Source organism: Bos mutus, chromosome 11, assembly GCF_027580195.1.
Source record: "Bos mutus isolate GX-2022 chromosome 11, NWIPB_WYAK_1.1, whole genome shotgun sequence".
NCBI lineage: Eukaryota > Metazoa > Chordata > Mammalia > Artiodactyla > Bovidae > Bos > Bos mutus.
The window spans coordinates 11,807,099-12,959,658 of NC_091627.1; the positions used below are offsets into that span (position 1 = coordinate 11,807,099).

Below are 1,152,560 nucleotides of genomic sequence, written 5' to 3' on the forward strand. Positions count from 1 at the left end.
GACATGGTCAGACACATGCCAGAGGACACAGGAGAAAGGAGTCCAGCAGAAAGAGATAAGGAGAAAGAGAGACAGGCAGATGGAAAGAGAACAGGACGAGAGACAAGGGCATAGAGGCATAGCCAGGCTAGGAATGGACAGTTGGATAGGATGACAGAGTAAAGAGCCTGGAGTTGTCAAGCAAATTGGAATTGAGGTGAGGCTGGAGACCAGAGATTGAGATCTTGACGTGTCTTGGCAGAACCAGTGAAGAGCATCCGAGTGGACGTTTACTCTTCTTCACTGGTGTTTGCTTTTTGGGGGGAGTTTTTGTTGTTTGTTTTGTTTTGGCTGCTCAGCATTCATTTGCTATACTTGAGGTGGGACTTGTCTTTTGGGATTGCATCTTCCCCTTTATATCCCTTCTTCCCTCCCAGTCAGTCCATGTGGTTCTAATAGAGGCAACTCCACCTTGAGGCCAGAGGAAGGAACATGTGACCTAGACCTAAGCCAATCAGCACATTCTATTCCTGTGGCCACAGTGATTGGTTGAAGGATGGCTAAGCAGGCCCAATGAGAGCCAATCCAGTACTTGGGCCTGAGGACTTGACAGAGGTCTTTGAACCTTTCTGCTGGTCTCTAATTTAACAGGATGCAGGGTTTGGGGCTGCTGCCACCATCTCACTGCCATGCAGAGCTTGAAACCAAAGCCAACAGAGCAGAAGGCAGCATGACAGAGCAAAATGAGTCCCAGCGACATTGTTTGAGCCCCAAATCCAGCCAAGATGAAGCTAGCCCTAGCTCCTGGCCTTTTTTAGTTTCATGAGCCAATAAATTTCCTTTTTGTGTAAGCCAGTTTGGGTTGGGTTTTCTGTCACTTGGAACAGACAGTTCTAGCTGATAGGCTTCAAACAGGAATGCAATGCTGTGATGTATTTTAGTAACATCCCTCTGGCAGTCACAGTGCAGCAGAGGGACTGAAGGGAGTGAGCTTGGCGGCAAGGAGGCCAGAGGGGAGGCTGGAGTGGTCGTGCCAAAGAGGGCTTATGTTGAAGAGCAGGCCATGCTAGGGGGTCCTGTCACCACCAGTGAGTTAGGTTCTTACTGCTGCCATAACAAATCAGTGCAAACTGGGTGACTTAACAGAAAATTCTTCTCTCACGGTTTTGGAGGTTAGAAGTCTCAAGTTAAGGTGTCAGCAGGGCCAAACTCCCTCTGAAGCCTGTAGGGGAGAATTCTTGCCTGCCTCTCCCAGCTGCTGCTGGCTCAAGGCATTCCACCTTCTCCTCCTCTGTGTCTTCTCGTCTTCTGCCTCTTTTAAGGACACTTGCCATTGGATTTAAGGTCCACCTGTGTTATTCAAGAGGACTTCAGCTCAAGATCTTTAACTTAATTACATCTGCAGACCCATTTCTTCCCCTCAAATAAGGTCATATTCATTGGTTCCTGGACATGAACGTATCCTTTTGGAAGTCACCATTCAACCCATTATGTCATCCCATAATGGCAATCCATTAAAACCGAAAGAGCTATTTCCAACTCCAGTCCTCTATGGGGCCCATTTCACACCTCAGAGCCTCAGTGTCACCATCTGTAAAGTGGGTCAAGGTGACCCACGCAGCATGTGACAGAATCATGTGAACACTAATGTCCTGTTCAAATACAGTGATTTAAAGAGAGATGAGGAGGCAACTTCCATATCGCTGCCTCCTGTACATGCCCATTTTGATGACATTTTTCTCATAAATGCCAATTTTCTCACAAAAATTCTTCTATTCAATCAAAGAATGATAAAGTTGTAAGGATGACACTTTTTCCATGAGACACGATAAGGCACAATAGTGATATTCCATAAATGCACACTCCCTTCCCCAACTTCAACTCATAATAAGGAAAGGGAATTTAAATTAAGATAGGCCCCTGGGGGCTTCGCTAGTGACTCTGTGGTAAAGAATCCACCTGCCAATGCAGAAGACACAGGTTGGATCCCTGGTCCGGGAAGATCCCACATGCCATGGAGCAACTAAGCCTGTGCACCACAACTATCGAGCCTGAGCTATAGAGTCTGGGAGCTGCAATTAGTGAGCCCACGTTCCCTAGAGCCTGTGCTCTATAACAAGAGAAGCCACCGCAGGGAGAAGCCCACACACCACGAAGTAGCTACGAAGTAGCCCCCTACTCACCATAACGAAAGAAGAGCCTAAGCAGCAACGGAGACCCAGAACAGCCGAAAATAAAATTAAAAAAAGAGAAAGAAAAGATAGACCCATGGGGAGGAAAGGAGTTGGGCTTTGCCAACCTGGAGTCTTCTCACAAGTGTCCTCAGCTGGGACCTTGAGGCCCGCTCAGAGGTGCTTTGTCATCCCAACCCTGCCCCCTCCATCTGGAAGCTCTGCCTCCTTTGGTCTCCTGCCTGACCAGGTGAAGATTACGGCCATGACAGCTCCATTTACCGACCATTTGCTCTGTACCAGGCAGAAGGCTCAGGGATTTCCACGCCTTAGCTCAATTTCCCTATTCACAGAGTCTATTACTGCCCCCATTTTATAGATGAGGAGATTGAGGCTCGGAAGGGAGAAGTGGCTTTCTCAAAGTCATAGAACCAGCAACTGCTAGAGTCAGGTCTCCAGCCCAGATCTGTCTGGTCCCAAAATTCATATCTGCGACCAGGGCATTAACCTGCTGAGGCGCAGACCCTGAAAGCCAGTGGCGCTGTGGAGACAACGATGCCCTGGGGTGGGGGTCCCCTGGGCTGTCAGCAGGAAGAGGTAATCCGCCTAATGGTGCTGAGCCAAGGCGGCAGTGCTTTAGCTTCATCTAGGGAGCTCTATCAAACAGGAGGGGGCCCCTAAATTCCTCTTTGAAGTGGAAGCCAGAGCCAAGAGCTGCCCTATAAGGGATGGCTGGATGCCATGTGTCAATGGAGGGCCAGAAACACACCAGTTTCTATACCCACCACAATACAAGTCAGCATAACTCAGAGGAGGCTTGAGTTGGGCACCAAAGCCAGATGGTGGGCAGAGGGAGGAGGGGTGGAGAAGGAGCCCCTCTCTGGCCATGGTGCCTCCATTTAAGTTCAAGAAATGGAGGCCTTAAAACACACTCTATAAAAATTAAACATAGAATTACCATATAAATCTGGCAATTCCACTCCTAGGTACACATCCAAGAGAATTGAAAGCAGAGATTCAAACAGATATCTCTGTACACTCCTGTTCATAGCAGGATTATTCACAGTGGCCAAAACACAGAAGCAGCCCGTGTCCACTGACAGATGAATGGATAAGCAAAATATGTTATATACATAGAGTGGGATATTATTCCGTCTTTAAAAGGAAGGAAATTCTGACACGTGCTGCAACATGGGTGAACGCTGAGGACATTATGCTGAATGAAGTCTGTAAGCCACTGCCAGAGGGACAAATACTGTGTGGTTCCACTTGTATGAGGTACCTGGAGCAGGTGCCTAAAATGCCGCCTGGTACCCGGGACAGAAACTAGAACGGTGGCTGCCAGGGGCTGGGGGAGGGGGAATGGGAGTTACTGTTTAGTGAGTGCAGAGTTTCAGTTTGGGAAGATGAGAAAGTGGAGAAGGATGGCAGGGATGGTTGTGCGACAACATGGATGTATTTAATGCCATTGAATTGTACAGGTAAAACAGTTAAAATGATCACTTTTATATTATGCGTATTCAGCCCAGTGAAAACAACCAAAGCTGACATTTCCCTTACTTCTTTTTTATGTTATTTTATTTATGTATATTTTGGCTGATCTGGGTCTTCATTGCTGTACGTTGCTTTCTATAGTTGTGGCGAGCAGGGGGCTACTCTTTGTCGTGGTGGACACGCTTCACTGTGGTGGCTTCTCTTATTGCGGAGCACGGGCTCTAGGGCGCCCGGCTTTCAGCAGCTGTGGGTGGCAGGCACTGGAGTGCACGCTCAGTAGTTGGGACACACTGGCTTAGTTGCTCTGCGGCATGTGGGGTCTTCCTGGACCAGGGACTGAACTCCTGTCCCTTGCATTGGCAAGCGGATTCTTAACCGCTGGACCACCAGAGAAGTCCCTCCTTTACTTCTAATAAAAACCTTTCCTAGCTAAAAGGCAAAGGCAACCGCCCTCTGTTATTGAGTGCTGTGTGCCAGGCTTTAGGCAAATGTATTCCATTCATCATCTATTTTGTCCTTTGCAAAAATCACATTGGTAATTATTTCTCCCGTTTTCCACATAAGGAGGTGGAGTCTCACAAGAAACTTAACCCAGGCCTTACAGCTAGGAAGGAACTTGAACCCACCTCCTTAACCACTATTCTCAGAGAGGGAAATCCACTTACCCAGGAACACACAGCCGGAAAGTGGCAGCTCCAGGCTTGTCAGACTCTCCTTGGTCCAGGGGCAGAGTGAAAAGATGGGAAAAAACAGACTTTGGCTTATTTGACCTCTGGGCAGAGTGGAGAGGCAGCCCGGAGGCTAGCAGCGAAGGCCCATAAGAGGCTGGTAGGGAGCCCAGCCTTACAGTGGATGCCTTTCATCTTTGAGAGTCCCTGGGACAGCTTTTCCGCCCTGGGTTTTACTGCCTGCTGGGAGTTGCAAGGAGTCAGAGCATGTCCAATAAATGTTTTATTCCATCCTGAGTTGGCCCTCTTGGGCAAAATAAGCGCTTTTCTCTAGGAGGAAATGAAGGGCCGAGCATTTCTAGGGCACCTACATAGGGAATGGTCTCTTTATTTCACATGGAATGACCAGCTCAGAGAGATAAAGCAGCTTGCCCAGGGCTACACAGCCAGTCAGCCCCCAGGGTTCCCAGCTTCTGGCCCTGGAGTCCACATTGCTCCACTCCACTCCAGAGCTGTCTGAGAGCTGGGCTGTCTCCCTCTCAGCCTCTGGGTCTTCCTTCTCTGTTCTAACAGAGGAACGCTCAGCAGGCTGTGGGCACTGAATTGCTAAGTCATCAAAAATCTCTGAAGGTGACTTTTCTTAGAAAGGCCCTCTGTGATGGGACTCCCTGCCTGCTTCTCCAGCCTCATCTCCCACCAGCCTCTGCCCTCCTCCTCCCCCAGTTCCTCTGAGCCACTGTATTCTTCCTCACTCCAGGCCTTGACCTCTGCTGCTCCCTCTCCTAGTGGCTCCCTGACCCCCCACCTTTGCCAACTTAACAGTGGTTCACTCTTAGATCTCAGCTTGCATGCCACTTCTTCTGGGAAGCCTTCCCTAATCCTCACCCTGGTCAGCACCTGCACCCTCTACCATGCGTGTGCATGTACACACGCGTACACACCCCTACACACTTGCACATACACACTCACTCTCACACACATAGACACTCACACACTCATACTCAAACACAAACACATCTTATCTAGTGTCCACTGTTGCGTCCCCAGTGCCTAAAACTCCGCCTGCTACAGAGCAGAGCCTCAGTAAATTCTGACAGATTGAAAAAACATATGAAAAGAATGGTATCAGATTCAGTTAACAATCCTGGATTTGTCGCTAAGTAGATGAAGAAGCCTTGGGCAAGATGTTTAAACCCTTTGGGACTCAGTTTTCTCATGGGTGAAATGGGTATAAAAAAAGAACCTTCCTCACAAGGTGCGTGGAGTCAATAAGCGATTCTATGTAAAGTGCTTGGGGGTGTCCCCGGTGGCTCAGTAAAAAAAGAATCTGCTTGCCAAGGCAGGAGACCTCCTGATCCAGGAGGATTCCAATGCCGCAGACCAAATAAGCCTGTGTGCCACGAGTACTGAGCCTGTGCTCTGCAACAAGAGAAGCCACTGCAATGAGAAGCTCGTGAACTGCAACTAGAGTAGCCTCCACTAGATGAGACTAGAGAGAAGCCTGTGCAACAACAAAGACCCAATACAGCCCCCCCCAAAAAAATTAATTAATTAAAAATAAATAAATAAACTGCTTGGCTGTGACCTAGGTCATAGCAGGGCTTTAGTGAACCTTTGGCATTGCTGTGCCTTGAGTCATAGCCCTCAAGTATCCTCTGTTGAGGAGGAAGATCACATGTGCAGAGATCAATATTCACTTCCAAAATCTGTGAGCTGCTGAATTGGAAGTCTGAGGCATACAAGCACCTTGGCCTTCAAGGACTTTGTGATTCAGTGGTGGAGAAAGACCCTAAATAGACAACAGTGCCTTAGCAGACTATGTAGAGGGAGTTCTCATAGGAGCCCCAAGGATGGTCTCTCAGATGATGTGAGGCTGGAGCTTTGCCGGGAAGGAAAAGTTAAGTTTTCCACGCAGAGATTTGGGTGCAGGGAAGTCCTGTGGGCAGAGGGAAGAACATGGGCAAAGGCCAGAAGTTATTATTAGGAGCAGTGAATCGATCGAAGGACTGGTGCCTGCTGGGGGCTAGAAAAGACTCAGGGGAAGGTGAGGGACAGCCAGTAGGCCAAGGTGGGCCATGGCAAGGTTCCAAGCACATTGAGGGTGAGTATTAGAGGGTGAGATCCTCAGATTTACTGTCTAGAAAGAGTGTGAACAGGGCTTAGCCTGGCAGAAGAGATTCTTTAGAACATGTTCCCCCTAAGTTCATAGAAATTAAAGTCTTTGGTTTAGGGGATCAGGTATAGCTTGCTTCCTCTGGCTCTGCTCCTTAGAACTGGGTGGCAAGTGGCTTCTTGAGTCTGGAGACCCCATCTGTAAGTCAGATAAGAAGGGTGACTTGCAAGGGTGCTGAGAGGACTTGATGAGATTCTGAGTGTGCAAGTGCCCGCATGTAGCAGTCACGCCACAGAGGCTGGCTCCTTCCTCCTTGGGCCTAAGGAAAAATTTACCCCAATTATCCCAAGGACTCAGGTATGACCAAAGCTCCAGGTCTGTTTTGTACCCATTGTGTGTGTGTGTGCTAAATCATTCCAGTCATGTCTGACTCTTTAGCGACCCCATGGACTGTAGCATGCCAGGCTCCTTTTTCCATGGGATTCTCCAAACAAGAATACTGGAGGGGGTTGCCATGCCCTTCTCCTTTTTTTTTTTTTTGGTTTCTGCAAGATGAAAGCACAGTCACTGGTGTGCAAATATAGTGTGAGGTTAGACTGTATTGTTAGGAGCTGGTATGTGGTGGTGATTAAGTCGATAAGTCATTTTCAACTCTTGCAACCTCCATGGACTGTAGCCCACCAAGCTCCTCTGTCCATGGGATTTCCCAGGCAAGAATACTGGAATGGGTTGAAATTTCCTCCTCCAGGGGATCTTACCAACTCAGGAATCAAATCTGTGTCTCATGCACTGCAGGCAGATTCTTTACCAATTGAGCCACCAGGGAAGCCCTTTGTGCTTGTAACTTAACCAGGCTCATTCCAGAAGAAGCCTTTGGGATTTTCCAGTGCATACCACTTACTAAAGGCACCCTCCAAAGTGGGTGGGGCATCATCACGTGTGCAGACCTGGCCATCTCAGGCAGAGGCAGGTGGACCTTCGTAGCTGCACATCACAGCTGCCCATCCCTGGTCCCAGGGTTTAGAGACAGGGAAACACAGACCCCTGTGCTTAGGGAGACGTCCCTGGTACAAACCTTCCATCCACCTGGCTAGTCCACCCTCCAGGACACAGGTAGATCAGGGCCTTCAAGGAGATTCAAGGCATATTGGGTGCAAGCTATGAGTCCAAAGAGCTTACAGAGTAGCTGGAGATATGTAACGTTCCCTCCTTCTCAGTGCTGAACACACATTAAACACCACTCTTGTCCCCTACAAGTTAGTGCTTTGTTAATAATAATCACATTGATCATTTACTGAACCTTACTATGTGCCAGGTGCCTTGCTCAGTTCTATCCTTGGGCTGTTTCTCTTTCAACATTATCAAGTATATACACTTGTCAGTCCCATTTCACCGATGAAGAAACTGAGATTCACTTGCCAAATCATCCAGCTGGAAACTGGTGGACTGGGACTTGAATCCAGGTTGTGGGCATGAAAGCCTTCACTCGTAGCTGTTTGTTTAAAAAGTCCCTGTCTAGATAAGAAGATGGAGGAAACAACGCTATCGGCTGGGCAAAGGATGGGCTTGGTTGGGATCTGGGAGGCAGGTAGGGGGTCTGCAGGAGGTTGCTAAGCAACAGGATGGAGACACTGGAAATACAGAGCAAGAACTAGTCCCACTGGGACTGCACTTCCAGAGAGCAAGGTGGGAAGGTGGGGACTGGGGGACCCCTGCCTGATACTTCTCACAGCCCAAACTCAGCTCTCACCAGACCCATCTTCTTTTGCCCAAAGACCTTAGCTGACTCTATTGATGTAAGGACAGAAGTCCACATCCCTTGGTGTGCCACTCAAAGCCCTTCACAAGCTCTCCACGCCTAAGCCTCTGGCTCCACCACTGCCATTCAGTCCATCTGAGAGCCTCACTTGTCTTTCATAACCCTATGCCTTTGCACATGTTGACTGTTCTGCCTCAGTTCCTCTTCCTGCCTTTTCCATTTGATCAACTCCGGCCCATTCTTCTGTACCTTGCTCACACATCAGGGAAGCCAACTCAATCTCTCCTACTGGGGACATCTTTCTCTCTCTTCCTCTTTTTCTCTATCTCTACCTTTATCTCTGTCAGAGACTAGGTCACAGGAAAGGTTTGGGAAACAATCAATGAACCAATCGATGGACCAAGGCTACAGCTATGCTCATGCTATGCTATGCTAAGTCGCTTCAGTCGCGTCTGACTCTGTGCGACCCCATAGACGGCAGCCCACCAGGCTCCCCCGTCCCTGGGATTCTCCAGGCAAGAACACTGGAGTGGGTTGCCATTTCCTTCTCCAATGCATGAAAGTGAAAAGTGAAAGTGAAGTCACTCAGTCGTGTCTGACTCTTAGTGACCCCATGGACTGTAGCCCACCAGGCTCCTCTGTCCATGGGATTTTCCAAGCAAGAGTACTGGAGGAAGCTCAAATGCTGTTCCTGGGAAAGAAGAGAACTGAAAGTCACTGGGAGAGGTCAGGGTGGCTGACAGGATAGTCTAGTTCCCTTTGACTGGCTAAATTAACAGACTTCACAGTTTTTGTCTCAAGAAATATTTTTAATGGGCTTCAGATGATTAATTCCTTGACAGCCTCTCCACACCCATAACTTCCAAAGGGGTCGCATACCCTGCCTTAATTCAGAAATCTCCCTCAGCTCTGCTCACTCACTCATTCGTTCTGTGAATCAGGAGAGGTTCAAATCTGCTGCAGTAACAACCCCACCCCACCCTACCCCCACCCCGTATCTCAGTGGTTTATCCTGTCTGCACGCTTCAGGTTGACTGGAGACAGGACCTTTGCTCTATCTATATTATTCCCCTCAAGGACCCGAGCTGCGCAAAGCTCTTTCTCCAGGCTTCTGTGATTGCTGAGGCAGGGAAAAGTGAGCACCACAAATCACTCGCCAGCTCTTAAAGCTTCTGTTCGGAGGTGATTCATGTCATTTCAGCTCATATTGTACTGGCCAAGACAAGTCAAATAACCACACCTAATTCTACATATGGCAGAGAGGTACAATTCCAGCATGTGCCTTGAAGTCAAGAGGCTGAAATATTCAGCAAGTTACATTAAATACCACCCCACCCATCACCTTTTACTGTGCGTCTACTATGTGGCATGCATGGCAGGAGTTCCTGAACTGGAGGGGGCAAGTGTTCTGCTCACTTCTTACCTGGGACATCACCTATGACCCCTTTCCACACTGTCTCATGTCGCCAAAACTCTGCACACGTACTTCTTTCTGCTTCAGATGCTCTTTTTCTTTTTAGCACTTGGAAAATTCTCATCCTTCTTCCTTCTCGTCCTCCCTCCCTTCCTTCTTTCCCTCCCCGCCTTCCTTCTTTCTCTTAATAAATATATATCGAGCACGGCAGTGGTTCATCGCAGTGCTTGGTGTTTCAAGATCCAGCTCAAATGTGTCGTGTGTTCTTGGAGGTCTTCCCTGATCCTCCCACTTCAGAAACAAGTGCTCTGGGGTCATAGCACCTTGAATATTCCTCTGCATGTCCCTTTAGGTTGTAAGTATCTGCATCCACACTGTCTACTCACTAGGTTATGAGATTTGCAGGGTCAAGGGCTGTCTCTCATTCATCTGTCTCCCCAGTCTCTGTGCTTTGGCTCAGAGAAGGATTGTCAACTGACTGGCCAACTGGCTGATTGAATGAATGAGTGATGAATGAATGGATGTTCAACAGTAACTTGCATACAAAGTAGGAAATGACTTCCCACTGCATGCAAAACAAGATCCAAATGCTTTTCATGCCTACCAGGTCCTGCTTGACTTGACCTGGCCTACCATGTTCCAGTTCTGATCATCTTTCAGACCATCAAACACCAAGTTCGTTCTTGGATCAGGGCCCCTGCACTTTTCATGCCTTCCCCCAGGAACACTCTGTTTCCAGGTCATTACTGGGCTGGCTCCCTCTCCCAGCCCAAATGCTACCTCCTTGGAGTGCTACCTTCCACCACCGCAGTCTAAAAGTAGTCCCAACTGTTCTCTTGGGCACATCACCTGTGTTTTGATTTTGGCTGGACTGGGTCTTCATTGCCGTGCATGGGCTTTCTCTAATTGGGGCAAGTGGGAGCTACTCTCTAGTTGCGATGTGGCGGCTTCATATTACAGTGGCTACTCTTATTGCGGGGGGCTTCCCTGGCGACTCAGTGGTAAAGAATGCAGCTATGCAGGAGCCGCAGGAGATGTGGGTTCCTTCCCTGAGTTGGGAAGATCCTCTGGAGGAGGGCATGGCAACCCATTCAAGTGTTCTTGCCTGGAGAAGCCCATGAACAGAGGAGCCTGGCGGGCTATGGTCCATAGGATTGCAAAGAGTCGGACGTGACTGAGCAACTGAGCACAGATGCACTCTCGTTTGCAGAGTGGGCTGTAGGCACACTGGCTTCAGTAGTTGTGGCTCATGGGGCTTCGTTGCCCCGTGTCCTGTGGGATCTTCATGGACCAGGGATGGAGCCTACACCCCTTGCATTGGCAGGTGGATTCTTAACCACTGGACCACAAGGGAGGTCCCAACACCTATGCGCACATACAGCTGAAACCCCACACAGCGATCCCTTAGATGAGACAAAGTTGCTGGCCTGAGTCAGAGAGGTCCTGCAGGCTGTCCCTTTACTTCTCTAACTCCTGGCCCCAGGCTCTGCTGCTGCCCCCACTGCCTGAGGTCTCAGCCTCACACAGCTGTGGCATAATCCCTGGTTTTAAAGTCAGATATTGGGTGTTGGTCCTGTTCTGACTTTGAGGAGAGGGCACGGGGTGGCCATACCAAAGCTGGCAGGGCAGACAGAGGCTTCAAAGGCTGCATCTTTAACTGCTGGTTGCCAGGTAGCAGAGAGACCAAGGGGCTGGAGGCCGGGTGGGGGGTAGCTAGAAGCAGGCAGTGCCCACACGTGCTGGGGTTGGGGAAGGGGCTGTCTCCCCTGCTGAGGCAAAGCAACTTCGTATTTCCTTTCTTCTCTGGGTAGCAGGCGACAGGTGAGAGCTCCTTAACGGCAGTCTGGGGAAGTGTCATCACTGGGTTCCCTGCAACCGACATGGGACATAATGGACTACAACTATACCCTCATGTTCTCCCAAAGCCTGTCTTCCTTGCAGTGTGGGGAAACCAGCCCTCTCCTAACCTCCTAACTTCATTAGTTCTTTTTTTTCCTCCCAGAAGCAACTTTGCAGCCTGTAAACATGCTTCAAAGAAGCACACCCTGGGCCTGACATTTCTCCTTTTAGTGATGTGCCCTGCAGACACAAACGCAAGTATGCACAGATCCACTCAGTAATGTGTTCCTTTAGGTGTTCACACAAAATAATTTATTGACAGTCTACTGTGTACCAGGCCCTGAACTAAGCACCACCGAGATAATCTCATGAACACACAGACAAGATCCCTTTAGGTTCGCTTAAAAACTCTCAGAGCTTAGTAAGGGAGAGAAATATTGAATAAGCCATTCACAGAAGTGCTCAGTTGAGATTATAAATACTTCAACTAAGGAGTGTAGGGCACAACAGGACAGAGTTCAAGAATCCTTCCAGCAAAGTTTTTTTGTAAATGATAAAAGGCAACAGGCAAAGTATGCATCGACAGGGGAGTGGTGAGAAAAATTATGGATCTGTACTTTGAATTATCATGCACCTACGTCTTTGTCAGTTTGGTTTGCTGTAACAAAAACACCATAGACTGTGTGACTTTAAAACAACAGCAGAAATTTGATGTTTTAAAGTCACAACTTGTCACACAGTTTTGGAAGCTGAGAAGTCCAAGATCAAGATGCTGGCAGATTTGGTGTCTTGTGAAGGCCCATTTTCTGGTTCACAGATGGACATCTTCTCACTATAACCTCACATGGCAGAAGGAAGGCAGGGGAGGGAGATCTCTGGAGTCTCTTTTATAAGGGCACTAATCCCATTCATTAGGGCTCCACCCTCATGACCTAATCACCTCCCAAAGGCCCACCTCCAAATACCCTCACAATGGAGATTATGTTTCAACATATTAATTTTAGGGGGACACATTCAGTCTAAAGCCACCTGTTAGAAAGAACGAGGCAGATTTTATGAATTGACAGTGAACGATGTTCTTAATATAGTGTTAAATTTTTGTAAAGGTATGTGGTATGCTTTATTTCTGTAATGCTAACAATTATTATGATACTTGTGTGTGTTATTAATATTTGCATGGGGAAAGACTGGAAGAATATGTTCCATATTGTTAACAGCTGTTATTTCGGGGGAGGGGAATACCTGTGACTCACACATTGTAAATGTTCCGATGATGTTCAAATTGTTAAAAATAGGCATGAATTACCTTCATAACAAGAAAAAAGAAAGGTTTTGGGGAAAAACTGGTGCTATTCAACCAACCATAATCAAGGAATTCAGAATGGGATCTTCCTTCTTGAAGACAAACTTTCTTCACCGAGGACTTAATCTCAAAAAAGAATCACTGTAAATGGGGTATTGAGGGGGCCTTGTAGGTCAGCATCATGCAGAGAATGGAATGTGAATTTCAAAATTGGGAAGAACTGAGTTCTAATCCTGGCTGTTCCATTCTTTAGCTGGTAGATCTGTGTAAATCACTGGGTCTCTTGGCTTCCTCTCCTACAGGAAGGATATAATAACTTCTTCACAGGGTTGTTTGTAGATTAAATGAAATGCTACATTAGAATTTTCTTGGAAAGCTAAGACTCGGTGATTCTAAATAGAGGGAATGTCTTTGCCAGACCTGGAAACATCATATGGAATTGTTGGAAGAGAAGAAATAATTTTACTCTTGGCTCTTCTTGCAGGGAATTGGAGTTTGCTTACATCATCCACCTAGGAAATTTCAGTAACATGTCTGCTCGTTGATAAGAAGCAGTGATTTCAGTGTGCTTCCCTCGGCATCCCTCTGTGGCACAGAGAAAGTATCAGAGTTTATTGACAATAAATGAATGACCTACTCCAACCTAGAAGTGACTTACAGCTCACCCAATGTGACACTCAGCTAAACAATTCACTGAACAAAACCCACACCTCACTCTCCAATTAGTCTTGGTAACATTGTCTGTGAAATGTCTCAGGCATCATTCCACCAGGCACATTTCCACAGTGAGTACTGTCTTGTATTATATGGAATCTGGGGGATACTTGGATGTAAGCTGCATCTTAGGGCTCTGTTCAAGGGGTCTGGCTTCTGTGAGTGTGTACTCAGTTGCTTCAGTCGTGTCCAACTCTTTGTGACCCTATGGACTGTAGCTCGCCAGGTTCCTCTGCGCATGAGATTTCCCAGGCAAGAATTGATGGAGCAGGTTGCCATTTCCTCCTCCAGGAGGCTTTCCTGACCCTGGGGTGGACCCTTTGTCTCCTGCATTGCAGGCAGATTCTTTACCCACCCTGGCTTCAGTGGTATCTTCAAACCACAAGAAAAAAATAGACTTGTCATGAGAAACTCAGAGAAGATATTATTGTATGTTTACTACATACAAGGCATTGTTGTAGGCTCTTTTTCTGGATTAACTCACAATTCCCTACAGTATATACTGCTATTATTCCCATTTTACAGGTGAGAAAACAGAGTCCTGCTGAGAGTAAATTTCCCAAGGTCACATAATTAGTAAGGACTCCAACTAGAGCCATCAGACAACACAAAGGTGACAATCACTGTCCCATTCATTGAAGGCCCACACGTGTCTGACTTTGGGTATAACGCTTCCAACCTATCTTGCAAATCTCCCAAGTCCCCAAGGGTAAAGAGCAGAATCTCACTTTGCAAGTGAGGAAAGTTGCCCAGAGGCGCAGTGGCTTGCCCAGGCACACAAAGCCAAAACGTGACAGCAGTGCAGGACAGGACCCCAGGTCCTTCTGGCAGTCTGAGTCTAGATTTTGAGGTTTTCCTACCATGTGGACTCAGCCAGCAGGTAGGTGGTTAAAAACCGAAACTAGGGGGCACCTGGGCCTCAGAGCTTCGCTTAGACATGTGAGAACCAGGTGGGTAGTGGTCACACTGAGCCTGGGCCCTACCTGCCTGAGGCATTGGGCTTCTTTGTCCCTCCCTTCCCCTGAAGTCAGGGTAAGTCCAGAAGTCTGGCAGCCTGAGACTATGGCTGGACCCAGGAAAGTCCGGCTTGGGGGTTGCCTGTCCTGGCCCAGCCCGGATGGCCTTCTTGGTGAAGTGAATGAAGCTACCCAGGAACAAGCCCAAAGTGGAGATAAAGGCTGATGGAAGGGGGCCGTGGTCCCCACTGGAGGGGCAGAGGCACCACAGAGAGGCAGGGACTCCTCTTCAGTCCCCCTGTCTCTTGCCACCCTCTTCCCATTCCTCTTCTACCCTGAAGCCACGGGAATCTTACGGAAACACAAATGTAACTCTGTCACTCTCTGTTAATGGCCTTTGGAATAAGGTCCTAGCTCTTCAGCCAGGCTTTCAGGGTCCTCAGAGTATGACCTGGACTTCGCCTTCCTCTCTAGCTTCAATTTCTACGTGTTGTTCACCCCCACTACACACACACATGACCATTCTGAACAGTGTCCTGGGTGTACCAGGCTCTCTTAAGTTTCTGTGTCTTTCTGCCTGTTGTTTCTTTTGTGTAGAATGTTCAGTCCTCCTTTCTTGCCTGGCTAGCACCCACCTGACCTTGATATTGACCTCCACAAGTCAGCTCCTCCAGTAGGCCCTCCTCCAGTAGGCCTCATTGACCCCAAAGCTGGGTTAGGTGCCCTCCTGATGCTCCAGCATCCCCTCCTCCTCTGTCACTGTGTGTATCAGGCTAAATATGAACAGTTTTGCCATGTCTCTCCCTCCTTAGCTTATGAAATCCTCTTAGGCTGGTCCATGCTTCCCTAGTATCTCAGCTGGTAAAGAAATCTGCCTGCAAAGCAAGAGACCCAATAAAATTGGGCTTCCCTGATAGCTCAGTTGGTAAAGCATCCACCTGCAATGCAGGAGACCCCAGTTCGATTCCTGGGTCAAGAAGATCCAGTGGAGAAAGGATAAACTACCCACTCCAGGATTCTTGGGCTTCCTTGATGGCTCAGCTGGTAAAGAATCCTCCTGCAATGTGGGAGACCTGGGTCTGATCCCTGGGTTGGGAAGATCCCCTGGAAAACGGAATGGCAATCCACTCCAGTATTCTGGCCTGGAGAATTCCATGGACAGAGGAGCCTGGCAGGCTACATACAGTCCGTGGGGTCTCAAAGAGTCAGATATAACTGAGCGACTTTCACTTCCCTTCAGGCTGGACCAAGCCCGCTTGCTTTACCTCTACTTCCCCGGACCCCAGCCAGGCCCCACAGAGGGCAGTTTAGGGCTCGACCAATGGTTACTGGGTGAATGAATAAACAAACGAGGGAACTTCAAAGCTCTCTCATACTCTTTGCTTTTCTGTCTCTTCCTTCAAGACAGCAACCAGCCACAAGAGGGTTAAAGCATGGAGATGCTTCAACATATTAGCAGGGTGAGGACTGTGAAAACAAATGGTTACCAGGCTGCCACGCCACATCCGCCAAGCTCCTGCTTTTTCCTGGCACCACATATGGTTTGCATGCCTGCCTGGGAGAAGGGTTGAGCCCAGAGAAGTCTGGGGGCTGCAGGGCTCAAATTGTGTGTGTGTTTGGTAGGAGAAGAGAAAGAGGAGAAGTAGAGGGATAAATGAGGAGAGAAAGAAGGGAGGAAAAGAGAGAGTGATGCAGAATTAAAGAAACAGAGAAGGCAGAGAAAGTTAGATGGAGATGAGAATGGGGGAGGAGTTGAGTATGTATCATTTACCCAAAGGAGAAATGAAAATAAGGCTGTGACTTCTTATGAGCTTGAGAGCCAGTAGACCAAGAATTCAGCCAGACAATGGGACTTCCAGGAAACACAGGACCCAAACAAGGAGAAGACAGGAAACCGGACTGTGAAGATTTGACCAGGGAAGATCGCCCAGGACCCCCAGACCACACTCTGGTATGACATATCCAGATTATTCTTAGACCTTCTTCCACATCAGCTTCTCAGTGGATCCTCCTTCTTCAAGTGCCTTGGAATTTTCTAAGCCCCCTCTGGTGACTGGCACTGGCTGAGCTGGTTGTGCCATCTTAAGATTAACATCTCCCCTTAATCAGATGCTTGAAGAGCTTCAATCCTTGTGCCCATGTGTACCAGACAGACTCCAGTTCTAAGAAGATGGTCCAGTGAGCGGATCTTTTATTCCTGGTGGTTCATGTGGAATTTTGCAGAAGCTTATGATACTGGGCCATCAGAATGGTGCTGACTTGCAGATTTTGAGTGACTCAAATGGTTTGCATAAACAAGAGCCCAGCAAAATATACTTTTCCAGCGCCCTACACACTCTAGGAAGAGCCCTGACTATGTTTTCAGATCAGCCAGGTTGGAGTGGAGAAGTGGTGTCTCTTTGAGGAAGAACAGCCTTCGTCCCTCTGCTGAGAAGTCCCCAGCTGGAAATGGACTGTGGATACAACCACAATGGTTGTCAGTCCAGCCAATATCTCCCCACTCCTCTCCCACCAACCTGAGTCTTCAGTTGCTTTGCTGGCTCTTAGAGGAGGCTGAGTCTTCTACCTCATTTGCCAGAACACAGTGAGGAGGGGAGGTGATGGGGTACACTGGAGGGGAAGAGTAGGGAGCCAGATACGGGGGTGTCATGAAATTCACAGGGGAAATTAGCTTTTAGTCAGATCCAAGTGTGAAAGATAAAACAATGAAGCTTTTAGAAGCAAACAAAGGAGACTATCTCTATGACCTTCAATAAGCAAAGATTTCAGTACACAAAAACTTTTTAAAATAATTTTTTTTAATTTAAATTTTACATTGGACTGTAGTTAATTAACAATGTTGTGTTAGTTTCAGGTGTACAGAAAAATGATAGGGCACAAAAACTGTAACCAAACAAACTTCAACCAGTATTTAAAAATACCGATACATTGAGCGTCATCAAAATTAAGAACTGTACAAACTGAGTGTATTTGCAGTGCATTTATCTATCAAAGGACTCATATCTGGTATGTACAAAGAACTCTACAAATCAATTTGAAAAAGACAGACAATCTAATAGAAAACTGAATTGAACCCTTGACTGGGTACTTGACGAAATCAGCAATCCAAATGGCCAATAAGCATATGACAAAGTACTCAGTGTCACTAGAAATCACAGAGATAGGGATCATAGTCTCGGTGAGAGACTGCCTCACCCCCCTCTGAATGGCTGAGATTTAAAAATCTGACCATACCAAGTCATGGTGAGGGTGTGGAGCAATGAAACTCTTGTATTCTGCTGGTAGGAGTGTGAATTTGTACACCCATGTTAGAAAATGGTTTGATGTTATTTTCAAAAGCTGATCATATGCTTACCTGATACAGTCATTATTATTTACCTAACAGAAATATGGGAATATATGCACCAACATACATATTCAAAAGTGTTCATAGTGTCACAGACGAAAAGTAGAAGAGTGGTTACTAAGGGGTGAGGGGTGAGAGAGGGCATTTCATTGAATGAGTACAGAGTTTCAGTTTGGGAAGATGAAAAACTCTGGAGATGAAGCGTGGTGACGGTTGCATAACAATATGAATGCACTTAATGCCCGTGGACTGTGTGCTTAAAAATGGTCAAAATGGTAAATGTTATGTTACATACCTTTTACTACAATAAAAGCAAGTAATGTTCTTAACAACTTTTGTGTTTTGTTTTCTGCTTGATTTCTTGTACTTTGCAGCCTTGGACCTGAATGCTTATTGTTGTTTAGTCACTAAGTCCAATTCTTTTGCAACTCCATGGACTGTAGCCCGCCACAGGCTCCTCTGTCCATAGGATTTCCCAGACTAGAATACTGAAGTGGGTTGCATTTCCTTCTCCATTAACAACTTTTAAAGTATTTGCCCAACTGGAAATGAGACATATGTCTATTAACAATAGAATGAATCACTAACACATGATAAAGTTATATAATGGACTATTATACAGCAGCAAGAAAGAATAAATCATTGCCATAAGTGACAACATAAGTAAATCTTATGAACTCTTGAGTTAAGTAAATCTTATGAACTCAAACATAATGTCGAGTGAAAGAAGCCAGATAAAAATGGTATTTGATTCCATTTATATAGAGTTCAAAACCAAGCAAAATGAATCTACAGGGCTAGAGGTCAGAAAAGTACTTGTTTTGGGGGATGAGGCAGTGAGCAGGGAGGGTTTGGTGGGTGGTAATGTCTGATTATCTTAATAGGGGTGATGGTTACACAGACATGCTCACTTTGAGAAAATTCATCAAGCTTATGATTCATGATTCATGCATTTTTCTGTACCTGTTATACTTCAACGAAAAGTTCAGTTAAAAAAGAAAAGAAAAGGGACTTCCCTGGCGGTCCAGTGGTTAAGATTCCATGCTTCCAGTGCAGGGGGCACAGGTTCAACCCCTAGTGGGGAACTAAGATCCCACATGCCACACAGTGAAGCCCCCAAAAAGAAAAACCTAACCTCACTGCTTGAGGGAGAAGAGGGCATAACAACTCTTATGCCATCAGGAGTCTATTCTGTGCTTGACACGTTCTGTATTAGTCAGGGCTGTCCAGAGAAACAGAATCAATGGGAGATACATTTTTATTATAAGGAATGGGGTCACACAACTGTGGAGGCTGACAAGTTCCAAGATCTGCAGTTGGCAAGCTAGAGATCCAGGCGAGCTGATGGCGTTGGTCCAGTCTGAAGGCCGGCAGGCTCAAGACCCAGGAAGGGCCAAGATGTCAGTTCGGGTCTGAAGGCAGGAAAAGACCAAAGTTTCAGCTGAAAAGCAGTCAGGTACAGGAATTTCCTTTTGCTCAGTTTTATTGTTCTTTTCAGGCCTTCAGCTGATTTGATGTGGCCCACCCACATTGGGAGAGCAATCTGCTTTAGTCAGACTACTGATTCAAATTTAATATCATCCAGAAACACCCTCACAGACATGCCCAGAGCAGTGTTCAGCTGAATATCTGCCCCCTGCCCCGCTGTGGCTTAGTCAAGTTGACCTAAAATGAACCTTCTCTGCCTCAGTTTAGTTAGCCCTCCCAGCTGACCTGTGAGATAGGAATTTAGGCTTCAAGGTACCCTACATACTTCCTCAATTCCTACTGCCCCTTCCCTCATTTCTGTCACGTGAATAAGCTTAGCCTGGGCTTTTGGAGGAGAAGAAATCACACATGGAGAACTGCTGAATAGTTCAGCCAAGGTCATCTGAGATCAACCAGCCCCAGTTCATCCACCAGCTGACCTCAGATACATGAGTGAGCCTAGCACAGGTCGGCTAAGGCAGGCTCAGATCAGTGGAACTGCCTAACTTACCCACAGACTCATGAGCTAAAGAAACAATTGCTTTAAGCCATTGAGTTTTGAGATGGTTTTTAAATTTTTATTATTTTTGGCTGCACTGGGTCTTTGTTGCTGCGAGCAAGCATTCTCTACTTGTGGTGCATGGGCTTCTCATTGCAGTGGCTTCTTTTGTTGCAAATCACCAGCTCTAGGCACTCGGGTTTCAGTAGTTGTAGCATGTGGGATCTTTGCAGGTCAGGGATCAAACCCATGTTCTCTGTATTGGCAGGTGGATTCTTAACCACTGGACCACTGGGGAAGTGCCGGGGATGGTTTTTAATGCAAAAAATAGCTAAGGGATATATCCACAAGGCCCTGTATGAACCTTAGGGGGATAGCCTCTCCTCCCTCAAGCTCCTAAGCGCTATGTAGACATCTGTCATATCCTGACTTCATGTTACAGTGGCAGGGAGATACATCCTGTCTCTCCTCCTAGACTGTGAACCTCTTGAGGGCAGGGAAGCTGACTTGATGTTTTTGCCTGACTCTGGGGCCCTTAGCAGGCAGATAGGCAACCATGTTGGTGTGTGAATATATGGGTGGCATCAATCCACTCATTAACATGTGACACAGCCAATCACGACAGTTTCATCAGGCTCACAACAATCACCGTCCTATGTATGTGGGTTTCATTCATTCATTAGTGGACAGGGATGGGGCAGCTCCAAGTCCCCACAGCAGAGCTGCTTGGGGCTAAAGTTAGAGAGATAAACTCATAGAGAATAAATTGCAGCAAAAGGAGATAAGTGCCATGATGTGTAAAGAGCAGCAAGGAACTGCACTAGGGGGTGGTGGCTGAGAGTGTGCTTTGGTGTTAGAAGAGCTGTACGTTCAAGTCCCAACTCTGTCATTTACCTGGGCAAATTACTGAACTTCTTTGTACCTCATGGTGGCCTAAGGATGAGATTATTTATGTCAATTGTTTTGCATAATTCTTGGTGAATATTAAGTGCTTGTATTTGTCCTAAGGATTGTTGTTATGATGGTAGAACAAAAAATGGAATAATAATAATGATATAGGTCCACAATTTCAAAATCCTAGATGCTCTGAAAAACAATATCAACATTTTTTTTCAGAAGTTTAGTGACAAAATCTTGCCTGGACTGACATGAAACTATTTACAATCCTCATTTAGCCTGTGAATATTCATGCATTTCCTGCAGAAACAGTACGGGGTTTTAACAGTGGTCTGCTCCATATTCTGCTCAAGCTTTTTAAAATAAAATATGCTATATGAAATTCAGCTATTTTATAAAATCTGAAAAATCCTAAATTTTGAGGCACATCTAGCCCTAAGACTTACTGTCCTCTGCAGTAAGAGGACAGTAAGTGTCCTCTTCACACAGAGTAAGTGAAGTAGTTGATATGTCAAGTGGTTCCTGATTGAGTGGAGCAGGAGAAGGGGAAAGGTCTGGGAAGTTCTGTGGGGAGGTAACATTTCAGTTGAGTCTCAAAACTGGATACAGATTCAACCTTGGGAACAAGGCAGGAAAAGGCTCGCAGGGATAGGGGGAGGAGAAGCACCAGGATGGGAGTTTGGCAGAGATAAGATCACTCAAGTCCTCCTGTGTATATCCAAGGAGTTCCCAGCATATTGTTTCAACAGTGGAGGGGCCAGGTCAGATTTGCATTTTAAGAAGATCCAGGTGGGCAAAATATTCCTTCAAGTGCCTTACTGGAATTCAGAATCACTCTGAATCTACAGCCTCCCCCATCCACCAAGACCACGCATGGAAATGAAGCTGCTTTGGCATGGTTTGCCTGGCACCACTCAACTTTTAGAAAATGTTATCTGTAAGAATCGATCATGCCATGGCAGGAAACCAACATGGAAGCAGGCAAGTGTGGCTCTGGGAGGCAATATTCTGCGGGCAGTCCCCACCCCTGATTCCCCTGCTGCCCCACGGCTTCTGTGGCGTTGTGGCTGACCTGGCCCACGGGACAGGCCTGGTCCCAGAAGGGCTCACAGCTCTGCTGCTTCTGGTCTCTGCTCCATGACGGCTGTCACACACGCTCGACAGCACCCATTTGCAGCCCAAACAGACACTGTTCACTTCTCAAGTTGGTTTCAAATTTTGCTCTTTTTGTTCCTGTTTTTCATTTAGATTTTTTGGCTGGTTCGAATTCGACAGGCAATTTCGACACTGAGATTGAGGGGAGAGAATATAGCCTGGAAAAGAGCAGATGATGTGTGTGTCTTGTGATGTTATTAGTCTTAGAGGGGCCCTGGAAGGGCCTTTACATGAACTGAGTCTGTCAGCTGGGTCTCTTGATTTGTGGCACCCCACTCTTTTCATCTAGCATCACCCTCACCCCTGATTTTTCAGTCTTGCATGTGCACGCTGTGTGATCCCATGGACTTTAGCCTGCCGGACTCCTCCATCCATGAGGTTTTTCAGGCAAGAATACTGGAGTGGGTTGGCATTGCCTCCTCCAGGGGATTTTCCTGAATCAGGGATCCGACCCACGTCTGCTGTGTCTCAGTCCCCTATCTTTAACTCATAACCCCCTTGAGACTTAAAGGTAGGGGGCTGAGACAAGGAGATATCCATGCTTGTGTATCTAATGTGGCCTTTCGGTCCATCCATGATTATGTATCTAATGTGGCCTTTCAATCCATCTTCTATACCTTTATTCACAAATATATAAATATATCACATTGCTTTGAGTATGCTTTGAATTTTTGTGGAAGTGATCTGTTATACATCTATTTCTTACATTTTCCTTTTGACTTTATCTGTAAGTAGCTGGAAATCATTCCCTTTGACTGCTGTAGTATTTCATTTCATGGATTTCCCACATTTTATTTATCCATTTCCTAAACAGTGGACATACAGGTTGTTTCCAATTCTTTGCCATTTTCAGCACCACTGCCACGAGCATCTTTGTACATGGCTGGAAGACAAGCTTCACAATCAGCCAAACCTGGATTGAGTTCTGCTTCCATCACCCCTTCGTTGTGTGACCCTAAGCCTCAGTTCCATCATCTGTTGAAAACAGGGGAGGAAGAATAATAATTCTCACACCAGGCCACATGTCCAATAAGAGCAGGCCCTTACCTGCCTTCTTTACTGCTCCATCCTCAGGCCTCTCAGAGCCTGGCATTAAGTAAGTGCTCAATAAATATGCCTTGAATGAAATTACACTTGACCTACTGCATATGAAGATACCTTAAAATGGTAAATACATCAACACAAATGTGAGTTATTGCTATTACTAGTTCTGTAAATAGAATTAACAATCCATGTATAATTCCAATAAAATGAAACATATTTAAACAACACCACATTTAATGGATTTACATTCTGCAGGTGTTCCAAGTTCTTATGCTTCTTCTTCCTACCCAGCTTCCTTCACATCAGGAAACATTTTCTGAGGATTAATTGAATGGACCTGGTTTGGGATTGGGAAACCCTAGACTGGCCTGCCAGACTATCCAAAGGCCTCCCTTGGGCCACCTTGGCCTATAAAGCCCAGATAATGCCATGCACTCACCTCACTAAGGTGTTCTGAAGATTAATTATGGCTTGTAAAGGGCTTTGAAGATGAAACGTGCTTGTTATGGAAATAAATGGCTTCAGACGCAAAGCCTTCTTCAAGTCTTCCTTCGTGCCTTCTCTCTTGCTCTTCTTGCCTTTAAAGAGCCCCATTGAGTTCAGAGGTGAGGGTGACCTCCCCATGGCTCCCGTGGGAAGCCAACTTTGAGTACAGACTTCTCTGAACAACATAGAGATGTGACCCCTCGCTGCTAGTTTCAAAATTTCAACTCCTGCTCCATTTCGTAAGTAGTCGAACTAAGCTGGTTCAAAATACATTAAACAGATTCAGCAATGGAGTGGTGAAAAAAGCGTTTCTGATACTGAGCTTTTTGCTGCCAAATTTAATTATTCAAATTGGTTTTAAAAATGAGTTTCTTTTCCCCATGTCTTCCCAGATTTAAAGAAATTTGAAGTGGAAGAAATGGGAGCCAAATGTCTTCCAGTCAGGAAGTGGAGAAAGCATTGCCGTCAGTGTCAGACGGACCTGAGTTCAGGTCCAGCTTGCTATGGGCAACTTTTGTAACCGCTTAGTCTTTTTGTGTGTACGGCTCTGCTGGGTCTTCATCAGAGCACTGCTTTAGTTGTGGCCTGTGGGCCTGGTTGCCCTGAGGCATGTGGGATCTTAGTTCTTCAATCAGGGATTGAATTTGCATCCCCTGCATTGGAAGGCGAATTCTTAACCACTGGACCACCAGAGAAGTCCCAAGTTTTGTAACCTCTCTAAACTTCAGTTTCCTAATCTACTAAATGGAGATAGTAATAACCCGTATTAGGATTATTGTCAGTGTTGAGTGGACACAGGAAATGCACATAAAGTCCACTCAATAAATGTGAGTGAGAAAGGTGGTATAATCCCCACTTGATGGATACAGGATCCAAGTTCAGAGCGGGGCATGGGCCTCTCCATGATCTTGCAGAGGGAGAGTGGAGTACTGGGATTCAAACCTGGGTCTGCCTGACCCCAAAGCCCTGATCATCCACCTGTGGCCTCAGCCCTGGATGTAAATTTGTTTGCTGAAACCGGAGCTGGCGGTATCTGCCAAACCACGCAGAGAAAGAAAGGGAGCCCAGTGGAGCCGCTGGAGCCTGGAGGGTGGCTGCTCCATGCCACTGAGTTGTTTAGTCCCAGCTTTCTGCATTAGAATGGCATTCCATATGTTCCCTCCTCATTTCTCACTATCCTGTTAACACTTGCTTGCCCAAGTGGGAGTGCTGGCTAGAAGAATGTTTTCTCACATGCCACGGAGGCTATAATGTGCTCATGGCTTTGATGGCTCCTGATGCTGAGGGTCCCGGGATGTCAAGCCTTCTAGTCAGTGTAGTCCCAGGGGCCTCCACTTAGATCAGATCAAGGTCAACTTGGCCAGATCCCTCATGGAAGCTCACATTCATTTGTGTCCATGCATTACTCTCTTCCTTCTTTTTTTCAACAGACATTTATAGAGCTCCTATATGAGTGTGCTTTGTCGTTTAATTGTGTCTGTCTCTTCAAGACACCATGGACTGGAGCCTGCCAGGCTTCTCTGTCCGTGGAATTCCCAAGGCAAGAATACTGGCTGCTGAGTCACTTCAGTCGTGTCCGACTCTGCGCGACCCCATAGACGGCAGCCCACCAGGCTCCCCCCGTCCCTGGGACTCTCCAGGCAAGAACACTGGAGTGGGTTGCCATTTCCTTCTCCAGTGCATGAAAATGAAAAGTGAAACCGAAGTCGCTCAGTCATGTCTGACTCTTTAGCAATCCCATGGACTGCAGCCCACCAGGCTCCTCCATCCATGGGATTTTCCAGGCAAGAGTACTGGAGTGGCTCGCCATTGCCTTCTCTGAAGAATACTGGAGCTGTTGCCATTTCCTTCTCCAGGGGATCTTCCCGACCCAGGGATCTCCGCACTAGCAGGCAGATTCTTTACCACTGTGACACTTGGGAGCTCCAATGACGTTCCCAAACACCGCTCGGTCACCCTATTCAGTGTTTCCCACCTGTTTCTTAGGTGCACTGTTTAGGCATCATCTCTTTTCAACCTTACAACTGTGCTTTGAAGTAAATGTTAATATCATCACCATTTTGCAGTTGAAGAAAAAAAAAGCTTAAGGGCACAAGTGAGTGTCAGAATAAGGAATGGACTCCTGTCTGACTTCACTACGTGTGCTCTTAACCATGACAACATACTGCCTCCTTGAGGGCAAGCCCAGCGTCTCATTCATTTCTTATCTCTAGGCTCTCAGTGCCGTATAGAGCAGAAGCTCAATAAATGCTTACTGTTGAATATATAAGTTAAGTGCTGGGTGACCACCAACTCTTGTATGGTGCTCTACAGAGTTTGAAAACTGCTTTTCACAGGGAAGGAAGGTTTCATGAATCAACTTTATGGATGCAGTTCGCAGGGTAAGTAACTCATTCAGGTCCATGGAACGATAAGAGGCTGGAGCTTGGATAAGATTCTAAAATGAACTCACAGTAAAGGCACAGCATGCAATGGAGTTGCAGAGCAGGGAAGTATCTGTCTGGTTGAAAAATACAGAAATTACAAAGCACTAGAGCTTAGGCTGAAATCATATGCCCAGCACATGTTTTCTGAAAACATTTGCATCACTGACACGGTTGGTGTGAGGTTTCAGATATTAAAACTATGAAAGAGCAAAGCAAGATGTGAGAGGCAGAGATGGAAAGAGAACAAAGTAAAGTTCAACCTTGTCACCACCTCTGAGAAACCTCTCAGGGATCTGAGTTTTGGACCCAAACTCTTGAATGGCATAGCTTGTGGCTGGTAATCATACTATAAATAGGCAGATTTGGAAATTTGAAACCATGTTCAAGTCCGGACTCAGCTACTTTCCAGCTATGTGATCTTGGACAAACATCCTTGACCTCTATGTCCACGTCTGTAAAATGGAGATAAATTATGGTTTGCTGGGATACTGAGTGTGCTTTGTAAATGAACATGGCATATATATGTGTGTGTGTGTTTTTATAAATATATACTTTTTTTTTTTAATAATCAAAATTCTTTAATTGTCAACTAGAATCTTTTTTTAGTATTTTCACTAAATTACTGATGTTTCCTCTGAAACATATAAGGTTTTTAATGACCAGACTTTACAGGTGAGACATTTTGAGTTTCTCTCAGTTTCTTTTTTTTTTTTTATTTTATTTTATTTTATTTTATTTTTATTTTTTTATGTTAATAAACTTCTGTTTGATTTTGTCCTGCTATTCTGTCATTTCTTACAGAGATCCTCAGCTAAGAACTCAAAAGGGTAAAGGGAAATAAGCCTCTATGTCACCCTAAGTCAGCTTCAATAATTGCCATAGTGAGCAGTCTTTTTTTTTGGGGGGGGATGAAATGTCCTATAACTATCAATTAGGTCTAACTGGTCTATTGTATCGTTTAAAGTTCGTGTTTCCTTGTTAATTTTCTGTTTAGTTTATCTATCCATAGGTGTGAGTGGGGTATTAAAGTCTCCCACTATTATTGTGTTATTGTTAATTTCTCCTTTCATACTTGTTAGCATTTGTCTTACATACTGCGGTGCTCCCATGTTGGGTGCATATATATTTATAATTGTTATATCTTCTTCTTGGATTGATCCTTTGATCATTATGTAGTGACCTTCTTTGTCTCTTTTCACAGCCTTTGTTTTAAAGTCTATTTTATCTGATATGAGTATTGTGACTCCTGCTTTCTTTTGGTCCCTCTTTGCATGGAAAATCTTTTTCCAGCCCTTCACTTTCAGTCTGTATGTGTCCCCTGTTTTGAGGTGGGTCTCTTGTAGACAACATATGTAGGGGTCTTGTTTTTGTATCCATTCAGCCAGTCTTTGTCTTTTGGTTGGGGCATTCAACCCATTTACGTTTAAGGTAATTACTGATAAGTATGATCCTGTTGCCATTTACTTTATTGTTTTGGGTTGAGTTTATACACCATTTTTGTGTTTCCTGTCTAGAGAATATCCTTTAGTATTTGTTGAGAGCTGGTTTGGTGGTGCAGAATTCTCTCAGCTTTTGCTTGTCTGAAAAGCTTTTGATTTCTCCTTCATATTTGAATGAGATCCTTGCTGGGTACAATAATCTGGGCTGTAGGTTATTTTCTTTCATCATTTTAAGTATGTCTTGCCATTCCTCCTGGCTTGAAGAGTTTCTATTGAAAGATCAGCTGTTATCCTTATGGGAATTCCTTGTTTGTTATTTGTTGTTTTTCCCTTGCTGCTTTTAATATTTGTTCTTTGTGTTTGATCTTTGTTAATTTGATTAATATGTGTCTTGGGGTGTTTCTCCTTGGGTTTATCCTGTTTGGGACTCTCTGGGTTTCTTGGACTTGGGTGATTATTTCCTTCCCCATTTTAGGAAGTTTTCCACTATTATCTCCTCAAGTATTTTCTCATGGTCTTTCTTTTTGTCTTCTTCTTCTGGAACCCCTATGATTGAATGTTGTAGCGTTTAATATTGTCCTGGAGGTCTCTGAGATTGTCCTCATTTCTTTTAATTCGTTTTTCTTTTATCTTCTCTGATTCATTTATTTCTACCATTCTATCTTCTAATTCACTAATCCTATCTTCTGCCTCTGTTATTCTACTATTTGTTGCCTCCAGAGTGTTTTTAATTTCATTAAATATATACTTTTTTATTATAAGTTATTTAATATAACTACTATATAGGTTAAACTACATTTTGCTACAATAGTAAGAAAACCTAAAACTTCAGTGGCTTAACACAATAAATGAGTATTTCTCATTCATGCTCTGTGTCCATCATGGGTCAAAATGAGGATGCTGTTCATCTGGTCACAAAGGGACTTACACCGATGAGCAGCCATCTTCTTGTTTATGATCATTGTCTCTAAGGGTAAAAGGGGATTTGGAGTTTCTCCCACGGACAATCAGGTGTCCTGGCCTGGAAATGATACATGTCACTTTTTTACTCAAAATTCATTGCCAAGGACATGTCACCCCCCCATCACAGGGGGTCAAGAGGTGCCACTCTATCGTGTGCCTATAAGGGGAGAGAATCAAATACTTGTTAAATGGTATCTACCATTCACTGAGCACTCATCTTGTGCCAGGCATTGTGCTGAGGGTTTTTCAGATACATCTCTTAATTCCCTCACTGATCCTCCAAAGCAGGGACATATATCGTCAGTTAATACTTGAGCAACCTGGCACTCAGAGACATGAGGCAGCTTGTTCAAAGCTTCACAGTGAGTAACTGGCAGCATCAGAGTTGACAGCCAGGTAAGACTCCCTGCTCGATCCCCTGAGCGAGAGGCGGTTGTCCGACCAGGAGGTCAGACTTGTTGCTGGAGCAAGAATTAGTATTCATTGAGCTTCTGCTATGTATTAGTCCGTTTACTGTCATCTCAGATGCCTGAGAGTTCATTTATTTCCACGTTAATGACAAAGGACCTGAGGCTCAGAGAGGTTAAACAACTTGCCCCGGGTTCATAGCAGAGGGAACTCTTGAACCCAATACTTTCTGGGTCTAAAATCTGGGCTTGTTTCACACCCATCTGCCTCACTCCTTATTACTTATCATAAGTAGTGATAATTACTTATTTATTATAGAAATGATCACTCTATGGAGCAGAGTGGGTAAGAGCGTGGATGGCAGAGCTAGACTGAACTTGGGTTCTGCCACTTCCTAGCTGTGTGACTTTGGGTAAGACTGTCACATCTCTGGGTCTCAGTTTCCAAGTCTGTAACATGGGGCTGATAATTGCACCTATTTCATAGAGTTGCAAGGAATCAATGAGATTGTCGTCATGATGATGATAACTAACTTTTTTCAAGAATCTCCTGGATCTGGATACTGTGCCCAGTGCCTTATAGGCATTCCTTTTTAACTTTTTATTTGGGAATAATTTTAGATTTACAGAAAAGTTGTAAAGATACTGCAAAGTGCTCCTGTATCCTTTCCACCCAGCTTTCTCCTAATGTTAACATCTTACATGACCAACGTACTTATCAGAGGTAAGAAACTAATATCCATATGACACTATTGGGCTTTCCAGGTGATGCTAGTGGTAAAAAACCTGCCTGCCAATGCAGGAGACATAAGAGGCATGGGTTTGATCCCTGGGTTGGGAAGATCCCCTGGAGGAGGGTATGGCAACCCACTCCAATATTTTTGCCTGGAAAATCCCATGGACAGAGGAGCCTAGAGGGCTACAGTCAATGGGTTCGAAAAGAGTTGGACACGACTGAAGCAACTTAGCGCATGACACTATTAACTAAACTGCAGGCTTTATTCAGATTTCATCAGTTGTCCCATTGTTGTCCTTTTTCTGTCTCATGATTCAGTCTGGCACACAACATTGCATTTAGTCATGTCTCCTCCATCTCTGCTGATCTTTACACTCATTCTTTCATCCTCATTATCTGTTGAGGAAACTGAGGCTCAGGTGATAAAGTCACTGGCCAAGGGCACGGAGCCCCTAGGTGGTGGGATTAGAGTTCAACCTCAGGCCTGTCTGATTCAAAGCCCAAGTCTTTACCATTCATAAAAAATTATCAGAAAGAAAGCCAATGTTCTGAGTCAGATCAGCACACAGAGAATACGAAGCTCAGAGAGAGAAAAAAAGACTAAAGCAGAAGAGAACTGGCTTTACAGCTTTAGAATACTAACTCAGCGTGATTTCCTCAAACCATGGCCAAAGTCCGGGCAATCTGTTCAGTGAGGAAGAGCCTCAGGCTGGTGAGTGTGCACCTTGGGAGTGATGCAAAGGAATCAAGCTAAGCTCTGGCTAAGCCACTAGCAGAGGGGGTTCCCCAAAGGACCAGCCTGCCCACTCCCTGGCAGCAAAGCCTGCTGCAGAGCATCCTGAGAGAGGCAGGAAGTCAGCAGGATGGGGGCCAAAGAAGGACCATAGAATTCGTTTAACAGGTGTTACCTGGCAACTCTCACTGCCCAGAGCACGGGAAGGAGTGACTGCAACCAAACCAGTCACCACAAATTTGGCCTTATTAATACCTTCCATAAATCGTCTTTGCTTGCCTGGTATTTTATGTGTTTAAGTTGCAGCAAGGAAGAAACGAAAAGGGAGTCTTGGTCTTTTGTTTCTTTAGGGGAAAAGAAGGGATCCAGATGGAACAGTCAGTAAAACCAAGGGAGGGCCCCCTGATTGTCCCTGGACCTCCAAGTCCTGAGTGTCAGGCCCAGCTTTGGCTGCTCCAGCGCAGGGTTGGGCAAAGAGGAGGTGCCAGTGACTACATGTTGAGCATACGAGCAAGTGAATTAACTAATTTGCATGTACTCCAGTACCTGGTAAAAAAAAAAAAAAAAAAGGTCCCTCCTAGTAGGGACTACTACTATTTGGAGGGAATGATGCTAAAGCTGAAACTCCAGTACTTTGGCCACCTCATGCGAAGAATTGACTCATTGGAAAAGAGTCTGATGCTGGGAGGGATTGGGGGCAGGAGGAGAAGGGGACAACAGAGGATGAGATGGCTGGATAGCATCACTGACTTGATGGACGTGAGTCTCAGTGAACTCCGGGAGTTGGTGATGGACAGGGAGGCCTGGCGTGCTGTGATTCATGGGGTCGCAAAGAGTCGGACACGACTGAGCGACTGATGTGATCTGAGTAGGGACTTGTGGAAAAACAAAATGAAGCAATTGATTTAGGTCTGTGCCAATGTACAGGATTCTGACTGGCACTTGAAATCCTTTCAATGTTTGTTGATCCAAAGGATGGACCATGATTAGGGTCTCCAGGGATAGTGTCTATTGCAATCCATTAGCACAGAGATGCAGTGGGTCAGAGTGGCTGTGATTACAGAATCTGGGGCTAGGGTTCTTAGGTTTGAGTCCCATCTGCCACCTGCTGATTATCTGACCTTGGGCAGGTTACAACCTTATCTGTAAAATGGCAGATGAATATGTTGATAATATCGTCTACCTCAGAGAGCTGGTATGAGGATTAAATGAATCAAAATACACACACACATATACACACTCACACACACAAGTGTGTGTGTGTTTTAACCTGTTCATCTGAAACTTTGCTCAATTTTATAACTGTGACTGATGCATTGTCAGCACTTCATAGGGTTAGCTATGATAAAAAACCTTCCCTGCCTCCTCTCTCCCCAGCCCATTTCTGATTTAAACGCCCCTCTAAACCTGAGTCAGATGCACCCTGTGTGTAATCTACTACAGCATCTATTTAAGTTAGTTAATATTAATGATTGTGCAATGAATGTTTTTAACGCTCAATAAAACTGAAAATCTTAGAGTGCATCACACAGCAGGGAGAAGCCCTGTTTTGTGCTTCCGTTGTGACACATATGCACATGTGTGTTCAGGGTGGTGATGTAAAATGCATTTCTTCTCTTAGGTCACAGTAAAAAGTTAGAAAGCCATTGCCTCAGGGGGAAAATGCTAAACGGTCTTTCTCAGCAGAGAGGGCTGGCCGGCCCACAGATGAGCTTTGCTGGTTCACTTCCTCCTTCTGGCCTCTGTGGTCAAACGACCTCCAGGAAGACTTCTCTCCTCTTCACCCCTTTGTGCTTTCCCAGGGCTGTGCATGCAGGTCTATGGTTTAGGCTGCGTATGCAGGTCTACGGTTTAGGCTGTGCATGCAGGTCTACGGTTTAGGCTGTGCATGCAGGTCTACGGTTTAGGCTGTGCATGCAGGTCTACGGTTTAGGCTGTGCATGAACGTCTATGGTTTAGGCTGTGTATGCAGGTCTATGGTTTAGGCTGTGCATGCAGGTCTATGGTTTAGGCTGTGCATGAAGTTCTATGGTTTAGGCTGTGCATGCAGGTCTATGGTTTAGGCTGCGTATGCAGGTCTACGGTTTAGGCTGTGTATGCAGGTATATGGTTTATACAGAGAACCACTGAGCAAAGCTCAGACCTGCCCTGCACTGGGTCTTTCACACATCTTTTAGCTCATGTAATCTGCCCCACTGGGCATGAAAGCGGCTCTCAAAGTGTGGTCCCTCTCTGGCAGTTTGTTAGAAATGCAAATTTTCAGGCCCCTCCTCCCCAGATTGAGGCTTAGCAACCCGTGTTTAACAAAGACCTCCAGGTGAGTCCAGTGTAATCTAAAGTAGGCAAGTCATTGCCCAGTGAGGGAACTGTTTCACCTTTAGGGAAACTGAGGCTCAGAAAGAGGCAGTGATGCCCCCTGGATCACCCAGGGGGGAAACAACCAAATCAAACCAAGACTCCAACAGAGTCACCATAAGCTATGACAACTGTTTATGTGTCCATCCAGGGACCAACATGGACGCATTTCTATTTTCCAGCCTTTACTTGCAAATAATCCTGATCTCCCAATAAAATTACACACATCCATTAAAAATCAGCCTAGATAGATGCTCTCATTGGGTTCAAATGGGCATAACCACCCCAGGCTGGAATAGGAGATACACACGGGGCCAGGGAGGACCCACTTCTTGACCAGCAAGCCTCGAGAGCCTCTCATGCAAGTTGTAGCCCGGAGCTGAGTCGTGCTCAACCTTGACTCCACTCTGGAAAGGTATCAGTTCCAAGAGGCGGTGTGTGTCAGGGGTGGAGTAGGGGTAGGAGCTAGGAAATGGTTAACAGTTTGATAAAGTAAAAAAAAAAAAAATTCTCTACTGGTCGTGAGATTTTCCAATAATGAGAAGTCAACACAATTAGACAAGGCACTAAATTTGTGTGCGGAATGCCAGCTGTCACTCTTCTTGACTAGCTCAGATCAAAGAAATGTATTTTATCTCCTAAGTTATCAGACATGATAAGGCTATTAAGCGGAGATATTGTCACAAGAAATATAAGAACATAAGAAATATGTTGCTTGCTTTGAAAATAAACATCTCACCTTTGCTTCTTTTACTCTGTGAAAAGCTGAGAAAAATCAAACTATTAACTTGGGCCTTTCCAACACGCTTGCATCCTGTCATCTTTTCCCCCAATCAGATCCCAGACTTTAGCTGCAGTCCTTCTCTGTCTCATTCCAGAATGTCTGTCTATGTTGGAACTACAGGGCTGAGAAGCCGGGAAGAGATGCCTGTAGCTGTAGTCCATCCCTGCTTCCACCAGTCATAACAAAACTCGCCACTGTTCCAAAGCTCTGTTTGCTTTGAAAGGAGCTCACCCTCAGATGTCTTTCCAAGTGCTTATCCTTAGCCTTTCTTCATCTCCAACTTGGATCTGGAAGAGCTCACCCCGTATTGCTATAAGAAACAAGGCTGCTTGTCTGGACTGACAAGGGGGCTTGAGTTGATGATGTTCTTTGCTTACATTCACTGATTGTGTAGGAGCTGAGAGGCTCCCCTGGGGGGGAAAGGCTTTCCTGGCATCACTCTGGGTCTGAGATGGAGATGGGGGGACATGTTCAAGAGGGGACACATAAAAGGAGTTCAATAAAGAGATCTGCATGGGTGGGTAGGGCTACGGGATGGTGAAGCATCCCCGATTAACAAGAATAGGGGAGTCATTACTGTCCTTGGTGTAAGAGGCTGGGCGAGGGGGAGCTTCCTGAATTTGATGTGTGTTGCAGCTGCAGACAGGTGTCACCAGTGTGGAGTCCGTGGCCAAGGAGAGAAGAAGCAGCCTCTACAAACTGCAGTGTAGTGGGAAGTAGGGCCCCATGGCCCTCCCCTCCTCCCTCCAGTCTTCTGCTGTTGTTTCCCACTGGCGGAACCCAACCGGGAGCCAGAGGGAAGGTGAACCTGGCTGATGCAGTCACGTCACTTGGAGTCTTGGGGCACAGAGCAGAGTGGTGGAGAGCAGAGAGTGGATCTGGGGAGCACACGGGAGTATCCAGCACACACTGAGCCCCACCCCCCACAGAGGTTTGGATTTACCCAGACAAGACAGAGTTGGGGTGGTGGAGACCCTGCTACACTGGTGGCCCTGAGAGTACTTCCCATCAAGCTGTTGGGTATAACCAGAGAGACTTTAAAAGGAAGGTCAGCCCAGGAGCCAATGAAAGTCCTCCTGCTGTGTGCCCCAGGGAGCGAAGGACCACATCCTTGAATTGAAAGAATCGAAACACCTCTCTGAATTCTGTATCACTTGGGGCTCAAATAGGCTTGCTGTGGGGACCCACCCTCACTAACTGAGCACACAGCGGGAGTGTTCTCACTTCACAGAATGATGATGGTCCCTAGGTGGTGGCTTGAGCTGCAGGCCCAGAGGACCGGAAATGCCCTCTGTACAAGGGCAGGGCTCTGCCTGGTCCTGGTTTGTCCAGGTGAGACAGTGTGCGATGTCCAGGTCTGGGATGTGGACACTTGTTAAGATCCCCTGAGAACCTCAGACCTGCTTGGAACTGTGAAAGTCTGGTCTTCTAGAATCCAGAAAGAGAAGACTTTGTATTGATGCACTTGTTCTCACCGCCTGTGAAGCTTGGGACCTTTTCCCATCCTTGTGTCTGAAATTCAAGGTAGGGATTCTGGCCCACTTTTAGAAATGAGGATTTGGTTCAGAGAGGGCAGCCCAGGCAGGCCATGGGCTGCCTCCTTCCAGACACTCCCTTGTTCCCTCTGCTTCCATCACACCAGCTTCCTTGCTGGACTACAACTAGCCAAGCTCAACTTTGCTCCAGCACCTCCCCTTCCCTCTGTTTGGAACATCCTTTCCCCACCCCCAACCCCCTCCACCCAGATATCCACATCATTTACTCCTTCACTTCATTTGGCTCTTGTTCAATGTCACCTCTTCAGAGAGTCTTCCAGACCTGAAAAACCCCACTTCCCACACAGTTTTTCCTACCTCCATCCCCTGCTTTAGATTTAACACAACCTGTGATCATTCTTTTTGTTTTGTTTACTGATTTGTTGACCGCCTACCCCAAGCTCCATGGAGACAGGAATTTTGTCTCATTCCCAGAATAAGTATCTAATTCCCTAAAAATCACATAAGGATTATTTTTCAGGTGAAATTCACATAACATAAAATTAACCATTCAAAAATGTACCATTCAGTGGCATTTGGTTCACAATGTTGTGTAATCATTACCTTCATCTAATTCTAAAACATTTTCGTTATCCCCAAAGTGTTCCCTGTACCCATTAAGCAGTTGCTCCTCATTTCTGCCTCTCTTCACTCCCTGGCAATCAACAATCTACTTTTTGTCTCTATGGATTTGCCTGTTCTGGACATTTCATATCAGTGGACTCACATGATACATGACCCTTTGTGCCTGGCTTCTTTCTTTTCACATAATGCTTTCAAGGATCATCCATGTTGCAATGTGTATCACTGATTCATTCCCTTTTGTGGCTGAATAATATTCCATTGTATGAATATACCACATTTTATTCTTCCCTTTGTTGGTTGATGGACATTTGGGTTGTTTATACCTTTGTCTATTATGAATAATGCTGCTAAGAACATTAAAGTACAAGTATTTGCATGAATACCTGTTTTCAGTTATTTTGGTTGAATATCTAGGATTAGAATTGCTAGGTCATATGGTAATTCTGTGTTCACATAGAAGGGTTTTAAACAAATATTTGTAGGAAGAAGCAGCAAGTGAGTGAATCAAAGAAAGAATGAATAAAATATCCAGGTCTTTCCAACTCCCAGGATCCCTCTATTCTGTCACATTACCTCCCTAGGGAATGAAGGGGACTTAACGGCCCTGGGTAATCTGAAGTCTAATCTACCATCAGACAGTGCCATATACTGCCTGGAACATAAGAGACACTCAATTTAAAAAATAAACCATATGTAAGTAATGCTGTAGTGACCCTTTTATGCATTTATTCTGTCTCCATCGTTGATTATTGATGTCAGATTCTGAGAAAGGAAATGATTATATCAAAGTATGATTTTTTTTTTTTTTTCAGTCACACTATGTGGCTTATGGTTTCTTAGTTCCCCAGCCAGGTATTGAACCTGAGCCCACCAGTAGTGGAAACAGAATCCTAATCACTGGATCACCTTGGAATTCCTCAAAAATCATGGACTTTTAAAAGTCTTTTGTCACATACACCAAATTGCTTTCTGAAAAGGCTCAGATTTTTTCATTACCAGTCTGGAAAGTCTTTGACCTCATTCAGGTTGTTCTAACTGGTGGCTGATTGCTTCCTGTTGGAGGAGACTTTCTTCTGGAACAGTCTCTACCATTATCTCTAGCTTGGTAAATGCTAGCTGGGATGATTATTAGGTTACTTTGTTTTTATCCCATCTCTGGGTGTCTGTTTCCCCACCTGCAGGATGCACGCCAGCCAGTGCATGCTGCTTGGTGCTGAAGGTCTTCTTGCTCTTGAGCAATGGCCCCCACTTGAGCCCAGGATATACCCCAGCCAGTTGAAACCTCTGTACTTAAAGGACTCAGGAATGCAGCCTGCTAGAAATGAAGCTAAATTAGTTCTTCCAAGGAAAATGCCCACTTGGAAAATGACTTCCCATGTTTGTGCAGCCATGGGCTTGCCTTTCTAGAGGGACGTGTCAGAATGCGTTGTGCTTGGCGGTAAATGAAAGCTGAGTGGTTTATTACTGCTATTAGTGATTATTTGTATGAGGCCGTAGGTGTACACAGCACCTTACAATGCCCAGAGGAAACTGGAACAGAGGTCAACTCTTCTAACCTCAAGGAACATCTTGCCTTGGCTGATGGTGAGTATGGGCACCCATTGGGACTGGATGGACTCAGGCAAACCAAGACAGTTTGAATGACTGGGAAGAGAGAGTTGGGAGAAGGGAGCTAAGGAGGATTTCTCAAGTGCATCTGTGTTCCCAGTAGTTAACAGACACAATATCATTTAATCTGCTAAATCATTCTAGGATTTAGGGATTTTTATCTCCATTTTCAAGTGAGAAGATTGAAGTCTAGGCTGGATGCTCTTCCTCTCAACTGTGTCTGGTGTGATGGTGTCACTGTGGATACATTTCCTGGGTGAGGAATGCGGGAGACAGTATAATGCACTAGAATCCTGCTGGCTTGGAAGTTGAGTACATGCACTTTGGACTCAAACAGACTGGGATTTAAGATCTTCTCCAACCCAGGAATCTGGGATGAGTTACTTCTCTTTCTGAACTTCAGTTTTCTTCTCTGTAAAATGAGGGTTAAAAACCAATTCTACCTGGTGGTTCATGTAAGGATTAAATGAAACCATGTACACATGGTGTGTGGTGCATAGAAGGGATCAACAATTGTTGATCCACCACCAGAAAGAGTTGAAGAGGGATAAGGGATTGGGAAGTATGATGGGTGCTATTATCCACAACTCATTAGCTTGATGCCTCAGTTTCCACATCTGTTAAATGGGAATGATCAAGAGTCTTCCTCATAGGGTGAGTAGAATTAAATCTGTTAATACAAGTAATGCACTTAGTTAGTGCCTGGTATGGGGGCAATCTCTCAACACGTCTCTGCTATTATTATCTCACTCCTTTTGACTTTGGGTTGGACCAGGAAGCCCTACAGAATAAATAATTTTTTAGAAGAGGGTGGGGAAAGTAAAAGCCACAATGAGGAATGTTTGATCCCCTAGCAAGGAGAGGAACGATGGTCTGGCTCTTTGGCCCCAGTGTTTTCTGTCCTACTTCTGGGCATGGGGGTCTTGTTGGATAATTGATATCACCTATTCTTGAGGTAAGAGCTGTTTTAAGAACAGAGTCTGTCAGGGTGAGGAGCGGGCATGAGCAAGTTGTGAGTTAACATCATGGAAGAGCAGAAGAACCCTGAATTGGGGATTTCCCTAACTGCGAGCTTGATGACTTAATCTCATTGAGATGCTATGAAGTTCAACTCTGATGATATAGAGAGAGTCACTGCAGATACAATAGTATTGTTTATTTATTTATTATTAACATTCATATGGGGGGCACATATTAAGGCTTTGCATATGCTGTCTCTTGTATGAAATTCCTAACTGCACCCTTTGCTATGTTCTTTTTCCATTAACAAATACGTGTGTATATGTACTACCTGCCAGACCATGGTCTTGGCTATGCCTTCTACAGCTCATCTCAAATAGTCAGGCAGGTACCATTTACTTCCCAGGTTTCATACAAGCCTTCCCTCAGACAGAGGAGGAACCCAAAGACTTTCTTTGGTGTCTTGATGAAATCTGAAACCAAACACATAGGCCCGTTGTTCCTTGCCACTCTTCAGTTAGATAACTTCTCTTAATTGGGGTTAGCTTCAATCTCACTTTTTCGAGAAGATGCCCCCGATGGCCCCTGCCAGAGGTCAAGTTCTCCTGTTACATGTTTCCGTAACATCCCGGACTTCTTTTATCCAACTCATCATGATTTGAAATTATCTGATACACAATTTAGTATCACTCCCTCCACTAGACTACCAACTACAAAAAGGCAGGGCCATGTTTTTTTCTCACCTCCTTACCCCTCAGCAACAATTGTATGGTGATCGGTAAGCCATCACGCGCTCTGAGCGCCATCGTTTAAAATAAATGAACACACATTAAAAACCTTGTCTTTCTTCCTGCTTGAGCAACAGAGGTGAGAGAGCAGTGCTTTGGCAAACCAGGTTGAGCTCAGCCTTGTGGGGCCAAACCAAGAAGAAAGATAATTATTTCTTATTTTTCTCATCTGCTTCTTGTTGCCAGAGGTGCTGAAGACAGTTGAATGTAGGCTCTGCTGGGTCCATGAGGGAAGCCCTTCAGGGTCTCCCTGCTGGAGGCTGGGCCTCCCCCTGCCAGGTCTGTATCTCTGTCTGGAGTTTCATCTGCTCTTTCATGTCTGGCTCCTTTCCCCCACCCACCTCCTTCCTGCTTGAAAATCTTCTGTCTACCTTTGCTTTCTGGAAAGCGCCTCATCTCTCCCAGGAGGGCCCAGGGCCCTGTCTCCACTCAGGGTCTGGAGATTTTGGGTGGGACTAGACAGCAGGCCCTAGCCAGGCTCCCTGCCCCCCACCTCACACCCCTGCATGGACTGGATTTCTTTCCTCAGAAGCCACACTGGCTGGGCTGGGTGGAATCCGGCAACAGTTCCCACCAAACTCCCAAGCTGACTGCAGACATTTGTGCTGTCAACAGAATTGCAGAAAATGCAATTCGTGTTGTTAATGAGCAGCTTGTTTGGGTAAACAAACCAGGTGAGGTGAAAAAAGTGATGCTCTCCAGTAGGAAACACAAGTGAACATTAGCCAGATGGAGAGCCGCGCGCTTCCACACACTCCCTTTTCGGCAAGTCTCTTGGTGGCTGGAGAGGACTCTGCTTGCGCTGCACGGGAGCCCGGACTCTGCCGGGATGCCTCCTGCCTGGCCCAGATTTCCCCCCGGGGCGGAGGAGCAAGGCCCCCCTGCACCCGGCACGACCCTGAGCCTGGCGCCGGGCCTCCTGTCCTGCTCGGTCTTTACCTGCCTTGTCATTAGTTCTCATAGCACCGCGCCAGGAGGTGTTAGGAAACTCACTATACAGCTGGGGAAGCTGAGGTTTCGAGAAGAGGAAGAGGAGATGGTGATCTGAACTCAGGTCAATCTGACTCTTCAAGTCTGTGGTCTCCCTGCCCTTGCGCACAGTTCTCTTTGCCCTCATTCCTGCCTCCCTGACCCCTCTCAATCTGATGGAGGTGTCTGTGGCTGCCACTACCTCCCTCCTCTCTCAGACTGTGAGGAAGAGGAAAATGTTAACTTCCCACAGTGGGGGTTTCCTACCTGACTGGTCAGAATGGTGTGGCTTTTGGAAAGTCATCCAGGTGCATCTTTGACCAGCTTCTCCATAACAACAGTGTGCATCTGTGTGTGTGTGTGTGTGTGCGCGCGCGCGCGTGCACATGAGTGTGTACATTTGCCCATTCATTCCAGAAAAACTGGTTTGTCCCTGGAAAAAAATCAATAATTTAGGAACATTCACATCCTCTCATCATAAACTGTGTCCTGCATCCAGGTCATTCAAGGAAACACACACACGGATATGGTTATATTTTACAAACATGAATGATTTGGTTAATTGCAATGGCTAAATCTGTCCCCCACACAGACAGGGCCAGGAAGAGGGAGACTGAGATTGCTGGCTCAAGTCTACATGTGCTTCTGACTGTCTCTCTCCAATGCTCAAGAAGAAAAAAAATCCACATTACATTCATATGTTATAATGCCATGAGTTATCTTCCCCTTAGCATTCAAGGGTAAAGAGTCCATTAAGCTGTCATCAGCCGCATTACCAGCAGGAGATTTCGGGGCAGACAGTTTGGCTTTAGCTGCCCGGAGCACACACACTCTGCCCCAGGATGAACACACTGTGGTGTCCGTGTGTGCGCTGCCCTGGAAGCAGAAATCAATTACTCCCACTGCTATTAGAGAGATGATCTGGTTGGGGAGGCTTGCTGTGAATGCAGCCACTGTTCATTACTGAGCTCTTTATATAGATTATATCTCTTTTACTACAGGAAGACTGAGGCTTGGGGAGAGAGAGAAACTGTGTCACAGAACCAGAGCCTGGGACATGCTGGGGGTTTGAGCCATCATCCCCTTGGCTCCAGACCCTGAGCATTTCATCACTAGGCGATCCTGTTTCTCCTGCAGGTGTTGGATGTTTATTCTGCACAGGATGCCTGTGTCATAGAAGCTCCCAGATTTTGAGGGACTGCATACTGGATATTAGTCCCCACAGGGTAGCTCATTTGATCTTTACCACAACTCTTTAACGCAAGTGCTTCTAGAAGCCCCATTTAACAGCTGAGGATACTGACTCTTGGTAAGTGGGAAGGGACTTACCCAAAGTCACTCAGCTCCAGTGTGGCAGGAGTGTGTGAATGGAAGGTTTGTTTTCCACTCTGCCTCCCTGCCATCCAGCTAGGGACACCAGTTTGGAAGCACAGAGGCTTCCACAGGGAGCTGACTTCTGGATTCAGATGAGTTTTCGCAGAGCAGCTCAGCTCCTTCCTTCATGTAGGTGGAAGCCTTCCCTTTGAATGAACCAATTATGTTCAGAAAGCAAAAAATAATGTATGCATATTAGCTAATAAGGATGCTGCTCAGGATATTTTTAGCTGAGCTGAGAGAGACAGAGAAGAGAATGAGAATTGGTAGAAGTTGTTTTGGAAGAAGAGGCAGCTTGGGGATCAGACAGCCCTTTAGCACAGTGCTCAGCTCTTAAACTGCTTTTGGCTGGGTGACTGTGGCAAATCACCTGTCCTCTCTTAAAGTGTGTCTGAGTACCCGCCTTTCAGGGGTGATGCAAAGATTGAAGATAATGGGAGTAAAGCATGTGGTCAGTGGTCACCAATTGTACCTATGATAATTCTTCATTTATCAAATACTTAACTATTGCTGAGTCCTCAGTGTCTATAGATATAATAACTTTTTTCTCATTATCTCCCCATGAAGCAAGTGCTAATAATATCTCCATTTTCCAGATGAGAAGACAAAGTTAAGGTTAAGCAATTTGCTCTAGGAGGGCCAGGATTCAACCCTAAGCGGCCTGTGCCCTAACCACCACACAATATTGCTTCTATTGTTCCTAAAGCAATTTGACTTTCACCACTGGAAGCAGAGGTCACTGAAGGTCCGGTCATTATTTTCAGGAGGCAGAGTCCCCTTTGAGGACCTCAGTAAGTTACCTATAAATTAAAAATACTCTGTCATTGAATTGAATCAGAGGATCTTCTCCCCAGTGTCATGGCTACTCTGACTGACCAGCAAAAACTCTGCCCAGGCCAAGAGGTCAGAGAACTGTGGTATTAATCTCCACTCAGATGCTAAGGCAAGTATGTCACTGTCACTCACTTTTTTTGCCTTGATTTGTGAAGTGGGAGATATACTAGGATTGAAACTTAAGAATTTTATCAATTATACTTTCTGCTCACAAGCAAAATACTAGTTATGTGAGGCTTAGGAAAAGTGGTAGTTGAAATAAGTAGGGAAAATATTGATAACTTACAATATACATATTAATAATACATAAAATGCATGTGGGGAAAATTATAAAGTAAAGGAAAACTGGCAAGAGCGTCCAAGAGTACAATGGGGCAAAGTCCAACAAACTTTTCAGCTCACTTCCTAAAGGGTGGAGGTACATGGTGACCATCTTCAATGTGGAAGAGGAGAACAGGACCTCTGGAGTTTATGCCTGAGTCTTGCTCAAAATATTCATGTTGGGTGGAAGTGGGAGGAGCTCTAGGGCAGGGGGTCCTAGAAGCCCCAATAAGCAGAATGAACACACAAGGTGGTTTGGAGAAGAGCCAAGGTCAGGGCTGGGCAGACAGAGCATGTACAAAATTTAAAATAGAGGTAAAAATAGAGGTGTAGAGAGGAGGAATGTGGAAGAACAAATTGCAAGGTAATGAGCTGGAAAGCCAAGGGTTAGAAGCAAGTTCGGAAACACAGAGATCCTTTGACAGGGTGTCCACTCAGTATTGTATTCAATCCACAGACCCTCTAATCTATAGCAGTATCCCTGACAATAAGCATTAGCCACCAAGCACAGTAAGACCATGTTACACCAAGGGGCTGCGGAGAGGAATGAGCCTCAGCAGGAAGTAAAAAAGTTCTAAGCACAAGACCTGGCACATAGGAGGGATTCGGTACATGAGTGAATGGATTGCTGATGACACCTGCCTTGGGCCTCCAAGTACTAACAATGTTCAGCCAGATGCACTGACTGCTTTAGGAAGACAGCGTGGGGAATGCAGGACCCAGAGCTGGAAGCTAATGATATTTGGAAGAGGAGCAGGTGGCCTGTTGAGGCCCTGAAGGTACCAGTGGGAATTCAGTTCATGCTGGCATCTAGGTAAAGCTTAAATCAGTGGTTCCCTACCTAATTGTGGATCTGTATCCCCTGAAGAGCTTCTTTAGAAACAAGAGTTTCTGATCATGCTTCTGAATTAGAATATCCAGGATAAGAACTCTGGATTCCATAGCATGAACAAGCATCACAGGCACTGCTGATCAATACACATGGCTAATTATGGGACCCAAGGTCTTAAATCATCAATTTTCACTGGCCTTTCTTAGAATTTGGCTTTTATTGGTTGTTTATTGTTAAGACAACTGTGTAATAGTTCACATTGAGCCATTACCAAATGCAAGGTCAATCTGTGTGCTTCGTGTGTATTAACACATTAAATTCTCGTAATGGCCCTGCGGGAAAGGTACTATTATCCTCATTTGACAAATGCAGACACTGAATCTGAGAGAGGTTACTAACTTGCCCCTGGTTACACACACAGAGGGCATGCCTCTAGCTTCTGCAAGGAAAGACAAGTACATCATTTTCCATCCAAGTATGGCCAGGAGAGGACTACAAAGGAATTATATGTGCTATTATTCTTGTTTTTTAATTTTTTAACAATATGAAGTTACTCCATCACAAAGAAAAATATTTGATGAATTAATGAATAAATCAGTGAAGGAAAATTGTACTAAAATAAACCATTATATCTCAGGAAACTAACAAACCCACAAAAGGAGTTAGGCCATCTGGGCTGAGTCCTGGCTCCATTACTTTCTGGCTGTTTCATCTCAGGTAAGTCACTTACACCTGCTATGTATCAGCACCTTCACTTTTAAAGCAAGGATAATAGCACTCTCTGATTATTGAGCAGTTGGGAAAATACAAACCATTAAGTATTTGCAAGGTAGTATTGTTAACAATAATGGAATAATGAAGCATACAATTAGCAGGTGAGCACTCTGGCTGGATTATTAACCACATAAGAGGAAGGGATCAAGCCCTTTTAGCCTCTAAAAAAAAAAAAAAAGCCAAAGACCTTTCCCTTACACCCAATAGAAAAATTAACTCAAGTTAGATCAAAGTCCTAGATGTAAGAGCTAAAATTATAAAAATTCTTAGAAGAAAACATAAGGGAAAAGTTTTATGCTCAGTCTTGTCTGACTCTTTGCGACCCTATGGACTATAGCCTACCAGGCTCCTCTGTCCATGGAATTTTCCTCTGAAGTGGGTTGCCATTCCCTTCTCTAAGAGATCTTCCCAACCCAGGGATCAAACCCGGCTCTCATGTCTTGCAGGTAGATTCTTTACCTTCTAAACCACCAGGGAAGCCCCTTATGACATAAGATTTAGCAATGATTTCTTGGATATGAAATCAAATGCACAGATTACAAAAGAAAAAAAGATAAACTGGACTACATCAAAATTTTAAACTTTATGTTAAAGAACACTTCAACAGAGTGGAAAAGGAACCCATAGAATAGGGGAATGCATTTGGAAATTATTTAACTGATGAGGTTAATATCTAGCATACATAAAAAACTCCTACAAATCAACAACAACCTGATTAAAAAATGAGTCAAGGACTTTGAAAGTGAAAGAAAGTGAAGTCGCTCAGTCATGCCTCTTTGCAGCCCCATGGACTGTAGCCCACCAGACTCCTCCATCCATGGAATTTTCCAGGCAAGAGTACTGGAGTGGGTTGCCATTTCCTTCTCCAGGGGATCTTCCTGACCCAGGGATCAAATCCGGCTCTCCTGAATTGTAGGCATACACTTTACCATCTGAGCCACCAGGGAAGCCCACAAAGGACTTAGACATTTGTTGGGGGCCAGAGTGAGGTACTCCGCCCATGACAAAGGTCATGAGGAAAGAGGCTCGACATACGCAAAGGCGGGATCGAGCCTCAGGAGTCCCCCTGGAAATCCTCGAGCGTCTACCCCCATTACCAGAGCCTGCCTACTTTACTACTTTGTGCTCTTACCTACACCTCTGACTTTACGGGGGGCTGTCCCCCACCACCTCTTTCGGAGAAGGAGTTAACCTAGAGCTCCAGTTAATAATAATTCCTGGGCGTGATAAGAGTGTTTTAACCTACAAACTCCTCTGAAGGTTCTCTAGCCTGCCTGACAGGCTCGTCCGGCCACATGTGATCGCTCACAGCCTCCCAACCGTGAGAGGCACGAGATGCTTTAAACCTTCTAAAAACAGGTTCCTTAGAAAAGTTAGAAAACTATTAGTATAAGTATAATGGGCTAATTAGAAATTGTGTTGGTGAAGGGTTTTTCATTTGTTGAGCCAATGTTTGTTGCTAAGTCTCCATATCCCCTGCCCTTACACACATTAATGAATATATAGAATTAACCTTTGATATTAATCACGTTAGACCTTAGGCTAAGTAAATTCTTTCCTTAACTAAAACCCACTACACCTCACCCTGTAGGAATGTAACTTTATTTGGGTGGCGTCTGTTTTGAGAATAATCAGCCCTGGAGAAATAAGTGTCCTGATTGACTGACCGCTATCACAAGGAGAGGGTCAGAATTGTCAGCAGGCCCCCTGGCCAGAAGATGATGTAACACCCCTAAGACCTCTGTATACCTTTGTATGAAGCACCTGACTTTGATAAAAGTCAGGACTGCTGACCCCAGCGTGACTTTGCATAACATCTCAGTGTATAAAAGTAGACCATGGAAAATAAAGAATTGGGATCAGTTTCTCGAAATACTGGTCTCCCCATGTCGCTCTCTCTCTCACTCTGGCTGAGTCTCCATCTGGAGCGCGGAACCCACCATGCTTACTAATTATGCCTGGGCTTCTAAGATCCGACCGGGGAGGCCTCAGTGTCTCCTCTCCTTCGGGAGAACGGAAGGACGCCTGCGGCCTACGTAAGTGGTGCAAACTTATTGTCTTGAAGTTTTATTGGTCTCCCGCGTAAACCAAGCTACTCAGCCTCTTTTCTCCACTGAATTTTCCTACTGAGCTATCCTTATTCTATTATTCTTTATATCTTTAATTAATATCTAATTGAAGCTATTGTATCCTGATCCTCGCCTATGCCGTCTCTCCTTCGAATACCCTGGATCAGCTGGGGCTGGTCCCCGGCAGACATTTCTCCAAATAAGGTATCCAAATGGCCAATAAGCACATTAATTAGCATCACTAATTAGGGAAATACAAATCGCAACCACCTCACATCTATTAGGATGGCTAATATGGAAAAGACACACACACAATAACAGGTGTTGGTGAGGATATGGAGAAGTTGGAACCTTTATGCCTGCTGGTGGGAATGTATGGTAAGACAGTATGGTGGCTTCCCTCCCCACCCCAACCGCCAAAATAGAATTACCACATGATTCAGCAATTTCACTTCTGAGTATATACTCAAAAGAACTGAAAGCATGGACACAAACAGTTATCTGTATACCCATGTTCATAACAGCATTGTTCACAACAGCCAAAAGGTGGAAGCCACCCAGTGACATTTGAAAAGATAAACAATAGAAATTTATTGATGAATTAATAAATTAATGACAGAGATTTCTGTCATATGTTTCAACATAAACTAACCTTGAAGACAGTACGCTAAGTGAGATAAACAATCACAAAAGGACAAATACTGTATGATCCCACTTACATGGGGCTTCCCAGGTGGCTCAGTGTTAGAGAATCCCCCTGGCAATGCAGGAGACACAGGAGATGTAGGTTTGATCCCTGGGTTGGGAAGATCCCTTGAAGCAGGAAATGGCAACCTGTTCCAGTATTCTTGCCTAGAAAATTCCATGGACAGAGAAGCCTGGAAGGCTATAGTCCATGGGGTCACAAAAGAGTCGGACACTACTGAGGGACTAAATAACAACATGCATCGACAACATTCCCCTCTTAGGTGATCCATAATGTGCGTGGCTAACCTGAACGTTCACAAGAAATTCAGTAAAGAAACCCATTTAACTTGATGTGATTCTGGATATCCCAAATTTACCTTATTACTAACCTTCGCTTTTTGAGTGAGTGGAGCAGCACTCCTATTAATTAAGTTGTGGATCTTCCTGCAGAGTATAACCACAAAACCCAAGAGAATTAGAAACATGCCCACACAAAAAATTATATACCAATGGTCACAGCAGTGTTATGCATAATAGCTAGAAAAGTGGAAACAACCCTAGTCTCCATCAATAACAATTGTGGAGAAACAAAATATGGCCTCTCCATACAATTGAATATTATTACACAATAGAAGATAATGAAGTACTGATAGATGGTACATGGACGAACTTTGAAAATATTATGTGAAATGCAAGAAGTCACACAGAAAGGTCAGTCGTATCATTAAATAATTGCACTTGTATGAATACACAAATCTATAGAGACAGAAAGTAGATTCCTGGTTGCCAGGGGCTCGGAGCAGGGCAGCAAAAGTGAGTGACTATTAATGGGTGTGGGGTTTCTTTCTGGAATGAAATGTTCTAGAATTAGACTGGTGATAGTTGTACAACTCTGCGACTATGCTAACAAACACTGAATTGTACATATTAAAACAGTGAATTTTATGGCATGTAAATTATATCTCTTGAGAGTCCCTTGGACAGCAAGGAGATTAAACCAGTCAATCCTAAAGGAAATAAACCCTGAATATTCATTGGAAGGACTGATGCTGAAGTTGAAGCTCCAATACTTTGGCCACCTGATGCAAAGAGCTGACTCACTGATAAAGACCCTGAGGCTGGGAAAGATTAAAGGCAGGAGGAGAGGGGACGACAGAGGATGAGATAGTTGGGTGGCATCACCGACTTGATGGACATGAGTTTGAGCAAACTCCAGGAGATGGTGAAGGAAGGGAAGCCTGGTGTGCTGCAGTTCATGGGGTCGCAAAGAGTTGAAAAGAACTGAGCAACTGAACGACAAAAACAAGTATGTATATAACCACAACAAAGTGTACTGGGAACAACAGATGACTGGCCCATCAGTCCTGCCATTTCATACTGTATTATTAGCAGGGTATTAGTGCTCCTTGGGGTTGCTGTTCTTCCCTCAGTAGACATAGTCCTTTAAATTCTAAGCAGAAAAAACAAACACGTACAGAGGAGTGAGGGCCAACTTAGAAACTCAGGAGCATCAGCGTCTGCACGGGTGGTATCACACACACCGTTGGACTTCTTATCTGCTAGATATGTTCAGTTAGCCTATTTTGACAACAGTCCCGAAGGTAAAGTTCCTAAGCCACTTCTCATCACTGGAAGGCTTTAATTCCAACAGTTGATTATGTTATGCATCTGGCAGAGAGGTCTCCTTTTATTTGAATGACATCAGATTCACCTAGCTTTACACTATAAAACAATAAGCTACTGATTAGAGAACTTTAGAACTCAAAAGGACTTTGGAAAGAGGTCAGCTAGCCTGAATTTCTTACTCTGGATAGGGAAACTGAGGGCCAGAGAAAGTCAGGAGCTTGACCAGGGTCACATAGCCAAGCATGACTTGGCTGAGATTGCAATGTCTGACCTCTCCTTCTTCCCTGGAAATGTGCCCCTACCCTGGCTTCAGCTGTGCACACAGTTTCTTTCTCTCATTTCTTATATAAAGGTTATATTTCCTAGAGATGTGATTGTACAACTAAGTTCTGACCAGTGGAAGGTAAATGGAGAAGTAGGAGCAACTCCAGGAAAATGCACTTAAAGATTAGGACTTGGCGTGGGGCATGGCCTTCTTTTCTGTTGTCCTGGTTGCAGATTAGATGTCTGGATTGTTCAAGCAGTCATCTTGGACCATGTGGTGGAAGCTGCACCTAGAGGATAGGGAAGCAATAAGGTAGAATTGTGGGTCACCAGCCTCAAAGAGGTCACAGTCTGAGGCACAAAGACAAGTTTACAATCTAATGCAGAATAACCACCATCCCAAGACTAAATCAACTGTCCTGTCCTATCACTACGCCTTCAAATGAGTATGATTTATGGGATTTTCATACCAGCTCTGGAATGCTTATCTCTAGACTTTAGGTGAAAGAGAAATAAACTTCTATTTTTTTCAACCACTGCTATTTCAGTCTTCTATCATTTACAGTTGAACTGACTTCTAATTGCCAACATCCATTGGATCATAGAAAAAGCAAGAGAGTTCTACTTCTGTTTTATTGATTACACCAAAGCCTTTGATTCTGTGGATCACAACAAACTGGGGGAAATTCTTCAACAGATTGGACCACCTCACCTGCCTCCTGAGAAAACTACCTGCAAGTCAAGAAGCAATAGCTAGAACCTGACATGGAACAATGGACCGGTTCCAAATTGGGAAAGGAGCACATCAAGGTTGTATATTGTCACCCTGCTTATTTAACTCATATGCAGAGTACATCATGTGAAATGTCGTGCTGAATGAAGCACAAGTTGGAATCAAGATTGCCGGGAGAAATATCAATAACCTCAGATATGCAGATGACACCACCCTTATGGCAGAAAGTAAAGAAGAACTAAAGAGTCTCTTGATGAAAGTAAAAGGGGAGAGTGAAAAAGCTGGCTTAAAACTCAACATTCACAAAAGGAAGATCACGGCATCCAATCCCATCACTTTGTGGCAAATAGATGGGGAAACAATGAAAACAGTGACAGACTTTCTTTTCTTGGGCTTCAAAATCACTGCAGATGGTGACTGCAGCCATGAGATTAAAAGATGTTTGCTCCTTGGAAGAAAAGCTATGACCAATCTAGACAGCATATTAAAAAGCAGAGACATTACATTGCCAACAAAGGTCCGTCTAGTCAAAGCTATAGTTTTTCCAGTAGTCATGTATGGATGTGAGAGTTGGACCATAATGCAAGCTGAGTGCTGACGAATTGATGCTTTTGAACTGTGGTGTTGGAAAAGACTCTTGAGAGTCCTTTGGACTGCAAGGAAATCAAACCAGTCAGTTGTATAGGAAATCAATCCTGAATAGTCATTGGAAGGACTGATGCTGAAGCTGAAGCCCCAATACTTTGGCCAACTGATGAAGAACTGACTCATTGGAAAAGACCCTGATTCTGGGAAAGATTGAAGGCAGGAAGGAGAAGGGGATGACAGAGGATGAGATGGTTGGATGGCATCACCAACTCGATGGACATGAGTTTGAGCAAGTTCTGGGAGTTGGTGATGCACAGGGAAGCCTGGCGTGCTGCAGTCAATGGGGTCGCAAAGAGTCAAACATGAGTGAGCAACTGACCTGAACTTACGTCTAATTGATTTAGAATGCAAACAATTACATCCTGGGCTGGGAACTCAGGTGTCCTGAATCCAAGTACAGGACTATTTATTATGAAGATTAATACTATTAATAATAACTTTTGAGTGCTTATTATATGCTAGTCACTGTTATGTACTTTATGAGCATCATTAACTCATTTAATTCCCATGCCACCTCAGTAAGATAGATCTATTACCATAATTTCCATTTTACAGACAGGGAACCTGAAGCACAGAGACAGGGAATACTGTACCCAAAGGCACAAATTTAGCAAGAGACAGAGCTGAGATTTGAACCCAGGCAATCTGGCTCCAGAGCCTGACCTCTTAATTCCTCCATCACACTCTCTCTTATGATGTGAGCTTTTCCTTGAGCTCTCTACCCACTCTACTGAGGAGGAAACTGAAGCAGACAATTGTCTAATCACTTGCTTAAAATCTCCGCTTGTCACTGCAATGCAGCTAGCATTAGAAGCCAGACTTCTAACTCCCAGTTCAATGCTTTCTCCCCAGACCACCCTGCAGTCTCAGAGGCCACCTGGACAGATATGTAGCCCTTCCCTTCTAGTCTCCCTCCCTCCAACATACACACATCACTTCCACCATCACCGCTACCACCACCACCACCACCCAACAGGCACTCAGACATTTTTGTGGCCAGGATGGCTACAACCTCCTTTGAAAAGCAGCCAGCTTTGCCCTCTACCAAATAACTCTGTTTTATTTACAGTCTCCTGCTCAGAGCCTTTGAACTGGTCGCTCATTCCAGGGGAGATCTTGATAACAACTATTCCTTGGAGAAGGTTCATAGGAAACAAGGTGAATAAACACCACAGAGGCCCTCCCTGTCTAGCAGAGCTTTGGTCCTGAGGGTGTTTATAAGGCAGTGTTGGTGTCTGGATGGAAAAGACTTTGAATTCAAACGGGCAGTTGGGACATTTTCAATTTTTGTGTTAATTCAAAAAAGTTCATCCTATGCCTTCCTTCAACCTTAGGGCACAGGCAAAAGACAGAGATTATCTTTATTCAGAATGTAATTCCAAATGGAGCTCTTCTTGTTTTCTTTCCTCCCTCCCTGGCTGGGGCTAGTTATCGTAGTGACTGAGGGCTGGGGAGACACTTAATGAATTTATGAGCTAAAATGGCAGAAGAGATGAATGGCATTTCAGAACAGAAAAGTGTAAAAAAAGAGAAGAAAAGCCTAATTCAGCAGTGAACCATGAACCTATAGTGTCTTCTGACTTGTGGCCAAAGGTGAGTAACTGTGTCACATGTCTGGAATTATTCAGTCTAGATGCTAATCTCCATTCCACCAGCTACTAGAAATGTAACGTTGAGCACATGCCGCAGTTTGCTCTGCGAAAAGAGGGGATAAACTCACAAGGTTACTGTCAGGGTTGGTGCAAACCATGTAGGGGAAACATGGTGCCTGCTTCAGACAGGGTACTTATTCACCCATGCATGAAACAGTAGCTAAAGGCAGTGATCATTATAGCTGTCTTTGTTATTCTTCCGGCTTCCCTTGTGGCTCAGCTAGTAAAGAATCCACCCCCTCCTCGCCCCTGCTCGCCCCCGCCCCCCCATTTCCCCTGCAATGAGGGAGACCTAGGTTCGATCCCTGGGTTGGGACGATGCCCTGGAGAAGGGAAAGGCTACCCACTCCAGTATTCTGGCCTGGAGAATTCCATGGACTGTATAGTCCATGGGGTTGCAAAGAGACACGACTGAGCAATTTTCACTTAGGATTCTTCCAGGCCTAGAGGGGATGATATTGGGGTGTTCATGGAAGTGAGCCCTAAGGGGGCGGAGGTTGGTGATTTTGGCTCTCAAGTATCTTCATTTGCCTTGACTGAATCTCTATCAGATACTGTTATGGTGTCATGAGATTTCTGTATTGGAGCCCGCCCCCCTACCCCAAAAAAAGGGCTAATAAAGGGAGGCAGAGGTCCTCAAGAGTAGGGCAGAGCAGAGCCACTAAATGGGTCCCATGAAACCCCCAGGTGGCTTTCCTGTGGGGATGTGAGGTCTTCTTAAAGATCTAAGGGGAGAGGAAGGGCCTCCACCAAGAACCATGTTGGGGAAGTGGCTGGTGTGACAGAGGGTCTATGGCTCCCTTAAAGAACTTATTGGAAGGTGTGGGGTTTTCAAAGGAAAAACCTGTCTTTTCATGGAGGCCTGAGTGGGAGACAGTTTATCTCTAAGCCAGAGCCACTGGGTGGGAGGACTCCGCAAGACAGGAATGGTAGCTTGAGGGTCTCTATCTATGGGATAAACATCATTTTGGGGGGTTCAGGTGTTGGTTTCTACAGGAGAACAGTGGGAGGGAAGGTCTTTAGGGGCCATCACCCGGAAGACACTATGCACCGCGTTCCCGGAGTCCAACCTGCTGATGCGCGGTTCCCCTCCAACCCCTCCAATCCCTCCAACCCCTCCGCCCTCACGCGCCCCGCCTCCCATGAGCCAACTACAGTTCCCGGCAGCCCCCGCGGGCGGCGGCGGCGGCGGCGGCGGCGCGGGCGGGAGGGGGCGGGGGTGTGAGAGGCGGAGGGGGAGGCGCGCGCCGGGCACGCGCGCCGGCGACCATGGCGTTCGCCCGGCTGAAGCGAGTGCATTAACCCCGGGAGGCGGCGGCGGCGGCTGCGGCTGCGGCTGGGGAGCGAGACTCGAGCGGGCGGGCTCAGCCTGAGGGAAGGGAGGAAGGGGCGGGGAGAGCGCCGGAGGGAGGCCGGTCGGCCGGTCGGCCGCAGGCGGGCGGGCAGCGCAGCGCAGCGCCGAGCGGGGCCCGCGGGCCCATGAGGAGGCCGGGGGACCATGGGCTCCAGGATCAAGTGAGTGTGGTCGGCCTGGGCGGAGCCGGGCCGGGCGAGGGGCGGCGAGGCCGGGCAAGCGCTGCAGGCCTCGGGCCGCGCGGGGGACTTGTTGCCGGGACCCCAGGGGCGCCCCGCGTGCTGGCGTCATGCGGGGAGGGGGACTGTTGCCATGACGATCCAGGGAGGCGCGGGGGCGGGGTGCGCGCGGGGTGGAAGGGCGCCAGTGGTCAGGTGTCCCCTCCTCACCTGAGGGCGGGAACAGCTGATTATAAGGTGGCCTCCTCCCCGGGGTTACAGAGAGCCTCTGAAAATGGTCACACAACTGTTGGGGGTAGGGCGAGAAATCTCCAGAAGCAACTCCCCAAATGGGTGTTCGGAGCGCCCCTGAGAGTTGGGCAGTCCTGAGGTGGCAGCTTGGCTGCTTAAGGCCTATGGTGGGAGGGGGGGCCATAAAAGTCGTGAGAGGTTTTCAGAGGGAGGGGCCACTCAAGGACTTAAGGTCTGGATGTCCTGGGGAGGAAGAAGGCCCTTTTCTCTCTCCTCCTGTCTCCCCTTCCTGTCTATGCAAGTCTCCCCACAGCAAGGCCAGAGGCTGTGAGGGAAGATACCCCTGTGCTGTAACCGAGCACCTGATCTTGATAATTGTTGGAAAGGTTTTGTAATCCAATCTGGCAAATTCCCTCACTCATTCATTCATCTGGAGTCCCTGGTGAGGGGTTAGATTTCTGGGGAAAATGTTGATACATCTGACTTCAGAACCCATTGAAACATTGTTGCCTTCTTTCTAGACGTAGAAGTTGACTTTGGAAAGTGCAACTTTTATGCAGTCTCTCTTGGGTGTGTTGCTACTGACTGTATCTCCGCTCCCAGCCAGGTCTTCTCGGCCTCTCCCTTCCTCAGTTCCAGAACACGAGATGCCTTATCTCTAATCACTAACAAATGTTCACTTTTTCTCTATGAGTAATAGAATTGTTTAAGGGCATTTAAAAACAAAGTTAACAGTGCAGGCTTTTCCTTAAAACAGTTTTCAAAGGATACTTTAAACTTGCTTAGAAGAAAGTCTGAAGAATGTGTTTACTTCAGCATTTTGAGAATTATGCTAGGGAAGTTTGAAAGGGGAAGGGCCTTATGGGCGAAATCTAGTAATTATTCAAGTATTGCATGTCTTGTTCAGTTGGTGTCCATGCAGTGTGACCTTTGGCCAGCCTTGTAGTCCTCTGACTCGCTTAGGTCTCCATTCACCAGACGCATCTAACAGGCTGCAGCAGCCCTGAGACTAGAAAAGTTTGCTTATTATGATAAAGAAAATGGAAGAGTTGGATGAGTACACTGTTAATTCTTGATTTTTGTGGAAATGAGGGGAGTGGGGGAGGGGGGAGAAGCATGCTCCAAATAGGCTTAAGAAGCTTGGGAGGTAAAAAGAAGTAGTGAAGCATTGGGATTGAAGAGGCACTCCAAGTTTAGCTCCTGCTTCCAAGCAAGAGTTGTAAACTTGGATTTCAATAGCACTTAGAAACACTTTACAAAAGCCACCTTAGAGTTGCAGGGTATCCTTGTGAGGATGCTTGCCCTTCTTGTTACAAAGTAGTTCAGAAACTTGCCAGATATGAGGCATGTCCATGTCAGACTCAGCATGAAAATCCAAGTGGAAGTTCAGATGACTGGGCATCAGATCTGTGTCTTGCTCTTGAACGTTGCAGGTTGACAAAAACATTTCTCCACAGTGTTTTGTGGAACCCATCTCTATTTATCTTGAGTGCTTGGGCAAGAGAATTTATGTGTGAAATTCTGTTAGGTGTGAAATTAGTATAAAGAATAACCTTGATCTTGAAACTAGATTGCTGCTGCTAAGTTGCTTCAGTCGTGTCCAACTCTGTGCAACCCCATAGATGGCAGCCCACCGGGCTCCCCTGTCCCTGGGATTCTCCAGGCAAGAACACTGGAGTGGGTTGCCATTTCCTTCTCCAATGCATGAAAGTGAAAAGTGAAAGTGAAGTCGCTCAGTCATGTCCGACCTGCAGCGACCCTGTGGACTGCAGCCTTCCAGGCTCCTCTATCCATGGGATTTTCCAGGCAAGAGTACTGGAGTGGGGTGCCATTGCCTTCTCTGTGATTGCTTGGTGGTAAAAACTTAGACATGGGAAATATGTTAGTTTCACCTGTGAGGTAGGCTGAAAGAGAATATGAAGAGAGAAATTATGAAAAGTAGTTGTGATTTACAGTGACTGTCGATTAGGAAGCTTTTGCCTACAGGTAAGGAACAAGGACCGACAAGTGGTGAGGAAATGGTTTTCTTAGGTGCCTCCCTGATTTTTGGAGGAAACAGGGCTTTGGTCACTATTGACCATCAGTTCCATCTGGACAGGAAATCACAGGCTGAGCTCAAGATATTCACCTGGCTGAGGTGAAGTCTGAGTGTGCAGGCTGCATTGTGTAGGACAGTCTTAGGGGTGGAGGAAGAGAGCTTGGGGGCCCCTCCAAGCAGGCTGCCTGTGCTTTTTCCTCATCTCTGATACTGTGTGGCTGATCTAGTCAGGCTAAAAATATGGAATCAGATTTGGATTTAGATTCCACTTTTGTCTGCTGACTATGAAACTTTGTACAGATAGTTACCCTGAGGGTAAAATGAGGAAGGCTATATATTGCAGGGTCATAATGAGCAATAAATACAGTATCAACATGACTGCTGGACCCATATTAAAAACTCGGTAATTGTTAGTTTCTTTTTATACTTTTTCTATCAAAAGACTAAGAAAATTGCTTTATTTTATTCCAGAAATGTCAGAGAACTGTGTGTTTCAGGTGATGGAGAAGAAGGTTTTGAAGATCTAGGAATTAGATTGTGAACATGCAGAACAGGACTCAGCAGTCTCTCATTAAAATAAGAAAGTTGATTGAAAACAATACTGTGTGTAATTATGAAGCTGGTGTCTGTTATATGACTAGTAAAGCAGTTGAGTTGCTCGGCACGGGTGTTGAGGTTTAGTGCTTGATGAAACTTTCCTTTTAAGTTAAGGTGGTTGAATGTAATCTCTGTGTCAGGTATGGTAGTAATGCTCTCTGTGAATCATTTCATCTAATCCTCACAACTGCCCAATGATGTAGGTACTATTAGCCATTTTTTAAATGAGAGAATTGGGGTTTGTAGGCCATAGATTGGATGCCAGCCCTGATGCCAGTTCTCTGCGCCTGCCTCTCTAGGCCAGGTGTCCTTCATCTGTGCACGCTTTCCCCTACCTAGGCCAGCTGTCCTTCATCTGTTTCTATGACCCCCCCCTCCATATTTGTCACTGTCATAGCACTAAATTTAGTTCTTTGTGTGTCTCCTATGCTAAGCCGAACATAAACTTCATTGAGAGCAGGGACGTTCTTACTTGTCTTTGAGTTCCTTGTGTCAGACCCAGTACCTAATACATCAGTTTGTTTAGGAAGAGTTTATGGAATGCATTTATGAAATATGTTGGGATCTGAATTGTAATGCTACCTAAAGGCTCCAAGATGAATGTAGAGAGTTAAAAAGTAACAGTTAGCAATTTGAACTCTTGAGGAGGAAGGCTGTTTATAAGTTTTTAAGTTGAATTGCCCTGGTCTAGGCAGCAATTTCTTATTTTTTCTGAAGAATGTTTATAGTTCATCCTCGTTTTAGTAAAGGAACCTTGATTTGCCTCAGATATCTACTTGGGTGACAGGAAAGGTTACCGGTGTACAGGTAGCATTCTGAGAAGCTCCTAACCTTAAACCTGAGCAGATGTTTATTTATCTAGGGAGATAAAAGGAGCAACGGTAACTGGCAACCTTCGACAGGTATCTTTAAATCTTATTTAGTGTTTGAGTGATCCCAGTGGACTGGAATGTGGTTAATACGAAGCAATTTAACTGATAATGTAGACACACAGCAGGAAACTGTGGCAGTTTTAATATTGTTTGTGGTGACATCCTAGAAATTGTTTCCAGGCACCAAGGGCAGGAAGTGGATTGTAAGTAATCGAAGGAAGTACTCTAAGTGAGTTTGAAGAAGCCTGACATTTATGGGCTTGGAGAAAAGCATACTCAAAGATTTGAAGGCATAGGGACAGAACAGGACAGCCGATTTGGCTTTGTGGTGGTGTTTATTCTACATTAGCCTGTATGCCTGTCTTCTGTCCCTGTCAGACCATGACCTTTTTGAGGTTGGTAACCAAGAAATTTATCCATTCATTCATTTACTTACTATCTCACTAAGAAGAGTGTCACACACTTATTATATTCATCATTATTATCATAATTGATGGAAGTACTATGTTATGTGCCTGGTAGCAAACTCCAGGAGTTGGTGATGGACAGGGAAGCCTGGCGATTTGCAGTCCCTGGGGTCGCAAAGAGTCAGACATGAGCAGTTCAGAGCAACTGAACTGAGTGAGGGAGAGGGGTTTCTCCAGTGCCTCAGAGGTAAATAATCTGCCTATGTGCAGGAGATGCAGGAGCCATGGGTTCAATTCCCAGGTCAGGAAGATACCCTGGAAGAGGAAATGGTGACCCACTCCAGTATTCTTGCCTGGAGAATCCCATGGACAGAGGAGCCTGGCTTGCCACATTCCATAGGGTTGCAAAGAGTTGGACACGACTGAAGCACAGTGAGGGAGAGCTTACTGTGGAGATGACATTTCAGTTGAGACTTAAAGGATAAGTCATTAGTCATGTAGAGAGACTCACAAGACTTCATTCCAGGCAGAGTAGAGCGTATACGCACCTTGAGGCAAGAAAACCTTAGGCACTATCAGGAGCTGACAGTGGGTTTACGTAGTGACTGGTTGTGGGGAGGCTGGGGTGAGACTGGGGCCCTGAGCAGGGCCTACTGCAGGCTGCGGTAATCTGCAAACAACTTTATTAACATATAGTTCATATACTATAAAGCTTACTCTTTTATAGTATATAATTAAATGGTTTTCAGTATACTTAAAAATACCACTATCCAAGTCCAGAACATTTGCATCACTCCAGAAAGAAACTCCATATACATTAGTGGTCACTACCCATTCCCCCCAAACCCTTTTAGCCCTAGGCAATTACTGATCTACTTACAGTTGCTATGGATTTGTCAATTTTAGGCATTACCATATAAATGGAATCATATATAATTCTTTGTCTTTATTAAACATAATGGTTCCCACATTTATCCATATGATAACATATCTGAATATTCCATTACTTTTTGTTGTTGAATAATATTTCATTGTATGGATAAAGCACATTTTATTCACCCATTCATCAGTTGTTAGGTATTTGGATTGTTTCCACTTTTTCACTGTTATGAATAATGTTGCTGTGAACATTTTGTGTGGACATATGTTTTCATTTCTCTTGGGTATATACCTGGGAGTGGAATCGCTAGATCATATTGTAACTCTTTTTAAGGAACTGTTAAACTGTTTTCCAAAGCAGTTGCACCACTTTGTGTAAAGTAGTGTCTCATTGTGGTTATGATTTGGCCCTCAAGAATTGTATAGAAAACGAAAGATTAGAGTAGATCAAAATAGGTTTCTCAGAAGAGGGTGAAACTGGAACCAAAAGAAAAGAGAGATTTAGAGAAGGGAGGAAGGATTTCTGGAGGAAGAACAGGGGAAGTTATATGACTGGAAAGTGGGGATAAGCCCATCATTGTTTTCTGATACAGAGAAGCAGCCTTGGCTTTTTAAGATTGCTCTGCTCTGGGCTTTATTTGGACAGCCTGTTAAAGGATTCCATTACCAAAATGCACCACAGACTGACTTCTTTGTGTAGCACAGCTGACATATCTTCCTTCTGTGGGATAAGAGTAGGAGTTGAAATGTGACTTCCTCTCCAGGGCCCTCTAATACTCTTCTCTTTCCTCTGCCCACCACGGTGCTCCCCTCTCAGTCTCCATAGGAGAGAGTACAAAGACTTGGGGTGGTGGAACAAAAGTCTTGCTAGAGGGACTTCCCTGGAGGTCCAGTGGTTAAGACGTTGCCTTCCAGTGCAGAGGGTACAGGTTCGATTCCTGGTTGGGGAGCTTTTCCACATGCCTTGTGGCCCAAAACCCCAAACATGAAATAGAAGCAGGATTGTAACAGGTGCAATAAGGACTTTAAAAAATGTTCCACATCAAAAAAAAAACAACACAAAACTTTAAAAAGTCTTGCTAGAGACTGAGTTTTCCATTATTAGCACCCAGAGATAGTCCCTTGAATTTTCATGACTTTTCTGGAAAATGTTTTGCTGCAACTCTATCATTCTAGTCTGAGCCATTGCCATCAACTTGGAGGGGTTTGCACAGCAGACAGGAAGGTTAAAACAGGCAAAGTATTGCTGTAGGAAAAAAAAAAAGTTTTTTTTCTAGACTGTTAAATTTGTGTGTAAGGTCCCAGCTGAATTTCCTTTTGTGGCCAAAAACCCCACAAAAGGGTTTTAAACATTTTTTTTTTACACTTTTTGTTTTGGGGTACAGCCAATTAACAATGTTGTGATACTTTCAGGTGAACAGTGAAGGGACTCAGCCATACATACACATGTATCCATTCTCCCCCAAACTCCCCTCCCATCCAGGCTGCCGTGTAACTTTGAGCAGAGTTCCCTGTGCTATACAGTAGGTCCTTGTTGGTTACTCATTTTAAATATAGCAGAGTGTACATGTACGTCCCAAACTCCCTAACTATCCCCTTCCTCCGTCCCTCTCACTGGCAACCATAAGTTTGTTCTCTAAGTCTGTGAGTGTCTTTCTGTTTTGTAAGTTCATCTGTATCATTTCTTTTTCAGTTCAGTTCAGTCGCTCAGTCATGAAGGCAGGTCATATAGTACTTCTCCGGCTGGAATTCTTATTGTGAGTTGCAAAGTTTAGTGTTTTACCTGGCTCTAGCAGGAACTAATCTCTGGATTTGAAACATCCTTTTTGGTTAAAAGGATTTTGTTGAGAAATGGAAAGATAAACAATGAAGAAAAATAAACCAGAGGAAACAAAACAAAGTTGGTCCTACTTTAATTGGAATCCATATCCATTCTTTCCAAGTATTTTGGACTTGAAAAGGAACCAAATAAAGGAAGTAAGAAAACATATGTGTTCCTGTAGAAAAGATAGGTTATATCCCCAAAGTTCAATTGTAATTTGGTTACAGTATTTAGAATGTATTTTTCTCCTAGAGATACTGTTGTATACATTAAGCATAAGGACATTCCAGGTGAATTGTGTCTTTAAAAGACATAGGGAGATTACAGATGTAGCTGAAATGCAGAATATGTGCATAAAGATTATAGGCGATAAAGTTGAAAAAGCAGGTTTGTGCCACTGCAACCTGATGCTATTGAAGGATTGAGTTGGGAATGTAATATGATCAGATTTGGGTGTTTAGGAAGATTACTTTGGCAGCAGTAGTTTAGAACAGTGATATCTCAGGCTTGTGAAGCGTGATCCACTGTGGTGTGAAAAAAACATGTTAGAATCTCTATTTGTTTCTATATCAGCTTTCAAAAGGCTTCTCTGGTAGCTCTGTTGGTAAAGAATCCACCTGCAACGCAGGAGACCTGGGTTCGATTCCTTGGTCCAGAAGATCTGCTGGAGAAGGGATAGGCTATGCGCTCCTGTATTCTTGGGCTTCCCTTGTGGCTTAGCTGGTAAAGAATATGCTCACAATGTGGGAGACCTGGTTTGATCCCTGGGTTGGGAAGATCCCCTGGAGAAGGGAAAGGTTACCCACTCCAGTATTCTGGCCTGGAGAATTCCACTGTACAGTCCGTGGGGTCCCAAAGAGTTGGACACGACTGAGTGACTTTCACTTTCTTTGACTTTCATACCTTTCAAAATTTCTGTTTCTGTGTTTTCTAATAATATACTATAGATTTGTATAGTAAAGCATTCTTATAATTTATAAATAAAAATACATAGATGTATGCTCAAGTTTTTTTTACCCATAGGGAGGAATGCATGGAAAAAATTTGGAGACTGCTGTTTTATAGAACTATGTTTAGTTTATATGGCAGAAGATCAAGGCCTGAAGTGAGGTTTTGGTTTTCAAAAAAGGACAATTTGACAGAGATTTTAGGTAGAATTGACAAGACTTGGTGACAAATTACATGTAAGAGGCGAGAGAAGAATCAAAGATGACTTGCTAAGGTTAGCAAAGTTATAAATGGGTGTTTGGAAGGTGAGGACTGGTTATATAATATGTTTGCTTTTCTGAGGAAAAGTGAAAAGTTATAATTGGGAGAAGGCATTTTAGTCTGTGGTGAGAAAGAGAGAAATCTTTAAGGGCACCAGAGTGAATGCGTGCGTTCGGTTTAGATGAATAATTCTTCAGGTGGGCTTGCCCGAGTTTCTGAGGGGAAATCTGTCCACCTTAGGTTTTAGGAAGAGAGAAAAAATAAACTTTTGAGTTTACTTTAGCCACAGGAAAGGTTTCAGGGATGTTGCATTGATCTCGCCTAGGCTGTATGAATAAAAAGGAGGAAGGAAACCAATCTTGGTAAAGATACTGTTTCACTCCAAGCAAATAGTTACTGTACTCCAGGGCGTGATAGGAGTGAGGGTGGTGTGGGCCTCGGAGACCCTCAGGTTTGAGTTCCCACAAGCACTCACAATCCCCATCTGAGTTCTAAGTTTTTGAGCCTCAGTTTTTTTAATTTATGAAAGGAAGCTAATAAATCTACCTTTAGAGTTGTTCTGAGGATTAGCTGCCCACTCCAGTATTCTTGCCTGGAGAATTCCCTGGACAGAGCCTGGTGGGCTACAGTCTCCCTGGGGTCACAATGAGTCAAACACGACTGGACAACTCACACGTTCAGCAGAAAAATAGCTGTTTAGTTAGCTGTTCAGTAAATGTTGTGTAGTCACTAAGTCATATCTGTTTCTTGCGACCCCATGGACTGTATGTAGCCCGCTAGACAGCTCTGTCCATGGGATTTCCCAGGTAAGAAAACTGCAGTGGGTTGTCATTTCCTTCTCCAGGGCATCTTCTTGACTGAGGGATTGAACCCGAGTCTCCTGCATTGGCAGGCAGATTCTTTATCACTGAGCCACCTGATGGCAGCTCTCATTAGTATTGTTTGGAGTAAATGGGACATACTTGTCTGAGCAATCTGAAGTTAAAAAAAAAGTTCTCAAAGGAAAGCAGGTGTTCCTTTTTATAGCTTTTTTTTTTTTTTAAAGACTAAGTATTTGCTTTTTCTTTATGAGTGTGTTAGGATGATGTGTTGTATATTTTACTGAATTTATTTGAAGGTTTGTGATCCTGGTATATGCAAAGTGCTAGTCCTCTTACTGGTTGGGAGAAAAACTTTTAAATTTACTCAGAGACAAGATGAGCATGCAAATAATTAAAATTATAATAACATTTAAGAATATTTTGTGCCTCCTCTCTCACCAGTAATTGAAAATTTTATTCAGTTTTAGAAAAGATTCTAAATCTTCCCTGGTGGCTCAGAGGTTAAAACATCTGCCTGGAATGCAGGAGACTCGGGTTCGATCCCAGGGTCAGGAAGATCCCCTGGAGAAGGAAATGGCAACCCACTCCAGGAGAATCCCATGGAGGGAGGAGCCTGGTAGGCTACAGCCCATGGGGTCACAAAGAGTAGGACACGACTGAGTGACTTCACTCACTCACTCATGTTCATCTGTTTGGATGGTGTCACTGTTCACTTCTACTCTTTTTAAATATAGCTTCATTCCTTTTTTCTGAATACTTAAAATTATTTATCTTTTTTTTATTTTGGAAAAATTTAAACATTGTGAAAGCAGAGAGAATAGTGTAATGAGCCCCCAAATACCCATCACTCAGTTTCAGCACTTATTAATTTATGGTTTTCTTAGTTCCATTTATAGATAACTCTTCTCCGCCTTCTAGTCCTTGATTATTTTGAAGCAAATTATGTCTGGTTATCTCTTTTTTGATCCATTAATTTGTTAGAGGCTATAAAATGATTTTACTTCCATCATTTCTTCTTGATATTAACTAGAATACTTCTGTAAAGAAAAACTTCTGCATATCAACTATTTGGTCACCCTGAGGTGCAGTTCATATGGGAAAGGCATAATAAATATTTGATTCATTTTATTCATTTTTCAAACTGTTTTCTAGCATTTTCCCAGGGTGACTGATTTTTTTTCTTTCTGATTATCACTTTAAACACATATTAATAGATTTAAACCTGTTTGCTATATTTCACTTTACTGTAGTTATCCTCATGGATGTTAATTTGCCCTATTTTTGTCTAGTGGAAGCTTCTTCAGGTTAATGTCCAGAGTCCTTTTGACAGAATCCCAGTAGTTTTAATAGCTCCCTTGCCTTTTGGTGTGATGACCTAGATGTTCCAGGTTCATCTTGTATGTTTCCTGCTCCAGACCTGTTTTCTGCTATTTCTCTAAGGAGTCTTGCTTCTTTTTGGTGGGAGGTGGTGTTAGATATTTCAGTCTAGGTTTTAGAACTTTTTTTTTTTTCCTACTAGGTCAGTCATTATTTCTAGGCTCCTCCAGGGATCGAAACTAGGAAGTTGTGTGTGTATATGTGTGTATTTTTAAGGTAAACTATATCACATGTTCATATTGATATGTACAATTCAGGACTATCACATTTTAATTTAGCCTCATTATTCTTACATCCGAATCTCTTATCACTCATGTCAAAAGTTCTGATTTCCAATAATGCCAACAGAAGTATTCTTTTTGCTTTATCCCACCATATCCATGGAACTCAGCCAGCATTACCAACTGTATGTAGTGAAGACAGGTGTGTTTTTTCAATTTGGTGATTCTTTTTGTCCTTAAGCGTATATGTGGACTAGGATTGTATAGTCAGTTTACTGTTGTGAAACCACTAGAAATGATTTCTTTCTCAGTGGTTGTGTCACCAACTCAATTCATAGTTGTTTTTTTTTTTTTTTGCGATCTTTTCTGATTGCTTTTTAAAAATAATTTTGTTTTATAATTACATAAAATACTTCCATGGTTTCAGAGCCAAATCTGCAAAAAAGGTGTATTCAGAAAAGTTTAATGTCTATCCTTCACACATCACCCTGTTTCTTCCCTCTGTAGGTTGCTAGTTTAAAAAAATTTTTTTTACATTTTGTTAGAAAAAAGGTAAGTACATCAACATATTCCCTCCCCTCAACAACTCTCAAATTATAGTATTCTATGTACACTTTTTTCTACTTTACTTTTCTCATTTTATTCCCTGTAAAGAGTTAACTTTTAATAGTATATAGAGGTCATTCTCATTTCTCTGTAGGGATAGCACAGTACTCTAGTGGATAGGTGGACATGGGTTTTTCAACCTGTCTCACGCTGATGCTCCTTAGGTTGCTCCCAGTGCTATTATAAATGGTGCTGTAATGAATTGTCTTGTGTATGTCCCTTTTTGTATTTCTACCATTATATCATTGGGATAGATTTTTAGAAGTGGTATTGCTGGGTCAAGGAGTAAATTTATATGTAATGTTACTTTAGTAAAATTATTAAAAGGACTTCTCTGGTGGTCCAGTAGCTGAGACTCTCTGCTGCCAGTGCAGGGGGCCTGGGTTTGATCCGTGGTCAAGGAACCAGATCCCACATGCCACAAACTAAGAGTTCACATGCTGCAACTAAAAGATCCCACATTCTGCACCTAAGACCAAATGCTGCTAAGTCACTTCAGTCGTGTCCGACTCTGTGCGACCCCAGAGACTGCAGCCCACCAGGCTCCCCCGTCCCTGGGATTCTCCAGGCAAGAACACTGGAGTGGGTTGCCATTTCCTTCTCCAATGCATGAAAGTGAAAAGTGAAAGTGAAGTCGCTCAGTTATGTCTGACTCCTGGTGATCCCATGGACTGCAGCCGACCAGGCTCCTCCGGAGTCCATGGGATTCTCCAGGCAAGAGTACTGAAGTGGGGTGCCATTGCCTTCTCCTAAGACCAAATAAATAAATATTTAAAAAATTATAAAATAGTATAATAGACTTTAGTAAAAAGTGTCAAATTCTCCTCCACACAGATTGAGCCATTTCATATTCCCACATATGATAATGCTTTGTTGCCTTACAGCTTCACCAACAGAATGTGTTTGTCAAACTTTAAAAATTATTTTAATCAGAGCTCTTAATGCTTGTGATAACAAATCAAATCGTTTGGAAGAGCTCATGATGAAGAGTAATAATTCTCTACCGTACACTGTACTTCTTCAGAAACAGCCTCTATTAACTGATTTTTAGCTCTATTGGTTAACCCATAACCCTTAGATAAATCTCTATCTCTTAATTATATTAAGTTTAGATGGTATTTGTTGACACTCTGAAATGGAAGATGATGAGTACCTTTATAATATTATTCTCTTCCTCTTCTGCTGTTTTATATGTATCTATATTTCTATTTTTTATAATGATTGTATTTTAATGTAATATAGTTTTTATTCCATTAACTTTCAATAGTGTCTTTTGACGCCCACTTTCTAAGGGAAAGATAGGTCATTTTTGTTCTGATCCATGACCAGGACCAAGTTTTCCATTATTTATCTTTAGGTTAACTCTAAAAATTGTGTTATGAATATTTAAATATTGTTTAGCATAGGCCACGTAGGGTGCTAGAATAACATTTTCTTCTTTTTTGGAGTGTTGTCATGATCTCATTTGACGGAGAATGTTCTTAACATCAAGGTCATATAACCTTTTATAATCCACTCAGAATTTAAAGTTATGCTAAATTTGTTTTGTATCTGGCTATGTGTATATATTTTACATTTACATGTACAAAATAGCACAGAGACAACAGCCTTGTGTAAAGAGCAGCCCAAGACATCGCACGAGTAAGCTTCCATCCTCCTGTTGGCAAACTGAAACCTCTACTTGTAGCCTTTGTGAGGGCTAGGGCACCTCTGGGAGCCTGAGCCTTGGCTTTTGACTTTGACCTTGCGGTAGCCTCAGATCAGCAGAGCAGTGTCACTGCTAAAGCTTGTCTCCCAAGCTTCTAGGACTGATGCCTTTCAGGATCTTGGGCTTGATAAAGGCTTTGATGGCCTTTGTCTTATTGGTGTGCATCTTATTTACAGCATTCTTGTGTTTCTTGAAAAAGTTCAAGATCCTTAGGAACTTAGGCTTCTCCTCCTTAAAAAAGCCATTGTGATTAGGGTTTATTGATGCCATTTTGGAACTGGTTATGTGTGGTGTGGTTCTTGGACTTGGCCATATGTGCTGCACTGCTGCTGGCAGCCCAGAAAGTAGGACTGGGAAAGAGCCATATTTGGATTTTGATTTAAAAAAATCCCTTTTTTCCCCTCTCTTGCATTACTTTACCATATCGTTAATTTTTTCCAAACTTAGTTTTATTGGGGCTCTTTTTTTTTCCCCTGATGGTTTCTTCCTAACTTCCTGTTGATTTGTATAAAGTCAGCTATGTTGTTGTAATCTTGGAATGTCCCTTCACCACTCCCCTACTTCATTATTTCCTGGCCCCTGTGTTATTTTGTTTTCTAGAGGACAGATTTAAGTTTTTATAGGAGGCAGTCACACAAGTGGACTTGCGAAAAGAATGCGTTTGAGTTCTCACAGGTCTTTTCATGTCTGAAAAATGTCTGCTTTTTTGCACTTGATTTATGGTTTGTATGGTCATAGAGTTCTAGGTTGGAAAATTTTCCTGCAGAGCTTTGAAGTTTATTTTCCCACTGTCTTTTAACTGGCTCGTTATGACACTGCCCTGGAAGGGGAAGATGGCACTCTGCCTTCATATTGTCAGATTGGGGTATATGACTAGATTTCATGTTCAGTCTTCATTGACACCTAGGGTGCAGAATTCCCTTTTCCTGCAGGGCTGAGGTGGGAGTTGTGGTTCCCAGGAGACCTCCACCAGTATCTCCCTGGCTGGGTGCAAGTGGTACCTTGTTGCTGCTCCCTCTATGGACTCAATTACTGCCATGTGAGTATGGAAGTCCAGGCTTTCCACAGTCTCCACTGAAACCTTGTTGTGAGAGTCCTTGTTACTGTGCAGTGGGTATAAGGAAAGCCCCGGTTCCCTACGTGACTTTCTCTAACACCACACTGGCAGGGGGTAGGTGGATGGGATACTTCGGCACAGCCTGGCAAAGGTAGAAATCTAAGTGGCTTCCCTGTGTTTCCTTTGCTGACTCAAGTGAGGGTGGGACCACACAGGTTTTTCTGTATTGTTTGGTAGTTATTTCCTAAAAGTTTTCTGACTTGTTGCTGCTGCTGCTGCTAAGTCGCTTCAGTCATGTCTGACTCTCTGCGACCCCATAGATGGTAGCCCACCAGGCTCCCCCGTCCCTGGGATTCTCCAGGCAAGAACACTGGAGTGGGTTTCCATTTCCTTCTCCAATGCATGAAAGTGAGAAGTGAAAGTGAAGTCGCTCAGTTGTGTCTGACTCTTAGCTACCCCATGGACTGCAGCCTACCAGGCTCCTCCGTCCAGGGGATTCTCCAGGCAAGAGTACTGGAGTGGGGTGCCATTGCCTTCTCCATCTGACTTGTTAGGTGGCCCCTTCTCAGGCCCTTCAGTTAGAGCTGACTTTTGTTGGAGGTTTTTTTTTTTTTTTTTTTGGTTTTCATCAGTTGGTGTTTCAGGTTGCCAGTTACTATCATCATGAGTGGCTGTTCAGTTTTATCAAATGCATTTTCTGCATCTACTGAGATGATTTTTTGATCCCTTTCAACCCCCTTTTTTAATGAAGTGAACTACATTTATTTTCAAATGTGTAACTTTGTATTCCTGGGATAAACCTGTTTGGTTGGTCTTGATATCCTTTTTATACATATTGCTGGATTCAGTTAACTAGTATTTTATTATTATTTTTTCATGATTTTGACTATAATTCTTCTTTTTTGTAATGTTCTTGTTAGATTTTGGTATCAAGATTATACTGGCTTTATGAGAAAGAGGACTACCTTAAAAAACTGTTGAAGAAATGGTATGATTTTTTTTTTTTTAGTGTAAAAAGTTATCAGTGGTTACTGATGTTTGGATTAGCAAGGGAAGTCTCTATTGAATTTAAGAAAATTAAGTATTACTCATGCTGCTGCTACTAAGTCGCTTCAGTCGTGTCCGACTCTGTGCGACCCCACTGATGGCAGCCCACCAGGCTCCCCTGACTCTGGGATTCTCCAGGCAAGAACACTGGAGTGGGTTGCCATTTCCTTCTCCAATGCATGAAAGTGAAAAGTGAAAGTGAAGATGCTCAGTCGTGTCTGACTCTTCGCAACCCCGTGGACTGCAGCCCACCAGGCTCCTCCATCCATGGGATTTTCCAGGCAAGAGTACTGGAGTGGGGTACCATTGCCTTCTCCAAAGTATTACTCATAAGTAATGAGAAATGAGAATAGGAAAATGCTTATTTGTGTTTCCCTATAATATCAGGGGATAGATAATCCCTCCCTTCCACCTTCCACATTCAAACTCACTCCGCCTTCTGTGTTATATACACAGATATTATTTTATTTTATTTTTTTTGACTGACCAATTCAAGTTATGGTCATCATGATGTTTTATCTCTTAGTATTTTAGCCTATATCTCCTAAGAACGAGTATATTCTTCTATATAACCACAATTCTTTTATCACCATGAAAAGATTTTGCATTCACAAAATAATATATTTAACATAAAATTTAATTTAAATTCTCCCAGTTCCAATAATGTCTTTTGCAGCGTTTCGTTTTTGAGTCTGAGTCCAATTAGGGATCATATATTGTATTTAGCTGTCCTGTCTCTAGTGCCCTTTCATCTAAAACAGTTCTGCTTTCTCTTTTTCTTTTTGTCTCTGACATTGACTTTTTAAAGAATCCTGACCATTGTTTTTTTTTAAAGTCCTCCATTTAGGATTTGTTTTAATGTTAAAAGTTCATGTTTAAACATTTTGGCAGGAATACCACATACCATAGGTAATGTGTCTAATACCATGATCTTTTATTCTCCTTTGAGGTCACTCCTTTTCCTTCATCCTTATTTAAAAGGCTCTCATTTGTTGTCTTTTTATCTTCTTTTATTCTCCCTTGTTTCTGTTTTGTTGAAGTCATGTTTCTGTTCTATTTAAATATGCCACTTTCCTGAAATATGTTAATCTTTTTCAGAAGTATATTTGTTCTCCAAGAGATGATGTTCTCTTTCCATTTGTAATATTTATAATAGGTGTTCTATTTTCCATATGCCCTTGAGCAAGGTGGACTCTTATCTAGTTTTACTGTTTGCCCCAGGTGGGATGAATGGGGTACCATGAATACTGTTCTTTATGCCCACAGCTGACCCTGAGATCCCTTTCTCAGGTCTGTGGTTGAAGAACTGGTTCATGTTCATTGTTCCCAGTTGAATTCCTAGAGACTAGCAGGTGTTTGCACTAGTGAGGTAGAATTTTATTCCCTTACTGCCTGATACTCTCATATTTTCAACTAATAACATGCAAAAGAACTAAAATTCCCAGAGTGTACTCCATTAGAGTTATTTTTGTCTTTGTTCTCACTGTACTTTTTATGTGTAATTATTATAACCAATATAACTACTTTAAAAAGAAAGTCAAGTTATCAGGTAGCTCCCCCTGCCTATTACAGTGTGTTCATGTGTGTGTGTGAGTGATCCATGAGTGTAATAATCAGGATTGAAGGGTAAGGTGGCCGAAGGTGGGAAGAAAAATTAACCTGTTATATTAAAAGAGTGGTAATGAGGGCTGATACTAGGATGTTTCCTTTTATTTTGCATCACATATGCCTTTATTTTTAGTAGTTCAGGTATCAGTGAGAGTTGTCAAGGCATAGTGTCAGATTAGAAAGTCTTCATGACCAGATGGATTATGACTGCAGAATTTGTAGCCTGGGTAACTGAGAGAAAAAGGTGGCAGAGCCAGCATTAAAAATAAGGAAATTGAGATGTTTCTGGGGAAATGAATCATTGGTTTGATCTGAGTTATATTGAGTGAGGTTACTGTCTGTGGGGAGCTCTCCAAGGGCAGTTAAAATTTGGACCTGAAGGTCGTAAGAAACTATATCTTTAGGTATAGTCTGGGAGTCAGTTATAGAGTGACGAGTACTGAGAACTAAAGAAATGTCATGAATCTAGTGGGTGGATGGAGGGTAGGAGGGAAGGAAAGATCAGTAAGATGCTAGGGACATCTCATATCCTAAATCCAAACATCAGCTTGTTGATTCATGCACTCGTCTCTGTTTGCACTGCTATCCTCTCTTGATCCCGGTCACCGTTCTCTCTTACCGTAATGACTGTAACGTCTCTTGACCGATGCTTTCTATCACTCTTGTCTCTCTCCAGTTCAATCAGTATCCAAAGTAAGTCTTCCAAAGGGCAAATCTGATTATGTCAGTTCACTGGTTAAAATCCTTCAGTTGCTTCCTGTGTTTTCAGATTAAAATCCACATATCTCACATGACTTAAAAGACCCTTTGAGATCTTGACTCTGCCTATTAATATAAAAATAATGACCAACATTAACTGAATTCTTTTGAACATTAGTACTTACTCTAAGTACTTTACATTTGTTAACTCATTAAATCTTCACACTTAGTCTTTGAATTTATTAATACCTTCATTAACAACCTGGTGGAGTAAGTACTTCTGTGATCCCCATCTTGCAGATGAAAAAGACTTCCAATATCCGAAAGTCACAGAGTTAACAAGTGGGAAGCTAATAACTTTGCATTCAGTATATTATTTATTTTTCACTATAATCTTACCGGATAAGAATTGTTAGTATCCCCTTTTACTAATAAAGTGGGACTTCCTGGGTGGCTCAGACAGTAAAGAATCTGCCTGCAATACAGGAGACCTAGATTTGAACCCCAGGTTGGGAAGATTCTCTGGAGAAGGGAATGGTTACCCACTCCAGTATTCTTGCCTGGAGAACTCCATAGACAGAGGAGCCTGAAGGGCTACAGTCCATGGGGTCGCAAAGAGTTGGACACTGCTGAGTGACTAACACTTTCACTTTCAAAGTCAGAGATGTTGTTTGCCCAGGACACACGGGTTATGAGTGGTAGAGCTAGATTTGGAGTCTGCTGCTGCCGCTGAGTCGCTTCAGTTGTGTCCGAGTCTGTGCGATCCCATAGACGGCAGCCCACCAGGCTCCCCCACCCCTGGGATTCTCCAGGCAAGAACACTGGAGTATGTTGCCATTTCCTTCTCCAATGCATGAAAGTGAAAAGTCAAAGTGAAGTCGCTTAGTTGTGTCTGACTCTTAGCGACCCTATGGAATGCAGCCCGCCAGGCTCCTCCGTTCATGGGATTTTCCAGGCAGGAGTACTGGAGTGGGGTGCCATTGTCTTCTCCAGATTTGGAGCCTATATATATATATATATATATATATATATATATATAATATATAATGACTCTGAGTGTCCCCTTTCCAATCTTGTCTGACCCCAGCCTCATCCATAGCATTCCTCACTTCCTACCTCTGAGCACACATGCACATACCGTGGGTTAACTTTTAATCATTCTTCAGGTTTTAGCTCAAATAGAACTCTGGAAAAACCTCTGAGCATCCCCATTACTCTTCCTGCTACACTTGGAGGAACTCTGCCCATCAGCCTTGGCTGTGACTCTTCTTTGAATGTCTTCCTGTAGCCTGCAAACTTCATGAAGTCAAGTGCTGGGAGAGTCTTGCTCACTGTTACACCTTGAGTGACTTGTACCATGTGTGGCACATAGTTAATAAATACTAAATAATTAAAGTTTAACCTGACACAGAAGTTTGGTGTTGACTGTACTTTATTCACAAAATAGTAGTCTTTTTATATATTTAACTTTCAACTATTTATGTTTGTGATGGTTCCAAATAACTGATAATCCCTTAACCATGTGGCTTTGGCAAATCCCCTCGGGATTATAAATGTTTACATTTGTTTGTATTTTTCTTAGGCTAAGATTGTTATGCTTTATCCCTAGAGTAAATACTGATTATTACCAGAGAAAGACAATTCAGAATATGCTGATTTAACTGGAGAGTGCAACCTGGGGGGGTCTCACTGGCTGTGACTAGTATATAATGTTAGACTTTCTGACACTGATGGATGAAAGTTGTTTCTACTCTGCCTATAAGCTGGTTATTCTCTTTGCTGCTGCTAAGTCGCTTCAGTCATGTCTGACTCTGTACGACCCCATAGACGGCAGCCCACCAGGCTCCCCCATTCCTGGGATTCTCTAGGCAAGAATACTGAAGTGGGTTGCCATTTCCTTCTCCAATGCATGAAAGTGAAAAGTGAAAGGGAAGTCGCTAAGTCGTGTCCGACTCTTAGCGATCCGGTGGACTGCAGCCTATCAGGCTCCTCCGTCCATGGGATTTTCCAGGCAAGAGTACTGGAGTGGGGTGCCATATTCTCTTTGGTGCTAGAGAATAGGCAGTCATAGGCTAGAATTAAGGAGGAAGAAATTTATAGAGTGTTCTGGTGGCCCATTTATTAATCTCTTCTCAGCCAAATTGGTCTGATGCTTCCCACCTTGTCTTGTCTTCCTCATAGGAAAAGTTCCATATTGCAAAGGAGAGAACAATTAGCGGGGATATGAGTTGCACATTATTAGTTCAGTGGTTCTCAAACACATTCAGATGATGGTGTACCTTAAAATCATGGTATTCTGAGGAATACTGTGAAATATTTATATATTAAATTTCAAACTACACTTTTCTTTCCTAAATTAGATACCACTTTATATTATTTTTTAGAATAGGGAATAGGAGGTGAGAGAGGTTTAAGAAAAATATTTAGTAGAAAAACTTAAAATTATATTACTTTAGCTTTTTCATGCACATTGGGAAAAGGCCACATTTGGCACCTTAGTCTATGTTCCAAAACACCAGTGTTTCAGGTAACATAGTTGGAGAATTACTAATGAATTGAATTTGGGAAGAGATGATAAGCTGAAGTGAAAGATGGTAATATCAGTGTTTACCAGTTTGGGAGCATCAACATACTGTAGAAAGGAACTGGTGAGTCAGGAGGGAGAACTGGCATTGAGTGATGAACTGAGTTGGGTGCAATAGGCCGAAGAGAAATATGTGGTAGGCATGCAGAAGCCAGGCTTAGTGCCTGTAACAGAGTAAGGCCCTCGATAAATGTTGGATGCCACTATTACCAAAAGAAAGGAGAGATTAGGAAATCATTGGCATGGATAAGAAAGGTGAAGCTATGAGAGTTGTTTTCAAACTGAATATATTAAAACAAGGTTCAAGGTTTGAACTTAGGGGAAAGAAGAGACATAGGTAAGCAATGTAGAATGCTGTTGGGAGGTCAGTGGAAAATAGGAGTCCAGCAAAGATGATTTGAATTAATGGTGGGTTATGAATGTCCTTTGAGAAGATACTCTGAATTTGGTGTTGCATTTATTTATTCATCCAAGGCAGAAATCTGGGAGTTTTTTCCATTCCTCACATATCACTTGTCCCTCCAATCTGTTGATAAAGTGCTGTCAAACTTCTGGAGTAGGACAGAAAAGCAAACTATATATGAATAATTGAGAAATTGGACTTTATCAAATTTAAAATCTTTCACTTATCAAAAGACACTCTTTAAGCAAATGAAAAGACAAGCCAGACTTCTCAAAAACTCACACATTTGATCAGTTCTTCCTATTTCCATTGCTGCCTTCATATAAAATATTTGTCTAACATATTTATATATAAACTCAATATATAGACTCTTACAACTCGGTATGACACAATCCAGTAGAGAAAAATGAGCAAAAGATTTGAACAGACATGTTCTCAAAGAAGGTTATCGAAGAAGATATACAGATGAATAAACTTATGAAAAATGCTTAGCATTAATCACTAGGAAAATGCAAATTAAAACAATATTGGGAAAGCCCCAAAACAGTCAATAGAATGGCTGACAGTATCAAGTGTTGATGGAAATTTGGGCCAATTGGAGCCCTCATACATTGTAGATGGACTCAGAGGTGAGTCTTGAAGTTCAAAGCCAACTTTATCCGTCTTTTTTTCTGAGCTTTCCTCTCCTGTCTCTCCAGTTCTGTAGGGCTCCCTTTTTGTTCTGCTGGTCAAAAAGGTGGGGCTTTATTAACTCTGTTCTGCTGTGCTCTTCCTATAAATGCACCTGTAGTCTAGACCTCGTAGTGGGAGGACTGAGAGATTTAATTGCATTAATTGGGGTTAGTGAATGTGTGTCTGTCTATTGTCTGTCCTATTGTCTATTGTGTCAGTTTTCAGCTATTTTCTGACCCAGTACTAAGCAAAGAGGAGAACCTGAGAAGGTAGAGTATTAAAACCAGTTTTCTAAAACCTGCTATTTGTTATAACCCATTCTTTTCCCCTCTTGAATACTGACTAGTTCTATATTTTCGGTGTTTATCTTCTGTGTCTTTTGCTTTCTTGTAAAGTATTTTTTCTCTGAATACTATTCTATATAATTTTGTATATTCACAAATTCTCTTTGGTTGTATCTTTTCTGCTTCTAAGCCGTCCATTGTGTTATTCTTTTATTTTGAGAATTTTTTTGTTCTTTTTCAATTTTGCTTGATCATGTCATAGTTTCTTACTATTTATTAATTTCAGTCACTTTTATTTCTTTAAGCTTGTCATTTAAGCTTATCCAGACTTATCATTGGGAGAAGGCAATGGTAACCCACTCCAGTACTCTTGCCTGGAAAATCCCATGGATGGAGGAGCCTGGTAGGCTGCAGTACATGGGATTGCTAGGAGTTGGACACAACTGAGTAACTGCACTTTCAATTTACACTTTCATGCATTGGAGAAGGAAATGGCAACCCACTCCTGTATTCTTGCCTGGAGAATCCCGGTGACTGGGGAGCCTGGTGGGCTGCCATCTATGGGGTCGCACAGAGTCAGACATGACTGAAGCGACTTAGCAGCAGCAGCAGCAGCAGCAGACTTATCATTCAAGTATCTGAAGTCTCTGAACATCTGATTCTGCCGTCTTTTATTTCTGAAGTTCTTATGGGCTTGTTTTCCTGAGGGTTTTCTAATTTTTGCCCATGAGTTCATAATTCCTGGACCTTTTTGTGAAAATTATTTTGAGGCCAAGGTTGAAGTGAATTTTTCCAGAGAAGATTATGTAATTCTTTCTGTTAGTGTCCTGTGGCCACTTTTAGTTTGTGACCATTTTAACTTAAATTCCAGGGTTGAGGGTTTTTTGACCATTCCATAGCAATCCCTGTGAGAGTCAGCTTGTGGTTGAACTTGCAGAAAGATTTTCCTTTCTTTCTCAATGCCAAGTTTTGAGACTAGTGGTTTTCACTATAGTTCCTGAATGGGTACATGTATGGATGGGTATCTTATCTTGATCACCTTTGTAGTTCTACTTTAAATTATTAGGGAAGGGTGTCTATTACACTTTCTGCCTTAGGTTAGATCTTAGTTTTGTATTGCATTCCTTGAGACCCGTTAGACTGGGAGAATGAAGCTTGCATTGGTCTATGTGAATGCCTTCAAGGAGGAAGCTAGATTATGTGTTTTGATTGCCTTCTTGGGTTTCAGTCTTCACTTGGTTTTTCATCTGAATCTTCCTTATTTTCTTGTAAGCTCATCACTGTGTTTATTTGAGAAGATGAAAAAAGTCCATTATTTATACTTGTTTTCAGTGGAAGTTCAGAAAGGTACTTATCTTGTCATATTGCCAGAAATGAAATTTGCAGCTGCAGTTTTCCCAAGTTTTAACCAGATTTAGTTGCTATTTTTCAAATTTTACATGAACATTCATACCTCTGTACTTTGTGCAGCCTCTTCCCCTTGATTAAAATCTCTTTCCTCCCCAACTAGCCAAATCCTATTCATTCTGCAGTGTTCACTTCAAATTCTACCTCTTTATCATGCTTCTCTTGAATGCTCTAACTCAGCAGTTCCCAAATATTTGAAATGTTTTTACCAATAAAAATTTAAAAACCAGTTTTGTGGAACTATGTAAAAATGATCCTCTCACCATTATTTTTGAAAAGAAATTATATTTTTACATCAAGAAAGCAGGAAGAACATGACGTTAAATTAGGGACAGTTTTAAAAATTGAATTAAATACCTTTCTATGGAAAATACATTGCACTGTCTTCCTGCCAACTGTCCACAGATAATTGGACCCACAGCCTTAGCCCAGAATGATGTCTTCAACTTGCAAACTTGTAAACGCATTTTGTTTTACCTTTTCTGTGACACCTAGTCATGTATTTCCTCATGGGAGCTCATATTTGACTGTTTACCTTTATATTAGATTTTGTCTCCTTGACTAGTTTGTAAGCTCCTTAGAGGAAGGAAATGGCAACCCAGTCCAGTGTTCTTGCCTAGAGAATCTCAGGAACGGGGGAGCCTGGTGGGCTGCCGTCTATGGGGTCGCACAGAGTCGGCCACCACTGAAATGACTTAGCAGCAGCAGTAAGAGCCGTTATAGTATGTGTTTAGGTCACTCATAAATACATGTTGGATAAGTTAAATTTAAATGCCTGAGATGCTAGTTGAAACCTGGAAATATTTATAGAGCACACATTTAAGTATATCATAGCTCTGAATGTTGTTTCCCGAGAAAAAGAAGTTTTAATATGAATCATCAATCTCTTATTCATCTCTCTTTTCCTCCTCAGGGAAATTCATTCAGTTAACAAACTTAGTGCTTGTTAAAAGCGAAGCCTTTACTAGGGGGCTGAGAGTAGAGATGAAGTGAAACAAGGTTCCCAGTCTAGTGGATAATATGCATATATAAGTAGAAAGTACAGACTACCTTCTGGGAATCCTTATGCTAGAGCTCTGAAGCAAGCCTTGTGACAGTGTGGAGAGAGCAACTGAGTTTTGTAAGGGAGTCAGAGGAGCCTCCAAAGAGGAGGCTTTCATTCATTAGCACATATCTCTTAAATGCCAACTACTTGCTAATCACTGTTCTAGATGCAGCTTGAATGAATTGCATGTTGTTTGGAAATACAGAAAATTTAGGCAGGCAAACTGGCATCTAAAACATGTCCTCTGAAGTAAGAACAGACCTGGGTTTGAGTTCATATACTCAAGATATTTGTCCTTAGGGAAGCTATTTAATTTCTCTAAGATACTTTTGTGAAATTCAGAAATATTTCCTACCTCACAGTATTGTCATGTGGATAAAAATGAGGTGTGTTGTATAAAGAGCTTTTGTTCAGTGCCCAGCCCTTCTGAGATAGTTCAATAAATGGTAAGTATACATACATGGCATGCAGGGTGATTAAAGTTTGATAAGTGCAATGTGACTGTAATACTGTGTGTGTGTTGTGTGTGTGTGTGTGTGTTGGTGTGGAGGGTGGTGGCAGATGAAGCTGAAAGGTCTAGCCAAGACTGAATTGTAAACAGCCTTGCATGCATGCTAATGAGTATCTTTATTTCTGATTGCATTTGGGAGCCTTGGAGCTTATATTGTATTTTTTGTCTTTATTTTCTAAATTGTGTTGTGGCATTCTGGGCTGTAACTTAATAGTTAGGAGCATGGACTTGAGTGAAAATGTGTGGGTCCTAGTCCCAGCTTCCTCATTTCCTACATACCTGACCTCAGACAAGTACTTTAACTTATTTGTACCATAGGTTCGTTACTGGTAAACTGGATAATAAACATTTTGTTGTTGTTCAGTCATGTCCAGCTCTTTGTGACCCCACGGACTGCAGTACGCCAGGCTTTCCTGTCCTTCGTCATCTCCCAGAGCTTGCTCAAACTCATGTCCATTGAGTCGGTGATGCCATCCAACCATTTCATCCTCTGTCGTCCTCTTCTTGTCCTGCTTTCAATCTTTCCCAGCTCAGGGTCCTTTCTAATGAGTCAGCTCTTCCTATGAGGTGGAAAAGTATCGGAACTTCAGCTTCAGCATCAGTCCTTCCAATGAATATTCAGGACTGATTTCCTTTAGGATGGACTGGTTGGATCTCCTTGCAGTCCAAGGGACTCTCAAGAGTCTTCTCCAACACCACAGTTCAGAAGCATCAATTCTTCAGTGGTCAGCCTTCTTTATAGTCCAACTCTCACATGACATACATGACAACCAGAAAAGCCATAGCTTTGACTAGACGGACCTGACCTTTGTCGGCAAAGTAACATCTCTACTTTTTAATACGCTGTCTAGCTTTGTCATGGCTTTTCTTCCAGGAGCAAGCGTCTTTTAATTTCATGGCTGCAGTCACTACTTTCAGTGATTTTGGAGCCCAAGAAAAGAAAGTCTGTCACTGTTCCCATCTTTATTCCCCATCTATTTGGCATGCAGTGATGGGATTGGATACCATGATCTTCCTTTTGTGAATGTTGAGTTTTAAGTCAACTTTTTCACTCTCCTTTTTGACTTTCATCAAGAGGCTCTTTAGTTCCTCTTCGCTTTCTGCCATAAGGGTGGTGTCATCTGCGTATCTGAGGTTATTGGTATTTTTTCTGGCAATCTTGATTCCAGCTTGTGCTTCTTCCAGCCCAGAGTTTCTCATGATGTACTCTGCATATAAGTTAAATAAGCAGGGTGACAATATACAGCCTTGACGTACTCCTTTGCCAATTTTGAACCAGTCAATTGTTCCATGTCCAGTTCTAACTGTTGCTTCTTAACCCGCATACAGATTTCTCAGGAGGCAGGTGAGGTGGTCTGATATTCCCATCTCTTGGAGAATTTTCCACAGTTTGTTGTGATTCACACAGTCAAAGGCTTTAGCATAATCCGTGAAGCAGATTTTTTTTTGGAATTCTCTTGCTTTCTCTATGATTCAATGGATGTTGACCATTTGATCTCTGGTTTCTCTGCCTTTTCTAAATCCAGCTTGAACATCTGGGAGTTCTCAGTTTACTTACTGTTGAAGCCCAGCTTGGAGACTTTTGAGCATTATTTTTCTAGTGTGTGAAATGAGTGTAATTGTGCAGTAGTTTAAACATTCTTTGGCATTGCCTTTCTTTGGGACTGGAAGGAAAACTGACCTTTCCAGTCCTGTGGTCACTGCTGAGTTTTCCAAATTTGCTGGCATATTGAGAGCGGCACTTTCACAGCATCATCTTTCAGGATTTGAAATAGCTTAGCTGGAATTCCATCACCTCTGTTAGCTTTGTACTGAGGTTTTCAAAGGCCCACTTGGCTTCACACTCCAAGATATCTGGCTCTAGGTGAATGATCATACCATTGTGTTTATCTGATTCATGTAGATCTTTTTTGTATAGTTCTTCTGTGTATTCTTGCCACCTCTTCTTAATATCTTCTGCTTCTGTTAGGTCCATCCCGTTTTTGCCTTTATTGTGCCCATCTTTGCATGAAATGTTCCCTTGGTATCTCAGACTTTCTTGAAGAGATCTCTAGTCTTTGCCATTCTGTTGTTTTCCTCTATTTCTTTGCATTGTTCACTTAGGAAGGCTTTCTTATCTTTCCTTGTTATTCTTTGGAACTCTGTATTCAGATGGGTATATCTTTCCTTTTTTCTTTAGCCTTTTGCTTCTCTTCTTTTCTCAGCTATTTGTAAGTCCTCCTTAGGCAACCATTTTGCCTTTTTGCATTTCTTTTTCTTGGGGATGGTTTTGATCACCTCCTGTACAGCATTACAAACCTCCATCTGTAGTTCTTCAGGCACTCTGTCTATCAGATCTAATCCCTAGAATTTGTCACTTCCACTGTATAATAGTAAGGGGTTTGATTTAAGTCATACCTGAATGACCTAGTTGTTTTCCCTACTTTCTTCAATTTAAGTCTGAATTTTGCAGTAAGGAGTTCATGATCTGAGCCACAGTCAGCTCCCAGTCTTGTTTTTGTTGACTGTATAGAGCTTCTCCATCTTTGGTTGCAAAGAATATAATCATTTGATTTCGGTATGACCATCTGGTGATGCCCATGTGTAATGTTGTCTCTTGTGTTGTTGGAAGAAGGTGTTTCCTATATGTTTGTTCCGGATGTTCAAGCTGGTTTTAGAAAAGGCAGAGGAACCAGAGATCAAATTGCCAACATCTACTGGATCATGGAAAAAGCAAGAGAGTTCCAGAAAAACATCTATTTCTGCTTTATTGACTATGCCGAAGCCTTTGACTGTGTGGATCATAATAAACTGGAAAATTCTGAAAGAGATGGGAATACCAGACTACCTGACCTGCCTCTTGAGAAACCTATATGCAGGTCAGGAAGCAACAGTTAGAACTGGAGATGGAACAATGGACTGGTTCCAAATAGGAAAAGAGTACGTCAAGGCTGTATATTGTCATCCTGCTTATTTAACTTCTATGCAGAGTACATCATGAGAAACGCTGGGCTGGAAGAAGCACAAGCTGGAATCAAGATTGCCAGGAGAAATATCAATAACCTCAGATATGCAGATGACACCACCCTTATGGCAGAAAGCAAAGAAGAACTAAAAAGCCTCTTGATGAAAGTGAAAGGAGAGTGAAAAAGTTGGCTTAAAACTCAACATTCAGAAAACTAAGATCATGGCATCTGGTCCCATCACTTCATGGAAAATGGATGGGGAAGCAATGGAAACAGTGTCAGACTTTATTTTTTTGGGCTCCAAAATCACTGCAGATGGTGACTGCAGCCATGAGATTAAAAGATGCTTACTCCGTGGAAGAAAAGCTATGACCAACCTACGCAGCATATTAAAAAAGCAGAGACATTACTTTGCCAACAGAGGTCCATCTAGTCAAAGCTGTGGTTTTTCCAGTTGTCATGTGTAGATGTGAGAGTTGGACTATAAAGAAAGCTGAGCACTGAAGAATTGATGCTTTTGAACTGTGGTGTTGGAGAAGACTCTTGAGAGTCCCTTGGACTACAGGGAGATCCAACTAGTCCATCCTAAAGGAAATAAGTCCTGAATATTTGTTGGAAGGTCTGATGTTGAAGCTGAAACTCCAATGCTTTGGCCACGTGATGTGAAGAGCTCACTCATTTGAGAAGATCTGGATGCTGGGAAAGATTGAAGGCAGGAGGAGAAGGGGATGACAGAGGATGAGATGGCTGGATGGCATCATCGACTCAGTGGACATGAGTTGAGTAAATTCTGGGAGTTCGTGATGGACAAGGAGGCCTGGCCTGCTGCAGCCCATGGTGTCACCAAGATTCGGACACGGCTGAGTAACTGAACTGAACTAAACTTGCTCCAAAGGTGGTCTGTGGATTATTTTTTCTTCCAGTTGGTCTTGAAGTTTTCTGAAGGGCCTTGAACTTAGGTTCCTTAGGTATTCCAAGATGCCTTTCCTTATATTGGTGACTTTATATCTGTGATTAAGTGCCATCTGTCAATAAATCTAGAGTAAATCTATAATAAACTGTGAAAGGTAAAGATGTTCTATTATAAATTAAAAAGCATCATTTTATTATTTGTGTGAGTGAGCATATCAACTGTAGCTGAAAATCTTATGGAAATTTAGTTTTCCTGTCTGTCAATGATATTTATATTAAGGGAATATCAAACACTTGAATAGGTGTCGGTGGTAGGTCACATGGAACTTGGTCCTAAACACTTGGAGCTGAGGTTTCCCAGTCAGTATCTCAGGTAATCCCACATTCTCCAGGTCCTTCTAGGGTCAAACAAACTCTGTAATTGAATTTTCTGTCTCCCTCCTCTCTATGGGCTCTTCCTACTTGTGGTCGATGTTGGTACTATTAACTAACTAAGTAGGCCATAAACTTGACTGACTATGTAGTAGACTCACCTGGGGAACTTAACATTTTTTACTAGGACCCCACCCTGGATACTCTGAATTAGAATCTCTGGGACCTGGGAATCTGTGTCTTCAAAAAGATTCCTCAGGTGAGTTTTGTCAGTTAATAGACCTAAGTTCTAGAAAAAGTCATATAACTGATTGTAGCTCTGTGACTCAGTTCTGAATTCTTAGGGGAGAGAATTTGATTGACTCAACTTATTAGATATCAAGTTGAGGTCCCCCCACTTTTTTAAAAAGAGAGGTATGTGTGTATGTCTCATAGTGTTACAGCATGCATATATCTACTTCTTAGTGATGGATGAATAAGTAGCAATTTTGAAGGTTGTTATTAAAATTGAATGTGGCTGGATGTATTTCCCCAGGTCACAGAAAAAATAAATGTTATTTTTAAACAAAATTCAGTTTTAAGCAAAATTTTCCTATGTTGAAAAGAAATTCTTAATTTGATGTAATCAAATCTATCATATTTTCACATTATGGTTTGTGCTTTTGAAGTCTTAAATCTTTAGCTGTCCAAATCTATGATTTTTGCTTTGGACGCCATTAGAGAAGGATTACAAAGAGAAATTTTTAGAAGGAGGTCATCTGGAAATGGAAGAATTGTAGATAGGAAAGAGAAAATGAGTCTATCTCAATTTAAATTCCAGATTCTTTTCTATGTAGATAGTTGTGTTGTCTTCAAATGGAACAATTTTTTTTTTCCCTTCCATTTCTTATGATATTTCTTTTTCTTGCCTTATTGCCCTGCTTAGACTCTCTAGTGTGATAGAGAAGTGGTGAGGGTGGATATATTTGCCTTGTTCCCAATCCTATAGTCAGTCTTTCACCATTAAGTATTACATTAACTATAGGATTTTTGTTGAGTTCCTTTATTAGGTTGAGGAGGCTAATTTTCTGAGCTTTTTTAAAAAATTATGTTGAATTTTATTAAGTGCTTTTTCTGCATGAATTGATGTAATTATGATTTTTCTTCTTTAGCCTAGAGAAAGAAGATTTTTCTTCTTTAATATGATGTCGACTTCATTGATTTTTCCATATTGAGCCAGTCTTGGATCAGAGGAATAAACTCTACTTGGTCATATTGTATATTATTGAATTTACTAAAATTTTGTTAAGGATTTGTGTGTCTATATTTGAGAAGGGTATTGGTCTATAGTGTGTATGTGTAGAATTTATTTTTTTGGTACTATCTTTGTCTGGTTTTGTTATCAGAGTAGTACAGGCCTTGTAAAGTGAGTTGGAAAGTGTTTCTTCCTCTCGTTTTCTGGAAGATATTGTATAGAATTGGTATTAATTCTTTAAAAGCTTAGAATTCTCCAGTGAAATTGCATCTACTGAGATGATCATTTTCCTTTAGTTCATGTTGTTACCATTTCTGATGTTCTTTATTCCTTGGTATGGATTTATATTTCCATCTAGCATCATTTCTTTCTGTTTGAAGGACTTCTAACATTTATTACAGTGCAGGTTTGCTGGTGATGAATTCTTTCAGCGTTTGTAATGTCTGAAAAATCTTTATTTTGCCTTCACTTTTGAAATATTCTCTGGGAATAGAATTCTAGGTTGTCAGTTTTTTCTTTCAGTACTTAAAAGATGTTACTCTGCTTCTCTTTTGCCTTGCTTCTGACAAGAAATCTGCTGTCATCCTTTTCTTTGTTCCTGTGAATGAAACATGTGTGTTTTGTTCTGCTTTTAAGATTTCTCTTTATTACTGGGTTTGAGCAACTTACTTATCATTTGTCTTAGATTTCTTCATGTTTCTTGTGCTTGGGTTTGTCGAACTTTTTGGATTTGTACATTTATAGTGTTCATCAGATTTAGAAAGTTTTGACCATTATTTTTTTCAAATATCTTTTCTGCCCCTCCCCATTCTGGGAATTCCAATTCCTGATATTTGAGGCTGCTTTAAGTTGTCCCACAGGTCATGATCCTCTGTTTTGTTTTTGAGATCTTTTTTCTCTATTTGATCTTGGATAAGTTTTAAAATAATGTCTTCAAGTTTACTAATCTTCCACAGAGTTAACTCTGTTGTTAGGCCTATTTAGTGCATTTTTCACCTCCTATGTTGTAGCTTTTGTCTGTAGAAATTCATTTGGTTCTTTTTATAATCTCCCATGTCTCTAACTTTTTGAATGCGCAGAGTACAGTTATAACAACTTGGAATGTCCCGACTGCTAATTCTAGTATTTATTTCAGTTCTAGGTTACTGTTTTGTCTTCGTTATTGGTTATTTTTTCTTGATTCTTTGCATGTCTGGTAATTTTTTATTGACTGCCAGGCATTGTGTATTGTACCTTGTAAGGTACTGGGTATATTTGTATTCTTGTAAGTATTCTTGGGCTTAGTTTAGTAGTGTGAGGCAATCATGGGCTCATCTCATTTGTTTTCCATATCTCAAGGGATTGCTGTGGTATGTTGCCTGATGTTTTGAAAACTGTTGTTTCATATATTTTTTCAGTTATTGACACTTTGAAAGAGTTTGATCCTTCTGGGTCATGCTTTTAAGGTTTGTTAGCTAAAACTGAAATAGTACTTGGTCTGGGGATAATTATTACCCATTGCTAAGGTAACATCCTACTGTGTTCTCTGCCTCATGCACTATGAGTCATGAGGGTTTGTTTGTTTCGTTTTGTTTTTTAACCTTGGTTGGTGGAAACAGGCATTATTTTTGTCCCTTTGTGAGTACCAGGCTATCTCTAAGATTTATTCCTCTAGCACAAGTAATTTACACACACACACACACACACTAATCAATACTGAAGCTGTATACTCAAGGAGGGCCCTTTGCAGGTCTCTGGAGTTCTCTTTCTATGTAGCTCTCTCTTCTCTAGTACTCTGTGCTGAGAAAAAGCAGATCTAATAAATAAATAATAAATAAAAAGCAGTTTATAATTCCTGAATATCCTTGAACTTGGATAATCAGCTCTCAGGGAGGCCCAAACTGCCCATGGAATGCTCAGTACCATGAGCTCAGTGTTCTGAAGACATTTTCAGTTGCCCTTAGGTGTTAGCAGTGTGGCTAGATTGCTTTTTGAAGGGAGGACGGGGGAGTCTGGTGGGCTGCCATCTATGGGGTCGCACAGAGTTGGACACGACTGAAGCAACTTAGCAGCAGCAGAGGAGGAAAAGACAGAGAAATATTAAATAAATATTACTAAGTGAAAGAAACCCATATGAAAAGACTATACTGTATAATTCCAACTACATAAGAGTTTGGAAAAGGCAAAATTACGGAAACAATAGAAAAAAGAAAAATCAGTGCTTGCTAGGTGTTGGGGCATGGAGCATGGAGGGATGAATAGGTGGAGCACAGGATTTTTAGGGCAGTGAAAATTCTCTGTGCTATAAAGCTGGATACATGTCATGATACATGTCTAAACACATAGAATACACAATACCTGAAGTGAACTGTAATGTAAACAATGAACTTTGGTTGACAATGATACATCAATGTAGGTTCATCAACTGTTATGAATGTACCACTCTGATGGGAGATGTTGATAATGGAAGATAAGGCATGTGTGAAGGCAGTATGTATGTAGGAAATTTTCTAATCTTCCTTTTAACTTTACTGTGAACCTAAAACTTCTCTTTTAAGAAAAATCTTAAAAAAACCAATGAAGTAGAAATTGTATAAATGTATTCAGTTGCAGAAGTCCTATAACTTTATAGTTGGGTGCATTTTTAGTGTGTATTTATTAAATATAGTTAAAATTGTGATTTCAGATCCTAGCTTTGTCTCTTACAAGCTGTTGATCTTGGGAAATTAAGCTTTTATTTTTATTTCAGTTTCTTCATCTGTAAAATAGGAATGATAATAGTAGCTCTTTCACAGGTTGTTGGGAAGATTAGATGAGGTAATACATAAAAACTGCTTAGAACAGTATATGACACATAGCTGCTGCTGCTGTTGCTAAGTTGCTTCAGTCATGTCTGACTCTGTGTGACCCCATAGACGGCAGCCTACCAGGCTCCCCCGTCCCTGGGATTCTCCAGGCAAGAACACTGGATTGGGTTGCCATTTCCTTCTCCAATGCATGAGAGTGAAAAGTGAAAGTGAAGTCTCTCAGTCGTGGTCAACTCTTAGTGACCCCATGGACTGCAGCCTACCCGGCTCCTTCGTCCATGGGATTTTCCAGGCAAGAGTACTGGATTGGGTTGCCATTGCCTTCTCCAAGTGCTGGTAAATATTAACAAAGTTTAGAAATTGTTTGCTCTTGTGCAGAGTATCTGCTCTTTTTAAATGGGGTAATTAACCTTCCTCTCATAGGCTTGTCTTGAGGATTAAATGAGAAAGAACATAAAAGCAAGTCATCAGTGAAATAAGCTATTTCCATGAGTAGCCTTATGAGCTGCTTGAAAATTACATGTTAAAAAAATTAAATTTAGTCTTTTTTTCCTGGGAAGGTAGTAAAGCTTTTCATGAGCAGTAAAGCTTTTCATGAGCTTTTTGGGATGGTCTGTGCCTCCACTGTAGTCTAAGATTAAGAGTTGCTACTTTAGAAAACGGAATAGTTTTTGAACGGGCAGTAGTTTTTGAAAAGGTGGCATGGAAAAGTCATGGGCTTAGGAATCTGGCAATCAGGAATCAGCTGGAATGTCACCACTTCCTAGCCTCGGATTTTTTTTTTTTTCTTTCTGTTAATCAGGGAAAATAATACTGTCCCACAATCTTGGCAAGGTTTTGACAGTCAGGTGCAGAAACTTAGGTAGGAATTCCACTGTAGCTACAAAAGTGTACAAATAGTCACAGTATTTATTACCCATTGAGAGATAAAGTTGTATATCTGGAGACCCTTTTGATTTTCATACATTGCATTTGTTCAGTGTTTATTTTTTCCTGGAGTGGAGATTTTTTTTTATTCTTCACTTTTTGTTAAATTTGAACTCCCATTCCTTGTTCTTAAAATTCATTTATTCCATAGGCTATTGCTACTATTTGGGTAGTTCCTAATTTTCTGGATTGCTTTTCGTAACAGTATTTGAAAGCATGAGTATCAGATCACGATACTGTCTGGATTACTCACAAAGCCTGTAATTTGTAAGGTGAAGCAATTCTATTTTTTTTATAATAAATAATACTCTTTACCTTGATTTAGTATCTTTTAGTTCACAAAGCACTTTCTCGTTTTTCTTTCGTTTGATCCCTGAGATGGGCAGGGCAGATGTTATCTCTTGATGGGGGAGAAAGTTGATGTGTGAAAGGGTAAATGGTTTATTCTAATTCCACAGAGAGTAAAGGATTTAGCTGGGTTGGAACCCAGGCTCTCTGATATTTAGTCTGGGGCTCTTTCCATGGAACCACATATCATTTTTGTGAGAAAGTCTTGGTTAAAAAACAAAAAAACAGGCCAGGGAAATTACTATTAATGAATGGTTGTTTTTGTTTTACTAAAACATTTTTAAAAAACAACCATAATCTAACAGAAATGTCAGCAATATAGAAAACTTAAAAAAAACCCAGATACCCCATCACCCATGTGTACTTCAGTGTGCTTTTCCTACAAACAAGGGTATTCTCCTTTATAACCACAATACAACCATCAAAATCAGGAAATTAACATCGAATCATTACTATATCTAGTCGATAGACCTTGTTCATATTTCAGTCATTGTCTCAGTAACATTCTTTACACCAAAACGATCCAGTTCAGAGTCACACGTTGCCTTTATTTGTCCTGTCTCTTAAGTTTCCTTCAGTCTGGAAGAGATCTTCAGTCTTGCCTTGATTTTTCATGACCCTGACACTTTTGAAGATTACAGGTCAAATATTTTTCAGATGGTCCCTCAATTGGTTTGTCTGATGTCTCCTCAAGATTAGCTTCAGGTTACACATCTTGGACAGGAATATCATGGGTGTGTTAGTGTGCTCTTCTCTTTGCATTCTAGCCATTGGTCCATTCCTGATGGCGATCACTTTAATGACTTGATTAGGTAGTCTTTGCCGAAGTTCTACACTGAAAAGTTACTCTTTGTCATTGCAGTTAGTAAAGATTTTGTGGGAAGATACTTTAAAACTACGTAAATGCTCCATTTCTCATTAAATTGTCAATTTATTCATTTCCATCAATGGGGTGTTGTGGTTTCTGTTTATTTGATTGTTTAATAATCTGTCAATATCATTATTGATTTTGATGCTCACCTTACCCAGACTGGCAGTAGGAGCCTTACAAAGCTGTCTCTTGTCTCCTTTAGACATCTCCCCATCATTCTTTGAGTGCTTCTTTTTCTAGTACAATAAGATGTTGCAGTCTCATCTTGTACTTTCTCTGCCCCAGCCCTGGAATCTGATATTTCTCCAAGGACCCCTAGTTCCTTTTAGAGGATGGTTGTATTTAGAAGCCAAGGTCTGGTTACTGGATATGTTCATTGCTATTGGGTGTTGTTCCTGACAAGGGAACAAGGGCCAAGGCCCTTTCAGTAGACAGACCCCAGAAGTATGTGTGTATTAGTCAGGTTATATTTACGGTTCTCTACTATACATTTATTGAAAACCTTGAGTTCACACTAATATCTCCAATTCAAATCCAACTCCATAGAGTTCATTCTGGTTTTCTGGTAGTTGCATCTGTGAGAAACTTGGCCTATCTTACTGGTCATGGACTTGCATTGAGTGTGCTTCTCCATCACCTTCTGTCCTATGTGGGTGCTCTCCTCATTCACCTTGCTTTCCTGGGGTCACAGTGCCTAGGTTGATGGTTTGGCATGACCCTGCTCTCCCACTGGGGTTTCCCTGGTGACTCAGAAAGTAAAGAATCTGGCTGTAATGCAGGAAACCCAGGTTCAGTCCCCCTAGGTTGGGAATATCCCCTGGAGAAGGAAATGGCAACCCACTCCAGTGTTCTTGCCTGGAGAATCCCATGGACAAAGGAGCCTGGCATTGGGCTACAGTCCATGGGGTCACAAAGAGTCGGGAATGACTGAGCGACTAACACTTTCACTTTTGCTGTCCCACTGGCCTGTGGATGCCCCAGATGCCCTCTGAATCCCCAATATGCTGGGCAAGTCTTCTCTGACCCCACATAGTCAGCCTCCTCATCCCTGCTCTGGCTCACCACCTGTCTCTAGGGTCCCTCTGCTTGGACATGCTCCTCACTCTCTTGGGCTCTGACCCTCATGCTGGACTGTCCCTCCATGGCGCACTGTTCACGCTCTACTTGTGTTTTAACATCCTGGTTGTTTCTTGAGCACTGATGGTCTTTTCACTTCCACTCAGGTTCTGGCTTCTCATCCCAGGGTGCTTCTCCTTAGTAGATGCCTTCCTCATTCACTCTGATCTGACATTGTATTGGCCAGGCCACCTCCCAGTGTGGGCCTTGCTCATGATCTGATGTCACTTGTCTGGTCACCCCTCCGTAGAGACATTTTCCTCACCCTGCTCAGGCTTTAACATCTCATGCTGAGCCATTGCCAACATGGGCATCTGCCCTGCTCTGCCCACATGATAGTTTTAGGAGTAAATTGTTCAGAAAGAGCAGAAGAAAACTTAGGGGAGGCTTTTAAAAAAGTTAAGGGCAAAGGTACTTATTGATAAGGAAATGGATGTCATCTTTGCTGATGCTATTAATATAATTGGAGAGTCTAGATTTTGCACTGTTGCTCAGCCAGGAAAGAACTTATTAAAAGTGCATGGAGTACTGTACATTGTGGAGGGGCACGTGGGCTCTATCTGCTTGGGATCCAGCTTCTTTGAGTTAACTTACTTTGCACATCGTGGCGTAAGAGTCTTTCCATAGGACTCAATGGGTGAGGTAAAACTTTGTAATTCCTCTCACAGCAATATCTGTGTATCTTTATTAATCTGATCCTGAGAACATTATTAGAAATGAAAAGTTAAGTGCAAAATCTTGAAATGACATGTTTATATAATTACACAACTAAGTTAATCATTTTCTGACAAGTCTCGACAATGACAGTGTTCTTCCATGGAGGTGTTAACTTGTTATGGGTTAGAAAGCACCCTTTGATACAGCATTTTCAGCCTGGAAAAGCAGCTTTAATTTCAGAGGCTATTGAAACAAATGGAGACTTGTTGGAAATATTAACACTACCTTTTTGTGTGTTTGTCTAGCTTAAAGGAATCAATGTTTATTAGGTGATGTTTGCTAGCACATTCTGAAGTGTATACAGTTTCTTTTGACCGTGTTGTCAACTTTAAGACAGTTCAGTTGGTATGAATTTTGAAATGCCTCAGCCCCCTCAGCATATCAGTTTGTAACTAAGGAGACAGTGTGCTGAAGTTTTACCCTAGTCCATAGAGAATAGGCTGCTGTTTTGCTTTAGAATACTAACTGGTGTGAAGATCTGATAGCTGTGAAATAAGGGGTCCCAGTACCGTGTGTGTCTCATTTAGTACTTCTAAATAACACGTAAAGGTATGAGGGCCTAGCATTATGGCATGGTTATGTTACGCAGCAAAGATTCATCTTGTGAGGAGTTAGTGTTACATTTTTCTCCTAATCTCATAATACGTTGTAATCGGAGAAAAGTAGGTCCTAATTGAAAGCTGATGATCCAGCAGAGTGATCAATAACATGATGCTTTTTAAAGAAAAAAATTAGCTTTCCTGCTGCCTGAATATTGTCAGAGCTTTTGTCTGTTTCATGACTTCAAGCTGAGTGTACTTAATCACGTTGATGACATGGCCCTGAGCACTGAGCATGGCCCTTCCAGGGCATCGCCGAGAGTGTTCAGAAGAGGGTGGTATTGAATAGAAATCTCTCTTGGCTTACTCTCAGCCTTCATTCTCCCAGAGGCAAGAACTGAGCAGACCTCCCTTCCTTCAAACACATTTTAACTGCTTGTGTGTCATTTTTTCGTATTTAAGAGCAGAGACTGTTGTCAGCAGGTGTGACTTATTGATACCTTTGACTCCAGAGGAAAACATCTTTAAAGAATAACAGTCAGGGATAAGCAGGGCATTTTCAGTAGCATACTTCTTGTTAGAGAAAGAGAAACAGTTATTGGGAACTAGAAACTCTGTGTCAGATGTCAGAGGAAAACTCATTCATCAAACTTTTATTGTGCCAGGTTTATGACTAGGAATATGAGAAGACAGTTGGTGCCCTCAAGGAGCTCCCAGTCTAGTGGGGAAGACAGATACTTAGAGATCCAGTGGTGGTTCTCCTGGTTACACATTGGGATAAGTTGGGGAGGTTTAAAAAAAACAAACAATGCCTGGAGATTCTGATTTAATTGTTCTGGGGTGTGGTCTGAGCCTCAGGACTTTTAAAAGCTCCCCAGGTAATTGTAATTGCATCAGAGTCAAATGTGTTAGAGCTGCAAAAATGTGGAAGTGCAATAACATTTGCACAGAGATGGGAGCACAGTGGAGAGGCACTTAACTCAGTCTAGGATGTGAGGGTGAGGGGTTGAGAAGGCTTCCCAGAGAGGAGGAAATGCCTAAGCTAAGGCTTGATGAATGAATTTGTGAAGGGGAAAAGACTAGAAAGACAGTTCTTTGCACAAGAGCAGCTGAATAAGGTAGAATTGTAAAGTGGTTAGTGCTTTTGGGTGATCAATGCTGATTCTGTCATTTCCTTGCTTTGACTTTGACTAGTTTATCTTCTGAGTTTCAGGGTCCTTATCTCTAAACTGGGGGTAATAACACTTATAGGGTTGTTGAAGGTTAACTGAGATAATGCATGTAAAGTGCTTAATCATGTAATCGTGCTTTGCACATACGAAACAGGTACAAGTAGTGGTATGGTTATGATATTGTCACTAGAGAATTGGAGCATGGTTTGTTCAGAGAGCTGCAAGTAGTTCCCTATGGCTGGATCTTAGGGTGCAAGACCACTCAAGGAAAGGGTGGATGGCAAAAAAAAAAAAAAAAGCTTGGCTGATGGTTAGAGTTCCAGATCATGGAGGTATAGGAGTGTGAGGCAATTGATGATGGGATATCATGGCAGAAGCAGGACATTTCCATGGTAATATGTTAAGATACGATGTGCTCTGGGAAATCTTGGGTCTGTATTGGAAAGTGGCTCAGAACATGCTATTCTTAGCATCATTCAGTTCAGTCTCTCAGTGGTGTCCGACTCTTTGCGACCCCATGAATTGCAGCATGCCAGGCCTCCCTGTCTATCACCAATTCCAATTCAAACTCACGTCCATCGAGTCGGTGATGCCATCCAGCCATCTTATCCTCTTTCGTCCCCTTCTCCTCCTGCCCCCAATCCCTCCCAGCATTAGAGTCTTTTCCAATGAGTCAACTCTTCGCATGAGGTGGCCAAAGTACTGGAGTTTCAGCTTTAGCATCATTCCTTCCAAAGAACACCCAGCACCGATCTCCTTTAGAATGGACTGGTTGGATCTCCTTGCAGTCCAAGGGACTGTCAAGAGTCTTCTCCAACACCACAGTTCAAAAGCATCAATTCTTCGGCGCTCGGCTTTCTTCACAGTCCAACTCTCACATCCATACATGACCACTGGATCATTACATGTACTGAATTGGCAGGAGTGTTACTAGGACAGAAATTGGATTTTCAGTTACAAGTAGTTGAAAATATTAAGCATCTTAAAGAGTAATGGAGGAAGTAAGTAGTCTCAAGGTAGTTCCACAGAGTTTCTGGAAATTGTTGTTGTATTAATGGTTTAATGAAAATATTAAGTCACTTGGTCATTTGCATTTAGAGGAGAAACTTAAAAACTTATTTTTTGATTTGCAGAGAAGTAGAAAATGCTTCTATCTTCATTGACTTCAGTGGCCCTTATGTATATTGCTTGGTATGTTATTTAACTTGTCACAACATTAATCACTACTTCTTCTATAAGACAACATGTAAATGATCATGGATAAGTATGACAATAACATATATAGTCTGGTTTGTTTTTAGTGTGGTAGTCAGCATTTCCCCCCCTCCCCCTGAAGAAACTGTCATAATCTTTGGCTCCATGTAATAGAACTCTGGCAGCTATTTGAACTGAGTAAGAAAGTTAGGTAGGTTTATAATTGATTAGAATGAAACAATGACTATGTGTAACAGTAGAAGAGAAGTTAGCGTCATTGTTTCCACAAATACTTTTATCCTTTGAAATCTTTTATTGCAAAAGCACTGTTGATATGGATTATTGAGGTACACCTTATGTTTATTTTATATTGTATGTACTAATTATTTAGATGAAGAGTTCCATTTAACTAGATCAGTGGTTCTTAAACTGTGATCACTAGTTCAGTAGCATCACTATTATCTGGGTACTTATTGGAAATGTCAAGTCTTGGGTCCTGCCCCAGGTACCCTGGAGGTGGGGCTTGAAATCTCATCTTTTAATGTGCTGAAGTTTGAGTCACAGAAGTGTATAATCATTCCTATCATTTATTGAAATTTTTTAGACTCCGGGAAGGCTAGTCTGTACTTCCTTTATTCCTTTTCAATATTTGATTCTGGCTGTGTGCCAGGGACTGTTTAGGCACCTGGGAAACACTCGTGGGTGTGACAGACAAAAATGCCTGCTCTCCTGCAGTTTACATTTAGAGGAGAGAAACAAGATTGTGATTGCTGTGATGTGTAGAATTAAAATTCAATGGTAGAGAGTGTGTTGGGGAAGACTTTTGGAGGAGGTCAGGTATAAGTTGTATTTTGAATGACAGGAAGAGCCATCTATATGATGATTAGTGTAAAAGGCCACAAGATAGAAATGAATTAGGTGTGTTGAGGGGCAGACAGAAGGCCAGTGTGGCTAGAATGCCGAGGGCAAGAGGAGAGAATTCTGAAATGCAATTGGAGAGATAGGCAGAGGCCAGATCATGTAGAACCTTGTAAGGACTTTTTTCCTCATTTTTTTTTTTTAAATTGTATTAAATTGCATATAACATAAAATTTACCAGACTGGAAAAGGTCAGTTTTCATTTCAATCCCAAAGAAAAGCAATGCCAAAGAATGCTCAAACTACTGCACAATTGCACTCATCTCATGCTAGTAAAGTAATGCTCAAAATTCTCCAAGCCAGGCTTCAGCAGTACGTGAACCGTGAACTTCCAGATGTTCAAGCTGGTTTTAGAAAAGGCAGAGGAACCAGACATCAAATTACCCACATCCGCTGGATCATGGAAAAAGCAAGAGAGTTCCAGAAAAACATCTATTTCTGCTTTATTGACTATGCCAAAGCCTTTGACTGTGTGGATCACAATAAACTGTGGAAAATTCTAAAAGAGATGGGAATACCAGACCACCTGACCTGCCTCTTGATAAACCTATATGTAGGTCAGGAAGCAACAGTTAGAACTGGACATGGAACAACAGACTGGTTCCAAATAGGAAAAGGAGTACATCAAGGCTGTATATTGTCATCCTGCTTATTTAACTTATATGCAGAGTACATCATGAGAAACGCTGGGCTGGAAGAAGCACAAGCTGGAATCAAGGTTGCTGGGAGAAATATCAATAACCTCAGATATGCAGATGACACCACCCTTATGGCAGAAAGTGAAGAGGAACTAAAAAGCCTCTTGATGAAAGTGAAAGTGGAGAGTGAAAAAGTTGGCTTAAAGCTCAACATTCAGAAAACGAAGATCATGGCATCTGGTCCTATCACTTAATGGGAAATCGATGGGGAAACAGTGGAAACAGTGTCAGACTTTATTTTTTTGGGCTCCAAAATCACTGCAGATGGTGATTGTAGCCATGAAATTAAAAGACGCTTACTCCTTGGTAAGAAAGTTATGACCAACCTAGATAGCATATTCAAAAGCAGAGAGATTACTTTGCTAACAAAGGTCCATCTAGTCAAGGCTATGGTTTTTCCTGTGGTCGTGTATGGATGTGAGAGTTGGACTGTGAAGAAGGCTGAGCGCTGAAGAATTGATGTTTTTGAACTGTGGTGTTGAGAGTCCCTTGGACTGCCAGGAGATCCAACCAGTCCATTCTAAAGGAGATCAGTCTTGGGTGTTCGTTGGAAGGATTGGTGTTGAAGCTGAAACTCCAGTACTTTGGCCACCTCATGTGAAGTGTTGACTCACTGGAAAAGACCCTGATGCTGGGAGGGATTGGGGGCAGGAGGAGAAGGGGACGACAGAGGATGAGATGGCTGGATGGCATCACCGACTCGATGGACATGAGTCTGAGTGAACTCTGGGAGTTGGTGATGGACAGGGAGGCTTGGCATGCTGTGATTCATGGGGTCGCAAAGAGTCCCCATGAGGTGAAATGTTGATGATATATCAAGGACGGTTGGTTGGGGATGCTGAGAATCATTGAGATTCTGGATATATTTTGATGATTAAATCAACATAATTTGTTTGATTGATTTGGCATATAAAACAGGACTGAAGGGTGATACTAGATTTGGTGTCTTTTGTTTGTTGTTTTGTTTTTTTTTGCCTGCATAACTGGATATCAGGAAGTGCAGGTTTGAGGAAGAAAAGTGCCATTTGTTAAGTCAAAAATTCTTAAAGATCCAGATGGGGATGTTGAGGAGGCAGTTGGATGAAGGAATCTAGGATCAGGGAAGAAGTCGGGTTGGAGACAGGACTTTGGAGCTCATCAGCATTTGCCTGGTAATTAATACCATGAGACTGAATGAGATCATTTAGATAATGAGTGTAGGCAGGAAGAGGTCTAGCACTAAGTTCGAAGGTAGGAGAGTTTTGTCTGAGAAGGAATCAGCAAAGGAGCAGCCAGTAAGGCAGGAAGAATACCACTAGAGAGTGATGTCCTGCAGGCACATGAAGAAAGTGTTTGGAGAAGGAGGGCAAATCGATCAGCTGTGTCAAATGCTGCTGAGAGGTTAAGACAAGCATTTGAGATTGACCATTTTGGCACATTTTAGCAATGGGGAGGACACTGGTGATCATGACAAGTTGTTTTGGTGGTGTGGTGAGTTCAGAAGCCTGGCGAAGTGTTGAAGAGAAAGGGAGAAGAAGCAGAGATAGAGTTTAGACAGCATTAGAATGTTCTTCAGTTAGACAGCAGAGCTGTACAAAACGCCTTAAGTCAGTGGCACAAATTAATGCTCCACTGTTAAAAAAACAAATTTGGTATGTGACACCTTTGCATGCTCATGTTTGTTCCTTTCAGTTTTTTAAATAGAGAAAAATAAACTTAAAAGTGGACATTTGGGTTAAAAAAAAATGCATGGAATCTTTGAGGAATCTCCATGGAGTCCTAGGGTCCCACAGAACACACTTTGAAAGCCATTATCTTAATCCAGAGGAATGAAATTCTGAGATGAAATTCAGCCAGTTGCAGAATAGGCTTAAATATATTTCTAGGTTTTAGAGGGAATCTTCTTGGTGCTCTTTAGATGAACTTAGAATATGCCTTTCTTTCAACAAACCCTCTACTTTTAGATCATTTGAATCAAGGGATGTTCCATATGGTGTTTTCCGCAAATGTTTTGGTGACCAGAGGATGCTGACCTTGTCAGTCTTTTTGTACCCTCTTGCAGGGGGAAAAAAAGTACAAAAGCATTTTGAAATAGCTTTCTTGAAACTTGAGTTTACTTTTAGTTAAGATACTCTGCTTTATTGTCTAATTTAAAAATTATATTTGACAAAGGTATATTTAAATCCCTTGAATTTTAGAGCAGGCAACTCTTTTCACTGTAGGTACTTATTTAAAGCACATTCGAAATTTCTCTTCAGTAAGGAAATGATGGTTCTTCACAAGAGAAATAGTAGATCCCTGACTTGCAACTACTCCTGAGAAATTGGAGTATTGCAATATTGAGTCTAAGATGCCATTATTTATAAGATGCACTGTTATTATATGTACTACCAAGAAAGAAAAATTGCCATTTAGACTTGTAAGATGCAATAGACTGTAAAACATGGGAAAATGTGGGAGAAAAATTTCATCTTAGAATCAATGAAACCCAGAATTTGAGTGCCTGGAGGTCTAAGTTGCAGTTCTGGTTGTGTTTCTAACCAGTTGTGAGATTACCAAGTCATTTAGACTCTCTCTGCTTTAGATTCCTCACCTGTATGGTGAGGGTGATGTCTGATCACCTACCTCATAAGGTTATAATGAAGATGAAAAGAGGTAAATGAGATAGTTATTTTGGAAAGTGGAATCTGCTGGGCAAATTCAAGGTATTTAGTTGATTGCAGTTCCCTTAGATCTGATTAGGCAACTCAAAGTTTCTTCTCTGAGCTTTGTTGTCAGGTTTAAAATAGAATTCAGTCATAGACATTTGAATGTGTAACATTTTCTTCTGCTAAATGATTTTCTTGCAATCTGGAAATAATCTTTTTATTGTAGTTTTAGAATCAAAGAGAAAAGAGAAAATACAAAGATAATATAACCCCGATGTTCTTGTCACTCAGAATGAACAACTGTTAACATTTTGTTAGTGCTGTGATCTTTTTAAAACTTAATATGAAATATTCATGACATAAAAAGGTAAAAGGATATAGTAATGAACATTCATATACTTGCCATTGCCAATGCAGGGGAAGCCTCCCCCCGCCCCCCACCTCCCCCCACCCCCTGCTGTGAGGAAACAGTATCTTAAATTTTAGATTAGCATCCTGTCTTCATAATAGCCTAATGAGATAGGATACTGTTTCTCTTGAGTCTTTAACACCTGTAAGTAAGCAAGTTAATGTCATCACCTGAATATTTTATCCTGGAGTATGAGGGAGCATGTTACATTGTGCTAGTGTTGCCTTGGTTTGAATTTCCTCAAAGTTTTTCTTTTGGTTTTGGAGATCCATCTGTATAAATGGGAAATATATCATCTGTAAAATCATAACAACGGCTAACCTATTATGTGCTAGACATTGTATTTAGGCAATTTTTGTTGTTTTCTTTACATTTCACAATAATAATTCTGCTTAGGTATTTTCATTTTATAGATTAGGAAGGCTATGGCTCAGAGAAGTTGAGTAACTTGTCCAAAGTTCCACGGCCATTAAGTTGGAGAGCTAATGATTTTAATCAAGGTTTGCCCTGTTTCACAGCCTGCATATTCTGTTCATGCTGCCTTAGTCCTTGTTAGTAATCATGGTCTGTTTCTTTTGTAGGCAAAACCCAGAGACCACCTTTGAAGTGTATGTTGAAGTGGCCTATCCTAGGACAGGTGGCACTCTTTCAGGTATGCATGTTTCATTATGATATGCCATGTTTGTTTATTGTATGACATAGCCATGCACATTGGATAATATGTGAATATTCTAAACTGTTATTTATCTTTAAGTGTGTTTAAGTGTCTTTCCCTTTTATCTGTGCACACATCATCCTAGGGAACAATTTAAGAGTCATTGCTTTAACAGCTTTGAATTATGGCTTTATTCATTGTAACCATTGGATTTTAGTTTGTATCTTTCAGAGATACCTGGAAGTCAACATTTTAGTATGAAATATTGTCACCTTGCTAATAAAGAGGGTTTAGAATTAGGTTATAAAATAATATAAAGGGAAATCTCTGCCACTAAACTGGGAGGAGATGTTTGAAATAGATTTAATTCAGTAAATTTTATGTCAGCTGGTTAAAAAAGAGGTTGAAAATTAGTTGAAGGAAACACCTCCTCTGGTTTAGCTTTTGGACTAATTTGGACATGTATTCCTGGACAACAGGGTCTTGGATAAGATTAGAGTATCTTGTTCAGGCTGAATAAATCACTTTTTGACCTAAAATCCTTCCTGGTTAATGAGCAAAAATCACCTTCTGGCCTAGTGTTCTTTTTCTTGGTGCCTAAGACAGTGATGTGTTTGCCAAAGATATATTAGGGAGCATCTCTTGGTCTACACAACAGCAGTTGTGTATATTTATTTGGTGTTTATGGAGAATGAATTTATTTGGATTAGAAACTTGGAGTAATCAGGATTCCAGTGGTAGTTACGCCTATCATTGGCTGTACAACCTTGGGCATATTTTCTACTTCATTATTTTACTTAGATTGTAGTGCTCATAACATAGTTACCTTTTTGTTGAGTATCTATTGTTCTGTTGTCCTACATGCTTGATGTACCTAGTAAGTTCTTACAGTACAACTCTTAAAGATAGTTGGATGGCATCTCCATTATGCCTATGAGAAAACAGCATCTGAGAGCTCAGATAACTTACCGAGATCTTACAGCTACTGTGTGGAATAGCGAATAGCAAGGGCTTTTGGTTCAAGTCCTCTTCACTCTAAGTTGCCTTCTTGAGGACAGTGACCATGTTATACACATCTCTCCATGGCATCTCCAGGGCTTTGTACAATGTCACTAGCATTTCTTAAATGCATTTCTCAATATCAAAAGTGAAAACTGTGTGAGCTTCACTTTCTGAATTAATGAGACATGTTATAAACTTATTAGGGCTTTCCTGATAGCTCAGCTTGTACAAACTCTGGCCGCAATGCAGGAGACCCCTGTTTGATTCCTGAGTCAGGAAGATCCCCTGGAGAAGGGATAGGCTACCCACTCCAGTATTCCTGGGTTTCTCTGGTGTCTCAGACAGTAAAGAATCCGCCTGCAGTGTGGGAGACCTGGGTTCGATCCCTGGGTGCTTCACTTTCTGAATTAATGGACATGTTATAAACTTATGGTCGTTCTGGAACTAGAATGTTAATATTCATCTTAAGTTGTGCCTCTAACTGTGCAAACTACTGGATTGAGAAGGGAGGTAGCTGATACTAGGGGTGTTCGAGCTGTGGTACCTCTGTGAGCCCACTTGACAGAGTAACTAGCTGGTGATAGCTGTGATTTGATAGATTTAGGGACAAAAATTTTTCTTATTTCTACAGTTGCTAATGCTCCCCCTTTCAGTGCTATAGTTATTTCCTCCCAAAGTTAAAATGAATTTTTTTTTGGGAATATGAACAAAGTTTAAGTACAAATAAGATGGAAGAGTGTACAAAATGAGACGTCTTTACCGTATCCTCTTCTCTCAGTTATCTAATTCCTCTTCCTGTAGGCAACTCTTGTCTCATTTAACCCCTTTAGTTTACTTTTTAAAAACTTAAAAATTTGAAAATATTTTAAAAGATAAGTTATAGGAGTAGTTAAGTGTATACTCGCTTTCCTTAGAGTCATCAGTTGTTACTGTTTTGCCTTATTTGCTTGATCACTGTATTTTTTTGCTAAACATTTTGAGAATAAGTTGCAGACATTGTGACCCTTCACCCTTAAATACTTTAGGATATATCTCCTAAGAATAAGGGCATTTTCTTAAATAACTGTAGTCCCATTACTGAAGTAAGAAAGTTAATGTCTTTTGTCCAAATTTAATCAGTTGTCCCAATAATATCCTTTATAGCACTTCCCCCCTCTGATCCAGAATTCAGGATCATGTAATCCATTTAGTTTTCACAGCTGTTTAGTTTCTTTCAGTCTGGAATAGTTTTGCAATCCCTTCCTCCCTTTTTAATCTTTATGTCATGTTTCTGAAGAACCTAAGTCTCTTGTTTTGTAGAAAGTCCCTAGGTTTGATTCTACCCTCATGATTAGATTCAGGTTATGGATTTTGGATAGGAGTATTTCAAATATCATATGTGTCCTTCTCAATATGTATCACATCAGCAGAGATGTGATGTTCATTCCATTATTTGTGGAAAAAAATACGTTAAACCTTTGTGTACAGTTTAATAGTTACAGAGTGAGTATCCTTGTTACTGTTACCCGGGTGAAGACATAATATTGCTTGGTTCTAAGGAAATTCTGGTCCTGGCAAGAGAACTCCTGCCCTTGCCCTATGCTTTGGCCCTCTTCTGAAGTGCCCTTTTCAGGCAAGTCCATAGGGTCTGTGGGGCATGCTTAGATCGTGAATCCTTCCATCCTAGACAAACTGTGAGTACCTCACATCTAAGAATTTCTTGACCCAGTGGCCCCAGAGTCTTATTTCCAGAGTCTGAGTCTTCCTTGGGGTCTGTCCTTCTGAGGGTCAACTGGCTGCTGGTATACACACCCCTAGACCCAAAGGGTGGCCTCAGGGTATCTGTTTGTGGGGAGTAGGGGATGGCATGGAGCTTGGACTTGGGAGTGTAGGTGATTGCATCCCTGTGTGTGAGGTTCCTGGCATTGTGGGATGGAAAAGGGAGAGATGGCCAATGGCCAATTTTCTGTGAACCATGTTCCTACATAGAACTCTAAGGAATTCAAGAATTCTCAGTGTGAATCTGGCCTTCCAAGTACTTGTGATAATGGAACATATTTAATAGTTTGTTAGCTTATTTCACATCTTTGAAATGTTTAGACATATGATTTGTGGACCTCAGTTTGTACTCTTGCCTAGGCCTAGGCCCTGTAAATATTATAGGTGGGGCTGGCCAGTGCCCCAGAAGTCCCTGCCTCCCTTTTTCCAGAGGTAACTACTATCCTGACTTTTATGATACTCATTTCTTTGTTTTTCTTTGTAGTTTTACCATATAAGTTTACCTCTTTGAAAAATTTAATTTAGTAATAATGCCTGTTTCTGAGTTTTATAGAATTATTCTGTATGTAGTTTTGCTGCTTTTTTACTCAATTCTGTAAGGGTTTTCTGTGTTGCTGTGTGTATGGTGGTCATTTATTTTCATTGCAGTGTAGAACACTTTAAGATTATATCACAGTTTATCCTACTGTTGAAAGGACTTGAGGTTGTTTGCAATTTTTGGCTATTACAAGCAATGTGGTGGTGACCTTTATATCAATACCTAAATCCTGGTGCATGTAAACATATACATAGGATGTATACCATACTTGATCACTGGATCATGCTAGCCTGTTTTTCAAAGTGGATCTTGCTTATATACACTACTTCCAGCGGTGTTTGGTCTTTGTTGTTCAACATCTTTACAGTCCTTAATACAGTTAGATTTGGTGTTATCTTCCAACCTGATAGTTGTAGTATCTCCTCATTGTTGGTATTTGTATACTTGTCCGGTGACTAATGAGATTGAGCACCTTTTCATACACTATTGACCTCTCAAAATATCTTCTTTTTTAAAGTGCCTGTTCAAGGCTTAATCATTTTTAAATTTTTTCTATCTTTTCTGTGTTGTTTTATAAGAAACTGTGCATTATGTAGGTTATCTGACCAGGTGGGTTGTAGATATTGTCTCCTACTCTATAGTTTGTCTTTCACTGTCTGGTATCTTTGATCAAAACTTCTTGATTTTCATACCTACAGTTTATTGGTATTTTCCTACTCTACAGATATGAAGCTATTGTCCTATATTTTCTTCCAAGAAACTTGTAGTTTTGTCTTTCACATTCTTTAATATGTCAAGTATTTTAATTTTCTATTAAATGATTAATATCCAGAAAAGCTAAACTTAAATTTGATTCCTTATCCAAAATTTTTAAAAATTGGGAAACTAAATAAAGCCGAATTACTAAAATATTCTGTTCTTCTACATAAAACATGTTTTTATAAAATGGTCAGGTACTTCTAAGTAACACCTAAAAAATTATCTCACAATAAAAGGATGACAAATGTGAGAAAGACCAGTAAGAAATATTACTAGATGTTAAAGACAGTTCTTTTCCCCATTGATTATTTTTTGTGTATGAACTCGTGAAGATGTTAACTGTCATGTGTTCTGTGCTCTGAAGAGCGTTCTATAACATCCATGGAAGAGACATGTAATTTGTCCAATCTACTTAGATACTGCATTCAGACCTATGACACTGAGTGGTACCTTCTCCCAAAGTTTGTGCAAATAAAATTTGGGTACGCACACTGAACTCACGGTACCACTTACTTTGTTTGGGAATTCGTAGGATATCCCAGTTGCTAATACCAGTGAATAAGCTGTCAAATATTTGATTTTAGATAACTTTTGTCTACTTCTACAACCTTTCTTTTTTCTAATACAACTTCTATTTGCCTTTTTCAGATACTATTTAATGCATTATTTTTGCCATTTAGATGACTGTAAAGAATCTGTCTTAAAATTAGTCTTTGTTTCTTGGATCTGCATCTCTGATCTTTGCCAAAATACCTGAATAAACTTAGGTATAAACCTTACGCTATATACAGTACTAGTGTCTGGGCATAATCTTCTCTTTGAAGTTTGTTTGCATCCCCCAGAGGGATTAATTCCCTGCTGTGAGAAGGTGGGTTAGAGAGCACTGAAACTACTTTATGGGTCTTTAATTGGAGGAGTCAGTATAGGTTTTGTTCTATAAATTTCTGTGAGTTTCATTCTTATGATTTTTCTTGTACTGTGATATATTATGTTTTCATTGTAAAAAAAAAATACACAAAATTTTCCACTTGAGTATGTATTAGCAGATTATCATAGTGTATATTTTTTCTATTTATCTGTAAAAGTTTAGTAGCTGGTTTTCATACTAGTTTTTGACCACGTGTAAATTTTTGAAAAATTATAAAGAAGAGAAAAATTATCACTCAGTAATAACTAATGTTTTGATTTATTTTCTTATAGCCTTGTGTGTGTGTAAATATATAAACTCCCCCCTAAACTTATGTTACATGTATGTGTTTTCCTTGTTCTCCCCTGAATCATTAAACTTTTCCTAAAATTATTAATATAGCTTTGTAAAAATCAATTTAGTTGCTACAAATTATGACATCATATCTATGTGCCATATTTACTGATAATTACATCTTTAGATTGGTTCCAGGGTTCTCCTGTTGTAAATAATGCCAGTGAATATCTTTTGTGTATAATCTTGTTATTTAGGTATGTGGTTTTACTGTTTAGAAAAAGAAGTTAGATCATTTTGAGTGGATCTTTGATCTACTTTGTTCTTATTTTTTTAGTGCCTTTTTCTGCCAGTTTCATTTTGTGTTCTCCAGTTTGTCTATTTGTTCAAGAACCCACCTTACATAGGGATCCCAGAATAGGAATACAGTCACCTCCGGTTGTGAAAATTCCCAGAGCTGAGTTCAGTCTATCTGACTGAAGGTCTCGAAAAAGGGTGCTCTTGCAAGAGAGATGAGCCTGCCCAGTCCCTTGATCAGATGGCACTGACCATGCTTACACTCTGGAATGCATTTCAGACACAAGTGTTTCGTTACAGCTGGCATCTCTGAACCTGCTGTAAGCACTCTTCTTGGGCAGTTGCTTCACATTGCGAGTGGCAGCATGAGTTTCTCAAGGCTGTTCCCAGACCAGCCTCTCTCTGTTTGCTCTCCTCCCAGTGTTTAGGTCTTATTTTAATATCATTTAGTAACATTTATGGAGAAGGCAGTGGCACCCCACTCCGGTACTCTTGCCTGGAAAATCCCATGGACGGAGGAGCCTGGTAGGCTGCAGTCCTTGGTGTCGCTAAGAATCGGGGACGACGGAATGACTTCATTTTCACTTTTCACTTTCATGCATTGGAGAAGGAAGTGGCAACCCACTCCAGTATTCTTGCCTGGAGAATCCCAGGGACAGAGGAGCCTAGTGGGCTGCTGTCTATGGGGTCGCACAGAGTCGGACACGACTGAAGTGACTTAGCAGCAAAAAGACGTAGATAGTCAAGTTGAGAAACTGTTGAGAGAATTCTGTGAAAAGAAGGCTTAAGATGTGATGCTTTGGTTGACTGAGTTTTTCAGCTACCTTGGAGTTGAGCAGTAATCTTAAAAAACAAAACAAAACATCTGGCTTTCAAATCTCTCCTAAGTATCTGTTCACATTTCTGTATTAGCAGTTTCATGAAGAAAACTGAGTGTTGGCTCACTTAAAATAATTGAGAACCAGATTTGTTCTTTTTTTTTTTTTAAATTTTATTTTATTTTTAAACTTTACATAATTGTATTAGTTTTGCCAAATATCAAAATGAATCCGCCACAGGCATACATGTGTTCCCCATCCTGAACCCTCCTCCCTCCTCCCTCCCCACACCATCCCTCTGGGTCGTCCCAGTGCACCAGCCCCAAGCATCCAGTATCGCAAGATCGAACCTGGACTGGCAACTCGTTTCTTACATGATATTCTACATGTTTCAATGTCACTCTCCCAAATCTTCCCACCCTCTCCCTCTCCCACAGAGTCCGTAAGACTGTTCTATACATCAGTGTCTCTTTTGCTGTCTCGTACACCAGGTTATTGTTACCATCTTTCTAAATTCCATATATATGCCTTAGTATACTGTATTTATGTTTTTCCTTCTGGCTTACTTCACTCTGTATAATAGGCTCCAGTTTCATCCACCTCATTAGAACTGATTCAAATGTATTCTTTTTAATGGCTGAGTAATACTCCATTGTGTATATGTACCACAGCTTTCTTATCCATTCATCTGCTGATGGACATCTAGGTTGCTTCCATGTCCTGGCTATTATAAACAGTGCTGCGATGAACATTGGGGTACACGTGTCTCTTTCCCTTCTGGTTTCCTCAGTGTGTATGCCCAGCAGTGGGATTGCTGGATCATAAGGCAGTTCTATTTCCAGTTTTTTAAGGAATCTCCACACTGTTCTCCATAGTGGCTGTACTAGTTTGCATTCCCACCAACAGTGTAAGAGGGTTCCCTTTTCTCCACACCCTCTCCAGCACTTATTATTTGTAGACTTTTGGATCGCAGCCATTCTGACTGGTGTGAAATGGTACCTCATAGTGGTTTTGATTTGCATTTCTCTGATAATGAGTGATGTTGAGCATCTTTTCATGTGTTTGTTAGCCATCTGTATGTCTTCTTTGGAGAAATGTCTATTTAGTTCACATCCATTTATGATAAAAACTCTCCAGAAAGCAGGAATAGAAGGAACATACCAGATTTGTTCTTAAGCTTTCATTTATAGGACTCTGATTCTGGGATCTTCACCTGTGATCAGTGTATGATCATCATTAGCTATTTTTTAAAAAATTGACTTGAAAAATAAACAATTTATGCTGTCTCTTTAAAAGATGAAGAGGAGGAAAAAGCCTTTTTTGAGAGTTGTTTTCCCTCAGATTAAAATATTCTTAGAGGTATTAACAAAATTTATCATCTTCTTATTTTCAATAATAATTGGATAATAAATCACTGCAAACTTTTAAAGAATGGTGATAAAATAGCTAACATTCATTGAGTCCTTATTATATCCCAGTCATTTGTAGTATTCCTTTTTAAACCTTGAATAACCCTCTAAGATGAGTCTTACTTTTGAGGAAACTGAGGCTCGAAGAGTTTAATGTATTTGTCCAAGTTGGACAGCCACAAGTGGTAGAATCAGGACTTTAACTTCATTCCTGTGACATCTTCCCCAGAAAAGCTGTCTAATATGACCTGCACATGCAGTAAGGAATTCAGATATATAGGAAAAGAAAAATCAGGCTTATAGAGAAAATAAGGGGAGAGACAGTTTTCATTCATGAAAGTTGCAAATTTTTTTTTTTTTAATTGAAACTTAGTTGATTTATAATATTGTTATTTTTAGGGGTATAGCAAAGTGATTCAGTACACATATATACAACTGAATCACTTGGCTATACCTATATATATATATATATATACATATATACATGTATATATATGTATATATGTATACATATATATACACATACATACAACTGAATCACTTTGCTATTCCCCTAAAAATAACAATATTATAAATCAACTAAGTTTCAATTAAAAAAAAAGAAATTTGCAACTTTCATGAATGAAAACTGTCTCTCCCCTTATTTTCTCTATAAGCCTGATTTTCCTTTTCCTATATATCTGAATTCCTTACTGCATGTGCAGGTCATATTAGACAGCTATTCTGGGGAAGATGTCACAGGAATGAAGTTAAAGTCCTGATTCTACCACTTGTGGCTGTGTGTATGTGTTTTCAGATTATTTTCCATTATAGATTATTACAAGGTATTGAAAATAGGTCCTTGTGCCATATAGTAGATCTTTATTGTTTATCTGTTTTACATATAGTAGCTTGTATCTGTTAATTGCATATTCCTCATTTATCCCTCCCTTTTCCCCCTTTGTTAACCATAAGTTTGTTTTCTATATCCAAGTCTGTTTTTGTTTTGTGTATAGATTTCTTTGTTTTTAGATTCCATGTATAAGTGATATTGTATAATAATTGTCTTTTTTGAGTTACAGCACTTACTGTGATATTCTCTAGGTCTCTCCATGTTGTCGCAAATGCAGTATTCTTTTTTAATAGCTGAGTAGTAGTCTACTGTGTATATACACCACGTCTTCTTAAACCAATTGTCTGTTGATGGGAACTTGGGTCATTTTCATATCTTGGCTATTGTAAGTAGTGCTGCTATGGACATTGGGATGCATGTATCTCTTTGACTTAGAGTTTTTGTTTTTTCCGATGTTTTTTGTTTTTGATTCAGCATAATTCAGTTCAGTTCAGTCGCTCAGTCATGTTTGACTCTTTGCGACACCATGAAGCCTGCCACATGCCAGGCTTTCTTGTCCATCACCAACTCCTGGAACTGGCTCAAACTCATGTCCATTGAGTTGGTGATGCCATCCACCCATCTTATCCTCTGTTATCCCCTTCTCCTCCTGCCTTTACTTTAGCTTTTATTTTGCTTTATTACTTTATTTTTAAATTAAAAAATTTTTTGTTACTTTTATTACTTGATTACTTTAGCTTTTATTTTGCTTCTTCTGAATTTTCCAGTAAAATTAAATGCACTTTACAGAGTGTTAAGATATGGATCCTGATTTGTAGCAGTGTAATAGGGCCAAATTAAAAGACGCTTACTCCTTGGTAAGAAAGTTATGACCAACCTAGATAGCATATTCAAAAGCAGAGACATGACTTTGCCAACAAAGGTCCGTCTAGTCAAGGATATGGTTTTTCCAGTAGTCATGTATGGATGTGAGAGTTGGACTGTGAAGAAGGTTGAGTGCCGAAGAATTGATGCTTTTGAACTGTGGTGTTGGAGAAGACTCTTGACAGTCCCTTGGACTGCAAGGAGATCCAACCAGTCCATTCTAAAGGAAATCAGTCCTGGGTGTTCTTTGGAAGGACTGATGCTAAAGCTGAAACTCCAATACTTTGGCCACCTCATGCGAAGAGTTGACTCATTGGAAAAGACTCTAATGCTGGGAGGGATTGGGGGCAGGAGGAGAAGGGGATGACGGAGGATGAGATGGCTAGATGGCATCACCGACTTGATGGATGTGAGTTTGAGTGAACTCCGGGAGTTGGTGATGGACAGGGAGGCCTGGCGTGCTGCGATTAATGGGGTCACAAAGAGTCAGACACGACTGAGCGACTGAACTGAACTGAATAGGGCTAAGTTACTACTCACTCAAAAGACATGGATTACTTAATCTTTGTAATTTCTCTTAACTCTAAGTACCTGATACTCCGGTTAGAAAACATCTTGTTGGGATAGAGGCATGGAACCTTACCTCACTGTACTCTTCAAGCTGACTTTAAAAAATCAGGGATAGTTTTGAGAATTACAGTGTGTTTTGTATTTTAAGATTGTTACAATGATTGTTTCTTTAAACTAGAGGTGAGTCTGGTGAGACCTCAGTGCAGTTAAGCTTTTGCCCACCACCTAATGAAATAAGTATCATCTCAATTGCATAGATAAGAAAAGCAGGGTTCAGTGAAAGTGGAAATTGTTTCTTAAACTTGTTATTCTAACATCTAGAGTAGTGCTTTGCATATAGTAGTATGCCTTGCATACTTCAATCAGTATTAAATGATTAAAGCTTACAGATAGGAAATGACTTGTTCAAAGTTCTGAGTTGGGATCTGAACTCTAGTGTGACTGTATTCTTTAAACAAGTTTATAAAAACTATGACACAACTTATATATATGTATGTATATGTGTAGTTTAAAGAATAAAGGTAAATCCATGTGCCTAACACTCAAGAAATAGAACATTTAATTTCTCTGAAGCCCTCCTCTATGCCTTTTTCAAATTGCTTTTTTTCTCCATTGAAATCACATTTTTAATTTTACCTTAATTGTATATCCTTGCTTAAAGCCATGTTTTTTTATTACACAGTGTTGATGCTCTAAATTGGTATGTAGAATGACTTTGAATCGCTGTTCTTACAAAGTAACAGAAAGTGAGCAATGTATTTTCTTAATGTTTGGTTATTTGGAACTGATTCCAGATTTCTTCCTGTTTCTAAAGTGTGTGATTTAAGGGCCATATGGGTATAAATTACGAAATAGGGAAGTCTCACAATTTTTGATTTATTCACAGCAGTGTGTTTCTTCTTGCTGTTTCTGTGGTTCATTGTATTAGGCCTATGGCCTTCTAGGTGGACTAGGAATTCATTGATCCACTAAACAATAAAATCCACGTGAGCAGCGAGTTTGTTTATTTTTATTGTCACAAAATGCCAATCTCAGAGCCTCATTTTCTCAGCTATAAAATGGAGGTCCTAATAGTACCTACTTCATTCAGTTGAAAGGATTAAAGTAAAATGCTTAGTGCTTGGGATAAGAAAGTTCTCAAATAATAGGGGTTGTTATTGTTTTGAAAGGTTTAATTTTTTTAAAGAGAAGATTTAGGTTCACAGCAAAATTGAGAGGATGATACAGAAATTTCCTGGATATGCCTACCTCATACCTTCACAAGCTCTCCTATTATCAACATTTCCCATGAATGTGGTATGTTTGTTACAATTGATGAACCTACATTAACTTGTCATAATCACCCACAGTCCATTGTTTATGTCATGGTTCACTCTTGGTGTTGTATATTCTGTGAATTTAGATAAATGTATAATGACATATATCCATCATTATAGTATACAGAGTATTTTCACTGCTCTAAAAATTTCGTGCTCTACCTGTTTAGCCCTCCCTGTTGTCCACTCGATGATCCCCACCACTGATCCTTTTACTCTTTCCACTTTTGCCTTTTCCAGATTGTCATATATTGATAGTTGGAATCATATTGGTATGTAGCCTTTTCAGATGAGTTTCTTTCACTTAGTCATATTGTTTAATGTCTTTCCATGTCTTTCCATGGCTTGATGCCTCATTTCTTTTTAGTGCTGAATAATATTCCATGGCCTGGATGTGTCATGGTTTATGTATCCATTGACTTACTAAAGGACATCTTGGTTGCTTCCAGGTATTGACAGTTATGAATAACATTTCTAATAAACATTCACATGTTGGTGTTCATGTGGAGATAAGTTTGCAGCTCCTTTGGGTGAATATCAAGGAGCCTGATTGCTGGATTTTATGGCAAGAGTCTGTTTAGTTTTGTAAGAAATCACCAAGCTGTCTTCCAAGTTAGCTGGACCACTTTGCACTCCCACCACCCACGAATGAGAGCTCCTGCTGCTCCGTATCCTCACCAGCATTTGGTGGTGGTGGTGTTCTGAATTTTGGCCATTCTAAAGGTGTACAGCGGTGTGTGGTGTATCATTGTTTTAATTTGCATCTTCCTGATTACATATTATGTGGAGCATCTTTTCTTATGTTTATTTGCCATCTGTGTATCTTCTTTGGCGAGGTTTCTGTTAAGATCTTCTGCCCATTTGTTAAATTGGGTTGTTTGTTTTCTTATGTTTGAGCTTTAAGAATTCATTGTATATTTTGGATTACAGTCCTTTATTGAATGTGTATTTTGTAAACATTTTCTTCCAGTCTATAGCTTGTTTTTCTTGTTTTCCTGATATTGTCTTTGGCAGAGCATAAGTTTTTAATTTTGATGAAGTTTGGCTTATCAATTATTTCTTTCATAGGTCCTGTTTGTGGTCATCAAGATGCCCAAGATCATGATCTATAGTTTTGTATTTTACATTTAGGTCATAATCTATTTTGAGTTAATTTTTGTGAGCCCTGAAGGAAAGATTCAGTATGTGTCTAGATTCAGTATTTTGCGTGTGGATGTCCAGTTGTTCCAGCTCTGTTGGTTAAAAGAGACCATTGTTGCTCCATTGCATTGCCTTCGCTGCTTTAGCAAAGATCAGTTGACTAATTTTTGTGGGTCTGTTTCTGGGCTGTCTGTTGATTCATTGATCCATTTGTCTGTTCTTTCATCAATGTCATCCTTTGTTGGTTTCTATAACTTATGATCAGTCTTGAAGTCAGTTAATGTTAGTCTTCAGATTTTGTTTTTTTTCTTCATATTGTGTTGGCTATTCTGGGCCTTTTGCCTCTCTGTGTAAACGTTAGAATCAGTTTGTTGATATGCACAAAGTAACTTGCTGGTATTTTTTGTGTTATTGTGTTGAATCTTTAAATCAAGTTAGGAAGAACTGACATCCTGACAATATTGAGACTTCTGATTTGTGAACATGGAATATATCTTCATTTATTTAATTCTTTGATTTTGTTCATCAGAGTTTTGTAGTTCTCATGTAGTTCTTGTATTTATTTTGGTTAGATTTATTCCAGAGTATGTTTAATTATTAATAAAATGATATTTTATTAATAATTTAATTAATATTTATTGGAGAAGGCAATGGCACCCCACTCCAGTACTCTTGCCTGGAAAATCCCATGGATGGAGGAGCTTGGTAGGCTGTAGTCCACGGGGTTGCTAAGAGTTGGACACAACTGAGCGACTTCCCTTTCACTTTTCACTTTCATGCATTGGAGAAGGAAATGGCAACCCACTCCAGTGTTCTTGCCTGGAGAATCCCAGGGACGGGGGAGCCTGGTGGGCTTCCGTCTATGGAGTTGTACAGAGTCGGACACGACTGAAGTGACTTAGCAGCAATTTATTATACTGTTATTTTAAATTACTATGTTATTTTTATTTAACACAAGATTTCCTATCTGTGTAGAACTCTAATGTCCAACAGTTGTTATCAGTCTAATGCAGCTGAAAAATGGGAAGTACAACAAACTAGCCAAAGTAGATTTCTCAGAATCCATGCATTCAAACTTAAATATTTTATTCATGGGAAAGCTCTTAGCTTATACCCTATGTGCTTTGGTTTGCCCTGAAGATTTTTCTGTATTATATTGATCAGCACAGTTGATTATGTTGATAACTTCAAATCATTGCATTAGATTCTTTTTGCCGAGAATGGCAGAAGCCCATTGAAATGTGGCTTGAGCAAAATAGGGAATGTATTGGTTCTCAGTATTGAGAATTGGCACTGGTAAAACTGGCTTTGGATTTTGCTGGATCTAGGTGTTCTGCATATAGTTTCATAGATTTGTCATATCTTTAGTTCTTGGTTTTCTGTCTTCTGTGTTCATTTCTGGGCAGGTGGTCCCTATATGATGGCAAAGATGGCTACTAGCAAATCCAAAATTTGTATCTACTAGTTTAGTCACCCAAGTGGAAAAAGAGTATCTTATATTATTTTGAGCCATTAACCCAAGGACCATTGTAATAGGCCTTGTTTGGGTCATAGACTGCTCTGTGAACCGATCATGGTGGTTTTGAGTGGGTGACTTTGAGATGCCGATTGAGGAGTGAAGGAGTGTGTATGTGGGAGGCCTGTTCAGTGCCGTATGGGTTCTGTAGCTGAGAATGGGGCAGGGTTGTTCCCCAGAGGAAAATCTGGTGCTATTACCAGTGGAAGGGAGAATGGATGGATGCTAGGCAGCCAAAATAAATGTTCACTGCAGTCATCAGAAAAATGTTTTATTAAAATATACTTTTCAAAAAAGCAGTGAGATATAATATAGTTTAGAATTACAACCAAAATGATGAAGTTTCAGTGCTGAAAAAAATGTATATCTTCAGCTTTCTCAAAAACTGTCATATAAGTCTTATTTCCCCAGGAATCTACATGACTGAGTTCTTACACATTTAATTTTTGGTTACAGTTTTAATCACTTATTCTTTGAGCTCTTACTTTAGGTTCAGCGCTGTGCTAGACTCTAGAAAGTGGAATATGAGCTCTGTAAGACAGGAACTGGACCTCATGTTTTAACTGCTTAGGAAACTTTATTTAACCTTTAGGAAATTATATTCTAGCCTTGGAACTTATTTTGGTGTTATTTCACAACACATTTTGCATTTCCTTCTTTATGTTACATTGATAACATGCAATCTCCCTAAAGGCTTTTATTAGAAAAATAAATCTTCAGGAAAGCTATCACTGTAAGCTTGCTTTGCCCAGCAGGAAACTTTAAGAAATTGCTTGATTTAAGACTTTTTTTTTTAACCTTTAGTGTTTCTTAGGCATTAGAATTTTATGTTATCACAAAGCCTTATTTGAAGACAAAATAGATGCAGATGAATTACTGTCTAGGTTATAACAATGTCTATTGGGTTGGCCCAAAAATTCATTCAGACTTTTCTGTAAGATGTTGCAGAAAAACCTGAGCAAACTTTTGGGCCAACTCATATCTTCATGAATAATTTGTAATAAAAGACAATGTAGTGGAGAGACTGTAGTCTTTGAAGTCAGATTTCTTGTGCCACCAACTAATTGTTTGACCATGGGAAAATTATTTAAACTGATTCTAGTTTGCTTATTGTTTAAAGGAAACTTATATCTATTTGTTGGTGAATTACAGACAGTATTGTCTACTTAAAAAAAAAAAAAGCACAATGTGAGAGTTGTGAGTTAAGTTTTATTTGGGTCAGTGAGGACTGCAGCCTGGGAGGCAGCACCTCAGATAGTTTTGGGAATCTGTTGCAAAGAGGTAAGGGGGGGACAGTATATATGTGATTTTGGTAAAGGGGAAGTACATGCAATCAAGCATGTTTATTTTTTATAAAGTTTATGCTGGTCTCATGAAGTTTTTGCAAGTCACGAGAAACCGTTGTCACCATGAAGTATTTTAGTATTTTTCTAGATATGAGGAGATACAAGAATCGGGCTCATAAAATCAGCTCCTGAGAACATCTGACTATCTGAAGATCTATCCTGCCGGTTTTCCTGGAGCACAGAGTGCCTCATTCCTGCTTTCTACCCTAAACTCCTTCAGCGGGCTGTTGGAGGTCAGCAGCTGTGGCAGCATGTGATTTAATCCTTGTAGAGGTAGATGGCAAGTGCCAGTTTCTGGTTGACATTGTGTATTAAAATGCGTAACGCAGAAACAAGTACAAATTAGGCTTTCTTGTGATGACTTAATTCAACATCATCCTTAAAACAGAAACAAAAACCCAAACTTCAAACCACAATAAACCCCAAACAATGAAACCTCCTGCAATTGTGATTTTAAGAGGTTAAATCTCCCTTCTGATATAATTAAATTCCTTTTTGAAAGGGTTCAAAATACTAGAACAATAGTGAAGATACTGAACTCGATGAAAAGGAAAACTATCTGGATGACCAGTTTTCTCTTTCAGAAAATGTGGGATTAATTCTGAGTTCTTTCCAGAAAAGTACACTTTGGACACATGGATAATTTCCAATGCGTAACCTATATATTTTTTTCCTCCACTTACGTCACAGTTGTCCTCAACTACCAGAGGTTTTTGTTCTTTGGTCTGTCTAGTTGTGAGAAGAGACACATGCCAAGAAAGTAAATTGGTATCAGAGATTTATTAAAAGAGCTCATTTCTGGAATATGGTCAATAGTTAGTGTATATTTAGCTCAGTTTTCTGTCCTCAGTGGTAATCACCACTGATACTCAGAATGTTGAAATTGACTTGCAGAACATCACAGGAAGAGAGTGCCATTAGGTTTGTTAGGTTGTACTTGCTATGAATGGAAAATTATTGGGGAATTATTTGGGGAAGATTTTCTACAAAGGCTGAAATGAAAAATATTTTCATCATGGCTCTCAATGAAATAGAAAATCAGCTCAGCATAACATTTAGTTTATTCCTCTTCCTGATAAATTTTTTAGTTAATAGAAGTTCTTATCTCTCTTCCCCGTAAAACTTCAAAAATTTTATTAGCAAAAATCTGGTTAAGAGCTTGGTTTCTAGGATTAGATCATCTGGGTTCAAATTCCAACTCCACTTATGACTTATTCTCTGTGTGATTTTGGGCAAATTACTTAGTCTCTATCCTTGTCTTAGTTTCTTTTCTAAATTGTAAAATGGGGATGAAATTGATAGTACTTGATAGTGTTATTGCAAAGGTTAAGTGATAAAATATTAAAGAATTAAGCACAGGATACTGCACAGAGCACCTCTCAGTCTGAACTGTGTTTTATAAGTTGGATTCATTTGTTTTGATCCTTGGAACTAGAAGTTGAGGGTCATTGCGGGTCTGAACTGAGGAAATGTCACCTCTACCTATTGAAGGCTCGTTCCTTCTATACTGTGATAACAGGGCATTGAGACCAGATCTAAGGCAGTTCTAGGCCCAGGGCATTTGGAAGGCTTGACTAGGTCCTTTCTTACGTCCAGCAATCTTAGCAAGTCCGGATTAGGTTTTGAAAAAGTTCTTAATCCTAGAGGTTGGACCCTGGAACAAGCCGACCTAATTTTTCTTGGGTTTGCTGAATGGAGATTGAATTTACTCAGGTTTTGTTTGAGCTGCTCTGGGTCTGCTGTAGGATTAAAGTTCGGGCCTAGACCCAATATAAGTTGAGATTTAGGGCTGTTCACTACTACATTTTCTCCATTTTGTTTAGAAAGATTTTTTTTAATCATATTTTACCCATTCAGCAATTTTTATTAAAGTTTGCTGTGTGATAGGTGCTGGGGAAGGGTCCCAGGAGGCATTTCAGACAGAAGGCAAAGCATTTGCGGACCCATGGAGGAATAGTTTATTTCTTTTTACTAGTTAAAAAAATATGACTCTTAGGCAGATTCTGATTAGCCTGAGAGACCCTGTGCTACCACACTGTCAGTTCTGAAAGGGCAGAGGTCTTTGTTTATTCAGTTCATTGATGTGTGCCCAGCACCTAGACAGTGAGTGGGACGTGGTAAGCATTCAGTACCTATTTGTTGGGCAAATGAATGAAATGACACAATTGCAGCTGTTTGTAGCAAACCTTGATATTTTGATTAGTCTCTGCAGTTTTATTGTTGATAAATATCTCATTTCCAGTAGGTTGAATGGCTGCTCAATTCGCTGTATTCTGTTTTTTAATGGAAATCCTTAGGTCGAACTAGAGGGAGGGGATTTATATTAGAAGCAAGTTATATTGCAGTTTTCTCTCTAGTGGTTTTTCTGGAAGATGTTATTCTGCCTTTTCTATGAACAGAGATGCTCAGGATAAGTTTAGAGGAAGGCGCACTTACACTTGTCTCACTGGGTGAGGAATGCCTTTTCCTCTTCATTTAGTACGTGTCCATCAGACTTCCCAGAGTACAATGAAGCATTTACTTCAAGCCTCGGCAACAGCCCATACTTTTTGCATTTTAGGCTTTTTCTGCTGCCCCTGGGAAACTGCCTGGTGGTCTGGCATCATGAGAATTTGTCTCAGTAAAAGCTGCCCACTCTATCTTCTGGCTGGAGCAGTGGGTGTAGTGGAAGGAGCTGTGGAGCTGGGTCTGAATTATGGCTCCACAGCTAATAACCTTGGGGAAGTTTTTTTTGTTTGTTTTTTTACTTGCAAATATGTTTGTTAATGTTTATCTTTTAGAGTTGCTGTGAAGAGTAAATAAAATACTAACAATAAAATAACAGCATCTCATTTGTTTTCTTTAGTTCTGTCCAGTCATTGTTCTCTGCTCTTTCAGCCTCCTGACATGAAAGAACACCTATATTATTTTTCATAGCTTGGAGGACTGTGGAGTCTTTGAATTGCTTGATAATGATTTTCTGTATTTTTAAAATTTATTTTGATGAGCAATGTGGAGTTTTATTATTTCCTAAGACATGGAAAAGCTGTGTAACAAAAAGATGTACATACTTGATTTAAAAAAGAGAAAACTTCTGTGCATAATTTAAAAGTTTTCCAGATATGAACTTAAACTAAGAGTTTTCCAAAACAGTGCCTTTGCCTGTGGAGGGCATAGCATGTTTTTGTGTTTACATGTTAGTAAGTGTGAGAGACAAGAGAGTGGGGAGGAAGAGAGAGAGAGGGAGCGAATGAGAATGAAAATATATGTGTGGTGAAAGAGATATTTTAGCCTGCTTTTGTAACTTTAGCTTTGCTATGCAATGTGCCAAAAGTTATTTCTCCCTAGAGAGTGTCTCTTTCAACAGTTTGTGCAGGCAGCATAAATTCTCACTTGGAGTTCAGGGAAGATGGTAATACAATTTAGTACAACCACAGTATTTTTTTTTTTTTTTTTTTAACTTGTTAGAAACCAAAATGTGATTGCAGTGGCAAAGTTGTCAGCGCACTCAAGTTTAACAAGTGTTCGAAGGATTAGTAAAGGAAATGTAGTTTACTCTACAGCTTTTATGACAAAGAATTTAAAAGGTTTTGCTCTAAGCCCCACCATGTGTTTCTTCCTTTTCTCCAAAACATACCTCTAAGTTGAAAAGAGAGATGAATCTCTTAGGGAGAAACTATTAACTCTGAGGGAGTTTATCATTGTTAGAGAGGAAGCGGAGCATTTACATTTGAATCGACTCTGAGTGTAGTTTGTGCCTTAATCTTGTTCCTCCTAGAAGTTGGTGAGGAGTTTAAGTACTTCCTACTTGTGTTCTGGTCCTTGTAGTGCCATCCTTATTTTCTTGGGGATCATAAATTTCCTAATTCAAAGTAAGCAAACTTCTAAGACTCTTGTGCTTTGGCTTTGCACGGAAGTACTTTCTGTGGTGGTCATAGTCATCTAAGTAGGACCATTGGCCAGAATTGTCTCATTTTCATAGCACTGATGATCAAACTAAAAGTACTATCAAAAAGACAAAATTTTATAGGAAGTTTAGAATAAAATCGCCTCTATTGCAATCCCACTCTCAGGTTTTGAATACTCCCATTTGATAACCTTGCAGGTATGCATTTTTATTTTTTTTAATTTTTATTATTCTTTTTTGGTGTACATTTTTAATGAAAAAAAGTAAGACCTTAAGATGATTATCACAGGGACTTCCTGGCAGCTTAGTGGTTAAGACTCCATGCTTCCACTGTGGTAGGGTACGGGTTTGATCCCTGATTGGGGAGAACTAAGATCCCACATGCCCTGCGATGTAGACCTCCCAAAAAAGTTGGTTATCTTAAACATTTTGATTTTTGAAGGTTCCATCAGAGCCTTAGAGTTTGATTAACCAGTTCCCTGTTGTTATACATATATTAATAAATTCAGCCCCCTTTTAAAGAAGACAAATTATATTACTCTCAAGTTATAAATTGTGGCTAAATTTTTGGTTATTGTTCAGTTGCTCAGCCGTGTCTGACTCTTTGCAACCCTCTGGACTGCAGCATGCCAGGCTTCCCTGTCCTTTGCCATCTCTTGGAGTTTGCTCAAACTCATGTTTATTGAATTGGTGATGCCATCCGACCATCTCATCCTCTGTTGGATGGATCACTGACTCAATGGATACAGCGGTGACTGGACATTTTTGGTATTGCCTTTTTTTTTTTTTTTTTGGCAGGAACGGCTTAGGGCAATGGAGAGGCAGATAGAGGAATAGAGGACTGAGAAGGGCTGTGTCAAAGAAAACTGTTACAGATGGAAATTGTTAACAATAAAGTATTATTTTAGTATTTTGCTCTGTGATGAATTAAAGTACCATTTGTTTAAAAAAATTAGTTATATTTTAGGGATTCTTAGGTATGCATTTAATGCTCGTTTCTACTAGTGTTTATTTCACTTTCTTATTTTACTTGAATGGTGTTCTGCTGGTGGTGGATTTAGGTCATTTTAGCCTAAAGAAAATAGAAATCATCTATCTGAAAGACATGTTGATGAGAGAAATTTTTGTATTTGCTCTCATGTCTTGTTAGACAGCTGTGTCCTAGACTGGAGTTAGCTTTTGTAGCAGCTGTGAAGTCCTCACCTTACATAAAATGTTCCCAGTGAAAATTTGTTTCTGTGACTTGAGAACTGTCATTCAAACCCATCCCAAAGAAACAGGGTGTGTATAATACTTCATGGGTGTCAGATGAGGAAATCTTATTGGAGCTATGGTTTAATTAAATCCAATGCCTTCTCCACCCCCTGCCCCCACCCCCCCTTCTTTTTTCAAAGGAGTTAGTAAGTTATAGGTTGGGGAAGTAGCCTATGTTTGTTCCTTAGAGATTGGGACAGGAATTTTGCCTTTGCTGAGAGAGCTTGTGTAGTAAGGGACTAGCTTAAAAATGATTTGCCTGGCATTTGCACTGGGCATATTTGGAAAGGAAAGCCTCTTTGCATTGTGCATTTAAAAGAGTGTCTGTAAGCGTGCTTAGAAAATGGCAGCTTTTTGCTGGTCTTGGCTGTCAATGTCTTGCTGCTACTGACTGTGTTTAACCAGAAAGGGAAACTCAGACTAGAAAAAGTCTCACTCCCAAGACTTTACAAGAAAACCCCTCTTTGTTGATTTATATATATATATTTTAAAGGAGCTTGACATCTTCATCAAGTTCACAGTGGGCTTGCTTTGTTTGCTTTCTCTTGAATGCTTGATAAGATTTTTCTTCTATTGTTTTGTGCAGCAAGAACAGATCTTTCCATGGCTGGGGTGGGTTTTTTGTAAATCCACAATATGGTCATTGTCTGGTGGTGAATAATTGTGGCTGCTTTTTGTACAACCAGAACTAAGGCTTTGGCTGTGAACAGATTCCTTCTTAGCGTGAAAAGGGACTAATCCATGTAAATACAGCCCCAAAATAAAGCTTTACAGAAAAAGGGGAAGGCCGCTAAGCAGGAGGGCACAGGTCAGCAATTTAACCTTTAACCTAACAAATAAGAAGCATGAAAGTTCCAGAATTGGTTTACAAAAGAAAGCTCCTGTGATCTGTCAGTTTTTCTTTTCAGGAGGGAACTGGGTGAGAGATCTGACTGACAGCTAGTGCCTTTTAACTGCAGACTGAAATTAACTGCCAAATTGAAACTTGAATATTTGAAGGAGAATTTTTCTAAATAAATTGAGATGTCAGAATAGGCTGTGTAAGCACTGGTCAGGATCTTACATGTGTTTTTTACCCTTGAAGTGGGGGCATAGGCATTGGACTAGACTACCTTTAAGATCCCTTCCAAGTTTAATAGTCTGTAGTCTGACTCTTACCAGTCAAATTAGACATGAACTTTGCAGTTTAATGGCCAGATGAAACTCTTTCTTTTTTCTAGTATTATCACTGATACCCTTTGTATACTTTTCATGGCTCCATAAATTAATTGCAGCCTTTACTAAAGATTTGTTAAGAACTTTTTGTACATATAATTAATGTTTTCCACAAAATAGCCGTCTTGAGATTCCATAATATGGACAACTTTTACGACCTGATGCACTGTTAGAAACTCTATTATGCCATGTGGAGCACTGTAAAGCAGAGGACACAGGCTTTCTTTCAGGGGCTGCTGTTTTGTTCAACATGCTTAGGCATTATTAGCAGATACAATTGAGGAAGTTAAAGCAGCGGAAAGTGAAGCATAGGTGTTTATTAGGCAATGCAGAGAGGAAGTGGGAAACTGAAAAATGAGAGATTGCTATTTCCTGCATGGACTTGAAGAGTTAAGAAAATAAGGTTTGTGGTTAGTGGTAAGCTTTACTTTTATGCTGTTATACTCATTTACAAACTTTGCAAACAGTTTGTATTTATTTAATCACAACAGGTAATCTTGTTAATGAGTGTTAGTTTTTGCTTAAAGCATAATGCATCTGAAGTCAGCTCTTCTATTTTGCTATAGAGAATTCTGTAACTGATAAAAACTTTAATTACTGAGAATCATTCAGATTAAAAAGAAACAATGAACTAATGACTTTAAAGTAGGCTCCCTGTAGATTAATAAGAATAGTAATTATACTGTGTAACTCCATTGCAGAAACAAAGTCCCAGGGATGAGTCTGTTTTATTTTTTCAGTTGTCCATAGTATGACTTGCAGCTTGTTCAACACTTGTTCTTTCTAAGGGCCTATTGGCCTGTCTGTTTCCCTTAGGTCTTTAGAGACCAGAGACAACACAATGTTGCAGATTAAAATTAGCTTAAAGTTAAGCGGCTACCTTCAATTAGCTCAGGCGTGCACCCTCTTTTTCCGAGCTTATTAGTATAGCCTCCTAACTGTCCTTTATGTTTTCCTTCACATCCATATTTAATGTTGTCATCTGAGGGATCTTTCAAAAGCACAGCTGAGACCACATTACTCCCGTTCTTACACTTTTCTGTGTCTTCTTTTCACCATAAGCTACAGTCAAGCTCATTAGCAGAGCAAATGAGATCTTCCGTGATCTATCCCCTACCTATCCCAGCTTCATCCTAGCCCACTCCTCTGCTTATGCATTTTCCAATATATTCCAACCCAATTTTATGCGTGTTTTCTATTTCCATATCATATTTAGTTTCCCCAAAATGTATGAAGGGCTGATATCTTTAAAGGATGATCTAATGATGATACTTTATCATTTTTTAGGCTTCACACTTTGTAAACAGCCCCATGTTCTTTTATTTGATCTTCGTAGCAACAGTACCTAATGGACAGTGTTCTTTGAGAGGTGTTCCATAAATAATTGGATGAATGAGTGAATGAACGTGTAAACCATGGAGTCAGAAAACTGGAATTATGGTCCAAATTCACCTACTTATTAGCCTTATAATTTTGGATACATAATTTGACCTCTTTGAACGTATTTATTAACCTGCGAAATTAAGTCTGTGCCAGTCTTGATTGTTATTGTGGATGGTATGAGGACTGAGTGAAATAATGTACAGTAAATACAAATGCTTTTCAAACTGTAAGCCCCATGCAAATGTTTGTTACTGTTGTTAATTTTCTTAATTTATTCTATAAATGAAGAGAAAGCATTCATGGTTGTAGATTTGTGTTTTAATGATTTTAAAAACATAAGAACTTTTATTATTTATACTGTGTTAAAATATAAGCTCATTTTGATAGCAAACAGAAAATGATATACCCGTGTTTTCTTTCAAAAGGAAAACGTCAGATTTATACTACTGGTCAGTGCTAACGAAGGAAGCTCAGACTGTATGGTAGACGGGCGTCCGTGCAGTGTTCACAGGCTCCTCTTTGCTGTATGTTCTCTGTGGCCCTCAGGAACCTTAGGGCTATATGCCTTCTAGCTCTGTGTGCTATATGCAGCTTTGTTAGTAAGCTAGTATCTTCATATGCATTTTTTATTATGCATTTTTACATAATATTGTTTCCCCTGACTTTATTTCCCCCCCTTTTAATCTTCCCTTTGTCTTTAGTCCCTCAGTTTACACGTGTGTTTTTCACTTTTATTTATTTTTTGGCTGCACTGGGCTTTCTCTAGTTGCGGTAAGTGGGAGCTACTCTTTTGCTGTGTGGCGTGGGCTTCTTATCACGGTGGCTTCTCTTGTTGTGAAGCACCAGGCACGTGGACTTCACTAGTTGCAGCTCGCAGGCTCAAGAGTGTGGGCTCAGTATTTGAGGCACACTGGCTTCGCTACTCCATGATGTGTGGAATCTTTCTGGACCCGGGATCAAAGCCATGTTCCCTGCATTGACAGGCAGATTCCTATCCACCAGGGAAATCCTTCATGTGTACTTTTTTAAATCATTTTAACTATATGTATGCTTTCAAAAGTCATCTCAGATTGTTTCTGGAATGTGAAGGAGTATAAACTCTCCTAGTGTGATCTCAGTCATACCTTGGTTTCTGCTATCACTTAGAGACCAACAGTTTCTCAGTCTATCTCTCTGGCCCAGACTCCTGGGTGCCAGACTTGGCTTCTCTGCCAGCAGCTGCCTCTCAATGTCCCAGAGGTTCTTCAAATTGAATTAGCACCCCTTTCGCCCAATCTTCTACCCCAACTCCTGGCCAGAGTGAAGTGGCCACACCTAGCAAAACAAAACTGAAGAGCCAATCCTAAAAGCTGTTAGTTCTTTCCTAAGGTTTTGTTGAATGGCATTGATACTCATTCATTTGCTTACACTTCCAGAAACCTGAAAGTCAAGATTCTCCCTACATTCACTTAAATCACAGTATCTTTCCCCATGTTTTTAAAAAGCTTTAAAAATATTTTAAGCAATTTCAAAGTTATAGAAAAGTTGTAATTACATTTCAAGCAAGTCTATGCCTCCCCCTAATCCAAACCACTTGAGAATAAGTTGCAGATCTTCCCCTCAAAAATTCAATATTTGATGGAAACAGGGCAATTCTCCTGTATATAACCACAATATACTCATGAAAACGAGGAAATTAACATTGATATAGTACTGCCATCTAATTCCCAGTTTTGCCAGTTCCCCCAGTTTTGGTTGTTCAGTCACTCAGTTGTGTCTGATTCTTTGTGATCCCATGGACTCCCTCACGCCAGCCTTCCTTGTCCTTCATCATCTCCTTAAACTCATGTCCATTGAGTTGGTGATGCCTTCCAACCATCTCATCCTCTCACCTTCCCTTCTCCTCCTGCCTTCAATCTTTCCCAGCATCAGGATCTTTTGCAGTGAGTTGGCTGTTCGCATCAGGTGGCCAAAGTATTGGAGCTTCAACTTAAGCATCAGTCCTTCCAGTGAATATTCAGGGTTAATTTCCTTTAGGATTGACCGGTTTGATCTCCTGGCAGTCCAAGGGACTCTAAAGAATCTTCTCCAACACCACAGTTCAAAGGCATCAATTCTTTGGCACTCAGCCTTCTTTATGGTCCAACTCTCACATCCATACATGACCACTGGAAAAAACATAGTTCTGACTAGACAGACGTTTGTTGGCAAAGTAATGTCTCTGCTTTTGAATATGCTATTAAGGTTCCATTAGGTTTTCTTCCAAGGAGCAAGCATCTTTTAATCTCATGGCTGCAGTCACCATCTGCAGTGATTTTGGAGCCCAAGAAAAGAAAGTCTGTCAGTGTTTTCATTGTTCCTCCATCTGTTTGCCATGAAGTGATGGGATTGGATGCTATGATCTTCGTTTTGTGAATGTTGAGTTTTAAGCCAGCTTTTGCACTCTCCTCTTTGACCTTCCTCAATAGGCTCTTTAGTTTGTCTTTTCTTTCTGCTATAAGGGTGGTGTCATCCGCATATTTGAGGTTATTAATATTTCTCCCAGCAATCTTGATTCCAGCTTGTGAGTCATTCAGCCTGGCATTTCACTTGATGTAATCTGCGTATAAGTGAAATAAGCAGGGTGACAGTATACAGCCTTGATGTACTCCTTTCTCAATTTTGAACCAGGCTGTTGTTCCATGTCCGATTTTAACTGTTGCTTCTTGACCTGCATGCAGGTTTCTCAGGAGGCAGGTGAGGTGATCTGGTATTCCCATCTCAAAGAATTTTTCACAGTTTATTTTCCCAAAAATGGTCTTTAAAGCAATAGGATTCAATTTAGAATCACAAGCTGCATTTAGTTTTATGTCTCTTTAAGTCTTCCTCAGTTGACAACAGTTCTCAGTCTTGACTTGCATTATCTCGACATGTGAAGATTGCAGGCCTCAGTTAGTGTTTGTCTTATGTTTCCTTGTGGTTAGATTGAAGTTAAGCATTTAGGTGAAGGACAGGGAAGCCTGGCATGCTGCAGTCCATGGAGTTGCAGAGTCAGACACGAGTTAGCAACTGAACAACAACAACAATGAGCATCTTTGGCAGGAAAATCACAGAAGTGATACTTTGCTCTTCTCGTGTCAGATAGTGCATGATTTTGACTTGTCCCATTGCTAAGGATGATCACTTGATAGTGATTAAGATAGTTTGCCAGGCGTCTCTATTGAAAAGTTTCTCTTTACATCTTTATAAATGTTTTGGGGGAAAGTACCTTGAAATGATATCAATATTCCTTTCCTCTTTACACTTTCAGATTATTTGTATGTTTGACTTCAGACTCAGAATTTCCTTTTTTATTCAAGGTTATTATTGAATTTCCTAGACTATTTTAATGAATTGCATTATGCAGTTTGTTCCAACTTTGATCAGTAGGAACCAGCTTGAGAGGGCACTTTACTCTTTTGACACATCCTCACCACTCCTTGAGTACCTCTTTGCTTTCTGGCACAAGGTGTTCCATGCTCATCTTTTATTTATTTATTTTTTTCTTAGCTCTGAAATCTGCCATATTTCCAAGGAGCTTTGGTTCTTTTAGTGGAGAATGCTAACCCAGATAACTATAATAGTGTGGTCACTCACCTAGAGCCAGACATCCTGAATGCGAAGTCAAGTGGGCCTTAGGAAACATCACTATGAACAAAACTAGTGGAGGTGATGGAATTCCAGTTGAGCTATTTCAAATCCTAAAAGATGATGCTGTGAAAGTGCTGTACTCAATATGTCAGCAAATTTGAAAAACTCAGCAGGTCTGTTTTCATTCCAGTCCCAAAGAAAGGCAATGCCAAAGAATGCTCAAACTACTGCACAATTGCACTCATCTTGCTCAATAGCAAAGTAATGCTCAAAATTCTTCAAGCCAGGCTTCAACAATACATGAACTGTGAACGTCCAGATGTTCAAGCTGGATTTAAAAAAGGCAGAGGAACCAGAGACCAAATTGCCAACATCTGTTAGATCTTCAAAAAAGCAAGAGAGTTCCATAAAAACATCTACTTCTGCTTTATTGACTATGCCAAACCCTTTGAATGTGTGGATCACAACAAACTGTGGAAAATTCTCCAAGAGATGGGCATACCAGACCACCTGACCTGCCTCCTGAGAAATCTTATGCAGGTCAAGAAGCAACAGTTATTACTGGACATGGAACAATGGACTGGTTCCAAATCAGGAAAGGAGTATGTCAAGGCTGTATATTGTCACCCTGCTTATTTAACTTATACACAGAGTACATCATATGAAATGCTGGGCTGGCTGAAGCGTAAGCTGGAATTGAGATTGTCAGGAGAAATATCAATAACTTCAGATATGCAGATGACACCACCCTTATGGCAGAAAGTGAAGAGGAACTAAAGAGCCTCTTGATGAAAGTGAAAGAGAAGAGTGAAAAAGTTAGCTTAAAACTCAACATTCACAAAAGGAAGATCATGATTCAGTCCCATCACTTCATGGCAAATAAATAGATGGGGAAACAATGGAAATAGCGAGAGACTTTATTTCCTTGGGCTCCAAAATCACTGCAGATGGTGACTGCAGCCATGAAATTAAAAGACACTTGCTCCTTGGAAGAAAACCTATGACAAACCTAGACCATATATTAAAAAGCAGAGACATTACTTTGCCAACAAAGGTCCATCTAGTCCAAGCTATGGTTTTTCCAGTAGTCATGTATGGATGTGAGAGTTAGACTATAAAGAAAAATGAGTGCTGAAGAATTGATGCTTTTGAACTGTGGTGTTGGAGAAGACTCTTGAGAGTCCCTTGGACTGCCAGGAGATCAAACCAGTCCATCCTAAAGGAAATCAGTCCTCCTGTATATTCATTGGAAGGACTGATGCTGAAGCTGAAACTCCAATACTTTGTCCACCTGATGTGAAGAACTGACTCATTTGAAAAGACCCTGATGCTGGGCAAGGTTGAAGGTGGAAGGAGAAGGGGATGAAGAGGATGAGATGGTTGGATGCATCACTGACTCTATGGACATGAATTTGAGTAAACTCCGGGAGTTGGTGACGGACAGGGAAAATTGGTGTGCTGCAGTCCCTGGGGTCACAAAGAGTTGGACATGACTCAGGGACTGAACTGAACTGAGTGGAGAATGCTATTAAAAAAGCAATATTTGGGGCTTCCCTTGGTGGTCCACTGGTTAAACTCTGTGCTTCCACTGCAGAGGACACAGGTTTGGTTCATGGTTGGGGAACTAAGATTGCATATGCCTCGAGGTGCAGCCAAAAAGTTAAAAAAACAGCAAAAATCTGGGTGCTGGGTGTGTTCATTGCTATTGAGGTCTTGCTGCTCCTAGGCCTTCCTGGTGGATGGAACTAGAAGAGTATGTGATATATATGTGAACACACATTTACATCTAAGTGTATTTCTGTATCCATCTGTGTATATTGATGTATTTTCAGTACTTCCAATTTCAGTCTAACACCACAAGATTCATTCTGGCTTTCTCCCTTTCCCCTATTATTAACTTCTTTTTTTTGGCAGCAAGTACCCGGCTTCCCATTATCCTTAACACACTAACTTACTTTATCATTCTCTAGTACATGACCAGTCTCTCATCATGGCTACCACTACCTCCTTCCCAGCATGGATGCCCTCTTTACCCTACCAGGGTTTGACACCATTTGCCATGCTGCCTCTGCCATACCTCATCCAGCTTGGGCTTTGATAATTCATGACAGGCTGGTTTCTTCATTGTGGATGCCTTATTCACTTTGGGTTTTGATACTCCATACCTGACTGCCACCTCCTTCTGTGTTGTTGCCCTCCTCCTCCTGCTTAGGATCTGATACCCTGTATTAGGCGCAGAAGTCCCTTTACCCTGTTTAAATGCACTGATCCTCCTCGGTTCCCAATTTTACATGGGCACTCTTCTCAAACTGTTTAGGCTCTGATAACCCATACCAGCCAGCTGCTCCCTGTGATTCCTTTTTCTCCCTGCCTGGGCTCTGACTTCTAGTGCTGGGCAACTCCCCTGTGTGTATGCCCTCATTATTTTTCTTGGATTCTGACACCTATACTAGATTGCCCCTTACAGCAGGGACACTCCTCATATTGCTTGGACTCTCTTTCCCTGTGTTGGGAGCTATGTAGACACTGCTCTGAACCACTGTGTTTCCTTCTTACCAAGTATGGATGTTTACCTTGGCTTTAGGATTGAATTGTTGATTAGGACGACAGGGAGAGAAAAAGGAAGTCTAATTTCTTGGTCTCTTTCCTGTCTCTCTTCTTCATCATCCAGCTTTTCCTCTGTTGTAGTTCTGGCTCTCCTTATTCTTCTTGAATTATTGCCACTTAATTGGTTTCCTAACTGGAGTCTTCCCCTTTCCAGCCCATCTTCTGTCCTGCTGTCAGTAAGATGTGTAGATATAATCGTTGCCATCTCTTGAGTAAACTGTGTAATGCCTTCCCATTATCTATATGGTAATACTCAAATCCTTAGCATCATACAAAGTCCTTCATGACTTAGTACTCCTTCTTCCCTGTTACTTCATCAGCCCATCGTTGACCTTGTGCTGTAGCTATATCACTTAAATCTCTTCTGCTTCTTCCTTTTTCTTTACCATCTTCTTTCTCCTTTCTGCCTTGTTTACTTTCATTTAAGACTCAGATCAGGTGCCCCCTCTTCCAGATCTTTTTTAACCATCCCTTCTGTCTACCCTTACCTCCTTCTCTTCCCCAGCCCCATTCAGACTTGGTTAGATGATTTTCCTTTTGATACCCTGCATATTGTATTATAGTTCTTTTCTTTTATTCTTTAGGTCAAGAACAATGTTGCTTAAATTCTTTTCCAATGGATAACCCTATTTAGTAGGTAGCTACCTAAATGAAGAGATATTTAAAAATATTTGTTATGGAGAATTTCTCATTCTGTGGAATTTATTTTGTCCAAATAAGCAAGATAACATTAGTATCAGTAGTTTGTGAGGCTTTTGAAATGGCCCCATTTACTCTGAGCCAGACACTGTAATTGTGTTTTTTAGAGTGGGATTTTTACCTGCAGTTACATTTACTTCTAGAATATCTCCAGGGACTTAGCCTTGTTTTTCCTAGCAGGGTGGAAAAGAGATTTAGTGTGTATCAAAGATTGGTTCATTATCTTCTATTTCCCATGCACTGCATTTATTACCACTATGTATGCAGTAGGTTATGCAGTATCTGATACTATCTAGGTAACTGATAAAGATATGTTTGACCAAGAGACAGAAGAGGAGAGACTTCATTTGGATTGTTAATCATTTGCCTAAAGTGGTTAAATCACTCAGTTTATTTGGGTTCTGGATTGCTTTCTGGGTCAGTTTGAATTTTATTTTTTTGATCTGAGACAAAGTATTAAGCCTCAAGGGTCTCAGTAGTTCTTTAGGAAAGCTATAATTGGGGTCAAGCAACAGTCTCAGATTCCTGGGCAGAAGAGTTAGCTGGGAGCTGGAATGAATGTTCACTGATGGCCATTTGTTTAAGAGACCAGGAGGGTTGATTTGCCAGAAGAAAAGTACTAAGAATGATCAGGCTTAAAATAAGGTACTTTAACAAATTCAAAACTGATTTGTAAGTACTTTTGTCTGACTCAGTTATTGCTGCCCAATGTTTGTTTTACCCAAAGTTTCCCTTTTCTTGGAAATTACATGCTCAGACAATAGAGATGACTTTTTAAAGATAAGGATATATACTTATTTTTTTCCAGGAAGATATCTTAGAAGTTGCTCTTTTGGGTATGTTGCAATAATTATCTAAAAGAGGTACTACTGTGTCTGAGAAACTTTCTAGCCCAGTTAAAACAACAGTAGTCTTATTGAGAAGCTGGCATCTCAAGAGGGAAAGATGTCTCTACGTGCTGCCCTGGAGTGATGCTGAATGGTGGCTTTACTCTATCACCGAGCCCTTATTGTGTCAAAAAAGAAATCTCTTAAAAACCCTCATGGAAGGATTTGTTCCCTAAAGCCCAAGTGTTAGCAGAGTAAACATGCTGGAGCTGATAATTTCCTTGTCTTCCATTCAGGGGCCTTTAAAGAAAATGTTTTAAGTGAAATATTTCCTTCCCCCTTCCCTCCTTCCTTTTTTCCCCTCCCTTCTCTTTTATGCAACAGCTGAGGAGTCCACTTTATTCTGCCCTGTTGATAACCTATCACTTATTATTTACAGTAAAGCTTAAAATGAAAAAAAAATCACCTTTGGAAGGTTTTTCTTTAGTTGTACTCTGATCAGATAATGTTTTTGAGCTATGTCACTCTAGTAAAATACATGTAGGGTGATGTTTTCAGGATGTTCTTGAGAATCAGTTCTAATTTTCAGTATTCCATACATTGCTAGGACAAACCTAGACAGCATGTTACAAAGCAGACACATCACTTTGCCAACATTGGTCGGTACAGTCAAAGCTATGGTTTTCCCGATAGTCATGTATAGACGTGAGCAGTGGACCATAAAGAAAGAAGACTGAGCACCAAAGAATTGATGCTTTTGAATTGTGGTGTTGGAGAAGATTCTTGAGTCTCTTGGACAGCAAGGAGATCAAGCCAGTCAATCATAAAGGAAATCAACCCTGAATATTCACTGGAAGGACTGATGCTGAAGCTGAAGTTCCAATACTTGGGCCACCTAATGGGAAGAACTGGCTCCTTAGAAAAGACCCTGATGCTGGGAAAGACTGAAGGCAAAAGGAGAAGGGGATGGCAGAGGATGAGATGGTCAGATAGCATCACCAATTCAATGGACGTGAGTTTGAGCCAACCCCAGGAAATAATGAAGGACTGGGAAGCCTGGTATTCTGTAGTCCACGGGATTGCAAAGAGTCGAACACGACTTAGTGACTGAACAGCAGCAACAACAATATACTGCTATGATCTATAAAGTGATTATTCTTGTTTTTAATTGCTTAGTGTTCCTGACTGTTTCACTGAGGGCTGTCTCACAAGTGCCTTGGGAACCTGGCCTTGTCTCTGTCAGCATGAATTTGCATGACCTGGATCCTTGACATCCTGGGCTTGCTTCATATACTGATTCATACACTGAAACAAGTAGTTTAAGGGACTATTCAGTGCTTTGGGTATAAATAAACACTTTGTTTCTTAAGGAGTTTAAATCTGGTGAGGAAAATGAATTGTAAACCAGCAACTATAAATATTTGGTATAAATATATTAAAGATAGACACAAGGTGCTGTGGAAACTCAGACTAGCAGGGGCAACATTGTACCCTATTGCTATGGAAATATATGTACATTCAGTCTCCTCCAAGGCCCCCTAAAAGTTTAATCCCATTATAGTGTCAGCTCATACCCCTCAATGTCCTGAACTATATCAGGCCTAGATGAGAATGAAGTGCCTCAGATATAATTCCTTAAGTACAACTTCTCAGACACAGGTCCTCTTAGTTTGTGAACTAAAGAGAAAAGTTATTTGTCGCTATCACCCACCTGCCCTTCCTCCTCCATTCCTTCCCCAACATATAATGGTGGGACAGGCATAAGACAGTTACCAGAGACACTCATATTCTTAAAGGAGGCAGTGGGAGGTACATAGGAGCACACAGGAGGCTGTGCTCCATAGCAGTCCTGAAGTATAGCTGGGCAAATGTTGAAGTTTCTTGATGGAGACTCAGTCCAGTCCTTGCCTGAAAATGATTCTCTGTGGTTCTTAGTTCTATCTTCTAGGCATCTGGGTTTTGAGTTGTCTTTCTTTTTCAAGAAAAGGGAACCTGTGCCAGCAACTCAGTAGTTTCCTCAGCCTGCTTCAGGCCTGTAGAGTTTGGTGATTCAGATGTCTTTTTCTTTTTTTTGTATTTTCTCTGTTCCTTTCAGTCCAAGCTGGTAGTTTTTCTCCCGGTATGGTTCTTTTTAAAAATCCTTAGTTCTCTTGCAAAACCATTGGATTACTCCTAAGCATAATATTCATATCTACATATGAATTGTATCTACAAATGAGATGAACTGTTTCTGCTTTGGGTTTCTAAAAGACCACTGAGGAACCATACTCTTAAATTTCCTAAAAGCCCTGTTGTTTGAATGATTCTCTACTGTACCACATTGGATCTTTTGGAGGTCTTATAGAGAATTTTAAAATTATGCCCTCAGCATCATCTTGAGACAGGGTATCTTAAGAGGGCCATGGATTTGACCTTTACCCAGGAGTCATTTCTTAATTTTAACATCATTTGCTGTTGGGACAAGCTGGGAATGGATAAACAAATTGAATTATATACATACAATAGAATCCCAGTAAAAGGATCAAGTTGTTGAGCAACTTGGATGAGTCTCAGCATGATTATGCTGAGCAAAAGAAGCCAGACTACAAAAGAGTACATACTTTCTGATTCCATTTATATAAAATACTAGAAAGTGAAAACCAATCTATAGTTTGTGACAGAAAGCATTTCTGCTTCCATTTCTGTAAAACCCTAGAAAGTGAGAACTAATCTATAGTTTATGACAGAAGGCCCATCAGGGATTTCCTAGAGATGGGTGGTGGTGTGTGGAGAGGGAGGAATAGATTTCAAAGAAGCAGGGGAAAACTTTTAGGGGTGACTGATAGTTTTCATAGTTTCATGTGTTAATGCATATGTCAAAAGTCATCAAATTATATATTTTCATTGTTTTATTTGCTTTTTCAGTTTTATTTTGAAGTATGTCTTGTAAGCAACATATAACTGGATCTTTTAAAGTGTAGTTTGATATCTCTGTCTTTCATTGGGAATGCTTTTAAAGTTTTCTTTTATTCCCCTTTTTGGGTTAATCAAGCATTTTTCTAATTCTTGTTTTCCCTCTTATAATTGGATTTTAGATGCTTTTTCTATACTTTTAATAGTTACACTAAAAATCATGGTGGCTGTGACCTACATAGAACTTAACTATTTAACCAGCTGTTGTTCTATATACTTTACCTGTAACTCATTTAATCCTCACAAAAACCCCAGGAGATACTTATTTTTGTCTCAATTTTACAGATGGAAAAACTGTGGCATGCAGACATTATATAATCTGCCCAAGGTCACATGACTACCAGGTAGTAGAGGCACTACTCGAATACTTCTCATGTTGTTCATGGGGTTCTCAAGGCAAGAATGCTGAAGTTGAACAGTTCTATGAAGACCTACAAGACCTTGTAGAGCTAACACCAAAAAGATGTCCTTTTCATCAAAGGGGACTGGAATGCAAAAATAGGAAGTCAAGAGATACCTGGAGTAACAGGCAAGTTTGGCCTTGGAGTACAAAATGAAGCAGGGAGTACAAGAGCAGGAGTACAGAAAAAGCAGCCTTTTGCCAAGAGAATGACTGTTCATAGCAAACACCCTCTGCCAACAACAAAAGAGATGATTCTACACATGGACATCACCAGATGGTCAATACTGAAATCAGATTGATTATACTCTTTGCAGTCAAAGATGGAGAAATTCTATACAGTCAGCAAAAACAAGACTGGGAGCTGACTGTGGCACAGACCATGAAGTCCTTATAGCCAAATTCAGACTTAAATTGAAGAAAGTAGAGAAAGCTACTAGACCATTCAGGTATGACCTAAATCAAATCCCTTACGATTATACAATGAAAGTGACAAATAGATTCAAGGGATTAGATCTGATAGACAGAGTGCCTGAAGAACTATGGATGGAGGTTTGTAACACCGTACAGGAGGCAGTGATCAAGACCATCCCCAAGAAAAAGAAATGCGAAAAGGCAAAATGGTTGTCTGAGGAGGCCTTACGAATAGCTGAGAAAAAAAGAGAAGTGGAAGGCAAAAGAGAAAAGCAAAGATATACTCATCTGAATGCAGAGTTCCAGAGAATAACAGGGAGAGATTAGATAGCCTTCGTAAGTGATCAATGCAAAGAAATAGAGAAAAACAATAGAATGGCTAGACAAAAAAGATAAGGAAAGGAAAGGCTAGAGATCTCTTCAAGAAAATGAGAAGTACCAAGGGAACATATCATGCAAAGATGGGCACAATAAAGGACAGAAATGGTATGGACCTAATAGAGGCAGAAAATATTAAGAAGAGGTGGGAAGAATACACAGAAGAATTATACAAAAAAGATCTTAATGACCTAGAAAACCACAATGATGTGCTCACTCACCCAGAGCCAGACAACCTGGAATGCGAAGTCAAGTGGGCCTTCGGAAGCATCACTATGATCAAAGCTAGTGGAGGTGATGGGATTCCAGCTGAGCTATTTCAAATCCTAAAAGATGATGCTGTGAAAGTGCTGCACTCATTATGCCAGCACATTTGGAAAACTCAGCAGTGGCCACAGGTCTGGAAAAGTTCAGTTTTCTTTCCAATCCCAAAGAAAGGCCAATGCCAAAGAGTGTTCAAACTACTGTACAATTACACTCATCTCACACGCTAGCAAAATAATGCTCAAAAGTCTCCAAGCTAGGCTTCAACAGTAATTGAACCGAGAACTCCCAGATGTGCAAGCTGGTTTTAGAAAAGGCAGAGGAACCAGAGATCAAATTGCCAACATCTGTTGGATCATCGAAAAAGCAAGAGAGTTCCATAAAAACATTTACTTCTGCTTCATTGACTATGCTAAAACCTTTGACTGTGTGGATCATAGCAATGTGTGGAACATTCTTCAAGAGATAGAAATACCAGACCACCTTACCTGCCTCCTGAGAAATCTTATGCAGGTAAAGAAGCAACAGTTAGAACCAGACATGAAACAACAGACTGGTTCCAAATCAGGAAAGGAGTACATCAAGGCTGTATACTGTCACCCTGCTTATTTAACTTATATGTAGAGTATATCATGTGAAATGCCAGGCTGGATGACACACAGCTGGAATCAAGATTGCCGGGAGAAATATCAATAACCTCAGATATGCAGATGACATCACCCTTATGGCAGAGAGCAGAGACGAACTAAAGAGCCTCTTGATGAGGTTGAAAGAGGAGACTGCAAAAATGGCTTAAAGCTCAACATTCACAAAACGAAGATCATGGCATCCATTCCCATCACTTCATAGCAGTAGATGGGAAAACAAAGGAAACAGTGACAGACTTGATTTTCTTAGGCTCCAAGATCACTGCAGATGGTGACTGCAGCCATGAAATTAAAAGACGCTTGCTCCTTGGAAGAAAACCTATGACAAACCTAGACAGCATAAAAAGCAGAGACGTTACTTTGCCAACAAAGGTCCATCTAGTCAAGGCTATAGTTTTTCCAGTGGTCATGTATGGATGTGAGAGTTGGCGTATAAAGAAATTTGAACACCAAGGAACTGATTCTTTTGAACTGTGGTGTTGGGGAAGACTCTTGAGAGTCCCTTGGACTTCAAGGAGATCCAATCAGTCAATCCTAAAGGAAATCAGTCCTGAATATTCATTGGAAGGACTGATGCTGAAGCTGAAGCTCCAATACACTGGCCACCTGATGTGAAGAACTGACTCATTGGAAAAGGCCCTGATGCTGGGAAAGATTGAAGGCAGGAGGAGAAGGGGACGCCAGAGGATGAGGTGGTTGGATAGCATCCCCGACTCAATGAACATGAGTTTAAGCAAGCTCCAGGAGTTGGTGATGGACAGGGAAGCCTGGTGTGTTGCAGTCCATGGGGTCACACAGAGTCAGACATGACTGTGCAACTGAACTGATGATTTATTATATTTATCTATTTTTGAATATTAGGCCTACCTTGCATCCTCGGAATAAATTTCAGTCACTCCAGTACTCTTGCTTGGAAAATCCCATGGATGGAGGAGCCTGGTAGGCTGCAGTCCATGGGGTCGCTAAGAGTCGGACATGACTGAGCGACTTCACTTTCACTTTTCACTTTCATGCATTGGAGAAGGAAATGGCAACCCACTCCAGTGTTCTTGCCTGGAGAATCCCAGGGACGGGGGAGCCTGGTGGGCTGCCGTCTCTGGGGTCACACAGAGTCAGACACGACTGAAGTGACTTAGCAGTAGCATGGTGTATATCCTTTTTACTTTTAACTGAAATGTAATTGACATACAATATTATGTTTCAGTTTCACTACATAGTGATTTGATTTAGGGTTACCATGATAGGTCTAGTAACCATTTGTCTGGATACAAAGTTATTACAATGTTATTAACCATATTCTTTATGCTGTATATTACATATCCACCTCTTGTTTATTTTATAACTGGAGGCTTGTACCTCTTAATTTCTTTCACTTATTCGGCTCACCCTGGGTATAATTCTTTTTTTTTTTTTTAAATGAGCAGCTCGGCTCTGCCCACCCACCTTCCAGATCCAGTGGTCCTGCTGTATCACTAAGTCCACGGGCCCTGCACCAGAGGTGGAGCTGGAGCTGCTCAACCCAACTTAATTCTTTTTTTATGTGTTACTTGATATGGTTTGCTGATGCCTTGTTGATGATTTTTGCATATGTGTACTTTTCTTGTGATGTATATTTTGGTTCTGCTATCAGTATTAATACTTCCTTCATAAAAGAGTTGGAAAGTTTTTCTTCTGTTGTATTTTTTCAAAGACTTTGTGAAGAATTGGTCTTCATTATTCTTAAAATGTATGGTAGCATTCACCAGTGCAGTCATGTGGATTTGCACTTTTGTTGTTTGGTGGACATTTTAAAATTAGTAATTTATTGTCTTTACTTGTTATAGGTCTGTTTTGATAATCTGCTTCTTCCGGAGTCAGTTTTGGTAGTTTGTGGTTTTCTAGGAGTTTGTCCATTTTATCTAAATTGTGTAATTTGTTCACATTGTTTGGAAGAAAGAACATAGGATTCTCTTATAAGCCTTTCTATTTCTGCAGATTTGGTCCTTATGCTCTTTTGCAGTTTTATTTCATTTTCGCCTGTGCTGGGTCTTCATTGCTGCACGTGGGCTTTTCTCTGGTTGTGGCACAAGGTGTCTACTCTCTAGCTGTTGTCTAGTTGTGTGCGTGGGCTTCTCGTTGCAGAGCATGGGCTCCAGGCACTTGGCTTTGGTAGTTGCAGCGCGTGGGCTCATTAGTTGTGGCTCCTGGGCTCTAGAGCACAGGCTCAGAAGCTGTGGCACATGGGGTTAGTTGCTCTGTGGCACGTGGGATCTTCCTGGGCCAGGGATCGAACTCCTGTCTCCTGCATTGGCAGGTGGATTCTTTACCACTGAGCCACCAGGGACCCCTGGTCCTTTTGTTTTTTCCTTTTACTACTCATACCCTTTGTACTTGCAGCTATTGCAAACTAATTACCATTTTCAGATGCTTTTCCTTTGTCTAAAACGCCTTTCCCTTTGTCCATTTAGGGATTGCTGTTTATCTTTAAAGAATTTTCTTCGTCTTGTCTTCCCTGATTGTCCAGGCAGTCTTTGTTTCTCCTTCCTTTGAACGTCAGTGCACTTCTGCACCTCTGTTACTGTGTGTGTTTATTTCAAAGAGCAGCTCAGCATCTTGTTCATCTCCTTTGAGCTTGGGGACTGACACATAATTGTTTCTTAGGAATTGCATGTTGAATAAATGAATGAGGTAGGAAATTCCTCCTCTGAGCTCCTAGTACATTTGGATGCCTCAGAGGCATCTGAAATTCAAAATATCGAAATCCTAACTCGATTTCCCCATTAACCCAGATGAAGATCTGTTCCCTTTTTAGTCAGCAAGACTTTAAAAAATTTTAATCCAGTTCTGAATGCTAGAAACCTACTGTATTTATCCTGGTCACCTACCATCCCACTCAGCCTATTCAGTGCATTATAAATACTTGATTGATTTACCCAAATGTCTTTTAGTCATTTCTTTCCATCTCAGCTACCAGTATCCTAAACCTTCCTTACCCCTCCTCTGCCCCTTTTTGTTAACTAGGTTAATTCCCATTCCTTCACTCTTGTCTCAGACATTGCTTCCTCAGGGAAACTTTTTGAGATCACCAAAGTAAACTTGTTCTGTAACAATACCGTATTCTCTTGTAGCTCTTGACATGGCTATTTGTTTGTTTGAGCTTCTCCACTGGACCTAAAACTCTGAGAGAGTAGTTATTATCTGCTGTTTTCTTTATCACTGTATGACCAGTACTCAATACTAAGAAGATTTAATAAATACTTATGGAATGAATGAGTCAGTGACAATGAGATAATTTATGTGGAAATGCTTTTAAGATGAAATTTGCTTGGGAAACATTATTTTGATCTTTTAATGTTTAGAAAAACTGATTATTGAATTTACAATTTTTTTGTTTGGGTGTAGAGAATTTCTGGATTCTAGTGTTATATAGGGGTGGATCATCTTTAATAGATCCACTTATTGCTGATTGGGCTTTGTATAGTGGGGTTATGAGCCTGATAATAACAGTTATTCATACAAAGTATATGGTAAGCTCTCTTGAAATCACTATAATACTTCCTAAATGACACCTTCTTGGTAATTGTCACATTTGGTTTAAGATTTAAGCTTAAATTTTGTATTTCACTTAACACAAAATGGATTACAGAAAGCCAAATACTTGTATATATTTAAGTAAAGGTGATGACTTTCTTCACAATAGAGCGGAGATGAAATAGCTCCCACATTTGTTATTCTGAATGGAGCCTTGGGATAAAATTCCAAGCAACAGAATGCCACTTAACATTCTGCATGCTATTTTGCTGTTTAGTAGTATAATTGTAAAATGAGGCAATAAAACCGGAGAGGATATAATATTTATACCTGTGCAGGCACTTCACATGATGAAAGGTCACGTGGGACTGTTTACTCCACGCTGGTTATTTGGATAATGCCCCACCTGCCTAGTGACAGGAGGTGCTGAGTCTTGCATAAATCTTGAAAAGAAGGTTAGGATTAATATAGCAGGAAAAGGGAATACATCATGTTAATATAACAGGAAAAAGGAATGCATCATGTGTGATAATAATAATGGCTGTCCTTTGAGCACTGCTTTTGTGCTAGCACTCTACTGGGCCTTTGGAGACCAGAGGGACAAAAGGGGAGAGAATTAGTATCAGTGAGTACCTTCCATGCATCAGTTACTGGGCTACACACTTTACTTACAATATCTCAAAACCTTGCAACAATTCTGCCAAGTAGGTGGTGTTATCCTGATCTTTACATGACTAACTCTTGTTTATCTCACACAAAAAAATTCTAATGACCTCATTGGAGTTCTGTTATAATTATTGTGTTTAAACTTTGGTATGCATGTGTATACATATAAAAATTTTTTTTTGGTTTAAATAGTCTTGTCTCTTTCTTTTTTTGAGACCAAAAAAACATTAATGAGAAGAGACAAAGAAACATCAAAGAGCTTTTTCCTCTGATTGCTGTGTTAGAACTTTTGCCTGAAAATAGGTTACATTCCTTCTGTTTTCAGCTGAATCCTCATTAACTTTACATTTTAATGATGTCCAGGGCAAATTACACCATTTATGGTCAGTGCCTTAAAGGAGTGCTTAAAGGGGACTTAGAAAAAAAATTTTTTTGAATGGTGGTTGTATTTACCTCAGAAATATAAATTGATGCAGAATTCTTAAAAAAAAAAAAATAGAAAAAATTCTTGAATTGTGAGATTCGTTTTCCATTTCAAACTATTATAGCAACTTAATTCAGAAGATATTATTTGCAGCTTAAAGTGAGTTAATCATTGAAAAGCGTGTTTATTCTATTTGGGAGCATATATACTGAATCAGTGTCTTACATTTACTTTCGAAATAGTTTCAGTTTCTCATTTATTTGAATTTAAATTCAATTTTACTGCCTAGCTTTAGAAATAATTCATAGATGGTATATGCTCAATAGGAATAAATGAAGACAGCTTCTCCCAGTTATGAAAAAAGCAAAGGTGATTGAAATGCTAATATGTTGATAGACAGATTGTATTTGCACAAGAATGAGGTAATGAGCTGAAAGGTGGGACTCTTCACAAGATTCCAAATTATTTAATTTAAAAGAAAATATGAATTGCAATATGAACTTCACTGTAAGCTTTGAATGCTTTTAATTATTATTGGATGATAAATTAGAATAAATTGTCATGTGTCAAATACTGTATTTCCTCAGCAATTTTTTGGTAAGTGGATTAAGGGAACTTGGTCTGTCTATCTGTATTTATGGGACTGCCCATCGAACATCAGTTTCATAAGGTTTATTCTCCTGTTTTAAAATGTCTAATTGAATCCTTTTTGTGTATCAGGCTTTGGGCTAATGTCCTTGTTAAGGCTTTTTTGAATGCAAGGAGTAGAATTTCACTAAAACTATCTCAAGAAGGCAGGAATGGAAGTGAAGGGATCTGTTGTACAGGGAAGAATAGGAAGTAAAATGTAGCTGTGCTTCATGAGGACAAGCTGTAGCTGAAAGTCACGGACTGGGGTGATTGTATCAGGTCCATCATGAGGTGGCTTATTCTCTTTTTTTTCCCTGTTGGCTTCCTTGGTTCCCTGCTTACCTTGATTATGGTTCACGTTGGCATCGTCAGGCTATATGATCTTTCAAATTTGGCTTTCCAAGGCTAGCAGACATTTTCTTTGTCTGTTCCCAGCAGAGAGTATGTGGCTCAACTGAAGGATGGTCCCTGTGGTCACCCAGGTGTGTTGTGCTACACTGCCTTTTTTGGGGGCCGTGGGTGAGCATGGGTGAATGTAGCTAGATAAGACATGAGCCTTGCCCATGTGTGCCTTTGTGGAGATGATATACACATAAAGATAATTTCTACCTAATGTGCTGAGAACTTGCCTGTAAATAAGTATATGAACTCTCTCAGTCATGTGTAGTATTTGGAAACTGAGGAAATGTTTGGAGATTTTGGAGTTTACCATTGAGAGCAGGTGATGTGATTTTCTTTTGGAATTAGATTTCTAAAGTAGGACTCCCCGAGGGTCCAAATCTGTAGTTGGATTTTGCTTACCACTATGCAAGGAAATTGAATTTAGAAGGAAAAATTTTCTTAGTTGGGTTTTCTTTCCAGGTGCCACATTGAATGATTGGTAGAAATATCTGATGCAATTTAAGCAAGTTTTTGGGGTGTTTGGGTTTGGTTCATTGTGACTGATGACTCTTGATATGGCTATTTCTTTGAGTGAAAGTCACTCAGTCATGTCCAACACTTTGCGACCCCATGGACTATAGACCAGGCTCCTCTGTCCATGAAATTCTTCAGGCAAGAATATGAGAGAGGGTTGCCATTTTCTTCTTCAATTTCTTGTCAGCATTTCAATTTTCTGGTGACCTGGTTAGTTTCTGCATTTGCTTTTTAAGAGTCATCATCATTATCATTTTTCTTCTGAGTATTGAGATAAAGCAAACTCAAGAGGTAGATAATAGGGTGGATATGACAGCATTTGTTGCCCTTTTGTTTGTTTTACACACATATACACACACACGTGTGCATACATGCAACTTCCAGATGGCACTAGTGGTAAAGAATTCACCTGCCAATGCAGGAGACATAAGAGCTGTGGGTTTGATCCCTGGGTCAGGAACATTCCCTGGAGAAGGAAAGGGCAACCCACTCCAGTACTTGCCTGGAGAATCCCATGGACAGAGGAGCCTGGCAGGCTACAGTCCATAGGGTTGCACAGGGTCAGACACAACTGAAGCGACTTAGCGCACACACACACGGGTGCACATATACATGTATATGTATACATGTGTGCATATTTTTTCTTATTCTTCTTGGAACCCATAAAATGTGAATGGTTGCTTTTATTTTTATAGTTGTTGCAAACCAAGACACAGAGAAATTAACTTACAGTTAGTAAGTAGTAGATTGGTGATTTGATTCTAGGCCTGCATCTTTCCACTATACTGTGTTACTTCAAAAAGAATATGCCTATGTCTGTGATATCTCTGTTTAAGATAATGTTTCAGGTGTGTTCTGGAGGGTTCAACTTCACTGTGGGAACAAGATTTTGCTTCATTTATGGTTCAGTTAAAAGCATAAATTCTAGTTCAGTTGCTGCCATTTATAAGCTGTGTGATGATAGACTATATTAGTTAACTTTATTTTTTAATATGTAAAATGGAGTTATTAATGGGGCTCATCCTCGAGGCTTGCTGTGAGGAATGAAGGAGCTGGTACAGTTTTTTGTTATCAAATGTGTTTCTGTAATGCAGATTCACTCGTCAGCAGCTGATGAAGAGGAGTGTGTGAACGTCAGAATGATGTGGAATTTGCATTGGTTTGTCTTATGCCTTCAACTTACATTAGCTGAATTCAAAGTAGACTAACATTTTTCTTGGTTTTTACATTTGAGCATATTTTCAACTTTCTTAATTTTTGCCTAAGATTTGTTGGAACTCTTTAGGAAGAGAGGTTCTAACCTTGAGGTTTGGAGTGAGATTGGCAACACTAGGGTCAAGGACTCCTTAATTGTGCTTGCAACCTTTCCTTATAGAAATTGTATAGCTTTGGAAAATAATTTAAAAATAGTTTTTCAGTTTTCAGAAGAGCTGTATACGTCTGAATGTTGTATTTGTATTTTTAACTCTGGATAAGGGAATCTGGTTGCTTCTGGGTTGTGCTAATGCAACAAGACTGTTTTAAAGTTGTGTTTTCTTCTTTAACTTGACCTGGTTTGTTGAAAGATGCTCAGTCCTTTTGGGAGCAGGCAGAGGGGGCTAATTGTGCAGAATCTTCGCTGAGTGATGAGACACTGGTGTCTGTGAAGGCAGTGTGATGGGGTATCCCTTTGAATATTTTAATTACAAAGAATGCAGGGATATGGGAACGCAACCTGCATAGTCTAAGATGCACGGGTTTTATGCTCAGTGTAGAGTTTAAATCCTGATCCTTCAATGATCAGTACGCTAATATGGGCAAGGCACTTAATCTTTCTGGATCTCAGTTTTCTCATCAGTGATGCAGAATTATTGCCATTTGCCTCCTAAGGTTGTTTTGAGAATTAAAGGATAAGACATTTAGTGATACAAGTTATTCAGAGTACCTCACTTACTGTAGGTATGCAATAAATGTTTAGTGAGGGAACTAAAGAAGATAACAGATATAGTTGTAGCCTGTTTTGTTCAATAAGTATCCCCTAATGTTTTTTGTTGTTAGTGTTTTATGTAAACTAGCCACTGCTAAATGAAACAGAACTTCTGTGAAGAAGTAGTGAATTTTGTAACGTGAATAAGCAACTAGTTTAAGACAGCATTAAATATTTTTAAAAAGCTACGTATACCTGTGTGGAAAATTATTATAATGCAATAGTTCTTTAGTATTTCCTCAGATTTGAATAGTGTATGATATTGTCACTTAAAAAAATTTCAATCATATGAAATATTAAAAAACTTAAACCCAAAGTGTAATACATTTTTGTCTACCCTTTTGGGCCACTTTTCTTTTGGAAATTTTTTGATATATCCTCTCATTTTTTTTGGAAAACGGGCTTCCCTGATAGCTCAGTTGGTAAAGAATCTGCCTGCAATGCAGGAAACACTGGTTTGATTCTTGGGTCAGGAAGATCTGCTGGAGAAGGGATAGGCTACCCACTCCAGTATTCTTGGAATTCCCTTGTGGCTCAGCTAGTAAAGACTCTGACTGCAATGTGGGAGATCTGGGTTCAATCCCTGAGTTGGGAAGATCCCCTGGAGAAGGGAAAGGCTACCCACTCCAGAATTCTCACCTGGAGAATTCCATGGACTGTGTAGTCCATGGGGTCACAAAGAGTTGGACACGACTGAGCGACTTCCACTCACTCACTTGCTTCATTATAATTTTATTTGAAAAAAATTAATTTGTGTGTTTTTTTCTTTTACAAGCAGCCAAGCTTAGTGAATAAAACACCTGTAGTCAGGAAATTTATATGAGCTTGGCTGCCCTGTTTAACTCTCTGATTTCCTCTGTCTTGTTAGTTCATATGTAAACTCAGGGGTATTATTGCCCATTAGCTTTTCCTCAGTTATTTTGTAAAAGTGCACAATTGATGTGAGAGTGCTGTGAACTCTTTGAGGACATAGTGCCTTGGACATACTGGAATAAATTTTGTTCATGAGCAGCATATAGCAACCCACCATAATCTGCCAGAACCTTGTTTATGAAATTGTCAATAAAATTTCTCATTCAGCAAAGAATTCGTATTGTCCTTGAAGCTTTACATACCGTATACCAAGAAGTAATAGTAACTGGTGAACACTTACTTTGATCAGATACGCTACTTCATAGTGCAGATGTATCTTTTATCCTTGCAGTGCTCCAAGATGGAGCATATTCATCATTTAATTGATGGAGGCTAAGAAAACCGTCCTCAGCCATTACTGCTTTCACCAAGCTTTGTAGCTGAAGCTCTTCCCACTTTTGTACTTATGTCTGTTGAAACCTAAGGGTATATAAGAGAAATCTGAATGTATTTTGATAGAAAGTTAGTGATTTCTTTCTTATTTTTCCACCCACTGGAATAAATGAATAGTGTTGTAGTGAATTTTGAGTTTTTGCTGTAGAAAGGTACTTAGATTTTCCTCTAACCCTTTAGGAAAATTAAGAGATAGTCAAGATAGACTGAGGGAAATTAGTAGTTTGTGGCCAGATTCTAGATTAACCAGACTTTTGGAAGAACCCTTTGATTTTTGAGTTTATTATTTTGATTGGGCATTTGTGTGTGGTGGAGTTGGGGGAGGGGTTGCGATGTGTGTGCTTGGCCCTCATAAAACTAGATTTTTTTTTTCCCCTCCATGATTGTGTAGTTGAAAGCTTTCTTTTATCATTTTGCTGCCATATGTGTTTGTGAAAATCACTTGCGTTGTAAAAATTCTTACTTCCTGGAAACCAGAAACCCATTCAGTGAGTGTCCCTACCCTGACTTCCTCTTCATTATTTCTAAATGATAGTGCTGTTCTTGTAGCATTCCACGCGTTCATCTAGCTAGGATTCCTTTTTCACATTTACTCTTCCATGCATTTTCTCCTGTTTTATTTTGTTTCTTTGTCCTGATTAGGTCACCAAGTATAATAGAAGAGACATTTGCTTTTTTATTTTTTGATCTAAAGCAAGTTATTTTAGAGGGAGAGTTTACCAGTGATAAGAGCTGTTTATATCCTAAGCGATTGATTTGTAATTAATGTTGCCTGGGCTCTCGCATGTTGGCAGAATTGGTAACAGCTTGCAGTATTTTTTAAATTCACTTTTCTTTTTGGTATTTTGACAATGTCATTCATATTTCATGAAAAAGTACCTCAGACAGGTTAAATGTGTTAAAACATGGAATGAAAAGGATGGAAGGAGACCCAGTGCTGCCTAGAAACCTTGATCTTTTGCCAAAGTATTTAAACAATTTAGTGTTTTGGTTTCCTAGCTCCAAGCTGCTTCTCAAATCCCTTGCTAATTAATCCAGTTAATGCTTTGTAGACTTACTATATGCAGTGCTTTGGCTTGTTCGTCTATCATTGAGAAGTCCGTTTTGTTTTTTAGAGCAAACCTAAGCTCTGTCAGGCGCAGTGCTGCACAGCGGACTTGCAGATGTGGGTTGTTTTTTGTCTTTAAAACCCTTATGAGTATGTGTGTATGTATGTACATATCTGTGCACATTCCCTACTCTATATAATACTTAAGCTCAAAATTTCAAGATAAAAAAAGATACAAAATAGAAAATATAAATAGAAAACTGATTTTTTACACCAAACTGAAAAACTAATTAAATGTCCCCTGTGTTACTTATTGTGTGCAAATTATTTGCTTATATAAGCCTCTATATCCTCATCTATAAAATGGAAAAAATAATCCTGTCTTCCTCATAGTGGTGTTGCTGTGATAAAATAAATATCTTAAATGCTTAGCAAGTGCCTGGCACATAATAAAACTCAGTAAATGATACTGATTTTTGTTTTATCAGTATGCCACGATCCTTTTGTGTTGAATAAATTTTGGTGCTTGCTAAATTTTGGAGGAGGTAAATACCTTTCATCTATTTTTCTTTTGGCAAAGGAATTTCAAATATCTTAATTTGTGTCAAAGAATCATTCTTCTAACAGTAGTAATAATAAGAAACGAGCCACTGTATTCTGCTTAAACTGTGGTTTTGAGACCCACTGTTGTGTATTATAAATGCAGATTATCTTTTTAAAGTTTAAAAAGTGAATTACTCTCATTTTCCCACTTGGAAGCTTATGTGCAGAAAAATACATGGGTATTTTTCCTCCAGTTAAATCAAACACAGAGGCAAATTGAGAAACCTTCATTGCTTGTGAAGCTGAAGATGACGTTCTGCTATCCTATTTCTAAAATCCAAATATTACGCCTTTTAAGCTCAAAGTATATCCTGTTGATTCACAATTAATAGGGGCTTCATTTAATCATTATAGAAAATTTCACCTCCCCCCACCCCCAAGGATTTTAGAGAAGAAAGAAAATTGGCTGACAAAACATGTTGCATGCTAACTTTTTTTTTAAGCTAATCATTTTTGTTTTTATGTTTAGAAAAAGTTTAAGTACACAGGAAGGTAAAGAAATTTTAAGTTAAAAACTTGATTAATTATAACAAAGTTAAGCCATGTAACTCCCACCCAGGTAAAGAAATAGAACATTTACCAGCATCTTGTAAGCCATCCTTATGTATACTTCCAAACATCGCCCCCTCCTTTTTCCCTAAAGAGAACCATTATCTTAACTTCTAACAACATTGATTGTTTTTGCCTGTTTTTGAACATATATAAGTGGAATCATATAACTAGTCATGAATGTGTTTATTTCTTCGTTTGGCTTCTTTCGCTCACCATCCACATATATGAGATTATCCTTGTTATGTGACTATAGTTTGCTTATTTCATTCCTTGCCATGCAGTGTTCTGTTGTATGAATAGTCCATAATCGATCCATTTTGTTGTCTATAGACATTGACATTTCCCTTTTGTTTTTGGCTATTTCTAATAATGAAGCATATGTCATTATTTTGAATATATTTGGTGCTTATGTTCTCACATTTCTGTTCTGTTGATTTATACTTAGTGAAATTGCTAGGTCATAGAATATGTGCATGTTTAACTTTAGCATAAAATGCCAAGCAGTTCTCCCAATGTGATTAAACTAATTTGCTTCCCATTTAACTATGTGTGAGAGTTTCCATCGCTCCACATCTTTACCAACACTTAAATATAAAAACTCTTTTCAATTTTAGCCATACTAGGTGGTTGTATGTATTTCATTGTGGTTTAATTTGCATTTTCCTATTAGTAATGAAATTGTTCATCTTTTAATATATTTATTGGTTGTTTGGCTATTTTGTTTTTCTTTTAGTTTTAAAAATATGATTATAAGTCCTTTGGTTATATTTGTTACCCTTATCGTCTAGTCTATGGCTTATCTTTCCCCTCTTTTTTTAAAACGAGGTAATATTGGTTTATAACTTTTACTTAGGTTTCACGTGTACAGCATTATATTTCTACCTCTGTATACCCTGCAGTGTGCTTACTATCAAAGATTTGTTTTCATTCATTAATGTAGTTGATCTCCTTTACCTATTTCATTCCCCCCAAATCTTCCCCTCTGGCAACCACTACTCTGTTCTTTATATGTACATGTTTTTGTTTGGTTTGGCTGGTTCATTAATTTCATTTCTTTTTAATATTCTGCATATGAGAGGAATCATATGGTTTTTTTAATCATTCATCTGGCTTATTTTACTTAGATTAATACCCTCAAAGTCCATCCATGTTGTCAAAAACAGCAAGATTTTATCTTTTTAAAAAATGACTGAATAGTATTCCATTGTATGTATCTACCACATCTTCTTTATCCATCTATTAATGGACACTGAGGTTTTTTCCATATCTTAGTTATTATAAATAATGCTGTGATGAAAATGGAAGTACATATATCTTTGAATTAGTGTGTTTATAGTCTTTGGATAAATACCCAGAAGTGGAATTGCTGGATTGTATGGTGAGTCTATTCATATTTTTTTTTTGAGAAATCTCCATACTAATTTCCATAGGTGGCTACACTAATTTACATTTCTGTCAACAGTGCATGAGGGATCCCTTTTCTCCATATCTTTGCCCACACTTGTTATTTCTTGCCTTTTTGATAACAGGCATTCTAGTAGGTATGAGATGATATTTCGTTGTGGTTTTGATTTTCATTTTTCTAATAGTGTTATTGAGCAACTTTTCAAACCTGTTGGCCATCTGTATGTCTTCTTTGAGAAAATGTCTATTCAGTTTCTCTGCTCATTTTTTAAATTGGGTTTTTGTTTTGTTTTTGAGTTATATGAGTTCTTTATATATTTTGTATATTAACCCTTTGTCAAGTATATCATTTGCAAATATCTTTTGCTATTTGGTAAGTTGTCTTTTTGTTTTGTTGATGGTTTCCTTTGCTGTGTAGAAGCTATTTTAGTTTGATGTAGTCCCATTTTTTTATTTTTGTTTTTGTTTCCCTTGCCTGAGGAGACATATTTAGAAAGACATTGCTAAGACTGATGTCAAAGAGCATATTGTCCATGTTTTCTTCTAGGAGTTTTATGGTTTCAGGTCTTACATTTAAGTTTTTAATATTTTTTGAGTTGATTTTTGTGTATAGTGTGAGATGGTCTAGTTTTGCTTTTTTTTTTTTTTTGCACATGGCCGTCCAGTTTTCCCAGCACCATTTATTGAAGTGATTGCTCTTTCTTTATTGTTTATTTCTTGCTCATTTTTTGTAATTTAATTGTCCATATGTGTTTGGGTTTATTTCTGGGCTTTCACTTCTACTCATTGAGATACGTATCTTTTTTTTTTTGCCAATACCATTCTGTTTTGTTTACTGTGGTTTTGTAATTCAGATCAAAATCAGGAAGTGTGATACCTCCAGCTTTGTTCTTTTTTCTCAGAATTGCTTTGACTGTTTGAGGTCTTTTGTGGTTTTATACAAACTTTAGAATTTTTTGTTCTATTTCTCTGAAAAATGTCCTTGGGATTTTGATAGGAATTGCATTGAATCTGAAGATGACTTTAGATAACATGGAAATTTTAACAACGTTAGTTGTTTCAGTCCAGGAGCCCCGAATACCTTTCTTGTGTATCATCTTCAGGTTCTTTCAGTAATGTCTTATAGTTTTCAATGTACAGCTCTTTCATCTTTTTGGTTAAAGTTATTCCCTGGGTATTTTATTCTCTTGACATGATTATAAATGGAATTGTTTTCATAATTCTTTCTCTGCTGGCTCATTATTGGCATATAGAAATGTAAGTATAGATTTTTGTATGTTGATTTTGTGCCCTGCCACTTTACTACATTCATTTATTATTTCTAATATTTTTTGATGAAGTCTTTAGGGTTTTCTTTATATAAGGTTATATCATCTGCAGATAGAACAATTTTACTTCTTCCTTTCCAATTTGGATGCCGTTTATTTCTTCTTCTTGTCTAACTGCTCTGGCCAGGACTTCCAGTGTTATGTTGAATAAAAATGGCAAGAATGGGGCTGTCTTTCAATTCTTGATGGGGTCTTCTGCTGAGTAGAAATTTTTACTTTTCATATAGTCCATAATTTTTACTTTTCACATATATCCTATGTGCTTTTTGTGTCCTATTTTAAAACTCTTTCCCTATTCCAAGGATTTAAGAGACTGTCTGCTGTATTTATCCTGGAAGTTTTAACATTGAATTTTGCCTTTCATATGTAGTCTGCAGTGTACCTGGAATTGATTGATTTTTTGTTTTTTCTTTTGGTGGGGGAGGGGAGCATGGTATGAGGCATAGGGCAGCTGTTTGGCTGCCTCTGTCACTTTCCCTCCTCTTCTCCCCTGCGCTATGCTATGCTATGCTATGCTAAGTCACTTCAGTCGTGTCCAACTCTGTGGCCCCATAGACGGCAGCCCACCAGGCTTCCCCGTCCCTGGGATTCTCCAGGCAAGAACACTGGAGTGGGTTGCCATTTCCTTCTCCAATGCATGAAAGTGAAAAGAGAAGGTGAAGTCTCTCAGTCGTGTCCGACTCTCAGTGACCCCATGGACTGCAGCCTACCAGGCTCCTCCATCCATGGGATTTTCCAGGCAAGAGTACTGGAGTGGGGTGCTATTGCCTTCTCCGTCTTCTCCCCTACTTTTCATTAATCAAAAGTCCATATATGGGTGGGTCTCTTCCTGATGTAGTTATCTTTGCTTGTATGAGTATCAACTGAATGAATACTGAAGTTTTAAAATAAGTTGTATTATCTAGTAATGTAAATTCTTCCATTTTATTATTGTTAAACATTTTTTTTGATTATTGTTGGTCTTCGTAGTTTCATATAATTTTTGAATTGACTTGTTAATTTCTTTGAAACATCTTGGTAGAATTTTGATTAGGATTCTATTGAATTGGTAAATATTTGGAACAGGTTGATTATTTAATGGCAACCCACTCCAGTACTCTTGCCTGGAAAATCCCATGGACAGAGGGGCCTAGTAGGTTATGGTCCATGGGGTCGCAAAGAGTGAGACACGACTGAGCAACTTCACTAGTCTTCACGTGGAGAATTATGTCATGAACATGACATATTTGTCCATTTAAGTCTTTTGTAATTTCTCGGTTATTACAACTTTCTGTGTAGGAGTTTTGTTCACCTTTCATTAGACCTGTTCCTGGATATTTGGTATTCTCTGCTATTCTAAATTATGTCTTTTAATTAGAATTTTTGACTTTATGGATCATACAATTCTAACTGTTCACCTCTGCTGCTGTAAAAGGGAAGCAGCCATAGATAATATGTAAACAAAGGACAGGTCTGCGTTTCAATAAAACTTTATTTATAACAACAGATGGTGGGTTGGATTTGATCCTGGAACTATAATTTGCTTATCCTGGCTTACATCATTGATTTTCAGCTTTTCTTACTTCCTGCTAAATCTTTTAAAAAATAAAGGTTACGTTTCCCCCTGTAATCATGATTTTGGTTGTATCACAAAGTTTATTAATGTTTTAATTTTAAAGTTCAGTGTATCTTCTAATTTTTATTTTGACTTTAACCTGAATGTTATTTAGAAGTGTACTTTTCAATTTCCAACCATCTAGAGATTTTTCAGGGCTTCCCAAGTCACACTAGTGGTAAAGAACTCTTCTGCTAATGCAGAAGACATAAGAAATGTGGGTTTGATCCCTGGGTCAGGAAGATCCCCTGGAGGAGGAAATGGCAGCCCACTCCAATATTCTTGCCTGGAAAATTCCATGGACAGAAGAGCGTGGCAGGCTACAGTATGTGGGACCGCAAAGAGATACGACTGAACGACTAAGCACATAGAGATTTTTCAAATTATTATTTATTTTTTGCTGGTGGTTTTTAGCTTAATTTCAATTTGGCCAGAATACATAGTCTTTTGGGGGTTTGCAAACTGTTGCCCAGGGGGTCAGACATCTGTTTTTATAAGTGACATTTTACTGGAACACAGCCATACTCATTTGTTTATGTATTATCTATGACTGCTTTCTTGCTACAACAGCAGAATGAATAGTTATGATATACGCCATTTAGTCCATGAGTTAAAATAATTAACTCTGTGGCCCTTTAAGAAAAATGTTACTGATCTCCTCTTCTTTATGATTTTAATCATGTGAAATTTATTGTGACTTGGTTTATGGCCCAGAATTTGGTCATTTTCTGGTAAATGTTCCATGTATCGTGCAGTTGTTGTTGCAGTGTTCTATGCCAGCTAGGTCAAGATTTTTTCAATTCATCTGTGCCCTTATTAACTTTTTGTTTTTTTAGTTGCAGAAGAAATGTGTATAAACCAGATCATAGAATATGATTTTGTTTTTTTCATTTATCCTTGTATGTAGTTCTGTCGGTTTTTGCTTTGTACATTTTAGGTGGTATTATTAGGGGTGCATACTAATTGAGAATTATTTCTTCCTCATAAATTAAACTTTTTATCATCATGAAAGGACCATTTTTATATCTAGTAACGATTTTTGCCTTAAAGTTTACTTCATCTGGTATTTTTAAAATGGAAGTTTTATTCACATACCATGAAATTCACCATTTAAAGCATACTACTGATTGAATTTTTGGGGGGAGGGAGGGTATTCACAAGGTTGTGCAATCATCACTACTGTCTAATTCTAGGACATTTTTATCACCCTTAAGAAGGAGCCGCATGCCCATTAGCAGTCATTCCACTTTTTCCTCATCCTCTCTGTGTCAGTTGTACAGTCATGTCTGACTCTTTGCAACCCCATGGACTGTAGCCCACCAGACACCTCTGTCCCTCGGATTTTACAGGCAAGAATACTGGAGTGGGTTGCCATTTCCTTCTCCAGGGGATCTTCCCAACCCAAGGACTGAACCCGTGTCTCTTGCATCTTCTGCATTGCAGACAGACTCTTTACCGTGTGAGCCACTGGAGAAGCCTATTCCCCTGGCAACCATAAACTTACTTTTGTCTGAATCGATTTGCCTATTCTGAACATTTCATATAAGAAATCATACAGGATGTGGCTTTTTGTGTCTGGTTTCTTTTACTTAGCATACGGTTTTCAAGGTTCATCAATGTTATGGAACATATCACCACTGCATTCCTTTTTAATTGTTGAAATAATGTTCCATGTGGCCCATCTCAATCTTAACTGTCTCCTCCCTTAAAATAACTGTCCTAACTTTATAGTAATCACTTTCTTGTGTTTCTTCATAATTTTATCACTCAGGTATGCCTTCTTAGGCAGTATAGTTTAGTCTTATACATTAAAATTTTTAAATGGATCCCTTTAAATTACTAGAAAATTGAAAAGTGTTAGTCACTCAATTGTGTCCAGCTTTTTGCGACCTCATGGACTGTAGCCCACCAGGCTCCTCTGTCCATGAAATTCTCCAGGCAAGAATACTGGAGTGGGTAGCCATTCCCTTATCCAGAAAATCTTCCCAATCCAGGGATCCAATCCAAGTCTCCTGCCTTGCAGGCAGATTCTTTCTCATCTGAGCCACAAGGGAAGCTCACCTTATATCCCTTTATTTTTATTAAAATTTGTCTACTGAAGAACACCAGGCATGTGACCTATTAGTTTCCCATAGTCTGTATTTTGCTGATTGCATACTCATGGTGTGTTTTAACTTGTTCCTCTCTCCTTTGTGTTTTCTTCAAATTGGCTCCTGGGCCTGAAGGCTTGATTAGAATCATGTTCGATCTCTTTGTCAAGACATAGGTGTTGGTGATTTTTTTTTTTTTTTTTTTGTGGAGGTGCAGAATGTCCAGTTGTCTCCCTTTATGTTAATAGATGTTGTTACTCACTGCCTTGATCCATTAATTTAGTAGTAGGAATACTTGTACAGAGATATACTACTTTGTCATTGTGTTTCTGTTCATAATTAAAGGTAAGATAAATGGTGGCTTCTTAACAATTTTCAGGATAATGAATTACTTTGTATTTTCCTGCTTCTTTGTATACCTGGTAACCTTTGATTGGATGCCAAAGAAAGTGAATTTTACCTTGCTAGATGCTGGATATTTTTGTATTCCTGTAAACTCCAGTACTTTGGCTACCTCATGTGAAGAGTTGACTCGTTGGAAAAGACTGACACTGGGAGGGATTGGGGGAAGGAGGAGAAGGGGATGACAGAGGATGAGATGGCTGGATGGCGTCAACGACTCGATGGACATGAGTTTGAGTGAACTCCAGGAGTTGGTGATGGACAGGGAGGCCTGGCGTGCTGCAATTCATGGGGTCGCAAAGAGTTGGACACGACTGAGTGACTGGACTGAACTGAACTGAAGTATTCTTGAGCTAGTTTTCTGATGCATAGTTGATTTCACTTCAGTTCAGTCACTCAGTCATGTCTGACTCTTTGTGACCCCATGGGCTGCAGCATGCCCAGCTTCCCTGTCCATCACAAACTCTTAGAGCTTGCTCAAACTCATGTCCATTGAATCAGTGATGCCATCCAAGCATCTCATCCTCTGTCCTCCTCTTTTCCTCCTGCCTTCAATCTTTCCCAGCATCATAGTTGATTTACTTGGAAACAATTTGATACTTTGTAGTCTTGCTTTTAAGATTTGTTAGTGCCAAAAGCAACATTTAATCTGGGGCTAATTATTCCCCACTACTGAGGTAAGACCCTTTTTTGTACTCTAGGTAGTATCCAGTGAATCATGAGTGTTTTTTCTGTCTAGCTGGGAGGAACAGTCACTGTTTCTGGCCTTGTATAAGTATGGACATTCTTCCCTTTAAACCTCTAGGATGATTTTCCCCCATCCTTAGATGATTTCCTCACATGCATGTGTAGATCAGCACTATCCTGAATAGTTAAGAGGGGCCCTCTGAGAATTTCCAGAGTGCTCTGTGCATTTCTTCCCTCTTTGGTCCTCTACCCTGCTAACTTTGGCCACCTTGATTTTCCTTGACTTCCTCAGCTGTGTCTCTTCAACTGAAAGAGTCTGGTGGGATTCTCCTGGCTTCACCCTCCTGGAAACTTGACAGCAAGCTGGTACAACTATAGACTTACTTTATTTGTCTCTCATTCTCTGGGACTACTATCCTTTACTTCCTGATGTCTAGTGTCTTGATAACTGTTGTTTTTTTTTGGTTTGTTTTTTGTTCTTGGTTCAGGCTTTAAGCAAATTCTGTCATTACATTTATTCCATCTTGGTCCAAAGCCGCGTAATTTTACTAGACTATGTCTTGGTGTTGGATGTTCTAGGTTAATAGTCTGAGATACTTGGTGTATTTATTCAACATATAATTTCAAAGCTTTTATTTTTTTACATTTTAACAAGTTTTCTTGAATTAGGTATTTTTTAGTGTATTTTCTCTTGCTTTTTTCTTTTTATCGTTAATTGTGTATCTGTTTGGGAGCTTCCCTGATGGCTCAGTTGGTAAAGAATCCACCTGCAATGCAGGAGACCCTGGTTCGATTCCTGGGTTGTGAAGATGCGCTGGAGAAGGAATAGGCTATCCACTCCAGTATTCTTGGGCTTCTCTTGTGACTCAGCTAGTAAAGAATCTGCCTACAATGTGGGAGACCTGAGTTCGATCCCTGGGTTGGATAGATCCCCTGGAGAAGGGAAAGGCTACCCACTCCAGTATTCTTACCTGGAGAATTCCATGGACTGTATAGTCCATGGGGTCACAAAGAGTTGGACACTACTGAATGACTTCTACTTCATGTTATCTGTTTGATTTTCTTTGCGTCTCTCTTCAAAATTTGGTACTTTATTTTGAATCCTTTCTGTTTCTTCATTTCTTTTGGGCTCCCTCTGCCCCTGCCCTCACTACCCTCACTTATGTTTCTCTTCAGGCTCTATCTGTTATATGTGTTTGTTTTCATATTTCCTCTAATTAGTTTTCATATCTGAAATGATTTTTTAATTCTGATTCTTTCCTGAGTTCATTGCTTCTTTTGTACACTTATAGTTTTGACTTCTGTTCTTTCATGTCTTGTACAATTTTCTTAATATATTTTAACTATTTTGAAATAGAATATTACAGTTTTGATTATTTTGTGGCTATGTTTTTCTGACATGCTTTCATTGTCTGTAGGAATATAAGTCTGACTCTTATTCTGGTTTTTGTTGTTGTAACTTCCTATTGGATCTTACCTTAACAAGTTTTTGTTGCTCATTTACATGAAAATTTAATTTTACTTAACTTGTAGTTTTTTCATTCATTTTAATTTCAGCCACATTTCGCTTCAGTGTAGGGCCTTATCCTGGGAGAGGAACTTATTTAGATTATTTAGAGTTTCAAAACCCATGCTGCTGCCCCACCTTCTTCTTCCTAGATTATCACCTTCATCTTAGATATTTTAATTGGGTGTAAGAATCTAGTTTGGCAGTTATTTTTTCCCGGAATCTTAATGGTATTATCTCATTGTCTTCTGGGTTCCATTTCTTCTACTGGAAAGTCAGTTATAAATCTTATTGTTGTTCCTTTGGTAATGTTTCTTTTTTTCTGGCTGGTTTTAAGGTTTTCCTCTTCATCTTCTGTTTTCACCAGTTGTACTGTGTTGTATTTGTCCTGCTTGAAGTTTAGAGTGTTTAGTTTGGGGCAATAACAATCTCCAGTTCTTTCACCCCATCCTTTTTCTCTGCCAGTCAGAGATTTAGATCATTTGAAGATGGGCTTCAGTCTTTGAGGAATCATTATTTCCTTTTCATTTTTATCATTAGTTTTCTGTGATTGTGGTTTTCATTCTGTCTGCCCTCTGATGGATAAGGATAAGAGGCTTATGGAAGATTCCTGATAGGAGAGACTGACTGAGGGGGAAAATGGGTCTTGTTCTGATGGGCGGGGCCATGTTCAATTAGTCAGTTCAGTCGCTCATTTGTGTCTGACTCTGTAACCACATGGACTGCAGTACGTCAGGCCTCCCTGTCCATCACCAACTCCTGGAGTTTGCTCAAACTCATGTCCATTGAGTCAGTGATGCCATCCATCCATCTCATCCTCTGTTGTTCCCTTCTCCTACCACATTCAATCTTTCCCAGCATTAGGGTCTTTTCAAATGAATCAATTCTTTGCATCAGGTGGCCAAAGTATTGGAGTTTCAGCTTCAGCATCAGTCCTTCTAATGAATATTCAGGACTGGTTTCCTTTAGGAGTGACTGGTTGGATCTCCTGGCACTCCAAGGGACTCGCAAGAGACTTCTCCACACCACAGTTCAAAAGCATCAATTCTTCAGCACTCAGCTTTCTTTATGGTCCAGTTCTCACATCCATACATGACTACTGGAAAAACCACAGCTTTGACTAGACAGAACTTTGTTGGCAAAGTAATGTCTCTGCTTTTTAATACACTGTCGAGGTTGGTCATAGCTTTTCTTCAAAGGAGCAATTGTCTTTTAATTTCATGACTGGAGTCACCATCTGCAGTGATTTTGGAGTACAAAAAAAATAAAATCTTTCACCATTTCCATTGTTTCCCCATCTATTTGCCATGAATGGATGGGATCAGATGCCATGATCTTAGTTTTCTGAATGTTGAGTTTTAAGCCAACTTTTTCACTCTCCTCTTTCACTTTCTCCAAGAGACTCTTTAGTTCTTCTTCAGTTTCTGCCACAAGGGTGGTGTCATCTGCATATCTGAGGTTATTGATATTTTTCCCAGCAATCTTGATTCCAGCTTGTGCTTCCTCCAGCCCAGCATTTCTCATGATGTACTCTGCATATAAGTTAAATAAGCAGAGTGACAATATACAGCTTTGACGTACTCCTTTCCTGCTTCATCATCCCTGGTGGCTCAGATGGTAAAGCGTCTGTCTACAATGAGGGAGACCTAGGTTCGATCCCTGGTCAGGAAGATTCCCTGGAGAAGGAAATGACAACCCACTCCAGTAGTCTTGCCTAGAAAATCCCATGGACAGAGGAGCCTGGTGCAGGCTACTGTCCATGGGGTCACAAAGAGTCAGACACGACTGAGCGACTTCATTCATTTTCCTGATTTGGAACCAGTCTGTTGTTCCATGTCCAGTTTTAACTGTTGCTTCCTGATCTGCATACAGATTTCTCAGGAGGCAGGTCAAGTGGTCTAGTATTCCCATCTCTTGAAGAATTTTCTACAGTTTATTGTGATCCACACAGTCAAAGGCTCAGTAAATGCTTCAGTTCAGTTCAGTTGCTCAGTCATGTCCGACTCTTTGTGACCCCATGAATTGCAGCACGCCAGGCCTCCCTGTCCATCACCAACTCCTGGAGTTCACCCAGACTCACGTCCATCGAGTCATTGATGCCATCCAGCCATCTCATCCTCTGTCGTCCCCTTCTTCTCCTGCCCCCAATCCCACCCAGCATCAGAGTCTTTTCCAATGAGTCAACTCTTTGCATGAGGTGGCCAAAGTACTGGAGTTTCAGCTTTAGCATCATTCCTTCCAAAGAAATCTCAGGGCTGATCTCCTTCAGAATGGACTGGTTGGATCTCCTCACAGTCCAAGGGACTCTCTAGAGTCTTCTCCAACACCACAGTTCAAAAGCATCAATTCTTCGGCGCTCAGCCTTCTTCACAGAACAACTCTCACATCCATACATGACCACTGGAAAAACCATAGCCTTGACTAGACGGACCTTTGTTGGCAAAGTAACATCTCTGCTTTTGAATATGCTATCTAGGTTGGTCATAACTTTCCTTCCAAGAAGTAAGCGTCTTTTAATTTCATGGCTGCAGTCACCATCTGCAGTGATTTTGGAGCCCCAGAGAATAAAGTCTGACACTGTTTCCACTGTTTCCCCACCTATTTCCCATGAAGTGGTGGGACCGGATGCCATGATCTTCATTTTCTGAATGTTGAGCTTTAAGCCAACTTTTTCACTCTCCTCTTTCACTTTCATCAAGAGGCTTTTGAGTTCCTCTTCACTTTCTGCCATAAGGGTGGTGTCATCTGCATATCTGAGGTTATTGATATTTCTCCTGGCAATCTTGATTCCAGCTTGTGCTTCCTCCAGCCCAGCGTTTCTCATAATGTACTCTGCATAGAAGTTAAATAAGCAGGGTGACAATATACAGCCTTGACATACTCTTTTTCCTATTTGGAACCATTCTGTTGTTCCATGTCCAGTTCTAACTGTTGCTTCCTGACCTGCATACAAATTCCTCAAGAGGCAGATCAGGTGGTCTGGTATTCCCATCTCTTTCAGAATTTTCCACAGTTTATTGTGATCCACATAGTCAAAGGCTTTGGCATAGTCAATAAAGGAGAAATAGATGTTTTTCTGGAACTCTCTTGCTTTTTTGATGATCCAGCAGATGTTGGCAATTTGATCTCTGGTTCCTCTGCCTTTTCTAAAACCAGCTTGAACATCAGGAAGTTCACGGTTCACATATTGCTGAAGCCTGGCTTGGAGAATTTTGAGCATTACTTTACTAGCGTGTGAAATGAGTGCAGTTGTGCAGTAGTTTGAGCATTCTTTGGCATTGCCTTTCTTTGGGATTGGAATGAAAACTGACCTTTTACAGTCCTGTGGCCACTGCTGAGTTTTCCAAATTTGCTGGCATATTGAGTGCAGCACTTTCACAGTAAATGCTTAATAAATCTTTAATCCGATTTTCTTTTGATGGGCCAGGCTGTGTTCCCTCCCTGTTTGACCTGAGGCCAAACTATAGTGGAGGTAATGAAGATAATGGTGACCTCCTTCAAAAGGTCCTGTGCTCTCACTGCTGCACTCAATGCCCCAGACCCTATAACAGGCCACTGCTGACTCACATCTCTGCCTGAGACTCCTGGACACTCACAGGCAAGTCTGGGTTAGTGTCTTGTGGGGTCACTACTCCTTTCTCCTGGTTCTGCTGCACACAGGTTTTGTTTGTGCCCCCCAAGAGTCTGTTTCCCCAGTTCTGTGTAAGTTCTGGTAGCTCTATGGTGGGGTTAATGGTGACCTCCTCCAAGAGGGCTTATGCCATACCCAGGTCTGCTGTACTCAGAGCCACTCCCACTGTGGCAGATCACTGCTGACCCTGTACCTCCACAGGAGACACTCAAACACTCAAAGGCAGGTCTGGCTCAGTCTCTGTGGGATCTCCTGGTGCACACAAGTTTTGTTTGAGCTGAGCATCTCTGGTGGGTATGGGGTTTGATACTAAACGTGATTTTGCCCCTCCTACCATCTTGCTGGGGCTTCTACTTTGCCCTTGGATGTGTGGTATCTTTTTTTGGTGGAATCCAACATTCTCCTGTTGACAGTTGTTCAGCAGAAAGTTGTAATTTTCGAGTTCTCGCGGGAGAAGATGAGCGCATGTCCTTCTACTCCACCATCTTGTTTGTATTGGACTTAAATTGAAAAAAGTGGGGAAAATCACTAGACCATTCAGGTATGACCTAAATCAAATCCCTTATGATTATACAGTGGAAGTGACAAATAGATTCAAGGGATTAGATCTGATAGAGTGCCTGAAGAACTATGGATGCAGGTTTGTGGTATTGTACAGGAGGCAGTGATCAAGGCCATCCCCAAGAAAAAGAAATGCAAAAAGGCAAAATGGCTGTCTGAGGAGGCCTTAGAAATAGCTGAGAAAAGAAGAGAAGTGAAAGGCAAAGGAGAAAAGGAAAGATATACCCATCTGAATGCAGAGTTCCAAAGAATAGCAAGGAAAGATAAGAAAGCTTTCCTCAGCGATCAATGCAAAGAAATAGAGGAAAACAATAGAATGGGAAAGACTAGAGATCTCTTCAAGGAAATTAGAGATACCAAGGGAACACTTCATCCAAAGATGGGCACAATAAACGACAGAAAAGGTACGGACCTAACAGAAGCAGACGATATTAAGAAGAGGTGGCAAGAATACACAGAACTATACAAAAAAGATCTTCATGAACCAGATAACCATGATGGTGTGATCACTCACCTCGAGCCAGACATCCTGGAATGCGAAGTCAAGTGGGCCTTAGGAAGCATCACTACGAACAAAGCTAGTGGAGGTGATGGAGTTCCAGTTGAGCTATTTCAAATCCTAAAAGACGATGCTGTTTAATTGCTGCTCTCAATATGCCAGCAAATCTGGAAAACTCATCAGTGGCCACAAGACTGAAAAAGGTCAGGTTTTCATTCCAGTCCCAAAGAAGGGCAATGCCAAAGAATGTTCAAACTACTGCACAATTGCACTCATTTCATACACTTGCAAAGTACTGCTCAAAATTCTCCAAGCCAGGCTTCAACAGTACATGAACCGTGAAATTCCACATGTAGAAGCTGGATTTAGAAAAGGCAGAGGAACCAGAGATCAAATTGCCAACATCCATTGGATCACCAAAAAAGCAAGAAAGTTCCAGAAAAACATCTACTTCTGCTTTATTGACTACGCCAAAGCCTTTGACTGTGTGAATCACAACAAACTGTGGAAAATTCTGAAAGAGATGGGAATACCAGACCACTTGACCTACCTCCTGAGAAATCTGTATGCAGGTCAAGAAGCAGCAGTTAGAACTGGACATGGAACAACAGACTGGTTCCAAATGGTGAAAGGAGTATGTCAAGGCTGTATATTGTCACTCTGCTTATTTAACTTATATGCACAGTACATCATACGAAATGCTGGGCTGGCTGAAGCACAAGCTGGAATCAAGATTGCTGGGAGAAATATCAATAACCTCAGATATGCAGATGACACCACCCTTATGGCAGAAGCTGAAGAGGAACTAAAGAGCCTCTTGATGAAATTGAAAGAGGAGAAGTAAAAAAAAAAAGTTGGCTTAAAAATCAACATTCAGAAAGTAAAGATCGTGGCATCTGGTCCCGTCACTTCTTGGCAAATAGATGGGGAAACAGTGGAAACAGTGAGAGACTTTATTTTCTTGGGCTGCAGAATCACTGTAGATGTTGACTGCAGGCATGAAATTAAAATATGCTTGCTCCTTGGAAGAAAAGCTATGACCAACCTCGACAACGTATTAAAAAGTAGAGACGTTACTTTGCCAACAAAGGTCCATCTAGTTAAAGCTATGGTTTTTCCAGTTGTTATGCATGGATGTGAGAGTTGGACCGTAAAGAAAGCTGAGTGCCAAAGAATTGATGCTTTTGAACTGTGGTGTTGGAGAAGACTCTTGAAAGTCCCTTGGAGTGCCAGGAGATCTAAACAGTCACTCCTAAAGGAAATCAGTCCTGAATATTCATTGGAAGGACTGAGATTGAAGCTGAAACTCCAATACTTTGGCCACCTGATGTGAATCACTGACTCATTGGCAAAAACCCTGATGCTGGGCAAGATTGAAGGCAGGAGAAGGGGATGACAGAGGATGAGATGGTTGGATGGCATCACTGACTATGGACATGAGTTTGAGCAAGCTCCAGGAGTTGGTGATGGACAGGGAGGCCTGGCGTGCTGCAGTCCATGGGGTTGCAAAGAGCTGGACACGACTGAGCAACTGAGCTGAACTGAATTTTTATCATGAGGCGTAATTATTCAGGGTTCCTGCTGAAAGCCCAAGGTGCTTCCTGAGATGACCTCCCTTTTGTGTGCGTGCCAAGTCACTTCAGTCATGTGTGACTCTTTTGTGACCCTATGGACTGTGACTCTTTTGTGACCCTATGGACTCTATGGAGGGTAGCCCACCAGGCTCCCTCTGTCCATGGGATTTCCCAGGCAAGAATACTGGAGTGTGTTGCTCTGCCCTCCTCCAGGGAATCTTTCTGACCCAGGAATTGAACCCATGTCTCTAATGTCTCCTGCATTGGCAGGCGTTTTCCTTACCACCAGTGACATCTGGGAAGCCTGATCTCCCTTTTATGGGCCCTGAATTTTAGTTTCATCCTGTTAACCTGTTGGTGATGTGAAAACTTTGATCACCTTTTAACCTCTTACCTACCTTTCCTCATATCAGCCCACACCTTTAGGAGAAATGTGGCCCCAAAGGTAGGAAAAAAACTTTTTTTAAAGGATCTCTGGGATCTTGGCACAATGTAATTTGATACCTTTTTGGTAGTTCTTTGATGCCTTTGAGTGGTTGTTCTTTTTTATTTTGTATTCATCTGTTCTATTTTTTTCTGAATAGAAATATAGATCTAAATTATAGTTCTTCTTTACTGGAATGGAAATTCAGCTAGCTTTTAAAAATGGAGCCGTTTATTCAGGCACTGGTTTAAGTTAATTATTATGTTTCACTTTCATAACATTAATTCCTTGAGGAAGATGGTACTCCCTTCATTTTCCTTGTGAGTCAACAGATGTTTGAATACATTAATGAATTTGTTCAAGATCACAACAGAATCTTTCCCTTGAGGCAGTAAATAATCCTGTTCTAGTCCACTTTCTCTTTCAGACTTTGGACTTGAGGGTAACAAGTACTTTGATGTTATATGGCAAGTACACAGGAAATCTAAATGACAGAGAAACAAGTTCAAATAGGATCAGTATTTTGTGGGTATATATATGTACTGTAGAATGTAGAAACCTATGATTAATTTTGTATGCATGAATAATTGGATGTGAATCCACCTACACAGTTAGTTGTATTTAGTTATTTTTCAATGGAAAAAACACTTTCCAAGTACAGTATTTGCCATACATTATAAGTTTTGATTTCTTGTTAAATCTCAGTGTATAATTTTCATTCTATACTGTGTGGTTAATTACAGATTTGTTAGAATTTTAGAAGTTATTTTCCACCTTTAAGTTAGCTTTAGATGATTAGTTCTAGAGTCAAACTTTACATTGTTTTAACTTTTTTTTTCATATTGCTTTGGATCATATTCAGTTTGAAAGAGGATTTTTAAAGTACTTCTTGATAGACCTCCAACTATGAGAATCTAGTTGTGTTTGAAACTCACATCTGATGGAGTGACATGGTTGTCCACAGGATATGTGCCAAAGTTGCTGGGTTCTGGGACACGATAGATGGGATGGCAGGCTATGGCGGAGAACAGGAATAGATTCATTGGGGATTCAATGGGAAATGGTATCTTGAATCAAGTCTGAGGAGCAAGATGAGAATGCAAAGAGGAGAACTAGTACTGAGAAACTTAAGCCAAAAGAATCAAGAGTAGCATGGAGTGTGATGTGAGGAGTGGTTTGATCCAACTAGCCTAGAAGTACGTGACAAAGGGTAAGTGTGTGCCACACAGTAGGTTACAGGGGAGAACGTGGTGGCTTAGAGGAGCGTTGGAGGCCCTGCCATTTGGAAGTAGGTTTTTAGAGTTCATATCAGGAATATTTGGTTCTGATAAACTTTCCCTAGGTTATTCTGTCTTAAGTTAACAGAAAGGACCCCAGAAATCTCCGTGGCTGAGAAAAACAAGTTTATTACTTTCCCACAGTGTGTTTTCATTGTAGCTCTGCTCCAGGGTCAGCTCTGTATCTTAATCAGGGACCCAGACTGAAGGAGTAGCACTCAGCTGAGACATGCCTCTCTCATGGTGAAAGGAAAGAGAAACAATGGAGACATAATGGCCTGCACAGCTTTGGCTGCGAATTGGCACAGATCACTCACATTCACGTTTCTTTGGCCACTACTTCCATAGAGAAGGACATACTGCAAGTCATACACCAATAGGCAGGGATGTATAATCTCTCCAGGAAGGAGCAGTGAACAGTTGGGTACAAAATTACAGTCAACCATGTTTTCCTTTCCAGATGAGACTTTCATGTGATAAATGTGCCATCTAGTAGAGTTAGAGCCAGATTACCTTATGGATAACTTCTGGAACACATTTTCTCCCTTAGTTTAATGTCTGAAATCACAATGCATCTTACAATAGATGGGGTGTTATAATCAGTGCAGGCCAGGCAGCTGTCTTGATGTCATTGCTGAAGCATGGAAGAACTGGGCTTTTAGTCCTGGGGTATCAAGATACCATGTGGCACCTGCAACTATTGACATTTCAGAACTGTCTGAGAAAGGAATATGAGTCTAGGTTTTCATCTGAAAACTTTCTTTTAGATCCTCCAATAAGGTCAGCATTCATTGTGAAATGAGTGTCAGCAGCTTGGGAAAAAAAATTTTGAAAAAAAAAAGCTGTATCACCAAGTGTTCCTGGTAGAACAGGGGATGATGTTGTTAGAAGCAGCCTGGATTGAGAATTTTGAGTTGAAGAGTGATTGAGAAGAGTTGCTCTCTGAATGTGAAGAAGTTTTAGAAATACTTCCATTAAGTTACTGAGTTTGGAAATTGTTCAGTTGTGTCTGACTCTTTGCAACCCCATGGACTGTAACCCCCAGGCTCCTCTGTCCTTGGGATTCTCCAGGCAAGAATACTGGAGTGGGTTGCCATTTCCTTCTCCAGGGGATTTTTCCTACCTAGGGATGAAACCTGGGTCTATTGCTTTGCATGCAGATTCTTTACTGTCTGAGCCACATTACTGTGCTTATATTCTATTTATTAGGTATGTACAGTAATGTTAGATGAAAAAAAATCTGTTCTAAAGAACTGAATAATCTAATTTTACATGAGAAGCCATTATACTGTAATTAAATTTAAATTTTTTTTTTTTGGGGCAGGCATAGTCATAGACTGGTGCATCTTGCTCTCAGTGGCTTCTTAGAGTCTATGAAGTGTGGTAAACATGCCTCCTACACATTTAAAAGCTGTTCACCATTTATTGGGTAAATGGAGCCAAGGTTTCTTTCTTAGAAGGTCTCCTTATAGTACATACCATGAAATCAACTTTGAACTAATTTCAGTCATTCTAGTTGTAAGTAAGATTTATATAAGATGTGTAAGTAATACCAATGTTCTTGAACTGAAATTTCACTCTGCACAGTGAAGTTAACATTTGGAATCACACAGTGAAGTTAACATTTTTCTCCAGAGGCCAAACTTCTGGTTAGTAGAGGAGTTTTGTTTTATTTTCTAATTGTTTACTCTTCTTCTAGAGTAGATGGCTGAAACCTTCACTTTTAAAACAGAATGATAGCTTATTTAGTACTACCTTAGATATAGACTATGAGGTATGCTGGTGTCAGGAAAAATATTGTATAGAATATGTAACCTGTCTGAAGAGCATTATTGCCATTTTGACATCTTTCACTTATTTTGTGACCCTCACAGTTTCAAAAGTTAACTAAGAGTTTTGGGTTTAAATTATATACATTAGAAAAAAAAGTTAATAACGGTAAAGCATCTGCCTGCAACGCAGGAGACCCTGGTTTGATCCCTGGTTCAGGAAGGTTCCCTGGAGTAGGAAATGGCAACCCACTCCAGTACTCTTGCCTGGAAAATCCCATGGATGGAGGAACCTGGTAGGTTATAGTCCATGGGGTCGCAAAGAGTCGGACATAACTGAGCGACTTCATCTTTCACCTTTTGGGTTTAAATTATATACATTAGGGGAAAAAAAGTTAATTATATGTAATCTGTTGGTGATTTTCCAAATCTAAAAAAACATTTACTTAACAGTAAGTTGAGTACATACTTCTTCACATTGCATTCAGCAAACCACTAATGAGGCATTGTGATAGGGTTCACAAAGATGAATCAGCTCTGCTGTGTCTTCAAAGAACTTTCATTCTCTTGTTGGCAGGTGATTGGGAGCTGAAGATATTGGTATCCCAATTTTGGTGAGACACTGTGATTTAGAATTTCAGACCTTTTCTAGATCTGATTTTCAATCTTGGTGTTGCCCCTTTGTCAACTTCTGCAGAACAGTTCATCCCTCTAGGCCTCAGCAGCTTCAGTAGAGTGGTTGTGAGTACGTAGAACAAAGAAGTTCAATAACTGCTAGCTGATGCGTATCATACTCATCATTGTCATCATCATAAATCTCATCTTTATTTTAATGCTGTGAAAGAACTTTGATTTCAGTGTTCAGTAGTCTTGGCAGGATTCCAGTCTGTCTCTGACTTTTATTAGGTATGTGATAACTCTGTCTGCTGCATGCTCTTCTTAAATTTCTCCTTATAGGCATCTCAAGCTGAACTTAGGATCTTCCACCCAAATTTTTTATTCTACAGCTTGCCCATTTTACAGTTGTTTGTACCAGAAACCTGGGAGTCATTGTCTCCGTGTCCCTCTGTCTTGGTCTCTGTAGTCACTGGCTTACTCTTATCTCTTCAATTCTACCTCTTATCTCAAGTCTCCTAACTTCTCTTCACCTCCATTGCCATGACCTGTGTTGAAGTGAGAAAAGTATGACTCAGACTACTGTTGTGGCCACCTAACTAAACTTAGATTCAGCTTTGCCTAATTCTAGTTCATTCTCCATATCTGATCCTCTTCCCTGCCTTCCACTCTATCTTGTTCAAAAATTGTCAATGCCTTCCTTTTTACCCCCCAATAAACTCTAAAGTCCTTACTGTGCCCCATGAGATCGTGCATGGCTTGACAGCAGACTTTTTCCTTAGCTTCATTTCTCTTGTGCTCAGTGATCCTTACACTGGCCTTCTTTATTTCCTCTTTTAACCCAAATTCCTTCCTGCCTCAGGACTTCTCCAGTCACTGCTGTTGCTTCTGCCCACACCATTTTCCTTTTCCCTACTTTTGTCCAGTTCGTTTGCTTCCTTGAAATCTATGCTCCAGTGGTATTCAGGAAGGCTTTTATAATCTCTCAGTGTAAGTTGGGTCTGTATATTATGTGCTGTCATAGCATGCTCTGGTTTTTCTTTATAATATTTACCTCTCATTTAGTATCTTTCTTTCATGGTCATAGATAGCATGTTTCGCTCACCGCTCAGTTATTTCTAGAGTTTAGCACAGTACCTGACACATAAGTACTGAGTAAATTTGTTGAAGGGATGAATATTTGTTGAAATCAATGAACATTACCTGCCTAATAGGGTTGGTGTGAAAATTAAATTAGGACACAAATGATGTCTTATTGCATATTATGTGGTACATAATGGGTTTCTGGTATTAGTTTCTTTTTTTTTCCCCCTAAGCATTAAGAAAGGCCTCCCAGTGGTTTTCAAACTATAGGTTATGGCCCACTAGAGGGTAATGAAATCAATTTAGTGGGCCACAAAGTGAATTTTAAAATGTGAAATGGAATAGAATAGCTATTATCAGATAAAATAACATGATAACAAACCTAGACAGCATATTAACAAGCAGAGACATCACTTTGCCAACAAAGGCCTGTGTAGTCGGCTGTGGTTTTTCAAGTAGTTGTGTACAGATGTGAGAGTTGGACCATGCAGCAGGCTGAGCGCCAAAGAATTGATGCTTTCAAAGTGTTGTGCTAGAGACGACGTTTGAGAAGAGTCTTTTGGACTGCAAGGAGATCAAACCAATCAATCCTAAAGGAAGCCAGCCCTGAATATTCATTGGAAGGACTGATGCTGAAGTTGAAGCTCCAATACTTTGGCCACCTGATGTGAAGAGCTGATTCCTTAGAAAAGACCCTGATGCTGGGAAAGATTGAGGGCAGAAGGAGAAGGGGGTGACAGAGGATGAGATGGTTCGATGGCATCACTGACTCAATGGACATGAGTTTGAGCAAACTCCAGGAGATAGTAAAGGACAGGGAAACTTGGTGTGTTCCAGTCCATGGGGTCGCAGAGTCAGACACAAGTTAGCAGCTGAACAAAGCAACAAAGAAAAGTAGTGTTTCCTGAAACTTGTGGTTGTGGGTGTTCTGTATTACCAGTTGGAGATCAAACATATTTCTTATACGGATTATGGGTAAAAGAAAGAAGTCTGAAAGCCGCTATTGTAGTGATAGCACAGTGTAGTGTAACCTATAGGCAACGCTGTGTTTAAGTTAGGGCAGCTAAAAGGGGATATATCCAGTTCTTCAAGAGATGTTACTCTCTGTGCCTTTGCTGACTTCTTACACTGTTCAAGGCCCTAGAACCTTCCTTAGGCATCAATACAATCACCAAAACTTCTGGGATTACTAATTTACCCCTTTATGTGGAGCCTATATCTATTTCTAACCTGTGTTTTTTTTAAAGAAATTTTTACTTATGTATACTGTGTACTCTGGCCTTTTCCACTATATTGAAAATGTATCTCCATGTTGTTAATATTTGTTATGGTGACATCTGTCTTATGTATACTATATAATGTTGATGTTAGCATAGTTATATCTGTCATAATGACATTCTTTAATAGCTCAAATTATTGCTCTTATTAAATTTTATTACTCTAGTGACTTTATAGGCTGTTAATATTAGTTTGATAAAATCAAGTGCTGTACAGATGTATAAAAAACCAGATTCTATGTAGAGTTATAGAAAGACAGACCCAGATAAAAGGAAACCACAGCATTTAAAGGATTAAGATGATAATAGTTATGATTATGGTAGCTTGGTAAGTGATTTCATTTTTCAGTGGATTTTTAAAATATGGGGTTGATAAATGTTCATGTAACTGAATTATGGTTTCCTTCCTTAAAGCCAGTGGTCAGTTCCAACCTTTGATGGTGTTGACGTTCTCAGCATTAATCACTGTTTTATATTCCAGTCTCTAAGGATGCATAAATTATGATAATAAAAGCTAAGGGAGGCTGGAGCTTCTGGTTGTTGCTGCATTATTGTGTCCACTGGGATGGTATTTTGTGTGCTTGTCCTCTGCATATTGTTGGGCTGAGAAACTGGATCCCATCCTCTGCAAAGCTAGAGACACCAATGGATTTTAAAAGGCATGAGAAAGCAGCCCTGTTAAGGCACCTGTTTGGAACTCTTACAGACTTGATGGAACAGAATATCCTGGGGATCTTATAAAATTTTATACAAGCATAGATTGCCCCCTTCCTTAGAGTTAATATGTTTTGAGCTATTAATGGAAAATGCTCAAATAATACAAAATTTTACCTCTAATCCATTGTAAGAAAAGACTATGGTCAAGATGCAGAGTTCAATTTTCATGTTTTCTTATCATGAATTTCTGTCACTTGTTGCAGACTGGTGAGTTAGATGCTGTGCTACTCTTAGAACAGGAGCTATACAGTGATTTCTTGTTTATTCTTTACATTTTTTCATTTTAAAACTGAGATTTACTTTGGAAAACTCGGGAAATTGCAATATAAAAATTTTCCAATGCTCAGAAATAATTTCTGTTATTATGTATATAGTCAATCTGTTGCATTTATACATGCGAATACTGTTTTTCTATGACTATGTGATGAAATAAATATTTTAGAGGAAAATACGTATTACCAAAGTAGATGAAGAAGAGGTAGAAAACTTACCTGGAACAGTATTCACGGAGGAAATTGATAAAGTTGTCAAAACACTGCTCCTAAAAAATTGCCAGTTCCAGATGGTTTTAGCTAGTCAGTATTCACATCTTTGCACAGGATGCCTGTGCTGTTTAAACTGTTCTAAAGTGGTTTTCAATGGCATGCTTCTTTATCTTACCATGTTGTTGTAGCCCAAACAAAAAACACTAGGACAGAAAGATAAGACAAAAGTATAGACTAGTCTTCAGTAGTATGTGAACCAACAACTTGCAGATGTTCACCTGGGTTTAGAAAGGCAGAGGAACCAGAGATCAAATTGCCAACATCCGTTGGATCATCGAGAAAGCAAGAGTTCCACAAAAACATCTACTTCTGCTTTATTGACTATGCCAAAGCCTTTGAATGTTTGGATCACAACAAACTGTGGAAAATTCTCCAAGAGATGGGAGTACCAGACCACCTGACCTGCCTCCTGAGAAATCTGTATGCAGGTCAAGAAGCAGCAGTTAGAACTGGACATGGAGCAACAGACTGGTTCCAAATCAGGAAAGGAGTACGTCAAGACTGTATATTGTCACCCTGCTTATTTAACTTATATGCAAGAGTACATCATGTGAAATGCTGGGCTGGATGAAGCACAAGCTGGAATCAAGATTGCCAGGAGAAATTTCAATTACCTCAGATATGCAGATGACACCACCTTTATGACAAAAAGCGAAGAGGAACTAAAGAGCCTCTTGATGAAAGTGTAAGAGGAGAGTGAAAAAGCTAGCATAAAGCTCAACATTCAAAAACTAAGATCATGTTATCTGGTTCCATCCACTCATGACAAATAGATGGGGAAATAGTGGAAACAGTGAGAGACTTTATTTTTTGGGGCTCCAAAATCACTGCAGATGGTGACTGCAATCACAATATCAAAAGACTCTTGCTTCTTGGAAGAAAAGCTGTGACAAACCTAGACAGCATATTAAAAAGCAGAGACATTACTTTGCCAACAATGGTCCATCTAGTTAAAGCTATGGTTTTTCCAGTAGTCATATATGGATGTGAAAATTGGACTATAAGGAAAGCTGAGCGCCAAAGAATTGATCTTTTGAACTCCATGCATGTGTCTCATGCTTCACCTAGGTGGCCGGAACAGCTAAGTCCTGGCTGAGCCATTCTCTGTCCCATATGGCCTCTCTTCATTCAGAAGTTCAGCCTGAGGTAACATGGAAGTCATGTCCCAAAAAGATGAAAGCAGAAGCTGCTGAGCTTCTAAAGGCTTAGGCCCCCAGATTGCTCTGCATGATTTTCACTGCATTCTGTTGTTCAAAGCAAGTCATGAAGTCAGCCCAGTTGAAGGAAAGGGCCAGCAGACTCCATGACTTTGAGAAAGAAGTGCCATGTGCCAAAGGAGTGGTGGGAATTGTGAGGGACATCTTGGAAGGCAAACTATCACGTTCGCTTATATGGAATATTGCTAAGGCCTGGAAGCCTTCTGTCTACTCCTTCCCTGAATCTGCCCTCCTGTTGTCCCTCATTTCTACCCTCAGGTAACATCCACGGTCCCCTCACCACTCATTTTCCCCTATTTTCTTGCTTTTCATGATTATTTTTACCACATATGTAAGTATCCCTAAATAATGTATTAGTTTGCATGGTTGATATGAATTTATATCTTAAGATAATCTTTTAAATTTTAACTTAGAATAGCTACGTTGGAGATTATTTATAAAACTCAGAAAAGCAAAAAGAAAAAGCTAAAATAGTGTCTAATCTCAATTCCTAGGTATAATTGCTGACATTCTGGTATATGTTAACACACGTGCACACACTCCAATTTATATCAAATATTTCTTATTCTCAGAATCTCTTTTTTCTTGAGTTTGGGTGACAAGGCTACTGCATCATTTGAATCTTAGGTATTCGATTCCTAATTTTGGAATGACACATAGCAAGAATTTGGATTTTTGAGACTCATCCAGACATTTATCTGACTGTTAGGATGGTTAGAGTTTGGATAGTGAAGTCCCCTTCGGTACGTGTACATATGTGTATGTGTACATTCTATACGTGTACCTATGTGTGCATGTGTTTAAATCATATGTAATTTTAAACAAAGGCAGAGGGTCTGATAGTAAAGCTATTCTTTAAAAATTAGTATGGAGAAGTGTTCTCAGTAGATAGCTGTTAAATGCTCTTCTACCACAGTTTTCAAAGTTTCTTCTTCTGTTAGCTTTTTACCATTTCTTAGCCCATCCATGAAATGTTCCCTTGATATCTCCCAATTTTCTTGAGATCTTTAGTCTTTCCCATTCTATGTTACTGTTACAACTTACATACGGATGATTAGCATCTTTAAGTGTATGTCTTCACATAAAAGGATATGTTCTTCCTCAAGCCTCCCAACCTGTGGACCAGTGTGCTGTTTACTATTTATATTTTCCTACAGTGAATACTATTCTGATTCTGGGAGGGATTGGGGGCAGGAGGAGAAGGGGACGACAGAGGATGAGATGGCTGGATGGCATCACTGACTCGATGGACGTGAGTTGGTGATGGACACAGAGGCCTGGCGTGCTGCAATTCATGAGGTCGCAAAGAGTCGGACATGACTGAGCGACTGAACAGTGAAATCTGTGTAACTTTACATCTCCTATTATAATTTGGTATAAAGATGAGTTATCTTTAAAAGCACTTCTAGGGACAGTAATAATCTCTGATCTTGTAGGCCAAAGATTGGTTCTCAGTCTTATCCCTGACACTTAATTTGTGCCCTCATTAATAGCCTAAGCTCTGAACCTCAACTTTGTCATTTTTCAAATGATGATAGTAGCACCTGGAGTTGTTTATGTAGAGAGTTTGGGCATTTTTAGAACGGGGCAGTATTCTCTTGCTGTGAGAAGGTGTGGAGTTAGTGGGACTGATGAGCACTACTGTCTGCATTTAGAATACCTCTTTGTATTTTCCTCTTTTATATATCCACTATATTCCTGTAACATTTTACTGGATTGTTTTGAGGACTTTATGAATTCTAAAGTTTGTGAAAACTCTTTGAAAACTGTCCAGTCCTTTGTGAATTCAAAGTAAGATGATATTTGCTTCTATTCAAGGGACTATTGAAATGAATCACTCTGTTGCCCCCAAACCTAGTGTTAGAGAGACAGGTAATTATTTATATTCCTCCAAATTGTTTTGATATTTGTCACAGATTTTTGATTCCCAAATTAACATTCCCAGTTAACAAGGAGTCATATTGAATAAACTTATAAACTTATTTGAAATTATAAATCTGCTGAGAAACAGCTTCATCCACAGCATTTAACTTCTCAGTTTAACCTATAAAGCCTATTTCACCTTTTTTTAATGGGGAGAGCTTGGTGCAGATGAAAGTTTGGACTTTGAAATCCTATAGATTTGAAATTAAGTCTTGGCTCTGTCACTTAATAGCTTCATAACCTTGGGGAAATCAGTTAACGTCTAAGATATGTTTTTTCCATCTGTAAATTAAGAATAATATTGCTTATCTCATAGGATTGTTGTGAAAATTAAAAAAGGAAATGTTTAGTTAGTTTGGGGTCCATTGCCAAATAGGCCCTCAATAATTGTTTCCATTTTCCTTATCCTCTGAATAGTTGCAGTAAGTTTTCCTATTCCTTCTAATTATTACACCAATTTTTTGGGGGGCGGGGGGAATACAGACTACTAGGTTGTCCTGAAAGACTAAATGATAGATATGTTTTAGCCTATCCATGTACTAGATATTATATAATAAAGGAGAATAAGTCAGTTTGGAAAATTAGATAGAACATAATATTGTGTATCTTTAGGAATTCTCTTAGAAAACATGCTTTTAATAAAACATTTTCCCCCTTTTGGGGTTGTGGTTGGAGGTTATCCCTGATCTGCAGTAAAATCGCTATTTGAAATAACTGACTTTCTGATCCTTTTTAAGATCCTGTTCAATATGGTGCAGTTGTCTGTAGTCATGTGAATTTATTAAACTAGTTTTATGGTCAAATGTGTATTTGAGGGGGGTGTCATACTTTATACAATTGCTGAGTATCTAATTAGAAATAGTGCTTATGCTGGTCAGTGGTTCCTACTGATTTAAAAACAGAAGGTGCATATATAGACAGTGCCTAGATTGTATTAAGTTAGTTGCATTGTCATCTGACCCTGTAGGGGAGCAAATTATATCTTGAATAAATAATTTTGAAGGATAAAGCTATTTGTGATATCTTTGTTAAGAAGGTACTGTTTTATTTCCATCATCTTAGTTTCAGTGACATTGAATGTCTTACCTAACCACAATACTTCTTTTCTAGTGGGGTTTGGTGTTTATATGTCGAATCATTTTCAGTTTTATATTTTTAGTGAAAAAAATTGTCAGTATTAGGTATTCATTTAAGGACTTTGAGTTCATTTGTTTCCAGCTGAAGTTGGAATCATTGGTAGACTCACAAATATATCATTCAGTGAATGTTTAGTTTTTCTTTAAATATTTTTTAGGTAGCATCACTTGGACAGAGGAAACTAGTGTGTATTGTTCTATTAATAAAGAAGTGGTTGTTCTCTGATTTGATTGTTTGAATTGTGTGAATTGGAGAGTAATGTTTTTTTAGCATGACACTTTGGGAACTGCTGCTTGGTTAGGATACTTTTGTTTCAAGGTCTCTTTGAGTCAGTTCCTATTAAACATGAAATGTGACAACCTGTATAACAATGAGAATATTTGAACAATACAATACTTGTATTATTATTGTATGGCTTTGAGGAAAACCTCATACTGTGTCTAATTGAGTTTATTATGATTAATGATTTTTTTAAACCAAAGAGTATTTTTTGTTTTCTTGACCATTGAGCTTACATTTTTAAGTGGATTTAAAATATACTATAAAGTATGTAGAATGAGAATTTGCAACCTAAAAGGTAATTATACAGCAGTTTTAGTATAGCATTTGCAAAGAAATACTGTTAAAAATTATATTCTCAATAAGTTAGGCTTTAATAAATGGCAGGAGAAGGAAGGGGTGAAAAATATTAAATTAACATATGCTTTCATTAACAGTTCCTGTGAATTTTTATAAAAGAATTGATCATAGTGAATTTATTCAGTAAATTATCAATGTCCATGTTATATACCTCCTGAAGAATGCCTTGTAGTGTCATATTCGGAAACATATCATTAACTAAAATGGTGTTCTTTCCCTTTTTCATGAGAACAAAGAATTCAAATTTAGCTGCTTGATACTAGCTACATTATGTAAATTATTGTGGTAAATGTTAACATTATGTAAAAATCTCCAGAGTAGTTGCATGAGGATTTATATTGGTGAAATAATTTTTGTTTATGTACTAATGTCACTATGAATGACGCTTAGAGATGATTGCAGCAGTATCAAATGAGGCATTTCTTTTCTCTTAACATTGCAATTATTGAGATAGGCAGTTTCCTTGTGCCTTTTTTCTAAAACTAAGCTTTGGAAAGAAGGAAGCTGTGAGATTGTGAAGTTTAGGGCTAGGTAAAAGTTTGGATTTGTGTCCCCATGAAATGCTCCTAAAGCTTAATATTTCACGATTCATAAAAGAAATCTGGTAGAAATATCTGACCACTTTGCTCTTGCTTAGTGTTTGTACTTGGTGGTCTGTTATCTGTTTGGATTCATTGTTTTTGTTGGATAAATGTGAATCAGGTCTTTTTCTTTGGGTCTAAGAAAAATTACATATCCAACTCTTTCTCGAGGCATTTTTTTGGATGAGGAAGGCTTTGCCAGCTGCCCTTAGGAGTTAAAGAGCAGAATGGGTGTCACCAGGCAGAGACAATTGGCTGTCCATTTGAAACAAGTTTCCTGCCTGCTCACACCATTCATAAAAATAAATTACAGCTGGATTAAAGAACTGCCTTAAAAACAAAAATTCATAGCTTTTCAAATAAAATGTGAAATATTTTTAAAGGTATAGATAGGAAAAAGATTTCTTGAAATAAGATATGGAGAAGCACAAATCATGAGGTAAAAGACTTGATTTGACCTTACTAACCTTTAAAATTTTGGTATGGCAAAAAAAACCAAACAAACTATAAACAAAACAAAATGATCAGATTGAAGGAAAAATTTGGCAAGGCTTGAGATCTAGAATAATAAGGAAACTGAAAGAAATAAGTAGAAAAATAGACCAAAATATTAAATAGCAAGTCACAAAAGAACAAGTTAAAATAACCACCATGTGAAAAGATTACAGGACTAAAAATCAAGGAAATTCAAATCAAAACCATGAGATGCCATTTCATATGTGAGACTGGCAGAAAAAATTTTAAGGTGAATAATAGCAAGTGTTGGTGAGCATGTCGGGAAACAAAAGCTCTTAAGTGCTGGTAAAAGTAAGTGGAGGGTATTCATACACTGGGAACCAGCAGTGTCACTTTTACGTAGATAATGTAGAGAAATTATCACATGTGCACAAGGAGACACAATCAAAAATGTTTATAGATTTTTTAATGGTAGAAATATATTGAAATATATATAAATACACACTAGTTTCCTCTGTCCAAGTGATGCTACCTAAAAAATATTTAAAGAAAAACTAAACATTCACTGAATGATATATTTGTGAGTCTACCAATGATTCCAACTTCAGCTGGAATCAAATGAACTCAAAGTCCTTAAATGAATACCTAATACTGACAATTTTTTTCACTAAAAATATAAAACTGAAAATGATTCGACATATAAACACCAAACCCCACTAGAAAAGAAGTATTGTGGTTAGGTAAGACATTCAATGTCACTGAAACTAAGATGATGGAAATAAAACCTAAATGGTCATCAGTAGGGGGAATAGATAAATTATGACATATTTGTAGTTGGAGAATATTATAGCATTTAAAATGAATGAATCCAATCTACTTGAGACAAAACGAACAAACCTTAAAAATATAATTGTGAGTAAAAAAAGCAAGTTGAAAAATATTACATATTGTAAACCAGATATGGCAATGATAAAAATACAAAACAAATGTATATTTTGTTATGGGTATATTTGTATGTATTAACTGTATAAAAGCACGAAGGGAAGGGCTGCACACCAACCTCAAGACAATGGTGACCTCTGAAAAGGGGAGGAAAATGGGATGAGGATGATGGGTGATGCTTTAGCTGTATTTGTGGATAGGAATGTTGCAAAAAGTTAGTATTTGTGTCATCACCTGATAAGTCAGATAACATGTGGTATATTCATGTCATAGGAAACTAGTAAACTGTAAAAAGGAACAAACTACTTATATGTGCCATGACATGAACAAACTTGAAAAACATTGTGCTCAGGGAAAGACAGAAGCAAGATGCAGAGACCCCACAATGTATGATACCGTTTAGATGAATGTCCAGAAAAAGCAAATCTGGGAAGATAGGGGCAGATAGATTACTGCTTGTTTGGAACAGGAGTAGGAAAATAGATTAACAGTAAAGGGGCATGAGGGACTTCTTTAGTTTAATGAAAATGTTCTAAAACTGACTTAATGGTGATGATTTACAACTTGGTAAATTTACTAATAATTATTGAATTATACTTTATTTTATTTTTTTGAATTATATGCTTTAAATGGGTAAATTATGTGATACATGCAATATACCAAAGACAAGCTATTAAAAAGTTAATATTTTTAAATCTCTATGGCACTCAATATAAGAGTATTTCAGAGGTTCAACTAAAAATTATTAAAAAGGACACCTTTCCATATCCTTCATACATAGTTCTAATCAATTCATTATTATTATTTTTTTTAAGAAGTTGACTGTTTTATTATTAAATTGTTTATTCTCCTGCAAGGCTGTTGCTTCACTGTATAAAAATAGCACCAGCAAACACAGTGTATTGCAAAATTAAGATAGTAATATTCTTCACTGGACACTATACAACTAACAAACTTTTCTCCAATGGCAGTTATTTCTAGTGGAAAGATAATTTTGACCTAAATCCAAGGATAGCTGTAAGCAAGTTACAAGTCATATAAGGTTTAAGATAACCAAGTTATCCTTGAATTACATAATTTTTGTAATTAGTTTTACCAGAGATAATTTCAGGAATTCTGAATATTATAACTGGAGCCTAGCCTGAAAATCACAGGATGCTGTGGAAAAAGATGCAGTGTTTATCTGGTCATTAGAAAGTTAAGGGGTATTTTCTTCAGGAAACATTGTTACAAGTAGTTTCTTTTGCTAAAAGTTGCTTTCTAAATATCTATCTACCACTAATTTAAGACAACTATGCTAGATTAAGTTGTTTCAAAGTAGTTTATTTAGGGGTTCCAGTTTCACTCCTCAATAGATTTTATGTATTTCTCATATGCTTCTTCACTCATTAGTTCATCTAGTTCTGAAGGGTTACTGAATGTCATCTTGATCAGCCAACCATCTTCGTAACAAGACTTGTTGACAAGTCCTGGATTTTCTGCTAGAGCTTTATTAATTTCAGTTACTTCTCCTGATAGAGGAGAATAGAGTTCACTAGAAGCTTTCACACTTTCCAAAGCACCAAACTCCTCTTGTTTGTTCAACTTTGTCCCAACTTCAGGCAGACTACAGTAAACAACATCTCCCAAAGCTTCCTGTGCAAAATTGCTGATTCCCACTGTTCCGACACCATTTTCTGTTGTTACCCATTCGTGTTTTTCTGTGAATTTCCGCACCGATAGCAGAGCAGGGCCGGTGCGCAGCTCCCGGACTGCACCCGCTCGCAGTCCCCAGGGCCGCGGCGAGCAGGGCGCGCTGGGTGCCGAGATGGCGCGCAGGCCGCCTACCGCGGCCCGCACGCTCCGCACGGCGCGCAGCGCCATGTTCGCACGGGTCTCCGTGAGGCACCTAGAGCACCCCGGCCCGGCGGGGGCGGGCGGGACGGGGCGGGCCCCCCAATTCATTATTTTTAAAAAGGTATTGCAGTTTACAAAAATGTAAATCCACAAAGTTAATTGTAGAGGAGCCTGGTGGGTTACAGTCCATGGTGTTGCTCAAGAATCGGATATGACTTGGCAACTAAACAGCAAGAACAAATAGCTTAATGTATGTATATACTTAGCCCACCAAGATCAAGTTCAGTTATGGTACCGCAGTATGACTGTAGTTAACAATACTGAATTGTGTACCTAGTTGAAATTTGCTAAGAGTGTAGATCTTAAGTGTTCTTACCACACACAAGAAAGGTAACTATATATTATATTAGGTAATGGATAGATTATTTAGCTTGATTGATTATTTCACAATGTTTACATATTAATATGTCAAAGCCTCAAGTTATACTTTAAATATACACAGGTTTTATTTGTCAGTTACACCTCAGTACAGCTAGAAGATCCATTTGTGTGTCCTTCTAGTCAGTATCCTCCCTTCTCCTCCTGCCCGCAGAGGCAACTACTGTTTTGATCGTTACAACTGTATATTAGTGTTGGTTTTTGAACTCCATATAAATGGGGTCATCTAGTTTCTTTTGATCAAAATTTATCCATGGTGTTACATGTAATTCGTTCTTCCTAATCGCTATATAGTATTGCACTGTAGGAATATACCACAATTTATATATCCTTCTGTTGACTGATACTTATTTTACTACTAGCAATAAGCCTACCATGAATATTCTTGTGTATGTCTTTTGATACACCTGTACACTTATTTCTCTTGGCTATATGCCTAGGAGTGGAATTGCTGAGTCATAAGGTGGGTGTATGTTTGTTTAGCCTACTTAAATATTGTCAAATAATTTCTAAAGTGGTTGTACCAATTTATTGTTCCTAACAGTAAATGACGGTTCTGGTTGTTCCACATTCTCCTAAATCACTCTGAATGACTCTATAACATTCTATTACATAGATTTACCATAGTTTATTTAACTGCTGCTGCTGCAAGTTGCTTCAGTCGTGTCCGACTCTGTGCGACCCCATAGACGGCAGCCCACCAGGCTCCCCCGTCCCTGGGATTCTCCAGGCAAGAACACTGGAGTGGGTTGCTATTTCCTTCTCCAATGTGTGAAAGTGAAAAGTGAAAGTGAAATTGCTCAGTCGTGTCCGACAATTAGTGACCCCATGGACTGCAGCCTATCAGGCTCCTACATCCATGGGATTTTCCAGGCAAGAGTACTGGAGTGGGGCCATTGCCTTCTCCGAGTTTATTTAACTATTGCCCCATTAATTATTTAGGTGGCTTCATGTTTTCAGTGTTGCATTTTTTTTTTTTTCTTCTTGGCCACCCCATGCAGCATGCGGAATCTTAGTTCCCCAATCAGGGTTTAAACCCGTGTCCCCTTCATTGGAAGTGTGGAATCTTAACCACTGACTGAACTGTCAGGAAAGTTCAACACTAGTGTTTTGAACAACACTCTAATGAATTTTTTTGCAGAAGACAGTGATCTCCATGAAATCCATGGATGCTTTCTTAGAAGTAAAATTGGTGATTTAAAAGGCATCAGATCAGATCAGTCGCTCAGTCGTGTCCGACTCTTTGCGACCCCATGAATCACAGCACGCCAGGCCTCCCTGTCCATCACCAACTCCCGGAGTTCACCCAGACTCACGTCCATCGAGTCAGTGATGCCATCCAGCCATCTCATCCTCTGTCATCCCCTTCTCCTCCGGCCCCCAATCCCTCCCAGCATCAGAGTCTTTTCCAATGAGTCAACTCTTCGCATGAGGGGGCCAAAGTACTGGAGTTTCAGCTTTAGCATCATTCCTTCCTAGACATTTAAAATTGAGTATTTGTGCTGGTGAAAATTGCACTAAATTACTTTCTGTCCAACCACACTCTTAATTAAATATGAGAGCGCTTATTTACCCAGATTTTTGACTCCAGATGTTTCCCATACTTTGAACCTTTGCAAATCTGATGGGAGCAGAGGGAAAACAGAAGCATCTCTTTGTAACCCTTTTCTGGCATCTTTCAGGGTGGTGAGCTGTGGTGTATAGTGTCCCATCTTTTTGGGAAATGCCTTCAATTTTGGAAGCTGTGAGAGGAAAGGGAGGCCCAGTTGATTGTTTACAAGGTCTGGTCAAGGCTTTAGGCAAGAAGGATAAAAGAACTAAAGTTGAAATGTTGGTTACCTTGGTAACTCTAGACTATGTTGATGTGAAAGAGAGCCAACAGTTCTTTAGCAGAGACTGCTACTTGTCTTACAGGTCACCTACTCACCCTTCCTTTTCAAAGCTTCTTAATTTCTGTTGTACCTGGGTCATTTTAGGAGACTATTCCTTGTGTTCTATCAAGGAGAAACCATAGGATCTTGTCTCTTGATGCCTTCTTAGTACCTGCTGCTGCTGCTAAGTCACTGCAGTCGTGTCCGACTCTGTGCGACCCCATAGACGGCAGCCCACCAGGCTCCCCCGTCCCTGGGATTCTCCAGGCAAGAACACTGGAGTGGGTTGCCATTTCCTTCTCCAATGCATGAAAGTGGAAAGTGAAAGTGAAGTCACTCAGTCATGTCTGACTCTTAGCGACTGGATGGACTACAGCCCACCAGGCTCCTCCGTCTATGGGATCTTCCAGGCAAGAGTACTGGAGTGGGGTGCCATTGTCTTCTCTGTCTTAGTGCCTAACACATCACTAATTGTGATGTGTAAAAATAATCTTGCCATGAATGACCAACTAGTTCACTGGACCCCTTTTTTTCGCTTGGGAAGGGAAATGTTGTCAGGGTAGTTTTGTTATGGAAATGCAAGTCCCTGTGCTTGATGTGTGGAGAGACCAAACAATAACAAAATGTTAGAGTTTGGGACACAGAAAGGTTTTTTACAGGGCCCAGCAAGGAGGTGGGTGGCTCAAGCCTGAAAAACTGCAAACTCCCCGAAAGCTTTCAGCAAAGCCCTTTTATAGGAAAGGTGAGGGAGGGCATGGTTAGTTGTTGCAAACTTTCTTGGTGTCAGATTCTTTTTTCTTGAGGTCAGGTCATGGTCAGGTAATGATGTTCCCGTAAACCTCTCCCCCAAACAAATGTTATTCTCTGCTCTGACAAAGGGCAAAGTCCTAAGACACAATGTTCATCCTCCAAGGTCCTGCTCCTGGCTAAGAAGAGGCAGATCTCAGTTGGCAGCACTCTCAGGGCCAGGTCTCCAGACACTGGCCAGTTGTCATCGCTGAGAGAGCCAGGCACCTAACCCAGCTGACCCTTAGAGACAGGAGTTGGGGAAGAGGTTCACCACTGCCTCAAGGCCTGGGCCTGGCCAGTGGGTGGCCTTGGCAAGGGCTCTGGAGCCGTGCAGGGGGCTGTGTCCTGCTGGCCTGAGCTGGGTGAGCTGGAGGTCCTCTGGGAGACCAGGGATCTGCCTCTTACCTCACTTTCCACCCGACCACCACCACTCTGCTGACTGTTGGCTGAATAGCCCACTAACTGTCACTCATTGACAGTGGTTGCTTGTGGGAGGGACTCACTGTGGTGCTAACCAGTGGGTGAGCAGGACCACTAATGGTCCCGTGGTAACCGATGCCTGTTAATTGGGTAGGGCTGGGGTAATGGTGCACAGCAAAGGCTGTGTACTATGGTCTGTGTTCAGTCACACTCTGTGACAAATTTATAGGATTCAACAATCACAGATTGGAGAATTCTTTCCCAAGACACTGACCATACCTTCTCTCTACACATCCTAGCCAGTACACACCAACCCTGTATAACAGAGCAGGATGAGCACAGGCCTTAGCAGGCAGCCATTGCTGGGTCTCATTACTCCACACCATGTTCCTAGGCTCAGTTGTTGGTTGGTGCCTCAGTGGGCCCCACCCACAAGCAACCAACTCTCAGTGAGTGATGGTTAGTTGTTCTGCTCAGCTATTGGTCAGCACCACAGTGGGCCCTGCCCACAAGTAACTGTCAATGAGGCCCCAGTAGGGAAGCGATTCAGCCAAGGGTCAGTGGTGTGGTGGTCATCAGGTGGAGAGTGAGGTAAGAGGCATATTCAGGCCTTCTCTTGAAGGCCCTCCAGGTCACCTAGCCTTGGGCCAGCAGGTGAGCTGAAGGGCCCAGGGGACAGACTGGGGACTATGCCCTACAAGGCTCCAGAGTCCTCACTAAGGCCCTCCACTAGCTTTGGGCCAGGCTTTGAGGCAGTGGTGAATCCCTTCCCCCATCCCTGTTTCTGTGACCTAATGGCAGTGGCCATCTACCTGGGTTGCAGTTTGTGGGACCTGGCCCCTGCCTTTTGGGTGACTTGAGGAGACTGAAGGCTAGTTGGGTTTGGTGCCTGGTTCCCTCAGGGGTGACAGCTGAGCAGGGTATGGGAAACTAGCTGTGAAGGAACTGCCAATGGAGATCTGCCTCCTCTTAGCCAGGACTGGGGCCTTGGAGGGTGAAAGTTGTGCCTTGGGACTTTGCCCTTTCTGGTCAAAACAGAGAATGCCATTTCTTTGGTAGAGATTTACAGGAGCAGCATTACCTGACCATGACCTGACTTCAAGAATAAAGGATCTGACACCAAGAAGTTTGTAGCAACTAACCATGCCGCTCCCTCACCTTTTGCCTTTAAAGGGGCTTGCTGAATGCTTTCAGTAACTTTGGGGTTCTTAGAGCATGAACCACCCATCTCCTTGCATGAACCTGTAATAAACCTTTTTCTCTGTTCCAGACTCAAATGGTTAGCATTGATTGGCCTCACTATGCGTCGGGTACATGGACTTGTGATTCAGTAACACCTGCACCCCACTGCACTACCACAGCCCTCTTCTTTGACCACACAGTCCAGGTAGCATTCCTTCTTCCAGTACCGCACCCTTTGGAAGACAAACCATGTACTGCTGCCACGGTAGCTCAACATACACAACAAAGTTCAGCTATACTTTCCTTTCTGGGGTCCCCTGGAACTTACAGGAATTAAGTTTGCTTCATAAACTTTTCAGGATTAAGTACAATAACGGATGTGAAACACTTTGAACATTGACTGGCATCTAGTAGGTGCCTAACACTTTTCCTCCATGCCACCCAGAGGTAGAAAGCATATAAAAACAGTAAACAACTTCTGAGGTAACCAACTATTCTGTTCCTCTGGTGAATCTTCTGCTTATGTAGCAGTATTTTTACCAAAACTGTATGTACTCTCAGGCTGTACCTGAAATCCTGACCTTTCCCAGTCAGCCCTGCTGTATTGTTGGCTCCCATTTCTTTCCAGGTGAATGACTGATCTTTCACATTTGTCCTGTTTTCCTCATTGGGCCAGAGTGTTCCTTACTTATTCAGGCTGGACTCCTAACCTGTCCTTGCCTTCAGTTTCCCATCATTGGCCCTATCCAAGAAGGTCCAATCTTGAGAACCAGTAACTGTCTTGAGAACTGTAACAGAGTGTGGCTGAGTGCAGCTCTTAAGACATAGCTCTGGCTGTATACTGCGACCCCCACACTCTCTTACCAAGCAACAGTTACTGCAGGACCCTTTAGTGGTCCTGCTCAGCCATTGGTCAGCACCACAGTGAGCCCCTCCCACAAGCAAGCAACTGTCAATGAGTGACGGTTAGTGGGCTATTCGGCCAACAGTCAGCAGAGTGGTGGTGGTCAGGTGGACAGTGAGGTGAGAGGCAGATCCCTGGTCTCCCAGGGGTCCTCCAGCTCACCCAGCCTCAGGCCAGCAGGAGAGCTGGGGAGCCCAGGAAACAGTTTAGGGGGCTCTGTCCTGCAGGGCTCCAGAACCCTCGCCAAGGCCACCCACTGGGTGGGCCCAGGCCTTGAGGCAGTGGTGAACCGCTTTCCCAACTCCTGTCTCTGTGACCTAGTAGCAGTGGCAGCCTGCCTGGGTCACAGTCTGTGAGACCCCTCGCCCTCTGGGCAGCCTAACAGTCAGTTGGGTTAGGTGCCTGGCTCCCTCAGCAATGACAGCTGGCCAGTGTCTGGGGACCTGGCCCTGAAGGTGGCTGCCAACTGAGATCTACATCCTCTTAGCCAGGACCTGGGAGGGTGAACATTGTGTCTTGGGACTTTGCCCTTTCTTGTCAGAACAGAGAATTAACATTTGTTTTGGTGGAGGTTACAGGAACATCATTACCTGACCATGACCTGACCTCAAGAAAAAAGGATCTGACACCAAGAAGTTTGCAACGATAACTACGCCCTCCCTCACTTCTCCTATTAAAGGGCTTTGCTGAAAGCTTTTGGGAATTTGGGGTTTTTCAGGCATGAGCTAATAACCGTCTCCTTGCAGGGCCCTGTAATAAACTTTTCTCTGAATTTATTCTGACGTTTTGTTATTGTTTGGCCCCTCTTTGTCTTGCGCATAGAAACTTGCATTTCAGTAACCCCCAGATTGCAGCTGGGAAGAACCAACCCTGACAAAGCGTCACTCCTATTCTCAGGGATGAGTTGCTTGTTTATTCAAATTCGTCTATGAGGGATTGTGTGAGCAAGTCTTAGGGAAGCAATAAGATGGCAGCTTTGCTGCTGTACCTTTGTTTCAGTGAACCCTGAGCACAAGGAAGTTCTCTGAGAATCCAAGTTTATTCAGGCTTGGAAAAGAGTTACTGAAACTTTGACAACAGTTAACTTTAGTAGGATTGGGATTTTTTTTCTTCCCTCTCCTTTCTCTTGTGTACTAGCTTCTGCTGCCCACCTAACTGTTCGTCCACCTCCATCCCCCCCGCCACCCCAAACGACCCACCTATCCTGTAAGCCCTGTTTCTCAAGCCATCGTTCCTCACATATCTCCACTGAGCCATACCTCGGAATGGTTGTAGAACCCAGAAGCTATGGGAACCTTGATGAATTAACTCCTAGGAATTGGCTGACAGATTGGATCTGAGTGTGAGGAAAACAGCAGGAGTTCAGTGATGGACATGTTAAATTTGAGATGTCTGTTAGATATCCAACTGGAGATCTTGAGTAGACTGATAAATGAGTCTGGAGTTGGGAGAGGTCAGAGCTGGAGAAATATGCAGTTGACAGTGCATATTTGAAGTGATAAAACTGAAAAAGTGAAAGTGAAGTTGCTCAGTCGTGTCCGACTCTTTGCGACCCCATGGACTGTAGCCTACCAGGTTCCTCCATCCATGGGATTTTCCAGGCAAGAATGCTGGAGTGGGTTGCCATTTCCTTCTCCAGGAGATCTTCCTGACCCAGGGATTGATCCCAGGTCTCCCACATTGTAGGTAGACGCTTTACCCTCTGAGCCACCAGGGAAGTCGATAAAACTGAAAGAGACTAGCAAAACACACCACCAAGAACAAGTGAAGTCCAAGGACTACACTCTGGGGCTCTTCTTTCAGAAGAGGTCGGTGAGAAGCCCAAGGAGCAGCAGTGGGACAGAGAAGTGAGATGCTCTGGAAGCCACATAAAGTGCTTCAAGGAGGAGGAAGCAGTCATGGTGTCAAATGTTGTTGAAAGTCAGGTAAGATGAGGACTGAGGATTAATTAATGTCAAGAGTAAGAGAGTCATTGGTACATGAGTTGTTTTAGAGAAGTGATGGGGTGAAAGCTTGGTTGGCATGGTTCAGGAGAGTAAGAGGTTAGGAATTGGTGACAGTGAGTATAGATACTCTTTTGAGGAATATAGCTTTAAATAGGATGAGAGGCTGTATATTGTCACCCTGCTTATTTAACTTATATGCAGAGTACATCATGCAAAATGCTGGGCTGGATGAAGCACAAGCTGGAATCAAGATAGCTGGGAGAAATCAATAACCTCAGATATGCAGATTGACACCACCCTTATGGCAGAAAGTGAAGAAGAACTAAAGAGCCTCTTGATGAAAGTGAAAGAGGAGAGTGAAAAAGTTGGCTTAAAACTCAACATTCAGAAAACTAAGATCATGGCAAATAGATGGGGAAACAATGGAAACAGTGAGAGACTTTATTTTGGGGGCTCCAAAATCACTGCAGATGGTGACTGCAGCCGTGAAATTAAAAGTCGCTTGCTCCTTGGAAGAAAAGTTATGACCAACCTAGACAGCTTATTAAAAAGCAGAGACATTACTTTACCAACAAAGTTCTGTTTAGTCAAAGCTAGGGTTTTTCTAGTCTTCATGTATGGATGTGAAAGTTAGACTGTAAAGAAAGCTGAGCACCGAAGAATTGATGCTTTTGAAGTACGATATTGGAGAAGACTCTTGAGAGTCCCTTGGACTGCAAGGAGATCTAACCAGTCCATCCTAAAGAAAATCAGTCCTGGATGTTCATTGGAAGGACTTATGCTGAAGCTGAAACTCTAATACTTTGGCCACCTGATGCAAATAATTGAATCAATGGCAAAGACCCTGATGCTGGGCAAGATTGAAGACGGGAGGAGAAGGGGACAACAGAGGATGAAATGATTGGATGGCATCACCAACGTGATGGGCATGAGTTTGAGTAGGCTCCAGTAGTTGGTGATGGACAGGAAGGCCTGGCATGCTGCAGTCCATGGTGTCGCAAAGAGTAGACATGACTGAGCTACTGAACTGACTGACTAAGGATGAGAGGAATGGAGAGGTAGCCATGGTGAGGAGGTGGGGTTGACCTTTTAAAAATATTGCAGAAAAAATAGATTTGCATGCTGATGGTGAAGATCCAGCAGAGACATAAAATTAATAGAACAAAGAATTGGCGGAGCAGTATTTGAGTTGGTGAGAGGGGATATTATCCTAGTTCACAGGTGGAGGAAGGGTCTTTTCAGACCCTGTGTGCAGTTCTTCATAGTAATGGGATAAAGGCAGAGTCTTTGGGGTCAGAGATAATAAGTGGATAAAAGTGGCAGAGGAGGCTTGTGAGAGTTCTCTTCTGATTGCCCGATTTTCTCACTGGAGGGGCAAGTTAAGATAATTAGTGTTAACTGAGGTTGGGAAAGTTGGAGAAAGTATGACATAGTCATTAAGGAGAGTAAAAGAGTAATGACTTAAGAAAAATGTGGTATAATTACCAAGTCACATTAAAGCTCACTTAACAGTGAGTAATTCAAATTTAAAGTTAGCACAATTGTGCGGATTTCTTTAGCCACAGTCAGGTACAGGGGTGTAGGTAGATAACTAGATTTAACAAGGATTGTGGTTTTGCCAGGGAAGGAGGACAAAAACAAAATAAGAGAGGCATGAAGGAGTCAAGGATGTTGGTGAAGGAATAGTTACAAAATAGAATTTAAGCTAGGTAAGGAAGATAGTGTAGATTTGAGGTGGATGAAGGGCAGTGAAGAGATTGATAGAGTGTAGGTCATTGTGGAATTGAAGAATGAATTTGGGATGCTTTAGAGAAGAATGAACTGAAGGAAAGGAGGTAGGTCATGGTTGGAGCCTGAGGTACTTGAGATGTGATTATTGAGGGGGTTTCAGTTATTGGAACTGTAGAGTTCAGGTATGACCCTGGAAGTGAGTAGCTGAGATTGCTGGAAGACAAGTTCCTTGGGCAGGGAGGAGGGCAAAGAATCAAGAATTTTGGGATTTAGAAGCATCATCTAAGTGAATATGTAGCAAAATCAATAAGACTGTGGTGGGAGTAGTGGCAGAGTGAGGGGCAGTGCACCAGGATTCATGAAGGTTAAGGAATGAAAAGCAGTAGATGACAGCAGAGTTAGGAGGAGGAATATACTCCAGTGACTCTACTGAAATCTGGAGTTTTGGAAAATGAAGGAGAAAGTTTCCTAAAGTGACAACAAGGAGCAGAGACCACCTACTCCACCTTCAGGTCAGTGGGAAGAGAAGTGGAAAGGAAACATTCACCGCTTGAGAGGGCTCACGAGGAAGCCAGCTTTTGACCACAGTAAGAATGTGAGAATGTGTTGGGAACGTAGAGGTTGAGAGTTTTGCTGCCAGCTGACCATGAGTGCTAGAAAGACGTAAAGGAGCTTCTTGAGTCGGGGAGCAGTGTAAGTGAATGTGCCAGCTTGCTGTTCATTTACCAGTCATGTGTAAAATTCACTGCACTTTAGACGGTGGACATGGTTCCTTTTTAATTTTTTTAAGTGCCAGGGTGATTGAATATTAATTCATGTAAGAATATATAATTGGCCAAATTTATAAATTCTGATGTCTGATAGCATGGTCTGATTTAGACGTGAGAAGACGTCAGGTTTTGTAGGAAAGTAAATTGATCAGGCGGGCTAGATATGTGAATTTGTTTTTAAGAAGTAGAGATGAAATTGTGTGGGTTTGTCTTTTTTATATATGTAATTTTATTTATTTTTGGCTGTGCTGGGTCTTTCCTACTGCTTGGGCTTTTCTCTAGTTGTGGTGTGCAGGCTTCTCATTGTGATGGCTTCTCTAGTTGCGGAGCCTGGACTCTAGGGTACGTGGGCTTTAGTAGTTGTGATACACACATGGGGTCAATAGTTGTGGTTCCCGGGCTCTAGAGCATAGGCTCAATAGTTGTGATGCCTGGGCTTGGTTGCTCTGCAGCATGTGGGATCTTCCCAGACTGGTGAGTGAGCCTGTCTCCTGCACTGGCAGGCAGATTCTTTCCCTCTGAGCCACCAGGGAAGTCCTGGGTGGGTTTGTCTTAATGGCCAGGTTAAGGATTCTAGCTTTTTAGAAACATGAAAGTCTTCAGCCATATTAGAAGAACCAAACAGAGCTGTTTATTAAAATAGGAAGTTAATGAAGATGATCTGAATAATTCTTCAGAATGAGTCAAAGTGTGGTGAATAAAGCATGGTCAAGTTTAGTTCTGTACATTTTGGAGACCATCCAGGTTGGAGACCACCAGGGTTTTAGGGAAAGTGACCAAGTTATAACATATAAGACTACTCTCAAGAGTATAGTTTCCACAGTTAGCCAAATGAGTAAGAAATGAGGGAAAGTTACAGGGATGTGTTTATGGGACCTTCAAATGATTTTGCTAACAGGATACTAGTAAAAATTAAAAGAACCATTCTAAAAAAAATTTAATGTAGAATTGCCATATGATCCAGCATTTCCTCTTCCAAATAAATATCCAAAAAAAGCAGGAATTCGAACAAATATCTGTATTCACACATTCATAGCAACATTATTCACAAAAGCCAGAAGATAGAAGAAACTTGTGTCCATAGATAAATAAATGGAGAAACAAAATGTGGTGTGTACATACAATGGGATATTATTCAGCCTTAAAAAGAAAGGAAATTCTTACACATGCTACAACATGGATGAGCCTTGAAGACATTGCCAGGTGAAATAAGCCAGTCATCAAAGGACAAATATTGTATGACTCCACTAATGTGATGTACCTAGAGTAGTTAAATTCATAGAGGCAGAAAGAAGAATGATGGTTGCCAGGGGCTGGAGGAGGAGGAGGGAACAATGGCCAATTTTTTTAATGGGTTCGGAATTTTAGTTGGCAAAGATGAAAGTTTTGGAAATGGATGATGGTGATGGTTATACAATAATGTGAATAATGTATAATGCTACTGAAGTGTACACTTAATGGTTAAAATGGCAAATTTATGTTATGTATATTTTACCATGCACACACATACAAAAGCGATAAAGGATGTAGGCACTGCTTCTCTAATGATACAGATAACAACTAGCAACAATGACTTGTTTCTCCAGGAAAGAAAGGCAGAATTTTGGTATACGAAAACTGGTTGACAGGCATAGTATGTTTCCCTTGCTGGTGTGTCGGCTTTATCTATACGGTGTGTACTAGTTTGGCCTTAGTTCTCACTGTGGTTTGGTTTAGAGGTACTTGGAAACACATTTTCTTATGTAGGAAGACATTTTTTTTCTGTGTTCTTATTTGTTTTGTTTAGCCAGTGATTTTTTTCATAGATGATACAAGGATAACCTCTAGCCTTCAAAATTACTCTGAATTTTTAATATGAACTTATCTTTGAAATAGTGTATTTACTATTTGAATTGAGTGTTAGTTACTTTGGAGTCATTTTATTTATATCCTGAACTTGGCAAAAAAATTTAAATAGAGAAATTGGAAAGCTCTCCTTCATAATCTGCTAAAGCATGTTTCATGATCACACGTTTTAGTTATTTGTCCAGCTGTATTCTTATTGTTGAGACACAACAATGACTAGAAGACAGATCAACAGGAGAACATAGATAAATAAAGGCAAAAATGAAAACCAGTGTTGGATTCTTAGTAGTCTGGTGATTCTAGGCTCAACCCCAGCTCTGTTACTTAACTCTGAATTTGTTCTTAGTGAGTCTCACTTTTCTTATTTATAAAATAAGGCTACATCTACTTACCTGGCAGAGTTGTTGTTAGGATTAAATAAAATAATAAAATAAAACTACCTGTGGCAACAACTGGCATACCTAGGCATTCAGGAAGTGGTAGCTGATAGCATTATAATTATTACTTCAAAAATCTTTAATAAAACTATTTCTGAATCTAGAATGCAAACTTAGAAAGCAAAGGAATTAGCAGAAAGGTCCTTCAGTTTATACAAAGATTCACCTCAGGGTTTCAATAAGTCTGGGAGAGTCCCTGGTGCATTTGATGTTTACAGATCATTAGCAAACAGATGCCAGGAGGCAAATAAACTGTAGCTAAAGGATTTTTGAACCACTGACGATGCAGAGAAAATCAGTTTCTGATAAAGTTGTAATATTTTCTAAGTAGGTAATAGCAGGCAATGGGAAAATTTTAATTGGGTTTATAAAAGTTTATTTCAGGAACACATGAATTTCCAATTTGAGGTACACCTATACATCTGTAGCCATCTAATTTATAGTGCTTGCTTATTTCTCCACTGGGGTTAATAATATAACAACAACTAATATTTATTGTGTGCTTACTATATGCCAGTGTATCTTTAGTAAGCCTGTGGCATTCAAAGGCTTCTTTTCAATTAGATGTTTTGAAATTGGCCTTTTATCCATTTGGAGAGACAGGGTATTTAATGAATTTATTATATTCTATTTATTTTATTATGCCAAAATATCTGTTGGGTATATATAATCTGTAAGACATTTTGTAGGAGACAAAGCTAAGTAAAACATGGGCCCTGGACTCACAAATACTTATTCATTCTCGCCTAGGCTGTTCAGAAGGGGCCTGTGGTGGTATGAGGTGAACCCTGGTGTAGCCTTGGACTCTACACATGACTCTGCCGCTTCTTCCCTGAAGTTTTTTCTGTCCTGGCCAGGACTAGGCTCAGTGCCCCTGTGCTAATCACTATGATAGCATTTACCAGGCCTTGCAAGGATTGCTGGTTTAATTCTTTGTATTCTGCATTAAACTGTAAACTCAGGGAGAGCAAAGACTATGTCTTATTGATCAATGGGGCCGATCACATTAGAGGATTTGCACCGTGTATAAATACTAATTTTCTAACTTTGAATGAGTGATAACTTACTGCCTTTTTAACTATGATAAAATTGTGATAGTCCCAATATCATAGCTTTGTCATGAGGATAAAATTAGACATTTTATGTAAAATGCCTGTTATAGTGCTTGGAACATGGTGTGAAAGTCGCTCAGTCGTGTCCGACTCTTTGTGATCCCATGGATACAGTCCATGGGATTCTCCAGGCCAGAACGCTGGTGTGGGTAGCCTTTTCCTTCTCCAGGGGATCTTCCCAACCCAGGGACCGAACCCAGGTCTCCTGCATTGCACACGCATGTTCTTTACCAGCTGAGCCGTAAGTGAAGTCATGTGCAATTCCCCAGTAGAAGTAGAGAGACTGTCTTTCGTATCAAGGTAAACAGTGAGGTGTGAGGGCTCTTGGAACTAACACGCTGTGGTTTTTCTTTAGCTGAGTTTTTGCCAGAAAAGAAGAGGTAACTTTTTTCTTGTTGGATTCAGGGATTGTCCAAGGGCAGGAGAACTCCCCTCCTGTTCACTGGGTTTTATTTAGTTGTACTGGATCTTTCTTCTCCTCTTCCTCATGCTTATTCTAATTCTTTTACACTTTCCACTTTTGATCAAGGGCTTCCGAGGTGGCACTAGTGGTGAAAAAAAAAACAAAACAAAAAACCTGCTAGTGGTAAAGTCTCCTGCCAGTGCAGGGGACTTAGGAGACAAGGGTTTGATCCCGGGGCTGGGCTGAGTGCATAGTGGGTACTCAGTCAGTAGTTGTATTTGAGTAGATAATTAAGTTATCTCTTTTCACCAAATTGGACAAATGTAATGTTTCTATTAATGAAGACCATATGCAGTGATCCCACTTTGGTAGTACATAAAAGGCACAGCTGTCCTTTAGGTTACATCTGAAGTAATTATTCACATTGGAATAAAAATCTGATATTTGTGGTAATCTTTAAAAAGGTGGGGTAAAACTAATCTTAACTCCTAGAGAAATTAAATGGAAGCCTGAGATTATAACCATTAAAAACCTTCTTCAATATTTATCAGTCTGATAGATTTTTACAGATTAGTTCTAAACTTTGAACCGGTGTAAGAAACCCTAAATACTTAAATAATAGTGAAAGTTGAAAACCAGGATATTCAGTAGGGAACAAGGTAAGTGTAAGTGAATGTGTTCTTTTGACTTTTTTCATTCTTTCCAGCATACCATCTCTTTTCTGTTTTAAATTTCCCTTTGGAATTTGACTTAGGCTTGATTTTTGGGTTTACACAGCAGAAATTTGGTTAATGATCAGATTTGTATTCCTGTAGTGAAATTGGTTTATGAGAAATATTTCAAATTATCAGTAAGTAGTGGTATTTGCTGGTCAAAATCTATCAGCATTCTCTAGAAAGAGATGAAACTCTCTTATTTTACTGCATAATGTCAATGGACTCATTATTTGTAGGACAGCTGATGCAGTTAGTACTTGTTGATTCACTTAATTGGTAACTGTACTACATTCATAACTCCGACAACTGAAAACAATAGGTCAGTGTCTGTTGTTTATTCATAAATAGTCACATCGAAGCAGGATATGTCTGAAAGGCAAAATATGGTTAGTTTGAGGAGAAATCTGGCACGTGAATGGTTCCATTGCTTAACATACTGAGGTGGGTTGTGCTCTCCTTTACTGAATAACGCTATTTGGATTTTCATTATAGGTGTAGATGGTGAACCGCTCCTGTTTATTAGGCTGGTTGCTGTGAATTAGTATTTGAATGTATTTTAAATGCTATTGTTGAGGGGAAAGTCTAGAATAGAAATATGGTTAAAAATTGGTGATGACTCAAAGTTTTTATGTCTTAACAGTTTTCATGTTTTGGAGCAAAAAGGTAATACCTAGAATAGATTTTTAAAGTAAGAAATTCCATTGGTGTATGAAGGCTGAATGTTCATTTAAAGTACTTTGAAATGATTTTTAAAAAAATCAGTGAATTATTCTCCATTGTAATTTCAGAATAAAATCTGCATTTTGGAATCAATAATTTTTAAAATAGGTAGTTTATTTTATTTTTATTATTAATTTTTTTAATTGTAGTTACAGTTGCCTCACATAGTTGAGTCAGTTTCTGCTATACAGCAAATATCCCTCTTTTAAGCCACCTCAAAGTACCAAGTTGTCCTATACAGTAATTTTTAATTAATAATTTTTAGAAGAAAAGACAATATAAATCATTTGGTTTCATTATCATGGAAAAGGAAAATGTGTCTTTTTTTAACTGTGAAACTTTTCTTTCAAAAATGTATTTTTTAAATAAGTGAATTTTAAGTCATAAATGAAATAATTTTCTAGAATGATTGCATTTAGTTAAAATGCTAAACTAATGATTCAGTTATTTTATAAAATAAAGTAGGTGAAGCTTTTTGTAGCTAAACCAGATTTAACAGGCAGTGTCCTTGAAGCTCTTTATTAGTTTAGTGCAGTCCAGTTTGCAGTTCTCCTGTCAAGAAACTTTAATTCTACATGATGCGAAAAATTAACTTCTCTTCTTGAAGATTAAAAGACAGTTTAAGTGTGTTGAGGAAGATTGAGTTTGTCCTCAAAATGTACACCTTTGCAGACTATTTTCTGAGGGTCTATATTTTTAGTATATAAAAATGGAAAGTGTCATTAGGGAAGGAGCAGTGTAATGGACTATTATTCACTTGCAGCATATTCTCATCTTCTCATCTGGAAAATTAAATCTGATTACAGCTGGGATTAACATTTATGGTTTTAGGGGAAAGGAAGATAGTATCTTAAACTCCATGAAATTGAACAATGAGATTATATCGTTATAGCTCATTTTAAAGTCTCACTTTAACAGGGCATATTTTTATTGTTGTAAGCTTAAATGTATTCACTATTTGTCTCTTATTGACTGAAATATCCTAGAGATAATGGTTGGAATTTAGTAGATGTTAAATATAACATTTTCTGCCTTGATATCTAGCATGTTAAAAGTGAAAGCAGTGTAGATTTCCATGTTAATGGCTATATTTGCAGTTTCTTTTAAATTTCCTAAAAGAGCTCCAGTTGTAGAAGATTGTAACATTTGATTACTGTGCAGTTGCTACACCTTTCACAGAAAATGGAATCAGTGTATTTTTCAATAATCAGTTAAAGTGTCATGCCTTGACCCTTGAAATGGAGTCAGTCATTGGTGTGGCAAAGGAAAACAGGAGAATAATTTGGTAAGCTATGTGTTTGTGTGTATGTACACTTTTTAGTTACCAGTTTACAAATGGACCCTCATACATAAGCACGGTACTTCTATGAATTATTTTGCATTTCTGTCGTAAAAGATCTGTCTGCCACGTTTTCTAGAAACTTTAAGCCTAAGGCAGCACTCAAGGTTTTGGAGCCTGTGTAAAATAATTTATAGTGCCTTTCCAGTAAGTCTTGCCCAAAGTCTTATTCTATTAATTAAACATCCTGTGGCAATCTGGTATATCTTAAAGATTTAATAGTATGTTACAGTAAAAAGGCTATTGAGATAGAAGAAAATTAGCTTTTCTTTAAAAAAAAAAAAAAAAAAAAGGCATTTCTTCTGAGAGCAGTTTTTTTGTTTTTGTTTTGCTGCGAAGACATAGGCTATTAAGCATAGTCATGTCACATCTACTCCTGAATGAGACTATGCTCTTGGGAGTCCTATACTGTAAACTGTCTGCTTTAAATATGGAAATGCTTTTGTGACCTCCAGTGGAAGTGGCATACATGTGTCAGTGTGGGGTCAGTGTCTTGCATGGTCACAGTGCTGAGAAAAGGTGGTGTCTCATCAGATTGACATAATGCAAAATCTTGTTCTAGAGCCAGCTATCTCTTTTTAGCCTTATGTGGTTAAGTCATGTATGGACTCTTCCATACCATACATCTTGTTAGCAAGGTATTTTAAATACTTTTCAACAAAAGGATTGTGTTTTCCTGGGAGATGTTGAAGTTGATTTTTAATTTTTTAAATAATTTGTTAAATCTGGAGAAATTTGCTGAGAAAGAAGGGTGTAGTGCATTACTATATTAAGTTCTTAATTTTCTATCAGAGGGACAATTCTTAAAGAAAGCTTGACATATGCTGATAACTATTCTTACTACCAATGCCTAAACAAATTGTTAATTTTTCCTTTTTTCCTTGGTAGTACTCTCATCTTCAGATTTTTGCGTTGGAAGTTAGCTGTTTGGTGACACTGCATTTGGCAGTGAGGGTATGAATGTGAGAAGAAATTTTGGAGCATTAGCAATTATAGCATTGGATGGTGGGTAAAGAAATAGATACATAAATATTAGACTGATGCACAGTTTTCCAGTGTATGTTATTTTCCATATAAAGATATAGAACATGTCATAAAATGTTCCCAGACCATTTAAAACTCAAAGAAATGCAGCTGATGCAATGAAATACATAGAGTACTTGTAAAAGCATACAGACACGCAAGTGGATTGCTGCCAGACAGAAAATTTAAAGGCGGTTTGCTGAACTGCAGGGTGCTAGGTTTTGTACATGTGCCATGCTGAAACTGTTAGTAAGGCGGGTGTTGTGTTGCTTGAGAAAAGCAGATTGTATTTGGACCTTTTTAACTCAGATGTTTCCAATGTCGATATTTTGGTGACATTAAGGCATTGCAATTGACTCAGTGTGAAAAATGATTTCAACCCCCTGTGCAAAATAGACATTTAAAGAAAGTTCATACAATTTTTTTTTTTTTTTTTTTAGTTTTTGTGTTAATTTTTATAAAATGGCTTTCATAGTTTTATTAACTGTCAGACTGGATCTTTGAGCTAATTGAATGGAACTTTATAAGTTGGGCTTTAGTTTTAAAAGGCATTGCCTTTTTTTTGTTTTTAATGTTGCTGTTGAGAGTGTTAAAGACCTATGAAGTTTTTTTTGTAAATCTCAGGGTCTTACAGAAAGGGAATCAAAAGCTTTATGCTTGAGTCATTGTAAATAATAATCCATGTATTATGTTGGAACATAATTGTGTTAAAATCTGGGAGTCCCACTCTAGGGTTAGTCTCAGGACAGTTGAAGGAATTTAGTTGATGGAGGTACTTAGTTGATGCTGCCTATCATTGAGGCAGTGTTTAGAATAATCTGGTTTGAATGGCCCCCATCTTGGAGTTCCATGGTCATTTTTACTTTCACTGTATTAAAACAAGTTGATCTTTTTCATCTATTTTCCTTCTCTTTTTACAAGTCTATATGAATAAAATGCATTTAAAAAATCACAAAATTATTAATGTAGTTTATTGTTAACATGGTTGGCTTAGTTGGTTAAAGAGATTTAAAGACCTTCCTTTTCCTACTTATAAGCAAACATTTTTAAAATTGAAGAATATACTACAAATTTTGGTTTCTGATATTCATCCTCTCAGAAAATGGTGATAAAAAGTAGTTTTTTACTTTATTCCCTCTTTATTTCCATTGATATTTTTGTGGTTCCCAAGAAGCAAACTATTGCATAAAAGAGGACTTGATATTAAAGATTTATATGTGAGTCATTTTTGTATGAAGTTTTCTTGTTGAAGAGCTAACTGTTCACCACATGACAACTGGAAGAAAAAGAATAAGCCTTAGATTATTTTGTGGCTTTTCCAGCCTCTGTATTACTGTGTCCATCAGTGACTTAGAGCTGCATTTTCACGGGGAGTGTGGGGGGTGGGTCTCAGTAGCAGATTTTAAATCCTAAAATACCAGTTATTTTTCTGGACAGAGTCATTTATGTATATTTTAGGAATTAGAGCCCTCTTTTTGGATCTTCTACTCCACCCCCACAGCACATTTTAGGGGTTTGCTGGGCTTGTGGCTGTCTCTCTGCATCCTGCTGGCAAGTCCCCATTCCCCCCTCCCCCATCCCCACCCCCGCCCCATACCTAGTGCTTTTCATGCCACAAGATTGTGCCTTCTGGCCTCCTGTCACAACATCCACAATCCTTGTGTGTTTTCAGCAGCTACTTCCTCTGACTTACCAGAGCAGCCCTGCAAGGTACTGCAATGAGGATTACTCTAGAATTCTACTAGTACTGGTCTAGACATATCATTGGTGTCTTCCAAGTATTTGCAGATGAGGGTAAAGAAATTTGTCCCTAGTTTTAAAGTCAATCAGAAGACACTTTAAGAGCCAAAGTAGTGTACAGGTAGTTTCAACTTTTCTGCACCACCTGTTTTGGGAAGTTATGCTTTTTGTGTGACCTTTTGAATATTCCTTTTGTTATTAGTCTTGAGTGTTGAAAAATGACATCCATTGACTTGAAAACTAGCATTTCTAAGATTTAAATGTAGTTTGTGAATAGGCCCATAATTTCCCCCCCTTTTTGATTTTTTAATTGTAGAACAATTAATTGCATTTTTATCTTGTGACATGGAGGACTTTGACTTTTACATAGATTCACTTTTATGGAGAAGTAAATTGATATTTTAGAAGATAGATATGACAACTGAGTAGTATATACTATGGGGACTGTGGTTGGGGACCTTCAAATATTGTGGTTTTATGAAAGCATTTTGCATTGATACATAATTTCTCAAATAGATACTATTCTGATCACTCTTCTTAATGTGTCTCTGAGGAACCAGATCTCTCTTTTTAGAAAAGACTGAATGTTTCCCTAATCAATAGCAAATGGAGTGCTAATAGCTTTTAATTAGTACACTTCTATATTGATTTAGAGATGATGGCATCGGGTTATCCTGCAATTATGTTGAAGAATCAAGTGACCACTTTCCTGATTCCATTTTAAACAGATTGGTCATGAAAAATATCTTCACCTATGTATTTTTATAGTTTCTGAGCAAGTCTAATCTCATATGATATTTTGTTAATACTGACAAGCTAAAAGTGTATTGTTTTCTTTTGAAAAATTTCATCTATTTTCAAGAGAGCATAAATATTTTGGGAAGAATTTATTCTATTTTTTAAAACAGGAAATTTTGCATTTCTTCCTTGAAAGAATTCTTATCTGATTCTTGCCTTCAACCTGACTTCTCCCCGACCCCAGCCCCCGACCCCACCCCTACCCGAACATACCAAGCCCACATCTGTAACTGTGAAAGGATACTTCTGATAAGAGAAGAAAAGTCAAGCAGATTTAAGACTCACTTTCTCTGGAAAAATGTATTGAGGGCAGTTTGCAGCTGGCAAGATTTTTGCATTAGGTAATAGTCTAAAGTTAACAGTAGCATGGGGTCTTTACAATTTTTCTTTTTTGTATTTCTGGAGGAGGGTAGTGGGAGTGCCTTGCTGAGTCCTTCCTTGTGCTCATCAGTGTAGCAGCCTCAGCTGCCCCCCTTGGATCCCCTGCCAGGGCTGCTATCATCTTCTGATCAAATATTAATGTGTGATCCTCTGCTTGCTCACTAATCCAAAGCCAATTAATATTATCTGTCAATTATTTACAGATCCTGAGGTGCAGAGGCAATTCCCGGAGGACTACAGTGACCAGGTTCGGAATGCGTAATTAATTTTTTACATGACAAAATTTATTTCAGAGTTGTTCAACATATTATTACTGTTCTTTTTACTGAAAGAGATAAATGAATTTTTAGAAGGAAGGGAAACAGTAATTATGAACCTAAGACAAAAAGTAAAACATACTGAAGTAGGATTGAAAATATTGGTGCTAGATTTGGGGTGTTACCTTCAGGGGAAACATGCACAAAAAGTAAGGAAGAAAACCTATCACAAATTTTACTTTTCACTTTGAGGTATGCTACAGCCTGCAGTTCATTAGCAAATCCTTTTTGGATTGCCTGTGAACTTTTTTTTTTTTTAATTCTATTTAAGCAGTCAGGAACCAGTATAACAAAAAGGTAGGGAGGATGGAAGCTTATAACATTTCCTAAAATTGGAAATGAATAATGAAACTGTGTCATGGTAGTACTTAAAGGACAAGATAGATACACATGCAAGAATGGTCTTTAGGGTGAGGGTGGTTTTAATGATGGTAGTGAAAGTTGTTTGGCGAGTTGGTCTTGCCATTGTGCCATCTTGAATTTCTTGCATTCTGCAAGCATGGAATGGAGTAGAAAGAACTATTTTACTCACAAAATACTGCTAAAGTTCTGAAGCTGCTCTACTCTTTATAATTAAATCCAGGTTATACATTCTGGATTTCAGTTTCTATCTTGAGAAATATTAGAAATGTTTTGTACCTTTTTGGGGTATACCAGCTTTTTGGGGTATATTATGTTAGTATACCAAACATGCATTTTGGTATACTTATTTTTAAAAGGTTTTGAAATAAAAGCATCCTTGATTACATAATAAACTTTAGAAAGCATTTTACATGTGGTATATTGTACAAAATAGAAACATTTTTCTGAAGTGCCTCCATTTAATTTTGTGTATTAAAAAATGTCCTTAGATGAGGATAAGTACGATGGAATATAAGTATCCAGTACAGTAAGTACTACCACCTTTGCAGTGTGGCCTGTTGTATATAGGGCAAGGCATCTCATACATTTTTAGGAATATAACTGGATAATCAGGATAATAAGATGCTTTGTCATGAGATGGATTGTACAAGAACCTAAGAAAACTGGTATAGTTTTTTTTTGCATATGACCTCAAGACTTTAAAATGAAATTTAACAAAAATAGTCATTTTCTCACTCTACCCTGGCTTCATCTTCCAACAGGAAAGTTAAATTTTTATCTTACCTTAAGTTGGTATGGAATTGAACCCTTTGGATTTAATTTACACAATCCAAAGATTATAGGATCTTATAAAGATTTTTTTCTTTAGACGATGTTTAAAGGGTGGAACATCTTAAAGCTTTGTTTAGAATAGACTTGCTGCCATAGTTCTTACCCCTGGAGGAGGAAATGGCAACTCACTCCAGTATTCTTGCCTGGAAAATTCCATGGACAGAGGAGCGTGGCAGGCTGTACTCCATGGGGTCGCAGAGTTGGACATAACTGAGTGACTAAGCACACATGCACGTAGTTCTTAAGAAAATCATTCTTTTAAAATGTTGTGGTCTAGGTAGATTACCTTTTTGGTCCCATGATCTGAATTACCCAATGAGAAAAAATTATGTAGGAGAAAACTTAACATAGTTGACACCTGGGTTTGTTCCTTTCAACATAGTTTCTTGCTGTATCTGAAATTTATGAGCACCATGATCTTTTTTTTGGGAGGGGGGTAACTTAAAAAAAAAAATTGCATGGTAATATGTTCATGAGCAAAAAGCAATTTAGGAAATAAAGCAAAAATAAAAGAATGAAAAGAAAAAAAATACAAGTCATCGAAATTTTACTACTCAAGAGATAACTACTGTGATAATTTGGTGTTTATTTTTTCATGTTCTTTAAATGTATGTATGTGTTTATGTTTGGGTAGAGTATGTATATATACAGGTGCTCCATACATACACATGAAAAATGAAATAGAAATAAAGAGAAATACAGATTTTCATTGACTTTGTCATTGCGTATAGTGCCCCGTTTACTGATTAAGTATTGTTGTGTTGTTAACTTAGTTCTCTTTGCTTTAGTTAATAAATAGTCTTATAAGTATTTTATGTATTGAAGTTGGAATAATTCAAAATTATAATAGGAATCTAAATAACTTTTAGCTATTTTAAAGTTCTCTTAGGATAGGCATTTGTTTAGATCAGTGACTTAGTTTGGAGATTTGGAGGATGATACTCATAGGCTGGATGTAGACTTATAAATGTATGCATGTCACTACCTTACTTGGTATCTCTTCCAATTTGACACAGTGTTTCCCCAAGAAATTTGAGAGTTGACCTAGTAGTAAAGGAATTGAGACCTGAGTTTTTATTTATGTTTTTATAATTTGGATTCTAATATTAAATGTTTTTTCTTCTTAGCATTTGTTGGATTAAGCCAAATTATCTTTTCCCTTGGTGTGCCATTATAAAGGAATTCTTAGAAATCTATTACATATAAGCCTTAAATGCTGAATATGTACTTAATCTAGACAATATTTCTAGTATTAACACATTTGTGATGTAACCCATAAGGAATATTTGAGATAATTCACCACAAAGTATAGCAGTTATTACTATACACACACACAACCCCCCCGCCGCCCAGTTTTTTCCCCATTCGCTTAAACTACTAGTGCTTGTTTTTACATATAGTGTATTTCCCATGTACCAGCACACTTGATCAGAGACGCTTGCTGCTGCTAGATGTTTTATTCTGTGTGTTCTTTGTACCTTACAGTAAAAGAATCTGTCACAAATTATTGTGGCTCACTGCTTTAGAAACTGAGAAAAAAGGGAGGTTAGATTGACATCTGTGACTGAATAATGATGACCAGCCTTTTGGCTCTCCTTGAGCCACAAAGCTAGCACTGCCTTTAGAGTGGAAAAAGAAGTAAGAAGAAAGGGGAGGGATAAAAGAGAGTTACAAATCTGTGGTCCCGGAGATGTATTACTGTTGGGCCAGTTGTCTGCGTGGTATGATAATCCATTTTGATCTTCTCTGTCTTAATTGTCTGCTAAAGACAAATGGGCAGTAAAAGTTCATCAGTTTCATCTTTTTTGCTTCTCGTTTAGAAGCAGAATAAATGATCCATCACTACAGAAGTAGCCTTTCTTTCTGACACGGAAGTAATGCAGACCCAACACGTTTTATTAAAATGTTTTCCCCTCATTATTTCAGTCCTCTCAGCTCTGATAGATCTTACTGTTTCATAAAAAATGTAATCTGAAATGTAAATAAGGGTCTTGATACAGAAGGAAGTAGTAATGAGCAGCCTGAGCCACATTTTAGGACTCTTGATGGTAATTACTGACAAAGTGATTTCTCTGTGCCCCCCCCTTTTTTTTTCTTTCTTAAGTTGTCTGTGACACCCTCAGACTGCAATGACATCTATGGTTTAAAACCATTAAATCAGTGTAGCACTCAATATTTCATTTAAAATCTGCTAGACTTACTGTCTTAAAACCTGAAAGTACAGGCTTTGTTAATTCCTGAAAGATATGCAATGCCTATGTATTTTGAAAGAGAAAAACAAACAACAACAAAGGCAAAAGCAGGGTCTTTTCAGAGTTCATATTACTTATTCATCTGCTTTGTTTAATGCTTAGCTAGTTTAAATACTAAAACATCAACATTGGTAGGATCCTGAATTGGAATGGATCCTGCATTAAAAACAAAACAAAACAAAACCAAAAACCTGTTAACAACACACTTGTGAAATTTAAAAAGTTATATCTCTCTTAAGTGTAATCTGAATTAATCTAATTTTTTTTTAAGGTTAAGGTTACTAAATTACAGATACAATTTTTGAGTTACTTTGGTTTTGGGAACTTAAACCAAATTCTTTTCATTCTCTTACTATAAGTTTAGATAATGTAGCTCTTAGTAAACCTGTCTAATAGAAAATTTTTGTTAAAAAAGAGCATAATCATAATATGTTTCATTTCTAGAAATCGTTTCTCAAAGCTATCAACATGTCAATCTAGCATTAAAAATAAGAAAGAAAACCACGAATATCTTTCCCTGCTAGAACTAGCCTTGTAATTAACTAAGTGGATTTATAATTATTCTATGATGTTTACTGTATTCATTCATAATTATGGAAATAATTGGTAAAACTTTATTCATTGTGTTTAGTGTAGTTTTAATGAATACTAATTGAACTGAAGGAGAAGATAGTTAAATTTACATGTTAGCAAATTATAGTCACCCCTCTCGTCTAAATCCCATCTTTGGCTTTAAAACTTGATTTTTCAGATTAAAAAATGAGCCTTTAGTAATTATAACATGTAGTATGAGATAATTTAGAATAAAGATATAGTAACCTATCACAGAGAAGATTTCCATAAGTAGCTTTGTAATGTGTCAAGTATAATAGGCATTACACCTACAGTTTAAAAATGCATTAGTTTTGATGTGATTTACTTCTTGTGCTAAAACATGAAGACTTAATCATTTGTTCTCACAATTGCACTTTTTCATAGCCTGTTTGTTCTGAGAGTGGTGGTTAGAGTTGAATGTGCTGGAAGTTGATTCTCCCCTGCGCTCATCTATATTTTGATGAAATATAGCAAATGTCTTAGAGCTCTTTAGCTAGAGGTCTGAACATACCTACCCGTCCCTGTATTTGTAGATCGCTTTTCAGAGTTGCAGGTAATTTTTCTTTCCACTGGCACTGAAACAGAGGTTATAATAAAACCAACAATCTTTATGCATTTATAGAATCTATAAAAATTTTATGGAAATCTTTATATAGAAACTAACAGTGTTTCTTGTATAAGCTCCATAAGCAATGTAGAAACATGGTACATTGGGAAAAATAAAAAGGTACCCTTTCTTTTATGGTTTTATATGGTCTGTGTGATTTTAAAATTTCACTATAGGCAGTTAAGCAAATTGTAAAAACATACATCACCTATATACTAAAAAGGAACAAAAATATGTTGCATAACTTAGGCTAATTGTGATGGAAATTGGCATTTCTGAGTTGCATGTAATTGCTTAAATATGGAGTTTTCATCTGTTCATGGTTCTTCAGGTATGCTCTAAAAAAAAAAAATTAAGCTCAGTTATTCACAGTATATACGTAGATTGAAAGATTCTGATTTGAAAAGAGATAATATTTAACCAAGACTCCCTACTTATGTGTTGGCGATTGCCTCCTCCTTTTAGTGACCAGCTGTGTACGGAAACTTCCAAGTTATTTTCTTCAAAATCTTGAGCCAGAGGTTGGACATTTCTATTCAAAACTTGTTCCTACCCCGGTTAATTGAAAGAATACTCTCTAATAAAGCTACAGATATAATGCACAGCTCCTACATTTTTTCTTACTGTGAAAGGAAGCCTCATTGCACCAATATTGTATAATATGACACACATGTACAATATTTACACAAAATGGAAAACAAGTGATAAAATTTGATTCTCCTATTGTTTAACTGTTGAGCAGAGAAACATAAGCAGCAGTGTACCTGGTTTGTATAAAGTGTGACATTGATTCCACAAAGATTCCACTGGTCTTTCTATAGTGATTTGTCAAAGTCATAGAATCCACCAGTTGGAACTGAGACTTTGGGTTTGTGGTTTTTTGGGCCTTGCATTCACCAAGCTCACAAAGAATGGAATTGGACCTGGGTGTTTCCCATCCTGTTGGAAACTTTTGAGCTTTCTTTCCCTCCTCTTTTTCTCCAAAATTAGGTCTTCCAGCCCACTCATACAGTTCATTCAGATTTGATCCACTTTAAATGGTAAAGTCAAGTTGGTCCTGGAAACTTTCAATGACACTATATGCCATGGAACAGAATTTGTCAATTGATTTGAATATTATCCAAGGGATTTACTTACATAAAATTTCAAGAGGCCACCCTTTAAAATGATTCCAAAATCTGGCTTTAAAAATGCTAACTTACAAGTAGCTACATTTTCTGGGTTCCCCACCCTCCATGTCTGTTTTTGGTGGCAGAAACTGTGTTGGAGACTAGATTTGATTTTGTGCATTAATTGAGTGAGAGATTAATAAGTACAGTGACTGCAGAATATGATCTGGACACCGTACCAGGTAAAGAGGAAGGAAGAAATAGAAGATTTCATCTCCCCCAAAGATAATACATGTTCAGAGTGTTTTGATAGGTTTAGAACAATGGCATGGCCAGAAATTGGGAATACTACTTTGAAAACTAGAAGCTTTGGGTAGTGATACCACCGTGTAATCATAGTTCTGCAGTTTCCTGTTCTTTGTATTGTGAAGCCATAGAAGTTAGTAAAGTTAATAAGAGTGGTACAGAGAAACTCAAGTGGAAGGTCTTGCAGCTGCCTTTAAAGAAGATCATCTTTTAGGTCTATTTTAGATGTGTGCTTTTCTAAAAGTCACTGTTGATTCATGGATTTTTTTTCAAACCCTCTTACTCAAAAAGGTCAATTTCCATATTTCTTAATAGCTTGTCAGTCTGCAATTGTAGGTAGAATTGTAATTTTCTCATCCACAGATAGAAGCTCTTAATTTCTTCAGACCCTAAAACCTAGGAAGTAATTGTTTAGCATAATGGCAACAAAGCACCAGGCTGAAGCAGCTTTCTTCAAGTAGGGCAGTCTTTACTATTATCAAATGTAGCTATTTTGAGGGACACATTACAGATTCAAAAAAAAAAAATCTATTGATAAGATTTCAGGTGTATAAATGCATCCCAAATTAAGTGCCTGCTTCTTTGTATATGTTTGAAAGTTTCCCATTCTTATTTAAATATTTTACAAGTTATAGGCTCATGGATGGGAAAAAGTAATCCTAAAAAATAATCTGTCACAGGTTGCCTCTTATTTCTCCCTGTACTGTTACAAGTCACATTTATTACTTTGATTGAAAACTTTTAGTGTTTGCTGAAGAAAAACCACTTTGTATATAATGGGTGCTATTCTTGTCATATGTGTATCTTTTATTCCCCACCCTCCCACCCCATTTCCAGAAAAGGGTGAATTTAAGAATGGGGTGGGGTTGGATTGGCTTATCTTAATGAAGCTGTATTTCAAAACCTTAAACATTTAGCCAAATTCAGTTGAAAAATTGATACATTTTCTGATTTAAGACTCTTTTGAGTTGAAGATTTTGTCCCAATTTGGTCATTCCCCAGCTGTTACAGTTATATAGAAAGAACTCATTAGAAAGACAAATTCTTTTTGAGCTGTTCTTTCTGAAGTCATGCCAGGCTATGTTGTACTATGTTGTACTACCTCTTACTTGAACCTGACCCTAGGAAATGAAATTACATAATGCTTACTTATTCCTATTAGAAGTATTCTCCTGGTTTTATTCTGGCTCCCAAAAAGCTCTGGCATATTTTAGACATTTCTGAATAGTATTAGAGTCTTAATTTCTGGTGAGGTATTCAGTTCTGATAACTAAGTGAATTATGCTTGCTTTTGGGAGCTGTAGTCTGAGTCTTAACTTTAGCCTTACTTAATCAGTCCTTGTTGCTCATTTGGATGTACCTGCAAGCCTGCATCAAGCCCTGTTTATTATCCCTCTAAATTGCTCTCTAGTCTGTCCTGTTCTGCTGTTTCTCTCCTCATTCACACTCATCTTCTTTCCTGTGGAGTCTTTCTGATGACCTACAACCCAATGACCTTGTAATCACTACCTTCTATAAGATGTCCAGAAATATCTTTGTAAAACCTAAATCAAGTCACACCAATTCTCTTAACATCAAAACTCCTGATGGTTCCCTGGTGCCTTCAAGATCTACTTCAAATTTCTTAACTTGGATTTAAGGCCCATCACCTTGCCCCAACCTCCAGCCTGGTTTCCTACCACTTCCCTTTATAACCAGACATAGATAGAATGTTTCACTATTTCCCAGCATGGTTAGCTCTCTCCCACCTCTATATTTTTGTGCAAGATATTTTTATGGTTGAAATGCCTTTCTCACTTCCCTCCCATCCAACATACTTCTTTTCAACATTAAATGCCCAGTTTATTGTCACTTCCTCTGTAAAACTTGCCCTGACTTAGTCTCTCTATCCTCAGCACTTGAGCACTTGGTGCATTGATTCCTTTATTGTATTGTTTGAGTGAGTGAAAGTCATTCAGTTGTGTCCGACTCTTTGCGATCCCTGGACTATAGTCCATGGAATTCTCCAGGCCAGAATACTGGAGTAGGTAGCCTTTCCCTTCTCCAGGGGATCTTCCCAATCAAGGGATCGAACCCAGGTCTCCCACATTGCAGGTGGATTCTTTACCAGCTGAGCCACAATGGAAGCCCAAGAATACTGGAGTGGGTACCCTATACTTTCTCCAGGGGATCTTCCTGACCCAGGAATCAAACCAGGGTCTCCTGCATTGCAGGTGGGTTCTTTAGAAACTGAGCTGTCAGGGAAGCCCAATAAATAATTGTATTATTTATTTACTGTGAACTCTTCAAATATAGGAATGACCATAGTCGATATTACTGGCTCTTCTTAGCAGTTAGGATAAATTAGGGGCCAGTGAATAATTGTGAATATGAAGTATATTAATACACAGACATAATTGCTAAGGAGTTCAGATTCCAGAAAGGATAGCACAAAACTTTTGGAGACAGCTCTGTCATTTACTGGAATTTACATCTTTGGGGTTTCATTTTCTCACCTGTGATCTAGAGATAATTATAGTAAAGGCATCTTGGGATTCTTGTGAGGTTTAAAGTGATTTGAGATGTGTAGAGTGCTCAGAATAATACCTGACATTTAGCAATAGCCAATTATTATAGAGTGCCTACTTTTTCTAGGGAATAGATGCAAGGTAACAGGGTAACCTGGTTTTGGTGCCTTTGTTTTGTCAGGTATTGCCTGGTGGGCTGCAGTCCAGGGGGTGGCGAAGAGTCAGACACGACTGAGCGACTTCACTTTCACTTTTCCCTTTCATGTATTGGAGAAGGAAATGGCAACCCATTCCAGTGTTCTTGCCTGGAGAATCCCAGGGACGGGGGAGCCTGGTGGGTTGCCGTCTATGGGGTCGCACAGAGTCGGACACGACTGAAGCGACTTAACAGCAGCAGCAGGGTTATGTGTCATAACATTGCTTTGAGAATTTCAGACTGATCCTAGGAAGAATTCTGAAAAATCTTTTCTTTCTAAGTACACACTGTTCTAGAGCAAAATTTAGAGAGGTCAGAAAAGTAAGAGAGAGCACTTTGTCAAGTAAAGATGAAGAGATAAGACCTGAAACAAGTCCTGAAATTTAATGTTCATTGGAGGGACTGATATTGAAGCTGAAACTCCAATACTTTGGCCACCTGAGGCAGAGAGCTGACTTATTTTAAAAGACCCTGATGCTGGGAAAGATTGAGGGCGGGAGGAGAAGGGGATGACAGAGAATGAGATGGTTGGATGGCATCACCAACACAATGGACATGGGTTTGGGTGGGCTCCGGGAGTTGGTGATGGACAGGAAGGCCTGGCATACTGTGGTTCATGGGGTCGCAAAGATTGGGACATGACTGAGCAACTGAACTGAACTGAAGATGTACAGAAAATATGGAAACTCTTTAAATGGTAATAAAAGGATTTTAAATAATTACTTTTATTTATTTCTGCTGTGAAATCTGTATATGGAGACTTTCCGTTTTTAAAACCTCAAATTCAGGTTTTAAAACTGTCCCACTGTCCTTGTAAATTAGCCTTTTTAGTTGCAGGTAGTACTTTGTATTATTTGTGTTTACTTTCATTCAAAAAATACTTCTGTGCAGTGGAGTTAATATTCCTCTGCTGCTAAGTCACGGCAGTCGTGTCCGACTCTGTGCAACCCCATAGACGGCAGCCCAACAGGCTCCTCCGTCCCTGGGATTCTCCAGGCAAGAATACTGGAGTGGGTTGCCATTTCCTTCTTCTACCATAATTTCAGACTTTGGTCAGTTTCAGATTTCAAATGTGATACAACATGAAGCCCAGGCTGTGAACTAGTTTGTGTGTACACATATGTGTGTGTATGTGTATCTATATCTACCTATATAGCAGAGTTGGTAGGTAGAAATGGAAAAGATAATTAACATTGTTTTTTTAAAAAAATGAATTTACCAAAAATCATGTACTGTCATATCAACCTTGTGAAATATGTAATACTGTTTCACATTGCCTTTATCCCAGGAATATTTTTCTATAATATTTCATATGTATATTATATTTATATAATATTCTAAGTATTATTAACTATTTGACATTTATATAATATTTTAAATACCTAGTCTGCTTGTTTAGTAAATGCTGACCCACCTCTCAAAAGTCAGCTGAAATATGACCACCTCTGAGGAATCTTTGACTTCCCCTGGGTGGACTTGATAGTGCCTGCCTTCTTCTTGACCATACTTCTGTCAGAAAACTTAAAACAGTTTATTGCACATGCTTGTTTACGTATCCTTCTTCTCTCCCAGGCAGAAAGTCAGGGATACTTGCCTGCTACATGTCTCATCTGTAGGACCTGGTACTGTACATGGATGTTAATAGGCAAATATTTGATTTATAATAATAAACAACCAAATAATGTTCACACTATGATCTTTGGGCTCAGAATTTGAACAAAGTAGGAGCATTGGAGAAGGAAATGGCAACCCACTCCAGTGCTTTTGCCTGGAGAATCCCAGGGACAAGGGGGCCTGGTGGGCTGCCGTCTATGGGGTCGCACAGAGTCAGACATGACTGAAGTGACTTAGCAGCAGCAGCAGGACAAACCAAAACACACACTTATTAAATCTCACCTTGCCTAACAGAGGAATTTAAGATTCTTATATTTGAATATATTTCAAACATGTTGCCTTGTTTTAGAAGTATCAACAGTGGTTGTTAAGAACATTATTTTTATCAGAGAATTCTTCCAACTTGCCAAATGTTTATCATTCCTAGAGATCTAAAATCCTGGTAAATTGAGAAATATTTTGAATTTTAAAAATGTATCTGTTATAACAAATATATATAATGACAGCCAAGATACTTTTCATTATTCACTTACTTTTTAACAAACTTCATCCCCCATAAAAACTTTTAAGTTAGGGTATGTTTGATTCAAAGAAAAGTAAAAGGCAAGTATCCCCATGTTATATGAGATTTGACTTTGGAAATGTTACTTTGAGCAAAGGCTTTACTTTTTCAGCATCATTTTTTTTTTCCATCTGTAAAACAAAATTCTTATTTTGTAGAATTTGTAGGAGAATGAGGCATGATATGTACACAACACTTGAATAAGTCTAGTTTTTTAATAAGAAATGTTTTCTAATGTAGCATGAGGAAAATGAAGTAAAGAGAAGACTGCTGTTTCTGTGTAATTGTTGATGTCTGGTATTGCATTAAGTCCTAGAATGTAGTTAAATCCAATAATATGGATAAAGAGCCTTGAGTCAAGTGATAAAGACTGTTCTAATACCACTCCCCAGCTTCCCATTATAAGGCAGTAGTACCCTTCAGATAAGCCATTGTTTTCCCTTTCTCAAAGGTTAACGACCATAGCATCCAATCCAGGACACTTGTGAGTGTACAAGGGGGCACCATGATAACATAGCGATAATGAGCATAACTAAAAGAAGTCAGTCCTGAATATTCATTGGAAGGACTGATGTTGAAGCTGAAACTCCAATACTTTGGCCACCTGATGCGAAGAACTGACTCATTAAAAAGACCCTGATGCTGGGAAAGATTGAAGGCAGGAGGAGAAGTGGATGACAGAGGATGAGATGGTTGGATGGCATCACCAACTCGATGGACATGAGTTTGAGTAAACTCTGGGAGTTGGTGATGGACAGGGAGGCGTGGCATGCTGCGGTCCATGGGGTCGCAAAGAGTTGGACACGACTGAGTGACCGACTGAATGAGCATAACCAGGGTAAGCTGGGCGAGCTTGCACATAAAGTTACCATAACCTACGGCTTTTGACACAACAACAAAAGTCTTTTACTCCACTGCTGCAGTTTGAAAATTAGATGGGAGGAGCTTGAGCTCCCAGGAGAGATGTGGTTGGGTTTGAATCTTAGCTTTTCCATCACTGTCTGTTTCCAGGTAGGCAAATTTCTTTGCTATTCTACCAGAAAATAAATTTACCTGACTTTCAAGGCTCAGTTCATGTGTAAGCGGGTAAGTGGTAATGTCAATATCAGATTACTCGTAGGATCACTGTGTATATGTAAAGCTTCTAGCACAAGACACGACACACATCGGCGGCTTTGTCAGTCTCCTTCCACTTGTTGCTTAACCTCCTCCAGAGGGCAGATGACCATTGGTATATGGAAAACAAAATACAGGCTGAAACAGAAGAACTTAGATAAGTCAATTAGGTACTTTAAATTATATACATAGTTCTTAGGTTTAAGTCATCAATGGTAAACCTTTGACAGGAATGACTACTGTTACATTTTATATAGATTTAATAGTTTTCTGTATTCTTTTCATTTTCTGTATTAAGAATAAATATTGATTCTCTGATAAACTCAGTTCTTCTTTGTCCATTTGGTCTCACTGCTTTCCTGTGAAGCTTAAACAAGAAGACATGTAGACTGTTAGGTTCTGAAGGGAGATTTAAGCTGATCCTATTCAAATCTGGTACAGTTGCTATGTTGCTCTCTTCCACCACAACCCCTCTCTCAGCTGCCAGGGTTATTATTGAGGCCCCTCTTCCATCTCAGAGGTCTGACAGGCACCCAGTTGTGTGTCTTTCCCCTCCTGTGGAAATGGAGGGTCTTGAGATTATGGATAGTCTTATGATAGGCATGATGGCAATAGGATTGGCATGGGAACTCAGGAGACTCAGGGAGCTCACTGAGAAGAGCTTCTGAATCCCCTGGGAATCTAGAAGACTTGGGAGTAGACAGAAAGGTTAGGAAGTGACATGCAAGTGGGTTGCAGAAGATTCAAACCTTCCTAGTGACTTCCAGTGCCCAAGAATCAAGTCCAGATTCCCGGACATGCCCTCTAATGCCCTGCATGATTTGGTCTCTGCCACTCTCTCCCTTACCTCCTCTGTTCCATCATGCCATGCTTATTTTATTTCTTTGAATATGGCAAGGGCTCTTACTCGTGCTGTTGTTTATTTTTGCTGTTATTTATTTTCCTCTCCCTGTCCTTCTTGCAATCTTTGTGTGGTAAACACCTCAGTTTAGTTTAGCTGCTCAGTCGTGTCTGACTCTTTGTGACCCCAAGGACTAAAGCATGCCAGGCTTCCCTGTCCATCACCAAGTCCTAGAGTTTACTCAAACTCATGTCCATTGTGTTGGTAATGCCATCCAACCATCTCATCCTCTGTCGTCCCCTTCACCTCCCGCCTTCAATCTTTCCTAGCATCAGGGTCTTTTCCAGTAAGTCGGTTCTTTGCATCAGGTGGCCAAAGTATTGGAGTTTCAGCTTCAGCATCAGTCCTTCCAATGAATATTCAGGACTGATTTCCTTTAGGATTGACAGGTTTGATCTCCTTGCAGTGCAAGGGACTCTCAAGAGTCTTCTCCAGCAGCACAGTTCAAAAGCATTGATTCTTTGGTGCTCAGCTTTCTTTATAGTTCAGCTCTCACATCCATACATGACTACTGGAAAAACCATAACTTTAACTAGATGGACCTTTGTTGGTAATGTCTCTGCTTTTTCATATGCTGTCTAGCTTTTCTAAACATCTGCTCATTCCTCAAGTCTCAGCTCAAAATGTTGCCTTTTGAGATGTCTTTCTTGACCCTTTCATCTAAATTCAAGCCCCTGTCATTTTGTCTTAGAAGCTGTGAAAGGACTGAAGAGAGTGTGCTGTCACAATTTGAATAGTGTATTAGCATATTCCTTTGCATAACATCTGTCTTTCCAACTAGATTGAAAACTCCATGCAGACAGGATCAGTAGCACGTTGTCTGGTACTAAATTATCTTACTTAGGGAAACATACCAGTTTTCTTATCTAGAGATGACTTTGAAATATTCTTGATTTCTGGGACTCTTGTTCTTTTTCTTGTTAGTTGACACTTGGGAAGGCTTCTTCAGAGTTATTTTGAAATTCAACAACCACAGCAAGTATTTGAATCAAAGTCACATGAATGGATCATCTGTACCCCAAGTACTTAAATTCTTTCTTGTTCTCATGGCGTGAAAGGGATTAGCAGACAGCAGTGTACTAGGACCTAGATGATGCACCTGAATTTTCAACATGTTGAGCTTGAAGTACCTATGGTACATGGGGAAGAAGTGTTCAAAAGAAAGCTGGAATGGGCATCTGGAGTGGAGAGGTAGTTTAGAAATGATTTGAGCTTGAGTTATTTACACAGTGATGGTAAAGTAGACTATATTAATGGAGGAGGATACAGAGAGAGAAGGAAGATAAATTCCTAGGAAACCGATATAAGGGGAAAGGAGTTGGAGAGCGGAGTAGAAATTGAGAAGTGAGAGAGTCAAGAAGAGGCTCTTCTGTTTTCTACATCCAGTAGCACGTTGGGTGTACATATAACATGTGTTTGAGTGAGTGGCCTAGAGAGCACCAGAAAAAGCTTTTTTCTCTTTTAATATTGCTTTCTAAAATATTTTAAACTATGGAATCACATTACTGTACTGCAGAAATTGACACTGTAAATCAACTATACTTAAGTAAAATTATTTTTAAAAGTATTATAAACTAAATAACTCTCAAATTGAAGAGCTCTTAAGAATCCAGAGAGCATGAATCCATTTTTCTGTCAAGAAGACTCCTGTACCTTAATTGTAGTGACAAACTGTTAATATAAGAAGAAATTGTTTCTCTGAAGAGTCCATGCCACGAAACAGTTGTAAATTCCTAGTGGTGGAAATATGTTTTCTTTTTAATTCTTTGTACTTCTTTGTATTTTAAATCATTTTTCCAAAAGAGAGCATGTTTGTATGCAGTAGACATTTGGCCATTTAGCAATAATCACGTGTGAATTGTTGGATCACCAGACAACTAACATGATTGGGACCATCATTTTACTTTTCAGGAATTTCTACATTTGAGTTTTGGAGTGTTGGTGAGTTTGTTTTGGTAATACTTGACCAATACTTTGGTCAAGACCAGGTTTCTTGACACACTAGATCAGAGGTTAGGGCTTTGTGACTTTTGAGCTAAGATGATTTTTACTTTTTTTGAAGAGTCGGTGAAGAGGGGAACCCAGAAAAATCTGTGACAGGGACTATAAGTGGCCCACAAAGCCTAAAATATTTACTACTAGACCCTTTAGAGAAGAAGTTTGGTGTGCCCTTCTTTAGTTGGTAGTTGTACGTGAAATAACCCAAAACTTTCTTTAGAAAACTTCAAGTGATGACTGCAGTTTCAGAATTTCTTACGTGTCTTAAGTCTTTTAAATAGTGACTTAACTGTAAAGTTATGAAAGCACGTTTTCATTGATGATATGTGAATTTGCTTGAAGATTGCCTTGTGTGACTTGACAGTATGGTCAGAAGCCTTTTGTATTGTATGCTTCATCACATAATAGTTCTGGAAAATGTTTAAACCTATTTCAGTTGTGTTTAGGTTATCCCAGGCAGCCTCAGGTAAACATCAATGTGTTGGAGCAAGATATGTAACATGAAATAAAACATATATGGGAATTGAATTATTTTCTTTATAGTTTTCTGGTGCTCTGAAGAGACATTTTCTAGTTGCAAAAGAGTAAAATCTTTTGAGTGTTAGATTTTAGAAAACTATTTGAATTGTATACTTTTTATATCAATAGTGTTTCATATCACTTGCCTTCTGTCTTTGTAATGAGCTGTCATCGATCTGTTCTGCTCTGAGTATAAATTTCCCCAGTTCTTGAATCCTCCTGATATCATTCCATCAGAATTTGCAAGTTGTGGAAAATAAAAGTTGATTGTGAAACAGTTCTGTAATTGAAGATGATGGTGTACTGAGGCCCTGTCTAATCAATTGCTAAATAATTCTCTCTCAAAAGTGGATATGATATTTACATTTTGATTTTCATATTCTACTCACAGTGTTGGTTGACAGTGTCTGACATCCCCTGCCACTGGATAAATAAAGCCTATTATTTCCTTTTCAACATTTTAAGTGATTACTCTCATACAAGAGCTAAGAAGCAGAAGGTTAGGTATATTATCAAACTATGATCCTGTCTACTTGAAGGAGCTGGGAACCTTGATTAATATGCCTTGTTAACTGATGATTTCAGTTCCATACTGGTAGTGCTAGAATAATTTGTATAAACCAAGCAGTACAGATTCCTTATTTTAGCACTAAAACTTACAAAGGCTTCTTTTAGCAGCCTTTAATTTTGTACTTATGTATGTGACATAGCCTGTGGCTGTGATAGCTACTGTGAATCTCCAGTTGTTTGGGGATGAAAGGAGGAGGCAGCTGGAAACTCGGTAGCTACATCTAGCTGTCTACCTAGAGAAGGCCTTGATTTCAAGTTTATCTAAACAAGCTCGACTAATCCCAACTATCTAGGGGGATCCACTGTCAAAACAAGCAGCGTGGCCCTGAGGCAAACACAGCTATACAGAAATGAAGGCTGGGGCTTCCAATACTCCGATGACTGCATACTGGAGGCTTTTTTCCCCCCTGAAAGAGGGTAGGAGAAGTAGAATTTGCATAATGCCTTTTCATTGGAAACTTTTGGAAAGCTGACAGACCTCCAGCTTATAGATCTGTAGCCACAATACATAGTCTATAGGAGAATCCTTGAATGACCTAACCATATTGAAAGAAAATATAAAAGCGTCCAAGTATAGCCAAGTGAGAGGAAAAGAGGCTGATGCATTGTCTAACATCTGCTGTACTTCTCGTTAGTTTTGTTCTTTGCTATTCTGTGTGGACTTTGGAGAAGCCTAAGACAGCCTAACATGAATCCTATAATCTTCCTTCTGAATATTTATGTAGCGTGCCAGCTTCTAAGCTGTCCTTTGCGTTTTCCTACTTCCCCCTCATTTTCATGCTCTCAAATGAGGCCAACATTTCAAAAGCTAAATAAATGTTTGTGAATGTTTATAAAAGATTTGCATAAATTTGTCCTTGTCTGACAAAGATCACTTTTTTCTTATGCCAGTTCTGAAAAATTTTTTTTAAGGTTTTGGTGCTTGTCTTGACAACAAAGTCCTGCATCCCAGAACAATGATTGCTGATTAAGTGGGTATGCAATTGTGACTGAATAGGCTTTCAAGATACTGGGTAAAAAGGCCTATCATCTGAAGGCTGAATTATAGAATTTAGAAAATGTTATCAGAAGTACACATTTAAATTTTTTTTTTTGCTACCATATCATTAGGCTAGACAAAGAGTTCTTACAAGTTAAAAGAAAAGTATAACCACCCATGGTTTTAAAAATTCTCCTGTATAAATTTTAATAATTAGAATGTTTAACTCAGAATATCACTTTTCTTTCCTATGGTTGAATGTATTTAAAAATAACTGTTAGGCCTTTAGGCACTTTTGGGGAACTGTAAGGCTACCAGTTGTATGTGTTAATGTGGTCATCAGAATGGTGATCAGAAGAAATATACTAGGCAGTCCTTTAAGATACCTGAATGCACAATCATACCTTGGAAAAACCTAAACTACGTGAAATATGTGCTAGGGCTTAATTATAGGACACACACACACAGAGCCCAGACACTTGTGCCGCCAGTGTGTTTGCTGAATTCATTTATCTTTTAAAATTAGAATGGATTTTATGGGGTGGCAGGGGATGTTGTGGGTAGAGGTGCTAATTTAGTTCAGAGATATTCGAAGATTGGCAGGAGAGAGAGGTAACAGCCAGTTCTGTTAGTCCTTTGGTTGTATTGGTTTAGAGGTTTAAGTTGTCATTAAGGCACAAACTAGAGCCACTTCTCTGACACAGTTTTTATCACATCTGCTAGGCTTGTGTCCCCAGAGGAGACGTGGAGAGCAGTGAATTCAGCATGGGCCCATTATCGACTGCTTTTTCTCGTGTTGTAAAAGGAGTGAGACCTCAGGGAGGCTTGGAGCCTCCTCCCGTGTAATGTCCAAGTCAGATTTGAAGGGCTGGTGGCAGGAAAGCTTTGGCCTTGGGGTGTGAATTCTAAGAAACAGAGGCACAATTAAGTTTAAAAAATTCAAGGACTTTGAGCTTGATAATGAAAGATTTTTTTCCTAGACTAATGTGAATAGAAAAGTTGCCCATCTGTGCACATTTTAGTGAGCATTTAAAATATTTAAAATCCGACAGTTTTTAATATGCTTACAAAATAGTATTTCTATTAGTAGTTTTTTTTTTTTTTTTTTTTTGAGTAGTATCTTCCTGAGGGCAAGTTGCTTCAGTAAAATGATATTTGCACTTTCACTATTGGGACTTTCTTCCTTTGGTAACTTCTGATTTATGTCCCCCACCAAAGTTCCCCCCAACCTTGCCCTTGCATTTTCCCCCAACCTTTCTTTCTTTTAGATAAATTGATAACATAAATGTTCAGACAATAGGATTTGAAAGGTTTAGGGTAATTAACAAAGCAAAATATTGTAGAGTAATACTGTTAAGTGTAAGGAATTGTATTACTGATACCTCTGAATGCTAATTGTGGAGATTCTAACCAAATCATTTGTTTGTTTTGGAAGTATTTGAAACAGTGTAAAAAAGATTATTAAACATTGACCTTGTAAATATAGCTCTCTCATTTTCAAACCTTTTGCTGTAAGGTTTAAAGTTAATAAAATTAAATCTGAGAATATAGGATGTTACATAATATTGTAATTAGGGGACAACTTTGTTTTAAGTAATATTTAAAGAAAGGGAAAGATACAAAAGGATAAAGCGATTGTGTAGAATTTAAAATTTTTTTATAAGAGTCAGTATTTTTACTTTGGACTTAAAAGGTCACGAAGATTTAGATTTAGAATTAGTTCTAGAGGTGGCTCTTCTGTTGTAAGCTTTCCACTGATGTACTTAATGTCCTTGATAATTTAGATATAAAGTGTATATGATACATGATATAGAAAATGGTGAATTTCTATATATTATTATAGTTAAATTACCATATTAACTATGCATATTAGATATTACACAAGTTAGCTTAGTGATAACATATGTATGGCTCAAAATTAACTAAAGTTTATAAAAAGTGAGCTGGGAATAAGTATTGCAGTAACCAAAGAAAAGAAGCAGACTCTGTATGTAGCATTTGAGCAGCGTTGTTAGAAATTTGACCCGGCTTTTATGTTTGGGTGTTGAAAGGCCTTTCTGTAAAATCCCTTATTCAAAGCTTTTTCTCACTGAAAAAAAAAAATACAAAAATTTGGTTGTAACTGTAGTATGGATCTTGGGTTTAATTTGACATTTCTAGTGAAGGAGAAAAATTGTATTTCCTGTTTTCATATTTAGGAAATTTCTGATCAACCTCGTTAAACTTAGTGCTAATTAAGCTTCTAAGACCTTACCATTCTGTTTTACTCTTCTTAATCATAAGCATTAAAACCTCTGTTAGCTTTTACTTGTAGTCCCTGGTTTTAACTTGAAATGGCTTAAAGTAGAAATTTTGTTAGCTTTTTTATATGTTTGGATTTTGTGTGTGTTCTGTTTTTAACTTTCAACTTGAGTTTTAAGATCATCAATCAAAGACTTTTCTTTCAAGTCAGTTGCACTGATCTCAATTGCAGGACTTAGAGGGTCAGCATTTCCCTCATGCTATTAAAAAAAAAATTAAACATAGAAACAGTATTTTAGAAATAAGAGTATTTAGAAACAGTGAAACAGTATTTGGGCTCCACTGATCTACATCTACATTTTGAAATGAACAAATAAATTAGCTTTCCACCGATGTACTTAATGTCCTTGATAATTTAGACATAAAGTGTATATGATACATGATATAGAAAATGGTGAATTTCTATATATTATTATAATTTAATTTTTAATTACTGTATTAACTATGCATATTAGATATTACACAAGTTAGCTCTCTTACTGTCTCCCTGCTTCTTCCTCCTTCACTCTTTTTTTGGACAAAGGTAAATTATTGACCACTACACCAGCAATCTACAAAGAGGCTGATTATAGCTTTACATATTTTAAAATTCAAGCCATCTCTTTGCTCTATTTAAATCTTCTCCTGCACACATTTTCTTTTTCCTTTTGAGCTGTCGAGAATGTGCCTCATTTCCCAACATTTTGTGACCCCACTGGACGTTATAATCAGCATGGTGGCATTTATTTTTTTGTCTTTCAGGTGGCATTTATGTGTGGAGTGTGTATGTCTGTGTTTGACTGTCAGTTGTTTTAATCTACTAAACACAACTAATTTTTGCTTATGGGTTTCAGTGAAGTAATGAAAACAAAGTATTTGACATCTGAACTGATGGGTGTTGCAGGATCTCATATACCCTCTCACTCCACACCCCAAATCCAGGGGGAATTGGTTTAGCCTTCTCATTATTAATAATCCTTGTTAACTAAATTAAATTTAGTCTTCAAACTTTTTTTGCCTCCAGATGGAATTCTATTATAGATAATATTATAAATGTAAAATTTTACCAGGTTTTTAAGGTAATATCTCAGTTTCAACAGAACATAATTGACTTTGTCCATATTGGAATAAGTTCCCTTGATGGACCCTCTGACTTTATGCAAATTCAAATTGGGTGAAGTGAATCCAAAGAAGACTGAAATAAATCTTGAGTTCATTTCTGATTTTCATTTGCAAGTAAATCCAGACTTAGGGTTGTTGATTTCATATTTTGATTCACATTCTGAGATTTGGTTTATCTCCTTGCGGGCAGAGCTTGTAGATGTTGCTTTTCTCCTGTACTGTGTGATCTGCTGCTTAATATACACATAACTGAAAGGTTAGTGCAACTACCCACCCTCCACGCTTTCTCCCTGCCCCCTCTGCTGTTACTTCTTCCAACATGAAGTATTGCATATTGTGTTGGGAAGAAAAGCCCTTTTGGAAATTGCCTATTTCATAAATTGTCTGGTGACACAAAGGGGTTGAATGCTGTATTCTTGTCTCATTTATTTTGAAAACTTTGCTACTGAACTCTCCTTAATCAATGAGCTCAGTGTTGTCTCCAATAAGTTATGTGTTGGATATATTGATTGGGAGGGATTTTAGAAAACCCGTCTGGGGTTTATAATGTCAGCAGTGTTTTGATTATGAAAAGAGTTGGAACCTGGGGACATGGAACCAGGTGGCGAATGTCCTAAAGCCAGTGGTGACATGGTGGACTGGTTCCCTCCTGGGATCTAGTTCATGCCCTGCACTTTAACTGTGGTGACTGGCTACTATAGATGCACTTTTTGCTCATTAAAATGTTAAAAAATCAAACTGTACATAAAAAGATTTGTGAAAATATAAACTTGGGAATTGATCTGGAGAGCTGGCACAGTCTTCCCCACCCCCTGCCTTAGCAATGAGGTCATTTACATTTCATCAGCTGGACTGCATCTCGAAGACCGATTTATGTGGCAGTTGAGGTTGTACTGAGGCTAGTTGTCTGAAAGAGCTTGGGTAGGCGAGAGACAGACAGAGATAGAGAGGAGGAAACAAGAAAATTACCTTCCACAAAGAAAGTTCTCTAGCCAGAGACACTAGAGATTCTAACACAGGTTCTAGAGAGAAAAAGGGGTTGGTAACTGGCTAGTGACTGTTTTCCCAGTAAAGTTAATATTGAAAGACTGGGGGATACTGTACTATAAGCATAAGGCTCAAAATATGTTTAAATCAGGGTTTTTAAAGTCCCCTTTCTCCGAGAGTGGTACTTTTCATATCAAACTAATTGTGTTTTTCTTTGGAATGAGAGGATCAGGTAGTTAAATGTTTATAAATAGGGGAGAACATTAGTATTAAGAAAATTGGTTTGTTTCATCAGTTTTTGTTTATAGAAAACATTACTTATTTTCCCCTTCTTCCTGTCCTCCCCAAACTGAGAAGTTAATTTTTCAGTTCTGATTGAGATAATGTGTGAATATGCCTAACACAGAGTAATGCTCATTTTTGTTTTCTTCTCTGACAGCACACCACCATGTTGTTTGACTTAAATTGGAATATCAAGCTCTTGTAATATCACAAACATGAAGAAACATATTGTAATGCACAAACATGTGCCTACATTTGCCTTTATTCCCTTCTCTCCTCCCCTCCTCCATCCCATTGCTTAATTAGACTTACCACTGCTTTCTGGAGTAAAAAGGAAAACTCTTGGGAGGTGGGTTATACTCGGCCTACGTTGGGTATTTTGATATTTGTTCTAATATTATCTGACAGACAAGTTCATGGTTGGTTATTACTCTTGACATTAGAAAGTGGTAAGTAGTTTCTATATTGTAGTAAGTAATAAGTTGGTCATATCAGATTTCTCTGACTCTGCTGTAGCCATGGGGGTCTTTTCTTTCAAAAAATCTTGAGGCCTTTTGGCAGCTCAACTCCAGCATAGAGTAGAGGAGTGTTTCTGCACCTCTAACTTTTGAAGGGTAAAGGATAAAATGTCTTTTTAGCTGATGTTGGCAATGAGTGAGCACAGGGGACTGAGTTTTAAAGAATGCTTGGTACATGAACTAGAGTCAAGCAATGCTTTGTGGTATTTGAAACTTGATGTGAAAGGAATTTGTAAGGAATTTCATTTTGCATGTAAATCCTAAGAGCCTAGTTTGTGGGGGGTTATAATATATTTTATAATTAAAACTGCAGACATTAAAATAAATATTTTGTATGATCTCTTTGCCAGTATTGGCCTGATAATAACATTATGCATTGAGAAATTGCCATTGTTTTTCTGTTTCCCTGTTACCTATTGCAATTTATTTTAACATGAATTTTAAAACAATATATACACATACACACATACATATATAGTCTTTGACTATGCCACATTATGAAATTAACTAATGTATTAATAATGCCCCCAGGATATGCTGAAGTATTCTTACTTACCATTTTTCACTTTTCTTTTCCTTTTCTGTTTCACCACGTGCCTTAACAGTGCTGTGATATACATCCAGTCCAAAATGATATTAAAAAGTAGGATATGCTCAATTGAATTATGTAGGCAGAACATGCTCTGGCAGAGGAAGTCAATGTGCTTTCTGCTTCATTGAGTGGGTTATTAGATTGATGTGGTTTATTTCTTGAATGATAGAACTGGTTTTAAAAATAAATGAAGCGAGAAGCATCAATTCAGTTAGCATTGATAATTCATTATTATTGGTTAGAAAAGTGCTACATTTGTAAACTGATCTTTAATTTATCACTTGGATTAGGATTTGCAATGGGCAGGTTTGTTTTAATTTGAACCAGCTTCTCAATGACTGAAAAATGTGTTCTTCATTTTGTCTTGAAGTTGGGATTTTAAATTGTTAAAAAGCAAATCAAGTGCATGAAAGGAATACTTTTTCAAAATTTATAACATTGGTCTATGAACTTATGATAAGCACCAACTGTGGTCTGTCCAAGTTTGCTTTTAAAATTAAGTCAAGTTAGAGAAAATTCTACGAAGGAAATAATAATTACTTGAGTTTGTGTGTTGCAGCGTATATATTCTCTATACGTGCAGTGTATCTATTAGGAAAAGTCATATACCACTTTATATTGTGTCTCATATAGTATTCTTAATGTTAGAAGTTTCTCTTTTATGAATAACTCTTTGAAGGGTCTGGTTTTTCTTGTACCCTTTTGCATACTTTCCCGGAATAATGTTTGGTGTTATATACATACATATTTGTAAAAAGAAATTTAAACTGGTAGTTTGCTTTGGGTTTTTATAAATTGCAAGCAGGTAAGTGTGTACCATTTTGATAATGATATTTAATGATAAAGACTAAAAATACTGTACCCTTAAAATTTTTATATTTTGATTACAAAATAAATTCATGCCAGAAATGGTAACTTCTTTATAATGTAAATAAATAAAGTTTTAAACTCTAAAAAAAATGTAGTTGATAATGTTTGGGGACAATTATCTTCAAGTTGGTTCTCTATTTTGCTTGTGATTTGGCCTATTGATGTTGAGAAGCGTTGTCTAATCCTGGCCCCCTCTGTTCCTAGGTAACAGGCAAAAATGGTGCCAGCAACAGCGGCCCTGCCAGGCCAAACCCATGTGGCTCAGTGTTATTCACTCTGATCCATATGGTCAGGCTGGAGATGGTCCCTGGAGGGGTGTTAACACTCAGCAACCCACCCGCCTCCCTCCCTTCAGAGCTTTCCTGCACGACTCCTGCTGCTTGCCCATGTGTGATTCTTGATTAATTTTTCATTTTTAATGAAGTTTGATCATGTTTATTATTTCTCATGATTGACTGCCTGGTACTCCTCCCATGTAATTGATAAAGCCCATATTTCTTCATCTGTCTCCTCTTTCTTTAGGGTAAAGTTGCTAGATTGTGTGCCGTGGTTAATGTTAGATTTATTGGTCCCATTAGATGTATAAATTATCTCTCTTTCTCTCCACAGGAAGTTCTACAGACTCTGACCAAGTTTTGTTTCCCCTTCTATGTGGACAGGTAGTATCAGATTTTCAAACTTTACTAGAAAGAAAAAGTGTCAATAAACTTGCTATGGAAAATAAAAACCATACCATTCTTAACATTCTGTCTGTTTAACCATGATTTAAAACACCTATGTTCCAAGGAGAGTTACAGTATTCTCCTTTCCTGGGGATTTTATTGACACCATCAAAAAGTTTAAAGCCTAGAGCTTTGCACTGGTTAGTTTGTATGATGTAGTTTATGTGACATTAATTTTTAAATTTTGGTTATCAGACTCAAACCATGATTAAGAATGGTTGGTATTTAATCCAGTTCTATTTAATTTTTATTGAAATATGCATATATTTTACTTAACCAAGTAATATTGCCTTATGAGTATTATATGGACTTTGTTTTAAATTTGTTAGACTTCAACTTTAAATCAACATAGGCCCAACTTGTTCAAAGGTATTCAGCTATTTAAAAGGCATGTTGCCAAATAGTGTCTTGAATTTTGTGTAGCTGGCTAAGAATAGTATCTTTGGGGAAATAAGCATTTTCAATAGATTGCTAAACTAAAAAATAAGTCATCTGAATATTTCCTTAGTATTGCATTATGATTCACTGTCTCTTGAAGCAGTACAAATATGATAACTTGAAGATAATTAAAATAGTCTGAGGGATTACTTTTGTTTTTAAATGAGCCAATAGCTAATTTATAAATAAATGGCTTACTTTTAAAACAATTTTAGAAGTTTTTTTAACTAATAAAACTATAATTTACTAACTGTTAATAAAATGACAAAACAATTATCCTATTTTCAAGAAATGTCTATATATTTTTCTTTATAGTTTAAACATTATTTTTGCAGTCATTTATTTTTTCACTTGATTGCTGCCTATTTGTAATGTTCTCTTCATGGAAAATTGAACTATGAAACTGTGTAAATGTTATATATTAAAAATTCTACTTTTAGTGATAGAGGTTTTAGAAAATATCATTATAAATAATAAGTGCCATAATCTGTTCCAAGAAAGTTATACAGTGTGCCCATCTTCAGGAAGGTTTTGTTGTATATTTTAGTATACCCAGACAAGGCAGGCCTGAAAGAATTTAGTGATTTGGAGTGCATATGGGTAGTATTCTGCTTGGATCTTTTCTACACTTTGTATTCGCAGTGTCCTGGTTTATTTGGCATAAACCTAAGAATGGTGTGAGATGGGAATTGGTAGCCAAAGGAGTCTAAAAGAGTACTAAAAAGCAAAGGAGTACTAAAAAGCAGCTCTGGAATGTTGCCAACCACTTATAATCACTGTTTTCTCTGATTCTAACATGTTATTTTTTAAGCCAGTCAACCACTGTAGTCTTTCCAGACTCAGGCCTTTTAAAATCCTGATACCAGGGCTGTTTTAGTAGCAGGTTGATGCTCAAAACAGAATAGCCTTAATTTTAAGAGGGTCAGTCTCTGTAATGAGAGTCTTCTTGTCTTTTCTTTATCCTATTGCTTCTAAAAAAAGCAAGGAAATAGGGTTTTGTTTAGAGAGGTTTAATGCAAACTTCACATTTGTATGTATGAATTAGCGATGCATGAAATCTCCTCCAGTCGCTTATAAACTGTATTACAAATTATGGCAGGGACATATTTATACAGATTAATAAAGCTGAAATGTTTTAAAAATGTGGCGAGATGTTTAACAAAGAAAAATAAGAATATATTTTTATATGACTCCTTGTTAGAGTGTGATCTGTTTTGGATAGGTATTCCTTAATTGACTTTATAAACTAATATTAGAAGAAATGTGCAAGGAGATTAAATCCCTCCAAATACACACACACCCCTTCCCTCTCTCTCTCTCACACCACACACCCATCTTTACTTACCTACCTGTCTGAGTAATTACATTCTAGAATGGAAGAAAAGCAAAGTCCTTAGGTTTTAGTCCTTTAGGACTAAAAGCATAGTCCTAAAATTTGTTCTGTCACTAGTAATGTCTGATGGCTTTACTTTGTTGGAAAAACATCTTTCTTCTAAAATGCTTTTCTCCAAATTAGCCTCCTCTAATTGTGTTCCTCATATATATATATTTTTTTTTTCACAAAAACATTTGGAACTGAAATGTCTCTTTATGGATATATTTTAATCTTTACTGTGTGCAATGGTTCTTTCTTAGATTGTATTGTTTTACCCACCCTGTAGGCATTGATAACTCTCATTGATACAAATAAATCACTGTATTTGGGGGACTGCATTTTTTCTTTTCTGTTGCCCCACTTCTACCTGTGGCATACTTCAGTGCAGAGAAGATGATAATAATTAAGTTTAGGTAGGTAGGTTTAGTCGCTAAGTTGTGTCTGACTCCTGTGACTCCATGGACTGTAGCCCACCAGGCTCCTCTGTCCATGGGATTTTCCAGGCAAGAATACTGGAGTGGGTTGCCATTTCCTTCTCCAGGGATCTTCCCAACCCAGGGATCAAACCCAGTCTTCTGCATTGCAGACAGACTCTTTACTGACTGAGCCAATTAAGTTTATTTACCAAACAAAACAAAACAAAACTGAAGTTTTAATGTCACTGTTTTTTATTAGCTTGCAGTTAGCACAGTCGAATGGATATGTCCAGATTCCAAGACCCACGAAACCCCAGATGTATTTATGATATTGTTTGACTTAGAAAGTATGTTGGCATGAGAGAGAAATAATGCTTCAGGTGATTAGTTTCAAAAAAGAAAGCTTCCTAATCTTTTCAGTATCTGTGCTTTTCTACCTCAAGGAACAGTAATACAACTTTCTGATATTTCTGGTATATATCAAGAGTGGGATTTTCACAGTCATCATCAAATCATCCGTTAACATTGACATCTTGCTGTCTCATCTGTTGTTTTAAGATTTTTCTTTCTGAAGCTAGGAGTTATGAAACATAATAATGCTGGTAGCTCTTCAAAAGAAAGTGTTTTCTCATGTATTATCTCATTTTATCCTCCTGTCATAAAAGATGAGAACAAGTGCTGTTTTCTTCACTGGAAGAAATCTGAGTTGTAGAGAAATTGTGACTTACCAAGGATTGCTTAGGCTGTCAGCACAGTTTAGATGTCCGTCTCCCACAATGAGTGCATTTTTTTAGTAGACCACTTTGTGGGAAGACCAGTCATCAAATAGAGGGAGGGAAAGAAGAGAATTAGTATTTCAGTTCTTAAATGATTCTAGTCAATGTTCTGGACATTTTTACAGTAATACCTCATTTATTCTTCCCAGCAACTCTAGGTGATAGATGGTGGTGGTATCTTTTTTTACAAAAGAACCAAGGAAGGTTCAGGATATGTAGCATTACGTTGGGTGATATGGAAATGGTATCATACTCTTCACATGTTTCTCAGTCTAGTCCAGAAAGTTTTGTAAAGACACAGTAAAGAATATCTATCTAAAAGGGTAGTGAGGTTGGGAAAGACAGAGAAGGTCAAAGAAAACATTGTATAGTGAGTGAGGCTTGTATTGAGACTGCAAGGACAGCAAGAAGAGGGTAAATGGGAGATCCCAACACTGAAGAGCAAAGTAGACAAGAAACTGAATGAGCCTAGAGATCTAGAGATCATTTGACCCGAGCAGGTAGAGCCTCCTGCTGAGGATACTGTGTGTGTCCGGAGAGCTTGGATTCTCGCAAGAAAGGGGGTCTTGAAAATGTGTGGGAATAAGACCACAGGACTTTAAAGCTGAAATTCATCTGACTCAAGCATCCCATTTTACAGAAGGGAAAGTAAGATCTGTAGAGGTGAAATGCCTTGCTTATATCACAACTATGTAATTACAGAGCTGGGGGAATAAAAAGCAGATAATCTTATTCCCAAGCCAAAGTCATGTCTCCCCTACACTATACTTGAGGCTCTTGATGGAAAGGAACAGTGAAGTGACAGTGCTGAGATCCTTGTATCACTCTCAAAAATTTTTATTATTGTTTATGAAAGCAGTCTCTTAAAGATTTGAATACCACTTCATATTGCAGTGCTACTTACTTGCTCTCGATAGCTGGCAACCTGCTTCAGTTGGTCAAAGCACTCAGGAGACTCACTGGATGATGGAAAAGCTATTCTTCTCCATGTTTGTGCTTGTCTTCTTTCAGAACCATAAAACCAGCTACCATTCAGTTGTCCTATTAATTATACTAGTACACACACGAGTGACATAAGCATGAAGTGAAATGACAGTCTTTTCAAGGGCAGAGGCATCATTTAATGATTTAGGATGTAATCACAGGTGCAAATGTGGTTCTGATGCTATTTACCGTTTTCTTACGTATCTGTTATGTGCCATGAATTGTGTTGTGTTCTTTTCCTTCACTAAAGGCTTACACATCTAAATGTTGTCTTACAACTAAAGGCAACATTGCCATTGTCATAAAGCCACATATGAGAAAACAGAGGCTCAGAGAGGTTCAGTAATGTGCCCAAGGTCCCACCATCGGTAAGTGGTAGAGCTGCTTTTGAAACCCACATTTGTATGACTTCCAGTTCCATCGTACTTGTTCTATATCATACTGCCACCATTAGATCCATCACACCACAAATTAACCAAGCATTCTTAACATTTATTTCAAAAGCAATATATATTTATTGTGAAAAAGTAGAAAATTCAGATAACTGAAGAAAATTAAACCCATTTTTGTTCAGATAATTGAAAGATGAAACTGAGGCACATGATTAGTGCATTGGCATGTGTCTGCCCAGACCTCTCTTCTTGCTTCCACTTCTATACATTCATCCTGCTGTACTTTTCAAAACGGAATCCATTTGGCCACCTTCATCCCTTGTTTTCCATCCTTGGTTTAATCCCTTGGTTTAGCTTGAACTATTGGTTAATCTATGCCCCGTGACCATTTTGTATAGCATTCGAGAACCATGAAGCAATCGGGCTTTAGTGGACAGGGCATCAAGGGTAGCAACTAGGAGACCTCAGTTATAGTTTTCATTCTGCCGTTGACTTGCTGTGTACTGTTAGACAAGTGACTTCTCCCACAAGCACCTTAGTTTCTTCGTGGATGAAATGAGGGAATTGAACTAGATCCCTGCTGTTCCTACTTTTGATACTTGTTCTGTTTTGATACTTTTTTGATTCTCTAGTTATGATTCATTTTTACTTTGCCAGGCTCATGTAGATGAGGGAGTGGAGGCATCTCTGTTGTTAAGAGTGAGTTTCTCGAGCAGATATTTGGCAGTGTGTTACCTACTCTTAGTCTCCGGGCATTTTGGGTCAATGCCATTTTTGCCAATTGGATCTTTGCGCAGCTAATGTAAAAAACCCGAGTCTTAGGCAGATGAAAGGTGTGTTTATGGAAGGAAGCTTTGAGGTTCATATGACTAAAGGTTGGGAGATGTGGTAGTTTGATAAAACTTGATTCGTGTCTGATGTTTCATATACTCTGAGGGAAAGGAGAAGCAGCTGCAGTGGATGCTTTGGCAGTAGATGGCCCAATAAGTACTTGCTGGGAAGCTGTAATAAACAGGTTTGGTAAAATGTTTCAGTTCCATCTCTCAAATTTTATAAATTCATAACAATAATAATTACTTCCACTGTGTACCTATTAGATGCCAGTTACTTTGTATACATTATTTCTAACTTTTAAAACCACTTTGCAAAGTAAGTATTTTTCCTATTTTAGAGATAAAGCTCAGAAAGGTGCCTATGCTCATCACATCAGTAGTGAGTGGTATATCTGGGATTCTAATCCAAAGTCCAAACCTTACGTTTCATCTTCTTTCTCCTGCATCATAAGCCTCTGCCTGTATTCTGTATGGAATTATTCCTAACAGCTTAAAAACATTCTGGTATTCCTCCATCCTAAAAATAATAGCCATTTTTGACTCTTCATGAAGTCTGTTGACTTCTGTGGTAGTTCAGATGGTAAAGCATCTGCCTACAATGTGGGAGACGCAGGTTCAATCCCTGGGTCGGGAAGATCCTCTGGAGAAGGAAATGGCAACCCACTCCAGTATTCTTGCCTACAAAATCCCATGGACAGAGGAGCCTGGTGGGCTACAGTCCATTGGGTCGCAAAGAGTTGGACACAGCTGAGCGAATTCACTTTCACTTTTTTGATTCTTCATGCCCATTCAATTACTGCCTATTTCTCCTCTTTTTGGAAGAGTTACCTGCACTATTTAATTTATTGCTCTGCCTTCTTAAGCTTGTCTTCTGCTCTGACATTCAGCTAGAGCTTTTCTTATCAAGATTGTCTGAAGCCTCCATGTTGCTCAATGCGGTAGGTGTCTTTTATCTTGATGCCTGTGGATACAGTCGACCACTCCTTCCTGCTTGTTCTGCCTGGTGGTTCTTCTTTTCTTCCTTGTTGATCTCTACTCATCCTTTAAATGGGCTTCCCTGCTGGCTCAGATGGCAAAGAATCTGCCTGCAATGCAGGAGACCTGGGTTCCATCCCCGGGTTGGGAAGATCCCCTGAAGTAGGAAATGGCAACCTACTCCAGTATTCTTGCCTGCAGAATCCCCATGGACAGAGGAACCTGGTGGGCTGCAGTCCATGGGGTCGCAAAGAGACATGACTGAGCACAGCACGGCACATCCTTTAAACTGGTGTTTCTCTGACTTAGTCCTGGTTTCTCTTGTATCTCTCTGAACTTTGTTTCTAAGTGATCTTATCCTTTACTGTGGTGTGAAACACCATCTTTGCGTGGATGCCTTTCTGATTAATAGCTCTAGCCCAAGCCTTGGAGAAGGCAGTGGCACCCCACTCCAGTACTCTTGCCTGGAAAATCCCACGGACGGAGGAGGCTGGTAGGCTGCAGTCCGTGGGGTCACTAAGAGTCAGACACGACTGAGTGACTTCACTTTCACTTTTCATTTTCATGCATTGGAGAAGGAAATGGCAACTCACTCCAGTATTCTTGTCTGGAGAATCCCAGGGATGGGGGAGCCTGGTGGGCTGCCGTCTATGGGGTTGCACAGAGTCGGACATGACTGAAGTGACTTAGCAGCAGCAGCCCAAGCCTTTCCCCAGATTTCCTATGTAGTGTGTTCAGCTATGTACTCGACATTTCTATTTACAAGTTTCTTAGACTTAATATCACAAATAAAACTCTTGGAGCTCTTCCCAAGCATGTTAGTCTTTCCTACCATTAAATGGTAATATACTGCCTTTTAACTCTATCTCAGTTCATCTGCTGACTCTATCTATCCACCTGATCCATTTTCACTCTCAGTACAGGAGTTAAGCCACCATCTAGCCTCACCTGGACTTGCTCTAGCCTCCTGATTTCTCTTTTTCTGCTTCTGCCTTCTTCCAAACTTTTCCATCTAAGAGTCAGATAAAAATTATAGAACTGTAGACCAGACTGTTATTCTCTTGATTGAAATCATTGAATACCTTTCCATTGCCCTTACTAATCAATCAGTCAATCTTAATTCTTTACCATGATCTATGGAGTACTCTGCGTGATCTGGTGCTTGCTTTATCTAGCACCTTCTTAAATCACTTCCTTCTGCTCCCCTGTGCCTTAGATGTACTGAAGTCCTTTTTGTACCGTGAGCATGCCCAGCTGTTTCTAACCAAAGAAACAGCTTCTCTGTGAAGCTCTTTCTCTGCCTGAAACACCAAGTCCCCTGTTCTGGAGTGAAGAGACTCCATCCCATCCTTTAGGTCAGTATTGTCATCATTTTTGAGAAGCTGTCTCTGACCATATTATCTCAGTAGGGCTTTTCCCTTTTCTTCTGTTTCCCTCTTTGTTCTTTCTTTGGTTTCATATAACACTATCACGAGCTATACGCTTTGTGTTTGTTTATGCTTCTCCATCGAGACAGGCAGCTCCACAGCGGGATGGATGTTGTATGTTCAGTACTTGTTCCAGTGCGCAGTGTACTTGCTTGGTTTGTAAGATATGTAGCTAAACTTAAAAGTGTTGTTGTTCAGTCGCTAAGTCATGACTGACTCTTTGCGACCCCATGAACTGTGTAGCACACCAGGCTTCCCTGTCCTTCACTATCTCCTGGAGTTTGTTCAAACTTATGTTCATTGAGTCAGTGATGCCATCCCACCGTCTCACCTCAAACTTAAAAGTGAGGCTGATATAGGAAATCTGATTTCTGACTGGAAGATTGGAATCAAACTATCCATCCACATGCTTCATACCATTCATACATTGAACCTATAAATAATTTGAAGATTAGGCAAAATGCTGCAGGAGGGGTCTTGAATGGCTGACAGGCATTTAAGAGGCAGCATGAAATTTAAAGTCTGTGGTTGAGATGGTTGTTGTTTTCTATTTTCTGTATTCACCTAGACAGCTAGGTGGAAAGCACAGCTAAGGGTGATACTGGCTCTGGTCGCTTGGGCTTAATTCTGGAAGTACTCAAGTTTGGTTTCTCTTGCTTAGTGGGAAGTATAGTTAGTCTGTTTGATGAGACAACTATCTGAATTCCTCACATACCTGAGTTCCTTAAACTAAATAGTAACTTCTTGGGAGAGTTTTCCTTGTATTTGATGCAGTGTGGCAGAATGGAAAGGATTTTCAACCAGAATTGTGTGTGGGTTTTTCTTTTGGTCTTGGTTATTTTGAAAAGAAAAAAAGCAAACCAAAACCACCATCACCACCACAATAAAACATCCTGAGCCTCAACTTCCCTATCTATGAAACAAGAGAGTTGGATGAGTTGGTTTCTAAGGTTCCCACTGCCTTTAATCATTATGAAATCTGATTTTTATTAAAAAAAGTATATGGATTCTGATCCTGGAGGTAATCACAAAAACTGCAGTCTTTAAGAAAGCCAATCCTTTCCCCACAGTCATTTTTATGGAGAAATAGTGAACACTGTTACAGACTACCTCAGCAAGTAGAGAGGAAATGATAAATTCCTTGAAGATTAAGACTCCTTTGAGTTAATCTGAACTCAATTTGAATGTTAATTTGAACTGTCCAAGGAAAAAATATTTTAGGATTTAATGATCTGGGGCTCTTAATGACTTGTACTTCATCCTGCTGGGAATTTAAAAAGTGAATCAACTGAGAATAGTAAGTGCCCACCTTCTAAGTTGTGGCACCCCCAAAAGAATCTTTTTCACTTTAATGTAAGAATGAGCAACTTTCTTGGTCACCCAGAAGACTCCCCCTTGCTGAAAAGATGTTATAGAGAGGGAAGAAAGGCAGCCTTCGTATTTCCACTTTCAAATATTACAAAGCTGAGTCAAGAAGATTCTAAGATGAAATTTAGTTTTCATTGCAAGTATCAACTTGTGTCTCTTCTATTAATTGTTCTTACTGTGGTCTAGCCTTTGTACCAGACACTCACTTATTCCCCAAATATGCTTTGAGTTGGATGATTGTTTTCAGGAGAAACTGAGCTGCTCAGGAGGTTAAGTAACTTGCTAAACTAAGGCTCAGTAGGAAGTGGTTGAGTTGGGATTTGAACCAAGCAAATGAGTAATGAACCTTTCTTTGAGCCTACAGTGTAGCTGAAAGAGTTTGCAGCCTTTTTATAGGTAGTGAACAGATAATAGAGAAATTAAGGACACTCAGATCACAAACCAAGTTGTGTTCCTTCTGTGTCCTTTTCCTAGAAATCCTGGGTATTTTCTTTTCATCTAGTTGTATCGGTACCTTTCCTTGTAGGATTCTTCTTTTTAAAAATTCTAGAAGTGAAACCAAACCTTAGTTAAGATAATGAACAGTCATCTTTTATATGAATACATAATAGTACTTCATAAAAGCATGACCTTATCTGTAACTTAGAATCATCTTGACCTGTTGCTTTAAATAGTTTAATAACACAGGGTTTCCCCCTCCTCTGATGAGGCCCACTTTTTTCCCCCAATCACTTTAATTATGTGAGCTAGAATTCTGTTTCTCACACATCTTCAGTTCTCAACCTTGTTAAAATTAATCATATAATCCCCCTTTAAAACATAGTATTAAGTCACCATAGTAACACTGTATCCAAGCTTTATAGATAAAACATAACAGCCATAAGAAGGTAGCGTTTTGGTATCCCCTTGACAGCTCTATAACTTTTATAGGAATGTGTTCCTTCTTCTGGCTTACATAAGGTGGAGGGATAGCATTACTTACTTACACCTGTTTTATTACCATCTTGCTTTTAAATTCCTACCTTGTTTTTGTTCACCTTCCTAGTTAAAAAAGAGTTGGAACTCTCTTTGCTTTCTGAATTATTTTCTTGTAATCTCTAACCATTCTTTGAGGGCAGGAATTATTTCCTTAAATATGACCAGGTAGGGTCCACTGACCTTTTGTCCTGGAATACTTTGATAGTCTTTTAAAATTAAAATACTTTAATTTTCTTATGTGGCTTGTATAAGGGAATTTTAGAAAAGAATGCTATCCATATTCAAAGACTTAATTCGTATGCTGTCAAAAACTCAATCAGTCGGCCTTTGGAAAAGGCCTGGTGAACCATGATTTTTCATTTCTACTGACAATTTATAGCAAATTATAGGTGAGAGCATTAATTTGAATATTTTATCAATTTGAGTATGTTTTGTAAAATATATATATAAAATACAAGTTAATGAGTTCCTTTGAATAAGTCAGTGTCAAATTATAAAATATTTTGTTTGCATAAATTTGTATACTAGAATTTGTAATATTTAACTATTTAAAAATTTTATTTATTTATTTTTGGCTGTCTAGGTCTCTGTTGCTTTGCATGGGCTTTCTCTAGTTATGGCCAATGGGGGCTGTACTCTTCACTGTGGTGCGTAGGCTTCTCATTGGGGTGGTTTTGCTTGTTGTGGAGCTCAGGCCTGGTAATTGTAGATCATGGACTCAGTTGCTCCACAGCATGTGAAATCTTCCCAGATCAAGGATTGAACCTGTATCCCCTGTGTTGGCAGGCAGATTCCTATCCACTGTGCCACCAGGGAAGTATAAGATTTGACTTTTTAAAGAGGAATCCAAAGGCTAACTGGTAAACTGATTTTAAAAAGTGGATTTTAAAACATTTTGTAACTTTAAAAGAGTTTCTAGATTAATCTGACTTGTAATATGCTTCTTAATTTTTTGAAATGTTTTTAGTTTTTTGTGTGGTCTGCTGATTTTTGTGTTGATGCAGGAATTTTTAGTTTTTATCTTTAATGCTTTTCTGTAAAACCTTGTTTCCATTTCTCAGAAAATATCTTGCATTGATAAGACATTTGCTATTTCTGTCCTATAAAATATAAAATATAGTCCTCATAAATTTGGAAATTATGAAAGGTACAGGAATTTAGGAAAGTAATAGCTAACCCTGCCCTCTTTTGAATTCTAGCTCCTCCCCTTAGTGGCTTCGTGAACTTGATTCAGTTATTTACTTATTAAGTTCTATAGTCTCCTTTTCTGTAAAATGGGAACATCCTTGAAGTTCCAGGGTTGTTGTGAGAGTAAATGAGATAGTATAATATCAAATGTCTAACTTTGTGGCTGGCATTTAAATTCTGCTGTTGCAGTCCCTGTTATTTTCTGAACTAGAGGAATAATCAGGTGAGCATCATTACCAGCAAACTGGCAGGGAAGACTTTGGTATCAGATAGGCCTAGGTTTAAAATTCAGCTTTTTGCAATTTACCACCTGACATCTTACGCAGTGGCACTCTAGGCTATTTCTCCATCTGTAAAATGAGGTTAATAGGATGCACCTTTCAAAACTGGATGCAGTGCTCAACAGGGACACCTGCCTGAGTGCAGTAAGTAGGAGGATTGGTAGCTATGATGAGGTGGTCACTGCTTGCTGTCTTTTTCTTTTTTAAAAAATACTCACTCAGTTTTTTCTCTTGAAGTGTGTAAATGTTAAGTTCATTTATAAAGAATTCCACTGAGAAAGGAAATGTTACAGGTTCAACGACTTGTTGTGATTAGATACTTTATCAGGAAACTTACTGCACATTCATTTTCCCCTTTGTTCTCTTTGGCGCAGCCTCACAGTTAGCCAAGTTGGCCAGAACTTCACATTCGTGCTCACTGACATTGACAGCAAACAGAGATTCGGGTTCTGCCGCTTATCTTCAGGAGCAAAGAGTTGCTTCTGTATCTTAAGGTAAGGAAAATGGCTTTGGCTATTGGCTAGTTCTATGAAACAATGTCAGCTTTTGGGTTGGTCTTCTGTAATTAAATTTTCCAGCTGTTCTTTTTATTTTCCTATCTGCTTCCCATAAGTCACTGCACTTGGGGAGAAGAACTTTACAATGTTGTCCTTGCACTTTAAGTTCTACAGATAATTGTATTTATTTATTTGTATCACATCCCTTGGGTGGAAAAAGGGATCATTGCGTCTGTGGAGTGTGTAGAAGCTGGAGAATCAGTATGGCTTCAGTTCCTCCTTCTGTTATCTGGAGCTGTCAGAAATTAGCCTGTTAGGCTTTCCCTTGGACATTTTGTGTATGTAAGATTATTAATAAAGTATGTGTCTGCAGTTCAGGACGTCTTGCAGACACTGATTGTGTCCTTCTCAAAGTAACACCCCTGCCCCTTTCGGGTCAATGAGTAAGTAACTGTTTCCCAACTTGGCTCCCTCCGTAGAGGTTTTGAAAAAAGTGCAGAATCCTGTGAGAAGGCTTCTTTAGGTCTTCCAAAATTCCCTTCACACACCAGAAGCACGCTTACTTAATGCTCTGTTTCCTCCTGCCAGAGGGGTATGGCATATTCCGGGGTTGCAGGATGTGTGGAAATCTGATTTCAGAGCTGCTGGCTCTGTGGGCTCCTGCTGGGCGCCTCCTGAGGGGGAGGTAAAGGCATCCCACACACTCTCCTCTGCATCTGCCTTGGTTAAGTAGGTGTCAGAGGGGCCTGCCTCCTGTCTCTGCTCATGTGCAGCAGCACAGGGCAGGATAGCAGGGAGGCGCCCCTGACAAAACCCGGGTCTCCCATCTTGGGCTTGAGCCTAGCGAGGCCAGACCCACTATGAATTCCAGAAGGAGTAGTTCTCTGGTGTACTAGTCTCTGCATTTTCTTTTCTTCCTCACTAAGAGCAGACCCCCTTGCCCCCAGACACACACACACCCTAACACCATGGGGGTGGTGAGGGCTAACTTTCAATGTCTTAGCTCTATAACTGTCAGTCAGAAATGTTACTTCTGCATTTCTCTACACAAATCTTATTATTGTGTTTAATCAGCGAAGTCCACTGGCTCCTTCATCAGGCATAGTATATCTAATTTGAGCACTAGAGGACAACTGCTGGAAAGACCTTAAGATGGAGGTACAAACCCGGCTGCTTTGCAAGACTCCTGTTCTCAAACACACCTCTAGCCCAGGCCCAAGGACTACCTGCCCTGAGTATTAGACTCTGATATAAATTATTATTTACTTTTTTATTTAACAATTTTTTTCAAGAAAATTTTCTCTTACATTTTTGTCTGATGTTGTATTTCAGCCTTGGCTAGGACACTGCATATTTATGTAGTCATTCAGGGAGATGAGGGTTTAAACCAAGTTCTTGAAGTTTTGCAAAAAGGTTTTGTCCCATAATGTTTTGGGATGTGATGTTTCTTTCAAAGCTTGGGTGTATGTATTGAGGGAAGGGAGATTCTTGAATTGGTACAATTACAACCACTCAGCACACTTCAGAGAGTGGAAAACTGTTTATTTAAAAATTTAAGTTTAAAAATTGCTCATATCTGATTCTGGTGTTTGTATCTACATGTAGGGCCATGTTTGTGACAGGCTAGTTGAATAGCCTTTTGCTATTATCATTTAGAATGAAAAATAGCAGCAATTGGTGTGTTTTCAATTGTGTGTACAATTGGTGTGTACTAGCTAGGAGCTATAGGGGAAAATTTGGTGGGTTAATTCATTCACTTGTTTGTCAGTCCTTAATCAAGTGCTTACTATGAGCTAGTCCTTGTCCTTGAAGAGTTCCCGAGATGAGCTGGGGAGATGGATGATCTTGCTACAATATGCTATATATAACACATAGAGTGAGCCCGTGGAATAGTGTCTTCTTACTGTTGCTAATCTAGTGCCCCAGAGCATAGTGGCTGTAGTTTAGTCTTCTGTGGATTCTGGGACATGCATTTCATGGGTATTTAACATGAGGCCAGAAGGCTCTGTTTATCTTATTCAGTTTTTGCTTATGTACAGGGCACACAAAATGGCACTTTCCCTGTGCTTGATTTGGAAACATTGCTGGGTTGAGACTAGCATGTGAGTGGAAGAACTTGCTGTTAACCCTGGATAACGGGTTGGTGACATGTCCAGTGGAGAGGTCTTCCAAGAGAACATTGGTGGGACTTGGGTCTGGGTTACATTATTATTTAGCATCATCTTCTTTTGCTGTTTGGTCTTCTTGCTTTGCTTCAGATGCTTTTCCTTTAGTTAATGTGTGTTTTAAACTCCAGTCATGTTCTCAGTGTGCCCAGTATTCTTAAGTCTGCTCAGCTGCCACCTTTACTTTTGCTTTTCCATTTCTTCCCATGAGGGATGTAGTTCCTGGTGATGGCATTTGTGCAGACATAGCCCCCACTGTTCTAGGATTTCGCTTCTTAGGATCACTTTTTCTCTCTCACTTGCTCACTTGCTTCCTAGCTCACTTGCTTCCTAGACCACATGAACGATCAGACCTTTCTGCCTTCATACATTTTTACCCATCCTTCCAGGCTCAGCTTGAGCATTTCTCAGAGTCCCCTTTTCCAGGCAGAGGTAATCATCCCATCTTCTGGATGCACCCAGCATGCTTTGCACTCTTAAGCTATCCACTCATAAGCCTTGATCTTCTTTTGTCTTTCTCCTAGTGAACAGTTAACTCTTTACTGGTAAAGGTTGTGTCTTAAGCAGCATATGCATCCCCATCACTTAGTGTAGTGCTTGACAGAGGAGTGCATGACTTTCAGAGACAGGGAGAACCATTCCATTCAGTTGGAAAAGCAGAATACTGGGGGCTCAAGTGGGAGGACAGGCCTCATTGGATACTAATTCAAAGAGAAAATACGAAGTCCTGTTGTTGGCAGAAGCATGGTTCATATTACCGGACAATTCATATTAGTCGTAAGAGGTGCACCTTTGATTCTTACACTTTGGATTCAGTGACACAGTGGACAGGCATTGTGTCCATAAAGGATTGGGTCATTAGTATGTTACAAAATTTAGACGTAATTTTACAATGAAAGGTTCTTAGACATCCTTTACTCAATATAACTTATTAGATTCATTGTTAGGGGCATTGTCTGTTCTTCCCCACTAGAATGTAAGCTTCATGAAGCCTGGGAATTCTTAACCTGTTTTGTTCACAGATACATCCAAAGCGTATTAAAGAATGTCTCTGTACGTAGTAGACAGTTAGTAATACTTGTTTTATGAAGGATTGAATCCCTAAGTTTATTTTAAAAAATTCTTTTTCAAAGTTTTTTTGAACTCTTGTTACCAGCTAACCTTGACAGAGTTGTAGTTGTACTAAAGTAAAAACTCTTATTAACAAAAATACCATGGTATATAAAGTCAAATGCATTATTTCCTTCCACAATTGACTGGTTCTTTATATTAAAGCATTTTACTTTTCTTTGAGAGTCACCGTTATATTATTTAGCTAGTTACTAGATGGTGTGTGCGTGTGTGTGTGTGTTCAGTCGCTTCAGTCATGTCTGACTCTTTGCAACCCTATGGACTGTAGCCTGCCAGGCTCCTGTGTCCATGGGATTTTTTAGGCAAGAATACAGGAGTCCTCCTCCAGGGAATCTTCCCAACCCAGGGGTCGAACCCACATCTCTCATGTCTCCTGCATTGGCAGGTGGATTCTTTACCACTAGTGCCACCTGGGAAGCCCGAGGTTAAAAGCACCAGCTAGGAGAACATGAGTTATGAGTAAGTTAGTTGTTCTTCTTTATAAACCCAAGAATCCAAGAAAGTATTTTAGCATTCTCAGATAGCACCATCTGAGTCTAATATGTACTAAATATTTACCTCTGAAATCTTAATATTGTAAGACAAAGACAAAGTGACCTAGATCACTTTTTTTGTGGCTTCTTTTGCCCAAAAAACACATGACCCAACAAGGCTAAAACTGTAATAAAATATGCTGTTTATAAACAGCTTCTGGTTTTGGATGATCAGAAGAAATGTAGGAGTTCAAAGTCATAACTGTATTGCTTAGAGTGGGGAGCAGTAGATTATGGAAGATAAGCCATATAGTATTAACTTATTCTTTATAAAGGCACTTTAAAAGTATTTGTGTTCTACAATTTTCTACTTAATATATAGGGATCTTATTTCAGCTTTTGAGAAACCTTGAGTAACAGTCTTTATATCCAAATAGAGTTGTTCAGAACCTCTTATCCATTTTGGGAAGAAATAACTTGTTTCATCAATATGGCATCTAAATTTTTTTTAGCCTAACATTTAAAGTTTGTATTCACTTAGTAAGTATCTTAGTATCTAGCATATTTCAAGAACGAGCAATGCATAACATGTGGTCTTTGGCCTTTATTTACCTCAAGGTCCCTTAAAATAGAGACACAGATCTAGCCTCAGCTCCCCATATGAGAACCTTTCAGTTGTCCTATTCATCCAAGAGTTTGGTAAGCTGCATTTTCTGAACTTGGTATTTCAAACTGTTAACAATATATACTTTTTGCCCTTTACCAAATATGAAGTTGAATTTGCTTCTAGGTGCACTGTTCCAGGCCACCTCTGATTTTGATACCCATCTCCCATTTCACTTCTACTACCCTTACTGTCTTGGGGGCCACTTCGTCTTTGGGAAGGAACTAGTAAATAAGTAATTAAAATATATTGTGATAGATGCTTTTTTAAAAAATATGTATCCGTAAGTTTCTTTGGGGTCACAGATTAGGCAGAGCTCATGTTTGACTTGCAGAATCAGAGAAAGTGTTGCTGCTGGGTTCCAGTTAAATTGGACCTTAGAGAATCAGTGGAGGCTTGCCTGGAGGAGAACGGGAGGAAAGCTCTCTGGGCAGTGGGAACTGGTGCACAGAGGTCCAGAGAAATGGAAGGTACAGTAAAAGAATGATGAGAATTCTGATGAAAGATCGATAGCGAGAGACAGTGCCGTAAAAGTCTTGGGACAAGACTGTGAAAGTCTTTGTGGGCCATGCTCAAGATTTTGACTTTATCCCATAGAAAATGTTGTGTCACCTGATGGTCTGGGGCAGGTGTTAGAAATATTGATGTTTGTACATGAAATTGCTATCTACACAAGCTTGGGGTTTTCTGGTTGTTAGAGGGATGCTGTACATCACTTTGGGAATAGCATCTGATTTAGATTGGAATTTTCAAGACTCAACTTTAGTGTTTTTTTTTTTTTAATAACTTAATAGAATGTGTTCCTTGGATCTTATCGGGGAGTTATTATCCTTCTTTCCATGCAGATTGGCGTGTGGGCTTATGTTTAAACTTTGTGTTAAGTGAGGATCTGGAACATTTTCTGACTTAATGGCAAGAACAACTATTGCATCCTTTTTTCATCTGTATTGTACTCATTTCTACTATAAACAAAAAAGCTCAGTTTTCACAGAAAAAAAGAAGCTAGAAGTAATAGAGTCTGGTTTTGAGAACTTGGGCTTCTCTAACTGCTTCAGTGTTTTTTAAGCAACACATACAGTTTAGGAGAAAAATCAAAGGACTCTTTCCTTAGGCAGGTGGAATGGCAGAAACCCTTTTGGATTGTGTTTTAGCTGCTTCAGTTTTAAATAAGTGTATGGGGGATGGGGAAGGGAGTTGAGAAGGAAGGTTGTGGGGACAGCTCCCAGAGTTTTACCTTGAAAGCAGGTGCTGCTGAAATATTCCAGAAACAGATGGAATCTCCTATTCTTGTTTTAAGCTATTTATGGTTGTCTCGCCTGAGGGTACCCTGCTGTACAAAAATGTACAGCCTGATGTTTGAGGGCAGTTTGGTCATCAAAGCTGGGTCCCCTCTGGGAGACATCAGCCTTTCTTCCCAATGCCTTGAATGCCATTTGGGAAACCTGGATCTTTCATACTATTTAACAGAAGATTTTCCTCTGCTTTTCGAGTGTTTCCATCTCTCTGGGGCTGTTTGATTTCTTTTTAATTCCTTCCCTTAAAAGTATGATGGGCCAATGTTGTTTTCTGGATGGTCAGCTGGGAGAAGGCTTGATTGCTGTGGCAGATTATAATTCCACTCATTGTGGATCCTGGCACATGGCTTCTGTCAGAAACTGAACCCATGGGATGGGGCCTGTGGAGGCTCTGGTTTACTAGGCCCAGGGCCTTTTCTGAGAGTATTTTGAAAGGCTTGCATGGGAGGTGTGCTCATCAGAACATCACTTTGTGGGAGGCTTTAACTTTTTTTTTTCTTAATTAAAAAAATGAAGTGGTTGGGGCATGTTGCATGTTTTATTGCCACACAGATGCCTTCATGCTTAGAAATATATAATCCTCTAGGGAGTCACAATTCGACAATGGTAACAAGCTGTACAGTTTTAACAAAATCACCTTTAAAGAGGAGAAAGGGAAATAAATAAAACTGCTCTTGCTCTCCTAGTAGCCTACCATTTGAGGGCTGGGAAGCTGGGCAGTTGGAAAGACAGGTGTGTCTTCTGCACCAGCAGCCAGCCTCAGGGCCAGCCACTGGAAGAAGAAGCTTTTTTCACTCCTCCTGGTCTTTTACAAAGGAAACCAGCCTGGCTCAGGGTTGGTTTGCCAAAATCCAAGACTTTGGCTAAAAGAAAATTTTCATTTTGGGATTGAATGAGTTGGGCATTGCAATAGACATGGTATGATCTCACTCTATGTTTCGAAGGCAGAACGCTTCCTTTTCTTAATGCTCTTAATGTGTGTTTCTCATCATATATATTTAGATAAAAGAACCATGATGGGTTGTTCACCTTTGCAGAATGATTTCAGAAGTGAATTTAAAGACCTCTTAAGAAAAATGTACTACAGCCCATCCTCATTTTATATCTGATGAAAATGAGACCTGCAGAGGAAAGATTTTTTTTGTCCCAAGTTCTTTAGCTGGATGATAGCAGTTTTCTGACCCCACAATCCAGAGTCTTGTCCAAGATATGACAATGATTTTTCCACTTGGGAGAATAAGCACAAGACCACCTGGGACTAAGGTTTTTCAAGACTCAGTTGCCTCAAGCATCAAAAAGTCATATTTCCTTAGGGCCAGTGTTGTTGCATTCTGTGTGAACAACCCAGGTATATGATTATAGAGTAAAGAAAATGATACAGTTTTCTTTAAATCTGATGTAAGGTATGTTTGAATGGAAAACCAGTAAAACTAAGCCTGCCTTCTGAGAGAAAGAGAATCTTAACAATTCCATACGAGGGACCCTTTTTGGAAGACAGGAAAAGCATTCTATAGGAGAGGCCACTAGTGTTTTGATTGAGTTTGAGTGTCATCAATTTTTATTGGACCTCCCTGCAAGCAAACCACTTTCCTACAATAGCAACAATAAGCAGAGTGTATTTATTTGAGCTTTATCATTGCTTTTCACTGGGCAGGAGGTAGAAAGGAAAATAACTCAGTATGCTTCACACCTAAAATTGCCCTTTGGATCTAAGCTACACTCTTATTTTAAGAACAAGATAGATTTGTGAATACAAAGAAGAGTTTGAATTTAAGTTTTCTGGCCCTTCCAGTGATCAGTTTTAGAAGCAGTAGAAAGTCTAACATTTGTCCATCATGGAAAAGCCCTGGAAGACTGAGATAGTGTACCTCTTTACATCATTTCAAGGAGAAAAATCATTATGCCATCTGCACTTTGAAGAGCCCACAATGCCTACAGTCAGTTATGAGTCACTTATTTTTAAGATGTAAAATTTTTTGAGGTTGTGAAGATATACTTCCTCACTAGAGGAATTTAAAAAACTTCAGAAAAGTAAGAAAAGCAGTCTATCATCTTATGATTCCCATAATGACTAGATGTGTTTCTTTCCTTGAATTGGGATCATGCTGTATTATAGTTTTCTGTCCAGCGTTTTCATTTATCATATTGTAAGTAAGTGTCTTTACATATCATTAAATATTCTTTCCTGAGAATCTTTCTGACTGTAAATTGTGTGAAATTGATTTACAAGACAAGAAGCTCTTAGTTATAAAAAAAAATTTTTTTTCCTGCTAAGACTTATGTTCTTTTAAAAATGCGTTTGTTCTAGTGAATTTGTCATTCAGCTAATTACATTTTTTAAAAAAACTCAACTACTTTTTATCTTAACATGTGAGCTATTACCCATTTCTTGACAATGAAGAATAGTTGCTAACTTCTGAAAACAATGAACCTAAAAGTATGGCAAAGGCAAAGCACTCGCTCAGCCGTGTCCGACTCTTTGCGACCCCGTGGACTATAGCTACCAGGCTCCTCCGTCCATGGGATTCTCCAGGCAAGAGTACTGGAGTGGGTTGCCATTTCCCTCTCGAGGAGACTTTCCCAACCCAGGGACCGAACCCAGGTCTCCCGCATTGCAGGCAGATGCTTTACCGTCTGAGCTACCAGGGAAGCTCAAATAAGTGTTAGTTGCTCAGTCGTGCCCGACTCTGCAACCCCAGCCCACCGGGCTCCTCTGTCCATGAGATTTTCCAGGCAAGGATACTGGAGTGGGTTGCCATTTCCCTCACCAGGGGATCTTCCCAACCCAGGGATCGAACCCGGATCTCCTGCACTGCAGGCAGATTCTTTACTGACTGAGCTACAAGGGAAGCCCAAAAAAGTATAGAAATAGTATCAAAAGTCTTAGTTAAATCAAGTGACAAATAATGTATTTAGTTTACTTTTCCTTTCTGTGTTTCACTTTGACATTTATATCTTCAAAGTAATCCTTTACTAGTGTAAGTTATATTATAAATTGCAAAAGTAATGTAGCATAAAGGGACTACTTTTAAAGTTGCACAGCAGTTGATTTTGAGTATATTATATTCTGACTGTAAAGAAACCATACATACCTTAAAACTTCATGTAGAAACTTAGGGACTTTTTAAACATTGTAGATAAAATTAAGTTCTGTACTATAGTATGCAGTAGAAATTGAATAGATTTTTATTTCTCTTTCATGGCAAGTGAAACTACCAGTAACCTTCAGCAAAGCTAAGGGCAATTGTCTCTAACTCAATTCAGAAGTGTTAGAGTACCTCTATGGAGATTTTAAATCCCTTATCTAAAATACAAAGCAATATGTATTACAAAATTAATTCTGAGAATCATCCTTCATGGTTTCTAATCTATTATATTTCAGATGTCTTTGAAGTAAAGTAGGTGGAGCTTTGTATTTGGGGTTAATTGTCTCATTGTTCAGTTATTCAGTCTGGTATTTTAACTAGCTCTTTATGTGTATTAATGAGCCCAAAATGCAGCAAAAAAAATGCTGGGCTCTAAAGAAAAACTTGACATTTTAGAACTTACTTAAACGTGTGGTGGAAAAAGAAATCGGTGTCCTGTAGTTTTTTTGCTTGAACTCATAATGACTGGTTTCCTTTAAAAAATTTTTTAAGTTTTAAAATCCTGCTCCCACAAGAAAACAAGAAGTCTTTGGGGGGATAAAAAACAAAACAAAAAAACCAAAAAGCCACAAAAGCAACTCCAAGCCAGAAGCAAAGTATGTTTGCTAGTGTCCAGTTTTCTGCTGAGCTAGGCATTTGCTGTCATCCGTTTTAAAAGGAATACATATTTGGTAATTTTGGTTATCATTTTAAAGAAATTTTTAATTTGTACCTTTTCTTTATTAGTATATGAAAATATACTAAGTGTTGATTATCCTCATTAAGTAAAGATAGCCTTTGTGCCCTAACCACTGGAAGCAATACTTATTTTTACCTTAAAAAAAATTTTTTTTTTTTAATTCCCCAGAGATTATTATCCCTGGTCTTTTTATCTGAAGAGAGAGTTTACCTTCATGCAGTGGGACTCCCTGAATTTGTCTTTCCTCAATATAATACTTACATTGTAATTGAATGAACATTGGTAATTGGTACTATATTTGATTTTTTAATCTTCTTGAAAATTGGATTAATAATATAAAATGTTTTCATTTACCCAGCATTCATCTTTGTCAGTTATTTCAGTGGTGAATTGAGGATAATACTAATTGAGAATTTCGTTGTGATGACTAATAGAACACACAAAGAACTTAAGTACTGTTTTATCTGCTATGTAAATGTTTAACTACAACCCTGTGCTTTTCTTTTGTAAACTGTGAACTATAATCTGCAAAAGGAAAATGCATTGATTTTAGTGATATGTACACATGTAAGTATATATATGTGTGTGTACATATATTTATATATTATATATACTCACATAAGTACATACAAAAATTATATAGCAAATACTCATGTAATTACCCAGTTAAGAAATTTCCAACACCTCAGAATAATTTGTTCACCTGTGTGGTGGTGGTTTAGTTGCTAAGTTGTGTCTGACTCTTGTGACCCTATGGATTATAGCCTGCCAGGCTCCTCTGTACATGGGATTCTCCAGGCAAGAATAACTGGAGTGGGTTGTCATTTCCTTCTCCAGGGAATCTTCCTGACCCAGGAATCAAACCCAGGTCTCCTACATTGCAGGCAGATTCTTTACCAACTGAGCTACAAGGGAAGCCCTACATCTGTGTATGTATCCCTAAATAATATGGTATGGTTTTGTCTGGTTTGGAACCTATATAAATTAAATTATACGATATGAAATTATTTTAAGTCTTCTTTTGCTCAGTTTTTGAGATTCATCCATGCTGTTTCTTCTCTTTACTATATGAGTATTACATATTGTATGACCATACTATAATTTGTTTATGCTTTCAACTATAGGTGGCCATTTGGGCTATTTCCAGCTTGTGGCTTTTATGAACGTTCTTGAACAGATATCCTAGTACACAAAGGCACTCGGTTTTGTGGTATATGAGCCTAGGAGTTGAATAGCTGTGTGTTGGGTACATACATCTTCAGCTTTATTGGATAATGCCAAATTGTTTTCTAAAGTGGCTATGCCCTTTTACTGTTCTGCCAACTGTGTGTAAGCCTCCTTCTAGTTCCACACTGCTGCCACTTACTGCTTCTTAAAAGAAGACATGCAACTTGCTATTCTCCTTTCTCAAAGCCTGTGAGATCTGGGTCTTGTCATTCTTTATTTCCCTAAAGATTAATGTGGCCTCATTGTCTGAAGAGGCATTGCTAGAGAAAGAGGCATTGCTGGGGTTGTAAGAAGCAAGTTGATCATCTCTGAGGTGAAATGAGCTGTGAGATGGCATGGCATAAAGAGCATGGTCTGGAATTAGAACAGAATTTGAATCCTCATCCTGCTGATGCAGAAATGTGCTTTTAGGTGCTCCATTTACTCTTTCTGGGCCTTAATTTCCTCATATCTACTTTTTTTTTGGGGGGGTGGTGGTGCTGAAGACTAGAGATGATATAGGCAAAAAATCTTGCTAAGGTTGTATCTGGTAGCTTACAACATTATGTGGCTCAGGAGTTTCTAAAAGAAGGATAGACCAATTGTAACATATACATGTCATTGTCATACATGGGATTTGTGTGGGCATGTACATAACCAAGTCTATGTGAGCCTGGTCACATCAACTTGAAGATGATACTGAGTGGCTATAAGGTGGGCATTTATACACTGTAGGTCCAGGTGGAAAATGATCCAACATGCCTGGAAAATAATTGGTGATATGTACTCACAATCTTTATATGAATTGTTCCCATTTTTTAAAAATCTTCTGAGGAAAACTCAAATATATGTACAGATATATGTATGAGGATGTTTATTATAGTATATAGAATGAGAAATTAGTAACAATTAATGGAGGGAGTTTGCTAAATTAATACCATTAAAATTATGCTTTTGGTGATTATTTAATGACATGGAAAACATCTAAGATATACAAAAAGCAAAATACAAATTTTCATATATGATATCTCTATTTCGTAAGAAAATTAGAGGAAAAAAGCCTGGGTGATTGCATACTTTTAAGCATTAACTTTGAGACTAGTTAGGTAATGGGATCACGTGTGTTTTAAATTTTCTTCTTTGTATGTTTTTAATGAAGTAGTTCTTGCAATTTTATCCTGTCAAGTTCAATTCAAATATTCATTGCACCACAGTTTATGTGTTTTTTAATTTGGAAAAATTATAACTACCTTCATATAAAACATGATTCCAAATATAGAATGCTGCAAATGGTAGTACTTTAACTACCAAAATGACCACTGATACTCTAGTATGGTTTTCTCCTCCTAAGTTTCCAGAATGGACTTGAGCTCCAGAATCAGACTTGTCTTCACACTTCAGTTCGACTGTGTACTAGCCATAGGAATGGAAGCAAGTCACTTCACATTTCTCAGCCTCAGTTTCCTTATCCGTAAAACAGAAAATACTTCCTATGGTAGCCATGAGGATTAGATGAGATTTTTGGTGCTCAATTCAAAGTAATTATTCCCATGTTGCCTTGCAAAATTTAAAAATACTGTCAGTTATAAAATGTACCACAGAGGTTAAAAACAGCTTTTCAAGGGGAAAATAGGAGTTGTATTGAGTTTTCAGATTGATTTCAAGAAGCATCTTGAATTTAGAAACAATGAAAGTAAGAGTTCATCTTAACTGAGAAATGATTATATTAATTTCACAGTGGGATATTTAACATCTATTCTATAGATTACCACTGTTTTACACTCTTCTTATTGATCTTTTAATTTTCTCAGAAATTTCTATCCTATTTGTGTGAAAAGACTAGGAACCTATTCCCAATTCATGCCTCAAACCTGCTTTTTATGGCCTCAGGATCTCTGTCATAACCCGTTTTATGCTTTCACAAACTGAGCCCCTGGGGAGCTGTCTGCACTTTTCAGTGTGATCCAGCTGAATTCCTCCCCTTCCCCACTCGAGCCCTTTGATTTGCCAGGTTTTTGTTCATCTACCCTAAGGATGGACTGAGATTGCTGAGCATGGCCTCTCTTGTGGTGCAAAGTGAGAATTGTTTTTAATTGAGCAGAAACATGTGGAAGGATCAGGAATATCTCAAGGGATTACAGAAAAATTCCAAATTTGTACTACTTACAGCTTGTGTTTAGAGCAGGGTCTGCTGGGAATAAATGTTAGTTAGTGTGGCCTGTGACCTTAAAAACTGTTGACATGGACTTCAGCCAGAAACTAGCCACAGACCTCCTTTGTTAAACTCATTCATAGCTCCTTGAAAACTCTAGTCAGTGAAAGTTGCCAGCTCCAATCTAAGCAGATCCCCCCCCCTTTTTTTCCCATGCTTTGGAAACAGAGGACGCCCCTTAACCAGCAAGGCTTCTTTAATAGGACTACATGGCCTTAAACGCAATTGGAATTGACAACTTCCTGGCTTGGGTTTGCCAACTGGCAGGGCTGTGAAGCCAAGGGGACAAACAGCATTGGGGCGCTGTGCACTTGTGTTTGTGTATGTGCGGAGGAAACTGAACTCCAGAGCACTGTGATACCCCTTCACTCCAAAAGCAACACTCTGGCCTGGATTGAACACATCTTCCTAGTGTTCTGGCTGGGATAGACGATTCAGAATTCTGTCTCAACATAAGGAAAAGAGAAACTGACTGCCCTTTCTTTCTGATGGTGATGATTCTGGCCTTTCCCTTCTCTCCTCAAAACCCTTGATTTAATTTTTTCATTGGTGTTGCATTGCCCAAATGTAGAACAACACATTTTTGGATGGTACTCAGCATCCACTCTGGGGGTTTACTTAACAAATTTCAGTTTTTATCAAGCTGAAGGGGTAGCCAGGATATCCCTTCATTTTATTGGTTGAGGAAATGAGGCATGAGAATGTTAAGCAGTTTCTTGTGCCTTGTTCTCTGTCAAAAAAAGTTATAAGAAAGGGCCTTAGATGGCCCTGCAAACCAGCATAGTAATTGAGACTAGAAACTAGTATTTTCTCTAGTTCTTATCTTTAAAGACTACATTATCTGAATTTAAAGACATGGAGGCAAATGGAATGTTTTGAAAAAATGAATGAGTTAATTAGACTAAAAAGAGGAAACAGTTATTCTGCTTACAAAGTTTCTTTATTTTAATACTATACCATGTTGATGGTGGTTAGGAAAGCTATCTTGATTATCATTTATCATCCTGAGATATACAATCATATCAGTCCATATCTCTCTCTACTTGATTACTTGTTAAATTTTGGTTGTTGGAATGCAATATTTATCTCCAGTTATGCCATTGAAGTTGTTATTTTTAACATAAATACTCCAGCAAACTTACCACTTGTAAAAGCTGCTGATGTTTGGTGTGATTTTAATCAGTCACATGTAAGGAGAAAAAGGATTCTTGGCCTAAGAATCAATGGCACATAGGCTAGAAATATGGAAACTCTGAGAGAAAGTATTTAATTTCCTAGAGACTTTATAAGAATTCAGATGTGTGTGAGAACATATGAGAATACCTGATCTATCATAGGTGTACCCTAAGTTCTTGTTGAATGAATAAAATTGGTAAAAAACAAACAAGCACCTTATTTCCCAGCCCCAGTATTTGCTTGTTCACATACACATAAATAATACCCCTTCCTCAATACCTTTACCTTTAGACCATTTGTTACTTCCACAGAAGGTAGATGATGTCCTAATGTTTTAATGACCTAAAATTCTAATGCAAAGCTTTTAGATTTAGAACTAGATTCAAATTCTGACTTATTAGCCATGTGACAAATCAAGTCACTTAAGTTTTTCTAATTCTCATTTCCCACATCGATAAAATAATGAGACCTACTTTGTAAAGTTGTTAACATATAGGTTAAAATGTTATATGAAACACCTGATATAGATGTTAAAAACAATTTTTTTCAGAAAGGAATTAATTATTTTCATCATATATTTCTCTCCTCTCTGTCAAAGGGTGTCATAGAAAAAGTCTCAAATACTTTGCTGACTCTAAGACTCACCCTGCTCAATCAGGGAATTTAGTCACTCTGAAGATCAGCTAAGAGTGATCTAAATATCCCAAATTCTAAATAGAAAATCTTTGTTTATTTGTTTGTTTAGTCTTTCAGTTGTGTCCGATTCATTGCGACCCCACGTAGCCCTCCAGGGTCCTCTGTCCATTGGATTTCCCAAGCAGAAATACTGGAATGGATTGCCATTTCCTTCTCCGGAAGATCTTCCTGACCAGGGATTGAACTTGCGTCTCCTGCATTGGCAGGTGGACTCTTTACCAGTGAGACACCAGGGAAGCCAGAAAATCTTTACTAGGCTATGGGCTATGGAAATGATGGTTGTTTTCTGTGCCTATGCACTATACTAAGAGTGGATAAGATTGTTAGAGAATATATTTAGATAGATAAATGACTGACAAAGTCAGATTCTATTTTTTCTTGCCTTTTGTCCATTAAGATGCTAGTAATCTCAGAACATTACACAGTACAGAGAATTACATGGAATTCTTTGAACTTGTGTTCAGTTCCCTTTCTCACAGGATTTCACTGTAAGTGCTCCTATTCTTAAGCACGTGTAAATGTTGTTTTACAAGAATTAATTCTAAAGCTCTCCTGTATTTGAGCTGATGAATCCATTGGGTTTCATAACCTCTGTATTTATTATGTGAGTTTCAACCTTGGTGTTTTGTGTGAATAGCAAATTATATGAAGCGCCCCCCTCCCCCCTTTTTGTCTCCTACATACCAGGGCACTAAAAAATGTACTCTGAACAAGGTGGAGGGTGAGCAACTCTCATGTGTAGAAAAGGGGAGATTATTTGTCAGATTTTATTTTGAGGGAATATTTTCCCCTAAGAGTTCATAAACTGAGAGTATGTCATCTTTTCTTCTAAAGATTTCCCCCTAATGTTACCTCATTTTCTAAACTTTCATTAATAGCTCTTTGCAGCTGAAGCAAATATTTTAGATCTTTCTTGTACTTTCCTCCAGCTGGGAGTGTCTTTCACACATCAAAGGCAGATATGAACCTCTCATTAAAAGATAGTATGAGTTCATCATCTCAAAAGTGGGACCTAAAAATCTGAGATAACTTTCAGTTACAAGTCATATCTAAGCTGGACTGAGATTTTTCCGTGGGCTACTACATTTCTTAATTTGTAGCTCCCAGATGCTTTAAAGTCTGGCTTTCTCCCTTTGTTTTATTATATCAGAAGATTATCCTTACTCTGAGTAGGAACTTAGTTGTAGGGCTTAGGAAAGATAAATGCTTTAAAATTTGCATTCAATAAGAAAATAAGGATCCTGAAGCTTAGGAAGAAAACCCAAAGTTTGCTTGTTACTTTCTCTCCCTTCTCTCCTACATGAATTTTGTGCTAGGCCTTCTTACACCCTTACTGCACTGCCTGCTCTAGTGTCTATAAGGGAATTATTTGAAACTTAAGTCAATTCTGAAAACTCTACAAATCCCTCTTTTCCCACCTATTGCTATTGAAAAGCAACACTGAAATCAGAGTGATTCAACACCTTTCTTGAGAGTATGGCAGATAACTGGTTAAAATCCTCAGATTTTATTTTTCAAAGCATTTCTAGATTAGGGTGAAGGCTGGAATGTTATGCTGTAGCTGAAAGACATACTAATATGTTTTTAGCTTTTCAAATTTGTATATGTGCACAAGCATACATGTGAACATGTTACAACAAAATATTGCAAGCTCCATCATTTGAGTAATAGCCACAGCAAATCAGTTTATGTCTTTTCCATAGTATTTACTTTCCTCACTTTGGTCAATTTCAAGCTCTGTGTTAGTATTTTTTAGCCAAAGGTGAAAGTTGTCCTCAGATAAATATTAGGATGGCCTGCCAGCCAAATCCTAGGCAACCTAGTGAATTGCACTCTTTGATAGTAGAAGGGTCTAGTTCAAGTTGCTCTGAATGTCATTTAACTATAAAACAATAGCCTTAACAAAAGTTGCTAGTGTCCTTCAAATGGTTTCTGTACCAGTAGCCAATTCTTTTGGCACTTTAGGATATGAGGTTTGTTCCATTAATAATTTGGAATGCAAGTTTTCAGAGCATTACAAAGCCCATGAATGGTGGGGGCAGTCACAGACAGAAAAGTATGTAGATAGATTGAAGATGCATGAAGTAAAAACTGAAAAGCAAGCAAACAAAAACATCGCCTCCCCACCCCCCAAAACATATACACAAGCAAGCGTAGACCCAGAAGGTGTTGACTCGGCGGTTTTTCATTCTTTACAGCTCTAGGGACAAGTTTAAATTGGGAAAAAATTGTTTTATTCTCTTGTGCTGTGTTGAACCGGAAGGCACTGTTTGATGTGATCTGGCCCGGGTGTCAGCACTGTGCAGCTTCGTGGTGATTGTTTCTCTTCAGGTTTTCACTTTGTAAAAGGAGAATCAGCAAACAGTTGTTTAGGGTCGTTAAGTTACATTTAGTGACTGTTTTTGTGTGTGTAACAAGCAAACATAGATTAGTTTAAATATTTTAAATTTAATTTCATTTTAACTATAATCCTAAATCCTCTTTAACAAATGCTGGTTGTGACTCCCTGGATAAATGTTAATCTGTTTAGCACTTTACATTCTGGATATTGTTCCTCTATTTAAATTTGTCATTCTTCTAGGAAGTTTTCTCAGCTTAAGGCCAGTAAACTTGTTATTTTACTGGTCTTTTAAATGGTCTTGAAAGAATTTTCTGAGATTATAAATTCCCAGAAGGATATTTATATTTTTGGTTACGTAATAGCTTAGAATGTAAATGTCAAAACTTTAATAACAGTTACCAAATAACAGTCCGGTTACTCACTTGGAATTCAGGTACATTTGTTTTAAGAGTATTGTTTTCAAAATATTTCCAGAGGATGGGAGTTGCTCACGATACATATCAATCCACTGTTTGCTCCCTTTGAAGTGCTGTGATGGCTGCTAAGTCCCCTGCAGAAAAGTTTGAAATCTTTTCCTGGTACTTCCTGTTATCATATAATACTATTTTAAAGATCAAGGGATGCACATGAAAGTCTTTGCTTCTGTTTCCGCCCCAAACATAACTAGATTTTCTTAGTAAATTTAATTCAAACTGCACAATTACGTAGTGACTTAGTTCAATTCAAGGTTAAGTGTTTAAAATTTTAAATGTCTTCCCTGTTGATACCAACAGTAATTCTAAGTAAGTAAGCGAAAGTTGCTCAGTTGTGTCTGACTCTTTGTGACCCCCAGGACTATACAGTCCATGGAATTCTCCAGGCTAGAATACTGGAATGGATAGCCTTTCCTTTCTCCAAGAGATCGTCCCAACCCAGGGATCGAACCCGGGTCTCCCTCATTGCAAGCAAATTCTTTACCAGCTGAGCCACTAGGGAAGCCCAACAGTAATTCTAACTTAGTATAATAACAATTCTAACTCAGACAGGATTAACTACTGTACTCCTTTAGCTTACCTCACTGACTTTAATGAAACTTAGTCTTAAAAATACCAGTAAGTTACACTGACATTCTATAACTTTAAGGTCAATAGCCTTACAGCATTGGTAGTTAATTAAGACAGTCTTCATTGGCAGCAGTGTAGTATATAGGAAATACTAGTTTTAGGACTTGGTTTCAAGTTCTGTATATACTTCTGATAGGCCAGGTGACATTGGGCAAGATGTCTGACCTGTACCAACCTCATCTGTAAAATAAGACAATTAGATTAGATAGTTGTCAATGTCACTGGATAAGTTCATATTAGTTTTTAATATTATATAGTGAAGGCAATGGCACCCCACTCCAGTACTCTTGCCTGGAAAATCCCATGGACGGAGGAGCCTGGTGGGCTGAAGTCCATGGGGCTGCTAAGAGTCGGGTACGACTGAGCGACTTCACTTTCACTTTTCACTCTCATGCATTGGAGAAGGAAATGGCAACCCCCTCCAGTGTTCTTGCCTGGAGAATCCCAGGAATGGTGGAGCCTGGTGGGCTGCCGTCTATGGGGTCGCACAGAGTCAGACACGACTGAAGCGACTTAGCAGCAGCAGCAGCAGCAGCAGTCAATATTTGAACTTATCTCATCTGATGCTAAAATTCATTTTCCTCCCACTCTTATGTGCTGCCTCCATCACATACTTTCTGCTTATCTGACTTAGGTTCAGGAGACATTTACTGGTTATCTGTAGGTGCTGGGTATTCCAGTATAGGCACTAGAGATGGAGTATTATATAAGACATGCACATTCCCCATCTTCACATGACCCTGGGTTTGAAGGCAGACATATAATTAAACAATAAGTTGTAATATTCAACCCTGCTAAGGAAAGCAGAGGCTATTAGATGCCTGTGTAAATGGTTAGTCATCTGTGTATCTTAAACAGTTTTCTCTGAATAGCTGACTTTACTTGGTTTCATAGTGCAGTCTTGTGCTGTGTGTACTTAATTGCTCAGTTGTGTCCTACTCTTTGTGATCACATGGACTGTAGCCTGCCAGGCTCCTCTGTCCGTGGGATTCTCCAGGCAAGAATACTGAAATGGGTTGCCATGCCTGTCTCCAGAGGATCTTCCCAACCCAGGGATCAAACCCGGGTCTCCTGCACTGCAGGCGGATTCTTTAAGGTCTCAGTCACCAGGGAAAATCTAAAAGTAGTTCTGGTTTGGGGGTGAGTGTAACATTGTAACAGCTCATATTTATTAAATGCTTACAGTTTGCTGAGTACTTTCCATGCATTCTCTCTTTTAATCCTCAAAATAACCTTGGAGAGGGCACTATGGACCACATTACACAGACAAAACTGAGATTTGCAGAGATTAAGTTGCTTGCCTGAAGCAAAATAACTAAAAAGTGGCAGAATTCTTCTAATTCCAGAGGCTACATTCCTAAACAAATTTGATCAAGTAAGTGGACACATTAGAAAAGTTTAAATCTATTTTTTGTCAAACTTGAGATAGTATGACTTTTAATCCTATTTTGTCATTTTTAGTTTATTTTAAATTCACTTTTTGAAATGTATGGTTTTATGAGTTTTGACAAATGCAGGGTCAAAACATATCTACTACTGCAATTAAACTAGAGTTCCATAAGTCCATAAGCAAATTCCCTTTGTAAAAAGTTAAACCCTTTCTGTTGCCAACGGGGCTTCCCAGGTGGCTCAGTGGTAAAGAATCCACTGCCAGTGCAGGAGATGCAGGATTTGTGGATTCAGTCCCTGGTCGGGAAGATCCCCTGGAGGAGAAAATGGCAACCCCTCTCCAGTATTCTTGCCTGGAAAATCCCATGGACAGAGGAGCCTGACAGGTTATAGTCCATGGGGTCACAGAGGGTCGGATACAACTGAATGAATGAGCACACACATACATACCTGTTACCAGCCATAGACAACGACTGATCTTTTCTTCATCCCTAAACTTTTGTCTTCTATAAAATGCTGCAAAATCTAATCATGTGTTCTATATCTTTGGGGGACTGCTGTTTCACATAGCAAAATGTCTTTAAGTTTCACCCATGTTTGTGAAAACCACAATCACAGAAAGCTAACCGAATGATCACATGGATCACAGCCTTGTGTAACTCAAGGAAGCTATGAACCATGCTGTGCAGGGCCACATCCCAGACAGGTCATGGTGGAGAGTTCTGACAAAACGTTGTCCACTGGAGAGGGAATGGCAAAGAACTTCAGTATTCTTGCCTGAAGAACCCCATGAACAGTATGAAAAGGCAAAAAGATATGACAATGGAAGATGAACCCCCAGGTTGGTAGGTGTCCAATATGCTACTGGGGAAGAGCAGAGAAATAGCCCCAGAAAGAATTAAGAGGCTGGGCCCAAGCAGAAATGGTGCTCAGTGTGGATGTATCTGGTGGTGAAAATAAGGTCAGATGCTTAAAGAGCAATATTGCATAGGAACCTGGACTGTTAGGTCCATGAATCAGGATAAATTGTATGTGGTCAAGGAGGAGATGGCAAGAGTGAACATCAACATTTTAGGGATCACAGAACTAAAATGGACTGGAATATGTGAATTTAATTCAGATGGCCATTATATCTACTACTGTGGGCAAGAATCCCTTAGAAGAAATGGACTAGCCCTTGTAGTCAACAGAAGAATCCAAAATGCAGTATTTGGGTGCAGTCTCAAACATGAGAGAATGATCTTGGTTCATTTCCAAGGCAAACCATTCAATATCAGTAATCCAAGTCTATGCCCCAACCACTAATGCCAAAGAAGCTGAAGTTAAATGGTTCTATGCAGACCTACAGGACCTTCTAGAACTAACACCAAAAAAAGATGTCCTTTTTATCATAGGGGATTGAATATAAAAGTAGAAAGTTAAGAGATGCCTGGAGTAACAGACATGTTTGGCCTTGGAGTACAAAATGAAGCAGGGCAAAGGCTAACAAGAGTTTTGCCAAGAGAATATACTAGTCATAGCAAACACCCTCTTCCAACAACACAAGAGATGACTCTGCATGTGGACATCTCCAGATGGCCAATACCAAAATCAGATTGATTATATTCTTTGCAACTGAAAATGGAGAAGCTCTATACAGTCAGCAAAACAGGACCTGAAGCTGACTGGGTTAGATCATAAGCTCCTTACTGCAAAATTCAGAGCTTTTGCAATAAGGAGATTGCAAAATTGAAGAAAGTACAGAAGACCACTAGGCCATTGAGGTATGACCTAAATCAAATGCCTTATTATTATACAGTGGAGGTGATGAATAGATTCAAGAGATTAGATCTGGTAGACAGTGCCTGAGGAACTATAGATGGAGGTTTGTAACACTGTACAGGAGGTGTGACTGAAACCATCCCCGAGAAAGAGAAATGCAAAGTGATTGTCTGAGGAGGCCTCACAAATAGCTGAGAAAAGAAGAGAAGCAAAAGGCAAAAGAGAAAGGGAAAGTTATACCCAACTGAATGCAGAGTTCCAGAGAATAGCAAGGAGAGAAAGAAAGCTTTCTTAAGTGAACAATGCAAATAAATAGAGGAAAGCAATGGAAAGACTAGAGATCTCTTTAAGAAAATTGGAGATACCACGGGAACATTTCATGCAAAGATGGGCACAATAAAGGACAGAAACGGTGAGGACCTAACAGAATCGGAGAGATCAAGAAGAGGTGGTAAGAATACACAGAAGAACTACACAAAAAAGATCTTAAGGAGCTGGATAACCATGATGATGTGGTCACTCACCTAGAGCCAGATATCCTGGAGTGTGAAGTCAAGTGGGCCTTAGGAAGCATTACTATGAACAAAGCTAATGCAGGTGATGGAATTCCAGCTGAGCTATTTCAAATCCCGAAAGATGATGCTGTTAAAGTCCTGCACTCAATATGCGAGCAAATTTGGAAAACTCAGCAGTGGCCACAAGACTAGAAAAGGTCAGTTTCCGTTCCAATCCCAAAGAAAGGCAATGCTAAAGAGTGTTCAAACTACTCTACAATTGCACTCACTTCACATGCTAGCAGGGTAATGTTCAAAATCCTTCGAGCTTGGCTTCAACAATATGTAAACTGAGAACTTCAGATGTAAAAAGGATTTAGAAAAGGCAGAGGAACCAGAGATCAAATTGCCGACATCCTTTGGACCATAGATAAAGCAAGGGAATTTTGAAAAAATGATCTACTTCTGCTTCATTGACTACACTAAAGCCTTTGTGTGGATTGCTACAAACTGGAAGATTCTTAAAGAGATGGAAATACCAGACCACCTTACCTGCATCCTGAGAAACCTCAATGCAGGACAGGAAGCAACAGTTAGAACTGGACATGGAACAATGGACTGGTGCAAAATTGAGAAAGGAAAGGAGTACATCAAGGATGAATATTGTCACCTGGCTTATGTAACTTACATGTAGAGTGAAAAGTGAAGTTGCTCAGTCGTGTTCGACTCTTTGCGGCCCCATGGACTGTAGCCTACCAGGCTCCTCCATCCATGGATTTTCCAGGCAAGAGTACTGGAGTGGGTTGCCATTTCCTACTCCAGGGGATCTTCCTGACCCAGGGATTGAACCCAGGTCTTCCGCATTGTAGGCAAACGCTTTACCATCTGAGCCACCAGGGAAGTCATGTACTTGTAGAGTACATCATGTAAAATGCTGGGCTGGATGACTCCTTAGAATCAAGATTGCTGGGAGAACTATCAACAATCTCAGATATGCAGATGGTACCACCCTAAGGGCAGAAAGTGAAGAGAAACTGAAGAGCCTCTTTGATGAAGGTAAAAGAGGCAAGTTAAAAAAGCTAGCTTGACCATGGTACATGCACACAATGGAGTATTACTCAGCCATTAAAAAGAATTCATTTGAATCAGTTCTTATGAGGTGGATGAAACTGAAGCCTATTATACAGAGTGAAGTAAGCTAGAAAGAAAAACACCAATACAGTATACTAATGCATATATGTGGAATTTAGAAAGATGGTAACGATAACCCTGTATGCAAGACGGCAAAAGAGACACAGATGTATAGAACACTCTTTTGAATTCTGTGGGAGAGGGAGAAGGTGGGATGATTTGGGAGAATGGCATTGAAACATGTATAATATCATATGAAACAAATCGCCAGTCCAGGTTCAATGCATGATATAGGATGCTTGGGGCTGGTGCACTAGGATGACCCAGAGGGATGGTACGGGGAGGGAGGTGGGAGGGGGGCTCAGGCTGGGGAACACGTGTACACCCATGGTGGATTCATGTTGATGTATGGCAAAACCAATACAATATTGTAAAGTAATTAGCCTCCAATTAAAATAAACAAATTTATATATATATATATATATATATATTTTTTTTTTTTTTAAAGCTAGCTTGAAACTCAACATTCAAAAAACAGACCATGGCATCTAGTCCCATCACTTTATGGCAAATAGATGGGGAAAAAGTGCAAACTGACAGACTTTATTTTCTTGGGCTCCAAAATCAGTGTGGACGGTGAGTGCAGCCATAAAATTAAAAGACACTTGCTCCTTGGAAGGAAAGCTATGACAAACCTAGACAGTGCATTAAAAAGCAGAGATATCACTTTGCTGGAAAAGCTATAGTACAGTCAAAGCTACGGTTTTTCCAGTAGTCATGTATGGATGTGAGAGTGGGACCACAAAGAAGCCTGAGTGCTGAAGAATTGATGCTTTTGAATTGTGGTGCTGGAGAGGAAGCCTCTTGAGAGTCCCTTGGACAGCATGGAGATCAAACCAGTCAATCCTAAAGGAAATCATCCCTGAATATTCATTAGAAGGACTGTTACTGAAGCTGAAGCTCCAATACTTTGGCAGAGATCCTGATGCTGGGAAAGACTGAGGGCAAGAGGAGCACAGGGCAACAGAGGAGGAGGTGGTTGGATGTCATAACTGATTCAATGGGCATGAATTTGAGCACGCTCCAGGAAATAGTGAAGGACAGGGGAGCCTGGCGTGCTGTGGTTCATGGAGTCGCAAAGAGTTGGACATGACTTAGTGACTGAACAACAACATGTTGTGTGTATCAGTGACTCATTCTTTTTATTGTAAAGTAGGTATTCAATTCTCTTGTATGACTATAACCACAGTTTATTTATCCATTCACCACTGAAGGATGTTTGGGTTGTTTCAGTTTTTATGATGATGAGTAAAGTTATTGTAAATATTTGCATAAAGGTTTTTGTGTGAACACAAGTTTTTGTTTCTGTCAGGTAAAAATCTAGGAGTAGAATTGCTAGATCATATGCTGAGTATATATTCAATTTTACCAGAAACTGCCAAACTGGTTCGCAGAATGGCTGTATCATTTTTGCATGTCTGCCAAGAGGCGGACACAACTGAGTGACTGAACAACAACAGCTAGCAGTGTATGAAGCTCCAGATGCTTATCATCCTCACTATGTATTTGGTATTATCACTATTTCTAAATTTTAGCTATTCTGTTAAATAGATGTTAGTGGTATCCGTTCTGGTTTTAATTGGCATTTCCCTAATGAGTGGTGTATTTTAAGCATCTGTTCATGTCCTTATTTGCCATGTGTGTATCATATTTTGTAAAGTATCTGTTCAAATCTTTTGTCCATTTAAAATGTTGATTTATTGTTCAATTTTAAGAGTTTTTTAAGTATTCTTGATAAATCTTTTGTTAGATATGTGAGTTGCAGACTTTTTTTCTCTGACTTGTCTGTAAAAACTCACTTTTCTATGACTTTATGTAAATTTTTAAATTTTTATTAATTCTTCACACATCAGTCTTTTATGGACCATGATTTAAATGTCATATGTAGGCACCATTGCCTAACTTAAGACTACAAGATGTTCTCCTATTTTTCTTTTTGAAAGTTTTATATTTTACATTTAGGTCTATGATCCATTTTGAGTTAGTTTTTTCTAGGTATAAGATTGAGGTTTTGTTTTGTTTTGTTTTTTTTCTTTTTTCTTTTGCATGCAGACATCTAGTCGTTCCTGGCAACATTTGTTGAAATTCCATCTTTTCTCCATTGAAGCGCCTTTGTATCTTTGTCAAAAATTGACTGTTTTCGTGAGATCTCTTCCTGAACGCAGTCCTATCTATGTGTCTGTCAATACCACACTATATTGATTATTATAGCTTTGTAGTAACTCAAAATCAGCATGAGTCTTCCAGCTGTGTTCTTTTCAAACTTGTATTTGCTACTCTAGTTCCTCTAGTTCTAGTTTTGCTCTTCTAGCTCCTTGCCTTTTGATATCTACAGAAAGTCCTACTGGGGTTTAGATTAATATTGGGTTGAATATGTAAATCAGTTTGAGGAAAGTTAACATTTTAACAAAATTTTTAGTTCCTTTGGTTCATGAACACCGTACATCTTTCTCTTCAGGACTTCTTTAATTTCTTTCTTCCATGTTTTGTAGTTTTCAGTGTAGCAGTCCCACAATATTTTGTTAGATTTATACCTAAATGTCTCCCCCCACTTTTTTTTGTTGTTGTTGCTGCTAATGTAAATGATATATTGAAAAAAATAAAAGTAAATTTTCATGAGCTTCACACTAATTTATAGTATTTGTTTTCTGATGGTATTTTCCTATCATTTAAGGTATGTAGCAAGTAAAAGATTGTTTCTTAATGTTTCTTCTTTGAGTCCTCATCTGCTTGTTATCTCTTAGCCCTTGTACCATTTTGTAATTATGATGTCAAAGAAGGCAGCTTCAAAGGATATACCTGGGAGGATCTGAAAAAGAGGATCTCTGTACAGGTGAATGAATTTTGAGACAGAATCCATGTTTCCTTCTTTAAGTAGATGTCATAGGCATTTTAGAATTCCTTTTGTTTTGCTTTGCATATGAGAATACAATTTACCTTCTTCTACTTCAGAAAATCCAGTTTAAGGTATGGATATTAACTTTTAGCTTGATAAAAATGAGGACATTTCCTTGGTTTTTATTCTGACAACTAAATAGTTTCAGGGAAGAAAGAGCAACTGTTAGTTTCACTATATTCCCTTCAGTGGTTCTGTACCATCTCCTGCTCATGTGTTATTGTTGTGTATTATAAATACTTGGAGTGCAGCCAGGTAGAGAGAGACAGTATCATGGCTGGTACTTTTAACATCCATTATCCCCCTTAATTCTTGTGATAACTGTGTAAATTACAGATGACAGCACTGAGCTTCAGAGTGACGGTGATCTGGTCAGAGTTCAGTGACTACTCAGAGTGCATGTCTTGAACACAGGCCCTTGACCACCAGAGGCCTTGGTCTTCCCCACTCTGTTATCCAACAGAGTCTTCTCCAACTTTATTACCTCACTGGACTAACTTTTTTGAATGCTGGGAATCCTTTGAAAATATGCTGAAAGCTCCAGAAATTGTCTTCAAAAAAATGTTTTTGGATGTCCTTATAAAGTTTGATAGACTTTAAAGGTTTTCACAGAACCCCTCTATGGTCTCTAGAGCCCAGGTTAAAAACCCATATACAAGACCTCTTCTTTATGCACTAATTTTTCCCACAGTTATCAGAACCATCCAGTACTGTACCCTCTCCTGTGACACTTGTAGTCTATGAACACTGCCTATCTTGGGTGCTTGCATGTGGTTGTTGTTGTGTAGTTACTAAGTCATGCTGGAGACCCCATGGACTGTAGCCTGCCAGGCTCCTCTGTCCTTGGGATTTTCCAGGCAAGAATACTGGAGTGGGTTGCCATTTCCTTCTTCAGGGCATCTTCCTGACCCAGGGATCAAACCCACATCTCCTGCATTGGCAGGCGGATTCTTTACCACTGAGCCACCAGGGAAGTCTGCCTGCATGTGGGCAACTGGTATAAAGCCTGGGGCTCTTCCTTCTATTACTCTTCGTTCATTCTTTTCATCCTTTCATGCTGGATACTGGGGATTCAGCTATGAATAAAGCCGTATCCCTGTCCTCAGGGGCTTCATGGTCCACTGCATTTTGGAAAGAGCCATGCTTGCAGTGGCTAAAGTTTGTTCAAATGCTTTGGAGACGTGGCATGGAGTAGTGAAAGAATCTGGATTCATAGTCAGACTTAGAGTAAATCTTAGACAAGTTATTACTGAATTATCCTAGGCCTTTGTGTAAAGGGAATAATGATATTAACAGTTGTCTTATATCATGTACTTCCTTACATCTAAATGAGAGTTTTTCTTGGTAAAATGATTTTTTCCAGAAATTTAATACACATAAAGGCTTCAGAAGAATGCCTGTTGAAATCTATGCCTTTAATAAAGTTTAGTCGTTATTAGCAATTAAAACATTTTATTAAAACAAATATTTGAGGGTGAGTCAGTACTTTGAGTTGGGAGCTGTTAATGGAGACAGACACATACAGAAATGTCACAGTCAACCCAAACTTTTAAAAATTTAAGATCTGTTAAAAATATCCAGCAAGATTTTACTGAAAATGGGTTTAAATAGTGAGTAAAAATTATATTTGGCCATGCAATTTTTCTTCCTTGCTAAAAGCTATTCCTGTTTTTCTTTTGTTGTTTGCTGTTTACCTGTTAGAATCTAGTTTATAAGCGACCACCACTTAGGTATTTATTTCCTCGGGAAGAAAACGGCCTCAGGATTTCCATGGCATAATTTGTGACAGGATTAAGTTATGCCACCTTTGAAGTCAGTCACAGCCTGAAAGCACAAGAAGTTGTTTACAAAGGAGCCCATCGATTCTCCCCCTTTCTCTGGAAGCATCGGAGCAGTGAGACTCGCACAGTCTGTTTGGCACAGTGGCTGCTCTCAGCTGGCCTGGGGCCCTCCTGCTGCTGGGCAGAGAGAGGATGCGCCAGAGTTCTGCTCATAGCTGAGCAGAGCCCGCCTGCAGGTCTGCTTGTGGTTAACTGGGGCTTGCAACTGTGTTCCACAGCCTCTGGTTTCGTTGCAATATCTTTTTCTTAATATTTTCCATCTGGCCAACAACGACCCTTAAAGACAGACACTAACCAGGGTTTGAATTATGAGGAGTATTGCTAAAATGCTTCCAAATCACACTCTAGAACCTGTAGTCATGGGCAGCTGCCTTTGCATACTGGAGAAAAGGAAATTTTTCTCAAGTTGGTTTGCAAAGCATTCAGTCACATCAAAGACCTGAGCCATTCAGCTTTTAAGTGTCTTAAAAGACTTTGTAAATGACGTCTCTGAATGTCACTGAAGTTTAGCATTTAACTCACAATCATGCTACTAATATTGCAACTTTTTGAATAAAAATATAATGAGGGTCATGAGAGAGTTTTATATTCAACTTTTAAATTTTTAGCCATATCAAACTCTAACAATTACTGAGGTTTGAGGCATACTTAATTGGTATCATTGCTCTCTGAATGGCATTACAGATGCAGGGATGTTTTACTGTAAACTTAGATAGAACTCATTGAAACGGAGATTTCAAAAATGACTAAAAGTTGCTTTTGAATTTCTGTTTGATAAGAATCTTCCTGTAGATGGATTTGCTAATGGCTTTTGAGCCAGATTGAAATGGCATACAGTAAAGCCAGTTTCATGTTTTTGAGGCATTAGAAACCAATTTAGAATATTAGTCAAAATTAGAATGCAAGCTCAGATTTTGACTATTTTGTATCAGCTATGAAAGCATTGGGAGATAATTTACATTTTTCCAGCTTGATTCTTATAGGAATTGCTTACTATCTTTAGTCTTTTTGTTCTTAGACTATCCTTTAGACTATGACAAGTGAGTTGCTCCTTTTATAAAGGACAGGCCTGTGCTCAGAGAGGTTATGGTCTAGCCTCAGTGGCACAGCCTTGAAGAAAAGGCTAGGGAGGCCTGGCCAGGCATTTTGATGCTCAGACCTCAAGTCCATGCTGCCACCTCCTGTCTGCATCCTAGTTTTCATTTTAAATCAACCAGGCATTTCTTCTCAAGTGTGCTCATTGGATATTTTTGCAATTTTATGGTCCTCTGCTTCTCTTCCCGTTCTCTCCTCTTCTCCTCACTTCAGGTGGTGAACTCTCAGTGCCAAAGTTGAGGACAGATTTGGCCTGGAGCCAGCACTGAGAATGCAGTGTTTCAGTAAAAGAACGAAATTCATACTAAAGTCTCATTATGAAAGTTTAGGTATGTGTGAATTTAGAAGTTGATTAGATGTCCCACATGTGTGATCTCTGGAATCCTCCCTCTTCTGAGGAATGCTGCATGTTTTATATAGTGGCTCTCAATTTCCAACTCTAGGGTAAGGATGAGAAATGCAGGTTAATTGGAGCATCTCAACTGACTTGAAAGATGGGAGTAAGCACTAATTGCTAAGACTACAAAGGCTGAACTAGTGAGCTAGTTCAAGGAAGGAAGAAAAATGAAAGAAGGAAGGAAAATTTGGAATTTTCTTCTTCTTTTTTTTTTAACAATCTGGGTAGCAAGCAAAGATCAAGCTTGAGTAGTTTTTTCTTGCTATATAAAATTGGTAGTATGTTATAGTTATATATGCTGTAGTTATAGTCCATCCATTCAATAAATATCAGTTCAGTAAATATTTATTGCATTCTACTATGAACTAGGCAATGCAGAGGTTAGGTATTTTTGTAAGAGAAGACGGTAACATTTGAGTGTCATAAATATATAAAACAAGAAAGCTTTGGGGAAGGTTGCTCACTTAATAAATTCAGAAGTGAGATGACACTTAAAGGGCAGATGAGTGTGTTACCCACATAGGTGGGGATTGGGATAGGGGCAAAGAGCAGCAGTCACTCAGTGTGCCTGCAGCAGAGTGGGCCTGTGTGGGGAGGATCAGAGAGCAAGGACACCACATGCCATGTGTGGCTTTTGGACTTGAGCCCGACTTCAGTAAAGAGTGACCTGGAGAATCCTGGGGTGGCGGGGGGTGGCAAAATCAGATGTGTGTGTTAGAAATTATTTTCCATTTTAGATGAATTAGTTAATAGGACAGAAGGGAAACTCTGAGGCCTGTGTTGGGGGAGATAGGGAAGGGGAGAGTTGAGGTATTAGAGTAAGTGAGCGAGTGAGTGAGCTTTGCAGACTGAGGCAGAAGATAGTTCTCACTTAATTATACACTTGGAAGAACTATTAATATCATTTACATTCTAAATCTTGAAGGCTTATAATCTAAAAGGCCTGTTTGTTATACTTAAATACCTAGCATGTTGCCTTTAAATGCTTATGGCATATTTGTTGACTGAATGAATAAATGCCATTTCTTTTGGGCAAAGGCAGATAATTTAGTTTTCTGATTCCATTTTGCTTTATCTAGTATTGTTTGTCTTCCCTGCGTGTACGCTCACAAACAGCAGAACTGAGGCAGCCCACACATGAGTGGCAGCAGGAAATCAGTCTAGGATTTTAAAGCTTGCCATTGATAAAAGTGATGTGAAGGCGTTAATTGCTCAGTCATGTCTGACTCTTTGCGACTCCATAGACTCTAGCCTGCTGGGCTCCTCTGTCCATGGGATTCTTCAGGCAAGAATACTGGAGTGAGTTGCCATGCCCTCCTCCAGGGAATCTTCCCAATCCAGGGGCTAAACCCAGGTCTCATACATTGCAGGGTTCTCCTACATGGCAGGCAGATTCTTTACCATCTGAGCCACCAGGGAAGCTCCTGCCATAGATAAGCAAGAGTCAATTGTAAATAATCCTGGGCCCAACCATTAAAAAAAAAGGATGAAATTGACTCTGCCATGATTAGTCCAAAAAGGTTGGAATGTATTTTAAATAGTAAGAAAAGTGAACATTTGTCTGTGCTAGTGAAAAGACTGTATTTTGGCGATTGAAAGGATTGGAGGGGCAGTTCTTCTGATCTTTTGCTAGACTGACCTGGTCCTCTACTTTGATGACATTTGAAGTTGCGGGCCCACTAATGAGAGTAACCGGTCCCAGTCTTTCTTCAGCTTTTTTCAGCTTTGTTCATCTGGGGCCCCATTGTGGCCCTTCAGCATGCACAGGCCTTCCTCCCTTAAAGAGTAAGAACTTTCCCTTAGGATCTCGGGCCCTCTGAGACTGCTGCCTCTTCTGTGCCCCTAGCCCCTCTTGTTTTCTCTGTTTTCTTCAAGACTTAGCTAAGGGTTGGGGGGTGAAAAACCTTTATTTCTGTCTCACCAATCCATTACACCTGCTTTCAGGGACCTAACCCTGTTTGAATAGGTGGGGACTTTTGAGCTACATTCTGGTGTAGAAGGTACACTGTCCAAAGAAAAGTTCACATATTTAATTGATGCCTGTGGCATGGAGAAAATAGAATAATTGAATGTAATGTCCATTTTCAGGATGGAAATTAGAGCCAGTCCTAGTTTAAGAGCGGAGGTAGTGTGGCACAGTGAGAGAACAGCGGGTTTGAACTGAGGATTTGAGTGCAAGTGTTTCCCCATTTACCAGATTTCTGACTGGGCCAGATATCTGAATTTCATTTTCCTTCTCTTTAAAAAGGAGATTAATAATTCCAACAAAATCTGCATTGTTATAAGGATGAAGATCAAATAAAATAATAGATGTTAAGTGTTAGCTCTGGTTTGACACCAAGTGAGTACTCTCAGGAGGGCAGTTGTCTTCACGATGTCATCCCCAGCATAGCATGCTGTGGAGAGAATGGGCTGGGGAGTCAGGACAGGATTTGAATCGTGCCTCAGCCACATTCCAGCAATGGGTGTGATGCTGAACAAGATACTTATTAACGGTATCTCAGAGCCTTAGCTCATAAAGTGAGAGCAGTATTTCCTACCTTAGAGAGCTGTGGAAAGGTAGAGATAATGAACGTAAGACATCAGTACAGACACTTGGCAAGTTGTGGACACTCCCACTGTAGTCCTTCATTACTGTCATCTGTCCTTTACTTTGTAAAGAACATTTTCCCAACAAATCCTCTAATTCCAATGGCATTCAGATTTGACTGTAAATTTTGATTATTCTTAATGTTACTGCAGCAGAAGAGTGCTCAGAAAATAACCATCCCACTGTTCCTCTGGACCCGGACGTATGAGGATTCAAGTGCAAGCATATAATCCCTGATACGAATCTTTGTAGGAGACTCTTGTTTCAACTGATTTGAGAAATTGCACTGAGTATGGAATAGATGTCAGAACTTAGCCAGAGCTGCAACTATAATCACATTATTTTGCTGCTGCTCAGTGGAGCTAAGAAAGCTTAAGAGTATTACCATCTGGGCAAAGCCAGCCAATGGTGAACTGTGAACTGCTTACCAAGTTAACAGAAACTCTTGCTACCTCATTCATTAATTAGGCCTTTATGGCACACCTTCTCTTGGTTGCCTGGCAACCGTAATAGCAGTCATTAAATTCTGTCATTTTGTATTAACCCTTTGGCCCTGGGTGGATTGGGAGCCCCCACCTTAACACTAATGCATTTTACATTAGTACATCTACCTGGGAAATCCCAATCCCTTGACACACAAGCTGTAAAGAGCAAATAACCAGATTCCAAAAACAGAAAAATGTCCTTTTTCTTCACATTAGTGTGTGTGCTTTTAAGGCTTTGCAAAATGTATCTGTCAGGATGGAGGCCATTTCCCAATTTGCTGACAGACAGACATAACATACACCCAGCAAGATGAAAAGACAGCTAGTTTCCCAGAAAACAGGAGCTGCCTGTGACTTCTGCAGGCTTATGGAGGAAGGAGCCGGTGTGAAAACCAGATGGGAGAGTTGTTAAGAGTTGTATGTTTCCAAAATTGCTTTTGTAGCTGCTTTGCAGAAATTTGGAGCGTTCATGCTAGAGCGATAGGGCCATTCCAACAACACACTGGCGTTGTAGCAGTGAGTGAATTAGAATGATCGGAAATAAACTATGCACTCTGGCAAAAGCTGGAGGAAATTAAGTGGCCAAAGGGCAACCTTTGGGAGACTGTGAAAGGCTCTTGCAATGCTCTGTCCACTGGGTTACTCACAATTCCTTAAATGTAAGCGAAGTGTTTTTAAAAAAAAAAAAACCCTAACTAAAATAGGGTTTAGGAGTTAAAAATGGTGTATATCCTGTTTTTTTGGGTGGATGAAAAGTCATTTGGGATGTGTGGTATAGGTAAAATAATTAAATTTCACAGAAACACTTATTTTTCTCTTAGTGGAAATAAATATGAAGTTAGGTTTTAGTGTTAGGCAAACCTAGGTTCAAATCCCCACTCCACCCAGTAGCTGTGGATCTTGCACAGTTGGGTTTCTTTTTAAACTTCATTTCCTTGTCTGTGAAATAGAGATAATCATTTCCTTTCATGTTGGTGTTGTAGGGAAGAGAGAAGTTGTCCTATATACCTCTTGTGAGAATTTGGCCCATTGTATGGACTCTATTCATTTTTTCAACAAATAAGTGTTGGGACTCCAGTGGTAATCAAGAAAATCTCCACTCTCGTGAAATTTATAGCCACACTTATTAGCAGAGTCATTTTGCTTCTCAATTTCCCAAAGAGATCCAGAGAAGGTGTTACTTCTCCAAGGTTACTTGATCAGAACTGTGTCACCTGACTAATCTGATGTTCTCAATTAAATTTTATGTCAAATGCCACCAAACACTGCAGAGTTTCTTGGGCTATAATGTAACCATATTTATTCTTTCTCTGTGTATTTTACATTGTAACTTTAGCAGGTGAAAGGAATAGTAAAATAGGAAGTAGCCACATTCACTCACCAAGACAGTTATTTGTATCAGACTTAAAAACTAGATTATGTATTTGTATTTATGATTCATATGATTATGGTAAAGTGGTCCCAACTTTAAAATGTTGGCATAGTTTATGGAGAACAAAAATTTATTCCTTCGCTTCTGTCCTGCCAAGAAGGTATGGGACACTAATAACGTCTGGGATTTTAAGTGGCTACTGTTTGTTAACAAAGCAGTAACTTCCCTGAAGGAGTGTTGTGAGTTGGGAGAACTCACAAAGGCAATTAATTTTGTTCTTCAGAGCAGTGCCTCCATTGCATTAGTTTGCACTTCATGCAAGCTTAAATTATAACCCAGGAGCCAGCCGTACCATGATCCGATTTGATATTTAGTTTTTATTTTATTAGTAGTTGTCTTTAATAGATGTCTTGTCTTGTAGGTTTTCTGATTATTAGTAATTTAAATTGACTCTGAGAATGAAAGGAAACCACAGGCATGAAACTGATGGACTGTGACTACAGCGGTCTTCCAGCTTTCAAGGCAGCTGTGATGCCTCGGCAGGCTCCCTTCCTTTCCCCTCTTCTCCCTTTTAAGGCTTTGAATACTCTTTTAGCTAATGCTGAAAATGAGAGCTTAATACTGTTATGTTTGGGAACCTTTAAAGACAAATGGGCATCACAAGTGTTCTTTCCTCTTTGAAGGTAAGTGTCATCCATGGGTCTACTCTCTACTTGATCAGATCTAATTTGACCCAGGAGTAGAGATCTGTGAAGATGCCAACTGAGAAACAATGATTTCAGGAGAGGTAATTTCCCTTGTTCTTATGCTGTGCTTTCCTGCCACTCTCTAGAATTTCTTACAGTGTCTTTGTTAAGTGAGTACATGAAAATAGTCTTTGCTGTGCTTTTGGTAGTAACCCAGATCACATATATTCTGAAAGAGGCTTCTCCCTAGAGTGGTCCAGGGCAGCACAAGTCAGGCCCTTAAGGGGCAATTGTTGTGGCTTTAAAATCTAATTTTGGAGCGTAAATTTCCCTGAGCTCCAGTCCTACAGTTGATGATCCTAAAATCTGGGTACCTTGGGGTAGAATCAGCAGAGTTCAAATCCAGGGAAATGCTGGTTAACCGCTGAACACCAACCCTAGGTAGTTTGCTGAAGAATTCTCCTCACCCACTAACCATGGATGTATTGAACACCTCTTTTGTTCATGAGTGAGTTTCAGAACCTGATACCCTGCCATCCCAGGGTCTCTAAGCCTCAGGGTTAACTTTTTGCAACAATGTATTCTCATTTTTCTTGCTAATCCGGAGCAGTTAACTTGTATAGGAAACACATATTGGAAGTTGGTGAAAAAATAATTTCTAAGAAGTTAGTGAAATCTGTTACTGAGAAATGTTTGTTCCTGGCAACCAACCTGGGGACTCCAATTATGAAGAGAGAGCCTAGAATGGAATCCATTTTCAATTTATTTGTTCTCTGCAATTTCTCCATTGTTTTATAGTTATAGTAATGCACAGGCTTATGGAAGTATGTAAAGTTATGCTACTTTTCTCATGTCAGAGCAGTACGGCATTCTGTGACGATCGTTCTGGGCCTTCCCAGGTGACACTGGTGGTAAAGAAGCCATTTGCCAATGCAGGAGACATAGGAAACGCAGCTTTCGATCCCTGGGTCAGGAAGATCCCCTGCAGGAGGGCATGGCAATCCATTCCAGTATTCTTGCCTGGAGAACCCCATGGACGAGGAGCCTGGCGTGCTACAGTCCATGGGGTTGCAAAGAGTCGGGCACTACTGAAGCGACTTAGCACGTGTGATGACAGTGCTGACTCTGAGGGCTTTTGTCCCTCCGACCTGGTAGTTAACAAGGTGGCCTGGAGGGAGCTACCTGCATGCTTTCTCAACCTCCCCAACTACTGGGGTTGATGTCTGTGACCAAAGCATTGCATGGAAAAGAACACCAGTCCCAGCCCACCAGAATGACTTCCGGGAGCATTCCAAAGCAGTGCTGAGGGTGAGGGGTTCTCACCACCCAGGCTGATCCAGCCAGCTGTACATTCTCCAGCAGAAAATGCCACTGCTTTGTCTGCGTTATTTGATCATTTCTAACATGCCTGCTGGGCAAAAATGCTTCTAATTAAGCACATTGTTTTTTAAGTAACTTGTAAATTCCAGTGTTTTTAGATGACTTTTGTCTGTAAGCCATTGGTCTAGTTTTGTGAAGGGACATCATTTTGTGATTTTTTTCACCCTGCTCTCCCTATATGAAAAGGTATAGTGGCAAAATCAGATAGAGAGTTGAATCTCAGTACGAACTGTATGTCCCTGAGCAAGGTAGTTTACTTCTAAACATCAGGTTAGAGATGATAATTCTATTAATCAGTCAAATATATAATTATACTCTCATGAGAATTAAATATACTGTATATAAGAATTCCTGGCATATTGTGATATTTAGGATAGTCTAACTTTTTTAATATTCTCACTGTCTTAATTTTATAAATTATCTATTGTATTTATCCTGATTTGTAGGAGAACTATATAGTTTTAAGTGCCATGATAAGGAATCCATGTAAAGCTGTGATGAAAAGCTCAAAGTCCCGTAGCCCTACCTGTATGAACAGTTGGGCAGAGAAATGGAAATGCTATTCTGAATTGACCTAAACCAGTGGTCTTGCACTCTAATCTCTGATTCCCAGATGATAACAGATGTCTCTTAAGTGATTCCAGGTGTTCTGAACATAGTGAAATCTCTTATCTGCCACCTCCACAGTTACTCCTTAAAGTTCTTTTATATTACCTCTTTAATAGTATTTGAAGGATCAGGATTCCTTGACAGCTGTTGGAACTCTAACTCCCTACTTGAAGGGCCGCTGCTTTTAGTCCTCAGGTGATCTCCAGACTTTCATGCTGTACCGTTTGATTTGGGCCCACATGCCAAATAGTTTTAATATGTTCTCCTTTTTTATTAAACAGATTTTGTCATGTCCAGGAGATTTCCTGCTGGTAGCAGCTCTAACTTTTTCTCACTGTCAAGGCTTTCCCTGCCCCTTGTTAACTCTCAGCCAGGGATTTTCTGCATACTTCTGTTCACAGTATTCCTGTTGGCATCCTGTAGACTGTGAAGCCTTTTCTGACCACCTTCAGAATTCGGTACTCCTTCTTCCGTAATTTAAAGTGTTTTATGCATGTTTGTAGTTTCAGGCCTTTAAAAGCCTGTATTTACTTTGGGGGAAATTCTCATTTGTCAAACCTGAGCTTTACTTCTGTAACAGGAGCTGAAGTATTTAGGGAGAACTTTCTGTCAAATCTGAAGGAAATGTAGAAGGCAGAATGATGTAGTTATAGAGGCTGACTTGATTTCTTAACCCAGCTCTACATTTTAATAGCCTTATGACCTTGGGCTAGTTATGTTTGCCGTCCGGGTCTTCTCACATTAGGCTGTATTTATTTCTGTTTTATCCTATTCTAAACCCAGGTGAAAGAAAGAGAGGAGGTATTGGCCTTGGAGGAGGCACAGACTTCTCTTATGTTATACCAGAAGGGGAGGAGGAAAGATTGCATATAGATTTGTATACATCTGGTGCCTGGCCCATGTAGTTGTCATGATGGTGGTGAAAGTGAAAGTCACTTGGTTGCGTCCAACTCTTTGCAACCCTATGGACTATATAGTCCATGAAATTCCCCAGGCCAGAATACTGGAGTGGGTAACCTTTCCCTTCTCCAGGGGATCTTCCCAACCCAGGGATCGAACCCAGGTCTCAGGCATTGCAGGCAGATTCTTTACCACAAAGTGAAAGTGAAAGTGAAAGTGAAGTCGCTCAGTCGTGTCCGACTCTTTGTGACCCCATGGACTGTAGCGCACCAAGCTCCTCCGTCCGTGGGATTCTCCAGGCAAGAATACTGGAGTGGGTTGCCATTTCCTTCTCCAGAGGATCTTCCCAACCCAGGGATCAAACCCAGGTCTCCCGCATTGCTAGTAGACGCTTTAACCTCTAAACCACCAGGGAAGCCCACGCTGAGCCACAAGGGAAACCCAAGAATACTGGAGTAGGTAGCCTATCCCTTCTCCAGTGGATCTTCCCGACCCAGGAGTCGAGGCCTCCTGCATTGCAGGCAGATTCTGTAGCAACTGAGCTATCAGGCAAGCCCATATGATGGTGGTGGGTAGTGGCTAAAATTTTTGGCATGCTTACTTTGTGCCAGGCACCATTCTAAATGCTCCAAATATGCTTCTTGTTAACTCTCACAACTACCCTGCAAAGCTGGTACTACTCAGATCTCCAATTTAGAAATGAATAAACCAAAGCACAAAGAAGTTAAGTGACTTATCCAAAGGATAAAACTAGAATAAGAATGTAGGTGATCTGGTTCCAGACCCCAGATATCCAGTGGTGTTTCATACATCGAGAATAAATGAATGTTGCTGGAAAGTTGAGGCAATTCTTGTTTGTTAGTTTCTATTGTCTTGATGAAATGAATGGTGAGATAAGATATTGAGAATAAAAAGGAGAGTGTATGGAGAGTAGATGTTTGAGTGGATGTTAGAGAAGATTTAAAATAGTTTCCTAGGCTGACTAGTGAGAAAACAATTGCTGGGTGATATTGAAGGCTTAATTGATGCTGTAGACTTTTTATACAGGTAGAATTTTTAGAGGGATAACATTGGTGAGGAATTTTTCCCCAGTTGTGCACATCAGCTTCAGTGCAGGCACAGAGAAAGTAAATAGTTAGATTCATTCAGGGATAAAAGATTTCCACGCAAAGGTGATGAAAGGATAAGAGATGTGGGCCATTAGGGTCTTGATATGATGGACCTTCTGGTAAAGGCATGAGTGAAGAATATCAGGTCTGATAAAGGGAGAGAATGAAGAGACTATTGGTATGAGGGTTCAGAACAAGTATGTAGGAGTTGTAAAGTGAGCAAACACCAAGGATAGGAAAGTGGGTTTAGAGTAGTTTAGAACTGGGGAGTCTTAGTTTGGCACTGGGAAGGTCAAGAGGAGACCAAGGGAAGAGATAGCTGAAGTGCAATAAAGAAAGTCATCAGAAAGATGACAGGTCACTTAAATACCTGAAAGGCCAGGGTGTTGGATGACTGCTTCTGTCCCACGTACCAATGATGTTTCTGGTTTTTGATGGTATTTCACAGTAGCAGTGAAGTTTGAAGAGAAAAGCTATTGAATTCATATGTAAACACTGATATATATTTATTTCTTTTTGTATAAACATTCTTAAATACCTGTTACTCATCCAAGGTAGATGGGAGAGAGAAATTGAAATGGTCTCTTTCAAGACTTTTTAGTTAATATTTAAGGGAATGTGAGGTCCCTAACAAATTTTAAACATCGGAATTTCTTAAAAGTGCAAACCTAATTTTCTTTAGATAAATCACCTTTACATGACTTGACAATTAAACTGCACTTGGGTTTTCTTTCCTTGCTGGTGAATAGTCAGAAGGGATACCCTAGAGTAATAGTTTTGTTGGACTCAGCCTTCAGAATTGGCCATTCAGACTCTGAGAGTGATTTCCCAGTTGCTTGTTGCCTATAATCAAACAAAAGGCCAGTTAAAACTCTTAATACATGGTGCCTTGTTACGCAGTCTGCTTAGTGGTATAAAAAACAAAACAGAGCAATATCTTACATCATATTGCTCAGTAGTTACCTTTTCCTCATTTTTATAATTTCAGATTATTGCTTTTAGCAAAAATAAATGTACAAATCTGAGTATTATTTATATAGCTAGGTAAGGAATTTGGACTTTGAAATCAGAAAGACCTGAGTTCAAAACGTTGTCTACCAATTGCTGTCTACTTTTAGAAAGTTACTACACCTTTCTGAGTGTTGGATTCTTTATCTGTGCTGGTAATTCTTTATCCATTGAGTTGTGGCAAGGATTAGATAGCATGTATAGGTAAATGTCTGGCACAGAGTAGTTGCTGAACAAATGTTAATTTTTCCTTTCGAATACCTCTCTCGCCATATTCCCTTGAATTTTAGATCATTTGGCCTGAGGAAACCTTGGTTTCAGATTCCTTAGAGATTTTAGGTGGAAAATTTGCCATGCATTTTCCACCTCTTAATGAGTATGGCCAAGTTTTAGGAGCAACTTTAGTAGGTACTTGGGCTTCCCTGGTGGCTCAGATGGTAAAGAATCTGCCTGCAGTGCAGGAGACCTGAGTAGGATCCCTGAGTCAGGAAGATCCTCTGGAGAAGGGAGTGGCTACCCACTCCAGTGTTCTTGCTGGAGAATCCCATGAACAGAGAATCCCATGAACAGAGAAGCCTGGCAGGCTACAGGGCTACAGTCCATGGGGTCACAAAAAGTTGAACATGACTGAGCAACTAACACAGTTTAATAGGTACCATTAGAAATACAGTTCACAAGGTAGATGGTATACATTATATCTGCCAGAATTGGCTCCTACAGAGATGGTGGGAGGACAGTAGCTATTGTTGAGGTACATGTCCGTGGTCATGTACCAAGGACATAGTAATCTTTGATGCTAGTGGAAGGCAAGCCTTTGCAGAAAACTTAACTGGATATGGGAAAGTACCTGGAAGAAGGGGGAGGACAGTAAGAGGCTGCTGGCTCTCTGAGGTCAAATTCAGAAGTGAGCAAAGAATAATCAGTGCCAATTCCAAAGAGGGACAATGCCAAAGAATGTTCAGACTACTGCACAATTGCACTCGTCTCGCATGCTAGCAAAGTAATGCTCAAAATTCTCCAAGCCAGGCTTCAACAATACGTGAACCGTGAACTTCCAGATGTTCAAGCTGGATTTAGAAAAGGCAGAGGAACCAGAGCTCAAATTACCAACATCCATTGGATTGTAGGAAAAGCAAGAAAATTCCAGAAAAACATCTACTTCTGCTTTATTGATTACACCAAAGCCTTACACTGTGTGGGTCACAACAAACTGGGAAAATTCTTCAAGAGATGGGAATACCAGACCACCTTCCCTGCATCCTGAGAAATCTGAATACAGATAAAGAAGCAACAGTTAGAACCGGTCATGGAACAACAGACTGGTTCCAAATTGGGAAAGGAGTACGTCAAAGCTGTATATTGTCACCTTGCTTATTTAACTTATATGCAGAGTACATCATGTGAAATGCTGGGTTGGATGAAGCACAAGCTGGAATCAAGATAGCCAGAAGAAATATCAATAACCTCAGATATGCAGATGACACCACCCTTATGGCAGAAATCAAAGAGGAACCAAAGAACCTCTTGATGTAAGTGAAAGAGCAGAGTGAAAAAGCTGGCTTAAAACTCAGCATTCAAAAAAAATAAGATCATGGCATTCAGTCCCATCACTTCATGGCAAATAGATGGGGAAACAATGCAAACAGTGGCAGACTTTCTTTTCTTGGGCTCCAAAATCACTGCAGATGGTGACTGCAGGCATGAAATTAAAAGATGCTTGCTCCTTGGAAGGAAAGCTATAGCCAACCTAGCATATTAAAAAGCAGAGATATTACTTTGCCAACAAAGGTCTGTGTAGTCAAAGCCATGTTTTTTCCAGTCATCATGTATGGATGTGAGAGTTGGACTATGAAAGCTGAGCACTGAAGAATTGATGCTTTTGAACTGTGGTGTTGAAGAAGACTCTTGAGAGTCCCTTGGACTTCAAGGAGATCAAGCTAGTCAATCCTAAAGGAAATCAGTCGTGAATATTCATTGGAAGGACTGATGCTGAAGCTGAAACTCTTTGGCCACCAAATGTGAAGAACTGACTCATTGGAAAAGACCCTGATGCTGGGAAAGATTGAAGATGGGAGAAGAAGGGGCTGACAAAGGATGAGATGGCTGGATGGCATCACTGACTCGATGGACATGAGTCTGAGCAAGCTCCGGGGAGTTGGTGATGGACAAGGAAACCTGGCGTGCTGCAGTCCATGGGGTCGCAGAGTCAAAAAGACTGAGCAACTGAGCTGAACTGAGGAGCGATTATCTTTGTCTTGTTCTCAGTGCTTAAGGGAGAACAGTGTTTTACCGTAAAGTTTGAGCTGTAGATTTTTTTAGAGCTGCCCTTAAATTGAGGTTTCCTTATATTCCTAGTTTTCTGAGAGTTTTTATTTTGAATAGATGTTGAGTTTTGTTGTTTATTCTGCATATATTGCTATAAACATCTCTCTTCTTTATTCTTTTGAAATGGTAAATTAGAGTTTTAAAATATTCTACCAATCCATTTAATAATATATTTCATTCTTGTTAGTATATTACTGGTCTTGGTTGGCTAATATTTCGTTTAGAATTTTTGAGTCTGTGTTCATGAGAGATACTAAGATATGTACTTTTATAAGGTCTTTGTTCTAAGTTGTTATCAGAGTTATTTCTCTTCCAAAAGTTTGACATTTCTGTCTTTCACATTTAAAGCTTTAATCCACCTGGAAAAGCTTTTTATGGCTACTATACAGTTGGGATCCATTCCCCTCACCCCCCAATTTGGATGTTCAATTGCCCTTATAACATCTTGAGTATCTAGTCTTTCCCCTAGGAATTTACAGTGCCAACCCTGTCATAGAGCATTTTCCTATATGCATGGTCTTATTTTTGGCTTTTCATTTTGTTCTGTTAGCTAATTTGTCTATCCTTGTGCTAATCGGTTGCTGTGTTGATTATGATAGTCTTAATACCTGTCAGGAAAGTTTCCTTACTTTTCTCAAAAATATCCTGCTTTGCTTGGTCCTTCCTTTTCATGTAAATTTTAAACTCATCAAATTTCATAAAAGCCATGGTGATATTTTGATTGGACTTTTCACTGAATACATAGAAAAGTCTAGGGTGAATTGACATCTCTGTTAATTGAGTCTTCCTACCCAATTTTTCAACATAAGACTCTTTAGGTCTTATTTTAATATCATTTAGTAACATTTATGGAGAAGGCAGTGGCACCCCACTCCAGTACTCTTGCCTGGAAAATCCCATGGATGGAGGAGCCTGGTAGGCTGCAGTCCATGGGGTAGCTGAGGGTCGGACACGACTGAGCGACTTCACTTTCACTTTTCACTTTCATGCATTGGCGAAGGAAATGGCAACCCACTCCAGTGTTCTTGCCTGGAGAATCCCAGGGATGGGGGAGCCTGGTGGGCTGCCGTCTATGGGGTCGCACAGAGTCGGACACAACTGAAATGACTTAGCAGTAACATTTAAAAGTTTCTTGGGCTCTTTGAGGAAGACGCGGTCTCGGCTGCTGCGGACTTTTGTGCCACCCGCTCCTGCTCCTGACTCACCGCTGTTCGCTCTCGCCGAGGAACAAGTCGGTCAGGAAGCCACACCGCAGCCATGGCCTAAAGACACCGGCAAGACTCCAGTGGAGCCAGAGGTGGCCATTCACCGGATTAGGATCACCCTCACCAGCCCCAACGTGAAGTCTCTGGAGAAGGTGTGGGCTGACTTGATCAGAGGAGCGAAGGAAAAGAATCTCAAAGTGAAAGGACCAGTTCGGATGCCTACCAAGACTCTGAGAATAACTACGAGGAAAACTCCTTGTGGTGAAGGTTCTAAGACTTGGGATCGATTCCAAATGAGGATCCACAAGCGACTCATTGACCTGCACAGTCCTTCTGAAATTGTCAAGCAGATCACTTCCATCAGTATTGAGCCGGGAGTCGAGGTGGAAGTCACCATTGCCGATGCCTAAATCAACCTTTTTAATAAATCGATAATCAGTTGTTTAAAAAAAAAAAGTTTCTTGGGAATTCCCTGGTGGTCCAGTAGTTAGGACTTGGTGCTTTCACTACCATGGCGTTCAATCCCTGGTTGGTGAACTAAGATCCTACAAGCTGTGTGGTATGCCCTCCCTCTAAATATTTTTCTTCCATAATGATCCTGCATGTCTTTGGATCAATTTCCCCCTGAGAACTTTTAAAATATCTTTTGTAAATGGCAAATACCTTTTGCATTTTGTTTTTGCATTTTCTATTTTTCTATTCTTTAGAAACTAAAATGATTTTTGAATATTGATTTTTTTTGCCCAGCTCCTTAATTAATTCTACTAATTTTAATTTCTTTTGGGTTTCTGATAGAAAAGTATTTAACTTATAAGTGAGTGTTTGGTCTTGTCTTCTTTCAGTTATTTATACCTTTTATTTTCTTCTTTGGTTGTGGTGCCCTGTGTCTGCAGTACAGTGTTGTGTAGAGACAGATAGTGAATACCCTTTTATTATTCCCGATTTTAAAGTATTTTAATATTTCTCTAATAAGATCTTAGGTATTAATTCTTTATTAGTTTAAGGAGGTCCTTTGGTGTTTCTAATTTGCTTTTACTTGTGTATTTACTTGCCCCAAATGAGTTAAGTCTAATAGTTGTTCTTACATGAAATCACTTCTTCTCTCATGCTGTTTTATTTGGAGTTCTGCATTTTCATAGTGCTTTGTCTCTGACATGGATTTCACTTACCTTGCTTGGGATTTGTGGATCAGCAAAATTCTGGAATAGCAATTCTGAAATGTTCTCAGCCATTACTTCTCTGACTACTGTTTCTTCTCCATTCTTTTTATTATATCCTTCTGGAAATCTGATTAGGATGTGTTTAACTTTTTCACTTTCTTTCATGTTGCTTATCTTTTTCATATTTTTTTTCTTTTTGTCTATTTAAACCATGTTATGAGTAATGTCACCCACTCTTTTCTGGCTGTTAGCCAGGAGTCCTAATGATTGTGGTGCTCTCTATATTATCCGTTGATCATTTTATCCAGATTTGTAGGTAAAATTTTGAATTGCAGATCTATGTGAGAACACACTTTTAGTTAGAAATTGTCAGTATCAGTAGAGATGTTTGCCTTCCACCCTGTGAGAACATCAAGAATGGAAAATTCTCTACTGGCAGAATGTTTTCAATTCTTTTTATCGTTCCACTAGAGATGTAGTCTTCAAGCTTTAAGTTGTAGTATCTTTAGAGGTTTCTAGGCTTTATCTCCTTTCATTTCTGCCTTCTATCTCTATTATTTGGGAGCTGAAAGAGCCCATCGTTTGGCAAAGAGCTTCAGGGTAAAAGCCAACTTTGATGCTAATTTTCCATTCTGAGTTTGAGTTTCCATTTCATTTTTTGCTCTCTGGAGCCTATGCTTTTTGCCAGGTTAGCATTACGTTTAAAGATTGTGTGTGTTTATGTGTGTGTGTAACTATATCATTTTAATTGTATTGATTGGGAGAGTTTCTCAAAATATCTCCATATGCCAGTAAGGAAGATCTAAAAAATGTAAACACACATACACATTCTCTCTCTCACTTAAAATTGGTATGAAAGTTTGACAAATATATACAGATGTGTAACCACTACTGTAGTCAAGATATATAGAGTTTTTTGTTTCACTCAGAAGTTTCTTGTTCTTCCTTGGTGGCTCAGATGGTAAAGAATCCACCTGCAGTGCAGAAGACCCAGGTTCGACCCCTGGGCCAAGAAGATCCCCTGGAGAAGGGAATGGATACCCATTCCAGTATTCTTGCCTTGAGAATACTGTGGACAGAGGAGCCTGGTGGGCTATAGTCCATGGGGTCGCAAAGAGTTGGACACGACTGAGTGACTGATCTGATCTGATGATTTACAGTGTTGAAAGTCTTTTCATGTACTTATATACTAGAAGATATTGCACATCATCTTTTGTAAAGCATCTTTTCAAACCTATTGATCATTTTTAAGAATGGGTTCTTTGTCTTATGATTACTGAGCTACTAATCATAAGGTTTTGTTTTTTTTAATATGTTCTGACTATAAGTCTCTTATTAGATAATGTGCCTTGCAAATATTTCTTCAGTCTGTGGCTTGGCTTTTCATTTTCTTAAAAGTATCTTTCACGTACCATAAGGTTTTAATTTCAAAATCCAGTTTATTGATTTTTTTCTTTTATGGTTCATGGTTTTTGTATCTTATGAAGTCTTTGCATAATACAAGAGCACAAAGATTTTCTCCTATATTTTCTTCTAGACACTTTATAGATTTATCTCATATTTAGGTCCTTGACCCATTTCTGGTGATTTTGTGTATGATGTGAGTTAAGGAAATTGGTATTAATATTATAAACTGCAATCATTAAAACATTGCTTTTGTAATATGAAAATATGAAGTACTTATGGGTAAACTCAACAATATATTTGCATGACCTGACCCCAAAAAGTATAAAACATTGCTGAGATATGTTAAAAGAAGAACTAAATAAGTAAAGAGAGAAAGCACGCTCTTGGATTCAAAGACTCACTCTTGTCAGGATGTTGTGATGCGTAATTTGGCTAAGCTCTGATGCCCAGTTGTTTGGTCTAACACTAGTCTAGATGATGCTGTGATTAACATTTATAATCAGTTAACTTTAAATAAAGGAAGAAACCCTCCATAATGTGGGTGGGCTTCATCCAATCAGTTGAAGGCTTTAAGAGCAAAACAACAGGTTTCCCAAAAAAAGAGGGAATTCCGCCTCACAGTTGTAAGAGAAATCCTGCCTGAGTTTCTAGTCTGCTGACCTGCCATACATATTTTTGACTTGCTTGTACCAATTCCTTAAAATAAATCTCTTTATTTATATATGTCCTATTGATTCTGTTTCTTTGGAGGACCTTTACTGGTACAGATGTCAGTTCCCCCAAGTTGATCTACAGGGTCAGTGCGATACCACTAGGCTTTTTAAATAGAACTCGACGAGCTAGATTCTAAAATTTGTATGGAAATTCATATGGCAAAGGGCTTAGCCAAACAGAGTTTGAAAAAAGAAGAATAAAGTTGGAAGAAATACATTATCTGATTTCAATTCTTGTTGTAAAGCTATAGTAATCAGTAGTATACATTGTGGTATTGACACAAGAATAGGCATATAGGTCAGTGGAAAAGAATAGAGAATCAGTTAATTATTTTTTAAATAAAGGTGCCAAGATGATTAAAGGGAGTGGGGAGAGGATGGTCTATCAAGAAAAAGTGTTGATGGAACACTGTTGTTGGAACACTTGAATGAATATATGTTTTTCAATAAAGAAGAAAATATCTCTAATTCCACCATCCAAAAGTAAAAATTGTGGTGCATTTTCTTTTAGTGTTTTATTTAAAATATATATAATATGCATATAATACATATGCACATATTAATTTTCTCACTTTCTTTAATATGGCTACTAATAAATTTTAATTAATGTATAGTTGAGTTATATTTGTAGAACACAGTGATTTAGTATTTTACAGATTATAATTTAAATTTATTAAAAGATATTGGGTATTATATTCCTGTGTTGTATAATACATCCTTGTGTATTATTTATTTTAAACATAGTAGTTTTCACCTCTTAATCTCCTATCCCCACCTTGCCCCTTCCCCCACATATTTTTAAATTTACATGTTTGAGATCATATACAGTTTCTATTTGACATTCATTTTATATAGTTCTGTAATGTTAAACTTTTCTCTCTGAAAGACATTTTAATGGCCACATAATACTAAATCACATAGGAGATTCATATTTAATCTAATGATCTTTACTGTTGAAATTTATAATAGTAATAGTTGCTGCCACTTATTAATTACTTTCCACATGGAAACTGTGCTAAGCATGTCACATGAATTATACTGTTGAATCCTTGCAAGAGCTCTTTCAAGTAGTTAGTTCTATTTTAAAGAAAAGGAAAACATGAGTTTTCAGTAGGTCACCTATCGCTAGTGTGTGAAGCTTGGGTTTATAATTAAATAGCTTTTATTCCAGCCCTTAAGAAAAACATGCTGCTAATTTTTTTTTAAGATTTATTTGTTTATTTAATTTTTTGACTGAGATGGGTCTTTGTTGCTGCATGTGGGCTTTCTCTAGTTGCTTTGAGTGGGGGCTACTTTTCATTGAGGTGCACAGGCTTATCGGTGTGGTAGCTTTTATTGTTGCAGAGCACAGACTCTTAAGAGCGCACAGGCTTCAGTAGTTGTGGCACAGGGGCTTAGTTGCTCTGCGGCACATGGGATCTTCCTGCACCAGGCACTGAAGCTGTGTCCCTTGCATTGCAAGGCACATTCTTACCACTGGACCACCACCTGCTAATTTTTAAGCTGTTTGCAAGCTCTTTGCATTTTTTTGCTGTCATAAGCAGCTCTGAAGCACATATCATTGTGTAGAAATCATTGTCTACATTTTAGATATCAAACTTCTTTTCCCCTGCCAGTCCTTCATGTATTTTGTCCATTCTCATCCAATAAAATACTTCCAAAGCTGGTGTGCTTGTCCAGTGTAGCGCATGGGGTGAAACAATGTACAACTGCAGAGCCGTCTTTTTCGGTTGATGAAGGCCTGGGCCACATACGCACCAGGCCAGGACAGGCGTTCCTCTTGGAATACAGATTTGCAGGGGAATTCTGTGGAAATATTTGCTGGCTACTTGTTTTGGAAAACAAAGGAGCACTAATTTTTAGTAGTCTATCCCCTAGGACATTTAGTCCCACTTTAAAACAAAATTAGGTAACATTGGTCAAGTCACTCAATCCCTTTCTGTCTTCCTTGTTTTCTTCAGCTGAGAGAAGAACACGTTTAACATTTATCAACTGATCTCAGACTCATTTCCTGAGCCTTTTTGAGCCCCACTATTCTAATTACTCAGAATGTAGAACACACACACACACACACACACACACACACAGACCTTTAAACAAAGGGATCTTTCCTCAAGACTCCTTAGTGTGTTCCCTGGATTCACCTGTATTAGGGCTTTGATTTTATAGAATCAAAGTAGTCTACCACTCCTACTCACATGGTGCAAGTTTCCTTACCTCGGAGGGTACACTGTTCGGCCTTTTCTGTATGACATGGTAATGGGAGAGTTAAAGCATCTTGGTCCTTGGCTTCTGTTTTCTGCAGGTCTGCCTATCATCCTTGTGTTCCCTTACCCTGTTGTTGAGAGCACAAGTGACCTAAGTGAGATAGGAAGTCATGTCTTAGTTTGTGTAAAGGGTTGTTTTTAAGCAGCTTAAAGATGATGTTTATGTTTAGGATATCCTTTCATTTTCATTTCCAAGTTTAAGACTTAAGTATCATTGGTGTTAAGGGAGAAAGATGAGACAGCTTTACAGTCTCTCTGTTATTCCTTATGTCACTCTACAACTCTTTCTGGGGTTCCTGGTGTTTGAATTGAGTACCAAGGGTCCAAGAATCCTGGAACCCCACCATAGAAGAAGAGGAGAAGGACTGATAGATTAAAAGTTGAAGAAAACTGATAGGTAGAATAATGCCCATCCAGTTTCTCTTACCTCTGCTAATGGGAAGATGTCCCTTTAAATTTTCGGTCTTTGTTAATAGGAGCACAGTGATTTTTACTTGGAGAAACCTTTGTTAAAATGGCAGTTTTAAATGCAAGAAAAGAAAAAGTAATATGGAACCTAGGTGGAGATGAAATAAATATGCCTGTGTGCATATTTATAAATATGCATTTTTTTTTCCTTTTTTTCTTCTTAAAATGGCAAGAGGGATATCTGGGGAACAGGATATAGTCTGCAAGCAGCTCTTCACCATGGTGGAATTTGGGGATTCCTTTTAATGAATGCAAAACACATGCCTTTTTCATTGTTTATATAGCTCTGATTTCATTTTAAACTTAACTGGATCTTGTTAGAGTAGTAGCAGGTATTTTGTAAGATGTCACTGTTAACATAGCATCTTACAAAGTTTGCTTGAAGTGAGTTGCAAAGGATACTGATCTGTAAAAATCATTTTAGCTTTGTGTTTTTTATTTTTTGTTTTCCTGTGCCCCACCTAACTAACCTTGGGAAGACTTGATATGGATAAGATCTCTGTCATAATTTAGAAAGGAACATGCTCAATCCTTGCCTCTTCTCTGTCTAATGAGTTCATGTAAAAAATATATCAAAAGAAATTCTCATAGCGGAATCCTCACATTTCAAAGGGGAGTGTATTTATTATAAGAACTGCTGATTCATTAGGAATGCTTCCTAATTCGAACAGCAACAGCTGCTTCTGGTTAGAATAAACTCCATCTCTTTTGTGTCCTCTCTCTCCAAGGAGATGTTAAATTTTGTTTAAGATATTTCTTCTGCTTTAGGTTTTTTCTCCTGTTTTTCCACTTTTCCTCAGTTATGGCACTTTATCCTTCTTAGTGTTCACAACCCGCTATACTTGCCCCCCACCTTTAGAAATGACTTTCATTAAGATTATAAATGCTAATAAAACTCTTCTGATAATGTGTTTTGTTTGCATTCACAGTGGCAATGGAGTGTATTGTGCAGCAGTAAAGAAAAAAGTCGAGACACGTTGTAGTCATGAATTCTAAGTGTAATAATTTAAAGTACCGGGAGCATTTGAGCAACTGCCATTGTCCATTAAATGAAACCACTGTATTAATGTATCATAGCATGCTGTTCTAATCACCTTTCTCCAAATACCAGCTTTTGAAAGAAACATGGCTGTATTTTTTATACAAAATCTGAAATCATGTAATTGAATGGCTTGGCAGAATAGGTAAATGAATGTAGCAACATGCATTCAAATATGTCCCTTTGGTTTGTAATGAGCTGATTGAAGTTCGCAGTTGTAAGACTTGCCATTTTATTTCCTGATTTTATATTCTGGACCCAGACAAAGATGCCAGTTTTTCTGTATTAAGAGTAAAAGAAAGAAGAAAATTGTTCATAAAAATCAAGAAGCCCTTTTTGGGGATCACGATTGGATCCTGAGCTCCAGTAGCCTTTGTTCAATCGTCCTCTGTAAATAAAGGTTCTTCTAATGTGACCATTTCTACTTAATTCTAGAATTAAGCCCTGTTAAGATTCAAAGACATTCTGCCACATATGATGGAGCTGGTCATCTGCCCCATGAGTGTATGTGTGTGTGCAAGCTCATGTGAGAGATAATTGGTGACTGTGCACACTTTTCTCAATTTAGTTATCTCAGTAATTACCCTTGTTGATTTATGTGTCTGGTTCCCCCTCTGGACACTGAGCTTCTTAAAACTAGAAACTGCATCTTATTCACTTGCTAGCCCAGGACGCAGCAAAGGGCCTCACAGTCAATACATGTTTGATGTCTAAATGAGCCATAGAATACTAAAGCCAGATTGTTGTCAGAACAGATATCAAAATGTGCAGGAGACAGAAAGATCCTCAAATTTGGAGCTAAACAAACATTATTTCACATCCTGGTTAGTAAGAGACTGTGGGAATTTCCTGTAGAATCCAACTGAAATTTTGATGTTTCAGGACAATTCTAGATATTGAAGACAGCAACTACTCTACATTCTCTCACACAAGAGAAGCCATGTTCTTTTGCATCCTAGTTGGTAGGAAATATAGCAGAAAAAGAAAGGCGAGAATAATACTGAGGGATTGCTAATCCATTCACTGGGGACAACATTCTGGGTTTGTTGAGATACCCTTTTGATTCTGAAAAATGCATGGCTCTAAGTGAGTCTCTTCCATTCTCTGAACTTCCCTTTCTTCTGCTATAAAATGAAAAGGTTGAACAGTTTAGAGCAACTGGCTGCTCTCACACCACCTTTGACTCATCTGGTTGGGCAGGTGACAGGGAGCTTGGGTTCTGCTTTTTCTGGTTTTGGAGCAAACCCTTGGCACTACCCATAGTGTTATGGTCAGACCTCTGGGCTGGCCTCATAGCTAGAAGAAAGCAAGGCAATACGGAGATAGGATATCCTACGACCCCAGTGTAGACAGATGGTTTCTTTCATTCACATGTAAGATGTATCTTAGGTAATTTATTGGTATTAAATAACACCTGTTTTGTTCAGTCACTAAATCACGTCTGATTCTTAGTGACCCCCACAGACTGCAGCACACCAGGCTTCCCAGTCCTTCACTATCTCCCTGAGTTTGCTCTAAGTGTCTGTTGAGTTGGTGATGCTACCTAACCATCTCATCCTCTGCCACCCCCTTCTTTTGCCTTCAGTCTTTTCCAGCATTAGGGTCTTTTCCATGAGTTGGCTCTTCACATCAGGTGGCCAAAGTATTGCCGCTTCAGCTTTAGCATCAGTCATTCCAATGAATATTAAGGGTTGATTTCCTTTAGGATTGATTGGTATGATCTCCTTGCAGTCCAAGGGAATCTCAAGAGTTCTCTCCAGCACCACAATTGAAAAGCATCAGTTCTTAAGCACTCAGCCTTCCTTATAGTCCAACTCTCACATCCATTCATGACTACTGGAAAAACCATAGCTTTGCCTATAGGGACCTTTGTCGGCAGAGTGGTGTCTCTGCTTTTTAATACTCTTGTCTAAGTTGGTCATAGCTTTCCTCCCAAGGAACAAGTATCTTTTAATTTCATGGCTGCAGTCTCCATCCACAGTGATTTTGGAGCCCAACAAAATAAAGTCTGTCACTGTTTCCACCTTTTCCCCATCTATTTGCCATGAAGTGATTCGACTGTATGCCATGATGTTAGCTTTTTTGAATGTTGGGTTTTAAGCCAGCTTTTTCACTTTCTTCTTTCACCCTCATCAAGAGGCTCTTTAGTTCCTCTTCAATTTCTGCCATTAGGTTGGTATCACCTGCATATCTGAGGTTATTGATATTTCTCCTGCCAGTCTTCATTCCAGCTTGTGATTCATCCAGCCTGGCATTTCACATTGATGTACTCTGCATATAAGGTAAATTAGCAAGGTGACAGTATACAGCATTGTCATACTGCTTTCCCAATTTTGAACCAGCCTCTTGTTCCATGTCTGGTTCTAATTGTTGCTTCTTGACCTGCATACTTCAAGCTGGTTTTAGAAAAGGCAGAGGAACCAGAGATCAAATTGCCAACATCTGCTGGATCATCGAAAAAGCAAGAGAGATCCAGAAAAACTTCTGCTTTATTGACTACGCCAAAATCTTTGACTGTGTGGATCACAACAAACTGTGGAAAATTCTGAAACAGATGGGAATACCAGACCACCTGACCTGCCTCTTGAGAAACCTGTATGCAGGTCAGGAAGGAAGAGTTAGAACTGGACATGGAACAACAGACTGGTTCCAAATAGGAAAAGCAGTATGTCAAGGCTGTATATTGTCACTCTGCTTATTTAACTGACTCATTGGAAAAGACCCTGATGCTGGGAAAGATTGAGGGCAGGAGGAGAAGGGGACGACAGAGGATGAGATGGTTGGATGGCATCACCAACTCGATGGAGATGGGTTTGGGTGGACTCCGGGAGTTGGTGATGGACAGGGAGGCCTGGCGTGCTGCAGTTCATGGAGTCACAAAGAGTCGGACACGACTCAGCGACTGAACTGAACTGATCTGCATACAGGTTTCTCAAGAGACAGGTAAGGTGGCCTGGTATTCCCATCTCTTGAATAATTTTCCACAGTTTGTTGTGATCCACACAAAGCCTTTAGCATAATCAATGAAGCAGAAGTAGATGTTTTTCTGGAATTCCCTTGCGTTTCCTGTGATCCAGCAGATGTTGGCAATTTGATCTCTGGTTCTTCTGCCTTTTCGAAACCCAGCTTATACATATTGAAGTTCTCAGTTCACGTACTACTGAAACCTAGCTTGAAGGATTTTGAGCATAACCTTGCTAGCATCTGAAATGAATGCAATCATTAGTAGTTTGAATATTCTTTGACATTACACTTCTCTGGGATTGTAATGAAAACTGGCCTTTTCCAATCTTGTGGCTATTGCTGAGTTTTCCAAATTTGCTGGCATGTTGAGTGCAGCATTTCAACAGCATCATCTTTTAGGATTTGATATAGCTCAGCTAGAATTCCATCACCTCCACTAGTTTTTTTTGTAGTAATGCTTCCTAAGGCCCACTTGACTTCACACTGCAGGATGTCTGGCTGTAGGTGAGTGACCACACCATCATGATTTATCCAGGTCATTATCACTTTTCTTGTATAGTTCTTCTGTGTAATCTTGCCACTTCTTAATCTCTTCTGCTTCTGTTAGGTCCTTGCTGTTTCTATCCTTTATCAAGCCCATCCTTGCACAAAATGTTCCCTTGATATCTCCAATATTCTTGAAGAAATTTCTAGTCTTTCTCATTCTGTTGTTTTCCTCTGTTTCTTTGCATTGTTCACTTAAAGAAGATTTTCTTCTCTCTGCTTGCTGTTCTCTTGAACTCTGCCTTAAATAACATAACAAGGAAGTTTGCAAATGGTATACTGTTTTAATGCATTAAGTGAACCGAAGGTATTCCTGTAACATTTCCTCACCTGGGATAGAGCAACAGCTAGTGCCTTGGTGTTGTGAGACATTGGAATGACTGTGGGAATATGTCACTATTAAAACTTGTCTTAATCTAAGTGTGGAAATGGCAAAGTCCTCTAGGAAAAATAAAGAAAAGGCTAAAATATACAGCGTGGCTTAAAAGTTTTAATAAAAGCCTTGATAGATTATGACAGTGGTTACATACTATGTTATTTCATTTGACATATCTGAAAAAGGCAAAATTATAGGAATTGGAAACTGATCAGGTGCTGGGAGTGGGGGAACTGTTGACTACAAAAGCACAGCATAAGTAAATTGAGTGATATGGGGTAGAAGTGTTCCTTGTCTTAATTGTCTGTGGCTGTTAAACCACAGTGTACGTTTGTCAAAACTCATAGAACTATACACCCAAGTGAAATAATTTTAATTTGAGGTTAAAAAAAGTAAATTTTGAATGACAGAGGATGAGATGGTTGGATGGCATTATCAACTCAATGGACATGAGTTTGAGTAAGCTCCAGGAGTTGGTGATGGACAGGGAGGCCTGGCGCGCTGCAGTCCGTGGAGTCGCAAAGAGTCAGACGCAACTGAGCAACTGAACTGAACTGAATGGTGGGAAGAACAGGTGGTAAAGAGATGATCTCAGTATAGTGTGGTAGACACTCTACAAAGGATGAGGGGGATCAATTGGGGGGGTGGTGGTGGTGGTTCAGTCGCTAAGTCCCATCAGACTCTTTGCAACCCCATGGACTGCAGCACGCCAGTCTCCTCTGTCCTCCACTAGCTCCCAGAGTTTGCTCAAATACATGTCCATTGAGTCAGTGATACTACAGGGGTCCTGGAAATGTTGTACATACTGATTGTGGTGGTGGTTACACAGATGTATATAGTTATCAAAACTCCTCTTCATGTATACATAGAATGATTGGGCTTCATTATGTGTAAATGGACTTCCCTGGTGGGTCAGAGGTTAAAGCATCTGCCTGCAATGCGGGAGACCTGGGTTCAATCCCTGGGTTGGGAGGATCCACTGGAGAAGGAAATGGCAACCCACTCCAGTATTCTTGCCTGGAGAATCCCATGGACGGAGGAGCCTGGTGGGCTATAGTCCACGGGGTTGCAAAGAGTTGGACAGGACTGAGCGACTTCACTTTCACTTTTTATAATTTGAAATTGATTTATAAAAAAGAAAAAGTACCATGAGTTCTGGAACCAAAAGACCTTACGTCAAATCTTGACTGCAGCTTTAGTAGCTTGGTGATCTTGAGCAAGTCACTGAACACCTTTGAGCCTCCGTTTCTCTTTCTGTTAGTTATAGCTGACAATACCCATGTCTTGTAGCTCTGGCAAGGAGTAGAGAAGGGGAGTAGAGATAATGCCCTTGAACTGCTTGGTTCCTGCCTGACATAGCTTAGGGACTAGATATTTTCATTCCCATCCTGTGAATGGCTCAGTATGGAGAATGGATCTTTGAATTAACTGAAGCTGCTATATTTTAAAATAGAAGTTAAGTTCAAACATTTGTGAGAGGTAAAAATGTTAACATCCATATGTTTGTTTAATGATAGCTTGTAGAGTCTTATTACTGTTGCTATCTTTTATATCATTATAACATAAATCTTCTAGGCTTAAGTCTTATTTAATTAGTCAAGAACAATATGTAATATTCCTTCAGTCAGGAAAGCCTAAGTAATTATTTGCAGTGTTATCTTGTAAAGAGTCATTAACTGAGAAATCATTCAAACAATACTAGTAACACATTTATGATTCCTATGTTTTTTCTTTGTTTTTATTCAGTCTTTGAAATGAAATCTTTTGTATCAAGTGGATAAATATTTTTTCCCTCTTTTAAGGGGAGGTATAGTGTATTTATTTACTTTTATTGAAGTGTAGTATAATATTATAATTTATAATTTATAAGTACACAATATAGTGATTCAGAATTTTAAATTTATACTCTGTTTATAGTTACATTCCCCATATTGTATAATGTGTCCTTATAGTTTATTTTATACCTAATAGTTTGTGCCTCTTAATATCCTATCTGTTTATTGCCCTCCCTTTCCTCTTCCCACTGGTATGTTTACTGTTCTGTATATCTATGAGTCTATTTCTTTTTTGTTATATTTACTAGTTTGTTGTATTTTTTAGATTTTATATGTGATATCATACAGTATTTGTCTTGCTGTGTCTGACTTATTTCACTTTTAGCATAATGCCCTCCAACTCCATCCGTGTTGCTGCAAATGGCAAAATTACATTCTTTTTCACGGCTGATTAGTATTTCAAGTTCATAAGTATTAATAAGATTTCTTTGACCCTAGTTCCCCCTTTTATGACAAATGTTAAAAGTAATTATAAAGAATACACCCATGTTTGTGTTGCAGGAAAGGGGACCCCTTCCAGGGCCCCAGAGTGGGCTTTTGTCTAACACTTGGAAAACAATTGTCCAAGGAGACACACATGCTGGCAAAACAAGAGATGCTATTGGAAAGGGCACCTGGGCAGAGAGCAGTAGGTAAGGGAACCCAGGAGAACTGCTCTGCCATGTGACTCTCAGTCTTGGGTTTCATGGTGATGGCATTAGTTTCTGGGTTGTCTTTGGCCAATCATTCTTACTCAGAGTCCTTCCTGGGGGAGCCCTTATCACTCAGCCAAGATGGATGCCAATGAGAAGGATTCTGGGAGGTGGTCAGACATGTGCTGTCTTCTTTTGACCTTTCTCAAACTCTTCTGGTTGGTGGTGGCTTATTAGTTCCGTATTCTTTACTAGGACCTCCTGTCGTAAAACAATTCATGCAAATGGTTACTGTGGTACCTGGCCAGGGTGAGCGGTTTCAGTCAGTGTGCTTCCCCTAACACTTGTGGTGCTCAGCATTTTAAAGGCATTTGAAATAATCCAAAATGTGGCTTAGAACCACTCCTTCTCCTGAAAGAGCAGGTAACCATCTCCTACCTAATAATCACAATAGAAGCCACCTGGTTTTGAGTGCTTGGTGTGGTCTGTGGACTCTGATGGGCACTCTGTATTATTTGCATTAGAAGGTTATAATTAAATTTGTATTAAGTTGCTTAATTCATTCTATATGATGGCCTTGTTAGATAAATAGAAAGCATAAATAGAAAGTATTGTCCTTTGGCAAAGGAAAGTGGGCTTGGAGAGATGAAGTTATAGCTCAGGGGGAGCCCTCTAATAGGTGGGGGAAACAAGCCTGTTGTTCTGGGCTGTCCTCCTCTCCTAAGACTCACACAGTAGATGTTTATTCTGTAGGAGGTTCAATCTTCAGGCCAGCCTTTGCCTAATAAGAACTCAGTTTTCAGTTCTCCTGGAGCCAAAGCTTTTTAATTGCATTCAGTAATTTCTTTAAGTGATTAAAAGAGCGTTCACTATTAGAACCTTCTTTTTAGAGGGTTGCCAGCTACCTGGTTCTTAGAACCTTTGAGTTTATCTGCTTCCATACTTCCCCTTTCAGTTCAGTGTCCACTCTGTCTTTAAAGTGCACTTCTGAAAAAACAAAACTGATCAAATCCCTCTTAAAACTCTGCTTTCAGGAAAAGAGGAAAACTCCCTAGTCTTGTACATAAAACTCCTCACAAGCTGGTCTTTTTGGATTTCTCTATTCTCATTTTCTTCTACTGCCAAGAATCCCATCTGCACCCCCCAACCCAACCTCCCAACTGATTCCCCCCAAAAATCACACAGATAAACATCTTGCCCTTATCTTTAAGTGGAAAACAACCACCTCAAGTCATTTGTAGTCCATTGTCTCTATGCCTCTGGTGTATTTTGTCCTTTCATTTGGAAGTACAATTTTCTTTCATCTAACTTCTCTTCTTTGTTTAGCTAATACCCAAGTCTGGTTGAGATGCTCTTCCTCAGCATTTCCACAGCTCTCAGTGCCCCATTGTATCACAGCAGCCTCACAGTACATCAAGATTAACCATTTACATGTCTGTCTTACCCTGAGAGACCTAGGTTCCTTGAGGACAGACAGTGCTGTGTCTTGCTCATGTATTTATCTTGCTGTCTAGCACAGGCTGGCATGTATTGATGCTTCAGTTCAGTTCAGTTCAGTCACTCAGTTGTGTCCGATTCTTTGCGACCCCATGAACTGCAGCACGCCAGGCCTCCCTGTCCATCACCAACTCCCGAGTACACCCAAACTCATGTGCGTCGAGTCGGTGATGCCATCCAGTCATCTCATCCTCTGTTGTCCCCTTCTCCTCCTGCCCCCAATCCCTCCCAGCATCAGGGTCTTTTCCAATGAGTCAGCTCTTTGCATAAGGTGGCCAAAGTATTGGAGTTCCAGCTTCAACATCAGTCCTTCCAATGAACACCTAGGACTGATCTCCTTTAGAATGGACTGGTTGGATCTCCTTGCAGTCCAAGGGACTCGCAAGAGTGTTCTCCAGCACCACAGTTCAAAAGCATCAATTCTTCGGTGCTCAGCTTTTTTCACAGTCCAACTCTCACATCCATACATGACCACTGGAAAAACCATAGCCTTGACTAGACGGACCTTTGTTGGCAAAGCTATGTCTCTGCTTTTTAATATGCTGTCTAGGTTGGTCATAACTTTCCTTCCAAGGAGTAAGCGTCTTTTAATTTAATGGCTGCAGTCACCATCTGCAGTGATTTGGGAGCCCAAAAAAATAAAGTCTGATGCTGTTTCCACTGTTTCCCCATCTATTTGCCATGAAGTGATGGGACCGGATGCCATGATGTTCGTTTTCTGAATGTTGAGCTTTAAGCCAACTTTTTCACTCTCCACTTTCACTTTCATCAAGAGGCTTTTTAGTTCCTTTTCACTTTCTGCCATAAGGGTGGTGTCATCTGCATATCTGAGGGTATTGATATTTCTCCCAGCAATCTTGATTCCAGCTTGTGCTTCCTCCAGCCCAGCGTTTCTCATGATGTACTCTGCATATAAGTTAAATAAGCAGGGTGACAATATACAGCCTTGACATACTCCTTTTCCTATTTGGAACCAGTCTGTTGTTCCATGTCCAGTTCTCAACTGTTGATTCCTGACCTGCATAATTTCTCAAGAGGCAAGTCAGGTGGTCTGGTATTCCCATCTCTTTCAGAATTTTCCACAGTTTACTGTGATACTAAATGTTTATATGAACTATCCAGCCTTGGGGATTTGGCCTCAAAATCTAATGGAAAAAAAAAGATTCTGACCCTTTTTTCTTTCCCCTCTCAACTTAACATGGCCTTGCATAACTGAGTGTCTCCTTTCTGAGACCCACCAAGCTTTATGGAGGCTGATTGCTCCCACAGTAAGGAAGATCACTGAAAACCCTGTTAACCCACCATTCTTCCCTGAAATTGAGATCTGTAATAAGCATGGTCTGGTTTCATCCACAGAACCTCTTTGAGAACTGGGTGGTCACAGTTAATCAAGCACACTTAAGGAAACAAGAGGATAGGCTTTAGATTCTGCTGTCCCTAACCAATCCACTTCCCTACAGTCAAACAAAATCACTTGGAAGTTGGTAGGCAGAGAGGAATCAAACATGTGGCTTTAAAAATTTTTTTAAAGTAAGTAAAAGTAATACATATGTATTGTAGAAAGCTTGGGAAATACAGGAAAACACACAAAATGAAAAATCATTTGTACATATTATAGAGCCTACTTTTATATATAAATATATTGTTAATGTTTTTCTATGTTGAAATATTTTCCTGTAGTTTGTTTTTAATGAATATATAATATTCCAAGGGGGAAGGGGCAGTATAGGGCTAGGAGGTAAAGGTGCATACTATTATGTATAAAATAAACTGCAAGGATGTATTTGTACAACATAGGGAATATAGCCAACCTTTCATTGTAACTATAAATGGAGCATAACCTCAAAAAAAATGTGAATCACTATATCGTACACCTGGAATTTATATTGTACTTTAATTATACTTCAATAAAAAATAAGCAAAAATAAAAAATAAAATTTTATGCTTATAAGTTTGTGACTCTAAAATAATTTTTTTCTAATAACATCAAACTTTAAAAAAAATCCTACACTTGAAAGTTTTAAAAGGTATTCCATTATTTTGATTGTCCATAATTTGTGAATTACTGTACATTAGCCTGGTTCCAAGTATTTCTAATTATGAATAAGATAAAGTACTTAAAACACACAAAAAAACCTTTATCAAATTTTTAAGGTACTGCATACTCAGTAGATAAGTCATAGAAAATGCAGAGAAGGATGATGAATGAAACAAAGTTATCTGTAATCCCACTACCTAGAAATAACCATTAATTTTTTATCTTCTAGTCTTTCTATGAGTGTATGTGATTGCATATGATATGTAGTTTGTAAATATTACTTTTTTTCAATCTAAAGTTGACCCTTGAAAACATGGAGTTAGAGGTGCAGCCCCCATCACAAGGTGAAGATGCACATACTGCTATCCCTGCCTCAAAAGCAGAAGAGTCCATAAATGACTGCCCTAAGGGCAGGAAGTTGAAACAGCTTGCATAGAAGCAGAATTCAGACCTTAGTTCTTTTGATTCAATCTTTTGATATTGTAATCGAACACAAACTTTTCCCCACAGTTACTTCAGTTCAGTTCAGTTTCAGTTCAGTCACTCAGTCGTGTCCGACTCTTTGTGACCCCATGAACTGCAGCACGCCAGGCCTCCCTGTCCATCACCAACTCCCGGAGTCCACCCAAACCCATGTCCATTGAGTCGGTGATACCATCTAACCATCTCATCCTCTGTTGTCCCCTTCTCCTCCTGCCCCCAATCCCTCCCAGCATCAGAGTCTTTTCCAATGAGTCAACTCTTTGTATGAGGTAGCCAAAGTATTGGAGTTTCAGCATCAGTCCTTCCAGTGAACACCCAGGACTCGTCTCCTTTAGGATGGACTGGTTGGATCTCCTTGCAGTCCAGGGGACTCCCAAGAGTGTTCTCCAGCGCCACAGTTCAAAAGCATCAATTCTTCGGCGCTCAGCTTTCTTCACAGTCCAACTCTCACATCCATACATGACCATTGGAAAAACCATAGCCTTGACTAGATGGACCTTTGTTGGCAAAGTAAAATCATGGTTTTTAATATGCTGTCTAGGTTGGTCATAACTTTCCTTACAAGGAGTAAGTGTCTTTAATTTAATGGCTGCAGTCACCATCTGCAGTGATTTTGGAGCCCCCAAAAATAAAGTCTGACGCTGTTTCCACTGTTTTCCCATCTATTTCCCATGAAGTGATGGGACCAGATGCCATAGTTACTTAAAGATCTGTAAAATGAAAATGCAGGTATTGCATTTAGTGAAAAAAATTCACGTATAAATGGACCTGCACAATTGAATCAACTGTCTATTATTTCGTGGGCATTTTCCTACAGTATTTCTAAAAATATTTAAACCCTAATTTTCTATTGCCTGGATATATCATAATTTATTTAACCATTCTTTTAGCACATATTTAGATGTATGTACATATGTTTTGCTATTATAGACGTGTAGAACTTCCATTTAAAATAAAGCACCAAAAATGGTTACATAATTTAATGCTGGTGGAAATAAAGTAAAAATAATTCATGGATACATTTTCTAACCTTCATATTCTGCTTTTAACAGTTACTCCCTGAAAGACAGTTTTCCTGCTCTCTTTCATACTTTATGAGTTTTAGAATTTATGTCAAAGAAACCGGTTTCTGCCAGGATTGCTGGCTGAGCTTCCTGTCTCTAAAGATTAGTATTTAGGGTTTCTTTTGAGGGAGACACACAACTGGTGGTGCGGCTGGGGGCTGATGACTTATGACTTGTTTAACCAAATACTTGACCTTCCTCTAAGCTGTCACACTTTAAGAGAGTTTAATGACTCCAGTTTTAAGCTTTTGTAGCATTATGGATTTCTTCCCCTGGATTATAATAAAGCAATAAGCCATAAGCACAAAAATTGTTTTAAAAATAAGTAGGATATTCTGTCCGGGAAACAGCAGAGAGTGACTAATGGCATTTTATATTTCAACTCTGATCACTTTGTAGTGGATGCCTACTTTCTCAGGTTGCTCAGCATTGGGTTCCTCCGTCCTGTTGAAGGACTCTGCTGAGGAAACTGTCTGCTCCAGGCTCTGGCTGTGTTCTGTGATTTTAGTGCAGAGAAAACATGTGCCTTAGCTCCTTGCGGGGTGACTTACCACTGCTTCCCACATTTTCCAACCTTTGTTATGTTGCGTCTATCAGATCATTCTTAATTCCATAATGGTTTCACATACAAATTTAAATCAATGACTTGCTTTAGTGGAAGCTATGCCTTAGTCAACTCTCAATCCAGTGCATGGCTTATATTAGGCAGTGAATAAAGGAAGGAAGGGATGAAGAGACGAATGAATAAATGAGAGCTAGCCATAAAACAGATGAGCATAAATTGGTATTCCAGAATAAATGATGGTCTCTGCTATTACTATTTTGATCTGTTTGGTGCATGATGAATGGCACACCAGTAGGTACTTGGAACAAGATGGGTCTTTCAGTTGGACAGATTATATCCTGTTCAGCAGGATGGCTGTGCCTCTGTGTGTACAAGAAATCTGCTTCTCTGATGCTAGCCTAGGTCTGCAAAAAAAAAAACAAAAACAAACAAACAAAAACGATGAGCTAGCCGTGGAGGTTTTCTTTGGAGTAGGAGACTCTGATGGGCAGGACAGATGCATCTGGCAGAACAAAGGGAGGAGAAGAGCTATTTGGCTTTTACAAGTTCTGTTTCACCTTCACTTAAAGCCTCAGTCTCATTTCCAAAAATATTTTGGGAGAAACCTCTTGGTAAGAGAGTTGCTCTGTCACAAAAGGTAACTTGAGAGCAGTTTCCTGTCTGCCTTTTTTGCCAGCTCTCTAGTTGCAAGATCCTGCCTTGTACCCAAAGGAGGCTTTGAACATCAGCTGTCTTGAACAATCTCTAGTCTTATCACTTATTTTAATGCTCCTTGCACAGGTCACTCTTGGATGTGGTGCTCTGGGCAGTCTCACCCCAGAATGCTTCCCTTCCTTTATTTAACCTCTGACCTGTGAAAACAAGAGTTAATCAAGAGTTCTAAGGTAGCTAAGAGGAAGGGGAAGTGTTTGGTTACAAATTAAATATGAACAAGTCATAAGTCATAAATCCCCAATAGTGCTACCAGTTGTGTGTCTCAAGTTGCATATGGTACAGGGTATTTGGGTTATAAATTCAAGTTCAGGGCTCTCTGATTGCTTGGGGGTAGGTGGTTGGTTAGTTTTCTTTTGGTCTAAAACTCTCTGCCTTCTAAAACATTATGTTTCTTGGACCAGCTACATCTATATCCTGCTTTCTCTCTGTGTGCCCGTCGCCTTTCCTTTCTTTACCTGCCTGCTTGCTTGTGTTGATTAGTTTGCTGTCCTGTGAATTGAGACAGAACTGCTTTCCTGAAAGAAGTTAAGCATATGGAAAAAGTTGCCAAGGAAAGGCACTGAAGCATAGAGCATAAATGGTTTTAAGAGACAGTCAGACACTTTTATAGAGAGATTTGTGACTGAATGATACAACATTCAAGCAGAGATCTGGGGTGGAAATGAACTTAAATTTAAGTGCTATTTGTGGAAAACTGATGCCCTGTCTAATCTAGCATTTCCTTAATTGTCACCATAAGCATACATTTAAAGCTTTATGTTTTAAAAGGCAACGGTCTAAGAATCTATGACACAGGCCATTGTTTCTCGAGGTAATTTCCTAAAAAACACACCTCTAAGGTGTGTTTTTGACTCAAAGGCGTTGGTTTTTGACACGAAGCCCTGGAAGCTTAAAATATATCTTTTGTCATGCTTGATTAAAACATTTTAAATCGAGCTATTTATATTTGTGTTTCTGAATGTAGCGTGTACACTAATTCCTAAAGCAGTGAAGAGCTGACACATGACTAGTGTCCCTGGAGCTGGCAAAGTAAGAAAACACGCTGAATTGTTGGGAGGCAGCCAGAGTTGGATTGCTCAGAATGCTTCGAGCCGAGGGGCTTTTGGAGGCAAGCTTTCATTTTATCAAGGTATTACAGTAAGAACTACACGCTAAGGATTTTAAATCCTCACCTCAGGATTGACTGTTGCACTTGATCAGGTTGTACAATTAACACTGTGTTGTATGGAGTGAGTAGAATAGAAATCACATTGGACTAATTTTATGTCTGAGCTGTGCTTTTAGTAGCTGTACTGTCCCAGGTAAATCACTTTGCTTCCCTGAGACTCGGTTTTCTCCTCTGTGAAATGGAATGATAATTTATCTCATAGAGTTGTTGTAAAGAGTAATATGTCAAAGCACCTAACACTTGATAAATTGCCCCCTTTCCTCATTAGCTTCTTCTTCCAAGCTCTAAAATGTGAATAATATCAAATGTTGTCTCAGTGGGATAATTAATTTTGTTGTTTACTACTGAAAGTAGGACAAGATTTCTTGTGTAGCCATTTCTTCCTTTTGTTGTGTGTGTTTTTTTTTTTCCCAACAGAGACAATGTGTTTCTCCTTTAGTCTATGAAAGCTTCTGTAAGGTGGGCCATGGTTAGACCCTCACTAACCCATTACATTATATTACAGTAGTAATTTAAACCATAAAATAAGATGCTCTGAATGGGAAAAAAAACTTGCAGGTGTGTGAATGCAGGAGGGGGCTGCATCATAAACTCTCTTAGGAAAATGATGAAAGGCCTCTGTGCTCGCCCTCTCTGGGCTCAATGGAAAATATCTGAGAATTACAGTGAATTGTCAGTGCAGGTGTCATTACTCTACAGATCTTCTGTTACCAACACTTCACCGGTGATAACAGAAAAGTGTCTCCTTGCTTTCCTCCTGAGCAATCTCCCTCAATCATAGTAATGCTGTCATAGAAAAGAAGATGACAGATCCGCTCTCTAAAAGCAACAATTATTGAATACCCATCAAGAGAGAAGAGAGTCTTTTTTCCAAAATCAAATCCAAGTGTATGTTTGGGTAGCTTTATGTAAGCACAGATGTTTTATGGCAGCTTGTTTTTTTTTTTAAGGCAAATTAATATTTCTGCTCATTCAGTACATACATTTTCCTGCATAGATATAATAGATATCACAATGGGATGTTAATTATGGGCATAAATCAGAGATTCTGGAGCTTAACTGGAAACCATACTAAATTTACAATTTGAGATTAGCAACTGTGAGCAAAGTAGAATATTCGCTCAGATTGAGTGAAACTATCTCTGATCTCCCAAAGGGGATTGAGTTTGTTTGTTTTTTCTTATTTAGGTTATTCCACCTTTTGATCTTAATGGCGAAAGAGTGTGATTTCATCAGGGAAAAACATTGTTCAGTCTGTTTCAGGCTCAGTGGTGGATGTGTATGTTTTCCTCTCACAATCGCCGTGTAAGTTAAATATCCCCATTTCACATGTTGGGGAGGAGAAATGGTCCAGGCCACAGCTAGTGACAGAATAGGTGGATCTCCTGGCTTAGCAGTCTGTGTAAAATTGATCAGCAAACTGTCTTTTTCCATGGGAAAACTTTCTAGAACACCAGTGTGTCTGCTTCCTTCATGAAATAGTGAGCTCCCCGAATGCTGGGTCCTGGATCTCATTACTCATGCACCTTGCAGAGTGCCAGCCATACATCAGATGGCTCTTAATAAATACAGAGGAATATGTGGTTTCATGGATGATTGACCACAACATTTGAAAAGTGAATGATCTGGAAATGTGTGATGTTTGAACTGTAAATGTCACCTCCATTTTAAATTCCAGAAAATGTTCAGTGAAGCTTGTGCGGTTAGCTCAGGAAGATGTGGATATTTTTCTCATAGGGAGGAACATGTGTTCACCTCGATGCTAAAGCTGTAGTTTGAGAACTGTATGTGTGAAAACTGCACACATGGATGGTTTTGTTGGGCTTAAAGATGGGAATCCTTGTTGACTGAGTGTAACGAGGGAGAAGATAGGTCTTACAGAAGGCAGTGTGGTTGAAGTCTAGAGTCTTCCCACTTTCTGCCTCCAGTTGGGAGGGTAAGGGGAGGGCATGAGAGGTGTAGGAATGGGAGGGAGGAAAGCTCATGTTAGAGCTTTTTTCTTCAGTAAGGTTTGAGAGAAGAGTATCTTTTGAAGAGCAGGAGAGATGGATTTTAGAGATGGGAGAAAGAGCAAGTTTAGAGCAAACTCAGAGAAACTTGGGGCCTGATACACTAACAGATCAGTGGATACCTGGGCAGTTTTAGAGGTTCACCTGTGCTTGAAAAATTAGGTTATCAAACTGCAATAATCAGTTTAGTTTGTGACATTTTCCCATAGTACTTAAAGTGGGAAAAGAAAAAGTGGATAGTGGGATTTACTGATGCTGAAGGACAAGGAGTAAGAAATCTTAAGTTTGTGGGTACTTCTTGGTCTGCTTGGAATGTGTGCTCACTCTATTTTAATTATTTGTCACAGACTCCAGCAGTCCACTGATAGCAATTGTTTTTGTTTCTGGAGCATTTTTCTACACAAAACCCCACTTCCTAAGTCTGAAGCCCCACTTTCCAATAAGAGTTGGTTAACTGTTCCTCTCTGGCTCTGGTGGTAACGGCCTCAGTAGAAACTGTAGGGATGAGTTACATCTGCCAAGGGAAGTTCTGACCTAGTGGATGTTTAACACATATTAGAGATTAAACACTAAGCAGACTTGATCTTTGTTCTCATGGAGTTGACACTAATCAAGAACTAAGGTGAGTCTTCATGTGGATAAGCCCAGGAGCTGGGACTAAAATGCACCTATTTAAGTGGAACCAAAATTTTATAGTAAAAATGAAGGGAGATTTATTTTAAAATTTTATCTAGGAAAAAAAAAGAAATAAACTTTAAAAATAAATTCATTTGGACAAAATCTAGCTTTTATTCTAGCAACACATTAAATCTTAGAATAATGAGTCAAGTGGGGTTTGGGGGGAGGTTTTTTGATTTTTCAGACATAATAATATATCATATTTAACTTTCATAGCATAATCATAAAAGCAGTCATTTTTCCAAAAGTATTTGAAGATGTCATCAATTTTCCCAAAGCTTCTCTTAACCCTTTGATACTGAATTCATATTCTTTTGACTTGACTTTGGTGCCAGCATCCTTGTTTTTCTTGATTTTTCTCTCATCCCTTGTTGGTCTAATGCTGCCAGGTCTTCGTTTGTTAGTCACTTTGCCTTGACTCTGAGCAGGTGTCCAGCATCTTAACAAGGGCTTCATGAAATTCTGCATTGTTTGCAGAGGCTGTAGTTTTATTTGCATTTTCTTGTAGATGTTGGACCATCCAAGACACTAGCAGTGGGGTAGATAGAGATGCTAGTCAAACTTGAAGGGCTGAGTGGGGACTTACTGGTTTAAGCGATCATATCATGTGTGAGTATTTTCCTCTTAATAACAGCTTGTACTCTGCTATCCACTCTGGTGACTGCAGGGCATGGGGTATACAGAGTCCTGGAGGAGCCTCTGAAGCAGACACTAAGAATGTTAGGCGGAGAGGGACAGAAGAGTATTCCAGGCCCTAGGTTGGATGTCTCTTGTATACATCAGTTACATTCATTAGAGGGTATATATCTTTTTATAGAAGAGGAAATTGAGTCTGTGAGAGATCACTTCCCTGAGGTGTCACAGTTGCTACCGAGATTCATGCAGAGTCGACTCAAGTCTGTGTTTTCCCATGTGCTGTGCTGCTCTGCGTCTTTAAATTTTGAGGGTGGGGGTGGTTAATATGAAAGCTTTAACAACTGAATGGCAAATAGCCTTAGTCAAGGGATGTTTTGTCATCCAGTAAATCCTGGGTGACAAAAATCCGCTGATGGGAAGTAAGAAAAGAAGGGATACCTCCCTTAGAGTACCCATGATGGAGTTTTAAGAGCTTCTCAGGCAAGTGGAAATCACCAAGAAAAACTGAAAAACCATATTGCATGTCAGTCTTCTTAGCCTTAAACTCATCATTCTCAACACAAGTAGATGCACATCTGCCACAAGCCCCTTGAGGAGGTACTGTTTCATTTTATCTCCTAATAAAATGGTACCTGAGTGTTTAAATATTAAACCGTTTATTATAAAGTAGTTTTCATTTTTTTGTTCATACTAGAGCCCGAGCATTTATATTGATCTTTTTCAAATTATGGGTATTACCAGATCGTATTATCTAAGGTTTTCTCTTTAGGGTAGCAAAGTGGACACTGGCTCTGGCAGGGCTGAGATGATCCACTGGGTTGTGCTGAGTGGGAAATAAGCACTTTCTGCCTGGCTCTAAATACTCATCTTCAAAATGTTTCTTCTCTTTAACTGGCCCTATGGTTCCCCACGGATTACAGAATAAAAGGGAGGCCCGTGGGTTTGGCATGAGAGCCCCTCCAGAGCCTGACCCTTCTGCACACTGCCTCATCTTTCAGCCTGCACACCCTACTCTCTGGCTATTCCAGCTGCACACAGTTCTCAAGTCATGCCCAGGTTTGTGCTGGCAAGCCATTGCGTGTGTGTTTTTCCTGTGCTCTTTATCTCCACCCCTTCCAACCTTCTTCCCATACACTAAGAACAGCCTCTTTCAAGACTTAGCTGAAGCCCAGCCTTTCTGTGTGATGCATATTGACTCCTACAAATAGATGCAACTAGCTATTCTCTCCATTGTGTGCCCTCCCCTAAAACCATGGTTTAAATTTTTTACTTTCTCAACTCATGTCATTATTCTATATACTCGGTCTACTTATGGGGTCACAAAGAGTCAGACATGACTGAGACTGTTTTTTTCTTTGTTTGTTTATTTGTTTTCATGTTCCCTTGTAATTTAATAATTAGATCCAAAAGCCTAGGCTAAATAAAGCACTTGGGAAAGAGATCCAGCACCCCCACCTAAACTATTACTCTTTGTTATATTATCTCTTTTTCCCACAAAGGACCATGGCCTTCTTCAATGCAGGGACTCTTTGGGATTTGGGGCCCCAGCCTTGAACTGAGCCCAACACGTGGTGATGCTCTGCATTGCAAACTTGAGCAGTCGCATGAAGGGAGCAAGTTGAGCAAGCCCTGAGATGTTTGGAAGTCCGTTAGCTATCCAGGGAGGAGGGAGCAGCACAATGGAGCGTTTGTTTCCTGCCTTTGGATTGGGAAGTAGTGTTTACTTCGTGCTGACAGACGAGCACAAAATGGAGCCGAGGGTCTCCATATCCTCACCTGCACCCTTGCCAGCAGCTCGAAGCTGTTGTGTCGGCACTAATGAAGCAGTACAGGAAACACCACTGGATAAAGTTCAGCTGTGAACCCTGGCCTCCCAACAGGGGAAAAGAGGGATCCTTTGAAGAAGAAGACAGCTGGGTTTTGGTTTCAAGACCTTAACACTGCCATCGCTAGATACTCATCTGTCAGTGCACAGGGGACAACATGTGGGGAGCAGTTGTGTCCGGTCAGGCTGGAGAGAGAGATGGCTGATTTCCAGGGCAACTGCAAAGCCTCCCATGGCTGAGGGTTCTGTTTAGTGTAGCCAAAAAGAATCGATTTGGTGGGGTCGAGGTTGAGTGTGAGATCCTGGGCACAGTCGGCTGTGGGCCAGGCGACTGTAGCCTGTCATCCTCCTGCATCCTCACAAACTGTGTTGGTCAGTTGGACCTAGTGGCCAGAACTGCTTCCTGTGCACCGCAGTCCTAAATTATCAGAGAAGCAGCCTGTCCCATGTCCCTTCAAGTCTTCCTAAAATGACTGCAACTTTGCTCTCATTTACTTGAAACCATGGTTTCCTTACAAGAAAATATTTTCTCTTGCTTCCCCCCCACCGACCCCTTCCCGCTGGATTTAACTAGTGGTATTTTTTTCTTTCAGGGAAAAGAAGAAAGATATTTGTAATCCTTGGTTAAGTTTGTTTACTGAGAGTCCTCTAATCTGGGCAGGAGTTTTTTTCTGAGGGGATTTATTGTTCATTCTATAATGGCTTTTAACTCAGCAGAGGTTTATTTAACAGAATAGGAAGAGGGAAACTTATCTCCTCCCTAATCCCTCTTGAATGTTTACATTACTCTGCCAAAGTAAATGCTGTGTAAAGTGGCAGCAGTCATTTGCTCTATAATAATCAATATGCAGTTGCCAGAGCTGATTGAAGCATATTAACATAAGTGATAATACTGTCAGAGAAGTGAAAAGTTAAGTTGCTTATCAGTATATTTTGATAAGCTACTTAAATTTTACAGTAGCATGTGCTGGCTTCAGACAGACATTAATGACAGAGAGCTGTGCACTTTATCTATCCTCTCTGTTCCCTCTCACTTCATTTATTACCCTCAGCAGTACAGCTGGTAATCTGTCCAGGGCGCTGATTTCCTTCTGCCTGGTGGGATGGAGTCAGTCCTCCACTCTATTGGTAATGGACACTATGAGCGCAGCAGGGCAGATGTGAGCATGACGGCAAGCAGTTGATAGGATACTCTTCCCACATGACTGTTTGATGTCATTTTGGAAAAGTTTTCTATGGAGAACAAAGCTATTGATGTTTTAAGTGAAAAAACTTCTTGGGAGTAGGAATATGTTTCAGCAATAATTCTGTAGCACTAATACGCCTCTGCTGTTTTTGTTTGTTATCAACACTGAGCACTGAGGGTCTGCCAGGCTCCGTGCTTGGCCCTGGGAAGACAGAGTAAGAAGGATGTGATTCCTTCCTTATTGTCATGTTTAATCTGTTGGGAAGGCATGTGACAGGGCAGTACAGAAAAAGGGGAATTAGGGCTTGAGAGTCGGGGCAGGGCAGCAGTGGGGAACTATTAGGAGAATGAGCAGAAGTCAGCTAGAGAAGATCGTGAAGGTCAGAGGAAGAACAGTGCCAAGTGTATGCAGCGCAGACCCGGGCAGTCTTGAGAATGCCTAGACGTTCCTCAGAGTATGACTGCAGTGAGAGGGATGTGTATATGGGGTGCAAAGTGAGCGCGACTGGAAGGACGGTCAAGGACCTGACAGAAGAGCCTCGAATGCAGTCCTGAGCAGTCCTGCAGTGATGGGGCACCGCTGCAGGGATGGAATCCAGTGGGCCATTTACACTCACATCTTAGAGCACTCTGTGAGCCACACAGAGGATGGACTAAGGTCAGGACCAGGCTCTCGTCAGAATTAAGGGACATGATGCTCAGGACCTGCTGGAGGGCAGTGGGGGCAGAGAGTCAGAGCTCTTGCTGCAATAAGCACAGAGAAGGCTGTATTATAATAGAAAGTTTGATGAATGGTTTCAAGCTCTTGGGGCCTTTGGGACACTTGCACACAGCAACGGTGAAAGTGCCGTGTATGTGTGTCTATGCGAGTGTCTGTGTGGCCATGTGTGTCCAATCATGAGAAACTTGAATAGAAGCTTTCCTGGAAGGGGTGGGTGTGGTGGGAGGAGCCTGGGGGCCTCTTCAGAGATGGTTCCTGATTGCAGAGTCTGCTTTGAATTTCTTCTTTATGAACCTGTTCTAGCTCTGAGGCATGGGAATAATTTATAATGGACATTCAATCCTCTGCCTTACACAGGCAATTTTTTAAAATCTCAGAAATAATTAGCATTTTACCAGTCTGCATTTCTAGCACAGCCTACAACAGGAAAGCCCTTCAGGATATAAAGAGAAACTGAAATGTACTGTCTTGAATTAGCTCCTGATTAAAGTTTTTGACCTGTATACTAATAGTTCGTGTGTTTCCTCTTCTTCCCTCAGCTATCTCCCCTGGTTCGAAGTATTTTATAAGCTACTTAACATCTTGGCAGATTACACGACAAAAGGACAGGTATTTACCTTCTATTTTACTCTGTTTAATAAGTAAACTTTAACTTTTATAATTATAAAAATAATAGTGCTGTGTATTTCACTAAAATGTTTACTGAAAAAGTAACACGTTCCCATTATAGAAAGTTTGGGAAATTCAGAAAGCAGTAAGAAGGAAACGAAAGTCGCTCCTAATATGTCTCCCTACCTTCCCCCCAACCTCAAATAAATATCGCTAGCATTTTGGGATGTTTTCTTCCTTTACTTTTTGAATTACATACATAATAAATAGGCCCTTAGCATTCAGAGTTAATATTCACCATCTTATATTCCCAAACAGCTCTGAAAGTTCATGATATGTATTAAATAATAATTTTGCTGAGGCACAAATTTGAATTGTTAGGGTTTGTCAATAAAACACTTAACTGGCAAGTGACTAACCCAATGTCCCAGTCCCATTTCAGTAGGGCTTTCTTGTGCTTTTACAGTAATTTTTTTAAGGGTCTGAAAATCACTTTAAAAGTTCAGCTGTACCTCACTGTACTTTGGGAAGAAGTGACATGCTGAAGTATCTTCCGTGGGTGTCGAGGCAACTGGAACTGTATTTAGACTTTTGAGACCCACAATTTTAGGTACCATAGTAATGGAAGTGTTTATTCCATAACAATAAAAACATTGTAAATCTTTACCATGGCTGCGTATCATGTATCATGTACCTTGGTTTACTGAGACATTTCTCTGTTATTAGGAATTTTCATTATCTGGGATTTTTTTCCATTATTGTATAGCCATTAACATCTTTGAACATAAAACATTTTCTTCATTTTGGAGTGTTTCCTTAAAAGGAGAATCTCAGATGGGCCATTTGAAGGTTAGTAGACATAAATATTTTAAAACATTTGCCAAGCTTCTTTCCAGAAGAATTGTACTCCTGTATTTTGCCAGTAAAGGGTAAAAGATACCCTTTACTGGCAAAGTACAGGGATACCTGGATTACCACAGTCACATCATTAGCTTTTGATGACTTCATTGTGTCCTTGACAAGTGAACAGTTCTCATTGTTTTAATTTCATTTCTTTGATTATTAGTTAGTTGAATATTTGTCTATAAAACTAACTTATTATAGTTTCATTTCTTGTAAATGGTCTAAGATTTTTAATTAAAGAGATGCATTCTTATTAAATGTTAGAGAGTTTCCCCCATCATATTGTCTACAGAACATTAGTTCTAAAAAATGCTCCATTCAAAAAGAGTACCATAGGTGAGTAATACTGGGGTCAGGGAAAGGGAAAGCTGTGCCTCATTTTTGTCTCCTTAAAATTCCTGTAACATAGACTCTGAAAAGTCCTACAGTGGAGAAATCTATGTTACCTAGAAATTCACAACAGCCCCATACCTTTTAATTCCATGACAAATATTGACAGCATTCTGAGATACCAATGTTTCCTGGAACACATTTTGGGAAATGCTATTTTTGAAGAAAAGGTAGAAATTGTGTCAATAATGGATAAATCTTTAAGTTAGATTTACTCATTGGCAAGTGTATTCCAGAGGCCACAGTAAATGGAAGAAATAACTAATAGAAATGGCTCCCCGGATCACTACACTCATTCCGAAAGGATGCTTTAGGTATCAGGGAATTCTGTCATAAAAGAAGTGGTTTACGCTTTGATGAATGAGTTGTAGCCACCTTGGATCTGCTCATTGATTTCCGATTCATGGTTCACTTTTGTCAAACATTTGGTTTTTCGTTTAAAAGTGAAAGACGTCTTTAGTAAATAGAATTGTATAACATGTAGGCTGTTAACAGTCTTACAATTGGAACTTAACTCACATTTTTTCCCCACCATATATAAGCTCCAGTCATTTAAAAAAAGACTTACTAGACTTTTAAAAACATGTCTTGGGGTACAGGAAATATTAGGTGGGTAACAAACTATGCACAGGGCAGATAGGATTATTACTCTGTAAAACTGGTGTACCAATCCTCTGGGCCTTTGCCTCAGTTAAGGACCCTGCCTCTTGGAATGTTGGAAACTGAGTTCAGTGATCTGTTCTAGTGGAGTCTGTTTCCCTTATACGAAAGACTCTTGTTTATTGAATTTCTTCTGGTCAAAGAAATTATGACACAGAAGATAGGTAGTCTGCTTGCAACTGGCTTGATTATTTGCAAGATGTGGGTTATCAGATTAGACCAGGTAGAAAGAGATTTAATTAAAAAAAAAAAACAAAACAAACTCTTCCCCAAGTCCAGAAGTCATTGAGAAAGTTGTACAGGGTAGGTGAGCTTCAATTAAGGGCATGGGGAGTGACCGTGATGGCTCAGCATGGAGGACAGAGTCTAAGCTACATCATGAGGGTGTCTCTTTGAGTCACTGATGCACAGTGATTATCAGGCCCTGAATAAAGTAATGATGACATCTCGGCAGAAGGGATGGCAGAGGGTGAGGAGGGCGTCTGATCCAGAGAGAGAGTGAGCAGTCTGTTTGAGGGTGTTGGAGGCTAAGCAATGACGCATTTACGTGGGACAGTGGTGACAGTGGAGAAGGCAATGGCACCCCACTCCAGTACCCTTGCCTGGAGAATCCCATGGACAGAGGAGCCTGGTAGGCTGCAGTCCATGGGGTCGCTAAGAGTCGGACTCGACTGAACGACTTCACTTTCGCTTTTTACTTTCATGCATTGGAGAAGGAAATGGCAACCCACTCCAGTGTTCTTGCCTGGAGAATCCCAGGGACGAGGGAGCCTGGTGGGCTGCCATCTATGGGGTCGCACAGAGTTGGACATGACTGAAGTGACTTAGCAACAGCATCAGCAGTGGTGACAGTGTCTTGGCTTTATTTGGGCACCAGATGTCAGAACTTCAGTGGGATCTACAGGAGGCACGTGGAAAGAGGACAGCAGCAATGGCTGAGCACTAGGGTGATGAACCCTGGGGTAAGGAGGGCATTTTTGTTGGTGGGAGATCCAGGGGAGGGGGGCAGATATTGGTGGCCTAGCACTGGATGTCAGTATTTGAGCAGAGTAAGAAGGACATCTAGATGGAGAGGATTGCTTACATACAAGCAAGTCGATATATTAAGGAAATAAAGGCAACATTTTTCACTTTGGCTAGAATATAGTTAAAATATGTAAAGAGAAGAAACTACGATTATTCCTGTGTTGGATTGAAATGAGTCATTGGTGTGAACCCCATGGCTTTCAGTATATGTGACAGATATACAGAAAATGGAGATGTAACTGTGTACTGTGGGTTGTGCGTGTGAGAGAGATGTCCCCTGGCCCTATCCACTGGAAGGGCCTGGGGTCCACAGTACACAAGTAGCAGTGAGCACCCCGTTTTCCACTGTACACAAGTAGCAGTGAGCACACCCAAGTATCCACTGTACACAAGTAGCAGGGAGCACATACCCGGGTACCCAAATCTTGGTTCCTAAATCCATTTTCTGGTCAAAGCTATGGTTTCTCCAATAGTCATGTATGGATGTGAGAGCTGCACCATAAAGAAAACTGAACATTGAAGAATTGATGTTTTTGAACTATGGTGTTGGAGAAGACTCTTGAGAGTCCCTTGGACTGCAAGGAGATCCAACCAGTCCATCCTTAAGGTCCTGAATATTCATTGGAAGGACTGATGCTGAAGCTCCAATACTTTGGCCACCTGACGTGAAGAACTGACTCATTGGAAAAGACCCTGATGCTGGAAAACAGTCCATGGGGTCGCAAAGATTCAGACACAACTGAGCAACTGAACTGAAATCCATTTTCTACTGAAAGGAGCAGGGACTCCTTGAAGAAATGTCTAATTCTTTTTATACTTGTGAAAAGATGAGTCTGGGATATCTTTTTGTGCCAAAAGTGAGGAGGTGCTCAAAACATTTTGGGGTGGAGGGGTCAAGATGGCAGAATAGGAGGATGTGGAATTCACCTATCCTCACAAATACATCAAGAATATATCTGCAAATGGAACTGTTCTCTGTTCTCACAGAGCACCTACTGAACACTAGCAGAACTCTCTGGACACCTAAAAGCACAAGAAAAATCCCCACACAACCAGATAGGATGAAAGAAAGAAAAGAGGAAATAAATAGGAAGGGAACAGCACCCCTGGCAGGGAGCTGAAGGATGAGGAGGGATTCCTACACTCAGAGAAACCCCTTCACTCTGCGGAAGTCAGCTGGGACAAAGAAGGAACTTCAGAGGATCGGAGGGGAACCAGCAACCAGTCTGTGAGAGGTAGACCAGAATAAGATTTGTGCAGCCTGCATACCCCAGCCTGAGTTGTGTGTCTGCTGGTGTGGAGGGAGGCTGGGTGCTGAAAAGTGGGATTTGGAGAGCAGACCTAGGGAAGGGACAGCTGTTAGCTTAGATACCAAGACTTAGCTCCACTCAACTTTTTGCAGACTCCAGTGCTGGGAGCCTCAGGCCAAACAACCATCGAGATAGGAACACAATCCCACCCATTAACAAACAGGCTGCTTAAAGTCATAGTAAGCTCACAGACACCCCAAAACACCCCCCCCCAATGTAACCCTTCCCATCAGAGTGACAGGACTCAGTCCTGCCCACTGGAGCACAGGCACTGGTCCCTCCCACCAGGAAGCCTACACAAGCTCCTGGACCAACCTGATCCACTGGAGGACAGAAACCAGAAGCAAGAGAAACTGTGACCCTACAGCCATCAGAAAGGAGATTGCAAGTATGGTAAGTTAGACAAGTTGAGAAGATGGAAAAAATATTGCAGATGAAGGAGCTAGGTAAAAACCAAGAGGACCAAGTAAATGAAGGGAGGAAATAGACAATCTACCTGGAAAAGAATTCAGAGTATTATAATAAAGATGACCCAAGATCTCAGAAATAGAATAGAGATATAGATCAAGAAGATAACAAGGACCTAAAAGAACACGGATAAAAAATAATCATGGTTGAACAACGCAATAACTGAAATTAAAAATACACTGGAAGAAATCAATAGCAGACTAACTGAGCAGAAGAATGGATAAATGAGCTGAAAGATGGAATGGTGGAAATACTGCTGCAGAGCAGAATGAAGAAAAAAGAATGAAAAGAAATGAGGACAGTCTCAGAGTCCTCTGTGACAACATTAACTGCAACAGCAGTTGATTTATAGGGATTCCAGAAGAAGAGAAAGGGTCTGAGAAAATATTTGAAAATTAGAGTCAAAAACTTCCCTAACATGGGAAAGGACATAGTCACTCAAGTCCAGAAAGTGCAGAAAGTCTTATACAGGATAAATCCATGGAGAAACATGCTAGCAAAAATTAAATACAATGAAAATATATTAAAAGCAGAAAATAACATACAAGGTGATTCCCCATAAGATTTTTTTAGCAGAAACTATGCAGGGCAGAAGGGAGTGGAAGGCCATATTTAAAATGATGAAAGGAAAAATCTACTACCAAGATTTCCCTGGTAGCTCAGCTGGTAAAGAATATACCTGCAATGCAGGAGACCCTGGTTTGATTCCTGGGTTGAAAGATCCTCTGGAGAAGGAATAGGCTACCCACTCCAGCATTCTTAGGCTTCTCCGGTGGCTCAGTCAGTAAAGAATCCACCTGCAGTGCGGCCTGGGTTCAATCCCTGAGATGGGAAGACCCTCTGGAGGAGGGCATAGCAACCCACTCCAGCATCCTTGCGTGGAGGATCCCCATGGACAAAGGAGCCTGGCAGATTGCAGTCCATGGAGTCGCAGAAAGTCAGACATGACTGAGTGACTAAACACAGCAAGATTACTCTACCCAGTAAGGATCTCATTCAGATTTGATGGAGAAATGAAAAACTGTATAGACAAGCAAAAGCTGAGAGAATTCAGCATACCAAACCAGCTTTACAATACGTGCTAAAGAAACTTCTTTAAGAGGGAAATATAAGAGAGAGAAAAAAACCCGACAAAACACAACCCAAAACAATTAAGAAAATGGCAGTAGGAACATATGTATAGATAATTACCTTAAATTTAAATGCTCCAGCCAAAAGACATAGTCTGGCTGAATGGATCAAAGGACATGAACTATATATATGCAGTCTACAAGAGACCTACTTCAGAACTAGGGACACATGGAGAGTGAAAGCAGGGGATGGAAAAAAGATACCATATGCAAATGGAAGTCAAAGCTGGAGTAGCAATACCCATATCAGACAAAATAGAATTTAAAATAAAGACTCTTACAAGAGACAAGGAAGGACATTACATAATGATCAAGGAATCAATCCAAAAAGAAGATATAACCATTTTAAATATTTGTGCACCCAACATAGGAACACCTCAATACATAAGACAAACACTAACAGACGTAAAAGGGGGAATTGACTGTAACAATAACAGTGGTGGAGTTTAACACCTTACCTACAGCAATGGACAAATCATCCAGACAGAAAATTAATAAGAAAGCAGAAGCTTTTAATGATACATTAGGCCAGATAAACTTCACTGATATTTATAGACATTCCATCCAAAGCTGCAGAATATAGTTTCTTCTCAAGTGTACACAGAACATTCTCCAGGATAGATAACATCTTAGGTCGCAAACTAAGCCTTGGAAAAAAAATTTTTTTTAATTTATTTTATTGTAAAGCCTCAGTAAATTTAATAAAATTGAAATCGTATCAAGCATGACCACAACCCTGTGAGATTAGAAATCAGGTTTAGGGCTTCCCTTGCAGCTCAGCTGGTAAAGAACCGGCCTGCAATATGGGAGACCTGGGTTCGATCCCTGGGTTGGGAAGATCTCCTGGAGAAGGGAACGGCTACCCACTCCAGTATTCTGACCTGGAGAATTCCATGGACTGTATAGTCCATGGGGTCGGAAAGCAGACACGACCGAGTGACTGTCACACTTGCATAGGAAAAAAAAGAGCTGTGAAAAAAAAAACACATGGAGGCTAAACAATATGCTACTAAATAACCAACGGATCACTGAAGAAATCAAAGAGGAAATTTTTTAAAAGACTTAGAAACAAATGGTAATGAAAACACCACCCAAAACCTATGGGATGCAGCAAAAGAGGGAAGTGTATAGCAGTACAGTTCCACCAAAACAAAAAAACAAGAAAAATCTTGAACAACCTAAGGTTACACTTAAAGCAGCTGGAGAAAGAACAACAAAAAGCCCTCAAAGTTAATAGAAGGAAAGAAATCATAAAGATCAGAGCAGAAATAAATGAAATGGAAAAGAAGAAAACGGTAGCAACAGTGAAACTAAACACTGTTTCTTTGAGAAGATAAATAAAATGAATAAACCTTTAGCCAGAATCATCAAGAATAAAAGGCAAAGGACTCAAATCAGTAAAACTAGATATGAAAAAGAAATTACAATTGAACTGTAGAAATACAAAGGATCGTAAGAGACTACTACAAGCAACTATATGCCAATAAAATGGACTACCTGGAAGAAAGGGACAAACCTTCCAAGACTAAATCAGGAAGAAATAGAAAATATGAGTAGTCTAATCATGAAATTGAAACGGATTAAAAATCTTCCAACAAACAGAAGTCCAGGACCTGATGGCTGATAGGTAAATCCTATCAAACATTTAGAGAAGAGCTAATAACTTCTCTAACTCTTCCAGAAAATTACAGAAGGAGGGACACTCCCAAGCTTACTCTACAAGGCCACCATCAATCACCCTGATACCAAAACCAGACAAAGATATCACAAAGAAAATTATAGGTCAATATCACCAAGAAACATAGATGCAAAAATCCTCCACAAAATATTAGCAAACCACCAATGCACCATGATCAAGTGGAATTTATCCCAGAGATGCAAGAATTCTTCAATACACGCAGATCAGTTAAGTGATACACCATAATAACAGACTGAAAATAAAAACCATATGACCATCTCAATAGATGCAGAAAAAACTTTTTACAAAATTCAACACACGTTTATGATAAAAACTCTCCAGAAAGAGGGCATAAAGGGAATGTACCTTAAAGGCCATATAAGACAAACCCACAGCAACCATCATTCTCATTGGGGAAAAGCTGAAAGCATTTCTTCTTAAGATCAGGAACAAGACAAGGATATCCACTCTCATCACTCTTACTAAAAACAGTTTTGGAAGTCCTACCATGGCAATCAGAGAAGAAAAAGTAATCTTAAAAAGGAACCCAACTGGAAAAGAAGTAGTAAAACTGTCACTGTTTGCAGATGACATGGTACTATACGTAGAGAATCCTAAAGATGCCACCAGAAAACTACTAGAGCTAATCAATTAATTTGGTAAAGATGCAGGATACAAAATTAATACACAGAAATCTCTTGCATTCCTATACACTGACAAGATCAGAAAGAGAAATTAAGGTGACAACCCCATTTACCATTGCAACAAAAAGAATAAAATACCTAGGAATAAACCTACCTAAGGAGGCAAAAGACCATACTTAGAAAACTTAAGACACTGATGAAAGAAATCAAAGATGACACAAATGAAGAGATATACCATGTTCTTGGATTGGAAGACTCAATATTATGAAAAAGACTCTTCTACCCAAAGCAATCTATAGATTCAGTGCAATCCCTATCAAATGACCAGTGGCATTTTCCACAAAATAAGAACAACATTTTTTACAATTTGTACGGAAACAAAAGAGACTCCAAATAGCCAAAACAATCTTGAGAAAGGAAAATGGAGCTGGAGGAATCAGGCTCCCTGACTTCAGACCCTACTTCAAAGCTACAGTAATCAAGGCAGCATGATTCTGGAACAAAAGCAGAATTATAGATCAATGGAGCAGGATAGAAAGCTCAGAGGTAAACCCACACTCCTGTAGTCACCTAGTCTATGACATTGGGACAAGAATATACAGGGGGTAAAAGACAGTATTTCGAATAAGTGGTGCTGGGAAAACTGGACAGCTGCATGTTAAAGAATGTGTTAGAACACTGCCTAACACCATACGCAAAAATAAACTCAAAATGGATTAAAGACCTAAATATAATGCTGGACACTCAGAGGAAAACATAGGGCACTCTTAGGCACTCTTTGACATAAATCACAGCAAGATCTTTTTTTGACCCACCTCCTGCTGCTGCTAAGTCACTTCAGTCGTGTCTGACTCTGTGTGACCCCATAGATGGCAGCCCACCAGGCTCCCCCGTCCCTGGAATTCTCCAGGCAAGAACACTGGAGTGGGTTGCCATTTCCTTCTCCAATGCGTGAAAGTGAAGTCGCTCAGTCATGTCCGACTCTTCGCGACCCCATGGACTGCAGCCTACCAGGCTCCTCCATCCGTGGGATTTTCCAAGTAACCTCCTAGAATAATGTAAATGAAAATAAAAATAAACAAATGGGACCTAATTAAACTTAAAAGCTTTTGCACAGCAAAGTAAATCATAAACAAGATGAAAAGGCCACCCTCAGAATGGGGGGAAATGTTTGCAAATAAAGCAGCTGATAAGGGATTTATCTTCAAAATATACAGTTTATGCAGCTAAGTATTAAAAAACCAAACAACCCAATAGAAAAAAAATAGGCTGAAGACCTAAATAGACATTTCTCCAAAGAAGACATTAAGATGGCCAACAAACGCATGAAAAGATGCTCAGCATCACCAATTATTAGAGAAATGAATGCCAGTCAAATCAAATGAATGCCAATGAGGTATCACCTCATACTGGTCAGAATAACCATCTTCTGAAAATCTACAGGGATTTCCCTGATGGTCCAGTGGCTAAGACTCCTTGTTCCCAGTGCAGGGGACCTCGGTTTGATCCCTGGTCAGGGAACTAGATCCTGCTTGCTGCAACTAAGACCCAGTACAGCTGAATAAATGAATTTTTTTTTTAATCTATAAGCAATAGATGCTGGAGAGGTTGTGGAGAAAAGGAAATTCTCCTATACTGTTTTTGGGAACGTGAATTGGTATGGCCACCATGGAGAGCAGTATGTGCACAGTCGAGTTCAACTCTTTGCGGCCCCATGGACTGTGGCCCACCAGGTGCTTCTGGAATTTTCCAGGCAAGAATACTGGAGCGGGTTGCCATTTCCTGCTCCAGGGGATAGTCCTGACCCAGGGATTGAACCTACGCCTCTTGCAGCTTCTGCATTGGCAGGTAGATTCTTTACCACTAGTGCCACCTGGGAAACCCATGAGAACAGTATGGAGTTTCATTAAAATACTAAAAATAGAACTACCATATGACCCAGCAATTCCGTTCTTGGGCATATACCCAGAGGAAGCTATACTTGAAAAAGATACATGCACCCCAGTGTTCATTGCAGCACTGTTTACAATAGCCAGGACATGGAAACAACCCAAATGTCCATCAGCAGAGGTATAGACGAAGATGCCATTCATGTATACAGTGGAATATTGCTCAGCCACAAAAAGGAGTGAAATTGTGTCATTTGCAGAGATGTGAATGGATCTAGAGACTTATTTCATACAAAGTGAAATAAGTCAGAAAGAAAAACAAATGTGTAATATTGCTTATATGTTAAATCTAGAAAATGGTACAGATGAACTTATTTGTAAAGCAGAAATAGACACACAGTTGTAGAGAACAAACATGGATACCAATGCAGGGAAGGGAGGGTGAGATGAATTGGGTGATTGGGATTGATAAATATACACTACTATGCAAAAGGTAGATAACTAATGAGAACCTACTGTATAGCACAGGGAACTATCCTCAGTGCTCTGTGTGATGACCTAAACAGGAAGGAAAATAAAAAAATAGGGGATATATGTATACATATAACGGATTCATTTGCTAACTAACACAACACTGTAAAGCAACTATACTCCAATAAAAATTAATTTAAAAATACAAATAAAAAGCTTTGTATACTATTTTCCAGAAGTAAATAAATAAAGCTGAGCCAGAAGAATAATTGGTTAAAGACATAGAGTGAAATTGCAGTTCAAAATTTGCTAATCATGTGGGTCATAGAGATCTCACTGAATAAAGTTCTTTTTTTTTTTTTTTTTCTTGCTTTGTGGAAATTATTTCTCTTCTCTACTCTGCAGTCCTGCTTCCTTATTTAATTGTTCATGATGTTAGAGTCACTACTTTGTTTCAAGCAGTAATAAAGCAAAAAATTATAAGAAATTAAAATCTAAAAAAATGATGTAAAAATGCCAGAAAGACACAAAAGTGAGTTTGAAGGAGCAAAGGATTTTCACTGGTCATATCTGGGACAATTTGAGCATCAGAACAAATAATGATACAAAAGGATTATAACCCCTTAAATAAAACAGAAGACCATGTGTGCATACTAATATAAATAAGTAAATAGATAAATTAAAAGGGGAATGTGATATTTACACAAAGTCAGTTCAGTTTAGTTCAGTTGCTCAGTCGTGTCCCGACTCTTTGCAACCCCATGAACCGCAGCACGCCATGCCTCTCTGTCTATCACCAACTCCTGGAGTTTACCCAAACTCACGTCCATCGAGTCGGTGATGCCATCCAGCCATCTCATCCTCTGTCGTCCCCTTCTCCTCCTGCCCCCAATCCTTTCCAGCATCAGGGTCTTTTCCAATGAGTCAACTCTTCATATGAGGTGGCCAAAGTATTGGAGTTTCAGCTTCAACATCAGTCCTTCCAATGAACACCCAAGACTGATCTCCTTTAGGATGGACTGGTTGGATCTCCTTGCAGTCCAAAGGACTCTCAAAAGTCTTCTCCAACACCATAGTTCAAAAGCATTAATTCTTCAGCGCTCAGCTTTCTTCACAGTCCCACTCTCACATCCATACATGACCACTGGAAAAACCATAGCCTTGACTAGACAGACCTTTGTTGGCAAAGAAATGTCTCTGCTTTTTAATATGCTATCTAGGTTGGTCATAACTTTCCTTCCAAGGAGTAAGCATCTTTTAATTTCATGGCTGCAGTCACCATCTACAGTGATTTTGGAGCCCCCAAAAATAAAGTCTGACACTGTTTCCCCTGTTTCCCCATCTATTTCCCATGAAGTGATGGGACCAGATGCCATGATCTTCATTTTCTGAATGTTGAGCTTTAAGCCAACTTTTTCACTCTCCTTTTTCACTTTCATGATGGTGTGATCACTCACCTAGAGCCAGACATCCTGGAATGTGAAGTCAAGTGGGCCTTAGAAAGCATCACTACAAACAAAGCTAGTGGAGGTGATGGAACTCCAGTTGAGCTATTTCAAATCCTGGAAGATGATGCTGTAAAAGTGCTGTACTCAACATGCCAGCAAATTTGGAAAACTCAGCAGTGGCCACAGGACTGGAAAAGGTCAGTTTTCATTCCAATCCCAAAGAAAGGCAATGCCAAAGAATGCTCAAACTACCGCACAATTGCACTCATCTCACACGCTAGTAAAGTAATGCTCAAAATTCTCCAAGCCAGGCTTCAGCAATATGTGAACTGTGAACTTCCAGATGTTCAAGCTGGTTTTAGAAAAGGCAGAGGAACCAGAGATCAAATTGCCAACATCTGCTGGATCATCGAAAAACCAAGAGAGTTCCAGAAAAACATCTATTTCTGCTTTACTGACTATGCCAAAGCGTTTGACCGTGTGGATCACTATAAACTGGAAAATTCTGAAAGAGATGGGAATACCAGACCACCTGACCTGTCTCTTGAGAAACCTGTATGCAGGTCAGTTAGAACTGGACATGGAACAACAGACTGGTTCCAAATAGGAAAAGGAATACGTCAATGCTGTATATTGTCACCCTGCTTATTTAACTTATATGCATAGTACATCATGAGAAACTCTGGGCTGGAAGAAGCACAAGCTGGAATCAAGATTGCCGGGAGAAATATCGATATCCTCAGATATGCAGGTGACCCCACCCTTATGGTGGAAAGTGAAGAGAAACTAAAAAGCTATTGATTTACATAAAGTATTGCTTCACAAAATGCTTACTCAACACAGAGGGAGAATGATTGATCTTACAGTAGAGACATCAGATGAATTAATCAAATGATTAAAGTGAGCGTCAGCAGAAATGGGATGAATTGAAATCTGAATCAGTAGAAAACATCAGACAAGTGAGCATTATTCTACAAAGTGATTGGTTTCACTGTCAAGTTCTTACAAATGTAGGAACTGTTCCTGACTGATAGAAACTAGGGTCATAGCAACTGAAGGCAGCACTTGTTCCTGAACTGGATTGTTTTGCTATCAAGGGCATTATTGGCATAATTGACAACATTTGGTAGGATCTGAGGATTAGATGATGATGATGTTTCAGTGTTAATTTCCTGATCGTGGTTATGTAGGAGAACATCCTTGGTGTTTATGGATGACAGGGCATAATACTGGTAATCCACCCTCAAATGGAAAATAAAGGGTTTTGTTGTTGTTGTTGTTTTTGTAATGTCCTAAAATTCTTCTGTAAGTTTGAGATTGTTTCAAAGCAAAATTAAACTTGTGTGCCTGCACGTGTTCATTTCTACCCTCTGAGAAATTTGAGTAAGTTATGAATTCAGATTGAAAACATGATTTTAATCTGGACTTATCCTCTTTTCCCTCTCCTTTAAATTCACTAACAAAGACAGTTGTGAACAGCAGAGAGGGCTCTGGGTTTGAACACAGAAAACCTGTGGTTAGCTTCTGGCTGTGCAGTTCCCAGCTGGCTGATTTGAGTCAAGTTGCTTTACCCTTCGGAGCCTTAGTTTTCAGTCTGTAAAGTGAGGTAGTTGTGAGGCTGAAAACAGCTACCAAATGGGTACAAATGTAAGCTTATTACTATTTTATCAGCACAGAGAATTCCACAGGGTGGGAGAAATAGCTTTTGGATGATTCTGTAAGCAGTGTTCTTTTGAGCATTTTAAAGGTGAATCTGTTTTCAATCGAATAATTTGTACTGCTTTATGTTTCATCCTGTGGCTCGATTTCTCTAATTAAAATGCACAGCCACCAGCCTCTATTGCGTGCTGTTGTAGTAGTTCATTTTTAACTTTCCATAATTGGAGGCTGCTGTGTGTATCTGGTGAACACTCAATAAAATTAATTGAGAGTAATGATGATAAAGACAAGATCTATAGTGTCATCGTTATTTCTCCCTACCACCCCCGCCCTGTAAGCTGGGATTGTTTGCATTTAAAAGTTGTTGCTATGGAGTTGAGAGGATAGATTTGCTGAGAGCTTATGGTATATGATCCATAAAAGGCGGTCATGGTAGGTGTCTCACTGAGTAGAAAATGTCAAACTTGGTGTGGGAGGATCTATTTGGTTCTTTTATTGAGCCATAAGCACTGTCTTTTGTCCAACTCTACTTGAATATCAAACCTATTTCTGTTGTGGGGCCAGCACCTCCCCAGCCCCCTCAGTCATGAGGGCCCATAGTTCACTGTGTGCCCAGACCTCCCTGCAGGTCTCTGACTAAGGGCTCAGTCTTGCCTTTGTTACTTAAGCCTTTTATTTCTTTCAGGAGAGTCAGTGGAATGAGCTTCTTGAAACTCTGTACAAACTTCCTATCCCTGACCCAGGAGTGTCTGTTCATCTCAGTGTGGTAAGTGGGGGTAGAATATTAGCAATCACTGAGAAACCATTCCATTGTTAACAATAAGAAAGAGCCAAATGAGATTGTCTTTTTGTCATATGTACCTTCCCCACCCCCAAATACTTAGAGATCTCAAGACAGGCCAGGGAGTTGTATTTCTTTCTTTCTCTATGATTTCATGAGAGAGGGCTCCCAAATGCCCCCATGCTCCTCTCTTCCTGTCTATCATTCCATCACTAGCATCTCCTGATGGCAGGTGTTGGGCTTGGAATGGGACAGCCAACCCTTGCCTCCTCAACCCCTGTCCTGGGGCTCCCTGCCTCATGCTTCGCCTCCTCCACCCGGTGACCCCACACAACCCTGCTGTGTCTGTGCCTTTGCTGAAGCCCATCCTGCTTCCCCAAACCTTCAATACCACCTTTCCCCTGTTTACCAGGGTAACCCATACTCATCCTTCAGAACTCAACTCAAATTTTTATTCCAGCAAAATCCTCCCCTCACACCCCCGAAGGCTTAGGTAAGGTTTTCTTTTTTTGTCCCAAGCATCTTGTACACTTTGCAGTACTTAGTCACAACACTTTGGAACAACCTGTTTTCCTATCTCCCCCACTGGACTGCACACCCTCTCTTGAGGACGAGAATGGAGACTGCCTAGCACAGTTCCTGGCCAGATTGTTTCCTTGAACTCTCTTACATACATGCTATGTGGTCTGGGTAGAAAAGCTTTTGAATTATAAACTGGGAGATTTCAATCCCCAAGTCATAGTTTTGCCAATGACCTGAGTGATCTTAATCAAAACCTTTAACCTCATGGGCCTCGATTTCCTCATCTATCAGATAAGGTGTTGGATAAGAAGGGTGTTTTTTTTTTTTTTTTTCATATTTTAGTTACTGTAATTCTCTGGGTCAAATGCTAGTCATGACCTTCTTCAGAATTCTCAGATGGACACTCTTTGGCCAGCTATTGATTATCCAGGGGCTGTTTTCCCCAATGTTGTAGGGTCTGAATGTTCTAAAAAGTTTTGTCTTTCATCTTCACCAGAAGCAGGTACAGTGTTGATAGTCAATGGTAATTATCTCAGTATTTGCCCTCTTAAAGAAAATGAACATGGAAAGGTTTTTTATGATGATCACATTAAAAGCAGTATTACTGCCAATAACTAATAATACATCTACTATATACCAAGTTCCTAATTTATGCCAAGTATATATCTCTAATGTTTAAAACAACTCTAAAAATAGATATTGGCATTCTTATGTCATAGTTAAGACTTAGAGAGGAAAAGATACTTGCCCATCCAAGGTCGTATGGTTAATCAGTGAGATTGGGGCTTTTAAACCCAAGCCTATGTTTTTTTCCACTAGGCCATGAATGTTGAAAGAAAGGAAGGAAAGAAGGAATTGGTAGAGGCTTTTGCTTATTGCAGTGGAGCAGAGGAGGGAAAGAAGCCTTTTCCAAGAAATATTGTGTAAGGAAGAATGTCTGAAAAAGATGAAGAAATGAGCTTTAAACCTGCCCTACTCCCTGCTGCAGAGCTGAGCAGCCTTGCCTTTGTCTCTGTCCCTTTTCCTAAGCAGCTTGATCTCCCTGCTTCAGTCTGTAATGACATCCGACAGGTAGCTGGGGAGTAGCCGGGCTGGGTCACCAGCTGCTGGGGAGGAAGGGCCTTATCCTTCCCCTGAGTGGCTGCCAGGCCTCAAGGACAAGCCATTGCCGGGGCAGGAAGAACTGTTGGAAGGTGCAGCTGTTTCATGCCAGTGGTTTCTAGGAATGTTTCTGACCTCCTCTGGTCCCAGCATTTCATGGGCGATGGAGCAAGACAGAATCTCAAAGGACAGCCTGGGGACTACTTGGTTTGGGGATTGCATAGGCTCACTATTTACAATCTGTTGCATTTGTAAAGGCAGATATTTTCTTTTTTTCCTGTTCACAAGGAATTCCTCTCTGTGTGTTTCATTTCTGAAAAGTTAGTCTCATCTAGATTATAAAGCCTGAAAAGATGATAAAATGACAGTCTTGGACTTTTTGTCTTTAGTCACAAGAGTGTTTCTGTGTGTCTGCTGTAGGTGATTGAGAAAAATCGGAATACAAACCTACAGTTGAGAATAGTGATAATAATTTTCTATTAAAATACCATTGATGGAATGCTAGACACTTAACATACAAAACATTTATTCTTCAGAACAGTTGTTCTGAACAGTTCCCATTTACAGGTTAAAAAAAAAATAGCTTCTGAGCTATTAATTGGAATTGCCTACGATCACATAACTATTAAGTGGCTGACTCTGCAGTTCCAGTCCTTTCTCCCTCACTGTGCTAATCCTTATTCAGTGACTTCATCACCATGTAGACTGCCGTTACTGAACAGTTCCTGGGACTGCCTTCTAGCCATTTGGTATAAAATTTGGTATCTTATGGCATCGAATTTAACCTTGTATTTTACTTTTACTATTTTAATCTTTGTTCTTGAGTTGACTTAATTAGTTTCCCATAACGAATATGCTACATGATCTCTACTACAATACTTTTATTTTATTTTATTTTATTTATTTTTTTTTTTGCCTTTTATTGCCATACCTCATTTTACTGTGCTTTGCTTTAGTGAGCTTTATAGATACATGTTTGTTTGTTTTTTTTTTTCCTTGTTAATTTTCTGTTTAGTTGATCTATCCATAAGTGTGAGTGGGGTATTAAAGTCTCCCACTATTATTGTGTTATTGTTAATTTCTCCTTTCATACTTGTTAGCATTTGTCTTACATACTCATGGTGCTCCCATGTTGGGTGGATATATATTTATAATTGTTATGTCTTCTTCTTGGATTGATCCTTTGATCATTATGTAGTGACCTTCTTTGTCTCTTTTCACAGCCTTTGTTTTAAAGTCTAATTTATCTGATATGAGTATTGTGACTCCTGCTTTCTTTTGGTCCCAATTTGCATGGAAAATCTTTTTCCAGCCCTTCACTTTCAGTCTGTATGTGTCCCCTGTTTTGAGGTGGGTCTCTTGTAGACAACATATGTAGGGGTCTTGTTTTTGTATCCATTCAGCCAGTCTTTGTCTTTTGGTTGGGGCATTCAACCCATTTACGTTTAAGGTAATTACTAATAAGTATGATCCCGTTGCCATTTACTTTATTGTTTTGGGTTCGAGTTTATACACCATTTTTGTGTTTCCTGTCTAGAGAATATCCTTTAGTATTTGTTGGAGAGCTGGTTTGGTTTTTTTTTTTAATTGAAGGATAATTTCTTTATTGTGTTGGTTTTTACCAAATATCAACATGAATCAGACATAGGTTTACCTATGTCCCCTCTATTGTAATCCTTAATATATAATGTTTTGGCACAAAGACACAGATTTTGGAATAATGCACTACAAAGGGTGTTTTCTTAAGTTATCTTTTAATATTTGTTGCTTTTTACTTTTTAGTTTATTTAATTCAAATAGCTTTAGCTATAATTTGCTCATAAAAAGCACAGGTATAACAGTGTGTTATCATGGAAAGAACAAAGCTCTGGTTATGCAAACCTGGTTTCAATCCTAGTTCTGTCACCAACTAGCTATATGACCTTAAGTCACTTTACTTCTCTAAGCCTTAATTTACCCATTTGTAATATGGAGATAATTTCTTAAATTTTCCTGTGGAAATTAGAGATACTGTTTATAAAGTATCTGGTGGTACTTTATACTTGGAAGGTAAAGCCTTCCATGTAGCAGATGTTCGTAAATATCTGCCGAATATTAGAAAAATAGCTTATAATGTTATTGTTGGCCTTTTTGTTATTGGAAGCCTTTCATTTTAGGAAGCCTGTGCAACTCATTTTTCCAGAGACTTACTTATTTTGTAGTTATCCAAGAATGGGGGGTGGGAGCTTCCTGAAATGTCACTTGGGGGTCTAGGTTTGAACTTAGGCCATGGCTAAGCTGACATTCTCTGTATGTGACCTTTCCTGGCCTTTGCACAATCCCTTCTTTAATTGGCCAGCACCAAGCTCTTTCCATTCCTGCTTGCCATTGTTCTCTGCGTCTTTAGGAGCACAGAGGAGGTGTCATCAGTTCATCCTATTTTCATTTAACTCAGAGACACATGCTTGTTACATGCATGGAGATGTCTCCTTAAAAGTTCTCTGAACAGGTCAGGGTTTCAACTCCACTGATTCAGCTCCCTTCACTGGAATTTGCACTGGAAGTCAGGAGGCTTACTTGGAGAGCACGCGTAGTTGAGAGACATTCTCCACTGTTAGCCGTCTACAGTGTCTCAGTGCCGCAGTCCCTCGGCTGGAGCTATCCTTACCATCCCTTGGGCCTTTGGGACAGATTTGGCCCACAGTTTATAGATGAGTATAATCTCAGATGCTGAAATTAAATTGCAGGTTTGGTTGGTAAAGACCATTCATGAGTAAACCTAGTGATATTTGGTCCCTGGAGTCCACATGCCTCAGTGAACAATAAATTATGAAGTCTGCAGCTTTCATGTGTTCAGTAGCCTGAAAATGTCATATGAGAAATTAGCCTTTAACTTCTTTGAACTGTTCTTTTGTATTTCCTAAAGATGTTCCTCTCTCATGGAAAAGAACTCCATCTACTAAACGGTGATTTAATGTATCTGGCTTTAATCCAATATTATCCAAAGAAAATATTCCTTAGACTATTCTCTATGAGTGAAACGCTTATTTCTTTAGTTGAGTGAGGAATTATCTTCATATCATTTACCTGGTTTCTGAATGATGTGCTTGTTGCATACTTTTTCAGGAATAAATATTTTTTATCTTCCTTTACAGCATTCTTATTTTACTGTGCCTGATACCAGAGAACTTCCCAGCATCCCTGAGAATGTAAGTACTTGGGCAGATGTGAATTAAATTTTTATTCTTCATTTTTACTAATTTTGAAAGAAAATAAAGGGGTATATTTTCCTACTATAAAAATAATACATTATAAAAGCAAAACCATATAGAGAATATTTGAAAAATAAAGAAGTATAAAGACAAGAAATAATCATTATTCATACTTTGCAAATTACTCACCTATTAACATATTGGTGTCTCATTGTAGTCTTTTTAGAATGTATTATTTACATAGTTAGAATTACCTCTTATATAAGCATTTTGCCATTTCATTCATAATCATTTTTTTTGACTGCATAATATTCAATTTGCTGTGTTGTTTACTTAGCTATTTCTTTGCTGTTGTGAATCGAGTTGGTTTTACTTTTTCTTGTAAATAAAATGCTTTTGTATAAAGAACTTCTCGTACGAAGATCTCTTTATTAGGGTCAGTTCAGTCGCTCAGTCGTGTCCAACTCTTTGCGACCCCATGAACTGCAGCACTCCAGGCCTCCCTGTCCATCACCAACTCCCGGAGTTCACCCAAACTCATGTCCATCGAGTCAGTGATGCCATCCAGCCGTCTCATCCTCTGTTGTCCCCTTCTCCTCCTGCCCCCAATCCCTCCCAGCAATGGAGTCTTTTCCAATGAGTCAACTCTTCGCATGAGGTGGCCAAAGTATTGGAGTTTCAGCTTCAGCATCATTCCTTCCAAAGAAACCCAGGACTGATCTCCTTTAGAATGGACTGGTTGGATCTCCTTGCAGTCCAAGGGACTCTCAAGAGTCTTCTCTAACACCACAGTTCAAAAGCATCAATTCTTCCACGCTCGGCTTTCTTCACAGTCCAACTCTCACATCCATACATGACCACTGGAAAAACCATAGCCTTGACTAGACGGACTTTTGTTGGCAAAGTTATGTCTCTGCTTTTTAATATGCCGTCTAGGTTGGTCATAACTTTCCTTCCAAGGAGTAAACGTCTTTTAATTTCATGGCTGCAATCACCATCTGCAGTGATTTTGGAGCCCCCAATATAAAGTCTGACGCTGTTTCCACTGTTTCCCCATCTATTTGCCATGAAGTGATGGGACCAGATGCCATGATCTTAGTTTTCTGAATGTTGAGCTTTAAGCCAACTTTTTCACTCTCCACTTTCACTTTCATCAAGAGGCTTTTGAGTTCCTCTTCACTTTCTGCCATAAGGGTGGTGTCATCTGCATTTCTGAGGTTATTGATATTTCTCCCAGCAACCTTGATTCCAGCTTGTGCTTCTTCCAGCCCAGCGTTTCTCATGATGTACTCTGCATAGAAGTTAAATAAGCAGGGTGACAATATACAGCCTTGATGTACTCCTTTTCCTATTTGGAACCAGTCTTTTGTTCCATGTCCAATTCTAACTGTTGCTTCTGACCTGCATACAGATTTCTCAAGAGGCAAGTCAGGTGGTCTGGTATTCCCATCTCTTGAAGGATTTTCCACAGTTTATTGTGATCCACACAGTCAAAGGCTTCGGTATAGTCAATAAAGCAGAAATAGGTGTTTTTCTGGAACTTTCTTGCTTTTTCCATGAACCAGCGGATGTTGGCAATTTGATCTCTGGTTCCTCTACCTTTTCTAAAACCAGCCTGAACATCTGGAAGTTCACGGTTCACATATTGCTGAAGCCTGGCTTGGACAATTTTGAGCATTACTTTACTAGCATGTGAGATGAGTGCAATTGTGCGGTAGTTTGAGCATTCTTTGGCATTGCCTTTCTTTGGGATTGGAATGAAAACAGACCTTTTCCAGTCCTGTGGCCTCTGTTGAGTTTTCCAAATTTGCTGGCATATTGAGTACAGCACTTTCACAGCATCATCTTCCAGGATTTGAAATAGCTCAACTGGAGTTCCATCACTTCCACTAGCTTTGTTCGTAGTGATGCTTTCTAAGGCCCACTTGACTTCACATTCCAGGATATCTGGCTCTAGGTGAGTGATCACACCATCGTGATTATCTTGGTCGTGAAGATCTTTTTTTTTAATTAGGGTAGATATACTCAAGTAGAATTGTGCTCCTACTACATTTTTTAATTCACTTTTAAGAAAGTAAAGGATTTGTGGATAAAAGTGTAAGGACCCCCACCCCTGTCTCTTAAAAACGTAGCAATGAACTTGAGTCTGAGACAGCAGAGGGTAATATTTGCCCCCTGAACAAGCTGAATCACATAGCTAGTCTAGTCTTAAGACATATTTCAAAATATTTTACTTGAACTGTACATAGTACTATGTAGAGTTAAATACAGAATCACTACCACTAAGGCACTCAATTATTTTTTTAACTTGTGGCAAAATATACATAACATAAAATTTACTGTTTTAACCCTCTTTTAAATATATAATTTCATTGGTGAACACATTTACATTATTGTGCAAGTGTCACCAACATCCATCTCCAGAATTTTTTCATCTTTCCCAGCTGAAACCAACTCTTTAAACAACTCATTTCCCTTTTCCTCCCATCACCTGGCAACCACTATTCTGACTGTATGAATTTGACTACTCTAGGCACTTCATTTAAGGAGAGTCATATAATACTTGTCCTTTTGTGTTTGGTTTATTTCACTTAGCATAATGCATTTGTGGCTCATCCATGCTGTAGCATATCAGAATTTCCTTCTTTTTTAAGGCTGAATATTATTTCAAGAAGTGGTAGAATTGGAATTTAAACATTAATCTTTTTGATACTAGAAAATGAATTCTCATATACTTTGCTACCCTGTGAGCCCATAATTTAACCTTTTATCTCCCTCAAAATTCCATTGAAATGACAAAAGAACTATAAAATTAAGGAGAAAAATGTCCACTTAATGGCAGAAGGAGCCACCATGAACTAGAAAATTTGAGGAATTTCTGCAATTTAAAGGAGATGATTATTGAGCAGTCAATAAGGTATAGACAGTGAAGAAACCCCCCTCAAACTGGAAAAGTCCTATAGAAAGAGCAGAAACCAGGGATGTGACCTGGAACATTTATGAAAATTGATTATGTGCTAGATTGCACTGAAGAATTCAAAATAGGAAAACTCAGATTTTCACAGGCCACTGTCTTTTATTACAATGAAATAAAACTAGAAATTAAATATTCATCTACTTGATGGAATAGTTGGGTCACAGAGGGGAAGACATTGAAATTGGCTATTATTTAGATATTAATGATCATATCAAAATCTTTCCTTTTGGACCAGTCGGTTTTCTCTTGCCAATAGTGTAAGCTTTATTACAGGTGTTCTGGAAGCCAAGTAGGGTGGTAGCTTATAGAATATGAACATTTAGCATGTATACTTTAAGCACCTCTCCTATTTTTATTTAATTATTTATCCCCTGTGCTCAGCTGTACCTAGTGTTCCCAAGTCTTTCTGGTTACCAGAAAGTAAACATTTATCGCTCAGGAAGGGTGCCAAAAGGCTAGTTGACTAGCTGAGTGAGCTGGGAGAGGAGTATCTTGGGACTGAATACTCTTATTTTTATTGGCACTCTTCCCTTAGCCTTTAGAGGTCCTGGATGTCTCCAGTTCCTGAACTTTTCTAGAGTTCTGTGATGTGAGTTGGGCTGGATACTTGCTGCCCTCTGCCCTGGTCCCAGACTTTTCTGGGCTGCCAACTCAGTCTTCTCTAGTTTCTCAACCTTGATTGATACTCTTGATACCCTGGACCAGATCATTCTTTGTTGTTTAGGGTTGTCTTGTATGTTGCAGGGTGTTCAACAGCATCCCTGAGCTCTATCCATTGTAAGATGGTACCAACATCTCCACCTGTGATGACTGTGTCTCCAGACATTGCTAAAAGTTCACTGGGGCTGAATGACCCAGGTTAAGAACCATTTCTTTAATAACATCTGGCTTCCAAAAATTTTGACATCTCTCTTCCATTACTCTCTTTTCTCCTGTTCTTTGAGGTTTATGCCTCTCAAAATTATATCATTGTGACTTTTCCTGGCTGAGGGCTGATAGTTGCATGGTATCAGGAGAGAGAAAAGCAAATACATGTGTTAAATCCATGGAAATGCCCTCATGTTTTAACTATGCTTCACCTATTAATAGACATTTAGATTGTTTCTAATGTTCTGCTATTATAAATAATGTTATAATAGCAGTCATCGCCTAAGTTAAATTCATCTTTTAATTTTTTAATTTTAAGGACTGCGAATTCCTTAAGAACTGTAAGGTACCTGAAAGTCCTGGTAATTTCTCAATTTTCAAAACCACAATTGCTAAGATTAAAAATAGTGTAGGAAAAAAAACTTCATCTTTTTCTTAGCCCCACCTCCAATTCCTTTCCGCACTGTATGCCACCTCCCCTGCCCCCACCATTAAAAAAAAAAATTTGCATTCCCTCTGCTGATTTTGCCACTAATGAACCAATTCCCTGCATATGACCCATTGTCCTCTAAATCCTCCTTTGCAAACCAGTAAAAGGCTGGCCTTGTTTGTTTCTAAGCAGGAATAATAAAAACAATCTGCCAGCCTCCTAACATACATGGTTCCATTTAAATCCTTACAGCTACTCTGTGAGAGGTAGACGTGAGCCTCATTTTACATGTGGGGACCCAGGACTCACAGGCCTGAGGTTAGAGCCCAAGGTCTGCTTCCAAATGGGGTGTAGTGACCCGGGTTTGTAAGGAACCAAAGCATTTTGTTTCCATTATACCCCCCTGCCTCCGTATGGTTGACTTTTGATATTTATGAGGAAAAAGGAAAAGAAATGGTTTTTCCTATTTCAAGTATGAAATGAAGCAGGAAAGCTTTTCCTCTAAGGAGAATCTGAACTTATGTAGGACCAATTTGTGTGATTTTTGACATAGACTCACTGTTGAGCTCTAGCCATGTTGAAATTTGCATTTTACTCTCTTGGTGATTTTTCAAGGATTAATTTAAAATGACTAAATTGCTGCATTGCAAATTGAAACAAGCAATAACGAAGGAGTTGTTAATATGATGTAGTCTGCTGGTGGAAAGAACATGAGTTTTGGAGACAGCCAAACACTGGGCTGTACCACTCTGGGGATTTTGAGATACTTATATTCTCTAGCGTCCTCATCTAATAAAGCAAAATGGGAGGAACAAATGAAGTATTACATGTAAAGTTCCAAGTTCAATGCCTGGTGCAACAGAGATACTGCTTTTGATGATCCTTCCTTTCCCTTCATCCTTTGGCTCTCTTTTAATTCTAGCCTTAACCTCTCTTGAGTTGCTGTGGAGGGCTAGGTGCATTACTTCTTGGAGCTTGTCTTGTCTCGGTTTTTGCTGACATTACTGGCTGTGAAGATCAACACTTCTCATGGAGTGTATGTTTGGCTACGAAAGCCTCTTAGCACCCACTGTTGACTGGAAATGGTACAAGGAATGGAGTCCAGGACACTCGTGCCTGTCATGTGGAAGGTGTTGTGTATACTATATGTTTGTCTCCTCTTACGAACATACTGAACTAAGAGAACAAGAAACGGGTAAAAGGATGGGGGTATGAAACTTGATTCTGTCACCAGATAATCCTATTCTTTGGACGATTTCAGGGAAGGATTAACATGAGAGACAAAGGAGGTAGTACTGGTTGAACACCCACCATGGATCAGATCAGGTACTATTAATATTTGTTATATCATGACATCTTCACAGCCACCTTACAGTGTGGTTGTTATCCCTATTCTGCAGAGGAAACGAAGCCCAGAGATGTAAAGTAACTTGCCCCTAGCCACCCAGCCAGTCACATTTGGGTCAGTCTGATTCTAGCACCGAGATGCTGCTGGGTCCTGGCCCTCCACTGCATGGCTCCCAGTACCTTCCTAAGAAATCATTCATCCTAAGTGTAAATTATATAATTAATCGTGTGACTATGTGTTTAGTTTCTGCTTCCATATGGACAGGGGTCAGTATTTTTTCAGCAGTGAATCTCCGTTATTAACACTGTACCTAAAACAGAGTAGATATTCAGTGTACATTTATGAAATGATTGAATGAATGAGCAATGCAGTCACTCTCAGGAGAAGGAAAAATAACAGTTCCTTTCACTTGGCTTTTGGGCCAGTGAGTCTGCAAGATGTTAATGAAAAGCAAATGTAGAAAATTAATTCTTTCCATTTTCAGATCCCTGTTGAAGTTAATTCTCATTATTTCTTCAGTTTCTGTGTAAAAATATTTTCTTCCTTTTCACTGAAAAACTATCACTATGTAATTGCTCTTCAGGGTTTTTTCTGTCTATCAAGCTAACACATGTAGGAGTGAATTTTATACAGGCAGTAATTAAATGAGCATAAATTTTTATAAATTTTAAACGGTTGACCTGCGTTTTTTAAAAAGTCACAGATCACAAACAAATACGTATTAATAATTACTTTTTAAACTGGCTGTATAAGGGATTTTTTTAGTGGCCAGGTTTTGAAGTTTACTTTTGATTAATGGATAATCATATAGACCTTGTTTTAGAATATTAAACAAACCTGTCTTGATTATCTGGCCTGTGTCATTCCAAGTGGTTAATGATGCGAGGAAAGCATTTAAAATGGACAGTTACATATAACATTGGCCAGACTCCGCTTTGTCAAAAGATGCACCATGATATAGAAAAGATTTATGAACTCGTTGTGACTTTCAAAAATAAACAAAGTTGAGGTGGTAGTAGGAGACCTATTATCAAGTCCTGAGATTATAGAGAATTCCATTGTTGCTATTAAGAGTTGTCAGGTAATTGTTTATTCTAATGGTTTTTCCATTCACACAGAGGGATAAAGTTGACCTCTGGGTAAACTCTGCTTTCTTTCCTATAATATACTTCTCTGACTTGATTGCTTATGTGAGTGTGTGGGATTCTTTCTCAAACTGATTATTTTAGAATCCAAATTTATAATTCCTTTTTAAGAATCCTACACAACTAAAGTAACCTAAATTCTTTTTTAAAAATTGAGGATTTTAAAGATTTACATTATGGTAAAATAATCTGAGCAGGAGCTGTTTCAGGAAATAAGTTCCCTGGGCAAAACCAGCTTCTTGAACTGTCTCTTCCAGACATAGTACAGTAAGTCTTTATCATCTATACTGTGTATGAAGCTGAGAGTGACAAAGACTAATAAAATGACAGACCGTGGGGCGGACTAGCATCTGTTTCAAAGGCTCCAAGGAGTACCCAGCTTAGAGTCTGTTCTTTGGTTTGGGGATTATCTCATTTCCCTAAGGTACTGAACCTAAGACGCTTTTTCTCTAAGCTCCACTGTATCCCCTTCCATCCTGAGGCTCATTGCACCCACCCCCCATTCCCCACCCCTGATCACCACACCCATCCCCACCTGCTTCCTCACCCGGGGCGTGGATCACAGTGAGCCTGAAGTCCCCAGCCACCTGGATTGGTACTGCAACCAGCAGGGACAGCTAGCAGGCAGCAGCCATTATGGGGCTTCTCCTGGGGGAAATGGTGTTCTGCCAGGTGTCTTCCTCTCTTCTTTGTCTGGATTTAGAGCCACAGAGAGTTAGAGCTGGAAGGGTTCTTCGCCGCTGTTGCTTTGTGGAGATGAAAAGCCTGGAGAGTCTAAGGAACTTGTGCAGCACATGCCTCTTTTGAAGCTTAACTTCCAGGCTGCTCTGTCTCTGTTAACCAGAGACCTTCCTCAGAACTGAGCCCCATTCAGCCTGGGAAGTGGTCAACTTTGTGTCCCTGCTTCTTAACCCTATATATTGGGCCCATTTAATAAACGCTAGACATAAAGGAGGATGCTCAGAGGCACATAACTATATGCAACTGAAATAATGCTTAAACTCCATGAATATAAAAGGACTGTTCTTCCTTAAGCCTAAAAAACATACTGGCACTGAGAAGACTCAGCCCTTTTGAGCATAGACACTGGGAAGCAGTCCCTCTAAGCAAGGTTTTCCTTTTCTAGAAGATGAGTCACATGGAAGAGTAATTATCAGGGAATAAAGGAGGTGGTTGTTCCCTGATAATTGATAATTGGCTTAGCCATGATGACATTATAACCCAGGACACTAGGCCCAAGACTAGGGGTACACTTTGTTTGACAGCATTGGTGGTTCTTTAGAAGGACAGTTGATACTTCATCAAAAGGCTGGACTTTCCCTTAAAAAAAAACTTGTCAGGCAAGTGGACAGATGTGGAGCACAGGAACCTGGAATTCAGGGGCTTGTCCCAGATCCTGCCAACCCCCTCTCAAGTCTAACCATTATCAAGTCCTGGATTCCAGTTTACAGAGATCTGTGACATCCATATGCAAAGTTTTTATTTGAATAACTTGTTTTATTCATTCTCTCCCTGAATATGGCAGTAGCACCTGTTAGCTGCTTGCCCCCTCCTGTACATCCTCCACAGGACCTCTAGGGAGATTCTTCTGCAGCACAGATATGCTTATGTCCTAATCCTTCCGCAGCTCCCTGTTAGCTGTGAGGAAAGTCTAGGCTCCCATAGGCTCTGAACCCAGCTTCTCTACCCCAGCACATTCCCTGCCCTGCATCCTGCCCTTCACTCCACTGACCTGCGTAGAGCCGCTCTCTCCCTCTTGCCTCTGGCTGGAACATGCTTCTCCCGCGTGCCCTGAGTGAACCCCTTGTTGGAGGCCTAGAGCAAGTGTCTTCTCCTATGTCAAGTCTTCCCCAGCCTTCACCTCATATCCATCTGGCAGAGCTGAATCTTCCCTTCTCAGCCAGCTGTGGAGCATGTTTAGCCAGCATCAGAGTTCTAAGCCTGGCATGCTGCAGTCCATGGGGTTGCAAAGAGTCGGACATGACTGAGCGACTGAACTGACAGTTCTTGGCATACCAGGTTTCTGGGTCCAGTGCCACTTGTGGAAAGTGGGGATCATGTTTAGTTAATCTCTGTGGGCACAGCTCCCAGGGTTTACTAAGCACTTAGTAGGAGTCATCAGTATTTGTTGACTAGCTGATTATAGGAGACAGAAGTGGAAGACTGAAGACTTAATTCCACTGAAGCCAAGTGCTGGGAGAAAGTGGCATACCTGTGTATTTTATACACAGGTATAAAATACCTGTGTATTTTATAAATACAAGCTCACAATATGTTCTGGCTGCAGTCCTGACACAGGACTACTTGCCACGGAAGCCTTCTTTTCTTATTCCACACTCCCTATACTGTGTTCTTACCTATCCGAGAAATATGGTTGATCTAGCTGTGACATGTGCACCTGCCTCTGTGTACAGTTCTCCTTACCCCCTGCCCTAGTTACTTGATGAACAAACTGCCTATTTCTTTACATTTTAAATAATGTAGCTTCAGATGGCTTTTAAAGCTACCTTGCCTGGTTTTGTGAGTCTCCAATGTCAATTCTTTTCCTGTGGGCCCTTCATCATGACTAAGTAATTGATCACTTCATCCAATTCAGACCGAGGTTTTCTGAAGTCAAGTGCTGCATTCTTCCTAACACACCATCCAAGCCCTCGTGTTTCTCTTACACCTCCCTGCTCACACCTGAGCTAATGAGCCGTAGTCTTCAGTCAGTGGCTTTCTCCACTCATTGATTCCCTCTTTCATCAAACTGCTAGATTATGGGATATGTCATTTCACCCAAAGGGATGTCAGTCTGGTGGCAAAAACATACTTGTAACTGAGTGATTATATGATAGAGACAGATTGTCATGGAAGCACAAAGGGCAGCTTGAAAAATGAGGAGTTGAGGAAACCTTTCAGGAGGAGGTGACATTTGAGCTGGGTCTTGAAAAGTAAATGGGTGTCCTTAAGGAAGGGAAAAGCATTCCAGGTGGAGGAAGCAATGGAAGTAAAGGCCTAGGGGTGTGAAAAGCATGACAGGTTTGAGAAATTGAGGGTTGCTGTAGCTTAAGCCACCAGATGCTTAAAGGCAGGGGGAAGGAGGCCCCTCTCTCTGAGGGGTTTTCTTCTGAGATGAGGCTTGGTGGGAACCGCAAGGGCTCCCTCCAGGTGTTCCCAAGGTCTGCTCTGCCCCACAGGTGCTCCCAGGGCTGAGCGAGGTTCCCAGGGCTGTGGCCAATCCCACCCACTCCCCACTGCTGAGGCGGGTGGTGTCCCAGAAGGAAAGAGGCAGGGAGGAAGCAGATAAGAAAGACAGCTTCTGTTTAGACACAAATATCTTGGTAATCAGCACAGATGGGATGAGAAATACCAAAAAAAGTACATGACAGTTTAGAGAGAATTTGGTTAAATGTTACATATTTTTAACATACCTGTGTAGAGTTTTTGGAACAAGCACCTGAATCCTTCAGAACCTGATTGGGTTGGGGGTTATGCCTCAACCAAGTGGTGTTTTTATTTCAGAAATGTTCCCTTCCCCATCCACAAAAGTATCCTTGTGATTTTTTTTTCTCCCACCAAAATAAGGCACAGGATTTGTCTCTGACGCTGTGTCTCCCTATTTGGACGGCAAGCTGTGTAACATATTTCTACCCAGCGTGAAGCTTCTTGGCAGACTCTTGAGGCCACGTTTTGGTGGCTTCAGAGTTATCTTTGGATCTGTCAAAAGTGCTAATGGGCTTTCTGGCCTTCTTTAAGCTCCTCATTTCTATTTTCTTTTTACTTCCATCCTCTCCTAAAAGAAAAATGCATGTAATTCATCAGCAGTTAAGCTTTTGACTGAAATGCTCAGCTGAGGGCCTTGTATTTTGTTTGCGAGAATAGCTCTGCCGTGTCACTCTTCAGAACAAACCCTACCCTGGCTTCATTAGCTCAGCACTCCTCAGTCCACTGGGCAAGAGATACACTTGTTGACCAATTCCAACTGGCTTTCTTGCTTATTTTGTTTTTCAAGTTTGTTAAGAGGCAAATTGCTATGGTGGTTAGAGCCAGAGTTTGGGGTTCAGGAAACTTGGTTTGGAAGCTTGGCCCTTTCTAGCTGGGTGACCTTTGGAAGACTGTTTAACCTTCCTGAGCCTCAGTTTTCCCATCTATAAAATGGAGATGATAATGCCTTTCTCAGGGTTGTTGAGAAGATTAGAGAGAAAATAGGTAAAGTACCTATTGTCTGGCACATAAGGATTACTCAGTAAATAGAATAACAGTTTTTAACAAAAACACTTTTTCTTTGGCCATACTTTGATCCTGCATTGTTCTGTCCAAATATAGATTTTTATCCACTATTTTTAGTGGTGTATAAAGAAAAAAAAAACAATGTAATTTGAGGAAATTCAGGGAGATAGTGATGGACAAAGAAGCCTGGTGTGCTGCAGTTTATGGGGTCACAAAGAGTTGGACACAACTTAGTGACTGAACAACAGCAACAGTAAAGAAAAAAAGCACAGATTTAGAGACAAACCTACCCAAGACTGAACAATGCCTTATCCACTTACTGTATGACCTTGGTCAAGTTACTCCTCTGTACCTCTGTTTTCTTATCTGTATGTAGAGATGATAATAAAACTTCCCAGGTGGCTCAGTGGTAATGAATCTGCCTCCCAGTGCAGGGGCCGCACAATATGTGGGTTTGATCCCTGGATCAGAAAGATCTCCTGGAAGAGGAAATGGCAACCCACTCCAGTATTCTTGCCTGGGAAATCCCATGGACAGAGGAGCCTGGCAGGCTAGAGCCCGTAGGGTCACAAAGAGTCAGACATGTCTGGATACACACACGCAGAAGAGATATTTGTCCAAGGAGTGGCTTCAAGATGAGTGAAATAATATATGTAAAGCATTGTATGTTGTGGATGTTTAAAAGTATTTAAGAGGGACAGTGTAATATAAGAGAAAGTATATGGGCTATGGTGTTGCATTGGGGTCCAGTAGTAACTTGAGCAGTTACTACTCTCTCCCAGACTTAATTTATCTATATGTTGGAAAGAATAATACCTCATTGGATTTTTGTGAAGAGTGCTTAAAATTACACCGCCAAGAGTACCTGGTCCAGTGCCTGGTATTTGGTAGGTAGTCAGTATGGGGACCTGTTAATTCACGCATGCTTTATTTACAAAGGTCAATAGTTAAACTGGTACTCAAATCAAACAATCATAAATCATAAGATAAGTGCCCATTCTTATTCCCAACCCATAATATTGTTGAAAAGCACTTTATGCTATTTTGCATATAAAATCCACCTGGTTTACTTGAATTTATGGGTTATGGATCTTTCATCATTATAAACTGCAACCCCTGGCAATAGTGTTCCTTCCCTCTCCAACCCCTTTCATTTTCAGAGGATTATATTGTATGGCATTGAAAACCCGTAACACTAAAGAAATTAGCATATTCATGTGTATTATTAAAGTCAGGTGGGTATAGAAAGGGTTGCAGAAATGAAACACATTACTTTTTTTTCTGAAATCTGCAGAGTACCAATCTATAGTACTAATTAAAGGAATGAAGCCCAGGCTACAGACAAAAGCTAGTTTAAAACACTGCGTTGTCACAACTTGCTGCTGCTTGTTTTCAATGGTTTTTCCCGTCTTTTGAGTGAAATACCTGGAAATTGTAGATCTTGAAAATTGCTTTACTTCCAGCTGAGCCGTTTTAGAGAATGTAAACTGTGGAGAAGGGGGACCCCAGCAGCGATGACTGGAGAGGAGCATGCCCGGCCTTTGCGGGGGGAGCCTGTTGGACAAAAACAGGCTGTATGCCAGAAGCATTTTGGTCCCTGGGTACTTTCTTTTGCTTATACATATGGCATGGTGCATTGGGAAAGTTCTAGGACCTCGCATTAGAGCTGTGAAGTGAAGTCGCTCAGTCGTGTCCGACTCTTTGCGACCCCATGGGCTGTAGCCTACCATGCTCCTCTGTCCATGGGATTTTCCAGGCCATAGTCCTGGAGTGGATTGCCATTTCCTTCCTGTCTTTACCAGTCATTAGGTTTTTTGATCTCAGTACCTCTCTCTTGCCTTGATTTCCTCATTTGTGAGATTGCAGACTTCTTGTCCTGCTCACCTTTCAGAACTGAAAGTGTTGCCTGTGACCTCACGTTGTAGACTGTAATCACCATTCAGAGGTGTGGTTGCTCAGACTACTTCATCTCTAAATTCTGTTCCAACTTCACGTTTCATGATTTACATGTGACTGAGATCTGGTCTTCCAGGGAGAAAGACTAGGACAGGGGAAGAGGGAAGTATACTTTCTGATTATTAGATTCTGTTAGATACTGTTTCTAATAAGAACAAAGAAAATAAGCCACAAACCTCCCCTTCTTCTTTCTCCTAGAGAAATCTGACAGAATATTTTGTGGCTGTGGATGTAAACAACATGTTACATCTGTATGCCAGTATGCTGTACGAACGCCGGATACTCATCATTTGCAGCAAACTCAGCACTGTGAGTAGACAGTCTTGAAACGGGCTGTTTCATTTCATTTTAATTGAAAGATGTATCAGAAAGATTAAACAAAACTTTAGAAATCATCCACAATCCTCTCAGATAATAGCATGTCATTTTTATTAATTATTCATGTCCCTTTACAGTGTCAATGCACATTTGATTTATTCTTGTAGCTTAACAATCAGTTATAGTTTCCTGTTTGATTGTGTGTGATGAACACTTTAAGTATTTCCATATAAGCTTTTGTTATTGTCATTTTTGAGATGTCTCTGTCATATTCCATTATACTGATGTGTCATCGTTTGCTAAATCTTTCTTCTCTTGAGGGCCATTTAGGTTGTTCATAGTTTAATCCTTTCGTAGGTAACACTGCAGTGAACATCTTTTGGCTTCATTTGACTAATACAATTCATATTCTAAAAATTGGGACCACCAAGTCAAAGGACAGATAGGTGCTGTGCCTTATGGATGCCAAATTGCTTCCCAAACAGGCTTTTTTATTGTGGAGGTTGCCAGTTGTGGATGAGTGTACCATTTGCACTGCATCCTTGCCAGAGTTGTATGTGTGCTTGTGGACATGTGCTTTAATTTTCCTAACAAAATAGCATAAAATGGTATTGCAGGTTTGATTTATTTTTAATTTTTTTAGTTAGAAGTAACTGAATATTTTTCATGCATTTTTTTTCCTATTTTCATTTTGTTAATATCTTTTTCCATTTATCTTATAGGGTTCTTGAGTTAAAAATTGGGATGAACTCTTTTTTATTATAATAACTTTCACTATATAATACAAATTTTTTCATATTCTTTTTATATTAGTTTTTTAATTTGCTAAGTATAAGAGTTTGTCTTTTTCCCAGTACCTGTTATGAAAATTCTCCAACATAGAAAAATTGAAATCAGTTTGCAGTGAACACCTGCATAATTTCATCTAGATTCTGCCATTTAACAGATTACTATGCTTCCTTTGGCACATATTTATCTATTCCTCATACCATTCTTCAAGCCATCTTATTTTTTGATGTATTTCAAAGTAAATCACAAACATCATTATGCTTCCCCCAAATGAGTATGTTTGTTAACTAAAATTTATTGTGTTTACAGTTTTTTTTTTTTGAGGTAAAATTTATATAAAGAAATCGACTGTTAGAAAGGGTAGAAAGACCTTATTGTGGAAATTTCCCTATTGAAGGACCTATGGAAAGAATCATAGGCCTCTGATTTACCTATGTGTTTAGCTATGAATTCAAGGCACCTAATAAATGCAAACTAGTGAGACCATTAGAATTTTCCTTATGGCTTTCATTGTAATTTTATTATTTTATTTTTTTGGTATTGTTTGCTTGTCAGGTATGCACATTTTTTAATTGCCTGTTGGGTGCTAGGCTTATAGCACTAGTAGGTGATAGAAGCATGGCCCTTGCCCTCAAGGGAAAACAGCCCATAATAGACCTCTTCCTTTGTTTTGCACTTTATTTTGGACTGTAAATGTAGTTCATAATCTCAGGGCCTGAACACCAGACTGAGTTTCAGAATGAGAGTATTGCCAATCATTACCTCCTGATGAGACTGAATAGATTGAGTACATTTGAAAGAGTCTAGTCCATAACCAGTTACTATTGCTTTGAACTATTAAACTTGAAAGAGTCTAGTCCATAACCAGTTGCTATTGCTTTAAACTATTAAGCTTAAGTGTAACAAAAATAGGACATCATAACAGTGGAATTGAATTCTCTATGATATTACCATAGTATTTTTGATCCCTTAGTATGTGCCAGGCACTGTGCTAAGCCCTTTCCATCTATTAACTCATTTAATTGTCATACAACAGTTTGTAGTATGTTCTGTTATTTCTCAGTCTTAGAGATAAGTAAGAATGTACCTTTTGTGTGATACTATTTAGATAAATGTAGTGGATTAAACACGCAGTTATTTCTGCTCCTTCCCAAAACTAAAATGAAATAAAGAAGTAAATTAGCAAGCAAAATGAGCAAATGCAGCAGAAGTTTTAGGTATTAAGAAAATTCTTTACTCATTTTATGCCAATATTCAAAAACTAAGGTGAAATGAACAGAAAAATATAATTTACCAAAATTGAATTAAGAATAAATATAAAAATTGAATTTCCTATTTCTTCTTAATAAAAATTGAATAGGTCATTCAATTTATAGAAATTTAATCTATACATAAAAAATTTTTTTCCAAAACACTCAGCCCAGATGGTTTTACAAGTATGTTTTATCACAGGTAATTTCAATCTTAGACAAACTTCTTAAGAGTCAAGAAAAAAGAAAGAACACATCCCAGCTTTTCTTGTGACACTTGTATAATTTTGACATTCAGCTGCATGAAAAGACACACACAAAAGAGAACTTATCAGCCAATCTTACTCATTAACATAACTGTAGAAATCTCAATCTAAACAGTAGCAAATACATAACAAATATAATTCATAGTAACTGACTTGATTTTATTCCAGAAATGTAAGCCTGGTAATACTAGAAAATCTATTATTATAACTCACAATGTTAACTTATTGCAAGGGGAAATTCATATGTTGATAAATGAATATTCAGTAGAGAAAAAGCATGACCATGTTCATGAATAGCAAGACTCATTATATTGAAGGCATCATTTCACTCCAAAATGATGTATATTGTAGATTGCATACATTTCTATTCAAAATCCCAGTAGGATTTTACATAGTACTTGGCAAACTGATTATGAAACTAATGTGGAAAGCCAAAGGAAGAGCCAAGACATATTTGAAGAAAAAGAATTGTTGGTAAAGCTTGCTTTGTGCTTAGTCGCTCAGTCATGTCCAACTCTTTGGGACCCCATAGACTGTAGCTCACCAGGCTCCTCTGTCCATGGGGATTCTCTAGACCAGAGAGTCTCAACCCACTTGAGTGCGTTGCCATGCCCTCCTCCAGGGGATCTTCCCAACTCAGGGATTGAACCCAGGTTTCCCTCATTGCAGGCAGATTCTTTACCGTCTGAGCCACCAGGGAAGCCCAAAGCTTGCTTTACCAGACATCAAGACTTTATATGGAGCTATGGTAATTAAGATACTACTAATGGCATGTGCCTGTGTGCATGCTCAATCTTGTCCAACTCTTTGTGACCCCATGGACTGTAGCCCAACAGGCTCCTCTGTCCATGGGATTTGTAGGCAAGAATACTGGAGTGAGTTGTCATTCCGTTCCCCAGGGGATCGTCCCAATCCAGGGACTGAACCCCAGTCTCTTGCATCTCCTGCACTGGCAGGTGGATTTTTTACCACTAGCTGTCACCTGGGGAGTAATGGTGTAAGGATACACAAATAGACTGGTAGAATGGAATAGAAATTGCAGAAACAGATCACATGGTGTGGGTTCTTCATATACTGCAGAGGTAGCATTGTAAAATCTGGGGGAAAGGATGGACTTTTCAATAACTGATTATCCACACAGGAAAGGTAATTTATGTCTTATACAACATGCAAAACTGAATTCCAAATAGATCAAGGCAAAATTTTAAAACTGTTAGAAGACAAAATAGGAGTAGATCTGTGATCTTGGAATAGAAATGGATTCAGTTAAATAATTCAAATTATGCATTGTATAAAGAGAAAGGTTAAAATTGTGAATTTTTGTCATTAAAAAATACCATTCAAAGAATGGAAAGACAAGTCACAAGCTGAGGTGAGATATTTGCTATATATAAAAGTGACAAAAGATTAACATCTGGAATATATGAAAAACTACACTAAAAAAAGCAGAAGACAAATCTATCAATAGAAACATTGGCTAAAAGCACAAATGGACATTTCACAGAAAAAACACAAATGACTAATAAATATATGGAAAGATGCTCAACCACATTAATCGCAGAAAAGCAAATTAAAACTACAGTGATTAAAACACTAGGTTTGCAAAAATTAGGTGTCTGATAAAGCCAAGTGTTATGTTGCAGATGTACTAGAGAATTTCATGTACTACGCTTTGAAGAGTATGTGGTACAGAAGTATTTGCATATGCCCCAAACTGAGCAGTTCCACTCTTGGGCAGAATTGGTGGGGGCGGGGGGGACTGTATGCACATACCTACACACTGTTTTTGATCATGTAATAGTGGGATACATGTGCAGCCACGTTCATAGCATAGTGTTTTGTTTTATAAATCCGGCCCCCATAACCATCAACAGAGAACTCATAAATTGTTGCATAGTTGTACAGTAGAATACTGTGTAAGTGAAGATGAACTCCACTGTCAATATGATTGGGCCTCTCGTGCAGAATTCTGCGGAAAAGAAACAAGCTACAAAAGAATATCAAATATGATTTCATTAATATAAAGTTCAAGTAAGAAAAACTAAATGTCATATTATTTAAGGATGCATATACAAGGAGGGGCAATTATTAATACAAAATATAGGTAGTAGTTTCCTCAGAGAGAGTGAAAGGAGTACAGTTGGGAGGAGGCGTACATGTGACATCAGAAATATTGTTTTCTGTCTTGAGCTAGGTTAGGGATCAGCAAACATTTTTAAAGGGGCCAGTAGTAAATATGGTCTTTGATGCAATTACTGGACTCAAGGGCTTCACAGGTGGCGCTAGTGGTAAAGAACCCGCCTGCCAGTTCAGGAGACATAAGAGACGTGGGTTCAATCCCTGAGTTGGGAAGATCCCCTGGAGGAGGAAATGGCAACCCACTCCAGTATCTTTGCCTGGAGAAGCCCATGGACAGAGAAGCCTAGTGGGCTCCAGTCCATGGGGTCGCAAAGAGTCAGACACAGCTGAAGGGACTTAACATGCGCACAGCACGACGTCGTCGTTTACAGTCAGTAAACTAGTGAGAGTGACTCTTCTAAGAAGCTGTATTTACAAAAGTAGAAAGCACACCAAACTTAGCCTTTGGGCTGTAGTTGGCCAACTCTAAACAGGTGCTGGGTTTTGGAGTCTTAATTTTTTCTCTTTTAAATGTTGCTTATATGGTATATGTGCTTTTATATGTATATATATTTCAGAATTCTTTAAAAGTTTAAAAAGCAATATTATCCCCATTTTACAGAATGACCCATTCACTCAGAGACAGGGGTTAACTTGCCTAAGGCCACATGGTAGTCATAGAAGAAACAGGCACATAGGTCATTATGATGTAGTGTCAGGGGAAGGGAGGTTTTGGCTTCAGGAATTCTTTGAAAGTTAAAAAGTCCTTTTTATCATGAAATTTTACAATACAGAGATAGAGACAAAAGTCATTGTATAAACATTAAGAATCAGACTTGCACAAGATTTCACAGTGGCAGTTCTAGAAATGAGAAGATAGTGAAGCAGTGCCTAAACTTCTAAGGGAAAAATATTTCTTACCTAAAATTCCATCTTTATCTAATGAAAGTGCTCAGGAGAGAGTGGTGCCAGCCCCTACCACACCTGTCAACCTGTGGTAGCTAGTCCTCCACTCACCTTCTCTGTTGTGGATGAACTGTCCATTCTCTCCAGGCCAACCATTCCATGTGTCCACCTGACTTCATTCAGCAAATAGCTTTTGTGGCACTGCCATAGGTACTGGTAATACAGCAGTGAACAAAATAGGCAAAAGTCCCTGTCCTCATATGAAGCTTATGTTCTAGTAGAGTAGATCAGTAAATGAGGTGGGTTAAAAATACAGAATAGTAGCTAGTTCTAAGTACAAGGAGTACAATAAAGCAGAGGAGGAGAGTGGATGACGACTGGTGTGGCAGGGATTGCAGTTTAGATAGATGACCAAGAAGGGCCTCATAGGAAAGCTAATACTGCAGCATCCTTCTTGTCACCTTACGGAATTCCTCCAGCATTGAGCTTTCTCAATCCTGCATCTTTTTTTTTTTTTTTTCTTTACTGGTACAGTCTTAAGTACTTACCAGCACAGTATATTGTCTCCCAAACTTCAAAACAAAACATCCTTAAACACATCCCTTTTATCCCATTTCTTTTCTTCCTTTTAGAATAAAATTCCTCAAGAGAGTTACTTCTGTTTACTGTCTAATTCCTCTCCTCTCATTCTCTCCTCTGTCTTGTGTTGTGATTTAGCCCTTACCTCCAATGAAATAGCTTCTGTTTGGTCACCAGTGACCTCATGTCAAATAAAATGAGTTGCGAAACTCCTAGAACAGTTTGGCATAAGATGTATGTATATGTTTTTGATAAATTATTAATATCTATAATGGTAAGTCAAAGATTAATGTTTAAAATTTTAAATTAAATACTTTTTAAAAATAAGGAGATAAATATTGTGTTGAATGTGATTACTTTTGATTAAGGGTAAGGGATATCATGAGACGGGCTGCTATTTGTCAGTAGTATAAGCCTTTAACACTTTTTGTTTCGTTTTTCAGGCTATAAACACATTACTTTGGCTTAAAAACTTTTAAACAGACAGTTGATTCTTAACTGAGTTCTAAGTTTTACTAATGGATGGTGGATGGTGGATATCTCTTTAGGGAAGGAGAAGGTCTTCTTTTACCTCATAGGGGATCAGCAACATCCTGATCTGTTTTGTGTTGTTTCTCTGGGGATAAGTAACTGAGTAGACATCCCTTTTATCCAAGCCTTTGCTGCTGCTGCTGCTGCTGCTAAGTCGCTTCAGTCATGTCCGACTCTGTGCGACCCCATAGACGGCAGCCCACCAGGCTCCTCCGTCCCTGGGAGTTTCCAGGCAAAAGTACTGGAGTGGTTCGCCAATGCCTTCTCCGAGCCTTTGGACCTCTTCAATTTTAGAGTTTAAAAGCTTTCTAATTGTTGCCTTTTACTTACTCAATACTGACTTTTTATTATCTTTTTGATGATGGAAAATGCAAAGAATACTGTAGCCTGAAGTTTTTGATGACCCTCTCTTGACAGATCCAGATGTGGCCTGCCATACCTTGACAAACCACATTTTTCTCAATTTTGTTTCATACAGATGTAGGCTTGATGCTTCTCAGAGCCATCAAGCATCTGAAAGATAAAAGCTGTTGAACATCCCAGAGGGCCATGTTTCATAAAACTGACTGTGTGTCAATAGAGACAAACCCAGCCATGTTTAGTTCAGAGTCAGGTAATATTCATTTCAGGCTTTCTCTGTCAATAATGTTGTGATATTCTGTGTAAGAAAAATGTTAACTTTTTGTTCTTTTTGTGCAGTGTGTATTGATTGTTTTCCTTTATAAATGATAAATAGGAAAGATTTAACTACATCTTGTTCTCTAATGTAAATGCTTCAGTGAGATTTCTTCTAGCACAAAGGCCCCATTTTTCTTCCAGATTTTCATATCTGAGTTTAACTCAAGATTGTTTTTTGGTAACTCTTGTGGATAGCAAGTAAGTCTAAAATAAGACCTTTATAGAAATAATATCATCTAATTGCAACAGAAGTCCTAGAAGAGCAGTATTATCCCCATTTTACAGAATGATCTGTCCACTCAGAGAGATGGGTTCTCTTGCCCAAGGTTATGCCCTAGTCATAGAAGAAAAGGACATGCTGGTGGGTCATTATGTGCTGTGTCTGGGGAAGGGAGGCTTTGGCTTCAGAAAAGGGAGAAACAACCAGGAATTACACAGATCAATCTTGGCCCCTTCAGAGTGCTTGCTGTGGGGACCAGGTTATATTTATTGGGTGTCACCTCTCAAACAAACATCAGAATCCTTGTGTGGGAACTGTCACAAGAACCAGAGGCATGTCTGTCACACTTAAGAGATGCTTTTTAAAACAAGTTCTTAGGAAGGAAGCACAATTTGGTGGCAAGGCTGTTACCTAATTAATTGAGCCTCCACACCTAATTATTTGTGTGATACCCACAACTATGAAAATAATTACTATTTTTCTAATAGTATGTTATGTCGTTTAATCACTCAGTCGTATCTGACTCTATGACCCCATGGACTATAGCCCACCAGGCTCCCTGTCCATGAAATTTTCTAGGCAAGCATACTGGAGTGGGTTGCTGTTTCCTTCTCCAAGTATACCATGTACAGAAGGAAAAAAAAAAAAAAAAAGCCCAATATCTCTCCCTGTCAATTTCTTCCTATTATCCCAGAAAATGTGTCTTGGCAGGACTTGATGGCCTGGAGAGTGGTGGGTGATATTTCTTTTTTCCCCCAGCACCCTCAGTTGTGGCCTTAGTAGACACTTCAGTGTTGGTGTGAAGGGATAGGGAACTTCCCAACCTTGTTCCAGTCCTGTCCTATCCACTTCCATTCACAGCATCCACTGTTTTAGCACCACCTGGTCTTGTGACCTAAGAAGAGTCAGTTTGTGGACTAGGGAATTTTTCAGATCTTGGCTTCATCTTTACTTCTTTCCTGATCAGATCTACCTGGTCATGACTACCCTGACTTGTAGAGTGGGCTATGTCCCTAAATGATGTGTATAAAGCTTTTCTAGCTCTTCTGGGCTAGAAATAACTAATCCTGTTTGCTTATCTGGAGCCCTTGAAGCCTAGATGGGAGTGGCAGCCTAAGAAGGTTTGAAATACTGGACCAGAGCCAGAGCCTCTTTGCCTGCATACTCCACTCTGCATGTTCCAGCCATCGGAACAAACTGCATTATTTTGTTTCAAACTGTGCTCAAGGGAAGCCAAGACCTTGTAACTGGAAACTTACCAAACAGAGAATTCTAAGACTAAATTTAGTGTTCCATTTAAAAAAATAAAATAAATTGAACATTTTGTTTGTTCATCTTTTATATGTTAAAAGAGAGATTAACCTAGTTCACACTAACAACCTAAGAAGAGTATTCAAAGAAGTGAGAAGAAAACTAATCCCTTTTGGTGAAGAGGGAAATCCTTAACAAAATGTAACGAAGTGGCATGAAATACAGACTCTGCAGCCAAACTTTCAAATAGCATAGCCTCTCTAATCTCCATCACATAAAATTTTATTGTGGCTCAGAGAATATTAAAAACTGTTAGAAATAAATGAAAGGAACTTCCATTGGCAGGAAATAGAAAAGATTGGTATGTTTTATTTATGTGGTTTTTCTCTGGTCTTTAAATGTAAATACACTTAGCTGCTTTTTGAACTAGGTTCTTCATTTATTATGTGCGAGTTCCTTTTCTCTTGTTCATGTTAGACTACAAGAATGAAGAACATTGATGTTATAGAGGATGTATAAGCTATATAATATATAGAGTAACAACAGTTTAATTTGCAGTACTTTAAATATTGCTGTGACTTCAACCCGTCATGGTCTCCCTACTTGTTCTTACCTTCCTCTCCTGCCCTTCTTGCTTCAACACATTGAGCACATGTTTTGGACTAGACAGAGGGTTCAGATTGTTAGTGATTCCCAAATGCTGATCCCTGAGTTAGTTGTGTTAGAAATCACTCAGCTTATTAAAAATTTAAGTTCTCAGCTACAAAAAGGAATGCATTTGAGTCAGTTCTAATGAGGTGGATGAACCTGGAGCCTATTATACAGAGTGAAATAAGTTGAAAAGAAAGACAAATACTATATATTAACGCATATATATGGAATTTAGAAAGACGATACCAGTGATCCTACATGCAGGGCAGCAAAGGACACACAGATGTAAAGAACAAACTTTTGGACTCAGAGGGAGAAGGAGAGCAGGGGATGATTTGAGACAATAGCATTGAAACATGTACATTACCATATGTAAAATAGATGACCAGTGCAAGTTTGATGCATGAAGCAAGGCACTCAAAGCCGGTGCTCTGGGACAACCGCAGAGGAATAGGGTAAGGAGGGAGGTGGGAGGGGGATTCAGGATGGGGTGGGACAAATGTATACCTGTGGCTGATTCATGTTGATTATGGCTAAAATCATCACAATGTTGTAAACTAATTATTCTCCAATTTAAATAAATTAAAAATAATAATAAAAATTTAAGTTCTTGGGTACCACCTCTAGACATTCTAATTCAAAAGGTCTAAGATGGGACTGTGGAATGTCTATTTTTTTAAAGTTTCCCAAATTACTGATACATAACCAGATTCAGGACCAGTTCTCTAAGACAGTATTTATTCTTTGATTATTTTGCATCAGTAGAGTCCTTTTCATCTTGAGACTATATAATAAGGGCTGATTAAGTTTGTTTAGAAAGCATTTCTGAGTACTGCTACTGCTGCTAAGTTGCTTCAGTCGTGTCCTACTCTGTGCAACCCCATAGACAGTAGTGCACCAGGCTCCGCCATCCCTGGGATTCTCCAGGCAAGAATACTGGAGTGGGCTGCCATTTCCTTCTCCAATGCATGCATGCATGCTAAGTCGCTTCAGTCGTGTCCGACTGTGCTACCCTATGGACAGCAGCCCACCAGCTCCTCCATCCACAGGATTCTCTAAGCAAGAATACTGGAGTGGGTTGCCATTTCCTTCTCCATTTGTGAGTACAGATTAGCACTAAAAAATTATTTCCATATTTCTGAAAGAGCTCTGAGTCTGTGGGGTCGCACAGAGTCAGACACGACTGAAGCAACTTAGCAGCAGCAGTCTAGAACAGGAAAGAGCTAAGAGTAATTTAATCTCTCAGTACTGTTGGGTGCTGATGTAGTCTACTAGGGTAGTTTTAGATACATCTGTATAAATGGATCTAGAGAGGTGATGTTTCTTTTCAGCCATTGCATTGAGAACATTGGCAGAGTATCTTGTGTATTATTTTAGTGGTGTAGTCAGTTTGTGAAATAAATTGTATGTTCCTTAATGGCAATCCACTCCAGCACTCTTGCCTGGAAAATCCCATGGACGGAGGAGCCTGATAGGCTACAGTCCGTGGGGTTGCAAAGAGTCGGACACGACTGAGCGACTTCACTTCACTTTCACTAGATTATAGGATTAATAACTTTTTTATATGACTCTTTTAAGAATCAGATCTCTACCATAAAGCACTAAGAGGTGATATTCAAGTCAGTTCAGTTCAGTTCAGTCGCTCAGTCATGTCCGACTCTTTGCAACCCCATGAATCGCAACACGCCAGGCCTCCCTGTCCATCACCATCTCCCGGAGTTCACACAAACTCATGTCCATCGAGTCAGTGATGCCATCCAGCCATCTCATCCTCTGTCGTCCCCTTTTCCTCCTGCCCCCAATCCCTCCCAGCGTCAGAGTCTTTTCCAACGAGTCAGTGCTTCACATGAGGTGGCCAAAGTACTGGAGTTTCAGCTTTAGCATCATTCCTTCCAAAGAACACCCAGGACTGATCTTCAGAATGGACTGGTTGGATCTCCTTGCAGTCCAAGGGACTCTCAAGAGTCTCCAACACCACAGTTCAAAAGCATCAATTTTTCGGTGCTCAGCTTTCTTCACAGTCCAACTCTCACATCCATACACGACCACTGGAAAAACCATAGCCTTGACTAGATGGACCTTTGTTGGCAAAGTAATGTCTCTGCTTTTTAATATGCTATCTAGGTTGGTCATAACTTTCCTTGCAAGTCACTGACATCTTAATATACTTGAAAAAGCCCTAATGGCACTCACATTGGCAGACATCTGTGTGGAGTTTGTTAACACAATTGGAGCACCTACTGTGTGGTCAGAAGTCAAGAACTCAATTTTTTTTTTATTTCTGCAAGCTGAAAGCATGGTCACTGATGAGCAAATGAAGTATGATGTGAGGTTAGACTATATCATTGGGAGTTCATATAGACCTTGTGAAAATTCATGTATTTTCTCTTGTGCTGTCTTGCTATCTATGTGTTTTCCCTGCTAGATGATTCAGACAGCCCTGCTTCTGCTAGCTTTTCCCAAGAAAAAGGACAAGAGGAGGAGAGAGCACCAGGCTTCAAGTCAAGATGGTTTTGTTGAAGTTCTTCCTGTGTAACTTGATCCTCCCTAGCCATGTTGCCCCGGGAAACTTAATCTTTTCAGTAAAAAGAAGGTAGTGTTAATACTCCCCTCAGAGTTTTTCAGAGATATGAAAGCCAGTAGCCCATTGCTGGACACATACTACTCATTTAGTAAATGTTGACTCTGAATCCTAGTTTTTTGGGGCAATAAACTGATTGACTTTCTGAAGCAAAGAAGGCGATAGAGATCCTGGAAGAGCTCTGAAGATTTAATTAGTACAACTGGTGAGAGTAGATGGTGAATGAATCCAAGCAACAGAATAGTCATGGCAACTCGTATGAGATTTTCCATATCCACCCACTTCTCACTAGTCACATAGTCATTGACTAAATTGTCATTTCCTGTTCAAATCTCCACAGGCATTACTGCGTAGAGCTGGAGTGGCCTAAGAAACTGCTGTGTTCATTTGACCCAGCATTACCACCAGAGCAGACTCCCAGGGAGCAAGACTAACTGCTTCCTGTCTTCATCCTTCCAGGTTCTGCCCTCCTGCCTCTCTCTCTTTTTTTCTGGCAGGCAGGCCTGATTCTTGCCCCAGGCAGAATTAAAGATTCCTTCTTTATATGCTAGCGCACTTGAACCTATGTTATAGCACCTCTTTCATAATGCTTTTGTGTTGAAGTTGATTGTGTGCATTTTGATCTTTTTCTCTCTATTTTGAATTGCTTGAGGGCATGGTGTGTACACATAGTGTATACTCGGTAATTATCGATTTAATTCAGATCGTATCACAGAAGCAGTTTCCTGTGAGCTAAGAGCACAAACTCTGGAGCTCATCTCCCTAAGTTTATAGCCTACTTCTGCCACTACTGTGACTTTACACAAGATCACACAATATCCAAGACCTTGACATCTAGGAATCTTAATATCCTCATCTATAAATGAGAACAACAATGCTACCTACTTTATAGGGCTACTGCTGCTGCTGCTAAGTTGCTTCAGTTGTGTCTGACTCTGTGCGACCCCATAGACGGCAGCCCACCAGGCTCCCCCGTCCCTGGGATTCTCCAGGCAAGAACACTGGAGTGGGTTGCCATTTCCTTCGCCAATGCATGAAAGTGAAAAGTGAAAGTGAAGTCGCTCAGTCATGTCCTACTCTGCGCGACCCCATGGACTGCAGCCTACCAGGCCCTCCGTCCATGGGATTTTCCAGGCAAGAGTACTGGAGTGGGGTGCCATTGCCTTCTCCTTATAGGGCTACAGTGAAGATTAAATGAGTTACATTGTATATGTGAAGCACTTAGAACAGTGCTTGGCAGATAGTAAATGCTTAGTAAGTGGTCACTGTGATATCTGGTCATAGCTTCAATCTTTCTGAATTCAGTGTTACTTTCTGAGATTGAATTTATCTGACAAAACTATACAGGGGGAGTTTTGTTTTTTTTTTCCCTGTGCCTTCAAATCTAGTAACTCCTACTACCTCAAGTTTTCTTAGTTTCTTTTTCACATATGGGATTACTGATAGCTAGGTATTCATGATTCTGTGTTCAATTATGCTTCCTTTCTTTTAAAAAATGTGATTTCTTTATTAAAGCAGTAAATTAGCTAAATACAAATTATGACCTTGGAAATATTTTCAAAGAAATATAAATATTCACTTATGCTAGACTTGAGGTGGAAAATAGATTTTTTTTCTTGAGTGCCAGCTGGAACTCACTGACAATGGTTGCACCTTTTCAGGGATCTGCAGGGCACGTCCTGACTCCAGGATCAATTAGACTGTCACAGGCACAGAATGGAGAAGTGGCTGTCCATGAATTAAAATGAATTGTTATCAATCCCAATGTAATTTTATCTTTTGTCTCTATTATCTTACAAAAAAGTCCGCAGTTTCCCACGTGTGATGCTGCAGGCTTATTTACACATAGTTTGTAATACCACAGAGTCTGCCTCTGCTTTGGTAGCTAAAACTTTTCTCTGATGGTTTTAATTGCTTTGATGTTTTGAAGTGTCAGATCTTGGCGTGAAACTTGTTGCTCTGGTTAATAACTTACTCTGATCACTCTAGTTAGTAAGTAGCTTTAAGAACAAAGAGGGGAGGGCGGGAAGAGACGCGATTGAGTAGGCAAGTGATTGCCTGGGAAAACTTCCTCCTGGTCTGGATGATCTTTCTCTTAGTGGAAGGCACTCAACTTGACTCCATGGTGCTATGTTGGTTTTTGTGGAAGTTTTCCCCCTCCCTTTCCCCAGAGAATAGTGGAGAAGCAAGCGGTAAGATGGGTTCCACCCAACTGAAAGAAAAACTATTTGAAGAAAGATTGACCTTCCAACCCCACAAAAAAAAAAAAAAAATACTGAAGCATTGAATTTGACTTCTAAGAAAAGCAGAGCATTCTTTACTCTTTTCCTTCTTTCTGCTCGCATGCCCACTTTCTGTCTAGAATAGCTGAAGGCCTTTAATTTCTTAGGTTTTCTAAATTCTCTTTCCCCTAAAGCATCTTGGATAGTTTCTTGAAAAGTCAACTCTTCCCTCACTAACTATAGTAAATACAATTGAGCCATTTATAATTAAAGGTTTTTCTGATACTCTTCGAAGGTTTGAGTACATTAACTTTCAGAGTCCCTGAAGGTTTTACTGAAGACTTTTTGCTGATCTTATAGTGGGTTTTACATGTGAGAGTAAAATAAAAATCAAAACACTCTTTGAATCACATTGTCTGAATCACTGCACCATTTACTTCCTTATGACTTGAAAGGTGCCTTATAATTAAATAGAAGAATCTAGTTCTCAAATTGAGAAAGCTAACAACTTTTGTAAGATTCATACAGTTTTGTACAGTTGTTCTACATAAGATTATCCTTGGCTGAAATAAGTAGACTGAAAAATGACCCATCTTTAAGGTTAATAATCTGATATTCTTTCTATATTCGTTTTATCAGTTTCCTGATGTTAGGGTTCAGAGGAGAAATCCAGATGCCTCTAACCCTGTGATGAAGCCGGTGTCAGTTTAATCTTTTAACATTCTGAGTTCTTGTATTTGAAGAATGACTCTGACCATCTGATGATCTGATTTTTTTTTCCTTTTTTTCAACTTTTGAAACTTGCAATCTCAATATCTTTTCAGAATTTAGCTTCTAGTTATGATATATTAGGCAGTTTCTTAAATGTGTGATAATCTTGTCTACCATTCCTCATGATGTTAAGGTGAAGGCATTCTAACATTCCCCAAACACTTACTCAGCACCTGCTCTGTATTAAGCATAGTTAGAGATAAAGAGAGGATCAAATGTGGTCTCTGTCCTTGAGGAACTCACATCTTTAGTCTCATGCCCGTAGTCTCCTAAGATTATCTACCTCTGAGACCTTTAGAGTGTCAAGGGCCAAGCATGGAGGAAGGCTGTACCCTCCACAGTCAGGTGATGGAGATGAGATGATTGAAAGGTGGTGCTTCCCGGAGACCACATGAATCTCAGGTGTGCCCGTGATTGCAGAGATGAGAGAGCAAGACCAACTTTGAGACAGTCTGTTGTCCTTGTACTTAGTATGGTTGAGGAAAGTGAACTGGGGCAGAGGAGAAACATTCTTTATGCCAAAGGGTAAGCAGTTCCTCTAGATCAAAGTTGTCAAAACTGAACGTGGGGACAGGGATCATGTAATCTAACCTCTTGTTTTCTATATTGAGACCCAGGAGTGGAAATGACTTGCTCAGATCAAAAAGAGATTTAGTGGATGCTCCATGAAAATGTGTGAAAGCCAGACTTTCCAGCAGGACTTTCCAGTGCCCAAATGGGAATGTAAACCTTTCCCTTTAACACTTGTTACTTCATTGTCTAGAATTTCCTATGGATTAAAGATACTACACTACCTTACTTAAATGTAACTTATCCTCAGGAAATGATCAGCTGTATTTGTTTTTAAAATCATTTTCTGTTGATTGGTATTGTGCTTTTAGATATTTGATCATCTAACAGCATGGCAAATTCTACATAATTTGGCCATGCCAACAGGGACAATATGTCACCTAGTTCAGAATCCTGAGCCTGGTGTATTGGCACAGTATAGACACTCAAAACATTCGTAGTTAACTTTTGTGTTGTGGAGGTGCCTATTATAGTCTGACAGACCTGGAAATGTCTCTTACTACAGAGTCCCGTCTGTCACTTACAAGCTGTGTGGCCTTGGGCAAGTCATTTCACCTGTGAAACTGTTTTCTTATCTGTGAAGTGTGGTGTTGAATACATATGTGTACACACAGACACACACAAACTCCTACCTCTAAAACAGTATTTTGCAAGATCCTAAACACCCAGGGGCTTCCCTGGTGGCTCAGTGGTAAAGAATCTGCCTGCCAGTGCCTGCAATGCAGAAGACGTGGGTTCGATCCCTGGGTCAGGAAGATCCCCTGGAGAAGGGCATGGCAACCCACTCCAGTATTCTCGCCTGGGAAATCCCATGGACAGAGGAGCCTGGTGGGCTACAGTCCATGGGATCGTGAAGAGTCAGACACGACTTAGTGACTGAACAACAACAACAAACCCCCAGGTGGCGCTAGTGGTAAAGAACCCGCCTGCCAATGCAGGAGCTGTAAGAGAGGAGGGTTTGATGCCTGGGTCAGGAAGATACCCTGGTGTAGGAAATGCCAACCTGCTGCAGTAATATCCCTGAAATATCCCATGGACAGAGGATCCTGGTGGGCTATAATCCATAGGGTCGCAAAGAGTTGGACACAACTGATGTACTAAAGTGACTTAACACGTAAACCCCTGGCAGGGTGCCTGGCACATACACTGTTGAGATTCCTTTTTTTCCTTAATGAAGGTCTCTTTACTTTTATTCCATGTTAAATTGCAGGATTCTCTTAGGAGTCAGTTGGATTGGTATCTAAGATTGTGACAATCTGGGTATTATCCCTAAGAAATACCTCAAATTAAAAAAAAAAAAAGTGTCTCTGATCTTTCAAACCCTATCCTTGATTGCTCTTCATTCGCATCCTACCTCCACTGCCTCTCCTTTCTCTCCCTCTGCCTCAAAGGAAACTATGCAGCCAAAAAGAAAGCTCCAAAATCAGACTGACCTTGTGCACCTTTAATTGAGGACAGAATTTGCTAAAAGTGCGTCCAAAAACCCACCAGTGGTTTACTTTACAATTTGTGTCCTGGCTAGACTAGCTGTTGGCTGTGTAATTTGTCTAGTTTTGTCTGGAGTCTTAGACTATTCAGCTGCTTTAGGGCAAAATCTTTTGGGGTGTCATTAAATGGGATTGATAATTGGCTTCTGATGAATATTCATTGTGACTAATGACTTTGGGCAAATTTTACACATACTATCTTTCTATTCTCCCACTGAGTGAGATTTTGATAGGATCATTTTCCTCAACTTGCACTTCAATTAAATATTCACAATACCCCCTTGTTGATGACAATCCAAATTATATACTTTCATTACTTTTAAATTTTGTATTCTGTAAGGAATGAGCGTAGTCCTTTAGGACTCTTATTTTTTTTTAATAGGGTTGGTTTTAGAGGTTTGTTTTTTTAAAGTAAGTGGCTAATGATAATGTATGGAATATATATTATTTCTGATTAAGCAAAGATGTATCATAATGCTTTTCTGTGGTCCACGTAGCCATTATTTCTAAGAAATGATACACATTGTGTGTGTCATTTAGTATTTTGGAAAAGAGCCAAAGAACTCTTTGTTTGTTTGTTTGTTTTTTAACCAAATGGGTAAGAGCATTTTATTATAGCTGCAGAGATTTGGCACTGAGAAAATTTCCCAATGAAAATGATGATCAGACATCTTAAGTTTGATTTTTAGGAAGGATAAGTAATTTTAAAACCTTGTAATTTAGCTTGCTAGGTTTTTTTGGGTTTTTTTAGGCTAAAGAGACATGAAAAGGACATTGTCTGAAGATAAGATCCGTGCCGCTGTGTTGCTTGAAATAGGATTTAGACTCAAACCAATTTAAACTAAAAAGAGGCCGGTATTCAAGTTCTGTCTTAACCAGGAACATTCTATTAAAAGACTTTTTCAAAGAGAATTACTGGTGAATACATATGATGATACCACCTTGTATCTGGGTGGCACCATACAGATTTTTAAGTGCTTTTATTTATTTGGTGTGTTGTAGAGTTACAGAGTAGGCATATTATTAAATAAATGGATGGATGAATCCATTGACTTGATTTTCCAAAAGTAGTGTATTTGTATGTCTAAGCTTACTGTTATTATTTTGGAATTTGAGTCTTAAACCCTATTCTCCGAGACTCATGAAAATGGTGGTCAAGGAGCATGAAAAACCAAGCCACTAGCTGTCTTTATGAGTATATTCTAAGTGGGAATTGTTTTTTATTTATTCAATAAATATTGCATTACCTAGCACATAAACGTGTATATATGTGTATATTTATTGTGCCACTGAGCATAAGAGAGACAGGGTCCTTCTGCCCTTTACAGTGAGAGGACAAACCCACACAGTTATAATCCCATCAATAAAGGAGACACATGCCCAGCGGAGCCATGCAAAGCTTTGCAGAAGAAGATAGTGAACAGACTCTAGGGTCATGGATCTGGGCCTGTGGGAATACAGAGGGCAGGAAAAGGAGTACATATCTACTCGTAAATCTGCAAACAGTTTATTCCAAGGATAAACCTGGAGAAGATTGCAGGGACTGTGGCTGGAGATGCTTCTCTATAGGTAGATGGGGAGCTGCAGACACGAAGACATGCCTGTTCCAGGTATGCCCCCAAGCACATTCAAAGCAGGATGTTACATGACTGGACCTGCACTTTAGAATGAGTACTCTGGCACTTGGTTAAAGGATGGAGAAGAAGAGAGCTGGGATTGAAGGCTGATGTAAACCCTCCAGCCTGACTTCAGGGTGGAGTTGGAGTAAAGTTGGTTCATTTTCCACTCACTCAACACCAGCAAATATTTTTTATCTCTTCTAAGCCCGAAGATATTAGTCATGTATAATATGACAGACAGCCTTTTTTATGTGGAAACCTACCAAAATGGGTTGAGAAAAGATGGATTAAACCTACAAGCCTTGTCAGAGTCACTGGGACTTGCTTTTGAGCGCTTGTTGGATGAGCTCCTGTTCATGGCATGTACCTGATTTAAAGAACAGGGTCTGGAGGGAAAAGGAGGGGAAAAAAGTAGCAGCCTTGGGTTTAATACACAGCTCTCACAACTGTGAACCATCAGCAGAATATCCAATTTAAAGCTGTTCATGTTACACTAACCTCTGGGATTCTTTTAACTGGGCCTTGCCGCGTCACTCTTTTGCCACGTAAATGTCCTTCTGTCAGCAAAGGCTGGTTAACAGCTTCCAAAAGAAGAAAAGTCCTCATGGGAACAGGCTTCCCAGAAACCGAAGAAACATTAAAGAAAAAAGACAGAAAGAAACATGTGTTGTTGGCTTTTGTCACTTCATAGCCCTATCTCCAAAGGTGTTGGTTTTTTCCTTCTTTCACTGTATTGAATTTTGTAGCAGTTTTATTCCATCGTATCTTCATTTCCTAATTTTTCTGTTATATCAAATACTGATTGTGTCATATATGTAACTCTTAAGAAAAAAAAAGAAATATGAAATAGAGACAGGCCAAAAAAGGAGGGAGTGGAAGGATGTTAGTAAACAGTGTTGGAGCCATTGATTAACTCTGTGGAAAAAATAAATTCTCACCTTAGCCCTTAAACCAAAATTAATTCCAGATGGATTAAAGAGTTAAATGCTGAGGAAGAATTTGAAGGACTTAGTATAAAAACAGTGGAAACCATCATGAAGGGAAATATTTGCCCATGTAATTATTTAAGCTTTCTCTTTACCCACAACTTCAAAGAAAGTTAAGCATAAATTATTTTCAAAAACCCTTACAAAAGATTACTGTCCTTTGCATATCCAGAATTTCTTCTAAATCAATTAAAATATACTAAATTCTCTTTAGAAAAAGTGGACTAAGAATATGAACAGATCATTTACTTAAGAAATATAGTTTAGAACATATAATAAGATGTTCAACTTCAGTCATGATCAGAGAAGTAAAAATAAAATGAAGATAGGTACAGTGAGGTACAGAGAGGCCAAGCAGTCCAGTACATGGCTGGGGGAGTATAAAGAGCCTCAACCCTTTATCTATTTATTCTATGAATACATTTATTGTATTTGTATTACTATATTTGTTAAGTGCCTTAAAATATTTATAACCTTTGTCTTTAAATTCTGCATGTAGGGACCATATATAAAAGTTATTGAGTTGATCCAAGTATATAACTTAATGATGGAAGAGTGCTTAAATATAATATGAGAAATTCATTGGGTGGCATTAAAAGATATTTTCTAAGAATACTTAAAGATATGGGAAAACGCCAGCAAATAATATTAACTTAAAGGGAAAGTTAACACTGTGTTTACAGTAATCCTGATTTTATTAGAAAAGTCCATATATAGGTAATGGGTTTCCCAGGCAGTACAGTAGTAAAGAATCTGCCTGCCAATGCAAGAGAGGCAGGTTCGATCCCTGGGTCAGGAAGATTCCCTGGAATAGGAAATAACAACCCACTCCAGTATTCTTATCTGGAAAATTCCATGGACAGAAAAGCCTGGCAGGCCATAGTCCATGGGGTCTCAAAGAGTCGGACATGACTGAGCACACACATACACATGTATGAATAATATACCAAAATGTTAAGTTATCTTCAGATGGTGAAGACTTTAATCTTTTTCTCCAGTTTCTAAATTTTCTACTGTCATTGTATATTAGCTTCATAATCATGAAAAAAAATACATTTTTTGGAAAATGAAGCTCTTATTAAGTTTGATTTAGGGTTATTGAGTTAACTTATTCTAAATATGTTGATAAGTATATATTTAATTTTATTGTTGAACTCAAATGAGTGTTTCCCAACTTCAACTGTTTAGCTCTGAATCTTTAATCTCTGTTGCAGTTGACTGCCTGCATCCACGGGTCTGCTGCGATGCTCTACCCCATGTTCTGGCAGCACGTGTACATCCCTGTCCTGCCTCCACATCTGCTGGACTACTGCTGGTAAGGCCACTGCCCACCCTGTCCTCTGCTGTTCCTTCTCCAGAGAATGATCAGGCATCTCAGGTCAATAACTTGTAATGCAGTTGATGACTATAAATTAAAAATATTAACTTCAAAGTGATCTGAATTTTAGATCACCAGATTGCACTGGCCTGTTTGTTTCCAAACAGCTTTGATATACATCATGGCGTTCTAGAGAGTTCAAGTGGGTAGATAATACCTTCCCCATTCCTTGGTGTAGGGAAACCAAAGCACCAAATAGTTGTGTGATTTTTTTTTTCCTTAAGACAAATTGGAAACTGGTGTCAGGAACAATCGAGATCCCCAAGGTCTTCAAGTTTCAGCTATGCCCTGGCACGTTCTGTAAGACTTACCCTCAGCTGTGGTTTGGGAGTACAAGCCAGGCTTCAAAACACTCTTTTGAGGGGAAGTCTTTTGAAGGAAATTTCACTATTGAGTGAAATGTGTTTTAGTTGAAGAAGGGAGGGAGGCTGACTTGGAATTCTTCCTGGAAGAGGCTTAGCTGTGTCTTGATGCTTCAGGTAGGAACTCCAAGGGGCTTGGGTGTGCAGGGATTGGTGGAGCTGAGAAAGTCATTGTAGTCCCTCTGCCTCTCTCATGGTACAGCTTTCACTTTCCATTACTTGGAAAGTTTTGATTGCTAAATTGTTATCTAGTCTAAAACCAGCAGCTCAGAGTCCCAAAACTGAAGACGAAAATGCTCCATCACTCACATCAGTGATAACAATGGTTGCCACATTTGAATCTCTGCTGTGCCTCCCTCCTGTCCCCTCATCACTTATTGGACCATCTCTTTACATCTGTGATCTCATTTTATTCTTCCAGCAACCCTGTAAGGCAAGTATTATTAGCTCCATTTCACAGGTCGATAAACCAAGGCCGCAAAAGATTTAGTAACTTTCCCTAAAATAGATGTTGTTGTTGTTCAGTCACTAAATTGTGTCCAGCTCTTTGTAACCCCACAGACTGCAGCACACCAGGCTCCTTGTCCTTCTCTGTCTCCTGGAGTTTGCTCAGATTCATGTTCATAGAGTCAGTGATGCTGTCTAACCATCTCATCCTCTGCTGCCCCCTTCTCCTTCTGCCCTCAGTCTTTCCCAACATCAGGGTCTTTACCGATCAGCTGGCTGTTTGCATCAGGTGGCCAAAGTATTGGAACTTCAGCATCAGTCCTTCTAATGAATATTCAGAGTTGATTTCTTTTAAGATTGGTTGGGACTCTCAAGAGTCTTCTCTAGCACCACAATTCAAAAGCATCAGTTCTTCAGTACTCAACTTTCTTTATGGTTTAACTCTCACATCTATACATGACTACTGGAAAAACCATAGCTTTGACTGTAGGGACCTTTGTCGACAGAGTGATGTCTCTGCTTTTTAATACTCTGTCTAGGTTTGTCATAGCTTTCCTTCCAAGGAGCAAGTGTCTTTTAATTTTATAGCTACAGTCACCACTATTCCATTTTTATAAAAACAAACAAAAATTATGTGTGTATATATATATATATAAAACACAAAAATTAGATACACACAAACAAACATATAGAGAGGCAGAAATCTGGAAGGAAAGACACCAAAATGTTAACAGTGATTTGTGTTGTGGGGGAGAGAGAAGAATTCTGCATGATCTCTATAGTATTTTCCATACTTTCACATATTTCTAACAATGAAAAAGTATAGTTCTGTAATTGAAAAGTTTCATTAAAAAAAAAAATCAATGTTTATTCTGGCCAGTTGTTACTTCCAGCCACCATCTCAGGTCACAGCTCTCCTTTCTTGTTTGTATAGAGGATTTATTAGCTGTTTCACTTTTTCCTGTGGAAGCTGACCCACAATCCTCTTTTCAGCTTCCTCTCAATCTCTAACCCTCTCAAGGACTGTTACCAGCCTGACCGAGAGCAGTGGTGCAGCAGCTCTAACCAAGAAGGGAAGACTTGGCAAGGACAGTTGCCAAGCCCTTGTCACCCCAAACTTTCACTCTAAAAGCTCATAGTTGAGGCTTGTTGATTTTTAGAGCCCGAGTGGGTTTGGATTAGACTCTGTATTGGAAGTTTCTGTTTATGTGATTGTAGTCTCTCTGCTGGTCTCTTGTTTTCATGAAAGAACTTTTTGACATTTAACCATAGGATGATTACAGGCCTTTGGGGATTGGTATCTGTTTATTAACTGCAAGATGTAAGAATGATGAAATAAAAGACCCCAAGAGAAAAAAACAGATCCTCTATTTAAGGCTTGATTTGATCACCTTCAGCCTGCTACCACTGCTTTGGTCAGAAACTACAAATGTCATGAAATTTGAGTCAATGCTAATAACTTTATTCTGTTGTGCTTGGTGACTTTCACCACTGTTGAGTTTAATCCTTGGTGGTAAGAGCCAGCAGGGATAACCAGCATTTTAAGTAAAGTGCTAGGAGCCTGAAACATGTAAATTTGAAGGAGGTTTGTTCCTCTGCAGATGATTTAAATGTTAAGTATATCCCCATGCAGGGGATACACGAAATGGAATCTGAAAACTATTATCTCCTGTAGAAATGAACTCTCAATTTACTCACTGCACAGGAAGGGCAGATTCTAGTCATTTTCACTGCCAGCAGGTGCCCTTTCTATGCATAATAGACTTCGCAAGTGTAATTAACACATGAGGACCACTGCTGCCAGTTTTTCTTCAGGTACATGCTGCTAGGAGTTTTCAGGACAACAGTGTAGGCTGTAAGAGCTTTTTACATTACACTTGAAGATAAGGTGTTCATTGACTTCTGGACAAAGACATGCTAAAATAGGGTTGAACCCAGACCCTACTATTGGTTTCATAGATCATAGTCCTTGGACCCAGAAACCCTAAGAGCTGTAATGTGGGCCTTTGGTAACACAGAAGCCAGTGTAGCAAAGCTGTGGGATGCAGTGAGTACATGGAAAGTATGATGCTGAAACCCAGCAATTATGTGGAAGACTAATTGCACATTCACAAATACAACAACCAATTATCTAAGTTAACTTTAATTAGAGCTATAATCACAGATTTTAATTATCTGAAGAAAATCCATTTAATACAAATAGTCTGCCTTAAATATTTCCTAAATTAATTTTTTTCATGTTCCTTCCCATTTTTGGAGAGAGTGGTAGAAAAAGTGTCTGAGCTTTATATTCAGAGAGGCCCAAGTTCAAATCTGTTTCATCTCTTAATAGCTGTATAACCATTAAAAGTCTATCTTACCTCTCTGATTTGGCATTTGTTTTCTGTAAAATGGGTTTGATTTACTTACTTTGAAGAATGGCTTTAGAAATTAGAGATACTGATATCAAGTGGCACATAGGGGCCGTTTAGTAAATGGTGGTTGCTCTTATTATGGTTATTATAAACATGGGACATGGGTTTTGGTTTCCAGAAGGTTTTACTCACATCAAACGTTTTTCTTGTTTCTGCTGCCTTGTGAGCTCAGGGAAAAACTTTATAATTCATCTTCTCTTTTTACCCATCAGATTGTTTTTATTTTGATTTTTTTTATTTAACTTGGGTTATTGTATGGTTGTTTTCATTTGCAGCTGTGGCATAAGAATGAAAAGAAAAGAAACAAAAGCAGATGGCAGAGAAAACGAAAGGAGTAAGACATTTCCAGCCCTTATGAATATTTAAAAACATGTGCTGCTGGTTCCTTTCTACTTTAGAGCTGTGCCATTCTCTTGATTTTGAAAGTGAAAATGAGAATGTTCCCTACCTTGGCTGATGGCAGTCCTGACCTCGGCCAGTATTGGAAAAGCCTTCCTATTGTGGGGACAAAGGGATACACTTGCTGATGAAAATCAGCATTCCCTTTCATAATAATAATCACCATAGATGGAGTACAGTGTGCAAGTCAAGCTCTTTATAAACATTACTGCAGATCTTTAAAATCAAACTGTAAGGTAAATATTGGGGCTTCCCAGGTGGTGCTAGTGGTAAAGAACTTGTCTGCCAATGCAGGAGACGTAAGAGACGCGGGTTTGACCCCTGGGTCAGGAAGATGCCCTGGAGTAGGAAATGGCAACCCGTTCCAGTATTCTTGCCTGGAGAATCCCATGGACAGAGGAGTCTGGTGGGCTATAGCCCATAGGCTGCAAGGAGTTGGACATGACTGAAGTGACTTAGCATGGCATGGCACAAGGTTAGCTCTATTGTATAGATTAGGAAACTGAAGCGCAAGGAAGTTTAGCGACTTACCCACCATGACACAACTAGGAAATGGTAGAGCCTGCACTTGAAATCCAAGGCCATTTCATATTAAAGCTTTCCTTACTAATGTCCTTTAAAGAATTAGAGAATAAGATGTGCCTGTCACCAAGATTTTGTGGAAAAAATTCTTTACATAGGCTTTTTGATGAATGGCTAATAATTGTGGACTAATGTTATCATTCATTATTATTCATTCAACAAATATTTATAGAGCACTTATTCTGTACCAGGCACTATGCTAATTAAATGTTGCTAATAAAAGGTCCCAATAGAAGCCATATGGTATTTTCCACGTAAATTCCCTTTTTTCCCTTAGTCCTTCAGAAGTAGTCCTAAATAAGGACCAAATCAGTTCTCAAATTGAATTGTACATTTGGGTTATTCTGGATACCTGTTAATGTATTTCTAAATATGTGATAAAATATTTCCAAACAGATCAGGACAAGTTCATATTTCCCCCAAAGGGCAGCCAGGCCAAGAGCCAAGTTAGTAGCTAACGCCTGATTTTCTTTGAGGGTATGACTGAACTAAAAAGTTAAATGTGCACAGTTAAGGTTTGGATTTTGTATCCAACTTTGTAAAATTCATTGTATTTTCTGGCATTTCTAGATGTCTCTGGGATTCATTCTTCCACTCAGAGTGGGCATGCTTAGATTCTCTGTGAGACATACTAGTTCTAGGCTCTTTATCTGTACTATATGTGGGGTTCTGAATAACCCCCCTCCATGCTACATCATGTATTCCATCTAGGATTTTTAGCCAGTCTTAATATGCCTTTTTACAGGGTGCATGGTCCATGTGGGTAAAAGGGTAGCAGTCTAGACACAGCTGTGAAACGACAAATGGATGACTAGAGCTGGGTATTGGGAATAAATTGATGCTAAAGTGAAATTATTGATATCCTTGGTGTCAGTGATAGAAATCAACAAAGTGTGTTATAGTAGAAACAGAAAACTCCAGCTTTGGTTCTGGTTTCCCCATTTACTGTTTTGAGGTTGCTGAACACCTCTAAGCCAGTTTTCTGTTAAATGTGAATAGTATTTAGTGGTAAAGAACCCACCTGCCAATGCAGGAGATATGAGACGCAAGTTTGATCCCTGGGTTGGAAAGATCCTCTGGAGGAGGAAATGACTACACACTCCAGTATTCTTGCCTGGAGAATCCCGTGACAGAGGAGCCTGGATGGCTACAGTCCATGGGGTCGCAAAGAGTCAGACACAACTGAAGTGGCAGCACCCACACACTGATAAACAGCAGGTGACCATAAAGAGTAGGTACTATTTTTGTTATTACTGACTATATATATGTGTGTGTGTGTGTGTGTGTGTATTTATGTTGTTCAGTTGCCAAGTCATGTCCAACTCTGCAACCCCATGGACTGTAGCACGCCAGACCTCCCTGTCCCTATCTCCCGGAGCTTGTCCAAGTTCATGTCCATTGAATTGGTGATGTTGTCCAACCATCTCATCCTTTGCCACCCTCTTCTCCTTTTGCCTTTGATCTTTCCCAGCATTAGAGTCTTTTCCAATGAGTCTGCTTTTCACATCAGGTGGCCGAAGTATTGGAGCTTCAGCTTCAGCATCAGTCCTTCCAATGAGTGTTCAGGGTTGATTTCTGTTAAGATTGATATGTATTTATAGTCAATATATATTAATATGTACATGTGCATACACACACACACATATATATGATTCAACAATCCAGTGCAAGTTTGCAAATCCAGATAGGATGAAAGTGGATTAGGTAGACAAGTATCACTAAAATTCTTTAATATATAATCAATCAAAATTGGATTCTAACACCTAAGCAAAAACTGTGTCTTTTCCATTTTGGAGCAAGTAAATATGAGTGCCTTTATGTCTCTAGCACTGGGCATAGAGAGGCAGAGGCTTATAGATGGTTCTGGACCTGAGGAAATACTACTTCACAAAAGAACTCAGGTGTCCAGGTAAAAGTTGGGACAGTTTGTTCTTGTTTCTTTTTTTAAGCTAGTAAGCATCAAGGGGCCATAATAGGTCCATTGCTCAGAGCGAGCAACCACTGCAGCAAGAACTTGTCTGGAAGCCTAAGAGGGGATAAGGACCAGGATTTCAGTTTCAGACAAAACAAGGAGGGAAGTTAGGTCTGTCCTGGACCTAATGGTTAGAAAGTTCACAAATGATGTATGTTGGTTGAACAAAGTAAAATTATAGATTCCTGGGTAAATCCCGTATTAAAATTTGGCTGAACTTGACCTTGAGGTTCCAGCAGAGAGGCTGAGTAGTAGAAGATAATTCACGCTTGGAAGTCAAACCTCTGGGTCCAAATCCTGGCTCTGGTCCTACTGAATATGTCTTTAGTTGAATCACATAGTCTCTCTGAACTTCTCTTTTCTCATCCACAGGAATATATCAAAAATACAGTTCTACATAAAGAGCCTAGCATCAAGTAGGTACCTAAACAGAAATTGTTAGATGATGACAGTCACTGAGGCCTGTATTGAGATGCACCCTCATTTCCTTCAGCAGCACCCCAAACTGAAAGTGCCAGGAGCCTTTGGAGGAAGCTTTGGACAATTTCTGAGTAAACTGTCTTCCTGGTGGAAAAAATGAGAGAGAGGAAAGATGGCTGTTTGCATTATTGATGCCATGGATTTGTAAGAATCTATACCTATACTCTGGAGAAGGCACTGGCAACCCACTCCAGTACTCTTGCCTGGAAACTCCCATGGACGGAAGAGCCTGGTGGGCTGCAGTCCATGGGGTCGCTAAGAGTCGGACACAACTGAGCAACTTCCCTTTCACTTTCCACTTTAATGCATTGGAGAAGGAAATGGCAACCCACTCCAGTGTTCTTGCCTTGAGAATCCCAGGGACAGAGGAGCCTGATGGGCCGCCGTCTATGGGGTCGCACAGAGTCGGACATGACTGAAGCGACTTAGCAGCAGCAGCATACCTATACTCTCTAAGTTCTATAGCAAAACTGCCTTTTCAGGTTCTCCATTTTATTTTTAAAAATTGAAGCATAATTCATATACCATAAAATTAATCATTTTAAAAGTGTACAGTTCAGTGGTTTTTCATGTATTCACAAGGTTGTGTAGCCATCACCACTGTTTCATTCCAGATCCATTAAGTTTTTAATACATTTTTTATTGTTGTTAGTAAGACTGTGTGGATCACAATAAACTGTGGAAAATTCTGAAAGAGATGGGAATACCAGACCACCTGACCTGCCTCTTGAGAAACCTGTATGCAGGTCAGAAAGCAACAGTTAGAGCTACACATGGAACAACAGACTGGTTCCAAACCAGGAAAGGAGTACGTCAAGGCTGTATATTGTCACCCTGCTTATTTAACTTATATGCAGAGCACATCATGAGAAACGCTGGGCTGGAAGAAGCACAAGCTGGAATCAAGATTGCCGGGAGAAATATCAATCACCTCAGATATGCAGATGATACCACCCTTATGGCAGAAAGTGAAGAACTAAAGAGCCTCTTGATGAAAGTGAAAGAGGAGACTGGAAAAGTTGGCTTAAAACTCAACATTCAGAAAACTAAGATCATGGCATCTGGTCCCATCACTTCATGGGAAATAGATGGGGAAACAGTGGAAACAGTGTCAGACTTTATTTTTTTAGGCTCCAAAATCACTGCAGATGGTGATTGCAGCCATGAAATTAAAAGACACTTACTCCTTGGAAGGAAAGTTATGACCAACCCAGACAGCATATTAAAAAGCAGAGACATTACTTTGTCAACAAAGGTCCGTCTAGTCAAGGCTATAGTTTTTCCAGTAGTCGTGTATGGATGTGAGAGTTGGACTATAAAGAAAGCCAAGCACCGAAGAATTGATGCTTTTGAACTGTGGTGTTGGAGAAGACTCTTGAGAGTCCCTTGGACTGCAAGGGGATCCAACCAGTCACTCATAAAGGAAATCAGTCCTGAATATTCATTGGAAGCACTGATGCTGAAGCTGAAACTCCAGTACTTTGGCCACCTGATGGGAAGAACTGACTCATTTGAAAAGACCCTGATGTTGGGAAAGACTGAAGGTGGGAGGAGAAGGGAAAGACAGAGGATGAGGTGGTTGGATGGCATCACCGACTTGATGGGCATTAGTTTGAATAGACTCTGGGAGTTGGTGATGGACAGGGAGGACTGGCATGTTGCAGTCCATAGAGTCGCAAAGAGTCAGACACGACTGAGCAACTGAACTGACTCTCTCTTTGGGACACACTCATGATTGCAGCCCACTGCCCCATGGCCCTCCACCTCCTTTGCTGCTACATCTGCATCTGAGTATCTGGACCCACCCTGATAGTCCCACTTCCCAGTCCTCTTTCTGCTGCCTGATGTGATGAGGGGCAACAGCCTGCTTCCTTTGCCCCAGTTTCTGCCTGATCTCCATGGGACACAGCTGGCTCTGACCTGTGCTTATCTTGGTCTGGTTTTCGATTTCTTGTGACACATCTGATAGGTAATTCTTCACTCTTCTGACCTGGAGACTATCTTGAATCCAACACTTAGAAACTCTGAAACTTGTAAGACAGTGCAGTGGCCTCTACAGCAAAGATATTCTACATATATTTGTGGTCACCAGTAGAGCAGGAGCCACAGGCCATGTAACGTCATCTTCAGAGAAGCTTCAGTTCTGGAGGAGGTTCCCTCATGGTGGGGATTTGGGGATGTGTTCCTGCCTCTTTCACGAGAAGAAGACACAAAGCAGCAGTTCAGTGCTCAGCTCAGAGTAACCTCACAACAAACGGGGGTTTGTCTTCCATGTGAATATTTGAAAGACTGAGAGGCTATGCTGAAAATGTAATTGGACGCTATGCATCTTGACATGTGACGTATCTTAGTCCTAGAAAAACAGAGATTTTCTTTCCCTCATTACCTCTTGCATTTTCAACTTTTACACTGTTTTGGGTGGTTAATTTCTCTTGGTTTATTTATCCAAAACCTCTTTTTGTCTTCTCATTTTTTCTGTGCATCATTCGTTCCTGCATTTCTATGAGGGTTTCATGGGTCTCTGGTGGCTCAAACCGGAGACTTCTTTTGTGACCTGGCTCTGGCTCTTATGGTTCTCATTGAACTCTCTGGGGGCAATAGAGAGCCCCGTTTCCTGACCTTTCCTCTGTGATTAACTTCTCCTGCCGCAGTGGTCTCAGCCATGGAGCCCTTCCTGATTTCCCTAGTCTGTCTCCTTCCGGTAGACTGAGGAGGCATAAAAGGGGAAACTACTCTAGGCTTTGATGTTGACCTTTCTGGGTTTCCATCCAGTCGTTATCTTTGTAACTCTTGTGTCTGTTTCAGTTGGGTTTGGTGGCTTGCGGCTCTTTTGCCAGGCCCCAGGGTTACCCCAGGAAGCCACAGGGCCACTCTCAGGAGGACATTGTCCTCCCTCCCCCGCTTCACGGTCAGCTCCGATACGCACGTGTCTTGCATTAGCAGACCATCCCCAGTGCCCAGCACTGTGCACCCAGCTCCTCCATTGCTGTGAGCCCCATGCTCTGGCCATTGAAACGCGGATGGCAGCTCGGCAGTCTGTACTGCCTCCTAATCTAAGATTGCTCCTATCCTCACATGGACCTTCATCCTGTGCTACTGCTCATAAATCAGGGAGGGCCTGTTGGAAGCCACGCAAGAAGTTAAATCCTTTTTTCCCTAAGAAAATCTCGATTAACTAATGGCATTTTGCACCCCTTCCACCTTTCAAGTCATATTTTCTGCCTCTCACCAGCTGTGACCTTTGTCAAGTCACTTAACCTCTTGGAGCCATAGGCTCCTCTGTGAATTATGGAGATCAGACTTTCAAGATCACTGTGGGTTTGAGATGAGGTCATCTCAGGTCTACCCCCAGGCACCTTGTAACTCTCCTCACAGCCGCGTACGCACCTACAAGAATATGCTTATTTGCTGTCTGCTGTTGAATGTAAGCTCTAAATAGGTAGGGTTCAGAACTATTTGTTCTCTTGTCTATCCCCTGTCCAGTGTGGCGCCTGATGCATAGTAATATTGACTGACCAGGATATGGGAAACACTGAACACTTAGTAAATGCACCACAAGATGTTGGTTTTCTCTCTTACCCCTCCTCAGTTGCCTTTTTAAAGTTGAAGCTCCTAGGTGACTAGTTTATTTTTCTCTGTGGACACTGCGAATCGTGTGACAATCCTGTTTCCCTCTTTGGGTTGGCAGTTGGAGGACTCAGAGCCAGATGTGTGGCCATCCCAGCAGGCATGCAGAACCTTACAGCACACATTGAAGTACCCACCTCACCCCAGCTTATGTTCTTTCCCTTTGCCTCTATTTTTTTTTTCATATTTTTCTGTTGTACTAAACATATTCCTATAAGTTACCTGAAATTCCGTTTAGAACAAGAAAGCATATCAGCTCATTTAAGCTATTTGCAAATGTATTTTTATCCTGGCTACAAAGTGTCCACTTGCTATTTTATTTTTCAGCTATAACTGTCAAATGCCCATTTTTTTCTTAAGTGTAACATAATGGTATAAAAAAAAGTAAATCATAAGAAACTTTAAAGTAGGAGGATTTGGGCTGGAATCACCATTAACTGTGACCATGGGCAAGTTTCTGAGGGTCCCTTTTTTAATTTATAAAATGGATGGTATACGTTGGATTATTTGAGGATTAAATGAGATAAGGGCCCCTGCACAGCCCTTGGTATTTGGTGAGCACTCAGCACATCCCGCCTCTTTATTTCTCCTGCTCTTCTCATGGCCCCACCATGGACTCTGGGGAATGGGAAACACAGTTTGGCTCTCCATGCCCGACAGTCTGGAATAACCATATAAATTAGCATGTGCTTCATGCCAAATGGGCAACCCAGACAAAATCCTCTGAATAGGGAGGTTATAGCAACCTTGGGGTGATCTGAGAAGGGATGTTTGGCAGACCGCGGGGTTCAGTAGGACTTGGAGGACACAGGGAAGGGCCCACAGAGACACGTGTGGCTCAGCCCAGAGGCAGGTTAGGGTTCCTGTGGTGAGGGGGCTGGCCAGGGTCTTGAACAGAATGTGGAAGGGCCCGAGACTTTGCACAGCTGCTGGCAGGCCCCCAGGGAACAGGTTAGGAAAAAACCTCCAAACCTCTTTCTGCTCTTCTTCCACAGCCAGGCACATGCTGAGCTCCTAGGGGAACAGTGGGCTTGCTCTGACTCAGTAAGACAGGTTTGCGTTCTAGTCTCAGGGCTGCCATTTACTAGCTGTGTGACCTCACTGAATTGTTTAGCTTCCCAGCCTTTGTTTCTTCATCTGTATAGTTGGTAGTGATGACAGTACCCACCTTGTACCGTGGTCCTGAGGATCCAGTGAGAAAATGCCGTCGTGCCCTCAGCCTAGCGCTGACTGAGGCGAGTGCACCGTAGACACCACGTGCTCTTCTCGGCTCCCTGTGCAACTCTGCCGTTGTATTAGCCTGTGGCCCATCTCTCTGGTCACTCTTAGGAAGATGAAAACTAGAATTATTTGTGTTCTCCAATAAGGTGTGTTGTATGGTTTTTGTTCACTTTCCTTTCCCCATTCTGTTGTCCTTTAATCTCTCCAACAATGCTGGGCCTCGTTATTTCAGAGCAGAATTTTAAACTAAGACAAACTGTGTTTACACTTTGGTTTCTTTTCGAGTGGGAGGGAGGAAGGAAGGAAGAAAAGCTCAAATGTATAAGACCAGATTTTCCTTTCTTTAAAGACAGTGAACTGAGGAAAGACTGGTGGGATCCCTTTGCAGATTTGGGTATTGGCTAAAAGGTGGTATGCCTCTGAGAGGCAAGGCAGGGGCTGTGATATGTACATTGTAGAGCTCACTGTGCATTAATATGCGAAAAGAAAGAGTGGCCCTTCCAAACCCCTGAGAGCTCTAAGCTATATCCTTACCGAGGTCAAAGAGATGTTGCTCACATGGGGGTGGAGGTCCCCATACCTCCCTCCACATCTCATCTCTCCTCCCCTCCGTCTTTGTCTCAGGAAGCTGCATTTTATGTATTTGGGCAGCCAGTGTTCCTTTGTTTCACCTGACTCTTTTCCAATTAGTAGCCAGTCTCCTCAGGGGAACATAATTAAGAGGGCCCTGGTTATCTGGGGGAAAGGAATTAGCAAATGGAGAAAGTGCAGTAATGATGAACGGGGACTACAGGATCATTAATAAGTCTGCAGTATCCATGTCCATGCCTGTCCATTGCTGGGAAGGAGCTCATGCTACAGGATCTACCTCAAAGCTGTGTGGCCTGCATCGCAGGCCTGGAGTCAGTGAGAGGATTGGGTGAACAGCCCCCTCAGTTTGCCAGCACTCCCCTTCTTTTGGCTTTAGTACTGAGTATGTGACAGTTTAGGCTTTCAGTCCAACAGCCCTGACTTTGAATTTCAGCTTCACTGCTTACTAGCTCTGTGACCCTGGGGGCAAGTTACTTCACCTTTCCGAACCTGTTTCTCCATCTGAAAATGTGGATAGTAGTGATACCTTGCAGAGTTGCCTTGAAAATTGTATAGAAGTGATGCATAAAGGCAGCTGATTTATAGTAACTCAATTGATATTAGTTCCTTTTTCCCTTAAGAGGATTCAGAGTAAACACCTTTCAGGTAAAGGTCATTACGTTGTCCTTGCCTTTGACACTAGCAATATAACTCCTCTGCTTTGCAGGGGAGAAGGAAGAAAGAATAGCTTTTATTCTTCCAGGGTGACACTGATGAAGTCAGGCAGTGCCATAATTCCCAGAGAACAAAGGCCTAGGGCAGATACACCCTGTCCCAAAACTCAGAGATGTACAGTGCGTCCCACAATTGCTGTCATCCATCAGACAGTTGTGACATGGTTGTGATAGCCTGTCTATGCATGAACTTGGTCATAGCTGTTAATATTGTTGTTATTGCTGACGCACTAAGTCATGTCCGACTCTTTGCGACCCCATAGACTATAGCCCTCTAGGTTCTCTGTCCATGGGTTTCCCAGGCAAGAACAATGGGATGGGTTACCATTTCCTTCTCCAGGAGATCCTCCCTACCCAGGGATTGAACCTGCATCTCCTGCATTGACAAGCAGTTTCTTTACCACTGAACCACCAGGGAAACCCAGCTCTTATTATTATCACCCCTTTAATTATGTGCATTGTTGGTTCTGCATGTGTGGTGTCAAATTTTCCATTTAAAATGTCTTCCAAATCTCAGTCAGATTCAACATGGAAATGTAAAGTCACTGTGAATACTGAAAGGCACCAGAGCATAGAAGCATGGTGTTCATTTGCTATTGGTGAAACAGCTATTTGCATTGACATTTTCTTGATAGTCAACAAGCAAGTTCTTTCTGGGAGCCAACAAAAGAAGATAGATAGCATCTAGAAAAAGTATTACATTTTGTTTCTGAGATACCCTTGGAGAAAGCATGGGCATTAATGACTCTGAATCAGAAGATGATCCAGATGAGTCAGGTTCTGAATATGAAATTTTTTAGAACTAGCTTAACCAAGTTTTTTGCTATATTTTCTTTTAAAGAAATAGTAATGAGTGGTTTTAAAAATTTGTCACTGTGTGTGATAAGCAAGTAATGAATCATAGATTACTTGGTGGTTTTTGCATTTTTGGTGGTACATAAAATCAAGGTTAAAGGTTGCCCTCCAAAGAAAGTGATAAGCAACGTGACTGAACTTAGTAAGTAGACAAGTGACAAGAGATCATGTTGGAATCAGAAACTCATGAGTAGAGGTGATGCGTGTCAAGCACCGCATGCTCCTCATGGAGTCTCAGCTGTCCTCACCAGGATTTTGTCAGGTGCCCTTCAGAACAAGGGTAGGAACAGGAAACCCTGGGCTCTAGGAGAATGAGTCCAGTGGTATCAGCCATGTCCACCCAGGCTGTGACGAGAGACCGCTGGGACACGATGACTTACCAAGTCTACCATGTGGTGTTCCTGGGCGAGGCGTTTCATGGGTTCTCTCTAATCATTGCAACAATCCTGAAAGATTTCCACTGAGGTTGGTACTGCCCTTTTAAAGACACTTTTGCCAAAATATAACAAAAGATGTTAAAAACAGTTCTGCCCTTTGACTTGGTAATTCCATGTTTGAAAATTCGTGCACATGAGATTGTTCATTTTCGTTATGATGTTATTCATAGTGAAAAGATGGAAGTGACTTAATGTCTAACTCTAGCAATAGAGTTCAGTAAATTAAGGGACATCCATACTTGGTGGAATATTATATAGTCTTTAAAACAATCACAAAGGTTGCGGTATAATATGGGAAATGTTAATGCAGCCAATGAGAAAGCAATAAAATATATGCACTCTGTAATTTCAAAGGTATTTTAAAATGTTAGTGTTAATATTGGAGGAGAATAATGTAAAAATAAAAGTAGTTGTGATAACTTGATCATGAGTGTTTCCATTCTCTTTACAACAACAACAACAAAAAAGAGAGAGCGAGAGAGAAGTCAGTAACTGCCATAACTATTGAGGTATTATTGAGAATAAAAGTTGTTTTCAGAATGTAGGTAGAATTACCCAGTTACATACTTGCTACTTTAAGATCTTAAGAAGTCTCTGGTTTTCTTTTTTTTCCCTCTCTCCCTCTCCCCATTTGAAATTTGTAACCAGTATATTTGCAGAGCAAAAGTGCGGTAGATTCAGGGATGCATTTGAGGCTATGTAAGCAAACGATGACAATGTAAAAGGTTATTTATCCAAATTTGCATTCATAAAAAACATGGCGTGCTGTGATTTCAGAATAAATGTGTTTTAAAATATTTGCTAAATACCGAGCTATTTCAGCCCTAAGTTGGCTAAGAAACTACATTTCTATGATAAGCCATAATTACTCTTTGGAAAATTATTGGACTTAAAAAAAATACCTACCTAATGGTACCTGAAGAGTGAGTCTCACTTTGTCCCTTTCTACGTCTGCCTTCACTTCTAAGACTCCTTTTTCCTCTCTTTCATTGGTTTTTACTGCAAGACAAAGAGACAAGGCATTAACACCTATTTAAAATTCTAGAGAAAAAATTTTTTTAAGGTAAAAGCCTATAGTCAAATTATATAAATTTCTGTGGATATTTATTTTTACCTTTCTCTGAGTTGTTTGAGTGTCTTTTTCTATACATTAGCTCATTTGTTTGGAATTTCAGTTCTGAAATTCTAATTAAAACTCAGGGTCATTTGTCACTTGCATGACAGTGCTGGTGGGAGCTGGGGAAGTTTATGAGATTTGGTTAAATATTATGGATTTGAGTTTTTCTCCCTTCTATGTGTTTGGCTGTGCTTCTGGACACATTAATAAGTGGCCATTTTTTCTGGAATTCTGTACTCTTCCTGCTTCCTTTCATTACATTAGGCAAGGTTCCACTAGATGAGACATTTGCAGTCTTAAGACTTCCTGCCAGGGTTCAGACTTTGTATTTTTGACATTGAAGCTGTCGTGTTCCTGAAGCTACTTAATTAGAAACACATTCATTTCAGTGTACACTAGAGAAAGCTTGGACAGCAGAGCCAGGCACACTGGGAAGTTTGAGCATTTGTGTAGCTGGCAGCTAAACTAATGGTTTACAGTTTAAGGGAAAAAAATATCATAGGGCATTTCTTTGCCCCTAGAAGCGAAGGGAAGCTGAATGTGCACAGCGGATACTTTTTTTTTTTTTAAAGGAGAGAAGAAGAAAAAAGGAAAGAAAAGACAACTCCACTTTCACTGCAGTTGCGTGTCCAGTTCTTTCTTTGGCTATTATCAAATACAAAAGTCTTCTAAAAGAATATTTCCCATACTGTGCTGCTAATATTCAAGTCTGTTTTACAGGCTCCCAAGATATATTACTGCTGAGATCTGTAGTAAGGAGAACATTTTATATTCTGGAGAAGGATTTTTGCTTGAAGAATTTTATTTGTTGAATGGTAATGAGGGAATTGTGCTCTTTCTTATTTTTAAATGTTTGAGCAATTTTAAAATGCACATCTGATGTTTCAAAAACCTTCATTGCCTATCCATTGCTTTCAGGATAAAGTCTAAACTCTTTAGCATTCAGTGGAAAGAAAACCTCCCCTTTTTTCATTTCTTACCACTCACTCCTTGTTTCCCTACCCTATCCCCAAGAAAGCCACCTTCCTAGGTCTACTTCCATGCCACCAGCTGCCCTGCAGGAAAGGTACCTGGTCACCTCAGACTGAGGCAGATGTCTTTCCACTGGTCTCATAAAATATCCTTTGTACCTTTCCCAGGATGTATCACACATTGGAGAGACAGATGGAAAAGTTGTCAATCTCTCCCTTCATCTCTACTCCCTCCACTACTCCCAGGAAAAACGCTGTGTGGGAGGTGGGATTGGGAATGTTCAGTCCAGTATTACAAGGCAAAGTGCCGTAGAGGAAGAAGCTCTGGAGTCAAATCCTAGGGTTGCTGCTTGTTTTGTGGCATTGTTGTTGCTCAGTTGCTCAGTCTTGTCTGACTCTTTGAAACCGCATGAACTGCACCACCCCAAGCTTCCCTGTCCTTCACTATCTCCCTGAGTTTGCTCAAACTCATGTCCATTGAGTCAGTGACACCATCCAACCGTCTCATCCTCTGTCGCTCCCTCCTCCTCCTGCCTTCAATCTTTCCCAGCATCAGGGTCTTTTCCAATGAGTCGATTCTTCGCATCAGGTGGCCAGAGAATTGGAGCTTCAGCTTTAGCACCAGTCCTTCCAATGAATATTCAGGTTTGATTTCCTTTCGTATTGACTGGTTTGATCTCCTTGCTGTCCAGCACCACAGTTTGAAAGCATCAAGTGATTTACGTGCCCTGGGCCTACTCCCTCCTCTGTGAAGTGGGCGTAATACCTACCTTGTGAGGTTGTTGTGTGAATTAAGGAAGTTGAATTTGAAGTTCCTTGTATAATGTTTATCCCATTTATCATTGGTAAGTAGCAACATGATGATAATGTGTATGTGTGTGCACCTGAAATCAAGGGAAATGAATCCTTGATGCCCAGGTTTTAAAGCCCTTGGAGCTGGATTCTCACCTCCTGCTCAGTCACTAACTAAGGGAATCCATTGCTCTGGAAATGAAGCACTTTGAAAAGGTTTTTTGAATTACAGTATCATCAGATGGCATGTGTGCAATTAGGTTGAAGATGCTTACTGTCTGTGATATTCTCTGTCCAGTTAGAATAGACAGATCACATCTTTTGATGGCAGAAGGAAATAGCAAATAAAAAAAAAAATCATTCCTCTTTGAAGCACATTATGCCCTCCATCTGACATTGCTAATTGCTTTATCTGTTGTAATCATGGCAACAGTGGTTCCCATTTGTACCAGGAACCATACTGGTCACTCAGTGTATATTTTCTCATTCTGGTAGCAAGCTGGCAGTTAGATTCCAAAATGCCATTTTAAAGATAAGGCAACTGAGGCTATGCAATCACATGCCTACTATTTAGGGACTAACGCCAAGGTCAGCACTCTTCCCGCCCCTCATACTGCTTCCAAGGCTGCCTGCCTTTTGAAATCCTTCCTAAGTTTCTAGGCTTGGGAACAAAATGTCATATTAGGATTTTTGTTGTGAAAGGAAATGTAACTGTGCATACGTTTATTAAAACAGTTTTTCTCCAAATAGTGAACCATCTGTAATTTTCTGTCAGAAGCAACAGACATTAAAGCAGCTGTGTGTCTCTGTTTCTCTTCACAGTGCTCCCATGCCCTACCTCATAGGAATCCATTTAAGTTTAATGGAGGTAAGTTGACTTCTCTCCTCCCCGGATCTCTCTACTTGTGGTTTTGTTTGCTTCATGGCAGTGGAAGAGACGCAGTCTCTGGATTCACAGCGCTACACATGGGAGTGTGTCAGAGCAACACCTCGTGCACAGAGCTGGGCGTTCAGCTTAGACCCTTTCCACTGGGCTCTTATTTCCAGTGTTTTTCCACTTTGTTTGGAGATTGTCAGTTTTCATGGGTGAGGGAGTGAAGTTCAAAGAGGCAGGAGGAAAGGGTTCTTCAAGAGTTTGAATGAGGGAAGGAAAATGATTCACTTTTCAAAATGATGTTTATTATAAATCACTGCCACTATATTACATTTTTCTCTGTAGAAAATGTGGTATAGAAAATATATAGAAGTATAAAGAGGAAAATTAAAATTATCCGCAGTATCATTATTCCAGATTCATCTGTTAGCATTTTATTATTCTTCGTCCTTGTCTTTATTCTGTGAATATATATTTTCTATAAATGTATTTAGCTGATATGGTATAAAATTTTATGTCTTTATTTTATTTAATATTATGGCATGGGGATTTCTGCGTTTTTGTCTACTGTCAGTAATAATTTTTAATTTGCTACCTGTCCTTCCAACTGTTTGAATATGCCACAGCATAACCATTTTCCCGTTACTGTTGGACACTTACGCTGTTTATAATTTTTCACTATTATAAATAGCATTTCAGTGAACATCTTTATGCATAAGGCTTAATCTGCATCTTGACTTACTTCCTTAGCATAGAACCCCTAAAGTAGAAATGCTTGGTCAAAGCTATGAATCTAAGGACAGATTGCTTTCTGCATGGCTGTACTGAGTAGATAGCAATTCTTTTAAAGGACTTTTCTGTGCTTTTGTCAGTGTTGCTGGTTTGTCGACATGAACCCTAAGCTTTTCCCTCCTCGGGAGAGAGCTGAATTTGCGCTGGAGCAAAATAGGACAGGAGGCAGGGGACTTGGCTGTTTTGCACAGGAGACAAGCTCTCAGAGGGAAAAGCTGAAGCCATGTCCGTCTGTGATGATGCTTTGCATGGCTTAAAGGAAGTGCCGCTTCTCTTCTTCTGTTCCCTTCATTTCACGTCGACGAGGACCACCTGCTTCTTCACTGTTGCACACTGTGCTATTGTGCTTACGAAAATGAAACAAGTTGGTTATCGAAAAACCTGTTTGTTTGACATTGAGAATCTTGATCAAAATAGACCACAGAAATCTGCTCAAATTTCTAATTTGACAGGACGGCCATGTGGCTCCTACATTCTGTTAACAGTTCCTCCTTGTCATCACCCAGCCCTGAACACATACAGTACACAGTTTATGGACTATCTTGGATGGTGTATTTAGATCAGATTGAAGAGATTTCTTCTGTGTTTTACCTTTGTTTGTCAAGTTTGGGGGTGTATTCAAAGCTCCTGTGTGAAAAATTGAAAGTGAATACTTGCTAATAGACCTTTCGTGCCAATTGTTGTACAGTTGGAAACACTAATCTAAAGACCATTTGGTCTATCAGCATCCACAGCTCTTTCCTGCCTCTTCTGCCTTCCGGACTGTTCCAGCACGGATTTTTTCCGACTGCTTTTCATGGTCCTTTACCTTAAGCATTATCCAGGTTTCCAGTCTTGGCTTGCTTTTCTTCTCTATATACCCTCTGGCCATCTTTTTAAAGGTTTTTTGCTTTTGCTACCAAGGTGATGTCCATGACTCCCAGCTGTGATTCTAACACTGACATGCCTCTCTCTGAACTTACAGCCCAGAGTTGCAAGTCCCAATTGAAGGTCACCAAGACGTACTATCGATGTCTCAAATTCAGTCTTCCCCAAACCCCTTATTATCTGTACATACACACCCATCGAGTTCCTTCAGTCCCCTTCCGCTGTCCCTGGTCCCTGTGAGTGGCACCACTGGCTGAAAAGCCACAAGGGAACACTGAGCGTGGCTGAGCGTCTGCTTCCTTATTCTTTCTACTCAGTCACAAAGTCTCTGACATGTCTCTCCCTCGGTTCCTTTCTCACTGCCTTTATAGATGTTTTACTTTGCTTTTTTAGATTTTTGCAAAGCCTTGTTTTTCATTCAAAAATCTAAATCAAGGCCTCTGTGTTCCACACATTTTGCTAGGTCATAGAGGTATGCAGATGAGTATGAAATTCAACCCCTGTCAAACATATAGGGGCTGCCCTCTACCTGGTCGCTCTGAGCTCAGTAGCCCGCCTTCCAGCCGCCTCTGCCACACCCCTGGGTCTGCTCATCTCCCTGCTGCTGTCAAGCCTTCTGTCTGCTCACTGTCTCCTGATAGCCAGGGCTCTGGCTGGTCCCTAACACCCCCACATCCCTGTGCCCCCCTGCACGCTAAGCTTCCTCTTCCCCAGCTGTTTGAGAGGCCTCCCATTTGACTGTTGCCTTTGCTTACTCTGCCTCTTGCCCAGGATGACAGCTATTGGCTTCCCTGTCCTCTCCATCAGCCCTAGGAGCAGGGGCTCTTTGGGAACAAGGACAATGCTTTGTTCACTGTGGTGTCCTCAGTACTCAGCAGGATGCCCAACAGGTGCCTTCTGAAAAGAAGGATGGAGTAAGTGCATGGAAACCTGGAATTCAGAACACACTTAGAGCCCTCCAAAAGGTGTTGCTGTTTTCAGGGCACTGCTGCTAAGTCGCTTCAGTCGTGTCCGACTCGGTGCGACCCCACAGACGGCAGCCCACCAGGCTCCCCATCCCTGGGATTCTCCAGGCAAGAACACTGGAGTGGGTTGCCATTTCCTTCTCCAATGCATGAAAGTGCAAAGGGAAAGTGAAGTCATTCAGTCGTGTCCAACTCTTCACGACCCCATGGACTGCAGCCTACCGGGCTCCTCCGTCCATGGGATTTTCCAGGCAAGGGTACAGGAGTGCGGTGCCATTGCCTTCTCCTTTCAGGGAACCCAGCACCGTAATTTTACTTAAAGATGGAAGGAGTCAAATTTTTTTTTTTTTTTTTTTTACTTTTCATATGATTGTAGTAATTGAAAACAAGGGGGGGGGTTTTGGTAATAAAACATGCAGTGCACAACATGCATAATTTTGGAGCTAAAACTTGAGACAGAGTTTTGCACTTAGGTGAATGGTTCCAAGTTCACTCTCCTCAGCTTTTGAAGGGTTTTAAATGAGAAGGTTTGGGAAGCACTGGCCAAGATAAATCTTAGCCCTGTTGATTTAAATTAGGGAGGAGTTTGCCATGCTGTACTGATACGTGGTCAGAACTGAAAGAAAAACCAAAATAGTAGTTGACCCACTCTTGAAGCCAGCTGAGACACTGTCAAACAAAACAGCATTGCCCACATGTGTGAGGCAGCTGTGAACTCCCAAGTCAAGAGATGTAGTCTCCTGATTTCCCCTGGATTTCAGTTCAGACTCGGAGTGCTCTAGTCGTGCTTTTTGATCACACTGATCTGGTTCTATTATACCTTCAAATGAGAGAGATGCTTCCCTGAGACTTCTTCCAAGAACTGTGGGCTATAATGCTTGGGGTGGAGCATGTACCTGGGCCCAAAGGAAAGCTCTTTCAGGAAGGAGCTAGGCAGGGCCCATCTCCTCTTGCACACTAGTTTTCTTACTGGCAATTCAGCAAAAGGCTTATTTTTTACTGTCTTGTTATTTTTTCTTGAAAGCTATAGGCACCTTATTATGCCTTTGCATATGTGCCAGAATTTTTTAAACTTCAAATGAATGTGGCAGATGTTCATAAAAGTTTAGAAAAAGCTACCATAGGAAGACTTTTTAACCATTTTTATGACACTCAAATTTGTTGCACAAAAAGAAATATAAATTATAACCTAGTGTTCTCATTTGAAAAAAGGTTATTTGGGGAGAAGATTTAATTCCAGCCTTCATGCTCTTACAGGGTAAGAGCTGGTAACATAGTCACCTAGAAGAGTCTGCCTTCCTTCTAAAGTGACAAGTTTCTAGCTGATCCTCATTCTTATCCCTCCACTGCCTTTTTATATCCTTTCTCTCGTTTAAGCAAACACTAATTTGAGGCTGGTGGTAAGTTAGCGGGATAGCCAAGGGTATTGGCATAGACCTAGTTTCTTCTTGGAGAGAATGATCCTGTTAGCTGGCTAGGAAATACCAAAACGTGGCCAGATTACACAGTAACTATTTCCCTTCATTCCCTCGACCTCAGTTGAGTGCAGGAGATGCTCTGCGGCTCCTGCTCTGTGCCAGGTCTGGTAGTGGGGTGCCAGATCAGGTCTGGTAGGTGTGTTCCTTCTCCTTTTGTGATAAGTGAAGATCTTGCTTTCCAAGCCTCACCAACAGTGCTCTGTATGCAGGCCTCAGAGCATGAGGAATGCATGCAGAAGGTGGTTTGTTTTATTTTTGTGTTTTTAATTCCTGGTGGTGGAATGGTCAAGAAGCAGGAAAGAAAAGTGATAGCAGTGACGCAGTGCAGACAGAGGCTCAGGTTAGCCTGAAGGTGAAGCTCCCCTTTGCACAGAGGCAGAAAAACGTGTCAGTGGGAATGGGCCGTGGGTTCTGGCTTTCCTGCTCCCTCCTTGTTTGATCTTGGGCAAGGCGATGGACCTCTGCACCTGTTTTCTCGCCTGTAAAATAGGGGCAGTGGCATGAGTTCAATGAAGGTTAGCAGCCATTGCTGTTTTTATTTCCTTAGTGGCCTTAAAGCCATTTATGTTGAGTTGATGGCTTTGAAATTGTGTTTTAGGGACTCATGGGTTCCAGGGATTATCATTTTCATTCCCTAGGGAAAGAATTTCAGTAGAATTGGCTTGTACCCGCCCTATTTTCTCCTGGTCAACAGTGCTGGAGACACTGCTGGGGGTGGGAGTGGTACTTCATAAGAACTTGATAAATGGACTTCTAATTCCCTGCTTGACCATTCCCCTCAGTAGTAATGTCAGTGTTATTTTGTGTCTGTGTTTACTTTCTTCATCTATAGGGGTGGTTCAGTTCAGTTCAGTTCAGTCACTCAGTCGTGTCCAACTCTTTGCAACCCCATGAATTGCAGCACACCAGGCCTCCCTGTCCATCACCAACTCCCGGAGTTTACCCAAACTCATGTCCATCGAGTCGGTGATGCCATCCAGCCATCTCACCCTCTGTCGTCCCCTTCTCCTCCTGCCCTCAATCCCTCCCAGCATCAGAGTGTTTTCCAATGAGTCAACTCTTCGCCTGAGGGAGCCAAAGTATTGGAGTTTCAGCTTTAGCGTCAGTCCTTCCAAAGAACACCCAGGACTGGTCTCCTTTAAAATGGACAGGTTGGATCTCCTTGCAGTCCAAGGGACTCTCAAGAGTCTTCTCCAACACCGCAGTTCAAAAGCATCAATTCTTTGGCGCTCAGCTTTCTTCACAGTCCAACTCTCACATCCATACATGACCACAGGAAAAACCATAGCCTTGACTAGACAGACCTTTGTTGACAAAGTAATATCTCTGCTTTTTAATATGCTATCTAGGTTGGTCATAACTTTCTTTCCAAGGAGTCAGCATCTTTTAATTTCATGGCTGCAGTCACCATCTGCAGTGATTGTGGAGCCCAGAAGAATAAAGTCTGACACTGTTTCCACTGTTTCCCCATCTATTTCCCATGAAGTGATGGGACCAGATGCCATGATCTTCGTTTTCTGAACGTTGAGCTTTAAGCCAACTTTTCCACTCTCCTCTTTTACTTTCATCAAGAGGCTCTTTAGTTCTTCTTCACTTTCTGCCATAAGGGTGGTGTCATCTGCATATCTGAGGTGACTGATATTTCTCCCGGCAATCTTGATTCCAGCTTGTGCTTCTTCCAGCCCAGCATTTCTCATGATGTACTCTGCATATAAGTTAAATAAGCAGGGTGACAATATACAGCTTTGACATACTCCTTTTCCTATTTGGAACCAGTCTGTTGTTCCATATCCAGTTTTAACTGTTGCTTCCTGACCTTAGGGCCCATCTTTTAAGAGTGTGGTAAAGATTAAAGAAATGAGTTCCATGTATATCCAGCGTATCCCAGTGTATGGCCTGTGGTCGGTACACGGTACGCAGCCCCTTCTATAGAAATGTTTGGAGAGCCTGATGTGTACTAGGCACTGTATTGCACTAGGGGTTCTATATAAAATGGTGAGTGTGACACACTCTGTGCCTGCAGAGTTTTGTCTGGAACAGAAGCAGACAAGGAGAAAGTAAATGGAGGGAGTTTGAGAAGCTGAAGGCTCTGCTAGAGAAGACAGCAAACTGAGCCTTGAGGGCTCTGCTTCTCCGAGGAAAGGAATGCCTGAATGGAAACTGAGCAGATAAATTTGTCTTCCACCAAGGGGACAGGGAGCATCATATACAAAGATTTACAGTGTAGATCATGGCATTTCCCAGGAGGTCTGAACAGTCCATTGTCTGGCAGGAGCATGGAGCTGAAGTAGGGAGAGGATTGCTGAGGGAGGCAGGCCAGGGCCAGGCCATCCAGGGCCTTGTAAGCCGTGTTAAAGAGTCTCAACTTTATAGGGCAGTGGGGAGCCATTGAAGGGTGTAAATAGGGGAGGGACATGGTCAGGCCGCCTCCTCCTGGGCTCTTAGAAACACGGTCCTTCCATATAAAATGTTTGGAAATGGCTTAACCAAGTTAATAAAGTAGAGTGATATTTGTAAAGATCAAGGTAATTCTTAAGTATATTACACACAACAACCATATATATAAAATTCAGATGTTATTGTCCCAAACCCAAGCTTCTGAACCATGATAGAGATGTTTATAGCGAAGACTTTCTTTGCAGTTTTAAGCACATTTTTTACTAGATTTTTGTTTCCTCTCTGTTTCCAACTACTTTCTATGAATTAGATAATTTTTCTACAGCTCAAATTTGAGAGGATAAATTTAGGATATATACTAAGTACTAGTTCCAGGTGGTAGGAACAGGGGGAGTGACACCCGGGTACCAAGTTCATAAGGCCTCTTCCTACCTCTCCCACTAATGCAATTTCAAGACACATGTGATGTGGGCACAAGGAGACAGGCCCAGCCCACAGCTTACCTCTCTTCCTCACCATCTTTTATGTGCGAAGGTTTCTCTGGAGCACATGGAAGCCTGGTTTTGCAAATGCACTGAATGCTTGGGACAGCACTGAGACACCACTCCATGGACAGCATCCCAGTCCACATTTGAAATGCCTCTTCTTGATTGCTAGGACCCAGATCTGGTATTTGTCTATGTCTGTAGTGGTTTGACTGTGAAGCTTTCACACAAAATAACAGGATTTACTTATTTACAGACAAGGAAAAATAACTTTTATGCCCCTTTACCTCGCAGAGAACTTGAATATCTGTCAACTGAATTGGCACCATTTTAACTAGTTTTTTTCTTTTCATTTTTCTCTGGCATAGGAAGTCTTTAATCCTTTGTTCATTTTTTTAATGTTTATTTTTTAAAAGTTTCATGGTGAGTGTTAGAAGAATATTTCTTGTTTACCATTGTACCGTTTTGCTTCGTCATAGGACGCCACAGGTAGACAGTAGTCAGATATAGTTTTCCCTTGTTAATATTGTGATTCATGCAGAAACTCTGAGCCATAACTATATGCAGGTATAGGTGGTGGTTGTGCATCTGTCCTCACAAGAATTGAGACACTGCATGTGAGATCTGTTTGTTAGTGATGAGTAATCATAGCCCTGCTTTATAAAAAGGTGATATTTGCCTGAAAAATTCCACCTGGTAATTCCAGTCATAGGCTCATGGAAAGAGCTTTAGCAAGAAAGGGAGAGGCCCTCCCATTGGGAAGGAGCTACCGTCTTTTGTGTCTTTCTCGACACCACACACAGCGCTGGGTGCTCCACCTGTTCTCACTTCTGCACATCCTAAGAATCTCTCTGCCAAGGAGGAGATATCCGTATTTGCAAACGGGGAAGCTGAGGCTCAGAGAGAGAAAATAATTTGCATCCAGTTTCCCTGCTTTGATGGACTTGTCAAACCCCAGAGCCCCTGGGTGAGGCTGTATAGATTACCCCAGCCCTGGGCATACAGGCTCTCACCTTTGCCTGAGCTTCTCCCTCTCAGGGAGGCTTCCAGGCCGCGTGCTGGAGATTGCGGCAAGGGGAAAGGAGGGGTGACGTTTGCCAGCCTCGTATTTCTCCAGAAGAAAGCTCTGAGTACACTTGTGACTAGAGCTGGTTACTTAGCCTCTCCAATCTCCATTCTCTCATCAGTGAAATTAAGATCATATTATCCATCTCAGAGAGTTGTGAGAACTAATTGATATAATGGATGTGAAGAGCTTTTCTAAAAAATTCTACCAAACATTATTCCTCATAGTGAGTACTATAAAAATAAGAGGCAAAGTTTAGATCAATGAATCCCTAATGCTTGCTTAATTATATAAAAAGAAAAAGAATTGGCCAGTAGCTTGGTCTTGCTAGAATTTCCTTAGCATGCTGTTATCAAGCAAAATCATCACATGTGAATCTGTCACATCCAGAGCATTCAGAGCAAAATTAGAGCCTGAAGAATGTTCTGGATTTCACCTGATGAATTTCCTCTAGAAGCTCTCTCCTCCTCATGGCATCTGCTTTTAAAATGAGTGTGGTTTTTAAATGTCACTTATCTTAATGTTGGAATTAGTTAATATAAAGCAACTTAAATCTAGTAGTAATTTATGTAATCAAAGGGAACAAGTACTTCTGGCTGATTTAAGTATCTCTTGCAGTCAGTACATTTTCAGTCTAATTTGTTGTGACTGAAATGTTCTCTTGTGAGATGACATAGCCCTCTGTTATAGATCAGAAAAACTGAGTAATTTATTAGGGAGGATCCCAGTAGAAAATGCAAAACCATCATTGATGCTTTTGTTTTCCAACTTTCCTGTCATCCCTTAGCCAGTCAATTTAGCAATGTTGAAACTGACTTCAAAGAAAACCTAAGTTTCTAAATTGTTACTAAAAGAACTTTTCCAAATTTCTATCAGATTAAGATAAAGAGCAGCATGCAGGAAACTATGGAACAGAGTAGAAAGAATTCTTGGCCTCTAGAGTTATGGAGACCTGGATTCAAATTCTAGCTCCACTGCTACTAGGCGACTTTAAACACGCTCCTTTGTTTAAAGGAGAAATCAGGTTAGCAGAAGGAAACACAGTTTGAGTTTGACCACTTTGTACAAAACTACTATTATGTTATCCTCTGAAGAGATGCCTATTGAAAATATTTAATAATAATAATATCACCCATTGAATGATGTTCTACTAATATACATGGCACTTGAGCCATGTAATTTTTAATTGTCACACCTTTGAGAGGGATGCTCCTATTTTGCAGATGGGGATGTAAAAGTGCCTCTTTGAGCTTCAGACTCCTTGCTTGTAAAATGGGTAGATTCTCCACTTCATAGGAACTTTTTAATGAGGAGTAAATTAGAAAATTGGTACCTGACGCGTTGTAGGCGCCAAATAAATGGAAGTGATTATCAGTATATGTGTAGAACTGGTAAATTTTCTTTAAAATAAGCTGAGACATCTACCTAAGGTTAGCTCTGCCCTCTTTTTCAGCCTCATTTTGTATTTTTTACTGAGTGACTTTTTCTAAATTTCATTAGCTTAAAGGCACTCTCAACCGAACACAGCCATGTGGGACTGGTGCCTTCTTTTCATAAACTCCTTGCAAGTGATTAGGGGCAGGGCCATCATGGGTGCTTAGAGACCAGCATATGATGATTGAAGAGCAGTACCCTTGGTCAGCCTAGTCAAATCCCACTTGGAATCAGAGCACATGTGGTTTTGTTTAACACCATGCTCAGCAGACTCACGGTACAGGTTTGTGACCATCAGACATTTGTTGCTGATATGTGAGGTCACCACAGTAGGGGTGTTTGTCAACCAAATTAAACTTCCCCTTAATGACCTAAAATAATTGATTCAGAAGGCCTTTAAATGGACCATGGAAATGTGTAAGCAAGCTGAAATCTGGCATTTTATGCAAGAATTATTGCATATTGTTTTGTTTGTCTTTGTTTTGCTTTTGTTGGAAAAAATGTGGGTGGACCAAGGGTTTTAGGAGACAGGCAGTGACCAGTGACAGGAGTTTGAATCCCAGCTCCACTATTTGTCCTGCTTGGGCAACTCACTGAGCATCTGTGCATGTATGCCATAAGATCTTCATCTGCAAAACGGGGTCACCTGCCTTAAAATGATGACAGTTAGAAATAATACGGCTGAAGTTCTATGCACATCAGTAGGCCCTCACTCAAAGGTAGCTGCTATTATTAATAAAGCATTTCCAGTGGGCATCTCTGAAGAAGAGGGCTTAATAATAATTTTGTACAGAGTGGTCACACTGTAATATAATAACTCTACCTTCTTTTCCCCCTACTAAACCAATTTCTCCATTAAACTGCTCTCTCTACTAAACTTAAACTTAACTATAGAGGAAAGTATGACTAAAATTGAAGCCTATAAACCTCTGTCTACATATAGTCTGATTCTTAGCTGATTTCAAAATGAATTTAAAGTTGAGCATTTAAAATATATGCCTCTTAGACTACAAAAGAAGTGGGGCTTTTTTTTTTTTTTTTTTGCTTATTGGGTTCAGACATTCAGGACCTAAGCTCATGCCTTTGCAGGTAACGAATGAGGCCACTGTATTATGTCTGTTTAGAAACAGAGGCATGGGCTCAGAGCTTTTCCTAAATATAATCAACAGTGGCTCTTAAGTTGGACATTATCAACATCCCACAGCATGTTTTTTCTGTCCTGCCTAAAACCCTTTCTTCCATAAACCCAAATATCTGACAAAAACGAAAACCTGCAGACTGGGCCTGCCTAGACTCCTAGACACGTTCTTAACCAAACAGAATATCTATTAAATCCTGGTGCCTAGGAGTCAATTGTTTTAAAGGATGCAGTCATAATAAATTTATATCCTGCCTCTTCAGCATTTCATTGAAAGTATTTTGTACTGACCGAATGGGTTAAATTATGAAGCTTGATAAGTACATATGCACATTACCCATCCTTAGCTTTAGAAGGGAAAAAAAAGGAAGAAAAAGATAGCTATGATTTTGGAAGTCATCCCAATTTTTAAAAATAAGAGAATTTGGACATTTTGGCATATGGGGTTTTTTAAATGAAATTTCATGGAACTGAAAACAGTCAATTTTAGGTTTCCAAAAATTGTTTTGATTTTCATTGGTATAAATTTGCTGCACATGGTTTTAGGGAAGTTCTGAGAGATGCATTTGGGACTTCGGGGTTGATTTTTTTTTTTTTTTTTGAGATTTGTGATTTATTTTTAAAAGGTGATTTTTTTTTTTTTTAACTCAAAGTATGGATTGAAGGAGATCAGAGTTTCATTTCTAGGACAGTTTTTGGTAATGACATCGTTAAGCGTTTCCGAGCAACTGGACTTGGGGCTGAACTATCGGGCATCATTTCAGCACCATTTGGACGCAGCACAGCAGATCCCTCTCCCAGCTTCTCGAAGTTAGAGTCTCGAGGCCAAGTGGTTCGGGCTGTTCCATTAGCAGCAGCTGCTGGTGATAAGCACTGTGAGAGTCACCTGTGTAGGGTCAGACTTATTGTACATCAAGGTTCAGCAGTGTCGGAAGAGCGGGAAGATGCCCAGGAGGGGGCTCCAGGCCACCTGCTGTGTGAGGATCAAAGGGTTGAAAGGTCAGAGGGCACAGCTCCCTTAACCATATCTGTCTGTGCAATAGCTATTTCAGATTGTAAATCTTGGCGATTTCATTAAGTCCTCCTGGCTGCTACTGGGGCATTGAAATAATAAAATTTTATATCTGTTGCCTTTCCTGCCTCTGGCAGCCAGGCTCATACATTCTGCGCAAAATGGGGCATCTTTATGAAAACCTTTTCCGGAATGATCAGAGCAGTCTTAAGCCTCAAATGAGGAAGCTGGGGTTCACAGGACCTCATCCTCTGAAAATGTTTTTTAAAAAGAAAAAAATCACACAAACCATTTAGCAGCCTTTGGGATTTTTGTAGCACCTCTCTTGTGATAAGCTGGTCCCAAAATATTGCCTATTGCTAAATGGTTAATCTTACACACAGGAGGAAAGGTGAGCTTTCTCAGTGCTTCTGTTTATTAAATAGCCCCTGTTCTAATGACGACAGGGTCCTTTCTTTTGGCAACCCCAAGCAACTCTACAGATATTACTTCCCACTCGGCGGACCTTTCGGGTGTTTTTAGAGACATGTCTCCTGAATATGATTTTCCAAATATTTTTCCTAGATCTTAAAGTTGTTATGGACCTTTAGGGCTCCTTGGCTCTTGGGCAAGACAAATCACAGTAATGGCTGCCCCTTTACTGCCCATATGTTTAAGACCCCCTGTCGTTTGTTTGAAAAGTTAAGAGATTTTCACAGTGAAGGTGCCATTTCTGAAATTTAAAGTGTTCCTTTTCACCGGGAGATAAGTTCACTCTGATTAAGTCCGTAATTCTCACTAAGCCATGTTTATGGGGGCAATAAACAATGTTTCAGCATGCTTGTTAAATTGGGTTTCCAACCTCTCCACTCTTTAAAAATTGACATTTCAAATAAAAGGCAGGTGGAGATGGGAGTCCAGGTTTGCTGTGGTTAGTGATGAATGAATGATGGCAAGTGGCAGTTGTGTGGGAGGAAGGAGGCCCTCTTCTCTGAAAGGGCGACCCCAAACCATTCTGGGGCTAGGGAATCATCATCCCCTTAAACCCCAAGTGAAACTCTTAAATTTAAGTTTCATCATTTCAAATTGGATGGATACTATTTTGAAATACTGCTGGATGCATTAAGCTCATTATTTAATTTTCACAAGTCTGTTCTTTAGAGGTAATGGCTTTGCTTTACAGATGATGAAATTTGGGCACAGAAAGGTTAAGTAACTCATCCAGAGTCATACAGCTAATGATTAGTAGGACAAGAATTCAAACCAAATTATTTTGTTGTGTGAAGTGTTTTAGTGTGTACAAAGAAAAATGATACTGGCCCTGCTTTTCGGTTCTGTTTTTTATTATATATCTAGCCTCTGATAAATATATCCATGGAGGTTACAAAAGAAATATGTGACCTATGTGAATGTCCTCAGTATTTGGTAAACTAGAGAAGGAGAGGAGGCCCCACAGAGAGGACAAGAGGACCAGGCTTTGGGGACTGGCAGTCCAGAGCTCAAATCCTGGCTCTGCTATTTCTCAGGACCTGGGACAAGAGCTTCATTTTTCTCTTCTGTGAGATGGGAATAATAATACCTATTCCATGAGGTTGCTTTGAGGATCAAATGAAATCATGTATTTTTTTTAAATGTAGTGTTTTCGAACTCTACAATATTTTATAGATGACAGTGGTGGTATTACCTTGTATGTAAATATAGTATAGTTAAAAGAGTTACTTTAAGGGAAAAGTGACAGGTACACATGAATTAATTAGAAACATCACTAATCAAGTGTTAATTGGGGAGCCAAATCTGTGTTGCCCACTATACTTGCTTAGGACCAGAGAAGGCCACTTGCTGTGGGAACAGAAATAGGAAGGTTTTGTAGAAGAGCAGAGTGTTGCAGGATGAAGATAATCCATGGTGATCCATGTCTTGGCCATCTTCATGTCTTTCCAGGTGCTCTTCCACCTCATCTCTTGTTTGCATTTTGCAGTGGAGGTGAACGGTGTTGATACCTTCCTCGTCCTCTTTTTACAAATGAGGAAACTGAGTTTCTAGCAGTAGGAAGGGTGTTTCAGTTTGGGGTAAAACCTCAGCTGTGTCATAGATGTACATGGACTCACGCCTCCATTCTGGTGGAACAGAGGAAAGGCCAGGGGGATGGTGGTGCTGTGTTTGGTGGACTTCTAAAGTGAGCTGAAGAGCTGGCAAAACCAAAGTCTTAGAAGGAGGTGGGTCAGCACTGACTGAGCTTCTGCTATGTGGCTGGCCCTCTATGAAGCTCATGCCCTACCATGACTTCTTTTAACAATCCTGAAGGTGAGCATCAAGTCCCAGTTTCACAGATAAGGAAATTGTTGCTGGAGGAGGAAAAGGGCCTTGCCTAAAAAAGCTGCCTGGCTGGTGAGTGAGTGAGCCAGGATACCAACCTTGAGAGTCTGCAGCTGTAGCCCATGACCATCCTGAGGAGGCAGCTGGGCAGGCTCTGTGTGAATGGAGATATTTCACCAGAGTGAGGTCTTTTCTACCTCCTATGACTGTGCCTTTTCTTAGGCTTATTGATTATAGTTTACTCCCTCTCCCCCACACCCCAACACAAGTAGGCTGGGAACCTCTTGAGTTTAGAGATCACCTTTTAGTCATGCATTGGGTTGACATGACTAACCAAATGTATGAATGAATGGGTGAATGAATGAATGTCCAATGGATGGATGGTCAGAAAAGGAGGAAAAGCCCATTGGAGAAATAGCCCCTTTGCTGACCTGGGTTGAAAAATCTCTTGAATTTTTTTTAATGAGAATCAGTGCTTATTACCTTGTGAGGAGAGGATTTGGCCTGAGCTGTGAGGTGCTTCCACACTTCCCTCCCCTGCCAAGTTTCTGTTTCTGTTTAAAGCACCCTGGGAAATTCCAGCAGTGTTTTCAGGGGTCCTCTGAACTGCCGGACTCAGATTTTTAATTTTGTGGAGCAGGAAGGAGCAAATCAGTGACTCCTGGCTCCAAAGGAAAAACCACTACGTTTATCAACGGCTTGGCAGCTCAGTGACCTTTGGGGCCAGAGGAAGGGAAGGAAAATGTCGCTCTTCCCTCCACGTGTATCTGAGATTTCAGGAGGGAATAGAGAATTTAGAATACCTGAATATTTGCCTTTCCTCTTCCTGTCCTTTCCACTTTCCCTCTAATTTCTCTTTCCCTTCCTCCTAGGAGGCCAGCAGCTCCCCATGCTGTTCTTTGTTATGTTCTCATATACATGCGCATGTATTTGAGTACATTTGATATGAGTATAGTGGAAGGAATACTGGCATGGAGAACCCAAATTCAGATCCTTTCTCTGACAAACGCTATTTGGGAGAACATGAGCAAACTATTAATCTCTTTAGCCTCAGTGTCCTTATCCATCCAAATGGGTACAGCATTCCATAGCAAACCCTTTCCCTTGAAAATTTTAATGGTGTCTGGACCAGCCATCAAGCTGCTTGATTCCTCTTGTGTGTCCCTGACAAACATCTCTTAAATTACAATTGCTCAATATGTTTGTGATGGAAGCAGTGTCAGAGCAGTTAGCAAGATACACTGGGTAATACAGAGTTTTTGATGTTCATCTGAGTTCAGTGTTATCTCCGCTGCTGCTAAGCCGTGGACTTTGGACAAATTATTTTGCCTCTCTGACCCTGCATTTCCTCATTTCTGCACAAGCGTGTCATGAGGCAGCGTGCACGCTCAGTCGTTTCTGACTCTTTGTGACCCCTTGGACAGTAGCCCGCCAGTCTCCTCTGCCCATGGAATTTTCCAGCAAGAATACTGGAGTGGGTTGCCATTTTCTACTCCAGAGATCTTCCTGATCCAGGGATTGAACCGCGTCCCGTGTGTCTCCTGCACTGGTGGGCAAATTCTTTACCACTGTGCCTCCTCCACAGGGTGTCATGAGGATTGCATTAAATGGTACATGTAAGGGTTGGGCCACAGGAGGAACACATCACCTAGGAGCTCTTTTTGTTGTTCTGGGAGTCAGTCATCTGATGGATGCAGAGTTAACACAGTCCCTGTTCCTGTGCAGGCCCCTGTAAAGTTAGCTCTGCCTCAGCCCACTCGTAACCAGCCTTTAAGAGGTGACGGTGTGAAGTCCAGCAGTAGTTGTTTAGGATAAAGTTTAGATTGGTGAACTATTAATATGCAGATTTTGGTTTATTCCGTACCTTTCAAAACTTAAACAAGGAAAGAAAGCTGCCGAGAAGTTATACCTAAGTGAGACATAAACTGCAATGCCAGGAGCCATATCAGCTGTGCCTTTCTCAAAGAGAAACGAATACTGGATTTTCCACATAGTGCCAAAGCAAAGCACTTTGTGGGCTTGATAATGCTTTGATTTAAGAGGATGGATGCATCCTCTTGAAGCAAAGTGTCTTTGCAGGAAGTCGGTCTAGACCTGTCCCTTTTGCTTGGTGGTCTAGATGCTGGTGTCAGAAGTGCTGTCTCAGTCGCTGGTCAGCCATCGGAGAGGAGACTGCTTACAAGCCTCAGGGGTCCCTCCAGCAGGGAGAAGGCCTGCCTGTAGCCAAGACCAGCATCCTAGGCAGATGGGAACTTGGTCACATAGGTATAAAATAAATGTTTCTTTTTTTTTTTCCTTTTTACTTAATCCTGTCACAATCCTGTGTAGCACATGGTCAGGGCCCCATTTTATAGAGAAAGAAACTGAGGTTCAACTACGTTTAAATAACCTGCTGTAGGTCCTGTAAGTAGGAATTAAAGAAGGTTAAACCCAAAGTCCAATCTGACCCCTACTCAGTCCTGTTACTCTCCCAAAGCAGGCTGACTCAGGACTGCACAGGTCTCTTGGGAGGTACCCAATAATATTGTTGCTTTTCTCCTCACTGGAGAAGGGGACAGGGCTGACTGAAAAAGCCATAGGTGTCTAGGAGGGGTCTACCTTTGCAAACAAATTTTCTGACAGTGAGATATAGTCTACATTGCATCCTTTTTATTTGTAGAATTATTACTGTACTGCTTTCATAGTAACAATAGGCAATACCCAGTGCTTATTATATGCCAGACACTATTATAGGTACTATACGTATATTAACGCATTTAACCACCACAACAATCCAGTGAAGTCTATATTATTTGCTTTTTGTAAACATTTTGCTGAAGTATGAGATTTATAGGAGGTGTACACTCATCTGAAGTGTAGAGCAAGATGAGTTATTTTAAAGCAGCTATTTTAAAGTTATTTTAAAGCACCACCAGATCAACTACAAGCCCCCAAAGCCCCTCTTGTACCCCCTTGTCATTCTCCCTCTAACCCAAGGGTAATGATTGTCCTGGGTGTCAGGACTATTTTAATCTCATCAGACATATGAGGAAACTGAGGCACAGAGAGGTTAAAGGGTTTGCCCAAGAACTGGTGGAGTTGGGACTTGGACTTGGGCAATTCAGGCTCCAGAGAATACGCTCATGTCCTCAGGGAAAGAAGACATAGCCAGGAAAAGAACAATAGGTTGGAGTAGTTTTTAATGGCATAAAATCATAATAGTGGAGTCATTGGCCTTTTCCTTTGGTCTGAAAATCAGTTGTTCACAGTCATACAGTCTTGGAATTCTAGTCTTACTTTCAAATTGCAAGGATAGAAACTTGCTTTTGAGAGCCTTCCATTTATTACACTTATTGCAACCAGATGCTGTGTTAAATTCTTTACATGTATTATCCCACAAGGGGCTTTCCTAGTGGTTCAGATGGTAAAGAATCCACCTACAATGCAGGAGATGTGGGTTCAGTCCCTGGGTTGGGAACATGCCCTGGAGGAGGGCATGGCAACCCACTCCAGTATTCCTACCTGGAGAATCCCCATGGACAGAGGAGCCTGGCGGACTACAGTCCATGGGGTTGCACAGAGTCAGACACGACTGAGCAACTAAGCACAGCACAGCACATTATCCCCCTTAAACCACCACACACTGCTGGAGAGTAGGTAGTATTATCCCCATTTTATAGATGAGAAAACAGACTCCGTAAAGAACTGAAGGTACACAGTTGCAGAGGCAAGACTTGAAGCTGGCTGTCTCATTCTAGAACCCACATCTTAGCTACCATGGTAATGCCTATCTTACTTTCTTTGTCAACTGTGAATTAATTCTACATGAATTAGTCGTGATAATTTTACACGTTTATTGTTGTTGTCATTATTGTTGCTATTCCCATTACACTTCCTGTGCAGACTCATACTGAGCTTACATTGTCCACTGGGGCTCACACTGACATCTGTACCAGGCCTGCCTCCCGGTAGAGTGGGCCCGGCAACAGTATTTCACTCATTCTTCGGTTAATCAGCAATTGCCCTGTGTCAGGCACCATCCTGGGCACTGGAGTTGCAAAGATAAAGAAGACGTAGCTCTGCCCTGATGATGGTCCTGGTGGAAGGACAGCAGAAAAGATTCACCATGCCCTGGCTCATGGATTCCATACATGCCACCTCACCGACCCACCCTCCCCACAGCCTCCATCCAAGTTAAGGACCCTAGTGCTCAGCTGAGGCAGCAGAGATGGACCTGGGCCCCTGCTCATCAAGGTCTAGAACCAGCTTCTTTGCTCCACCTCCAGCCCCCAGCTTCATCACCAGGGAAGCAGCACATGCTCTTGACCATTCTTTGGATCCTCTGCATTACCTGACCAGTGCAAATCCTTGCTCTTCATTTTAGGACCTGATTCTAAGTCCTGCCTTTTGTCCCTCGCTGCCCAATGCCCTCCCTAGATAAACAGGGTCATCCCTATCTGTGTGAAAGATTGCTGTGGTTTGAACAGGTTCAGCTGATACTTTATATTTTAGCCGGCCTTGGGGAGGACCCATTGTTTTCACACAATCAACTTTAGAAAGTAAGGTTCAGTGAAATCTCGACTAGAGAAGATCCACTGAAGGTAGAGTGGTTCTCAAGTGGACCCCACTTTTGTGTCGGGAAGGATATCAGGGGCATTGGACTCTATATTTAGCCTAGGAGGGTATGAGTAGAAAAACAGTTTTAAAAATCCTAGGCTAGACAAAAAAAGAAAGGAGACTGGGAGCCAAACACAGCTGCAAATCAGAATGTACATTGTTGGTAGCTCAGGGCAGAATTACCTTTCCATGTGGCGTTTGGTCACCATCATTCATTCGTTGTTATTTTTCATGGTCTACTGTGGTTTTCAGAGAAGGCGATGGCACCCCACTCCAGTACTTTTGCCTGGAAAATCCCATGGATGGAGGAGCCTGGTGGGCTGCAGTCCATGGGGTCGCTGAGAGTCAGACTCGACTGAGTGACTTCACTTTCACTTTTCACTTTCATGCATTGGAGAAGGAAATGGCAACCCACTCCAGTGTTCTTGCCTGGAGAATCCCAGGGACGGCGGAGCCTGGTGGGTTTCCGTCTATGGGGTCGCACAGAGTCGGACACGACTGAAGTGACTTAGCAGCAGCAGCAGTAGCATTGTGGTTTTATTCTGTATTCTGGACATAGCATTAATGTGTTTATCAACTCATTGTGTTATAACTTATGCACAACAAATGACCCATTTAAAGTGTACAATTCAATGAATTCTGAGTTTTATATACTACCAATAAAGATATAGAATATTTTCATCACCCTCAAAAGACCATTTAATTTACATTTCGTCTTGAGCTTCTCATGTGCCTGTCATTAGTCTAAGTGCTTTAGAAATGTTAGCCCATTTGATCCTCATCACAAGTGTGAGATGTAGGCACTGTTTATAGAGGAGAAAACTGAGGTGCAGAGAGGTGAAGTGAAACGTGCAAGTTTACACAGCTGGCGAGTGGTGGCGCTGAGTGAGAGCTCAGACACACTGGCTTCGGACCCCGTGCTCCTCATGTCTAGGCTCTGCTGCCTCTCCTTGATTCATGTGTTCATTCAGAAACTGCCTGCTGTGGGCCAGATACTGGGGTAGGAGCCGAAAGTTCAGAGATCTGTTTTGGTGGCCCCAAGAAGCCCACACACCAGAGAAGGGATCAAATGCCTGGATTAATACTCTAGATGGATGTATTATTCTGGTTGTGGGAGTAAACCACAGGCTCACATGAGGAAAGGCAAACTGCTCCCTCAAGCCCTCTGGGGTAAGGTTAGCCAGGCTTCGCTGAGGCTCCGAGAGGAAGAGGTGACAGGCCGGAGAGCCACTGTTGGCTGAATTCCTCTGTGGACGTCCTGGGAATCTTGCTAACTCTGTGTACATTTGCTTATCTAATCCTCACGAGAACTCTGTGAGGTGGGTACTACCATGATCCCCATCTAAAACCTGGAGAATTTATGAGGCTGAATCTGTGTCTGCTCAGGTTCCCCTGACCACCTCGCATGCTGTGATTTTTTTTCCCCTTTCTTGTCCTGAAAAACAGAGGTCAGATTTCTATGACAAAACATAAAGGGAAAGACATTTTTGATTAACAGTATTTATGGGAAGATGCCATTTTTGTGTGTTTCTCTGTGCAAGAAATGCCATTTGGAAAGCCGGTGTGCATGTCAGTATCTTTTTTTTTTTTTTCATTCTGAGAAAAAGCCTATAGAGTCTGGTGGGGGGAGGGTTTGCAGCTGGCAGGAGCTTTGGCATATGTTGTAACTAAAAAGAGAGGGAATGTGTTGGTGGGACGAGCTACCGGAGAGCTGTCTCGGTGTGCTGTGGTACTAGTAAGTGTTTTAATTGGGTAGGGTTTTTGGAGGACTATTTTGACATCTGCTCGTGTCTTTGCTGATTTTTCTTCACTTAGAGTAGGAAACACAAGCTGTGGATAAAATGACTTTAAAATAATTGGAAGTAAAGATATCTCTCTCAAAGTTGAATTTGAGAGGGACACTCTTTAAGAAGTGGAAAGGAAATTCCACTTCGAGGAATCCATCCTAAAGCATAGGCTTCATGCCTACAGATTTCTCAACAATATTTATAATATTTTCTTAAAAACTGGAAATAGTCAATAAAAGGGGCTTGATTGGGTTTGTTTCTAGGAAGTGGAACATTTTGTAGCAATTAGCAATGATCTTCACAAAGCTTTTAATGAAGTGAAATGTTGCTTATATTGTAGTAAATGAGAAAATCAGAAAGAAACATTATGAATTGCTTCAACTGTGGTTTTAAAAGGAGGTATTGGGACAGAGAGTTATGGAAGGAAATACACCAAAATGTTATCTCCAAGAGGAGGATTAGGGTAACCACAGTTTTCTTCTTTGAACTTCTTTGTCTTTCCAATTTTTTTTAAACATATGTATTTTGTTCACTTTTTATTTTGTATTGGGGTGTAGGTGCTTAACAGTGCTGTGATAGTTTCAAGTGAATAGCAAAGGGACTCAGCCATATATATACATTTTACACACGTAATTTTTATGATACAAAAGACAAGGGTCCTTTTGCATAAGAGGAAGCAAGCCCTGAGAGTGCTGGTGTAGCTGCATGCCCTATGTAGATACTTGTTCTGAAGTCTGAGCAGCTGATTTGAGGACGTCTTCAGAAAGAGTCATTCTGAGTTTAAAAGTCAGCTCTGTCACTCCTTATCTGTGTGATTTGGACCAGTTTCTTTGACCCCTCTGAGCCTCCTCCTTTGATATTGCCCTCATAGCATAGTCAGGGTTAAAGGCAGGCATACAGTAATGGCCCAGTTTCCTTCTCCATCAGCACTACCCACCCCACCCCCCAGCTTAAGAGGTTTTGTGGGTTTTGTTTTGTTTTTTGCCTTTTTTCCTCTTGTTTCCTTGAGCCTTTCAAGGATAGGGCACCATCCGGCCAAGCTGGCCTCCGATTCTTTCCTTGGGAACATGAGCTTCAGGAAGGCCCTTGAGTCCATGCCAGCCCCTTTGGAAGAGGCCTTGCCACCAGGAGGGCAGCATTGTCCTATGAGAGGAAACTGTGCCGACCCAGCTCCTCCTGGAGCCTGGTGCACAAGCATTTTGGTTACTAAGGGGACCCTGGCCTGCTAAGTCAGAAAAAAGGGCCAGGTTTTTTCCTCTTCTTCAGCCTACTGCCATTGTTCAAAAAGTAAACACTCCACACAGCTTAAGCAGCAAGTCCTCCAGCCAGGAGTGGGAAGAAATCAAAAGCCTGCTCCAGCCCAGCCATGGAGAGCCTACAAGGGCTGGTCTGTGCAGCGGGGCCCCACTGGGAATGCAGAAACAACACCCGATCCTGGTCCAGTATCAACAGCCTTGTCGCTGGGCCTTTCAGCCCAGGCTTCTCTCCAGTGGCCAGGCCTCTTGCCCCCATCTGTTTGGGGCTCTCTGGAGCTCTTTGGAGGTCAGATGAGGCAAAATTAGTGATTGTGGGGTGCAGCAGCCTGGAGTCCCTGGCTAAGTTCTGGAGCCCCCCATGACCCCTTCTCCCTTTCTGTGTCCAGTGCCAGGGTCTCTGCCTTTGAAGTGAGAGCCCAGCAGTTACCAGAAGGGACCAGAGGATTTTTGCCCTTAGGTCATTGCCACTATAGTTTCCAAACTGGGGTCGTGGCTGATGTGTATATTATAATAGCAATAATAAAAGCTACTATAAGGCTACTGTGTGCCCAGTGCTATGCGCACACCACCTCCAGTCCTCACAGCAGTCCACAAGGAAGAGGGCTAAGAGGGATAGTCACAGTTACCTTCTTGATTTTACAGATGAAGGGGCCAATTAGTAACCATATAACCTTGAGCAAGCCCCTTCACCTCTCTAAGGCTCAGTTTCTCATCTATAAAATGGTGACCGCTCATCTCCAGCTACTACTGAGAATGAAAGAATCTGTGTGCAAGTGCTTTGTGAGCTCTAAAATGTGATGTAAGTGAAAAAGGTTCTGACTGAGGCTGTTTTTGTCACTCCCTGCTTGTGCACTGCTAACTATTTAACCTGTTAGATTGCAAAGTAAGGCAGCTAAGGAGCTCCGGACAGTTCCTCATGAGTCTTAATGTTCTCAACTGTAAAACGGGATTGTGCTTTGTAAAATAATAGTTATCAATGTTGCTTGCTGCTAGCTTTTTACCCTGTGAATAAAGCAGTCAGTTAATATGAGCTTTGGGGTTTGGAAGAAAAAATAAACCTCCAAGTAGGCAATCTTGTCCCTCCCCTGTGGCTCTCCGCCCACAGGAAGCATTTAGTAAATGTATGAAATGATTGATAGGTTTGTGGACTAGCCCCTGAAGAAGTCAACAGCAGCCGAAATTTGAGGCTGCTGGTCTTGTTGAGTGGAAGAGTTCCAGGACCCTGCCCTCTGGGAGTATTGTTTCAACTCTAGGAGGCTTCTGACCAGCATGGCTCCATCCTCCTGCTGAGAAAAATCTCAAAATGTTTACTTAGGTACCAAAGTCTGTCCTCGAGGCTGGGATTTGAGGCAACAAACATCAACCAATATTAACGAGCGCTTACCAGGTGCCAATCATTTTGTTGAGTGCTGGTTATTATGCAGTGCTGAACCAAACTGATGAGCCCCTGAGGGAACTCACACCCCAACAGGGGGAGGCAGGCAGGCCAAGGGGTGCTAGGGCTCAGAGCAACAAGCATGGCAGAATTTGGTTTCTCTGGGGGTGTCTGAGAACAAGGAGGCTAAAGTGCCGTGCAAGAGCACAGGCTGTGTAGGTGGCCACTGCTGCGTTACCTCTGCCACTCACCTCACCTCTCTGAACCTCATTTTCCTCAAGTTACCTAACATGAAGATAATAGGGTACACTTTGCAAGGATTGATAAAAAATTAGTAAGTAAAGCATAGAACATGTGCTAGTGAGCATCTATTACACTGTAATTGTTGTCCTTTTCCAGGGCATTAGCAAACATAGGCTTTAGCAGCCGTTGGGACATCCAGCTCCATCACTAACCCATACAGTGCTCTGGGATGAATTAGGAAAGGGCATCTCCTCTCTCCCTCCACCAGCACCTACCCACGCCTTCAACTGATGCCTGTCAGCCAGCTCGTGGGTTGGCAGATCTCATCCTCAGCTTGGCTAGCAGGGCGTGCTGGGCAGTGCATACCTGCACAGTCATACCCGGTAGCACAGAGGTTGGCTGATGATGAAACTGACCCCTTCTACATAGGGTGACCACATAGCTCATCTTACGCTGCTGCCCTGGTATAATATATTCTTTCATATCCACAAGTGTCCCAGTTTGGACCACAAATTACAGGGTCTTTCTGCTTAATCAGGACAAAATGAAAGTTCCAGACTCTAAAGAAATGAGCTTTGATATATAATGGGGTAAGAAGATTGAAGGAGATTGGCAGTAGGAAGTAGGTGAGGGGAAGTAGAGGTGGATTCTAGCAGTGGGTAAATAATGTGATTGAAAACTAGCTTACTCATAGGCTTACACTTCTACAAACCATGGAGAGTTACTGCCGGCTGGTAGGCTCTTCGTGTCAGCAGACAGTCCCTTCATCCTCTCACCAAATATGAACACCTGGTAGGCACAAGCCTCCCTTACCCTTCCTGTTGTTATACCAGTAGAAGAATGGGTTATGGCCAGAACCTGAGAGCCATGATTCACTGGATTTTTGTGGAAAATGGAACCAAATTGAAAGTATGACCTTTCTACTTAATGTTTAAGAGAAATGTTAATATGTTAACACTAGGTTGTACAACGTATTCCATACCCAAGAATGCCAAGATCTGAGAGAGATGGCCAAGTAATCTTTGGTAAATGAGAAGAGATGGATGGAATGAGACTATAGTAAGAGCTAACTGTATATCTGAGTTCCTGGAGCCAGAGCTTTAGACTTCAGCTTCTTCTTTTTTATTTTAACTTGAAAATATAGGGGAAAAAAGTAATGTTGGGGTGTAAAGATCTGTCCCCCTAGCTGTGTGACCCAGGGCATTTAACTTAGTCTCTGAAACCCTTTTCACTCCTGGGGGTTGGGGATAACCATAGAAACTCACAGAGTTTTTGTGATAGTTAGATGGCCTCACATGTTAACTGCTTGGCATTGCACCTGCCACAGAGTACACTTTGTCAGATGTCACTTTTCCTCCTCACTCCCCTTTCCCTGAGGAAGCCAGGGAAATGTCTGTGTCTTCGTGGCAGTTCGATGATTTTCTCTTCTGGATTTTTTCTTTTACTTGCAGAAAGTCAGAAGCATGGCCCTGGATGATGTCGTGATCCTGAATGTGGACACCAACACCCTGGAAACCCCCTTTGATGACCTCCAGAGCCTCCCAAATGATGTGGTGGGTAATGAGCTCTTGCGTTCTGACTCCTGGGAGCTCCTGCAGTGGCCATGAACATGCCTTTGGGGAGGAGAAGAGGTAGAGACCGCTGTGGTTTTCCTGTGGCCTAGGAAGCACAGTTGGTTTCTGTTATGACCTCTGGAACCTTTGTCTCAGTGAAGGAAGTTGGGAGGTGGTTCACTTTTTTAGTTTTGTATTGCTCTCATAACCCTCACCTGAAGTGACTCTAGGGTCTAGACAGCCTCTCTTCCTGGGGAGTTAGGGGGTCTTGCCATCCCCATTGCCACTGCCGTGTCTAGAGAACAGAACAACCTCCCCAGGTAACCCCACCAAAGGCAGGCAGAAGGGCTTCAGTGTGAGCAATTTGGGGCACTTCAAGCCTACATTTTTTTCTTGTGCCATCGTCAAACCCAGCCATTTCCCATGTGGCAGAGTATTTGCTGCCGGTGTTCTGTATGTGGCTCCACGTGCCCTAAATCTATTTTTTGCTTAGTTACCTCAGGACTAGACAGAAGGTGTGCCTATTTAGGGGAAAGCAACTGGCTGCCACATTTGCCACACTGACACCTGACCATATACCTGAGAGCTGCCTTATGTGTGGCTTTTTGAAGTAGACCCAGTCTGCCCCATCATTCATACAAATGAGGAGGATTGGGGTCCCCTCAGAAGTACAGTTCTAATGTTTGTGGTTTAGTGTCCATGACTCTGCTTGAGAGAAAGTGTATAAAGTCATGCTGGCTTCCAGACTGGAAGGGGTGGGTGCTCCTAACCATGTGCACTATGCAGGTCTGGGTTTGCGTGGTGGCCAGTGGGCACTGCCCTGCATCACTGCCAGGAGTCCCAGTGGCCCTTGGGGGTTAGCTGCCTGGGAGAGGTTGCTGCTTGTTGATGAATGGTTGGCAGCAGGGTTTCAGACTCTGCTCTTAACTCGCTGCAAGGTTTTGGGGGGTCATTTGTAAGGATGAGTTACTTGTACCATAGTTGAACAGTGGTACAATTCACTGACTTTTACATGCTAAACACTCATCACTGACCTTCCATTTACGCTTCACACCTCTTGGAAGGTATTTGTCTCATCCTCACTTCACCCACAGAGCTAAAAAGAAGGGGAGCCATAGAAGTGAACCCAGCTCTGTCACTCCAGAGCCACCGGCCCCAGTGCCCCTCTAGGTGCCTCTGCATCTGGGGTCTCATTCAGTTGGCATCCTAGCTCCATGGAGTAGGTGCGGGAGAAAAGATGCTCGAGGGGTGCATGTCTTGCCACCAACCATAAGGCTGGTGAGGGCAGAGCCATGGTTGGAGCCTAGTATGGATGATGCCCCACCCATGCTGCCTCCACTTTGTGTGCATGGCCCCCCTCTGAGGCAGAGAGAGATGACAGCGTAGGAAAGATGAAAATGCCAGCCCTGTGAGGTCTGCAGTTGATCAGGACGGGGTATGTGGTTGGTGTCTTTGGACCTCTTGGCTGTAATTTGAGTTCTTTTGATCCAAGGAATTTGAGGTTTCTATTCCGCTTCCCTTTCAATGGAAAAGTTCTCTCTTTAAGTCATGGATGTTTTAGGTATGGACTTTGTAGTTGCTGAGCAAATGTAGAATGTAAACCTGGGGTATTTGAGGTCCAAGGAATGGCTGAGAGCCCCAGGCAGCTGGGGATGAGTGACTGATGGCTCAGAAACCATGGAGGGGACCAACTGTCCCACAGGCGGTGCTCTGACCCGGTGCTGCACTTCGAATAGCAAAGACAAAGCAGATCTAGTCCTTCCCTTCTAAGAGCATATTCCACTAGGGGAAACAAACATGTAAATTACATATATCTCAAGGTATAGCATGTTAGAGACCAAAAGAAAATAAGAATCAGACACAGAATTGCCCAGGGGGAGGGTAACGGAAGCCTCCTGAAGATGCCACATTCCAAGATGCCTTTTAAATGATCAGGGAACCAAATCTTTGGTTCCTGATCAAAACAACAACTATGAGCAAGTCGTTTTCTCTTGCTGAGCTTCAGGTTCCCATCCTTGAAAGAGGAGTACTAGGCCTGTCGTTAGGTTGTCGTGGCAAGTGAGTGAGATGTGGTGTTCACCAGATGCTTGGCGCCAAGTTCACATGCTGTCAGTGTGTGATAAATGGTGCCCGCATTTGTCTTTAATAGGATCACTGTCAATAAGTACAGGCGGAGTTAGAAGACAGTTGGTTCCCTCCTTATCCTAACACTTCTCAGCCTGCATGAAGAGGACCTCCCATTTACAAGGTGGATTCTGAAGGGTCCTACAGCAGTGGTTTCCAGAATGGGGCTCTAGACTCATCCAAGATTCCTATATAGTCGTGAGTGATCCTTACAGTAGTTACTGTGATTCAGTGGGATTCATAGATCTGACTCAAAGATTTGATTTTTTTTTTTTTTTAATGAGAAAATGAGTTTTATTGTTTTTAAAGCTCTTTGTAGTGGGTGTTGATGGTCACCTGCCATACTTGTTCCAGATTGTCTGCTGCAGCCAACAGAGTTTGGCCATCAGCATACAAAGCCAGCATACAACACTATTGGGGCGACTGTGCTTTGCCACTGGTACTGATAACTTCTTGTTTCAGTTCACCTGCAATGACCTTGCCCTCCAAGTCTCAGATCTGGATGCTGGGCCTGTGGCAGCAGAGCCAGTAGCAGTTGGGACTGAAGCACTGGGCACTCGTGATGTCCCCACCATCTAGTGCTGAAAGGTGCTTGCCTTCCTCGAGGCTATGTGAGCTGTCAAGTCCTTGAGAGGGAGAAATCTCATCCAGCACACCTTTGTCCTCTGCGTGTGCTACAGAACTGTGTCCTTTCAATGACTCAGTACATCCAGTTGACCTAACCATCTCCCCTTTTGTCAAAGCTGCTTGTTTACTGCATCTTGCAGATTGTGCTTCTTAAAGTTTCTCAAATTGTCTTCGCCATCCATCCTAAACACCACCTAATCCAAGCTCTTATTCCTCTCCCGCACTGTTTGGAGCAGCCTCGGAACTGGTTCTTCAGATGCCAGCCTTTGTTACTCTTGTACCAGAGAGCCCTTTCTAAAACATAAATTTAACTTTATTTCCTCCAACTGAAAACCATTTCATCAATGAACACAATTTTAAGAACAAAAAACAACTTCTGAAAACAAAAATAATCCTTCTATAACTTCCCAGTTCCTATAGATTTAAAAGGCAAGTTTCTTTTGTTGGTTTTGGAATAAGATAGACCTTTGTTTAGATTCTGGCTTCTTCACTTACTTATCATATGATCTTGGACAAAATTATGTAAGCTCTCTGAGGCTTAATTTCCTTATAAGGTGGTTGTGAGAATTAAATGTAATGAACATAATATGTATAAAGTTCTGTAGGTGGAGTCAGTGATGATGAATTATGGATGTGAATAATGGTCAGCGTGGTATGCAAGGCCCCCCTTTTTGATAGGATCCTCCCATTTTTTTCCCCATAACTTTAGCTCTTTCCTCTCCCTGCTTCAAACTCTATGTTATAGGTGTTTGGAATTAATAATTCTCCCAATTTTACATGTTGTTTCATTACTTTATACTTTGCATACAGTTTCTTTTGTCCCGAATGTTCTGTTCCATCTGTCAATCTCTATTCATTTATAAGACTTAGGCTAAATGTAAGACTGTAAAAACCTTCTCTGACCTCTCTAAGTAGATTTGACTGTACCTTTCTCTTTGTTCTCAGAAGCCCCTGTATTACTTATAAAATTACACTTACCAGCCAGCAATATACATTTCTGGCTTTCCCTTTTAATTGTGAGTTCTTTGAGGGCAGGAATCAAGTTTTATTCATCTTTGTTTCTGAGGGATGTAGCAGCCACTGAATAGATAGATGGAAGGATGGAAGGGACATATGGATTGGGTTATTTTGGTAGATGAAATCTTGCAAAACATGGCATCCATGCTGGAAATTTTATTAAAAGAGGCCTTTGTTCTGCTTCTAGCCACGATGGAATAATTGGAACTGAATTTCTCCTCCCTCCATTTACAAATAAAACTCTGGGCAAATATGAAAACAACTGTTTTCACATATTGGACAACAGGCAGTGCAGGAATATAATCCCTGAGAGAAAGGAAGCAATTGAGATGAAGACTCTGGTCCTCGTGGCTTTCTGCCTTGAAGCATTTTCTAGACTCTGTTGCTAGAGGGGACTCCCCAGTGAAGCACAACAGTCTTGTTGAATCAAGGGGTTAGACATCTGAGTTTGAGGGGGAGGTGGTTTAAATTTGTGGGTCGGAGTACCAGATACAAGGGAGCTACTCAGCAAAAAAATCTAAACTGAGTCCTCTTGGCTCATCTGCTGTAGACAGATCTGCCCATGTGTAGAGGGGAGCTTCCACAGAGTAGGAGTCATTCAGGCTCTAGCCAGTCAAAGTAAGGAGAGCTTGTTGATCACTCAGGCAATCATTAGAAACCCCAGAGGCCGTGCCTTGGTGGAGTAGTCTAAATTAGCTCTAGAGTAAAGGTAATTTTAGCCCTGCCCTCATGTAGCTTAAAAATCAAGCCTTGAGGAGCATAAGAGAGGGCTTGAGTGATGCTGGTAATGTGCTGGGTTTTGATCTGAATGCCAGGTACATGACCAAGAATTTATTAAGCAGGACATGAGTGATGTGTGTACTTTTGTCTATATGTATGTTAAACTTCAGTAAAAAGTTTTAAATAAAACCGTTTCTTTTTAAAACTTATCAGGATCAACCTGATATACAGGAAAATGAACCTGTCAAAACAAGGTGATGGCACCCCACTCCAGTACTCTTGCCTGGAAAATCCCATGGATGGAGGAGCCTGGCAGGCTGCAGTCCATGGGATCACGAAGAGTCGGAAACGACTGAGAGACTTCACTTTCACTTTTCGCTTTCATGCATTGGAGAAGGCAATGGCAACCCACTCTGGTGTTCTTGCCTGGAGAATCCCAGGGACGGGGGAGCCTAGTGGGCTGCCTATCTATGGGGTCGCACAGAGTCGGACATGACTGAAGCAACTTAGCAACCCACTTTTAAAAGAGACTAAAAATTTAACACCCAACAATGTAACATTCACAGTATCTAGCATCCTATCAAAAAATACTAGACATATTGAGAATCAGAAATGATGTAATCTATAACCAAGACAAAATATAGTTAATAGAAACAAACTTAAAAAATGACAGATACGATGGAATTAGCAGATGAGAACCTTAAGGCAGACATTATAAAAGTTGTAAGTATGCTCATGAATTTAAAGAGAGGCTTGAACTGAATTAGGAGAGAAATGGAAGATATAAAAAGAATGAAAGGGAATATCTAGAGGTGAAAAATATAATAACCTGAAATAAAATTTTCACTGATAGGATTAAAAGGATATTAGACACTCAAGCATAAGTGATCAATGAACTTGAAGACATAGCAATAAAAACTATCCATTATGAAGCATAGAAAGGAAAAGACTGAAAAAGCATAGAAAGTAAAAAGAACCTCGAGGAGCCATTAGTGTAATATCAAGAGGACTAACGTGTAATTAGAGAACTAGAAGGAGAGGAAGGAGGAGAGGGACAGAAAAAAATATCTAATGAGATTATGGCCATTTTTTTTTCCTATTTTAATGAAAACAGTAAACTCAGAGTTTCAGGAAGCTCAATGAATCTTGAGCCTAATAGACTCAAACAAAACCACACAAAAGTGTATCATGATAACAAGTGATACAAAGAAAAGTTTAACATTAGCTAAAGAAAAAAGATACATTATATAAAAGAAAGAATTGATGACAGAAGACTTCTTGTAAGAAACAACATGAACCAGAAGAGAATGGAATGACATTTTTGAAGTAACGAAGAAAATGCTTGTCAACCTCAAAATCTATATCCAGTGAAAATATCCGTCTAAAATAAAGGCAAAATGTAAAGCTTCTTCAGACAAATAAAAGTGAGAGAAGTCGTCAGCAGACCTGCACTGTAAGAAACGTTAAAGGAGGTTCTTCACATGGGAGAGTGATGATACCATAGAGAAACTGGGACAGTGAGGAGTGAAGAGTGCCAGAAGTAGTAAATATGTGAGTAAATGCAAGAGGCTCTTTTCTCACTTTTAATTTCTAAAAAAGATAATTGAATATTTAAAGTAAATAATATCTGTGTATTATGTGCTATACATGAAAGTAAAATATATGAACTCAGTAGCATAAAGGACAGGTAGAGAATGGAAGTATACTGTGCTAAGGTTCTTAAATTCTATATAAAGTGGTATAATATTATTTGAAAGTATACTCTTAAAAATGTGTATTGTAAACCTTAGAGGAGCCACTAAGGAAAAAAAATGAAACAGTGAAATATAGCTAATAAGCCAATAAAATGAAGACCCAAAAGATTTGGCGAGGGTTTGGGGTAAATAAAGGAACCAAACACAGATGGAGCAAATAGAAAAGTTAGCAAGATGATAGACTTATCCAACCTTACTGATTATTACATTAAATGTGCATGGTCTAAATAATCCACTTATTGGAAGATATTAAATTACTCTTTAAAAGACTCAATTATATGCTATCTATGAGAATTCCACTGTAAATATAGAGTCAGATGAAAAGTAAAAGGATAGAGAAGATATACCATACAAACACTAATGAGGAGAATTGGTAGGGGAGAAGAAACAAATCTCCCTTATAGAATATTTCTAAATAATATCTGTAGATACTGTCCTGTTTAGAAGAAAGAGTTTAATCTCCATCTCCCCACCCCACCCCCGCCCACACGCACACACTTACACATTTAAGTGTGGGTTGGACTTAATGACTCTCTTTCAAAAACTAAAGTATGTGAAGGGAAAAAGAGAACTTTAGTGGAGAAATGGCAGAAACTACCTTAACCAAGTGATGTCATGTGAATATTGTGTAACTTTGATATGATGTGATGAAGAGGATACGTCACCTTTGTGATATTCTTTCTAAAAACCCAGTCAAATCATGACAAAACCTTCAGATAAACTCAAATCGAAGGACCTTCTATCAGGTACTTCTCAAAACTATCAAGGCCAGGGACTTGCCTGGCAGTCTAGTGGTTAAGACTCTGTACTTCTACTGCAGGTGGAACTAAAATCCCACATGCTGCACAGTTCAGAACAAAGTAAGTAAATAAACTCTCAAGGTCATAAAAACATAGGAAAGACTGGGGAACTGTCACAGACCGGAGGAGACTAAAGGGACATGACAATAAAATATAGTGTGGAATTCTGAATTGGATCCTAGGTTAGAAAAGACACACTCATGGAAAACCTGGTGAAATCACAATATAGTGTGGAGTTCAGTTAATAATAATATACCAGTGTCAGTTTCTTAGTTTCGACATGGGCCATGGTAATGTGAGATATGGGAAACAGAAATTGGGTGAGGAGTACATGGGCAATCTCTCTACTACCACTGCAACTTTACTGTGAGAGAAAAAAAGGAATTAAGGCAGTATTAGGAACAACTTGATGCCTATAATTTTGACGAATTGGATGAAATGAACAAATACTTTGAAATACATGTTATATAAAGTGACTGAAGAAGGAATAGAAAATAGAAAAATATTACTGTTTCTATTAAAGAAATTTGTAGTTAAAACTTTTCCCACAAAGAAAACTCCAGGCCCAGATAGCTTCACTGATTAATTCTATGGTATCTTTAAGGATACATCTTACACTAACATTTTCAGAAAATAGGAAAGGAACACCTTCCACCTTATTGTTTGAGGTCAGCATTACCCTGACATGAAAATCAAAGAAAAGAAAGCTATTGACCAATATACCTAATAAATATAGATGTAAAAATCTTTAACAAAATATTAGCAAATTGAATCTAACAGAATATAAAAAGGACAGTATATCATGATCAAATGTGTACAGACTGGTTAAATATTTGAAAATAAATCAGTGTAATTTATCATATCAACAGACTGAAAAAGGAAAGCAGTATCAAAACATAAACCCCCCAAAAAAAGGATTTTAGGAAAAATTAAATATCTGTCTTTGATAAAAGCTCTTAGCAAACTTAAGTATCCTCATTGTGATAAAGAGCATGTAGGAAGAACTTAATAACATCATACTTAGTGGTGAAAGACAGTGCTTTACACCTGAGAATGAGAACAAAAAAAGGGTGTTTGCCCATTTCTACTCAACATTGTACTGAGTTTCTAACCATTCACTAAGAAAAGTAAAAGAAATAAAAGCACTAAAGATTAGAAAGAAAGGAAAAATTGTCTTTACTCAGACAACATGATCGTGTATATGGAAGATCCTGAAGGGGGGCATCTCGTAAATTTAGCAAAGGTACAGGATAAGGTTAGTGTACAAAACCAACTGTATTTCTCCATAGTAGCAATGAGCAATTGAAAATGAAATATTTTAAAGTACCATTTAAAATAGCACACAAAACACAAAATACTTAGGAATAAATTTAACAAAATATGTGCAAGATTTGTATACTGAAAGCTATAAAACATTTCTGAGAAAATAATTTAAAAGACCTAAACAAATGGAAAGATATTCCACTTTTTGGACTGGAAGACTCAATATTTTTAAGATGTTAATTTTTCCTAAATTGATCTATAGATTCAATGTAATCCCAGCCCAAATTCCAGATGGCTTAAAAAAGAAAAAACAGCTAAAGCTGATTCTAAAATGTACATGAATATGCGAAAGATCTAGAATAGCCAAAACAATGTTGAAAAAGAACAAAGTTGTAGGACTTGAATTACCTACTTTTAAGACTTACAATAAAGTTATAGTGAATGTAGATCAGCATTGTAGGTAAAAAGAGTTCAATAGAACAGAATAAACAGTTCAGAATTAGACCCAAACATAAATGGTTTAATGATCTTCAATAAATATGCCAAAGTAATTCAACTGAGAAAGGATAGTTTTCTTCAACAAATGCTACTGGAAGAACTGGATATCTATGTGGGAAAAAATGAACATTGACTTTTACCTCATGCAAATATTAGCCCAAAATGGATTATAGACCTAACCTTAGAGGCAAAAACTGTAAAATGAATAGAGGAAAATATAGGGGAAAATCTTCATGAACTTGAGGTAGGCAAAGTTTCCTTAGTCAAGACATAAAACACACTTCATAAAAGAAGTCATAATTGAACCTCATAAAAGGTAAAATTTGATTCTATTCAAAAGTCACCATTTTAAGAACAAAGGGGCAAGCCACAGAGTGAGAGAAAATACTCTTGATACTTATATCTGCAAGAGGACTTTTTCCGCAGAATAAAGAACGCTAAACTGAATAAGACAACAGTGCAGTTAAAAAGTAAGCAAAAAACTTGAAGAGATGCTTAACAATAAAAGATATTCAAATAGCCAGTAAGCACAGGGAAAGATGCTCTGTGAGGGTGTTAATTAATATCACAAGGAAGGTACTGGTATGGCTAAAATAAAAAGACCATGCATTTCTTAAAAATGAGTATCTTAAATGTTTACCATGTGACCAAGTAATTCCAGTCTCAGGTATTCACCCAAGAAAATGAAAACTTATGTGCACACTAACACATGTATGTGAATGTATTTAACCAGTCTATTCATAATCACCAGAAACTGGAAGCATTCCAAATGTCCTTTAACTGGTAGGGGACAGTGGTATACCTGTAAAATGGAATGCTACTTGGCAATCAAAAGAAACTGAGTACCATCCAACAGAATGGGTGACTCTCACATTATGCCAAGTGAAATAATCCTTTTATTTAACATTTAGGAATAGGCAAAACTATCAAGAGAGAAATCAAACTAGTGGTTGTCAGGAGCAGAGGGTGGGAGGAGGAGCTGACTATAAAGGGCTACAAGGGAAATTTGGGGGATGATGGAACTGTTCTATGTCTTGATTGTGTGGATGGTCATATGGCTATATGTATCTTTGAAAATTCATAAAACTAGCCATTGAAAGTGGTAAATTTTACTGTAAGCAAGTCATGCCTGACTTTAAAAAAAAATGTTTTAAAGACTGACAATAACAGCTCTTAGCAAGGATGTAGAAAAAACTGATCTGAAGCTTTCATCACTGGTGGTGGGAGCATAAAATGGTACAATCCTTGGAAAGCAGTTTGGCAGTTTTCTCTGAAGTCAAATGTATACCAACAATATAACCCAATCATTCCATTCCTAGGTATTTATCCATTATTTTATAAATGAACATGTATAATTCAAATAGATTTGTACATGGGTGTTTCAGTTCAGTTCAGTCGCTCAGTCGTGTCCCACTCTTTGCAACCCCATGAATCACAGCACGCCAGGCCTCCCTGTCCATCACCAACTCCCCGAGTTCACTCAGACTCATGTCCATCGAGTCAGTGATGCCATCCAGCCATCTGATCCTCTGTCGTCCCCTTCTCCTCCTGCCCCCAATCCCTCCCAGCATCAGAGTCTTTTCCAATGAGTCAATTCTTTGCATGAGTTGGCCAAAGTACTGGAGTTTCAGCCTTAGCATCATTCCTTCCAAAGAATACCCAGGGCTGATCTCCTTCAGAATGGACTGGTTGGATCTCCTTGCAGTCCAAGGGACTCTCAAGAGTCTTCTCCAACACCACAGTTCAAAAGCATCAATTCTTCGGCACTCAGCTTTCTTCACAGTCCAATTTATAGCAACTTTATTCATGGTAAACAGTACCTGGTAATATCCTTAATGTCCATCAGCTATTAGATGGATAAACAATATTTTATCCCTATTTTTTACTGCATTATTCATTATAACATACTTGTGATACACAAAGCAGTATGGATGAATCTTGAGTATATTACACTGAGGGAAAAAAGCCATACATATGAGAATATACTATATGATTTCCTGTGTATAAAATCTGAAAGAGATAAAACTAGTCTATAGTAGGTGAAAGCAGGCCAGCAGTTACCCTGGCCTGGGATGGAGAATGCAGGAACTGACTGAAAAGGGCACCAAAGACTATTTTGAGGTGAAGGAAATGTTCTGTTTTTTGATTGTGGTAATGGTTATACAGATGTATATATTTGTCAAAACTCATTGAATTGTGCTTTTTAAATGTTTACATTCTACTGTATATTAATTATGACTTGATACAGTAAATTTTAAAAAGGAAGAGGACTTAGAAATTAATTTTTAAAAGAAGTTCTAACACAGTAGCTTTCAGAACAGCTCTGTTGATTTTCACATGATTTATGAATGTGGGTCATGGGATAACTTTGGAGACAGAGTGGCTTTGGCTTTCTGCTAGTTGCCTAGACAATTTAGTCTTGAATTTTGTAATCTTTATCTCGGTTAGTTTTTTGTACCTTTTGAAAAAAAAAAAAAGTTGGCAAGGCTAACACTGTTGTACTGTGCTGGGATCATGACACTTGCAGATGTATTGCCTTCACTGACAAGATTGTGTTGTTCCCTAGCCGTGGATTTGGGGGAAGGAATATGACAAGAATAGTCCATCTTTTATTGATGTCAAGGCCTGTGTATAGACTTCATGTTCATCTCAAGCCCATGTGGATGCTGAGAACAGAAACATCATGTCCCTCCCTCTACAGCCATTTGACTAAGCACTCTTCACGTTTCCCTCTTAAAATTTAAAGAGCATCTCTTGTTCCTTCAAGAGTGTTAATTGTATGCTGTTTAGCCAATGGATAGTTTGTAAGGCTTTTAAAAAGCTTGGTAAAAGAGAGCTCAAACTCTTCCAGGCTTCCAGTGATGCGGACGTACCGCACTTTATCACTGATTTCCCAGAGCTCAGTCGGGGCCATTTCTGATATTCTTTGGCCTGAAACTCACAGGCCAAAGGCACTCATGTGTATGCATGAGTATATGAAGACCCTTACCATCTGTTTACACTTTGTTTTACTTCATACTTTCTATAACCTGATTGATGCTCTTCTAAATCAGGCTTTCGTGTGTGGTGATATATGTAATAGGACATTAAAGTACGTATTCCCTTTTGACTGTATGTATTCTACTTTCAAGATTTTTTTCTGACAAATACTTCTAAATGGAGAAAGCCACCTTACCAAATAGTATTATGTTAACTCAAATTGGAAACAATCTTAATATCCAAAATTAAGGGGAGTATTTAAGGTGATTTATTCCACTGGTGTTCCATACAGTCACTAAAAAATGATGGGGATAAAGAATGTGGACAACACAGGAAATGCTAAGGATACAATTCAGTGAAAAAAAAAGCAGAATATTGAATGATATCTCTACTATAACTATAGTGGAAAAAAACACCCAGATACTCAGAAGTAAAAGATTTTTAAAAGAACTTTCAACTTATCAACAGTAGTATATTAAGATAGTAAAGTTATGAGTTAACATTTTCTAAATTTTCCGTGATACCATTATTACTAGTTTTATGATGGAAAAATCATCTTTCCTCCTGTCTCCTGAAACACTTGAATCTTGGCTTTTGACTTTATGGTTTGTATGTCTTCAGGACTATAGTTTCTCTTTCTTTTCCATATTCTTTGGATTAAAAAAATCACAAATGATTTAATGTTGCATATTAAATCACTTAAACTTCTTCTTGTTTCTTAGTGGAATTTTGGAGGGATATCCAAGAGGTTTCTAAGTCTGTGAAGAGACAGAGAAACCACCTTGAGCAGTCTTCATTGATGTGAGAAAGGGAAGAAGGCAAGAGAAGAAAGATACTGTTCACAGAGCATCCACAGTGCCCCAGGCCAGAGTAGTTTCCAGTCCTTCTATGCAGCATCCATTTCTTCACGAGCTGGACGCTGACCCCAGGCAACCTCTCAGCCTCATCTTGTGTGTCTTCCCTATTCACACCCCATTTCCTAGCCACACGCAGAGTGATCCCGTTCCCCAAGGCCTCATGCTCTTCCACATCGCTGTGTTTCTTTCCATGCTCTTCCCTCTGGTTAGGACGCCCTTGCTTCTCTGCATGGCTGAACCTGTTTGTTCTATAAGGCACCCCTCAAATGTCACTTCTGTCAATATGATGCTCCCACAATTTGGCACTGCCTTCTCTGGGATTTCATAACGTTTGTTTCCATACCTCTTTTATACCACTTGCTACATCATAACTCTTTCCCCTCCTAAGCATTTAGGCTCTGCATGGTTGTGAACACAGCCCTGGCACAGTGCATGGCTCACAGGGGCACTCGGTGAATGTTTGTGGAGTGAGTGAGTGAATGAAAGACAGAGCAAAATATGCAGTCTGGTTTGAACTCTAGGTCTTGGAAAACTCATTTATTCAACATTTAACTCCACTTTGTACAGGTATCTGGAAAAGCAAAGATCTCTGAAGAGCAGAGTTCCTTTTTCAAAAGAGACAGGAGAAATTCAGTGTACAGTACAACTATAATTCACTGGGTATATTGAGTGCCAAGCATTTTGACTCTTTGGTCATGATTACTAAATGCCATTGGGATTTTACTTTACAACCTAAAAGTGGTTTTCTTTAAATGCAAGTAGTCACCCATTAGTGAAACCATAAAATCAACTTAATGGGTCACAGCAAGCATTTTTTAAATGGAGTTGAATAAGAAATATCAGAGTATATCACAGATAATATGGGTAAGCATCAATTCATGAAACTTTTTAATTAAATGTATTGTATATAATATACATATAATACTAGTTTACCAAGTATAATGCATTAATTACATCATAGTAAAAAAAAAGAAAGCCATTGATATTGTGTGACCATTTTAATCATCAGAACTCATACCTTTTAAAGTGTGAACTACCATTTCATTGTATGAATCTATACCATAATATATGAAAGTAAAAGTGTTAGTCACTCAGTCATGTCTGACTCTTTGTGACCCGATGGACTATAACCTGCCAGGCTCCTCTGTCCATGAAACTCTCCAGGCAAGAGTATTGGAGTGGGTAGCCATTCCCTTTTCCAGGGGATCTTCCTGACCCAGGGATTGAATCTGGGTCTCTTGCATCACAGATAGATTCTTTACTGTCTGAGCCATAATATATTTGACCTGATAATTTCAACTTTTGCTTTATTTTAAGGGTTTCCCTGGTGGCTCAGACAGCAAAGAATCTGCCTGGAATGTGGGAGACCCAGGTCCAGTCCCTGGATTGGGGAGATCCCCTGGAGAAGAGAATGGCTCCCTACCCACTTAGGTACTCTTGCCTGGAGAATTCCATGGACAGAGGAACCCGGCGGGCTACAGTCCATGTGGTTGCAAAGAGTTGAACTAACTAACACACACATTATTTTAAACCATATGATGGACATTGTTGTTGTTTAGCTGCTAAGTTGTGTCCGATTGTTTGCCACCCCATGGACTGTAGGCTGCCAGGGTCCTCTGTCCATGGGATTTTCCAGCCAAGAATACTGGAGCAGGTTGCCATTTCCTTTTCCAGGAGATCCCAAGGGATCTTCCCGACCCAGGGATCAAACTCACGTCTCCTGAATTGGCAGGAGGACTGAACCACCAGGGAATCCCAATGATCTGTAGCTAAATCTCTGTCTCATTTACTCAAATTCCATGAATTTCTTGGAGAAGAAAATGGCAACCCACTCCAGTGTTCTTGCCTGGAGAATCCCAGGGACGGGGGAGCCTGGTGGGCTGTGGTCTATGGGGTCACACAGAGTCAGACACGACTGAAGTGACTTAGCAGCAGCAGCAGCAGCATGAATTGCTAGAAGCAGAATTTCTGAGTCATGAATATATAAAAATTTAAGGCTTTTGATGCATACTTTTAAATACCACCATCTCCCCTGAAAGACTATTAGTTTTCACTTTTATCACTAACATGAAAGTTAGCACCTACTTTTGAAAAATTGTTTAAAATCCGTATAATTTTTAGTGAAGATCATATGCATGTATATGTACCCCTGTCACCTGTGTGAGGCTGGTAGTTGTTTGGACCCTGTACTTCTCTTCTGTGAAACTGGAAAATTGGCCATGGCTTCCTCATTACAGTCCTGTCTTCAGTCTCTTCCAACTCCAGTCAGCTTTCTGGTCTTTCTAGAATCGAGTTTTTCTTGACTGTCCCTCAGTAGTTGATTGCTGTATTCTTTGTATTCTCAAAGCGTGTGGCTCATCCTTCTCTTGCAGCACTCGTCATGTTATATGGGAGTTATTTTTGTCTTTTAGTGTCCTCTCTTCAATCCCCTCCAGGGTAGGGACTAAAAACTCTTCCTTCTTCACGTTTGTTTCTGCCCCAGAGTTCAATATATAGCACATACTGAGTAACTTTTCACTGAATGAATGACAGCGTCTTGTTTAGTTGTGACCTCAGGACTGGTTCAGATTACATTAAAAATGGGCTGTACCATGCAACTGACTGTCTATGGGAGTCCAAAGGCAAAACTGGTTCAGAAAGGTCCAGATTCAAATCAGCCTGGAATCTGCTTGCTGCCTCGCCTCTGGAGTACCTCTGCTTAGTATGCTACTTGGATAGAGAGCAGCCCCTGCTCAGAGATGGCCTTGATTTGTTAGGCCATTGCTAACAGCTTGTTGGCTGGAGCTTCTCTATGCCATGTTTTTCCACAGGCCCAGAACCCTCAGCCTCTATAGAGGCTGCTGCAGGGCCTCCTTGATGTTGGTGTGCCAGCCTATGAGACAACAGTGCATTTAATCCCAGAAGCAAGGGAGCAGACATCATAGGCTATCCGGCTTAGCAGTCTGTCCTTCTGGGAAATGTCTGAACTAATAGTAAACATTGGGAAAAACCATTCTTAAAATCCCAATAGGAAGAAAAATGCTGAGTGGGGAGATGGACAGGCTCTGATTGTGTTGAGTATCTTATGTGTTATGTGTAGAGGCATTGTGGACTTTTACCCTCATGGATTTGATCCTTCTAACACATTAAAACATACTGTTAGTATCCTCTAATAGAAGATTTCATCATTCAACAGGTATTTCCTGTGAGGAAACGTTGGTCAGAGGTTACAAACTTCAATTATAACATAAATAAGTTCCAAAGATCTGAGGTACAGCATGGTGACTATAGTTAGTAATCTGTTTCATACTTGGAATTTGCTAAGAGAATAGATCTTAACACTGTGTGTGGTGTGTTCTTACCACACACAGTGAAAAAGTAACCCTGTGAAATTATGAATATGTTAATTAATTGTGACTACTTCATAATACATACATTTATCAAATTGTCACCTTGTGCACTTCAAATGTACACAATTTTGTCAATTAGACCTCAGTAAAGCCAGAAAAAAACCAAAACAGGCATTTCCTGAGCACCTACTATGTGTCACACTTTGTATTGGATATAACAGATGCAGAGAAGATTTAAGACTCAGTGAGGTCAGTGGCTAGTTAGTAAAACAGCTATAGAAAACTGGACTTCCAGCCTTGTCCCCACTTATCCAATCCCAGACCATTCTCTACTGCTGTAAATAAAGGCATAGTCTGGAACGTGAATATCACTCTTCAACTTAAAACCCTTTAATGGTTCCTCATTTTCCTCTGGGTAAAATTCAGGCTCCATAATATGTCCCTTTATAGTCTCTGCCTGCTCTCCTGGCACATCTTGTACCAGCAGCTTTGTTTCCATCCATAGGAGCCTCCAGATGCTTCTGGTTCAGTGTGTCCCAAAAGGGCAGGTCGATAGCCAGTTTACGAGTGGAGATTGTTTATCCAGCCAAAGTTTTTTGGATGTGTGCTCAAGTGTGTTGGACCATAGGAACATGGAGATGTACAAGAAACAGTCACTGTTCCTGGAAAAGGAGAGACGAGCATACTGGGAGGCGGGAATGGAATGCATTGAAGCTGGAGGTGTGAACAAAAGGGTAATGTGTTTGGGCAGGGAATAATAGTTTAGTCCAGCTGGAGCACAGGGTGTGTGTTTGGGAAGGACAAAAGATGAAACTAAAGAAGTAGATGGAAAAGATCATATGGGAACTGGTCTTCTGTCATAAAAACAAGTTTGGACTTCATATTTTGGGCAGTGGGAATCTACTAAGGTAGTTAGGTCAGGAATGATACGATAGATAGTAGATAGAATCTACTGCACTGCAGACTAAGGGGTTGGACCCAACCTCTTCTTGCTTCTCTGGTTCTTAGAATCTGGCCAAGTTCTCTCCACCCCAAATCTGACATCGGACTTGGGTCAGGGGACAGTTTGCTGAATAGAACTCTTATCAGCATCACCATTATCCAGTCATTCATTGCTTGTGCTTTAGGGGATTATCTATAGGTGTCTGCTCTGTGCTCGACCACTCTCCATGACAGTGTCCACTCCATGACTTGTAAATTTCATGAAAGAAGGGAAGGTATGTCGTGATCCAGAGGGCCTTTCCCTGAGTGTGTGTGTGTATGATTTGTCAACAATCGAGTATTTTATGGGAGTTTATGGGGCTTCATTAAAGATGCTGGAGCAGGAGCTCTGTGGGACATCAGAAGAGACCTTGGCAATAAACCACAACTCCACACTCTGGAATGCAGTAAATGTTTAAGAGACTTCCTTCCTTTCATTACTGAATTTTACTTTACTTTTATACCAGTAAAGAGTTGTGTTTTATTGGTTGAAATTTCTTGATTCCGTTTTCCCCAGGTCTGTTTAAAAGCTACATTTTATCTTTGAGGATGTTTGGCTCGTGGTAGAGGAAGTGCTGCCAGCGAATTCAATTAACTGGCAGAGCTCACAGATATTGTACACGGATTTCTTTTTTTTCCTTCTTTTTCACAACTGCTACATAAACACAGCTGGGTTTAATATTTGTCGTAACAAAGATTTAACTTGAATCATCTTACTCTGGGTAATTAATGCTTGGAATCTCGGCTACTTCTTCGTTCATTTGTGATCTCCTGCATTTCTTGACTCCGGCTATCTAGATAATGAAGTTTGCTCCTCTCGGTCTTTGCCCTGCCTTAAAACTGCTTAATATTTGGCCGTTCCTACTAGAGAGCAGATGCTTTTCTTTGCAAGAATTGAATTTCTGTCAGCTCTTTTATGCATCATGTGTTTGGAACTGTAAGTGGATCAAGTTGTTCATCACAGCAGGGACACTGTGAAACACATCTATTATATATACTTCCCACCCTCCCTTCTTATTTTTTTTGTTTTTTTTTTTTTCTCCCCTGAGGAGGTGGAGATGCCCAGATCCCCTTGGGAGATATCTCAGTCTGTGTGGATATATCCATGTGATCCACCAGGGATCCAGCCTGGCTGCATTCCTAAGCATGGAAATCTGTATCCATTCAGCCCAGGATTGTTGCAGAGACAAATCCTACTTTTTCCTTTGTAAACACCAAGCACTTCATTAACTCTTAAGCAAAGACTCTGATGCTGGGAAGGATTGAGGGCAGAAAGAGAAGGGGGCGGCAGAGGATGAGATGGTTGGATGGCATCACCGACTCAATGGACATGAGTGTGAGCAAACTCCCAGAGATAGTGAATGACAGAGGAACCTGGTGTGCTGCAGTCCATGGGGTCACATAGAATCAGACACGATGAAGCAACTGAAAAACAACAGCAGCAGCAGCGACACATATGTTTGGGTCAATAAGCTTAGCATAATGAGTGACATTTCAGTCATTGATGCCCTAGAAAGATGTTAATTGTGAGCCCATTATTTTTTATGCTAAAATAATGGCTTGGGTAGTTTTTTGGCTTTGGAGTTGGGTTAGTATGGAAGAGTAGTCACCACCTGTTAGGCTCCTACTGTGTGCCAGGCACTGTGGTAGAGGCTTTGAAAATTTTGACATTTAATCTACATAACAATCCTGAGGGCAGGGGGGAGGTACTTTACCCCTTTTTTGATAAATGAAGGGAAGAAGTAAAGAAGATGCCTTGTAGCTGAGTCAGAATTTGAACTCAGGGTTTGCCAGACATACATTCTTTGGTTGATCAATCAAGGCCTGGATTTATTACACGTTTATTACATGCAGCCATTTCTCCATTTGGATTGTCCCATTCCACATCAGTCTCAGGCCAGACATTTGGCTTTTATGAACACCTTTGTATACATCTAAATATGAACTATTGGTGATGATTGGACTCATTTGTTTAGTTTTCCTTTTTCCATCAGAGCTCAATGCAAATACAAGCCAACTTCCCTAAGCAATCTTCCATGTCTTGTAGTTTTCACTTTGTGAATTTCAATCCCTAGATTCAACTTTGAGCAGATAGCTGAGAATTCCAAATCTACATAATTTAGTGTGTCTATGGGCTGCCGTCTATGGGGTCGCACAGAGTCGGACACAACTGAAGCGACTTAGCAGCAGCAGCACACAGCTTTGAAAAGCAGGAATCTTGATGTTTCTACTGTGGTATGCTGATCTTTTGGGTCTCTGATAATGCTGGGTGCAAAAGTGTATTTTTGTGCATTTTTAATCACTATCATTCAATTTGAGGGAGTTGTTATGGGACATTCACATGTCTGGCTGAAAAACTGCTGATCTGTAGAATTAATTATAGTTAAATGGAAAGGTGACTTTTGCTCATGAAGAAAGTCAGTCTCTTAGTAAACATTTTTAGTTATGATTAACTTAGTCTTCCTCCAAATACTTTTCATTAGAACCAGGCATGTGTCCTGATTCATTAGAAATAGAGTAACCACTTTATTTCTAATCTTCAGTCAATTTTGTTGTTGGAAGATGTTGGTTTGTATTTTTTTTTTAATTGGTGAAGGATATGTTGTAAAAAAACATGTATTATAACTTTCCTTTTACAAGTGTGTATCTGTCTTTTCAAAGGTAACTTGCGTTTGTATTTTGTGCCTTGTGTTTGCAAGAGAATGGTTCTTGGTTTATTCATGTTGACAACTGAAAAGCCTTAGACCTAATTAAAAGAATTTCCACGAGCACCTTTACTGAACCATTTCATTACGCAGCACTGCACAGATTGCGTTGTGAAACATGGTGATAGTTTAAATCTGACCTTTAAACCTAAACTGCCAGAAGTATGGGGGAGAAAACCCTTCTTTGAAAATACTCCATGGATACATACATACATAGGCATACATGCAGGCACACATTTGGATAGAGATAATCTTTTTATTGAATGACCACCTAATACTATAAATACACATTTACTTTGAGCTCAAATCTTATACCCTCTTTCAGTGTTCAGCTGCATTCATTGTGTGTGTATGTGTGTGTGGTGTGTTAAAACTAAATTGTTTTTTAAGGAAAACAAAGACAATTTCTTCTGCTTCAGGCAAAAAAAAAAAAGGTGTTTGGAGGAAGATGAATATTACAAATAGACAAATGCAGAAATTTTTGCTGCTGGTGTTTCCATTTACAATGCTGAGGTATTAGGATTAACTGCGCAGGGAGGGGGCTGGAGTGCACTGTGAGCACATGACTGCTCCTGTGCTTTATTTGGCAGATAGTAGAAATGGGCCTTTTCGTTTTAAAATTGTACTTTTTTACTCCAAGAATGTCATCCTGAGGACTTGATAGTTTCTTCTCAGGCTGCTCAACAAAGCCATTATAGCTTGTAGTGAAGTAGCCACTCACATAATGAAAATTGATCTTTTTGTCTGTCAAAAAGCTGCTTAGAATTGTAATGCTTGCCTCTAACTTTCTGACTTAATACTTGGCCCATGAGATGTCAGGAGAGACAGAGGGAGCAGAAACCTGGGCCCCTGGGGTCATAGCCAGCCCCAGCTTGGAGCTCCACATAACTAGCACAGTCCCCACTCCCCCATGGAGAACCAGGCTCTTTGAGGGGAAAATGGGATGCAGAAGAAGCAATTAAAGCCAACCGAGGTCAAGGTACAACCATGTTCTCAAGCAAGAAACAGAAAAGCAAGGAATGAAAGGAAGCAATAATGGAGATATATTCAGCTGTGGAAAAAATAAACCAGTATTGTGGACAAATCTTATTTGCTTGTCTAAAAAATCCTGGCAGCAGTGAGAATTAATGGAATAGCACAGACTTTGGAGTAAGACACATTTGTACTTGACTTTGGCCTCTGCCCCTGGCTCTGTTGTCTGTGTGACTTGGAGCTAAGGTTCACTTTTCTCATCTGTATAGTGGGGATAACCATCACCCTGGCCTTCTTGTTCTGAAATTTTAATGCAGTGCTGGGTATGAAAACACCTACCATGGCTTTTGGTACCTAGTAGAGTGCTTGATAAATACTAATTCTTATTCCTTTTTCCTGGTTTTCCCAGAAACTATTACTCAGAAAAAGGGGAGTGAGATTGCCTTTACACATCAAAACTTTTTACTTCAAACTTGCGACAAAAACTAAGGCACTAACAGATTACCGTACCATTTTCAATGTCCACGTGAAGGCAGCAGAGGAGCCAATGTATGTGTGCCCCTGAGGATGGGAAAACAAGGAAATAATTCCCTCTCCCCTCTCCAGACCCACATGTTCCCCAGGAGATCTTATAACAAAGCCTTGATGTCTAGTTTATTCAGGAAAGGAAGAATCCATTTGCCTTAATCCTTAAGGGCTATTTTTTAAAGGGGAAGAGAAAGTAATTCTGTTGCCCCTCTTACAGCTGATGATAGGTATCTGATTTGTCACACACACACACACACACAAAACTTTAAACTCTAGTTCTGACACTGAGTGGTTAATGCAAGAAGTGGGGCCCCCTGCACAGGCTAACTTGAGTCAGACTTTGAGAAGAGCTGTATCTCTGCTTGCAGTGTTATGCCAGCACTGAGGGTGGCCATGGTCCTTGCCTCCCTAGAACCTCAGTCTTATGGAAGAGACAGACATTGATGGACTGTCACACAATGCATCGTTACATTGCTGTTTGTCTCTAAAGGAAAGGATACTTTTAGAGTATTTGACAAGGGAACCTTGATTTAATCTGAGAGAGTCAGACTGAGGCTGTGTTATTGAGCTAAGACTGGAAGGATGAGCAGGAGTTAATCTAGGCCCTGGGATGTCCAGTATGGTAGCTAATATTCACACGTGGCTATTTAAATTTAAATAGATTGAAATGAAATAAAATGCAGTTCCTCACGGAGCAGCTACATTTCAAGTGCTCCTTAGCAGCTATTATATTGGACAACACAGGTGGTGGATTATTTGTGGAAAGGCCTATTGCATGGTGCTGAATGCTAGGCCAGGGTGATGTTGGTGAGAACACTCCAGATAGAGGAGTTAGCTTATCCAAACATCCTGAGGTGTGAGAGGGGCCTGGGCGACTGCAGCCCAGTGGGGTGGCTGAAGCCATGGAGGGGGTGCAGGAGCCGCAGTTCTGAAAAAGGCTGGAGTCTTGCAGGCTCGACTTCAGTCTTTATCCTCAGAGCAGTGGGGAAGCTGCTGAAAGATCTGAAGTTGCCAGCACTGACAGAAAGAGGTGAATAGGAGTGTTTTAGAGGTGACAGGTGACTAGCATACCATCCTTATTGCCTCTAGCCCAACAAGTTGCAACCTAGTGATGAAGAAAGACACCTGTATTTGTTGAATGCTGATATGAATTGTAAGCATTGTCTTCATCACAGTGGGAAGGAAGATATGTCAGCTGCTGGTTATACAAAAAAGCCAAAGATGACTATACAGTCAGCAAAAACAAGACCAGGAGCTGACTGTAGCTCAAATCACGAACTCCTTCAGATCATGTGGTTCAGATCATGAACTCCTAATTGCCAAATCCAGACTTAAATTGAAGAAAGTAGGGAAAACCACTAGGCCATTCAAGTATGACCTAAATCGAATCCTTTATGATTATTCAATGGAAGTGACAAATAGATTCAAGGGATTAGATCTGATAGAGTGCCTGAAGAACTATGGGTGGAGGTTTGTGACATTGTACCGGAGGCAGTGATCAAGACCATTCCCAAGAAAAAGAAATGCAAAAAGGCAAAATGGTTGTCTGAAGAGGCCTTACAAATAGCTGAGAAAAGAAGAGAAGCTAAAGGCAAAGGAGAAAAGGAAAACTATACCCATCTGAGTGCAGAGTTCCAAAGACTAGCAAGGAGAGATAAGAAAGCCTTCCTAAGCAATCAATGCAAAGAAATAGAGGAAAACAATAGAATGGGAAAGACTAGAGATCTCTTCAAGAAAATTAGATACCAAGGGAACATTTCATGCAAAGATGGGCACAATAAAGGACAAAAACAGTATGGACCTAACAGAAGCAGAAGATTTTAAGAAGAGGTGGCAAGAATACACAGAAGAACTATACCAAAAAGATCTTCATGACCCAGATAACCACGATGATGTGATCACTCACCTAGAGCCAGACATCCTGGAATTCGAAGTCAAATGGGCCTTAGGAAGCATCACTATGAACAAAGCTAGTGGAGGTGATAGAATTCCAACTGTGCTATTTCAGTTCCAAAAAGATGATGCTATTAAAGTGCTGCACTCAATATGCCAGCAAATAATGGAAAACTCAGCAGTGGGCTTTCTGCTGAGGACTGGAAAAAGGAACTGGAAAAGGTCAGTTTTCGTTCCAATCCCAAAGAAGGGCAATGCCAAAGAATATTCAAACTACCACACAATTGCATTCACTTCACATGCTAGCAAAGTAAAGCTCAAAATTCTCCAAGCCAGGTTTAAACAGTGCATGAACTGAGAACTCCCAGATGTTCAAGCTGGATTTAGAAAAGGCAGAGGCACCAGAGATCAAATTGCCAACATCCGTTGGATCATAGAAAAGGCAAGAGAATTCCAGAAAAATATCTGCTTCATTGACTATGCTAAAACCTTTGACTGTGTGGATCACAACAAACTGTGGAAAATTCTTCAAGGCATGGAAATCACCTTACCTGCCTCCTGAGAAACCTGCATGCAGGTCAAGAAGAAACAGTTAGAAATGGACATGAAACAACAGCTTGGTTCAAAATTGGGAAAGGAGGACATCAAGGCCATATATTGTCACCCTGCTTATTTAACTTATATGCAGAGTACATCATGCAAAATGCCAGCTGGATGAAGCACAAGCTGGAATCAAGATTGCCAGGAGAAATATGAATAACCTCAGATATGCAGATGACACCACCCTTATGGCAGAAAGCAAAGAGGAACTAAAGAGCCTCTTATTGAAAGTGAAAGAGGAGAATGAAAAAGCTGGCTTAAAACTCAACGTTCCAAAAACTGAGATCATGGCATCCGGTCTACTCAATTAATGGCGAATAGATGGGGAAACAATGGAAACAGTAACAGACTTTATTTTTTATGACTCCAAAATCACTGCAGATGGTGACTGCAGCCATGAAATTAAAAGATGCTTCCTCCTTGAAAGAAAAGCTATGACCAACCCAGACAGTGTATTAAAAATCAAAGACATTGTTTTGCCTACAAATGTCTGTATAGTCAAAGCTATGGTTTTTCCAGTAGTCATGTATGGTTGTGAGAGTTGGACCATAAAGAAGGCTGAACACCAAAGAACTGATGCTTTTGAAGTGTGGTGTTGGAGAAGTCTCTTGAGAATCCCTTGGACTGCAAGGAGATCAAACCTGTCAATCCTAAAGGAAATCAGTCCTGAATATTCATTAGAAGGACTGATGCTAAAGCTGAAGCTCCAATACTTTGGCCATCTGATGCGAAGAACCAACTCATTAGAAAAGACCCTGATGCTGGGAAAGATTGAAGGCAGGAGAAGAGGATGACAGAAGATGCGATGGTTGGATGGCATCACTGACACATGGACACAATGGAATAGGCTCCGGGAGTTGATGATAGACAGGGAAGCCTGGCGTGCTGCAGTCCTTGGGGTCCCAAAAAGTCGGACATGACTGAGCAACTGAACAGCAACAACAAATGATGATGATGATGATGATGATGAATTCAATGGGAGAACCCCCTCTGGAGTAGTATTAAGCTAACTTATGGCTGGCCTGGGGGTGCTTGACTACAATCTCATAGGAGCTGGGCCCTGGTCATGTGTAACTCTGTTCCCAGCACGAGATGTGCAAGCATCTTTTAATTTCTCCTGCATGGGGCCTGCAAAGATTAGGCATCAACCAAAGTAACAGACTAATGTGCCCTGAGAAAGAGCTATTTGGTCTGACAGAGAGAATTACAGAAAGTCAGCGGCTTTTTAATTTTTTTCTAATAGAAAAGTTTTGTTAGAGAATGACATAAAGTGTATCCAGGCTTAGGGACAGTTCTGAGGCCCCTGAAACTGAGCAAAAGATAATGTTGGAAACAGAGCTGGAGCCAGACCCATAGAAGGCTTTGAATATTGTGCTAAGGAATTTGGACTTTATATGTTAACACCATGGAGTCACTGAAAATTTTAGAGGAAGGGAGTGATATGTTCAGCTTCTCATTTTAGGTAATTCATAGCAAAGGATGGATTAGACCAGGAAGAAAACAGGGGAAGCGCCACCAGTTGAAAAGATTGATGCAATAGTCCAGGTACTAACCAACCAAAGCCCAAAGCCAGGCAGTTTGCTGTGTCTGTTTTCCATTTGCATCTATCATATTTTAATCCTCACAATGTATGTGTTACAAATACCTCAATTTACAGCAAACGCACTGAAGCTCAGAAAGATTAAGAAAGTAAGGAAAGCTAATCTCTAATCTTAGGCATTTGTGACTCAAGCTCTACACCTACTGCCTGAGGAGTGTATTAGGGATAGAGGACCAATGAAGCCAAGAGGCCCAGAGGTAGAGCCTGCAGTGACCAGAGCAAACGAGAGGGTGCAGGATGGGGTGGTCTGTGTTGCATATGTTCCTGGACGTGTGGCATGTGCAGTGCCGAGTATGACTGGTGCAGGTGTCCACTTTAATTGACTTAGTCACCAGAGCTTCATTTTCCTTGCAGTTTTGGTTGCAGTCTTAGTGATGGTCTTCTGCAAAAGGGAAGTGGATGAGTATCCACTTCTCCCCCAATCCTTCTCAGTCCAGACCAGTTCTTCCAATGATCAGTCACTGAAGAACGTAATCCTAGACTTTCCTCCAAGCAAGGAGGCTCAACCACTGGAAATGCCTTTCAAAATGTCGAAACACTCGTTCATCTGTTCTTTTATTTAGCAAAAAGTGCTGGATGATAACCCTGGGCCAAGTACTGCGGGAACACTGCTGGCCCTTTTAGGAACTCTAGTAGGAAAGGTGGTAGACACTGCAGTTCACGGACACATCACCTACCAGTCCAGGGGGCCCAGACAGGACGTCGTTAAGCCTGTCTTAGTGGTCAGGGAGGGCTTCACAAAGGAGGGGACATCTGGATTCCCGCTTTCCCTTAACCCAAGGCAATGTTTAATTTGACTGTTAAAGAGAAACACTTCATTTGAATTCTTCATTATAAAAGTAACATGCTTTTTTATAAAGGATAATCAAAGCAATCAAAAGTGCATCAAGTAGAAAGTGAAAGTATCTCCACATGGTTAGTTTGATCCTTGGCATTTTATATTCTTACTACCTGTATATAAACAGCCATATATAAAAATGACTTTATGTCTTTATATATATTTCTGAATGATTCATAGTATATGTATTGCTCTGTAACTTGTATTTTCCCCTCATTTGGGAGTAGTTTGTGAACATCTTTTCATGTTACTTCATAAAGTACTGCTACACTTCTTTTAGCAGCTATGTGGTATTTCGAGGATGTGGTATAATTTATTTAATAGGTCCCATACTCCGGAGAAGGCAATGGCACCCTACTCCAGTACTCTTGCTTGGAAAATCCCATGGACGGAGGAGCCTGTTAGGCTGCAATCCATGGGGTCGCTAAGAGTTGGACACGACTGAGTGACTTTACTTTCACTTTTCACTTTCATGCATTGGAGAAGGAAATGGCAACCCAGGCCAGTATTCTTGCCTGGAGAATCCCAGGGACGGGGGAACCTGGTGGGCTGCTGTCTATGGGGTCGCACAGAGTCGGACACGACTGAAGTGACTTAGCATAGCATAGCATAGGCCCCTACTCATGGGTACTTACATGGTCTTTCAAAGAGTAAATAGATGTTCATGAGTGGGACAGAAAGGGACCAGGGACAGTTCCATCTGAGTTGTCAGCATGTGTTTGGGCTGGAGAGTAGTATATGCTTCTAGATAGCAATTCAGTGTAAGTCAAGTATCCGTTAAGTGGGGCCAAAGGAAGCAAGGCCATTTGAAGAAAGCGTCACAGACTGCTCTGAGGAGTTGGAATGTTTTTCTGCAAGTGGTCATGGCCAAGAGTGGGGGCACTGAAGGACTTTGACAGAAATCAGATTCATATGTTTCTGAGAATACTAGAACAGCTATGGATAGATGGCACTGAGGGAAAACTGAAGCCAGCCCATCTAGGAAACAACTCCACTGATCAGAGAGGATGGGCAGAGTGGAGCAGCGCAGGGCCAAGGTCATGGACACTGAGAGATTCTGAGTATATTGGGGAGGAGGAGATAACATGTGGAGAATGGTTCTGGGAAAAGAAGGAGAAGAAAGGGATCTAACATCTGAATCTAGCCTGGGAGACTGGTTGGAGGATGCTGTGCTACCCAAGATGGGAGAAGAGGAGGAATGGGAGAGCTAAGAAGCTTACCAGTTCAATTCTGTACTCTCTTCCCTTTGTTTTCTGTCTCCCTCCTGATACCTCATTACCCCCACTGGCTTTTCTGTCCCCCCCCAGATTATGCCAGATGATCCCTGATGTTAATGATTTGACCAGCATCTGCAGGAGCACTCAGAGCAAGTTGGGTTTTAGACAACTGTGGGTTATTTAAGCTTCAGATTTTCCTTCCTCGCTTTTATTTAAAGGACAGAATGTTATCACCAGTTATCAGATGCGCATATACTTGAAGTTTCAAATTTTGAAGTGCTGACAAAAGCTTCTCCTTGTTTCAGGGTGAGGAGAGGTCTTCAGAAGTCTTGGCCTAAGTGGTCACAGGGGCACCGGGAACCCAGGACTGCTTGGCTGGTTTCAGAGCAGCTGGGGCTAGCGGGAAGGCACACACTCCTATTTGCTCAGTTACAATCAGCAACGACTTCTTTGTGCAAAATGGTAATGAGGCCATTAGGAGAGGCTCACCTGAAGTGCAGCCCTGTGAGTCCAAGGTAATTAAACACCTCCCGAATGAAAGGGAAAGGCCAGGGAAGGTTAAGTGAGGAATAATCTGCAGCACAGGTGGCCCAAGGGCTTTGAGGAGCCAAAAGAGTGACACCAGCTTGCACTATTTCAAAGGATGGAAATGTCACCCTCGTCCCTTAGAAAGGCAGAATTTTTATTATTTGGAGGGTGGGAAGTGAGCAATATTTTTAACATGTTAATAAAACATGTTTTTTTCTTATATTGCTATTTCAAGTTGGAGGCCCATGGCAGTCCACCGGGCACCAGGTGGCCAGTGCTGCTTCTTGTGGGCTCTCACCACATGAATGGGCTCTGGGACTCATGAGTCCCAGAATAGGGGTGGGATGGGTGGGGGCGAGTCACGATAAACAGAATATTTACAACCAGGTGTGGAGATAGGCTCCAAGCTGCTTCCAGAGGAAAACTGATTTCCTTGGCCCACCTCTGCATGGAGATGCAGTGGCTACCCCATCAACACATGTTCCCATCCCTTTTGGCTTAGCCAAGAAGGAGATCACCCTGCCTACACACACTGGATTTTCGAAGCATGTGGTTTGCCCCTGTAGCAGCGGCACAGGGTTTCTTCCCCCAAGTACAGTAACACAGATTGTTTTTATCTTAAAAGATCTAGCAGTGTATTTTTGCCATTTGGTTTCTGGCCTCAAAATCTCTGCTGTCTGCACATAAAAGCTTATACATGAATGTTCACAGCAGCATTAATAATAGCCAAAAAATAGAAATGACCCAGATGCCCTTCAGTTGATGGAGATGCATAAAATGTGCTCTTTCCATATGATGAAATATTATTCACCTGTGAAAAAGAATGAAGTACTAATAAGTGCCACAGTGTGGATGAAATATGTTTATAATGAGCACTAGGCTAAGTATGGAAAGAACACATTTTATGTTTCTCCATCAGCTGATCGGCATCTGCGTCATTTCTGTATATGCTTTTATGTGGAGACAGCAGAGATTTTGAGAAACAAACGTGGACAATGGACAATGGACTGGTTCAAAATTGGGAAAGGAGTACATCAAGGTTGTATGTTGTCACCCTGCTTATTTAACTTACATGCGGAGTACATCATGCAAAATGCTGGGCTGGATGAATCACAAGCTGGAATCAAGATTGCCAGGAAAAATATCAACAACCTCAGATATGCAGATAATACCACTTTAATGGCAGAAAATGAAGAGAAACCAAAGAGCCTGTTGATGAAGGTGAAAGAAGAGAATGAGAAAGCTGGATTAAAACTCAGCATTCACAAAACTAAGATCATAGCATCTGGTCCTATCACTTCATGGCAAATAGCTGGGGAAAATGTGGAAATAGTGACAGACTTTATATTTTATGGCTCCAAAATCACTGCAGATGGTGATTGCAGCCACGAAATTAAAAGACACTTGCTCCTTGGAAGGAAAGCTATGACAAACATAGACAGTGTATTACAAAGCAGAGACATCACTCTGCTGACAAAGGTCCATATAGTCAAAGCTATGGTTTTTCCAGTAGTCATGTATGGATGTGAGAGTTGGACCATAAAGAAGGCTGAGTGCCAAATAACTGACGCTTTCGAACTGTAGTGTTGGAGAAGACTCTTGAGAGTCCCCTGGACTGCAAGGAGATCAAACCAGTCAATCCTAAAGGAAATTAAACCTGAAAATTCATTGGACGGTCTGATGCTAAAGCTCCAATACTGTGGCCACCTGTTGCAAAGAGCTGACTCATTGGCAAAACCCTGATGGTAGAAACGATTGAGGGCAAGAGGAGAGGAGGGCAATGAGATGAGATGATTGGATGCCATCACTGACTCAATGGACATGAGTTTGAGCAAATGAGTATGAGAGATAGTGAAGGACAGGGAAGCCTGATATGCTGCAGTTCATGGGGTAGCAAAGAGTCAGACACGACTTAGTGACTGACCAACAGCAACAACACTGCTAAGTGAAAGAAGCCAGTCACAAGAAGGACCGTATAGTATATGGTTCCATTTATATGGAATGTCCAAAAGAGGCAGATTCATGGAGACGAGATGTGGATCAGGGGTTATCTAGGACTGGGGTAAGGGAGAAGGGGACAAGAGGAGTGGGGAGTAAGAAGTGCCTACCAATAAGCTGGATTCTCTTTTTTGGGGTGATGAAAGTATTCTAGAATTTAGTAATGATAGTTGTACAACATTGTCACTGTACTTAAACTTCTGAATTATACATTTTCAATGAATGAATTTTATAATATGTAAAATATATCTTAATAAGCTATTACAAACCCCTTGTCAGAAGCCTGGGGCTTCTGACAAGAAATAATGTCCATGGAATGTTTCAAAAGTGAGTATAATCCATCCCAGATTCTTAATATTTTTATGTTCACAGGCACCTTTAGGAACCTGAATATAGCTGTACAGCCTACACCCAGAAAAAAAATCATTACTCATTCATGTTAAAAAAATTTTTGTTGATAATTCATGGACCACCTGCATCTAATTTCCTATTTGACCTTAAAATTTTACCCTAGATCTTATCCATCAATAATGTCAGGCCGTTAGGTAGTCCTATATCTAAGTCCCATACAGATTCCTAAATTGCGCTCTTGATATATCACCTGTACACTTAAAAACAGTTGTTAGCTTTACATTTATCTCAAAGTCAGGGGAAAATTCCTTAATGTATTCAATTCTTAACCCCAGCCCTTCCATTTTTCTCATTTTAAGCTATCTTCTCCACCTTCTCTCAAGTGAAGCCACAGTTCTCCCTAGTCTCTGAACTCCTCTGCACTATAGTGTCTTTACAGATGCTGATCCCCAAGTTTGGTACACTGTTTCTTCCATTCTTTGTGAATTAACTGCTTCAGCTCATCCTTCAGATCTCAGTATAAGCCTGTTTCTCTCCACAAAGGCTTCCTTGACCTCCTTGGTGAGCTCTAGCACAGGCTCATCATGGTAGTAATATCACATGTATTGGTATTTTCCTCACAAGAGTATAAGTTTAAGTTTTTGCTGTCTGGTTTTGCTCACCATTGTATCACCATTGTTTCAAGGCTACCAAGTTGCCTGATTCCAGGGGCAATTTTCACATGGAACACAGTGTGAGTGGTGTGCCCAGAAGCTGTGCAGTATGGCATCCTGAGATGAATGGCTTATTGGAAACAGCCTGGGAGGGTTGATCTTGTCTCTGACTTTGAGGGTAACAACTGTCAGCTCACACAATCTTTCCTACATTGAGGATTCAGGAAAAATCTCTTTCAGTTCTCATCTTCAGTAAATTTTGTGTTTATTTGTACAACTGTTTTGACCCAAAGAATTCCACAGCTTCTCATGTTTTCCTTTTTGCTTTGACGGCTAGGAGGCTCAACTCAAATTTGAAGTCTACTTCTACCTATTATGTAAGACCTGATGTTCAGTTCAGTTCGGTCACTCAGTTGTGTCCAACGCTTTGGAACCCCATGGACTGCAGCACGCCAGACCTCCCTGTCTATCACCAACTCCCAGAGTTTGCTCAAACTCATGTCCATCAAGTCAGGGATGCCATCCAACCATCTCATCCTCTGTCGTCCCCTTCTCCTCCTGCCTTCAATCTTTCCTAGCATCAGGGTCTTTTTACATGAGTCAGTTCTTCACATCAGGTGGCAAAGTATTAGAGTTTCAGCTTCATCATCAGTCCTTCCAATGAATATTGAGGACTGATTTCCTTTAGGCTTGACTGGTTGGATCTCCTTGCAGTCCAAGGGACTCTCAAGAGTCTTCTCCAACATCACAATTCAAAAGCATCAATTCTTTGGCGCTCAGCTTTCTTTATGGTCCAACTCTCACATCCATACATAATTACTGGAAAAACCATAGCTTTGACTAGATGGACCTTTGTTGGTAAAGTAATGTCTCTCCTTTTTAATATGTTGTCTAGGATGGTCATAATTTTTCTTCCAAGGAGCAAGCATCTTTTAATTTTGTGGCTGTAGTCATCATCTGCAGTGATTTTGGAGCCATAAAAAATAAAGTCTGTCACTGTTTCCATTGTTTCCCTATCTATTTGCCATGAATTTATGGGCCAATGCTATGATCTTAGTTTTTTGAATGTTGAGTTTTAATCCAGTTTTTTCACTCTCCTCTTTCACTTTCATCAAGAGGCTCTTTAGTTCCTCTTTGCTTTCTGCCATAAAGGTGATGTCATCTGCATATCTTTCACTTTCATCAAGAGGCTCTTTAGTTCCTCTTTGCTTTCTGCCATAAAGGTGATGTCATCTGCATATCTGGGTTATTGATATTTCTCCTGGAAATCTTAATTCCAACTTGTGATCATCCAGCCTGGCATTTTGCATGATGTACTCTGCATATAAGTTAAATAAGCAGGATGACAATGTACAGCCTTGACGTACTCCTTTCACAATTTGGAACCAGCCCATTGTTCCATGTCCAGTTCTGTTGCTTCTTGATCTGCATACAGATTTCTCAGGAGCAGGTAATGTGGTCTGGTATTTCCATCTGTTTAAGAATTTTCCACAGTTTGAAAACATAAGACCTGATGGCTTATGTTTATATACTAAATCTATACCTGACTTATTCTTTTTCCATTGCCATGACTTTGTCTTTTTTATGTTAATCTGTTGCATGCATATCTATAAGATGTATGTGTGTTTCTGTACATCTATATAATGACTGTTCCTTTAGAGTATGAGTTTTATAATAATATATATTATATATACTTTATGGGGGCTTCCCTGGTGGCTCGGTTGGTAAAGAATCCACCTGCGATGTGGGAGACGTGGATTTGACCCCTAGGTTGAGAAGATCCCCTAGAGGAGGGAATGGCAACTCACTCCAGTATTCTTGCCTGCAGAACTCCCATGGGCAAAGGAGGCCGGTGGGCTGTAGTCCATAGGGTTGCAAAGAGTCAGACACAACTGAGCAACTAAGCACACATCTTTATGGAGTGGATTGTCGTACCCTCCTCAAAGGAATCTTCCCAGCCCAGGGATCGAACCCAGGTGTACCACATTGCAGACAGATTCTTTACCGACTGAGCCACCAGGAAGCCCAAGAATACTTCTTGAATACTACTGGAATGTGTAGCCTGTCCTTCTCCAGGGGATCTTCCCGACCCAGGAATAGAACTGGGGTCTCCTGCATTGCAGGGAAATATAATTTATAATACATTTGATAAATATTTGGGGTATGAGGTATATAATAATATATACTGTATTATGTGTTATAAATAAGCCATTTATTTCTAATATTTGTAAGTAATCTAAAGAGGAAATAGAATTGGAACTAAAAAAATTTGTATAGTTTGGCCTCAGATTATAAGATTTCAATTCATAATTCCAACTTGACCACTTCTTTGGTTTGTTACTAGGCATGTAATCTAATCTCTCTGAGACTGTTAATACCCTTGTAAGATAGGAACAGAATCCCTTTTCTATAGGATTGTTGAAAGAATTAAGTACAGAAATTTATGTGAAAGCAATTACCTGACACATTAAAACTGCTTAGAAAGTGATTTTGTTTTTGTTTTTCTTAGATATGCACTAATAAGAGCAACATTTATTTACATTTCAAAAACCTGCCCTAATCCTGAATGTGTGTATGCTCTCCCAGTAGCCGAGGTGTCAGATCCACCCCCTCCCCAGGGTTTTCTAAAGCTCTGTGCGCATGAGGGATAGCCATCGTCCTCCCACCCTGCCCTCAGCCTGTATCTCTTTTCTGTCATCAGATCTCTTCCTTGAAGAGCCGGCTGAAGAAGGTGTCCACGACAACTGGCGATGGTGTGGCCAGAGCCTTCCTCAAGGCCCAGGCCGCTTTCTTCGGCAGCTACCGAAACGCTCTGAAAATCGAGCCGGTGAGTAGCTTCTTGGCATGTCACAAGTCCATGTTTGGTCAGGGCCACAAGAAACTTGCTAGTCATCTTGCTGTTGAATTCACCAAAGGAGGTTGTGTGTGTGTGTTTGGTGGAGACGGAAAAGAGTGCTCCCCTCATGCTACCTCTTAGCACAAGGAAGCTGCGCTGCCCCGAGTGGAGGACTGTCTGCTCCTGTGGATGTTAGGACCCCTCCCTTCCCTGGACAGCAGCACCCTCTGCGGGTCACAGTGCTTAGCAGTGTACACATCTGCTCTAACTGAGAAGTCCTGGTAAGCCTGTGGGGTAGCAGTGATCATCTTCACTTGACAAATGGGGAAAGTGAGGCTCACAGAAACAATGACTTGCTAACCAGTGGAAGAGCCAGGTAGGTTGTCCCAAAGCCCATGCTTCCCTCTGTGCCTCACTGCCCTTTTCTTGCAAAGGAACCTCTTCTCCACACTTGAGAGAGCAGAGTATCCAGAGGCTCACTTCTTAGAGGTTCCCAGAGTGGTCTTGGTATACTGACTACTAAGTGTGCTGAGGACTGGGGAATGATGTCATCTGCCTCCAGAGCCCATCAGCGTTTCAGAGCCTCTCTCTGTTGCCTCATCCGTGAGGTGATTAGTTATTGTGAGGATGGAAGACACCAGGTCAACCCTAAAACCAAAGAAACTATCAGCTCTCCCAACTTCAGTGAGAAGCTTTCATCAGATGCTTGATTATTCATAGCCTCTCGGCCAAGGAGAATGGAGAAATTGGCCCAGGGGCCTGCCTCACTGCATAGGAAAGGATGCTGGAGGGGACCTTGCTGATAGCCCTTTCCTCTCAGGACATGGGACTCCATCCTGAGCAGGAGGAGATGGCAACCACACCCAACCTAGTCAGAGTGGTTCTGAGGGACCTAGACAGACATTTTGTTAGATTAAATGACAAAAGATGAGTAGGTATCAGACAGTGCATTTCATGTGCAAACTCTGACGGTGAACCTTGACCATGATCCTCATAAGCCACAGTTATACCTGGATAAGGACTTTTTCACTGTTATGAATCCATCATGTGTGTAAGTGAAGCACAGAGTGATAGCAAGCACCCTTTAGCCAGGGTGCACACTCTGTGAAGTGGTTGGGGCAGTGGGTGCCCACGGAACAGCAGCCTCGAGCCACCTTGTTCTCGTCTTCCATCCAGCACTAGGGCCCGACTTGCTCGGCTGTGTCACTGGACAGAAGGAATGCACTGCCTTTGCTTCTTAAGAGATACTTCCCTTAGGTCCTGAAAAGCCCTTCAGCTTAAAGCAAGTTTCTCATGTCCTGCTGTCTCCAAGACAGGTGGCTTGGATTCTTTGTCCTGACCTTGGGCCCAGCCAAACCAGTCAGGTTCAGTGCTGTTTTGAAAGCTGATAGAATTCAAGGAAAGTTCTGTTTTCTTCCCATCTTTAAAGTAAGAATGGGACAACTGGCCTGTCCTTATCTTAGGCTCCTGGGACTGATATTGACATGAAGTATTTACAGTCTTACAAAGATGTCATTGTTGTCATGAGTACGTCTTGAGTCCAGAGACTGTTGATTCTGGTACATATTGCTGGGTATATAATCTGGGCACAAATTGCTCCTCCAGAGGAGTTTATGGTTGTATTTGTACTTACGTCTCTCAGATGGTAAAGCATCTCCTGCAATGCAGGAGACCTGGGTTCAATCCCTGGGTTGGGAAACTCCCCTGGAGAAGGAAATGGCAACCCACTCCAGTATTCTTGCCTGGAGAATTCCAAGTACAGAGGAGCCTGGCAGGCTATAGTCCATGGGGTCACAAAGATTCAGACACGACTGAGCGAGTAAAACATCCTGCTATACATCCTTGAAGGCCTCAGGTTTAAAGATGGAAGTCCAAGAGTTTACAGCCTGGCTCTGTACTTCTAGGCTGTACAACCTTGAGTAGGGCACTTAATCTCCCTAAACTGCAGTTTCTTTACTGTGAAATGAGAAAAAGAAGACTTAGTCTACATTTTCAGATGGTTATAAGGAACAAGTGAGCCATAATACAGTTCAGAGGAAAGGTAAAACTTGGAAAAAGAAGGATAGCAGCAACTCTTCCTGTGGTGGGCATGGAATTATCTGAGTGAGTGAAGACTTGGAGACAGGACCCCTCATAGCCTCTTTGTCTGGGGTCATGGGTTTGGGTAGAGAGAGAGGGCTGGCTGCAGGAGAGGCTAGAGCCAAATTTGACAGAGCCTTAGATCCTAGACTGGGGGTGTGAGCAGAGACATGATGTGACTGAAGTCATGTTTGACTAGTAATGCAGGACAGGACTGAAAAGGAGACCAGAAGCAGAGACCAGGGGACTGCTGGAGAACTCAGAAGATAGCCCTTCAGTGGCTACACCAGGAAAAGGTACTATGAAGAAGAAATGACCAGATGAGTCTAGAAATAGATGAGATATGAGAGATGAGGGGCAAGAAATATCAAAATGTCTCCTAAGATATGGATCTGGGAGAGGATGATGATGGCCATAGTAGAAACAGGGACAGCTTGATGTGAAAGTGTCCTGAGTAACAGATTATAATGGTCAAAATGTGGAATAGACTAAGTGTCCATAATGATAAATAACTGGTTAAGTAAATTAAAGTATATCCATGTGATAGAATATTATGAAGTCATTAAAAATAGCATTGATTATAAACATGGTACCTTTCATTGAATTTTACGTGTCATTCCATCGTAAGGTGTACCACTGTTTCAGGTATCGTTAAGAAAGGGTGCTGCCAATTATAATTGAAGGATGCCATCAACTGTAAGACATCCAGATTTCAGAGATGTTAACATGTGAAGAAATTTGCATCTTATAAATCAATGAAATAAGGCAGACTTGTCATGCTATTGGTCTGATTTATGTGCACCAGAATAGCTCTTTTTTGTAAGGCCAAGAGAGAAGCCAAAGGCCTGAAAGTTTCTGACCAAGCCTCATGATGTTATCTAGATGGTTTTTAAACCGTAGATTTAATTCTAGCCAATTCCCCTCATCTAAAAAAAAAAAAGGAATAACAACACTTCCAATACCAGATTGTTTGTGAGATTAATTAAAATAATGACTGCAAAATGCATGTGAGCTCAAGAAGGGGTCAGGGGTTTTAGAGTCAGGCCGTATGGGAGGCGTGGAGAACAGTGCCTGGACGAGCCCGCTTGGGCGGCAAGCAGCACAGTGCTGAGGAGGGGGTGTCCTTCATGGGGCCACTTGTCTTTTCTGTGTTTCTCTGATTATTTAAAAAAACAAAACAAAACTGCTCTTGGTTTTTTGTTGGTTTTTCTTTTTTGAGAAAGGTTTAAAGTAATGGGAATAGAAATGAGAAAATACCCATAATCCTTTCATCTGGAGCTGAGATAATATGTTAGCATGTTTCCACCAAGGTTCTAGGTTTTGGAGTTTGTATGTTTATTTTGGGCTTTTCTTTTTTTCTTTTCTTTTTTTTTTTGTTTTTCTGGGTTTTTTTTGTTTCACTTTTTTTTTTTTTTTCTGTTTTGGGTTTTCCTCATCTTTAAAAAAAATGTATTGAGGAATAACTGATTTATAATGTGTTAGTTTCTGCTGTACAGCAGAGTGAATCAGTTATACATATATGTATATCCAGTCTCTTTAGATTCTTCTCTATATAGGTCTTTACAGAGTATTGAATTGAGTTCCCTGTACTATGCAGTAGGTCCTTATCAGTTGTCTATTCTGTATATAAGAGGGGGAGGGATAAGTTGGAAGATTGGGGTTGTTTTTGTTTTTACTTTGAGGTTTTGATTTTTCACTTTTAGAGAGTTGAGACATTCCTGGCAAAGCAATCTAGTTCCCTGTTATTTAGTTTCGCCTTTTAGAGTGTAGTAAGCACTTTTTCCATATCATATAAAAACTCTTTAAAAATTGGCTGCACATCTCTCATCAGGTGACTCCAGGGGGTCTCATCTCTGGCTGTAGATCAGAATTGCCTGTGGGGCTCTTAAAAAGGTAAATGTCTGGGCCCCACTCACAGAGATTTTTATCAGGTCCTTGCCATCTGAAACCAGTGCAGAGGCCCACCACATTATCCCATCGCTGGTTCATTTGCTTGCTGGTAACTTTCACCATCTTAAACCACACTGTGGTGAATATCTCTGTATAAATCTTCATCCCATGGTGTGAATTATTTCCCTAGGCGGCATCCTCAACTTGGTTTTATTGAGTTGAAGGTACCCGAGTGCATTTAAGGCCTTCAGTTCATAAATTGGAGGAGAAGGCTGGTGGCCAGAAGTGGTTGGTAGCCTGGAGGGGAGACTCTGGGGCAGGTCGAGTGGGAAACGGCCTAAGGCTGAGGACAGAGATGGCCTGCAGGAGCGTGTGAGGCACGGAGGATACAGTGTAGGAGCTTCCCACCTGGGCCAGCAGCTGTGGCCATGGGACTCAGGTCACTGCCAAGTCACAGGGCTTGGGTTTTTTAAAAGATGCAACATCACAGGCTTGGTGTGCTTTTCTGCTCGGCTCCAGTGGGGCCCCTCTGGAGGGGCCCAGCCCAGCCCAAGAGGCAGAGATGGGCAGCAGTTCCTCCACGGCCCAGAGCTTGCTTGAGATTTTCAACTCCTTGGCCTTTTTTCTTTCTCTCCTACTGAAAAAAAAAAATTCAAAATGCAGCTGGCTGGGGAGTCTCAAGCTTCATTTTCTTTCCCCTGCCTGGAAGGGAAGAGGAAGGCAGCCTCCTTGCTGAGGCCCAGCCAGGTGCCAGGCTGCCCCCTCCATCTGTGCCTTCTGCCATGTGCCCATCTCAGGGCCAGAGGGCCCCTGTGGGATCCCCAGTGAGGTCTCTCTTTAGGGCCAGGTGACTTATTCCTCCCGAGGATCAGAAAGTGAGACCCCAGGGTATCCAGCTATAGCCGAGTCTTCTACCTGCTCGACAGCTTCCAACAGGCTTCATCCCTGAGTTGCTTTGCATCTGTGGTCATAGTAATTCCCCACGACTACCCCTCGCTGCCCACATCACAGATGGGAGAGGGGCAGCAGTTGTCCGTTACTTCCTGGCAGTTATGAGCCTGGGGTCAGACTCAAATCGGCCTGACTCGAAAACCCAGGTTTCTTCCACCCGACCCTCTCTCTTGCCTTTGTTCTGATTTCCTCGTGTTCCACATTAACAACTCTTTCTCTGCATTTCCATCACGGGGCATAGGTCGTGGCATAGCAGAGGCATCAATGCTTGTGTTTTGGAACAGTGGTCAGAAGGATGGGTGAAAGAAATGAAAGAACAGAGAAGTGTGAAGTGTGTGGGGCTGGGGTTGGCCCTTGACCTCTGTTCAGTGCATGCACATTGCTTCTTCCCTGGCTTGAGGCTTTGGAGGTTGTTGCTGTTGCTCTGCCAGGCAGAGGGGAGAGTGTCGGTGAATCACAAGGGCATGTGAGCCATTTTTCCATCACTCAGAGAATATCAGGTGCAAAGCCCGAGGTATTTAACAATATTGGGCAAGCCGACTTGTTCTTCTCCACTTTAATGACAGAACCACAAGCAGCCAGGCAGCTCCATTTGGAAAAACCTCCTTTATCCGTGTCAAGCGGCAGCCCAGGCTTCAGCTCATTTATTTAGGCCTTTCTTGCTCTCTGACACGCCTCCTAGCAGTTGCCAGGCAACTCTGGGAGTAGCAGTGTGTGTTAGGGATTAACTAGTTAGGGCTGGGGTCCTTTTTGGCAAGAAGGGGATAAAAGACAAATGATTTTAATTGCTAGGCCAAGGATCCTTTCTCTGCTGGGTAGAAGATTGCAACTTTTGGAATATGTGTATAGCAGTGTGGGTCTTGAATTTGCCTCGAGTCCCCTTTCTCCCTCCTCAGGAAAACGAATGAATTTTAAAAAGAATCTTACTTTACCTCACTCCTTTGTTTAAAATTATATCATCTTGAAATCGGAATAAGACTACACCACCACCCTCTCTTTGGAAGACATTTCTTAGCACAGTGGCCTCAGTTTTAAAGAACTTTCAAAAATAGAATTGTGTGCTTTAATTGCATCCTTTTTTCTGGCCATAGTTTCTTAGTTCCTAGCTCATGGCTCTGTGGAGTCATCTTAAGGCAATGTGTATGAAGGTGCTTTTCCCATGTTTGATCCATTGCAGGTCCCTGGTAAATGTGATATCAAACAGCAAAACTGGTGGGGATTGGAACTTTAAGATGCATTCGGTTCCATGCCGGTAGCAGTGCAAAGGCCAGTATAGATGGAGCACAGTGAGAGTTGTTTATTCAACAGGCTCATGTGGCTCTCTCTGGGCCAGCGTGCTAGCTGGGCCTCCCCAGGACGAATGGAGCTCAGCCCCTACCCACAGGGCACGATGGCTGAAGTGGGGACGGTAAACCGACAGTCAACATCAGTGCCGCAAAGAAGCGGCACTGCCTGTGTAGGCAGGAGCCAGTTCCTCCAGTCCTGCCTGCTTAGTCCTTCCCAAGAGGCCCGGCTCCAGATTCAGCTATGGGAATGCTACCATCATCCACCTTTCAGCCTCTGATTTCGGACATAATTCTGCTGAGTCATATTTATCCACCTAAAACCCCTTGAAGACAGAGACATTAAGATAAAAGCAGATTGATAACCTGGCTTTCAAGCATGAACGGACGAGGTTATGTTGGAGCAGGTCAGAAAAATACCATATGTATCTGTCTCCTGGTTGGGTAACACCACTGATCTCATGGTTTAAAAAACAAAACAAAACCCAAACTCTACTTATGTGATTTAGTGTAACAGAAAATTAAAAAGAAAAAAAAGAAAGAAATTTACAAACTAGGAAAATTAAAATATCCCTGTAGTTCCACAAAACTAATACAACTACTCAACTACCTTTTGTACATTCTTATTGTTTTTCATTATGCAAAGTGTTTACATTGCTTTCAGATCTTAAGTTAAAATCTTATTGCTCCTCCATTTTACATTACATCCTAGGCTCTTTTACACGGCTGCAGAATATTCTATCAAGCACAGCTGCCTTAATTTCTGTGACCATCTCACATTGAACGTTTAGATTGTTTCCAGTTTTTTGAGATTATCATTAATATTCCACCAACCATCTTTGTAAATAAAGCTTTGGTATGCCTTATTTCAAAGTCTTCTGACTCGGAGAAATACAAGTCTGCAAGAGCCTGACTCTGGGTGCCAACTTGTCACAACGTGGTAAGGAAGCAGATTTCTGTTGACTCAGCCTAGGAGCAACTCAAAATGGAAAGAATTGAGAATGCTTCCTGGTGTGTGCTCCCTGCCCTCCACAGAGGCAAGCAGAGTGTACCCAGAACATACATAAATGATGTTACTAATTTGTCTGTGCCTCTGTTTTATGCTAACACACATACACACACACACACACACACACAGAAAACAAAAAAGCCTGTGGAACCTTAAAGCGAGATGAGATAAGGAAATAAGGGAACCAAGGGAAAGGAGAAATGAGATGAAGCATGGAAGGGACTGGTATGTGTGCCTCAAGGCTGACTCCGAGAGTCTCCATACAGCTTGGCAATGGTAGAGCAGGGAGTCAAACACATGTTTGTTTCCAGAGCCTTTGCTTTTTACTTTTTTTAAATTGTGGTAAAACATAAATAACATAAAAATTCCAATTTCAACCATTGTTTAGTTACAATTCAATGGCATTAATTACATTCACAGTGTTGTATAACCACTATCACTATGTATTTTCAGAATTTTTCATCACCCCAAACAGAAATGCTGAACTCATTAAGCAATAACTCTCAGTTCCCCCAGCCTACTAGCGCCTGGTGACTTCTACTTTCTGTCTCTAGGAATTTGCCTATTCCGGGTATTTCGTATAAATGAAATCATATATTGTTCTTCTGTGTCTGGCTTATTTCACTTAACATATCCACATTGTAGCATGTGTCAGAGCGTCATCCCTTTTTGGCTGAATAATATTCCACTGAATGTGTATATATACCCATGCATTTTATGTTCCCATTCATCTGTTAATGTTTGGTTATTGAGAATAATGCCACTATGAATATATCTGTACAAGTATTTGTTTGAGTGCTTGTTTTCAGTTCTTCAGGAAGTATACTTAGGAGTGGAATTGTTAGGTAATATAGTAATTTTATGTTTACCTTTTTTAGGAGCCACCAAACTGTTTTCCACATACAGGCCATGCTAATGTTACATTTGTCTGTGAAGTATGGATGGGTACCTATGAATGTTCTATAGGAAAAGTTGGTAAAAGATTTTCTTATTTTCCAGTTTGTTCCAGGTAAGTAGGTAGGGAATTATAGCCAAAGTCTATAGGCCTGAGCTAAATAGATGCATTGACACAGGAGTCTGTGGTGGCCTAGGGAGGGACTGGTAAGTGGTTACTGTTTTTATCGTTTTTGTGTTTATCCAAAGTCCAGATCATGTCCTGGGAATGCAGTAGGAAAAGGGGAGAGGCTTCCAACACCAGGGCTCCAGGACCAGCCCTGTAGCTCTGTGGCTCCAAGTGGCTCAGGAGGCTCCTGAGTATGATGGAAAGCTATGGTCGTTAGAGTCACCTAGGTTTTAATCCTGGCTGTGGCATCTGCCAGAAGATGACCTGAGTCTCAATTGTCTCATCTTTAAAATGGAGATAATCACAGAAAACTAGCCCGTGTGATCACACGGACCACAGCCTTATCTAACTCAGTGAAACTAAGCCATGCCGTGTGGGGCCACCCAAGACGGACGGGTCATGGTGGAGAGGTCTGACGGAATGTGGTCCACTGGAGAAGGGAATGGCAAACCACTTCAGTATTCTTGCCTTGAGAACCCCATGAACAGTATAAACAGTATGGAGATAATACCTACTCTGTAAGACTATTGAGAAAAATAGTGATAATGTAGCTTTTTGCTAATAGTGGATTTTAACTGAGAATGACCTTTTCTGGATAACAAGAAGGTAAAGAAGGAAGAGGAGGAAATGAGACTGTCCCGTTCTAGAACACTAATGGCCATACTTATTCAGTAGGTATCAGGCTATCTGAAACCAGGCAAAACCCAAGATTCTGGCCCATTTATTTCTGTCTTTTGAAGTAACCATGAAAGTTCAGTTTTTATCTCAAATAATGGCATAAAGGATTTGTAAGAAATCACATTTGTTTCCTTCATTTGTGTTTATTTAATATTTATTTATTCATGTTACTGCACTTCCAGACAAGTAGGAGTGGTAGTACCAAGGATTTAAAATTCCAAAATGCATTACTTTCTAATAGGCATAAGAGAAAATAGAACTAAGAATCTTTTTACCTATTTCATCAAAACAATGTTTGCCTGTTGGGGGGAGATGACCCTTGTTTGATATTGGCACCACATATCCACTGTCCACCTCCCAGAGACATGGTTGTTGCTCAGGAAGAGACTTTGGGAGTCCTGGCACCTTGAGTCACACCACAGTGAATACTCACTGAACTAAGAGTCGTTGTTCTAGAAGTAGACTGCTCAAGTGAAAAGTCAGTCCTTAAGTGAGAGAAGATGAGAACTGGCAGGAAATCCTCTTAAACACAATGATCAAGCTTTACTTGTATGATTTCAAAGAGCATCACTGAATATGATCAAAATGAAATCCCCATATGTTCTAAAATACTTGAAAAATAAAACACAGCTAGTGTATCTTAGACTATCCAGGAGGAATTCCAGGCTTTCACTTGATCTCATTTAATAATCCTGGCTCCTTTCTTACTTTGTTCCTGCTGGATGGGACCACGTTTGGTAATCCTTGGTGTCCTAAACATAGTCTAATATTTAGTAGGTGCTCATTAAATGTTTGTTGAATGAATGACTGAACAAATGAATGAATTATACCATTTTCCCCATAGTATGCATTAGAAAGACTGGTGGTAAATGTTTCAGTGTTGCACAATATAGATGCTTAGTTTAAAAAAAAAAATTATCCACAGCTTCATCTTAGAGCATGAGAGGAAGAACCTGACACAAACACCACACCATGAACGTGTGAATGTGAGACAAAGACTCTACGCAGCATCCGCGTGCTAGCCAACGCCAGGCCATTAGGATCTGGAGGGGCTCACCCTCTGTGAAAATCACCACACCCAGTAAATATTCAGTTCTAGCTAAGAAAATGCACCAGGCAGCATATTAATTCAGCAAGTAAGCTGAATCCATGGTGGCAGTGTTAAAATACTGTGTCTTTGCAGAAGCAGTGGCAAAGAGGCATGGTTACTGTCACCAATGTCTTAAGTCAGATCATCTCACTTTAGGGTCATTTACTTTTTCAGTGAGACTCTGAAAAAGAGACTGATCCATTTTCAAGCAGAGATAACATTTGACAATTTAGAGCCTGAAACAGTGCAGACTTCATGTACCTAGCCAGACTGTGAGCTTCTTGAAAAGAAGATTTTGTCTTACTCCTTCTTGTACCCCCAGCACACAGTGGAGGTTCAGTAATGTAAGGTGGAGTAATGGTGGGTTTGTTGAGGGGGGTGGCACATAATGATGCTTAGAGGATGAAATTGTAGATATCCTTGCCCCACCCCCACCCTCAATCCCTCAGACATGCATCCACGCTGATTTTCTGTGGGGAATGGGTATATTCTCAGAAATAGACAGTCACATTCAACCTTATGCTATCCTTTCACCAAGAGATGGAAGCTTCGGTAGTATGTCGTGGGCAGCCATGTATCCCTGGCACAGAGCCTAGTACATAGACAGTGCCTAATAATTCTCTGTGGACGGAAAGAAATGACAATAGTACCTAGTTACAGTGTCCTTAGCAGTTTGGGAGTTGACACACAGTTTTGTTAAATAAGTCATTAAGACTCAAAGTCTTAAGAAAAAGAAAATAATACAAAGGATTTATTTTATGCCACACTCTTTATATATATATATTCCCTTGTTTGATTTTTACAGTCCTCATATGGAAGAAGTCACGTGGCCCCATTTTGTTGATGAGAAATTGAGGCTAGGAAAAGTTGTGTCACTTTTTTTAAGAAGTGGCAGAGCCAGGATTCGGACTTTCCATCTGTCTGATTCTCACAACCATGCTCTTTCCTCTGACCGCTCGCCCCAGTGATGATTAGCATATGATCTGTGTTATGTACAATTTGAGGCCATTTCAGAAGAATAGTGATCTGGTGTCCTCTTAGGAGTCAGCGTCTCCAATCTATGCAAATGTTTCTTGAAAAATACAGGTTAAACTAACACCATTTATGAACTATTTATGAATTGCAAAGGGGAAATTTCAAAATTTTAGATATATTCTTAAAAACATCCCATTAATAGATAATTCTAATGGCCTAATATTTTGTTGTTTGAATAGTTGATATTGACAGTGATAATTGGATGAAAAAGTAAACCATTTCTGAAGTGCGGTCCTTCCTCCCCTTTTCCTTGGCTGACACCTAGTGGCGAGCTTTCTGGTAGCAGTGTTAATCCAGGTGCTAAATATTCTTAATATTAGTCATTTTTCAATTGATACTAGGGTTTCGTTGTTGTTGTTTTAAGAAAATCACTTATTTTCATCATAATAAAAGCTACATTAATATAGGGTTAATTTATCATGGATCATCATAACAATGGAACTTTGACTTAACATGTTTTTAAGTCGAGTATAATCAAACCTTAGCAGGAAGTGAATACAAGTGCCTAAAATCTTAGTATACTTGTTCCCCTTGACAAACCTGACCTGGTGACCACCCAGCCTAGGGCACTGGCTTGCACACACTGACAAGAAAGATTCAGTCCTGTTCTTAAGAGCCATGCAGGGCAGAGAGAAGGTAAACAGAGAGTTGCACTAAGTTTGGTAACTGCAATAGTGAAATGTTGTACAAGGTGGTGGACATCCAAAGGCACTGGCAGTCACTTCTTTCTGGACGCCGAGGGAAAGCTCACCGGGGAAGAATGCCCTGGGATAGTGCCATGCAGAAGCAGTAGCAGTACCCCAGGAGCAAGGGCAGAAAGTAGCCCTTGCAGAGGTGAGGGACATTGAAACTACATGGCATGGTCAGGTACTGTGAGCAGTTGTGTGTCTGGAGCATAGACAGGAAGGAGTATGGCTGAGGACGAAGTGAAGAAAGCATCAGCTCCAGTCCATGAAAGACCTAAGTGAAGTCTCTCGGTCATGTCCGACTTTTATGACCCCATGGTCACAGAGAGCCTGCCAGACTCCTCCTTCCATGGGATTCTCCAGGCAAGAATACTGGAGTGGGTTGCTATTTCCTTCTCCAGGGGATCTTCCCGACCCGGGGATCTTCCCGACCCAGGGATCAAACCGAGGTCTCCCGCGTTGCAAGCAGACTCTTTACCGTGGGGTTTAGCGCTAATACCATAAACCAGCATTTCTAGAACAATGGTCCTTGAAATGTTAGATCCACAAGATATTGATATGTTTCCTAAGCACATAAGATTTGTGACTGTTGCATGTTGCATACTGTAATACTTTTAAAAAAAAATATTTACAATGTACCTTACTACAGTCCTGTTATAAAGAAACCTGATTAACTTTGTTAACATTTTTCAAATGCTTTTCCCCACAAACTACCTATTAACATTCCAGGCATCAACTACTTCTCACCACAGTTTGGGAAACACTGCTGTAGCTAAAGATTGATTATGAATGTTTCTTGCTGTAAGGCCGTGGAGTTGGGATACCAACTGTGTTCATTTCACTCCAGTCTCACTGCTATGAGCCTCAGGTTAAAAAAAGCATGTTCCTTTTCCAGAGCATTGCTTTTCAAGTCAGACAGAAGATTGTGGCTAACAAGTAAGACACGGAGCCCAGCCATCACTTAGGCTTTCTCAGTGCAGGGCCACAGGCCACCGGTCCCCATCCCCTCCGGCCAGCAGTTTGATCCATATATCAGTCAGGATCTAACCAGGATGACAGGAACCACTTCATATGTTTACAGGAGGGAAAACAATTCAGTAAATGGTTATCCAGCTGACAGAGGAGCAAAGATAATCCAGAGATTAGCAAGAGCAGAGGTGGTGTGCCTGAGTCCGAGGCGAGGGTCACCTGACAGAAGCTGGAACCTGTGGGTCTGTGCTGTGGATGCTTGGGTCAGATGGAGGTGAACCACTGCTGGACAGCCCACCCCAGCAGGGGAGAGGGAAAACACTCAGCCTCTCCCTCCCTCTCCTCCTCATCTCCCACCAGCACCTTGCATGTGCCAAACCAAGCAGGAAGCCAGCTGACTCAGGATACCAGGGAACTCAGCCTGCCCACTGTACAGAATAGAGCAGAGTGGAGAGAGGGTCTGAGGTCAGACAGTCTCAGAACCAACGCTCCCAGATTCCAGATATTAAGGCTATTTACTGACACACACCCCCCTGGCAAATAATAAACAACATGGTGAAGTTTAAAAAAACAAACAAACACCTGATTTATAGTTAAACCTGGTGCCAACCTGGACTCTGCCTCTTCCCAGCCATGTGACTCTAGGCAAGTTATTATACTTCCCTAAACCTTAGTTCCTGAATTGTAAGGAAGGAGAATAAGTAAGTGATACCTTCACAAGGTGTCTTTGACATGTCTGGCTGATTCCTATCTTAAACTGAAACAAGAATAAGATATTTAAAACTTGGGGGCTTAGCCTGGAGCCAACAGGAGTGTTAGAGATCCGCATATGTTGATTGACTACTCCAGACTTCAGTGAACTGGCTGAAGTTCTTCCCATTTTGCTCAGCTGGTGAAGAATCCACCTGCAATGCAGGGGACCTGGGTTCGATCCCTGGCTTGGGAAGATCCGCTGGAGAAGGCAAAGGCTACCCACTCCAGTATTCTGGCCTAGAGAATTCCATGGACTATACAGTCTGTGGGGGTCACAAAGAGTTGGACACAACTGAGCCACTTTCACTTCACTTTATTAGCTAGCATTTGTTATCTAGTAATGTCTAATTTCTTAATATATTCACTTCCTGGGGGCATTGGAGTAGGGGCAGCTTGAATGTGCAATGGAATATTCCAGTGTTGGAGAGGTACCCCTCCATGTATTGTAGTTATCAGTTCAGTACAGGCTAAAGAAAGATGAGATTCCAGGAAAGCCACCACTTACAAGAGGTGAAACCTCCGAAGCCCTTTCCCACTGAACCACAGGTTTCTAATTTGTTTTATGGGGATAAAAATACCACCCTCCTAAAAATTATTTTCAGAATTAAATGAGATGGTGGATATAAAGCACTTGCTCTCTGTTAATTGCCTCTGCTCACCACAACAGACTGTAGGGGCAGCTTCCCTTTTATCCAGTGAATGCCTAATTCACCAGCAGTCACATTCCATGGAGGTGTGGCAGGAATTTTGGAAAGCCTTTAACTGGAGATTATTCATGTTTGGTTTGCTGGTCCCTGTTAGTGATGTGACCTGGCAGGTCTCCACTCACCCTGTTCTCCTCAGTCACAGCTCACTGGCATTATTCATAAACCATTTCCTTGAGATTTTCTCTGCCCATATTCCTACTGTGATACACTTTTACTCTCATGTTCACAGCTTTAAAAATGGTCTCTAGGTTTGAGGGTATGCTGAGCAAGTTAGTTGCCAGCTCAAAAAGTCATTATCCCTTGAAGGGGAGCTTTTATCCTGAGTTGATTAATTTTATCCTCTGTTGAGGAATGTTATGCAAAAGATATACAAGGAGAACCCATTATTTATTGAATGCCTACTTCTTGCCCTTTACTTATATTTTCATGGTTAAATGTGCATTGTATGTATCCCTGGTTTGATAAGGAACTTAAAGAGAGTTGAAATAATTTAAACCAATAACTTTCAACAAACATTTAACAAGACCCTACTATGTCAGACTCTGTTCTAAGTGCTTAGAGATGCAGCAGTGAACAAAATTAAGCCCCAGCCCTTACATCTCGTATTCTAGGGAGACACAGACAGGAAACAAAGATGGAAGTCCATTTATACTGTGTCACGTGGTGATAAATGTCATTTGAAAAAAGAAAACCAAGGAAGGGGATAAAGAGGGCCCCTGGGTGAGGTAGGTGCTGGTAGGAGAGAGCCAGGATGGAGGGCCGGGGCCATCTGGGTCTAGAACTCACCTTTTTACCCACTGGTTCCATGCTGCTTCTGATTCTCTTTGGTGATGGTTTCCAGCATCGAGTGAAGAAATGTGAACTCTAACATCTTGCTTCTTAGTCCAGAGTTGATAATTCAATGTGTCAGGGTGGTGACTTTGCATTCCTAGGGTACAGAAAACATTTTTGCTGCACTCCCTGCTGTCAGCAGCATGGAGCTGTTTCTTCTCTCTGATTTCCCAAACCATTTAATCTTGATGCAGGAAAGCATCTTGCCAGCTTAGATTCAAGCCCTAGTGCTGGAGAGATCACTCTGTCCTAGAGGAGGGTCTCTGTGACAAGTGGGCTCAAAGGAACTCATGCCTCTTTTCTCTCTGTTTCCAAGAAGTGGTGCTGTATGTGGTAGCTTCTGTAACCTTAATGTATGTTTCCTGATCTTTACTTTTCAGTAAATCAGTTGAATTCCCAAAGTAGAGACTGGGCATTAAGAGATGGATCAAGTATGGAAATGCCCACAGAAGTCAAATAGACCTAGGTTCTACTTTTCTATTGATATAATTTTGAGCAAGTTAATTAACTGCTCTGTGATTTGGTTTCCTCATCTGTAAAAGGAGAACAAATGTAGTCTGCCTCATAGGATTGTTGTGAGGATTAGATGAGATAATTTAGCATGGTGCCCTCCTAAAGGAGATCAGTCCTGGGTGTTCATTGGAAGGACTGATGCTGAAGCTGAAATGATAATACTTTGGCCTCCTCATGCGAAGAGTTGACTCATTGGAAAAGACTCTGATGCTAGGAGGGATTGGGGGCAGGAGGAGAAGGGGACGACAGAGGATAAGCTGGCTGGATGGCATCACCGACTCAATGGACATGAATTTGAGTGAACTCTGGGAGTTGATGATGGACAGGGAGGCCTGGCGTGCTGTGATTCATGGGGTCACAAAGAGTCAGACACGACTGAGAGACTGAACTGAACTGAGCATGGTGCCTGATACGTGGAATGAACTTAATATTAGGTAGGGATTTTTTTTTTTTTAATAAATAAACTTCATATTTTAGAGGAGTTTTAGGTTCACAGAAAAATTTAGTGGAAGATAGAGTTTCCCATATACCTCCTGTCCCCACTTACGCACAACTTCCTCCATTATCAATAATATTAATTTTGAAGATGATTAAAAATGACTTAATTTATAGCAGAGTTTTCTCTACATTCTATCCTATGAGGACACAATAGAGTTAGTATGAAGGTTTCTTTTTCAAAGTCAAGACAACATAATTTAAGGAAAAGATAGTAAGACTTCTCATCGTAATGACATTTTACAAAGAAATGTTGACATTCAGTCATTACAATATTTCCCACTGGATAGGTATCATTATACATTTTAAAAAATCTCTCCATTGTAAAACAGATAAAGAAAACTGCCTTAATCAAATAAATGGCTGAAGACCAACACTACTCAGAACAAGAAATAGAACTTTACTGTGGCTCAGCTGGTAAAGAATCTACCTGTAATGTGGGAGACCTGGGTTCGATTCCTGGGTTGAGAAGATCCCCTGGAGAAGGGAATGGCTACCCACTCCAGTATTCTGGCCTGGGGAATTCCATGGACTGTCTAGTCCATGGGGTTGCAAAGAATTGGACATAACTGAGCAACTTTCACTTTCTTTCTTCTCTACCCTCTCCAGAAACCCCTTTCATCAAAATTCTTTTCCTCCTACCAAAAGTAACCATCATACTGACTTTAATACTTTTTAAAAATAGTTTTATTACCCAAATGTATGTCCCTAGATGCTGTAGTTTAGTCTTGTCCATTAAAAAAAAAAAGTTATATGGCTTTTAAAATTCTCTTTAAAATTATAGGTTCCTCCTCCACCCCTTTCATGCCAATTGCATGATCATGGTGCTGTTCACTGTGTTCCTCTGTCCTCTATGCTGCTGCTGCTAAGTCGCTTCAGTCGTGTCCGACTCTGTGCGACCCCATAGACGGCAGCCCACCAGGCTCTGTCCTCTATATTTCCTGATAACTGGTGACTGAGTTTTGAAATCAGATGGACTAAGGTTCAGTCTTCTGGTGAGACTGCAGGTGGTGTTTGACAAGGCTACGAGAGGCATATCAAGTTTGGTTGCATCGTAATTAGTGATTTTTAGTAGCCAGTGACGCTTAATATCTACATATGTTTATTCATTGGGAGTTGCAAAATGAGGATATTCTCAGTTTATTGTTTATTTTTGATTTATTAGTTGGAATGTTTTTATAAAGAGGCACTTTGCTTCATGTACTATATTGTTATCCAGTGTCATAGTTGCTGTGGCAAAGACAAGGTAAATGCTGATTCTTTCCTATATTTACCAGTGTTTAGTATAAAGAATTAACTCCCTAACACCCTCAAAGCATGACAGTTCTTTTGTATATGTATTACTACAACTTGATAGATTTAAACATATTTGATAGGTTTGGGCCCATTGAAGTTATCATTGTTATTGAAACTCAAACTATCTCATGTTGGCCATTGAGAATTTGTTCAGGTTGGCCCTGAGTATTTTTTGTTGTTGTTCATGACCCTAGCTCCCTTGTTATCTGAAATTACAAGATGCCCCAGACTCATCTTATACCTTTCCTGCCCCAAACCTAGAATCAGACATTTCTTCAGGAAGCACTGGTTTCTTTTAGTGAGAAGTAATATCTCAAAACCAACATCTGAGTTCTTAGGATATTCACTACTACTGGATTGGTCACTGTTTCCAGGCCTTTTCAGTGGACAAAGGAGGGAGACACACACACTCGAATACATGTGTACATGTGCATATAGATGGATACATCCCACCCAAATTCAAGACTACAAACCTTTTGCTTAACTTCTTCTCTATCACATTAATATTTCCTTTCTTCTATACTGAGAATTCTGGTTCTGAAGGGCATGGGGGATAACAGAATTACAATATCCCATAATTACTCATTTATTTTCATAGGGCTTTCCTGGTGGCTCAGATGGTAAAGCGTCTGCCTACAATGCGGGAGACCCGGGTTCGATCCCTGGGTCGGAAAGATCCCCTGGAGAAGGAAATGGCAACCCACTCCAGTATTCTTGCCTGGAAAATCCCATGGACCAAGGAGCCTGGTAGGCTACAGTCCATGGAGTCACAAAGAGTTGGACACGACTAAGCAACTTCACTTTCACAGAACCTCAGAAAGCACTACAGATGTTACTACCAACACAATTAGAGTATCTTTTAACTTTGCTTTGTGTATTCTTTCCCTATTCTCCCTGCAGATTTTGTCTGTAAAACTGTATTTGGTTTGCTAGAACACACAGCCATAACACACTAGCCTTTCTCCTTATCAGCCCTTGTTAGCCTCAGGCTTTAGGTTACTATAACCAGTTCTAATGGTGATAGCTTTTTGGCCATTCTGGTTGTCTGAAGCTGGCTCCCTAGTAGATTCCTCAGGAAGACTCATGAGAACAATATTCCCTCTGTTGTTAAAGGTGGATAATAATCTTTCTATGCCCTTTCTAGATGAGTCAGTTTTCCTGGATATAAAATCCTTGGCTCATACTTTCTTTTCTTGAATGTCTTAAACGTATTGCTATGTTTTCTTTTGGCAAAAAGTGTTGCTCTTATCAAAGTCTGATGATTATCTGAATTTTCTTTTTTAATAAATTGCATGTTCTTTTTTATTAGATGCTAAGGAGTTTTTTCTCTCCTAAAGTCCAGTAATCTTATTAGGCAGTCCTGGATGGTCATTTTGGTTCTGTCATCTCAGGTATGTAATATGGCTCAGAATCAGCCTGCAATACAGGAGACACTGGTTCTCTCCTTAGATCAGGAAGATCCTCTGGACAAGGAAATGACACCCCACACCAGTATTCTTGCCTGGGAAATCCCATGGACAGAGGAGCCTGGTGGGCTAAGGGGTCCATGGGGTCGCAATGAGTTGGACGTAACTAAGCAACTAACACATTCAACATATGTGAAACATACAATTTTGAGTCTTTTTTTAGTTTCAAAAAAAATTTTCTTGAATGATAGGTTTTAGCATTGGTTCTGTTCTTCGTATTCATTTTTCTTCTTCAGGGGCTCCAATTATTTGTATATTTAATCTTCTTTGCCTGTCTTCAGTACTTTTCACTTTCTTTAAAATCTTTTTTATCTCAATTGCTTTTTTAACTTTATATTACTGTTAAGATAGAATTTCTCCTTTTTTTTTAATTTTTAAAGACTTTCTCTTTTTCGTTTTTCTTAAAGCATTATCTGTTGAGTTGATATTGATATGCTCTTATGGTCCCTTTAGTTTAGCCTTCATTTCAGAAAAGATTTTTCTTTTATTTCTAATTCTTATTCAAGTTCTGTACCCTCATTTCTGAGTTTTTACAGTTCATGTATATGTTATTCTTGCATACTTTGTATAATTTTCTTAATGTCTTTAGCTTATTTTCAAATAGTAGATTGCAGTTTTAATCTATTTGTGGGCATATCTTTCAGGATATTTTTTGTGGATATATCTCACTCTTTTATTTCTTACAACTTTGTGGGGGATTTTACCTCAGTGCTTTTGTATTATCCCTTTTTATGTGAAATTAGTTTTCCTGACTTAAGGATGAGATGGAGTTCAAGAAAGCTTTTCTGACTTCACAGAACTCCCTCTTTGCCATTTTCAGTAGTATTCAAAAGTTTGACAGATGCTTTGTGAACCTTTCTTTCTGTGTTCCCATCTCCCAGTTTGATCTAGACATTCGTCTTCCTTGTCATTATGCTGCTCTGTCTTGTTTCCACTCCCAGCAGCTTCTGTCCAGAGTGTATATCCCTGCCATGGAAGAGAGTCCAGACACATTCTCTCAAGTTCATAGAGGCTTGCAGGGGCTAGGCTGCTCCAGCCCCTACACTTCTTATTGTAGGTCTCTGCACTCAGCTGTTGCAGAGGTCAGCAGGTCCCAGTTTCAACTGCTGTTCTTAAATTGGCCTACTGAGCTTTTTGCAAATGCCTATTGGTTGTTTGGAGGTTCACTTGTTCTCACGTCTCCAGACACTGACACCAAGCAGGTCTGTTGGTGATTTGCAATATTGATGGTTTGTACTCATCTGCTTGTATTTTGGGGTTCATTGTTCACCAGTTTTTGTTGTAAATGTTGCATGTGTGTTTGAAGTTTTGCTTTCTAGTTTTTCCGCCTTTTTTAAGTGAGGATTTGAAGATACTGAAAAAACTGTGCTACTACTGTTACCATGACCAGCAAATTCCCAGAATCCTTCTTTTCTGTTTTTCCATTTCTTCCTGAGAAAACCACAAATGTAATAACTCCTCTCATGGAGCTTCTACTGGAAGGAAGACAGGTGATACACATGAACAAAAAATGAAAGATGACTTCAGATGGTGACAAGTACCACAAAGAGGAGAAAACATGGAAGGGACAGTGAGTAATAGGTTTGAGGGGAACGTGGAGGTGCTTTTTGGTGTTCTTCAAGGAGGTGGCATCTGACCAGAGAGCTAAATGATGAGAAATAACAGGTGTACAGTTACCTGGGGTAAAAGCATTCCAGGCAAAACACACAGCAGATACAGATACCCGAGGAAGAAAAGAGTTTGGCCCATTTGAGAGAGGGAAAGTAAGGCAGCATGTCTGAGGCAGAGTCCTAGGAGACAGGTCAGAGAAGTAGGCAAAGGATTGTGAAGGACCTTGTGGGCTCAGGAAGTGTTTGGATTTTAACGTTGGTGCAGTGGAAACCATTGGAGGAACTTTAACAGAAGAGTAACATGTTTGAATGAAGTTTTAAGAAGCCTGTTTTGGCTGCTATGTGGGGGAAGGACTTTAGAGGCTCCAGAGGAGAAGTCAGGGAACTGGAGGAGAGACCAGTGTGGCCTAGAGGGTGTGGAAAACAGTGGTCAGATTTGGGGTATAACCTGATGACGGGACTTGCTAATGTGCCAGATGAGGGAAAGAGAAGACTCAAAGATGTCTTCTGGGATCTTGGTCTACCTCCAGTTTCTTAGCTTTTTGAATCTTATTTCTCAGAGAAAGTCACCTAGAGCTTTACTCCTAAACAAATAGATACTATAAAGGCAAGTGGTGTGTGTGGGGGTGGGGGCGGGGGGAGGGTTGAAAAACAAGCCACAGACTGAAGGAAGATACTTGCAACTTTAATAGATAGAGACTTGGTTTCTGGTTTTATAAAGAATTTCTTTAAATTAATAATAATTAAAACAGAGGAAAGATATGAACAGATATTTCAGATATTCTGAAAATATATTCAACTTCACTAATAAATCAAAGAAGCTGAAATTAAGACCAAAGCATCATTACATTTTGCACCCATTAAATTGTGAAAAATTAGGAAGCCAGTACTTGTATTGGTGACTGTATAAAGCAATAGGTGTCCTTATTTTGCTGGCTTAAAATATAAATTGGCCCCTCAATTTTAGAAAGCAATTCAACATTATTTTATAAAGTTGAAGCTCTTGTCCATTTAGGCTAGGAGATATGTACAAAAAATTTCATAGCAGCAAAAAACTGGAAATAATGCAAATATATACTGAAGAATAATTAATGATTGTAGTATATTTATGTGGTATTACGTAACCATAAAACTTAGTGAGTTAGTGAAACAACAACAGGAATGAATCTTAGCAGCAGCAGTACTAATTTTTTAAAGGCTCACTAATAAGCCAAGCTAAATATTATTTAGGCCACAGAGATGTGTGATAAACCCATTAAAAAAAAAAAAACACTTTAGGGAATGAGAAACAGAATTGAGAGTAGTAGTTAGTGGGGTCTAGGGAAAGGGATAGGAAGAGACAGGGTAGGATACCAAGACAATGCAGTGATAATGTCGGTTTCTTAAGTTAGGGGATAGCTTCACAGATGGTCATTTTATTATTGTGCTACATAACTTAATGTGGGTTACATATAGTCTTTCATGTGTAAATATAAATTACATTGTGAATTAAAGGCAGCTCAGTGGAATTATAAAGTAGATAAGGTGTTAATAATTTTATAATTTCAGAATATTACATTTAAAATCCAGCCTAGAGATTGCAAGGTCTGAACCCTTCTTAGGGTAACACATTCCCAACTTCCTAAGGATCATGAAGTGTGGCTTCACCCAATATGTTGAGGTTCTGGATTTCTTTGGAAGAGATAGGGTGTCTCAATTTAAGTAAACATTCTTTCCCAGGTTTTTGGTAACTAAACACAGGTAATTCAATTTACACCCTTTACCTTTGTTGGCCTTTCTAGGAAGAAAGACTTCAGAAACTTTGTTGGACAGGTGAATTGCCTCCTGCAGCTGTGAACCACGAGTGTCAGAATGATCTAATGTGTCACATTTAGTAGCAGCAGCATCACATACCTTATTCTAAAACCTACCTGACTAGTTAGAAGGTGCTTTCTCTCCAATTTCCAGCCCTCCAGATATCCCACAGGAAGGGTATACACAAAGAAATCACAGTCACCAACCCCCAAATTCCAAGAGGATACCCTTTCTGAACTCCAGCTATGGCACAGGGAATGGCAAGTTTTAGAATCTGAGAAAGTCACGCTTCAGTGTGGTACTTCTAGAAGAATTATGAGGAACTCTCTATGGTTTAGAGAGATAAGTGGTGTTTCTTCTCATCTGTTATTTAGAACTTTCCTGTTGTAAACCTTAGGATACAAAGGATACTAGAATGTTCTTGTAGATTCCTTAGACTTGTTTTTTGTGTGCTCAGAAGAGTGAATGAATGAATGACTAGATTGTGCCATTTTCTTTTTAGTCAAGATAAGAATCCAGTTGGGGAAAAAAGCCCACCACTAAACTGATTAAAAGCATTTTCAAAATGTTTTATTGAATCATATATTGAGCACCTTCCATTTGCTTGACACAGAGCTTGGTGTTCAACTACCACATGGCAAATGTTGAATCAGATACACAGCTTGGCTCTGTAGAAAATGTGCTTTTCCTTTTTCAGGAGAAACATTTAAATAGCAGAAACTGAGGAAGCCCCACATGAGATAATTCATCCAAATATTAACTTGTAACCCTGCAGTTTCTACATACCCTGTCCTAGATATGCTTGTGCATGACAGCGTTATTTGTGAGTGCTAGCTCTGGGTAAAGCAGTGACAACCACTATCTGCATTGTTTATCCATGTCTGAAATTCAGCTTCTTTGATTCATGCTCTGCCTTGGACTGCAGCCTTGCTGGTTTGTCTTTTTGTTGATTAATACACATGAGAACCCTGGCAGTTCTTAGAAGATACAGTGAGATATGGGAGAAAGAGTATACGATTTAGAGCAATCTAGGCAGGAGTTCATATTCCTTATCTGTAAAATTGGAACATTAACGCCAACTTTACAGAGCTGTTTCGAGGATTAAATGCATATTACCATAATGTGTATAATTACCATATTGTAGATGCTTTAAAAATGTTAGTTCCCAACCTTCCTCCTCCAGTCACAATAGCCTTCCTAAAATATTAATCTGAATGTCAGACTTCTAAAAATGACTGTTAAGTGAGTGACATGTACTTCTGTACTTTGGAGTATGGTAAGCCAATTACCTTCTGTGGTAGATGGGCTTTCTGTGTGTGTTTTAGTTTTTAATTTTCTTAAAAGAAGGGACTTTTATTTTAAGGGAAGTTAGGTAACTGCCATTTTCTAGGTTTCCCAATGCAAATTTCACTTAGTTTTTCAAAGGAAGTCATGATAAAAGATACAGACCCTACCTCCGCACTTGAATCACATTCAGGAAGATTTCAGGCATTAATAGTGCCTTAGCCAACAGTAATAGATTGAGCTAAGAGTACAGGGTTTGACCTGGGTTGAGGCACATTCTATTAAATAGCAGGCTTTTACTCTTCAAAAATATTAATGTCTTACAAAAAGAAAGACCCCAAGAACTATTCTCAATTGAAGAAGACTAACAGGACAACTAGGAGAAGGCGATGGCACCCCACTCCAGTACTCTTGCCTGGAAAATCCCACGGACGGAGGAGCCTGGTAGGCTGCAATCCATGGGGTCGCTGAGGGTCAGACACGACTGAGCGACTTCACTTTCACTTTTTACTTTCATGCATTAGCGAAGGAAATGGCAACCCACTCCAGTGTTCTTGCCTGGAGAATCCCAGGGACAGGGGAGCCTGGTGGGCTGCCGTCTATGGGGTCGCACAGAGTCAGACACGATTGAGGTGACTTAGCAGCAGCAGCAACAGGACAACTGCATGCAATATATGAGCCAGGATTTTCTTTTACTGTACAAAGTCATCATTGGGACAATTGGTGAATTCTGAGTAAAGCCTGTAGATTAGATTTTTACCGTACCAATGTTAATTTCCTGATTTTGATCATCATACCATGGTTATGTAAAATGCCGTTCTTGATTTTAGGAACTACAGTTTGCTATAGTGCCTGTTTTAACAACACAAGATTGCTCTAATACAATTGATATATTTGGGAACAGTTTGAGCATAATATATTCAGTCATGTTTGATTATGTGTGATATCATCCATGAGAAATACTAGGCGAATGTAGATAACTGCACCTAAACTAACCAAGATTTCAAATTAACCAAGATGTGTCAGAATACACAGAATGCACACGTGAACAAAGTGACGAGCCACATATTTCTGTCCACAAATCTTTCAGTTCTCCATCCTTCTTCCACCACTTCAGAATCTACCCACATGTTGCAGTCCTTCTGACACCCATCTCCACAGCGAACTTCAAGTCTTTTTCAAGGTAAAAATGACATATAGTATTTATATATTTCTTACCCGCTGAACATGTGTAAAATGGCATACTGTTTTTAGGAGGTTTCTATTTTATTTCTAACATATCACTGATGAAGTTTTTGAGCACTGTGCCCAAGTATGGTGAATTTTAGGAAGATATATGTCACATTATAGCAGAACTGACTAAAGTATGTAGGGGTAAAGGGACATCATGTCTTAAACTTATTCCCATATGGTTCAGAGAAACCCTGTATACAGATAAAACATACATGTAATATAGTAATATGTGTGTGGGGAGAGAGGATAAAGCCATTGTGTTAAAATGTTGACATTTTGGGAATCTGGGTGGTGGGTAAATAGGAATTCTTTATATTATACTATTCTTGCAATTTTTCTGTAAATCTGAAATTATGTCAAAAGAAAAAGAAAGAGTAGAGAATTGGAAAAGCTTTTTTTTTTAATTGAAGTTCAAATATGAAAAATGAAAGAAATTCACAGGGAATGGAAATGATTCAGCTGAGAAAAAGACCAAAGCAGAACAGGGAAGAGCGCCTAAACAAGCTTTCTACAGAGTAGCTTGAAACTTGAGCTTAGTGTAAGGCAGGCTTTTTAGGAAATATAATAGGAAAACTACGTCTACAGAATGGAAAAGGGAGACATTTTGCTATTCCAGGAAGATCTTTTTGGGAGTCTAGCCCAGATAACAATTAATTAACACATAAATTAACAATTTAATCACAGTACATCAACAATTCTAAATTATTTAGCATCTTTATTCTCTTCCTAAACAATACGAGGATTTTAATATACTTTACTCATTGTGCACCCCCATGTACAAATCTTATCATTATTAGAATATTAACTGTTTTGAAAAATAAATAAAAGACTGGTTTTATAATTTACCAACATCTGTGTTTACTGTCATTTCCCTGTGTACAGTTTTATTCTTGCTGAATGATGTTTTTCATATTTTGTTCAATGAGAATCTACCAATCCCTTTTATCTTTATATGTCTGAAATATTTTTATTTCACTGTGACTCTTGAAGGATAGTTTATCTGGGTATAAAACTGTACATTAACAGTTTTCCTTCTTCCTTTGAAAATGTGTCTTTTCTCATCTGTTTTCACTGGTGAAAAGTCCATGATCAACCCACTTATCTTTCTTTTGTAAAAAAAAAAAAAAAAAATCCATCTTTTTTCTTTAGGAAGTTCTTTCACCTTTTATTCTGCAATTTTACTATAATGTATCTAGCTATCTCTTTATTTTTATTCATGCTGCTTGGTACTTGTAGTGTCTCTTCAGTCTGAGGGCTCCTCTTTCCTCAACTCTGGAATTTTCTCAACCTTTATCTTTTTAAGTATTACTTCTCTGCCAAACCTAGGGTTTCCTTTGTTTGATATTTTTTTATTCTGGAATCTCCTATATAAATACGTTGGTACCTCCAAGCTATTATCCAGCTACTCTTTTATCTTCTTTTAATCTGTCTCTGCTTTGTTCTGCTGAACTCTTAAGTACTATCTCCAAAATAGGTGATATTCTTCTAATTTTATGATTTTTAAAAAAAATTGGATTTTGCCCTATATAAAATAGCTAGTAAGAAGTAGGAGCCTGAATTTGAATCCATATCTTCCTGACTTCTGATCTGGGTTCTATTTAATGAGTTCATCCCTGAAGTTAAAACCCCAGAACAGTAAAATAGCTTCAGATCACTGCATTATCCTGTCGTGTGGGTGGATGTAACTGGGAGGATGAACATGACTTCAGCTTCAGCCTGTGTGAAGTACCACATGCTAGAAGACCTGAGAAGTGTCAGGAGTTATATTTGGCTTCTTTTCCATTTTTGTCCTACATTGTTTCTGAGAAATGGAACTTTAGTTCCTTTTTATCTTTCATGGTACACAAAATTTCCATCTTTCCCATTCTTTCAGCTGTCTAAATAGACTGTTCACCAAGGTTTGTTTGTGTCCCACTTATCTTTTCTCAGTAGCAGAATTTTGGTTTTGTTTTATTGGGCAGATGTTGTTAAACTTAGAATTTTTTAACCACAGGGAAGTGACGAAATGTTTACAATGTTATTCTAGAAATAAAAAGTCTACCGTTATTATTCAACATTTGTTAAGTGCCCACAGAATGCTGGGTGTTGAGTATCACTATAGCAGGGGGAGGAAGGGTCCAAACACACACAGACTTTTTCTGTGCAGATCACACCCCTTTTAATTTCTTTGTGACATTATGCATGCTTAGTCACTCAATAGTGTCAGACTCTGTGACCCTGTGGACTGCAGCCCGCCAGGCTCCTCTGTCCATGGGGATTCTCCAGGCAAGAATCCTGGAGTGGGTTGCCATGCCCTCCTCCAGGGGATCTTCCCAACCCAGGGATTGAACACAGGTCTCCCGCATTGCAGGTAGATTCTTTTACGGTCTGAGCCACCCCAGAAGTCTCTGTTGTTTATCTCAAGTAGCTCAGTAACATTTTGCTAAGAGCTCACACCACCCAGCTTGGGCATAACAACCAAAGATGAGAGTTACACATACATTATTTTATCATTCATTCATTAATTTAAAAATACTATATTCATCATATTTTTTGACAGGGGGGCTCACAGGCCCATGAGGAAAACAAACATGAAAAACAGTTATAATGCAGTAAAATGAAGGAAGGTGCTAGGTAAGTGAACGGCACAAAAAAGATATGTTTAAATCTGCCAGGATAGGTTGAATGGCTCTCAGAGGAGTAGATATTCACTTGAAATGGGCTTGAAAGAGTTTTCCAGAAAACAAAAGATTTTAAGTAGAGGGGACAGTAAGAGTAATAACCCTTTAGAAAAGACATATTCATTCCACCTGAGGCATGGCTGGATTAGAGAGAGTGATTTTGAATAACACTGGGAGGCAGGGGCCAGTTTGTGGAATCCTTTAACTGCCTCACTTGAGCTTTGGGTGTACTGCAGTTACTTGGGGATTTGAAGCAGGGAACACTTGCTTTCTAATGCCATCCAGAAAGTTGGTTGGAAGGAAATGAGACCAAAGCAAAGACCAGTGAGAAGGCCGTTAGTAGTTCATAGAAGAAAAACTGAACTTAAAACTCTGAGTAGTGGAAATGGAGCAAAGAGAACAAATCTGAGAGAGATTTAAGAGATAGGATCAGTCAGTCAAAATATGTAGCGCTGGCTAGAAAGGGACTGGTCTTGGGTGACTTCTAGGATTCCAGCTTGGGGGCCTGTATGGAGAGTTTTTTCCACACCATCAGGCTCCAGCAATAAATATGGCAAATGTTTCTCTTCATCTTGATTTCTGTTTAAGCAACCCCCAGTCCTTGAGGAAATCAGCAATGTTGGTTTTCTGTAAGAACAGTGTACTAGAGAAGCCGCCCAAGAAAAATGACTTCACTTTCTCAGCAACTTTCTAGGAAGGTAATGAGAACAACGTGTGGAAACTTAGTTCTTCTAATTTAGCATCTTTGGAGGAATCCTCTCCTTTGCACAGAATAGCTTTGATACTGAGTTCGTGACTCCTGACTTTAGCTTTCTTTCATCATTGCAGATGGAGTGCTGGTCATGTGTCTTACCAGTCAGCTCTATTCTCATGCACCTCAAAATATTCTTTTTGAATAATTAGACTTTTTCACTTAATTAAACACACACACACACTTCTGAGGCCTGTTATGCACCCTGCATGATGGCAGGTCCTTTTTACATGTCATCTCATTTAATACAGCAACCTGAGAGAAAGGTGGTAACATCAGTTTTACAGATGAGGAACTGAGATTCTAAGACGTTAAACAATCAATCCAGGTCACAAAGCAAGTCACTTGCAGAATCAAGGTTAGGAACTGATTCATACTAAAAATCTGGTGTTATTTTCCTACCGTCTTATGCCATCCACTCTTGTGGCATGAACTTAAAAAACAAACAAAAAAAAGTGTACCTTTCTTTGAGCTCTCTTTTCACTCATCTGTTTGTTGTTGTAACCACAAATAGCTCCTCTTTTGTCTCAGTAATCACACTGGGCACTAGGTTAGCAACTGAAAATGAGACAGACCAGTGGTGAGAATGACAAGCAAATAATCAATATAATACAATTTAAGGAATGCTCCAGAGAGGAAGTAGAGGATGAGGATGGATCCTAGTAGGGGCACCCAACCAGGAACTGGGGCTCAGTGAAGGTGCCCCACAAGAGGTGATACCCAAGCTGAAATTTGAGAAGTACAAGTTAGCCAGGGAACAGGGAGGGGGAAGCATCCTCTGAGGGTAACAGACATTGGCATAGGAAGAGGCGTGGCAAGAAGTGAAATTTAAAGGTAGGTGTGGCCAGATCAGGGAGGACCTTTTAAGCCAAGTCAGGAAGCTGAAGATGAATTCTGATATCACTGGGACCACTATGGAAGAGTTGTTAAAGCAAGGAAATTACATGAATATGCAGGCAATTTTTAAAGATGACTGTGGTATTAGTGTGAGGAGAACTGATTAATAGGGAGACAAACTTGGAGGCAGAACCTACCCTGGAGGCTGTTACCATAGCCCAGGGGAAAGACGATGGCCACCTGGCTGAAAAGACAGAAAGAAGTGGATGGGCTTGAGAAACACAATGAGGTAAAATCCCCAGGTCTTGGTAACTGAGTGAATGGAGAGAAGAAAAGTCAGACTGAGCCAGGTGACTGGGTAGGGCTATTCCTGTCCCCTCAGATGAAGGAAGAAGAACCACTTTGAATATGAATCTGGAGAGAGGAGTGGGATGGAGATAGAGATTTGAGAGATGTCAATATATGGATGGTAAATATTTAACTAGGGGAAATAAGAGCATAAGAGGTAAAGAGAGCATAAGAGAAAGAACATCTGTATGTAAGAGGCTGTCAAAAAAATGGGGGGAGCCAGTGAAGGAGCCAGAGAAGATACATCCAGAGAGGTGGGAATAAAACCAGGCTAACACAGCAAAGCCTGGGATAAGAGTGCTTAGTAAACAGTGTCCAACCACTGAAGAAAGGTTAATTAGATAAAGACATAGATTCTCCTGTGGGTTTTAGCCACAAGAAGGTCTTCAGCATCTTGGGTGAAACTGGACAACTCCTCTGGACAATTTGGCTGGTAGGAAGTAGAGAGAGGGAATCATGATAGCCAGGTGGCTTTATAGGAAGGAAGAAAAATGGAGTGGGGGAGCAGGGATGAGAGTGTTTGTTGTTTTAACATTGGAAGAAACATGAGCACATTAAAATGCTGATGAGAAGGAAAGGGGAGGTAAGGATATTTGACAGAACTGAGGCCCTGAGAAGGAGGGAGTTTGGCAAAGCAGGGTGGTTACACTGGCCTTGGAACACAGAACAGGCCCTCTGCCCCTCTGTCTGAGTTTCAGTGGGGAAGGAAGCCTGAAGTGGGGGAGGGATTCTGGTGAAAAAAAGAGGTTGGAGCAGGGGTCCATCTAATGGTTTTAGTTTTCTCTGCAACATCCAGGCAGATGTGTGTGTATGTCTGTGTGTGTGGCTGGGGACAAAAGGGACAGGTGAGCAGCTAGGGAAAGGGGAGAAGGTTTGAATAGAGAATGGTGGCGAGCACTTACTAGATGGACCTGGAAGATGTATGGTTTTCTTTGACCTGATGCTGGGAATTTGCCCATCAGTGAGAAGGAAGTGGACTCTGCACAGTCTGCCTGTTTTTTCCTATGTTCGGAGCATGTTCTTAAATTCTTTTCCCCTGTGACTTTTATGGAGCAGGGTCATGATGCCAGCTGACAATTGTTCAGTGAGTTATCGATCAGAAAGAGAAGGATCCAGCTAAAGCAGTCTTCTCTCTGCCCCCTGGCTTGTGGCATTTGTCTGCCACCCACCTACGTACACAGGTGATTGAGGGAAACTCTCAAACAGTGTCTTCTCTCATAGAATTTAGGTGGGTAGCACATATTTCAGGGAAGGCCTCAGAAAAAGGAAGCTGGAATTCTTGCTATGCTCCTTCCTTTAGTCACCTTCCCACTTCCCAGCAGGGTAGATTGTGCCTAATAACAGCCCTGAAAGCAGGGGAGAGAACTCTTTTCTACATAGAGTCTCTCTAAAGAGGCCACTCCACTGGTCTGGGTTCCAGCCCCAACCTCTGCTATTCCACGAACAGGCTGTGAATGATGTCTCCCACTAGTGACCTGTCAGTCTGTTTCTATTCAGCACACCAAGTAAACAAGACAGATTTTTTAATCAGGATGAGTCTCTAACTCGAACTTACTAGCCATATGGTCCTAAAAGCAAGTCACAGCTAGCTGAACTCTGGTTCCACACTTACTGTACACATGAAATAGGAATTACTGCTTCCCATGGTTCTTGTAGGATGAAGAACATCTCAGCCACAGGATGAGGAAGAGCACGTGGCATGAAGTTGGAGATCAGCCTGTTAACACATCAGGGGGTTGTCATTACTGTCCATGCATAACATAGCTAAGGGCCCTAGGCCATCGGCTGACAGGAAGCAGCGCTCCCTAAATGTTCGCCCTTCCCCATACACCCCTCCCAAAATCTGTTTTATTTTGTCAAGTAAATTACTCAATGTGCTCTCCTAACTCCATAGGTTAGCAGTTAGATATGGCCTCACATAAATGCTTTACCTCCATGTTTCTCCTATACATTAGACTGAGAGTTTTTTGAACAAAAAGGGAGTTTCTTATTCATCTGTAGATCCCTAACACATAATGGGTGCCCACTGAGTGTTCAATCAACATGAAGAGATAAGGAGTAGAGACAATGAGGAGAAGAATTTTAGTCTATTTCCATGCTATGGTGTAGGGATTGGCTCCTTTACATTCCTCACATTCCCTGGGCCCTGACGCCAGGATCGGGCAGTTGGGCAGTTGTTTAAGTCAAAGGCTTACTCTACCTTTCTTAGAACTACTATTAATCTAGTTAAGAGCTTGCAACATATGAAATTCCAGAATGCATTTGAAAAATTCAGCACAGTTAGTGATACATTTAGGGACATGCTATTTGGGACATGATCTGTTAGTATGTTCAAGTCCAAATTGTAGCTCTCAGTTACTCTCTTTTTATGAATTTTTATAGGTATTTTAATTGAAAGAGTTTGTATTATTATAACTGCCATCACTGTAACTTGAAAATTCCATTACTTGTTTATAATGATAGAAATTAATGAACTGTTAAGGCTTGCCTAAAGCTTCTTACCAAATGTTACTTTAAGTTTTATTGGAATCTTTGCCTCAAAGATCCAAAGGGTCAAACTCTGTGACTCAATTTGCTCACATATATATACCTGATGTGTTTATGCACAAGATATATACATATTTAAATGATCGTTGAATAAACTAATAATTTAGTTTATTATATACAAAATAAAATACTTTGTAAATATGTGGGAAAAAAAAAAAAAAAAAAGACTTGGCTCAGATGCCACCCCATCTCATAAGCAGATTTGTGTGGCTCCCTCTCACTTGAAGGTAGAGACAATGTCCAGGACAGCTCACATCCCCAGTTGCAGATATAGTATGTACTTAGTAAATACCAGTTGCTAGAATTATTAGGTGAAGTTTCCATCAGCCCAGGGCCCAGGACATAGTAGGAGATCATTAAAAGGCAGCTGCTGTTATTAACAGAAAAAAAAAAGAAGAAGAAAGATGGGCATCTAGTCATCCACTTTGGCATGAAGTGTGGACATTGATTGGAAGACTATTTTAAAGGGAAAAAATGACCCTTTATTCATTTTGGGGAGGGGAGGAGGGTTAACAAGAGAGAGTCTTTTTCAAGTGTTTGCTCCATCTTGCTGCCACTTTACTATGTGTGGCTGCTGTTGCTATGGCAATTCTTTAAGCAATTGAATAGAACAGCACTGAGTTGTTGCAAACCTGCTCTAATTGCTCCCATGCACCAGGCCTGCCCACACGACCACTCTCTGCACAGCATTCCCTTTTTCAGATGCTTATTTTCATAAATCTCTGGGCATTGTGCAGCTCCCTTGCTCTTGTGACATTACCATCCTCGGGCAGAGGGCACAAGAAGCAACTCTGGGTAGAGGGAAGGGGTCTGCCAATTTTCTCTGTGTGAGTGAGCTGTAGAGACCCCCATGTTCAAGAGGGTAGCGGGATGCAGCTCAGCAAGGCGTTAAAACCAAATAAACCATTTGTGGGATAGATTTATTATATGTATTTGCCATTGTTGAGCAATTTAGTCGTCTTTTTCAAACCAGCTTTACCATTCCTGCACCCTCCTGCCATGGGGGCCCAGTTCATTGTGTAGTCAGAACTTCTGGTTTCAACCTGAGTATGATTAAGAAGAGCTGATACTGAAAAAATGGGGTCAGTGTGTATTGTATCCCTCCTGTGCACCAGGCACAGTGCTCGACACTATCCGTGTGCTCTGTCACTCAGTCCACAGAGATGCTGGGCAGAGGGTGGGGACGTACGTAGTAGGACCCCTGTTACAGGCGAGGACACTGAAAAGCAGAGATTTCGTGCCAGACCTAAGGTCACAGTCTTTGAGTACATGGCTGGGACTGGAGTCCAGTTCTGACTGATTCCAAGGCCTCTGCTCTTTTCACTGCCCTCGCTGTCTCCCAGGAAGGAGGCTGGCTTTCGGCAATACTGGGAAGCCAGATCTCAATTAACACATGGCATTTAGCCAACTCCAGTGTCCTTCAACTGGCTCTCCTGGTGGTTCAGACCGTAAAGAATCTGCCTGCAATGCAGGAGACCCAGGTTCAGTCCCTGGGTTGGAAAGATCCCCTGGAGAAGGGGATGGCTACCCACTCCAGTATCCTTGCCTGGAAAATTGCATGGGCAGAGGAGCTTGGCAGGCTACAGTCCATGGGGTTGCAAAGAGTCAGACATTATTGAGCGACTAACACTTTTCACTGTGTCCTTCAACGTGTAAGGCCCTTCTTTAAGAAATCATGAAACTTAAGGATTATTTTAGGAACGATTTCATCCTAATAATAGCATCTTTTGAGTTTTACCAGTATACTAAGCTCCAAGCTAAGGGCCATATGAGTAGCACACTTAAAAATAAACTATAAATTAGGTATTATTCTCATTTTACAGATGGGGAAGTTGAAGCTCAGAGAAGGTAAATGACTTGCACAAGGTCACACAGCGAGGGGGTTGCAGAGCCAGCATTCAAATCCAGGTCTGATTCTAAACCTCTTTACCACTAGGCTGCTTTTTTGGAAGTGGATGTTCCATATACATGAAAAGATTTTTCTGTGACTATTCCAGGAAGCTTAATGGCCAATGGAAAATTTTTCTTCCTATTCCTAAGATATTTGTAAAATAATTTAAACCCACACTTTAGTGCATAAAGGAACTGGGGAACTGCATCTCTGCGAGCTGCCTTGGTACACAGAGTCTATGTTTATAGTGAGAACTTTTACTGTAACAGCCCAGTCCTGCACTACATTAGGATGGTAGAACTGCACTTAAAATTTCTTCTTTCTCTTTTTTCCACTCTTTTTTTTTTTCTTTCACTCAGAGAAAGTGGGAGTAAACTACTTTTACTATAGTTGGTTTAATAAAAAAGTAGAAGAGGGGAGAAACAAAAACTGAACACTTTCTTATAGAAGTGGCATGAATCTTACTCTAAAATCAAGGCTTTATTTTATGTTTTTTTGTAATACTTTACAATTAACACTCTGATTCATTCATTCAAATAAGTTTTATGGAAGACGTACTATGTGCTAGACACTGTGCTGGATTGCAGGCAGAAGAGAACAGAGTAATATACAGGGAAACTTACAGCCAACAATCTATCTGAAATAATGACTTTATTATCGATCATAGGTCAGAGGTAGGCAGTTCTGTGTCTAGCTAATTGAGCCAACTCATTGATGTCAAGAACCCCATTCTTTGATTCATGAATCTGCTGACCTCAGCTTCCTACCCATGCCACTAGGACGGCTTTCCTCATGGTCTCAAGATGACTGTGTCACTTCCAGGCATTACATCCTCACAACAGTCTCAAAAGGCAGAAAAAAGGACCTTCTCTTCCTGATCTCTCTTAAGATTCAGAAAACCTTTGCCAGAACCTCTCCTGGTGACTTCTGCTCATGCGTCATTCACCAGAATTGAGTCGCATGCATATGCCCTAAGCAGTCACTGGCAAGGAAATTGAGACCACTAGGCTTGGCTTCAGTGTGAGGACCCACCCCCTGCCTCTGGGATGGGGCCTGAAACACTTGTCCTCACGGAGGAGGGTGAGGGCATGAACAAATCGTGGTTGTGTTAAGAAAGAAAGGAGGAAATGAGGCAGCCCATAGTAGCACCTAGAGACAGATGTCCTCAAGGAGCTTACAGTCTAGTGAAACAGACACAGTAAACAGGGAAGTGGACAGCTAGATCATTTTAAGTGTTTCATCTGAGTTGTACGTCAGTGCTTCTACTTCAGATGGAGTGACTGAGGAAGTCTTCTTGGAGCTGACATTTTACCTGAGAGATGAAGAGTGAGAATCAGCCAACCAGGGTGAGTTGAGGCAAGATGTATGAGACAGAGTGAAGGGATGACACCACAACTTGGAGGAGCCAAACCAGGGAGCCCAGGACGTAGCAGGAGAGAAAGCATGTGGCCTGAGCTGAAGTTAGACATTTAAGCAAGGCCAGATCACACAGTCTTGAAGGTCATGGAAGGGAGTTTGGATTTTACTCAAAGTCAGTGGAAATCCAGTGAAGGTTTTTAAGACAGGTGTGATGCAGTCAGTTTGGGGTTTTTTTGTTATTGTTTGTTTGTTTCATCACGCTGGCTGCTGGGAGAGAGGCCTTAGGGGAAGCACAGAGAGCAGATAGAAAATCACTGTGATCACCCAGGCAGGAGACGGAGGTGACTTGAACTTGCGTGTGGCAGTGGAGACAGAGGGGAATGAGTTCCTTTGAGATGGGATCGACAGGACTTACCCGGCACTGTGCTAAGTGTGTCCCCGTGCCTCTTGTCCAGTCTTCTCTGTACTCCTATACAATAGTGTTTTGTAAAGTAAATTATTATGCTCACTTTATAAATAAGAACATTCCAAGAAGTGGCCTGCACTGGGTCATAGTATTCAGACCAAGCCAGAGCAGGGAGGGAGGAGGAAGAGTGTGCCAGATTCTGAGACAAGTAGGCAGGACCAAATCAATTAGTTTTGTGCTGGGATTGTTTTCCTAGACGAAGCTTTTGTTTTTGAGGGTGATATTTTGAGAACTGCTGTCTCCGTGGGAATATCTTAGTTGTGTACAGCAGAGCCATCTCTGCATCTAACATTTTCTTGTTTAACACATGGCTGTCTTTATAATGAGTGCCTTCTTTATGTGGGGTTATCAGAGTAACTCTGAATCTATTTTGCAACTAAATTAATGATATCCAGGAAACATTTATTTGGCTCCTTTTCTATTTATAATATTGTTACCGACTAATTGCCTTTGAATGTTCCTACTTATAGGGTCCTTTGTGCTAGATAAAAATCCTACCTACGTAGGTAAACGCCTAATGCTACTCGGGGCTACCTAGTCACTTACCATGTTTCTCTTCTTGGTGTAATGACAGGAGCAGTCATAAAAACATACACCAGGGCAAAGGTCCAGGTTGAAACAACATCCAAAAAATAACAGTGTGTAATGTTTTTTCTGATTGTGAACATAATGTATTTTCATTGTAGAAAATTTGGAAAAGACAAGCAAACATGAGGGGAAAGTGTCTCTTAACATTCCCACCACCCTAAGGCAACCAGCATTCACCATTGGTCTATTTCTTTCCAAATGTTTTTATGCCTTTTTACATAATTGAATGTATGTACATTTGTTTCTTCTTTTGCGTATGGTCTTCATCATAGAGATTTTCCTCAGGTCGTGAGATAGTGTATAGTGTCTTTGTAAATGGCTATTAATTCCTTTGCCTAGATTTGCCACAATTTACTTAACTGTGCCCCCCTGGAGGGAAATTTAAATTTTTGGTAGTAGTGGTTTGATATGAACAGCTTTGCAAAGAGAAATTCATTGGCATTTGAGTTTTTCCTTAAACTAAGTTCCCAGTAATTTCAGTGCCAGGTTAAAGGATATGCACATCTTTAAGATTCTTGATATACTTGTCATTAAAGAATCAGACTTTCATCCCCATTCCTTCTACCCTTATACTTCCCTCCCCCATAACCTCTCTTTGTTACTTAAAAAAGTAAGCTTCTACATACATTTTTTTTGCATCCTACTTTTTTTTGCACACAATCTTTTCTGGAGATCAGTCCATCACAGTGTATAGAGATCTTCATTCTTTTCCACAGCTCTCTCTTGCTCCACAGAGTGGTTGTGTGTCACAGGTGTTTTCCAGCCAGTACCACGTTGATGTTCTTTGGATGTTGCTGTTAGAGGTCACAATGAGTAACCTGTACATATGTCGGTTTGTGTTTTTCTAAATATATCTTTGGGATAGATCCTAAAAGCGAGGTTGTCAGGTCAGATGGTAATTGCATATATCATTTTGCTAGGTAGTGCCAAATTCCCCTCCATAGGGGTTTCATTTTTTCACATTCCTATCCTGTTACCCCATAGCTTCACCAGTAGACTATATTGCTAACTTATGGATTGTTTCCAGTCTAATGGGTAAGAAGTGATAGCTCAATTAAATTTTATATACATCCATATTATTACAAGTGAGGTTGAATATCTTTTCTTACATTTAAGAGTAATTTGTGGAGTTTTTTTTCCTATAAACTATATGATTTTGTCTATTTTATATTAGTTAATTATTCTTTTTCTTCTTTATTTTTAGGAACTTTTTATATATTGGGTTGAATAAGCCTTTTGTTCATGATATAGGTTACAAGTATTTTTTTCAGTCTGGGAATTTTCTAGATGGCTGTTGACTTCAATTTCTTGAATATCATGTATATAGCAGCTCTTTGTCTCTAGATGATGCCTTCTTACCTTTTTTATCCTAGAGAATAGAGGCTTTGGGAACAGATGTTGGGCAAAGCTGCAATGAGATGAGCAGTTTTGCCTTTTCATCTAAGGTGTATCTCAAGCAGACACCCTGGTGGGCAGTATAGGCCATTATCAGCAAGGGTGTGTCCCTCTATTCTGTAGTCGTTTGCCTTCCAGGCAGCAGCAAGCGCAGTTGTACTGACCGATCCATCCTGTCCGTGAAGCAGCCAGCTAGTCCCTTCCTACCAGTGGTCAAGAGCAGTGCTCTGTGTGTTAACTCTGGAGCCAACTCAGGGCAGCAGCAACAGAAAGCAGTACTTCTAGTTCCTTGTGTAACATGGGTGCACATTGTCTAACCCCTTTGGGCCTCCATTTCTCCAGCAGTAAAAGGAAGAGATGGGCTGGATTAAGTCTAGTGAATCTTCCAGCTCGGATGTCCCCAGACCCTAGGCCTTAGTTGGCACCTGGCAAGCAGATAAAGAGGCGGAAATCTTGATAAAAATTACAGTGTAGCACCAAGGTATGTAGAAAATCGTCCATTTGTAGCAGTTCTGTTGGATCTCACGTGTCCAGTTGGGAGCGACTCTGAAAAAAAGGTATTTCCTTCTTGAAATTTCCAGTAGCTCATGCATATACGGTATATAGAGAACTTAGAAACACTTTACCACTGAGTCAGTAGTAGATGTGGCTTTCCCACCTGAGTCTCTGACCCCAAAGCCTGAGCTGTTTCCCCTGTGCCAGGCTGATTCTGGGTATGGAGTAAACAAGAAGGCCTGGGCTGCCCTGAGAATCAGAGTCAGCAGAGAAGCAAGGCCTGAGTTCTTCCATCCAGAGTTCAGGCCGGGCCACCGCAGAGGTCACCAGAGAAGAAAGGCCAAAGGTGACAGGCCTCAGAGTGACTTTCAATGGAAATAAACTTGAGTGGCCCAAATTCCTGTAGCTTATTCAGAGAAGAGCCACAAGTTATATGGAGCTCATTCTCTAGTTTCCAAAATACCAGAAATGTTTTAAAATATGGCAGCATATCTTCTTCAAATCACCTAAACTGCACAGCAGTGAGACAGACACACTTCCAGGCATCTTCACGTCTCATTTAATTTAATCCTCACAGTATTCCTTAAGGTATGTATCATTATCCCCATTTTTCAGCTTAAGAAACCGAGTCTCAGAGAGATGAGGTAATTTGGCCAAGATCACATAACTGTTAATGGCAAAGCTAGTATTAGAACCAACGTCTGCTGGCTCCAAATCTGCTGCTCCTTCCACCGTTCCAAGCTGCCTACAGTTCTTTATTGTTGCCAACCAAACTTACATATACCCTTTCTAGGGCCACCCCACACATTTGGGCGTCTTCCAGTCACATCATTTGTTTCTGGCTCCTGCTTTATTGAGATCCGCAGAGCTCTGTCATTCCTGGCTGCAGGAGTAACTGGTAGGCCTATGCAGCAAGGAAGGAGTGCCGAACAGAGAAGCGAAGGAACTCTAGTCCCCATGGTGCTGAGAAGGACACTCACCTTTCCTCATTTGAATCTATAAGTCCACATCCCAGGATGCTGTTCTTGCCCGAGATCTGCATCTGTATAGGCCTTCAAGCTTTCAAGTGAAGTGAGCCGAGTGCCGGCCCATTCACTCGCACCCCACTCCCGTGGCCAGGGGCCATGCTCCCCCTCGAAGCCAGCACAAGGCAAGGTCCTCATGGGGCCAGGCCCTCTGCGTTCACAGAGGAAAAATGAAAGTTGCTTTATTCCCCGGTTTCTTCATAGCTCCCATTATGCCGAGAGGGCTCCACAGTGAGGAGCCAGGGCTGTGATATTTCTGCTTCAGTGTGAGAGATTCATATGTTTGACTAATCAATTCTTCGGCACTGACTTCCCGGCCTGCATTTTGTTCTCTTGCTTTTGATCGTCTGTTTGCCTTTTTGCCATTCTGCTGGCTCTTGTTTGGCGCTTTTATTTTCCAGGAACACTTTGCCCTACTCGATCCTCTGTGTTCCTCTCTCTCCCTTTGTCATCTTCCTCTCTGATTTTTGGTTTCCCTTGTGATTGACCGCACACAGCTTCCACACGCGAGCAAAGTGGAGACCCTCAAGTCACAAGGCCCCGACAGCTGCTGGGTTTTGTTGTGAGAGCCAAATGACCCCAGACCACAGCCAACCCCCAGACCCCTAGCCCAGCCACGCTACAGCCCTCTGCCTCTCCTGTCCACGTCCCAGCCTCACCCTGCAGCATCCATCGCTGGCATTGGCTTGAGCTCTGCGGTTCACAAAGCCCTCCTAACACACACAGCCAACTGTCAGGGAAGAGGTGCAAGTACCAGTTTTGGTTACATTCCTCAACTGAAGAGACAGGGAATTGAATGTAAGAGGTGACTTTCCCGGTGTCCAAAGCTTGTCAGCAACCAAGCAGGGACCAGAGCTGGGTCTGTGCTGAAGCTGAGCCTCTTTCTACTGCTCTGCTGCTACAGCTGCAGTTGTCAGTTGCAGCTGGGGGCACTCTCCTCTGAATTCCTCTGGTTCCAGTGTTTTTTCAAGTTTGAGAATGTGCTAAGAATAAGACAACATTATGATAACTGGAAATTCAGTATATCTGTCTTTTTTTCTCTATTATTTTAAACTTTTTAAAGATAATTTCGGGCTTCCCTGGTAGCTCAGATGGTAAAGCGTCTGCCTGCAATGCAGGAGACCCAGATTCAATCCCTGGGTCGGGAAGATCCCCTGGAGAAGGAAATGGCAACCCACTCCAGTACCCTTGCCTAGAAAATTCCATGGACGGAGGAGCCTGGTAGGCTACAGTCCATGGGGTCACAAAGAGTCAGACATGACTGAGCTACTTCAGTTTCTTTCTTTTCAAGATAATTTCACACTTCGTACTTCACCTGATTCCACTTTTGTTACCTTTGACCCTTCCTTGGTATTTATTCAGATATTCATGGTACCTTAGCTTTGATCTCTGGTTAAGAGAATCAATAACTTTTAAAATAATCGTTTTACCTCAGTGAAGATATACAGTTAGTGAATTACATGTATGTGGGTGTCCACTTTTTTATGTGTCAAAAGACTGTGGCACAATTATATGAAAATAGTAAAGGGAAGTGATTTACCATCATATCAAATTACCCACTGTGAAGTTGCAGAAACAGCTCATTTTATGACATTTTCCAGAACAGAACATTTCGCAGAAGATGGGAAAATGTAGAGAGAACTATATGGATGTTGTCTTAGAATTTATGAACCATGAATGATACATTTAATTTGAAATGGCTGTATTTTCTGTAAACATGTGTGAATGCAAATTTCAAAGACAGTGCTGGAATCTGACTCGCCCCTCTCAGGTGCAGACGTTGTCAGCGCTGAAAACGAAAGCACACTGTGCCTTCTGACGAAACTTTGCCACTTTCCCAGTTTCTTTATAGGAGCCATGTCGAGTGTAACGCTGGCTCTGGACTTGCCAAATCTAGCTGAGAGAGTAATTTCTTCATTAGCTTCATCCCTCTTAGCCCGTGTTATTTGGGAGCTGTCAGATAATGTCATCATTAACCCATTGCCGATGTGCTTCAAAAAAATGCAGAAACTCTAGATGAATTTCGATGCTAGAACTTGAAAGACGAAAAGCGAGTTGTTTTCTGAGTAAATACGTTTTATGGAGAAAGCAAATAAAGCCAAATGAAACTTCACAGTGGACATGGAAACTGTTTTTTGACTCTCTGACACTTATTTTAAGTTCCAATATTTTTGAGAAAAGAAATAGTTATACTATATTTATATTTTCCTGCCTTTATCCATTTGGGGGAGAAAAATCATAACCTCACATAATCAACTTAAATGGCTCTCAGCCTAGAACCTTGCATGTAAACACATAATGAGTTAATAATACACTTAATCGTGACTAATGTTATCCTCAGTTATAATAAAGATGCCAATTTTTAAATTTGGTAGGCCAGATAGGTAGGCCATCTTTCTGTACTAATAGATAATAAGATCTATTTTAGAATTCCCTTAGGGACACAGTGTAGTAGTGTCGTTTGAGTCACTCAGTCGTGTCCGACTCTTTGTGACCCCACAGACTGTATAGCCTGCCAGGGTCCTCTATCCATGGGATTCTCCAGGCAAGAATACTGGAGCGGGTCACCATTCCCTTTTCCAGAGCATCTTCCTGACCCAGGGGTCAAACCTGGGTCTTCTACATTGCAGGCAGATTCTTTACTGTCTGGGCTACAGGAAGTCCTTGGGATACAAGTTATAGGAAAAAATGGTAGTGGTTACAGATTTATTCTCCACCTCTTGGTCACCCATACCAAAATGTTATGTGTTTCTTTTTTAAAGAGTATATAGAAATTTTGAACCATTTGTGGGTTCTAAAGTTTAAATGTGTGTTTATTTTGTTTGTCCTGAAAGGAACATCTCTTTGTGAACTTAAGCCTGGATTGAAGGCTATGTGACTCTGGACAAATAACTTACCCTCTCTGAGCCTGTTTCGTCCTTTATGAAAGGGCTTTGCTTATCCTTACCTCAGTTGTTATGAGGACAGAGATGGAAAAATTTATTAACAGTAATCATAATAATAGCCCTTACTCTGTCAGGCATTCTGAAAGCACTTGACACATATTATTCATTTATCTTCACACCCTGTGAGGTGAGGCTATTCAGTATTATTTTTCCTGTTGAACAGATGAGGGAACTAAAATGACTTGCCCAGAGTCCTTGCTCTTAATCACCATACTGTGCTGTTACTCAGAACCTGGCTTGCAGTAAGTGCTTGTTGATAAGTCTGGAACCTGTCAGCTCAGGTGTCTGAAGGGCATACACTCATGCTCGCTGAGGGGCAGTGGCATGATTATGGCTCCCTGCCTGCTCTTCTCCAACACAGGGCCTTGTCTAAGGGAAGCCATGCTTGCTGCTGGCTAGAAGAACTAGCACCTCTGACCCAAGGCCATCTGGGATCATCATGTCACTGGGGAATCTTTAAGTAGTCTATTGCTAAATTTCAAAGCAAGCTTGGGCTATATTTACAGCGTTTAACATATGAAAAATCACTGGGAAAGTGGGCTTTTAAGTGGAACGGTTGTGTAATGGAATATTTCACGTTCCGGTTCAGCCATAAAGCTCAGGGCTGATAAACAAAGCATCTGAAGCCAAATGGCTCCTCATCTGACCCCAATTAAAATAAAGATTTCATTCCATTCTGTCCTGACAAAGAGGAACATATTGTTGCCTTTAAGGGAGTTTGGTTTAGTTAATGAAAGAATTTTATTTCATTTTTCCCCCCAAATACAATATCTAATTAAATAAGATTCAATTTGTTAAGACTTCTGGTAGAGACATGTTAACTCTTTTAAAGCTGTGTGCCTACATGCCTCAAGATGTGGAGGGTACTTACAAATCCTACTTCACACTCCATTGTCTAAAGAGATAAACCCAAGTCACTGTGAAGGCAAACATTATCTTCTCCAACAATTATCTGTTTACACATTTATTACAGCAACCTGTGTATGTAGGTAGCATGGATTCTGTATAAAATAGCACATATTTACATAAAGTTCTGTTTCCTTAAAGGCATTTGTACTTGTACATATTGTAATTTACCAATCACCATAGATCTGTCCATATAGAATATCTCATGCGGGAGTCGTAGCCGTTAAAATATGTTAGGTAACATAAGTTGCGTATTGATGCCAAATTATCACGGAGTTCCTTCAGAGTTATATTGAAGAAATATGTGACTGCCATCATTTAACACTGAGTGTGAACACCAGCCAGCTCTTTGGAGGTGCGGGGTGGGGGTGGGCGTGGCTTTCCTTGTGTCCTGCTGTCACTGCTTTTCTGTAGCCTTTTCTGTATGCGCCACAGCTCGTGACTGTTGAGTCCATGATTACCAGGCGGCACATTTTGGCGCCAATGCAGAGAAGTTCTCTTCAGCTTAGCTAGGCATGAGGAGGCAGTTGGCTCTCAAGACGGTGGTCAGTCATGTCTGTACCCCTGGGGATAGCCTGTATAGCCCACAGTGCTTCAGGGAAGGAGGGCTGGCCTGGGCATCAGGACAGCTGCCCTTGGAAGAGCCCCTCTCTCCTCTGGGCTCTGGTTTCTTCATCTTTAAAATGATGAGCAGGGTCAGCAGATCTTTGAAGGCCCGTTGGCCCTGCTTTTCTCAGATTCTGTAGTCAGTAGAGCAGAAAGTACATGATGCTTTTAAATCCACTAAGAATTTATAGTCAGATGCTAAGGATTTATGTTCTGAGAAATAAAAAGTCTTTAAGTCTATAAAACCTAAGGCATTTAGACCACATTTTTAAAAAATCCTGTTACTTTGCATGCAATGGCTCTTTCTTACTGAATGGTAAGCATTTACTCAGCATAACTGAGCACCTAACCTGTGACAGCCTGGTGCCAGGTGTACAAAGGTCGGTCATTCATGGCCCTGCCCTGTAGGGGCTTGTCTCCTGTGGTGGGGGCTGGAGTATATGTGAAAAGCAAGCCGAGGTCATCCCTTTGTTAAAATGGATCCTTATAGCGTACTCTTTGGAGAGAGGTGGAAGATAAATGAGATGGGATGAGGGGCAGTTGTCACAGAAGAAGAGATATTTGGGCTGGACCTTGAAAGGCAAGCACAGTTTCACCAAATGGAGAAGGCAGGAAGAGAGGGTGCAACATACTGGAGCAAAGCCACGAGTTCTACACTATTAAAACATGGCAATAGGCTGAGGAGGGGCCAGAGGGAGGGACAAAACTAGAACGAAAGTCTTGTGAAAAGTCTCAGGCTCTTGGTTCCATTCTAAGGAGCATGCCCAGTGTTTTTCAAACTGGTAATGGGTGTTCTTCTAATAAAGGGGGTTCTGTGGCCAAGAGACACTGGGAATATAGTTGACTCGATTCACTTCTTGGAAGTACACTGTGTACAATAAAGACTCCACATGCTCAGCAATTACTCATACTGAACTTGGTTTAACCCAGTGTTTCTCAGATTTCTTTAACCATCAAACCCTTCTGAGGCAGAAGTCCTTCTGATGCTGTGGATCCAACTTTAGGATGTAGAGCTTGAGGTGGGGAGTCCCACTACAGAGCTGCAGTCAGTAGAAACATAAGGTCTGGTCAGCATTTTAGAAAGATTAGTCTGGCCTGGAGAAGGAACTAGAGCTGGGGGAGAGTGAAAGGGAGCATCACCAGTATCTGAAAAGTGTTCAAGGTGCGTTTTAAGGAGAGCCCCGCTCTGGGACTTCCCTGAGGACCCAGTGGTTCTGTGCTTCCAATGCAGGAACCACAAGTTCAATCCCTGGCTGGGGAACTAGGATCCTACATGCCGTGTGGCATGGCCAAATTTTTTTAAAAAAGGAGAACCCTCTCTTATTACAGTCCACATCTCCATGCATTTGGGGCTTCCAGGAGTCCTTCAAACAGGAAACCAGCTGATGCCAATAGTCAAAGTCATCCGCCTGGCAGCCTTGCCAGGGTCCACAGATAGAGCTGGTGATGACACAGGATGGGCTGGGGGTTAGGAGGTTGAAGGCAGAAGATGAAGACTGATGCTAAAGGTTTCCCTGGTTCCCTGAAGCCATTTGTTGGGGACCTACTATGTGCCAGTCCTTGAAACCATCTGACAGGTATTGGAATTGTTCCACTTTGATGAGTAAGGAGAAAGAAGCATGGAGAGAGTGGTTGACTGTCCCAAAGTCACATGGCTGATGGCCCTCAAACCCATCCAACTGGCTTCTAAGTCCATTATCTTCACACTGAACTATACTGCCTGCCCCAGAAAGCCTCCGTTTAAGAGCACTGACTGTCTGCCAGGCACTGTACAAGTCACCTTACATGCATTACTTAACTCAAGGTAAGTGGTGTTGTCCCTGTTTAGTCGATGAGCAAACTAAGACTTTGCTTAGTAGCCAGGGTCACAACTAGATATTGCAAAGTCAGGAACTGAACTTCAGTCCGTCTTCTCACTACTCCCTGTTAAGAATTCTAAGGAAGTTGTTTAAAAAATTGCTCAGAAGTATTTCTCTATAGACCTTTTAGAAATTTTGTGGGCTTTATTTTTGGTGTAACAATACTCTGGCTCTGACCTAAGTTGAGCCTAATGGTTAGGTCCTGGCCTTGCTATTGAAAATGAGAAACCCACATTTGAGTGAAGATGTTTTTTCTTTAACTCAGCACATGTTGCTGCTACTGCTGCTGCTGCTGCTGCTAAGTCGCTTCAGTCGTCTCCGACTCTGTGCGACCCCATAGACAGCAGCCCACCAGGCTCCCCCGTCCCTGGGAGTCTCCAGGCAAGAACACTGGAGTGGGTTGCCATGTCCTTCTCCAACGCATGAAAGTGAAAAGTGAAAGTGAAATTGCTCAGTTGTGTCGGACTCTTTGCAACCCCATGGACTGCAGCCTACCAGGCTCCTCTGTTCATGGGACTCTCCAGGCAAGAGTACTGGAGTGGGGTGCCATTACCTTCTCGCAGCATGTGTTATCAAGCCCTTATTCTAGTCCTGCTACTGAGCTCAGAACTGGAGGCTTGAGCATGAGTTGAAACCCTGCCTTTGTTCTTACACGTGGGAGAGACGTGTGGGGAACTCTCAGCACAACGTGTTAAGCGCAGTTACTGAAGCCTGTTCAGGGAACCCAGAAGAGGAGTTAGGGCAGGCTTCACAGGAAGTGTGACTGTAGTGGGTTTTAAAGGGTGTATAGGAGTCTGCCAGACTCTGAAGGGAAAACATGTCTGAGTTTATTTTTCCTCCTTGGCTTGAATGTTGATGATCCAGTTAAGAACAACAGCAGGATTCATGTAGAGCTTGAAATTGGTGCTCTTGGTGCTTTGATTTGCTTTTAAGAAAATCTAATCCCACCCTATCTGCCAACTTGACACTACTGGAACTATGAGACCTGGAGACCTGTAGAGGCCTTCCACACCCATCCTTTCTGAGTGTCATTTACAAATATTTGTTCATTCAGACGCCATGGTGTATTCAGGTGATCTGCTTCATTTAAAATCATACAGATGATGAAACCTAGGGGGAAAAAATAAGTAAATGTTTAGGCTTCCCTCTTTTTTTATAATTAAATTTATTTGTTTTTAATTGAAAGATAATTGCTCTACAGTGTTGTATTAGTTTCTGCCGTATATCAAAATGAATTCAGCCATAGGTATACCTATATCCCCTTCCTCCTGAACCTCCTTCCCTAGCCCACCCTTCTAGGTCATCACAGTGCCCCGGTTTGAGTTCCCTGAGTCACACAGCAGATTCCCGTGGGCTGTCTAATTTACATATGGTGATGTGTCTGGTTCCACGTTACTCTTTCATACATCCCACCCTCTCCTTCCTCCCGTGCCCCGTGTCCATAAGTCTGCTCTGTATGTCTGTGTCTCCACTGCTGCTCTGTATATAGGTTCATCACTAGTCTTTCTAGATTCCATACGTATGCATTAATACACTATGTTTGTTTTTCTCTTTCTGACTTACTTCACTCTGTATAATAGGCTCTAGGTTCATTGACTTCATTAGAACTGACTCAAATGCATTCCTTTTTATGGCTGAGTAATATTCCATGTATATATGTACCACAGCTTCTTTATCCATTCATCTGTCAGTGGACACCTAGGTTGCTTCCATGTCCTAGTTATTATAAATAGTGCTGCAGTTGAACTTTGGAGTACTTGTGTCTTTTTCAATTTTGGCTTCCCAGGTTTTATGCTTTTTAATTAAACTTTCCCCTGCCGTGTAGGCAGACTGACTGGAATAAGTGTAGGATTTTTGCTTGCCCAAGTGTGAATGGAGGATGCTTGCTCTGTGCTGGAGTCCGAGGGCGCAGAGAGGGGAGGACCCGCATCCTGCTTGGCCTGGTACTCAGAGTTGAGTAGAGGAGTCAGACGTGTTTACTGTCAACAAGAAGTACCCTGAGGCACTCTGTTGAGGAGGTGACTGAGCTGAGGCTTGAGGGATGAATTACCACCATCCTTCAACCTGTAAGCAGGAGAAAATGGTTAGATAAAATTAGAGGATCCTCTTATGGTTTGTGGTTTTATCCTCATAATTCAGATGAGGAAACCAAGTATTAGAAATGGCTAAGTGATTTGCCTAAAACCACACATCTAGTAAATGAATGAGCCAGGAGTTAAACACCAGCCTGTTGGGCCACAAAGCCCTGGCCCACTTCATTTATACCTTCTGCTCACATCTTTACTGAATACCTTTCTGTGTCCAAGCTCCTGGATATTTTGAATAGAGTCTTTGCTTTAACGGTAGTTAAAACTCTTTTCACAAAAGAAAAATTGTTGACCTTTGGTAAGACACGGCATGGAGAGAAAAGATGGACAAAACAAAGGAGGACAAGGGAAACCTGGACTCAAACTCCAGCTTTGCTCCTGGCTAGCGCACTGATGATCTTAAACAGGTTACTGGTGGCTCAGATGGCAAAGAATCTGCCTGCAGTGCAGAAGACCCTGCACTGATCCCTAGGTCGGGAAAATCCCTTAGAGAAGGAAATGGCAGCCCATTTCAATATTCTTACCTGGACAATTCTATGAACAGAGGAGCCCAGCAGGCTACAGTCCATGGAGTCACGAAAAGTTGGACATGACTGAGCAACTAACACTTGTTTCCCTGAGCCTCCTTAGTAAGACAGGGGTAATCATTCCTGCCTTACAGGGATGGTGGTAGAGACTGAATGTGAGATCCATGTAAAGTGAGCCTGTGCAAGTCACATAGTAGGTGCACTGTCAATGGTGTGTCCTCCTTCCCCACCCTCCTGTGTTGTGCAGAACTCTTTTATATAATAGGAACTTCAAGCAGTTATTGCACTCAACGCTTTGCATGTTTAATCCATCTCTTAGTTGTCAGCATCTAAATTCTTCTATTAAAAGTTTCTTTCTGACATGAACCCTAAAATTGCACACATCATGTTTCATGCCCTGTACATCTCTCTGTCCACTGAAGCCTCCTTGCACAGTAATTACAACCTCTCCCTCTCTCAACATGAGGTCCGGGTTGATGAGGCAACTGCTACTTTTGTGGTATTGCATATAAAATAAATGTCCCATTTCCCAAGGCTTGGGCGGGACTTAACTTGAGAAGTGGAATTGTTGGTTTTTTTGTTTTGGTTTAGTTTTTGTTGTTTTAGGTGGAAGGGAGATGGGTCTATGTAAATAAAACTAGAAACAGCCATATTTGTATGGTGAGCCATGGAAGTCAGCATCGGCACACTTCATTTTTACAACTGGAATAATGCCCATGAAGCACTCTCCTATGCTGCTGAGAGAGTATGGAAGCAGCGTGGCAGTTCACATCAAGAGCCATAAAGATATTCAGGCTCTGTTGGATTCAGCAAGCTTTTCTTGAGTCACTCTGCCTGCTGGGCCCTACGTGAGGTGGCCGTGCACATGCTCAGGTGAAGAAAGTCAGCCTGGGAGTCCTGTTGCAGCACAGCGTTTCCATCGCAGTGTTGGTGGGTACCGTGCTAGAGGGAAGCGTGGGGGTTGTGGAGCCACACAGGAAGCTTACCAGCCCTGGCTCAGGAAAGGGATGTTGGGACTCCGTGTTGAAGGTGTCACTCAGGAATCAAGGAATATTTGTCAAGGGACCCACCATGGAAGTGTGCATTGCTGTGTGGCTGGAACATACCAGAGGAGGCAGGGGAGCGGTAGGGGATGCACATTACGGTCCTCCACCCAAAAATGAGTTTGATTTCAGCACAGTGCAGCCAGCCCCACCAAGACAGTTCTCACCAAGGGCACGGACAATACATGGCTGCAGCTTTATCTCCATGTGCTCCAGCGCATCAATAATGGTGTCCTAATAGCAGCTTCTAATTAAATTTTATCACAGTCCTGAATGTACCGCTGACCTGCACACTCTTCCAAGTGGGTCTGACTCATAGGACATTTGTGCAATTCTGCAGATTTGAAGAGGTATTTATTCTCATTTTTGCCTTCCCGGGCTGGCAGAAGTTCTAATTTGTGTTAGGCAGCTTTGGTAATTAACAAAATGTGTTCTATGGACTAAAGCGGGAAAACTCAGGACTGGGCCATCTCGCACTGTGTACTTTTGTGCTTAAGCTGTGAATACTAGTGAAATCCTTAAAATGAAGACCTGTTTGTGTTAAAAATCAAAAGAACCCATGCTGAATGTGTCTTGTTCAAAATCACTTGATGAAGCTGAGCTTTTTGAACTCTGACTAGTACTTAATTTTAGCTACTTTTTTGTTTAAAACACCAGGGAAAGCAGTGAAGCTTTCAGATCTTTAAATTTCTTTTTTTTGGGAGGAGAGATGACAGTGCTTCTCTAAAGTTTGTTTCTTACCTTTCCACCTTTGAACAATTGATTTTGATTAGAAGCATTACACCCAGCATTTACTTTGACATCCCTGAGTACAAACAGTCATTTTAATGATTTTTTTAAAAAACAAAACCATGACAGGGACATCAATCCTTTGCCTGGTGTATGAAGGCCTGGTATATTAATTGGCTGTCAGATTCTGAAGAAATAATGGATTAATGTGCTTGATCGTAACGCTCTGTTCAGAGACTGAAGTTTGATCCTGATGTCCCCAGTCTCTCTGCTTAATGCAATTACAGATATGCATCCAGGACATTTGAGTGGATTGCATTTCATTAATATGATTTGAGCGGACAACATTAGGCTGCTGTCGGGTCTTCTCTGACAGCTAATTACTAGAATGAAGCGTGTATACCGCTAAGGAACAATGGTGCCCTTAGTGGGGCCATTAAGACAATAGAAAAATAGTGCTTAGAAACTCTCGGAAAATTACTCTCCATACTTGTCATGGGCCAAGAAGATGGCTCAGAGGGGGACTTTAGAAGGTAAGAAATGGACAGGAACTGGAGAGGCCTCTGATAGCAGGACTCTGGCTTGGCTTAGAAAGAATCCAAGTCTAACCTCTTGTCCTTCTGTTGGGACATTACTTGCTTATTACTGGTCAGGAGTTCTTAGGGGTATGTAAGTGTCATGATCTCTGACCATGCACATCTGATATTTTGTCCCTCTCCTTTGCCTCCTCCCCAGCTTCCCCCACCTCAGGGTGTTTTTCATAGTGGAGAAAGTGGCAATTTGAACACCCATGGTTTATTAAATAATTTCTTTGAGAAGAAAAAGGGGCTTTGTCTTTGAGGTTGTGACTTGGGCAATGGGCCATTCGAATGTCTGCCCATGGAAAGAAGAGATGCAGAGTATTCATGAAAGTGTATCCTCCGAGGGCTATTCCCAGCTCCCAGAATGCCCAGCTTACCTAAGACCATCCATTTGAGAAGCACTCAGCTGACTCCCACTGTGTGCCCAGCACTGCTGCCTGTTGGTGATAAGAAGATGAATAAGGTACAGCCCCTTGTGCCCAAGCTCAAGTCCTGTGAAGTAGTTAGACATTAAAAATAAATATATATATGCGAATGAAACAGTGATGGGTTGGGATAGATGGATGTATAAAAGTATTAAAAAAAGTCTGAAGACTTCTCAGAAGACAAGGTAACATATGAGATGGATCTTAAAAGATAAGTAGAAGTTTGCTAACAAGTTAGGAGGTGAGGTGGAGCTTCTAGAGAGAGAGCAGCTGTTCAGAGGCGAGGAAATGAGGTTGTCAAACTGTGTATCCTTCGTAGAGAGGATCTGGCTTGATGACCTGTTGAGGACAAATTCTTAGCTGTAATTGTCTGTCCAGGCTCCGCCAGCTGCCGGGGAGCATCACAACGAGGAGCCACCCTCACAGGAGGCCAGCTTCCAGGCCCTGTGTCCACCACGCAGCTTCAGCTTCCTTTGCAGCAGCAGTAAAAAAAAGCTGGTATTACTGGCTAAGTAGGAAGCTCTGGGGATCCAGCCTCATCTTTGGCACCTCTTCCCACAGTACAAGGTGACATGAAAATTCCTGGCATCGAAGCAGCTGTCAGCTGAGAGACCCTCAGGCCTGGCCCACTCAAATGCGCTCTGCCACCCCACCAGGAGAGGTGAAGAGCCCCTGGCTGCCTGCCCAGATCCCCTGTTTCCCAGGAGGTAGCACCCCTATTGGAGGGGATTTCCCTAGAAACCTTTGCAGAACACGTTTAGAGACAGATTATCCCAGCTCCTCACCACACCCAGGATGTCTCCTTCTCTTTTAAACTGCCATCAGGAGAGAGAACCAGAAGCTGTTCATGAAGTGATGGTGGTACAAGCAGTCATCCTCCCATCCCCCAGCCTCCACTCTCCCGCCTCAAGCCGTTTTCCACACCCTGTCCTCCTCCCACCTGTAACCCTTCAGCAGTTGCTCATCACCCAGCAGTGCTTCTCAGGTACCCCTAAGGCAGAGTGCCCAACTTTAACCCCTGGAAATCAGATTTCTGGTCCCAGCCGAATTCCTTCAGGGATTCCTGTTGGAAGCACCAGACTGGACTACAGCATAGAGACTCTCCTCGGGCTCCCGGCTTGTACCAGGCGCTCCGTGAAATCTCGGGTGAAGGGATATCTGAAACCTAAGAGAATTAGGAAGGGGAGAGAGTTATTACTGTGATGACGCCACCCTCTGGGTCACCCCTCTTTGCCATAATGGCAGTTCCAACGCTCAGACCAGGGAGTCACCTCACCTTTTTTTACACTTTCTGTATTCTGAGTGATCACTTCGATAGGAGGAACATGGGGCTAAGCAGAGTGCCTAGGAACAGATGCATGAATAACCCGAGTCCCTCCCTCCCCTGCTGCCCACAGTTGTGGAATATGGCTGACAGCCCCGCCCTGCCTCCCTCAAGGCTCCAATGCCATCAGTTCAGGGAGGCGGGCTTCCTGGGTCCTCACACCATCCCTGGTGCATCACCCAGTGACTGGGAGAGCGGTGCGGGGGTGAAGGGCAGCCCTTGCGAGGAGCCTGGGGATGAAGGTCCCACCTGGGAAGGCTGCTGCTGCCCACCTGAAGCCTGCTGCGGGGCGCTGAGCAAGTCTGTGGCCTCATCATAAGTTTCTCAGGTGGCTGCCTGTGTGCTGTTACTGCCTGAGAAACTCCATGGGCAAGCACAGAGGCCCCTGCCTTCTCTGAATTTTATTTGCTAATTTCTCTATGGGTAACACAGCCCTGCCAAGACCTGTTTCCCTCCTATTACCTGGCTGGCGTTTTCCTAATGGCTCCTTTCCTAATGATGCTCAAACAAAGAGACGATGGTGGAGGGTAATGCACCACTCCTGCCTCTCACTCCCCGGTCATTCTTGCTAACAGGCTCAGCCTCGCTTCACAGTCATTATCACATGTCGCACTGTCTTTGGGATGCAGAGATGATTTGCCAGCTCCATAATGCTTCATTTTTACTAAAATGAAGGCAGGGACCAAAAAAAAAAATTCTTGTATTAAAAAATGTACACTTACTCCTGGCAGATCTGATCTTAAAACCCTTCTGTGCCCCCCAAGTCTTAGAGGATAGTGTCTCAACTCCTTGTCCTAGCATCTAAGACCTTCATGATCTGGCCAGCGATTGCCTCCTTTCACTCCTCTTCACATTCTCCTCTGTTCTCCAGTCCCCTTGTGGAGGGCTGAAGGGCCTCGCTTGAGGGCCTCTGGCCCCAGGCTGCTCTGCTCATGCTTTGGCTCATGCTCTCTCTTTGCCTGCAACACCCTCCAGGCTCCACCCAACCAGGTTCAAGGCACAGCAGGAGCATCCCGCCCTCTGTTCCTCTGCCTGGCTTTTCCACGACAGCCCAGGTGGCATCCACCCCTTCTTCTCTCAGACCTTCTTTATTCCCAGGCAAGCTTCTGTCCTCTCCCTTAAGCCCTTTATCTCCATTATTCGTGTGCCTGTCTCTCCCAGAAGACTGCAGGCACCCCAAGGACCAAAACCCCATCAGAGTCCTTGGCAGTCGTCAGTGCATGGCACACAGCTGACACATGTTCCCCGATGAACATCAGGGGGAGAGGGGAGGGGGCCCTTCTCTGAAAGGTCTTCCCAGGCTCCCCCAGGTGGGAGTCATCTCTGCCATCCCCCCGCCCCTCCCAGGGCGCCGGGGAAGCCCTCTGTCCCAGCCAGTCTGCTTTACATCGGTCACATGTGCTCCTCCCACCAGGTTGTGAGAGCCAGTACCCACCTCAGAGATGGCCTCCTGGCTCAACAGAGAACTCTGCCAGACCCGAGGTCACAGAGGAACAGGGTGGGGTAGGAGATAAAGAGTTGAGTTGGGGACATGTTGATATCGGGGTGTCTGTGACACATTCAAACAGAGCTCTGGGCTTCCCAGCAACTCTTAGGGGCCAGAGGCCTCTCAGTCTTTGGAATCTGTGGAGCAACTAGAAATGTCCTTTTCCCATGAGATGGCAGAAGGAACATTCACACAGAGACCCTTCTAATGGCACTTCTGTTCACCATAGTCAGCTGGGAGCCAGCAAGTTGACAGCATTAGCAAGAAATGTTCTCTGCATACCTTCACTTGTAAACTCCTTGACAGTAGACATCATGCAAATTCAGGCCCCACAGTGCCTTTGTCTGAACCAGAACCACACAGGCAGCCTGTGAGGGACAGCCAGAATAAACCTATCCCCCAAAAAGACTGCCTGATGGAGAAAATGTCTTTCGAAGTACATGTTCTGATTGTCAGCTAGACAGCCAGCCATTTTACCTGGTGGTCACACTTAGACCTTGGAAGTGACAGGGATCTTAGATGGCATCCGTCTTCCTGTCTACATACATCCTTTTCTTCTGTAGGTTAGTTGGCCTGTGCTTACACACTTTTGGTGTCAGGAAAACCTGTTGTTAAAGAGCCAAATCTTGTCACAGTTTTCATCCTCTAGTTCTAATTTTATGCTCTGTAGCCACGTAACACTAGTATCTCTTGCTTACGATCTTACTCTCAGTCTTAGAAGTCCTTTTGCACTCAGCCTTCACGTCCGAGTTCTTCAGCTAGTCTCTGGAGGGCTCTGGTCTATCACTGTCCTTCCTAAATAAATCCACATGTAGTCTGATGTGAGTAAAACTTGGAGGACCTGTCCCCACTCTTACTCAAGGCATGTGATGTCCAGTACAGTAGCCACTTGCTAGATGTGGCTGTAGGACACTTGAAACGTGGCTAGTCCAAATGGAGATGGGTTGAAAGGGCAAAATATAACAAGATTTCTAAGACTCGGTATGGGAAAAGAATGTAAAACTCATTAATAATTTTCCATATTGATTACATATTGAAATTATAATTACTGTATTTATTGGGTAAAATATAACACATTATTAGAATTAATTTCCCCTGTTTCTGTTTTTACTTTTTAAACATGATGCTAGAGAATTTTAAATTGCATGTGTGACTGGCATTAAATCTCTATTGGACTTTATTGGACTTGAGTACAGCTCTAGATTTTTTACTTCTGTGAATGTAGCAGGTTGCATTATCTTTTTTTGCACCGTATCACACTGTTGACCATTGCTGAACATGTACTGAATGTAAAATTCTATCACTTTTACACCTGCCATATAAATTGCTTTTAAAACAGGTCAGCCTTGACTAGTACTTGTAAGTTGATTTTTTTTAACTTAAGTGTAGGAATTTACATTTGTCCCAAATACATCTCAGCTTGTTAGCTTCAGCCCATTGTTCCTGTCTCCTGAGAATTTTTTTTTTTTTAATTCTTGCTGTCACCATCTCCTTTACAGATTTGATCAGCATTTTCTGTGCTTCTATCTAAGCCACTATTGGTGATGTTGGTTAGATCAGAACAAAGTAGAAAGCACACAAAGCACTTTGGTCAACAGTTTGACAACAGCTGCAAACCCATCATTTAGCTATGGTTGTTCGGCCAATGTTTCTCTGTTTTGCCCACATGGAGACTGAGTTTTTCCAGGTGTCTCACTAATACTAGCCTGTATTGTACCTATAGTAGCCACTTCCCCCTCCCGCCCCAACCCTACCCTCAAGCTGCTGCTGCTAAGTCGCTTCAGTCGTGTCCAACTCTGTGCAACCCCATAGACGGCAGCCCACCAGGCTTCCCCGTCCCTGGGATTCTCCAGGCAAGAACACTGGAGTGGGTTGCCATTTCCTTCTCCAATGCATGAAGGTGAAAAGTGAAAGTGAAGTCGCTCAGTCGTGTCCGACTCTAGCGACCCCATGGACTGCAGCCCACCAGGCTCCTCCGTCCATGGGATTTTCCAGGCAAAAGTACTGGAGTGGGGTGCCATTGCCTTCTCAAGCTACCTTAACACAAAATCTGATGTGACTTGTTCTTCTGCTTTTAGACACCAAATGTATTAGTTAGTTTTCAGTAAAGTGTTAGTGATTAATAGGGCTGAACTTGACTTTTATCTTTTAAAAGAGATCATGCAACATTTAACTGGGACCTTCAGTACCACAGCAGAGAGAGAACTTTATTTGGAGCTTTACCACTGAGGCAAAGGCAATAGAAAAGAAGTTTGGGGCCTTCAGTGGGGAGGAATAGGGCTTTGTCCAGTGCCCTTCAAGACTTCGCTCATTAGTTTTTACTGAAGAACAGTCTTTCCTATGGTTGATAATGAAGACCCCATCAATACCATCTAGTGAGTGCCAGAATCTGTAGATGTGTGTGCCCACTGTTGTGTAACAGCTCACGTGGAGTGCCTCTTCCCACACCCTCTCCTAATCTCCTTTAGTCCTCATAAGTTTCAGAAATAGGAATTGAACCTCTCACTTCAGATCACGTGCTTTTGGCATGACCTTCATCTATGGTCTCAAACACAATCCCCTCCTTTCTTGCTAAGGTGTATAGTTTTGGTTCTCTCCTGTAGCTCTGTGTGTGTGTGTGTGTGGCAGAGGGAACAGAAGGATATTCTCTTGGCTGGCATAGGGCAGAGGGGAAATCTTTTTTCCCCTTTCTACCTTTGAAGCCCTCACTACAGGAAATGTTTCGAGTGTGGGAGGCTAGAGGGGAGCATTTGCAGACCTCCTGCCTGCCTGAATTGTAAGCATTAGCTGTCTTTCCTGGGTGGCTCGCCAGGCCCTTTCTCCCTTTCTTTGGGCTGACAGATGAAGGCAGGCACCACACGAACGTGCCTGTTTTCAAGTGCACTGCATGAGGAATATTCACTTTATTTCTGGTTGGTGGAGCATTTCCCCCTCAGAGGACACAGTTTACTTTGTGTAATGTTAACATCTTGCTGTAACACTGTCTCTTTAAGAGAGCTACATTCTCAAAAAAAAAAGAGAGAGAGAACTATATCCTCTGCTTCTCAGATTTTGAGATTCCTGACCAGAGAGTCTCTAGTTTAGAGCCATCAAGTGGTGAGATCTCTCAGGGACCAAAAGAAGGATCTTTTAAAGGATTAAAACCGAGACTGGGTGGGAGATGATCCCTTGGGCACAAAGTTAGTAGAGGATGGAGAGCCTTGTGGATACCTTGCCCATCAAGAAGAGAATCATTTAAGTCAGACCAAACAATTCTGGTCCGCTCTTCTAGCCGCAAACCAGACTCCTTCGTTGGGATATGTCTCAGAGGATGTGGTGTCTTTTGCATTTGGAATTAGCTTGATGTAATGAATTCTGGGTTTTACATATTTATTACCATTGTCCGTGCTCCTTCTGGTCTTGTAACCACTTCTACCCAGCCTGCCTCCCTCCAGGGAGAACCAGAGGCAGTCATGGAGGCAGCTGGGGGAGGGGAAGCTCTCCCTGGCTTACAGTTGAGCAGGCGGGGTTCAAATCATGACTCCCTCAGCCACTTATTTACTCCAATGAAGATTTACTGTAGCCAGGGCCAGGCCCTGTGCTGATGGACAGGATGTGGAGATGAATGAAAAAGTCTCTCTCTTGAGATCTTGCCTGCTATGGTGGCCCACCTGTAACCATCAGCAAGACCCTGCTTGGTAACTGGGGGGCTCTGCTGGAGATGCCAGGAAGGCAGCTCAGGTCACAGGGAAGACAGCACTCAAGCTGGGCCTTAAACAGGGAGGAATAGGCATTTGCCAAGCTCTGTGATAGAAAGTAGCTTACTTCACCCCCTCTTGAGTCTCAGTTTCTTCATCTGTGAGATGGGGATTATAATATGTACATGAAGCATCACAGCTCCAGACATATCAGCACCCCTTTCAGAGTGCTTCGTACTGTTATTGAGAGCAGGTCTTGGGCTCCCCTGCTCCCATTTTTAATTCCAATTATTTTAAAACTATTGATTTTATAGGACATGGAGTATATTGATATTTTCATGATTTTTGTTGTTGTTGTTCAGATCAAGGAAATGATAGAAAACATTCTAAGGGATCTCAGAAGAAAAGTTAGAGAAACAAACATGGTTTTATAAGGAGCATGTGGGGTCAGAAAATGTCCACAGGACAGCTACAAGCAGGAAAGCAATTTGGGGACCACAGGCATCGGTCTGAGAGCAGCCTTGGGTCCTGCAATGTCTTTGCTTGTCTCTGGTCAAGAACTGTGACCTTGGCTCATAATTAAAAGGCAAGGGGGGCAGGCGATAAATATGGAGACTGTTCTAGTTAGGATGGTAGCAGCAATAATATTGGGGAGGAAAAAAACCTGCAAGTTGACTAAAACGGCCTTAGACCTGGTTAAACCCCTGGCTTGGCCTCTCTTGGCTGTAGATGGTAGAACTTTAACTTGGGTAAAAAAAAGGCATGCGGGAGAATTTCTTGGCTCGCATAGCTGAGAACCCTGAGGCTTCTCTTGCTACAGCCATGGCTGGATTCAGGAGCTCAAATGATGTCTCATCTCTCACTGATCACTGTTAGGCTTGGCTTGGCTTGCCTGTTAGTTTTTATTTCAAACATTCTCTTGCTTTAGAGGCAAGAGATTCTATTCTCTTGCAGTAGCAGCATAAGGCCTGTGTGGTCTTTAGAGCTTAAAGTGAGTCTCCACCCATGGCGTCTGTGCACCAGCTCTCAGGGGGGACCACTTGGCGCAGTTTGGCTACATCTGGGCCACCCTGAACCCATCACTGTTACCAGACGATGGGGCCTTCAGTTGGCCAGACATAGGTCACATGCCCACCCCGTGGTTGGACGGGGGTTGGCAAGATCAGCTTCGTTGAGAAGAAGGATTTTCACTTCCCATTCGCAATGGGGTGGAAAAGACAAACATGAAAACAAGTGGTCAGTGGTGGGTTGGAGGCTGCCAAGAAGATGAAAGGACTTCAGGAGATTGGTAGGGGGGGGAGGACGCTGGGTATCAGGGAAGGCTTCGCCTCAGTGCTCACGGCAGAGCTGAGGCCATAAAGGCAAGGAGGGTGTCCCCCGCAAACTGCCCCTCAGGGTGTGTTGGCTCCTGTCGGACATGGCTCTGGGTATAGAAGGTCAGAGGGGGCTGTGTGGTCTCACGGGGGAGATATGGAGCCGAGCTGCTTCCTTCCCTGCCTCCCAGGAGTCTCTGAGGCACGTCCCCGAGATGGAGAGCATCCCAAGCAGCAGGCAGCTAGGCTGAAGCCGATGCGAGCTCTGTATCTTTGGCTCCAGCATCTGAGAGCCCATTTCCAGGTGTGAGTTTCTCTGTCTCCGCAGCCCTGGTCAAGGACATCTGCCCTTGGCGAGCTCAAGCCCTGAGTGAAGACATTATTGGAATTATTTTCCCACTTCCTCAATGATCAGCCTCTTTCTTTTACTGAAATTTTAACGCAAGATAATTATAAGTGAAATACTTCTATAAGTGGTTTATACTTTTGAAAATGCTCTTGCACCCATGATCTTCTTATGCTCCTTTCACAGACAAGGGAATTACGGCTTGGGGTTGTTGTGATTTGACCAAAGCCACAGAGTTGAGAAAAGTGGCCCAGTCGGTCCCTCTGTTCTCTCCCCACCACCCTCCCTCCTGTCCTTCCTACCATGCATCAGTGTATCCAGGACATCTTGGGATACCAGCCCCCAGTCCACAGGTCCCTGAGCTCACAGGTCAGTGCCAAGTAAATGTTAATGGTGGCTAGACAATCTGGAATTCTAGGCATGGAGTTTCATCTTCCACATGTGGAGGTCAAGAAGTAGATTCTTTGATCCATTCCTTATATCCAGGAAAGCTTATGAAACCTAAGGCACAACTTCCCAGCATGTTCTCCTCAGGGGTGAGGAAACACTAAGAGAAAATCCTCTTCTTGAATGAGCCGCATCCTTTGCTGGAAGCTGACCCGATGCCACATGGGTGTATGCACATGCACATGCACGCGTGTGTGTGTGTGTATGTGTGTGTGTGAGAGAGAGAGAGAGAGAGAAGTGTCCTGGTGGAGCATGGCAGGGGGAGGAGGTAAGGCCTTGCAGCCTATCCAAAGCCCATGGTCAGGTACTCAGGTGTGGGAGCCTGCTTCCAGCCCCTGAGCCTGAGCTGCTTGTGTTCCATGGAGGAGATTACAGAGCTTAATGATTAGCTTCTCCAAGCTGCAGCTGATGCCAGCCTCTACCCCCTTTACACCTAATTAGTCTCATTAATGAGCTCCTCTGCTCTCCATAGAGAGACTTTCCTCTTTGGAATAAGAGGCAAAAATACCTTGCCCAGGTAGATTGCTGAAGCCTTTAATTATTGCCCACACCTGCTAAGCCTTGTGACTCACACCCAGTGATAGTGCTGAGCTGAAATGGGGCTTGTTTATAAGCACGAGCAGATTTTAACTCCTTCAGCACCAAAGAGGCTTTTGATTTCAAGAGACACGTCTCCCCAAGACTTGTCACTTGCTCATTTCAAGTGCACCAGGCTCTGCACCTCCCATGGGGCATCCTGAGAAAGGAAGGAGGCATGGCTCCTGCCCTTAGGGAGTTCCCAGTCTAGTTAGAGGAACAGGCAGGAAACTATGGAGACAATTACAATAGCTGCCATTTTCCACATGCCTGCCATAGTCTCCTGTATTCCTTGAAATGAAACTTTGAGGCAGACATTACCATGTCTGTGTTACAGGAGAGGAAATGGGGGCAGAGCGGTGGTGTCACCTGCCCCAGGTGACAAGGTGGGAAGGTATGGAGCTGGGCAAGACCAAGGCTGCGGGCCACTACAGCCAGTGAAGACCAAGGCTGCGGGCCACTACAGCCAGTGAAGACCAAGGCTGCGGGCCACTACAGCCAGTGAAGACCAAGGCTGCGGGCCACTACAGCCAGTGAACTCCCTGCTGTTGCCCAGGGCCTCCCTCTTGCACCACACTGTGCACTGCGGGAAGCTCGTGCGTGAGACGGGGAGAGGGCAGGAGGCACCATCAGGCCAGTGGATGATGTGAACAAGAACCATCCAAGCAGAAGGAACCTGGGCAAAGACTCAGTGGTGAGAGCACGCCCTGTATATTCGCAGACCCGAAGGCCCTTGGCACTGTTGCAGAGTAGGGAGCAAGGGCGGGGGTCAGTGAGGCAAGAAGGGAAGGGAGGGGCCCGAGCAGGAGGCCCTCAAATGCAGGGTGAAGACTTCAGATCTCCTGACCACTGCACCTTCCCCAGGACCTAGAAAGCACCCAGTACATTAGTAGGTTGTCAGTCAGTGTTGGTGAGTCGAGAGACAGCCACCCTGAAGTTAGGACAATCACTGATTAAAGGCAGGGGACGGACAGTGTCAGAGGGCTGGCTGGAGGAACCCTCGGGTGGGGAGCCCTCTTCTCGTGCCCTGGTGGATCACAGGACACTGGGATCCAAACATCAATTCCTCACCACAGCCCTTTGCCTCCACCTGAGCCATTTTGCTATAAGTTGCCCAGGGGCTTGGGAGTCAGGGTGGGATTCAAACCCAGGTCCCTCTGTCTACAGAAACCGAGCTCTCTCCCTTCACCATGTGGCCCACTAGATAGGATTACTAGATGGCCGGGGACACAGAGAGTTTTCTGGCATGGGCTCCTTGGGGACTGGATAGAGAGCTTTTAGGATAGGCACTCAGGCTTCTCAAAGACCAGAGGTGCCAACTCCACAGAACCAAGTCACTATGACCAGATTTAAACAAGTTTTTAAATGAATTAAGTAATAGCTTATGTTGGACAACCACAATTACTAGGAAATAACCAGTTTACTATGTAGTTCGAGGAGATGGAACGAATAGATTGTAATAACAGTTACCAGCCACTGAGTCTTCATCACACGTCTCTCCCTGAGTCAGGCATAAAATCTGTCTGTTCCCCTGACAGCACTGTGAGGTAGGTTATATTATGCCCATTTTGCAAACAACAAACTGAGGCTTGATTAGCTTAAAAACATTCCCACAGTCAAGTGGATAGTGAACAACAGAGCCCAGATCCCCAGCCCAGCCCACTCTGGAGCCCGAGCCACCCAGAACACACCCTCCCTCAGAACCCATCAGAATGGCACATTGGTCAACCCAGGACACTTCCTTCACAACAGGTGGAGCCGAGGAGAGACTCCAGTAAACACCAGTTTTCAAGCATCAGGTTGACTAACGGCTGGGGAACCCACAGAGCCCCAGGGCCTGGGCTGGTAAGCCCTGGCCTTCCAGATAGAAAGAGCCTGCACACAGGAGCAGCAAACAAGGTCCAGCCTTTGCTGTACTTGGAACTAGTTTTCTGAGTTCCTGGAGGCCGCCGGGGGGGGTCATCAACAGCGTATGGAGGGGCTAACAAATCCCGCAGCCATCTGCTCACCAGCGACCCTGGAGCACCTTCCGTGTGCCCGGCCCTGCCCTTGGGATTGGGGGTTTAGTAGTGAGCAAAGCACAATCCTGACTCAAGGCCTCTGCTGGACTCTCAGAAGGGTGGGGAGGGGTGGGCCTGGGGTTGGTGTAGGGGGAACTGTGCAGATTTGGGACAGACTTCTTAAAGGCATCATTTCGTGGGCTGGGTCCTAATGGATGAGTACACAGTTGCCAGGTCAAGGGAATGATCAACAGCATATGCAATGTTTGTGTTAAAGAAAAATAATGTTCATACTGGGTTCCGACCACGTGCTGGTTCTTTCATCCTCACAACATCCCCATGAGGCTGGTAGCATCAGCTCCATTTTCTCGGGGAAGAAATTGGGCTCAGACTGGCCCAAGTTCATTTGGCGTAAAGGTACAAGAGCCAATCTGCACCGTGCCTGCTGGCTGGCTCAGCAGGAACACAGAACCTGCCACGAAGGACAGGCACTTCACACTCCCCAGGGAGGGGATCTGCTCAGGAAGCTTTGCTGAGGTCCGGCTCAGCTTCCTAAGCTGACAGGTCTCTTCTGAGCAGGAACACAGAACCTGCCATGAAGGACAGGCACTTCACACTCCCCAGGGAGGGTATCTGCTCAGGAAGCTTTGCTGAGGTCCAGCTCAGCTTCCTAAGCTGACAGTTCTCTTCTGAGCAGGAACAAAGAAGCATAATCAGCTTCAGCTACCGTGTTCCCCCTCCAGGAAGCCCTCCCTGATCACCCTCCTCTGGCAAATAGCAGGGTCAGTGATGCCTGCCGCAAACTTGTTTTAGTCCTAAGCTGGTGGGAGGGTGGCTGGTAGACACTGACGCCCACACCCCACTTCCTTACTTGGGTCTCTTCATCTCTCAGAAGCTCAGACTCGTCACTTTTACAACAGGAATAATAATGGGTAAAAGCTGAACCAGTAAGACTGCCTTGCACAGTCCCTGGCACAGATGGGCAGTCAGTAGACGTGTGCTTTCTTCCTGTTGCTTAGATTCCCCGCCCCCCATTTCATTCTCCCACTCCCTTGGCCTTGCTTTCACTTCTTCCTGTGCATCCTCGCTTTTCTGATCGGTTTCTAGGTAGTTGTTATCCTGCCTTCACCATCTCCACCAACTAATAGCGGCTGTTTAGCTCACCCATGCATATTTTAGCCTCATAATTTTTCCTCCTGAATCAGCCTTTGCAGATTCTAATCACCTCGCGTTCTCTTCCCTGAATTCCCTCCAATTTAGAGATTCAAAAGAGGCGCTTCTCTGCATGAACATGCTGTGATTCAATTTGAAAATAAATTTCTCCTGGCAGCAGCCATCTTTCTGAAAAGTGACATTTAAGACTGACAGTGGACAAGATTGTAAACAGGTTTCCAATAAGAAAAAAAAAGTCAGCGTTAAGTACATTCTATGAATTTTTTTAAACAATGTGTGCACGTGTGTGTGTGCGTGTCTATAATTGCAGCCTTGCTGTGCAGCCGTCTGCTCCAGGAAAAATTCTGGGATGGTGTGGGTCTGTTTCGAACTATCTTGGTATTCTTTTACTTTTCAGAAAGCAGCTTCACTTCATGGGACTCACCCCCATACGGGGCTGTAGACAGTTCATTCATTCTTTCATTCATTGATTCAGCACACAGGTGCTCAGTGCCACTTGTGTGCCAGGCTGTGTAAGAGGGAACTGTATGAGGTGATAGAGGTTGGCTTGGGGTGCTATGGGAGCCCACAGAAGTTCCAGAGAGGGGGGGCCCCGGGGACAGGGCTGACTCCTACAAGCCATGACACCTCAGCTTGGCCTTGTAGGGTGAGTAGGAGTTAGCCTGATGAGGAAGGGAGGAACGAGAAGAGTGGGGTGGTCTGAAACGGTGTGGTTGGTGCGGGGAGCTGCAGGCAGTTTGTGGTGATCGACACTTCCAGTCTGCAGGGGTAGGCATTGGAGTTGTGGCTGGAGGAGCCTTTGGGGCGTTCACAGGCCAACAGAGAGGAGCCTCGGAGCCCTCACGGGCAGCAAGAAGGACAGCGCTTTGAGTGGGTGTGATGTGGCTAGATGGTAGAAGTGGCATGTTAGGAAGATCCCTCCGGGTGGCGGTCAGCAGGAGAGGGAACGGAGAGCCTGGAAGCAGGGCCCAGGGAGGCGACAGTAGGCGAAAACCAACCAGCACAGCCTCCCAGGGTCAGAGGGAAGGCTCGGGGGATTGGATGTTTAGAAGTCAAGTCACCCTGCAGCAGGAAATCTGTTACCTTGTGTTTCTCTTAAAACAACTTTGTTCCTGAGTGACTCAGATTACCAGCTCTCTTTTTCTATCTGTCCTGACACAGGGAATGTGTTGCTAGTAAAACAATTCAGGTGACACTTGCTTTCCCCATTCATCATTACTAAATAAAAGCTCTTTCCAGGGGTTCTTGGGGTGGTCTTTTAACAGTCCCCCTGCCTGGAACCTCAAATTACCCTGCAGTTATCTTCTAAAGGAAGCAAGAAGTGAGAGGTTCCCAGTGTACCACCAGAACAAGAGGGAGAATCTTTTGGTCCCTGTGGAGAGGTTATTGGCAAAAGGCCTTTGGGGTCCTGAAGGGGCAGACAGCCCAATAGGCAGACAGCCTGGAACTGTCCGGTCAAAACTCTGTCAAACTTGTGCTTTCTTTAGGCAGCTTCTCCTGTCCTTCTGCCATACTCACCAGCCCCCACTAGCTCTGGGGCAGAGGCAAGGGAGGACTCAGCAGACAGCCTGTCACAGGGCAGATGAAATCCCAGAGTCACCTTACAGGGCAACACGAGCATTACATAAGGTAGTGATTGGGGAGCCACCTTCAAAGCTGAAAGATTTCCCAAGTGAAGACAATTAAGTTGGTTGCTAGTAATCTATGAATCAGTCTGATGAGGGGCAGGGTTGAAAAGAATGGCTGGAATGAAATTTGGAAATAATCTTGGGATTTCAGTTTTCTGTGTAGTTCCTCTCCTCCAGAGCAAGTGAGATTTGATGGTGTTGGTGACCTTTTGCAAGGTGGCAGAAGAAGGAACCCAGCCTTTGCACTTAAGACATGCACAGGTGGGAACCCCCTCCCACCACCTACCTGTGAGATGGTCTTGGGTGAGTTGCTTGACCTTTCAGAGATTTATTTTCAGATCTGTCAAAAGAGCGTAGATGCCTTCACGTTCCCATCACATATATGTAGCGGGGGTAGGGGCAGTGATCTCCCTACACTCTGAAGGGAGAGAGACTGACCAGGTTAGCCATTACTATTCCAGTGCCTGGCTCAGAGTAGATGTGCAATAAATAGATTGTTTTTTTCATTTATAACTCACTTTTACTACTTCCCTATCAATAGATCAGCAATAAATTGGATAACACAATGTCATGTTCGGTGTCTCCTCAAAACTAGTTGATTGTAGAATAACACATCCTGCCTGCCACCACCCTTGCCCCATGAAGCCTAATATTTTGTGTTCCTCTGTGGGTTTTCCCCCCAATATTTTGTTTAAAATGTTTCAATACAAATTGAAAGAATTTTGCAGTGAACACACACATACCTACCAGCTGCTGCTGCTGCTGCTAAGTCACTTCAGTTGTATCCGACTCTGTGCGACCCCACAGACAGCAGCCCATCAGGCTCCCCCGTCCCTGGGATTCTCCAGGCAAGAACACTGGAGTGGGTTGCCATTTCCTTCTCCAATGCATGAAAGTGAAAAAGTGTGAAGTGAAGTGACACACTTCAGTCGTGTCCGACTCTTAGCGACCCCATGGACTGCAGCCTACCAGGCTCCTCCGTCCATGGGGTTTGCCAGGCAAGAGTACTGGAGTGGGGTGCAATTGCCTTCTCCACCTACCAGCTAGATTGTGCCATTAACATCATACCATGTCTGCTGCATCAGGCATCTTTCCGTCTCTCACTGCACCTATTTTTGATGCATTTTCAGAGAAAGTTGCAGATACTAGTATGTTCTGAGTGGCTTCAGTCGTGTCCAACTCTTTGTGACCCCATGGCTCTAGCCCGCCAGGCTCCTCTGTCCTTGGGATTCTCCAGGCAAGAATACTGGAGTGGGTTGCCATGCCCTCCTCCAGGGGATCTTCCCAACCCAGGGACTGAGCCCATGTCTCTTACGTCTCCCTTATTAGCAGGTGGGTTCTTTGCTACTTGCACCACCTGGGAAGCCCAGATATCAGTAGTTTCCTCTAAGTAACTCAGCATGCTAACTGCTAACTGGAACACCGTTTGTGAAAGGCAGACACTCAGTAAGTGTTTACTGCTATTACTACTACTACTATTATTATTAAGGAAAGAAGGACAGTCATGGTGATCTGATATTCCGGAAAAAGAGACACCTGCCTGCCCCTGTTGGAAGGGGCCTGCCATTTCCTGGGAACTGAACTGCCCTTAGTTTGTGGACTAGGAAATGGCTGAAGTCACAGCCACTGTAGTGCCCTGGCACAGACTGCAGCCCATCCCCTTGATGCCCATCCCCTTGACAGACTCCAGAAGCCTTTGGAAGACTTAATAACTCAACTGTGACAGTGGAGGTTGAGACTTTCACGAGGAATTTCTACAGAGAGAGGACAGCTTTGGTTATCTGGGCTGAGTCCCTCCCAAGTCCTGCTGGGTCAGATGCAGTCCCACCCCCTTCCCTCAGCTTTGTCTATTACAGTAGGGACTTGGGACACCAGAGCTTCCCCAGGGGCGCAATGGTAAAGAATCCACCTGCAGTGCAGGAAATGCAGGTTTGATCCCTGGGTCAGAAAGATCCCCTGGAAAAGGAAATGGCAATCCACTCCAGTATTCTTGCCTGGGAAATCCCATGGACAGGGAACATTGGCAGGCTACAGTCCACGGGGTCACAAAAGAGTTGGACAGGACTTTGGGACTTAAAAACACCCCAGGGACATAGAGATCAGGAGCTGGAAGATCATGAATCCAGGTTCTAGAAAGTCAGAGTCTGGGGGCCCTGACCATTGAATGTCTTAGCCTTACATAGAACTGTTATTGTCCACACGTCCCAGCAAAAGAGCTCAGGTATAAAGACCCCTCTGAGGACCTTCTCTTCCAAAAACTGTGTGGGGTCATAGCAACAGGTACTTTCAAGTAAACAACTAGGGAGAAATAGAAGTAGTCTACTAGGAGCATTTGGAAAGCAGTTTAGTATATGAGGTGTTTTACATCCATTTAATCCTTACATCCATCTTGTGGAGCAGGAATTTGCCATTGTGTGCTGCCTGGCTACATAGCAGGAGATACAGGAGCAAGCCAAGCTTGGCCTCCAATCTCATCCCACCCGTCACTCAGAAATGGCCTCAAGTTGGTTATCACCCTGTCCTGCCCTCGATTTCTTTGTCTGAAAATGGAGGGTGTGATGATCGCATCTTCCTTGGGATGTTGTGAGATATGCTATCTAAAAGCACTTGGACATTGGATGAATGCGTCCATCACCTGCTCCAGAAGGTTCTGCCCTGAGCACTGAGGACGCAGTGGTAGAGAAGAGGAGCAGAGCCACCGTCCCCCTGCTGCGTACAGTCTAGGTCTGGCACAGACCTGAGCCAGGCCACCTGGGTGTCAGATCTGCCTGTTTGAACCTAGAAAAGTTAACTCATTTCTGTGCCTCCGTTGCCCACCTCATGGGGCTGTTACAAGGATTAAATGAGGAAAAATAAATAAATGAGGACATACACATAAAACACTTAAAAAGGTGTCTGTACTTACATGTGGTAAGCACATGTAAGTGTCTGCTACTCTTGTAGTAGTGGGAACCCCACCCAGGTTCCCAAATGTGTTAGAATCATCTGAGCAGCTTTGTAAAGGTCTGAGCCACAGCCTAGGAATCTGCATTTAAAAAAATGGGCCAAAGATCTAAATAGACATTTCTCCAAAGAAGACATACAGATGGCTAACAAACACTTGAAAAGATGTTCAACATCACTCTTTATCAGAGAAATGCAAATTAAAACCACTATGAGGTACCATTTCACACCAGTCAGAATGGCTGCGATCCAAAAGTCTACAAATAATAAATGCTGGAGAGGGTGTGGAGAAAAGGGAACCCTCTTACACTGTTGGTGGGAATGCAAATTAGTACAGCCACTATGGAGAACAGTGTGGAGATTCCTTAAAAAACTGGAAATAGAACTGCCTTATGATCCAGCAATCCCACTGCTGGGCATACACACTGAGGAAACCAGAAGGGAAAGAGACACGTGTACCCCAATGTTCATCGCAGCACTGTTTATAATAGCCAGGACATGGAAGCAACCTAGATGTCCATCAGCAGATGAATGGATAAGAAAGCTGTGGTACATATACACAATGGAGTATTACTCAGCCATTAAAAAGAATACATTTGAATCAGTTCTAATGAGGTGGATGAAACTGGAGACTATTATACAGAGTGAAGTAAGCCAGAAGGAAAAAACATAAATACAGTATACTAACGCATGTATATGGAATTTAGAAAGATGGTAACGATAACCCTGTGTACGAGACAGCAAAAGAGACACTGATGTATAGAACAGTCTTATGGACTCTGTGGGGGAGAGGGTGGGAAGATTTGGGAGAATGTCATTGAAACATGTGAAATGTCATGTATGAAACGAGATGCCAGTCCAGGTTCAGTGCACGATGCTGGATGCTTGGGGCTGGTGCGCTGGGAAGGCCCAGGGGATGGTATGGGGAGGTTGGGAGGAGGAGGGTTCAGGATGGGGAGCATGTGATTTTTTTAAAAATAAAATTAAGATTAAAAAAATAATAATAATAATTAATAAAATGCAATATCTAACCAAAAAAAAAAAAAAGGCCATCCCTAGGTGATTCTCCTTGCGATACTAGATGTAGGAACCATTATCAAAATGATCACCCAATGTTAGCTTCCCATACGAGTGAGGAAACCGAGACTTAGAGCCGGGGGGAGCATGCCCAAGGGGACACAAGTAGCAAAGCACTGGAAGCAGAAGAGACCTGTGGTCCCCACCTCCAGGCTCCTGGGCAGATACTTGCCCCCCGCGATCGGCTGGCCAGCGTGCTGGACCCTGAACCAAATCAGGGTTCTGCGCACCACTGTGATCATTTTTCATTGTAAAGGGCCCAGTCGAATCAACTATTTGGTCTGGTGAAGATCATCTGTCTCAGATAGGAAAATCCCTATATCTCACATATTAAAACACTTCCCAACTCTTTTAACCAGGAATTGGCCCAAGTATTTAGAGTCCTCCAGTCATTAAATAACTCCCTGGAGGAGGTATGTAAGAAGTTGTCTCCCCACATAGGCTCTTCGCCTGCGTATGTAGGTGCAGGAATATTCATGCCACTCTATCCAGGCGACTCTTATAATTAATATTTACTTAAAACAATCATTAGTCTCTGCTGGGCGACATTAAACCCACGTTAGCAGTATTTTTAGCCAGGCCTTCCCCACACCTGTGACGGCAGGCGTGTGTGGCAGCGGGAAGCCCTGCGGTGCTTTATAAATAAGCCTCTGCGCACCTGGACAAGCCCGCCGCACACGCCACTCAGGCAGCAGGCTGGGCCAGGATGCCACGCTGGTGGGAGCCCAAAGCAGCCCACACCTCTGGTCCCGGTCCTCACTTCACTTTGTCACTTTATGCCCTGTCCATCAAAAAGGAAACTCATTTCTTTTGAGACAGTGTGGCATATGTACCCCAGGCTAGACCCACATAAAAGGTGTAATTTTTGCCAAAAGAGTTGAGGATTTCTCCAGTAAGAGAGGGGAGAATCATGATGGCCTTTATTAACTGCTTTATGTTCACTGTTCCCTGTAGACCACACAGCAGCATGACAGGTAGGTCCTATTCTCCTTTTCCAGAAGAGGAAACTGAGGCTCAGAAAAGATGAGTGCTTTCCCAAGGCCACACAGCCAGGAAGGGTGACTCCAGTCCACTCTAACTGAACCCACACTTTCTACTGCTCTTCCTTATCCTCAGTCTTACTTGATTCTGTTAAATGATCAGGCAGGAAGAAGGGAAACCTTTACTGAGTACCTATATATGTTGTCATTATACTGAATTAGGTCATTAGTGGTAAAAATGATTATTCCCATTTAATGGATAAAGAACCTGCAGCTCTACAGAACTCTTAAGTTGCTTCCTAAAGATCACACTGCCGGTAAGCATCAGAGCCAGAATTCAAACCCAACCTGACTCTCCAACACTAGATATTTTCCCCCCTCACCAAAGATATAAGAAATTTGCCACATACCTGGGTAATCAAGCTTCATGTAGAACCTAAGATTTTTTTTGGTCACTTTTCTGTCATCCTTTGTCCTTTTTTTTTAATGAGCTTTCTACCTAAAATTTTTGAGGTTTATAAAGAACTTTTATCCTGGTGAAAAAATTTTTATAGGATTTTGTTATTTTCAGGGATCTTCTATAATTATTTACGTTGATCCTGAAATAACCCCATGAAAATAGATATTACAAAGCCCATTTTGCAGAGAAGTAAATCGAGCTGAGAGAGGCCCAGGGCACGCCCAGGTGAGTACCTGGCCTGGCAGGAGCTCAGCCACAAAGCCTCTTTTCTCCCCACACTTGCTCAACATTGCCCTTGATCCAGGATCTGTTTAGTGGGACCTAAAGACTGAGGAATTTAGACACTTTAACGTTGAAGAAAGAGATTGGAAGGGGGAGGAGCCTTGCAGCAGCGGAGCCCAGCGGAGAGGACCCCTTCATTAAAGGTGGTGACATTTCCTCGCCCACAGGAGCAGGCCGGAAGTTGTGATGGTCGGAGAACTACAGAAATAGCAGCTTTCACACTGATTCCTACACGGGAGGAACTGGTGGTTCCAGGGCAGATAAGAATGACTTTACAAGATGAAAATGATCAGTGAGGGCACGCAGGTCTGGAGGGGAGCGAAGTTGGCATTTTTTGGCCCTGCAAATAGCTGCCCATCTGCTCTCTGTCAGAATATGTTAGGAGTGCATCTGGATTGCTGCCCCCGAGTCTCAGCTCCAGGCTGGTCATGTGGTTGTCTCCACGACAACTCCAGGAGCGGTGTAAACTGCTGCGCTTTGAGCCAGATGCTGCTCTGCACATGTGGTCTAATTAGACAGTGTTCCCAGCCTCCCGCCTCCCTTTGCTACCCCTCCCAGCACACACACCACGTTCTCTCCTCCTTTCCTCTCGCTCACCCTCACGCTCGCATCCTCAGTCTGTCTGTCTTGCTCTCCACCCCATTGGCCTCTTTCTCGGAAGTGTTCCTGTAGCCTTATCTTCCATGAATAATTCATTCAACAAGCATCGGAGTGCCTGTGCTGACCTAGGCAGTGTGCTAGGAACAGGAGAGGCAGAGCCACGTAAGACTCCACCTGGGCCCACGAGGAGTCCGCATCTAGTGAGGGACGCCTGGGCGGCCAGGAGCACAGAAACGGCAGGAAGGGCTGCAGTGGGAGGGCGCAGGGGCTGCGGAACCCGGAGCAGGGACGCCTCACCCAGCCAAGGCAGGAAGAAGGAAGGCGGGGGTGTCCCAGGGCAGCTGTCCCCAGTTAATCCATGAAGGAAGGGCGAGGAGGGGGGACTTCCGCCCGCAGCCTGGCCCATAGCGGGTGGATTTGAAGATGAGGCTCTGAGAAAATGAAGCCCTTCTTTCCCTGTGAATGAAGTCTGCTCCTCGGACAGGGGAGGCTCAGCTCAGGGCTGGGTGGGTTGCTCAGGGGCAAGCTGCTAGCGCGTGCTGAGTAAATTATTTTCTGCACCTTTCTTGGCAGTTGTGTATTATAGGGGTCCAGCATTCACCACTCCTCAGATCTCTGGCTCTCAAGAAGACAGGTGACATCTCTGTCTCACTCACTCTTTCTGTGGCGTGCCCCTCAAGCCCCAGGGACAGCACTTCCTCACCGCGCACTCCTTGTCGCCGCCCCGCTGCTCCTGGCCCCCTCTGCTTTGCGATCTAGTGAACGCCTGCCCTTCCTTGGAGCTGGGTTTCTGTATCAGTGCTGCTGTTCCCCCACCCTCCCCACCACGTGGCCTTTCTCGGAGCTCCCCCCGCTGTGCCCTGCATAGTCACCCTGTCTGTGCTCTCACAGTCCACACCCCGCCCAGCCCCCATCACAGGTATTTGTTGAGGGAAAGATGCAGAAGGCCCCACACAAGATGAAGCACCCAGCTCTCAAAGGGCATCTGAAAAGAGCTGTTAGGACCTGAACTGCCTTTGTGCAACTGCTCTGTGCCCCTCAGAATTGGCATCTAGGCAAATATGGTATCATCTCAAACCTCTCGATATGAAGTAGGTAATATCCCCAGTTTATAGGTGAGGAAACAGGCTCACAGAGGCTCACTGGCTTTCCCACTCACGGGGCTCTGGGCTGCTCTGAGCCTCTCTCGAGTCCCCAGACAGTACGTAATCCCCATATAGAGACTCCAGTCTCCTTAGGCTGGGACTCCAGCACATGAGAAAGGGCTCATGTGTGAGAAATCATCTTCTTTGTCTCAAGTCCCCCCAGAAACCCAGAGTGGGAAAGAGTTTGGGCAACTAAGCATGCTCTGAGTGCCCTGGTGTGTTGCAGGAAGAGCCTGTCTGGGCTTTAGGGACAGACAGAAAGGGCTTCAAATACGGCCCTGGCTCTTTGGAGCGCTGTGGCCTTGGGCAAGTCGTGTCCCTCTGCAAGGTGAGGATAAAGAGCCTCTCTTGGTAGGGTTATTGTGCAGATCCAGCCTTCAAGCATGGTTCCACGTGCCTGCCATGCCCAGCCCAGGCAGGGGCTCCGCAGAGGTCTCTGTGGGCGTTATCCTTTTCTTGTCGCTCCACATCATGGTCCTGATCCCAATGACCCGATGTGTGTCCTGGACAGGGAGTGCACATCACAGGCCCTGAAGTAAGTCACAGGAAGCACACTCTGGCAGAGAACGACCATTATTTGGGGGTAGAAAACCAATATTTTTTAGCCCCTCTAGGAGTCAAGGCCTGAGTTTGATTTTATGTGAATCACTTGTTGATCCCTGCATAGCCCCATGAGGTAAGAAATGTATCTTCCATTTGGGGAATAAGAAGACTGTCTCCGAGAGCTCAGGGCCTTCCACCGTGCAGAAAGCGGCATGGTGTTCTCCCTGTTCCCAGCTCTGCATGGAGAGCTGTGCACAGAAACACATTCACTGTGGGGAGCGTGGGTGACCTTGTAGAGAAAGGTCTTTTATAGAGTGACCTGGATGGGTGTCTAGAAACGGTACATGTTAACATTTGAAAGTACCTTGAAGATTTTCTAGCCCAGTCCCTTTCCATTTCATAGATGAAGAAATTGAAGGCCAGGAGAAGGAGTCAAAGCCAAGCTGAGCATATCGGCTCCTCTCCTTGTCCCCTTTCCCCTTCACAATGCTTCCATTTGCTCAAGACTAAAAACTTGCTGCCAGAGCCTCCTGGGCAGCACACCCCATCCAGACACCAGAGGTTGGCCCTGAATAAATGACATTTGGGAGAGGGCTGGTCATGTGTCTGTGACCTTGTGAGTGAGCCCGATAATCCAGCATGTGGACAGTACCGTGAATGAGCTCCCTGGAGGCTGTGTCACCAAGGACTGGTGTATCTTGGGTGAGGTCTGTCTGTCTCCCCCTCACTTAACTCAGAGAGTTGGGATTTCTCCTCTCTACAGAATTATTTTGTGCTGCTCCAGTTTTATTTTTGTGCGCTTTAAAAGCCTTTTGATCTGTGAGTCCCGTATTCCCATGGCCATAGCAAACGTTGGTTCTCCTCCTGGTCACTCTTCAGGTTGGTTTGCTTTTTGCCCAGGGGACCACCAGGGCCTCCACACCCACCCCCTCTCCAGTATGTGCTCCTGAACTGTCTTGTCCTCATTCTCAGGAAACAAAATCCTCGTCTCTAGTCAGTTCGGCACATCCTTTCCTGGGACTTTGGAATGTAAGGGTCACTGTGTTAAAACCGAGAATGTGGCGCTCAGTGACAGCGAGGCCCACTGGTGGCTGAGCAGAAGGTCACTGAGATCTTGGCGTGTCCCTGTGTGGTTCCCTACTGGGGACAGCGTGGCAGTTCACTCAATGAGGGGTGGTCACCAGCTCTCACTAACCCAGCCGCTGCTCCTGGGATCTGCCGATGTCATGGTGTGAGTGCTCAGAGGATGAGGGTGGGGGTTGTCACCGGCATGTTTGGTAAGAAAACAGAGGCTCCACAGCTAGATGGCTCCTGCCAGCCCAGGGTGGAGCCCAGACTCACTCATCTCTCCAGAGCCCACCCTTCCTCTACTCCATCACCCCGAATTGCCAGAGGAGCCCCAGTGGCAGTTGCTACACCAAATACTATCTCTGTATTTGAGAGAGAGATACAAATACTGTGTTATATTTTAAATAATATTGTGTCACATGAGGCCAGGGCCAGACAGACTTGGCTTCAGACTCCGGCTCTGTCTGTGACCAGCTCTATGGCCAGAGGCCAGTGACTTCACCCCTCTGAGCCTCAGTAGCTGTATCTGTCAAATGGAGATCTCGGCGACACCTGCCTCACAGGTGGCCTTGGAGAGTGAGACGATGCACAGGAGAGCGCCCAGGGCAGGCGGCACTCAGTGAGCGGCCTCTGTTTAATCACGGCACCTGCTTTCCCATCGAGCTGCCGCCATCTGCATTTCTTATGGGAAGGAAATCTTAAGCTGGTATGCACGCGGACCCCCTTCGTCGTGTCTCCTCGGCTTCCGCAGCCTCCCGGCTCATCTGCTAATCAGAATTTCCTGACTTCCCCCTGTTTGTCTCGGTTAATGCAGAAGGCAGGAGCTGCTGGCACAGAGGAGCTGGGTGTGGGCCGCGCGCCTGTGATTTGAATGTCTTTACTGTAATCTAGCAAGAGTGTGTGGGGTCTCCTGTCAATACCAAGTGGCTGGCCCGCCCGAATGGGCAAATACGGTCAGCCCGGCTGTCTCTGGCCCTGCAAATCATCTGAGGAGCTCTCGTCGGGCACCCACATTTCCCTGACTGAAATCATACCAACAGCGAGCCGCCTTCACAGTGACACATTGATTCTTTGTTTAGGGCTTGTTATAGTCACAGGGGCCCAGCCTGGGAGGCTGTCCCTGGCGCGCCTGAGCTACCAGATGCGTGGTTCGAAAGACTGTCTTGGTCCTCTCATCCCCCAACATGGCTCGGCCCAGCCCCATCAGAGCCATGACTGTGGCTGTGGTTCGACCACCTTCCCACCACCCTCCACCCCTGGTGGCACTCAGGCATGTACCACCACGTGCCTCTGAGGGTGCGGGGAGAGCTGCTTGCACTTGGGAGTCATTCAGACCCACCAGCTCTGGAACCTTGAGCAAAGCATTTCATTGGCCGGGGCACCCTTTCCTCATCTGTACAGTGGGGGTCATTCATGGGTGCCCACGATTCTGGTGAGGATTCCGGGAGGGGAAGGTATTAACACATGTTGGTCCAGAGCAAGTGCTCAGCCGACCTCAGCCTCCTCACCCTATACTCATGCCTGCTTCTGGCTAACCTGAATCAGCTGGAGTCTAATCCTTCTGTCCCAACTCTCCCTCCCTCCTTCCCTGCCTCCCAGGAGTAAGTATTTGGCATATACTAGGCTGGACACCCAGAGAAGGCAATGGCACTCCACTCCAGTACTCTTGCCTGGAAAATCCCATGGATGGAGGAGCCTGGTAGGCTGCAGTCCATGGGGTCGCTAAGAGTCGGACACGACTGAGCGACTTCACTTTCACTTTTCACTTTCATACATTGGAGAAGGAAATGGCAACCCACTCCAGTATTCTTGCCTGGAGAATCCCAGGGACGGGGGAGCCTGGTGGGCTGCCGTCTATGGGGTCTCACAGAGTTGGACACGACTGAAGCGACTTAGCAGCAGTAGCAGCAGCAGCAGGCTGGACACCATCCTCAGCCTTTTCCATGTCTGCTGGGAACTCACCGAGGGTCCTTGCCCAACCCCGTGAGGAGCAGCTGTTGTGACCCAGCTGAGAGTGGTGCTGAGACCCGGAGCAAACAGTACTGGCTGCTCAGGGGAGGCTTTAAAAGGACCCTTCAAACCTCAGAGCAAGATATGGCTCTCCTGCACTTTGGCCAGTGATTTGGGTATTTTACTAGGAAATTGGAGGTACTTCAACAAAATGCAGTTGATTTGGGACTACTGGTGATAAACAGGGCCAGGTTCTCTGGCTTTCTCTATAATATTTCTTTACTCTTAAATTTCAAAACATGAACGTTGATTGGTGTGGGTGCTGTGCTGGTCACTTTCACTTGCGCGTGGTTCTCAACCTTGGCCATATTCGAGTCACGTGGGGAGTTTTAGGAACTACTAAGAAAGTGCCCTGGGTGATTCTAATGCATGGCCATGGTCAAGCATTACTAAACACACTATCACACTCACCCCTGTTTAACCCCCGAGCGATCCCCTGTGGCAGGTGGTGAGAATGGGGATCCAAGGGTGCAGCCGTGTGCGCAGGGGCAGAGCTGGGGCTGGAGCCGAGCTCTGCGTCCCGCTGCCACATCTGCCTCTTCCTGCAGTGACTCAGCTAATGTTTATTGCATGCCAGGTCCTAGCCCACCTCTAGGAGTCTGCCCTGGGCTGGGAAGAGGCCAGTGGGCACAGGTGTAGGGGCTTGGAGGAGGAATGGAGGCTCTCTTTACCTGAGGGCATCAGGTAAGGTTCTCACAAGGAAGTAACATGAAGAAGGAAGCCAGAAGAGTGAGAGTGTGTAAAGCAGTGGGTGGTCGACAGTCCAGACTTTCTGGAAGGGAATGAGCGTATGGACAAGGTAGATGGGTCATAAGCAAGAAGCATTAGCTGGGGAAGGTCACATAGAGATTTGCGTGTCATGCTCAGGAGTTTAGAAACCCCACCTCCGTCAACCTACACACTTGCCTGAAGCTGTTCTACGCTGGCCAGCCAGATGGCAAACAGAGTCAACAACCAGAGCCGCTATTTAGTATTAGTATTAGTATTTAGCCTATGAAGGGAGAGGGGGATAAGAGAAGTGTGAAGCCCGGAGGCCTCACTGGTGTGTGTTGTGCGGTATGCAGCCGCAGCGCTGTGCACAGATGGCCTGTGTGTGGTTTATGCTCTTCTGTCACCATCTCAAACTTCCTTACCAATTTTACCCTCGAACTTGTGCTCTGTGGATGGAGGCTGAGGGGCAGTGGGGTGTGCGCGGGAGCAGAGGTCTGCACAGCATGCTCCAGCTCATCCAGCATGCGTGGAGCTCACTGGCAGGGTAAACGTGTCAGTGTCTGCGGCCGCAACAGGGGGCACTGACAGGCCCCAGAGTCCACACTCTGTGTCAGAACCAGAAGTTCTTCAACATTGAGAGAAGGCAGGGGTGTTCTAGGAAGACCAATAACGACCGCAGAAACCTGTCACGTTCCTAACTCATCCTTGTGTTAGCCAACCACCTCTTCCCTCGATGACAAGGAAGGAGAGAAAAAGATGGAGCAACCATCGTCCCTTTTCTTTTCTCGTCAGTAAGCCAAAGACAGAGAATGTTAATAAAATGTGTGTGTATCAAGAATTGAAATAAAAAACAGTTGAGTTAGTTTTGTGCAGCATTTCCACTGTCTGGTAAGAACAAAACACGAATGCATATATGATTTACAAAATACGATTCCACATATGTTAGCATTTAGAACTGGCATTGCATGATACAAAGCTGAACAATTAAAGCCATGCTAATAATTTAAATTCTTATTTTTTTCTTTACATGGAATGACATTAAATAGCAAACTTTAAAAGCACCGTAAAGAGATCATGAAGAAAAAAAAGCTTTATATTTTAGTACTCAACAGCACTTTTTTCCTGCTTATTTCTTTTACACTGGCTTCCACAAATTATGTTATCAGTCTTAGTAAAACCCAGTCTCTGCCCTCAAGAATAGTTATTTGTGCAAAATGTATTTGTTGTCATCTGTCTGAATCTTAGAAGCAACCCTAAGAGATGGGCCTTCCTTGAGTCATTGTTGCAGATAAGAGAAGACAAGTTACTTGAGACCACGTGGCCAGTATCTTCAGAGTCCAGATTCAAGTCCAGGACTTTCTGACCCCAGGACATATTCTCTCTCCACCATGTTGTGTTACCTCAAATGAATCAGATTTCTTCTTTAATTTTTTTAAGTTTTGTTTTTTTTTTTAAAGATGGCTTTACCCAGAAAAACCAGAACCAGCCCTCTGATGTGCCCGTCATCACGCTGTACTGTGCTTATTTGTTCCCTCAAGTAGCCAGACTCCTTGGTAACAGGAGGTTTTTTGTTTTTATTATGGAAAACTTCAAATATGTACAAAATACACCAACTCCTATGTACCTATTGCACTGCTTCTACAACTATAGGTATTGTATCATTTTTAAAAATTTAATTATGGTGAAATATATATTACATAAATTTTACCAGTTCAACCATTTTTAGGTGGACAGCCCAGGAACATGAAATATATTCACGCTTCACGTTGCCGTGCAGCATCACCACTGGCCATCCCTAGAACTTTTTTTCATCCTGCAAAACGAAGCCTATGTCCTTTAGAGAACAGCTCCCCTTCCTTCCCCCTTCAGCCCCTGACAACCACCATTCTACTTCTGTCCCTGTGAAGATGACAACTCCAGAGAGAGGAGAGTTGTCCTTTTGTTACTGGCTATTTCACTTAGCGTGATACTTTCAAGTTTCATTCATACTGTAGCCTGTGCCAAAAAGCCCTTCTTCCTGAAGGCTGAATAATATTTCAATGTATGTATATTTTGTTTATTCGCCTGTAGACACTTGGATTGCTTCCATCTTTTGACTTTTGTGAATGATGCTGCTATAAACATAACATTCTGCCATTCTTGTATCATCCATACATACCTCATCCTCTCCCTACCCCTCATTTGATTATTAGTGTTACTTGTAGGAACTGTATTTTATTCATCTTTGTATTTCTCTAACTCAGAACCAGGCACACAGTAGGTGTTTCAAAATTTTTGGATGGATGAATCTTCCAGAATTATCACTTTTTTAATTTAAGGAAGGTCCATAAAGAATGGGCACCTCATTTTTCCCCTAAAATTTCAGGATAAATATGCACATAAGATTTTGGTAAAAATTAAATTTATGAAGAAAAATAAGAATTTGATGCTTTCAGTATACATCAGCAGAACAAGGAAAGATGCTGAAGAATCTGATGGGAGATTTTATTTTTATGCCAGTACGCTCAGTGCTGTGGATAAAAGCCATTTATTTCTGGAATTAAACCTTTGGAATCACCAACTTCACCTGTTAACAAAGATGGACTCATCAATAATGGAATTTTTTATCGACTCCATGTGTCAAGAAGATAATCCAGGAGTAAAACTTGTCTTTTCATAACCAAGTCCTTGATAGGGTTAAGCAGTTTTGTTTATCTGTCCTTCGGGTCAGGGACGGAAAACTCCACTAATGTGATCTGAGCTTGAATGCTCACGGCCTGACTTGCCTGAATTAAAATCGCTCTCAGTCAGTAACCCCAGCGCCTAGAGTGTCGCCCAAGAAGACAAAAGGTTTAATCAGCCTAACAGGAGAACTAAATCAGCACTTCCTACAAAGGAGGGAATTAACGAGACAGCTTACCTACTCCCCTCCACCACTGCAGAGAGCAGAATGGGGGCGCCCATTTCAACTGCAGGAGCGGGTGGACAAGCGGGTGCAAATGGGTAGGCATTGAGTTGGGCCTGTGGCAGAAAGGACCTTCACCACAGCTTACCTCCTCCCTCCTGGGAGCAGTTCATCTCTGAGGGGCTCGGAGAACGTGAGGGGCTCCCCCTTTGAAGAGAAGGCTTGTGCTCCCCAGCAGGTGTCCAAGGGCAGACAGAATTGAGGCCTTCGAGAAAGGCCCGAGTCTACAGCAGACCATACACAAGAGGGCTGGGCTTCGGAAGCCACCTTGTGTAAAACTCAGACTCTGCCCTGTGCGGGGCATGTGACCTGCTCCTCCGTAAGGATCAGGTGAACCGTGAGTATGCTCACTTCCTTAGAAGATGAGTCCTGCAAGGGAAAGCACCCTCTGTGCCTGCTGCCGGTCAGACCTCACACGTGCCTCTAGTAATAGCACCAGGTTAGGGCAGGACGGTCGCCCGTTGGGTGGGAACGGTTCACCTGACTCTTACCCTCCCAGGCTCCACTGAACGTGTCCACTTCTCCCAAGTTCACACCTGCTGCCCCGAAAGGATTAGCCTTTTCCTCTCTGACTCCGGTGGTATTTTGCCACCCAGCCCAGCAGCCCGGCACCATAGGCAGTACTTGTTTCCATTCTCAGCTGACACGGCTAATGTTCTCTGAGCTCTCTGCATGAAAGGCCCCCTCTGTCACATTTCCCCTAAGTCCTTCCCATCCGTGCCCATGTCCTTCAGTTTGTTTCTATGACACAGACATCTGACCAGGGGGCTGTCATCTCCAGTAAATAGACAACAGCCCCAACATGTTCATATCTCCCCAAAGATGAGATTCTTTCTGCTCTCCTACAGCTAAAGCCTGCCTCAGGCTACTCTTGCATACAAATCTGATTGCAAACTTGAATTTTTTGATCCCTCAGCAGACTTCTTCCTGGCAATGCTGGGCCAAATCTCCAGGACTGAATGCTCACAGCTCCAATGAGCATTTCCTCTGAGCAGCTCTAAGCTCCCTGGACACAAGTGTCACTCATCAGGCCCCGTGCTCTGAGACCTCCTTACCATCAGGCTAAGCGGTATCTCAACCACACAGAGACTGCAGGGCTCCTATGACAAGAACCAGGGCCACACACACTCTGTGGTTCTTTAACCAGTATCCCTGAGTTTCTACTTAGGGGCTGAGAGTATAGTAGTGAGGCCAGCAGGGCCTCTGCCCTCTCGAGCTCCTGGTCATGGGGACACCAGTGAAGATTACCCTGCACGCAGGGTGTACCAGGCACTGTGGGAGCACTGAGTAGGGGTGTGTGACTGCCACACACAGGCCTGTGTTTAAAGGATGATAGCCCAGGTAGAAGGAGCAGAACTGGCAAAAGCACAGGAGGAAGTGGCAAAGAACCTGGCCTGTGACTAGGAGATGCATTTGAAGCATCAGGTGTACAGGAGAGCATAGGAAAGTGACACAGAAGGACTCTGGGAAAGAAAGCTGGGGACTGCGTCTGCCCACATGAAGCTTATAGTCTAGTGCAAGGACTAGATAAGCACCCAAATGTAACATCTCCACAGTCCTTGAGTAGGATAGTGACGTGATCCAATTTGCATTTTAGAAATCTCTCTGGCCAGAAGAATTAAAGTGGTTGGGGAGGAACAAAAGAGGAGAGCCACATGAAGCTGAACGCCTACCATGGCAGTCAGGCCTGTGCCAAGGGATGGAGAGCAGGGGACAGGCTGATGAGACGTTGCCCTGGGGAAAGGGGACAGACTCAGAAGTCTGATAGGTCTACTGTGAGCAGCCATGGATGATGATAACTCCAGAAAGAAAAGCAGATTTAGAGTGCAGTCCAGATGGGATAGTAATTGGCAGTTTTTGGGCCCTTCTGAATTTGAGGTTCCATCCAGGTGGGGATTGAGACATGAGTTTGGAATGAGAGAAGTCTGAACTGACAGTGTTTATTAGCAGTGATCAGTGTATGAGTGACATTGTGCTCATGGTTGAGACCTCCTGGAGAGAGAATTAATTGCCCTACTGTGGTTCCAAGGGTGAGAAACTTCCAGACCACAGGAATGGAATTCCAGGTGGGCTTCTGTTGGTTCTCACTGGCTGATCTTTCCACTTTGCAGCAAGGAAGGTATAAGTTCATGCCAAAGTAATAAATGTCCTGAAAACTCTTTCCCCTGAGGAGCTGATGTGTGTTTTTCTCCTCAAAGACAGTGTAATATTTGCATTCTTCTTCCCTTCTTGCCTTGGCAGCTGGGAAGCTCAGAGCTAATTTTGTAACTTTATTTTATTTCATTTTAAGAATGTTTGTTTATTTGGCTGTGTCAGGTCTTAACTGTGGCATGTGGGATCTTTAGTTGAAGCATACAGTGACACGTGGGATCTAGTTCCCTGACCAGAGATTGAACCCAGGCACCCTGCATTGGGACTCCTGAGTCTTAGCCCCTGGACCACAGGAAAGTCCCTGTAACTTAATTTTAGAAATCACACAGGACCTGCATATCCAGATGCTCTTTTCACAAATAAATACATTTTATATGTTTATGTATTTTCCAGCACCAATTTTTTTTTCTTTGTTTTAGGGGCCTCAGTTCCTTTGTAAAATTAGGTGGGGTACAACTGTATACAAATAAATGTCCCCCTTACTCTATTATTTTAGTATCATCCTTGTGCAGTAAGTCTGCCCAGTTGCTGAGCTAATATTGACTGGATTTAAGCAGGAGGGACTCTCGGAATTTATAGCAGCTACACAGTAAATTTAACACTCACCTAACTCATTAAAGCAGGATAAAAGTGGAGCTTCAAACGTCTGTGTTTGCCACCAAGTCTGTGAGAGGAGGGGTACCTTTAATTCAGTTCAAGATGTAGAAGTCTGATCTTTCAGAATTGAGAATACACTGTTGAAATTAAAGCCTTGTCTGTGTAGATGAGTACTCCAAATACCTTCAAAGAAGGATTGAGGTGTTGACTACAAAGATGGGTGGTTTTTTAAGCTTAGGGTGTCGTTTTCTTGACTCATAAAATGTGGTTCGGTAAAAGCAAACTTCCTTATCAAACAGCATAAGCACAAAGTTACCTGGGTGATAAAATCTTATTTTTGATCATCCCTGTTTATTATTTTAAAATTATAACTTGCTACTGGTTAAGATCACTCTATAAATGGTTTTCAAACTGTGTTCACTGCCTTAGGGACTGCAAAGGTATGGGATGGGGAGAGGGGCACGGGGTGGAGAGAAGACCAGCCAGCAAGGAGAGCCCAGCCAGCATCCCCACCCCCAGCACCCCCAGAGCATCTGGGCTGTTGAAGGTAGCAGGGCTCCTTATGTATAAAGTGCTATCCAAAGAGCGGGTTCCTCTCCTACAAGTGCAAAGAAAAGTTTGGGAATCATCCCACTGAAGGACACATCTCATAACTTGCTGTTGGGGTATGACTGTGGCTAATATGGAAGCGGCCCGGGTTTGGAATCGGGCCCTTCATTCCCACCCTGCCTCCTACCAGCTCTGTGACCTTGGGAGATGTCTCCTCCTCTCTGAACTAGCTTCCTCATCCGTAGAGTAGAATGCCACCAGGATAACAGCCACTTCCCAGGTCTGTGAGAGTGAGGTACGTCAGCGGATGTAGGAGTGCCACCTGCCAGAGTTCAAGCACTGATGGCCTCGTTCCTTCCCTCTAACCCTCCTCTCTCCATCTTATCTCTGTCTCCCAGGAGGAGCCAATCACCTTCTGCGAGGAAGCCTTCGTGTCGCACTATCGCTCAGGAGCCATGAGGCAGTTCCTGCAGAATGCCACCCAGCTGCAGCTCTTTAAACAGGTGCCCAGCCTCCCTTGCCTGGTCTGCGTCTGGGGCCCCAGTGGGGTTTCTGCAGCCGCCTCCACTCTAAGCACTGAGGCTGAAGACATGGGTGGGACTCAGGCCTCAGTGCAAAGAGGCCCAGGGTCTGGGGAGGGAGACTGGGCAAGGAGGGTGCTTAGCCACCAGACAGTGCCTTTGCAAATATGCCATGTAGTTTAACAAGTTATCATAAACACACAGCCAGTTTTTTAAACTCACAATTCCAAAGGCCTTTTCCTGTCTTGGTTCTTTGGTCGTATACTAAGGAGCCCAGCTGAATGGCCTTCCCCTGTTTCTTTGAACAAGCTGATATGCTTTTGTTCTTTCTTTGTATAGTTTATCGATGGTAGATTAGACCTTCTCAATTCTGGCGAGGGCTTCAGTGATGTTTTTGAAGAGGAGATCAACATGAGCGAGTATGCTGGTAAGGGCAGTTCATTTTTCTTTATGAGCTGTGGTCTGTGTGTGGGATTGGGGTGTGTTCACAAGGAGTGGCCATGACTTCTTTTTTCCTTCACTGGGGATGAAAGAGAGACTGATTTCCAACTTGGCCTTGAAACGTTGGAGGAATTCCCTTCCCTTTTTGATGACATGTGCACTGGTGCAACTGAAGTCCTGCATCTTGGGGTCACTTGCTTCCCCCCAGGTGGGTGAAGTCTAGATAACGTGGTGGCCCCCACAATGCAGTGGAAAGCACAAAAGGTACTGAATTAGGAGACCTGGATTCACTACCTAGCAGTGAGGACTTGGTTGAGTCATTCACCTCTTTTAACTGAAGTGTTATCTGTGCACGGACTGTAACAGTGCCTACCTCATAGGAGTCCTGTTGAGATGAAATCAGAGACCCTGAGGAAAGGTGTGTGCAGACACCCAGGACAGACCCTGGCACAGGATCGCTAAATGTTTCTTTAAGATGTAAAGATCATCGCAGGGGCCGTGTCTCTGTAGGCTTTTAGAACCAGAGGAATCAGGCTCTCATTTTTTCAGAGGAGGCATCTGAGGCCCAGAGAAGTGTTAGAGGCTGACCCTGCCTCCTGAATCCCAATCTGTCCGCCTTTCCAAATCTCAGCGCCTCAGTCTTTGTTGGCAAAGTAAAGCTAAATGCAAAACAATGGTAGTCAGCTACAGGCCCCCTCTTATTGCTGGGCATGTGTCTGGTCTGGACTGTGCTGGATAATCTAACTGGCAGGGCATAAATTCTTAGAGCCAGGCATTATCTCACCTACGAACCCCTTTGTCAGGCCCGACTAACCTGTGCTGCATGGAGAGCACAGTAATCAAAAACAATAAAACCAGTGTGGAAATCACTGAGGAGCATTTCCTGAGTGCCTTCTTCTGTGACCACAACTCTGTACAGTAAGAATGAGAGGGGGCCAGTTCTGCCCTCAGGGAACTTTTAGACTGCCAGGAGAAAACTCACAACCAAAAACAATACAGACTAAACCATTGCAGGCAAAGGAGCAGACACAGGTCTTTGTGCAAGTAGCACAGGGCTCTATTAACGCTCACTCTGTAACATGAGAGCTTTACAACGGAGGCGGGTTTGAGAAGTGTCCTAACAGTTGAATTTATGGGTTCTGGGGAGGAGACAGGCTTCAGGTGTTGATAAACTAAGTCAAGTCATTCAGTCTTCTAGAAAAGCTGTCTGCTGTTAAGACCTCCATATCCCACCAGATAAAATGAATCTGTTCCCCACAGCACCCCCCTTTCCTTTTCCTGGTACTACTTTAGCATAAGGCAGGCCGAACGTGTGCTTACACTGGACACACGGCCCTGTGGTTCCTGCCCTGGCGTGACTCTCAGGATTTTAGAGAGCACAGACCTATAGATGTTACCTATTCTAGAGGTAACAAGAATAGGTAACTCCTTCCCTCCAGTTCAAGGCAAGGAGTGGGAGAAGCCTACAGAGGAAATGACTGAGCTGGTCACTGAGTGTGTGCAGCAGAGAGAGCAGGGAATGTTAGCCAGGCAAGGGAAACAGCATTTGTGAGGGCATGGACGGCTTGGAGGATGCATGATCAGGGAGCCTGAGGTTGTACAGAATGGTAGTACAGCACGGAGAGGCAGATGGTGGGCAGTGCCAAGACAAGACGGAGGAAGAGAAGCAGGGTTGTTAGGGGGTCTGACCTCTATCCAGTAGGCAAGAAGGAGGATTTGGGTTTGTACTCAGGACACTGATAGGATCAGATAGCACTCTGAGAAAGAAACCTGTGGCAGCAGCTCCTTCAGGGAGGGGGCGTGGGAGCCTCCGTGTGGTTCTCCAGATTTTGAGCTTTCCAAGTCCTGCATGCTGAAAGCAACTTGAGGAACTCCTGAGGGCAGATGTATGACTTCTCTAAATACCAGCTTCTCTGCCTCCTCTTTCCCCAGGGAGTGATAAGCTATACCACCAGTGGCTCTCCACAGTCCGGGTAAGTGCCACCCCCGCAGAGCTACCTGGGCTCCTCCTTGGCTGCTGGCCGCCCTCCTCCTGCCCTGCCACCCACAGTGCTGTCATTCGGCCCAGGGCACTGTGTGTGCCCAGCTGAAGATACTTTTGTTTGTAAAGCCAGGCCATTCTGGTGCCAGGTGGAGACTAGCAGGAAGAGACTGTCCAAAGTCCGCCCTCAGTGAGGGTGATGAGAGGCAGGAGAAGCTTCCTTGCCTCAGGAAGCAGGCCAAGGCGTGTTGAAAGGATATTGCCTCCTCAGAGGATTTCCAGGGGTCTCTTTCTAGGGTCAGACCAGTTGGGAACTTTTCATGAGAAACCCAAAAATCGGTCCCACTTCCTGCTCTGAAATACGTTTCACAGCACAAGGCTCCTGGGAGGATGGAAAATGCATCACTGAGGGTTTTCGTCCCCTCACTCTTGTTGTAAGCAGTTTTTGATTGTGTTAGAAGCCAGGTGCTAGGGCTTCAAAAGCCACTAAAGAATTCAGATGTTGCCTTTCCTTAAATGGGTTCGTCAGTGAGTATGTACCGAAGGCTTTCTGTGTGCCGGGCGCCGCACTGGGTACTGGGATCCAGTGGGAAGCAGGACACAGGCCCTGCCCTGGGGGAGATCCCCCTCTTGCTGGGGAGGCAGGCGCATAAACAGGAGCCCCAGCGCGGTGTGGTAAGTGTGCGCTCCTGCTCGTGGGCCAAGCACACTGCTGCCAAGGCGGGCCCCTTGGAAGTGGCTGCAGTTGGCCGAGAGTAAGCAATTCCTCAATGAAAGGTTTCTTTTGTTCTTCTCGAATGGCCAAACATGGCACTTGGCAAATCACAGACAAGCAATAAGGACTCGTTGATTGATTGATAAAGGGAGTTTTAATACTCTAAAGGACCATTGAAATAGGATACAGAGTAATTTTGGAAAGCAGTATGGAACAAATGAGTGGGTGAAAATTTCCTATTATCCTACAACAGAGAATGCTTTCTAGGTCAAATTTTGAAGTTTTTAATTAAAGCTCAAGGTTTCTAATATAGACGGTTACCAAAAATTGTGCTAAAAGTTAATCCCAATAATTATATAGTATGTCTGACTCTTTTGTATATGCCCTGGATCCAATTTCTCTTTCCATTCAAATCTGTTGGGATTGTTGCAGAAAAACCCGAATGAACTTTTGGGCCAACCCAATATCTTTCCAAACCACCACAAATCTGATTATGTGATGCACTTGGTTAAAAATCCTCTGGGATATGGACTGCTCATGCTGGCCCTCTGTGGTTGACCCCGTCTGGCTCTCGGTTCCACTCGCCAGTCCTCCTATGATGCGCTGACTGTTGTTACTCACAGAACATGCCATGGATTTACAGCTTCTGCGTTTGTTTATGAGCTGCTTCCTGTCCCTGGAATGTCCTTATCCGCGCTGTCCCCAACGCAAGCGCCTACTCTTCCTTCATGGGCCAAATATTTCATCCTCTGATGCCTTCCCCATCCTGCTACACAATGAGCTGCCGCCACCTGCCTTGTGCGCACGGCCAGTGTGGTTCTTGCCACCTTGGGTGGCACTTGTTTCCCCCCAGACTAGGGGTCTTTGAAGGCAGAGACCTGCCCTCTAGTGGCTTGGTACCCTCAGAACCTAAACCGGGGCATCCCCGCCGTGAGTCCTTACAAACAACACAGAAAACCAGGGGGAAGAAAGGAGGCTGCGTGACTTAAGGTAGTCACAGTAGCCAGATAACCTTGCCTAATCGGCCCCCAGTTTTCTGCCCCAGCTCAGTGTTAGCATCCATTGTTATTAAACTTATCTTAGTGTTGTCCGTGGTAACTAGAATTTCTTGAGAAGAAATTCTTGTAGATTTCTTGTAGAATTCCTTGTAGATCACTCCAAAGAAAGCTTTGCCTCAGAGACCCTGTGATGAGCTTTCCTCCCAGCCAGCAGACAGGTGCCAAGCACAATACTGAGCCTGGGGTCCCACCTCAGCTATTCTATCACCATCCACCATCCCCCCTCTGCCCCCACACCCACCCATAGGGATTCTGCTGTGGTCGGAATTTAATTGCCCAGGACCAGTCACCATCTAAGCCTGTTCCTCTAATTAAGTTACACACTTTTGAAATGTTGCTTAACTTGATTAAAGAGAAGAGGTCTTTGTTGCTGTTGGCCTACTATATCTTCAGTCCAAATTGCTAACTGACGTTTTTATTATAGAAAGGAAGTGGAGCAATTTTGAATACTGTAAAAACGAAAGCAAACCCGGCCATGAAGACTGTCTATAAGTTCGTAAGTACTGGTCTTGGTCTCGGGATCCACACAGATCTGTTCCTGAGCATGACGACAAAACTCTTAGACTGAACCCTATGTTGCAGAGCTGATTTGGGGGCTGCTGTGTTATTTCCTAAAGCTCTCAAAACTCTCAGAATTGTTTAGCATTGATGTTTTATGACCAGGTCAGTGACGTTTTTTCATTTAAAATGTTTCTGCACACAGTGGCTGCAATAGAGAAATGGGCGGCTACTTGTTTTCGCTTTTCAGATGTAGATGGGGTGGCTAAAATTCCAGTGCTCCATCCAGAAGACCCAGAGGCTGTGGTCTGTCGGGTGTTCTGGTAGACCTTTCCTGTGTTTATCCTCGCTATTATGTCAGAATAAAGCAGCTGCTCTGCAGGTTACTGAAGAATGCTCGTGGTGGGACACATGCCCATTTTTTTGTCCCAAATTCTTCATCATCTCTCTCATCACCGCCCTATAGGAAATGCATTGTTTGTGAAACTTGTGCCCACAGCAGAGTGAAAATAAGAGAACACGCCGGTTCCCGATGCTCCATCTTTTACGAGCCTCAAGTATTTTTTCTCATGGTTTCTCCTGCTTCCTAATTTGACTCCAAGACACTTAACTGGGGTGGTTGTGTTTTATTTCCATTTTTAATTTTGTTAGTCCTTTCTGTGCTTAAATAGTAATTATTTTAATAGGGTGGGTAGCTGCCAAGAGAACCGCACAGGTCGTAGAATGACAGAAAGTCAAAGCCAGGGTGTCTGCTGAAATGAAATTTAAGAAATGGCATCAGAGAAACCCAGCAATGTGTCTGTTTGGCCTGGGCAGAAAATTGGTCCTAAAGCCCTGCCCTGGTTAAGCGTAGTGGATATTCTGAACCTTGCAGCTGGAGAAGCTGCTGCTCTCCTCTTACTGGTAGCTGTCGCCAGGCTGCAGATATAAATAATTACAGAGAGCAGAAGAAGAGCTTCAGAGGTGGGGAAAAATCAGTGCCATCAAAATGCAGAAAATAAAATCTGTGTAGCCTCTTTAAGGGCTTTTTTTTAACCTTTCAACATTGTATTTGTTTTCATAGCCATTATATTTTCAACTTGATGATCCCATTTTCCTTCCTTTTTCTAGTAATCAGAGAAGGTGATTCACGATGGACTGAAATCAAGCACAGTCCCTGCTGGAAACAGAAGGGGAATCTTAACTTAAATTAATTTTTCATGCAGGCAAAAGATCATGCAAAAATGGGAATAAAAGAGGTGAAAAACCGCTTGAAGCAAAAGGTACTTGAAGTTCTTATTCAAAATGTATAAGCACCGTGTATGAAATGCGTGGCCACAAAAAAGTACGATGTGATCAATAGAGGCTGTTTGATACAGTGTTGTTAGCACACTTCAAAATGCATTACCAGCTGTCCGGGAGTTTTCACACTGTTATAAATATTCACAGACAAAAAACTGTCTTCAAATAACATTAAGACTGGCTTAAACCCACAAAGGCAAGCAAGTTCAGAGTTACTACTGTTAGTCTGTCCCCTGCTCACCCCCCTGGGCCCGCACTTCACTAGGGTCCATACAGATTGGCTCGGCCTCCCCACCCCAGCACTACCAGCTCCTACAGCTGACCTCTGCCCTGGGGCTGGTTGTAACCAAAATCAAGAAGCACCTCCAGGGAAATGACTGCCGTGGTTCAAGCCTGCACGTGGGTTTGAGGAGGATACTGCAGGCTCTGCTCGCAGTTCATATGTGAGACCCAAGGGGCAGGGAAAGACTCTGATTGTCTTCATGGACCATCAGTAAAGTCATATAAAATCATACAGACTGCATCCTGACTAAGACTGCCCCTACCTGATTCTCTAGATTTGTGCAGGGAAGTTGCTATAACAGAGAGGGCATCTTTATATTATTATGAATATCAGCATCAGTATTAGCATTGCTACCCTTCATTAAGCACTTTCTAAGGATGGTCCAGCCCAGGAGCTTTCTCATTTAATCCATAGAGCCACTCTGGGGGGGTATTATTCTCATATCCTGTGTAAGGAGACCCCCAGTTAAAAGGTGAAATAATTTGTTCAAGGTCACACTGGTGGAGCCTGGCAGAGCCAGGATTCAATTCCAGATTCATCTGCTTCAGTGTCTGTGCTCTTATCACTGTAGTATTTCATACTGCCTTCTTGAAACAGGTGTTTTGTTTTCCAAAAGATGTTTGGGATCACTTACTTCATTATCTCCACACCTCCAAAATGTGCCAGGTAATAAGGATCTTTGTCTATCTCGGCAGTTTTTTTAAAAATTGAAAGCAGTTTTAATTTTAGAAGTCAGAAAGGACCTCTCATTAATTTGAAATGGCCAAAGGAATTGATTCCTCTAATTGCAAAATAATTTGCTCTGACTAAGCATTCACATTCTTAGTTTCAGCTGGGAGTGAATTTTTAGCAGCTGAGATTCAAGTCCTGGAAATAAAAATCCTGCTAATGTAAATTCAGATAGACCTTAACTGTGGTCTGTTGCACTCTGCCAGAGACTGGCAGGTGGAATCCTTTACTTGGATGTTATTTAAGTCCCTAAGTACACCTTTTTATCTCCTATCCCAGTCATGCGTAACTGAATTGGATTGCAGATGTAAAATGGAGGGGCAGCGAGGGCGGAGCTGTCACCAGGCTCTTCTTCCTTGATAACCGCATCAGGCTGGTATTAGAAGGTTACTTGGAGTAAGCAGAGAAAGGTCGCCTCCTCAGGCAGAGGACACATGTTGCCTCCTTGGTCAGATCTGTTCTCTGCAGGCCATCGCCTCCTTCCTTGTACACATAAGCATCAGGCCTTAAGAAAATCCCCTTTTTATGATGGGTAAAATTTGTGCAAATAACCAGTTAAACTGAGGGCTTTTGATGTTGTTCAAAGGTTCACTTAGACAATCTAGATCACTCTCCTCCCTACCATCTCCCTTTCCTCTCCTTGATGGCATTTGAGGCAGAGTCTTCCCTCCCCTGTTCCTCTTCCCCCTGCCAGTCTTTTCAAGAATAGCTTCAGGAGATAATGTTCTATAGAGAGTGTCAGTACATTTCAGGTGACACAAACGGTGAAGGCATTTCATAGAAATGTGGCTTGTCACCATCGGACTGTTGACAGATCTATTAGTGCACCCTTTTCAATTTTCACTTTTCCCCCTTCGGTCTTACAGATTTCTGCAGACTTGATATTTTGCAGTTGTTCTTGGAAGAGCCATTTTGTAATTGAGACTCTAGCATTGTTCGGGACAGACAGGACCAGGTCTTCCACAGGGCTCCAGCTCCCTTTCCTGAGCTAATTTAGGATCTGGCTTTGTCTGACCTCTCTCACCGCAGTAGAAAATATTTCCTTGGCTTTTTTACCCCTCCACCTTCCCTTTACATGGCAACATATCTGTGTGGCTCCCCAGATGCATCCCATGTAGACATCTCAAGTTTGGTTTCTGCTACAAAATCGAGGCTGTTCCCAACAAAGACCTAATTTTCAAATGTACTGGGTTGCCACCTGGCTTCCTCTAACTCTGCATAGCAATGGTGACCCCACAGATATAATCAAGAACCCAACCTTGCCCTCTTTGCTCTTGCCTTGGGTTTGAATTGCAAATAGAAGATGTGGGGCCGACCTGTGGAGAGGTCAACATGGTGTGTGGAGGTCCATCTCTAATATGACTGAGCAGGGCCCTTCTCCATCCCTCGTTCATTTGTGCTGCAGACTTTCAAAGCCTCTGAAAGAAGAGCTTTCAAAGTATCCCTGTGACCATTGGCAAATAATTGTTAATAGAGACTGTAGTGTAGCTTTTATTCCATACCTGCTCTGCTTTAGCCCAACAACAAAAAAGGATGGATAACACATTTCTCTGGATAAATGGAGCAAGGTGGTCAAATTCTTCTATAGCTTAGCCTTCTTTGAAGTTTAACTTGCTCAAAATTAGGAAGAAGAAATGGCAAGGAATGCTACCCAGCCATCACTTTCTAAAGGGAAAATCAGTTCTTTCATCCAGAGCCCCTCCCCACCAGACCTGGCCTGTTGGGAGGATGCTGCATGGCTGGGCTGTGGCTCTCAACAAACCTCCTTCTATTGCAGTGTTGTACACCGCTGCACCAAATGCCCTCTTTTAAAAACAGTAGCTATTCCCACACTCCTTCTTTCCTATGAGGAACATTAAAATATTTATGTAAGGATGTCCCTTTTTTTTTTTCTTTTTTTTGCCTATTGGAGAACCCCTGAAAAATAATAATATTTTCTTCAGTATAAAATTAAAATGACTGAGTCAAATGGGCCCGTTTCACAGCCTTTTTTTGGGTTTTTTTGGCCATACCATACAGCTTGAGGGATCTTAGTTCCCTGACCAGGGATTGAACCCAGCCCAGGCTGCAGCTGTGAAAGGGCCAAGTCCAAACCAGTGGACTTCCAGGGAATTCCCTCACAGCCCTTTTTAAATATTTGATCTTTTAAAGATACCTTGAGCTTGTCGATTCAGAGTCTGTGTGACTGAAAGGAGCAGGTTCACAGTTGAGTCAGTGAAGACTTGAGTTTCTGGCGAAGCATTTCCTACTGTATCGAAGGGAGTGAGGCAGCACCTTTGGGGCTGGGAGACCCAGGTAGACTCTTGTGGGACAGACATTTTCACACCGTATCACACAACTGTCAGCTCCCTGTCTCCACTGCAGCCTCAAATCACAGAAATTCCAACTCTGGATACTATTTTGCTATCAATATTCATCCCGTAGTTTGCATTTGCTGTAGCGTGAAGTAGACTGGAAAAGGACACTGCGCAAATCCGAACATGGAGACCAGGAAGCTAAGTCAGAGATGGGAGGCCCCAGCCTCACACCCATGAGAGCCTTCAAACCCCTCACTCTGTGGTGTGGAATTGGGGCCTCTGAAGCAGACAGATAAGCCGGATTCAGTCCTGCCAGTTTTTCTCATTTATAAAGTATGGGAAATAGAGATTTTTACTGGACTGTTGTAAGGACTAGAAGAAATAATGGGTTTAAACAGCAACACATAGTAGCCGTTTGGCAAATGGGAGATTCCAACCTGTCTGTCTTCTTCTATCCCGCATCTGGAGCGGCTGGTCTGCCCACGCACCCGTGTGCGTGTACCTGGAGAGCATGGCCGGGCTGGGAGCCTCTCCCTTTTGGTCCTCCACACTGCCACCAGAGTAGTCTTCCAGGCACCCTGCTCCCTGCCTCCCATGGGCCAGGAATGTTCTGGAATCTCTGCCTCATGAAGTCATATAGCCTCAGCTCCCTCACCCCAGTTCCCACCCAAGGCCACGCCAAGCCCCCTTCTTCCTCTGGGTTCCCATCTCCGGACTCCTCCTAGGGACTCAGTCCCTGCCTTCTCCAGAGGCAAATGGAGATTAGATCCCAGGCGTGATCTCTGATTCCAGCCTGGGGAAGGTGATAGAAATTGTATTCTTTTCTGACTCCTTTGTTGACCAAGGGATGGGAACTAACAATCTCCCAGCTCTGAACAGAGCTATGGGAGAAATCTACCAACCTTCAGCGGCCTCTTACCCGCAGCTCCATCTAGTGTCTTCCTCCTGTGTGACTCTTCAGGAAGGAACAGATTTACCCTGCCTGTTACCTTCTTGATTTTTTTTTTAAGGACATTTTGAGCATTTACCAAAAAAGAAAAAAAAATTGTGGAGAAAATTCAACAAATCAACAAGGAAAAAAGGGAATTTTATAACCTGTATTTTCACTCACTGTATCCTGACCGTTTCTCAAAACACTAAATATTTCCTGCACATGTTGTTTTAAATGGCCACATACAGTTTTATCTGATAGATGTACATACATTCATTAATCCCATTGCTAGACGCTTTAGTTAGTTCCAGTATTTCTTAGGCAAACATCCTCATAGGTAAACCTTGTAGGAATTCTTAATTATTCCATCTGGATAAATTTCTGAAAGTAGACTTAGTGGGCCAGAGGCTCTTTCCTCTTTTAGGGTTTTGATAGGAATTGCAGTTTGTGTTCCCACCAGAAGAGTATGAGAATTTTACCATTCTCTTTGCTGATGGCATCTCAGTTAATTCTTAAAGGACAATTTCTTTAATCACAGGTACCAAGTATTGTGTTTTTGGATCCATGCAGTATGTAAGATCTCTGCTGGTACCTGCAGGAGAGGGTGTGAGCCCCTGTTTCTTTCCTGACGGACTTCTCCCTCTCTGTTCTCTAGGATCCTGGGAGGAAGCAGTTTTCCTACCCCAGGTGAAAGAAATAGTGAAGAAGTTAACAGATTAGTGGGGCGAGCCCCAGGACTTTGTAAGAAATCTTGGGCACCTTTGGGTCTTCTAACTAAAGAAAATTAACATGTATATTGATGCACAAGCACATGTGTATACTGGACACATTTGGCTTCCAAATGTCCTATTCAACTTTACAATGATTTGTTGTGATAGGGTTTCTGAGGACAAGGCCACATCTGATGAGTTTTTGAGCACCTCCTTGACTCAGAATACCTTCTCTTGTGCTGTTGTCATGGGTCCATATGGTATAAATCACATTGCCCTGGGCTCCTCCGCTTTCTCGCAGTGTGGTCTTGGGTAACTTGCCCTCTCTGAGCCCTGTTTCCTCACCTATAAAAGAGTGATAATCCCATTTACTTTGTGGTTCTTGTGGAAGCTAAGTGTGATAGTGAAGGTCAAGGGCCTGGAGAAGTGACTGCAAGTAGTAGGCACTCAGCACAGGGACAGGGAAGCTCTTCCTTTCAGATGGTGCTTTTTCCATTTTGCAGGGAATAAGTCTCATGTTCAATTTGCACAGGACTTAGACATTTTTCAAAGCTTCCTCACATCTCATCTCATTTAACCCATTCTCTTAGCAGCTTTGAAGTTTGCCAAGCAGATGGTGGTCTCCCTGTTGTAAAAATAAAGAAATAGGTACAGAGAGGTTGAGTGAATTGGAAAGATCAGATAGCTAGTTAATGGTAAAAACAAAACCTAGGACATTTTTACTTGAAATTTTAACTTAAAAATTTAAGCTAAGACGCTTTGCCCAAAACTACAACAGACATTTTAAAAAATAGTTATCATCTTATAGTTTTCATTACTCTCAATATTTTCTTACTAGCTTACCTTACTGCTTCATGTCTTTATTTTTCTCCCCAACCAGTCACATACAGTGCAATACTTTTCCTGAACTAAAAGTGAACTGTTTTGTTTGGCTTTATTTAACCTCTTATGTATGTCCTCTCAGTAACCCCACTGGATCTATAATGCCCCTTGTGCCCTTTGTTACTTTCTGGCACTGAAGGAGTCCCTCCCTCTCTTTGTTCCACTTGACCTGAGCACCTTTGGGCAGCCCCTTTCCAAGAGAGCTGTTTCTAATTGGCTGGCGGCAGCTTCTCTCATCACTGAGCCTCAGCCCGGCTGAGACTCAGGGGCCACTTGGTGCAAGCCCTGCCTAGCAAAACCAAGAGGTCACCATCTCCATGTGTTGTTACCAAGCAGCACAGAGACTCAGCTGGGTGTATGGAGTTGAATATATAGAGAGGAGGAGTGGGGGAGCAGTCCCTATTGTTTATTTATTTTTATTAAAGTATAGTTGATTTGGGGCTTCCCTTGTAACTGAGTCAGTAAAGAATCTGCCTGCAGTGCAGGAGACCTGGGTTTGATTCCTGGGTTGGGAAGATTCCCTGGAGAAGGAAATGGCAACCCACTCCAGTATTCTTGCCTGCAGAGTCCCATGGACAGAGGAGCCTGGCAGGCTACAGTCCATGTGGTTGCAAGAGTCGGACACAGCTTAGTGACTAAACCACCACGGTTTATTTACTCCCTATAGTTTATTGAGTGCCTCTTTAGTAGGTACTCAGTTATTATTGTTGAGTACCATACATAGGACACTGCTGAGGAAAAATGTTCTAGACATTTATGTGGCTTAATCATCTTTATTCCTCATAGCTACCATAGCTCCATTTTACAGGTGAGGAGACTGAGGCTCAAAGATGTTCTGTGTTTCTTCTTTAATGCATTATTATTTAGTAAGGGATCACTTTCCTCCACGTGCCACCATTCTCTGTATTTAACTCAGTGAGAACAATCAATTGTCAAGTCTTTTATGTGCAGAATTTAATGAGTACTAAGGGTATGTGTCTTGTTGACCAAAATGTGTATTTGTTTTTGCAATGAAAATAGTTCAGTACAGTTGCTCAGTCGCCTCTTTGCAACTCCATGGACTGCAGCATGTCAGGCTTCCCTGTCCATCACCAACTCCCAGAGCTTGCTCAAATTCATGTGTATCGAGTCAGTGATGCCATCCAACCATCTCATCCTCTGTCTGTATTTATTATTTTATTCTAGCTGTGAGTTATTTTTACTTAGTAAAAAAAAAAAAAAAAAAAAAACGATTTAAATGTTTTTTACTTGTACATTTATTCTCTGCCTTGCTTAAATGAAGATTTAAGCAACTTTCCTGACTTGAATAAAGCCATATGATCCTCACTGCACAAGTCGGCACTATCCACGTCCTGAAGAACCCACGGGGATGGTCAGCTGCCAGCGTTAGGGAAAGGAGCGTCACTGCTTTTTGCACATTGTGGTTTTTCTTTACCTTAAAATTTGACTTTATTTATCACAAGCACAAATTAAATGTGAATTTCTAAATTAAAAAAAAAGATGACACTGGCTCCCTAAATTTTCTCCAGGTCATAGAATCCTAACTCAGACTTAAGTGTCTTTCTTCATTCTCTGCTGAAAAGACTAAGGCTAAGGAGGGAGCAGGAACACACGGTTTTCACAAACAGTAACGTCATCAGTGAACAAATGCAGAGAAAATGTCCACACTCACAAATCATCAAAGTCATGCAAATTAAAACAACAACAAGGTCTAGCTTTTCACCTCTTAAATTAGCAATACATTTTTAAAACGGTATGGCTAACACGCATGGTGAAACTGATAATACATCCATTGCTGGTAGTTGGTGTAAATTGGAAAGCAGTTTGGTAGAATGAATAAAAAGCCTTAATAATGTGTATATCTTTTGATCAAGCAGTTGCATTCCTATGGATTTCTGTTAAAGAATTAATCTAAAAGAAAGAAAGATGGCAGTGTTTATCCCTGTGATGTTTAAAAAAAAAGTTTAAAAAAAAAATTAGGAGCAATCTAAATGCCCAGTAGTAGTAAAAATGGTTTATTAAATTATTGAGTATCTGCTCAATGAAATATTATGCATCCATTAAAATGATCATTCTAATGACTGTATTGTACCATGGAAATGTTTATAGTAGAAGAAACAGAATGTAAAATTATGCACGAGTTGTGATTGCAAGTAATTTTTAAATGCCTGCATGCAGACAGAGTGAATATATAAAAATTAAAATAACTGTGTGAGGTAGCAGGAGGAAAGGTCTTCCCCACTATTGTGAATTATTATGTTGTCTTTATAATATAATGTGCATGATTTTGGTTTCCCTAAGTGAAAGGGCCAAGTTAGCCTTCCATTTCCTCCATCTCTAGCAGGAGTGTCCGAGAGGGGGTTCTCTGGCAGGTGTCTTAGCAGTGGGGTGGGAAAGAGCCCCTGTGCTCATGGCAGGGGCCATAACCCAGACACCAACCCCGCCATGGGACTTCTCCTTGCAGGACATCACTGAGAATGGCTGTGCCCCCACCACAGAAGAGCAGCTGCCAAAGACTGCGCCGTCCCCACTGGTAGAGGCCAAGGACCCCAAGTTCCGAGAGGACCGGCGGCCAATCACAGTCCACTTTGGACAGGTATGTACCTGGCCCCTTGCCTGGCCTGGGCTTTCTGTTGTTTTAGCGGACGATATAGCACATGTAAACAGTTTTTCATTTCAGCTCTCTCTGACAAAACAAAAAACTCCATGGAGTTCTGCACATTGTCAAAGGTTCACTTGGTAGAAACATGTTTCCAAAAAGGTGAATTTTCAGAAATTTTGAGAAGACAGTGTGGCTCTGGTCATAAACCAGCTCAACTGTTAAGTGAAGTCATTAAATGCAGCTGCTGCCTCCCCATTCCAAGGCACTCAGTTTAAGGTGCCTCTGTTAGCTAAGCATCTCATTAGAACGCTTCAGCATCCCAGGCCCTTCTTTGCACCTTCAAATAAAAGACAACAAGTGAAGTCTTAAAAAATCAATTAGGAGTTCTTTATTAATATACTTCCTGAAAATCAATATTGGGGGTCGTGCTTCTCAGAGTAAACACCCGCACTATAATTCTCATGATCCGATTCTGTAACCAACTTTTTTCAACCTGAGCATTTAAAACATTGTTCAGTTGTTTGATTTTTTTTTTCCTCTTAAGTAAAACATAGAAACTGAAATTTTTCTTATCCATGTCCTATCAGTGGTTATATTTTTGGTTAAAAAACATTGTATACCCTCCTCTTCTTCTCTTGAATTGACTCTCTTGATGAGCCAAAGTCATAATATCTTGATTTGTGAGAAATGGCTCTGTTAGCAAGCTATGACTATAATAAGAATTTGCACGGTTATTCATTCTTAAGTCATTTGATTCTTAACCATTAATTAGATGAAGCGTGATTAAAATAATCTTCATGATTTTATCTTTAATATGATGCTATGTTATCACCTAAAAGATCTAGAAGCGTGCATTTAAAATGTTCCTGCTTTTAACAGACATTTATCAAGTGCCTGCTATGTACCAGTCTTTGAGCTATTTAGAAATGAAGGGAACTAATGAAACTGTTGTGGTGGGTTATTATGGTGAGGGATGAGTTTGTTGAAACACAAGAATCTTCATCTGTGATCAATATTTTTAGATAATACATTCATACATCTTAAACTTGGAGATATCCATCCCCCTTTTCTGATTTTACACTTTAAAGGGATGTTATAAAAATTGAAGTGTAGTATAGGAAAGAGGCATCCACAGGGCAGTGCTCACTTGATTAATGAGTATCTTCAAATTTCATCGGTGTTTGCACCCCAAGGAGCTGCCCCTTCCTGGGGTTCAAGCCCTGTTGGAGGAATCTGCACCCTAGTTCTCTGACTGTGTTTGCTGAAAGCGCAGCCCCCGGTCGGTTGCTTGTCGCCAGCATGGCACTCCAGAGCCAGCTTCCTGCTTTCCTTTGTCCTCATTCCTGCACACACTAACCTTCCCATGAAAAGAGCCCCTCTCTGGAGTTTGGAGCCCATTACAGAGAAAGAGGGGGCGGGGGAGAGGGATTTCATGGTGTTAAACATTCCATTTTCGAAACACAAAAAAGGAGGCCCTATTTGAAATGGAGAAAGACCTTCTTTCCATTTCAGCGAGAAGTAGAGATGCTTTAATGTCATTCCCAGCTAAATGCAGAATAAGAGTGTGTGCACGCATGGGTGGGGGATAAACAATTAAAAAAGGCACCCCAAACTCTGTTGAAATAAGAGCTGTCTGTGCCTTCACAGGTCTGTAAACTGGAGAGGATGAAAGTGGCTTTTTTTCCCCGTTTGTCACTTCCCTCACGTGGCTGCCAGCATTATGCAAGTGTACAGGAAGGCAGGGTTTTTTTTTTTTAATGCATGCATGCGGATTAAGGTCAAGCCCCAAGTATCAGCCATGCAGCGGGCTCTCCCTTCCAGCTGCAGCCACAGAGCCTACCCACAGCCGCGAGATGCCTTAATTGAGACGTGCTGTCAAAGTGACAAACACATTTGCATACAGTCTACACTCTATTTATTTTCTCTGGAAAGGTCTACAGTCTGCTGTTGGTTGAACATTCTTAATCAGTTTGCTGTAAGTGAACTGCCAGCCAGCTCACTTGTGCCACAGCTTCTTCATTAAGTGACAGATTAGCGGCAGGGGGGATGGGCCAGGGAAACCCAAGACCCCTTTCTTTTAACTCTTTCCAGCTTTGCCCTGGTGCTAGCTTGGCCTTCAGTCCTTCCCTGGGTACCTGCTTTGATGAACCATTGACCAGAATAGGCAGTGTTTCTAGAGCACCTTCTACCGGCAGGCATGTGTTTCAGGGGCCGTACATTCTCAAAGAAGCCTTTTGAGTTCCATTTCAGAGTTTTTTGCCACACCCTCCTCTGTGTTCTATCTGTACTATTTTTTTTTTTCATTTCATATTTTTCTTTAAACAGACTCCAACCTGACATTTATACTAATCTGACATTTTACTTTCTTAAGCAGTGATGTTGATAAACCCATAGATTATCAATACTGGCCCAATATTTTCATAAGGTCTATCTAAAAAAATAAGGTCCATCCATGTGTTACCTAAACTACTCATATAGCCCTAATAGTACATATTCTCCTTTTGGAAAACTTGTCGTTTCTGCCACACCCTCTGAGGAAGAGGTCCTTAGCTGTATTTCGAGCCAGAGTCAGAGCTCAGGGACCTTCCCAGGACCATATTGCCAGCACAGGACGGTTCACCCCCAGAGCCCACTTCAGTTCCCTCACCAAGCAGAGACATCAGCTTCTGTTTGAAATGTCCAGTAAAGCTACTGTGTTCCAGAAAAATAATTTAAGCTAGTCAGACAGTCCACGCCAACCTCAGAAAGACCCTTGCCTTGAGTCTGTGTTCCCGTGGATTTCATTCTTTAAGAACAGTTAGCTTTCCACTGGGGGCAGAGACTAGTGAGGTCTTGATTACATTCATCCCTCCACCTTGCAAAGTTAGTGCCCGTGAAGCCAGCCAGGGGACTCCATGGAGACCTGTGGCCAGTTGCAGCAGGGTAGGGGGTGGCCTTTGCAGAGCCCTCAGGGGAGAAAAGGTACTTTCTTGCTTCTGCTTCACTGGAGCTTCTTCTTTCAAGATTATGACCGTTTCTCCCTTTGATTCTGCATCTGCTCACCCATGTGTAAAATAAATAGATAGGTAAGTCCCTGTGGGATATAATAAGGGTGACAGACCAGCAAATGGACGCCCAACCCAGAGTGACGAGAACACTGAGAGAGGTGAGCTCAGGGCTCTCTGAGGGCCCCCACAGGGACATCCTCTTCCCCTGCAGGCCCATTGTCCGTGGACCTAAGCTGGGCCCTGTAACTAAAAGACAACAAACTGAACTCTCTAGCCTTTCATTTCTTTTCTAAAGCAGACATAATGTAACACCACTCACAGTTCATCATGAGCCATGTCGATGGTTCCAAACAAGGTCAAGTAAATGGATTTTTAGTTAGCCTCTGCATCCTTATCTAATTTCTTTAAAGAGTTCAAAAGTCTCTGACTTGAGAATATCTTTTCCTACCTTGGAAAATGTTTAGGTCTAAGGAGGCTGTAAATAACTTTTTTTCTCTCAAGTTCAGAATCAAATGAGAAAGAAAGCCCGGGAGACAGTCAAATGAGATAAGGATGCCAGTTTTTTGTTTTTTTACCAAGAAGCTAAAAAGAGAATATGGCTTTAGACCTGAAGCCAAATGGGCTTGCTCAAACCTCATCTCTGAATTGAAAAGACTGAGCTATGCCCCACAGGAAATGTGGGCAATTTCAGGTGGTGCCCAGGGTGCCTGTGCACTGGCAGCTGTGTGTGTGTAGCAGGGCAGGGGGCGGGGGAGTGAGCACCAGGAGCACAGAGCATGCTCAGTTCCATCTCCCAGACTCAATGGAGACGCTCTCCCCTCCTGGCAGCTGAGAGCCAGAGGGCCCAGAGAGAACCTGAGGTGTCCCCATGCTTTTCTCTCCTGTATGAAGTAGGCCTGCTCTCCTCTCTGTGGCTGGGGAAGGAGTGAGGAAGCCCTGCCCTCCCCAGCAGGGTCTGGGTGCCCCTCAGCCAGACATCTTGCCTTAACTCTTCCCCCTCTGAGGAATTAGCAGAGGGAGCACCCCTTGGAAACTGCTGTGCTCCCTGTATTTAATTAGGTAGACAGGCTACTTGGTACTCATTCACTTCTGTACTCATCTAATTTTTTTTTTTTTAACTTAGAAGACATTTACATTTATTTTTACTTTCCCACATCACCAATCATGGGTGTGAGTGGCTTGTATCCCTATCGGGAAAATATGGCACTATCGAGTGACTATTGTATCCAATGGAGAACTCAGTCTTTGGTCACATCATTCAGGGCTCCTGGCTTTGGTCCCATCCACCCCTCTTTGAAAAGACCTATGTACTAATTTAGTTGAATCTTTTGTTTTCTTTGGCTGCACTGGGTCTTAGTTGTGGCACGGAATCTTCCTTGCAGCGTGTGGGAGCTAGTTCCCTGACAAGGGATCAAACCTCGGTCCCCTGCATTGGGAACACAAAGTCTGGACCACCAGGGAAGTCCTTAATTGAATCTTTGATGTCAAGTGGTAAGGAAGATGGTCTCATAAATATAGTACAGATGGGGAAACAAGCCCAGAAGACGTTTGCTTGAATTAGGAGCTAATTCTTATTCCACCACCAGCAGCAGCCCTCTTCTCTCAACTGAGTTGAGCTCTCCCTCGCTGGCTTTGGGGACCGCACTGACAGTGGCACCCAGGGACACTGGGTTCTGGTCCTGGGCACGTGCTGCTGTGGGCCGTGGGCCTCGGCCACAGACTGGGCCTTCTCAGGAGCTGGGAGGACAGGGCAGACCCACTCTGGGACCCGCTTCATTGTGTTACCCCTAGTTGATCCTACAAACAAAGTAATTGCCTGCTTTCCAATCTGATAGAATCCAAAAAAATGTGCACTGAAACGTGTCTGTTCTCCCAGTTGAGCAAAGCTTTCTAAACCTCTTTAACATAAAGTTTGAAAAGCCAGTTAAACCAAAGCTCAAACTAAGCGCTACCATGGTTTCTGGAGGCCTGGGATGGAGTGGTTTGGATACACCCTTAGGATCTGCTCCTGGAATGCGGTTGCCTGTTGTCTGTGCATGCGGAGAGTTCTGACTTTACAAGCGTGAGCCAGGCTGTTTAGTGCCAGGCTCACGCTGGGCTGGAGAAGCTGCCCTGCCAATGAATACCTTCCTGGCACCCTCAGCTCTGAGGAACCCCTCCACCCCATTGGGCTTAGAAGTCACACAACAATTCCCTTCAACTCCACCGTTGCCTCCCACACACCTCCAACCGAGGTTCGCATCCTTCCCGACACCTCACCCCACAGGCTGAGGGTACACTCCCACCTACACCGGCCCCTCCTCCTCCACCTCCCACCGCAGTGAGGTCCATCCAGGAACCCGGGTCTGCTCCCCACCACCCTGCCAAGCCTGTCCCTTCTGCCCCCTGACACTGCCCAGTCCCTCGCCTTCCACACCTCTGACACAGCAGTGGGTCAGGCTGTGTTACCGCTCACTTGGACTGAGCCACAGCCTCCTAACTGACCTTCAGATTCAGCTGCGCTGCCTCCCCATACAGCCTCACTTGACCCACACACCAGTGGCCGTGCCACCTCCCTGCCCTTCGCCTCCCCTGAAGGTTCCCCATCACCCTTGACGTAGACCATGAGGCCCGTGATGATCTATCTGCCTGTCTGCCCTCAGAGCCGGTCCCTTGTGTAAATCCTCCCGACTGAGTTGGTTGCTCCTGTCTTTGTCCTACCTCAGAACTTGGCACATGCAGTGCATCTCACACAGCTTTGTAATCATATCTTTAATGCCTTCCTGTCTCCCCCAATGAGAATGTGAGCCTGGAATGTCCACCACAGGGCTTGGCACTGACCTGGCCTTCAGTAAACGTCTTAGGGTTTTATTATTTATGTGGATTTTTAAACTGATTAATAACTGATTATTGTTTAAGTACTTTCTGTGTATCCAGGTTATTTGGTTTTACTTCAGTTGCTATGCTTATAATTCCATTCATTTGGAAAAAGGAAAATGAATATTCTATTAGTGGTCAAAAGCAAATTCCAAATCATTTTCCATAAATAAGGGTTTTGTTTCCCAGTAGACAGATTTGTATTATAGGAATTTAGATCCTGTCTCATTCCGTTTTGTGTTTTTATGAGCTCCTAAGGGCTAGTCCTAAATGCCCCAGGAAAAGAGGGGAGGTGAGGGGGCTCTGGGACACCCCAGACTCCCAAAATGAGTGGACCTGGAGAGGAGGAGAGCTGGGGAGAGAGCAGGCAAGGGAAGGGAAGGTCCAGTGCCCCTTGAATTCTTCCCAGAAAGCAAAGATTTCATCTGTAAAAGAGACTAAGCTGTATAAACAAATGCAAAATATGAACTTGGATTTGTTTTTTTAAGCATCAAAGATATTCTTTGAAAAGTTCAGAGATCTGAAGATGGACTGGGATGTTAGGTGACATGATAGAGCTATTGTTGATGTCATGGTTTTTAGGGGCTTATCTTTATGCCTCAGGGGTGCACACTTCAGTATTTAGGTGACGTCTGAAACTTGCTTTCAGAATGGTATGGCCAAAAAATTACACACACACACATATGTAACAGCCATTCACAGAAAGAGAGAGAAAGTAAATATGGCACCACCACCCCAATGCCCCCAGGAGTTTAGCTGCTGAAAGGCAAAGGCTGATCAGCTGATGGAAGCAGTGTGGTTGAACATAAAGCATCAGGCAGCTCTGGGCTTAAATTTTCAGTTCTGGCACTAACAAGCTGGTAACCTGCCCTCAGTAACTTAACCTCGGTGAGATCAGTTTTCTCAGCTTGAAGGTGGGGATAATAATATTCACATCACAGGCCCTTATAGGGATTAAGTGAGGCGCTGTCTGCCTGGTTCTGTGCTGCACACGGGTGCTCAGTAAACATCGGTCGCTTCCTCCAGTGGAGCAGAAGCAGAGCCAGATGTCAGTCACCCACGGACAGGGCCTCCCAGCCAGCCTGTCTTCCCAGCACCCGTCACCCGGCGTCTCTCAGAACATACACCCCTCAGTGGCAGCCACCCCAGCTCATGCACACGTGTAACTGACCCACGTGCCTACGCTCTTGTGGAAAGTCAGCACTAAACCGAGGAGGGCTGGCATCGTGGGGCAGAGGGAGAGGCGCTGGGGACACAGCCAGGAGACGGTGCCCAAGTCTGACTCAGACACACGAGCGGCAGGGGCCAGGGCGCAGGCTGGGGCACCAGGCGTGAGTGAGAAGTGAACGCTGTGGTCTGCCGGTCAGAGTGCCTTCTTGGCCTGACTTACCAGCCGCGCCTGCACAGACCACGAGGCAGAGCCCTCTGCAGGCTGCCCCTTCAATCCCTGTTGTTTCCAAATCATATTTCCCCCTTTTCCATCACTCCTTTTTCCACTCTTTCAGCCATGACTTTGTGTGAAAAAGCAGACACGTCTGGGGTGGTCTCCAGCTCCATTCCCTCCAGCTCCCGCTTGCCGGCGGCAGGGTGACTGGAGGGCAGCTGTGCCCTCAGCGCCGGCAGGCGGCTGCAGAGCTCTTTTGACTCACTCTCTGCCATCACCCATAGCGGTTGTGGTCCCTTGTGGGTTTTTCAGGTCTGTCTGGAGAGGGCAACTGGTGGGACACATGTGGCCTCACTTTCCCAAAAAGTCCAGGTAGCCCAGAGACAGCTTTCTGATGCAGAATCAACAAGGCCAGGCTTTGCTCCCATGAGCAGCCATGTTCGACTTCAAGAGGAAAAACTTGCCAATCAAAAAAGGGAGGTCAGATTCTGGAAATTCATAAGGATTGAGTTGAAAATCCAAGCAATTTCTTATTAAACATATGATGTTGCCTTCTCAGATAGTATTCCTCTTGCCACAAGGAGTTCAAGGGCTCCTGGCATGCCATGGAAAAGCTGAGCAATATCAGCAGCCAAATGAAAATCCAGGTTCAAAATTGCAATTTGCTTTCTTAACTCCACCACCTGACTTCAATTCAGCACAAGTTAGGGGGACTGCAGAGGGCTAGGGGGTAGTATCCACCCTGCTTCTGCTAGGTCTTGGGCACTTTCACAGCAGTTGGAGCTCCTCTTATGGTTGAAGAACAGTGAGGGAGTGGAGGGCGTCCGTGATGTTGAATTGCTCACCATGTGCCAGGCACCTCGCTGAGACCTGGAGAAGTGGGTCTGTGTCCCAGTTCAGGTGCCAGGCTGGACAGTTCCCATAGGCTAGCCCACTTAGTCCTTTCAGCCACGGCCGGGTCTCAGGTATTGTCTCCTCTGCAAGGCCCAGAGAGGTTAGGGGATTAGCCAAGGTTTACAACTCAGAAGCACAGTCAAGATTCAAAGCCATTTGTCTATTAATAGACCTCAGGTTCAAACCCCAGCTCTGTGCTAAAAACCCGGCAGTTTCCTGCTGGTTTTGTCTTGATGGGGTCTATGCCACAGCCTAGGCAGGTGACCCAGGATCCCAGGATGTTGAACCACAGGTAATCCTTGTTCCTAGTTTCCTTCCAGACCCCAGGCCTTCTTTAATGTTTCTGGGCCTCAGTTGACACCAACACAAGAAAGCCGGTATCCTGCACCTGGTGTACACTGCACACCAAACCCATCACTAGACACGAAAGGCAACTGGGTACTTTCTTGGGGTTTGCATGCAAGGTAGAAACTGGACATGTGTAGGGGTTAGTACTAGGGGTGGCAGGAGCTAGTCCAGTCCCCAGAACCAGGGAATCCACATCAGTTAGGTTACTTTGTTTGCAAGGGACATAAACCCCAAAAGAGAAATTGTTTCCTCATACCAGCTTCAAGTATGGCTTGATCCAGACATTAAATCTCATCAATCAGACCCGTATTTGGCTGCATTTGGCTTGGCCTCCTCTGCTGGTGCCGTTCTCAGGGGACTTTCCCTTCCTTGTGGCCAGGTAGCTGCAGCAGCTCCTGGCCATAACCTGCCAGGAGCAAGACAGTGGGAGAGAGTCACTTCCTAGTGACTGCCGCAGAAAGCATGGGGTCACATGCTGGTCTTAGAGTCCGTCATTGTGGCCAAGGGTTCCCTGGGTGCCAGGGGTAGGGCTCTTCCTGAAACACACACTAAGACGTGAAGGAAGGGTGGTTCCTGGAAAGGAAATCAGGGGGCCTGTTATCCAAAGGGCAAACAGATTAAACCGATAAGTGTGCACAGAGCCCAAACAGGAGCCATCGTCCCAGGCCCTTGTCCTCCTGTCTGATGACAGAAAAGTTCATACACAGAGCAGTGAGCAATCTTGAAATCAAGAGCATACATGGTAGAGAATCAAGGTCAGAAGTCAACCAGGCACCAGATAGAGAGGGGACAAGTGAGCGCATGGCAGGGAGGCATGTACAGGGGTACAGTCAGGGCTCACAGGTTACAGAGATGGACACAGTTGCCTGTGACAGCTTCCAGGGAGTGGGGTGTGCCAGGCAACCAGGGCCCAGGAGCAGAGAAAGAGCCAAGGTCACTTGTTCAGCAGATAATCATGGATACCCATTCTGTTCCACACCTGTGAAAACGCTGATGATCACACGGCCATACCCTGCCTTCAGGGGGCCCACAGTGTCACAGTGAGTGATTTAGCGTCATCCTGTGGTCAGAATCCATCTGGTGTGTGATCATGTCATGGGCCGTCTCAAAATTCCTTTTTGTTTGTTTTAAACATCAACCAGTTTGGTTTGGGGGGGGGTGACTCCCCGCCAACATGCTCAGGAGGTGCCCATCACCTCATCACTGCTGACTTGCTGGAGATTCCTGTAGAGTAGACGCAATGTTTAATGAACGCCCTTGCTCTTCATCAGCTTCAAGGACTGGGCAGAGAGCTCGTTGTCCTAGTTTATGTGGAGCAGCTTTCTTCAGGCCACATCTCAGATACTTGGTGAAGGTTCTGAACCTGAGAGACCAAACACAGCTGCCGTTGTAGCCTGTTCTAGAATGGGGTAGCAACTGACTTCAGTTAAGCCCTGGAATTCCCTATGTCTTGTCCACGCACTCCCCATGGCTTTCTCTGGCCAGTTGCAGTAGAGGATTCTTGCCTTCTAAACCGTTCCTTTGGCCCAAGGTAGAGCGTCCAGAAAGGTCCAACTGAAACACACCAAGGAATGGAAATCAGGCCACCTGGCAGGAAACTGGTGGTTGGATGAAGTTCGAGTCCAACAAGGCAGGAGTTCTGAACTGGGCTTCCCACCAAGGGAGCTGTCTGTTGTCCTCCTTCCCTTGGACAGAGCTCTTCCCCAGCTCTGGCCTGTCCCCTGACTCCCCACTCTACGGGGAACCCAGCTACCCCTGTGGTTTCCATCATTTTCTTTGCTCTGGCAGCTCCAGTGTCTGCTTTTCATCCACTCCTGTCTCACGAGCTCCATTCACTGCACTGTCTTAGGCTGTCCTTGGCCTTCCCCAGACCTGCCCCACCTTGGTTCCCCTTGGGCATCAGTCCCACTATGCCCATGCATCCGTCATATCCCAGGGGTTGCCCATCACTCTCGTCTGCTGATCTGGGAGGCACAAGGGGCATCAGAAACATCAGCAAGTAGTGAGATAGGCGAGCCCTTGAGCCCTCTGGAATGGGGGTCCCTCTCCAGGAGTCCCTCCCCAGGCACGGACATGCTGGATGATCAGGAGGACGTACGCAGTCCCCCAGACCCCTCCCCAAACCCTGCCCACAGCCGGGCCTGCTGGGCTGGAGGCACCTGTGTCCATGATGTCAGGCCAGTTCCTTCTCACCCACAAGACTCTGCTAAGTGTCCCCACCCGGGGCAGGGTCCCTGCCTCTCCTGAAGTGCCCAACACAATTCCATATTCATGCCTTCACCAGCTGTTTGTGGGTATCTGCTCCAGTCCAGGCCCCGATCTGGTGCTAGGGGACCCAGAGACAAATCTGCTCCTACTGTCTCCAGTGCAGCAATGTCCTTCCTCTTCTGTCCAACTAACAAAATGCCATCAACCTCTCAGGGCCCACAAGGCTCCCTGACTCCTCCCAGGAGAGCCAGCCCCTCCCGGCTCTGGACCAGCACTTTCCCTGTGCCAGGCACACTGTCCCCAGACACGAATAGTGGCCACCTCCTCCCCGTGACCTTAGCAGCCTCCTAGGGCCTGTGCAGATGAGTTGCCCAGGGAGTCTAGGGAGCGACTGAGTGGTGAACACTGACTACACAGAAGGCCCTGAGTCATGCAGAGGGGAAGGCAGCTCTGTGCACTCCCCATGCCCTTGAACCGCCAGTCAGTTCAGAGAACAGGAGAGACCAAAGAGGGGAGGGCTAGCTGTTGTTCTGCAGGCCTGTGTTCACTTGAGGACCCCTGCGTGTAGTGCCGTGCGAGTGCAACAGGCCTCCTGCGTCCCCCAAGTCTGTCTGTGTTCAGCAGTGTGACAGCGGGGCCTCTTTGCCAGAGGACTGACCAGAGCCCAAAAGCAGCATTTCTTTTAAGGTCTGTGCTGGAGCAGCTCCCTGCCAGGGAGAGACTGAGCCCAGCAGGACAGGAGCAGGAAATCTGATTCAGCGAGACCAGAGGAGGCATTTTGTCAGATTAGAATTCTCTGTGCCAAAGGTGGAGAGTTTATCCCAGCAGGGAAGGGGAAATAAAACATAATATATTGGAAATAAATTCTATCCCACAAGCATGATCCTCCAGGAGAGTCAGCTCAGTGTCGCTGGCGGTCCCCACCCTGCGGCCATGGGAGCGCTGTGCCAAGAGCTCCCTGTCGCCTTGTCCCCCATCAATCCCTGAGCCCTTTTGGGGATGAAGTGAATGATTAACCTGGCCGTGCTGGAGGGGGTGGGATGGGAGGTGGTGTGACAAGGGCTGCCTGGGAGGTGACAGGATGAGGAGGGGTCAGATGGGTCACGTTGGTTTTCATGCTCATGCAGACCTACTCGTGGAAGCCAGGCCCCTCAACAGGTGTCACCTCCCTGAGTCTTCTCAACATCCTATGACATCAGTACAGTTGTTATTATCCCCAGAAAGCTGATGCTCAGAGAGGTCAAGCAACTTGCCCGAGATCACACTGTACGTGGCAGAGCGAGACTTCCAAACCAGGCCTCCCTGACGCTGGAGCCCAGGCCCTCCCTCACTGTACCTCTCTCATCGAGCCTTCTGCCTCAGATCTCTCTGGTTCCTGGGGTAACTGGCTGTGGCTGCCAGTGGTTTGGGACATGCTTAGAATCCAGCAGTGCGGCTTAGGGTGGCTAAGGAGGTCAAGGTCACTGTTCTGTTTCTCCCCAGAATAAACCTAACAGAGCCCTGAATTTCTTCACACAGGGGTAAGAACACCAGCGGTGCTGCCCTTCTGAGTGCCTGCTGGGCGCCGGGCAGTGTGATCGGTGGGCGTTTGCATTTTCTCACATCATCTTCCCCAGACTGATGCAGGAAGGACCATGACTGCCCCAGTTCTCACTGGGGTCCGGGACCTTACCCTAATCCCCTGGTTGGCAGGATGGATTCAGATTCAGGACCCCGCCTTCTTCCACCACACCGCTCAGCTCGCTGGACCTGGGTCAGCTTGGTGGCAACAGCAGCAAAGGCGGCCTTGCCAGCCTCCTGCCCACTCGACCTGAGATGGCACTGACTGTGTCCCTAACTCCGGCCATTGTTTTTGCCGGCTTAGTTTTATTGTCGGTCTGCTTAATTCCATGTCTTCTGGAATATCAAATCATTTTGTTTATACTATAAAGAATTTTAAAATATAATAAAAGTACTAGAAGAGAATATGTAAAAGGGACTTCTCCTAAAGGATCGCAGATTATATCTCACTTAACATGCGAAGTGTTGGGGGATTAACATTGCCTTGAAGCAATGTAAACTGTATTTTTGAGACCTTACTGCCCATCAGCCATATGGTTCCATGGTCACAGCCACCTGGTCGCCCTCCTTGGGATGTCCTGGTCCCTCACCCCTTCTCGGTGGATCCTTGTTTTCACTCTCTGGAGAGGTTGATAGCGAACGTTTCCAGAGGGGCAGTAAGTTGACCTTTGGCAAGATGGTGCCTGAGGAGGCAGCTGGGTAAAGCGATTAGCAGAAGGCAGGAGACGGTGGTGCTCCAGGACAGAGGGGCATCTGCACCCCTGAGCTGTCTACCAAACATCTTCCATTGCCCAAGCCGTGATGACCAGCTAAGAATTCTCCCCCTGCTGCCCTCCTGTCTTTGTGGTTAAAAAACCTGATGCCGGGCAGAACCCTGAGTTACTTTTTTATGCCCTCAGCGCCTTCTTTCACTTATCCAGTGTACTATGAGGCATGTTGGATTCCAAGCCCTGTCCAAGTCCCCAGGGTCACAAAGGCATGAGATGTGTGTCCTGCCTTCTTGGCACTCTTTGTCTGGGAGACACAGTGAACAAGCCATATGCAAAGAGAAAAGCTAGTGGATATAGGTGTTCTGACTGGAGAGAAGTCCTGAGAATGTTTGGGGAGACCAGGGGTGCCTTCTCAGTGACTTTTCTGCTGAATCTTGAAAGATAAGTTGTACATCAGGTGGAGCCAGGGGAGGAGGGCATCCCAGGTAAAGAGAATGACATAGCAAAGAGGAGGAGAGTCCCAACTCTTCAGAGAAGCAGGGGCTAGTGTGGGGCAGGGAGAGGCCAGGAGGTAGCTGGGGAGGGCCAGGAGTCAGACTGCAGAGGTAGTTAGTGACCAAGCCTTGGGGCAGCTTGAATGGTATTTCTTGGGTGTCAGGAGCCAGTGCGGGCTTATATTCGAGGGAATGGCCCCTGGAGGATCCACTCTGAGCTGCTGCAGGAAGGGGAGGAAGCAGGTGAGACAACTAATGGCACTGCCAGCATTCTGGCAAGAGCTCATGGATGTGAAGGTGAGGGGACGATGGGAAAGAGGTCCAGGAGACCAGACAGACAGACACCGCAGTCCACTGGATGCCCTCCCTGGGAGCTGTTGTCTTCACCGTGGAATGGCACAAGGCTGGCTGCTGGCTGCATTTCTCTCCTCCAGCCAGCATGCTCTAAAGGGAGGTTTGAGGTGCAGCCTGCAGTGAAAGCTGCGTGTGTTAGGATGAACGGGATCACTGGAAAGGCTCTGTGGAGAGACAGAGTGGCCAGCTGGGCAGAGACAAGGTACCTCCAGCCTCATTGTCCTGCTTTTTCTGCGGGACTGTCTTCCATCCGCCTTCCTTTCCCCCCTCACTCTGGGGCCTGTAACCAGGGTACCCATGGCTTACTCTCACCCCATGCCCCATCCCATAGCGAGGAAAGTTAGAGCTCCTTCTCGCTGGGTTGCCAGCTCTTCAGCATCCCAGGGCATTTCTGCCAAGGATGATGTACAATATTATGCTAAACCAGCTTTATGGGCAGCCTCTTAAAATGCAAGCCTCTGCCCGTGATGGATGGAGAACATCCAGTTGTTTAGCCAACCACTTACAGTTTGTTGCAAACCCCTAAGAACCACACAGGGGTGTCTTGTTAGGCTTGTTACGCCAAGGACCCCATAAATAAATAGCAGAGTGTGTCTTGGTACATCAGGGCTGGAGTATGGAAATGGAGGCACTGCATAAATAATACACACTTACAAAATAAATACATCAGTACGTTAGCGTGAACAGCCATAACCAAACCACCCTGCGTAACAACCAGGAGAAGCTCCGGGGCCCGCCGTGTGATTGGCTGCCATCCATCAGTGTGCATCAGCACTTGAAATGACCACCGAAGGGAGGAGGTCCTCCTGCGTGCTGACCTCGAGGTCTTGGAGTCGAGGCAGGTGGTGAGATTGCAGGTGGGCGCCCTGACGCGCAGCTCTGCCACCAAGGTGTGCAGCCTACCACGGCCGTGTGTTCCTGCAGCTGGCTTAGGGTCTGCCGCCAGCAGAAGGCTGCTGAGCACCGAGGAGCGGGATGTGAGGGGCTGTACCTCCAGGAAGACAGTCGGCTTGCGGGGGAATCGGATTTTCTCATTATGCACATTCACTCAGGCTTAGGAGTTGGTGGGTCGACTTTTCAAGGGACTCTCACCAGAGCCCTGAAACTTTCAGGTTGGGCTGCGTTTTCAGAAGGTTGGTTTCCCATCTCCCACTGCCCCCTTCTCGAGTCGTGAACCCCACTGGGCATCCGGCTCCAGCATCCGGAGCTCCAAAGAGGCAGCTGACAGAATGGCCACGGGAGTGGGTGCCCCTCCCCTTGGTTGTAATGGCACAAGACTGGATTTCAGTATTTTAAATGAAAAATATATGCAGTTAGCTGTGCGCTGACAATGTCCTTGAGGATTTGACAGTGAGATTTTCCAGCAGTTGGTCTTCGTTAGGATCCTGGCGGTGTTTAATAAGGCAGTCGAACTGCTGGCACCTTGGGCTCCTGTTTGTTCTCCGAGGGCTCTGGGGCTGCTGCGGTAAGCACATCGACCAGAGCTGATCATTACAAGGGCGTACGCCACCATGAATAAAAATGTCACACGTTTTCCCATCTCACAGCGGTACAAAATGTCAGTCCTGTCAAACACACGTTGCAGGGAGCTGTGTGCAGTCCGTACAAATTGGAGAGCTGCATATCCCCCCAGCCTTCTGATATTCTTCATTTGAAGCTGAAGAAAAACAGTTGTTAACCTATTAGCTAGGATTTTAAACTCTGCTGAGGCGGTGGAGGGCTAGACTTTGACACAGATAGAAATGTATTCCAGGGTCCAGGAATTTTAAAACCAGGATCTCCATCCATTTGTTCTGAGGGAAGAGAGGGAAAAAAAAAAAACCCATCTCTGTCTGGCAAACCTGACTGTCTTTAACAGACATGGGGGAAATTTGACATGAAATATATGGGGGGTATTTCACATCTAAGCTTCCCACCTGTGCATTCTCCTCAGAAAGTCTTGCTCTTTGGGGTGGCCTTGGGCTCAACCCGTTAGACCGGGATGCCTGTAGGTTGGGAGTTTTTGCTGATCAGAAGCAGGCCGTTCCTGATCAGAAACATCGCCAGCTTAGTGGACAGCAGCATTCAGTGACAGGATGACAGCCAGTTGGTCCACATCGGTCAAATGCTGGGCGACGGTCTTGCTGACCATTTGAGGCTAGTCCTGCGGTCTTGGGCAAGCATCTACTTTGCACTGACCATGCACAGGCCTTGCACCTAGAGCCCAGGATCCTGACGTGACCAAGATAACCATGGCACTTGTGAAGAGCCCCTTGTCTTTAGCGGAGGGACAGAAGAAAGAAGCCTGGCTGCATCCAGTCAGAAAGAGAGGGACAGCATCTGGGAAGGGGACAGAGGCTTGAGGGAAGAGCTGAGCCCACCAGATCGGCAGGTGTGGGGAGGGCACACAGAGCGAGCACGTGCCTTGGGAAGGGCTGTGGCACAGAAGCACAGGGCAGCCCCTTGTGGGGCTGGACAGGGGGGCTGCCTTTGGTATGATGGGACACGGAGCTGGTGGGCCAGGGACCGGATCTTGAATAGCCTGTCGAGGACTGCCTACAGGATGTGACCAGTCCCCCAAGCTGTGGGTGGGCTGGGACAGGGGCTGCCGGTGGCAGGGTGAGCCATGTGGAAGCTGTCATAATCACCAGACTCCCTTTCTGGAGAATCACAGGATTCTGTGCAATTCTGTCTGTACAACTGCAAAATCAGGAGAAGATGTTTATTTTAATTTCCTAGCAGTGTACTGCTTGGGGTAGACATCATTCCTGAGATGATAAATTAGCCTTGGTTTTGCTGAGTGGGCCCTGGCCCTTAAACGTACTGAGCAAACCCTCCCCAAGTCAGGATGCAGGCCTGGGGACATGTAGGTGGCTGCAAAGACGAACATGTCTGTGTGGTCAGAACAGACCTAGCAAGGCAAAAAGCTCAAGGATACGAGGGGTAGGGGGAAGAACTCCCCCAGGAGCGGGGAGCACCCTCATCCTCAAGGGGTAAATTTCAGCATCTTCCTCTGCCATTTGTGCATCAGGTCTGATGGAAGGAGTGTGGGCTTCTTTGGGGTCAGACTTAACCTGAGTCTGGAGCCCGGCTCTGCCACCTGTTAGCGGTGGGGCCTGGGCAAGTCACTGAGCAGTGCAGCCTCAGTTTCTTCATCTGCCAAATGGGGAGTTTTACCTTCTCTGCAGGTTTGTTGAGATCACTAGAGACCTTCCAGGTAGAACTTCTAGAACATAACCTGAAACACAGCAAGTGCCTCAAAACAGCCACCCACCCCCCCACCCGCCACTGCTATCAGAGGGGGATTCTCCCTCCCAACATCTGGAAGCCCCTCCTCGCATCGCCCCCTCCTGGGAATGTCACCCAGGCACCCTTGATGGCATCCCAGATGGCTGCCCCGCTGTGGGTAGCAGTGGAGCCCCCGCCCCTTGCTCCTGTCTGGGCAGAGAATGGCACGCGTCAGCAAGGCTCCTGGCCCCTGCCCAGCCACGGCCACATCTGCTGCCCGACCTCAGGCCGCCAAGGGATGCCACCGATTGAGGCCGAGCAGCTGCACCTGACTAAAGACAAAAGGCCCCCTTCCCCTGCCCCACTGCTGGCCCTCCTCCCTCCCCCGCCTCTGTCCCCCAAGCGGCCGGGGTCACCCGGCCCCCTCGCTGCCTTCCCTCCCAGCTGCCTCGCCGCTTTTGTTCAGCATGTGAACTTCCCCGTCAGCCGAGCTCCTTGCACGGGAAGTAATCAGGGATCTTGACAAGGCTTCAAACCACAAATGCCACTACAAATTAACCAGCACCACTACAAAATACTACTCCTGTCAACATCGGGGAAGAATGCTTCGCTCTCAGGACCAGGCGAAACCGTCTCTCAGCTCAGCTCTCACTCATGGGCCCGGTGGAGAGAATGGCCTCGCAAGGTGACTTGTTGAGGTGGCTGAGTCCCCGGCGGCCTCTCTCCAGGGACACTGGCTTCCAGACCCAATGGCAGGCACTTCGGCTTTTCTTCGAGGGCCACATTCAGGCCCCAGCCCCCCATCGAGGCTGCCTGAGGAAGGTTAGCCACGGGCACATGGGACCTGTCTCCAGAGTCTGACAACCAGCGCTCGAAGGCCAGCCCCACCAGCTTCCTAGTGCAGTGTGCCGACTCAGGCAGGAGAGGTCACGGCCACACCTCTGTCTGGAGCTTTAGAACTGACTGGGATATACTGGGTAACCCCTGGCCTGTCGAGGGTGCTCCAGGGTGCGGCCCCTCCCCGCCTCCCGCTCCCACGAAGAAGCACCTTCCCTCACTGTGTGTGCAACAGGATGGAGACTTCTCACTCAGCTCTGACGGGGAAGTCCGTCCCACACAGCATCTTTCAGTGAGCACCCTCCCAGATTAGAGCCTGGAGCTGAGGGTTACTTCTACAGATTCCGCAGGGCCCGAGGACCCTGGGGTCCCCCCGAAGGGCCCAGGGCCTGGCCAGCACTGTCAGTACAGAGCACGTGCTGTAGGACACCAGCGCAGTCTTCTCCGGCACCCTCGCTGGCACTCTGAAGCGGAGGCAAGCATTTGATCCTCCCCAACAAGCAGGATCAGCTCTATCAAGTGTGGACGAGAGGATTCAAGATAATGACAGGAGTTGGGGGACAGGCGAGAGCTGTGCCTGAGAGAGCTGGTTGGGCATTTCAAAGGAGACACTCCACACAAATATAGCTTCAATACACTCCTTTCTGGAGGCCTATCAAAAGAAGCCCTCTTTTATTTCCATACCTTGCATAATAGTGGCTCTCCCTTCCCGAGGAGTAGAGGAGCCTTGCTCTCAGCCCAGAGGCCCTTTGTAAAGCCACAGAAAGCTTTGTCTTCCTCTCCCAGCCGGGGCCGTTTCATGCACAGGTCAGAGCATTGATGTAGCTACTAGCCAGGAAAATTAACCAGGTGAACTCTTGCCTCGTTAAACAGTGACGGGGTTTAATTGTGAATTTTCTGTTTCACCCTGTCCATTGCTGGCAGCGGATGTGGTTGGGGCATGTCCCAGGGACAGAGAAGCCCCCAGCATCTCCCCTGGCTCCCCACTGATGCCAGGGCCTCCTCTGGGTGGGTAGAGGAAAATCTGACAGAAATGGGACAATTCAGGACACCATTCAGACCCAGAGGATCTGAGATCCCCTTTAAGGCTGACCTTGGAGGCCACCATTCTTATGCCTCCAGCCACCGTTGCATGCACCCCACCTTCTCTGGCCCCTGGAACAGGAAGTGTGGAGGCCCTAGTTGCCGCCCTACCCCAAGCTTTGCGTGCATATCCCTCAGCCTTCAGTGAAGCTGCTCGGCATCTCTGGTCATCCTTCCCCAGACCTCTGGTCCCTGCTTGCAGTCTAGCCTGTTGCCTCACTGACTTTGACATTTCACCTTTGCGTGGCCTTAGGTAGTGCGTGTCTCCCCTCTCTGAGCCTGCTTTCCCAGCAATGAATTGGGGAGACTGATTCTGACCTTGAAGGAATGTTGAAGGGATGGTCCAAGGTGTGTCCTCCTTAGGGACTGGGAAAATCCATGCATTGGTTCTGGAACAGCCAACCCCTCCCACGTCCATCACAGGACCAGTGCGTGATTAACGTGAGATGAGCTCTTTGACCCTCATCCACTGCTCGGTGTGACCCTGGGCAAGTCTTGCCTCCCCTCGTCTGTGAGATGGAGTCATGACCCTCGTTCCTGGCATGAGGCTTCCTGGGCTGGCGAGTAGTACACTGCCGAGGCGTCAGTTCACAGCAGGCCACAACAGCTTTGGGCTCTGCGCCCCCTCGCAGGCTGCCCCCGCCTCCTGCTTTACTATCTGCCCAGGTCTGCTCCCAGCAGTGAAGCGTTCTCCACCCTGCAGCCCCGTGCTGGGTGCCCGCTCGTCCATGCCACCCAGGTAATTAAGTTGATATTCCAACACAGCTTCCCCTCCTGACCTTTTGGAAACAATGTGTTTTGCTGCATCAACAAATTAGCTGCAAATCAGATGCTGTTCTCATCAATGTGGGTTTCATAGCCAATGAACATACTCACCTGGTCCCCACAGCTGACAGATATAAACGCCGAGGGCCAGGCAGAGACTGGCAGAGGTCAAAGAGTCCCTCTCTTCTCTGGGACTTCGTGTCAGTCACACTTTGGGGCTTACCGGCTCATGTCCACATCTCCCAGCAGTCACGTGGCCAGCTGGTGAGTTGACAACATGGAGGCCTAGACAGGCCATAGCTGGAAGAGAGTATCCGTCCTTAGGAGCCTACCCAACCTCCTCCCATCCATCTTCTACGGCAAGAACACCAAAGGCCTCTGATATGTCCCTTCCTACCTGAATTCTTCCCACTGCACTCAGGAGAAAACCCACACTCCTTAAACTGGCATTTAAGGCCTTAAATTACGTGACCTCCACAGGCCATTCCTCCCAACCTACCCCATCCTCATATTCACCCTCAGTCTTGCTGGATCGCTGTGGTTCCCGTCTCGTGCACTTAAATTCTGTACTCCCCCGCCATCAGATAGAAGAGCCCCTCCGGTGCTTCCACACACCTCAGCACCCCTCTCTCCTCGGTTATAACCCCTCCATCAGAGTGGGAACCCTCTGAGGGCAGGACTGGGTCTTATTCAGGACTGTGCCCTTCACCTGTACAAAATATACTCCATTGTTTGTTGAATGAATCGAGACAAGAATCTTCTTTGGAAAGCACTGGAAAGAGATGCTAAAATAAGGAAGGAAGGCGAGGATGTCAGTCACTCTCTCACCAGCCTGCTTTCTAAGGCACAGATCTCCTAACAGCAGAGTAGAAAGGATATGGAGTAGAAAAACCAAATCAGAAAGGATTCCAGATGACTTTGGAAGTTTCAGTTGACAAGGATAGCACAATGAACTAAGAAAACCTGCTTGTTTTAGTTCCTGCTAATAGCTCGGTGACCTCATGTTAGTCACTTAACCTCTCTGGGCCGCCTCTTCTGCAGGGAAATAACCTTCCTCTAACTTGCCTCACCAGGGAATGTGAGGCTCAAAGGAAAGAAGAGAAGTAGAAATGCTTTGAAAGGAAAATACATCATGTAAATAGAAGAGATTAGTAAAACCCAGTCCCTTTCAACAGTGCCCTGCTCAAAGCACGCTTCCTTCGAAAGCCAACATCCTGGCGTTCACAAGACTCTTCTGGGAAGACTTGTGGATTTAAGGGAGGGACAGAGGATCGGATGTTCTCATTTCATCAGCAGGTTGCCGGACCAGAGCCTCCCACAGCCGGGATGCCCTCCTATAGCATCCTCATGCCAGTGCTGGTGACTCTGGAGTTATTTCCATTTTACAGAAGACTTAACTGAGGCTTAGATTGAATAACATGCCAAATGGCAAAGCCAGGATTGAATTCAACTAGAAAATTACAGAGCCAAGTCATGAACATGAGTCTTTCCAAAGTCTATTTCTTGGGGTTTTAGCAATGCTTTTTGTACTCTAAGAAAGGTATTTTTCTGAGAAGTAGGTCAAATTCCATTGAATCATACACCCCTTAAGGACAGACTCTATCCTGTTCTCCTGAATCCCCAGGCCCTGGCCCCAGACAATTGTTCCATCACTGCTCACGGAAGGGATCTTTGCACTCTGGGAGAGTGAATCTGCATCTGGACTCCACGTGACTTTCAGAAAGGCGGGTGCTTATGTTGGCCACTGAAACCTCCAGTGCCCCCACTGGAGTGCCAGATCAACTGCTGAACAGAACTCTTCTTAGCCAAAGATTGCCAAAGGCCCAGCCTTTTTAAACTCACTTAAGAACCAGCCGTCCATGTAGCCAGGGAATTGAGGATCGCACGTGACGTGATTTCTCTGTAAAAGTGCCTGGACCTCTCAATTCTCTGCTCCAAGGCTCTTCTGGTTTGGTCTCCTCTTGTGCAGCTGTGGGAGGGGCCCTGGATTTACAGTCAAGAGGCCTGAGAGCAGGCCACTCTCCCTCCCTCCAGTCTGTGTCCCTATCCATGGAAGGATAAGCTCCTGGCACTAGAGCCATGGAAGAAGCAGACAAGGCCACCTGAACCTGGGACTTAGAGCGTGGCTGGGGTTGGTGTGGGGGTTCCAGTTTACTGAAATGACTTTCACGGAGTCTGGCCAGCAATGTGCAGTCCTCCCGGGCCTTACCTCAACCTATTGTAGCCCCACATTCAGTCACTCCCTGATTCAGCTTCCCGAGCACTGGAGCCATGTTCTAGAAAACAGTGTGTTGAGTTGATTTTTTTCCTAGCTTCCCTCTGCACCCTCTCCTCCCCACTAAGTCACCACCACTCCATGCTATGGCCTGTTCTAATTGTCCCCAGAGGACTCATCTCTCCTCAGCCTGTGTCCCCCGCTGTCATGCCCCCCAGCATATTTGGGGAACAGCAACCACTACAGCTCAGCAGCGCTCTCACCCTCTCCCCTCCAAGAGGCAGAAGCTTCTTAGCAGTGCCTTGCCCTCGGGAAGCTGCTGTGATCCACCCCGTGTCTCACTCAGAACACGTGTACCGCGTTACCCTCTCTCAGTGTCTATAAATCCCCCTGGTTTACTCTCCTGGTTTCTAGGTTGGGTGTGGTCAAGAGGCAGCTTTTCCCACCATTTATAAATTCGGTTGCGAAAGAGCTAATACTTCCTGATGACAATCAAAGCAAAATAATTACAGAATCTGGAGAACTGACATCCGTTGTGTTTCTTCTACATGTGCCAGGAAGCTTCAGTCAGAAATCTTGCTGAGCACCTATTTATCCAGTACCACACTAGACCCCAGGATAAGCAGAGAAGTTAGATGAGTGAGCTGATAATTACAACCTTTGTACCAAGAATACATGGCAGGCAGAGCATCTGACCCTCGCCGCTCAGGGTAGGGCAGGGCCGGCCCCCTGGGGGAGGTGGTGCTTGAGACAGATAGCAAAGGATGAACGGAGGCACCAAGAGTGAGACAAAAGGAAATGGAAGGTGTTTCAGGAGCAGCCTTCAAGAACACCTGAGCTTTCAGGGAGAGCAAGGGGGTGAGTGGGGCAGGGTTGGAGGGAGAGAGGAGTTTGCAGAGGCTTACGTGTGGGGCCCAGACTCTGGAGGGCTTTGAACACTTCAGTCAGCATTTTCCAGGGAATATTTAACAGGTGTTATAGGGGATGTGAGTCTGTTCAAATAAATATGGGAAGCAGGACTTTTATGGGGCGGGGTGGGGGGAGGGAAGAGTTAATACTGTTTTGCCTGTTGAGGGTAGAGTTTTTATCAGAAGGGTTGACAGGCTTTGCTGTGCTAACCGGCGTCGTAAATCTCCAAACAGAGCAAGACTCAACACTTCTCATGTCTGCCAGGGGAACCCCCTTTTCTTCTTTCATACAATGCATCTCCCAGGATGGTATTTCTCAGAAGATAGCTCAGGAGATGCCAGCCTTCCACTGGGATGATTTAGGCTGACAAAGAACATAATTGGGCATGTTTGTTTGTTTGTTTTAAAGTCCACTCTGAAATAAGATGGAAGATGGTTGGAGGGGGAAGAAGCTGGAGGGTGGGAAAGCTGCTAATGGTGATAGTTGCTGGTGTCTACTGGCCAAAGATCTTGGCAAACATCATCTCATTGAAACTTTCTAACAGTCCCCTCGGGTGGGTAGTGCCATTACCTGCATTTACAGATGAGGAAAGTCAAGCTTGGATGGTTAAATCGCAGGCTTGGGTTCAGTGTGAGACTGTCTGACCCCAGAGGTCATCTCCTAAGCCCCCAGCCCCACTGCCACCCCTGCCGGCCAGGTCAGAGGTGACTAGTGGTGAGGGCTCTGGAGCTCGAGAAGGAGGCCACCCAGAAGCAGAGGGACCGAGAGCAAGGGGAGCAGAGGGTGATTGGGGGAGCAGAGGGTGTTTGTGAGAGTTGAGGGGTTGGACGAGGACCATAGCCTATGTGCCTGCGGGCAGCCATGCTCGTCTTTCTGGGCGGCATCCCAACCCTCGACAGCCTCCAGCTGAAGAAGGGTCTCTGAGTGAGGGTTTGCCCACACTCCAAACAGCACAGGATCCAGGAAGCCAGGCTGATTTCCATCCAGATGTGCTCTTAGGGTGCCATGAGGGACCCCAGTTCTCCACGAAGTCTGTCAGCCCACTTTCTCCATAGGCCATTCCAACTGGCCCTGTGCTGGGCACCAGGGATCCAGGAACTCTGGAGACACAGCCTCTCCCCGCAGGAGTCGGGTGTGGAGAAGGAATTGTAAGGCAGGTTTGCTGTCTGGAGGACCACTCCAACCAAGTGAAGCTCTGAAGTGCTGTCCAAGAGAAATGTAACAGGAGCCACACATGCGAACCACATATGGAATTCTAAATATTTTGGTAACTGTATTAAAAATTAAAAAGAAACAGACGAGATTAATTTTAATAATATATTTAACCAAAATATCCAAAACATTTTCGTTTCAACATATAATCAGTATAAAAAGTTATTGAGATATCTTGCATTCTTTTTCAAACTAAGTCTCCAAAACCCAATGTACATTTTACACTTAACAGCACATCTGAATTTGGATTCACCCTGTGTGGCCATTGGCCCCTGTCGTGGGAAGTGCAGGTCTGGACTTTGCGGCGTAATGACGGACCTCTGTGAACCACGAGGCTGATGGGAAGAACCAACCAGAAGCCTCCCAGGGCTTGCCAAGTGTCCGTGACCTTGGTCTAGTGTGGACTTTACTCTCCTTCCACTGTGTTCATCTGCCCCACTGTCCAGGGCATCTAGATATCTGGGCAGGCTGTTGAGAGAACAAAGCTTGACTTTCGACACAGAGGGTTCAAGCTAAGAGATCTGTGCTCCACTGATTTTTATTCAAAAGCCAAGCATTTTGTGCAAATTGTATTTATTCATCAGACATTTATTAAGAAGATACATTTTCCCCATGGTACAGGGATGAGTCCCTCAAGGAAATGAACGTTTGAAGGAGTAGGAGGGCAGAGGGGCAGACACGGGGCGACACTGGGTGATGAGTGGGAGCACTGGGGAACAGCACCCCACCTTGGCAGAGTCTCGAAGGACAAGCAAAGTTTGCCAGGCAGATCAGGGTGGGGCGGGTCATTCCACCTGCTGGGCAGGCATGAAGCAGGCCTGAGAGCCTTGGGCCATGCAAGGGTCTTCGAGTGAGCACGGGGGGGGAGGTTTGGGAGGGGTCTGGGTAGGGCACAGCAGAGGCCAGGTCTTAGAGGATTTAGAACGCCAGCCCAGGGCCTTGGTGAACTGTCACCCCAGGACAGGAGAGGACAGCAGAGTCTCCAAGCTGGGGGTGGCAAGGTCACACTGCATTTAAGAAAACTCCTCTCGGCCAGAGTGGAGAATGGCTGAGGAGCTCCAGGCGGGGGCCCAGCTGATAATAGTGATCCAGGCCAGAGGTGGAGGAGAGGGCCTCAGACATGGGGTGTGCAGGAGCCGGCAGCCAGCCATGGGAGTGGGAGGCATCAAAGATGGCCCTTGGGCTCAGGCTTGGGTGGCTGGATGCCCGGAGCTGTGTGTGAAAATGCGTCAAACCACCTCTGTGTGTACTGATTCCTTAAGTTTCCACTTTAATGCAGCCACAGAGACTCCGTCCCACTCGCCCGCCGCCTCCCAAGATACAGCGCTCGAGGCCCGTGAGTAGCCAGTGGTTCTGCCCTCTCACCTAACACTGCCTGAGCCGTCTCCCCGCCTGACTAAACCTCGGGGGTCTGAACTCAGCTGCCTTGCCAAGGAAAACCAGGAAGTGGGTTTTTCAGCTTCCCTCTGTGTGGCATGTACCCGGACTTGCATTTCCTGAGCTTCTGTCTCTTTCTTCTGAACCAGTTTGGCAACTTGCAGGTCGGAGCTGTAGGTAGCGGGGCTGCTGTGTGCTGTGTCTGCCATGCGTGCCTGGTTTGAGCGCGTCTCCTAGGTTGAGCCACGTTGCTAGCCAGTGAGCTTTAAAGGCTGCAGCCGCCTCTTCCTCACAAAGGAAACGGAAGTCTGGCAGCAGGGGTCTCGTTGTGCCAGATCTTGGTTTGGAAATGCACTTGATGTGCCTTCCCAGGGGCGGACGCTACGCCCAGAGAATATCGAGCCGGCTCAGATGGAGACCAGTCTCCTCCTCTCCCGGGCCGCACATGGGGCTCCACCTTCCCAAGCAAAGCTCCGAGGGTGGGCAGAAAAGCAGGACGAGATGTGATAAACCCACCAACACCTGGGAATGGGCAGGCAAGGGAGAGGGACCCATCCATGTCTTCTCAAGAGAAACGCCTTGGGAAAATACTGGGCGCGGATCCGGTGTTCAGCATCAGTGAAGTCCTTTTTCTTGTGAGCTAAGGCTTCAGTCATGCTGAGGCCTGATAACTTTAGCAGCTTCCTTTAAAATGGGAAGGAAACTGGCTGGGACCATTGAGTGAGGGCTGTTGACCAAGAGAAGAGTTTCTCTGTTTCTTGTTCAAAGCAGCCACCACTCTTGCAGTCAAGCAAAAGGGGTCTGGTTCCAGCCCAGTGGCCATCATGTTTCCCCACAAACCCGAGTCCCAGCCCCTCCTGCCCTCCCTGCTGTGGTGTCCACATCCATCTTGAAAAGTGTGGCAGCTGAGGGGTGCAGGTGACTGGGCTGAGCTGTGTCTGGCTTTTTTTTTTTTTTAAGAGTTTATTAGAGTGAAGATCTATTTGAATCAGATGGCACCAAACCAGAAGTGGTTAGGAGTGCTCTCAAACTGTGTCTTTTGAATCCTTGTTGCACGTACCTAATGTCGGATGGGTGGCCTTCTCTGCACGGATGTTGGACCATTCTGTGGCACTGTCCTCCTTCCCTTCCCTTCCCTCCCGTGTACGGGAGCTGCAGGGCTGGGGTGGAGGCAGCCATGACACGGAGGTTCCACACGTGACAGAGCCATCCCATACCCCAGTCACACCGTGGTCAGCACAGCTGTCGAGGGGCTGAAATGTTTCTGCTTATTGTCATTGGGTGGGAGGCACAAACAGCAAAGAGAAACTGCTCTGGGGGACAGGAAGCCAACGTCTGGGTCAAGTGTTGTGTGATTTAGTGAGAATTTCAGTGCAGTCAATAGCAACGTGGATCTGGGGAATAGACAGAGCCAGGCTTGATACCCGGATTGTGTGACTCTAGGCAAGTCCTGAAGCTCTCTCTGAGCCTCGCCCCTCTCTCTCTCTAATACACCCTTGTTCATGGAGGTTTTTTGTGAGCATGAGTATAGACGTCATTTGTAAGGCTCCTTGCACAGGGCCTGGGACACAGTAGTGGTTCTTATTCTTCTTAATAGATTTTTCAGTCTTAAAACTTCTAAGGAATGACCCAGTTTCTTAATCATTCACCTAGGATTTTCATAGTCAGCGAATCATTCTTAGTCATATCATCCCAGCTGAGCCTCACAGAATCTCTATGAAGTAGGCATCTCCTCCACCCGTTTTAAATGAGAAAACTGATGCTCAGTAACTTAACCCAAGTCCCTCAACTACACAAAGGGGTCACCAGACTCTAGAACCTATGGTCTTTCATGCATACCAAGTTCCCTGGGCCCTCCATCTCCACAGAGTCCATCTTAGTACAAAGGATGGGGGGAGAACCTTCAGGTGAGAAAAATTTAATCAGTGGTAGCTTGTGTTTCCTATGGAATCGCTACTGCAGTGTTAGGCCCTGGCACAGATGCAGAGGTGAGAAGAAATGACATTTAGTGAGCACCTTTAATGTGCCTCAGACTCTGCTCCTCTGTCCTTACAACAACCCAGAGGAGGCAGATGCGATGTCCCCAGTTGGCAGCTGAAACCACAGAGATAATCAGAGGCCATGCTGGCCTTTGAGCCCAGGCCTGCCTCTGCCCTGCCTCTCCTCACTCCTCACCAAGCAGCCTCTCCCAAGTCAGAGTCATCCAGTGGCTAGCACTAAGAAGTGCCTGGAGGGACCTAGGATCAAAGATGGCAGGGAATCTCTTAGTAGGATCCGGGGCAGGACTGCTCCCCTTGGAAGAACTCAGAAGCTGGAGACAGCTACTTTTGACTCCAGGTTGTGTAGCCAGTGTGAGGACCCGGACAGCCTGGGGGGGTGGGGTGCGGAGGGCTGGAATCCAGCCACATCCACCAGTGACTGAGGACTTGGGAAGGCAAATACTGCCCTGAACACTGAGTAGCAGCTGCTGCCGCCACTGCCCTAGTGTGGGAGGTGACTGGCCTGGCACTCGGGGGTCTAGGATTATGAGACACTGAAGAGGCAGGTGGCCAAACAGAACTGATCCTCCTGGGCCTGGAAGCCAGAGAGGCCGGTCTTAGTTTGAATCACAGTTTGGACACTTCTTCGCTGTGTGACGTGGAGCCATATGCATACCTTCTCTGAGCCTTAGTTTCATCATCTATAAAATGGGTTGCCCTACCTACCTGGTGGGGTTATGAGGTCGTATATTTGTAGTACCTAGCACAGTCCCTGGCAAGAGGTGGACACACGTAGCCCAGTTCTGCCCACCCAAATACCTTCATCCAAAGCAGGGTCACTGTGGGGCTAATGTGGGAGCCCTAGAAGTTCTGTGCTTTCGGGGCCTTGCATTCCCTGGTGCCCCAGGTCTGTTCATTCTGAGTGCCCTCACGCAAGCATTTCCATGGGCACCCCTGCACACTAGGGGTGAACCTGGAAGACGTGGAGTATGAGCCCCGTGGCTTCGAGGGCCTCAGAGATGACGGCCCGCCAAGCTCCCATGTCAGGAGCCTCTGGCCCCTGACCGGGCTTTGCTGGGTCACTTAGCCGCAGGCATTCTCGGCAGAAGTATGGCTGTCAGCCCAGGGCAGTGGGAGCGTGGGGGCCAGCATCCAGCCTTTTTGGAAGGAGCTTTGTAGCCTGGCACCTGTCGCTGGAGTTCAGATGTGACCAGAGGATTTAGATTTTCTTTGTAAAAAGCAGAGAAAGAAAAGAGCAGAAGAAAGCCTTGCCAGTGTCTGTGGACTCAGGGGAGTGGGCTGGGGCGTGCAGGGGAGAGGCAGGCTGTGGTCGGCCGCATGTGAAGCGCTTTATAAGCTCTGTATTTATTATTTCTTGCTCACCATTAAAATCAAATGTACTCGGTGCTTTTGTATTCAATACACATTTAACCCTGCCGACTTAGATTTCTCAGGTTTTAAATCCAGTGGGGAATTGGCTGGTTTCCCAACTTTCCCCTCAAGTCCCCCTTGAACAGAGCTCTAAATCCCTGTTTAGCATTTTCTCCCCAGCGCGGCTGGGACCGGAGTGCTGGTGCGCCAGTCGCGTTGTGTGTTCGCCTGGTTTCTTCCCTCATCCCCAGCCCCCACCCTTCCTAAGCACCCCGGAAAGACGCATCTGATCACTGAAATATGACGGGCCAGTTGTCTGCATCGTCTTGTGATTTGGGCTTAATTAAACCATTTTGTCTGTGTGTGTCTGTGTCTGGTGTGGCTCTAGCTGTACGTCCACGGCCGTGTGTGTATGTGTGTGTGTGTGTGTGTGTGAGAGAGAGAGAGAGAGAGAGAGAAAGAGAGATCCGTGCGTGGGCCTTCTCCTCCTGTGCGTGCCTCTGCGAGTATTTGCCAGACTGTGGGTCTGTTGGCATCTCCATGCCTCTATGCATGTCTCTGGGTGGTTGTCTGTCCGTGAGTATAATTTTGCGTCTGCTTTGTCCACACCAGTCAGACGTGTGTGTGACTCTGGGTGTGCCTGCAGCCGTGCAGGTGACTGTCTCTGGGTCTGCCGAGCCTTTTTCTCCCTCCCCCGCCTCCGCTGCCGCCCTCCCCCTCCCACCCCTCCCTCTCCCGCTCTGTCTGGTTTATCATCCCTAATGAAGCAGTCTTCTCCATCGATCCTGCTGATTGCCAACCCATTCCTTTTGTTTGTTGGCGCTGAGCCATTCAGCGGCACTCTGACAGCTCAGCTCGTCTAATTAGCTCTGTTGTTCTTTTTCCCCATGTTTCACCACGTTGCAAGTTCAGTTGAAGTTGCCACAAACTTAATCCCCCCATTTCAGCCACAAGTTCACATTCCTAACCCACCTCTATTGTACGAGGAGCAGCTGTGGGCAGGGACAGGCGAACGGGCCTTACTGTCTGACCTTCCTGAAGCCCCCACCCCAGGACCCCGGGGCAAGGCAGCAGTTGCCCCCAACTGCATGCCCTCTTTGTGGTGCAAAGTCAGGTGCAAACCAGGTGATCCTGCTTACCAGCTGCCAGAGGAGGCAGGCTCTGGGCCAGAAACCAGTTCAGGGTTAGCGCGGGTGTGGGGTGGATCCACTCGTGTGCTCAGCAGCCAGTGACTGGACGTCTGTCTGCACCGTGGAAGGCACTGTTCTAATAGCAGTGATAATAACAGCAACATTATTACGCGCTTCTTAGATTCCAAGCAGCAACGTTCATTTCAAAAAACCCAGCTGAGGGGGTCACTAATACAGGCATGGAGCGGAGTGCTAGGCAAGGATGAGACCATCATAAATCCATCTTCTAATTCAGAGATGCCCCCTGTCTTCCGTCTGCTATTGATAAGGTCACAGGGAAGCACGATGAGCTTGTATTGAGCCCCTACTGTGTGCCAGGCCCCATGCCAGCGCTTCGCCTCCATGAGCTCATTGGAGCGTCACAGTAACCCCATAGCAGACAGCAAGTTCAGTGGACTGCACTTGGCTTTTACCACATCTCTGATTTGCCAAACCAGGCTGAGATCAGACTGGCTGTTCCACAGGAAAACCTCTGGTTAGATCAGATGTGAGGAGGCCTGAGGGCCTGATGAAACTCAGTAAAGACTTGTCTCTTACGCAGCCAGCTTCTGTAACCTGTATTCCAGGGCCATCGTGTTGGGTCGCCCAGCAGTGCGGGGTTTGGGGCTGGGGGAGGTTCCAGGAGAGGGCGCAGGGTTTGGAGCGTGCCTGTGCTCTCCTTCTCGGTCTTGTCCACTAACCTCAGCAAGTGTGACGTTGCCTGCAGTGGTCCCTCGTCTGCAGAACAGGAGCAGCCCGCACTGGGCTGCTCGGTCCTTCTTACTGGCAACAAAATTCACAGATAGGCTCTCTCCAGTCCTCCTCTGGCATTGTACAGAGATGGTGGTACCAAATTTAAAGCCAGTTAGTGTTGACTGGCCCAAACGAGCGTTCTTCTAAGGACACCTAGAAATTCTTAGCCTAACTGTCATCACCGGCTCTAGTAGGAAAAGGAAGTGTCTTTTTATACAATCCCTCATCTTAGCCTTCAGAGGCCGTAGGTAGTAAAAAAAACCACCGTGTCTCTGCAGTCTGGCCGTGGACCAGGAGACTATGCCCTTCACCGTCAATACCCCCGGCTCCGGCCCTTTAGCTTGTCTGTGTGGTGAGTGCAGTGGCCACACGGACTGTGTGAGGGTCCAGACCGAGCCTTGCACAGGGCTGCCCAGGGGAGCAGAAGGAGGACTTTAATTGGTGCCCTAATGCTGTTAGTATTTGCTTCTCCACCCTCCCACTTAGAGAGTAAAACAAGCATCCTATAATTCAGCTGTTAAAAAGAACAAAATAGGCATGTGTGCCCTAAACACAAAGTCTGAGTGAAACCTCCTTGTTCTAACAAACTGGTTTCCAGGTTCCAGGAGAAGGCAAGCGGGACTTACTATTAGGGCCTCTTTGTTCCGGGTCATGCCCAGACAGTGTCTCGCTAAGCCCTCAGGGCAGCCCCACAAGGAAGCAGGTGGAACCACCCGCTGGGTGCAAATCAGGACACCCAGCCCTTTAGAAGAGCCTTTCTCCTTTGAGTAGGCCACAGATTCCAGTTCACAGATCGGCCACCACTTCAAAAGTCTCCATCATAAGCACAGCCTTTAAGTCTGTGCTCTGAAAATCCCTTAACGTTTGTTTTAGGGCTGCTTACCTACATCTTGAAAATGTCCTTGAATGGCTTTTCCAACTCAGCCCTTCTCGGGGATTTTCCCCATGCCCATTCTAGGTGCGCCCTCCCCGTCCACACGTCGTTAAAAGACCGAAGAGCAACATCACAGTGGAAGCCCGAAGGACGTCCGTCTCGAGCCCCGACCAGTGAGTACCCCGTCCTCCCCTCCCCTCTGCAGGAGCCCAGGGGGGCCAGTGCTTTGTGGAGCCCACGCGGCAGCCCTGGCCTTTGAAGGGCTTCCCCGGAGCCCTGAGCGGGTGTTTCACAAAGAGGTCAGTCGGGGAGCAGGGCTTGATCTTCAGTGTCGGTTCCGCTGGCAGTTGTCACACCAGCAGGAGGCCCCAGAGGCCAGGATGCCGGGCACCAGGCTGGGTTTTGAGTAGTGACACCCACGGGGTACTCAGACAAGCTCAGAAAGTGGTTCTCGGCTTTTTCTTACGCTAAAAATAGAGGGTCAGCAGGAGAGAGTTAGGAACCCAGTTGAGGAGGCTGCCTATTTAATGAGGGCCAAGACCCATGGAATCTGGTGGGCTACAGTCCTTGGGACTGCAAAGAGTCAGACACGACTGAGCGACTCACACACGCGCCACCTTCCTAGGCCTGGGCTGCTCAAGGGAGGTACACCCAGGGCTATCCTCATCCACCGCCCCCCGCACCAGCACCTCTGCTCAGCTGTGCCATAGCGTTTAGCTCATCATGAGTCTGCTTTTCTAGCTCTCGGGCCCAGAGCTCCTCAGGACAGGTGCTGGGTTTCATGCCCAATAGCAAGCAGAGGACCTGGCTTAGAGTCATTCTCTGGGCGGACGTTGGGTAGGTGAGGGGAACGCCAGGGCCAGAGGTGAGCGGTGTGAATGTGAGAGGCTTCCTGGCTTCAGCGCTGTCTGGAGAAGGTAGCACTGCTTCCATCAGAGGATGCTGTCTGCCCTTGGTCCCCAAGGTGCACAGCCCCTGGTCTCTGCCCAGACAACTCAGCAGCTACACGCCGGCTTCCCATGACGCCCTGAAAAGTACATGAATCCACCTCGGGTTTTTGCGAGCCAAAATCATTGCCCCTGGGACCCTGATGTCCCTTGGGTGAAGAGGGCAGTGCTTCTCCTGGCTGCCCTGTTTTCAGAAAATTTCTCAGGAAAGGAAGTTAAGAGAGATGGCAGGTCCTAGCAAGAATAGGAGCCAAAAGAAAGCAGAAATTCTCAGATGCCGGGCTGTGGCCTAGCCTGCCTGTCATCCAGGATTCTCTGGTATATAGTTCAGTATCACGGGAGACTGCGGTGTGGTTACAGAACCAGCCTGCCTAGGAGGCCCTCAAACCTGTGTGTCTGTGTGTCTTGGGAGATGCGTGGTGATGGAGAATTTGGAAGAGGGGACTCCAGAAGTCGGGTGTAGGTTTCACTTGAGCTGTGCACAAAGGGAATGCGGATTGTTTCCCTGCTGTGGATTATGATTGCCCCCTTGTGGAGAGAATGCAGTGTGGCTTCAGAGTGCCTCAGAGCCCAAAGATTTCTCTTTAGGGGGAAGAAGTGCGTCACTTTTCTTTAGAGTCATCTCTTTAAAACTGGACTAAATATTTTATTATCCAGTACATAATATTTATGTACTGGATAGAGGGTCATGGGCCTGGAGATACTGAAAGGCAAATCCAGAATATCCTTGCATTGTACCAGAAACACACCAACACCTGCCAGTCTACCGAAAAGCATTGCCCATTTGTGGCCAAGTTCCCGATTAGAGCTTGGACCTCCCCACCACACGTATTTACGCTGTTGCTTTTCCAGCCCCGTGATAGGAGATTGCTTCGTCAGTGTATGCAAAGAGCCAGTGTCTGGCACCCCCATCATTCTGGTGGTTACCAGAGCTGGGTCGGTACCACTTTGTGTGGGTTTTGTTTTGTTTTATTGCATTATGCCTTGTTCTGGATTTCTTTGGGGGAAACATTTGAGGTTGAAATGAACCGGTGGGAGCAGGGTTGGCTAGTTTAGTGGGCTGGCACACTGGCAGTTATAGAAGACAAATGACAAGTTCTCTGTGATCACGCATAACAGTGCTCCACCGTACAGTGGCCCACCAGGAGATAGGGAGGTACATTTTAGAACATCATTCCAAGAGTTTCTGTTCACTTCTTTTTTTTTTACGGGGTGAGGGAAGGCAGGGCTGTATTCCTGTAGCGCCAGTGACATTTCTGGTGTAACCCGGCTGTTTCCCTGCGTCTCGTCCCATGCTGCCTTCTCCCTGCCCCCACCCCCTGTTGTGCTCCACTTCCAAATGCCATGTCACAACAGCACTTGGATGTGTTTTTCTCAACTGTCATCAGCTCCAGCTGGCAAGACCAACTTCTTGAAACACAGGAAGCATCCAGCGGAAAATATTTTAATAAAACAGACTCCTCATAAAATGTTGTTTTGGGGGGAAGAACCCGCCCCTCCCCAGTCTGTCAGCATTGTGTCGGGAGACACGAGAAGACAAGCCGGCGGGCAGGAGCCACATCCTAATGGGGCTTTGTTGCGGGTGGTTCAGTGCTGGGCACGCGGACTCGGTGCCTGGCCCTTTAATCTGGCCTGGATTCTCTTGAATCACAATCTTTGTCTCCGCTGGGAATACCAGAGTGCATCAGAAACTTGGAGGATTTTTGGCGGCAGAAGGAGACACAGGATCTTTGAAGTGGAGGGCGGGATTCGGTCCTCCTGACTTCTTGCCCCAACTTTCACTTCCAAAAAGCACATTAAATAATTAATTGTGTGGACCACAAGATGGAGCTGATTCAGAACAAGTCGGTCTCCACGGCCTCCTGCGGCAGCGGCATCTGGAATTCATCGAGGCCGCTGGCACTGCCTTAGCACTGCTGGCCACTGCCTTCACTGAAGTCCATTTTTTTGCTTTCCAACTTATGTCCATTCTTGCCTCCATTCATTCCACAAACATCTTCAAAAACCTACCAGGTGTGAGCTTCTTAAGATTTTAAAGGGTGCCCTAAGGGGAATCCCACAGCTAAATTTTATTGACTTGCAATTTCCCAAAGCAAAATGTTTCCTATGTTAAATTTTCTTCCCCAGTGAAAAGTAGGTGTCCTAGCCCCTCAAAACCATTTGATGGCGATTGGAAGACTCCTTTAGGAAGTCTTCTGGGGATAACATTTCCCTCTGTTTTTCGGTTAACATTAGCTCATTAATATTCAGTGATGACTTCTCCAGAAGTATTAGCTACTTACATTATTATTCACAGCAGGACTGATGGTATGCCCCAAGGATCCCCTAGGGTAAGAGTTAGGATTAGGAGGGATTGGACGGAATGGGCCGTGGGTCAGAGGCCAGTTGGCAGCGAGTACAGTGAGCTCCTGATGTGTTCTTGGCCCTCTTAGGCATCCTTCCCACAGAATGGGAACTCAGGCTCGGGAAGGAATGAACCAGGGTTCCAGGCCATCCAGTTAGAAAGCGGCAGGGCCAGGACTCCCGGTGCTGCTCAGCTTCGTTCTCTCGGTTGTACTGTGCTGCCCAAGGGGGTCCATTGTTCTCCTGGCTTTGCCCAGAGAGCTCCATGTCCTGAGGTGTCTTATCCTGCACGCTACCTTCCTCTCTGCTTCCCTGGGGTTGGGAACCAGAGCTGTTCAGTCCTCTTCTAGCTCAGGAGGCAGTGTTCTCTGGTGGCTGAGTGTTTCTATCTGGGGAAGGAAAGAGAAGTAACATATACTGAACATCCCTGAAGATGGTGAAGGGTGGGTAGTGGCTTTCCCATTGAACAGATGGGGAAACTGAGGCTCGGAGAGAGGCTTTCCATAACTTGCCCAAGGTCTGGGGGCTGGAAAATGGAGAGATCATCTTTTCGATGACAGGCCTGGTCCTTTCTTCTGCAGCATCCAGCCCTTTTTGTTAAGAACCTAATTATGACTATGAGGATGATGGCGGCTGCAGTAGGCACACTGAGGTCACAGCTCCCCACCCCATTAAAGGTAGGCTTTTCAACGGGAGCGTGCATGGCTCCCAGGCCCCACCTTATCTTCCCTCCGGCTTGCTAGATATGGGGCAATTTCGCATCCAACCTAAGGCTTAGAAAGAGTCTATAGCAAGCTGTAAAAGGCAGCACTGCTCAGTACTGCCCGCCCCTCAGGACCACACACAGCAAGCAGAGGCCAAAGGAAAGGGATGACCTACTGGTCCCCAGGTGCCTCTCTTTCATTCGCGAAATTTCATTCTGCTGTGAGAGTTGGGAGGGAGACAGTTAGGAGCAGTCCCCACCTTTTCTTAAATCTGCATAATCACCTGGAAGGATAGGGCTGTCTTCTGAGTCCTAATGGTGACAGAGCTTGTGCTCATTGTAGATCTGAGGTGTGCCCAGTCCTGCCAGCCGCAGAGACTGAGCTCCTTCAGTGCATACCTTGTCCGCTAAAGGTGACACAGAGCACCCTCCAGCCACCTGAGTCTTGACCCGCTGTAGGCTGGTTATTTGGAGTTCGAAATAAGTAAGTGAGAATAGTCTGTGTTCAGCCACCAGGGGCCTGTAAGCCATTGCCCTGTCATTTCTCTGGCCAGATCCATGTAAAAAAACTGCTCTTTACCAGTAATTTTCTTTGTTTGTAAAAATAACCCAGTAGCCTTACAGGTGAGCTGGAAGTTAAGGAAAAGAGACAAGTTCATTCTGAATCCCACTACTTCAGTTCCACCACTTACTAGCATTTCTGCACATTTTCTAGATGTATCTTGCAGAGCTGCCAGCCTCCTTGCAATATCCCATTGTACACTGGACTTCCAGGAAAGTCTGTCCTTAGCCACGCTTACAGGCCGCTATCCCCATGTCCTTGTTAGCCCCGTGGTGACCATGGAATGGAAGATCCCACTGTGTGTATCTATGTGGTCTGCCTGACCACACCCCTTATATGGGATTTGTAAACTGTTCCAGTTTTTCACAAATGTGAAAAATGCCAAAGTGAATGTCCTTGTCCTCCAAGTTTTTATATCATTATAAGAACAACTACCATTAACTGAATACGGCATGCTAAGCATTTTACATACATTGTTTCATTAAATCCTCATGGAAATCTGGGGGCAGGGGTAGGTGTCATTAGCTCTGTTGTATAGAAGCAGTAGCTGTGACTCCAAGAAGTGCTGGTTGCACTTGGTCACAAAGCTAGGTAGTGGCAGAGCTGTCCGTAACACCAAAGACCAACCCTTAACCAGTCTTTTTTTTTTTTTAAGATATTTTGACGTGGACCATTTTTTAAGTCTTTACTGAATTTGTTACTACTGCTTCTTATTTTGCTTTGATTTTTGGCCTCAAGGCATGTGAGATTCAAGGCACATGGAATCTTAGCTCCCCCACCAGGGATGGAACCCACACCCCCAAGTCTCCACCACTGGACTGCCAGGAACGTCTGTCCTTAACCAGTCTTTTAGACAGATTTCTGTTCTGTGTTGCTAAATAACTTTCTGAAAGAATCACACCACTTTACACTCCCATCAGAACTGTGGAATCCCCGGGAATCTGGGTCCAGAGACCCATCGGGACACGCGGCTGGCCTTAGAGATCCTTCTGGACGAGGAGTACTTCTGCAGGTGGTGCTGGCTGGGCAGGCAGTGTGTGCACCAAACGGCCAGCCCCCACTGCTCAGGAATTGGAGAGTCTGCTCATCTGAATGGCACTGCATGACCCCAGTACCCAAAGCCCCCGAAGATTAAAGTAAGATCAGAAGAAGCTGCCAGAAGCATTTAGTGAGAGCTCTGCCCAAAGACCAGGTCTCAGGACACTTTGCAGTCGTATCTCTTCAGGCTGGTTGCACACATGCTCTGGCAGGAGATGACGTCTGCTTCACCCCCACTTCCCCTGCCCCCATGCTGAGTCTCCTTGGGCTCAGCACGGCCTCTGGCTCAGGATCACAACCGGAGCCCCTCTGCCTCCTGCCCAGACCCAGAGCTGCCCAAGAGTGAGGGCCTGGTGTACATGCCTGGCTTGGCATCCGCAGACTTGGGCAGCATCCTGGCCCACCAGCTGCCAGTCCGAGACATTGCACAACTCTCTTTGCTGTCTTTTTTTTTTTTTTTTTTGCAATACCTGTTAACATCCCGAAGAACACAATCTGGGAAGCTGCCCATAGGAGCCACACAAGCATCCTCAGTTAGCAGCCGTGACTGCTGCAGCCTGCCTCCTCCTAAGCCCACAACACCCAGGACTTCCCCTGACGAAGCCATGACCTACCATGTCGTGTATCACCGCATGCCACACGCACACTCACACACCCCCATAGTCTGTAAGTAGGGCAGGGCTGTGTGACCATCAGCTTTGACTCTTCAACTTCAAGACCAGAGCCTGGCCCAGCTCTGTTCAGGGATATTTACTGGATGAGTGAACGGAGGAATCCCCGCGGGCAGCTTACAGCCCAGCGTCCTGGAGATGAGGGCTGGTGTCAGTTAAAAACCACAGATGTGTAAAGAGCACCTGCTATGAGCCAGGCGTGATTAGGAGGCTTAGCAGCACCTGCCTGGCCTGGCCCTCTAAGAGCTAGAAGCTGCAATCAGCCCCGGGAGCAATCTCCAGGGTGCCAGCTGGGCCCTAGGACCCAGGGGGTAGGGGCAGCTTCCTGGGCACTACGGCCTGGCAAGCCGCCAGGAGATCAAGCAGGTGGGTGCAGACTCAATTAGCGAGGCAAGAGGCTTCTGACCCGACTTGGCCCCTGCCCGCTCTCCACCGGTGAGTTTTAGGCCCCAGAGACAAAGCCAAGACAGAAGCCAGGCATGACGCCTGAGCCCAGACTAGAAAAGCAGGAGCTGCCGCAGGGCCCCCAGCATACACAGCAGCCCAGGAAGACACAGGAACCCCTCATGTCGACCACTTCCACCTACCACCCGGAAGGAGGGACTCTCCCAGGAGTGGTCACAGTAGGGGATTAGATGCAACTGAAAAGCCAAGCCTTTATGATGCCTTCAGACACAGCACCCCCTCCTCAAGATGTCACTGAGCTCAGTCTCCTCTGAAAGGCTCTGCCACACCAACAAGCACCGTCCCCAGTCCAAATTCCATGTCACCATTTCCCAAGCACCTGTTCTGGGCCCAGTACTTTGACATGTGTCATCTTAGTTAGCCTCCCCTACTCCCCCAAAGCCTTCACAGTGACGGCATTGTCAGCCCACCCAGCCACGGGGGAACCAAGACTCTGTCAGGGGAATGACCTGCCCTGGCTCCAGCACGTATACCCAGGCCCACTGGGTCCCACATCCACATCCACTGCTTCCACACCAGACACCTTCCCACAACTGCTGCCTCAGTCCCTAGAAAAGACTTGCGCTCTTGGCAGGCAGAGACTGTCCTCAGGATGAGGGATGGGTGTTTCTCAGCATCTACATAATTTCTCTTCCGGGTAAGGAGAGCGCCCCCAAGGTGTCCCCTTCCCGTCTTCCCTCCAGCAGAGAACATGAAGGGTGGGAGAGTGGAGCCAGGCCTTTCCGCCTGCGTGAGTGTCCACCCGGCACCAGGGAAGGTCTCCTCAGCCTGCTGGGTGTGGGTGTGGACATGGGGAGTACACACTAGTGATCTTTGTGGGAGGAAGGCAGATAGACAGACACAGGTTGATGAATAAGTGGACAATTAGCAAGATACTAAAGAAAGGTAAAAGGCACAACTAACCCAGGAGATGGAGATGAGGGCAGTGGAGCCAGTAAGTGCCCCGTGCCGGCTCCCCAGGCCACCACCGCCCCACCCCGACCTCACACCACCTGGTCCCTGCCAACCCCACCTGCCACCCTCAAGCCCCCGTGCCCACTCCTCCACAGAGACACCTCCAGGCCACTGTACAGCCTCTGTTGGACTCATGATTAAAGCCCAGCCCCCATGTCACCTCCCAGGTGGCGCCTTGTCCAGGGGCCCCTGAGCTGGGCACACGCACCACTGCACTCTGGCAGGGCAAGTCCCCAACAGGAAGGAAAGGCCCTGGCCTCACACTCACCATCCACCCTCGACCAGTCCACGGAACAGGAAGACACCTTCTCATCACAGCAGCGAGTCTCTCATCGCTGTTCTTAAGTGGATATTCACCTACCACTGAGAACAAAGACCGCGTGTCCAGCAGGTTCCCATATCTGTCTTTATTTCTTCTTCCTGTTTAGCAGTCCTAGCCTTGCCCCAGGCACACGGAATAGCTCCAGTGGATGTTCCAGAGCTTCCCTTATGGGTCCTCCACCACACTCGTCCCTTCCATAGAAGAGACTTGCTTCAGAGCCTTTTTCTCTGTTTTTAACCCACGCCTGTGCTAAGGTGCCCTCCAGAGTATCAGCCCTGTGTGGCAGTGCTGGCAAGGAGGCATGTCAGCGCCTCCAGGTAGGGGAGCTCTCAGGTGACTCTGATGTGCTGAGACGTGCCCAGCTGGGGACCAGCAACCTTGACTGGGGAGATCTTTGAAGGCAGGACCACCCTATTCGTCCTTGAACACCCAGGGGAGACTCTGAACAGGGTGGAGAGGTGCAAAATCTGTTTGTGGACAGGTGAGCGTAGCATCTGGGCAGGAGCTGAGCGTGCACTGGGCACCGTGTGAAGCCCTTCACGAGTGTCCTCAGCTCTTGTGATAAGACTAACAAGAGGGCTGTAGAATCTCCATTTTGCAGATAAGAAACTGAGGTTCAGGGAGGTACAATGACTGTCCCGAGGTCGGTCTGGCTAGCACTTTGGGGGAGGGTGGACAGACAGGCCTTGTCTTGGGGCCTGTCCCTGCCCAGCGGCCCAACAGGAGCCTTGTAATCAGTGGATGCCAGAGCGGCGTCCAGTAAAGTAAAGATCCTTTGTGCTGGAATGAAATGATCCTTTAAAACATGATCACCAGCTCCCCTCATTCGTTACCTCTGGAGACCAAGTCCTTGCTGATTTTTTCCCCTTCTTTATCTCAAGTATATTTAAATGTCAATTAAATTTGAAATATCTACATTTGTCAGCATTTCATTGTGGGCCAGCGTGACGTGCTGCTGATTTGTCCACGCGATGTGACACATGAAAAAAACTCTCGAGATGCAGATCTTCCTCATTAAAAACTAAGCCCGTGCGATCCCGGCACGGCAGAGAGCCACAGAGCACGTCCCCGCTTCCTGACGCCGTGTCTCTGACATGGTATTTAAAAAGGAACAGCCGCGCCTGTCACCACTGTCACATGCGCGTGCTAGCCAGCGACACGTTACACCAAACATTAGAGAGGGTTCGGGGAGTCATCTGCATGGGAACTCCGTGCCGAGATGAGGTGGGCAGAGGCGGGAGCAGCCGTGGGAGACACTGGGCTCTGAATGTGATGGACAGCGGGCCTTTCTTTCTCGCCAAGACCCCGGCAGCCCTCACTGGGTAGCCAAGTTTGCCATGACCTGCCTTTTCACAGACAGCTCTTTGTGTGTAATAAAATCCAGGCAAGTGGTGGGTGGCAGACTGCAGGGTAGTAGCTGAATTGGGTTAATGAGGGAAGAGGTATGCTTTTTTTTTTTCATATTCTGCCTTAAGCTAATAAAAAATTTAAACCTGGACATATTCGACGGTTTATCCTTTATCTCTGACAAATATCTGACTGTATGTTTCATGGGCAAACATGAGCAGCTGAATTTAAATAAGTTTATTTTGAAATCTCACCTTTTATCAAAAGTGGAAGGAGAAACACACAACCCCTTATTTCATTGTTTCAGATCCACAGAACTAAAGAGGCAGGATCACAAAGTGGTTTAGAGTCAGGCGGATCCAAATTCCATGCTCTGCCCTTAGCTGCTGTGTGACACTGGGCAAGTGACTCTGCCTCTCTGAGCCTTGGCTGCTTTATCTGCAGAATAAGGATGATGTGATGAGTAATTAATCAGAAACCGTACGGACAGCATTTAGCCCAACACTTGTAAATACTGCTAGTGTCAGCATCGTCATCCATGTGGCCCAAAGCCTGGACCTGAAGAAACTCTCATCAAACCACATGGCAGAGTTCTTGTCTGGGTATTTCCATCACTCTTGAGAGACAGATAGTGTGTCCAGGAGACACCCTGGACCTCATGTTGAAGCCCTGCCCGACCAGCCTGGCCTGGTCAAAAGAGCCAGCTGGAGAGGAAAATGTTGAGCTGGACAGTGAGGCTCCCTCTCCCCCACCTCGCCCCCAAGCACCTGTGATCTGCCCGCGGGAGTCACTGGATTCTGACAATGATGGGAAGTGCAGCAGCCTGACAACAAAACCAAGGTAGAGTCCAGCACAAAGGCTCTTGGCTCTCATATGAATCCAGATATTGCTGGCAGCTTTAGTGGCATCCAGCTAATGTGCCAAGCTGTGCTCTCTGCTTGCTTGTCAAAGCCAGAGGAGGGGACTGTGCTTGGACAGGTTCTGGAATGCATTCAAGATGGATTTGAGCGTCACCAAAGCCTCATTCAGTTTGACTCAAGCAGAGATACGAGGCCCACATGTACACAGTCTTCCACCAGCCCAGAGGACTGGAAGGAGAGGGCTCTGAACTGGAGTCCCTGCTCATCACCTCCCGGTTGGGTGGCCTGATCACACCTTTCTTCTTCACCATGACCCCCAGTGCTCATCTAGCACTGGGTCTTCTCAGTCGGCACTCAGGCTGTGCTTTTCGATTGGGTGCATGGGTAACTGGACAAGACAGGTGGATGAATGGACTTATGACAGTCTTGTCCTCTCTAAAATCTGTGCAGTGACACCTTCCTGCTAGGGGGTGGGGGCAGGGTGGTAGAAATAACCTATGTAAAGACACTGGCACAGTACCTCCTTGTGGATACTATTGTAAGCATTTTTCTGAGATTCCCACCTGCCCCCGTATATATAACACTTTCATCCATAAACGTGGTCCTATTCATTCTTAATTAATATTCTTTTTCATATTCTTTCCCATTATGGTTTATTGTAAGATATTAGAGTTTCCTGTGCTCTACAGTAGGACCTTGATATTTATGTATTTTATATATAGTAGTTTGTATCTGCTATTTCCAAACTCCTAATTTATCACCCACCTTCCCCTTTGGTAACCGTAAGTTTTTCTTTGTCTGTGAGTCTGTTTCTGTTTTGTAAATAAGTTCATTTAAATCACATTTTAGATTCCACATAAAAATGATGTCCTATGATATTCGTCTTTTTCTGTCTTATTTCACTTAGTACAGCAATCTGTAGGTCCAATCCATGTTGCTGCAAATGGCATTATTTCATCCCTTCTTATGGCTGAGTAATATTCCATTGTGTATGCATGTCCCACATCTTCTTTATCCGTCCATTTATCGATGGGCATTTAGGTTGCTTCCATGTCTCGGCTATTGTGCATAGTGCTGCTATGAATATTGGGTGCGTGTATGCCTTCAAATTAGAGTTTTCTCTGGATGTTTGCCCAGGAGTGGGATTGTAGGATCACATGGCAACTCTATTTTTAGTTTTTTAAGGCACCTCCATACGACTCTCCATAGTAGCTATACCAATTTACATTCCCACCAACAGTGTCGGAGGGTTCCCTTTTCTCCACATCAGAGAGGGGACCTTCCTACACTGCATCCTCAAGCTGAGCAAAGGATCATGTGCCTGGTGGGTGTCCAGAAAGAGGGATAAAATGGGCGCGTGCGAGGCCTCGTCTCCCCAGCACGCTGGCTTCTGCTCAGTCCCTCAGCAGACTTCCTCTGCCCTAACACTGTGCCAGGGGTGTGGGGATAGAGAGAATGCACCAGGCTGCTGCCCTTGAGGACCTCATCACAAACAGAACTGCAAGAGGTTCAGCTCTATTGATGATTCTGGAGGAGGGCATGGCAACCCACTCTAGTATTCTTGCCTGGAGACTCCCCACGGACAGAGGAGCCTGGCAGGCTACAGTCCATGGGGTCGCAAAGAGTCAGACACAGCTGAGCAACTAAACACAGCACACACAGCTGTACTGATGAAGCGCTAAACCACTCAGCCCAAGGAGAAGCCCACTCCATCTAGGGAGAAAATTCCACTGGGAGCTCCAGGAAGGCATCTAGGAGAGCGGTTTGAGCTGAGTGTTGCAGGCCAGGGCAGTCAGTGCAGCAGGCAAAGGCAAAGGCAGGTGGCGGGGGCAGCAGGAAAGCAGCACAGAGATGGGCTTGCTAGGCACAAAGCAGCGCCCGCCCTGCTCAGAGCCTCCCGCCTGCCCAGCACCTTCCACGAGCTCTCTGAATGCAGCCTAAGGCAGAGTGCCTGCCCCGCTGCGCCCCACCCCACTCGGGACAACAGTCCAGTGCTGGCAAGTAAGAAGGGGTCCTCCTAACCTTTAGACAGATGAATAAGTCATTCCAGACACATCTGAACATCAGTACTGCTGATGCTTTAGACACTGCATGACCAGCTGAGGTGAAATCACCATCAAGAGATTGGCAAGGCCAGGACTGTGATTCAGAGCAAGATTCCAGGCGCCATGTGGAAAGTGGCCCTTCTGCTGAGCTGTATTTTATGTCCCAGTCTGGCCCCTGTGCTGGCCAGGGCACATTCCTGCGGGTCAGACCTTCCTGCCCTCTCTCCTGAGCAGAGACAAATGCACGTTCTAGGCCATGCTGCCACCAGTCCTGGTGGGCTGACATGCATCTTGTCCCTGACACCCGGGAAGGCGGCCTGGGAATGGAGAGGAGAGTGGTGACCTCCCTGTGCAGCCCTGGGCAAGTGAATTCCCCTCTCTGAGCCTCAACCTCCCCTTCAGTACGAGGACAAAACTCTCTGCCTGGCTAACTTTCAGGGACAGTGCAAGGCAATGAAGGGTCAAGTGTGATCGTGCTGGGCCCTCAGCCCTGGGCGCCAGCTTTGATTCCACATTTGAAAGAACAAGATATCCTTGGGTAACAACTGTCTTAGCACCGGGGATGGTGGGTCACAGCCCACTTGCCCAGTCCCCCCAGGGACAGCTGCTGTCTCTCACTTACCCTCCAGCCCTGGTACCCATGCACTTTTTTGGACATGTTTCCTCTTCCTGAAATGAAGTCAGAAGGGAATTGCATCATATGAGGCAAAGAAAGGAGACTGCTCTGGCTGGGGTCTGGGGAGAGAGGAGACAGTCCCGATCAGGTATCCCTGTGTCTCCTGTGTTTGAGGTACCTCTCCAAATTTCACCAGTGCCCAGGAGACCCTCGGTGTGCGTCCAGCCCTCTGCACTGGGTAGAGGCGTGGGCTGCCGGCTCCCCAGTTGTATGTTGGGGCAGCAGCCGTGGGGCCAGGATTTGAACCAAGAGCTGTGGGGTCCAGCCTCTCTCTCCTGAGCACACGCCTCTCACGCGCCCTGGTCAGTGTATAATTCATAGGAGCCGGCGTGGGCTGTGTATGTGTTTGTGTTTATAGAGGTAGAGCTCACAGGTGGCTGACAAGGGAGATGTATTTTTTATAACAATGAATATTTAATTTCCACATCACAGATGAAAAAGACTCTCTGAAGAGGCATCTGAGGGAGACTCCAGAGAGCGGCCGCTAATCAGAAAAGGGCCTTCTTGCGAGTGCTCTTCCACGTGGCTCACTTTCTTCTTTAACTTTTTCATTTTTTATTTTTTCCTGATTATTGAAGTAGATATGCACATTGGAGAAAATGTAGAAGACACGAAAATAAAAAATGGGAGAAGGGAAAAAAAAATTACCCAAAATCCCCTAGCTTTTGTTGACATTTAGACACCTGCCTTTCCAGTCTTTTTTCTATGCATTTTTCCATTAGCAAATGAGACAGAAGGTTTTTATAAACATAGTTTAATGAGAAGATAATACTCAGCCAACTGTACCATAATTCACTTCACCAGATTCCTACTGCAGAAATTTAGATTGTCTCGTATTTTATAAACAGAGTGGTAATGGACATCTTTGTGCATAATCTGTTGCTACAGTTTGGGGTATCTAAATGAAAGTGAAATCATGAGGTCATAGATGCATTTAAGGCTCTTGACACAGGTGGCAAACCCACAGTTTCTTTTCTGTTCGGGACCAGCTTCCTCACCGTGGGGGCCCATCGGGCCTTCTCTGGACAGCTTCCTCCCTGGCCGGCAGAGGGAGGCCAGGGTCAGGCACCGGCCTGCAGGCCTCCTTCCCTCCCCACCACGCGGGGTCCTGAGGTGCCTCCTAACGGTCTTCTCTCTTGTCTCCCTCTGCCCCAGCCTCGTAAGGCCCTTGCGACACTATGCTGTCTTCCTCTCCGAAGACTCCTCTGACGATGAGTGCCAGCGGGAAGAGGGCCCGAGCTCTGGCTTCACCGAAAGCTTTTTCTTCTCCACTCCCTTTGAATGGTCTCTCCTTCCTTCTTCCGTTTTCCTGAGCTCGGCTTGGTGACTCTCCGGGACCACTTGAAGGGGCGGGGGTGGCCAGCTTGTGCTTGCGTGTGGGGAGGGTGCCTGGGGCTGCTGCCGTCCGGCGCCCGCGTGCAGGGCGGCGCACCTCCCCCGGCCCCCCGTGTGCCTCCTCCCAGGGCGTTCATTCCGCCAGCCCCACAGGGCCTGTGGCGATGGGGTGAGGTAACAAGGGTGACTGGGCTGTGAAGGTGTGAGACGGGAACATCGGTCTCCTTCCTCACAGGGAGAATGCACTGGACTGTTACTGGGGTTGCCGACTGCAGCGTCGGCTGCGGTTAGGCTGGTTGTTGCTGCCCAGTCTTCCTTTATCTCAGCACACCTTGGGAAGCCATGGAGATGGAGCGTCAGATTTAAAGTTTAAAAAAAAACAAAACAAAGTTACTGGTATGGAATATATATATATTAATGATGGCATGGCCAAAGATCTTACCGATTTGTCTGACTTTAAGATAACTTTTCTCATTATTATTTATAGCCTAAGCCGCCTTCTAATTACAAATTGCAACAAAGAAAGAGAAAAAGAAGGTTCACCACAACACAGCCACCCCGGGAACTGGGCTTTGGTGGCTGCCTGTTTTTTTCGCCACTTCTTGCCTCTCCACCCACAGGCTTTTCCCAGCTGGGACTGAGCAGAGGGCCAGCTCTGGTCTGTGTTTATCTGTTTGCATGGTGTTTCTAATGGGAGCCTTCAGGGGAAGGGAACTGCCCTTTGCTGAACACCCACAGCAGACCTTGGGGAGTGAACCATTCCAGCCCGATTACAGAAGAGGGGCTCTCCCCTTGCTCCCCCCTTGTCAGCCCCCTTCACTATCTCCCTGCACCCACTCTCTCCTCCAAGGCTGGGCCTGTGGGTTCCTTGGGGCACCCGACAAGCCCAAAAGCTCTCTTCCTGCCACTGCCCCCACAGGCAAGGAGCTTCTGGCCCTTTGTGCCACCAGCTCCCCTGTGACTGCAGGCAAGTCAGCCCCCTCCTGAGGTCCTCACTTAGAGAGCAGTGCCCTAAGCCAGTGTTGCCCAAGTTTTGCGTGCTGCCTGGTCTGTACAGTGAATCTCCTTCATTAAAACTAGGAGAAAAGCCTTGTCCTAAGCAATAGTATCTATAATATCATAGACTTAATGTATCAGTTATTATTTCTATTATTAATTAAAATAAAGATTGCATCACTGGAATAAGAAATGTCCAGCCATGTATCAACTTACAATTGCCTTGCTGGTAAAAGGATCACACACAGATAACAGCCAAGGACCCCCACCGTGGGATCTGGCCAGCCACGTTCTTTTTAAATTAATTGATGCCTTAATTATTTAAAATAATGCTCACTCCCTGAACCATGATCTATGAAAAGCATAGGGTTTTGTGTGTGTTTAAAGGGAAACGGCCATCTTAAAATGAATTCCTTCTAAAGAAACTCTGTTTCCTTAACTACAAAGCACACTGACTTTTCTTTGTCTCCTTCACTGTGTTCAAACTTGGTTAAAGGAGCTTGGTCAGATGGCTTAGTTAGAGCAAGTGAGGGACTTTAGAAGTTTCTCATACTTGGCTTCCACTTCTGCCTCTTGCCAGGTGCTGTGTGACTTAGGTTCCGTTACTTGCCTCTCTGAGCTTCAGCTTCCTCATCTATAAAGTGGAGGGTGTGAGTCCTACTTCATGGGCTGCTTGTATGGCTTCAGGGAGATAGTACAGTCTGACGCAGTCCTTGCCAGAGTCAAGACTGTTGGTTGAGCCCCTTTTCCTCTACTGACTGTCCCCCTGCCCAGGTTCATGCAAGTGGGCCTTCAGACCACCAGGTGGCGACCTTCCCCACTTTACCAGAGCCATGAGCAGTTTCCGCCTGACCCAGGGGGCAGAGCCTTGTGATTGGAGGTAGGATGCTACTCCGACCTAGTTTCACAAGAGGTCTGGGCAGCATTCTCCACGTACCCTGGGGCTCAGGCTTGTGAGAAAGGATAGCGAGAGGCACCCAGTGTCCCCAGCACCTGGGTTGGCTATAAGATTTTGGTGCATGAATGCACAGGATGTGTTAACAGCCTCAGCATGCCTGCTACAGCCGGCACCACGTCTGCTCGTGTCATCTCCACCACCAGTTGCAAGGACGTGCACTCTGGAACGGGGGAGCAGCTGAGGCTCAGAGAGGTTAAGTGACTTGCCCAAGGTCCCACAGCAAGAGGTGGCACCAGGGCTGGAACCGAGATCAGCACAGGCTGAGGCCTAGGTAGTTCGTGGCTGAGGATCCTGGGGTGCACTGTGCAGCCCCCTGGGGGAGAGTTCCCCCTGCTCAGTTCCGCACAGGCTGGGCCCAGGACCCGACTACTGCAGGGGTGAGGGTACGGACAACGGGCTCAGGAGTGAGTCCTCCTGCCGGTTCCCTCTCCGGCTGTGCCCCATTCCTCATGCCTTGTGTGAATGGTGTGGGAGCCTGCTGACCAGTTCTATGGTAGGTCTTGTGGTCTGGAGGAAACTAAGTGGGCTCCCTGGTGCAAGCTAGAGCCAGAGCAACTTGCCCAAGGCCCCTCAGTGAGCGGAACCCGAGATCAGCCCAGGTCTGTCTGTCTGTCTGACAGGCACTGTTCAGACACCTGCACTTGCAGGGACCCAGAACACTCTCCTCTCCCAAGGCTCCCAGCTGTGCTCCTTGAGGCCTGGAAGTTCTCCGGGGTGGGGGCTGCTTGCTCCTTCCGGGACGGCTCTGGGTGGGAGAATCCAGCCTGCTCTGCCTCCCCCCAGGCCACAGCCATATCGGACACTCAAGGAGTCAGACAGTGCAGGGGACGAGGCCGAAAGCCCGGAGCAGCGAGCGCGGGAGCCCGTGGGCCCCACCCCAGCTCCACACGACCGGGCCGCCAGCATCAACCTCCTGGAGGATGTCTTCAGCAACCTCGACATGGAAGTCCCGCTGCAGCAGCTGGGCCAGGCCAAAAGCTTGGAAGACCTTCGGACCCCCAAAGACCTGAGGGAGCAGCCGGGGACCTTTGACTATCAGGTATGGTGGTTGGAGGTGGGCACGGGCTGGGGGCACTTTCTGCACGTGAGGCAGGTTTTCCCACATGACAGTGAGACACCAAAGGAGAAAGAGCCACTTTTCCAAGTCCCTCAGCCAGTGCTCAGAGTCACTCTGACTGCAAACTCTGCCGGGCAGGCCAGTGGCCAGAGCCCCGCACACAGTGATCGCTGGAGAACAGCTACAGCCTGATGAAAATCTGCCCGCTGCTTCATGGGCGGCGCCATGACCCCTGATGGAGCTGGGATTGTCCCCACCTCACCAGGCTCCTTGAAGAGCCTGTGGATCAGAGCTCTGGGGCTCTGGATACTCACCTGTGACCCCTGATCTTCCTTGAGACTTTCAGTCTGTCACCACCTGTGCCTGTCTCCTCACTTATGCCAGGCGGCTGCTGACTCTGCAGTCCCTGGGTCACAGTGTGGAATTCACAAAGCTCCCACGTATCCAGGGGGCGCTAGTGGTAAAGAACACACCTGCCAATGCAGGAGATGTTAAGAGACAAGGGTTCGATCCCTGGGTCAGGAAGATCCCCTGGAGGAGGGCATGGCAACCCACTCCAGTATTCTTGCCTGGAGAATCCCCATGGACAGAGGAGCCTGGGGGGCTACAGTCCATGGGGTTTCAAAGAGTTGGACACGACTGAAGCAACTTAGCACACATATCCGATGATTCACACAAGCCCATCTGTAGGGAATTGCTATTTCCAGGCTGCCAATGAGGGAGCTCAGGCCAAGAGAAGGGACATGACACCCAGGTCGTGGCCCAGCAGGTGGCAGAGCTGGACAGAGCCCAGTCCTATTTCATCCCCAGCCAGTGTGCCCTCACCCAGCCCCCGAGCCTCACTTGCCCTCTTGGGCTCAGGGGTGGCTGAAAGTGCCCACACGCTTTGAAAAGTAAAATGGGTCAGGCCAGTAGAGGGTCAGCAGATGGAGTCCTTTTCCTAAAACTAATTAGCAGCGCTGGCTTGAAAAGACAGGGCTTTTTCTGGAGACCCTTTGTGCCACCCTAGTGAGAGAAGCCTGGCCTGGAGTCCAGACAGACCTGGGCTTGCTTTCTACTGCTGATCTGGGCCGAGCCCCCAACTTCCCTGAGCCCCAGAGACCTAGCTGGCCACACTCCCAGGACCACAGCCCCAGTGTCCCCCTGGCGCACAGGAGGGGGTGGGGAGAGCCCATCTGTCCCCGGTCAGCTGCAGTCATTGCCTCCCTCGCTCTCTCCGGCAGAGGCTGGACCTGGGCAGAAGTGACAGGAGCCGTGGGACACCAGGGGCCTTGAAGCTCGCCCACCCGCACAGCAGGCTCTGGAGCCTAGGCCAGGATGACATGGCCATCCCCAGCAAGCCGCCCGCCGCCTGCCCCGAGAAGCCCTCAGCCCTGCTCGGGAACTCCCTGGCCTCACCCTGCAGGCCCCAGAACCAGAATGGCCTCCTGAACCCCAGCGACAAGGAGGAGGTGCCCACACCCACCCTGGGCAGCATCACTATCCCCCGGCCCCAGGGCAGGAAGACCCCAGAGCTGGGCATCGTGCCCCCGCCTCCTACTGCCCGCCCAGCCAAGCTCCAGGCCCCTGGCATCGCCCTTGGCGACTTCTTGGAACAACTGCCGGCTGAGCGGGAAAGGCGGGCTGCCCTCAGCTCAACCCCATTCCCTGGGCTCCTCTCCAGTGCTGCACCCCAAGACCCCACTGAACTGCTCCAGCCACTCAGCCTGGCCCCAGGGGCTGCCGGCAGCAGCAGTGATGCCCTGCTGGCCCTGCTGGACCCACTTAACACAACCTGGTCAGGCAGCTCCCTTCCACCAGGCCCTACAGCCCCAAATGTAGCCACCCCATTTACTCCCCAATTTAGTTTTCCCCCCATGGGGACCCCCACCCCATTTCCACAGCCATCACTCAACCCCTTTGTCCCACCTCTGCCAGCGACACTGCCCACCATGCCCCTGGTCTCTGCACCAGCTGGGCCTTTTGGGGCCCCTCCTGCTTCCCTGGGGCCAGCCTTTGCCCCCAGCCTCCTGCTGTCCAATTCTGGCTTCTGTGCCCCACATCGATCTCAGCCCAACCTGTCTGCCCTCTCCATGCCCAACCTCTTTGGCCAAGTGCCCATGGGTACCCACTCCCTGCAGCCTCTGGGTCCCCCAGCAGTCGCCCCCTCAAGGATCCGAACATTGCCCCTGGCCCGCTCAAGTGCCAGGGCCGCCGAGGCCAAGCAAGGGCTGGCCCTGAGGCCTGGAGAACCCCCACTCCTCCCAGCCAGGCCCCCCCAGGGCCTAGAGCCAGCACTGCAGCCCTCTGCTCCACGAGAGGCCAGAGACCCCTTTGAGGATTTGTTACGGAAAACCAAGCAAGATGTGAGCTCGGCCCCAGCCCCCGGCTCCGTGGAGCAGCTCAGGAAGCAATGGGAGACCTTCGAGTGAGCAGCGCTGAGGGTGGGGCGAGCCAAGGCCGGCCGGCCCTGCTTCCCCTGCTGCTGTTTCTACCCAGGTTCTACTGGTGGGAAGGGATGGGAACCCTCTCTGCCGCCCCTCCTCCTTTCCACACTGCCCATCTCTGGAGAATGGCGCCAGTTCCAGCCTGGGAATCGACCCAGCTCCTGGGTGCCTGTCCTGTCCCGACCCTTCCCCTGCCCCCCTAGTTGGGTTTTGCACTAAAGAGGTCAGCTGGGCCAGCGATTGCCCCAGGCCACATCTTACCCACCTTCCCTCTGGAAACTGCCCACCAGGAGCCCCGCGTGTCCTCAGGATGTCTCCTCCTGAGCCCCGTTCTCTTGCCCCAGCTGCAGCCCAGCCCGCACACCCCACCTTGATGGGCACGAGTGTTGGCGGTACACCAGCTCGTCTGCACGAGAGGCACGTGGTTTGGAGTTTGAAGTAAGGAACCCCCCTCCCCCACCCCTCCCCAGGTGGAGGATCTACCTGGCGAGGCATTTCCAAACCCTGTCTAGCAATATGCACACTCTTTCTTTACTGAGTCTTCACCCCAACCCCTCCACCTCCGTTTTTCTGACTTGGTTGGGATCTGGGGGCTGAGGGATCCACGGGATCCCTTGTGGTAACCAAACCAAGCCCCAGCCAGCCCTGCATGAGGGCCGGGAGCACCAGCAACTTTGATTATAGAAGACAAGACGGCAACAGGCAAACCCAAGAGCATTGGGACGGGTCCGGCCGCTGTCCACACTCTCCCTTGGGTCCCTAGAGGTTCTCCTGGTCTCCAGTTATGATCACATGAGGCTCAGACTCTTGTCGAGTGGGTCTCAGGGGGCAGAGCTGAGAAGCAGACACCCAGACCCCCACTGGAAGGCCAAGCTTACCACCACAGAGATGCAAGGGTCCCAGTGCCTGGCTCCTTGGGGCAGGAGGGGGCAGGGCACTAAGCCCCTCTCCAGGCCCCTGGTGAGTGAGCAGGCTTGGCTTCTGGCAGCCTGGAGGCAGGAGGGCTTGGAGTCACCCCCTCCCTGCCCACCTTGTGATTCCTGCCAGCATAGAAGTTCCTGAGGCCAACATCACCAAAGCTGAATTGAAATGTTTTGTTATTATTTCTTTTATCTTTCTTTTCCTTTTTACTTTTATTGATTTGATGGAATCTTGAAATTGACTAGTTTCAATAAACCAAGTTAAAATATGGCCCAACCATTTAAGAAAACAACCATCTGAGACATGCAGGAAATTGTGAACATTTCGACCTGATTTCTCATTTCCTATTTGTGAATGGTCAGACACACAGTCTCAGGGGTGTCTGAGGGGGCAAGGGGGTTTCTAGAGGCCCCTATAACCCCAGGGAGCCTTGTCATCATCTGAGGGACTGGGAGATCACCCCCACCCGTGAGTGAGCGAGGCCCGACCCTGAGGTTTGCTCCAACAGCATGGGGTGTGAAGGGCTGCTGGCCCCACACGAGCACCTTCGTCAGTCCCGGCCCCTGGGGCAAGTCCTCTCTTTCAGTCTCTGCAATGTCCTCTGGCCACCGGAAGCAGGGCGCTGTGTCACGCCTGGGCCACACGGGTGCCTCTAGGACACTCAGGTGTTTCAGCAGAGATTGCAGATCCATCCTGGGCAGACCCCCGAGCCCTGTCCTGACGGGGGGCAGAGTCTTAAGGCAAGAGGTGCTCGGTGGCCTCAGGGAAGCCGAGCCCACCCCATGGTCTCCCTGGCTGGGGCCGGTGGCAAGAGCACCATGTTCACAAGAGCACTGCTGTCTCTTCCCTTGCTGGACTGAGTCTGCAAATCCAAGGATGAATTTTGTGTGTGCGTTCAATAAAATCTTCTTGGAGAGAAACTGGTATCTCTGTGTCCTGAGGAAGCTCTGCAGGGAGGGGACTCCACCTCGGGGAACCTTCAGCATCTGCGTTTGTAGAGGTAGAGGCAGGACCCATGTAGTCGTCAGGAAGGCTTTGACCCTGGCCCACCCCCAAGCCTGTTCCCATTCAGGCCTCTGAGGGATAGGCTGGTCACAGTTGGGCACAGGGCTGCCGGGCCCCACACAGCAGGGCTCCAGGTCACCAATGACGTCAAAGGCACCTTGGCTCCAGGAAAAGTAAAGCTCAAGGGGATACCTGGATACCTGGTTGGAGAGGATACCTGAACCAAGCACCCAGAGTGGATGTTAAGGGTGTCCCCACCCTTAACTGTCCCCACCCCTCACCCCCACCTGCCCATCATTCTGTCTGTGTCTCCCTCCCTGGTCTGTGCTTGAAAATTACAAGTTCGCAGAAGTCTCAAGAACAAGAGGAGGACAAAAAAGAACCACCCAGCTTTTATACACTGGGGTTCCACCCAGAATGTCTTGTCTTAGGAATCTGCAAAAACACAGGTTTGCCAAATCTCTGACTTGATGAACTAATCAAGGCAGCAGCTTGGCTAAGCTCATGGTACCAGATGTTTTCTCCCTGCCTTTCCCAGGAGCCCCAGGGAAAGTTGGTCCCACCTCCTACAGGCTAAGGACCAAGCAAGCCCCTGGAGCCTAGCGTCCAGCCTCAGTCCTCCCACCCCATCCTGTGGCCCCATCACCACATGGCTCCACCTCCCACTGATTCCTGTGCCTCTGGAAGTTGGATGAGACCCCTGCGGGGGCTGGGTAAGGTCAACCTACAATCGAGAAGTGGAAAGGGGTCTCCTGGTCTTGGCACAGGGGGCGCTGGCCTGGGAAACAGGAAGGACCAAAGGGCACATGTCCAGGTCAGGGACAAAGGGACTCTGAAGCTCAGAGGCCAGGCCCTCCGACAGATGCCTATCAGAGATCCTAGTGTGGCGGCATCACCAGGGAAGGGGCCGGAAGCAAAGCGGCCAGCTCTTCCCCTCATCTGTGTCTGTCCACAGGACCAGCCCCGACACAGAGGTGGTGCCAATGTTTGCTGAGCACCTGCCTCAGGGAACAACCCTGAGGGCTTCCTACGCATCCTCTCCTCAAATCCTCCCAGCGACCGTTAGGGAGGCGACTGGTCTGCAGGTGAAGGAGCAGCCTCGCTGGTGCGGAAGGAACTGGAGAAGCACAAGGTGGGCAGGGAGGGTGGCTCCTCCATCCTCATCGCCCCCTCGGGGAGGCCCCTTCCCCGTGCCCTCCCTCTCCCTTCCGGACACCTAACAGGACGACCCAGGTAGCCCCACAGCAGGCTGGACTGTAACGAATCCCAGAGCCCCATCCTTCCCCATAGTCACCCACCATCTTCACAACAGCCCTGTGAGGTAGGCCAGGGCTGCTTTCCGCGTTCTCCGAGCAACAGGCCCGCAGGAGGCAGACTGTGCGGGCCCAGACACTACCCCCCCAACTCCACCCCCGGCTCCTGCAGGTCTGCCCTGCAGTCCACATCCCAGACAGCGCCTGGCTCCAGCGCAGGGCAGTCAAATCTCCCTCCAGGAGCATCTGTTTGGAGAACCGGGAGCTCATATATTAACCTCTGGCTCCTGCCCCCCATCCTGCTGATTTCCAGCTGCCTCCAGGCCTCCGGAGACGGGAGGTGGGAGAAGCTGCCAGAGCTGGGGCTCTGGTCCTTGGGCCAGCCCTGGCCTGGCCTCCAGGAGCACTCGTGGCCCTGGGCTGCCCCTGTCCCAGGACAGAGAAGGTGGTCTCCTCCGCCCAGCTGCTCCTCCGTGGGGCCAGCTGCACCCACTACACGATCACACGCACAAACAAGGACAACATGCCCACGACCCCATCCCTAACACTCACACGGGTATCTGCAGATCAACAGTCCCGGGTACACACACACTTACACACATGTACGTATACACACACACCCCAAAACACATCGTGTGCACCCACAGGTGCTTCTCCCAGCACAGCCGTGCATCTGCCGAGGTGAGACCTGGCGGCTGGACAGTGAATGTCCACAACGTTACAGGCGCCTCTGTTTCCCTGAGCGTGCCCCTTCCCCTCAGCCCAGCACGGGGCAGGGGCAGGGGCTCCTGGCAAAGGGGACACTTGCCCAGCAGGTATCCTGAGCCCTGCAGCAGCTCTCCAAGGCTAAGAAGTGGCCAGCCATTTCCCTGCAGGCTCCCAGAAGTGGCCTCCTTGGGTCTCCAGGTAGAAATCGAGGCCCTCACAGGGGCTGGAGCTGCAGCCAGGTGGGCCTAGATGAGTCTCTCCTCGGGCGGCACCTTGAGGACGCTGTCCATCTCCAGCCGGGCTCCGGCCACCTCCTGCTGGCTCGGACTGTAGGTGCCCTCTGACTGGCGGCGCTTTCTGGCCGCCAGGATCCCTGAGAGGAGGCCCAAGAGGAGGAGGAGGAGGCAGGCGCAGGCCGCGGGCACTGCTACCTCCAGCAGCGGGAACGGCAGCGGCAGTGGTAGGCCTTTCTGCAAGAGACGCAGTAAGAGGCCTGAGACAGTGGAGCTGGGGAGACCCCACCCCAACCCCAGGCCCTGCAAAGGAGAGGAAAAAAGCACCATGGGGCGGAAGCTTCCCTGAGAGCGAGTGAGAGACCTGGCCCCAGGGGTATGCGAGCAAAGGAGCCACCTATCATAGCCACTGCAAGGGGATTCCTGTACAACCAAGGACTTCCAGTAGAAGAGAAACACATTTACTGAATGCCTAGTAGGAGCTCAACCCCAAGCGTGGGGTTTCACGTAAACCTCACAGTGATCTGATGAAGTGAGAGCGAGGCTGCCCGTGAGGACAGGAATCTGTGGTTTATTTTGTCCACCCGTGTATCCCCAAAACACTGAGAGGACAGCCTGCTCAGTAGACACTCGGTAAGTATGAGAGGAGAACACGGAGGCTCTGCCCAGATTCCCCCAGACACACGACTAGGGGCTGATGAACCAGGACTGGCACTGCCCTCTGTCCACCCCCAACACCATGCCATGCCATGCCCAGCTCACACTACCATCCTGCAGTCTCGAATTCCAGCCAAAGGTCCTTCCTTCAGCTGGCCAAGGTGGGCCTCAGCACCCAGCCCTGCCACCCCACCTCTCTCAAGAGACACCCAAACAAGTGATGGGACTTGATGCTTCCCAACCCCAAAGGGCGCTCTGGTTTTTTGAAGGTCTGCAAAGACCATGCCTAAGCCCCAAGTGGGAGGCATCTCAGGGCCAGGGGGCCCATGCAGGGCATGAGGTGGAGCAGGCTGACCTGGTTGATGGTGAGCTCAGAGTCCCCCAGCCGGCCCCCACCCCCAGGAGATACACAGACCAGGCTGTGGGGGGCCCAGACAGACACCTGGATGCCCCATCAAAAGATTCTACAGACCTGGAGCTCTAGAGCCCCAGAATCACAGATTTCTGGGGAGGGGGCAGAGGCCCAGGGTCTCAGATTCATCGGCCCTCCCTCCATCCCATGAGACCTCTCAGCCCACTGCAGCCTGGGTCCCAGTCTCAGCCCCCAGCTCTGAAGAAGGTGCCCAAGGCTGTAGAGAAAAATTCACCCCAGCCCCGAAGCAACCAGGGCAGGCCAGCCTCCAGCCTGGGGGAGCTGTAAAGCCATTTCCTCCCTAGGAGGAGGGCGGGAGGGGGAGCCAGAGGCTGTAAAGTTCAACTTGAAAGGAAGCATTTCCCCAGAAGCAGAGGGGATTGGGGTTTATGACCCGGCCCGCCAGAAGCCTGTGGAGATCAAGGCGCCTCCCGAGGCTTCGTGCCCCTCCCTTGCCAGGCCCACTCTGGCTCACTTCTGCCTGGGCCTGCAGAGTCCGCTCTGCCCCCTTGGAGGGGAGGGGGCCAGAGGGAGGTCCATGCTCAGGCTGCCTGCTGGCCCCCATCTATTCCCCCCCTCCACCGCCCCCTTCAGCTGCGCCTGGCTTCACGGCAGCCAAGCCTTCTCTGGCTTAGAGTCCTGGGCTCCCCAAATCTTCCTACTTTCCAAACCTGGCTCAGAAACCACCAGAGATTACAGGCTCCTATATCCACCAACGTAAATCCCAGAATTCACTGCGGTCCCCAGAGGAATGGTCGGTGGGGGAGGAGGGGGCGGTCCCCAGGCTCCCCCAGAATGAACAGACCTCCTGTGCAGGGGTGTGGAAGGGCCCTGTCTCCTTGGCCTGCTACTCCCCACCCTGTGACAGGTCCAGGAATAACTCCACAGGCCCTGTACACACGCCCCCCGCCCCCCACAACATCATCTCACAAAGTCCAAAACAAGCCACCCTCCCCGTCGGCCATCACTCACCACCACTTCGCAGAACTGGCCTGAGAACCTGGCATTGCAGACACATTCGTACACCCCATCAGCTGCCCGGCAGGTGCCCCCATTCAAGCAGGGGTTGGCTTCACAGGGGATCTGACATCTGGGAGGCAGGGAAGAGGGCGGGGCTGAGGAAGCTGCTCCCTCCCAGGCTGCCTCTAGCTCCCCCAGCTCCTTTACCTCCTCAAATCCGCCCCACACCCTCCACGCCGCTCACCCGCTGCCCCCAGCACGGTCCCAACCCGGTTGGGCCCTGCCAGGGGGACCTAAGTTGAATACGACCCTCATTATGCAGCAGACCCCTTCACCCCAACACTCGTGACCAAGAACCACCCTCTCACTCCATTGAAAGCACAGGGGAGCCTGTGTAAAGGCGCCTGCCCAGGGATGCTGACTCCGACAGGAGGACCCAGAGCCTCTATTTGCATAGTATCCCCACGTGGTCCTGATGCTGAGTGTGGTGCTCTAAGAAACACCACTAGGCAACTACTCTCCAGCAGGTGTCTGGTAACAGAGGATGATGGTCTTGGAAGCCCCAGAAGGAAAGATCTCAGGTGACAGAGGTGGAGTGTCTAGCGCAGTGATGACAGTAAGGTCTGACTAGGTGAGCAAGGATCCATACCCCACTTCACCCACCCTGGTTGGAGGGGATCCGGACGTCCACTCCCTGCCTTTGGATCTGTACTCTCCACACTCCCCAGCGCACCTCCCAGGCTTACGGAGCCCAGACCCACCTCTGCCCAGCAAAGCTCTCCTGGCAGCTGCAGTTGGCCCCCTGGGGCCCCTCCTCACACTGGCCACCGTTGAGACAGGTGATGTTCAGGCTGCACCCCTCTGGTGGGACAGGCAACCTGAGAGAAAGCACAGGGGCTGGACTTGGGAGAGGACACAGGGGACCTGGCCCACCCCACGCCCTGTGGGTCACTCAGGCAACCTGAGCCTTCTGCATCATCATCCAAGGAATTCAGGGCCACCTCCGACAGACCCTGCTGGAAGTCGTGGAAGTAGTGTCTGGGGTGGGAGGGGTGGGACACCGGGCTGCCACTCTACTGCTCCAGCCCCACCCCCAACAAGGTGTACCACAGCTAGACCCTGGCAGAACCCTTGGCGGCTCAGAGACCTTTGAGGAGCTGATGAAAGGTAAGGACCCTCCCGGGGTAAGAGCAGGCTCCTGGACATAAAGCCTGACCTTCTTTGCAGGGAGAAGGGGAGTCAGACCTCTGCCAGACACCCTTCCATAAGCTTGGATCCGAAAGAGCTAGAAGTCATAGCCAAACTGAATATGGGAAGCGGCCAAGACTCCGAGCATCCTTCTCTGCCCCTGTCCCACGGGACTCAGGGAGGGGGGAGATGTCCGTGATGGGCAGCTCCGCAGGAGAGCCTCTTAAGTTTTCTTCCAACACTAGCTCTGGTTCCCCCACCCCCACTCCCAGAGGACAGCTTTGTTTATCTCAACTTTAAATTCACCCGGGTGTCCTGTATTTTATCTGGCAACGCTAGGGGGCTGTTGTTCCCAAGTTACAGATCACAGCGAAGTGGCTCAGAGAAGGGACGGGGCTGGCCGATGGAACCAGCGCTTCCCCAGTCGGGCTTCCAGTGTAGTCTGTCCCATCCACCGCCCCCGGGGGCCTACCCTCAACTCCTCACCCCTCGGACCCAGGCCACCCCGGCCGGCCGACCGCACCTGCAGCGCGGGCCTGCGAAGCCAGGCGGGCAGCGGCACTCGAAGTGACCGTCTGGGTGTGCGTGGCAGCGGCCGCGGGCGCAGGGCGCCGAGCGACACGGGTCGGCGCGGTCCTCGCAGCGCGGGCCCTCCCAGCCCGGGCCGCAGGCGCAGGCGAAGGCGTCGAAGAGGTCGCGGCAGGCGCCGCCGTGCAGGCAGGGCGAGGGGACACACACGGGAGCGCCGCTGCAGCCGAGGTGCGGGGCGGGCGCTCCGGGCCGGGCCGAGAAGGGCTCGCGGGAGCCGGGGGCCGCGCCGGGCCGCGGGCGCGCCAGGGGTAGCGGGTGGCCGCCGAGCGCCACGCGGCCCAGGCAGCCCGTGAAGTTCTCGGCCAGCAGGACTCGCGCGGCGCCCGGGCCGCGCAGGAAGTCCAGGTCGCCGGCCAGGCCACGCAGCGACACCGGCGTCGCCGCGCCGTCCAGCCAGAGCAGCCAGCGCGAAGCGACGGCCGCGGGCTGCTCCATGGCCAGGCGCACGCGGTGCCAGGCGCCGTCGGCCACACGCGGCCCGGGCGCTGGCAGCACCGCGCGGGGCAAACCGGCGCCGCTGCGCACGCCGGCCGCCAGCGAGCCGTTGCGCACCGCCAGCCACACGGCGGCCGGGCCGTCCTCAGCGCGCAACAGCCCTGCCTCGGGGTCGCGAGTGCGGAAGACCAGCGAGAGGCCGCTGAGAGCGCTGCCCGATGACGCGTTGTGCCCGCTGAATTCCGCCGGGGGTCCCTCGCGGAACGTGGCCTCCGCCACACCTGCGAGGGGAGAGAGCGTCGGAGGACGGCCTCTCGGCCCCCACCCCAACCCAAGCACACCTGGGTGATGTGGGGACCATTCGCCGCCTCCACTCCCCCAACCCCCGCCGTTTGGGCCTGGGGGCACACACACCCACCTAGGATCTAATCCCAGGAAGTGTTCCCCGTACCTCATAGAACTCTCTTACCTCCAGAGAACCAACTCTGGGCAGCCACGCTGCCCCCCAGGTCACAAACCAGGCAGTAACACCCCTTCAGAAAATCCGCCCACTCGCTCTTCACTGCAATCCTTTGAACTGTCTTCTTTTTAAAATGCTGAGCATGGGCTTCTCCTGCTGGCGCCCCCATGGCTCCCCCAGAAAGTCCCAAGTTCTTATAAACCTCACAGGCCTTTGCACGTGCTTTGCCCCCTTGCTGATATGTCGCTCCCTCTGCCCAAGGTCTTATTCGCCCTTGAAAACCTAGCAAGTGCTCTCCTCCTCCAGGCTGCAACCATCCTGTCTACTGTCCCTGAGCCCTGAGGCAGGTGACGGATCTAAGCCAGCTTGGGTGTCCAGCATGTGGGCTGCCCAGGGCAGGCACTCACAGACAAAGCCATCAGGGACCTCCTCACAGGTGGCAGGCGGGAGACAGGGCTGGCCAGGACACCACAGCTGCTGGGCACACGTGGGCCCAGTGAAGTTGGCAGGGCAGGTGCAGTGGAAGTCATTCCAGGTGACGAGGCAAGTCCCACCATTGAGACAGGGCTCAGGCTGCAGGAGAATCGGGACAGGGACTGGCTCAGGCCTGGGGCTGGCATCTCCCCACCGTAAACATCCCTACAGTGGCTCTTCACTGGGCACCTACTGCAGATACATCACCTCCTCACAAACAGATAGGAAAGTACCTAGCATTCCCATTTTTCAGATGAGGAAACTGAGGCTCAGGAGAACCCAACTGCCTGAGTCACCAAGGCAGTAAACAGAGCAGCCCAAGCTCACACCCAGGCTATTCCAATTCTAGGGCTGGTGCTTTGTTCATGACCCTGGGTGTCTCTGTCCACCAAACTCCTGCAGAAAGTCTTGGGCAGCCCTCTGCCCAGGCTAGGGTGTCTGTCTCAGACCACAACTGAGAGGGGAGGTATGGGGACTACCAGAGGGCAAGATCAGCTTGCCAGAAAAGAAATGGAAGCGAACCCTGCTCTGTCTTCAGCCTTGGAACCATGGGCAGACGCCCCACCTCCTGGTGCTACCCTGACCAGTAGAAGGGCATGCTGACTCCCAGAGATGCAGGGAAGATCCTGGAAAAAGGACCCACCCCTTCCTCTTGGCACTCACATTGCATGTGTCCTCAGAGACGCAGCCCATGGTGAGGTTCCAGGACTGCCCGTGGCCGGGCACGCTGGGCAGGCTGGAGTTCCCCAGCAGTGGTGGAAAGAAGGGGAGGTGGAGGTCATTGAGTCGCACGTCCTGCATGCAGCCTCGGAAGGGCCCACCCCAGGGCTCGGCGTCACCAGGGAGGAGCCTGCCGCCCACGTGCACCTGCTGCCCCACACCCCACAGCTGATCAGGCCCGAAGCTGAGTGTCACCAGGTGGCGGAGCCCGTCATCCCAGCGCCCCGGGAGCACCAGAGCAGGACTGCCCAGTGCCTCGGCCCGGATCTGGCCCTCGCTCAGGAACACTGTCAGGCCAGCGACCGAATCGTTGGTGAGCTGGAGCAGAAGGCCAGCAGGTTCCCGGGTGCGGAGGAGGAAGGACACGGTGAGGTTGGGGCCTGGCGGCTGGTCGAGTAGGAAGGAGGCAGAGCTCAGGGTGCCCCCCAAGCCAAAGGTGGCAGCAGGAACCTCTGCAGGGAGAGAGGGTGCCAGGCGTGAGGCCTGCAGGCCACGGCAGGCACAGCCGCTGCCCTGGGGCCCACCTGGCCCGTGCCTCACCATCAGCACACGTGGGACCGCTGTAGGGCCGGGGGCAGTCACAATGGAAGTGAGTCCACAGGTCCACGCAGACCCCTCCGTGGGCACAAGGCGGAGGCTGGCAGTGCTCCTGGTGCCAGCAGCCCAGGAGGACATTCTCACCAAGGTCCTCGGGCAGCAGGAGATGCCCATCCACCTGCACATCCTGGAGGCAGCCTGCAAAGGCCACGCCGCCCAGCTGGGTGAAGCGGGACCCAGCAGGCGTGGGGGCCGGGGCAGCCGTGGCCATGGGACTGGAGGCCACACAGAGGTGGGCGGGACAGCCTTCATGCCAGAGCCGCAACTCCAGGACCCCCAGGCGGAGCGTCACCTCCACTCGGTGCCAGTGGCCATCATTGAGGGGTGGTTCCAGCAGCCTCAGGACGAGCACATTCTTGCCGTGGCTCCAGAGTGTGGCCTGAAGCCTGGCCTCCACCAGCGCCAGCTCCACGCTGCCTTGAGTGTCAGAGCACGTGGCCAAGGCACCCACACGTATCGTGGTACGAAACCTCAGGGCAAGACCTAGGGAGCTGCCAGCTGGCACCGAAGCCCGTACGGGGTTCCCAGCCACCATGGAGAATGTAGTATTCTGGCCACAGAAAGGTCCATGGGTACCAGGTGGGCAGCGGCAGGTGTAACTGTGAACCCCTGACTCGAAGGTAGGGACGCAGGTGGCAGTCGGTGGGCAAGTGTGGCCCTGGCAGCCGGTGAGTGGCACAGAACAATCCAATCCACCCCAGGCCTTGGGGCACCCACAGATGTAGCCTGCCACGGTGTCTTCACAGGTCCCACCATGGAGGCAAGGCTCCGACAGGCATTCGTCCATGTCTTCCTGACACGTCGGGCCTTCGGGAGAGACCAGGCCAAGGCTCAGCACCAAGGCCAGAACCACAGTCTTGACCCAGAGCCTACCTGCCTCTTGGGACAAGGAGCTCAGTATCCATCAACTGAACCCATTCCCAGTTCTCAAAGGACTTCTTGAGGTCCTCAGAAGTCCCCAGAGGCTGGAATCCAGGATGCTCCCTTTGTTCCCACGTCTGGTGAGTCTTCGGGCCCTGTGAGGTCCATCCCCTACACGCTCGCCAGTGCCTGCTTTCCTCCCACCTTGCCTTCCCGGACTCACGAACTCTCTGGGCCACAGTCTAGCGTCCTCTAGTTCACCAGTCTTCAGAACCCCCTCCATCATCCGCCTCTACGAGCAGCCAGAGATCTAACTCGTGACCTGGCCCAGCTCCTCTGCTGCGTAATGTCCCATCACTCCCCCTGGCACTCCTGATCCCTCATGGCCTGGGCACTATCAAGCATTCAGATGTCAACCCGCCTTCCTACAGACCTCGAGCTGCCTGTTCCTCCAAGCATTTCCTGGAAGTCCTGCCTCTGGGCTTTCGCTCATACTGCTCCCTCTGCTCGGCATGCCTCATTTTCCTAACCCTGCCTTTCAAACTCCTACTCATCCAGCAAAGCCCAAATTCAAATGGCCAGTCCTCTAGGAGGCCTTCCCTGGCCCTCAACCGCAAGCTACTGTGTCCCTCCCAATTCCTTGCCTACTCCCAGGCACAGTTCCCCAGAACCCTGGATTGAAAATATCTGTTTACACAGTTGAGATCTTCTCCAGGGGCCTGGGTACGTCCTTGGTGCCCAGCAAAGGACATGACATGGCCCTTGTGAACAGAGCGATGAAATGGAATAGGGAGCGGAGGTGGGTGTATGCATCTGTGGCACTGGAGCAGGCCCTGGCTCTAATGCCACCCCCATCCCTCTGCCCTAGGACCCTCGCTCTGGCAGTGGGGTCACCCTCCCTTCCAGGAGCCCCCAGGTCAGGTAGTCTGGCCCCAGAATGGATCTAGAAGCCACAGCCCCACCCCTGCTCAGTCACAACCTCCACACAACCACTGAGGCCAGACCTGCCTGCGTAACCCAGCCAGGGGGGACCCAAACTTAGAGAAGCCAGCAGGATTTGAATCCTGGCCCCAGTCAGCCCACAAACCACCGCCACCTTCCGGGGACAGCCAGCCCCAGCACTCCACCTCCGCCTGCCTGAGGGCCCCACCCTGCCTACCTGCCAGGAGCCACAACACCCGCAGGAAGGTCCCCAGAGCCCGCAGCCCCATTGCATGTCCCCACGGACGGGCTGAGAATGGCGGGCAGGCACCGAGGCTGGGGAGCCGTGCTCCCCGCCTGGCCGGCCGCCTCCTCCTTCAGCACGGACTCTGGAATGCCAGGCACTGGCCTCCCCCACGCCCAGCACAACCCAAAGGGAGGATGGCAAGGAGCCCAGCCCCACAGCCGGGGTTCCCTCTCCCGGGCCCTTACCTCAGAGGGCTGACCTCCCTGTCACCCGTCAGCTGAGCTCAGCGTGGGGAGGAGCTGGGCTTCCGCTGACCCTACTGAACCTGGGGGATGACACACCCACGAGAGAGCCCCTCCGGCTTCCTCTGTAAGGCCGGGGGGTCAGAGCCCGAGCTCAGGGGCCCTGCTGAGGAGAAGCACAGTGCAGAGAGTGCTCTGCAGAGCAGGGCGTGCTGCCGTGGGCCCACTGTGTGCCAGGCACCCACGAGGCCACTGCCTCTGGGGCAGGACTCAGGGAACCCCAGCTCTGGGGCGTGGCGGGGAGGAGATGGGCCTGCAGGGTGCCCAGGGGTATTGGCCACCCGGGAGTGGGAGGCTGAACCCCAGCATCTGTGTGTGGGTGAGGGTGGAAGGGATGGCAGTTATCGCCCCCTCCTTCCCCTGGGCTGGGGAGCCAGTGCCCAGGAACCGTGCCAGGGAGAGGAGGCCCTGCATTCTGAGCAGGAATGCGGGCGGGCAGGGGGAGGTGCCACAGGCATTCCAGAAGAGCAGGGACGCTCCTCGGGCTCATCAGTGTCCGCAGGGAAGGATGTCTGTGTGTCTGTGTGTCCGCCGTACCCGAGGCAGGGAGAGGCCTCTGCAGACCCAGCTCCCGCCCACCCTTCTCCAGACACTGTCCCTCAGCTTTCCGTAACACGCCCCCCACCCTCCACCCACACACCACCCTGCCGCTTCCACCTCCTCTGTCCCCTTCCCCGCAGGCCCCAGCCTCTGCCCAGCCCTTCGATGTCAGGTGTCTAGAGTTCTCTCTGCCCATCATCCCACACTTCCTCCCGGACAACCTCGGCTGCCTCTGACCCCAACTGCCAGGATGACCCTCCTGACCCCCAGTCTCAGCCCCCCACCCAGACTCCTTCCCGTGGGTGCTCCACAAACAGACTCAGGGTGGATGACTGAACCCACCATCCTCTCTACCCAGTGCCACCCAGGGCAGAAACTCAGCCCTCATCTCTGACACATCCCCCTCATGCCTGGAATAACCCTCAGGACCTGGAGCATGCCCCTAGTAAGTATTTCTCAACCTCTACTCCAAAACATTTTCCCTCCACTCCCACCCCCTAAGCCCAGGTCACAGCTCAGCCCTCTCTCCTGTTGCCTGGGCCACTGCCCCTACCTCCTCCCTAATGTCCTTAACCCCATCAACCCAGCCTCCACACATCAGCCAGAGGGGCTCTTCTTGCCCCAGGCCCACCAACTCTGACCTGGCCCTGCCCCAGTGCCCACCCGACCCCGGGCACCTGTGTAGCCGTCTGGACAGTGGCACTGGAAGCCATTGGGCAGGTCCTGGCAGAGGCCTCCACTGAGGCACGGCCGAGAGGCACACTCATCTACATCCTCGCCGCAGTCATCCCCTGCAAGAGGCCCAGTTGTGGTTCCCTCCGCCTCCTCAGAGCCCAGCTGGACTGGAAAGGGCCCATTTTTACGGCTAGGGAGACTGAGACCAGAGAGAAATGCTTGAACCCAACTCCAGCATCCCTCCCCTGCACTTGGACACTACAGACCTGCTTCCCTAGAAGGGGGGCAGGGGGCTCACCCTCAAAGCCCGGAGGGCAGCGGCACACGAAGCCAGCAGCCTGGCGAAAGCTGAAGTCATCTGGGAAAGTGGCCTGGATGCCCCCATAGAGGGTTGGATCCGAGCGCTGCAGGCACTGGCCCCCATGCTGGCAGGGGCCCACCGCACATTCGTCCTCATCCACCTCGCACCGCTCGCCACTGTAGCCTAGGGACACACACATGGGCATCAGGTCACACGGGGCCACCAGGCAGCACTCCTCCACTGCTGCCCAGCCCACCAGGGCCAGGCTGGGACAGCAACTCAGAACACCAATCCAGATACTCTGAGGCAGGGGCACACGGGACAGGAGTGACCGGGACCGCCTTCACCAGCAACATGTGACTAATATCATTACTATTTCTAGTATCACTGAGCACTCTGCTCCTGCAGGGCCCTGTGCCAAGGCTTCGTGGGCTTTACTCATTTACTCTCCTCACAACGGGCTTCCCAGGTGGTTCAGTGGTAAAGAATCCACCTGCCAAGCCGGAGACCTGGGTTGGATCCGGAGAAAGTTTCCCTGGAGAAGGAAATGGCAACGGACGCCAGTATTCTGATAATCCCACGGACAGAGGAGCCTGGCAGGCTACAGTCCGTGGGATCGCAAAGAGTCTGACAGGACTGCGCGAGCAGGCAGCAGCAGCGGCTCCCAACAGCCCAGGGGTAAGTGCTATGATCAGCCCTGCTTCGCAGATCGGGAAACTGAGGCCCAGAGAAGCTGCAGTCACGTGCGCGCACTCTGCACCAGCGCACACCCGCACTGGCATCCCAGGCCGGGCCGCCGCACCCTGTGCCCCCGGCCCCCTGGGAGCGCGCGCGCGCATGCCCACACACCTGGCCAGCAGAGGCAGCGGAAGCTCCCGAGGCCCTCGAGGCAGGACGCGTTGTTCGCGCAGGGCGCCGACGCGCACTCCAGAACCTCTAGCTCGCAGCGCTCGCCCTCGTAGCCCGTGTCCGCGCAGTCGCACCGGAACCTGAAGGGGGCGCGCGGCCCGAGCTGAGGACGTGCCCGAGCCCCCAGCCCCCTGCCTCCACCGTACCCTGCCTCGCGCCCCTCCCCGTACCCCCGCGCCGGCACACCGCGCAGCCTCCCCGCCCGGGGGCACGGCCTCCCGCTCACCCGTTGACCAGGTCGCGGCACACGCCCCCGTGTGCGCACGGCTGGCTCTGGCACTCGTCCAGGTCCAGCTGGCAGCTGGCGCCCCCGTAGCCCGGCGCGCACACGCAGCGGTATGAGCCCACGCCGTCCAGGCACGAGCCCCCGTGCAGGCAGGGCGCCGAGGCGCACTCGTCCACCTCCGTCTCGCAGGTCACGCCTGGACAGGGCCCGAGACAGACGGACAGCTGCACGCCCAGAGGGAGAGCGGAAGAAGCCGAGCCAGGCTGACCCCAGACCCACTCCAGACAGTGTGACCAGCAGCGGAATGTCAGGATCCGGAGAGGATCCGTTGGTGCGTCTTTCCAGAGCAGGTGTTTCTTGAGCCAGCAATGGCAGTGAGAGGGAAACAACACAGACCTCCCTGCCCCCTAGAGCTCACCGCAGTCTAGCCCGGGACACGGGGGATTAGTCAATATTACGTAAATGAGGATTGATTTTTCTATTTTGATAAGCGCTACTGTGGGTACGTGCTAGATCCTGTGACGGCGAGAGTCAGGGTCTTAGCCTGGGGAATCGAGAAAGATGAGAAGGCACTGGCTAGACTAAGATAAGGGCTTGTGCGGGTAGTTGGATTCCAGGGAGACTGTTGGTGAAGACAAGGGGAGAGTGGAGAAGGTGGGGCAAGAAAGCGGGTGGTGACAGGCCTTGGGGCCAAGTAACACGATCCGACCTTATCCTAAAAGTTTTAGGCGGCTGACTTATACGGTCTTTTCTACATTTTAGAAAGCTCACTCTGTCGGCTTTTTGTGGAGGGTGTAAGGAGGGACCCCAGCAAGGAGAGGCACTCCCCAACGAAAGATGCTGGACCAAGGTAACCAGCTCCTTCGGGTTTTCCCTTGTACCGTCTTTTTTTTTTTTTTTTTTTTTAAATTGAAGGATAATTGCTTTACAGAATTGTGTTGGTTTCTGCCAAACTACCGTCTTGCTTTTAAAACTGAAAGTCCTGTGTCCTGGGAACCCTGTCAGTCCTGGACAAAATTAAATCAGTTGGGAGACTCTTGCGGGAGGGGCTGTGTCGATGAAGGGAGATAGAGGAGCTCAGAGGTTGGAAACGAGCTGCCAGAGTTCATCGTGGAGCCCACTTGCCTTCGAACACTCCAGTGGCCCTGCCTCTGCTCCCTCAGTGGGATTGGTCATGGGGGGCCAGGGACCCAGCTGGCTCCAGCTGGAACCTTCCCCCATTCCCGGCTCAGTGAGCACAAAACAGAGCCCCTCCTTCCTGTGACCCAGCCCCACTCCCACCCTCTGTGCCAGGGGGAGCCAGGCCCAGGCCGCCTGGAATCCCAACCTCCCCCGCCTGGCTCAGAGCGGAAGGAGGAGGAAATGAATCACAGCAGATGCTGCCCCCACTCACGTCCACAGCTCACCCAGAAAGCATTACCCAAGGCGTCAGCACCACACATCCGGGCACGCACACACCTGCTGGCGCCCCCCACCCAGACGGTTCCCACAAATGCATTCAGGGAGCCCAGACACCCGTGGATGCTGGCAGAGACAGAGGCCTTTTGCATGACCTCCTCACACGTCCACAACTAATCTGTCCAGACACCTGCACTCTCACGTGATGAGAAAGGTACACAGAACCCACTTCCGAAGTTTCGTTTTCATCTGTGTGCCGAGATGTCTCTCCATGATACAGCTCCTCTCCTGGAGCCAGCCCCCCAGTCTGTATGCCTAACTCTGAGTGACCTCAAACTGCCCTCTGCAGTCAGAGGGAGTCATCTGAATTCAGGAACCCAGAGTGTCCACACTGCAGGCTCCCAGCTGCCCTAAACCCAGCCTCACCCCCAGACCTGTCCCAGCTGTGCCCTCCTTCCTGATGTGCATGCAGTTGCTCCAGGTTGCTCTCAACTTGGAGCCTGAATGGGACTGGGACGGGGACTTTGGAGGAAGGAACTGTCCCCCTCAAGACAGCAGAGATCCCTGGGGGTACATCTACATTACAGTTTGCGCAAGACCACCAGTGTCTCTGCAGGAGCTGTGGGGGGGCTGCCCACAGGGGTGGGGGGTCTGCATGACAACCTGAACCATACCAGGGGTGTTCATGCTCTCGAAGCATCAGATGAGCCACCAATGACAGGTCTGGAGTGAATCGATACTGGAAATACTGTCTAGACGTGTCCTCATTAAAGCCAAAGCAGGCCTATCTGTACTCTAGTCCCAGAGACGCCCGAAGGGTGTCTCCACCCCCAGCATCACCTGAACCCCACAAGGGACTGAAATAACATTGTCCAGTGCCTGTTCTGTGCCAGGCACCGTGCTAGTTCTCACTCACCCACATTCTCATCCAGAGCTGCCAGCTGCCTGAGAAGCATCAGTTCCGCAGCACGACCAAGAGTGGGTACACCCCAGAACTGCCAGGGTGCCTAGAGCGGGTCTCTATGCTAAGGCCAAAGCCAAATTCACGATCTGACCTCTGAGTCGCTGACAGGACCGACATTACACGCCTCCGGGGCAGCTGGGCGTTACCTTCATAGCCGAGCGGGCAGTGGCACTCGTAACGATCCGCCAGGTTGCGGCAGGTGGCCCCATGGTGGCAGGGCCGGGACGCACACTCATCGATGTCCAGCTCACAGTGTGGACCCTGGAATCCCGGCACACAGTAGCAGCGGAAGGCATCGGGCCCTGGGCCCTGGGGCACACACAGAGCGCCGTGGTGGCATGGCTGACTGGCACAGCCCCGGGGCTCCAGGGGCACGCAGCTGTAGCCAGCGTTCTCTGTAGCCTGGCACTTGGTCCCTGGAGCGCATGGGTCTGAGGCGCAGGCACCCGGGGTCTCTGAAGGCACCGTCCCTGCAGAGAAAGGAGACTGGCTGGGCAGGGTGGACAGGGGCTGCTGGGATACCTCTCTCCCCACACTCAGGCCCATCCCCAGATCCCAGAGTTGGTGAGCAGTGGAGGTCGTCGGGACTCAGGAGAGAGGGCCAAGGGGTCTACAGACAAGGTCCCAACAGGCACCCAGATCTGGGAATGGTTTGGGGAGTGTCTCCTCTGTAAAGGAGGACCCAGGCTGCCTGACTCCCCAGGCAGGATTAGTGAGCAGACGCCCCCTGACCCTGTGAGCTCCGTGCTCCAGTGCCCGCACATCCCCACAGCACCCCTTGCAGGCAGGCGCTATTGGGCCCACTTTACAGGAGAGCGGGTCCAGGCTCAAGTGTGAAAGTGAGGTCTCTGGCCTGAGTCCTGGCTCAGCCTTCAAGGTCCGTCCGAATGCTCCAGCCCCACCTAGGGAGGGGTCCCTGGCCTCCCACTGCCCACTCCGCCACTCCCACTGGGGGTCTGGTAATTCCATCCCTACGTGAAACTGGAGATGGAGGACTTCAAAGGCCCCTCTCCCCGCTCCACCCTGCTTCCCCTCCCTGAACTTCTCACCGGATCTGCCATCAGTAAATGTGAGCGACCGCACTGGCCGCGGTCACAGGGTAGAGGGCAGGTAGTGAGACATGCTGACCAAACTCCCAGCTCCAGCCACTGGACACGTCTCCACGAGGCAGAGCTCCCTCTGTTAGAGGGTCACCTCCTGATCTGCGGCCCGCCTCCCTCCCGCCCTCCTTTGCTAAGGGCCTGTCAGTGTCAAGCTGGTGTAAGACCGTCTGAGCCACCAGGGAAGCCCAAAGTGAAAGCGACCCCATGGACTCCGTCCATGGGATTTTCCAGGCAAGAGTGCTGGAGTGGATTGCCATTTCCTTCTCCAGGGTATCTTCCCAACCCAGGGATCGAACCGGGGTCTCCCGCACTACAGACAGACGCTTTACTGTCTGAGCCACCAGGGAAGCCCCTGTAAGAACTTAGAAGCTGTGAAGGCAGAGAGTCCTGGGTTCAAACCCTAGTTCAAAACAAGCTGTGAGACCTCGGGCAAGTCGTTTCTCCTACTGAGGGATGATAACGTACATGCCTGATAGGATGAGGGCAGATTGCAAGCCTTGGGACGGCAGTCAAGTGCCCACACGTTCAAAGAACTCCGTATGTGATTGGGGAAGGGAGCGGCCCCCAAGAAGGAGGCACACCCCCACCCCCCTCCATCCCCCACCCCCGCACCTGGTGCTCCAAGGTGCCCCACCCCCACCCAGGTTGTCATCCAGACACTAACCAGGCCCCAGCACAGCTTCGAGCCCTGTGCCTCCCCTCCCCTCCCCAGCAAAGACCCCCAGATAAGGCTCGACAGCCTCTCAGGCGTCATCCACATTCCAGCAGGCAGGGCGGTCCACCGGCAGGGAGACAGAGGTACCAGCCAATGATCCAGGGAGAGACCTGCTGTCAGCCCCACCCCCGGCTCCCAAAGCACGTGGTACAACTCAGCCCGGGCTCACTCCCGGAGATTCTCACTAAGAGGGGGTTGGGGCAAGCACCCACCCAGGGCCGGGCCTGTGCCAAGGAGGACAGAGGGTCTGAAACACTGTGCAGCCAAGACGACCTGGAGCGCTGAGGTTCACAGACCCTCTCTGCCCACAGCCCCACTCCCCCAAGCCTGGTTGCATGGGTGAGGACAGGGGGCTTCTGGGCCTCTGGGAGGGGCTTATGGGCAGCTTGTTTTTTTCCCGCCCTGAACCATGATGGCTGGTCAGCCTTGTCCCCCAGGGCTAAACAGTCTGAAGGAGAGGGGAGGATGCTGTGATGGGCATCAGACCAGCTTGTGTGAACAGTGGGGTGTGAGCAGTGCCCACCTTGTGGGTGTTGTGAGGAGCCACTGAGGGGACGTGAGTGAAGCCCTGCTGGGCACCAGTGAGCCTTCAGTGAGAACTCTGGCCATTTTGACCTGGGTCCCTGGACCCAGAGCCCTCAGGAGGATCAGCACAGCACCCGCAGCTCCCACTGTGAGGAACCCTGTCTCCTGGGTCCTGTGCCAGCAGGCCCTTCATTTGATCCTGACAAGGTGTCCCTCTTCGTGTGTGTGACCCAAGGGTTCTTGTTGTTGTTGTTGTTTAGTCACTCAGTCGTGCCCGACTCTCGCAACCCCATGGACTGTATCCTGCCAGGCTCCTCTCTCCATGGGATTTCCCAGGCAAGAATACTGGAGTGGGTAACCATTTCCTTCTCCAGGGGATCTTCCCGACCCAGGGATCGAATACCCTACATTGGCAGGAGGATTCTTTACCGCTGAGCCACTAGGAAAGCATGACCATCCTAAGGGATCCCACCCCAATCTGGAGCTTTGCCCCCCGATTCAGAACCCTCTATTTCAGAGCAGACTGGAGAGACAGCGCCTGGGGGGACAGGGAAAGTGCTTTGTCCCCGAAGGAGCAGGTGGCCCCAGGAGACAGAGCCCGGCCCCACTGAGGAAGGAGTTTTCCTGCAGGCAGAGAGGGAGGGAGCCCTCTGTCCCAGGAGGCATGCAGTGGAGCGGCGGTCTGCACCACAGGGACAGCCATCTCTCTTGTGTAATCTCTGTTTTCACATTTACCTTAGGGGGTAGACAGTGCTACCATTCCTTTTTCACAGTTGAGGAAAGCGACGCTCAGAGATAAGCGACTTCACAGTTTCCCAAGAGGGCCTGGAATCCAAACCCAGGTCTCACTGCTCCAGAGCCTCCACCCTGGGGGGTTCCAGCATCACCCCAGGGCCTGTATTAAGAATACAGATGCTAGGGCCCCACTCCAGACCCAGAGATGCAGAACTGTTGGGTTCCGGGGCCCAAGAATCTTCACTGCAGCATGCTTCCTGGGGAGTTCTTTGCACACTGAGGCTTGGGAACGAGCACTGACCTTAGGCTCTCTGCCTTCAGGGAGCCAGCCCAGGAGGCCAGGCTCGCCCAGGGCTGAGCGGAGGAGAGGTGAGGATGGCGGGTCAGAGGCGGGGCCTTCCTGGTCTGGCTGGAGGGGCGTGGCCTGTTGCCAGGGTGACGAGGGGCCTGTGCTTATCTTTACAAATCCTTCCTGACCTCTCAGGCTGCCTGGGACGACCTGGCCAGGGAGGGATTAACGGACACTCGCCCCTCCCCTCGGACCTGCTGCCCTGCCCTGGAAGGCCCAGAACCCACCTCCCGGAAAGGAATCTTCTTCGCGCAAAGGACAGGATTATAGTAACAGGAACCGTTCGTGAGTACATGTGTAGCTCTGCTACGTGTCTTACATCTATTATCACATTATTGAGTTTGAGTTAAACTGGAAAGGATGGGGGCCATTAAGAAAACTTCTGTTTAACTTGCCCAGGATCACCCCTCGAAAAACTAAGCAGCAGATCATTTCCAGCCTTGTGAGAAGTCCACATCTCCCAGTGCTTCTGAAACTCCCATCCTGCAAACTCTAAATTGCCACCCACGTATTGTCACTTTAGAGCATTCTAGCCCGCCCTCCCCCAGGCACTGAAAGAGACTCGAGACTCAGAAGGTTTGCCTAAGAGTGCAGTTTCCAATATCAGCCTGGGCGGAGAGGGCAGTCTTCCCTGTCCACCCTGAACCCAGCTGCTAGCAATCCCAGGGTGTTCCAGGCCTTGCTGGTGCCTAGTAATGCCTACATTATGTGCACTTGTAACAGGCCTAGTGAGAACTGCCAACTCATGAGAAGTGTTTGCTGAAGGTGGGTTTTGTGAAGCTTCTCATCTTGACAACGCAAAAAAGAGAATATATCTAAGAAGCCACCCAAGATCCCTTAAGACATGCTTCTAGGGAAAAAATTATCCATCTAGCAGCATGAGGCCCCAAGGGCAGGGCTGAAACAGTGCAGCGCAACTGAGACAGAGCATCCGGAAAGGGCTAAAGGACTCTAACAAGGGAGGAGAGTTCGGGACAGTCTTTTACAAGAATGTTTATCTCCTGAGGTTAAAAGGCAGCATTTTGATAATCCCAACAATAGCCGTCATGGATCCACTGCCTGTCCTTTGTCCTCATTGGCAAATCCCAGTGTTTCCAAACCACGATCTCAGAGGGCTGGGGCCATGGAGGCAGGCAGTTTCTGGAAGGAGGGTGAGGCGAAGCAGATGGGTTTCCAGACCTGCCACCCCAACAGGCCACTTTTAACTGTTAGTGGCCTCTGGCTTCTGTCTAAAATTTCCTTTGAAATGGGGTTTCACGCCAAACCTAAGTTACAGAACCACTGCATTTTCTTGCTGAATTCTTGTAGCAGCTCTCAGCATGAGCTGGTTTGCTGCCTTTAGACAGAAGCACAGAGAAGAGAGGTGACTGTCCATAGACTTGTCCCATAGGCGGCTGTGAAATCCTCAGGTGTGATTCTGGGCAAGTTACTGACCTTCTCAGGGTCTCGCTTTCCTCCTATGTAAACTGGGGGTATCAGAGTTGACCTCACAGAGCTGTTGTGAGAATTAAATTCCATCATGCTAGTCCAGTAGCTTTCGACTGCAAGGAGATCAAACCAGTCCATCCTAAAGGAAATCAACTGAATATTCACTGGAAGGACTGATGCTAAAGCCAAAGTTCCAATACTTTGGCCACCTGACTCAAAGAGCTGACTCACTGGAAAAGACCCTGATACTGGGAAAGATTGATGGCAAGAAGAGAAGGGGGCAGCAGAGGATGAGATGGTTAGATGGCATCACTGACTCAATGGACATGAAAAATTGAGCAAATTCGGGGAGAAGGACAGAGGAGCCTGGCATGCTGCAGTCCAGGGGGCCACAGAGAGTTGGCCATGACTTAGCAACTGAACAACAAAAATCCAGCAGCACAGTGCCTGCCACATAAAGGCTGGTGTATTATTTATTCAGTATCTTTACATGGGGCAAGCAGTGACTATCCAACAAATCCTGACGTTGGGGTGCTAGCATGTGGCTCCTTCTCCCCGCCTCTGTCTTCCAGGTCCCCTCGCAGCTCGGGCTGGAGGAGGAGCTGGGTTTAAGGGCTGGACTCGCCACCCCTTTGTCAGCCGGGCTCCCCGGGTGAGCAGGCGGCAGGGAGGGAGGGATGTGAGAGCCCGACATGCCCCACTGTGCTCCAAGATGCTTGGTGCTCTCCTAGCAACCAGCCAGGCTTTTGTGGCCGAGCGGGCCCAGACGGAGGGGCCCCGCTCAGGGCCTGGTAGGGGTGGGCGGCAGAGCCAGAGGCCCAGGGCATCCAGAACCCCATCCCCTCTGGAATGGAAATTACTTTTCAAATGACGTCATCTCCTGCCCTTGCCCTCCTGGCAGTCAGACCCTGGGGTCCTGGTCTCCAGAAATATTCATGCCCGTAGCACCCCCACCCAGGCTTTCTGGGGATCCCCAGGGAGGGGGCTCCCTGTGCTGAAATCGAAGGGGGAAAGGCTGGCCCTGGGGATCCCAGCAGGGCTAGGTGGGGGTGAGTGTGTGGATCAGTGTCCGTGCCCTTCTGCAGCGCCCGTCTACTCAGTGTTCACTCTGCCACAAGGTTCACGGGAAGGCACACTAGCGAACGAATGCACACGCGTGTGTGTCACACACAGGTGGGTGTGTGTGCTCAAGTGCATGTGTGCTGGCTCTACATGTGCCTGTGGACACCTGTTCATGTGGTGGTGTGTGCCCTGGTGCACGCCACCTGACTGTGCTGCTGTGGGGGTGGGGGTGCGTGTGCACACACACGTGTGGCTTATGTGTGCACATGTGTGTGCAGGTGCGTGTGTGCATGTGTGTGATCTATATGTGTGCACTGTCGGGTTGGGGACAGACACCAGATCCCCAGACCAGGGCTCCGTGCCCCTCGTGCAGAGAGCAGAGAGCAGGCCCCAGCTCCTTTTTGATTTGCCTCAGGGCCCAGCTTATAAGCCCCCATCCCTCCCTTCACCTCAGTTTCCTTGCTGCACACGGTGGGGGCTGGGGGGCCTCATCCTCCCCAAGGACCCGGCAGAGGGGAGCGGAGACAAAGGTTTTGTGAGCTGGGCCCTGTTAGAGGCTGAAGAAGGTCACAGGTAGGGGCCTCGGGGGGGACTCTGAGGAGGTGGGGGCTCCCCCAGTGGCTGGGCTGCAGAGGCCAGGCCACCCTCCTGCGCAAGGCTTCCCAGGCCTGGCCCTGTAGCTATAGTGACCAAGACAAAGCGTCCCCAGACCCCCCAGGAAGAATTCCAGCCCGCGCACACGTGAATCCACTTGGACAAAAGCAAAAACCTCTTGGTGAACAGTCTGGCTTCACAAAGCCCTTTCAGCTTGATCTGGGAATGCCAGGAGTGTGGGGGGCAACAGTACCCAGCCACCCCCCAGGGACCCCAGAGCATCCCCAGCCCTGTCCCTCACACACACACACACACACACACACACACACATGAAAGCGAGGCAGGCAGAAACCCTGCGTCTCTTTCCCTCTTCTCCACCGCAATCCACTGAGCTGGGGTCTGCGGCCCCCACCCCACGTCCTTATGTCAAGAGCAGAGATGGTTCATCCCACTTGATAACTTATGCCCCACAACTCACACTGGGATATAGCCCATCACACCCACAGAGCCTCAGACACAACTGCTGGCTCGTGCAGGACAGCTGTCCCACCTCACAACTTAAATGCACCCACAACCCACCGTCCACAACCTGCACACAGCTCACATCAGACTCCCCAGACTCAGGCCTCACAGGCAGAACACCCCAGCCCAACACCCCCCACCCCCCGCCTTACAGGGTACAACAGCCCACCCGTTACCCAGACCACAGGGACCACAGCTGGCCCTTTTCTGGACCCCAGAAAGTCCCCCTGGACGGCACGAGCTCCAGCGCCCCACAGCAGCACACCCTGTGCACCCCACCGTCGGGCCTGGCGCCCACATGGACAGCCCCACGGCCTGGGCTGTCTGCTTTGTGGATAGACCTAGCCCCAGGCCCCCCAAGCCTGGGACCCCAACTCACCAGCTGGTAGAGCGAGGACTGGGGCCCTGTGCAGCAGCAGCAGCAGCAGCAGGAGATGGGCCGAGGGCCTGGGGTCCCGGGTCCCAGGCCAGGCCAGCGCCATGGCAGCACTCTGCTCGGCGGCTGTGGGAACAGGCGGCCAGGCTGGCTCCACACCCCCCTCTCCCTCCAACCAGCACTAATGCTGTGGACAGAGGCCCGGCCCCGCCCGCCCGCCCCTCCTCCTCCCCCTCCCCCTCCCCCTCCTCCCTCCCTCCCTCCCCCTCCTCCCTCCCCTGCCCTCCCTGGCAGCTCCACCTTGAGCAGCGTTCTAGAGGAGGGGTCTGAGCCACCCCTCTCCCCCAGGCCCGGGGCCCCAGACTCCAGATGAGGCCTCAGGAGCCCCCGTGGGTCTGACCTCATCTCAGGGCCCACCCCTCTCTCCCTCCTGAACTGCACCCCCCCACCCACCGCCTTGTCCTCCCACCTCTCAGGTCCTGCTGCCTCAGCCTCCCAGAGACATTTCTGTTCTGGGGACTGTTCTCACCAGAGGATCCAGCTACTCCCAAATCCTCCCAGCAATCCCACCCTGCCCTCCTCCCCATCGTCTCTCAGCTCCCTCCCCAGCCTGGCCAAGCTCCCCTCCCAGACCTCCCCTCTGCTGGAAGCCACAGCCCCTACCACTCAGCCTGGTCCTCCCATCCTGCTCCCTCCCAGGGCTCCCTCCCACCCACAAAGGCACCCACCCCCTCCCCATCACCCTTCCCCCTGCCGCTGAAGCCCCCCTCCCCACATTCAGTCCACCACCAACTCCTGGCAGCTCTTCCTTCTCAGAGTCCCTTGGTCCCCCCCACCGCTTCTCTGCACTCCCACACTGCCACACACAGCCCCTCTCACCTCAGCCCCCAGGCTAAGGCCCCCATTCTCACCACCCCCTCACCAGACAAACTGAGTCTCTTCTATTTCTCCCCTTTGCCTAGATCTTCACCTTTGCTGTTTATGACTCCAGAAGCTTCCTTACAGTCCAAGGCAGCCCATTACAGCAGCTCTGAACGGCAAGCTTTCCCTGCGCTACTGCTGGGAAGTCCTTCTTGTTGTCTAACCTTACAGTCTCCTGCTGCACTTGATGTTTGCTTGCTCCAGGCTGGAGAGGGGAATAGTATCTATTTGCGTGAAGGAGGAGTTCTTTCCAGGACCTGGACCCAGGAATCTAGGTCATCTCAAAGGCACTACAACATCAAAACGCAGCCCATTCTTCCACTGCCCTCAGCTGCGGTGAAAGGAGAATCCCCTCACTGAAAGGACTTCCTGAAATGAGCAGCTGGCCCCTGCCAACTCACCCCTCATGCCCCAATTCAGTGACCATGGACTCGGGCCTCCCAGGCCCTCTGCTGGGCTCTGTATGTGTCCCTGACACCCCGAGGGCACTGTCTGGAGAGACAGACCTGAGTAATTGATGGAGCTCCAGGCTGCGTGGGAGGGATGGGCAATGGTCCGTAGCGGTTCTGGGAAAGGAGCGGTGGGTGTCACGCAGGTCATGGGCAGCAGTGGCTCTGCTGTCCTTCAGCGCCAGGAAGTGCTCAGAGAGGGAACCGAAGGCCTGGGCGGGCCCTTGTCCAATCCCTGCCCCATCTCCACCCTCCCGGCTTGGTCCTTATGGGGTGGGGGTTGCTTCTTGGTTTTTACAAGTGAAGTGTTAGTTGCTCAGTCCTGTCCGACTCTTTGTGACTCCATACATTGTAGCTCGCCAGGCTTCCCTGTCCATGGGATTCTCCAGGCAAGAGTACTAGAGTGGGTTGCCATTTCCTCCTCCAGGGGGATCTTCCCGACCCAGGGATCAAACTGGGTCTCCTGCATTGCAGGCCGATTCTTTACCATCTGAGCCACCAGGGAAACCCCGGTTTCTAGAGCTCCCCACCAAAATCATCTTTAATTCTCTCACCTCTCCCTGCTCCACATGGAAGCCCTTCTCCACCTGTTGGGAAAAGTACAGTCTCATCAGCTGAACAGATCCAGGTTTGAGCCCAGCTCTACTACTGACTAGAGAGTGACCCCAGCGCGTGAATGCCTTTCCTGGGCCTCAGTTTCCTCACCTATAAAATGGCGGTGATAATGAGCTGAAGCAAGTACTCTTTATTCTGCTTCTCAGAGATCCAGGCAGCCCCAAGCAGAGAACAGGAGGACCCCAAGGTTCCCACAGCCCCCTGGGTCTCTGGATACACAGACACAAACACCCACATTTTTACAGTGAGCTCAGGGGTCAGAAGGGTGCCTTTCTGAGCTCCCATTCTAAGCCCTACTTCTGCCTCATTGACTACACTAAAGCCTTTGACTGTGTGTGGATTCTTAAAGAGATGGGAGTACCAGACCACCTTACCTGCCTCCTGAGAAACCTGTATGCAGGTCAAGAAGCAACAGTTAGAACTGGACATGGAACAACAGAATGGTTCAAAATTGGGAAAGGAGTATGTCAAGGCTGTATATTGTCACCCTGCATATTTAACTTACATGCAGAGTATATCACGGGAAATGCCAGGCTGGATGAATCACAAACTAGAATAAAGATTGCCGGCATAAATATTAACAACCTCAGATAATGCAGATGATACCATTCTAATGGGAGAAAGCAAAGAGGAACTAAAGAGCCTGTTGATGAGGGTAAAAGAAGAGAGTGAAAAAACTTAAAATTCAACATTCAAAAAACTAAGATCATGGCATCAGGTCCCATCACTTCATGTCAAATAGATAGGGAAAAAGTAGAAACAGTGGCAGATTTTATTTTCTTGGGCTCCAAAATCACTGTAGACAGTGACTGCAGCCATAAAATCACAAGACACTTGCTCCTTGGAAGAAAAGCTATGACCAACCTAGACAGCATGTTAAAAAGCAGAGACATTACTTTGCTGACAAAGGTCCGTCTAGTCAAAGCGATGATTTTCCAATAGTCATGTATGAATATGAGAGTTGGACTATAAAGAAAGCTGAGTGAGCACTGATGAATTGGTGCTTTTGAACTGTGGTGTTGGAGAAGACTCTTGAGAGTCCCTTGGACTGCAAGGAGATCGAACCAGTCAATCCTAAAGGAAATCAGTCCTGAATATTCATTGGTAGGACTGATGCTGAAACTGAAGCTCCAATATTTCGTCCACCTGATGCGAAGAGCCAACTCACTGGAAAAGACCCAGATGCTGGGAAAGATTGAGGGCAGGATGAGAAGGGGGTGACAGAGGATGAGATGGTTAGATGGCATCACCGACTCAATGGACGTGAGTTTGAGCAAACTCTCGGAGATACTGAAAGACTGGGAAGCCTGGCGTGCTGCAGTCCATGGGGTCGCATAGTCGTACACAACTTAGCGACTGAACAATTCCAACCCCGCCCTTGCCCCACGCCCGGGTCCTGTGGCCGCCCCGCGCCACCTTGTGGTCAGAATGGGGAGTGTCCTGCGAGGTCTGGAGGTCACCGAGGCGGGCGAGGAGGACGCTGAGGGAGGGATGCGAGAACTCAACGCACCGGCAGGGGGAGCCCGAGTAAGCAGGAAGCAAGGGCCTGGGAGTGGGCGGCCGGCGGTAGGCCGACCGAGGTTACCCGCGGGCGACCGTCGTGACGCAGTCCCCGGCCCGGATCTGGAGAAGAGAAGAGCCGGTAGGAGTAGGCCAGCCCCTCTGAGAGGATGGTCCCTCGGGAGAGTCCACTTCCTCCATCCTCCCAACTTGGGGGTGGGACTGAGGAAGGGAGAAGGAAGCCAACATGACCTAATTTTATCCCCTCAAGGACACTGCAAGGTCAGCATTGACCCCATTTTACGGATGAGACAACTGAGACTCCGAGAGGTGAGACTGGCCGCCCCGGGTCCCACGGCTAATCAGTGCAGGGGCGGGATTCGAAGTGAGGACACCCTGTCATCGACCCTTTCCCCTCCCATACCTCTGACTGGAGGGTGACTACTTGCACTCTACTCAGCTCAAAGAGTTGTTGGCTGCCTGCTCCCTGCTCCCTGCTCAGAGAGCGTCCCTTGTAGCTCAGTCAGTAAAGAATCTGCCTGCAGTTCAGGAGACCCAGGTTCGATCCCTGAGTCGGGAAGATCCCCTGGAGAAGGAAATGGCAATCCACTCCAGCATTCTTGCCTGAAGAAATCCCATGGACAGAGGAGCCTGGTGGGCTGCAGTCCATGGGGTTGCAGAGTCGGGCACGACTGAGCGATTAACACTTACACTTACTTACCCTGGTCAGAGGCACCCAGTCTTGGGGTGGGTGCCCACCAACAGTAGGGAGATGTAGCCATAAAACTTAGTGGTCGGTACTTCCTACTTTAGTGTCTTCTCTAGTGGCTCTGTGGTAAAGAATCTGCCTGCCCTCAGATACAGGTTCGGAGATACGGGTTCGATCCCTGGGTCAGGAAGGTTCCCCTGGAATAGGAAATGGCAACCCGGTCCACTATTCTTTTCTGGGAAATCCCATGAACAGAGCAGCCTGGTGGCCTGCAGCCCATGGGGGTCGCAAAGAGTTGGACATAACTGAGCTCCCACTTTGTCATCAGGCCCCATTCATTTGAATCCTGACTTTGCCCTGTGCCCCTAGGCAAAACTTTGTTGGTCTGTCTTTACTTTTGTGAACCTTAGTTTCCCCATCTGTAAACTGGAGCAATACTAGTGTCTACCTCCGAGCTCCGTGAAGAGAGGGCTACTGCCCCCAGGGCAGGCGGGGGAGGGGTGGTGGCCTCTTCCAAGGTGACCTCTGCCCTGGTCGCCCCCAGCAGGGCACTACATGTCCCCTCCCCCGGGCTGCGTGGTTACTGTCTGCCCCCCACTGCCTCGCTGATGCCGGCGGCCCTCCGAACGGCTCCGTCCCCGCCCCCACGCTGGGAGGCAGCGGGAGGCGGAGGGCTTCCGGCTCCTTCCTCCAGCCCTGGGTGCACTTCCGACCGCAGCTCCGCTGGAGGCGCTCTCTGCTCAGGTAACCCAGGTCTCTTTGGGGCCAAGTGTGGGGCTGCCTTCAGCCCTGGCCTTACTGGGTCTCTCCAAAGCCTTCCTCGCTGTCACCCGCTCCCTCCATCTTGGAACTCTCTCCCCTGCTTCCCTCCTGCCTGCCTGGCTGTTCCTTGCTCCCTTTCCCCCCACAGAATGTTGCGGTGTGTCTGGGTCTGCTCCAAGCCCCCTGCCTATCTCACACAACCCTCCTCGGGTGAGCATCCTGAGCAGCCCACTTCTCTCCCAAGCTCTCTACCTGTGGTTCTTAACTTTGTTTCAACTCCCCCTTGATAACAAATGTCTTGTAACACCCCTTATTACCCTGAAATGAAATGACGTGCATGTGCGTGCAGTTCCTCAGCAGAAAACAATCCCAGTGCCCTGACTGAAATATCCGAGGGAGCCCTTGTAGGCTGGCGGTGAAGTGTAGACACTGGTTCAAATCCTGGCTTCTCCACTTCCCAGCTGTGTGACCTTAGGTAAGTTACTTAAAACTTCTCTGTGCTCAGTTAGCTCCCCAGTCAAAAAAGTTTGTTTTTTTTTTTTTCCTTTATGCAGCACTTGACTGCATAGAGTTGTTATCAGAATTAAATAAGTAATTATTCATGAAGCATTTAGAACAGTGCTTGGCACATGTTAAGAACAGAATGAGCATCGGTTAAATTTAAGATGATAGATCTTTCTAGTTGTAAATACTCTTAATTGATTTACACTGGAAGACGTGATAAAATAATGAGAAGCTTGCGCCTACATGCAGAACCCCCCTGCGTGCAACAGCCCCAACTTGCAGACCTATGTAGTATGATGTATTAGCAACTCAAATACCACAAGTACTGTTGACATTAAGTAGGTAACTTTCCCAAATGGTGACAACTCTGGGTAAGGTTCTGAACAAAATAAAGAGCAGTCTTTCTTCAATTTACATGAAAGTTGTGTTTCTAGCAAATTCAGTATATGTTAAAACTCTGAGCATTCCTGCAAAAGTGCTCTTATTTCAGTGCAAGCTATACCTGGGTCCTGGGCTCAGACACTTACAAACAGATATTTTTCCTCCACGTGAATGTCTGGCCAGACACTCGAAAGTCACAGTCTTGCGGGACATCCTCCAAGATGGGGACAGTCCTGCACATCACAGGGTGGCTGGCATCCAGGGCCCACCCACCAAATGCTAGTGGGGCCCCCAGTCATCACGACAACGGAACGTATCCCCACAAATTCCCAGAACGGCACCCAGAAGGTTCCTGGGTTCTCCACCAGCCACCAGCGGGACTTTTCCAAATCCCAAGTCCTTGGCTCCATTTACCCCCTGGCCAAGTTTAAATTCCTGGACAGGATGCCCGAATCCTTGACAGGCAGCTGCCTGCTTCCCTCCCCAGAGGAGGACCTTCACCACCAGCTCCACCTGCCCCCTTCCCTGACCCCCAGCTGAACACACATAGACACTCACTCACACTCCCCAGCTGGTTTTTGGCTGATTAGTCTTTGCTCCCAGGATCTGCTCCCTGGAAAGCCCACCTGGGTTGAATGGTGTGCTGACGCCTGGCTGATTCTTTTAAGACCCAGTTCTGACATCACCGCCTCAGAGCAGCCTCGGTCTCCCCCCAGGTCTGGTCAGGCGCACCCCACAGCTTCACTCAGAGCCCCAGCGTTGAGCGGCCATGCCCTGCTCCAAGATGTCTATGCCCTCCTGAGGAAGAGCGTGTAGTAGGTGGTAAATACACAAGTGAGAGCCAGTCGGCCTTTGCCCTTGGGGAACTCACCTGTAGTAGAAAGACAGATGCCCAGAGAGTGCTGGGAGGCAGTAGCTCAGAGCCTGGTGGGAGCCCCAGGACATAGAGGCCAGCTGTTGGAGGGCAGCTTGCTAGAGGAGGTGGGAGATTTCTGGTGAGAGAGGAGGCAGAAAGCATATCTGGGGGGAGACCCAGCGTGGGCAGAGGTCAGGTGTGGGAGAAGACATCGTGCCGTTGTACCTGCGTACCTGCGGGACGGCAGACAGCTGAAACACTGCCTGAACGGCTGTGATCAGAGGCTGTTTCATCAGCAGAGGATGGCTCACGCAGAACTTGAAAGGTGCCAAGGAAGCTGGGCTTTGTCCTGGGGGCACTGGGGAGCCACAGAAGGGGTTAAAGCAGAGGGGTGACGCGATCAGGTTTGTATGTGGCAGAGTGCCCTCTGGGAGGCGTGAGGAAGGTGCCCTGCAGAAGGGCAGGAGCAGAGGTATTCCAGGGGAAGGCCAGGGGGTCTGAATTAGGAGAGAGGAAGGTAGAGGACAGAGATGGGGGTGAGCATTTGAGCAGCAGGAACAACAGAATGTGGTATTTGCTGGGGCTGAGAAAGAGGGAGGAGGCCAGAGGTGCCCGAACCCCAGCCTAGTGAACCCCCAGTGATGAATGGATGAGGGTGGAGACAGAGGCTGGCAAGATGCCTCAGGGAAGGTGGTCCAGACAAACCCAGTCCTCTCTCCGCCCTGAAGGATGGGCTGCAGGCCCCCCTGCAGACACTAGAGGGCGCTCCAAGATAGGCCAGACTTCCCTCGCCCACCAGCTGCCAGCTGCCACCCCCTTCTCAAAGGGGGACTGGACCCACCCCACTGCTCAGAGGCAGGCTCTGGGGATACTGCCAGGGCCTGGCCCAAGTCCAGTGGCTCACTGTCTCAGGGCTGTCTCATCCTCCAGCCGCCGGTTTGTAAGGATGGGGGAGCATTTGGGGGGATAGGCAGGTGAGGACAGAGGTTAAGGGACTGTGGGTGAGGAGTACTGCGAGCCCATCCTGTCTCATTCTGTGCGCATCCTCTGCTCCCACGGGGAGAAGGGGAGCTGCCAAGGTCACACCACTATCAGAGGCAACACCAATCCAGGCCAGCGCTGCAGCCCCACCTAGGGGAGGGGAACGGAGCAGAGCTCCCCAAGTCAGAGGAGCTCTCAAACTAGAGGAGTACCGGCCAGTGCCCACCCCACCCTTCCTGCGGAAACCTGGTGTGGGGGAGGTTTCTGAGCACCACCTCCCACATCTCCTGGCACCCTGGGGGGAGAGGGGGTCCATGGGTAGAGGCCTGGAGGCTGGCAGGTTTCAGGAGGGGCCAGCGAGCAGTGTGGCAGGAGTGCAGAGAGCAAGGGTGGCCCAGAGGTGGCCGGGAGGATGGGGCACATTCAGAGGGCTGGAGGCCACCAGGGAGCGATCCCAGGACAGCTGGGCATTTGGATGGGTCGAAGGATGGCTCTGGCTGCAGGGAAGGGAGTGGCAGAATCACACTTTTTGGAGAAGTGATTGGTCTCTCGAGTTGAGTCTAAATAGTGCAATCTTTTAAATTTTTATGAAAACAAAGAATGAATAACAAATAGAGACACAGAAACAGGAAATCCATTTCCTTTTCAGTCGGATGGAAAGAGCATATCCAAGCCCAAAATAATGCTAACAGGATTTTAATAACCTGTAACAAAACCTGCCCACAACACCATTAGAGCGCACTTCCAGCTGCCTCTTCTGGGCCAGGAGCCCCGAGTCGAGGCCTCATAAATAACCAAGCTCCGGTTGCCAGCAATTTAGATGGGGTGCGGTCTAGCTGAGGTCACAGGGCAGAGTTGGACCTGCAACAAAGACTCCCCACTCCAAAGCTTGGGGCTCTCTCTGTATACTCCTGTGTGTCTGCACACATCACACACCAAATACACATATACACACACACATCCCACAGATATGCAAATACCTGGACACATTCAAGATTCCACAGGCTCACAGATTCACTCACATAGACCTACACCTGCCTGGATAGACGTATGCAGACGTCCCCACAATGCCACCCAGAGCACCCCAATACATACACGAACATGCTCATGCTCATACATGGGTGCTCACACACGTACATCTGATCCTTCCAGATCTGAAGCTCAAATATGTACAGACAGCTACATGGAACATACACACCCCCTGCAAATAACTACAGATGGACACAAGATTCGGAAATATCCTCAATGCACACCTATTATACAAACATGCCACTCACACATAACAGACACACGCACTCCCATTCATTCACACACACACACAGAGCCCTGTGGCCACAGGCTGACACTCTGGGCTGAACAGCTACATCCCCTTGCTCACATCCAGGCGGTGCCGACATCCAGGTCAGTGTGGAGAGGGCACATGCCCTCTCCCCACATGCCTTGGCAAGGACCCGGGAATCTGAGATGGGTGAAGTGCTGCCCCTTGTGGGAGGCCAAGGACCACACCCTTCGGAAGAGCCAGGGTGGTTCATAGCAAGTGGGCAGGTAGCTCGGGGAGCCGCGATGTCCCCCAGCCCCAGCTACACCCCCCACCCCCTCCTTACCCCATGGGAGTGCATAAGTGGGGGTGTTCCAGTGTGTCTTACAGGGGCAGGGCAAGGCAATGCAAGGATGGAAGGAGAAAGCTCATCTACTGCCTGGGGTTTATATGTATATATATATAAATCATTGCTTTATTTTTTAATATTTTATTTATTTATTTGGCTGTACTGGATCTTAGCTGTGGCATATGGAATCTTCCCAGACCAGGGATCAAACCGGGGAGCCCCGCGTTGGGACCACAGAGTCTTAGCCATCGGACCACCAGGGAAGTCCCCTTTGTCTCATGTTTAATGAGGACCTTCTGTGAATCAAGCGAAACCAAGACATAGGCTCTGCCCCCAGAATTGCTGCCCAGGGGCGAGCGGGCACACCCGCAGCTGAACGGTTACATCACAGTTGTGACAGCGGCTGCAAGGTCTGGAGAGACCTGGGTTCCATCTGGGACTGTGGTCTGAGAAAGATTCACCTCTCTCTCTGAGCCTCAGCCGTCTCATCTGAGAAACGGGGACCACGATCTTCCTGACCACCTGTTAGATTGGTTATTAGAATCAAATTTAATAGCAGGTGAGGGGAGAAAGGACAAGTTTCAGTAAAATAAGAGTTGGTCATTCACTGGACACCAGCTGTGTGCCAGGTCCTTGATATGGGAATGTGGTTAAGTGTGAAGGCCCTGTGGGTTCAAATCCCTGCTTTTCCAGGACTAGCTGTGTGAGCTTGAGCAGGTTACTTAACCTATCTGAGCTCCTACTTTCTCATCTGTAATGTAGGAATAGTGCCTGTAATGTTTTGGGCATGAGGCTCAGCATAGAGCAGATGGTCAATTGAGTTCCTGTTATGTATAAGCTTTCCTTTATTCGGTCACCTACTAGCACCTACTATGAGCCAGACATGATTTGACGCATTCTCCAAATTCTGCCTCATTTTATCCTTCTAACAACTCTATTATCCCTGTTTTACAACTGAGGAAACTGAAGCACGTAGAGGTGAAGTCACAGCTGGCAGGAGGCAGAACTAGAACTGGAACCCGGTCTACATGGGCATGTGCTAAGCTGCTTCAGTCGTGTCTGACTCTTTGTGACCGCATGGACTGTAGGCCTCCAGGCTCCTCTGTCCATGGGCTTCTCCAGGCAAGAATACCGGAGTGGGTTGCCATGCCACCCTCCAGGGGATTGACCTACGGGTCAAACCTGTGTCTCTTATGTCTCCTGCTTTGGCAGGTGGGTTCTTTACCACTACTACCACCTGGGAAGCCCCATCCAGGTCTATCGGCCTCTCTAAATCCATCCACAAGGCACCACTTTCCTCTTGTAGTTCAAAGTCGCCCTCCCCTCTCCCCAGCAGCAGCCCCTGTTAAATAAATCATCCAGTGTTCCCAGACTTGGTTTCAAATAAATTATTCACATTGTAAGGCCTGTAAACCGCTGGCTGGGCCTCATTACCCAAGAAGGGCCACCGGCCCGCAAGATGCCACTCCCTCCCCTGGGCATGGGTACTGGTGGGCCAGCCAGAGGCAGCAGAGTTGGCAGACTAAGAATGGGGTGGAGAACCTCTCCTCCTCCCATCCCCAGCCTCTGCTTTCTAACAGGCTCACAGTCTGGTGTTGTCAAGAGAACATAAGCTCTGGTCTCAGAAGCCCTGGGCCCCAGGCCTGGCTCTGCTCTGGGCGGCTGTGTGACCTCAGGCAGGTGGCCGACCCTCTCTGGGCCTCGGGGAGGCTGACCAGATGGTTCTGCTTACTTTCTCTTCCTCCTCCACGTGTGAGCTGAGGCCTGTGCTGCCCAGCCCAGGCCCTGTCCTGGAAGCCAGGCACAGAGAGCCTGTCTGTGGGGACGTCCAGCCTCCATGTGTCTTCTATTCTCAGGATCTGGCTGAGACCCTGGTCTGAGCCAGAGCCCCGAAGCTGGTTGTAAGGGGTCCTGGGGGCTCCAGAGTCCCCCTCAGGTCAATTACCCACCCCAGCTGCTGGGACCATTGGCAGCTGTTGGTTCACGGAGTTAATGCCCCCTGCCCGGGGCAGCTGGAGTCCAGTGTCTGACTGTTGGGGAGCTGCAAAGGCCCAGCTCCCTCGCCCCAACTGGGACGACGCAGAAGGACTGTCACAGCCCCAGGGAACCCTGCAGGGGCCTCTTTTGCAAGCTTCTCCCTCTGCCCAGTCCTGCCTTCCCACTTCTTTCCAGGTGGACACACTCCAGTAAACCTGCAGCTCAGAGTCGCTTTCCAGGACTGCAGTCTGCAGTTCTCGTCACAGTCAGAGCCCAACCTTGGCACTCACTGAGATCCAGTCCAGGTCACCAACTGGACTCAATACTGCTTACGGGCAGAGCCTACGTTCAGCTCCGGTGCGTGCTCTGATCCTAGTCCCAGACTGAGCCCCGGTGTCAGCCACAGGCTGAGCCCTGACTCTAAGCACAGACTGAGTCCCAGACTGAGGCCTGAGCCTGGCCGCAGGCTGAGCCCAAGTAGCTCATGGAAGTCAGAGGACACTTAAGACAGAACTAAGGGAGAGTAAGTGGAAGGGACGGGAGTCTGACTGAGACCAAGGGTAGGAGCAGAGTAAACCTCACTGGAGGAGGCTGGCTGACGACCCCATCAGCCATGCCCGCAGAGTCGCAGAATCTCACCTCTCAGGGAGGTGTTTTCAAAAACGACTAACTGGGACCTACTTCTTCTTTTCACTATTTGTTTTCTTGGCTGGATCCTGAGGCGGCTGAGTTGCGGCACTCAGGATCTTCGATCTTCATTGCAGCATGTGCGATTTTTAGTTGTGGCGTGCGGGATCTAGTTCTCTGACCAGGGATCGAACCCGGGACGCCTGCATTGGGAACACGGAGTCTTAGCCACTGGACCACCAGAGAGCTTCTTTATGGAACATCAATACGAACTGGAAACGAGAAGCATCATCGTAGCTGCCGTTTCTCAAGCAGGGAGGGTCCTGGGCTCCACGGAATGACCCTACTGTCTCCTCAGAGCCGCCCTGGGGGCCTCTCTTGTCACCCATTTGGCAGAGGAGGAAGCCTCACCCATGGCAGAACCATTCAGACCCTGGACCGGTCTGTGCCTCTGTGGTATCTAGGCTCAAGCAGAGGCTGGTCTCCCAAAGAAACGCCACCCAGGGGCTTCCCCGCCCCCACCGTGGGTCACCTGAACCAGCTGCTGACCAAGTCCCCACGCCTGCAGGGCAGCAAGGGAGTGAGGAACAGGGGTGGGTGGTCCTTGAGTAAGTAACTGCAGTCAGCCCCTGCTTCAGGCAGCACACTGCTCCTCTCAGGGCCCTCCAATTCATATGCTCTGATTCCCACACCATCTCCTTGAGGTTGGCACTATGGTGGTGGGCACGGCACAGGTGAGGAAACAGCCCGGGCAGGGGACAAAGCTTGCCCAGACCTGCAGAGCTGGGATTCACCTTGAGAGTTCCTGACACTTGTTCTCCTGTCCTCTCTTCATCTGAATGGAAGAGTGAAGGCCGTAGCTAACAGAATGTTTGGATCCCCCAAAATTGATGTGCTGAAACCTAACCCCCCAGTGTGAGGGTATTTAGAGGTGGGGCCTTTGGGAGGTGATGAGGTCTTCCAGCGTGAAGCCCTCAAGAATGGGATACTGCCCTTTAAAAGAGGCCCCCGGGAGATCTCTCCCTTGTCTCTTCTACCTTGTATTGTGGTTCAGTGTCCGACTCTCTCTGACCCCATGGACTGCAGCACACCAGGCTTCCCTGTCCTTCACCATCTCCCGGAGGGTGCTCAAGCTCATGTCCGTTGTGTTGATGATACCATCCACCTTGTGAGGTTATACCCAAAAGATGGCCGAACCAGGAAGTGGGCTCTTACCAGACACTGAATCTGGCAGCACCTTGATCCTGGACTTTTCAACCTCCGGAACTGTGAGAAAAAGGTCTTTTGTTCAAAGCCACCCCACCCCCTCCACCAGCCTGCGATATTCTGTTATAGCAGCATGAATTGGACTAAGTGGCTAAGGCAGCCACTTTCCCTATCTGCGCACACTGTTGATCCTTCCATCTGTCTATCCACTCATCCATCCACGCATCCATGTACCCACCTAACCATCTATGCATCCATCTATCCATCCACAGCTGTGCAGTGAGTATCCTCTACGTACCAGGTGTGGCCTGGGTACTGGGACGGGGGGCAGGGCCCACCCTATGTGGCATGTACAGGCTGGCAAAGGAGCCATGTATTGAAAAACACATCCACCAAAAAACAAATGCATCACCATTGTGCTTAGCGCTGGGAAGAAGCAATCCAGGATGCTGTGAGTGGGTGTAACAGGACCATCTCTCTAGGGAGTGTTCTCTGGGCCTTGGGAGCTGGTGGGCGGGAGACGCTGAGATGGCCCTACGGGCTTAGCCTCAGGGCACAGGAGCTCAATAACGCCCCAACCGCCAGCTAGTTTGGTGAGGCTGCGGCCAGCCCAACTGGCCCCTCCAGTAGGTGGGCTCCTGGAGGCGTGGCTGCAGCAGGAAGTAAGTCTGGAGGTGAATGGAGGGTGTGGGTCTTCCCCCAGATTTGCTTTGCAAGCCATGCTACATGGGGCCGGAAGCCGCGAAGAACTGCAATCAGAGCTCTAGGAGACAGGAGAGAGGATATTTCAGGAGGGAGGAACTGCATGAACATCCGAGTGGAGGTGAGAGACAGTAGGTGGACCCAGGGTGGGGGAGCAAGAGGAGGAAAGGGGAAGAAACTGGGTCTCAGCCCCCAGGGATTCCACAGCACCCTGGGGAGCCTCGAGTCCCACCAGACACCAGAAACAGTACTTGCTGCCATTGTTGGAAGCGGACTACTGTGAGCCCCAGGAGGGTCACACATGAGTTCATTTCCTCCTCCCCAGATTCTTACTGCTGGGTCTCTTTACAGATAGTAAAACTGAGGTCACGGGGAATTCCCTGGCAACTCAGTGGTTAAGACTCGGTGCTTCTAATGTGGGGGAACTAAGATACCACATGCCTCGTGGCACAGCCAAAAAATAAAAATTAATTAATTAAAAAAGAATTAGGTCAGAAGGGGTTCAATCTGCCACCCAAGAGCACAGAGTTAGCAAATAGAGGGTCGGCTTGTGCTCTTCCCGCTCCCCTGATGTGCCAGGGAACTAAGGCAAGACATCCAGACATAGGATAGGCAAGGCCATGTGGGCGTCCCCCTTGGTCTTGTCTGCCTCTCCCTCTAAACAGAGCTTCTTAACCTTGGTCACCATGTGACATGAGGCACAGAATTGGTGCTTAGAAAATGCTGTCAATGAAAAATCATCCTAAGAGCAGATACTTGTAAAGTGCCTGCTAGACACCGGCTGCTATGTCAGCACGATCCTTTGAGGTGGGTATTATTATTACCCCCATTTCACAGATGGGGAAACTGAGACACAGCTGGTAGACAGGGAAGCCGTGATCCACCAGGCAGTAAGCAAGTGCATGAATTAGCTAAGTAATTGATGAATAAATGATTTAGGATGGGTGAATGCAGGAGAGAAAAGGTGAGTAAGTTTGTGAAGTTTATTTTGTTTTTCTTGCGGCATGTGAGATCTATTAATAATAGTTCCCTGACCAGGGATGGTCAGGCCTCCTGCATTGGGAGCTCTGAGTCGTAGCCACTGGACCGCCAGGGAAGTCCCAAGTAAGGAGGTTTTGAAGGAGAGAAACAGCAGCAAAGCTGAGAGGTTGGTCTTGCAGAGTGGAGAGGTGGAGGCCATCGCCACTGTTCCACCTCTGGCTCCCAGGAAAAGGCCCCTTCCCCCTCTCAGAAAGGTCTGAATCCTTTCCAGGCTGCTGCCCAGCAATGGTGCTCTCCTTCCCCACCACCACCCCACCCCACTTCAGAGCTGGAGGTGAGGCCTGGTGGAGGCGGGGGGGGGGTCCCTTGTTGGAGGGGAAGAAGCTCAGAGGTTGGAAAGTTGGCCCTGATGGGCTCCTAGACTGGGAGAAGAGCCCCGAGTCCTGTACAAAAGGGGCTGTTTGGACCAACCTTTATTCTGAGGGCACCTGCCCGCCACAGGGCAGGAGCAGATGCCCATGACTGCTCATGGCAATGACTGTGAGGCCCTGAGTTGGAAGTCCTGATTGGAGGAGATCTTGGATGACTCACTTTCCTTCCTGAACCCACTTCCTTATCGGCAGCATGGTGACGCGGTGCCCAATCCCCGGGGGATGGTGCAAAGACAGGATGGAACCATGAGAAAGCTTTGCACTGGGTGGGTGCAGGCTGTTTTTATAAGCAAGGAATGTGTAAACTATCTTCAGAGGAGAAAGAATACTGGGGCAAAGAACTCTCAGAGTTGCTCCAAGAGAGAATGGGATGCTCTGCGGGGCGCCTGGAGGAGGACTGGAAGAGGTGGACCCTGAAGGACTTCTCCAAGTGGAGGTGCGGGTTGGGAGGAGGAGAGAATTCCTGGCCGGGGACGGGGACAGGGGTCGGGGGAACAGCCCAAGCAAAGGCCTGGGGGCACAAGACGAGCGCATCCAGTCGGTAACAGCTACTGCGCATTCAGGTTTGCCGTTAGTCCTCACAGCAGCTCCAGAGGGTGCAATCACTGCTGCGGTTTCACAGGACAGGAAATTTGTCTCAGAGAGGGACAGGCACTTGCTCCCGGTGGCGCAGCTGGTGAGTGGCAGGGCCGAGTCCAGCGTGCTTTCTCCTGCTTTGTGCTTGTCCAAGGAAGCAGGCCGCTCGCGGGGTGGAGCAGAGAGGGCAAAGGGAGAGAAATGCCCTGAAGCCTGGGGGCTCCTCCCGCCACAGGAGGAGCAACCAGTGATGGTTGCTGAGCTGGAGAGCACTGACCCCTGCTGGTCCTCAGGTGCCCAGGTGCTGTCCGGGCCATCTGGCTCCACCTCCTCCATCTCCACCCTCTGCATCCACCCACCCGCACTGTTTCTCAGCCACTGAGAAGCCATGTGTGACGGAGGAGAATGTAAAAATATATATGCAACCGAAAAACAACAACGAGCTGACAGAACACAGCTATAAATACTCTGGCGGGCTCGGAGACGTTCCCCCATCCTGCTTCCTGCTGCCTGAGGCGCGGGGGCACGGATGTGGCAGGTGGGATGGGAACTTGGGAACGCGAAAGGGGACAGCCATGTGTGGACCTACTCTGTGCCAAGCACCTCACAGGCAGCACATCTCTGGATCTTTGCAAAAAACGCTCCCAGAGAATCACCACTGTCATCCCGGCTCCCCTGGGAGCCAAAGCACAGAGAAGTCAGTCTGGTCAAGGTCACACAGCAGGGGACCTTGGGAAGCAGTAGAGCTAGCATTCCAGCAGGGCCAGCTTTCAGAAGAAGAGAGCCAGCTTCAGGCTCTGCCTCCTGAGATCCTCGCCCCGGGGCAGGGAAAGCATCAGGCTTCCAGGAACAACTCTGCTTACACTAAACCTTCCAGGGCTCCCCAGTGCCCTCCAGATAAAGACCTAATTCAAGGCTGTCACGGCCCTGTGATGTAGCCTCTGCCCACTCCCAGAGCCCACCTCCCGCCACGGCCCTGGATTTCTGAGTCCCAGCCAGGCAACGCTGGCCTGCTCTCAGGACCCCTTGAGAGCCCAGCACAGCCGGTCTTGTCACCTCCTGTCCCCTGAAGTCACATCTGCCTGCAGCCGGGCCTCAGCTCAAATGCTGCCTCCTCCTGGCCTCCCCCACGGTCAGATCCTCCTGTGCTCTCCCTGCACAATCAGGTGAGTCACTACTGGTGATGGGCCGCAGCTGTGAGGGCCGGGAGGGGGGCAGTCAGGACCTGCCGCACGTGCGCCTCTCTGCCGGCCTTGCAGCTGCTGGAGAGCCTGCAGGTGGTGGCATGAAATGGGATTGAAGGGGAGCTGGCCTTGGATTCTGGGAGGAGAAGGAAAGAAAACGAAGGAAGAAGAACGACAAAAGGGATTTCTGGGGCCTTCAGGAGGAGAAGAGCCGAGAACTGGAGATAAGTTGGCTCCAGCTCTTGGACCTTCGTTGTGTCTTGGATCAGCTTTCCACGAGGTGTCCGAGCCTATCTGCACCTCTGGCTGGTATCAGCATAAAGGTAAGGCTGCCAATGGGGTTATTTGTCCCTTTTCAGACTTTCCCTATAGACCAGCGCTGCACAAGAGGAACATAATACAAGCCACTTGAGTAATTTTTAATTTTAATTTTCTAGTAGTTACTTAAAAAAATAAGAGAAGCAGCTGAAGTTAATTTTAATGTTTTATTTCACCCATGTGTGTTAGTTTCTCCGTTGTGTCTGACTCCTTGCAACCCCAGGGACCGTAGCCCGCCAGGCTCTGTCCGTGGGATTTTCTAGGCAAGGATACTGGAGTGAGTTGCCCCTCCCTTCTTTAGAAGATCTTCCTAAACCAGGGATTGAACCTGGGTCTCCTGCATTGCAGGCAGATTCTTTACCATCTGAGCCACCAGGAAGCCCATTTCACCCAACATATTCCAAATATTTCTATACGTAATCAATATAACAACTGAGTTTTTTTTAGAACTTTTTTTTCCCTACTAGATCTTCAAAAACCAGTGTGTCTTTTACACTTACAGTTTGGACAGGCTGCATTTCAAGTGCATAATAGAACACATGTGGCTACTGTGTTGGACAGCTTGGCTCTAGACTGTGAACTCCATGAGAATCGGGGCCATGACTGTACCCACCACTGTTGTTTCCAGGGTCTGGCATGTAATGGAGACGGAGAACGTTTGTCGAATGACTAGCTGACTGAGTAGCTGAATGAATGAATGAACAAATGTCTGAGGCCTTGTTATATAAAAAGCCAGTTGCCCTCTTGGGCCATGGAAGAGTGTAGAAATAAATCCTAGTCCCACCTCTGCATCCTGTGCTCTGCATGACCACAAATGAGTCTCTCACCTGTTGGGCCTTAGTTTTCCCATCTGTACAGTGGGTTGGGATTGGACTATGTGATTTCCCCTCCGCCAGGCTCTCAGGAAAGATTCTCCAGGGGAGCCTACTCTCTTCTCTGCAGCTCCCTTCCTGGAGTCAGGCCCCCAGAGAAGTTCCCTGTGCTTCACACCCCTCACTTTGCCCTCCCTCCTCCTATCTGTGAGGCAGGAGGTCTCTGGGTTCTGTTCAGAGTAGAGCAGAACCCTAGAGGGAGAGACCGAGGCAGGGCTCCTGCCACACGGTGGCCATACAGGGAGCAGGGCCAACATGGCTTCTCAGGCCTGGCCCTTCTCCAGTTGTCGCTGTCACCGCTGTGTCCCACATGTGTTCAGAGCTGGGAGGAGACCAGACCAAGGCAGGCTTATCCCTTGACTCGGCAGAGAAGGAAAAGGGAAGCCAAAAGATGTGCTGAGACACAGTGAGCAGGGCAGAGCTGGGCCTTTGTTTTCCTCGTCTGAAAAATGGATACAAAAGCTGCCTTCATCCCATGAAACTTCAGTGCCTCAAATGCAGGCTCTGCTGTGCTGTGACCTTGGTCAAAGCACTTTACCTCACTGCCCTCAGCATCCTCATTTGTAAACTTGGATGATAGAAATACCAGCTTCACCAGGTTGTTGTGCCCACGAAGCCTATTAACATACACAAACCTCTCACACAGCTGCCGGGCACACTCTAAGTGCTGTACAAGGAATAGATATTATTAGCCTTCACCATGGAGCTAATTCTGCAGTTCAGATGCGGTGAGGGGTGTGACCAGGGTTTGCAAACTAGAAAGTTCCCTCTGGAGAGGCAAGCATTTTTGGACTGCAGAGGACGGGGCAAACTATAAAACACGTTGTGACTTGCAGAGCGTTTTGTAAATGTTGCCGCATTAAGGAAGCAGTTGTGGATTAGCTTTTTATAATCCGAAAAGCACTTCAGCGTCATAAACCACTTTAGGGGCCATAGAGCTCTTTGCAAGGGCTTTCTAGACTGTCGAGTGCTGTGAAGTCTGAGACAAGTGGCCTTTCAGAGATATGGGCAAGACGCAGGGTGGGAGTGGGTAAAGACAGCAGCTAGAACCAGAGGAGAAAAACAGCAGTTCATTTCCCCTGTCCCTGTTCAGAGAAACCCTAGCATATCTGCAGATTCCTGCAATTCTGTTCTGAGGCCAGGGAGGCCTCTCGGCATCGCTGACTCAGCCAAACGGGAGGAGTTCGGCAGGAGGCAGCCCTGTCTTTGTGATCCTGCCTTGTCTCTTTCCTTTTTTCTATCGCAAAGGCAATGGACCTGACACCCTTTAACGATTTCCCTGGGGGTGACCGGGGAGATGCCCGCTGACCTAGCCCTGAGGCCCAGACTTGTAGGAACCCCGCTTCCTCAGCTGCCCGGCTCTGATCGCCCTGCCCCTGAGCCCAACCCAGCCTCTCTCCCTCCTGCCCCACCTTCTCTTCCTCTCCTTCCTCTTCAGAAGCAAGACATCAGCATGGCCGTCCTGCCTCCTCTAGTAGTGTTAGTCACTCAGTCGTGTCCAGCTCTGCGATCCCACGAACGGTAGCCCGCCAAGCTCCTCTGTCCGTGGGATTCTCCAGGCAAGAGTACTGGGGTGGATTGCCATTCCCTTCTGTAGTACGATTCATTTTTCTGAGCAAAGCCAGAAAATCCCCAGCAATTGTGAATGCAGGTTTTCTCGTCCGGTTGCACGCACTGGTCCATGTGCACTCTTCGGTCACTGTTGTGCCCCAGCACTCAGTCCCGTGTTTGGCCCTGTAAACATGTGCTGAGTGAATGAATAAATGAGTGGTGGGCTGCTGAGTCAAGGGGAGGAAAAAAGTTGCCCTGTGTGCTTGTCCAGTGCCCACAGTCCGCGGAGGTCAGTTCTATGACAAGGGAACTCATTCAGGAAGAGGCTGAAGTTGGCGTGTGTCCATTTAAGATGCGGAAACAATCCCCCACCAACACATCCTTGGTATCCTTGAGGGCCATTGGGGTCCTCCATTGGCACTTGGGGACTCCTTTAGGATCTGACATGTCCCCATTCGCCACTGCCTCTTCCCAGGGGCACCAGGGATAACAAAATAACAGGACTGTGATTCCCAGGACCTGCTGCACTTCAGAATCCCCTGGAAAGCTTTTAACACCAGGGCCACTTGGTCCTTGCTCCTCTTCCACTGAGACGTGATCTGACCTGGGGCCTAATGACTGATTTCTTTTAAATCCTAGTTGATTCAAATAGACATCATTGAGACAGAGAAAGAGGGTGAATTTGGAGAGCAAATGGGTCTGAGTGCCAGTGGGGTTTCCACAAGGATCCCTCCATGAATCAGGTAGTCTGGGGGCTGGGGTCCAGGGCAAGGGCCTGGCTGGATGGTGCAGAGGAAGTTACGTGGGCTTCAGAGTCATTGGAGGCCTGGGTTCGAATTCCTAGTTCTACTTCATTCCTGCTCTGTGGCCTTGGGCAAGTCACCGCACCCTCTAGGCTTGTTTGCCTCCTCCGTTAATTGGCAATCAGAATTCCTCACATGCTGTTGGGATCAATCAGTAAGAAGGTGTCATCTTTAATCACCCGGCACAGGGCCCAGCTTGGAGCCAGTGCTCCACGAATGGTGGTTCTCTTGGCTTCCTAAACTAGCTTTGGGATGGGGGGGAGGACAAGGTGGCCCCCACACTGCCCTAAGTATTTTTACTTTTTACTTATTTCTTATTAATTGAGAGGAGCACTGGACTGTGAGAAAGGATGCGTGGCCTTGTCCTGGTTCTGACCCATCATGGTGTGTGACCCTGGCCAAATCTCTCAACCTCTCTGAGCCTCAGTTTCCTCATCTCTAATCAGGGATCCAGTGGTACGTACATCTCATCGCAGATCTATTCAGTGACATCACACTGGCCCGTCACACAGGTGGGACTGTTTACATCAGGGAAATTGGCAAACATTACAAATCAGGACTCCACTGCCCCCACCCCCAGCGGTCAGTTTATCAGCAGGACAGTGGAACTCAGACAACAATACCTTCCACCGTAGTTGCTGGGAGATTCTGAGAGCTAGTGTCTGTTAAGCCCTTAGCACAGTACCTGGGACTTAGCACAGCACCTGGGCACTGATACATGTTAGTTAAACGCACTTGACATTTATCAGCCAACTTTTTGTCTCTGCCTAGTATAAGGTAATCACATCTGTCACCTCATTTAGCTTTAACAACCCTAGGAAATTTTTCTGTGTGTGCTAAGTTGCTTCAGTCATCTCTGACTCTTTGCAACACTTTGGACTATAGTCCACCAGGCTCCTCCGTCCATGGGATTCTCCAGGCAAGAATACTAGAGTGGGTTGCCATGCCCTTCTCCAGGAGATCCTTCTGACCCAGGGGTTCAATCCATGTCTCTTACATCTCCTGCATTGGCAAGCAGGTTTATTACCACAAGTGACACCTGGGAAGCCCCAGGAAATTTCTGGAGGAGGAAATTAAGGCTCAGACAGGCTCGCTGACTTTTTCTTTTTTTACTTATTTTTTATTAATTTTTGTTGGGAGTGTAATTGCTTTACACTGTTGTGTTAGCTTCTCTAGCACAGCAAAGTGAACCAGTTATGAAGCCTACTGACTTTTAAACACAGTTAAATCTTTCCGGCCAACTATGTGCTACGTTTTTTCTTGTATATCCACCTCATTTAAGCCTCACCACCCCCTTTTTCTCATGACAGTGGAGGAATCAAAGGCCCAGGATGGGCAAGTGACCTGCCCAAGGTCACATAGTGAGCCCGAGGCTTGGGTATCTGTCTTGAATCCTCACGTGCTGGCCTCCCTCCCCACCAAACCCAACCACATCCCCTACTGGACGAGGGCGCACTTTGCTGATACAATCTCTCTGGCTCTTTCCAGCTCCACATCCTCGGTATTTAAATCAGTACATGAATATTTCATGAGCATCCCCAGCGCAAATAACCCCCTGCCTGGTTATGTCAGGTTGGGGCCGCAACCGTGAGGCCGAGGCACTTCTGCTCTTTGCGAGACAGGCAATTCCGTGAGGCCTCCGAGCAGCAGCCAAGGAATCGATAGCCTTTAAATAAGTAATTAGAGGCACTGAAGACGGCGGCACATCCAGGAGTGAGCAGGGGAATATAAACTCCTTAAGTCTCCCAGGCTCACTGGGGAGAGCCAGTTCTGGTTCTCTGTCAAGAAACGTGACAGGGCCTGGGGCGGGTGAGGATGGGGAAGGGCAGGGAAGGCTAAGGTGGAGACAAGAGTTGGCATCTATTGAGCACTTCCTATGCATCAGGCTTTGCCTCACTCATACCCTACCCAGTGTTCTCCTAAAGACAGTGAAGCTCAGAGTGGGTGAGCCCGTTGCCCCAGGCCACACAGCTAGGAGATGGCAGAGGTCACAGGCCTGCCTGACCTCAGAGCAGGTTTTCTCAACCTAGCTGCTACTGACATTTGGGGGCTGGATAATTCTTTGTTGGAGGTGGGGGCAGTCCGGGGCCTTGTAGGATGTTTAGCAGCCATGACCTCTATCCTCTTGATGGATAGACGAAAGTAATCCATCCTCCCACTTGTGACAACCAAGAATGTCTCCAGACATTGCCAGATGTCTGGTGGGGGCCGCCACCCAGCAGCGAAGTTTCTGTTCACTTTCTTTCTCCTTTTCTCTGCTTCTGGTGGCTTTTGTAATAAGGATCAGCCTCTTTCTCCCAACCTAGAGAGGCGGCCGTGGAGCCAGAACTGGCTAGGTGAGACATCAACTTGTTTACTGGCTGGCTGTGTGACCTTGGACAAGTTCTCCACCTCTCTGTGCCCCAGTGTTCCTATCTGTACATGCCCCCTGCCGAATTATATCAGGAGGTTTAAATGAGTTTGTACAATGTGCACGTAAGCACTGCCTGGTAGACAAGTGTGAGCCGTCGTTAGCATCAAGGACCTTTGTGACAAAGTACCGGCGCAAGACCGCAGCCTCACTGGTACCGTTCTCCGTGTGAGAAAGGGGAGAAGCAGGAGCCAGGGGAGAAACCGCCCTCCACAGCATCTGCTGCTGTTCCCTTTCTGCTCTACGCCCACCCCACGCCCTCCCCCAGCCCTGGAGGAGTCAAAAAACGGCCAACAGGGATGGCTGTTTAGTCCCAGAGGATCACAAGGTTATAAGAACAAAAGCTGCCACTTCCTCTCTCCCTGCAGTGCTGTCTGTGCGTGGACACCATCTGACGAGAGTGTAGTTCTTTTTATGACCCTGGAAGGTATAAAAATACAGATAAACAGCGCATTTTATCACTGAAATTGGCCCTCGCATTTTACTGATCTACAGCATGTGTTTTGTTACATTTATGTCTGTTAGAAACAAGGTTCCAGGTTGCTGTCCTCATTTAGGTCTTGAGAAAAATACTGTCACGAAATCATTCCTGGGCCTCCTTACAGTGCAGGGGTGTGTGTGTGTGTGTGTGCGCGCGCGCGTGGGTGCATGCATGCAACTGTGCAGCTAAAATTCTGCCTTGCCCCAGAAGGAAAGGTCCCTCCCTAGAGATTGCCTGGCCTGGGCTCTCATCTAGTCAAGGGATGTTTGTGTGAGTGTGACTTCTTTGCTAATTGGCGTAGAGTTGATTACAGTGTTGTGTTTGTCTCAGGTATACAGCATTATACATATATATATACACACACACACATATATATATTATACCTGTTATACATGTATAACAGTATACTCAGTTATACATACATACATATATATATATATATATATATACATTCTTTTTCAGATTCGTTTCCCATATAGGTTATTACAGGATATTTATTGGGTAGAGTTCCCTGGGCTGTTTGTTGGTAGTCAGGGAATCTGAGGCCCAGGACAGGCCAGTGCTTCATCCATGATCGGGGAGCAGCTTGGCTCAGCGGTCATCTTCTGAGTGTGTCAGTGAAGCCCCACTGCTGCAGAGCCGTGCACCGGTCTCCGTGGCACAGAGGAGCTGTCTTTCCAGCTCATGGGGCAGATGTGGTGGTGGGTGATGGGTGGATGGGCCTTCCACGCGGTGATTCAGGGACCCAGGCGCCCTCCTCCTTGTGGCTACACCCTCCTCGAGAGCCTCAGAATCATCTGCTTTCGGCTGACTGGGAGAAGAATTTGGAGGCTTGCACGGTTTTATGGATTTTTATAAAAACTTCGGGGCTTCCCAGGTGGCTCAGTGATAAAGAATCTGCCTGATGTGCAGGAGATGTGGGTTTGATCCCTAAGTCAGGAAGATCCCCTGGAGAAGGAAATGGCAGCCCACTCCAGTATTCTTGCCTGGGAAATCCCATGGACAGAGGAACCTGGCGGGCCACAGTCTATGAGGTCACAAAAGGGTTGGATACAACCTAGCGGCTAAACAACAACATGGGCCTAGAAGTGGATCAGGCCACCTCTGTCCGTGTTGCATCAGTTGATCCAAGGTCACCTTCAATACTTAACTGCAAGGAAGGTTGGGAAGCGTAGCCCGGCTGTGTGCCTCAGAGGAAGAAGAGACAGATGGGTGAACAGCTGGCCCGGTCTAGGCTGAAAGCTGCGTGGGCAGAGAGTACTGAAACGGAGGTGCAGGTCACCCATGCCCCCAGTTTGAGGTTCTCAGTAGGAGTTCATCTTTTTTGTTCTTATTTATTTGGCTGCACTGGGTCTCAGTTGGGGCATGCAGGATCTTCAATCCTCAGTTGCAGAATGTGGGATCTAGTTCTCTGACCAGGGATCAATCCCAGGACCCCTGCATTGGGAACTCAGAGTCTTAACCACTGGACTTGGGTTAGCCCCAAGATCTCATCTTTTTGAGCCCTGTCCATTGATCACTGGATGCCTGGTCTCTTGAGAGACCACCCCCGCCCATGATCAGTCTGAGAATCCCAGGGCCCTGGCTAACCCATTCCAGAAGGAGTCAGCAGCAACCCTTGTCTCTAAAGGGTTGCAGAGAAGAAATGGGGGAAAGGGGTTCATTTCCTGAAAGGCCCTGTTCTCTGGGTCAGGCCAGCAGTGTCTCCTTTTCCAGGGAGGCAACAGCCTCTCTCCCAAGGGCTACATGTCACCTCACACCACCCCAGGCCCAGGCTCTCAACAGAACAGCACTGAGAAGATGACCCAGGGCCTCAGTTCTCATACGTGTGCACGCGTGTGCACACACACACACTCCTCAGAACTGGGCATAGCAGAAGTTTGTCGCTTTGGTTAGCCAGTATCCATCTGAGGGATCCCCAGATGGTGAGCAGACTCCCGCCACCGCAGACGCTGACCAGGACATGTATTCTGAGGCTGGAATACGGACTGCTGCTGCTGCTTACTTGCTTCAGTTGTATCCAACTCTGTGCGACGCTATGGAATGTAGCCTGCCAGAGTCCTCTGTCCATGGGATTCTCCAGGCAAGAGTACTAGAGTGAGTTGCCATTCCCTTCTCCAGGGGATCTTCCCAACCCAGGGATTGAACCCGGGTCTCCTGAACTGCAGGCAGATTCTTTACCGCTCAGCCACCAAGGAAGCCCTGAAGTCTGGACACACCCTCCTGGGTCTGGGAATTGCTGGAGTGGCACGGAGGCCCAGCGTCAGGTGGACCTTTAAAGGCCACTGCTGCAGAATGGCACCATCTCCAGGTGCCAGCCGGAGCCGTGGCGACCAGCTGGCAAGCGGCACACTCCAGTGTGGCATCCTGGCTGGGCGGGCACTCTCTGGGTTCCCGTCAAACCTGTTTCTCCAGTCCGCCATCAATCGAATGCCGCACCTGACACTTTCCCAAATGCCTCCTTTACATTAACCAGAGTCAGTCTCCGCTGACGGGGCTGCCAAGAGCCCTGCCTGCTGTACCTGGTCACCGACCCCCTCCCTCCAAGGAGCTCCTTGGTTGCCAGCTTCCTTCAGGGCCATTCCAGGCCCCAGGCAGGTCTAACAGCCTCCACCCTCAAGGGAAAGGCCAGGATTCCCATCTCTCCCCTCCAGGAGATTTCAGAGCAAATTTCCAATGTCTTTTCACACTCCTTCAACAGTTAAGTTCCTAAGAATCAGCATAATTGGTATTCTTTGTAATCCCATGTATTTTCATTTGTGCTTCTAAAACCATTATCCTGAGAAGAGGTCCACACTCTTCCCTTGATGCCAGAGGGGTCCAGGACACCAAGAAGGTGAGGACCCTCTGAACTGTAGCCCCCAGACTGCTGGTACCAGTATTCCTTCATCTACAACGTAGGTCTCCTTCGCCTTAGGATCTGGTTGGAGGACCATCCCATCCTCCCTGCATGGTTCTTATTGGAAGAAGGTCCTTAGTTCTTCCAGGGCTGAGCTCCTGTCTCCACTCTGTAGAGCCAGGCAGTCCCTAGAGAGAAGTCATTGTCACATGATTCACTCTCTAGTATCAGCTCATTGATTAAGGAAGCAAGACTCCTGACCCAAACCTGGCCAACCAGTTCCTTCTCCGCAGTTGTCTTTTTAAAACTAGAACTGGGGGAAACTGTTACAGCCTCCCTGGTGGGGACTCATGAGTTAAGAGTAGTTTTGTTTTCCACAAAGTGGGGGAAGGAAATTTGAGTAGGAAAGGAAGCTGAAGAGACAGAGGAAAGGCGTAAAACGGGGTGGGGCGGTGGGGAGGGAGCTGGCAGCATCCTGACCCCTGGCCCAGCTGCGGCCCTGCCCAGTAGCAATCTGGTTATCCATTGTCTGCTTGAGCTTCCCACTTTTTTTGGCCTAAGCTGGTTGGAAACAGAGTTTGTCCCCATTTGTCTTGTTCCCACTGAACCTCCAGGGTCCTCACAGTGCCTGGTGCATAGTAGGTATGCAGTCAACCCCAGTCAATGAATGAATGAACAACCACGCACATGCAAAAGAAGAAAGAAAGTCCAAGGTACAGAGGGGAGAGGGGTTAACTCTACGTGGGCAGACATCAGGAACTGCCTGGGGTGGGAGGAGATATTCAAAGTGGGATTTGAAGGGTGAATAGGAGTTCTCTGGATGACGATTGTAGGGGGAAGAGGTTAGTGAAGACAACAGGGACTAGGCTGAGAAAGAATTAATATCAGATACAAACTTAGGACTTGTACATATAGGGGCTGATCTGGGGCTAAATCCTGTATTCCTGATGATGCCAGAGCTGCAACCGGGTATCACCCATGTAAGTGAGTGTCTGGCTGCCCTTTGGCTCCCCTCATGGCCCTGTGCATCTGGGTATCACCCATGTGAGTGAGTGCCTGGGCACCCTTCAGCTCCACTCATGGCCCTGGTTCTCCTCCCACCCACCCAGCAACACTCCTACAACTGCCCTCACAGGGGGCCCTGATAAGCCCCCCAGATCCGGAAGACAGATCCCTTTCAGTCCTGATCCTCCCTAACCTCTGAGCAGCTTTCCACACTCTGACCTTGCCCCACACTGCTGCTCCTTGGCAGCTCCTTCACTGTCCCCCTGGGGTCTCCTCTCCCAGCCCCACCCCCATTCCTTAATTATCCGTGGCCTTCCAGGCCTCTTGCGCCGCCCTCACCGGGGACGCCCTCATCAGCTCCTGTAGCTTTGCGGACCACTTAGTACTGCAGCCTCCCGGAGTTCCAGCTCCATCAGCTCCAGAACCTCCTCTCCTCCAGACTGCAGCAAACCCCTCAGACCCAAATAGGACTCTTCACCCTACCCCTCCTGCCCATCGTTTGTATCCGTGTTCTGATTGTGGACACTTTGCCCATCTACCTGCCATAAGGAGCAGATTCCTGGCCCCACAGAAGAGAAGAAGCAGACTGGCCGAGGGACGGGGCTGAGCACAGAGACGGGTCTGCCTGACTCGGGTCCCACTGCTTGGTTAGGACGCAGGACGTGGCAGTGTTTCTCACCTCTGACCCCCGGGGCCTCCTGGGGCTGGGGCAGTAAATGTTGACCCAGTCAATTTCCACCACGCTTGGAAGTAGCGGTCAGCTGCTGACCACACTGTCAATTATTCAGGCTCCATGGGACTCCTGCAAGAACAACGGTTTAACTAAAACACAGCTCCGTCGTCCTCACATGCCCAACTTGCCCTCAGAGGCCTGAAGAGGGATGGCCAGCCAGCCCAGGGCACCTCCCCAGGCCCTCGCTCCACCCCCCCACCCCACACCCTACACTTACATCCAGGATTTGCCAGGTTCCCTGTGCTCAAATCTCCTGCAGGTTTTCTCAGGCCAAGGCCTGAAGGGCAGAACCGGGACCAGTGGCAGGAAGCGACCTGAGGCACATTTCAGTTCAGTGCCCTGGGACACAGACTTTTCTTGTGACCAGAGGCAGGCACTCTGGGAGGGAGGGAGCCCCAGTGTAGTGGGTTCCTGCTAGTTCACACCAGGCTGTGGTGGGAGGGATGGTTATCCATGGGAGAGACCAGGGCTGCCTAGGAAAAATAACTAACATTTTAAGCTTGCTCTAACATTGCAGAACTCTCAATAGCACGTGTTGTCGCGTGGCCTTAAGTCTTTTTCTTGGAACCAAGTGGTACATTAAAAAAAAATGTGTTCACTTGATAAACAAGTCAAGGACTTTACTGGGGCTCCAGGGTGAGGCAAGAGTATCAGTTCAGCCCTGCCCTCCAGTAATAGATGTTGTTCAGTCGCTCAGTTGTGTCCAACTCTTTGCAACCCCATGGACTGCAGCACTCCAGGCTTCCCTGTCCTTCACTATCTCTGGGAGTTTGCTCAAATTCATATCCACTGAATCAGTGATACTATCTAACCATCTCATCCTCTGCCACCCCCTTCTCCTTTTGCCCTCAAGCTTTCCCAGCATCAGTGTCTTTTCTAATGAGTTGACTCTTCACAGGAGTAACAGGCAAGTTTGGTCTTGGAGTACAAAATGAAGCAGGGCAAAGGCTAACAGAGTTTTGCCAAGAGAATGCACTGGTCATAGCAAACACCCTCTTCCAACAACACAAGAGATGACTCTACACATGGACATCACCTGATGGTCAATACCAAAATCAGATTGATTATATTGCAGTTTGAATATGGAGAAGCTTTATATAGTCAGCAAAAACAAGACCAGGAGCTGACTGTGGCTCAGACCATGAGCTCCTTATTGCAAAATTCAGACTTAAATTGAATAAAGTAGGGAAAACCACTAGACCATTCAGGTATGACCTAAATCAAATCCCTGACAATTACATAGTGGAAGTGACAAATAGATTCAGGAGATGAGATCTGATAGACATCGTGCCTGAAGAACTATGGACAGAGGTTCATGACACTGTACAGGAGGCAGTGATCAAGACCATCCCCAAGGAAAAGAAATGCAAAACGGTTGTCTGAGGAAGCCTTACAGATAGCTGAGAAAATAGAGAAGCTTAAGGCAAAGGAGAAAAGGAAGGATACACCCATCTGAATGCAGAGTTCCAAAGAATAGTAGGGAGAGTCAAGAAAACCTTCCCAGGGGTCAATGCAAAGAAATAGAGGAAATAATAGAATGGGAAAGACTAGAGATCTCTTCAAGAAAATTAGAGATACCAAGGGAACATTTCATGCAAAGATGGGCACAATAAAGGACAGAAATGGTATGGACCTAACAGAAGCAGAAGATACTAAGAAGAGGTGGCAAAAATACACAGAAGAACTGTACAAAAAAGATCTTAATGACCCAGATAACCACAATGGAGTGATCACTCACCTACAGCCAGATATCCTGGAATGCAAAGTCAAGTGGGACTACGAACAAAGCTAGTGGAGGTGATGAAATTCCAGTTGAGCTATTTCAAATCCTAATAGATGATGCTGTGAAAGTGCTGCACTGAATATGCCTTCAAATTTGGAAAACTCAGCAGTGGCCATAGGACTGGGAAAGGTCAGTTTTCATTTCCAGCCCAAAGAAAGGCAATGCCAAAGGATGTTCAAACTACCACACAATTGAACTCATCTCACACACTAGCAAAGTAATGCTCAAAATTCTCCAAGCGAGGCTCCAATAGTACCAAGAACTTCCAGATGTTCAAGCTGGGTTTAAAAAGGCAGAGGAACCAGAGATCAAATTACCAACATCCTTTGGATCATCAAAAAAGCAAAGCAACAGAGTTCCAAAAAAACATCTACTTCTGTTTTATTGACTACACCAAAGCCTTTGACTCTGCGGATCACAACAAACTATGGAAATCACAACAAACTTGGAAAATTCTTCAAGAGATGGGAATACCAGACCACCTGACCTGCCTCTTGAGAAATCTATATGCAGGTCAAGAAGCAACAGTTAGAACTGGACATGGGACAATGGACTGGTTCCAAAATGGGAAAGGAGTACATCAAGGCTGTATATTGTCACCCTGCTTATTTAACTTCTGTGCAGAGTACATCATGCAAAATGGTGGCTGGATGAAGCATAAGCTGGAATCAAGATTGCCAAGAGAAATATCAATAACTTCAAATATACAGATGACACCACCCTTATGACAGAAAGTGAAGAGGAACTGAAGAGCCTCTTGATGAAAGTGAAAGAGGAGAGTGAAAAGGTTGACTTAAAACTCAACATTCAGAAAACTAAGATCATGGCATCTGGTCCCATCACTTCATGGCAAATAGATGGGGAAACAATGGAAATAGTGAGAGACTTTATTTTGGGGGGCTCCAAAATCACTACAGATGGTAACTGCAGCCGTGAAATTAAAAGACGCTTGCTCCTTGGAAGAAAAGCTGTGATCAACCTAGACAGCATATTAAAAAGCAGAGACATTACTTTGCCAACAAAGGTCCATCTAGTCAAAGCTATGGTTTTTCCAGTAGTCATGTATGGATGTGAGAATTGGACTGTGAAGAAAGCTGGGTGCTGAAGAATTGATGCTTTTGAACTGTGGTGTTGGAGAAGACTCTTGAGAGTCCCCTGGATTTCAAGAAGATCAAACCAGTTAATCCTAAAGGAAATAAGCCCTGAATATTCATTGGAAGGACTGTTGCTGAAGCTCCAGTACTCCAATATTTTGGCCACCTGATGCAAAGAACTGACTCCTTAGAAAAGACCTTGATGCTGGGAAAGATTGAACGGAGGAGGAGAAGGGGACAACAGAAGATGAGATGGTTGGATGGCATCACTGACTCTATGGATGTGAATTTTAGCAAGCTCTGGAAGTTGGTGATGGACAGGGAAGCCTGGCGTGCTGCAGTCCATGGGGTCGCAAAGAGTCAGACACAACTGAGCGACTGAACTGAACTGAACTGAACTGAGCTTCAGCATCAGTCCTTCCAATGAATATTCCACAGTTGATTTCCTTTAGGATTCAAGTAATAGTACTGAATGCTGATAATAAGGTGATTTACAAGGTGTCACGGAAGGTTCTAGACATGTGACGTGCTTCAAAGCACACTACCAACATAACCACCCGGAGGAGGCGGCTGCTGGAACTGTCTCCATTTTACAGGCAAGGAAAGATTTTACAGAGGAGGTGCAGAGCATGCAGCGCAAGGTCACGCCCCGGGAATCTGAGCCCAGGCGCCTGACTTTAAGCCCTCTGACCCAGGTTGTATGAGGGGCTTTGGTCAGGGTTAGGCAGACGATCACAGAAATAATGATCTAAGGACAGAGCCATGGAGGAGAGATCAGAACTAATCTATCCAGATTGAGGGGAGGGGTGACAGATCAGAGACAGCTTTCTTGAAGTGTCCTTGAAGCTGAGAGCTTCCAGAAGGGGAGTTCCACAGGGGAAGAGTCCAGGGAAGGAGGAACCTTCCAAGTAGGGGGCACTACCAGAGCGAAGATCCTGGGGTGCCAGTGCCCCCGCCAGGATACCCTCAGGGTGGCAGGCAGTGCAGACCAAGAGCTGTGTCTTAGCCACCTCCTGGCTGCACCCACTTCCTGTTTGTCTGCAGCTGTATTTTTAGATGTCTTACTTTCAGATGACACTGGTGGGCTAGCAGGATCTGGGCCCCCTCAGTCAGTTTTTTTATAGTCTCCCACCTCGGGTTTCTGCATCTCAGCCCATCCCCCAGGGTCCTGAGCTGAGGGGCCGATGGGAAGCGCCGGCTTCCTGTAATGCAGGTAACTGACTGGTCCACTGGGCATTGGGGCCACTCCAATGCCAGTCAACACCAGCTCTCTCCGCCTCTCCCTGCCAACTGCTTTCTCTCTTTCTTCCAGCCAGTTAAATTCCACTTCAGTCTAAGATATCTCTCTGTGCCAGACACTGGGCTGGGTACTGGAAAGACAGCCCTAAAAATGACAGGAGGCACCTTTAGCATCATATGTGCTAGAGTCAGGGTGAGTGTACATAATTCACAGTGCAGACTGGGACTCGTATGAGAGTAAAGAGGCCTTACTAATAATTATGGTGGGCTACTCATCTCACACGCTAGTAAAGTAATGCTCAAAATTCTCCAAGCCAGGCTTCAGCAATATGTGAACCGTGAACTTCCTGTTCAAGCTGGTTTTAGAAAAAGCAGAGGAACCAGAGATTAAATTGCCAACATCCGCTGGATCATGGAAAAAGCAAGAGAGTTCCAGAAAAACATCTATTTCTGCTTTATTGACTATGCCAAAGCCTTTGACTGTGTGGATCACAATAAACTGTGGAAAATTCTGAAAGAGATGGGCATACCAGACCACCTGACCTGCCTCTTGAGAAATCTGTATGCAGGTCAGGAAGCAACAGTTAGAACTGGACATGGAACAACAGACTGGTTCCAAATAGGAAAAGGAGTACGTCAAGGCTGTATATTATCACCCTGCTTGTTTAACTTCTATGCAGAGTACATCATGAGAAACGCTGGACTGGAAGAAACACAAGCTGGAATCAAGATTGCCGGGAGAAATATCAATAACCTCAGATATGCAGCTGACACCACCCTTATGGCAGAAAGTGAAGAGGAACTAAAGAGCCTCTTGATGAAAGTGAAAGTGGAGAGTGAAAAAGTTGGCTTAAAGCTCAACATTCAGAAAACGAAGATAATGGCATCCGGTCTCATCACTTCATGGGAAATAGATGGGGAAACAGTGGAAACAGTGTCAGACTTTATTTTGTGGGGCTCCAAAATCACTGTAGATGGTGACTGCAGCCATGAAATTAAAAGATGCTTACTCCTTGGAAGGAAAGTTATGACAACCTAGACAGCATATTCAAAAGCAGACATTACTTTGCCAACAAAGGTCCGTCTAGTCAAGGCTATGGTTTTTCCTGTGGTCATGTATGGATGTGAGAGTTGGACTGTGAAGAAAGCTGAGCACCGAAGAATTGATGCTTTTGAACTATGGTGTTGGATAAGACTCTTGAGAGTCCCTTGGACTGCAAGGAGATCCAACCAGTCCATTCTGAAGGAGATCAGCCCTGGGATTTCTTTGGAAGGAATGATGCTAAAGCTGAAACTCCAGTACTTTGGCCACCTCATGTGAAGAGCTGACTCATTGAAAAAGACTCTGATGCTGGGAGGGATTGGGGGCAGGAGGAGAAGGGGACGACAGAGGATGAGATGGCCGGATGGCATCACTGACTCGATGGACGTGAGTGTGAGTGAACTCCGGGAGTTGGTGATGGACAGGGAGGCCTGGTGTGCTGCAATTATGGGGTCTCAAAGAGTTGGACACAACTGAGTGACTGAACTGACAGTGTAAACCTGGGCAAAAAAGATGCAAGGTTGCCCCAGTTAAGTCTAGAAAGATGGAAAAGTGAGGGGCGACTTGACAATGGAGGACAAGTGGAGGGGAGTCTCGGCAGGGGGGATGGCATGTGTGAAGTCATGGAAGGGTGGGGACAAGTGGAGAGTTTACAGAGGCAGTGTGCTATGGAGAGTCCAGGGTGGCCTCCAGGTGGGAAAAGGTGGACAGTTTGGAACTGGGGCTTCCCTGGTGGCTCAGACAGTAAAGAATCTGCCTTCGATGCCGGAGACCCAGGTTGGATCCCTGGGTAGAACAGGGAGGCAAACACCCAGCAGCTCTGCTAGCTGGGCCCATGGCAGGCATCACTAATCGATCACAGCACTCTCCTTCCTGCTGATTCATCCTCACAGCCCTCGATACAGAGCCAGGGGCCAGTCACGACCAGTGGTCAGGCTGTGTACTATATGAAGCCAGCAGTGGCTAACAAGTGTGGACTTAGCTGGAGAGGAAGCTGGAGCTCAAGTTGAGAGAGGCCTAGAATGTGGGAGCAGGAGCTAGAATATTCCCTAGTATTAGGGAACCAGCAGAGGATGGTAGAGGGAGGGATAAAACTAGACTAACATTTGAGGAGTTTCAGGAAGGTCACTGCCATTGGTGGGAGGAACTGGGGCAGAGGAGGCAATGAAGGGCATGTCCAGGTGAGAAGAGATGGGCCCAACTGAACGCTGAACAGGGAGCAGAGAGGTGGATCTGACGGTCTAGGAGAGGTTTGTTGCAGGGGCAGTGAGAAGAGAAAGGTGGTTAGGATGACTCCGTGGTCTCTGGGGTCCCGGCCCAGCGTGGGCAGGTGGAACAGCACAGCGGGAGGTCCTGATAGGAATCTTTGTCCAGAAATCACCCTGAGACTCTGGGCCCCTGTAGGAGAGAGGCCCAACAGGTTTGGTGGGTTTACCACTGAGAGTATCAGAGCCTGGAGAAATTTGCCTTTTGAGGAAACTAACAATCGCAATATGCCTCTGTCCCCCACTCAGAGACCTGCAGGGAGAGGGCAGGAGAGCAGGTGCCCGGTGGTTCTCCCCAGCATGGAGAAATGGGAGCCCACAGGTACTGACTGTAAAGTCTGGGGGTGACTGCAAGAAGGGGAGACTGACATGTCTTTACCCAAATGGTATGGACTTAGCCATGGACTGCCACCTGCCCTAAGACCACCACAGGGGGACGTGACGACACAATGCCAGGATAGAGTCCTTTGGATTCTGGTACCTGGGAGTTAGAGAGGTCAAGCCAAGCACAGGATGTGGGGAATTGGGAGGAGGTGGAGGTGATGGGCTCCCTGGAACCTTCTTAGCCTGGGGCTGGGGTCTCGGCACTGGAGGGATGTGGCTGAGGGGTCACTGGAAGGTGTAGCTTTGTCTGGGAGGGACCAATTGTGCCTGGGGGAGAGGCCTGGGATTGGGTCCCTGGTCAGAGGGGCCTGGGGGCCTCCACTTACTACCTCCAGACCTGCAGACACCACAGCCATGACTTACAGGAGGGGAACCACAGCCTGGCCAGGTGCTGCTAGAGGGATGGTCATTTCCCTGCTTCTGCTCCCCTGACCCCAACCCTGGGGGGTGAGCCCAGAGGAAGGGTATGTATGTGTGTGTGTGTGTGTGTGTGTGAGAGAGAGAGAGACAGACCCCACACTCACACAGAAGAAGTGTGTGTTTGTGTGTATGTGTGACAGATCTCACAATCACACAAGGAAGGGTGTGTGTGTGTGTGACTGTGTGACTGTGTTTGACAGACCCCACACTCACACCTCCAGCCCCCAGAGCTCCCAGCTTAGCTTACCTTGTGGAGGAAGAAGAAAGTTTGGGATCAAATTTGAGCCTGAAGTTTTGAAATGACCAGACCTTAACGAGAGAAAGATTGCTTTCATAATCAAAAGCTGTCTGAACGTTTGAAACTGGACCAAATACTATCAAAGGTGCATAACTCCCCACTGGTGGAGGGGTTTGCAGAGCCCAGCTGGTCGCTGTTATTGAAAACATAAAGCTGTGCCATAATTGTAACCCAGGGACCTGAAAGTCCTTAATAAACCGTCTATGAGGGGAACACAAAAAACGGTCTGATTTGAAGGGGAAAGATGGTTAGAAATCAGGACAGAATGAGGCTTTTTTGAATGGCTCAAGCAGAGGGACCCAGGAAGCGGGACACCTATCTCTCCACTCACCCCTCTCTGCACGGTCTGGGGGCAGCCTATCTCAGGAAATGCAGGTCACCGTGTTATTGGTTGGTGCCGGTAACACCCTCAGATCAATGGCGAGCCCGCCTCCCAACCCAGGTTGGTTTAAGGACCAAGGAGACCTCTCCTCCAAGGCCGAGGCCAAATCTCAGGATCCCATCACCTTCACTGGGCCAGGTGGGATAGGCCTGACGCAGCGTCACGTGGATGACTTTCCAGAGAGGAAGCACCTAGCAGCAGAGAGCTCAGGCCGCACTTAGCCAACCACCTCTGCAGCCAGGGTGGGAAGACAGCAGAAGGAGAGCGCAGGCACAGGAAGAGCAGAGTTTCAACATAAGAGACACAGGCATGGGCGGGATCGGATTCCCCCAGCGCCCACCCACTGGTAAACAGGGCTAGTTGGGGACCTGACCTCAAGGTCTAGCTCTCTCCTGGGGGTCAGGGGACGTAAGGAGAGAAAGGACTGCGGAAGGGAGTATTGCTCCCCAGGCCTAGGGCTGCAGAGGGGAGTGTGAATCAGGGCCTCTGAGGCTGAGGGGTCTGTGGCAATGCGGGGGCAGGGATGGGTACGAGGTCGGGGACTCTCGGAAGGTGGACATCTGGGCATCATCAGATAGAAGGGACGCTGCAGCCTCGGAGGGAAAGCAGGATGGGAGAGGACGGGAAGGGAGCCTCGGAGGAGCCAATGGAACGTTCAGGAGAGGGAGGAAAAGCTGCGGGAACTCGCCTGAGAGCGGGGCAGCCGCCAGATCCTGGCCGGGCTCTGGCCCCTCTGGCAACTGACAAGACGCATCTCTCAGCTGCTCTGGGAAACCAAACAGCCTTGAGCCTGCCCAGGTGGGCGGCGGGTCAAGTTTACCTCCCTGCTTCCTGCGCCCCTCCTCCGGCTCTGGCTGCCTCTCAGGGCCGCCTCTGAGACAGCCCCCCATACCCCCTCCCCCTCAGGGCCCAGCGTTCCAGGCTTTCCCCTCATCAGAGTTCACCAGGCAGGTCTGAGTCTCTCACCGGAGTCCCTGGCCAAGTTCAGCCTGGCTCGCTGCCCCCGTGTCTCCTCGGCTTACAGCAGGAGCCAGTTGAGGCCCATTTGCAGACAGAGCCACATGCCAGGCCTGGGACCCTCCCCACCGAAGGTAGCGAAGCCAGCCCACTCCCCCTAAGTTCATCCGTGTCAGTTCCTGCAAGAGGGCTTATGCTCCGGCTCAGACACTCGGACCCAAGGAACCCAAGTCCCTCCCTGGCCCCTTTCTCACCTAAGTCATTGGCCCACTCCATGCTCTGTGTAAACTGGAGTCGATCTTCAAAACCGCCAGCCCAAGGCTTGGGGCATGGGGAGGCTAATGGGGAACTGGGGCGTCTCTCAGCTTCAGTTTCCCCTCTGTACGTAACCCATGTATCAGCTGGGCTACCCACCCCCAATCCTTTATGATTTCAAAAATATCAGTTCAAAGCCATATTCCACACCCTGTGGGAATGCAAAGATACCGCCTATGCTTTGGAGCACTCTGGTTTATGTTTTCTCCCTCCCTTCTGCATCAGAGCAGCGACTTCTGCTAAATTCGTTTAGTGTCTGGATCGGGCCTCTGACCCAGGTCTGCTGTTTTGTTTTCACAGCGCCCTGACTGAGACGTGGAATGTGGCCGTCGCCTTCTGCTATTTCCACCAGAAACCCACCGCAGAGGTATTTGTGTAGAAGGCAGGCAGAGGGAGATTTCGGGAAGTCAGAGGGAAGGTTTCAAGTGCGACAATAAAAACTTCAAACAGACATTGGACAGTCCTGTTCTTTAAAGTTTCACCCCGGAGAAGTTTTCATGGACCCCTTTATCTCACACAGTTCCCCAGCCTGGCTCTTTTCTTTTCCTTTAAAAAAATTTTTTTAATTGAAGCATAGTCAATGTGGGCTTCCCTGGTAGCTCAGCGGTAAAGGATCCGCTTGCCAATGCAGGAGACGTGGGTTTAATCCCTGGGTCGGGAAGATCCCCTGCAGAATGAAATGGCAACCCACTCCAGTATTCTTTCCTGGAGAATCCCATGGATGGAGGAGCCTGGCATTCTACAGTCCATCAGGTCACAAACGGCTTTGACATGACTTAGCTGTTAAACAGCAACGACATGGTCAATGTACAATATTATATAAGTTACAGGTGTACAATATAGTGATTCACAATTTTTAAAGGTTATACTTCATTTTTAGTTGTTATAAAATATTGGCTATATTCCCTGTGTTGTACAATAATCCTGGCTCTCTTCCTCATCTTCTTTTTCACACCTCTCTTCCTTGAGACTCAAAATAGTCCAGTGGTTAAATGCAAGAGTTCTGCTCCCATATGGCCTGACTCTGTGAGCCTGGCTTTGCATCTCATCAGCTATGTGATAATATGAGAGTTACCTAACCTCTCTGAACATCAATTTCATCTTTCTCTGAGGATAATAAAAGCTGAAGATAACAGGATTGGTGGTGAGGATTTCATAAAGCAATCCATGGGAAGCCCTTAGCAGAGTGTTAATAATGTCAGCTATTATTATTTTTCAGTTCAGTTCAGTCACTCAGTTGTGTCCGACTCTTTGCAACCTCATGAATCACAGCATGCCAGGCCTCCCTGTCCATCACCAACTCCCGGAGTTCACTCACACTCATGTCCATCGAGTCAGTGATGCCATCCAGCCATCTCATCCTCTGTCGTCCCCTTCTCCTCCTGCCCCCAATCCCTCCCAGCATCAGAGTCTTTTCCAAGGAGTCAACTCTTCGCATGAGGTGGCCCAAGTACTGGAGTTTCAGCTTTAGCATCATTCCTTCCAAAGAAATCCCAGGGCTGATCTCCTTCAGAATGGACTGGTTGGATCTCCTTGCAGTCCAAGGGACTCTCAAGAGTCTTCTCCAACACCACAGTTCAAAACCTTCAATTCTTCAGCGCTCAGCCTTCTTCACAGTCCAACTCTCACATCCATACATGACCACAGGAAAAACCATAGCCTTGACTAGACGGACCTTTGTTGGCAAAGTAATGTCTCTGCTTTTGAATATGCTATCTAGGTTGGTCATAACTTTCCTTCCAAGAAGTAAGCATCTTTTAATTTCATGGCTGCAGTCACCATCTACAGTGATTTTGGAGCCCCACAAAATAAAGTCTGACACTGTTTCCACTGTTTCCCCATCTATTTCCCATGAAGTGATGGGACCGGATGCCATGATCTTCATTTTCTGAATGTTGAGCTTTAAGCCAACTTTATCACTCTCCACTTTCACTTTCATCAAGAGGCTTTTGAGTTCCTCTTCACTTTCTGCCATAAGGGTGGTGTCATCTGCATATCTGAGGTTATTGATATTTCTCCCGGCAATCTTGATTCCAGCTTGTGTTTCTTCCAGTCCAGCGTTTCTCATGATGTACTCTGCATAGAAGTTAAATAAGCAGGGTGACAATATACAGCCTTGACGTACTCCTTTTCCTATTTGGAACCAGTCTGTTGTTCCATGTCCAGTTCTAACTGTTGCTTCCTGACCTGCATACAGATTTCTCAAGAGGCAGGTCAGGTGGTCTGGTATGCCCATCTCTTTCAGAATTTTCCACAGTTTATTGTGATCCACACAGTCAAAGGCTTTGGCATAGTCAATAAAGCAGAAATAGGTGTTTTTCTGGAACTCTCTTGCTTTCCATGATCCAGCGGATGTTGTCAATTTGATCTCTGGTTCCTCTGCCTTTTCTAAAACCAGTTTGAACATCAGGAAGTTCACAGTTCATGTATTGCTGAAGCCTGGCTTGGAGAATTTTGAGCCTTACTTTACTAGCGTGTGAGATGGGTGCAATTGTGTGGTAGTTTGAGCGTTCTTTGGCATTGCCTTTCTTTGGGATTGGAATGAAAACTGACCTTTTCCAGTCCTGTGGCCACTGCTGAGTTTTCCAAATTTGCTGGCATATTGAGTGCAGCACTTTTACAGAATCATCTTTCAGGATTTGAAAGAGCTCAACTGGAATTCCATCACTTCCACTAGCTTTGTTCATAGTGATGCTTTCTAAGGCCCACTTGACTTCACATTCCAGGATGTCTGGCTCTAGATGAGTGATCACACTATCAATTATTATTTTTAACCCCCTCCAAATTTTCCTACTTTCCTAGACAGAACAATTCAAACTTCTCAGGCCCTGTCCCAAATCTTGCCATCTTTGCATATTCAAGTCCAGGAAGTCTCAGGCACAGAAGGACTGTTCTTTGAACACGATTGGCCCTCCTTTACTGGCAATCAGCCAAGGTTGTGAATGAGCTCCATCACAGGTAAAGGGGCTGAACAGTGACCCCCAAGCCAATAGGTACTAAACAAATCCTATGCCTTTCTTCCTCTTTCTCTCCTCCTCCCCTCCCCTAACCCCAAAAGGCTGAAAGTAAACAGCACTAAGGGCTTCCCAGGTGGCTCAGTGGTAAAGAATCTGCCTACCAATGCAGGAGACGCTGGTTCAATCCCTGAGTTGGGAAGATCCCCCACAGGAGGAAATGGCAACCCACTCCAGTATTCTTGCCTGGAAAATTCCATGGGCAGAGGAGGCTGGTGGGCAACAGTTCATGGGGTCACTAAGAATCCAACATGACTGAGCACACACACACCACCAAGGCATGTACGAACAGCACTAACAGCAGTGGCAGATCTGGGGCCTAATGGGAATCTGTCTCCAACATTACTGAACTTTTGGGAAGGAGTTGCTGTCTTTCAGGGGTCTCTATACAGCCTGGAGTTTCTGGGGCCATCTTGTCTACCTCTTGGGAAACCCTGCCTAATGAGGATGCCTAATGAGGATGCCAACACAGAGAAAAAGAGACTACTTCTCAGTGATGTCATCTGAGGTTCTAAATTCTGCCATACCTGGATTTATCCCTTGAGTTTTCTGATGTTGTGTGCCCAGAGATCTCCCATTTCTTGTTTAAGCTAATTTGATACAAAATTAGATCAATACAAAAGTGAATGAATCTTGACTAGTGAAGAATTTCAACTAAAAATGGAGTGTATAATAAAACAAGGGGGAATGTCATGGAATCCACTGCAGAAAGCACAGCCAGAAACCAAAGGAATGAACAGGCTGCTTCTGACTCCACATCTCTCGCTCTTGACCTCTCTCCCTGAGGCCACATAATCTCCCATTCCTGCTTTTTCTCTGCATATCTCCTTTTTTTCCCCTCTGCAGATCAGTGTTTCTGCTGACTCATTGGCTCATCTAGAAAAGGTCCCAGGACTGATTATTACTGGCGCAGAATTGGTCACGTGACCCTAAACCATTATTGTGATTGGCCAAACAGGGGCCATTACCTCTGGCTGGGTCCAGGCCCACCTAAACCAAATAGACTAAGAGAGGGTGAAGAATGGACTTAAAAAATCTAATTACTGTTTTCAGAATAATGGAGACTGAATGCCAAATACTGCTCTGCCCCCTGACAAGTCTCTGTATGGAGTTAAGTGAGTTTCTGTTTTACAAATCAATGGAGCCCTGAGTAAGCTCAGGGCTAGTCCCTTGTCCTAGAGGAATGGTTCTAATGGAAGCTTTCACCTGTGACAGCAGCTTATGGAGGGCTGGTTTCGCTTGGGCTTTCACTAATCTCCATTCAAATCACACATTGAGCCAGAGGGGACTGGTTCTGACTCAGCCCAAGCAGGAGGCCTTCCCTTGGCATCATTGGAGTTTTATAAAGGTCCTGTTACATGGAATCATAAGGAGGCAGGGAGTCCAAGGAGAGAAGTCAGGGAGAGAGGAGGGGATCGTAGAAGAGCCAGCCTCTGAGCAAGTCCTTCAAGGATGGACAGAAAGAACTTCTCAAGGCTGCAGTTAAGAAGACAAGTAGTTGCAAGTGTTGGCGAGGATGTGGGGAACTTGGAGCCCTCACACACTGCTGATGGAAATGCAAAATAGTGTACTCGCTTTGGAAAACAGCCTGGCAGGTCGTCAAAAAGTTGAACATAGAGCTACTGTATGATCCAGTCATTCTACTCCTAGCTGTATACCCAGGAGAAATGAAAATGAGTCCATGCAGAAACTTTTACATGAATTTTCACAGCAGCATTCTTCATAATTGCCCAAAAGAAGAAACAACTCAACTGTCTGCCAGCTGATGAACGGATAAATAAAAACGTGGTTTGTCCACACAATGGGATATTATTCCATCATAAGAGGAAATAAAGTACTGATATCTGCTACAATGTGATTGAACCTTGAAAATCTTAAGTGAAAGAAGCCAAGGGACTTCCCTGGTGGTCCCAACACAGGGGACCTGGGTTCAATTCCTGGTCAGGGAACTATATCCCACAGGCTGCAACCCAGAGTTCACGTGCTGCAATGAAGATCAAAAATCTTGCATGGGACAACCAAAAACAGTCAAATAAATAAATAAAAATATAAAAAGAGAAAGAAACCAGTGACAAAAGACCATATGTTGTATGATTCCATTTATGAAATGTCGGGCATAGAAAAATATATACAGGCAGAATGTAGATGGGGGATTGTCTATAGGTGTGGGGGGAGGAGTTGGTGCAAAAAAAAAAAGTGAATGATGCTAATAGGGATTTGGAGGGGGATGTTGCAAATTGGAGTGATGGTTTTGTAATTGTGAACACAAAATATTCAACAAAACATTGAATTGTACACTTTAAACAGGTGGTGAATTATATTGTATGTGAATTATTATCTCAGGATAGCTATTAGCAAAGAAGAAGAATAGAATATATCTAGAGGTAGGAGAAGGGGGCCTAAGCTGCAGAGCAGCCTGGAAACTCCAAGATGTCAGGATCACCCATCTGATCAGCTGGCCACCCTGCCCGCCCCTCGTCCCTTGGATTCCAAAACAAGTGAAGGGAATTGGGGGCTGAGAGTCCAGCCCTGAGGTGCAAAGAATGACAGTCAAAGGAAAAAGGGGGAGAGAAGAAACTCTATCTCCAAGGCCAGAGGTGGGTAGGAAGCTCCACAAGGAAGCAGAGGGTCCTGGTGATTGATGCCAGTCTGGGTCACTGGCTCAAGTGCCGGGGAGAGATCAGAGATCTGGTAGCACAGGACCGTGACATGTGTGGGTTCCTCGGTGTGAAGGCTTGGTCCTGGACGACCCCCTCCACTGTCACCCACTGCCTGTCTGTGGAGATGGTTCCAACATGGCCTTTGGCTGCAGCTGGTTGCACAGGTACGGACCTCTGACCCCAGCTGAACCAGCCTTAGTCCTCTCTCTGGAATTTGGGACCTTGACAGAGGAAGAGGCGTTCTCTTCAACAGGCTAGCTCACGTGAGCTAGAAGGTAGTGAAGGGCCGAGCCTCCTCCCCCTACTCCCCGTGGGTAAGGCTGAAAAGAAGAGGGCGCTGCTTCCCCAGCTGTTGGGAATGTTCTGAGGTCCCCATGGAAGGAGCTGTAAAGTGCGAGCACCTGGGAGCACTTGGGCAGCGTGGGGCTCTGTGCACCTTGTCGGGAGAGCCCAGAGAGACTGGAGCTGCAGCAGAGAAGCAGGTAAGGAGGGTTCTCGAAGAAGCAGCACTAGTGGGGGAAGGTGGAGAGGGGCTGGCTGTCCCAGCAACTTCCCTGGAGAGGGGTTTGGAAATCACAGACCAGGGCCATTGGTACCCACTGCCCTTGGCCACAAGTCCTAGGGAAGCAAAAGTTCCCTAGGAGCAGCAACGTGACGGCCTTGTTAATGTGGTGAAGAGTAGATATTCTGTGCCAGCAGGCCCATTATACTTTTCAAAGCATAGTCACCTCCACAGTCTCATTTGCTCCTTCCCCAGATATGTTAGAGAAAGATGTAGCATTCTCTGAGAGCTGCCAGGCCCAGGCCCCTTCTAGAGTAAAGCTGCCTGGCTGACCCACCCTTGCACACTGGATTAAGGTGTGTACCCAACACAAAGGTAGCCACCCCACAGGTGGGCCAGTGGCCTGGGGAGGAGCCTGGCTGAGCCCCATGTACTGAGCACAGATAACAGTGACCAAAGGAGCCAACGTGCTTCCCTCTCGGGGTTTGAGAGGCAGCCTCCGGAGAGAGGCAGAGCTCTGTTTTTGCAAGGCCAGAAGCCAAGAGACACAGTAAGAGAACAGAGATCGAAAGCCAGGAATGAATAAGAAGTGGTGGCGGCGGCAGCCAGGAGATGGGATAAAGGTAGGAGAGAGGCACTGGGGGGGTGAAGCAGGGAGCACGACGGCTGAGATGGGGGGAGTCAGCTTGGAGGGGCCCTAGAGCAGACCAGCTTTGGCAGATGGCACTCCGTGGCCTGGCACCAGAGAAGCACTGGACCCTCAAGGGCCTGTCTGCACAAAATGGAGTCGGGAGGCTTAGATTGCGGTCTTCGTTGTTGTCCTGAGCCTCCTTATCAGGAACCCTCAGGGACCACCTGAGTCACTGCTAGTCCTTAAGGCTGCCTCGTATACCCACCCATGAATCTCTGGCCCAGCCAGAGGAGGCCATTCCTGGCCAAGGTCAGCACATCTCAGCGGGGTCCTTCCTCTTGTCTGCCCCTGTACCCTCTCTTCTTCAGAGGGGTCCTTGTCAGGGGCAGACCACAGGGAAGACCTGTGATGTGGTGACATCAGTCAGGCCTTCAGCCTCAGGGATAAGTCTAGAGAGGTACCCAAAGCGTCAGTGAGAAGCTGATCAAATTAAGTCAAGACACGAAGGAAACTTCTCTTCTTCCTTCTTTTCGTCCTTTGTTTACTCAAGTAAACTTGACTCTCAAATGTGTCACTGATTCAGGCACCCAGCAGAGTCCAATCAACTATGACCAAGGGACCAGGGTTATTAATACTCATGGCTCCCGGGGCTCAACCCTGGTGCTGGGTCTTCTTGGAGGAAGAGGGAACAGGGTGCAAATTAAGACCTAAAATATGTGCACTAAGCAGAGAGATAAAATCAGGGGATGGGAACTAACATTTTTAAAAAATTGATAAATGTCGAGTGCTGTCCATACAGTTTTCAGTTTACTTAAGGCTTCCCAAGAACTCTGCGAGATAAGCATTAATAGCCTTGTTGCACAAATGAGGGAAGTTAGGCTTGGAAAGTTATGGCGATAGCCCAAGACGTTGAATCTAGTAAGGGGTGAGGCTGGATGAGAGTTCAGTACCATCCAAGGCCAGAGGTTACGCTCTTTCCTCTGTACCACACTGCCTGGCACTGATTGGAAATGATGTTTCTGCCCTTGCTTTGCTGAGTCTCAAAACCCCACCAACTCCGTTTCACCGAAGGGCCTTTGAAACTTTCAAGCTCACATTCATCATCATTCATCCGTCGCTCAGTAGTATCCAACTCTTTGCGACCCTGTGGACTGCACCACGCCAGGTTCCTCTGTCCTCCACTGTCTCCCCGAGTTTGCTCAAGTTCATGTTTATTGAGTCAGTGATGCTATCTATCTCATCCTCTGCCACCTTCTTCTCCTATTGGCTTCAATTTTTCCCAGCATCAGGGTCTTTTCTTATAAATCAGCTCTTTGCATCAGGTGACCAAAATACTGGAGCTTCAACATCAGTCCTTCCAATGAATATTCAAGGTTGATTTCCTTTAGGACTGATGGGCTTAATATCCTTGCAGTCCAAGGGACTCTCAAGAGTCTTCTCCAACATCACAATTCAACAGCATCAATTCTTCAGTCCTCAGCCTTCTTTATGGTCCAGTTCTCACACCCATACATGACTACTTGAAAAATCATAGCTTTAACTATATGGACCTTTGTGGGCAAAGTGATGTCTTTCCTATACATTATCTAGGTTTGTCAGAGCTTTTCTTCCAAGGAGCAAGCGTCTTTTAATTTCATGGCTGCAGTCACTGTCCACGGTGATTTTGGAGCCTGAGAAAATAAAATCTGTCAGTGCTTCCACTTTTTCTCCTCCTTTTTGCCATGAAGTGGTGAGTTTGTTATCAAACAGACAAGGAAGTGGAGTCCAGAGAGAGTTAGTGTCCAGCCTGTAGCCATATAGGGATTCAAATGCAGAAAGGGGACAAGGATGTAGGTCTCCTAAGTCTGATGCTAGGGCCCTCCCCAGACGACATGCCACCTTGAGGGTGTCCTGTTCCATGGCTTCTTTTTCCCTGCAGAGCTGATTGGTGAGGCTGCCCCAGGCTGGTTCCTGCCTGGCTCTCTGATTCCACCTGCTTCTCTAGTTCCTCCTTCTGTCTGTCCCCTAAATGTAACCATTGGTGGCTCTCCTGGGAAGTCCCCTACCAAGAGTAATGTGGCTCCACAACTCTGCACTCAGGACTGCAGACTCCCCAGGGGCCATACTGTGTCTTTCATCTTTGACATTCCCTAAATTCCTGACCCAAACATCAAGGGAGTAAGCCATAAAGGCTGAGATAACTGTTGGATAAGATAAGATCATTAGGTTATGCATGCCTAAATTGCCACTGCATCCACTGACCCACCTCCATCCATCTACCCTCCCTCCACTATTCGTTCATTCACTTGTCTGTCCATCCATCTGTCCATTCATCTAACAAGGCTCATCAACAGGCCATACTTATTCACACCTCCATGCTCCCTCTGCCTACATGCTCTTTCTATCTTCCTTCATTTGACACTAACTCATCTTCCATCGCATCCTCTGGAGAACCTTTCCCAAAGCCCAGATTTGACTAAGAAACCTTGTGTCCCAAGAACACCTTTTACACTTACCACATTTTTTAAAGCCTTATTGAGATGTAACTCACAAATAAGCTCATACTTCAGTTCAGTTCAGTAGCTCAGTTGTGTCCGACTCTTTGAGACCCCATAATCGCAGCACGCCAGGCCTCCCTGTCCATCACCAACTCCCGGAGTTCACTCAGACTCACGTCCATCGAGTCCGTGATGCCATCCAGCCATCTCATCCTCTGTCGTCCCCTTCTCCTCCTGCCCCCAATCCCTCCCAGCATCAGAGTCTTTTCCAAGGAGTCAACTCTTTGCATGAGGTGGCCAAAGTACTGGAGTTTCAGCTTTAGCATCATTCCTTCCAAAGAAATCCCAGGGCTGATCTCCTTCAGAATGGACTGGTTGGATCTCCTTGCAGTCCAAGGGACTCTCAAGAGTCTTCTCCAACACCACAGTTCAAAAGCTTCAATTCTTCGGCGCTCAGCCTTCTTCACAGTCCAACTCTCACATCCATACATGACCACAGGAAAAACCATAGCCTTGACTAGACGGACCTTTGTTGGCAAAGTAATGTCTCTGCTTTTGAATATGCTATCTAGGTTGGTCATAACTTTCCTTCCAAGGAGTAAGCATCTTTTAATTTCATGGCTGCAGTCACCATCTGCAGTGATTTTGGAGCCCCACAAAATAAAGTCTGACACTGTTTCCACTGTTTCCCCATCTATTTCCCATGAAGTGATGGGACCAGATGCCATGATCTTTGTTTTCTGAATGTTGAGCTTTAAGCCAACTTTTTCACTCTCCACTTTCACTTTCATCAAGAGGCTTTTGAGTTCCTCTTCACTTTCTGCCATAAGGGTGGTGTCATCTGCATATCTGAGGTTATTGATATTTCTCCTGGCAATCTTGATTCCAGCTTGTGTTTCTTCCAGTCCAGCATTTCTCATGATGTACTCTGCATAGAAGTTAAATAAGCAGGGTGACAATATACAGCCTTGACGTACTCCTTTTCCTATTTGGAACCAGTCTGTTGTTCCATGTCCAGTTCTAACTGTTGCTTCCTGACCTGCATACAGATTTCTCAAGAGGCAGGTCAGGTGGTCTGGTATGCCCATCTCTTTCAGAATTTTCCACAGTTTATTGTGATCCACATAGTCAAAGGCTTTGGCATAGTCAATAAAGCAGAAATAGATGTTTTTCTGAAACTCTCTTGCTTTCCATGATCCAGCGGATGTTGTCAATTTGATCTCTGGTTCCTCTGCCTTTTCTAAAACCAGCTTGACCATCAAGGTCAGGGGCAGCAGCCGAGAGTGCCAGGCTGCGACGGCACAGGAATGGCCGAGAGGAGCTACCCCGCATCCGAGGTCAGGGGCGGCCACCAGGAGGAGCAACCCCACGCCTGAGGCCAGAGGCAGCGGGAGGACCAACCCCACGCCCAAGGAGCTGTAGCTGTGCAGGAGCAGGAGGGCCTAGAGGAGCTATCCCAAGTTGAAGGTCAGGAAGGGCGGCGGTGAGGAGATACCCCTCGTCCAAGGTAAGGAGCAGCGGCTGTGCTTTGCTGAAGCTTATACTGCTCACCAGTAAATGGAGAGAGGGGTTGTTGGAGCAAGGAATAGCGACTTTATTTTTATTTGGGAAGCCAGTAGACCAAGAAGATGGTGGATAAATATCCCAAAGAGCCATCGTCTCTGTGTTAGAATTCTAGGAGGGGAGGGAGTAAAATCCTGGTTCCAGTTAGACTCTGTAGGCGATGTGTTGATTTCTTCCCTCTTGCCACCCTGCACAGGTGGGCCTGATCAGAAGTTGAACAATGATATTTTAGCTTAACACTCATTACCTGGGTGGCAGGGTTCCCAGAGATGGGCAATTATGTATAATTTAAGGTTACAGACAACATGCCTTTGATGATTAACTTGCAGCAAAAGCAATAGAATACAAAGATTGAAGTAAAAGAAACATCCAATATGGAGTCAGATTTGTTTTTTCCTATAGTAATACCACAAAATTCATCCTTTTATAGTATACAGTTCAGTGGTATACTCACAGTTGTGCAACCATCACCACTAACTTCAGAATATTTTCATCACTCCATAAAGAAACCCTGTACCTACTAATCCCTTACTATTTCACCTCAACTTCTCCAACCCTTGGCAATCATGTGTCTACTTTCTGTCTCTATAGATTTGCCTACTCTGGAGATTTCATATAAATGGAATCATACCATATGTGGCCTTTCATTTAGTATAATGTTTTCAAGGTTCATCCATGTTGTAGCATGTGTCAACACACTTCTGCATTTTTGATAAGGGTTGAGAACATTTTGTTAGCTTTGGCCCATTCTGGTCCTCTGGTGAGCTCAATTAAAAAAAACAAAAAAAACAAAAAAAAAACAACCATAGGGTTGCAAAGTCTTAGAACTTCTCAAATTTAGAGCCAAAGTGGCTATTCTAGAGAGGTTATTGGAAAACCAAAGGCCAAAAAAAGTTGCTGGCTTTGAAGGTGGAGGAAGGAGCCACAAGTAGAGGAACACAGGCAGCCTAGAGAGACTAGAGATGAGAAAAGGGATTCACTCCCAGAGCCTCCATAAAGAATGCCACCCTGCCCTGCCCACATCTTCATTCTAGCCCGTTAAGACCCACAGGGAACTTGGACCCCCCAGAACTATAAGATAATTAATTTGTGTTGTTTGGACTTTGTGTATAACTCGGTTTCTGTTAACTTGTTACATACAGCATCAATAGGAAACTCCTACCGAGTTTGGTACCTGGAACTGGAGAGCAGGACTGCACCTCGCTCATCTCCGAAGCGTCGGGAGGTGCAACATACCAGGTAAGCGTTTAGATTCTGCCTCGGATGACCCACGGCTTACATTGTAGTGTTTGCATGTTGTGTATCCTTGAGTAAGTGATTCGTCCTCTCAACAGAATTTCCTCATCAGTAAAATGGAAATAACTGTGTTCCTTCACAAGACTGTCATAAAGATCGACATAGCTCTTAGCACAGTGCCAGGCCAATGGGGAACGCCAAATAAATAAATGCTGGCCAGTGTTACCACTGTTGCCATGCATCGTTGACTGTACTTTGTTTTAACGATTTTTTGTGTAAATATGTTGTTGTGTAGGTTCTGTATTTTTTACATTATCATTTGGGTGGGAGGGCTGTGTTGGGTCTTCACTGCTGTGTTGGAGCTTTCTCTAGTTGTGCTGAGCAGATGCTACCCTTCGTTGCGGTGTGTGGGCTTCTCACGGCGGTGGCTTCTCTTCCTGCAGAGGGCAGGCTCTGGGCACATGGGCTCAGTACTTGTGGTGTATGGGCCTAGTTGCCCAGTCGCATGTGGAATCTTAGTTCCCCAACCAGGAGTCAAGCCTGTGTCCCCCACATTGGCAGGTGGATTTTTTGCCACTGGACTACCTACGGAAATTCCACTTATTATTTTTTTTTTAATATTTATTTGGCTGCACCAGGTCTAAGTTGCAGTGTGCAGGATCTTTAGTTGCAGCATGTGGGACCTAGTTCCCTGGTCATGAATCGAACTCGGGCCCTCCCTGCATAGGGAGCACAGAGTTTTAGCCACTGGACCCCCAGGGAAGTCCCTCATTAACTGTATCTTGAACTGACCTTAATCAGAGCTAACTCTGTTTCCTCTTGTGGTATCTAAAGGGACAGAGTACTTGTGCTCAGTGTGGGCTGGAGTCCATACCAAGAACACTGGTTTCAAACCCTGGAAGGTCCAGACAGCAGTCATATTCCTCAGTCAGGTAGCTGTACCTGGTTCTAGATGTTTTCTAGTTTGGGGTGGTAAAACTACCAACAGCACAGAGAGAAGGGTGTCTCCATGTATGAGAAAGTGAGGGATGGAGCCAGGAAAAGGAAAAGAGATGCTAGGTGGAAGCCAAGTAGGAATCTGGCAACTGAGATTGGTCAGCATCTTGAAGGATGGGCAACAGGGAGGCTGGGTGGGTTCTTGAGCACACAACATTTACCCCAGTTCCCACGATGAATATTAAGCACTATGTCCACTAGGATGGAGAAGGCAATGGCACCCCACTCCAGTACTCTTGCCTGGAAAATCCCATGGATGGAGAGCCTGGTAGGCTGCAGTCCATGGGGTCGCAAAGAGTCAGACACGACTGAGTGACTTCACTTTGACTTTTCACTTTTATACATTGGAGAAGGAAATGGCAACTCACTCCAGTATTCTTCCTAGAGAATCCTAGGGATGGGGGAGCCTGGTGGGCTTCTGTCTGTGGGGTTGCACAGAGTCGGACACGACTGACGCAACTTAGCAGCAGCAGCAGCAGCCACTAGCATAGCTAAAACAAAGACAATAACAAGTGTTGATGAGGATGTGGAGAGATTAGAACCCTGTTACATGGCTGGTGGGAATGTAAAATGCTACAACTACTTTTGAAAACAGTTTGGCATGTCCTTAGATAGTTAAATATACAGTGGCCATAGTTAGTTAGTTCAGTCGCTCAGTCGTGTCCAACTCTTTGCAACCCCATGAATCGAAGCACACCAGGCCTCCCTGTCCATCACCAACTCCCGGAGTTCACTCAGACTCACATCCATCGAGTCAGTGATGCCATCCAGCCATCTCATCCTCTGTCGTCCCCTTCTCCTCCTGCCCCCAATCCTCCCAGCATCAGAGTCTTTTCCAAGGAGTCAACTTTTCACATGAGGTGGCCAAAGTACTGGAGTTTCAGCTTCAACATCAGTCCTTCCAATGAACACCCAGGACTGATCTCCTTTAGGATGGACTGGTTGGATCTCCTTGCAAGGGACTCTCAAGAGTCTTCTCCAACACCATAGTTCAAAAGCATCAATTCTTCGGTGCTCAGCTTTCTTCACAGTCCAACTCTCACATCCATACATGACCACAGGAAAAACCATAGCCTTGACTAGATGGACCTTTGTTGGCAAAGTAATGTCTCTGCTTTTGAATATGCTGTCTAGGTTGGTCATAACTTTCCTTCCAAGGAGTAAGCATCTTTTAATTTCATGGCTGCAGTCACCATCTACAGTGATTTTGGAGCCCCACAAAATAAAGTCTGACACTGTTTCCACTGTTTCCCCATCTATTTCCCATGAAGTGATGGGACCGGATGCCATGATCTTCGTTTTCTGAGTGTTGAGCTTTAAGCCAACTTTTTCACTCTCCACTTTCACTTTCATCAAGAGGCTCTTTAGTTCCTCTTCACTTTCTGCCATAAGGGTGGTGTCATCTGCATATCTGAGGTTATTGATATTTCTCCTGGCAATCTTGATTGCAGCTTGTGCTTCTTCCAGTCCAGCGTTTCTCATGATGTACTCTGCATAGAAGTTAAATAAGCAGGGTGACAGTATACAGCCTTGACGTACTCCTTATCCTATTTGGAACCAGTCTGTTGTTCCATGTCCAGTTCTAACTGTTGCTTCCTGACCTGCATACAGATTTCTCAAGAGGCAGGTCAGGTGGTCTGGTATGCCCATCTCTTTCAGAATTTTCCATGGTTGATTGTGATCCACACAGTCAAAGGCTTTGGCATAGTCAATAAAGCAGAAATAGATGTTTTTCTGGAACTCTCTTGCTTTTTCCATGATCGAGCGGATGTTGGCAATTTGATCTCTGGTACCTCTGCCTTTTCTAAAACCAGTTTGAACATCAGGAAGTTCACAGTTCACGTATTGCTGAAGCCTGGCTTGGAGAATTTTGAGCATAACTTTACTAGCATGTGAGATGAGTTCAATTGTGCAGTAGTTTGAGCGTTCTTTGGCATGGCCTTTCTTTGGGATTGGAATGAAAACTGACCTTTTCCAGTCCTGTGGCCACTGCTGAGTTTTCCAAATTTGCTGGCATATTGAGTGCAGCACTTTCACAGCATCATCTTTCAGGATTTGAAATAGCTCAACTGGAATTCCATCACCTCCACTAGCTTTGTTCGTAGTGATGCTTTCTAAGGCCCACTTGACCTCACATTCCAGGATGTCTGGCTCTAGGTCAATGATCACATCATCGTAATTATCTGGGTCATGAAGATCTTTTTTGTACAGTTCTTCTGTGTATTCTTGCCACCTCTTCTTAATATCTTCTGCTTCTGTCAGGTCCGTACCATTTCTGTCCTTTATCGAGCCCATCTTTGCATGAAATGTTCCCTTGGTATCTCTAATTTTCTTGAAGAGATCTCTAGTCTTTCCCATTCTGCTGTTTTCCTCTATTTCTTTGCACTGATCACTGAGGAAGGCTTTCTTATCTCTTCTTGCTATTCTTTGTGACCATATGATCCAGCAATTTCACTACTGTGTACTTGCCCACATCCACACATTTGTCCACACAAAAACTTATCCATGAATGTTTGCAGAAGCATTTTTTGTAATAGCCAAAAGGCAGAAACAACCCAACCTCTGTCAAATGGGGACTGAAGAAACAAAATGTGATCTATGCATACAATAGAATAATATTTGGCAATTAGAAAAGATTGAATGACTGAGACATACCACAACATGGGTAAATCTTTAAAACATGATGCTAAATTAAAGAAGGCAAACACAAAAGACCCCATGTTGTATGATTCTTTTTATATGAAATATCTAGAATAGGTAAATCCATGGAGACAGCAAGCAGATTAGTGGTTACCAAGGACTGGAAAGAGGGAAGAAAGAACAGGGGACTGTTCATGGTAACAGGGTTTCTTTGGTGGTGATAAAAATGTTCTGAAAACAGGTAATGGTAATGGTTGCACAACTCTGAGTATATCACTGAATTTCACACTTTAAAGGGTGAATTTTGTGGTGTGTGAATTATAATCTCAATAAAGCTGCTATTAAGTGCTGGAGAAGGCAATAGCAACCCACTCCAGTACTCTTGCCTGGAAAATCCCATGGACAGAGGAGCCTGGTAGGCTGCAGTCCATGGGGTCGCTAGGAGTTGGACACGACTGAGCAACTTCACTTTCACTTTTCACTTTCATTCATTGGAGGAGGAAGTGGCAACCCACTCCCGCATTCTTGCCTGGAGAATCCCAGGGACGGCGGGGCCTGGTGGGCTGCCGCCTATGGGGTCGCACAGAGTAGGACACGACTAGAGCGACTTAGCAGCAGCAGTAGCAGCAAATAAGTGCTACCCACCTTTGAGCACTTTCGGTGTGCCAGCGAGTGAGCTGAATACATGCTTGAGTTTGTTACCAGGCTTTAGGGTCAAGGCTGACCCGTTGAGGAGCCTGAGCTGGACTCGTGTGACTCCTACCTTCTTGGAGGGAGGCAAGGAGCAGAGAGGCCCAGTTTGGCAGACAGGTAGATAAGGGAGTGATCAGAGGGGTAAGCATCCCTGAGACATGAGGGCACCTGAGAAAAGTCAAGTCACTTGAATTCAGAGAGCCGGTCAGAAAGCGTGTCCATCTGTGGCTGCCAGATGTCAGGCCTCCAGAACAGGGAGCCTGGCCTGCTGTCTACTCTTTGGCCCTCTGGACCCCAGAGGAAACCTTGGTGACTTAAAGCAGGAGAATAACCTTCCAGTTGGTGGAAAATGAATTGAGGAGGAGGCTAAAAGAGAACCAGAGAGATGAATTAGGAGGCTGGAGTCATCACCTGGAAGTGAGATAACTTAAACTCCAAGGGGAGATGGGCCATGTAATTAGGGTTCACCAGAGAAACAGAACCAACGGGATATATATACATATACATCTATACCTCTGTCTCTATCATCTCTATCTGTATTTATAGCAAGTGATTTATTGTACGGAACTGGCTCATACAATTATAGAGGTTAAAAACCCCTCAAGTCTGCATTTGTCAACCTGGAGACCCAGGAAAGCCTGTGATATAATTCCAGCCTGAGCCCAAAGGCCTGAAATTCAGTAGACCATACGGTGTAGATTCCAGCCTGAGGGCAGAAAAAGCCAAAGTCCTCACTCAAACAGGGAGGCAGATTTCCCTCTTCCTCCGTCTCTTCTTCTACTCGGCTCTTCATTGACTGGATGAGGGCCACCCACATTAGGGAGAACAACCTGCTTTACTTAAAGTCCATTGATTCAAATGTTCATCTCCTCCAAAAACACTGTTGGCAGGCACATCCAGGAAAACATGTGACCAAATACCTGGGCACCCCTGACCCAGTCACACTGACACATGAAATTAGCCATCACAGGCCATAAGCAAATAAACATATAATAATGTATGGTCAGGGAGCGATAAAAAAAGTACGGGGAAAAATGAAGCAGGGCGACTGACTTGAGAACAGTGGGACCAGAAGGACAGGCAGAGAGAAGGTATCGAAAATAAATGAAAGGCTGAATGTTGCATTCCTCCAAGCATTACTTTTTTCTTTATGCCCCACATTGCTTTGCCTTCTGTTAGGTTTTAACTGCAGCGAATGCTATTGTCACTGGGAATTAAGGTATTTTCTTTTTTTTTTTAAAGAATCAGCAGCTTGAAAGACACCATGTTCACACATTCTGCCGGAATGTCACATTTGATATGGCCACTGGACACGCTTGACTTCTTCTTTATTTATGATTTCTGGCGCTTTTCCTTTGAGGCCGCTCAGAATAGCTTCTGATCCTGCTCGCTCACAGAAACGGTGAAATCAAATCTTCCTGTGCTCGCCCCATCGGAGGCCAGTTTGCTTATGTAAGCTACTCCCGCCCTCGCTGAGTAACTGGATGGTGAGAGCAGAGCCCCGGACAGATTTCAGATGAGGCTCTCTTCACATAAACATCTCTGACTCGTGTACTATTCTTCTGGTAAATTGCTTTTGTTTCCAGAAACCTCGTCGCAATCGATACAAGTTGTGTGCGTGCTACGAGAGACCACATTTGAGCCATTGGCTGATCACTAATCTCTTTATTCCCCTTTAAATGTTTTTGGTCTTTCCCTCGGTAATATTCAAATCGATGTCCTGACTTATTTATTCTTTGGGAGTCTCAGTATCTCCCTCAGCATCGCATCACTTCTGTTTGATGATAGATTTTGTTGAATTCCTGTACCCTGGGCAAAGCAGCAGGCTCCAAGGACTGTCTGTTGTGTGTGGGTGTAACGTGTGTACATGTCAACAAATTTGCACGAGTGTAAGTGTGTCTAGCCTAATAGGTGAAAGACCTCTGAGTTCGAAATCAAACAGATGTAAGTTGGAGGGACAGTTTTTCCATGGTCTAGCCACTAACCTTGGGCAAGTTGTCTCATGGGGGCCTAGGATCCACAGCTGGAAAAGAGAAATACAGGTCTATACCCAAGAGAAAGGAAAACATATGTCCACATTAAAACGTGTACAAGAATGTTCATAGCAGCATTTTTCATAATAGCAAATGAAACCCATAGCCCATCAACTGGTGAATGGATAAATAAAATCCATTCAGTAGAATATGATTTGGGGACTTCGCTGGCAGCCCAGTGGTTAAGACTCCACACTTCCAATGCAGAGGTGATGGGTTCAATGCCTGACTGCAGAACCAAGATCTCACATGCCACATGGCGTGGCCAAAAAAATAAAAGAATATATGATTTGACCATCAAAGAAATGAAACACTGACGCATGCTACAACATGGATGACCCTAGAAAACATGGTTCCACATGAAAGAAGCAGGATACTAAAGACCCTGTGTATTCATCTGCTGCTGCTGCTAAGTCACTTCAGTCGTGTCCGACTCTGTGCAACCCCACAGACGGCAGCCCACCAGGCTCCCCCATCCCTGGGATTCTCCAGGCAAGAACACTGGAGTGGGTTGCCATTTCCTTCTCCAATGCATGAAAGTGAAAGTGAAATCGTTCAGTCGTGTCCAACTCTTTGCGACCCCGTGGACTGCAGCCTACCAGGCTCCTCCGCCCATAGGATTTTCCAGGCAAGAGTACTGAAATTGGGTGCCACTGCCTTCTCCGATTCATTTGCTAGGGCTGCTGTAACAAAATAGCACAGGATGGGTGGTTTAAACAACAGAAATATATTGCCTCCCAGTTCTGGAGGGAGGCTCGAAGCCCAAGATCAAGGGGTCAGCAGTTTTGCTTTCTTCTGAGGGAATCTGTTCATGCCCCTCCTAGCTTTTAGTGGTTTGCTGGCAATCTGCCGTATTCCTGGGCTTGTAGGTACATCACCTCAATCTCTGCCTTCATCTTCACATAACCATCTCCCTTTATCCAAATTTCCCCCCTTTAAAAAAAAAATGTCTGTATGTATGTTTGCATTTGGCTGCACTGGCTCTTAGTTGCAGCAAGTGGGATCTAGTTCCCCGACCAGGGATGGAACCTGGACCCCCTGCACTGGAAGCTCGGAGTCTTAACCACTGGATCACCAGGGAGGTCCCTAAATTTCCCCATTTTATAAGGACACCAGTCACTAGTCCACCCTCAAGACCTCACTTTGACTAATTACATTTGCAACAACCCTCTTTCCAAACAGGGTCACATTCTGAGGTCCTGAGCGTTAGGACTTCAATGTGTGTTGAGGGAAGGGGACACAATTCAACCCATTAATACCACATACTGTATGATTCCATTAATACGAAATGTCTGGAATAGGTAAGCCCGTGGAGACAGAAAGTAGATTAGTGGTTGCCAGGGACTGGGAGAAAGAAGGAGTTTGGAATGACTGCTAATGGATACAGGGTTTATTTTTGAAAGTGTTCTGAAATTAGATAGTGGTGGTACTTGCACAAGCCTGTGAATATACTAAAAACTAATGAACTGTACATTTTAAATGGATGAACTGTATGGTATGTGAATTATATCTCGAAAGAGCTAGTTTTGGGGTTTTTTTTTTTTTTGGCTGAACCCATGCCTCCTGCAGTGGAAGTATGGAGTCCTAACCACAGACCACCAAGGAATTCCACCCCCTCAAAAAAATGTTTTTTTGTTTTAAAAGAAAACGTGTAATGCCGGCCACTCTTCTGCCTTGTTGAGATTCTGCAGCTCCTGTGTTTTAATGCAAGTGAAAGTGTTTGGGAAACTCTGCAAAGATAAAATACAGTTGTAACCCTTAGTCTTTAAATTTTTAAATGCCTTTGGTATTTGTTAAGTGCATTCCACTCTGCATGGTGGATTCCCTATTAATTCCAAAGCTTTCTAATGCAATAAAGAGAATTCCAGCTCTCCTTAACAGCTGACTCTTAGCAGTTGCTGCAAGTTCACTGTCACATCATTGAGAAAAACATCTTTCCCAGACCTGCCCTGGGATGACCACGGAACGGTCATCCTTGAACGGATGTCTCTCTTACCGCTGAGTTTACCTCAGGGAAGCCTCTGGAAAGCACCTTCCAACCTCTGCATTTTCAGAGACTAGTTCTTTTTTCCCCCTTTGCATCTGTGCTTTTGCCCTCCAACAGGAGCATAGCTATTTCTTCCCCTAGAGGCCAGATAAAATTTCATGAAACAGTTGGGATTTCAGCGGCTAACAGAAACATGTCTTGTCCTCTGAGATGCCTTCGTGCATCCCTGCCCTCCTCCCAACCCCAGGGGTTGCTGCCCAGACCCTTGGCATCTCTTAGGGCTCAAGCCTTAGGGACCACTGTGTCAGCGGCCAGCCATCAGCTGCCTCTGGCCACAGGAAGTGTGTATCCTCCTCTTATTCATGACCTTGGCTGTGTACTTCATGCCTGCTGTAGGGTGAACTGTCTGAGTTGCAGGTCTCTCAGGCAGCCTGTCTCCTGTGGTGTGAGGAATCTCTGGCACGAAGTGCATATAGATTAGTAGGTTGTAGGTAAACAGTGCAGCCTCAGAATCTGATTTGGCCAAACTTAATTTACAATCCCTCCAGAAACTCCAATACTTTGGCCACCTCATGCAAAGACTTGACTCATTGGAAAAGACTCTGATGCTGGGAGGGATTGGGGGCAGGAGGAGAAGGGGACGACAGAGGATGAGATGGCTAGATTGCATCACCGACTTGATGGACGTGAGTCTGAGTGAACTCCGGGAGTTGGTGATGGACAGGGAGGCCTGGTGTGCTGCAATTCATGGGGTCTCAGAGTTGGACACGACTGAGTGACTGAACTGAACTGAATTTACAATCCCTCCAATGTCCTCTTCTATCTACCTGTTAGATTTTACACTTTGGGGCCATTTCAAACTGGGTCCCCTTTCTAGCTCTCCAGCCCCTTGCTGTGTGTCTTTGGCTGTGTTGCCTAGCCTCTCTGGGCCTCTGTTCCTTCAAATCTGAAAGGAATGTAATGATCCTATTCTCATAAGGCTGTGATGACAATGGAATGATGTTTTTCTGATACATACTGAGAGCCTGACTTAATGTTGGTGCACTCTCTCTCTTCCTCTTCTCTCTCTCCGCCCCCAGGAAAGATAAGGTTGCCCTGACTGAGGTCTGAGACACAGTTGGAAAGAGTGCCACCGTCAGAGTCACACACCCATCACGTGAAGCCCCAGCTCTGGTTGCTGACTCTGGTTGCGACTCTGGACTGACCCCTCTAGCCCATATCTCCCCACGTCACTGGGGCTGGAGCAGGGAGTCCTGAGGGGCACCTGGGATCGTGGATAAGAAGCAGCTGAGAAGCCTGTTAGGGGCTGTCTGGCTGGGACACTCTGTTGTCACAACAGCCCTCCCGGAAATCATGTGACCTGACACCCTTCACACCCACCCAGGCTGCTCCCCCTTATAGGAGGACTCCATATTCAGCTCCATTTATCAGGGCCTGGGCAGTTTCCTGGCTCTTGGGAGGGTGGACTCCAGGCCCCTCTCTGCAGCCTCCTTTGTTCCCCTGTCTCACCATCCCCCCAGCATGGAGTGGCTTGGAGGAACCCTCAGCCAGCTGGGTCTCTATTCTGGCCCAGCTGGTGGGAACATGGTGCTCATGAGGGGCCAGAGAAGGTCTCCCACTCATGCCCCACTCGGCCACTTAGAGCTGCAGGGCCCTGGGCAAGTCCCTTAGGTCCTCTGTGGTTGGGCGCCTGCTCCAGATGTTGGTGATAGTCACAGCCCCTCCCTCATAGGTGGCCATGTGGATTAAATGTCATAACATATAAAGAATTTAGATCAGAGTCTAGCACATAGTAAGCACTCGATGAATTATTGTTGCTTATTCACTCAATTATTCACTCAATGGACACCTCCACTCTGCTGGGTGCTAGGGACGCAGATGAACCAGAGGGAGACCCTTCCTTCACAGGGCCCCCTGGGTCAGGCAGATGGGACCCGGGGCCACTACTGGACTCAGTGATAACACAGGGTTGGTGCTGGGGGAACTACACACGTGATGAGGAGAGTGGGGCTGTACAGAGAGGCACTGACTCCCCTGGGGTGGGTCAGGAAAAGCCTCCTCCGGAGGCCCTTTGGCTGGGCCATGTTGGGGGCGCAGGGATTCCCCTGCTGGTGGGAGAGGCCCAGAAGGGGGCAGTCCAGGTGTGGGACTGGCACAGGCAAAGGTGCAAAGGCAGGGAGAGCAGAGCCCACGTCTGGAGGCAAAGATGCTCACTGCCCACCCCGCCCCTCCCGCTCACCTGGAGCCTGCCCGTGGGGGTTCTGCTGTAAGAAGCTGTGCGACCAGGAGCTGGCCACAGGTGCCCAGGGCAAATACCCCAGCACTGCCCTCAGTCAAGATGAAGGGGCGATGGCAGGCACTTACCCAGTGTCCTGGCCCCTTGGGGTGGCTGCAACTCTTAAGCGGTGTTTCTTCCCCCTTCCCAGAAGTTCCCGGAGGGACGGAGCCCTGCTTCTGAAGGCATCTTGTATGACACTCACCTCCCACATGCACAGTTAGGACCCCAATCCTTTTCTCAGAGGCTGCTTCCCCGGGACCCCAGCCTAAGACATCTAGCCGGGTAAGAGCTGACCGGACAGGGGGTTTGTCCAGAACCCTCTGTCCTCCAGCATTCTGGCCACTTGATTGGTTCTCCTGACAGTTACTGAGCATTTGGTCATGGCCGGCTCCCGGAAGACACTTAGGGAGATTCAAGAAGTGGAGCCAAGAGTCCCTTGAGATGCTATCTGAGGAGTCAAGACAGCTGCGGGGGCGGAGGGTGGGGGGGTGGGAGGGGGAGGGCCGAAAGAACTGCAAGGTCTGAGAAAGGTAGAGTTCATTTAGGGAAGAGCAGGCAGGTGGGTGCTTTGGATTCCAGGGTGGTGCTATAGAGAGGAGGCGATGAAAGCTGAAAGGGCGCGGAGGGCTGGGCCGGCGTGTGGCCGCGGAAGCCGGAGATGCCCCAGCCTCTAAGAGACTGGCAACAGGGAGCCACGGAAGACAGAGGCTGGGGGATGGGGCGCTCTCTGTTAGAAGAAGCCCTCGGGCTCCGGGCAGGGTGGCAGGGAGGGGGCAGGCCGGGAAGAGGCTGCGGAGCAGGGTGGGCTCGTGCTGTTGTCAGCCAGCCCGGCTCCAGCCGGACCTGCCCCCCAAACTCAGGAGGGCCATCTTTTCATAAAACCGCGGAAAGCTTCCTGCTTTCCCACCCTTCCTTTCAGACCTGTTTCCTGCTTGGCCTCCAAACTTATTCCCATTCCTCCCACCTTCTCCCATTATCTCTGACTTCAGAATGTTTGCTTTGGCTCCTCGGCCTCCTGCCCGTTCTCTCCTGCGGTAGGCGGTGGATACTCAGCAAAAAAAAAAAAAAAAACGCCCTTCCTGCAAGCCGGCCTAGACTCACCGGGGCAGGATTGTCTTCTTTCTACTTTAAGTAAACGGAATTGGCGCAACCTTGGCCTTGGAAGACAGATTCTGTCTTCTAACAACTTTCCTTCAAAACCACAAATGCATTTTGTCTCGATTTGAGGTGGTTCTTGCCTCTCGTTCTCAGCAACCTCAGGGCAAGCGCAAAGGGGCATCTGGCAGCCTTGAGATTTCACAGTGGATGCTGTGCTCTTGTGCAAAGTCGATTTCTCTCCACACCAGGCCGAGAGGGCAGAGATAGCACAATTCTCTGCCCATCCAATAAACATCTATGAGCCAGGCCTTGAGCTGGGTGTCCGAGGATAAAACATCTGCTCCCCAGGCGCCTGTGGCCTTGAGAGGGAGATGGACAGAGAGACTGGACACAGAAAGAGGTACAAGCAACTGTGGGGTCCACACTGACCTCGTACCTGTGGAGCACCAAGCTATGTAAGTTACCGAACCTCCCTCTGCCTCAGTTTCCTCTGAAAGGAGGTTATGAGGTTCCTTTCCTTAGAGAGAGGATTTAAGGTGAGACAGGTGGCTCAGACGGTAAAGAAGCCATCTACGATGCAGGAGACCCAGGTTCGATCCCTGGGTCAGGAATATCCCCTGGAGAAGGAAATGGCAACCCACTCCAGTATTCTTGCCTGGGAAATCCCATGGACAGAGGAACCTGGTGGGCTACAGTCCACGAGATCGCAGAGTTGGACACGACTGAGTGACTAACACTCAGATATGATCTAGAAATGCTTGTGCTGTACCAGACATGTGGATGGTGTCTCTGGGGTGGAGGGGAGCCACAGGAAGTTTCTCTTCCCAGATTTTACTTCTTCTGATGAGACTGGAGCCCAGCCCTGGACCTCTGCCCTCCTGGTGGGGACCTTAGCCCTATTCCTCAACCCCACCAGACTCTCCCCTTTTGTGACCCTCCTATTTGTCCAGTACCTTGCCAAGACCGGACCTGGGCTAAGCTCCCAGGCCCCTCTGATACTTTGCCGGAATGACCTTGAACCATAACTTAACCTTGTCAAAGCTCAGTTTGCTTATCTCTCATACCCATCCCAGAGGGTAGATGTAGGAGCGGCATAGGTACCAGGTAAGGGGATAAGTTGGCGCTCAGACAAGGATTGGTTTGAGATGGGGCATAGCCCCTTCCATACTAGCTCTGTGGCCTTGGGCAACTCACCCTACTTCTTTGAGAGTTTCATCCATGCTTGGGAGAATGGGGATTCGTGTAAGGAGCTGAGTAAGGACTCAGTAAAGGACAGCTATGGTTATTATTATTATGCAGAAAATAAAGGCGACCAGCCAGTGAAGCACCTGGCAGAATGCCTAACACATAATAAGATACTTAGCACATAAATGCTATGGTTGTGTTCGACCCCTGACTTTGTGCAGGTGCTTGGTGAAGGGCTTGAGGACCAGACGTCTTGCTTATTATGCAGACATCAATGCAACCTAAAGCTGAACTCCAAAGCATGGGCAGACCAGTGGTCAGAGCAAGGCAAGCCCACAGGATGCTGGGAATGTGGGGAGAACCAAGAGATTAGTGAGCCAAGCATGAAGAAGAGAGTGAGGCCGGTTGAATGGGAGAGCCCCCATGAAAGCCCAAGGGTGGGGCTTTGAGGGCTGCTGGGCTTTAGGCACCCAAATACCAGTCAGATCTATTTAAAGTACCAGGGGCTGAGCACTTGCTTTGGAGATGCCTTAAGCTTCCCCGGCTGATGAACCACTTCCCAGTACACTTTGGCAGTGTTGCATGATACGCGTGTCTCATGCAAGAAGAACTGAAAGCTGAGTGTGAGCTGGGGAACCCAGAAGCCAGCAGAGATCATGGCAGCCTTCCTGGAAGAGCTGTCCTCATAGAATGAGCAGTGTTTGCTGGGAGTAGAGAGGGCAGGATCTGGAGGGAGAACGGCACAAAGGCAGGACCACAAAAGTTGCTGCAGGGGAAAGAGCAAGGAGATGAATCTCCTTTAAAAAGTGTAATACAATTTAGAATGGTACACTTTTATCATAGGGCATTTAGCAAGGGAGAAATAAAAAGATACAATTAAGAAAAGGAGTCAATTAAAAAACCTTCAGTAGTCTCACTTCCCAGAGGTGCTAACATTTTGTGTGCTTTTTTCTGCTGTTTCTCTATGCGTGTATATTACCGATGTTTTTCTTTTTTTTTTTTTTTTAAAGAAAAATGGACTAATATAATACATACTGTTTGTGACCTGCTTTTAAAAATGCATCATGAACCATGTTCCCTGTCATTAAATATTCTTCTTCACCACTATTTAATGGCCTTATCATATTCTCTCATATGAATGAAACATAATTTATTTAAGTAATTTTCTATTCTTGGGTATTGAAGTGGTTTCCAACTTTTCAATATCATAAGCATCTTCTAAATGAACATCCTTGTGGCTGAAACTCTGTGCATGTCCCTTAATTATATCCTTGGGATACATTTCTAGAAAAGGAATTGCTTGGATAAAGGGATGCAGATTTTAAAGAATTCTAATGCGTATTGTCAAATTGCTCCCTGGAAACCTTGTACCGATTTATAGTCTTGCTAGGAGAATATAAGGGGGCCATTCTAGCATTTCCACTAACATTGATGATTTTTTTTGTGTGTGTGAGTTTGATAAATTCAAGATACTCATGGATCCAAGTTTCTTGAGATGTAAGATGGCAGTGATAATAATGGTATCTATCGTGGATTTGTTGCGATAGTCAAAGCACCTAGTAGACAGAAAATGCTTGAGAAGAAAACTTATCTGAGACTTCCCTGGTGGCTCAGTGGTTAAAACTTCACCTGCCAATGCAGGGGGCTGCAGATCGCATCCCTGGTCAGGGAGCTAAGACAGCACAGGCTTCCTGCCCTCCCCCTCAAAAAAACACAAAACATAAAATAGAAGCCATATTGTAACAAATTCAATAAAGACAAAAAAAAAAAAAAAAAGAAAGAAAGAACACACAACTCACACAGTGGTTAGTGATTCTTGTCACTTGATTATCCCTGGAATGAGGAAGCCCTGTGAGTCAAGGTTGAGAAGACAACTTGGAAGCCAGCTTTGGAACTGACTCTGTTTATCTTCCCTTTAACTACAAAATTCGTATATGCTTGTAAGAAGCAAAACAACCCACAGCTGGGATGATATTAAAAAAAGTGAAAGTACTCCTTCCTTTCCCCACAATTCTCTCCCCAGAGATTAGATGTATAGCCCCTAGATCTTCTCTCAGACCTTTATAAACTCTGTGTGTGTGTGTGTGTGTGTGTGTGTGTAATTTGTTGTTGTTTTGCAAAATGGAATCCTACATAGGATTTCACTGTCATCTCATGATGGACAGCTCTACCTTACACTTTTAAACTTTTGTTTGGATTCCACGGCTGGGTAAGTCATGATTTGCTTATCTTTCTCCCTAACAATGCAATAACAGCTCATCCTCACATGCGTATCCTTGCATGACTGAGCAGGTATCTCTCTAGTCTGGGTTCCTGGCAGTGGGATGGGAGGTCAAAGTGCTTAGACATTGTCACACTGTCAAGATGCTCTTTTAACTCTAAAAGTTCTGAAAGAAACCTGAAGTGAAGCTGGAATCTGTCTCCAGCACCAGCTTCTGGCTGTCCTCTGCCTTGAAGCAAACCACAAAGGAATGTTTCTCTTGTTAATTAACTGGGGTTCTTATTAAACACCTTCCCAGCTAGCCAACCGCTCTGACCCAGCCATTCCTGGGAGACATCCTGATGAGAAGTTTCGTGTTTTAATTTATACATCTTCGATGACAGCTTTTGTGTCAGAGTATGCGCTCTATAACCAAATATTAAATGATCAGAGAGACACTGTTCTTCAACAGCAAACACATGTGAAGCCCAGACTGTCTGCCAGACTCCTGGGGAGGGAGGTGTGGGCACTAAGTCTTGGCCCCTAAGGATGCAGAGTGCAGTGGAGGGGCTGGGGGCTCAGGTCAAGGATGACGACAAGGTGTGGTCGTTGGATCATGGGGGCACAGGGGAGAGAACAAACTGCTCTCTCTTTGGGGAATATGGAAAGTGGACGTTCAGCTGGATCTCAAAGGCTCAGGAGGCCTTTGCCAGGTGAGAAAGAGAGAAGGGATTCCGGGCAAGGGGAGCAGTGGTGGATAAAGGCCCTCCTTTTGTAATTTGAATAGGAAGCTGCAAAGTGGAGTCTGATGTGGTTAGGAGATTAGTTGTAGGGTCAGGGAGGTAGGGTGTGGGGGTTGTCCATTGGAGAAGAGTCTGGAAAGGAAGACTGAGGCAAAACCACAAGGAGCCGCAAATTCAGGTCGAGGGGCTTACACTTTATCCTGGAAGAGATAGTGAGCCACTGAAGGTTTTAGGCAGGGCTGACACCATTAGACCTGTGTTTTATTTATTTGTTTTTATTTATTTATTTTAAGAAGTTCTTTATTTTAGTCTATGCAGCATGTGGGAACTTTATTCCCCAACCTGGGATCGAACCCCTGTTCCCTGCAGTAGAAGGGTGGAGTCTTAACCGCTGAACCACCAGGGAAGTCCCAAACTCGTGCTTTATTTTTTATAATTACCAGCTTGATTTTTGTATTCATTACACCCCTATTTTATTTTTTAAGTCATTTTATCACCAAAACCATTTCTTGTCACAGCTTGTAACGTGTAACATGTAACCTTATGATGTTTCAGTTCAATTCAGTTCAGTCACTCAGTCGTGTCCGACTCTTTGCGACCCCATGAATTGCAGCACGCCAGGCCTCCCTGTCCATCACCAACTCCCGGAGTTCACTCAAACTCACGTCCATCGAGTCGGTGATGCCATCCAGCCATCTCATCCTCTGTCATCCCCTTCTCCTCCTGCCCCCAATCCCTCCCAGCATCAGAGTCTTTTCCAAGGAGTCAACTCTTTGCATGAGGTGGCCAAAGTACTGGAGTTTCAGCTTTAGCATCATTCCTTCCAAAGAAATCCCAGGGCTGATCTCCTTCAGAATGGACTGGTTGGATCTCCTTGCAGTCCAAGGGACTCTCAAGAGTCTTCTCCAACACCACAGTTCAAAAGCATCAATTCTTCGGCGCTCAGCCTTCTTCACAGTCCAACTCTCACATCCATACATGACCACTGGAAAAACCATGTGATGTTTAGTTTCATGCTTTCTGAAATGGTGTCCTTTAACTCGCTTCATTGCTCGTTATGCTCTGGGATTTGTCCTTGTTGTGTAGCTGTGGTTCCTTCCTTTTCTACAATGTGTGATACTCCTGGCATGAAGTACTATCTATCTACCAGGTTTATCATACTCCCAGTGCCCAGGTGAGCTTTTGTGAATGAGGCTACTGTTTATAAAAGCTGCATCACTGCTGCTGTTTTGAGCAGGGTTTCTGAGGACGACTCAAGAAGGCTCTGTGCGCCACCCCCACCCCAACCACCACTTAAAATACCCTAGCCCAGACCTATGTTTTAGAAAGATCACTCTGGTGATATATGGAGAGTGACTCACCAGAGGGAGTCAAAAAACCTAGAGGGAGAAAAGACCAGTAAGGTTTTTTGTGTGTTTTTTTAAATATTCATTTTTTAAAATTATTATTTATTTATTATGCAGGAGACCCAGGTTCAATCCCTGGGTCAGGAAGATCCCCTGGAGAAGGGAATGGCAACCCACTCCAGTATTCTTTCCTGAGAATTTCATGGACAGAGGAACCTGATGGGCTACAGTCCATGAGGTCACAAAGAGTCGGACGCTACTGAGCAAGTAGCACTGCTTAAATATTCATTTATTTATTTGGCTGTGCCAGGTCTTAGTTGCAGCATGTGGGATCTAGTTCCCTGACCAGGGATCAAACCTGGGACCCCTGCATTGGAAACTTGGAGTCCTAGCTGCTGGACCACCAGGGAAGTCCTAAGACCAGTAAGTTTTTAACTAAAGCTATTCATATTACTAAAATTCTTTTAAAATGTGAATTAAACAACAAAGATGATTTTTAAACCCTGTGCCTAGTTCTCTGGTAAGTGGTGGAGGAAGACCCACTACCTCCAGCCTCTGTCACCGCTAGTCGGATTGCAAAAATAAGACATACCATCAGTTCATTTCTTAGGTTCATTTGTAATCAAATGAGCAAAACTGAAAATAATAATGAGATGATATTTCACCTAATATTGGCAAGAGTGTCAAGAAACAGGTACTCCTTAAATATGGTAATGGCAGTATATGTTGAAACAGAGTTTAAGTTATGAGAAGCCTTTAAAAAAATAATATGTACCTTTTTATCTAAAAATTTTGCCTCCAGGAATTTATGCTAAAGATAATAAAAAAGAAAAAAACTTGAGAATAAAGGTATTTATTAATCTGTTATTTATTACCAGAGAAAATTGGGAGGACTTAAATGTCTAAATTAGGATAATTGTTAAGTAAATTATGGTTATAAATACATTTTTGCACATGTTAAAATCATGTTTTTAAATCAATACCTAATAACATGGGAAAATTACTGTTCTATAATGCATTTAAAAGCAGTATGTAAAGCTATATAGAGCATGATCCTATTTGGGTTCTCTAAATATGTGATCTGTTTCTAACTCTACCTGGAAAAAAATCTACAATATGATTAATTGTGGGTTTCTGACTAAATTTTATTTTCTTCTTTATTGTTATTATATTCTAAATTTTCTGTAGTCAGAATGTAGTACTTTAATAATTAGAAGAAGCCATGAAATTATTCTTTACAATTAAAAAAAAAGGGAAAGGAAACCCATGCAAGTAGATATAAATGACTAATAAAAAATAGCTAGCTCAACCTTGCTAGCTATTAAAAATGCAAATTAAAGCAGCTGTGTGATGCTGGTTTAACTGACCAACTTTAGAAGAAAAACCGCTAGTTCACAATATGTTTTGGCAACAGTTTGGTAAGAGAAACACTCATATACGGATAATTTGAGTGTAATTTGCTTCAGGCTTTCTGAAGAGCAGTTTGACAATATATATCAAAATTATTAACAGTATATAATTTCTCCATAGAGTTGATTTTGAAGATATGTATTTGTAGTCCTTGGATAGCTTAAGGAAATAATTGTGGAAGTGTGTATAGTATATAAGCAAGAAAGCCTATCACAGCACTTTTAAAATATATAATAATAAAGAGTTGTTTGTTTTAGTATTATATTTATAGATATGGAAACATGTATAACATATTGTTAAATTTTGGGCTCTCCAGGTGGCATTAGTGGTAAAGAACCTACTTGCCAATGTGGGAGACACAGGTTTGATGCCTGGGTCAGGAAAGATCCCCTGGAGGAGGGCATGGCAACCCATTCTAGTATTCTTGCCTGGAGAATCCCACGGACAGATAAGACTGGCAGGGTATGGTCTATAGGGTCGTGAAGAGTCAGATGTGACTGAGGCAATAAAATATAGATAAAAACCTGCCCTTGGTGTGGTCCCTTAAAAATTATATGTACATATATGTAATAATTAGGTATGGAAAAGCATCTGGAAGAATATACCCCAAAATGTTAATATTGGTCATATCCAGGCAGGTGGGATTATGGTAATTTTTAAATACCTTCAAGACTTCCCTGGCATTCCAGTGGTTAGGACTCTGTGCTCTCATGACTGAGGATCGTTCAGTCCCTGGTAGAGGGATTAAGATCCTGCAGGCCATGAGTAAGACCAAAAAAAAAAAACCCCAAATGACAACAAGTGAAAGTGAAAGTGTCTGACTCTTTGGGACCCCATGGACTAGAATTCTCCAGGCCAGAATACTGGAGTGGGTAGCCTTTTCCTTCTCCAGGGGATCTTCCCAACCCAGGGGTTGAATCCAGGTCTCCCACATTACAGGCAGATTCTTTACCCCTGAGCCACAAGGGAAGCCCAAGAATACTGGAGTGGGTAGCCTATCCCTTCTCCAGGGCATCTTCCCGACTCAGGAATCAAACTGGGGTCTCCTGCATTGCAGGTAGATTCTTTACCAATTGAGCTATCAACAAACAAAAACTTCAAAATAATTTAAAAACTTTTACAGATTTTGAAATACAAATTAAAAATTTAAAAATGTCCCAGCTAACAAGCAGGCTGAATGCTCAGAGCTAAGTGCTACCATGGGTTCTGCAGGGTCAGCCTCCAGAAATAGGCTACAGGAACCTCCCTGGATGAGTGAGAGCCCTGCTCTCTTAGTCCATGGAGGAAATGCTTCCAATTTGCCTCCTTCCCAGGGTGGTCCCAACCTGTAGTATGATGAGGACCCTGGTAGAGATCTCAACCTCAGGGCGGGGCCAGTGCTGGCTCCTGTCACCTAACCCCTGGGAACTGTTCCTCCCACTTTTCCCTGCTCCCCACCACTGAGTGTGTGTGCTGTGTACATGCTAAGTCACTTCAGTTGTGTCCGACTCTGCAACCCTGTGGACTGTAGCCCGCCAGGCTCCTCTGTCCATGGGTTTCTCCAGGCAAGGATACTGGAGTGGGTTGCCGTGCCCTCCTCCAGGGGATCTTCAAGCTTCTTTGAGTTTCTCAGATGAAACCTGCTTTTCCTTTCCAGAAGATCTTAGCTGGAAGGGTCTCTGCTCCCTAAAATATTCTTCCCTCTCCCTTCCTACTTTTCCATCACCTGGAGGAGTCAACTCTGCTTCATGTTTCATCTGAAAAGTCATCTCCTACTTTTGTATATGATAGTTATATTTACTGTCTTGAGTGTGGTGATGGTTTATAAGTATCAATATATGTCAAAATGTAACAAATGTGTATTTTCAATATATGTGCAGTTATTACATATTAATTATACTTCAGCAAGCTGAAAAAAGTCATTTCCCAAGTAAGGTAGGTCTGAACTCCTTCTGTCCCCACCTCCAATACCCCAACTATATTAACCTTCTTTAGTCTGTACCATGAGTAGGAGTAAATGACTCACATTTTGCATGGTGATGAATGAATGATTGAGGGTAAAGGAGAGCCAACCTGTGTTCAGAGGATGGTGGAGACTCCAGGAGGGAGGAAGGGGCACAGTAGGGAATCTGGAGATGGCAAGTCCAGAGGTCTTACCTTACCAGAGGTAAGTCGGAGGTCAAGCCAGATCTGGGTGTCCCATCATTGAGGGTATGCCAGATAGTCTGCCTCAGCTTCCTCAGTCTGAAAATCGAGGAGAATTATAATATCAATAATGATAATGTTAAGCATTATTTTTGTTGATGTTTAAATGATTTAAGCACACAGCTTAGAACAGTGCCTGACCTATTGGAGATGCTAAGTGTTCTTATTGAGCCTTGTTTGGCTGTGAATAGCCCTGGTGATCGATAAGTCTGGGAGCCCCTGGTATAAACCTTTGGTCAATTTGGATTCAAGTTGAAGGCGGGTGACTTCAGGGGTCATCTCCTTTCCCTCAGAGACCCATCTCATCCTCTGTCCTCTTCCAGTCCACTGTTTGACAACCCCCATCCCTTCAACCTTCTCTGCAGTGCTTGGAACCCCTGCCAGTTTCTCTACGTGATCTTGCAAAGCTGTCTTTCTACAGCCTCCTCTCTCTTCACGACAGGGAGGCACATATGTTGCAGCTTATGCTTCTATTTAGAGTTGGGAATTTGAGAGGGTGCACACACGTAGACAAGAATTTGTGTGCATTCTAGTGTTGAATTGTGGGGTTGTGAACACACGGGTGTCTATGCACGTACATGTGCTTGCATGGACCCACATGGTTGTCCATTTACCCATTTTCATGGGCACATGAGCTCCCGAATGACTGGGTGAGCGCATGGATGGGTATGTGTTTGGAGTATATACACACACGCACTTGTGAGCAGACAAGGGTGCCCACGACCATGTGCTTGTTTGGTGTGGTGCAGTAGGATATATTCCACGTGCATCTGGGTTTGTGTGCATGTTTGCACATGTGTGCTTTTGTGTATCTGTGTGCATATGGTGTGAGCTTGCTTCTCCTTGCGCCCCAGGAGGCACCAAGGCAAGTGCAAACTACAAGGAACAAAGGAATAATCTGCATAATTTAGCCTTTGATCTCTGCCACCCCCAAGCCTCCTTTGCTCTCAGTCCAGCTGCCAAGCTGTTTCCTCAGCCCTGCAGATTCTTTGAGCTTTGTCTTCTGGAAGCCTCCACCTCTCCTCATCACCCCATGAGCGAAACAGGGATAGAAAAAGGTAGTGAGCATGTATTGATGCCTGTGGTGCACTAGGCACCTGATGCTTGACATGCATTCACAAATCTTTGCAGCAGCCCAGCAAAGTATAACCGTTTTTCCCATTTGACGTTTGAGGAAGCTAAGAACCAGGGGAATGAAGCCGTATCTCTAAGGGATGGAGCTATTGAACTCAAAGCCCATACTCTTTCCCTCCACAAGATCGTCTCCCTGGTGCATGCCCAGGTCCTGAGAAGTTAAAGTCCAGCCAGAGCTCCTGGAGGAGGGGATATCCTGGGAGACACGGTCCGATGTGGAGGGAAAGGGAGGGTAGGCTGGGCATCAGTAGGGGCCCCAAAGGTTGGCACTTACTAGGTCAAGAGGGCAGAGTGGAGAAATTCAAGATGTCTGAGTGGTCCCTGGGTGGAGTGGGGGAGAGCCGAGGATGGAGCAATAGTGGAAAGATGAAAAAGCATCACCTTTTCCACTCCTGGTTTCCCTGGTGGCTCAGACAGTAAAGAATCTGCCTGCAATGCTGGAGACCCGGATTTGATCCCTGGGTTGGGAAGATCCCCTAGAGAAGGGAATGGCTACCCACTCCAGTATTCTTACCACGGACAGGGGAGCCTAGCGGGCTATATAGTCCACAGGGTCACAAAGAGTTGGACATGACTGTGAAGGCTACATCAAATGTCTCCATTTCTCAACTGGAAAATGTGTGTAGGAGACGGGTTTTAGGTCTTTACAAGCTCTTGTTAAAACTAGTATTTGTTGACTCTACCGTGCTAACTCATGTGACCTCATAATCATTTTATAAGACCTCATAATCATTTTATAAGACCTCATAATCATTTTATAAGACAGTTATCCCTATTGTTCCCATTTTACCGATAAGAACACTGAGTCTCAGAGGGGTTATGTTGCTTGCCCAAGTGGCAGAGCAGGAAACAAACTGGGAGCTGTCTGACCCCCACAAGGCGTCCCTGTTTTAACGTTTAAGACAAATAGTATATAAAATACAAATGACATAGCAGGCACTCAAATAATATATAAAATACCAATGACATAGCAGGCACTCAACACATAGAAGCGAGTAGTAATCACGGTGATGATGATGAAGATGTGTTTTGCTGAGGGTTGAAGCAGCATTAAATTCCTGAAAAATCCCACACTGCTAGTGATCTTTTTTAGAACAAAGGCTTCTTTCCTTTCTGTGCTTGTGATAGCCAGACCAGACTCAAAGCCCAGCCACCACTTTTAAGCCTTGTGGTTCTGAATGCCCTAACCAATATGAGCACCATTTTCTTACCTATAATGTGAGGATAATAATAGCCCTGCCCAGTTCTTCAAAAGGCTAAATGTAGAGTTACCATATGACCCCAGTAATTCCACTCCCAGGTGTTTACCCAAGACAAATGAAAACAGAGATCCACAAAAAAATTGTACATGAATCTTCTCAGCAGTGTTATTCATCATTTTTACTTGTTATTTGACTGCATCTGGTCTTGGCGGTGGCACGCGGGATCGTTGCTGTGTCACGTGACCTCTGTCGTTTCGGTGTATGGATTCTCTAGTTGTGGGATGTGGGCTCGGTAGTTGCAGCAGACACTCTCTGAAGCACAGGGGCTCAGTACTTGTGGCACACGGATTTAGTTTCTCTGTGGCATGTGGGATCCTAGTACCCCAACCAGGGCTTGAACTTGCAGTCCTTGCATTGCAAGGCAGATTCCTAACCACTGGACCACCACGGAAGTCCCGAAGCAGTGTTATTCTTAAGGATGGAAAAGTGGAAACAGTTCAGATCTCTATCAGCTGATAACTGGATTAAAAAAAATGCAGTATGTCCATACAGTGGATGGATTGTACATACATACAATGGATTCATCAATAAAAGGGAGTGAAGTATTAATACATGCTGCAGTGAGGATGATCCTTGAAGACACTGTACTCGGTGAAGGAAGCCAGTCGGCCAGTCGAAGAGATCACATAGTGTGATGCCACTGATATGAAATGTCCAGAATAGGCAGATCCATAGAGACAGAGAGTGGACTAGTGGTTGCCAGAAAGAAGAATGGAGAATGACTGCTAATGGGTATGGGATTTCCTTTTGGGGTGAAGAAAATGTCCTGGAATGAGATCGTGGTGATGGGTATACCACTTTAGGAATATACTAAAAACCACTGAATTGTACACTTTAAAAGAAGGAATTTTGTGGCATGTAAATTATATCTCAATTAAAAAACACAACTCGATCTCACGGCGAGGGAGGGTGGAGGGTTGTGATGTTTAAAGGAGATAACAGAGCGCGCCTTGTAGCCTGCCTTTTTAAAATGCTAGCTACTGTGATTACTGTTCTTATTCCTAAATGATAGGTATTATTTAGTTCCTTAACCTGCTTTTAGTTCCTTAACCTCCTCAGGGCTTGACTGCTCACCGACAAGCAGGAGTGATATTCCTTTAATTAGTTAGGGTTTCTTAGTCACAGATACCTACTCTGGCTCATGAGTATAAAGGGAATTTATTGGAAGGCTGTAATGTGGATGACTTTGAGGCAAGGACAAAGAGCTAGGCTTAGAAAGAAAAGGCCCAAGGACAGAATCTAAAGAAGAGTACAACAGAGGAGCGATGGAGTTACTGGGGAAGCCTGGAGCTCCGGAGTCAGGCTGTCTGGGTTTGAATCTAGCTCTGCCCAGAAGGGCTGTGTGGCCTTGCTCTGTTGGCTCAGTTTGTTCAGCTGCTAGACAGGGAAGAGAGGAGGGTTATCAGGCCTCCTTTGTAAGATCCTTGTGAGGGTTCAGTGAATTAATGTCCATCAACACTTATCTTAGTACCTTGTACTGTAAACACTCAATAAATATTACTGTTATTGACAGGGCCTTATTACTGGGATGATTCAACTTGACACAGTTTTTCTGACCATGCCTCACTCTGTTCAAGGTTCAGATCCCTAGAAAAGGTGATGGGTCTAACTCAGGTCACTCACCTATTCCTTGACCAGGCAGGGATGGGAAATCTTAATTGACAGCCCTGCCAAAACTGCAGGCTATGGGACAAAAAAAAGGAAAGTGAAGTCGCTCAGTCATGTCTGACTCTTTGTGACCCCATGGACTATGGCTCCTCCGTCCAGGGGATTTTCCAGGCAAGGGTACTGGAGTGGGTTGCCATTTCCTTCTCCAGAGGATCTTCCTGACCCAGGGATCGAACCCAGCTCTCCCACACTGCAGGCGGATGCTTTACCATCTGAGCCACCAGGGAAGCCTTAAGGGACACAGGCGATACCCAAAGGAAAAGCCTGAAGAAAGAGGAGCAGGGCTTAGCAGCAAAACCAACCCAAGCCCCCAGCAAATACTCTCAGATGTTAGGAAGATCAGAGATAATATGAGCAAAGTTCTGGCACATTGTGGGCTCTTAGTTACTGGGATTCTTCTCAGTTGATGACTGTTCTCTACCTGGAAGTTCTGGATTTTTCATTACCATTGAAATATAATTTGAGGACAGATGGTAAAGGCATTTGCACTTTATTCTATGAAACAAGCAGGGAGGACCATCTCCTGAAAACCCCACAGCACACTCAGAATCCCCTGGACTGTGGTCCATAAGCCTCCCAGCTGTGTTACCCCCAGGCAATTACTAAGCATCTTCAGCCCTGTTTCCCTGTGCATAAAAGGTGCGCACATCTTGGGTCACTGTGGGGTTTAAATGAGATAGTATTTGCAAAATACTTAGAACAGTATCTGGCCCAAAGGAAATGATCAAAAAACCATAGCAATGATTTATTTATGAAACATAGTTAAAAACTCTGCCTCACCAGATTGGTGGGAGAATCAGTTGGGATCAAAGAAGCTGTAGCACTTGCACTGTGCCACGTCGCAGAAAGGGACTTCCTTGATTGTGATCACCACAGGCAATGAGACACACCCTTAATCTAATTACAGGCTTTTTGGGTGAAGCAAAATAACGTTAAGTGTACATATTAGTGATGAGATGGAGCCTGATTTCAGAAATATTAAACTATGAAAAGGGTGTGTCTTAGAGTGGAAGAAATAAAGTATTGATAATTCAATGTTTCAAATAATTAAAGAATGTTCTCATAGAGTCTGTTACCAGTTTCCCAAAACTTAGAACACAATATTGCTTACTTAATGCTAAAAGAGCGCTGAGCATAATTTAATCTTTCCTTGAAGCTTCTGAATTTCCTTGAAGGCAAGATCAGCAATTTTAAAATACACTTTTAGATCCTCTAACTCAATGATTCTCAATCCTGACTACACATTAGTATCCCCCGGGGAGCTTTTAAAAAATACCGTTGCCCAGGTTCCATTTCAAACCAATTAAATCTCTGAGTCTCTGAGGGAGGAGCCTGAGCACTGGAATTTTTCGAAGCTCCCCAAGTAATTCTGATGCACAGAGTCTGAGAACTGCTCTTCCCAGCAGAGGTTGCCACTGTGTTTGGAGATGAGGTTGAAGAGGTCTGTAGAGGCTGGATCTCGGAGGGTTTCATACAACACAACACAGGCTCAGTGTTACTCTGTAAGATGGCGAGTTACTGAAGACTTAACAAAATTGTTCATCTGGTGTGAATTCAAGTTAGAATGGCCACTCTGGGGACCTGTGGGGATGACCTGGAGTTAAGACAAGAGGAGGAGGACCTAGAGGAGAGGCCACTGCAACTATGCAGATTCTATGATTATCTGTTACAGCGTAACAAAACAGCTCCCAAATCTCCTGGCTTTAAGCAATGATTTGTTATTTCTTCTGATTCTGTGGATTGGCCGCGCAGTTCTGCAGACCTCACTGGTACCCCCTCACACAGCGGCCTTCAGTTGGTGGACTGGTTGGGAGCCAGGCTGGCTGGAGCAGTCGCACTTCTCTCCAGATGGTCTTTCATCCTTGACTTCTTCTCAGCATGGTGCTCTGGGGGCAGTGTTCTAAGAGAGTGGAGACAGAAACTGCAAGATGTCTTAAGGCCTAGCCTTGGCAGTTGTACACTAACCCTTCTGCTTGATTCCACCAGCCAAAGCAACGTACAAGGCCAGCCTGGATTCAAGGGGTGGGGAGAGAGGCTCCACCTTTTGGTAGGAGGCAAGGCAAAGTCACGTTGCAAAGGGGTGTGCATGTGATAGGAGGAATTTGTAGACTTATTTCACAGTCTACCACACAGATGGAAAATGCTGAAGCCTGGCCTAGGGCAGGGCAGTAAAAAGAAGTGAATGCATTCATTCAGTCAGTCAGGTGGCTAGCCATTCATTCAATAAGAATTGATTGAACACTTCCTGTATGTCCGGCTCTGTGTGTGTTAGTTGCTCAGTTGTGTCTGACTCTTTGCGACCCCATGGACTCTAGCCCACCAGGCTCCTCTTCTGTGGGATTCTCCAGGCAAGAATACTAGAGTGGGTTGCCATACCCTCCTCCAGGGGATCTTCCCGACCCAGGGATTGAACCCCTGTCTCTTGCATTGCAGGTGGATGGATTCTTTACCATCTGAGCCACCAGGGGCATTGAAGGGGATAAAGCTGTAGCTGATGATGAGCAAGTACTACTCTCATGGAACTTGCTAGCTCGGGGCAGGGGAGATAGGCATTAAAAGGCAAATCAATATACTATGGTTCAATGTGGAATTGAAAAGTGCTATGAAGAAACATAAAGTAGGATAAGGAATGAGAGAGAACTATTTTCGATGGGGTGGTCCAGAAAGCCCCTTTGAATAAGTAACATCTGAGCAGAAATCTGAAGGGAGTGAGAGAGTAAACCATGCAGATGTTTGGAGGTTGGGAGGAGACCAGCAAGTGCAAAGGCTCTGAGACAGGAGCGTTCTTCATCTGTTTGAGAAAAGGAGTCCCATGTGGCTGGGACACAGTGAGCAAGGGAGGGATTGAGAGACGAGGTGGGAGAGGCCAGTAGGGGGTCAGGACTGTGAGACTTTGTAGGACATGATGAATTTTTGGAAAGGGAGAGCCTTTGGCATCTTATATAAGAGCATAATCTTTTGTTTCCAAAGGCTGATACTAGCTGCTGCGTTGAAAAGATTGAAATCTGGGAGACCAGTTAAGAGGCTATTGCTTGGACAACATTTGTAGTGGAGAAAGTGGGGAATAAACATCAGATTCCAGGTACATTTTGAAGGCAGAGTTGATAGACTTTCCTGAACTGTTGGATATGAGGTGAGGGAGGAGAAAATAAAGTCGTAAGCTTTCGGCTTTAGCAGCTCAGTCAATCGTCGTGCCATTTAGTTTGCTGAGATGCGGGGTCCCTGGTGAAGAAATAGATGAGTTGGGGGGAAAGCACAAGTTTGGTTTTATGTATTTATTTATTATTCAGTATAATGGCTTTACAATGTTGTGTCAGTTTGTGCCCTACAACAACAGGAATCAGTAGAAATATACATGTATCCCCTCCCTCTTGAGCCTCCCTCCCACCCCTCTAGGTCATCACAGAGCATCGAGCTGAGCTCCCTGTGCTACAGCTGCTTCCCACCAGCTAGCTATTTTACACATAGCAGTGTGTATATTTCAGTGCTGCTCTCCCAGTTCATCGCCCCCTGCTCCCCCCTCATGTCCACACATATCTGTTCTCTATGTAACATGTTTGATTTTAGATATGTGAAGCTTGAGATGCTTTTTAGATGTCCAAGACACAGGCAGTTAGCCACTGAGTCTGGAGTCCAGGCTGGGGTTGCAGATGGCAATCTGAGCAGTCTTCAGGGCTATGTCAGATCTTGAGATTGGAATGGATCACTTATGGAGTAGGTGTGATAGTGAGGAGGTCTGAAGATCCAGCCCTGGGGCACTCCAATCCCAACAGAAGAAGGATTAAGGGAAAGGATGCAGCCCTACAGGGACTGAGAAGGAGTGGCCAGTGAGGTGGAAAAATAAGGAGGGCTCGTGGAGTCCTGGAAGAAAGATTTCCCAGAAAGTCCTGGAAGCCCTTGAAGAAAGATTTTCCAGAAAAGAGCAGAACAGTGGTCTCGGATGCTGCTGAGGCTTGGCAGAGTCACAGTGCCAAGGCAGTGGGGAAGAGGCAGGGAGTGGGGTGCATTAGACAGGAGCTAAACTGAGGCAGAGAAAGAACTAACCACTGGGATTCAACAACATGAAAGACACAGATGACCTCGATAAGATTAAGTGGAGCAGAGTACAGTGGGGTGAGGATAGAATAGGATAATTGCAGAGAAAGTCGTGTGTGTGTGTGTGTGTGTGTGTGTGTGTGTGTGCATGTGTGTGTGTTTAGTTGTGAAAAAGTGGAATATTTGTATCTTGGTGGAATAGTTTGCCAGAAAGGGAAAATTATCAATGATGCAGGCATGAAAGGGGGTCAATTGCAGAAACAAAGAGCACGTGATCCGGTGGACAAGGGCAGCAGCAGGCCTCAGGTAGCAGCAAGCACAATTCTTCCTTTGTATCCAGAGTGAGGGCAGAGCTTGGAAAGGGCTCCGAGGCAGGTAGATTGAAAGATCTGGTGTTTGGAGGGTGTGGAGAGTCAGGAGGCATTTGGAAAGTAGAACAAGGAATGAAAGCTGTGACCTCAGGATGGAAGGCGGCTCCCAGCAAGACCATCTCTTATCAACAACCTCTCCCAACACCCCGCCTGCGCCCGGCCTGGCGCCAGGCAGAGGGGCTCTCTGATGAGTCACTGGGTGCCTCTGCCGGGGAGATGCTGAGGAGTTCACAGCCTAAGAAGGGAGACAGACCTGTAAACCGACAACTTCAATACAATGTGCTAATAATAAAGACCCGTTCAAAGTGTTTTGAGAACAAAGAGGGAGGGAGTAACTCTGCCTGGAGGGGTCAGAGAAGGCTTCTCAGAGGTGAAATTTAAATGAGGCTGCAAGGAGGACTGGAATATTATCAGGCTGGCTGAGGGGAGGAAGGTCATTCAAGGTGGAAGGAACATCATGTGAAAGCTGCTTTCACAGGATGGGCAAGATCCTTCTACTGCTTCTCTCCCTGCTCCACCTGTCTGTCTCTTTTCTTCCTACCGCTCCCTCCCCGCCGCCCCCCCCACCCAACCCCTCACCCCAAGCTGTTGTCTCTCAGGCTTTCTTGGTTCAAGAGGAAATTTTTCTTTTTTGGAAAGTTTAATAAACTTCCGTTCAGCCTGTACTGAGTCATGACAAAGGTGTGTTTCACACTTAAACAAACGTCTCAGATGTTATTTTTTGTACTTGAAGAACAAGCTATTTTTAAAGAAATCCAAACTCACTGGGATTCAGCAAGGACGATTTCTGTGACCTCTTTTTAAGAAGTGAGCCTTTGAAAGGAGCATAGTGACCAGCGGTGGCAGCATAAGAGGACCTCCTGGCAGTTCTTTCCTTTAAATGTTTCAGTGAGCTTCACCTTACTAAGGCTTGCATTTTATCTTGGCTATCTGGTCTTCTGGAAAACTTTCAGGGAGTATGCAATAATTATCCAGTAACAGAATGAGTGGAGATGAGGCCTCCACTCTTAGAGGTAGACCAAGATAATAGTGGGGAGAAGGGGAGGATGGAGAGAATAGGCTGGATTTGAGAGAAATTTATTTTTATTTTTTCGCCAAACGCTGCAGCATGTGGGATCTTAGTTCTCTTCCCTCCAACCCCGCCCCCCACCCAAGGATCAAACCCACAGCCATTGCCGTCTTAACCCCTGGACTACCAGGGAAGTCCCTTGAGAGAAGTTTAAACAGAGGCAAGGCCATTTCCCACAGTGGCGCTGTACTAATCTCGTATGGGTGGCCTGTCTTTGCCATCAGTTCTTCCCTCCTGAGCATATGTAACACTCCTCGATGGAGTCTGTATCTCCACCCACTTGGGTCTGGTCGGGCCTGTGACTACCGTGATCCACTGAACCCAGGGACGATGACGCTGGGCCAGTTGTAGGACTAGCTTTAAGAGCTACTGTTGTGAGAATCTTAAGACGTACAAAGAGGCTGCATATAAGTAGTCCAGTTCACATTGCAGTTGAGCTCCCCAGCTAAGAGCATGAGTGAACCATCTTGGATGTTCAGCCCCACAGACCACTTCAGCTGAGTTCAGCCCCAACTGACCTCTGACTGCAACTTCATAAGGGACCCCAAGTGAGAAGCACTCAGTGAAGCCCAGCCAACCTATCAGACCATGAGAGATAATAATTACTCTGTTTTATTCCAAGATAGACATTTTAAAACAACAATGCTAGTATCATTCCTAACAAATAAGATTATTGAGAGAAATTCAAGATCTCTTTGTTACTGCTTTTTCCCCTTTATGCTTAGAATATATCTCATTGAAGATGTATGGTCAAAAAGTACTTTCTTTTAAGGTCAATTGGGGTAATTTTTTTTTTTTCCTGTGGGCATGTTATCAACCTCATATAAAGTTATGTTCATGTTTTGACTTGTTTTTCATATTAGGGATTATTTAAAAATTTATATGACTTAATGATTTAAATATTTACATAAATTATTTATGGGATTTCAAAGTCAAAGCTATTTAACAAGGCTCATTTAGAGAAGCCTCACTTCCAATATTTTTCCTTCTACTCTGTTCTCTTTCTCCCCCATAGAACTCCTTTTAAAGCTTGGTTTCTCAACCTTGGCACCACTATTTTGGGCTGGATTATCCTTTGTTATGGGGGGAAAGAGAGCTATTCTGTGTATTGTAAGATATTTAGCATCATCCTTGGATCCTCCCCACTAGATGCCAGTTGTTATAAAAACCAAAAAAAAAAAAAAGCCTCCAGACATTGCTGAATGTTCTAGAAGAGGGGTTGAGGGGATGAGGAAGGAATTACACCTAGTTAAGAGTCACTGTTTTAAGGAAAATGATTTCTTGCTGGCTTGAATATTTGACCCCTAGTCTAAAATATCTGCATTTTATGTTAAACCCATCATTTTAGGCAACCCCTTTGGACCAACATGAGCACTAAATTTAGGGCATCAGGAATCACTCATAAGATGGCTGTCCCAGTCATCCAAAATATGCTTATATTATTATTATTTGTAGGTTATAAGATACATAATTTAGAAACTTCTCTTAGAACTTTTGGACCCTAAAAGTGTGTGCACCCAGAGATCCAGACACTGCAGTGCTTTCCCTAGTTTGCAAAGTACCGGGGTTGGGTGATTTCTTAGGGCATTCCTGATGTCTGAAAGTAATCTTATCCTAAAAGTCAAGAAACTTGCTTTTCAAACTGGAGTGGACAGCACAGTGATTGAAAACACCAAGTTGAATCCCAGGTCTTTAGCTTGTCAGCTCTGTGCCTTAGTACAAGTTACATACCTTCCTGGAGCCTTAAATTAAAATGAAAATTAAAATCCTACTTTATAGGATTGTTATGAGGATTAAAGACATGATGTGGAGTTCCTTGGCTGTCCCATGGTTGAAGACTCCACATTTTCATTAAAAGGGGTGTGGGTTTGAATCCCTAGTTAGGGAACTATGATCCTGAGTGCCAAAAAAAAAAAAAGACAATGCATGTTAAGTGCATAATGTACTGCCTAGAATATAATAAGTGCTTAATAAATGTTGGCTGTTAGTGTAATTACCGTCAGGGCTAGGTGGTGGTGTGCCAGGGACTATTCAGAGCCACTTGATAGATGAGGAGTATCTTCTAGAGTGAATTTCTTCTTGAAGAGTTGGAAAAATGGGTTTAAATTTTTTTTTAACTCTTTATTTACTTTCATTTTTGGTCCCACTGGGTCTTCACTGTTTGCACAGGCTTTCTCTAATTGCTGCAAATGGGGGCTGCTTTCTAGTTGCAGCGCACGGGCTTCTCATTCCAGTGGCTTCTCTTGTTTCGGAGCTCAGGCTCTAGGCGCGTGGGTTTCAGTAGTCTCAGCATTTGGGCTCAGTAGTTGTGGTGCACAGGCTTAGTTGCTCCACGGCGTGTGGAATCTTCCCGGACCAGGGATCAAACCCACGTTCCCAGCATTGGCAGATTCCTATCCACTGTGCCACCAGGGAAGTCCCAGGCTTTGAATTTTTCTCCTAAAGGGAAGTAATTTAAAACATTATTTTCATGTTAAACATGGGAATAAAAGGTGAGATGTGTATGAATTTAAAAGATAAAAGGTGAGACTTCAAAGAAATGTTATGCTTGAGGTGGACGAATTTGGGCTTTATCCTCAGACCTCCTGTGAGAGAACTTTGGTGGAAAGTGTCAGCAGTCGATCTGTGCTGTTTTGCATCTTTAACTGATAGAAGTATCAGGGATATTAGAAGTCCTTCTGGAAAGTGGGGGCTTTCTGACCTGGAATTCCTGGTATTTTCTTGTCTTTTTTGAGGTTTGTTAGGGCTGGGAAAGTCTGCTGGGCATACATTCAATAAATATTTAAGTGCCTACTCTATGCCAGGCACTATTCTAAGGCATACAAAGAGAACAAATCAAAGAAATATTCTGCCCACGTGAAACCTTCAGTCTACTGGTCATTCAATATCAATAACTATCATAGCCTCAATGAGAGAACTGAAATGGGGAACAGGAGGGGCAATAGGTTCAGGGTTTCGGGGAAGAGATCCAGCACTTATGAACAGTTTCATAGCTTGTATGAGTCCAAATAGATATCCTGAATAGGCTGTTGAATGAGAGTCTAGAGCCATAGTTCTCACCTGGAGCTTTTATTTTTAATCTTTTTTTTTTTATTAAGTTGATATGTTGCATTTTCATTTTTCTTCAGTTCAAGAAATTTTAATTTTTTTTGGCCTCGTGGCATGTGGGGTCTGAGTTCCCTGACCAGGGATTGAACCTGGGCCCCCTGCAGTGGAAGCGTGGAGTACTAACCATTGGAACGCCAGAGAATTTACTCACTTGGAGCTTTTAGACATTTGTGATGGAGTTTTGGTAGTCATAATGGCATTTATCACAGGGAAGTGAAGAATGCTAGATATCCTGCAATGTATGGACAATTAGGCATCATGATTTTTTGAATGTCACACTGGGCATTTACATAGGTGAAAGTCCTGTGTACAATTATCTAAGCCTAATGACTAACTCCCTTTTTTCAAACAAAGACAAAGTACATTCTAGCATGATTTTAATATTCCAGGGAGGCAAATACTATGCAAAGTGAATGAAGATTACACCTTTTTGTGTTCAGACTCTACCAAGGGTTATTCACCATTTTAGAAAATCATGTCAGCAACCACAATTTTGCTGTGATGTTCAAGTCTCCTCCAGTTGGCATCTGAAGCTGTTGGTTTTGGGTCAATGGTTCTCAAACAGCAAGGTGCATGTGATCACCTGGGGATCTTGTTTCTTTTCTTCTTTTTCTTTAAAGAATAGAAGAGACTGTTTGGAAAACAGTGGAAAGAATCCAGGAGAGAAGAAGAGGCTGACCACGACAGAGGCACATTAAGGGGTGAAGTTCCTTAGAGGGTAGGTAAGGAGGGCATCCAGGCACAGGGGAAGGACCTGGTCTTGGTGAGAAGAGCTAGTTTTTGTACAAAGAGGGGAGGATGAGAGAATGGCTGGAGCTACATGTAGATTTAGAAAGATGATGGCACAAAGTTGAGGGATGTCCCATCCCCTAGGTCCCACCCGTCACTTAGGTCAGACTGGCCACCTTTATGTTTACAGCTTCTTTCTACAGTGGCCTAGGGTTGGGGGAGGGGTGGGGAAACAATTGGAACACCAGACTGACTTATACCTCTCAGGGCAAGTACTTTGGAAACCAGGAAATATACTGGAATAAGAGAAAACAGAAACAGACTCACAGACATAGAAAACAAACTTTTGGTTACCAAAGGGGAGGGGAGGGGGTGGTAAATTAGGAGTATGGGATTAACAGATGCACACTGCCACATATAAAATAGATAAATAACAAGGGTTTACTATACAGCACAGGGATCTATATTTAATATCTTGTAATAAGTTATAGGAGATCCAACCAGGCCATTCTGAAGGAGATCAGCCCTGGGATTTCTTTGGAAGGAATGATGCTAAAGCTGAAACTCCAGTACTTTGGCCACCTCATGCGAAGAGTTGACTCCTTGGAAAAGACTCTGATGCTGGGAGGGATTGGGGGCAGGAGGAGAAGGGGATGACAGAGGATGAGATGGCTGGATGGCATCACTGACTCGATGGACGTGAGTCTGAGTGAACTCTGGGAGTTGGTGATGGACAGGGAGGCCTGGAGTGCTGCGATTCATGGGGTCGCAGAGTCGGACACGACTGAGCGACTGATCTAATCTAATCTAATCTAGTAAATTATAGTGGGAAATAATTTTAAAAAGAATATGAACGTATATATAAATCACTTTTATGTATATATAAAACTAAATTTATATATATATATAAGACTAAATCACATATATATATATATATATATAAAATAAAATTAAATTGAAAAAGCAAGAGCGTTCCAGAAAAACATCTACTTCTGCTTTATTGACTTCACCAAAGCCTTTGACTGTGTGGATCACAACAAACTGTGGAAAATTCTGAAAGAGATGGGAATACCAGACCACCTTACCTGCCTCCTGAGAGAGCTGTATGCAGGTCAAGAAGCAACAGATAGAACTGGACATGGAACAACAGACTGGTTCAAAATTGGGAAAGGAATACGTCAAGGCTGTATATTGTCACCCTGCTTATTTAACTTACATGCAGAGTACACCATGGGAAATGCCACGCTGAATGAATCACAAGCTAGAATCAAGATTGCCAGGATAAATATCAACAACCTCAGATAATGCAGATGATACCACTCTAATGGCAGAAAGCAAAAAGGAACTAAAGAGCCTTTAGTTGAAGATGAGGGTGAAAGAAGAGAGTGAAAAAGCTGGCTTAAAACTCAACATTAAAAAAACTAAGATCATGGCATCTGATCCCAACACTTCATGGCAAATAGATGGTGTAACAATGGAAACTGAGAGACTTTATTTTTTTGGGTTCCAAAATCACTGCAGATGGTGACTGCAGCCATGAAATTAAAAGATGCTTGCTCCTTGGAAGAAAAGCTATGAGCAACCTAGACAGCATATTAAAAAGCAGAGACATTACTTTGCCAACAAAGGTCCGTGTAGACAATGGTTTATCCAGTAGTCATGTATGGATGTGAGAGTTGGACCATAAAGAAAGCTGAGGGCTAAAGAATTGATGCTTTTGAACTGTGGTGTTAGAAGACTCTTGAGAGTCCCTTGGACTGCAAGGAGATCAAACCAGTTAATCCTAAAGGAAATCAGGCCTGAATATTCTTTGGAAGGACTGACGCTGAGGCTGAAACTCCAGTACTTTGGCCACCTGATGCTAAGAACTGACTCATTGGAAAAGACCCTGATGCTGGAAAGATTGAGGGCAGGAGGAGAAGGGGATACCAGAGGATGAGATGGTTGGATGGCATCACCAACTTGATGGACATGAGTTTGAGCAAGCTCAAGGAGTTGGTGATGGACAGGGAGGTCTGGTGTGCTGCTGTCCATGGGGTCTCAAAGAGTTGGGCATGACTGAGTGACTGAACTGAACTGAAATCACTTTACTGTACACCTAAAACTAACACAATATTGTAAATCAGTTATACTTAAGTTAAAAAAGATATTGGAGGGAATTCCTTGGCGGTCCAATGGTTAGGATTCCTTGCTTCCACTGCTAAGGCAGTTTGATCCCTGGTCAGGGAATTAAGATCCCACCATGCTGCCCCTTGTGCCCGCCCCCCCCCCCAAAAAAAGATACTGAAATAAGAGATACTATTGAATACTTAATGCTGTCCAGTCCTCCATTTAAGAACATTTTTACATTTTATCAAGTACCAAGCATCATACTTAGTGCTTGAGATATATTTCTCATTGGATCCTTACAACAACCATATTCTGTATGCAATATTATTATCTCACTTGATAGATAAGTAAGACCCAGGGAGACTGATTTTCCAAGGTCACACAGCTAGTATACCCTGAACCCAGATTTTTTCACTGCAGCTTGTCCCTCCTTCCCCTAGCAGACTCATGTTCTTCCTAAAAAGCCTAGCTTTAATGATCTCATCTCATGTGTTCCCTATCCCACCCAGGTAGAGAGATGACTCTGTCTTCTAGGTGCATATAGTCCAGGAAGGCAACAGACAGCAAAAAAAAAAAAAAATACAGTCTAGTGCTATAAGAATTCATCATTTCATGAGGCTGTTGTGCCAAGTGGAGGGAGTTTAGAGAGTGCCTTGGAGGCAGCTAAGGAGTTCTGGGGCGAATACATTCTGAGATGGCTGATAAGAACGCCAAGGAGTTTTTTAGGAGCATAAATAAAGGTATGGTGGTTGGGGGTGGGGAGAGGGTGTTGAAAATGATTTGGGGCCTAGCACCTGGCTCAGGAGGCTCAGAAGTGCCATACTATGTCAACTACAGTTCTTAAGTTCAATGTGACTGGAGGGTCAAGTTGGCCTAAAGGAGGAGGGAAAGTAAAGGGCACTTAAACTTAAGGTCAGATCACTCAAGCTTTTTAAGTTGATTTAGAGTGTTTACACTTTATTCTGTGAATGAAGCAAAGTGTTAAAATGTTTGGGCCTAGTATGTTTAAAAGGTGGAAGGGCCCCCGATGGGGCTGCTGTGGGAGATCCCTGCTGTACCCCCAGCTCTCCAAGCCTTGGCACTGAGTGGTCAGGTCGTCTCCACTCTAGGCTTGAAATTCCTTTAGGGCAGGTAATTTCCTATCTCATTCACCTGCGCATCCCAGCCCCCTAGCACAGGACCTGTCATGCAGGAGGAACTCAGATAGAGGTCCGACATCGCTGGCAGAATGCTGGGTGCCAAGAAGGTGCCAGCTAGTGACTAAATAGCAAATCTTCCTTTCTTCCTCAGCAGTGCCGGGCCAGGGTTCAGCCAAAATCTGACCTAACTCTAAGGAGGTCAGAGAAGCCCTGGCCCCCAGCTCAGTCCCAGGGAGGTCCCTGAGGGGTGGGAGGAGAGGAGGTTGTTGACTAAAATGCAACTTCTGCTCAGTACCTGCAATGTGCTAGAAGAATTTGCACCTACAGTCTTTTCACCTATTGTCTCTCTCTCTTTTTTTTTTCTTCCATCCCTCCAACGGCTCCTAAATCAGAATTACTGTCCCAGTTTCCCGGACCAGGAAACTGAGGATCAGAGTGGTTCTGTAATTTGGTCAAGGTCACACAGCTGGTTGGTGCTGGCGGGGTGGAGGCTGTGTTTCAACCTTTTAACTAGTCAAAGCTCATTAACTTCCCCCTCCTCCACCTGGGGAGGCGTTACGGCACCTACTCCATTTGCGTAGCCGCTGGGGTCGGGGTACAGCGCTCTGGGGCGCGGGGCGGGAGAGGCCGGCTCGCCCTAGTGGCGACCGGGAGCCGCTCCCAGATTCGGACGTTACGAAGTTTCCGTGGATTTCGCTCGCCTCCCTTCCGCAGCTCGTCCCCGCTCCGCAGCACTTACGCCGCTAGCGCAGCAGGGCTCAGGTGCTGCCGCAGGCGGGGGCCTGCCTCCGGGAGGGAGGCAGCGACGCAGTTTACGTAAGCGTCTCCTCGCAGGTGCATGCGGCCGCCACAGTGTGTGCTCCTTGCGCGCTCCCAGGTGCGCAGTTGGCGCAGGCGGCGGCGCGGCACGGCGGCGGCGGGCGCTGGCCGGCGCTCTCAGGTGCGGCAGAGCGCGCGTGGAGGGGGCGCGCGACGAGTGAGGGGGCGGGCTTTCCGTTCCCCGGCAGCCGTGGGGCCCGCCCCCTGGCCCGGCCAATGGGCGCGCTCGGCAGCGTCACGTGCTCGCCGCCGCCGCCGCCGCCGAAGCGGAGACCGGAGCCGCGAGCGCCACCAGGGCAGCAGCCGCCGCAGCCGCCGCCGCTGGGCTGAGGAGCCGGAGACGCAGGCTGACGAGGTGGCGGCGGCGGCGGAGCGGGAGCAGGGACCGGGCGCGGGCAGAGCGCGGCGGTGCGGGTAGGCTGCGGCGGAGGGGCAGGCGCCTGCGCGGCGGGCTGTCCCGGGCGGGCGGCGGTTGAGGCGGCGGTTGAGGCGGTTGGCGGTGCCGGCCCGGGCCCCGCATTGTTTGTTGTGCGTCCTTAGCAGCGGCGGCGGCGGTGGCGGCAGCGGCGGCCGGGGCGGAGAGCAGGGAGCAATCCCGGCCCCCGTGGCTCCGGCATTGTGGCCGCCGCCGCCGCCGCCGCAGTTGCGGTGCCCTGGCTGCTTCGGGCAAGGGCAGCGGGCAGTCTTCCTCACCTTCGTGGAGGGGGGGGGGGGCAGGGTCCCGGCCCCGAGCGGGGAGAGGGCGTGGGCTGTGTGAGGAGACCCGGCGCTGGGGGCTCTGGGTAGGATGGAGGGTGAAGGGCTCTGGGCAGGTGTTGGAGGACGTTGGGGGCAGGGTCTGGGGGAGAGGCTGCGGGGGGCGGCTGGAGGGTGTGGGCAGATTTGGGTGAGAAGGAAGGGTAGAGGGATCTGGCCCACTGGAGGGTGAGGCCCTTCGGGCAGGTTCAGGAGATCCATGGGGGCCGGAGCGAGTGGGGGCAGCCTGTGGGGGTTCGGGAGGGTGTGAAGGAGGCTTAGGGAGGACAGGGGGCGAGTGTGATGGGATTGGAAGGAATCGAGGGAGGCATGGAAGAGGCGGATGTCCCGGCCGGGGCTGCGTGTGAGGGGCAACGAGTGGGGCCAGATAGCAGGAAGACCGTGGACAAAAATGTGAAGGGAAATGTGGAAGGTGTCCGGCTCGGGGCAGTGTGGCAGGGTGAGCGTGGAAAGAGGTTGTGGGGGTGGGTGGAAGGAGGGTCTCTGGAGTGATGGGGAGGGAAATGGAGAGTGTTCAGGCAGGAGGAACGGAAGGGTAGGCCCAGAGGCTTCAGGAGACCCGGTGAGCGGTGTGAGGACAGGGTCTGTCCAGGAAAGAGGCAGGAGGGTCTGAGGCTGGAGAGATGGGCCCTGCCAGGGAAGAGCATGTGAGAGGAGAAGCAGGTATCTGATCTGGTGAGGCGCTCAGGGAGAAGAGTAGAGGGCGGGCGATTGGAGCAGGGCCTAAGTTTGAGGGGTTTGGGAGAGAAGTCCTGACGGTAGTGAAGGGTGGTGGGGACGAGAGGAAGTACTGGGGCATTTAGTAGAGATCAGAGTGAGTGAAACGGAGGGTGTTCTCGAAGAAGTATGAATGAAGGTGGGGAGTATCAAGAGGGGGGACTTAAGGGTTGGGGAGACTTGGGAGGGGACCAGTGGAGTGCAGTGTGGAGGGCCAGAGGTGTGTGTGGGGGGAGGGAAATGTTCTTGGAGTGGCAGGTGAGGTGTGAGGACAGATGGAAGTGTTTCTAGGGCAGGACCTGTGGAGGGAAGTTGGGGAGAAGGAAAGAGGGGGGGTGGGTGGTGCGTGCTGAGGGGAGACGAGTAGAGAGGGGTGCAGTAGGGGTAGGTTCAAAGAAGTGTACAGGTCTGTGTACAGTGTGGGAGGGAGAGAAGCATGGGTTTGGGGGCTATGGTAGAAGTGGGTAGGAGGGAACAAAGGGAGTGAAAGGGGGAAGATAGGATATTTTTGGGTAGAGGATGCTGAAAAATGCCTAGTGCCAGCAGTAGTGGGGTAAGGAAAGGGTAAGGTGGGTATGTATGTAGACATGTCTGTGACTAGAACGTGGTAGGTTGGGTTTGGGTTTGGGGTGGTGGTGGGGGAAGTGGGATGCCCAGGTTTAGAGCAGGAAATGACTATTCAGGCTGGAGAGAATTAGGAAAACTGTTGCTTGAAAGAGTGTGGAAGGAGTGGGTGCTGAAGTGTGAGGAAAGCCTGGAAAACTTTGGGTCTTGAGAGACTAAAGGAGCCACCATGTTTTGGGTCAGTGAAAGTATGTGGAAGGGCAGAGTGTAGAATTTGGGGGAAAAAAAACCCTAAAAGGAGAGGATTAAATTATTGCCTTAGAGGAACTGGAGAGTGTGTGAGGGTGTGTGTGGATTCTGGAATGATGTTATGGAAAATGGAGGGCATTAAGCCCTTTACCATATATGAAAGTTCATGCTTCTAGGATCAGAGAGATCAGGAAGCCTTGATTTTAGTTCCAGAACCCAGTGAATGGGGATGGGATAAGGGAGAGCTGAGCACACACTCCCTGGTTGGAGGAGCTGTGGGTGGAGTCATTCTGGCACATTGGCCTGATGAGTGGGCAAATAGAGGAGCCATGCAGGGTCAAGAGGAGCGCACCTGGAGTGAATAGAAGCAGGACTACAGCAGGTTCAGGGCAGGTTTCTTTGTGAAGATTCTGCAAGAGGGCAGGGCCCAGCGTGTTTGAGGGCTGTGCATCAGAGGGAGGAAAGGATACCTTGGTGCGGTATATCAGATACCTTGGTGCTTTCTGGGTAATAGGGCAGTTTTCAGGCATCTGGGTGATGTAATATCTCAGTCCCATGCTAGAGGCAGACAGAGGTAATGTATTAAATACATCCAGCTTCTAAAAGTGGCAGGAATGGAGCTTTGACTCTTTCAAGGTGGAGATAACAGATCCTCGGTTGTCTCCCGAATAGTTCAAGTAAAATTTATTAATAGAGGCTTTTGGATTTTCTGTTATTTTAATTTGAGTTGGGGAGTGCAGTGTTAGCTTTATTGTGGAAAGACTTTGGGGGTTATGTGTTATGAAGTAACCTTTAGGTGTTTGAACACAGACTTTTCAGCAGGTCTCGTTCAGTGTTCTGTGGCTTGTGTTAGATTCTTTGGGATTTGGAAGGATTAAGGAAACTGCTTTGAGACTGCCTCAGTAAGCAGTGTTTTCTAGAATCTTGGAAAGCGATTTCCTTTTTGACAGTTGAAGGTTCAGTCTTGTCAGATTTTGCAAAAAAAAAAAGAAAATTATTTGATCATGTTGCAGATGTAACTTCAATTATTGCTTTCTGGGCTTCGGGTAGTGTTTAATGTGGTACCTAGTATGATCTCACATGAAAGGTCCTCTTTGGTACCTTGGGAAGCTTTCTGGGTTGATTAGTTTTCTTCTTTTGTCCATTTAGGAAGTATCTAAATTGTTAGTTTGAATAATGCAGCCATTGTGAGTTCAAATAAGTTTGAGTGGAAGTGGGAATCTTGCCTAAACATAATGAGGCTGAACAGAACACCACATTTTAAGTAATCTCTATCTGTAAGTATAAATATTTTAAAAATAAACTGGAAACCAGTCATTTTTAAAATCCAAATTTGAAGTGTATCATGAAAGCCGAAAAATAGTGCTCTAAAGGCATTGCTATAAGATTTTATTTTTGGAGGGCAAAGTTTTTAAAAATATAAATGCCTTTTTTTGAAACTCTTAGCAGTGTTTTGAGATTTGATACATGTATTTAATGTAATTATAATGAACATGTTTGACCCCTTTGGCTTCCTGGCAGAGAATTTGAGCAGTAGGATATAAGATGAATAGAGTGACCTTTGAAAATTCTTTCCCATTTGACTGTTGTTTTCTCTCTGTATTTTTTAAGTCCATTGTGTTGGTTCATTTAATTGATTTGGAGCAAGCAGTACTTTCTTGTTCAAAATACTCAATTCTGGTTTAGTGTTCTGTTTATATGTATTGTTCCGTGAAGTTCTAAGGTTTGGGATAATTTGTAGGCACTTTAAAATATTATCCTAAGTTTATGAACCAAGGCAAGCAGGTTGTTTAGACTTTGTAGGCTAAATAATTGGGTCTGGTTTTATTTTCACTTGTGACTTGCTGGACAAGATACTTAATCCCTTTGTGCTTGTTTCTCCTCCAGAAACCTGACTCTTTATCTACCTCCCAGGAGAATTGAGATGGTTTATATAAAACAAGTTTAAACCTTTCAGGAAGGTTAGCACTATGTAAGTAGGGGTAATAGCTATTATTTCTTTGACTCTTTATTTCGTGTTAGCCTGGTCAAGTAATAATTTGGCATTAGGTGGGTTAATTTGTAGTGAGAAACTTGGATAGAGATGAAACTTCTGTGAATATTAGAGATATCTGCAAATTGAAGTTTGTTCATCCTTTGCTCTACTGTCTACTAATTTTTCCTGGCTCATTTGTGCAGCTAAGTATTGGTGCTGATTTGAATTCTTGAGTCTGAGCAGAAACTTGTGAGAGACATTCTGAGTTCTAAGTATGAATTTCCAGGGACAGGATGTTTTTTATGTCTCAGAGAATTCGATTTCTAAATCAGAAATAATACATGTAATACATTTCCCTATGGTTTTTTGTAGAAAATTGATTAATTTGGGGTGATTTGAACAGGAAAATGGAGCTATTGCTTCTAGTGGCATTAAGCCTCCTTTTTCAGATTTATTGCATACTTTTTCCTTTTTAAATTTTTAGTTAGCAAATAATTACCGAATCTATTTGACATTTATGCTCTGTTTGTGAGGGAATAATTTTTAAATGCTTCTTAAATGTTTTATTTGGTTTATTAGTTGTAAAAAACCTCCAGATTTTGGTCCTGATTGACATTGCAAAAATGTAAATAGTAAGTTGCTTTATTAGGCATTAATTTGCTTGAGCTTGGTAATATGTGAAGCCCTGACAATAGTCTTTCTATGCTAACTGATCTATTCTTAGTAGTTTACAACCTTTTATAACATTTTGGACACCGTTACCCATCTTACTGCTCTTCTGTTTTCATTTGTTTTGCATGGATCCTTTTATTGGAAAATTGCTTGTTTTTAAAAATTTATTCAGCTGTAGAAAAACTGTTTCTGACAGGTAATTATGAGAGGCTTCATAATTCAGTCTAATTTTAGAAAACTGTTTATTGAGAGATGTATGTTAAACTTATATGTCAGTTAAAACAGAAAGGAATAAAATACTGAGACCAGATTAGTGGTGAGCTGAATACTTAAATGGTTTGAGCCTGAAAGATTTGCAATTCTTTAACTTTTAGGTCATACATTAAATAAAAAGGTGACCAAAGGACCTGATTTGTCACTTTCATGCTTTTTATTTCTTGAGGGTCCTTTAAGTGTATCATTTTTTAAAAAGTTTATTTATTTTTTGTATAAATTTATTTTAATTGGAGGCTGATTACTTTACAATATTGTATTGATTTTGCTGTACATCAACATGAATCCTCCACGGGTGTACACGTGTTCCCCATCCTGAATCCCCCTCCCACCTCCCTCCCCATACCATCCCTCTGGGTCATCCCAGTGCACCAGCCCAGAGCATCCTGTATCATGCATCAAACCTGGACTGGTGATTCATTTCAAAATGATATTATACATGTTTCAATGCCATTCTCCCAAATCATCCCACTCTCGCCCTCTCCCACAGAGTCCAAAAGACTGTTCTATACATCTGTGTCTCTTTTGCTGTCTCACATAAAGGATTATCATTACCATCTTTCTAAATTCAATATATATGCATTAGTATACTGTATTGGTGTTATAAGTTTATTTTTAATTGGAGGAAAGTTGCTTTACAGTGTTGTATTGGTTTTCTGCCTTATAAGTGTATCATTTTTGAGAATTACGATGTCTATCTCAACAATATGTGTGTTGCAGAGTGAATGAAGCAGCTTTAAATTTTAGTTATTTGGTATTCAAATTCTCTTAACTTCTGACATAACTAACAGTATGTAGAACATCGGCTTTCTTTAGTTAACTTTAGCACAACTCGAAAGGGTACAGTTGATTATATCAGTAATAAAATCACAGTTTTGCATTGTGTGACTTCATGGTTCATTTCCATTTGAAAAGTGAGAATTCTGTAGCAGGTTGTGTGATAAATTCTAAGGTCTAAATTTCTGGGTCATGGATAAGATGGAGTTTCTTCCTCCACCTGCAGATTTTCTTGTTCTTTGCAGTTTTCCAGGTGCTGGGAAACACAATATCCAGTTGGTTAGATCAGCATTTTGTTTATGAATTGAATTTAACAGTTAATACTATGGACATAAAGCAGAAAGTAATTGTCCTAAAGACTGTCTAGATTTATTTTAATTTTTTGTGTTGCTTGCCTGTTTTGTCCATTTAAGTCAGCAAACACGTGCTGACTTTTGGCTTAAAGGCATGTTTTGTGCCAGACCTGAGATTTCTTAGTAGGGCTCAATAATATTATTTTCAGTAAAGAACAGATCCTTTCCTAGATAGACTGGTCCTAAACATGGGAATGAAGTCTATAACTGTGGTTACCTATGTTCAGTCAGCCTGCCTGAAAATCAGTATATTTTAAGACAGCTGGGTAGTGGTGACCTGATGAAGTGTTTTGTTTCTGAAAGTTAAGATGAAGGCAGTTCATTCTTAAGATGTTTATAATTCCAGATAAATCTCAAACATTGCATCTAATTATGCAGTGATTAGGCTTCTAGAGCTTAGGCAATCTACATTTTAATCTAATGGAACCATGGGATACTGGGTAGCTCTTAACCCTGGACAGCTCAGGTTTAGTTAGTGAAGCTATTGAACTGGAGGGGAAAGGTGTTGTAGTTTGGTAGTGTAGGTTAGCAGCTAGACAAAATAAGCATTTGGCACTGTAGGTATGCATATTTTTGGTTGTTTTTGATGTAAGCTGTAAATAAGCTTATAATGCCAAAGTTTGCATGGAAGAACAGATACCCATACTAGTGATGAGGCTTTTTAAAAGATAGTATCTTAAAAAATGAGTATTAACCATGATGCTTTCTGATAAGCCAGCTTTGGGGTAAATGTGGAGTTATACAAAACAGGCTTTTGAAATTGGTCAGCATTATTGTTTAGTAGTGTAGTTTATTTTTAGAGCTCAGGGTTCACATACCTGGACTTTGGTCCCTGTGATAGCTGTGTAAGTGAACAGCAGAGTATTACATTTAAAGAAATGGAGGAACCAAGAGTTGACCCTAGAGCAGAGATAGACTTTCAGAGCACTCCTTATGAAGCTGTATATCAAATTCCTGATAGTCCCCACATTTTGCAAGGAAGGTTGATGGCTGAGCAAATTTGAAACCTGCCTCTTTTAGTGTCTTTTTAAGGTCTACTTGGAGTAATGCTTGTCCGTCTTAGGAAGCGCAGGGTCCTAGGATGATGCAGTAGCAGTGAATCTGAGGGAAAAGGCTGGACTTGGGTGGACTCTTTTTACAGGTGGGCACAGAGATGACCCTGTGCAAGCTCAATTGCTGGATCGAGTAGTAGAAGAATGTTTTTGACACAGAAAGGCTTGGCCCAGAGATCTGCTCCTGCTGTTTACTAGTCGTAGATCTCTTTTCTCATGTATAAAATTGGAATAAAACCCCTAATTTACAGAATTATAGTGAGAATTAAAGAAAATAAGAAAATTGTAAGCTCTGAAGCATATGGCATTTTTTTTTTTAAAGGGAAGATTGAGCAGAAATTAAGGACAGGCTTTGAAGTAATGAGCAGTTTGACTTGGAGGTCCTGGATTTTTATTTTTATCATGGGATTTTCAGAGGTACATAAAAAGGAACAGTACAGTGAATGTCCATATACCCATCAGCTAACTTCAACAATTAGCAGCAAGATGCTGCTCTTGTTTCATCAGTCCCTCATTCACAGTTACTATTTGTCATTGTTTTTGCTGGAGTATTTACAGCAAATCTTAGACATCATGTGCTTTTGTCCATAAATACTTCAGTGTGTATTTCTAACAGATCAGAAACTTAAAAAGAACCTCACAAACTATTTTAACCCTCTAAATTAACAATTATTCCTTATCTAATACTCAGAAGGAGCTGAATTTGAAACATAGCTCTACCACTCACCAGCTTTGTGTGTTAATCAAATTACTAGTTCTCTTTGAGCTTCTGGTTCCCTTATCGTAACATAAAGATAATGCTTTATGAAGTTATTTTGACTTAAATGAAATAACATATAAAATACTTAACATGAAGATTCTCAGTAAATGGCCCAACCTCTCTTCTGAGCCTCCTGTGCCGTGTGAATTAGAATTAAGGGGTGGCCTCCTCCCTTCTCGAGTATCACAAGGGGTAACAGTACTCTGGAATTCCTGCCCACCAACCTAGTAAAATTTCTCTTCATCGAGCTATCTGACTCTTCTGGTAAAATTCTGTAACAGTTGAAATCATATCCATTCTTCCTTCCTTCCTGTAGCAACATTATTCTCCTACTGGCTCATTCCAGTCAGCATATATACACTATTATTTCATTTATTATTTTTCTAAAATGACCTTTTCTTGACCACACTGTCTCTTCTAACTACAACTCAATTTTTCAGCTTCTTGAAAAGGTTGTTTCTGCTCATCTTCAGTTTTCCTGTCCTCTCCTGAACCTACTACAGTGAAACTTCCAGCTCCGTCACTGCTGTTGTCAACACCACCGTGTTTAATTCTCACTTGCCCCGTTAGCAGCACTGGGTGCAGTAGGTGCCTCCTTCCTTCAAATGCTTTATGCTCTGGTTTCCTCCTGCCTCCTTGGCTTCTCTGTCTCCTTTGTTGGTTCTTTCTTATCACTCCTGCTTCTTAATATTGGACTGTCCCATGGGATCTCTGCTCTTTATTCTCATTCTCTTGGTGATCTCTTTCAACCTCATGGCTTTAAATATGATATATGTGCCAGTAAGTTCCAAATTTTTATCTGAAACTCCAGGTTACTGCGTATTTTGACACTTCCACTTAGATATTTCATTGGCATCTCATACTGAACTTGTCTTAACCAAACTCCCTATTTCCTCTGCCTCTTTCGTGGTCTTCCACATTTTATTTTAGTAAATAGCAGCTTCCTCCATATTTCCAGTTTCTCAGGCCAAAACTTGGAGTTATCCTTGCCTCTCTTCCTCTCACGCACATCTGACTCCTCAAGAAACCTTGCCAGTCCTTAATTCAAAGTATATCCAGAGACTGAGCAGTTTCATCAGTGCTACTGGTTTAAGTCTACATCAACTCCTCTGAATTACTACAGTGACCCTTTTTACTCTTGCCTTCTTATAGTCTGTTTGCAATACTCCAGCAAGAATGATTCTTTCAAGAAGCTAAGTCATTTTTGTCTCCTTCTGGTCAGAACCCTCAGGGATTCCATATCTTTTCTCAGAGTAAAAGGCCAGGTTCTATTAAAGCTGTAAGTGATTGGATCCCTTCTTTCCTCTCTGACATTTGAACTTTTCTTTTTGCTTACTCCATTCTTGCCACAGTCGCCTTCTTGTTCCTCTCACGTGAGAGGCACATGCCTGTCTCCTGTCCTTTGTATTTGCTATTTGCCCTGCCTAGAATACTGTTTCTCACATACATGGGTGGCTTCATCTTTTTCAGGTCTTTGTGCCTGTCTCCCCTTTCCATGAGGCCTTAGTGTGTGTGTACATGTGTGTGCGTGTGTGTGTTCGACTCTTTGCAACGCCCAGGGCTATAACCTGCCAGGCTCCTCTGTCCATGGAATTTTCCAGGCAAGAATACTGGAGTGGGTTGCCATTTTCTACTCCCAACTCAGGGGACCTTCCCAACTCAGGGATTGTCTCCTGTGTCTCCTGTCTTGGCAGGCAGATTCTTTACCTCTGTGCCACCTAGGAAACCAGAGACCTTCTCTTACCACGCTGTTGAAATGGCGGTTCGTCTGTTTCTGGCCCTCCCTGTCCTCCCTTTCCCACCTTCTTTTTCTCCATACCACTTAAACCATTTAACTTATGGTATGTTTTTCTCGCTTATTTTGTTTATTGCCTTTTCCCCTTCATTAGTATATGTAAGCTCCATAAAACCAAAGATTACTGTTGTCTTTGTGTTCTGTAGATTTGAAAGCATCTAGAATAGTGCCTAGCACTAAGCAAGCACTTGAGTATTTGTTCAGTGAACTATTCTTTTTTTAGTTATAGTCTGTCACTTTGTAAAGGATGCTATAGTTGGGATTTTGGTTTTTCCCATGGATACTGTGTACCTTTAAATTTTTATGATGTATTTCTGTCTTCTTCATGAATATCTTTTCTTGAGACTGCTAATAGGCTTTATTATTTATTCATTATAATTTTGAGTCCTTGTTATGTACTAGTTACATTGGAGGATACAAAGATAAAACATTGACCCTGACCTTCAAAAATTTAGTCTATGAGGGGAGGTGATGGTATGATTTTGAGATATCGATAAATTTTTTAAAGTAAGTACTTAAGAGAGAAAATGGCTGAGGAATTTAAAGGAGCAAGAAATTACTTCTGCTAAGGGGAATAGCGAGAGACTTCTGGTATGTGGTACCTGTGCTGAGTCACAGGTAAAAATTGGGATTAGATTATGAAATAAAGGGGGAGAGAATTCCATATGGAGGGGATGGCACTGGCAAAATAAGAATGATTTCTGTGGAAAAGAACAAAGTGGTTCAATTAGTTAAAGATAGGGGAATATGAAAGGAATTGGTGGAGTGTGTTTGCAGTGGAATATTGGAGTCACTGATAGGGGTCTTGAGTGTAAGAATGAGGAATTCAAACTTTATTGTCGACAGTAAGGCTTCAGTGAAAGGTTTTGATTTGAGCAAGAGTGGAGGGATGACATTATTAGAGCTTTCTTTATGAATTTGACAACTTTATGTGAAAAGAGGGGCCAGAGCACATATAGTGATTAACGATGCCATTATAACAGTTTGAGGAAACATGTGATAAAGGTAGTGCAAATGGGTATAAAAAGGATGCCTTGGAACTGATGAAACTTGGTAGCTGGACGTGAGGACTGAGCTCCAAGCCTGCAAGGTTTCAGGTGTAGTTGACAGGCGAGGCTGGGGTGCCCTGAAGAGAAGTTGGGAACCAGGAGAGATGGGATCAGGGCACACTTTTAGTTTAGTTTGGATATTCAGTTTGCAAGTGTGGTGGTGACATCATAGGTGATTGTTGTTCTGATTGAAAATCAGGAATCTTTAGAAAGGATGTGCATCTGTGGCTTTGTGCCTTTATTTTCATACAGTTAATGACAGAGTAGTGATTCAGTTGCTGAAACTGTTCCTGAGGTCTGAATCTTGATAATTGATTTGGGAAACTTCAATTCATCCAAACTTTTCTTTTGATTTGTGAGTGGCTCCAGGCAATGGCACCCCACTCCAGTACTCTTGCCTGGAAAATCCCATGGACGGAAGAGCCTGGTGGGCTGCAGTCCATGGGGTCTTGAAGAGTCGGACACGACTGAGCTACTTCCCTTTCACTTTTCACTTTCATGCATTGGAGAAGGAAATGGCAACCCACTCCAGTGTTCTTGCCTGGAGAATCCCAGGGACGGGGGAGCCTGGTGGGCTGCCGTCTATGGGGTCACACAGAGTTGGACACGACTGAAGTGACTTAGCAGCAGCAGCAGCCACTTGTTTCACAAAGTTTGTTAGATAAGCTTTTCTAAGTTGTAAAGCACTTTAGCAGCTCGAAACAACTTAAATGTTACCCTTTGAATGTCCCTTTACTGCTGATTCATTGGCTGTGGATATCTTAGCAGTGAAAACAACAGAGTTTTCAACTCGTTACCTTGATCACTTTGTTGAGATTGCTTTGAGTGAAAAGGTTTGTAGGATCAGGCCATACCGCTCTTTTTCTTTCGCCTTGGGACTTAGAGGCGCATAGGAGAGGGAGAGGAAGACAAGCCTTCTATGTTAATTAATGGTAGTTAAGGTGTTAGTTGCCAAAACAATTCTTTTAACAACCTACACTTAACAAAATACCAGAAGATAACAAGAGGATTTAGCTTCTATTCCAGGCAAATTCAAAAACAGAATAAGGTCTTTTTAGATTTATATCATTTTCATGAGCCTTGTAGCAGGAGGTGTTTTTAACCCCAAGGTTATTTATAGGAAAAAAGAATTATTTGCAAAATAATGTTGATTAAGGTATACAGTTTTTATTTATAGACTGTCTAATGATGCATGATATTTGTAATTTTATATTTGGTGCATTTTTAAATAGTTGAATAAAAAGGCATCGTTGAGCTTGTTAAGAACTTGCAGCTTCACCAGCTTGGTTTGGAATGGTGACCTTGAGTTTACCACTTTAGTCATCTCTCTTTTGTGCTTAGATCATAATGTCAGTGAATATGGTTTTGGCACTGTCCTTATAGAGTCTGTTCTTACTTCCCAGTGAATAGGAGTCTATAGGACCCAATTACCCTGAAATGAAAGGAAATTTTCCTGTTTAGGATAACTTACATTTTTCAGTCCAAAGTCCATATAATATATGCTACATCTGCTAAATTAACTACCATAATTGAGCAGATGTAGCATATATTATAATTTTTTTGACCGTAGGCAATTTTCACTTAATTTGTTTGCCAAGAATATAAAGTGTACCATCTTAATATTATGAGGAACCTGTAAGAATCTTTTTAGTCTTGCTTTGTTCTTTGACAGATGTGGTTAAGGCACTTGTTCAAAATCACACACCTCACTGGTGGCAGAGTTAGGATGAGAAATAGGTTTCTTGATCTCCATGTGTGGACTCCTTCCACTGTGTCAAGCTGCCGTGTTAGAAATGTAGACCAGAAAACTTGGAATAAACTTAGTTTAACTTGTCACATTTCTGGCATCTAATGATGTTCAATAAGAACAATTAGGGTTTTTTTCCCTTGTCTCCTTTGACAATTATTGTTTTTAGGTTAATCATTTTAAAGTAAACAATTTGGTGGCATATAGTTTATTCACATGTTGAGCAACCATTCACCCTAACTAGTTCAAAACATTTCTGTCATTCCAAAGTGAAACCGCTGACCAATTAAGCAGTTTAAAAAAAATTTAAGCGATTAAAATAAAAATTTTTAAATAATTAAAATAAATGTATTTACTTTGACCAGGTCAGCGATAGCAGGCTTGTATTAGAGGTCACCCATCTCTGATTTGCCAGAAAGAGAGAACTTTTTTCATATTATTTAGTAATGGACATATTGTGTTTATAACAGCAGCAGCGTTCCAAAGAAAGTGTCAGTCACATTATGATTAACAACACTAGCCGACATGCATTATACATATTACCTCTGATCTTTACACTAGCAGTTCAGAAAGATTGCTCTGTTTCAGATAAGAAAACTAAAGCTTTGTTCAGTAACTCTGGCATTACTTAACTGGTAAATTGTGAACTTGTTTTTTGAATCCATGTTGGTTTGGTTCCAAAAGTTGGCTAATAGCAACAAACATAAGGGATTGTCTTGTTTGGGGGTTTAGTTCAGTCGCTCACTCTTTGCGACCCCATGAATTGCAGCACGCCAGGCCTCCCTGTCCATCACCAACTCTAGGAGTTCACCCAGACTCACGTCCATCGAGTCTGTGGTGCCATCCAGCCATCTCATCCTCTGTCATCCCCTTCTCCTCCTGCCCCCAATCCCTTCCAGCATCAGTCTTTTCCAGTGAGTCAACTCTTCGCATGAGGTGGCCAAAGTACTGGAGTTTCAGCTTTAGCATCATTCCTTCCAAAGAAATCCCAGGGCTGATCTCCTTCAGAATGGACTGGTTGGATCTCCTTGCAGTCCAAGGGGACTCTCAAGAGTCTTCTCCAACACCACAGTTCAAAAGCATCAATTCTTCTGTGCTCAGCCTTCTTCACAGTCCAACTCTCACATCCGTACATGACCACAGGAAAAACCATAGCTTTGACTAGATGGACCTTTGTTGGCAAAGTAATATCTCTGCTTTTGAATATGCTATCTAGGTTGGTCATAACTTTCCTTCCAAGGAGTAAGCGTCTTTTAATTTCATGGCTGCAATCACCATCTGCAGTGATTTTGAAGCCCAAAAAATAAAGTCTGACACTGTTTCCACTGTTTCCCCATCTATTTCCCATGAAGTGATGGGACCAGATGCCATGATCTTCGTTTTCTGAATGTTGAGCTTTAAGCCAACTTTTTCACTCTCCACTTTCACTTTCATCAAGAGGCTTTTGAGTTCCTCTTCACTTTCTGCCATAAGGGTGGTGTTTGGGGGTGGGCCAGGATGATTTTAGCAGGAAGGTGTATAAGAAAAGGGGAGTAGTTTACTGGTCTTCGTAGTGTCTGCAGTAATAACTACTTTATCCTGAGCAATTAATACCTGTATTCCATACAGGAAAAGCAAAATAGGAAATAATCTTTGGAACCCTTTAATGGACATATATATACAATTAGAAGAAATTGCAGTGTAGCTTCTGAGGTGTGTTCTTAGGAATTCTATATTTATTTTTTGCCTTCTCATTAATTTTTTGTGAATTGTTACTTTCTTTTTAAAGTTGTAAATTGATTTGCTTGAGTAATGACTGGTCATAACAGTATTGGAACTTGATTGACTTTTCCATTTTAGATACTTTTAAAAAGCGGTGGTTTACTTCCAAAGAATAACTCAAATTGTGTTTGTTGAAGGATTTTATAATTATACTTTTGCCCCTGTTGAAAAAAACCCTAATTATATCTTTTTTAAAAAATTTGAAATAACTTTAGTAGGCCAATTTTCAGTTATTCCCCTCAAAGGGGCCAGTAAGTCACCTCATAAACCTTGTCACTTTTTACTGTGTTTTGAATGACATGACTTCTTTTCTCCTGAGTAATAGGCACTGGAGTAATTTGCTTTGATATGCTGGATTTTGAGTGAAAAGGATGTAAAAGATAGCTTCCTGGCTATTTTGGACAAAATAATTTTTTTTATGGTTATGTAAACATAATATAAGCTGAAACAACAGTGGTCATCTCAAATGTCCTGAGTTTAAGTGTATTGATAGTTATCCAAAGAAGTATAGATTTTCGGACAGTGACCCTGTGACTTTTGCTAATATCTAAACAGTAGGTACTTACATAAATGGATTCCAAACTCTTAAAAACTTTTTATTTAAAAATTTTAAAATGCCCTTATATAATAACTTGGCTCAGATATTATGCAACATTTTTCTCCTTTGACCAGGATGAGTTTTTTCACTCTGGAACCAGTAAAAACATATCATAAAGAGTACAGGCTTTGGAGTTGGTCAGATTTCAAATCCTTTCTCTGCCACTTAATAGCTCTAAGACATTGTCTCACCTTTAAAAATAATATAATACCTCATAACTCTACCAAGTAGGATTAAAGAGTGATGTCTCTAAAGGGCTCAGTACAGTGTCCGGCACACATTAAACTGTGTTCAGATTGTAATTGTTGTAGAAAGAGGTCTAAATTTTGGTAGCCTAGCCTGGAGAATCCCAGGGACAGAGGAGCCTAGTGGGCTGCGGTCTGTGGGGTCGCACAGAGTCGGACACGACTGAAGTGACTTAGCAGTAGCAGCAGACAAATATCAGTGCAGTGCAAATACAGCACAGCCTCACAGTAAAGTGCACATTCTGAAATCAATACATTCCTTCTTGGGTTTTTTGTTTTGTTATTATTTTTTTTGAAGTGCCGTGTGTCAGTTTTCACTACTTCCTGCAGCTTGCTCTCCTTTTCTCAGAAATGCTTGGCAAATATCTCCATTGATTATTGTATAATTTACCTCACAGATTAGAAGGTGCTCCCTGTACAAGCTAATGATGAGGCATTCACTCCTCATAGCTGGCCTTCGGTGAGGTGTTCATGTGTTGCATGCTGACAGGTTCTTACCACCTTCAGAGATGTCTGCTGGCTGAATGCCCAAGCTTATGTCAAACAAGAAAGTACTGGTTGCCTGGAGTGAAAGAAGTACCAAGTGCCTACTTAGCGTTTATAGTATATTTTATGATGACTGTTAATATTAAAGCATGAAAATCTATATCCTAGTCTATTAATTTTACTCATTACTTCCCCATTACTTGTTTCGCTTTTCTTGTTGTGTTCAGAAAAGCATACAAAAGGCTTTTTACTCTAAACTGTAGGCTTGAAGTTGTAATGAATTATAATCCAAGAATATTAGCTATGGAGGGGACTTTGGAGATCAGCTAGCTTATCTTGTAGATGAGAAAACTGGCTGAGAGAAGTTGTGAGTTGCTTCAGGACAGGAGAGCAGGTGACAGGTCTGATTTCCGGTCTAGTGCTGAGGGCTAACCTGGTAGAGTGGAGAGAGCCCTGGACTTTGAAATCGCTCAGTCCTGATTCTGCGTTCTGATTCCACCATTTATTAACAGTATGACCTTTGTCAAGAGCATCTGAATCTCTTTCCTGCCCTGTTACACCTTGTGGGGCCGTGAGGATTGTGAGGTAATGTAAGTAAGGCACGGTGCCTGGCATAGGCTATGGACGCAAGGGCTGTGTTACGTTGTACTGTTTTTCTTGATTACTTAAAACAGATCATATGGTTAAGTGAGTATTCTTTATGAAATGGGAATCAGTGAGAATGGTTAATGTTTTTGCCAAATCCTTTCACTGAAAAATATAGTAGCTCATTGTAAGAGGACTGTTTACTGCAAAATGAGAGTAAAACTCATCTTGCGCTCCAGAGCTGCCCCAAGTTGTACAGTGTTGACGTTGCTCCTTCCTGGCAAATGTTTGGCATTTCCCAAGGAAAATGGGAATAGAATGGGGAACAGCAGAATCCACCTACGTTTAGTTAGGCTAGCAATTCTCAGACTTCTGAATTCAAGATTCCTTTATACACTTAAAAATTATTGAGGACCCCAAGGATCTCTTGTTTATGAGAGTTTTATCTGTTGATATTTATATTATTAGAAATTATACCTGATAAAATGTATATAATTATTCATTTAAAATAAGAAATGTTAAATTATATATGTATAAGTAAATGTTTTAAGTTTTAGGTTTTAAATTTTTTGTTTCAAGTTACAAAAGTAATGCATGCAAATTAAAGTAATATAGAATCAAAATAAAAAATGAAATTATTTCATTCCCATCATATACACACTCCAACGCCTGTGGTCAAGAGTTTAGCATGTATTCTTCTAGAACTATTTCTATGCAGTTATAAATTCTCTCTCTCATACTATAAATGTTGTTTGGTGACTTTTTAAAAAATAAAATTGCATATATTTAAGGTACCCAGCATGATATTTTGATAAACATATATCTAGTGAAATTATGATCATAGTTGAGCTAATTACTATATCCGTCTTTGGTGTAGTTCTTTTTTTTTTGGTAGTGCTATCACCTGAAATCTTCTGTCTCAGCAAATTTCTAGTATCCAGTACAGTATTATTAGCTATAGCCATAATGCTTGACATTAGATTAATTGACTTATTCATCCTACATAACTGCCACTTTGTACCCTTTGACCAACATCTACCCATTTCCCTCACTTCCTGTAAATGATGTATTTTTATTGAAAAATAACTGTTTTCCAAAACACAAAATAGTAAGAGTAGCATTGCTTTACATTTTTGCAAATCTCATTAATGTATAGCTTAATAGAAGAGAGCTGCATTCTGATAGGTGCTTCTGCATTTAATCTGTTGTATGTTGTTCTAGTTGAATTGGGCTTTACACAGATTGTAATTTGAAAGAAGGGAGGTGTATTTTAATAGCTTTTTCTGATAATTTTGGGTATTCTTCTTTAATACTATACTAGAACTTGACAAATGGTAGTGTCTTAATGGAATTTGAAACCAGATCAGTGAGCTTTTTACATTTGTCACGTTAAAATTTGTTGATCTGTTGCATTTTGAATGGATCTTTATCCATACGTGATTTTGTAACATCGTATGTTGGTCATTTGGAAAATGTTGGTTTGCTAAATTATATTGAACTTCTGGACATGATATATTTCATTTTATAATATCTCCATACATTCTGTAGCCTCTGGAAAACTCTACGCTTGTGAGTTTAAATGAGAGTTAAAGTGGCATGTAATGTTTTAGTACTACTGTGAAAATACTTTTGGCCTTTTAGACCCTTGAAAGTGTCTTGAAGACCTCTAGAGGTCCCTGAATCACAGTTAGAGAAACTGTGGCATTAGACAAAGTAAAGGTAGTGACCAGATAAGCAGACTGCAGCTTAATAATGGGTAATCTGGAAATTAAAATGCAGTGGATTGTTGTGTAAGTCTCAGTCTCAGAAACTATCTGATATATTCCTTGAAATAAAAAGTGGGCTAATTTTGAAGTGCAGTGAATTGGTCATTGAATATTTAAGTGCTTTTTATAGATAACACTTTGTGTTAAGGTACTACTAAACATGGGTTCCATCCCTAGGTCGAGGAGATTCCCTGGAGAAGGAAATGGCAACCAACTCCAGCATCCTTGCCTAGGAAATTCCATGGATAGAGGAGCCTGATGTGCTACAGTCCATGGGGTCGCAAAAGATTCAGACAGGACTCAGTGACTAAACGGAGCAAAAGATGTACATTATGAAAATGGATTCCTTTTCTTCAGTAGTTTGTAGTCTAGTGAGAGAGGTTAGATGTATAATCTCATGAAAAGATAACTAATGCAGTGTTCTCTGTAACAAGTGTGACATCTACCGTGTTGGGTAGAATGAGTTTTATTTAAGTAGGTGAGGGAGAGAGGAGGCCATTGTCTTTACGAGGCAAAAGTGTGATACTTAATTCAGATAGTCGTTATGTCAGTTAAGCTAGACTGGATAATTCATATAGAGTAATTAATCTAGGCTTGCAAAATTAAATTGTAATATATATTTTTATTCTCACATTGATACCTTATTTTTGTAGAATTGTATGGTTTCCAGTATTTTTACATCTTTAGCCCTATCTTTAGATCTTTGAAACAGTTTCACTGTGAGGTGAACAGTGGTGTTGCCATTTTATAAAGGAGAAAAGTGAGGCCTGGAATGGTTAATTGACTTAGTAGCTAAGAAGTTGTATAGCTGGGATTTGAACCCTTGTCTGTCTCCACAGTGTTTTCTTTTATGTTTCTGTTTGGTCAGTGAGTTTTAAGGAAGTATTTTTGGATTGTAGTGGGGAATTTTGCGATTTTTCAAAGGATGACTATTTTAAGTGGAGGGTGGATGGTGGTTATTCTTCTCCTTTTAAAGGTGTTGATTGGTATTTGGATTCCAAATTTATTTTTTATTGTAATTTTTACTTAGTTACTTGATTAAATTATGGTAAAATAGTAATGAATTGAAATTTTCTAAGGTGGCATTTTACTATGTTGGTGAACAATTTGTGGACTTCACAGTTTGTTTTAGGCCAAGAATTAACTTACCTTTACTGTCTAATACATTACTCTTTGATTGGATAATATGGTTATAGTCACTTTTGAAAGAGTATTGTGGCTTACAAAGCTGGTTTGAGGGAAAAAAAATTCATTTGTACTGGCAGTCAGCCAACACTTTATAAGCTACAATTTTCTTTTGAATAGCTGGTGGTTTGTAGCTCCATAATTTGTGGTTCTTCTGAACTTGTAAAAAGATTACACATATTTAAAAATGACCTTATCACTTTAATGTTTTAAGCAACATACAGGTGTCAAATTTTTTTTATAGCATTCTTGTGTGTTTTATTTAATTTACCTGGACTAAGAATCTGTTTTAAATTGATAATTTATACAGTGGAATCATCCCCCCCTGCTCCAAACTCCAGATAAACCTAAAACCAAAAACTATTTGGGTAATGTAACAGGCAAAATTAAAGGCAAAGGAGACGTGAATCTCTTCTAAACCAGTCTGCCAAATCCTTGCAATCTCCATGCTGTTCTGTTTCTTAGCCACTGCTACCCGGATGTGTTGAATTATGTGGTATGTGGGTTTGTTTGGGTGTGTTTAGTGTTCCTACATGACATTTAGTTTTAAATCTTTTTTTGTGTGTTTGTGATGCTGCCACTGCTGCTTTTTTACATGCAGGTGGAAAAGAGCAGTTCATTTGAAATGTTTCATGTTCTTTGCCTTGTTCTCATGTGTGTGTGTGTGTGTGTGTGTGTGCGCATCCAACTTTTTTGCGACCCTGTGAACTGTAGCCCGCCAGGCTCCTCTGTCCATGGGATTTCCCAGGGAAGAATACTGGAGTGGGTTGCCATTTCCTTCTCCAGGGGATCTTCCCATCCCCGGGATCAAACCTGCCTCTTCTGCATTGCAGGCGGCTTCTTTACTGCTGAACCACCAGGAAAGCTTCATGGTTTGTGTGTAGGTAGTTAAATTTGTGAAAGTCCTGAGATTGTTTCAAATCCTTCCTTTTGATTTTAGGTTAAACCTTAAATGGAATATGGTAACCTTTTTGCTTGAAAGATTTTGGAAAGCCAGATTAATGGTTCCATTTTTATATTTATAGAAGTTTCACAGATGAAAATGAACCTAGTATTCCCAACTTCTGATTCAAACTCCCATTACCAAGGAAAGACGTTATTTAAAAATAGATCATAATGAACTGTTATCTTTCTTGTATTAATTTTTTGAGTCTTCTGTTTCTGGAAGATGGGTGAGATTTGGGTGAGATTTATCAGTGAGATTTGGGTGAGTACAAATCAGTGAGATTTGTAACTAAGATTTTAGCAAACTGTTAATTGCCAGATCCTTAACTCTTGTTAATAATCCTGGCATGCAATAAGGGTTGCTTTTGAAAAGACTCTCTTACTTTGGCAGATACTGATGCTCCATCTTAATTGCACATTGAAATATCTAAGAGCTTAAAAAAGTGCGGATCACCTTTTAACCTCAAGGGATTCTAATTGAATTGGTCTAGGATACTGCCTAAGCATCGAAATTCATAGAGGTGATTCTTATGTGCATCTGAGACTGAGACCCACTCCTCTGGGAAATTTGTCAGCCCCCCGAGGGGAAATACTTGATTTTGGAGACTATGTCTTTAACTTTTGGAGTGTAGAACAGTTCTTATTTTGAGATAATTGTAGATTCTCTTGCTGTTGTTAAGAAATAATATATTCAATAAAAACCCATTAGTATAATTTGGTCTTTCAAGAATGTTATAAAAGTGGAATCATATAGTATGTAATCTTTTAAGATTGGCTTTTTTTTTTTTTTTTTTACTTAGCACAGTTTTGTTGAGATCCATCCAAGTAGTTGTGTGTATCAATAGTTTGTTCCTTTTTATAGCTGAGTGGTATTTCATGGTAGATAGAAATGTCTTAATTTAATTGGGGGACGTTTGGATTGTTTCCAGTTTTTGGCTGTTACCAGTAAAGCTAATGTGAACATTTGTATACAGGTTTTTGTATATACATTTTCATTTTTCTGGGATTAATGCCCAAGAGTGCAATTGCTTCATTGTATGGTGAATACAGTAGTTTTAATAAGACACTGCTGACTTTTTCAGAGAGGATGTAGCATTACATTTCCACCAGCAATATATGAGTGGCTCAATTTCTCTACATCTTTACTAGCATTTGATGTTACTACTGTTTTTTAAGGAAAATTAGCAGACTTTATTATTTAGGATAGTTGTAGGTTTGCAGAAAGTTGAGCAGAGTTCAACTTCAGGTTAATACAGAGTTCCCATATATATCTTTCTCCTTCACTGGTTGCCCCTTTTATTAATATCTTTTACTAGTTAAATTTGATGGACTAATATTGATACATTATAATCTAAAGTCCATAGTTTACATTCAGTTCAGTTCAGTTCAGTTGCTCAGTCGTGTCCGACTCTTTGCGACCCCATGAATCGGGTTCACTATTTGTGTTTTCGTTCTGTGGATTTTGACAAGTACATCTATATCCACCATATCATAGTGGTGGATATAGTTTCATTATCCTAAAAAATTCTCCCTGTGTTCTACCTATTTATCCCTCCCCTACCCCCTGATCTTTTTCCAGTGATAGTTTTCCCTTTTCCAGAGTGTCATATACAATCAGCCCTCCATATCTGTGGGTCTTTAACCTTGGAATTTCAGTCTTCATTTGGTTGAATTTACAGATGTGGAACCTATGGATACCAATGAATTTGAGTATCGCAGATGAGTGGATTGAGTACAGGGGATGACTGTAATTGAAATTATACATGTATAGCCTTTTCAGATTGGCTTCTTTCACTTAGCAATATGCATTTAAGGTTCCTCCATGTCTTTTGGTGGTTTGACAGCTCATCATTTAAATTCCTGAATAATATTCCTCTGTGTGGATATATTAGTTTGTTGATTCACCTATTGAAAGATCTTGTTTCCAGTCTTTTGAAAATTATGAATAAAGCTGCTATAAACATCTGTGTCTTTTGCTAAGTCACTTCAGTCGTGTCCGACTCTGTGTGACCCCATAGACGGCAGCCCACCAGGCTCCCCCGTCCCTGGGATTCTCCAGACAGGAATACTGGAGTGGGTTGCCAATTCCTTCTCCAATGCATGAAAGTGAAAAGTGAAAGTTAAGTCGCTCAGTCGTGTCCGACTCTTCACGACCCCATGGACTGCAGCCCACCAGGCTCCTCTGTCCATGGGATTTTCCAGGCAAAAGTACTGGAGTGGGGTGCCATTGCCTTCTCCGATAAACATCTGTGTCTAGGTGGGCATAAATTTTTAACTCGTTGGATAAATACCTAGGAGTGTGATTCCTGTATTATATGATAAAAGACTGTGCTTAGCATTGTAAGAAACTGCCAGATGGTTTTCCAAAGTGAAAGGAGCTCAGTTCAGTTCAGTCGCTCAGTCGTGTCCGACTCTTTGCGACCCCATGAATCTCAGCACGCCAGGCCTCCCTGTCCATCACCAACTCCCGGAGTTCACTCAGACTCACGTCCATCGAGTCCGTGATGCCATCCAGCCATCTCATCCTCTGTCATCCCCTTCTCCTCCTGCCCCCAATCCCTCCCAGCATCAGAGTCTTTTCCAAGGAGTCAACTCTTTGCATGAGGTGGCCAAAGTACTGGAGTTTCAGCTTTAGCATCAGTCCTTCCAAAGAAATCCCAGGGCTGATCTCCTTCAGAATGGACTGGTTGGATCTCCTTGCAGTCCAAGGGACTCTCAAGAGTCTTCTACAGCACCACAGTTCAAAAGCATCAGTTCTATGGCGCTCAGCCTTCTTCACAGTCCAACTCTCACATCCATACATGACCACAGGAAAAACCATAGCCTTGACTAGATGGACCTTTGTTGGCAAAATAATGTCTCTGCTTTTGAATATGCTATCTAGGTTGGTCATAACTTTCCTTCCAAGGAGTAAGCGTCTTTTAATTTCATGGCTGCAGTCACCATCTGCAGTGATTTTGGAGCCCCCCAAAATAAAGTCTGACACTGTTTCCACTGTTTCCCCATCTATTTCCCATGAAGCCAGGTCCAACTCTTTGCGACCCTGTGGACTATATAGTACATGGAATTCTCCCGGCCAGAATACCGGAGTGGGTAGCCTTTCCCTTCTCCAAGGGATCTTCCCAACAAAGTGGCTGTACTATTTTGCAATGAATTATTTTTTGTTTAGCCATTCAGATCAATATGTAGTGATATATCATTTTGGCTTTAATTTGTATTTCTTTAATGGCTAATGATATTGAACATCTTTTAAAGTGTTTTTTGCCATCTATATGTCCTTTTTAGTGAAATGTCTTTTGCTCATTTTCTAATTGGATTGCTTGTTTTTGTTTTATTTTACTGTTGAGCTTTGAACGTTCTTTATATATGTTCTTCAAACATTTTGGCTACCCAGTATTTTAGCCAGAAGTCTTTTGTTGGATATATGGTTTGCAGATATTTTCTCTCTGTTTTTAACTTTCTTTTTTTTAAATCTTAATTGGATCTCATAGAAGAAAAGTTTTTAACTTTGATGAGGTCCAGTTTATCAGTTTCTTTTTATGGGTCTTGTTTTTGGTGTCAAGTCTGAGAATGTCAAGTCTGAAAATGTCAAATCTGAGAACTGTAGACCCAGCTCTGTGTTATGAAGATTTTCTGTAGTATTACATTTAAGTCTGTGATCTGTTTGAATTAGTTTTTTATGTAAGCTATGAGATTTGGGTCAAAGTTTTATTTTTTTTCTTTTGTTTTTTTTTTTTTTTTGGACTATTAATGTCCAAGTCCTCCAGCATCATTGGTTGAAAGGGCTATCCTTCCTTCATTGAATTACTTTGGCACCTTTTTCAAAATACAGTTGAACCGAGTTTTGTGTGATTCTAATTCTGGGTCTCTATTCTGTTCCATTGATCTAAGTGTACTCTTCTGCTGGTACCAGCAGGCTTGATTACAGTAGCAGTATAGTAAGTCTTTAACTTGGGTGGGGAGTGACTCCTCATCTTTTATTCTTTTCAAAATTGTTTTAGCAATTCTAGATCTTGTGACTTGCCATTTTAGAAAAAGTTTGTGTGAGAAAAATGTTGATAGGAATTTCATTAAATCAGTGGATCAATTTGGGGGAAATTGGTAGGTTTACTGTGGTGCATCTTTACCATTGGTTTGAGATGAGAATGAAATTAGAGATTGGAATGAGGTTAGAGAAGGAATTCTGTAGAAAAAGTATTCTACTTCAAATAGATGGAGAGATTTATTTATAGCTAGCAAAATGTTAACTTTTTAAGCCCCCCTCCCCACTTTGGTGCTAAAACCATTAATTGAGTAATTGGAATGGAAGTAATTGTTAATTTATTCATAAATGTATTTACTCAACACCCTTGTGAATATCTGTTGTGGGCCAGGCAGTGTTCTAGACACTGGAATACAGTGGTAAATAAGACAGGCAAGGTCCCTACTTTTGTTGACCTTATGTTCCTGTGTTGAAGTAGAGAATAAGTAATCAAGAAATACACCATTAAGTGCTAGGCAGATAATTAAAATATAGGTTGATATTAAGATAGGAGAGTGATGGGGGTGGCTACTTAATTGGATGATTGGGGAAGGCCTCTGAAGATATCTCATTTATAGTTAGATCCGAAGGTTAAGAGTCTCTCTGGCTGCAAGACTCTGCCGGCCAGAGAGGACTGCTAGTGCCGTGCAGGGACACAGTTGGTATGTGGGAGGAGCCAAAAAGGAGGACCGAGTGATTGGAGTACAACCAGGAGGGAGAGAGAGGAAGAGCCAGAGAGTGAGATACAGATGAGAGTTTGGTGAGGTAGGCAGGGGCCAGATCAGCTGAGACTTTGTAACCTGGGTGAGGAGTTTATATTATGTATACATTTATCATACATAAATGTGTATATATTCAGATATGTGGCAAATATATTTACACACACACACACAGCAATTAAGTAACTGCTCCAGGTGTTGTGCTAAAACTGGGGGCAACAACAAAGGAAGTGTAAAATTTAGGCCTTTCTTTCATTGAGCTTTGATGAAAAGAGAGGTGAAAAAAGTGTAACCTGTGGTCGTTGGAGAGGATTTCTTGGAGGAGTTGAAGCTTAAAGAGTAATAGTAGGACTTAGGCAGGCAGAGGAGAAGAGTAAATCCAAGTAACAGAATAGATACGGTGGAAAGAAAATTGGCATCTTAGTCAGAAGACCTGGTTTGAATGTTGGCTCTGGCGTTTAATAGCTTTGTGACTTTGGTTGGGTCCCTTTGAGCCTTTGTCTCCCGTGCCTTCTCATAGGGCTGCTGTGAAGATGAAGACTGTATGGGTTGCTTCTACTGTAATGAGATTGCACTAGTTTTGTTGTTAGATGACTGGTTTGCAGATACTTATTAACATTTCGGAGAAGGCACTGGCACCCTACTCCAGTATTCCTGCCTGGAAACTCCCATGGATGGAGGAGCCTGCTAGGCTGCAGTTCGTGGGGTCACTAAGAGTCAGACATGACTGAGCGAGACTTCCCTTTCATTTTCCACTTTCATGCATTGGAGAAGGAATTGGCAACCCACTCCAGTGTTCTTTCCTGGAGAATCCCAGGGACGGGGGAGCCTGATGGGCTGCCGTCTATGGGGTTGCACAGAGTCGGACATGACTGAAGCGACTTAGTAGCAGCATTAACATGTTCCATAAATTCAGATGTCATTTAGTAATTTGTATTTATCAAATCTTTTATAACTTTCCATTAAAAATATTTAGAGTGCCTAGCTCAGTGTGAGCCATTCAGTGACTTGTAGGTGTTAATCATTCTTAGTCAGCTCAGGCTGAGTAAAACAGGCATAGCAAAACAGGATGACAATCTCTGCCCTTCAGGAGTTTTTGCTCTTGGTGTTAAGTTATACTCATATGAATGTAAGGTATTCAATGCCCTGGAGTCTAAATTTGTGCTACAGGTACAAATAAAAGAGATCAGGGTAAATGTCCTTCTCTAGACCTCATTGGAGCAGTGTGAGTAAATGTGGCCCTGGAAAAAAGGATTTGGATAGGCAGGGAGGGCAGGGTAGGCGTTCTGTACTAACAGGGCTTTGGGTTGGCTAAAAAGTTACTTGCGCTTTTCTGTTATCTTACATAAAAACCCAAACAAAGTTTTGGCCAACCCAATATTTTATTTTGTTTTATTTACTTAAATATATTTATATTTAGGGATACCAAAGCATAAATGTTACTGCTACTGCTGAGGAAATCATTAGTAACACTTAAAGATTCTCATTCTAAAACTTGTATAATGTTATAATTGAGTTTACCTTTCTCCTTGTAAATTTATTGAACTTGTGCCTTCTCTCCAGATGGTATTACAGTGTAGAATTTATTTTTGGAGTGTGTTTTTTAAAAATATGGAATTGCTTTTATGATACACATAGGTTTAAAGTCTGTTATGGATTTTCTCCTGTAGGTGTATAAGTCACAAAACTATGCTATAAGATTATTGTTCCAAAGGCAGGACAAATTTCTGAAGTTTCCTTGGTAATCTCCCTTCACATCTTTAGATTGTTTCTCAACTGTTTATAAATCCTTGTGCCTATTTGGGATGCTAGGATGACTCTCTTTTTTAGAAAACCAGTGCCATTAGAGTCCTGTACAGCCTGTCCTGAAATTAGGTTGTTTTAATACAACGCACTGTTCTCTCTTGGTCACTGTAATGGTTTGCAAATGACCAGACCCTAGGTCATACTTCTTCAATGCAGCTGTCTTTCTTGAATACTGAGAGTGAACTCCTTTTAATTTGCCTTTCAGGGAATCTAGGTTTAACTGCATATCTACTAGAATACTTTGCGCTAGTAACTAGACTATAGAGAATCTTGATAGCATTCTAGTAACTTTCCTATTGGTATATGATCAGCTCAGTGAAATTTTACAGAATCATGATTTTTATAGTTTTAATAATAAAAGCTAACATTTACTGAGTGTTCTTATGCCATGCTTTCTTCTAAGCATGGAATTTTTTTTTCTTTTTTTTCATTTAAACATCACAACAACATAATAAGGTGAGTACTGTTTTTATTCTCACTTTACATGTGAGACAGGTTAATTTCCATCCAGGGTTACACGGTTAGCAAGTGATAGAGCAGGGATTTGAACCTAGGCAGTCTGATTTCAGGGCCAGTTCTCTTACCTTTAAAACTTTAACAGTCTTCTCAGATAATGTCCTTCCGGGAAACTCTTACATTGGGAATTTTATCTTTTATGTGTTACTTTGTGGGAAGATGTTGGAAGCTTGTTAAGTTGTAACAAGCTTGTTAAGCTTGTTAGGGATTTTTAAGTTGTACCCATTACCTTGTGTGAGGGGTTGGCTATTATATTAGTTAAGTAACCCCAGCTGCTGAATTAGAGCCCTGAAATACATCAGCTAAAATGCCTAAATCCTGTGCATAATAGCCCAGAGCAGGTGTCCACCTCAGCCTGTTGCTGCTGCTAAGTCGCTTCAGTTGTATCCGACTCTGTGCGACTCCATAGATGGCAGCCCACCAGGCTCCCCTGTCCCTGGGATTCTCCAGGCAAGAACACTGGAGTGGGTTGCCATTTCCTTCTCCAATGCATGAAAGTGAAAAGTGAAAGGGAAGTCGCTCAGTCGTGCCAGACTCTGAGCGACCCCATGGACTGCAGCCCACCAGGCTCCTCTGTCCATGGGGTTTTCCAGGCAAGAGTACTGGAGTGGGATGCCATTGCCTTTTCTGCCTCAGCCTATGGCTCTCCATAAAAGGCATTTAGGGAGCTCAGGCAATAGGGCTGATGGGGATCCTACTATCTTTAGTACCTGGCTTCCACGGTTGTTTTGTTGGACACATTGTCTAAGAGAGGTGGAAGTTGCAAGTACAATTTCTGCTCACTTTGGTTGCTGAGGGCTTAGTCTCATTGCCTTATCTAGTTGCAGAGGGATTGGGAAATGTCATGTCCTTTCTCTTGCTGACTGGGTGGTAGGATGCCATTCTGTAGTATTTTGAGTTATTTCATCAGTGTTGAAATGTTCTTGGGAGGAGTTCATTTTCAGCTACAAAATGTGAAGGGTGGCGAACCTTGTCCCCATTACAACTCTCTTACTTTGGAAGAAACAGTGGCTTTTGGTGGATAGTTAGCTGCCTCCTCCACAGCTGTAATGCTGTAGATTTCAGTAGGAATGCCAGAGCAACCCAGTGTTATGTTTACAAAGTGTGACTATACACATTCAGCTCTTGCTTCTTGTACCAGCTCTGTGAGGTAACTATCAACAGATAAAGCCAAGTAGTGGTATTCCCATTGCAAATGAGAGAACTTCAAAGAAGTTGTAGAGCTGGAACTTTTACATGCAGATCTCATGGCATCAAAGTGCAATTTGTATAACACACAATTTTTTGGGCAGAAAATCTATTCAGCATTTTTTATGCTTACTATTATCACTGCTCTTAAATGTATCTTTCCTTAACAATATGTCCAATACAGTATTACTGATGTCCAATATAATATACTGACAAATTACTGGCATAACTTGGTCTTATTTTGAAGATTCAGAAAGTTCATCAAGAACTTGCATTGCTTCACTGTCATCATTACATTTGTAAATGACATCCTACTTCAGGTATGTCAGTTAATGAAACACGAGAGGTTTTATTCTGTTTAGAAGTTACATTTTCTAGCCTTGCTTTTGGTAGATAAAATGATGTGTAAAATGAGTAAAGGAAGTAAGAAACAAAATAATTGCGGCAGTTACATTTTCTCTCAGGAAAAATATATTCTTTTTGAAATACAAGTGCTTATCTGTGTAATTTCACAGATAATTTTGCTGTACTTACTATGTGTTAAAAAACCATGTTAGTGCATGCTCCTCAAGAAATTGGGAACATATTCTGCTTTGTAGCAGAGGGGTCCTTCCTTACTGACATACTAGAAGTATGATGCCCTTCTGTAGTATTTTGAGTGTTTCATCAATGTTGAGGTGTTGTTGGTGAGGTGTTTTCAGCAACAGCACTTGTGGGAATCTGATTTAGGGGTTGAAAGCTGTGGACTATGGCAGAATGTTAAGTGTTTGTACAGATGGATTATTAATCAGAGAGTAAGCTGGATACTTCTACATATCTCCATTGTAATATAACAGACAGCAAGCTCATTCTGGTTGACTTACTTTTGGTTATTTTTCTTGGAACTCTGTCTTGTTGAGTGTTCTATTGCTAAATTATTTCAGAAGTGTCTTTTATTAAATAGAAGTAACATGATTTAAATGTATTTTGCATATAGAGAGCTACCCTTTCAACATTTCTTACAACTTTCGTTTTGCTGTGAAACAGAGATAGGAAAAGAAACACTATTTTGTTTGCATCTGACTGGTCACCTATGGCTCTGTGGGATAACAGTGTATTCTGCTGAAGTTGTATCTTAGGAGTCTAGTCTTTGCTTTGATTTTCAGTTGTCTGACGAAATCTCAGTAGAAATACAGTAATTGCATCATAATTCACTGAAGCCTAACCACACTCTTTATACAACACAGACTAGCATTTCTTGAATGCTTTTGCAAGAAAAAATACAGTTATCCAGATCTGTAATCCATTATTTTAGTAAATATACTCTAAAATACATTCTGAATTAAAAAAAAAAAAAAGACCAAAAAATAGGCTGCATTAAGGCTTATTCTCTAGCTTTTGTAGCTTTGAGTTACTCATTTTTGGGGAAAGTACATGTTAAATTTTGAACTTCTACATACGAGGAATGCAGGCACATTTACTGCTAAAATTCTGTCAATGTGTCTTTATTTGCCTAAACAGTGGAATAGCACTTTCAGGCTGTTTTAATGAAGTTTAGTTACAGTGAATGATAAGGTATATCATTTGAATCCTGGTTGTAATGTGATTCCTGTATTCACTTGTATTTAGAATTTGAACATGTGGTACAAAAAAATTAAACAAGTTGAAAAATATTAAATATTTAAGCTGAGATGAGGCACTTCATGTAATATTTTATTGTTGATTAGTTGCTAAGTCCGACTCTTGTGACCCCGTGGACTGTAGCCCACCAGGCTCTTCTGTCCATGGGATTTCCCACACAGGAATACTGGAGTGGGTTGCCATTTCCTTCTCCAGGGGATCTTTGTGACCTAGGGATTGAACCTGCATCTCCTACATTGGTAGGTGGATTCTTTACCACTGAACTACCAGGGTAGCCCTATGTAATATTACTTTTCCAAAAAAAAAAAGATATAGAACCACAGGAGAGTATGGAAAGGGCGCTGGACTTTAGTCATGAGTCCAGGGTTTGAGTCTGAGCCTTCCTAAAAAGTTGTTGGTGACCTCAGGCAAGATGATGCTTCCCTGGTGGCTCAGCTTGTTAAAGAATCCACCTGCAAAGTGGGAGACCTGGTTCAACCCCTGGGTAGGGAAGATCCCCTGGAGAAGGGAACAGCTACCCACTCCAGTATTCTGGCCTGGAGAATTCCATGGATTGTATATTCTATGGGGTCACGAAGAGTTGGACACGACTGAACGACTTTCACATCATCATCAGGCAAGATATATCACTTCTTTGGGTCTTAATTTTCTTTTTGACAAATAACAATCTTGTGTTAGTCTTTTTGACCAGTTTCAGCACTTTGTGATTTTGTGATTCTTCTTATTCTCCTAGTGTATTTTTCTGTCTTGTCAAGGGGAGGTTTACAGTATAAAGCTGCCAGCTCTTTTGTCTTGATGAATGGTCTTGATAGTAGAAAACATGATTTGAATTTTCCCCATCTAACTTTATTATGTTTTCTAAAACTAGTTTTAAAGGAGTTTAGAAGTATGAAATTAGAAGTATTTAGTTTTACATTTTAATTGTGCCTAACAGCTGTCATTATAAAACTCATATGAACTGGAAAGACGGACAAAACAGTTGTAAAATTTATTAGTCAGTGAAAGGAAGTTGCTGAGTTATCTAGTGTATCTGTTAAAGTCCTTTGAAATTTCATTTTAAGGCAGAGAGTAGTACAATCAGTTATGTGTGTGGACCTTGTCCATATAAGTCAGTGTAGATGTACTGCTGGTACATTTTTCTCTAAGCGTTTTATTATTAAAGTTTAAAAATGCAAAAGATTTGAAAGAATTATACAGTGAACACCTACATATTCTACAATTAGCTCAACCCCAGCAATTAACATTTTCTTTTATTTGCTTTATCATGTTTATCCATCAATTTATCCCATTATCTATCAATCTTTTTTTTTTTTGATGTATTACAAAGTAAGTTGCAGACATTCTTACAGTTTATTTCTAAACACTGACATACATGTTAATTATAATTAGCTGGAGTTCAAACTTGTTACACTTTTTTAAAATTAAAATTTACATATGGAAAAATGCACAGCTCTTAAGTCTGCCATGGATGATATTAATTAATGAGTACCCAACAAAAGTCCTTCTAGTCAAGGCTATGGTTTTTCCTGTGGTCATGTATGGATGTGAGAGTTGGACTGTGAAGAAAGCTGAGCGCCGAAGAATTGATGCTTTTGGACTGTGGTGCTGGAGAAGACTCTTGAGAGTCCCTTGGACTGCAAGGAGATCCAACCAGTCCATTCTGAAGGAGATCAGTCCTGGGTATTCATTGGAAGGAGTGATGCTAAAGCTGAAACTCCAGTACTTTGGCCACCTCATGTGAAGATTTGACTCATTGGAAAAGACCCTGATGCTGGGAGGGATTGGGGGCAGGAGGAGAAGGGGATGACAGAGGATGAGATGGCTGGATGGCATCACCGACTCGGACATGAGTTTCGGTGAACTCCGGGAGTTGGTGATGGATAGGAAGGCCTGGCATGCTGCGATTCATGGGGTCGCAAAGAGTTGGACACAACTGAGCAACTCAACTGAACTGAACTGACATTTTCAGGACCTGTGTTGGTCTGGCACATAGACGAGACAGCCTCTGCCTTCAGGATGCTAATAGAGATAATGTGTAAGAAAGTTAATCCAGTATTACTTGGACCTTTTTGTTGCAAGTAATAGAAATCTGTAGTATCTCAGTATATAGGTCTTGCTTTTAAAACTCAAGAACAGGAAGGAATCAGAGCAGCTTCTAGGAATAACTGGAAGGCCCATAGGACTGTCTCCTCTTACCTTTGTTTTACTCTGCCCATCTATTCTTTCTTTTCTCTTTGAAGATTTGCTTTCTCCTCTTTTTAGTACATATGGTTAGAATATGGCTGCTTCATAAAGTTTGTTTCTTTCTTTTTCAAAAATATTTATTTGCTTGTGCTGAGTCTTCGTTGCAGCAGGTGGAATCTAGTTCCCTAACCAGGCATCAAACTCTGGCCCCTTGCGTTGTGGAGTCTTAGCCACTAGGGAAGTCCCATAGCCTTTCTTTTAAAACTAATAGTTCTCAGCCACATGGAGATACCAATTTTCTATTTTAATTTGAATTCCAGGTTCCTGGGAGGGAGTCTGATTGGCCCAGTCTGGTTCAGCTATGCTTGAGGGCAGGTTTTGAAGTTTGGATCTCCTATTGGAAGCCTGCCTTTGTGGATGGAGAAAGGACAGTTCCTGGAGCAGGTGTGGGGCTGTTGAAAGGAGGCTGCCACTGAAAATTGTTTCTAAGTACGAGTTTGATAAATGATTCTATAGACAAGAACAGGGTACAGAAATAGCATAGAGGGAGAATGAATCACTATTTAGGGATAGAGTGGTGGTCCGAGACCACTTCCTGAAGAAATTGGTGGCTGGGTTGGGTCTGAAAGTAAATTCAAGTTCAGCAGTGGGAAAGAAGGATGTGTGCTGCAGAAGAACAGGTAGAAAGACAGGAAATGGCATAGTGTGTTTAGGAAATTGTAAGCACGTTAGTGTATCTGCAGTATAATTTTTGAAGTGGGACAAGTTCCATAGTGATGGGAAAGCGAGAGGGAGAGAAATAGGTAGGTAGGTAGATAGATATTTAGATATATATCAGGGCCAGTTCAGAGGAGAATCTTATCTTGCTAACATATGGGAAGCCAGCAAGAGTAGGTCACAATCAGATTTATTTTAAGATATCATTTCATTGGTTAAACTGGAGACAAGTTCAAACTCATGAGAGCCTGGACTAAGAAAATGGAAGTGAAAAAGAACAGGAGATATATTTAGGCAGTAAAATCTTCAGTACTTGGGGTTTATTGAAGATTGGGAGAAGGATAAATTTTACGATGATAACCCATATTCTGATGGTGGCTGGATGAGTTGGGATACCATCCAAGATGAGATATATAGGATACTGAGGTGCTTGCTGTTAGTTATGTATTTCTTAATCTGGCTGATAATCACAGATGTACTTTTTTAGGACTGTTAAATTGTACTTATATGTTTTATGCATTTTTGTGCATTTAAGTTATATTTCGTAATCAGAAATGTTACAGAACAAAAAGAAACACAAAAAATATGCTTTGGGAAAAAGATGCTGACTTTAGGATTGGACATTTGCATTTGGGGTGTGCATGCAACCTTCCAGATGGAGATATGTAGAAGGCAGTAAGTTGGACATGAAATCTGAAGTATGGGCTGCTGATGAAAGGATTAGATTAGGTTTGTAGTTCCCTTTCCTGTTTGTATGTTAGGATTTTCTGGAGAGTTAAAAAAAATTATTGGTAACCTACATCCCACCCCAGACCAATTAAATTGGTCCTTGGTGGTATAACCGCACAAGGTCTAGTTCACAGAGCTTCCTGTGCTCCTTACTCTGGTGCAGAGATGAGAACCGCTACGTTTCTGGAAAATTGCTCATTTCCTGCATTCTGTGATGAAGAGATAGAGTTGAGCAGAGAGGATTTTGTAATTGCTTTAAAATTCAAAATAATTCATATTTGGGGGGGAGGGATGATTCTTTTTTTTGTTTTTGTTTTTGGCTGCACTGTGCAGCATGTAGAATCTTAATTCCGTGACCAGGGATGGAACCTGGGCCCCCAACAGTGGAAGCGTGGATTCTTAACCACTGGACCACCAGGGAAGTTCTAGGACATGATTCTTAAGCCTTGTGCTTTCCCCCCACTATTATTATTATTTTTTTTGGATTAGAATGAATTTTATAAAAATACGGAACACTTCACAAATTTGCTTGTCATCCTTGCTCGGGGGCTATTCTAATCTTCTCTGTAGCATTCCAGTTTTAGTATATGTGCTGCTGAAGTGAGCACTTTCCCCCCATTATTACCTGAAGTTAAAAAAGAATGTATTTGGTTAAAATAACAATGTATGTGTGTTCCTAAAGAAAAACATGTGGAAGATGCAAGCTGTTTCAGTTAAAACAGTATTAAAACAGATTTCTTTTGATGAAATGGCTGTGTCTTCTCTAATTTTAATTATTAATAATGTATAGGCTTTGCAGCCAAACATAGAAAATTGCCTCATCGGCTGCAGTGTCTTTGAATAGTAAATATGAAGGACAATGATTGGTAAATGTTAATTGTGTGATGTAGTCTGAAAGGCAGGCAGCTGTAAATGCTGTGAAATTGTCTCTGTTATATGTGATATGGTAAGGACAGTTGCTCACTCGTTGGTCTTTACTTTCCTTCACTACATAGCTTTGTAACTCATCAGGGTCCTGTATCCATCACTAAGTATTTATTAGTACCTGAAATATGCCAGGGGTAAATTTATGTAAAGTACTAAATATAGATAAAAATGTAGGGACTTGCACCAGGCGTGCCAGTATTTCCATTTTGGATGGCATATAAAGGGCGGCAGGATGCAAAATTATTTGATAATTATAAGACTTTCTTTACTGTTCAGAAACTGGAATGATTTCTTGGGTTTGAGCATTTAGGTATGACCTAACCCATAGATGATTATTCTCACTCACCAGCCTCTAGTTCCTTGGACTCTCTTCATCTAGTGATTTTGTTTTCCTTGGACCTCAGGCCCATGATCTTACCACTTTTTTCACTGTCTTTTACCTTCTTGACATTCTCATTTCCTTCCTCACCCAGTGTAAATTCCATAGCCAGTCATTTTACAAACTCCTCTTCATATACCCTCAATTACCATGCCCTTCTTGCTTTATCATACTTACTTGGCAAAATTTGTAATCCTGGTTAAGCTGACTCTTCTACTTTGTACCTGTGCATCTGAACACAGCTGGAAAGTGCATGTGTGTACATATGTGTGCACATGCACACTCCCACAGCTGTGCTGACTGATCTTAAGTTCACGCCCTTGAACCTCAGAGGGTCCTTAATACTGCCAGGCAGTCATATATGTACCTAGTGTGTTACCACTCTTCTAGACAGCTCTTTTGTACCATCATCTTTCTCTTTAAAGGTATAACATCTCTCCCATTCAACTGATGACCTTGCTTCCTAAGAAACTTCCTACTTCACTAGGAAGACTGAGGCACTCTGTGCCTGTGCATTCTGCCTTCCCTCCTTTTAACATGATGAACTATCAGTGCATCTGTGCATCTTTAGTTGTATGCCGAATACCACCCCCTTTGAACTACTCAAGGGTACTAGTCCAAGAATCACTGCTGCCAGCCAGTTCCCTATATCACTGTTTTACTGTCTATTAGGTCATTCATCAGTGTATAAAGCATGTTATTTCAAATACCCCCAGTTTAAAAAATACTTTTTCTTGACCCTACCTTCATTGCTAGGTACTGTCCTGTATATTTGCTCTCCTTTGTAGCAGAACTTTAGAAAGTTGTCTCTATTCAATTGTTTGTAATTTCTTCCCTCACATTCTGTCTCAGTCTGGAACAACAGACTGGTTCCAAATAGGAAAAGGAGTACGTCAAGTCTGTTTATTGTCACCATGCTTATTTAACTTATATGCAGAGTACATCATGAGAAATGCTGGAAGAAGCACAAGCTGGAATCAAGATTGCTGGGAGAAATAGCAATAACCTCAGATATGCAGATGACACCACCCTTATGGCAGAAAGTGAAGAAGAACTAAAGAGCCTCTTGAAGAAAGTGAAAGAGGAGAGTGAAAAAGTTGGCTTAAAGCTCAACATTCAGAAAACAAAGATCATGGCATCCAGTCTCATCACTTCATGGCAGATGGATGGGGAAACAGTGGCAGACTTAATTTTTTTGGACTCCAAAGTCACTGCAGATGGTGACTGCAGCCATGAAATAAAAAGACACTTACTTCTTGGAAGAAAAGTTATGACCAACCTAGACAGCGTATTAAATAGCAGAGACATTACTTTGCCAGTAAAGGTCTGTCTCGTCAAGGCTGTGGTTTTCCAGTAGTCATTTATGGATGTAAGAGTTGGACTATAAAGAAAGCTGAGCACCGAAGAATTGATGCTTCTGAATTGTGGTGTTGGAGAAGACTTTTGAGAGTCCCTTGGACTGCAAGGAGATCCAACCAGTCCATCCTAAAGGAAATCAGTCCTGGGTGTTCATTGGAAGGCGTGATGCTGAAGCTGAAACTCCAGTACTTTGGCCACCTGATGCGAAGAGATGACTCATTTGAAAAGACCCTGATGTTGGGAAAGATTGAAGGTGGGATGAGAAGGGGATGACAGAGGATGAGATGGTTGGCAACTCAATGGACATGAGTTTGAGTAAACTCCGGGAGTTGGTGATGGACAGAGAGGCCTGGCGTGCAGCAGTCCATGGGGTTGCAAAGAGTCGGACATGACTGAGCAGCTGAACTGAACTGAACTGATTCTATCTCTTCCTCTGTCATTCTTTTATTGAAATATAATTCACATACTGTAAAATTCACCACCATCAGTGTACAGTTCAGTGGTTTTTTTAGTATATTCAGAGTTGTGCATCTATCACCACTATCTGCAGAACATTTTCATCATCCCATAAAAAACCCTTTATCCCTTCGCAGGCACTCTATTCCTCAGTCTGTAGCTCTGCTTGTTCTCTTGGAATCTACCTATGTCTCTGTGGGTCTGCCTCTTGTGGAAATTTCACATAAAGGGAACCAAACAATATGTGACCTTTTGTGTCTGTCTGCTTTTACTTAGTTAACCTGTTTTCAAGGTTTACCATGTTGTAACACTACATTCCTTTTTATGGCTGAATAACATTCCATTCCTTGGGTGAGTTCCACGTTTTGTTAATCTTTCAGGTTTTGGACATTTGGATTGTTCCCACTTTTTGGCTCTTATGAAATATGCTGATCAGACACATTTATATTCAGGTTTTGGGAGAATGTGCTTTCAGTTCTCTTGGGTGCATACCTTGGAGGAGAATTGCTGGTCATAAGATAACCTTATGTTTAACATTTTGAGGAACTGTCAGACCGTTTTCCAAAAGGACTGCATGAAAACATTCCCACCAGCAGTGTATGAGGGTTCCAGTTTCTCCATTTTATTCTCACTTAAGCCAGCTTGATTCAGTTAGGCTTTTCCCCTCCTTCTTGACTACAGCTGCCTTTGACAAGGTTGTCATCGATAACATAAAAGTACCAGAATTCAGAGTATGTTGTTAGTCATCGTTGTGTTTGACCTATAAATAGCATTTGACACATGATCACTCATTGCTCCTTGGTATACTTTTTTTTACTTTTGGCTTCCAGAATACCACACGTTCATACCTCCCTCCCCCGCCACCTCCCATTTTATTGGTCAATCCTTCTCAGTTTCTTTTATTATTTTCTTTCTCCCTACTTTTTAGAATAGGAGTTTCCCCTGGGGATCATATCAGTACTTCTATATCTTTTAATACTCTCTTATACTGGCTTTCATGTTGATATCTCTTTTTTTGTACTTAAGAGCCAAATACCCAACTACCTACTCAACCTCACTGGGGTGTCTGGTAAACATCTTAAATGGAACATGTCTAAAGCCAAACCCCTTCTCTTCTCTTTATAATATGCTCTGCCTCCAGATCTCCCTGTCTTTGGTGAAGATAATTTCATCCTTCAGTTTTTCAGGGCAAAAACCTTGGCATTAATTTTATTCCTCCTTTCTCACATGCCACATCCAGTCTGCTAGGAAGTCCTCTTGGTCTTACCTTCAAAGTACATGCAGAGTTGGAACACTTCTCCCCACTGCCCCTGTTGCCGCCATCTTGTTCCCATCATCATCTGTCCACTGGATCTTTGTAGAAAAAGTCCTAATCCTATCAGACCCTCAGCTGTTTGTACTTTTGCCTCCAGCAGTCTAGTTCAATACAATAGCCAGAAGAATCCTTCTGGAATATGTCAGATCATCATTTACTGTCCAAACCCTACTTTGGCTCCCTGTTTCACTCAGTTCAGTCGCTCAGTTGTGTCTGACTCTTTGCAACCCCATGGACTGCAGCACGCCTGGTTTTCCTGTCCATCACTAACTCCTGGAGTTTACTCAGACTCAAGTCCATTGAGTTGGTGATGCCATCCCAACCATCTCATCCTATGTCATCCCCTTCTCCTCCCGCCTTCAGTCTTTACCAGCATCAGGATCTTTTCCAGTGAGTCAGTTCTTTGCATCAGGTGGCCAAAGTATTGGAGTTTCATCCTTAGCATCAGTCCTTCCAACGAATATTCAGGACTGATTTCCTTTAGGATCTGCTGGTTGGCTCTCCTTGCAGTCCAAGAGTGATAGCCAAACAAGGCCCTATGTCATCTAACCCTATTACTTGTCTGGCCTCATCCACCGTTCTCCCTGATCACTCTGTTCACCTCCTTGCTGGTTTTCAAGCAGGCCAGACATGTTTTAGACTCATGGCCTTTGCGTTTGCTGTTCCTTCTACTTGAAATATTCGTCACTGTCAAGTCTGCTCAAAATTTATCATGTCAGTTAGCTGACTTTAATTTTTTAATTCTGTAACTTGCGTTTCCTACACTCTGGGCTCCTCTTACTCTGCTGTTTTTTTATTTGCATAGCACTTGACTGTGACATTGACTACATTATTCGGTTATACAGGATGTTTATGATATATTCAGATGACCAATGCTGGGCTGGGGACTGCCCTGGTGGCTCAGATGGTAAAGAATCTGCCTGCGAAGTGGGAGACCTGGTTTTGATCCCTGGGTTGGGACGATCCCCTGGAGAAGGGAATGGCTATCCACTCCAGTATTCTGGGCTGGAGAATTCCATGGACAGAGGAACCTGGCAGGCTACAGTCCATGGGGTCACAAAGAGTTGGACTTTCACTTTCAGTGCTGGGCTGGATGAATCAGGTGGAATCAAGATTGCCAGGAGAAACACCAACAACCTCAGATAGGCAGATGATAATGTTCTAATGGCAAAAAGTGAAGAGGAACTACAGAGCCTCTTGATGGAGGTGAAAGAGGGTGAAAAAGCTGGCTTAAAACTCAACGTTCAGAAAACTAAGAACATGGCATCTGGTCCCATCACTTCATGGCATATAGATGGGGAAACAATGGAAACAGTGAAAGACTATTTTCTTGTGCTCCCAAATCACTGTGGACAGTGAATGCCAGCCATGAAATTAAAAGATGCTTGCTCCTTCAAAGGAAAGCTGTGACAAACCTAGATAGCGTATTAAAAAGCAGAGACATCACTATGCTGGAAAAGGTCTGTGTAGTCCAAGCTATGGTTTTTCCAGTAGTCAAGTTTGGATGTGCGAGTTGGACCATAAAGAAGGTTGAGCCCTGAATAATTGATGCTTTCGAACTGTGATGGTGGAGAAGACTTGAGAGTCCCTTGGACAGCAAGGAGATTAATCCAGTCAATCCTAAAGGAATTCAGTCCTGAATATTAATTGCATGGACTGTTGCTGAAGCTCCAATCCTTTGGCCACCTGATATGAAGAGTTGACTCATTGGAAATCCAAGACCCTGATGCTGGGAAAGGTTGAAGGCAAAAGAAGGGGGTGGCAGAGGATGAGATGGTTGGGTTGCGTCACCAACTCAATGATCATGGATTTGAGCAAACTCTAGGAGATAGTGAAGGACAGGGAAGCCTGGTGTACTGCAGTTCATGGGGTCGCAGGGAGTCAGACACGACTTAGAGACTGAGTAACAAATGATATATTGCTTTCCCTCCCAACCCCTCTGCTAGGGTGTAGCTGTATGAGGGCAGTGATTTTTGTTTTGTTTACTGTTGTGTCTTAAGTGTTTAGAACAGGGGATGGCGCATTCTAGTCATTCAAGAAATATTTGTGAAATGAGCAAAAAATGGATAGCTTTATGGGGAGGGTCGTGTCTGAGACAGGTGTTGAAAATTTTGATTTGATCCCTGCGTTAGGAAGATCCCCTGGAGAAGGGAATTCTTGCCTGGAGAATCCATGGACAGAGGAGCCAGGTGGGCTATAATCCATGGTGTCACAGAGAGTCAGACTTGACTGAGTGACTAACACCTTCACTTTTTACATAGAGTAAAATTCATCCTTTTTGGGTATACAGGTCTATGAATTTTGACAGACTGTTTCAGTCATGTAGCCACCACCACAATCAAGATATAAAATGTTTTCCATCTCTGCAAGAAGTTGCTTAAGTTCCTTTGCAGTTGGTTCCCTTCCTTCATCTAATGCCCCTGACAGCCTGATCTAATTTCTGTCCCTTATAGTTATGTTTTTTCCAGAATGTCATATACATGGAATCATTTAAGTATGCCTCCTTTTTTTTTTCTTTTGAGTGTGCTGAGTGGCATGTGAGGCCCTAGTTCCCTGACCAGGGATTGAACCTGTGCCCCCTGCAGTGGAACTGTGGATTCTTAATGATTAGACCACTAGGAAAAGTTCCAAGTATGACTCCTTTTGAGTCTCTTTCATTTAGCCTAATGCTTTTGAGGTTCATACATGTTACTGCATACTTCAGGAATTGATTTTTAAAATATATATATGTTTTATTGAAGTATAATTGACTTACAATATTTCAGATGCACAGCAAGGTGATTCAGTTATACAGACACATAATATTAGTTTTGTTATTTCCATCATAAGTTATTACAAGATATTGACTAGTTCCCTATGCTATACAGTAAACCTGTGTTGCTTGTTGCATATCTATTTTTTAATTAGAAATCTAGCATTCTATTCATATTAAGTCAAACAAGTGGAATCAAAATGTCAATTTTTTTTAGTTAGGCAAAAATCCTTAAAGCTTCTAAAATATATATTATACATATTTATATATATGTATATGAAGGCTTTTCTACAGCCCTTGATAAAGCCTTGAGAAAGAACATAAAAAAGGAAGAGATGGAGAAATTGGAGAACATAAACTAAAGGGGATGGGAACACTGAATATGAAATAGAAAACTTGAAACAAACTAGATAAAAGGTTAGTAAAACTAACCTTTTACATATAGTCCAGTTGTTTTTAAACATGACTGCTCATTAGAACTCTTTGGGGCCCCGTGGACTGTGGTCTACCAGGCTCCTCTCTCCATGGGATTCTCCAGGCAAGAATACTGGAGAAGGTTGCCATTTCCTTCTCCAGGGGATCTTCCCGACCCAGGGATCAAACCCGGGTCTCCTGCATTGCGGGCAGACACTTTAACCTCTGAGCCACCAGGGAAGCTCATTAGAAACATACCTGGAGAAAAAAAGGAGTATCTGAGTATTTCTATTTTCCAAAAAATTCCAAGGTAATTCTGATATGCATCTGGATTTTCAAAAGTGGTTACAGGTTTTGTGTTTTTATTACATCCTAGTTTTGGTGATACAGAGTTTTATTCATTTTTCTGTTGACCAGTCATGATACAGTGGTATTAAGTGAGCAATAGTTACATAATCGCCATAATGAAAGATGTTTATCAGTTTTCACAATCAATAGCCAGACAAAAATTAAAAGATAAATTATAATTGGAAGCCATAATGGGAACATGATTAACTTAATAATAGAAAATAATTCTGTACAATTTGGGGGGAGAGTGTCAAGCAAAGTGATGTGGTAAGTGGAAGTGCATACATGCTCATGTTTTCATTCAGTCAGTCTATATGTCTTTTGGTTGGTGTATTTAATCCACTTACATTTAAGGTAATTATTGATATATATGATCCTATTACCATTTTCTTAATTGTTTTGGGTTTTCTGTAGGTCTTTTCCTTCTCTTGTGTTTCCTGCCTAGAGAAGTTCCTTTAGCATGTGTTGTAAAGCTGGTTTGATAGTGCTCAGTTCTCTTAATTTTTGCTTATCTGGAAAGCTTTTGATTTCTGAAGGAGAGTCTTGCTGGGTAGAGTATTCTTGGTTGTAGGTTCTTCCCTTTCATCACTTTAAATGTATCATGCCCTTTGCTTCTGGCTTGTAGAATTTCTGTTGAAAAATCAGCTGATAGCCTGATGGGAGTTCCTTTGTATGTTATGTGCAATTTTTCCCTTGTTTCTTCTAATATTTTATCTGTTTTTAATTTTTGTCAATTTGATTACTTTGTGTCTTGGTGTGCTCCTCCTTGGGCTCATCCTTCCTGGGAGACTCTGTGCTTCCTGAATTTGACTATTTCCTTTCCCATGTTTGGCAAGTTTTCAGCATTTATCTCTTCAAATATTTTCTCAGGTCCTTTTCTCTCTTCTCCTTCTGGGACCCCTATAATGAGAACATTGGTGTGTGTAGTGTCCCAGAGGTCTCTTAGGCTGTCTTCATTTCTTTTCATTCTTTTTCCTGTATTCTGTTCTGTGGCAGTGACTCCTACCATTCTGTCCTCCAGGTCATTTATCTGTGTTTCTGCCTCAGCTGTTCTGCTATGGATTCCTTTTAGTGTATTATTCATCTCTGTTTGTTTGTTCTTTAGTTCTTCTAGGTCTTTGGTAAACATTTTTTGCATCTTCTCAATCTTTGCCTCCATTCTTTTCCCAAGATCTTGGATCATCTTCACTATCATTATTCTGAATTCTTTTTCTGGGAGGTTGCCTATCTCCACTTAATTTAGTTGTTTTTCTGGGATTTTATCTTGTTCCTTCATTGGGAATATAACTTTCTGTAATATGGTTTTTGTTTTAGCTGCTGTGAGACTGCTGCTGCTTCTGTCTGTCCTCTCATGGCTGAGGCTGAGAGGCTTGTGTAAGATTCTTGATGGGAGGGATGGGAAAAACTGGGTCTTGCTCTGGTGGGCAGGACCTTGCTCAATAAAGCTTTAATCCAATTATCTGCTGATGGGTGGGGTTTCTCTCCCTCCCTGGTAGTTGTTTGGCTTGAGGTTACTGAGCCCTGGGGTGTGTCAGCTCTGTGGCAGGATTGATGGCAAACTCCAAGAGGGTTTAGGCCAAGAAGGACCTTGCAGTGCGCCCGTCCCTGTGGTGAGCCCTTGCTGACCCACGCCTCCACAGGAGGCCCTCCAGCACTAGCAGGCAGTTTTGGTTCAGTCTCCTGTGAGGTCACTGCTTCTCTCCTCTGCGTCTTGGTGCGTTCAAAATTTTGTTTTTGCCTTCCAAGACTGGAGTCTGTCTCCCCAGTCCTCTGGAAGGCCTGTAATCATATCCCACTGTTTCCTCAAGGCCAGATACCCTGGGGATTCCCAGTCCCTTTGTCAGATCCCCAGGCTGGGAAGTCTGATGCAGGGTTCAGAACCTTCACAATAGTGTGAAAACTTCTTTGGTATTATTGTTCTCCAGTCTGTGGGTCACCCACCCGATGGTTATGGGATTTGATTTTATCATGATTTCGCCCCTCCTACCATCTTGCTGCGGCTGCTTTTTTGTCCTTGGACATAGGGTATCTCTTTTGGTGGGTTCCAGCATCCTCCTGTTGATGGTATTTCAACAGGTAGTTGCAATTTTGGTGCTCTCGCAGGAGGAGATGAGCTCACATCCTTCTACTTTGTCATCTTGAACCAAGGAGTTGATTTTTCTTAAAATTTATTTTATTGTATAGTTGATTTACGGTGTTGTGTTAATTTCTGCTATATAGCAAAGTAACTCAGTTACACACACACACACACACTTTCCCATTATGGTTTGTTGTAGGATATTGAATATAGTTCCCTGTGCTATATATATGGTAGGACCTTGTTGCTTTGTTGTTGTTTTTGTTTAGTCACTAAGCTGTGTCTGACTTTTGTGACCAACCCCCTCAACCCCCGCCCCCCGCCCCCCCGTGAACCTGTAGCCTGCCACACTTCTCTGTCAATGGGATTTCCAGGCAAGAATACTGGGTTGCCATTTCCTTCTCCAGGGGATCTTCCTGATCCAGGGAATGAACCCACGTTTCCTGCATTGACAGGCAGATTCTTTGGCAGTGAGCCACCAGGGATGCCCAGTTCATTGTTGCTTAGCCATCCTATATATAACAGTGTGCACTTGCTAATCCTAAACTTCCGGTCTATACTCACCCCCTTTGACAGGCACAAGTCTGTTCTCTATATCTGTGAGTCTGTTTTTGTTTCATAGATAAATTCATTTGTGCCATATTTTAGATTCCACATACAAGTATAGGAGTTGATATCTTTTTACTGCTGAATAGTATTCCAGTGTATGGTTGTACTGCAGTTTGTTTATTCATTCACCAGTTGGTGGGTTTTTCCGTTTCTAATGTTTGGTCATTACAAGTAAAACTGCTGTAGACGTTTTCATGTATCATTTATTGTTTAATCGCCCAGTTGTGTCCAACTCTTTGTGACCCCATGGACTGCAGCATGCCAGGCCTCCAGTTCCTTCACCATCTCCCAAAGTTTGCCCAAGTTCATGTCCATTGCATTGGTGATGCCATCCTGCCATTTCACCCTCTGACACATCCTCTGATGTATCATATATATATCTATATCTGTGCTAAATCTACATATATATATATCTTTTTTTGGGGGGGTGGTGGTGGACATAAGTCTTCATTGGTAAGTACCTGGAAGTGGGATTGCTGGACTGTATGGTGTGAGCGTGTGTGCTAAGTTGCTTCCGTTGTGTCCAACTCTTTGCAACCCCAGAGACTGTAGCCCACCAGGCTCCAGTGTCCAAGGGAATTTTCCAGGCAAGAATACTAGAGTGGGTTGCCATTTCCTCCTTGAGGAGATCTTCCCGGCCTAGGGATCCAACCCGTATCTCTTGTGGTTCCTGCAGATTCTTTACTGCTGAGCCACCAGGGAAGCCAGGACTGTATGGTAAGTGACTTTTAACTTTATGAAAAGTATCAAACTGTTTTTTAGAGTGTTGAATCTTTTCTCACTTTTATCAGTTGAGAATCTATTCGTCAGAAGCCATAGTTCCAAACAATAGAAGCTGACTCTGACTAGGGAACTTCTGGGGCTTCCCAGGTGGTGCTGGTGGTAAAGAACCCGCCTGCCAGTGCAGGAGACATAAGAAATGTGGGTTCAATCCCTGGGTTGGGAAGATCCCCTGGAGGAGGGGGTGGCAACCCACCTCCAGTATTCTTGCCTGGAGAATCCCACGAACAGAGAGGAGCCTGGTGGGCTATAGTCCATAGGGTCTCAAGGAGTTGGACATGGCTGAAGTGACTCGGCAAATGGCAGGGAACTTAAGAATAAAATATTTTTAGCTGGCCCATAAAATCTCTTGGAGGAATGGAGAGACTGGCTCAGAAGTTGTGTATCCCAGGCACAGATACAGGGGTTTTAGCTGCCAGCACTTTTGGGGGGTGCTGGACTCTATACATAGAACTGCAGTCTCTAAAAGCCAGATGAAGCTGCTCTGATGCTAGCACTTGTCAGAATGGATTCTCCGAGGACTCAGTTTCTTTGAGTCACTATTTTTGCATCACCTTCTGAAGGTGGGCTCTGTCTAATCAGGTGGGGGATTCCATAAACATGAAAAGAGGATTCAGATATGGGGCTGCTAAAAGTAATGACACACATATGCAAATTAGATTAGATAATTTGCATACAGTTTCTAGAACTTAATATGTGCTTCCTACTTAGTAGGTTGTAAATGTTAGTCTGCTTCGCAGCCTACTTCTTTCCCCATCTGTCTTTTTTAGGTAAACTTTTAGGTAAACTCTAATTGAGGTGTAATCAAAGTACATAAATCATAAGTATATACAGGTCGATGAATTTTCATGAATTCATCCTTTTAACATCCAGAAGAAGAAATAGAACATTACCAACACCCCAGAAATCTCTCATTGCCCTCCTGGAAACTGCCCACTTCCTTCTACCTCCCTGCCCCATCTGGGTAACCACTATCCTAACTTTGACTAGTTTGCCTGTTTTCACACTTTATGTAACCAAAGCTGTATGCTTTGTTTTGTCTGTGTGATTTCTGTAAGTATTTGTGAGCTTCATTGATGTTCTTGTGCATGGCAGGAGTTGGTTTCACATTGTCCCATTGTATGGATATAACAGTCTGTTGATGGACATATGTGTTACTTCCAGTTTTTGATTAATCAGTTCAGTTCAGTCACTCAGTCGTGTCCCACTCTTTGAGACCCCATGAATTGCAGCACGCCAGGCCTCCCTGTCCATCACCAACTCCTGGAGTTCACTCAGACTCAAGTCTATCGAGTCAGTGATGCCATCCAGCCATCTCATCCTCTGTCGTCCCCTTCTCCTCCTGCCCCCAATCCCTCCCAGCATCAGAGTCTTTTCCAGTGAGTCAGCTCTTCGCATGAGTTGGCCAAAGTACTGGAGTTTCAGTTTTAGCATCATTCCTTCCAAAGAAATCCCAGGGCTGATCTCCTTCAGAATGGACTGGTTGGATCTCCTTGCAGTCCAAGGGACTCTTAAGAGTCTTCTCCAACACCACAGTTCAAAAGCATCAATTCTTCGGCGCTCAGCCTTCTTCACAGTCCAACTCTCACATCCATACATGACCACAGGAAAAACCATAGCCTTGACTAGATGAGCCTTTGTTGGCAAAGTAATGTCTCTGCTTTTGAATATGCTGTCTAGGTTGGTCATAACTTTCCTTCCAAGGAGTAAGCGTCTTTTAATTTCATGGCTGCAGTCACCATCTGCAGTGATTTTGGAGCCTAGAAAAATAAAGTCAGCTACTGTTTCCACTGTTTCCCCATTTGCCATGAAGTGATGGGACCGGATGCCATGATCTTAGTTTTCTGAATTAGCAATGAATAATGGTATATTGGAAACAGTGGTGATAGTGTAGAATTAAGTCAGGTGGAAGCTCATTGGGTTCTGTAGTTAATAAATAGCCCTTTTTGGTTCCTGGACTTGGAAGGAATTAATGAAAGTTATTTTGTTCTGTGAATGAAGAATTGTGTTTTTCTGGTGTGTTCTGCTCTTAGAGAACAGTTACAAGAAAAGATTTGGGTCTGTGATTGGACACAGATTAGACAAAGCATGGGTTGGTGTTTATTTGGTTAGCTTTATCTCTTAGTTCTTAGTATCTTCATAAATGGAACTCACCTGTTCTTATAAACATTAGAGCTAATATAAAAATGTGAGTAGATTTTTTTTGCTTATTTTCTGTATGATTTATTATATGGCAGTCAGTTAAAAAAATTTTTTTAAACATTCAGATTGGGTTCTTTTTCTTAAAATTTTTTTTAAATTGAATATAGTTGATTTACAATGTTTTGTTAGTTTCAAATGTATAGCAAGGTGATTTAGTTATGCATATCTATTCTTTTTAGATTATTTTCCATTATAGGTTTTTAGAAGGTACTGAGTATAGTTCCCTGTGCTATACAATAGGTCAGAATTTTTAAAATATATGTTGTAGAGTATAATGTAGGAGAGAGAGGAAATTCACCTTCTGCCAATTTCAGTCCATTTGGAATTTTGACTGACTATAGTGTCTCCAGAGTGACTTGTCCACCTTCTCTTCTGCCTTGTTCTTCTGCAGTGGGAACTTTTTTTTTTCCTCTCTGTGTCAAAAATAAAAAATAAAACATTTATAAAGTGTCTTGAAGTTTCTTCTCTTTGAAGGCTCATACCGTGGAGGGGAAAAGGAAGAGGGAGAGAGGAAAGTCTTCTTTGGCTAAGGTGGGAGAATAATTACATTGGCCAAGAAGGGAAACTGTTTACAAAAGGGAAAATAATCTTACAGTATGGCATTCACCACCTTAACCAAGTGATTAAACTTAAGATCACTGAGCTGACATCACATTCTCCTTTGCTGGTGCAGTAGGAATTACATAGCATCACCTCTGGTTGTGTTATTGCCAGAAATGAAATAATCAGAGAAATTGTAATATGTGGTACTTGATAAGACATTTGGCCTGGACTTCTAAAAAAAGACACTGACGTGAAAAACAGAAAGATGAGGGCTGGGATATTTTTATAAGTCACTTTTCTCCCTGGTTACTCTGGAAGTTATACAGTGTTTCCCACCCCCCGCCCCCCAGTTCTTTTTGTGATTTTCTTAGAAAATTCAGTCATACATCTTTGACTTCTTAGAGCCTATTGTTAATTGATACCATCAAGAAGAGAGTGAAAAAGTTGGCTTAAAACTCAACATTCAGAAAACTAAATCATGGTGTCTGGTCCCATCACTTCATGGCAAATAGATGGGGAAACTGTGGAAACAGTGGCTGACTTTATTTTGGGGGTTCCAAAATCACTGCAGATGGTAACTGCAGCCATGAAATGAGAAGACGCTTGCTTCTTGGAAGAAAAGCTATGACCAACCTAGACAGTATATTGAAAAGCAGAGACATTACTTTGCCAACAAAGGTCCATCTAGTCAAAGCTATGGTTTTTCCAGTAGTCATGTGTGGATGTGAGAGTTGGACTATAAAGAAAGCTGAGCTTCGAAGAATTGATGCTTTTGAACTGTGGTGTTGGAGAAGATTCTTGAGAATCCCTTGGACTGAAAGGAGATCCAACCAGTCCATCCTAAAGGAAATCAATCCTGAATATTCATTGGAAGGACTGATGTGGAAACTGAAGCTCCAATACTTTGGCCCCCTGTTGTGAAGAACTGACTCATTGGAAAAGACCCTGATGCTGGTAAAGATGAAGGCAGGAGGAGAAGGGGACGACAGAGGATGAGATGGTTGGATGGCATCATTGACTCAATGGATATGGGTTTGGGTGGACTCTGGGAGTTGGTGATGGACACGGAGGCCTGGCGTGCTGCAGTCCATGGGGTTGCAGAGAATCAGACACAACTAAGAAACTGAACTGAACTGAACCCTTTATCCTGGCAATGTATGCATCTTAGAACACTTGAACTTTCTTTACCCTCATCTCAGTTTATATGATACTGTAGCTGTATGCTTTCTGTATTAAAGCCCCACAAGTTAGTTATGGTTGATACTCATTTGTGTTTACCCATATATTTATCACTTTCTTTGCTCCTTTCATGTCTCAATCTCTGGTCTTGTATCTATGATAATTTGCTTTCTGCTTGAAGAACAGCCTTTAGAATTACTTTTAGTATAGGTCTGCTGGTAGCAAAGTCTCTTGGTGTTTGTTTTTCTGAAAGTACCGTTATTTGCATTCATCCCTGAAGAATACATTCCCTGGGTATAGAATTCTGTATTGGAAATTATTTTCTTTAAGCCCATTGAAGATACTTCCCTCTGTTTTCTGGTTTCCATTATAGATATTGAGAGCTGTCAGTCTGTCTCTCCTTTGAAGGTGATCTGTCCTTTTTTCCCATCTCATTTTAAGTTTTATAGCAACCCTGTGAGATGAAGACTAGATGAGACTAGAAACTCAGGATAACTTGCAAGCGTCAAACAGCTAGCAAGTAGTAGATTAAAATCCAGGTCTGTTGAGTGTCAACATCTGTTTTTTTTCTACTTTGTCTTACCGCCTCTCACTAAATAAAAGTACATATTTACCTTTTCAGTGGTATTTATTGTGTTGCTGTTACATGTATAATACTATGTGAGGAATCAAGGTGAATACTAGATTTTTGAGACATTATTTCTGATCCTCAGTTCATAGAAAATTATGCCCAAAACATTCAGTTTGCAATGTGAGATAGTAAATGATTAATAGCTAAAATGATGATAGCTTGCAATAATTACTGCAAGATTTTATGCAAAGGAAATTTCACAATTCACTGGAGGTGTCAGGTCCTATGAAGGGGGTGGAACTTTGCCTGAACTCTGGGCAGAGGGTAAACGTTGTTGAGGGTAGAGATTGTAGAGGCTGCTTTAATCAGGGGTAAATCACATGAAAAAAGGCTTGGAGGGCTGAATGATGGGTTTGGGAGATGGCAGTAAGGTTGAGTTGACTCTAGCTGAAGTTTATAAATATTGTTGGAGATAAGGTTGTATGTAAAGTGGTGCCTCATTATGGAGAGCTATAAATTCGTGTTCTTTATCTTTTAGGTCACAGAGAATCTCTGAAGAGTTGTTTGGGGTGGGGTAATACAAGGAAAGTAGAAAATATTATTACAGGATAAGAGATTGGCTTGATTCCAAGTTCTAACCTAAATTTCAACTATGGCTCTGTCACTTCCTCACTTACACTTGTGAATAAGTTAACTTTTTAAAACCTCAGTTTCCTGTGAATTCGAAAGAATAATAGTACTTCATAGGATTGTCCTGAGGATTAAATAAATATGTGCAATGTATTTATTAGAACAGTACTTGAAATACAGTAAACATGATTTAAGTTTTAAGTGTGATTTTATTAATATTGTTATTGTTAAATGAAATTATGTATGTTAGTAACCAGTGCCTAGCACAGGGTTAATCACAAGTCTAGTCATCAGTAGAATGTGTATAGGATAAATATTATTACTAATTTTTTTGGTCACCTCACATGGCATGCAGGATCTTACTTTCCCAACTAGGGGTTGAATCCACTCCACCTGTAGTGGAAGCACAGAGTCTTAACCACTGGACCACCAGAGAATTCCCCAGGATAAATACTATTGTATTTTTATACCTCTGCTTCTAGATATAGGAGCTTCCCAGGTGGTACAGTGGTAAAGAATCCACCTGCCAGTGCAAGAGACCCGGGTTCTATCTCTGGGTCAGGAAGATCTCCTGGTGTAGGAATGGCAACTCATTCCAGTAATCTTGCCTGGAAAATTCCAGGGACAGAAGAGTCTGGCAGGTGGGCTACATTCCAGTTGGACATGACTGAGTGATGGAGCATGCATGCACCTAGATATAGAGAACATAAAATCTTTAGAATTATATCCATGTATGTGGATGAACAATATAATTCACTTAGGTCATTTTCCCATTGTATCATTTCTGATTACATGTATATCATTCCTAATCCACTCCTAAGTTAATTCATTTTGTCACTAAAAATGAGAGTGAAGAAAACATTCTATGTTAAGAATCTGTAGTCAGAAGAGAGGAGAGGAGACAGTGTTAGTTAAACCTCTGATGAAACAGTATATCGTAGAAAGAAGCTATAAAGATACATAAGAAAGATACAGGAATTGTGCTTGTTGCTGAACTTAGAAACATGATCTATTTGACTTAGTTATTTCAGGAAATTGTGTGTAACCCGAGGGTGCTAACTAAGCTTCTGCCACAGGTATAAAGAATAAAAAACTGCCTTCTCTGTTAAAATTTTATTCCAAGGGAAATTATAAAGCCATTCAAGCATCAGGACTGACAGACTAGAAATACATTTAAGTGAAGGCTCATTAGTCTTTAAGAAGAAGAAAAGCAAACATGTGTCAGAGAAGTAGTGTGGATTTGCAATATTAAAATGCCAGTGTCTTCAATTATTGTCATAAAAGAGAATGGGAAATAATTTAAGACTGGACACCACTTACATATTTCTTTTAAGTTTAGACTAGTTTAGCGTTAAATCAGAAGTCTTCAGTGATGATAACCCAACAAGTAGCTAATTGTAATTTTAAGTGAGGCTTAACTTTATCTCTCTTTCCTCTGCCTTTTCTAAAACCAGCTTAAACATCTGGAAGTTCACGGTTCACGTATTGCTGAAGCCTGGCTTGGAGAATTTGAGCATTACTTTACTAGCGTGTGAGATGAGTGCAATTGTGTGGTAGTTTGAGCATTCTTTGGCATTGCCTTTCTTTGGGATTGGAATGAAAACTGCCCTTTTCCAGTCCTGTGGCCGCGGCTGAGTTTTCCAAATTTGCTGGCATGTTGAGTGCAGCACTTTCACAGCATCATTTTTCAGGATTTGAAATAGCTCAACTGGAATTCCATAACCTCCACTAGCTTTGTTCATAGTGATGCTTTCTAAGGCCCACTTGACTTCATATTCCAGGATGTCTGGCTCTAGGTCAGTGATCACACCATTGTGATTATCTGGGTGATGAAGATCTTTTTTGTACAGTTCTTCTGTGTATTCTTGCCACCTCTTCTTAATATCTTCTGCTTCTGTTAGGTCCATACCGTTTCTGTCCTTTATCGAGCCCATCTTTGCATGAAGTGTTGTCTTCGTATCTCTAATTTTCTTGAAGAGATCTCTAGTCTTTCCCATTCTGTTGTTTTCCTCAATTTCTTTGCATTGGTCGCTGAGGAAGGCTTTCTCATCTCTCCTTGCTATTCTTTGGAACTCTGCATTCGATGGGTACATCTTTCCTTTTCTTCTTTGCTTTTTGCTTCTCTTTTTTTCACAGCTATTTGTAAGGCCTCCTCAAACAGCCATTTTGCTCTTTTGCATTTCTTTTCCATGGGGATGGTCTTGATCCCTGTCTCCTGTACAGTGTAATGAACCTCCATCCATTGTTCATCAGGCACTCTGTCTATCAGATCTAGTCCTTTAAATCTGTTTCTCACTTCCACTGTATAGTCATAAGGGATTTGATTTAGGTCATACCTGAATAGTGATTTTCCCTACTTTCTTCAATTTAAGTCTGAATTTGGCAATAAGGAGTTCATGATTTGAGCCATATCAGCTCCCAGTCTTGTTTTTGCTGACTGTATAGAGCTTCTCCATCTTTGGCTGCAAAGAATATAATCAGTCTGATTTCGGTGTTGACCATCTGGTCCTGTTCATACGTAGAGTCTTTTCTTGTGTTGTTGGAAGAGGGTGTTTGCTATGACCAGTGCATTCTCTTGGCAAAACTCAATTAGCCTTTGCCTTGCTTCATTCTGTACTCCAAGGCCAAATTTGCCTGTTACACCAGGTGTTTCTTGACTTCCTACTCTTGCATTCCAGTCCCTTATAATGAAAAGAACATCTTTTTTGGATATTAATTCTAAAAGGTCTTGTAGGTCTTCATAGAACCGTTCAACTTCAGCTTCTTCAGCGTTACTGGTTCAGGCATAGGCTTGGATTACAGTGATATTGAATGGTTTGCCTTGGAAACGAACAGAGATCATTCTGTCGTTTTTGAGATTGCATCCAAGTACTGCATTTCGGAGTCTTGTTGACCATGATGGCTACTCCATTTCTTCTAAGGGATTCTTGCCCACAGTAGTAGATATAATGGTCATCTGAGTTAAATTCATCCATTCTAGTCCATTTTAGTTCGCTGATTCCTAGAATGTCGACGTTCACTCTTGCCATCTCCTGTTTGACCACTTCCAATTTGCCTTGATTCATGGACCTAACATTCCAGGTTCCTATGCAGTATTGCTCTTTACAGCATCGGACCTTGCTTCTATCACCAGTCACATTGACAACTGGGTATTGTTTTTGCTTTGGCTCCATCCCTTCATTCTTCCTGGAGTTATTTCTCCACTGATCTCCAGTAGCATATTGGGCACTTAATGACCTGGGGAGTTCCTCTTTCAGTATCCTATCGTTTTGCCTTTTCATACTGTTTATGGGGTTCTCAAGGCAAGAATACTGAAGTGGTTTGCCATTCCCTTCTCCAGTGGACCACATTCTGTCAGACCTCTCCACCATGACCCATCGTCTTGGGTGGCCCCACATGTCATGGCTTAGTTTCATTGAGTTAGACAAGGCTGTGGTCCATGTGATCAGATTGGCTAGTTTTCTGTGAGTATGGTTTCAGTGTGTCTGCCCTCTGATGCTCTCTCGGAACACCTACCGTCTTACCAGAGATCAAATTGCCAACATCCACTGGATCATCGAAAAAGCAAGAGAGTTCCAGAAAAACATCTATTTCTGCTTTATTGACTATGCCAAAGCCTTTGACTGTGTGGATCACAATAAACTGTGTAAAATTCTGAAAGGCATGGGAATACCAGACCACCTGACCTGCCTCTTGAGAAACCTATATGCAGGTCAGGAAGCAACAGTTAGAACTGGACATGGAACAACAGATTGGTTCCAAATAGGAAAAGGAGTATTAAAGTGTGTATATTGTCACCCTGCTTATTTAACTTATATGCAGAGTTCATCATGAGAAATGCTGGGCTGGAAGAAGCACAAGCTGGAATCAAGATTGCCGGGAGAAATATCAATAACCTCAGATATGCAGCTGACACCACCCTTATGACAGAAAGTGAAGAGGAACTAAAAAGCCCCTTGATGAAAGTGAAAGAGGAGAGTGAAAAAGTTGGCTTAAAGCTCAACATTCAGAAAACAAAGATCATGGCATCCGGTCCCATCACTTCATGGCAAATAGATGGGGAAACAGTGGAAACAGTAGCTGACTTTATTTTTCTAGGCTCCAAAATCACTGCAGATGGTGACTGCAGCCATGAAATTAAAAGATGCTTACTCCTTGGAAGGAAAGTTATGACCAACCTAGACAGCATATTCAAAAGCAGAGACATTACTTTGCCAACAAAGGTCCATCTAGTCAAGGCTATGGTTTTTCCAGTGGTCATGTATAGATGTGAGAGTTGGACTGTGAAGAAAGCTGAGTGCCGAAGAATCGATGCTTTTGAACCATGGTGTTGGAGAAGACTCTTGAGAGTCCCTTGGACTGAAAGGAGATCCAACCAGTCCATCCTAAAGGATATCAGTCCTGGGTGTTCATTGGAAGGACTGATGCTGAAGCTGAAACTCCAATACGTTGGCCACCTCATGTGAACATTTGACTCACTGGAAAAGACCCTGATGCTGCGAGGGATTGGGGGCAGGAGGAGAAGTGGACGACAGAGGATGAGATGGCTGGATGGCATCACTGACTCGATGGACATGAGTTTGGGTAAACTCTGGGAGTTGGTGATGGACAGGGAGGCCTGGTGTGCTGCGATTTATGGGATGGCAAAGAGTCGGACACAACTGAGCGACTGAACTGAACTTTATCTAGTGACTTTATTATAAACGATTATGTTGCTACATGTTGATTGAGAGTTTCACCAGTGACTCAGTGGTTAAGAATCCACCTGCCACCACAGGAGATGCAGGTTCAATCCCTGGGTGGGAAAGATCGCTTGGAGGAGGAAATGGCAATCCACTTCGGTATTTTTACCTGGAAAATCCATGGATAGAGGACCCTGGAGGGCTTCAGTCCAAGGAGTCGCTAAAGAGTTGGACACGACTGAACAGCTAAATGACAACAACAGATGCATTGATTGGAATGATTTGACTAGAAAAATTACTTGTGCTGATAGGTGTTGTAAGTCTAGGGGAACTGCATACAAGGTGTTGTTTTTTAGATTGTATTTCACATATTTTGTGGTCTAATTGCTAATAATTTGAACCTTTTTGTTTTAACTGACAATTTTTCATAAAAAGAGAATTCCTGTAAAGATTGTTATATTTTCCTTATTCTTTGTGTTTCTTATGAGTTGGCAAGGGACTAATTTTGCATGTGGTCTGTTATTTTTGGAATAAGACTGTTTTTCCTCTCTTCTTTCTCTTCTGGTCTACTTCCCTAACCTTTAACCACTCTGTTAACAGATGTTCATTTTATCCTTCTGCTCTGTCATTTTGAATAACTGTTTTTGAAAAAGGCCACCTTGTAACAGTGACTTAAATTTTCTCATGACAGTGTCATTTAGAATTATATAACTTTTATTCATCATGAGAGTTTTGATCTTTGAAGCACCTTTTGTCTTTTGGGTTGAGTGTATATCTATATATAATAGGGGATGGAGAGCATGCCTGCACTTGTATCTTCCAGACTCCTTAGCTTAATTTTTCATTGGTTGACAGTACCTTGTGAAGCAGATAAAGCAGGTTATCTTTTACTTGAGGGTGGTTTAGTTTAGGGACCCATAGATTTGGGTGCACCTAATAGATTTGAGTTTAAACTGTAGATTTGCCTTTTGATACTGTTGGACAATTTGCTTAACCATCTCAGTCTCAGTTCCTCAACCTTAAAATGGAGACTGATCATATGCTTTTTACCTTGTAGGGCTGAAATAAATGTTAAAGTATATGATTAGTGCCTTTGTACAGTCTGTGGCACATAGGGGATCAAAAATGGAGGCTTAACTGTCAAGATGATGATTTTAGAGGATTGGTTATGTAATTGCATATGATATAGTAGCAGTGTTCGAGCCCAGATCTGGTGCATTGCTGGCAGATTCTTTACCATCTGAGCTATGAGGGAAGCCCCTATAATTTATATGAATAGTTCCTTAAATGAATTATCTGGGAATGAAGCACCTGGTATGAATCAGTGTCAGCATTTCAGTTGAAACACACTCTTAAGAGCTTGGATTTAATTCTTAGCAACCAAAGGGTGCATAGTAGCTGTGGTCTTAGCAGCTGCTTGCCTAGAGCCTGCTAGAGAGACAGCCCTGTGGCAAGTTGTCTGTTTTAAATGAGCAGTCTAGCTGTGCTGCAGCTATGGAGAATGATGGGGAGCTGTTCATATGCCCCACCAGAAGTACTGAGAATCATAGTTGCGTCATTAGTCATTTATTACTTGACAAATCTTTGAGATCTTACTATCTAGCACTATGATATACTCTAGGAATACAGCAGAGGATATCTGCCTTCAAGGAATGTATAGTTACAAAATAGCCAAGTGGTGAGCCAGGAGGCAAACGACTGTAATGTAGTGCAGTGTAATCAGTCCAAGCTTGGCAAAGGGTTGAGAAGGAGCAGAGGTCAAGTCAAGATCGGGGAGGATTTCCTTCACGAGGTGCTGTTTAAGCTGAATGTATAGTGAGAGTAGAGGGTTTACCAAGTTAGGGATGGTATTTTGAAAACTTCATTCCAAGAGTTCAGCATCTTATTTCTGAAAATAGGTTACTCATTGGGCTTGGTTGATATTTCTAGCAGAGAGGTGGGAAATCAAATTTCAGAGATCCTTTCTTTCTCTCAGTATTATGGAGTTTGGGGACTAGATCTACTTTGTGCTCTGGAAGACAGGAGTCCAGGATCACTCTAGGAAGCTGAGGGCCTTCTGTTCTTAGAGTTTTAGAACATTATCAGCAGTGTATGTATTGAGTTTTAAAAATTTTGTTACAGTAAATATTTGTTGACCGAATAGCAGATGGGATTGGCATGATTTAACCCACTCCAGCCTTAAGACTTAATATCTGAGAGGCTCAGAGATTGGGTGAGCTAATAAATAGTATCAAGAGCACTAAGCTTTGGAATCAGGCAACTGGCTTAATAACATTAGTTATTAAGCATAAATAAATGTGAATTCATGTCTTAGCTCTGTCACTTACCCTATGGGATTGGCCAGATAACTTCATGTCTCTGTCTCAATGTCTCTGACATTATTATTTAGTTTCAAAAAAGTCTTGTTGAAGCAGATAGTTCTTCAAGGATGAGGAACCCAAGACTTAGATGAATTACATGCTTATTTTTTTATATGTGTGTTTGTATAACTGTGTGTATGTGTGTGTATATATATATATGTATATATGTATATGGCAGGCTTCCCAGGTCATGCCAGTGGTGGTGCCAGTGGTAAAGAATTTGTCTGCCAGTGAAGGAGACACAAGAGACACGGGTTTGATCTCTGAGTTGGGAAGATCCCCTGGAGAAGGAAATGGCAACCAGCTCCAGTATTCTTGCTTGGGAAATCCCATGGACAGAGGAGTCTGGGGGGCTACAGTCCATGGGGTTGCAGAGTTGGACACGACTGAGTGCATATGCACACACACACACAAACACAGATGCATATGAGGGAGTATTAGTTTTACACTTTGTTTGGGATGAAGGAAGCCTTCCTGGAGAGGTAGCATTTGAGATCAGTGGGCCTTTTTGGCAGATGATATATAGCCACAAAGAGCTCCAGTTCTGTAGATCGGTGGTCTGGCCAGTCCTGGCTTTGCCACTGACTAGTGCTTGATCGCAAATTAGTTATTTCACTCCTTTGGACTATTGTTTCCTCTGTAAAACTGATATGATCATGTTTCCATTAGAGAGTTTTGAGGATTGAATGAAGTAATACATTTAAGATGCTTAACCAAGTGCTTGGCATACATAAAGTTCTTGCTATTATTACTGTGGCATCATCATTAACACTGATAAGGATTGGTGGGGAAGTCTTTTCAGGCAGAGAAAATTTTGTCTTTTCCATTGTCCTGACTTGATAAAATACCGTTTTAATAAATGAGCCTAGTTGTATTTTCCATTTATGAATCACACATTGAATTATTGTGATTTAGATTTTGTGATTTGCAGAATTTGTTGCAAAAAAAACCCCCAAACAAACCAAAAAACCCAACAGAACAGCAGTCACAAGCTCATGGTATTGTATTGCTATCCCTTGAGTTCAGGACTCATTGTCATTAGGTTGGAAGGATAATCTTTTCCTCTTTATATAACTCTGTACTTTACAGAGTACAGCTTCCACAACTGTCAGTCAGTTGATCCTAACAGTAGCCTTGTGAGGCATGTAGGGCAGGTTGGGCAAGAGGATTTCAGGAAGCAGAATCCACAGGACTGGGGAAAGGCCTTTAAGCTGTCAGTGGCCATTCCAGCATTCTGGCCCTGGTCTCCTGACTCACACGCTGCCGCTTTTTCTTTAGTTTCCTGTGAATAGAAGTCGGTCAGCAAACCTGAGTTGTGTTTAGTCACTGACATGTCCTTGTCAGAGTTATTTAATTTGAGTCTTCTGTTTTCCATCTGTCAAATGATGAGACTTTGAACCACACAGGATTATCTGTGATGCTGAATTTACTTTGTGTAATGCTTTATAAGACTTGCTTTGTGCAAACTACTATGTATAAAATAAAGAAGGTCCTGCTGTATCACCCAGGCACTATATTCAGTATCTTGTAATAACCTATAATGAGAATATGAAAAGTATATCAGTTCAGTTCAGTCACTCAGTCGTGTCCGACTCTTTGTGACCCCATGAATCGCAGCACGCCAGGCCTCCCTGTCCATCACCAACTCCCGGAGTTCACCCAGACTCACGTCCATCGAGTCGGTGATGCCATCCAGCCATCTCATCCTCTGTCATCCCCTTCTCCTCCTGCCGCCAATCCCTCCCAGCATCAGAGTCTTTTCCAGTGAGTCAACTCTTTGCATGAGGTGGCCAAAGTACTGGAGTTTCAGCTTTAGCATCATTCCTTCCAAAGAAATCCCAGGGCTGATCTCCTTCAGAATGGACTGGTTGGATCTCCTTGCAGTCCAAGGGACTCTCAAGAGTCTTCTCCAACACCACAGTTCAAAAGCTTCAATTCTTCAGCGCTCAGCCTTCTTCACAGTCCAACTCTCACATCCATACATGACCACAGGAAAAACCATAGCCTTGACTAGACGAACCTTTGTTGGCAAAGTAATGTCTCTGCTTTTGAATATGCTGTCTAGGTTGGTCATAACTTTCCTTCCAAGGAGTAAGCATCTTTTAATTTCATGGCTGCAGTCACCATCTGTAGTGATTTTGCAGCCCAGAAAAATAAAGTCTAACGCTGTTTCCACTGTTTCCCCATCTACTTGCCACGATGTGATGGGATCGGATGCCATGATCTTCGTTTTCTGAATGTTGAGCTTTAAGCCAACTTTTTCACTCTCCACTTTCACTTTCATCAAGAGGCTTTTGAGTTCCTCTTCACTTTCTACCATAAGGGTGGTGTCAGCTGCATATCTGAGGTTATTGATATTTCTCCCGGCAGTCTTGATTGCAGCTTGTGCTTCTTCCAGTCCAGTGTTTCTCATGATGTACTAAATCACCCTGCTGTACACCAGAAATTAACACAACTTTGTAAATCAACTATACTTCAATTAAAAAAAGTTACTTTGTATAATGTTGTAGGGGAATGTGTATTAAGATGCAACTTTATTCATTAATTAGTGTATTTGCCTAGTGATAATGTCAGTAGGAAATATTCCTAATTCAGTGTTGCTTTTTATGTTGTTATCCTGCTTATTTAAGGATAATATCTTTGATAGTGATGTGAAGACTCCATCTTGCAAAAATGTAGGAGATCTGGGAGTGTTTGGATGGATGAATAATAACACTTCACAAAACAACTGAATTCATTTTTCACATCACTACTTGTGTTGCCTTACTTGGTCTTTCCCTTTTGTGTGTCTGTCTCTCTCTGCTTAATATTACTCAGATGGTTGAACGCTTTAAACCTTTTCAGCTAATAACAAAATACATCATTTTAGAAGTTTGAGGTTTGTTTCCCATTGGAAATTTATATGAGGGGATGCTTTTTACATCTGAATATCATTTGTTCATGAGTGTTTATCAGTTATTTATATATTGTCTTTGTGAACCTCTGTCAGAGGTAGGTGAATATATTGTTCTATAAATACCATATTAATTGGAAATTACAAAATGTAGAGTAGAGGTTCAGTTCAGTTCAGTCGCTCAGTTGTATCTGACTGTGACCCCCATGGACTGCAGCATGACAGAGTAGAGGTTAAGTAGAACAAATTATTTTTATACTCTTATTCTTTCTTGAAGTATTAAATATATACATATGCATTTGTTTATTAAGTTGTTGAATTATTATGAAAACCCTAATTTTAAGTTTTCTGATAACTGAGACAATCTGTGTTAAGGAAGAAATTTTGCATTTTACCTGTCTTTTTCTGTATGATAGGTTGGGTAAAATTACTGAGAATAACTTGAAAGTGCTATTTATTAGTAAGAAGACTCTTTTTACTTGGCATCTATATTTTAAGAGGTAGGTGAGCAAGAAGTCATCCTGTGAAAAGTACGGATATTTTCTGTGGGTCATGGACGTTTTTGTTCCCTTTAGTTATGTGGCAAACTAAGAGCACTTACTACATTGCAGTTTCACAAGTGCTGTTGTGCTGAGTATACCATGAGTCAGGGCGTAGTTACGTGACTTAGCCATAGTAATAGAATAACTTAGGATACTGTATCAGAAATTTATATGTTTTATTATCCACATGAGGAAAACAGTTTAATAAATGTTTGCACTTGAGTGGATTTGACTTAGATAAAAAAAAATTATACGCCAATTAGAAAGATCAAAACTCAATTTAGTAAAAAATTTAACATAGGCTAAGAAGCTTTTTTAAAAATTGGATAAGTGCACCGAATTGGGTAATGGATTAGACATAAACCTTGTTTATGACGTGCTCTCATTTGCCAATGGATAGTCTGTTTTTGTATTATTATTTTAAAAATAATTTATCTATTTTTGGCTGGCCTGGGTCTTTATTGCTGCGTGCGTCGTCTTTTCTCTAGTTGCAGCGAGTAGACGCTACTCTGCTACTCGTGGCTTCTCGCTGCAGTGGCTTCCTTGTAGCAGAGACGGGCTCTAGCTGTACGCTTCAGCAGGTGCAGCTGCAGGCTCTAGACTGAGGGTTCAGTAGTTGTGGCGCGTGGGCTTAGTTCCCCTGTGGCATGTGGAGTTTTCCTGGACCAGGAATCAAAACAGTGTCTTCTGCTGTGGTAGGTGGATTCTCATCCACTGTACCACTGAGGGAAGTCCCTGTTTTTGTATTATTTTTTAAAATTTAATAAGCTTCTGTGAACCCACCATCAGAACAAAAGTTAAACCTTAATAACCTACATCTGACTTCATAGGTTCTCCCTATGAAGTCTCCCTTCATTGGTTCTCCCAGCTACCCCTATCCCAGTGCCTTCCCGTGATAGCATTCTCAGCTTGCATTCTGTATTCACCATTCCCTTGTTTCTGGTTTTGTGTATAGCTTTATCATATCTTTATAGATTCTTAGATAGTGTATCTTTTTATTTGGAAAAGATAGTCTATATGTAGCCATTTGGGACATAGTATTTTTACTTAATATTGCATTGCTGAGGTTTATCCATATTGCCATATGTCTCTATAGTTCCTTCACATTGCTGAATAACAATCCAATGCATTAATATACCATAGTGTATTCATTTATTCTTCTGTGAATGGGCATTTTGCATGTTTTCCAGGATTTTGCTTTTTTGCACAGTTTTGCTATGAACATGTTAATGTGCATGTCTTGTCTCTGTATGTGTGTAAGTTTCTCTTTGTGTATACTTAGGAGTCAAATCCCTGAGTATGGGATTATTTGATTTGTGGAAATTATGCAAAACATTTTTTCCCATCTGTCTATAAAAGACTTTATGGATCTATTTCCTTTTCAACACTTAATATTGCCAGACTTAATTTTTACAGCTTTAGTGGATATAAAGTGGTTTTCATTTTTATTGGTCTTGTGGTTTCCCCCCCTTGTGAAAAGGTTATGACTTTTTTCTCCCCCTTCTTCTGTGTTGTCTGTGCTTTTCTTTTGGATTTTAAGTCATCTTTCTATATTTTTGATACTTCTGTTGGATGTATGTTTTCCAGAAGTCTTTCCAGTTTGTAGCTAATTCTTTCAACTTTCTTTGGGGCATTTTTTTTGATGAACAGAAGTTCTAGATTTTAATATACTCATATTTTGTAGTCAGCACTTTTGTGTTTTTAAGGAATCCTCTGCCTTTTTTTCATTTCATATGCCAATATCTGTTCATGTTACAGCTGACATTTAAAGTCCTGAGATTGCAATGATAGAATAACAGTGAAATAATATAGTTTAGAAAAATGAACGCAAAATGAGGAGCATATTAGAATATGTGTGCGTGTGCTCTGTTGTGGCCAACTGTTGTGACCAAGTGATGTGGCCATCATTCCCATCTTCACTCACTATGTTCCATCCAGACTACTATCCTTGCTGTTTCTCGAACAATGCACACAATCCCCACCCTTGAAGCCTAGCTGTTAATAGTTTATCCCTGACATCCACACAATTCCTCTGCTTCTTTAGGTGCCTGCTCAAATGTCACCTCATTATGAGCCCAACTCTGATTATCCTATATAAAATAGCAACCCCTCCTCCAAAACACCTCTGATCCTGTTGTCTCCATATAGGATTTACTACTGGCATTTGATATCTTTACTTTGCTTAATCTTTGTTTTGGACGTATAGAGCAGTTCTGGCACCCAAGGAGAAACGCAAATGAAGTTCTCAAAATATTTTCTCATACACCATCACATTCTATTCTTAAAACAACCCTGAAAATTAGTGAAAAAATACAATGGTATAAATTTTTTTATAAACTTCTAAAATGCTAAAGCACAAATATCCAAAGACGTTAAATGACGTTAAATATTGTCTGTGATCACACATTGTTAGAGCTATCCCTAGAATTTGGGCTGGGTCTCTAGCAATTTTACAATTCATAGTACTACGTCTAAAGAGCAGGTATATATTTAATTTTGCAGAGTGATCTTTAAAAGATCTAGTTCTTTAAATCATGATCAAACATGAAGTAAAGGCTGAAATATATGTGTCACATTACCTATTTATTGTCTTCTCACTAAGCGGCTGTGAGCGGCTGTGATAGAAGGTCATCAGAGTATCTTCAGAATTTACAGATCTTAGGACAACTCTGATCAAAAAACAAAGGGGTGCGGGGGAATGAATGTGCCAGTAAGCAGTATTCTCTGCCCTACTGTGCCCAAGACAGCACACTTTAGTGTAAACTGGCACCTTGGTAATAAACAAGGTTCAGACACTGTCTTTGGTTTTCAAAAGACTTTTTGTTATTCTACAGAACAGAGCATCACAAAGAAACCATATCTGGAGACAGAATGGACAAGAGTATTTCCCTTAGTTAGGTTTGCAAAATGATTTCAGAACCTGCAATCTAGTTATAAATAAGGAGTAATGTTTAAAAAAAAACAACCAATTTTAAAACAAGTCATTTTGTTTTCACCTTAGCAAAATAAACAGTAAGTCTTAAATGTAAAAAACTGCATAAATTCAAGTATTACTTATATCAATATAGAAAAATTTTCATATACAACAGTGCTAAAAATGAAGAAATATATCAGATTCCTCAATAATATAATTTAATTTCCAGCCTTTTGCTAGCACTCATTCTCACTTTCTGGCATACTCTGCCACAGTTGGAAACTGTGTATCTAGGTCAGAAGAGACAAGCAGCTTTTCAGAACAGCTCAATATCTTTGGCACAAGTGTTGATATTATAATTCAACCCTTTCACAAACTCCTTTTAAAATACAACCTGTTGTAAATCACAAGATTAGTACTGCACAGACAATACCGTAGTCTAATATTTATGAAAAGCCAATGGAAAAAATACTAAAATGCTAGATTTAGAAAACTGATGAAAAACATGACACAGGCAACACAGTCTAATTAGTGTAAGAGCAGTGGATTTAGGGTCAGAAGATGTGCCTTCTAATTCCACCTCTGCTACAGTAAGCTGTCCAATTTTAAATAAATTTCAACCTCTCTGAGCCTCAATGCTTTCATTTACAAAAGTAAAAGGGTTAGACTACCCCTAGATTACTTTTTAGGTACCATCTGTTTAAAACATGATTCCATGATAAATCGGAAATCTACAAGTATATTTTATACGACACTGCTTAAATGTATTCCTTAAAAGTATATATTTTCACAGTGTAGTCAAATAGTTCAGATTCATGTTGATATTTGGTAGAAACCAATATAATACTGTAAAGCAATTATCCTTCAATTAAAAATAAATAAAAATAGTGTAGCTAAAACTAAAAAAACATAATTGAAAAATTTGAATGCTGAAAAGCTGATAACATGGAATTATTTCTGGGGGTTGATAATGAAGTGTGGGTTTGTTTTGGGAGAGTGGTTGATATATACTATACAGAGATTAGTGTATATAGTAAAGTATTTACAGATGAAATTAAGTGAAAATCTGGGATCTTCTCTAAAATAATCTAGTTGAGGAGATGAGAGAGAGTGAAGTAAGTAAGGCTGGCCATATGTTAATAATTACTGAAAACTGATGACAGATATTTTCTCTGTATTTCACAGGGTTCTCTCCAGTTGTAGAGGTTTAAACATTTCTGTAATAAGGTTTTTAAACAGGAAAAAAATTATCAAGAATCTAAACAAACAAATTTCAACTTATCTGTAGTAAAATGAGATTGTCATATGTCATATTTTCTTCAGTACAACAAACATGTCTGCTTTAGAGAATCCATGATGTAACTGTGCAAACCAAAGCAGGTAAAATTATAAAAGGATAAAACCAGTGAAGGAAGCAATTTAGTAATAATTGATAGTAAAAAATGTGGAAATACTACAAGCAACAATACTGTTCTGAGAAACTCCAATACATAAAACACAGTAAGATAACAATAATACTCACTACAGCAGTTTTCATAATCACAAAATACTGGAAACCTAAGTGTCCATCAGCAAGAAAATGAAGATATAAGCTATACAGTAAATGAACTACAGTGATACATTTTACCATCTAAATTCAAAACAAGGTTGAGTGAAAAGGTTAAAGTTGCAGAATAATAAGTACAAAATGATGGCTTTTATTTAATCTTCAAAATGTATAAAATATTCCATATAATTTATAGATAGAAACACACACACTTCTTTCAGTATAAACATCCAACACAACACACAAAAAATTCAAGAGTAGTTATCCCTGGGAAAAGAGGGATCAAGGAGGGATATACACACAGTACTTATCTGAGATACTATTTCTTAGAAAAACAATCTGAAGCAAATTTGGCAAAACATTAATATGTAAGAAAAGCTGTGTATGGTAAGTATACAGTTTTTTTTGTTAACATTTTATTTTGTCTGTATGCATGAAATGTAAATTTATTTTGTAAATTCAAAATATTGTTTAAATTTAAAATATTCAGAAACAAAAGGAATCTTGCTTGGTCCTCTTAAACAGGAAAGTACCTTAGCTCTAGCTCTAGCCTTTGGGGAGTAACAACTTTTTCAATTTAAACTAAATACTGACGTTGGACATATGACCCTAGGAAGCTCCCTCATCAAGAAAGATTATAAGTTTTTTTTTTTTTTTTAAGTGGAATGAGACATATTCTTACATAGAGTTTGACTAGGGGAACAACCAAAGACTTTTAAAGTATCAGAGTGTGTAAGCTGAAGCCACTGTCACTGTTAGAAAGGTCCCAAAGCACTGCAGGAGGCAATACTCCTCAGAAACATTCCAATTTTAAATAAAAAGGCAAGTAATACTTGTGTTGGGGTATCTATGGCAAGTCTAAGGTGCTTCCCAACTTTCTCTAACCTGGCAGAACTCAGCCTCCAAATTCTGTCACCCCTGTAGATTTTGTCTTATCAGCTTTTGCTATAGGAAGATCTAGATTTGGCCATAGACATTGTTATGGGAGGGCTTCCCCAAGGGCTCAGTAGTAAAGAACCAGCCCACCAATGTAGGAGACATGGGTTCAATCCCTAGGTTGGGAAGATCCCCTGGAGGAGACATGACAACCCACTCCAGTATTCTTGCCAGGAGAATCCCATGGACAGAGCCCCTTGGGGGCTACAGTCCATGGCATGGGTCACAAACAGTTGGGGGGGGGGGGTGAGACCAAGAAGTTAATGGGAATCAGATTATTGGAGATTTGTAGGCCATTATTAGGTGTTTGGGGCTTCCCTGGTGGCTCAGACGGTAAAGTGTCTGCCTGCAATGCAGGAGACCCAGGTTTGATCCCTGGGTTGGGAAGATCCCCTGGAGAAGGAAATGTCAGCCCACGCCAATAAAATCCCATGGACGGCGGAGCCTGGTAGGCTACAGTCCATGGGGTCGCAAAGAGTTGGACATGACTGAGCAACTTCACTTTCACTTATTAGGTGTTTACTCAGAAACCAGAAGCCATTGGAAGGTTTTGAGCAGAGAAATGACATGACCTAATTAAAAAAAAAAACTTTTAATTTTATAATGAAATATAGTTGATTTACAATGTTGTGTTTCAGATGTACAGCGAAGTGATCCAGTTATGCATATACATATATCCTTCAAATTCTTTTTTCATATAGGTTATTACATTGAGTAGATTTCCCTGTGCTATACAGTAGATCCTTGTTGATTATCTATTTTATAAATAGTTCAGTTCAGTTGCTCAGTTGTGTCCGACTCTTTGTGACCCCATGAATCACAGCACACCAGGCCTCCCTGTCCATCACCAACTCCCAGAGTTCACTCAAACTCATGTCCATCAAGTCTGTGATGCCATTCAGCCATCTCATCCTCTGTCATCCCCTTCTCCTCCTGCCCCCAATCCCTCCCAGCATCAGAGTCTTTTCCAATGAGTCAACTCTTCACATGAGGTGGCCAAAGTACTGGAGTTTCAGCATTAGCATCATTCCTTCCAAAGAACACCCAGGACTAATCTCCTTTAGAATGGACTGGTTGGATCTCCTTGCAGTCCAAGGGACTCTCAAGAGTCTTCTCCAACACAGTTCAAAAGCATCAATTCTTCGGTGCTCAGCTTTCTTCACAGCCCAACTCTCGCATCCATACATGACCACTGGAAAAACCATAGCCTTAACTAGACAGACCTTTATTGGCAAAGTAATGTCTCTGCTGTTCAATATGCTGTCTAGGTTGGTTATAACTTTTCTTCCAAGGAGTAAGCCTCTTTTAATTCCATGGCTGCAGTCACCATCTGCAGTGATTTTGGAGCCCAAAAAAATAAAGTCTGACACTATTTCCACCGTTTCCCCATCTATTTCCCATGAAGTGATGGGACTAGATGCCATGATCTTCGTTTTCTTAATGTTGAGCTTTAAGCTAACTTTTTCACTCTCCTCTTACACTTTCATCAAGAGGCTTTTTAGTTCCTCTTCACTTTCTGCCATAAGGATGTTGTCATCTGCATATCTGAGGTTATTGATATTTCTCCCGGCAGTCTTGATTCCAGCTTGTGCTTCATCTAGCCTGGTATTTCTCATGATGTACTCTGCATATAAGTTAAATAAGCAGGGTGACAATATACAGCCTTGACGTACTCCTTTTCCTATTTAGGGGGAGGAATGGACGTGAGTCTCAGTGAACTCCGGGAGTTGGTGAGGGACAGGGAGGCGTGGCGTGCTGCGATTCATGGGGTCGCAAAAAGTCGGACACGACTGAGCGATTGATCTGATCTGATAAATTAGAAGGTTAATCCCAACCTTCTAATTTATTCCCCCCCCAACCTTTCTCCTTTGGTAACTATAAGTTTGTTTTCCAAGTAAGTGAATTTGTATCTGTTTTACAGTAAGTTCATTTGTATGATTTTTTTAGATTTCACATATAAGTGATATCATATGATATTTGTCTTTGCCTGTCTGACTTCTCTTAGTAGGATAATCTCTAGGTCCATCAGTGTTGCTGCAAATGGCATTATTTCATTCTTTTTTTGGCTGAATAATGTTCTGTTGTGGGGTTCCCAGGTGGTGCAGTGGTAAAGACTCCCCCTGCTCATGCAGGAGATGCAAGAGATGTGGGTTCAGTTCCTAGGTGGAAAAAACCCTGTGGAGTAGGAAATGGCAATCTGTTCCAGTGTTCTTGCCTGAAAATTCCATGGACAGAGGAGCCTGGCAGGCTGCAGTCCATGAGGTCTCAAAAGAGTTGGACACGACTGAACAACTGAGGGCAATATTCCATTGTATATATGTACCACATTTATTTGTCCATTTGTCGAGGGACATTTAGGTTGCTTCCTTGTCTTGGCTGTTACTGAGAATGAACTTAAGGTGGGGAAGCAAGAGTACAAGGTAAAGGTGAAGGATTTTGTGATGGATTAGATGTGGGTGTGAGAGGAAGAGAGGTGTCAAGGATGACTCTCCTAAGTTTTTGGCCTGAGCTTTTGGAGGATGGGGTAGTAGGCTTCTGAGAGAGGCGCAGCCAGGAGTGGTAAAGTTTTTTTTGTTTGTAAAGTTTGTTTTTGTTGTGTGTTTTTTGAGGGACAGATCAGGAGTTGGTTTGAGACACATTAAGTTTAAGATGTTTATTAGATATTGAGGTGGGTATGTTGGTTATGTACTTGAATGGAGTCTGGAACCCAGAGAGGTATAAATTTGGGAGAGTCCTCAGTGTATACGTGGTATTTAAAACATCAAGCCTGGATGATCCTGCCAAGGGAATGAGTAAAGAGATTAAAGGTGAGATCTGTGTCCAGAGGCATTCTAACATTTAGATTGTGGAGATAAGAAAGAAAGGAGAGTAATTTATGAAGTAGGAAGAGAGTGGTGTACTGGGTGGGAGCCAAGGGAGGTAAAAGGTTTAAATGTGGAGAAGTCAGCTATGTCACCCGTTGCTGAAGGTAGACTAAAGTCAAGGACTGAGAATTGTTCACGGCACTAAACACCATGGAAATCCTCTGGGACCTGACAAGAACTGTTCGAGTGAAGCATTGGGGTAAGAGGCTGATTGAGGTGAGTTTAAGAGAATGGGAGAAGAGGAAATGGAAACCAAAGTGTAAACTCAAAGAATTATGCCCTAAGATGGGCAGAGAAACAGGCCATGGGGAGGCAAGAATCAAAGAAAGTTATTCGAGAGGACAGGGATGATTACTGGAATGATACTCTTTTTTGATTTTTTGTTTTGACCACTTGCATGGCATGCAGAACTAGCATGGTATGCAAAACGTCCCTTAGGGAATTCAACCTGTATCCCTTTCAGAGGAAGCATGGAGTCTTGGCCACTGAACCACTGGGGAAATCCTGGAGTGATATTCTTGAGGGGATGGGGTCTAGAGGATTTGAGTAGAGAGATTTCCACTAGATAGGAATAGGGACAATTTATTTGTAATAACAGGAAGGAAAGAATAATATATGGGAAAAGATATAGCAAGGTTGATATTTTGCTTGAAATAGGAAGCAGTCAAAACATTCAATCTGAAAGGAAATCAACCCCAAATATTCAATTGGAAGGACTGATGCTGAAGCTGAAGCTCTAATACTTTTGGCTGCCTGATGTGAGGAGCCAACTTAATTGGAAAAGACCCTGATGCTGGGAAAGATTGAAGGCAATAGGAGAACAGGGCGACAAAGGATGAGATGGTTGGATGGCATCACCATTTCAATGGACATGAGTTTGAGCAAACTCCAGGAGATGGTGAAGGACAGGGAAGCCTGGTGTGCTGCAGTCCATAGGGTTGCAAAGAGTCGGACACGACTTGGTGACCGAAGAACAACAGTAAAGGAAGCAGAAGGAATCTGAGGATATGGGAAGAAGATATAGATGTAAAGAGATGAAAGAAGATGTGAAATTATACTTAGGAAAGTGGGAAGTAAATATTTGGTTTCATTGAGTCTCCTTGGACATTGCAGGATGTTTAGCAAATACCAGGGTTCTACCTTGTGACAGCCAGAACACTTTACCTCACATTTGTAAATCCCTGAAGGTTGCAGTACCACCCCTGCTTGGATTGGAAACTGTTGGTTATTCCTTTAAAGGTTAGATCATGAATTTGGAAGAAAAAAAAAAACACTATTGTGTGATTCCCCCCACCCCCTGCCCCAATTTCCAGTGTTACTGGTGGGGTATAGTTAAAAGGGTTGGGATTTTGCCAGGATAGGATAACAAAGGGGATTGCTGGTGAAAGTGAGTGATAAATGATGGATTGTGTAACTTCAATTAGATAAAGACAAAAATGAGAGCATGCAAAAGATGGAGGGACTGAAAAGTGCTGGGGTTAGTAGTTTGTGAGCCCTGGTGGCGAGTGGGTGCCTGGGGTAGGAAAGGAGATGAAAACATCGGAGGAATGGAGTAGAAGCAATGCAGAGTCCAGAATTTAGAAGGATCATTTATCTGGTTATGGAAATTACGAAAAATTATGCCAGGAGTTAGAGGTAAGTTAAGTACTAATAAAGTCCTGAAGGAGTGGGAGAGTTTGGGGGATTAATCCAAGATGGGTGAAATAAGTCAAATAAATAGTAGAAACTGTGCTTATGGACGAAGAGTCTAAAATTCCCTGTAAGTCACTATAATGATGACAGCCATGCAAATGTGTGGGAAGAGAAGGCGACCTTTCAAATGGAGGCTTCTAAGTTATGGCTCTCTCTAAGGAAAGAGAAATCTAGGGTTAAATTCAAATTTTTTTTGAGCCTCTCCTGAGTGCAGGGCATGGTACTGGATGCTGTGGAGATAAAGGTAAGTAATTTCATTAAGGAGCTTATGATAAAAATAATGAAAACTGAGTAAGAGAAGTGTCATAAATGAAGTTGAAAAAGGACTGGATGACTCAAGGAAGATATTATATTAACCTCAAGTATTAAGTAAGGCTTCCTGGAAGGGTAGATTTGAGATGGACATTTGATGACTAGAACAAGGACAGATCATGGTGGAGTGGAGGTTGCAGTCCAGATAAGGGAAAGGGTTAATGTGAAGTTTAGTGTTAGCACGTTGCATGGTATTCTGGGGAAGATTCATTATTTTCTTTTTGGTTGAAACTGTAATGATGAGAAAAATAACAGGGACAGAATTGCATCTGTGTTGTATTATGAAGGGCCTTGGTGACACCCAGTATCTCAGTGGATACCAGTTGTTTAGCTAATGAGTAGTCATTGAAGGTTTTAAAGGGGAGCTTGATGTTCTCAGAGTTTTCACCAAAGATGGGCTGAAGCAGGAATAGAATAGTTTAGGAGAGGATTAATTCTTGTAAATAGTAAAACACGGCAAAACTATACGCAGTAGAGATCAAATTGCCAACATCCGCTGGATCATCGAAAAAGCAAGAGAGTTCCAGAAATACATCTATTTCTGCTTTATTGACTATGGCAAAGCCTTTGACTGTGTGGATCACAATGAACTGGAAAATTCTGAAAGAGATGGGAATACCAGACAACCTGACCTGCCTCTTGAGAAACCTGTATGCAGGTCAGGAAGCAGTAGTTAGAACTGGACATGGAACAACAGACTGGTGCCAAATAGGAAAAGGAGTACGTAAAGGCTGTGTATTGTCACCCTGCTTATTTAACTTATATGCAGAGTACATCATGAGAAATGCTGGGCTGGAGGAAACACAAGCTGGACTCAAGATTGCTGGAAGAAATTTCAGTAACCTCAGATATGCAGTGGAGAAGGCAATGGCAACCCACCCCAGTACTCTTGCCTGGAAAATCCCATGGGCGGAGGAGCCTGGTAGGCTGCAGTCCATGGGATCGCGAAGAGTCGGACATGACTGAGTGACTTCACTTTCATTTTTCACTTTCATGCATTGGAGAAGGAAATGGCAACCCACTCCAGTATTCTTGCCTAGAGAATTCCAGGGACGGGGAGCCTGGTGGGCTGGCATCTCTGGGGTCGCACAGAGTCAGACACGACTGAAGCGACTTAGCAGTAGCAGCAGCAAATATGCAGATGACACCACCCTTATGGCAGAAAGTGAAGAAGAACTAAAGAGTGTCTTGATGAAAGTGAAAGAGGAGAGTGAAAAAGTTGGCTTAAAGCTCAACATTCAGAAAACTAAGATCATGGCATCCGGTCCCATCACTTCATGGCAAATAGATCGGGAAACAGGGGAAACAGTGGCTGTCTATTTTTCTGGGCTCCAAAATCACTGCAAATGGTGATTGCAGCTGTGAAATTAAAAGACGCTTACTCCTTGGAAGGAAAGTTATGACCAACCTAGACAGCATATTAAAAAGCAGAGACATTACTTTGTCAACAAAGGTCTGTCTAGTCAAGGCTATCGTTTTTCCGGTGGTCATGTATGGATGTGAGAGTTGGACTACAAAGAAAGCTGAGCGCCAAAGTATCAATGCTCTTGAACTGTGGTGTTGGAGAAGACTCTTGAGAGTCCCTTGGACTGCAAGGAGGTCTAACCAGTCCATCCTAAAGGAGATCAGTCCTGGGTGTTCATTGGAAGGATTGATTTTGAAGCTGAAACTCCAATACTTTGGCCACCTGATGCGAAGAGCTGACTTATTTGAAAAGACCCAGATGCTGGGAAAGATTGAGGGCAGGAGGAGAAGGGGACAACAGAGGATGAGATAGTTAGATGGCATCACTGACTCAATGGACATGGGTTTGGGTGGACTCTCGGAGTTGGTGATGGCCACGGAGGCCTGGCGTGCTGCGATTCATGGGGCCGCAAAGAATTGGACACAACTGAGTGACTGAGCTGAACTGATATACAGTAGTGTACAAGACTTCCAAATCTTTGAATTATAAACATCCTTAGTAGTAAAAGAAGGAGTCAGACTTAGGATTTCCATTCTTATGCTATATCAGGAGCTTGCTTCATGTTTTCTTTACTTGACTTTTAGAAGAGCACAGTCTTCATTTTCCTATCTCTCAGGCCACTTTGCTGACTGTAGTTGTGCCTCTTTTTCCTTTTCCATGTTCATTAATCATCATCCTTTGGTGATCTTGTGGCTTTACATACTACCTATATGCTGAAAAGCATCAAATTTGTATCGTGATCTAGACCTCTCTTCTCAACTCTAGGTTCATATCCAGTTACCTCCTTGGCTATCTAATAATTATCTCAAATTCAACATGTCCAAAACTGAATTCCTGATCTTCATCCCAAAACCGCCTCTGCATGCACCTTCCATAACTCAGTTGCTCAAACCAAAAACCTAGAAGTCAGTCCTAAGGCCTCCACTTCACTCCCACTCCACATCCATTCTATTAAGAAGACCTACCATCTTTCCCTTCAGAATGTATCCATACTCTGATTGCTAAACTCTTAGTGATATACCCTTCCTTCCACCCTTGCCCTCTTTACTATGTATTTCAACATAGCAATCATGGTGATCTTTTTAAGACGTAGTCAGATATTGTCATTTCTCTACTCAAAGCAGTCTAAGGGTGTCTCACTCAATAGAAGCCATAATCCTTAAAGTGACTAGAAAGACCTCCTGTATTAGGAGTTGACAAACTATGGCCCTGGGACCTCTTTGATCCACTGCCTGTTTTTGCATGAGCTGTGGGCTAAGAGTGATTTTTATGTTTTTAAATTGTTAAAAAAAACTGGTATTTTGTGAAATAACATTAGATGAAGTTGAAATTTCAGTGCCTATAAATAAAAGTTGAATTGGAATACCGCCACACCCAATTGTTTGCATACTGTCTTATGGCTACATTTGCAGTGCAGAGGCAGAGTTGAGTAGTAGAGACCTTCTGGTTCCAAAGCCTAATGTACTTTTTATCTGGTCCTTTAAAGAAAAAGTTTGCCATCTTCTGCCTTGTGTGGTCTGGTCTCTTACTTCCACCCGCAGTCCTCACTGCCCTTCTCTCCTCACTCACCCTGCTTCAGCCTTCCAACCACAGTGGTCTCCTTGTTGTGTCTCCATCTGACCAGGTACACTGTTTTCCCCCTGCCAGGAATACTCATTCCTGAGATCTCTGCATGGCTCATGCCCTTTCCCCATCAAGGTTTACTCAGGCATCAGCTTCTCAATGAAGACCAACCACAATCCTACCCTCCTGTGTGTAGTATCTGCACGTATTTGTGCTGTCCCCTGCTTTCTTCCCCATAGGGCTTCACACTTTCTCACATACTGTTTAGATTATTTATTTTTACATTTATTGTTTTTTGGTTGTTTCCCACCCTCTGGACTTAGAAGAGTGGGAATTTTTGTCTGTTTTGTTCACTGATCCAGTCTAAGCGCCTAGAGCAGTGGCTGGATTATTATAGATGTTCAATGAAGACTTGTTGAGATGCACTGAATTATTGGTTCTTTAACCAAATGAGTCATCTGACTGGGGGATACAGCTCTGTCATTCTGTCCCTGTTGTCAGGAATGGGGAAGGGCTAGTGTGTGTGCCTTTGGTGAGATGTGTTTTCTAGTTACCACTTCCTTGAACAGGTTACTTAAGAACATCTTTTCCATTCTGCTCACTGACAGTAAGTGCTCAGAAAGCTTTCTGATTGACCTAGCCGGCTTGCGCAGTGCCTCTTTTGTTAGGAGTGCAGCTTTCCTGCCGTCTTTGTGTACACTATTTATTAGTGGAGTAGGGACCTTTTTGCCTGTGTCCAGTGTTGCAAGGCTTCAAATGATGTGGTGGGATTGAACTTTTTCATCATGATAGGTGTTTCCAGGTAGGAATGAAAAGCTGGATTTTTGGAGTAGGTATATGTAATTTATGGGTTATCCAGTTTAGCTTTCTCATATGTGCTTTTTTAATATAGAAAATAAAAGGAAATTTCCAGAGGAAAATACTGAAATTCAGTATTTTTTTTTTTTTCAAGTTAGTATTGTACAGAAACTTAATGCCACCATGTAGGAAAAGTTTATTTGAAGGGATTTGGAAGAATTATTGAATTTATATGTGTTTGCTCTTCTTTTAATGTATCTGAATTGGTTCATTTTCGTATGCCCTGTACTATCAAGTACAGTACCAAGTACAGAACAGATGATAAATAAGTCTGTATTTACTAGTAAATCTCTTTATCTTAAACTAATCCTCTTGGTGTATCAGTGAGATGTCTTTTTCTTATTTTGTATTTGCCTATCTTTAATATAGCGAACAATAGTGACAAACCTAGACAGTGTATTAAAAAGCAGAGACATCACTTTGCCCACAGAGGTCACATATAGTCAAGTCTATGGTTTTTCCAGTAGTCATGTTTGGATTTGAGAGTTGGACCATAAAGAAGGCTGAGTGCAGAAGAATTGATGCTTTTAAACTGCGGTGTTGGAGAAGACTCTTGAGTCCCTTGGACTGCACAGAGGTCAGTCAAACCAGTCCATCCTAAAGAAAATCAACCCTGAATATTCATTGGAAGGACTAATGCTGAAGCTGAAGCTCCAGTATTTTGGCTACCTGATGTGAAGAGTTGAGTCATTGGAAAAGTCCCTGAGGCAGGAGGAGAAGGGGACGACAGACAAAAAGATGGTTGGATGTCATCACCGACTTAATGGACATGAGTTTGAGCAAGCTCTGGGAGATGGTGAAGGACAGGGAGGCCTGGTGCTGCAGTCCGTGGGGTTCCATGTACAGTCCAGCGAGTTGTACATGACTGAGTGGTTGAACAACAAAATAGTTTTCTGGTGATGTGTGTAGGCTTTTCCATGTATAGTACCATGCCATCTGCAGATAGTGACAGGTCTACTTGTTCCTTTCCAATTTGAATTGTCTTTATTTCTTTTTCTTCTGTGATAGCTGTGGCTAGGATTTCTAAAACTGTTGAATAACAGTGGCAAATAGGGCCCAGAGCTTGATGTTTGGGTAGGGTGTTTACTCTCCATACTAATGACTGAAAAGTGCTGTTGGTGATCCATAATTTCTCCACTATGTCAGCTTTTTTTTTTTTTTTTTGGTTGCGTTTGTTCTTAGTTGTGGCACATGGGTAGAACACCCAGGCTCAGTACTTGCATAACTTGGGCTTAGTTGCTCCATTGTATGTGAGATCATAGTTCCCTGACCAGGGACCAAACCTGCATCCCCTGTTTGCAAGGTTGATTCTTAAACCACTAGACTACCAGGCAAGTCCCACTGCATCAACTTTTACTTAGCATTCTTCTCTCTTTTTCTGTTTTCAGCCAACTTTCATAATATGTTTGACTTACTGGTTTTACCTTTTTATAGAGAGCAGCTTGTGGATTTTGTTTTCAGTTCTTATGTAAATGTACAGCAGTCTTTGGCTGCAGGATTCACAGCCAAGTACTGAATGGTTGAATCCTCTAGAATGGAGTAAGGTTGGAAATGGGAAATGCAAAAAACTCTAAATAGTATAGTTTGATCTTTATACAAAAGATAAAATTCTAGTGACAGGGTGGTCTTTGAAATGTCTCTTACCATTGATCATGTTTTAGTTTGTGTCTTAACTTTGTTGCACAAAAGGGCCCTGTGATTTGCAGTATATATATGTTCCCTCTTTGATTTGATATATGGAATAATCTAAGTTCCATCTATTTTGTTCATTCGCTTAGTCATGTCTGACTCTTTGTGACCCCATGCACAGCAACATGCTGGGCTTACCTGTCCTTCACTGTCTCCCAGAGTTTGTTCAAATTCATGTCCATTGAGTTGATGATGATCTCATCCTGTTGTCTCCTTCTCCTCCTACCCTCAATCTTTCCATAATTAGTTGTTATGTAACGTAAAAAACTCAATCTTCACTGGCTTATTTCAGGTGGATTTTGTAAGTCAGAGTCAGGGAAGTTGGTTATAAGATGTGAATTGTGTTGCATGTAGGTCATAACTTAGTATCATTTGACTGAGTGTGGATCTGTTTTTTTCATTTGTAGTATTGGGTAGAGTTAAATGTCACCTTTAACTTTGCTGGTCCTAAAAATTCAAAAAGGATCTTTTTTTCTTTAAGAGAGTAACTGTTAGGAAATTATTGTAGATGAAAGTAAAAAGGGGATTTCCTTGTTTAAGGGAAAATTTAAAGGAAGTATTCTTGCCTGGAAAATTCCATGGACTAAGGAGCCTGGTGGGCTGCAGTCCATGGGGTTTCGAGGAGTCAGACATGACTGAACACACAACACAGCACAACACACAGAACACTGCGATGAAGAGGAAGCTGCTTCTCGTGGGTGTTCATGTCTTCTGTGTGTGTGTTTCTCCTGATAGTCATGTAATGTATATGTTCTATTTTAATAGTCTCTAGTTTTTTTTCTTTCTTTTTTTATTTTTTACAGCTGGCTTGTATATAAGGACCTCAGCAGTGTTCAGAAAAGCTTATTTTTACCTTACCTGGAATAAAATCTCAAAAGTGGAACATAGGGGTAATAGAATGAGTCTTAGGCCTCTGGGCAGAAATATGCGTGGGATTCTGGTGACAGCCATTCATGGGTAATGAAATAAGGATTGAGTGAATATTCAGCAGTGTGGCATAGCACTGCATATAGGTTGAGAGGGCAGTAAGGTCTCTAGGGAGTTAGGAGAGGAGAGCCAAAAAAGCATGCTGAATTTTAGGCCTGAAATGATTAAAGAAGAGATATTGTTCCAACATATATTGTAAGTCTGATGGCAGTGTCAAATGGAAAAGCCTCTTGGTTACAAGCAAAAGTGTTATATTTCCAGGTGTCCTTATCTACTTTTCAGATAGGCCTGACTGATGCCAATTTCTGTTGAAAATCTCATGGTTAATTGCAACATTTTCCCCACCAATAGTAGTATTACATTTTCTGGTTGTATTTCTTTACTGAATCTGTGTTTGTTAATATATTCATCTCATTGAATACAACTAGTTATTTCTCTGGTCATATCACTTAGGCTCTTGGGCCCAGGCCTTCAAAGGATGTTTTAGCTTTTGTTTAAAATAAGTAATTTTCCACAATGAAGATTGTTCTGTTTTATTCAGTAATATGTTTATGGGTTTCACCCTCTGATATGAAACTAATCATAAATAAGCATTTTTGAAAAGTTGTTTTTCTTTTTCTCTTGCAAGTGTACTCTAGAGAACAAGCCTTCAGATATCTTTGCCATATTGACTCTGAGCCATCAGGGGACTCAGGCTTATGAGGAGGTACTGTCACACAAAGCAGTGTCTAGTGAAGACGACAAGAAAGAGGGGAAAGGATCGGAAGAAGAAGCTAAAATACTATAGAAAACCATGGTAGGTTATCATTTATAATTCCTTAATTTAGTTACCGAAGAGCTCAGTTATTTAAAGTTGAAACTATTAACAGTGAAGGCAAGTAAAAACAGTGGTGTTAATTTTTGGCTCCAGTGCATCAGCTGAAGATGCCATTCTACTATTTAAGCAAAGCGAATGAGTTCAGATTTATTACGAGCCCTTTAAACCACAAGATGGAGCCCCATGAGCCTGCAGTCCATAAATTATTAAATACAAAGGAGAGAATGCTCATAAATAATATTTTCTAATAAAACTGGTATTAGCAAACTGATACAAATGGCTAAGGTGACCTTGAACTTGAAATTATGTAATTTTTCTCTAGCCTTCTACCTGAAGCTCAGTGTTTTAAAGTCCTGAACCAGTTCTTTAAGTAATGATTTGAAGGTTTTGCAGTTTTGTAAAATGTGTGTGTATTTAACTGAAAACAAAACAAAACAAAACTTTTTTTTCCACGTGCTTTTGATTTTAAAATAATAAGGTCAAATATTGAGTGTATTGAGGTTACTGAACTGAATATCCTAGAAACCTTAGTTTTTGTGGAAAGTTCATACTTAAATTGAATTAATTTTTTAATTGGTAAAATATGCTGAAATATTTTGCTCCTATTTTGGTTCTGAAGGATATGTGATTTCCCCCCCACCCCCCCACCGCTAAGTGTAAGCAAGAAAATGCTTAAAAAAGATAAGTGTGGGGAAAAGCACAAAATATTAATCATCTGTGTTTTTGAAATATGTTGTTTAGCAAGTCTGAAGGTATTTCTTTAAGAAAGATTTTATTTAAAAAAAAATTTGTTCTGGGTTTGTTCTAGCAACTTAGTTGACTTGGTCTCTAAAGAAGGAACTCTACTAATATTTTAATTGTGAATGGTGGGGAAAAATGTTAACTTGGGATGGATTTTCTCTGTCATTTAGTTTTATGGTGAGCTGTGATGAATGACACTATAACTTGTATTTCTTCTCATATGAAATGAATTATTTGCCTCTTCAGCTTATTTATCTGTTGTAGTCTAGATATTCTTACTGCTTAAATACTTCATATATATCACTTGTCATAGTTGGTGAAAATTCTTTTCCTAGTTTATTCATTTTAAATGTAGCTTGTTCATTTTGCTGTGTAGTGGTACAAGTGTCTTAATGGTATTTGTAAATTTGGAGATATTCAAAGGTTTTTGGATGTGTGACTCATGAGTGTGAAGGATCTACTCTATTAAAATTTCATGAAATTCATTCTATTTCTAGGTGCTAATCTGCTCCACTGATTTCTGGGCCAGCATGTCATTTTAATTATTGCTTTTTAAATTTTTGATATTTTATTTTAGCATAATGGTACCACCCATCCACCTTTGTAGAATAGTTCTTAATGCTGTCATTGATCCCTCCCCTCACCCCCATGAGCTTTAAAATTATTTTTGTGAAATACTAAAATGAATCTATCTTGAGGGAATTTTGATTGAGAATGTGTACATATTTGTAAATTAGTTTGGGAAATTAATTCTTTTACAATATTTATTTTCCCCATTTTGGAAGCTGGAATATCTCCTACTAATCTATTTTAAAAATTAAAGCATCACACCAAAGGTTTGAATGCCAAAAAGTAAGTAAGATTCTGATGTGGCCCATAGTTTTACTGTCTTGTTCACATATAACTTTGTATTTTATATTATTATATTACAAAATCTCAATTTTTCAAAGTGCAGAAGTATTCAGCAGTTTGGATAGGAGTGACTGGGTATCATGAGTCATCTGTATGCATTTCTATATACTCTGCCGAAAATAGGAAGTGTCTGTTTCTTGCCAATGATGTGTGATATGGATGACCTTTTTTGATGTGATATTGAAAACACATCTATTCAGCTAAAAGGTGGAATATACATAATACTGAATGTGATGTGTGTGAACTTTTCCAAAACATGAATGAAAGATTTAAGGTTTTCTGGTGTGGGTTTTTACTTCCTTTCTTGAGCAGTTTTTTTGTTGTTTCAATGTTAACTGTTTCACAACAGTTTGACATAGCTAATCACAACAGTTATTAGCTGTGACTTGATTAAAATATATTTGTAAGTCATCCTTTTCAGGTACCATTTCTTTTATCAAAGTAATAGTTTTCTTTCGTCTTCTGACAGAGATCTATCAGATCTTTTGCCAATGATGATCGCCATGTTATGGTGAAACATTCGACAATTTATCCATCTCCGGAGGAACTTGAAGCTGTTCAGAATATGGTATCTACTGTTGAGTGTGCTCTTAAACATGTCTCAGATTGGCTGGATGAAACAAGTAAAGGCACAAAAGCAGAGGGTGAGACCGAAGTAAAGAAGGAAGAGGCCGTAGACACCTATTCCAAGTAAGTGTGACCTGACCTTTGTGTGACACTTTACTTGTAGTGCCCAGAAAGTCCAGGGTCCCATCCCACTGGGTTACACTTGGTATGTGGTGTTCTTTGGGTTTTCTCGTTTATATGACTGTAAACAAGGAAGTAATTGTGGAATTTTTCTGAGTTAAATTTGAAGGGACAGTAGAAGAGGAATAATGATTAGATCAGAGAAACAGGATAGAGATGTTCAGGATCCCTTTAAAAAGGGATATAAGCCCTTAAAAAAACCCCTCTGTTTCAGAGATTGTGATATGTCATCTTTTTCATGTGTTGGTTTAGTTTCCTAAATTCAGAAGTAAACACTAGTTTTTTTTTTTTTTTGGTCTCTGGGGAAGTCGTAAAATGTCATTTTTTCAGGTGTTTAAAAATTCTGATGTAGAAGAAAGAGTGCAGGAGAATGTCCTCCAAAGGTATTTTTGACTGAATCTTCCTCGACGACTCCCAGGATCCAGTGTAGTGTCTTACATGTAGTACATGCTCATTGGGTATTGAATGAATGGCCTAATGGGAACCAGACCCTTCAGCTATTACAGCAGTGCTTCCAGTGCTGCAGCAAAAGTGAGTTATGAGTGAGATAAAGCTGAGTGAGAACTAGGAAACTATTTATGCCTTGCTAAACTTAGAGTTACTGTTTTGAGCAATGTCACTATGATTGGAGTAAGAATATAGTTTACTTTGAAAGAGAAAGCTCATTTGACTGCATTGTATTCGTAGGATTAAGAACATTACTTTGACTACAACTGGTAAATTGAGGATAGGAGTTACAGAATTTTTTTCTCAGCCTTTCAATTCTATATCAGTATGATAAGTAGATAAAGAATAGTGGGAAAGTATTGATAAATTGATTTCTTTAACTGAAAGATAGTGTAACCTTTCCATCTTCAGATGAAAGAAAATCAGTATCCGTTTTTAGCTGAAGATTATATTTTCTTGACTTCGTTAACTTATTACAGGTAATATATACATTAGCTATAGATTTGTCAGCTTGAAGTTTCTTGGCAATATAATTCACTTTTTCTTGCATATGATAAGTTTAAAAAGATACTGTCAAAATATACAGTTCATTGGTAATTAGTAGTATCATCCAATAATGAAGCTCTTTGTATCTTAGTCCCCGCACAAGTTAAGTAGTCATAAATTCCTTACTTATAGATTATGGGGAACACATGTATACTAATTAAATACTTTTCTATTAAAGAAAAAAAAAAAAAAAAGATTAACTGATTGATTGGCCACACTGCAGGGGTTGTGTAATCTTAGTTCACAAATCAGGAATTGAATCTGGGCCAAGGCAGTGAAAGTGCCGAGTCTTAACAACTGGATCACTAGGGAATTCCTGCATTCCGTGTTTAAGTTGCATGTCGGAATGTGTTTATACCATTTATTGTGGTAAAACTTCTATGATTTGCTGTTTTTACCATTTCTAAGTATTTTTCAGTGAAGTCAGTCCTTTTAAATACATCTCTATGCTGTCAAGGCTGAACAGACTCTTGGAAAGTGCTCCAGTAGACACTTGCTGAACTGGATCAGGTTGCTGAGTTGTCAAGGTGTTTAAAACATGATGTACTGTGTGCTTTGTTTGAATTTTTAAATAGTGTTGTGTGAACTCTGTAAAGTGTTTCCAGTTTGTGAAACATTCCTGGGTTGAGCCCTTGGGTGTGATTCTTCCCGTGTAGTAGAGCTTAAGGTGTAGAATGATTGTGTCCCTATTTTATATAAAACAGAGGCAGGCATGGCTTCCAGACAGAGCTGTTGTGGTCATAGACACAAATTATGCTCCTGATGTGTGCTAAGCACTGCAGAGGGCCCAGAGACAGGAAGGGCTTGCTTGTATTTATTAAGGACCTTCTATTGCCAGGCACTGTTAGACAGCTTTTACCTGTGTGCTCGTGTTTTACCTCTTTACAAACTGACTCACAAGTTCCCACTATATGTATTTTAGAAATATTAAGTATTTAGCTTAATTTAAATTAATTCCCTGTTGGGGTCACTTGCTTTATAATACCTCATATTCAAATTCATTACTAAAATTTAGAACTGAATTAAGACTTAGTTTCTCTGCTCAGTCTTGCTGTCTTCTACATGGTTAAGACCAAGTATATCATAGTTACGGTATAGAATGTAATAAGCAAGCTAATAAGGGCTAGTTAATAACATCTACTGTTTATTGAGTGCCAATTACTGTATCAGATTACTTTTCACATTATTTTACAACAAATCTGCTAGTCTCTATTACTGTTGCCTGTCCTTCACCCCCATTTTACTTAAATTTCCAGTGCTTCATATTTGGTTATGAAGAAAGAGTGACTCAGAATTGATAACAAATTTGCCTTGCTTAAGGTCACTGAGTGTGTGGTGGAGTCAGGATTCACATTCAAGTCTGTCAGACTCAGATCTACTTTTCTTCACATCTTCACTTTGATTATCCATGACCAAAACGTGAAAGTACAGAGCAGGGAAAGACTAGGTGTGGGGTCTGGGGATCAGAAAAATCCTCACAAAGGAGGTAGCGTTTGCAGTTGGCTCTCCAGAGAGTGAGTAGGGTTTGTCAGACAGTGAAAGTAGAAGAAAAAATAAATATCAGCAAGGATCTAGGTGTGAAAAAGTATCAGGAAAAAGTATCGGGACTGTTTAAAGAATAATAGCTATTTTTTATTGAGCTATTAATATATGCCAGGCTCTGGGCTAAGTTCATTACTTATGCTAATTATTAATAAGTGATATTCTCAGTACTGCTCTGAGGAAGGTATTACTCTGTTGTTTTTTTTTTAACAAATGAAGAAATAGACTCAAAGTCAAGTAATTTGTAATTTGTCCAGTGTCATATAGTAAGTGGCAGATCCAGGATTCGAAACAGGAAGTCATGCTCATTCCTAAATTGCTTCCCAATAAGCCCATGTCTAAGTGTTCAGTGGGACACCAGGAAAGACACAGGCAGAGTTCCGTCCTTGTTGTGCCTTTGGAAGACTGCTCTGGTTGTAACATACTCTATACAGTAGATGAGATGCTAGGAGTTAGGTGAGACGTAGTAAGAGCCTGAAAAGAAGCTAGTTTGAAGACGGGTTTAAGAGTGATTATGAGGGGAGAATTTATAAACTGTTACTAGGTTTCGGAGAAAGATGAAAGAATAGGAATACAGAGGAAAAAATAATCAAAGATGACAGACTCTATTCTTAATATCAAGTAATGCCCTATATTTGGTTTACTTGCTTCAAAATGATTTTTATTTCTTTTTATACTTGTACCACCCTTATAATTTTTCATTGCTTTAATGTTTATTGACTCTCTCAGGTGTGGCAGGCACTGAGCTGTGGCTGAGTTATTTATGATTTCCTGTCTTGTTTCCATTGCCACTATTCTGTTTCTCTTTTCTCCAGTTCATTCTCCAACTCTGCTAACTTGGGCTCAACTCTACTGACTCTGCCCTCAGCTAGAATGACCTTTTTTTTCTCTTTAACCAAATCATGACTCTGCTGAAGTCACTCTTGAAGTTTGCCTTGCTTGAAGTCTCTAATTTTGATCTTTCTCTTTTCTGAAATTATGATGCAGTCATAACGTAAAGAGCTTGAGTGTTGTGGTCATATCATCTTGAGTTTGAATCTGTTGTTCACTTGTTCAGTCATGTCCAACTCTGTGCTACCCCATGGACTGCAGAACCATTTTACTGTCTGTGAACTTGAACAATTAATCACCAGTTTTGAGATTCTCATTCCTTGTCTTTCAAATGCAGGCTCTTTGTTAGGTCTAAATGAGATTTGTGGCATGCAGTTTGTTCTCAGATGTCACATTTGTCTTCCTTCTTAAGCAGGTTTTAAACAGCTTTTGTACTTAATCTGCAGTGTGAGCCTCTGAAGCAGGAGAATTTGGAGTATGTTCTCCATATTCAAACACTTGCTTATTTGTTGAATGACCATTAAGTTGAGTTACATTTTCATTTGTAATTGAGGGGAATGAACTAATAAGCTTTAGGTATTAAAATCAAGGATAGATATTAATGTTATTCTTATGCACCATTCATGACTTGATATTCTTTGAATGTGCGTTCTTCTGGTTACCACTGGATTTGGATTGTGTGTGTTGGCAGATCATCTTTGGGTTCCTCAGCTCTTCACTTTTATCACATTATTCTGCTTTCCCCATAAACTTTTATGGATTCCTAGAATGCTACAGCTACAAGGAGAGAGCTAAGGCTTACCCAGCCAATAGCCATTTTACAGTTACAGATACTGAGCCAGAAGGCACTGCTAGGAGCAGAGGTCAGGTCTTTTCATTTCCACTCTGATGCTCTTTCTTAGTATACCACGGTGTTCATGTTTGTCACAATTCTTTACTTGCTAATTAAAAGGTAAAAGGAGGAAGTTTGAATAATTGAAAAGATATTTAAGGGGATACAGTATTTTTGGATTTTCCTAAGCAGTATAGATTTAATAAAGAATTGAGAGATCTATCATTTGAAACAGTCTCCCTACTGGTTCTTTGTGTAAGGTAGTTTATGAGCCTTAAATCTGAGACTTACTTTTGTGGAATTTTGGATATCTGGATTTATGTTCTGCCTTATCAATTCATATGGATGTCCAGAAAACCAAGTGATGATTAAGTTATAGTTTCAGAAGTAGGCTGTGAAAGTAATCATTCAGACTTTTATTTTTAGGGATCAAGGTGGTCGGACATTGTGTGGTGTAATGAGGATTGGCCTGGTTGCAAAAGGCTTGCTGATTAAAGATGATATGGACTTGGAGCTGGTTTTAATGTGCAAAGACAAACCCACAGAGACCCTGTTAAATACAGTCAAAGATAATCTTCCTATTCAGATTCAGGTGAGTACAGTTTAATTGTACCTCTAGGAGAATTTGTGAAAAGGTAAAAATAGGTAGTGATCTTCATTAATTTAATAAAAAGAAATTGATAACGTAAAAGGTAGGTACAGACGGCTACTCTGGGTCTGTGCATCATCCATCACATCTAAGGCAAACTTCTGGTGATTAGTATTCAAAGTACAGTCTTAAATTTTTCAGACGTATGTTGCTGAGAGTCTTCATGTTTTCCAGAGTAGGCCTCTCAATGTTATAAAACTCTCTAGAAGGTTTGATATAGGGTGGAAAAGAACAAAAAGAGCCTGGACAACTGGAAACTTTGATAGATGCTAATTTTTTAAATTGACGACTCTGTTAATTTCATTTCATTCATTCATTCTGTTAATAGAAACTCATTATTAATTCCTTGTTTTCGAGCCTTTTTCATATTGGGATGCATTTAGAGAATTTTACTGTTGTCATGTTTCCTGGAGGATGCTGCTGGAGGCTGAAGGCTCCCCAGGGCTGAAGGCAACTGGTTGGTCCAGGGCTGTGGTCACTTTAGGACCTGCTCTACCAGCCTGCTCCAAGGGTCAGTTGAAAACTGTGATCACCTTTCATTTTCAGATATGTTACCTTTGGTATAATTAGATTACATCTTTTTGATGATTTTATATCAGTTAGTCCTTCAATCCATGTTGCATAAATAGATATCAGCACACAAGGCTGAACTGTGAGTTGTTGAATGCTCTCTTTTTTTGTAGTTGGTTTCCTTTATTTGTATTTCTTCTGTGGAGACCTTTTTCCCCCCAAAGTAAAATGAATTCTAAATTTGTCTTTATTAGCTTTGTTACTGGATCATTTTCTTTCATATTCACCAACTGATTTTCAGAACCATCTTCCTGACTTTAATCTGCCGTTCCTGAAACTCAAATTTGTGTTACTTATTGACACATTCTCCTATATTAATTTCTGGAGCACTTTTTAAAAAAAATCATTTTTAGATCTTAACACTTACTTTCTAAGTGAGCAAATACATTTGATTTTTCCATTTTCAGTTCTGATTGAAGGAAAGTTTCTGTTCTTTCAAGGGTTAAATTCATTTCTTTTAAAGAAAGATATAAAAGATTAAAGACTAAATCATTGTGTGATCATTTGAGAAGGGAGAGTGGTAAGCAACATGGAGTACAGTAAAGAAAGTTCAGTAACGGGTTTCTGACTATACTTTTTGTTATTAGAATGTTAATGTTGTAAAATCCATCTTTTTTCCATTTTTACATTTATTTCTGCTTTTATTATAGTGAACATTGTTATTCTTAAATTTGTACTAGAGTAATCAGCAAAGAGTTGGACATATGGAGGCTTTTCCAACCATCTCACCCCCTTTTCTGTTCTCTTTAGTGAGTTGTTTTATATGAGTGGTCATATTTTCAGTGTGTCAGGATGGGAAAAGGGTTGAAAATCAGCTGTAAGAAATTGAAGATCTGTTGTATTTCTCAGTATTGAAGATGCAGGAAATTGGAGCTTCAGTTGTACTAATAGAGCTTTCTCAGTGTAGTTCACAACTGTGTGAACTCTGTATTTTCTGTTTCTGGGCACTACAGTTTTAAACTTTTTGTCAGGCTAGCAAGTGTTTGAGGGAAGGGCCTGGGAGAGAATGCAGACTGTGTAAACTGTTTCAAATTTGAAGAGACTAGGGCTTTTTACACTAGAGAAGCTGAAAAAAGATACAAGTATCTTCAGATCTTTGAAGAGCAAAAGTGGCCTGAACTCTTAAGACCAGTGGTGGACATTTTAAGAAACATATCTGATTTTAACATAGCCAATAGAGTTATCCAGCAATGAAACCAGCGGCTTTGTGTGATGGTTGGGATCCATGACTGTAGCTGTTTGGGTAGAGGTACCCAAATAAATGGGGATGTAATTGTATACTCACTTTATATTAATTTATATATGTACACATATTTGCTATGCCTTTATATGTACACACAAGCATGGACATCTTATTATTAATACAAAAATGTTTAGAAAATCATTTAAAATGGGATTTTTGCATTTATTCCGTGCCTACCCCTTTTTTCTTGGTGTTCGTTTGGAAAACCAGTCTCTGATACAATACGAACTTATTTCCTTGTGAATTAAAAACTTTTTCCCTGAACACTTATCATAGCAAAACTTTGAGTTATCAGGGTACCTTAATTAATTGGGATTGTATCAGACCTTTTCTCTATGTACTCTTTTCTATGGTGATTTTAGAACTTCCCTTGAGCAGAGGAAGAAGGATGACCAAAACCAGAGTCACTTAGAATTAGTCTAGCCCAATACTCATATCATATTTCATTACTCTGGATGTGTCTTAAAGAGTGATCTGCATGTACAGTTGAAAAATTGACTGTGCTTTTTCTCTGAGACATCTTTACTGCTCTTATGCAGAGTGAATGTGAGCAGTTTCCTGCTTTTTTCTCTGTACTCTAGTTCTGGCTTTTCCAGCCACTATGTGGCCTTTCCCTTTCTTGGTTTCCTCTGTTCAAAATTAGGGTAATGAATTTTCAGTTTTCTGTCTTTTTTTGGATGTTTAATGGTAAAATGCTGTTCTTATATAAATGACTTTGAGTTCCCTTAATGCACAGTTGATGAGTAGAGAGACCCAGTAGTGTTTCTGTTCAACTATTTATATTAGGTAATATATATTAAATTTTACCACCAAGAAAGGCCCTGTGTAACTAAACTATATATATTTAATGTATAGCAATACATTAAATGTATACTTAAAAGCAATCCTAGTTGGTGATAATTTTTTGTATAATTGTTAAAAGAAGCAGTGAACATTTCCGTGTGGATGTCAGATGACTTGTCCCAGAGAAGGTCTCACTGGAGTGATTTCTGACACCTCTTGTTAGAGACGGGAAGTTAGTTACTTGTTTATATTAACCTTTCTACTGATGAGTGATTGTGCAGAGATCCATTTGCATTTATTCTTACTTGATTTTCTTTAAAAATCTACATAATCTTACATAAAAGATTAGATAATCTTATATTTATAAATCTTTATTAGCAAGTAGGAGTTCCTGTTTAGGTTGTCCTATCAAAAAAGATATTGGTTTAGAGAGCATTCCCAGCAACTTACTATTCTATATAAGTCCTTTGTAATAATTTCAAGAACAATAATTTACCTTTTGTTGTATAATGATGCTTTTGGTAACTTTCACTTTCAAATATTAGAAAGAATGATTTTAAATGTTGTTTAATAATTGAATAGATGATTGACCTTGTGGTTGCTTTTTGAGGGATGGAGAAAGAGGATTCGCCGGTAAGTTGGGAGAGAGAAATGTTACTTCCACCCTAAAGAACTAAAGATTACTCTTTCAGAACAGTAAAAACTAATCGTTAATAACTTTTGAAAACCAAGACTAAGGGGGGAATCATTCATTTTTTGAAATTTTAATTAATTGGCTGTATTTGAAATCTTGGTGACTTTCAGAAACTCACAGAAGAGAAATATCAAGTGGAACAATGTGTAGATGAGGCATCTATTATAATTCGGAATACAAAAGAACCCACGCTAACTTTGAAGGTGATACTTACTTCCCCTCTAATTAGAGACGAATTGGAGAAGAAGGACGGAGGTACACATGTGTATATATATGTATATGTATATATAGAGAGACATAGATGTGTATATATAAATATATATTTGTTTTGTTCACATAAGACCTCTCTTAAATGCTGCACTAATTATGTTCAGTGGATTTAAGAAATAATCTGTCTTTTGTTTTTTGCCAGAGTATTTTAAGCAGATTTATTCCTATACGATCTCTGTATTTTGCAAAAATGTTTATATTCAAAATGTTTATATTCAACCTAAAATATGTTAATTCAGAAAAACCTGTGCTTATGTTGGTTTTAAATCCAATTTAATTTTTATACTGTTTCGGTGTTCTGTTTTACTTTGTCTAGTTTTGCATTGCTATTGGTATCAGCTAACCTGTTCTGGGTAGCTTGGTTATTAGGTCTGATTTTAGGGTTAAATGTGGTTCAAAACAGTACTGTTTTCAATTTTACATGTAGTAACTCCGTAACTTTTTAAGAATTATGCTTTAATTGCCTAAGTGTTTTGTAATGTAAGAGAGATAAATTAGGGGGCTTTTTATTTTTTTTTTAAATAATCTTTAGTAAAAATTTTTTTCTAGGAGGTGTGTGATCCTTTTAACATTTAGGATTTTATATATGTGGGAATTTTAATCTGACTTTCTTCTGAAGTTAAAAAGAATTTCTGCATAGCAGTGCCGTCAAATAAAAGTGGAGTGAGAAATCTATTCTGTTTTAAGAAGTACTGTTGGAGCTGGATTTCTTTTTAAATATTTTTATCCTTTCACATCAGCTTGTTTCTGCCTCTTAGTCCTGTCTCTAGAAACTTGCCGTGTGCTATTTCTCCTGTGTCAGACCTTTGACCAACTGGCCTCTCTGTTATGACAGTTTAGAGGCAGTGTGGCCTAACTGGGCCATCAAGGACTCCCTGTTGCTGTTTTTCATCACTAGATATTCAGCAAGTTCCATTGTTTACTCCCCTACCTGAAATACCAGTGCAGCAAGAAGTATTGGTCAGTTTCTTAATTTATTTCAAGTTGACGATAAAGGAAGAAAAAGACACATTTTATCAGAGATGTTAGAATTTCAAGTTTTGAAGGCATGACTCATAGGATTTCTTAAAGTAAAAGTGATAGACTTCCTTTTTAAAGAAGTCCTTTGGGTACTAAAACCGGCTATACCATACCCAACAGATAGAAACTAGGTGCATTTATGAATCATAGTTTAAAATTAAAGTACATCCACTCTGTAATTGGGTTTATCCCTGTACTTTTTCTTTTGGGCTGTATATAGTATCTCTAACACCTCTGAAGAACCAATCTTAAATGGCTTAATTTCTTTAACAGCATTACAGTTCACCATTAACTGTAGAACTATAAAATGATTTCTGAAGTATCAAGATAATTCTGTTAATTCTGGTAAGCTGTGTTCTATTTGACCCTCTAGTGTAAAACTAACCATTTCTAAGTATAGTTATAGATATTATTAAAAATTATTTGAGTATAGAGAGATGAGAAGATGACTGAAGTTGCCAGAGGCTAAATTTGTCTAGATTTGAAGTTGCCAAAGACTAAATAATGTTTGCTTGCAGCTGGAGACATCTCTCCCATTACTTTGAAAGCATTGAGAACAACAGGCTTCTTTCCCTCCATGGTTTTGTGCACTTACATGGGATTTTATGGTTTCAGTGATAACTAAGCTTAGTCTGTTGCCTTTATTACTAGGTTCAGAGGACCTGAAAACAGATCTTAGTATGTTATACCCTTACTAGAAGACTAGTTATTGCAGAATGGAATTTGCAGTGGAGTAGGGGAGTCATAGTCTGTTCAAGGTGTTCAGGTTATTAAAGGATTGCAAGACCTCTTTATAAGCTCAATCTCATCAGCTGATGTTAACATAATTGCGTGGGATCAGATAAGATGAAAGAATCAGCTTGAATCTAATTTTTTACACGTTACTTCCTCTCCTTTTGAATGGCAGCAAGATTTGCTTTGCTGTTTTCCTTAACCTCACAGCCCTGCCCACTCACCTGTTATCTCTTATAATTTGCTCGTTTTGTCTAATTTAGACTTTGTCGAAGTTTTTAGATCTGTGCTAGCAGTTTTGTGTGTTACTGGGTAACTGAGGATCCAGTGTAAGCGTTTAAGACCTGAGCTGTACAGTTCTATAGGATTTCTTTCATCCCACCAGATAACTCCTCTTGCCTTGATGCAGTTCTTTTCAGCTGCATGGGGTCAAAGTACAGATTCATTTGGGTTCCAGGAATTTCTAAGTTTGAGAGAAATCTCTTTAAAAAAATATGCACTCATTTTCTTTCTCAAAGTTTAAAAAAATTCGCGTTGTAAATACTTTTTGGGGAGAGATTTTCCTGCAGAATATCAACTTCTCTTCTCCCACAGAACAAACCGGCTGTTCACAGTATATACCTCATGTGTTTCCCTTTCCTTGGGACATATTTGGGTAAAATCAAAAAGGAAAAATGTCTGAGAGCAGGCAGAACTGGAGGACTGAATCTGGTGAGAGCACCACACTTTTCTTCTCAGTGTGTTTCTGCAGAAGTGGCTCTAGCTAATTACTCATTTCCTATTGCTGTTTGGATTTTCAGTGGCCAGACTATAGTGAATTTCTTTGGTATTATTTACTGTTTCACAGGTAAGAGTCCTCCTGTGCTGTCAGCCTTCTTTCTATATTCTAACCCTTTACTTGAAGGCCCTGTAGAATAACCATTCCCTATAACTATATGGGGCTTCTCAGGTGGCGCTAATGGTAAAGAACCTCCTGCCAATGCAGGAGACACATAAGAGACGTGAGTTAGATCCCTGGGTCGGGAACATCCTCTGGAGGAGGGCATGGCAACCTACTCCAGTATTCTTGCCTAGAGAATCCCGTGGACAGAGGACTTTGGCAGGCTACAGTCCTTGGAGTCCCGAAGAATCAGACACACTGAAGTGACCTAACATGCACACATACATGCATTACTACATGCTTCCTGCTAAAGAAGACATAGCAAAAAGAACACAGACCTTGGTGGCAGCCAAGTGTTTGACCCTTAACTCCATTAACTGTTACTGTGTGCCTTGGACATATGTCTTCACTTCAAAATGTGGGTAATGAATACTTTAGAAGTTGTTTGAGAGAATTTATGTAATAATATGACCTGTATAATACCCAGCACAAAGTGATTGATTAGTAAACAGTGGTAGTTAGTTTAGTAAACAAAAAGTCACAGCACAAACTCATCTACTCAAAGTGCCTTGAATTTACAGTGAGAATAATGTGTAATAATAGGTTTGAAGTAGTAAACATAAACAGAGTTAAACTGTTAAATACCCATTGATGTGTAGTACTGAAATCAGTATACTGTATTTGCTGCAGTGCTAGTAATGAGCTGACTTACTATTAATGTAAATTTATGGTTCATTGAGACAGATGTCTTTTTCCCTACCCATGTCCTTTATCCGTAGCACCTTGAGTGGTACCTAATACTTAGAAGGCAATTAAAACCTGTTAAATTAATTTTTGTAGCTAGCATATTATCTGATCAAATAGAACTGTTTGGTGTGTAAGAAGCATTAACAATGGACATCTCAGAATTCAAGTAATATATATATATTAAAGATTTTGCTTTGCTAAGGTATTTTATAACTTACTGTGTTATAAGCACTTTCTCATATATGATTTAACTCTCAATAGCTATGAGGTGAAGAAGGCAATGGCACCCCATTCCAGTACTTTTGCCTGGGAAATCCCATGGACAGAGGAGCCTGGTAGGCTACAGTCCATGGGGTCGCAAACAGTCGGACACGACTGAGTGACTTCACTTTCACTTTTCACTTTCATGCATTGGGGAAGGAAATGACAACCCACTCCAGTGTTCATGCCTGGAAAATCCCAGGGACAGGGGAGCCTGGTGGGCTGCCGTCTATGGGGTCGCACAGAGTCGGACACTACTGAAGCGACTTAGCAGCAGCAGCAGCTATGAGGTAGATAGTTGTCCTGTTTTATAATGAAGAAAGTCTGATGTTTCACCCATCTCTTCTGACTCTCAAGTCCAGTTACTATATAGGATGATCGTAGGAGATCTTAGCTGATTTAGTTTTTCTGAGCGTCCCATGGTCCAAGCTGCTTTTGGTGCTTGTGATTTTACACCAGAAGTATATTTGCTGAGGGTGATAAATCCATCTGCTTACTGTATTTACCATACTTTGAAACCAAGTGGATAGGGAAACTTCAAAGGCACTTGTGATAACTTAGACTGAGATAAACTGCAGTGCTCAATATTAGGGGAGATTCTCAGGGTGTCACAAAAAAGTTGCCCAAGCGCCCCTTAGTTGCCAGTGTGAACTTCCAGTGCGGTTTGTCAGAAGTTCACTAGTGTGAGTCCTATTAGGTGGAGGACTAGTCCAAAGGTCACAACGAGGATTTCTAACAATGCTGCAGTTTTATTCTCCTGCCTTCCCCAGCTGCTTGACTTGCCTTGTCCTGTGTAAACCTGTAGCCACTATCTTTCCAGTGGCCCACTGCCTACTGAGGCATTGCAGAAAAGTCATATCTAGTGATGTTTCTGTCATAAACTAGGATAACAGTGCTCTGTTTTACCTTCATGCTACATTTACCTGTTCATATTATTGTAGCCTGAGGTTTCTCATGGATAGTGACTTGAAGCATAATGTCTGCTCTTCACACAGCCTCAAGGAATTGAGAGAAGGACTGCTTGGATCTCTTCAGGCTACCTTGGAGATTCTGTCAGTATGCACTCAGTAGCTCAGCTTCATTCCAACTTTGAAATGTCAGGGAGGTCTTCATGATAACCCAGCTTGATTGTTTTATCTTTGAAGAACTCAGGTTCCAGACACATAAATTCTATTTAACACAATCATGTTCTGGCTTTTCCCTGCCCCATCTGCAGGCTAGTGTTTTTGTGAACAGGCAGAGTTAGCTTGCATGTAAGGGATGGAGAGAAACTGACCAACATTTCCTGCAGGACGGTGTGTTTCTGGTCACAGATCTAACCCCTAACCAAATAAAAGTTAGGCATAATAGACTTCCTTTCAGTGCTTCCATTGTTTAGAATGTTTTATGTACCTTCGTGCTCTGATGCCAGGTTATTGAGCAGTGAATTTTTTAAAAGCTGTTTTTCTTTGCTTTTGGCATTTTTGTTACTATCCCCTATGTTTTTTTTTTTTTTTTAAATCTGTTATACTGGTCACTATAGGAAAAAAATGAAATGGTTCATAGTTCCATTGTTTCTGATTTAAAGACACCAAGATACCTTTTTTACTAGAAAAGCTTTGTTTCTCTACAAAACTGAAACACCTATGTTAAAGTTTATACAGAAATGTTAAATTCGAGGTTCTACTTTGAGAAGTGCAGTGTTTTTCCAGCAGCAATTCTGTGATTGCCACATTTTTTAATGAATGAAAATATATAAAACTGTGTTATTAATTATGTAAAAGAAATAGGCAAGCAAGGCTTACAAGTAGCACTACAGTGCCGCATAAATTTATATAGTTTTAAAATAAGCTTTGAAGAAGGTAAAATGAGATGAATTATTACATCCACTCTGCTGTTCTCACCTCATGAATATTGAAACATTTTGGATCTTTTGACTTTTTGACTATCAGAGCATGAAGAAACCTGGTCATGCTGGATGATGATGTTAAAGGGAATTCAGTCAAGTCTTCTGTTCATTGCCTGTTCCTTTCATCTCTTTTTAGTAGAATCTACTGCCTCCAAATGTTGACTGTCTGTAGCAAGCTGATGTCACTAGTTTTTTAAAATAAGAATTAATGAATATAATTTGACTTTGGGAATAAGAGAATTTATCTAAACATTTTTGCCATTGTTCCCCTGTAAAACTGTCTGTGTGGTGATGAGCAGATGTTAATTACAAGCTGTTCACCGGACAGCAGCATCAGAAAGTTGAAACGGAGCTCTTTGGCCTTGTCTCTTCCTACCCAGACTTCCTCTGACCCCTCCCCTCTTCCACTGATCTTGCCCCCTGCCGCTCTCCTGCCCTCTAGCCTTTCCTGATACTCCTACTTGATCCAATGACAGAATGAAACATAGTTTGCTTTACTCTAAAAGTCCTAAAAAATAAGCATGGTCTATTCCTTTTCTTGAGATTACATTATTTAGCAGTCAGTCAACCTTTGTCATGTCTAACTTCTAAGAGATTCTAACTGTTCATTTATAGTAGTTCTGCTTTGTATGTGAGCTTTACACAGATGCTTGTATTGACCACAGTTAAACATTTTGACATGTAAACACGAAAATGAATTACTTCTGTGTTTTGTGTCATTCAAAAGAATTACGCAAAGACAGGAACTAGGTCGCCTATGAAGTAAATACCTATAGTGTGTTTGCTTATGTTTATAAATAAAAGCACATTATCATTTCTTTTTGAGGCTTTCCATTTTATGAGGAAAAAGGGGTAATGAAATGAGACCCTGTATTGTGAATTTGTTGGCAGATATTAATGTGAAACAATGCAAGTATCTGCTGTAGGGCTCACCTGGTCAGAAAATAAGTGTGTAGCACTTCAGCCTTGACATGTTGAAGCCAATAAAGAAAGCCCACATAAACATACTGCTGAGATTGTGACTGTCTGATTGTACCAGGAAGTGTTGGTGGGCTCTGTGAGTTCTTAAAAGAGGAAGGTAAATACGACTTAATTGGATTAGACAAAGACTTCTCCAAGAAACATTTGTATGTTATATGCATTTAAATTAATGCAGCGATTCTTCAAAAGTTTAAAAACCCACTTTTTAGCGGCTAAGAGGAAATAAATTTGGCTATCTAAACATGGATTTAGTATCTTGTGACATCTTCTCAAATATGAATATTTGTCACTAATCACATGTTTGAGTTCTTAATTTTGCTGCTCCTGGCCATCCAGTCCAACTCTGAAATGTTAAGGCAAGTCAGATAGTTGTACTTCAATAGTATTCTTTGCTGCTTTTTGGGGAAAAAAAAGGTATGCAAAACTTGAAATGTATTTCACCATATTTCATATTTTAGTTTTAATAATTTTGGTTTAGAGAAGAAACAGAGAGCTCCATGGTTACACTGGAAGAGTTCTCCTCAGTGGGGTAAAGTTTCTATTAATGGTTATCTTGTTGGATGAGTTAATTTTGTTGTAAAATAAAATTGCCATGCTCAGTGTATTGTTAGTATATCTCAAATTGATGACCTAAGCCCTAATTTTCCTTAAGAACTGATTAGTGATTAAAATCCCTTCTTCTATAAAGAAAAGTTGTTATTGCTGTTGGTCCCAGATTTCTACTCTTTGTACCTTGTCAAAGGAAAAGTGCTATGTACCTATTTTGTGCCCTGTGATGTTACATACATGCTTAATAAGATCCCAGACTGTATGTAGCAGTGATCATTGATTTGTTTACTGACTGAGCGAATGCCTTTGTGCTTGTGCGCAGAATGGCTCTATTGATGATTTACCCAAGTAATGATAGTGCACATAATCTAAAAAGAAAGCAACAAAGCCAAAACCTGAAATCTTCTGGGAGTCTTATTAGTTATACTCATATGCTGCTCTTCTTTTTATTTTTATTGTTTGGTAATTTGACAGGAATCCCTTGGTCAAATTGTATCTGTCTCTCTTTATTCCATTTTCCCATTAGAAAAAGTTGCGATGAAAGATCCTCCGGACTTACTGGACAGGCAGAAATGCCTGAACGCCTTGGCGTCTCTTCGACATGCCAAATGGTTTCAGGTTGGCTTTTTGTTATTCTCTTATTGTTACTGTAACCTTTTGCAGGTTTCATTTGGAACACCTGCCACTTAATGGTTTCTGTGTAATATATAAAATGGGGTGCGCTCTACCTCTTAGTGTTATTGTAGGGGTAAATGATTTAATTTAGGTGTAGTGCCTACTATAGCTTCTACTATAGTTAATGATGTTTAATTGTCATATAATCCTTTTGGACTTAGTACTCTGAATTTCAAATGACAGCTTATAAAATGCAAACATGGGTGAGAAAAGCTAAAAATGGAGTTGCCATGAGGCTATAAAACCAATTCTAATAATATACTTCCTTTACTTTAAACTCTGCCTTCCTAAACCATAATTTTACTACTTTTAATAACTTGAGTTTTTGGTTTGCTTGACAACTTACGAAGATTGACCAATTAGTATTCATTTTAAATAACCTGTCCATGATCAGTGTCCTTAAAATGAAGAATGGATTTCAACAGGGATATTGGAATCATTTTGTTTGTTTTAGGCAAGGGCAAATGGATTAAAGTCATGTGTAATTGTCCTCCGCATTCTCCGTGATTTGTGCAACAGAGTCCCCACATGGGCACCATTAAAAGGATGGGTAAGTACTTAAATATGATTAAAAGCAAATTATGAAACTATAGTCAGAGGAAATCCTGTAGAAATTATATGTTACTGTATTCTGAATTAGCTAAGGTGTGCATTTATCTATTTTTGTTCTGGGAAAAAATTATAGAGGTTTTTATATGATTTCTTTTTTATGAATTTAATTTGTATTATACATACATTTATATTTATAAATTTACATTAATTTGTAAAATATGTAAATTTAATAAGTAATATAATATCTTCTAGCCACTAGAGCTTATATGTGAAAAATGTCTCTTTTACTTCATCATATTCATATTATAGAGACTGAGATAATTTTTCTGACAAAAGGTTCTTTACCTGTTAAAAGTGAGTGTCTTCCTGCACTTTTACTCTCCACTGATGGTTGATTATTATTGACCTACTGCCTGGAAAAGATGCTTGACTGGCACATTTCTCTTTCAGTGCTGCTTCCATTTAAAATAAAAATTACCTGGTATACCAGTATAAGGTTCCCATATCTTGTTTTCCTTTCTCTTTTGAGTACAGACATTTAAAAATAAGTTCATATTAGTAATTAAAGTTAGGTGAATAGTACAGTTAACCGTAGTTTAAAATGTATGTTGCCAAACTTAATTAATTTGGAAATTATTATGCTTGATCCAGTAAAGAACATTATAAAACAAGTGAAGTTATAAAGGGTTATTTTAGATTAATTTAACAATTATTACTTTGATATTGGCATTATGAACCTTTTAGTTTATTAAATATGGAGATTTGGTCCTTTTTTAATTCCAGTTGTACTACTTGGGGCAGGATGTCTAGAATGAAGTCTTATTATGGTTTGAGTCCATCCTAGGTAAAGTGGGAGATAGGTGGGCTGGGTTTGAACACTGATTATTTATTGGCCATTACTAACCTACATGAAGGCTTGTTAAATCTTTGTTAAGTTAGATGACTGCAGTTTCTTTAGTAATCCTTTCAGGGTAACTGAAAATAAACTTTTTGTAGCAAAAAGTCTTCTGAATATGTACTCTCAAAAAGAGTTGATTTAAGCACTCTGGCTGGGGTAAAACTTGATAATCAAGTGGGAAAAGTTAATTGGGCCCTAAATGTTAAATGGACTTTAACCTTTTGGCCTCCATTGTAGATAGAAATGTCAGCTCACATTTAACTGGAAACCTTTTAACACTTGGTGCATGTACTAATTTGTAATTTAATATCTTCTAGCCACTAGAGCTTATATGTGAAAAGTCTATAGGTACTTGTAATAGACCTTTGGGCGCTGGGGAGGCCTTGAGACGAGTAATGGAGTGTTTGGCATCTGGAATTCTACTTCCTGGTAAGGGTTTCAAACTCTGGAGGCAGAAGAATCAACAATTTCATTTAAATATAGTTTTCTATTATGTGCTAAGTTTGTCCTCTACACAGGAAAATGATGTGTAGGAGTTGTTTTGCTTTGAATTTTAGCAACTAGAAGTGTCATAAAACTCTCTTTCAATAATTGTAATTTATGTTTTATATATACTAACATAAAAGGTACTAATAAGATATTGTGTCTGCTATGAAGTTGCTTTACCCAGAACTCTGAATTTGAAAATGGTTATGTGAAGTTAAAATGTATGATGTTCATTCTGTTTGCAGTCTGGTGTTTAATTTGGAAAAATTAAATTTGGTCCTTTTTTCCATATATAATCCCTTAAAAGATTTGGGGTGATTCATCATGCTGTTTCTAAATTCTCAGAGTTAAGACCCAATTTTGACCTTAGATATACAAATGACTTCTAGTAAAATAAGGACATTTAAATGCTAACATATTGAAAATAAGTGTCCATTTTACTCCATTTAATTCAGCAGACTTTTAACCTTGTTCTTTTAGGTTTTTTTTTTTTTTCCTTTTCTTTTCTTTTTCCTCTCCATTCTTTTCTTTCTCTCTATTTTGTGTTAGTTTACTGAATTCTAAGTTCAGTTCTGAATGGTACTTGTGTTTGTTTTTTTTTTGCCTTTGCCAAAGGGGGTCCTGGTCTTCATGATCCTTGTGAGCGAGATCCAACAGATGCTCTGAGCTATATGACCATCCAGCAAAAAGAAGATATTACCCACAGTGCACAGGTAGGAGATGGGCCCTATGACTGTGGTCTCTTAGAAAGAATGATATCATGTAATTTATTTAAAAACTTTTTTCTTGCCTTCTGTTGGGGACTTTTGTCATCATAATAATAGCATTTGATGAATGTGTTTTTAGCTAGATGTTCTAAGGGCTTTATGAATGAAAAATTTTAATAAATATAATCTTTTTTTCTTTAGCATGCACTCAGACTATCAGCCTTTGGTCAGATTTATAAAGTGCTGGAGATGGACCCCCTTCCATCTAGTAAGCCTTTTCAGAAATATTCCTGGTCAGTTACTGATAAAGAAGGTGAGTATAAATATTTTGTATTGGGGTGCGTGTGGGCAGTGATGGAGATGGTCGTGAAATGTTTATCTTGTTAGAGCTGAGAGCATTTGAAGTTTTTACCCCAAGTCATATATAAGAGCGTTTACTGCTTTTCTTCATTTTCTTCTGTCCCATCAGTGACATCAACTTGCTTTCATTTGTTCTTTCTAGTGACAAACTCATTTGGCTATTGTTGATCAGATTCCATTACGGCATAGACTTAGGGACGGCACTCTGAGAACCCTTGGTCTGAAGTGAAGAGAAAAGTCACAAGCTAGGGGGAGATGTCAGGGTCACTCATCAGTTTGATGATCTTGTCATGCTTGGAAGTGTTATGTAACCAAGAAAGAGAAAACATATGCATAATATAGGAGAAAAATATATTGGAAAATTCAGAACTGTCTTCCATTTGTTCTAGTCTGTGTGAACTCAGAGTTTCAGCAGAAAGAGCACAGGCTTTAGGGTCAGTATGACCTGGTTCCCCTCACAGTGCCCATGCTCACTAGCTTTAGGCCTTGAGCACTTAGTTCATCTCTTGCCTTGTGGGTATTACTCCCACTTTATTAGCTATTGTCAGATTATATGCCCATCTCAGTGCTTGGAAACAGTAGATAACGCAAATATGAATCTTCTTATTCTCATTATGCCACAAAAAACCTCCCTCCCTCTTTTCCTCCCTCTCTCTCCTATTATACTAGAAGGTGGGATGTTTAACACCAGTTATTTTCACCTGTGGCATCCCATCTACCACGAATGATACTATTCTAATAATTTTTTGAATGACAAAAATAGTGCAGTGGCCCAATCTGTTTATTAAAAGAACAGAATTCCAGTGTATGTAAACACTTTTCAGGGAGTCTACCAAATCAAAATTATTTCATAATAGTACTAAAACTTTTTTTTTCACCCATTTCTGCTCTTTCATGTGTTTACAGTTTTCTAGAAGCTGCATATGACTTGTGATGGCATCGTCACTCTGATGCTAATGAATTTTTTGTATTAAAATTTTTGTTTTAATTTCTAATATGCTAACTATTGATTGACACTACCCACAAAACAAAGTTCTTTGGGTGCTCAATTTTTTAAGAGGATACAGTGGTCCTGAGACTGAAAAGTATGAGCATCACTGCCTTCTTCTGTAAATTCCTCAGGGGTAAGGAATCCTCCAGAGCTCACCACAGAGCTATTACAAACCAATGCTCAATAAATGTTTGTGGAATGATGGCCATTTTCTTGCAGAGAGTGCTCACTCAGCAGCATTTTTGAAAGAGATTCACATAACCATGTCTCTAGATTTAATGACTGAATAGAAATTTCATATATATTTGTAGATTCTAGAAGGCAATGGCACCCCACTCCAGTACTCTTGCCTAGAAAAATCCCATGGATGGAGGAGCCTGGTAGGCTGCAGTCCATGAGGTCGCTAAGAGTCGGACACGACTGAGCGACTTCACTTTCACTTTTCACTTTCATGCCTTGGAGAAGGAAATGGCAACCCACTCCAGTGTTCTTGCCTGGAAAATCCCAGGGATGGGGGTGCCTGGTGGGCTGCCATCTATGGGGTTGCACAGAGTCAGACAAGACTGAAGTGACTTAGCAGCAGCAGCAGAGTTAATAATGAACATTTTTATTTTAGTCACTGAATTCGTAGTAGTTCTTCTGGTTTTGTGTTTTGTCTTTTACTGGATAGTAAAAGTTTATTGTTATGTGACTTAGACTTCTTTTAACTTTTAAGTTCTCAAGAGTTTGGGAACTACTGGTCTGTCAATTTTTAGCTTAAAATAGAACCAGACAGTTGGTGTTTCTATTTGAGTCCTATCAGTTACTACTAGCTGCATGGCTTGGCCGTAAGATGAGGGAATCAAGGCTGTTGCCTCCAGACAGGAGCTGCATTATTCTTCATGCTTTCATGTTTTTAGCACCTGGCTTTTAAACTTTATTCTTAGAATTCTTGGTGATTTCAATATGCATTTAGATGATTTTTTTCTTTAGAATTCTGACTTCTTAATTCCTTGACATCCTCTCTCACAAATATTTTCTACTTCGTCTCAGGTGTGCATTTTGAGGACATATCCTAGATCTTGTCTTCAGTATGTGTACTTGTGCCCTCTCCCTAATTCATTCTCAAAAATCCCACATTGTAACTGCCTCTAGTTGTCATAATGTCTAGTACTTCTGCTCCAATTCTTGATACTCATCATTGATTCTGTTAACTTCTGATAGTGCTTCACCTTCCTCATGTTCTCACTTCTGTCACTTCTCTGCTTATAGTCACGTGGTCTGTCATTATGATCACTCCGTAGCATATACCTTCTTTGTTGATCCTCTCTTCCCAGCAACTCTGGTTGAAATCCAACTCTTTCCCTATGTCAGACATCATTGAAGAAAAAAATACTTGGACATCTTAACTCTTTTCCCTTTAAGTTTCAGACATTAACCTTAAGTAGACTATTTGTGTTGGCTGGAAATTCTCTTGTAAGTTGTAGAGTTCTCCAATTTTCCTAGACAACTGTTGAACATCTTCTGTCACTTTATACTTTTCTCCCCAGCTCTCCTTCTCAACTGATGACCTTGTTTGTTTGAAGTCCCCTTGCACTTAACTTTCCTTCCCTTGACTGGGAAAAGCCCAGCCTTTCTACTCATTCACTATATCACATCCCCTTTTGCCTATAGATGAACATCATCCAGCAATTCTTTCTTTTCTCATCAGCATGAATTCCTCCTTTTCTGCTGAACCATTCTCATCAGCATAAAAACCTGCTATAATGTCTCTCATTTGAAAAACAAAGCTAAACTCCCCCCTTGATTCTGCAACTTTCTCCAACAGGAAGAAGCTGCTCTCTTTTATAGGAGTATGTTTCTTTTTCCTTTTCCTCACTTTCTTTAAAGCTTATTCCAACCAGACTTTCTTCCTCATCTCTCTGAGTCTCTCCTGTGACCTTTTCAGCAACACTGGACACAGGTGAATACTGTCTCTGCTATAATTAGTTATATATAGAAAAGTATAAGATCAGTTCAGTCTCTCAGTCATGTCATTAAAAAAGTAATTATTTAAAAATTCCATATAATCACCATCCTAGTTAAGAAACAGAACATTGTCAGCTTCTCAGAAACATTTATTTATCCTAACACATCACTTCCCTGCTCCTTAAACTACTGATTTTTTATAATATTTTTGATTTTCTTTAAAGCTTTTCCACTTTTGTATGCTTTCTTAATTTAATTTGCTATTGCCTAGAACTTTATAGAAATAAAATCCTACTGAATTTAATCTTCCATGACTGGCGTCTTTCTGTCCAGTGTTGTTTGGAATACTTTCATGTTACTGCACATAGTCATAGTTCATTTTATACTTATGTAGTGTCCATTATGAATATGCTGTAGCTTAGCCATTGTACTTTGGAAGGACATTAGGCTTCTTTTTATTTTTTGGCAGCCACCCACATTGTTGCTGGGAGCTTACTTATATATGCCTTCTGGAGTATAGATGCAGGAGTTACTGTAGACCAGTATAAGATCTAGGAAGTTGTACACATAGCAATTTATATTCCTACCAGAAGTGTATGAGAGTTCCTGTTGTTTTATATCCTCAACAACATTTGCTATTGTCAGACACTTTTTCTGACATGAAGTACTACTTTTCATTTGACTTCCAGGTCATTACTTTGTCATGGATCTTTATACGACTGTACTTTCCTCAGCTGTCTTTGTTTTTTCTTATCTTCCTGATTTCGAATATTAAAGTGTCCTGGGTGCAGACCTCAAACCATTTTTCTTTATTTACACCCATTTAGACTCTTTCAGAGATGTTTCTTGTCTTGAAATACCTTCTATTCACTGCAGATTCCCAAGTTTACGTTTTCACTCTAGACTCCCAGCCCTTGACCTCAGCCCTCCCTATCTGAATCCCTCTCAGTGTTTCCACATGGATGTCTCACAGACACCTCACACTTCAGATGTCCTGTCCTTAATCTCCTTCTCACCTGTTCTTCCCATTGTTATCCCCATCCCAGACGTTGGAAACTACCCATCTCCGTGCTCAGGCCAAAAACCTTCACCCTTGAATCTTCTCTTTCTTTCACCCACATGCACATCATCAGCAAACCTGGCTGTTTTACTTTCAAAGTGTGTCTGGTATTCAGCTCTTTAACTTCTTCACTGGTGCCATCCTGGCCTAAGTTGCCCTTGTCATCTCTTGCCTTTGTTATTGTCTGTCTGCTGTACCTGGTCTTCCTTGCCTTCCTTATCTGTTCTCAATAAAGCAGCAGTTTTCTTTTTGTTGTTCCCCTTATTATCTATAATTACAGATTCATAAGAAATTGCTAAGATTGTACAGAGATGTCCCATGGAACCTTCACCTGGTTTCTCCCAGTGGTTACATCTTGTGTAACTATAGGAGAATATGGAAACCAAGAAATTGATATTTATACAATGTGGGTATAGGTTTTATGCCACTTTATCACATGTATAGATTTGTGTAAACCCCATGGCAGACAAGACACAGATGATTTCATCACCACAGAGAACTCGTGTATGCGGCCTGTTTAGAGCAATACCACTCCTCTTCCTTCAGCCATCCTAAAGCCTTGGAGTGAAAGTCACTCAGTCGTGTCTGACTCTTTGCAAGTAGGAATGGGTAGCCTTTGCCTTCTTAAGAGGATCTTCCCAACCCAGGGATCGAACCCAGGTCTCCCACATTGCAGGCGGATTCTTTACAAGCTGAGCCACAAGGGAAGCCCTCAGGCCTTGGAAACTACTGATTTTTCTCCATCTCTGTAATTTTGTTACTTCAAGAATTTTATATCAATGAAGTTATCATTATGTGATTTTTTGAGATCCTCATCCCCCTACTTAGCCTGATACTTTTGTGACCCATCCAAGTTGTTGGCACATGTCAATAGTTTATTCCTTTTTACTGTTAAGTAGGATTCTGTGCCACAGATGAACCAGAGTTTGGTTAAGTCATGCACCTATTGTAGGACATTTTGTTTGTCTCTAGTTTTTGACAATTACAAATAAAGATGCTGTGAACAACCTTGTGGGGGTTTTTGTGAGCAGATCATAGAAACACAGATTTTTGTGTGTTAAATTAATCGGCAGTTTTCCTTTGTTGCAGTGTTTTGTTCAATTTTGGCTCTAAGGTTTTACGGGCCTCTTAAAATGAGTTGAGAAGTATCCGTCCTTCTTTTTCTGTTCTTGGAAGAGATTGTGTAATATTGATGTTATTTCTTTCTTAAATGTTTGGAAGAATTTATCAGTGAAACCATTTGGGTGTGAGATTTTCTTTGTGGAAAGGTTTTAACTTAAGGATCTAATTTCCTTTATGTGTATCAAGCTATCTTCTTATGAGAGTTTTGGTAAATTGTGTTTTTCTAGGAATTTGTTCATCTAAATTTAAATATAGTTTATAACCACTTGTAAAAGAATGAAACTAGAACACTTTCTAATACCATACACACAAATAAACTCAAAATGGATTAAAGATCTAAACATAAGACCAGAAACTATAAAACTCCTAGAGGAGAACATAGGCAAAACACTCTCCGACATACATCACAGCAGGATCCTCTATGACCCACCTCCCAGAATATCAGAAATAAAAGCAAAAATAAACAAATGGGACCTAATTAACCTTAAAAGCTTCTGCACATCAAAGGAAACTATCAGCAAGGTGAAAAGACAGCCTTCAGAATGGGAGAAAATAATAGCAAATGAAGCAACTGACAAACAACTAATCTCAAAAATATACAAGCAACTCCTACAGCTCAACTCCAGAAAAATAAATGACCCAATCAAAAAATGGGCCAAAGAACTAAATAGAAATTTCTCCAAAGAAGACATACAGATGGCTAACAAACACATGAAAAGATGCTCAACATCACTCATTATCAGAGAAATGCAAATCAAGACCACTATGAGGTACCATCTCACACCAGTCAGAATGGCTGCGATCCAAAAGTCTACAAATAATAAATGCTGGAGAGGGTGTGGAGAAAAGGGAACCCTCTTACACTGTTGGTGGGAATGCAAACTAGTACAGCCACTATGGAGAACAGTGTGGAGATTCCTTAAAAAACAGAAAATAGAACTGCCTTATGATCCAGCAATCCCACTGCTGGGCATACACACTGAGGAAACCAGAAGGGAAAGAGACACATGTACCCCAATGTTCATCGCAGCACTGTTTATAATAGCCAGGACATGGAAGCAACCTAGATGTCCATCAGCAGATGAATGGATAAGAAAGCTGTGGTACATATACACAATGGAGTATTACTCAGCTATTAAAAAGAATACATTTGAATCAGTTCTAATGAGGTGGATGAAACTGGAGCCTATTATACAGAGTGAAGTAAGCCAGAAGGAAAAACACCAATACAGTATACTAACGCATATATATGGAATTTAGAAAGATGATAACAATAACCCTGTATGCGAGACAGCAAAAGAGACACTGATGTATGGAACAGTCTTATGGACTCTGTGGGAGAGGGAGAGGGTGGGAAGATTTGGGAGAATGGCATTGAAACATGTAAAATATCATGTATGAAATGAGATGCCAGTCCAGGTTCAATGCACGATACTGGATGCTTGGGGCTAGTGCACTGGGACGACCCAGAGGGATGGTATGGGGAGGGAGGAGGGAGGAGGGTTCAGGATGGGGAGCACATGTATACTTGTGATGGATTCATTTTGATATTTGGCAAAACTAATAGAATTATGTAAAGTTTAAAAATAAAATAAAATTTAAAAAACAACAACAAAAAATAAATATAGTTTATAAAATCCTCTTCTTAGTGTCTGCAATATTGATGTCCTCTTTTATACATTTTTGTACCTTCTTTTTTTCTGATCATTCTTACTACAGATTTATCAGTTTTTAAAAAGAAATCAGCTTTTGAGTTTGTTGATTATCTCCTGGCATATGCTTGTATTTTATTTCATTGCTTTCTGTTCTTATCCTTTATTCTTCCTCACTACGTCCTCTGGGTTTAATTTGCTGTTCTTTTAAGAAAAATTTTGAGGTGAATACATTATTAGTGTTTAGCCTCTTATATTATCATATACACTATTAAGACTGTTTTCCTTTATGCCCAGATTTATGTGCATTGTACTCTTTTTACATTAGTATTTTTATTATCAGTTGGTTAAAACTATTTTTTAATTTTCCCTTGTTACCAGTTTTTTGACACATAAGCCATTTAAATGTCATTGTTTAATTTCCAGACAAATGAAGATTTTTCTAGTTAATCTCTATTTTTGAGCTCACTTATTCTACTGTGATCTGAGAACATGCTTTGTGTGATTCCGTTGCTCCCCACCCCCCATCAAGTTTGGCCTTGGAGTACAAAATGAAGCAGGGCAAAGGCTAAGAATTTGGCCAAGAGAACGCACTGGTCATAACAAACATCCTCTTCCAACAACACAAGAGATGACTCTACACATGGACGTCACCTGATGGTCAACATTGAAATCAGATTGATTATATTCTTTGCAGCAAAAGATGATGAAACTCTATATAGTCAGCGAAAATAAGACTGGGAGCTGACTGTGGCTCAGATCATGAACTCCTTATTGCCAAATTCAGACTTAAATTGAAAAAAGTAGGGAAAACACTAGACCATTCAGGTATGACCTAAATCAAATCCCTTACAACTATACAGTGGAAGTGACAAATAAATTCAAGGGATTAGATCTGATAAAGTACCCGAAGAACTATGGACAGAGGTTTGTGACGTTGTATAGGAGGCAGTGACCAAGACCATCCTCAAGGAAAAGAAATGCAAAAAGGCAAAATGGTTATCTGAGGAGGCCTTGCAAATAGCTGTGGATAGAAGAGAAGCGAAAGGCAAAGGAGAAAAGGAAAGATATACCCATCTGAATGCAGAGTTCCAAAGAATACGAAGGAGAGATAAGAAAGCAGTCCTCAGCGATCAATGCAAAGAAATAGAGGAAAACAACAGAATGGGAAAGACTAGAGATCTCTTCAAGAAAATTAGAGATACCAAGGGAACACTTCATACAAAGATGGGCACAAAAAAGGACAGAAATGGTATGGACCCAACAGAAGCAGAAGATATTAAGAAGAGGAAGAGAATACACAGAAGAACTATACCAAGAAGATCTTCATGACCCAGATAACTACAGTGGTGTCATCACTCACCTGGAACCAGACATCTTGGAGTATGAAGTCAAGTGGGCCTTAGGATGCATCACTATAAACAAAGCTAGTGGAGGTGATACAATTCCAGTTGAGCTATTTCAAATCCTAAAAGTTGATGCTGTGAAAGTGCTGTACTCAATATGTCAGCAGATCTGGAAAACTCAGCAGTGGTCACAGGACTGGAAAAGGTCAGTTTTTCTTCCAGTCCCAAAGAATGTTCAAACTACTGCACAGTTACACTCATTTCACATACTAGCAAAGTAATGCTCAAAATTCTCCAGCCACGCTTCAACAGTTTGTGAACCATGAACTTCCAGATGTTCAAGCTGGATTTACAAAAGGCAGAGGAACCAGAGATCAAATTGCCAACATCCATTGAATCATTAAAAAAGAAAGAGAGTTTCTGAAAAACATCTACTTCTGCTTTAATGACTATACCAAAGCCTTTGACTGTGTGGATCACAACAAACTGTGGAAAATTCTTCAAGAGATGGAAATACCAGACCACATTGTCTACCCCCTGAGAAATCTGTATGCAGGTGAGGAAGCAACAGTTAGAACTGGGCATGGAACAACGGACTGGTTCCAAACTGGGAAAGGAATATGTCAAGGCTGTATATTGTCACCCTGCTTATTTAACTTCTGTGCAGAGTACATCATGTGAAATGGCAGGCTGGATGAAGCACAAGTTGGAATCAAGATTGCTGGGGGAAATATTAATAACCTTAGATATGCAGATGACACCACCCTTATGGCAGAAATCAAAGAGGAACTGAAGAGCCTCTTGATGAAAGTGAAAGAGGAGTGTGAAAAAGCTGGCTTAAAATTAAGCATTCAAAAAACTAAGTTCATGGCATCTGGTCCCATCATGTCATGGCAAATAGATGGGGAAACAATGGAAACAGTGAGAGACTTTATTTTTTTGGGCTCCAAAGTCATTGCACATGTTGACTCCAGCTATGAAATTAAAAGACACTTGCTCCTTGGAAGAAAAGCTGTGACCAACCTAAACAGTATATTAAAAAACAGAGACATTACTTTGCTGACAAAGGTCTGTCTAGTCAAAGCTACGGTTTTTCCAGTAGTCATGTGTGGATGTGAGAGTTGGACTCTAAAGAAAGCTGAGCTTTGAAGAATTGATGCTTTTGAACTGTGGTGTTGGAGAAGACTCTTGAGAGTCCCTTGGACTGCAGGAGATCAAACCATTCAGTCCTAAAGGAAATCAGTCCTGAATATTCATTGGAAGGACTAACGTTGCAGCTGAAATTCCCAATACTTTGGCCACCTGATGTGAAGAACTGACTCACTGGAAAAGACCCTGATGCTGGGAAAGATTGAAGGCAGGAGGAGTAGGGGATGACAGAGGATGAGATGATCGGATGGCATCACCGACTCCATGGACATGAGTTTGAAAAAGCTTTTGGAGTTGGTGATGGACAGGGATGCCTGGCGTGTTGCAGTCCATGGGGTTGCAAGTAGTCGGATAGGACTGAGCAACTGAAGTGAACTGAACTTGGTTTTTCTTGAAAGTTAGTTTATGGCTCAGCACATGGTTGGTTTTTATAAATGATTCATACTTTGAAAAAGTGTGTATGGTCTGCAGTTGGTAGAGTCAGAATATTCTTTACATGTTAGGTCACATTTGGTCATGTTGTTTAAATCTTATACATCTGTAGTATAATTTTTTAAAACTTTATTGTCTTAATTATTGAGGTAGGTATGTCAGTTCCCCTCAATTATGGATTGTCTGTTTCCTGTTGTAGGTCTTTCAGTTTTTAGTTTCTAGAATCTTGGCTTTTCTAGCTTTAGATATTATGGCAGAAATTCTTCTTGATGTCTTTTCTTTTTGAGAAGTCTGATTGTTCTCTTTAATACAGTTTGTTTCTGAAAGAATGTTTCATTATCAGAGTCTTTTGGGGATCTGTTTCTATTTTCTGCTGATTCTCATGATTTTTGTTAGAATATCTTGTCTTTTCATGTGTTTTTGTTTTGAGTCCTGGAGATGTAAATTGAAAACCTTTTAGAATTCAAAGACTAGAGTAATGATGCCGTCCTTCAGGGAGGATTTATATTTCTTTCTGGGCTAGTGGAATTGGCAATCTGGATCATCCTAATGGAATTGGGCATTCTGGTGATTTGAAGCTGGGCCTCAATCCTTGTGAAATCCAGACTATTTCCACTTCATTTACTTCCCATATATGGCACTGGAGAGTGCTACCCCACAGTGTGGGAAATTCACCAGTCCTTCCTCTTTTGGAGGTCCTTGAAGTTCAGTTTTTGGTCCCTGAGACCTGGGTGCTATTAAAAGTACTCTGTTCAGAATTCACCATTACCTGAAGGGGAGGGATTGTTACAGAGTTTGGAATTGACATGTACACATGGCTATATTTAAAAATAAATAACCAACAAGAATCTATTGTTTAACAAAAAGGTAGAGGACGAGAGAATGATAAATATGAGATGAGATCGGCCACATATTGATAATTCTTGAAGCTAATTGATGGATTCGTGGGAATTTATTATACTACTCTTTACACTTTTGTGAGTGTTTGAAATTTTCCATAATAAAGTTTTTTAAGAAGTGCTCTGTTCAGTTCTTAGTGGCTTCTTCTGGGGGTAGAAGATACCTCCAAAGATAATGTGGCCCCCAGCGCAAGGCTTCCTTCATCTCCTGGACCTTGACTCCAGAGTTCATTATTGCACAGAAGCAGATATTTATTCTGCATTTGGTCCAGCTTTTCTAATTACTCTCGTCAGGAAGTCTGTTTCCTTTGACTTACTTTCTCATACTAGAAGTGGAACTTTTGTATTTTCCAAAATTTTGTCTGGTGAGTTAGTGGCAGTTAAGGTTGAGAACTTCTGCTCCTGCTCACTGTCTTCTTTTGCCCCCTTGTTGTTCACGCCACTCCACCACTCAGGCCTTTATGCTGTTTCTTAGTATGTTCCTGCTGGAAGACCTTTGTAGTTGAGTTTTCTCTTCCTGGGGCTCTTTCCCCAAATAGCTGAATTTTCTTTGCTTCAAGTCTTTGTCAGTTAATGACCTTATCTATAAGTGATACTTTTCTGATGGGTACCACATGTTAAAAAAATGGCAGTGTCTGCTCTCCCGTAAGTCTCTTACTTTTCTCCATTGTGCCTGGACTGGATGACATGCTGGGCTTAGTCTCCACCACCAGGTGCGCACACGCTCTCTAAAAACAGGGAAGTTGTTTTGTTCTCAGTGTCTAGCATCTAAAATTGTCCTGAACATAGAAATATGCTCTATTAATATTTGTTGCTGAATAAATACATGAATGAAATTGTAATGAGAATGATGAAATACAGACTTCATAGGATGCTTGTGAGAATTAAATTGATTCATATAAGGTATTAAGAACAGTGCCAGGCATATGGTAAGCCCTCACCTGTTGTTGTTGTTGTTTTTTTTAATTTTAATTAAAACAATTTTTAAAAATTTATTTTTAATATAAATTTATTTATTTTAATTGGAGGCTAATTACTTTACAATATTGTATTGGTTTTGCCATACATCAGCATGAATACGTCACAGGTGTACACGTGTTCCCCAACCTGAACCCCCCTCACCTGTTTTTAAAAATTGTTACCTCTCAAATGACCACTTCTTGTTTCTAGGTACTGTATGTATTGAGAACAGCTTGTTTTTTTGTAAGGCATGCTCTCCACCCCCGTTACTATTATGATTAGCTCCAGATTTTACAGCCCTTGTCCAGTAGCAGGGATGGTAGAATGAAGCTTAATCCATGCAAACTGTTCATGTAGCTGGAGATTTTAGAGAACAGATCTGTATGTTTAAGCCAGCTAGTGAATTCCAGGCAATCAGAGAGCAGCTTTTAATGCAACTTAATGATTGCTTTGATAAGCTTTTCTCTGATTGTTTTTGTTTTGGACAATAAAGCTCCTGCTTTATGTCTGCCAGTATTATTAACTAGTTGCTTTATCTAAGAAATTGATAATACTAGTTTTTAGTTTTTGTTCCATACCCATTATGTTGTTTCTAAGTCTTATGTTAGATAGTTTATAAGATGCAAGATAAGGAGAAAATATCTTTGACCTTCCTAGAGCACTAAGGAAACACAAGGTGTCTATGTATGAAGTAGACAATGACACAAGACTCCATATGACACTTTATGTTTCTGATATCATAGAAACTCTTATAAAAAACTGAGATGAGAGAGAAGCTGAAGAAAACTTAATGAGATGAGCTGTAAATAAAATCTTGAATAGGAATTTGAATGGGCAGGCAGAATTACTTTGTAGTATGAGAAATAATCAGATTTCCAAAAGCATGAGATTTTAACATGTTGACTTTAAAAATTTATGTAATAAATGTTAACTTAGAGAAATATTTGAAAAGACATAAGTGAAAATAAATCTTACTACCAGAGATAAGTACTTTTAACATTTTGATATATATCTTTCCAAACTTTTTTCTGTTTATGCATATACAGTTGTGAATATATGCATAGATATTTGTATGAATATATTTGAATAAATGAAAAAAATATAAGAAGGGTTAATATTGTTTCATGAAGATTCAGTTAATAGTTTTTGCTATTACAAGATTATAAAGTTACTGCAGATGGTGGCTGCAGCCATGGAATTAAAAGACGCTTGCTCCTTGGAAGAAAAGGTATGATCAACCTAGACAGCATATTAAAAAGCAGAGAGATTACTTTGCCAACAAAGGTCTGTCTAGTCAAAGCTATGCTTTTTCCCAGTAGTCGTGTATGGATGTGAGACTTGACCATAATGAAAGCTGAGCGCCAGAGAATTGATGCTTTTGAACTGTGGTCTTGGAGAAGACTCTTGAGAGTCCCTTGGACTGCAAGGAGATCCAACCAGTCCATCCTAAAGGAAATCAGTCCTGAAAATTCTTTGGAGGGACTAATGCTAAAGCTGTAGCTTCAATACTTTGGCCCCCTGATGCGAGGAACCAACTCATTGGAAAAGACCCTGATGCTGGGAGGGATTGAAGGCGGGAGGAGAAGGGAACGACAGAGGATGAGATGGTTGGATGGCGTCACCCACTCAATGGACAGGAGTTTGAGCAAGCTCTGAGAGTTGGTGATCAACAGGGAAGCCTGGCATGCTGCAGTCCGTGGGGTTGCAAGAATTGGACACGACTGAACTGGACTGAACACATGTATGTTTTAAAATTTAAAAAATTTTTTGTATTTTGGCCACACCATGTGGCATGTGGGATCTTTGTTCCTCAATCAGGGGTCGAACCCACGTCCCCGGCATTGGAAGCGCAGTCTTAACCACTAGACCACTAGCGAAGTCCCTACATTTTCAATTGATCAGTGAAAGGGTCTTATTGTCCTTGTGTGATTCCTAAGATTTTTCCTTCCTGAACATATTAAATACATTTGGTAGAGTAAGTGAAATCACTATTTTAACTGATAATCTCCTGTACCTTTTTTTAGGTGCTGGGTCTTCAGCTCTGAAGAGGCCATTTGAAGATGGATTAGGGGATGATAAAGATCCCAATAAGAAGATGAAACGAAACTTAAGGAAAAGTGTGTAAAATCTTTATTCTTATAGATGTGAACTAGAAAGGATTTATGTCCCAGGAAAATAAAAATTAAAAAGTGAAGAATTTGATTGATTTGAATTCGAGTTTGAAGAACATGAATAGCTTCTGTTTTCAAGCACCATTTGCTTAAGATATATTAATATTGGCAAACTAAAATTAATTAATATGGTAATGCATGGGCTTCCCTGATGGGTGAAGAATCCGCCTGCCATTGCGGGAGACACTAGTTTGATCCCTGGGTGAGGAGATCCCCTGAAGAAGGGAATGGCAACCCACTCCAGTATTCTTGCCTGGGAAATCCCATGGACAGGGGAGCCTGGCAGGTTACAGTCCATAGGGTCACCAAGAGTTGGAATTGACTTAGCAACTAAACAACAACAAAGATGTTAATGCATGTTACTTTTACAATGATGTTAGTGTAAGTATTTAAGCAGTAATTTTAGAATTATTTATGAAGTGAATTTATATGTGCATTTTGAAAATCTTGCTTTTTTAAAACCTGAGTTTATAGTGGTTACTATTACTAGGAACCTACAAAAACATAGATTAAAGCAAGTGGTCTAATTTCTGATCTCATTCCTCTTTCTCTTGCAGTTCTGGATAGTAAAGCAATAGACCTTATGAATGCACTAATGAGGCTGAATCAGATCAGGCCTGGGCTTCAGTATAAGCTTTTATCTCAGTCTGGCCCTGTCCATGCCCCAGTCTTCACAATGTCTGTAGATGTGGATGGTACAACATATGAAGCCTCAGGACCATCCAAGAAAACAGCAAAGCTTCACGTAGCAGTGAAGGTACAGTATTTATTTTACTTAAAAATGCTTTGTTATTTTATGTTGTAAATAAGGTGCTTGTTTATCTATGGTATATTAACAGAATTTTCAAGAGTTTAATGACAATAGCGTATAGACTTCTGTTACCTCTGAATCACAAAACTATTTTTTTGATTATAAAATAATATGTATTGATGATACAAAATTTGCAAAACACAGAAAAAAGTAAAGAAAATCTATGTTAATTGCTTATCTCTGAGGCAGTTCATTAATATTTTATATAGTATATACAACAGTATTTTTGTTTGTTTTATGTTGAGCTCACAGTGTATGTGTAATTTAATCCTCTTTCATTTCACATGTCATCAGTATTTTTCCATGTTATTAAAATCTTTATAAATGTATTTTAATGGCTGTGTTATTATAATGATTATAATAGATATACTGTTACTTGTTTAAACATTCCCGTCATTGGATATTTTGTTATTTGCAGAATTTTTTCTATCATAAATTAATGATTTTTTTTTTTTTTTGCAACTGGTGCTTTTTCTGTATTTTGAAATATTTTCATAAAGAATAAGATCCAGGATTGAACCAGTCAGTTATGCATATAAGTTTGTAGAAAGTTGCTAAATACTAGACTCTATCCATGAGTACATCTGGCCTCTTGCAGAGAAATATGAAAATGTCAAAGATCATGTAGATAGAAGATAACTTTTAACTTCAGAAAAGTTCTGTTATGTAACAGTATGACATAAGATGTAATTGGTCTGTTTTCATAATCATTCCAGTTTGCAGGTATTTATTAATGTAAATGTAAACATTTATCATGGATGCTAAGAATATAGCAGTGACCAGAACGAAGTCTCCACCCTCCTGGAACTTGCATTCTAATGAGGATAGGATGGGGAGAAAGACAGTGGTTAGACACATGGGTCAGTTATTTGTTAAGTGGTAATAAGCATAATGCAGAAAAATAACAACTTAGCCATAAAATTATAGAACAATAGGGTATGTTGTTTAAAAGGGAGTACTTTTTAAGTATGTCGAAATAGTATGAGTTTAAAACGAGACAAAAAGAATACTAAGAATGAGGGAAAAATGAATTTAGGAATAAGGCTAAAAATACAGTTTAGTTGTAAAGTATGCTGTGAATGAGTCACAAATTTGAATAGAAGTTCTCTAACATCTGACCCAGAAAGCTTTTGAAATATCTGCATCAGTTCTTTGTCTATGACAGTTGATTATGAGAGTCAAGAGTTGTTTTGGTCTAAAGGTCACTTGGCATTCCCCTTGGGTGGGTCTTCATAAAAAGGAGTCAAAGCAATATCATGAAGCAGTGATGTCTTCAGAGGCACCTCTGATGCTGTGACAGTCTGTGGGTTATTTCTTATAATAACCTGTAATATAAGCTAGTGGCTTCATAGCAGATTTCACTTAGGCAAATTTGGGGGAGTTAGTAGAGTGGCAAATTTTGCAATACGACAAGATTTAGGTGGTGTTTGTTCTCATAATAACCATTAATATTTTGGTATGTATTTTTCTAAGCTTTTTGTTTTTAAATTTATAATTTCAAAAAAGTATTGAAAATGAAAAATATTTCCCTAAGTTTGATGCACACACATGGGGTGGCACCTGAGAGTCCACTGAGGATTTGGAAAATATTTGGTAAATGTACTGTTTTAGCTTTATAAACTTTGCATCATTAGGAATTGTGAAAACAATCTGGCTCCAACGGTTTCACATAAGGAATGGAGGGACCAACATACTGTATATACAAAAATGTATATTTAAAATAAGGGCCATGGCTTTCTTGTGTATCTAAAAATTTATTACGAGGCTTTTTTTTTTAATAACAACAGTTTGCTCTAATTTTTAGTGATGGTATAATATTTTATTAGTATCAATCTGCCATAATGTAACTAATCCATTTAGATTTAGATGCATTGAGTTGATTGCTTTTCATGTTTGTGAACTAGTCTGATTATCCTTTATGATACACTTAAGAGATGGAATTGCTAGGTTAAGAAGAAAGCACAGGGCTTTCCTAGTGGCTCAGTGGTAAAGAATCTGCCTGCTAAGGCAGGAGACACTGGTGTGATCCCTGATCTGGGAAGATGCTATAACCTTGCTAAGCCCATGTGCCACAACTATAGAGTCTGTGCTCTAGGGCCCGAAAGCCACAACTGCTGAAACCCTCGAGCCCTATTGCCCATGTTCTACAACAAGAGAAGGCACTGCAGTGAGAGGCCCGCACACCATAGCAAGAGGGTAGCTCCCTCTCGCCACAACTAGAGAAAAGCCCACACAGCAACAAAGACCCATTAGAGCCAAAAATAAATAAGAAGAAGAAAGCACATTTGAGTGATCTGTTAATTCATTAAACATGTATTCACTTCAGTAGCTCAGTCCTGTCCAACTCTTTGCGACCCTATAGACTGCAGCACGCCAGGCTTCCCTGTCCATCATCAACTCCTGGAGCTTGTTCAAACTTATGTCCATCATGTTGGTGATGCCATCCAATCATCTCATCTTCTGTCGTCCCCTTCTTCTCCCGCCTTCAGTCTTTCCCAGCATCAGGGTCTTTTCTAATGAGTAGGTTCTTTGCATCAGGTGGCCAGAGTATTGGAGTTGCAGCTTCAGCATCAGTCCTGCCAATGAATATTCAGGACTGATTTCCTTTAGGATGGACTGGTTGGATCTCCTTGCTGTCCAAGGGACTCTCAAGAGTCTTCTCCAAGACCACAGTTCAAAAGCATCCATTCTCTGGTACTCAGCTTTCTTTATAGTCCAACTCTCACATCCATACATGACTACTGGAAGAACCATAGCTTTGACTAGACGGACCTTTGTTGGCAAAGTAATACCTCTGCTTTTTAATACACTGTCTAGGTTGGTCACAGCTTTTCTTCCAAGGAGCAAGTGTCTTTTACTTTCATGGCTGCAGTCACCATCTTCAGTGATTTTGGAGCCCAAAAAAATAGTCTCTCACTGTTTTCCATTGTTTCCCCATCTGTTTGCTGTGACATGATGGGACTGGGTGCCATGATCTTAGTTTTCTGAATGTTGAGCTTTAAGCCAACCTTTTCACTCTCCTCTTTCAATTTCATCAAGAGACTCTTTATTCTTTGCTTTCTGCCTTAAGTGTGGTGTCATCTGCATATCTGAAGTTACTGATATTTCTCCCGGCAGTCTTGATTACAGCTTGTGCTTCATCCACCCTACCATTTCACATGATGTACTCTGCATAGAAGTTAAATAAGCAGGGTGACAATATACAGCCTTGAGGTACTCCTTTCCCAATTTGGAACCAGTCTGTTGTTTCATGTGCAGTTCTAACTGTTGCTTCTTGACCTGCATACAGATTTCTCAGGAGGCAGACAAGGTGATCTGGTATTCCCATCTCGAAGAATTTTCCACAGTTTGTTGTGATCCACACAGTCAAAGGCTTTTGTGTAATCAATAAAGCAGATGTTTTTCTGAAACTCTTTATTTTTCTATGATCCAGCAGATGTTGGCAATTTAATCTCTGGTTCCTATGCCTTTTCAAAATCCAGCTTGAACATCTAGAAGTTCATGGTTCACGTGCTTTTGAAGCGTGGATTGGGGAATTTTGAACATTACTTTGTTATCATGTGAGATGAGTGCAATTGTATGGTAGTTTGAATATTCTTTGACATTGCCTTTCTTTGGGATTGGAATGAAAACTGATCTTTTCCAGTCCTGTGGCCAACTGCTGAGTTTTCCAGATTTACTGGCATATTGAGTGCAGCACTTTAACAGCATCATCTTTTAGGATTTAAAATAGCATCACCTCCACTAGTTTTGTTCATAGTGATGTTTCCTAAGGCCCACTTGACTTTGCATTCCAGGGTGTCTGGCTCTAGGTGAGTGATGATACCATTGTGGTTATCTGGGTCATGAAGATCTTTTTTGTATAATTGTTCTGTGTATTCTTGCCACCTCTTCGTAATATCTTCTGCTTCTGTTAGGTCATACAATTTCTGTCCTTTATTGTGCTCATCTTTGCATGATTGTTCCCTTGGTATCTCTAATTTTCTTGAAGAGATCTCTACTCTTTCTCATTCTGTTGTTTTCCTCTATTTCTTTGCATTGATCACTGAGGAAGGCTTTCTTATCTCTCCTTGCTGTTCTCTGGAACTTGCATTCAAATGGGTATATCTTTCCTTTTCTCCCTTGCCTTTAGCAAAGGATTAGGATTTCTTATTAAATGTCAGGCATATATTGCTAAATTGCCTTCTGTAAAGGTTATATCACATTATAGATTCTGTTATAAGTGAATTTCGGAGTGTGTTTTATATGTAATGTGTTTATAAAAGTAGGTTCCACTAGATAAAAATCCTTGAATTCTTTACTCGGTAACTTGGTAGACCTCTGTACCTGTTAAGAACAGCACTGAAATCAAAATGAGACAAGAATAAACCAGTTTTGCTCAAGGAGCTTTGCTCAAGGAGCCTGGCTGCCTAGCAGCACATACCCTAAAGTAATGAAGATTATTGGCCAATCTTCCCTTTCTTCCTCTTTTTCCTGACAATCTCTCAGAAAAGACATTGTTATGGACATAATCAGCTATATTCCACCAAAAGAATCTTAGTCATTGTAGGCAAAAGATCAGGTGAAGAGGGCAAGAAATAAAGCCCCTCTGCAGAAGTTCTGGAGCCATCAGTTCTCTACCAGTGTAAGCTGTGCGTATGGCTTTCTCCTGAGTGGAGAGCCATGGAGAGGGTGTTTCATGTTTTCACTCTTGGTCCGTCATCTTTGAGGGTGTCAGCCGTCTCAGCCTTAACCCCCTGCCAGAAGAGAACAGGCATGAGTACCCTTGATTTTCTGTTCACCTTTCTTCCAGGGATTATCTTGTGATTTTCACTTCAATTGATTTGTTTATTAGGTTTGATTTGTTTGCCAGACATTTGAAACTCACTTTTCTTTGGTATACCAGTTTTTTTTTTTTTTTTACCTTAATACTGATTCCAAACAAATTGTTTCTATAGTTCCAAGAACTCCATACCTTTTTTTTTTTTTTTTTTTTTACTTTTGTGGCTTATGCTAGTTAATAATTTCAGAATGTGTTCATAGAAATATGACTTAATTTGAAAATGTTTTTGTTGTGCTGTGTTGTAAGTACATTTGCAATCCTTTGAGATTATCCATCCGTTTATATGAAATATTTATAAATGTATTGAAGTATGTTGCTACAACAACAAATGAATCTGATATGTGAAAAAAGGGCAGAGAGAAGTGGTGTTAAATAATTTACATTATTCTCTTTTAACTATCTGTATTAAATTTGGAGAAACTGCATGTCTTTAGTTTTTATTGGAGTAAACAAATCAAATTTCTCTCTTTTTTTTTTTTAACAAATCAAATTTCTTTGGAACTCTTGGCTTTTGACTTGCAGCCTGTGTTAACCTGGTATTAATTCCAGACTGGTAACTGCTCTTTCAGAGACGGAATTTCTCAGAGAGAGCGTATTTGCAGGACTTGGGCAGTAGAGAGGTGTTTTTTTTACAAATAATGGTGAGGATATAACCAAGTGACGTTAGTGTACTTAGTGTGAAGTACTATTTGAGTCCTTTTAGAACTTAGGATGTTAAAGTATTCTTGGCCTTACTCCCATTGAATACAGAGAATTTATTTACAATTTGGAAATGTTCAACAGAATGCCAAGTTCTCCATATGAACTGGGTGAATTAATTTCAGGTTCTCTTGGTTTAGAATTCTACTTCTGCCCATTTTTTGTTTAGCGTAATTTCATGTATGTTAGCAAAATCCTTTGTACAGGATGCTGTCATTTATAAAGGCTAGGCTGTTTGACTTCTTTCTCATTTGGCGACCATTACAGGTTTTTGAGAAAGCTATTAGGTTTAGTTGAGGTTATAAAGAAATATGCCATTGCTTTTACACTCAAGCAACTTAAAACATAGTCAAAAGCCGAGACAAATACAGGGATCTTCAGGAACCTAACTTTGGTACAGACCTTTAAGTCAGTGACTGACAATTCAGTGTCAGCCTGTTTGAAAGAGGCTTATAAAAGTGCTCACGAACGTATTCTTTTGCAAACATCTAAAGCAGTTTAACCTGGAAGGAGGTTTTAAAAGGCTTGCAAACACACACATGCACACACATACACTGTTTGGAAAACTATTTTAAAAAAGATGAGAAGTGCCAAACATGAATGGAAATACACAAGAATAAACATGGGAGGGAGCCATAGAGTAATCGCTCCTTGACAGGAGGCTGGAGATACACGCCTAGACTTGCTCCTGGTTCACTTAGCAGCAGAGGATGAACCCAAGGACTGAATCTTTTCTTTCAAGTCTTGATTATGCTTTAAGATGGAAGCCAAAGGAATGGATAGTAGGAAGCTACAGCTGTAATTTCGTAACTAACAGGCAAACTGGCTCCAAGGTAAAGAAAATGTCTTGATTTCCTTTCTGTGCTAATTTCCTCTATTGCATTGAGTCATAAAACTTAGGTCAATTAATCAGCCTTCCTGTTTTGCAAATTAGAAAATTGAGGATCAGAGGAGAAGAGGGTTAGAGCATCAGGTCTTCTCCTTTCTAGCCCAGTGTACTTTTCATAGTGTGCCACCCTACTTTTAATTACTGCTACCTCATTGGCTGAATTTGGCTATTCTGTTTCTCCATCTCTCATTTCCAAATTATTTATGTACTTTATTAATTTTTGGTTGCACAGCGTCTTCATTGCTTTGCGTGGACTTTCTCTAGTTGTGGTGAGTGGGGGCTACTCTTCATTTCAGTAAGCAAGCTTCCCACTCGGGTAGCTTCTCTCGTGGAGCGCAGGATCCAGGTGCGTGGGCTTCATTGGTTGCAGTGCACGGGCTCAGTAGTTGTGGTGCACAGGCCTTGTTGCTCCTTGGCATATGGAATCTTCCTGGACCGCGACTGGAGCTCATGTCCCCCGCACTGGCAGGCAGATTTCTTATTCACTGTGCCATCAGAGAAGTCCTCATCTCCAAATTAAGTGAACTCAGAGTAGCCTCAGGTTTGCATTTCTGTTATCTGTTATTTAAACCTAATTACTCTGAGGAGGTTTCCTCCATTTTTTTGTGGTGATACCCTGGTAGGTAAAGCTTGTTTAACCAAGGATTTGTAGATGAGCAACATCTTGCTTTTCCCTGCAGTGCGTTTCATGGATTCAAATGCTTTGGGTTTGAAACTGGTGTTCTCAGTATTTCGTCTATTCTCTGAGGTGTCTGGTATTTGAATAAAACTGAATCTTAATGTAATTTTTACAGGTACTGCAGGCAATGGGATACCCAACGGGCTTTGATGCAGATATTGAATGTATGAGTTCCGATGAAAAGTCAGATAACGAAGGCAAAAATGAAACAGTGTCTTCAAACTCAAGCAATAATACTGGAAATTCTACAACTGAAACCTCCAGTACCTTAGAGGTATACTTATATATTTTTTTCTTAGAAAAAAAGTAATGTATGTTTAATGTCAAAAATTTGAGAGTTCCAGAGAAGTACCAATGAGATAATCAAAAGCATATACAGGTGTATGTATTTAAGAGGCAGCCATTATTAATATTTTTGTTTATTTCTATCCAGCCTTTTTTCTTTGGTTATTTTTTTTTATAGAAGGTAATGATACTTTCATACAGTTTTACATCTCGTTTTTTTCACTTAACTCTAAAAATATTTGTAAGCATAACTGTGTACTGTATGGATGTATCCTAATTTAACTAGCGTTTCTCTTTTGCTGGCCATGGGAGTCATGTCCAGCATCTCACAATTACAGTATATCAAGAATGTCAACAATAACTGAAGCATGAAAAGCAAAAAGATCTAGGGAATTCCCTGGTCCAGTGGATAGTACCCCATGCTTCTACTGCAGGGACCTAGGTTCAGTCTCTGGTCCCTGAGTTTGGTCTCAGGTAGGGGAAATAAGATCCTGCAGGCTGCTGGGCTATCAATGAATGAATGTATTTATGTATGTTTGTAAACTTAAAAAAAAAGCTAATGAGGGAAATTTAGGATTATTTGAAATTTGTTCTAAGCTGTGGGGGTCAGGTCATCATTGAGTTGGTCCAGCCCTAAAGAGGGCATAGCCTGTTCCTCAGACTCTTGAGTAGTCCTGACCTATGACACATTGTCACAGATAATAGAATTTTACAAAAATCCAAGTAGAAATGATACATGGCTTAATTGGAAATTCAAGGGGCCCTTGCTTGTGGCATTTTACATAAGGAAAATTAACTTAGCAAGAGCTTATATGACATTTTTTTAAAATTTGTCTTTTGTAAGAATGATATTTATCAAGGACTTAGTACTAAACTCCTTTTGGTGGTGGTTTAGTCACTAAGTCATGTCCAACTCTTGGGACCCCATGGACTGTAGCCTGTCAGACTTCTCTATTCATGGAATTCTCAGGCAAGAATACTGGAGTGGGTTGCCATTTCCTTCTCCAGAGGGTTGTCCCGACCTAGGAATCAAACCCAGGTCTCCTACCTGCCTTTCAGGCAGATTCTTAACCCACTGAGCTATGAGGGAGGATACTAAACTCCTTTTAGTGTCTGCATATTACTAGATGCTACAAAAATTGTGTCCAGAGCCTTAAAGATTATGATATAATGTGATAAGCACCATGATTGCAAAATGAAACATACACACATGTAAAATCAGAGTAATATATGAGCTTGATTTGAGATAATGAAGAGGAATTTGCTCTGTGGGGAAGAGATAGAAAGAAGACATTCTTGGACAAGGAAAGTGAAAATGTTAGTCACTCAGTGATGTCCGACTCTTTGTGACCCCCATGGACTGTAGCCTGCCAGGCTGCTCTGTCCATGGAATTCTCTAGGTAAGAATACTAGAGTGGGTAGCCATTCCCTTCTACAGGGGATCTTCCCGACCCAGGGATCGAACCCAGGTCTCCCGATCTCCTGCACAGCATGCAGATTCTTTAGCATCTGGGCCACCAGAGATCTGGAATTGTGAAAGTAGATGTCTGAGAAGTACCACGTAGGCCTGTATGGAGGGAACTGATTAGGGCTGAGGCCTGTGAAAGCAATTCCTGATCCCTCTTGTGATGTGGTGGATTGGCACCTGCCTTTGGAGAGGACCAGTCATTCATAAGTGGTTGTCACAGGCAGGCCAAGATGGTTTGCTGGCAGTGTTACAAATACTCGTGTCCGACTCTTTGTGACCCCTTGGACGGTAGCCCATCAGACTCCTCTGTTACGGGATTCTCCAGCAAGAATACTGGAATGGATTGCCATGCCCTCTTCCAGGGGATCTTCCTGACCCAGGGATTGAACCCAAGTGTCTTATGCCTCCTGCATTTGTAGGTGGGTTCTTTACCACAGCTTCCCTGGTGGCTCAGAGTTTAAAGCGTCTGCCTGCAATGAAGGAGACGTGGGTTCGATCCCAGGGTTGGGAAGATCCCCTGGAGAAGGAAATGGCAACCCACTCCAGTATTCTTGCCTGGAGAATCCCATGGATGGAGGAGCCTGGTGGGCTACAGTCCACGGGGTCGCAAAGAGTCGGACACGACTGAGTGACTTTACTTACTTTACCACAGCACACCTGGGAAGCTCACTAAGAGAAAAAAAGCTAATTAATTATAAGGTTCAGACTGTTCAAAGGAAATTAGGAGAGCAGAGCACTGTGGGCTGAATTAGCAGCAGTTAGGAGAGTATATTGGAGAAGGCACTGGCGACCCACTCCAGTACTCCTGCCTGGAAAATCCCATGAACAGAGGAGCCTGGTAGACTGCAGTCCATGTGGTCGCTAAGAGTCGGACCCGACTGAGCGACTTCACTTTCACTTTTCACTTTCATGCATTGGAGAAGGAAATGGCAACCCACTCCAGTGTTCTTGCCTGGAGAATCCCAGGGACGGGGGAGCCTGGCGGGCTGCCGTCTATGGGGTTGCACAGAGTTGGACACGACTGATGCAACTTAGCAGCAGCAGCAAGAGAGTATATGGAAGTTCTGGTAGTGAATCCATCTCTGCTTTGCTTCCGTAAAATGTAGTAATGGAACTTTTATTTTTGTCTTGACTCATTTTTATAGAAGTGATTTCAGGGGACTTCCCTGTTGGTCGAGTGGCTAAAACTCCACGTTCCCACTGCAGGGGGCCTGGGTTCAACCCCTGATCAGGGAACTAGATCTTGCATGCCTCAACTAAGATCCAGTACAGCCAAATAAAAAAATAATTACATATTTTTAAAAAGTGATTTCAGGTTTGAAAACAGAGAGTGATTACCACATAGAAAAATTTCAGAAATTACTCATTACCTTTAAAAGACGGAGACCAGAATTTTGCCTTGAAACTTAAAAAAATGTAGATTATTTAAAATTCTTCAAGAAATGATGTTTTTAACAAAATGATCCAGGAATGTTTATTAACATTATCTTTTAAAATTGTCCAGTGTTCCACTTTGATAATATCAACTCCTTATTGAATCAACATAGAGTATTTTAAGAGAATCTTGCTGTCCGTTAGGTTTATATACATTAAAATCCTATTATATATACTCGTTGTTCACCATTTCTTGAGCAATTACTGTGGCAGAATTATAGACATGATCTCTAACCTCAAAAAGTGCTCAATCATTGGGTCTTTCTAAAATTGTAGTTATGTGGTATTTTGTGATTTATTTTCAGTCCTAAGCTTCGCACTCTTACATGAATTACTTCTCTTCCTCACTGCTAGTTTATCTTTGTGTCAATTCTTTCCATCACTCCTAGAGTTGTTTTCTAATTTAATCATGATTTTGTCTCTTTGAGACCCCATAGACTGTGGTATGCCAGGCTTTCCTGTCCTTCACCATCTCCCAGAGCTTGTTCAGACTCATATCTGTCGAGTAGGTGATGCCGTCTAACCATCTCATCTTCTGTCATCCCCTTCTCCTCCTCTCTTCTATCTTTCGCAGCATCAGGGTCTTTTCCAGTGAGTTGGCTCTTCGCGCCAGATGGCCAAAGTATTGGTTTTCCGTCTCAGCATCAGTCCCTCCAATGAATATTCAGGATTGATTTCCTTTAGGATTGATTAATTTGATCTCCTTGCTGTCCAACGGACTCTCAAGAGTCCTCTCCAACACCATAGTTTGAAAGCATCAATTCTTCGATGCTCGGCTTTCTTTATGGTCCAGCTCTCACTTCCATACGTGACTACTAGAAAAACCATAAACTGTATGTGACCTTTGTGGGCAAAGTGATGTCTCTGCTTTTTAATACGCTATCTAGATTTGTCATTATTGTCCACTATATTAAAGAAGGGCAAATATAAAATAAGAAAAAGACATCTCACTGATACACCAAGAGGATTAGTTTAAGATAAAGAGATTTACTAGTAAATACAGACTTATTTATCATCTGTTCTGTATTTGGTACTGTGGTTGATAGTAAGGGCATACGAAAATGAACCAACTCATAGCTTTGACTATATGGACCTTTGTCAGCAAAGTAATGGCTCTGCTTTTCAGATTTAAATCCTCCAGTGGCTCCCTGTTGTCCATAATAAGGTCGAAGCTCATTTGCATGACATTTGAAGTCCTTAATGGCTTGGCTTCATCAAGGGTGTTTCTAATCTGGTTCTGCTTTTGTCTCCTCACTCCCTTAATATAGCCAAATAGAATTTATTTACGTTTCCCAAACAAATATTCTTTCCTTCTCTCGGGCTTTTGCATGGCTGTTTCTTCTGTCCAGAATGCCCTTCTTCTATGTTTCCTCCTTATCATGGCCTGGTACTACTTACCTATTAAGATCAGTTTTGTATGGCACTTCTAGGAAAACTACCCTGTTTGCCCTAGAAAATGATTACTTGTACTGTGTTTCCATAGCATGCACCTGCTCTATAGTGTTCATTATTTCGTAGTGATTAGATCAGTCCCTCCCACTGTACTCTAGATCCTTGAGGGCAGGGAATGACTGCTTTTATTATTTTTAAACTTCAGAATTCATAGTCTATAGCCTGCTGTTTTTACTGTTGGTTCCCTCAAATCTCTTTAGAGACTGAGAGGTGTGTAGGCACATTTTCTTTCCATCTCCCAAATTGAGAGCTGTTTAAACTTTATCCTAAAGGTAAAAAACATTGAATGTGAATCTTTACTCTTCTACCTACACTGTCAGTCATTTATAGTTTTGTTCTTAGATCTTGAACACACTAGATCAGAGCCTGGAGTGTCAGGTAATGGCCAGGCTCCACTGCTCTAGCATCCTGCTTTGTGGAGACCTCTTTGCTTCCATGACAGGCTGGCGAGATGACTTCCTGCAGTGTTCACTGTATGTAGGATTTCTGTCCCTTTAGAGATGTTTTGTCATTCATACGTAGAAGTAATAATGCATCCTAGCTCCCAAATGCTTTCAAGTATAATTTTTGAGCCTCTTTTTCAGTAGAGATATAGTATACTTGTATTAATAAGAAATCTAATATTTTAAAATCTTCCTTGATTGAACCTCCTTTTAGGTAAGAACTCAGGGCCCTATCCTCACAGCAAGTGGCAAAAATCCTGTAATGGAGCTCAATGAAAAAAGAAGAGGTCTCAAGTACGAACTCATCTCGGAGACTGGTGGAAGCCATGACAAACGCTTTGTGATGGAGGTATGTACCTAGATACAAGCCAACCTTATTTTTCCCCTCAAAGACATAGGTTGTTCTGAGCTTACTTTTAAAAAAAGAGTTAGACTCAGTCAGTTCTTATGGTACTATTTGACTTTTGGTGTTTTTGTTTTCTGTGTTATGATACATTTAAATTAAAACTACACAGAGGAATTACATGGGATAACTGCAGAGTGGTGTTCTTGATTTTAGGTAGAAGTGGATGGACAAAAATTCAGAGGTGCAGGTCCAAATAAGAAAGTGGCAAAGGCAAGTGCAGCTTTAGCTGCCCTGGAGAAGCTGTTTTCTGGACCCAATGCAGCAAATAATAAGAAAAAGAAGATTATCCCTCAGGTATGAGTTAAGCATTAAACCTTGGAAAGATACCACCAGAGTGAAATCTCCTTTCATGTCTTTGTGCCACTTGAGATTTTTCTGAAGTTATTTATTTTTCTTGCTTGGACTTGGCAACTTTTTCTGTTGGGTTGATCATGCATAATAGAAATACGATTACTGGTCCCCTGTTTTGTGGTCTTTCAGGCAGATCCTATGTTAAAAAGAGACCATTAGCTTTAAATATTTGGGGCTTCAAGTCCTCTTGATGAAGCAGTGTTGAAGGGCTGGGACTCTAATGAGATCCTGCGTTTGTTTAGGGAAGCTGCCAAGAGTGTTGGGCTTATTCTCATCCCAGCCCGCAGTTGTTTTATTTCCTTTCCAGTTTTGTCCTTTTACATTGTTTATTTTGGGGTTTCTTTGAGGGCAGCACAGTGGAAATTGACCCTGTGTTGCTTTTGTTCGTTACTGACACTGGAAATGTCAGAGCTACAGAAAGCCCAGGATTGTAGCAAGGATTGCAGTAAGAAAAGATGGCTTCCTAATTGCACGCTTTTGAATAACAGATTCTCCCATGCATTCATTTACATATTCAAAAATATTTTCTAGACATACACTATGTGCATGATTGTGAGGGGAAAAGAGACATGTAACTAACTATAAGACACATTCTCTCTCTGGTGGAGAATACTGGTATAATAATATCTGAATATATTACATGATAGGGAAAAGTCAAGTGAAAATCTTTAGACCAATAGAAGGAAGCATAGATTATTTAAGATTCTGTGTTAAGTATGCATATGCAAAGTCCATTGTTAACGGGGTAGAATAGATCACAATAGAACACTTTGAACGCATTGACACTGCTTGTAGTAACGCAGCTGACAGTAAAGGTTCCCTTTGAAACCTGATTTTTCTTGTTCCAAAGACTGTGGGCATGCTCCTGTTGTATATGATATCCATCTTAGAAATATGTTTTGTGTTCATTTACATTTTTTGTATTTATTATAATAAACACTGCTTATATTCTAGAATTCAAAATATAAACAGAGAAAATTGTTACTGAATTGAAATACAAATAAAGCATTTAAGTTGTATTGGTACACGTGTAGAGAAAGGATAAATGGATTTTCTTTTTCGAAAATCTTTTATAAGATGTTCTAAATTAGTAGAAAGATAATTGTGACCTTGTTTGTTTTGGTGTGTTTTTCTTGTGCATACATCTTGTATATGGTCACTTAATTTTAGTGTTTATAAAGCCTGTGTGCAGATAACTTATTAGGTTTGGGTCTAGGAGACAGGAGTTTGACTTGTGTGGAGTCACTGTGCTGCCGCCAGATTGCTAATTCCTGACTGCATTTGACTAAGCTGTGTTTAAAAAAAAAGTCTGCATGAAGTTCACTCATTTTTAGAAATTTTCCATACTAGAAGATATAAAACTCATGTGTTCAATGTGCTTGACAGCCAAGAAGCAGTCTATTTTGGATTTGTGGGTTGGATTTTTTTTTTCAGCCAGAAGGGAAGATGGCTGTTCTCTGTTCATGATACGTTTGACCTTGAAGCTGTCTTCTATTCAGTCATACTAGCGATAGAGGCTATCCTAGGAGGAAAAAAGGTGGGGATTTTTCAGTGAGAGATAAACGTGTGTATGCACTGACTGTTTAAACTGTGTGTAGTGCTGCTGACTTGCTCTGCAACGCTTTTGAGGCTCTGAACCTCCTTCCCTGAAGCTTGGTTATAGCAGGGAATGTTACTAGTTTCTTAATTTCCCGAGCTTGAGTTTTTGTTGCATTATTATATTAAAAACTAAACAATATTTAATTTAAATCTAGATGTTTTCTTATTTCTTAAAATTTCAATTTCCGAAAGAAATGTTTTTGCATTCCTGTATACTGTTACTCCTTGTCTACTTTTCAGTTTTATGTCTGTTTTCTCAGTTGCTCTTTCTACTCTGCAGTAAGGAAAACAAAGTAGATGTCATAATCCCCATTTTACAATTAGAGGGGAGACTGCCATAGAGATTCTGCGACTTTACCAGAGTCCTGTGGCATTTTAGAGCAAGAAGGGATTTTAGAGATGATACACACACACACACACACTCCCACCACGCAGCCCCCACCCTCGCTGCCACACACACACACACACACACACACACACTCCCACCCCGCAGCCCCCATCCCTGCTGCCACACACACACACACACTCACACTCACACACACACTCACACACTCCCACTCCGCAGCCCCCACCCCTGCTGCCACACACACACACACACACACACACACACACACACACTCACATACTCCCACCCCGCAGCCCCCACCCCCCCACACACACACACACCCACACCCACACACACACACACACCCACACCCACACACCCACACCCACACCCACCCCGCAGCCCCCATCCCTGCTGCTAGAGGAATCTTCTTCCTGAGGTCTCAGCTACTTAGAGCAGGGACTGGCATTCACATCTTTGGTCTTCCTGTCTTAATCTTCCCCACCTCTTTCTGTTTAAACCTGACTCAGGTTCATAGCTAATTGTAGGAGGTTTGCTGTATTTTTTGGTTTGTTGGAAGAGAATTCAGTGGATTTTGAACCTAGATATCAGGTGTCTGTAATTACTTTTAATTAGGCCTAAAATAACTTTGGATGTAATCTGACTGCTGAAATGTGTGTGTAGAAAATGAACTGTTTCTGGATAACCTTCAAGTGATAAGAACACTTTATCTGCATACTTCTGTGTGTGTGTTAGTCGCTCAGTCGTGTCCAACTCTGCAGCCCCATGGACTACAGCCCTCCGTGAGCCTCTGTCCATGGGATTCTTCAGGCAAGAATACTGGAGTGGATTGCCATTTCCTTCTCCAGGGGAGCTTCCTGATCCAGGGATCAAACCTCAGTTTCCTGCAGGCAGATTCTTTACTATTTGAGTCACCAGGGAAGCCCAGCATACTACTATATGTCAGCATATTTTCTGGACTAACTCTAATATGTCATTTTTATTTTACAGATGATAAACTGAAGTCATCAAAGGCATAGATGACTTGTGTCATGTACAGGCTTAATTTTCTTGTAGAGGTTATATACATTACAGAGTTGATGAGATGATCTTATTTCTCTCAGTAATGAAATGTGTTATTTTTAACAGGCAAAGGGTGTTGTGAATACAGCTGTGTCCGCAGCAGTCCAAGCTGTTCGGGGCAGAGGAAGAGGAACTCTAACAAGGGGGGCTTTTGTTGGGGCCACAGCTGCTCCCGGCTACATAGCTCCAGGTATAGTACAACCTGAGAGATGTCTGCCTCCTTTTTCTGGGCCACAGTTTCCAAGAATAGCTTCTCCTTTATTTTCCAGGGTTACACAGGGTTTCTGGAAACATAATACAGGTATAGGATGCATGTGCACTGAAATTTAAAAGAAGAGAGTCTATAGAATGTTATTAGGTTTTCTCCTGGAATTTGCTGAATGACTAGAGGCCTTTTGGAGGGAGGTGACAGATGAAGAATATTGCACTTGGTGGAGGGGTCATATTTTGACAATGAGAAAGCTCAGAGATATTCCACACACTGGGGAGTTTGGATACTGAGCAGGGTGTATTCATTAGGGACACAGATGACAGGTTGGGTATCACAGGTGAGAAAAACGATTGGTAAGAGGCTGCTTAGTTGGGGTGAAGCCTGACGGTGTTAGCATTTCTTTAACTCAGTGTCTGGTGAATCATCAAGGGCTGTAGAATTACATAAAAAAGAAAGGGGGAGCTTTCTTATTCAGTGCTCAGTATTCAGTAGATACTTACATATAAATGATTTCAGTTACTTGATTTTAGTCTTTACAGTGTTTCCTCAAGTAGAAATTATTTCTGTTTTTTTCCAGATGAGGAAAAACTAAAGTTTAGGGAGGTGAGGCAGTGAGCTCAGTGTGAGACATCTTGTGAACAGCAGAGCAGAGATCTGAATGTAAGAGTTTCTAGTTCCAAAGTTTGTATTATTTCCATTTCACAACATGGCTTGAGGAAGATGGGGAAAGAAGCCTTCTTTCTGTCTTCTGTTCCAATCTTTATATCATTTTAGCAGTAGCTATACAGCTGTCTTGTTGAAGTTAAGTTAAATTCCTGTAATCGTGCAAGCATGGAACTTTGAACTTGACAAGTAAACCTCTTGTAGTTGTTGATCAGATAAATTGTCGTAAAGATTGGGTCTTGTCATTATTTTTTGTGTAACTGTGTGACACTCATAAAAAGTTCACTTAGATTGTGGGTTATTTCCCCCCTGCCCCAAGAAAGAATTAGGATAGGCTTTTTGGGAAGTTTTGTGGATAATGTGGCTTTGGAGTCAAGCTTCTAGAAGTTGATCCTCTAGGGGCTTAGCTCAAAAATGTGTCATATAAAGAATGTCCTCTCTCATTCAAATATTGTGTGCCTGCTCTGACACAGAGCAGGATGGCATTTTGTTCTCCTGGAGTGTTTGGCATAAAGATGAGATATACTAATGGAATGAATGCTCACGACTGACCAAGCTGCTGTGATAAAGGAGAAAGGCACAGTGCTGTGAGGGAACGTGACAGGGAAACCTGGTCTAGTCTGTTGGGGACTCAAAGGTTTTCCTGAAGACGTGACACTTGAACTGAGCTTTGAAGAATGAGTAGGAGTTAGAGTAGATTCAGATGGAAGAGCACTGCCTGCAGAGGGACCAGCATGTCAGCACCCTGTGGTGCTGGTGGGAGGGAACTTAACTCATTTGAAGAACTGGGATGAGACCAGTCTGTAGTGTGGAGAGCCCAGGGAGTGGGTAGGGTGGATTTGAGCTGAAGCTGGATGTTTAGTCCCAGTCCTGGAGGTCTTGGTTTGGGTTTTGGTCTTAGAACCTAAGTGCAGTGGGAAGTCGTGAAGGGTTCTAAGAGAAGTGATGAGATCAGACTTTATTTGTAAAGATCACTCTCTGTTGTATGAAGATGACTTGTAGGGGCAGAAGTTGGCATGCCAAGACACAGTAGAAGGTTTTTGTAAACTCAGAGCCCAGATAGGAGGCAGTGGAGGCACCTCCTGTGGGTGTAGGGAAGTAGAAGGGTGGCAGGAAGTGAGCAGATGGAACAACTTAAGAGGCAATTGATTGGTTTATTGTGGAGAATGAAACAGAGTGAGATTTCAAGTGTCCCTGCAGGATCTTCAGCTGCAGGAGGTGGGTTGGAGGTGGTGCCATTGAAAGAGACAGACGCTGAAAGACCCGTGGCAGTGGGACCAGGGGAGGAAGGAGGGTGGTTACAGTTTGATACAGTTTGTGTGTCCAAAATTAAGACCTTTTTCTGTACATCTCACTATTTTATGGAAATTTACATTTTTTTTTTTGCCTTGTTTAACGTCTTGTTAAAGGAAGCGGCTTTCATTAAACAGTAGTAGGCAGCTTGAGGTGAACTGTCTTGCCTTTGGTGATGTGCTTGTCCGGGTGTGTCCAGCTGCTGGGTCATGGAATGTTCTCCTCACTCAGGTGGCCAGCCACCATCTGCTAGTAGCAGTGATTGTGAGGGAATCCTAGTAGCTTCTCTCTTACATCATTGCCCTGAGCTCTGCAAAGGCCTGTCTCCTGAAGGCTTTCAAAAGGAAGTTCTTTTATAGCCTAGAGAACATTCAGAAGAGGTCAAATTAGATTATGAATAGGTTATATGCCTTTTGCAGAGCGTATTCCTTGCAGCAGGGACTGTAGTATTTTTACATATGTTTTTAAATGCATTCCTCTGCGTTCAGTTTCTGCAGAAGACTGAGGCTCTGAGAGGGTAAATATTAAATAGTGTGTGCAATTCAAAGTCACCTTGCTTAGTGGGACCGGAAGTCAGGATTAGAAGCTCGTGGCCTGTACTGGAGCACAACTGCTGGCCAGCTCAGCAGTTATAGTTTCTCTCTTTAAGGAGATTTTAGTCAAGCCTTTGAAACTATAACCTTTGCCAACCAACTGCCTTTTCCTGGAATAAATCTGGTATACAGCATTCTTTTTTAAGCATTAACTTCTTTTTTAGCTTCTGATACTTTTCCTACTGTTCATTTCCTACTGCTTATTTCAGCTGTCTTTTGTCCTCTTGAAATATGTGATGTAGTGAGCACTAAAGACTCAGTTGTACAGCCCCTAGGTTTATGACTTAAGTGTAGACTAAAAAGTGAAAAATTTTATCTCTTATGAAAATGTTTCAATTAGTCCCCAAAAGCAGTTTACTTTTTTTTTCAACATATGCTTGAATATTTTGTCTCAAATGAGAGATTTGGAACTGAGCATTCAAAGATGACTTAAGATTTAGCATCTGCCCCAGGGAATGCTAGGGGTCACTTGGGATGGGAACAGACACTTTAGAAAGCACCATGAAATACAATATAAGCGATGATATGGGGTGGGCCGAGTGAACCGCAAGCCTAGGGGACTTCACAGAGGAGGTGATTCCCAAAGGATGAGTTGGAGTTGATCAGCTAAAGAAGAAGGGAAAAAAATCATTTTAGCAGCAGAAATGATTGTAGGAAAAGGGGCTGTGAGGTTAAAAGGCTGGATTTGTTTTTGGTACAAGGTGAAGGGCCCGTGTAGATTTTGTGCCTTTATTCTGTTTTTCCTAGAGATTTACCCAAGTGTTTTAATATTTATATGTTTTAAAGTCATTTTACTGAAAGGTTAAAGATTGTTTCTGTTAACATACTGTTTCTAACCCCTATACAACTATAAAGTAGCTTGGAGGGTTTCCCATCTTATAGATGAAAGTGGCAGCTCAAAGTTAGATATCTGAGGACATAGAAGAAACTAGTGGTAGAACTAACTGGTTCAAAACGTGTTCTTTGTACTAGTTTATGTTGACAGTATGAGCCTTTTCATAGGCACCAGATGCTAATATCAATTTTAGCAACATTTATTGAGAGACCCTGTGCTGGGGCCCAGAATTAGGATATAAGCAAGGCATGGAGCTCGGCCTCAAGCCTGCAGCCTGATGTGTGTGCCTCTTTACTGGCATTTGAGGCTTTAGTCTGCTCTTGTTACTGCTTTCTGAAAAAAGACTTGGAAATTTCTATTATCCAACTTTGAGAAATTGGTAATTTGAGTGGTTCTGAGTATTGTTTTGTTGAACAAATTATGTTTAGTGAGTGGTTACTACATGCCATTCTGCTAGGTTCCGGTGATACAAAGATGTATAAGACTTGAGTCTCTGCCATTCTAGTGGGGAATGCAGGTAGAGTTGATAATTAGTGTAATGTGGTAAGTGTAGTGAGAAGTAAGTGTACCCAGTATCTGGTAGGCCATAATAAAGAGCTTCCAATCTGCGTAGGCATGGAGGGATTGGTGGACTAGGGCCATCCTGGGAAGGGTTCTTGTTCAGCCACACCTGGAAGAAGGCCTCAGGCAGGGCCCAAGGTGTCGGGCGGCGATCCTTGTGAATCGGGCCAGCGCTGACTGCCCTTTGTCCTGACTGATCTGCTCTCTCCTTCTTTGCACCAGGCTATGGAACACCCTATGGTTACAGCACAGCTGCCCCTGCCTATGGTATGTACACTGTCTTACTGATTTCTCTTTTTAGCCTCTCTGCACAGCAATCCAAAGCACAGTTTGTATCTAGGGTTTCTTTAAATGAATTGGAGGATCTCAGACCTACTCATTCTAGTGACCCAACTTAAATTCCCTTTGAAAATGCCACAACCTTGTGGTTCTTGGTTTGGTTGGAGTTGCTCTTCTCTCTGCTTTGCCTGATTGAAGGACTGCTTGTTCTAATTGCCTGTTTCTGACCATATTGAAATTAAATATTCTAAGTAGTTCTTCTTACAGCCAACTTACACTCCATTCAAAGGCTACTGAAGGGCCATACCCAGTTCCTAGCTTGGCTGCCTGCCAGTAACAGAGGCACATTTAAGTTTCTGGTTAGAAACTGTATGAACTGCAGGTGATTTGAGTTAGGGATAGGAAGTACTCACTTCACATTGGTAGTGTTATGCTTTGTTGTGAATTTTGCTGTGGAGGTGAAGGGAACAGGTCCCAGAGAGTGATGCAGGGTTGTCCACAGCAGTGTTACCGAAGTTCTTACTGCAGAAAGTCTGTGTAGTACATGTGAGAAAATCATAGGAATATCTCTTCTCCCTTCAAAAATAAAAATAAAGGCAAATGCAGAAATGAACCTCAGTGGCCCTTTGGATAACTTTTGAATGAGGTTTATGTGGCAATGGAGGCAGTAGGTTTGGAGTCAGTGATATGCTCTCTTAGACATCTTTCCTGTCTTGGGTGCTACATGGTATAGAATCAGCCATCTGCAGAATGTTTGTCACTTAGAGCAAAAGAGCGCCAGTGTGTGTGTGCTCATGTGAGTGTGTGAGAGCGTGCGTGAGGAGCAACACGAGTGCGTGTGCCCCAGTGCGACCCTAGGCTGGGCGTGCGTGCACACGGAAGAGAAGGACCTTGCCTGTGCTGCTACTTGTGGTGGTGGTCCTTCACACGAGCCTCAGGCCTTTCCTTGTGCTTTTTCTCTTCATACATCAGCTTTCCCATTTTTGTTTGGATGGAAATTATGGGTCTTTAAGACACTGCTAAATTGAAGCTTCATTTGATTTCATAACTATAGAAATAAGTAGAAAGTGAACAATTTGAGCACTTGCCCCATTAAGATAGATCTTTTACAACCTGGAAAGATGTAGGAAGCTGGAAGACTGACATTTGGGGTAGGTTTTCTCTAAGGTTGAGAACAGAGTCTGGAGTTTCAGCCTTACCTGCAGGTCTCCATTGGCATACTCAGCTGTGGCCAGGGGCTCCCTGTATTCTGTTTATTCTTAGATACGAGGAGGGGGTTAGGAACTGGGGGCTCATTTAGGAATATGCTGTCTTTTAGAATTTATTTTAAATTCAAACTCTCTAGCTTCTTTTGATTTGGCCATTTGCTTTTACCATTCAGCCAACTTCTGCATATCTCGACCACCTCTCCTTCCTGTGAATTAGGTCTGGTCAGTTTATCCAAATACATTTTGACTCACTGGACTCATTGTGATATGTCTTGTGTGAAAGCCAAAGCATCTGCCTTCTAGGGCAGGTCCTTAAGTTGGTGCCTTTCTTTTAGACATAGTAAGACCCATGTTCTTTAGGTTTGCAAGAGCTTTTTTTCTTTAAAACACTTACCTATCTAGGCTCTAAGGTACATTCATGTTTTTCCTCAGTCTTTTTAATTTCTCTCTCGTTCTTCCCTTTCCTCTAACATTAAACTTCCACTCTGCGGCCCCCGAGCCCGCTCTTCAGAAGGCTCCTCTCTTCCATGTGTCATATAACTGACTTCCAAAGCTGGTGAAATTTAATGCCCCCATTTTTCACATAAAAGATATGGTTTTTAAATGTTACTGTGATGCCAACCTACTAAAACGATGCTTTATTTTGGCTGTAAGGTAAACATGTCTCTGGCCTTCGTAAAGCTGTTGCATGTGGGGTGGTTTCCCTCTGATCATCTGGTGCTCTCAGATACCTGCTGTTGCTGCTTTGTGATTTCTCCATAGGTTAAACATTAGAGCAGAAACAAGGAGCAGATTTCAAATCATGCTCGAGTATGCAGAAGTTTGTGAGGCCACAAGAACTCGTTAATTACAAAATTAAGAAAGTAATTAATCTTTCCAGATTTGCCATGCCAATATTGGCATTAGCCATTAAGATAAATACCTGGTCACAACTCCAGTTGGAACTGTCTTTCTGGGGAGCTGAGGCCTGCACAGAAAGCTGTGTTTGAATCTTGACAATCCCTGTTTCTCCTGTAATATGTGATGTGCCGAACTGAGAGTCACTTTAGAATATCAATGGCATTGCTTTTGAGCTTTATAATTGATGGCAGCTCACTCAAATGAAATCCCTTTTTGGATGTCATTCTTCCTGTGATGTAGCCATCTTAATTTTGAGTGGCAAATATTATCACACTATTAAGAGTAATTTCAAAGTTTGTGGGCCTCTTTCATAATGGTACATGTTGACTGACTAATCTGGAAAAGGTTAATGATAATCTCTGTAAGATTCTTTTTTTTAACCTGAAATTTTTATTGGATTATTAAACTTATTTGGAGTCCTCTCCGTTTCTTTTCTCTGTAGGTTTACCCAAGAGAATGGTTCTGTTACCCGTTATGAAATTCCCAACATATCCTGTTCCCCACTACTCATTCTTTTAGCAAATGACAGAAGCTAATTCCTATTCCAACAACAACCCAGTACATACAGAATGTTAGCGAAAAAGCCTTTTTATCCTGCTTTCTTTGAACACATACTTGATCAAAATTATTTGTAAAGAACATCTTTTCCTACTTTTTGATTTTAACAAATGCAAATTTAGTTCTCTAAAACTTGAAAACAAACAAAAAAGAAACTAGTTCTGTGAAACGGTACCTCATTTCCGGAAAATAACTTATACCAGCCCTTCTGTTCTAGGGAAATAAGTCTAGCAGTTCAAAGTTTAAGTTTTAAGAGGAATATCAGATTATGTAAAATTAAATTTGTGAAGGATGTATAGAGTCTCAAACACTGATCACAAATAAACTGCTTTGTTGTAACACAAGAGTACTGCCTGGTTCCTGACGCAGTCACTGATGCTTAGCTGATTGATCTGTATTTGCCCCAGGGCACTTTAATTCGGGCTGTAGTTATTTTTTTTAATACAATAGAGACTTTTCATTTAAACTTTAACTTTGTAAATATTGAAGTGTGTAATTAAAGCCAATAAAATATGGGTTTGAATATTGTTTTAGCTTATTATTTTTGATATGTTTTGGTATCAAATTATAAAGAATTGAAAACTAATAACTTAGCCCTAGAAACCCATTCATTTGTAAGTAAACTGATAAAACAAAGCAAAGACGATTGTTAGTTTGAGCCCGTCTATTTACTTTGTAAGCCCTTTGTACTCCTCTGTACAAGGGCATCCCCCATAAAGGTTTATTCTGTTATCTGACAATGGCTTATTAAAATGATGGCACTACCCAGAGATGGGGAAGGAGGAATGTGATTATTTTAGTTTCCGAATTTCCAAGTTTTAAAAAATAATAAATTAATCCATCAATGACCCTCTCGTTCTTGTGGCCTTCTTCACTCTGTAAGATACTGTGTTCACTCCCTGGCTTTTTTCATGTAGATAGAAGATTAGCAATTTTTCTGGAATTCATTGAAGGGTCTCTTATCCTCTTCAATTACATCAGAATCTAAAGCAGCAACAGGGTCCCCATAAAAACTTGCTCTTCGATTGTCCCAGTTCTTGTTGAGTGCTGCTGTGAAAAGTGACACGTTTCAGCCATGGGTCAGCATTTAGTTTTTAAGACACCTGATTAAGCTGGTGAAAAATGATCAGTCGGTAACACTGTGCTGTTGTATAAGGGTGCAGACCTAAGTCTTCCACTTGCATTCTCACCTCCTTTGGAAGCCTATGATGTTACTAGAAGGTAATGGTTTCATTAAGGTACTCACCCCCATGAAGGCAACATTGTGGTTCCGTGTTGATATCTACAAGTTGCTGTGTCTTAAAATTGTCCATTTTTAGTTTGAATTAGCTTTCCTCCTCTTTCTTCATTTCTGTCTTTTGGAGCTGAATAGTGCTCATCGCTGAGAGTGGGCTTCAAAATATGGCAAATTTATGTACCCAATTTCTCTGGGACCACTAAACAAGCATGAAACAGGCAGTTGAAAATAAATGTTAGTGTTACTTAATCACATATCTGATTTTTACACCACAGCTTGTCTGTTCCTTCAGCTCCTTGACCTTTTGTCTGTATCAGTGGTGGGTGATACTTTAATAAAACCTCATCACTTGCTGGAAGTAGCTGTGAAACTTACCATTCTCATCCTGTGCATTAGTGGCTAGACCTACACAAGAGGGCCCATCTCAGCTGGGGGTTTTCATGTTTCATTGATTTGTTTTGCTGACCTATGGATGAAACAGAGCCATCACTGAGAAGAAAAAGCATGGCTGGTAGTGTCCAGTTTGTCTTAATTATTTACAACAGCCCTCTTGGTTTCTGGAATACTATTAATTGGCAGCTGCAGCTGTATTGTTATTGGAAATTGATTGTCAAAATTGCATTCCAAGTTGGAATCTCTCTGGAGATTTCTCTTTAGAAAATTCTTTCAAAGTAGCTGACTTGTAACCCCTCTGTAACGGTGCAAAGGGAGCTGTGCTCTTTTCCACCATGATGGCAGTCATTTCAAATGGTTTCTACCAAGTCTTTTTTTTTTTTTTTTTAATTTGTTGTTTGTTGGAAGTTACTAACCATGTTTTGTAAACCTGCCCAGTTGCTGCAAACTTTGACATTTCTCTGCTTTACTTAAAATAATCGAGCTGTCAGTCCTTTGTTAGAAGTGGTAACCATGCAAGTTCAACTGTTTAAATTTTGTAATGGATTAAGTGTCCTCCCCCACCCCCACCCCCCTTTGCCCGTCCCACCCCTTCATTTTGTAATGAAAATTCCACTTACAGCTGAAAGAGCAGAGAAATATAAATGAAGCTTTTGGCTTCACCAAATTCTGTGACATTAACACCAAGTTTTGCTTCTCTGCTCTTTTCTCCACTGTAGGTGGTTTTTTCATTGACAGCCCCTATTGCCAGCCTCTGAGCGTCGCACCATTTATTATTCACTTGGGCCCTCAAGATTTCTTCTCTGACTTCTAGAACCATCAGGTTGTCTGGCTTGAAATGGCAATTTCTATGTCTTGATCTTAAGAGAAATGTGACCCCCTGAGGCTTTCCAGCTTTCAGACACAGCACTCTTGACACCTCCTTTTGGAAAGCAGTGACTGAGCATTTTAAAGAAGAGCAATACTTTATTCAAAGCCACGGTGTCTGTTTGAAAACTTTTCCTTTGGAAACCTAGCAATACCTGGATATCCTTAACCCCTCCTAGCCTAGTCTTTGGTCAGGGAGTCTACAGACCAGTGTAGAACTTAGAATTAGTGTATGAGCTGTGCTATCTTCTGACAATTTTTAAACTTTTTTAGCACATAAAGTGAATAGTTGCATTCCTGACTGCGTCAGTTAGTGCTATTATAATTCCTCAGAGGTAGGGGTCCTCCTTGAAGCCATATTTCTCTGCATGGGGGCTGGCACCCAGCCAGGGAGGTAGCCTGCAGCCATGTTTCTTGAGGCTGCGGGTGTGCCCCATATCTTGTGCAAGGTAATTGGTCCAATAGATTCCCGACATACCTCACGCTGACTACACGCAGCGCACGGTGCGGGGATGCGCGGGCTCCTTGAGTCGTTTGTAGGCTCTCAAATTGTTAACCTGGGGAACAAACCACTGATAGATTTTGCTGGTATTAGCCTTTTCTTCTTTTTTACAATTTTGGTGAAATGTTTGAAAATCATGAATCAGTCAGTCACCGTTATTAATTGAAGAGCTGGGAATACCTCGTTAATGTATTTTTAAAACTGGTGTTGGACCCTCTGTGTATTTCAGGTTAATACTTTTAAGCAGTTTTCAGCACGTTTATCTCACTTTATTCTCGTTCTCCTCGGACCTTCGTAGCCATATCACTTGTATAAAATAGGCTGAGATATAGTGACTGTAAGCTGTGGTCTCAGTATACAAAGGTAAGCTCTTTTATTTTCTGATTAAAGAGAAAATTAAAAATCAATGAACACAACATGCATATATGACAATCATATATGATGTATTTGATCTCTTGGGTCTTCTGTCATCACATTACTTTAAAATTTTTTATGATCTAAATGTAAAATAGTTATTTTCAGCATTTTGTTTTTTAATAATACCCTTGTAATTTGTATTCAAGAGACATTTCACTAAGTGTGTGTGTGTGTATAGAAATTATGATATAACATATATGCGAATTACACACACTTATCTGTTTAAACAAAAGAATTTGGTGGTGGGATGTGTTCACCTAAGAAGATTTTAACATCAGGGCACTCTTTCAGCCAAAGTGCTAGAATTTCGTAAGCAGCGAGATTGGGAGCAGTGCCGGCAGGACCCATTTATGTGTAGCTGCAACAGAAGCTGAGGCTCAAAGTGCCAATTTCTCAGAGAGTTCTCTGAGAAAGGAATATCTCTGGTCTGTGTTGTATGCCCTAATACAACAGCAGCAAGAAGCCATAAAAAAAAAAGCAATAGAAAATGAAAAAACCAAAATATTAAGGTAACTATGGAAAAATATATAATTGACTGAGTTAAACTATTTCCAGAACCAAGTATGTTAAGACTCAGAGTGGTGAATACCTGGTGTGCAGAGACCAAATAGATGTAAGGAATTCCATCTTTTCCAGGTTAGATAGATGATTTATTTCCTACCTATTCACCATCATGGGGTTAGTTTAAAAAATATGGTTAGGCCAAATATTTTGAAAAGGATTTGCTTCATTTAGTGTATTCCATAAATGCATTTCATTTGTATTAGATGTTCTGTGCTAAGGTTGTATTTGATATATACATATATATATATATAGATTAAAATGAAGCTTATGTTTTATATTTGTCTCTAAGTAGCAGTTTTCTTTTTCCTACTAACTTTGAAGGTTGCTGGGACAATTTTTTTCCCATACAGAATCTGTATGTATGTTGAATGTGGCTTTGGCATCTGTAAAAGTTTGTATGAGGCCTAGGTGACTAGTACCAAGAACATTCCAGTCCTGAACAAGCAACCGAGAGCCCCTACGTACCAGGTTCTTCTCTGGATTCTGGTGACACAGGCTCCACCCACTGGGGACCTTTTAGGTCGGAGGGTGTCTTTTTGATGGAGTTGGGCCTACTGTAAATCTCCTAGGTTGGGAGACAACACATTAGCAGTGTCAGGAGAAAATTAACTTAGTTAATAGTTCATTTATAAATTATTTAATAATATGGGCCCTCTGATATCATTGAAATGGACATCATTTGGAAACTGATTCATTTAAAATATTTCCCTGACAGTTTTGAGAGCCTGAAACGTACTCTGGTTTATGTTCATGCACCTCTATGCACATAAATGAGGAAATGAATAACAAATAGCCCAGTCCTTTTAAAGCAGTTTTTATAGTGTAGCAAAGAATAATAGTGGTTAATTTAAGCACTAATCATTTTTCAGTGACAAGTGAGGGGAATTTTACTCTTATAATCAGTCATTCATTATTATTTCCCTGTCTTGGGTTTCATTAATAACTGCAGTGGGAGGTAAATCTTTAGTAGTGAGAGAGAGGAGTGAACTAAGGAGATTTGCTCCCCTTTCCCCAAAAGTTAGATTTCTAGCAACCTAGAGTCCTCATCTGAGAACCAGCCGCCTGCTCTGTGAACGGCCTCCTGAAATGACTCCTGTTCAGCGTATGCCCTGCCTGCCTGGTGATGGTGCTGGGGTGGGGGTGGTCCCTCTGAGGTTGCCCAGAACAAGAAAGCTTCTGTTGTATTCAGACTTTTCTCTGTAACCATCTGAGGCCATGCCATTCAGTGACCAGAGACTTCTCAGTGTTACTAGGAGGCCGAGAAGGGAGATGGGTGGTAAGTGAGTAACCACCTGCAGAGCCAAGAAACTACCTACTGCTGCGGCGAGTTCACTTTTGATGTGTTCCTCTCTAGCAGCTATTTACAGAGCTAGTACTTCTTATGTAAGTTCCTTCCTTTCCTAATAGCATCTTCCAGAAAGTCTGTTTTAGTCAAGGATTGAAGTTGACTTAGTTGTAAGAATAGATATCCTTTTCCACATTATCATTTTAGGTGAGAGCTAACAGCTTCCATTGATGCTTGAAGCAGTGATCTTTGGAGATTTTTAAAAATAGCACTGTAATGCAAATTAGGTTATGTAAGCTTTACAGCACAGCTAGAAATAGAGAATAGAAACCATGTGGGACTCTGGGCCAGAGTATATTCCTCTCCCTCCAGCAAATTCCTGTAGGGTCTTGGAATTAAATGAGTTAATACACAGAGTGCTTTGAATGGTACCTGGTACGTAGGAAGTGCTCAGTAAATGTTGACTGCTTTTACCGTGGTTGGCCAGGCTGTGCTGACAGGGAGTGGAGAAGCAGGTGCGTGGTCCGCTCGGATGGAACTGTGTGGGTTGCTTCGTGTACGCAGGTTTGGGGTGCTCCCTGGCTTTGGGAAAGGACTCCTAGCATCTTAGGGTCAGATAGACACAGAGCGAACACTTGGTGAGATGTGGTTTGGGAGGTGGCTGCAGGTCCACGCTGGATAAAGATGCTTGTGTGTTTGCGTGGTAGTCAGTCACTGGACAGTCTGCTGCCAGGAGTTTGTAATACTTGCTTTGGGATTTAGGTGAGCTTGGAACTTCAAAGGGGCTGAGCTTACAATGTCAGCCAGCTGATTCCAAGTTCCCTGTCTTTGCATTAGTAAGAAAAAACTGTGTGACTACAGTTAGCCCCAGAATCTGACATTCAGAGCTCACCATTTATTTGGCAGGTAGAAACTAAGTTATCATAAAGCACAGAAAAGAAAAAGGAGACTGGGAGACAGGCTTAGAAGGCTGTCGATGCAGATGCTTCTCTAAACAGCATTCTGCGCTTCTCTCTCTACAGTTTCCTGCAACACTTTGGGGATTAAAACACCCTGTGCTTATCACCACATAAGGCCTCCCTTCTACCTGTTACACATCTGTCTCTCTGTCTCTCTACCCATTTATCTATCTGGACACAGCTGGGAAGTTGCTTTTCAGCAAAAAAAAAAAAAAAATAATACATATCTATATATAGATATATATAGATATATATATCGGAGAAGGCAATGGCACCCCACTCCAGTACTCTTGCCTGGAAAATCCCATGGGCGGAGGAGCCTGGTGGGCTGCAGTCCATTGGGTCGTTAAGAGTCGGACACGACTGAGCAACTTCACTTTCAGTTTTCACTTTCATGCACTGGAGAAGGAAATGGCAACCCACTCCAGTGTTCTTGCCTGGAGAATCCCAGGGATGGGGCAGCCTGGTGGGCTGCCGTCTATGGGGTCGCACAGAGTCAGACACGACTGAAGCGACTTAGCAGCAGCAGCAGCAGATATATATATAGAGAGATATAGATATAGATGGCTGGACTGAATAAAGGGTGAGCATCTTCGTGTCTTTGGTTCGCACGTGTCCGCACTGAACCTCAGGAGCCTCTGGAGGTTGTGGCCGCACCTCTCTGCCTGTGGAGGTGAGCTGAGTGGGGAATGCAGACTGAGTTTGGTGATGTTCTGAGGTTAAAAAAACTGTGTAGACAGAACTGTTACTTCTAAAGGCAAATAAGATAGATTTGCAGTCAGGAGGTTTTTCTTAAATTCAAGAAATATTTGTGTAAGTGATGCCTTGGCAGAAGTGACCCCACTCCACTGCTGTGGCTGTTGAGTGGGATCCTTGCCTCATTAATAAACTCTGTGGGAAGCCCTCGGGGTTTTGTTTTGTCTTGTCTTGACCAATCAGTAGGTAACACCTTAATTACTTGGCCCTTCTAAGGAGGGTCTTTCTTGGCAGAATTCTGCTGTCTCTGCTGGTGGGTAGCATGGGGATTGCCACCATCTGCCCCGGCTGCTTGAGAGTCAGATTAGCGTCTCCTAACTGGAGATGTGGTCTCAAGTCATCTTTTCGCTGCTTGTGGCCCCAAGGAGGTGAGGGAATGAGCCACTGCTGGGAGGGTGTTCTCTTAGCGCTGCCTAGGCGCCTGGTTTCTCTAGGCTTTGCTTCATTTTCTCCTCCCTTGATCCTTTTGTGCCATATGGAAGAACAGTCTCTGCATTCACATGTTAGCTGAATGTCCCAAGTAGTTACTGGTAGCCCTCAAGTCAGTTCATCTGGGGGGCCTCTGGGCAGCAGTGGATGGAAGAAAGAGCAGGAGGAAAGACGCTAAAATTGATATCTTGTGTGTGCCAGGCACTTGGACATTTTTCTTCTCAACCCTCTTCAAGGTGGTATATTTTACAGATGAAAAAAAACTGATGCTCAGAGTGAAGGGCTAGAGTCAGGACTGAAACCCAGAGGCTTTAAGTGCCATGCCTTTTTCTGCAGCACCAAGCTGTGGATTAAAAGAAAGTGAGAAAGCACGCTGGGTGACAGGAAGGTGGTGTGTGGGCAGCGAGGCAGGGCCACGTGGCGCCTGTGAAGGGCCTGAACACAAGCCAGGGCCTCACTGTCATGGGGTCTTTGGAGCTCACAGGCTCAGGCCAATCCTTGGATCTGTGCTGGAGGCTAGGCTTTAACTTGAGGTCATTTTAGACCAGTATCCTGGCTGAAAATAGGGCTATTTTCTTTTAGAGTGACTGGAAAGATAGATTGGAAGGCTGAGGTGTGGCTGTATAAACAGAGGAAGCTTTTGTATTTGAGGCTTGTTTTTCTGTTTGAATATTAGTGAGAAATTGAGGTGTATGTTTTCATTCAGCTAATGCTTTCTGAGTACACGCTGTCTGGCCTGAGACTGGAGGTGGGGATGTCGGAGCCAGACTCTGAAGGAGAGCTGGTGAGGTGTGGCTCACTGGGGCAGCGGTGGCCCTGGGCAAGTGCTGGGCAGAGGTGGGGGTGGGGACAGGTTGCAGTGGCCTGTTCTGCCCACCAGGAGTGGCCCCTGGACTTGGCTTCAGGGAAGGCCGTGGGCCCCTCACTAGCTCCTCGGCAGGTTAGTGCCGGCTGGATCTCTGCTCAGGGTCCGGGGGGTGTGGGGATGGATACAGAATCCTCTTCAGGGAGAGAGTCTTCCCTGACCCCAAGTCACTGCTGTCCTTGACAGCTGGCTATTTTTCTGAGCCATGAGCCATAATCCTGGAGGGGATCAGGGAGAAGAACCTTCTCTTCAGCCCAGACTGCAGGAGCCCCCGAGCCGTGACCTGTGGAGAGACTGGCCCCCGTGTGTGTGGCAGCAGCAGAGTCCTCTCCCGGCTGCCACCATGCCCTGCCCTGATGGTGCCGCTCGGAGCAGCAGCAGCGCAGGGATGTGGTTCCCTCTCCACAGACAAGAAAACTGAAGCCAAGAGACTCTGAAAACCACCCAGCTTATTTGTGGCAAAGCATTGCGGCTCCTAATAAGTGAGTTTCCACCACACGGAGGCAAGGCCGTTTCTTCTGTTTTTAGAGTTCACAGAAGCCTTTCTTAGGGAGGAGATCTGAACACCACCACAACTGTGGGATCTAGAAGTTCTCTCCTTTGACAGATGAGGAAATAGAGGCTTACACAAAACGACCTGCCCAAAATCACATAGCTGGTAAGTGTCCCAGGCCACCCATTCTGATAGCGCTGTGCTCACACTAGGGCTGGTGTCGGCAGTCCAGTCTGCTGCCTGTCCTGTTTTCCAAAACCATTTGGCAACAGTTTCCTCTCCTCTTTGTGATGCATTCATCCTACTTACCTTTCTTCCAGACTTCTGGAATATATCCTGTGTAGCTTGCTCTCCCTGACTCCTGCCTCCTCCCCACCAGGGGAGAAGAAGGAAAGCAGACTTCAGATTCTTTCTTCTCTGGCTGCTCAGACATGCCAGCTGGCTCCTGGGCAGGGTTGCTGACACCCATCCTTGGGCCCCGCGACCTGCGCGTTGTCCTCGTTTTGTCAGCTGCACCGCTGTTTCCACAGACCCACTTTTGTACCATAACAGAACCCTGGGATACGTGCAAACCAGTAACTGCCACTGGAGAGGCCCCCCAGGCACTGGATGAGGGGAAGGGATATGCTGTTGACAGGTGCTTTTTCTTTGTTGAGCTTCATCCACGTTCTGGTTGTCTGCAGTCCTGTTTCTGGCTAGGCCTTCTCTGCTGCTCTAACTGAAGGGGTCGTCCTCAGTCACCTTTCCAGAGTTCTGGGGCCAGGGTCTCACTGGGCCCTTCTAGCCTGTAGCTGATCTCAGAAATTGCTCAGCTCTCTGACATCTGTGGAGGCAGCTTTATGGAAAGTATGGTGGCTGTGCCATCACCCTGGAGGGGAGTCCCTTCTCCCACATCAACTGGAAGGTGGTCCCTGAGGAGCTCAGAAAAGCGGAAGGAACCTCGAGAGAGAGAGATGAGGCTGGTGAAGGGCAGATGTGGAGACACTGTGGACCTCTCTGCCAGGTATTCTGACGGCTTCTGTTTACTTGTCGTATGTGGCTCCAGAAGGGGATAGGTGGTTCTGGTGCAGCCATTTGGGCAGTTAAGGTGGCAGTGTGTGTTTCCAATAAATGCATGTGCCCAAGAGGAGAGAAGTGGTCTTGGGAGTGTCACCAATCACATCCGTGTTCTTTGCAAACTGACAGCCTGCACAGCTGGCCTCTTGCCCACACAGTCCTGGTCTCCTGGCCATGTGGAGCCCGGTCCTCAGTGTAGTCAGCACGGAAGGCTGATGAGACTGCTGCCACTCCCAGGACCACGTCTCCTGTCCTGGGCACATGGATATATGGAAACATCCACTGTCACTTCCTTCTCCTAATCACGCTGTGCTGGGGCAGAAGGAGCCGCTGAAGAAAACGTCAGGATTTTCGGTTTAGCCGAGTAGAAGGTGAAACCCGACCAAGGAGCCCAGGAGGCAGGGGGATGCTTGCGAGAGGGATTCCCATTCCATCCCAGAGCAGAGCCAGGCCTGTGCAGACTGAGAACTGAGAGTGAGGGGCTCTAGCGAGGTAGCCGAGGCTTCCTGCAGAGACGGGCATCCACGGGCCCAGTGGGGCAGCCAGGTCTCGAGGGCCGTGTGGTGTGTGCAGAAGGGACAGCATGGAGGTGCTTGTTGATGGAACTGGGATGGCGAGGAAGGTGAAGTGGCACATGGGTGTGCAGTCTGGGGCCACTCTGTGAAAGGTGCTCTGTCCTCAGTGATAACCATCCTCCAGGATGGTGAGAGGACTCTGGAGGTCAGTTTGGACAGCTGGATGAGGACGGACTGAACGGAGAGGCTGATGCAGGTGCTCTGGTGAAGGATGGTGGCTGGCTGAGGGAGGCAGCCAGCGGGTTGAGAGGCAGGGAGGGCATTTCTTCACGTCCAGGCTCCTTGCCTGGGTTGGGCTGGAGGCTGTGGGGCCAGGGAACCACAGGAACCCACACCCAGCAAGGGCACGAGGGGCCCCTCTGCAGTAGGTGACGGACGATGGTGATGCCTGAGACTAACATAGGAATGGGGGGTGGCAGGGACTGCCTCCATTGGGCCAGGAAGTGGGAGTCTGGTGGGCACGGCGACCCATGCCCCTCCTGTGCTCTCTGGGAAGCTTTTTGGTGATGGATGGAGAGGTTTGTAGCCAGCTCTGCTGAGTTTGCCCGTCAAGGGAGTGGCAGGTACTGGATGGTCATTGGTACAGGGGCTTCTGCTTTTTAAAGTAATGTTTAGGCCTCTTCACCTGGCAAGGGGTGGAGTCCCTTGGATTCAGCATCTGTAGAGAAAGGCCTTTAGCCAGGGGAGGTATGCAGTTCTACAAGTACTTTAAAGAGGAAAAGGTGGGATTTAAAAATTACTAGTAAATCTGCTTTGGGCCTGTTTTGTTCTGCCAACTCTGGCTCATTCTGCCTAGGTGGGTAGGGAGCTCCGAGGAGTTGGTGGGGAGAGGGTGGTGCTTCTGCACGTCTGCAGTTCTGTAGCTCTGCTGGGGAGCAAGAGGCAGTGGTGGTTTGAGCACTTGTCAGAGCCCTAAAGGTCAATGTTCACTGAGACACAGCCCATCAAGCCTTTGGGATGTTCGGGAGTCTCTCTGTTCAGCCCAGTGGGCCTTTCGCTGCCTTAGGCTTGGTGTCGGTAAGTCTTTCAGGCTGTATAGCCTGTTGGGTGGTCATGGCCACTCCGTGCTGCCGTTGTAGCAGCTGAGCAGTGTACAGACAGTTGTGGGCCACACTTTTCCAGTTCCTGCTTTCCAGTCCCTCTGGCATAATCATGACTGGAAGTTTCCTCACATCTGCTGCCTGGACCCATCCACCTTCCCACAAGGCTTCCTGCATGTCTGTTAGGTGTGTAGCTCTTGCCCAGAAGGACGTCAGGTTTTGAGCTCAGGTGGGTCCTGTTTGGGGAGCGGGTGCTGAAACGAGGGAAAGCCACGGTGACCAGCTCCGGAGAGGAACGTGTGAGCTAAGGGTGCTAGGGAGCCGTGTGGAGGCTGTGCTCAGGACGGTGCCATGATGACAGACATGTTTTAGAAAGATCTTCTGCTTGGGGAAGATCAGGCTTGTTACAGTCTGGACTTTCACCCAGTTTGCTTACCGTGTTGGAACTCGAGTGGGAAGGGGAGGCCTGCGAGTCAGACAGCTTTTCTGACTGCCGGTGGCATGAGGGGCCCAGTTTTTGACATGGCCACGTCTGCCACCTTTGCGCTGCTTCTCTCTTGCTATTCAGAAGTCCCTTACAAGGGCAACATCAATGAAACCTTGTCTCTAGTCTAATGCTGGCTGAGGGCCTTGGTGTATGAAGGTGAAAAATGCTAGGGACGGGCTTCCCTCGCTTCAGAATGGAGTCACCTGGCAAGAAAGCCTTATGCAGGAGTGGGAGGGAGATGAAGCCTGTGAACTGCTGAGGCGGGATGCACAGGCTGGAGCAGTCACTGCTCAGGTGCATCCCAGACGCCAGGGACGACTGCAAATCGGACACGGTGCTTGCCCCAAGGTGCTCTGTGAAGTTGGGGCAATGAAAAAAACCAAGTGCTTTCTACTGGCCACAGTATTTTCCCTCAGAGATGTTTCTAGGCAAACGAAGGGCACAGCTGTTGACTGAGCACCGAGGTGACGTTCAGGGCTATGAGCTGCTAGCATTCTCCTGTGATGTGGATGGAAGTCAGGAGGGTGCTGGCTTCAGAATCGCATGAGTGCCTGCGTGGATGCCTGTGGGAGTAGGTGAGGCTCCCCTGCAGCTCAGGAGACAAGGCCCCCAGCTGAGAGGGGGTGCGGCCAGCCTCACGTGGCCTGTGGGTCCTCTGGGGGTGGAGCCAGCAGGTGAGGGGTTTGGTGCTGCCTGAGCTGCTGGGCAGATGTGGGAAAGGCCTCATACTGGTGGGGACTTTAAGGAACTGCCCGCTTGAGTGAGCTTGTGGCATCAGGTGAGGGTGGTGGAAATAGTCGCTGTGAAGTCATGGCTGTAGGGCACACACCCTGTTGTTGCTGGGCTCATCTGGCTCCTGGTGGGGCTCTTGGGATGCCAGTAGGTGTGTAACTCCAACGCTTGTGGCTCGTATCTTCCAGAGGTGCAGCTGGCTCTGGCACCAGGCGTATCCTTGCCCGGCAGCTCTGGCCTCACAGGGAGGCTTACTCGTGTCGGGGCACCCAGACCCTTGTGGAGTCGCCCTGTCCTAGCCCATGGTCCTGAGCTTGATACCATCTGTCTCATTTTCCTGCTTAGGGAAACAGATGATGGTCTAAAGTTCTTTTTTGAATCTAACCTAAATATTTGTTCTGGGAAGACTTTTTAAAATTTTTGTTTAGGGAAATGAGTCATAGACAGCTAGAAGACTGTCTTCTCCACTTGTACTTTATTATCAAGGACGCTGAACCTAATTCCCAGTATCCAGCCTCTTCTCTGCTCCCTTCAGGATGGCATGAGCACCTCTCCTCACAAACACCCTCGGGCTTAAGTTGTGGTTAAGCTTACACTCCTTTCCTTGTTTGCATTGCACCTTTGAGCCTCCTTGACTCTTCACCTCACCGGCTCCCTCAGCTGCGGCCCTGATGCCCAGGTAGTGAATGGCCCCTGTGTGAGGGACAGTTGGGAGTTCAGTCAGGTTCCTGAAATACCTCTTCTTTCACCTGCCAGGCCGGCCCTATGTGGTGCGGTGGGGTTCTCTATGCGGACATGGAGTACCACTGGTCCCCTTGTTCCTTACTGTGGTGGCTTCTCAGGAGGCAGGGGCCTTTCCACATGTCCCAGGGATCAAGGGTGGTTCCGATGTCTCATGACCTGGTGTCAACCTCCAGACAGACTTCCTTTCCAGGGTCTTGAGGCCGCAAAGGGAATGCTTGGTCAGGGGGCGCCTTTGTCTCTCGTGATGTCTGAATGAGTCGTGAGCCACCTGCCTCAGGCAGACGTCATTAACTACAGCTCTCAGCAGTGGTGGAGCCTGTTGTCCCCTCGGTACCTGTGAGCTCAGCTGACTGGGGACCGGGTGGCCCAGCTGTGCTGAATCTTTCTCTAAGTGGCTGGGGCCCGGCCACATGTTGAGGAAAAGGCAGGTCTCCTGAAGGAGCTCTAGGTGGGGCCAGGCCACGTGCAGGAGGGAGGCAGGTGGGCCGGGCCTCTTGGCCCCACAGTCCCGGCACCCTGGTCTGCCTGCCATGTAGTAGGGTTCCCGGATGGTGGCCGCTGAGACTTGCTGCTCATCCATTCCGAGCAGAATTCACTGGGAAGGAGGCAGCCAGTCTAGACCTGAAGCCCTGAGCTGTTGAAGGGGCATCTGTCCCTTACAGAGGAGGAAGGGGTCCTGCTCAGTCTTAGCCCTCCCTCAGCCAGGACAGGGGTTCAGGCGGCGCCACATGTAGCTGTGGGTAGAAGACATTTCTGGTTTACTGCACAGTGACACGTAGGACGTCGAACTTCTGGCTAACTTGCTCTCACTCTGGTCTGGTGATGAAGACAGCTTTTAAGAAATCTATATAAAATACCTGTGTTATCTATTTACTGTGTTTTTTTCTGAATACAAAAGTGTACATAGTATAACTGCAGTGCAAAGTCCTTGGCAATAACTATGTTGTGTATTATATTAAAAAAACATTGGCGAATACGAGCACCGTGGATTGTCCCCGCTCTGGGGCGGCGAGTACACGCAGGACTCTGAGCTGTAAGGCTGAGGCAGCAGCCTGCACGTGTGGACTGTCTCCAGTGCCTCGCCCAGAGATGCCTGGCCTTCATCACAGGGACTCTCTGCACCCCGACTCCCATAGGCAGCGTCCACACTGCGGCTCCTCCACACTGACTGTGTTGGACTCTAACAGACTGACTGACCCTCTTGTCTGGCTGCTGCAGCTTGTCTATAATGCCCTGACATGTTGCATTTTCCTCATTTGGATGAATAAAAATAAAAGCTTCTGTCTTCAACAGCACTGGGCTGGACTTTTCTGTGCAGGATTTACTCTGGCTCTGATGAAAGGGTCAAGTGCAGAGCCACGTTGACCCTCCAGCTCAGCACCTGAGAAGGATTTCCCTCCACTGCCAGAGGGCCAGGCCTCAGCCCTACTCCTGTTTACAGTCCTTGAAACTCTGCTTCTTTGCTAATGATGCAAGTTTACGCTGCCTGAGCCTCTGACCCACAGCTGGCACAGGGAGTGCTGAGCTCTGGCCACTGCCTCGACTAGGCGTCGGTATCTCGCACACCTGCCTCAGTCTTACTCTTGACCGGTTTCCCACTTGACGCTAAGGCTTAGAGAGGTAAAGACAGTTGCCCAAGGGAGAACTTCTAAATGGTGGCAGCAACTTGAAAAACCGCTCTTCCCATTGCTCCCTGTGTGAGGTTCTGCAGTAACTGCTCCAATAACTCTAAGGTCTCGGCTCACCCCCGGAAGAATGAGAAAGATGCCCTGGCAGCCCAGGGAGGGGTATTGGGGGAGCCAGGCCAGGGCCTGTTGCTGCCCTCCAGGTGAGTGGACGAAAGCTATGGGTGGGCGCATTGATGAGAAGGGGAGCCAGCCAGTTGCTGCTCTCTCCCGGGGGCCCTGCTCCCACCCTGAAGCCAGGGTTTCACGGGAGGAGCACTGTTTGCCTGGCTTTGGGTCAGAGAAGGTGGTGGTGGTGGTACCTGGTAGAAAGCATTGAAATCCAAGATGCTGTCACCACGGGCAAGCCTTTCACCTTCACATCTGGGGACAGCATCACTTAATAGGGCTGTTCCATCAACTGGAGGGAGAACACGGGAAGGGCCGAGCTTAACAGGAGCACGTAAGATAGAGGTGAGCGCTGAGGCCATGGCAGAGAACTCAGGAGGGAGACGTGACCTTCCCACTTGAGGCGCGCATCCAGAGTCATGGCTTGGCTTGAACCCAGGGCTTTTGGTCCAGCTGTGCCCATGCGTGCGTGCTCAGTTGTGTCCGACTCTTTGTGACCCCATGGACTGCAGCCCACCAGTCCATCCTCTAGGCAAAAACGCTGGAGTGGGTTACCACTGCTGCAGGGGATCTTCCCAACCCAGGGGTCAAACCCGCATCTCCTGCGTTGCAGGCAGTCTTTCCTACTGAGCCACTGGGAAGCCCCGGTGTGCCTGCGGTGAAGCAGTGTGAGTTTACTCCCACCTGCGGCCCACGTGGTCATCTTAAAGCAGCTGCCCTGCTGGTCGCTGGGAGCTGAGACACCGCAGGGTCTGGGCCAGAAACCTCTCCATGGGCCAGGTTCCTACACCTACAGCAACGGGGGAAGGGCAGGGCTAGGGAGCGTTCAGTCCTTTTGTTCTGGAACTGAGTGCCCCAGCCACTCTGAGCTCATCTGCCTGCTTCTCCTCACTCTGTCCAAATGAAGCTGAGAAGGCGGCCTGAATCCCAGGGTCAGAATCATGCATCTCTGAGCAAGTGAAGCACCTCAGCCCTTCACACATCCATCATCCAGATGAACCAAAAGGTCTGAGAGGCCTGGCACCTCCCCCTGGCACCACCTCTTTCTGCACAGCTCCTGGGCAGTTCAGAGCTGAGAGTGCTGTTTGGGGTTTAGTTCTAGAGGGTTTTTCTTTTCTTCACTCCCCGCATGGTGCTCTCCTGCCGCCAGGACTTGGGAGTCCAGAACAGATGGAGACGGCACTCCTGGAGACCGGGCAGTGGATCCCTCCTGCCTTTGTTATGAGCTGCCTTCAGCCCGCATTGACAGCGAGCAGCCCCCTGGAGATCTGCTCAACAAGCTACTCAGCCTGTCTCATGTCTTGCAGTCGGGGAGGAAGTGGAGCCCTGGTCACGTGGTCAGTACCAGGATGCCAGTTTTCCAGCACGAAGTCACTGCTCTTCCTACCACGGTTCCCTCCAACCACCCTCCTTCCCCTCAACTGACTTTCACAGCCAGGCTTCTTGAAACCTACACCCTGCTTCAGCTTCCTGGGGGGCTAGTCTGGCCCCTCTGCTGCACGCGACCACCTCTGCACCTCCTCCCACTCTGAGCTCCAGCCGTTTCCCAGTCACCAAACCACCAAACCACTTCATCCAGGCCCACCCTCACCCAAGGTGGAGCTCGTTCATTCTCTCAGGATGACCCTGGTCACTTTAGGTGTGCCAAGGTTGATGGGCCAAGGGGGTGCCTTTCTCCTGACAGGGCACAGCCGCTGAGTGGATGATTTCTGCAAGCCCCTATCCTCCTCACACTGTGACTCTGGGGCAGGGAAAAGCCAGGGGCAGGCCAGCCCTTCTGGACTCTCGACCTGGTTGGCCGGGAACATGGACCCCAGAAACGTGCCCTCTGGCCTTGAGCAGCAAAGGGATCCCACCTGTCCTCCAGAGTCCCTGTGCCGGCCTTCGCAGAGCTCCTGTCACAGCCCGGCCACTTGCCAGGCACCAGGCCTGCATCTGGGCTGTGGAGAGAAGACGGGGCAGGGCTCACTCACCGCCTTCCCTTCTCCGGGGCCTGCAGCTCAGCCTGCTTCATCCAGAGACTGGTGTCGGGGTCGTGGAGGGCAGGTCAAGCAAGCAGGGGCCGTCGGGTGCGGGGAGCACTGCTCTCTTCTTCCTGCTGCAGAGAAGTGGGTGAGGTGGTGAAGGACGGCCCGTCTGGGAGCCTCCTCCTGGGGGGCTGCAGCGTAGGAAGACCAGCAGTGGTCGGAAGGAGCACTCTTCCCAGAGAGTCTGGGTACTGACCACTTCTGCCCCTCGGCCGCTTGCCCTGCATGTGCACATCTGGGGCCCGCAGTGCCCTCTTCCATCTCGGCCTGGTAAGATGCTTTTGTCTTTCAAGGTCTTACCACTCGCTCACCTCCATTAAGACTTCCCTAAACCTGTAGCACACGAGTCACATCTTACCCATCACCATAGCACTTCGTTTCTCCAGGATGGACAGTCCTCACGAGGAAGGTGCCGGCAGCAGCCCCCGGGGGACAAAGCCTGTGTCTTCTCCCCCAACCCCGCCACCCGCCACGGGCCTGGCCATGCATGGCTGCTCACACGCATCTCAGCCCAGAGCGGGAGCGGGGGAGGAAGTGGGCAAGAGCACGTAATGATAAAACTGGTTTTTACAAAGTGATGCTGTTTGTACCAAAATATTTAATGAATATGCTGTTAAAATAAAACCAACAAAAGAAACAGTAATACAATTTTACTGGTTTATATTTCAATTCATAAAGTTGACACACTGAAACTACCCTAGCACAATGTCCACACACCTAGTTTTAGATGGGCGCATAGCTGTTTTGGTAACTGAACAAGGACACAGACAGCAGTGGAGGGGATGGTCTGGGGGGATCAGGGGTTGCCGCTTGTTACCTCCCTTATCACAGATGACTTCAGCAAGTGTTAATACAGCCAACAGGAAAAAAGAGATACAAAACCACCCAAGTCTCTTTATATACAAACCAGTGCCTCTTGTAACCAGCTACTCCACACTGCACGCACAGAAGACGGCAGAATCATCTGCGAGACAGCCTGTCAGCGTTATCACTATATAAATTAAAAGTCTAAAGTTATTTTTTTTAAAAAGGTGCTAAAACCCCCATTCTATAGTTTTGAAGTGAGAACCTGCAGCCCATCCGAAGAGCAAGGCTTGCACTGGCCTCACCCCAGGGAAGGCCCAGGCAGGCGGGGACACAGGCCAGCAGGACGCGGGCCTCTTGGCATGTGTCTGCACAGCCTTACATTCACACTCTCTCTCTTACACACATACAGAACTCAAAGTCTTTCTCACTTGTACAACCTGTTGTGCAAAAACACTAGGAACCTTGAAGTGAAGGTGCTCTTCACAGCTCTCACACCAGCAGGGTAGAGAGCAGAGCCCGACAAACCTTGAATGCAGTAAGTGCCCAAATAACCACGTAATTAACTTGTGCAGATCAGTCCTAGTCTGGGATTTAAACACTGTCAGTTGGGTGCATTGGGAAAAAGATATCTATACACACACACACAGACACATGAAGCAAAATAAGATTTGTCCATGTTACGATTAACCCAGTCTCACAGTCGGTCAAGTCACCCGCCCCAGCGCTGTGGAGTCATTTGGCAGCTAACAATAAGAACAACAGAAACTATGAGAGTTGCATAGAATTGATCAGAAACGTGAGTGATGCCGAACCAAAACCTGTGCATTGTAGAGTTTAACAAAACTAGGTGGCTTCAACTACAAGCATGAAACCCTCCTATTTAAACAAAGTGCTTCTCCATGTCTACACAGAGGACCCTCTGCTGGCACTGGAGCAGGTACTTGAGTTACTGATCCCCTGCTCTACGTCCCCCTATATATATATATATATTATATATATATATATATATTTTATGTGTGTGTGTATTTTAAAAAAAAATTAAAGGTTTAGAAAAAAACCAACAGCCTGAAGATCCCCAAACTCTGATAACGTCAACTCGGATGCTGGGCTGGATATGAGCTGACCTAACTGGGAAGAGGCCGGAGGTCACATGGAGGAGTGACGTTCGGAGTGTCCAGAGCGGCAGGCGAGTCAGCGGGCCTGTTAGTATCAGCAGTGAGGAGGGCCTCACGAGCTCTGGTCCACAGTGACCTCCCGACAGGCTTCTATGGATCTGACTTGCGGACATTCTGTCCTGGGGCATGTCACAGAATCACACATCTGGCCAAAGAAGGCAACAAAAGGTGTCATGTTTTCCGAAGGGTCTGGAGGCAGCAGCTGCTCTCAGCAAGTCTCTTTCCCTTGAACCCCAGTTGCTGTCTTTATGGAGCTCAGTGTTCGGTTAAACCACGTCTTCTTGGCTGCCTGGACCTCGTTGAGGGCAAGGCCTAAATGGTGCTCCAAGTCCTGGAAGAGCAACAATGGACATGAGGATGCTGGTCTCCTGTGCAAAGGACGCTGCCTCCCCAGAGCTGAGCCAAGGCAACAAGTGTAGTCTGTCTCCTCCTGAGACAACTCTGGGAACAGCCACCACCCCCGCTCCCCACCCCAGCTCTCAAAACTGGCACAGAAAGATCTGGAGGGCCAAAAGCTTTGGCACGTTTTCTAGTTAAGACCTCATCTTTTTATTGAAACAGCCTCCCATCTGAACATCTCACCCTCCATCTACCCACTGCACACCTGGAGTCAGCCGAACGCTCTAGCTAAGAACGCAGAATTAATTTCCAGCAAGCACCTTAGAAGTCTAGACCTGCTAGCAAGACATGTGAGATGCTTCACAATCTGGACCTTTCGGGCAGGCCCACTGCGCCCTCTGTGCTGTGGGCGCACAGCACAGAGGACATGCCATGCCCTGTGCTGGCTCAGCGCTCCTCCCCTTCACCAGCTGCAACCTCTGTCCATTCTCTGATCAGACACCGCCCTTGGTGAGGCCCTTCCTAATTACCCAGACAGTCGCCCAAGCCGCGTCTTAGCTCTGCAGCGCCAGCAGCTGAAACTGGGCCTGGGCGAGCAGGTGTCCAGTGATGAATGTGATGGGGAGACCAGGTCTTCAGCTTTAGTCCTAAACTGGGTTCCTCCATGCTCTGTGCTTGGCGCCTGCCCTGTGCTCAGCACGGTGCTGCCGGAACTAGCCGTGCAGTATAAAGATGACCAAAATAAGTCCCAGTTTCTTCAGGAAAGGAGGCTCAGATAAATTAGGTAATAAGTCCTAAGGCACAAAGCTGGTTAAGTGACAGGAGCTGGGACATAAAAGCTGGTATTGTGAAGCCCTCAGACAGCATGCTGAGCCCCTTGTGTGCATTAGCTTTTTTAGTCTTCAAAGCAAACAATCAGAGTGACCCTCATCACCTCCACTGGCAGATGAGGAACCTGAAGTGTAAGGAGGTTACTAACCCAATGTCAAAGGGTTTGCTGGTGCAGCTGCGAGTTCAAATCATATGTTCTCTCCTCCACCAGAAGGATTCCAAGTTAGATGGATAATTCTCATTATGAGAAAGCCCAATTCTTAGGACAGACTAAATACTAATTAAACATCCACTAGTAAATAACAAGTAACAGGCTTCTTCCCAGGAGGATTATGGTCCAAGTATAAAAGGGAAAAAACCCCAAACCGTCAATATCATTTCTGGGGTTTCTAGCCCCAGAAAATCATACCCTCGTGCAGGCCTGGGCCCCCTGCATCAGGGGCAGAGGGCTGGTTGGGAATGCGAGGCTGCAACTGTTACCTGGATCTTACACTCCGCTTCCACCAGCTGCAGCTTGGTCTGTGCCAGTTCCAGCTCCATCTCTCTCAGCTGGTTCTTGAGCGTTTCCTTCTCCTCATCTGTATCCTCATCCACAACTTCCTTAGCTGAGCCCATGCCCTTTATGCGCCCTTCTTTGTTGAAAAATTCCCGGCAGCGTTCACAGTCATCTACTTTTTGCTGAAATTGAAGGTGAGATGTGAAGAGACAAAGGAGACATGAAGGTGTAAGCATCTCCTTTCTGGGGAGCCTGGCTGAGCACTATAGCTTCTGAAAAACTATGTTCTTTTTGTAAACTGTTAGATGACCTACTGGAAAAGTCACCTGGCGTTACATACCAAAAGCAATACAAATATTGTTATGTCTTGATCCAGTCATTTCACATCTAGGAATCTTAGCTAAAAAAATGAAAAAGGAGCAACTAGATAAAGATTTATGTACAAGGAATTTCACTGCAGAATCAGAGACACAGAAAAGAGGTGGGGAGATAAACTATCCAGCTCCTGGAAGAAATTACATAGGATGTGCTGTATTTATACAAGGAAGTATGCAGCCTCGGAAAAGGTTTTGAGGAATTTTTCATAATTTGGTAAAAATGCTATGGTGCTGGGTGAACTAGGACACGAAAATGTCGTTAAAGCTTAGTTACAAATACACACTACATTTCACGAAAGTAAGACAGCAATGACTATAAGAAACATCATTTCATTTTCCTCTAAGAAAATATTCTGCCAGTGAAACCACAAAAGCCATTAGTTATGAAATATGTCCCAACTTCAGATGTAAATTTGAAAAAAATGCGTATCTTAGACTGAAAGAAAATTTGTATGTTAGAGGAAATACAAACATGGAAAGAAGACACACCAAAGTGTTAATGGTGGTGTAGTCTGTGGGTAGTGAGATTATAAGGCTTTCTTCCCCTGCCCCTTTATTCGTATTTTCCAATTTTCTTCAATGAACATTATTAGTTTTAGAATCAGAAAATGAATTTTGCTTAAAAAATTGGTACTGCTGGTTAAACACTGCTTATGATAGAGGCCAAATATCACCTTGTTCCAGGTAAAATGTTGCTTCATGCAAACATGGTCACGAACTCTCCCACATTTCTGTCCACCCAGTTATAAATATGTTAGTAAAGTATCTTTCAGTAAATTGTTCATCTTTTTCAAATTATTCAGCAAATTATTCACAAGTAAAAGTTGACAAGTAGTCTAATAATAAAGAAACATCAAGGAACAAAACCTCTGAAACTGGCAACAAAACATTTAAAAACTCCGGTTCTCACTGTATCTGGGTCCATTATAGTAGGAGGCAGATGTCCCCGCACTACGGAAACTCCTGGGGAGTGGTCCCCAGCTACGGAAAATCGTGGGGAGTGGTTCCCAGCTACAGAAAATCGTGGGCAGTGGCCTGGCCTCTGCAGCTGCCACCCTCAAGTGAGACCTGTCACCCCCAGGACCCTTCTGCCTCAGCGTGCTGCTGCAGGAGTCACAGACAACACCTCCAGTCAAGGGGCTCTTGCATGTGGTTTTTTTAAAAAGTGAAGTAATCCAGAGGAGGACGTTGTACGGATTTATAAAGAACAGGGACACCTGCACCTTGAGGTCTAACGTCAGGACTCCTCTGGTCTGCTCTGTACCCCTACCCAATGGAAAGAGGCAGACAGGAGCTGTCAGTCGCTGAGCCAGGCCCCGACAGCTGCCCCGTCAGGCACGCATCAGCCTCTCTCACTTTTGAAATCCAGGTGGAATATTCCCCTCCCCAAATCTTTTGTGAATACAGCCATTAAATGAACTAGGGGGGATAAAATCTCTTTGATAAATGAAGACTTACCCGAATTTTCTCAATCTCTACTTTATTAGCAGCCTGCTGCTTCTCCAATCTTTCACTCAACTGAGAGCAAATCTAAGGAAACAAACATGGTATTCACACGACAGCCTCTTCAGCAGTGTCATAATCTGCACAGTCTGGGCTCGTGGTGTATTCCACAGTAGAGGCTGGACCATGGATTGAGACAGTACTGAGCGGGAGGGAGCAGATGACAGGTGGGCAGAGGGTGCCCTGGCTCTGTCACCTCCGCATCCACTGGCCCAGGACCTGCGAGAACCCATCAGTGCCAGAGTGCACTCGATGGTCAATGTCACAAACACGCCAGACTCCAGAGCCAGCAAGAGAGCCCAGGACTGAAGGCACAAGACCAGTTCAGTTACGCTGTCAGAATGGACCAGCTGGGGGACAGGTGGTTCCCCATCACAGGACCACACACGAGCAGCCGGAGTCTGAAGTGCTCCCAAGAACCAGGGTGGCCTCCAGGGATTAAATGCCTGCTTGCGTGAGGGACCTAGGCCAGGGCCACAAACATAATCTCTGGACTCCTCACAACAATTCTCTGGGAGAGTCACGAGTCCCCCTGTTTTACAGCTGAATCAGCACGGTAACTCGACCAGAAGCACAGGGACTCCTGCAGGGCCAGTGGCCGAGTGGGCACACGTTGGGGTGTGGAAAGGAAACCTCTCACGCAGGCGAGCAGAGCGCCCAGAGCGTGTGGCCCACTTCCAGGGCACAGACCCACCTGCTTGTAGTCGCCAATGATAGAGCTGTTTTTTTTAATCTCGGATTCTGCCTTGTCCAGTTCCCGACGGCACATTTCTTTTAACTGTGCACAGTAAGAAAAGCAAAGGTGACTGATGGTTGAGGGAGACAGACAGGAAGCCCCGGCAGGAGCGGTGTCGTGCTGCGCTGACCCCACAGTCCCAGGGGGCGCTCCTGTCTCCTCCCGATTCTCTCAGCAGTACGAACCCTACTCCTGATGCCGGGATGGAAGTTGGAACATCCGACTACATCAAATCCTGCTTCAGGTGGGCCTTTGGCTGAAGTCCCTGTCAGTGCAGCCCACACTGGGGCCCTGGGCGGAGGAGGTAACAGAGCAAAGGTCGAGGAAAAGCTGATGGGAGCACGGCTGTTCCTTCAGCGCCTCGGGGGTTATGTGGCACATGCCCGTCACCTCTCACCTCGGGTCGCCTGACTGAGATGAGAAGCAGGTGGACAGTGAGGCAGAACCAGCCTGCCCAGGGCGCAGCACCCGAAGCTCTTCCTACCCAGGGGCTGTGCTGAGGACAAGCCTCCCAGAGCTGGCTCTGTGGGGAGATAGCTGTGGACAGGGCAAGTAGGGGAGGAACCACACATTATGAGACATCTGCTTTCCTTCCGCAGAAATGCTAACCTTTTTGGGCACACTCAGATGCTGGCACACAGGAACTTCTGCCCCAGTGGAAGGGTGGGCTTTGCCTCACTGTCTCCTTCTACATTTTAATTATTAAGAACCATTATGTTGCTTTACCTAGTAAGTAAAAAAGGCCTTTGGAGAGAAACTGAAGCCAGTTGTCTCCAGAGTTCTCCAGGGCCAAGAGGAAGCCAGCAGTGAAATCCCAGCTCTCAAGCATCTGCAAAACATAGAGGAGTGTGGGAGGGGCGATGCCCCCTATACCTGAGCAGACTCTTCCTCCAGCCTTCTTTTCTCTTCCTCTGCGTCAATCAACTTTTGTTTGGTCATAAGCAGCTCCTTGTTCAGTGCATCTGCCTTTTCCTCAGCCTGAAAGGTTTGAGAGATGTTGTTACAGAAAAAGTGAGAACTGAAAGGGTCTGAATTATGCAGCATAGCCCAACTTTAGGATGAGGAGGAAACTGTGATCCAGAGAGGGGCTGTGATATGCTCGAGGTCACACCGAGAGCACACTCGTGCATGAGTGCCAGGCCGTCTCCTGCCCAGTGTTGTGTGGGGCAGTGGCTAGGAGCTGGCCTTTGGCATCAGATAGCCTGGCCTTGACTCCCATCGCTCCCTGACTTTGTGCCACTAGGAGGAGTCACAGAGAACCTATCGGAGCTTCAGGATTTTCATCTGAGGGAAGGCATGGAAAGGATTCTGCGCAGTTCTGCTAACATGTAGCAGACACTCAATAAAAGGCAGCCATCATTATTATGAAGACTCAGAATTCTGGTTTTCTTCTCTGAACTCTCAGGATTTTCTCTGCTTCATCAAACACGTTCTGCATTTTGCTCTTGTTCTCATCTGACAAAGGCAGGCGCCTCCTTCCAGGCACGCTCGTTCTCTTACCTGAAATGGCCATCTTCCACCCGAGTTTTTCTAAAGCACACAGAAGCCTGGCGGGCAGATCTACGGGGCCAAGCGACACCGGTGCACCCGCCCTGACCACAGGGTCCGTTACCCTTGAGTGTCCAGTGATAACCAAAGAGTGAGAGACGGCAGCACGTGAGAAGGCAGGCGGGGAACAGGGGCACAGCTAGACATGGAGCATCTCTGCAAGCTTCTCACATGCAGCTTCCTTTGACAATGGATGGTGGTTCCCTGAATCTGAACAGTATGTCTGAGGTCACGGAGCTAAGTGTATAACAGTCCCTGCGCCTGCTACCACGTCACTTCCTGAGACACGTTTTCTTTGGGAGGCATAGGTCCTAGGGGGCTGGGGGCTGAGGCCTTAAGTGGAGACTTGAGAATGGCACACCATGCAACTCAAAAAGCCATTCAGTTCAGTTGCCTAGTTGTGTCTGACTCTTTGTGACCCCACGGACTACAGCACACCAGGCTTCCCATCCATCACCAACTCCTGGAGCTCACTCAAACTCATGTCCATCAAATTGGTGATGCCATCCAACCATCTCATCCTCTGTTGTCCCCTTCTCCTCCTGCCTTCAATCTTTCCCAGCATCAGGGTCTTTTCCAATGAGTCAGTTCTTCGCATCAGATGGCCAAAGTATTGGAGTTTCAGCTTCAGCATCAGTCCTTCCAGTGAATATTCAGGATTGATTTCCTTTAGGATGGACTGGCTTGATCTCCTTGCAGTCCAAGGGACTCTCAAGAGTCTTTTCCAACACCACAGTCCAAAAGCATCAATTCTTTGGCACTTAGCTTTCTTTATAGTCCATCTCTCACATTCATACATGACTACTGGAAAAACCATAGTAGCTTTGACTAGACGGACCTTTGTTGGCAAAGTAATGTCTCTGCTTTTTAATATGCTGTCTAGGTTGGTCATAGTTTTTCTTCCAGGGGCAATCATCTTTTAATTTCATGGCTGCAGTCACCATCTGCAGTGATTTTGGAGCCCAAGAAAGTAAAAGTCTGTCACCGTTTCCCTTGTTTTCCCATCAATTTACAATGAAGTGATGGAACCAGATGCCATGATCTTTTGTTTTTTGAATGTTGAGTTTTAAGCCAGCTTTTTCACTCTCCTCTTTCATCAAGAGGCTCTTCAGTTCCTCTTCACTTTCTGCCATAAGAGTGGTGTCATCTGCATATCTCAGGTTATTGATATTTCTCCCAGCAATCTTGATTCCAGTTTGTGCTTCATCCAGCCTGCCATTTTGCATGATGTACTCTGCATTTAAGTTAAATAAGCAGGATGACAATATACAGCCTTGACGTACTCCTTTCCCTATTTGGAACCGGTCTGTTGTTCCATGTCCAGTTCCAACTGTTGCTTCTTGACCTGCATACAGATTTCTCGGGAGGCAGACAAGGTGATCTGGTATTCCCATCTCTTGATGAATTTTCCAGTTTGTTGTGATCCACACAGTCAAGGGCTGTGGAGTAGGCAATAAAGCAGAAGTAGATGTTTTTCTAGAACTCTCTTTCTTTGATGATCCAACAGATGTTGGCAATTTGATCTCTGGTTCCTCTGACTTTTACAAGTCCAACTTGAACATCTGAAAGTTCTCGGTTCATGTACTGTTGGGAGCCTCACTTGGAGAATTTTGAGCATTACTCTGCTACCGTGTGAGAGGAGTGCAACTGTGTGGTAGTTTGAACATTTCTGACATTGCCTTTCTTTGGGATTGGAAAGAAAACTGAACTTTTCCAGTCCCGTGGCCACTGCTGAGTTTTCCAAATTTGCTGGCATATTGAGAACAGCACTTTAACAGCAGCATCTTTTAAAGATTTGAAATAGCTCGACTGGAATTCTATCACCGCCAGCAGTTTTGCTCATAGTGATGCTACCTAAGGCCCACTTGACTTCGCATTCCAGGATGTCTGGTTCTGGGTGAGTGATCACACCATTATGATTATCTGGGTCATGAAGATCTCTCTGTACAATTTTTATGTGTATTCTTGCCACCTCTTCTTAATATCTTCTGCTTCTGTTAGGTCCGTACCATTTCTGGCCTTTTTTTTGTGCCCATCTTTGCATGAAATGTTTCCTTGGTATCTCTAATTTTCTTGAAGAGATCTCTATCTAGTCTTTGCCATTCTATTGTTTTCCTCTATTTCTAAGCCATTAGTTACTGGCAAATTGCACATACCTGTGATTAAATGGGGTCCTGGATTTAAGCCTGTCCTTGCTGGGGAGTGGCTTATCTTCTCCTCTAGCTCAAACCCAAGCAGCAAGTGAGAGGGAAATGAGACTCAAACAACAGAGGAAATAATATGGAGAATGAAGTCCTGTTAAAGATTTTATTTTACTTGAATCAAGAGAACATCCTGTCACCTCTGCCTCTCTCTCTTGGACCTGGGTAAAGCCCCTGAGCAGTAACCTACAGCACATACATACATTCTCTGTTACTCATCATCACTCCCATGGGAGGTAAGACTGATTTTAACAAGTACAGGACAGCTGGCTCACCACGAAGGGGGTCTTCTAACCCAAGAGTCTTCCTTGCCCACCCTGACTCCAAAATTTAGAAAAATGTTAGACGGGCAAGTGATTCCCCCAAGCTTGCACAGTGCGTGTGGCAGAGCTGGAATCCCTGCTACAGGAGCTGACTTGCAACGCTGCGCCCCTTCAACGGGAAAGTGCGCAGAGGCCACCGGGCGGCTGACGGTGGTCCTGAGGGCGCCACACGCGCCACTCTACTTACGTATGCGCATGAGGAGAGAACGTGTGGGATCAGCACCATCTAGAGTTCCACTTCTGGTCATGGAGGACTAACCAGGACCAGACTCACCCACCCCCATAAACAAAACACTGGACAAAGTATATAAAGCTACCGTCTGCTGACCCTGAAAACCAATGCAGAACTGTGGCTCCTGGGAGAAAGGAAACAAGCAAGGTTCTACTACCACTCTGGGTTTCTGCCTCTGGACCAAGGAGCAGGGTAAGGGGTTCTACACAGAGCATGCCTCAAAGGGTTACGGAGACAGAGCCAGGGGCTCAGAGAGGCTGTGGCAACTGAAAGTTGTGGGCGAGAGCTCTGGAGATGAGAGAGCTCCAGAACCACTGACAGGGTGGCAGAAGAGAGAACATGAAATCATGAAAATACCCAATTAAACCAAAGAAGGCAGAAAAGGGGAAAAAAAGAAAAAGCAAATACAACAAATGGAGAACAAACAGCAAGGTGGTAGACTTAAATCTACCATATAAATAATTACATTAAATGTAACTGGTCTAAACATTCCAATTAAAAGGAGACTGTCAGACTGAATTTGAAAAAGCAAGATCCAACTATAGCTGGTGACAAAATCCCATTTTAAATATAAAGACATAGATATATTAAAAAAAAGAATGGAAAAGGATATGCCATGCAATACTATGAAGGCTGGAATGGCTATATTAATATCAGACAAAGTAGATTTCAGAACAGAGTATCACCAACGACAAAGAGGGACATTACATAACACCAAGAGTCACTCCTTGAAACTTGAAATGTATTCATAAAGTCAAATTAAAAGAAACAAAAACTGACATAATAAAGGAGAAATAGATTAGGGCACAGAGTTACACATTTCCTCACTGTTCTCTCAGTAAGTGATGGAATAAATAAAGAGAAAAGTGGCAAGTCTACGGAAGATTTAACCAACAGTGAATCAGCTTGATCAAAGTGATGTTTACACAACGCTCCACCTACAACAGCAGGATAGATGTACTTTCCAAGAACATGTGGTACATTCAACCCAAATGGATCACGGAAAGTCCCAAAATAAAGCCTAAGTATGCTTTTCTTGTTGTTGTTCACTCATTAAGTCCCGTCTGAATTTTTGTGACCTCAAGGACTGCAGCATGCCAGGCTCCTATGTACTTCACTATCTCCCAGAGTCAGCTCAAATTCATGTCCATTGAGTTGGTAATGCTATCCGACCATCTTATCCTCTGTCACCCCATTTTCGTGCCCTCAATCTTTCCCAGCATCGGGGTCTTTTCCAATGAGTCGGTTTTTTGCACCAGGTGGCCAAAGCTTCAGCTTTAGCAACAGTCCTTCTAATGAATATTCAGAGTTGATTTCCTTTAGGATTGACTGGTTTGATCTCCTTGCTGTCAAGGGACTCTCAAGAGTCTTTTCTCTGGCACCACAATTTGAAAGCAAGAATTCTTCAGTGCTCAACCTTCTTTATGGTCCAACTCTCACATTCGTGCATGACTACTGGAAAAACCACAGCTTTGACTATAAGGACATTTGTCAGCAAAGTGATGTCTCTGCTTTTAAATACACTGTCTAGATTTGTCATGGCTTTTCCTCCAAGGATATGGCTACCCACTCCAGTATCCTTGCCCAGAGAATTCCATGGACAGAAGAGCCTGGTGGGCTACAATCCATGGGACTGCAAAGAGTTGGACATGACTGAATGGCTAACACTTTCACTTCCTTCCAAGGAGCAAGTGTCTTCTAATTTCTTGGCTGTAGTCACTGTCTGCAGTGATTTTGGAGCCCAAGAAAATAAAATCTGTCACTGCTTCCACTTTTTCCCCTTATATTTGCTATGAAGTGAATTGCCAACATCTGCTGGATCATAGAAAAAGCAAGAGAGTTCCAGAAAAACATCTATTTCTGCTTTATTGACTATGCCAAAGTCTTTGACTGTGTGGATCATAATAAACTGTGGAAAATTCTGAAAGAGATAGGAATACCAGACTACCTGACCTGCCTCTTGAGAAACCTATATGCAGGTCAGGAAGCAACAGTTAGAACTGGACATGGGACAACAGACTGGTTCCAAATAGGAAAAGGAGTATGTCAAGGCTGTATATTGTCACCCTGCTTATTTAACTTATATGCAGAGTACATCATGAGAAATGCTGGGCTGGAAGAAGCACAAGCTGGAATCAAGACTGCCGGAAGAAATATCAATAACCTCAGATATGCAGATGACACCACCCTTATGGCAGAAAGTGAAGAGGAACTAAAAAGCCTCTTGATAAAAGTGAAAGTGGAGAGTGAAAAAGTTGGCTTAAAGCTCAACACTCAGAAAAAGAAGATCATGGCATCCGGTCCCATCACTTCATGGGAAATAGATGGGGAAACAGTGGAAACAGTGTCAAGACTTTATTTTTGGGGGCTCCAAAATCACTGCAGATGGTGACTGCAGCCATGAAATTAAAAGACGCTTACTCCTTGGAAAGAAAGTTATGACCAACCTAGATAGCATATTAAAAGGCAGAGACATCACTTTGCCAACAAAGGTCTGTCTAGTCAAGGCTGTGGTTTTTCCAGTGGTCAAGTATGGATGTGAAAGTTGGACTGTGAAGAAAGCTGAGTGCCAAAGAATTGATGCTTTTGAACTATGGTGTTGGAGAAGACTCTTGAGAGTTCCTTGGACTGAAAGGAGATCCAACCAGTCCATTCTAAAGGAGATCAGCCCTGGGTGTTCACTGGAGGGACTGATGCTGAAGCTGAAATTCCAATACTTTGGGCACCTCATGTGAAGAGTTGACTCACTGGAAAAGACCCAGATGCTGGGAGGGATTGGGGGCAAGAGGAGAAGGGGACGACAGAGGATGAGATGGCTGGACGGCATCACCGACTTGATGGACATGAGTTTGGGTGGACTCCGGGAGTTGGTGATGGACAGGGAGGCCTGCTGTGCTGCCATTCATGGGGTTGCAAAAAGTCAGACATGACTGAGCGACTGAACTGAACTGATGGAACTGGATGCCATGATCTTAGTTTTTGACTGTTAAGTTTCAAGCCAGCTTTTCCACTCTCCTTTTTCACCCTCAAGAAGCTCTTTAGTTCCTCTTCACTTTCTGCCACTAGAATGGTATCGTCTACATATCTGAGGTTGTTGATATTTCTCCTGGAAATTTTGATTCCAGCTTGTGATTCATTCAGCCTGGCATTTCACCTGATGTACTCTGCATATAATTTAAATAAACGGGGAGACAATATACAGCCCTGTTGTATTCCTTTTGCACTAGTCAGTTGTTTCCCGTCCAGTTCTAACTTGCTTCTCGACCTGCATATAGGTTTCTCAGGAGACAGGTAAGGTGGTCTGGTACTCCCATCTCTAAGAATTTCCCACAGTTTTTTGTGACCCACAGACCCACAGACCCTGGTATAGCAGAGAGTCAAAGGGTTTAGCACAGTCAATGAAGCAAAAGTAGATGTTTTTTTCTGGAATTCCCTTGCTTTCTCCATGATCCAATCAATGTTGACAATTTGATCTCTGGTTCCTCTGCCTTTTCTAAACCCAGTTTGTACATCTAAAAGTCCTTGGTTCATGTATTGCTGAGCCCAGCTTGAAGGATTTTGAGCATAACCTTGCTAGCATGTGAAATGAGTACAATTATACAGTAGTTTGAACATTCTTTGGCAAAAGTATGCTTTAAAAGTATTAAAATCAGGAAAAGTATGTACCCTGATGACAAATGAATTAAATCAGAAATCAACGAACAGAAAAACTTCTGGGATAAATCCCTAATAGATAAAAATTAAACAACACACTACTAATTAACTCAGAGATCAAAGAAATCACAAAAATTGAATGAAAATAAAAACACAACACATCAGAATGTGTGAGATGTAGCTGAAACAGTGCCTCAGAGAGACTTCTAACTTTATATACCTATTTTTAAAAGGACTAAAGGTCCAAATCAATGACTAAGTTTCCTCTTTAAGCTAGAAAAAGAGCAGGTTAAACCAAAAGAAAAGGAGAAGGAGATAATAAAAAGCAGAAATCAATAAAACAAAAAGAAAAAAGTCAACAAAACCAAAAGCTGGGTTTTAAAAAGATCAACACAATTGATATACTTCTAGTTAGATAAGAAAAAAAAGAGAAAAGACAGAAATTACCCATATCAGGAATAAAAGAGAGAAGCCTTCAACAGATCCTATAAACATCAAAAGAATGAGGGGATATCAACGATTTTTTATGCCAATACATTTGACAACTAAGATGAAATGGACAGATCACTAGAAAGGCACAAACTATAAGGATCTACACATGAAGATTTAGGAAATCTGAATAGCTCTGTATCTGAAAATAAACTGAAATTATAATTAAATAATTTCTGGTTAAGAAAACTCCAGGCTCATGTGCCCTCACTAGGATATTAAATCAAAGATTCAATAAACAATCCCACATAAAATCCTTAAAAAAATAGAAGGGAACACTTCCCAGTTCACTTTAGAAGGCCAGCATTTCCCTGATATCAAACCCATATTAAAACATTAATGAAACTCTATAGACAAATATTTGTCTGGAACACAAAAATCTTTAATACAAATAAAAATCTTTAAAAAAAGAAAACCCCAAATTACATAGGAATGCACAGTTTGCATACAGTGAAAAACAGCAAATAATCACCTCAGCAGATGCAGGAAGAACATTTGACCAAATTTAACACCCACTCATGATAACAACTTCCAGCAAATAGGAAGAAAGGAGAACTTCCTTTGCTTGATCTACAGAAAACCTGGAGCTAACATCTGGAACAAGGCCCACTCTCACATCTAACATTGTTCCCAGGGTCCTAGTCAGTGCAGGAAGGCAAGGGGAAAAAGGCAGAATAGCTTGAAAGGAAGCAAAACTGTCTTTATTCAGAGATGATATGATTATGTATGTAGAAAATCCTAAAAAAGAAAGAAGAAGGCTACTAGAGTAAGTGAATTTAGCAAGGTCACAGGATACAAAGTCAAGTAGTCAACTGTATTTCTAGAGACTAGCGACAGGAAAATTCAGTGAAGAAAACTGCCCGTAATAACAGATCAAACTTTGTGCATGTCTTGTAAACAGAAACTAAAAAAGATCTAAATTAATGAAAATTGTACCATAATCATGGATTGGAAGGTTCAAGGATTGTTTAGATGTTAGTACTCCTCAAGCTGATTTATAGATTCAACACAACCCCATTCAAAATCCCAGAAGGCTTTTATTTTTAGAAGTTGAGAGACTGATTCTCTTATGTATATATAAATACAACTTACTTATAATAGCCAAACTATTAAAAAAAACAAAAAACACAAAGTTGGAGGATTCACATGACCTGATCTGAAGATTGGTAACACTGCAGTAATTAAAACAGTGTGGTATTGGCATAAGGATAGACATAGACATCAATGGAGCAGATATAGAATCAAGGAGACCCGTACATACAGGGCCAATCGATTTTTGATAGAGGCCCAAGTAATTCGATGGGGAAAGCTTAGCAACTTGCTCAAGGTCAGAGAACTAGAATGCAGGAGAGCCAGAATTCCAATCCCAGCAGGTCTGCCACCAAGTCTGTTTCCACCGCTCTCCCCTTAGTATAGAGAGCAGCCATGCGGGAGAGGACACAGACGGGGCCTTACACAGGTTCCCTCTCAGTCTTGAGCACCAATGTCAGGCCCCATTTCATAGAGGAGAAAGCTTGGGTGGGGTCACCTACAGACTCACTGGGTGACTGGGGATTTCTCCATAGCTGCTGTGTGATGGACAAGTCACAGAAGTGACAGGTGAGGAATAACAAAAATGACATAAAATTAGCTGGAAATACAACGAGGGTTCTGGAAATCCTATAAGCCACAAACCAGAGCTTTTCTCTGGGATACAGAAAGGGAAGTATGAAAAGGCATGAAGAAGTTCTTTCAAAAATCTAACACCCTGAAGTCGAATAATGGTGAAAAGACTGCACATTCTTCACTTCAGAACCTAGCTGATTTTCAGTGATGATCCAATAGAAATGAGAGAAAACCAATTTGGAAAGGGACTCAATGTTTAGTGCAGAAACATCCATCTTCTCAGCACTGGTGATGGCTGGACGTGGGACCTCAGTTTGCTATTTCTGAGCCCGAGAGGCAGCAGGGGTCCTGCTCCTCTGAGCCAAGAGTGTCAGGCCAACTGGGTTTCAATCTAAGGGCTCTGCCACTGATTAACACTGGGACTGTGTAAGACATTTAGCCTCGTCTGGCCTCCTCAGTGAAACTGTATCCCTTGTACAGGGTTTCCTGGAGAGTTTAACATTAAGTACAAAGTACTGTGCAGCACCTAGAACTCCTTAAGGGTTTGGGAAACATTCTGAAAGTAGTATATTTTTGGTGTAGTTATGACATCAAATCACAGCTTCTTGTTTCATATTTACTTTGGAGGGAGTGTGGCATCACAGATAAAGCCTGGACATTCCAATTAGATGCACTTGGGTTATATTCCTGGCTCTGCTTCTTCCTGGGTGCCTTCCTCTCTAAGAGAATATGAACCAGTAGATACCACATCTCTTTCTCTTCATCTGATGTGTGAACCACTCGGAGAATCTAATGAAAGCATAGACTGCTGAAGAAATATAGTAGCACACAGGATTTTCATACATGTTTGGTAGATGTCAAGATCTTGTGAAATTCATATATCCTATGGTGTTCAACATATTATGTAAGTTCCTTGTAAACCCTCAACAGCCTAAGCCTGTCTCTGGAAAAATCAATGAGCAGAAAAGTGACAGGAAAATCTAAGTCAGGTGCTGCCAAACTCTGTCCAAGTGCCAAGTCCAGCCTGCCACCTATTCTCCTAAATAAAGTTTTACTGGAACACCACCAAGCTCATCTGTTTATTTATTGTCTATGGCTCCCTTCCGTGACAATGGCAGAGTTACATAGTTGCAACAGAGACCATATGGCCCACCAAGTCATGTCTGTCTCTTTACAGAAAAAGTCTGCCAACGTCTGACCTCAACCATGAACGAGAGAGTGCGCTATGGGAAGCCTGCCGTACAGAAAATGGACGACACCCTGCCAGGAATGCCATCAGCTCAAACTTTTCAAGATTAGGAGAAGCAAAGAAAAACAGAACATCTGCCAGCAGAGATTCCTGATGAAATCGCAAGTGGTGGAGGCACTGGGCTTTATTACAACTGGCAGTGATTATGCAAAAGGCATGTGGTATCCAGGATGACAAAATCTGTTCTTGTGTTAGGGGTAAGTTAAGGAAATAACAGTGATTAAATGCTACTGACAACTGTAATAGCTGAAGAATCAGCCACAGAGGTCTTTCAATCAATGTCTGGAGAGGTGTTCAGGGACTGCATGTATAATGAGAGAAAAGTGTGGAAAGGAGGGCTTAATGAGATCATCAATGACCCCTGAAGGAAAGGAAGGAACTGTACCGAAAAGAGGAGGTCCTCATGAGAGGGAAACACTAACTAGAATAAACACAAAAACTTCAGGATTTCACCTGATTAAGGGAGAAGTGTCTCAACATAAGCATCTTTTCAGACAAGGGAGACTTACGTTATCCAGGTCTTTTCGCAGTGCAATCTTGCTGGTCACCAGCTCATGGGCTAAGTCATCATTTTCCTGTTCCAACCTCATGTTAGCTTCTTGTAGGCGCCTATTCTCTCGCTGATGGGTGGGGAGAAACCAGTTGTAGACATAAAGATCAGATGGAAACGACAACTTTTCAGGTTAATTCTCAAAACTAATTGCTGAGACCGACGGGAATCTGGGGAGATGTGGCTGGCCCCAATGTGCTGCCAAGCAACAGTTCCTTCCTTGCTGTCTCCACTGATTCAATTAACCATCAGGCAGTTACTTGTTACTGTGACAAAAGCCCAGGGAACTGTAACAAACCAGACAACTAGCATGAAGTGAAACAAGTCTTGCTTTCTCATTTGCAAACTCAAAACTGAAACTGGAACCTAGAAACAGTGAAACTAAATTTTAAGCAGAGCTCACTAAAACTAATTATAGGCACAATTATCTGAAGTGAAAGGCTGAAGGCACTTCACATCACTTAGGCCATAAACAAACCTCAAATCGCTCGATGGGGTCTTCTTGTTGGGCCTGCTGTTCCCTCATGGTGTGATACTCTTTTTCGTATTTTTTCAACTTCTTCTGACTAATCTGTAGGATAGAGCACAGCACAAATTAAAAAGCATCAGGAAGAGGTGGGTGCTTCAAGGCTTGCATTGAAGACCAAGATCTCTACTGACCTTGGCATCCCAAGTTAACCACCAAAGTGGTATTTCCTGCACATAAGCTCAGAAACTAAAATTCTTACTCAAATTTAGGGGTTTGTGGGGGGATAATTGGTTCCTGAAGATTTTACCAAGGGTGTCAGAATGAACATCCAACAGATGACCCCTCCTGTCTGAGTTCTAGGTCTGATTATCCGTCCTCTCCCTCCTCCTTACACACCATTTTCTTCAGCACATACCAGCAACGCTGCAGGAGCTTCCATTCTGTGACCTCACAACCTCTCCATAAGGTGTGGTATTAATAGCCTCAATTTATAGGCAACTTAACTGAGAAGTAAAGAAGTTAGGTAACTTGACCACAGCCACTCAGTTAGGGACTGGCAGATCCAGGATTTGCACCAGGCCATTAGACACCATCCGAGTCCAAGCTGTAGCCACCTCACTATCTACCTCCTACCACTTTCCTTTCCATTAGCACCTTCTGTGCTGCCTTCAAACAGGCATACTTCTCTCTGCCCTTAAACTCTTCCATCTCATTAAACTACTGTCCTCTTTCTCTCAAGCTTTTTCTTACCAACTACTGCAAACTGCTTTACTGCTGACTCATACACCTAACTTTTAGCCCCGAGTTTCAGGTTAATTGGGCTTTCCTGGTGGTTCAGATGGCAAAGAATCCACCTGCAATGCAGGAGACCAGGGTTCAATCTCTGGGTTGGAAAGATCCCCCAGAGAAGGAAATGGCCACCATTCTAGTATTCTTGCCTGGAGAATTTCATGGACAGAGGAGCCTGGCGGGTTACAGTCCATGGAGTTGCAAAAGCATTGAACATGACTGAGCGACTAACACTTTCCAGGCTAATTAGGCATCTCAGAGCTAGTCTAATTTCCTTATTTTACAGATGAAAAAACTGAGGTGCAGAAAGGGGATAGGACAGGCCCAAGCTTGCAGCAGGCTCATGTCAGCATCTCCTAGTCCCTGCTCATTCTTCCCTTTCCCTTGAGCTGCCTGGTATTCCTCTACCATTGATTCTGTGGACACATGCCCCAGTCGGCTGTTTACAGGTATGCCCCAATCACAGATTACTCTTGGAGTTTGGCTGCTGCGCAAAGGGAGGCAGCCAGGAACCTACCAGCACTATGCCCTCGCTGCAGTCTATAAAGATGCCCACTAAACACCAATGGGGTGAGGCTGCAAGCTAGAAAGTGGCATCCCTAAGCCTAGATCTTCTATGTTAAGGCTAATGCTGGGGCAAATTTTTATTATGCGTGTAACTGATTCACAAAGAAAGCACCTAAATAAAACATCTGTGTGATCAGTAAATTCATAAACAATCTGAACAAATCAATAGTAGAGGAACAGAAAACTGAGGCTTGTGGGTGGTCAACACTTCCTCCCAGTACTCTCTGCTGTCAGTCTGTGTAAATGACAAGGGCAGGCAGAGATAAAAGGCTCCTCAAGTGCTTTGTAAAAAAGAAACCTGATGCCAAACCCTACAAAACATTCTCACGAGTCTTCAGGATCCTTCGACTTTTCATTCTCATGCTGTGGTAACAAAGAATGAACATTTCCCACATAACCATACATTTGGTTAGTTACAAAATAATGTCTTCTACATCTCCTTATCCCTTATTATAAATGTCTCATTCTTAGAGTAAAAGGGTGGGTTCCCCCTCAGCATATAACCGAAGCTGGTGTGTAGTGAGTGCCCTGTGAGTGCCAGACCCTGTACATGTGTTATCTCACCTGGTTCTTACATTTTTGTGACAGGACATGGGCATGGCTCTGTGTGTTTACTAGGTTTTTCACATTTTCTGCATTGAGGACGAATTACATTTCTAACTGAGTTAACAATGTGACTGCTGTTTAAAAACAATGCTCATAAGTTGGGCTCCTCTGAGACAGAGCTCTGGCATTCTTTCCACGGACCGCGCTGCTCCGGAACTCTGACTGCTTTCCTAATTTTCAGCCTCACTTCTCGGTCTCTCTCTTCCTCCCTCTTTCCCTTAAATGCCTTAACTCCAACCCCATCACACACACAAAATAAACACAACGCTGCTCACAGTGGGTTCACAGCTGACTCTGACTTCCAGAGTGTGTGGCTATATGGCCAACTGGCTCAAGCTGCCTCTGAGACAGAGACTTGCTGAGAAAGACTGATGCTTGATAACTGAGTGAGGAATGAGAAGTATCAGTAGGAAAAGCAGCAACTCCAGTGTCCTTATGAGGCTGCACCCAGGACAGACCAGTGCCTCTCAGCCTGCATACCCCATCATTAGCGCCTTCTCCAGGTCAGAGACAGGCCTCACTTGCTGCTGTCCCTGCCCTGCACAGAGAGAGTGCCCAGGCATGCTTGCTAAATGAACGAGAGACGACCCCTCACTCCATCCCTTAGCACTGACCTGTCTTCTAAATGGAAATGGCAACCAAAGCTAACAGACGCTTCAAGCCTGGTCCCTTGGCCTGTGCAACCTGGTGTCCAGATCACTCCTGTTCACCTTTGAGATCAGAGCTCCAGATCACTTCTTTAGTGAACCCTTCCTGACACCCTCTTCCCCCATCAGGCTAAGTCTTTCGTTTTATATTCTCATAGCATAAAGCCAAATCCTCCATGGTACCTGTCCAAGTCCACGATTATTTATTTATGTGCTTACATGACTGTCTGTCTTCCCACTTGGAAAGAGGCCACATCTGTTCTGCTTACCAGCATCTCTAGTGCCCAGCTCAATGCCTGGAACATAATCAGAACTTAATAGTCAGCTGCTGAACAAATCAAAGCCAAAGGCCTTCCTTTTTTTTTTTTTTAAAATCTAATAAGGATGCAAGAAGGGGCATTTATTTATCCAGTAGTTGAGCCTCACTATGTGCAGTATTCTTTGCTAGGCATTAATGATACAAAAATATACACAGATCAGGATATGCAAACTCCACAAGGGCAGGAACTCTGTGCACTGTGAAACTCCTAATGCCTGGCACACAGGAAGCATGAAAATACTTAATGAAGAGACACAGCTCCCACCCTTAAAAGTCCAGGGTTCATTTTGTCTGTCTCTTACTTCCACCACTGCAGTTTTAACTAAATTCAAGAAAAACAGAAGTGATGGAATAAGCCCCTGAGCTCCAAATCACACCCACTGTTGGCTGACTCCCATCAGAAGGCTGTAGAAGTCACAGTTTCACACATTTGCCCTCCAAGAAGGTTAAATTTGAAATCTATTTAAATGTACTTTCAAGGAGGAAAACATTCTAATCATTTCCTGGGCTAAGGCTAAATCTGCAATTCAGGTAAAACCAACTGTATACCTCATCTCAATTAGTACAAGATTCTTAACACTGTTTGAGACGGCATCACTTTTAATATCCCCTGAGAGCCAAGGTTCCCACTAAAAAGCACAGATGCTAACTCCACCCCCACCTTGCTCCCAGCAACAAAACATTCTACATACCATTTCAGAACGCTCATGGGCTCCCCTGAGGCCCATCCATAGTCCCAGGTTAAGAAACCCTGAATTAGAGAGAAGGTGGACACTTGGAACATGCCAGCTGGATATTTTGGTAGAAGTTAAAAAAAAAAAAAAAAAAATTCAGCCTAAAACACCTTTTCCTTGGTCACTCACTTGTCATTAATCTGTCATAGGAAGTGGATAAGGTTCTCTCTTAAAACACGTGCTACTTGCCTTGGGAAAGCTGGCCCCTGACCAGCCCCTGGAATAGGCAGGGATGTCCTGGCCCATGCTGCTGGCCTGGGTGGGAGGGAGACAGAACTACTGGGCACCTAGAGCGTGTACTGAGCAAGCTTGAGTCCTGACTCCACCGATGACTAACTGTGTGACTGAGGGCAAGCTACCTTATTTCAGCCTCAGCGTCCTCATCTGTGAAAACCCCAACTGTCCTTATGAGAAGTGCTGTTGTGAGGATCAAATGATATAATGCACATAAAGAGCTGAGAAGAGTACCTGGCACACAGAGAAGTCTTTTAAATAAAGAGTTGCTATGACTTCTTATTATCATCTGCATCCTTGCCCTGAATCTGAGGCAGCCACCTTCTGAACATGTGCTGCAAACAGGAAGCCATTCAAACAATGTCCATTTAACACAGAAGAGTAGAAACAGGCTGCTTGTGGGAAACAGGAGCTCAGTTTAAAGTTCGGCTCAGAGGCCCCTGCAAAGGTCAGAATTCCTGCTGGGCTGCACTCAGAAAACCCAGCGCAGGAGAGAGCCTGGAGGCTAGCAGCTCTGCACGACAGGGGTGGAGCTATGCTGTGTGGGTGAGTGGGTACACAGGAAGAGTCTGGTACATGAAGGAGCTCCTGACCCCAGAGTCCTCACTGCTAAACAAAGAATTCTGACACAAGCCCATCTTCCCTTTTCAGTTAGTGAATAAAAGAACCTGAGATTTACGTAGGACTTTCAACCTAACCTCTACGCCTACTATTTTCTTTAATCCTCCAAATAACTTTCTGAGATGGGTGCAGCAGGGATCCTCACCCTCACTGCTGTAGGGAGCAGTGAGGACCCCCCACTGCACGCCCTGGGGAATGGAGCCCTACCCAGGTAAAGTGACTTGTCTGAAGTAAAAGACCCAGTCTGTTCAGTCGCAGTGCCAGCATAAGAAAACAAATCTGGGGTGCTTCTTGTTTCTTATTCCTCTCTGTAGCTGAGCTCAGTGTATTCTTGGCATAGAAGACAATCTACAAATGCTTGTTGATATGAACTGACTTAAGGAAAGCAGATACCTGGGCAGAGGACATCAAAACCTGGTGGGCCAGAAGAGCACTGGTGTGTCACAGAGCAGCTGCGATGTTAAAGGCATCACCTTATTTCTTTCTCTACAACCCCTTGTGCTAACCTACCTAAGACAAAGCAGAGGCAGAACCAGGCTGACAGCCAAGGTCGGTGGGACTCCAATGCCTGCACTTAAAACCACTTGAAACAAATCAACATTCTATTTAATTTCTGAGCCTTTTTATTTAATTTGTTCAGTTTAGACTCAAACTCCCTCAAAAATTACTAAATAGAATTAGGCATCCTTGTTCTACCATCAGAGTATTTTTCTAAAGTGCAATCAGCAAGTTATTAGCAGAGGACTCAAACATAGATAAGTACCAAAGGAGAGAAACTTATTAAAATAAGAAGGTGGTAACCACTGCTACCCTTTCAATAATCAGCAAACTTCAGGGTTCACTGCAGAGAAAGAGTAACCACTCAGAAGCTTCCTCATGAAATCCAATTCTAAAAGGTAGAACAAGCAAAGACATAAAACTAGCCTGGTCGAGTTACACTGAAAATGGCACTCAGCGACCGTGTACAAAAGGTAAGTTTCAACACTGACACAGAGACTGAGTTATTCATCATGATATGACAAGTATCGCCAAAAATGGACCTACAGAAGTGGCTCCTGACTCATTCATTCACTCCCCCAGGCACAGTAAAGCACAATGATGATAAGCACTGACTTCAGAGTCTGAAATTCCCGGGATCTAATCTCAACACCATCCCTTACTAACTTTGTGCTGGCTGGGAGTTTTCTTCAATTTTCTAAGCTTCAGTATACACATCTATAAAATGACCTCACATAGGGCCTCTAAGGATTAATTCACGATGTGTAGATACTATGCAAGGCTTCTGTGAACATATCAAGAAAAAAGACCAATAAAGTCACTATAAACACAGATCTTAAAACCCAAACACACATTAACTACACAAATGATTTAAGCAGAGAATGAAGTTCAAACTAAATACTGCTTTTAGCTCATGATTAAAAACACACCCTGAATGCAAATACTCCTAAATGCCAAAGAGTCTTCTGTTTCTCCAAATGGCAAATGGTTAGGATTATATAATTGAGAGATATTACTACTTGCAATAATATCTTTTCTCACAGGTAGTTTGAAGTCTAGCATATTCACTTTATGTTTGAAACAACAAATTTCAATGAAGCAGAGGTTCAGAAATTCCATTTCACATTAGGCAGGATTCTACAGAACAAGGATCAAGTCTTTCTTCTTGATCTAAGAAACCCACAGAGCCATCTCTTTTGGCATGGTTCTTGCTTCTTCTAAGCCTCACTTACTGGACTTATTTTAAAAAATTCCATTATAGACACATGAAGAAACAGTTGCTCCTACATATTTCTGGAGTCAAAAACTTAAAAGACCTAATTTATTTTTTTCCCATTTCCCCGCTAAATATGATGCATGGGTTGCCAGGCTCCTAGGACCATTCTCGATCTTCTGGAACAATGTAAATTGAAATTGCTTTTAGATCTTGTATCATAAGTGGAAGCAATTTTTTCTGTCTCAGCTCACTGACCCATGGAGGGAGAGAAATTCAATAGACAGTTAAATGAGCTGATGTATGTGGTTAAATTTAAGATTAAGAGCAGGGGATCTATAACTCCTCAAGAAATTTAAAAAAATTCAGTCTCATAATAAACTAAGAAGAAAGAAGAAAGGGCAGGAAAGAAAGAAAAAAAGAGAGGCAAGTAAAGACAGATACAGAGCAAGATTTACAGAGACAAGGAAGACACAGAGCACAGAGAATGCAGACTGTGTGGGCAGCAGACCCACCTTGTGGCCACTTAAGATACTGCCACACCAAACTCCGTTCCTGTCGCCTTTGGCAAAAAGAGGCCATGCAACAGGCTGTCAGAAGACCCTAGTTCCAATGGGGCTTTTGTCACTGCCCAGTCAGTATCAGTTGGGTAAGTCACTTGGCTTCTATAAGCCTGTTTCCATGCTTGACTTGCCCTTCACACCTCACAGGGTACTGTGAGGAACCAATGATATTCTTACAGAATCTATACAAATATTGGAAATTACAACATTGCAACTGCTAAAACACAAAAGACAACAAGAGTCTCCTGGACTAGCATGGGAGGTAAAGCATTCCCAATTCCCATCTTAATCAGGAAGTACAACTGAGAAAAGGGAGTCACAACTTTGCTTTTACATTAAAAAATAATGGAATGGGATTGAATGAGTTACAGAGCCAATATTTCCTTTCTAAATTCTATACCAAGAAACTGAAAAGCTAGTTTCCAAACCATTCACATGGTAGGAATCCCCTTTCCTATGTCCAGAGGGTCTCTAAACTGCCCAAAGGTCCTATTCACTCACTGTGCCCCCCACCCCAGGCCCTCCCTGTCATGCAGTCCACACAATGCAGGGTTCATCACTGAACTTGACAATGATTTTTTTTATTTTTGAGTACACAGATTATCACTGTGACTGAAGTCTTTTGCCAATAATTGGCTATTGCCTGTATCTGCTCTAATATTATTTGGTATTAAGTATAGCTGCAAGAGTAAAACTAATAATCATCACTAACTCAACTGTACATACCATACCCCACCTTTTAGCAGAAAAGCTCATTCTCTCATGTCCTAGTGAATCTGCAGGTTTTCCAGGATAAGTCAATTTCAAGAAAAAATTACTATTCTTCTCACCTGAAGCCATATGCAAGTAGGGAAAATCATCCAAAGTGTACCCTAACCATGTAGAGAGCTTTCCAGGACCAAAAGGAATTTTGTATCTAAGCAAATAATAATGTGAGCTGTGCGGGCTTGTTGACTTTAATTTCTTGGAAGCATAGGCAAGGAAAAAAAGACATCAGACACGTCCCATCTGGACTTGGGAAATAAAGAATCCATATATTATTAATGTGTTTCAAGCTAATGAAAACACAAAAGGTAAACCTTCGGCTAGATCTATTTTTAAGACTTGCCCAAATATCCATGTTAACACTTCTTTGTAAAACACTTGGAAGAAACTCAACAGAAAAGTCACTTATTCACTTGTCCAACCAATATTTATATGTCAGATCCTGTTCTTGTACTGGGGATTCAGCAATAAACAAAAAAGAGAAAGTGCCCTCTGTCAGAGGCTTAATTCCAGCATGGGCAGAGGGGAATGCAGACAATAATCAAACAAATAATGTTCAGGAGAAATAAGTGAACTGTGGAAAATACAAAAGGATAGGAGATAGGGTGGAAAGAGTTGGGGGAGTGCTACTGTAGACACTGTAATTAGAGAAGGCTTCTCTGGTGACACGTTCACTGAGCCTATGACTTAAGAGGTTTGGGTAAAGCCATGTGGGCATCAAGGAGAACAACATTACAGGCAGAGAGACCAGCCAGTGCAAAGGTCTGAGGAGGGAACAAGCTTCGCATATAAGGAGGCTGGGGTGTCTGAAGTGGAAAGCATAAGGGGGAAAAGCAGCAGCAGCTGAAACTAGCCTGTTGGAGGGGAGATGGGGCCAAGTCTTGCAGGTCAACTCAAGGACTCTTGAATTTTATTCTGAGATAAGAAGCCATTACAGTGTTAAGCATGTGAGAGATGAGATCAAGAAGAGTCTAGGTAGAAACCACTGTGGAAGCAGGAGGACCAAGGAAATTACTGGAAAAATGCCAGAAGAGAAGGGAAGAGATGATTAGACTAGGGCATGGGTAAGGAAGGAGTTGAGAAGTGATCAGATTCAGGATGTAGTCTGATGGCAGAGCTTGGATGTGGAGGACGAAGATGTAAAGTGTGAGAAAGAGAGTAGGAGGGGCTGGTATCATGTTTTCAGGTCTGAGCAACCAGGTCCTACAAACAGGAGACAGGGGCACTGAGAAAGGAGCAGGTTTTGGAGGGGAGGGGAAGAAATCATAAGCAAATAAGAGGCAGCACTTTCCTGTATGTAAACCAGGTAGAAAGAGTAGCTCTAAGAAGTTCAGAGCTCACGTGGCTCTGTCCTTTCCACAAAGCCATCATGAGTGTTACTGAAAAGAGTTTGTCTGCTGGAAAATCCAAGAAGGGAATACTCATAGTAGTCGCCATTGTTTCTTGAACCCTTACTCATCACCTGGCACGAAGGTAAACACTGTACACACACTGTGTTAATCCTCACATGTGAAAACACTCATCACAGCACCTGGCACACGGTAAAATACCACTACATGTTAACCATGGGACTTGTTAAGTATGTAGCATTTAAATTTAATAACTTTAATGACTGATTTCTGGAAGTTCTATTTCCTTTTTTTGTTGTTCAAATCCCCCATTCACTTTACATCAGGATTCCTACCATTTCTCAGTCTAACAGGTAGTTTTACGTATTCTTGCTTTTATAAACAGGCCATTCCAAAGTCCTAGCTTTATGCAGAGACTCAGTTTCAGCTGCCTCTGGAAGGCCCCAAATCATGTCATAACTTCATGAGCATTAATAATCCTAACACACAGTTTGGTCCCATATTCCCTTGGGATGCTCTTTTATTATCACACACATGAGCTTTAAGCAACTTTGTTTCAGGCACCTGGACATTTCTCCTTTTTCTTTCAAGTTCATCCAGGTATTTAAACATTTCTTGGGTCATACTTTATTTGGCATCTCCGAATGTTTAAAGAAGGGTAGCCTGAACTAGCTCACTATGACATATAACCAGAACCAGAAGTCCAATAATACCTTACAGATGAGGAAACGGTGCCTTAAATAGGTCTGTGCTCTATGCAGCAGACAGTGAAGCTTCTCTCCAGACACAGAGGTTACAGTTTTACCCTCTGGAGTCACACCAAATAAACGTGACAGTCAGCCTTTTATGCACCCTATAAGCATCTCAATACAGCTATTTATTCTGTCTTCCATTTGCCTCCATCCTTCACATTCCAAACTAAACTCCCTCAATTATTTTTTCTTCTTTAAAAACAAAACTTTCATAACATGAACACAAGGAGATTTCCTTTTTTTCAAACCTTAAAATAATACAAATCATAAATGCTCCACTGGAAGCGATAAACAGTGAATGGGTTTCCTTCATGTATTATTATTTTCATTTTAGGGAATTTATGTCCACAACAACAAAAACTGAAAGTTAAAGGATGACACAATACAAATCATGAAACCTGAGTTCTGCCACTAACTAGCTATACAAAATTAGGGGGCTTTGTGCTTTGGTTTGTCTTCAAAATTGGAATAATAATTCTTTCCCTAGAGTTCAAAATGGGGAAAGCAATGAGATTAATTCATAGGCTGTAATATATATGAAACAATTTAGAAAATTATACAATACAAAGGAAAACATTATTAATGTGTTATAAATGTTGACAGTTTTATCAGGAAGAGTGAGACACTAACAAAAGAATCTACATTAATGCAAAAATGACTTTACCTTCATGTTGCAAGCTAGTTCCATTAGTTTTTTTGCATTTTCTTCTGAGCGGTATCTCTTAGGAAGCTGAACCCTGAAGAATTTCAGGGCACCTTCAAAGTCTGTCAGTAGCAAGTCATCTTTGGAAGTCTTGAAGAAAGAAGAAAACACAACCATGTACAGAAAAGAAGCTTTTTTGCTATAAAGATGCTCAAGAAGTATTTCATAATCCCAGCACCTTTATAATCCCCAGAAGGTAACTCTGTAGCCTTTGCTAGAGCTGCGTGCATGTGTCCACTGTCAGGGACAGTGCTAGAGCACAGCGGCTACTTACGATGAGATCAGAAATGCCAGATAGCCCAGCTTACAAACAAGTGTGCACTGTACCTTTAATAACCCAAGGGCGACGTTAAATATAACACTTATTCCCTAAAAGAGAAAACAGAGAAAACATTTTCAGTGTTTAGAACTGGACTAACTATTAAGCTATTTGTCTTCAGAATAGCCCGCAATTTTAGAGACATTGTAAAAACTTGAATAAAGAAATGGAGTATCTTGAAAATATTTTGGAAAATAAAAATTACAGGGCCACCAATGAAAAACTAAAGGTAGACCCAGTTTTCCATTCTTCTGAGAGAAGGGCTTTTCTACAGCTATTTTGACAGTTCAAGAATGCTTTCCAAAGTATACTATGCTTCCAAACTAAAAGATTAGTCATAAAATTGTGATCCCTCGTGAAATAACGCCTGGTGTCTCTTCCACTGCCCACTCGAAGGACAACAATCACCCTGTCCAGGAGTCCTATGTCCCAGAAATGAATCTGCTCAGGGTTCCCTCCAACCTGCCTTTCTTCATCTAATCATTCTAGGAGTGCTGGGGCAAAGGACAGCTGAGGGGAGGCACCAACATCTGCTGACCAAGTTAAACTTTAAAAGTTTCTGGGCCTCAGTTTCTATAACTAATAGTCTCCCAATGGTTTTCTGAGCTAATTAGCTCAGAAAGTTTAAGTTACTCAGCCTGTCACCAGACCCACAGTAATTACTTAATAGTTGTTTATAATAGTGAAAAACTAGATAAAGGTTTGCGATTAGGAATTGGTTACATAAATTACGATCTATCCAAAGAATGGAATATCTGACAGTAAGTAAGAGTAATGGTATATTTCTGGAATGCTGTTTTCTTATGTTTCAAGCTAGACAGAAGATACAGATTTTTAAATGGATTTTTGTATGTTTTAAATATGGGATAATTAAACAAAACGGAGGATGGTACAGATGTATGTGTCTATAGATATTCAAGTATGAGATAAAAATAAGTTACTGAATAGCATATAAGCATAGTCATATTTTATATGCATATAAAGTCATAATATATATACCATATGAAAAAACTGTTCCACACAGAACTTACACATACACATATATGAAAACACACAAAAAAAGGCTGAAAGAATATACATTAAATGTTAAAAGTAGTTTTCCTTTAGACTGGGATCAGAAGTATTTTCACATCATTTTGCTTATACTTTCTATAACAAACATGTATTATTTTTGAAATTAGCTTTTTCTTCTTAGGCACACCCTCCAAAACCTAAGACTAAGCTGTGGCAAAGACTGTTATTTACTATAACATCTATTTTCTTTTAGTAATAGACTCTCAAGTTTAAGAAAATTTCTAGGCAGCTTAAAAAAAAATTATCCTTAGCAGCTAGGGATATGTGGTCATGTACCTAAGTTCTGGCCAACAAGAGGTTAAGTGGAAATGCAGGTGGAAATTCCAGGAAGTGTCTTTTAAAAGAGGGGGTACACCTCCTCCGAACCCCTAAACTTCCTAGCTTAAATAAAGAGATAGTGTTTGGACCACTCATCAGCCATACAGAACAGAGCTGCACTCTGGGCAAGGCAGTTACTGCCTGTGACACAGGAGGGAAACTACCAACAAAAGCTTAAGTGCTGTGGCCTCTGATACGCACCTCACATAAAAGCAGGTCGATGATATGGAAGACCATGTACAGAGGGAACTTCGCAGTGAAGAGCGTAAGAAACCACTGGGAGGCATACATGTGCGCTTCAAGGCTTATGTCCAGGAAGTGGTTGTACAGGTCAGGGATGTACTCCTGAAACAGCAGACTGATTAGCTTTATGCACATATGCAGCTGTTTAACTCTCACTCAGGAGGCTCATAAATCTGCCAACAATAGGTCAAAAATGTCATATATTTGTGTTTTTATAAAAACTGAAAAAGTGCTCAGAAGAACACTTATCATCTGGTATGAGACTGGCACTGGACTCTCATTTCCAGTTCACAAAGCAGCTCTGAAGAGGAATCCCCACATGGTGACAAGTATCTGAAAGGACAGTTTTTCTAAGTTATGAAATGTTTGGCAAAGTTTGTTTCACTTTTGTTAGGAGATTCCCAACCAGTCAGCTTCAGAGCCTTGGTAAGTATTTCCTGACTGAGTTTGCTGTGTTAAAATAAAGGCTCCTACACCCATCTGATCTTCTGGGTGTTTATGAGACTGAAAACCTGGCTCACACCCATCAGGTTAACACCTTATTAATCTTGGCATCATTATTACATGGAGAGAAATGAAATACACTAAACCTGATCCTGGATGGCTAAGGAATCACTACTGCTCCTTGGCACCATTTCTTCAATCCTGTTCTTCCCAGTCCTGCACCCTTATCGGCAAATGCAAGCTGGATTCTCTTTTTACCTGCATGAGGCGCTCCAACTGGTAAAATTTGCAATGCAAATCTTCAAAGTTTTGTTTGAAAAGTTCCCTGAGACCATAGTCAAACATGATCTTGACCAGAACACTGAATGCTTGTTCCTCAGGCATCTGTAACAGGGAAAGAGGGAATGGGTGGGAGGATCAAAAATACATACAGAAGTTTTCTCAGTACGTAAAATTCATCCCTAAACTCTCTTATTTGAATACTAGGAAATTTAGTGGTATGCAGTAACTCAGATCTCAGTTGTGTTATGTTTTATAACATTCATTCTTTCAACCAGGAAATATTTAATAATGCCTACTCTATGTCAGACACTGTTGCTGTCCTTGAGGAGCCTCTCATACAATTAATAACTAAATCTCCTACAATAACTAAAATGAATTAGAAAGATCAGTGGGAACACAAGAACAAAAAAGACTGAGTATTCCAGAGGGAGCTAGGAATAGGCTTTAGAGGGAGGACAGGATTCGAACTGAGTAAGAACAGGCCTACTACACGAGTATATGTTTCACCTTCCCCAAATCACGAGACCTTTGTCAAATCATTTTACCTCCTTAACTGTGAATTCATTTCAGTAAAAATGTTCTTCTTCCTCATTGTTGCTAAAAACATGGCTAGTTACAGAAGAACCTTATGTATTCTAATATTTGGAGTAATGCTTCAGGTATTATAGTAACGCTTGCAGTAACACTTAAGATACTACAAAAAGCTTCCCTCACTTCACTTCTATTTACAAACGCTACCACTTATATATCTTCCGTAACTTTACGGAAAAATATCTTCTTGAGAACTTGGCAAATGTCTAGTTTTCAAAATATAAAAAGAACACTGGAAATATTTAAGGCATGATGTGACCACAGCAAGCTTCTCAAATGTCAGGAAGGTGAATGGGTTTCTGTTGAAGACGACGACGACGGTGGGCTGAGCAAAGAAACTGGGAATAAAGCAAAGCTAAAGAGCAAATCAGACTAAGTAGTGAAATGAGAAAAGGATAGCAAATCATTGTTGGAAAGGTAAGGGCTTCGGGGGCAAAGGACCAGACCTTTGAGGTCTTTATCATCAAGACAACTTCACTCTTCACTCGCTGAGGGAGACATGGCCTGCCTAGAGTGACATTTCTGATGTTACGCAGCACATGTGCCCCTGCTCTGAATCAAACACTTATTTTAAACACAATGGCAAGCAGCATAGAGTTCAAACCAAGATACTGGGGATTTGATCGGGAAACTCATTTTAAAAGTGTTGTGGTACTTAAATGGGGATAAATGTCCTTGCACTAAAGTTGAGAACAAAGACAAACCATACAGACTTGGTGAGACTCTGAGATATTAAAGTATGATGAAAACAACAACACAAAAATTTAAAACTTGACCTCATGATGCAGTGTTAATCAGCTTGAAGGTGAGAATCATTTCACAATGCATAGTATATCAAATCACATTTTACACTTTATATACACAATTTTAATTTGTCAATTACATGTAAATAAGACTGGGGAAAAAAAACTTGACTTTTTCTTTATCAATGTCATAGCTTTGTCAAATTTTTGCATGCCTACCAATACTAGGTTCATAGCAAGAAGATGTAAAGTGGTTTTGTTACACTTGTATTACAACCTACACAAAATGGATTAAACCTCTTCCAACAACTTCCTCTCCTTAGAGAAACAAAATCTAGACTGCGTGGCCTGGCCTCCACAGCTCTCCTTCAAATCGGTCTTGGCCTCTCTAGCTCCCTCCCCCCACTCCCCATGGCTCCTGATGCTCCGGTCACACTGCCCTTCTTTCAGTTCTTTCCAGATGCCAAGTTTTCCCCCATTTCAGGGCTTCTATATACTATACTCGGAGAAGGCACTGGCACCCCACTCCAGTACTCTTGCCTGGAAAATCCCATGGCCGGAGGAGCCTGGTGGGCTGCAGTCCATGGGATCGCTAAGAGTCGGACACAACTGAGTAACTTCACTTTCACTTTTCACTTTCATGCATTGGAGAAGGAAATGGCAACCCACTCCAGTGTTCTTGCCTGGAGAATCCCAGGGATGGGGGAGCCTGGTGGGCTGCCATCTACGGGGTCACACAGAGTCAGACATGACTGAAGCGACTTAGCAGCAGCATATATTATACTATTCTCTTTGCCGGGAATGCGCTACTCTCCACTCTAGTTCTCAAAATAGTTATATTATTTTTAGAACAATGTTTAAAGAAAGTTAAATGATACAGAAAAGTACAAAAGAGAATGGATGCCCCTTCTCCTTTTTCAGGGTTCCTGTTAGAGGTTACCTTGCCAGAGAAGTCTGTAAATGAGGCTTCCTTGTTATTATCCTGTATCACACTTTTCACTGTACCTTCACAGAGCCACTGAAATTAACAATGACATACACGCACTGCTTTTTTGCCTACAACTAGCTCTGCATCCACAAGGACTGGGCCATAGTTACTTGATTCACTCCTGATGTCTATCTAGCACAGTTCAAACCGTAACAGGTGCTCAAAAACTCCCCTACCATCATCTATGGGGTATTTTTGCCAAACATTTTAACTTGAATCATGAGGAAATGATCAGACAAATCAAGAATTTGGGATGTCTTACAAGGCTTGAATTTTCCAAATTGTCAATGGCATGGGACACACAAAAAGGCAAAGAGGACAGTTTAGATTAAAAATAAAAAGCAATGACAATCAAATGCGATGTTTGAATCTTTACTGATCTGGGTTAGGGAAAAAAGAGCTATAAGGATTTCACTGAGCGAACAGGGAAACTGAATGTGGACTGTGGGTAAGACATGCTGACTTGTCAGATCTGCCTGTGATACTCTGGTTAGGTCCTCAGGAGACACATACACAAGTATTTAGGAGTGGAATACTTTGATATTTGCTACTTATATTATCCAAAAGTAATTTCAAAAAATTCTTCCATAAAAATATAAAACACCCGTGTTCTGTGTGTGTGAAAAAGGAAGGAAAAGAGATGCAGAGAAGGCAGTGTGGAAGAATAATGAACTGATAAATTAAGTCAAGTGTATACAGGTGTTCACCTTAACAATTTTTCAATTCTGTTGTGGATTTAAAGAAACACTAAGAAGAGGGAGGATAAAGGTCTTTGCTGAATGAATGAATAAAATGGCACGGAAGCAAGCCAACTTTGCCGTTCTAGCCCAATACATAAATCTCAAAGCAAAGACTGATGACAGCGGCTACTTTAGAGAAGATAAAACGTCCTCAAAGGGTTTAACCAAGACTAAAGTCTATCCAATTATCCTAGTAATAAAAAAAGTTCTGCCCTTGTACCAATTTTCAACACTGTCATTTATTTTTACCATGTTTCTCTCCCATGATGACATTATATTAAGAAAAAGGTTTCCGGATATAGGAGTTAACACTCATGCACTAGAGTCTGCCCAAAGGCAATACAAAGCCGTGATCAAGTCTGAGGCAGGACATGTGTTAAGAAATACACAGAGACCTAATTACTCACATGGAGAAGCAGAACAGCAGCGAGAAATGACTGGCCTTGGCAATAGCCAATCTCTTCATCATACACAGAATAAGCCTGGGGGGAAAAAACCACAGGAGGTGTAAATGAATGTAGCCAGTCTTAAAAACAAAATACAACACAAAACTTTATTTATTTGGCTGCATTGGGTCTTAGTTGCAGCATGTGAGGTCTTTGAGTTGTTGTACGGGGGATCTAGTTCTCTGACCAGGCAGGGATCGAACCTAGGCCCCTTACCTTGGAAGCTGGGAGTCTCAGCCAATGGACCACCCGGGAAGTCCCAAATGCAGTCACTCTTGAGTCATAGTTGCCTTATAGAAACTCGGAACACAGGAACCCCAAAAATGCTACCCCCACTCCACTATGGCATTCTGATGGTCACTGAATGATGCAAACATTTCTCTTCAATTCCAACTTTTCTTTACAATACATAAACCTGTCACGCCACTTCTTGTAGCCAGGGAGCAGTAAGGTTAAGCAAAAATTATTTTAGCACTAAAAAAAAGGTTGTCATTCTGTCTTTGCTCACACTTTTCTTTCTTCTCTGCCTGGAAAACGTGCTCTTCCTTAAGGTTCCAAACATATCCCATTTTCCCAGGATTCTTTCTCTCCTCGGCAGGTCTATGGTACTTACTACAAATGTATGCTTATTACAGCACTTAACATACTGCATTTTAGAGGTCCCTCCTCTCTACTAGACTACTAACTTCATATGGGCAGGGGTGGTGCCCTATTCAACCTAGCAGCACATCAACACATACCAGGCACTCACCAAACACTGTCAATGTTTATATGTGTAAACATGCTTTCATAAATTCAGGTGAAATTCAATATAATCTCATTATATCCCCCACTTTGTCAAATTTTATCTGATGAGAGGGCCTACAGAACAAGAAACACCCATCTTTTCCAAAGACAAGATGCACAGAGAGATTTAGAAATGATCTTTTATAATTTAATGAGACAACTTTCTACCTATCAAATCAGTAAAAACTAACAAGTGTTAAAACCAGTTTCATTAAGGCTGTTAAAAACTAGCAGTAACATATGCTAACACAGGTCTGTGGAAAGCTATTTGACAATATGGATGAAGGTACTAATCAACATTTGATTAGTAAAGAAAGAATAAAGGTTTCACAGTTAATAGCTGTGCTGGAACTCCACAACTGCTAATGTCTGGTCTGGCTCTTAGGCCCACTACTTACATTCCTTATTTGTATGATGAGAATAATCACAGTATTTATATAATAGAGCTGATGTATTATTCTCAGTCCCCTCAAGTAAAGTACTTAGTGTATGGCTTTACCAATTATGTCCTGGGATAAAAACCTATTGAATTTTCTATAGGTACAGAATGGAGGGGAGCATTTTCTATAGGTAAAGAATGGAGGGGAGCATTCCTGAAGGAATGCATACAGACATGAAAGTACGTAACACATTTGGGAAATGTTTGGAATATAAGGTTCACGGAGGCTGTAAGGAAATATGGGGAAGAAAAGGCATTTCATTAATTCATCAACATTTAGTGAGCACCTACTATAATATGGCATGCACCGTGCCAAGGGCTACAGATGCTAATATATGTAAGAAATGATTCTTGCCCTTGAGAATTTCACAGTTCAGTTGGGAAGTCTGACAAGCAAATCAACCAGAGTACAGTGAGAAGTTCAATATGATTGAAGCATAAAATATTTAGGGAATAAGCCAGGATATATTACAGAATGCCTTTAATACTAAGCTAATGGATTTAGGAACAGGAAATAAACTAAGGAATTTTGATTCCATTCTGTGGGTTTAACGGAGGCCACTAAAATGATCCTGTTCTAGGGTCAACACAGAGAAAATAATAAATAGGCTTGAACCCAAAGGCAGGGAGACTAATGCAAGGCAGCTTTTATGTAAGTGCCAGCAACATATGATAGTGGCCTGTACCAGGGCAGTGAATAGAGAGGGAAGTACTGCTGCAAGAGACAACAATCATATCAAACTGAACGTGGCCAAAGGAAGGAACTGAAAAAAAACTGAAAAATGATTGTATCTTCAGCAAGACAACAGCATGGGGGTAAAAGGACTATTTTTCATTAAAAGAGATGTAACAACTAACCACAGTGGGAATATTGCTGGATCCTGATTCTAACTAAACTGTACAGACATTTAGGGAAATCTGATTATGGAACAGCAACTGGATGGTACTGCTCATTAATGCCACAGGTGGATAATGATCTTATTTTTTGATGTGCGGTGAAGACTTATTTTTTTGATGTGTGGTAATGTTTGAAGTTTGCTTTAAAGCACTTTAGGGAAGATGAAGCAACTGTGGCAATATGCTGATAAATTCTGGGTAGGGATATAAACAAACTCATTTACACTATTCAACTTTTATGGATGTTTGAAAATTTTCATAATGAAGTATGTTTTTAAATGGACCGTATTATTATACCTTTTCTGATATACTTGACAGACTTCCGCAAGGAGATCAAAAAGCAGCTGGAAATTCAGGCCTTGAGCTAATGTAGATTCGGAAACACTTATGCAGTGGTGACAGCTGAGGCTGTAGGGTGGAAGGAGTCACCCAGGGAGACAGTGGAGAGCTACAGTAACCAGCGGCTGAGCACCTAGAGGAAGGCCTCTGTTTTAGGAACTCACGCACGCGAGATAAAAAGTCATGTGGGAGGGAATCAACGAAATTGTTACAGAAGTGAGAGCTTAACCAGGAGGAGGAGAAATCAGGAGCAGATAGAGCTGTAATTAAGATCATCATGAGAGAGAAACCACAGCGTAGGGGGTCAGGAGTATGGGATCAGAGTCAGTGAGAACAGGGTTTCCTTCTGGGACATTTTTCAGGAAGGTGAGGGATAGTTAGATTGTTTCCTTAAATGGGAAGCACAACTGAGAAGGGTTTAAAAAGGATGATGACAAGAGGATCACAACAGAAATGATAGCTCTGTAAGTTCTATGAGAAAACTGAAATTAACCCCAAGAAATAGTTCGCTAAGTTCCAAGCGTCTTTATAGTTTAAAGCACCTGGTTTATCACTGGGGCTTCCCTGGTGGCTCAGACAGTAAAGTATCCTCCTGCGATGCAGGTGACCCAGGTTGAATCCTGGGTCAGGATTTCCCCTGGAGAAAGGAATGGCTACCCAATGTAGTATTCTTGCCTGGAGAATTCCATGGACAGAAGAGTCTGGTGGGCTACAGTTCATGGGGTCGCAGAGTCAGACATGACTGAGTGGCTAACACTTCCAATTTATCATTGGAGACATTGTCTTTTATTGCTAGTCTGTCCTAAAACTAGCTGTTAGTTTTGCCTTCTCAACCGTAATATGCAAATTCCTTGAAGGTATGTCTTGTGCCTTATACTTCCTATATAGTAGGTGCTACATAGGTACTTGCTTAGTTTTAGGGGGAATAGACCAAAGCCTAGTTCTGAGGACCAAGAAAGTCAAATTCATCACTTACAATGTGAATACTAAAAAGGAGTTTGTAATGCTGTAGGACTCAGAGGCTTTTAACATAAAACCAACTCGTGAGTCTAAATGTGGTGCCAGGGAACTATTGACTGAAAGTCCTGATTAAAAGAAATCCTACCATTTTATTTTAAATTATTTCCTGTTCACCATGAATCTAAAATTGTGTTGTTACTTTTGGTTTTACAAAAACTATTCTCTTTTTTTGCATTCTTGGACATAAAATACAAATTACATTTTGCAGTTATCTTTTGCATAATTCCAAAGGAACAGAATAACCACCTAAAACAGGCTTTTTTTCAGTATGAAATACCTTGCATATTTTATATAAAGAATCTTGTCCATCTCCTCCTGTGTCCTTAAAGTAGTCATGGGCTGGGAATGTCCGGTTAATATCACGAGTGATAGCACTGTCCTGGGGAGACTCCTGTGGAAACACCAGGAAGCAGAAGGTTCAGTAGTCAGTGATGGATGTACTTGTCTAGGCTAATACAACAAGGTTGTCTTCTAATTTACCTGCTTTAAAATGCTGCAGGAACATACATACACACATGCATGCCTGCGTCTTCAGGGAAGGAAAAGTAAATACTAAGAGGGGAAAAAAAAAAAAGAAAAGAGACCCGTTTCACTGTATACACCTCATGTATATTCCATCTCTGCTGCAAGGAAGTGCAGGTGATAACCTTTCTATTGTTAAGAAGGAAAATGTGTTTCAAAGCGGATTTCCCATAGGAAAACACTCAATCTAACCTCAAAAGAAAGAGGCAAAATGCTCCTGTTAGAAAAACTGGGTACAAAAATTGCTGCTTTAATTGATCCTTTGGCACAAAACTAATGGGCCAGGTTCTCAAAGGGAAAACACAAGTTCCCGGATTGGAACTTACCCAGGGGCAAATGGCATAAAAATTCACATAGCCGTCTACTCAATATGAAACTAGACTATCAAATGCCAAGGGAAAAAAGAAAAAAAAAATGCCAAGGGATTCAAATGGGCTATGGGAAAATATCCCTTGCTTTTTTACCAATGGAGAAAAACTGTTTCCTCTTCTACAATAAGTAATTAAAACTAAATGAATGTCAGTAATGCACAAAATATGCCAAACACCCAGCTATTTCTAATAGCTTCCCTTTGTTAAATTTTATTTGCTCATGTGCTAAAGAATTGGAGCACAGAAACATGACCTTCTGTTTTAACAACGCATTGTCCTCATAGCTAAGACAACAGACTTGATTCTCCTCAGTGAGACTGCATTATATTCAGCACACCATCCAAGAGCCTGACACTCTTGTTTCAAATGAAAAATTAGTAATTTTTTTTTTGGGTCTTGTAATTTTTCTAGCCTTTTAGGTAATCAGGTTCCCAGGGCCGTAAATATTTTACAGTTGTGCAATCTAAAATAACTTTACATTAAAAAAATTTTTTACTGTATAAATTTGACATGTTAACATCATGTAAATTTACAGTGTAGAGCATGTTACTCTCCATGGAGTCGCAGAGTCGACTGAGTGACACTTTCACTTTGATACATTTATACTGTATTGTAAAATGATTGCCAGTATAGCAGTATCACATTGTAGTTCAGTATTGCTGTCTACATACATACTGTGCATTAGATTTTTGGCTTATTTACTACTCATTATTACTACTCATTACAAAGTTTGTATGCTTAAAAACTAGTCTTATCCTTTCAACCTCCATCACTAGTGAGCTAACTTTAAGCCTGTGCTCTTTCTTAACCTGCAAACTATTTAAGCCTACAGTGACACTGCCAAACTGCTTTCCAAAGAGATTTACTGGCAGACTACCAGGATTTTTTTTATTTTTCTGACTACTAGTTTTTAATGCATCATTAACAACAGTCAGGGCAGCTCTGAGCTGTGGTGATCCCTGACAGCACAAAATGCAAGGTGAGAATTAAAGACTACAGTTGTTATTACAGCTTCTAGGCTGTAACACACGGAGAGGAAACAGAGCTGGGGATAGGGAGTACTTCCCTGAGTTGAGAAAACAGACAGCAGAATTCAGGGAGGGCAAGGTAGCTAGACTCTGCAGCTCAGAGTACCAAAGAGAAAAGCTGAACAGAAGGAGGTCTGCAAAGCTACCTAGAGGGGTCCCTATGAGTCACAAAATCATAAAGAAAAAGATGATAACCTGGAATTCATCAAATTAAAAATCTTTAATATTCAAAACTTACTGTTAAAAACATGAAAAATGGAAGCCATGAACAGGATAAATCACCTATACAATCTATCTGATAAGTGATTTATATCTGAAACATATAAAAGGCGACAAACAACTGATTTAAAGGGAGGAGGGGAATGGTGGTAAAAGATGGAATAAATGTTTCACAAAAGAAGACACAGAGATGGCAAATAAGCACATGAAAAATTTCAACATCATTAGTTATCAGCAAAATGTAAATTAGAAGTACAATGAGATTTCTCTGCATGGTCACTAAATGCTAAAATGAGAAGTACCCAATATATAAAGGACTAGTAAAGGGTGAAGAACAACTTGAACTCTCATACATTGCTGGTGGGAATGCAAAATGGTACAAATACTATAGAAACCATTTGGAAGTTTCTTATAAAGTTAAACATATGCTTATCATGCAATTTAGTGACTCATGTCTACATAGTTATCCAAGAGAAATGAAAATAAAAATGCATGTAAATACCTGAACTCAAATGTTTGTAGCAGTGTGATTCCTGATGGCCCAAACTGGGCTCCAGTGGGTAAATGGATAAAGAAACTGTGGTACATGCATATAGTGATGGAATACTACTCAGCAATAAAAGGGGAAAAACCCAGTGATAATGCAACATGATAGATCACAAAAGCATGAGACTGTATGAAATAAGACAGACATAAAAGACCACTTTCTATAATTCCATGTATATGAAATTCTACAAAAGACAAATCACAAGGTACAGAAAGCAGATCAATGTTTGGAAGTGGCTGGGGCTCAAGGGAGAAGGCTGATATTTGGCAAAACTAATACAATATTATAAAGTTTAAAAATAAAATAAAATTAAAAAAAAAAGAGCGAAGACAACTTTTTAATACGCATATTAAAAAGCAGAGGCATTACTTTGCCAAGAAAGGTTTTTCTAGTCAAAGCTATGGTTTTTCCAGTAGTCATGTATGGATGTGAGAGGTGGACCATAAAGAAAGCAGAGCGCCAAAGAACTGATGCTTCTGAACTGTGGTGCTGGAGAAGACTCTTGAGAGTTCCTTGGACTGCAAAGAAATCCAACCAGTCCATCCTAAAGGAAATCAGTCTGAATATTCATTGGAAGGACTGACTCAGAAGCTGAAACTCCAATATTTTGGCCACCTGATGCAAAGAACTGATTCACTGGAAAAGATCCTGATACTAGGAAAGATTGAAGGCGGGAGAAAGGGATGACAGAGGATGAAATGGTTGGATGGTATCACCAACTCAACGGACTGAGTTTGAATAAGCTCCGGAGTTGGTGATGGACAGGGAAGCCTGGTGTGCTTGCAATCCATGGGGTTGCAAATCGTTGGTCATGACTGATCAATTGAACTGAACTGAAGTAAGAGTGAATGGAAGTGATGGAATTATTTTTGAAGTGATGGAATTATCCATCACATCCATGGTACTAATTAAAACATGTTGTATTGTTCACTAAAAGCTGGTGAATTTTATTGTACATATATCACATCTAAATAAGGTGATTTTAAAATGGAAAACAGCTTTTTGGCCGGAACGGCCATGTTCCAGTGATTCGCCAAGATGACCAACACAAAGGGAAAGAGGCGGGGCACCCGCTACATGTTCTCCAGGACTTTCAGAAAACATGGAGTTGTTCCCTTGGCCACATACATGCGAATCTACAAGAAGGGTGATATTGTAGGTATCAAGGGAATGGTTACTGTTCAAAAAGGAATGCCCCACAAGTGTTACCATGGCAAAACTGGGAGAGTCTACAATGTCACCCAGCATGCTGTTGGCATCATTGTAAACAAACAAGTTAAGGGCAAGATTCTTGCCAAGAGAATTAATGTGCGTATCAAGCATATTAAGCACTCTAAGAGCCGAGATAGCTTCCTGAAACGTGTGAAGGAAAATGATCAGAAAAAGAAGGAAGCCAAAGAGAAAGGGACTTGGGTTAAGCTGAAGCGCCAGCCTGTTCCACCCAGAGAAGCACACTTTGTGAGGACCAATGGAAAGGAACCCGAACTGTTGGAGCCCATTCCCTATGAATTCATGGCCTGATGGGTGTAAAAATAAAGACCCGGATTGTGCAAATGAAAAAAAATAAATAAAATGGAAAACAAACAAGAGAGGATACACATACAACCAAACAAGAGTCTCTGGATGATTCAGGTCCTTTAGATTAAGAATTCCCACTACTAGTTTAGCTGCTGCTAAGTCACTTCAGTCTTGTCCGACTCTGTGCGACCCCATAGACGGCAGCCCACCAGGCTCCCCCGTCCCTGGGATTCCCTAGACAAGAACACTGGAATGGGTTGCATTTCCTTCCCCAGTGCATGAAAGTGAAGAGTGAAAGTGCAGTTGCTCAGTCGTGTCTGACCCTTTGCGACTCCATGGACTGCAGCCTACCAGCTTCCTCCGCCCACGGGATTTCCCAGCCAAGAGTACTGGAGTGGGTTGCCATCACCTTCTCCAACTAGTTTAGTTATATGTACCTAAAAAATGAAAATGATGCCAATTCATCTTTAAGGCCTTAAAACCAGGGGCTTAGCTTAGAGTCAGATGTATCTGGGTTTAAAAGCTGGCCTTACTCTCTTACTTGGCTGAGAAACTTAAGGTAAGCTTGTCTTCTCTGGTTAATATAATCTACCTTATAAAGTTGTAATGATGGTCACTTTAAATAATCTATAAATTATAAACATGTAAAGAGCTTCCAAGGCTTCCCTGGTGGCTCAGTGGTAAAGAATCTGCCTGCAATGAAGGCGAAATTGGTTAGCTCACCTGGGAAGATCCCCTGGAAGAGCAAATGGCAACCCTCTAGTATTCTTGCCTGGGAAATCCGATGGACAGAGGAGCATGGTGGGCTACAATCCACTGGGATCATAAGACAGTGGGGTATGACTTAGTGACTGAAACAACAAAGAGCTTCCAGAACTGCCTGACACATATATAAAGCACCTGATAAAAGTGAAAGCAAGCACAGCGTCCAGCACCCTGAGAGCTGGGGCTGTCCTCTAAACACACGCACATCCACACACAAATAAGCACATACTCATGCACACAAATGTGCGTGTGCACACACACTGTTATAGAGTACACACACGCACATACATGGTTCACAGAATGTGTATTGTTTTTACTTTTTTTTTTTGTTTTTACTTTTGAATATTTTATTTTCCTATAAAACTATTTACATAGGGTTAGAAACTGTGATTTAGTTTTGTAACTTCCAGAGCCTAGCAAAATCATGACACACACTTAGTGCCTGATAAATATATCAAAGAAAAATCCAAAAGCTTCCTTAAAATTGAGTGATGACAATGCTCATGTGATCAACAGCTCTCCCCAAACCACAATCTCTAATGCTAATGTTTATTAATTCAAGAATCATGTGAAAGAGGCATGAGACCAATCAGAAGAGAACCTTATTAATAATTAAAGACATTCTGACTAAATACCTGAAAAAAAAAACCAAGACTGCTATGATGATTGATTCATTAGTGACTTTCAAATTGTGTCATATGCAGGCAAGAGAATAACTGTGATGAGACACAGAACAGAGCCCCACCTTGTGCCTTCTCTTTATTTTTTAACAAAATAAGAAAGTAAGGTTATTTTAAAAAATTAAGTGCCTTATCAGTACCTTTAGGGAAGTATATTGATTTTACCAAGCCATCCCAAAACTGAAAATTTGTTTCCTCAGGGGTTTTATTATGAAATATTTCAGTAATGACAAAAGTATAGAGAACATATAATGAATACACATGTGATTATCAAGATTAAGAAAGCAAACATCATAGATACAACTCTGTACACCTAATTCGAATCTGATATGCCCTCTTCCTCCTTTTATAGTTAACCACTATCCTGATTTTGCTATCATTGCCAGGCATATTTTAATGTATATGTTATGTACATATATGTGTGTAGATGCATGTATTAATATATGTATATGAATACAGTATCTACAAACCATATATATTCTTTACAGAATGTTTAAAGTATTTTCTTTAAATGACATTATAATCCATGTCCTCTTCAGTAGCTTCTTTTATTCAATACTATATCATACAGTGGAAGTGAGAAATAGATTTAAGGGACTAGATCTGATAGACAGAGTGCCTGATGAACTATAGAAGGAGGTTCGTGACACTGTACAGGAGACAGGGATCAAGACCATCTCCATGGAAAAGAAATGCAAAAAAGCAAAATGGCTGTCTGGGGAGGCCTTACAAATAGCTGTGAAAAGAAGAGAAGCGAAAAGCAAAGGAGAAAAGGAAAGATATAAACATCTGAATGCAGAGTCACAAAGAATAGCAAGAAGAGATAAGAAAGCCTTCTTCACGGATCAATGCAAAGAAATAAGAGGAAAACAACAGAATGGGAAAGACTAGGGATCTCTTCAAGAAAATCAGAGATACCAAAGAAACATTTCATGCAAAGATGAGCTCAATAAAGGACAGAAATGGTATGGACCTAACAGAAGCAGAAGATATTAAGAAGAGATGGCAAGAATACACAGAAGAACTATACAAAAAAGATCTTCACGACCCAGATAATCACGATGGTGTGATCACTGACCTAGAGCCAGACATCCTGGAATGTGAAGTCAAGTGGGCCTTAGAAAGCATCACTACGAACAAAGCTAGTGGAGGTGATGGAATTCCAGTTGAGCTATTCCAAATCCTGAAAGATGATGCTGTGAAAGTGCTGCACTCAATATGCCAGCAAATTTGGAAAACTCAGCAGTGGCCACAGGACTGGAAAAGGGCAGTTTTCATTCCAATCCCAAAGAAAGGCAATGCCAAAGAATGCTCAAACTACTGCACAATTGCACTCATCTCGCGCGCTAGTAGAGTAATGCTCAAAATTCTCCAAGCCAGGCTTCAGCAATATGTGAACCGTGAACGTCCTGATGTTCAAGCTGGTTTTAGAAAAGGCAGAGGAACCAGAGATCAAATTGCCAACATCCGCTGGATCATAGAAAGAGCATGAGAGTTCCAGAAAAACATCTATTTCAGCTTTACTGACTATGCAAAAGCCTTTGACTGTGTGGATCACAATAAACTGTGGAAAATTCTGAAAGAGATGGGAATACCCGACCACCTGATCTGCCTCTTGAGAAATTTGTATGCAGGTCAGGAAGCAACACTTAGAACTGGACATGGAACAACAGACTGGATCCAAATAGGAAAAGGAGTACGTCAAGGCTGGATATTGACACCCTGTTTATTTAACTTATATGCAGAGCACATCATGAGAAACGCTGGACTGGAAGAAACACAAGCTGGAATCAAGATTGCCAGGAGAAATATCAATAACCTCAGATATGCAGATGACACCACCCTTACAGCAGAAAGTGAAGAGGAACTCAAAAGCCTCTTGATGAAAGTGAAAGTGGAGAGTAAAAGAGTTGGCTTAAAGCTCAACATTCAGAAAACAAAGATCATGGCTTCCAGTCCCACCACTTCATGGGAAATAGATGGGGAAACAGTGGAAACAGTGTCAGACTTTATTTTGGGGGGCTCCAAAATCACTGCAGATGGTGACTGCAGCCATGAAATTAAAAGACGCTTACTCCTTGGAAGGAAAGTTATGACCAACCTAGATATAGCATATTCAAAAGCAGAGACATTACTTTGCCAACAAAGGTTCGTCTAGTCAAGGCTATGGTTTTTCCTGTGGTCATGTACGGATGTGAGAGTTGGACTGTGAAGAAGGCTGAGAGCCAAAGAATTGATGCTTTTGAACTGTGGTGTTGGAGAAGACTCTTGAGAGTCCCTTGGACTGCAAGGAGATCCAACCAGTCCATCATAAAGGAGATCAGCCCTGGGATTTCTTTGGAAGGAATGATGCTAAAGCTGAAACTCCAGTACTTTGGCCACCTCATGCGAAGAGTTGACTCACTGGAAAAGACTCTGATGCTGGGAGGGATTGGGGGCAGGAGGAGAAGGGGACAACAGAGGATGAGATGGCTGGATGGCATCACTGACTCAATGGACGTGAGTCTCAGCAAACTCTGGGAGTTGGTGATGGACAGGAGGCCTGGCGTGCTGCGATTCATGGGGTCACAAAGAGTCGGACATGACTGAGCGACTGATGATCTGATGACATTTTAATGATTAATCTATGGTGATAAACATAGCTCAAGTGGATTTAACTGTATAACTATGTAGTTATTTATGTATAGAGTTATTTATCTATTCTACTGTGGATAAACATTTAGATGATTTCAACATTTTCCACTACAATGTGATAATAAAGATTCACGCGTCTTCTCAAAACAAAAAAGAGAAAGAAATAGAACAGAGTAAAGACTGGGTCCTTCAGCTCAAAATGCAAAATAAATCATCCTGCAATTATCAAGAGAATGATACAAAAGGAGTCTATATTAATATATATTACTGTGGGTTAATAGTTTTTATTTAGCCTAGGATATATGAATTCTCTTCAATTCAGTTTTATGTATGTATTTTTGGCCACACTGTGCAGATTGCAGGATCTTAGTTCCCCAACCAAGGATTGAACCTAGGACCCCACAGTGAAAGCGCCAAGTCCAACCTCTGGACTGCCAGGGAATTCCCTTGAATTAAAATTAAAACTCAGTTTTAATTTTAACAAACACATAGAATATAAAATAGCAACACAAAGAGAAAACTACAGGCATGTTGGGAGTTAAGAAATCTTTGAAATAAAACTGTTTCATGAATAGCTCAAACAACAACAGATTGTTGTTATCTGCTTCAATTGTGAAACTGCAGCATGACAAAAACTTATTGCACCCCTAGAGTCATTTAGAGGAAAAATAATTGGATTTCACCAAAATTAAAAATTTTCTGCTTATAAAATGTGTCATTAAGAGAAGAAACAGGCCAGTAGTACATGTATCTGAAAAGGAACTATATTCAGAATATATATAAAAATGTAAAGACATGACCTAATAAAATGGGCAAAAATTTGAGCAGACACATTAGATAAGTAAATGAAAAGGCAGTTACCAGGACAATGCCAATTAAAACCACAATGAGCAAGTTAGTCAGAGCCTCTACTAAAAAGAATGAGTTTTTGGTGATGAGGGGAGAGCTACTACCTGGAACACTCTGTAGAGAATAATTCAATCAAGTGGAGATCTGGAAAATCAGAATGATAATTTTAAAGCACTGAAGAAGATGACCCAAAGCAGCACTAAGTAGTTTCTGAAAGGTTCAGGAACTTAAAAACAAAAAGGAGGAAGAGGACTTAAAGCACTAAAACAATAATTAAAATAAACTCCACATTGACAAAACTTTTCAAAAATGATGACTAGACATGTTATTGAGCTACATTTGAAGTTCAGCTACAATAAATTATTCTGAAAAAGTTGTAAATTCTATTCTTGAATTCTATCTCCACTCTAATTGTATTTCCAAAAGAGATTTCTGTGTTTTTAAAATGTCAGATGAAATCACTCTGGAATTTTATGAAACACGAATGGAAGCTCTGAAATAGGCTATGAATGATAGATTGCGGCTTAAGACAAACAGGAAGGTTAGAAAATTATATGAAGAATGACAGAAGTACAAAAAGCTTCAGCACATTCTATGCCAGTTGTGTCAGTCGTAACAGACTGACCGACGATAAAGATACCTTGAAAATGGATACACAGTTATGAGAGGGATAATTTAGAAATTCAAATGTACATAGAATAGGAAAACATAAAACACTTCTCTGAAAAAACTCTGTAACTGGTTAGTTCTCATCCATCTGCCTTCCCTCTAACTGTTTGATCATGGAAGTCATCAGGTAAGTAAGGGGTAAAATGCCCTTCAGAGAAGGTGACTTTGAAAATTCACATACTGCATTTTTGAAGCCTTCAAGAATGATAATAAATCGAGGAGTTCTATGTGAATCACGTGCTTAAAATATTTGGTCTTAGGAAATATGCTGAAGAACTTGGGAATAAATCCATTTGACTTGCCAGAAGCCAACCTGTACAAAAATGATCCAAAAATTCTAACAATGATGGATTTAGTACGTTCCTATCAGAATAATGACATTGTTAAATTTGAAAAGATTCTGAAAACAAATCACAGTAACATTTTGGACAATTCTTTCCTAAGAGAACACAGAAAAGAGCTTTTGTAAACCATCTAAACTCAAGTGCTTATAAAATTAAGATTTATACCATGATACACAGTCCTTTTATTTCTAAGCAGTTAAACACAGACATAGCTGATACAGGGCACTTGTTAGCATAAAGTATACTGGATGACAATATTCACAGCCAAATTACATCAGCCAAGTACATCTTTTCAGCAGACTGTACTTAGTAAAGCTTTTACAAATGTGAAAGTTTTTAACTAGTCAAAGCTACAGTTTTTTCAGTAGTCATGTACGGATATGAGAGTTGGACTATAAAGAAAGCTGAGAACTGAAGAATTGATGCTTTTTGAACTGTGGTGTTGGAGAAGACTCTTGAGGGTCCCTTGGACTGTGAGGAGATCAAACCAGTAATCTTAATGGAAATCAGTCCTGAATATTCATTGGAAGGACTGATACTGAAGCTTCAATACTTTGGCCACCTGATAGGAAGAACTGACTCACTGGAAAAGACCCTGATGCTGGGAAAGACTGAAGGTAGGAGGAGAAGGGGACAACACAGGATGAGATGATTGGATGGTATCACCGACTTGATGGACATGAGTTTGAGCAAGCTTTGGGAGTTGGTGATGGACAGGGAAGCCTGGCGTGGTGCAGTCCATGGAGTCAGAAACAGTTGGATATGACTGAGTGACTGAGCTTACAAATGTACTTAAGGCAATCATGAAGAACAATTAAACCTTATAGGAACAAGAAATGGCAAAAGTATTGTAAGGTGATATGTCCTGAAAGTTACTGAAGTCATGGCAGATGTAGTTCTTTTAATCAACTGGCTCTATGCTTTGGCTGCTTCATTTATTGTAAGAAAACAACAGTTTTACTGTCCAGAAGAAAACAAAACTGCCATACGATTGTGCATTAGTAACATTCTGCCAACTTTTTCTGTTAAGAGCCAGATGGCAAATATTTACTCAACTCTCCCTCTGCACAGTAGAAGTAACCACAGACAAAATGTAAATGAATAAGCATTTCTTCATTCTAGTGAAACTTTATTTTCAAAACAAGAAGCATGCTGGATTTGCGAAGTTTGCCAAGTCCTCTAAATATACAACATGATAACTTGTCACCAGCAACATGACCAGAGAGAAGATCTTTGGAATGATTTAGAATACACTGACATGTTACTGTTGATTAACTTTATATGTTTTACTTGCAGAAATTTTACAACAAGATACTACAACTTGAAATGTATATGCCTCTGAACACTTTTTCCCCATGTAATAATGAATGTTAAAAATATTTGCTGTATTTTACAAAAGTCAACTCTCCAAAGTGTATAGTTCTATAGCAGCAATGCAATAAAGATTTAAATGAAACCCTACAATTATAGTGGCATATTGTCCCTTATATTTCAAGCAGTAACACAAACAGTATACAAAACTCAGAAATTCTAAACATACACGTTAAAACATATTATACTGGCTAAAATAAAAAGACAATACCAAATGTTGGTGAGGATATGAGACAACTGGAACTCTTAATTGTTGCTAGTGGAGATATAAAATGATACAACCACTTCAGTGACTTACAAGGCAGTTTCCTGTAAAGTTAAATAGGCATTTACAAAGACCCAGCAATTTTATTCCAAATTTCATTTTGTTTCACACAGGATAAACAAAACCTTGTATCCAAGAGGAAAAAACATACACAAAAATGTTTATAATAATATTATTTGCAATGGCCCAAAACTAGAAACCTCAAATGTCCATTAACAGGGGAAAAAAAAAGACAAACATATTACCATTCATATAATGGAATGTGTACATACATTGCTGGAAATAATTTTACTAAAATACTATAAAATAATAGCACTTTAAAAATGTATTCACTAAACAAATACAGAGAATTAACACTTCACACTAAAATCTGACTATTTCCTGTTCCCATACTCTTATAAAATGGGACTAGTCACTGTTCCCTAAACATAACCCCAAATTAATGATACAGCTTTAAGTGTTAGCTACTTGGTTGTGTCTGATTCTTTGCGATCCCATGGACTGTAGCCCGCCAGGCTCCTCTGTCCATGGAATTCTTCAGGCAAGAATACCAGAGTGGGCTGCCATTCCCTTCTCCAGGGGATCTTCCCGACCCAGATCGAACCCAGGTCTCCTGCATTGCAGGCGGATTCTTTGCTGTGTAAGCCACCAGGGAAGTTCAATGTTACACCTTACTGCATTTTAAAAAGACAAATCTAACCTTTAATTTTCTTAGTATAATAACAAGCCCTTTTTGTTTTCTTATTTTAGTAAAACATTTCTGCTTCCTTACAATTATAATACTGGGGAAAAAAAGAGATAATTTCATAACTCAAATAACTGTAGCTTATGTTTGGTGAGCATATGCCTAGCTTTTATAAAATTATTTTTAAAATTGAGTTTATATTGTTTTGAAAATTAACTTTCACTAACTGTAAAATGTCCTGAGCCTCTTTTTCTGTTATTTGACAGTTATCCTATCCTAGCATTTTTAGTGGACAGTAACATGGCCATACCAAAATGTACTAGGCTGAATCTCAGACTCCGGTATATTCAGGCTGTTCTACTACTTTTGCTATAAACAAGGCTGTGAAGCAGAGTTGTGATTCTGAAGGGGAAGAGATGATTTGTGCAATCAATCTTTTCCCTAAAAGATCCAGCATAACTCTTATGTTTTGGGATTTGAGTTGCAGTGCCAATCTGTCCTCCAGAAAAGTTGTACACTCCAATTCACACACGACATTGGTATCACCTTTACATAACTGCCCTCCTGTTTTGGAACTGTCACTTATATACTTGTCTCAGCTTCCTTCTGGTCTGTATATAAGAACTGTCTCTAAAGTTGCAGAGAATGGCATATAAAATTTACAGACTCCATCCCATTCTAACTCCAATGCATTTTTTGCTGAACCCACGTTGACAAATATAGAGGGGAAAGAAAGGCACTATCATGCAAACATTCCCTCATTCTGTCAGTTGAGAAGCTTCCCAAGTGACTCAGTGGTCTTGCCAATGCAGGCGCCACAGAAGACATGGCTTTGATCCCTGAGTCAGGAAGATCCCCTGGAAGAGGCAACCTGGAAATGGCAACCCACTCCAGGATTCTTGCCCGGGAAATCCCATGGACAGAGGAGCCTGGCGGGCCACAGTGCATGGGATCACAGAGCCAGACACGACTGAGTACATTGTCAGTCAGCAAGCAACGAACACATCTGGTGCCAGAATCTTGGTTTCCAATACCATTTACCAATAGAAGGCACTAGGCTCCTTTTGGAAACGGTTGATTCCAGGACTGGGGCAGGAGATACACAAGATAATCCCAGAACATCGAGAATTGGCAGAGGATAAGGAAGCACTTCCCCCCAACTCACACCACAAAGAAAACCACCCATAACCATGGGAATATGTCAAAGTGAAGTATGTGCCAAACATAGTTTCTAGTAGCCACAGCCGGAACAATTTGAGCAATAAAATTAATGTAGTAATACTAGATTATAAGCTAAAGTATAAAAGAAATATCCATGGATCTATGCTTATATAAATAAATGAACAAATAAGTAAATAAATGGGGGCAGAGGGGAAGAGGCAAATCTTCCAGAGAGAGCTCCAAATAATTTCTGTAACCATCGTGCCCTCATGGAGGGAGCCCACTCCTCTGCTGGTTGTGCCCAGAGTCTTCCTTCAGAAGCGTACAGGATGGTAACAGGGCGAAAAAGTCACAACACTGAAGAACTCTGACAGACACAGCCTCAGTCAGATGCTCACGGTGCACACCAACAGGGACGAGTCATGCTGACAGCACAGCACGTACCCTCGATCTGAGGTAATGAAAACGGGGGTTGGCTACGTATTCTTCTTCCCCCAAACTCAAAAACTTAGGAGAAAAACACCAGACAAATTCCAAACGAGGGATATTCTATAAATACCTGACCAGCATTCCTTATAGCCATCAAAGTCATCAAAAACAAGGAAAGTCTAAGAAACTGCTACAGACAAGAGAAGTCTAAGGAGAGAGGAGGACTAAACAAAATGTAGTATCCTAGATGGGCTATGGAAGAGAAAACGGACATTAAGAATAAATGATGGAACTCTAAAGCATGGACTCTGCTTAACAGTAATGTATCAACGCTGGCTCACTAATTGAAACAAACGTATCATGTTAAGATTTGCACTTACTTGGGCACTCAATAAAATGCTGCACTGAATCTGTGGAATAAAACTGTTGAAATGAATGCTGTGGGTACAAGCTCAATAGTAATAAAAAAAAAAAAGAGTCTCTGTTCACGTAATTAATTTTTAGGTGATTTCTTTCTTGTCCCCAATTCCTAAGCTCTTTTTAGTGTATATGAGAAAGCACCAGCGAGGCTTTGTTACTTTCTTAAAGTGTAAGGCTTGTCTAAAATAATTCGTGCAGACAAAAATCTAAGGAAATAACATTTGTGCTGTTTTTTGGTCCCATCTTGGTTTTGAAAGTCGTCCATTAGTTCAAATCACAGTGGTACCAAGTTCTGTAATTTTTCTGGATGACTATTTTTATACCTTACTGTGAGAATTGGCTCAATGAGTAACTTCTCAGGATTAACAAGGTACTGGGAACTGACGGAAACTCTTTGAATACACACCCTTTGTAAACTCAAGTTGAAAAATAGAAAGCTAAGAATGGCAGGAAGAAAAAGAAAGTACCCAAACAAAGAAAATGCAGTGGAAGGCTGCCATGAGAAATAACCAGCATAGAGAAGATTATTATTTCCAAAGTAACTTGTTGCTTAAAGAAAAAGTTAGATCTTCTTAAGATTATTTGGAATGCAATAAATGCTTTGTTAAAAGCCATCATGTAATACTTAAGAAAACAAAACAAGTCCACTCAAATCCACCATGCTATATCTTATCTTCACAATATATTTCACAGAAACAAAATAATTTTTTGGCTACATTTTGCTCTTTAAAAATCAGCTACAGATTGTCAGAAGTGATTTTAAAGACTTAGTTTTTTAAATTCCTTAGGATAAAAACTCAAAAGAAGGAAAATGAAATTTAAGAAGTACTATGCCTAAAAATGAATAAATAAGGACCAAAAACCTTCTTGAGGTAAAATCATTTTCTTAATGTTCTATTTCCCAAATCTCTTTCTTATTTACATTTTCTTACTTCTCTGAATTATAAATATTCTAAGACGGTAGACCTCAATACCTCAGTAATACGAGGTACAGTGTATTTGTAAAAAACAAATGGTGTGTGTGAGCATGTTTAGCTGTGTCCCACTCTGTGTGTCCCCATGGACTGTAGCCCACCAGGTTCCCCTGTCCATGGAATTTTCCAGGAAAGAATACTGGAGCGGGTTGCCATTTCCTACTCCAGGCGATCTTTCTGACCCAGGAATTGAACCCGTGTCTCCTGTGTCTCTTGCATTGGTAGGTAGATTCCTTTATCACTGCACCACCTGGGAAACCCATAAAACATATTAAAGCCCCTCAATTCCATTTATAGTTTAATCAACAAGAATTCTAGAAATAAATATCTGTTTGATGGGCTCACTTAACACTGACAGTGTACATTTTTATCTTAAATTCAGATTTCAAGAACATAAAAATGTATATCTGTGCAAACATAATTTTACTTGTCCCTATGTAACTAGCACCATTTATCTTCAAATTAGTTTTCTTTCAACTTGCAATGCTGTTATTCCACACCAGTGCAGTAAGCAGGAACTTCAGTGTAAACCAGATTTGTGGGTAGACACTGCTTTGTGTATTTATCCTGGTGATTTACTCTCAGATACAAAACTCATAATTCTAGTAAAATATTCATTGGATAACATTTAAGAAAACACTTTAAAAGCTCAACCAAAGAAGGTAAGAAATTAATCTTTAACATATTTAAATAACTGAAATACTGTATAGGTATTCAGTAATTGGGGCTTCCCGGGTGGCTCAGTGGTTAAGAATCCACCTGCCAGTGCAGGAGATACAGAAGATACGGGTTTGATCTTTGGGTCAGGAAGATCCTCTCAAGAATGAAAAGGCAACCCACTTCAGTATTCTTGCCTGAAACATTTCATGGACAGAGGAGCCTGGTGGGCTATAGTCCATGGGCTTGCAAAAAGTTGGACATGACTGAGAGCCTAACACATTCAGTAATTAATGTTTCAAAATTTCCACTCCAAACACATCATACACATAACAAAGTGTAACTAGATTTCCGCAAACATGGAAGTAACTGAAGGCATTTCATAATCTGGCCACAACTATGTGAAGACTGGAGTTGGACCTCTGACAAATACCAAAGACAGATTTTAGGTGCTATAACGAGGTCACACCAGGTAACAGAACACAATGTCATAGAATACTGACTCTGGGTCAAGCAGTTTTATCGCTAAAAACTGCCTCTCTTACTTGCTAACTGTGTGACCTCGGACAAGTCACTTAACTAGTGTGAGCCTTAATATCACTATCTGTAAAATTTATGCAATGCTCACTGTCTTACAAAGTTTATGAGAAGGAAATTAAATACTGCATGGGAAGCAGGTAGCATTAAGCCTTGTCCATCAGTAACAGCTTTTTCCCATCAGACTTGAGATTTATGATGCTGGCGTATTTCCAACCTTGGGAGAGAAGCCAAAAGCAAAATGTGTATTTGGCAAATTTTCCCATATTTGAAACTCAGTGAACTGTGAGGGATCTGCAATTTTAGATAGCATCCAATTCAGAAATCCAATATATATTATCGACATCATAATTTATTTTAACCAAATAAAATTATAAAGAAGATAATAATAAAGGTAGCAGAAAAGCTGACGCAAAATATAAATAGTGCAATAACTTTTTCAAACCTATGATCCAGGCTAAGCAGAACACTCTAGAACTCAGTATAAAACACCTTTGCTGATTATCTTTCAAAAACATCATTTCTCAGAGGAAAAATCCATTTGGGTTTCTCTACTGACTCATTTAGTAAAGACTTCATTTACTTCAAGACAATCAACTAACTCTACCCACACCTAGTGCTACTGATTCTTCTTTCCTCTTGCTTCCCTTCCAGTAAGAAAACGACTTCCCCCAAACATAACACAGCAAAAAGACAACTATATTCTATAATTAATGAACGTGCCAAACAATCTTTTATTGCAGAAAGCAGACTCGAAAAGCAGCCTCCAGAAATGTTTGCCAACTAGGTGCCTCTAACTTTAAAACACTTTAGCATGGTTACCAGCCAAACAGTTACATACTCATTATGTTGGATCTATATACACAGTGTAATAGAAAATTAAATGGCTTCTTCAAAAAACATGACTTTTTAATAAAATAAGGTATGGTTATCATTGTTTCAATCCAAATATGGCATCATAGTGCCATTCTAAAAATAAATCTAAGTCCCATGTGAGATTCAGCCTTTTAGCTGTGTTCATTTCCTTTTAGGGCTCAAGTTTCCCACAGGAAAATTATTCAGTGCTTGGCAAAACTGTCCCAAATCATGTATAGATAAGGCACAACTGCTAACTGCACCATCAATCTTTTCCTGCTTTGTTATTGTTGATTCTCCTTCACAGTACCCCATCATGGAAAGACCCAAGACGCAGAAAATGCTCAAGAACTTTCATCTGACAAAAGTGAAGACAGTAAGTGTCACTATGAGTAAAAGGTGTCAAGGTAGTAATTTATGAGTCAGCTAAATTAGAAGACAAAATTATTTTATATAAAGTCACATTTCAAATATGTTTCTGATAATTGTGATGAATACCAAATATTTCAACTGTATTATTATTACTGAGCAAAAGTACACATCAAATGCCCTTTTAATACTTCTTAAAACAGATTGTATTATTTGACTGATATCATTCATCTAAAGATTTTATAAACTGTTACATGCTAAAAATAAAATCTTTTCAAAATCACTCTCAATATAGAAGAAAATTCATGTTTAAGATTTTAATTTTCCAAAGTAAAGAGTTAATTTTAAGAAACAATCCTGCTTAGTCGCTTAGCTGTGTCTAAGTCTTTGTGACCCCATGGATTATAGCCTGCCAGGCTCTTCGGTCCATGGGGATCCTCGAGGCCAGCATACTGGAATGGGTTGCCATCCCCTCCTCCAGGGGATCTTTCCAACCCAGGGATTGAACCCAGGTCTCCCACATTGCAGGCGGACTCTTTACTGTCTGAACCATTAGGCTACCTAAGAAACAACTAACAAGAAATAATTAAAGATTTAAAAGTTATCTTATTATATTATTAATGTATAAAGCTATAATCAGTTAGATCTTTGTCTACTAACCTAAAAACTTAACAGCACAGAGAAATATAGTCAATCAAGCTCTATTAGTATCTATGTAGTAATGGCTTATTACGTAGGTAGTAAGAGCCCTCCTGGAATTAAATTTTTTATGTTTTCCTATTTAAAATTCCTGGGAAACAGCAACTTTAAAACAATAAGCAATGATATTCAATTTTATTTAAGCAAAAACTTCACCCTCCAATCTCACTAGCAGTACAAATAATATAAATACAAATGAAAGCTTTCTAAAGTCATATGTTTCATATATTTTTATTTCCCCTAACGAAGTGACTGCTACTGATAAAGAAAACTTGTTAACTAATTAAGATTTTTCAAATCTTAATTTGTTTGGTTGAAAGCACCAATGAAAAGACTTTTTATTTTATTTAATCCACATCAAAATCTGAACACTTTTCCAAAGCTGCTGGAAATGCCCAATTTCTAAGCACTTGACCGATGCTGAACAATCCTTTGGACTTATTTTTTGTCATGTTTGAGCCAGGGAAGTCTGAGACCTGGACTTTAGTCCCAGTTCTGCAACTAACTTAACTGTATTACTGCTCTGGGTCTCCCGTTCCCCATTTGAGAAAGGAAGAATCTAGATTATGAACTCTAAGGGATCCTGTAGCTCTGTCACTTTAGGATTCTATATTGATGTTATTCACCTACTCAAAAACCTTAAGTCCATCTCCAATTCCTAAGCAAATCACATCCCTTGGCCTTTAATTCCAGATCAGGTAGCCCCAAATTTATCTTTCTGACCTTATTCCATTATATCTCAAATTGAAACCATACTGCCCTATTCACAAGGAAGCTAACAGCAGCTGCTAACATATACTGAATGCTTACTTCAGATCAAGCACTATGCTGAGCTTTACATGCATTAGCTCAGTAACCTTTACAATATTTGTATAAGACGTACTATTCACAACAGAAACTAAGAGGGATTATGAATCTTGTCCAAGGTCTCACAGTAACTGCCTGCCTCTCAAGCACATACTTTTAATTACTACATATTACACCACCGATATGCAGATGACACCACCCTTATGGCAGAAAGTGAAGAGGAATTAAAAAGCCTCTTGATGAAAGTGAAAGAGGACAGTGAAAAAGTTGGCTTAAAGCTCAACATTCAGAAAACAAAGATCATGGCATCTGGTCCCATCACTTCATGGGAAATAGATGTGGAAACTGTCGGACTTTATTTTTCTGGGCTCCAAAATCACTGCAGATGGTGACCGCAGCCATGAAATTAAAAGACGCTTACTCCTTGGAAGGAAAGTTATATCCCACCTAGATAGCATATTGAAAAGCAGAGACATTACTTTGCCAACAAAGGTCCATCTAGTCAAGGCTATGGTTTTCCTGTGGTCATGTATGGATGTGAGAGTTGGACTGTGAAGAAAGCTGAGCGACGAAAAATTGATGCTTTTGAACTGTGGTGTTGGAGAATACTCCTGAGAGTCCCTTGGACTGCAAGGAGATCCAACCAGTCCATTCTGAAGGAGATCAGCCCTGGGTGTTCTTTGGAGGGAATGACGCTAAAGCTGAAGCTCCAGTACTTTGGCTACCTCATGTGAAGAGCTGACTCATTAGAAAAGAATCTGATGCTGGGAGGGATTGGAGACAGGAGAAGGGGATGACAGAGGATGAGATGGCTGGATGGCATCACCGACTTGATGGACGTGAGTTTGAGTGAACTCCAGGAGTTGGTGATGGACAAGGAGGCCTAGCGTTCTGCGATTCATGGGGTCGCAAAGAGACGGACACGACTGAGCGACTGAACTGAACTGACATGGTCTCTATTAAGTATATAAATGCTCCTTGGAAGAAGAATGACAAACCTAGACAGTGTATTAAAAAGCAGAGACATCACTTTGCTAACAAATGCTCTAATATTCAAAGCTATGGTTTTTCCATAGCTTCTCCAGTCATGTATGGATGTGACAGTTGGACCATAAAGAAGGCTGAGCGCCAAAGAATTGATGCTTTTGAATTGTGCTGCTGAAGAAGACTCTTGAGAGTTCCTTGGACAGCAAGGAGATCAAACCACTCATTCCTAAAGGAAATCAACCCTGAATATTCATTGGAAGAGTTGGTGCTGAAACTCCCATTACTTTGGCCACCTGATGCGAAGAGCTGACTCATTGGAAAAGACCCTGATGTTGGGAAAGATTGAAGGCAGGAGGAGAAGGGGGTGACAGAGGATGAGATGGTGGGATGGCATCACTGACTCAAAGGACATGAGTTTGAGCAAACTCTGAGAGACAGTGAAGGACAGGGAAGCGGTTCATGGGGTCACAAAGAGTTGGACATGACTTAGTAACTGAACAACAACATTTAGGCCTTTGGAGCTTAAAATACTTGTCATAGTTTTATTTTTTCCTAATAAAACTCGTTTTTAAAGTTCAGTTAAAATGATACCTCTTTACCACTTCAGTCCCTAAACTATTTCTTTTCAATCTCTAAACTAGTAAAGCTCTTACTGTAATCCCCAGTGACTTGTTCCTTGATAAAGTACATCTAAATATATGTATCAATGTTGGAAAACTTTAGGACTAATTATCCTGTGGAACATATTATAAAAGCAGAATGGGGAGCACATGTATGCCTGTGGCGGATTCATTTCGATGTTTGGCAAAACTAATACAATATTGTAAAGTTTAAAAATAAAATAAAATAAAACTAAAAAAAAAAAAAAAGCAGAACAAAATACACAAAACGGCAATAATATAAGGGAGTAAACCATCAAGGCAGGACTTTAGGGGGTTATAATCCCCGAGAGAAAGAGGCTCACCAAGCTCCTCCACAGTCACCCAGGGTCTTTCCTCTGAGGGTATGAGCTCATTTCCAGCAGGCCCTGTTAAGTTACTGGGAGACTGACTCTTTGCAACAAGAAAATAACAGTGGCAATCTTTCATTGAGTTTCTATGGTACCATCATGCACAATTCTATATCTATATACTTAAGATGTGACAGCATCATTTTTTCACAATAATGCTAACAAGGGGATCAGATCAGATCAGTCACTCAGTCGTGTCTGACTCTTCGAGACACCATGAATCGCAGCATGCCAGGCCTCCCTGTCCATCACCAACTTCCAGAGTTCACTGAGACTCACGTCCATCGAGTCAGTGATGCCATCCAGCCATCTCATCCTCTGTCATCCCCTTCTCCTCTTGCCCCCAAACCCTCCCAGCATCAGAGTCTTTTCCAATTAGTCAACTCTTCGCATGAGATGGCCAAAGTACTGGAGTTTCAGCTTTAGCATCATTCCTTCCAAAGATATGCCAGGGCTGATCTCCTTCAGAATGGACTCGTTGGATCTCCTTGCAGTCCAAGGGACTCCATTTTACAGAGTAGAGAACCAAGAGCCAGAGATTCCAAAATCCAGGCTCTTTTCACTACCTATCTCAGAAAAAGTGATCCAAACACTTTATTTATAAAATAAATGCAGTAACAATGTGAAGAGTTTTACATCAATGCAACATGCATCTGATCTTGAACTGACTCCTATATTAGAGTCTTCTTCACTTAAAGGTAAGTATCCTTCTGAAGTTCTGACAGATTATATTACCTAACACACTGAGAACTAGGATTTAAATTCTGTCTTATTTCCAGTGCTCTGTAGGCTAAGGCTACACATATATCTGTAATATAATGACCACTAACTATACATGACATTAACATAATCTAAGTAGGAATGTTTTTAATTCCTACAAATACCATGTCACAAGGGAGAATGTTTTAAAATGAAAATGCCTTTTAAGTAAAATTCTGCTCCTCAGGGACCAATGAAGACGGAGATACACAAATGGATTTTTTTTTTTGGTCTAGCTATAAATAAACTGCTTTGGCAGTGGGGGTTTCCCCAGTCTTACCGGAAGAATTTTCAGAAATATATCATGCTATTTAATGTTGTAACTTTTGCTTTCTCCCCAAAGTAATGTCTCACTAATTCAATAAATATTTACTGAAAGCTAAGAGACACAAATTAAAGTTTTACTTTGAAAAGACTCTTTCGTATTTTGATCAAAGCCAATATGATTTTTTTTTCTAACAAGCCAATAAAACTTTTATCAAGTGACTACACTCATGATAATTTAACATCATGTGCTTTTTACTTCCCTAAAGGCTTTCTCATGTCATATATTGTTTGATAACTGTAGATCACTTTTGTCTATTGATTCTTTGGGTTCCTTTAATCCTGTCCAGCTAAATTTTTTTATCCCAATCTCTTTCAAGGGGTATGGAGAGAGAAGACTACAGAAATTGTACTCTACCCAGAGTACCCATTCCATATGCTGCCTTCTGAGAAAATCTATCTAACACGCATTTTCTTACCTTGTACTCTCATAATGCCAGGTCTTACATTACAGATACTTGTATACCAGTACACATATACTCATTACATATACACACACATTTTTTTCCATATATTCCTTCCCATGATGTCAAAGTAGAAGCTTTTTAATATCTGCTATCTTCTCTTGGTAGAAAAAAATAATAATTAATTTAGAAAGATTCAAACATACTTATGTTTGAGGCATAGTAACAGATTAGAAATCAAAAAGGTCTTAGAGCCTCAAAATTCAATTTTCACAATCGTCAAAGAGGGATAACATCCTTCTTGCCTGTCTTCTAGGAGGAAGAAATCAGATGATAACTAGGAACTGCTCAGTTCAGGACCATAGGTAATACAGTGCTATCAAACCCTCATTTTCTACTTTAGTGATATGTTCTAAACCTACACTTCCTGATTCCATTCTGTTAAAATTTACCTACTGCTCCCTAAATGTGGTCTATGCTTTTCATAAAAAATAATATACAAACATACTTGTAAAGGTCAAAGAGCACAAAGCCTACAAAGAAAAAGAACAGACCTCTCATACTTCACATACTTTTAGCTGTTTTTTATTTCTGAAGAAAATGCGTAATTGCAACTCTTTGGCTTTTTTGAAAAACAGAGTTTCTAGTATGGGAGGTGATACTATGGCTCTGTTACAGTCTCATCCCAACCTACCCTCCAACATACTTCCCTATCCTCATCATGACACTCAACATAACTGCTACAATTTTTGGCTAAATCAATATTATTCATAACTGAATCACAGAGTATATATCATGATCAAATTTCCTTCTTTACCTTTCTACCTTTTCTAAAGTTACTAATTATGAGATTTTTTCTTTCCTTCAGTGTTCTATGTATCTGTATTTGTAAGGCAGGTAAATATTTTGAGACCCCAAATATCTCAAAATGGGTTTTACCCTACACTTGAATGAAAGTTTGGGCATAAAATTCTAGGTTAAAAATCACTTCTTAAAATTTTGAACTCATTGCCAATTATTTTCTTGCTTCAATGTAGTAGGAAGTCCAATGCTATTCAGATCTCTGTACTCAGGATGTTTCTACAGCCCCATCCCTACTCAAGACCAAGATCCCTTTAGGGTTTTCTTTATCCTCAGTTTTCTGAAATTTTATGATTTGCCATTACAGTCTTTTTTATTACATTAAGTTGGTTGGTCCTCTTCATTGTTGTTCAGTTGCTAAATCATGTCAGACTTTTTTCCGCCCCACGCACTGCAGCACAACAGGCCTCCCTGTGCCTCACCAACACTCGGAGTTTGCCCAAGTTCACATCCATTCAATCAGTAATGCTATCCAACCATCTCATCCTCTGTTGCCCTCTTCTCCTTTTGCCTTCAATCCTTCCCAGCATCAGGGTTTTTTCTAATGAGCTGGTTGTTTGCATCAGGTGGCCAAAGTATTAAGAGCTTCAGCATCAGGGCTTTCAAAGAGTATTCAGGGGCTGACTTCCCTTTGGATTGACTGGTTTGATCTTGCTGTCCAAGGGACTCTCAAGAGTGTTTTCTAGCACCACGGTTTGAAAGCATCAATTCTTTGGTGCTCAGCCTTCTTTCTGGTCCAACTCCCACATCCGTAAGTGACTACTTCCTTTTCATTATGTAAACTCATATCCTTCAGTTGATAAATTTCTTTTGTGTTATCTGAGGATGTCTCCATTCTTCTCTGTTTCTGAAAGTCTAAGAAAGACTAAGAAGTCAGATATTGGACCCCCGATCACGTCTCTAATTGTCTGGCTTTCATCTATTTTACTATTTTTTGTTTCACTATTTGGTCTATCTCAATTTTATCTTCCAACTTCTCTAATTTAAAAAAATGTCTGATTATATTTTTAATCTCAAGAACTTTCTTATTTTTTTTTAAATGGCATCCTATTTTCTTTAATGCTTGGACTTCCCTGGTGGCTCAGACGGTAAAGCGTCTGCCTACAATGCTTGAGACCCGGGTTCAAACCCTGGGTCGGGAAGATCTTCTGGAGAAGGAAATGGCAACCCACTCCAGTATTCTTGCCTGGAAAATGCCATGGATGGAAGAGCCTGGTAGGCTACAGTCCATGGGGTGGCAAAGAGTCGGACACGACTGAGAGACTTCACTTTCACTTTTCTTTAATGGAAGCAAAACCATCTCTGAAAATATTTAGTTATAAATATTTGATTTTGGGGCAGGGGGAAGTTTTCTTCTATGACTTGCATTGCTTCTGCTTCCTCGGATTTGTTTTGGGTTTTGCACATTTAATATACATATTCTCAAATCTATTCCTAAGACTTTCTCTGGTTGACTACTGATATTAAAATATAAGGAATAAAAATCAACTGGAAGCCTTAGATGCATGAGTGGGATTCACTGACTGATGGGCATCAACTTAAAGTGATGGGCCTGCCCAGTCCATTTGAACTGAGAGCCCTCAAATACTGGCCCCCAGGCTGGACTCCTCTTATCTCCTGCTTTAGAAAGTTTAAGGTTGACTAAGAGCATTCTAGAAGTATAATGGGAAGAGGATGTTTTTGTTGTTTAGTTGCTCAGTTGTGTATGACTCTTCTGTGAGCCCCCTGAACTCTAGCCCACCAGACTCCTCTGTCCATGGATTTCCCAGGCAAGAGTGGAAACTGGAGTGGGTTGCCATTTCCTTCTCCAGGGGATCTTCCCAACTCAGGGATTGGACCCATGTCCCCTGCATTGGCAGGCATATTCTTACCACTGAGCCACCAGGGAAGCCCAGGAAGAGGATACTGATTATTTAACAAGCAGACATTCTCTTGACACTAAGGTTTTCAACAAGGTGTTTTAGGCACATTCTCAGCTAGGCCTGGCATCTGGAACATCTGTGGTTCAATCTCTGAAGAGTAACTTTCCCGTCTTCTGCTGGGATGGTGAAAAACCAATTGTCTACTAGGGCCAGCTTGGGATGGAGATCAAGGTAGTGGGTGACAGTACCTAAATGTGCTTTCAATAAACTTTCTAACAATTGTTTCATTTTCAGCTTCATGCTACTCTCTGCCTGTAGGGGCATATCAAGAATCTAATTTCCACCTATTTATTGGGTTTTATGGGCAGATTAGTTTGACTCTTTTTGTCCCTCCTCCATGACTTTAGAATTCGGCTTTGTCAATTCTGCAGTCAGTTACCACTTGTCTGCTGGGTATCTATAACCCCAAATTTTGGGGGGTTCATTCATCTGCCAATACCTCTGCTCCTCTTCTCTTTGTCCATATGTATTATACTTCTGCTGTTTCTGTAGTGGATCAAACCAGTCAGTCCTAAAGGAAATCAGTCCTGAATATTCATTGGAAAGACTAATGCTGAAGCTGAAACTCTAATACTGTGGCCACCTGATGCGAAGAACTGACTCCTTGGACAAGACCTTAATGCTGGGAAAGATTGAAAGCAGGAGGAGAAGGGGACGACAGAGGATAAGATGGTTGGATGGCATCACTGACTGGATGGACATTGAGTTTGAGCAAGCTCTGGGAGTTGGTGATGGACATGGAAGCCTGGCATGCTGCAGTCCACGGGGTTGCAAAGAGTCAGACATGACTGAGCAACTGAACTGACTGTGGAGTTAACAGAAATAAACATACATACTAAATCTGCTAATATTTAGTAGAAGTCTGTCACATGTTTTCCAAGTATAGAAGTTAGTTGATATATTGATAAAAGTTTCTTAATCTCTCTAAACCTAAGTTTCCTCACCTGTTTTATATATCTATATATATATACACACACACACACACATACATATATAAAACAAAAAATAACCCCTACCCGATAGGTTTCTGTGACAGTTACATGAGGTAACAATGTAGATTCTGAAGTCAGAAAGACGTGGGTTTGAATCCCATATCTTCTATTATTAACTGCTTGACTCTGGCAACTCCAAATCTCACATTTCTCATCTTTGTAACGGGGTTAATAATATGAGTCACTAGCTCACAGACTGTTGGAACGATTAAATAAGACAAAGTTTATAAAACTCTTCTGAAGCATAAGACGACTCTGTTAACAATTATATTGTTGCCCATAATGCTTTATACACCTAAAATTACACACCCGAGCACATACACACACCGTATATCAGCCTATTTAAGTCTTCTTCAGGACTTGGCTGAAGAAAGCCAAACTCCAACTCCTCTGCAAAAACAAGAAGATATAATAGGAAAGGACAACGAATTAGGAAGTATGCAGTCTGAGTATTGTCGCAAATGGATATGTGGCCACCGGACTGTTTTCCTATTGGTAAAGAGAGAATCAGACCAAATGATCTATGTCTTTTTTCAAATGATGTTCCCTGTCTCCTTTGGGGATAATATGACTTTCAAAAATTCAATGTTTCTAATTACCTGTCTGATACTGTTAATTTTTATAGGTATTTTCATGTATCTTGCTTTTCCAACTAGATAGTATGTATTTGCTTTATGAAAACCAAGATGAGTTGTTTCCCCAAGCTAACAAAGTAATGAGGCCACTCTTTGAATATTAAATCAGAAAACAAAATTTTATGGTATACAACCACCTCAAAAGAATGAGTTAGGAAGTAAGACTGTAAATTTGCAAGGAAATATAGTAAAAGCTAAGTAACAAAAGAAGTTAATTTAACTAAAGAATATGTCAATTAGAAGGTCAGTGCTAGAAGTAAAATGATTTCAACTTTCATCAGGATCCCAATGACCAGGTTTTCAGATCACAGAGGTGGAATATCAGGCTTAGTCTTACATCAGGAAATGTTCATGTTACAGAACCATATTCTGAGATTTCATTCTCACCAAGCAACACTCTGAATATGGTCTGGCTTCCCATGAAGACCAATCAAGAGAGAAAGATTGCTCCCTATTGCCAGCACTGATTTCTTATTTTAAACTAATGAAGTAACATGATTTTAAACCCCGGCAAATGCCATGGACCCTGGTGGGCTACAGCCCATGGAGTTGCAAAGAGTCGGACATGACTGACCATAGACGTGCGCACGTATCCACACACACGGACCCACCCCAAGAAACAGATCCATGGTACGCCAACTGTCCAACCAGTAGGCTTGGTAAATTTACCCAGATAGTCACTCTGTGAAGCCTTTTGAAAAACGGATCACAGAATTTTTCCATATGAAACATGTAAAAACTATGAAGTTCTGTAAGAAAGTAATCATGTGATCCTTCTTTAAATCCCTGAGGCCAGCTAGCAATACTGGCGTTTAATAGAGCTAGCTACTGAGGTTCTTGATTGCTTCTTAAACTTTCCCTAAAAGCCAGTTATGGCACAATACAATTTTCCAAACCCTACAGCAGTTATCATCCCCTTCATGGATCACAGCCTTGTCATGGTGAATGGGCTTATGTAACTTAATGAAAATGCCATGCCATGCAGTGTCACCCAAAATGGATGGGTCAGGGTGAAGAGTTCTGACAAAACGTGGTCTACTGGAGGAGGAGATGGCAACCCACTCTAGTATTCTTGCCACAAGAACCCCAGGAACAGCATGAAAAGGCAAAAAGATATGATACCTGAAGATTAACTCCTCAGGTCGGAAGGTGTCCAATATGCTACTGGGGAAGACCAGAGGGCAACTGCTAATAGTTCCAGAAAGAAATGAAGTGTCTGGGCCAAAGTGGAAAAGGTGCTCAGTTGTGGATGTATCTGATGGTGAAAGTAAAGTCTGATACTGTAAAGAACAATATTGCATAGGAACCTGGAATGTAAGACCCATGAATCCAGGCAAGCTGGATGTGGTCAAGCAGGAGATGGCAAGACTGAACACTGACATCTTAGGAATGAGTGAACTAAGTGGACCAGAATGGGTAAATTTAATTCACATGACCATTATATCTACTCCTGTGGGCAAGAATCCCTTAGAAGAAATGGAATAGCCCTCACAGTCAACAATAGATTCCAAAACACAGTACTTGGGTGCAATCTCAAAAATGACAGAATGAGCTCAGTTTGTTTCCAATGCAAACCATTCAATATCACAGTAATCCAAGTCAATGCCCCAATCACTGATGATGAAGAAGCTGAAGCTGACTGGTTCTATGAGGACTTACAACACCTTCTAGAACTAACACCAAAATAAGATGTCCTTTTCATTATAGGGAATTGGAATGCAAATGTAGAAAGTCAAGAGATAGCCCATAATAACAAGCAAGTTTGGCCTTAGATTACAAAATGGAGCCGAGCAAAGGCTAACAGTTTTGTCAAAAAAACATGCTGGTCACAGCAAACACCTTTTTCCAACAACCCAAGAGACAACTTTACACATGGACATCACTAGATGGTCAATACTGAAATCAGATTGATTATGTTCTTTGTAGATGAAGAAGCTCTACACAGTCAGCAAAAACAAGACCGGGAGCTGACTGAGCTCCTTACTGCAAAATTCAGGCTTCAAGTGAAGAAAGAAGGGAAAACCACTGGGCCATTCAGTTATGACCTAAATCAAATCCCTTATGATTATACAGTGGAGGTGATAAGTAGACTCAAGGGGTGAGATCTGGTAGATAGACTGCCTGAAGAATTATGGACAGAGGTTCCTAACACTATACAGGAGGCAGTGACCAAAATTATTCCAAAGAAAAAGAAATACAAGAAGGCAAACTGGTTGTTTGAGGAGGCTTTACAAGTAGCTGAGGAAAGAAGAGAAGTGAAAGGCAAGGAAGAAACAGAAAGATTTATCCAACTGAATGTAGAATTCCAGAGAACAGCAAGAAGAGATAAGAAGGCCTTCTTAAATGAACGATGCAAATAGAGAAAAACAACAGAATGGGAAAGACTAAAAGATCCCTTCAAGAAAATTGAAGATGTCACGCAAGGATGGGCACAATAAAGGACAGAAATGGCTAAGTACCTACCAGAAGCAGAAGAGATTAAGAAGAGGTGGCAAGAATATACAGAAGAACTGCACAAAAAAAGTGTTAATTACTCAGATAACCACAATGGTGTGATCACTCACCTAGAGCCAGACACGCTGGAGTACAAAGTCTAGTGGGCCTTAGGAAGCATTATTCCGAACAAAGCTAGAAGAGGTGATGGAATTTCAGCTGAGCTATTTTAAATCCTAAAAGATGATGCTGTGAAAGTGCTGCACTCAATATGTCAACAAACTGGAAAACTCAACAGTGGCCACAGGACTTGAAAAGGTCAGTTTTCATTTCAATCTCAAAAAAGAGCAATATCAAAGAAGCTTCAAACTACCACACAATTGCATTCATTTCGCACACTACCTACCAAGGTTATGCTCAAAATCCCTCCAGCGAGGCTTCAGCAGTATGTGAACTAAGAACTTTCAGATGTACAAGCTGGGTTTAAAAAAGGCAGAGGAACCAGAGATCAAAATGCCAACATTCGTTGGATCATGGAGAAGACAAGGGAATTCCAGAAAAACATCTACTTCTGCTTCACTGACTACGTGGATGCCTTTGACGGTATGGATCACAGCAAACTGGAAAATTCTTAAAAAGACAGGAGAAACAGACCACCTTACCTGTCTCCTGAGAAACCTGTATGGGAATCAAGAAGCAACAGTTCAAACCAGATATGGAACAATGGGCTCCTTTGACATTGGGAAAGGAGAACGACAAAGCTGTATACTGTCACCCTGCTTATTTAACATCTATGCAGAGTACATCATGTGAAATGCCAGGCTGATGAATCACAAGTTGGGATCAGGATTGTTGGGAGAAATATCAACAACCTCAGATATGCAGATGATACCATTTTAATGGCAGAAAGTGAAGAGGAACTAAAGAGCCTCTTAATAAGGGTGAAAGAAGAGAGTGAAAAAGTTGGCTTGAAACTGAACATTAAAAAAATTAAGATCATGACATCTGGTCCCATTACTTCATGGCAAATAGAAGAAAAATTGGAAGCAGTGACAGATTTTCTTTACCTGGGCTCCAAAATCACTGTGCACAGTGACTGTAGTCATGAAATTAACAGACGCTTGCTCCTTGGAAGAAAAGCTGTGATAAACCTAGACAGCATATTAAATAGCAGAGATATCACTTTGTTGACAAAGATCCATAAAGTCAAAGCTATTTTTCCAATAATCATGTACAGACGTGAGAGCTGGACCATATAAAAGGCTAAGTGCCAAAAAACTGAGGCTCTGGTGCTGGAGAAGACTCTTCAAAGTCCTTTGGACTGCAAAGAGATCAAACCAGTCAATCCTAAAGGAAATCAACCCTGAATATTAATTGGAGGGACTGATGCTGATGCTAAAGCTCCAATACTTTTTGGCCACCTGATGCAAAGAGCCGACTCACTGGAAAAGACCTTGATGCTGGGAAAGATTAAAGGCCAGAGGAGAAGGAGGTGGCAGAGGATGAGATGCTTAGATATGTCAGCGACTCAATGGACATAAAGTTGGGTAAACTCCGGGAGACAGTGGAGGACAGAGGAGCCTTTGTGCTGCAGTCCATGGGGTCACAGAGTCGGACATGACTTAACGATTGAACAACAATAGCAGTACCATAAACACTTCAGTCTGAATACATGACCAACAGTGTGTTAAGAAAAGAAAGGAAGGAAAGATGGAAAAGTGATAAAGACTAAGAGGAAAAAAAAAAAAAGCAAAACCAAAGAATCAGAACAATTTCTTTCACCAAGCTGTCCTATTCTATTGTGCTTTTTTCATTGTGGCTGATTTTTACAGCATACCTTATGTTGATCTAAAGCCAAAATCTTATACATACTGTGAGAAACTGGCAGTCTGACAGTTAAATTCCCTGGGGCTTCCCTAGTGGCTCAGTGGTAAAGAATCTGCCTGCCAATGCAGGAGATGTGGGTATGATCCCTGGGTCAGAAAGATCCTTTGGAGAAGGAAATGGCAACCCACTCCAGTATTCTTGCTTGGGAAATCCCATGGACACAGGAGCCTAGTGGTGGGCTACAGTCTATGGGGGTCCTAACAGAGTCAGACACAATTTAGCAACTAAATAACAATAACAAATAGTCCGTTGGCCAAGGCTACTGAATTTCCAGGAGTAAAGTTACCTAGCATATAAATCACACACATTCCCACACTAGTTCTTGGTACAAAGAAGGATGTTTACTATTTAGAGTCTAGAATGGCCTTGACCATATGAAAAACTGCTAATGGGCTTCGGAATACCCTTTGACCATCACTGCTCTATAATGTCAAGAAGTTATAATAGTGACTAGAAGTGATCATTACAAAGGGTCATTCATTAGTTCTGTAAAACTTAACAAAACTTCCACACTAAGCCAGGTGCCATGTTAGATTTGGGGGATAAAGGTATGAAGAGACACTGAACCTAGCTTTAGAGACTTTAGAAACAAGTATAGGGAGTAAATGGAATAGTTTTATGTTGAATTTTATGTTGAAAGCTACTGTCGTTTTAGAAAGGTAAGAATTTATCATGCCTCTCTACTTAAATGTGGGATTGGCTTTCAAAGATCTTACGTGGGGTAATACCACACCAATATGTAAAACTTCCTTAGATATAAAACTATGGCAGATAAATAATAGTATTCATTTTTATTTGCAAAGCACTTTACATATTACAAAGTTCTTTTACATCCATTATCTAATTCAGTCCTCAAAGTAACCCTGTGAAGGATGAAGGGATTATTATAGAAGAAACTAAGCCCTTACAAAATGTTGTCAATTAGTAACAGAATCACAGATTCTCTGTTCAGAGTTCATTTTACATATCATGATTCCCTTATTACCTAAATTTTGAAGAAAAGCCAAATGACTCATTTATAGTCTAGAACATTCCTTGCGTCTGCAAAATATATTAATAATATGTATATTTAATATAAAACTTTAACCTGAAATGGAAAAAGTACACAAAAATGAACACAAATGACTTACGAAGTCATTCGTAAAATTTTAAAATTTTTTCATAATTCCATGATTCTCCCCATCCTTAAACTTCCCCAAATCTCCTCATACAGCAATAAATTCTGGTTTGTCAATAATTTATTTCACAAGTCTTTTATGATACAAAAACACAAAGTCAGTAAAATTCCTACAACATCATCAAAAGCTGATGTTTTAATCAAACCTTTTGATTAAAAGCTGAGGAAACTCCCAGAAATCACTATACTACCTGGGAACTCATAACCCTGTTGCTTCATTTTCAAGTTCAAAGAGGTGAAGAGTAAATGCATTTAATAGTACAAAAAAATTCAAGTTTTCCCAATCCTTAAAATACTGAGACCATTATTCAAGTAAAAAGGAAAAGTCATTTAAAAGGCTCAAAAAAGTATTTAGCCAGCAATAAACCTTAAAGAAAATTCTTTTCAAAATGTGATTTAGGGTAAGAATTAACTGGTCCATGAAAAATGCAAATAGCCATTCTGCTGTAAGACAATTTTTTCATTTAAGGGGAATAATTGTCCTTTTGTAATTGCTTTTCCACTCTAAGAGCAAAAAACACACTTTCAGTGAAATCATTGTATTAAAAACACAATTAATTACAGATATAATTAGTATAGTCTCATTTTTAAATTTCCTATGAAATAATTTCAACACAATCATAAAAGCTTACACTTCCTCTGGTATTAGTCATATACCATATAAAGTTAAATAGGCTGTCTTGCCAAAGCCTAGGGTGACTGACTCTAATACTTTTTATCATTCTCAACCAGTTAAGACTGGTATTTAAACAAAATGTCATTAAATGTTGCAATAAATAGGCCAGGATGAAAAGGTTACTTATAAATACATATGAACTGCAAATGTATCACACAGAAACTGCCCCAAGACTGTATGATTGTATCCAGACACATCTCTTCTCCCCAGCATGCACATACCACAAGAAAACAAAAATTTAAAAGCAGTATAGATAACGAATATGAGAACAGAACTGATACCTGGAAGAAACCTTAGCCTTTACAAGGTCCAACTGGAAAGACACCTGATATTAAGCAAGCCTCATGGCGGGTGGGGGGTGGTGGTGGTGGTGCTTTGTTTTTCTTTAAAATTACTAAATCTACTTAATTTCTACTTTAGTTTTAGGCTGGGACATTGATAGAGGTTCTAATCTGGGGGAGGGGGGACCTCTGACAACATCTAAATTTGATATTAGGGAAAAAATATAAAAATCTATTAACAAAAGCTCTTATTAAAAGAACTGCTGCCTTTCCAGTCATTAAAATATCAGCGTGATTAGCCATTTCCAGAAAATTAAACAGATTTCCTCATCTCCATGAAATTTCCACAAAATCTTTACCAAAAACCTGTTTCTCTAAGACAGAATCCTACTGCAAGAAAAAATTAAAAGGGCCGAGTCCTCCCAAAAGTAAAAACTGATGCTAACTGACTAATTAGTAGATTTGACATCAGTTTTCTATACAAATTAATCTTTATGATTACCATATTGGTAGAACTAAAAACTGACAAGCAAACTGTGCCAATTTGAACAGTTTACATTCTTTAATATATACATGAAAAAGGGAAATTAAAAAAAATCTGTGCCACTTAAATAAAGGGAAATTATATACAGCTATTTTTCAGAATCTAACAGAAAAGGTTTTCTACTTCAAATGGCAACTTAAAGCCACTGTTAACATAACTCGCAATTTCAATATGAGTTCTAAATTTTGAAATAATTCAGAACCAAATTTTCAAGCTTTTGGGAAGAACTCAGAATCTGAAGTTTAAATGTTTATGCTAATACTTGTTCTCTTAAAAATAAAAACGCTTAAGTAGGATGATTTTGAGATTAAATCAAATCTCTAAAATCTAACATCGTAAAATGCTATCCTTTATTTCAAATCTGTTAGATTTTAGAGATTTAACCTCAAAATCATTCTACTTAAGCGTTTTTATTTTTAAGAGAACAAGTATTAGCATAAACATTTAAACTTAATGATGGAAAACCAAACCACATCTGTCTGTTTTATAAATATCCATGTCCTTCCCTGGACTCAAAAATCCACTTTAACCCATTTCCCTTCGTTTTCTTCTATCTTCCATCTCACTGCACACTATTGTCACATTCCTATTACAACATCTAGCCAAAGGCAGAGATCATGTAAGTTCCCTGAAGACTTCCAAAACATTAAAACCAGCAGAAAGCAGAGGAAATACTTTATGCCTGGAGCTGCTGGGAAATCCTTCTTTCCTTTTAGAAAAATAAACCTCTTGCTCTAAACATAACCACTTTGAGAAACAAAACAGTACTATACATACAAATACACAGCACTCTCAATTACTAATTCTATAGATTTTGCTAGTATTTTGACTGGAAAAAAAAAAAAAAAAAAAAAAAAGCCTATTTGAGCAAATGAACTGTAACCCAATGATGTTTGTTTTTTTTCCCAGAAAGAGAATAGCAATGGAGATTTAATCAGAACTTCTCTCATTCCTTAACACTAAATATGGATTTCTTAACACTAGCTGAAAGAATGCTTTTAAAAAGAATTAGTTGCTATTTGATTAGATGATTCCATTTAACTACAAAGAGAACACCTCAATCAACGCCTTCTATTTAAAAAAAAAGAACTAGCTAAATGTATAGTGTATTTTCTGACTCAAGTTGCTTAGGACGCTTTTCTTCCTGATATTCTAATATTTCAAAAGGTCTCTAGATAAAAAGAGCAGAGAAACTAAAGATACATTTTAATGTATTTTCACCATTATAAAAGTGGAGGCCATCAGCCTGTCATTTAATTATTTTTCAGGTTATTAAAATGCATTTGGCTATAAAGGAAAAATCTAACTCAAATATTCTTAACACACACATACACAAAGGCATGGGCAAAAATACTAGAACGCAATCACTTTTAGTACATACATCTCTTTAGGTCTCAGTGAAGGATGGCACAAAATATATTTTAGTTTTTTATATAAATTATATAATTTGACTGCACTTTTGCTTCACGATTCAACACACAAATTTAAAATTCATGTTTAAGTTTTCACATTATTCACTGCATTGAGAATTTTCTCAAGAGAATAAGACAAAACATTCGGCTTTCTGAATGGCAGTATGGAAACCTGCAGCATAGTTACACTGTGACATACATGAGGAATTCATCACTGAATTACTATACAGTTAATTCATCACTGTATTTTAATATTCCCTGTTAAATCAATTGTACATGAAGCCTAAACAGCTAGAAAGAACCCAAAAAAGCAACAAGAAAACAAAGACTTTGAAAAATGCTGACGCTTTTCACAACCAGGTTTAGTCATGCCAGCTGGAGAGGTGTTAGATATGGCTTTATTCATTTTTAAGTCTGAGAAATACAGTTACTTCCATGACATTATGAACAGCAATTTATCCTCGTGGTCCTGATTTTTCTAATTCAAAAGCACTTAAAAAAATCATTTCTGCAAACTTAACAAGGTATTTTGGATGGATCACTTGTCAGCTATTGCTTAGAATCAAATTATTAAATTATTTTGTCCCATATTTCCCAGAGAACTAGAGATACAAAAAGATAAAAAGGAAACACACACATACAAAACACACAGCAACTCAATATTTGAACCACTTCAGACATGAAATCCATTAAGAGGGCCTTTGCTCCGAACTGTGTAAGGGTCCTTAGCTACCATCTGACTTGCACAAGAAGTACACATGGCCCCTGATAGGCGCTTTAGTCCTCTTTGGAAGACACTGTTGGAAAGACTATAAATGACACAGTTGCAGAAACTATTACTAATAGCAAGCCAGGTGGTCAAGAAGGATGCGAAGCGGTTGCTGTGGCCAGTAGAGCTCTCCAATAAGAAGTAGATGATGTACGGCAACCAGAGGATGTAAAATACACTAGTAATTCGGAATAGGACCATGGCATAACGCTTATCAGAACAAGCCTGCACCTCCCCAGTCTCCCCACTCTGGCTGCTGAAGCGGGCTTGCCTTTCGTTGATTTCCTTTGTGTGCTGTTGGCAGATGCGGAAGATGTTGAAATAGGTGAAGCACACAATGAGGGCTGCTGGGGCATACAACATCATCACGATGAACAGGGTGAAGTAGGGGTCGGTGTGCCAGGACTCTGCACACCACTGAAACACATCTCCATGATATCCAGGTTTGCCCCAGTGGAAAAAGGAAGGCAGGAAGACCAGAGTGGAATATAGCCAAATCAGGAAAATACACAGACGTAGTCTCCAGGGCGTAACCAGGGTATTATAGGTTAAAGGTTTAGTGATAGCAATATATCTATCAATGCTGATACAGGCCAGAGAGGCCATGGAGACACTCTTCAGAACTGATACTACAAAACCAAATACCTGGCAAGTCAAGGACTCCTCTACTGGAAGCGGGTGGTGGAGGAGTGATAAAGAAGGGACCAGGCAGCTTACCCCAACCAAGAGGTCAGCATATGCCATAGTCTGGATAAAGTAACTTGTAGTATGGTGGTTCAACAAAGGTGCACAGTGAAATACAAAAATCACAATGATGTTGCCAGAAATAATCAACACAGTTAGAAACACAATAATCAATACTTCCAAAAGGCAAAAATTGACAGTTTCCAAGTAGCCAAATGCCAAGAGGCAAAAAGAGTGGCTGCTCTGATTACCATCCAAGGTAGAGTTCATCTTGAGCTCAGGAGTGATCTTTCACTTCATGCTGCCGCTTGGCTGCTGCCAACAGTTCAAAGGAGCAGCTGCTGTCATTGCGGTCAGCTCTGTGTGTCTGCAATAATGCCCGAGGAGCCTTAGTCCCCAAGCTCGCGATGCTGCCGCTCTGGTGCATTGCCTGCAGTGTAATTCCCCTTTAAATCCTTCTTGGAATAGGGAGAACCAGCAGCAGTTGTCTGGCCAGTCCCAGATGCGGCCATAGTACCAGGTTTACCATACACATAGCACCAGGGGAGTAAGGCAAACTCTGGGTACAAGGTCTTCAGCCAGTGAGGGTGGGGGGCAGGGGCAGAAGAGAAGGGAGGAAGGCTAGGACTTCAGCAAGAGTTGTAATGAGTCTCCTCTGAACAGCTGACAGAAGAAAAGGAGAGAGCGTTTTACATTTTGTATCCAATGCCCTAATCAAGAACCTGGCTAGCTCAAGCTGGTATCCCACCTCCCACTCCATCCCACCCCACCCAGGTCAACTATTCACGCCTACCCTCAGCAGCACCCCCACATAAATGGTTCTTACTTTACAGGGGAGGTGCAGCAACAGCAGTCTTTCATGACCAACATAAAGCAAAATCAATCGCCAGTCAGATCAATCTAACCCCATTTCCTTTCTTTTGAGCTTTTCAGGGGAGAAAAGGAATCTACTTATACCATTTAATTACCACTAATAAAATTAGCCAAGATAACTTAATTTTTTTTATTGATTCCAATATTTTGCCTCTTAGAAAACATTTCAATAGCATTGATCTGTCTAGCTCAATTTCCGAGTATTACCTGTAATTCTGCATGCTGCAATCCAAACAAAAGCCACAGAACATCCTTAGCTGAAAGCCTTGCAAAGCAGGAATGTGCCTCAGCCTCGTTTACTGCAGAACTGAGACACAGAGGGAGGGGATAAAGGAGGAGGAGGAGAAATAGGGAGAAGAGGGGGCTTGGGAAAAGGAAGAGGCGGGGGAGGGGAAAGAAGAAAACGCCCGGGTGCGCACACAGGCTCTGGCATCTTTAGCAGCTCATTAGAATTCACTGCCAGAGAAATGCTCCCCGATTTCCAGACTGCACAGTGAGGGGATAACTTAATATGCCTGCAGTGCAGCGTCTGAAAGCTGTTTCCTCGTCGGTCTGGAACCCCCCTCTTCGTAGATTAGCGGAATTTAGACTGCCAGTAAGAAGAGGAGGTAGTAACCAGGACTGAGTGCAAGCCGGGAATTAGACTGAAAAACACTGCCAGAGGGCTAACGGTGAGAGGAAATTCCTATTTTCTTGTAGCATTTCCCACAGAACAAAGAGCAATGTTAAAGAATGAAAGTATGTTAACAGTGCATGACAACTGAAGAATCAAAATCCAGCACCAGAAGTTCTAGCTAGAAGACTACATATTTGGCATTAATTTCTTCTCATGGTTCACTATATACGGATCAGTTTTAAGAAACATGACCAAAATAACAAGCAAATTTAAAAATTAGGTCTTTAAGAGAAAAAAACAAAGAAAATCCCATCCATTTCAAATACTGCAGAAACAGCACACACAAAGAAGAATTACACTGTTCCTATATTCAACACTATCGTCTGGTTGAAATGTCATAACTTGCTTCTAGTTTGCTGTGAAGTGGTATATATACAAACAAAAGATGGGCAAGTAAATGCACCCACAATTACAGGAAGTTTCATGGTACAAACTAGCTTTGTATCCTAGAACACACAATCTTGTCTGTGCCTACTAACACAAATTGGGATTGTACTGTGGCATTTCAGATGATGTCAAATGAGCACAATTTTCAGCTAACTGGGAGTGTCAAATTATGACAATTTTTAGTTAATTGTGTATTTTTAATATCTTTTCTCCCAGGTATCTTTGGACTCTCAGTTCATTCTTCTAAGTTTCACATAACTCAGTAGAGTAAAATAAACAAATGTTGACATCTGAAAACATTTCAGAAGGTCTGCATACTGGGATGGAGATGTATATTATGAGATCCAACTTTCATTTTTTGTTTGCTTCCCACACATGCTTTCTCACTACAGGCAATGGTTACTCACCATCAGAATTCAATTACATTTTAAGATCTGAAGCACTGTGCTTATTACACAAAGGCAAGGAACTAAAAAGCCTATTAAGCATAAGTTTGATAGCTTAATCGACAGGTCTTACTGGAAAAGATGGCAAAGTATGTCAAAAGGACCCGTGACACTGAACTCCCATCGGTTCAAATCCTTGCTTCCTTGCTCTATTATCACTTAGCTTCTCTTGGCTTCAGTTTCATCACCTTCAAAATGAAGATCATACTCTCTATTTCATGAGATTGTTGAGAAATAAAGCAGATGGTGTACACAAAAGGTTTACCAACATCTAAGAAACAGGAGGTATATAACTTTATTTTCTTCTCATACAACTCAAACAGCCTTCCTAGTCTGTGTTTTCCCACTAGTCACCTTGTGCTGCTTGAGGCTTGGGCTCTTCTGAATCCTAAGGTGCCCTCTCTCACTGTGACTGCCTAGTTCTAAGGGTGGTAACAACAGTCATTTGGATACACTGCTGCCCTGCATTCCTCAAATACATTGAGACTGTATATACGTAGGCAAGAAGGAATGATGATATGGCATTAAAAATTATTCCCATTAGACAGGTAACTTCTCTGCCTATGTCTCCAGATCTGATTTCACTCCTGAGTTCTCTTTTCCATCCACAATTTGCCTACTGGTCACACATCTTCTACTTGGATGTCTTATAGAGACTTCAACCATAGCACATCCAACAATTAAATACATTTTTCCTACCAAATAAACCTCTTTTTTCCCCTGAGATTTCCCCAAGCACTCAGGTATGAACTCGGGAATCATCTTGACCACTCTCTCCCTTAATATACCATTCTTACTCACCATATCTTGGGAATCTATTTCTATAATGGCTCTCAAATTCATTTCCCCTTTTAGTTTTTAATATTTGGGGCTATCATTAAATATTTTCTGTACTTCTTGTTCATTTTTATAATCTATTCATTTCTGCTTGTTAAATATCCATCAGCACATGCTTTATTAGGGTTATTATGAACTCCATTATGCAAGAAGAGTCTATGGTTCCCAATGACTTTCCAGTCTGATCTCACTAGTCCAAATCCCCCAAATACCTTGCCCTCCAGCCAAACCAGATTACTCATTACCCTCTACATTTGACGTAGACTTTATTTCTGATCTTCCTATTTTCAGTGCTTAATAAATATTGACTTAAAAAAGAATAATTTCTGAGACTTACATTTCAATAAATGGCAAAACCATTTGCCAAAGCTAAGAGTCCATGTTTTTCTAACTACTTGTAATTTGGGCACGTAACTTAGTCTCTTATTCCATCTCAGGTTTCTCATATATAAAATTAGGTAGTTATGCTGATATAAACAGCTGTTACATTAACTGATAGCTTTAAAGAATTTAAAATGTTATAAAAATGCAATGAAACCAACAAGCTGTTACAATACCATTAGTAAAACAGTAGTGCTTTCAATTTTGTTTCTGTTTTAATAAAACCACTCTAGGAGCAGCTATAATCAAAATATTTGTGTGTACGTGAGCACACGTGTTCAGTCACTCAGTTGTGTCCTGACTCTGTGACCCCATGAACTGAAGCCCACCAGGCTCCTCTGTCCATGGAATACTCCAGGCAAGAATACTGGAGCAGGTTGCCATTTCCTACTTCAAGGATCGAACCCGCATCTTTTTCGTCTCCCGCATTGGCAGGCGGATTCTTTACCATGGCCACCTGGGAAGCCCTCAAAATATTCATACTAGAAACTAAATAAAAATAATTAGTTAAGAGTTATATGTTTTATTTTGGATTAAAACAAACCACTTTTTTTAGAGGACAGAAATTATTAATAAGGGAAAGCAATAAATCTGTGTCTTCACAAAAATTCATCCATACATTTCCCTTTTAAAATAATGTAGTTGTATGATGTATTTAGTAAGAGTATTTCTGTATATATGACTGAAAGAAAATACATTAAAAATCAATTCTACTTTTCATTGGATAATGGGATTACAAATGATTTTTTTTTCTTTGTGGTTTTATGTTTTGTGAATTTGCTAATTTCTATGTACTATTTTTATACACAGATAAAAAAGACAGCCAAAGTAATATATAACATGTCCTTTTGGTAAAACTAACAAAAAAACCTGGCTGTATAGATGTCCTCCCAGAGCCAAGCTGAACAGACAATGCCAGGTTAAATCACCTGTTTCACAGGGCTCAGCTCCATTTGGCCTTATGTCATCACTGCAACATGCCTTCAGACAGTCCTTGGTACTCAATTTATTCATAATGGACTCTGATGGCCTCAGTGACAAATTCTTACAGAATGACAATGTAACTTGATGAAACATGTAAAATTGTTAATATTTAACAAAGCTAGTGGAGGTGATGAAATTCCAGTTGAGCTATTTCAAATTCTAAAAGTTGATGCTGTGAAAGTGATACACACTCAATATGCCAGCAAATCTAGAAAACTCAGCAATGGCCACAGGACTGGAAAAGGTCAGTTTTCATTCCAATCCCACTGAAAGGCAATGCCAAAGAATGTTCAAACTACCACACAATTGCACTCATCTCACATGCCTACAATGCGGGAGACCCAGGTTCGATCCCTGAGTCGGGAAGATCCCCTGGAGAAGGAAATGCCAACCCACTCCAGTACTCTTGCCTGGAAAATCCCATGGACTGAGGAGCCTGGTAGGCTACAGTCCATGGGGTTGCAAAGAGTTGGACACAACTGAGCAACTTCACTTCATACTTCACATACTAGCAAAGTAATGTTCAAAATTCTCCAAGCCAGGCTTCAACAGTTCGTGAAACGTGAACTTCCAGATGTTCAAGTCGGATTTAGAAAAGGCAGAGGAACCAGAGATCAAATTGCCAACATCTGCTGGATCATCGAAAAAGCAAGACAGTTCCAGAAAAACATCTACTTTTGCCCATGAGTGTCAGTGGTGGCCTGCTGCAGGGTTGGGGGTACTGAGTGCAGCAGTGCCTGAATGGGATCTTTTGAAGGAGGCTGCCATTATCTTCATTACCTTCACCATAGTTTGGCCTCAGGTAAGGAGGAGGAATGGCAACCCACTCCAGTATTCTTGCCTGGAAAATCTCATGGATGGAGCCTGGTAGGCTACAGTCCATGGGGTCGCAAAAAGTCAGACACGACTGAGGGACTTCACTTCACTTCACTTCAAGGAGGCCTGAGGCCAAGCAACAAGGAGGGAACACAGCCCCGTCCATCAACAGAAAATTGTGGATTAAAGATTTACTGAACTTGGCCCCACCCATCAGAACAAGACCCAGTTTCCACCTCAGTCAATCTCTCCCATCAGGAAGCTTTTATCCATCAGAGGACAGACAGAATGAAAACCATAATCAAAGAAAACTAATCAAACTGATCATATGGACCACAGCCTTGTCTAGCTCAATGAAACTGAACCATGCCGTGTAGGGCCACAAAACATGGTCCACTGGAGAAGGGAATGGCAAACCACTTCAGTATTCTTGTCTTGAGAACCCCGTGAACAGTATGAAAAGGCAAACAGTTATGACACTGAAAGATGAACTCCCCAGGTTGGCAGGTGACCAATATGCTACTGGAGAAGAGAGGAGAAATAGCTTCAGAAGGAATGAAGAGACAGAGCCAAAGCAAAAACAACACCCAGTTGTGGATGTGATGGGTGATGGAAGTAAAGTCCGATGCTCTAAGAGCAATATTGCATAGGAACCTGGAATGTTAGGTCCATGAATCAAGGCAAACTGGAAGTGGTCAAACAGGAGATGGCAAGAGTGAATGTCGACATTCTAGGAATCAGAGAACTAAAATGGACTGGAATGGGTGAATTTAACTCAGATGACCATTATATCTACTACTGTGGGCAGGAATCCCTTAGAAGAAATGGAGTAGCCATCATAGATCACAAGAGTCTGAAATGCAGTACTTGGATGCAATCTCAAAAATGATAGATCTCTGTTCATTTTCAAGGCAAACCATTCAATATCACAGTAATCCAAGTCTATGTCCCCGACTAGCAATGCTGAAGAAGTTGAACAGTTCTATGAAGACCTATAGGACCTTCTAGAACTAACACCCCCCAAAGATGTCCTCTTTGTTATAGGGGACTGGAATGCAAAAGTAGGAAGTCAAGAGCTACCTGGAGTAACAGGCAAATTTGGCCTTGGAGTACAAAGTGAACCAGGTCAAAGACTAACAGTTTTGCCAAGAGAACGCACTGGTCATAGCAAACACCCTCTTCCAAAAACACAAGAGAAGACTCTACATATGGACATCACCAGATGGGTCAATACTGAAATCAGATTGATTATACTTACCAGGGGCTATGCATTGTATTAAGTGGTTTATTAAGTACATAAAACTAACAACTCAACAAATAAGATATTATTATTATACCATTTTACACACAGTAAACAAAAGTTTAATGCTAAATTGCCCAATGTCAACGGCCTAAATACAGAACCAGGATTTGAATCGAGACAATCTACCTTTAGGTGGACACTAAATCACTCTGCATAGTGCCTTCCAAACCTGAATATATGATTTGCCTCTTAAAATGCTTAAATGACTTCCTATTGCCTGAGGTATTAAATATGCCTTATTTAAGCTTTCTAAGATCTGGCTCCTACCCACCTACTTTCATACACTTTGAAACTGCCAAGCTCTTTCTCATCCTTGAGAACATGTTTTCAACTTTTAACATCACACATGCCATGCAGTCCCCCTATCCTATCCCAATAATCACCCTCTCTCGATAATTTACGAACACGAGTTCATAGATGAAACTCTTAGATGAAAAGTTCTTGTCATTTGCTGCACAACAATATGTATTTTCTTATCTATAACCCTCATGCAACTTTATTGCAATTGGTTAGTTAATTGTCTACTTTAGATTGTAGATTCCCCTAAACCAAAAAACAGGTACATTTTATTTATGGGCATATCCGTAAGACCTTAACACACAGGCTGACACACAGCAGGCTTTCAAAGGTATTTCTGACTGACTGAATAAGAAATACTTATAATACAACAGGCAATTCTGTTTTTGGACACGAAGACCTTTCAAGTAAAATTCTAGTATGACAACAACTTAATTCACTGGTAATTATTAGGTTGATACATAATAAATTGAATTATAGTCTCATAACATAAAAAGATCTTGAAAACTGCCTGGACAGATATGACTTACAGAAACTCAAAGAGGATACATGAATTTACCAAGACGGGATATGGAGACTTAAAAATTACTTTCACAAAGAACAATTTAAAGGAACAGTGTCTTAGACATTAGAATGCTATAACAAAAATACCACAGACTGAATTGCCTACGAAGAACAAATTTATTTCTCATTGTTCTGGACACTGAAAAGTCCAAGACCAAGGTGGCGGCAGATTGAGTATCATAGATATTTTATACTGTGTCCTCATAGGACAGAAGGGGCAAGGGAGCTTTCTAGGGTCTTTTTTAATAAGGATACTAATCCCATTCATGAGGGCTCCACCTCCTTGATCTATTTCCTCTCAAAGGTCCCACCTCCAAACATCATCACACTGTTGAGGGTACGGGGTGTTAGGGATTTCAATATATGAACTTTGGGGAGACATGAACATTCAAAACTACAGCAGACCTACTACAGCAACTGCTATATGGGAACAGATAATAAAGTTCTGAAAGTCCCCCGACAATCTGTTTTCTTACAAAATTACATAGCAAGAGCACTGAATTGTGAAACAGTAGAATCATGAGCTATTTTGGGGGCAGGTCTCAAACATGGTATTTCATTTTTCCAGAATGTTAAAGCTTAAAAGAAGCTCAACCATTTACTTCAGTAACTTCATTTCACAGAAAAGGAAATTAATAGTCACAGGTGCAGAACTTCATTTGAGTTCATATAAGCCAGTGGCAGAGCTGACACTAGTACTCATGCTGCCTAACTTCATGGCCAGTGCTTTATTTGCTAACTTGCTACCTTTTTGTTTAGTATCAACAGGAGGTTCTCATCATTAAAGCTTATTGAAACCTTCAGTTCAGTTCAGTCGCTCAGTCGTGTCCGACTCTTTGCGACCCCATGAACTGCAGCACAAGAAGCCTCCCTGTCCATCTCATGCTCTGTGGTCCCCTTCTCCTCCTGCCCCCAATCCCTCCCAGCATCAGTCTTTTCCAATGAGTCAACTCTTTGCATGAGGTGGCCAAAGTATTGGAGTTTCAGCTTTAGCATCAATCCTTCCAAAGTACACCCAGGACTATTAATCCTTAACTATTACCAAAACCACTAGAAAGATTTTTAATTAGAACAATCTGCAAAATAATGAAATTATAGTTAGATATTCAAATTAAAATTTTCCAGACTGGTAAAATGTCCAAAGACTTCCTTTGGACAATTAGAAACATAAATACTGATTATCTGGGCTTACTAATAGTTTAGGTTCTGGATAAAAGCCTGAAATTCACGGCAAAACACTTGCCACTAAAATAACTAGAGAAAACAATGCAAATAGACTTCAGAGAAGACAAAGCTAACTAACAGAAGGAAAGAGAAACATTAGAATAGGTTGCTATTTCATTATTGTATTAAAAGAATCCTTTAAGGCAGCCTTTTGATGTAAATTTCTGGTACAAAGCAAAACAAAATAGAGTCATTGATATAAAAGGTGAAAAATAACCAAAAGAAAGACAGACCAGAGGATGATTCTGGAAGTTGGAAACCAGAAAGTACCCTATTTTTCCTCCACTCTAAATTCCGATTTATTTGACTCATAAGAACCAAGGAGCTGTAAATCTTATAGCTGGGAGTAAGAGAGGCCATCAGTTCAGATCAGATCAGTCGCTCAGTCGTCTCCGACTCTTCGAGACACCATGCATCGCAGCACACCAGGCCTCCCTGTCCATCACCAACTCCCGGAGTTCACTCAGACTCACGTCCATCGAGTCAGTGATGCCATCCAGCCATCTCATCCTCTGTCATCCCCTTCTCCTCCTGCCCCTAATCCCTCCCAGCATCAGGGTCTTTTCCAATGAGTCAACTCTTCACATGAGGTGGCCAAAGTACTGGAGTTTCAGCTTTAGCATCATTCCTTCCAAAGAACACCCAGGACTGATCTCCTTTAGAATGGACTGGTTGTATCTCCTTGCAGTCCAAGGGACTCTCAAGAGTCTTCTCCAACATCACAGTTCAAAAGCATCAATTCTTCAGCACTCGGCTTTCTTCACAGTCCAACTCTCACATGCGTACATGACCACAGGAAAAACCATAGCCTTGACTAGATGGACCTTTGTTGGCAAAGTAATGTCTCTGCTTTTGAATATGCTATCTAGGTTGGTCATAATTTTCCTTCCAAGGAGTAAGCGTCTTTTAATTTCATGGCTGCAGTCACCATCTGCAGTGATTTTGGAGCCCAAAAAAATAAAGTCTGACACTGTATGTATGAGGCCATATGAGTGGCTTATTTACTAGTTTCCTCACCCTGCGTCTGACAAGCTCTAACTAGAGACTACGGTTGAGAAACCCTCTGTCAAGACCAGTAGGAAAAGAAAACAAAGAATCCAGGAGTATTTGGTCTACAGAAATTTATTCCATGAAGCCAAAGGTAGTTCAGTATCAAGAAGTCTATTATATGTTGATAATGTATCTACTTCATCAACAAATTAAAGAAAATCATATTTAAGTGCTGAAAAATTCCTTCATAAAATTTCAGTGTGTGTGTTAGTCACTCAGTCATGTTAGACTGAGACCCCACGGACTGCAGCCTTCCAGGCTCCTGTGTCTATGGGATTCTCCAGGTTAAAAATACAGGAGTGGGTAACCATTTTCTCCTCCAGGGGATCTTCTCGACCCTGGGATGGAACCTGGGTCGCCTGTAATTGCAGGCAGATTCTTTGCCATCTGAGCCACCAGGGAAGCCTGGGAGATATTTCAGTAGACATTCCTAATTAAAAAAAGCAAACTCTGGATAGAATAAATCACTTAAATCAAATAAAAAGTACTTACAATAAAAAAAGCAACCCAAGTGAATAGCATGCTTTCCAGAAGTCTGAAAAACTAAGATCATTTTAATTAAAATCAGGAACTCAATAGTGATGCTACTTATCACCATCATCATTAAACACTGTCTTAATGTTTCTATCAAACAGAAAAATAGGAAAATTTAGCAACCTGCATAAATAGTGAAAAAAGAAGTGAAACTGTTTTTGCTATTATCATATATCTGAAAATCTCAAAGGATGCTAGTATAAACAGGAGGATTAATCAAAATATCAAGAAGTACATGGATAGAGAATTTTAAAAAGTCTATTCTCTATTGTAGCAATTAGCTATTTAGAAATGGAAATCAGAAAAAAAAATTCCATTTGGTATAGCAAGAACACTCTAAGATAATTCTTAGGAATAAATTTAACTAAAGAGGAATAAAACATGTATGAAAGAAGTCTTAACAAACATAAGATCTGGGCAAATGGAAAGACATACTATATTCCCAGATGTAAATATATTATAACAATGTAACTTGTAACGTAAATTAATATATAAATTAAATGTAATTCAAACTAGAATCCTTATATAACCTTACAGGATGATGGTGAGACTGGAGAAAATGATTTTAAAGTTTATATGGAAAATTACATATGCAAAAATAGGTAAGAAAATTATTTGGGAAACAATGAAGAAAAAGACTTGCTTTACCAGATAATAGAACATAACTCAAAGTCTCTTTAACCAAAACCAAAACCATACTGGTATAGGAACACATAAACATCAAATTGAACAAGCTAGAGATTAATCCTAGCATGTATGAGAATTTAAGATTAACAAAGATGGTAGTTCTACTCAGTAGGAAAATAGAAGTAGCACAACTGGTTAGCCATCTGGGAGAAAGTAAAATTGGACTGCTATCATATGCCATGTACAAAAATAAATTTCAGATGGATTAAAGATGTACAAATGTAACACATACAATAAAAATTTCACAAGGAAATGCTGGAAAGTACATTTACAAAATCTCGAGGTAGGATAAACCTCAACCAAGACACAATTTTCTACATAAAAATTGAAAATGTTTTGTATGGCATAAAACTATAAAGTCAATATAAATCTCAAATTCTAGAAAAGTATATAATGAAGTTACAAAGAATTAATATAGGTAATCATATAAAGTACTTATAAACTGACATCTTATAATTAATAGAAAAATATACAAAGAATACAAAGAGATAATTCATGGAAGAGCAAATCACTCAAATTTACTTGTAGTCAGGGAATTGCAAACTAAAGACATAATGGCATCATTTACATCCACTGACAGCAAAAATTATAGTGATATCAAATACTGTCTGGGATATGGGCTAATAGGCACTTTCCTACATTGCTGGTGAAACCATGAACTGCCACAGCCTTTCAGAGAAGCAAGCTGGATATAAGTAAATTACATACAAAAATTAAATAGCAAGTTTAAAAAACGTATTACCCTCTGATCCAGTAACCACACTACCGAGACTATTCCATAAAAGTCAAAGATTTGGAACATTGTGTAAGGTTGTTTAGTAAACATCATTTAGAGACTGAAAATTGAAAACAAAATAAATGCCTAGCAATAGCACAATGACTGAATAAAAAATTGCACTGATTTAGTCTATCTGGGTTTCTATAACAAAATACCACAGAACAGACAGCTTATGAACAGCAGAATTTCATTGCTCACCATTCTGGAGGCTAGAAGTCTAAGATCAGGGTGCCAAACAGTTGGGCTCAGGTGAAGGCTCCCTTTTGGGTGGCACACTGCCAACTTCTAGTTGTGTCCTCACATGGTGGAAGGTGAGGGAGCTTTCCCTTGACTCTTTTATAAGGGTGCTAACCCTAGCATGAGGATTCTGCCCTCACGATCGAGTCACCTCCCGAAGGCCCTACTTTTTCAATATCACCTTGGTATAATGGATAAGTTCCAACATGAATTTTAAAGGACACCTTCAGATCATAGCACCTGTTATATGCAAGAATGTTCACAGCAACTTTATAAAAGCTAAAACAAGAAACAAAACATCTATAATACCAGAATAGATTTTTTAAAGTGTGATTTATTCATACAATGGAATATTTGCAGCAACTAAAAAAATGAAAACAAATAAAAAACGAACTACTGGGATTTCCCTGATAGTCCAGTGGTTAAGAATCTGCCTGCCAACGCAGAGGACATGGGTTTGACTCCTGGTCCGGGAAGATCCCATGTGTCTTGGACCAATTAAGCCGGTGGGCCACAACTACTGAGCCTGTGCTCTAGATCCCATGCTCCACAATGAGAAGCCACCCCACCGACAAGCCCAAGCACCACAACCAGAAGAGTAGCCCTACTCACCACAACTAGAGAAAGCCTGCATGCAGCAACGAAGACCCAGTGCAGCCAAAAATGAATTTTTAAAAATCTTAAAAAAAAACACAAAAAACTACTGATATACTCCCAAAATGGATGAGCAGAAAAAGTCAGATACAAACAAGTACATGCTACACGACTGTATCATTGTTTTTAAATGAAGTTCAAGAACAATCAAAACTAATCTAGAGAAAGAGAAGTCAGAACACAGTATTGGTTTTTCAGGGGTGGAGTAGGGGTGGTTACAACTAGACAGGGACAAAAATAACTTTTTGAAGTGATGGACATATTCTTTCTTTTGGTAGTGATCAGAGCAGTGTATTAACATGTAAAATGTCATCGAGCTGTAAATTTGTGTATTTAAGCCTATGTAAATCACAGCTTGCTGTAGAAATAAATTTAAAAATACGTAGTTTTACGACTCAAAAAAAAAAATCAGAACAAATTTTAAAATGTCAATTACAGTGATAACTATTTCTAGGAAGACAGAAAAACCTAGTTTTATAGATATAGCCAATATATATCTTGTATTTAACCTATGTAACACTATAGAATAAAACAAAACAGCATCAACTAATATTATGATGGTTAAATGACTTGTACATTCTGATTACATGTCAGCAATTTAATATACATCTTTTAGAAAGCTTTTTAGTTTCTATCATCCACAGTAAGTTTAATGTGAAATATAAACTTGACATGACACCAGCATATATAAAACATTAATCAAATGTATCAGATATTGTTAAGAGCTGATCTTTTAACACATCATCTAACTACCAGGTTCTTCTTTGAGAAACAGGTATCACCATTTTCATGGAACCACAAAAAGAGAATATTCCATGTCTTTAAATTATCTGTATGAGTAGCCACACCAAAAATACTTAAGAAATAATTTTTGGCCAAACATTTCAAAGGACTTCAAAATGTTACAATTACCTAACAGGACTTGCAAATAAAAGAAGAAAATGAACTAGCTGTACCTTGGCTAGTCTCTCACACACTGCGTGCCCTGTTCTTCCATGTTTCCAATGATACTATGAGTACAACACTCTGTCATTCTTTCATGCCTGGTAAGGTCTTTTCTGAAACCCATCTTAAACATTATATTCCTGATAAACACTCTTCCTATCCCCCCATGCGGAATTAGTCACTCCTTTTGATGGTTTCTACTGTGCTTTTCCAGATTACCACACAACTTATGTTAACTGCTTTTGTTTGACTTCATAGCTCCAACACTGCAATTGTAATAGGCACTCAATATAGTGGGTTAAACAATTACACTGACACAATCAAGGGAATCAGAACATTAGTTCTTGAGAACATTTTTCTTGACGAAAAATATTTTGAGCAAATAAAAGTCATTATTCTGGTGAGGAAAGATCTGACTTCATGTTCGAATTCTATCCTTACCTACAAAGTACTAAAAGAAAAAAAAAAAGTAGTTTTATATCAGTATTATTCACTTCTCATAAGGTTTAGTATATTTTTAAAAGAAGTCCTATTACTTTGTCACACTGAAAAATTCTCATATATTATTGAGAATTCTGAGCAGTTCATTCATAACTCAGGTTTGAAATTTCTATACCATCAAAGAAACCGCTTCCTAAAGATGAAGATTTTAAGAATTTTGGAAAACAAAAGCAAAGCTTAAAACCAGTTAACATGAGTGCAAAAGGCGCAAACCACTGCCTGACCTAGCAGAAAATTAAATTTCTGCATGCCTATACAAAGAATAGTTGCGTTGCTTCACTTGCAAAACCTTGAGGAATTCATCAACTTGAGAAGGGGATACCATAAAAATTGAGAATTCAGTTTAGAGGAATGAACTGAAAGGGAACATGGTTTAAGATGATAGAACCATGTTCTTCCAATTGTAAAAAAAAAAAAAAAAAAAAAGGACTAGGCCATTACTTACAAACAGCACATTTCTGGGAAGGGTGAAAAGGATTAAAATAAATAAAGGAAAGTTTTTACACACAGCACAGCACAACTGACCTATACACAAAGGGCAGAGGCCATCTTTTGCCTCTGAGGTGAAAAGGAAGGAAGAAAACCTATGCCTTCTCCTTTGTGCCAACACTGGAAATAACTGAGCCAGAAGTCTGAAAGTTCTATTCTTATGTTAGTTAAAGGAATTACATAAAATTCTTGGTAAGTGAATAGACAGAATAATCTTTTATTAATAGAATTCTAAAGGAACTAATGCTGAAGCTGAATTATCATCCCCTTACCTTAGTGATGAGAATTCGGTATTTTTCTACCAGGTGGTCATTGTTGTGACAACCTGCTAGGAGCTGCCAGACTTCTCCTCGAAGAGCTTCAGGAACACCGCTTCTTACTAAGGATGACAACTGCTTTGGCCTCACGCTCAAGTTGAGATGCCTAAAAACAAAGCCATAAGCTGTAAGTGCATAAAAGACAGAGCTTTTAAAAGAGTGTTACTTTTAGGAAAGCTAAACTAAACGATATATAAAGACTTAATAAAAAACATTAATAAAGAAAAAAGCCTAGAACTAGACGTGGCCAATATAACTGTAAAAGATTGGGTGGAGAAAAAAATTCTGAAGTCAGACTGCGTCTTATGTATCTCTAAATTATTGGTCTAATTAAAAAAAAAATCAGAACTGGAAACTACAGCTTTATGGTTGTGACTTGTGCAAGAAAAACAAAGCAAAATTCTCAATAGTGGACACATAGCTAAAGATAAGAGCTCGGCTCTGCATCAAAATTAATAAGTAAACTGTATATTTTTATGTTTTAGGTAAAGATTTGTTCTAAGTAAGAATAAATATAAAAATAAATGCTTTCAGCAGTTTTTATGGTGCTTTAAATAAATTTTTAATAACTATGATGGATAAAAGTTTCTACTGTATTATTATATTGTCAAAACAAGTTACTAAAGTGTTGGAGCTTCATTTATTTCATCTACAAAATGGGGGGAATAAGACATCTCTTTGGTGGGGGGTTGCAGCATGCAGGATCTTATTTTTCAGATGATGATGAAAGTCACTTAGTTGTGGCCAACTCTTTGTGACCTCGTGGACTGCAGCCTGCTGGGCTCTTCTGTTCATGGAATTCTCCAGGCAAGTGTTCCCAGACCAGGAATCAAACCCATTGCCCCCTGCAGTGGAAGCCCGAAGTCCTAATCATCGGACCGCCAGGGAATTCCCTAAAATACTTTTACTGGGGGAAATAAAACATCTTGAAAAAGAATTTTTAGAAGTGTTGGTATTAACTTACAAAGTGCTTTTGCATTTAATTTTATTCGATCCTCACAACAACCATTTGAGGTATGTGGTAGTATCTCCAGTTCTACAGATGGAGAAAGAAGTTCAGGGAAGTTGATTAAGAGACTGAGGTAGACTCAAGCTCAATGAATGCTCTATCTGTTACATCACAGGTGCTTTGTGATTTGAGAGCCACCATTACTGAGTCAATAAAGCAAGATTCTGACATGGAGGAATTTCTGTGGCTATCAGATTTAAGCACAAGTTACCAGGACTTCCCTGGTGGCTCAGACAGTAAAGCGTCTGCCTACAATGAGGGAGATGTGGGTTCGATCCCTGGGTCGGGAAGATCTTCTGGAGAAGGAAATGGCAACCCACTCCAGTACTCTTGCCTGGAAAATTCCATGGACAGAAGAGCCTGGTAGGCTACCATCCATGGGGTCACAAAGAGTTGGACATGACTGAGCGACTTCACTCACTGGTACAAAATGACCACTATCAAAATATTGTACAGAAAGGTCTTGAGACTTCTCTCAAAATTCTCCCAGAACTCCAGCAGAATGAAACACAGTACATTTAAAAGTTATTAAAGTTATTAATTCTGTGATGATGCTAGCACCTTAATACAAGAGCTATAGACAGTTTAACACAGTTTTGGCTTTGCTTGGGGGAAAAAAAAATATATATATATACACACACACACACACACACACATATATATATATATAAGTTGAAGAGTTGGAAGTAGAAAGGACTAAAGTAGTTCCATTATCTAATCCAAGGATTGGCACACTATGGCCTATGGGACAAATCTGGCTCACCATGTGTTTCTGTAAACCAACTCTTACTGAAACACAAGCCATTTTTATTTATGTATTGTCTATGGCTGCTTTCACACTGCAACAGTAGAGGTGAGTAGGTGCAACAGAGTCTATTGACCACAAAACCTAAAATATTTATATTTGGCTCTTAAAAAAAAAACTAACCCAAGAATTATTTGATAACACAAGCTTGATTTATATTGGTAAAATCATTTTCAGAATAATTTTGTCACTGATGATAACTCAGCCAACTATTACTGACATTAGTTCTCTTAACCACTAAAATTCTTATCAAAATGAACCTGGAGAATTAGAGCACAAAGGTATATTTATTATAAACACTGACACTAAAATCTAATGTAGAGTTAAATCAGTTTTGGAATCAGACCTGAATATGTTAAAAATTCTGAGCCTGCTGTTTACTAACTAGAATTGTTGACTTAATCTCTAAGCCAGTTTCCTCATCTATAAAAATGGATACTATTTTATAAGGTTATTATAGTTGAAATAGAGCACATAACTTAGCACAGTACTGGGCACAGAGTAAATCTATTACTTCTTACTATGATTACTACCATTGCAACATCTATTATTCTTAATCTACAATAATCCTGCATGGTGGTTCTACAGACTTATATTTTGCAAATGAAGACAGATTCTCAAGAGTTAAGTGACCTGCCCAAGATCATACAGTTTAGAAACAGGAGAGGTAGGACCTGAAGCCAGGTCTACCAGGCTCTAAAATTCCATGACACGGTGATGATTCCTATCGTAAAACACATATAATAATGATGAAAAAATAATGACAAAATAAATTGAAGAAATATTATTATTTCTAAACACATGACTGAAATCAGCAAAAAAAAAACAGTTATAAACATCCTGAAGATAGGTGAGACAGATGGAAAGTTAGTTAACGTATTTGAAGGAGTATGATAAGGATATCATTTTATCAAAAGAATAACAAAATGGATAAACAAAAGCCTGATAACTAAACAAATTCCAAGCAATTGTATAAAACGCTGGTGGGTTCATTTTATAAAACTTAGAGCATTTAGAGTCTAAATGCTGTATCTATATAATTTTACATACACTATTATATAACCCATGTCAAGACTCAATTACGTTTCTATTTTAGAGCAGAAATCTTTTTATACAGATGAAATTTCTGCCAGCAGCAGTCCAAACACTCCAAATTCACTGAACTGAAAATATATTGTGATGAGAGCATCAGCAGGTTTGTCTCCTGATTGCTGAAGGAATGTAAAAAAATAAAAGAGAACTATTCCCCTGGGGGGGCTTCTGCAGATGTCATTTATTAAAACCACTTGTGTAAAGACAAACCATGCTTTGGTTTGCATTCTCCTCCTGTACACATTTGACATTTCCCAATTGGAGAGTGTTTTACCGAAAGTGTAAAGCTTTGTGAGAGTGCTAGAAGCAGATGATGCCCATTATAGTCCCAGCCCTTAAGGGCATGACGTTTGTTTTTAATGCTGAGACACAATTTTACTAAGAGCAGAGTGAAGGTTTCAATAGTTAAAACTTTAGAGAAAAATCAGACTCCAAGTAGCAGGTCCATGGGGAGTTGGTATGATAACCCTAAGAACCAGAAAGTCAGAAACAGAAAACTGCTCAGATCATTTTCAAGTTCAGCTCTTTTCAGCATATACTGGCATCCTACACAGTGGGAAAAGTAAACGACATAAACGTCTCACCAACCTGATTTACCAGAATGTCTCTGATTTCACTAATAGATTACCTGAAGCAAGTGTACTCTTTTTAGACAGTCTATAGGATATTTCTTAACACTGTCATCAAACTGTCTCTTGAGCTGATGAGAAATTCCTGAATTTTACAAGTGTTACTAATTGGTAGAGCAATAAATATATACCATGTTTATAACATTCTGCTCTGTCACTTGAGGCATATAACAGAGATAGGGAAAAATCCCACTGCAGTCTCTATCATGGTTCTATGCATTGTGTGAGTATCTTCTAAGCTTTCCTGATTACTGTGTATTGCCTTAACTACTGTGTATTATCTTAACCAATCAACAATTCCTACCCACTTCAATATAAGTGACTTCTTTCCTTATTTATTTTCTCCATGGATTCCATGTTTGCATAAATATTTCTGCAGCACTGAAAGCTTACTAGGTTTCTGATATTTTGAAAGCTGATTTCAGATCTTCACGACTTCATTACCCTTATAAACCTCTACCAACAGAGATTCTCGAATGTGAACCTCATACTTAGGTTTTTATTATCAGCTCCAAAACTGAAAAATGTTTGGCAAAATTCCCTACCCATAACATAAGAACTGGAAAGGAGAACTATTCTATCACAACTTACCATTTAGACAGCAGTTCTCCCCATGTTTCAAGAATTTTTTCTGCACATTCTTTGGATACATCACCAGATCCACTCAAGAGAGGCTCATCGTTATCTTTAATAAACAAAACACACAAAAAAGGATAATAGAGGTAGCTATGCTAGCCAGAAGAATGACCTGGAAATGTAACAGCCAAATTTGAAAGATTTCATTGGGAGCACAGTATCATAACTTCTCTCTAAGCATATAGTCATAAATACAAGAAAAGTAAAAATGGCCCTAGGTGGAATGTTGCTGAAACTCTTTAATTCTCTTGCTTTTTATATATGCCTATATAATGTCAACTGAAAAAAGAGCCATACGACTATAAAATGATAGGACTCAAAGTATGGTATGTTCTCTTACCTGTTTCACAGCAAACAATGTCACACATGAAAATATATAGCAGTCTTACGTATAACAGCTAAAAGCACAAAACACACATGCATAAGCTTCCAAAATAGAAAAGCAGAGAGTATTTGAATAAACTTTGATATACGTTTACAATCCAAACTTGTGTTGACACTTTTTAACATAATGATTTGGCAAAATATTAAGTGCACATAAAATTAAAATAAGAACTAAATCTTATAGAGCTATGATTTTTTCTTTCCTCTTTTATGTTTTTATGACTTTCTAAATTTTCTATACTGGCATGGATTAATAGAAAGCATAAAAATACTTTCTAAAAAGGACCAAGATGAATCATTTCAAACTTTGTTCAAGTAATCAGGAAATGTAAATCTGAATACAAATTTAAGGATTATAAGATTTAAAGACAATGAAAAAAAGTGATAATGATAATAAAGGAATGTGAGAGAAATGAAAAAAGTAATGAAAGTAGTGGGAAAATAAGATTTACTTAATCTTTTTTGTTGGACACTTAGGGAGTTTTCAACTTTTTGCTACAAATAGTATTAGGATGAACAGATCTCATTGTTTTTTATTGGGTATATGCCCAGAAGGGAACTTCCTGAGTTAAAAAAAAATGTATGCTTTTAAGGATTCTGAAACTTATGACCAACTGCCTCCCAAAATGGTTTTTCCAACTGACATTTGCACTAGTTGGGTAAAACAGTACTTGTTTCCATGTCAACTCAATCAATGCTGTTTCTAAATGTTTTTGTTTAACCTGCCTTTAAAAACTTTGTATCTTAAAAAAAAAAAAAAGTTTGGATCTTAACATCGCTTGATGATTATATCATGAATTGGCATCCCTTTAGTGATAGTATATCTGTACTGATTTTAAAGGTTCAGAAATCCAGGATATTTATTACTAAATTTATTTACATTATAATATCTTGAACATTATCAGCAGTTTTCACAATGAGTTCGGGAAGAAGACAGGCCGAATATAAGTGAGACCTCCGCAGATGAATAAGGAAAAGAGAAAGGCTCAAGGGCACTGACATAATGTCCCTCTGCTTCACTACTTTCCAGAGCTGGCCGTACTCTAAATGCCTCAAGTAATTCTCCACTCATTAAAAATGTCAATATAACACAATGTCTTTGGGTGATGGCAGCTATTTTAAAATGTATTAAAATTTACAAGAGATAATTCCTTTAAAGAGATTAGGAAGACTTATCTTACAAAATTCTCTTTTATTGTTTGGATGTGTTCAGAATGTTGCCTCTGAACACCTCCCCTTTATAACTGCTGGCTTCCTGCCCTGTAAGCACAAATGGCCAATGGATAAGGAGGCTCTTTAGAGGACTATAGCCATTTCTTTTCAGGGAGCAAACATCACAACAGGACCAAGTTCCCTGGTTTGTACACTGGATTAGACAGAATGAAGAGATGGTATGGCTGCAGTCTCGTCATTAACTTTTCACTATGGAAATGGATCTAGGAAGGCTACTCATCTTGCTAATATTTACTGAGCATTTATTATATACCAGGAATTGGACTACACACCACGGAAACAACATGGAACAGAAAGGGACACACTCTCTTCCTTTACAGAGCTTCTGTTCTAATGATCCTGATTCTCCCATGGACTGCCACCTGCCCTTAGTCCTTCTCTCTCCCCAGTTAAGTGCTGTCAGCAGAGGCCTTCTGAATCCCCTCAATTATATTAAAAACACCGTGCCTATTATAGACTAGAACTACATCTCAGTCTTGATGTTATCTATTAGCTGGGCCCAAATTTCTTTTTAACTGGTAGATATCCTTTAACACCTATAATATGGAGATTTGAACAGTCTCTGGTTTCACAATAAATGGTGTGTCTTTCTGAACTTTTGCCAAGTCTTAAAGGGAGGAAAGTTCTGTAAATTTTTATTTGCTCTGCATCTTAAGCAATGTTGACACAAAGGAAAACTGCAAGTCTCCAGAACCAGTTATATGGTCAATTTCAAACAGGAGGAACAATTTGACCCTTCCTGGACTTAAAACATGACTTAAATTGTCTCTGCAGGAGACTCTAAACTGTATACTAACTTTTCAAAAACATTTGTGCCTTCTTTGCACTTCAAAATGCTTTATGTGAATGCATGCTCATAGATGATAACACAATAGAGCTCAGACTGCTAATTCACAAACCTGGATTAAAATCCTCCCTGCCAATTTCTAAATATTGCGACATTAGGCAAACTCACTTTCCTTATGTTCAAAATAAGTCTTATTTTTCAGGAATTTGTGTGGATTATATAAACAAAGTATTATCTTACTTCATAAACAAAGTGTCTGTCTACCACACTAAGCATCTAGCAACTGGTGGCCATTAACATTGCCAATAAATGATCCTAAGTTGATTAGTTATAGGAAAAGTAGAAGTTATGGGGAAGAACAGGAATTGGGAAGTCAGCACTTGCTCTAAACTTGGAAAAAGTACATATAATCATGGACACATATTTCTTCTACCCCAATCAAACATTCCTATCACCCTGATGCTTCTGTTAATGTACTTTTTTTAGCCAGAAGTGTCCAAACCAGCACATTTATCTCTGAATTCTCCCTGCACTTTGAAAGTTCCAGCTAAAAAAAGAGTCACGGTGCTCCACCACATACTCCACAATGAAAACTGAATTCTCTCCTATGAATTTCCAGAACACTCCCTGTGAACCTCACATAGATGGATACCTCTTACGACTTTTCATAATCAGCTTGGTTTTGCCCTTAAAAATAAAGCTCTGGTACAAAATGCCTTCCAAACTTTCATTTTTCCTGTATTCCTTCCCTCCATTTCTCACTCTGACACAGAACTGACAGAACAATTCACAGACATAATCATGAAAAAGAGAGAGGAGGAAAAAAAAAAAAGAACTGGTTGATTCCTAGTATTTATCAGTGTGAAAATCCAATAATGTATAAATCAGTTGAGATGGAAACATTTATTTAGGCAGAAGCTGTGTCAAATTTGCTCTAAAAATGTGCTGTATTAATTCACTAAGCTAGCAGAGACTGATTCTTTTTAAAAAAAGCACTAATTATAAATCTCATTTTTTCTAACTTGGCTATAATTACCTCAAAGAAAGTCCAATGGCAATCATTTTTTATCTCCCATAGTCCTTTGCATAGACTCTCATAAACATTTATTAAAAGTATTCAAAACACTATGTCACTTTATCACTTCCCTGATAAAACTGTAATGGTCTGTGTACACCACCCAAAATAGAAATTAAGTTCTCCCTACAATTTACCTTCCTCTTCATCATCTTCTGGAGGAGAAGGTATCATTGAACTCTGAGATCCTGACTGTGGCAGTCGAATGGAGGGACTGGCTGTAGTTTTCCTCCTCTCTCTCTCTGATTCACTTTCCAAGCATACAACTTCGTATAAAGTGTCAGTATTGTTCTTTCTCTCCTTTTGCTTTATCTTAAAGAGGAAAACACATTATTTATCAAGTGATAAAAATTTTTTCTAAATTGAGCACTACTTCTGATTTTACATAGGATCTGAGAATAAAAAGGTATTACTTTTAATATTTAAACTAAATGTAACCTTTTCTAAGCAGAAAAACATATGTTTAGGCTTAAAACCCTTAAGAAAATAGGATATTTACTGAATAGGATTCTAATTTTGCAATTTTATTTTCTGTATTTAGACTGTATCATCAAACATCCAACTACCAATATTTAGTAAGTTAACTTAAAAAGTTAACTGTTCGGTAGCTTCCCAGTTATGTTAAAATTTTGCTCAAGGTTTCCTATATAAAACTGTATATTAAAAATGTTTTAGAAATAATCTAAAACATACAGTTTAAAACTAAGAATGTCTTATCTCCATGCCCCTACCACCAAATCCTTTGGCCTAGTGATAACAGAATAGGTAACTTTTCTTCCAACTGAAAGCTACAAGTGGTGGGAGGAGAGGTAAATGACAGAAAAGAGATCAATGGAGTTCACAAAATTTTTGATAACTGAAATTGTTTTGTATTTTGGGTTTATCTTGAGGTAAGCACATAACATTTTAAACTGATCTAAAAAAAATTAAGAGTAGGGAATATAAAATTTTACCAGTACAATATTTACATACATTAATATTCCATATTACAGTCAGTTTAAGGAGGAGGAAAAAAAGAGTGAAATACAGAGCAGGATGAAAAGACAGAACTGTAGGAAAATAAAGAGAGAAAACTAGAACAGAAAGGCAGCAACACCAAAGAGAAAGATACACATGCATGAAGTAAAGATACAGAAGGGGGAGGGCAATAAGAGGTTCATTAGAAATATCAGGCAGAGAGCAGATATTACCATCTTCTTAATGTTTATTTGGATTCTTAAGAAAAACTACCCCAATCCTAGAAGGCTAACATAGTAGCAACAGGTCCTTTCAACAGCATCCTGAAGCACTGTTTAATTAAGTAGTTGGTAAACTTTTCTGTAAAGGGCCAAACAGTAAATATTTTAGTCTATGTGGGCCAGTAGTCTCTGCTGCAACTCCTCAACTCTACCATTACGGTACAAGAGCAGTCATAGACAGTGAGCATGACTATGTTTCAAAACTTTTTTATACAAACCAGTCAGGCCAGATTTGACCCACAGATCAGATGTGCTGACTGTTTTAACATGTACAAAGGATTATTAAATTTTCAAGATGAACAAATGACTTAATTACTTACTATTAATTAAAGGACCCAGACTCTGTGAAATTACATATTAACCTCTAGGTTTGTGACCAATAGCTAAACAAATAATTTCTGTACAACAGAAAAGATAACCCAAAGATTACCTACAGTACATTAAACAGTTTTGTTTCTATCCCAACAATCTTGTTCTAATATTTTTTTCCTAAGAAAAGACTATATAAATTCAAGTTCCTCAAATACTTGGAACCAGTTTTACCATCTTACTGGTTCCCTCATTACTTAATGAATTATATTAAAACTATGACATATGTTCATTCTAAATTTGCAATTATGATTTTTAACTTTCAAATATTCTGCTTAGATTGGTCAAAGGATTTACTTTTGTTTTTGCTTAAATTATTCTCTAAAACATTACTTAATTTCTTTCTAAAATAGTTCAAAGATCAACATAACTTATTACCTTAAAAATTTTTTTCCCCAGAAACTATATAAACGTTAACAACCCCTGCACTTCACCTTGAACTCCCCTTTGAGTAATAGTGACCAGAGCAATCCTGTCCATTGGAAGTCAGATAAATATGGAGTCAAGATGATTTGTTAAATACAAAAAGAAAAATCTACTTTTACAAAAGAGAAACCTAGTAGTACCATCTTAACCAAGTTATCATACATCTCAGGAATAGTTCAGTAACCTGTGGGTCCTGATCTAGCAGTTCAAGAGTTCTAGCACAGAAATCATTTTCTATCTTGAGAGGTACAGTGAAATACTGCATATGGGTGAGTATGCCCACGAATACATACACACAGGCTTCCCAGGCAGCACAGTGGTAAAGAATCTGCCTGCCAATGCAAGAGACTTGGGTTTGCTCCCTGGGTTGGGAAGATTCCCTGGAGTAGGAAATTGCAACCCATTCCACTATTCTTGGTTGGAAAATTACATGGACAGAGGAAACTAGTAGGCCACAGTCCCTGGGGTCACAAAGAGTCAGATGTGATTGAATGCACGCACAGATGCGCATGCACACACACACACAGCAAGTACATGCACAGACAGAAGCTTGGGTTTCCAACATGGATGGTTATACTAATTACTTGTCTATGAACACTGGACACATCAATTAGTCTTTCAGACATTAGCTTCTTCATTTATAAAATAATAAATTTATAAAACATTTTAAGACCCCTACAGTGTATTTCAGATCAGATCAGTTGCTCAATCGTGTCCAACTCTTTACGACCCCACGAATTGCAGCACGCCAGGCCTCCCTGTCCATCACCAACTCTTGGAGTTCACTGAGACTCACATCCATCGAGTCAGTGATGCCATCCAGCCATCTCATCCTCTGTCGTCCCCTTCTCCTCCTGCCCCTAATCCCTCCCAGCATCAGACTCTTTTCCAATTAGTCAACTCTTCGCATGAGGTGGTCAAAGTACTGGAGTTTCAGCTTTAGCATCATTCCTTCCAAAGAAATCCCAGGGCTGATCTCCTTCAGAATGGACTGGTTGGATCTCCTTGCAGTCCAAGGGACTCTCAAGAGTCTTCTCCAACACCACAGTTCAAAAGCATCAATTCTTCGGCGCTCAGCCTTCTTCACAGTCCAACTCTCACATCCATACATGGCCACAGGAAAAACCATAGCCTTGACTAGACGGACCTTTGTTGGCAAAGTAATGTCTCTGCTTTTGAATATGCTATCTAGGTTGGTCATAACTTTCCTTCCAAGGAGTAAGCGTCTTTTAATTTCATGGCTGCAGTCACCATCTGCAGTGATTTTGGAGCCCCCCAAAATAAAGTCTGACACTGTTTCCCCATCTATTTCCCATAAAGTGATGGGGCCGGATGCCATGATCTTCGTTTTCTGAATGTTGAGCTTTAAGCCAACTTTTTCACTCTCCATTTTCACCTTCATCAAGAGGCTTTTTAGTTGCTCTTCACTTTCTGCTATAAGGGTGGTGGCATCTGCACATCTGAGGTTATTGATATTTCTCCCGGCAATCTTGATTCCAGCTTGTGTTTCTTCCAGTCCAGAATTTCTCATGATGTACTTTGCATATAAGTTAAATAAGCAGGGAGACAATATACAGCCTTGACGAACTCCTTTTCCTATTGGGAACCAGTCTGTTGTTCCATGTCCAGTTCTAACTGTTGCTTCCTGACCTGCATACAAATTTCTCAAGAGGCAGATCAGGTGGTCTGGTATTCCCATCTCTCTCAGAATTTTCCAGTTTACTGTGATCCACACAGTCAAAGGCTTTGGCATAGTCAATAAAGTAGAAATAGATGCTTTTCTGGAACTCTCTTGCTCTTTCTATGATCCAGCAGATGTTGGCAATTTGATCTCTGGTTCCTCTGCCTTTTCTAAAACCAGCTTGAACATCAGGAAGTTCATGGTTCATATTCTTCATATTGCTGAAGCCTGGCTTGGACAATTTTGAGCATTACTTTACTAGTGTGTGAGATGAGTGCAATTGTGCAGTAGTTTGAGCATTCTTTTGCATTGCCTTTCTTAGGGATTAGAATGAAAACTGACCTTTTCCAGTCCTGTGGCCACTACTGAGTTTTCCAAATTTGCTGGCATATTGAGTGCAGCACTTTCACAGCATCATCTTTCAGGATTTGAAATAGCTCAACTGGAATTCTATCACCTCCACTAGCTTTGTTCGTAGTGATGCTTTCCAAGGCCCACTTGACTTCACATTCCAGGATGTCTGGCTCTAGGTCAGTGATCACACCATCGTGATTATCTGGGTCGTGAAGATCTTTTTTGTACAGTTCTTCCGTGTATTCTTGCCATCTCTTCTTAATATCTTCTGCTTCTGTTAGGTCCATACCATTTCTGTCCTTTATCAAGCCCATCTTTGCATGAAATGTTCCTTTGGAATCTCTGATTTTCTTGAAGAGATCTCTAGTCTTTCCCATTCTGTTGTTTTCCTCTATTTCTTTGCATTGATCGCTGAAGAAGGCTTTCTTATCTCTTCTTGCTATTCTTTGGAACTCTGCATTCAGACGTTTATATCTTTCAGTGTCTTTAGCAATGCAAATTCTGTAATTCTATAATTTTAAGAATTTAAGAATGATTAGTTGGTCTTTTATTCACCTTATGTTACTGTTGGAAAATCTAGTCTTTGGACCATTTCTTCCTCTTTCTTTCCTCACTAATTTTAAAAGTTTCTTCTCTAATATGATGCCATCTTAATATAGGAATTCCCACAGTTGGGAAGGGTTCCAGGCTAAAAAGGAGCTACTGAGTCACCAGATAATTTTAGGGAAAGGAAAAAGAATAAATTTTTAAACATGCATTTTTAATAACGTTTCTATAACTGTTTTTCCAAGCTGTTTAGTAGCTAAGATGTGTTAGACTCTTTTGCGACCCCATGGACTGTAGCTCTCCGGGCTCCTCTGTCCATGGAATTTTCCAGGCAAGAATACTGGAGTGGGTTGCCATTTCCTTCTCCATGTTTCCCCATACTTATGGCAAAAACCAGAAACTACATATTGAATATTTAAGAAATTTTGTCTGTAGCAGTGTTTCCTTTTCTGTCTAATGAAAACTGCAAAGAGGTTAAAATTTCAAATTATGTTTAATTTGACTTAAATCCCCAAAATTCTCTTATAGAAAGAAAGACAAAATAAGTACATTTCTATGGGAAGAACCTTCATTTCTAACAGTCTTAGAAGGCTTATGGTATAAAACTTGTTCAAATGACATCCCATAAAATCTATTTTACATCTTTGGATCTATAAAATATAAACACTATCCTCACTATGGAATATGGATCACTATGGAAATTGGTCCAGAATGTGGTCCACTGGAGAAGGGAATGGCAAACCACTTAGTATTCTTGCCTTGAGAACCCCATGAACAGTATGAAAAGGCAAAATGATAGGATACTGAAAGAGGAACTCCCCAGGTCAGTAGGTGCCCAATATGCTACTGGATCAGTGAAGAAATAACTCCAGAAAGACTGAAGGGATGGAGCCAAAGCAAAAAGAATACCCAGCTGTGGATGTGACTGGTGATAGAAGCAAGGTCCGATGCTGTAAAGAACAATATTGCATAGGAACCTGGAACGTCAGGTCCATGAATCAAGGCAGATTGGAAGTGGTCAAATAAGAGATGGCCAGGGTGAATGTTGACATTCTAGGAATCAGCGAACTAAAATGGACTGGAATTGCTGAATTTAACTCAGATGACCATTATATCTACTACTGCGGGCAGGAATCCCTCAGAAGAAATGGAGTAGCCATCATGGTCAACAAGAGAGTCCAAAATGCAGTACCTGGATGCGATCTCAAAAACAACACAATGATCTCTGTTCGTTTCCAAGGCAAACCATTCAATATCACAGTAATCCAAGTCTGTGCCCCAACCAGTAATGCCAAAGAAGCTGAAGTTGAACGGTTCTATGAAGACCTACAGACCTTTTAGAACTAACACCCAAAAAAGATGTCCTTTTCATTATAGGGGACTGGAATGCAAAAGTAGGAAGTCAAGAAACACCTGGAGTACCAGGCAAATTTGGCCTTGGAATACGCAATGAAGCAGGGCAAAGACTAATAGAGTTTTGCCAAGAAAATGCACTGGTCATAACAAACACCCTCTTCCAACAACACAAGAGAAGACTCTATACATGGACATCACCAGATGGTCAACACCAAAATCAGATTGATTATATTCTTTGCAGCCAAAGATGGAGAAGCTGTATAAAGTCAACAAAAACAAGACCAGGAGCTGACTGTGGCTCAGACCATGAACTCCTTATTGCCAAATTCTGACTGAAATTGAAGAAAGTACGGAAAACCACTAGACCATTCAGGTATGACCTAAATCAAATCCCTTATGATTATATAGTGGAAGTGAGAAATAGATTTAAGGGCCTAGATCTGATAGATAGAGTGCCTGATGAACTATGGAATGAGGTTCGTGACATTGTACAGGAGACAGGGATCAAGACCATCCCCATGGAAAAGAAATGCAAAAAAAGCAAAATGGCTGTCTGAGGAGGCCTTACAAATAGCTGTGAAAAGGAGAGAAGTGAAAACCAAAGGAGAAAAGGAAAGATATAAACATCTGAATGCAGAGTTCTAAAGAATAGCAAGAAGAGATAAGAAAGCCTTCTTCAGCGATCTATGCAAAGAAAGAGAGGAAAACAACAGAATGGGAAAGACTAGAGATCTCTTCAAGAAAATCAGAGATTCCAAAGGAACATTTCATGCAAAGATGGGCTTGATAAAGGACAGAAATGGTATGGACCTAACAGAAGCAGAAGATATTAAGAAGAGATGGCAAGAATACACAGAAGAACTGTACAAAAAAGATCTTCACGACCCAGATAATCACGATGGTGTGATCACTGACCTAGAGCCAGACATCCTGGAATGTGAAGTCAAGTGGGCCTTGGAAAGCATCACTACGAACAAAGCTAGTGGAGGTGATAGAATTCCAGTTGAGCTATTTCAAATCCTGAAAGATGATGCTGTGAAAGTGCTGCACTCAATATGCCAGCAAATTTGGAAAACTCAGCAGTGGCCACAGGACTGGAAAAGGGCAGTTTTCATTCCAATCCCTAAGAAAGGCAATGCCAAAGAATGCTCAAACTGCCGCACAATTGCACTCAGCTCACACACTAGTAAAGTAATGCTCAAAATTCTCCAAGCCAGGCTTCAGCAATATATGAACCGTGAACTTCCTGATGTTCAAGCTGGTTTTAGAAAAGGCAGAGGAACCAGAGATCAAATTGCCAACATCCGCTGGATCATGGAAAGAGCAAGAGAGTTCCAGAAAAGCATCTATTTCTGCTTTATTGACTATGCCAAAGCCTTTGACTGTGTGGATCACAATAAACTATGGAAAATTCTGAAAGAGATGGGAATACCAGACCACCTGATCTGCCTCTTGAGAAATTTGTATGCAGGTCAGGAAGCAACAGTTAGAACTGGACATGGAACAACAGACTGGTTCCCAATAGGAAAAGGAGTTCGTCAAGGCTGTATATTGTCTCCCTGCTTATTTAACTTATATGCAGAGTACATAATGAGAAACGCTGGACTGGAAGAAATCAAGATTGCCGGGAGAAATATCAATAACCTCAGATATGCAGATGACACCACCCTTATAGCAGAAAGTGAAGAGCAACTAAAAAGCCTCTTGATGAAGGTGAAAGTGGAGAGTGAAAAAGTTGGCTTAAAGCTCAACACTCAGAAAACAAAGATCATGGTATCCAGTCCCATCACTTCATGGGAAATAGATGGGGAAACAGTGGAAACAGTGTCAGACTTTATTTTGGGGGGCTCCAAAATCACTGCAGATGGTGACTGCAGCCATGAAATTAAAAGACGCTTACTCCTTGGAAGGAAAGTTATGACCAACCTAGATAGCATATTCAAAAGCAGAGACATTACTTTGCCAACAAAGGTTCGCCTAGTCAAGGCTATGGTTTTTCCTGTGGTCATGTATGGATGTGAGAGTTGGACTGTGAAGAAGGCTGAGCACCAAAGAATTGATGCTTTTGAACTGTGGTGTGGGAGAAGACTCTTGAGAGTCCCTTGGACTGCAAGGAGATCCAACCAGTCCATTCTGAAGGAGATCAGCCCTGGGATTTCTTTGGAAGGAATGATGCTGAAGCTGAAACTCCAGTACTTTGGCCACCTCATGCGAAGAGTTGACTCACTGGAAAAGACTCTGATGCTGGGAGGGATTGAGGGCAAGAGGAGAAGGGGATGACAGAGGATGAGATGGCTGGATGGCATCATTGACTCGATGCACGTGAGTCTCAGTGAACTCCAGGAGTTGGTGATAGACAGGGAGGCCTGGCGTGCTGTGATTCATGGGGTCGCAAAGAGTCGGACACGACTGAGCGACTGATCTGATCTGATGGAAATTACGAAACAGAAAATGTAGCTAGTCCAATGATTGCCGCAAGAGGGCCTCAGTTAGTGGCAGCTGCTATGAATTTTTGAAGCAAAGAATGTAAAAGCGGAAATTAACAAACTTAGATTATGTTAGAATGAATGAGAATTAAGAGTGTCCTAAGTGCGCTAAGACAGGAAAAAAACTGTTCAAATTCTTCATACTCTCTCTCTTCTGCCTTCAACTGACTACCCCTCACACCTACCCTCAAGACATCCAAATAAGGAGAAAAATGAGAGATTATTTTTAGGAATTCCCTGCTGTCCTCCCATCTTCCACATATAAACTTCAACTTTTCGCAAAGAAAATATTGACAACTCAGCCTATGTTTAGCTTGTAACTTTAGCAATGAGTCTAGAATAGTCTATCAGCCTAAGTCTTAGGCATACATTATATTTTTGGCTAGCATTTGTTAGCCTCATTAGATACATTATTCTAGATCAAACCACAGAAAAAATATTCCTGTAAACTTATGCAATCTTTGAATCAAAAGTTGTATAATATACGTCCTCAAGGTAAAGCAAGATCAGGGTAATCTTATTTATATTCACTAAGATAAAAGAAACAGAATCCTGTTTAAGAATTTTTTATATACAAATTTATACTAAAAAATATACAATTAAATTGCTGGCAAATGCTTACTCTAGAAACTACTAAGAATCATTTCTACCCACTCTTTAAACTTGTAAAATAATGCTTGCAAATTGGTTTTCTTTCTGAAGCATTCTTTCCCTGAAGCTAACCACTAAATAATCAAAAATGCTGTTCTGATTGCATGACTTAAGTGTTTTTTTCTGTCCCAGTGATATCCCTCCCAATAGCTAAAATGAATGAAGAACATGTATGTGCCAGGAACTCTTCCAAGTACGTTATATAGTTTCTCATCTACTGTCACAATAATGCTCTCAGGAAGATTCTATCACTGCCATTTCAAAGCTGAGTAAACTGAGGCTCAGAGAGTTGAAGGAGCTTGCTCAAAGTCCTAAAGCTAGTCAATGGTAAGATCCATGTACTGTGACTCAAAAGCCAAGTTCTAGATGATAATCCTATAATCCTTTGCTCCTGTCACAGTGAAGATCTGGGACCCAGGTTTACTTTGTGTCTTAAGATAACGCTGAAAAGAAATTCCTGTTCTGCTTGTTACCTTTTTCTAACTATAACCAAAAGGCCTAACTTGGACACACTGGAACTAAAATACTTACTGCTACAGAAAAGTATATTTGGGTAAATCCACATATAATATTATAATCTTGTATAATGGAATTTCAATGTTACATGAAATAAAATTCATAAATTTTTTGGAGAACTATGTTCAAGATGTTTGGGGTATCAGTGAAGAGATCAGAAATATTGCCTTAGGAGGTTTCTAACACTAAAAACACTTAATAAACCAAAAACAAAGTATACTTTGCAGTATATTAGAAGCTAACACCCTTGTATGTAAAAAAATTAAAAAACACTTTTTTATCAACAGAGAGGGAATTGGCAGTACCAGTCGATAACTGGGCAAACTGCAGTGTTAAATGGGGGTGGTGAGGAGTTGCTAAGAAATCTAACCGAAGACCTGAGGACTTGAAGGAGGTGAATAATAGCCAGTGGAATCCAGGGAGGAGCATCTGAAGTAAAAGGAACAGTTAATAGCAAAGGCCCTAAGAGCATGGTTAGAGCAGAGGAAGCAAGAAGTAAGAGGAGTTAGTTTACAATAGGCAGCAGATCAGATAGGGTCATATAACCCACTACATGGACTCAGGATTTTATGGAGTAAAACAGGATTAGAGAATTTGAGCAGAAAAATGATGCAATTTGACACTAGGCTGCTATATTAAGAATATAATATATCAAAAGGTCACAAAAATAGAAATAGAGATGTGTGAAAAAGACATTCCAATAATCCAAGTAAAAACAATGATTCGGATGAAGTTAACGTAATCTAGGTGGTAAGAAATGGTCAGCTTTTAGGTATGCTTTAAAAATAGACAGAATTTCTTGACAGACAGGATTTGGTGTGTGAAAAAATAAGAGAGTAAAATTCTTGGTCAAAGTAACTACTAGGACAAGATGCCCATAAACTGAGATGGTAAAGACAGGTAAGCAGAGTATTTTAAGGGTGAGGGATGAAATAATGACATCTTTTTTGGACATGGTAAATTTGAGATATTCTGAAGGCTAAGTCAAAGAGTGGTATTTAAGGAGGAGGAAGTAATTATCTGTATTAAATGCTCCTGACACATTAAGTAAGATGAAAACTCAGACTGACCACTGGATTCAGCAATTCAGGTCACCATGAACTTGATTACTTTCGAGGAGTTCTGACAAACGAAAAGCAAAGAAAGGAGCAGTAAGTTGCGGAGCAACTGGGGTCCCAAAAAAAAGGCTAAAAGAAGGGAACAGAAATTTTATCTGCTGCTCACCACAGGAATGACAGAGTATAGAGTTTGACCGAATTAACTTTTTTTTTTTTTAAAGTTCAATACTCAGAAGACCATAACATAATCTCTATAGTTTAAGCATTTAAAGTGTCTAATATATAATCCCAAAATACTAGAAAAAGAAACATGAAAATATGTCTCTCCAGACTCAGATTTAGCAGCCCAAGATTTTTAAAGTAATTAAAGTTATGCTCAAGAATATATAAGAAGATCTGCTTAAAATAAAGATCAAGGAGGTAATCACATAAAAAACCAGAAACCATTAAACCATAGGGACATTCCCGGAAAAAAAAAACAAGATCCGAAATTAAAAAAAAACTCATTGAATAAGGTTACCAACAAATTGGAAATGATAAAACAAAGTGTCAAGTGAACTTTAAGTTAGGTCAACAGAAAGTATCCTATCTAACAACAACAACAAACAAAAATATTTGGAAAAATAAAAGAATCTCAGAGGTCTGTGGGATAACAAAAGGTAGAAAATACATATGATTGGAATCCCTTAAGGAGAGAGAAGAGAGATGTGCCAGAGAAAAAATTTGGAAGAAATAATGGGTCAGATTTTCCAAAAAAAAATGGTAAAAGAAAAGAAAATAAATAAATAAATTTAAAAATTCACGAAGCCCAGCAAACCTGAAGACAAACAGAAAGAAAAACCACACCTAGGCACATCATAGTTAAAGGTCTAAAAACCCAAGATACAAAATAATATCAAAAGCAGCCAGAGAAAATGACCCATTACAAGTATAAATGCATGCTGACTTCTCTTCAAAAACAGTGAGAATCACAAGACTGTGAGATGACATCTATAAGTGCTGAAAGTAAAAAACTGAACCCTATATCCAGAGAAAATATCCTACTGGAATAAAACTGAAATAAAGACTTTTAGATAAAGAAATCTGACAGTTCACTAAAGAAATTCCTTTAGAAGAAGCTGCTCAGGTTTAAGGCAAATGAGACCAGAAAGAAACCTGGCTCTTCAGGAAGAAATGAAAAGCAGAAAACAAAAAACAGGTGGGTAAAAATGAAAGACAACTTTCCTCTTTAATATATTTAAAATACACATGATCATTTAAAGATCTAACTAATAGCTTGTATTAATGATAAATCAGCCTCAGAAGTGACTTCTCTCATTTCCCCCTCTATATTGATAGGAAGGTATAGTACCTGTTTTAGTTTCAAAAAGAAATTTTCAGTAGTACTACGTTTGCTGAAGGGCCAGAATAATCTTTCATTAGGTGAGCAAACTCGGACTTTTGTCTCTAGAAGAAAGCGAACAGGCTCTTGTACTTCTGTTATTACCAAATCAACAGCTGTGGTCATAAACAGCACTTTATCTAGGGAGAGAGAAGGGAGAAGCAAATTTAAGTGGAAATATATTTGCTCACATAATTAAATTACAAGTTTTAAATGACATTCAGAAAAAGTATGAACAGCTTGAAAAAAGTTTATGCATAGCATATCTGAAAAACTGCACAGGAAATTAGTCACAGTGGTACCCTTTAGGGTGGGACACTAGAACTGTGGCAGACTTTTACTTTTCCTTATATATCCTTTGAATTTGAAATGATATATAAATATATTATCGCTCCACAAAAAAGTCATACTTAGAAGCCTGTAAATAAATAAGCATGTAAATAGAAAAGGAAGCAGGAAAAGAAAAATTGAGGAAAGGAGAGGGAGGAAAAAATACTTTGTTTACAGGTTAAAGTTAATAATAAATTCAAAGAACTATTCAAATTCCTTGGTTTCATCAGAATTAGATACACACTAAATATTTCTCAAATAAGTAGAACTAAGATTTGGGTATCCTCTTGGGACTAAAATTTCTGTTCATGATGTCACCAATCTGCACCACCTTTAGGAGTTTCTTCATTTACAACTTGAAAATGTGGGGATTTTGGATTCCAGCTCCCAGTAATAACATAGGACTTTCCATCTGAACTTTTGCCCATAGATTCCTAAAGAAAAGAATAACAACAACATTAATGCCAAAAAAATAACAGCTAATCCTCATTCTGTTGCCTTAAAAAAAAGTTGTAAAAATATAAGACTATAAAATACGATCACTGGGACGACCCAGAGGGATGGTATGGGGAGGGAGGAGGGAGGAGGGTCCAGGATGGGGAACACATGAGAAATAAAGGAATAAAAAATTAAAAAAAAAAAAAAAAACGATCACACACATATATATATATATATACACACACACACGAAAAGTCAAGAGTATATATAGATTACAGCTAAAAATGTGCCAATTATTTATGCAACTGCTCCTGAAGTTATATATAAAGTGAATGCTTACAAATCATATCAAACTGTACAGACATCAGGAAAATTTACTACTTACACCTATGTTGAATTCTTCTGTCAAGTGAACAATTACTACATAAATTTTAGTTATTAAAATAAAGATTTTCATTTAATAGCAATCGTATATACACTGCATACTTTTCTAAAGCTCATAACAGTCTGCAAACAACTCTCTGACAAAATGTCTTTGACTCCAACATCAACCCTACACTATTGCAGTCAAGAAACTGAGACTAAGTAGGTATAAGGTCAGACTGGTAAAAAGCAAGGAGGAAATACCCTTATCTTTGCTTATTGCTTCATAAATGTGTTTTAACATTAGATTTGGTGTAACAATCTTTATAGAGGAGATAGCATACAAACTTAAAAAAAAAAAAGCTATCCTTACCAAATCTAACAAGTGCATGTCACTATTTCGTACATCTTTCCCTGGGCTAAGGAGAAGACCAAAACATCTGCAAAAAAAGAACCAATATAAATTTGGGAAAAAGACTACAGCAAAGATGTTTAAGTTAGATCACTGAAAAAAATTCTGACAGAAAAAAGGACATATTGAAATTATCAGTAAATTAGCATTATCAAAATCTATTTCTTGAATTGAGATTAACAAATTTTGTTTGCCTTTTATTTTCACATACTTGAAGTCAACATACGAGCTGAAGATATAGAGATACTTCAAAATAAATGAAATATACAGTTTAATAACCAAAAGAATTCCCCAGGGAGCAAAACAGTTTGCAAATTTTTGAATACAGTATATGACTGTTTCAGTAGATTGACAAGAAATAAAATTTATACTGAAGCCAACCTTACTAAAAACGTTTACCTTTCAATGGCAAGTTCTTTATTAGTTGTTTGTTGCACATAGATGACAATCTTCTTATCAATTCCTTGTCGGAGTTTAAAGCATTGTCTGTCTTTATCTTTAGGAACTGCGCTGTGGGACAACATGTTTCATCAATTTTGGAAAGCATTTCCTTGTAATATACACCAGAATAACTTTTGTTATGATTTGAAAATCAGGCACTAAAAAGAATTTTCTATGCCTGATAGTCAAATAACAGATATTATCATCTGCCCCTTGATGTGAAAAGATTATTACTGTATGTAAACCACTAAACCATTTTATAAGCCACTCATAAAAGCTACAAAACCACTCGTGTCTCCTGAAATGTAACTTTAGTTTTTTTTCTTTTTTGTTGCTGTGAAAATTGAGTTCAGCTAAGTCACTCAGTTGTGTCCGACTCTTTGCGACCCCATGAATCGCAGCACGCCAGGCCTTTCTGTCCATCACCAACTCCCGGAGTTCACTCAAACTCATGTCCATTGACTCGGTGATGCCATCCAGCCATCTCCTCCCTGTCGTTTCCTACTCCTCCTGCCCTGAATCCCTCCCAGCATCAGAGTGTTTTCCAATGAGACAAATCTTCGTATGAGGTAGCCAAAGTATTGGATTTTCAGCTTTAGCATCAGTCCTTCCAAAGAACACCCAGAACTGATCTCCTTTAGAATGGACTGGTTGGATCTCCTTGCAGTCCAAGGGACTCTCAGGAGTCTTCTCCAATACCACAGTTCAAAAGCATCAATTCTTCTGCTCTCAGCTTTCTTCACAGTCCAACTCTCACATCCATACATGATCACTGGAAAAACCATAGCCTTGACTACACGGACCTTTGTTGGCAAAGTAATGTCTCTGCTTTTGAATATGCTATCTAGGTTGGTCATAATTTTCCTTCCAAGGAGTAAGCGTCTTTTAATTTCATGGCTGCAGTCACCATCTGTAGTGATTTTGGAGCCCAAAAAATCAAGTCTAACACTGTTTCCCCATCAATTTCCCATGAAGTGATGGGACCAGATGCCATGATCTTAGTTTTCTAATATTGAGCTTTAAGCCAACTTTTTCACTCTCCTCTCTCACTTTCATCAAGAGGCTTTTGAGTTCCTCTTCACTTTCTGCCATAAGGGTGGTGTCATCTGCATATCTGAGATTATTGATATATCTCCCGGCAATCTTGATTCCAGTTTGTGTTTCTTCCAGTCCAGCGTTTCTCATGATGTACTCTGCACAGAAGTTAAATAAACAGGGTGACAATATACAGCCTTGATGTACTCCTTTTCCTATTTGGAACCAGTCTGTTGTTTCATGTCCAGTTCTAACTGTTGCTTCCTGACCTGCATACAAATTTCTCAAGAGGCAGGTCAGGTGGTCTGGTATTCCCATCTCTTTCAGAATTTTCCAGTATATTGTGATCCACACAGTCAAAGGCTTTGGCATAGTCAATAAAGCAGAAATAGTTGTTTTTCTGGAACTCTCTTGCTTTTTCCATGATCCAGTGGATGTTGGCAATTTGATCTCTGGTTCCTCTGCCTTTTCTAAAACCAGCTTGAACATCTGGAAGTTCACGGTTCACGCATTGCTGAAGCCTGGCTTGGAGAATTTTGAGCATTACTTTACTAGCGTGTGAGATGAATGCAATTGTGCGGTAGTTTGAGCATTCTTTGGCATTGCCTTTCTTTGGGATTGGAATGAAAACTGCCCTTTTCCAGTCCTGTGGCCACTGCTGAGTTTTCCAAATTTGCTGGCTATAGTGCAGCACTTTCACAGCATCATCGTTCAGGATTTGAAATAGCTCAACTGGAATTCCATGATCTCCACTAGCTTTGTTCATAGTGATGCTTTCTAAGGCCCACTTGACTTCACATTCCAGGATGTCTGGTTCTAGGTGAGTGATCATACCATCATGATTATATGGGTCGTGACTATCTATGCTATGGTAAAATCATAATTTATCTTGTGCTATGGCTAACTATATACACATATATTTTTTAAATAGGTCATATGGGTATACCACTTTTTCAAATAAGTCATATGGGTATACCACTGTATTTGGCTTTACGTATAACTGGCATACAACATAGTAGTTTCAGGTTTACAACATAATGATTTTATATTTGCATTTATTGTGAAATGCATAGTATTTTAACCATTGTATTACAGTCAACATTTAATTTCCACTTTTTAATTTTGCTAATATTGTGTTAAGAGGAACATTCATGCTGGTAACTCTCTTGGCATCTCAATTACTACAGAATCACTGGAAGAAAGGAACTGTGTTTGAAAAATTCAAATTTGACAAAGGCATCCTTGTCAATAATTTCATCACTGTATTAGGTTCTACAACACTCTTTTCTATTATAAATTCAGGAAAACATGCAACAAAAAGATAACACAGCCCTAACAAATGTGTAAAGAAATCTGACCATCCAGGGGTTTTCTGTACAGCATTTCCTTGATACACAGTTGAAAAGGGATATTTGTGATTGTTAACCTTTCTATCTTGAAAATGCCTAATCTCAGAAGGAGAAATTACCCTAGTGCTTCACTTCTGAGAGATCTTAGAAACCTTTCCTATTTATAACTTGGAATTTATAAACAATCTTCAATCTTTATTTTTAATAAAGGAAAAAAGTTTAAACTATTCTGTTTCTTAAAATGGAAAAAAATTATTATAAGGTTTATAGATTATGATTTCTACTTCCCAGTATAGGAATGCATATTGCAGAAAACACCATAATAATGTTGGTGTGAAAATAGAAATATAAATAAGAAAGCATAAAGTACAATGATTTATACTTTATTGTACAAACCAAGGTTGAAGCTGCATTGTATACTAAACTTGCCACCAGATGGCATGAGAATTCCAAAGTCTTTGAAGGGAGAGCAATGTTATCAGTTTCCCAAATGAAACAATCATTGTGCCTTTTAATTTAAAAGCAAAATATCAGAACCATTTATATTTTCATTTTATCTATTTTATGAGTAGTCATGAAGGAAAGAAAGTTCTACATGCAACTACTGATTGTGATACCAAGAAGCAACCGTTTTGTGATATGAGCTGTGGAGAAAAAAAAAGTCAGTCATCAAAAAAAAAAAAAAAAAAAAAAGTCAGTCATCTTGCAACCATAATAAACTTAGAAAGGATTTTTAGACTCTAGCCACTTCGTCTTAGAAATAAGGAAACTAATGTCACGAAAGAGGAGAGTGAAAAAGTTGGCTTAAAGCTCAACATTAGAAAACTGTGATCATGGCATCTGGTCCCATCACTTCATGGGAAATAGATGGGGAAACAGTGGAAACAGTGGCTGACTTGATTTTTTGGGGCTCCAAAATCACTGCAGATGGTGATTGCAGCCATGAAATTAAAAGATGCTTACTCCTTGGAAGGAAAGTTATGACCAACCTAGATAGCATATTGAAAAGCAGAAATATTACTTTGCTAACAAAGGTTCGTCTAGTCAAGGCTATGGTTTTTCCAGTGGTCATGTATGGATGTGAGAGTTGGACTGTGAAGAAAGCTGAACGCCAAAGAATTGATGCTTTTGAACTGTGGTGCTGGAGAAGACTCTTGTGAGTCCCATGGATTGCAAGATCCAACCAGTCCATCCTAAAGGAGATCAGTCCTGGGTGTTCACTGGAAGTCACTGGAAGGACTGATGTTGCGGCTGAAACTCCAATACTTTGGCCACCTCATGCGAAGGGTTGACTCATTGGAAAAGACCCTGATGCTGGGAGGGATTGGGGGCAGGAGGAGAAGGGGACGACAGAGGATGAGATGGCTGGATGGCATCACCGACTCAATGGACATGAGTTTGGGTGAACTCCGGGAGTTGGTGATGGATAGGGAGGCCTGGTGTGCTGCGATTCATGGAGTCGCAAGAAGTCAGACACGACTGAGCGACTGAACTGAACTGAATGTCCGAAATGTAAAGAAACTTGGAAAAGGTCACAGTGTAATGGTAGCAATAAGTAAACTAACCCTAAATTTTAATTTCTATTCCAGGGTTATTTTTACTACTTAAAAACCAGAACAAGTTATTTTTGACCCTATATGCAAGGTCACACTTGAGATACACACCATATTTCTCCCTTCCCAATGTGCTCCATTAAATTTTAATGATAAATCTTGATTTCAATAGCTTTAAGATATTTAGATTATTAAATACACCAACCAAAAAACAAAACAGAAAAAAACTCTAGCAAAACAAATCCAGCTATAGACCCAGGTGATGTAGCTCTATGTTTAATAAAAGCTGTCAGCCAGCTACTTTTAGTCTTACTAAAAGAACATGGTAACATATTTCCCTACATGAAATAATTTTTTTTATTAAAATTCTTTAAATCTTGCCTTGGCAATTTGCCTATTTATTTTCCTTTATCACTTACATTAAAAAAAAAACTCTACCTATAAAAGCAATCATTATATAATATATAATATAAAGGTTAGGTAATCTGACCTAGAATTTCCGTAAAAGCACAGATAGTTTAGCATGTTAATACAAACTCAAATAAAAAGAATAAAGTAAGATGCCCTACCTAAAATAACCTTTACCATCATCTTCTTTTATTTCTAGAGACACAGAGAAGGTAAAGATGTCACTGTCTGGAGTCTGAGGCGCAGCAGTTGCTGAAAGTGGGGTCTGCTTGGCAGAACGGCGGAAGGCAGTGGCAAAACTGTAAAGTATCCGGCTCACCTACAACCAAAAATGTTAGGAGATGGGCTGTTATTAAAAAAGTAAAATACTTTTGTTAAGGCTGAAGGTGACCTACGTTGTTTGAGGGAGGTAGTTCACCTTTCCTTCACTCATTTCTTTAATAAATTATCAAATTTATTAGACCTATAAAGCAAACAACACTAAAAATGACCAGAGTAGAGATTGTAAAAAAGGAATGACTGTGAACACTAGAAATCCAATTGAAAGATGATTTCCAAAATTGTTAGGAATTACTTGAATATATTTATTGTAATAAAGAATAATCCTCCAAGTTTAATTCTATAAGAATAGTTTGCAAATATGTCATTGCTAGAAGCAAGATGCCGATTTAATGCATTTAAACAGCGGTCAATTGGTCTCCTCTGACGCTCTTAGCAACAACAAGGTTCTGGCTAACCAAACTTTTATTCATATTTCAGGCCATCAAAATGGAACAAATAAAACAGTAGCAGAGAATTTAATTTGGCTTATAAATGACCACAGAAAATACTATAATCATTTCAATGATTCAAGGGTGAAGATGAAGTTTCATCTGTAGACATTTCCCTCTTCAGTACTTACAGCTTCTTGTATTTCACACCGAAAGACATGTATTCTGAAGAGCTCTGCATTGTAATGACTTTCAGTGAAAGCAAAACAGTCACTCTCAGGAGTTCCATCATGTCCTCTGACACAGAAAAGGATTTTGTAGATAGGGTAGTTTGCTATTTCAGTGTTTGTCTGAGGATCTAAGAGTCTGTTCAGAAAAAATATACATAAAGAGAGTAGAGCTACTGTGGACAATTTTCACTATGTTCACATTATGATTCAAGACTCATCTTTCTAGCAAAAAGATCATATAAATCATTTCTTGAGCCTGGCAGTCTACAGTCCAAAGGGTCACAAAGAATTGGAAACGACTGAGCACAAAGAAATCATATTAATCTTCAATCTTGATAAGTAAGTTATATGTGGGGTCTTAAAATAACTGATTACACAATTCCATAGTACTAAAAACTACATAATCCCCTATTTTAGGGAGGCAATCAGGAAAGCATAAATAATATTAATGTTTCTTAAATAGTCTATAACTACATAAAAAATAATGGGTAAATTAGACTACCAAAATAGATCACTAAAGTTGTGCTTCTCAGTATCTCCTAACAGAATGACCTAAGCTGCTTTATTATTTTAAAAACTAAAATAATGATGTAGTTTTTCAGAGTGAAACATGTTCTTTTGCTTCATGGCAAATAAGGAAGAGACACTTACAAAACATTAACACCGAAGGAAAAAAAACTTCATTAATAAAATCAAAAGGATGCCACTCACTGAAAATTAAATGGATATCATTCACTCAAAAATGTATTCATTCAACAAATATTTATGTGATACCTACACAACATCCCAGGCTCCATCCTGGGCCCTGACAATACAAAAAATTGAAATTATGAAGTTATGAAATTATGAACACAGAATGGGCAGAGCCATCAATGGGAAAGCCTAGGGGATAATGGAAATACCTAAGAAGGGGAACTAATTCAAATTCAAAGGCACTTTGATAAAGACTCTGAAAACATGAGGTAAGAGAGACTAATTTTCTCATGTCTTTATAGAATTAAAATATATTAGAACAAAGTATAACTTCAGTCAGGGGAATGACTATTGACTAAGAATCATATAAAAATGAGTTTTAGGGAATTCCCTGGCAGTTAGTGGTTAGGACTTAGTGCTTTCACTCAAGTTGCCCAAGTCACATCATGGCAAAAAAAAAAAAAAAAAAAGGCTAAATAAATGTTACTAAGCTTCACATTAATAAATACAATTAAAATTAATATTCATGAATCTTTGCAAAATAGTTCTTTAAACACTCAAGAGAAGAATTACATATGCAGATCATTGGAATATTAATTAACTTACTACTACTACTATCCATATGCAGCTACAACTCTACTACCATAAAAATCCAAAATGCTTGAGGGCAGAGAAACAGATATTCTCATACACTGCTCACAAACGTACAAGCTAGATCAATATTTCTAGATGGCCATTTGGCAATATATCAAAAACCATAAAAATGGGCAAATCTTTGACCCACCAGTGAATCTACTTCTAGGAACTAATCCTAAGGAAATTTAAAAATACATTAAAATTTAGCTCAAAAATACTACTTATAAGAAAACGACAGGTTAAGCACTTAAGTAAGTAAGTAAAAGTTGCTCAGTCGTGTCTGATTCTTTGCGACCCAAAGAACTAAACAGTCCATGGAATTCTGTAGGCCAGAATCCTGGAGTGGGTAGCCTTTCCCTTCTCCAGGGGCTCTCCCCAACCCAGGGATCGAATCCAGGTCTCCTGCATTGCAGGCGGATTCTTTACCAGCTGAGCCACAAGGGAAGCCCAACTTACATGCCCATATAATAAAAGTTTAATATTAGCTATTATTAGTAGCACTTTTATCATTAAAACAACTAAAATATGTAACATTAGACTGGTTATTTCTGAAAAGCCCATCATGTGCCATCATAAATTATAATAATTAAGCATATTTATTGATATGGAAAGATTCACCATATAACAAAGCATGTTATATATTATGTAATTCCACTGATGCTAAAAATGCTGATTCTAAGAGTTGTATAATTATACTTGCATATATATGTAGGTATATACACATAGACAAATATACCTACAACTACACAAAAAGGGTCTTAATAAACCAAGATGTTAACTGTTATTTACCAATGGGAGAGTAGAATTAAGACCATTTCCTAACCTAAAATATGTCACAAATGAACTTATCTACAAAACAGAAGCATAGAGAATAAACTTGTGGTTGCTGGGGGTCAGGGGCGCGAGGGAGGGAAGGACTAGGAGTACGGGATTAGCAGACGTAAACTATCATATATAGGATAAACAACAAGGTACTACTGTATAGCACAGGAAACTATATTCAATGTCCTGTGATAAACCACAAAAAAAAAATTAAGGAAAAAAAGTCTGTATGTGCATAACTGACTCACTCTGCTATATAGCAGAGATTGGCACAACATTATAAATCAACTATACTTCAGTAAAAAAGTTAAGAGTAATTTTCTAAATTTTTGCTTATTTGTGTTCTTTGATTTTTCTGAAATAAGTACGCATTTTTTACAACAAAGCTAGTTTTGTATTTAGTTAGCTGATACAGACATCTGACTACATTTAAACACTGTGACCTGTTTCAGTTAGTATAAACAATAGCCCTATCAAGAGACTTCTCTGAGCTTCAGTATCCTCATCTTAAAAATTTAGGAACTACTGTCTAGTCAAGGCTATGGTTTTTCCAGTGGTCATGTATGGAAGTGAGAGTTGGACTATAAAGAAAGCTGAGAGCAGAAGAATTGATGCTTTTGAACTGTGGTGTTGCAGAAGACTCTTGAGAGTCCCTTGGACTGCACGGAGATCCAACCAGTCCATCCTAAAGGAGATCAGTCCTGGGTGTTCATTGGAAGGACTGATGTTGAAGCTGAAACTCCAATACTTTGGCCACCTCATGCGAAGAGCTGACTCATTTGAAAAGACGCTGATGCTGGGAAAGACTGAGGGCAGGAGGAGAAGGGGACGACAGAGGATGAGATGGTTGGATGGCATCACTGACTCAATGGACAAGGGTTTGGGTGGACTCCAGCAGTTGGTGATGGACAGGGAGGCCTGGTGTGCGGCGGTTCATGGGGTCGCAAAGAGTCGGACACGACTGAGTGACTGAACTGAACACTGAAATAGTTAATATTTACCAACAGGTTTCTGTAATTTCCAAAGTCAGTATGAAATTTCTTTTCAACTAATGTGTCAAGCTAGTATTTTTATTGGGGGGCACATGGAAAATGTAAATTGTTAGGCAGACTCTTAGGTCAACATATTTCAATAATCCCCAAAACACTTAAATTTCTAGTGTTACAAAGAATTAGGGTGAGGAAGAGTATAAAAAACTGCTCAAACAAGTGACTATTTTTCGTAAAAGGTCACAATCCTTGGAAGACATGAAAACTAAGTGCCAAAAGAATTAACCACTACAAGAATAAAATAATTATGTATTTTGTTCACTCTTGCTTTGTTATAAAACTGTAGGTGAGAAATCTGATCAAATGTTACAAATATTTCTAGAAGGCTGGTCTTACCTCACAGTTCCTTCAGATACATTCGGCACTGACAGGGTTACATCTAGTGAGATCTGACACTGGCCCCTTAAGATGGACATCATCCTCAAGGCTTCCACTTCACTCCTGGGAGCATTTACTGAGGCACAGCCTAAATAAGTTAGTTTGCTGAAAACTACACTGTCCTCATCTGCCACTGGTGTGAAAGGACTTGACCCTTCAGAATCTGAAAGAAACAATAAGGAAGTGATTATTTTCACTTTGATATTTTGTTAACATGAATATTAAGTAAAACTCTACAAGCTACGTTTAGGTTCTAAAATTAAATTCGTCACTTTCAATTAAAGTCAGAAATCTCACACCAGAACTTGTCACCAACACTAAAATTTTTAGGTATGGCTATAGTTTCAATCCTTAACCTAAATGGTGACCTGAGATTCAGATCTGATTTATCTCTTATAATTTGTTTTGACTTTATAATTTACATTTAGGTCAGTAATACATTTAGTATTTTACCACTCTGAAAAATCCTCTTTCTTCTTTCTTATCTGTTCTATTATAATGATTTCTCTTATTCATCATCTTAGTTACTTTATCATGTTCTCTCAGTCCCCCTGCCTTTCCTTTCCCAATAAACATTTACAGTTTTAATATTCTACTTTTCCTCAAAGAACCTTCATAATTGTCTTTTTCTTCCTTGTCTTTCAGGTCCCTTTTTTCAATTTGACAACTATTCCCACCAAGCAGGCCTAAGGCAAACATTTTCTTCACCAAGAATTATTTCTCTATTTCCCCAATCAGTCAGTTGCTCATTCGTGTCCGACTCTGTGATTCCATGGACTGCAGCACGCCAGGCTTCCCTGTCCATCACCAATTCCTGGAGCTTACTCACACTCATGTCCATCGAGTTGGTGATGCCATCCAACCATCTCATCCTGTTGTCCCCTTCTCCTTCAGCCAATATCCAATTTCCCAATACCATACTCAAATTATTTTTTCCTGAAAAAATTCTTTAAGCACTCTAACACTGCCTCACTGTTAATAACTGGTTTTTTTCCTTTGCTATAAATGACATACATTTAGAGTCGACATATGTGTAACTGATTCACTGGGCCTTCCACCTGAAACTAACATTGTAAATTAACTACACACCAATAAAAAAAACTTTAATGACATACATTTAAAGGGAAATCAGAATGGTACATGTATTTATTCCTCTCACATCCCCCTCAATCTCGTATTGGAAGCTTCTAGATAATATAGATACGAGTTTTGCTTCCTCTGCATCAAACCTAGTACAAAATGGACACTCAAATATTAAAAACAATAACCTTCCGTTATGCAAGCAATGCAGCAATCCTAACCTCCTTGTCCAGGTTTCACTGGCAGGCTCATCTCTGGTTTCTGGAGCCCTACTAATGACACAGGGTTAATGGTGGATGAAGCTGAGAGTTGATTAGAAAGAGGCCCATCTCCTTCGCCATCCAGCTGTGACCTTTCCACAAGCTCCTTGTCCCCTGGCTGGTCGTCCATTGGAGGATCCATCAGCACATCTGCTAGCTCTTTTTGCAGCTGCTGTTCACTTCCATTCCCTATAATCTAAGGGTCACAAATACATGCAGTCAGCGAAGTGAGAGAAAGAGGCCAATACTGATTAAAATGGGTCCACATCTAGAGAAAATCATGAGCAATTCTTTTGATATATAGATATCTTCTGAATGTTTTAAAAAAATAAAGCAAGATCTGCAATAAATAAGAGCTGCAGCTGCTCTCTTAATTCATACAAATATTCATGAAAAAGTGTACAGTGAATTTGAGACTAATACCCAGAAATACATGTTATAATCTGTCAATTTTATTGAAAGTTTTCTACAGTATTCTAAAATCACAACAACTAAAATTTTTAAAATTTTACTTGTCTGTTAAGAAATAAAGCTTATTAAGAGGAGAAGCTTCTCTTATCCTTAAGGAAAAGGGAAAATGTGTTTGCTTCCAAAAATGACCAGTGCAAACATATATATTAGGTAATAAACCATCACATGCACTTTACCATTGTTGCTATAAGGCAGTCTCTTAAGGGAGACTTCTCTGACATAAACAGTTCTTAAAGTTCTCAACGCTTGAATAAAGCTGGGGAGACGTAAGTAGAAAATGACCCGAAGAACAGAAGCACTCCATTTCAATGTCAAGGATTTTTCTAGAGTCATGATGGTTTATTACTGTTGCTCAACAAGGAAGTAAACAAGTAAAAGATCAAATGAAGACTACCCAATGCTAAGGAAAACCACAAGTGACAAAACCCAGTATTATCATTAAATGCTTGTTCAAGAAACACTAGAAAAATTAGCAGAGAATTAATGCAGGAAAAGGAAATCATGATGAAAAAAAGTACTGATTTAGGCAAGTTTCTAAAGACCAAAACCAGACAAAAATTTAAATGAGTGGGGCTATGAGATTGTTGAAGACAAAGAGGTCTTCACAGTAAAATTGAAGACACAAGTTAGGAAGCAAAATTCCAATAGCAGCAGTACTCTGGACTACCTACCAAGGATCCCAGTTCAAACATTTTTGTAACTCTATAAAGTCAAGCCCCTTTCAATGTAAACTATGATTGAGTCTTTATTGCTACCTTTTCCCAATATGTCAGCTATTCTTGCCTCAGAAAAAAGGACTGGAGAGGTATTCAGTCTCTGGCTGCAATTTCAGAGTCTGTTTTTAACTTCCTTCTATATTCAGAATTACTGCTATTGGAACTACAATTCAGTCAAATATTTTTAACTCTTTGCTATACCTAAAGGTCTGTCTAGTCAAGGCTATGGTTTTTCCAGTAGTCATGTATGGATGTGAGAGTTGGACTGTGAAGAAAGCTGAGCATCGACGAATTGATGCTTTTGAACTGTGGTGTTGGAGAATGCTCTTGAGAGTCCCTTGGACTGCAAGGAGATCCAACCAGTCCATTCTGAAGGAGATCAGCCCTGAGATTTCTTTGGAAGGAATGATACGAAAGCTGAAACTTCAGTATTTTAGCCATCTCACGCAAAGAGTTGACTCACTGGTAAAGACTCTGATGCTGGGAGGGATTAGGGGCAGGAGGAAAAGGGGGTGACAGAGGATGAGATGGCTGGATGGCATCACCGACTCAATGGACATGAGTTTGAGTGAACTCCGGGAGTTGGTGATGGACAGGGAGGCCTGGCGTGCTGTGATTCATGGGGTTGAAAAGAGTCGGACACAACTGAGCAACTCAACTGAACTGAAACCTGATTCTACACATCACAAGTGCAATCAAATTCTTTTATTCAGAAGTCTGCTTTCAGAAGTTTCTTAAAGCACATAAAAAACAATCTAGTACTTAGTTTCAATTAATCTATTTTTTTCAGAACTAGGTAAGATATCCTGTATCACATGCAATAAATAAACGATAGCCGAACTGAACCTAAACTATTTTCCAAGGGGAAGGAGAAATAAGTAGGATAGCTAGAGCGTCCTATAACTGATGAAGATATTAGACTCCATGTTTAAGCAATAGTAATTTTAACTGGGAAGGCTATAATTAAAGAGCAAGCTAAACTGAAGACATATTTCACATGCTATGAGGTACTGTTTTTTCTTTGATATATAGGATAAATAAACAAGTTTTCTTTTAGATAGGCTACCTCCATTGTAATATATTCACAAAACATACCACAAAAAGAAACATGTTTATGTGTTTGTCTTTCGTGTTTATACATGTTTATCTTGTATTCTTCCCTTATTTATAAAGTCTACAAACGTAAGAACTGGCGTCTATTTCCTTAACACTTCCTTAAAGATAGGAAAACTAATGCAGGACACAACAATGCTGATTTCTAAAAGCTGCTTAAAAATAGCAACCTAACTTATGCTGTGAATAATTAGTTTCAATATAATACTCAACACTTACCATTTAGATCATTTGTGCACCTTCAATCCAATTTCAAACTTAACCATATGTGACATAATTTATTTAATAATACTTATCTCAATTAAGTCTTTTTTTTTTTTTTTAAGACAGTAAGTTAATCTGAATGTTTCCATATGGGAAACATTCAGCAATGCCTTTTAAGGTTCCCTAACTTTGGCACAATGGTGTGATCACTCACCTAGAGCCAGACATCCTAGAATGTGAAGTCAAGTGGGCCTTAGAAAGCATCACTATGAACAAAGCTAGTGGAGGTGATGGAATTCCAGTTGAGCTATTTCAAATCCTGAAAGATGATGCTGTGAAAGTGCTGCACTCAATATGTCAGCAAATTTGGAAAACTCAGCAGTGGCCACAGGACTGGAAAAGGTCAGTTTTCATTCCAATCCCAAAGAAGGGCAATGCCAAAGAATGCTCAAACTGCCGCACAATTGCATTGATTTCACACGCTAGTAAAGTAATGCTCAAAATTCTCCAAGTCAGGCTTCAGCAATACGTGAACCATGAACTTCTAGATGTTCAAGCTGGTTTTAGAAAAGGCAGAGGAACCAGAGATCAAATTGCCAACATCCGCTGGATCATGGAAAGAGCAAAAGAGTTCCAGAAAAACATATATTTCTGCTTTATTGACTATGCCAAAGCCTTTGACTGGTGTGGATCACAATAAACTGTGGAAAATTCTGAAAGATATGGAAATACCAGACCACCTGACCTGCCTCTTGAGAAACCTATATGCAGGTCAGGAAGCAACAGTTAGAACTGGACGTGGAACAACAGACTGGTTCCAAATAGGAAAAGGAGTATGTCAAGGCTGTATATTGTCACCCTGCTTATTTAACTTATATGCAGAATACATCATGAGAAACGCTGGGCTAGAAGAATCACAAGCTGGAATCAAGATTGCTGGGGAAAATATCAATAACCTCAGATATGCAGATGACACCACCCTTATGGCAGAAAGTGAAGAGGAACTAAAAAGCCTCCTGATGAAAGTAAGAGGAGAGTGAAAAAGTTGGCTTAAAGCTTAACATTCAGAAAACTAAGATCATGGCATCTGATCCCGTCACTTCATGGGAAATAGATGGGGAAACAGTGGAAACAGTGTCGGATTGACTTTTCTGGGCTCCAAAATCACTGCAGATGGTGACTGCAGCCATGAAATTAAAAGACGCTTACTCCTTGGAAGGAAAGTTATGACCAACCTAGATAGCATATTCAAAAGCAGAGACATTACTTTACCAACAAAGGTCCGTCTAGTCAAGGCTATGGTTTTTCCAGTGATCATGTATGGATGTGAGAGTTGGTACTGTGAAGAAAGCTGAATGCCGAAGAATTGATGCTTTTGAACTGTGGTGTTGGAGAAGACTCTTGAGAGTCCCTTGGACTGCAAGGAGATCCAACCAGTCCATCCTAAAGGAGACCAGTCCTGGGTGTTCACTGGAAGGACTGATGCTAAAGCTGAAACTCCAATACTTTGGCCACCTCATGCAAAGAGTTGACTCACTGGAAAAGACTCTGATGCTGCGAGGGATTGAGGGCAGGAGGAGAAGGGGACGATAGAGGATGAGATGGCTGGATGGCATCACCGAGTCAATGGACGTGAGTTTGAGTGAACTCCGGGAGTTGGTGATGGACAGGGAGGCCTGGCATGCTGCGATTCATGGGGTCCCAAACAGTCAGACACGACTGAGCGACTAAAGTGAACTGGACTTTGGCACCTGAAGAACGTGGTAAAATACAATCTGTTGAGCCCTAGAAGAGTACCTGGAGAAGGCAATGGCAACCCACTCTGGTACTCTTTCCTGGAAAATCCCATGGACCGAGGAGCCTGGTAGGCTGCAGTCCATGGGGTTGCGAAGAGTCGGACACGACTGAGTGACTTCACTTTCTCTTTTTACTTTCATGCACTGGAGAAGGGAATGGCAACCCACTCCAGTGTTCTTGCCTGGAGAATCCCAGGGACGGCGGAGCCTGGTGGGCTGCCATCTATGGGGTTGCACATAGTCAGACACGACTGAAGTGAGTTAGCAGAAGCAGCAGCAGCAAGGCTGGCACAGGACTGATAATTAGAATTTTTAAAGTTTCCAGGTGATGGTGATGTTGCTAGTCTGGGAACCAACCTTAGATTAATGGTTCATGACTGCACAATACAATTACCAGTATCACCAGGAAGCACGTTAATATTAAAATACTTGATCGTCCCTCTATTCACTTACCTCCTACCCTAGCAACTAAGTTAGTCTCAGAGATAAAGCCTTGACATATACATTTTAAAGAACCTTCACAGGTGATTTACGAAACAGTTGTCAGGCCAGATGAGGCCAGCAGGGTACAGTTTTGTTCACCCATCCTATAAATGAAGAGCTTAAACCAGCAACTGTTTATCTCTGACTTCCTGTTATAACAGAAAAATAAACTCATTTTCAGCAGGGCTTTCTGTTTCTTGCTGCCAACGGCATTCTTAACAGATACCATGATCATCTTCAAAATAAGTGTAGTTGCAGCTTAAGCAATCAAAATACTGGTATTATTGAAAGGACAGGTATACAGACCAACAAAACAGAACAGAACTCAGAAATAGACCTACACATACATGGCCAATTGTTTTCAACAAAGTTGGCTAGGTAACTCAAGAGAAAGGTAATAAATTAAAACAAACGGTGCTGAAATAACTAACCTTACATCAAACAAATGCAAACATTACATGACATACAAAAATTAATGCAAAATGGATTGCAGATCTAAATGTAAATCTGAAAACTATAATGTTTACAGAAGAAAACACAAAGGACAAAGTCTTTGTGATCCTGGGCCACAAAGATTTCTTAGGACACAGAAAGCATGCATAAAAGAAAAAAAATGAAGTGTACTTTTGTGAATGCTTACAGCAGCATTATTCATAATTGCCAAAAGCTGAGTACAAAGTAAATGTTTATCAAGTGATGAATGGATAACTTCCATATAGCTATACAATTGAATACCAGCTAGGACGGTAAAGCATCTACCTACAATGTGGGAGACCCAGGTTCAGATCCTGTGGAGAAGGAAATGGCACCCCACTCCAGTACTCTTGCCTGGAAAATCCCATGGACAGAGGAGCATGGTAGGCTACGGTCCATGGGGTGGCAAAGAGTCGGACACGACTGAGCGACTTCACTTTCACTTTCAGCAATAAAAAGGAATGAATTACTAATATTAAAACAACACGGATAACACAAAATACTCTAAATAAAACAAACAGACAAAAAGGCTATATACTGTATGATTCAATTTACATGGCATTCTGGAAAAGGCAAAGCTAGAGATAAAAATCCAGAGAAGGCAATGGCACCCCACTCCAGTACTCCTGCCTGGAAAATCCCATGGACGGAGGAGCCTGGTAGGCTGCAGTCCATGGGGTCGCTACGAGTCAGATACGACTGAGTGACTTCACTTTCATGCATTGGAGAAGGAAATGGCAACCCACTCCAGTGTTCTTGCCTGGAGAATCCCAGGGATGGGGGAGCCTGGTGGGTTGCCGTCTATGGGGTCACACAGAGTCGGACACGACTGAAGTGACTTAGCAGCAGGAGCAGCAGCAGCAGCAGAGACAGAAATCAGATTGACTGACAGAGGCTGGGTCTTTTTAGAGTAATGAAAATATTCTGTACCTTGATTATGGTAGTCATTACATAATAAAAGTTTACATTAATTAAACTTCATAGAATTGTATACCTAAAAGGGCCGTATTTTACTGTGTGTAAATTTTACCTCAATACTTTTTTTCCTTTTGGCTATGCCCTGCAGCATGTGGGGCCCTTAGTTCTCCAACCAGGGATCAAACCCACGCCCCCTGTTTTGGAAGCTCAGAGTATTAACCATTGGACTGCCAGGGAAGTCTAATTTCTCAACAGACTTGACTTAAACTTGAAAGAGGATAATGATAATAGGAGAGGCTATGCAATACGGAGGCAGAGGTTATATGGTAAATCTCTGTTCCTTTTTCTTAATTTTGCTGTGAATCTAAAACTGCTCTTCAAAATAAAGGCTATTTTTTTAAAATCTGGAAAAAATGTGATTTCTATGAAAGATGAAACTTGAGAACACAACTGTTCCTTTTCCCTACAACAGCCCTCAAAAGGTGTTCATCCAGGATTCTGTTTTTGGCAATAACTTCATTTTACAGATTTCCCAATGCCATTTTATGCACTCCAACAATATATAAACAACCCCTAATATGCATCTACAATCCCTCACCCTCTACTGGACAGACACCTTCAGGCAGATACTCCAAACTTACTGTGTCAAAACTAATCCTCTTCTCTGTTTTTTTTTAATCAATGAATTGCACTACTATCCATCCACTCAGCAACCAAATGAAGGATTACAGTCATCCTTCATCCCTCTCACTCACACGCTACTCACAAATCCTACTGATCCTTGCTCAGTTGGGCATTTTCCTCCATGTCTCTGCATAGTTACCAGCATAGGAACCTCTTTGGATTTACATCAGCCTATTGGAAAGGTAGTGGTTTCCATGCCTTCTTTCTCCTCTCTGATCTATCATTCATTTGGCCAGTCAAGTTACAACTGCAAATTTTACTTCTCATCAAGCACTGCCTGATTTTTAACCTCTTCCAAGTTTCCTCAATGTCCTTAAGACAAAGCCCAATATCATTTCTATGTCCTATGAGTTTCTCACAACCCTAATTACCTTCTCATCTCTTAGCAGTCACATCAAGCCACTCAAATTCCCCAAGACACATCACAAAGTTTCTAACATTGAAGCTTTGCATAGATTGTTCCCTTTCCTGGAAAACCCTCTCGCTTGCCTTTCTACTCTTAAACACCAAGCTTAAATTTGTTTACCTCCTCTGGGAGACCTTAAGCCTCATACATGGGCTTTAATCATTCCCTTTTTAGGGCGTGCATTGCTACATATTTTAGTGAATATCTGCTTAGTGAGCCCCTTTGGCCAGACTGGGCATTATTAGATAGCAGAGACTCTCTTAAATTATCTTTATATTCCCAAAGCCTGGTGTAGTGACAGGTACAAAGTGTATCTACAATACATGTTTAATGAAATGAACTTTATAAATGCCAAAAATAAAAACCAAAGTATTATTTTATCTAATCTGGATGGTCTATAAATTTTGGTTTTTGTGACAGTTAAGCAAATCTGAATGATTTATTTTAGCTTTGTTAACTACTTAAAAACAAATATCATCATTTCCTATAATTATGAATGTCATTAAGGTTTTACATTTACTGTAAGAATACTGGGCAGGACCAAATACTAATAGCATGTTACAAAGGTCCATACAGTCAAAGCTATTTTTTCCAGTAGTCATGTATAGTTGTGAGAGTTGGACCATAAAGAAGGTTGAGCACTGAACAATTGATACTTTCGAACTAAGGTGCTGGAGAAGATTCTTGAGTCCCTTAGACAGCAAGGACATCAAACCAGTCAATCCTAAGGAAATCAACCCTGAATATTATTGGAAGGACTGATGCTGAAGCTCCAATACTTTGGCCACCTGTTGTGAACAGCTGACTCACTGGAAAAGACCCTGATGCTGGGAAAGACTGAGGGCAAAAGGAGAAGGGGACAACAGAGGATGAGATGGCTGGATGGCATCTGACTCAATGGACATGAGGTTTGAGCAAACTCTGGGAGACAGTGAAGGACAGGGAAGCCTGGCACGCTGCAGTTGATGAGACTGCAAAGAGCTGGACATAGCGACTGAATAACAACAACAAAACACAATTATCTGAAGTCCAAAAAACACTTCTAACTTAATTTAGCCCAAATATAAAAATAAGAAAGCAAAGCAGATATACATAGATAACTAACGGTCACGTACTGGTTTGTGTTCATCTCCATGTAATCTTTAAGTAGAGGAGGGGAGAGTTGTTTAAAACATTCCTGAATCGAGAGGAAAAAAACATTTAAGCATAAAGTAGTCAAACACAGACATAGATGTTTGCGAGGACAGAGACTGCTCAGTGAATGATTTATTTATAATTCTACTTATATAGTACAGGAAAAAACTGGACCAAGAGTTGGCTTGTGGCGCAGCTCCAGGGGGCACCATTCACATCACAGTCTGTGTGAACAGTATCAGCCTGGGAGTGCACAGGGTATAGCCTATGCAGCTACACTCAGGAGTCCTACCTGGGCTCCACAGTAAGACAAATCTGAGTTGGGGACATGCCTCTGACACTATCTCCAGTGGCTATGGGCAAATTAATCCCTGGGAGCCACAACTGCCCCATCTCTAAAATGAGAATGTTAATACCTATCTCACAAGACTGCTGTGGTTCAATGATATGATCTCTGGACACTCATTATATACATCAGAACCACTGAATCATGTGATTTTTATAGGGAATGTCTCATTTCTCACATCACAGTACCTGCCAACTAGTAAGCATCCAATAAGTATCTCCCTACTCAACTTTCAGCTATTTTTGAATAAACTCTGGTCCACCTACTGGAGGTGAGATTAAAAAAAAAAAAAAGCAAATAATAACTTTAATAATTCTTCCACTTTCTTTGGTCTGAAGGAAACTAAGAACACACCTACTATGTGCAAAAGAAGCATTAATGGAATAACATCTGTCATTTCTAAATAATATCAAATAAAGGTAGTAACTTAAGTGGCAGAATTGGCTACAAGTGTATTTCCTTGAGAGCAAAACTCATTAGGGAACCTATGGACACAATGTTCCAAAGGCAATATCCAGAGTCCTTTCCTGGTCTTAATTTTCTACTTCTAATTTAATAGTTCCTGTTTCCCTTCACTGCAACAGTATCAACCAGGCTCTACTCGCTTTGCCAGTTATACAAAGCTACTTTACACAGTGTGAGATGCTTTTCCAGTGGACATTTTATGTCTTCAATAAAGCATGCTTAGGAAATGAAAGTGTGCTGGAAAAATCCACAGAAAATCAGAAATTAAAGATAAATTCATGATGATCTACAGTTCCCACTACTTGTGTCATATTGCAGTGAAAAATACAAATGAAAACGGTTCAAACCAAGTAGTTTTGCTCAGCTTCATGGTAACAGCTGAGCCATTTCAAAACAAGTATATAAATCTCAGGCTTGTCATAAAGCAAAGCACAAAAGAAGCAGAAGTCCAGTTTGGATACTGAAAAGTATAGTAACTCATCTCAAATCTGCTCATGATACATCCTTTCTGTGATCCTGGATGAATCACTAAATCACTTTGTGCCTCACTTATAAACTGCAGTTGTTCTGATTACTGATGTCTTTACTTTACTATATAAAGGAAGGATCAGAAAAACAAACTAATATTATCACTAGGAATTACTGACATTAATTTTAAAAAGGAAGGGAAAAAGAACCTTGTGCATTCATCTTTAAAAATCAACTGAAGAAGGACCCCAACTACTTAGTTTGTGCTAAATAATAGGATTAAGGCTAGGCTAGGCTTTACTTTTCATATGGTATGAATTTTCTACATCAAACATACATTGTTTCTATGATTAGAGAAAAAAAGTGACAAAAAGGCTACTTGCATTTGCATCTAGGAAGAAAAAGAAAAGCATGCACATTCAATTCTACTGCATGCAGTGGCCCTAACTCCAAACTCTTCATGCTTCTTGATCTTTCCACATGCCACAGACTCTCTTCTTTGAGAAACTGTTAAACATTCTTTAAGGCTCTGCTGAATTGTTAACTACTCTATGAAAAACTTTTTCTTCTTCTTCAGGTAACAATTACGTTCTCATATAACTCTGCTTATGTCTATATTCTAGCACTTGATGAATTTTGTCATGGTGACATATTTACTTCCGTGTCTATCCAACCACCACTCTGATCCCCTTAATTAAACTGTGTGTTCATGGTTTAGTAACTTTGCTTGAATAAAAGATCTGCATTTCAGAGGACATGATCAACTGACTCTAAGACAATTTCAGAAACTGAGTCAGAAGATAAATTCAGGCAATACTAAGTAAGCAGTGACTTTTGTACCTGCTAACTAATAAAGTTTGGTAACTCTTTTCCAACCAAAATGTCAGCTGGATTTTTCAAGAAGAAAACTCTATGAACATTCAAAAGCTTAAAAAATTATCTAACTGAACTTTCTGCCTCAAAAGTACTAGCTCATCAATGTACCCTCAAGCAACATTTTAAAGTTTAAAAAAAAAAAAAAAAGAGTATCTTTGGCTAAGAGGTAAAGGGTGCAGGATTCCTACACAAGACAAGGTAGAGAAATGCAACATTTTCTGAATTTATGGAAAATTCTCAGATTTTGATGTGAGCTGTCAGAAAATTTCATAAAGAAAAATACCTGTGTTTTTTTATGACTATACCATCACATACAGCTTTCCTTTAAAGGACTTATTCTCTTAAAGAAGTCTTCCCTGACTCCTCCCCCAAGCTAGAATAACTTTCTGCCTGCTTTGTTCTATAGCATCCTTCTGTTAACCTATACCATGGTACTGACCTAATTAAACTGATGTTGAAAATTAGATATGGCTACAAAATCTCACCTCCTTCATCAAAAACTACAGTCTAGTTCTCTAAACCCATGAAATGTGGGCTGGCCTTGTGACTTGCTTTTCTACCACAAAAGAATGTGGTAGAGGTGACACCATGTAACTTATAAGCTTCAAATTTAAAAGAGGCCTTACAGCTTTCACATCTGTTGGGAAGAAGCCTAAATTGAAAACCACATAGAAAGAGAGACCCAGTCAAGCCCAGCGCCCAGCCAACACACCAGCTGAATGAAGTCACATTAATCCAAATGTGCTGTGTTGTGCTTAGTCGCTCAGTCGTGTCCAACTTCTTTGTAACCCACAGACTGTAACCCACCAGACTCTTTTGTCCATGGGATTCTCCAGGCAAGAATACTGGAATGGGTTGCCATGCCCTCCTCCAGGGGATCTTCCCAACCCAGGGATCGAACCCAGGTCTCCCACATTGCAGGCGGATTCTTTACTATCTGGGCCACCAGGGAAGCCAAATAAGGCCAGCAAAACACCCAGTCAACCCACAAAATCATGAGAATAAATTGTTTTTCAAGCCACTGATTTTTGAGTTATTTGTTACAAAGACTAGTAGAAATGATCGGAACATTTTTAACCACTGTCATCTACCCTAAGCTGCAACCACCTTGAGGACATGAACTAGGTCCTATTCATCTTCTCATTCAGCCTTTTAAGACCTACTCTTCGGCTCTAATGTTCTGCAGTTTTACTGTTATCAGTTCAGTTCAGTCGCTCAGTCGTGTCCGACTCTTTGCGACCCCATGGACTGCAGCACGCCAGGCCTCCCTGACCATCACCCACTCCCGGAGTTTACCCAAACTCACGTCCATTGAGTTGGCGATGCCATCCAACCATCTCATCCTCTGTCGTCCCCTTCTCCTCCTGCCCTCAATCTTTCCCAGCATCAGGGTCTTTTCAAATAAATGAGTCAGCTCTTCGCATCAGGTGGCCAAACACTGTCATACTGGTTGGGATTCATTCTGATTTTCTAAGCTGAGAGTTTATATATCATCACTTTTGGAAAATATTCCACTGTTACATTAATTTCCTTTCCCTCATTCTATTTTTGGTCACACTGCACAGTGTGCAGGATCTCAGTTTCCTAACCAGGAAAAGAACCCATGACCCCTGCAATGGAAGTGCAGCCCTAACCACTGGACCACCAGGGAATTCCCCTCCCTCATTCTTTTTTTTTTCCCCCTCATTCTATTCTTAAGGAACACTTAGGTAGTTGCTGGTCCTTCGTATCCCAGTCTCCATATTTCTTAATTGCTTTTTCTTATTTTGCCATCTTTCAATTCTATTTTCTGTAATTTTCTCAGAATTTTGTGGGTAACGTATCTGTTGCACCTTTAATTTCACTGAGTCTAATTTTCATTTGTAGAAGTTCTATTTTTAGTTTGCTTGGAATATTAAAATCTTTTGTAATTTTGTCCTTTTCCAATGTTTCCAAAATTTTCTTTAAATGTTTAGTCATTTTAATCATGCCCACCTTAAGGTTACAGGTAATAATTCAAATGCCAGTTTTGGTTTGCTAACTCTTGCTTGTGATGAATTGTCCTTTGTAAATTCTGAATTGTGCACTATTCTTTATCATAGTTATCTGTGGGAATACTATGCAGCCTGGGTAGTAAGCAAGTCCCTCCACAGTTTTACAATTGATCCTGTCAGGTGCCCAAAAGGAATTCTTTTTTTTTTTTTTTTCCAAAAGGAATTCTTAACCTAGGAACATGAAGGTAGTGTAAATTCAAGCCCCAAATATACATGAAGGTTAGCCTATGGGTACAAATTCTCAACAAGACTCACCTCCAAATCAGTTAAGACATAGACGCTTCTGTGTCTTATTTTCTTCCTGTGACTGTAAGCAGTTAACTATATTTCAAGTAATATCCTTTTTAGGATGTATCTCCTGAGGGTGCTTTATAAAGGAAATCTCAGTTCCAAAACACATCTCTGTAAAATCCAAGGCTTTCATGTATTTTGGAGTTCCTTTATTGGGTATACATTGTCAGACCTTCCTGGTGGACTGACCCTTATAAGATTATAAAGTGTTCATCTCTAGTAACATTGTTTTAGAGTCTATATTGCCTAACATCACTGTAATCATTTCTTTGATTGCTGTTAACATCAACTTTTCCCATCTATTTAAATCTATTTGTATCTTTGAATCTAAGATGGTCTCCAGGATGTTTTATCCAATGCTGACAATTCCTCCTTTTTGATCATATTGCTAATCCATTCACATTTAATGTTATTATTGATATAATTAATAAGAGTTCAATTTAGGTGTGCTGCTTTACTTTTTATTTATCTGTCTCATATATTTTTTGTTCCTTTATTCTTTTACTGTTTTATTTAGACAATAACTTCCTAATGTAGCACTGACACTCCTTTAACATTATATATATACGCATATGTATGTGTAAACACACATACACACACATGCACGCACACCACTGTAGCGGTGCACCTTTGGGTTCTTACTCTTCTTCCCCGTCTCATTGTCCCTCCCCCAGGCAATCACTGTCCCACTTTTTATTTTGAAGATTAGCTTTGCATTTTTAAAAATTATATATAAATGAAGTATATAGTTCGTGCTTCTATTTATGGAGGGGAGGATGTCTGTAATCTCTGACCAAATTCTCCTTTTCTTCCATCACCAATGCCCACCTCTGGGCAAAGCCATTTTACTCAGTTTCTACAGTTTGGCTTTTTTAGATTCCACACAAAAGTCATGGAATGTGGAATATGTTGTGTTTTCATATTTGTTTCTTTCATGATGTTTTCTGATTTCCCTTTTATTTTTTGAGTGGTTGCATGTATTTTCTGACCAACCCCTGGTTGGTTAGAAGTATGTTGTTTAATTTCCACATATTTGTAGATTTTCAAGTTTTCCCCATTTTGTTGATTTTTTAATTGTATACCACTGTAGTCAGAAAAGATAACTGGTATGATTTCAGTCTTGTTAATCTTGCTAAGGTATGTTTTGCGACCTAACATATACTTGTTTTGAAATGGTGCTTTTCTTTCCATTTGCATGGAATAACTTTTCATCTCTTTACATGATACATGGATAAGTCTATGTGTGTCCTTAAAGCTGAAATGAGTCTCTTATAGGTAGCATACAGTGTGGTCTTTTTCTTGTTTTTAATACATTCTGATATTGTCACTTGATTGGAGAATTTAATTCATTTGCATTTAAAATAACTACTGATAGATAAGAACTTACTAATATTATGTTATTGTTTTCTGGCTGTTTTATAGGTCCCTTATTCCTTTCTTCTTCTCGTTATCTTCCCTTGTGAATTCATGATTTTCTATAGTGGTATACTTTCTAGAGTGGTATCCCTTCTTTTAATCTTTTTTGTGTTTATTGTGGGTTATTAATTTGTAATTACCATGAGACTTACATATAACATTTTACAGGATATAAAATTATATTTTACATTGGCAACAACCTAACTTCAATCCCATACAAAGCTCTACCTTTTACTTCCCCAAACATTGGTTTTGATAGCACAATTTAAATTTCTACATTATGTATTCATTGTAGCTAAGCTATTTTTAATACCTTTGTCCTTTAACTTTTAATCTAGATTTACTTAATCAACACCCCACATTACAGTATTAAGACTATACTGATTTTGAGCATATACTTACCTTTTCCAGTGTATTTTATATGTTCATATTACTAACTAGTGTCCTTTCATTTCAGATTGAAGAACTCCGTTTAGCACCTTATTAAGGTATAATGATCAACTCTCTCCATTACAAGTATCTCCTACTTACCAAAACTTTGAATTATGCCACTTTGCTTTCTTAGAAGGCCTACATTAGTACCTGTTTTTGCTAACTGAAAGAAATCTGAAGATGACTTTTGCTTTTATGAAAAAAGCAACTACTGTACTAGTGTAGACCCTTTATATAAGAAAAGTGGTAAAACACAAACTTTTAGAAAGCAGGGGATACTCTATGCTATGCTAAGTCAACTTCAGTCGTGTCCGACTCTGTGTGACCCCATAGACGGCAGCCCACCAGGCTCCCCCGTCCCTGGGATTCTCCAGGCAGGAACACTGGAGTGGGTTGCCATTTCCTTCTCCAATGCATGAACGTGAAAAGTGAAAGTGAAGTTGCTCAGTTGTGTCCGACTCTTAGCGACCCCGTGGACTGCAGCATACCAGGCTCCTCCGTCCATGGGATTTTCCAGGCAAGAGTACTGGAGTGGGGTGCCATTGCCTTCTCTATATGCCATTTCAGCTTACAAAGTTTCATAGGAACATCCTACTTTCAGATAGGGGGGAAACCTGTCATCCTTCTCCTCTTTTTTTTTTTGGCCATGATATGTGGCTTGCACGATCGAAGCTCCCCAACTTAGGGACTGAATCTGCACCCTGGACAGTGAAAGCATGAAATCCTAATCACCAGAGCATTAGGGAATTACCTTTCCTTTATTTCTGAAGGACAGTTTTGTTAACTAAAGTATTCTTGGTTGGCAGCTTATTTCCTTGAGTGTATCATCCCATTCTCTTCTAGCTTGCAAGGTTTCTGCAGATAAATATGCTAAAAACCTTATTGGTGGTGATGGTGCTGGGCTATTTCCTTTATAATACAAGAAGCTTTTTTTCTTCTAGTTGCTTTAAACTTTTTTCTTTTTAAAAATATTTATTTGGTTACACAGGGTCTTAGTTGTGGCATGAAGGATCTTTAGTTGCAGCATGTGAGGTCTAGTTCCCTGACTAGGAATCGAACCCAGGCCCCCTGCATTGGAAGAACAGCATCCTAACAGCTGGACCACCAAGGAAGTCCCTGGCTTTAATTTTAAAGCCTTATTGTAATGTATCTTGGAGAGGCACTTGGGGTTGATATATGGGGGGAGCCTATAAACTTCATGAATTCAGATATCCAAACCTCTCCCCGAATTTTGGAAATTTTCAATCATTATGTCTCTAAAGAAGCTTTCTGCACATTTCTCCCTTTCTTGTCCTTCTGAGACTCCAGTGATGCATAAGTTGATGATTTTAGTGATAATGCGACACTTCACACAGGTTTTCTTCACTCACTGTTTTCATTTTATCTGTTTTCAGACAGATAGTTTCAAGCAATCTGTCTTGTACTACACAGTATTTTCTTCTGTGTGATCCGTCTGTTGATGCTCTCTACTGCATTTGTTTTCCCTAAGATGATGAACGCTCCAGTGTGTAGGTTCTTCCAATCCTGCATAATCTGGTTGACTTTTGGCATGTGCTCACTAGCTACTTGCAAAGACTCACACTTACCATTCTTGCCTTCAGGGCTGCTCAGGGAGGCAGTCACAGGGTAAGGACGTGTTTGAGTGAGGTGTGTGGAGTTTAGCGGTGCCCATGAGCCAGTTGGAGAACTTGTACAGGAGTCAACCCCCATGGCTCATGGGTGGGTCTCCTGATAGAGTCCCCAAAGCAGTTAGTGGCATCCATGCCCCTTTGATATGCTCCATTCCCAACCCTGGCTGCTGTTCTTCTAGTACAGCTGTCGATTCCCAGGTTGTATAGTTTATGACTGAGTATTTTGGATGATGTGAGAAAGAAATGGGCCTTTTCGGTGTGTCTCACAAAGCCAGGGAAGTCAGGTGCTCCATCACACACTCTCACTTTCCCCCATGGAAGAAATCATGAGCTGACTACCTGCTGGCACTGAGCTGTGCCACCCAAGTGGGGGTGAAGTGACACATAAAATCAAACTGTTCATCAACTTCAGGGGGTCCAATCTTGGATGCTTTTGCCCCAACAATGTGTGGGAACTTCTCCCTTGGATTCCTGAATGTCCATGAAGGCACGTGCATCCGTTAGTGTCTACACTGGTGTTCTTCGAGGGCAGGATGGTAGAAACTCTTGTACTGCCATTTTGATAACATTTCTCTCCATTAAGTCTTCCTTTTGCCAGTTTAAATTTATCGTTGGGCTTCTCTAGTGACGTCTTCATTTCACTTATTGTTTTCTTCCATTTCAGAATTTCCATTTGGTTCTTTTCAATTTGTAATTTATTATCTTCTTCATGATATTTTCTATTTGATTTGCCATTGCCATCATACTTTATTTCTTTAAGCATGGTTTCCTTAGGATGTTCATCGAACATTCTAATAATGGCTACTTTCAGAGTTTGCATATTAGATCCAACATGTCACTCTGCCTTTTAAAAGTGATGTATGGGTAATATTTTCTTTGCATGTCTCACAATTCTGTGTTGGAAACTAGATTATTCTAGAAAATATGTTGTTCCAGTTCTTGGTACTGGTTTCCATGCTCTAAGACTTGTTATTTTTTTTATGCTTGTTTATTTAGTGACTGGCTGACTTATTTTAGTAAATTTTATTCCCCTAATTCCCACGGTGTTAAACCTTTGATGCTGCTCCTCTGGGGTGATTTGCCCTCATTCATCCTGGGGTAGCAGCTCTGGTAAGATGCTCTGTCTCTATGACTGCATGTAGACATTAAGCTCCACTAACTGTGGCTGATTTGCTCTATAATTCTCAACAATCCTCTCAGGCAATAAACTGCTCCACAGAATAAACCAATGAAATTAGGTTACTTTGATGGGAGAGTTCTAGAGGTCAGTGGTTGAGATCTGGCCCTCCCTATCATAGGTGGTCTCCTCCCAGCAAGCCTGTAGTTAAAACTGTATGTCCAATTAATCTAACAATCTCCTCCCAATTACTTTTCACTACCACCTCCACTGTTTTTGAGTACCCTTAGGCTTGAACTTCTCTACACTCTGTTGTAAACAAAGTCAGCTCCTTTGGGCAGAGATTACGAGCTGTGCTGTGGCCCATTCCTCATTGCAGGCAAAATCTCTGAGCTATAGCTATGAATTTGGGAGTGTGGACAATGGCATACTTCTGAGCAACACTCCATTTCCAAAGGATGAGTATTTGGTAGGTGTGGGAGGTAGTACAGTAGTCTCTGGTGTTCTTAACTTGCCACTATTCCATTATATGGAACCACTACCTTACATGCCAGAGCCAGGTTAAGGGCAACTGGGCTCTCAGTGTTCTCAGCAGCACTGTGCCCTAAGTAGAGTTTTCATCCCAGAAGCAAGGTGTGGGCAAAAGAAGGCAGCCATTACCACTCAGCCACACTTGACCAGCAAAAGGCAGATAGAGGCAGGATGAGGAATGCTCTCATACTGCTCTTCTCTGGAAGACAGCCCTACTCCAGGGGAACTGTGGGGAAAGGAAACCCTATTTTCTTGATAGTACCAATCTAGAATGGAGTTACCATCTTGCTCAGTTGGGCGAAGTGTTAGTCGCTCAGTTGTGTCTGACTCTTTGAACTGTGGGGAAAGGAAACCCTATTTTCTTGATAGTACCAATCTAGAATGGAGTTACCATCTTGCTCAGTTGGGAGAAGTGTTAGTTGCTCAGTCCTGTCTGACTCTTTGCAAGCCCATGGACTGTAGCCAACCAGACTTCTCTGTCTGTGGAATTATCCAGGCAAGAATATTAGAGTGGGTAGCCGATGCCTTCTCCAGAGGATCTTCCAGACCCAGGAATTGAATTCGGGTCTCCTGCACTGCAGGCAGATTCTTTACCATCTGAGCCACCAGAGCAGCCCTCAGGTAGGAGAGGAGACGGAAAAACAAGTCTTGGTTCAAATACCACAGATTCTTTCCCAAAGTTTAGTAAAAACACTTTGAATAAATGTTTAATTGCTGCATGGCCTTTAGAACATTTCCAGACATTAATTAAAAAAAAAAAAGTGTTACCAATTTCGCTGGGGAATGGGCCCAGAGCTCACGCCATCCATGCTATCTCTCTCAGTCCAAATTCCTAAGCTCTACAAAGTTCTACAGGATCCAGTTCCTACACACATGTATCTCACACTTTAGCACTTTTATTTACTTTACTCACTCTGTCCTAAAAAGGGTGGTCTTCCTTAGGATCTTTTTTATTTTCTGTTCCCTGTAGAAAACTCTTTCTTCACATTTCTCCATGAACAAGTTCTTTCTCATTTCATTCAGATCTCAGCTCAAATGTCATTTCAAGACATTCTCTAAAATAGTATACCTGCCACTCACGCTTTACCAATGTATTCTGCTTTGATTTTCTTCAAACCACCTAAATTTACTTAACATTCACTTTCCTATTTGCTTAAGGTCTGTTTCCCACATTTGATTAAAAGCTCTAGGAGAGCAGAGGACCTTGCCTGTCTTATTTGCTACTGTATGTCTAGTATTTAGAACAGTACTTGGCACAAAGTCAATACTCAATAAATACTTGTGGTATAAAAAACAAACAGAAATCAAAGTATTTTTAAAGCTACTTACATTTTAAATGATATTAACAGGTAATCTGTTTTTATTTATATCCAAAAAGAGCAGAAACAGTAACAGAGTATGGAAGAAGATGTAACAGTGATCTATTTTGCTGAGAAAACAAACAGAAATGGCCAAAAGCCAGGAATTTTAAGTCCTGTTTTAGTAATTCTAAAACTTATTTTTATAAATAGCAGTGCTGACCTGCCACTGCCTTTACACTACATATAAAAGGCCCAAAAGAATCACCTCTAACTCAATGGTAACACGAAAACAAAACTAAAATAACAAATGCTTATACTATGATCAGTAGTTTTCACACAGTTAGAGATAACAGATTTAGAAGCTAATCAAATTGAAAATCCCTAATCAGATATATTTGTAAATAAAACTCTTTAGCATTAAAAGAAAGATATTATTTCCATGTTCTCACTATCACTCCATATACCTTCCTATTAAGGCCAAGTTTTGCAATGACTTAGCAAGGCTAAGCAAAAGGAACTTAGGTTATGGAGTATTACCTTGAGTCCTGTTTTCTCATCATCACTTCCATTATTTGTAGATGGTGTCTCATCTCCTTGCCTGGAAACCAAGACAAAATCTTCACTATTAAGAGTAGACACAGAGTCTGAGGAGACACTGATTTTTCCAACAGAAGCCTTGTCATCCATGACTCAAGAATGAAGCTCAACTCATGAATGATTAAATATTTTAAAAATGCCTGAAAAACAAAAACCATAAAGATACTCATATAGAATGTCTGCTAGATATTCAATTATGTTCTAAGTTTTACAAATTACATACGGAAAAACTTAAATTAAAACAAACAAAACAAACTTTCAAAATATTTTCCAAAGACTTTCACTACTTACAGGTTAGCCTTTTTTATTCCATATATAAGGGAATTTATTCCATATATAAGGGCCAAGGTAGATCACATTTCAAAAAAATAAACAAATAAAAACATTTCCTTGAGAATAACTCTGGCTATCTACACTGATTTCTTCGACATTCTGGTAACTCTATTCTTTTTAGAGAACATAAAAAGTACTAAACTTACTGTCTATCCTTTTCTTTGTAAAGCTGCACAAACAAATGAAATTGAAAGCACTTAGGACAATAAACATGCATGCAGGACAGTAAGGTTTTCCCTAACACTGCTGATACTTGTACTAACAACCTGTTTTAAGAAACAAAATTTCATATTAACCCCAAAGAAAAATAAATTCAGGGCAAGCATAAATTTTAGAGCAGGGAAATACTGTATGTAGCACGAAATCAGAGGTCTACTAAAAACTCAATAATCCCATCCCACAGTTTCTTAGAACCCAACTCAAAATGAACATTATCAATAAAGAAGTTTCAGGCCAAAAATTTCCAGCAAGGAGCAGAAAAAAATGTGTCATTTACGAAAATCCATTCAATTATTGACTCATGGAATAAAATTCAAACTCATCTGTCATTTAAAAATCTGGTTCTGCATATTTTGTGGGAATGTTCCCATTTGGTCTCCAAAACAACCACAGAACAAATAATATAACACTATGCAGCAGCACACTCAGCTTTAGCCAATAAACAAAACTCACTCTTTAAAAAAGTTGCTCTCACAGTATGCTCATCTTATATACCTCAGAGGTAAAAATTCTGAGAATTTGTTTATTAAAGAAGAGGTCCAGATCTATGTTTTGGATTTTTAACTGAACACATATTTATTGAGCAATACACCATATGCCAAGCACTATTTTTCCCTCAAAAGCTAACATCTGGCTAAGCACCTGGCAGCAAAAACTACACAATCTCTGAATACTATAGTTGGAAAAAAACTTAGCAGTTATCAAAACTGTTAAACAGATAATGAAATAGCAACCCCAAGAGTTGTAGGGTCATTTAATCGGGTTTAATTAAAGCTCAAACCCTGGACTCCTTGCTGCTCTCTATTTAAGCTGATTTGCTTGTTTAAAGGCTCTACATTTCATAGGACCTTATCTAAATGCATAGTGTAGCATAGAGATGCTTCAAATGTACGTCTGAAAACTTTTAAAAATGCAGTCCTGCTTCATTCATGCAATGAATATTTCCCAAGTTTCTAGTTTCTAAATAACAAAATATGCTAAACAAGAAAAATTAGATTCTTTCCCAAAAGCAATTTATAATTTGGTAGAGAACAGAGGGATATTGAACAAGTTAATAGGTACTGATTTAGGGTAAAGAAAACTATGGAAACATGTTGAAGAATTAAGAAATATAGTCAAGGAGGATATGTCTTGGATGAGGATATATATTTTAATCCCTTGAGGTGTCTGCCCTCATAGGATCTTCTTCCTAAAGTGCTTCCCTTGCTTCAGTACTCAGTCAACTCCAAATAATCATTCGTGACCTAATAACCCTCCTTTTCCAAGAAGCCTGCCCAGTCTCTCCCCAGAGTCAAAAGCACTGCCCGCCTCATTTCTGTTCCCACAGCAGTTTTACATTTTAACAGTACCTATTATACTGTGTTAAAATCTGATGTTGAGTTCCCTCAACATCAAACTTAATACTCACATATCTGTTTCACAGATTAGGAAACTGAGGCTTAGAGAGACGGTATAATTTGTTCAAGGTAATGGTTGTAATTTAACTGGTTAGAAGCAAAGTCAAAAGCTTTCATTTAGATGGCAATGCTTTTCCCATGTGACACATCTGGGCCTTGTTCCACAACACTCAGCATCAGATAAAGGAATCTCCATCTTTTTTAGAACTTGTCCTTTAGGTAAGGTTTTCATGCTTAATTAGTCTTTTTCCCATGTTTTTAAAAATGTTACTAATAGTAAGATAGCAGCTGCTGCTGCTGCTGAGTCGCTTCAGTCAAGTCCGACTTTGTGCAACCCCATAGATGGCAGCCCACCAGGTTCCCCCATCCCTGGGATTCTCCAGGCAAGAACACTGGAGTGGGTTGCCATTTCCTTCTCCAATGCGTGAAAGTGAAGTCACTCAGTCGTGTCTGACTCTTAGCGACCCCATGGACTGCAGCCTACCAGGCTCCTCTGTCCATGGGATTTTCCAGGCAAGACTACTGGAGTGGGGTGCCGCTGCCTTCTCCGAAGATAGCAGAGGGCCTGGAAAAGTTTTCTAAAACGATAATCTCGGAGACATTAACAACTTTCTACAATATTCTAGACTCAAAAATAATACTTTGGTATCTACACTACGGAACTGAGATTTGGCAGGCTCCAAGTTCAACCTATTTTCTTTGAGGAAGTGACAGGAAAGTACACTTTATAAGATACTTTACTGTTTGTTTTGGCCCTGAAAGTAACTGAATCACTCAGTAGAAATGAGATTTATCAAAACACTAAGCAGTACAGGAGGAGTTATGTAATAAGGCTCCCCTTCTCCAGCCTCCATGGGTAGAAGTGAAGAGTCAGTCCACAAGCTCCAAGGATTCTAGATAAGATCACCCCACCCTCCCCTGGTCTCCACAACAAAGAGGTATCCCAGAACTTCATATACTCCTGGAAAAATTCTAGAGTATTCACAATCTCTGTCTTGAGACCATAAGAACTAGTTTTGTTGTTCTTCATCCCTTCTTACACCAGCTACCACAAGAAGCCCCTACTCTAATTCTCATGGACACTAAAGTACAAATTTCCTCCCCATAAACACCCTACACTACCATCCCTCTTCCTATTTTTCTCCATACCACCTATCACTGTTTGACACATTTACCTTGTCATCATAATTTGTTTTTAAATATCATGTAAGCATAAGGGCAGGGATTTCTGCCTGTTTCATGAGCTGCGGTAGCCCTAACAAGTGAAAGAATAACTGGCCATAGTAGGTGCTCAAATGTGTACTAAAGAAATAGGATAAATGGCAAATAAAAGACGTAAGATAACAAGAGTCACCCAATGAAAAAGGCAAGAGCAGCTTTTATAACTGACAGGAAGAACAGAAGTCATTATTTATGATGGTAAAGCAAACAGTTAAGAGTTAGGAAAAAATACAAGTTAGTATGCTGGTTCTACCACTGAATAATAGTGTAAGCTTGGTCATACCAAGCCTCAGATTCCGTAAATGAAAATGGTGTACTACCTACCTCACAGAGTCATTATAAAAATTACTCTCTGTAGCACTGACATATATACTCTACCACGTGTAAAGCAGCTAGTGGGAAACTGCTGGTATAACACGGGAGCTCAACTCCTGCTTTGTGACAACCAAGAAGGGCTGGGATGAGGGGATGGGACAGAGTGGGAGAGAGGCTGAAGGAGGAGCGGATATATGCATACTTCCAGCTGATTCATGTTGTACAGCAGAAACCAGGACAACACTGTAAAGCAATTATCTTCCAATTAAAAAACACTAAGAAATAGATATATGTATATCCAAGAGCCAACTGCTATTGAAGGATGGTCAAGAGCCTTGATTATGGCCAGTTCTTTTCCATTTCACTCTTTCATTAACCGGAGAGTGAAACCAACTCCCAATTTTAACAAATATCAACAGATTTTGGTAATTTAGGAAACAATATTAGCACAAAATATATGTAACACTTCTAGTTCCAGTCTTATTTGAAAGTGAAAGTGTTTAGTCGCTCAGTAGTGTCCGACTCTTGTAGCCCAAGAGGCAAGAATACTGGAGTGGGTTGCCATTCCCTTCTCCAAGGGATCTTCCCAACCCAGAAATTGAACCGGCTCTCCTGCATTGCAGGCACATTCTTTACCATCTTAGCCACTAGGTCAGTATCTAACTTTTTTATACTTAAGTAAACATAAAAGAATACTTTGTATCTCTGTGTTAACACTTTGCTGCTGCTGCTAAGTTGCTTCAGTCTTGTCTGACTCTGTGCGACCCCACAGACGGCAGCCCACCAGGCTCCCCCGTCCCTGGGATTCTCCAGGCAAGAACACTGGAGTGGGTTGCCATTTCCTTCTCCAATGCATGAAAGTGAAAAGTGAAAGTTTACAGATTACTAAAATGTACACCTTCATCTCATTTTATCATCCTAACAACTCTGTATCTGGGAGGCACTCAGTTTGTCTCCCTTTATATAAGTGATGAGCCTAGACCCCTACAACACGTCCAGTTACCGACAGGGCCAGGTTGGTGAGTACTAGTGCAGGGATGCTTCATTCTATCTCCTTTAATAAGTCAAGTAACTTAAAATGATAAGTAATTTTAATTACGCAACCTCATGCATCAAAACCAAAGGCTCAGTTATATTATAGTCCCATCTGTACCACAGTGACAACTCTATGCTCAACCACACACTTTTGCAAAGATTGTAGTATAAAATGTGCCTCAATCTTGTTGAATGAACAAAGATTCATTTTCATTCTCAATCTCCTCTTAAAACTATAAACCTGTTAAAGGAGAGTGAAAAGGTAAAGAACTAGCCATGATAAGAGCTCTTTTGATAGTTCTTCAAAAGCAGTGCTTACTTTTTAAAAACTTGAACTTTGGGACAGAGTATCATCAGATATTTGTATTTTTCTAACATTATTCAGAGCAGTAACATAAACAGTGAACTTACAGTGGTATGGATTTGCTAATGTGCAATTAGTAGAGCAAAAATCACCTCCCAATAAGTGACCCACCGAACCTGATAAGAGAGATGAGTGATACTTGTAATTGAACTTGACATACTTGAGACAAGTAAAAGGTGCTTGTTTCTGGCACTAGTCCAAGCACTCCAGTTCATCTTTATTTCCTTGGTTTTCCTGACATTCTTCCTGAAGGAGTATTAACTCCTCCTCCACCCCACTCCAGTACTCTCGCCTGGAAAATCCCATGGATGGAGGAGCCTGGTAGGCTGCAGTCCATGGGGTCGCTAAGAGTCAGACACGACTGAGCGACTTCACTTTAAATTTTCATGCATTGGAGAAGGAAATGGCAACCCACTCCAGTGTTCTTGCCTGGAGAATCCCAGGGACGGGGGAGCCTGGTGGCCTGCTGTTTATGGGGTCACACAGAGTCGGACATGACTGAAGTGACTTACCAGCAGCAGCCACTTCAATAGGACTCCCCACTCACACCAAACTGCTGCTGCTAAGTCACTTCAGTCGTGTCCGACTCTGTGCAACCCCACAGATGGCAGCCCACCAGGCTCCCCCGTCCCTGGGATTCTCCAGGCAAGAACACTGGAGTGGGTTGCCATTTCCTTCTCCAATGCATGAAAGTTAAAAGTGAAAGTGAAAGTGGCTCAGTCATATCTGACTCTTGGCGACCCCATGGACTGTAGCCCACCAGGCTCCTCCATCCATGGGATTTTCCAGGCAAGAGTACTGGAGTGAGGTACCACTGCCTTCTCTGTCTCACCGAGCAGTCCCTCTCAAAATCTGGCTACTGTAACTCTCACCAACCCTTACTAAACCTCTTCTTTTAAAAACTGAATTCAAACCTTGTCTATGTGACGTTGGGTGTTTTTAACACTCTGAGCATCCATTCAAAAAGGAAAAATACATGTATGTGTGTGTGTCTGTATGTGTACAGACACACATACATATATATAAACAAATAAAAATCAACAATACAAAACTTAAAAACTCAAACAATTCTTTTCAGTTCTCATCTTATTTCCACTGGCTGAAAATAAATGAAAATGCTTATCATTTCCTTATTGTGAAACTCTTTTTGCTTCCATTTTCTACCTCTAGCACCTTTTATCATTTCCTTCAAGTTCCCTTTTCTCTGCCCACTCCTTATTTTTTTAAAGAAAAATTTGGCTGTACAGATCTAGTTCCCTGACCAGGGATCAAACCCACTACCCCTGCATTGATCGGGGGTGTGGAGTCTTCACCGCTGGACCACCAGGAAAATCCCTGCCCACTGTAAATTCATCTGTCCTCCTCCTCCTTCCATATCTGCCCCTAGCTATCTCAGTACCTCCTGTGTTGTAACTTTTTTGTATGCTGATGATACTGTAGCCCTGTTTTTCTCCCTAATTTAATGTGGGCGCTTGTGTTTTGTTCTGTGTTTTTTTTTTTTTTTACCTATTCAGTATTGAGTATCTGTTATGTGCCAGGCACTAGGTAGAGTGTAATGGTGAGGAAAGGTACTCTTTACCCTTGACAGGCTTATAGTAGAGAACATGGACAAACAAACAAGTAATTACAATATAGTGCTTGGTATAGTAAGAGGTTCCAAATAGGAAAAGGAGTTCGTCAAGGCTGTATATTGTCACCCTGCTTATTTAACTTCTATGCAGAGTACATCATGAGAAACGCTGGACTGCAAGAAACACAAGCTGGAATCAAGATTGCCAGGAGAAATATCAATAACCTCAGATATGCAGATGACACCACCCTTATGGCAGAAAGTGAAGAGGAACTCAAAAGCCTCTTGATGAAAGTGAAAGTGGAGAGTGAAAAAGTTGGCTTACAGCTCAACATTCAGAAAACGAAGATCATGGCTTCCGGTCCCATCACTTCATGGGAAATAGATGGGGAAACAGTGGAAACAGTGTCAGACTTTATTTTTCTGGGCTCCCAAATCACTGCAGATGGTGATTGCAGCCATGAAATTAAAAGACGCTTACTCCTTGGAAGGAAAGTTATGACCAACCTAGACAGCATATTCTAAAGCAGAGACATTACTTTGCCAACAAAGGTTCGTCTAGTCAAGGCTATGGTTTTTCCTGTGGTCATGTATGGATGTGAGAGTTGGACTGTGAAGAAGGCTGAGCACCAAAGAATTGATGCTTTTGAACTGTTATTCTGGAGAAGACTCTTGAGAGTCCCTTGGACTGCAAGGAGATCCAACCAGTCCATTCTGAAGGAGATCAGCCCTGGGATTTCTTTGGAAGGAATGATGCTAAAGCTGAAACTCCAGTACTTTGGCCACCTCATGCGAAGAGTTGACTCCTTGGAAAAGACTCTGATGCTGGGAGGGATTGGGGGCAGGAGGAGAAGGGGACGACAGAGGATGAGATGGCTGGATCGTATTGCTGACTTGATGGACGTGAGTCTGAGTGAACTCCGGGAATTGGTGATGGACAGGGAGGCCTGGCGTGCTGCGATTCACGGGGTCGCAGAGAGTCGGACACGACTGAGCGACTGATCTGATCTGATAGTAATAGGTATGCATATGGTGTTATGAGAATACACAGGTGGGATCTGCTACACGTATCCCATACCCATCTCAAAATTGACTCCATATATCCAAAGCAGAGCCCATCTTCACACAAGCATATTCTTCCTCATAGCTTCCTTATCAGTGGTTAACAACCACTGATTCAAGATGGAAATGTACCCCCCGCTCCCGCAATCCCTGACTCCTTTTCTCATTCTCCCTTGGAATTCTAATAGATTTTAGTTCCAAAACATATCCCAAATCTGCTCTTTCTTTGCCATCTTTCATGTCACTCTCTTGCATTTTATTCTCTTTCAACTTTGCTACAATATAAGTCTCTCTTTCTAGACTCTCTCTAGTCATTATCAAGGCCTCATAGCTAATCTCTAAAATTCAGATTTGATCACATATCCGACCCCTTCCTTTGATTGCTCCTGACTGAAAACAGAAAAATCCAAATTCCTTAAATCATTAATTCTTAAAAATCTGGAGCCAATCTCTCATTCTAGTCTGATCTCCCTCTATCAAACCATACCAGGGAACTCCAATTATGCCATGCATTTTTATGCTTTCAAACCTTTGCTCATGCCATTTCTTAAGCTTGGAGTGTGTTTTCATTTCTCCAATTAGTCCTACTCCCCCACAAGCAATGCAGTGATACAATCAAATATTTAACCTCCTCTTCCTTTCTGAAATAATCCTTATTTCCCTCTAGGGCTCCTAAGGCTTTTTGTTTGCTTGCTTTTTAATTCTATCACAGAATTACATTTATCACACAGTAAAATGTTATACCTCTTTTCTCCTATATTGATCATTCATTTCGGAAACAATTATTTAGTATAAACCACCACAGTAAACACTGGGAATACAATGAGCACACATAGTCCCTTTGAACTAACTACTTTTGGACAGGGATCTTTAAGGGTTTGCTTATATTATCTTCATATGCTTGCTTATGGCAGTGTTCAGTAAATGTGACTGGATGGCTAATACTTGTTCAGTGTTTAAGTAACAGGGTTTATAGACTGTGAGATGGACGAACGACAAATATGCTACACTACAAGCATTTCTGGGGGTGCAGATATGAATGATTGGGATAGAGGCTAAAAAAAACAAAACAAAACCAACAACAACCACAACTACCTTTTGACTGTGCCTGACTAACTCTTCTTTTAGGTTTCCAACCGTGAAAAGCAGTTAAACACCATTGAGCCAAATCTTGGATTCCCTCTGAACCCAAACATTCTCTCATCACTTCCCTCCCAATCTCCATCATTTCTGTTGCTCCACCAGTGAAAAAAATGAGTACAGCTTTAGGGAGTCTTAAAGACAATACTTGGGCTTTCCCAGTGGCTCAGTGTTAAAAGAATTAGCCTGCAATGCAGAAGCCACAGGTTCGATCTTTGGATCAGGAAGATTCCCTGGAGGAGGGCATGGCAACCCACTCCAGTATTCTTGCCTGGAGAATCCCATGGACAGAACAGCCTAGAAGGCTACAGACCACAGGTTGCAAAGAGTTGGACACAACTGAAGTGACTTAGCATGCACACACACGGACGATACTTAAATAATCTTGCTGAATTTAAAGAACACTACTTACCAGTTCCTAAGTATCAATTGTATGCCCCACATAGTACTTAGAAGCTTTACATGCATTGTTACTAATCTTCATACTACCCTTCCCAGATAGGTATGAACTTCATACGACAAACTGAGGCTTAGAATGGCTCAATAATGCTTAAGTTCAGAGAGACAACTGTAGAACTTGATCCAATCCCAGGGATCTAGGCGCCTGTCCTTTTCAGGAATGCATCTCTCCTCCTTGGTGTTCTGTCACCATTCTCTACCCATTCCAATCCATCTTCTATGTTGTTCCCAGTTGTACTCTTCTAAAACACAGATCTGATAAGATTACTCTCTGTTCAGTAAAGGACAAGTCAGAAAGCAGCAAGAGAGTCAAGTCCCAAACATGCTTAGCAGGCCAATTCCTATGGGCTTGTAGCTCAATAAAATTAAACAACTACAAAGAAGTTGTATTTTAAAATCATATGATATTAATCTCAGCTTTTTTCCTGGATTTGAGGTTTGTTGCCCTGCACTGGTTTTCATATGAACTTCTCACAACATATCCCTGGGAAGGGTGGGATGAATCTAACAAAACTCCATGGAAAATCATCGCATCTTTGAAAAATAAATTCCGTTCCACCACTACTAATTGCTAAACAATTGAGGTGTCTTTATTGAAGTCTGACTTTTGAATTTCGTGACTGATTCTTTGAATTATTTTAGTGAGCTTAGAGAACCTATTACTTTAAGCCTTCCAAATAATTTTAGCTTAGTTTTAAAAACCAAAAAGAAAATGAAACTTAACCATCGTGGGCCTACAGCACATATAGGCAAGAAAAACCAGCTTACAAAAAAGTCACTGTTAGGCAAATTTTAACCCATCACGTCTGTCACAATTAACTTCTTTAAACTATGAAGTGACTCTTCGAGCTTGATTTCAGATGAACCATTAAGGATACCTTAAAGAAATATAACTCAGTCAAAAGCTTTCTTAATTTAAATAAAAATTTAAAAAATTCAATCTTTCTACATAAGTATTACCATTTTAGCCATTTTTAAGTGTATAGTTTCATGGCTTTCAGTATATTTACATTTAGTGCAACCATCACCACAACCTATCTCTAGAACTTTTCCATCTTCCCCAACTGAGACTCTGTACCTATTAAATTCCAATTCCTATTCCCCCAGGCAACCAACATTCTACTTTCCGTCACTAAGAATCTGACTACGAGGTATTTCATGTAAGCAGTGAAATTATATGGTATTTGTATTTTTATGGTTGATTTATTTCACTTAGCATAATGTTTCCTAAGCTTATCTATGTTGCAGCATTTGTCAGAATTTCCTTTCTTTTTTATGGTCAGATAGCATCCCATGGTATGAATATACCACCCTTTGTTTATCCATTCACTGGTCAATAAAAGTTCTAAAAGCCTAAATGTAACTTTATGGACCTTTAGGATAAAACTCACAAAATCAATACAGAAAAATGCCTAAACACCACAGCTAATGATTTCAGAGGTACTATACTTTTCCCTTTCTTACTGACAAATCGAGCTTTAATAAGACTTTATTCAAAGTTAACAGTCTGGTGTTCTACTGAAAAACCAACTGGGATTTGAACTCCTTAGTCCTTTGTGATTTGACTTGGACCATGTGATAGCTCCAGTTCTTTTAACACATAAAATGAGGGGGCCAAGTCCTTTTAATTCTTTTGTGAATGAGAACATCCAGGAAAGGGAAGGGGGGCAGGAATATCAGGTGCCTCCCAATCCTAATCCATGATGCAGGCATTTTAAGTGTCATTTTTACAAACAAAGAAACTGAGAATCAGCATCATTAAGTATCTTACCTTCAGTCATATATTAAGTAAGTTTGAGACTTGGGATATCTGTATTTTTTCTGATTCCAAAGTTCACAGTCTCCCCTCTATATCTTGATATTTTAATGAAAGGTACAAAAAGAGGTGGGGATGAAATGCACATAAAACAGTCTTTAACTGAGTTGATTATCGAGTACAACACTGTTGACACCTGAAAAAATAAACCATATAAGTGGTTTTTCCATGTTCCTATGGCTATTTTAGGAACCAGCACTCTAGTTTTTTCCAGAACTCTAGGAATGCTGGCTTTATGCCCCTTCAACACAATACCTCTGTGACTAAATATTTAAGTTACTTGGATGCCATGACCACAAAAGAAATCCAACTGTGGGAACACAGGGAAAATTAGTTAATATTAACATACTACTCATTCACAAGGTCATATTATATTTCTAACAGTAGTACACATTTTTAAGCATCCCTGTATTTACTTTTTCTGGAATGGATTTCTCAAGCATAATATAACTCACACCAGTTTTGTAAACATAAAAACAAATATTTTTAAGCAATGCAGGATTTTCTAAAGACTTTTACATTTAGTGCAACCATCATCACCACCTATCCCTAGAACTTTTCCATCTTTCCCAACTGAGACTCTGTACCTATTAAATTCCAATTCCTATTCCCCCAGGCAACCAACATTCTACTTTCTGTCTCTATAAATCCGACTACTCGAAGTAATCCATATAAGTAGTGAAATTACATGAACTGGCTTGTAATGCACTGGTCATAGCAAACACCCTCTTCCAACAACACAAGAGAAGACTCTACACATGGACATCACCAGATGGTCAATACCAAAATCAGATTGATTATATTCTTTGTAGCCAAAGATGGAGAAGCTCTATACAGTCAGAAAAAACAAGACCAGGAGCTGACTGTGGCACAGATCATGAACTCCTTACTGCCAAATTCAGACTTAAATTGAAGAAAACAGGGAAAACCACTAGACCATTCAGGTGTGACCTAAATCAAATCCCTTATGATTACACAGTGGAAATGACAAATAGATTTAAGGGATTAGATCTGATAGAGTGCCTGAAGAACTATGGACGGAGGTTCGTGACATTGTTCAGGAGGCAGTGATCAAGACCATCCTCAAAAAAAAAAAGAAACACAAAATGGCAAAATGGTTGTCTGAGAAGGCCTTAGAAACAGCCGAGAAAAGAAGAGAAGCTAAAGACAAAGGAGAAAAGGAAAGATATACCCATTTGAATGCAGAGTTCCAAAGAATAGCAAAGAGATAAGAAAGCCTTCCTCAGTGATCAATGCAAAGAAGCAGAGGAAAGCAATAGCATGGGAAAAACTAGAGATCTCTTCAAGAAAACTAGGGATACCAAAGGAACATTTCATGCAAAGATGGGCCCAATAAAGGATAGAAATGATATGGACCTAACAGATGCACAAGATATTAAGAGGTAACAAGAATACACAGAAGAACTATACAAAAAAGATCTTCACGACCCAGATAATCATGATGGTGTGATCACTCACCTAGAGCCAGACATCCTGGAATGTAGTCAAGTGGCCCTTAAGAAGAATCTCTATGAACAAAGCTAGTGGAGGTGATGGAATTTCAGTTGAGCTCTTTCAAATCTTAAAAGACGATGCTGTGAAAGTGCTGCACTCAACATGCCAGCAAATTTGGAAAACTCAGCAGTGGCCACAGGACTGGAAAAGGTCAGTTTTCATTCCAATCCCAAAGAAAGGCAATGACAAACAATATTCAAACTATCACACAATTGCACTCATCTCACACGCTAGTAAAGTAATGCTCAAAATTCTCCAACCCAGGCTTCAACAGTACATGAAGCATGAACTTCCCGATGTTCAAGCTGGATTTAGAAAAGGCAGAGGAACCAGAGATCAAATTGCCAACACCCCTTGGATCATAGAAAAAGCAAGAGAATTTCAGAAAAACATCTACTTCTGCTTTATTGATTACGCCAAAGCCTTTGACTATGTGGATCACAGCAAACTGTGAAAAATTCTTAATGAGACAGGAATACCAGACCATCTGATCTACCTCCTGAGAAATCTGTATGCAGGTCAAGAAGCAACAGTTAGAACCGAACATGGAACAATAGACTGGTTCCAAATCAGGGAAGGAGTACGTCAAGGCTGTATATTGTCACCCTGTTATTTAACTTATATTCAGAGTACATCATGCAAAATGGCAGGCTGGATGAAGCACAAGCTGGAATCAAGATGGTGGGAAGAAATATCAATAACCTCAGATACGCAGGTGATACCACCCTTGTGGCAGAAAGCAAAGAGGAACCGAAGAGACTCTTGATGAAACTGAAAGAGGAGAGTGAAAAAGTTGGCTTAAAACTCAACATTCAAAAAACTAAGATCACGGCATCTGGTCCCATCACTTCATGGCAAACAGATGCGGAAACAACGGAAACAGTGACAGACTTTATATTTTGGGGCTCCAAAATCACTGCAGATGGTGATTGCAGCCATGAAATTAAAAGACAAGCGTCTTCGAAGAAAAGCTATGACCAACCTAGACAGTATATTAAAAAGCAGAGACATTATGTTGCTGACAAACGTCTGTCTAGTCAAAGCTATGGTTTTTCCAGTAGTCACGTAGTCATATAAGGATGTGAGAGTTGGACTATAAAGAAAGCTGAGTGCCAAAGAATAGATGCTTTTGAACTGTGGTGTTGGAGAAGACTCTTGAGAGACCCTTAGAACGCAAGGAGATCAAACCAGTCAATCCTAAAGGAAATCAATCCTGAATATTCATTAGAAGGACTGATGCTGAAGCTGAAACTCCAGTATTCTGGCCAACAGATGCAAAGAACTGACTCACTGGCAAAGACCCTGATTCTTGGAAAGACTGAAGGCAGGAGAAAGTGATGACAGAGGATAAGATGGTTGGACGGCATCACCGACTTGATGGGACATGAATTTGAGCAAGCTCCGGGAGTTGGTGATGGGCAGGGAAGCCTGGCATGCTGCAGTCCATGGAGTCGCAAAGTTGGACCTTACTGAGTGACCGAACTGAACTGTATTTACTTTTTCTGGAGTGGATTTCCCAAGCATAATATAATTTACACCAGTTCTGTAAATAAAAGCTAATATTTTTAAGCAATACAGGATTTTCTAAAGACTTTTCCTGTTTTTAGGAAATTACTCAATATAGTTCCTTCTCACACATAGTGAAAACGATCAATCTATTCCATTTAGAATACCAATCTGTCTATATTTGGATCTGAAATGTTTAAACCAGGTGAACTTAATGCCAAGCAAACAAGTCATTTGCTAGATGACCAAAGCCTGAGATTAATGCAGTAAAATGGTTTCTCTTTTCCATGACCTCTGATTTTCAGGGGAATGTGTGAAGACAAACCATGAATGTTTAACAGAAGACACACAAGTTTTCTGAATCTTTTGATGTATGAGTGCCCTAGTCCATATTTATACAAGGATGGTGGGGCATTTGTTAAGAGTGTTGAATGGGGGGGGGGTTGCTGCTGCTGCTAAGTTGCTTCAGTCGTGTCCGACTCTGTGTGACCCCATAGACAGCAGCCCACCAGGCTCCGCCGTCCCTGGGATGAATGGGGGCGGTGGACAACCAAAAAACATTTCCTGAGCACTTTCACTCACAGCACTGGAATAGGCACCATGTAAGAAAATAAAAGAATTCACACATACTCAATTTAGTGTCAGAAATTTCTGTTTTAATTTAATATATATTATCTCTTTATTAGGGGATAGTTTACAAGTTCTGTTTAACTTTATTTTTTAATTGAAGGATAATTGCTTTACAGAATTTTGTTGGTTTCTGCCAAACATCAACATGAATCAGCCACAGAGTACATATGTCCCCTCCCTCTTGAACCTTCCTCTCTCCTCCTCCTCACAGATGCTTTTAAACCTGTCTAAAAAGATCTTTCCTCACAACCAAAAAGCAAAAATGTAAAAATAACAAATAGATGTTTCTGTTAGGGAACAGTTTTTTTTAATCTAAGAATTAGCTTTTGAGGTTACAAAATCAGATTTTTCGTCAATTCACAGAGAATTCAACAGGTAACTATGATAAAGATGTAGCCATTTCTCTTTTGCAGGTATACCAGAGGAAATCATGTATCACAGCAAAAGAGATTTACATGACATATCTCTATTCTCACCTTGCCGGAATCCGCTCATCAGCATATTTTAAGGGCATAAGAAAGTTTATTAATCTACAGTAAAAATATTAAAATGATTAATTCATAGTTCTTAGCAGTAGTGTTATACAAACACCCAACATTTAATCCAATTTAGCCTTAAATACTATCTCTTAATACCCATGACAACATTTAAAATACATTCCCAAATAAATATTCTGTACATCAATTCCTTTTTCTGACACAAGGGCCGCCCTCAGAAGCTGGAAAATAAGATAACCAAAGATTCTTGATTATAACTACCAAAGTGTATATAAATAAGGGAAAATGAGGAAAAGAAATTTTAAACATTGTTAAGCTTTAAGGGTTAATAACATTTTATTAAAGTTATCACAGAAAGCAATTTGCTAATGTACCTTAAGAGATGTCATATTTTATTAAGCAGAAAAAAATTATTGCCACAAAGATTAACAGATGACAAGGAGTTGGGACTTATTACATAAAAGCTGATGCAACTAACTGGAGATAGGTAACAGCCATGCATTAACTCCAAAGAAGCCTAAACCTCCAAATTCAGCACCAGGCCACACAACTGAGAAAATATACTTCAAATGTTTTAGATCCAAGGTAATATATACCATTCAATGTGAAGCATGAACTTAAAAACAAGTTTAGGGCTTTATTTATACTATTTTATGATCACAGAAAAAGGGATTTGGGGGAAAAGTTAGGCCTTATAGAACTCTACTTGATAGAAATATAAAACCTTCAAAAAGTTCTGGTGATTACCTCAGAGTAACACAGTTGTTCTGGCAAGAGAAAACTTTCAAGCTAAACTCTATAAACTAAACTGTTGATGACTTGCAAACTGCCATATTTGGTCAGTCTTTACACATGAAGAGAAAAACAAGGCAGTTAGGGGTCAACAAGAGTGGTTATAATGTAAGTTTAAGTGTCTATCCAGTATTGTTTTGGATTACAAGTTTTCTGAAGAATAAGGATCTTAGGATCAACAAAAAACTGGACAGACTGGGAAGGGAGACCAGGTAATTTATGCAAAAAGAAACAGCTGTTAAATTTATATGTTTTATCAGGTATACCCATGGATAGCCAAGTCCTTAGCCTTGGATTTTCTTTTTTTAGTATCTAACTATGGAAAATCAATAAAACAAGGTAGTTACATACAAAGCACCCAAATGCATGCCAAACCTTGCTTTATGAACACTGGTTAAATTAGTACTTCTTTAATGTTTGAGTTTTAGCTCTAAGAAAGATTAAGTTTTACGTACACTTATTTCACATGCTTGAAAAGTGTAGTATCTGATTATATTGACACTACAAAGATAACACTTGTGCAGCCCATGTCAGAAACTCAGCGCATCAGCAACTATAAAGACACACCACAGTAGAACTGACTTAAACTATTTTCTGAAGCCGGTACTCAAAGGGCACATGTTAAAATAATCACTGTGAAATGGCGAGACCTTCAAAGTAGGCTTCATGTCAGCTGGAAACACTTCAACTGAAAATGTGCTCAATAAAAGATAATGACTTCTCTAAATAAAAGAATCTGGGCTGTAAAGTTTAGCTAGAAACGTACTCCATAATAGAAAACGACTTCTTTAATGAATCAAGGCTGTGTGGTTTGAGATATGTTTATGAAAAACCATGTTCCCTTATGTAGATAATGTGCATAATACACTTCTTTCAATATGCAGTAGAAGAGATAGGAAACAAGTGCCTTCACTTTTACAGTCCTACTAAACTACAATTGTATCCAGGTTAAGCACTTGCAAACTGCTAATAGAGCACTATGCCAAAATCAACTATACTTAACATTATTTAAAAGTAAAAAGAAAATTATGCAAAAAAATGCCAAACTGTATGCAGTTAATAAGTACCCAAATATATACCTTAATACCGATGAGCTGAGCTAGTTAACTGTAAACTAAGTTATAAACCTGAAACGAAAAGGAACTGTGTACCATAACATAGCAATAGTTCAACTTTAATGACAAAGTTGAATTGATAATACGTACCGAACCCATTATTAATAAATACAAATCAATCGTGGACTCAAATTTTATTAATAGAAACTGAGGTCTACAAAGGAAGACAACTCTGTCCCTTACTCATTTTCAATTTTTAATAAGTAAACTCAAATAAAACCTTGAATATACATTAAAATAGCACCTTATACACGCTAGAATTAAGGCCAACAGGTCCTTCGTTTAAAAAGGAAAACGTGCACTCCTTTGGAACCTAAGTTTTTCAACTTTCTAAACCTCAGTTTTAATGTGACAAACTCAGTTCAATTCACTTTCTTCGGTTTTTTTTTCCCCTCCTAAACAAAGCAGCTGGGATACAGACACACACTCGCGACTTACTAGTCCAGTCCCACGTATGTGAATACAGGTGTTTATTTGAATGAATATATCAAGTGAATTGTAAAACCCTGTTCCCCACCCCCGCCCCCGACAACAAACAAACAAAAAACCCTCAAAAGATCTCCAATTCTTCAAGTCGGATGACGATTTAATGGGGCACTTATAGCGTACCAACAGCATGGTCTGCTAGGGCTTTTGCTTCCAAGATAAAGGAACCGTAAGTATGGAGATGACTGTAAAGGCAGTTGCAGATAACAAACCGAATGTTAGAAGAGAAGGGACACCAAAGTACCACCAGGCAATGGACAGCGAACTCCTGGAAGTCTAGGGTGATCCTCGGGTTCAACACCTAAAGCTTTTTAGGCTGCTGGGAATCACGATACAACAACGAGGTACTGGGGGCAGACACTTAAAAGAATCTGGGAAGACGGGGCTACTGGGGACACTTAGATAGCAGCTGGGAAAATGAGACGGAATGGCCAACACGAGAAGGAACACCGACACTAGAATAAAGCAAGCCTTTCAAATCAGGAGCAGCCCAGGAAGCTAGCTTGAGGCCGAAGCCAGCCTAAGTCACAGGTACAGGCCCAGCGAGCAACGGGGAGAAACTGAGGCTGAGGGAGCAGCCAAATTCTCAAACAGGACCTCTCTCCAAACATAAAAAGTCAAGAGACAAACCAGCTTTGCAGCGGGGGCGAGGGAGACGGCCACAAGTGCACCACCGGGAAGGCATACACCCACCCAGACAGGGGGAACCGGTTTGGGCAGGGGCTGTCCGAGCGTTCCCGCTTGCGCATGCGTCCTCCCCCCGCCCCCAGGGCCGCTGCTCCCCCTCCCCCCAATCACTGCTCCCCTCAGAACCCGGCTCGTCGAGGGAGCTGAACGCAGTCTCGCCTGCCCAGCCCCGCGGGATAAGAACACGGCATGGCTCCCCGCAGGGACCGTCCGAAGATCCCCCCCGGGCTTGGTGGGTGGGAGGAGGAGGAGGGGAAACGCGGCCCTACCCGACCCGCCGTCTCCTCCTCCGCCGCCCGCCGTTCGCCGTCCCGGAGGCTCCGCCGCCTGGGCCTCCCCAGCCGCCCAGCCCCCGCCCTCCCCGCCCCCTACTCACGTGAGAGCGCTCCTTCCGTCCTCCGTCCCGCCTCCTGCCCTGCTTCATAGGCCCTTGGCAAAGCCGAGTCGCCCTATTGGCTCAACGACAGGCGGCGGGGGCGTACTTCCTTTCCGCGGACCCCACCTGGGCTTTTGGCCCGCCTCCGTATTCTGCGCCTGCGCGGAGTCTGCTCTCCGGGAGCTGCACTCGTCTCTGGTTAGTGTGTGCGCGCTTTGGCTAACAGTGGCTCTGTGCCTGCATCAGGGACTGGGAGCAGGATTGGCGGGGGTAGCAGGCTGGGTAGTACCTGTTGCACCTGAGGTGGGTCCAACCTCAAAGTCACTGGTGCTAGAGCAAGGAATCCCTTCCTCCCCTTTAACGTTTAAAAGCTGTTTCTAAAGTCGCACTTAATGATGTTAACCCAACACACCTGGCCTTTATTGAGGGCGCAGACAGTGGCAGGGATTGTCGACAGGTAGGTTCCTTTACAGGTATGTCACTTGGCTTTACTACAAACCTTGAGAATGATAATTTTTTTTTTCTGATTTTGTAAAGGAATCCAGCCTAAGGAACAGGATTCCGTGTAGAAGTCAAAACTTTCTAACTTTGAAATCAAGGGCGACTGGCTACAACACAACTACCCTGAGACATCTGAAACACACAAAAGAGAACAAAATGAACTAGGTTGTTCCAGAGTACTACTCAAAGATAGGGCTGGGATTTTATTTAAAAGCCATACAAAAGTGATAGAACAGCAGCAACAGAATGAAGTTGAAAGTCCCTCTCCTGAGTGAATTTACAGTGTAGTAGTAAACAAAAGTAATGATTATTAAAAGTGCTAATTAAGTCTTGACAGTTTATGAAGTAATTCTAAAGCCTCTCCCTCATTTTCTTGATTCAAATTGTGTATACTCTTTTCCGGCTAAATGAGTCATTCGCAAAGTTTTCCTGTGGATAGTGCATCTAAATCAACCAGACACAGAAAAAAAAAAAAAAAAAAGCTGTGCTCTGTTGCAGTCCTCTTTGTGACTTGTCTATTATAATAGACTTGGCTGCACTCCCACAGTAAAATAGCTTTCTTCCTTCTCCTTACACAGTTATGTAACAGAAATACACACCCATTTTAAAGTATTTAAATAACAGATATAACATTACGAAGAAAGCAAAATCTCCTGAAATCCTGACACTCTGACAAAACCACTTTTAATAGTTTGGTGACGATACATTTCATGTATTTCTTGATTCATATGTATTTCCCCAATATATACATAAATCTTAACATAATCTTTTAAATAAAATTTTATTACAGAATCACTAGAGTATGTCCTGAAGAAAAATCCAAAACAGGGACAACCTCAAATAAAACAAAAATATCAGATTCCCACTACAAATACTAACAGTTTAAAACACAGTCTTCTTTGTGTCTATATATTGTTTTTCAAAATGAGCTCACATAGTTAAACAGTCTGCTGTATTCAACTAACAGTATCTACCTTAGCATTTCACTAAATTTTCCTCTCATCTAATTCCTAGATCTCATTCAAATTTTCTAACAACCTAAAAGTATTTTTACAGCGGGCTTTTCCAAATCAGTAATATCATTTTAGTAAATTTTCCTCTCAGCTAATACCTAACTATAATCAAATTTTTCATTGACCAAAATAAATTTTTTACAGCTAATTTTCCCAAATCAGCATCCAGTCCAGGCCCACACACTATGTCTGGTTGTGATGTCCCTTAAGTATTTCTTAATCTAGTAATTAAGAAAAAAAATTGAAAGACACTGGCTTATTGAAGAAATCAGTCCAGTTGAAGTACAAAATTTCCTATCTTCTGGATCTGAAGAGTTGTTTCCTCAAGAAGTCACTGAGTTTGTTTCCTTAGACCTTATATTTCCTGGAAAATGGAATTTATATCTCAAGCTCAGTAGATTGATGTGGTAAGCTGGAACCAGAATGGAAAGTCCGTAAATGCTAAAATATGGAAAATGAAGTTCAATCTATAAACAAGGTGCCCTTGAAGTTTCTAAGGATAGTGCCAACAACAGATTTGGGTTTTAAAAAATTTCATTCTGGTAGGAGTAGAAAAGGCAAAACAGGGAGTAAATAGAACACTTTGAATATCACTTTCTGATCTTATGCAGATTAGAAACACCTGAACTAAGGCAAAAGAAAGGGGGGGAAAAAGAGACTGAGTTTGAAGGAAATATCTTCAAGTTTGTTGATTCTGTCTTTTGCCTGCTCAAGTCTGATTTTGTTGTTATTCAGTCACCAAGTCATGTATGACTCTTTGCAACCTCATGGATTGTGGCACAGTAGGCTTCCCTGTCCTTCACTATCTCCCGGAGTTTGTGCAAACTCATGTCCCTTGAGCCGATGATGCTATGTAACCATCTCACCCTCTGCTGCCCCCTGCTCCTTTTGCCTCCAATCTTTCCAAGCATCAGGGCCTTTTCCAATGAGTTGGCTCTTCATATCAGGTGGCCAAAGTATATTTTGATCCCCTCTAAATGAATTTTTTTTCCTTATCTCTGTCGTACTTTTCAACTCCAGAATTTCATTTTAGTTCCTTTTTATAATTTCTATTTCTTTAATGATATTTGCATTTTTTGTACATTATTTTCCAGACTTCATCCATGTTTTAGCTTGATGAGCAACTCTAAGACAGCTGTTTTAGTAATGTCTTTGTCTAAATACCATATGATATCACTTATATGTGAATTCTCAAATATGACACAAACGAACTTATCAATGAAACAGAAGCAGACTCACAGACATAGAAAACATGTTTATCAAAGGGGAAAAGGGGTCCAGGAGGGATAAATTAGGAATTGGGCATTAGTAGATACAGATTACTATATATAAAATAAATAAACAGCAAAGTCCTACTGTATAGCATAGGGAACTATGTTCAATATCCTGCAATAAAACATAATAAAAAAAATATATATATATAAAAAACTGAATCACTTTGCTGTATACCTGAAACTAACACAATATAGTAAATCAACTATACTTCAATAAAAATAAAATAAATAAAATAAAATGTAGAACTCTAGGTTCCTACATTTCCTACATTCTAGGAAAACAAGGTTCTTACTTCCCACTCTGGCTCCAGCAAGCCATACCTGCAATATAAACAGGGTTGAGGGGTAGGAACAAATAGTTTCCTACCTATTCACACTAAAGGCTCACCTTGACTGAAATTAACCTCAGATGACCAACCAGATTTTCCCCTGGAACATGCAAGCATTCAAATAGATTCCAGAGTTCCGAAATAGTTACTTCAGACAGTCTGCCAGTATAATTGTTGCCTAGGTAGAGATGGATTCCATGTTCTTCCTACTCCATCTGAGGAACAGAAAAATAAAAGTGAACACTAAATAGAGCCTAAGAGGTCTGCAGGACACTATTAAGGGAAACAATGTACCATTATAAGTATCCCAAAAGGAGAAGAGAGAAAGGGAAGAAAAGATAATAATGTAACTGTAGAAAGCCAAAGAAAAAAGAGAATCTTCAAAGCAACAAGAGAGAATACTCATCACATACAAGGGATCTTCAGTAAGATTATCAGACAATTTCTCATCTTAAATCTTAGAAGCCAGAAGGCAGTGGGTTGATAATATTAAAAGTATGAATGAAAAAAACTCTTGGTGGACAATTCTATATCTAGCAAAATTGTCCTTCAAAAATGAGGGAGAAATCAAGACATTTTCTGATTAAAAAAAAAAAAGCTAAGGGAATTCATTACCACTAAACCCATCTTACAAGAAATGATGAAGAGGATCCTTCAGGTTGAAATGAAAGGATGCTCAACAATAATTAAAGTCATATGAAGAAATAAAGATCTCTCTGGTGAAGAAAAATATACAAGCAACTACAGAATCATTAGTGTAATTATTTACCTCCATTTTAATTTTCCTCCATTTTACTTAATTTATGATTTTAATGAAAATGCATAAAAATATTAGTCTAATTTATTGCACACACAATGTATAAAGATGTAATCTATAAAATCCAATAACAAAGGGGAGACAGAGCTGTATAGGACAGTTTTTGTTTGTTACTAAAATTGGTATCCATTTTAATTGTTACAATTTTGAGCTGTTAAATGTAATTCCCATGGTAACCAAAAAGGAAATATCTATAGAATATACACAGAAGGAAATAAGAGGTAAGTCAAAAGTTTTCACTACAAAAAATAAAAACAGAAGGCTGTAATGGAAGAAATGAAAGACACAGAAGCTATAAGCCTATAGAAAATGAGTAGCAAAATGGCAGAAGTAAGTTCCTCATTATCAGTCTTTACTTTAAATGTAAATGGCATAAACTTTCTAATCAAAAGACAGAGATGGGCAGAATGGATAAAATAAAAACATGTTCCAGCAATATGCAATCTAGAAAATACTCACTTTAGATCCAAAGACATTAATAGGTTTAAAAAAAAAAGATATTCTATGCATTTTTATGCAAGTACTAACCAAAACGGAGCTTCAGGTGGTTATATTAAGATTATACAAAATAGACTTTAAAACAATTACAAGAGACAAAGAAAGTCATTATATATTAAAAAAAAGGTTCAATAGAGCAAGATTATAAAAACTTAAACATTTACATAACTAGTGAAAGTCATTCAGTCCTGTCCAACTCTTTGCGACCCCATGGATTATAGTCCATGGAATTCTCCAGGCCAGAATACTGGAGTGGGTAGCCATTCTTTTCTCTAGGGGATCTTCCCAATCCAGGATCAAACCCAGGTCTCCCACATTTGGGGCAGATTCTTTACCAGCTGAGCCACAAGAGAAGCCCAAGAATACTGGAGTGGGTAGCCTATCCCTTTCTCCAGAGAATCTTCTCAACCCAGGAATCAAACCAGGGTCTCCTGCATTGCAAGCAGATTCTTCACCAACTGAGCTATCAGGGAAGAATCCTCCTGCAATGTGGGAGACCTGGGTTCAATCCCTGGGTTGGGAAGTCCCCTGGCGAAGGGAATGGTTACCCACTCCAGTATTCTGGCCTGGAGAATTCCATGGACTACAGTCCATGAGGTTGCAAAGAGTCAGACACCTGAGCGACTTTCACTTTTACCTTGGGCTTCCCTGATAGCTCAGTTGGTAAAGAATCAGCCTGCAATGAAGGAGACCCTGGTTCTATTCCTGAGTCCGGATGATCCACTGGAGAAGCGAGAGGCTACCCACTCCAGTATACTTGGGCTTCCCTTGTGGCTCAGCGGGTAAAGAATCGCCCGCAATGCAGGAGACCTGGGTTTGATCCCTGGGTTGGGAGGATCCTTTGGAGAAGGGAAAGACTACCCACTCCAGTATTTTGGCCTGGAGAATTCCACGGACTATATATAGTCCACGGGGTCACAAAGAGTCCGATGGAACTGAACAACTCTCAATTTCACATAACTAGTAATAGACTCTCAAAATATTTGAAGCAAAAATGAACAGAATTAAAGGGAGGAATAAACAGTTCTACTGGAGAAGGCAATGGCACCCCACTCCATTACTCTTGCCTGGAAAACCCCATGGTAGGCTGCAGTCCATGGGGTCGCTAAGGGTCAGATACGACTGAGTGGCTTCACTTTCACTTTTCACTTTCATGCATTGGAGAAGGAAATGGCAACCCACTCCAGTGTTCTTGCCTGGAGAATCCCAGGGACGGGGGAGCCTGGTGGGCTGCCGTCTTTGGGGTCGCACAGAGTCGGACACGACTGAAGTGACTTAGCAGCAAACAGTTCTACAATCATAGTTAGAAAATTTAATGGCCCACATTCAATAATGAATAGAACAACCAGACAGAAGATACATTAGAATTAAAGGACTTGAACATCACAATAAACTGAACCTAACAGGTATACAGCATATTGCACTGCACAACAGCAATACATTCTTTTCAAGTTCACATAGGACATTCTCCAATACAGGCCATATACTAGGCCACAAAACAAGTTTCAAAAGATTTTAAGAGGTCATTAAACAAAGTATCTTCCAACTACAATGGGATGAAGTTGGAAATGAGTAAAGGGAAAACTGGAAAATTCAAAATATGTGGGTATTAAACACATTCTTAAAGAACAAATGAGTCAAAGAAGTCCTTAAAAGGGAAATTAGAATATACCTGAAAATGAGTAATGATAAAAACATCCAAAATTTACAGGATGCAATGAAAGCAGTAAGCAAAGAAATTTACAGTTGTAAATGGTTACATTAAAAAACAAGAATCTCAAAACAATATCCTAACTTTATGCCTTATGAAATAAGAATAACAAACTAAACTCAAAGCCAGCAAAAGGAAGGAAATAGAATGGAAATAAACCAAGAGAAAAGAAAAAGAGAAAAAAAGAAATCAATGAAACCAAAAGTTGTTTCCTTGAAAAGATCAACAAAATCAACCTAGAATATAACGGGCAAATTCCCTGAAACATACAAATTATTTAAGTGGATTCTCGAAAAATTAGAAAATCTCAACATACTCATAACAAGTAAAGAGACTGAGTGAGTAATCAAAAACCTCCCAAAAAGAACAGTCCTGCACCAGATGGCTTCGGCAAGGGATTGTACCAAATACTTAATTAAGAATTAATAACAGTCCTCAAACTCTTACAAAAGACTGAGGAAGAGGGAATGCTTTCTGATTCCATGAAGCCTCATTATTCTGATCCCAAAGCTAACTAAATGCATCACAAAATATTATATACCAGTATCTCTTATGAATATAGATGCCAAAATCCTCAACAACATAAAAGGAAATCAAATTCAACAGCATATGAACAGAATTATTCCCCATGACCAAGCGGGATTTATCCCAATAATGCAAGGGTGGTTCAACATAAAATCAATCAATTTAAAATATTCCATTAATAGAACTAAGGAAGAAACTCATGATCATCTCAATTAACGTTGAAAAGTTATTTGACAAAGTACAATGCCTTTGCATAAGATCTTTCAGAAAATGTAGTTATAGAGGGAATATTCCTCAACATGATAAAAGTATTTGTAAAAAAAAACCCAAAAACCCGTATCTAAATCAAATGCAATCATTTACCTATGCCTCTTAGAACAAGTCATGAACAAGTCAAGGATGCCTGATATTCAACACTGTACTGAAAGCTCTAACCAGAACTATAAGATGAAAAAATTAAAGGCATCCAAATTGTAAAGAGGTAAAACTATATTTACAGGCAGCGTGGTCATATATACAGAAAATCCTGAAGAATCCACAAGAAAGCCTATGGGGTCAAAAAAAAAAAAAATCAGAAGCATTGCTGGGTACAAGACCAACACCAAAAATCAGTTGGGTTTCTGCACACCAGCAACAGTGTGAAAAGGAAATTAAGAAAGCAATTTCATTTATGTTATCAGAATGAATTAAATACCCTGAAAAGTGCTCCTGAAGGAAAATAAAGACCTAAGTACATGAAAAGATGTTTCTTATTCAGACAGTAAGACTTAAAATTAAGATGGCAATATTACCCAAAATGATCTACAGACTCAACACAATCTCTATCAAAATTACAACAGCCTTTTTCTTAGAAATGTAAAAGCTGATCCTCAAATTCATACGGAATTTCAAGGGGCTTGCCATAACCAAAACAATCTGGACAAAATAAAGTTGAAGTCCTAATAGCTTCATCACTTAGGAACTTACTACAAAGTTACAGTAGAAGAATATGTACCAGTATAAGTACAGAGATACAGCCACATGTAATAGAATAGAGCGTCCAGAAATGAATTCACACAAACATGGTCAGTCAATTTTCAACAAAGGTGCCAAATCCATTCAACAGAGAAAGGAGGAACTTTTCAAAAATGGTGTTGGAAAAACGATGATGGTGGCTTAGTCACTAAGGTCTGTCCGACTCTTGTGACCCCACGGACTGTAGCCCGCCAGGCTCCTCTGTTCATGGGATTTCCCAGGCAAGAATACTGGAGTAGGTTGCCATTTCCCTCTCCAGGGGATGTTCCCCAACTAGGAATGGAACCTAGGTCTCCTGCATTGTAAGGCGGATTCTTTACTGACCGAGTCACCAGGGAAAAGGACAAACTTTTCAAAAATGGCGGAAAAACGATAACCACAAGTAAAATAATGAAATTGGCTACAGCAGCGGTGATGGTTACCCAATATTGTGAAGTACTTAATGCCATGGAACTTCACACTTACAAATTATTAAAATGATAAATACTATGTATGTTTTACCACAATATCCTCGCTCCCCCATCCCCCCAAAAAACGAGGAGAACCCAGTGAACCATTGAATTGGCAAGATGCAAAGTGGCTCTAGAATGATACTGAAGTTTTCTGGTGGGCAAGACTGCGTGGACGATGCCATTCACCAACACAAGGACTATAGGAGGTAAGAAGCAGGTCTGCCGATGAACTTGAGTTCAAAGCTACCTTAACAGTGGAAAACCAATTGGACATGTCTTCTCGGCAGCTGGCCCTGGCGCAAGAGAGCTGATGGTCAGGCGAAAGAGAGTTGTGAACAATCAGCAAGTTGTAGGTAACGGAGAATGCAAATCCCTGGGAAACACCAACATGCAAAAACCGAGGGAGGTAAACGTCCTTCCCTCCGCTTCTGGGTCCCAAGAAGGCGAGTCCATACCCTAGGCAGGAGGAGCTTACCGACGCTTTAAGTGCAGCTGCGCCTTTCAGGCCCACGCAGACGGCAGACGGCCGAGTCGTAGCTAGAGAGGAGCGGCTGAGAAGGAGCGAAGTGCGCGGGGCCTGAGCCCCAGGCGCTAAGAAGCCACAGCACTTGCTCGTCGGCTCACGCGGGCGGAGAAGCTAGCGGGAGCCCTGGGTACCCGATCATCTCGCCCACGGCACGGAGAATCCCTCTCCTGGCCCGCCGCCCTCCCAGCCTTCCGATTGGCGGAGAGGACCATGGGACCTGGAAGTTGTCTTTGTCCGGCGAGGGCTGCCCTTCCGGTTCCGTTGGGTCCCCCTTTGGCTCGGGTTCCCTGCCCCTCCCCCTTCCCGGAGCCCCGAGGGGCCGGAGCTCCTGGCGGTGCCGGATCCTGACGGTGGCCTTCCCCCGGGTCTGTAAGTGCGGAGGCGGCCGGAGCGCCGGGTAGGGGTACAAGGTCTCTCAAAATCGAGCCCCCTTGGGGCCATGGATTGGCCGGGACCTGCACCGGGATGGGGGCCGAGGGGCTGGCCTAGGCTTGGGGGTGCTTACGGAGCCCTTGGCCCGGCCCCTGCTATGCCCCGCCCCTTTCCCTCCCCTGAGTCTGGAGTGGGGAGCCTAAGGATGCCCCCAGGGACCTCCTCCGGGGACCCCAGCCGAGGGCCAAGCAGTTGGCTTTAACCCGACTCTGGCATCTTTTAAGAAGTGCCAGTTCTCGGCCAGGGCAAGGCCTCAGTGCCAGCCTGCGAGGATCACTGTGGAGTGCAGCTAGTTTACCCTTTTGCCACTGGCTACAACACCTTTTTTATATCTGGCGCCTTGTCAGGCACTGGGAATTCGTAAGACATTGTTCTAATTTTCAGGGTCAAGTTTGGGAACCAGATAAAAACAAATGAGTGCTCCTGCGATATACATATCAGTCGTATATGTATGAAACGTTCAAGGGGCTGTTGCCGGGGAGGCTGAAGAGACTTTCAGTTTTACTTGCGGATAAGGTGGAGAAGAGGTTTTGCCCTCAGAGGAACAGTTGCAGTGCTGAGCAGTTGCAGTGTGTGAGCATAACTTGTGTGGGAAGAGCAGGAGAGGGTTCCAGGGCTCTTGTGCGAAGCATGAGATATGAAGCTGGGAAAGTAGATGGAAGTCCAGATAGTGAAGATTTACAACTAAAAGAGGTGGGTACTTGTTGAAGAGTTTTGAGCAGGAGACTAGTGTGGTCACATTTGCATTGTAGAAAATCATCTTGTTCTGGAGGTCAGCCTATAGGATAGGAATGTCTAAGAACTGATTCTGGACTCTTTAGCTAAATTCTAGATGTTCTTATCTGAGATTCTTTTGAAGGTGTAATGGGATCAGCCTAGTGAGAAGTAACGGAATCCCAAAACCAAGTTATGATAGTATTATCAGAAAGAAAGCAGGTATGCTGAAGGGAAGGGCTTCCCTGGTAGCTCAGCTGGTAAAGAATCCACCTGCAACGCAGGAGACCCCTGTTTGACTCCTGGATTGGGAAGATCCACCGGAGAAGGGATAGGCTACCTACTCCAGTATTTTGGGCTTCTCTGGTGGCTCAGACAGGAAAGAATCCTCTGCATTGTGAGAGACCTGGGTTCGATCCCTGGGTTGGGAAGAATTCCCTGGAAGAGGGCATGGCAGCCCACTCCAGTATTCTTGCCTGGAGAATCCCATGGACAGAGGAGCCTAGCAGACTGCAGTCCATGGGGTTGCAAAGAGTCAGACATGACTGAGAGTGCCTAAGCACACACATGCTGTAGGAAATGCTGTAAAGACTCCATAATGAATTGGATGTTGAGGGTGAAAGAGATATCAAAGCTGAGTCTTAGGTTTCAGGCCTGTGAAATTTGAAGAATGTTAATGCCATTATCAGCAATAAAACCATAAGCATAGTGTAGATGACCAGTTCATTTTTTGGATACTTGAATTTAAGGCCTGATGGGATAGCCACATGGAACTGTCCAGTATAGAGTTGGAAAGACAAATCTGCAGCTCAGCCTAAATGCCGTGGCTTGAGGTAAAAGTTTGAATCATCTTAAAGCACAGAGGTAGGAAGCCATGGAAATAGTTGGTATCAGGAAGGGGTTATTGACAATGAAGGGAATATTTGGGGAAATGGGAGTAGTTAATAGTAGTTGATATAGTAGCAGAAACAGAAGTAGATGATAAAATATAATGATAAAACGTAAGGATTCCAGCAACCAAGAAGTTTCAGAAGTCAAGAGAGGAGAACACTGAGAAGGGTCCACTGAGACAATGGATGCAGAGCCTTTGGAGAATGAGAAAGAAAAAAAAAGAAGATTGCATTTCTTTATCAAGAGATCATGAGTGACTTTTTACAAAGCAATTTTAGCAGAATGATGAGGTGATAATATGTGAAATAATGGAGAGACCTCAGGTGGTTTGGTATCAAATGAGAATGAAAGAAATGCCACACGTTAAAGGACTTCACAAAGGATATTGACAGGCTGTATTATTGATCTAACATTTGGTTACAGAGCACAATTCCAGGCACTATCCTAAGTTCTTTTAAAAAGTAACTGAATTTAAAACATTAATTTACTTTTAAATTAATTTAATTTTCCATAACAACCTATTGTTATGGAAATATTAATATTATCATGTTAAGTACTGTTATTTCTTTGACAGATGGGACAACTGAAAAAACAAAAGTAATTAAGTAACTTGCCCAAGGTCATACAACTAGAAAGTGGTGGGGCAGCGTTTTGATTCTTGGAAACCTGGTTTTATCCACTGTACTAAGCAGTGATTGAACATGGGAGTCAAAAGAAGGGGAAAATTTAAGCAAAGATAGACTCTTGATTAAAAAAAAATGGAGAGGCTTGGAAGAGATCCAGATTGAGAAGAAGGTAAGTGATGGATTTATGTTTCTGTTACGGATTTATTTTTCATTTCTTTTCCCTTAGATTCTCTTCCAATATGTGCCATTTTAGGTCAGTTTCATTCATAGTTAGGTATGTCATGCTTTCATTTATTAACTTATCCAAATCAGGTCTTCTCTTTAGCTTCAGAGCCATATCAGCTAGCTAATCGATCTTCCCCTTAATGTCATGCAGGCTCCTCTGGTTAAACATTTTAAAACCTGACCCATGGTCGTTTCCCCCAGCATTTCCTTGCTTATTGAATGACATTCTGTCAGACATCCAGTTTCTCAAACCAAATATCTAGGAGTCATCGTGACGTTTCATCCCTTGTTCCCTACCTTGGTTATCAAGTCCATCAATTCTTTGAGATATCTCTGGAATCTGTTAAAATAAATCCATATTATTTCTTCTCAATTTCATATTATTCAGTTCAGTTCAGTCGCTCAGTCATGTCCGACTCTTTGTGACCCCATAAACCGCAGCACACCAGGCCTCCCTGTCCATCACCAACTCCCGGAGTCCACCCAAACCCATGTCCATTGAGTCGGTGATGCCATCCAACCATCTCATCCTCTGTTGTCCCCTTCTCCTCCTGCCCTCAATCTTTCCCAGCATCAGGGTCTTTTCAAATGAGTCAGCTCTCCGCATCAGGTGGCCAAAGTATTGGAGTTTCAGCTTCAATATCAGTCCCTCCAGTGGACACCCAGGACTGATCTATATTATTTGGGCCCTCATTATTTCTATATCGCTCTGTTAAAATAACACTAACAGGTTTCCTTGTCTCTACATCCACTGTTCTCAGAAGTATTCTCCACAAGTTTTTATTTTTGACTTATTGAGTTTTAGCTGGTGCAAGAGTTTAGATAACATGCATTTCAAATGATAGAGTAATAGCCTAGGGCAGTTATTTTTTATTAGATTGAACTGAGGTTGGTGGTGGTTGGTGGTTTAGTCTCTGAGTTGTGTCCGACTTGCGACCCCATGGACTGTAGCCTACGGCTCCTCTGTCCATGGGATTTTCCAGGCAAGAATACTGGAATGGGTTGCCATTTCTTTCTTCAGGGGATCTCTCCTTTGCAGGAATTGAACCTGGGTCTCCTGCATTGCAGGGACATTCTTTACCGACTGAGCTACAAGGGAATCTGAATTGAGGTTAAGTTTGGTTAAAGTTAGCCATGTTGTTATTTAGTCACTAAGTCACGTCCGACTCTTTGCAACTCCATGAACTGCAGCATGCCAGGCTTCCCAGTCCTTCACTATTTCCCAGTTTGCTCAAGCTCACGTCCATTGAGTTGGTAATACTACCCAACCATTTCATCCTCTGTTGCCCTCTTCTCCTACTGCCCTCAATCTTTCCCAGCATCAGAATCCTTTCCAATGAATCATCTCTTTGCATCAGGTAGTCAAAGTATTGGAGCTTCAGTTTCAGCATCAGTCCATCCAATGAATATTCAGGGTTGATTTTGTTTAGAAATGACTGGTTTGCTCTTGCTGTCCAAGGGACTCTCCAACACCACAGTTGCAAAGCATCAGTACTTCAGTGCTCAACCTTCTTTATGGTCCAACTCTCACATCTGTACTTGACGACTGGAAAAACCATGGCTTTGTCTATATGGACCTTTGTTGGCAAAATGATGTCTCTCCTTTTTAATACACTGTCTAGGTTTGTCACAGCTTTCCTTCCAAGGAGCAAGCATCTTTTGATTTCATGACTGCAGTCACTGTCAGCGGTGATTTTGGAGCCCAGGAAGATAAAATCTGTCACTGCTTCCACTTTTTCCCCTTCTATTTGCCATGAAGTGATGGGACCAGATGCCATGATCTTATTTTTTTGAATGTTGAGTTTTAAGCCAGTTTTCTAACATCACCTCTCTGGGCCAGGAGCTCAGAGGCCCAGGGGTCATGGGCCACACAGGCCCTGTTGCTTGCCTGGGCTCCTCCCCACAGCGTCCTGCTGAGAAGTGCATGCAAGCCAAGTTAGGGGTCCCAAGTCAGGAGCAGGGAAGAGCCCTGTGAACCGCTGCATCCCTGCCTGGCCAAGGAAGGACCATGTGCAGGGAGGATGGAGATTTAGGAATTTCTTAAATAGAGAAGGTAATAAAACATTGAGAAACCAAGACAGGTTTTCTGAGGAAGTCAGCCTCAAGAAAATAGCAAAAACTTAAGGACTAAGCTTTGAAGAATATACTTACCTTTTCACAATTTACAGAATCCTTAAGGAACAGATCAGCCAAAGAATGATGGAAAACTGAGGCCAGTTGTTAAGTCACTTGCCCACTTCTGTACAACAGTTTAAGAAGAGTGAGCTAGATCTATTCAACATAAATAACCAGATTTATTCAACATAAATAACTCTTAAAAGCAATAAACGAAAAAGTCGCAAAGCAATATATATAGTTTGAAAGTAATTTTAGTTTTTATTTTCTGTGGCTGGGAGTGTTATACATAGTAAAATGGAGAGGGAAGGAGATTCATTAAGGAAGAAACTGAGAATCAACTGACTGAATGGAAGGAGGTTGAGAAAGCGGACTTTTACTTCACCTATATTCAAAAGTTCTTCCAGGAACGGTATATTTCTGTAATGTTACTTACAGATTGTATAAACATGTTGTAAGTAAAAGAGTGAGCAGTTGGAGAATGTAGTGTCATGAAAGTTACCCAAAAGAAGAAAAGGATTGAGTTTTATAGAAAGGCTGTAGTATATTACAGCCTCTTTGAAAAATGGCATATGGTGTTAATGAAAGAGGAAGAAAGATTTCGAAGTAGTTGTGCATGCTAAGTTGAAAGATAAAGGTACTTTTATGAGGTAGATGAGAAAACAGACTGAAAGTTTTCCTTATCAGTATCATTAGAGGCATTTGAGATAAGAAACGTGGATATTTTCACACTGTCCCTTGCTTAACAGTGAACATTGTTCAACCTAAAATATTCACTGATCCTTTTGGGTTACTCCTGTTTGAACAAAGGGAAATTTCAAATCAGCTGCAACATAGTGATTATAGAAGAATTGTGTAAATATAAACAAAGAAAAAGTGATTTTAAGTGAGGCTATTTCTATTTCATTGATGTTTGGAAAGGGGGTCATTTAAAACTTGCTAAGAGAAACTCAGCAGTATTCAGACTTAATCACAGTAACCCAGACAATAGTTGATAAAGACCTGAACTATGCCAATGGTAGTAAGAATATAGAGAATTTGGAAATCATTCTTTGAAAAGAATCAGCAGAATGTGGTGACCAAGTCTCTAGTCTACCTAATCAGTTCTGTACTTTCAGTTCCTAGAAGGTCTGCTATAATCTAGAATTATGTGAGTGATTTCTATGATAATAATGAATAATTGCTATTAGAAGTTAACTATAGTTGGGGAGTCTAAAAATCAAATATATTCATGATTTTTATTGTTTTCTTTATAAATGGCATTAAGTTTCATCCGACAAAGATGAATGCACAAAAGATAGAAAAATAATATAAAGTTAAAATAGGTGAGAAAGGTAAGACAAGGATAATACATGAATGGTTTACTATTAAAGCCCTCTAGACTTGACAAAAATTTGGCTTCAATTTGTATTTTTTGTTTTTAAGCATAAGTCTTTTATTGAAGCATAACTAACTATACAAAAGCATATCAATCATCAGGGTATAGTTGAATGGATATGAATGGAGATGACAGTTAATGTCATAAGATAAAACTTCAGCTAGCCTAGTTCTGTCATACATGAATTTTGGCATCATGTCTCTCAGGCATAATTTCTACCTCTAACATTTAATACTTTCCACCTTTCTTAAATAAGCAAGTGACTTATGTTCACCAAGCTTGAATTTCCTCATAAGCAAAGTGGAGATGACAATAATACTTACCTCATAGAAATTTTGAAGATTAAATGGGTCGATTTGGGTATACCTGGTACTCAGCAAGGGTTCAGTAAAGATTAGGCATCCTTTTTCTTATTTTTAAATAAAATTAAACTAGTTCATATGAAACAAGTACTCCTTTTTATTTGAACATTTTTAAATTTCTGTTTAAAATTTCATTTTATGTTGTCAAAACTATTTTTTGGAAACAAACCCTAGACAGAAATTTTCTAGGGCACTCAAAAACAGTATTAATAATGAAAGGCATCTCTACCATAGCTCAATAGTAACTTCATAGGGAACATTAAGAGTTAGTTACAGTTATTATTGAATGAGTTGTGTACAAAATAACAGTTGGTTCTTGACCTCAAATAACTAACCCTCTGATGGAAAGAGAAACTAGTGACAGGAAACAATTAACGGATGAACTCTGTGGCCTGGAAATAAGTTTATTAAAGAGAGACAATAGAGTGGGCTGACACATTAAGGAAAACTTCTTAAAGGAGAAATAATAATTTTTCCTCACATTCTTGGACTACAGCAGACAAATCAAGCACGTCCCTGAGATACCTGACTGCTCCTGTTGGTAAGTCGCTTGAGACTGATGAATAGGAGGTAAATGAAACTGTATTCCAGCTCCTGTCTTTGGAGCTTCAAGGAACAATGATCCCTGAGGAAAGTTGCCTAAAGCAATTCGAGTACTATCCTGGTATAGATGGAAGCAATTAGTACTTATTTTTCAGTGTTAGTAGGAAAGTGCCGTTGTCGTTCAGTTGCTCAGTCTTGTCCCACTCTTTGTGACCCCATGGACTGCAGCACGCCAGGCCTCCCTGTCCTTCACCATCTCCCGGAGCCTACTCACACTCATGTCCATTGAGTTGATGATACCATGCAACTGTCTCATCCTCTGTCACCCCGTTGTCCTCCTGCCCTTCTGCACTCAGGGTCTTTTCCAGTGAGTCAGCTCTTCCCATCAGGTGGCCAAAGTATTGAAGCTTCAGCATCAGTCCTTCCAGTGAATACTCAGGGTTCATTTCCTTCAGGATGGATTGGTTTGATTTCCTTGCTGTTCAAGGGACTCCCAGGAGTCTTTTCCAGCACCACAGATCAAAATGCTGACCTGCCAGTAAATTCAGGACAAGCTAAACCTCTAAGAAATAGTGCCCCTTGTGTTTGGCTATTTGAACAACAGTCATTTGTATAATTTCTAGTTACGAATTGGGATATTCACCACTGCCAGATCAAATATGTCAAGCAACCATAATTGCTAAAATTGACCTGTGATGGATAATACTTTTGCGCCACTTTCTTTACTAATATATTCCCATGTCTCCAAGATTTTTCCTTTTCATCTGGTATTTACCATCTCTTCTCTGATGCTACATATGCTTCTCTACATCCCTCCTCTCTCATCTTCATTGTGATTATAATTTATCTGTACACTCAGAGTGCCATACAAAGAAGATGCTTGTAATTTATGTATGCTGCTGCTGCTAAGTTGCTTCAGTCGTGTCCAACTCTGTGCGACCCCATCCCTGGGATTCTCCAGGCAAGAACACTGGAGTGGGTTGCCATTTCCTTCTCCAAATTTATGTATAAATGTGTTTAAATATACCTGTGCCATACCAGTCCCCCCTCCTAAGTCTCACCTCTCTTTCAGTGACATTTTAATTCAGGTGAACTCCTAAATTTAGAACCTTTGCATATTGCTTTTTTTCGTGTCTCCCACAAGTTTTTTTGAAATGTCTTTTTTTTTCCCCCTTGCTCCTTGTACCCATTCATTTGTATGCTCTCATAGCCTCAGACTTGTAATGCTTATGCAGACACTGCACTGGTCTTCCTAACAGCAAGTCTTCCTATTACTGTCAAATGAATCTTAAAGGTTCAACAGATACAAACTGAGCACCTGCTGTGTGTTTAGTACTATATTAGGTGATGGGTATACACACCAGTTTGAACAGAATAGGGTTTGCCAGTAATGTGGATACGTTACTATTGAATTTGAAACCAAAGGAAAGAGTGTTTCACCCTAGAAGATGCAGATTCCCAGCATTAGCCCTATTGAATGGGGCAGAGATTATTCTAATGCCATGAAGCTTGCAGTTTGAAGGATATTACTGTTAGTATTTTGAGGTTACAGTTTCAGTAGAGACAACTGTTCTGATCTAAGGGGTTAGAGAAGGGCCTCAGAGGAAATAAGAGAGTCAGAATTGGCTGAGAATAGTGTTCTGGACTAAAGAAATACCTGTAGTAAGGTTTGGAGTCAGTAAAGTACTATTATGAAGTAGGCGCTGAGCATTATGATTGAGACCTATATTCTGCTGTCACAAGCTGGTGTTCTATGGGCCTTTGTAACTCAGTGGTCTAGAACATAAAACTAAAGATGGGCTTCAGGAGCCAGATGTCACTAGGAACTGTTGGTTGTGATTCTCAACTATGGAGTTGATGGAGATACAAAGTTCAAGGTGAACTTACTGATGTACTGAAATTGTGGAGCTACTTCTCACGGGTAGATCTTATATACCCACTGATTTCACAGAAGATTGGTATATAGACAAGGTGTTTATTTTTACTATGACTGATGGGCTGTCATCGTAAAAATAATATGTTGACGGTGTCACATTGACATGGCTAACTCATCGTTCCCTTTAGAGTGACACGTGGGAGGCCAAGTAAGAGTATGGAATCAGAACATGGGGAGTTTCTCCAAAGAAATTGCTTTACAACAGGACATATACGCAGTTTTTACAAAGAAACCGTCTCCATGGTTGGTTGGTTTTTGCCAATGTTTACCTTAATTATTATTAAATTTACTTGATCAGTTTATATTGGAGAGGTTCGTCTTCATCCAGGAGATGACAGGAGGTCACAAAGATTTTAGGCAGGGATTGGATATAAACAGATCTATGTTTTTGAAAGATGACATGAGGTGGTGTAGGAGTTGGTTTAGAGGTAATAGAAGCTGGAACCAATGGGCATTTATGAATGAATTTGAGTAGTCCAGTTGATGAGTAATGATGGATGAATGGGGATAAAGAAGAAAGCAAGCATCTAATAGGGATTAACTAGATCCACTGTACTCTTACTCAGATTCCCACCAAGTGACTCATCTGGTTTTTCTATATCAAATATTTACTTCATGTATCAACAAATGTTTCTTAAGAAAGGATTTAGGTTTGTCCAAAATGCAAAGAACAAAGACCTGTGCCTTTGACACTGTCTAAAAGTTGTCCCTTTAAACATGTGACTTTCATTTTACTGCAAAAATACTTGTATGAGTAAATTCACATCAGTTTAGACAGAAGAGGGTTTACCCAGGAATGGGACAAGCAGTGCCATTACAGTAAAATTCAAAGCAAAGGAAAATAGTGTTTTGTCTTTGAAGAAGCAGGTTCACAGTATCATGCAAAATAAAATCGTTACTTATTACTTTATTACTTGTTGGGATGTTTTAGGTAGTTCATGAAACCTGACAGAATTCTGATTTGAGAAGCAAAAGAATGCCCTTGGAATAACTCAAGCACTGTTCTTGTATTAAGCGTCTTAAAAAGCTGAATGAATGCCAAGCTATTTCCACTAATATAAGTCCACTCCTTTAGCTGCAATTGACACTTGATGTTGGTGAGGAGTCATTTTTAACAGTCTTCAAAAGCTGTTATACTAGCTTCCTCTTTCAAGGGAAATTTCATTCAGATACATATGAACAGGTATGACAACACAGATTTGTTTTTGGAAGGAAAATCCAGGTTTTCTTAATTGTTTGAATTTTCTTAAATTCATCCTTTTTACATTTCTGTTCTTTAGGTCTGCCAAAATGTCTGAAAGATCAGATCTCCTTCACTTCAAGTTTGAAAATTATGGAGATTCAATGTTACAAAAAATGAACAAATTAAGAGAAGAGAATAAATTTTGTGATGTTACAGTTCTCATAGATGATATTGAGGTACAGGGGCATAAAATTGTGTTTGCTGCAGGTTCCCCCTTCTTAAGAGACCAGTTTTTACTGAACGATTCGAGAGAGGTGAAAATCTCCATATTGCAGAGTTCCGAAGTGGGGAGACAATTGCTCTTGTCGTGCTATAGTGGTGTGCTGGAATTCCCCGAGATGGAACTGGTCAATTACTTGACCGCTGCGAGTTTTCTTCAGATGAGTCACATTGTAGAACGGTGCACGCCAGGCCTTGTGGAAGTTTATAAAGCCAAAACAGCCAATGGAAAGTAAAGAGGGATGTGAACCACAGAGTGCTTCTCCCCAGTCGAAAGAACATCAGGGAGATGCCAGAGGCTCCCCAAAGCAGGACTCACCTTGTATTCACCCATCTGAAGACAGTATGGATATAGAGGACAGTGATATTCAGATTGTTAAGGTAGAATCTATTGGGGATGTATCAGAGGTTAGAAGTAAAAAAGATCAGAACCAGTTTATTTCTTCTGAACCCACTGCTTTACATTCATCCGAGCCCCAGCACTCTCTGATAAATTCAACTGTGGAAAACAGAGTAAGTGAAATAGAGCAAAACCATCTCCACAATTATGCCCTCTCTTACACAGGCAGTGATAACATCATCATGGCCGCGAAAGATGTCTTTGGGCCTAATATTCGAGGTGTAGACAAAGGCCTGCAGTGGCATCACCAGTGCCCAAAGTGTACCAGGGTGTTTCGTCACCTGGAGAACTACGCCAACCATTTAAAAATGCACAAACTCTTTATGTGTCTACTCTGCGGCAAGACTTTTACTCAGAAAGGCAACCTTCATCGACACATGCGTGTGCATGCCGGCATTAAACCTTTCCAGTGTAAAATCTGTGGGAAAACCTTTTCTCAGAAGTGTTCCTTACAGGATCATCTTAACCTTCACAGTGGAGATAAGCCCCATAAGTGTAACTATTGTGACATGGTTTTTGCACATAAGCCAGTTTTGAGGAAGCACCTTAAACAGCTGCATGGCAAAAACAGCTTTGATAATGCCAATGAAAGAAATGTGCAAGACCTCACTGTGGACTTTGATTCTTTTGCGTGTACAACAGTCACAGACTCTAAAGGGTGTCAGCCGCAGCCTGATGCGACACAGGTCCTGGATGCCGGTAAACTGGCCCAAGCTGTCCTGAACTTAAGGAACGATAGCACTTGCGTGAATTAAACAGGGCCTTTGTGCTCCTAACTAGAACTGACTACAACAAACATGGCAATAGTCCGAGTCTTTTTAGGAGTCATTTCGCTAATTTGACTTCTCCAGATCCTCTGTGCAGGTCGTAGGGGTGAGTCAAAGCACTAACAGACCAGGCAATTTGCCACTTGGAGTGGTCTTGCCTGCCTTTTGCCCTTTCCTATGTTCTGTTTTGAATTATTTATCCTGTGATGTCTGTTTTCCTTTCCCAAGGAGTACTCCATTTGTCTACCTAACATCAACTTATGTCTTAGACTGACACTTATTTTAGACTTTCCACTGGGCACATTCTGAAGGTACCAAGAAGTTAATAACATCAACTCCACTCCACCAATAGATGCTATGCTAAGGGAAGCAAATAATCTTTTTCTTTGGTAGGAAATAAGCTGAGATATAAGGTGATATTGCTATCAGCCTGAATATGTGATAGAACTTCTAGTTCTATCAGAACCACTGATAATTCATCTATGTCTGATAAATGAATGAATCTACTTATCCTGGAGCTGGCTATAAAGAAGTATTTTAGATTATTCTGTACTCTTTTCAACAGTTTATGGCCCAGCTTCATGTGATTGAAGTTGACATAGACCAGAGTACAGTATTTCCATCAATACCTGCAGACAGGAATCATCATTGGGGAGCATAACCAACAAAGGGTAGTAGTTGTATAACAGTACTTATTTGGGAGGTCTTCCCCCCAAAGAAGTCAAATGCTTATAATTATTCTGTAGCTTACTTGGTGATGCTTTCGGAATCAGGATTGCTCCAGGTACACTTAAAGTGTGCTAACATATAATGGTCTCTCTTTAAAAAGGGGCTATCTGGAGTCAGTCTCTAGACTTTGTTGTAGAAGTTTGCTATTGCTAAGGTGAGTTTGGCCTTCAGTTTTGTCCAGCATATTGTAATAGTCTTTGAATTCTCATTTCCTTGTGTACCTTAATTTCTAAAGTGGATGAAAAAAGTGGGTCAGGAGCAGTCAGATTTTTGCATTTAGATGTTCCTATAATGGTACACAGTCCCACCTCATCCCCTTTGACAGATCAAATACAAAGTTGATTTTCCGTTACGGAAAAACAAAACAACTGTTTTTCCTAAGCACATGTTCAGAAATAAAATTTTGAGTCTTACTTGTTTCTGAACCATGAGTTAGATTTAGATAATAGGAGTGTTTGAGTCCATAGAGAATCTTAAGAAATCATTTAGCCTGCCTCTCGTTTTTTAAGTTGGGGTATCCAAAGCCCAAAGAGGTAGCCTGGCCAAGGTGGCCAAAGTAGACTGAGTAGGCTAAATATGAGCTAAGGTCTCCTCATTTCTCACTGTCCCTTGGCTTAAAAAGATTTAGTACATGATCAAGAATACTTTAGCAAAAAGTTCCTAGTTTGTGCTTCCCCTCCATGCATCCTTGTGTGCGTTCTAAGACAGCCTCAGTTTTGCAAACAGAACAGTCATAGAAGGATTTATTTTTGTAAGGTAATTATTTTTTGGTTAGGATGAATATTACATTCTTCCTAAGCAAGCAACTGATTTGCTGGGTGTTGATTAGGAACAGAAAGGACAGATAACAGTGTGAGAAGGATCCAAATGTGAAACTAATTTTGTCTGGAAACAGTGTTTAGTTTCCATCAGGATTTCCTGATTTTTGTTTCTGAGCTGTGAGAGTCCCATGTATAGATGAACCAAAAATTAATTTTAACTTGAGTCCTGCTAAGTCACCTCAGTCATGTCCGACTCTGTGCGACCCCATAGACGGCAGCCCACCAGGCTCCCCCATCCCTGGGATTCTCCAGGCAAGAATACTGGAGTGGGTTGCCATTTCCTTCTCCAATTTAACTTGAGTAGTCAGAGGGTATTCTTAAAGTTGTTAGAATTTGATGCATTTACATGTGAATCTGATTTGAAGTATAATTTCTACCATTTGTTAAAAGGTTTTAAATGAGAATAAAATGGAGTGGTAAGACTAATAGGTATCTTATGCCTAATGTCACTCATTATATAATCTAATGATGCTACCTAGCATTCTGGTTTTTATATGATCCAGCCAAAGAGTACCAATTCTATGCAATAGTGAGACACTAATATGTTAACCACTGTTTCACTTTTTTCTCTAAACATCATTTTATCACAGGGAACTTTCAAGTTGGGGTGCTTGCTTTGCGTAAATTCATGTCTTGTTAGTGGTTTGAAGACTAAAAGGCATGGCTTCAAATAAAACTGGTCTCTTTGGTTGGAGACTATTTCCGGATTCATTCAAGCATTCAGGAGACATTTATTGAACACATATTATTGTTAGGCACTATGCTAGATACTGAGAATTTGAAGATAAGATTGTTATGGTCTCTGCCCTCACAGAGCTTACAGTCTCATGTAGTCTTAGTGAGATAAGGTATCAATTTGGTTTTATCCTAGGAAGAATAAAGAAAACTGCCTTGCTTTCTTTGATCACTTAAAATCAGCCTCTTGATGGTTTTGTATGAGTAAAACTTGTAGTTCTCACCTTTTTCAATTGCAAACCACTGAAGTGGTTTACAGTCTCCCCATTTCTTGGCTGGAGAGGTGTTCTGTTTCTGTGAGACATTTTCTTAATTTTGGTGGTACTTGACTTTTTGTTTATACATGTTTCTTAGATTATATGCAAAGTGATCAATTTACTGATATTGAATATGTTTTACAGAGGAAGATGACTTTCAAAACTAGTTGTATTCTTGTAGTGGAGGAAGATTTTTTAAAACCGTAGACATTCAGCATTTGTATTTTATGGATCCCCAGGATAACTAAAAATGAGAGGGTTCTGTTTTCCTTAGTTTGGTTTTTTAAAAAATCACCGTGTCACAGTTATTTATTTATTATTTAATTTTAAAGGCAAACTCCAAACTGAAGTGGCTCTGAGGTAAATCAGATGTGGTTTTAATTTGTTTTAGTTTATTAGAAGATCTATAAATGGAGGGTGATCACCATCACTACTTCTAAAATAATGTCCTAAACAAACAACCCAGAACATTTTATTTCAGCTGGTGAATAGCTGTTCTAAATCTGTTGTATGTTAGACATACTGTGAACTACCTCTTCACTTATTATGGGGAAGTTTCCTTAATAAAAGTGTGACAATTTAAAGCTCTGGTGTCAGTGGTTTATTTTCTCTCTTTTCCTCCTGCTTCCCATTCCAGTTGCTTGAATTTGAATACAGGAATGCTTTCTCACTCTTATTCTTGAAGACATGTTAATCAAACATTCTGAGCTTGGCTTCAGAAGCAAATCTGGGCTAACAAAAAATTGTTATCAGGGTCAGTTACTTCTTCCTCTACCGTTGATTGAGGGGATGGAGCAACTGCTTTTAAGAATCGGTTGTGACGTTTCCTTCATTTAGCAAATACTTGATTCCTACTAAGCGCTAGACTTCCGGGAATGCAAAGATCAGTAAGTCACTGTCCTAAATACCGCTGCCTAGGTGGGACATAGATTTCAATTCAGGTATGATAATTACAGTCATTAAGGCAGCCAAAGGGTTTAATGGTTCCCCAAGTGGGAGCAAAGTAATTCATGGCAATTCAAGATGGCTTTAGGGATGATGTGATTTATGAACGATGAATGGGATTTTGAAGGATGAGTGGTAGTGTTACTCCATGCACCAGATGCACAGAAAAGCCAAACAATACCAAAATGTTGGGAGTTTGGAACAGAGAAAAGTTTATTGCAGGGCCATGCAAGGAGGTGGGTGACTCTTGCCTTAAAACCCCCAACTCCCCCAAAGTAAAAGTCGCTCAGTCGTGTCCCAACTTTTTGTGACCCCATGGGCTGTAGCCCACCAGGCTCCTCTGTCCATGGAATTCTCCACACCAGAATACTGGGGTGGGTTGCCATTCTGTTCTCCAGGGGATCTTTCCAACCCAGGGATTGAATTCAGGTCTCCCATATTACAGGCGGATTCTTTACCAGCTGACCCATCAGAGAAACTCCCCAAAAGCTTTCAGCAAAGCCATTTGGTAGGAAAGGTGAGAGAGGCACAACGTTAGTTGTTGCAAACTTCCTGGTGTATTTGTTCTGGAGGTCCGGTCATGGTCAGGTATCGATGTTTCTGTAAATCTCCACCAGGTAAATATTCTCTGTTCTGACAAGAAAGGGCAAGGTCCCAAGGCACAGCTTTCACAATCTGAGGACCAAGTCCTGGCTAGAGAGGCAGATTTCAGTTGTCTGCTCCCTTAGGGCCAGGTCCCTAGACCCTGTCCAGTTCTCATCCCTAAGGCAGCCAGGCACCCAACCCAAATGCCCCTCAGGGTTCCCACCCCACCCCCAGGTTGGGGGTTCTAGGGGGTAGGATTGCCGTGCACAGACTAATAGCTGAACAACCATTAGTGGTCTGGTAACCGTTCCCTGGTAACGGGGAGGCAGGGGGGCGGGTAATGGCCCGCAGCAACCTCTGCTGAACCACGTTCTATTACAGTAGAAGGAAATAGCCTATGTTGGAGGAAAGAGCCAGGTTAAAGGTTTAGATAGATGCCTGCGTTTCCCAAGGAACTGAGAAGGGTAGGGCTGTAGGGAGGAAGCCATAGGTTGACAGGTGAGGTGGGATCCATATCCTGACGGGGCATTAATTAAGTAATCTCCAATACTGATTCCAATAGCACCCTCCTCTTTTCCCAACCCCCCTCTCCGCCACCTTTTATATGGCGGGTAAGCATAGGATCCGGTCCCTAATAATCCAGGAGGGTCTCCCGGGATCCCTGCGCCGGGTACTCCGACAGATGCGCTATACTACAATTTCACAACCCGTTTGCCATTCGGATGTTGAGAACTCACGGAGCAAACCGGATCGAGTGCCGAAAGTGGGACAGGAGAGATGGGATTCGAGGGAATTCCAGGGTCTGTCATCCCAGTCGCGGGGGCAGTGAGGAAGGAAGACTGTCTCAGAATGTCCTTCCGGGACGCCCAGAGGGCCCCAGTGAGGAACGAAGCTGGTTGACCCCGGATGTGTTTCCTCCCCAGGCTGACCCCACCCCCACCCACCTTCCGGCCGGAGCCGCCGCTACCGCGGAAAGCTTGACTCTGGTTTCTGAGTCGGTGAGTGAGTGCCCTGGAGTCTCGCGGGTGGGGAAGCCTGAGGCGGAAGCAGGGGAGCAGGAGGGCAGCAGTGAGGCGCGGCCGGGGAGTGGCTGAAATGTTGCTGCAGGCACTTGGCCGTCAGGACCTTGGCCCTGGCGGGCTTGGCTCGGGAAGACCTATGTCACGAACTAGAGGATCATCCAGGCCGGTGTGATCCGAATTCAGTTCAACAGATACTTCCGCAGCTGCCCCTGCTCTGTTCCGGCCACCATGCTCGCTGAAGGACCTCAAATGAACTAGGCTCCTTTTCATGATGTTCTAGAAAGTACTGACTCTGTCGGGAGACTGGAGGAGAAATCTTATTTGATTTGAGCCTTATGCCAGATCACTAGCTGGAAGCGCGAATATAACTTTAGTACAAAGATGTAATTGGGTCTTCTTGTCTGAGCAGTGGTGAAAATCTAAATATCAAAGCAGCTTCAATGTAAGAGATTGAGGAAAGGTACAACCATAACGTTGGTGAAGGCCAAATAATGAAGGATCTTGTATTCGCTAAGAAGGTTAGACTGTCCTGGAGATGGAGGAGAATCATGGAAGATTTAAAGCAGAAAAGAAAAATAGAAAATTTTTAAAAGTTCTAAAAGATGTTATTCTGATGGGTTTTAGGAGGGTAGTTTGTAATGTAGGAGACTGGCATCAAGGAGGCTGCAGTGGTCCAGGTATGCAGAAGGAAGGACCTGCTTACCTGGAGGTCCAGGTGATGAGGAGTTAGGAAGTTTGGTGATTATATTAAGGATTCTAATTTGGGAAACTGTTAAGTCCACTTAGTAGTGGCCCCTAACAATGTCCTTGTCCACAAGGCACATAGAGTTTAGTCAAAGAGAAAAACATAAAAACTGTTGAGGACAATTCAATGTAATAAATGCTGTATGTAACATAACTAGTCTGCCATGAAAAATGTTTAATGTACAAATAAAAGTAGAACAATGAACAAAAAAAATGCTGTAACAAAAAATTTTTTTTAAATGTGCCACAAGATCATAGAGAAATGCTTTTTTTTTTTTTTTGGATTTTGAGGTGGTTACCTGCCACAAGATCATAGAGAAATGCATTTTATTTTTTTTGGATTTTGAGGTGGTTACCCTAGGGGTTCAGTCTTAGCACACAGATTAGAATTTGAGTTATCTTCTACCTAATTTAGGTTTAGGATTTGGGGATGATTTATTTTTGCTATTACAATGTAGTAAAACAATTCCGATCCTTACATCCGTGTTTATGTTTTATTTTGCTTAGATTGTGACCATGGCTGCTGAGTCTGATGTTCTGCACTTCCAGTTTGAACAACAAGGAGATGTAGTCTTGCAGAAAATGAATCTCTTGAGGCAGCAGAATTTATTTTGTGATGTGTCAATTTATATTAATGACACTGAGTTCCAGGGGCACAAGGTGATTTTAGCTGCTTGCTCCACCTTTATGAGAGATCAGTTTTTACTCACTCAGTCAAAACATGTCAGAATCACCATCTTGCAGAGTGCAGAAGTTGGCAGAAAATTGTTGCTCTCTTGCTACACTGGAGCACTTGAAGTTAAAAGGAAAGAGCTTTTGAAATATTTGACTGCTGCCAGTTACCTTCAGATGGTTCACATTGTGGAAAAGTGCACAGAAGCTTTGTCAAAGTATTTGGAAATTGATCTTTCTATGAAAAATAACAATCAGCATGTTGACCTCTGTCAATCCTCTGATCCAGATGTTAAGAATGAAGATGAAAATTCAGATAAAGACTGTGAGATCATTGAAATTTCAGAAGATAGTCCTGTAAACATAGATTTCCATGTTAAAGAAGAGGAAAGCAACGTTTTACAGTCTACAGTAGAGAGCTTGACCACAGAGAGAGAGGAAATGAGATCGCCAGAGCTGTCTTCAGTAGACATGAGTTTTAAAGACAATGAAATTCGTATCCTCCATGTGGAATCTATCAGTACTGGGGGTGTAGAAAATGGAAAGTTTTCACAGCCTTGTACCTCTTCAAAAGCAAGCATGTATTTCTCAGAAACACAGCATTCACTGATCAATTCTACAGTTGAGAGCAGAGTGGCAGAAGTTCCTGGGAATCAAGATCAAGGCTTATTTTGTGAGAACACTGAAGGAAGTCATGGTCCAGTGAATGAGATTCAGAATCTAGAGGATGCTTTTTCCCTGAGACACCAGTGCCCCCGGTGCCCTCGAGGGTTTCTTCATGTTGAGAACTATCTGCGCCACCTTAAGATGCATAAACTGTTCTTGTGCTTACAGTGTGGGAAAACATTTACACAAAAGAAAAATCTGAACAGGCACATTCGAGGGCACATGGGCATACGGCCCTTTCAGTGCACTGTGTGCTTGAAGACATTTACTGCAAAAAGCACACTTCAGGACCACTTGAATATACACAGTGGGGATCGGCCATACAAATGCCACTGTTGTGACATGGATTTCAAGCACAAATCTGCCCTCAAAAAGCATTTAACCTCTCTCCATGGCAGAAGCAGTGGTGAAAAACTACCCAGGCATGATCTGGAAAGGCAAAACCTGCTGTAACTAGAATCACACCTTGTTATGTAAGCTGTATATCATTCTGTTGGGCAAGTCTTTCTATAGAAATGCAGCATTTGTAATATTGCATTTCCACCCCCATCTTTAGATCTTATTTTTGGTCTACCTACACATGTTATTCTTTCTGAACTTGTACTACCAGTTCCAAAGTGTGGGAGACATGATAAAGCTGATAGGATGCCATCTTGTCTCATGCATTATATATGAGTCTCAGTGGTTTATCTCAAGAAATAGTGTTCCTCTTAAATATTCTTGATTCTATTGACAGAGTATCCAGCAGTATTTCCAGATTCTGATTTCAGATCCCTAGGTGATGGATATAGGTGTACAATCCAACCATACCATAATTTTAATAAATTAGGATACTGAGAAGAGGAAAAAAAATTTAAAGCATACTATTATTCATTAGTCATTTTAACAACAGGTAGGACTAGTTAATTTTTTATAATGAACTGTATTGGAAATTCTAAACACCATGATACCTGTTGTTTTAAACTGTAAAGGAACACCATTCAAATTCACTTGGAAGTAGCAGAATTTCCTTATACATAAAGGTAATATTCCTTACAATAGTGTATCTATGAGTTGTTAGTATATATATTTTAGAATGATTAATTAGGCCCAGGTTTCTTGATTTTATTTAATATGGTGACATTTAATAATTTAGTGGCCAGTAAAATTATATCAATGGCATGAAGCTCTAAGGTATTTGTTATGTTTTCTTTTTGAAATTTATTTTGTTAGTTAACATACAGTAAAATTGACTTGTTTTGGGTATACAGTTCTATGAATGTTTCTATATGTACAGAGTTATGCAGCCACCACTGCACTCAGGACGCAGAACATTCCATCACCCTCCAACACTTGTGTATGCTTCACCTTTGTAGTCACTTCTCCTCCTAGCACTAAACCCGAGTGCCAGTTCTCCATTTTTATAATTTTGCCTTTTCTGAAATACCATGAATGGAATCTTATAGTTCCCTTTTGAGATGCTGTTTTCACTCACTTTAATGCCTTTGATATTCATCCATGTTGCTGGGTCAGTAGTTCATTCCATATTTTTTTATCTTGAATTGGCAGTATATATTAGTTTTCTTAGTATCACTAGATGAACGGTTTAAATGTGGGTAACTCCAATACTTTGGCCACCTGATGCGAAGAGCTGACTCATTGGAAAAGACCCTGTTGCTGGGAAAGATTGAGGGCAGGAGGAGAAGGGGACAACAGAGATGAGATGGTTGGCTGCCATTACCGACTCAATGGACATGAGTTTGGGCAAACTCCAGGAGTTGGTGATGGACAGGGAGGCCTGGTGTGCTGCGGTTCATGGGGTCGCAAAGAGTCGGACATGACTGAGCAACTGAACTGAACTGAAGCTATTAGTGTTCTTTTTTTTCTTCTTAATTTATTTAGGCTGCACCTGGTCTTATTTGAGGCACATGGGACCTTCTAGTTGTGGCATGTGGAGTGTTGGTTGTGGCATGCAGAATCCTCAGTTATGTATATTTATAGACTTTCTTGCCATGATGTCCAGGTTAGCCTTTTTCTTCCTTGCCGGACTAGAGGCCGATAGTAGGACTTGACGCCTTCTTCTTGGGGGCTTTGGGCAGCAAGTCGTGGCTGCTGTTAACTATTGCTGGGGTTGCTCAGGGCCATCCTGCAAGCCTTTTGAGTTACACATGTCCTTGATGTCCTTGTGGCCAGCAGAGCCCCTTTGTGCAGCTGGTTCAGCTAAAGAGACCATGGGGAGGAGGGAGCCAAGATTCCACACTTTATGGCCTTCCTGTCATCCTGTACCTCATGAAACTGTAAGCTTCATGAGGAAGGCTCATGGAAGGCTCTTCGTGTAGCCCTGGCAGCCGGCTTTTCTGGGGGCATCTCCACACTGCAGGCCTGTCTGCCATGAGGAACCTGGCATCTAGGACCCTGCACAAGTCAGGTCATGAAGGGAAAGCCCTCAGCCTCGTCTGGTCCTGTTCAGCTCTCAAGGTTTCCAGGTTTAGTCTTAGCTGATCCCTATCATGCTGCCTTTCTTCTAACTGCTTTTTTCCACTTCTCCTAGGAGACTTCTCTGCCAGAGCCGCCATTCTCTCTTTGAGATAAAGCTGAAGCCTTTTTTTAGATTCTGAAAAAAGCTTGTCAACAGTTCTGACAAACATTTATTATGTTCCTCATTCATTTTTTCTCTCTGCCTTGCCTTGGAGAGCACGGTCACCCTCTGACCAACTCTGCCTCCCCCTTGGGGAGCATCTCTGCTATCTGCAGGGTCTGCTGCAGCTTCTGCTCTGCCACTTCCAGGAGTTCCTGCAACTGGTGGTTTTCAGCCTCAATTTCACAAACACCTCGTTGCAGTTTTGTGCTCACTTCCTTAGATTTGATGAGGTCTTCTCTGGCTGTGTACAGATCTTCCAGCTCTGTCACGTGAGTTGAGAGGATTGCCAGGCGCTCCCTCATCTGGCTCTTCCCTTTTGACTACTTGTCTGTCATTTCCTAGAGCTCCGTGAATATAGCGGGGTCGTCCTCAGGAGAACCATCAATAGATCTCCACAGAGATCAGGTTCCTGTAGGTCTCTGCCATCACACCCCTGTACAAGGCCCTGTAAGCAGAGTCCAGGCATTCCCACTCTTGAGGGAATTCAATGGCCATGTCCTCAAAGGTCAACTGTTCCTGAGAAAAAGCCATTCCAGACTCCAGTTCTTTCCTTTTCTGTAGGCCACGTGAGTCTTTGGAAATTTATCTTGAAAGTTTGAAAGATGTTGTTTATTGCTTAGAATCAGCATACCCCTTCCTGTGCCATAACCACACATACATGGATGACCTCACCATGTGGAATAGACAGTCCTCTGCTGCCCACAGTCACAAGAGGGATTCAGCACAGCAAACTCCCTCACAGAGACCAACAAGTGAGGTTTCCGACACTTCCCTTCAGATCAGGCTCGCCCAGGAGTTCTCTGGTGGCCTAGTGAATGGTTAGGATTCTGGGCTCTCACTGTCATGGCCTAGGTTCAATTCCTGGTGAGGAAACAGGTCCCACCAGCCAAGAAACTTTCCACTATATAAGAAGAGGAGAATAAGGCACTCAGGCCTGGAATAAATCATAGCAGTAATGGCAACATCTGATTTACTTGAGGCGGAGGACCAGGTGCTGGGATTTGAGGTCCCTGGAGGGTTCCACATCAGCCTGAAGTATAGCAGGGTACCATGCAGCACAAATTTACATTAGAAGCCCTGCTTAAGAGTTTCATTTCATATTTTCAGAAATGTACCAAAAGCAAAACCAGGATGTGTGGTTATTTTACCGAGAGTAATATTAAGGTGGTGTTAACGAGCCATGGCTTTCTAATATCCCTGTCTGCATGTAATGCAAAATGTTTTGTTGTTATAACAAGATTTAAACATACTGCAGGGCAAATCATATCTTCTAAAACACAGGAACTACTTTTAGTAAAGAAGCCTGACTGGATATATCTTATTTCAAGATGTTCTGTTCCTCCTCCACTCACCTCAGCTTTATTTAGAATTTCTGTTACGTTTAGTTTCTGTAGGGCTTCCCTGGTGGCTCAGATGGTAAAGCATCTGCCTACAACGCGGGAGACCCGGGTTCGATCCCTGGGTCGGGAAGATCCTCTGGAGAAGGCAATGGCACCCCACTCCAGTACTCTTGCCTGGAAAATCCCATGGACGGAGGAGCCTGCTAGGCTATAGTCTATGGGGTCGCAAAGAGTCGGACACGACTGAGCGACTTCACTCACTTTAGTTTCTGTGGAAGCCTTTTCACATTTTAAAATGTAATATACTTTGTACCATTTAATGTATTTTGTGATGAATCACATGTTGATTGTATAAGTGTTAAATACCCTTTTTGTGATGCTTTGTGAAAAATAAATTCTTTATAGATTTTTAACTCTGGGAGAGATTTTAAATAATCCAGCTCTCATACTGGGTAAGAAAAACAACTTCATAACACCCAGGTCACTAGTTAGTGACATTGGGTAGGTCACCTCTCCTTGAGCTTTTCATAAGTTTATATGTAAAATGACAACTTCAATTTTGACAAAGTAAGATCATTTCAAGGTCTATAATTCTTTGATTTTATATGTAAATCTTCCTGAATTTCTAAGGACAGAGAAGAGGGAAAAGCCAGGGAGGATAGTTTTGTGTCTTTATGAATGTTGCTCCTTGAGTACTCCATTGGAGGCAGAATTTTTCTGAATTAAACTTTTTCTTCCACTTGAGAATTTGATAGCACAACGTTCAGTTTTCTTTCCCATTTGACCTATGATTGGACATTTTTAGGCATAAGGACATTTTCCTTTCAGAAATACTTTATGATTAAAGTACTCTTATTTTTGCTTCCTAGAATGAAGTTTTGTGGGGGAGGGATGGAGATGGGAGGGAGAATAAAAGAATAGAAATAAACTTTTTCTTTTTTGGGAATTGGTATCTATCTTTGATGATTGAAAACATTATGGTTGTACTATGTTTTTGCTTTATGTGTGCCTTGTAAAATTCTTGTGAAATTTTTTGTAAGCTCTTTGAGACTTGCTTGTGGGGCAGGGCTGTTTTGTGAAAGTGATGGTTGTTATTTATTATTATTTATTCCTGTTCACTAGCACAGAGTGATCTCAGGTCATTCCTGGGGGAGTATATGTTTGCATGATGTATCTAAACAATTTCAGGAAAATGAAATCGTTTTTTAAAATGCAAAGTAATGTATGGCAAAGTAAAATGTTGAATTTATTCATTGAAAACATTCACTTTTAGTTCTTTGTGGTTTCTGGTATGATGGGAAAAGTATGCAGTATGTTTTGGTTCCGCTTCTTCATTTACTGGATTTATGTATAAAAGATCTTGGAGAGACAATTGTTAGTTTGGTGTAAAAGAAAATCCGTGCCCTTTTCCCCTGGATGTAACTATTCTATATGTTTACAGAAGAAATAATAAACTGGAAATGGGAATGGGGAGCTTTGTCTTTTGTCTAATCTGTGAATTTTAAAGAAGGAAACTGTTTTTCATGGGTATTCATTTAGTCATTCAACAAATACTTAGTCTTTACAACGTATACCTGTATTAGAAGTTAGGTATACAGACAAAATCCCTACTGTCATGAAACTTATATTGTACTGGAGGTTCAGTTTAGACGCTCAGTCGTGTCCACCTCTTTGCGACCCCATGAACCATAGCATGCCAGGTCTCCCTGTCCATCACCAACTCCCGGAGTCTACCCAAACCCATGTCCATTGATTCGGTGATGCCATCCAACCATCTCATCCTCTATCGTCCCCTTCTCCTCCTGCCCTCCATCGTTCCCAGCATCAGGGTCTTTTGCAATGAGTCAGCTCTTTGCATCAGGTGGCCAAAGTATTGGAGTTTCAGAGGTAGACAGACACTAAACAAATAATTAAAACCAATATAGTATGTCAGAGTTTAAAAATGGAGAAAATAGAGCAGGTGTAGGTGGTGCTAGGGAAGGAGAATTGAAATTGAAATTTTGATTGTGATCAGGTCACCTGTGAAAAATCTCACCACATTATCACATACCACTGACCAGTGGCATTAAAAAAAAAAAAATATATATATACATATATATCTGGTTGAATGGAAAACAGTGAGCCAAATGAATCATCGTTGGGAACCTTTCTCTTGGTTTGGCATATATTTCATAAAGAGAAGAGAATGAAAGGGATAAAAATGCATGTAAGAAAATCTTTGTTGTGGCCAAAAAAAGAAAAGGAAAGATATAAACATCTGAATGCAGAGTTACAAAGAATAGCAAGAAGAGATAAGAAAGCCTTCTTCAGTGATCAATGCAAAGAAATAGAGGAAAACAACAGAATGGGAAAGACTAGAGATCTCTTCAAGAAAATCAGAGATACCAAAGGAACATTTCATGCAAAGATGGGCTCGATAAAGGACAGAAATGGTATGGACCTAATAGAAGCAGAAGATATTAAGAAGAGATGGCAAGAATACACAGAAGAACTGTATAAAAAAGATCTTCACGACCCAGATAATCATGATGGTGTGATCATTGACCTAGAGCCAGACATCCTGGAATGTGAAGTCAAGTGGGCCTTGGAAAGCATCACTACGAACAAAGCTAGTGGAGGTGATGGAATTCCAGTTGAGCTATTCCAAATCCTGAAAGATGATGCTGTGAAAGTGCTGCACTCAATATGCCAGCAAATTTGGAAAACTCAGCAGTGGCCACAGGACTGGAAAGGTCAGTTTTCATTCCAATCCCAAAGAAGGGCAATGCCAAAGAATGCTCAAACTGCCGCACAATTGCACTCATCTCGCACGCTAGTAAAGTAATGCTCAAAATTCTCCAAGCCAGGCTTCAGCAGTAAGTGAACCGTGAACTTCCTGATGTTCAAGCTGGTTTTAGAAAAGGCAGAAGAACCAGAGATCAAATTGCCAACATCTGCTGGATCATGGAAAAAGCAAGAGAGTCCCAGAAAAACATCTATTTCTGCTTTATTGACTATGCCAAAGCCTTTGTGTGGATCACAATAAACTGTGGAAAATTCTGAAAGAGATGGGAATACCTGACCACCTGATCTGCCTCTTGAGAAATTTGTATGCAGGTCAGGAAGCAACAGTTAGAACTGGACATGGAACAACAGACTGGTTCCAAATAGGAAAAGGAGTACATCAAGGCTGTATATTGTCACCCTGTTTATTTAACTTCTATGCAGAGTACATCATGAGTAACGCTGGACTGGAAGAAACACAAGCTGGAATCAAGATTGCCGGGAGAAATATCAATAACCTCAGATATGCAGATGACACCACCCTTATGGCAGAAAGTGAAGAAGAACTCAAAAGCCTCTTGATGAAAGTGAAAGTGGAGAGTTAAAAAGTTGGCTTAAAGCTCAACATTCAGAAAATGAAGATCATGGCATCCGGTCCCATCACTTCATAGGAAATATATGGGGAAACAGTGGAAACAGTGTCAGACTTTATTTTTGGGGGCTCCAAAATCACTGCAGATGGTGATTGCAGCCATGAAATTAAAAGACGCTTACTCCTTGGAAGGAAAGTTATGACCAACCTAGATAGCATGTTCAAAAGCAGAGACATTACTTTGCCAACAAAGGTTCGTCTAGTCAAGGCTATGGTTTTTCCAGTGGTCATGTATGGATGTGAGAGTTGGACTGTGAAGAGGGCTGAGCGCCGAAGAATTAATGCTTTTGAACTGTTGTGTTGGAGAAGAGTCTTGAGAGTCCTTTGGACTGCAAGGAGATCCAACCAGTCCATTCTGAAGGAAATCAGCCCCGGGATTTCTTTGGAAGGAATGATGCTAAAGCTGAAACTCCAGTACTTTGGCCACCTCATGGGAAGCGTTGACTCATTGGAAAAGAGTCTGATGCTGGGAGGCATTGGGGGCAGGAGGAGAAGGGGACGACAGAGAATGAGATGGCTGGATGGTATCACTGACTCGATGGACGTGAGTCTGAGTGAACTTTGGGAGTTGGTGATGGACAGGGAGGCCTGGCGTGCTGGGATTCATGGGGTCGCAAAGAGTCGGACACGACTGAGCGACTGATCTGATATGATCTGATTTTTTTGGTCATCTGGGCAATAATAAGCATATATATTTAAACTCATTATAGTTTATAAACTTCTTTTCCATATGTCTTCTAATTTGTGGGGATTTACTTCCATAAACATTTTTGTTGGATGTCTGGTTTCACATTGTAAAGTGACTTGAGTTTAATTAAAATTCACAGCCATTTTCTTAATCTGTTTTTCAGTTTCTCAACAGTAAGAGTACATTGTATCTTTTAGGAATATTTTGATGAGCACATGAAACGTAATAGTAAGATTAAAATATTTATTACCTAACTCAGGACCTGCCACATGGTACTAAAGCCACAGGTCTGTTAATGTTATTTCCCTGATCTCTATTCCTAGACTGGTTCTTCATCTATAAAAACAATAAATTCTCCCTTACAGTTTACCATGAACAAATCCTTCAACAAATATTTGAGATAGTAATGCCAGAATCTGATTGAATTTTGACTTCTGCCAGCTTCTAACTGCTACTGCTGCTAAGTCGCTTCAGTCATGTCCGACTCTGTGCGACCCCATAGATGGCAGCCCACCAGGCTCCCCTGTCCCTGGGATTCTCCAAGCAAGAACACTGGAGTGGGTTGCCATTTCCTTCTCCAATACATGAAAGTGAAAAGTGAAAGTGAAGTCGTTCAGTCATGTCCGACTCTTAGCGACCCCATGGACTGCAGCCCACCAGGCTCCTCAGTCCATGGGATTTTCTAGGCAAGAGTACTGGAGTGGGGTCTCATTGCCTTCTCCGAAGGATTCAGAATTTTCTGTTTAAAAAAAGAAATAAGTGTTATGCCAGGCAAACGAATGCTTGTTTTTATTTTTTAAATAGGGAGCTTGCTTGACACTTCGGTGCAGCGCCTGGGGGATTCGGTCAGCATTTTATTATGGGAGAGTCAGTACAATATAATATAGATGCATCAGATTATGCTCAATCCATATACTACACCTTCCACAAGGTGAGTCAGACTCTGGCTCAAACCAGAGTCTCGAGGCTGGCTCGAGGTGCATAGTAATGTGCAGGGAGTTTCCCATCAACCCCTTTGGCTTGCCAGGTCTGCTAACAACACCTCCCACAGTCCTCCAGGGTTCCCTGGTCACGTGATAGGGGTGGTTCAGTCGACAAGAGGAAAGCGGATGCGCAGTCCAGGTGGCGGGGGTTGCTACACTTCTCTTCCACCTCCCCAACTCCCGGTCATGTGTGATCTCGCGTGAGGTGGGGAGTATCTTCTCGCGAGAGCTAGGTCGGGATCCCTCCAGGTCCGCCTCCGTGGTGAGGAGGGGGAGGAGGAGAAGGAGGCGGAGGCGGAGGGAGGAGGAGGAGGCCCCGTCGCGGCCTCCGCCGCCGCCAACGGGGCTGTCCCTGTAGCTCCCGATGGAGTTTGAGGCCGTGAAGCCGCCGCCGAGCTCTGCCCCGGCGAGACGAGGCGCCTCCGTCGCCGAGCCGCGCGGTCGCGGGGCCCCCGGGAGCGGCCCTTAGCGACCCCACCCGGGCCCCCTCAGGTAGGGCGGGGGCGGGCACGATGCGGCTCGGGCCCCAGCCCGGGTCTTCGGTCCCCGGCGGTCGGGCGGGAGACTGGTCTCAACCCGTGGCCTCTGTGTTGTTGTCTCCGGTGCTCCGAGGGTTGGTAACTGAGGGCCGCACCTGACACCCGAACGGGGCCCGGAGTCTTGGGCAGGAGGAGGCCCCTCGCCCCGGTAGGGCTTTTTAGTACCGAGCGCCTGGCGCAAATGGCCACCTCCCGTCGACACCGGCCGGGAGGACGCTTCAGCCCCTAAGGAACCCATCCAAGCAAAGGGCAGGCTTCCCTCTCCCTTTTCTACACCAGTTAGTAAGAGTGGGGTTGGAGGTGGTCCTCGAAACCAAGTCCTCTCCTATCTTTTCGGCTCTCTGCCCTGGGGCTTCCCGAGATGCAGGGATGGTGGAAGCGACTGAGTGTTAAATAGGGACCTCGGCCAAACAATGCCCTGGGAGGGCTTAACCTCCTGGGAGGGAGAGGGCCGGACCTAAGTGGTTGCAGAGTGGTGGTGACGGAGCAATGGAATGAAACAGCCAGGGAATTCTGCTATGGTTTTCTTCTTGCCCTGTTTCATTTTTCCTTCTTGGGGAAGCCTGTTAAGGAGACTCTTCCACCATCTTAGAAGAATGGTAGAAAGCATCTTTGTTTCTCAGAAGCAGCTCTACTTTTCTCTGTTCTTAGCTTTCAGGAAGGGAGAAGATGGGGGTAGGTAGCTGTCATTTCCATCCTTGGAATCACAGAACAGTTTAAGATACCGGCAGACAGAACCTTGACATCAAAATAGTCTCAAGTAATCACTGACATAAAGTAGATCTCATTTCATGATCCCTACCCTCCTTTTTTTTTTTTTTAAATAACCACCTAGGTTCCCTTTTAATTCCTACTCTCCCCTTAGCTAGGCCCCTTCTTTTTAATTCCTATTCTCCTCCCACTAGCTGTGATTAGAATGACTTTGTATCCCAAATAAAGTGTTTAAGTAATCTTTTTTCCATTTTTGTATTTGTCAAACTTTAAGTTCCGGTAGGAACTTTTGATTAACCTGAGAAAGTTAATGTTGCTACACTAAATTGATAACACTCAAAAGCAGAGAAAGAAAGATTTTAGGTAGCTTTTGTGCAGCCTGTTTATAGTTAAGCATAGAAATTTAGTTGTGGGTTCTTGAAACAGTAAGACAAGTTCATGGATTTTTAAAAATCTGCTTAAAGAGCTACACCACTGTTTTAGCATAACATCCTTTTCTTATGTTGTTTACTTCCACATTCAGTTCTTGAAGAAGTCGATGCCATTACATCCTGTCAAAGACCATCTTTCAGTATTGCCATTTTTGTTGATTTGGAAATTGACCTTTTCCAAATTTTTAGAGTTTGGAAACTAGCTGAAAGGATAACACATTAAACATATATTTTAGACATGTTTAGAAAAAGCAGATGTTATAATTCAAATTTGCACCTATTTGAGAACTTAATTGCAGTCATATTCATTAGTGGATTCTTTGAGTTATTCTTGATCTGTTATTACTGTTGGGTTAACCTGACATGTAAGACTTATGTCCTTTGTTCATATGTTTTGATTATTTCACTTTGTGCTTTTGTAATTTGCTGTGTATTCCAGTTTGAGAAAGTTAAAAAAAAAATTCTTTTGGGAGGGAAAGCATTTTTGTTTCCATGCAATTTTATATTCAGGAATAAAACTTGCATTGTATGCAATATCAAAGAAGGCTAAATAAACTTACAATCAGATCTCATTATAATAAGTACTTGTTTATAGTTTTGTTTGAAATAGATTAAAGTTTCATTTTCTGTTGATGGGAAAATGGAAGCATGTAGTAAAATAAAGCTAGCTGAAAATTTAAAATAATGTTGTAAACCTAGCTTCATAAATATTAAGTAACATCTTTATGATCCTCAAGTTTTTTAGTTTTACGAAAACCTTCCTAAGTGTAGATATTGCTTTAATCTCACATTTTTGATAAAAGTTAGTTTTGATTATTACTTTGTAATTGTAAATACTCTACAGTTGCACTGTCCAATACTAGCTACATGTGGCACTTGAGTACCTGAAATGTGGCTGGTGTGAATTGAGATGTGCCATAAATGTAAAATACATATTATGTTTTGAGACTTAGTCCAAAAAATAAAAAGAATTTATTATTTCTTACATTGATTACATGTTGAAATGATATTTTGGATAAATTGGGTTAAGCAAATTATCATTAAAATTAATTTCACGTGTTTTTCCCTGCCTTATTGTGACTACTAGATATTTTAAGTTACTTGTGACTCACATTATATTTCTACTGGACAGCACTGTTCTAGAATATCCCTACTCTTCCAAGAAATAAATCATCTGAATAGAAGTAGACACATGAAAGCCAAAAATTTCCTGGTAGATTATCTTCTTAGAATCAGAATAACCAAAAGGCTAAAGACTTTGATGATATGACGAGTAAAGTTATCCAGTGGTCATTGTTTAATAGGCATAAGTGAGTAAGTTCTGTCACAAGAAAGTATTTTTCAAGTTGTCATGACTAAAGTAGTAAAACTTTATTGGTTATATTAATTAAAATGGAAAATTATGCCTTTACTGTTCTAATAGAAGGAATTGAAAGTGAAATATCATACTTATTAAAAAACTGAGTTCAACAACAATGGATTTTAGAAGTAAAACTTGGGTCATGTCTTTTCTAACATACACTAAAGCACATATAATAGCAGTCTTTAAAATGGTAATACAGTTCCTTTTTTCCAGTCCTTTTCGTATGTTTGAATGCTGAGTTTTAGAATTTAGAGATTATTTTCATTGGTTTTGTTAGTTTTATAGAGTAAGATCTAAATTGTACCTATGATGCTTTAAATATAATTTTTTAAGTCCAGAACTACTGTTTTTAAGGTTTCTGAATTGAGAAGTGCTATTACAGTCCATTAAAGTAGCTTAAATTTCTCACATGGGTGAACTAAAATGAAAACAATGAATGTTTTAATTAACATATCTGAGCCCTAATGTTTACATCTTCATAAAGAGAATTGTAAAATGCTTTATTTTTTTATTATACAGTAGTGAATGAGGCATAAACCTTAACCTGGTATTTTAAAATCAAGTTTCGTAGTCCTGGACTACTTGCATAATAACATGGTAGACTAGTTAACAGAAAATGAAAGTACTTAGCTGATAAGCAGTTTGCTTTTAATAAAGCAGTTTCTAATTTGCATCATATAAGAGATGTCTATTATTCTTCCTTTTTTATAAGTTTGTATTCATAGCAAGGAACTTATAGCCTGAAAACTTACTTGAGTAAAAATCCGTTTAAGGTCTCTCTTTAAACACTCTCTAGGAGTGTTTCTCACTCCTAGGCTTTATCTTGTTATTCTTCTTCAGTTTTAGTAACTGAAATTACTTAATACAAATAGTTTAATTTGAATTTAACTTGTTTTTCTTAAGTAGTCCCTTTATATATCTAGAGGTATGGGCTTTTAAAGCTATTTTATCTCAATTTGAGGTGTTTGGGGAGTATCTTTAGGATGGATGCTTACTTTACTATTAAATATAAATGTTATTAGCAATTTAAATTTCCACAGATTCAAATAAATTGCTATGTATATCTTAGTTTGCATTGGTTCATATAGATACTTTTTAAAAATAAATTATAAAAACAGTAGGCTCTTTATCATTTTTGATAATTATAAAAATATTTTCTAGGTAGACATTTACTAAGTGCTTTTGAAAGGAATGAAAAGCCAATTTTGTCATCACTAAACATTTTAGTGTTTTAGACAAAATTTTGTCTATTGTAATCAAGACATCTAGAATATATTTACAGTGGTACTGAGGAAAAACATTTTAAAAGGTCAAATCATTTCTTATAAGGAAAGTTCAGTTTTAATTTTTCTGTCAGAAAGTTAGAATCTGACACATAACAGAAGGAGAATTTGGCATATTTTTTTCTTTTTCTTTCAAAGATACTAATTTGATTTCTACCAGAAATTAAATTTCTCAGTATTATATGAAAACATTTGGTGTTCTTAAACCTAGTAACACATATGGGATATTATAAAACTATAAAGTGTATTCTGGAATAATTTGAAACACTTCAAAATTAGTAGGTGAAAATATGCAAGATGGCATTGTTATGTTCAGTTCAAACTTAATGGCTTTTCACCCCCTCCTCACCATTAACTTTAATGTAAAGCATTTCAGGATAATCTTGGAAAACTAAATAAGGAAAGAGTATTTGCTGCTAGTTTCCTATTACCCAGTGGCCCATGATACCCTAACCCACAGAATTAGCATTTCCAAACAGGTGGCCATTATGAAAAAAATAGATGCGGTGTCTTGCTTTGGTAAACGTTTTATCAGTTCAAGTTATTAGCTAGATTAGGACTCTCAATACTAGATTTAACATAAAATTCATCCTCCCTTACAGGCCTTTTCCATGTACAATTCCACAGTCCAGAACTGAACATTAAAAATGTTGACTAGTTTCAAGGTGTGATGTGTTCACCTGCTTAGTCTTCATCTCTAAAGTTGAAAGCAAACTGTTTTTCAGGTTGATGACATTGATAGATGTGGAAATGTGAGAGTGTAATGTGTAAAATAAATATAACTTGCATGATTTGGCTAGTTTGAAAATAAAGTTATTAGATACTTTACATTGGAGCTATTTGAGGAAAAGTTTGTGTAGGGGGCTTTTTACTCAGCAACTTCGGTCTTACATTTTTACCAAGATACATTTTAAAACCTTAGTTTTTTTGAACATAAAAGGCACAATAAAGATTAATAGAATACTTCATTTGGGCGTGAGGTTATTTGAGAATCAGTTACATACTTTTCTATCCTGAATCTTATTGCATTTTTAAACATACAATTTCTGTGGTACTCATATATTTGTGTTGGTAAACATTCTTATGAAATGAAAGTATTGGCTGTTTAATTGCCCTAAATACCTAGATTTCTTGTTCACCAGAGAGCCTCTGTCAGACTTACGTAAGTTTTGAATTGGAAGATGCAGAAAATTTGTGAATGTAGTGTTCAAGTTAAATATCTAAAGATTTTAAGTTAGATGTTTTGATACTGAATAGTTTAGTTTATTAAAAATTATAGAGCATTTTAATCTTAGGAATAAGAAAAGAAGAATCACTGTCATTTTTTTCCCCATGTACCTTTTAATCATATGCATATATAAAGATAGAAATTTTTGCAGTCGACCCTTGAATCATGTTGGGATTAATCCACATATAAATTATATTTGTCCATCCTATCCTTGGTTCTTCTGCATCTGTGGATTTAGTCAACGATGTACTATGTAGTACTGAGGTTTTACCGTTGAAAAATACCTATGTGTAAGTGGACCTGGGTAGTTCAAGCCTGTGTTGTTCAAGGGTCAACTGTATTTTGCTGGTTTTCTACTTAGAATTATTAGATAAGAATATTATTTTATTCTTCTACATCTTGCTCCCTGGACCTGATGGTTTTTGATTTTATATGTGTGTGTATGTGTGTGTGTGTATCACTGAATGGTAGGTTTTGTCAAAAATATTATAGGGAACTACATTCAATTCACCAGACTTCCCTGGTGGCTCACAGACAGTAAAGCATTTGCCTGCAATGCAGGAGACCTGGGTTCAATCCCTGGGTTGGGAAGATTCCCTGGAGAAGGAAATGGCAACCCACTCCAGTATTCTTGCCTGAAAAATTCTATGGATGACAGAGCTTGGAAGGCTACAGTCCATGGGGTCGCAAAGAGTCGGACATGACTGAGCCACTTCATTTCACTTCACATTCGATTCAAGATTTGTCATTTCCTCTTTTCTTTCTTTTTTTTTTTAACTTTGGTACTATTATTTTAAGGTTGGCATTATTCATTTGTGGACAAATAACTGTCATTACAGTTTTCTTTCATACTTTTTAGTGCCTTAGCCTCATAGTGAAGTCCTTACCAGAGAGTTCCTCTTTTGTGACGCTGCCAACTTGAATCCTCACTGATTTGGTCATTCAGGTGTCACAGCTGTCCTTCACTCCTGACTCATCGTGATTTTGTTTGGATCAGTACTTCCAGAGTTCACTAACTCTTGGATCATAATACATTTGGTGGTAGTAGATATCCAAGGGAAACACTTAAAAAAGTTAATTGTAAAAATTCTAAAATTGTAAAATTTCATTTTTACAAAATGAAATTCTAAAAATGAAATTGTATTAATAGAAAGTTAATCTGCTTATTTGATGTGGTGTTTAAGAAAAATACATGGAAGCTTTGATGAGCAACTGATACAAATACGTTTAGTTGAAAGGAACACTGTTAGGATATTGTTTCTAGCCACAAAGTTTTCAGAAATTTAATTAATCCAGCAAATAGACTTAAAGAAAAGATGTTAAAAGTGTATAGAATTGTTCAGAAGTGTTTTTTTACGTTTTGAAGCTGTGATGGTTGACTTAAGCAGTTAACCCTTGAAAGGTGAATGATGAATATGTGGTTAATTCTTACTTTTGTCCATTTCCAGCTTACAAAACACTACACAGCAAAATAATGATCTGCTAGACTGCTAACCCGAGCATCCAGCTTCCACAATGCCTGTGCAGGCAGCTCAATGGACAGAATTTCTGTCCTGTCCAATCTGCTATAATGAATTTGATGAGAACGTGCACAAACCCATCAGTTTAGGTTGTTCACACACTGTTTGTAAGACCTGCTTGAATAAACTTCACCGAAAAGCTTGTCCTTTTGACCAGACTGCCATCAACACAGACATTGATGTGCTTCCTGTCAACTTCGCGCTTCTCCAGTTAGTTGGAGCCCAGGTAACCTTTCAGGATTTTACTTATTTGAAATAAGTAATAATTATAGAACTTTGTTCATTATGGGATACAAAATATGTTTAGGGATATTCAAGGCATAAAACATACTCCACATACCTGATTTGCATTATTCCATAAATGATTTTCTTTAGATAATGTCATAAATCTTTATGCAAAACTAGAAATTCCATTTAGTTATATACGTCTTTGTATTCACTACTATGTCAACACTACTTATGTTTTTAAGTGATTTTGGTGGGTAAGAAACATTTTTATATAAGCATGTATAAATATTTAGTCATTAGGTGATATGAAAATGAATATAATCAAAGCTTTAGCCAGAGATCAACCATCTAGATAGAACCCTTAAGTGGAGGTTTTTTTATTTTCCTTAAAACTTCACTTGACTTTTAGGATGATGTTATAATAAGAAAATAGATCTATATAGATATATATACATATATAAGATGGATATATAGAAAACTAATTTTTAGAGTGTCAGTAACAAATTCTGCAGTTTCTGGTTATGTGCATATGCTATAAAAATAACATTTCTTATTATTTTATTGAATCAGCAAGACCCTAGATTTACAATAATTTCTATTGAATAAGGGCTTACTTTGTTTTAGGTATGCTGGTAAACAGTCCACATCTATTATTATCTTGTCATAGCTCTTCAGGTAGTTATTATCCCCATTTTACAGGTGAGGAGGAAAATGAAATTCTGTACATCATGTACTACATATTTTAATACTACAATTTTAGTACTGCATATGAAAGCAAGAAAGTAAGGATTTTTCTGATTAATCACTTCTTAGAAAATTCAGTGAATTAAAATATTCCATTCTTTTAGTGTCTTGATACTTGAGGTTTTTCTTTTAAAGCAATTTCTTTTCACTGTTTATAATCCAGTTAGGCTGTGAAATCAAGACAAGTCTATATTCAACAATGTGTCATAATTTAGCAATTTTTTTCTTAAGGGTGCGTCAAATAATGGTGTCTCTTGCAGGTAGTGGCGTCTTAGATCCAATAATACAATACTGTAGATTATTTGTAATAATACTAAGCTATCATTTATTTAGCATCTGCTATAGATCAGGTGGAGCTTCCCTGGTAAAGAATCTACCTGCAATTCAGGAGACCCGATTCAATTCCTGGGTTGGGAAGTGCCCCTGGGGAAGGGATAGGCTACCCACTCCAGTATTCTTGGGCTTCCTTGCTGGCTCAGATGGTACCCGCCTGCAGTGTGGGAGACCTGGATTCGATCCCTAGGTTGTGAAGATCCCCTGGAGGAGGGCATGGTAACCCACTCCAGTATTCTTGCCTAAAGGATCCCCATGGACAGAGGGGCCTGGTGGGCTACAGTGCATGGGGTTGCAAAGAGTTGGACATGAGTGAGCGACTAAGCACACAGCACATAGGTCAGACATAGTGTTTTTCTTTTACTTAAAAATGTTCTCTCAGTTGGTCCTTAAATTATCTTGCAGGTCTTTACGTAGCTTGCATTACCTTTTCAGCCTCAGCTCCTGTACTATCCTCAGTCTTTCTGCTTAAGCCGCTCTGGCCTGCTAACCAATTGTTAGCTACACCAAACATACTCCCACCTGAGGGCTTTTGCACTGAGTGCTGTTTTGACTAAGAGACTCATTTCTTTATTCACATGTCAAGATTCACAAGGAAGCCTATCCTGACCACCCTTGTTCAAATTGCAGTCCCCCTCCAATACTCTCAAATCCCCCTTACCTTTGCTGTATAATTTTTACTGATCATCTTCTATCATGCTATTTAATTGTTTTTATTTATCAGCCATGTGTTCTCTTTACTAGAATGTAAGCTATGGCAAGAAATGTTTTGCCTGTTTTGCTCACTGATAGATGCCTAGTGCCTAAAACTGCTTGGCACATGGTAAGCACTCCGTGAATATCAATACTTGTTGGATTAAACTGAGTTTTGAGATGGCACAATTAGATAGGGATTTTCATCTTCATATTGCAGGTAGAGAAACCATGACTTGGAACAGTTAAATAATTTATTAAAGATTACTTGTAGAAATTGAAGAGCTGCCCAATATTTTACCCAAACTTTGACCTTGCATTTAGAACAAGGTGGGGCAGATCATAAAAATTATAGTAAGTAAGTTATATGGGAAGAAGGTGTTAAGGGGGAAATGTTCTCCCTTTTTACCTACTTTTTATTTTGAAATGCTTTTTTTTTTTTAATTGCAAGAAGCAGTACACAGAGAACCTGTATGACTTTCTGTAGCCTCTCCTAATGTTAGCACTTTTCTGAGTTATAGCATTGTTATCCCCAAGGAATAACATGGATACAGTACAATTAGTTACCACCTTTTTTTCCCTCTTAGTAATTCACCCAATCCATACTGTTAAGTGTGATATCTTTGGTTCTTAGAAAGCAGTTTGGCTAGGTACTTGGCTTTAATTTTACTTAAACTTGTTTGATATATTGTGTCTGTATTAGAAGTTTATACTCACTAAGATTATCATCAAATGTAAAGTTAACAATTGCATGAATTAGATGAATGTATTTCTTCATTCTTTTTTGTTTTTAGGTACCAGATCATCAGTCAGTAAAGTTAAGTAATTTAGGTGAGAACAAACACTATGAGGTTGCAAAGAAATGTGTTGAAGATTTGGCGCTCTACTTAAAACCACTAAGTGGAGGTAAAGGTAAGTATTTTTGTGGGTGAGTAGGCCTTGGTAATACATTACCTTTGAAATACTTGGTGTTGATACCCTACTAAATAATTTTTAGTTTTGAAAAATGAGATTGTTTGGAGAGATCATGGATGTCTTTTTGATTGAGAACATTATATATATTTTTGGAGATAATATTGCTATTAATTTAAGAATTCATCAGATATGTTGAGATTTATACATTGTTTATGTTAAACTAATGTTGCTATAGCAGAATATTAGCTTTAATGAATCCTACTAAGACAATTTCATGTATTTATTCAGTCATTTATTAAATTTTAGGAGCACCTGCAGTGGCTAGGGTCTTCCTGGACCCCACAGTCCATTGATTAGATGGGGAAAGAAGTTCAGTAAGTGCTGTGACAGAAATGGAATTCTATTTTATCACTGCATCTTCAGTAACTAGCAGGTCATAAATGTAATACAAAGTTGAGTGAATGAATTAATGAAATATTTATTTTGCATGTGCTCTATGTTTTGCACTGTTGGATATTTTGGACATAGTGACTTCCTTGAGAAGTATATCCTGTCTACCTTATTCATTCATGGAGCAGATACTTAAAGAGCATGTACTCAGTACCAGGCACTTATAAAAACATTTAGTAAAAATGTCTGCCCTTATAGCACTTATGTTTTGGAAAAAGAAAGTATAATAAACAAAAAGCATAATAAAAACATTGAATAGTATGTTATAAATGATATTTGCTGTTGAAAGAAAACAGTACAGTTAAGTGGATCAGAAATGTCAGAGTGAGGGGAAAAGGGTGGGTTGCAATTTTAAACAAGGTAATTAGTGTGGACCTTGTTAAGATGGTAGCTTCTGAACTTGAGATGAAAGAGATGAAGCAGTTAACCATGTCGGTTCCTGGGAAAAGACTGTTCCAGGCAGAGAAAATAGCAAAGTCCCCAAGACATGCGTATTGTCTTCAAAGAACAACAATAGGAAAGTGTGCTTGGAGCAGAGTGTGTGAAGGTATGGGGTAGACGAAAAGAAATGGTGAGACCAGATGATGAACAGACTTGCAGCCCTTTTTAAAGACTTGAGCTTTTACTCTGAGTGAAATTGGGGAATTACTCTAGGGTTTTGAGCAGAGAAGTGACATGATCTGACTAATGGTGAAAGGGTCACCCTAGCTGCTCTGTTGAGAATTCAGTGCAGAAGGGCAGGGTTGGGACCAGGGTATTGGTTAATAGGCTAATGGGACAGGGTTAGTAGCAGTGGAGGTAGTGGAAAGTAGGTAGTCTGGATGATTTTTGAGGTAGAGTCAGAAGGATTTCCTAAATTATTGGATGAGGGGCATGAGAAAAAGATCTGAGTCAAGTGTGATTCTTGAGTTTTGGGGCCTGAGCAGCTGGAAAGAGGTTACCATCAACTTAGACAAGGATGCAGGTCAGTCAGGTTTAGGTAAGGAGATCAAGAGTTCAGTCTTAGTTATGTTGAATTTGGTTATATCAAATCTTCACTTGGATGCTATTGGGTAACCGGTAAATGTATGTTAAGGACTAGGTATAGGAGCTGTAATTTTGGGGAGTCATTAGCATAAATAGTATTTAAACCAATAAGACTGAATGAGATCACATAAGTAGTGAGTATAGAAAACAAGAACTGGGTCCTAGGCCGTTTAACATTAAGAAGTCAAGAAGAAAAGTTGAGATCAGCAAAGAAGACTGGAAAAGATGAAGGAGGGAAAAAATAAGAGAAAGTGGTGTTCTGGAAGCCAAATAAAGAATGTTTTTAAAGGAGTTAGGAGTGATCTGTGTTGAGTCCTGTTAAAAGGTTAAATAAGGTAAGGATTGAGAATTGACCCCTGATGTAGCAAGGTGGAGGTAAGTCTTGTCATGAGGAGCAGTTTCAGTCATGTGATGGTGGCACAAACATGACTGGAGTAGGTTTTAAAGATTGTAAACCAAGGATTTGGAGATCGTGAATATAGGCAACACTAGAGGATTTGCTACAAAACGGAGGAAAGGGTGCAGAGGGGTAGTGGTAAAGGGATGAATACAAAGATTTGTTTTTAAGATGTATAAAATAACAGCATGCTGTTCTTACTGTATGTTGATGCAAATGATCAAGTAGAAAGGGAACAACTGATGTAGGAGAGAGGGAAGAATTGCTGAAGCAGTATCTTTTAGTTGAAAAGGGAATTGGATTTAAGATCTTGTCCTGGAGCTGTGTTCTAAATGTCTTGTGTACAGTAAAACAAAACTGTTGTTAATTGTTACTTTTAGATTTAACTTTTCATTTACTTATCTCCAAATTTATCTTCAATGGTTTTAGTTAAGATGAAGAATAGACTTAAAAAAACCCAAATTGCTGTCTTTTGTGGGACACATATAACCCAGAGAACAGGATACCCAAATAAAATTTGAGGTAATTAAAATTTAGACTCCAGTTACCACAGAATAGTAATAAACAGGGACAGAACATTGATTGTCAAAAAGTGAAAGTACCTTATAAGGAACTCATTAGGAATTGTGGCTTAATAGTTGAATACTAGGTATTTTTATTAAATAGATAATGAAATTGACTTTTTTATTTTAATTGAAAAAAACTGTAGTTTCCTTTTTCTTGAAGGTGTAGCTAGTTTGAACCAGAGTGCACTGAGCCGTCCAATGCAAAGGAAACTAGTGACACTTGTAAACTGTCAGCTGGTGGAGGAAGAAGGTCGTGTAAGAGCCATACGCGCAGCCCGTTCACTTGGAGAAAGGACTGTAACGGAGCTAATATTACAGCACCAGAACCCTCAGCAGTTGTCTGCCAACCTATGGGCTGCTGTCAGGGCTCGAGGATGCCAGTTTCTAGGGCCAGGTAAGATAGATCACTGTCTTATTGGCTATCAGGGCCAGAGGGTGCCAGTTTCTAGGAATAGGTGAGAATGCTCTGATTTATGGATACAAATTTTAACATAATGAAAGATAAACTTTTTTTTTTTTTTTTATAATAACCACCCTACCTTGGGGTGCTTGACATGTTTGTTTTCGCTGCACTGGCTCTTCATTGCAGCAAATAGGCTTTCTCTAGTTGTAGCATACGGGCTTTTCTTGTGCAGCATGGGCTTAAGTTGCCCCACAGCATGTGGGATCTTAGTCCCTTGTCAGGGATCGAACCCATGTCCCCTGCACTGGAAAGTGGATTCTTAACCACTGGACTACCAGGAAAGTCCCAACTAGTTTTTATTAATCATAACTTATATGATGAACAGGGCTATAGTATCTTTGAATAAATTTCTTATTTAATTCTCAACAGTCTTTAAGTGACACAGACCCAACTTTACAAATTAGAAAACTGAATTAGAGAGAGGCCTAATATTGCACACCTAGTAAGTAAAGGAAAAATAAACTTTCTTTTTATGAAGAAAATTAAAAGTTCATGATTGTCTGTAAAATTGGGAAACAGAAAAATGATTAGAAAAAATGAGAATCACCAGAGTTTTTGTAGTTACCATCAACTGCATTCTTTTTTTAAAAAATCTTTACCTATACCAAGGTTATGAAGTACTTTTCTGTGATATCGTATTGTTTTACCTTTCTGATTTAGAACTATATAGGCTAGGAAGAATTTATTTGTGTGGATGAAACTTTTTAAATGGCATTGGGACTACTGGATAGACATGTGGAAAAACATAAAATTGGATGTATTTCTTTTTTTTTTTTTTTTGCATGAATGTATTTCTTATATTCCTTAGTTATATAAATTTTAAATAGGTTAGAAATACTAATGATTAAAAAATAAATTATAAGTAATAAAAACTTAAAACTCAGTATTCACGAAACTAAGATCTTGGCATCTAGCTACATCACTTCATGATAGATCGATGGGGAAAAAAATGGAAACAGTGACAGACTTTATTTTCTTGGGCTCCAAAATCACTGTGGATGGTGACTGCAGCCATGAAATTAAAAGATGCTTGTTCCTTGTAAAAAAAGCTTTGACAAACCTAGATAGTGTATTGAAAAGCAGAGACATCACTTAGCCGACAAAGGTCCATATAGTCAAAGCTCTGGTTTTTCCAGTAGTCACGTATGGATGACTGTGAGAGTTGGACCATGGCTGTGCGTAAAAATTGATGCCTTCAAACCATGGTGCTGAGAAAGACTCTTGAGAGTCCCTTCGACAGCAGGGAGATCAAACTAGTTAATCCTAATGGAGATCAACCCTGAATTGGAAGGACTGATGCTGAAACTGAAACTTCAATACTTTGGCCACCTGATGAGAAAAGCCAACTCAGTGGAAAAGACCCTGAACTGGGAAAGATTGAGGGCAGGAGGAGAATGGGATGACAGAGGATGAGATGGTTGGATGGCATCACCAATTCAGTGGACATGAGTTTGAACAAACTCTGGGAGATAGTGAAGGACAGGGAATCCTGATATGCTGCAGTCTGTGGGGTTAAAAAGAGTCAGGTGTAACTGAGTGACTCGACAACAACAAAAGTGAACATAAGAGTGAATTTCTTTATAACCTAGAAGTAGGAAACACTCTTTTCTTTGGCTCCAAATCCAGAAGCAATTAGAGAAAAGATTGATATTTGACTATATAATTTTTAAAAATTATATCATAATAAAGCCTCATAAGAAAAGTAAGATGAAAGATGATGCTATGAAAGTGCTACACTGAATATGCCAGCAAATTTGGAAAATTTAGCAGTGGCCACAGGACTGGAAAATGTCAGTTTTCATTCCAATCCCAAAGAAAGGCAATGCCAAAGAGTGCTCAAACTACCGCACAATTGCACTCATCTCACATGCTAGTAAAGTAATGCTCAAAATCCTCCAAGCCAGACTGCAGCAGTACGTGAACTGCGAACTTCCAGATATTCAAGCTGGTTTTAGAAAAGGCAGAGGAACCAGAGATCAAATTGCCAACATCTGCTGGATCATGGAAAAAGCAAGAGAGTTCCAGAAAAACATCTATTTCTGCTTTATTGACTATGCCAAAGCCTTTGACTGTGTGGATCACAATAAACTGTGGAAAATTCTGAAAGAGATGGGAATACCCGACCACCTGACCTGCCTCTTGAGAAAGTTATATGCAGGTCAAGAAGCAACAGTTAGAACTGGAACAGTTAGAACTGAACATGGAACAACAGACTTGTTCCAAATAGGAAAAGGAGTACGTCAAGGCTGTATATTGTCACCCTGCTTATTTAACTTCTATGCAGAGTACATCATGAGAAACACTGGGCTGGAAGAAGCACAAGCTGGAATCAAGATTGCCAGGAGAAACATCAGTAACCTCAGATATGCAGATGATACCACCCTTATGGCAGAAAGTGAAGAAGAACTCAAAAGCCTCTTGATGAAAGTGAAAGTGGAGAGTGAAAAAGTTGGCTTAAAGCTCAACATTCAGAAAATGAAGATCATGGCATCCGGTCCCATCACTTCATAGGAAATAGATGGGGAAACAATGGAAACAGTGTCAGACTTTATTTTTGGGGGCTCCAAAATCACTGCAGATGGTGACTGCAGCCATGAAATTAAAAGACGCTTACTCCTTGGAAGGAAAGTTATGACCAACCTAGATAGCATATTTGAAAGCAGAGACATTACTTTGCCAACAAAGGTTCGTCTAGTCAAGGCTATGGTTTTTCCACTGGTCATGTATGGATGTGAGATACATGTGAAGAAAGCTGAGCGCTGAAGAATTGATGCTTTTGAACTGTGGTGTTAGAGAAGACTCTTGAGAGTCCCTTGGATTACAAGGAGATCCAACCAGTCCATTCTGAAGGAGATCATCCCTGGGATTTCTTTGGAAGGAATGATGCTAAAGCTGAAACTCTAGTACTCTGGCCACCTCATGCGCAGAGTTGACTCATTGGAAAAGATTCTGATGCTGGGAGGGATTGGGGGCAGGAGGAGAAGGGGACGACAGAGGATGAGATGGCTGGATGGCATCACTGACTCGATGGACGTGAGTTTGAGTGAACTCTGGGAGTTAGTGATGGACAGGGAGGCCTGGCGTGCTGTGATTCATGGGGTCGCAAAGAGTTGGATATGACTGAGCGACTGAACTGAACTGAACTGAAGAAAAGTAAAAAAAAAAAAAAAGAAACTTGGGGAAATATTTATATAATATCACGTACAAGGGGCTTATGTAACTAATATATAATTGTGTTGTACGTAGTTGTTCAGTCATGTCTGACTCTGCAACCCCATGAATTGTAGCCCGCCAGGTTCCTCTGTCCATGAGGAGGATTCTCCAGGCAAGAATATTGGAGTGGGCATGGGTTGCCATGCCCTCCTACAGGGGATCTTCCTTATCCAGGGATTGATCCCCGGTCTCCTGCATTGCAGGCAGATTCTTTACTGTCTGAGCCACCAGGAAAGCCCAATATATTTACTTGTAAAAAAACTCAGAAGAAATATACCAGCCACCCAATTAAAAAATTGACCAAAAATGCAGACAATTCAAGGGAAAAAGTAATGTAAATGGCCCTCAAACATATAAAAAGATACTCAGTCTTTCTCATATTAAGAGAAATATACATTAAAATTACACTGAAATACCATTTCTCACCTGTCAGATTGGCCAGATTCAAAAGTCTGACAACTTTGTTGTCAAGCCTGTGGGAAAACAGGTACTTTCATCCAGTAATAGTGGGAAAGCAAAGTGGGGCAAAGTATAGAGAGAGGAATTTGTCAGTATGTAGCAAAGTCATCTGCACATATACTCTTTGGCCCAGCAGTCGTTTTTCTAGCAATCTGTTGTATAAATATGGTGAAAAATATAGAATGCATAAATTTAATAAAGCACTATTTATAATAGCAGACATCTAGAATGAACTTGAAAGTCTGAATAGGAGACTGGCTTAGTAAACTGCTATCTATCTTTCCAGTGGATTGCCCTGCAACTGTTGAAAGGAATGAGGAAAATGTGTATCGTCTGCTGCCTATGATAATGTAATATACATTATGACAGAAAATAAGCAAGGTGCAGAATAATATGCTTATTGTAGGAAAGCAAATTTTTATCTCGAAAAGGAAGAAACAACCATTTTCAAATTATTTGTTTATATTTTTCAAAAGAACATTGGTAGGAAAAGTTACAACATAATAAACATGTAGTTAGGAAGAACAGAGGGAAACCAGACAGGACCAGAAGCTAGACCTCTCTCAGTGTACCTTGATTTGTACTTTGAACCTGTGTAAAGGTTTTATGTAATTTTAAAACAATTTTTAGTAAATATGAGTTTTAGAAATTTAAATAAAATGAATAGAACAAAAAAATGCCTAAAAACAAAAAGCTAAACATTATTTTGGCAGCATATTCATCAGGAATGAATTAATTCAGGTGACTTTAGAACACAGTGTTTTGATTTTTATATTCCTGGTGTGATATATAATAGATTATATTCACTAGTCTTACTGATATTGTTATTTTGAAACGAATTAGGATACAGCAAGTAAGTAGTTATATTAATGCCATCGGAAACAAAGATTTTTGACATTTAAAAAGAGATATAAGTATGAAATCAAATAATTTATGTAAAAAGCCTGCATCCTTAAATTTTAATTGGCAAATAAGTACAGACTCATTTAATTTTCTTTTTCTAGAAAATAAGTATTTCCTATCTGTCCACTGTAAAGGCTTGAAAGGAATGAATAGCCATAGCACCCAGATAACATTTCATACTAAAAAGAAGTAGGGCTCTTTGAATAAATGTCTTATGCCAGTTCTAGGATAGAAAAAGTACAAGATGAGCCTGGGAAGTCTTGTGCTAGAAAGTAAAAAAGCTTTTAAAGACCGTCGGAATCTTGTCAAAAGGACACAGAATTTGAAAAGGCTCCCACTGGATAAAAGTGGGACAATTTGAACTTCCAAATGAATAATGACTATAATGAATTAAAAAACATAAAATGTGTAAAAATCCGTGATCCTGTAATGTTAGTACAGAAAAAATTAATTGGTTATCTTTGTCAGTTACTACAACACCAACACATTATGCTAAAAATTGGAAAAGGAATAGAAAAAAATCAAGCATGCTTTTTCTGCCTTTTTAAGTTACTTTCAAGGACAGTTTCTCAGAATTTTGAGGGTTAAGTTTTTCCTTTAGCAGAGTTCTAGCTAATAAATATAGGGAAAAAAATGTTAAAGTTAGAAAAATCACATCAGGTGAATTAATGGGTCTAGGTAAGAATTACTATTGGCTGTTAAAACCAATAGATGAAAGGTTGAAAGTGAAAGTGAAGTCGCTCAGTTGTGTCTGACTCTTTGTGACCCCGTGGACTGTAGGCCACCAGGCTCCTGCATCCATGTTATTTCCTAGGCAAGAATACTGGAGTGGGTTGCCATTTCCTTCTCCAGGGGATCTTCCCAACCCAGGGATCGAACCCGGGTCTCCTGCATTGCAGGCAGACGCTTTAACCTCTGCGACACCAGGGAAGCCCAGATGAAAGGTTAGTAAATGCAAAAGGCCTGAACCCACTGATGAATCTTGATATTACTAAAAGTGAGACATCTAGGTCTTATATACCTATATGATACACAAAATAAGAAGTATGCTTGCCCCGCCCAAAACCCCCAAAAGCTAAAATCTTATTCCAAATCTAATCAAGTCTCTAGTTTACATGAAATAAGGAGGATAAAGGCATACCATAAAAAAAAGTGCAAAATTAGCGAAATTGAGAATGTGGGATATTGTTTAGAAAAATGATTGTTTCTGCAACCAGTTATTTTGTTCTAATTGGGAGGGTGGGAGAGTGGTGAGAAACTAGTATAGATTTTTCTTGTTAAGCGTGAAGACATACAAATCAAAAGCTACATATGGACTTTGGCTACTTACTCAAAGAAACCAACTGTAAGAGGAAATTTTGAGACAGTGGGAGAAAATTCAGCATGGATTGGATATTAGATGATATCAAGGAAATATATTTCTTTTTTTAGACATGGTAATAGTGTTATGTTAATTTTTTAAGTGCTTACCTGTTAGAAATACATAATGAATTATTTAAGGATAAAGTGCTATGTTATCTTGGATTTACTTCAAACCACTCCAGCTAGAACAAACTAGAGAAGTGGATAATGAGTAGATGAACCCTTACTGGCAGGAGCTGTATTAGGAATGCATGTTATTTCTACTTTTGTATATGTTTTATTTTACATAATACAAAGTTAAATTGAAAAATAATTTTGAAAATCCATAGAAAGTGAAAGTGAAGTCGCTTAGTTGTGTCTGACTCTTTGCAACCCCATGGACTGTAACCTGCCATGCTCCTCCGTCCATGGGATTTTCCAGGCAAGAGTACTGGAGTGGGTTGCCATTTCCTTCTCCAGAGAATCTTCCATATTTATATATAATTTGAGAATGCTGCCTGTGGATATTTCCTCATGTTTATTTACCTTATCTAAGAAGCACTAGGTGGTGTGTTGGTTTAGTCGCTAAGTTGTCTCTGACTCTTGTGACCTCGTGGACTATAGCCAACTAGCCTCCTCTGTCCATGGGATTCTCCAGGAAGAATATGGAGTGGGTTGCCATTTCCTTCTCCAAATCTTCCTGACCCAGGGACCTGCATCCCCTGCATTGCAGGCAGATTCTTAACAGTGAGCCACCATGGAAGCCTAAGAAGCACTAGACTAGTTATCAAATATCCTGTGTTCTGAAACGCAATGACAAAAAGATAATAAATAGCACAATTTAAAAATGGCCAAGGGCTTAAATAAATATTTCTACATAGAAGATACATAGATGGTGAAAAAGTCCATGAAAAGATGCTCAGTGTCATTAGTCATTAAAGAAATGCAAATCAGAATCACAGTGAGATACCATTTCATATCCACTAGGTTGTCTGTAATTTAAAAAGTGGAAAATAAAAGTGTTAATCGAGGATGTTAGGGAGCCCCTGTGGAAAAACAATTTGGTGGTTCCACAGAAAGTTAAATGTAGAATTACCTTATGATCCAGCATTTCCACTCTTAGGTGTATACCCAAAGGAACTGAAAACAGGTATTCAAACTAGTATTTGTGCATGAATATTTATAGCAGTATTACTCACAATAATCAAAAGGTGGAAGCAATCCCATCAGTTTTTATGAATGGATAACCAATATGTGGTATATTTATAAATACTGTATTATTTAGCCATAGAAAGGATTGAAATACCAATACATACCACAATGTGGATGAACTTTGAAAATGTTATTTTAAGTGAAGGAAGTCAGGGAATAGGTCACATATTCTGCATACACAAATGTCAGTCCATAGAACCAGACATCAGGCTAGTAGTTACTGGAGGCTGCAGGGGTCAGTGGTATGAGGAGTGACTGCTTAATGGTTATTGAGTTCCTGTCAGATAATGAAGATGTCTTAGAACTAGATAGAGTTGATGGTTTTATACCATTGTGAATTGTTTACTTTAAAATGGTTAATTTTATGTTATGTGAATTTTACCTCAATTTTTAAAAAGTCCTTGTTTCTAGTTATTATTTTGTTGCTTACTGATTGTGAAACTTGGCCTAGTCACTTAACTTTTTGAGTCTTGATGTCCCACTTTGAAAAAGAAGGGATTTGATTTTTAATCTAGATTCTAGATGATCTTTCAGTTCCATTGTTTTCATTGAGAACCAGTATATTTTTACCAAAAAGTTACTAGAATAATGTAGAGAATTCCTTTGTACTCTTTATCCATATTCACTCATTTGTAATATTTTGCTATATTTGTTATATAGTTCACTTTCTCTTCTTTTTGAACCATTTAAGAGTAGGTTGCCTATTTCATGCCTCCTTTACTGCTTACACTTAAGTCTTTTTTTAATTAAAAAGAATACATTCATCAAATTCAGAAAATTTAAATTTGTTAAAACTTATATTCCAGTTTTGTTGGTTATTCCAGAAATATCTTTTATGGCATTAATTTTTTTCATTTTATGATTGAGTCTAAGATGATGTCATGTATTTATTTGTCACAGCTGTTATGTGACATGCAGGGTCTTTATTCCTCTATCAGGGATTGAACCCATACCCTCTTCCGTGGAAACACAGAGTCTTAACTATTGGACTGCCAGGGAAGACACTGTCATACCTCTTTTTAGTCTTCTTTAACATAGTACCATTCTTCAGTCTTTCTTTGTCTAATGTTGCTATTCTTGAAGAATACAGGCAGTTATTTTATAGAATGTTCTTAATTTGGGGTTTTTTGATATCCCCTTATGATTAGATTCAGATTATACTTTTACCTCCCTGACTGGAAAGCAACACAAATTGATGCCTTTAGGTATTGCATCCAGTGGCTAATACCACTTTTAAATTATATACAAAATAATTCTGACAGGCAAAGCAACAGTCTCAAGCATAAAAAAATTACCATTTATTTTAAGACTACTGTGTGTCCTTCACATATTATTTGTCAGAGTAGCTCTGTGAGTTTTATAAACAAGGGCCTTTTTCACTTCAACATTATGATTATCTAGTTGACTATTACAAAGCTATAGAGGATATATTTTGTTTAAAATCTGTTTACTTGTATTTTGATTGGTTGTTCAGTAGGACACGTCTTTTGCTTGATTACTTTCTAAGTAAACTATATTTGTGTATGTATGATGTTCTCTTTTTGTGCTAAGTATTTGAGTACTAGAGATAATGAACCACTATAAACTAATATCCAAAGAAGACTGACAGATGTGATCTGCAGGGCTCCTCATTTATCATGAACTCATGTTCTTTTCTTATAGCTATGCAGGAAGAAGCTTTGAAGTTGGTGTTACTGGCATTAGAAGATGGTTCTGCTCTCTCAAGGAAAGTTCTGGTACTTTTTGTTGTACAAAGACTAGAACCAAGATTTCCTCAGGCATCAAAAACAAGTATTGGTCATGTTGTGCAACTACTGTATCGAGCTTCTTGTTTTAAGGTAAGTAGCAAGCAACCATCTGAACATTGCATGCCTGGAATGGGTGTTACCTGGTCTAGAGGCCCCAGAAATAAAAGAGATAAAGGAGACTTTTCCTTCTGTATTTAATGCATCTGTTAACACTGTAGATGTATAATACTGCTATGCGTGGGTGTAAGAACACATAATGTGAAGGTGTCAGTAACACTATGAGGAAACAAGTTTGGTGAACTTGACTCTTGGAATAGTAAAAATGAACTGAAGAAGCCTAATTCATTTATATTTACCACCTTAAAAGAGAGTCAGGAACCATACTGAAAACTTAATAAAAGAAGGCAAATATTTTAACTTCCCCATTATTATTTTTATCTCTTTCTCTGTTGTGATTAGATTAAAGCCTTTAAACTGAAGGTAGCCCGTATGTTGTCCTGGGGACAACAGGAGAGTAAAAGTTGAGGATTGCCCACTGTGCATTTAGATAATAAGGTTTTTGTCAAAGAGGGTAGGGATGAACCCTAAGCTATTTCAAAATGTAGTTTCCTTGTCAGATAGGCTTATGGGTGATGACAGGTACTGAGAGACATGGAAAGAAGGCTGAATCCTTAAAGTTTCTGCATAATACAGGAATGTAAGTTGCTGGTGAGGTCTTGAGCAAAGGGACCATGTCTTGGAATAGAAAGGCCCATTGGCTTCTATAAAAGTAAAACTTCTGGATTTGAAACCAAGGCTTATTTAAGCTATTTTGCTGATTTTATAGCTCAAGAGTGATAACGATATAAGCAGAAAGAGGGTTTTTTTTTGTGTGTGTACTGCTTAGTATGAGGTAACAGGTTAATTGTTGATGAAAATATGTTCAAATGAGTTATCTTCACAAATGAGAGTTGGACACTCTCTGCCTGCTAGTTACAGTGCTTGATTGTGTCCTTAGGGAAACAACTGAAACCAATCTCTGGTTCTTCAAACAATGCTTTTGGCTAAGCGTCCAGATGACCAAGCTCATTTATCATCCTGAAGTGACCACCTAGGTTCTTACACTGTGCCTTACAGATTTAATGTTGTTCTTTTCCTCAACAGTATCATACAGATTTGTGGTTCATAATTGTCATACATCTACAACTGCTCCTAATACCTGACATTTGAATAACACTAAGTTTAGAAAGAGATTTCAGTATCATGCTCTCATTTCATCCTATACTACTGCCCTATAGTTTAAAATGTTAAAAGCAGTGTTTTGGTGAATAAAAGGGTATCATGCTGACAGTTGCTGAAAGACCTCTCTCGAGGGACATTTACTCTAGTAAACTACTGTGAGTGAGTCAAGATATTTTCCTTGACTCTAGACTTAGAGACCTGAATTTTGGGCATTCCTCAGGAGCAGAATCACAAACGAGGTCACATACTACATGTTATCAATTTTATTAATTTGTAATTAGAAGTTCAGCTCTTAAATGACTTTAATTCTCATGTTGTAGGTATTTTCCAGTAGAAGATTATCAAACCTTTGCTTGCTTAGCATGAAGTCAGAGCAAAGGGAGTTGATGATTCCAGTGTTTAATGCAGTGGTTCCAAAATGAAGATACACATCAGAATCGCCTATGGGATTTTGCACAGTGTACATACATTCCTGGTCCCATCCCTAGATATTTTATCTGATAACAAAATACATGAGTGCAACTTGAACATTCATATATACTTTTTAATTATGTGGTCTTTGAAGCCAGGGATTCTGATTACTTGAAATTGTAATTTTCAAAACTTCATGGGTGAGAAAAAAAAAAAAAACTTCATGGGTGATTCTGATGCCTGTTATTAGAACTTGACTAGGCCAGGCTTTGCAAGCCACCTATAATACATACATCTTTACAGTTCAGGTGGATAGATGTTCATACTACCCAAGAGCACCCTGTACCCTTGTGGTTGGATGAGTGTTACCACCTTCTGGTTTTTTAGGTTTCTTTTTTCTATGTTTTAGATTAATGATTCTTCCTTTTGTTTCTTTAAGTATATTATTTTGAGATTTCGAAGTTATACTCTGCTCTTTCTTAAATGTAAGATCATGTTGATTAGAATTTTGGGTCCCATACTTTTCTATAATGTATATATTCTCAAAGAGAATTGTGAATTGATACTATTAAGTTAACTCTCAGATTGATTTCCCAGTCTTTATGTTCTAGAGGTCATATTACTGTTGTCTCCTGTGCCACCGGTAGCAATTGAAACAACCAGTGAGGTGGTCTGGGGATATTTCCATTTTACTAATGAGGAAATCATCAATTTGAAGAGTTTGAACAATGTGCTCAGTCTAAGTTTCAGAGCCTGTACTAGGCCTAGGTCGTCTGAATTCTAACCAAGTATCAGATTTCACATGGCCATTAGCAGATTTTGTGGTTCAGGAATAAGTGTATTTTTTATTGTGAAAATTAACTAGCTACATACTTTTAGATAGTTTCAGTAAGACATGTAAAACTCTACCTTTGAATTTGTTTTTTGTCACTTAAGTATAGATTAAAGCTGTAAAATACCCTATGCTACGCTAACTCACTTCAGTCGTGTCCGACTCTGTATGACCCCATAGACGGCAGCCACCAGACTCCCCCGTCCCTGGGATTCTCCAGGCAAGAACACTGGAGTGGGTTGCCATTTTGAAGGTGAAAAGTGAAAGAGAAGTCGCTCAGTTTTGTCCGACTCGTAGCGACCCCATGGACTGCAGCCTACCAGGCTCCTCCATCCATGGGATTTTCCAGGCAAGAGTACTGGAGTGGGGTGCCATTGCCTTCTCCGAAAAATACCCTAATAATCTTTATTGTGGTGGCAGGAAATTTCTCAATTTCTTAATCATCAACTGTAGTGCTCAGTTCAGTTCGTTTCAGTTCAGTCGCTCAGTCGTGTCCGACTCTTTGCGACCCCATGAATCCCAGCACGCCAGGCCTCCCTGTCCATCACCAACTCCTGGAGTTCACCCAGACTCAACGTCCATCGAGTCAGTGATGCCATCCAGCCATCTCATCCTCTGTCGTCCCCTTCTCCTCCTGCCCCCAATCCCTCCCAGCATCAGAGTCTTTCCCAATGAGTCAACTCTTCTCATGAGGTGGCCAAAGTACTGGAGTTTCAGCTTTAGCATCATTCCTTCCAAAGAAATCCCAGGGATGATCTCCTTCAGAATGGACTGGTTGGATCTCCTTGCAGTCCAAGGGACTCTCAAGAGTCTTCTCCAACACCACAGTTCAAAAGCATCAATTCTTCGGCGCTCAGCCTTCTTTACAGTCCAACTCTCACATCCATACATGACCACAGGAAAAACCATACCCTTGACTAGACGGACCTTTGTTGGCAAAGTAATGTCTCTGCTTTTGAATATGCTATCTAGGTTGGTCATAACTTTCCTTCCAAGGAGTAAGTGTCTTTTAATTTCATGGCTGCAATCACCATCTGCAGTGATTTTGGAGCCCCCAAAAATAAAGTCTGACACTGTTTCCACTGTTTCCCCATCTATTTCCCATGAAGTGATGGGACCGGATGCCATGATCTTTGTTTTCTGAATGTTGAGCTTTAATCCAACTTTTTCACTCTCCACTTTCACCTTCATCAAGAGGCTTTTGAGTTCCTCTTCACTTTCTGCCATAAGGGTGGTAGCATCTGCATATCTGAGGTTATTGATATTTCTCCTGGCAATCTTGATTCCAGCTTGTGCTTCTTCCAGCCCAGCGTTTCTCATGATGTACTCTGCATAGAAGTTAAATAAGCAGGGTGACAATATACAGCCTTGATGTACTCCTTTTCCTATTTGGAACCAGTCTGTTGTTCCATGTCCAATTCAAACTGTTGCTTCTTGACCTGCATACAAATTTCTCAAGAGGCAGGTCAGGTGGTCAGGTATTCCCATCTCTTTCAGAATTTTCCACAGTTTATTGTGATCCACACAGTCAAAGGCTTTGGCATAGTCAGTAAAGCAGAAATAGATGTTTTTCTGGAATTCTCTTGCTTTTTCCATGATCCAGCAGATGTTGGCAATTTGATCTCTGGTTCTTCTGCCTTTTCTAAAACCAGCTTGAACATCAGGAAGTTCACGGTTCACATATTGCGGAAGCCTGGCTTGGAGAAATTTATGTGAGATGAGTGCAATTGTGTGGTAGTTTGAGCATTCTTTGGCATTGCCTTTCTTCGGGATTGGAATGAAAACTGGAAATTGGAAAAAAATTGAAATTGGAAAAAAAATGTACATACTTTAATTAAAAAATATTGCTAAAAATGCTTACTGTCATCTGGGCCTTCAGCAAGCTTTAGTCTTTTTGTTGGTGGAGGGTCTTACATCATTGTTGATGACTGACTGACCAGGGTGGTACTTGCTGAAGGTTGGAGTGCCTGTTGCAATTTCTTAAAACAGCAGCACAGCTTGCCCCATGAATTGAGTCTTCCTTTCACAGATAATTTCTCTGTGGCATCCAGTTTACCCACAGCAGAACCTCTTTCAGAATTCTAGTGGATTCTCTCAAACCTCGCTGCTGCTTTATCAACTAAACTTATGTACTTTTCTAAATCTTTTATTATCATCTCAACAATCTTCACAGCATCTTCACCAGGAATAGATTCTATCTCAAGAAACAACTTTCTTTGCTTATCTTTAAGCAACTCCATTAAGGTTTTATTGTGAGATTGCAATAATTCAGTCACATATTTAGGATCCACTTCAGTTCTTGTTCTTTTGCTTTTTCTACCATGTCTGCAGTTACTTCCTCCACTAAAGTCATAAATCCTTCAGAGTCATCCATGAGAGCTGAAATCTTCTAAGTTCCTGTTAATGTTGATATTTTAACCTATGCCCATGAATCACAAATGTTCTTAGTGGCATCTAGAATGCCAACAGGTTTTCAGTCTACATTGCCCTGATCCATCAAAGGAATTACTATCTATGGCCGTGATAGCCTTACGAAATGTATCTTCTAAATAATAAGGCATGAAAGTCAGAATTACTCCTTGATCCATGGGCTACAGAGTGGAAGTTGTGTTATCAGGCACGAAAACATTACTCTTTTCGTACATTTCCATCAGAACTCTTGAGTTACCAGGTGCATTGTCAATGAGCAGTAATATTTGGAAAGGAATTTTTTTCCTAAGCAGTAGGTCTCATCAGTGGGCTTAAAATTCCCAGTAAACCATATTGTAAACAGATGTCCTGTTATTTGGGTTTTGTTATTCCATTTCTAGAGTACAGGCAGAGTAGATTCAGTGTAGTTCTTAAGGACACTAGTATTTTGGGGGAGGTAAATGAGGATTGCTGCTACTGCTAAGTCACTTCAGTCGTGTCCGACTCTGTGCGACCCCATAGACGGCAGCCCACTAGGCTCCTCTGTCCCTGGGATTTTCCAGGCAAGAATACTGGAGGGGGTTGCCATTTCCGTCTCCAAAATGAGGATTGGCCTCAATTTAATATCACCAGTTACATTAGCCCCTCACAGAAGAGTCAGCCTGTCCTTTGAGCTTTGAAGACAGGTCCTGACTTCTCTCCGACTGTGAAAGTCCTAGAGTGTCTTCTTAGAATTTTTAGTAAGTAGATTATTTTTTTTGTACCTTCTTCATGTTGTATCGATTAGGCTATAGGTACCTCCCCCTTTTAAAATAAAGAAAAAGTTGGTTGGGGGAGTGGTGAGAGCAAAGCAAATCTGATGGGTTTTTTTTTTTTTCTCCTTTCTATTTTTAGGTTACCAAAAGGGATGAAGACTCTTCCCTGATGCAGCTAAAGGAGGAATTCCGCAGTTATGAGGCTTTACGCAGAGAACATGATGCCCAAATTGTTCATATTGCTATGGAAGCAGGACTCCGTATTTCACCTGAGCAATGGTCCTCACTTCTGTATGGTGACTTGGCGCATAAATCACACATGCAGTCTATCATTGATAAGGTTTGTGAAACTAGAGATGCTGATTTTGTATCGTTGTTAATCTTGATGAATATTTGAATCTTCTGAAGGAACTAAAGAGAAAACCAGTTGGGAGATTCCTGTTTTTACATGTAAATATCTCATAGATATCATTTCTCTCTTTTTTATTATTTTCTAATTTTCAAAATAAACTAAAGGAGGCGATAGGGAAGCAAATACGGGTATTGACATAAAAACAGCCTAGCTTACCAAGTCTGTCATTTATCTAGATTCTGACACCACATAGCTAATAAATAAGTTTTCTAAGTGTCTAATGATGAATTTCATAGGGCAGATTCTGAGGTGAAAATTTAATTCATCATTGATACTCCTACTATGGAATCTGAAGACACTTGAAAACCTATTCAGTATGTTGATTGAATAAAAGCATTTGAATATAGATGTGTTGTAAAAACCTTTTCATTTTCTCTTTTGTGTTAGCTGCAGTCTCCCGAATCCTTTGCAAAGAGTGTTCAGGAATTGACAATTGTTTTGCAACGAACAGGTGACCCAGCTAACTTAAATAGATTGAGGCCTCACTTAGAGCTTCTTGCAAATATAGACCCTAATCCAGGTATGTGAGAATATAATTGCTTATGCTTTTTAAAAAATGATTTCCTATACACAAGAGATTTACCGCTAATGAATTTTTTTTCCTCATCTCATCCGCTTGGCGGACTATTTTAGATGCTGTTTCACCAACTTGGGAGCAGCTAGAAAATGCAATGGTAGCTGTTAAAACAGTGGTTCATGGCCTAGTAGACTTCATACAAAATTATAGTAGAAAAGGCCATGAGACACCTCAGGTAAGTAAAGTTATTTCTCTTCTGACTGCTCTTATTTCTAATGAAGCATGCTGAACATCTTAACAGGCTGTTTGGTTAATGGAATTCTTATTTGACAGCCCTGTCACATAAGTTTTTATTCTCTGTTCTTTTGAGAGAAACCTGAGTTTTAGTGTACCTGATAGTGTACCTGATTCATAGTACAGCAATAGTTTGGGGAGTGTCTTGAATATGAGTCCACTGCAAGTTTTTTTGACTGGCTGTAGATCTGATTCCATCCAAATATTTTGCCTGATTTTCTCTTAATTTGGGGAAATTGTCACTTTTTTCTCATCTGTTGCCATTCCAGTGAGTTCATATTTATAAATGTGTGGAAATAAAGTATTTTCAATGTACTTTTGAAGGAGTTATTTAAGGTAAAACCGTTTATTCTAATAATATCCATTTATTAAGTTATTATGAGCCAGTCTCAATATTTTACATAGATTATTTCTAATCCTCCCAGCCACCTGCAAGGCAGTTGCTGTCTCCAAGTTGAAGTTGAAAGAGGTTAAATAACGTATCTAAGATCACGGTGGCAGTAAGTGACAGAACTGGGATCATGTCTACTCCAAAGTGATCTTTCCACTCTTCTGTCCTTATTCTATTAGAAGACATTATAATGTTCAAAAATTAGCTAAAAGATGAATGTTTCATCTTAAGGTCACAGAAATAATGATGTCTTAGAGTTTGATGCAAATTATAGCAGTCATGATGTTTTTATATTTTGCCTCATTATTTGTATAAACTTAGCACCGACCCTTGGAAGAAAGTTATACTCTGAAGTTGACAAGTAAAATTAGTGTTTCTTAAATTTTAACTTCTAGAGTAAGTTGTATTCTTCCTTTTCCTGAGAACGTTTAAGTAGACAAAGCTTACAGCTTTTTAAATGCTTTTTGACATTGTTTGCTTGATTTGATATCATAATTTTGAGACATCAATGAATTTTGATGAAAAAATCTTTTATTTTTGTGGACATTTTGTTGACAGATAAGTAATGCAGCATTTGAACTAGTTCCTGATGATCCTCAGAAGGAGTATCTAAAATGTCAACTCATGATTACGCCATGTAACTCATAACAGGAAACAGGGCAGTGGTAGTTACGTCAGCACAAGAGTTGTCTAATGTGAAAAGGAATTAAAGGTGTCCTCATAGAACTCTGATGTCACAAGGAGTGAGTGAGAACTGAAATCTTCATTTATCCACATACTGATTTTCTTTTTGTAGCCTCAGCCAAACAGCAAATACAAGACCAGCATGTGTCGAGATTTGCGACAGCAAGGAGGGTGTCCACGAGGAACAAATTGTACTTTTGCCCATTCTCAGGAAGAGCTTGAAAAGTAAGTTAAGAGAACTCTATTTTATTTGGATTTAATTTTGGTCATCATGAAAGAGTCATATAGAGTCAAAGTTTGTGATGAGTTTCAAAGATGCAGTTAAGTCCACATCATGGAATTCTTTAGACTGAAAAATAACCTTTACTTTTGAAACCATACCTTGTTGCTTCTGGCAGCATAGTTAACAAGTGATTTAAAACCTTATTCAGGAATCTAATTTTAGACCATTGTAGAGCTAGAATCCATGTTTCTGCTAAGCACCTGTGCAGAATGAAAATATTCTTATGCTTAGAGTCTTATTTACTCAGGTTCTATTGAAGGTAACAGCTGAGTCTCAGGTAAAATGGTAAAGCAGATACATTTTCTTTTTATGGGCTTTTGGTCTTTTTAATATTCTTTTCCCTCTCTCTTGTCCTATAGGTAATCCCTTTTTCTATGTCCACTTATCCCAGACATAAAAGTAAATGGAGATAAACTGTAATAAATGTTGTCAAAGTTTTGGTTGTTCTGTTTTTTGACCAAAACATTCATCATTGAGATCTCACCAAAAATTGATTCTAGCCTTTCTACTGAATATCTCACCTGCATATCAACTGTTAATGGACATCTCTCTTTTGTTTTTAGATACTTTAAATCCAATTTGAGCTAATTTTCTCCTCATATATTGATGTCTTCTCTTGTATACACCATCTGCCTACTCTCCCCAGGTGTACCCTGTCCAGTCAGTTATATATTCCATGCTATTGGAATAATTTTTGTCAGCTTTCACTTGCTTGTCTTAGTCAAGTCTGTCAGTTCGGCTTCCTGTATATTTCTTGACTCTTGTTCTTTCTGTCGTTGTAGTCTAACCTGGCATCCCCTTTTCTTGATTCATAGTTGCCTCCTAATTAGTTATCTTATAGCTGTGGTTGTCTACCCTCAACCCCATTATTCCCAACAAAATAGGGGGAACTTTGCATTTAAGGCTCATTGCAGATAATGAGAAGCTTAGGAATCCCTGTTGATAAAGATATAAAGTCTACTCTGTGGCCTGCAAGTCTCTGTGTCATCTACTTCATGCCTACTTTTTTGGGGGGTGGCTAGCCCCACACCACGCTGTATGTAGAATTTTAGTTCTCCAACCAGGGTTCAAACCTGCGCCAACTACATTGGAAGCACAGAGTTTTAACCACTGGACAGCCAGGGAAGTCCCCTGGCCTACCTTTTTTACTTCATCTCGCAGTGCTTCCCATTTAGGAGACCTCCTTTGGGAAGCCCTTAAACTTAAAAAAGTTGGAGAAGAAATTGTGTGATTTCATTGCCATTATACTCACAACTGGTGCCCACCTGAAAATCCATTTTCCATCTTATATCTTCAAATTGGCTTCCTATTCTTTATCTCCAGTCCTACTTTAGAACTTTATTATTTCTTGCCTGAACTTATAATAGTAGTAGTAAAAATGAGCCAAATTAATTGGTCAGATTTTGTGCCAGGTGCAGTGTTTAATGTTTTACCTGTGTATGTTTACCCAGTTTGTCCGTTTTGCGCTATGTAGCTTTTTACATGCATCTCCCTGTGTCTCAACCAAGATTTTATTTTGCAAGTAAGTGTATAATCTTGTCCATCTTCTGCTTTAAATTCTTAATTGGTTCTCAGTATATTATTGCTGGTTCTGGGCCCAGTCTTGCTTTCCAGCCTTATTCCACCTTTTGTGTTACTTTTTTAAGGTACATCCAGTTTACTACTATACACTTTCTCTCGTTCTTCTTTCCTTTGTACGTGTGTTCACTTTATATCCTATACTCTCCTTTTCTCTGTTTGGAGAGCTGCTAGTCCTGATTGTACTCAGATAGCATCTTCCACCTGAAAACCTCTGTGACTTCCAGCCAGTGTTAGTTGCTACCTTCACTGTGCTTCTGTAGTACCCTATACCTGGTAACTTTATAACTACCAGTTTGCTTACTGTGTTGCAGTTATTTACTTACTGTGTGTATTTTCACTGGACTTCATTTATTTATGGGTTATTCATCTTTATATTTTCTGAACCTAACAAGTATCTGACATGTAAACTCAGTATATTTATGTTGAAAGAGTAGATAATCTACAGTTTATATTTCCAACCAGTTTCATACTCTGTTGCTCTTAAATAAAAAGAAGGAGAAACAGGATAATACAAAGGATTGAGGAAGTGGAAGATGTCATCATCCCGTTGGTTAAAAAAAATGCATGTTGCTACCCAACTCAGACTTTTTGAGGATGGATCCTTTTTCTTAACTCACATAATGTACCAGGAGGAATTCGAATGCAAATGTTTAACTTAATTTTTTTACTCTGGCCTGCTTTCTCTATTGTACATATCTCTAACCAAACAAATGCCCCAGATCTCTCTTAATATTTGTATGAATATATTTTAGAGTATAGGGTATCAGAATCCTTTTCCCAAGGATTACTGCATTCTGGAGAGTGACAAAAGCCTGAGGTCATCCATCTCAACAAATATATTTAAAAATGGTTGTTAAGTGCTAGGTACTTATTTGAGGTACTTCTAGTGGTGAAAGAGGAACATTAAACTTGTAAACAGATAATTTCAGCTACTGATAAAATGCTATAAAGTCTGAGGTGGAAACAAGTTCAGGAACCAGAAGGATGACCAGTGTGTTGGGAGGATGGAGAATGAGAAGAATGGAGAAAGATAATGTTGGAGAGGCTAGGCAAGAGTAGATCATACTGGCTTGGTGGACACTGGCAAAGAGTTTGCCTTTTATTTTGGAAGCCATTTTAGTGGTTTATTCAAATAGAACAATGGGATTATAATTTTGTCTTAAAAATGTTACTCTGGTAACTACATGGTGGACTGCTGCAGTGGTTCAGGCATGAGATTAGTCGCTTGGTCCTAGGATTATAGTAATTGAGATGATGACAAATAGCCAGACTTGGGATATATTTTAGAAGTAGACCTGATTTGACTAATGGATCGAATGTGAGGTATAAAGAAAAGAGGAGAAGCAAGGATGACTCCAAGGTTTGGGGCCTTTGTATACTAAGTGATGTCTTTTACTGAGATAGGAAATGCTTGGGGGTAGAAAATCAGTAGCTCTCTTGGCCATGTGAAGTTTAAGGCTTACTCCACATTCGTATAGCAAATATTTATAGACACCTAGTGTGCACCAGGCACTGTGCTAAAGACAGATGAATATAAAAGGCAAAATTCTTTCTCTCATGGGGCTTACACTGTAGTAGAGAAGATCAACGTAAAGTGAATAAATAGAAAACATAATACCTGGTATTGATTGGTCCTGTGAAGAAAAGTAACAAAGTAAGGAGAAAGAGAATGACTGAAAAGGGGAGGTATTTTAGATGAGATTGTCTGGAAAGGGGTCCCAGAGACTATGACATTTAATCAGACACCTGAATGAAATGTTGATGCACTGGAGAAGAAAAGATGATTAAAGGAGTAAAGTCTTGGAGAAGGCAGATGGGCTTGGGCCTGGGGTGTGAGTGGAAAGATTGACCTGAGTTCAGAACAGTAGCGCTTCATCCCTTATTTTATGTGGAATGTGTAGTTACAGAAGCAGTAGGGTTGCTGGAATTAGTGGTGGAAAGTTAAGTCACGCTCCTCTGGTGTCATCTTTTCTGTGTTAAGTGGGAGGCAGTATCATCAGCTATAATGGGGCTATGGAGAGTGAAAGGGAAGAGGATGTTAGACATATGAAAGTTAATTTAGTAGACAAGTATATTAATGTATTGCTTGGCCATTTTAAGTGATCATAATTTTGAAATGAATCTTCTCAGCATGACTGCATGATTTTTCTCTAGCAACAGTCACCTACTTGAGCAGGCACAGAATAAGAGAATAAGTAACAGATTGGATTGGGGCTTTACCAGGTGAGTTCAACAAGGTAATTGGGCCAAGAGAGTTTAAGGTAGGAATTAATGGTGGATAATGGATTCTAAACTTGGTAAGGCAGGGAACAAATGCTTGTGGGGGCTCCTTGATGACTTTAAAAGAATAGAAAGTAGTTAACTTTTTCATCTGTGAGGTCCAGATTCCAAGTCTAAGTCGTTAGCTGCCTGGATGTTAGAAGTCCAGTATTCATCCCTATTTATTTTTTTTTTTTAATTTTATTTTATTTTTAAACTTTACATAATTGTATTAGTTTTGCCAAATATCAAAATGAATCCACCACAGGTATACATGTGTTCCCCATCCTGAACCCTCCTCCCGCCTCCCTCCCCATACCATCCCTCTGGGTCGTCCCAGTGCCCTAGCCCCAAGCATCCAGTATCGTGCATTGAACCTGGACTGGCATCTCGTTTCATACATGATATTTTACATGTTTCAATGCTGTTCTCCCAAATCTTCCCACCCTTTCCCTCTCCCTCAGAGTCCATAAGACTGTTCTATACATCACTGTCTCTTTTGCTGTCTCGTACACAGGGTTATTGTTACCATCTTTCTAAATTCCATATATATGCGTTAGTATACTGTATTGGTGTTTTTCCTTCTGGCTTACTTCACTCTGTATAATAGGCTCCAGTTTCAACCACCTCATTAGAACTGATTCAAATGTATTCTCTTTAATGGCTGAGTAATACTCCATTGTGTATATGTACCATAGCTTTCTTATCCATTCATCTGCTGATGGACATCTAGGTTGCTTCCATGTCCTGGCTATTATAAACAGTGCTGCGATGAACACTGGGGTACACGTGTCTCTTTCCCTTCTGGTTTCCTCAGTGTGTATGGCCAGCAGTGGGATTGCTGGATCATAAGGCAGTTCTATTTCCAGTTTTTTAAGGAATCTCCACACTGTTCTCCATAGCGGCTGTACTAGTTTGCATTCCCACCAACAGTGTAAGAGGGTTCCCTTTTCTCCACACCCTCTCCAGCATTTATTATTTGTAGACTTTTGGATCGCAGCCATTCTGACTGGTGTGAAATGGTACCTCATAGTGGTTTTGATTTGCATTTCTCTGATAATGAGTGATGTTGAGCATCTTTTCATGTGTTTGTTAGCCATCTGTATGTCTTCTTTGGAGAAATGTCTATTTAGTTCTTTGGCCCATTTTTTGATTGGGTTGTTTATTTTTCTGGAGTTGAGCTATAGGAGTTGCTTGTATATTTTTGAGATTAGTTGTTTGTCAGTTGCTTCATTTGCTGTTGTTTTCTCCCATTCTGAAGGCTGTCTTTTCACCTTGCTAATAGTTTCCTTTGATGTGCAGAAGCTTTTAAGGTTAATTAGGTCCCATTTGTTTATTTTTGCTTTTATTTCCAATATTCTGGGAGGTGGATCATAGAGGATCCTGCTGTGATGTATGTCGGAGAGTGTTTTGCCTATGTTCTCCTCTAGGAGTTTTATAGTTTCTGGCCTTACGTTTAGATCTTTAATCCATTTTGAGTTTATTTTTGTGTCTGGTGTTAGAAAGTGTTCTAGTTTCATTCTTTTACAAGTGGTTGACCAGTTTTCCCAGCACCACTTGATAAAGAGATTGTCTTTAATCCATTGTATATTCTTGCCTCCTTTGTCAAAGATAAGGTGTCCATATGTGCGTGGATTTACCTCTGGGCTTTCTATTTTGTTCCATTGATCTATATTTCTGTCTTTGTGCCAGTACCATACTGTCTTGATAACTGTGGCTTTGTAGTAGAGCCTGAAGTCAGGTAGGTTGATTCCTCCAGTTGCATTCTTCTTTCTCAGGATCGCTTTGGCTATTCGAGGTTTTTTGTATTTCCATACAAATTGTGAAATTATTTGTTCTAGCTCTGTGAAGAATACCGTTGGTAGCTTTATAGGGATTGCATTGAATCTACAAATTGCTTTGGGTAGTATACTCATTTTCACTGTATTGATTCTTCCAATCCATGAACATGGTATATTCCTCCATCTATTAGTGTCCTCTTTGATTTCTTTCACCAGTGTTTTATAGTTGTCTATATATAGGTCTTTAGTTTCTTTAGGTAGATATATTCCTAAGTATTTTATTCTTTCCGTTGCAATGGTGAATGGAATTGTTTCCTTAATTTCTCTTTCTGTTTTCTCATTATTAGTGTATAGGAATGCAAGGGATTTCTGTGTGTTGATTTTATATTCTGCAACTTTACTATAGTCATTGATTAGTTCTAGTAATTTTCTGGTGGAGTCTTTAGGGTTTTCTATGTAGAGGATCATGTCCTCTGCAAATAGTGAGAGTTTCACGTCTTCTTTTCCAATTTGGATTCCTTTTATTTCTTTTTCTGCTCTGATTGCTGTGGCCAAAACTTCCAAAACTATGTTGAACAGTAATGGTGAAAGTGGGCACCCTTGTCTTGTTCCTGACTTTAGAGGAAATGCTTTCAATTTTTCACCATTGAGGATAATGTTTGCTGTGGGTTTGTCATATATAGCTTTTATTATGTTGAGGTATGTTCCTTCTATTCCTGCTTTCTGGAGAGTTTTTATCATAAATGGGTGTTGAATTTTGTCAAAGGCTTTCTCTGCATCTATTGAGATAATCATATGGTTTTTATTTTTCAATTTGTTAATGTGGTGTATTACATTGATTGATTTATGGATATTGAAGAATCCTTGCATCCCTGGGATAAAGCCCACTTGGTCATGGTGTATGATCTTTTAATGTGTTGTTGGATTCTGATTGCTAGAATTTTGTTAAGGATTTTTGCATCTATGTTCATCAGTGATATTGGCCTGGAGTTTTCTTTTTTTGTGGGATCTTTGTCAGGTTTTGGTATTAGGGTGATGGTGGCCTCATAGAATGAGTCTGGAAGTTTACCTTCCTCTGCAATTTTCTGGAAGAGTTTGAGCAGGATAGGTGTTAGCTCTTCTCTAAATTTTTGGGAGAATTCAGCTGTGAAGCCATCTGGACCTGGGCTTTTGTTTGCTGGAAGATTTTTGATTACAGTTTCAATTTCCATGCTTGTGATGGGTCTGTTAAGATTTTCTATTTCTTCCTGGTCCAGTTTTGGAAAGTTGTACTTTTCTAAGAATTTGTCCATTTCTTCCACGTTGTCCATTTTATTGGCATATAATTGTTGATAGTAGTCTCTTATGATCCTTTGTATTTCTGTGTTGTCTGTTGTGATCTCTCCATTTTCATTTCTAATTTTATTGATTTGATTTTTCTCCCTTTGTTTCTTGATGAGTCTGGCTAATGGTTTGTCAATTTTATTTATCCTTTCAAAGATCCAGCTTTTGGTTTTGTTGATTTTTGCTATGGTCTCTTTTGTTTCTTTCGCATTTATTTCTGCTCTAATTTTTAAGATTTCTTTCCTTCTACTAATCCTGGGGTTCTTCATTTCTTCCTTTTCTAGTTGCTTTAGGTGTAGAGTTAGGTTATTTGTTTATCTTTTACTTTACTTTCTTTTGTTAAGATTTACTTCTTATCACGTCTTTCTTTTAGGAGACCCACAATTAAAACTTTATTTTTCACCTGCAAGAGCAATGTTAAGGATATCTGAGCTTTATCCTTTGAGAAAGGAAAACAAGGAGCAGCTGGGCATTTTGTGCAGGAACCTTTTAGGTGAAGAATGCAGAGCAGGTTTCAGAACAGTATGTTAAGGAAAGCACAGGCCCCTCCATGCCACCAAATTGCCTTTTTAAAATACAGGTCTGCCTGTTAACCCTCCTTCTTCAAGAAGTAATCATTGGTTCCCCAGATCTGTAAGGTGATATGTGTAAACTGGCCATAACCTATTGCTTTTTTTTTAACTTTGTATTTTGTCACTCCACCTTTAGCCAGTCTGGTCTGGGAATACTTGTCTTTACTGAGCTTTGCTTTTTCTGTCAGCATGTGTGTATGGGAGAGAGGGGGAGAAGGATTGAATAATGAAGGTGTTTATAGATACTGAAGGACTAAAAGGGAAACTATTGTGAAGGTATTGCTCATCACCAACACTGTTTATATTTAATTACCATATGTTTGGTTATGTATAACATTGGTATCAGATCAATTTAGTTACATGTAATTATGACCCCATATGTGTATAGTCATCTTTCTGTTCATGTAACATCGTTGTTTACCATGTTAAAGTATTGGCAGGAACATTCACTAAGACTATAATGAAATTTTCGTTGTACAAGTGGATATAAATTTTCTTAAATTGAATCCAGGATCAAATTGCTTTATGTATTAGAGTGTTATATCAGCCCCAAATTTAGTATCAGGAAAGCTTTTTTAAAGAAAGATCTTTAAAATCAGAAAAATCTTTAACCCAAATACTTTATACTTAGTCATAAACTAATCTGAAAAATATAATACTAAATTTATGTATCTTGGAGTTTAAGAATGAGTTTTGGATTTTTTAATCTCTTTAAAATTATCTGATGCTTTAACAACTTGGTAACAATAGAGAATTCTTTCATATCTTGCATACCTTTTCATCTACATTCCCAACTAAATTTGATACTGGTTCCTTTCATTTTTTACATAGTGTACTTTGTATTCCAGGTATACAGAGTTTTTCAGAAAGATCTCTTCCTACTCCATCAGAATGCTTTTTGAATACATGTGTACTTTTTTTGCTATATTAATTGTGTGCCTAAATATTATAAGTGTTGTGTGTATACATATGTATATGAGAGATACATTCTAATGTGCCAGCTATTATAATTGAGTTTGATAGTATTTGATATTTAGCTGAATAAAGGTTTTTTCAAAGCTATTCCTTCCTTGAAATTTTTTTCCCATTGCCCACCTCCCCGCCCATCCCCCCTTTTTTTAACTTAGTGTAAGAGTTAGTGAAATATTTACTGATATGTTTATTGTTTTTGAAACAGGTATCGATTAAGGAACAAAAAGATCAATGCAACTGTAAGAACGTTTCCTCTTCTAAATAAAGTTGGTGTAAACAACACTGTCACAACCACAGCCGGAAATGTCATTTCTGTCATAGGAAGTACTGAAACAACGGGGAAAATTGTTCCAAGTACAAATGGAATTTCAAATGCAGAAAACAGTGTTTCCCAGCTAATTCCACGTAGTACTGACAGTACATTAAGAGCTCTGGAGACTGTGAAGAAAGTGGGGAAGGTTGGCACCAATGGTCAGAATGCTGCTGGGCCTTCTGTAGAGTCTGTAACTGAAAAGTAAGTAGTAGGTAAAAATGTTTACATAAGTAATTTAGTCTGTTTATAATTGCCTGAGTATTTTTATTTATCCCGAGGGAAAACAGGTAAACAGAATTTTTATGCAGATTATTTCATGTAGTAGAGATAGCACTAAATACCAAAAAAATTTGAATTCTAGTCCTGGCTCTGCAATTGAATAGCCCTCTGACCTTGGAAATTCACTTCAACTATGGGTGTTTTCTTCAACTGTAAGCTGAAGAAGTTGAACCAGAATTGAGTTTTTCACACCTTATTTCCTTGAACTTTAGGAATGAGTCCATAGAGGTGCCAGAAAGGAACTAAGTAGAAACGTAAGCAGGTGAGATGCTTGAGCCTCCAGCCCCTGTTTTGATTAGAACAGTTCCACTTTGTGCTCTGTAATGGTGGGTAGTTGTTAAGAGAGAAATCTTTGAAGCCAAATTCTGTGGGTTCATTTTGGCTCACCCTTCTCTAGCTGTATGATCTTAGGCCAGTTACTTAATCTGTCTTCCTTAGTTTACTCATCCATAAAATTGATATAATGATACTACCTACCTGGTATGTTGATTGTGAGAACTGAATGACTTAATACTGCAGTATGCTTTGATCAGTGCCTGCCACATAGCACTCACTAAATATCTGCATCTATTATTATTGTTATTGTTTGGGATTTCAGCATAAGACTTACTTTGGTAGAAAAGCTTTGGTACTTTAAGAAAAAAGTTTTAAAACTTTCACATTATCTGAAAAGTTACTTTCACCTCTAATGTCTCAGGCTTTTGTATTCTTTTAGTGTCTTAAAGTCTGAGGTAAAACATACTCAGATTATGTTGCCCATAGTCTGTCAGTATCTATTGTATGCCATATAGGGAAAAAGCATTATGGTAGGCACACAGTAAATCACTAGTGATTTCAAATAATAAATGGATAGGTAGACATTTGTATTGTTTATTTGTGCTGTTAGCATGTGATAGGGAAATTTTATATCTACTTATATTATAAGTATAACATTATATCTACCTACTGCGGGGAGGAATCCCTCAGAAGAAATGGAGTAGCCATCATGGTCAACAAAAGAGTCGGAAATGCAGTACTTGGATGCAATCTCAAAAACGACAGAATGATCTCTGTTTGTTTCCAAGGCAAACCATTCAATATCACAATAATCCAAGTCTATGCCCCAACCAGTAACACTAAAGAAGCTGAAGTTGAACGATTCTATGAAGACCTACAAGACCTTTTAGAACTAACACCCAAAAAAGATGTCTTTTTCATTATAGGGGACTGGAATGCAAAAGTAGGAAGTCAAGAAACACCTGAAGTAACAGGCAAATTTGGCCTTGGAATACGCAATGAAGCAGGGCAAAGACTAAAAGAGTTTTGCCAAGAAAATGCACTGGTCATAACAAACACCCTCTTCCAACAACACAAGAGAAGACTCTATACATGGACATCACCAGATGGTCAACACCGAAATCAGATTGATTATATTCTTTGCAGCCAAGGATGGAGAAGCTCTATACAGTCAGCAAAAACAAGACCAGGAGCTGACTGTGGCTGAGACCATGAACTCCTTATTGCCAAATTCAGACTGAAATTGAAGAAAGTAGGGAAAACCACTAGACCATTCAGGTATGACCTAAATCAAATCCCTTATGATTATACAGTGGAAGTAAGAAATAGATTTAAGGGCCTAGATCTGATAGATAGAGTGCCTGATGAACTATGGAATGAGGTTCGTGACATTGTACAGGAGACAGGGATCAAGACCATCCCCATGGAAAAGAAATGCAAAAAAGCAAAATGGCTGTCTGGGGAGGCCTTACAAATAGCTGTGAAAAGAGAAGCGAAAAGCAAAGGAGAAAAGGAAAAATATAAACATGTGAATGCAGAGTTCCAAAGAATAGCAAGAAGAGATGAGAAAGTCTTCTTCAGTGATCAATGCAAAGAAATAGAGGAAAACAACAGAATGGGAAAGACTAGAGATCTCGTCAAGAAAATCAGATACACCAAAGGAACATTTCATGCAAAGATGGGCTCGATAAAGGACAGAAATGGTATGGACTTAACAGAAGCAGAAGATATTAAGAAGAGATGGCAAGAATACACAGAAGAACTGTACAAAAAAGATCTTCATGATGCAGATAATCACGATGGTGTGATCACTGACCTAGAGCCAGACATCCTGGAGTGTGAAGTCAAGTGGGCCTTAGAAAGCATTACTAGGAACAAAGCTAGTGGAGGTGATGGAATTCCAGTTGAGCTATTCCAAATCCTGAAAGATGATGCTGTGAAAGTGCTGCACTCAATATGCCAGCAAATTTGGGAAACTCAGCAGTGGCCACAGGACTGGAAAAGGTCAGTTTTCATTCCAATCCCAAAGAAAGGCAATGCCAGAGAATGCTCAAACTACCGCACAATGGCACTCATCTCGCACGCTAGTAAAGTAATGCTCAAAATTCTCCAAGCCAGCTTCAGCAATATGTGAACCGTGAACTTCCAAATGTTCAAGCTGGTTTTAGAAAAGGCAGAGGAACCAGAGATCAAAGTGCCAACATCCGCTGGATCATGGAAAAGCAAGAGAGTTCCAGAAAAGCATCTATTTCTGCTTTATTGACTATGCCAAAGCCTTTGACTGTGTGGATCCAGTAAACTGTGGAAAATTCTGAAAGAGATGGGAATACCAGACCACCTGACCTGCCTCTTGAGAAATTTGTATGCAGGTCAGGAAGCAACAGTTAGAACTGGACATGGAACAACAGACTGGTTCCAAATAGAAAAAGGAGTACGTCAAGGCTGTATATTGTCACCCTGCTTATTTAACTTCTATGCAGAGTACATCATGAGAAACGCAGGACTGGAAGAAGCACAAGCTGGAATCAAGATTGCTGGGAGAAATATCAATAACCTCAGATATGCAGATGCCACGACCCTTATGGCAGAAAGTAAAGAGGAACTAAAGAGCCTCTTGATGAAAGTGAAAGTGGAGAGTGAAAAAGTTGGCTTAAAGCTCAACATTCAGAAAATGAAGATCATGGCATCCGGTCCCATCACTTCATGGGAAATAGATGGGGAAACAGTGGAAACAGTGTCAGACTTTATTTTTGGGGGCTCCAAAATCACTGCAGATGGTGACTGCAGCCATGAAATTAAAAGACGCTTACTCCTTGGAAGGAAAGTTAAGACCAACCTAGATAGCATGTTCAAAAGCAGAGACATTACTTTGCCAACAAAGGTCCGTCTAGTCAAGGCTATGGTTTTTCCTGTGGTCATGTATGGATGTGAGAGTTGGACTGTTAAGAAGGCTGAGTGCCGAAGAATTGATGCTTTTGAACTGTGGTGTTGGAGAAGACTCTTAAGAGTCCCTTGGACTGCAAGGAGATCCAACCAGTCTATTCTGAAGGAGATCAGCCCTGGGATTTCTTTGGAGGGAATGATGCTGAAGCTGAAACTCCAGTACTTTGGCCACCTCATGCGAAGAGTTGACTCCTTGGAAAAGACTCTGATACTGGGAGGGATTGGGGGCAGGAGGAGAAAGGGACGACAGAGGATGAGATGGCTGGATGGCATCACTGACTTGATGGACGTGAGTCTCAGTGAACTCTGGGAGTTGGTATTGAACAGGGAGGCCTGGCGTGCTGCGATTCATGGTGTTGCAAAGAGTCAGACACCACTGAGCGACTGATCTGATCTGATCTGATGGTCTTCCCTCAGAGAGGTCTTGGAAGAGATAGAGAACATTGTCTAGTTTAGCAAATGTTGCTTATACACTAATTCTGAGCTCTGCTTTTGGCACTCTTGAAAATACATGAGATGTATATCTGTGCCTTTAAGAAACTTATGACATAATGGGGGAGACAGCATTTACATAAGTGAAGCAATATTGCAGTTGGATCAAAGAACAGGGAAATATTATATTGCTGGGAGAAGTATTGGAAGAAAATTTAGATGTGTACCTTGGCACCAGATAATGGATACCTTGTGTTAAACATGCTAAGGAAATGAGCTTTTGAAAGATTTTGGCAAGGTAAAGTTGTAAAACCATAATGTCACTCAACCATGAAAGAGTAAGGTACTAGTACGTATTACAATATGGATGAACCTTGAAAACATTATGTTAAGTGAAAGAAGCTAGATACAAAAGCCATTATGGTAGAATTCCATTTATGTGAATGTCCAGAATAGGCAAATCCATAGGAGACAGAAAGTAGATAAGTAGTTGCTAGAGGCTGTGGCTGGGGGAACAAGGGAATGGGAAATAGATGCTAATGAATACAGGTTTCTTTGAGAGGTGATGAAAATGCTTCTACAGAATAAGATAATGGTGATGGTTGCACAACCTTGGGAATATACCAGAAATCACTGAATTGTACACTTTGTAAGTGTAAATTATATCTCAGTGTTTAAAAACTTTCAAAAACAAGAAAATCTAAGTAAATCATTTATTCATTGATTCAAAAATTGTAAATCTTCTGCTCTGTGCCACATATCAGACCAGTTAGCATAGTTAATGAAAATGAACTAAATATACTCCCTACCTCTCAGTGTCTTCCAGTGTAGCTTGGGAAACAGATATGAACAGATACAATATATGCTGAAAGGTACTGCAGCAGAGTTGTGTTCCAAGTGTTAACTAAAACACGAAAAATAGCAATAATTCTGTCTGAGGTTAATTGTGGAAAATTTTTTAGCAGTAAGGTGATGACACCTGAACGATTCCAAAACTATGACTAGTTAGGAAGGAAGGGTCTTGTCAATGGAAAAAGCAGCTCAGACAAAAGCATGTAGGTAAGAGGGACTGCAAGGAGATCAAACCAGTCAGTCCTAAAGGAAGTCAGTCCTGAATATTCATTGGAAGGACTGATGCTGAAGCTGAAACTCCAATTCTTTGGCCACATGATGTGAAGAACTGATTCATTGGAAAAGACCCTGATGCTGGGAAAGATTGAAGGCAGGGAAAGGGGGATGACAGAGGATGAGATGGTTACATGGCATCACTGATTCGATGGACATGAGTTTGAACCAGCTCTGGGAGTTGGTGATGGACAGGGAGGCCAGAGTCGGACACGACTGAGCAACTGAAGTGAACTGAGGAGGGTCTACTGTGAAGGAGGGCCTGGAATCCTGAAATTCACCTAGAGTGTAGCTATAGTAATCTAGCTATCTGGCCAGAATGAGATGGAAAGTTAGATTTTTTCCTTAAATCTGAATTTTTGGGATAGCTTGCATGATTTCATATGGCTTTGAACCTTGTCATCTAGAACCAGACATCCTGGAATGCAAAGTCAAGTGGGCCTTAGGAAGCATCACTATGAACAAAGCTAGTGGAGGTGATGGAATTCCAGTTGAGCTTTTTCAATCCTAAAAGATGATGCTGTTAAAGTGCTGCACTCAATATGCCAGCAAATTTGGAAAACTCAGCAGTGGCCACAGGACTGGAAAAGGTCAGTTTTCATTCCAATCCCCAAAAAAGACAATGCTAAAGAATGTTCAAACTAACACACAGTTGCACTCATCTCACATGCTAGCAAAGTAATGTTCAAAATTCTCCAAGCCATACTTCAACAGTATGTGAACTGTGAACTACCAGATTTTTCAAGCTGGATTTAGAAAAAGTAGAGGAACCAGAGATGAGAGTTTCAGAAAAATGTCTACTTCTGCTTCATTGACGACGTCAAAGCCTTTGACTGTGTGGATCCAGCAAACTGTGGAAAATTCTTAAAGAGATGGGAATAATAGACCACCTTACCTACCTCCTGAGAAATCTGTATGCGGTTCAAGAGGCAACAGTTAGAACTGGACATGGAACAAGACTGGTTCCAAATTGGGAAAGGAGTATTTCAAGGCTGGATATTGTCACCCTGGTTATTTAACTTATATGCAGAGTACATCATGTGAAATGCCAGGCTGGATGAAGCACAAGCTGGAATCAAGATTGCCAGGAGAAATATCATTAACCTCAGATATGCAGATGATACCACCCTTATGGCAGAAAGCAAAGAACTAAAGAGCCTCTTGATGAAGGTGAAAGGAGAGTGAAAATGTAGGCTTAAGACTCAACATTCAGAAAACTAAGATCATGGCATCCGGTTCCATTACTTCATGGCAAATAGATGGGGAAACAGTGACAGACTTTATATTTTGGGCTCCAAAATCACTGCAGATGGTGACTGCAGCCATGAAATTAAAAGACGCTTGGTCCTTGGAAGAAAAGTTATGACCAACCTATACAGCATATTAAAAAGCAGAGACATTACTTTGCCAAGGAAGGTCCGTCTAGTCAAAGGTATGGTTTTTCCAGTAATCGTATATGGATGTGAGAGTTGGACTGTGAAGAAAGCTGAGCGCCAAAGAATTGATGCTTTTGAACTGTGGTGTTGGAGAAGACTCTTGAGAATCCCTTGGACTGCAAGGAGATCCAACTAGTCCATCCTAAGGGAAATCAGTCCTGAATATTCATTGGAAGGCCTGATGTTGAAGCTGAAACTCCAAAACTTTGGCCACCTGATGTGGAGAACTGACCCATTTGAAAAGACTCTGATGCTGGGAAAGATTGAAGGTGGGAGGAGAAGGGGATGACAAAGGATGAGATGGTTGCATCACCAACTCAACGGACATGAGTTTGTGTAAGCTCCGGGAGTTGGTGATGGACAGGGAAGTCTGGCACGCTGCAGTCCATGGGGTTGCAAAGAGTCAGACATGACTGCATGACTGAACTTACCTGAACTTGAACCTTGTCATGAATTTGAGTGCCTTTTTCCTGCAGTCTAAGAATTTGCCATTCCAAAAGTACTTATCCAGATTTTATGGTATGTGACATTCTGATACGGAAAAGCAGATAATCTGTGTAAAGCACTTAGCATATTGCCTAGAATAAGCTTAGTAATTGCTGTGTACATTAAAACAAACTGTGGAAAATTTTTAAAGAGATGGAAATACCAGGCCACTTCACCTGCCTCCTGAGAAATCTGTATGCGGGTCAAGAAGCAACAGTTAGAACTGGACATGGAACAACAGACTGGTTCCAAATCAGGGAAGAAGTACGTCAAGGCTGTATTTTGTCACCCTGCTTAGTTAATTTATATGCAAAATACATCATGCATGATGCCAGGCTGGATGAAGCACAAGCTGGTATCAAGATTGCTGCAAGAAATACCAATAACCTCACATATGCAGATGATACCACCCTTACAGCAGAAAGCGAAGAACTAAAGATCCTCTTGATGAAAGTGAAGGAGGAGAGAGAAATAGTTGGCTTAAAACTTAACATTTCAGAAAACTAAAACCATGGCATCTGGTCCCATCACTTCATGGGAAATAGATGGGGAAACAATGGAAACAGTGACAGACTATTTTTTGGGCTCCAAAATCACTGCAGATGGTGACTGCAGCCATGAAATTAAAAGACTCTTGCTCCTTGGAAGGAAAGTTATGACCAACCTATACAGCATATTAAAAAGCAGAGATACTAAAGATATTACTTAGCCAACGAATGTCCGTCTTTTCAAAGCTATGGTTTTCCAGTAGTCATGTATGGATGTAAGAGTTGGACTGTAGAGAAAGCTGAGCGCCAAAGAATTGATGCTTTTGATCTGTGATGTTGGAGAAAACTCTAGAGAGTCACTTGGACCGCAGGGAGATCCAACTAGTCCATCCTAAAGGAGATCAATCCTGAGTATTCATGGGAAGGTCTGATGCTGAAGCTGAAGCTCCAAAACTTTGGCCACCTGATCCAGAGAACTGACTCATTTGAAAAGACCCTGATGATGGGAAAGATTGAGGGCAGGAGGAGAAGGGGACGACAGAGGATGAGATGGTTGCATGGCATCGCCGACTCAATGGACATGGGTTTGAGTAAGCTCCTGGAGTTGGTGATGGACAGGGAAGCCTGACGTGCTGCAGTCCATGGGGTCACAAAGAATCGGACCCGACTGAGTGACTGAATTGACTTACTGTTATGAGGAAATCCTAATTATTTTCCTTCTTGCCTTTATTGAACTTCAAAGAGTAAGCCCAGCACTAAAATACCTTTAACGTCTAAGCTGTTTGTACTTACTATTCTTATCTACAATTTCTTAGTTATTTTCTACATTTTGATACACAAATACACATAAAAGTAAGCATCTTCTGGATTAATCTCAGCTAGACTTAAAGGCACCCCATATTCCTTGTTGTTTATAAAACTGTTGCTTTAATAAGGGCTTCTTTAGTTTGAGATGCAGTGTATTGAATTCCTGCATCATTAACAAGATGTTTTTCTTCAGTTACCACCACATATCTTCTCTCTGCCAGAGTTTGACTTCTTCAGAGGATGTAAGAAGCCACGGTAAGATCCTCTGGAAGTGATTGCGTGGTGACTCAACAAAAAGTCATTTGTGTTTTCTTTTTTTTAAATAAAAGAAAGCTTATGTGTTTTGCATTAGTTTAATGAGTAATACCATTTTATTGGTATTCTATTTGTCCAGCAGATATTTACTGACTACCTACTGTGTGGCAGGAACTTTCCCATTTGTCCAACAAATACTACTGAGTGCCTTCTATATGCCACAAACGTTTACAGTCCTAGGGATATAGCAGTTAACAAAATGGACGAAAATCGCCTTTCTTCATTGAGTTTACATTTCAATTAATCTTAACTCTTAATAGAACAGTCCTACCTGGAATTTGTGTGTTTTTTTTTCACCCTCACCAAAATATATCTTTTACTATAATCTTGTGAACTAATAGTAGAAGGTAACAGTAAAATTCATTGCCTTATTTGTCACCTGAAAAACCTGAAGCATTGTCTGTCAATGGTCACTATATAATTTTATGAAACATTCCTAATGATGAAGACTTAACGGACATAGGCAGTGATGTATCATTTCCATTTGTTAAATTTTTTCTCTAGTAAAATTGGCTCTCCACCCAAGACTCCTGTAAGTAATGTAGCGGCTACCTCAGCTGGGCCCACTAGTGCTGGAACAGAGCTGAATTCTGTGCCTCCAAAATCCAGCCCATTTATCACTAGAGTACCAGTATATCCTCAGCATTCTGAAAACATTCAGTATTTTCAAGATCCAAGGACTCAGATACCCTTTGAAGTCCCACAGTACCCACAGACTGGTAAGTGATTTTAGATAATTCTAAGAAAAAGAAACTACAATATAACATTTGTTGTAGTAAATCATTGAGTCATTTATAGCTATCTAGAATATCTACATTAAAAAAATTAATCCTTTGGACTGTATGACCCTTAAATTTTCTTCCTGTCTTAAGAATCTATGATTCTACCTACCAATAGTTTTAATATTTCTCAGTCCTATGAATCAAATATGGGGTTCATAGATGAGCTTTAGTGAGTTTTGTATATCCTCGGAAATAATAGACTAAGTGTTTGGTGTATATACACTTAAAGTATAATTTTGAAAGGACAGCACACAGCTTATATGGATTATGAAGGATGTCTTTAAACTGTGCTCCCCAAAAGGTTAAGAATCAATGATCTAACTAATTACTTAAACCAAAACCTGTGGCCCTCGAAGGAAATTTACCAGGCATCTGTTAATAGTTCATTGTATGTTTTTAAGGAGCAGTTTAACAAAATGTTGAATGTTAAGGATTTTGATATAGTGGTGTCTTGAAAGCATGTAGTATCTTTGTAATCCAGGGGTAACTAAAATTCAAAACTTATGTTATTTTCCCACATTAAAGGCTGCTTTAGACTTAAACCATTATAAGATGTTAAATATTACTAAAATTACATTAAATATTCCTCTTTCCAATTTTCAAGGATACTACCCACCACCTCCAACGGTACCAGCTGGTGTGGCTCCCTGTGTTCCTCGCTTTGTGAGGTCCAATAATGTTCCAGAGTCCTCCCTCCCACCTGCTTCCATGCCATATGCCGATCATTACAGTACATTTTCCCCTCGAGATCGAATGAATTCTTCTCCTTACCAACCTCCTCCTCCGCAGCCGTATGGACCAGTTCCCCCAGTACCTTCTGGAATGTATGCTCCTGTGTACGACAGCAGGCGCATCTGGCGCCCACCTATGTACCAACGAGATGACATTATTAGAAGCAATTCTTTACCTCCAATGGATGTGATGCACTCGTCAGTGTATCAGACGTCTTTGCGGGAAAGATATAACTCATTAGATGGGTATTATTCAGTGGCTTGTCAGCCACCAAGTGAGCCAAGGACAACTGTGCCTTTACCAAGGGTAAGTGATAATGGAACTAGGAATGCTAGCTAGTACAGCACAGTGGTTAAGAGTCTAGTGTCTGATGTTACAACATTTGGGTATATCCTGGCTCCTCCACTTACTAATTGTGTAACTTAATGGAATTTACTTGACTTCTCTATGTCAGTTTTTTCACTTTTGATGGAAATAATAGTAGTACCTACCTCATAAGGCTGTTGTGAGGATTAAATCAGAAAAAGCTCTTAGACTTGCACCTGATGCATATACATGCTCAATAAATGTTATGTTTGGATACGAAAGTGATCAGAAAGTAAAAAGAAATCTTCAAGATACAAAGACAGGGCCTGTTTTTTACTATCCCCACATATATACATACGATTTTCCTAAACCAGAAAAGTGAGTGCTCAGATTTTACTCTTAACATTATTTAAACCCTTTCATTTAAGTGTATGGAGAATAGGCTAGGGGGACTTCCCTTCTGTATTCTTTTTTGTCCCAACAGTATAATAAATGTTCACATTATTTCCACAGAGCATAGTTAAATTTATTTACTGCTCCCTAGATGATTAAGATTGTTTCTTTTGTCCCCCCTTAGGAACCTTGTGGTCATTTGAAGACCAGTTGCGAGGAGCAGATAAGAAGAAAGCCAGAGCAGTGGGCACAGTACCACACTCAGAAAGCACCTCTTGTCTCTTCAACTCTTCCTGTGGCAACACAGTCACCAACACCACCTTCTCCTCTATTCAGTGTAGACTTTCGCACTGATGTAAGAAAGAAAGGTTTTAATCACTTGATGTTGCAGGGACAGGTCAGACGACTGACTTCAGAGCACTCATTCAAGCTAGGGATAGCTGTGTTGGATATTTTGCATTGGTTTGGTGGCAGTTGAGTTTAATTCAATAAACATTGAGTATGTAAGCTCTATGGCCAGGCATTGTGACACTGAAGACTGCTAACAAATCACAGTCCTTTTCCACCAAGAATTCAAGTCTTTCCAGCACTATAGTTCTCCTTATTTTTATAGATTTTATTGATAAATAAGATTTATACCCACCATTTATTGAGCACTTACGTGGCCAGGCACTGTGCTAAGCATTTACATGTTATTTAATTCTTCCAAAATCCTTAGGGGGCAGGTATTACCCATATTTTATAGGTTAGGAATCCTACTCAGAGAAGTTAAGTAATTTGCCCAAGTAATAAATTGAGCCTATAAATAGCTTGGATTTGAATTCTGGTCTGTCTGAGGCATTTCTTCCCTACTTCACAAGAAGTGCAGAAATGACTATTATTCATGGTGTTTTAAATCACTGTTAAGTATTGTTCTTATCATTTCAAGACAGGTTTTGTACCAGGATTGTTTTAATGTACCCTGTTTTCCATACTGTTATATTTAGAGCAAACCGTTAATTTTTCTTTGATTCATCTGGTTTATTCCCTATCCCTAGATATACTAATATAAATTTTTTTCCTAACCTTTTCATTAAATTTACAAAATTTCAACATATGCAAAAAGAGAATAGTAATAAACTTCATGTATCCATTATACAGTTATCAACTCAGCCAATCTTGTTTCATTTGTAGCCCTTCTTCCTACTGATTTATTTTGAAATAATCCTGCAAGTAATCCTAGACATCATATTTTTCCATCCGTAACTGTTGAATTTTTAAAATAGACATATTTTTTAAAAAATCCTAGATAGCATATTTTTCCATCCATAAATTTGAATTTTTAAATTCATCTTCCCAGTCCCTTTGTCAGATCTCCAGGCTGGGAAGCCTGACCTGGGGCTCAGAATCTTCACAATAGTGGGAGAACTTCTTTGGTATTATTGTTAACCAGTTTGTGGGTCACTCATCTGGCTGGTATGGGATTTGGTTTCATTGTGATTGTACCCTTCCTACCACATCAGTGTGGTTTCTCCTTTGTCTTTGGACGTGTCAGGTATCTTTTTTTCATGGGTTCTAGCATCCTCTAGTCGATGTTTGTTTAACACCTAGTTGCAATTTCAGTGCTCTCGCAGGAGGAGATGAGCGCATGTCCTTCTACTCTGCCATCTTGAACCAATCCCGATCCAAATTTATCTCATCAAAATTAGACTTCTTCAAAGCAGCTAACCATCTTGAGAAGAGTGTTGCCACTTGCTTAATACGAAAATGTATTTCTATGTATGTGTTTATGTATGTGTGTGTTTTTTTTGCTTTTTTTCATTTTTTGGAGCACTTTGTACCATGTTAGAGGCATGCTGTAAATTGTTTTTTATTCTGGGTAGTGTCACTCTGGGGTTCCTTATGAATTCTTAAAGGACAAAGTGAAAAAGAGAAGGCATTCTGTTTCTGTTAAGATGTAATATAAATACGTACTATTTGTAACTTTTTACAGTTTTTATATTAGTTATTGAATGTTTAATTATTCACTATAAAGTGCTGTGAATTCTATAATAGTTACTTTATATTAGTTACAAGTTTGTAATTTAAATTTCTTATCAATTGCCTTTGCTTTTATTTTTCGTTCTTTTTTTAACCAGTTCTCTGAAAATGTGAGTGGCACAAAATTTGAAGATGATCATCTTTCCCATTATTCTCCCTGGTCTTGTGGCACCATCGGTTCTTGTATAAATGCCATTGATTCAGAGCCCAGAGATGTGATTGCTAATTCAAATGCGGTATTAATGGTATGATTTGGGGGGCAAGGGTTATGCATGTTGATTCAAATTTTAGAATGATTGAAAGCTTTCGTCTTCATTTTGTTGCTATATACAGTAACTCATCTGTAAGCAGCAGTTATATTTAGGTAAGTCTGAAATAAATTGCACCCAGTGTTTAAATTATTTGAACATAGTGTTTTAAAAATAGATGTTGGGTTATGACTGAGATATATAGTTAATATTAAATTTACCAGAGAACCTAATTTCATGTTTTTTTTGAAAGCTTTTACTTGTATTATTAGCTGAAGTAATTGCCCACAATCTATTATTTTCTTCTGTTTATACAGGACCTGGACAGTGGGGATGTTAAGAGAAGAGTGCATTTATTTGAAACTCAGAGAAGGACAAAAGAAGAAGATCCAATAATTCCTTTTAGTGATGGACCCATCATCTCAAAATGGGGTGCAATTTCTAGATCTTCCCGTACTGGTTACCATACCACGGACCCTGTCCAGGCCACTGCTTCCCAAGGAAGTGCCACCAAGCCCATCAGTGTATCAGGTAATCCATATCATTAGTACTTCACCTGGTATGGTCTAGCACTGTGCTTTATAATCCTCACTCTGTTAGGTATAGAACATGTCTCTCCATTTAACAACCACTGTAAACCTAGAGTTAAACAGCTTAGCCAGGAGAGCATGGCTACTTAGATAAAAGTGGATTTTGGGGGGAAGGTATACATTCACATCTGTATCTAATTTTTCACTTTTCTGGTCATTGTTTCTTTCTACAGATTATGTACCTTATGTCAATGCTGTTGATTCAAGGTGGAGTTCATATGGTAATGAGGCTACATCATCAGCACATTACATTGAACGGTAACGTTGCTCTTAATTCTTTAGGATTCTCTATTCTCAGACTTGTCTATATTCCCAAAGTACAGATCGAAGTCCCAGTTATTCATGAACTGTGTTTTGCTAGTGTTAACTATATAATGAATTTCTGAAAAAAGTTTACATCTGGAATAATGATTGAAACTTTCAGGGTTGATCTGTTATGTAAAACATATATAGTATATAGTTATTATATAGTCATTACTTCTTTAGTTGCTTCATTTTGTAACAGTAAACAAATTTCTCTTTAAAGTGACAGATTCATTGTTACCGATTTATCTGGTCATAGAAAGCATTCCAGTACTGGAGACCTTTTGAGCATTGAACTTCAGCAGGTAGGCTCTGTGTCAGTCAGCTTTGAGTTTATTTTTAAAAAAAGAATGATGTTTAAAAGCTAAAGGCTGGAACCTGACTCTCTTTTTTTTCCCCTCTAGGCCAAGAGTAACTCATTGCTTCTTCAGAGGGAGGCCAATGCTCTGGCTATGCAACAGAAGTGGAATTCCCTGGATGAAGGCCGTCACCTCACATTAAATCTTCTAAGTAAGGAAATTGAACTGAGAAATGGAGAGGTAAGGACACTGACCCTCTCAGCTTCATCCCTGGTATATTTGCTGTTTGCTGCTGCTGCATGTTGTTTTATCCATTGTTTAGTGCATTTTATGCCATTACTTAGCATGGCTTTTTCTGGTGGATGATTGATTTTAAAATTTAACAGTAGCAATAAAATTGTAATCCCAGATTTCTTTTCTTATATCAGTCATTGAGATTCGCATTTTCATTTAAAAGGGAAGCCCCAGTTTCCACAGATATGAAATCAGTATTTTTCTTAATTACAGAGTGATTATACAGAAGATGCAGCTGATACTAAGCCTGATAGGGATATTGAGTTAGAGCTGTCAGCACTTGATACTGATGAACCTGATGGACAAGGTGAACAGATTGAAGTAAGTACCACAATTAGATATCCAGGAGGCTTTACTCCACTGGAAATTAAAGTACACAACATGTTCCTCCCGAAGGATTAACATTTTATTTGCGTAGGAGATCCTGGACATACAGCTTGGTATCAGTTCTCAAAATGATCAGTTGCTGAATGGAACAGCAGTAGAGAATGGGCATCCAGTCCAGCAGCACCAAGAGGAGCCTCTGGAGCAGAAGAGACAGAGTTTAGGTGAAGACCGTGTGATTCTGTGAGTGTTAGACGTAAGATTCATAACCACTGGGCATAAGCCATGAATATTTAAAGAGAAATAGATACACCATTAAATTCATTTTTGATTTTATCCTATGAGGGGAAAACCTCATAGTAATAAGGCAATGATTTGGTCAGTCTGGATTTTTAGGAGAGCAGAGGTAAATTTGAACTATCAAAGTGCTCCATGCTAGTAGCCTGAAACTTGCTTTTTATTGGGATCAATGTTTATTTTTATACTTGAGCATCAGAAGGATAAGATGGTTGGATGTCATCACTGACTCTGGACATGAGTTTAAGCAAACTCAGGGAGATAGTGAAGGACAGGGAGGCCTGGCATGCTGCAGCTCTTGGTGTCACAAAGAGTCAGACATGACTTAGCGACTGAACAACAATCAGGTTATACTTTCACTGTCTGACAGGCAAGCATCAAAACTACAAAATGCAGAATTAAAACCTAAATAAAGGGTTTCCCTTTAAAAAAATCATGTTAAGATATTCTCGATCTTTAGTATAATTACTGCCAAAAATATGGGTTTATCTTGAACTTGATAGTTTGTTGGCCTTAAACTAACCAATCTTCTAATTTTTTATTATAATTTTCAAAAATGGGATTTTTTTTTAGTCACTAAAAAAAAAGATATGCTGTTTCTAGGGGCTCTTAAAGTGTGTTATAGCTTTTATTCAGCATGCATGGTTACTCCTAAAAGTTTTCGCTTAAAGCTAATTTGTTTTCAATGTCATTTATTTTCTCCCAGGGAAGAGCAAAAAACAATTCTGCCGGTAACTTCTTGCTTTAGCCAGCCACTCCCAGTGTCCATCAGCAATGCGAGTGGCCTACCCATCACCACATCTGTCAGTGTTGGCAACCTCATTCTGAAAACTCATGTTATGTCTGAAGATAAAAACGACTTTTTAAAATCCGTTGCAAATGGGAAGATGGTTAATAGCTGAAAGGAGGTTCATCTTTCAAATTTGTGACCATACCATGGAAGCATTTTACACTAGCTTTTTATATATATAATATATATTATATAATGTATATTTTTTTTAAAAAAGATATTACTGGGGCATCCATTTCCTGTGGACTCTTTGATACTTTAAGCCCTCTTGCATTAGCATTATGAAAAAAAAGAAAATTTACTTTACTAGGGTAACACGTTCACTTTCCAGAAGTGATTGGAATTTGGACATTTAACTTAAGCTTCAAGCAGCTTTTTATGAGTTTGTAGCAATCCGGTGCAGTAACTGAGCCATTTCCTATTTTAAATGGCTTCTATAGAAAATTAACAACTCAGTTATTAAACTAGCAGGATCCTACAATGATACATCTAGTGAAAGTAGACTTAATTAACTTATTTATTTCTATTTTATGTTTCACTGAGAGAAGTTTCCATCTCATTCCAGCTGCTTTATTTATCTTTTTCATGGGACTTTGCATTTTTTTTTTTTTTTTTTTTTTTTTTTTAAATTTTGAAGAGTGGAGTTAGACGTTCTTACCATAGAATTTTACAGGGTTATATACTAGGTTTCTTTACTGCATTATATGTAGGAGTGTGGTGCAGTGCTTTTATCTGTAGCATTTAACTTTTTTTTCAGTTTTCCATTTTTCAAGAATAGTTTCTGCTTTGTTAATATTTATACACAGGCTACTTGTTGAAGTAAGTAATTAAATATATAACCAAGTGCCTAAGTCTTTCAGCTGATGTACTAGATATTAAATTCTCCTAAGTTATGCAGAATCGTTTTTACAATTTTGATAAATTATGCACTAATGTAATGGCAGTTTTTTAAAATGCAGATTTAAGCCTGTACATTATTGAATCTGATGACTTGGCAAAAGAATCAGGTGCTTTCAGCTTTTTGAGAAAACCCTGTATGTAGCGTTTGCACTGACTAACAAGATGGTATTGCTGGGTTTTTAATTTAATTAATTTGGATGTTCATTGCATTATCTTGGTTAAATATTGTTTATTGTTACTTCATGTTGGGGTTTAATTTTCTTTGTTTTCTGTTAGGTTGATAAGACTATGAACCATGTAATAATAGAATATTGGCTAACCTTTATTCATACTTAAAAACATGAATGATTGCTGCCCTGCTAAAATGTGACTGAAAAGTGTTTTGACTTGGCATCTGAAAGTATGCAGTATGTTCAACCAGCTGTGCTCCAGATTTGTGGGAGATATTTTACTGAAACCTAAATTTCAGTCAACATTTGAAAACAAAAGCTGGGCATTCCTTCCTGGTGATCTTACCTATAGTTTGTGTCTTTGTCCCCCCCTTATTTCTTTAAGATTAGTTTGACTTTTATTATTATTTTTTAATTAACTTCTGTGAAGTTGTTTACTCTGAAAATTGTACTGGAATATTTTAAGCCAAGCTGATCTTTCACCAGGTGTACTGTATGTAAGGGCTTTTCCTGCTAGCAAGATGCTTAAACAGGATCATGTTATTGGTCGTCTGAGCTATTTAGTTGTTTTACAAAACCACAGCATTGTATCAGATAAGATTTTGATAAAAAGTTTTGTGCACATTTCCAGGGGCGGGAGGGTTGACATTTCCCTGAAATTTCTTGATCAGAATGAGTAAATACTGGTGTTTGATACCTGTCTTAATGAACATGCTCATAAGGTGACTGATAAGTTGTAAATATACCTGAGAAACAAAGGGGTAGTTTTGATATTCTGGTGTCAGTATGGAAGATCTTACACATTTATTTAATACTCAGATGTATGAAGATGTTTGTTTGTAGCATAACAGCACAGTAGCCTTGACTTAGTTTCCTTTGGTTAGTACTGTACCTTTTTGCCATGGCCAGTGCCCCTTTCCCTGCAAAGACATTTTATTTATTTCACTCTGTAACCTGAAATGAATAGGAACAAGAGTTTTAAACCATGTTACATTAACTTATTTCCAACATTATGAATTAGCCTAGGATATTACAGGAACGTGATTGTTATATAATTTATATCAGAACCTTTCTATAAAATATGCGCTTATTACATTTGAAATGCTTCCAATGTACTTTATTTGCTGTTTGTATTTCCAAAAAGGATATGCAAACCAGTATGTCTATTTCATGGATATTTAAATAGTGAGATCTTCCATGTTGAAGGTAATGTATTTTTTTTTAAGATTTTAAAATTGCTATTTTGTTACAAAATAGAGACCTATTAACAGTTTGAGAGCTCCTTATGTGCCCTCAGGGAAAGAACCCTCTGTGCAACAGAACTACGCAAAACATCTTCAGCACGTTCTGAGGGTGAATATATACTACATAAATTGATCTTGTGTATTTAACCTTATCTTTTTAATTTTAAAATTGAAGTTTTGAAACTTGGTTGTGCTCTGCTGGAGGGGGTTGGGATAAACTGCTTAGGTGTTTGCCTACTTGTCCAGTGAAATTACATTTGCATCAGTGTATGTATATACCTGCCAACTTTATTGGTATGTCTCAGAACACTTATATTAAAATAATGCTTGTCTTGCAGCAGGTGATCCCATAAAACAATAATTCCTTGTTCTTAAAAACTTACTCTCTTCCTCACTAACAGCATAGGAATTGTTTCTGTGTAGGGATGATTCTGTATTGCATCCTTTATGTAGTGACCATCTTCTGTTTCTCATGGCGTGAAGTAAATGTGTAGTAAAGACATTGGTTCTCTGCCACTTGAGAAGAAAGAGCAGTTTATCTGATCCTTCTTCTGAAAGGTACCTAATGGTATCATAGAGGAGAAAATCACAAATCAGACCTAGAGTGTGACTTTTATATTGGGGTTATTCCCTGTCATTTGACCCTTTTACCAACATGTTCATGATGTACATATATTTGAAATCAAAAGATATAAAGCAATAGGAGAGGAAGTTTGTAATGTCAACTAAACTGCATATGTGGTGTGTGGTCTAATTAGGAAAAAGTAGTCTGAGGTCTGAAAAGTGGGAAAATGGTGGGGGGGTTTTGTTTTGTTTTGACTTTTTGTGTTTTGTAAAACTTCTGAGTCACATTCTGAAGTTCATGTGCCTCATTCAGATACTATGATGTAGCATCAGTAGTTCTTTCCTTATGGTCCCATCTCACCTCATGAATCCTGAGAAAGTTACTGAAGTATTTTGTCTAGTTGGTACCTGAACAAAGCAGATTCCTTTGCTTTCCTGCCATGACTTTCAATACCATCTCATAAACCAGCGTCATGTGTGAAAGTTGTGGATCGTAATTTTTAAGAGGAGGTACTTCGGTGGGTCAGTAGCACTGATACTTTTCCTAGTAGCTGTTTACTCTCAGAATAATAAGTGAAACCTCCTATGCTAGAAATGAAATTTTCTATTTGTTTGGATCTGGTCACTTTCAACTCACATTTCAAGTTGATTCTAAGTTTATAAAGCACATCTCAGTTTTGTATGTTGCTTTGAGAAAATTACAGGATGCACAGTAATTTGTAGGAATTTAAAATGGGATCATTTAAACATTTGAAAATTTGTTTTAAAAACCATCTAGCTTGCTTGTACATTTTAGATGTTAAAGCCCTTGTTGTCTTGTTAACAGGCGTGGAGTTTGTAATGATCAGATTGAGCATGTGATTTCAGCTTTGAATCTGAATATTTCTTCCCTAGTTGCTAGATTCATTTTCTGAGCAGACTGTCACTAGTATTGGTGACTAATCATTCAAGGGGAAAGTTGCATTTGCAACTGTGTATTGCTTTTCTGGAAGAAATTTCCTTGTGTCTTAGTGAATGAAGAGTGTTGTTGGGATCACTTGCTGTAACTCCTACATAAGAACCCCTTCTGCAAGCAGAACACAAATGCACATGCTCAAGGAGTATCTCATCTTCTGAATAAATTGAATAAATTTGCTAGTCATTCCTTTATACTAGCGGTTTCTTTGTATCCCTTTGCTGGCAAGGGAATACAAGGAGTCAAGGCCACCAATCAGAACACCCCACATTTGAGTGGAGTCCTATTTTTACTCCAAGAGCAGTTATTCCCCGAAGTCTGAAATTGGCAGTTTTTTTCTTTTTTTAAATAAAAAAATTTTAAATCTCCTTAAACCAGTGGAACACAGACACTGGCTGCACTTAGTACTGCCAAAAGCCAAGGTCATTTGCATATATTCCATCAATCTGTCCAGAATTAGGCCTCACTTTATAACCCAAGGCATGGAAGTGCATGCATTCTCTTAGCTGGGCAAACAATTATACTGTAGTTGTGATACAACACATGTGGCTTTTATTTGTACTGCACATATCCACTGTACAGCCACTTGGGAGTATCGTGGTTAGCTTGCAGCAACTGCTGTCTGCATTTATACTGTTTATTGCATATTCTTTTCCCTGGAAGTGAAAGAGAAATGTTTTTTCTTGTTGCATTGATTACATTTTATAAATTTGCTTAGCTGGAAAGTTTGGGAAAAGAGGCCTGTTTGTCAATTGTACAACCGATTGTGAAGCTCTAGTGTGAATATTTTTACGTCTGTATTAGACATTTTCTTTGCAAATCTATTGTTCGATTGAAATGTAAATGAAATTAAAAGATGGTGTACACCCATCATGTAAAAAGCAGGCACCATCTCTAAGATGGATTTAATGCTCATTTTTAAGGCATATACTCAGCTTCTATTTAAAACTATAATTTAAAATAATTCTGTACAATGAAATGGGGAATATATATGGGAATAAATTCTATTCCATTTATTTCAATTTGAATTTTCCAAATTGTAATGTTTCCCTTTGTGCTATAGAAATAGGATTAAACAGGGGAAGGCTAGGATTCATAAGGCCTGTATATGGGGGGAGGGCAGAGATGGAACAATGAGGGTTGTGATGATAGTGAATAGCAAAGAGTGAATTCTGTGTGTTTTTGCTGTAGCACTGAAGTGAAGAGATATTAGCTTTGGCTGTTCACAGAATAGAGCATCATGATTTCCAGTGTTTGAGAGAAAATTGATGGAACAAGTTTGCAGTACTTGACATGTATTTGCATGCACAAAATAAAATTATTTGTCCACCTTAAAAGTTGTTTGTTTAGTATCAATATTAAGTTTATAGTGCATTTTAGTTACCTTGACTTCCTTGGCACTTTTTTTTTATTTTCACCAAGCTACCAGGATACTCTTTGAGATTTAAATAATCACCTGCCTCATGCATTCATCACTGGTAAGGATCTGAAAGAAGTAGATAGGCCAGGGAGGTTGAAATACTCCTTAATTCGATCAGTCACTTTATTCATTCAATGTAGAGTATTTTCTATATGGAAGATGAGGACATAGATAATGCCAGCAGTTCACAATCTAATGGAGAAAATAGACTAAATACACAAATAATGATTCTGAAATAGTGTATTAAAGAAGTATGAAGACTGTCCAGGGGGACCTCAGAATGTAACAGAGAATGGCCTCAGTGGATCAAGACACCATTTTTACTGGGCCTTGAATAGTTTTACTCATTGACTCAACTGATGAATTTTAACTCCCTGTCTGTGCTGGTCAGTAAGGTTGAATGTCAGTGAAACAAACTAGCCCTTTCTCTTGAAGCTCTCAGCGTAGAACATGGGAAAAATAAATCTGAATAACCAGCTCAGTGAGCTATTTTCTAGTATAAGGTATATGGAGACTTCAGAAGGGAAATGATGGGGTGAATGGTAGTGATAGTGAGCCAGAGGAATTGCTTCTTTGAGAAATTACCTCAGGCTAGACTTCACAGGCTGAATAATATTTCACCATCCAGACCTAAATGGGAGAAAACACCCAAGTACCTACTCTTACCTTCACACCAACCCACTCTGTATCCTAATAATCCTTCACTGTAAATATTATGAGCCTTGTTTTATATTTGAGATGTTAAGAAACTTGCCCAAGACCTTATAACTAGAAAGTAATGGAGTCAGAATTCTGCTTCAAGTCTTATTCTACCTTCCAGAGGTGGTGATGGTTGGAACCTGTTGCAGCCATAAGTGTTAAACAGTGGAAGGAGTGTTTGAGGAATAGCTTAACCAACTCTTGGTGCACTTAATATGTTCCAGACACAGTTCTAAGTGCTATAGGTATAGTATCATCTAGGACCATTATTTTCACCATTTTACAGATGAGAAAACTGAGGCAGAGATCTTAGAGAATTTGCCCACGGTCACATAGCTAGATGAGGTAATTGGAGACCTCTGTGAAGGACACTGAATACTAAAGAGACTGTTAGGGAGTCTTGGAAGTTAGATGATCTGATTCATTTGAGGTTTTAGATCACTTTGGCAGTAGTGTTAGGTGAAGCTGGAGATTGACCAGCAGGGAAGCAAGTCAACAGTCTAGGTAAGAAGGGTTTAGAGCATGGCCAAAGCAAGGATGGAGGAAAAGAGATGGATTTGAAAAGTAGAACATCTCCACGTTGTCATGGATTAAATCTGGCTTAGAATCCCAGACCTCATTGCTGAAAACATCAATATTTGTGAAATAGGTGATTTTGTATAAGCCCTGAAGTGATCACTGAGTCAGGAAGAAGGGAAAGAACCATGGATAGTTGACTCAAAGGAGAGGAAAGGAGAGGAAACTTAGTGAAGGAAATGAAATCCCAAGAAGATTTTATTTTCTTTATAATTGACACCTATTGAAGTAATTATTATGCAGTTTAACAAAAGTTTTTTTTTTTTTTTATAATTGAGAAGTCCATAGTGCAGTGGTTCCAAATTTACCTGTATATTGCAGTCACCTGGGTGTCTTTAAATAAATCCCAAAGCTCAGAACACACCCCAGACCAATTGAAACAATCTGAGGAGGTAGAATCAAGGCACTGGTACTTTTGAGGCTTCCCAGGTGTTGCCAGTGTGCAGAATGGTTGGGAACCACTGCCATCATGAATGAAATGGGTTTGGAGCCTGTCTTAGCCCAAGTGCATTTGATAAATATCCATCATCAAGTGTTCAGGCTCAGGTAGTTTACGGATAGACTCATGCAACAAATACATTTTTGAGAATCTTCTAAAAACTGGGCATTAGGGATACAGGATTGAATTAGTCCCTTACTTCATGAAACTTAGATTATAGTTTTAAGTTATGTGAACAGTTTTAGATAGGGCCATCTCCTGAACATCTTAACTAGATCTCTAGTAAATATCTCACAAAACCTGTCAGCCCTGCCTCCAAAATAGATACCCAGAATTTCACCACTTCTCACCACAGAGGTCCAAGTCACAGTTATCGCTCACCTGGACTGTGACAGCCTCCTGTTCTCCTTGCTTCTTGCCTCCCCTTCAGTTTGTTCTCCCCACAGCAGCTAGAGAAATCAGTTAAAATGTCAGCTTGATCTCTTCACTGTTGTGCCCCAAACCCTCCAAGTGCTGCTCATCTCACTCAGGGTGAAAGCCAGAGCCTTTTCTTTGATATTTTACTCACTGTGCTCCAGCCGCTTTGGCTACTGATTTCTTCAACAGGCCATCCAGGCCTGCTCCCATCGTAGGGCCTTTACCCATGCTGTCCCCTAAGGTTAGAAGGCTTTCCCGACCCCTGTCAGAATCTTCACTAGATCTCTCGCTTTCATCGGGTCTTTGCTTAAAAGTCAACCTCACTGAAAATGAGATGAAGAGTAATGGGGGTAGAGGGTCAGAGTGCTATTTAAAACATATTTTAACCCAAGAGACTGGATGAGATCAACTGAAGTTTTTTGCTAGTTGTTTTTAAACTTGATATCCTGAAATAATTATAGATTCACAGGAATTTGCAAAAATAATAGAGTACCCATGTACTCTTCATACAGTTCCCCCAATGGTAGTCTCTTATGTAACTAGACTATAATACTAAAACCAGGAAATTGATGTTAGTCACAATCTATGGAACTTTTTCAAATTTCACCAGCTTTCACATGCATTCATTTTTGTGTGTGTGTGTGTGTGTGTGTGTAGTTCTATTCAGTTTTATCACATGTAGGTCTGTGGAACCACCACAGTTCTTGGTAACAACTAAAAAAAAAATTATTCTGTCATCTCAGTGGTCCCTCATGTGACCTATCCCTTTATATATATATAAGTGAAATTATGCAGAATGTACCCTTTTGAGATTGGCTTTGTTCATGCAGCCTAATTCCCCTGAAAACCATCCAAATTGCTGCATGTCTTAGTTTCTTCTTTTTATTGCTGAGTAAGTATACCATGGTATGGACATAGCACATTTTGTTTGAACATTCACCCATTTTAGAGCATTTGGGTGATTTTCTCACTATTACAAATAAAGCTGCTATGAACATTTGTGTACATGTCTTTGTGTGGACTTTTTTTTTTTTTCCTGTTTTTGAAGTATTTCTTGACCAAGTAGATTAGTGTACTTGATCTACTTCTGAAGGAAATGAATAAATTAAACTATATGGTTTTAACTTAAAAATGGACAAATTCCTGCAAAATACAATTTACCAAAAGAGATACAGGATGAAAAAAGAAAACTGAAACAACTCTTATTAGTTACCTATTGTCACATAACAAGAGAATCCTCAAATTTAGTGGCTTAACACAACATTATTTCATAGTTTCCGTAGGTCAGGAGTCTGCACGTAACTTAGAGAAGTACCGTGCTCTGGATCTCTCTCACAACCTCGGTGTTGCAGTCTAGGTCTTAACTGGCTCTGTAGTCACCTTACGACTCTCCTGATCAAGGGTCTGCTTCCAAGCTCCCTCCGCTTATTGTTGGTAGGGTTCAGTTCCTCCTGAATGTTGGAATGATGCCTCAGCTTTTCACTGGCTGAAGCTTGGCCCTCAGTTTTCTGCCTCTTGAGCCTCTCTGTAGGGGAGATGACAATCAAATGGTAGCTTGGCTCAGCAGACCAAAAGAGCCCAGAATAAGTAGGGGGTGGGGCCAGGTGGCATGAGCTATAAAGAAGTCACAATTTTTTTTTTTTTTTGATAGGTAAGAAGTGGATTTATTTAGAGAGAAACACACTCCACAGATGATGTGGGCCATCTCAGAAGGGCAAGAGGCCTCAAAATAAGGCATGGTTAGTTTTTATGGGCTGTGTAATTTCATAGGCTAATAATGAATAGGAGCATTATTCCAACTATTTTGGAAGGAGCAGTGAGGTCACAATCTTTTATAACCTAATCTTGGAAGCTTATTTAACTTATATGCAGAGTACATTATGCAAAATGCCAGGCTGGATGAAGCACAAGCTGGAATCAGATTGCCGGGAGAAACAGCAATAACCTCAGATATGCAGATGACACCATCCTTATGGCAGAAAGTGAAGAAGAACTAAAGAGCCTCTTAATGAAAGTGAAAGAGGAAAGTGAAAAAGTTGCCTTTAAAACTCAACATTCAAAAAACTAAGATCATGGCATCTGGTCCCATCACTTCATGGGAAATAGATGGGGAAACAACAGAAAACAGTGAGTGACTATTTTCTTGGGCCCCAAAATCACTGCAGATGGTGACTGCAGCTGTGAAATTAAAAGACACTTGCTCCTTGGAAGAAAAGCTATGACCAACCTAGATAGCATATTAAAAAGCAGAGATATTAAAGATCTGTCTAGTGAAAGCTATGGTTTTTCCAGTAGTCATGTATGGCTGTGAGAGTTGGACTATAAAGAAAGCTGAGTGCTAAAGAATTGATCTTTTGAACTCTGTGGTGTTGGGGAAGACTTGTGAGAGTCTCTTGGACTGCAAGGAGATCAACCCAGGCCATCCTAAAGGAAATCAGTCCTGAATGTTCATTGGAAGGACTGATGCTGAAGCTGAAGTTCCAATACTTGGGCCACCTGATGCGAAGACCTGACTCCTTAGAAAAGACCTTGATGCTGGGAAAGATTGAAGTCAGGACGAGAAGGGGACGACAGAAGATGAGATGGTTGTACGGCATCACTGACGATGGACGTGAGTTTGAGCAAGCTCTGGGAGTTGGTGATGGACAGGGAAGCCTGGTGTGCTGCAGTCCGTGGGGTCACAAGGACTCAACTGAATTGAACTGAACTGAATCTTGGAAGCAACATCCCATCAGTTTTGTCATTATTCCTTAGAAACAAATCACTAGGTCCAGACCACACTCAGGAACTGATATAGCTCCCAAAGACCCATACCTCCTGGTAATCATATTCTGGTGTGATCCCCTCACCTCTGTGTGCACCAGACCTGGTGACTCCTCTACTCCCATCGGGAGGTAAAAACCATAGGGGGCTGTATGATACAAAAGAATTATTACAATCTAGTCAGTGAGTGAGTATAATATTAACGAAAATTCCATATGGTACACTATGGCTTAGGGAGAGTAGCTAAGGAAGGACAAACTTGTCCTCCTAGTTTAATCTTACTTAGGTTTTCCAAATAGATTTTTAAAAAATGTTTATTCATGTATTTGGTTGCACTAGCTCTTAGTTGTGACACATGGTATCTTCAGTCTTCGGGGTGGCATGCAAACTCTTAGTTCCAGCATGTGGGATCTGGTTCCCTGGCCAGGGATTAGTCCCAGGTCCCCTGCATTGGGAGCATGGAGTCTTAGCCACTGGACCACCAGGGAAGTCCCAGGTTTTTTTTTTGTTTGTTTGTTTGTTTTTAAGAATAAAATGGTGAGCATGTATTGGCGGAAAAAATGAAAGGAAGGACAAACTTGGAAAGGGGATCTCTTATGGAGACTGGGGACCAGACCTCACTGGAGACCGTGAAGTTCAGCCCGCTGGGCAGAAGAGAAGTTTGCTGGTTTGCCCAGCCTGGGATTGGTTACTGGCAAGCAAAAAGCAATGTTCTGGACTGCAAGTGAGCCTGCAGAGGAAAACTGGCGCCAGTGCAGACAGGAAGCCTTTGGCTGCCAATGCAGGCAGGAGCCCTTCAGGGCACTGACTTCCCTGTTGAGACGGCTGCAGGCTCTCTTAGTGCTAGACCAGAGGGAGGTTGCAGGATAACCACATGTGCTGGGCCCATGTCTAGGGAAGAACTCCACTGGATGTCCTTATGGCCGTACCACTGACCACAGCCCCTCCTCCTCCAGTGCCCACTACTGAGTAGTTCATTGCGCTCACTGCAAAGGAGAGATGCATAAAGGAATTCTGTCCATTCTTAAAAAGCCAAGAAGAGTGAATTGAGAGCTAAGAGACAGATTATTTACTGCTACAGGAACCATTTTAGAAGCTGCCTGCCATAGCTGTGTTATCTACTGAACAAATGAAATTCATTATGAAAAGCTTCCCACAGAGGAAACTTCAGGCTCCCAGTGGTTTCCCAGGTGAATTCTATTAAACATTTAAGGATAAAATAATGTCAGTTTCACAGAAGCTCTTTCAGAAAATGGAGAGAACTTCCTAACTAGTTTCATTAGATCAGTAAAACCCTGGCATCAAAACCTGACAATAACTTAACAAAAAATTACAGCTCAATATCCCTTGTGAACACAGATGCAAAAATCCTTAAGATCTTAGCAAATCCAGATATTTATGTATGTTAATTATAATCCATCATGTCCAAATAGGGTTTATCTCAGGAATGTAAGACTAGTTTAACATTTGAAAATCAATCAGTGTAATCCACCATGTGAATCAGAACACAGGTTTTATCTATTACTGCATGTGTGCTCAGTCGTGTCTGACTCTTGAAACCCCATGGACTGTAGCCCACCAGGCTCCTCCATCCCTGGGATTCTCCAGGCAGGAAAATTGTAGCGGGTTGCCATTTCCTCCTCTAAAGGATCTTCCTCACCCAGGGATGGAACCCACATATCTGGCATCTGCTGCACTGGCAGGCATATTCTGTACCACTATACTACCTGGGAAGCCCAGTATCTGTTATTACATACTCTCAAAATCTAATGAAGCTCTGTCCTGACTGGCTTATAAAGATTAAAAATGTATATGTAAATAAGAGAAACCCAAATATTTCTAAAAAAGAGAAAGTATTCTGTTTCTTACATTTTAAATATTTGGACTATTTAAAGAAAAATATTGCTACTAAAATATTGTTGTCAAAGCTATGAAAGCAAAGAGGTTTTCTCAGATGCTCTAACCAAAACCTTAAAAAGAAATTTAATTGCTTCTTAAAGACAATCTAACATCTAAAGCAAATTTCAATTTATAAAATTAAAGCATACACTAAAGATACCACTTTTAAAACTTAAAAAAAGTATCTATTATAAGGAAGTAGCCCTCACTGGTTTTACATTCATTAATACAAAAATTAAAAGTTGTTTAGTCTAATTTGTAAATAAGAAAGACATATTCAATTGCCACAAATTGGCCCCATACTGACAGAGGAAGGTAAAGAGAAAGGTTATTTGAAATAATTCTCACACTGGTTGATGTTATCCAAAACTATTAATATTTCTCGACCTTTAATACTTTTATAACAAAAATAATCCAAACAACAGGGACAAATTTGTTCTAAATTTACAAAAATATTGGTTGAAAAACTATCTGGGAAACTCAGTAGAGGACCAAGTCTTGTTTTATCTCCAGTTGATTATAATCTGGAAAAATGGTAAGCCTGGGAACCCAGCCTCGAGGCACTGAAGTATTTCAGTTACTTCAAAACTTTAAATATGTTTAATAATAGTTGGCAAATCTGGTTGGATCAAGATTTTTCCCTTGATAAAAGGCAAATGCTTTAACAGCTCATGGATTTTGTTTTTCCCACCAGGAAAAACCTTCAGTACTCTCTATGAATAAACAAAAACCTTACATTACAGGTAAAATACTTCAAAAACTATAAATTACACATGGTACTCTCATTAAAAGGAAATGTCACTCTCCACATCACCCCTGAATACTGGTAAGATAAACTGAGTGGTCCTGGGGAATACTGTTCACTGACTCAGGTACACAGTCATATTCCTGATGGATGCAAACGACATTCCCAGCAAGCATACAAGTGGATAACCCCTCTATAATACACAAGAGAACAAAAGAGATCAATGAAAATCAGTATTAAAATTGTACACTTACATTTATACTTAAACATTTTATTAGTTTTCTCACTTTTTTACCTTTTGTTGATTCCTGTTTTCTGTCCGCTCAACTCTTTAAGCTGTCTAATTTACTTTTTGCAAAAAATTACAATGATAGCTATTCTTTCTGGCTTTTAATTATGTTATCTAACTTTCAAAATCCTCTAAAATATTACCAACCTAAATATGTCTCCATACTTAACTGGCTTTCAGTCCCCCTAAGGAGAACTTTTCAGGGTGGACCCCTCAGCCTCTTGGTATGGTATTCAAGTTCTTGTATAATCCCCTCCCTTTGAGTGTGGGCTGGATTCACTGGCTCACTTCAAATGAAAATAATACAACTGAAGTGATGGGTGTAATTTCGAAGGTTAGGTTATAAAAGACTCATTTCTATCTTGGTCTTGGATTCTCTCTCTGTTCCTCTCTCTCTCGGTCTTGGATTCTCTGTCCCTCTCTCTCTCTCTCATCTTGTTATCTTAGATAATAACAAGGGCATTTAGGAACCCAACCCAGGTGGAAAAGAACAGAAGTCTGCCAGCAACCATGGAAATCAGCTTGAAAGTGGATCTCTATTGCCCCAACAGCCCCACTTGAGAATAAGACCTCAGTCCCAGCCAACAGTTTGACTGCTACATTATAAGACATCTTGAGCCAGAGGCACCAAGCTAAGCCATGCCCAGAGCCCTGACTCACGTACACTAGGAGATATGAATACTGTTCTGTTTTCTCAATGTTGGGGTAATTTGTTCTACAGCAATAGATAACTACGCCAAAGCCTTTGACTGTGTGAATCACAATAAACTGGAAAATTCTCAAAGAGATGGGAATACCAGGCCACCTGACCTGCCTCTTGAGAAACCTGTATGCAGGTCAGGAAGCAACAGTTACAACTGGAAATGGAACAACAGACTGGTTCCAAATAGGAAAAGGAGTACGTCAAGGCTGTATATTGTCACCCTGCTTATTTAATTTCTATGCAGAGTACATCATGAGAAATGTGGGGCTGGAAGAAGCACAAGCTAGGATCAAGATTGCTGGGAGAAATATCAATAACCTCAGATATACAGATGACACCTTCCTTATGGCAGAAAGTGAAGAACTAAAGAGCCCCTTGATAAAAGTGAAAGAGGAGAGTGAAAAGTTGGCTTAAAGGTCAACATTCAGAAAACTAAGATCATGGCATCTGGTCCCATCACTTCATGGCAAATAGATGGGGAAACAGTGTCAGACTTTATTTTTAGGGGCTCCAAAATCACTGCAGATGGTGACTGCAGCCATGAAATTAAAAGACGCTTACTCCTTGGAAGGAAAGTTATGACCAACCTAGATAGCATATTCAAAAGCAGAGACATTACTTTGCCAACAAAAGTCCATCTAGTCAAGGCTATGGTTTTTCCAGCAGTAATGTATGGATGTGAGAGTTGGACTACAAAGAAAGCTGAGCGCTGAAGAATTTATGCTTTTCAACTGTCGTGTTGGAGAAGACTCTTGAGAGTCCCTTGGACTGCAAGGAGATCCAACCAGTCTATCCTAAAGGAGATCAGTCCTGGGTGTTCATTGGAAGGACTGATGTTGAAGCTGAAACTCCAATACTTTGGCCACCTGATACGAAGAGCTGACTCATTTGAAAAGACCCTGATACTGGGAAAGATTGAGGGTAGCAGGAGAAGGGGACGACAGAGGAGGAGATGGTTGGATGGCATCACCAACTCAATGGACATGAGTTTGGGTGAACTCTGGGAGTCGGTGATGGACAGGGAGGCCTGGCGTGCTGTGGTTCATGGGGTCACAAAGAGTTGAACACAACTGAGCGACTGAACTGAACTGAATAGATAACTAAGGCAGTTACACTACACTTATTCACATTTCTTGGAACCTTAAGGAAACCCAAGGGATATTTTTAAAAAAGGAATAAAATATGGGATTCATAATACAAACTATGGCCCTATTATTTTCTCATACATTTAGATAGGAATTGTTGCATGGTTTTAAAGCTTAGACCAATTAAATTCAGGCAATAATTAATACTTACCAGCACATCCTCAGGACTAAAATTCTCATAAATGAAAATGCATGCTTACAACATCAAAATATGACCTGTATTTTGAATATATTTTTCTGGAAAATCCTGACATGAGAAGTTGAGAGAATTTTGATGAGGAAATTGGCTCAGCCAAGTAGAGGTGCTTACAATAGACAGAGACAACCTGTTCCCTGTACTTCACAGTTTTCTGCAGAATCTATAAATAGCTAACATTGTTTTCCTTGATGCCTTGAGCCAGCCAGCTCTACGGCAGGCTGCCTAGACTGACTGCTTTGCAAAATGCTAGCTTGTCAGTCGGAGAAGGCGATGGCACCCTACTCCAGTACTCTTGCCTGGAAAATCCCATGGATGGAGGAGCCTGGTAGGCTGCAGTCCATGGGGTCGCTAGAGTCGGACACGACTAAGTGACTTTACTTTCACTTTTCACTTTCATGCATTGGAGAAGGAAATGGCAACCCACTCCAGTGTTCTTGCCTGGAGAATCCCAGGGAAGGGGGAGCCTGGTGGGCTGCCGTCTATGGGGTCGCACAGAGTCGGACACGACTGAAGTGACTTAGCAGCAGCAGCAGCAGCAGCTTGTCAGTTTCCCTCTAGAAAAGCAGACAAGACTCATGGTTTCCAGACACCCCGCATCTCCCTGCTCTCTTTTATAAATCCTCTCTTTTAAAAGCCCTGTTGACAAGCACCTATTGATTCTCTTTCATATGAGTAAATCTGTTTGCATATAATTAACTTCTTCCATATTATTCTTTGACAGGGGTATACATAGAAGGAATCTACGAAAAGGTGTCAAAAGGTTGAACCTGGGACATTCCCTTATTTAGAGATCAGAAGCAAAGCAGTTAATGAAGGTATCAATGAAGTTGGAAAAACTAGGAGAAGGTATCCTTCAGAAAACCAAGAGAAGAAAGCCAGAATACTGGAGTAGCTAGCCTATCCTTTCTCCAGGGAATCTTCCTGACCCAGGAATCAAACCAGGATCTCCTGCATTGCAGGTAGATCCTTTACCAACTGAGCTATTAGGGAAGCCCACTCTTCATGAAACCAAGAGAAGAAAGCGTTTCTCTTGAAATAACTGTCAAATGTTGCTGAGTGGTTCTATCTAGGATTTGGTAACTTGAAAGTCACCAGTTACCCCCACAGGTGTGGTTTCAGTGGACTGGGGGCAACAAAAGCCTAACTGAAGTAGGATGAGGAGAGAATGAGGGATCTATTGGTTCTGGCTGTAAAGGAGATCAGAGAAGTGAAATGTGGTTGGCGAGGCATGGTGAAGGAGGAAAGTGAGGTTGACTGGCAAAAAAATATTAAGTTTTGGAACATAATAGATAATACTTTCAGATGATTAAAAATTACAAATAAAACATTATATATAAAAAGTCTCTCTCCCACTCCTGATTCCCATTTGAATTATTTCTTGTATATTCTTCAATGCTTTACTTCCTGCACACATAAGAAAATGGTATTATTTGTCCGTATTTTCATTGCAAAAGGCAAGAAACTAATACATACATAATGTCCTCTATGTTCCCTCCTTTTTTTTTTAAGTAAACAATACATACATGCAACTATATTGATAGGATAAACCTTCCGGAGTGGGATTGCATATGCTAAAGGCACATTGATAGATATTTCTCAGTTGCCATCCGAAAGAGCTGTATCAACTACACTCCTATCAGCCATGTATTCCCCACAGTCTCATTGAGTGCTATCAAACTTTTTTGATTTTTAACAATCTGAACAGTGGAAAATGGTATCTGAGAGGATTTTCTTTTAGAGATGAAAACTAGAAAAACAGAAAGAAAGCCTGAATACACAGGGGAGAGAGGGGAAGAACCTGCAGAAGATTCCTTTTCTATGCTGGAGGAGCAGAATTCACTGCACTGGTGATTCATTTCATAGACCCAGATGCAGGGGGTTGTTGGTACATTTTGAGGGTACAAGTCTCTACTGATTGCTTCTGTTTCTCACTTGAAGTAAGAATCAAGGTCATAAGGTAATAAGCCAGGACAGGGGAAGAGTGTCGAAGATGTGAAAGACCAGGTGTGAACTGCTTTGCTTAGAGGGTAGGGGAATAGTCTGCCCAGGGCAACTAGGATTGCTCAGCAGCTCTGAAGGCTCCCTCGAGACTTGCAGCCTTAAACTGAAAGTGAATTTTGAAGGAAAAGGAGCCTCCGTGCATGAAGAAGACCACTGCTTCAGGGAGATGTGAGAGGAAATAAAAAAAAAAAGTAAAGCATTTATCTGGTGGTGGTTTAGTTGCTAAGTCGTGTCTGACTCTTGCAACCCCATGGACTGTAGCCCATCAGGCTCCTCTGTCCATGGGATTTGCCAGGCAAGAATATTGGAGTGGATTGCCATTTCCTTCTCTAGGGGATCTTCCCAACCCAGGAATCAAACTTGGGTCTCCTGCATTGAAGGCAGATTTTTTACTGACTGAGCTATGAAGGAAGCCCAAGCATTTATCTAGTATTTAACAAATATTTTGGCGGACTCTCCTATATAGAGACTATTGCTGGGTGCTGGCTTGTCACTTACTTTAAAAATTTTATTATTTTTGGCCACCAAACAAAGTGTGGGATCTTAGTTAACTGACCAGAGAAGGAATCAGGGGTCCCCTGCATTGGGAATGCAGAGTCTTAATCACTGAACCACCAGGGAAGTTCCTGGCTTGTCACTTAGAGCAGATCACAAGCATATTTAAGTTGGCTGTTCACAAAATCTGATTACGGTAAGATTATTCACTCTGCAAACAAAAATACAAAAAGTTACCATAGGATCTCTTTATATGAACTTTTCCTAAATTTGGGGATGGGCGTTTTGACTCTTGATAGCCTGGACAAACAGTTTCTCAGAAAAACATGCGCATATACAAATTTGCAGACAAATGCAGGTGGGTTAGAATCACAAATAAAGAATCTCAAATTTTAGGGAAATAAAACTTACCTATATTTTAAACAGTGTACTGTTTTAGTATATTTTGAATGATTCAATTTACACAAAGCTTTCTAGGAGCTACTTCATGTTGTGTATTCGGTGCCTGAATAAGGGCTCAGAATCTGAAATCATTTTACGTTTCCAAAAAGTTCAAAAAATAGTATAGAGTTCCCCTATACTCTTCTCCCAGAATTCCCTGAAGTTTACATCTTACATAACTGTAGCTCAATTATCAGAACTATTGATAACAATACTATTGTTTCTTGATACACTTTATTCAAATTTCATCAACTGTCTCATTCAAGTCCTTTTTCTGTTCCGGAATCCAATACAGGATTTCACTTTGCGTTTAGTTGTCTCGGACTTGACTTTCTTCTTTTAATCCAAAGTGGCTGTGTGTTCTTGGGCAAAATTAATGTCCAAGCCTTTCTTCTGTCTTACTAGACGTGATGTGATTAACAATCAATAACAATACATGTAGAATGTTTTCGGACAGGTCAAAGACAACGAAATTGTTCTTATTGCTCAAAGCTGGGCATATCTAGCGTGGCCATTCGTTCAAATTAAAACAAAAGTAAAGCAAATAGAAGAGTATTACTTTTGTCGAGAAGTTTGTCCTAAAGTAGGACCCGTAGCTTCCCGCTAGGCCGGCCAGGATGCGCTTCCTCTAATTGGGCAGCGTGTGTCCGCGCTGACGCAGAAAGGCTGCCCTATTGGTCCGCGCAGTCGGGACTCAGGCGGCTTTTCTCTTCGTGCTCAAGGTGCCGAGCCACTTCTCTTCCTCCAGCCGAGCGTTACCCTTCTTCCCGAAGTGCCAGCCTGAAGGATTGGATTGAACGAGGCCGGGGAACTGCACTAAGGTCAGCCGGGAAGAAGCGGCAGGGATAGGGTGTGAGGTGAGAGGTGGCAGAGTACAGGTGGTCGGCAAGCCAGGACGAGATGGCCCGGTTGGCGCGGCCCCCGGACCCCCAGGGTTTTTGCGGCTTCCCGGCTCCCTCCGCTGGCCCCACCTCCCTCGGGATCCCCCAAGGTTCCGCGCCTCTTTGCCTCCCTTCTGCGGGCCCCGCCCTCGACTTCTTCCCCCGAAAGGCCCCGCCTCCTCCGCGAGCCCTCCCGCGGGCCCCGCCCTCGGCCCCCCTTCCCTTAAAGACCCCGCCTTCTCCGGGAGACCTCCCGCGGGCCCCGCCTTCGGCCCCTCCCCTTAAAGGCCCCGCCTGCTCCCCATCCCCTTCGCTGGCACTGCCCTTGCAGCCGCCTACCTAAGGTACCGCCCTCACCGTGTACGCATCCCTGCCGAGTCTCTTGTCTTTTCACCTTGCACCACCAGGGCCCCTCTGCCTCTTTAAGTTAGGTTTGGTTCCATTTCTCTCACCGCCCCCCGATCCCGGCTTTGTTCCTGCATCTTTTTTTTTCAGCCCTGCCACTCTGCACCCCCTCGCCCCCGCTTCGTCTGGCTGCCCGGGTCCCTGGATATCCCCACAGATCCGGGCTGTCTCTGTGAACCTGGCAAATTGTGCAGAGGCCTCGTGCTGGGCATTGGCGATCTCTTTTTTTCAAGACCTCCCTGCCCGGTGGGAGAAGTCACTTTGTTACGGAGTCTTAACAGGGGCGTGGATGCCTGTAATCTAGGAAGCATGATATTGCAATGTTCAAAGGAAGGCATGCTGGAGTTACAGCCCCTTCTGGAGAGATCCTCAGGCAGACTTGTGAGGGACTAAGCTGTACTTTTCTCCCCAGATGTCCCAGGCTTCTTCTGATGCAGAAGCTTGGCTCTCACCACCCTAAGTCGTGTGCAACTCTTGCGATCCTATAGACTGGCGCTCCAGGCTCCTTTGTCCATGGGATTTCCCAGGCAGGAATACTGGAATGGGTTGCCATTTCCTTCTCCAGGGGATCTTCCTGACCCAGCGATCGAACAGGTGTCTTCTGCGTTGCAGGTGGTCTCTTTGCCGACCAAGCCACATTAGGAAACTTAAACACCGGGGAATTATTAAACCTTGTCATGGGCCCCTCTTTTAACCAAAGTTGGTAGGGCTTTCTAGCCCTCACTGGGACGTGGAAGGCAAGAGATGAATGAGTGATGGGCTTAGACAAGCAATGTCTCAGCATCCCACTCTTGGTGCTGCTTTTTGGATTTTTTCCTGAGAATTCTTATCCAGTTTTTCAATTACCAGCAGTCTTGCTTGGTAGGTAAACCAAAAAGTATGTGTAGATAAAAATCCTAAGTCACTCTGTAGACTGCTCCAAGCCACCATCCTACTTCAGGGTATACTGTGTGTACACTGGGTATACTGTTCAGAAGGCAGTGACCCACCCCTTGAGTCTGTCTGAGTGAGGAACCCCCGGGATCTGAGCCCAGCTCAACTGTTTGCTATAAACTTTCAGCAGTGAAACTTTCCTCATCTGAGCCTCAGTTTTACCTTCTACAAAAAGAGCATGATAAGCCCTGTCACAGGATCATTGTGTGGATTTGCTGAGATCCTGCTTATGAAAACAGTCACTTTTAGGGTGTTATAAATAGTAGGATCTGAGCGCAGGTGAGCCCCAACTCTTCAGATTCATGTCTGTCTGATTCAAGCCAGTTAACAGCCTGCTGTTGTCGCCTTCTCCCAGGCACGATGACGACCCTGGATGATAAGTTGCTGGGAGAGAAGCTGCAGTACTATTACAGCAGCAGTGAGGAGGAGGACAGCGACCACGAGGACAAGGACAGAGGCAGAGGTGCCCTGGCTGGCAGTTCCATGCCCACAGATGCGGACTTGGCAGGTGAAGGCATCTCAGTTAACACAGGTACTGGAAATCCTGGGCTCTGGGAATAGGTTTAAAAAATGTCCATTAAATATGTATCAGAAGTCTCATGATCATTAAAAATGTATCAGAAGTCTCATGATCACTTCTCTGTAATTCCAGTCACACATCTAGAGACAACCCAGTGTTACCATTTCACGGTGCTTCTAGCCATTGCACTGCGCAATACTAACATGTATGCATGGCAGTGTGCTGATGATTCAAATAGCCCGATCTGTGTTTTGAGTCTAGCTTCTCAAATGAATAGGTGTTTGATATCCCATAAATCATGGGTATGAGTATATTGGTAGTATAAATTCCTAGCTATGGGATATTTACATTTCTACATTTTGTTATTTCCAAATTGCTGTCAGTTGAGCTGGTACTGGTTTGTAGTTTAAGCAGGAGTGTGACAGTTCCCATATACATGACATTCTGCTGTGTTACCAAACTTTTTTGATACCCTAATGCCATCCTGATAGATGGCAAATGGCACTTCACTGTAGTTTTAATTTTTATCTTTTTAGAAGGGACAAGTCTTTTTTAAAAAATTTTATTTATTTTTAATTGGAGGGTAATTGCTTTACAATATTATGTTGCTTTCTGCCATACATCAACATGAATCAACCACAGGTATACATATGTCCTCTCCCTCTTGAACCTCTATTCCACTCCTCTAGGTTGGGAGTGACGAGTCTTTTTTTCTAATTTTAAAGGATATGTTCATGTCCTTTGCTCATTTTCAAAATTGGGTACTTGGTCTTTTTCTTCTTAGGAAGCTATATATTAAGGAAATTAATCTGTGGTTTGAGTTGCAAATATTTCTATTTTATTGTTGTCTCTTGGTTTTTGTTCTTTTTGTGGCAGAAAGTGTTTTTTTTTTTTTTTTAATTGTTATGTGCTTGAAAGCATTATTTTATAGTTTCTTAGTTTTATTTCTTATGTAAAAGGCCTTTTTCCACTACAGGATTATTAAAAGACTCCCATGCCTTTTAAAAAAAGTATTTTTATGATTTTGTTTGTTTGTTTGTTTGTTTAACACTTAACTGTTGATTTATTTGGAATTCATTTTGTTAAGTGGTAGGACTCCAACTTAATTTTTTTCATATTGCTACCCAGTTATTTCAATATCACTTACTGAATAAGCCATCTTTTCTCCATTGCTTTTGTTTTGTTTTGTTTGTTTGTTTTTATTTTTATTGGGCTCTAGGGGATGGGATGGAGAATACCTTTGTAAGTTATGCCCCACTAGGAAGATGTCCATTCTAACTGACTGGGATAGCTTTCAGAGCTTTTTCTTTTTCTTGGAGCCGCTGCTCTTGCTGGCAGCAGCCTCTTCAGGTCCACTGCTGAGTGGCTCCTCCTTGGAAGACAATTTCTGCTTTTTCTTGGGGACCCTCTTGTTTTCTGACTCATCAGGGTCAGTAACTGGTTCCTCTTTGGGAAAAGATTTCTTCCTCTTGGGAGGACTTCCAGTACCAGCTGTTTCTTCAAGATCACCACTAACTAGCTCTTCCTTGGAAAAAGATTTCTTTTTCTTGGGTTTGGAAAAAGAGACAGATGGGTCTTCCATTTCATTCTCCCGAAGAGCCTCCTGGGGCTTTTGCTTTTTCTTCTTTTTGGGTCTTTCACTTGTCTCCTCACACTCCTCCGGGGCACTGCTATTTTCTAAAGAAGCCAGGGAAATTGCAGCCAGCCTTTTCTTTTCCTTCTTCAAGTGTTTCTTCTCCTGTTTCTTGAGCTTCCTAGTAATCGTGGCAGCCACTTCCTCTGCCTGAACCATTGTGTCCTTCATGACATCCAGATTCTTTCAGGGAATCTCTCCAATCTCATAGAAGGACAGCCACTCCTCAACTTGTTCTCGAAGCTTCTCCCCCAAAACACTGGTGGGCACCTCAGAGAAGCAATCAATTCGTGAGGCAATACTGCATTTGTTTGCCAGGTATCAGGAGATGCGACCTTGTTCTTGGCAGCTGCTTGGCCAGTGAAGGTAGAGTGGAAAATGAGTCTGTATTTTGGGGTGTTACCCCTTGTCTTCAAGGCTCTGGAAACTTGGTCCCTTTGCTGGGCCCAGGAATCACTCAGACACCAGGACTGGCCATTTCTCCATTGTTTGAAGTGCCAGTTCCATCTTTTACTGAATTTCTGCTTGTATTTGCGTCTTTGGCTGTACTTGGTAGTCTCTCCCACTGATTTGTCTTTTAATATCACAGTGTTTTTTTCTGTTTTAATGACTTACCTGTTTATAGCTGCACTGGGTCTTCGTCGTTTCGCGGGGGCTTCTGGTTGCGGTGCTTGGGCTTCTCGTCGCAGTGGCTTCTCTGGTTGTGGAGCACAGGCTGTAGGGCCCGTGGGCTTCAGTACTTGTGGCACACGGGCTTAGTTGCTCTACAGACCGTGGAATCCTCCCGGACCAGGGATTGAACCTCTGTTCCCTGCTTTGGCAGGCGGATTCTTCACCACTGGGCCACCCGGGAAGTCCTCCCACACTGCTTTAATTATTCCGTTATAACATGCTTTAGTATCTGGTAAGCCTGGTCCCCATACAGAACTCTTCTATGTCATTATTTTCTTAACTCCCGCTTTCTTATTTTTCCAAAGGAGCATGCACACGTGTGTAATCACATATTTTCATCAGAAATGCATTAAATATATGGATGTATTTAGGGATAATTATGCCCTTGTGATGTTGTGTTTTCCTGGTCAGGAATATGGTATTGCTTTTCCATTTATTCAGGTCCTTCTTAGTGTTTCTTGGCAACATTTTAAAGTTTTCTTCATACAGATATTTATATATTTTTTCTAGTGACGACAAATGAACCTTGACCTCCCAGTCTCATGTCTTGTGATGACAAAGGTTTATTTCTCAGTCATGTTACTTGCTACCCGTATCGATCACCAGCAGCCTTGCTTCTGCTTCATATGTCCTGTCATTCCAGGAACGAGGCTGAAGGAGCAGCCCCTTTGGGGACACACTGTTCTCCTGACCAAGTGTAGAGAAAGAGAGGGCTGTTGGAGACATATAACGGCTCGTTAAGTTTTTGCTCAGAATTTAGTGGGCACAGTAAGTCACATGGCCAAACCCTGCATCAGTGGGCTGGGGATACATGTTTTCATCCCAGAGGTGGTATTACAAGTCACGTGGTAAGGGGCAGGGCTATATAGCACGGGGGCCGGGAGGTTTGGGGTTAGTTTGAATAACAGGACAACCTGCCACAATCTTGTTATAAAAAATCAGATAATAAGGAAGTGTGGAAAGAAAAAAGTAAAAGTTCTCTCTCACCAGTCTCCTTACTTCCTGGACATATCCACTGTTAACAGTTTACCTATTTTTCTGGCCCTTTTTCTACATGCAAATATAGAGGTCATACAAATATACATGCACATATACAAATATATGTAAATATTTATACATGAACATATAGTTCTTTTTCTAAAAATTGAAGGATCATACCATGGTATTGTTCTGCATTTTACCTTTTCTTTTTTGACCTAGTATGTTTAGACACTTTTCATGGAAGGGAACCTATAGCTACCTTATTGTTTCTAAGAGTTGCTTTATTTTCCTTTGAGTAGATGAGTCTGAATTCATTTCACTCATCTCCTAACATTGGGTCTTAGTGTAGCCCTTTAATTCTCGCACACCGTCCTGCCATGGATGTGCCTGTGTGTGGACCACGCTGCCCTGTGTGAGTATCCCTGTGCCGTTGATGGAGCCAGCTCTGGACAGATGTGCACTGGCCCCTAATCCCTTGGTCATCTTTGGTCACCTCCACATTCACCCCCAACTCAGGTCCAAAAGGCGTGATCAATGACTGGCGCCGCTTTAAACAGCTGGAGACAGAGCAGCGGGAGGAGCAGTGCCGGGAGATGGAGAGGCTGATCAAGAAGCTGTCCCTGAGCTGCAGGTCCCATCTGGACGAGGAGGAGGAGCAGCGGAAGCAGAAGGACCTCCAGGAGAAGATCAGCGGGAAGGTAATCAGGAGCACCCAGGCCTCGCTCGGAAGCTGCCCCCGATCGCCAGCATTATTAGCATGGCGCCTCACACGTCTTGTGTAACCTGTGTCGCTGTCGGGTTTACATCTCTTACGCTCACTGCTGGTCCCCCCGCAGATGACTCTGAAGGACTTGGCGGTGATGAACGAGGACCAGGATGATGAGGAGTTCCTGCAGCAGTACCGGAAGCAGAGGATGGAAGAGATGCGGCAGCAGCTCTACCAGGGGCCCCAGTTTAAGCAGGTTTTTGAGATCCCCAGTGGAGAAGGATTCCTGGACATGATTGACAAGGAGCAGAGGAGCACCCTCATCATGGTCCACATTTATGAGGACGGCATCCCAGGGACCGAAGCCATGAACGGTTGCATGCTCTGCCTGGCAGCAGAGTACCCGGCCGTCAAGTTCTGCCGGGTGAGGAGCTCAGTGATCGGGGCCAGCAGCCGCTTCACCAGGAATGCCCTCCCTGCCCTGCTCATCTACAAGGGGGGCGAACTGATTGGCAACTTTGTCCGAGTCACTGACCAGCTGGGGGAAGATTTCTTTGCTGTGGACCTTGAGGCTTTCCTCCAGGAGTTTGGATTGCTCCCGGAAAAGGAAGTGTTGTTGCGAACCTCTGTGCGTAACTCTGCCACCTGCCACAGTGAGGACAGTGATTTGGAAATTGATTGACCATCTGGGCCGGTGGCATAGACCCCTCATGGTTTGGGCTGGAAGACACATGTCCGCGTGTTTATTTTCATTCTTTTGTGTGATCTTCCGGCTTTTCCCCCTGTTCTTCATAGTTTCTTTTATGATATGTCAGGTCAAGAAATTCTCTGATCAAATCAGCGTGCTGAATCACCTTGTGGTTAGCCATGAAGTGACTTAACGTTGTATAAACAGGAAGCCAGGCTTTTGAACTGTTTACTTAAGATCCTCTAGCGTGACATCTCTGTTATTGCTTCTAGTCAATATTTACATAGCATCCTAAAGACAGTGTCCTGGAAATTGTGTTCAGATGGTCTCAGAGGTCTCTGCCAGGTCCGGGAGTATAATCCTATAGTTAGTGTGTTATTTGCAACATAAATACTACATTTCCTTCATCAATGATCATATTATATTCACGTGTAATCAGACTCATCGCCATAGAAGGCAGTTAAATTTTTTAACCCCGAGACCCTGTTCTCCCTAGGGTCTTGTTTAAAGGTTCTGGACCACATATGTTTGCCCCATCAACAGGGGTGACCTTTGCTGCTGGAGTCGATGTCCTGCTCAAGTGTTGTTAAGTCTACAGTAGGAGGAAGGATGGAGACGAACTTCCCTTTTGATGCTGGAAGACCAGCTTGATTTAAAAATTTGAGCTCGGATGGAGCTGGGAAGCCTTTTTAAAGAAAGATCTTTGAGTAAGATACCCCTGCTCACCTTTTCTCTTTTTCTCTTTTATTTAACAAGGTAAAATTTTTTTTGTTGTTTAATGTAGCTTTTGTTAATTTATTTTAATATTGGAAAAGTAACCAATATTCAAGAAAGGAAAATTTACCAAAATACAGAAGCAAAAAAAAGAAAATTAGAATAATCTCTAATCTTACTACCTAGGATAAAACACTATTAATATTTTGGGATATTTCCTTCCAAAGTGTTTTCTTTGTATAAACAGACATTTCGTGTGCTTGTTGTTAAAAAAACAGTGGGATCATTCTGAACATACTGTTTTATAGTATGGTCAGTTAATATATCAAATGTTTTTCTGTGTTACTGAATACTCTTTTACAACATTTTAAAGTTGCTGTTTATTCCTTTGTATAGATGTGCTGTGATTTGCTTGGTGGTTGTCTCTTAAAAACAACCTTTTAAGAGGTAGTTCCTCTTAAAAAGGAAAGCAGCAAAGATTTTTTTATTCAAAAAGTAATTGATGTTCATTGTAGAAAATGTAACAATAATTGTTAAACTAAAAAGAGATTTAAAAAGCCTTATAATTCCACCAACCAAAAATAATCCCTGTTATTATTTTACAGGTATCTTTCTGGTCTTCTTTCTTTATGTTTATGATAATGATTGTCTTTTGAGTTTTTTTCCTCTTATTTTTTTACTTTGAACTATGTACATTGTAGGGTCAGGAAAAATATAATCAGTAGTTAAATGCTAGCTTTAAAGTTCAGTTTTGCTTTTCCTGGCTTTTTAGGAATCAACTAACTGTAATGGGGTCTTGACAGTATCACTTGCAGTTAACCAGAAAAAGAAACTGCATGTTTGTTTGTTTTTTTTTAATTAAAAAAAGCTTACTGTAGAAAGTATTTGGGAAGTATAGAAATTAGAAACAGAGACAGCTGTTGTCAGTGTTCTTGTTTATTTCCTTCCAGCTTTTTCAATATTTTTAATAACATTGAGAGCTTATTGAATTTAGTTCAGTGTTTTGTTGAACTTAATATTGTATCATAAATGATGCTTTGACGTGTTAAATTCTAAATAAATAATTTTTAATGGCCTCATAATATTTCATCATTTGAATAGACCAAACTTTATTTAACTAGTTCCTTGATATTGGATATTTAGATTCCTAGCTTTGGGCTAAAACACGTAGCATCTTTGTATTGGGGCCTATATTTTGGATCATTTTCATAGTATAGACTTCTAGAAGAGGAATTATTGGGTAATAGAAATATTTTAAAAGCTTTTATAAGCTGTCTTCTGTTCTCATTGGAAATGAAAACATGCTCTCCCAGCACCTTGACTTTGCCTTTCAAGAACAGAAATTCTGGGATAAAGTGAATAGACATAGAATGGGGAAATCCTGTCCCAGGGGAAGTGGAAACAGCACAGGCTTTGGAGCCAGCCAGATCAAATCCTGTCTGTTCCTCACTGGTGGTAGAACTTCTGGTGAGGCACCTAGCCTTCTTGAAACTCAGTTTCCTCAGCTTGGCAATGGGAACATCAGTGCTTCATGGATTGTTCAGTTGTTCTCCATGTGTGATCCCAGGACTGCAGTGTCAGCCTCACTGGGGAACTTGTTAGAAATGCAAAATCTCAGGCACCCCCCTGGACTAACTGCATTGAAAATTCTGGGAGTGGCCCAGCACACGTTTCACAAGCCCTCCAGGTGGTTCAAGTTTAAGGATCACCAACCTGTTGATTAAGGTGAGTGACAGCAGCTGTCAAAACAAGAGTTCACTGCTGTCTTTTTTTATTTGCGTAAGGGGCAGAAGGAGTTGAAATAGGAGAGCCTTCAGGTCACTTCTCTTCTTTGTTTACACGATCCTCCTTTTTGGTCATGGACTTGGGAGAAGGAATGAGAAACCAATACTTGTCTATTACAAACTGTCTTAGTAGTTTTCCAGATTCCACTTTCCTTTGGAATGAAAATCCCATGAAGGCATGGACTTTATTTTCCTCCCTGTGTATGGCATAGCCTCTATTCATTCTGGAACTAGGCTGACATTTACAGCTTTGTGGGCAAGATATAGAATCCTTCCATACCTCAGTTTCCTCATCTGAGAAGTGGGGATGAGTAACATGAGTCGATTCATAAAATACCTAGTCAGCCTTCAAATGAGTGCTGTTTTTATGATCCCCAGCACCCTCAACTGTGCCTGGCACTTGGTAAGAATTGAGTGTTTAATAATGAATATAAGGGCTCATTGAAGGCCACATCTTTTCATGGTAAGAAGTAGTAATATTTCAAAGATGAAGAAACCAAGACTTTGCAGAGTTAAGTAACAATTCCAAATTACACAGCTAGAGGGCAGGGCAAGGTTTAAACTCAGGTCTGTGGCATTCCAAAATGTATTGTTCTTAGCAAAGAAAGCAAAATGATCAAATGTCAATAAAATGATCAATTAGAAAAAAAGAGAGTGGAGAGAATAGGTTGGAGAAGGAAAACAGGAAAATAATTTTAGGAAGTGAGAGAAGAATATGAAGCTGGGTGGAGAGCTGGGTCTTCCAGGCCTACCTGTGTTTCATGTCAGAACCTTTCCTCTCTGGGGAATTCCCTGGTGGTCCATTGGCTAAGACTCCGTGCTCCCAATGCAGAGGACCTGGGTTTGATCCCTAGTCAGGAAACTAGATCCCACATGCCGCAACTAAAAATTCCACATGCCACAATTAAGACCTAGAGCAACCAAATAAAAAACAAAAAACAACCTTTCCATCTGGACTGTGGCTGTGACCAGCAATGTAGCCCCTGAGGTGTCCCCCTTTCTTCCAAAAAGTCCTTCCCAAGTCCCGTTACACCCCTGACCACACTGCCACCCGCGTTCTGGCTAAGTGGCAACGATCAGCAGTACAGTCAGCATGAACTCCAGTCCTCTCCCTGACCAGCTGTGTGCTGTTAGATAAGTCTCTTCCTCTCCCTGGACCTCTGTTTCCCCTCTTGTAATATGAGGGGTTGCAATAGATGATTTTTTTTAAGATGCGTTGAGCTCTCAGATTTTATGAATCAATGAATTTTTAAGAAATCTACTGTCACCATCATGCTATCATATTGCATTTGGTTTAATTTAATGAACAATGTAATGTTTTTCCTAGGTTGTGAAACATGCAAAGTCCTGGTGACTTAAATGACCTTGTCTCCTTTTCCCACAGGACCACCCCACCTTCAGTGTATGTACTTGCCTAAGTATTTGTTTACACATTAGACTATGAAGTCTCTGGGGACATGGACTGCATCTCATCATTTCTGTTGTCTGGTCTGAGATGACATAAGTGGTCACTACTTCAGTTCAGTTCAGTTCAGTCGCTCAGTCATGTCCGACTCTTTGCTACCCCACGAATTGCAGCACGCCAGGCCTCCCTGTCCATCACCAACTCCCGGAGTTCACTCCGACTCACGTCCATTGAGTCAGTGATGCCATCCAGCCATCTCATCCTCTGTCGTCCCCTTCTCCTCCAATCCCTCCCAGCATCAGAGTTTTTTCCAATGAGTCAACTCTTCGCATGAGGTGGCCAAAGTACTGGAGTTTCAGCTTTAGCATCATTCCTTCCAAAGAAATCCCAGGGCTGATCTCCTTCAGAATGGACTGGTTGGATCTCCTTGCAGTCCAAGGGACTCTCAAGAGTCTTCTCCAACACCACAGTTCAAAAGCATCAATTCTTCAGCGCTCAGCTTTCTTCACAGTCCAACTCTCACATCCATACATGACCATTGAAAAACCATAGCCTTGACTAGACGGACCTTTGTTGGCAAAGTGATGTCTCTGCTTTTCAATATGCTATCTAGGTTGGTCATAACTTTCCTTCCAAGGAGTAAGTGTCTTTTAATTTCATGGCTGCAGTCACCATCTGCAGTAATTTTGGAGCCCCCAAAATAAAGTCTGACACTTTCCACTGTTTCCCCATCTATTTCCCATGAAGTGATGGGACCAGATGCCATGATCTTCGTTTTCTGAATGTTGAGTTTTTTCACTCTCCTCTTTCACTTTCATCAAGAGGCCTTTTAGTTCCTCTTTCTGCCATAAGGGTGGTGTCATCTGCATATTTGAGGTTATTGATATTTCTCTCTAAGTGGGGAAAATCCCCAAGGCTGGAATAGGCTGGAATTCACCACAGTGGGCTAGAAGACTATATGTTATATAACTTTTGGTGCAGACATGCTATATATTTTTAATCAGAGATGTACTACCTGTGCTCACTGAGACCCAGATAGTTCAAATCAAGCCCTCAGCCCTGCCAAAGCCTGTAGAAATACTGGTTATAACCCAATACAATCGCATGGTGGCAGCAGAGGAGAGGGAATGAATCATTTTTTGTTTTCCTGTTAAATTAGAAGAGCACAGACTTTGGATTGGGTGATGTGGGAGATGTCTGGCACCATACACGAATCATTTTATTTTTTTTTTTTTTTTTTCGGAGTGGGGGCAGGCTGAGCAGCTTGAGGGATCTCCGTTTCCCCACCAGGGACTGAACCTGGACTATACCAGTGAAAACCAGGAATCCTAACCGCCAGGTCACCAGGGGACTCCGTGAATCATTTTACAGAATTTGTTTTTAGGAAAGAGAAGCAGAAAGTATTACATTCACATGATTTATTAATGAGTAGCAAAGAAAACAAATACTTGTTTCAGGAATAAACATACATACACTTAATTTTCACGTTACGGTCAGTGAAGGCTGAGGGAGAGTCTGGCCAGGGAGAGAAGAGGGAGCAGTGGGTTCCTGCCAGCCCCAAGTCTGGAGTCCTAAGCATCTGAGCTCAGGGAACAGCCTTCATGTCCAGATCACAAACCCCGTGACTTCTTGTCTTGCCTCCCCTGCCTGTAGCAATGAGAGTTACCAGCATGCGTTTTGACTTACTTTGTGCCAGATCATTGTGCTGAGCACTTAGATAATTTTCATAACCCCAGGGAGATAGTATCATTCTCGTTTTATAGTTAAGCAATTTTCCCAAAGTCAATCATCTAGTAAAGTCAGGACTTAAACCCAGAACTTGGAGTTTAGGAGTCAGGATCTTAGTACGCTGTAATAGTGGTTCACCCAAAAAGACTTCTGGAAAGAGATGAGGGATGCCTGTCCAGCGATTGGTGTTATGGGCTGAATTGTGTCCACCCCAAATTAGTATGTTGAAGTCCTAACCAAACCTCTCCTACCCACACCCCCGCCACCCGCCACCCCATGTGACTGTAGCTGGAGACTACAGAAAGTAATCAAGGTTGAATGAGGTCAAAGGGTGGGGCCCTAATCTGAGAGGACTGGTGTCCTTATAGGAAGAGAGCTCTCACCAGAAACCAAACCTGATGGAACCTCGACCTTGGACTTCCAGCCTTCAAAACAGTGAGAAATAAATGTCTACTATTTAAGTCACCCACTCTATGGTATTTTGTTATAGTAGCCAAAACTAAGACACTGATTCCCATGATTTCTACAAATTCAATAAAGAAGAGAGAAATAGGATTCCTCAGACTTATTTCAAAGGAGAGTTGGCAAGTATATGGCTGTTAGCATAGCCAAGGGCTTCCCTGGTGGCTCAGAGGTTAAAGCGTCTGCCTCCAATGTGGGAGACCCAGGTTCGATCCCTGGGTCGGGAAGATCCCCTGGAGAAGGAAATGGTAACCCACTCCAGTATTCTTGCCTGGAGAATCCCATGGATGGAGAAGCCTGGTAGGCTTGGGCACTTACAGTCTCTCCTGCCCTTCCACTGACCCTACCCAGGACTCAATTGTTCAATGAATCACTTCTCTGTTGTCAAGGGCTTTGTATGTAATAGATATTGTTTCCTAATCATTAGGACCAGGTAGCCTCTGTGCTCTGTTAGCCCCTAAACAATAATGAAAACCTTACTTGTCAAGTTCCCAGGACCTATGAAGCTGGTTGCTGTTGCTGCTGCCGCTAAGTCGCTTCAGTCATGTCTGACTCTGTGCGACCCCAGAGACGGCAGCCCACCAGGCTCCCCTGTCCCTGGCATTCTCCAGGCAAGAACACTGGAGTGGGTTGCCATTTCCTTCTCCAATGCATGAAAGTGAAAAGTGAAAGTGAAGTCGCTCAGTTGTGTCCGACTCTTTGCTCATTCATAAATCCTAGAAATGCATGTCCTGTTTCCCAGTACCTGCTCCCTTGCCCTATGTGCTTAGTCACTCAGTCATGTCTGACTCTTTGCAACCCCATGGACTGTAGCCCACTAGGCTCCTCTGTCCATGGGGATTCTCTAGGTAAGAACACTGGAGCAGGTTGCCACGCCCTCCTCCAGGGCGCCCATGCTCTAGGTTAACTATAAAATTGTCCCAATGCCCCCTCCATGGTGCAGGGTTCAGCTTGGAATGCTTCTGGATCCTTTTCTGCCAATCACAGCCGGTGAGTAAGTTACCCTACAATAAACTCATTTGTTGATTATTTGGAACTGCCTGCCTCATTTTTCGGTCTCAAGATGCCTTCTCAGTTTCCTGGGCACTTTTTGTTCCATCTGTGTCCTCCAACAGAATCATAGGAATCTCTTCCCTCCAGTGTTCCTCATAACTGTCCATTATTTCCAGAGTTGTATATTTCCTTCAGCCTTTGAGTTACCTCTGAACACTTCCCAACCAGCTCAGACTTTTAATTTAAATTTATTTTTGGCCGCACTGGCTCTTTGTTGTGGCGTGAGGACATCTCTCTAAGATGTTGAGACGTGTGGGCTCCAGAGCCTGGGCTCTGAAGTTGTGGTGCGAAGGCTTAGCTGCCCTGCAGAAGGTGGGATCTTAGGCCCCTGACCAAGGGTCGAACCCTTGTCTCCTGCATTGGAAGGCAGATTCTTAACCACTGGACCTCTAGGGGAAGTCCTGGCAATCTCAAGTTTTATATGATTTAGGTCAGTGATCCTGTCGATATGCCCCAAAGACAATCTGCCTCAAAAATCACATAGGGTGGTTATTCACAATGCAGGCCCTGCTGCTTCAGAAAGCTTGAGGGTGGAGAGTAGTATATGCATTTTAATAAGCAGGCCATGTGATTCTGATGCATGGTCAGTAGATTTGGATAAGAAGCAGGTGAGGGGTTTTACTAGTCCTCATTTCAGCCTAGAGACAGATCTGTGCTCAAATACTGATTCCACCACTTTCTAGTTTGGAGCCTCGGGTGAGTTACTCCCCTGAGCTGCAGTTTCCTCATCTGTTAAATAGGCATCATAATGTGTGCTGCACAAAGTTTTTATGAGGATCAAGTGATCCTCATAAAATGAGGATGAGTGCAAACCCACAAGCACCAAATCTGGCCTGTGTTTACTCAACCTCCCACCTTGTCATTGTGGTTTCCGAGGTCTGTGGTTACTTGATTTCATGATATGTGTGGTGATGGCCATGCTTTCACCAGCTGTCAGTTGTCCTGTGGTCCCTGGAGAGAGGCAGGGCTGCTGTCTGTACGTGTGTCGGGTCCAGCTACTTGCCAAATCGGCTGACTTGATGAATTTTGCTCATTTCATCCTTCCAGCCTTTGCCAATTTCAATTTCCCTTCCCATAAGGGAGAGCCCAAAAATGTTTCAGTGTAGACTGAATCTGAGCTTGATTACGGAGTCCCTGAAAAAGGCAACCAAGAAATGACCTTGACTCTCTACAAAGAGAAAATGGATCTGGTTGTGAGATCTAGAAGTGGGGGCCATGGCTTTTACTTCCAGGAGCTCCTCCCCCAGTGACATAACTCATTCCCTCAAAGAATCCTGGTTAGATTGGCAGAGATGGTGGGGGGCAGAAACATGCTCAGAACAAGAATGTAAATCCCCCAAAGCAAAGAGAGAAAGCAAGCATTCACTGAAAGCTCAGTCCTCAGGACATTGAAGGGGCCAGGATGTGCTCCGCTGGAGACAAAGACAAGTATCAGAAAATAGTTATGGGAGCCTCACCAACTTGCTGTTACAGTGTAGCATGTCACCCCCAAAACTCGGTGGCTTAATGTTTTCATTCCTGGAAGCAACCTAAATGTCCATCCACAGAGTAATGGATAAAGAAGATATGGTACATATACACAATGGAATATTACTCAGCCATAAAAAGGAATGAAATTGGGTCATTTGTGGAGACGTGGATGACCTAGAGACCATCATACAGAGTGAAGTAAGTCAGAAAGAGAAAACAAATATCATATATTAACAAATACATGTGTGATCGAGAAAAATGGTATACTGCTGCAGCTAAGTCGCTTCAGTCGTGTCCGACTCTGTGCGACCCCAAAGATGGCAGCCCACCAGGCTCCCCCATCCCTGGGATTCTCCAGGCAAGAACACTGGAGTGGGTTGCCATTTCCTCCTCCAATGCATGAAAGTGAAAAGTGAAAGTGAAGTCGCTCAGTCGTGTCCGACTCTTAGCGACCCCATGGACTGCAGCCCACCAGGCTCCTCCGTCCATGGGATTTTCCAGGCAAGAGTACTGGAGTGGGGTGCCATTGCCTTCTCCGAGAAAAATGGTATAGGTGATCTTATTTGCAAAGCAGAGATAGAGAAGCAGGGCTTCCCTGGTGACTCAGTGGCAAAGAATCTGCCTGCCCTTTCTGGAGACACAGGTTCAATTCCTGATCTGGGAAGATTCAACATACCATGGAGCAACTAAGCTGTGTACCCAACCACTGAGCTCATGCTCTAGAGCCTGGGAACCGCAACTACTAAAGCCTGAGTATTCTGGAGCCCGTGAACAGCAACAAGGGAAGCCACTGCAGTAAGAAGCCCGCACACTGAAAGTAGAGAGTAGCTCCTGCTTGCTGCAACTAGAGAAAAGCCCACATAGCAATAAAGACCCAGCACAGCCAAAAAATAAATAAAATTTAAATAATAATATTTAAAAAAGAGAAACAGAGATACAGACATAAAGAACAAATGTACAGATACCAAGGGGGAAAGGGGAAGTGGTGGAATGAATTGGGAGATTGGGATTGATGTATATACACCATTGATACTATGTATAAAATAGATAACTAATGAGACCCTACTATATAGCACAGGGAACTCTACTCAGTGCTCCGTGATGACCTAAATGAGAAAGGAATCCAAAAAAGAGAAGAGATATATATACACATATAGCTGATTCACTTTGCTGTACAGAAGAAACTAATACAATATTGTAAAGCAACTATACTGCAATAAAAATTAATTAAAAAATATTTTTACTCTTGTGTCAGTGAGACAGCCTGGGTTTCTGTTCTTGTGTCTGCAGGTCAGCTGGAGGCTCTGCTCTGCACTGGTCTTCCTGGATCGCCTTGAGGACTGGGAAAGCTCTGCTCAGTGTGTTTTTTATTCTCTGCTGGGGGCCAGTGGGCTAGCTGGGCATGTCCTTCTCATGGCAAAGAGAAAAACACAAGAGAAAAAACCCAATATCTGAGCTTCTTTTCAGGTCTATGTCATGCCTCCCAATATCTTGTTGGCCAAAGCAAGTTGGATGGCTGAACCCCAAATCCCAGATGAAGGGCAAAGTTATGTGGCCAAGGATTCAGGGATGGGTGAACTGGGGCCATTAATCACCACTGTGATCCATCAGACTCCTCACATCGCCCTTATCTCCATTCATTGCTCCCTCTTTGATGCTTCCATACATCTCTCCTGGCTTTGATCATAATCTGTGTTCCTGTTATTAAATTCGTGAAGGCTATAATAGCCAGGACATGGAAGCAACCTAGATGTCCATCAGCAGATGAATGGATAAGAAAGCTGTGGTACATGTACACAATGGAGTATTACTCAGCCATTAAAAAGAATACATTTGAATCAGTTCTAATGAGGTGGATGAAACTGGAGCCTATTATACAGAGTGAAGTAAGCCAGAAAGAAAAACACCAATACAGTATACCAACGCATATATATGGACTTTAGAAAGATGGTAACAACAACCCTGTATGCGAGACAGCAAAAGAGACACAGATGTATAGAACAGTCTTTTGGACTCTGTGGGAGAGGGAGGGGGGTATGATTTGGGAGAATGGCATTAAAACATGTATAATATCATATGAGAAATGAATCGCCAGTCCAGGTTCGATGCAGGATACAGGAAGCTTGGGGCTGGTGCACTGGGATGACCCAGAGGGATGGTATGGGGAGGGAGATGGGAGGGGGGTTCAGGATGGGGATGCACGTGGAGGATGCATGTTGATGTATGGCAAAACCAATACAATAAAAAAAATAAATAAAATTAAAAAAAAGAAATTAAAAAAACCATCATAGGAAAAAAAAAAATACGTGAAGGCAAGTGCTGTCTGTTGTCCTCCTGCCCAGTACATAATCATAACAGAGAATGCAGAGAGCATAGAGAGCAAAGAAAAGAAGAGAGTAAAAACACAAGCAACTGAAAAGAGAGAACGGGGCAGACACATAAGAGACATGAAAAGGATGAGCGAGGGAAACATCCTTGGTTTAGAGTGAGAGAAACTGCTTGCTGATAAACAGCTTCTTAAAATACTGATCCGTTCCTCATATTCTAAAGCAGTCATTTTCACATTTAGAAAAAGTCTTCATGTTTTTATTTTTCAAGTCTAATAGTTGCATTTTCCCTGTGGCTGCCCTTGCATGAAAGAAGACTTGGATTATAGAAATTGTTTTGGTCCCTTAGAAGAAGTAATCAGTTTGCCATTTATGATCAGAGACTCTTTCACAACTAAGATCTCTCCAGTTGTTTTACCTTTGAAATGAAGGTGGCCTTACATTATGATGCAAAAAGCCTGCACTGGAAGAGAGGCTGGAGAGGCAGACTCAGTTCTTTTCTTGAAATGCAATTGTTTATTTTTTCTGGGTGACGTGGTTCCTAGCACTACCTAGTATTGGCATAAATGAAGGGTTAGTAATATCGATGCTAGGAGGGCGAAAGTCACTCAGTGGTCAAGGACTGTATCTCTATCCATGGAATTCTCCCGGCAAGAATACTGGAGTGGGTAGACATTCCCTTCTCCAGGCAATCTTTCTGACCCAGGAATCAAATCTGGGTCTCCTGCATTGCATGCAAATTCTTTACCATCTGAGCCATCAGGGAAAACCCATGCTAGGAGGGTGGGCTAGATTGATTCTGAAATGGTCAGAAGTCATTTCAGGACAAAGTCAGGGAATACAGTGGGTAAGGAGAAGCAGTTCAAAGTCCTTCTGAGGGGTGACTGCAAACCCATGAAGCTGAAGCAGCCTCCCTGGGTACCATCTCTTTCAAGGGAACTGCTTGGAAGTGAGTCAATTTGCATAGGCTTGTTTGCTTATGGTGTTAAAAACTGTTCTTTGTAGTTCATGTGAAAAGGATGCAGGGAGAATTCTTTGGTGGATTTTTGAACTCAGTGGCTTTTCTTGGTTGGGGATGGGGGAAGGTTTCATACTCTTATCTCCTGGTCAATATCATCTTTTAGGGCTTCCTGAAGTAAAACAAGAAACCTGATCTAGGTGGGGGGTGGGATGGGAATGGGGCCCAGGGACCGATAGGCCTACTGACTGAGGCTACTTATGTGGCCCCCATCCCCCTCTCTTGCCTGTCTTACTGGGGGTCTGGAAGTAGATCAGGCATCATCCAGCCCAGCACCTGACACATAGAAGATGGTCAATAACTATTTATTAACTTGAATTGAGTGATGGTTTGTGGTGTGGTTGAAAGAGCCTGAGACTGAGTTAGGAGAACTGGGGCTAAAATTGGCTGGTGGAGCCAACCAGGAGAAGCCTCCTCTCTTCTCTGAGCCTCATTTTTCCTACATGCATAGTGGGGGTTTCTCCCTGGGCGTTCATGAGACCTGAAAGCACTTTTGACACTGGTTATGGTCATCCTGGAGAAGGAACTGATCATGCTGGGGCAGAGATGGAATGCCTTGGTCAGAGACCAAGGTCAGAAGCTGGGCTGTGCTACAATGTGGGTGGTGGGGACAACTCGTCCAGGGATGGGGCCTCTTTGGGGGGCTGAACAGGATGACCAGGTCAAGGCTGGTGGCCCAGAAAAAGCATCGATGATCCCTTGAGCCCCATAGGGCCCCTCTCCCCTTATGCTGAAGAAAAGAGACGAGAGGCCAGACGAGATGACAGCAGAGCACGTGTATATCTCTGTGCCAGGTTCTCAAGACTCTGGCAGAACTCAGGTGAGGTCCCTGATGGCCAGCAGATGACATACCTTATGTCATAGGCTGAGGTGTGGACTGGGTGATGAGCATCACCACCAGTATTTTTCTGAAACTTCAGAGACGAGTGAGGGGGAAGCAGGTTGTGGGGCTATTGATAGAGGAGCAAGGATATGGCATCAACCTGGGCCTTGGGGTTGGGAGGACTGTGGGTCAGGTGGACATGAAGGTGGTCTCATGTCACCACAGGGCCAAGTGACGGGGCGCTGGAGGGCCAAGCCAGGAAGCCTGAAGGTTACCACTGACTCTGTGTGACCCGGGCAGGTCCCTTAAACACTCTGGGCCTCAGTTTCCCAGTTTATCAAAGTAAGGGTTTGGAATGGATCAGGGGCCCCTCAGGGCCGTGAGGAAGATGCACTGGGGAGGCTGAGAAGATGGGTTCCCTAGAGGGTCCCTCTGACCCTTACTCCTGCTTTCTCCCCTTCATTTTAGATAGTATGTTTCTGGGTAAGATTTCATTGAAAATAAAAAAGAGTTGTGGTTTACGGTTTGGTTTTCTAAAGCCAGTGGTCCAAAGACCTTTAAGTTTTCTTTTAGATATAAAATGGCATAGGATAGCAGTTCTAGGATCAGGTGGTGGCCGACTCATTAGTGGGAACTGGAAGGGCCCGTGGATAATCCAGCCCTAGGACTGCTGTAGCCTGCAAGTTCTTTCACTGAGGCCACCGAACTCGGGATCTGGGTTCTATGGGACCCAGTTAAAATGCACCTGAAGGGCTTGAGCAGCAGAAGTGCTTGCTCTGACTCTGCTATGGACTAACTCACCGTCTTTGAGCCTCCATTTCCTCATCTGTAAAGTAGCTATAAGAATACCCATGCTTGGACTTCCCTGGTGGTCCTGTGGTTAAGAATCCTCCTGCCAATGCAGGGGACACAGGTTCGATCCCTGGTCCAGAAAGATCCCACATGTCAATGATCAACTAAGCCTGTGTGACACAACTACTAAGCCCACGCTCTAGAGCCTGTGCTCCGCAGCAAGAGAAGCCACTGCAGTGAGAAGCCAGAGCTCTGCAGTGAAGCAGAGCCCCTGCTTACCACAACTAGAGAAAGCCGGCATGCAGCAACGAAGACCCAGCACAGCCAAAGCAAGGGAAGAAAATGCAAAACCCCTAGAATTAAAAAAAATATGTGTAGTGCTGACATATGAAAAAAACTAAAAAAAAAAATACCTCTTCCATCTGCACCAATGCCTACCCTGTCCCTTGTCTGTCTTGCTTAAGTTAATTTATCTATTTACACTGCATGCCTACTGCCTTCTCCTACTACAGAATGCCAGGGGGAGCTGAACAGGCAGGATCATAGCAAACAAGTACAAGAACAAAGGGTAAGAAAAATGGACAGCTTCTAAGTGCTCATAAACATAAAAAATACACTCATTTATTCATCTCAGATGCCCAGAGTACTTCCTCCGTGCCAAACTGGGTTCACTGGGTGAGGTCAGTCCTTGACACACGGGTCTGTGAATTTTAGCCTCTGTCCCAGACAGATAAGAAGTCAGTTTTTTGAGAAAACATGGTGATGTGATGGAAAACACAGTCCCAATCCCCACCCCCACCCACCCCCCCAAGCAAGATCTGGGTAGCACAGCCTTCCATATAGCTTTAAGCCCAAATACAACAAAAAAATGGTAGAATGCACCCTCTAAATGCCTGGAAGTGACTCTTAGAAGAGGGCTTGGTATTGCTGAAAGGGCCTAGGTTTTGACACCTAAAAATGGTGTAAACTTGGTAAAGTCAAATCTTCTACTCTGAGCCCCAGTTTCTTCATCTGTGAAACTGGGTCATAAAAATCTGCTTCACTGGTTGTTGTGGCATAATGTCAGGTCAGGTGAGGACCTGCACTACAGTAGCACTCAGAAAGGGATCGCCATTATTATGGTTTTGGAAAAAGCACAGAGCTGATAATGGCAGTCACGAGTGTCACCGTGGGCGATGCAATCCACCCTTGGTGGGGTCCAGGCCTCAGGAGTCAGCCCCTGAGATCCTTCGCTGAGTGAAAAGGGCTCTGAGTGCCCCCTGCACATCACGGTTCCGGAGGCTATAGATGACCGGGTTCAGCATGGGCGTGACCACGGTGTACATGACGGTGGCCACACGGCCCCGCTCGGCCTCATACCGGGACGTGGGCTGGAAGTAGACTGCAATGACTGTCCCGTAGAAGAGGCCCACCACGGCCAGGTGGGAGCCACAGGTGGACACAGCCCGGAGCCTCCCCGCGGCTGACGGCAGCCGGAGCACCGCAGCTGCAATGGCCCCGTAGGAGGCGAGGATGAGCAGAAAGGGAGTGACCACCACTGCGGCGCCCTCGGTGAAGATGAGCAGCTGGATGTGCCGGGTGTCAGAGCAGGAGAGCCTTAAGAGAGGCTGGTGGTCACAGAAGAAGTGGGGCACTTGGTGGGAGGCACAGAAGGACAGGCGGGCCATAAGCAGGATATGCAGGAGGGAGTGGACGTGGGACACGAGCCATGCTGTCCCCACCAGGGCTGTGCACATGGCCCGGGACATCCTTGTGGCATAGTGGAGGGGGTGCCGGATGGCTACGTAGCGGTCATAGGCCATGGCAGCCAGGAGGCAGCTGTCAGTTACACCCAGGGCAAAGAAGAAGTACATCTGGGTCAGACAGCCAGCCAGGGAGATGGAGCGGTTGTGGGCCAGCAGGTTGGCCAGCATCTTAGGTACCGTAACGGAGGTAAAGCAGAGGTCAGCAAAGGACAGGTGGGCCAGCAGGAAGTACATGGGAGTGTAAAGGGCTGGACTGGCTCGGATGGCGGCCACGATGAGTCCATTACCCAGGATGCCCGCCACATAGAGGACCAAGAAGAGCATGAAAAGAGGTCGCTGCTGGCTGGGATTTGTTGTTAGTCCCAGTAGGATGAATGGGCTTCCTTCTGAAGACTCATTGGCAGCATCCATGGCTAGGCTGCTTCTTCACCTGGAACCCCAGGGGCTTCATTCCATTGCTGAGTCATCTCCTCAGTGTCAAAGGTAAAGGGTGAAGGGCCATTGAGTTGCTCAAGGCTTTCTGGCCACGAGGGAAGTCATGACAGCCCTGTGGCTACACACAGATGTGACTGTGAGCAATTTCCCTCCTCTCCAGGTCTTAGGTTCTCTATCTGTAGAGTAAGGGAGCTGAATCAGGTGAACTTGAAAACTGCTTCCAACTTGAATACATTGTGATTTGCAGCAAAAACAGAACAAAAATATTGCCCAGGATGTGGACCAAAGAAGGAAGAAACACAAAAGGAAAGATGAGAGAGAGGATCAAAATCAGGGAGAGATTTGACCAATGGGTATTTATTTGGGGGAAAGTCAGAGTGGACAAGAAAACCAAGATGGAAGTGAGGAACTCATCTAAGAAATAAAATTCCAAACATGAAGGGCATATATGTATTGAAATGAATATAAATCGATAGCACCTGAATGCAAACATGATGTTTTAGAGCACTAAGGATCAACAGAAGAACCTGTCCCTCCCAAGGGCAGGGATGTAAGGATCTGATGATGTTGCTGCTGCTGCTGCTGCTGAGTTGTTTCAGTCGTGTCTGACTCTGTGCGACCACATAGATGGCAGCCCACCAGGCTCCTCTATCCCTGGGATTCTCCAGGCAAGAATACTGGAGTGGGTTGCCATTTCCTTCTCCAATGCATGCATGCATGCTAAGTCGCTTCAGTCGTGTCTGACTCTGTGCGACCCTATGGACAGCAGCCCACCAGGCTCCTCTGTCCACAGGATTCTCTAGGCAAGAATACTGGAGTGGGTAGCCATTTCCTTCTCCACTGATGATGTTGAGATACCCAGACTGCCATCCACTGTGTCCTCAATAGTAGGTGATGGGACACAGCTGAGCAATATCATTAAATTCTGAAGAAAAAAGATTTTGAACTTAGGATGCTAGCTTAACTTCATGCATGTGCGTGCTCAGTCCTATCCGACTCTTTGCGACCCTGTGGACTGTAGTCTGCCACGCTTCTCTGTCCATGGGATTCTCCAGGCAAGAATATTGGAGTGGGTTGCCATTCCCTTCTCCACGGGATCTTCCCGACCCAGGGATTGAACCCGAGTCTCTACACTTTTAATCAAGAGTGAGAAAAGAAGAAAGAAAATATGAGACTTGCAAAAAAAAAGAACCAAAGAATCTAAATGATTCCTAGTATTCCTGGAAAACTCTTCCCATGAAATCAAACACATACAGCATCAAGAAAATGCACAGCCCTTTATGGGAAACTCGTGCAGATAGGTGGATACACCTATCAGATGCAGAGACTTGACTCTTAAGGACAGAGACATTTCAATGCTTCCATTTTTTTCCTGTCTGAATCTCACTGCAGAAATCTTGGATGATTCTCCAAGAAGGGTCTTAAAAGGAGAGGGGTTTTAGGACAGGTTTCCTGAAGGCTATGTTGAGACCAGCTCTGCATCCTTATCCATTAAAAGAAAATAAAGACCCTACCTACCCTATTGTCTTCCTTTTTCTCCTCCACTGAATAAGAAGAATCTTTTGGCTTTGGATTCCTGGAGAACATTGGTTTTTTTCCCCCTCAATTATGTCCCACCTTCCATGAAGGTAAGAGGATCAAGGTGAGTGGAAAGGATGGAGAGGGGAAGCCTGCTTATGAAATGGCTTTTTCGGAAACTGGAACTACTTAAACTTGGGAACTGACCCAAGTTTAAGCTACCCAGTCTATTCTTCTCAGGTATTCTGTGAAGGAAGGCTGAGCTATGCATGCGTGTGTGCTAAGTCGCTTCAGTTGTTTCCAACTCTTTGCCACCCCAGGGACTGTAGTCTGCCAGGCTCCTCTGTCCATGGGATTCTCCAGGCAAGAATACTGGAGTGGGTTGTCATGCCCTCCTCCAGGGGATCTTCCTGACCCAGAGATAGAATCCATGCCTCTTATGACTCCTGCATTGGCAGATGGGTTCTTTACCACTAGCACCACCTGGGAAGCCCTCTAACCTGAGTTTAAATGGGTCTCAGTAAGCATTCAAATACACTGAGCTGTTGGCAGAAACATTCATCTGTAATTACAAACACACTGGTGCAGGCATGCAGGCATGTTTGGCCTCTAGTTATGCTCTGCAAACACATAGGCATGACCGATCATGTACAGAAATGTGGACACAGACATCTAACTAAGAGATGAGTGTAACCACCAGATCCATAGATGCAGATCATCCTAAACATAAACCGAGGGTCCGGTGCAATCACAAAATAGTGCTGAGGCCAGAGGGTGACGCTCATTCACAGCCTCCTGTTCATGGAGGCTGCTGGTACCACACACAGCTCCGGGACCCACGATGCCCATTCATGCTTTCACTGACCGAGTGGTCTGTGTCAGTTCTCCACCACTGTCTGTCCACGCCTCCTGGTCACCCCCCATCACACAGTCACATCTTGTGCTTCCAGCCCTAGAGGCCCAGGGCCTCGCAGCTTCCCACTCAAGTCTCCTGCTGGGCACAGCAGAGATGTGCCACCCTAGAGGGGCATGTTCACCTACACACCGCTTCCCCTCCCCCAACGATGACACGGTGGGGCAGCGATGGTAACGCACAGTCTCAGTCTCACACCAACAGCACCTGTTCTCACAGTCACATGAACAGCTCATGCCCCCAGCCAAGCTCAAGAGGACAGAGGCGCGTGCTCTCCAGCCTGGCCCTTGCCCCAGTTGTACCATCTGGCTTCGCCACATCACAGGAGGAGCAGCAGCGGGGACCAGGTGTAGCCGGACACTGAAGGGTCTGGGGAGGGAGTTATTGGCCACATTTAGGAGGTTTGGGGCCTTGGGAGTACCTTAGCTTCTCCCAGAGAAAACACCCTTCCCCTGGGCCCCCTCCCTGGGCCGAGAGGCAGCTCAGCTCTGGGGCTTGTTTTCCTTCCTCTCTGGGGCCCAATTTGACTGGGGAAGGAGTTGTTGGTGCCACCTCTAACTTGGGGGACCCCAGGAGTCCTGTGCATGGTGAAGCTGCTGCTCCCCAGTCCTTGTCTTGTGGGGTCCAGAGCCCCAAGCCTGGGGTTTGCAGCAGCAGCTTCTGGAGCTAAACGTCTTGTCCCCTCAGCTGTTGCCGGGGCTTCTTGTAGGAAATGTAGGAGTGTGGGAGCATTGTGCCTCTGGGGACTGCGGCAGTTGTACACCTGAGTGACTGTGACATGTGTGTGTGTGTGTGTAGGATTGTATGCCTGTGTGTGGACAGAGTGACCAGGTCTCTGTCAAATGAAACGTGTCCATGAGCTTGAGTGTGTGTCCGCATGTCCACTGTACGTGTGTCTGCGGAGGGCAGTGACACCTGAGAGTGTTTCTTGGTGCATAATGGTTTCTGGTAGGGAACTGGCTCTCTGTTGGAGGGGGCATGTGTTTCTGTGTGTGTTTATAGCCTTCCAGATGGGAATGGCTTTGCATGACTCAGCACTGGAACAACCATGAAGGGTTGTACCTTTTGAACACAGCATCTTCCATGGTTCCCTACTACCTATTGAATAAAGTCCAAATTCCCCTGCCTGATATCCAGCCTGTGGGGCATCCTTCCTATCCCCAGATCTTCAGTCTTCAGACTTCTCTCCACCTCTTTTCCAACAACCCATCTCTAGTCAGTTAAACCGGTCTCCTAGAGTCTCCTGTGCATGCAGAGCTTGTGTTACCTCTGTGCCCTGTGCGCGCCCGTTTCCCCCCATCGAATGTCCCTTTCCCTCAATTCCCACCCATGCTGCAGGGCCCCGCTGGTTTTGTGCAGTAGGTGCCCTAATCAGTCTTCCCCACCCCAAACCTGCTTTTGTCCTAATTGCTTGTCTTAGTAGATGGTGTTGAAGAAAGTTTAAAAGGAAATATCAATATTTGATCAGAAATGGGGAACTTTCCTGGGCATCTCACTTTAGGAATGAGGATCTGACTGTATTTCAACCGTTATCCCCCAGGTTGGGCTCTGTTATTGTCTTCCAATGCCTTCCCTTCCCTCTTGTTTCTTTTCTTTTTTTTTAAAATTATCTATTTGATTAATTAATTTGGTTGTGCTGGGTCTTCACTGCTGTGTGCAGGCTTTCTCTAGTTGTGGTACATGGACGTCTCATTGCAGTGGCTTCTCTACTAGGGGAGCACAGACTCTAGGGCACACAGGATTCAGTAGTTGCTGCACATGGGCTCAACAGCTTCGACTCTCAGGCTCCAGAGCTCAGGCTTGGTAGATGTGGCACACGGGCTTAGTTGCTTTGTGGCATGTGAGATCTTCCCGGATCAGGGATCAAACTGGTGTCCCATGCATTGCAAGGTGGATTCTTAAACTGGATCATCAGGGAAACCCATTATTTTCTTATCTATCAAGTTAGCCCAGCATAGCAGTCTGAAACTTCATGTTTCCTCCAGTGGATGTATAGGATTGATGTGATTATCGTATCTGGCTGTTCCAAGGATGCTAAAAATGTGGAAGGACCCATGGACACCCTGTACGGTCAAGATGATGGAAGGGCTGTATGCCTCTGGAAACTTTCCTTTAATTGTGGTGGGAACTATATGTCATGAGAGCCCCCCAAAGAAGAAAAGACCACAGAGGATGTCTCTGAGTATAAACCACTGAGCTGGGGGCAAACCTTCTATTCTCATTCCCACAGGTGCCAACTCTTCTGACAATGTCCCCAACCATTGTCATTGCATGTGAGTTGTCATGGTAATAGGAGGCAAGAACTGGGAAAGGATTATAAAACCTTGTGGTGGGAGAAGGGGCTTTAATTCATTTAGTGAAAGTGAAAGTGAAGTCGCTTAGTCGTGTCCGACTCTTTGCAACCCCATGGGCACCAGGCTCCTCCGTCCATGGCATTTTCTAGGCAAGAGTACTGGAATGGGTTGCCTTTTTTACTTCTCCAGGGAACTTCCTGACCCAGGGATCGAACCCAGGTTTTCCACATTGTAGGCAGATGCTTTTGCCATCTGAGCCACCAGGGAAGTCTCAGTTCTTAATTCATTTAAGCCTTTGTCAAATTGTGCTAAGTTTAGGCTATTGTGCCCACTGCTGTCAACAGATGGGGTCATCAGGAAGTAGGGTGATCAGCCATTCTGGTTTGTCCAGGACAGAAGAGGTTATTTGGACATGGGATTTAAAGTTTAAAAAACTAGGACAGTTCTGGGAAAATCAGGACAAGTTGGTGACCCTGTCAGGAAACCTATAAAATTCTCTATGGTTTGAGGAGACAGTATAGTTCACATCTCTCTCTCTCTCTCCATTAGTCTGGGACCTCCAAGAAGACTATAGTTACTAAGGAGAGACCTGGTTCTGGTATCAGGGGGTATCACCTCCCCAGGGAGCTGGGATGAACCTCCAGCCTTCCTTCAGTCTAAGTTCCAGCAGCTGATTTCTCCTTGAAAGGAAGTCGGGAGTGGTGAGACCAGCCCTGGCTGAAGCCCAAGGAACACACTCCATGGGGCACCTATATGGGGGCAACAATGAGGCTTTGCTTGAGCCACCCCTGGCCTCATCTCAACCATAATCAGGGAGGACTGGAAAGGGGAACAGACAGTAGCTGACATTTACTCTGGCCAGGCTCCATCTCTCCCTGGAAGCACCTACTATAACTTCTGGGGTCCACTCCTGTCCTGCTCCTGCATAGAGGGGCTTCCCAGCAGAATGCAGTGCCTTGGGCCTTGCTCATGTGTAACTTAATTAGATAAAGAAAATCTGTCAAAACTATAAACTCTGGGTAGATAAAAATCTCAAGAATGCTGGATCTGAAGGGCCCAGAAAGACCTAACGCTTGGAGCACTGTGGTTGCCTTTGCCCAAGAGGTAATGGCATTCCCTCTCCTAACCCCAACTCTGTCTCTAGATGTTATAGTCTTAACACAAAGCAGTCTACCATACCTGACCATGTACATATCTAAGCAAGCTCATAACTCTCAGTGAAACTTAAATCCACCAATAATTAGCTCCTACTCTTATGTTTTAAGGAACATTATCCATTTCCATAACCCTAAATATATCTCAAATTGAAGTCACCCCAAACATGTCAGTTTGATACTCAAAATACTCTTCTTCTTATGCCTAATTCTCATCTAGTTCTGAACCTAGGCTAACTGTAATAATAACTAGATTGTGACTTAAACTTGTCACAAACATTATTCACATGCCAGCTTAACTTAAATCTAACAGAGCTCTAACAGGAACTAAGCTCTAACCCAAATTTAAGCTACCAGTGGGAATAAAACCTGAATTCTAATCTTAAGTAGTCTTTCCCTCTAACACTAGCAATAAAATAGTTTTAATATTTCTTTTTTAAAAACTGAAGTATAGTTTATTTACAATGTTATGGTAGTTTCAGGTGTACAGCAAAGTGATTCAGTCATTAATTAATTGTTAGTTGCTCAGTCATGTCTGACTCTTTGCTACCCCATGGACTATAGCCTGCCAGGCTTCTCTGTCCATGGAATTCTCCAGACAAGAATACTTTTTCAGATTCTTTCCCTTTATAGGTTATAAGAAAAATATTTTTAAACTTCTCTATTTTAATTTATTTCTTTGCTACACCACACAGCATGTGGGATCTTTAGTTCCCCAAATCAGGGATCGAATCTGTGCCCCATGCAGTGGAAGCAGGGAAGTCCCTCTTACAAAATAGTAAGTGTAGTTCCTGAGTTCCTTGTTGGTGCTCTGTTTTATATACAGCAGTGTGTGTATGTTAGTTCTAATATTTCTAAGAAGAGCTCAAATTTATTTGAACCCTGACTCCTATATTTTCCCCAAATCTACTATTCATTACAATCAATCCAAATTGATCAATTTACATAATTTTAATTCAGTCCTAAGTTTGTCCAGTTGCTTTTAAATTCTGAACCTAACTCTGGCTTTACCCTAACTCTAACTTTAGTCTTAGCCATAACAGGAATCCTAACCCTGTTCTAACCATAACCATAATTCAGACCCTTTCCTAATCTCTGTCACAGCCCTGAAGTAACCTAATCTTGGTTGAATTTTCACACAACTGTGGGATTTTAG

General features: G+C 42.0%; 12 protein-coding genes, 1 long non-coding RNA gene, 3 other non-coding genes and 1 pseudogene across 41 annotated transcripts; 10 read left to right on the forward strand and 7 right to left on the reverse strand.

Moving 5' to 3' along the window:
• Window positions 1–52,653: 52,653 nt before the first annotated feature.
• DENND1A (DENN domain containing 1A) lies at window positions 52,654–586,002 on the forward strand. Of its 6 annotated transcripts, XM_070379017.1 has the most exons (24): window positions 52,654–52,921; window positions 97,411–97,481; window positions 197,467–197,510; window positions 221,865–221,914; window positions 233,783–233,902; window positions 305,453–305,522; window positions 319,884–319,964; window positions 324,737–324,790; window positions 337,927–338,037; window positions 358,736–358,836; window positions 376,702–376,747; window positions 401,391–401,492; window positions 435,026–435,151; window positions 518,374–518,478; window positions 518,836–518,923; window positions 520,870–520,910; window positions 523,116–523,187; window positions 524,395–524,451; window positions 532,767–532,898; window positions 558,207–558,263; window positions 564,535–564,623; window positions 578,539–578,667; window positions 581,456–581,711; window positions 582,953–586,002. In XM_070379017.1, exons 1-24 carry the CDS (start codon window positions 52,905–52,907, stop codon window positions 584,138–584,140), a joined length of 3,207 nt encoding a protein of 1,068 aa, XP_070235118.1. In that variant the 5' UTR covers window positions 52,654–52,904; the 3' UTR covers window positions 584,141–586,002. The 6 variants fall into 6 exon arrangements, with proteins under 6 accessions (XP_070235118.1, XP_070235122.1, XP_070235123.1 ...); XM_070379019.1 differs by lacking the exon at window positions 578,539–578,667 and having other exon boundaries at window positions 52,655–52,921; XM_070379018.1 differs by lacking the exon at window positions 558,207–558,263 and having other exon boundaries at window positions 52,655–52,921.
• On the reverse strand, window positions 176,035–176,731 carry LOC138989954 (glycine cleavage system H protein, mitochondrial pseudogene; annotated as a pseudogene).
• On the forward strand, window positions 276,823–277,381 carry LOC102265033 (small ribosomal subunit protein uS10-like; the record flags this gene model as incomplete). Its single annotated transcript, XM_070378577.1, has 1 exon — window positions 276,823–277,381. A coding segment is annotated over one exon (513 nt), but the record flags the coding sequence as incomplete, so codon positions are not given.
• A 1,054-nt stretch (window positions 586,003–587,056) lies between the features above and the next one.
• Window positions 587,057–609,695, reverse strand: CRB2 (crumbs cell polarity complex component 2). 4 transcript variants are annotated; one of them, XM_070379013.1, is made up of 13 exons: window positions 609,526–609,695; window positions 602,260–602,583; window positions 599,752–599,947; window positions 599,466–599,605; window positions 598,614–598,799; window positions 598,318–598,431; window positions 594,713–595,576; window positions 594,116–594,624; window positions 593,386–593,551; window positions 592,016–592,799; window positions 591,066–591,182; window positions 590,317–590,434; window positions 587,057–588,512 (listed from the first exon to the last, which is right to left on the reverse strand). In XM_070379013.1, the coding sequence occupies exons 1-13, from the start codon at window positions 609,626–609,628 to the stop codon at window positions 588,288–588,290; spliced, it is 3,846 nt and encodes a 1,281-aa protein (XP_070235114.1). In that variant the 5' UTR covers window positions 609,629–609,695; the 3' UTR covers window positions 587,057–588,287. The 4 variants fall into 4 exon arrangements, with proteins under 4 accessions (XP_070235114.1, XP_070235115.1, XP_070235116.1 ...); XM_070379014.1 differs by lacking the exon at window positions 598,318–598,431; XM_070379015.1 differs by lacking the exons at window positions 599,466–599,605; window positions 599,752–599,947.
• A 47,548-nt stretch (window positions 609,696–657,243) lies between these two features.
• LOC138989955 (uncharacterized) lies at window positions 657,244–668,864 on the forward strand. The gene is made up of 3 exons (XR_011466145.1): window positions 657,244–657,473; window positions 658,672–658,768; window positions 668,194–668,864. It is a non-coding gene; the product is annotated as an uncharacterized lncRNA (long non-coding RNA).
• Window positions 668,865–670,926: 2,062 nt separating this feature from the next.
• Window positions 670,927–869,690, forward strand: STRBP (spermatid perinuclear RNA binding protein). 6 transcript variants are annotated; one of them, XM_070379030.1, is made up of 19 exons: window positions 697,252–697,415; window positions 701,175–701,259; window positions 775,224–775,391; window positions 777,535–777,755; window positions 782,437–782,602; window positions 786,060–786,204; window positions 793,804–793,895; window positions 794,407–794,502; window positions 795,720–795,831; window positions 796,504–796,601; window positions 796,797–796,908; window positions 810,538–810,630; window positions 811,242–811,441; window positions 818,700–818,858; window positions 823,881–824,015; window positions 824,226–824,366; window positions 827,497–827,620; window positions 831,809–831,853; window positions 850,876–852,302. In XM_070379030.1, the coding sequence occupies exons 3-19, from the start codon at window positions 775,389–775,391 to the stop codon at window positions 851,148–851,150; spliced, it is 2,217 nt and encodes a 738-aa protein (XP_070235131.1). In that variant the 5' UTR covers window positions 697,252–697,415; window positions 701,175–701,259; window positions 775,224–775,388; the 3' UTR covers window positions 851,151–852,302. The 6 variants fall into 6 exon arrangements, with proteins under 6 accessions (XP_070235132.1, XP_070235131.1, XP_070235133.1 ...); XM_070379031.1 differs by lacking the exons at window positions 697,252–697,415; window positions 701,175–701,259 and adding an exon at window positions 670,927–670,945; XM_070379032.1 differs by lacking the exons at window positions 701,175–701,259; window positions 850,876–852,302 and adding an exon at window positions 869,246–869,690.
• Window positions 731,313–731,419, reverse strand: LOC138990091 (U6 spliceosomal RNA). Its single transcript, XR_011466257.1, has one exon. It is a non-coding gene; the product is annotated as a U6 spliceosomal RNA (small nuclear RNA).
• On the reverse strand, window positions 852,331–1,021,563 carry RABGAP1 (RAB GTPase activating protein 1). Of its 6 annotated transcripts, XM_070379024.1 has the most exons (27): window positions 1,021,423–1,021,563; window positions 1,015,990–1,016,145; window positions 994,219–994,418; window positions 974,337–974,571; window positions 972,994–973,198; window positions 969,419–969,593; window positions 968,679–968,836; window positions 964,131–964,241; window positions 963,693–963,759; window positions 962,850–962,952; window positions 962,159–962,328; window positions 950,264–950,438; window positions 946,603–946,696; window positions 942,432–942,582; window positions 890,643–890,756; window positions 886,846–886,920; window positions 883,353–883,478; window positions 882,609–882,752; window positions 881,024–881,065; window positions 880,658–880,786; window positions 870,346–870,438; window positions 869,827–869,937; window positions 858,890–858,994; window positions 857,975–858,058; window positions 857,236–857,307; window positions 855,385–855,582; window positions 852,331–854,065 (listed from the first exon to the last, which is right to left on the reverse strand). In XM_070379024.1, exons 3-27 carry the CDS (start codon window positions 994,366–994,368, stop codon window positions 853,943–853,945), a joined length of 3,210 nt encoding a protein of 1,069 aa, XP_070235125.1. In that variant the 5' UTR covers window positions 994,369–994,418; window positions 1,015,990–1,016,145; window positions 1,021,423–1,021,563; the 3' UTR covers window positions 852,331–853,942. The 6 variants fall into 6 exon arrangements, with proteins under 6 accessions (XP_070235125.1, XP_070235128.1, XP_070235126.1 ...); XM_070379027.1 differs by lacking the exon at window positions 1,015,990–1,016,145 and having other exon boundaries at window positions 1,021,423–1,021,551; XM_070379025.1 differs by lacking the exon at window positions 1,021,423–1,021,563 and having other exon boundaries at window positions 1,015,990–1,017,288.
• Window positions 894,069–894,609, forward strand: LOC102266161 (large ribosomal subunit protein eL21-like). The gene has a single exon (XM_070380107.1). It carries the CDS (start codon window positions 894,091–894,093, stop codon window positions 894,571–894,573), a length of 483 nt encoding a protein of 160 aa, XP_070236208.1. The 5' UTR covers window positions 894,069–894,090; the 3' UTR covers window positions 894,574–894,609.
• On the reverse strand, window positions 925,025–929,521 carry GPR21 (G protein-coupled receptor 21). The gene is made up of 2 exons (XM_005893073.2): window positions 928,577–929,521; window positions 925,025–928,159 (listed from the first exon to the last, which is right to left on the reverse strand). The coding sequence occupies exon 2, from the start codon at window positions 927,764–927,766 to the stop codon at window positions 926,717–926,719; it is 1,050 nt and encodes a 349-aa protein (XP_005893135.1). The 5' UTR covers window positions 927,767–928,159; window positions 928,577–929,521; the 3' UTR covers window positions 925,025–926,716.
• On the reverse strand, window positions 990,140–990,212 carry TRNAG-UCC (transfer RNA glycine (anticodon UCC)). The gene has a single exon. It is a non-coding gene; the product is annotated as a tRNA-Gly (tRNA).
• Window positions 1,021,564–1,021,611: 48 nt separating the features above from the next.
• ZBTB26 (zinc finger and BTB domain containing 26) lies at window positions 1,021,612–1,036,430 on the forward strand. Its single transcript, XM_070379035.1, is given in 3 exon segments — window positions 1,021,612–1,021,870; window positions 1,031,976–1,032,345; window positions 1,032,347–1,036,430. Coding segments are annotated over 2 exon segments (1,326 nt in total). The 5' UTR covers window positions 1,021,612–1,021,870; window positions 1,031,976–1,031,985; the 3' UTR covers window positions 1,033,313–1,036,430.
• A 1,896-nt stretch (window positions 1,036,431–1,038,326) lies between these two features.
• On the forward strand, window positions 1,038,327–1,045,931 carry ZBTB6 (zinc finger and BTB domain containing 6). 4 transcript variants are annotated; one of them, XM_005911258.2, is made up of 2 exons: window positions 1,038,327–1,038,394; window positions 1,039,670–1,045,931. In XM_005911258.2, exon 2 carries the CDS (start codon window positions 1,039,679–1,039,681, stop codon window positions 1,040,951–1,040,953), a length of 1,275 nt encoding a protein of 424 aa, XP_005911320.1. In that variant the 5' UTR covers window positions 1,038,327–1,038,394; window positions 1,039,670–1,039,678; the 3' UTR covers window positions 1,040,954–1,045,931. The 4 variants fall into 4 exon arrangements, with proteins under 4 accessions (XP_005911320.1, XP_070235137.1, XP_070235138.1 ...); XM_070379036.1 differs by lacking the exon at window positions 1,038,327–1,038,394 and adding an exon at window positions 1,038,459–1,038,936; XM_070379037.1 differs by lacking the exon at window positions 1,038,327–1,038,394 and adding an exon at window positions 1,038,459–1,038,878.
• A 3,849-nt stretch (window positions 1,045,932–1,049,780) lies between these two features.
• Window positions 1,049,781–1,109,456, forward strand: RC3H2 (ring finger and CCCH-type domains 2). 4 transcript variants are annotated; one of them, XM_070379041.1, is made up of 21 exons: window positions 1,049,783–1,050,038; window positions 1,056,550–1,056,847; window positions 1,059,414–1,059,531; window positions 1,062,134–1,062,367; window positions 1,071,227–1,071,402; window positions 1,077,080–1,077,280; window positions 1,077,740–1,077,872; window positions 1,077,986–1,078,104; window positions 1,079,351–1,079,463; window positions 1,088,215–1,088,523; window positions 1,097,414–1,097,628; window positions 1,098,296–1,098,729; window positions 1,099,307–1,099,477; window positions 1,101,240–1,101,386; window positions 1,101,707–1,101,920; window positions 1,102,153–1,102,237; window positions 1,102,506–1,102,587; window positions 1,102,687–1,102,821; window positions 1,103,089–1,103,196; window positions 1,103,294–1,103,423; window positions 1,104,203–1,104,366. In XM_070379041.1, the coding sequence occupies exons 2-21, from the start codon at window positions 1,056,617–1,056,619 to the stop codon at window positions 1,104,229–1,104,231; spliced, it is 3,384 nt and encodes a 1,127-aa protein (XP_070235142.1). In that variant the 5' UTR covers window positions 1,049,783–1,050,038; window positions 1,056,550–1,056,616; the 3' UTR covers window positions 1,104,232–1,104,366. The 4 variants fall into 4 exon arrangements, with proteins under 4 accessions (XP_070235141.1, XP_070235142.1, XP_070235143.1 ...); XM_070379039.1 differs by having other exon boundaries at window positions 1,049,784–1,050,038; window positions 1,103,294–1,103,442; window positions 1,104,203–1,109,456; XM_070379040.1 differs by lacking the exon at window positions 1,099,307–1,099,477 and having other exon boundaries at window positions 1,049,781–1,050,038; window positions 1,103,294–1,103,442; window positions 1,104,203–1,109,456.
• On the forward strand, window positions 1,077,551–1,077,661 carry LOC138990057 (small nucleolar RNA SNORD90). The gene has a single exon (XR_011466231.1). It is a non-coding gene; the product is annotated as a small nucleolar RNA SNORD90 (small nucleolar RNA).
• A 13,195-nt stretch (window positions 1,109,457–1,122,651) lies between the features above and the next one.
• On the forward strand, window positions 1,122,652–1,131,558 carry PDCL (phosducin like). The gene is made up of 4 exons (XM_070379043.1): window positions 1,122,652–1,123,171; window positions 1,124,925–1,125,101; window positions 1,128,892–1,129,073; window positions 1,129,212–1,131,558. The coding sequence occupies exons 2-4, from the start codon at window positions 1,124,930–1,124,932 to the stop codon at window positions 1,129,761–1,129,763; spliced, it is 906 nt and encodes a 301-aa protein (XP_070235144.1). The 5' UTR covers window positions 1,122,652–1,123,171; window positions 1,124,925–1,124,929; the 3' UTR covers window positions 1,129,764–1,131,558.
• An 8,122-nt stretch (window positions 1,131,559–1,139,680) lies between these two features.
• OR1K1 (olfactory receptor family 1 subfamily K member 1) lies at window positions 1,139,681–1,145,501 on the reverse strand. 2 transcript variants are annotated; one of them, XM_070380109.1, is made up of 2 exons: window positions 1,144,593–1,145,501; window positions 1,139,681–1,139,844 (listed from the first exon to the last, which is right to left on the reverse strand). In XM_070380109.1, the coding sequence occupies exons 1-2, from the start codon at window positions 1,145,499–1,145,501 to the stop codon at window positions 1,139,797–1,139,799; spliced, it is 957 nt and encodes a 318-aa protein (XP_070236210.1). In that variant the 3' UTR covers window positions 1,139,681–1,139,796. The 2 variants fall into 2 exon arrangements, with proteins under 2 accessions (XP_070236210.1, XP_005911317.1); XM_005911255.2 differs by lacking the exon at window positions 1,139,681–1,139,844 and having other exon boundaries at window positions 1,144,551–1,145,501.
• Window positions 1,145,502–1,152,560: the final 7,059 nt, after the last annotated feature.

Bases quoted from the DNA above. Each gene is read 5' to 3' on its own strand.
- DENND1A (XM_070379017.1), top strand. The intron at 338,038-358,735 runs GTGAGTAGACAG...TCTCTGTTGCAG, and splicing joins TTTGCAGCAAACTCAGCACT to TTGACTGCCTGCATCCACGG. The intron at 564,624-578,538 runs GTGAGTACCCCG...CCTCTGCCCCAG, and splicing joins TCCGTCTCGAGCCCCGACCA to CCTCGTAAGGCCCTTGCGAC.
- CRB2 (XM_070379013.1), bottom strand. From the start codon at position 609,628: ATGGCGCTGGCCTGGCCTGGGACCCGGGACCCCAGGCCCTCGGCCCAT. The intron at 598,800-599,465 runs GTGTGTGGGCAT...GTGTGTCCCTAG, and splicing joins CCGCTGCCTCTGCTGGCCAG to GCTACAGTGGCGAGCGGTGC. The intron at 595,577-598,317 runs GTGCCCGGGGTC...TCTCTCCCGAAG, and splicing joins CTGTCCAGACGGCTACACAG to GCCCGACGTGTCAGGAAGAC.
- STRBP (XM_070379031.1), top strand. The intron at 796,909-810,537 runs GTGAGTATAAAT...ACCTTTTTTTAG, and splicing joins GTCAGTTACTGATAAAGAAG to GTGCTGGGTCTTCAGCTCTG. The intron at 824,367-827,496 runs GTATGAGTTAAG...TATTTTTAACAG, and splicing joins AAAAGAAGATTATCCCTCAG to GCAAAGGGTGTTGTGAATAC.
- LOC102266161 (XM_070380107.1), top strand. From the start codon at position 894,091: ATGACCAACACAAAGGGAAAGAGGCGGGGCACCCGCTACATGTTCTCC.
- GPR21 (XM_005893073.2), bottom strand. From the start codon at position 927,766: ATGAACTCTACCTTGGATGGTAATCAGAGCAGCCACTCTTTTTGCCTC.
- RABGAP1 (XM_070379024.1), bottom strand. From the start codon at position 994,368: ATGGATGACAAGGCTTCTGTTGGAAAAATCAGTGTCTCCTCAGACTCT. The intron at 973,199-974,336 runs GTTAGGATTGCT...TGTTTCTTTCAG, and splicing joins AGTGAAACCTGGACAAGGAG to ATTCTGAAGGGTCAAGTCCT. The intron at 946,697-950,263 runs GTAAATTGTAGG...TGTTTATTAAAG, and splicing joins AGAAGATGATGAAGAGGAAG to ATAACGATGAGCCTCTCTTG.
- ZBTB6 (XM_070379036.1), top strand. From the start codon at position 1,038,910: ATGAAGGATCTTGTATTCGCTAAGAAG. The intron at 1,038,937-1,039,669 runs GTTAGACTGTCC...TATTTTGCTTAG, and splicing joins ATCTTGTATTCGCTAAGAAG to ATTGTGACCATGGCTGCTGA.
- RC3H2 (XM_070379039.1), top strand. From the start codon at position 1,056,617: ATGCCTGTGCAGGCAGCTCAATGGACAGAATTTCTGTCCTGTCCAATC. The intron at 1,078,105-1,079,350 runs GTAAGTAAAGTT...TTCTTTTTGTAG, and splicing joins AAGGCCATGAGACACCTCAG to CCTCAGCCAAACAGCAAATA. The intron at 1,101,921-1,102,152 runs GTAATCCATATC...TTCTTTCTACAG, and splicing joins CAAGCCCATCAGTGTATCAG to ATTATGTACCTTATGTCAAT.
- PDCL (XM_070379043.1), top strand. From the start codon at position 1,124,930: ATGACGACCCTGGATGATAAGTTGCTGGGAGAGAAGCTGCAGTACTAT. The intron at 1,125,102-1,128,891 runs GTACTGGAAATC...CCCCCAACTCAG, and splicing joins AGGCATCTCAGTTAACACAG to GTCCAAAAGGCGTGATCAAT. The intron at 1,129,074-1,129,211 runs GTAATCAGGAGC...GTCCCCCCGCAG, and splicing joins AGGAGAAGATCAGCGGGAAG to ATGACTCTGAAGGACTTGGC.
- OR1K1 (XM_070380109.1), bottom strand. From the start codon at position 1,145,501: ATGGATGCTGCCAATGAGTCTTCAGAAGGAAGCCCATTCATCCTACTG. The intron at 1,139,845-1,144,592 runs GCCCTTTTCACT...AGACCTGAAAAG, and splicing joins ATGTGCAGGGGGCACTCAGA to AAGCTCAGATATTGGGTTTT.